Source organism: Phascolarctos cinereus, unplaced genomic scaffold, assembly GCF_003287225.1.
Source record: "Phascolarctos cinereus isolate Bilbo 61053 unplaced genomic scaffold, phaCin_HiC Scaffold_5;HRSCAF=322, whole genome shotgun sequence".
Taxonomy (NCBI): Eukaryota; Metazoa; Chordata; class Mammalia; order Diprotodontia; family Phascolarctidae; genus Phascolarctos; species Phascolarctos cinereus.
This window is the reverse complement of record NW_027555958.1, coordinates 467,222,309-468,321,195: the sequence shown is the minus strand read 5'-3', so window position 1 is coordinate 468,321,195 and position 1,098,887 is coordinate 467,222,309. Positions and strand designations below refer to the sequence as shown.

The following is a 1,098,887-nucleotide window of genomic DNA, read 5'->3' as shown; positions in this document are numbered from 1 at the left end:
AGCTCCCTCCACCTCTCACTGCTGAGACAAAGCAAAGCGCTGGACTCAGAGTCAGGAAAACCGGGGTTCATAAACTTCTTTTGACACCAGGTGTAGGGCCCTGGGCAAGTTACAAAAGCAGTCCGAGTGTCAGCTTCCTCAATTATAAAATTGGATCACAGGCTTATAGTCTAGAAAGGCCTTCAGAGGGCATTGAAACTCCATTTTACTGATGAGTAAACAGGGTCGGGGACATTAGGTGACTTGCCCAAGGTCACACAGGTATTAAGTGGCAGAGCCAGGATTTGAACCCAGGTCTTTTGACTCCAAATTGGACATTCTTGCCATTATTCCACATGGTCTTATCACGTGACTGAACCAATCTATAATAGTGTGTCCATGGTTCCAAGGAACTCAAAGACTAATGTTTCATGTTGTGATTAAAAACAGAAAATGTGAAAACATAATCTGCAAGCAGTCACGTGTATTGCAAAGTCTCCGTCTCTTCTCTACAATAACATTAATCCACCAGTATTCATTAAGCACCTAGTAAATGCCAAGACTTCTATTAGTTACTGCAGGATGCAAAAATGAAAAACAGGCCCTGATCTCAAGGAGCTTGCATTCTACCAGGCCCTGGAATTAGGAGGATGCAACATGTTCACAGATAAATAAGCAGAGAATAAGTACAAAGTAAATGCACAGCGAATTGAGAAGGTGAGGGAAGTTAACAACTGGGGGAATTAGATGACCTCAATAAGGACAAAAGGCCTGATTCGATTTTCTCTTCTCATCCTCATTACACACACACACACACACACACACACACACACACACACACACACACACGTGTTTTACTCTGATAGTAGAAGTGCTGTTAGACTATTGTTCAGATACTTCCTGAAGGCCAGCAAGATGGAAGACTAGATACTTCCTCTGATCCTCATGACCTCATAAACCCCTCAAAACAGCAATTATGCACAAGAGATAAAGTAATTTCAGCTGCCTCCATGGGATAAGACACAAGAACCCCAATGAGGTAACAATCTGATCAACTGAACCTCTACCATATTCCCTCAGGGCCCCTTTCCCCACCAACCACTACACTTTGGCAGGAATGCACAAGCAGACCCATGGGCTTGTAGCAGAACCGAACTCTCTTTCCCATCCTCACCACGCCAAGAAAAACTAAAAGGCAGAAATTTGCTCAGGCTGGGACTATAGCATGGCCATTCTGAAACAGTAGGTAGCCAGAAAACTGAGAGAAAAAGGGTACTGGGGCAGGATACTAGTGTGTAGATTTGTCCACTAGAACTGAGGAAAAGGAGACTGGCATCCAACTGGGGCCAGTTTTGTTTCTTCCAGAAGTCAGTTAAGGGCAGAAATAGAGGCTGATGAAATATAAATTGCCCGGTGTGGGAGGAGGCTGAGACAGTTTTGAGGTGCAGGTCCACTGGGAAATTAAGTTCAAAGGGAAAGGAATCAGAAAGCGAGCAATAAGGGCATAATAAGGAAAAGAGACTGAAATTACCAAAAATTCAGGAGGAAGAAAACTTGATTAAAGACCTTGAGCATAAGCAGATAAACCAACAGGGAAGATATAAATAACAGAAGGGAAGACTGCTTCCAGATCACCTAAATGAGTCCAGACATCTATGAATAATTATTTCTAGGTGAAAAAAAAAATGAACCAATGTCTGATGAGCAGAGGACCATGCAGATTCCTGGGAGAATATGGAACTACAGCAAAATGGTCCTAATTGGTTTAAAGAGAAATAAGAATTTGTGAATAATTTTTCAAAATGGGGATATAGAGATTGATATGGCAATGAATATCTAGTAATATAACCAACACAGTATAAGAAAAGTCTTGGAATTTTCAGGAACACATTATAAAAATTATTCTTCCTTGAATTACTTATTTATTTAGTCCAGACCTATCTCAATGTGGCAAATTATAGAACCTTACAACTAGCTAGCAGAGGTCCAGGTAACCAGCCCTCTACTGCAGCTCTGACCATGGGCATGCCTGTAGTTGTGTTTCCCAGACCCAAACCATGATCAGAAACCTACAAAGCTCAGCCCAAGAGGGCAGTGTTTAGACAATGCCCAGGGTCAGAGTACCAAAAATTTTAAGATGCAGACAAAGCAGTCCTTAGGGAAATGTTATGTATCTAAAAACTTTCTTTGACAACCAAAAAAGCAAATCAATGAATTCATCGGACACCTAAAACAAACTAGAAAACCAACAAAGTAACTAACCCCGATTAAACATAAAAATAGAAATTCCTGGGCAGGGAGGTGGCTCAGTGAATGGAGCTCTGGGCCTGGAGTCAGGAGCGCTTGAGTTCAAATCTGGACCCAGACACTAACTAGCTGTGTGGCTCCGGGCAAGTCACTTAACCAGTGTCTATCCCCGTTTCTTCAACTGTAAAATGGGGATAATAATATCTACCTCCCGGAGTTATTGTGAGGATCAAATGAGAAAATATTTGTAAAAAGTGCTTGGCATAGTACTAGGTACATTGTAGGTACTATATAAATGCTAGCTATTATTGTTATTATGATTAAAATCAAATATCAGATTAACAACATTGAAAGAACATTGACTTTAAATTAGGAACTGATTTTTGAAAAAAATCATAAAATAGATTACATATTTAGCCAATTTGATTTAAAAAAGAGGAAAAGCAGGTTACCAGTAACAAAGATGAAAAAGAATTCTCAAGAAATGAAGATGAAATAAAGAGAATTATTATAAATTATTTTACCTAATTCTATACCAATAAAGTGACAACTTAAGTGAAATAAATATTTATAAAATCTAAAATGTCTTGATCAATAAAAGAATATAAATGGCTCAATCTTAGAAAAAAATGTTGAATAAGCCGTGAAAGAACTTGCAACTTAAGACATGATAGATTTCCAAGAAAATTCTGGCATCCAAAGAACAATTAATTCCAATAATACATAAACTGTTTGCAAAAATAGGAGGAAAAAGGATCCTATTAAGCTCCCTTGATGATCTTATCCAAACTCCTAATTTTACAGAAGAGGAAACTGAGGCCCAGAGAGATTACATCAGTGACCTAGATTCATATAGCTAGTGACTAAGGAAGGATTTGAACCCAGGTCTTCACAATACCAAGTCTAGCATGATGGAATATGGAACCAAAACACTTCTTTTGTCTCATATCCAGCTCTGTCTTAATTTTAAAAACAAAACCAGGCTTGTTTCATGCCTCCATAGAAGTTACCCCTGAGCTTTTCTAAGGAAAATGGGCCCAGTCTTCTCTCTAAGGGAAAAATAGTGGGTACTATTTTTTTTTCATTTTTGCACAGAGGACTGGTGTCTTATGCTTCCTGAGGATGTGGAGAAGCTAAATGAATTTGCACAGACCTCAGTCATCCACCTGCTCTGTGACACCTCTCTGTGGTTTCCATTTCTAGAATTCAGAGCAAGTCTAGAATATTCATACTTTGCAGATTTGTTTCGATCAGTGTGAAAACCTGTTTTGCTCCTCTTGATATTGCTAATTAAACTAGAAAAACTGGTCAAAAACACAAGGTATTTCTTCAGCTTTTGTATCTGAAACAGTGCCTCCCTACGCTTCTTCCGACACTTGACAAAGTACACACACAAGTGTGATTTTCCAGTGCCTGGAAGAATGTCTAGAGCTGAGTGGGTGAAGGCAGAGAGGAGGGCCTCAGTTTCCCTGTTTGTAAAACGCTGGTCTTAGAGCGGAGAGCTGGAAGAGAGCCCAGCACACATCGAGTCCAGCTGCCTCATTCCACGGGGTGGGAAGCTAATACCCAGGCATGTTTAGTGATTTCCTCAACGTCGAAAGAGAAGGTGGTAGAGCCAGGATTGGGACATTCTCAACAGGAGGGGCAGCTGGGCTCAGTTGTCGCTTTTCTGGGGTACCATGGCTGGGTCTTGGTAGTGAGCATTGATCAGCTCTGGTGAGCCAGGCATGACAGTGGTGCGTATGTGTGTGTGTGCATGTGCACGTGTGCATGTATGTATGCTTGTGAGCATGTGTGCATGTGTGTGTGCATACGTGTGTGTTGAGACTTGCCTAGGGAGTGGGGAGGGGGATGGCAATGATACCCCCTGCCTTTGTGAAATGAGTCATCCCACCCAATCTGCTCCAATGAACATATATAAGCACCTACTATATTATACACATGCTACAGACACTAGACATACAAAGGCAAAGCAGAAAGAAGCCCTGCACACAGAGAGCTTATACTCTGTAGACTGCCACATTCTGTATTGACCCACATACAGTTACAGTCCTTAATGTCATAACCTTAGAGCTGGGGAAGACCCAGAGGAGGGCGCAGGCTCATAAATCTGGAGGGAGAAGGGGCCTCGGGGGTCGTGTGATCCAAACCCCTCGTTTTGTCCACGAGAAAGCTGAGTCAGAGAGAAGGGATTTAATCGGGTAAGGTCGCACAGGTGCAAGTTTAGGGTTAGGGTCAGTGATCGAGCAAGGATTTGAGCTTAGGTCCCTGATGATCAATGCAGCTCTCATAACCTTCCAAAAGAGAAAACTGGACACACATCAGAGTAAGCGGAGTCAACGTGCATGGAGGACTTTAAGGTTCCCAAAATGTTTTTGACATATTACGTCATTTGATTTTGCTGTGTTCCGATGAGTATCAGGTACTATCTTGCCACTTTTTGAAAGATGAGGAAACTGAGACTTAAAAAGTTCGAGTATTTGCCCCTGGTCATACAGCTCTAAGTGTTACAGGGGGAGTGCTTTGATTCCGGGTTTGCCACCTTTTCCATTATAGGAAGGAAACAAGCATTTATTAAGCACCTTCTATATACCAGACACTCTGCCAAGTTCTCTACCAATATTACCTCGTTTGATCTTCACAACAACCCTGTGAGGTCTAGGCTGTTAGTAAACCCATTTTATAGTTGAGAAAACTGAAGCAGACACGTTAAGTGATTTGCCCAGGGTCACATAGCTAACATAGCTAAGTGTCTGAAGCTGAATTTGAACTCAAGTCTCACTAACTCCACAACCAGTACTCTATATAGTGGGCTACTTAGCTGCCTGGGACACACCTCATGTAAGATTTCCCCTTGGATATAGGTCAGCAAATGGTATTATTGAGCTAAAAGAGACACTTACAAAAATCCCCTTTGGAGGATTTCTAAGAAGAGGGTGGATGGGAGTCACATCAGAAAAGAATGTGTGGGGTAGGTTGAGATTGCCATCAGTGAGAGGAGGGGATACCCCCCCCCCAGGTCCCAGATCCATGAGAGTAGAATTTTTAAAACCCAGAGAATCTATGAAGTCGACTCCAATGAGCTTTTCCCTGTCCTGTCTAGAATTTCCAGGAAGAAAGACTGATAGGGAGCCGCCGTTGAGGGATACAGTAGACAGAGCACTGGACTTGGTGCCAGGAAGATCTGAGTTCAAATTCTACCTTAAAGACTAGCTGTGTGATCCTAGGCAAATGTCTCAATGTCACTCAGACTCATTTTCCTTTTCTATCAAATAGAGCTGATTATAGCACTTTCCTCCTAGCGGTGCTGGGAGACTTCAGTGAGATAGTCCATTCGACATAAAGCGCTTCGAAAACCTTCAAGCACTGTACAAACGCTAGTTTATTTCAGACTCTCGTGTGGTTCTCCTGACACGTTTGCACCCAGTTATCTCCCAGTACTTACAGCCAGAAGCCATGTCTTCTCCGCAGATCAACCTCTCTCCTTCTTGCCGGGGACACTCCACCCTGCAGATTACGTGGGCTCTCGGCTCTCGGAAGTCGCTAAGCTGCAGCCGAGCCGTAGTCTGGTTGAGTTTCGCCATCCGAAGCTTGTCCTGGATGCCTTTACTACTTTTATAGAGATGAAATTTCCTCGGCTGGCAGTTCTGTAGAGCTGACTGGCAAAGGATGGAGACGTTCAATCCCATCTCAAAGACCGGCGCCGGCTCCACCCAGACGCGGCCCGAGCATATGACAGTTGTTATTCCTGAGAAGACAAGACAGCAGAATCCAATGTCACCCCAGAAGCCCCAAACCTCGGCGAAGTGTCTGGTTCCTACTGCGGACATTTGAAAGTGCAGTGTCTAAAATGGTGCCAGACATATCAAATACTTCCCAGTTACTTGAAAATAATTTTTTGCTGTGTTTCTGTAATTACCTTGCAGGTAATATTTATTTATGCGTAGAAAATAGAATGGGCAGCTAGGTGGTGCCGTGGTGGAAGTTAAGAAGATCTGAGTTCAAATATGGCCTCAGACACTTGCTGGCTGTGTGACCCTGGGCAAGTCACTCAATCCTGTCTGCCTCAGTTTCCTCATCTGTAAAATGAGCTGGAGAAGGAAAGAAAAAGCTGGAAGAGACCCCAGAGGCCACCCCTCCCATTTTACAGATGAGGAAACTGAAGCCCAGTGAAATGAAGTGATTTGCTTCAGGTTACACAGGTAGTAAGTATCAAAAGCAGGATTTGAACCCAAGTGCTTTTGCCACTGGACCATACTGTCTGAAAGTATTCAGGCAAAGACTGGAACTGCATCTTCCAAGGCTATTGCAGCAGGGATTTCTGGCTTTGGCAGCAGGCCGGGCTAGATGGCCAGCTTTAACTTTGGGGTTTCATTATCCCCTTTTCACCCCCTAATAAAGACGAACAACTGAAGCAGAATACCTCCAGAACTCCACTCGACAAGTACACAAAGTATTATCACTACTCCTCGGTGGCTGAGAGCTTTTCTCATGTCGGAAAGTGGTGAGATGCCATGGATTCTCCCCTGAAAAAGAAGGGAAGCTTTCATATTCTCCCAAAGCACAGTACTTTAATCAATTGTTCTGAGTTAGAGCATCTATTAAGTGCCTGCTGTGTTCCAGACACTGTGCAAAGTACTGGGAATACCAAGAAAGTCTTCAGACAATTCCTGCCCTCAGGAAGCTCCCAGTCTAACAGAGAAGATAACTTATTAAAAAGATGCTGAAAGGGGTGGGGAGTGGGGAGAGAGGGTGCCTTGTGCAAGAGAGTGATGAAGTCCTGCAGCCTAGGTAGGTGTGAGTTATAGAGTTGAATTCGTTCTGCAGAATAAGGAGTTTCTGGAAATCATGAAATCCAGGAGATCAGCTGTATGGGAAAGGAGGAGCAGAATTCTCTGCCCTACTCACACAGAAGGTCTGGGGGGAGAGGGGGGCCTTCCAGTTGTCCACCTGTACCTTCTGGGACTTTGGAGCAGGGATGGCTGAGGGGGTACGAGCCTAAGAGATGATGTCTTCCTGCAGTATGACGAGTTTCTAGAGATCCTGAAATCCAGGAGGTCAGTGGGGTGGGGAATGAGGAGGAGAATTCCTGCTTAGAAGCCCTCCTTGGCTCCAAGACTCAGCCCAGGGATCACTTCTTTCAAGAGCTCTTTCCTGAGTGCCCCAAAGTTGTTAGCAATCCCTACACAAACATCAAAAGTACTTTTTACTTCTTGCGTGGTGTCTGTGAATGCTCTGTGTTCCACCCCGACAAGTAGAATGTCGATTCCTCCAAGGGCAGGGACAATTATCTTTGCATCCCCAGATCCTGGCAACCCTCTGAGACAGGAAGTAGTGGAGAAGGTGCTCACCTGCTTCCACACAGGGAGTTTTGCCCTGGGCAAGTCGCTCAAACCATTCAGTGTTCTAGGAAACTCGCTAAAATTCTAAACTGCAGAGAAGAGAATGATGAGTTTCCTCACCCAGAAGTACCATAAAGGGATGAAAAGAGAGGCCACTCCCTATCTCTATCCCATTCGAACCAATCTGGCCAGCTTGTTGTTCTTTGTGTACAAACACCCCACCTCCTTGTCTTCGCCCAGGCTGTCCCCCTGCCAGCATTGCCCTCCTTTCTCACCTCCACCACTTTCTTTAGCTCCATCAATCAATCAGTAAGCAAATATTAAGTGCCTGCTCTCTACCAGACACTGTCCTCACTGCTGGAGATACAAAGGCAAAACTGAAATTGGCCCTGCCCTCAAGGAGCTTACATTCTATTGACTCAACAAAATGTACATACATAGGTTCAGCTCCAGTGCTGCCTCCAACATGAGGCCTTTCTCCTTGTTCTAGAGCCTTTCTCTCCAAAATTGCTTTTTTATTTAATAAGAACAGCTAGCATTGGGCAGCTGGGTGGCACAGTAGATAGAGCACCAGCCCTGAAGTCAGGAGGACTTGAGTTCAAATCTAGCCTCAGACCAAACATTTGACACTTACTAGCTGTGTGACCCTGGGCAAGTCACTTAACCCCAATTGCCTTAAAAAAAAAAAGAAAGAATAGCTCGCATTTATAGAAATGCTATAGAGCGTTACATTCCACAAAGCACCTGGCACATGTCTCATTTGATGGCCACAACAGCCCTGGGCATAGGTGCTCTTATTAGTCCCATTTGACCGATGAGGAAACTGAGGCTGAAGGGCATGAAATGACTCACCCACAGTCACCCAGTTAGTGAATGCCTGAGGCAGGCTTTGTAATCAGGCTTTGCTAACTCTGAGTCAAACACTTTCTCTATTGTACCATTTAGCTGTCCCAGGGTGTACTTTGCGTTGGCTTATATGCTTTCATGTTGTCCCCCTTCCCGCCAAGGTTTTGCCTCTACAGCACCAGCACCCAGCATCCTGCTTGGTTGCTAACAGTGGTCACTAAATTCCCATTGATCAGTTGATCGGATAGAGTGAGGAAAGATGAGGTGAGCCCAAGTGGAGTGATCGGCATTAGGAAGTATCCCAGAAGCCCAGCATCTTAGAGCTGGAAGGGGCCATCTTGTCCAATCCCTACCCAAGAAGCTATGCCCTCTACAACATATGGCGCAGAATCACTAGAGTGGCACAAGGTTGGAAGGCTGTGTGGGAGCCTAGAATTTCTGAAACCCCAAAGGAGGACATCTTTAGGGAACTGGGACAGAATTATTGTTATTAATAGTGGATGACCTTCGTGCAGCAGTTTGAGGTTGACAAATCAATTCAAACATCCGTGTTTTCACTGGATTCTAGCAACAACCTTTTGAGGCAGGGGCCACAAGTATCATTCTTCCCATTTTACAGATGAAAAACTGAACCTTGGGGAGCTTAAGTACTTTCTGAGGTTCACACAGCTAGTAAATGCAAGAGGTAATGATGACGATGATGATAATAATAATATCTAACAGGTATTTAGCTTTTTAAGGTCAGCAAAGCAAATTTATCAATATTATCTTATTTGATCCTTACAAGAACCCTGGGAGGTAGGTGCTATTATTATGCCCATTGTACAGATGAGGAAACTGAGGAAAGCAGAGGTGAAGTGAAATGCCCAGGGTCACACAGCAAGGAAATGCAGGAGACTGTAGTAGTAACAATAATAACATCTAGAAGCAAATTTACAAGTATTAACTCATTTCATCCTTCCAACAACCCTGAGAGGCTATTATTATAGCCATTTTAGAGAGGAGGAAACAGAGGCTGAAAGAATGTAAGTGACACATCTAGTACGTGTCTGAGGCTAGATTTGAACTCAGGTCTTTCTGATCCCAAGTCTGGCATTCTATCCACTGTACCACTTGGCTGACTGCATAAGCATTCAAACCCAGATCTGACTTAGAGCCCACTGCTTTCACTAGTAAATTACCGCCACCTGTAGGGAAACACTTCTTAATATTTTTTAAGGCCAGTCCTATGATTTAATTAATAAATAGTTGGTGGTACAGTGGAAACAACTGGACTTTGAGTCAGGAAGACCTGAGTTCAAATCCTGATTCAGACACTTATAGCTGGGTGGTCCTGGACAAGTCGTTTAACCCATCTCAGCCTCAGTTTCCACATCTATGAAAGGAAGATAGTAATATCATCTACCTGACAGGGTTGTTGTGAGGTTCACAAGAGAAAATATTCATAAAGCTCTTCACAAACCTTAGAGTGCTATATAAATGCTAGAATTTTTTAAAAATTTTATTTATTTAGGGAACTCCCACTGGGGAAACCCTGTCCTCCAGTGAAGGTCTGCAGCTGTTTTTTGAGATCTTCCTAGGGCACTGAGGCTGAGCAATTTGCCCAGGGTCACAGAATCAGTGTATGGCCAAGGTAGAACTCACCTCAGCTCTCCCTGTTCAGAGGCTGACTCTTCATCCACTCTACTGGCCTGCCTCTCCTATAAATGGAAAAATAATCCGCTCCTCAGAAAAAAACACACAAAATAAAGTGAGGACAGCCTTCCTGCCCACCATCTTAGACAAAGGAGTCTGTGTGATTTCCTTAGCCATTATTTAATCATTATGTTGAAGCTCTGGCTAAGTCTGTCCTGGTTGTGTGACCAGGTATGATGATGTCACCAAACCTCTGACTTTGATCTGACTTGGGCAGAGAAAGTGAAGTCTCCAAGCTTATGAAGCTGCCGAGTCTGAGTTAAGAAATGAGTCAGAAATCTATCGAAGTTCTCTCTGTTATGACCATTCCTGCTATTATTAGGATCATTGCTCTACAGTTGGAAGGAGCCTCAGAAGCCACTGTGTCCAACCGCTTCATTGGGTGGGTGAGGAACTGCTACCCAGGGAGGGTCAGTGACTTGTCCAAGGTCACACAGGAAGGAGGGGTCACAAGTGGCATGTGGACCCTTGGACCTCTGACTTTTTGTCTAGTGAGCTTCCCACAACATCTTGTTAATCATATTCTTTCTTTTCTGCACAAATTACTTAGAAGCTAACAGAAGATAAAAGAAAAGAAGACAGAGGAGGAAGAAGATAAGAAAATAGAAGGAAATAAGAGAAAGGCAAGGAGAAAGACAAGGAAAAAAGAGGAGAGGAAAGGAGAAGAAAAAAGGAAGAGAGGAGAGGAGAAAGAGGAGAGGAAAGGAGAGAAAGAGGAAAGGGAGGATAGGAAAACAAGGGATGTAGTAGAGGAGAAGATAGGAGAGAAAAAGAGAGGGGAGAAGAGAGAAGAGAGGGTAGGAAATTAGAAAACCAGAGAGGGGAGAAGAGGGGTGAGGAGAAGAACTGAGAGGAGAAGAGAGAAGAAAGACAAGGAAAGGACAGGAAGAGAGAAGAGAGGAGAGGAAAATAAGGGAGAGAGGAGAGGAGAAGGAAGAAGAGAAAGAGAGAGGGGAGAAGAGAAGAGGAAAGAGGAGAAGAAAAATATGGGAATGGAGGGGAGGGGAGGAGACAAAAAAAGAGGGGAGAAGAGAGAAGAGAGGGGAAGGAACTAGAGAGAGAGGGGAGAAAAGGGATGAGGAGAAGTGAGAGGAAAAGGAAGGGGAGGAGAGGAGAGAGAAGAGAAAAGGAGAGGGGAGGAGAGGAAAAGAGAAGGGAGGAGAAGAAAACATGGGAGAGAGGACAGAAGAAAAGAGAGAAAAAGAGAGGGAAGTAAAGAGGAAAGAGGAGAAAGAAGGAGATGGGAAGGGAGGGAAGGAGAAGAGAGGAGAAAAGAGGAGGGTAGAGGAGAGGATTAGAGAAAGAGAGAGGGAAGAAGAGAGGGGAGGAAATTAGAGAACGAGAGAGGGGAGAAGAGGGGTGAGGAGAAGATGAGAGGGGAAGGAAGGGGAGGAGAGGAGAGAAGAAAGAAGAGGAAAGGAGAGGAAGAGAGAAGGGAGGAGAGGAAAATAGGGGAGAGAGAAGAGAAGGAAGGAGAGAAAGAGAGATGGGAGAAGAGAAGAGGAAAGAGGAGAAGAAAGGAGATGAGAAGGGAGGGGAGGAAAAGCGAGAAAAAGAGGGGAGAAGAGAAGAGAGAAGAGAAGGGAGGGAATTACAGAGAGAGGGAAGAAAAGAGATGAGATGAGAAGAGAGGAGAAGGAAGGGAAGGAGAGGAGAGGGGAAGAGGAGGGCAGGGGAGGAAATCGTTTTTTTCCCATGCTGCCAGGGTATTTTTATTGACTGCACTTTCATAAACCCAAAGTGAAGGATTATAGAACCCAGAGAGAAGAAAGATACTGACCAGCTGATCACAGCCTCCCTTTTCAGGCTCTAGGGCCTCTGTTCCCTTACCTCCTCACGAAGCTCCCCTCAGAACAGAGCCCTGAAGCAAATGGAAAAGGCAGCAGAGGCCTGACCTATATCTGGGCTGCTTTGAGAGGAACTCTCACTGTCCGGCTTGAGATGACTGGCTCAGACTGTGTCGTGTTCTGGGAAAGCCCAGATCTCTTCAAGCGACATTTGCTACATTTGCTTTGTCAGGACCTTTCTTGTGGTGTGGCTCCAGGCTATTGGGCCCCTCCAAGAAGGAGGCAATGGGCTTGACCTTTATTTCTCCTCTACCTTCACCAAAATCATCAGGGTCTGAAATAGGATATTTTAAGTCAACTTGCACCTTAGGCAAATAATTATAACTTATTAGGGAAAGCTGGATTTGGAGGCAGGAAGGTCTGTGTTTGAATCTTGACTTTGACTCGATTTCTGTGACCCCAGCGAGATACTAAGCCTTTCTGAAGGCTCGGTTTCTTCATCAATAAAATGGGAATAATAAGCCCCATGATGCCTGCCTCGATAGGTTAGAAGCAGCACGCCACTGGTGAATGTTTAACAATTAGGACAACAAGTTTTAAGGTTTAATCTTATTATGATACTTTTTAGGTCTAGACCAGGGATGTCCAATTCAAATACAAAAGGGGCAACTAATCTGTACCTATGGATCTTTGTGGGTGCCACATTCCCTTAGTTTTTAAATGTGGTATCTGTGTTTTGTTGTACTTTATTTATTTTGTTAAATATTGCCCAGTTACCTTTTAATCTGGTTCTGGCCACACTTGGGAGGGTTGGGGGCCACAGGTGCCTAGGCAGTGCATTTGACGCCTCTGGACCAGGCAAAACAGTAAATCAAGGCTTGACATGGAGTGTTTGCCAATTTCCATGGTTCAAATTCTTACACTGAAATTCAGGAATTAGCTGTCCTGGGTCTGTAGGGGCAGGTTCCAGCTTTGGGAAGATCACTTTGGTGGCTGAATGGAAGATGTATTGGAGTGGGGAGAGAAGAGGCAGGCAGACCCCTCAGAAGCTGCTGCCATAGTTCCAGTGTCCCAAGGAGGGTCTGCACTGGGGTGGGGGCAGGAACTGAGGAGGTAAGGGGACATATTGGAGAGAGGCTGCAGAGGCGAAATCACAGTCTTTAGCTCCATATTGGATGGGGGAGGGGTGAGAGAGAGGGAGAAGTCCAGGATGACTCCTAGTTCATAAGCCTGGGGAACTGGGAGGAGAGTGTGGCCTTTGACAGGGATAAGGAAGTCTGGAAGGGGGAAGACTTGAAGAGGAAAAAGGATGAGTCCCCTTTTGGACGTGTGGAGTCCAAGATGTTACTGCACATTCAATTCAAGGTGTCTGAAAGGCAGCTGGAGATGCGAGTCTGGAGGTGAGCAGAGAGGTAGGGGCAGGAGAGGTAGATCTGAGAATCTTCAGCACAGAGATGGTCATTAAATCCAGGGGAGCTGATGAGATCCTCAAGTGAAGTAGTATAGAGGGAAAAGAGAAGAAAGCCCAGGATAGGACCGTGAGGGACATCTCTGGTTAGAGGTCATGATCTGGAGGAGGACCCAGCAAAGGAGAGAGAGAAGGAGTGGTCAGCAGGAGGGAGGGAGGGAGGGAAGGGGAGAGAGAGAGAGAGAGAGAGAGAGAGAGAGAGAGAGAGAGAGAGAGAGAGAGAGACAGAGACAGAGACAGAGGCAGGGAGACAGAGAGAGAGAAAGGGAGGGAAAGACACAGAGTCAGAGAGAGAGAGTGAGACAGAGAGATCCCTAGAGAAAATGACTGCACCTGCCTCCCACACTGGTTGTAAAGCTCAAATGAGATAATATTTGTAAAGCACTGAGCACAGTGCCTGGCATTCAGTAGATCCTTAATAAATGCCTGTTCCCTTCTCTTCCCTCACACTCCAGTTCCATTCCTTTCATTCTCCAGCACCTAATATAGTGCCTGGCACCTAGTAGGTGCTTAATAGTTACTTATTATTGAAGATAGCACAGTTCACAGAATAATGGATTTGGAGTTAAAGACCTAGGTTTAAATCCTGTCACTGATATTTATTACACATGTGTCCTTGGACCAGACACTTTTCTTCTCTGAGCCTGTTTCTTCATCTGTAAAACAAAAAGATTGGATTATATTGCCTCTAAAGTTTCTTTCAGCCTAAGCCATGTAACTTTGCTAAGCCTCAGTTTCCTCATCTGTAAAATGAAGAGATTGGACTAGATGGCCCTCAGGTCATTTCGTGCTCTAAATCTATGACCCTACTCTGAGTCAGGTGCTAGGCTAGGTAGTGAGGATTCAAAGACAAAATGGACTGGACAGGTATGTCACACTGGAAACCACAAAACGTTAATCAACCTAGAGAAAGACTTATAGGAGATTGCTTTTGGAGGATATATGGGAAAACACGGAGACAAGAATCCCCAGGGGAAGAGAGCAGGGATGGGTTTCCAAGGAAACCAACACAGGGATGAAGCCAAACCTCCACTGACAGATTGGAGTAGTCTCTGTCTATGAAGGCGGAAAGTGTATGAGACACACTAGAAAGATTTCCATCTAAACAGATTAACGCAAAAGAGAAGGGGGTAAACCAGTCATCTAGAAAACCTGTTTATCTGGAATGCGCCTCTTTCCAACCATGCCAGATAAAAGAGGTAGTGTGTGTGTGTGTGTGTGTGTGTGTGTGTGTGGTGTGTGTGTGTGTGCGCGCGCATGCACACGTGTGTGTGCGCACTCAAGTGCATGTGGTCTTTCTACAATAAATGAATTAATTTCCTGAATCCATCTAAAGAAAAATATGGAAGCATTGATGAAGAAAGATAAGTACACATATATCTCTTTTTGCCTCATCCAAACGAGGGCATCTATAGACACTCAGTTCTCAGCTCTGAATTTCTTCCTATTCATCGAGGGGCTTCAGCCAGAGCTGATAGAAGGAAGAGTTACTCAGTGAGTCATCTCCACCACTTCCTGTTCCTCCTAGTTGGTTGGGGATGAACATATAAGAATTATTTTCCTTCTAAAAAGAGCTTGCTAGAAATTCTGCAAGGCCAGCACTAAGTCAAGGGGAGTTCATGGGTCTGGAGGCAGAAGGGACCTCAAAGGCAACTAGTCCAGCACCCTAATCTCACCCAGGAGGAAACTGAGGACGGTGAGGGGCCTCTTGTCCCGTTTTCACCATTGTTGCTGTTGTTTCTCCGTCACCAGAACCAAATTTGTTTATGCCAAGTAAACTTGGATCGGTCAGATTTCAGAATGTTTTTCTAAGCTCCTCTGCCCTTTCCTTGCTGCAGGAGATGGAGGTCCGAGGCATGCTTGTGATCTCGGCTCCCTGCCACCCTGCCACCTCCATACCCTCATGAGTCTGTTTCACCAGTCATGGTGAGCAGGAAGCTTAGGTGTAACTTGTGGGGTGTTGAACAAGCCACATGAAGGCACCAGGGCAGGAGCAGGAGATTAACAGGCAGGGATTACAGGAAGGAGCATTCTGACTCGAGTATTTACCCCAGACTTTGGGAGTGTAAAAATGAAACAAAACCATGGGTGGAATCCAGAATTTCTTCACTTCCACGCTCTCTCTTGTCAGTGTCATTGGACTTGGTCTTGACCAACTTTCCTGCTCTCCAAGTCCGTTAGAACTGCCTACGCTCCCTTTCAGCTACTGCCCACAGTTTCTCTGTCTGGAGACAAAACACGGCCAGTGAATGAGATCTGTTGTCAGACAGAGAGACGGATAAGCAGGAAATCAGTGCTCCACCACTGCAGGGAAAGCCTGGGTTCTCTGGGGATAACTACTAAATTAAAAGAAAATTGAAAGAATATGATAGAGTAGTATTGCTCCACGAAAAAATGATAGGTTCAGTGGAGCCCCAGCTCACTGCCTCTGCACTCCTGACCGGACACCAGAGGGTGCAGCCAGCCAGATCCACTAAGATTAAGGATAAAGATGTCTGGAATTAACACAGCACTTTTGGGTTTATGAAGCATCATACAAATGTTATGTCATTTCATCCAAACAACAATCCTGGCGGGGTGGATGTTATTATTACTCCTGTTTTACTGATTGGGAAAATGAGGCAGTTGGAGGTTTAGTGACCTACACAGGTCACACCACTAATAAGCAGGATTTGAACTCAATTCTTCCCGACTGTTCTCACCATAGCATCACCTAATTACCTAAAGCCCTTCTTCAATTGCCCAGTCTTCCATCTGCTCAGATCACACCAGGCTCCCCTCTTCGCGATGGTCAGAGTTGAGGCTACTCCGGGACACTGTCACTCAAATTGCTTTGATGAGCAAGGAGTACAAACTAACTGCAGGGTTTTTTTGGTGGGGGGGGTGAGATGGAGAAACATTTGCCCTTGCTATCTGCTGAGCCACCTTAGGAGTAGAATTCAATTGGTCCTGCAGCCGAACTCTCCTTTACACACTGTCTCCCTCTATTAGAGTGTGGGGGCAACAAGGTGGCGTGGTTATTGGGCTTGGAGTCAAGAATGCCCCAGTTCCAATCCAGCCTCAGACACTTCCTGGTGGAGTGACCCTGGGCAAGTCCTCTGTCTACCTCTATTTTTTCATCTGTAAAAGCAGGACAATACTAGCACCTGCTCCCCAGGGTTCTTGTGGAGCTCCAATGAGATAATATTTATTAAGTGCTTAGTACGGTGTGTGAGACACAGTAGGAGCTATGTGAATGCTAGTTATTATTGTAATAACGATTAAGTCTAGACAACCCACAAAACAACGAATCAGGTCCTAATTTGTAGCATTTGTGGATTTCTGAGTTGAAAACGCTCCCTCTGACAATTTAACAATTGACTCTTGAGAGCTGGTTCAAAGTAACTCAGTGCATCCCTTCCCCATTGACATTTTAAATCCTGACAGAGTGAACCAGCCTTTCTCTAGTGCTAATTTGAAAGCATGGTTATGAAATTTCAACCGCCAAAGCGTCCTTAAGCCCACTAAGAGGGAACTTTCTAGATTTGTCATATCATTTAGGCTCCAGCTCAAACAGTCTATTATTCTATGATTAGTCTATAATTAGGCTGCATTATACCCCATTTCTTCCCAGGGGATTAAAAGATTAAATAACCAGGTTTATACAAAAGCCTTTCATAACCTCAATCAGATTGCTGATTCTCTGCCTTCTTTCCTTTGCCAGAGCAAATCAAAACTGGCGAATTCCATCTGGACATCCTTGTTAACAGCCCTTCGGTTTACCCTCTCAGGGGAAATGCTGCCTTTGCGTTGCCATGGTGAAAGGACTTTAACCCTTTCTGTGCCACGGACCCCTTTGGCAATCTGGTGAAGTATGTTTTAAAATAAGTAAAGGAAATTATAAATTTCAGTTAGAGGTTAGAAAAAATCAAAATGCAGTTTTTTCCCATCCAAATTCACAGCCCCCTTAAAACTGTTCACAGACTCTGGGGTCCAGGGACTCTAGATTAATAACCCCAATGTAGGGAATAGAGTCCTTGGCTAAGTGTGAGGACCCTTACCTCCTCCAGCCTCATTTGTCTTATCTGTAAAAATGGAGATGCTGATACTTTTGCAATGTAGCACACTGCATTGTTGTGGAGAAAGATCTTTGTAAAGAGCTGTTTGAGAGTGCTGTGGGAATCATAAATCAGGGATATTTTAAGGCCACCCCTTTTCTTCTACTGAGTCTAGGACTTATCAATTTTCAGGGAAAACATGAAAATGATTTAGTAGTTGTAGAATTGCTACTGATTTAGCCCAACCAATGCCCAGAGGATCAGATCGAAGGCAGTGATGGAAACTAAAAAAACCAGGAAATACTTCCTCAGGGGGTCTTACCCAGGTTACACTGACCCTAAAAATGAAGGTTCACTGGGTCCCAGTGGGAAGCAAGGGAAGAAGACTCAGCAACGGCAACGTGGTCTTAAGTAAAAACAGATCCAGACTCTGATAATGTTCTAATGTCATCGCTTTAGAGCTGGCAGTTACCCACCGAGGTCAGCCGGGATACCTCTCTTCCTTTTTGTAGATGAGAAAACTGAGGCCCAGACAGGTCAAGTTATTTGCCAAAGATTCTACAGATAGTAAAGAGCAGACCAGAATTCAGACTTTTGGAGATTGTCTTCTATTTGCAATGCAAATTAATATTTGCATATTGCCTCCTCCTTTAGAATGGGAGCTCCTTGAGGGCAGGAAATGCTTTTTTCCTTTTTTTTTGTATCTCTATTGCTTACCACAGTGCCTAGAAAATAGTAAATGCTTAATACGTGCTTTTTTTCACTCATCATACAAAGCTGTTTCTCCCATGCCTTATTTCCTGTTGCATCCTTTCACAGATGTTAACATATATGAATATTGTGCTTTTGTTCAGTTGTGGCAGACTCTTCATAACCCCATTTGAGGTTTTCTTGGCAAAGATACTAGAGTGGTTTGCCATTTTCTTCTCCAGCTCTTTTTACTGAAGCAAACAGGGTTAAGTGACTTGCCCAGGGTCACACAGCTAGTAAGTGTCTGAGTTCAGATCTGAACTCAGATCTTCCTGAATCCAGGCTCAATGCTCCATCTATCGACCCACATAGCTGCCCAAAATTTACAAATATTGACTGATAAACCATAAAAAGAAATATTTATAGAGAATACAAGTGAACAAAAAAATTACAACTTAATCTAACTTAAAGATTACTCAGAATCTATTTTTAGTTCTGATACTAGTTTATCAGAACCTTTTTTGTCATTCTGTAAACACTGATTAAGCACCTACTATGTGAATGATTGACACTGTGCTAAGCTCTAGGGATACAAAGAAAGGTATCAAGTGTGGGATATATGGGTGTCGCTTCTGCATATCACTCAAACAGAGGTTGGAGTCAGTGAAATAGTATTTTTATTATTATTTCCACAAAAGCCAAGTGGAAACCTTAAGGAATGCACTCTGGGGGCTGGATGGAAGTTGAACAAAGGGAGTTATATTAGAATAAGAAAACACTCTTGATGCTGAATAGACTAACAGGTGGGAAAACCAGTTCTGAGGTTAACATGAAAAGGGATGATCCCAAGTAAAGGTCAGGTCGCTGAATTGTGGAGAGTGGGAGATGTAACTAGGGGAGGAGACTCATGTGGCAGAATTAGGCACTTCCAACAGGCTGCAACCTCTATAGCACCCAACAAATGGGGAAACATGGTAAGGAAATTCGAATAGAGAATAGGGAATAAAAATATGTGCATTTGTCTATACATGTGCTCTCACATATCTGAGATGCTCAGGCTTCTCAGGTCGTTAATGAAGCTTCTTCCTGATTCAACAATGGCTTCATGGAATTCATGATATTGATATAGATAACATCAAGGATCCTATAGTCTAATTCTAACCCTAATTTTTGTACCTATTTTCTCCATTACTAGAGACTGAAAGTTGAGATTTCCTTTTCTTGAATCATTTATCATAGTGTTAACCTCATTAGATCACTGTAACTGCAACTGATAGTTGTCATCACATCAGTTTATGCATCTTGATGTAAAAAATCAAATGTACAAAACAAATCCAGAAAGCTTCTCTACCTTTTCACTTCTTTCCAAATAAAAATCAAAATTGTCACCAAATGGTAGCCTCCAAATAATTTCAGTGAAAGTAACAGGGGATTTTTTAAAAGTTTAAACTGTTCCCTAGTGATCTACCCAATGATATAAATTCATTTGTATCATTAGTTATTAAATACTGATACAACTCCAAAATTCCTCACCACAGTTTCTTGGAATCCCTTCTTCCTTTCGAGCATGGTTCTGTGGCTACCTCCCATATGGTCGGGATAATTACCACCCAGAAACAAGTTATTTTCTCTTCATGAGAATATAAACTATTTCAGTTCTGTGGCCATGGCCCCAGTCTTCCAATTCTCTTCTCACAGAGTTTATTTAATGTGTAAGCATGAGGAGTTTCTTAGCCTACATGGCTTTTGCCTTTCTCTTTCTTTCTCCTGATCTTTATTTTCCAACATTTCTTCACTGACCTATTCCTTCACCTATGACCTTCACATTGAAGTCACTGAGAATCAAAGGATACATTGATTTGAAGGGTCTGAGTTTGTTTGTTTTTAATAGAATTTCACTACCCTTTCATCCTTTGAAACAGCTGTTGGAAGCTAAGTTTCAATTATTTTCATCATTGATTTTTAAAAAATATTCATCTTGAGTTTTGCAATATGAAAATACTAAATTCACCCCATGAAATGTTTCTTTGAATGTATGATAAATGTGTAAAATCTATAAAAAATGTATGAATGTATAATAAAATCAACTCTGCCAACTCTTCTATTTTTCTCTCTAAGGAGAATCTATGAGCCATCCTCTCATTTAACTACATTTTTCTTCTGTCTTCTGGTTTCATTTATATTGAAAATGTAAAAATGGATATGTTTTAGTTCCTCTAGTGGTAAGTCTGTTTACTGATCATTAGATGAGGATTTCACATTTACAGCGCCTAAAGAAAAGCTGTCTAAAAATTATGATTTTTAGCACCTTTTGCCCCCTTTTTCACTATTTTGCCACCATCTCTGCAGAATCAGAAGAGGTCTTCAGGACTGAGGGATGTTTATATTTGTCCTTGTTCCATGGGTTTCCATAAATGAATAATTCATCACCAAGTGGTCAGTCTACCCAAAAAGGAGCCTCTCCTTACTTATATAGGCTAATGAGGTCCCTTTCAGCTCTAGATTTTTGAACATAAGTTATACAAATGTTGCTTATCCTGCATTTCAAAGAGGACCAGTGACATCATGAGGTGATGTCTTGACTTGTCCATGAATTGGATTTAAGGGAGACAGAGTCACTCAAAGACATTAGCTTCACTCCCTATTCAGAGTTATCAAAATCCTATGGTGGGACAAAAATCAAAATGGCTGGCAGTGGCCTGGGATACAGTGGATGACCTTGGCATCTTCAGTGTCTGACCAAGCTCTAAGTGCTCTACAGTTCCTACTTCAGCAACCACGTGGCTGTTGGTACAAATTTCCCATTGTAGCAGGAGAAGTCTTCACGTGCTTGGGGTAGATATCCTCCTAACACACCAATAGGTTTGAGGCTTAAGGGTTACTCTTAACCTGGTTTAACCCCTCTGCTGAGATAATTTTACCAGGTTGTAGTCACTATGCATGCTACAGCTTCTCTGGAGCCAGAAGTAAGACTTGGGTGAATCTGGTGGGCACCAAAGATGGGTGAGCAGCCCTGAAAAGGGCTTGGCAAGCCCTCACACCACAGGTGCTCATCCTCCTGAACACCCCAAACACCCCAAGAACAGCTAGGGGCAGCTAAGTTCTGTAGTGTAAAGAGCACTATGCCTGGATTCAGGAAGACCTGAGTCCAAATCCAGCCTCAAACACTAGCTGTGTGACCCTGGGTAGGTCACTTAACCTCTTTTGGCTCAGTTTTTCCTCATCTGTAAAATGAGCTGGAGAAGGAAATGGCAAACCACTCCAGTATCTCTGACAAGAAAACCCCAACTAGGGTCATGAAGAGTCAGACATGACTGAATAACAACAAAAAATGAACTTTTAAATATATGACCTTGGAAAACAATCACAATCTGTTGTCAGAACTGTACTCAGACTGTACTCAATAGGTAGAAGATTTTTCAAGCTGCTAAGCTCACCTCCACAGTATCATCAGGCAGTGGAGAAAGACTTTGTAAAGACAATAATAATGGAAACAAATTTGAAAACAAAGTCAAGAAGGACAAAAAAAAAGGATGAGGAGAATAATGATGATGTAGTTACTACTGTGTCAAAATCAACACTCACGGCTTTTGGGTCAGGGTTAACAAGGAGCAAATAACAGAGCTTATAACCACATGTAAAATCCTTTACTAAGCCCTTGGGGTTTTTCTTTGTTTCTGCTTGCATCTGTGTTTTTATTTCAGTTACTTTTGCTTTTAGTTGTTTATTTAAATATCTATCCTTGTCCATGTGAGTAAAAATAAAATTAGTCTTAGCAATAAAGAACAAATATGTTCACCTAAGATGTTTGCTAGTCTCACAGGAGATTCCCTGAGCATAAGAATTCTAAGCAGAAGAATTTACTATTTAATGGTAAGGTCTCCAAATATTACTATTCTCAGGTGGCATTATAAATTGGCATAGCATCAAGACTTGGAACATTACAAAGCGTACAAAGAATACACTTTTATGCCCTCCAGCTTCTCCAAACCCTAGTGTTCACACATGTTCACAGCCATGGCTGGGCTGCAGCTCAGTTTGGCATGACCTGGTGATGTCACATTTAAGCTTTTCATATAAGTTTCTAATAACTTTCTCTCATATGAAGTTCTGAACATTAAATTTGTCCATTTTAATAAATATTACAATCTTTAAAAAATAATAATGTCTCAGCTTATCTTTCATGACTTGTGAATTTATATTGTCACTATTTCTGAAGTGAAAGCAACTTTACATAAAAATACAGGAGGCTTATTCCTTGTCCTCAAATTTCTTTCATCTATCATGAGGCAAGACATGTGTACAAATAACTCTAATATAATTTGGAAATGTTAAAAACATAAGAGATGTATAAAGAAAATACAAGTAGAGTTCCAAGGAAGGAAAGACCACATTCAGTGGGAAGATAGAGGGTGGTGATATCCAGAATCACTCAAGTGAGGTCCACATAACTATCTATGTTTAACAAGCAGAGTGGATTTTTAAAAAATGTGTTTTCTAGTGTAACACCTGTTTTTTTAAATATAATTTCAAGGGGCAGCTAGGTGGTCCTGAAGTCAGGAGGACCTGAGTTCAAATCCAGCCTCAGATCTAACACTTGATACTTACTAGCTATGTGATCCTGGGCAAGTCACTTAACCCCAATTGCCTAAAAACAAAACAAAAAAAATGAATATGATTTGAGTTTTGTTGTTACATTATGTTTACTGATTATTCCACTTCATGAGAAATCTCTTCTAACAAAGTAAAACTAATAACACAGTGGCCTCATCTGAAAAGTGCGTGTAATATTCTGCATCTGTAGCACTTAACCCTCTATTAATTTTTTAAAAAATTTTCTCCCTCCCATCCCTCACTCAATGGAAAAAGGGGGGGGGAAGCAAATTTCTTATAGCAAATTTACATAATTAAGCAATAATAAATTTCTCCAATGGCTGTATACAAAAAAGCCCATGTTTCATTCCACACCCTAAATCTACCACCTCTCTGTACTGGATAGAATGTTTCATCACTGGTCCTCTGGAATCATAAGAATTCATTGTAATAATCACAGATCTTACAGCTTTACAAGTTGTATGTTTTAACACTGTCATTATATAACTTTTTCCTAGTTCTGATCATTTTGTTCTTCAGTTTATAAAAGTCTCCCCAAATTTTCATTTTTATAATATTATTATTATAGTATAAATTGTTTTCCTGGTTCTGCTCAATCCATTCTGCATCAGTTCATTTAAGTCATCTGTTTACTCATTTCTTATAGTTTAAAAGTTCTCTACGTCATTTATATACCACAACTTCTTCAGCCATTCCTCAATTGTGGGACATCTTAGTTTCCAGTTTTTTGCTATCATAAAGAGTTACTATAAATAACTTTGCATATAAAGGGCTTTTTCCTCTTTCTTTGATCTCTTCTGGGTATAGGCATAGCAATGGTATGGCTGGGTCAAAGGACACATGCTATTTAATAAGTTTTTGTGTGTAATTCCAAATTGCTTTCCAGAATGGTTGTAACCATTCACAGGTCCAGCAACAGTGCATCGCTGCTTTTTTTCCCCAGAACCCTTCCAACATTTATCATTTTCCTTTTTGTCATCTTTGCCAATATGAGGGGTGTAAGGTGGAATCTCAGAATTACTTTAATTTGCATTTCTCTGGTTCGTAGTGATGAATAAGGCATTTTTTCATAATAGTCTGTTATAATTAACTGATTTTAAGTCTGGAGAGAATATAATAGCTCTTAGGGTACTCACGGTTCCCTCCTTTTTATCATTAGGAAATTCATTTTAGACTAAGTGTTATTAATTCAATTACTACTGCTGCAAGCCCCCAGGGAAGAAAATTCTTAACATTTATATAGACGTTGTGCTGTGTGACCAATTTTACATGTGATATATGTGTTGTGTACCTTCCCCAAACCATTTTGAACCCCTAAGACCTGAGAAAGGCCTAAAACCTTGGTTGGCCAATCAAGTGAAAGACGTTTTGGCCCCCTCTGAACTTATTACCATAATGCCTTACATGTTCTGGCATAACAGACATCCTTTGATTTGCTCTCTTAATGAACTCAAAATGCCCCTTCCTGTGTCAGCAACTACAAGGCCAGATGAAGCTGACCAGGAGCATTCTTCTGTTTATGACCCAAGGACAAGGTGCCTTGATCCAGACCGTGCCATGAATAATGGGACTTTTCTTATCTTGGTATCCTATAGACACCTGTTATGTTATATTATGTTGATGATAGAAGAAATACAGACATCTTGGGCCTATAATTTCAATTGACACTTTGACATTTCTTCTATCTTACTGTATGTACAATCTATCCACTTAAGAAATTCCTTTCTCATATAATGGTTAACACATTTGGAGACTATAATTTTGGCTGACATAGGCATCCTGAGCCAGGGAGGGAGGGAGGGGTGAGAGGGAATTGCTCTGAAGATGTAAGATCCCCTTTGTCTGTCCGTCTTTGGCCTCATTTTCTACAATGAACTCCCATGCATATCTCTATATGCATGATCCGCAAGCTTTGAGAGCAATACTCGAGTAATTTTGTTTGTCTTTCTTAGAATGAACTCAATAAAGGTTGACAATATGTATATGATATATATATATATATGTATATGATATATGCATGTGTGTATATACATACATACATACATACACACATACATATATATACATACATATATATACACACATATTTCTTGTTAACTCTTGGCTCCTTTGAGGTTGAGGCAAAAATTCAATTTAGTGAAAACCGTTTGGATAATGAAATCGATTATCATATGGTGTCTATGGATAAGTAGGCATCAGGAGGGGAAGTTGAGCAAAGCCAGCTTTTTCATAGGACTTCCCTCAGATTAGATCTTCTGCTCCAAGATACCTATAGAGTTGATGGTTCTGCTCATTATCTTTCTTCTCTGCCTCAGTGATGCCTTTGCTCCTCAGGGGTGTCCTATGATATTATGCTTGCTCTCACCTTTCAAACAAATCTCTTCTCAACTATCTCCATAATTTATAGCAGTACAGTCAAGTTTTCTCAGCCTATCCAAATACAATTTTTATGCAATGTTATTCCGGTGAGAACTTAGCCTTAGGTCTTTGTCTCTATATGTGGCTGAGATGGGAGGGAGGAGTAACTTGTCATGGGGAATGAGGATGTTTAAGGAAGTATCAATATCTATTTTGAAGTCCCCTAGTATGAGGGCAGACTGTGAGCTAGGTACTGAATTCATTAAGGAAAGAAGGGAAGTGTCCGAATGGTCCCTGGACAACAGCCACCAGGCTTTAGACGAACATTGAGTGAACCTTAAAGGAGAAGAGATCACTGAGTGATGGAGGCAGAGGGAGAGGCTGGAAGTGTTAATGAGTATTCCAGCTCCTCCACCCCAGCCACCAAATGCAGAGAATAACTGAAAATGCCCACAGTGCTGGAAAGTGTGGCCAGGGAGGCTGTCTCATCAGAAGAGAGCCAGGTGTCAGTGAGGTGAAAGCAGTGGGAATGGAAAAGACTTAAAGTTAAATCACGTTTATTACTTACAGAGTATGTATTCTTTTCTTTTTCTTTTTTTTTTTTTGCTTAGGTAATTGGGATTAAGTGACTTGCCCAGGGTCACACAGCTAGTAAGTGTTACATGTCTGAGGCTGGATTTGAATTCAGGTCCTCCTGACTCCAGGGTCAGAGCTCTATTCACTGCACCACCTAGCTGCCTCCAGAATATGTATTCTCAAGAGCACAGTGGTAGAGGTGAAGAGCTTTAGGCATGGGACAGACTGTGTGGTTGAGGGGATGTGAAAAAGGGAGCAGTGAGGGATGGAGAGTGTGATTTGCATGAAGACACCCAGGGATTTGGGTTCACTGGGATGTGGAATATATGACTGAGAGGGAGTTTATGAATATTTTGAAAGAGTTCAGGAGGCTTATTAGCCTCTCTAGGTGTTCAGCCTCAAGATGATGTCCTCCCAGGTTGTGAGAGAGCTCAAGGGAGGGTACCAATGCAGAACAGGTAGCTTTTAGAAAAGTATTTCTCTCTCAGCCTTGAAGGCAGACCAAGAGATGGGTGGAAGTGTTGCAGGCTGAGAGATTGAGAGGTTGTGACCCTTCAAAGACCAAAGTACAGGATGGGTCATCTGGAATGAATTCACAGACTCAAGCATTCTTTAATTCAAGGTGGCAAAGATTTATTGTTATGCTTTTCAACAGGCAAGGATTCTTAAAGGATCCTGCAAGCTTAGAGAGGTACAGTTAAAGTTTATATAGGATAAAATACAATAAAACATGTGCCAAATATGCTAACTAGGGGATTCAGGGTGGGATTAGGGAGTGGTTGAGTGGTCAGTTCTCAATTGAAACTCAAGATACGAAAAGTCCCATTATTCAAGACAGAATCTGGTCCCAGACATCCTGGGCCCAGTGATAACAAACAGGAAGAATACTGATCAGCTCTATTTGGTCCTGGAATTTGCTGACACGGGAAGGGGTGTTTTTAGTTCTCTCAGAGAGAAAAAGATTAATTTAGGGTTTTGGCCCTTATTGGGGCTCAATTGATCTTAAATGATTATCAAGGGACAATGTTTCTGAGGCTAGGGAGAAATTGGGGTCCAAGTACAAGCACCCAAACGTAAACACCCAAGCATAAGCACCCAAGCACCCCAACAGAAGGAGCAGGAAGGAATAGCTTCTCTCTGATTCCCCGCTGGCAGGAAGGGACCCCTGCTGGTAGGGGAGTTAAGCTTAGGGTGAGGGGTGGAAAGACTGAGATCCCAACATTGAGTTCTTTGAGAGAGGAAAGAGTTTGTCCTGGAGATTAAGTAGGTAATTGTCACCAACATTTGTACTGGAAGGTAACTCTGGATACTATGAACCTCAAAGGAGCAGAGATGTACCACACAGCAGTCAGTTGAAGGGCCTGGGGGTCTTTGGGCTAGAAACAAGAAGATTTAGAAGGCATACAATCCTGTTTTCAAGTATCTGGCGGACCCTGGTGGAAGAAAGATTAGTTGATCAAATAGAAGTTTGATGCTTGGAAAAGCTTCTTAATATTGCCAGTTATGAAGGAGAATGGGCAGCATGAATCCGTTATGGAGCTCTCTCACCAGCAGACTGGTCAGTATATTGTAGGTAGAAGTACAAGTCCCCAAAATGTCTTTGGCAGTGAAGATCCTTTCATTGGGGCGGGGAGGGGGCTGAATCCCCAGAGCCCAGCACAGTGCCTGTCCCCTAGTAGACACTTAACCATGACTCCTTGATCAATTCTGCAGACTTGTCAGCAAGTGTCAGGTGGGTGGAAGGGGAAAAGAGCCACCATCCAAAAAGCAATCAGGCATGCAGATGCTTTTTCATTTCTTTTAAAAATTCTTGCATACCCCCTTTCCCCTACTTTCCCTATCTTCAGCCTTCTCTAATTAGCCTGCATCCTTTAGGCTAGTGTTGGGGCTTTGGACAGCGTCTAAGGCCAGGGCTCTTAACACTCTTGCGTGTCCTTTGCTTTGGAGGCTGCAGAAGCCAAACTTGAGTGAAGGAGCTGTTTGGGAGAGGGTCAAGATAGTGAGGGAAGCCATCTCTGAATCATCGGTTTAAATAATTGAAGAAAATGCTAAATTTTATTTATAGAGATCAGTGCAAAGGAAGCTATAATTTATTTTCCATTCAAGTTCATAAACAACCCCCCCCCAACTCTCACCGTGAAAGAGGTCCATGGTCCTCTGGCTGAGAACCCCTGGTCTAAAAGTATGGGTCGGGGGAGGGAGACCCCTTTCCAGGGCTGAGGCCTGGCTGAAACAGGGATATAAGCACGCCCTTCCCTTCACCACAACCCCCACCCCTACCCCCCGCCCCGTGGGGAGGAGCCCAGGGTCAGTTTCTATGGGGATGGCGATGGCTGGTCCTATTGGTAAGTTTTTGGTGCTGAGCTGAGCTGGGCTGGGCTAGTCGGACCAGACCACGCATCAGACGCTGGCAGACGGACCAATAGAGTGCTCTGCGTTTGGGGTTCCTGGGGGGGAGTGGAGAGGAAAATTGTAGGGGTTAGAGGTCATTGGGGAAGAACGTAGGCTACTTAACATGTCCACGTCCTCTGAGGCCCGAGCAGGGGCGTCCCAGAGCGGAGACACTGGAGGGGACCGGGTCAGAGGATGAGACTGAGAGCACTTTGAGGGGTCCACGCTGGTCCGTGGCTGCTGTGCCCAGCCCCGCCAGCAGGTTACTGGCGGAAGAGGAGCGCTGTGTACTACTTACTACCAGCTTGTGTAAAGGCACTAGTTAGGACTCTGGTGTGTAGGGCTCACGGCGTGGGAGGAGGTGGCTTGGGGTCCTTTCTGAACGTAGATTTCCACGCTGCTTCACTTGCAGCCCTAGTCCTGGTCTGCCCAGCATCATCTCAGGACGAAAAAAAAAAAAGAGGATGAGAGAGTTTACATTCTCTTGCCATCCTAGCGAGGTCTCACTCATTTCCTCAACAATAACTCTTCCCTTCCCTGCTTTTTCCCTTCCCCTTTCCCCCTTTCTCTCCTCCTTTCACCTCCTCCTCTCCCTTTCCCTCTCTCCTCTGCTTTTTTCTGTCTTCTTGCTCACCTCCCCTGCTTCTTTCCCTTACCCTTTATTCTCTCCTCCTCCCTTTCTCTCTTCTTCTTCCCTCCTCCTCTTCTCCGTCCCCTCACCCTCTTCTTCCTCTTTTCCTCTCCTTTCTTGTCTTTCCCCTCTCATCCTCTTTCTCCATCCTTCTCCCTCATTTCTTGGCCCTACGTGGTGAGGACTAGAAGATATGGGTGTGAGGCGCCGAGAGGCAAATTTAGACGAGCTGTCAGGGAAATCGGAACAATTGGAGCTGTCCAAAAAAGAACGGCCGTTTCAGGAAGGTAGAGACGCATCACTGGAGGTCTTCGGACAAAGGCGCGATGGCCCCTTGACGGGTTTATGGTCTTGGTGATTCTAATCCAAGCACTTGGCCTGCGAGGTCCTTTTGCACTCTCAGATTCTGAGGCGATCCCTTTCCTTTCCCCGCCCTAAGCTCGCATCCCCCCAGCTAATAAAGGACAAATTCTGCGGCGCACAATGGGCCCGAGCAACGGTCTCCCCCTCTCTCAGCCCTTATCTTTTTCTTTCCAGGGTGGGTGGAACGAGAGACTGGGTGAGATTGGGTTCAGGGGCGACGGCGTGAGGCGTGAGACCCCGGGGCCAGGAGGGAAGACCGGTTCCAGGGGAGGCTGCCATTCCCTTGAAGGAAGAATAGGCAAAATGGGGGTGGGGTGGGCATCCGGGACTTCCATTTGAATAAAACTTTTGCTTGTAAGGATCTCATCCCACTGAGAAGCATTTTATTATGAGCTAAAACAAAACAAAGTCATCAGAGTGGAAAGAGCACCAGATTTGGGGTCACAGAACTGAGTTCAAATCCAAGCTCGAAGCTTCAAAGGCAAAGAATGCAAACTGTTTGAGGCTTAAGGAGGGGTGGGGAGTGGAGGGCGCTGCAGGGTGAGCTCCTGGAGAAAGAGAGGAAGGAGACAGGAGACAGGACGTGGCAGGATGAGATTGGAAAGTAGCTTTTTCGTCCAGTTTGTCTCATATACAGAATTTGTGAAGAGAAGCAGTGAACGAAGACTGTAAAGCTAGGTTAGACACAGACGTCCCGGTGCTATTAGTCAGTGCATCAACGAGCATGGCCTAAGTGCTTACCACTACAGGCCAGGCTCTGCCTTCAGTCCTAGGATAAAACTACCGAAGGGAGACGGTACGTGAGCGCTCCAGCAATGGCGAGCCGCGAGATGTTTCCAAGCATGAGTTGGAAGGGACCTCCGTGACCATCCAGCCCAACCCGCCTCTGACAAGGAATCTCCTTCACAAGCTTGCCAACAAGCGATTCCCCAGTCTTTGGTTGAGGCCCCCTAGTGAAAGCCGCTCACTGCTTCCTGAAGGGTCCCATACCACTTTTAGACAGCTCTGCTCCTTCAACATTAGACTGTGAGCTCCTAAAAGCAGGGATTAATTTTGCCTTGATTATTAGCACATTATTAGCACAGTGCCTAGGGCACACGGTGGATGCTTAAAAAATGTTTGTGGACTTTGGAAGCTTTTTCCTGATGACTGTTCTTGGCAATTTATTCCATCCAATGCCCCTAGTTCTCTCTTTGACCAAGTAAAAAAGTCTAATTCCTCTTACACATATTGATAATAATAGCTAATATACGTATATGTACACACACACACAGAGACAGGAAGACACACATAAACAAACACTATCTTATTTGAACCTCACAACAACTCTCAGAAGTAAATACTATTATTATCCCATTTTACATTTGAGGAAACTGAGGCAGACAGCACTTAAGTAACTTCCCCAGGATCACATGGCTAGTATCTGAGGTCAAATTGGAATTCAGGTCTTTCTTAGTCCAGCACAGTCAGACCTGTGCTTTAAAAGGATTCGTATAGCCTTCTCATTTGGTGCCGCCAACATGGTATTCAAGTGCTATATGGAAATTGGCTGGGTGGCCTACATTTCCTTTGGGCCACATGCTGGCAAGCTGGTAGCTATTGTGGATGTTATTGATCAGAACAGGGCTTTGGTTGATGGCTCATGCAGTGGTGTGAGGAGGCAGGCCATGCCATTTAAATATAGGCAACTTACAGACTTCATGCTCAAGTTCCCACACAGTGCTCATCAGAAGTATGTCCAGGCTGCTTGGGAGAAAGAAAAGATCAGTACAAAATGGGAAGCCACAAGATGGTCCAAGAATATTGAAACCAGAGAAAGCAAAGCTAAGATGACAGATTTTGACCGTTGCAAAGTCATGAAGGCCAAGAAAATGAGAAACCAAATTATCAAGCATGATGTAAAGAAGCTCCAGAAGGCATCCACCCAGAAGTGGTCTCCTAAGAAGGGAGCTGCCCAGAAGGCACTGGCCGCAAAGGTCTCTTCCAAGAAAATCCCCTCGGAGAAGGCTGAGGGTCAGAAGGCCACCCCCAGCCAGAAGGGTCATAAGAGTCAGAAAGCCCAAGCCAAGCAGGGACCCACCCAGAAGGGACCTGCTCAGAAAACAGCTGCTCCAATGGCCAAAAAATAAGAGGCTGCCAGAAATCAAATAAAGATTTTGGTACACCAATAAATAAAAAAACAAACAAACAAACGAATGAATGAATGAATAAAAGGATTACTATATCAACTGGTATAAAGGACAAATTGGAGAGGGGAGAGTCTGGAGGCAGAGAGACTACTTAAGAGGCTGGTTAACTGAATTCAACCAAAGAGTATTTATTAAGTTCTTACTATGTGCAAGGCACTGTCAAAATTATCCAGAGGAGAAATGAGGAGACCTTGCTGCAGGCTTAGCAGTGAGGATGAGCTGGATTCAAGAGTGACAGGTGGGGGTAGGATGATTGGGCTTGGCAACTGGCTGAAGGTAGGAGTTAGGGAAGGGGTTGAACATGATCCCCATGTTTTGACCCAGGGTGATTAGGAGGAAGGAGGGGCCATCGACTGAAAATAGGCAAGTTTAATTCATTGGGGAAATGTCAAAGACTTAGATTCATTCTGTGTCTGCTTCTCATGGTCAGAACCTCTTCTATGAATGGTGACTTCATAGAAGTGCATTGTGAGTATGGAATTTTTTTGTTTTTTTTAAATCTCAAAAGTGTTAGAGTATTCCAAGGAAGCCACAGAACGAGCACTGGAACACTAGCTTTTGCTTAGGTCATTTTAGTATTGATTGAACCTTTACTACATCAAGGAATATAAAATTGAAGATCCGAAATTATAATTATTCAGTGTGATTGGTACTTTCCAACCAGGTACTTTCCTGGATGACAGATAAAGCTGAAATATGAGTATTTGTGAGCATAGAGAGACAGTATAGTGTTTTGCTTAGGTCATTTTAGTACTGATTCAACCTTTACTACATCAAGGACTATAAAATTGAAGACCTGAAATTATAATTATTCAGTGTGATTGGTACTTTCCAGCAAGGTACTTTCCTGGATGATAGAGCTGAAATGTGAGTATTTGTGAAAATGGAGAGACAACAAGAACAGTGTAAAGGATAGGGAACTTACCTTGGAGGAAGGAAGACCTGAGTTCAAGTCTCACCTCTGACACATATTTCCTGTGTGATACTGGCAAGTCACTTGAAACTCTCAGGGCTCCAGACGACTCTTAGAATTCCTAAGTTTCAGGAAAGGTGTGGATCTACATTGGTAGAGTTTCTTCATATGGGAGCTCCCTTCACCTGTGAAATCATTGATTCAGTCCATAGCCCCTTGAATATTTATGACAAAAAATTTTCTTCTAGATCTGTTAGAGAAATTTGTTGTATGTGTGTGTGTGTGTGTGTGTGTGTGTGTGTGTGTGTGTTCTGTTTTTGTTACCTTTAAGAAGTTAGGGTCCAATGAGTGAGAATACAATTCTAGTTTCCTTTGAATATTATTCTTAATGAAATTATGGTTGTTCAATCATTTAGTTGGGCTCAACTCTTCGTGACCTCATGGAATACAGCACACCAAACCCTTCTGTCCTCCACTGTCTCTCAGAGTCTGTCCAAATTCACGTTGTTTCCATGATACTCTCTATCCATCTTATCCATCTCACCATCAATGGTGGCATTTAACTGAGTCACGTTTAATTAGAAAAGAATGAGAAAGCTGATGGTGACTAGAAATTCTTGGAGGTGCTTTCACCAGCTTTAAGATTGATAATATTCATGCTTAAATTTTATTTCACTTCATAATTCAGTGTGCCTTTTCTTTGATAAAGATATAAAACAAGCTCCAGAATTAAACTTATTCACTATATTTAAAGGGGTTTTTTTTTGGCTTAAAGATGGTATGGAAAAAGAGAAAAGGAAAACAATTTTGCTGAAATAACTTTGGAAGAAATTGTATGAGGCAGAATTAAATGGGTATCAGTAACAAGACAAAGAAAAGGAGGAGGCACGTGTTAAGACTCAAAGAAGGAATAATGGAAGTGACAGGGAAGAGAGAACGGACCAAAACGTCATCTACACCAGCTACCAGCTTAGGACAGTTTTCCTTCATTGCTGCTTTCTTGAATCGGAATAGATTGGACTTTTTTTATGTATATGATATTTAAGAGTCAGGCATCTGTAATTTAGTGAGGTCCTGAATCAACATTTCTTAGAATAGGCTAATTTATTGGACTTTCTCATTGTTACATGCTATAAGATAAAGGTTATTTGTGGTCAAGGATATTTTCTGAGGGTGAAAGATGAACACTAAAAATGATAATATTAGACTACGCCATGAATATGATTCTTTATCTGTGGGAAGCCCCCAAATCATTCTTATGGGGCATCAGAGGACTGGAAATAATTAGCATTAGTTTCACCCTTTGAGTTAAAATACTGTCCATCCCAGGGGTCATCTCCAGTTGTCCTGATCTATATCTTGCCACTGGACCCAGCTGGCTCCGGAGGAGAAAGTGAGGTGGGTGACCTTGCACAGCCCTCCTCACTTCAATCCAATTCACTTGCATATCATGGCATCACCATCCTGATGTCCTGGTCCTCTTCGAGAATGAAGGACAAACAACACCAACAACAAAATACCACCCTACTGACAACCTTAGTTGCATCGTGATTGAGATTTTAACAAAGGAGTAAACTGAGGCAGATCTCTACACAAGACAACATTTATTAGCAGGGACATGCTGCCTGTCAATGAATGGGTCCATGGCTTGCTTCCATTAATGTCAAAGACCCCATGCAAAGGGGCAGTACAGCTTCATACAGGGTTTAGAGGAGTACAGGACAAAGAACAGAGCAGGGCAGATGACATCATGGAATTAAGGGCAACATGATTGGTTGAAAGTTTGGTAATGACACGTGTAACCTATACAGAATTACTTGCCTTCTCAATGAGGTGGGTGGAGAGAGAGAAAGGGAGAGAATTTGGAACTCAAAGTTTTAAAGACAAATGTTAAAAATTGTTTTTACATATAACTGGGGAAAAATAAAATATTAAATTAATAAAAAGAAGAAAAATGGTTTGGTTACAGGGACTAGCAATGAACCTCTCCTCCACCTTCACTCATGAAAGTAAGAAGTGTTTGCTGCCTGAGTTCAGGTATGAGATAGTGGCCCAGACTTCTGGACAGCCAACCAGACATACTTGGAGGATTCTTGGTGGAATAAAGCTATCAGGCCCAAACCCCCACATTCTCCAAGGTCAGTTAAATTCCTTGAGACAGGAGAGCTGGATTTTAAAATTTAACCCATTACAGGCCAAGTGAACTCTGAACCAAGTTCAGAGACAAAGAACCACAACTTAAGTAGTTACAGGACAAAATCAATTACTTGTAAATAGGATCAATAAGAAAATGATACAGGATCAATTTTAATCTTCTCAATCCCCACCATTTGATCATGAGAGACAAAAATATCTCTTACTGATCTATTATCTACAATCTAATCCATAAGATCTTTAATATAATCATTATCAACAGTAGGGCATGCAAGCACACATTTCTCAGATGGAAATTCTGAACAGGCTTAAATGCAAAGCTGAAAAAGAATAACAAGATTGATTAACAATAGCACAAGTCATAGTAAAAATAACTAAAACAATGGACTGAATTTAGAAGGGAGATTTCCATGTCTCCAAGATAACCAAGAAAGCTCAGCAAACAGAGCTTGGGAAGCAGAAAGCTAAAGAAATACAATGATGAATTGGGGTGCGTTGGAAAGATGGTGGGTGGTAGTAGGCTTGGGTGTAATTGGGAGGCATTGAATAAAAGTAAGGGAGTGGTGAAAGTGTAAAGAAAGAAGAGAAGAAGATTTTGAAAAATTGTTCATCCATGTTTCATCTGTTGTGTAACAGTTAACAGTGTAGTGATTACATTATTTTCCAAATAAACACACAAAACGCAAGTTATAATTTATAAGCAGTCAAGACCACTGACAGGTGTTAACAAGCACGTACTGGCAGGCAAACATGTTGAGAGCTATTGGGAAGTCCAGTGTGCATCTGCAGGAATATGTGTGTGTAATGACTTGTTTACAATACAACACCATGTAATTACATGATGCAATACTGCATCATCAAAATTTCAATGCAGGAAAAAATGATAAATTTATAATATATTACTAAATTTGATGTGTCATTTAAAAAATATATATGGAAATGATGCAAATTTCAAAAGAACTGTTAAAGAGTTAAAGAAAGTAGATTCCCCCCCAAAAAAAGTAGATTTCCAGGGGGGCACTGAGTAATTTCTTTTTGAGAAGGGGGCAGTAGAACCTCGGATGACCATTAACGTTAACTAACATCAAGTCTCCTAGTATCCCAGTAACAGACGTGACCATTTTGTCAGTATGTGTCATTTTGAATCTCAGATGTCCCGTGCAGTCATCAGGTCTTGTAAGTTCTACAGATCTTTGGGGAGGCTCTGAACTGGTCTCCAATTTTGTAGATCTCCTTCTCTGGTTCCATATTGTGTGTAGATCATCAGATGTTCTTGCTAACAATTTTTTACAAAACAGATCTCAACATAACTTAGCCCAACCTCTTAAACATTACTTCTCCAATAATTAGTTAAATCCAGCTCAAATCTTGTGGTTCTGATAACATAAAATAGGAACCCATAGTTCACTGGAATTTCAGTTTTAAACAGCCCTTGCTGTTTCTATCTTTATCTAAACTTTGTACTTGACATAAACACAGCTAGTAACTGTCTAAAGGAAGAATCTTTAAAAATATATCTATGAGAATCTGACTTGCAAATGAGTCCTTCTGGTTAAAGATTTAGATATTATAAACTAGGGCTGAGTACTTTTCTAAATTAGCATTGACTCCATTATCATTTAACTTTCTATGATGTAAGTTAGAAAACTTTTATGATGATATATTTAAGAAATTAAAATACAAGCTGAAAAATCAAAGGCTAAATATTTTAAAATACCACCAAAGGCAAAACTCTTAAAACCTTCCTTCTAATTTACATATATATTCATTTGATAGTGTTGTTTTCTCAAAATTTTTACTTAATTTTTTAATTTAACAATTAATTATTTAGAACTCCAAATTTAAATACCACTTAATTTCAATTTATTTCAATTCAGTCCAATTCCAGTTCCCCCTTCGGAGAAGCAGAGACTGATAAGGATCTAATTCTTACAAGAAAACACAGGTAACAACACTTTTTATAAGAAGATGATCTCTAAAACACAAATGAATTTGCTTAAAGGTTAATAAGTCAACTTCAATTATAACAAAAAGTCCTGGGATGGAATCAATTTAGAAGGACAAACAACAACAACTAAATAATCAATTTATTGATTATTGGGCTGTCTCATTGTTACATGCTATAAGATAAAGGACGTTTGTGGTCAAGGATATTTTCTGCATGTAGAACATTGAGGGTGAAAGATGAACATTAAAAATGATAACTCAGAGTTCACTTATATTAGACTATGCCTATGAATATGATTCTATATGTGTGGGAAGGCCCCCAAATCAATTTTAAATGATCAATTGTAAAACTGGCATATCAAATAAGTTGTCTATAGTAAAACATGTTTGTACCTTAGGACATGCTCTACAAAAAGATATTAACTCCAATTAAATAATAAGCCCAAATAAAATTGACTTCTCCTTTGAGATAACACAAGATATTCCACAAGTTACTCTCTTCTAAGGAAACTGACTGCACTGAAATTCTTTTCTTTAAAACAAATTTGAAGATGTTTCTGATATTAATATGAACTAATTAACAGTCATATTTTGGTGCCAGGAACATAGTCTAATTATTCTACAAAAAGCTTAAGGACTTTTTCCAACACACATAGATGACAATAAACATGCAGATGACAAGGCCAAATATCTTTTACTTAGTTGTGCCAGATACGGCATTGACTATAGCCTCAAACTGAAAACAGTAAGAGGTGCTCAAGTATTGTAGCAACAAGATTCATCACAAAAATCAAAGCTTAACTTGCTCTGGTTAGAGATTTTGCCATGAGAGGAAGAAGCAAGGACAGTATCAATACTGGTCCTCCAGGCACAGAATGACTTAGCACACGTAAGACAGGATAGGAGCACAGTAGATAAAGCTTGAGTCTTGGAGTCAGGAGGACCTGAGTTCAAATCTAGCCTCAGACACTTCACTTACTAGCTGCATGAATGACTCTGGGCAAGTCACTTAACCCCATGGCCTAGCTGGGGGTGGGAGGGAGGGAGGAAGACAGGATAAAGCATCTTCAGTTCCATTGGATTTCAGGTAAGAATAATATAAGCAGCAAAGTATATTCCATAGCCAGGCTTAGAGTTAATCAGGTGGGAAGATTTCCTATATGGGAAACTGAATGAAGAGGGTCCTACCTTAGCCTTCCCAAGGTCTCCCTCCCTACCTTATTCCCAGGTGCAGACATCTACTGGCCATCTCAGATGTCAGTCCCATTGAGCTGCGGGGATTTTTCATGAAGCAGTGAAACATTGGCTCAAGGACACAACAGACCTAAAAATGAAACTCAAAAAGAAAATTCAGGGTCCCAAAAGGTTTCACTTCAAACAGCAAAGTCTTAGTAATCACAGTAGATCTGTATGTAATATTAATCTGCACTCTACAAGTGTTGCAATAAGTCCTCTAGCAAATAAAAATTTGTCTTAAAAAAAATCACACAAAAGATTTTACTTAACGTTCTTCCCTTCTAGCATTTCTCCTTCTCCGATATAGTTTAAAACTCATCCTGAAGCAAAAAGGCAGTCCTTAGAATTTAATAAAGTAATCATATTCTGTAAACTCACATAGATAGTGAATACATGGCAGCTTACTAAAATACAATAAATTATTGAAGTAAAAATATTCCTAGGACTGGAGTCTGCCAAGACTGAGTTGGTTAAAGATATAAGTTCAGTACAGACCATTCCAAGTATAACTCATACTTATCATAACCACAAATCATTTCTATGCCATAAATACACTTTAAAAAAATGTTTCACTTTATTCAAGAAGTGTTTGTAATGGGGAAGGAGGATCCCATTCCCTGGTCTTTCACAGGGCTGATAATAATTCATGACCTTAATGAAGCAGGCAGGTTTACAAATAAGGAGGGTTTGTGGTTCTTTTCAATTAAGATCTTGCTTCCATTCTCCTTTTCTATAAAGTGAACAATTTTTTTCTTTCTCTTTTAGACTATATTAAATGCTTAATAGAGTTTTAACATTATGATAATAGCCTCTAATTACTTAATAAGTAATTCCACAGTATTCAAATGAAAAGGAGTTAAAATCTCCAATAACATAAAATTACCATACCCTTAACAGCATTTCTTATATACAATGGTTTCTTAGAATTCACAATACAAGAAAATTTAGAAACATGATGCATGAATTTAAGACATGAAATAAAACTCCATACTGATCAAATGATATTGATTCAATGAAATGCATTTCCAAATTATCTTCATACAGGAAAACATTCATAGTACCACAAGTGGCTTTTGAATCCACAATCTTCAAAGTCTGGAAAGTCATTAGCACAAAACACAGTTCACCAAAAACCCAATTAGCAAAAAGTAACACATTACATAGACAAATGAAAACACATTAAGACAAAAAGGTTTTACCTGTTTAAATTCAGTGTTAGGTTAACTCAAAATATGCTAGGATAAATAAGATAAACCATTGTTGTTTAAAAAAATGCCTTATTTCATAAGATCTCAGGAGTCTGCATTTCAAATCCTAAAGAAAAATTATTATTATTATTTTTTTTTTGGTGAGGCAATTGGGTTTAAGTGACTTGCCTAGGGTCACACAACTATTAAATGTCTGAGACTGGATTTGAACTCAGGTCCTCTTAACTCCAGGCTGGTGCTTTATCCACTGTGCCACTTAGCTGCCCCCAGGAGATTTCTGCTATATAAAAATCACAGTAAAAATATTATCATCTATTGCATTTCTAAATGAATGGTTTCAAACAATTTCCACCATCTTTAAAAACAATTTAATCTATAACCCAGCAGAATCCAAGGTTTACCATTTTAGCAACAGTTCTACTAAAATTAATTATCATATTTACATTAGGAATTTTCTTTATTCATGTTATAAATTGGCAAACTAAGATATCTTATTTGATATCACACAATTAACAAATTTCCAGATCCATGCATTTTCCCAATTTGTCTTAATGCCAAATTTACATCCTGGGACATATCTAGTTATCCTGCTTGATATCTGACCACTGGACCCAGAGCCCTGGGGGAGAAAGCGAGGCTGGTGACTTTGCACAGCCCTCCATCACTCAAAACAAATTCAATTGCAAGTCATGTCATCATCCCTCTGATGTCATTGTTCCCTTCAAGGACAAAGGACAAACTCCGTAATAATGCCAGATAGCGGAATAAATTCTGACTTACCATAAGCATCTTGTTAGGAGACACACATTGCATTTACAAGGAGATCAGAATAAATTCAATTGTACCTGCATCTATTTTCCAAATGGCGTCACACAGAATCTGCATTTATAATTTCAATTATTTAGCATTATTTTTTACAGGGACCATTTATTTCCAGCATTTCATATTTGGAATCCACTATTTCCAGCCAATCCACTACCAAAGATTTTTAAAGTGGCTGTCTGATATGAGGTTTTGATCCACCCCAATTATCATATTTGAGAGCACATTGTAAATTTGTTCAAATCTGGTCCTACAATCTCAGAATGAACCCATTGCTTATCAATATACTCCTAGCCTTCTATAACTTTTCTCTATTTACTTTCAAATCAAGGTACAATTGTTTATTACTACAGCTCCTTATAAAATAAATTCACAAAGTTTCTCACAACCTTCCCACTTAAACAAAGCCAAAACTTCCCTGTAATCTTTCTTTCAAAATACTCAAACCTTCTTGTCCTTGGTATACATCTTGTGTTTGGAAAACCCATACCTTTTCGTATTACTTCCAAAGTTTTCCTTCCTTCTTATTCCAAGTATCTCAGACTATCTCATTCATCTTTCCTTCTCTGAGTTTCTCCTTTAAAAGTTGAGTATAGTTGTTAAACAAAACTAATGACTTCTTAAAGACTTTTATCCTCAAGGTGCAATACTGACTCTTAATATGCCTATATCAAACTGTTGAACAATTGGCAATTCTCTTATTCACCAATAGGTGGAAGCACCCAAAATCCTTTAAGATGTGTTTAGCAATTATAAAACTCTTTAACAGCTTACAAAAAATTTGGTTTATTCAAATAACACTGATATGCAGTTAGATGCATAATTCACATGAAGATGCAGTTTATTTTATTGTATTTTATTGTATTTTATTACTTCACTATGCTCTTTACAAAATTTTCTCTAATCAGAAAAATGATCTTTTTTTCTTGGCTGTGAAACAATAAATCTGTCATTGGGAGAGGAGTGTTCTTATTTCCTGAAATCCAGATCTCAGTATAATATTTCAACATTTATAAAAGCATTTAAAACAAAATCTGGAGATGCATAGGTAGCAAGCTTACATTTCAGTCACAGATTTAGTTTCTAATTAGTTTTAAACACCACAAAATAAAGACTCCCTCTTATCTAAATTTGTCTTATCTGTCACTTAGGCTGTGGCTAAAATGTGGGGGGGGGAAGAGAGAGAGAAACAAAGAGAGAGAAGAGAGAGAGAGAGAAACAAGGAAAAAACATCCCTTTAAAAAGTAAATATAAGTACTTTTAGCTCCCATTATGTTAAAAACAAACAAACTTGAACACACAGTCTCAGAACAAACACACAGACAAGCAGACATGCATTCAAAGGTGTATGAGATAGTAATTGTAATGTGAGGCTGCAACTACCAGCCTCCCGAATATTTTACCCTACTTGTCTGATAAATCACCCTTTCTGTTTGGAGGTTTTAAGCCCCACTGACAATCTTCAGCTGAAAAAAAAAAGATAGAATTCACAAGCATGTAGCTATTCTCAGTGTGGTGATTTATTAGGTGTTGCCTGAGACCACACTATTACATCACCCAGGCTAAAAGACTCATATACACAATTACATATTTTTAAAAAATCAAATTTGCTCTTTGATATCACGTCCCTGTAAGACCTTACTGACTAGAGCACCAAGCAGTGACATGGCACTGGGTCCCTTAATCCCTGGAACAAGAAAATCACCACGAGTATGGCCACCAAATCTCACAGGCTAGAAAATACAGTTTTCTCAACTCTCCAAAACAAAAATTGTGGAGAGTTCCACATTAAGGAACAACGCAGCATCCATATTGGTAGGAAGATAGGACTTCCTCAGCCCTTCAAGGTGTAGGACATCCAACTGGTGCACCCTCCTACCACCTTCAAAAAAATGAAGGTGTTCCTTGAAGGCTAAGCACAATTACCTTCAAAGGTAATCTCCCAATCCTGTTTGGAGAGATCTTCCTTGAAGGGACCAGTCCAGGAAATGCACCTGGGTTTTAAATATTGCCAATGACTTACAAATCTTATAGGTTGCAACCTTCTGACACAAACTAGGACACAATGCAGATACAAAACAGAGCACACAAATTCATTCACTCACCCTTTCCATAAATTTCTGCTGTTTGGAAGGGAAAAATTCTTCTCTATCTCTCCCCTTGAACTCCCATGAAGTGCTCTCAGACTGCAGGAATGGAAAGAGAAAGAAAGACTTGGTGAAGGATTAAAGAGCTCAGAAATAAAACAACAACAATAACAACAATAACAACAAAAAACAGATTACAAGACGCAGAGAGATTTTTCCTTCTAAGTTTCATGTGCACAATTTTCAAACAGCAATCTTAATAAAATGGCATAGATACCATACGTATACTCAGTTATAGATACACAGACATACCAGCAAATAGACAGATTGCTCTGAGAGATAGCAGCCTCAATGATTTCCTTCCTGGCGAGGCTGTATTTGCTAGCCTCTAACCTTTCTTTCAAAACCCTCAAACCTTCTTTTCCTTGGTACATATCTTCCTGTGGTTAGTTACTTCCAGTAACTAGAAGTTACTTCTCCTGGTCATTTATCTTTTCTGTTCAAAGATATTGTTGACTAGTACAATTTAACTAAATGCTACTATAAAATGAGTTGGAGAAGGAAATAGAAAACCGCTTCAGAATCTTTGCCAAGAAAACCCAAATAGGGTCATGAAGAGTCAGACACAGCTGAACAACAATATTGTTCTCTGGTTCTGTTTATTTTTCTCAGAATCACTACATAAATATGGTTGGGAAAACTGGAAAATAGTGTGGCAGAAACTCGGCATAGACCAACATCTTACACCATGTACCAAGATAAGGTCAAAATGGGTACATAATTTAGACATAAAGACAATAAGCAAATTAGGAGAGCAAGGAATAGTTTACCTGTCAGATCTATGGAGAAGGGAAGAATTTATGACCAAATAACAGATAGAGAGTATTATGAAATGCAAAATAGATAATTTTGATTACATTAAATTAAAAAGGTTTTGAATACACAAAGCCAATGCAAGCAAGATTAGAAGAGAAGCAGAAAGCTGGGAAACAAATTTTATAGTGAGTATCTCTGATAAAGGTTTCATTTCTAAAATATATAGAGAACTGAGTCAAATTTATAAGAATACAAATCATTCTCCAATTGATAGTTAAAGGATATGAACAGGCAGTTTCCAGATGAAGAAATTAAAGCTATCTACAGTCATATGAAAAAATGCTCTAAATCACTATTGATTAGAGAAATGCAAATTAAAACAGCTTTGAGGTACCACATCAAACCTATCAGTTGGCTAATATGACAAAACAGGAGAATGCTAAATGTTGGAGAAGATGTGGGAAAATTAGACCACTAATGCATTGTTGGTGGAGTTGTGAACTGATCCAATCGTTCTGGAGAACAATTTGGAACTATGCCCAAAGGCCTATAAAACTTTAACCCAGCAATACCACTTCTAGGACTGTATCACAAAGAAATCACAAAAATGGGAAAAGGACTCATGTGTACAAAAATATTTATAGTAGCCCTTTTGTGGTGGCAAAGAATTGGAAAATGAGGGGATGTCCATCAATTGGGGAATGGCTGAACAAGTTGTGGTATATCAATGTAATGGAATACTATTGTGCTGTAAGAAATGATGAGCCGGAGAACTTTAGAAAAACCTGGAAAGACTTATATGAAATGATACTGAGCAAAATGAGCAGAACCAGGAAAACATTGTACACGGTAACAGCCACCCTGTTCAATGACTGACTTCGATAGACTTAGCTCTTCTCAGCAATGCAAGGATCTGAGAGAACTTCAAAAAACTCATGTTGGAAAATACTATTCACGTCCAAAGAAAGAACTATGGAGTATGAATGCAGATTGAAGCATACTATTCTCTCTCTCCCTCTCTCTCTCTCTCTCTCTCTCTCTCTCTCTCTCTCGCTCTTCTCTCTCTCTCTCTCTCTCTCTCTCTTCTCTCGTTTCTTCTGGTTTTTTCATTCACGGTTTTTTCCTTTGGTTCTAATTCTTCTTTATAACATGACTAATGTGGAAATAAGTTTAATATGATTTTGTATGTATAGCCTATATCAGATTACATGATGTCTTCGGGAGTGGGGAGCAGAGGGACAGGTAGAAAATTCAGAACTCAAAATCTTATAGAAGTGAATGTTGAAAACTAAAAACAAATAAATAAATAAAATTTTAAAAAAGAATCTACTTAAAAATCTTCCCACTCTCCTCTTTTCTTCCCTTTTGGTAAGGGTGAGGCTGCATCACCACTCCAATTAATCATCACAGAGTGCTCATATATCTTGATCAAACCAATCAATCAAAAGTAAACAAGATATGAATAAGACTTTAATAGAACTGAAAGGACCATAGAGGCTTTGAGCCTTTCGATGAATGTGTATGAAACCGTACAGAAAACATCTTGTATTTGTTTAAAGAGTATCTGTTATGCTTTGTGGAGCTTTGGATAAAACAGCAAGCCACTCTGGAAATTTGACTATTTAAGCAGCCAGTTAATCTCTCAAGAGCAAATTTACCTTAGGGAGGGAGGATCAAGTTTCCTTCCTAACCGCCCCCCACCCCCAACACACACACATTAACCAGGCTAACTTTGTGAACTTCAGACTACCTGGCATTTATTTCCATTGGCAACAGTAGCAGTATCCATCAGAACCAGGAGCATTACCCCTTGAATTGCAGTGGCAAATGGCAGCATCTCCATTAGGAGCTGAGAGATACACTGAGAATAAACTAGATACACTGAGAAAAGACAGATTGGGAATACTACAAAGGCACTAGACCTCAGAGCCTTGCAGAAAGCAACACTTGAGGGGAACTTCATGAGGACTCCAAAAAGGGATGAAAAAACTTAAAGTTTACTGTTTGACCACATGTGTTCTCTAAGTTTGAACCCATTTTCCTTAGGGACCTTGGGAATTCCAAATGAGAGTTTATTCCCCAGTTTGGGGGGATTTTTCTGTAACAAATGATTTGCTGTTTCTGATCAGTAAATGCCTTTTCAGAATACTAATAAAGTCAGGCTGACACTCAATGGGAGCACAGTGGTGGGGGCTCAGGAAAGACTACTAAAAACACCAATTACCCTCAGGGTTTCACATAGAACCATGAGAATAAGAAGCAGTTGCCTTCTGAGGACTCTATCTATTTGAGTGGGAATTGAGAAGTATTCCAAGAGGACAGTGCTACAAAATCATATTCCATTGCATTCATATGACAATTTTTGAGACCTTTTCCAATCTAATTCTTTGTATCACAGAGGGTGCTGCTATAAATATTCTGATTAAGAGCTGGAAGGGACTTTAGAGAGATAGAGTGAGACTTCACCATTTTATAGATTAGGAAACTGGGACCCAGAAAGTTTAAATAGCTTGCCTGAGGTCACACAAGTAGTAAGTAACAGAGCCAGATTTCTAATCTAGGATTTCAGATTCCAAATCTAATACTTTTTCTATCACACTACACTGAAAATTCTCTAATTAAGCCTTTTTTCTTTCACCTTTTTAAAAACTCACCTGTGACATGTGTCTATGATCATTCTTTTTAAGAGAGAGAGAGATGACTAGTTGAATACCCTACATTAGGATTTCTTAACCTATGGGGTGTGCGTGTGTGTGTGTGTGTGTGTGTGTGTTTGCCCTGGACCCCTTGGAAAATGAAGTGTTGTGGATTCCTCAGAATAATGCTTTTAAATACAGAAAATATAATATATTTTATTGTTGTTCAGTTATTTTTTCAGTTGTGTCCAATTCTTCATGACCCTGTTTAGCTTTTTCTTGGCAGAGATACTGGAGTGGTTTGCCATTCCTTTCTCCAGCTCATTTTACAGATGAGGAAACTGAGGCAAACAAGGTTCAGTGATTTCCCCAGGGTTACATAGCTAGTAAGTGTCTGAGACCAGATTTAAACTCAGGTCTTCCTGATTCCAGGCCTGGAGTGCTATCCACTCTACCATCTAGCTGCATAGACACACACATATACACACAGGTGTGTGTGTGTGTGTGTGTGTGTGTGTGTGTGTGTATGTATATATATGTATGTGTATATATATGTATATAGATATACGTGTGTATATATGTATATTTATATATGTATATAGATATACATTTATGTATGTGTACACACATATATAATATCACATATAAGATTGAAAAAATATATTAAATTCAGTTAAAAAATCATTTATAAAACACGTTAACTTATCTCCCATTAAGAACCCTTATCCTACATGGATTTTGAAGTAAACATTAACATATTGTGCCTAATAAGAAAATCCAATAAATATGGTTTTATTAAAAATCTAGAACATTAATTAATTAAAAGGAAATTAATTAAATTAAATTAATTAAAAAAAGAAATTTACTACATAAGTGATCATAGGCTACATTCTTTCACTTTTCTGAGTCTCAGTTTCCTCAACTATAAAATGGGAATAATAATACACAACTTAGCTCAGAGGGAGTTATGATAAAAACATTTTGCAAGGATTATGTAAATGTATTGTTGTTGTTAATATTATTCTAATTATTATTTTCATGATATACATAAGACAAGGAAAGGAAATTCAGGTGTTGGATTTGTGCTGGGACTATATTATTATTATTATTATTATTATTATTATTATTTTATTATTATTATTATTTTGCTGCTTTTTGATGAGGCAGTTGGGGTTAAGTGACTTGCCCAGGGTCACACAGCTAGTAAGTGTGAAGTGTCTGAAGCTGGATTTGAACTCAGGTCCTCCTGACTCCAAGGCCAAAGCTCTATCCATTGCACCACCTAGCTGCCCCTCTTTTTTTAAATTACATTTTTTCAATAAAGAAATGTGTTTTCTCTTTCTCCCACCAATAGCCTGCCCTTCTATGTTAAAAAACACACACACACACACACACACACACACAAACAAAAGTCTTCTAAGAAATATGCATTAGTCAAGCAAAACTTATTTCCATTTTGGCCATGTCTACAAAATATATTTCTTAGTCTGCACCTTAACTTTGATCACTTCCCTGACAAGAGATGGGCAGCATGTTTTTTCACTGGTCACATGGAATGGTGGCTGGTCATTGTGATGATGAGAGCACTTCAGTCTTTCACAATTCTTTGTCTTTAGAGTGTTGTAGTTACTATATAAGTCGTTCTCTTTGTCCTGCTCATTTCACTCTGAATCAGCTTCCACAAGTATTCCCAAGTTTCTCTGAAACTATCCCCTTCATAATTTCTTATGGTAAAATGGTATTCATAATTCTCCAGAACTGTCCCCTTCACAATTTCTTGTGATATGATACTGTTCCATTACATCCATATACCATAATTTGTTTGCACATTCCCCAACTGATAGGTGCTCCTTAGTTTCTAGTTTTTTGCCACGGGGCAGCTAGGTGGTACAGTGGATAAAGCTCTGACCTTGGAATCAGGAGGACCTGAGTTCAAATATGGCCTCAGACACTTGACACTTAACTCTTCCTAGCTGTGTGATCTTGGGCAAGTCACTTAACCCTGTTTGCCTCACCAAAAAAAAAAAAAGCAAAAACAAAAAACAAAAAACCTTGGGGCAGCTAGGTGACCTAGTGGATAGAGCACTGACCCTGGAGTCAGGAGGACCTGAGTTCAAATCCAGTCTTAGACCAGATACTTGAAACTTACTAGTTGTGTGACCCTGGGCAAGTCGCTTAACCCCAATTGCCTTGCCAAAAAAAAAAAAGTAGTTTTTTGTCACCATAGAAAGAGCTGCTATAATTTTTTTTTTGTATACAAGAGTCCTTTTCCTCTTTCTTTGAGGAAAGACCTCTTTGTGGGATAGACCTAGTAATGGTACCACTTGGCTAGACTATGCCCAATTTAGTAACTTTGGGGGGCACAGTTGCACATTTCTTTCCAGAAACCAGTTCACAGTTCTACCAACAATGCATTAATGGGCCTGTTTTCCCACAGCTTTTCCAGCACTAGTCATTTTCATTTTTTTTAATCAACTTTGCCAATACAGTAGGTGTGAGGTAGAACCTCAGAGTAGTTTTGATTCAAATTTCTCTAATTATTAGGGATTTGGGACATTTTTTTCCCATGGCTGTTGATAGCTTGGATTTTTTCCTCTAAAAACTGCCTGTTCATATAACCTTTGACCATTTATCAATTAGGGAATGACTCTTGTTCATATAGATTTGAGTCAATTTCTTACATATGTAAAACCTTTATTGGAGAAAGAAACTGCTAGGATTTTTTTTGAGGTACCTGTTTCTCTACTAATTTTAGCTGTATTGGTTTTGTTCATGCAAAACTTTTAAATTTTATGTAATCAAGGTTATCCATTTTGCCTTCTGTCATCCTCTCTACCTTTCGTTTGATTGTGAACTCTTACATAATTTCTTTATGATGTCACCCTTTATGTCTAAGTCATGTATCCAAGTGGAAGTTATCTTGTCAAATGGGTGAATGTTGGTTAATTCCTAGTTTCTGTCCAACTGCTTTCCAGTTTTCATGAAGTTTTTGGTGAATAGTGAGTTCTTATTTCAGTAGCTGGGGTCTTTGGGTTTATCAGATACTATGCTACTATGCTCATTTGTTTCTATATAATTTTTACCTAATCTATTCTGCTGGTCACCCTGTCTATTTCTTAACCAGTAACAAATCACTTTGATAATTATTGCTTTGTAATATGTAATCTGGGACTGCTAAATCCCCTTCCTTCCAGCTTTTTTTCATCATTTCCCTTATGGATCTTGACCTTTTCTTCCTCCAGTTGAATTTCATTATTATTTTTTTTCTGGCTCTACAAAGTAATCTTTCGGTAGTTTAATTATTATAGTACTGAGTAAGTAAATTAATTTAAACAACATTATCATTTAAATTATATTAGCTCAGCCTACCCAGAACAATTGATATTTCTCCAATTATTTAGGTCTGTCTTTATTTGTGTAAAGAGTGTTTTATAGTTGTATTCACATACTTCCTGTGTGTATGTTGACATATAAATTCCCTTCCGTAGTAATTTGTAATGGGCATTCTCTTTTTGTATTTTCCTTCTGGGTTTTGTTAATAATATGTAGAAATGCTAATACTTTAGATAGATTTCTTTTATATACTGTGAGAATTAGAAAAGTAAAATTAATTTTACTTTGCAATTGATTTCTTTCTGTATCACTGCTGACGCTTTTGTAACTGCCCACATCATTCTTCATTTGTCTCAGGATTAAGTTTGGAAATTCAGCTTTCCTGTAAATCCCTCATTGTCTGAGTTAAGTTTAGAAGTTCAGTTCTCCTGCTAATCACTGTTCTGTTCTTGCTTTGAAGAAATTTGTTATCCTTGAAGGATGCAGGTGGATGCCAGGGATTCTGAGTTGTTATCCGGTAGTCTCATCCACTATCTCTAACCTGTCCTTGCAAGTGGACTCAAACAATGAACATTACTTAGCCACAGGATGTAAGGCAGGGTTGTCACTAGCTCCCCTCCCCCATTTCCAGCCAATCATGTTGTTCTTCATGCTTGTGATACTACAAGATTTATAACCAATCATACCATTTTCCCCACTTATGACACTGCCTTTTATTCTAGATGTTCCTCCTTTTGTCCATAAAACAGAGCTGTCCCCCGATTCAGGGTCTTAGCTTTTCTGAGGGGGCTGAGACCCTGTTTATTGGCAAATTTGATCATAAGAGTTAGAATCTTGTTGAAGTTACTTTCCAATGCTTATTACCTCAGTTTCTTTTTCTTTCTTTCTTTTCTTTCTTTTGCTTTACCTACCGTTTCTAGCACTATATCAAAAAATAGTTGTGATAATGGTCATCCTCACTTTTCCCTGATCTCTTTGGAAAGGCCTCTATTTTATCCCAATTGCATATAATGCTGGCTTTTGCTTTTAGAGAGATATCATTTATCATACTGAAAAAATATCCATTGATCTCTATGTTATCTAGTCTTGTTTTAAAAGGAATCCATGTTGTATCTCATCATGGGTCTATCTCAATTAATTTGTTGCCAAAATGGGGACATGGGAAGAAAAAGTTTGGGCAATTCTGATGTACTGAGAATTTAGAAAGAAACAAAACATATTTTCAAGGACAATAAGGAATACATGTCAAAGAACTTTTGTTTACACGACTTCACTTAAAGCTTGCTCTGACTTTATCACAAGATACTTTTGCTAGATAGATTTTGGCCATTATTTGGATAGGCAGAATTTGAACTAGTGACCGATAAATGAGAAGAATTAATCCAGTTTGCTAGCCCAACATAATTTAATCCTCATATTCAATTCAACATTCACTGTCTGCCAAATGACAGCCACTGTGCTGGATGTTAGGGATTCAGAGAAAAAAAACAAGTCCCTGCCCTCCTGGGGCTTGCAATTTGTTGAGGAGACAGAATATTTGCAATCAAATTAATACAAATCATATGTAAAATAATGCAAAGTAATTTCAAGAGGGGGAGAATATTAGTAACTATGGGGAGTACAAAAGTTCTTGTGTTGAGAGTCATTCCTGGGTTGTCTTGAAGGAAGTTAAAGATTCTATGAAGCAGAGATTGAGGGGAGTGCTCTCCAGGAATAGAGAACTAGCTACATAGTCACCCAGGCAAGAGAGGATGCGTATGTGATGTGGGATTTATGAGATGGAATGGAATGTATGGAGAATAGGGAGAAAGTGAGTTTGATCAAAATCAATCAATAAATCTGTGTAAAGGCACATAATAGGAAATCAGATTAGGAAGGCAGGGAAGGGACGGATTAAGTATGGCTTTAATTGCCTGATAAGGAATATGTATTTTGTACTTGAAACCACAGAGACCCATCCAAGGTTTTGGAGTAGGAAGGAGACACGATGAGATTTATATTTTAGGAATATCAGTTTATGTGGAGAAGATGGATTAGAGGGAGCATAGAGTGGAAACAGGAAAACCATTTAGGAAACTATTGTAGAAACTTAATGGAGAAGTGATAGGAGGTAGAAGTTGAGTGAGTGGAGAAAAGAGAGAAATATAATACAGTGGGGGAGGTTTTTAGGACAAAGCTTAAAACCCATAAAATATAAATACAATTCTAGATAATTATTAAATGCCTACTATGTGCAAAGTGAGGGCAGCTAGGTGATGCAGTGGATAGAGTACCAGGCCTGGACTCGGGAAGATGAGTCTTCCTGAGTTCAAATCTGGCCTCAGACACTTCCTATCTGTGTGACTTTGGGCAAGTCACTTGACCCTGTTTGCCTCAGTTTCTTCATCTGGAAAAGGAGCTGGAGAAGGAAATGGCAAAGCAGTCCAGTATCTTTGCCAGAAAACCCCAAATGGAGGCATAGAGAGTAAGACATGACTGAAAACAACTGTTCAACACCACCACAAACAAAATACACAAACATATTTAACAAGAGCGCATGCGCTTCCTGACAGAGATATCCTCCATTTTCAATAAGCATATTGCATTTTGAGCTTACAGAATTTTCAACAGGTAATTGACTTATTTTAGAAAAGCAGAAAACTCTGGTGATATACATACAGCTTTCAGAAATGGGGGAAATGTTAGTTAGGGGGCCACCTCCTGGTGAATTATGATATAGCAACACCCTTTTATCACACGTTGTAAAAACCCAGAGATAAAAAGAATTCCAAAAATGAGGGACTAGACGATCTCTAACTTGTAAAAGGTTAATAAGCACTGGCAAATGGCTCAAACTGGAGAGAAGAAATGATGGCAAAGAGGAAATCTCTGGGTCAGATAGTGGTTCAGAGTGTTCGTGGTAATATAACACCAAGCATGATTGCAGAGAGCCTTTTATTTGGTACCCATTTTCAATTCATTCTGTTACAAGGATGGATCAAAGGTCTCCTATTGGTAGAAAAATGGGAGGGCCCCTGTGGAGGTTCACTTTATAACCACCTATATCTAAATGCATTTTTTGTATTTTTCCATCCATGAATATTGGAATTTTCTCTGCTGATTCAGATCACAGCCTCTAAACACTTACTTACCTTGTGTGACTTTTTCCAATATTTTGCCATAAATGCTCTTAGGACTGCTAACTGATACCTCAAAAGCTTTCCTTTTTTCTTCTGCTGTGTTTTCTTTTCCTTTTTTTCTTCTCACTTATCATTCCTTTCCTTTTCCTTTTTCCTTTCCTTCCTTTCTTTTCCTTTCCTCTCATTTCTTTTCCTTTCCTCTCTTCTTCTCTCCTTTCCTCTCTTCCTCTCTCCTCTCTTTTCCTCTCCTGTCCTGTGCTGTCCTGTCCTCTCCTTTCTTTTCCTTATTTTTCCTTTCCTTTCCTCTCCTTTCTTCTTCCCTCCCCTCCCTTTCCCTTCCCTTTCTTTTCCTTCCCTTGTTAGAAATTTATCTGCAACTTATTCCCTTAGAGGGTTGCCTGGGGTCCTGAGGAGTTGTGACCTGCCCAGGGTCACACTGATAATATGTTTCAGAGGCAGGTCTTGAACCCAAGTTTAGCTGTTTCCATGATGGACTCCTCTATTTACTGCACTCTGTGACTTCTCTTTTAATATTTCAGGAATGATGTGATAATGTTTAGACTGTCTGTCTGTGGTTGTTCATTCTCACCGCATTTTTAGGCCACTACCTATGACAACTTTCCCACTCACAATCATCCTTCACCCCACCAAAAATCAGTGAGAGCCATCATAGCCTCCACTTTCTTTCATCTTCTGGAATGTGATTGATCCCAGCCTGGTGAATGAACTCACCAGGGGCATGAAGTACTCTTTTACCATCTCTCTTCACCTTTGGAGTGTCAGCTGCCTCTTTGCTACTTTCGTTCTGTCCTTCCTGGCTTGAAGAGAAAACAGGGCACCTCTGCCATCTTGCTGTGTTTCATCCCTGTCACCCCTACAGGCCTGGCCCTTACTTAATCCTCCTCTTGCCTCAAACATGGCTGAAAGTTGAATTTTTCTTGGCCACAGCCTTAGCTCGTTCATAGCATTTGTCCAGAATCCCATTACTCTTTCGTATTTATTTTCTGCTAATCTGCCCTTCCTTCTCATTGTTGGGGAGTGTGTGTGTGTGTATGTGTGTGTGTGTGTGTGTGTGTGTGTGTGTGTGTGTGTGTGTGTGTGTTTTATCAAAGATGGTCGACAAGTTTCTCCTATATCCACACTGGACTTTTTACATAACTCTTCCTTTTCTTAGAGTTGTTCGTTTTCAGGTCTTCAAAATTTCATTCTTCAGAACTCCCCATGCCTCTAGGGGTGATGTTCTCTGTAAAATTTGAAGCCACTCAGACAGTCAGCAAGTATTCATGAAGTGGTTACATGTGCCAGGAACTGTGCTAAGTGTTTCAAATACAAAGAAAAGCAAAAGCCAGTCCCTGCCCTCAAGGAACTCACAGTCTAACTGGGGAGAACTCATGTAAGCAATTATGTAAAAACAAGCTCTGAACCAGATAAATTGGAAATAACCTCAGAGGAAAGGGGCTGATATCAAGGGGGAGCCAGGAAAGGCTTCTTGCAGAAGGTGGAGCTTTAGTTGATACTTGAAGGAATCCAGAGATTTGGGAAAGAAGGAACACTTTTCAGGTATGGGGGTCAGCCAGTGAAAATTCTCGGAGTCTAAAGACGGCGTATCTAGTGCGAGGAGAACCAAGGACAGCAGTATTCCAAGGTCATAGATTATCTGGCCAGGAATAAGGTGTAAGAAGAGTAGAAGGGGGGGGAGGGGGAGGTTTAAAAGGCTTTGGATGCCAAACAGCATTTTGTATTTGATCCCGGAGGCAATAGGAGCCGCTGGAGTTTCTTAAGCAGGGAGGTGGTGAGGTCTGTGGTCAGAGCTGGGCTTGAGGAAAATCATTGTAGCAGCTGGATGGGCTGAGTGGGGAGAGACTGAGGCAGGCAGACCCACCAGCAGCTACTGCAATAGTCCAGGCACAAGGTGATGAGGGTCTGCACCAAGGTGGGGGCAATGTCTGAGGAGAGAAAGGGGAGTATTTGAGAGATGCTGTAAGGATGAAATCAACAGGCTTGGCACTATATTGGATGTGTGTGTGTGTGTGTGTATGTGTGTGTGTGTGTGTGTGTGTGAGCGAGCAAGCAAGAGAGAGAGAGAGAGAGAGAGAGAGAGAGAGAAGAGAGAGAGAGAGAGAGAGAGAGAAATCCAGGATGACTCCTAGGTTGTGAAACCTGAGGGACTGAAGAGATTGTGTTGTCCTCTACAGTAATAAGGAAACAACAGGGAAGCTGTGTGATTCCTCTTATCCCTTTTCTAAACTCTGTAATCTGCTCTGCCAACATCCATGATATCTGTTTTAAAAAATTTCCTCTTTCCTCTTCTCTATCGAGAACTCTTGGGATGATCATTTCCTCTCAAAGTTCCCATCCCTTCTCTTTCAGCAATTCCTTGTGGATTGGAATAAGGTCCAGAATAGCAGTTATCCTTATTCTTTCCTTTACTTTTTGGAGAAATTATCATTAAGGCAAGTCAAAAATGTATTAGCTTCTGTGCTTTTGACAGAGGCAGGAAGCTCTAGGAGATACCCGGATAACTGAAGTCCCCCATAGCTACTCTATCATGCCTGCACAGCAGGTTTGTGACCTGTTTTCTGAACTACTTTATCTGTTTCCTCCTTCTGTCCAGGTGGTCTGTAGAATATACATGCTGGAGTATTGCTTTTTTCCTCTGTTAATCCTCACCTGCTTGTTTTACACCATGCTTACCCATTATGTTGCCTGGATTTGCTCACATGAGTATATTTTCTCAATATGCATTGCTACTCTACTTCCCACTCCTATTTATTCTGTTCTTTTTAAATATGGCATAACCTTCTCAGTCTCATTTCCCTCATGAAGCCTGGCCCTACCAAGTCTCAATGAGGTTGAATTTTCCTCCTTGCATTAAAATCTATAATTCCAATTTTTAAAAATCACCCATACTTTATCCTATTGTACCTGAGTCCATAGGTTTTATTGCTGGCTTTCTTCTTGAATTTTGTCTCCTGTAAGTCATCGGTCTTTTCTCCTGAAGCTCTTCTCCCTGTGTTTGCATGTTAGTCTCTGGGGTATTGAGCTTTGAAAATATATGTGCAGTTTTCTCCTTTCTCCTCCAATTTCAGTTGAAAGTCCTCTTGATAAGATTTCCAATGCTTCAAGCAAATATAGTTTAACTGGCTCTTGTTAGGTTCACTCCATCCCTGGTCAAGAACCAATCATTCCTCATGGTCAATAAATGAATCAAGAAAAAATTGTTAATTACTTCCTATCTGGCAGGCACCACAGTAGGCTTTGGAAATACAAAGATAACAAAAATAATCCCCATCCTCAGAGAGATTACATTATAACGGGTGAACGATGTGTATATGTAAGGTGCTGCTGCTTTTGTATGTGAAAGTTTGCTTACTTAAAGGAGCAGAAAGAGTGTTTGTGTAAAGAAAGTCGGTAAATATCAGTTTGCAAAGAAACACGGGCTCTTAGATAAACTGTTGAGGAGAAACATGGGCTCTTTCTAGGACCCATGAGAGAAATGCTGGTCGGATGACTACACTGAAAGGACCTGTTTAAAGACAGAGCAATCAGTGACTGAGAAGTGATGGCTGCTTGGCATTGCGGCTCTTTGGTGTGTAAATGCTTTTAGATGTTAGAAGTTTATTACTAAGAAACTGCAAAACAAAACTACTGTTTGGGGAGCATGAAAGGCTGCAAAAAGACTGTGGGGTTCATATGTTATAGAAGGGTCAATTTCTCGAGCTTCACCTCAAAAGGTAAAGATGAGAAACAGACTACAAGAGCTGTGATTGGAGGCATTAGAAGATAAAGCAGCGAGAAGAAGGTATAGGAAGAGAGGGAAGAAGCCATAGGGAGAGATAACCCAAATTAGAAATAGAAGAGCAAGATGAGTGTAGGACGAGTCACAAAAAATCAGCGACAGAAGACTTTGAAGGCTTCCAGCTGGGAAACTGACTTTCAACCAACAGGCTTCACAGCTGCTCTGCTGGAAGACCGTGGATTTGAAGAAGCTGATGAGCTGGAGGAAGGCTGGATCCTCTGAGAGAGCTCTGCTGCTCTGCCTAGTGGAGGAGAGCTGAAAACAACCAGGCTGACTGTTCTTTAACGCTAGCAACAGGCTGAGCGAGGAGGAAGCTCTCAAGGTATCTGGTTACCCTCTACTTCTCTCTATGCTTTTAGAGACAGAATCAGATGGGAAATACAGCTGTTGCATCTGTTTTCCTGTGAGCTGTTTATTGGAGAAGAGGCTTGGCTTTGCTAGAAGCTGGAGAAAGCAGAATCCTGTTGAGAGAAGAGTTGGTTGGGCTGGTCTGTATTACTTAGAGACCAGCGTGAGCAGCTTCACAGTCTCCTGGCTTCAGGGAACTGTTTATGATCAAACAGATGCAGTGTTGATACTTCTTTCGCTGAAAGAGCATAACATTTCCTTATCATCCTGTTAAGTGTGGTTGTAAGGGAAAAATAGCTTGTACTCCCTCATCAGCTAAAGAGTAAAAGACAAGCTGATTTGCCCAATGGGAGAGTGGTGAGGACCAGAAAGGGAGTAGCTAGAAGAGAGGTGGGTTCATGTGCTACCCGTTGTTCCTGTAGGATCCAAGGATATCAAAGACTGAAGACCCAGAGTGTGGGATGCTCTACTCATGTGTCTCCCTATAGGTTTCTGTAAGTGTGTACACATTCTTCCCCATGGATCCCGTGTGTGCATTGGTGGGAGAATGGGACTTCAGTTTGTGGGGGAAGCGGGTAGTGATGTTTTTCTTTCTTTTACTTTCTGATGAATAAATGTTATAACTATTCTTGTTCTTATCTTATCGTGTTTTATATTTGAAAGACAACACGGTTGTCACTGATTTTATGGAAATGGGAAGGACAGCAATGGCTTAGGGATAAGAGGGGCAAATGGTAGGAGTTTACACAGACACACAGACACACACATACACACACACACACACACGCATATCAGGGTTCCTCTTAGGATCTTAGAAAAGAGCTTGAGGGGGCAGCTAGGTGGTGCAGTGGATAGAGCACCAGCCCTGAATTCAGAAGGACCTGAGTTCAAATCCGGCCTCAGACACATAACACTTACTAGCTGTGTGACCCTGGGCAAGTCACTTAACCCCATTGCCTAGCCAAAAAACCAAAACAAAACAAAAAAAAAAGAGCTTGAGTTAAAGCTATATGGTCCTGGCTGTAGCTGGCCATCACACTGGGAAAATATCTAAGATGTGTAAGCATCAGCTCAGGCTGGGTGAGTGAATCAACCCGGAGAGAAAGAATGATGTTACAAGTGTCACATTGGGCAACACACCCATAGGCTATTCTGCCTGAGTCAGTAGATCTGTGGCCCCATCTGGAGTAGAAATGTGTATAAGTACAAAATACATGCAAAGCAAATGAACAGTAATATTTGGGGGGGGGAGCACTAACAGCTGAGTTGATAAGGAAAGACATACACAGTTTTGTCAAGAAAGACCAATTACACGCCATCTTCTCGATCATCTCTCCAATTTCCATCTCTTTCTTTGTCTTCCGAAGCCATACCCTTCTATAAGCAGCCTTTGGGAAAACACCAGTTCTGCCCCCTTAGGACTCTAGTTTCTTGCTCAGAGCACCAGAGTCCTAAAAGGTGTTCTCAGGGTTCTCCACACAAACCCCCAGAAGTGAACAGTGACGCTCATTTGACAAGCTTCAGCAGGCTTTCCATCACATCCTGGATATAAACCCTGGTAAGACATCAGACTCCACTCTTGTCCATATCAGGTCTATGTATGGCTGCCTCCAGACCTCTGCTTCATCAGCCCCCACCTCATTTCTTCTGTTCCTCTGGCCTGTCTTCTTGACCTCTCCTTTAGATGCACCTCAATCTTTTTGTTGTTGTTTTGCTAATTCAAATTATTTTACTTTGAGTTCCAAATTCCATCCTCTTCCCCTCCCCCCATCGAGAAGGAAAGAAAAATAAACCCCATTACAAATATGTATAGGCATACCTAACAAATTTCTATATTAGTCATTTTCCAAAAAGAAAAGAAAAAAAATAAGAAATAGAAGAATATACGCTTCAACATCTATTCTGAGTCCATCAGTTCTCTATCTAGAGGTGGGTCACAAGGTTCATCATGAATGCTTTGGAATTGTGGTGGTTCATTGGGTGGATCAGAGTTACTAAGTCTTTTAGAGCTGATTGTCTTTACAATGTTGCCATTATTATATAAATTATTCTCCTCTTTTGCTCACTTCACTTTGTGTCAGTTCATACAAGTCTTCCCAGGTTTTTCTGAAACCAATCCCTTTCACCATTTCTGAGAGCACAATAGTTATCTATCACATTTAACCTGTTCAGCCACTCCCCCAATTAATGGGCATCTCCTCAGTTTCCAATTCTTTGTTACCACAAAAAGTTGCTATAAATGTTTTTGTGCATATGGGTCCTTTTTCTTTTTCTTTGATTTCTTTGAGGTATAGGTCCAATAGTAGTAGCACTATTGAGTCAAAGAGTATGTACAGTTTAATAGCTTTTTGGGTATAGTTCCAAATTATTTCCAATAGCAGTCCCCTAGAGTACCTATTTCCCCACATCCCCTCAAGCATCTGTCATTTTCCTTTTCTGTCATGTCAGCCACTCTGATGGATGTGAGGTGGTATTTCAGAGTTGTTTTAATTTGGATTTCTTTGCTAGTGATTTAGATAGAACATTTTTATATGGCTATTGATAGCTTTGATTTCTTTCTCTGAAAACTTCCTATTCACATCCTTTGACCATTTATCAATTGGGGATGACTTTTATTCTCATAAATTGGACTCAGTTGCCTATATAATTTAGAAATTAGACCTTTATCAGAGAAACTTGACAAAAATTTCCCCCTGGTTTCCTGTTTTTCTTCTAATTTGAGCTGCATTGACTTTGTGCAAACAATTTTAATTTTATGTAATCAAAATGATCCATTTAGCCTCTTGTGAATACATATATATATATACACACACATATATACATATATATATATATATATATATATATATATACATATACATATATCTTGTTTGGTCATAAATTCTTCCCTATGCCTTGGTCTGACAGGTAATTTTATCCATGCCCCACTAATTTGATTATGATATCATTCTTCATGTCTAAACTATGTACCCATTTTGAGTTTATCTTGGAATATGTTGTGAGATGTTGGTCTATGCCTAGTTTCTGCTAGATTACGTTCCAGTTTCCTCTGCAATTTTTGGTCTAACAATTAACACCAAGAAAACGCAGGTGCTCCATCAGCTGCCACCACACCATCCATATATGGAACCATTGTTTACAGCAAATGGAGAAGTTTTGAATGCTGTGGATAAGTTCACTTACCTTGGCAGTATACTTTCCAGGGATGTACACATTGATAATGAAGTCGACACATGCATTGCCAGAGCTAGCTCAGTGTTTGGAAGGCTCCAAAGGAAAGTATGGGAGAGAGGAGGTAGTAGACTGACTACTAAACTGAAAGTCTATAGAGCCGCTGTTCTGACCTCATTTTTGTATGCCTGTGAAACCTGGACAGCCTAGCAGTTCCAGGCCAGGAAACTGAGCCGCTTCCATTTGGATTGTCTTAGGAAGATTCCGATGCTTACCTGGCAGGATAAGATACCAGACACTGAGGTCCTTTCTTGAACTAAACTACATTGGTGCTTCCAAAGTGGTGTGATCTGGGCAGAGGTCTGTTCACTGCCTTCCTGGTCCAAGTTCTCAAGTTCTTGACCCAGGTTTGCGGCTGTTGGCTTGGGTGTAGTTCAATTTTGGTAAGATGCTGCTGGACTCAGTCCCTGGTAACCCATTGCTAGATCACTCTGGTTGCCCTGAGTTTTCCACTGTAAGCTTATGTGCTGGGCTAAAAGTTAGAAAGGAATTCCTGCTCTATTCTTACTAGGCTCAGCTAAGTTTCCAGAATTTGTTTTGCATACAGCGAGGGCCCCAAGTTTGGTAGCAGCCACCCCTTCTGCCCCGGATCTGTGACTCAGAACTGGGTCATGAGTGATAGAGCTGCCAGATGGCACCCACTGCTGCTCACAGTACTAATTCAAATGTTCCCTGGGATCTCTTTCTGCCCAGGTGCTTCCCGTTTGGGTGTTAGAATGGTCCCAGCCCAGCCTCACTGCTGCTTTCATTGCTACCTTGCTATGTTACTGGCCAGCTCCCATCCCAGTGTTCACAGACCTCTTTCTGTCTTCCTAAGCTTCCCTGGGATGGAAAAATGATTCACTGTGACTTTTTCTTGGCTTTCCCAATCAGAATTCTGTCTGGCTCATTTTTTAGGTTGTTATGGAGATGTGCTGGGAGACTTAGGCAAAAATATTTCTTCTCCTTCCACCATCTTGACTCTGTTTCTACATCATTCTTTGTAGTGTAAGAAGCTGTTTCTACCTTAGAAACATGTGTCCTCTAAGGTAAGAGAATCACATATGCTTTTACTTAGTCACAAATGTTCACTGGTTTTTCTTCTTTCTGCTCTCTTTTCCCTCATCCTTTTCCACCTTCCAACCTTCTAACAGGTTAAGATGCCCTTGGGCCACTTCAAAGTCTTATACTTTGTTTCCTCCTTACACACACACATGCACATACACATTCATTTTCAAGATGAGCAGTCAGAGTTACCCTGGGCTGCTCAACATCTATGAAAGGAACAAAGCTAATCCCTTAGCAGGAAAGAAAGGAAATGGGTGTTACCATGAGTGGCAATGACCCTACACACTGACCCATCCCTTCTCTAACTGGGGTTATCCCTATGGCCAAAGGTATATGGGCACTAGACTCTTGATTAGGGTTGGGGTCCCCCTCAGTTGTTGGCTCACAGAACAAAGCTAGCTCATATGGAGATGGAGCCTCAGTATTGTTAGCAGCAATTAATCAGACTGCATGTAAGCTTGTCTGAGCCTCAGTTTCTTCTTCTGTTAAATGGATATAATAATACCTGGTGCAAAAGGCAGCCTGGACTAGTGGACATAGGGCTTGGAATCCCAAAGACCTGGGTTCATGTCCCTCCTTTGACTCATACTGACTGAGTAACCTTGAAACAAGTCACTAAACCTCTGTTTGCCTCAGTTTCCTCATCTGTAAAATGGGGGTAATGATAGCACCTCCCTCCCAGGGTTGCTGTGAGGACCAGAGGAGAGCTGAGTGTAAAGCATTTTACAAACCTGAAAGCATTGTGTAAATGTTAACTATTGTTATTAATCTCAGCCCGAGTCCTTTGGCCTCAGAATAGAAATGCAATGCATGGCACCAACATAGAGACTCAAAATAGAAAACCCAGGAGGAAAGCTAGGAGAGGAGGTGGCCAGTTGGCACCATGTGCAAGTCACAACAGATGGCCCAGTTTGGCTGAATCAATTCTTGTTGCTTTTCTAAGGTCTAAATTTGTAAGTATACTTCAGTGGAAGAAATATATTTTGATGGAAATAAGAAAATTACTTTGTCAAGAACTTAGACGTATGAAGAGAGTTGGTGACCACATCAGCAGCAGCAGCAGCAGCAGATATTTCTCAAGCACCTACTATGTGCCAGGCACTGGGGATACTTTTATTGTTCAGTCATTTTTCAGTTGTCTGACTCTCTGTGACCCCATTTGGGGTTTTCTTGGCAAAGATTCTGGAGTGGTTTGCCATTTCCTTCTCAAGTTTATTTTGCAGATGAGGAAACTGAGGCAAACAGAGTTCAGTGACTTGCCCAGGGTCACACAGCTAGTAAGTACCTGAAGCCAGATTTGAATTCATGATGAGTCTTCCCGACTTCAGGTCCAGTGCTTTATGCACTATGGCGCCATCTAGCGGTCCATACTGGGGATACAAAGAAAGGCAAAAACATGGCACCTGCCCTCAAGGAATTTACATTAGAATGTGGAAGACAACATGTGATAACATAGAGATGAGGAAGGGAGTGAAATGGGTATAGAGAAGAGTATTGGGGAGGGGCAGTTATGTGCTTTGGGGGAGCCCTATGGGAGGAGCTGGGGATACAAAGATGAAGAAGAAATGCTCTCTGACCCTGGGAGTTTACCAAAGTGCCCAGAGATAAGGGAATAGAGAAGATATACCAGACAATTTTGAGAGGACAAGGGCTTTAATACCAGGAGCCGGGGCTTTAAGGAAGCTGGGCATTCTAAGTGGGAGGGAGAGGGGAAAATGGAGCCCCTTTCATCACCTGTTCTGCATGGAGGAGAAAGATGGCGTCCCAGAGAATACCTGGTTTGGGAGATAGGCGAGGGTGGGAGAAGACCACTGAGGCAGATGGGAGATGCCCACACTGCGGTGGGCTTTAAATACCAGGCTGAAGATTGTGGTTTTTATCTTAGAGGGAATCAGGCCATTGAAGACTTTTGAGTGAGGAGAGAGGGGGTCATGGCCAAACCTATCCTTTAAGAAGATTAATTTTGGCATTATTGAGGCTGCTGGGTGTCTCAATGGATAGTGCCTTGGCCCTGGAGGAAGGAAGAGCTGAGTTCAGATCTAGGCCCGGGAAAGTGACTTATGCTGTTCCAACCTCGGTTTCCTCATCTGTAAAATGAAGAGAATGATAGCACTTCCCCCTCAGGGCTGTTGGGAGGATAAAATGAGATACTTAAAGAGCTTTATAAATGTTAGCTGTTATTACTGAGCAGAGACTGAATGGGAGAGAGAAGATACTGACAGCAGAGAACCTGTTAGAAGGCTATCGATAGAGTTCTGGCCAGACCAGGATGGAGGAAAGATGTCTAGTTGTGACAAGTGTAGAGTAGGTCTTGACTGGTGACACCCAGCAGCTGGTTTGTCATGAGGGGGGAGGGAGGGTGAACAGGCCACGGATGACTCTGACGTTACAAACCCGGGTGGCTGGAAGGATTGTGGTGCTTTTAACCAGATCAGAAAGTCTGAAGGAGAGATGAGCTTTTAGGGGGAGGGAGGAAATAGTGAGCTCTGTTTTGGACACAGTGAGTGTGAGATCTATGGGCCATTCAGGTGGATCTGTCCTGCAGCAGAAGCAATGTGGGATTCGAATTTTCAGGAGAGATTTTAGGCTGATTTATCGAGATTGTGGAACCGAGTGCTTAGAGATGATAATTGAATCCACTGGAGGTAGTGGGATATAAAAATAGTAATAGCTAGTGTTTACATAATGTTTTATATAGCACACAAGTAGAGTATCAGGATCCTGTCTCAGGCAATAAGTAGCTGCCTAACCTTGGACAAATTAATTGACCTTTCTGAGCCTCAGTTTCCTTATTGGTAAAAAAGAGGGGGTAGGTTTGATGTCTTGCAAGCCCTAGATTTATGATTTTATGATCCTTCCAGCTGATGAGATCACCAAGGGAATGAAGGAAGAAACAGAAGGACCAGGACAAAGTCTTGGGCCCCCCCACCCCTTGGTGAGTGGGGGTGGATGGAGGAGGCTGGGAAGGAGCAGTCATCACACAGGGACAAGAGCATAGTGCTAACTAGCATACATGCTCAGAAAGCCAAGTGCTACGGGAGGTCCAATGGACAAGGTCATTGCCAGACTCTACTTGGAGATTCCCATTCTCACTGTGCCTTCAACTCAGTAGAATGTAAATTAATGGATTTAGAGGCAGACAATGGAGAGGCCACGTGCTAACTTGGCATACCAAATCTGGGCACAAATTTGAGCTCTGCCATTTCAAGAGAGCTTCGATCCATAAATAACTGCATGACTTTGGACAGATCTGGGTGTGACTTTCCTCATCTGTAAAATGGGCCAGATGCCACCTGTAAGCTTCCTTCCAACTCTAAATCTTACCATCCTGTAATGAGGAATTTTTCTTGCCTTGGGTAAAGTGTTAGGGGAAAGGGAACGAATGGGGAGTGATGGGGCAAAATTCACTAGCTGACATTGTTTTTGCTATTTTCCCCCTAATTCTTCCATGTTTTTCTTTCAGTTAAGAAATTATTGAGCAAAGATGACTGAAAGAGTTTTAGAGAAGCTATCGGCCTTGGACAAACGTTCAGAGAAGGTGATGGATATATGGACACAGGTTAGTACAAGGGCAAGGGAAAGACAAATTTAACACGAATCAAATGGAACACTTTGATCTGAGGAACTTCCTCCCACCCTTCTTTATTTATTAATGGGGCTTTTGCATGACTGGGACTGAAATCATTTTAATTTGTAAGAACAGATTCCTTTGATTCATAGGTGGTACTGTGGTAAAAGTACTTCCTCTAAAGTCAGAAGACTTGGGTTCAAATCTTGCCTCTGACACTTAATACTTTGGCCAAGTCATTTTTGTCTCCCTAGAACTCAGTTTCCTCATCTATAAAGCAAGGAGGTCAAATGAGATGGCCTCTGAGATTACTTATATCTCTAGATTTGTAATTGGGTAACAAGTAGCCACCAATATAATTGCACATATTTTAGACCACAATGAAACTATAACAATATTACTGTATTTTATGCAAGTATGGACTAGCCTGGGGAACTCCCAGTGTGAGGAATCCTTCTACCAGTGCAGATCTCGACCCATCTGTGACTTAATAAATCCAAGGCAATTGCTGAGGCTCTGAAGGGTAGAAGTGACTCCAAGGTCAGTGCTCTATTCACTGTACTTCTTTTTTTTTGGGGGGGGATGTAAATACTTTAATCTTACTGAATAACATTTTTTTTCTGTCCTGTTTACCTTTTTATGCTTCTCTTGAGTCTTGTATTTGAAGACTGAAGTTTCTGTTCAGCTCTGCTCTTTTCATTAGGAAAGTTTGAAGGTCCCCTATTTCATTGAACATCCATCTCTTCCCCTGAAAGATTCTGTTCAGTTTTTCTTGGTAGTTGATTCTTGGTTGTAATCCAAGCTCCTTCGCCTTCTGGCGTATCATATTCCAAACCTTCTAATCTTTCAATCTAGAAGCTGATAAGTCCTGGGTAACACTGACTGTGGCTCCTTGATATCTGCACTGTTGCTTTCTGACTCCTTGCAGTATTTTCTCCTTGACCTGCTAATTCTGGAATTTGCTACAATATTCCCTGCTGTTTTCATTTTGGGATATCTTTCAGGAAGTGATTGGTATATTCTCTCAATGACTTTTTTACTCTCTGGTTCTTGGATATAAGAGCATTTTTCCTGACAGTTTCTTGAAAGATGCTGTTGGGGCAGCTAGGTGGCGCAGTGGATAGAGCACTGGCCCTGAAGTCAGGAAGACCTGAGTTCAAATCCAGCCTCAGACCAAACATTTGACACTTACTAGCTGTGTGGCCCTGGGCAAGTCACTTAACCCCAATTGCCTAAAAGAAAAAAAAAAAAAGAAAGATGCTGTCCAGGCTCCTTTTTTGGTCATGGTCAGATAGTCCAATAATTCTTGAATTATTTCTCATGGATCTATTTTGCAGGTTAGGTTTTTTTTCCTCGAAGAGGTGTTTTACATTTTTTTCTGTTTGATTTTCTTTGACTGTTTCTTGATGTCTCTAGAGTTATTAACTTCCAATTGCCCAATCTACTTTTTAAGGAATTATTTTCTTCAGTTAGCTTTTGCACCTCTTTTTCCATTTGGCCAATTCTACTTTTTAAGAAGATACAGAGTGGATTAAAAAACAGAATCCTGCAATATGTTGTTTGGAGGACAATATTTAACATAATGATATGCTCTTTTGGCCTGTTTTTATGTAAAATTAAGGAATTATCCATTCTAAAACTTTCACAAAAGGTAAAGAGAATGATTTCTTCACATTGTGTTTTTATTCTCTCCGAGGTATGTTCTTTTACAGTTAGTCATGTCTGTTTTCCTTGCATCCAGACACAAAATGTTAGAAGTTTCAACTCCACCCCCATTTCCTGTTTCCATCTAATGGAAATGATTTTTAGCAATGAAATGCCTGAATCATCTGCAGCCAAACCCTGGTATGGCCTCCAGTTCCTGGAACCTGTGATGGCACTTCCGACATCTTGAAACTTGTAAGGTTAAGCTAGCTCATCCCATCTCCAACATTCATTCACCCAAGAACAAAAAGAACAAATAGAAAGAAAAAAAGAAAGAGGGGCCCCAAGCGGTTTTAAAGAGTACATGTTGGCCCAGGTTGAGTGACAAGAGCTTTGGACCTCTTTCCCCGTCCAGAGACTTGAAGCCTGTCTTCCCTTGAGTGCCACCAGGAAAGAGAGATCGAGATTTGGTCTATTTTGTGCCTTTTGTACATGCTCTTAGCTCCAGATCAATCAATTCCCATTCCCCGTACTGCTGAGCTGCCTCACAGGATCATGCATTTAGACCCCAGAGGTAGTTTGGTCCAACCCTTTCATCTGAGAAAATTGAAGCCCAGAGGAGAGAAATACTTTGGCCAAGGTCACAGAAGCATCAGCGTGGGATTTAAATCCAAAGCCTTTGGCTTGAAATCCAATGTTCTTTCCTCTATCTGCTGTTCTCCAGTCCAGCTGGGTTGTAAGCCTTCCAGCTGAATGGACACCCCCTGAGGACAGCTTGTTTATTTTGCCTTTGTTTTCCCCCGATGCCTAGCCTAGTGCCTGGCATGCAGTAGGTACTTAATACATGCAGTTTATACTGAACAGAATTGAAGCCTGATTTACACTTTCTGGTAACAAGAGGTGACCATGCTCACAGCTCCACTAAAGCCAGCTTTTGTCACCCTTTCATCACAGAAATGTTGGATGCAAAATGTCAGCAGGAAGAAGAGTTTGCGTATTCCCCTGACCTTTGACTTCCACACAGGCTTTGAAAAACCCTGTCCTAAAAGCATTCCTTCCAAACTCAAAGAATCTTCCCAAAAGGAACAGTCATCGGTAGATGGTCGAAAGGTGGACAAAAAGCTTACCAGGTAGGTAAGAATAAAAACGACCCCTGACCTGACCCTTGCTTTGGGTCACTGACTTACCTCCAGGGACTTAGCAAGGTATCACATATTTAAAGCTGGGTGCGACCTTATAGATCCTCAAATCCAACCCGGGTGAAAGGCAGCGCTTGGATCCTGTGGTCTCTCTGACACTGAAGCAGGTGCTTTCTCCACCTCTCCTGTCCCCATTTCACCGATGAGGAAACTGAGGCTCTGAGAAGTGCTCAGAAGGTGTCAAAAGTGGGACTTGAAGCTGCATCTTCCTGACTCCAAGCCCAGACCTTTCATCCACCGATAACGTTATCCTATACTTCCAAATATGTGTGATTATATATACAGGTGATACCAGTGTGGGTATCATTGAACAAGTACCATATTTATAAAGTTTTAATGTACCACCCGTTTTGCAAAAAGGACTTTTCCCCAACCCAAAAACGAGAAAGGAAAGAAAAAGAACACTTGCAAGCCCACTCTGCGACCTTGGGTTCCTCGCTTAGAAGACAAAAGGCATGACTAAATGCTCTGAGAGACCCCTTCTGCCCCCTAAGCCAGGATCCTAACAACGTGCCATTCTACGGGGTTGGAGAGAACTTCCACCTCAGAAATTCCTTAGGTAGATGAACTCACAGGTCCAGGCCAAAATAAAAGAGTGGTAGAAATATCGGTGTTAATTAAAATCAACTTAAATAAAATAGAGAAGAAATTTCACATGAAAATGTATTTTAAAATAATAACTAGAATAAATATGTTAATTTAAGGTTTACAAGGGCAGCTAGGTGGCCCCATGGTGCATAGAGTGCTGGGCCTTATCTTCCTGAGTTCAAATCCAGCCTCAGACACAAGCTGTGTGACTCTGGGCAGGTCACTTAACCTCCTTTGCCACTCCAGTATCTTTGCCAAGAAAATCCCAAGTGGAGTCACAAAGAATCAGAGAGGATTTAACAACAAAAAGGTTTACAAAGAGCTTTACATATATTATCTCATTTGATAATTATCTCCATTTTATGGATTTAAGAAAACTAAAGCTGAGATTAGTCAATTGACTTGCCCAAGGTCATACAGCTAGTAAATATTTGAGGCAGAATTCAAATTCTGGTCTTTCTGACTTCAAGTCCAGCATTCATTTAAAAAGCTGCTTCTTTAAAGAAAAAAAAAGGCAAAAGTTCCAATAGCAGTAGGATTGTGGGGAAGGGATTCCTCTCTTCCCTGGTTGCTTATGGTCTTTGAGATACCAATCTATAGCAGCATAAAAATGAAGGTGCAGATTTCCCACTGTAATATTTAAGGATGGGGGAAATAGAGTTCTGTCTCCTCCTCCATCGTCATCATCATCATTATCGCCATCCTCCTCCTCCTCCTCTTCCTCCTCATCCTTCTCCTCATCCTCCTCAGCCTCATTTGTTTTTTTACAAAGGGTTATTTACTTTGAAGATATGCAATAGCAAAAGTACAAACATTTCCTCCCAACATCTTGGGGCCACACCCTTCCCTTTCCACCACCTTGGTCTCTAGGGAGAATGGGCTCCCGCTTAGCTTGGTTCTGACAAGTCCAGATGCAGCATAACCTCCACAGGAGTCCTCATCTCAGGGGCCACTGGGCTGGGTCCTGAAGGTCACTCTAAAAGGTCACTCCTTACTCCTTATGAGCTTGGTGTAAACTCCAGACTCTGTGATGCCAGAGCGTTGGGTCACCAGAAGTTTGGACTCCTGAACTTTTGAAGCCCACAAGTTTGGAGTCTCCATTCTTTTCACCTAACTTGGAAAAGAGTGAAAGGGAAGCACAGAACTGGGTCCATTTCCCAGGTTCCCACCTACGTCTCCCTCTTTTCCCCCAGCATCAGCCTCCATGGGCACCATCAGGGAAGGGGTCAAAGTGGGAGAGAGCAGTTAAGAGACACCACCTTTGTGGTCAGTTTTCTACAAATCTTTCAGAGCTTGAATAACCATTTGTGAAAAGGAGTTATTTCCTGTTTGACAGAACAATACTCATTTCTAAGCGGGCAGGCATAACCCAGTGAGGACAAAGCCACAGAGCTGAGACAAGAGTCCAGAGGGTCCGGCCACCCTGGAGGTGGACAGCGTGAGGACAAAGGCTGTCAATGACCAGAGGTTTAGGCCGAGTCAGGCAGAGAAGAACAGAGTCCAGGTGTGCAGATGTGGGTCAGGGATCAAGGTAAAGACAAGGAATTAAGGAGGGACCAGTTTGTGCCAAGAGTCTAGAAATAGCCATGCATGATTCCAGCCACCTGCAACCTGCCTCAGCTGACCCCCTGGACCCCTTTTTGCCCTGGCCTGTGGGCCAAGGTGCCCATTCTCTGGATTAGCCCCACGTATTGTAGCTTAGGCACCCATCTACCCATTGCTAGCCATGCTCCCGGCTAAAGAGTCTGACCAAAGTCCAGAGAAACTACAAGGTTTTGTGTTCCTGCCAACTGCCCTTCCAGACCTGCCCCTAGTCCAGCCCAGCCCGGGACCTCATCTGGAGCCTATGCATACCAGCAGCCCTCGATAATCCTTCCTCCCACTAGAGACCAACAAGAAAGAAATCATTGGATTCCAGACCAGGAGTCCAAATGTCAAACTCTTTCCACCTTTTTTTTTTTTTTTTTGCTTTTTGGTGAGGCAATCAGGGTTAAGTGACTTGCCCAGTGTCACACAGCTAGTAGCGTCTGAAGCTGGATTTGAACTCAGGTCCTCCTGACTCCAAGGCCAGAGCTCTATCCACTGCACCACCTAGCTGCGCCCCCATCCTTCCACCTCTTGATGACTCAAGCAGCTGAGACAGCCCTAGAACCCTGGCATCAAGACATTTAGAACTCAGAAGCTGAGGATGCTGCCCTATGTCAGGGCCACCCCCATCATGACCTAGAGTACATCAATTCACAGGCTCAGCTGAAAAGGGAAGTGGAGATCATTTAGTCCAGCTTGTACCCATATAGGAATCCCCTCAATACCTTCCCCAATGGCGGATCATCCAATCTGATCGAAGGTCTCAGCCAGGCTGCCTGCGCCTGCTTTGAGGGATATCAACTGCCCTCTACCACACCTGAGAATGGACCTCTGCAGCTGGAGGTGCATGCCCTGGAGGCAGGATGACCTGAGTTCTGAGACACTTACTAGCTCTGTGACCCCGGGCAACTCCCTCCACCTCCATCTGCCTCAGTTTCCTCAGCTGTAAAATGGGAGGTCATAATAGCATCTACCTCATGGAGTTGTGGATCAACAGATAATATTTGTACAATGCTTAGCACAGTGCCTGGCACATAGTTAATTGATTGTTGTCCTTTGTGCTCAAAGAGGACCAAAATGACACCAGTGTGTTAAAGGCTGCGAGGAAGAGGGGCATGGAGCCAGGGTGGGAGCCTGGCCAGACTATAGCAGGATTACTGCACTCTCCTTTTGGAAGTATCGGCAATACCCTTCAGGTTTAGGGAGATAAACTGGAGACTGTGAACAGGGGGATGAGAAAATGGGCCATGGGAAAATCTGTTAGGGCAAGCAGGATGTGTAGCCTGCAGAACAGAAGACAGTGGAAGCCTGCTAGGGACCATCACCTACTGGATGGAGTAGATAGAGCTTGGGGTCCCTTCCAACCTTGAGTTTCCGGGATCCTTCGAAGCTATTGACTGAGTATATATTTTTTCTTCCTCAAAATTCCTACCCTGCCCATTGATAAATGCATCTTCAATCATCTCTAATTTACTAATTGTTTCTTTTTCTCAATTTACAGTGGTTCAAATGTATGGAAGCCCAAACTTCTGACTTCTGGACTTTTGCCCAGAAAGTGTCTCTTTGGGAAGGCAAATATGAGACCTTATTCTGTTCCAGGCAACCTGAAATATCAGCTTTTAGGTAATTCCTTCTGAAATATAAAGTTTACTTGGATTCTGGAAGTCATGTAATGATTAGCCTCATATATCTCTGAAAAGATCCTGAGAGGTTTGGGGGTCTTTCACCACTGAAGTACAATAAGATTAAGCCAGCTAACAAGACATTCAAATGTGATTCTCTAACATGCTTAACGTTTTTATCGAGGATATAGATATGGATTATTATTAACAACATTAGTTGATACTAAACGTTTGAAGAACACTTTCTATATCACCTCATTTGATCCTTACAATGGTTCCATAAGCTAAGTGCTAGAGATGTAATATCCCCATTTTATATTTGAGGAAACTGAGGCAGACAGAGGTTAAGTGCATTCCCCATGATCACAGAGCTAGAAGAGATTTGAACACATGGTCATCCTAATTCACATGTTCAGCTCTATTCACTGCACCAGCTCCTATGTATGGTAGAGATCACAATCTGATCACGTTTGCAGCTAACACAAAGCATGGAGAAATGATTGTCATACTTTGGATGACAGCCAGCATCCTTAGCCTTGGACTGAATGGGCTAAGCTGAAATTTAGCAGGGTAACATTGAACGTTTCCACTTGGGCTACCCAGCCCAATTTCACAAGAGCAAGATGAGCCCACAAGTGAGGGGAAGGAGGATTTTTTCCTTTTGTTCTATTTCCAGGGCTTAGCACAGCACATGGCTTGTTGACTGATTGACAGATGTGTCTGGAGAGCAGTTCCCCAGAAGAAGATCTGGGCTTTCTGATGGACCTAAAGCTTATTATGAGTCATGAGGTAATATGGAGGCCAAGAGAACTTGGCTGGTTGCATAGGACCAGTGTCCAGAATTAAGGCAGTGATGGTCTCCTCCGTTCTTTCTTAGAGACCTGATCTAGAATATGGTTTTAGGTGCCCTGGAGAATGTCTAGAAGAAAACAGGGTAGTGGTGGGCTTCAGGATTAGACCACATAGGAATCCATTGAAGGAGCTGGGGATGTTTAGCCTGGAGAAGAGAAGTCTTACGGGGATTTGAGAACCACCTATGAGTATTAAGAGCATTATTTGAGTAATATTAAAGTATTAGACCCTTTGAATATACTGTATCTGGAAAAGAGCTTAGACATTGTATGGTCAGTAAGCAAGAATGGTTTTTACATTTTTAAATAAAGCGTTACTGTATTTTTAAAAAGTAAAATCCATTCTTGCAGGCTCGTTTTGTCCCTCTGGTCTATACTTTACTGAGGTCTGAGACACTGCGCTCTACTGCAGTCCTGGCACGTAGCTGTTGTTAAGTCGTTTTAGTTGTGTCTGACTCTGTGATCCCATTTGGGGTTTTCTTGGCAAAGATTCTTAAGTGGTTTGCCAATCTCTTTTCCAGCTCATTTTATAGATTAGGAAACCGAGGCTAACAGAGTGGAGTGACTTGCCCAGGGTCACACAGCTAGTAAGTGTCTAAGGCTGAATTTGAACTCAGTTCTTCCTGGCTCCAAGTTTGGCATTCCATCCACTGCACCACCCAACTGCCTCTGGCACATAGTAGGTACATTTAATGAATGCTTTTTGTCTTGAATTAAGGTTTGGTTTGTGTGTGTGTGTGTGTGTGTGTGTGTGTGTGTGCGCGTCATGTACTCTTTTGGCAGAATTGACTAAGTCTATTGACTCCTCATAATCACATTTTTAAATGCATAAAATAGGTTTATAAAGGAAACCAATAATATTGAAATAATTATCAAAATATCTATTTTTTAAGTTTAGGGGCCCCAGGTTTGTACTCCTGATGTAAAGGATAGGGCATTGGATTTGGAGTCAAGGAAATCTGGGTTCAGATCCTTCGTTAGGTGCTAGTTACCGGGTAAGTGACTCCAACTCTCTGTACCTTATTGTCCTCATCTGTAAAAACAGATGGTTGGACTTAGGGACCTCTAATTTCCCTTCTGTCTCTAGATTTATTATTTTACGAACCTTTGAGGTCTCTCAGTTCTGCGTGTCTGTGCCTCTAGTAGTAGTGGGGAAGAAGAAATTCAAGACAAAATCTTGAGCTTGGATGTTCAGTTAAAGGTGTGAAGCCAAGTTAAGAATGATGAAAAAATGAACCAAGGTGCTAATGCTTTAGAGATTGTCACCTCAAGAGTGAAAACTAACAGAGAGATGTGGGAAAGTGATTTCTGACTCTGTGCCCAATGGTTGTGCTCTCCCTTCAGAAAACCATCATATAAGCATCTACATTCTTCACACTCAAAAGTTGGGGAGTGATTCTTGACTTTCCCAAAGAATTAGGCAGAAGATGTCTTTAAACCATGTTCACTTAATACATTTCAAACGTGATTCCACTTTTCCAAACATTTCATTTTTATACCTTTCAGGAACATACCTGCTGTGTAAAGAGAGGGTCGCTTGGCTTTATTTCACTCTCAGTATTTTGATGACTTTGGTTGAATAACGACTCTTTTAAATTTCACGTGTCATCAATATTTAGAATACACTTTTCATACCTTTTCTGAATGCCACTTTTCCTTTTATTTCAATTTCCTTTGATTCACTTTTAAGTATAATTGTGGTTCCATTGGTGGTGGGGGGAGATTTCTTTTTCTCAATACCTTCCGTCTTACAGCAGAAGGTAATGGAAAGTTATATTTATCTGGTGGAAATGGGCTTTGACATCAAGCTTTGATACCCCATTGGGTTGTTGTGAGAGTATGATAAGATGGAACCATTGTGACATAACACAGTCAGTACAGATGAGAAATATTGGTTTCCAGGTAGAATATTTTGACATTCGTTTTTCTTTTTAAAAAAATTTATTTACCATTGGTAAATTTTTTTTTTATTTTAAACTTAAATACAAAATGAGAAAAGGAAAAAAAAGCTGCCACATAAACAGCAGAACTTAAGAAAGGATTCAATATAAAACAATAAATTTCTATTTCAAGAAAACCCATATAATAAATACTAACATTGTTTTCAAAGCTGCCCACCTTTTCTTTACTTCCTTATTAGTTTTCCTTTGTTCTCTGATGTGTACTCTTTACTTTGTATTTTCCCCTTCCTCCCACCACCCTAAGAAGACTACAATTAAGCATGGATATAAATACATAATACACAGAGATCCATGAATATACACATATACACTCATGAATATATATGTAAGACTGTACTATGCTTACTTCCTCCTATCATCTGTTTCTCTGAAGGTGGATGGCATCTTCCTTCATAAATCCAAGTCTTTCCATATTTTCCTCAATCAGACAGCTCACCATTTCCTACACTACAGCAATATTCCAACCCAATCACATCCTATCTGACAAATTGTCTATGAAAGTTCACCCCACCCCCAATTTTCTGCATTTCTTCTATTCTTGGCTACATGGGTTTTATTTATACAAGAAAATTTTAATTTAAAATAATTGCAATTACCCTTTTTACACTCCAACAGTGTTCTCATATTATAATATAGTTTTAAGGTCTGATAGTGCTGAATCTACTTCCTTTACATCTTTTTTCCCCTGGTTTCTTTGAAGTTCCTGATCTTCTGTTCTTCCAAGTGAACTTTGTTATTGTTTTTTCTAAATCAATAAATTAACAACATTGAATAAATAGATTAGTTAGGTAAAAATGTCATTTTAAAAATTATATTGGCTTTACCTGCCCATGAACAATAAATATTACTTCAATTATTTAGATCTGAGTTTATTTGTATAATGTATAATATATATTATATTTATATATAATGCTTATGTTCATATAGTTCCTGTGCATGTTTTGGCAGGTATACACTCAGTTATTTTATACTGTCTGGCTATTTTAAATGGCCTAAAACAATATTGAATAATATTGCTGACACATAGTCTAATTTCTCTATTTTTCACTTTTGATTACATCTATTTTAACTTTGACTTTGTCTGAGATCATGATTAATATCTCTGCTTTTTTTATATACAAAATTCTATTCCTGCCCTTATTTTGTCTCTGTGTGTGACTTAATTTTTATGTTTCTTGAAAGCAACATATTGTTGAATTCAATTTTTTAATCTGCTACACGTTTCCATTTTATGGGTAAATTTCATCCCATTACCTAAGCTACAATTACTCGTGTATTTTCCTCCTTCCTATTTTTCCTCACTACCCTTCTCACCCTGTTAACCCTGTCTGTCCTCACTCCTCTGCTTTACTTCTACCTGCTACCTGTCTTCCTATTCCTTAACTTACCCACCACTCTCAGAGTCCCTCCTTTATCCTCTCTCCTCACCTTATTCCCTTGCTCTCTTATTTCTTTCTGAATTTAGAACACACACACACACACACACACACACACACACACACACACACACACACACACACACACACACACATTTTCCTCTTTAACCCATTCCCAGTAAGAGTAAGGTCCCAGCACTACCCACCTCTTCCCTCCTACTAGCTTCTTCTGTATCAATTTTTCCTTTCATGCTTCATTTGTATGAAATAATTACTCCTTTTTATCTCTCCCTACACAATTTTATTTTTTTAGAATCACTCCATCATACTCACCTTAACCCATGCTTTTCTTTCAAACCACCCCAAAATGATGACAATCATAGGAATACTACTAATATTTTCACGTATGCGAAGTAAATAATCTGACCTTATTGAGTCCTTTATAATTGGTCTTTAATGTTTACCTTATATTCCTCCTGGATCTTACATGTTGAATTTTCCCTGAAGTTCTGGGGGTTTTGTTAAAAACCAAACAAACAAAAGCAAACAAACAAACAGACCTCTAAGTCTTTAAATTTCTTAACTGTCCATTTTTTTTCCCATTCATGATTATGTTTAACTTTGCTGGACTCTCCTCTCCACCCCTAAGTCACAGCTAGGGCCCCAGCCACACTGTCACACAAATGATCTTGCTCCCTGCCATCCTTCCAGTGTCTGCAAACTACACCTGTCCTCTCTGCCCCAGAACTGAAATCAGAAACTCTGTTCTCCTCACAGCCAACAGTGTCCCTGCCCCTCGCTCCTGCACTCACCTGGTGTGAGCTAGCTCCTTCTTCCCCACAGTCACAGCCTGGGATGCGTCTGGTCAGCACAGCTGTGCCTGGCTTTGACAGCGGAAGGCCCTTCAGTCTTCTCCTCCTGAGCCATCAGACTCCCGCACTATCTTCTATGTGGACGTTTCTAAGGCTGAGGCTGCCTCTCAACCTAGTTGCCCCTACTCCCCCCAGGGCTTATTGTTTGTTGATTCTGCAGAGTCAGCCTGGAGGTGTTTGCACTTCACTCAGGTCAAAACTCTGCCCTTGGAGGGTCTTTCCTTGGGTCTTCTCAGACTGTCTTAGGACACTCCTGCCCAGCTTGCAGCCCCTGGGCCTTATAGCCCTCAGACTACAAGCAGCATGCTCTACCCTGTTTTTATTTCTGTTGCTCTGAGATGATGTTCTGTCTTTTTTTGTGGAGGGAGTTTGGAGAGCCAAACGTTTTCTGACCTGCTCCACCAGAATCCCAGAATCCTCTCCCTTGATGTTTTTTTAAATTGAGTTCCACTCTGTCCGAAGGGCTATAAAATCGTATATACCCTTTGACCTAGCACTACCACTACTAGGTCTGTATCCCAAAAGAGATTAAAAAACAAAAAAAAAAAAAAAAAAAAAAGAAAGAAAGAAAGAAAGAAAAAAAGGAAAAGGACTCATGTGTACAAAATACTTATAGCAGCTCTTTTCTGTCAGCAAAGAATTGGAAATTGAAGGGATGCTCATCAATTGGGGAATGGCTAAACAAATTATGGTATGTGATTATGATGGAATACTATTGTACAATAAGAAATGATGGGCAGGATGATTTCAGAAAAGCCTGGATTACGTGAGCTCTAATACAAAGTGAAATGTGCTGTGTACAAAGTAACAGTGATACTGTAAGATGATCAGCTGTGAATGACTTGGCTGTTCTCAGCAATACAATGATCCAAGACAATTCTGAAGGACTTATGATGAAAAATGCTCTCCAGCCCCAGAGAAAGAACTGATGGTGCCTGAATACAGACTTAAGCAGACCTTTAAACTTTATTTTTCTTGAGGGTTTTTTGTTTTTGGTCTATGTTTTCTTTCACAACATGACTACCATGGATTACACGTGTATAACCTATATTCAATTGCTTGCCTTCTCAATGAGGGGGGTCAGGAGAGAGGAAGAGGTAGAATTTGGAACTCAAAGTTTGAAGAATGAATGTTAAAAATCGTTTTTGCATCTAACTGGGGAAAAATCGAATACTAAATGAAGTACAAAAAACCTGAATTCCAAATTCTCTTCTTCCCTCTAGTCCCTCAACCACTCATTGAGAAGGTAAGCAATATGATATCAATTATATATGTGAAATTATGCAAAACATACTTGCATATTAACCATGTGGCAAAAAAATAAAGCAAAAAAATTATACTTGCAATTGTTGAATTGCAATTTGCAAATTGCAATTATTTATCAGTTCTCTCTTGGAGGTGGATAGCATGAGCTCTTTGAAATGGTCTTGCATCACTATTGATCAGAAGAGCTAAGTCTTTCACAGTTGATCATCCTTACAATATTACTTTTACAGTGTGCAGTGTTTTCCTGGTTCTGCTCATGTCACCTTACATCAGTTCATATAAGTCTTCCCAGGTTTTTCTGAAAGCATCCTGCTCATCATTTCTTATAACACAATAGTGTTCTATCACAATTGTACACCATAACTTGTTCAGCCATTCCTCAACTGATGGCTACCCCATGAATTTCCAATTCTGTGCCACTATAAAAAGAGCTGCTATAAATATTTTGTGCATATAGGTCCTTTTCCATTTTTCTTTGATTTCTTTGGGTTACAGACTTAGCAGTAGTATTGCTAAGTCAAAGAGAATGCCCAGTTTTATGGCCTTTTGGGCATAGATCCAAATTGTTCTCCAGAATGTTTGGATCAGTTCGCAACTCAGGTAGAGTATTTTGGAAGATCTAACTCAATTGGCTTGATCCCTCAGTATAAATCATTTGATAAGCTAAAAAAATCATCTCAAACTCAGTTTACATCTTACTAACAAGCCAACAGCATGCATTTTTAAAATAATAATTAAAAATAAAATAGGCAGACAAGGAATAGAGAATCCATTGGACAAAATTCCTAAGGATTAAAATCAAATTTCACTCTGATTCACATTGTGAGCATGTATTTATGTGGAGGTAGTGAAGGGGAGGAAATTTTTTTTTTTGGCTTGCAGTCCAGCACTTTATTCATTATCAAGTGTCTTTCATTCACATATTTAAATTCACCAAGTATTTAAAGACTTGTTGACTAAGCATGTGTCTAGAACATGTTAGAACATTTCCAGGAGGCCACTGAAGTAATTTTTTTTTCTCTGCGGGACACTTTAAAAATAATTTTTATTAATTTATTTTGATTTATCAACAATCACTTCTATATATTCTTTTGAGTTGAAAATTTTTCTCCCCCTTCCCCCCCTTCCCCAAGACGGTGCACAATCTGATATAGGCTTTACATTTACATTCCTATTAAACATATTTTTACATTAGTGAAGTTGTGAGTAAAAATCAAAACCAGTAGGAGGAACCATCAGAAAGATGAAACAAAACTCAACAGAAGGTAATAATAAGTGATAGTGATTCAATTTCCATAGTTCTTTCTTTGGATGTGGACAGCATTTTCCATCATGAGGCCTCTGGAGATGTCTTAGATCCTTGTAATGCTGAGAAGAGTTCAGTTTAACAATATTAGTCATCACATAACGTGGCTGTTATTGTGTACAAAGTCCTCTTGGTTCTGCTCACTTCGCTCAGCATCAGACCATATAAGTCTTTCCATGTTTTTCTGAAGTCAGCCTGTTCATCATTTCTTATAGCACAATAGTATTCCATTACATTCATATACCACAACTTGCTCAGCCATTCCCATTGATGGGCATCCTCTCAATTTCCAATTTCTTTGCCACCACAAAAAGAGCTGCTATGAACATTTTTGTACGTGTGGGTCCTTTTCCCATTTGCTTGATCTCTTTGGGATATAGTCCTAGAAATGCTATTGCTGGATCAAAGGGTATGCACATTTTTGTAGCCCTTTGGGCATAGTTCCAAATTGTTCTCCAAAATGGTTGGATCATTTCACAACTCCACCAACAATGTATTAGTGTTCCAATTTTCCCACATCTTCTCCAACATTTATCATTTTCCTGTTTTGTCATGTTGGCCAATCTGATAGGTGTGATGTGGTACCTCAGAGTTGTTTGATTTGCATTTCTCTAATCAATAACAATTTAGAGCATTTTTTCATATGACTATAGATGGCTTTAATTTCTTCATCTGAGAACTGTCTGTTCATATCCTTTGACCATTTATCAATTGGGGAATGGCTTGTATTCTTATAAATTTGTCTTAATTCTCTATGTATTTTAGAAATGAGGCCTTTATCAGAGAGACTGGTTGTAAAAATTCTTTCCCAATTTTCTACCTTCCTTCTAATCTTAGTTGCATTGGCTTTGTTTGTGCAAAAACTTTTCAATTTAATGTAATCAAAATTATCCATTTTGCTTTTCATAACATTATCTATCTCCTGTTTGGTCATGAATTCTTCTGTTCTCCATAGATCTGATAGGTAAACTATTCCTTGTTCTCCCAGTTTACTTAAAGTATCAGCCTTTATATCTAAGTCATGAACCCATTTTGACTTTATTTTGGTATATGGTGTGAGATTTGGGTCTATGCCTAGTTTCTGCCATACTCTTTTCCAGTTTTCCCAGCAGTTTTTTTTTCAAAGAGTGGGTTCTTATCCCAGAAGCTGGTTCTTTGGGTTTATCAAATAATAGATTACTATAGTCATTGACTACTGTGTCTTGCATATTTAACCTATTCCACTGATCCACCTCCCTATTTCTTAGCCAGTACCAAACAGTTTTGATGATTGCTGCTTTATAATACAATTTAAGATCTGGAATTGCTAGGCCACCTTCAAAGGGAAGGGAATTGATGAACAACAATCATCACCAGGACTCATGTTGAGGACTTATGTTGAGTTGTAGTGAAGGCCATAGAAATGCCTTCCTACCAAAAATCACTTGGGGAAGGACTGAGGTTGGTGAAATATGAATTGCCTAGTATAGAAGGGGGCTGAGGCAACTTTGAGGTCTATCCCTCAGGGAAACCACAATGAGAGGAAAAGGAGTCAGAAAGTAAGCCATAGAGGAATATAAGAAAGAAAAAGACTGAAATTGCTAAAGATACCAGGAGGAAGAAAACTCAAATAAAAACTTTGAGGATAAGCAGATAAACCAACAGAAAAGAATTAATAACGGAAGGGAATATGGCCTCCAAATCAAGTAAAAGAGTCCAGACATCCATGAATAAAGAAAGCATGGAACCACAATAGGATGTTACTGAATGGTTTAAAAGAGAAATAAAAATTGTGAAATTAGAATTCGTGATCTGCACAGCAGAAATAATTGGTAGGCTAGAAAAAATTGAATCCACAGGGGCAAGTGTCACCAAAGAAACAAAAAAGAATAACTGAATGGGAAATACAGGGAAGAGAAGGACAAACTGAATAAAGAGAAGCAAAAAGCAATGACATTAAATTAAACTTCATATGAGCCAAACATTGACTTCAAAAACAGGATGCATAAAGTTGACTTAAGGATTATAAGCCTCCCAGTGGAGCATGACAATAAAATTCATGGAGTCAGGAATTGGACTTTAGTGTACAAGAAATAGCAATCATATCCCATTCTTCTCCATGCCCTGGCTCTTATTTTCTCCATGGTGAATATACCCAGTTCCTTCACAGGATCTTCATATGACATGAACATAAGGCCCTTCCCTATCTTGGTTACCCTTCTATGGATGGTCTCGGTCTTATCAATGTCCTTCTTTAACTGTGGTGCCCAGAGCTGAGCACAATACTGCAATAGAGGGCTGGGGAAGGCAGAGAACAGTATGATTACCACCTCCTTATTCCTGGAAGCTGAACCCCTCAATGCAATTCAAGGTTTGTCTGTCAAATATTGCAAGGCTGACTTTTGTTGAGTTTGCAATCCCATTAAAATTTCCACATCTTTTTCAGACAGACAGCCATCTCACCATACATGACTCCTTCATCTTGTACTTGGGATATCAAATTTTTTAACCCAAGTATAAGACTTTATATTTGTCTCTACTAAATTTCATCCTATTAAGTATAGTTCAATACTCGAGCCTGTCAGAATCTTTTGTAATCCTATCTCTAGCATCCAGTGTGTTAGTTACTCCTACTTATTTTGAATTATGGACCACTTTGATAAGCATGACATCTGTGTCTTTATCCAAGTCATTAGTAAAAATGTTTAAAAGCACAGGGCCAACCATGGAGCCCTAGGGTACTCCAATGGAGAATGCCTGTGAAGAGGACCATTGATGGCTACTCTTTGAATCTAGTCATTCAATCAGTTCCAAATCCACCTAATTCTGTTATTGTTGAGTTAACAGCACAGGGCCAAGCACAGATCCTTGGAGTACTCCCCTGGGGCCCTACACACATTAGCATTGAACTGTTCATCCTGTTCAATGATCAAAGACTAGTTTGGTCTTCTTTCACCAGTCAGGTTCCATAACTCCTACATCAATCACCCTGCATTACAGGAACTCACTGATATGGGAAATGGAGTCCTGGAAACCATCTTCCAATGAACACTCATTCTCTGGACCTGGGCATCATGGGAAATGCAGCCCTCCATTCACCACCTCAGCCATGCCATCTATAGGTATCAAGGATATAAAATATTTTGAAATCTTTAAAGCACAATACAAATATTAGCTATTATTATTATTATTATTAAGGATCAATTCTGAAAAGCTTACAAGCAATACCAATTTGAGAAAAACTATAATTTCAACTTGAAAGGTTTACCTTAGTGCCAGTGGCTTTAGAAAATTACAGCAGTAGCTAGGGTTAATAGAGTACTGAGGTCTCTGAAGCACTGTAAATGAAGAGATTTATAATAAGTAAATAACATTTAGTCCTAACTTTTTTTTTCATTAGTAGAGAAACTACAGTTTTCAGAAGCACCTGCACAATGGAAGTCTGTTAAGCCTTTTCTTTACCCAAAAAGCAAGGACAAAGCTGAGGTAGGTTTCATTCCTAGACCTAGGATTTGACCCAATCAATGAAAATTCCATATACTGTTGTGTTAGGAAATATCACACATCCCATGGACACATCTAGGAAATTTTGACATCCCAAGGACAACCCAAGATTTAAAGAGGGGTCATGATGGAGAAGAGAGAAAAAGGGAGAACTCAGTTTTTTTAAAAAAATTTAAAATTTAATTTTTTTTTCAATTACACACAATTTTTAACATTCATTTTAAAAAATTTTGAATTCTAAATTCTCTTCTTCCATCCCTTTTGTTCCCCATCCTCAAGAAGGTAAACAATTTGAAATAGATTATATATGTGCAGTCAAGCAAAACATATTTCCATATTACCTACGTTGCAAAAGAAAATATAGACCGGAAAAAAAAAACAATCCAAACCCTCAACAAACATGAAAAAGAAAGTTTAAAAAAAATAGTATGCCTCAATCTGCATTCAGATTCCACTAGTTCTTTTTCTGAAGGTGGATAGCATTTTTAATCATAAGTCCTTTGGAATTGTCTTAGATCATTGTATTGCTGAAAGTAGCTGTCATTTACAGTTGATCATTATATGATATTGTTGTTATTTCATACAATGTTCTCCTAGTTCTATTCACTTCATTTTGTATCAGTTCATATAGGTCTTCCAGGTTTTCTTCTGAAACCATCCTGCTCATCATTTCTTATAGTATAATAGTATTCTATTACAATCACATGCCACAAGTCATTCAACTATTCCCCAGGTGATGAGCATCCCCTCAATGTCCAATTCTTTGCCATCACAAAAAGCTGCTATAAATATTTTTGCATCTAGAGGTCCAGAAAAAGGGAGAACTTTAAAAACTCACGTGATCTTTTTTGTTTAGACAGGACACATGATACCATGGATCAGAATATCCCAACCAACTCCGTCATCATTCAAAGGACCTGCTTTGGGCACTCCAGAATTCTCTGCTCCATATTATCAGTCCAGTTATAGAGAAAAGGAAAGGAAATGCACAGATTTTCCCGGTATATAAGTTATATCACCATCAGTCTGGAATGATTAAAATTTTCTGAATCTGGAAATCAGAAAGAGGATTGAGAGAAAACAGTGTCATAGAAGGCTGACTGAGATGAGTGTGCCTGGGTGGTCTAGTTAAATGGAATCTATATTATATAAATGTTGACATGAGGATAATCTTAGTAGCTAGTATTTATGTAGTGCTTTAAGGATTTCAAAGCATTTTACATATTTTATCTCATGTGATCTTCACAACAACCCTGAGAGGTAGGTTTTGACACTGTTGGGTAAATGAGGAAACTGAAGCTGAGAGAGGTTAAGTCATTCAATAAACACTTTTTTCCCCCCAGTTTTTAAAGTTTTATATTCTCTCCCTCCAGCCCCTCCCCCACCTATTGGGAAGACAAATAATATGAAACCCATTATATATGTGAAGTTGCAAAACATATTTTCATATTAGCCATATGGCAAAAAAAATTTTAAAGCAATAAAAATAAAATGAAAGAAGGTTTCAGTTTGGACTCAGAGTTCATCAGTTCTCTCTCTAGAGGACAGCGTCTTTTCTTCAGGAGTCCTTTGAAATTGTCTTGCATCATTGCATTGATCAGAGCATCTAAGTCTTCCATAGTTGGTCACCCTTACAATATTGCTTTTACTGTGTACAATGTTTTCCTGGTTCTGCTTATGTCACTCTGCATCAGTTCATGTAAATCTTCCCAGGTGTTTCTGAAAGCATCTTGCTCATCATCTTGTATAGCACAATAGCATTTCATTCCAATCATATAACACAACTTATTTAGCCATTCCCCAACTGATGGGCATCCCCTCAATTTCTAATTCTTTGCCACTATAAAAAAAGAGCTGCTATTAATATTTTGTACAAATAGGTCCTTTTTAGAATTAATGAAAAAAATGTGAAGGAAGTGAAGTGGTCATCATCAAAACTACCTGGTATTGGCTAAGAAATAGAGTGGTGGATGAGTGGAATAAATTAGGTATACAATATACAATAGTAAATGACCATAGTAATCTTGTGTTTTATAAACCCCAAAACTACATCATCTGGGGCAAGAACTCACTATTTGACAAAAACTACTGGGAAAACTGGAAAACATTATGGCAGAAACTGGGTATATACTTACACCATATACCAAGATAAGGTCAAAATGAGTACGTGATTTAGACATGAAAAGTGATACCATAAGCGAATTAGGAGACCAAGGAATAGTTTATTTGTCAGATATATGAATAAGGGAAGAATCTAGGACCAAGAAAGAGACAAGAGAGCGTTATAAGATGGAAAATGGGTAGTTTTGATTATATCAAATTAAAAAGGTTTTACACAAACAAAACCAATGTAACAAATATTAGAAGGATAACAAAAAGGTGGGAAACAATTTTTACAGCAAGTATCTCTGATAAAGGCCTCATTTCTCAAATATATAGAGAACTGAGTCAAATTTATAAGAATACAAGTTATTCATCAGTTGATAATTGGTCAAAGGATATGAACAGGCAGTTTTCAGATGAAGAAATCAAAGCTTTCAAATCATATAAAAATGTTCTAAATCTCTATTGATTAAGGAAATGCAAATTAAAACAACTCTGAGGTACCACTTCAACCTATCAGATTGGCTAACATGACAGAAAAGGGAAATGATAAATGTCGGAAGGGATGTGGGAAAGTTGGGACACATGCACTACTGGTGGCATTGTGAATTGATTCAATCATTCTGGGGAGCTATTTGGAACTATACCCAAAGGGCTATCACACCGTGCATACGCTTTGACCCAGCAATACCACTATTAGGTCTATATCACAAAGAGATTTAAAAAGGGAGAGAAAAGTACCTATTTGTACAAAAATATTTATAGCAGCTCTTTTTGTAATGGCAAAGAATTGGAAACTGAGGGGATGTTCATCAATTAGGGAATGGCTAAACAAGATGTAGTATATAAATGTAACGGAATACTAGTGTGCTATAAGAAATGATGAGCAGGATGATTTCAGAAAGACCTGGAAAGATTTACATGAACTGAGGCAAAGAGAAGTGAGCAAAAGCAGGAGAACCTTGTACACAGTAACAGCAATATTGTGCAATGATCAGCTACGAATGACTTAGCTATTCTCAGCAATACAATGATCCAAGACAATTACAAAGGACTCATGATGAAAAATGCTATCCGCATACAGAGAAAGAACTGATAAAGTCTGAATGCAGAGTGAAACAGACTATTTTTCACTTTATTTCATGGCATTTTCTTTTGGTTTGTTTCTTCTTTTACAACATGACTAATGTGGAAATATGTTTTATATGATTGCACATATATAACCTACATCAAACTGTTTACCATTTTAGGGAAGGGGATGTGAGAAAGGGAGGAAGAAAATTTGGAACTCAAAATTTTTTAAAATAAATGTTTAAAATTGTCTTTCCATGTAATTGGAGGAAAATACTATATAAATTTTTTAAAGTTTAAAAAGTTTTAAAAATTACATCCTTTTCCTTTTTCTTTGGGATACAGACTTAGCAGTGCTATTGCTAGATCAAAGGGTGTGCACAGTTTTATATCACTTTGAGCATAGTTTCAAATTGTTCTTCAGAATAGTTGGATCAGTTCACAACTCCACCAACAGTCCTTTAGTATACTTATTTTTCCATATCACTTTCAGCATTTATCATTTTTCTTTTCTGTTATTATATCCAGTTGACAGATTTGAGGTGGTACCTCAGAGTTATAATTTGTATTTCTCTAATTATTAGTGATTTAGAACATTTTCTTCGTTTGACTATTAATAGATTTTATTTCTTCATCTGACAACTGCCTATTCATATCCTCTGACCATTTATCATCTAGGGAATGACTCCTGTTTTTATAAATAATGAGACCTTTATCAGAGAAACTTGCTGTAAAAATTTTCCCCAGTTTCTTGTTTTCCTTCTCATTTTGACTACATTGGGGTTTTTGTGCAAAACCTTTTTAATTTATCTAATCAAAATCATCAGTTTTACCTCCCATAATCCTCTCTGTCTCTTGTTTGATCATAAATTCTTCCCTCACCCATAGACCTGACAGGTAATTTTTTTTCCCCATGTACCCCTCAATTGCTTATGATATCACACTTTATGTCTAAATCATATACCCATTTTGACCTTATCTTGGTATACGCTATGAGATGTTGGTCTATACCTAGTTTCTGCCTAACTGATTTCCATTTTTCCCTGCAGTTTTAGTTGAATGGTGAGTTCTTGTCCCCAAAGCTGGAATCTTTGGATTTATCAGATACTAGATTACTATGGTCATTTACTACTGTGTATTGTATACCTAATCTATTCCACTGATCCACCACTCTATTTCTTAGCCAGTACTAGATTGTCTTGATGATTACCACTTTGAAACACAGTTTAAAATCTAGTACTGCTAGGCCAACTTCCTTCACATTTTTTTCATTGATTCCCTTGATATTCTTGACTTTTTGTTCTTCCAGATGAATTTTGTTATTATTTTTCTAGCTCTACAAAGTGATTTTTTGGTAATTTGATTGAAATGGCACTAAATAAGTAAATTAATTTAGGTTGAATTGTTATTTTTATTATATTGGTTTAGCCCACCCATCAGCAATTAGTAATTCTCCAGTTGTTTAGATCTGCCTTTATTTGTGTGAAGTGCTTTGTAATTGTGTTCATATACTTTTTGTGAATCAATAAACATTGTAATCAGTAACCATTTATTAAGCTTCCCACTATGTGCCAGGCGCTGTGCTAGGCACTAGGGATATATAAAGAAGCAAAAGACAACCTCTGCCTTAAGGAGCTTTTTATTTATTTTTTGTTTTTTAATTTTTTGGCTAGGCAATGGGGTTAAGTGACTTGCCCAGGGTCACACAGCTAGTAAGTGTTATGTGTCTGAGGCCGGATTTGAACTCATGGCCTCCTGAATCCAGGGCTGGTGTTCTACCCACTGCCCACCTAGCTGCCCCCAAGGAACTTTAAATCTAATGGAAGAGACAACATGCAAATAAATGTATATGAATAAGCTCCATTCGAGATAAATAGAAAGCAATTCACAGAGGGAAGGCACATTCTAGAGGGAGGGGTTGGGGAAGGCTCTCTGCAGAAGATGAGATTTAGTTGAGCTTAAAGGAAATCAGGGAGGTTGTTAGTCAGAATGAAAGAGGGAGAACTCCAGTCTTCCAGACTCCAAACCCACCACTCCATCTACTTAAAACTGGGAGGGACCTCATAGCCAAGGCAACAAGCATTTATGAAGTGCCTACTATGTGCCAGGCAATATGCTAGGACTGAGCCGCTTAGTCCAATTTTGTCATTATTCATGTGAGGAAATTGAGACCCAGGATGTTTAAGTGATTCCAGGTCACACAGGCCTTCACTCTGCACCTCAGTGCCGTGAGATGTCTTGGACCCTTGTCCCCACTTCCCCCTCAGTTGTTTCCTAAGTGACCCAGCTCACAAATCTCCTACAAAAACCTTTTCTCATTCCAGGTAAAAACAGATATCTTTTTCAGAAATTTGGAAAAATCCCTGACACAACTGGCATTTTACCAAGGGACGGCGTGAGAGGAAGGTAATATTTTGTGTTTCATGTTCTCTCGTCCTGCTAAAGGGAAAGGCAATGAACAGCCCCCTGCAGTGATGGGAACCTTGGGGTACAGCCTAAAATGGCACCCTGTTCTTTTGTACCCTGGACATTTGGGAACAGTCCCCTCTGATCTCTTACCGGTTATTCCTGGGAGAAGGCAGCAGTGTGCTAAAGAACACAGAACATTGGGCTTGGAGTTCAAATCCTGCCTTGGACACTGTCACTCTTTCCTTCCTTCCCTCCCTCCCTCCTTCCTTCCCTCCCTCCCTCCCTCCCTCCTTCCTTCCTTCCTTCCTTCCTTCCCTTCCTTCCCTCCCTCCTTCCCTCCTTCCCTCCCTCCCTCCCTCCTTCCCTCCTTCCCTCCTTCCCTCCTTCCCTCCTTCCCTCCTTCCCTCCTTCCCTCCTTCCCTCCTTCCCCTTCTTCCCTCCTTCCCTCCCTCCCTTCCTTTCCTTCCTTCCTTCCTTCCTTCTTCCTTCCTTCCTTCTTCCTTCCTTCCTTCCTTCCTTCCTTCCTTCCTTCCTTCCTTCCTTCCTCCCCCTTTCCCTCCCTCCTTCTGCCTCTTATTGACTGGCCCCTACTTGGTCATTGTTTGGGTCCTGAGTGGCTCAGAGTGAATGTAAATAGCAGTTGTTTCTGTTTTGGCCAGAAACTCTGAGGGTCTTCCCCTCCCAGAATGATTTTTTTTGGGGGGGGACTAGGTAAAAGAGGTCATTCTCTGCCTTATTTCTTACCCAGGCTTAATCACTGAATGGTCATTGCCTCGGTCAAACTGAGACCTGGGAAAAGACCTTAGCTGAAAAAGGCCAAGGTCCCTGGCTGCACCCGAGGCTATCTCCAGTCATCCTGACCTATACCTGGTCACTGGACCACTTAAATCCAGTTCACTTGTACGTCATGGCGTCACCTCCCTCATGTCCTGGTCCTCTTTGAGAATGAAGGACAAACAACAACTCATGTGACCACAGGAACAGAAGACCAGGGCTCTGGAGATGGAAGGGGCCTTAGAGACCACCTGGCCTAACTCACCCATTTCAGAGATGATGAAACTGAGGCCAAGAGAGAAAAAGAGGCTTGGCCAAGATCACACAGGTGGTAAGTGACAGAGCCAGGATTTGAACCCAGGTCTTCTGGCTACCGATTCAATGCTCTTTCTTCTGTACTGTGTTGCTCCTTGGACTGGAAAGATCTCTTCCCTTCCACCTACTTTCTATCTCAGATCCGTGATGGAAGATTTCAAAGTCGAAGGGATCTTAGGTCCCACACTCCCTCTTTTACAGGTCATGAGATCATAGAGTTAGCTGGAGGAGATATGTATATGATACATATATGTATGTGCATATGTATGGACACATATGTGTGCATACATGTACATGCACGCAAGACATCCTATAATTTATCTCAGTAAATAAAACTAAGAGACTTCAAGTGAAAACATATGTGGACAGATGAGCCCCTTTAGCAAAAATGAAACTGCAAGGATGCTGTTCCAAGTGGGGTCCCACACGTTGCTAATGGCTTTTCTTTTATAAGACTGAAGTTTTGAGGTCAAGCTCCCAGAGTGCTGCTGCTCTCCAGCCTTTCCCTGAAGGAGACCAGACCAAGGTGAGAATTGCCTTTTTTCACACACAGCTCTCAAGGCCTGCAACCTTTGTCACAGTCTTTTCAAAAAAGTTTCAGTTAAGTATTTGTCTTTTGTGACAACTCATTATGATTGTATTAAAGTTATTATCTGAGAGTTCTGCTTCCGGGAGCCAAGATGGCGGAGTGAAAAGGTAGTCGCTCTCACTCCCCCCTATCAAACTCTGAAAACCCAGAAAATATCACCCCAGGAAAAAATCCCTGGAACACCTGAACTAGAAGAAAGACTGGGAACAGCAGTGCAGCAGCCCAGCAAACGGGTCTCCCAGTGCTCAGCAAAAATAAGGGAGGCAGAACTACAAGGGACCCCAGGCGGATAAGTACCCTGCAGCATTCATCTGAAAGGAGGTGAAGAAAACAACCTAAAGGCTTCCTAAAGCCCCGGCCTTGCTGATTCCAACCCAACACACCAGGTGAGCTGTAGGAAGCCTCCAATTGTGAAGAAATCCTGAAGCCCAGGTGGTAGAGCAGACAAACACCAACACCTGGACCTCCGAATGCCTCAGTGGGGGCAGGTGGAAACCAGCTCAGAAAACCACCAGGAGCCTCGGCACTCCACCACAAAGGAATCTGCCGGTGCATTAGCAGAAAAGAGGGAGACAACACTGCAGGGGGCCCCAGGCAGACAAACATCCTGCAGCAGCCATCTAAAAGGAGCGGAAGAAAGCTAAAGGAAAGGAAAAGCAGGCAACCTAGAATTGCCTGAAAGTTCCAGCCTTGCTGATTCCAGCCCAACACAAGGTAAGCTGCCAGAAACATACAGCCTCCAATTCCCAGCATAAGAGGCCCCAGAAGGCAAAGCCAGTGACCAAGAGCTAGGCTCCCAACACAAGAAGCTTGGGTCAGTACCCTCTGTGCCCCAGCAGGAGAGCTCAATCTCTTTAAAGGCCAGGGAATAAAGAAACACCATGAATAAAAAAGAAACGTACCATAGACTCATATTACGAGAAGAGTGAAGATGAAGACAGAAATTCTGAAGAGGACAACATTGTCAACAAACCCACATCTGCAACAACAAAAGGGAATATGAACTGGTCTGAAGCCCAAAAAGCCTTCTTAGAAGAGCTCAAGAAGGATTTTGATAGTCGAATGAGAGAGATAGAAGAGTCCTTCAAAAATACAATTGGCCAGTTGGGAAAAAAATACACTGAAGAAAAAAAGTCCCTAAAAAACCCAATTGGACAATTGAAGAAGGAAGGGCAAAAATTAACAGAAGAAAATAATCTGTTAAAAAACTAGAATTGGACAAATGGAAGCTAATGTCTCTATGAGAGAGCAAGAATCAGTCAAACAGAAACAAAAAAATGAAAAATAGATGAACACGTAAAATACCTCATCAGTAAAGTTATTATCTGTCCTACGTATATTTTGTCATAACAGAAATCATAGTCCAAAGCAATGTGTGGATTGCCCAAGGTGGGGAGGAGCGTTTAGCAAGCTGAGTGACAGTTCAAATGCCAAAGGGTCTCAGTGAGCTGCACTGTGATAAAACTGTTACCCTTTTCTGTTGTTATTGAGTTAGGTTTTTTTTCAGTCACGTCCAACTCTTCATGACCCCATTTGGGGTTTTCTTGGCAGAGATACTGGACTGGTTTGACATTTCCTTTTCCAGTTCATTTTACAGATGAGGAAACTGAGGCAAACAGGGGGAGGTGGCTTGCCCAAGGTCACCCAGCTAGTAAGTGTCTGAGGCTGGATTTGAACTCAGGAAGACGAGTCTTCCCCATTCCAAGTCCAGTGCTCCATGCACTATGGCGCCCCCTAGCTAGCTAGGCCTCATTAACAAAGCCAGAGTGTCCAGAACAAGGGGGTGCACTTTGCCCTGGTCAGACCTTCTTCAGAGTAGGGGGCTCAGTTCTGGCACCACGGTTGCAGGACCTTGGTCATCTGTCCAAAGGAGGGCAGCCAGGAGAGTTAAGGGCCTTGAGTTCATGATATTATTAGGAGCCGCTGCAGGAGCCTCCTGGAGCACCATACGTATTCAGCCTTCAAGAATCTGAAAGGCCATCAGGTGGCCACGGGGAGGAGAGATCTTTCGAGTGTCTCAGGATTTTTGAGTTGGAAGGCACTTCCACTCACACTCAGAAATGATACCCACCATGCGTGATATCCAGCCAAACCACTGGTCAAAATCGAGTTCACTAGTTTTCAAACCCTATTCTCTTTTCCTGTTTTACAAATCAGGATGGCATTCACCCTTCTCTAGGCCAAGCGCCTCTCCCATTTGCCATTAAATCGATGTCTTTAAAACACAGCATGGTCAGTGGTTCTGCAGTCCCCTCTGCCAGTTCTTTCAGAATGCCAGGATATAGTTTGTCTTGGCTGAATGTTGCGATTTTATCAAGGGCACCAAAGTGCTTTCGTTATTTGCAGTAGCTATTCATTCCTTCTTATCTGTTTTTGTTCATATAATACATGATAGAATATTGTAATGCGATATACCAATACGTTCTTATTATCCCTATTTGTTCCTTCTCTTCTATTGTAAAGCCATTCTCCTTGGAAGAGAAAAGAGAAGCCAATGAGAGCCAAGTAGCCCTGCTTTCTTCTTTTTGTCTGTCATCATTGGTTGGTGAATTTTCTATGTATCCATATGTCTCTTCAAATTATTTTGATTTTTCCTCCTCCTTGGAGTGTTTTTTTATCTTCACAGTTTTTAAGAATTTCTCATTCCTCTTGGGTTGACTACCTCTATAAAAGTTTAATCCATTGGAATCCCACCTATCCTTCCTCTGAATTGTCTATGTGTGTTCACTTTTTCTCTAGTCAGCCAGAGGACACAATTAGTTCAAAGCAAAGGCATTTGATGAAAAAGCACAGCGAGGAAATTGGCAATAGAACATACCCCCTTTAAAGATGAGGCGAACACCAATAAGTATACACATCATCGGTGGTGACGACGAGAATACAGAGGAATTGCACATATGGGAAATGTACATGGAAAAGTGGGTTGTCAGGGCACAGTCATGGAGGTGTAACACATAGAATCAACCTGTGGCATTTCTATTGCTCATGTATCACAATGATGCCACAAGCTGTACTTGGCTTGGGCTTTGGAGTCTCGGAAGATGGTGGAGACATTGAGATTTACCACCCTCCATCTCTCAGTTGGAAAAGCCTGACTATGTCACTGTGGCCTCAGCTTGGGAGCGCTCTGGTGTGAAAAAACAAGATGATTCTCAGATTGGCTGTCAAGATTGTCGGCAAGGAGAAGAAGAAGAAATCTTGGTGTATAGGAAACATACAGGACAGCCCCTAATGGACAGCCATGCCTTAGGAGGTGGTAGAAAGATGGGGTAAGTTGAGTTTATAAGATTATCCCAGAGAGCAGTCAGAGCCCTTCAAAGACAGCAACTATTGGCTGTCTCTCTGGGCCAAGATCATTGTTGGCCATTAACAGAACCCAAAATCTGTGACTCCTCGGTGTCAGGAACATGAGTGTGTAGGACCATAGATCTGAAGATGAAGGGGACCTCAGAGATCATTTCGTCCAGCACCCTTTGTTGCATCTCTTATGGTACGCTTCCATCCATGCACTCTTCAGTCTGGGCACCTTGGCCTGGCTGCCATTTATCATGTATCCCCATCCAGCCTTTGCTAGGATCCCTCGCACCTGTGAGCTCTGCCTCCTCCCTCCGTCTCTAAGAACTCTAGCTTTCTTTAAGGCTCGGTCCAAGATCATGTTCTGTGGGAGGCCTTTCCTAGTCCTTCCGGTTGTCTTGCCCTATAAGGATGCGGTCCATCTGCTCTGGGTATATCTCATTTGTACATAGTTGTTTGAATGAAAGCATGGATTGTCTTTTCTTTGCATCTCTAGGGCTTGGCACACAGAAGGTGCTTAATAAATGCTTGTTGGTTGACTGACATAGTAACTACTTATTAAATGCTCATTAGATGTTTCTGCCCCTAGGATTGTGTAAGTGATGGAGTTTCCTCCAAGACTTGGGCCTCCATTTCTGCCTAAGCCTTCCACCTAGAGTTAAGAAAGAAGTGGGTAAAGTGGGCCCAGGTTTCAGGTCTTAGGCCATCCTGGTTAGGTCTGAGAAGGCTCTGTCAGTGTCTATCCTGCTGCCAGGTCATTCTGATTAAAGAAGGTACCTGGGAAAGTTGGATCATAGGATGGCCTATTGGTAAAGAGGATTTTTTTTTTCCAAATCTCTCATCAGCTTGGTACAGGGTTTCCCCTTTCTTTCAAACATTAGTTACGGAGTAAGAAGACTTGAGTTCAAATCCTATTTCTGATGCTAAGGAGGCCACTAAATTCCCTTGGGCCTCAGTTTCTTTATCTGTAAAAATAATTGAAATCAATGACCCGTGAGGTCATTTGCAGATTTAGATCTTTGGTGCCTGTGGCCATAACTCTGCGCAAGGAGACAGAGCTCCAGACAGATCCTGCCTCTCAGGACAGCTTTGGTTGGTCATTGGCTAGGGCCTTGTATCCATTTTGGGGGCTCCATGATCTTCCTGATTCAGGGCCCCCTGGAACTGGATGCTGCCACACTGCCTGCATCCTATACCATATTACAATACTGGATGCACGCTGGAATAGAAGCTTCTTGAGGGCAAGGACCACAGTTTGCTCATCTTCCCATTCCTCCTGGCACCTGGCTCAGTGCGCTTTAGCCAGAGGAGGTGCTCAGTAACTATCTGTTGGCTGATAGATAACTTATAGAATGCAGAATTCACTACAGTGTAAGTAAACTCCTTGAGAACAGCCAGGACTGTTTCATTTTTGCCTTGTTTTCCCCGGAAGCTAGGTGTACAGAAGCAGCTAACTGATATAGTAGATGGAATGCTGAATCCTGAGGTCAAATCCAGACTCCCACTCTTACTGGCTGTGTGATTCTGGGAAAATCACGTAACCTCCGTCTGCCTCAGTTTCTTCAACTACAAAATGGGGATCATAGTAACGCCTACCTGTGAAGGTCGTCATGAAGATCAAAGAGAAAATATCCACAAAGTGCTTAGCAGAGTGTTAGGCACATAGTAGGTGCTTAATAAATGCTCGTTTCCTTCCATCTTACCCAGGCGTAGTGTAATGGCTGGCTGTAGTGGACACTCACAAAGTGTTTGTGGATTGGATTAGATGGTAGGACTCCATAAGTGATAACTGTGGCCTCAGTCATTTGGGCTGACCCAGTACATCCCCTCAACATGTACTTTTGCTAAACCTCTGATCCTTTACAGGAAAAGAGTGATCGCCCAAAAGGATGCTACTTCTCTGGGGAGAAGAGGATCGTTCAGGTACATCCTTCCCACCCGACGTGATTTAGAGAATGAGACAACACATTTGATCCCTCTGACTGTGCAGGATGAGCTGAGGAAGCCAAACACCAAGGTCATCAGCCACCATCACCCAAAACAAGAGGCTTCTTCCCCGGTAACAAAAACGAGCATCTTCCCGGCCATTCCCGGTCACCCTGGGGCTGAGAGGGGATGGCAGGCGCAGCATTGTTCCTGCTTCTGGATTAGATGGAAAGGATGTTGGCAAGTCTACAGGCAATTAGAAAGCCAGTCAGTCAGTCAAGAAACATCCAGTAAGCACCCAGTATGTGCCAGGCACTGTACCAAGTGCTGGGGATACACAAACAGGTGAAAGACAGTGCTTGCCTGGGGAGCTCCTAGTCTAATGTGGCCCACAGGAAATGGGTGTGTTTGACTCTGGGGCGGGCTCTGGCCTGGGTGCTAATCTTCCAGCAATGTACAGGGAGGACACCTATTCATACATGCCAGCTTTGTGCAAAGGTCTGAGACCACAAAAAACAAAAATGAGAGACAGAGAGAGAGAGAGAGAATTATATAGACTTGATTTAATTTTATGTGTATACTATAAGTCTATATCTATCTATCTATCTATCTATATGTACATGTGTGTCCAGGTATATACACATATGTACATATGTACTTGTATAGTATATACACATGATGTCTCTCTTGTTAAAATAGAAGCTCCTTGAGAGCAGGGATTCTTTCATATCGTTCCCTGTGTATCCCCAGACCACCGCACGGAGCCTGACATATAATAGGTGGTTGACTCTCATGCCCTGAGTATACCCTGCTGCCCTCCCTGATCACATCCAGGCTTTTCAGGCGCTCTCGTCAATTATACTGCCTAGGGGAATGTCCCCGTGGCTTGGGTCTTAGTATTTCCCTCTCTCTCCCCTACACCCAACACATGTGTGCACACACACACACAAACAGTATATACATATATACACGTGTGCATACACGTGTACATAAACACACACATACCCAACGCAATATCTGCACATGTTTTTAAATGTATAAAATATAGAAGATTACAAAGGAAATCAATGATATTGAAATAGTTACCAAAACACTTTTTTTATGACAGTTCTTGACCCCCAGGTCAAGAACTCCTGCCCTTCTGTCTATCAGAAATATGAACCTGGCAGTGAGCGAGGCTGTGCCACACAGTTCAAGGTTTGTCTGTCCAAAGATCTGCCCAGCTGTGTGTCCTTCAAGGCTCTTTCCGTCAGGGTGAAGGTGGGATACACTGGACAACCTGACACGTGACATGGCCGTATCACCTATGGATGACCAGGGAGGCCTCTGAGAATTCCTTATTACATCCTGGTGACCATGACCTCACTAGGTTGCTGGTAGATTGTTCATAACCAGCCCCTTGGGAATTGCTTTTAGATCTTTATGCTTTGCTTCAGGTGGCCCAAAATTTGGTTGTAGGTGTCAACCCGAGGCCTGCCCTTCTTGCCAAAGCAAAGGAGATGGTCAAGCAGGCCTAGTGTGTCTGGATTTTGCCTTCTCTTCTAAAAGGACTGGGTTTATAGGATTATAGATTCGGAGCTGGAAGAGGCCTTAAAAGCCATCTCATCCAATCCCCTCATTTTACAGATGAGGAAACTGAGGCTCAGACAATGTAAACAACTTGCCGTGGTCATTCAGGTAGTAAGCAGAAGAGGTAAGATTTGAACCTTCGGTGTTCCTGACTACCTAGGCCAGCACTACCCATTACGCTGCACTGTCTCTAGCTCCGTCTACTGTCTTTGGTTTGATCTATTCAATTGAGATTACTCTTAAATTTTGATTCATTTAGTAGAATATCATGGGCTTTGGACATTTGGTTTTTAATCAGAGCCTTAACTAGGAATTTTTGGATTTGGGCAAAGTGAAGAGTGGGCACCTATGGGGTTGTGGCCTCCGTGAGAGAGGACACTCTGGATAGCTATGAGGGTCTACACTGCTGGTGACTGGCTATTACTGGAGAGATGAAGGGCAGGGAAGGCCAGAGGTATAGCTGATCTGGAGGGAAGGAAGGGATGCCCTAAGGCAAGACTGCCATTTCTGAGGGTGGACCTAGATGTGGAGGAACTCACTTGAAATGCAGCTTCCAGAGGTAGGAAACACACCCCAACACGATGCTTTTGGTGCCCCCTAAATGTCAGTGGCCGAGAAAATAGTTCCAGCCATACTACAACTCTGTTTGTAATCTTGTATGTTTACTAGGAATCAGGAAGACCCAAGTTCAAATCTGGCCTCAGATACTAGCTATGTGACCCTAGACAAGTCACTCAATCTCTATTTGCCCCAGTTCCTCAGATGTAAAATGGGGCACACTGGGGAAGGAAATGGCAAACTACCACAACATCTTTACAAAGAAAACCCCATGGACAAGTCCATGGAGTCATGAAAAGTCAGACACAACTGAATAACTGAACAAACACAAGAATGTTTCCTAGGATCTCTGATCCCAGAATCAAGGTCCCAGATCCCCATAGCAAGAAGGTGCCTCAGAGATCATCTGATTCAACCACTACCCAAACACGAATCCTCTTGGTGATGACATCACCAAGTCCTCATCCAGACATCGTCCATGAAGGCCTTCTGGAATCTTTCAACTCGATCCATTTTCTGTGTTTCTACTGTGTTTGGAGAATAACAACCTCAGACTGCAAGAAAAACCCTACCAGGTTGGACCAATGGTCCATCCTATGGATATTCTCTCAAAGTTACTTCCAGGGAGATTTTTTTGGAGACTGAAGTTGCCTCTCCCCATCCCCCATTCTATCATTTCAAAAGATTAGACTAATATTTCTCAAAATGTGGACCAGGGGCCTCTGGGAGAACTCAAGACCATATCAGGGAGTTTGGAAGGTCAAAAGCATTTTCATAATAATACTAAGACATTGTAATTTCTAATACTATAAGTCTTGATAAATGTAACCCACATAAATAAAAGATTTTTGGAGGATCCTCAATAATTTTTTAAGTGTGTAAAGGTGCCCTGAGATCAAAAGGGTTGAGAAACACTGGGTTAGTTTATAAAATATCTGTACTTTTACTTAATCAGCGTTGAGGTACAACAGATAGAAGAGAAAGCTATCCTGACCAGAGATACATTCTGTGTGTAATTGAATATCATTAGATACCTCAGCCTAGCAATTTCTAATTTGGGAGTTTATGGCAATAACTGAATTTGCGTATTTGTAGATAAGATGGCCAGCTTATGTCTAGAAGAAAATCTAAATGGGTGTTGTTGTTGTTGTTTTTATTCCACAGATACTAAGTAGCAGTAATCCCATAATTTTTCATGATCCGGGATATGTACAAATGTTTCTTTTGACCAGAAACAGGTATTACCTGAAAAATATAGACAAGCCAATCAGTGGGAAAACAAATCTTGTTTTGAAAAAGAACAATGAAATTATAAAAACCTTAATTAGTGATCCATTGACTGCTGCTTTCTGGCCAAAGGGAACTCTCTTGGATGAGTGGCCAACAGATGCTAGAACGATGCCTTTGGGGGCAGAAAACTTGATAAAAGAAGAGACCTGTAAGAAAACAGATTCCCCATCAGTCCAAGTGCTTGGTGGTGACTTTCTGGCCCATAGAGTCAGTCCGGAATCTGAATATCTGACTCCAATACCTTCTTCCCACTTTCAGTATTCTTCCAATGCCAGACATTCAAAGTACCTTCAGAACTTTAGCTCAATCCACAACACTGTAAGAATGACTCACCTGGATAACCTTTTGACCAGAGAGTCTCCTAAAATATTTCAGATGGATAAAGCAGTCCCTGGGATACAAGATTTGAGAAGCAAGCCCCAGATCCCTAGCACACTCAAATACACTGACAAGTTTCCCAGCCCAGCTTTTGAGTCAAAAGCCCCAGTAACGGGGACGGCAGAACAAAGTGCAAACATTGGGGCAGAACAGAAGCAGGCCTCTACCTTCCAGAAGCCCTTGTTTTTGACCTCTTTGGACAACACCAAGAATCAGATGAGAGAAACAGCAGCCATTACGGGGGTCTTCACAGTAGATCATCCACATTTCCATGACACAGTGAAAATTGGCAATGTAAATAGGCTGCCTACTTCTGGGACGTCGGCCTCCCAGAGCCAGATGGACAGCATCAAGTAACCCACCTCCTCACGGATTATCAAATAAAACTGAAGGATTTCCCACTTTGTCAGATTGCTAAAGACCTTTATAAATGGCACTATAAAACCAGATTTTGCACTTTGTGACTGTAAAACAGCCTTGTTAATTAGATGTTGAAGAGTGTTCAAAGATGTCTCATCGATAATGAAATCATCTTTTAAGAAATTGTTCCTCCTTGGTGATTTGTGTGAATCGCTGAGAAATTTTTGAGTATATAACTAAAATGTTGATAAAGAAATTGCTATTGTACCATCAGAGGGAAGCAGATGGTGCAGTGGGATCAGAAGGGCAGGATTTGAATTCTTTCTCTGCTACTTATGTCCTTTTATCTCTAGTACAGTGATCTGCGCTTCTTTCAGCTAATAACAGCATACATAACAACATAGTTGTGTTCCCAAAGTTCATATGGGACTCAGTTACTTTGGAAGTCAGGAAGGTATTTTTCCATAAAATCAATATTAGAAATGGCACTTGGATTCCCAAATCCTTCCCCAGAAGCTTATTTAACCCATAATGTAACTAAAATACCATTCATTTTCAATGCAAAATAGCACAGAATAACACCACAGTCATTTTAAAAAATGAACAGGAAAATTTAAGGGGCAGCTAGGTGATGCAGTGGATGGAGCACCAGGCCTGGAGTAGGGAAGACCTGAGTTCAAATACAGCCTCAAACACTTATTAGCTGTGTGACTCTGGGAAAGTCACTTCACCCTGTTGGCCTCAGTTTCCTCATCTATAAAATGAGCTGGAGAAGAAAATGGCAAATCATTCCAGTATCTTTGCCAAGAAAATCCTGAATGGGGTCACAGAGAGTTGGACATAGCTCAACAAGATGTTCCAGAGGTGGGAAACACACCCCAACATGATGCTTTTTTAAAATTTATTTTGAATGCTGGTGCTTAAGGAAAAGCAGGTTTTAATTGGGGGAAAGTTGGAAAGCAGATAAAAATGTTGGAAAATCTAAAAGGAGATTTCTCATCCCTTTCAAGGGCTTTAAAAGTTGAGTTCAACAAACAAATCAGATGTATCCTATATGCAAGGCATTGTGCTAGGCAAAGGAATAAAACAATCACCTACCCTCTGGATATTATGTTCTATGGGAGATTTTTTAAAGGTTAAGGCTTTTATGGAAAAAAGAAAAAAACAAATTTCAGGATCACCAAATGTCAGAGTTGGGAGCGACCTCAGGGACCACCTGGTCCAGCCCAGAGCTGATGCTCTTAACCGATCTGACAAGTGATAATTTAATCCCTGTTAAAACCCCTTCCATGAAGAGCTCCCCTGACAATGAAACCGATCCCGAAGTGGATTGCATTGTCTTGGGCTGCCTGGCTGCTTCTGAGACCGTTCTTGTCCAGGTGAGAGCTGTCACCTTGAAAATGATTTAATTTCCTAGGGCCGAAGGCAGCTCTCTAAGTTGTGCAGCAGGTGCATCAGCAGGCATGGTCCTCATTCATATAGGAGTGAAATCACAGGTGGAATTTAAAAAGAAGTTACAGCTTGGTCTGGATGAGCCCTGAGATCCTGTCCAGCTCCGGTTCTGTCCCTCGCTCTCCATCCTCTTCACACGTCACTCAGCAACCTCTACTATCAGTTCTTCCACTCCCAAGGAAAAGCCAGCCACGTGACTTGAATTCATCAAGGGGTGATTTTTTTTTTACTAACTCTTTAGTTGCCTTAAGTCTGAACTCATGCCCATGCCCTCCCCTTCTAGTAAGAATGGCGCAGTGATACCTTTTCTCTGTTCCATCCACCCAAGCAGCCGTCCTGTCTCTTCCTCCATCTTCCTCTTCTCCACGATTGAGCTTAAAAAGATACCCACATACAACAAGCCCACCACCATTTTTGTCGTCCTTAGCTTCATTAGGAATCCTTGGTTCATCCTGAGCCTTAGCATTTCTGATTCTATGTTCAGATTCATTCACGAGATAAATTTATAATCTGCTCCCTGGCCTTGCTTCTGTCTTCTAATCTAAGCCAATGGTGTCAAACTCAAATAGAACTCATGGGCTACTTAGTGACCTTAGAAAACCACACATTAACATTACATTATATTGTAGAGAAGGAAATGACAAACCATTCCCGTATCTTTGCCTAGAAAACCCCAAATGGTGTCACGAAGAGTCAGAACTGACAGACGTGAATGAACAATAACAAAAATGTTATATTCTTAGTTATTTTGTGAAACATTTCCCAATTACATTTTAGTCTGGTTCAGGCCCACAGTGAGTTTGACATGTCTGCTCTGATCCTATCTTTGAAAATCTGTCGGTTGTTTTGGGCTGGCTAGGTGGCTCAGTGGATAGAGCACTGGCCCTGAAGTCAGGAGGACCTGAGTTCAAATCCAGCCTCACACCAAACACTTGACACTTACTAGCTGTGTGACCCTGGGCAAAAGTCACTTAACCCCAACTGCCTAAAAAAAAAAACCAATAAAAAAAAGAAAATCTAAGTCGGTGGGTGAGTCCCCTACATAGCCACATCGGTCTCTTCAGACAATCAGAATTGGAACCATTTAATTGGCAGGCTTAATGTCATTGTCAGCTTTGGACAAGAGGATGCCGAAGGGATCTGTGCTGTTTAGTGTTTTATCCATAAAGGAACAGATCGCATGTGTATCAAATTTGCAGATGACACAAAGCAGAGAGTGATAATAGCTAACACACTGGGGGTAAAAGTCCTTGACAAGCCAGAGCAGATGTGTCAAACATATTGCCCTAGAGCAGCCCTACCAGATTAAAATATAACTGACAATTGTTAGCAAAATAAATAAAATGCAATATAACAATTTTAATTTGTGGTATTTCAGAAGGGATCAATTTCTATTTTAACTTCGATGTCTCTTGACTAGAGCGTCGAGCTAAAATTCAATAGGAGTAAACAGAAGGTCTCCCATTTGGGTTCAAAGATGCAATTTCACAAGTACTGGGACAGTACAGGACCGGAGAGGTGAAGCGGCATCTCTTCTGGTCATGCCACGTCTAGAGCACAGTGTCCAATTCTGGTCATTCCACTTTGGACAGCTTTAATTGTTAGGCAGGGTTACGCCTAAAGTCTTGTAACTCCTGATACTGCCCTCTGGGGTCAGAAACAACCTTATCACCCAAGGATCTGTTGAAAGTATTGGGAATATTTTAGCCCCCAGGGAAGAGAAGATTGGAGGAGGAGAAAGATGATGGCTGATTGTGATTGGGGGAAGGGTGAGACTTGTTCTTTCTGCAGAACCAGAACAGTGAATGGGAGTTACAAGGAGGGAAATTTAGGCTGGAACAATCAGGGGTGGCCCAAAGTGGAATGGGCTGCCTTGGGATCAAGTCCCAGAATCCCAGAGTTGGAGAGATAGAAGGGACCTCAGTGGCCATGTTGTCCAACCCCTACACGGAAGGAATCCTGGCTTTGGTAGACCCAATGGTAGTTGTCCATTGTCTGCCTGAAGACCTCCAAGGGGAGGATGTCATATAGTGGTGGGTGTGCGGTCAGGAAGACCTGGGCCTAAATCCTACTCCCAATGCTTAACATATGCAGGATGATGAGCAAGTTTCAACCTTTTCAAGCCTCAAGTAACATGAAGAAAATATCTGTAACATGAAGATAATATCTGTAATTAGGAATCTTTTCATGGTGTTGTTCTGAGGCTCCAGGTAAACGATGTCTGGAAAGTCCTTTGCAAACTGTAAAATACTATAAAATGCCAGTAATTGTTAGTAGCGTTATTATGCTGCATATCTCCTTCTACTCATCAGAAACATGGTGGACTACAGGTACGGAATGTGGCATATTAAATACATATATATATATATATATTATATATATATACATATATAATGTATATATATCTATATATATAGTTATAGATATAATATGTGTGTATACATATAAAGGGGCAGCTACGTGGCTCAGTGGATAGAGTACCAGCCCTGGATTCAGGAGGACCTGAGTTCAAATATGGCCTTATTACTAGCTGTGTTATCCTGGGCAAGTCATTTAACCCCATTGCCTAGCCAAAAAAAAAAAAATACACACACACACACACACACACACACACACACACACACACACACACATATATATGTTAGAATGTGGCGTATGTTGGTCCAAATAAGAAATGAGTTCATCTGTTTTGCTTAACTGTCTTTTGTTAAAAAAGCAGTTTCTATTGGGAGGGGAAGGGGTCCTGGGAAATGATAGTGATATCTTAAAAAAGAATCTATAATGCATGTTTTTAAAAAACAGCAAAATTGAAAATCGACCATTTTGATGTTTCTTTTGTCTCTTACATTCCTTTTAATCAGCTCTTTCTCTCTCTGTGATCTGTATATGAGTTCCTATTTTTAAAAAAACCCTTTATATTGAGTATTTTTTATTTAATTTGAAAGTGCTTCGTATAGTGTACTTACCCGTACACTAAGGAAAGGCTTTTAAGAGCATAGATGATGGTTTTTTTGCCCCTAACAATCAATGTCTGTGATTTACTTAGCATTCACTGGTGATCCCAGTTGCCTCTCAGTGTCTGGAAGGCCTGCATTACTCTAATAGCATCTTGAGTCTTAAATAGAATTTCTTTATCTTAAATTTCTTTTCTATAATTGATCTTTTAGTTAGATTTTTTAAAATTCCCTTATAAAAAGTACTATCCTCCCTACTACTAGTCACGGCTGATGTATACAAATTGACTGGCTTTGTTAAAGTGATTTTTTTCTCTCTTTTTTAATCTTTGTTACAAGACATAGCTTGCTAGTTAGAGGAGAGGAGGGGTATTGTAAGAAGTGCAGGTGTTACAAAACCAAAAATTGTCCTGACTGGGGAGCAGCTCACCAAGTTGTGACACAGGGATAGAGTGGAATATTACTGCGCTGTAAGAAATGATGGCAGGGATGAATATGGAGAAACCCAAACACATGTGCGTGGGGGGCACAAGAGGGCACCGAAAAAGCCAACAGTGAATGTAGCAAAATGACAAAGATCCAGTAGGACTGGAATGAAGGGACACAAGGAGACCATCCCCCCCTACTGTCCCCATAATGCTCCCCTTTGCAGAAGTGGGAGGTCCACTGGGGTTACACATGGCACCGCTTTGCAGACTTTTTCCTTTTTTTTTCTTTTTGCCTTTAAAAAGTACTATTTGTTATATGGGATGCCTCTCTGGGAAAGACGTAAAAAACAAAAGATATTAATAGAAGACATTAAAAACCCAAGCTACCAAACTTTTTAAATAGCTATTTTTCATGTTTTATATATATATATATATATATATATATATATATATATATATATATATATATATATATATATGTGTGTGTGTGTGTGTGTGTGTGTGTGTATGTATATATGTATGTATGTATGTATACACATATATAGACCTTTATATATATATATATATGAAAATAAAATTAATCAATTATATGACCAAATGAGTTAATGAATATAAGACAGTCTTCAAAACCTATAGTGTGCTATAGTGGAAAGAGGGCTAGGTTTGGAGCCAAAGAAACTCGGATCAGAACCTGGCCTTGGCACTTACGCCCTCTGGTCCTCAGTTTCTTTATCTGTAAAATGTTTCCTGCACTCACAAACCTGGCTCCCTCCTAATGACACAGCCTCCCTGTTCCCCCTTTCCTACACTTTCACTGGTTGAGGGAGGGAGTTGAAATACTCCTTGCTACTATCGCCACTTGCAGGCTCTCCCACCACCATCACTCAGGAAGCTCACCTCCTTGGAGTGCTTTCAATCCACGTTTACGCCCAATCAGGATTCTGGTGTCCGCCGTCTGCCAGCCTCTAAGAAATTCACTTTCCTTCCTCACCAAGTTCAGTGTCTAGATCACAGTCTTCATCCCCTCACTAACTCCTGCCCCCATACCGAGGACTTCAACACATGGATATTACCTGGAACATCCTAATCTCCCAGTTCTTCAGATTACCCATGATGACCCACTCCTCCATCACACCACAGCTACAAACAGAGATGGTCATATCCTTGATCTGGCCATCACCCACAAGGTTCTAGTTTTGTGCTCATGAACATCAAAATTCCTTTATCTGATCATAATCTGTAGTCTATCCACCTCTTCTCCTGCTTTGCAAATCAAAACTCTTCTCCATCCTCACCTCCAGGCCTTCTACCCTTCAGTTCTCTCCCAGGCCATCCCCTATGCACTAGCTATACTCTCCTCCATTCCCCAACTCAACCCCTTGGTGAACCAGTTCAACTCTACACTGTCTTCTCTCAAGTCCCTTGTACCTTTATACTATCCAGTATCTTGCCCTTCCAAATCTCAGTCTTAACTTCCTCCCACCTTCTGCCACCATCACTCTAATTCTTGTGCTGATGAACAAATCTGGAGATCATGAAACTGTGCTGACTGGAGCCACTCCAGATTTGTGACTAGGCCCTCATTGTGGCAAGGCAATCTTTTTCTCTAATCAGTTCACTACCTCACTTTCCACAACAGCTCTCCTGAACCTTTTCCTCATTCCTCAAACCTCCCCTAGCTCCTCCTCACCCTATTCTCTCATCTGAGAACTTTGTCTCATATTTCAATGAAAAAATTCAGGCCATTCCTTGAGGGATCCCTCTTCTTCCCTCTTTATCTCCTATCATTCAGATGCCTTCTGCTGTTGTTTCCTTCCTTCACCCACGTCTCACGTAAAAGGTAGCCATTCTCTTTGCCAATTCCTCTCCATGCACAAATGATCCCAATCTATCCTGTCTTCTCCAGAAGATTGTTCCCTCCATCATTCCTATTCTCTCACTCACCTTCAATCTCTCCATGTCTACTAGTGCTGCTCTGCTGTCTGCAAGCATGCCCATCTTCAAAAATCCTTCACTTGATCCACCCATCCATCCCTACTCACTATCATCCTATACTCCCCTTTTGCCTAGCTAAACTCTTTGTGACGGAAGACTACCACGGTGTCCCCACTTCCTTTCCTCTCACTCTCTTCTTCATTCTCCACAGTCTGGCTTCCAACCTCATCATTTAACTGAAACTGATCTCTGTAAAGCTACCAGTGATCTCTTCATTGTCAAATCTAATGGGCTTTTCTCAATCCTCATCCTTCTTGACATCTCTGCAGCCATTGACACTGTAGACCACCTTCTCCATGAGTCTCTCTTTTCTCTAGGCTTTTGTGATACTGCTCTATCCTGGTTTTCCTCCTACCTACCTGACTATTTCTTCTCAGTTTCCCTTGCCAGATCTTCATCCAGGACATGCCTTTTAACTTTGGTTGTCCCCCAAGACTCTGTTCAGGTCCATCTTCTCTTCTCCTTAAATACTTTTTAACTTGGTGATCTCACAATCTCCCTTGAATTCAATTTTCATCTCCATGCAGGTGCTTCTTAGATCTATTTGTCCAGCCCTAATTTCTCTCCTGACCTCCAGTCATGCATCTCCAAATCGACCATTGGACTTCTTGAACGCGATATCTTGTCAAAATCTTAAACTCAATATGCCCCAAACCACACTTATTTTCTTTCCTGCAAAATGTTCCCCTCTTCCTGATTTTCTCATTACTGTCAAAGGTACTACCATTGTCCAAGACACCCAGGTTTGCCACCTAGGTATCATCCTCAGCCCCTCACTCGCTCATGCTTCATCGGTTGATTGGTGGTCAAGCCCTGTCCTTTCTATCTGCAATAGCCTGCCAGTTAGTCTCCCTGTCTCATCTCCCCATCCTGCACTCAGCTGTCAAAGCAGCCTTCCTTAAGTGCAAGTCTGACCACATCACCTCCTATTTATTAAACTCCAGGACTTCCTATTACCTCCAGGATCAAATATAAAATTCTTAGATTTTTAAAGCCCTTCATAATCTGAACCATTCTTACCTTTCCAGACTTCTCATACCTTACCCACCTCCACACTGCCCAATGTTCTTCCATCCAGTGACACTGGCTTCCTTGTTGTTTCCTACTCATCCCACCTCTGGGTGTTTTCACTGGTTGTGCCTCATGCCTAGAATTCTCTTCCTCCTCATCTCTGCCTCCTGAGTTCCTCAGCTTCCTTCAAGTCTCAGCTTAAGTCCTACATTTTTGCAAGGATCCTTTCCCCACTGCACCTTAATCCTAGTGCCTTCTCTCTGAGAGTATTGCTAATTTATTTTATCTATATTTTACTTGTATGTAGTTGTTTACGAGTTTTCTCTCCCATTAGACTATGCAATCCTTGAAAGCAGGTGCTGTTTTTGTCTTTCTTTGTATCTCCGGCACTTATCACAGTATCTGGTATATAATAGGCACTTAATAAATGCTTACTTACCCATTGGTTGCCCCCATAATTGGAGTATTCACTCTCCTCACCTCCATGTCTTAGAATTGCTGCCACCTTCTGCAGGAGACTGTTCACCCCCACCGTCCAATGCCTTCCTCCCCAAGGTCCCCTGTATCTACTTTGTCTTGTTTTATATTTTCCTATATAGGCATATGTTGTCCTTCTGTTCAAATTCAAGGTCCTTGAGGGCAGGGACTAGTTAGCTTTTCAGTGCCTAGCACAGTGCCCTCCACATAATAAATGATGACTGAATGATAGATTAACTTCAGGAATCCTCTCTACAATTCAGGAAACCAAATAGCCCTCAAGGCAGTCATTCCATTTGGAATACCTCCAATTGTTGGGAAGTTTTTCCCCTTATGTTAATCTGTCATCAGAAAAATGTATGCTCAAAAAAAAAAAAAAAAGAAAGAAAGAAAGAGAGCTCACCTGTGAGAGTGAGGGAAAGCCACGGGAGAATCCATGGGCTCCACTGGCATCCTTCCAACATCAGGAGAAAGTGAGATAGGTCCCTCGCATATTAGTGGACCTTCTATGGTGAATTTGTGGGAGATCATGAGTGAGCCTGGCCCAAAGTAGGCAGGGATGGGATGGACTGTGATCTGCATCCTTGGACGGAAGATCCACATCAATGAAATCTCCCTTGGAATTTTGGAGGTCACAGAAATCTCCACCCATTGCTTGTAATCCTCACCTCTAAGTCTGGAGACCAAGGACCTGGACGAAAATCTTACCTCTGCCATTTACTAACCTTGGGCAAGTCACTTCACCTTCCAAGTCTTTCCTTTTCTAGGTTGAACACCCCCAGAACCTTTCCCTTCTCCTTCTTATCAGCATGACTTGGAGACCCTTTACCAAGCTGGCTGTTCTCTTATGAAAATGCTCCAGCTTCTCACTGTCCTTCTTCAATAGAACAAAGAACTCCAAATGTGGCCTGAACAGGAAAGATTAGAGCAGAAGATCACCTCTCTAATCCTGGAATAATATTTGTTGGTTGATAACATCTGAAGTTCTGGCACTTTAAAAGAACACTTTTAAAAGTCACTATAAGATTTGTAGTATAGGGTTTTCTTTGGGGGCGGAGAGTAGGAAGTTGCATGTCAAATAGTGACTGAGCTATGAGAAATAACAACTCATTTGTGTAATGGTGGTGTTGAGGGATGCCCTTTGAAGCAACGAACTGGAGTACCTCCAATGGGGATGGGCACATATCCAATGGATAGAGGGAAAATGCTCTGGCTCAACACTGAAGGATAGCCCTTCACTAATGTGGAGAAATCCCTTATTGGTCCCTGTGACTGAGGGGGAGGGGGTCACACGTGATTGGCTACTGAATCAGCTATTTAGAGTGTGTCACTCAGGCCCCTGCCAGGCTCTCCCTTGGATGTCTTGCAAGGGAAGGGGAAGATTTCTCCCCTGCCCCCGCCCCAAAATGGCCATGGCGGTTGATCATATGAACATGACAATGGTCTTGTGCTTGCCAAGGAGAGAGTGATTCAGGACTTCAAAGCTCTGGCCACCTCTTACATTTCCTATTTCCTGCCTTGAGCATAGGTCACCCAATAGCAACCTTGAGACTGAGATGAACTCTCTTGAGAGATCAATGTTCCAACCTCAGCAGCTACTACTTCATGAGCTCAAGAGGTCTGGAATTCCTAATCAGGGCTCACTGCTCACATTCCTACCACCATTCTCTTCTCAGGAGAGAAGATGATGCCTGTTGGGAGGATGCTGCAGCTCAAAGTTCTGTAAGCAATCCCAAGGCAGTCCTGAGTGGCCAACAGATCAGAACTTCGGGAGTTGCTCAGGCAGTGAATGTGAAGTATCTTAAGCCAGCCTGTAGAGATGTCTTCCCTCCCAGGAGACAATGATAGAAGGGATGGGCCCTCACTTCGCATTTAAGTATGTGTTGATGTGTGCTTATCCAACCATCAACATGCACTTATTAAGCTCCTACTATGTTCCACACCCTGTGATAGGCACCAGGAATACCAAAGCAACAAATGAAACAAGTCCTACTCACAAGGAGCTTGTGCTGTCATGGAGGAGACATATGAATGTGCAGGTGCATGCACGATGGATTTAAAGAAAACAAATGTAAAGCCATGCACTGCACCATGCTGAACACAGGGTAGTTTGGGAAAGCAGTTGTGGGGATCAGGAAAAGCTTCAGTGATTGTGTCTCAGGCTTTAAGCACTTCCTTAGTGGTGAAGGGCAATAAATAGCTGTCCTATACCTGATAGCTGTGACTTTTATACTGAGTCCATTCTAGAAGGAACCCTGTTAGTCCCTTTTGAGGAGACCTTGGGAATGACCTATGTTTTACTTAAAAGCTTTTTTCCTCCAGAGTTCTGTTTTGGGATGGGAGCATAATGAACCAGAGAGTGAGAGGAATTGCCTGCTCCCTTCTCCTTGTGGTCATTCTTCCCCAGGACTGGATCTGATCCTGCTGGAGCCCAGAGCTAGATCCTCTTCTGGGAAGCTTCCCCACTCCCACCCTCAGCCCCACCATGGTTGAAGGGGACATTTCTGTAGTCCTTTAAGGTTTACAACAAATCTGGATCGGGGGATTGGTAGAGGGATTATGTTTTCCTCCCTTTTATAGACTGAGGGGCAAACACCTGAATACTGCTGGGAAAAAGTGGCTTTCACCACTTTTTTTGGCAAAGCTTGTCAATGGAGCTAGTGAAAAGCATGAGGGAGCATTCAGAGTCCTGGGGCATTTTCTTCAAGGTAAAAAAAAGGGAAAATGAGCTCATTTTAACTGCTAAAGGCCAAAGACCTGTTTCACACAGCTGCTGAATGAATTCTGCAAAGGGCAGCTGCATTATTGGTATTCAGCTCTACTTTAATGACTTGTACTTTTCCTGAAATAGAAATAAGGGCATGAATTCCTCAGGGAAAGTGGTTTCTGAAAACTCTAAATAGAGGGGTATAATTAAGAATAATGAGTCACATATCTATAATACTTCCTCCCAACAACCTTGTGAAGTAGGAAGGACCAGAGAGTAATCAATTTAGAGCTAGAAGAAACCTAAGAGGACCCAAGACCAAGCTCTCCTTTCACAAATAGGGAAACTGAGGCCTGGACAGGGGAGATGACTTTCCCAGAGTCACACAGAATTTGAACCTACCTTCCTCCATTAGGTCCAGTGTCTTCTCTATTATCCCATCTTATTTGAAGAGTTTGGCAACATTAGGTTGACCAGGAGATCAGACAAAATCTTATTTGGGTGAATTATAGGACATACGTAACAACAACGACAACCACAACAATCAGAATAATGAGGAGGAGGAGGAGAAGCATGGGGGAACGATGATGAGTAGATGGAAGAGAAGGGAGAGGAAGAGGAAGAAGAGGAAAGGGGAAAAGACAAGAAGAAGGAAGAGGAGGAGGAGGAGGAGAAGAAGAAGAAGAAGAAGAAGAAGAAGAAGAAGAAGAAGAAGAAGAAGAAGAAGAAGAAGAAGAAGAAGAAGAAGAAGAAGAAGAAGAAGAGAAGAAGAAGAAGAAGAAAGAAGAGGAGGAGGAAGGGGGGAGTGGAAGGGGGAGAAGAAGAAGATGAAAATGATGATGGAGGAGAGGGGAAGAGGAAAAGGAAAGGAGGAAAAGGGGAAGAAGAGAAAGAAGACATATTTGTGTAATGTTTTAAGATTTGCAAAGCTTTTCTGAGGACAATAGCATCTATAAATACAACTTCAAAATTTAATGCAAGAAGGGAAATATGCCACCTTGTGGCATTTCATCCTGAAAACTCCTGGGTTTAGAATAGTAGAACCTGAGTTTAAATCTCAGCTCTCCTACTTACTACCTGTGTGACCTCAGAAAAGTCACTTCTGCTCTCTGGGTCTCAGTTTCTTTATTGGTAACATTACTGTGCTGAATTCCCTAAAGGAGACGATCCTTCTAAGACCCTTTTCCATTTGTAAATCCTATTCTAACACTGAGGAACTACTTGACTGAGCTCACAGTGGCTAGGGTTTTGTTCAGAGGTGTGGTGTTCAATTAGGTTTAATCCTAGAGAAAGCATACCTCTAATTAGAGAGCTCATCTTCCTCATACCTAGAGAAATGTGTTGTTCAGTTGTTTCAGTCATGTTCAATAATTTGTGACCCATTCAGGGTTTTCTTGGCAAAGATACTGGAGTGGCTTGATGTTTCCATTTCCATTTCTCATGTGGTAACTGAGGTGACCAGAAGTTAAGTGACTTGCCCAGGGTTATACAGCTAGTGAGTGTCTGAGGCTAGATTTGAACTCAGGAAGATGAGTCTTCCTGACTCCAGGTCCTACACTTTATCCACTATGCCACCTAGGTGCCCTCTTTCATGGGTACTAAGGCCGTATGACATCCTTCCTTCTCACTAGTGGCCCACCTCCTCCTAGGGCCATCAGGGACAGAGACCTCTCCAGGGGTAGAACATGCTATGAGGAGTCAGGCCCTGAAGGATCCCCTCTCCATGGTTAATTGTGGCCATTTGGCCGCTGATCCCTAGGCTATCCCCCTAAAGCACTATGACCCAGCCTGCTTCCTGACTCGGGGCCATCTGGGAGCTGTGTTTACCTTCTCTTTCAGTACCACTAAAAAAGCCTTCGTGCCTTCATAGGAAGCCCAGTCCCTATTCCCCAGGCTGCTCCTGTTTTCTTCTCCTTCCTCTCCTCCCTCAACCTCTGGAACCAGTTGCCCCAGCTGGAGAGCATTACCCCATAACCCCTGAGACCTCACAAGCAGGTGGAGAATTCCAATGGTGGTTTTCAGACTCCAAGAAGTAAATCCTATAAGATGCTGCCCCAGCCGTAACCTTAGTTACAGATCTGACTAAACATACTTCAACTGCATACAGCACCAACTCGAGGCCCTTCCCCGTCCTGGCTGCCTTCCTCTAACTGCAGAGGACAGAACAAATGCAAGTTAAAAAAGGAGAAGAATTCTAGAAAATTTCACATTTTGCTTGGGATTCTCGCCAGATCATGGACACGTGAAGCATGCTCTCCAGGAGAATGAGGGCACAGAGTTCGTTTAGCCGATATTTACAGTTCTTCTTCATCTAGCTTTGCCTTTCTTTTAATTTCTGCTGACATATTTTGTTGTTGGATGACCTTTTCCAAATATATTCCTTTCCCTTCCCTGCCCGGCCATGTGATCCACGTGTCCTAGCAAGGAATAAAAACAAGAACAGCATTCTCTACCCATTGTTGGAAGTGCTGCTTGAAGGCTAGCATTCTCTTAGTGCCTGTTGGGTTTGGGGATATAATGATGCCCTCATAAGACACTGAACAGTTTAACAAAGGGAGGTTTATTGTGCCCTAATGCAGCAAGGATGTGCAACAAGAATTCAGTGGCCGGGGCAGCTAGGTGGCACAGTAGATAGAGCACCGGCCCTGGAGTCAGGAGGACCTGAATTCAAATCTGACCTCATTACTAGCTGTGTGACCCTGGGCAAGTCACTTAACCCCATTGACTAGCCAAAAAAAATGCAGTGGCAGCCTCCCTCCCATCTTCACCTTCTGATCAGCAGGGCATCAAGATATGGCAGATTCACATGATCTTAGGCACCCACCAAATAGAAGAGGCCTAGACTCTACATAGCTGGGACATTTTATGCCCCAGATGACCAGGAAACCAGGGAAGCCAGGGCCAATCAGGTACATGGGTAGCCTTGATTTCATTTAGGTAAAGGTTCCCCATATTGGGTGGGAAGAAGAATGAGGTCCTATCATACCCACAGCCCCCCAGTCCTGCAAAGAAGGGAAGGAGAATACATTTAAACATTTTATTTTACTGAATTTATTTTGTCAATTAATAAAAATCTAATTTACCTTTTTCCTCTTCTATCCTCTCAATTAGATAAACAAAGCCCTTGTAATAAATATTCATTGTAAGTGAAACAAATTCCCACATTGTTCATGTTTCAATCTGCACCCTAAATTCATCACCTTTCTGTTAGGAGATGGGTAGCATGTTGTCAGCATCAGCCTTAGGAAACCATAGTTGGTCATTTCATCAATTAGAATTCTTAAGTCTTTCAAAGTTGTTTTCTTTTTAAAAATTAATTAATTATTTTAGTTTTCAACATTAACTTTTATAAGATTTTAGTTCTCCTTTTCCCCCCTACTTCCCTTCCCCCCTCCCCAAGAAGGCATGTAATCTGATATAGGCTATACATGTACAATCATGTTAAACATATTTCCACATTAGTCATGTTATGAAATAAAAATCAGAACAAAAGGGAACAACTCAGGGAGGAAATAACAAAAAATAAAAAAGAGAGGAAATAGTATGCTTCGGTCTGCATTCAGACTCCATAGTTCTTTCTCTGGATGTGGACAGAATTTTCCATCCTGAGTCTTTCGGGATTGATTTAGATCATTGCATTGCTGAGAAGAGCTAAGTCTATCAAAGTTAGTGATCACACAGTGTGGCTGTTGCTGTGTACAACGTTCTCCTGGTTCTGCTCACTTCACTCAGCATCAGTTCATGCAAGTCTTCCCAGGTTTTTCTGAAGTCAGCCTGTTCATCATTTCTCAAAATTGTTTTCTTTACAGTGTTGTTTTATATAATTTGTCCTCCTGGTTTTACTCGCTTCACACTTAGTTTACGGGTCTTCACCATCACAAAAGAGCTGTTATAAATATGGGGTGTCCCAAATGGGAAAACCTGTACTGTTAAATATGGATTCTTTTCTTCATTCCTTAATCTCTTTGCGGTATAGACCCAGTAGTATTATCTCTAGGTCAAAAGATACGCACAGTTTATGAACTTAGGGGGCATATTTCCAAATCATTTTCCAGAATTACTGGACCATTTACAGTTTGAAGTGAGTGTATTAATGTACCTGTTTTGCCACAATGCCTCCAACATTTGTGGCTTTCCTTTTGTGCCATCTTTGTCAATATGATGGATATGATGTGGAACCTCAGGATAGCTTTAATTTGTGTTTAATTATCACTATTTGGAGCATTTTTAATGACTATTGATAGCTCAGATTATATAAGCTAGAAAACTAGTTGTTCATATATATATATTTACCATTTATCTATCGGGGAATGGCTCTTATTCTCATAGATTTGAATCTTGGAAATGAGACATTTACAATAGGAATTCTTTGGTAATTTGATTGGCATTACACTGAATAAGGAAATTAATTTAGGCAGTATAGTGATTTTTATTACATTAACTTGGAGCAATTAATATTTCTCCATTTATTTTGGTCTGCATTTCTATAAAGAGAGATTTATTGCTATAGCCATAGAGTTCCTGTGTATGTCTTGTCAATTAGCCTTCTAATAGTTTATACATTCTGGAGTTATTTTCATGGAATTTCTCTTTCTATTCCTTCCTGCTTAGTTGATAATATACAGAAATGTTGGTGATTTATTTGGATTCATTTTCTATCCTACAAATTTTTCTGAGTTGTTAATCATTTTAATTAATTTCCATTTGACTTTCTCTGGTTCTCTAAGTAAGCCATCTTATCAATTGTAAAAAGCAACAATTTTGTTCCCTCTTTACCTATACTTATTCCCTCCATTGACTTTTCATTTTATTTCTGTAGCTACCATCTCTAGCATGAAAAATCAGACAGAATTAGTGATGATGGCCATCCTTGCTTTATAACTGATCTTATTAGAAAGGCCACTAGTTTATCCCCATTATACATGTGATGCTGGATCTTGGTTTGAGATGTGTATTATTTATCATGTTGAGAAATGTCTATTTATCTTAGTGAGTCATTGCTTCAGTCTTGTTGCTAATATTTCATTTAAAAATTTTCATAAAAAATTCCTTTTTCTCGGAAGGAATATGCCTTTTTCTCAGCAGTAGATGGCACCTACACAAAAACTGACTGTGTATTAGGGCATAAAAATCATAATCAAATGCAGAAAAGGAGAAATATTAAATACATCCTTTTCATATCATAATGCAATAAAAATTATATACAATAAAGGACCATGAAAAGACATGTTAAAAATTAATTGGAAACCAAATAATGTAATCCTAAATAATGAGTGGGTCAAAGAACAAATCACAGAAACAATCAATAATTTCATTAAAGAAAATGACAACGAGACAATTTATACCAAAATTTATGAGATGCAGTCAAAGCAATATTTAGGGGAAAATGTATATCTCTAAATGCTTACATCAATAAAATAGAATAAAAGCAGATCAATGAATTGGGCATGCAACTAAAAAAAGCTAGAAAAAGAACAAATCAAACATCATTAATCAAACCTCAAATTGGAAATCCTGAAAATCAAAGGAGAGATGGATAAAATTGAAAGTAAGAAAAACATTGAACTAACAAATAAAACTAAGGGCTTAATTTTTAGGAAAAAAGGATAAACCATTGGTTAATTTGATTTTAAAAAAGAAGAAAACTAAATAACTAGTATCAAAAATGAAAAGGGTAAATTCACTACAGATGAAGAGGAAATTAATTACTAAGAGCTATTTTGCCTAATTTAAGGCCAATAAATGTGATGATTTCAATGAAATGGATGAATAGCTACAAAAATATAAATTGCCCAGATTAACAGAAGAGGAAAGAGAATACTTAAATAACCTCATCTTAGAAAAAGATATTAAACAAGTGAAAATGAACTCTCAAAGAAAAAAATCCCCAGGGCCAGATGGGTTCACAAGTGAATTCTACCAAACATTTAAAGAATAATTAACCTCATTCCTATTTGGAAAAATAAGTGGAGTCTTACCAAATTCCTTTTGCAACACAAATATGGTGCTGATACCTAAACCAGGAAGAACAAAACAGAGAAAGAAAACTATAGACCAAATTTCCTAAGGAACATTGATACAAAAAATTTAAATAAAATACTAGCAAGGAGATTGCGGCAGTATGTCACAAGAATCATACACTATGACCAGGTGGGATTTACACCAGGAATATAGAGTTGGTTCAACATTAAGGAAACTATCAGTATAATTGACCACATCAATAAAAAAAAAAGCCAACAGAAATCATATCATTTCAATAGATGCAGAAAAAGCTTTTGACAAAATACAACACCCATTCCTATTAAAAACCCTGGAGAGTATAGGAATAAGTGGAGATTTCCTTAAAATAATAAATAGTATCCATCCAAAACTATCAGCAAGCATTATTAGTACTGGGGATAAGCTAGAAGCCTTTCCAATAAGATCAGGGGTGAAGCAAAGATGCCCATTACCCCCTCCCCCATTATTCAATATTGTACTAGAAATGTCAGCTATTGCAATAAGAGAAGAAAAAGAATTTGAAGGAATTAAAATAGGCAATTAGGAAACAAAACGATCACTCTTTGCAGGTGATATGATAGAATAATTAATGAATCCTAGAGGATCAACTGAGAAACTAGTTCAAATAATCAGCAGCTTCAGCAAAATTGAAGGACATAAATAAACCTGCATAACCCATCAGCATTTCTGTATATTGTCAACAAAATCCAGCAGCAAGAGATAGAAAGGGAGATTCCATGTAAAATAACTGGAAACAACATGAAATACTTGGGACTCCACCTGCTAAGACAAACTCAGGAACTATATGAATATAATTACAAAACACTTTTCACACCAAAAAAGCCAAATCTAAACAGTTAGAAAAAACATCAATTACTCATGGGTAGGCTGAGACAATATAACAAAAATGACAATTCTACCTAAATTAATTCACTTATCCAGTGCCATAACAATCAAACTACCAAAATTATTTCATAGATCTAGAAAAAAAATAACAAAATTCATCTGGAAAAACAAAAAGTCAATAATACCAAGGGAATTAATGAAAAAATGGAAAGAAAGGTGGCCTCTGTACCAAATCTCAAATTGTATTATGAAGTGATAATCACCAAAACCATCTGGTACTAGCTAAGAAATAGAGTGGTGGATCAGTTCCACAGATTAGGTATGTAAATACATGGTAATAAATTACCATAGTAATCCAGTATTTGATAAACCCAAAGACTCAAGCTTTTTGGATAAGAATTCATTATTTGACAAAAACTGCTGGGGAAATTGGGGAATAGGATGGCAAAAACCAGGCATAGACCAACATCTCACACTGTATACCAAGATAAGGTCAAAATGGGTACATGATTTAGACATAAAGAGTGATACCATAAGCAAATTAGGAAAGCATGGAATAGATTACCTATTAGATCTATGGAAAAGGGAGGAAATTATGACCAAATGAGAGATAGAAAGCATTACAAGATATAAAATTGATAATTTTTATTATATTAAATTTTAAAAGTTTTGCACAAACAAGATCAATGCCACAAAGATTAAAAGGAAAGTGGAAAGCTGGGGGAATTTTTTTTTACAGCAAGTGCCTCTCATAAATGTCTTATTTCTCAAATATATGGAGAATGGAGTCAGATTTATGAACAGGCAGTTTTCAGAAGAAGAAAAAATCAAAGCTATCTATCGTCGTGTGAAAAAATGCTCTAAAGCACTATTAATTAGAGAAATGCAAATTAAAACAACTTTGAGGTACCACCTCACATCCATCAGATTAGTTAACATGACAAAAAAGGAAAATGATAAATGTTGGAGGGCATGTGAGAAAACTGGGACACAAATGCATTGTTGTAAACTGATCCAACCATTCTGAAGAGCAAGTTGGCACTATACACAAAGGGCTAGAAAACCGTGCATACTCCTTGATCCAGCAATACCACTACTAGGTCTGTAGTGGATTAAAAAAGAGATTTAAAAAAAGGCAGGGGGTGGGGGAAGAGCCTACTTGTACAACAATATTTATAGCAGTTCTTTTCATGGTGGCAAAGAATTGGAAACTGATGTCTACCATGTGCGAATGGCTGAACAAGTTATGGTATAGGATTATAATGGAATACTATTGTGCTATAAGAAATGACAAGCAGAATGATTTTAGAAAATCCTGGAAAGACTTAAATGGACTAATGCAAAGTGAAGTGAGCAGAACCAAGAGAACATTGTACATAGTAACAGTAATATTGTTCTATGATCAACTGTGAATGACTTAGCTATTCTCAGCAGTATAATGATCCAAGACAATTCTAAGGGACTCATGATGAAAAATGCTATCCACCTTCAGGGAAAGAACTGATGGAATCTGAATGCAGATCAAAGCATAATATGTTTCACTTTATTTTTTCCTGGCTTTTTTTTTTGGTCTGTATTTTCTTTCACAACTTGGCTAATATGGAAATATATTTTGCATGATTGCACATGTATAACTTATATCAAATTGCTTCCTATCTCATAAAGGAGTGGAAAAGAGGGAGGGAGAGAATTTGGAACTCAATTTTTTTTTAAAAATGAAAATTAAAAATTATTTTTAGATGTAATTGGAAAAGAATAAAATATTATTCCAGCAAAATATTAAAAATTAATAACAATATTATTCAGGAACATTGGCATATAGTTTACTTTCTCTGTAGTTTAAATTTCAAGATCATATTTCATTATGGAAAGAATTTGAGAAGACTTTTTATTTTTCCATTTTTCAAACAGTTTGTGTAATATTAGAAAGAACTTTTCTTATAATATTTGACAGAATTTTCTTATAAATCCATCTGGTCTCCGGATTATTTTTTTCTCTTGGAATTACACTTATAACTTATTCTCTTTCTATTTCTGAGATTGAATTCTTTAATTTACCCATTTCTTGGTTTGTTAATCTGGGCATTTTATATTTTGATAAATAGTCATTAATTTCATTTAGGTTGTCAGTTTTATTGACATATAATTGAGCAAAAATACTTCCTAATAATTTCTTTTTTTCTTTTTTAAACTGACAATTTAGTTTTCTTCTTTTAAAATCAAATCAACTATTTATTTTATTCATTTAAAAAAACCAATTCTTAATTTTATTAATTTAATGGTCTTTTGGCTTTCAATTTTGCTCATTTCTTCTTTGATTTTCAAAATTTCTATTTTGGTGTTTAATTGGATTTTAAAAATGTGTTGGTTTTCTATTTTTTAGTTGCATGCCAAATTGATTAATTGTTTTTTCTTTTGTTGATGAGAGTGCTTAGAGATATAAATTATCCCCCAAGGTCTGCTTTTGTGGCATCTCAAAAATCTTGTTATGTTATCTTATTGCTGTCATTCTATTTAATGGAATTATTAATTATTTCTATGATTTGTTCTTTGACCCATCAGTTCTTTAGGTTTGAGTTATCTACTCTCTAATTAATTTTAAATTGTTTCTGCAACTGTTCTTTATTAAATATAATTTTTACTACTTTGTAGTCAGTTAAAAGATTAATTTAATATTTATGCTTTTCTTCATTTCTTTGTGACAAATTTTATGCCCCAATATATTTTTAAGTTTTGTAAAAGTGCTAAAACCTCTTACAAGTATTTTATTCCTATTCCATAATTGCCTGGAGTCTATCATGTCCAACTTTTCCAAAATTCTATTCGAGTCCTTCACTTTTTTGTTTTTGGTTAGATTTGACTAGATGTGAAAGTGGTAGATTGACATCCTCTACTAGTAGTTTTGCTGTCTATTTGACCCCATGAGTCATTTAGCATTTCCTTTAAGTATTTAAAGACTGAAGTCACTCATTACATGTGTACATGTGAAGTGTTGAAATTAAATCATTGTCTGTGGTACATTTCAACATAAAGTGATTTCCCTATACATCTTTTAATTAAAACAGTTTTTGTTGTTGCCTTATTTGTGATCAAGATTGCCCCTCCTGCATTACCAACTGAGAGAAACCATAATAGATTTCACTCAAGCCCCTTCTTTTGATGCTGTGTGAAATCTTTATGTTTTAAGTGTGTATCTTAAAACATCATATTGTTGGATTCTGCTTTCTAATCTATTCTGCCACCTTCTTTCATTTTATGGGTGAGTTCATCACACTCATTCATTGTTTTGATTGTTTATTGTATATTTGTCTCCATCCTATTAATTTATGGTTTTGCTTCCCATCAACTCTTGACAAAAAAGAAGAGGATGGTAAATGAGGAGTATGCTCAGCACTAAGGCTTTATGCTTGATACCATCTATTTCTGTTCCACTATCTCTTTTTTCTTTCCCTTACCCAGAGTATAGCCACAGGTTCTCACCCTTTCTTTTCTTAAAACTTTTCTTTGGGATCCACCCTCTGTGGTTAGGGTTTGTGTTGTCTATGACTAATACCTTCACAAATCTAACCTTCATTTACTTGCTTCTCTCTCTGATCCCTTCTATTTCCATGTTGAATGAAATGTGTTTCTATACAAACTTTCTCTGTGTATTCTACTCTCCTATGACAAGTTCAGATAAAAGTGATATTCAAACGTCTCCCATATTTTCCTTCTTGTTTATGTAGTCTTCTTCTTGTGCACCCCAATTATGTGAGATAATTTCCCTTGCCTTCCCCCTCCCTTTTCCCCTAGAGTATTCCTTGTTCTCTCCCCTCCCTTTCTTCTTTTTAAAATCATTAATACCTACCAATCCAGTTCCCAAAACCATGCCCAAAGGGCTATAAAACTGCATATCCCTTGATCCAGCAATATTACTACTAGATCTGTACCAAAGAGATCATCAATATGGGAAATGGACCCACATGTACAACAATATTTATAGCAGTTCTTTTTGTGGTGATAAAGAATTGAAAATTGAGGGGATGCCCATCAATTGAGGAATGGCTGAACAAGTTGTGGTATATGAATGTAATGGAATACCATTGTTCCATAAGAAACGGTGAGCAGACGGACTTCAGAAAAACCTGGAAAGAGTTATATGATCTGATGCTGAGTGAAGTGAGCAGAACCAGGAGAACATTGCACACAGTAACCACCACATTATGTGATGACTAATTTTGATACACTTATCTCTTCTCAGAAATGCAATGATCTAAGACAATTCCAAAAGACTCATGATGGAAAATGCTATCCATATCCAGAAAAAGAACTATGGAGTCTGAATACAAATCAAAACATACCATTTTCTCTCTTTTTCTTTCTTTCTTGTGGTTTTTCCCTTTTATTCAGATTCTTCTTTCACAGCATGACTAATGTGGAAATATGTTTAACATGATTGTACATACCTAGCCTATGTCAGCTTGCATGCTGTCTTGGAGAGGGGAGAGGGGAGGGAGGAGGAAAATTTAGAACTCAAAATCTTATAAAAGTGAACGGTGAAAACTAAAAATAAATTAATTAATTTAAAAAAAACCACAACTCAGTTCCCAAGCCTTTGGTTTTTAATCCCCTCTATGATGCCAGATGATATAGGTTTCCAAAGGGACACAAATATCCCCTGCACATATTAGAATATAAATAAGTCACCCTTATTTGATTCCTTCTGATTACTCATTTATTTTAACTTTTTACGTTTCTCCTGATGCCTGTGTTTGTATTTCATAGTTTCTACTTAGCTCTGGTCTTTTCATTAGGAATGCTTGGAAGTCCTCTATTTCATTAAAGATTCAGCGTTTTAATGAATAACTTGCTGGGCACATCATTCTTGGTTGTAAACCTGTATCTTTTGCCTGTGGTATATTTTATCAGTTCTCTTCTGGCACTAAGCTTGGTGATCCTGATTATATTGTGTTCACTTTCTGGTTTTTCTTCTTTCCATTTCTATGATCGCAATCACCAATACATATGTTATTTTCCTGGATTTGCTTACTTTATTCTGTTTCAGTTCATGTATGTCTTTCTAGGCTTCTTTGAATTCATTATTTCTTGTGATGCAGTAATATTCTTGTATTTACTTGCTGGAATTGTTTATCCATTCATTTCCCAATCAAGGGGCATCAACTTTGTTTCCAGATCATTGCTCCCACGAAACGTTTAGCCTACCCTTCCTAAGGAGTACGATTCCAGCTCCTACACCACCGGAGAACGTTGCAGGCTCTCAGCCAGTGCTTACAAAGAGCCTCTCCTCCACAAAGTCCAACTCGGAGGCTTCATCATCTTGGGGAGGCTTTCAGAGCACCAGAGTTGGAAGGGACTTCTGAGACCATCTGATACGGTCTCTATGTGGCTTCACTTACAAGTTGGACAGCAGAGCACAAACTCTGGAAAGAATACAGCCCAACATTGCCTACTCATCAGTCCAAGAACCAGTCTAGCTAAAGTCAGAGAGCATCCTCTTCACCAATTCCCAGAATCTCAGAGCTGGAAAGGACTTCTGAGGCATCCAGTCCAGGCCACTCTGAAGGGGAATATCCAGCAAACACTGTAAGATAGCCAGGGCCAGGAGTAGATTTTCTCCCGGGGTGGCCTATTACAGTTTAGGACAGGCCTAAATGTCAGAAAATTTTCTTTACACAAGTATAAATCTGCCTCTAGGCAAGTTCGCCTCCTACTGCTAGTTCTACCCTTTCGACACAGTCTAATTCCTGTTCAGATACTAAACTGTCACTGTGACGTTCCCTCTCTCCCCAGTCTTCTCTAACAGCCTCAATTGCTTCAGGCAATCCTCATATTGCAGCAGTCTCAAGTGCCCTCACCACCCTGCTCACTCTCCTCCTGGCTGATCCCAACTTGCTAATGTCCTTCCTAAAATGTGGGACCTATAAGTAAATGCTACGACCCGAATGCTGTCTAATGAAAGAAGGACATAATGATACTCTGCCACCCTCCTTTGCTCTGGAAATCCTGCTTTTGTCACTTCAGCCTCAGAAGGAATGAAGTTTCTTTCCTCCTGCATTCAAAGGGTAGATTCAAAACCTGTGATTAGTAATGGTAGACGGTATAAGCTATTGCTCAAATACTGTTTTCTCCTTTTTCTTGTAGGAAAAAGCGCATTTCTTGTTTTCAATGCTCCTCAAAGGTGTGGTATTCACGTCCTCACCCATCAGGTTGGGAGGAAAAAAAGGATCAAAATCAATGAAACTCAAGGCTAGTATACTGTGGCTAAGCAAGCTGGTTTTCAGTTGTTCAGTTATGACCAATTCTACATTCATTCACTGCTGGTGTGATTGCAAGCTTGTAAAATGTTTTTGAAGAACAATTTGGTAGTAATCAATTATTCATTTAATAAACACTTATTAGGCACCTACTCTGTTCCAGGCACTGTGCTTAGCACCAGAGAGTGGTGTCAGTATGAGAAGAGAGAAGAGTGCTTATTTGAAAGAGATTTTAAAGGTGAAATTTAGGGGTCTTCACACCATATTGGATATGGAGGGGAAGAGAAAGTGAGGAGTCTAGCCTGGCTTCTAGATTGTGAGCCTAAGAGACTGGAGGGATATTGTTTTCCTCTACAATAATAGGAAAGGTAGGAAAGGGGAAAGATAATGAGTTCAGCTTGGGACATCTTGAGCTTAAGATGTCTACTGGACATCCAGTTTAGAACATCTGAAGGGCATTGGGAGATGTGAGACTGAAGATAATCAGAGACATCAGGGTAGAACAGGTAGATTTGAGAATCATCAGCATAGAAAATGGTCATTAAATCCATGGAAACTGATGGAGATCACCAAGTGAAATAGTATAGAGGGAGAAGAGAAGAGGACCCAGGATAGAGCCCTGAGGAGACAGCAAAGAAGACAGAGAAGAGCGAGTCAGATAGGAGGAAAACCAGAAGAAACTGAAGTCCTAAAAACTTAAAGAGAAGAAAGTATCAAGTAGGAGTGACAAAGTGAGAACAGTGACAAAAGTGTAGAGAGGTCAAGGGGAATGAAGCTTGAGAAAGGTCACTTGATTTGGCAACTAAGCGACAACTGACAACTTTGGAGAGAGCAGATTGTTAAGAGGTTGAGAAGAGAGGGAGACAAAACTCCTTTGTGAGAAGTTTGGCCTCAAAGGGCCGAAGAAAACAAGGATGATAGTTAGCTGGGATGGAAGGATCAAGTGAGTTCATATTAAAAGTTACAAAAACAAATATTGATCAAATAATTGGGAATATACCCCAACATATTCAAAGTAATTACTTACTAAGCAAGTATTTTTGATTGTATTGATGTTAGGTGTTAAACCCCCCCCCTTTTTCTAAAAGAACTGTAATTATTGTATTTCCAATTGTCTGAGTGCGTCATTAAAAGTGAGAAACAGAGAAAGAAAGAGAAGACTGATTGAACAAGTAACACAAAAGGCTTAAAATCTCCAAAGAATTTAGATTTATATGCCTGTTGATATACTTAAGTAGAGTCAAAAATTAGTTTAATCCAGACGGAAGAATACAAAACTTCTGTGCAGAAAAAAGAGAAAAACATAGCCAGTTTTAGTCTTCATTTACATGTGCTCATTGAAAAAGTCTGCTCTTTGTAAATCTGTGGCTCTGAGTATTAGCTGGCTTCTTATTCTTTTCCCCTTACCTGATTTTTTTCTCCTAGTGTTTTCCTCTCTTTCCCACTCTTTTCAATTCACTCCCACTCAATTCAATTCAATTTTAAAACCATTTTCTCTCTGTTCTCCCTGATATCTCTGACCTTTTCTCTTATTTTTATGTGGCCACAAATATAAGCTTGTTTTATACTTCCTGCCACGGATATAGTTGTATGTGCCTGTGTGATGTATATGTGTGTGTTTATACGTATATGTACAGACATGTGTGTATATATATACATATATATGTACATACACATGTATATACATATATATGTATATAATATCAATTGGACCGGAACTGGTCTATAACCTGCGGGTGGCTGGAGCTGTATGAAGCAGGCTAGAGCAGCAGAGTCAGGAAAGAAATAGAAGTTGAATTAGTTTCAGAGTGAGAGAATGGTGTTTGCAAGTGGAAGCCTTGCTCCTGAGGAGGGCTGAACGCTGCTGTTGCCGGGGCCACTTCTATAGAGAAAGGGGTTGGAACACAACACAATCATTCTTAGGTCTTGAGACAGCTCTCGAGGTTGGCATTTCTTGGGACAAGAAGTCTCCTTCTTCCCCCTCCCAATAGCCAATATCCTATTTCATGGGCAGATTGCTTCTTGCCTGGTGAGAGCCTCCAACATGGCCTCCCTGCCTTCAGTCTCCTATCCGTCAGAAGGGGGACATCAGGCCATACAACTCCCATGCCCAGTAACCTTCAGTGGCCCTTTCTTGCCTCCGTGATGAAACATAAACTCCCCAGCCTAGTCTCAATTTAAAGCCTTTCACAGGCTGGCTCCTCCTACTAAACTCTCCAGCATTATTTCCTGTTTTCCCTCAGGTCTTCTACCCTCCAGACAAGCTGGCCTACTCCTTAGATGACAGAGAATCATAGATTTAGAAATGGGGGGATCTTAGAGGCTGCCCCTCTCTTTTATTTTTTTATTTTTTATTTTTTTTGGTGAGGCAATCGTGGTTAAATAACTTGCCCAGGGTCACACAGATAGGAAGTGTCAAGTGTCTGAGGCCACATTTGAACTCAGATCCTCCTGACTCCAAGGCCAGTGCTCTATCCACTGCCCCTCTCTTTTACAGAGGAGAAAATTGAGAGCCTGAAAGAGTAAGCCACTTGTTCAGGGTCACACAGCTGGTGACTGTCTGAGGCCAGATTTGAACTGAGGTCTAACCGACTCCAGGCTTGGTGTTTTATTGATTGGGCCATCTAGCTCCAGTCACTTTGGGCAAGTCCCTCAGCCTCTCTTGGCCTGGTTTTTCACATCTGTAAAACTAAGAAGTTAAACTATGTGGCCTTGGAGGTCCTTTCTAGCCCTAAATCTGTGCCATGGTGGTCCATGAGGGAGGGCCAGAGTGATAACAGGGCTTGGGAATGGCTCCTGTAGCAAATGAGAGAAGGAGGGAGCCAGCCAGAGAGTGGTGAGCTGTGAAGCATCATTGAGGGCCTATCTGAAGGTCAGTTAAATTCAAGCCCACTAGAGGGTGCTGACCTTGGGCTAATTCAAGTCCTCCTGGATCTCGGCTAGTGGTTAGAGGAGCCGTAGCCAGAGTACTGGCCCTGGAGTCAGGAAGGCTGGAGGTTAGAATCCTGCCCCAGACACTTACTTGTTGTATAACTCTGGACAAATTACTTAACCTTGGTCTGTCTCAGTTTCTTCAGCTGTAAAATGGAGATGATAATAAGAGGGCCTATATCCCAATAGTGTTGTGAGGATCAAATGAGATAAACATTTGTAAAGTGCTTATCAAAGTGCCTTGCTCATAGTAGGTGCTTACTAAATGCTTATATAGAGTTGTATAGAATGTATAGAATTTGAACCCAGGTCCTCTGATTTCCTTTTAATTAAATTCAATAGGCATTAATTAAGCACCTATTATGTGCAGTGCTGATCATCAGCTGGTCCTCTTTGACAGTTACCAAGGATGCTGAGAGGTTAAGGGACTAGACCAGGGTCACATAGCCCAAATATACCAGTAGTAGAACTGAATCCCAGGTTTTCCTGAGTTTGAGACCAGTTTTCTATCCACTAGAGCTGGTAATAGGCCCTGGACTCTATTTTTGTTAGTCCTCATCTAGATGAGTTTGGTTGAGTTATGAGCACCATGGTGTAAGGATGCTGCTTGGTTGCAGAATGTCCAGAAAGGCAAAACCAGGATAGTGAGGGGCCATGGTTCCATGATATTTGAGGATGGACTGAAGGAAGTGGGACTGATTAACCTGGAGACGTAAAGACCCAGGAGGGGACCTGGCAGCTTCAAGGGGGATTAGCCTTCTTCTCCTCGGTCCCAAAGGGTAGAACCAGGAAGTGGGTGGTTATTGATATTTTTCATATACATACATATATATATATATATACATACACACACATATAATATATATACATATACAATATATACGTTATATATACATATATATGTATATATAAAATGAGGGGCAACTAGGTAGCACAGTGGATAGAGCACCAAGCCAGCAGTCAGGAAGATCTGAGTTCTGATCCAGTCTCAGACACTTAGTAGCTGTGTGACCCTGGGCAAGTCACTTAATTCTGCTTGCCTCAGTTTCCTCGTCTCTAAAATGAGCTGGAGAAGGAAATGACAAACTATACCAGTATCTTTGCCAGGAAAACCTCAAAAGATGTCAGGAGTCAGGCATGACTGAACAACAAATGTAACAATGAGAGCTGTCCAAGGTGGAAGATGCTGCCTCTGGAGGTGGGAGGCTCCTGGTTCTTGTGGGATTTCTTTGGTGTCTGGGTTGGACCAGATTGCTGAGGTCTCTTCCAACAATATATTCTGTGACCTGTCACAAAAAATGAGGAAACTGAGTCCCTGAGAAGGTAACAGACTTGCCCAGGGTGACATAGGGAGTAAGAAGTTGAGCCAGGATTGGAACCCAAGTTCTCTTACTCCAAATCCAATGCTCTTTCCTTTGGATCAACTGGCCAAGACACCCCCTCCTATGGTCAGACCCAGGCTGCATCATTCAATTCACAGAATCAGAGAATTTGAGTTTGAAAGGACCCCTAGCCTAACTTATGCCTGACAGAGGAAGCTAAGAAAAGCAGTGGATAGGGTGCTGGGCCTAGAGTCAGAGAGACTGGAGTTTAAAACTGGCCTCAGACACTTACCAACTGTGTGACCCTGGGCATGTCACTTAACCTCCATTTGCCTCAGCTTCCCCATCTGTAAAATGGGGAAATAATAGCACCTACTTCCCAGGGTTGTTGTGAGGACCAAATGAGATAGTATTTGAAAATGGCTGGCACATAGTAGGCTCTTTATAAATGCTAGCTATTATTACTATTGTAGAGGCAATGCTTAGCACAGTGCCTGAAACATAGTAGCGGCCACTTATCATCATCATCATTAATTATTATTAATTATTAAAAAGAATACCTACTAAGACATACCTAATAAGCATTTATGCAGGCAGGCGTATGGGGATTAAAAGTGTCCAGCCTCCAGTAGAAGAGACTGAGGCAGAGCTCCGAGTTAATGGCACTTTATTAAAGGGTCCACAGTCCCCTCTGATGAAGTGGACCTCAGACCTTCCTCATGATTTGAAATGCCCCATTCTTCTAGGACTTCCAGGTTTTCAGAGAGTTTCCAAATATGCAAAAGAGGCACGGTGAAATACAGAATCTCATTGGTTGATAGACCTGGCTCTTGAGGGCCAAAGATGACACATTAGTGAGGGGGAAGGGGGACCGTGACAGTCACAAGTTGGGTGAAGCCTGGGGCATCTCTACTGACTAAGTGGTCATAAGATGGTCACTTACTTGTGTTAGAAAAGAAAGAATGGTCCAGAGGTATGAAAATAAATTGGAGGACTTCCCAAGGCATCCCACCCATTCTGGGTTTGGACATGGAATTTGAGTAAAACAAGATGGAGATATCTTTGTCAGCATTCTTATGGCTGCACAAGTGAGCCTTATAACTTGGTAGACAAGTAGTGAGTATTACATTAAAGTTTGAGGCCCACTATAAGAACCTATCTATCCCTATATGATTAATGTAGAATATCAAACTAATTAATCCTTACTGGGATAGAGTAGGGACCCAAATGAATTACTTCTCACATTAATCCCAAATTCAATGTGTCCAAAACAGAAAGCATTATCTTTCCCCTCAACTAAGCCTTCTTCCAAATTCCCCTGTTTCTATTGAGGACACCACCATATTTCCTGGCAGCCAATTTCCCAAACCTCAGGGTCATCCTTATCATTCACCCCACACATGTGACCATTGGCCAAACCTTAACTATTCCAACTACAGCCGACCTCAAACTTCTGTCCCTTTCTCTTGACTCAGGTAGCCTCCACCCTGGCTTCTGCCTCTCTCACCTCTGACCTGGATAATCAGAACAGCCTCGTCATTGCTCTCTGTACTTTGCACCTCACTTCACACCCTTCCAACAGCTGCCTAAAGGGTAGATCTGACCACATCATCACTCTATTCAATTAATTGCAATGGCTCTCCTCACTTCTAGGGTTAAGTGTTTGGCATTTAAAATCCATCACAATTAACCCTGACCTACTTTCAGCCTTATTAAACATTACTTCCTTTCATGACACTAGAGTTCAACCAAATTGGCCTCCATATGTGATGTTGATCTCCCCTCACTATGTCTTTGCACCAACTTATTTGGAAAAATACTCATTTCTCACCTTTACTTTTTAAAATCTTTAGTTTTCTTTAAAGATCAGTTTAATAACAATAAAAATAATAATAGCTAGTATTTATACAACACTTTAAAGTGTGCAAAGTGCTGTACGGATATTTTATCCTCACAACAGTTTTGGGAGGTATTATTCTCTCTATTTTTCAGATTAGGAAACTGAAGTAAACAGAGGTTCAGTGATTTGCTCAGGGTCACACAGCTAGCAGATGTTTGAAGATGGATTTGAACTCAGGTCTTTCTGACTTTGGCACCTACCACCTTCCTACATGAAGCCTTTCCTGATTCCCCCAGTGGCTAGCGCCCTTCTCCAAATTACCTTGTATCTATTTTCTATACCTATACTGTATACGTACATGTTATCTCTCCCACAAGAATGTAAGTCTGATTTTAGAGGTGTCTCTTTAAAAGGTAACATCTAGTTACTTTCTTTCATATATGGTTTATTCCCCTTTAAGGAATCCAACTGATGACATTTCACATGGGAGTGTAAGGTGATGATGGTTGAGCTTAGGGCTTTGGCTTTTAGGTATGGGAGTCCTCCCAGAGGGAACCCTAAGCTTTCTGGCTGCCTGACAGGTCAAATAAAGTCTAAGTGAACTGTTAGTAGCTTCCCTTCCAAGGTTACTTTTATTGGCTTTGCATAAACATACCTACATATATGTACAACAGCTCACAGCTCAAGAGACAGAAGGGACCTTAGAAGGAAACTCAGACTATCTCCTTTTACAGATCAGGAAGTGAAGGCACAGAGTTCAGGTGACTTGCCCAGGGTCACACAGCTAGTAAGCATTTTGAGGCAGGATTTGAACCTAGCTCTTCAGACTCTAGGTCCATTTCCTAATCTACAACACTGGAGGTATCAGACTTGGCCAGTGTTTCCGAACCAGATTAAAATGTAATTGGGAAATGTTTAACAAAACAAATAAAAATACAACACAACACAGATAATGCTCATTTGTGGTTTTCTAAGCCAATATTTGACCAGTAGGGATCCCTTTTCTGTTTGACTTGGACACCAGTGGACTGCAACCTACTGTCTCTCCTGTTGTTTCTCTGTTAAGGTAAGGTCCTCCAGAGTAGGTCTTAATATGAATTTTTCTTTGTGTATCAAGAGCTTAACTCATTGTCTGATACACAGTAGGCACTTAATAATTGCCAGTCTCTCAGAATTAAAGTGCTTGAGCCTGGTGGGGAGGGGACAGCATCATAGAACTCTAATCTAGAGTTGGAATGGAATCCACTCCTTTTTACAAATATGTAAACTAAGACCCAGGGAGGTCTAATACGACTTGTTCAATCAGGAAATTAATCCACAAACATTAAGGACTACGCTAAGACCAGGGATACAAAGGAAGACAAAAATCAGTGGCTGACCTCACAGGAGCTTACAGTCTGAGGGGGAAGACAATATGCAAACAAACTGTATATCCAGGCCAAACTGGAGACGTGCTAAGCGAGAAGGCTCTCTGATTCAAGGAGGAATGGGAAGAGCTTCCTGCAGAAGGGGGGTCTGGTTTCAAACCCCGGCTCTGACACTTGCCACCTGAGTGGACCAGGCAAGTCCTAATACCTCTTCAGTTTCCTTATCTATAAAGCGAGGATTTGCACCTAGCAGGTGCTTGCTAAATGCTTGTTAATGGATGGAGAGGATTAGACTCGGCGGCCTCCAAGACCCCTCCCGAGGAGGAGAAGGAGGAGGAGGAAGAGGAAGAGGAGGAGGAGAAGGAATGGTAGAACAGTGCGTTTGTGCACGTAGGAGGAGGGATGCAGAAGGGAGAGCGAGTGTGCTCCAATCATAAACTTCCTTTCCTAGCCTCCCTTCTCCGGGGTTAGCTTCCCATCAGAGATTGGTCCAGAGGCTCCCCCTTTCCCGTCTCTCTGCAAATGAACGGTTGCACCTTGGCCAAAGAGAGGAGGGGGAGCCTGACCTTAGCCCGCGACGGATCGGGTGGAAGCCCCGCCTGGGGCGCCCAGGTGCCCCCATCCCGAGGACAGCGCCTGGTCTCCGGCCTTCCCGGGCTGGAGAGGCGGGGGCGGAGCCGGCCGCTGAGCTGGAGCGCGTCCGTCCCCGCCCCCTCCTCTTCCCTCCTCCCCTCTGCTCCCGCTCGCCCGCCCCTCCCCTCGCTCCAACCCTCCCGGCCCGCCCAGGAGCGCGCGCCTCCCAGCGGAGGTGCCTTTGCCTCCCCTCCTATGCTAGACTTTCAGCAGCGGCGGTCTCCGTAGCAGCAGCAGCAGCAGCAGCAGCAGCAGCAGCAGCAGCAGCTGCATTAGCAATAGCAATAGCAGCAGCAGCAGCAGCTCCAGCGGCGGCGGCGGCGGCGGCGGCGGCGGCAGCCCCAGCCATGGCGGAAGTTCATAGACGTCAGCATGCTCGGGTTAAAGGAGAAGCCCCCGCTAGATCCTCCACTGCCAGAGATGAGGAGGAGCTGGGGATGGCGTCGGCCGAAACGCTGACCTTGTTCCTGAAGCTGCTGGCTGCCGGCTTTTACGGCGTGAGCTCCTTTCTCATCGTCGTGGTGAACAAGAGCGTGCTCACCAGCTACAGGTAGCCAGCAGCCGGGCGGAGGCTGCCTGGAGCGGCGGGGCGGGCAGCGGGGCAGCGGGGCGGCGGGCGGGGACCCGTGGACTTTGCGCCGCCGCTGCCAAAGTTGAAGATTAACAAAGTTCGGCCGGAGCCAGGGAAGGGGATTGTGCCTTAACTCGTGCGCTGCCTGGACGCCGCCTCCGCAGCAGCCTGCGGCCGCCCATCCCTCCTCTACTGCGGCGGCGGCGGAGGCAGCCTGTCTGCCATGGCATCCCCGAGTTGTGCTTGCTGGTGCCCGTCTGGGCACGGGGGAACCCTGACTCCCCTCGGCTGCTGCTCTGCAAATGTCACCTCATCCCCCGGGCCTGAGTTTCTTTAAGGGAGGTGGAATGGGGACGAAGGATGGGGAGGAGAAGAAGGGGTGAAATTTTAAATTGCCACGGTTTGGGAAATCACCCTCGCGTTGCTTCCTCTGCAGAACCCCTTAAACGGGAAACTGATCAATGGCAGTGAAAATGATCAATGGCGGTGAGAGTGATCAGTTACTACCGGGCAAACTTGCTACTGAACGTTCTATCTTTGCCTGGCTGATTGAAATAGACACTGAAGTGCACAGCAACCCGGCCATTCTCTTTCTCGAGCTCGTCTTTGCATTCACGAGGTGCAAACACTATGTGACCGTGGTTGCATTAGTAGATTAATTTTCCAGGGATGTTAATTTTGTTTCCTAGTACTCAGGCGGGTGTGTTTATTGAGGCTGGGAAAGCGCTAAGCCAGTAGTGGTATATCTTAACTTCCTGAGGGCACCAACAGACGTTGCAACCACACAAGCCCAGGCAGGTTGCCACCCAAAGCTACCAAGTCCGGGTGGTTGCTTTGCCCCTTGGCCCAGGCAAGTTTTTCAGCAGGAAATTCAGTTTGTCCTTAGCTGAAGGGCAAAACTTCTCCTTTGGCTTATTGTGATCCCGGGTCTCTGTTGTAATTCTAATGCTCCCAAATGGTGCTGTTTAACTTGTTGACCTTGTGTGGTTTTTTTTCTTCTCTTCCCTACCATCTGCATAGATTTCCTTCCTCACTATGTGTTGGACTTGGCCAGGTTAGTTGGAATCTTAAGAATTAAGTGGTTTGTAGTGTTTCAAATCATGTATAGGTCTTTCTCGTTGAACAGTCAATGTTTGTTCTTTGCACAGATGCTGGCGACAGTGATCGTCCTCTGGGTGGGAAAGGCGCTCAGGGTAGTAAAGTTTCCTGACTTTGACAGAAATATACCTCGGAAGGTAATGAAAGAACTAAATGAATGAGGAGTACTCTTGATCTTACTGGAAGAACCATTGTTCCTATCTGTTCTTTACATATTGAAAACAGTCAGCTTTGAACATATCTTAATTTAAAGTCGGTTTTAATCAAGGTGAAGAATTTATTTAATAGCATTTCAAAAAGGAATCAAGCTTTTTTTAATGAAGAAAAAAGAAAATGGGAACTTTTGGTTCTGTTTTTAATTAATTCCTTCCCTTTATCAGGGAGGGCAATGAGTTTTTAAGTTCCTCTAGCTAGCTTATCAGATGTTTTATGCCTTCATTGTAGCCTCAATGTTCTGAATTCTGCCCTTTTCTCTGTTTCCTCGTGAAGGTGGGCTAGCATCCCATCTTCTCTTGATATATAAGCACAAATTGTATTTTAAGCAAGTGATGAGGTTGAGAGTTTTTGTATATTTTACCATTTTGCAGTTCTCCACTTTTTCTTGGGGTTAACACAGAGCAGGGGGAGGGGGCTTGGTACTGATTTAGTGGCTGGGTGTGGGAAGAGGCTGGAATTATTTATGCTCACTAACCTCTTGGGCCCAGATGAAAGAGTCTGATCCCATAAACACACACGTTAGTCTTTTGAAAGACTCCCCGGACTTCAGCTGTCTTTACTGATTGAATGTTGTTATCCCTTTTACATTTTTTTCTAGACATTTCCACTACCTCTACTGTATTTTGGGAACCAAATCACAGGACTGTTCAGCACAAAGAAACTGAAGTATGGCTGATTTTTCTCTCCTATTTTCCTAGCGAGATTAATATAGTGTATGTTCTTAAGATCCTATGGGAGTGGCCAACACGCCAACAGAGACTGTGGGGCAGTGGAGGGCATGGTGACAGAAGCAGGGCTGGATGGCTCTTGGGGGCACCATTGTTTAGGAAGGATTTCTCTGGTTATTCTTCCACATCCGAAGGCCATGAGGAAGGGTTGACTTGATCATAGATCATAAAGATAGAGCATTGGGACCACAGAGGCCATCTAGAGACAAACCTCCTCCTACAGATGTGGAAATTGAGGCATGGAAGAGCCCATAAAGGCCATCTAAGTCAATTCCCTCATGTTAGAGATAAGGAAACTGAGGTCCAAGGAATGCCCTAGAGCTAGAGCTGACTGGAATTTCAAAGGCTGTATATAGTCCAACCCGTTTATTTCCTGAAATCAGGAAGACTTGAGTCTTCCAACCTCAAACTCGAAGTAGCTGAGTGACCCTGAGCAAGGCACTTAACCCCTGCCTCCATTTCCTCATTTGTAAAATGGGGATAACAATAGCACCTAAGTTCCAGGGTTGTTATAAGGATCAAATGAGATAAGATTTGTAAAGCACTTAAGACAGTGCCTGGAACATAGTAGGCCCTATACAAATGCCAGATGTTTTTATTATTAATGTTGTGGAACCAATGCTCTTTCCACTGAACTGAAGGCTGTCTTGGGGAAGGAGTAGGTGTTCAAAGTACAGAGATAATGGAGTTGAGACATTTTCCATTTCATTCTTATGAAGGTTATTTAGAGCAAACATTTTACTTTGGAGTGCTTGTATCAGTGTATAAAAATAACATTTGGGGGAGAGGCTAGTGTAGGCTAACTTGGTTCTCCCCTCCCCTCCTTCGCTATGAGGATTTAAATGGCCTCATGCAAAGCCCTAATATAAATATCGAATTGCTGACTTACTCCTTACTGTCAGTCCACTGGCAAAGGCAGCTTGTTCTTGGTGAAGAGCGAGTACTCCTGTAGGCCTGCCACACTCACCTCCCTAACTCTGGCTCCTCTAACTGAAAGGGGTCTGTGTGGTTTTAAAGATTCAAATACAAGGAATCCCTCCCCAAAGAGGCCTGCGACAAAGGTTACATTTAGCTATGGCAGGTCCCTGGGCATCCTCCCCTGCCTTTGTCTTGGGCAGAAGTGACAGTGTCAGGAAATGACATGTCTCAGGGTGCTTGGAGAGGGGAGAGGGTCGGGGCGACCATGGAAGCCAGATCATTATGGTAGAAAGCTCTCTTTGTAGATTCAGACCAGGGAAGGCCCTCACAGGCAGTGGTGTCATGCTCACAGAAAAAGGATCCCTGCATGTGCCTATTGAAGTTAAAAATTTTTTAAAAATATTTTTATTTTCAGTTCTAAATTCTCTCCCTCTACTCCCTTCCCTACTCACTGAGAAAGCAAGAAATATGATGCTGTGGGAGCAAATTGATTTAGAAACCACATGTTGACATTATTTATGTTTTAATATATCTTTATTCATTTTGTTAAATATTTCCCAGTTACATTTTTAATCTGGTTTGGGCTGCACCTGGAGTATTATGGGCCCTGTGGGGCCCATATTTGACACCTTTGATCTTATCATGCTTCTGAAACTACAGAGGGAGAAACTGAGGTAAAGAGAGGTGAAGGAACTTGAGATCATAGATGTAGGGATCTCAGAGGCCATCTTGTCCATCCCTGTCATTTTAGAGATGAGGAAAAGAGGCCAAGAGGCCAGGAAGACTTCTCTTCCTGAGTTCAAGTCTGGCTTCAGATACTTCCTAGCTGTGTGAACCTGGACAAGCCACTTAACCCTGTTGGCCTCAGTTTCTTCATCTGTAAAATGAACTGGAGAAGGAAATGGCAAACCACTCTGGCATCCTTGCCAAGAAAATCCTAAATGGGATCACAAAGAGTCAGGCACCACTGAACAGCACAGCAAATAGCAGAGTCAGCATTTGAACCCAGGTCATAGATCTAGAGTCCGTACAGTCCAATCCCCTTCTTTTCTAGAAACAAAAGTGGAATTGAAGAAAGTGAAGCGACTTGGTTTTCTGAGTTTGAATCCAATATTGGTGGTGTTTCCATAGAGATAGATTGAGGACTGCCACAAAAATAGACCTGCACACAGAAATTTCTTTTGAGCACTGACTGTTTGCAAAGCATAGTCAGACAGACAAAGAGATGAAGGCCCTTATACTTTGTCCGGTTCCTTCCAGAAGCTCGCTGTCTAGGAGGGGATATGAAATCCAGCTTTCCAGGTGGGGGTGGGGGGAAGGGGCAGCTAGGTGGTGCAGTGGATAGAGCTCTGGCCTTGGAGTCAGAAGAACCTGAGTTCTAATCTGGTCTCAGACACTTGATACTTACTAGCTATGTGACCCTGGGCAAGTCACTTACCCCTGATTGCCTAAAGAGAAAAACAAACAAACAAATGAAAACCAAAAAAAAAAAATCTGAGATCCCGCTTTTCCAAACCAAAGTACATAAAGTAATGGGAGAAATGTTGGGTATTAGAGAAGTGTAAGCAGGGCTCTGGGACTCCTGAGGAGATGCTGGTTAGTCCTGACCAAGAGCAGATTCAAGAAGGTTGCATCATCATCACCATGGCCACATTTACATAGTGTTTACAGAATAATAATAATAACAGCATTTTTTTTTTGGTAAAGCACTTTCTCATTTGATACTCACAACAACCTTGAGAGGTGGCTGCTAGGATTACCCCCGTTTTACAAATGATGAAACTGAGGCTGGAAGTAACTTGCCTGGGGTTCGCACAGCTAGTAGGTATCTAAGTTGGGTTTCCAACTCAGGTCTTACTGCCTTCCAAGTCCAAAACTCTCTTCACTGTGACACCCAGCTGGAGGAGGTGGTATTTGAGTTGGGGACTGGAAGGATAAAGCTTCAGTAAATGGAAGTCAAAGGATGAACATTCTAGGCAGAGGGAATGATGTGGTCAGTCACTGAATAAACAGATAATTTAAATAATGACCAGAAGATTGGATGTCAGAAATAGAGGTGCCCAGGTTAAATTGAGGGTCCCCCCCCCACTTTCAGTACTTTTGACCAGGTGACCTTGAGTTTATTTTTCAAGTTTTAGATGAAGATTGGGGAGGGGGGTGGGGTGGGGAGTGGTACTCAGGTGGGTACATTGGAAAATGAATAGGTCACTGGGGTTGAGATCACTAACATGGAAGGAATCAGTCAGCTTAGCAGAACCAGAAGATCATTTGCCTTAAGTCATGAAAGAAAAGCATTGCATTTATTTTGCCTTGTGGCTGTTCCTTTATAGCCTGCCAATGTTTACAGTCTTGAGAAGGTTCTCCATTTTGTTTACAATGATTGCGGAAGGAGTATTACTCAAGTAAGTTACATTTCTAATCTATCTAATCTATCTTAAGACTTAAGACTTACAAATTTTATTGAAGCCGTTTGCTTTTCCAATCACAGACTTTTCCCAGCACTCACTCCAATCTGCCAATCTTGTTACAAAGAAACTCCTCCTCCCCCTTGTTACAAAGAAAAACAGTTAAAAACAACAGATACCATCCCCAGCAGACCGTGTATGCAACATTCAGCACCTGCGGTTTCTTACTTCTTAGTGATAGCAGGGAAGTGTATTTTATCACCTCTCCTCTGGAAACATTAATATCATATCAATGTAGAAGATGAGCCCATGGTGTTTAAGTTTATTGTTTTCTAGCTATTGCTGTAGTATTTGTAATGTATTAGTAGAGTATTTCCTCCTTCCCTTGCTTGGCTTATTCAGTGGTTTAGGCTTGCGTTCTCAAAGTAGAGGTCCCCTGAAGGTCCCAGAGAGATGCAAGAGGTCAAAACAATTTTCAAAATGATATCAGACATTATATGCCCATGAAAATACTCCTCCCTTTTCTAACTACATTATCTATGAGGCCAGATTTTCTTCTTTTTCAACCAAAACAACATATTGCAATAGATTGAAGGCAGAACCAGATAAGAGAATCCAGCTGTCCCCTCCTAGGTCAGACATTAAAGAGATTTGCAAAAATATGTAAAACAATGTCACTCTTCTCACTAATTTTTTTTTGCTTTGGAAAACAGTAATTTTTCATAGAATATTATATTAACATTTAATGAGTTTATTATTATTTTAAATAAATTGATACATATTTTAAAAATTATTAGGTTTAATGTATAAGGTGCTAAATATTTATAGATATATAACCAACATATACAAAAGTTTTTTGGAGTCTTCACTAATTTTTAATAGTATGAAGGTCCTGAGACCGAAAAAAGATGAGACCCTCTGGTTTAGGCATTCAGAGCCAATCCTATTGGAAGAACAATACATTTAGGATTGAAGACATTGAGAAAACAGGAGTTCCTTTCTAGAAACAATTGCTGGGTGAAGACAGGCTCATATTCTGATTTTTTATATAATTTCTATAGCCTGGCTTCTTTTCTTAAAAATGTGGTTTTGGCTTCTTCCCTCTGTCAGTGCATCTCATTTTAAGAGCATTTAATATACAGACATCTGAACTTATTCCCTTCATAAAAGGGAGGGGATAACTCAGGTGTTTGCATTACAAGAAGAATTCATTTTGCTGAAGGATTCACCCCAGAATGCTTTTAAATATCTGACCCACTCAGGAGCATCAAATAAGTGGATAAATAAATAAATAAAATAATTTAACTTATAAAAATTCAGTTGGCATACTATTTTTCTGCAACACAGTATATGCACACAAAAAAAGTATACCTTGCTGTAGCCTCCCCAAATGGAGTAAGTCCAAACAGGATTCTAGGATTTCATATTTGGAACTGGGAAGACCCATTGGGCCACTGAGTCCTCCTTTTTTAGATGATGAAGGTGAGGCCCAAAGACAATTGGGGCCACCCAGATAGTGTTAGAGCCAATATCAGCAATGAAGGTAAGCACTTAGTGTGATTTTTGTAAGTTGTCTCCCATCATGTAGAGGTGCCGTGGTGCTCTGGCAAGAAAGCTGACCTTTGAGCCGGGAGGGCCTGGACTGAGGTCCTACCTCAGAACACACAGACACACACAGACACACACAGACACACACAAAACACCTGTGTAACTCTAGACAATTCCTTCTAAGACTCTAAGTTACAAAAAAAAAAGTGTGGTCTCAGCATGGTAGGAGTTTTTTCATTGGGAATGACAAAATACAGGTCTGGACAAAAAAGGGAAAATATTTTTATGTAACCTGTGAATCATCTTCCACTGACTTGCAGCTTGATGCTGTATAAGGAATCTCACACCAAGGTTGTCAATGGCCAGGGTAATGTTTGCAGACACATAAAAACTGGGCAATTCTTAGTACCATTATCCACCATTTCTGTCACTCTGGTATCATCACTGCAGAGGTGGAAGGGCCTCATGGGCCCAACAGTCATTTTTTTAATTGGGCCTTTAAAATTTTTTTATATATGCTTTTTAAAATATATTTTTTCCTCCAATTACATACTAAAACAAAAATTTTAAACCTTTTTTTTTAAGTTTTGAATTCCAAATTCTATCCCTCCCTCCCTCCCTGAGAGGGTAAGCGATCAGATATAGGTGTGCATGTGCAAGTATATAAAACATTTTCGTATTAGTCATTTTGAAAAAGAAGACTCGAATAAAAGAAAAAAAACGTAAAACAAAGGAAGTGAAAAATAGCCTGCTTCAGTCTGTATTCAAACAATATCAGCTCTTTCTCTGGAGGCAGATAGTATGCTTCACCATTAGTCCTTTGGGGTTGTCTTGGATCATTATGTCGCTGAGAATAACTAAGTCATTCACAGTTCTTCATCAAATAATATTATCATTAGTGTGTACAACATTCTCCTGGTTCTCTTTGCTTCACTGTGCATCAGTTCATGTAAGTCTTTCCAGGTTTTTCTGAAATCATACTGCTTGTCATTTTTTATAGCATGATAATATTCCATTACATTCATATACCAGAACTTGTTCAGCCATTCCCCAACTGATGGGCATCCCCTCAATTTCCAATTCTTAGCCACCACAAAAAGAGTTGCTATAAATATTGTTGTACAAATAGGTCCTTCTTCTCCCACCCCCCCCTTTTTTTTTTTTTGCTATCTTTGGAATACAGACCTAGCAGTGATATTGCTGGATCAAAGGGTATGCACAGTTTTATAGCCCTTTGGGCACAGTTCCTGATTGTTCTCCAGAATGGTTGGATCAATTCACAACTCTACCAGCTGTGCATTAGTATCCCAGTTTTCCCACATCCACTTCAACATTTATCATTTTTCTGTTTTCTCATATTAGCCAATCTGATAGGTGTGAGGTGGTACCTCAGAGTTGTTTTCATTTGCATTTCTCTAATCTATAGTGATTTAGAGAATTTTTTCATATGCCTATAGGTAGCTTTTTTTGTCTGAAAACTGCCTGTTCATTTCCTTTGACCATTTATCAACTGGGAAACAACTTATATTTTTATAAATTCGACTCAGTTCTCTATTTATTTGAGAAATGAGGCCGTTATCAGAGATCCTTGCCCAATGGTCAGTCATGTTTCAGGCTGTCAGTAGCAATTGTTGCATATGTTAAGTGGGTCTGCTGAGGGAAGGCATGGGACTGGGGTGGGGTTGGGGAACAGGAAGGACTATTGGGTAGACATTATGACATCACAGTGAAACAGATCTGGGAAGATGCAGAGCAGAGTTTTAAACTTTTTTTTTGTCTCCTGGACCCCTTTGGCAGTCTGGTAAAGCCTCTGGACCCCTTCAAAGAATCATGTTTCTAAATACATGAAGTAGGATTACAAAGAAAGCCAATTATATTGAAATAAAGATGTAATTTTGTGTATATATCACTATACGTATGTCTATATTAAGAATAGTAACAAAATGTCTTCATAAAACAGCTTAAGTATCTTGGAAATACAACCACGACTTTTTGTTTTCTAAATTTCTAGGAAGACCTTTTCTTGGGGTATTAAAATGACCGTTTTTGCGATGATCATTGGAGCATTCGTAGCCGCTAGGTAAGGTCTTCTAGTCCTTGCACTATCAATCAGTCAATCAGGAAACATTTATTAAGTGCCTTACTGTGTGCCAGGCACTGGGCTGAGTTCTGGAGTTTAACCCATATGAAATTGTGTCTGGACGAAAGGCTTCTTGCCTTTTTTCAGAGGGAGGAGAATCCTGTTTTTGTAAAGTACAACCCACAGACTATTTTCCAGGGACTAAACCTTGTTGAATGCTTTGAGATCAAGTTCGACAAAAAATTCAGATTGACTTGGCTCAAAACTCTGAAAGCATATATAGAGACAGTGTTCTGATTTAGAATTAGAGTACCTGGATTCGAATTTCAGCTCTGCTGCCCATGTGACCATGGGCAAGTCAGTTGCACTCTCGAACCTTCAGTTTCCTCATCTGCAAAATGAGGGGGTTGGAGTCCACGACCCTTGAGGTCTCCACTCTGCTCCAAATCGGTAGTCCAGAGTGTTTTCTTCTTCTATTTCAATAAATTCGTGGTGATTCTCATAACTACACCTACTGCGTTCTGTTTATCGCCAAGGTTCACCCACTTGCCACTGGCATGGTAATTGTAGTTTATAAATATGGGAAGAAAGTGTGAATCATAGAAATGGGAACATTAAAAATGAATGACTGTGGGCCTTCCAAGAAACACGTTTGTGTGAATGCACTTATTAATGCCATAATTGATGTCCCTCTTTACATCTCCAAATCTCAGTTTCTTTCATGTACTGATAGTATTTGTAAAAAGCACTTAGCACAGTGCCTGGCATATAGCGGGTGCTGTATAAATGCTTCTTCTCTTCTTTTCCCTCCTTGCCTTCCCATGTATTACCTCCCTGAGCCTCCTTGCAGCTCAATGGTAAGGGTGAGGGTGAGTGTTACAAGTCACACGGAGTTTTTACCATGAGAGGCAGCACCCTGGACTTTGTGCTGTTCCTCACACACAGATCTCCCATCTCCAAGCCTTTGAACTGGCTGTCTCCTGTAGCTGGAATGCATCTTCACCTCTTGGAATACCTGATTTCCTTCCAGACCCATCTCAAGTGGCACCTTCCGGAGGAGGCCTTTTCAAGTGTGCCTCTTCTCACTCCTCATCCTAGTTTTTATCTGCTGAGTGTGTGTGTGTGTGTGTGTGTGTGTGTGTGTGTGTGTGTGTGTGTGTGTGACCTCCCTGGCTTACTTTAAGTCCCAGCTAGAATCCCACCTTCTATAGGAAGCCTTCCCCAACCCCTCTTAATTCCAGTGCTTTCCCTCTGCTAATTTTTTCCTATTTATCCTGTATATACCCTACTTTGTACATAGCTGTTCGCATATTATTTCTCCCCCTTTCTCCCATGAGATCATAAAGTCCTTGAGGGCAGGGGCTGTCTTTTGTCTCTTTGTATCCTCAGTGCTTAGCATACAGTTGGCATTTAATAAAGGTTTATCGATCGATCGATTGATTGATGCACATACATATTCACCTGTATACACATGTACACATATGTTGTTCCCCCATTAGAATGGAAGCTCCCAAGCCAATCTGTACACAATAAAGATCACCGATTTCTTGTAGTGGTCCCTATGCAAATGCTCACATTTGGTGCTTGTCCTATACTGAACAAAAACAGAACTTAAAAAAAGAGAGAGAATGTTAAGCTCTTTGTGGGCAGAGATTCTTTCACTTTTGTTCTTGAGCCCCCAGCACAGTGCCCGACACTTAGTGTTTGCTTCATAAATGCTATTTAATTGAATCATAATAGACTGAGGGCTGAAAATAGAGGCAGGAAGACTGGTTCTGTTTCTGCCTGAGATATTTACCATCTATGGGACCTTTGCAAATTGGTAGCTTCTCTCAGCCTCAGTCTCCTCATCTGTAAAATGGGGATGATAGTGGCACCTACTTCCCAGGGTAGTTTTCAGGATCAGGTGACAGAAGGTATGCAAGGAACTTTTGTTGTCCAGTTATTTCAGTCGTGACCAACTCTCCATGTCCCCATTTGGGGTTTTCTTGGCAAAGATACTGGAGTGGTTGGCCATTTCCTTCTCCAGCTCATTTTACAGATGAGAGAACTGAGGCAGACAGGATTAAGTGGCTTGCCCAGGGTCACACAGCCAGCAAGTGTCTGAGGCTGGATTTGAATTCAGGTCTTTCTGATTCCAGCCCAGCCACTATCCCCTGTAGCACCTAGTGCCCTAACTCTGGAATCCTACTAAGTGATTTATGAATGCCTCCTCTTCCATGATGATTCTGAGGCCCACACTCCAGGCCGGTTAAATCTGAAGCACATTTTATTGCACGGAAGGCCCTCACTGCTAAGGTGCTGTTTATGTTTTCAGCTCTGACCTGGCCTTTGACTTGGAGGGATATGTTTTCATCCTGGTGAATGACGTCCTGACAGCTGCCAATGGCGCGTACGTGAAACAGAAACTTGATTCCAAGGTTGGTAGCCCCTGACACCCCCTTTGAGAGGGGTTAACTAACACTGGACGTTGGTGTGGGGCAGTGGGCAAAACTGGGGATGGGGAGGGTGCCGCTTGGCACAGAAGTGAGTCTTCCTTGCTTCAGGTTTGGCCAAATAGACTGTAGGCCTTGAGGGCAGGGATGACTTCATCTTGTCTTTGTGTTCCCTGGTACTGAGAACAATACCTGGTATACCCTAGGTGCTTAATAAATGCTCTTTGGTGGGGTTGGATTGGATTCAGAGTAGAATAGGGGTGGCTGAGCTTGCTCCTATGATTTCATTGATATATGGAACTCCCAGATGAGAAATAATCTTTCTTTTCCCACTGCAGCTCAGCCCCTCCTCTGAAGCTGAGAGGCTTGGACAGTTAATGGGTTCAGGGAGATGTTAAGTGACTTTCCCAGGATCATATAGTCATGATATGTCAGAGACAGGGCCTGGACCCAGGCCAGCTCCTCATCCCCTCTATTCCATGTGGCCTCTCATTTAGAGCAGATGAGAGGAAATAAGGGGTTGGTGGGATCACAAGGGTTCTAGATTCCATGGGCTTGAGTATCATGGGATGTTAGACTTAAAGCCGGAAGAGCCTTAGAGATCATCATCTTCCTCCTCCTCCCCCTCCCCCTTTTCTTCCTCCCCCTCCTCTTTTTCTTTCTCCTTTTCTTCCTCCTCCTCTTCTTCCTCCTCTTCTTCTTCCTTCCTCTCCTTCCTCTTCCTTTTCTTCTTCCTCCCCCTCCTCTTCTTCCTCTTCCTCCTCCCCCTCTTCTTCCTCTTCTTCCTCCTCCTCCTCTTCTTCCTCTTCTTCTTCTTCCTCTTCCTCCTCCCCCTCCTTTTCCTCTTCCTCTTTCTCTTCTTCCTCCCCCCTCCCTCTCCTTTCCTTCCTCCTCCCCTTGCCCTCCTCCTCCCCAATAATAGTACTAGCTAACATTTATATAACACTTTAAGGTTTGCGAAATGTTTCACATATGTTATCTCATTTGATCCTTACACCAGCACTGTGAGATAGCTGCTATTATCATCCCATTTTACAGATGAGGAAAATGAGGCAGGATAAATAACTTGCTCAGGGTCACACAGCTAAAGCAAGATTGAGTCTTGAGTCTTTCTTATTCCAGGACTATACATTGCCTTGCCCAGCTACCCATCTGGTTTACTCTCCTGTTACAAATTGGCAAGTTGAGGCTAAGTGACTTGCCCAGGGAAACAAGAAGCAGAATGGGAATTTGAACCTAGGCCCTCAGGGCTCAAACCTTCTGCTCTTTCCATGCATCACACCCACTTTTCTCCTGGGAAAATGAAGTGTTTGATTGAGAGCTTGGCATGTGAAAAGAGATGTTTGGACCTTCATGGGCTCAGTGGAAACTGGGAGATGGGAGGATTATAGTTTCACAGCTGGAAGCAGCTACAGAGGTGATTTAACTCAAGTGCTCCATTTTACAGATGAGGAAACTGGGGTGAGGTAGGCCAGTGTGGGAGTGGGCACAGAAAGGAAGGAGCTTTTGGAGAAGCTAGGAGTGGAGAGACGAGCTGGCGAAAGGGAAGAGGGGCTTGGGAGGTCTTAAAGGTTAGTGGGAGGAGGAGGTCGAATAAAGGTGGCTTTGTTATCCTACTGCTGGAAGTCAAAGAAAACACTCAGTGAGCATGAAGACTGGCTTTCCTAGGGTCAGGCATCAGGTTTCCCGACCTGTGTCCCAAATAGGACTTAAGGGATGCCAGCAGTCACCAATGAAAGTATAGGCATGAAGACTTGGGGGAAGATTTTGGTTTTGATTTTATGCAGAATGAGAATGGTATGTTGGGGTAATTAGGTTGGAGACTCCTACAGGCAACGTGCTTTGACATAATTAAGGCACGTGCACGACACGTCCTTTATAGAGGCAGCTTCGCCTAATGCCTCCCTCTGTGAATTTCCTGTTTAGCCTGGCCGTAGCTTGCTTTGCATGTTGCCTCTCCCTTTAGATTGAGAGCTCCTTGAGGGCAAGGACTGCCTTTTGCCACTTTTTGCATCTTCAATGCTTAGTACACTGCCGGGCACATAGTAGGAGCTTTATAAAGTTGACTGATTGATTGAGGTGAGGAAGATCTGGATGCAAATCCTGTCCCTGACCCTTACCAGCTGTGCCCTTAGACAAGTCACTCAACCACCTGGAACCTCAGGTAGCCCTCTAAGACAAATCTACTAAGATGTAGAAGGGTTGCAGGCTGTCACTGGAGAGGGAGTTCCCTCCTCAAGGACCTATCATTGAACACTGGAAGGTCTAAGGAGTGTCGGGGTGTGGTGGATAATGTGCCGTGCTGGGGGTCAGGAAGATACGCAATATTTGCATGTGGATGGCAGGATAATAAAGGTTTTTTTTGTTTTGTTTTACTAGCTGAAAGAATAGGGAAAAGGTGAGAACTTGGGAAAGGTGACTACAAGCTGGGTTTTGATCTTTTCTGTCATCAGTGGTAGAAAAGAACTAAATGTAGACCTTTGACTTCTCAAGCAAGCATAGCTCTCTGGAATAATTGTCATAGTAGACATTAAGTTGGTGGTGCAGTGGAGGGAGCACCAGTCCTGACACTTGCTAGCTGTGTGACCCTGGGCAAGTCACTTAACCTTATTTACCTCAGTTTTCTCATCTGTAAAATGGGCTGGAGAAGGAAATGGCAAAACCACTCCAGTGTTTTTGTCAAGAAAACCCGAAATGGGGGTCACAAAGAGTAGGACATGACTGAAAAACAACTGAACAACAAATTAGTTTACAAAGTATTACACACACACACACACACACACACACACACACATACATGCATATGCATATATGCGTGGGTGCCTATATATACTGGGCGGAGGAGGGAGAGAGAATATTATATATTATGTCATTTGAGTTTTTTTAAAAGCTGAAAAAGGTGTGTCAACATCCATGCAATGATTACAATTTAATTAATAGGCTAGTCCCTCAGGCCAGTTTACTCTTATTTCAGATCAAATTCCCAGACAGGATGATTTCCTGCTTTCTGAGTCTCCAGGATGTTAGAAACAGTGAATTAGGAAGGAGTAAGGGTCAGAGTGGGTGAAGAGGATACTTGCAGGCACATTGACTCAGCAAGATTTGCTAAGCTGTCAGGGATAGCGAGACAGGCACACTATAAAATCAGACATAGAAATAGGGACCGAACCTATGATTTCTTTGATTTAGGTGATTACAAGGTGAGAAAACTCCCTCTGCCAATGCAGGTGGGCACTAGCACTGTACCATCAGTTGTGCAGATGGTGACTTATCCAGGGTCTCATAGCCTGTAGGTATCAGAGCTGGGACTTGAACCCAGGCCATTCTGGTTCTGAGGCTGGCTTCCTCTCCTTTCCCCATGCTGCCTCTCTGGATCAGGCAGAAGGACTCACACAATCCCAGCAGCTTGGGGACATTCAGTTTAGGGGCAAAGTCATTCACACTTCAGTGGGTCCTGAGGTCATCACTGTGTTGCTGCTCTGTAGAGTCATTCTTGATCAGAAAGGTGTCCCTGGGTCATTCAGAAAAAAGTTCAGGACCTTTTGTTTAAGGTCAAAATGTTGGTGCTTAAAGAAATAAACTTTTATTACCTGGAGCATTCATACATGAATCTCTAGCTCATTTTATTTGTCAGGAATCTTTTAGAACAAGGGCCTGACCTTAATGTAGGGTCAGTGGACCCCTAAGTGGGTGGCTAGATTGTGAATAGATTTCAGGGGGTCCACAAACTTGGATGGAGAAATATGACTTTTTAATTTTCATTAGCACCAGATTGACATTTAATATTTCCTTCAAATATGAATTTAAAAAATTATTCTGAGAAAGGATCCATAGGTTTCCCCAAATGGCCAAAGGAGTCCATGACAAAAAAAAAACCCCAAAATCCCCCCCAAACCCCAAAACTTTAAGAACCTCTCTTTTAGAGGGATTTTTTAGTTCAGTAGGCATTGATATCATGGTTGAAAAAATGCTAGATTAGAGGGCAGAAGACCTGGATTTCAATCCTGGCTTTGCAACTTGCTGCTTATGTAACCTTCGGCAACCTTACCCTCTCCGGGCCTCGGTTTACTTATTTGTAAAATCCAGGCCTTCACCTGGAGGAATACTGGGATCCAGACAAGTGAGGAGCTGTGGCTGGTTTGTATTTCTCAAGCAGACTGGGAACATGGCTGGTGTGAGGTCTGGGTTTCAGCTAATTGCTCTGTCTCCTCCATGCCACGCTTTCTCTGTGGAATCAGAAAATGTTAGGGCTGTAAGGATCCTTAGAGACCGTCTAAGGGTGTGGCCCCAAAGGGTCTTCTTCCCTCATTTGCTAGAGTCTCTGAGTTTGTCCATTGAGGGGATTCCTTCTACCAATGAAATCACAGGATTTGTCCACTCTCCTGAACGACCACCTCCACGGCCTTTCCCTGGACCGTGGGCTGGTGTGGCTGGTGCAGCCGTAGCCACATGTGGCTTAATGACCATTCCAGGGTGAGTAATAACACGTCTGGGCTCATGTGATGGTTCATTTGGGACGAGAAAGTAGTTGCGGTTTATGATGATAATTTTAGTTCTGGGCTAAGGGTAATGGCAGCTGGGCAGTTCATTCTAGTCAGGGACATGGCCTTAGGCTAATTAATAATCAGACTGTCTCAAATGACAGGCACCTACTATGTGCCAGGCACCATGCCAAGCCCTGGGGATGCAAAGAAGGGGAAAACCACAATCCCTGCCCTCAGGGGACCTCACTTTCCTAAAGGGGAGACAAGTACATTGTGAATATGTACAAAACAAACTGGGCAGTTTTGGGGGGGGCGGTGCTGGCATTCTGAGTGGGGTGGAACATCTTTTCTTTCACAGAAATTTCCTTTCTGCTTGGAGATTTCATGGGCACAGCTCAGCTGCCATCTCCTTTTGGGACACCTTTTCTGGTCCCTCCAGGTGTTAGTATATGCTGTCTCCTGAAATTACTTGGTATAACTCAGTTGCATCCCCAGAAGCCCAGCTGAGAGAGTTTGGGCGAAGTCTTTCCATTTAATTGAATGAGTATTCCTTAAGAGCCGCGTGCGTGCATGCGTGTGTGTGTGTGTGTGTGTGCGCGTATAAATTGAATAAAAAGAGAAAAATATAGGAAGACATTACAGAGAAGTCTTTTCACGTACTCTGCAAAATGTCCCTCTGGAAAGGCGCCAACCAGCCTTAGGTGGATTGAATCAATCAGCTAATCCGTAAGCATTTATTAAGCACCTGCTGCATGTCAGGCACTGTACACTAGGGACCCAAAGAAAGCCATTAGCTCTTCATAGAAAGGGAAGGGCAGGGATGTGTTCTAGATGTGCTCTCTTCCTAGCTTGTTTTAGGAAGGAAGACCCCTTGAGGCTCTAGAGAGGTTTCTCCAGCCTTAAGCCCAGCAGCTGCATGGAACACCCCTCACTTTCAGACCACCCTTCAGCTGTCACCTCCTGCATGAGGTGACCACTGACCACTCAGCTGCTGGTGTATTCATGCTGTCTTTCTCCTTTCCCCTGTCCCCTCTCTCCCCTTCTGTCTTTCTGCAGTTCTCTCTGTCCCTCTCTCTTCTCTCTCCTCCTCCCCATTCTCTTTTCTCTGCCCCCCCAATTATTTTGTCTGTTTTTACTTGGCAATGTGTGTAAGTTCTCTGAGGGCAGGGACTGTTTTCATTTTGTCTTTTGTGTCCCCAGTACCTAACAGAGTATCCTGCATGGTTTTATTATGTGAGGGCAGGGAAGAGTCACTATTTCGTGTGTGTGAATGATTCCAGATCTGTAAAGGCCCTTTGCTAAGGAATATCAGCTACTCATTTGTGATACACTTTTAGAGAGATACTTGAGGGCACTGAGAGGTTAAGGAGCTTGTCAAGACTTGAGTTCAGGTCTTCATGACACTAGTGCTGAGTCTGTTATACGTTATACCAGCTGTTTCACCTTGCACATTTTTCAGTCATTTTCAGTCATGTCTGACTTTTTGTGACCCCATTTTTGGCTTTCTTATCAGAGATACTGGAGTGGTTGGCCATTTCCTCCTCTAGCTCATTTTGCAGATGAGGAAACTGAGGCAGGCAGGATTACACTCATCCAGGATCACACAGCTAGGAAGTATCTGAGGCCAGATTTGAATTCAGGAAGATGAGTCTTCCTGACTCCAGCCCAGCGCTCTGTGCACTGTTTCACCTGGCTGCCTTCATTTTGCACACAGTAGGCACCTACTAAGTATTTAGAATTGGATTTATATGAGTTTTAAGCTTTGTCCTAAAAATCTAGAGATTTGACTTCTCTCTCCACCCCTTCCCCCACTGTATTATATTTCTATCTGTAAAGACAATGTGGGTTATTGCTGTCTCTTTGGGGGCTTTCCTTGTGGCACATCTGCAGAGTGAGTGTGTGTGTATCTGTGTGTGTGTGTCTGTGTGTATGCATGTGTGTGTATATGTATGTATGTGTGTGTGCATGTGTATGTGTGTATGTGTGTCTCTGTGTATGCATGTGTATGTGTATATGCATGTGTGTGCCTGTGTGTGTCTCTCTGTATATGTGTGTATGTGTATATGCATGCATGTATATGTGTGCATGTGTATGTATGTGTATATGTGTGCCTCTGTGCATGCATGTGTATATGCATATGTGTGTGCATGTATAACGCACGTGTGTACATGTATATGCGTATGCATGTCTGTATATGTGTGTCTCTGTATATGTGTGTGTACACATATGTGTGTATGTATGTGTATTGTGTACATGTGCTTGTGTGTGCAGATGTGTATGCGTGTGTGTATGCATGTGTGTGTTGTATGCATGTGTATATGTGTGTCTGTGTGTATGCATGTGCATGTGTGGGTATGTGTATGTGCATGTGTGTATATGTGTGTGCATGTGTATATGCATGTATGTGTATGTGTGTATGCATGTGTGTGTGTGTGTATGTATGTGTGTGTGTGTGTAAAAAAGACATAGATAGGAAGAGGGAGAGAGTGGTTGTGGGAGGGATGGACCTGGCTTTGGGGGTGCTCTGGGTGCAGTCCTGGGCTCTTGCTCGGTGGGGCCAAGCTCAACGCCATCCGTTTCCTTTCCTAGGAGCTGGGGAAGTATGGCCTGCTCTACTACAATGCACTGTTCATGATCCTTCCCACCGTGGCCATCGCCTACTTCACGGGAGATGCACAGAAGGTAGGCCCTCTCTCGTAAATCTTGGCCGCCCGCCCACTTTCGGCTCACAGAGGGTTTTTTCCACAGGTCCAAAAGAGAGGCTTGTATGCTGGTAGGGAGGAATGTGCTCATCAGGTGACCAGAGTGGAGAGTTTCCTTCCCAGCCCTCCTTCCCTGTGCCTCGGTGGGGGACGGTGCCAAAAAGTCTCAGAATAGCTGTTGCTAGAAACATAAATAGTCCTGTCAGCCAGGACACTTTGGGGAGAAGGAGGAGGAGAGGGAGAGTTTTCTGGAGGCAGAATTTTCTGGGGAGAAGCACTGAATAACTGTAGAAGGACGCTGTCCTTGAAACATTCCCGCTGAACTTTTCTGTGCCTCAGTTTCCTCTTCTGTAAAATGAGGGAGTTGGACTGACTGGTTTCTGGGGACCCTTTTGCTTCTCGATCTGTGATCTAGAAGTTGTGAGATCAGTTAAACCCCAGCAGAGCCCTGAAGCTTTCTGCTCTGATTGCTTTTCTGTTTTGGCTGCTGGCCCAAGATGCATGGTTTATGGAGACTGAGCCCCAGTCGGCGTCCTGACGACATAACCAGAAGATAGCTGTTGTCACCAGTGGTTTACTTTTAGTGTCTAATAATCCTCGTTCCGTTTCTACAGATGTTTGGCTGGCTTTCTGCCAGTGCCTTTACAGCAAGCCTGCACGCAGACAGGAAAGATGTCCCCATGCTGGGAAAGTTCCTGGGGTATCACAGATGAGATGGAAACTGAGGCGTTGTTTTGCCAGTGATTTTTGTTTCGTTGATATGGCTTGCTTTTTACACTAAGGTCATTTCTTGATATGTCCCCCTTCCTTTCCCTACCTCACAATGGAATCTTCGTTCTTTTTTTTGAAAGTTAAGCAAAACTAGCAAATGCTCTGATGGTCTGTATATTTTCTGGTCTATGTGCTATTCTGCATCCATGGTCTTCCGTCTTTCTACTGAGAGACAGAACTCTATTTCATTGTCTGCTCTAGGACCAAGGTTATTGGTTCCTCTGGAGCTATAAATTTCAAGCTGGAAGGGACCTTAGAGGTCACCTGGGCCAGAAAAGGAAACAGTCCCAGCCAGAGAGAACCTGCCCGAGCTTACCCAGGTCCTAAGTGGCCAAGGCGGGCTGAGAACCAGTTCTACTTCATTGCCACTGTACCAGGCGGCCTCTTCATTCATCATTCATAAATTAGAATTGTTTAATTTATAGAACTGTAATCTGCTGATTTTCTCTTCCTCCTCCCCTTCTTTCTCCTTCTGTCCTCCTCTTCTTTCTCTTTCTTCTCCCTTTCCCTCTTTCTCCTCTTTTTCTTCCTTCTCCCCCTTTCTCCTCTTCCTCCTTCTCTCCTCCCCTCTTCTCCTCTTCTTCCTTCTCCCATTCCCCCTTTCTTCTCCTTTTCCTCCCTTTCTCCTATTCCTTCTTCTCCCCCTCCCCCTCCTTCTCCTCTTCCTCCCTCACCCCTCCCCCTCTTTCTCCTTCTGTCCTCCTCTTCTTTCTCTTTCTTCTCCCCCTCCCTCTTTCTCCTCTTTTTCTTCCTTCTCCGCCTCATTCTCCTCTTCCTCCTCTCCTCCCCCTCTTCTCTTCTTCCTCCTTTTCCCCCTTTCTCCTTTTCCTCCTCCCATCCCCACATTCTCCTCCTTTTCCTCCCTTTCTCGTATTCCTTCTTCTCCCCCTCCCCTTTCTTCTCCTCTTCCCCCTTCTCCCCCTCTTTCTTTTCTTCCTCCTTCATTCCTTCCTTCTTCCCCTCCCACCTCCCTCCCTTCCCACACCCTCTCACTGTTGCTGTCTCCAGGGGTGGTTAAGAGTCCTTATGGCTTGGTAGATGTAGAAATGCTAAAATATTTGTTGAAGCAAATAAACAAACCACATTCTCAGCATCTACTATGTGCTATGTTCAAAAAAATTGCTCTTTAGACCAGTGGGAGTTGCTCCCAAGCCTGGATGTCTCATATATGGAGGTTTATGGAACCACTTTTCTTTTGTCTTTTTTAAAAGATCTATCACAAAATATTCTGAAGACTTTCTTAAATTTGACAACTGGGGCAGCTAGGATAGAGTACCAGCCCTGGAGTCAGGAGGACCTGAGTTCAAATCCAGCCTCAGACACTTGACACTTATTAGCTGTGTGATCCTGGGCAAGTCACTTAATCCCATTGCCTAGCCTCCCCCCAAAAATTGACAACCAACTGTCAACCAGTCAATGAACAAGCATTTGTTAAAATCACTGACTGAGTGGTGGGTACAGGACAAAGGTGCCCTCAGGGAGCGTGTCTGGGAGATGAGAAGTACATCTGTAGGTATAGAGAAATACAAATGCAGGCGATTTGGGCGAGGCTGGAGACAGATCTGGGAGGTCTTCTTGCAGGGGGTGGTATTTAAACAAATTCTCCTTTTGGCGAAGCATCTGAGGACAAAGAAGCAGAAAAATGATTATTGTTGCAGGTTGTGCCCTGGTTATCCGAGATGAACGGCCAGGGAGGAGTGGAGCCCCTGAATTTAGGCACTTTGGCCGAGGAAGCAGAGACTGTGCTTCTTGGACATGGAGTCTGAAGGGTGGGCATGCACTTAGAATGGCTGAGGAGACCGGAAGAGCAACTCACAGTTCTGGCTGTTTTCTTTCGATTCCTGCCCTCTCTTCTCTCAGAAGGCCATTCCATAGAGCAAAGAATACTTGGGGCTCACATTTATATGGTACTCTAAGGTTTCAAAGGCACTTTACATACATCATATCATTTGATGCTCACAGTACCCCCGTAAGGGAGGGGCTATTATTATGCCCATTTTATAGATGTGGAAACTGAGGTTCAGAGAGTGTGAATGAGTTGCCCAGAGTCATAGTATCTTGAAAGTGACCTATTGCGAGAGGAGCTTGGAGAGGCAAATATTGAGGGCCATGAAAGTCTGGGATTTGCCTGTAGGAGCTGAAAAAGCCTCTCCAGCTGGCATTCCTCAGATCTATGGGGTTAAAAGACAACAGGGTGAAAAATTAGAAGTCTTCTTTTTACGTGGAAGTGAGATGGCAGATGTAAAGGTACTTTGTAGTCAATCTGACAACAAGCATTATTAAGCACCTATTATATATGAGGGGGAAGACGACATGCAGACAGCAGTGTGCAAATATAGACAGGTTTGTTGGAGATAACCTCAGAGGGAAGGCGCTGAGATGCAGAAGAACTGGGAAAGTCTTCGTGGGGACGGGAAGGGAGGCAGGAGGTGGAGATGAGGAGGGGCAGCGTGCCAGACGTGGGACCAGCCAGGGAACATGCCCGGAGCTGAGGGTTGGAGTGTTGGCTGAGGAATAGCTAGGAAGCAGGGTCACTGGATTGAAGGTGTGAGCAGACTTCATGTAAGGCGGAGTGAGCGTGGCGGGGAGCACACAGGTTGTGGAGGACTTTGAAAGCCAAACAGGGTTGTGGTTTTTTTTTTATCCCAGCAGTAATAGAGAACCACTGGAGTTTATTGAATAGGTGGTGACAAAGTCGGACGTACATTTTAGGAAGGTCAGGTTGACCACTGTGTCATATTGGAGCCAGACGATAGATTGGAGACCCACCCCACCCCAGCAGCTATCACATTAGCTCAGGTGGAAGGTGATTAGCGCCTGCACTGGGGGTGGCAGGGTCAGAGGAGACAAGAGAGCGGGTAGGAGAGATGTTATGGAGGCAGAACCAACAGGAGCTGACAGCTGATTGGAAATGGGGGATGAGAGGGAGGAGTCCAGGATGATCCCTGGGCTGGGAGCTTGGGTGACTGGGAGGATGGGGGTGCCCTCCACAATAAGGGAGACATCAGGAAGAGGCGAATGGTTTGGGGGGGAAGGAGAAAGAGCTGGGTTTTGGATGTATCAATTTAAGATGTCTGTGGGACGTCTGGTTGTAGACGTCTAAGAGGCAGTTGGAGTCTCCAGAGTGGAGTCTTAGGGCCGAACAAGGAGATCGGAGAGTCAGCTGCAGAAATGCCAGCTCCCTAAATGGTTTGGGTTTAAGCATCCACTCTGGTCTTTCCTTGGAAGCCCAGCCTAAGGGCAGCCCCTTGGAATTACTTGGCGCCTCCTTTATGGGTGTTGTTTATTTACTTGTCTTAGTAATTGTTGTTCCCTCCAAAGGCACTTAAACTCCCGAGGGGCAGAAATCACTGTCTGTGTCTTGGTGTCTCCAGAGCTTAGCTCAGTGCCTGGCACGTAGTAGGCACTTCATAAATACTTACTGCTTGATTGATTTCACCTGTTTTTTGCATTTAACGCTAGAGAATCACAACTGAAATGCTTTTGTCTGCTAGTAAAATCTCCCAAATTATAGTGCATTAATTTTTTTTTTAAAGAGCTAACATACAAAAATTAAAAAATAAGGCGAGGGGGAGGTGTGGGGGGGAGGGAGGAGGAGGCTAGCCTCTTATCTGGAGAGCACATAGCTGTCAGAAGTGAGAAAAAGGTCACAGACCTCAGTGAGCACTGTGGCAGTCAGTGTTTGAAGCTTTTTTTTCCTTGAATTTCTGGGGTGAAGCTGCAAAGTTCTCTTCTGTGCCTCTGGCATTTTTGCCCCGCAGTTAAGATTTGTCCCTGCCAGTTATTTTGTGGGCGTGTAGTGGACTTTGAGCCCTGGGGCTGGACCAGCAATTAAACTGGGAGAATTGGAGAGAAAAATAAGTGAATTTCATGGAGGTGAGAATGTTAGTTTCATCATCCCTGTCTTCTTGAGCCCTCAGTTAAAATTAGGATTGTGACCTACCATGTGTACATAATAGTAATAATAATAATAATAACAGTAATAATGCTAATTGGGAGTCAGTATGGCATAGGGTGCTGTAGTTAGAGGCAAAGCCCCTGAATTCTAACCTAAGAGGCTTCATCATTTATTTATCTGTATGACCTTGGAGAAGTCACATAACTTTTCTGCCTCTTGCCTCATCTGCAAAATAGGAGAGTGGAACTTGAAGACCTTCCAGGTTCCTTCCAATTCTAAAACTATGATCTGTTGGGTCCTAAAAAAAATCATGAGGCAGAAATCATCTCATGTTAATGAGAAGTTTCTTAATTAATTGGCCCATGCAGTAACAAGAATGCATCCATGTCTGCAGGTAGCCCAGGCAAGGGACTCCAGAATTCCCCTAAATGGCCCCAGTTTTTATACCCTTGCTCAGACAACTTTGGCTTCTTCTCTTTCCCAGCCATTGGTCTCCGTTTGATACGGAATCCCTCTCTTTAGCCTGAGCACATTGTCTTTTCCAGAAGTCTCCTCTAGTTTACCAGCAACTCTCCTGCTGCCTTCTTCTGCTATGTAACCTTGTGGATCAGCCCAAATTATTCTCCTTTATTACAGCATTCTGTTATAGTCAGAGGCAAAAATTGAACCCTTCAGATCCTAAATCCCAATTGTGTGAAGACTAGAGGATCTCAGAGCCCCCTTCCGCCTCTAAAGTTTCTGAGTCTATGAGAGGCAGTGTGGTACAGTGGGAAGTGCCCCAGATTTGGAGACAGATTCAGCTCCAACTCTACCTGGCTTGTTTTTGAGATCCTGGGGCCTTGGCTTATTCATCATTAAAATGAGGGTATTGTATAATCTCAGAAGTCCCTTGCAGCCCTACATCTGTGATCCAGGCAGATAAAATATAGCTCTGTGGTCTACTTTATTTGTATCTCTTCTTTACCATTACTTAGATTTTATTATGACACTGAACATAAGATCATTGATTTAGAGATGGCAAGGATCTTAGAGACATTCTAGTCCAATCCCTGCCCTGTGCATGTTGCAGATGAAGAAACCAAGAAGTTAAGTGATTTATCCAGGGTGATACAACTTAAAAATATCTGAGGCAGGATGTGAACCCAAGTCCTTCTGACTCCAAGCCTATCCACTCTGCCACACGACTTTATAATCTAGATTCCATTTCTTATTCCAGTCAATCAGTCGATCATTTATTAAGCACCTACCATGTGTCAGACACTGTGCTAAGCACTGGGGATACAAAAAGAGGCAAAAGACAGTTTCTGCCCTCAGGGAGCTTACAGTCTAATGGGGGGAGACTACTAGCAAACAGATATATCCTAACAAACTCTATCCAGGATTCAGGGTGAGGTGCTGGAATGGAGAGGGGGTGGTGCAGGCTTGCTGTAGGAGGTGGGATTTTTGTTGGGAGCTCAGCAGCAGACTGAGTTCCTGACCTGGGGAGCTGGGTCGTTTACCATGTTTGCGAGCCCAGCCACTAGCACAACTTTTATGCACATAATAGGTTCTTGACCAAATGTGTCTTCTTCCCACTAAAATGAGTATCAAGTAAGTCCCTACTATGTGCCTAGGATTACAGTATGGAGATGGGGGATGTAACAGACATCAAGGACAAAGTGCAACAATGTATTTATGTGAGACAGAGAGCAGTCTGAGACTGTGTTTGATTGGGGACCACAGCGTGGAATGCCTACAAGTGCCACAGAATCGTCCTTGTGGCAGCGTGGAAAAGACCCTGGACTTGAGTGGAATGCTAGTTTCCTCTCTGTAGAGCTGGAAGCATATCTAGAGCAACCTTTTTCTTTTACAAACGAAGAAACTGAGGTCCAGAACAAGTTAGTGACTTGGCTTAAGGCCATAAGCAAGGGACTGTCAAAGATAAGATTTGAACCCTGGTTCTCTTGACCCCCAGTCGGTTCTTTCCACACTCCCTGGCTTTGGGTTAGTTACTTTACCTCTCCTGAAAAGAAGCCTAATAATCCTTGCATTCCACCCTAGCCCTGGTCATAGTTAACCCTCGGGTAAAAGTCCACTGCAAGATAAAAGCAGATAAAATCCACCAGCGCCAGGAGACAAATCAGTTCACGAGGAAATTCCCTGGAGTCTCTGAGGAGCTCCCCTCCAAAGTCCTAGAGCTCTCTTAAAAAACTCCGTGCCCAGAGGACACACACCCTGATGCGGGTCCATCCACCTGAGCTGAGTGAACTCAAAAGGGCCCAGGGGTACCCCCCAGGGTCTTGGCTCAGCATGGTAAATGGAGCCACCCTCGGTCCCCTGGCCTCCTGGCCCACCCCAAACGCACTTTGTAAATTCCATTTCCTGGGATGCTGTGGCCAGTGAGTCAATCCCTCCCCTCCCCCATGGCCGCCTGCTAGGGCTGAGTCACTCTTCTTTGCTGGCCTGTGCCTTGGAAAACTAACTTGATTTCTAGTCCCCCACGCTTTTCCTCAAGCCCTTCCAGCTTGCCTGGCTGAGATCTGGAGATCCAAATTCACCTCCATACCGCGATGAGCTGTAGGAGGAGGATTTCAGGGGTGAAGTTCTAGGGAAACACCCTTAGGGCCTGGAATTGTGTAGAAACGTGTGGGCAGGGAGTTGAGTTTGGGCACCTGCCAAGTAGAGCCTGAGGGGATGGGGGTGAGAAGGGCTGCAAACTACAGGGAAATCTAGGTCTGTGTGGCTGGACTGGGGCCTTCAGGGATGGCAGGAGCTTGGGAACAACAGAGGCAAAGAGAAAACTGGAGGTATCCAAAGGCGGCCAGACAGTGTCCTGGAATAGGCAGGATGGAGACATCAGTTACAAAGTAATCAATGGGTTGTTTGTGTGAAGCGGGGCAGGCAGGACTGAGATTACAGCTGCCAGGCCTTGGGCTATGGCTTGTCTGGCCGAGATGCTGGAGACGGGGCTCCTTGGGTGATACAATGTAAGTGAAATGTTTGGCAGCCTGTAAAGCCAGGCTCTCCATGGGGGCCCAGCCATTGTATTATACGTGTCCATACCCAGACACATATGTAAACATTTATTTATCATATAGAAATTGATTTGTTACATATTCATTACATGTAAATTGATTCATTATATTTAAACACATTATATATAAATTTGTTAATTATACGTACATTTATTCATATGTATATATATATACACACACACACAATAATTGCATTTCATTAGAATTTGTTTCCTTTGTAATCCTAGGTATTCATTTTATTCATTTAAAAACACGATTCTGAGAAAGGCTCCGAAGGCCTCACCAGACGGCCAAAAGAGTCCGGGTCGCCAAAAAAAGAAAAGTTAAGAATTCTTTCAAGTGTTTATAAACATCAGCAGTCACCCTCTGCTTCAGTTTCCTCCTTTGTAAAATAGAGGTAATAACAGTCCCTCCCTCCCAGTGTTGTGAGGGTCAAATGAGGTAATATTGGTGAAGTGCTTAGCACAGTGCCTGGTACACAATATTTGTTGCTGTTCAGGTGTTTCAGTCATGTCCAGCTCTTCATGACGCCATTTGGGTTTTTTAGTGTTGTTGTTTTTGCAAAGATACTGCAGTGGTTTTCCATTTCCTTTTCCAGCACATTTTACAGATGAGGAAACTGAGGCAAACAAGGTGAAGTGACTTGCCCAGAGTCACACAGCTGGTAAGTGTCTGAAGCCGGATTTGAACTCAGGAAGATGAGGCTTCCTAACTCCAGGGCCAGTGCTTTAGGCACCATGGTGCCACCTAGCTGTCCTAGGACACTATGTCAATATTAGATTTTAAATTATTATAATTATAATTATAATTATTATTATTAGTAGTAGTAAGTAGTAGCAGAAATAAGTAGGTGGCATAGATCACTGAACTTGGAGTGAGAGCTGAGTCAAAATGCTTCCTGAGACACACACATAGAGACTAGATGCGTAACCTTGGGCAAACCATTTAACCTTCATTTGCCTCAGTTTCTGCATCTGTAGAATGGAATAAAAATAGCACCTACCTCTCAGAGTTCTTGTGAGAATGAAGTGAGATAACATGTATAAAGGGCTTAGCTCGGTGCCTGGCACACAGTGCTACGTAATGTTGTTATTGTCCTATCTGATAGGCTTGTGGTAATCATGACAAAGGCTAATAAATCTTAAATCATAGGATTATAGATTATAGATTTGAAACCTTATAGTCCAACCCTCTCATTTTTATAGGTGAGGAAAGTGAGGCCCAGGGAGAGGGGAGCTGATTGGACTGGCCCAGATGATAAAGTAACAGTGTCATTTGAACCTGGCGCGCCTTTCGACACCAAATCTGTTTACCTTTCACAGGACTAAGGGGCTAGTTTTGGGAAAAAAATACCCCTTGCTTGAGAGAGAGAGAGAGAGAGAGAGAGAGAGAGAGAGAGAGAGAGAGAGAGAAAGAGGGAGAGCGAGACGGAGGGAAAGAGAGGGAGAGAGAGTTTTGACAGTAATGTGTAGAATTTATTACATACGTTTGTTAACCAGAAAATATCACAAGTCCGTGGGATGTGTTGCCAAACAGAGCAAGGGAAATACAATGGAGTCATCATGTCAGGGGGAATCCTCTTTCTCTTCTGCCATGTGTATGAAATTTTTTTTTCCTGGTGTTTAAATTTAGAATAAAAAAATTAACTTAAAAAAGAAAAAAACCCTCTTTTTTTGCCAGAAAACAAAACAGAACAAAATTTTAAAAAGTTCCCTTGGAATCATTCTGCCGGTACTTGCAGACTGGTGCTGGACAGCTGTTAATCCTCAGCTGGGATCCAGGTTTGGATATGGGGCTGCTTCTTTCTACATTTGTATTTTCCTTCTTTGCCCAGGACCCCGCAGCGGGGCCTTGAAAGCCTAAAGAAAAGGTCCGAGACTTCTTGGTTTGTTCTGACAAAGTGGGCGGAAGGGGGTCTGGGCTCACTGGGCTGCTGCTAGTCCGTCAGCGGCCATTGGAACAGCCCAGTTTTAGACTCTGAGGGTCCTGGCTCCAGCAGGTTTCTGTCTGTGCTGGAGGGAGGGGCAGCTGTGGCTGGTGCTCCCCCCCCCCCATCCCTCCATACTTGTGGCTTTAGGCCAACTCAGGGCCTCCTCCTTCCTCTCCCAACCTCTCACTCTCTCTTTTAACCTCGCATCCTTTTGAAACGTTACCTAATAGGAAGGACTGTGGTAGGATCTAGAACCAGAGCAGGAAGAGATCTCGAAGGTCATTTAGCCTGACCTCCTCATTTGTAGATAAAGAAAGCAAGGCCCAGCTGGGTCCTGTGACTTGTCCAAGGTCTCACTGACAATTATTGGCCCCCTTGACTTGGCATCGCTGCTCTTTTTCTGAAGAAGGCAAGAGCTCAGCTGACTGGATCTTTGCCAGTCAGTTCAGCAAGCATTTATTAGGCACTTCCCATATGCCAGGTACTGTGCTACGTGCTGGGAGTACAAATACAAGCTAAAAGACAGTTCCTGCCCTCACAGAGTGAACAGTCTACTGGGGAAAGACAGCACATAAGAGGGAACTGAAAAGGATGTCTATTCCAGAGTCAGAGGCATCTTCCAGGGTGAGAAGGCTGCTGGGGAATGGAGGGGAAATCTTCAGAGGAGTTGGGAGAGGAGGGAAGGAGTGAGCCTGGAAAACCTGGGTTCTAATCCTGGCAGCATTTTGGCTGGCCATTACTTACCCTCTCAGCGTCCTACCCCAGAGTCCCCAAAACTACAGACCTCCAGCCAGAGACAGATTAAAATCTAATTGGGCAGTGTTTAGCAAGAAATAAAAATACAGCAAAACGGAAGTAATGTTAACTTGGAGGTTTCTAAGTCAACCTGCTGCCCTCGGTTTCCATCTCATTACCCTAGGCAGTTCTGTAAAGTTCAGTGGTCACTGATCTGCTCTAACAGAGGTCTTTTCCTTCCTGGGAGTTCCTTTTGGCTGAAGAAATCAGAGACGGGGTCAAAGACAAAAACCTTGCCTAGTCCCAGCGCTCAGTGCTGGGCATACAGAGGCAAAATTAAAACAGGGTTTGCCCTCAAGGAGTTTATGTGTTTTTGAGGGGAAACAATGGCCCCTATATATATACACACACACACACACACACACACATACATGTGCATATATATATACACATACACATGTATATATGTGTATATATGTATATATGTAAAAAACTATATATAGTATGTATAAATATATATGTATTACATATATATATATATATATATATATATATATATATAATATATATATATATAGCTATATGCCAGTGGAATCAGCAAAGGCTTCCCGTGCTGGGGGCCCCTTGAGCTGATAAGAAGCCCTGAGTAGGAAGAACCACACTGTCATACAAGTTTATAGCCCTTGGCAATGGGCACAGATTGGCTTTCTTCTTACCTTTTTAAAAAAGACTAGTTTTTGATTCCAGGTTCTAGGCCTGCCAGAAGCAGTAGAATTTGTCTTCGGTTTCTACTTCTCTCTGTATTCTAGTCTACAGGTGTCAGGCAGAGGCCAGCCTGCTTTAGAGTAGGAAGGAATAAGAGCTACTTGAGTACCAGGGCTGGCGAAGGTGGGGCAGGCCTCTGGTCACTGAACAGCTTTGCTGAGGGTCAGTTGGTCCAGATTGTATTGAAATAAGTTAGGTGCTGGTGCTAGGTCACCTTCTGTGCACACGGCCAGTGACGGGGAGTCACCCAACAGGCCCTGGGGTCTGAGTCTGCTGGGCCTGCTCCCAGTGGGATGGGCTGGCTAGGTGTTCTCCAGGAGTGATCAGAGAACAGAGCCCATCTGTCTGAGCGCACAAGGGCTGCCTGTGGCCGGCCAGTACGGGATAATGTCTCCATTATACAGCCTTATAAATGACACTCCTTGGATGAGTTTTGTGGGAACTGGCTGCAGCCTGAATTCCATACCTGGCGGGTGCCTCCCAAACTCTGGTTATTGAGAGAGAAATGAGTGTTCCTGGAAGAAGGGCTTCTTGTTTGTTTGTTTAAACCTTTTCTCAGCTACTGTGCCCAAGGCCCACTCAGCCTCTCAAGGGCAGCCCTCACAGTTTGGGAGAATTTGTGTCTCTTTTGCCTGTAAGTTCCATTGACCTGATAACAGCAAAATTGTAAACTGATCCCTTCTCCTTCGATGATTAGGCAGGCTTTGGAGGACTCCAACTACTTATCTAGTTAGCTGGTAAAATAAACTCTCTTGGTCTTCTAGATGTGTGTTTACTTTTAAATTTTAGGAAGGAAATTCAGTTCAATAATTTAGTTCATTTTTTAATTAAAAATTTTTATTAGTATCTTATATTTTTATGTAACCTTCATTTCTGAGTATACTCCTGTTTCTCCTATCTGATATCCATTGTTACAATGATTTTTTTTAAAGTCGGGAGGAAAAACAGTTCAACAAAACGAACCTATATTTCAGTTGACTTTGACAGTATTTACAGTTCAGCAAACATCAATATAGGAGACTGAATCACTTAACCTCTATCTCATTTTCCTCATCTGTAAAATGGGGATAATAATAGCACCTTCCCCCCAAGGTCGTTTTGAGGATCAAATAAGATACTGATGGTAAAGCAGTTGGCAAACCTTAAAGAGCCATTTAAATGTTAGCTCTTATTAATAATAATAGTAATAATCAACCAGATTGGTCCAGAGCCAAACTGTGCCCCATACCTCTACCTTCATGTTCTCGGAGTCGGGAGAGAACCCAAATGCCGCTTTGTTGGGATGTTTGAGGCACTAGGGCAAAACACCACGTACTACAAAGTACCTCGTGTTATACAGAATCTCATGGAATCTTCCATGGTCATGACAGGCCGTGGGGATATCCTTATTCTCATTCTACTGCGCAAATAGACCTCTGGAGCTTTAGAACTGGAAGAGACCCTAGTAAGAGAGGCGGAGCTTCCAGAAAGAAGGTGATAGGCCCACCATGCCCGCCCCTCATCACCCCAAGGCTGGAATAGTGGGCTTCGTTCTGTTTAGCAGAGTTTAGGGAGGATGCAGAGAAGCAGGAGAGCTTCCAAAATGGAGCCACTAGTATGGGAGAGGCCGTAGAGGTCAGCTCATGTAGGATGGCTAAGGGTCCTGAGATTGTGCCCTCTGTCATCAGAGAAGACTCAGAGAGCATGCTGGGGGCTTTCTTTAATTTTGGGAAGGGTTTGCTTTGGCCTTATGTGGTGGAATTCTGAGCAGTGGATGGAGGTCACAAATCAGCAAATTTAGACTTAATGTTGTGTAAAAACTACCTAACAAAGAGACTTGGCCCAGAGTGGGATAGGCTGCCCTAAGAGGAAGGGGTTCCCTCCCATTGGAGGTCTTCCAACAAAGGCTGGAAGGGCCATCATTGGGCACATTATGGGGGTAATTCTAGTCCAGGTGTGGGTTCCTAAGGTCCCTCCCAACTCTCAAATTCTGTCATTATCCCAACTTGCCTAAGGTTGTATGACTGGTAATTACGAAGTAGAAGGGCTTTGAAATCATAAAATCTGAGTTGAAAGGGCTTCAGAGGTCATTAATCACATGAAGAAACTAGGGACATCTAGCCTGGAGAAGAAAAGTCCAAGATGCCTACGTATTGGGGGAGAGGTACTTGTTAGCTGTCTGTGAGTACATGAGGAGCTGTCAGAAGGAAGAGGGATTGACTTAGCTCTACCTGACTCCAGAAGGTAGAACTAGGAAGAATAATGTAGGTAGGAATTTCAGGGAAGCAGATTTACACTCAGTGTAAGCAAAAAGGTCCTCGCAAGTTGAGACAGCTCAAAGTGGAACGAACTGCTTGGCAAGGCAGGGGCGTTCTCATTGCTGGCGGGGTTCAGGGTGAACGATCACTTACTAGGGATGCTGTTGGGGGAGGGGACGAGGGACTAGATGTGATCTGATCAGGGAAAGTCCTAGGTATTGTGCACACCCCTTGTCCTAGTGGCTTGAATCCAGGGTCTTGGCTCCCAAATTTATGTTAAACTGTCTCTGTGCTGTTGCCCTTACTCAGTCATTACCACATCGGTCAGCTGGTAAACACGCTATGTATCAGTAATGTGGAAATATGTTTAACATGATTATACATGTATAACCTACATCAGGTTGCTTGCTGTCTCGGGGAGGGAGGAGGAGAGGGAGGGATGGAGAAAAATTTGGAACTCAAAATCTTATTAAAAATGAATATTGAGGGACAGCACTGGTCCTGGAGTCAGGAGGACCTGAGTTCAAATCCGGCCTTAGACACATGAAACTCACTGGCTGTGTGACCCCGGGCAAGTCACTTAACCCTGATAGCCTCCCCAACAACAAAAAAAATGAATATTGAAAACTAGCTTTGCATGTAATTAGCAAAAATGAAATACTATTTACATAGAAAATAAATACATTGGGGGAGTAGGAGGGGACAAGCTGCGTGTCAGGTGCTGTGCTAAGCACTGGAGATACAGAAAAAGGCAAGACCAGTCTCTGCCCTCACAGAGTTCACATTCCTAATAGAACAACAAGGTATATACACAGGAGAGGGACTGTCATCTCAAGGGGGAGGCATTAGCACCTGGGGAGTCTGGGAGAGGTCGTCTCCTCAAGGTGGCGGGAGTTGAACTGAATTGTGAAGGGACCTGGGAAGTCCAGACAGGTGTTGGCGAGCAGGAGACTGAGAGAACCTGGGGGGGGGGGCGCGCGCCAGAGTCGTTGGACCTCAGAGTAAATAGATGGGAGTCGAGGGTCAGGCTCTCGAAAGGTGGGAAGGGCCCAGGTTTAGGAAGACCTCTCAATACCAAACCCTGTCACTCTTGGCTTGAGAGAATTTTCTAGCATTCAAAAGATGTTAGACTTCAGGAACCGGGTTAGAATTCAGTTCCTTTGTCTGTGGATTGATGGTGAGACTCTGCAGAGGCCCACGGCATCATTATCATTCAAACCGTCTCCCTCTTTCCACCCATTCAAAGACAAGAGGACCGGTTCAATTTTAGATTTACAGAAAGCCAGCTCAGCATCAAAGCTGCAGGGAGAAGAAAGGCTTGGCCACACGGTGAGTTTTGGTTAGGATCCCAGAGAGAACTGGGCAGTGGGACCTGGGCTCAGATTCCTTATGCCCCTGGACACAGCCCTGAGAAGCACTCCCTCTGTAGATATTCTCCACCCTGTGCTCCACAAAGCAGCCAGAATTGGCAAGAAGCTTGGCCACAGGATTCAGGGCAAGCCACCAAGGCAGCATTTGCAATAGAAAGAACTAGTAAATTTGGAGGCAGAGGACCTGGGTTCAAATCCTGCTTTCTGTCACTACTTGTGTGTCCTTGGGAAAGATGCTGTCCTCTGTGCCTTAGTTTCCTAATCTGTAAAATGAAGAGGTTGGACTGGATGACCTTTAGGGTCCCTTCTATCTTTAAACCTATGATCCTAAGTCTAAGACCAGGTACTTAGAGGTGTTTTTTTTCCCCTGAGGAGTCAGCATAGAGACTTATTTTAAATTTATTAAAAAAACCTTCTTTAATCTTTATTAAATACCAAATGAAATGAGCATTTCCACATAGTAGAACAGAAAAGGAGGATGGTACCTGAAACTGCAGATCTCTGTTACATGCATGTTGGTTTTCTTTTTAAATATATACTAAGTTTGAAAGCTGTCCGTAAGAGAGCTCAAAGGTGCCCTGGAAATGTCCTACACTGATGAAGAAGTGCTAGGCCTCCAGAAGACCAGCCCAGCCTCGGGGCTCAACAGAAGCAAGGCTTCCTCCTGCCTCATCTAACTCATCCAAAAAGTCTCCGTGTCCGTCCCCCCCCCCCCATACCCAGCCCCCCAAGCCAGGAGGCAGCAGATCCTAGCGGCCTCTGGCAAAGGCAGTCTGGCACAGCTTGCCAGCTAGTTACGCCGCATTCCTTTGAGCTGGGTAGGTATGCACAGGTTCACTGTGTTATATTACACTTTGTGAACCAGAGCCCACATTCAGCCTGAGCAGAAACCTCAAGCTAAGCCCTTTGTGGGCTTTTTCTGTAATCACAGCCCTGGCTCAACCCAGATTTCAGATTGCGGCCCCTGTGGCCAGGATTCTTGCCAATCCCGGCTGCTTGGGAAGCTCTGGGAGAAGGATATCTCCAGAGACAGTTCTCAGGGTTCTCTCCAGGGGCACAAGTTGAAATCAGTCATCTGCTTGAATAATGAATGAACAAAGGAAAAAGCATTTATTTTTCTTATGCTTTCTGATGACCATCTGCCATACTAAGCATGAAGGATAGGTCTGGAGGCAGAGCCAGACCTGCCCACAAAAAGCCTCCATTCTAATTGGCAGGGGCTGTTAGCCTTTTTTTTGTCTTGGACCCCTTGTGTGGGCAGTCATTCTGGGGAAGCTACAGACTGCCTCTCTGAGTCATGCTTTTAAATGTATAAAATAAAATACATAAGATTACAAAGGAAACCAATAATATTGAAAAATAGCTATCAAAACATATATTTTTTTAAAGTACACAGACCCTAGGTTAAGAAATCTGGTAATAACAGGAGACAACATTTCTAGAGGACCAGACAGTAGAAGATGGCTGCCAGGGAGTAGGGAATAAATACCCTGAATGATGATGGGGCCCCTCTGAACTAGTGGGCCTGGTGAGGAGCTTTCCAGTCAGGATGGCAGGGGCCCATGGGCTGGAAGGAGATACTTGGTATAGCATTTTATACTAATGATCACAAAATAACCTAGCCAGATTGGCCCTTAGAAATAATTGAGTCCCATTTTACAGAAGAGTAAACTGCAGCCCAGGGAGATCGTGTGATTTTCTCATGCTCACCCGGCAAAATTGGTGTGGCAGACCAGGAGCCCTCTTGCTCCTGGCCCAAGGCGTTGTGCATGTCGCTGGGGACTCTGCTTCGTATCTATCATCACATCCATGATCAGGGAAGGAAGGGAAGAGAATAAGTCTTTGTTTAGTGCCAGGATCTTTACAAATGCTATTTGATCCTCACAATAGCCCTTCAAGGTAGGTGCTGTTATTAGCTTCATATTACAGTTGAGGAAACTGAGGCATCTTATGCTTAGTACGTGTCTCGCATGATAAGGTGGCCTTACTCCTTACTGAGGCCAAGCCCTTTATCTGGTCAAGCCATCCAATTCTATTCCGTCTCCTCCAACAGATTTTCCCTGCTGTCATGCTGTTCTTTCACTTCTCCCTCTCTACTGGCTCCTTCCCCACTGCCTACAACCATGCCCATGGCTCCCGCATTCTGAAAACCCCCTCCCTTGATCCTTCTGTCCTCTGTCATTCTATTTCTTCTCAGGCTGTCTACAGGAGGGGCCCCCATTTTCTCTCCTCTTCCTCCTTTATTCAGTCCTTACAAACTGGCTTCTGACCTTATCATTCCACCAAACCTGGTCCCTCCAAAGATCTCTTCATTGCCAAATCCAATGGCCTTTTTTCTGCCCTCATTCCCCGTGCCCTCTCTGCAGCCTCTGACACTGGATCGGTCCCTCCTCCTAGATCCTCCCTCTCTTCTCTCTAGGTTTTCAGGACAGCTCCCTCTCGCCTGGTTCTCCTCCTACCTCTCTGACCGCCCCTTCTCTGTCCCCTTTGCTGGATGCCCCCCCCCCCCCGATTATGCCATCTAGCCATAGGAGTCCCTCAGGGCTCTGTCCTGGGTCCTCTGCTCTTCCACACCACTTCATGTGGTGATCTCATCGGCTCCCCTGGATTTAATTACCATTTCCGTGTTGATTCCCAGACCTGCCTCTTCTGCCCCAGCCTCTCAGCTGACTTCCAGTCTCACATCTCCAACTGCCTTTCCGAGTCCGTAGACATCTTGAGCTACACATGTTCAAAGCACACTTTACTATCTTTCCCCCTAACCTGCCCTCCTAACTTCCTTAGTACTCTGGAGGGTGGCACCCTCCAGGCTTACAACCTAGGAGTCATACTGAGAACCTCAGTATCTTTACCCCACCCCTGCCCACCAGTATCGAAGCTCCTGCCAAGGCCTGTCCGTCTCTGCAGCATCTCTCCAATATGCTCCCTTCTCTCCTCTGCTGCTGCCCCCTTCATGGTGCAGACCCTCATCACCTCACACCCACATTACCCACTAGCTGCTGGGGCGGGGTTTACCTGCCTCAAGCCCTCCCGCTCCAGTTTATCCTCCACCTAGCCACTAACATGATTTTAGCAAGATCAGGTCTGACCCCCTCCCCGCCCCAATAAATTCCTTATTGCTTCAGGGATCAAATTCTAAAAGCTCTGTCTGGCATTCCAAGCCCTTCCTAACCTGTCCCCTCCTATCTTTCCTGTCTTCTTACACCATCCTCTTGGGACAGGACCTCCTGGCTGTTCTAGCAACAAGACCCTGCCTCTCTTGGCTCTGGGCACTTTCTCTGGCTGCCCCACCCCTCTCACTTTCCTGGAACACTCTTCCCTCCTCCTCTTAACCATTGAAGTCCTGGCCTCCCATCTTCCACCAAAGCTTCCCCAAGCCCTCTTAATCCCCTTGCCTTCCTTCTGTTGTTTGTTTCCTATTTACCACATGTAGAGCTTGTTTCTGTTTATTTGTTTGTCTCCCCCATTAGACTGGGAGCTCCTTGAGGGCAGGAACTGTTTTTTGTCTCTCTTTGTATCCCCAGTGGTTAGCACTGTGCCTGGCACATGGTAGGTGCTTAATATATGCTTATTGATTGACTGTAACCATCCAGGACCTCAGTTTCCCCTCCTGTAAAATGAGAGCATCAGACTCAGCAGCCTCTTTGATCCCTTCCAGTCTGTGATCTTATGAGCCTCAGTTCTCTTATCTGTAAAATGGAGATGAGAACATCTGCACTACTCACCTTACGTGGTGGCTGGGCTCATATATTGTGGACTTTCAAGCGCTGTGACCATAGCATGGGCCAGAAGGGACTTCAGGAAGCAGCTAACCCATTTGCAGATAGAAGAACTGAGGCCTAGAGAGGGGAAGTCTTTCTCCACACACTCCCCCCCGTTAGGGAACACTAGCAGGTGGGATCTGAACCCAGACCCTCCCCGATGCAGAGCCAGCCTCGTTTCTGCTGCCATTCTCAGTGGTCCTTATTTGATGTTCTGCCCCATGGTGCCCCAAGGCCAAGTATTTTGGCAAGGGCTCCTCCAGGGCCTCAGAGAGCCAGGCTTGTGGGAGGTGCTGTGGTCTGAGAGATTGAGACCCCTCAAGGACCGGATATAAGACAGGGTGGTCTAGAATGAATTCATAGACTCAAGCATTCTTTGAGTCAAGGTGGCAAAGATTTATTGTTATGCTCTGCAGCAGGCAGAGGTCCTTAAGGAATTCTGCCATGGTGGACAGAGCTCCTTAGGGAACTTGCAACCTCACAGGAATGAGGCTAAAGCTTATATAGGAAAAGTAGTGAATTATGTGCCAAGTGTGCTAATTAGGCGATAACACAACTACGTCATTCACTACTGGAAACCTCAGGAGGGGGGTTGCCTAAGGGCGTGTTTTTGGTCTGTTATGTCTGAAACCAGACGTCAGCAGCTTGACCTCTGGATTGTATACGTAGCTGTGGGCATCAGATAGTTCTGCTGCTACAAGATAGTCCTGGTCATACAAGGGCAAGAGGTCAGCTTGTTCTTGCAACAGGGAGAGAGAGTTTGCCTCCCTGGGCCCACTGGTGAGTCACTGCCAGAGACAGGGTCCTTGGGCTGGAGGGAAACTGTCAGGGATAGTGCTTCTGAGGCCAGGGAGACATGTGATCTTGGAAGTGGGCTCTGAGTACGAGCACCCAGGACCCCATCAGGGGGTGTTTTGGCCAAACTCCTGGGTCAGAGCAGGAAGAAAACCTCAAATTGAGTCACCAAGGATGAAACACAAATGCCTGATTAAACACCAAAAAGTAGGCAGGGTGCTCTCTCTCTCTCTCTCTCTCTCTCTCTCTCTCTCTCTCTCTCTCTCTCTCTCTCTCTCTCTCTCTCTCTCTCTCTCTCCCTCTCCCTCCTCCCTCCTCTCTCTCTCTCTCTCTCTCTCTCTCTCTCTCTCTCTCTCTCTCTCTCTCTCTCTCTCTCTCTCTCTCTCTCCCTCTCTCTCCTCTCTCCTCTCTTCTCTCTGTCTCTGTCTCTCTGTCTCCGTCTCTCTCTGTCTCTCTGTCTGTCTCTCTGTCTCTCTCTCTCTGTGTCTCTCTACCTCTCTGTCTCTCTCTCTGTCTCTCTACCTCTCTGTCTCTCTCTCTCTCTGTCTCTCTCTCTCTCTCTCTCTCTCCCTCTCCCTCTTCCTCTCCCTTCCCTGCCTTCCTCTGTTTCCCTCCCTCTCGGTCCCTATCTGTCTCTCACTCTCTCTCTCTCTCTCTCTCTCTCTCTCTCTCTCTCTCTCTCTCTCTCTCTCTCTCTCTCTCTCTCTCTCTCTCTCTCTCTCTCTGTTATTTTATCCTTTCAGTAACCCTTACAAATAGGTGCTATTATCACCACTGAGGAGGCTGAGTCTGGGAGAGCTTAAGTTACTTGAAATGAAATAACACGGAAAGCGTTTTGAAAACCTTAAAGTTAAGTCAGTCAGTCAACATTTATTAAACACTTCCTATGTGCCAGTATACTCCTGGTCCCAAAGTTAGTTATTACATTGAACTGGCTTCTGATCATAAGAGCTCACCTTGATATGACACTTTCCATATATTATCTCATTGAATCTTCCCAGCAACTCCTTGAGGTACGAGTCATTGTTATTATTCTTACTATATTATTAAAAGGTAGGATGTGCCATTATTATCCCCGTTTAACAGATGGGGAAACTGAGGCAGACAACAGTTAAATGACTTGCCCAGAGTGACACAGCTTGTAAGTATCTAGGGTGGGATTTGAACCTGGGTCTTCCTGACTCCAAGTCCTGACTCTGTCCTTTGCATCATGCCTCCTTTTATGTCTTCCTGTGTTGCTTATTTGCACATTATTGTGGTTATTTGTATGGATTATTCTCCTAGCTCTGCTTGCCTCACTCTGTATCAGACCTTACAAGACAGTCTTGTAAGGAAGACTTCTCTCCACTAGACCTTTGACTTTTCTGGGCCTCAGTTTCCTCATCTGTTGGGTTGGTTGACTTCTTTTTCTTTTCCTTTTTGGTGAGACCATCGGGTTTATGTGACTTGCCCAGGGTCACACAGCTATGAAGTGTCAAATTTGAACGCTGGTCCTCCTGACTCCAGGGCTGGAGCTCTATCCACTGTGCCACCTAGCTGCCCTGGTTGACTTCTAAGTTCCTTCCTAATCCTGACTCTGCTGTCCTCACATTGACCATTTCACAGAGTGCCCCAGTATTCTCTTATAGTCATAGCCCCCATTTGTCCTGCCACGTCCACTGTTGGTGGACGCCATTTTCCCTGCCAGGCTTTGATGCTCATCTCCAAAGTGCCCATGTCTTGATTTTCCTCCAGCCTCATTTCATTTTCCATGTGCCATGATTTCAGCAGAGTAGGTCTTCTCTCCATGGACACAAATGGAAATCTGGCCCTGCCCCACAGTAGACAGATGGCCTGCAGGACTGACTGTGGCTAACAGAATCCCAGCCCTGGTAGCTGCACCTCCTGGTGCTCACCGTCTGCCTTCTTCTCGAGGCTGGTCCTTGGAAAACAAGAACATGGCGCATCATCAGGCGTGTCCTGAAGCCTTTCTAGCTTGGAAGCCCGTCACAGCTTACCGTCTGGTGGCTTAACCTTCAGTCAGTCAACAAACACTTACTAAGTTCCATATAGTAATATGTCAGGCATTGTGCTAAGTGTCGGCTATACTCCTCAGGGAGCTCACAGTCTACTGGGGAGACAATGTGTCCGCAAATAAATATGTGCAGAAGAGGTGAAGTGCAAACAGAGAGAAAGGCGCTAATAGCTGGGGGGCTGGGCTGTAGAGGCATAGGAAGGGCATCCTGCAGAAGGCTGAGTTGGAGCTGAATCTTGAAGGAAGCCAGAGACGCTTAGGGGTGGAAGGACGGGGACACCATTCCAGGCAGTGGGGACAGCCAGTACAAACAGTCAGTCAGTTGGTTTGGAGGTTGGAGCTCTGAACTTGAAACCAAGAAGGCCAGAGTTTGAATCGTGCCACACATACTTACTAGCTGTGTGACCCTGGGCAAGTCACTTAACCTCTGTCTGCCTCAGTTTCTTCACCTGTGTGTTTTACTTTGTGCATTTGAAAACATGATTCTGAGAAGGGACGCGTATGCTCTCGCAGATTGCCAAAGGGATCTGCTACTCACAGAAAGGTGGAGAATCCATCCTTGCTGTTGGGGACCTCGGAGGTCTTTAAGTCCAACACTGTGATCTTATGGATGAAGAAACCAAGAGCCCAGGAAGGGAGGGGACTTGCTTTCATGTATTTGTCCTCTGGTTAGGTGACCCTTTACAATGGAGCCTCTTCAGTCTTCTCCCTAGTGGGGAGACCCTTTTTTAAGGACTTATTTCAAGAATTTTGCTTCTTAAAACGGCATCCTTGTAGGTGAGAACAGATGCTGGGCTGAATTGGATACCTAGATCTCTTTCGCCCTGAAATTCCTACACTCCAGTGTGTATGGAAGGAAAACATCATTTTTTCCTGTTTCTGAAAATATTTCCTTCTTGCACATTGGGTGCCATCTGGAGAGGAGTTATTAGTGAGGTTAGCCAGACACACTTTTGAGTCAGCCCTGTAGGACTGACGCCTTCAGACTGGTCTCAACGTGTTTCCCTGTGGGGAGGAGAGGGGGTGAATCCAAAGCCCTCTGCCTCGCCATATGGAGAAGATGGGGGGGGGTTTGGAGTTCCCACTGGCCGCTGCCTGGTTCTGCTGTCCTTGGAACGTCCCTGGGGCGCTCGGGGGGCCGGCGGCTGACGGGCACTGGGAAGAGGGCTCGGCTCGAAAACCAAGGGTTCGTTTGATTGTGTTTTGCAGGCAATAGACTATGACGGCTGGACTGACACCTTGTTCCTTCTGCAATTCACACTGTCCTGTGTGATGGGGTACGTGTTTGTTTTGCACTTTCTGCTGCTGCTGCAGGACTCGGAGCCTGCTTTCTTGGAGGAATGATGATCTTTATCGCACCCCATCTTGATTGTATCATGGATTTTAGAGCTGAAAGTGGCCTTTGAGACCTCCTGGCCCCATCTCATCACTTAATAGATGAGGAAACTGAGGCCCAGAAGAGAGAAAGTGACCCGCCCATCGCCCCACAGAACCACGATTCACACCCAGGTCGATGGCTCCCAACTCAAGGGTCTTTGCACCGTATGGTGTGGCTTCCTGGACGTGGCAGCTTCTCGGGGTCTTGCCTCCCCCTCCTTCCTTCACATATCTTAGAGCTGTTAAGGAGGAGACTTAATTGAGCTCCTTAGCAAGTACTAACAGAACAAAGAATGGGTCATGGCTGGCAGAGAGAGGCCAGCATTATACAGTGGGACAGCATTGACCCTAGAGCGAGAGAACCTGGGTTCGAATCCTACCTTGGACATATTGTCAAAGTCACAAGCTGTCTGAGTCTCAGCCGCAGAATGAGGAGGTTGGGCTGGAGGGCCTCGAAGGTCCTTTCTGTGTCTTCTCTCTGTGATCCTTGGGACGGATGACACTAGATTCAGGCCCCAAGCTTCATGCTTCCTCTGAGCCACTGACAGTGTGGTGAGGGGGAAATACAGCTGGGTCTGCAGACAGACGACTTGGGTTCAAATGTTACCTGGGTGATTTACTATCGGTGTCACCTTGGGCTTCATTTCTTCACCTTTATAATGAGAGGGGTGGGCCAGGTTAACTCAGAGGACCCTTTTAGCTATAAATCCATGATCCTACAATCTCTTCCAGAGCTATGATCTACAGACTTACAACTTTTAATATATTTGATATTCCTGAGGGAGAACACAGTCAGGTGGTGCAGTGGACAGAAAGCCAGACTTGGAGTCAGGATGAGCTGAGGCCAAATGTGGCCTCAGACGCTTCCTAGCTGGGTGACTCTAGGCAAGTCACTTCCCCCTGTTTGCCTCAGTTTCCTCATTTGTAAAATGAGCTGGAGAAGGAAATGGCCAACCATTCTAGTATCTCTGCCAAGAAAATGGAGTCATGAAGATTCAGACATGACTGAAAAATGACTGAACAAAAAGTCCCTAGCTGGCATTCAGATTTGGAAAGTGCTTTACATTCTGCATTTCATCTCCTGACCCGGATGTCTGAATGCTGTTATTGCTGCTGGTGGTATGTGCAGGACTGGGTTTTCTCAGGCCACCCATCCCACGCATGTGGAACTTCAGACCAGGGCGGACTCCTCCATGCCCCGACAAGGATCCTTCCTCCAGCATTGCCCATGGCGGGGAGTCCGTCATCCAGCCTTTGTGCAGGACAACCCACAGCCTCTTGCGGGCAGCCCTTGAACGCGGTTTAGCTTTGCTAATGGTTCCAGCGGCTTACATGAAGCCCAGATTGGGCTCTCTAAAGGCCACTCCATCCGTTGCTCCAGCAAGGGTGATGCAGTCTGCCCCGACTTCTCTGGACATTCTCTGGACATGCTGTGGAATGCTGCTCAGTCATTTTCAGCTGTATCTGATGGTGACCCCATTTGGGGTTTTCTTGGCAGAGATGCTGGAGCAGTTTGCCATTGCCTTCTCCAGCTCATTTTACAGATGAGGAAACTGAGGCCAACAGGGTGAAATGGTTTGCCTGGGGTCACCCAGCTAGTACGTGTCTGAGGTGGGATTTGAACTCACGAAGACCAGTCTTCCTGATTCTGAGCTGGGTGTGTTATGGGCTGCACCACCTACCTTCCCTCCTCTGGGCCTCAGTTTTCTCACTTGTAAAATGAGCGGGTGGATCTAGATCAGGGTGGGGAACCTGTGGCCTCAAAGCTATGTGTGGCCTTCTAGGTCCTCAAGCCCTTCGACTGAATCCAAACTAACAGAACAAACCCCCTCAATAAAAGGATTCGTTGTGTAGAACTTGAATTCAGTCAAAAGGCCGCACCCGAGGACCTAGGAGGCCACATGTGGCCTCGAAGCCACAGGCGCCCCACCTCTGGTCAAGATGCTTTGAGGTCCCTTCTGGCTCCAGTGGTATGTGCAGGACTGGGTTTTCTCAGGCCACCCATCCCACGCATGTGGAATGGGGGCTTTAGACCCCATCCAAGATAAAAATAACATGGTCCCTGCCCTCTGGGAGTTGCCATTCGATCGGGGAATACAACGTATAAAACCTGTGTAACCACCCACCTTGTGCCTCGGCATTGACTTTTCGGTGACAGGCAACTTTCGTTCTTTGGAGAGCACCACCAGAAGGCTATCAGGATCCTCAAGACGGCCTTGGTTCCGAGGCGCCGCTTGGGGCAGAGGGGCCATGGTTTCTTTAAAAGCACCATGTATTTCCCACACGCAGGCGGCCCACTTCCTCTCTCCTCTCCATTCTAGTGTCTGAGATGGATTCGAACCCAGGGTGCCTGACTCCAAGTCCCGTCTTCCTTCCCTCCTTCTACACTGCCTCTCGGGTGGTAATCTCTTAGTGAAGGACCCAGGGAAGCAGCATCACTCAAGTGGCGTCGGCAGGAGATGCTGTCAGATGCTGGTGGGAGGGGCAGGGATGAGAGGGAGGTGGGTTTCGGCTGGACGCCTTCTTTCTCTCCTCCTTCAGATTCATCTTGATGTACGCCACTGTGCTCTGTACGCAGTATAACTCCGCTCTGACGACCACCATAGTTGGCTGTATTAAGGTGAGTAGGAAAGGCTCTGTCCCTGTAGGGGGCAGATACACTGAAAGCTGTTTTTGCTCTAAAATGCCAGCCTGGCTAACTCCCTAAGCCTCAGCACAAAACCTGCTGACAGTTTTGCAAATAACTGCTGCTTAAATTCTTTTTTTCCAAAATATGTTTTATTGCTGTTTGTTAATTGATCCTCTTTTTTTAAAAAAAAAATATCCATTCTTTGCTTTTGTATTTGAACCTTGACCACAGCTTGGCCCTTTTGTGTTCTTTCATTCATTCATTCATCACCGTCACTCCCAATGACGTCCATCTGTCTCCTGCCCCATAGAACTCTTCCTTGTAAGATAAGTAATAGTCAATCAACATGTTGACCATGTCTGCACATGTATGCCTTATTCTGCACCTGTAGTCCACAGCCTCTGTGCCAAGAGCAGGAGACACGCTACTGTGTTACTTTTTCAGACAACCTCAAGAATGACTACTAGACATGATCTCCCATTTCCTTGCCTCACCCCAGGCTGCTCCTCTGTGTCCAAAGAGAGATAAGCAGTAAACTGTAATACGAACCCACTTGCTAAGTATTTGCTATGTGCTACGGTCTAGGAATATGAATAACAAGAGAGTCCTTGCTCTCAGGGAGCTTATGGAGGGCATATAGTTCCATGGGAGGGTCCAGCTGCAGGGTAGATGGAAAGGTCTGGTGGTCCTGAGGATGCTGTGGCGAGGCAGTTGACAGGGGCCAGGAGTCCTCATGGGTTTGTATCAGGGCAACAGGTTCTAGACCTGAGTTCAAATCCTGCCTCAGACATTTTCCAGCTGTGTGACCTTGGGCAAGTCACTTAACCTCTGGCTGCCTTGGTTTCCTCATTTGTAAGATAGGGTTAATAACAGCATTCTTCACCAGGGTTGTTGAGGGGATCTATTGAGATAATATAGGTAAAGGATTTTTTAAACTTCTAATTGCTGTATAAGTGCTAGCTATTATTATTTTAAGGTCACATAACAGACATAAAGGTACGTGACCAAATGGAAGGCAGGCAGTAGATTCTGATGCCCAAGCAATCTTGCAGCGTCCCTCCTGCCATCCCGTCTGATGACAGTGGGGGAAGGGAGGCCCTGGACCAGGGGCTGTGTCCTGGGGAGCTTTCCCATGGCATCTTGGTTGCCTACCCAAACTCATTTGGGGACTGGCCTAGGATTGGAGCTCCAGAAGGGCTGTGAATGGAAACCATGGAGATGGACTGTTGGTGTGAACGGAGCTCTAAATTAAGCTTGTAACAAGGCAATTGTATGAACTGCCCAGGAAAGCTGGAAACCAAATGTCTGTAGGCTAGAGACACAGTTGCCATTGCGTTAAGTCCCAAGCGAGCTCTCCCGGCTCTGTTTTGGTTTTGTGATGAGGCTGCTGTAAGAACAAGAGGGTTACAGAGCGGGATGCCTTGTCTCTGCAGAAGAGAAGGAGCACAGGGCTGGGGAAGGAGAAGGGGCTGTCGTCCCATCAGCTCAAGCCTTCTCTCTCTGCGGGTTCAGAGGGTGATCCAGCCAAGCAGCACAAGTGCCAACATTACATCTTTGGGGAGCATCTTCCATCAGAGCACTTCCTTGTACCATTACAAGAATTTCCAGCTTCTTCCAATTTGTGGTACAGTGGAAAGAGGATGGATTTGGAGTTGGGGACCTCAGTTTGAATCGTGGCGTGGCTGTGGGTTATCTTTGTGACCTTAGATAATTCACGGGACCTCTTTTGGGCCTCAGTGTCCTCATCTGTAAAATGAGATGGTAGAACTGGATGGCCAACTCTCTCTACGTGACCCAACATGTCCTCTGCACCCAGCCTTTAAAAACTTGAAAAAAAAGATCGATGCTTTTTGTTGTGACATCACAGTAATTTCCTAATACACCAGCTCTCCCCCAACTGCCCCACTGAAGCCTTCTCTCCTGTAATAGAAATGAAACAGCTAAGCAAATCAGCCAACATATTCTGACCAAGTATTTGACATTCTGTACCTGTAGTCCCTAAGTGTTCAATAGAGAAAAAGTAAATACGTTGTTTTATTATCTTGGATCAAGATGGGGCTTTACTTTTAATTAATAGCTAGCATTTATGTAAGCTTTAAGGTGAGCAAAGTGTTCTTACGTATGTTATCTCATTTGATTCTCCAACAAAGGTGAGACAGAGGTGATTTATTTAACCTCATCTTCTAAATGAGGAAACTGAGGCAGACTTGCCCAGGGTCATGCAGCTAGTAAGTACCTGGATCAGGATTTGAACTCAGGTCTTTGTGACTTCAAATTCAACCCTCTACCCACTGCGGTGCCACCTGGCTGCTGCACTGAATCTGAGATCAGCTGCTTTTTGGTATTGTTTTCAGTTACGTTGTCATGATTACATATCATTTATCGGGTTTTGCTTAGTCTACTCTGCATCAGTTCATGTAAGTTTTCTTGTGCTTCTCTCAGTTCCTCATAGTTCAGTGACCTTGTATTATTCATCACTATTTTCCCAGTCTTTCCCCACTTGACAGGGACTTGCTTTGTTTCCATTTTTTTTAATACCACAAAAAGTGCCTCTGAATATTTTATCCCTCATCCATTCTTTGAGATTCTGGTTAGAATATGGAGACACTTAATGCTTCTCTTTTTAGCTTTTCTTCCTCCATTCATTCCTCCTTCCTCTTCCTTCCTTCCTTCCTTCCTTCCTTCCTTCCTTCCTTCCTTCCTTCCTTCCTTCCTTCCTTCCTTCCTCTCTCTCTCTCTTTCTCTTTCTCTTTCTTTCTTTCTTTCTTTCTTTCTTTCTTTCTTTCTTTCTTTCTTTCTTTCTCTCTTTCTTTCTTTCTTTCTCTCTCTTTCTTTCTCTCTCTCTCTCTTTCTCTCTCTCTTTCTTTCTCTCTTTCTTTCTCTCTCTCTTTCTTTCTCTTCTTTCTTTCTTTCTTTCTTTCTTTCTTTCTTTCTTTCTTTCTTTCTTTCTCTCTTTCTTTCTTTCTCTCTTTCTCTCTTTCTTTCTCTCTCTTTCTTTCTCTTCTTTCTTTCTTTCTTTCTTTCTTTCTTTCTTTCTCTTTTCTCTCTCTCTTTCTCTCTCTCTTTCTCTCTCTCTTTCTTTCTCTCTCTCTTTCTTTCTCTCTCTCTTTCTTTCTTTCTCTCTTTCTTTCTTTCTTTCTCTCTTTCTTTCTTTCTCTCTTTCTTTCTTTCTCTCTTTCTTTCTCTCTTTCTCTCTCTCTTTCTCTCTCTCTTTCTTTCTCTCTCTCTTTCTTTCTCTCTCTCTTTCTTTCTCTCTCTCTTTCTTCTCTCTCTCTTTCTTTCTCTTCTTTCTTTCTTTCTTTCTTTCTTTCTTTCTTTCTTTCTTTCTTTCTTTCTTTCTTTCTTTCTTTCTTTCTTTCTTTCTTTCTCTCTCTCTCTCTCTCTCTCTCTCTCTCTCTCTCTCTCTCTTTCTTTCTTTCTTTCTTTCTTTCTTTCTTTCTTTCTTTCTTTCTTTCTTTCTTTCTTTCTTTCTTTCTTTTTCTTCTTTCTTTCTTTCTTTCTTTCTTTCCCACCTTCTACTACATCACTTTCTTTCCAGTGATTCATCCCCATTATTCTTACTTTTACATCTTGTCTATTAACTTCATTTTTCTTAATAATAGTGATCAAAACAGTATTAACCACTTGCACATACACAGGAATTTTCTAGTTTACAAAGTGATTTAATATTCCTTATCTTTTTTTTCCTTTTTAAAATCATGATCTTGGCAACCATTAACAAAGGGCAGATAAAAGATGATTGCCTAGGGAAGCATGAATCTGTTACATACATCTGGTTCTGCTGTTGTTCAGTCATATCTGACTCTCTGTGACCCCTTTTGGGGTTTTCTTGACAAAGATCCTAGAGTGGTTTGCCATTTCCTTCTCTAGCTCATTTTACCGATGAGGAAACTGAGGCAGACAGGGTGAAGGGACTTGCTAGTAAGTGTCTGAGGTTAGATTTGAGACTCCAAGGCTGGTGCTTTCTCCACTGTGCCACTTAGCTGTCTGATTGGATATATAGTCAACGTATCTGCGACCATGAGCAAGTAACTGAACCTCTCAGCGTCCCAGGCAATATTTGTAAGTTGTAGAGAAGGTGCCAGACTCCAGTGGTAGAAGGCTTTTCCTCGCGTGGGGTCCTCTGTGTCAGTGATATCTCAGGTACCATTCTGTGACCCCTGTTGCATTTAACCTGGCAGTACCAGCTGTGCCTGGCTGCCTGTGTCCCTTTTTGAGCTTCCTTCTTCGGGGCAGTTTTTAAATGTTTCAAAGATGATGCTTTGTCTTCTTCCATCAATATCTAAACCCCCCCCCCCCCAGCATTTATTATTTCCAGAGGCAAGAACAGGAGAGGGGCCAAAGTGACTGGAGTAAGACAGGTGGGGAAACACATATTTAAAAAACAAAAAAGGGAACACTCTCCCCCCTTTGGGGGCCTAGAGATTAAGACAGTTTCATTCAGAAGACAGGAAAACTTTTTTTAAAAATAAGATTATTCAGTCACCCAGCAGAGTTGTCTGGACCTGCTTGGCTGTTCTCAGGCAGAGAAACTTTTCATCCAGTGGCACCTCCCAAAGTATGTCTCGGGACCAAAATGTCTCAAGCTGATGTAGAAAAATTGGGGAAAATGTGCTTAGATATTCAGAAAGGAAAGTAGTCCTCCCAGTTCTGTCAATTCAGACTTTGGCTTTTCCTTGGAAAACTCCCAGTTCCCTTAGTCCTTGTGGCTGATAAATCTGCCAGGAGTCCTTGCCTGGAGGCATCTGTGTTTGCTCCGTGTGATGGGTAATGTCACCCAGGCCCAGGGCAAGGCACAGTTTGGTATGTGCAGAAGCCATGGTGGAAATGTTTACCTTCAGGGGAGATGGCAGGGGGACAGGTGAACCCAGCCTTCCTCCTTCTACGATTTGGCTCTCACCCTCCCCAGGTGTATGTGTGTATGTGTGTGTGTGAGTGTGTGTGTGCGTATGGGTTTGTGTGTGTGTGTATGTGTGTGTGGGCGTATGTGTGTGTGTATGTGTGTATGGGTGTGTGTATGCTTGTGTATGTTTGTGTGTATGGGTGTATATGTGTGTTTTAAACTCAGGTATATGACAAGATGATGGAATGAGATCTGAAAACTAAGTAAAATCTTGATTCTTTCTTTTCAGAATATTTTAATAACTTATATTGGAATGGTCTTTGGTGGAGACTATATTTTCACATGGACAAATTTCATTGGGTTAAATATCAGGTAAGCAAATAATTGTTTCTAAGTCACCATCTGGACAAGTGAAGCCTGGGGGAGGAGGGGGGAGTGGGGGAGTGGATGCATGTGAGAAGAATCAGTTGGGAATGAGGCAATGACTGTTGGGTCAAAAAGACCTAGGTTCCCATCCTGCCGGGAGGCTTACTAGCTGTGTGTGGGAAGATCTTGGGATCCTAGACAGGAGGGACTGCAGAGGCCATCTTAGTCCCACCTCCTCATTTTACAGATGAGGAAACCGAGGTTCAGAGGGGTAAAGCAATTTGCCCCGGGTCACACAGGTGGCAAGTGGCAGAGATGGCATTTATCTGAACCCAGATCCTCGGAGTCTAGACCAGAGCTCTGCCCCATGTGTCCTTAGTTTTTCTGCCAGAGGAAGCAGAGACAGTTTGATCATGGGTCAGACAGCCTGGGGCCTAGTCCTCCGTTTGTGAGCCTTAGAACATTGATTGTATCACTTGCCGCCCCCCCCCCCCCCCCCCCCCCGCCTTTGTCTTCCTGTGTAAAGTGGACTTAGGACTCTAAGGCCACTAGAAATATAAAAATATGTATAAAATAAATATAAAATAATTGAAATATTTATAGAGTACAAATATAGTGTCTTTTAGAGAAAATATCAGTGGCAGTAAGAACAGATTTGGACTCTGAAGATTTGGATTCAGATGCTGCGGGGGGGGAGGGGAGGAGCAAGTGACTTTACCTCTTTGGCCTCAGTTTCTTCATCTGTTAAAAAAGGGAGGGTGGTAGACTTGATGCCCTCTAAGATCAAGTAAGACAATGTTTGCAAAAAAATAAATAAATAAAGCACTCTGCACAGTGCCTGGTACGCAGTAGCTGCTATATAAATGCTCATTCTCTTTCCCCTAAGCTTCCTTTCTGCTCTAGATCTTTGTGATCCTAGGACCAGATAACTGCTAAGGTTCCTTCTTTCAAGAACATTATGTATTCTGTTAGCCAATCAATTAGCAAACCATTCATTCATTCATTCATTTGCTTAGAGGTAATCAGGGTCAAGTGACTTGCTAGGTCACCCAGCTACTAAGTTGATGAGGTCAAATTTGAACTCAGGTCCGCCTGACTCCATGGCACCACCTAGCTGTAGCAAATATTTACTAAGCCCTTGCTGTGTAAGCACTGTGCTAAATGCTGGGGGTAGAAAAAAGAGGCAAAAAGTCTTGATTTGTAAATGGTAGGGATCTATTTAGTCAGTCAGTCAGTCAGTCAACATTAAGTGCCTTAATGCATACTCTGTAGGCCTCTGGGAATATAAAGATGAAAGTCAAACAATTCCTGCCCTCAAGGAACTTCACTTCTAACAGGGGATGTAACAAATACATGTTTTTATTTTTTAGTTATTACTTATTTTTTAACTTAGTTTTATTTTTCAATGAGCAAAAGTTGATTTGTTCTCTCTCCCACTCTATTAAAAAAAGGAAGAAAGAAAAACATGCTGAAGATGGTAGTTGCCTAGAACACCTAAAGAAATCATTTGTTAGTATCTTCCCTGCTCCCTCCCCTCCCCCAGCCCTTCCTTCTTCATCTCTTCCTTCTTTCTGTCCAGCCATCATCATCTTCCCTGGAGCCGGGTTCACAGCCTCAGGCTCATCCTCAGCTCTTCCCTCACCCACACCCCTCTGCTGTACCTCCCCCTTCTCTCCAGTCTCACAGCTGCCACCCCAGGTCAGTGCCTCCCTCATCACCTGTAACCAGGACGCTGCACTAGCCTTCTCACCAGCTCACTGGCCTCCCTGCATCAGGTCTCTTCCCGCTGCACTCCATCCTCCCATCAGCTGCTAATAATTTTCTTATTGTTCATCCCCATTGCCTCTAAGATAAAATGCAGACCCCTCTTAGGAATTTGAAGCCACCCCCCCACCCCCCATCTGGATGCAGCCTCTTTTTCCAGATTGATTTCTCCTTATTCGCTCCTACCTCTTCTGAATACCGGCCAGCCAGTCGCAGTATTGCTTCCCGGCAGGACATCCCTTCTCCTATCTCCCTGACTTTGCCTAGGCTGATCCCTGGTCTAGAATGCCCCCCCCCCCCAGCCCTGGTGTCCCTAGGCAAGTCACTTAACCCTGATTGCCTCTGCTGGGATCAGCTGAGCAGCTCCAGCTTCCCTGAAGCCTTTCCTGATTGATTGCCTGAGTCGTTACTGCCCTTCTCCTAAATTGCTTGGTATATACTTCTAATTTATACTTAGGCTGTGTGACCCTGAGCATGTAATGATGAGGATGCTGCTGGTGTTGCTGATAACTCACATTTACATAATGCTTTAATGCTGTAAAGTTTGCCATGGGTTTTTATATACATGATCTCTTGAGCTATATAATAACCCTGTGAGGCAGATATTGGAGGCACTATGATGCCCATTTTGCTGATAAGGAAATTGAGGTTCAGAGAAGGTGAAGCCTAGGTGTCATAGGTCAATCTCTAGTCAGTTCAGCTCCTTTGACTCCATAAGAGAGAACCCTTATAGTTGGAGGAGAGAGTACAGAGGCGAGATCTTGGGCTCTGGAGTCAGAGGAGCTGAGTTCAAATCCTGCCTTGAGAGTTTACTGCCTGGACAGATTTGGACCAGTTTACTTGGTTTCGGTGGGCCTCAGTTTGTCATCTGTAAAAGCAGGGGGTTGGTTTCTGAGATCCTTTCCAGCTGTGATCCTTTATTCCCTCTGGGCCAGCCAGGATGATGAGCAAGGATGCTCTCACCATATTCCCTTCACGTCGTCATCCTGCCAATCTCACCTGACCATAGCATGATAGATCCAGAAAGGAAAAGACCTTCAAAGGCCATTTGGTCATAGGATTTTATGTTTACATTTGGAAGGGTCCTTAAGGTCCTCAAGTCTAACTTTCCCATTTTACCAATGAGGAACTGAAACCCAGAGGTTATGAAGTGACTTGCCTAGGGGGACCAAGCTTGTGAATATGTGAGTCAGGATTTGAACTCAGGTCTTCCTGACTCCATGTCCAACACTCTACTTATTCACTGCAACTCCTAGTTGCTACTGGCCCAAACCCCCACCCCCACTTCATAGATGAAGAAACCAAGGCACAAAGAAATTAAGTGACCTTCTCAAAGTCATACAGGTAGTAAGTTAGGATTTGGACCTGTGTTCTTTGATTACAATCAATATGTCATCCTTTGATTAGGACACCTCATTCAAGCTATCTTAAATCTATGCCAATCAGAGTGCTAGGTGCTGGGGGTACAAAAACCAAAATTAAATTATCCCTGCCTTCAAAGAGCTCCCTTTCTGCTGCAGGAAAAAAACACGTACCCAGATGAGTAAATAGGAAATATTTACAAAGTAAACACATTATTATTTTGGTGTGGAGAGGGGAATCCATCAGTCAACAAGCATTAAGCTTCTCCTGTATTCCATACAAAAAAAAAAATTAACTAGCCCTGCTCTCAAGGAGGGTCCAGGAAAGGCCTCATTACTGTGTGTCCTTTGCCTGGTGCACTGAGAAGTGTCAGTCATTCTTCCGTGCTGCTCTGTAGGAATGATGACCTCTTGTTTTCAGTTTCCTTTGCCAGTCCAGGCTAAAATTTCCTCTATTTCTCCGGGTAATATGTTTCTTCTAATCGCCAGCTTCGAGGATCACAGGTTTAGAGCTGAATTTAGATTACAGATTTTAGCTCAGAGGCATCTAGGGAATAGACTCCCCCAACTTCCAGAAGGGGAAACTGAGGCTTGGAGGGGCTAGTGACTTGTCTAAGGTCACACACAGGTAGTAACGCAGAGTCGACCTTCTGCCTCCCGACACTTTTAGCAAAAGGGAACAGAAAGGGGACTTTCAATTGGTTAGGCTTCTCCAAAGTTAGGGAATTGAATTGCTGCTCTAATTAAATTCATTTCAATCCAGCAAGCCTTTCTTCCTAATGCCGACAATGGCCAGGCATTGCCTGAGGCTTCTGGGATCTAAAAATAAAAACATTTCTCTCACTGCCCTTTAGAACATTCAACTAGACCAGCAGGGCTGGACCATATGAATAAACAGGAAACTACGTTGGAGTTTTCTTTCTTTCTTCCCCGCCCTCATCCCCAAATCATCTCCCAGCCAGCATTTGAGTTAGCATTCTAGAGAATTTCCCTAACCAGAATTTTCCTTGGAAAGAAAGGATTTGCCTGACCAAATATAGGGTAGTTAACAGCTGACACTCCCCACCCCCCATCCAGAATTGCAATAACAAGAATCATTCCCTAGAATTTCTAATGCTTGGTGTCTCTCTCCTCTTTTTCTCTCTCCTCACTACCCCCCCCCCATTCACCCCTGCTCCTCCTTCTGATTTTGGGGGGGGAAAGGAACCTTCCTCACTCAGCTGGGTGATTGTGATCTAAGCCCCCAGCTCCTTAACTGGACTTCAAGGGCTGGTTGTGTGTGTGTGTATATAAATACCTGCATACTCTGCAAAACTATTTAGTGAACTAAGAAAAGACATTCCTTCCCCTGAAGGAGCTTGCATCAGAATGGATGTTTCAAAAACCCCACGGGTTAGATTCGGAGTTAATTTGGTCTTTTCCCTTGGATCCTTGCAGTTTTGGGGCTTTGATTTTTGAAACCCTGCTTTGTGAATTACCATTCTAAGGTGGGTTCTTTAGAATGCTGAGTAACATTCTGGAGAGAGCTTTTTGGAATGCTAAGTCATATTCTGAAGAAAAGTCTTTGGAATGCTAAATAAACTCTTTAGAATGCAGGGAAACATTCCACTGAAGACTATTTAGAATGCTAAGTAACATTCTTTAGAAAGGCAGTTCTCTAACTGCCCCAGGTTTGTCTTATCCTGGAATCAACTTTTCTTCCTTGAGAGACTGGGAGGTTAGCTGTATTTTTACATTCACTTTTTTTTTTTCATTCAGTAAACCCTGAAGACCCACTATAAGCATAGCACTTTACTAAGTACTGTGGGGAGTTATACATTGTATAAGGCATGGTCTGTGCCTATAAGAAACCTAGAATTTATTTTTTAAAAATTTCATTGAGGGCGGAGCCAAGATGGCGGAGTGAAAGCAGTGACTTGCTTGAGCTCTCCCCCAAACCCCTCCAAATACTCATAAAAAATGGCTCTAAACAAATTCTGAAGCAGCAGAACCCACAAAAAGACAGAGTGAAACAAATTTCCAGCCCAAGACAACCTGGATGATTGATCAGAAAGGTGTATCGCGCCTGTCTGGGAGCGCAGCGCGGTGTGGGCGCGCAGGCCGTAGCAAACCTGGAGCAGACCTCAGAGGACTGAATCGCGGGCAGCTGTGGAGGTTTCCAGACTCCTCAATCCACGAATGCCAAAGACAACTTAGAAGGTCAGTGGGAAAAGTCTGTTTCTGTCGGTGGTCAGAGAGGAAGGCGGGGTCTCAGCTCCATTCCCCAAGAGCCTGGCCCTGGGGGGGGCAGCTGCTTCCCGAGCTTCCGGCCCACAGACTGAGGGGGAATCCAGTGGCTGATCAGAGAGGGACTGCAGGGATCTCTTTGCCAGTGCTGAGGCAGGAATCTCTTGCTTTGCCCGTGTGTGGATCTGGGTCACTGGGTGGCAGTGCTGGGGTGAGGAAGAGTGCTGGCGTGGTGGAGCTTGTAGTGGCTGTGGAGAGAAACCCCTCCTCACAGTTACAGGACAGAAAGGAATACTTGTGGTCACAGGCCAGGAAAGGAGTAAACACCTCACCCCTTATCATACCACCTTGGAAGAACTGAAAATTTACAGGTCCCTACAAGTATCTCTGAAAACAGCTACACAAACCCCTGAAGCTTGGGACAGTACATTCTCCACATTGGAAGCAGACTCTTACCTTAACAAAGAGTTTAAAACTCAAGTAACTGGCCGGGATCATGAGCAAGCAGCGCAAAAAGAGTCAGACTATATTATCTTACTTTGGTGAAAAAGAAGATCAAAATATACAACCAGAAGAAGACAACAAAGTCAAAGCTCCTACATCCAAAGCCTCCAAGAAAAATATGAATCAGTCCCAGGCCTTGGAAGAGCTCAAAAGGGATTTTGAGAAGCAAGTAAGGAAGTAGAGGAAAAACTAGGAAGAGAAATGAGAGTGATGCAAGAAAATCATGAAAAACAAGTCAACAGCTTGCTAAAGGAGACCCAAAAAAATACTGAAGAAAATAACACCTAACCCAAATGGCAAAAGAGGTCCAAAAAGCCAATGAGGCGAAAAATGCCCTAAAAAGAAAAATTGGCCAAATGGAAAAGGAAGTCCAAAAGATTACTGAAGAAAATACTTCCTTAAAAATTAGAATAGAGCAATTGGAAGACAGTGACTTTATGAGAAATCAAGACACTGTAAAACAAATCCAAAGAATGAAAAATTAGAAAACAATGTGAAATATCTCATTGGAAAAACAACTGACCTGGAAAATAGATCCAGGAGAGAGAATTTAAAAATTATTGGACTATCTGAAAGCCATGATCAAAAAAAGAGCCTAGACATCATCTTTCAAGAAATTATCAAGGAAAACTGCCCTGATATAGTAGAACCAGAGGGCCAAATAGAAATGGAAAGAATCCAAAGATCTCCTCCTGAAAGAGATCCCCAAAGGAAAACTCCTAGGAATATTGTAGCCAAATTCCAGAGTTCCCAGGTCAAGGAGAAAATATTACAAGCTGGAAGGAAACAATTCAAGTACTGTGGAAACACAATCAGGATAACACAAGATTTAGCAGCTTCTACATTAAAGGACCGCAGGGCATGGAATATAATATTCCAGAGGGCAAAGGAGATAGGATTACAACCAAGAATCACCTACCCAGCAAAACTGAGTATAATCCTTCAGGGGAAAAAATGGTCATTCAGTGAAATAGAGGACTTTCAAGCATTCCTGATGAAAAGACCAGAGCTAAACAGAAAATTTGACTTTCAAATACAGGACTCCAGTGGAACATGAAGAGGTAAACAGGAAAGAGAAATCATAAGAGACTTATTAAGATTGAACTGTTTACATTCCTGCATGGAAAGATGATATTTGTAACTCATGAGAACTTTGTCAGTATTAGGGTAGTTGAAGGAAAAAAATTGTATGTATGTATATATAGATAGATAGAGGGCACAGGGTGAGTTGAAGATTAAGGGGTCATATCTGGAGAATAAAATTAAGGGATGAGAGAGGATGATACTGAGAGAAGAAAGGGAGAGGTAGAATGGGGTAAATTATCTCACAAAAAAAACAGAAAAGAAAAGTCTCTCACAGTGGAGGGGAAACAGGGGAAGGTGAGAGGGAATGAGGGAATCTTATTCTCATAGGATTTGGCTTAAGGAGAGAATAACATACACATTCAATTGGTATGGAAATCTGTCTTACCCTACAGGAAAATAGGGGGAGAAGGGGACAAGAGAGCAGGGGGTGAAGAGAGGAGGGCAGATTGGGAAAGAGGGTAATCAGAAGCAAATACTTCTGAGGAGGGACAGGGTCAAAAGAAAGAATAGAATAAATGGGAGGGCAGGATAGGATTAAGGGAAATAGAGTTAGTTTTTTACAACATGTCTACTAAGGAAGTGTTTTGCATAACTGCACATGTACAACCTATATTGAGTTGCTTGCCTTTTCAATGAGGTGGGTGGGGAGGGAGGAAGGGAGAAAATTTTGAACTCAAAGTTTTAAAAACACATGTTTTAAAAAAAGATGTTTTCACATGCAACTGGGAAATAAGAAATACAGGAAATGGGGTACAGAAGTCTATCCTGCTCTGCGGGAGAATGGAAGGGGAAGGGATAAGAGAAGGGAGGGGGAGAGATAGAAGAGAAGGCAGACCAGGGGAAGGGGTATTCAGAATGCATGCCATCTTGGGGTGGGGGAGGGGTGAGAAATTTGGAACTCAAAAACTTGTGGAAGTGAATATTGAAAACTAAAAAATAAATAAATTCATGTTAAATGCTAAAAAAAAATAGTCAATAGTAACAACTAATAGTTATACAATTTAAGATATGCAGTATATACTTGTAAACAGGCACTTTCCCCACCTTCTTCTAGAGCTGTGTGAGTAGCAAGCTTTTGGCAGCAAGTTTAAAAATAAAATATTTCCTTCCTGGTGAAAAAAAATTTTTTATTAATTTATTTTGATTTATCAATAATCACTTCCATATGTTTTTGAGTTTAAAATTTTTCTCCCCCTTCCCACCACCCTCCCCAAGAAGGTGCACAATCTGATATAGGCTATACATTTACATTCCTATTAAACATATTTTCACATTAGTGGTGTTTCCTCAGAAAGAGGAAACAAAACTCAACAGAAGAGGAAAAAAAATAGCAATTCAACTTTCATAGTTCTTTCTTTGGATGAGGATAGCATTTTCCATCACGAGGCCTCTAGAGATGTCTTAGATCCTTATATTGCTGGGAAGGGTTAAGTTTATCATTATTAGTCATTGCACAATGTGGCTGTTATTGTATACAACAAGTTCTCTAGAAGAAACCTAGAATTTAATTGGAGAGAGAAGATACACAGTATCTCTAGTAGAAAGTAATGGCCTTAAAGGCAGAGCTGGTTTGTGCCTTTTTTTGTCTTTTAGCCATCACTCAGTCAATTGACCAGAATTTATTAAGTGCTATCACTGTGCCTAAGCCGGTGGGATGCAGAGGCAAAAAAATGAAACTGCCCCAGCTTTCAAGGAATTGATATTCTATGGGAGAGAGCCCATGGACAAATATAAATGTCATGCCATGTTACAATAATTAGCTTAGGTCAAACACAGGAACAAAATAATGGCCCCTACGGTCTGTGTGGTTCCCTCCTCTGCCGCTTCTGAGAGTTTGTTTTATTTTTCTGCTAGGCAGTGAGGTTAAGTGACTTGCCCAGGGTCACACAGCTGGTAAGTGTCAAGTGTCTGAGGCCAGAGTTGAACTCGGGTCCTTCTGACTCCAGAGCCAATGCTCTATCCACTTCACCACCTAGCTGTCCCAGGGAGTTTATTTTAGTCAAAACATTATGAGTTCAGTCCTGATCTGAGACCTTGCTTAGGAAAACTAATAAAATTTAGCCAGAGGCTTAGGCTCTCTGCCTTACTTTAAATTGTATCTGTCTCCAATTGTATCCTCTTTGTGGCTGATGCAAAATTGAGGTTCCTGGAAATATCTGGATAACAAAATAGCACATAACGTCACACAATACAACATAACACAACATAACACCACCACACAACACAGCACTCTGGGTACAAGGCACCTGGAGGGGAAGTTGGACTGGGGAAGAGCTAGGGGGAGCAGATTTTTCCTCAGGATTTCCTGCAGTCCTTGAGGAGGTGCCTACACTGCTGGGCTCTGTGACTCAGAGGCCGTTTCTCTGTCTACTAGAACATGCTGCCTCCTTAATTATAAGTAATGTTATCTGATGCTTGTTATACTAGTGAGAGCTGGCTGTGGAGTTGGCAAGATCTGGGTCCTTGGACGCAGAAAGCTCGTGTGACCTTGGGCAAGTCATTTCTCAGTGCCCTGGGTATCTCTCCAGGACTGCTGCGGAACAGGTGCCGTCCTGACTGTATTCATAGAGGGGGTGCCAGTGAAATCTCAGTTCCTATCTCTTTCCTTTCATTCATTTTCAGTCCTGTCCAACTCTCTGTGACCCCATTAGGGTTTTCTTGGTAGAGATGCTGGAGTGGTTTGTCATTTCCTTCTCCTGCTCATTTTATAGATGAGGAAACTGAAGCAAACAGAGGTTAAGTGACTTGCCCAGGGTCACACAACCAGTAAGTGTCTAAGGCTGGATTTAAACTCAGGAAGATGAGTCTTTCTGACACCAGGCCTGGTGCTCGGTGCTCGATGCTCTATGGTGCTGCCGCCTTGCTGAATGGTTATTGTTATGGGTAAAGAATTAGGATGGCAGTTGTTATTAATAGACTGTAACGGCTCCACAGATGTAAGCTGTTCTCCCGACTCAATCACTGCAGACTTTCTTTTGTTCTCTACAGTATTGCCGGGAGCCTGGTGTACTCCTACATCACTTTCACAGAAGAGCAGCTGAGCAAACAGTCGGAGACAAGCAGCAAGCTGGACGTTAAAGGGAAAGGCTCTGTGTGAGCCGGGGCTCATGAGCGGTCAGCCCTGCACGCGGGCAGTGCCAACGGAGACCTGCTTTCACGGCTGGGCTGTCTTGCTTCTAGTGAGCTCTCGGTCCTGGGGCCCTTGCACAATCTGAAGATTGCTGCCTTTTTAAATTTTTATGATGAGAGAATCTTATAATTGATTCTATTTTAAATCTGCAGTTTGCATTAATTTATACTGGACTGGAAGATGACATATCTGGCTTTTAATTTATTGTTTTCCCCTCCACCAACCGTGGGACTCCATGTTGTTCTTTGGGCATCTCTGTCCACGGCAAGTGGCATGCATCCAGCCTCTTCCTCCTCTCCCTGCAGACAGGGCCACTGCGGTTAGACTTTTTGCTAGGCTGAGAGTCTGTCTCGTGGAAGCAATGTGCCCCCTATGCTGCTGAATGCAGCTGGGCATGATGCAGGGCTTTCTGGTTCCTCTCTTAGAATTCTCTATTTCCTACCTTGAGGGCCTGGTCACTACATTTTCAATTTCTTACTGTCTTCAAAGGATGATCTCTTTCTACAGAGAGAGAGAAAACACACGTGTGGCATCTGGGATGGCTTGCATCCCGAAGCTCTTCGAAGTCCTGGGCATGGGGAGAATTAGGCTTTTGGTTTTTAAGCCCTTCGTTTGGGATGCTCTGTGGAAATGAGGACGGGATGGGAGATATACTTCAGTGTAGCCCTGGAGGAAGTTGGCTGTATTCCTGGTCTGGCAAACCCAGGTTATTGTAAGTAGCTTGGAAGCAGACGCCTCCCCTCCCCCAAGTGGGAATGCAGTCAGAATAAGCTGTCCTTGTCTTGTTGAGTGGCAGTGGGAAGCACACAGTCGTCTCCTGCTTGCCCTGAACTCATCTGGCTCTTTTCCTCTCTCTCCACTTCTAGGCTTAGCTACCATTCCATCGTTTTGCCCCTTCCCTTGGGGTTTTTTACTTGATTACCCTTATCAGAGTCCCCTGTTTCTAATTTCTTATGATTTGAGGGGAAAGATCATTCCCAGCTGTTCCCTGGTGGTGTCCACCAGGAGCCCGGAGATGCCAGAAGCATGGGTGGAGCTGCCACCCCTATCTCTCTGATGAAATGCATCGGGGCCATGGCGAGTGAAAGCAGCCCCCAGTGCAGCGCAGGGGATCTTGGTTACTCTTGCCTCCACAGACTCCAAGCTAAGAATGGCTTTTACATTTTAAAATACAGTAAGATTATTAAATTTCAAATTAAATTTAAAATCCAACAAAGACTTTTAAATGTAAAAACCATTCTTAGCTTGCAGGCCGTACAAACACAAGCACATGGTAGGGCGAGTGCTTTTCCTTGCTCTGATACATCTCTTACCTGTCAGACTTTGGGCCTGTTACTTCTCTCCTGAGGCCTCATTTTCTTCATCTCTGAAATGAGGAGGTGGATGAGGTTTTTTCCAACTGTCAGTGAAGGATCTGGTGAGGCTGAGATGTGGTGAGGCAGCTCTTCCTTTCGGGTCAACCAGCTGTGAGACTCCTTTGGTCTCATTACTGGGACTTGGCCCCCTTCTCTGCCTGATACCACCTGAGTCATGCTCGAAATCTCTGGAGCAATGGCTAGAAACAGACTTGGTTTGTCTTAGTGAGCTTCTCCATCCTGCCAGCATCCCCACTTCAGCCTCTATGATGCTAGCTTCTTAACTGATAAAGGAAGGCACCATTCTCTCTAGCTGGAAGGAATGAGCCTGTGGCCTGCTGGTAAATGGATTTTCTCCTTATGCATTACAACGGTCTCCTTCAGTTTTAACAACTGAGCTGTGTGGGGCAGCTGCCCAGTTTTACAAGCTTCTAGACTTTAGGAAAAGCTTGGGAAGATTATTAGGTCTGTAATTAGAGGCCCTGGATTTTCTGCTTAATACCTGTGTGATCTTGGGCAGATCACTTCTCTGGGCCTCAGTGTCCTCATCTTCAAAATGGCAGGGTTGGACTAGATGACCTGAAAGAGCCCTTCCTTCTTGAAATCTGAAGATTCTGTGAGTTTGATGCATTTCCAGAGAAGGGAAGCCAAGGTTGTGGTGGGATTGGAGAGTATGCCATATGAGGAACAGAAGTTTCAGCTTGGTGAAGAGAAGGAGGGAGAGAATGTGACAGCCATCTGCAGGTATCTGAGGGTGGAAGATGCAGGAAGGCAGGCTTTGACTTAATGTAAGTAAACTCTTCCTAATAATTAGAGGCGTCCCCCCCCCAAAGTGGAATGGGCTGCCTTAAGATGCTACAGGTCTCCTGGTCTGGAACGACTCTAGGGGAAGGCTGGATTTCTCATTTTCAGAGATGATGCATGAGGATTCCTGTCCAGGTGTGGGTTAGCATCAGTGACCTTTGTGAGCCTCTCCAATTCTGAGATTCTGTGATTTACCTTACTGTCTGAGGTCATTTACAGAAAAGGGCCTTAGGCCAGCCTTCTTTCTAAGAATGGAAATACTCCAGCAGGAGGAGGAGAGGACGGGAGAGGGAGGAGAAAGGAGAGAAAGATTGAGAGTTGGGGGGTGGTAATGTCTATCCTTGGAGTCCAGGCCCTCAGTGGAACAGGGTGATGGCTGGCTTTCCTGTAGCGTTCTAAGGTCTGCCCAGCACTTCACATCCAATTATCTCATTTGAGCCTCCTAACAACGCTGGGAGGCAGGTGCTCTTCTTACCTCCATTTTACAGATGTGGAGACTTAAGCTCAGGCTCCTGGTCAGGAGGTTCCCAGCTCGGAAGGGTCACAGGCCTTTGTGTGCCCAGTTGGCTTCATGCCACACTCTAGCACCAGATCTCCCTGGTTACTGGACCCTCGCTTAGCATCAGTCAACAAGTCTCTGTTGACACTGGGCTCATGTCTGACCACTGGCCACCACTGGCTAGTTGTGGGAATATACATTACAGTTCTGATTTATTCAAACGTCTTGCTCCCTGCTGCTCCTTCCTGTGACCCACATGAGTGGTAGGGGGTAGGGGGCCCATGGATTAAATTACAATGTGCAAATCTGGGTCATTTTACTAGAGTAATAACTTAGGGAATGGGAAGTATCAGAACTGAAAATATATGTGCCTTCTAGAATGTCTAGATTATAGCCCGACAGTAGACCTATCATATTGTGACCTGTTAACTTACTCCTTCAGCAGGTAGAAGCCTTACTGAATTTTACAAATGGGAAACTGAAGCACAAAGCTGTACCAGGCTAAGGTGAGCTGTGGGCAGAGCTCGGAACTTCTGAGCCAATCACTGTAACCAATGGATAGGGTCAATCCAATTTTGATTAAACTAGAATCAGCCTGTAAAGGGTCAGGGGGCTCTGCATATATATGGAACGGAGGCCATTTTCAGTTGCCTTTCCGTGCTAATCACCTAATTCAGGGTGAGCTGCTTAAAATCACAGAATCACAGAGTTGGAAAAGACCTCAGCGGCCCTTTAGTCTGGCTGTCCATCATCTGATCTCCTGAGCAGTGGCCTTCTCCCAACTTTGGGTGTCCTCTGGTGGCCATTTGCCAAGAAAGCCCCAAATGCACTATAGTAACAGAACCAACTTGTTTCCATCATAACCATCGTACTTAAGACTTCGCCATCAGCCTCCTCCCCTCTGCTGGTTTTCAGGACTGCGTGGTATCCACCTCCTGTTACTCACCTACGTGTCCTTTTCAAAACTGGTCGCTTCATAGTGAGTACCTTGTGTGGCCACACCAGCATCTTTAGGAAACTGGACTGGGGCCCCCATACCCCATTTTCCTCCACATCTGTGTCTTCAGAACTCCATTCTTGAGAGTTCCCTATCCTTCCTAATGTAGAATTTCCGATTGTGGTTCCCTCTGTACCCTTTCACTGAGACCTTTGAGAATTCAACTAAGTGGAGATTGCAGAGAAGTCTGATTCTGTGGCCTCTCTATAGATCCTTCCTGTTCAGTAATTTGCAGATGTTCTGGTCAGTAGGAGCTTGGCTTTTCTTTGAACCTCAGCTGTGCCTGGTGCCCAGAGATGGTTACATTGAGCTTTGGGTGGGTGGGGCACAAAATGGCCTCTGGCACTTTGCAGGAGCCAGTTATGGGTAGGAGAGAACAGTTTATGTAGATGTTATTCGCCAAGATGGGGGTTGGTTAGCCTATCCTGGCCATGCTCCGCTGGAGCCCACATAAATTCGAACACCTTCACAGGTGGGGAGCCTGGTGTAGGCCCTGCCTGCAGAATCCGTAATAATGGCTCACACTTATAGAGTTTTAAGGTTCGCAAAGTGCTTCACGTATGTTATCCCTTTTGGTCCTCACAACAACTCTGTGAGGTAGACATCCCCACTTTATAGATGAGGAAACTGAGGTTGGAAGAGGAAGGGATTGTTCCAGGGTCACACAGGTAGTGCAAGGCAGAATTTGACTTCAGGTCCAGGGCTCTGTCCATTACTCTAAGCTGCCTTTTTAAAGGGGACACCAGGAAAGAGTCCTGAGGACTCTCTGGGGCTGTCTCAGGGCCCAAAGCCCACCAGCCTCACTCAGTACAACCCAAAGCCTGGATTCCCCAGAGCAGAAGTGGTTTGAATCTCTAGCGCTCAAGATGTAGCCCAATTCAGATGGAGACTGGCTCTGCCTTTCTAGACTCATTTGGGAGCATAACCTGGTACATGCTTGGCAATCATTTGGACAGAGGTAAACTAACCAGCATGGGCTTGGAGTGGGAAGCTTTTCAGGGTGGACATTGGGGGTCTGGTTCCCTGGTCTTCTAATTGTGTTGTAACCCTGCCTGCTATATCCCGACTGGTCAGGAATTTGTGTCACTTTATGTTTCTAAGGATTTCTTCAATGTTGTCTTCGTCCTTCAAGGAATCACTAGTTAATTTGTCATCCCTGAAAAATGTTTTTCAAGATGATCTTCTTCTTAAATAGATGCCTCTTTCAGTGCCAGAAACCAGATGGTATTGTCTGCACTGGGAAAGTGAATAAAATGGATGCCATCATACGTTTTCTATGCTGTTGATCTCCTGGAAATATTTTTTTCAATATAGATTCTATTTACAAAAATGACCATTTTTGTGTTTAAAAAAAAGGTACTGCAGGCTAGAGATTTGTAAATCATGTCATTGAAAGAAAATTACTATGCCTGCTTCAGTATTTTTGTATGGGCTTCAAATAAATACTTTTCTCCTGAAAACATGCATTTCAGTTCCTCTTGTGCGACACCCAAGGCAAATAGAGCATGAGGGAGCGTGTCTGTCTGCCTGCACTGAAGAGGCAATCCAGGCTTTGTCTGAGGTACAGTAACAGTGAACATGTGCCTGGGCCAGGTCTGCCATCACGATTTCCTGCCTGAATCAGAAAAGGCCAAATACCCCGTGTGTTGGGCATGGTTGGTCCCTAGACCAGTTAGCAAGGGAATCAGACATCAGTCTCTTAATCTTTCTGGGCATAACTGCTAATCAGTAACCGGGATGGTCAAGGAAGGGAAGCATCTTCGAAGTGTCCCAATCAGACCAAATGAAATGGTCAGAGGAAATTCAGAATAATCTCCAGTTTTCTTCCATAATCCCATTAGTGGCCACAGTTTTTTTCTCCCTCTTGTCCCTCCTCTCCCTTCCCTTCTCAACGTCAGTGCAGCAGGAAGGAGCCTGGCTTTGGAGTCAGAAGGCTAAAGTTCAGTTCCACTTCTGGCACTGCATCATGGGGGGGGGGGCATGATGAAGGGGTTGGTTCAATTAGAGCCTCTAAGGTCCCTGGGTTCATTCCCTCGAATCTCTGCCCCCACTTCAACTCCACACCTTCCTTCTCCCCTCCACCTTGTTAACTTCAAATCATTTAATGAATTGTGGGGACTGGTCCTTTACATCTTTCAACACGTGTTGGTTGTCACTGAGCCTTTGTTTCCCTGTTTTTAATGGAAGGGTTGGGACCAGATATGCTTTGGGACCCCTTCCAAAGACCATGAGGCTGGCTGTGACCTCCCCTGGTCTTCTGGGAGGTTTAAGCCACAAGGGTGAACTTTGGAACATTCCAGTAATTGGGTCCATGGATCACAAAGCAGTGAAAAGAAATCTGCAGCACTGGGGATTCCAGCTTTGTTGGTTTCTACCTGTGTGACCTCTCTGGGCCTCACTTTCCTTATCTGTAAAGTTGAAAAATTGTTCCTGCCCTCAATGAGCTTGCATTCTGTATGAGGGCTACATGGAAACCGTGATCCCATTCCTGTGGGTATTCTTTCCACCCAACCATCAAGAACCAAAGTGAAATGGAATTCCAATTTTTAAACACAAGATATGGATCAGATGCCTCCTCCTTATGTGTCGTAACATCTTGGAATAGAGGGAGGGGTGTTCATTGTGCCTGAGACACCCTAGATGCTCATCTGGAGCTGACTGTAACTGACACCTGCGGGGGGAATTGGTTTGGTTTTTTGGTACATAATTAACCTTTAGGGTCTCAAGGGAGCTGTGGCAGTACTCTGCAATTCAGCAAACAAATATTCAGCAGGGCACTGGGGTTCTGTGGCAGGATTCAGGAAGAGTTGGTGAGTCATGACTTCAGCGAGCTCCCCCAAGCCTTCCTCTGACTTTGCCATAGCACCTCTGAGCTAACTGAAAACGTCAGAAAATTGGGAAGGGGCCTTTTCTGTGTAACGTGGTGATTTGAAAAGCCAGCCTCACGGAGCCGAGAGGCACCAAAGATAGTTTGGGTAACTCGTAGGTGCACAGATTGAGAATTCAGGCTTCAGACAGTCGAGTTAGAACTATCTCCAGTTAAAAAATACAAATCAAAAAGCTTGTGTTCGTCAAGCACTTACTGTGTGCCAGACGTGTATTTGATTCTCACACCACCTTGAGAAGTAGTTTACAAAAACGAGCATTTTCACATTTTAATAAAAAGGGCACAAAATTAGGTGACCGTCAAGGAAAATTAATGTGCCTGCTTGCGGTATGATCTCCATTTTATAGCTGAGGAAATTGAGGCAGAGGTTCAGTGACTCACCCTGGTCACCCAGCTACTAAGTCTGAGGTTGGATTTGAACTCAGGCCTCCCCCAAGTCCAGACCTGGTGCTCTATCCACTGTGCCACCACCCTCTGGGGTTCAGTGACTTAGCCAAAGTCACACAGGTGGTAAGAACAGAGGTGGGATGGATTTCTGTGCTTTTCCCCTGCAACAATAAAAACTAAGTCAAGTTTAAACTTCTCCCCGTGGAAGGACAATGGGCCCAGCTCTCCCTCTTCCAGGCCCTGAGCGTTCTCACTAACTACAAAGGATGCATTCCCTAGGCCTTTCTCCCAGGCAGCCCCACTTGGCCCAGAAGCAAACAGCTGGCTGGGCGAGGGTGCTGGGCTCTGCACATGCAGGCCTGTGCCTCTGCCTCTGCTCACTTGGTTAGTGGTGACTCTAGGCACGTCACCCAGCTGTGCTGGGCCTGCTTTCTCGTGTAAAATGAAGAGGGGGCCCTGGACAGATGGCACCCAAGTACCCGCTCCATCCAAGTGGATGGTCCTTGGGTTTGGGAGCCTGTGATGTTCCCTCTCTTGGGCAGTTTTCACACCCTGGTTACAGGACCAGGCTCCCTGCCCTCTGGTAATGGCACTCACTTCTCCTGTAAACAGACTTCAGAGGGCACTGCTCGAGGGCCACAGCAGGCACAGAGACAGGGCTTTCAGTGCTTGCCACGAGGGCAGGCAGAAGGAACTCAGACGTTTATAACCTGAAGGACTCAAGGCGCATGTATCAGGCTTCTCTGGCCTCAGAAGGCAGACCTGAGGCCACGGGGGCGGAGGGGGAATTTGTCAAGAGACAAAGCTAGGGTTGATGCCTACAAGTTGTCCTAAGCTGGGAGACGGGATCCGTCTGTTCCGAGGTGGTCTGTTTCCCCTCCTTGGAAGGGTCTTCAGAGCCAGGCCTGGAGCCAGGCCGCTGAGTTCCTCAGTACAGAATGGACTAGCCGACGTGGAGTTCCTATTCTGCCTCTCCCATCCCTCCCCCACAGAAGTGAAGATCCCAAAATCTTCCCTTTCCTTTGGACTCCACCACAGACTACCCTAAGAAGGAAGTGGCTGTAAGGCATCAGTGGAAAGGGGTTAAAAAATGGAGATTAAGGAGGAGGAGTGATAACACCTGTAAAAACCAGACACAATCTCCCAAGAATGCTACGACCAGCAGAAACAAATGATGCAGAAGGATCCTAGTTTTTGCTAAGCTTAGAGGGAAATCCACCTATCTGCAGATCCCTCATATTACATCTAGAATTAAACCCTTTTACAGGTGACTGAGAAATACAGAATCTGGTTAACACAAGGACATGTTTAAAAAAATATTTTAATAAGCTTTTTCAGAATTGCAGACAGGGATTGGGGAGAGAACTGGAAATTACTTACAGTGCAAAATTACTATGCAGGAATTTAAAAAAAATCTAATCCATGATTTTTGAATGCCTAGTCTTTTAAAATATCCCTTCAAATCTACTTTAAAGCTCAACCAAAGATTTCTGTTGAACTGAATTACTGATTCCGCAAACATCTGAAAGAACTCCACAAAAGAGAACCTCATTTCCTGACCGTGTTTGCCCGGACACTGTGCACCATGCATGCCAAGGCGGGAAACAGTTCTGGATCTGAGTGACTGAGGCAAATTAAATTCATGACATCACTAAAAATCGCAAAGTACTAATAGTGCAATGACCCCTCAAGTTCTAGTGGCTGTATGCTGAAGAACAAGACGAAAACATCATGTAAAATGCCTGCATAAACACAAACGAGACAGTACAATTCAATCCTCCTTCAGGAAGCGCTGAGCCTCCCACATCAGACCACCCCACGGAATGTCACCTAGGGACACCTTCAAACTGTGAGAGCAAAAAAGCAACATTTCTGAACATGGCATGACTGCCCTGTCTGCAAACAGGCCTGAGGACAAATGACTTCTACATTTTCCTATCAAATGAGGTCACAGTTGACAAACTTGCAAACAAAGATGCATTTTTTTCTCTTAAGAAAAAAAAAAGTGACAATGGGTCTCTGACACCTAGCACCAGCCTTCCCTTGGAACCTTCTCCGGACCATCTTTGGACTTCATGAAGAACACGGATTGTGACCCCTTTGCTAAAGCTACTGCCATTCCAGAGGAATGGAAATGTTGGGTCACCACCCTCCACACACACTACCATTCAGACTCTGGGTAAAATCTGTGAATGTCCACCCTAGGCAATTAAAAAGTTCTAAAATGGCTTTTAACACTGATCTGAGGCAGGAAGAAAAAGAAAATGTTCACCCTGGTGAGGGAAGCAGCTGTGAGTAGCACACCAGGAGCTCTTTCCCAGGGCCCAAGGTGGAGCCATTCAGAGGACCACAAAGTACTTGTTGGCTGGGTCATCTGTACTGCCTCCCGAGCTGCTGGCCACCATGGAGAAAGAGAGAGGAGGTGTTTACAATGTGTACATCTGTGTGATACTTAGCAAAACTACTTCTAAATGTTTGTATAGGAGTGTCTAGGTGGCCCACGCCCTGCCTAAGACTATTTTCAGCAGGAATCCCATGCTTAAAACAGACAGACCCGCCTGCCCTTTTGGCAAGACTCCACAAATAGACAACCCTGCTTCTCCAGGGAAATGGTTCCTCTTTTCTCTTTATATATCATTCTGTACCTATGGCTACAATAAAGTCTCTGCATTTCAATTTTGGAAAAACTCCTCCCCAAACTGAAAATGGAAGAATTGTTTTTGGGAAGGTCAGTCACATTCTCTATTATTTTCCTACATAAAATCAACGACACCTGATGTGACCTGCTCACAAGAGACGCACACTTCTGCCAATGACCAGAGAAGACACTGTCCTTCCATTCCCACAAACAGAACCGAACCACCTCTTCTCATTCCCTCCACGCTCATCTTAAATGCAAAAAGGGGGGCTTTCTGATATGTATATAAAAATAACTGAGCAGGACTCTGGCCAACACGCTGGAGCTAAAGTTAAGCACTTAAGCTGACATTAAGCTCTTGTTGCTGCAAAAATAAAATTGAAAACATAACAACTGCAAATGTCTGTGCAATACAAGCATCATGCATCACTTCAGAATTCTCAAAACTCACGATTTGTCCTAAAGTAGAAATGGGAAAAATCAGATTCTCATAATTCTCTATGAATGCCTGAACCATCTGAATAAGAAAAGGTGACTTCAATACTACACAAACACTTAAAAATTCATTAGAAAAAGACTTTAGCAAAATAAAATGAAGCCGACAGACTCAGAATATCAACTCTTCTCATAAAAGTTTACCAACTGTACAAGTTAAGAAAATTATACAAGCTTTTGTATTAAGAAAGGACAGCTCAATCAAGACATAAGTTCTGTAAAAATCTTCCAAAGGCTACAAAGAATCTGGAAAAATACAGCATGTATTTCTTAAGCCCAGATAAGAATATGAAAGACATCACTGATGTCAACAATTGTACATACACAAACCTGACTTGGTTTATTTTTTAACTTCTATATATAAAAAAATCATGCTAGCATAACTTTCAGGATTCATAAGGGTTTCCTCAATAATATGACACCCAATTTGTATGGAGAGAAAAATGGTAATGTCTATTTCCTGGTCTACTAGACATTAAAAAAAAAAAAAGAACAGCAGAAAAGCTGATGTTAAGCAGAAGATTTTCAAATTAAATACAAACCAACCTTCCCCAGTTCCCACATATCCCACCCCTCCCTCCCCCTACCAAACCTCAAACTCACAATAACAGGGTTTGGTATTAAAATATGCCTCTAAAATTCTGTAACAGGATTCTCTGTTGTTAAAGATGAATGTACAGCCTTCGTTAACTATAGGAGTTCTCAATATTTAAAAGGGTCTTTAAAATAGCTGCAGTAAAAAATTCTGCTAAAGGCAGAAATATACAAACTGTCACCTAAAATTAAAATCCAATTTTAAAATGTCAGATTTCAACTGAGTGCTTCAAGGAAATCAACTTAAGGTAACCCATCAACCCTGAAAATTGTAGTCGCACCAGAAATTACTCCAAAGAATAAAAAACAGCCCTCATATCTAGTCATCTAAGTTTTCCAGTTCTTCAAATTTCCCGTGTGAGATTGCTTCCTGGAAAAACTCTGAAGAGCCTGGGCTTTCTCTGCCATTGCTGTTAACCCTTCGCCTCTTGGCGGGCCTCTCATTTCTATCATCCAGATAATTTTCATTCTTGGCGGCTCCGTGAGTGAGCTTGATGTCGCCAGGCAGGCTGTCAGCATCATAGCCATTTGTATCCGCGTCTGCATGGACGGGCTTCTTGTTCCCACCAGTGGGCCCATTCACGTGCAACCCTTCAACTCTGACTTCATCCTTGCCAGAGACTTCCCCGGGGCCATTAGAGGCTATGCCTGAGCAAAGGAAACACAGTGAGTGGTCAGTCTGGTCACTGCAAAATTCCCTGAAAGGCCCAAAAGTCAGAGCAGCATTTTGCTGTCTAGTTAAGTGACAAAGTAGCATACAATGACTCTAGTACTGATGGGCATTTCTCTATGACATCTCAAACACGAAAAGCACTTCCCGCAGTCTAATGTGATGCTGAGTAAAAAGTCCAAGTGTTCAGTCCATCTAAAAATTGGATTGAAATGGATTTTAACGCATCTGAAACCTTACCACCATGGGGCTGGACATTAGTGCTGAAAGCTGCCAGTACAGACTCCAAAGGCCAGCCAGCGAGGCCTCCTCCAACAAGGGCCCCGCCCCTCCACCTGCAAAGGCCACGACTGCCACGTTCAGGTGAACACCCGCAATGTCTGTCTCGAGAGTCTGATGGAAAGGGGCTCCACTGTCACGTTCTGAGAGACACCTGGGACGGCCCTTGATAAGTGACTCGAGGTCTGTTTGAGGGCATTCCCGACATCATTCCTCTCGCTCCTCATACCAAGAGTCAGAAACAAACCAATAAAGGGCAGACACAACTCTGCCTGGGCAGCCTGAGAGGTGACAGCCATGAGGCAGTGGGTGCCCAAATCCAGAACAAGGCTATAGCGGCAATGTCATCATCATGACAATCATCAAAGGAACAGCTACCATTTATGCAGCCCGTTAAGGTCTGTCAAGTGCTTCACAGGTATTTTCTCATTGGAGCCTCAAGACAACCTGAGGGTAGGTGCTATTATTATGATCCCCATTGTACATCTGAGGAAACTGAGGCAGGCAGGGTCACCCAGCTGCCTGCGGCTGGATTTGAACTCAGATCTTCCTGACTCCAGCCCTGGTGCTCGATCTATTGCATCACCTTGCTGCCCTCACATCAGCTAAGTTCTTCAGAATGTAATGGGGGCTGGGGGGTGGGAAGAAGCTGGTGAATGGAATGGGCAGCCCTCAGGAGGAAGGGGCTTTCTTGTCGTCAAGGATTTTGTAGTGGGAAATCACAGGATCTACTTGGAAGGAAGCCCTGGAGCTGGTGGGTCCAAGCCTCCCCTTTAGCAGGCCAGACTGGATGCAGGGAAGGGAGGGGCAGCTCACTGGCTTGTGGAGATGAGCAGGAGCACCGCGCCCCCCCCCCCCCCCCCCCCCCCCCCCCCCCGGCAAGCCTCACTGTGCCTCTCTGCACACCCTGCCTTGGTTACTGCTTTTGCCCCCTGGGCCAATGGGAACAAGCCAGACTCCCCCTCCCCAAGGCAGTCTTCTGGCCCACCCCCAATATCTTCTCTTCTCCAGGCCAGCTGATCCTCATGTGGAATGAGCCTAGCAACACTGTTCAAGAACATGGAACCATGAACTGAATCCAAGGGGACAGAGGAGTCTGACCAGGGCAAGCACCTCCTGCCTCACACCCTAGGCCCGAGAATACATCAGGGGGTTTTTGGCTTTCATATCATGCTGACCTTACAGTTCACTAAAATGTCTAATTCTTATTCAAACTATTTATCTAGCCAGGACACCCCAGGGGACAAATGCTTTGCTAAAACCCGGTAAGTTGTTTTTACAGCATTCTCACTCATTTCAATTCAGTAAATCTTTATTAAGCACCTACCGTGTGCCAGGTTCCCCTGAGTGCCCAGGGCACAAACAAGAAAAGCCAGGCTCAGCCCTCAAGGAGCAGCACACAAAAGGAAGCTGGGCAGGACAGAGCTTCCTACAATGCATCTCCTCCATGCTTCTGAGGATGCCGCATGTCCCATGGAATGCGCCATTTCTCTCCATTCTATTCTGATACAAGTTCGCCCTCCCTGGGCGGCGGCGCCTTCCACTGAGCACAGTCTATCCCTCTGGAGACCAGTTCTGGCTGTGGGACTCAGGCCCTAACCGTCTTCTCCTCAGTGATGGGGGGAGAGGCACAACCTCGACACCACAGGTTTTTACTGCTGGCCCCTTTCTGGACACTGTCTCCTGTGAATTTCTGGACCTCTCTACAGCTATTCTTCTTCCTACAACGTTGCCAGCATCTACCGTCTCTAGCTTGGTGCTCGAATACAGAGTCTCCCCCTTCCCTTTCCTTCTTCAGCCCGGACATCCCCCAAAGTCTTTCTAGCTCTGAGGGATGACAGATCTCCACATTTCCAGAGGGTCCGCGTTTGAAACACTCCATCTTCTCAGAAGAGATGGGGAACTCCGGTCACCCTTTCCCATCCTGACACCTGGCTCACCCCTCACTGAAATCTAAGACCCTCATCTGATGGACAGCTTGTTATGCCACTGGCGGTGCCATTCGTTATCTGAGTGACCATGGTCAAGGCGCCATCTTTATCGACAGCAGCTGTTTATGAGATTCCTAAATCCTTCCGACTGAACTACCTTAAGCTTTTATCACACCTCACAAGGACCCTGTGAAGCAGGTCTCCACCTGATATTATCATCATTTACAGACTCTTACCTGGGCGCAGATGCCTAGGTCAAGCAGGACAGAGCGTTGCCTCTCTGCCTGCCATTGGCATCCTCTGAGTCTATCTCATGGGTGAAGTGAGGGAGTCAGGCTGAATGGTTCCTATGGTTTAGGACACTTTGACATCGACTGGCCTATGTTCAGGTTCTCTCTGTCTTGGCAAGGCAAAGCTTTGTCTCAGAAGTTCCCTAGAGAGAGAGGCCAGTGTTCCAGAAGCTGTGGCTGCTATCTACGGGACACTAAGACTCATCTGAGGTATTTCTGATTAGAAACTGTTCCTATAGGAAATGAAAATCATTTGGAAAGAAAAGTCACTTTGAAATCCGAGCCCTGATCTTTATGGTGCTGCGGCTACCCCCGGATGCAGAGTTCAGAAGACCTGGTCTTGTGCTACAGGTCACCTCTGATGACCCAGGGAAAGCCTGCCATCAATGTCCCACGGGCATCTGGGGCTTTTTCCAGGTATCCAAACTGCCCCCTCTGCCCCAAAGACAGTAGCCTCCTCCTTCAGGAGGGCCCAGTGCAGGGTTTCTTGGGTTGCTTACCATTCTGATTATTGTTACTTGCGCCATCTTCCTTCTCTGATTGGCTGGTGCTGCTGTTGGAGGCTGTTGGGGGAGGAGATGGGGCCCGGCTGGAGGCAGCACTTTCACTTTCATCTAAGAGCCGGTCCATGTAATCCCTTTAAAAAAAGGAAACAAAACGATGTTAAAAACACTCAGCCCTTATTGAAAGGAAAGGTGTCCAAAGAGCGAGAGGGATCGCTAATGGAAACAATCTGGGCACGTCTGTGGAAAACCTCTGCTGAGTTATGGTGCTGTAGATTCAAAGGCCAAAACCCTTTCCTTGAGAATAAGACTGACCTGGAGCCTGCTGATCACCACTGACCAGCAACACTCAAGGTGCTGCCCTCTCCTCCGCTTCCTCGTGACAGCGCTAATTCTCTCAACGGAGAGCTTGTGTCTCTTGGACCTACAAAGCCTGCACGAAACACCAGGAGAGTCATTACATCTCTTCTGCCTTTCCTTCCCTCGTTTGTGAAATGAGATCAGACCAGTCAGTCTATGTTAGACCCTCGAGTTCTAAAAATCAGAGAATAATGACATGCAAACTGGTGGATGACTGGCCCTAAGTACAGTAGTAATGCAGCAAGGAGAGATTAAGGAGGTGCTGGGGGATCTGAGCTGAGTGAGCACCCAGGTCTAGAAGGCGACCATTTCACTGGAGTCTGCCCTGGCCAGAGGACCTCTGGGGCGCCCCCTTTAGGAAGCACAATGACAATCCGGAGCATGTCTAGGAGAGCAACTCCAACAGTCAAGCTTCACTATGGTGCCACATGGTGTTTTGATTGAAAAGAGAAGACGGGGAAGAGGGGATGATGACAGATGTCTCTGAGTATCTGCAGGTCCCTCCTGCAAAAGAGAATGAGACTAGCTACGCTTAGCCCCTGAGAGCTGGATCGGGGCAATGGCAAAAGTTTCATCGGGGCAGTGTACAGGTTCTAGAATCAGAGGAGCCGAGTTCAAATCCCACATTGATACAACCCGTGTGACCTTGGCCAGGTTCCCTGAGCTCCCTGAGCCTCAATCTGCTCATTTAGAAAGTGACGACTGTCCCAGCATTGCCCACCTTGTCCAGCTGTGGCGAGGAAACTTCCCGCCAAGCTCAGTGACGGACATGCGCAGATGCGCACCCACCAGAGAGGAGCCCGTGTAACAGTGCAGGTGTGAGGCATCGATGGCAGGAGTCATACAAAAGAAAGGACCTCACCGAGCGATTTCAAAGGAAGAAGGGCCGGTGGAGGATGACGGTAACAACAATGGCTGGCACTTCTACAGGGCTTTGCAACCAGCACCTCCTTGGAGGAACCTGAGGCAGACAGGGGCTAGAAGACTTGCCCAGGGTCACTCAGCTGGGCTCAGAGCCCTCTCCACTGAACCAGCTGGGGAACGAAGGGAGCAATCAGACATCTCTCTGGAAGAGCTGAACGCAGGCAGAGCCGTCAGGGACCACAACGGGGAAGAGTTTACTGAACCCTTCGGGTAAATGATCTGAAGAGCTAGCTGCACGGGGCATCGACTCTTCTAGGTAGCTGTCGGTCAGCCCAATGGGGATCAAGGATGGTGAACGACAGCGCAGCCTCCCAGCGCTCCCCTGGGTCTCGCTACTGCCTTTTGGGCCTTACACAGGCCTACAGAATGGAGCCGAAAACCAGGCCCTCAGTACTTCTTCAGAACCTGCTCGCTCGCTCAAACAAGATTTTGTAAGGCTTTGTGCAGGCAGCTTCAACGTAGCATAAAAGGCAGGCAGGGAAAACATATACGCACACCTGTTCAGGATAAAGCAGTCTGAATGTGACCCAGAAGAGAGGCCAGAGCCTCACTCTCGAATCTTGCCCAAGCACAGTGGCTTGATGTGCTGCTGCAGTACAAAAGGCCTGAGATGCAGGTGAAACTCCGGGTGGGCTCGGCAAGAAAACGCAGGCTTGGAAAGGGCGGGCCAGCAGGACACTGGGCTGGTGTCAATCGGCTACGGCCAGGAGGGACAGTATTGACTCGCAGGGAGGCTCTATCCCAGCATGTAGACGGTGAGGCCACGGGGGAAAAGACAGAGAGGGAGGCAATCTCCACTAGAAGGTGCACCCCTAAGGACGGGATCCCCGACGTAGGGAGAAACCCCAGGAGGAGGGTGAAGGCATGACCAAGAACGACGGACTTTCACAAATCTAGCGCTGGGGGTCTCCAGAAATCAAGCCACCGTGTAATACTGCTTTATACAAAATCCCAAGTTTGGCCATTGATGCAACTACGTGGGGGTTTAGCCCATAAAGCATTTAAGCAGCAATGGGGCAGGTCTGCTGGGCCTCCTCTATGCAGGCTCACCAGCAGGCACCAGTCAGAATTTGATTATAATCAGGATCAGACAAGAGCCTAAGACTGAAAAACACTGATGTGCTTTATCCAACTCAAATGACTCCCGGTGAAGTGACTGCTGCTTTGCTTTTGTTAGACAACACACTGGGCTTTGAGGAGGCTCAGATGACATTTTGATCAAATAAAAAATTGATATAAAGTATTTCTGAGGCTATGAACTTAGAATTCACACATTATAATTCTACACTATTAGCAAACAGATAATATACACTGCAATTTCTGGAAAATGAGTGTGCTGGCAGAGGAAAAATGAGCCTTCTCTTGCATTTTGAAATCATAATCATCTGGGACAAAATATCCCATATCGTAAGTATTTATAGTGACAAAGTGCCAGTATCACAGGGCTCAATCCCAAAGACAATGAATGATTAGAGGGCAGCCAAATTACACAAGACTTCCAGGAGCACTGGGGGCAACTGAATTCAATGTTTTAAAAACAAAACATTATAGTTTACCTATCAGATTTATGGAGAACAGAAGAATTCATGACCAAACAGGAGACAGAGAACATTATGAAATGCAAAATAGATAACTTTGATTACATTAAGTTGAAAAGTTTTTGCATAAATAAAGCCAATGCAACCAAGATTAGAAGGAAAGTAGAAAATTGGGAAAGAATTTTTACAACCAGTGTCTTTGATAAGAGCCTCATTTCTAAAATATATAGAGAATTTAGTCAAATGTATAAGAATAAAAGTCATTCCCCAATTGATAAATGGTCAAAGGATATGAGTAGGCAGTTCTCAGATGAAAAAATTAAAGCCATCTATAGTTATATGAAAAAATGCTCTAAATCACTGCTGATTAGAGAAATGCAAACCAAAACAACTCTGAGGTACATCACACTTATCAGATTGGCCAACATGACAAAACAAGAAAATGATAAATCTTAGAGATGTGGGAAAATTGGAACACTAATGCATTGTTGGTGGAATTATGAAATGATCCAACCATTTTGGAGAGCAATTTGGAACTGTGCCCAAAGGGCTATAAAACTGTGCATACCCTTTGACCCAGCAATACCACTTCTAGGGCTACATCCCAAAAAGATCATACAAATGTGAAAAGGACACACGTGTACCAAAATATTTATAGCACCTCTTCTTATGGGGGCAAAGAAATGGAACTTGGAAGATGCTCATCACCTGGGGAATAGCTGAACAAGTAGTGGCATATGAATGTAATGGAATGCTATTGTGCTGTAAGAAATGATGAGCAGGCAGGCTTCAGAGAAACCTGACAAGACTTGTATGGTCTGATGCTGAGGGAAGTGAGCAGAACCAGGAGAGTGTTGTACACAGTAACAGCCACGCTGTGCGATGACTAACACTGAAAGACTTAGCCCTTCTCAGCAATGCAGGGATCTAAGACATCTCCAAAGGCTCGTGATGGAAAGTGCTGTCCCCATCCAGAGAAGGATCTATGGAGTCTGAATGCAGATCGAAGCAGGCTATTTGCTCTTTTTTTTCTCCTGTTGTGTTTTGTTTCCTTTCTGGTGGTTCCTCCTATTGGTTCTAATTCTTACTTACATCACCACTAATGTGAAAATATGTTTAATAGGAATGTATATGTAGAGCCTATATTAGACTGCGTGCCTTCTTGGGGAGAGAGGTAGAGAAAAATTTAAAACTCAAAAGCTTATGGAAGTGATTGTTGATAAATCAAAATAAAGTAATAATAATAATAATAAGAAGAAGAACCCCACTGCATTAGGACAGTTAACTAGGTTACCACCAAAAGCCAAATTTTCTTACATACTGGGCACAAGTTGATGTTTCAGTGCAAGACGAAATTTGAAAAACAAAACGAATAAATCTAAGGGCAAAATCTCTCAGTACCATAGGAGTTAGAAAACTTATCTAATTTTCCAGTATTATTTCTGTGAGCAAAAAGGTTCAGGAAATCTAAGGGAAGGGAGAGCACCTATTCAGAAGTTATCGAGTACTGTCACACTCCTAACAGAAATGATCCCTGTGGCCACATACTGACTTAGAAAACCGCCAAATAATATGACCTAAATTCTACTGTATTTTTATTTTGTTGGACATTTTGGAATTATGTTTTAATCTTCAGGCCCAGGGGTCTCGACACCTCTGCGCTGGGACACCTGCTTCTTTGTTCTGAAGCTTGTGCAAGACAGAAAGAGTGCCTCGGCCTCCTCCCTCAATCACTCAGGCATCTGCTGGCCACGAGAAGAGCTCTGGCTCTTGAGAGCATCACTTACAATCCGCCTCTGCTCAGAGCCCAGGAGCTCCTCATCCACTTGCCGTCCTCCCCCTGGTGAGGCACTCACACAGCCTGGCGACAATGGGCCTCTGGTCCCTGCCCTGCCCCTTCCCGGCTCTGTTACCTGGGTAGGTCACTTACCTGTCAGTCTGATCTTCCTTCCACAGGGGTAATATCAGTGCCCAAAGTGAATTCTACTAAATATACCAGTTACAGATTACAAAGTGGTTTGTAAATGACTCACAGAGTAGCGAGGGATGCTGGGAGAGCCTAACATGTGAGTTGTTCACATTACTGAGATGAGACCGTCACCCCCTCTACCCAGTCCTCCCTGGTGCCATGGCTGCTGTTGTCCAGCTGACCTGCCTGATCCCCTTACCATTCTCCCAGTTTCGCTTTTACTTATCCTCTCTCAAAAATGTCCCGATGGTCATCCACTCAACAGTGTGTGGTGCACCGCCACCATGCTGTGCAGGGGCCTAGCCCGATTTCCTCACCAGGGCGGCCCGTGAGCTCACTTCTGCCAACTTTCCCTCATGTCTTGTGATTGAAAATGATCTTTACAATCCTGCTCCCTCTCAAGGGTGAGCTGATAAAACTATCACAGTTGTCACTTTGTTCAGTTTACTTTTTTCCATGTATTTAAAGTTTACTTGCATATCCAGTCAGGGTAAAAACTAAATTCAGTCTTCTCTTACTTGTTTCGTTCATTAGAAATCTTAAGTCACTAGTAAGAGACGATTATTAACATTAATGCTAGATAACGATCAATGTAGAAGCACACATGCAAGTCTGCCAAATGTGTTATAAAATAAACATGATCTATCAAAATGACCATTCAGTGATCATTTATCTGAGTCCGCTGTATTTCTGTCAAGACCCAGACAGCAGAAGGAGCAGAAGGGAAGAGGCGAATGAATAACAGGACACTCACGTCACGCCAGGATGAAGATTGTATTTCTTTTTTCCAAACCGTGTTTGCTGAGCAAAGAAATCGTAACGTTCAGATTTTTTCCACATGTAATAAAATGCGACGCACTCCCCAACAGACCTCGTTCGGACCTGGGAAACACAAACATTGGATTTAAAACGCATTCTTTTCCTCAAGAGTCCTATTTTACTTCTGTGAACAGAATATCTCAAGGTAAATTTGTCTGGCCCTTAGAAGAGCCTTTAATGACCATTTAATTCCTAAGACAATGCAGTAGCTGTTAATATTTCTGAAGCTACTTTTACTAAGAATACCTTGAAAACACTGAACATTCTACATTGTAATACAGTATCTTCAAATTCCCATCTACCATGAAAGGAACATCACACCGGACATCTCTTGAGGAACATCGAGGTTTACATTTAGTATGCTAAATAAAGCAGTACACAGACACGTTTACCCCTAGAGTATCAAGGGATTCCAACTTTACTGTCTCATTCAAAAAGATCTTTACTAACCCACAACAATCTGCTCCAAATTCAGCTAATCTACCCTCCAGAAGGAAAAGGGCTGAGAATATCCCACAGCCATCAGAGACTCACTGTCATCAGCGGCAACGCTCAGCTCCTGGGCCGAGTGCGGATGCATGTCTGTGCCCTGAATCCCTACCCTCGACAGCATCCCCTAGGACTGATGTGATGTGGGCGTGAGACCATCATTCTTTTTCTTTCCCTCAGATCTAGAGAGGTGAGGTGATTTCTAGGCAGTAACCAGAAGACTCTAAGCACCTGAAGCAGCCCGCTCCCCAGAAGGGCCGTCATTTGTTTCAGTGTGCAGCTGAGGCCCCGCCAGCCCCTAACGCTCCCTAACATATCACGGGCTCTTTTCCCGTCTGGATCAGTTCCTTCTGCTAGCTGGGCCTCAGTTCCTTCAGCTCTCTCCTCCTGGCCCCTGTCCTTCCCCCAGCACAGTCATCACTGTGGACCCTGGGCTCAAGCCTCACTTGCTACCATGGGGGTCCTTGCTGTTGCTTGCTGGGGGGAGGAGGGAGCCCAAGTCTCCGTCACCCAGGCAGGCAGAGCAGTGTCTCCCCACGCCCTCCAAGCAAGCTGGATTGGTTTCTGACTTGGCGCGGCCACTGGACTGCTTCACAAGCACAGTGAAGAAGCTCAGAGATCCCATGCTCACCAGCTCCCAGCCCCAGGCACCCTCACTGTAAGGATCATGAGCAGAAGCCACCAGGCCCGGGCGCAACGACTTGAACTTGTAAAACCCACTCATGCAATTTACGGTCACTAGATGACACAGTATTCCTAATTCTAGGGACTTCTTTAGTTTTCTGGCTAATTTTTAGTTCTATTAATACTACGCTTATCAGGGGCAGCTAGGGGGGTACCACAGTGCACAGGAAGGCCTGAGTTCAGATCCAGTCTCAGACACTGACTAGCTGGTGACCCTGGGCAAGTCACTGAACCTCTGTTTGCCTGAGTTTCTCCTCTATATAATGGGGATAATAGCCCTTATCCTCCAGGGTTGTTGTGAGGATCAAAAGAGCTAATAAAGCCCTTAGCCTAATGCCTGGTATATAGTGAGAGCTATAGAAATATTAGCTATCATTATTCACATTTTCCAGGAGACAGCAACTCAGGAGTTTCTTCCATTTTGAAAAATTTGCAGTTACTGTCAGACATTTACCAGACTAAATGGGCACCGGCTCATTAAGGCTCTTTGGGGAACACATGCTTAATGACTGATGCCACTGATGTAAAATCATAAATGCATATGAAATAAAGTTGTCAAACTGTAACATGATGATGATTTATAGGCTCATTAGCTAACCCTGCAAACAAATGATGCAATCACCCAAGTATAACAGCATCCGTCTTAATATTTAACTTGTTTTCAGTTCATTTCTCATCTAAGTCTGTGTGTTAACAACGCTATTGAATACTTCTATGGTGTCTCAGCTCTAAAATGCCTCATGGTCTTTTTTTTTTTTTTTTTTGCTTTTAGGCAACTGGGGTTAAGTGACTTGCCCAGGGTCACACAGCTAGTAAGTGTCAAGTGTTTGGTCTGAGGCCGGATTTGAACTCAGGTCCTCCTGACTTCAGGGCCAGTGCTCTATCCACTGTGCCACCTAGCTGCCCCCCTCACGGTCTTTCAAATCATTTATTCCCAATACAGCCCCCAAATAACCCTGCCACAACTTTGAGAAGCAGCAGTACAGACAATTAACAAAAGGAAGAAAAAAGACAAAAAAACATTTTCAGAAACCTGATCAACATTCCTATAAAAAAGGCTATTTTACTGCTCTTTGAGCGTGAACGCTAAGCACAGGCGAGCGATGCCAGCCAGGGTAAACATACTCACCCCCTAATTCCCTAACGACCAAAGAATCTGCATATTTATTAGAACTACATTAAAGAAAGGAGGACAATAAACAGGAAATTATGACACAGAAGAAATCACGTCAGCATTAATATGAATTCAATTTATGTGGAAAGAACATCCTATCCTCACTCACCTTGTTAGCTTGAATTAAATGAAAATCCTTCCCATATGCTTTCAGGCCTTGTTCAAAATTCCTGCACTCTTCCTCTGTCCAGACAGACAGTTCTTCTGTAATTAGAAAGGTGCATTTTAATATGTTTCTCAAATGTAAAACATATTAAAAACAGTCCAATGAAACCACTTTTGGGAAAGAAGGGGGGAGATTTCTCAAACAAAAATGAACAGGCTATTACTGAAAACTTGTAGACTAAGGGTAAAAAGTTATTCAAGTCCCTGGGCTGGCCAAGTTTTAGAAAATCATCCATCCCGTTTCCTGCCTGTGATGCAGCTGTTTTATTAATCAGAAGGTTCTCTTCCTTCTGTCCATCTGTACACATCCACGGCATTCTTCAAGCTATAAAGGACGCAAGTCTCACATCACCCCTGGACATCTTTTGTGGATTATAACTTGTGATGGTCAAAATAACGCTGAAAGTCTCTGAACAAAGCTCACTGTCTGCTCTGGCAAACAATGAGATAGTTTCTGGTGTTCTTTAAATGTTTTACAGAGGCAATGAATTTACACTTTCCTTAGCATCTTTCACACAATACTGGGACAACGCTGTCCAACGCCCTTGACGAGCACTCAGAAAGCATTTGCTGAGTGGCATCTGGATGCCCGAATGATCCAGGCTAGACTGCACTCAGTCTAAGAGGAAACTTTTGTTTCTTCATCTGAGGGGTACGTTGAGAATGAGTTCAAGCAGCCATTTCAATGCATACTTACCTCTAGCTGCTTTCACATTAAACCTTAATCTTCTGAGGGCTTCTTCTGTATCAAAATTGCATTTCACCAATTCATAGAGGGCCTGGAAAGATAAAAAAAGGCTTAAATGTAACGCCTGCCTTGGAAGCAATAACAGTTCAAGCTAGAATTGCTGAATGACTGCAAAAAGACACCCTGGGCCCAAATATTTCATCATTTCTGGAGGATTCAGATCCCTCCGTACAGTGGGGGCTTCCACAGAGTGCTTGAAGAAAGCAAGGCAAACAGCTGTGGCCCCTGGGCACAGCCGATGTCCTTTTGTGGACAAAGATGGCACGCCAAGTGACAAGAGCCAAGGGAGACGATGGGTCTGGCTGCAATACTAGTAGTCACTCCAGAAAATGGAGCAGCCAGCCTTCGCTTGTCAAATAATCTCAGCTCCTCCTCTGATCTTTGTGAAGAGAGGCGTGCTCAGGCTCTCTGTACGTGCTGCTTTCTACTGGACCATCAAAGACTGTGATCCAGGAGGCCCTCACCTGGACAACTGACAAAGCTTAAAAAAATCTACTTTTCTACTTCAAGGCTGTCTTTTTTGTTTCCTTAGGGCAATTGGGGTTAAGTGACCTGCCCAGGGTCACACAGCTAGTAAGTGTTAAATGTTTGGTCTGAGGCCAGATTTGAACTCAGGTCTTCCTGACTTCAGGACTGGTGCTATCCAGTGTGCCACCTAGCTGCCCTTGAAGACTGTCTTTAAAAAAACAAAACAAAACTTAATGAGGAAGAAGCCGGGAGGAGAGGATGGTTGGTAAGGCCGAAGAGAAGGGAAACAAAGTTGGGTTTGGTTGTTGAGGGCTACGTGGGAGAGCTCTGGTGCTGAGTTCCTGTTCAGACTGCCATAGGATTCCTCTGGAGGAATTACCAGCAATAGTGAGAAAGGACTTGGGATCTCCTTCAACAAAGTATGAAAGCAAGGAAAAATCTGCCATAACAATGAGCAAAATCTGTGTATCACACATGCCTTTGGTCAAAGTGCAGGCTAGCCTCCCTCCCAGAAGATAAAAGGACTTTGTAAAAAAGAAAGTCCTTTTAGGGGCAGCTGGGTGGTACAGTGGATAGAGCACCGGCCCTGGAGTTAGGAGCACCTGAGTTCAAATCCAGCCTTGGACACATAATATTTCCTAGCTGTGTGACTCCGAGCAAGTCACTTAAGCCCAATTGCAGGTCCTTGTACTCTTTACATCTTGCAGTAAATCGCATAACGGTGAAGACACAGTGGACTGTGGGATGTAGCTCGTCAAAGTCTGGCTCCTCTTTTGTAATTCCTTTATAAAACATGCATTCAATGTTAAGTCTCAAAAATTCTCACAGACAGAAAATTACACAGGCCAGCAGGTGTTTCATTTTCTGTCTTTTTCCTTGTCTGGATACACTCTTGACTTTTTTTTTTTTAAACCATGCCACAGAAAATTCTTCATCCTGGAACTTTCCTTCCATTCCTAGACTTTTCACACTGGGAATACTTTCCCCTGAGCAGCCTCTCCCTCTGACTGGCAGGCCTCCCCTTCAGCTTTCCCCAGGCAGGGCACCTGCCAACCTCCTTTCTGCTTTTATTTGCAGTCCTAGAACTTAGCACAACAACCAGAGAGGAAGCCCTTAGAAAAGCATATTACTCTGAGTAAAAGGGTCCAAGACTTTTTGTAGGCCTTTGGAATCACAAATGACACCTTATGGAACTACTGTTCATCATTACTAGGTTCTTTCAGATACCTCAATTTTCAAACCCACAACTCCCTCAAAGCTGTGTAGCCTCCACCATGGGCCACTGCCCAGACACAAGTGGTCTAGCTTATTAGGAGCTTTCTCCATGCTTGTTTCCAATTTTTCTAAGAACACCAGAGGTGGTGATGTCAAAGTCCAAATGCAGTGGGGCTCCACTGTCCACGCCAACATAAAGGGAGGGCATGAAAATCTGCGTAGATCACGGGAATGTGGATTTGGAGCCAGAAAGGAACCGAGAGGTCTGGTCATTTAGGGGAATCTCTCCATTTTATACATAAGTAACTGAAGCCCGGGGCAGCAAGGTGGCACAGTGGTTAGTGTGTGGAACCTGGAGTCAGGAACACTCATCTCCCTGAGCTCAAATCTGGCCTCAGACACTTATTAGCTGTGTGGCCACGGGCAAATCACTGAACCCTGTTGGCCTCAGTTTCCTCATTTGTAAAATGAGCTGAAGAAGAGAACAGCAAACCACCACTCTGGTATCTTTGCCAAGAAAACTCCAAATGGAGTCACAAAGTGTTGGACACGACAGAAGAATGACTCAACAGCTGAAAACTGAGGCCCAAAGAGGACAAGGAAGTGGTTCGAGGTAATACAAGGCATTGGTCACAGAGCTCAATTAGAACCCAGGGCCCTGGACTCGAAATGCAGCAGCTTCCCAACACAGTCCTTTGTGCCACTGTCTTCTCCATATCTGCCGTCCACTTACATCTTTCAGTGCTCTTGAACAGCCTCTGCTTTTCTGGATCACTGAATTCCGCTCTTCACTGTTCTGACACTTCTCTTTGCTGGGAGCCCTCTGGTGGGGGGGGGGTATCAGGGCTGTCTTTGGCCGCCATGTCTTTCCACGTGGCCGGTGAGTTAGGAATCTGTCACCTCGGGTGGTTTTTCGCTCCTCTGGTTTCCTCCTTATGCCCATTAAGCTGCCATGTGAAACTGTTACAAAACTACACATGGGCCTGCTTATGTCCTTTCCTCCTTTCCTGGCTTGGGACACCTGGTCACCTGAAGAGCTGTTTTAATGGCATTTTTCTTCTTCCCCTTCATTCCTTTAGTTTTTTTAAAGCATGTTTTTGTCTTCTGTTTTTACATGATCTTGCTTTCGTTAGTTCTCATTCTCCTCCCTTCTCCAGAAGAACATAAAGAGGAGGAGAAAGAGAATAAAACAATCCACAAACCCATTCAACACGCTAAAAAATGTTCTTACAGTGATCTGCACTCACGGACCCAACCTCTGCCAAGGAATGTGGGAAGCTATCTTCTCTCCTCTGGGGCCACGACCCAGGTTCCAATGTTGATAATGACAGTGCTCTTCCCACTGACATCACTGCGGTTCTCGAGCCTATTACTCTCCGTGGCTCTGCTTGCTTTCTATCAGTTCACGTAAGTCTCCCAAGGCTTCCCTGTATTCGCCATCTTCACATTCTTACAAGACGATTTATTTCTTTACACTCATGTTATCACAATTGGTTCCCCGTTCCCCAAGCGATTGACATCAACTCTCTTCCCAGTTCTTGGCTGCCATAAACATCCTGGTGTCTACAAAGTCCTGTGTTCTGGTCAATGACCTCACTGGATTCTATGTCTAGCACCGGGATCTCTGGGCCAAAGGACACGGACATTCCGGTCATGTTACTTATATAACTACAAACTGCTCTCTTTCCAGACTCACCATATTGATTCACAATCAGTCAGTCAATCAGCCAACAAGTATTCACTACAAACCTGGACTACGCAAGTTGGGGAAACAAGGACGAAGAATGAAACGATCTCATCAGAGCTCAGATCCCCAGTACGTACAATGTATCCAGCATAACTGTAAAGTGAATAAATGCAAATCTACACAAAGGAGTCAGATACAACACAGCTTTGGAAGGAATGTGCTGGCGGATCAGTGGAGGTTCCATGCAGAAGATGGCATGTCAGTCGCGTCTTAAAGAAAGAAAGGAACTCTACGAGGCAGAGACAAAGAGGAGGCCCATTCTAGGCCCGGAGGACAGCCAGGACAAAGGCCCAGAGGCAGGAGATGGATGGTCATGACAGAGCACCAGAGGGAAGGCCACTGTGACTGGAGGGCAAAGTAGCTAAGGCGGAATAATCTCTCTGGAGGCTGGAAAGGCAGGCTGGAGCCAGGTTGTACAGGCCTTTAAAAGCCAAACAGAAGAGACTTCATTTTATATAGCTAGAAGCCACAGAAAGCTACTAAATCACACAGGCCAATTTGTGTTTCAAGTCAATCGTTTTGGCAGCTGTGTGTAAGATGGCCTGGAGTAGGGAGAGACAGAAGACAGGGAAACTAGTGAGGAGGCAACAGGTGAGCAGAGAGAAAGGGCTCAGATGGGGTAGATGCTGCACACTTCCTCCAATATGGCCTATTTTTGTCTGTTTTACAGATCGAGAAATCAAGGCAGACAAAGGCAAAGTGACTCGCTCAGGAAGCATCTAAGGCTCACTGTCTATAGTATCTTTTGTGTCTTGCTATGAAAGCATTCACGATGTACAGGTGTGAGGCATCTCTGCTGTTGTTCAGTCTCTGGGGTCCCTTGTCGCTGACTTCTGAAACCTATTTTCCAACATGTTTTTCACTGAACTTGTCGACTCCCACCTTCACACCAATCATCAAACATCCAAGTATATGCCGATTTCCACTTCCATTTTCAGCAACTGATGTTGGCGCATACACTGCAATTATTTCAGTGGTAGTCTTTCTGCTGAGCTTTATCATGAGTCCTGAATCATAAGATGATTAATGCCCCGTGGATGCACGATGTGGCCGAGTCTGCTCCTTCTCTCTTTGCTTCTCCAAAGAGGACCTGCGAGTCAGCCCTCCATTTGGCTGCAATTTCCTTCTGTCTTCTGTGGGGTTTCCTTTAGTGTAAGAATGTCAAAATCAATACAAAGAAGGTCCCCCAGCAGGGAAAGTGTCCACTGGTTAGAAACTGGACAGGGTGCCTACATAGAGAACACCAAAAGCTAAGTTACAAGTGTATAAATGTTACTGAAACTGCTGTATCGCCATCAGGGAAGCAGCCAAAGTCATCTGCATAAGACCCACGGGGCTCACGGGACCCTTCTGTAATCGTCTTTGTTCCTGAAGCCAGCCTGGTGGTGCTATGGCTCAGCCTGCTTCCAAGGACATTATCTACACTTCAAAGTTCACAGAAGGTCAGAGGAGGTGACATGGGCTCACAGAGTCAGATGGGACTCAGACGACTGAACAGCGCGAGCACAGGAGATAAAATCTAGGAATGAAGTCAGCAAACAAAACCTCTGGTCCCAGAGCGTGACACAAAGATGGAAAGGCACCGGACAGCAACAAAGGGCACCTAAGGACATGACATCAAGAGGCAAAGAAGGCCTCAGGGGCATGAGAAACATGGCGGCACAGGTCTTGAGACTAGAATCCAGTTCTTTTTAAAGAACAGGAATGGTTAAAAAGTGGGAAGTAAAGGCAGGGCAGAAATAACTGGGCAGGCTTATCTGAGGGAATCCAGGAGCTAGAGAAGGAAAGGATACAGAGCCTGTTGGGAGGCCATGTAATCCCAGAAACAGGAGCAGCTGCACCCCAAAACTGGCACGACAGACACATGCAATGAAAACTCGGGTTATTCTGGATGGCTCCTACAAGTGTTTCAGACAAAAATCGAGCAGGTTTACCTATCTTTTTTTTTTTTTAAAGGCAATTGGGGTTAAGTGACTTGCCCAGGGTCACAAGGTTTGCCTATCTTAATGACATATTTCATCCTTCAAAAGTCAGAGGAGCCAATGGGCTCCTGATCATCACCAGAAGAAGGAACTAGGTAACAGGGCAGAAATGACCGGAACTCTGGGGAGAAAGGATGACGTCAGTTCAGCCTCTGTGTTTAGGACAAAGGAAAGCTGGGCCCATATGAAGCATGAGGTTTTTGGAGAAAGGTTTTCAAAGAGTCCAAAGAAAGGACAGGGTATGATCCAATGGATTAAAATTCCACAGAGGACAGGCAGGCGTGGAAGGGTGGGCAGCTCTCCAGAATAGAACTGTGAGTCAGAGAGACAATTCCATTGAACAACAGCATTTTGTCAGGAGAAACAATTACATTCTAGGCAAAGGGGGAACTTTCTGATATGGATACAGAAGGAATTTATCAAAAATATTTACAAGGACATCAAAAGAAAACAGAAGCACAAAAAAGGACAATGAGCTCATCATCACCCCTCCCCCCCAAAAAAATCCCAACAGAACTAGAAAATTTGCTAGACTAAATCCTAATCAGGAAATTAAAGAAAAAAATATTAACAGTGAGTCATTTTCCAACCTAGGTCAGCCTAGGGAAATTAAAAACCCCTCCCTTGATTCTTCCATTACTAACTGCTAACTACTGACCTACACTTCTTCTGTGTCTCTCCCTGAAGAGGCCTCCACCGTCTCTCCTCTCCCCTCACAATCTGGCGCCAAACTCGTCATTTTGCCAAAACTGTCTCCAAAGTTACCTGTGATTTCTCAGGTGCCAAATCCAACGGCCTTCCCTCAATGCTCGCTCTCCTGGGTACCGTTACTGTCCTCGCCTCTTGGCTCCAGGTTTTTGGGACACATCTCTCTCCTGGTTCTCCTATCTCACCATTCCCCTTTGGTCTCCTTGGCTAGATCCCAGCTCCATGGATTTAATTACCTTCTTTCTGCTAATGATTCTCAAATCTACCTGTCCTGCCCCAAATTCCCTGCAGAGCTCCCATCTCTAACTTCCTTCCGAACACCTCAAACCGGATGTCTGGTAGACATTCTAAACTCGCTATGCCCAGAATGGAACTCAGTAGCTTTCCCTGTAACAGTTCACTCCCTGCTCATCTCTCCTGTTCTCACAGAGGGCACCATCATTCTCCTCGATCCTCAGACTCACAACCTAGAAGCCATTCCAGATTCCTCACTCTCCTGCAGCCCCCACATCCAATGAAGTGCCAAGACCCCCTTGATTTCAGCTCTGCAACTGCTCTCCTCTGGTGCAGGCCCTCCTCACCCCACGCCTGCATTACTGCACTTGCAGCTGCTGGGGGTCCCCCTCCATTCAGCCACGAAAGTGATTTTCCTAACGCTCAGGTCTGACGGTGTCATCCCCATAACTCAGTACACCCTAGCAGCTCTATCACCACCAGGATCACATACAAAATTTTCTGAGGGGTGTTCAAATCCTTTCACCACCTGGCGCCCTCCTCCCTTTTCAGTCTTCTCACATCTTACTTCTCTCCATCTACTCTACGACCCAGTGACTCCGGCCTTCTGGCTATTCCACAAACAACACCCTCCATCTCTGGGCTGAATCAGAAGAGCTTAGTAATTGAAAAAGCAGATATGATCATCTTGAGAACACACTTTACAACTCTAGCATCTGTACTCAAGATCAATGCCACCTTATAGGCGTACTTGTGGATTCTATTAGTGTGATCCCATTGCTTTGCAAGTAAAACTATCTTTACCAAGAAGATCAAAACAAGAAACAACTCCCCCCCCCCAAAGCCAAACTCTTGCACCACTTCCGTATCTAATGTATGTTACGGCTGCTATTCCACCTAAACTATCAATTATCTTAGTGTTTTAGCAATCAATTCAAGATGAGATTATCCCTAACAGGCAAAGTCCTAGGTCAATGACTCCAATTCTCGGCCCCAGTCGAGAGCAGTTTGATTCTTTAACTGTTGTGCACTTAAAACAAAAACTGAAAAGGACAAGAATACATTTAATAGCTGTCAGTAAGATTACATGGAGGGGAGGGTGCTTTCATTAGTTAATAGTCATTCACGTACCTGCTCATTGTCTTTTATGTGACAACCTTCAGGAATTGCTTCTACCCCTTTCTCATCTCCTGTTCGTCTGGATGCTTCATTAAGAAATTCAATCACTTTATCTTCCAACAAGTAATCAGGGTTCCACAGAAGCTGGTCATCATTTTCATATACTGAAGTAGTGAGACATAAAATAGAAAAGTAATTGATTCTCAAAAAAATGAAAGTGATGGATTCCTACACCCATTTCACACTATTCCATATTTCTAGCCTACATTTGTCTTCTACTCCCAATTCCCAGGGCCATTTTGGGATTGAGCATTAGAAGCAAGGGTGGGGCCCACTTCCCTGCACCCACTTCAGGACTGCACTGGTGCCCATCCTGGCCATCTGTAACCTGAACAGACACAAAGGAACTTGGGATGTTCTTTCAAGTCTAACCATGGCCCTCCTACACTCCAATTCCACTTCTTTCCAAATGCTGCCAATACCTCTCCTCTACCATTCTTTTACCTCATATTCACTCCCAAACATATCCCTCCCCTCCTCAGTGACCTCTTCTGTTGCAACAAAGATGAGGAAAAAAACATTTCAACAAAATCATTCACAACATCAACGGATCCTGGGTTGAACTCATCAAAGGCAGTTAGGTGTCCTTATTCTCAACTTCCTATTATCCATTTTTCTTCTACTCTTTCTAGTCCTAAGATGCTGGCAAAGAAAAGAGAATCAAATTAAGAGCTGAGTACAGGCATCCTCTGTCACTGATTTTCATCATCTCATCCATTTCCAGGCAGTGGCCTAATCATCAATTTCCCACTGTACCCTATAGGCAATGACTTGCCTTTCCGTCTTCAAGTCATTTTCTAAGCTGTCTTACTAGTGTAGAATGACCTTCCTTTGCATGGCTCCCAAATGAGATTCTTCTTAAAATGTAATTCTAGGGCTATTTCCTCAAGGAAACTGCCCAGTGACCTCCACCAGTTTTCTAACCTTCCAGGACAATCTTGAGGGCATTCCAAAATGTAGCCATCTTATTTGTATCTACACAGTTTGTTTTGTTTTCCTGCCCAACTGAAATCAGTGACTACAGCTGTTAATACCTTATAAACAAGCCAGTTTTGACTCAAAGTGCACATTATGTATGATGAAAAAAAATCAAAAAAGTAAACCATGTGGTTATTTTATGATAATGATAATGATCATGTAATTGAAACTTAACTAAGGGCCACTGCTACCCCACAGAATGCCTTCCTGGTTCCAGAAATTTCCAAATTGTTATTACTTTTGATTGTATAGTAAATGTAACAGACATTTAAAAAATGTCAAAAGAGCTGACACTTACCAAAAGAATAAGACATCCAAACACAAAGGAGGAAGATAACCTCCCTAAGAAGAAATCTATTGCCTGGCTCCCCTTGTAACCGATGCTATCTAGTTACGGGCTGTTAAGCTAGGTGGCGTCTATGACTGTTCACCAGGTTGGTCCAGTGTGTGGTGTGAATTCATCTGAACTATGGGGAGAATCTCTTTCACTTGCTCAGGGAAGCACGTTAGTGATCTTAAGTGTTTTTAATTTAATTGAATTTAACAGGCATTTATTAAGCACCACTTCTATCTCTGGCCATGTGTGCTAGGTGCCTGAGACACAAAGGCAGAGAGTAACTGGTCCTGACTCTAAAGAACTGTAACAATCGACTGGCAAAGAAAAACAGGTACAAAGTGAAGGAAATACAAACTGCCTGGGATTGGGCAGGAGATTATTAACAAGTGAGGGGATCAGGAGAAGCCTCCTCTAGGAAACAGAACCTGATCTAAGCCTCAGCACAAGCCAGGAGCTCCCAGAGGTGGCCTAAAGTCCTGGACCTGGAGCTAAGAAAACCTGTGTTCAAACCTTACTCCTTAACTGTGTGACCCTGTGCAATAAACATTCTCAGCCTCAGTTTCCTCATTTATAAAATGGGCATCAGAGCAGCATCTTCCTCCACAGGGCTGTTGTGAGGCTCACATGAGACAGATGTGCAAAGAGTGATACATAAATGCTGGCTGTCATCATTACTGTTGGGAGGATGATCTGGAAACGGAACAGGGCACAGCACGCAGGCAGGCCAGATGGGCTGGACTGTGGCTAGGGAGGTGAAGGGGTGCAAGCCCATCTGTTTGGAAAGAGAGGCTCAAGCCTCTGGAGAGATGGAGCTTGAAATGCCAGAAAGGCTCTTCTTTCACCCTGGCACTAGGGAGCCTAAGCAAGCATCAGAGCTGGATCGAAGTTTGAGGAGTAGTGAGTTGGCCACACGGGTGGGAAATTCATGGGAGAAATCTGGGACCCAAGATGAAGAGAACAGTTGATTCCCATCTTACACGTCTTCAACAGGGCGGTGGGCAAACTGCCAGCTCATGCTCTGGGTCTCTCGGTTAACCAAGAGGAGACAGACTGCATTTTTTCTTAGGGCCTTTATTTTCTTCCTCATTAGTGTCTTGATATCTAACTCTTTTGGTAAATGCCAGTTATTTTGAAAGTATCTCCCTGGTTTAGTTTAATTTGAACTCTGAGCCACACGGCTAAAAACAATGACTACCTGGGGACAAGCCTTCTCACGCGTCCCCTTCTTAAAACTTGTCACAGACAATCGGCACACATGGCTTCTAGTCTCCCGGTCTAAAGCTTTTCAATGTGGTTGGACCTGTAAGGATGTGTACTCTCATACCTTGTACCCAGAGAACCCTGGGTCCCTCCCGTGCCATGATAAGGCACTGGGAGTAAGTAGAAGGGTGTTGATGTGATGGTCTTGATTAGTCGGATTAATGCTGAATCTTTATTGGACTCACTGCACCTCCCCTCTCCCCACAGTCTACGGATGACTTGAGGCTCTTTCAAGAATGGCTATGACTAACCGGAATTTCCCCTTCACCTCTGACTTGAGAAGTTAGAGCCAAACATCTGCATAAGATGTAACTGCACCAGGTATCACTAATGATCATCTCCCTCTTCTATTTAAAGGCACAGGATCTCATCCCCAACCCCAACTCTGTAACCATTAACTTGGATTTATTTTGACCTATTTATATGGAACACGTTGTTTCAACAAACCAAGGCCAGTCCATTTATGATGGAATGCTGTCAAGATATAAAGGAAAATAATTCTGATGAGGAAGAAAGGAGAGAATTGTCTAACAAGAACAATGTAGACATGGGAAAATATCAAATAACTAAGATTTATGATGGACACAAGGCCAGGTAACCGGATAAAAAGAAAAGCATTATATATCTAGAAAAAGCATCAGAACACTAAGGATGAGAATTTGAAGAAAGCTAAGGACAATAAAATATTTTAAAAGCAATACTGGGGGAAAACAGGAGTATCAAAGAAGGGACAGAAATGCTGCTTTGGCAGAATGGGATGATAATACAGTGAGACAAAAATAGCTACTTAACTTATTTATTCTCTGCCAAAGAGACTAGCATGGTACAGAGCCCTGGTGTGAAACTCCAACAGAAACAGACTGCTGCAGCTGCAGCCATGTACTGAGTTAGAAAACCACACATTAACTTGAGCTATTTTTCACTGTGTTTTACTATTTTAACATTTCCCAATTACATTTCAATCTGGTCTGGGCTGCCCCGAGTCTGTGACCTATGGCATAGTGGAAGGACACTAGATTGGGAGTCAGTTCAAATCCTGCCAGGGGCCCAGAATCATCTACTGCTGAAGAATTCTCAGCACTGACCTCAAAGGGATGTGACAGGATCAGTGAGATCAGTTATGTCAAAGGCTTATGCTGGCTGCTTTTCCACTCCAGGAGAAAGCAAGTGCCCTGAGGGCAGAGCCTGGGTCAGCCTCTTCACAATCTAGTAAACTGCCTTTTACAGGGAGGATACTTAAAAATATTTACCCAGTTGACTTGCTCAATGATCTTCTGGTGCAGAAAACCACAGTACAAATATAGCTCAAAGGGAAATGAGAGAGAAATAGGAAGAATATTAATCAAGAGCCTAGCTAACCAGATTGAGTTTAGGTCAACAGGCTCAGATAAATGATATTCTAGGGTACTGAGGCCTGGTCAGTGATCTTCCAAAGTTTGGTAAGAATAGCACAGTGTTGCTGGGGAAAAAAAGTGTGTCAAATGTTGTTTGAATTTTGGAAAAGGGAAGAGAAGGCATCAATGAACTATGGGGCAGTGAGTGTAACTCCAACTCTTGGCAGTATTCTAGCAAGCATTTTATGAAAGGGAACATTTAAACAACTCTAAATGTTAGAGAACATTTAGAAAAGGGAAGGTGTAATCCTAAGGAAATAGCAAGGCTTCATGGAGAAGTCAAGGGCCAGAGATTTAACTTATCTAGCTATTAACAAAGTACCCCCCATGAAGTTTTGTGGGATAGACGAATGAACACTGACAACAGAACCATTAGGTGGATCCGAAATTAGCAGAGTCTAAGGATCCAGAGAGTAACCATTGATGGTTCTGAAAGCTGTGCTACTGGCCATTTTTGTCAATGACTTGAATAAAACTATGGATGGCATGCTTATCAAATTTGCAAATGACACAAAGCTGGGAAGGTCAACTACCAAACTGATGAGAGTCAATTAAAAAAAACATCTCAATAGGCTAGAACCAAAGGCTTAATTTAATAAAATGAAATTCAAAGAGACAAATGTCAAGGCTTCCACTCGAATCTCAAAAATCCCCTTCACAAGTGCAACGGTGGAGATATGGCAACATAAGTATGAGATGGGCATATGTGGTTAAAAGAGCATTTTATCTGAAAAAGATTTGGGGGTTTCAATGGACTGCCTGCCCACTCAGCAGGAATCAAGAGTGTGACATGGCAAGTCCCGAAGGATAATGTGCTCTCTCTCAAGAGACATGAAGACAGATTTCTAGAAGGGAAGCAACAGATTCACTGTATGGACCTCCTCTGGTCAGGACACGTTTTAGAAAGATCACTGAGAAGGTCGAGGGTATGCCTTAAAGAAAGGCACCCAGAATGAGACCATGCAACATGACAATTACGAGAAGGAACTAGGCATATTTAGCCTGAGAAGAAAAGATGGGGAAGGGAAAAGAGGAGAATGTGATGCTGAAAGGCTGTCACTGCAGGGGAAATAGGGGGTATCTGCAGAGACAAAGTGACCACCTCAGACTATTAACACCCCCCCCCCAGTCTTCAGACAGGGTAGGAATGGGGGAATCACTTATACTATAGAGAAGATACTGTTGAGGCCCAAGTTGGACTAAATGACCTCAGAAGCCCCATCCAACACTAAAAGTGTAATCTCAAGACATCGAATTTACTATTCTCTTATGAAGATGGAGGGATTCGTCCAACAATTATTTACTGGGCAATGCTATATCCATGCCACTGTACTGGTCCTATTTCAAAGGTTACAAAAAGGAGAAAGCTTTCTTAGCTACAACCTCTGAAATGTTCACTTATAATATCCTTCAAAAACATCGTGTGCATACCCTCCACAGAAACTAATTTCCAAGAAGATACGTTAAATGAAGCAAAGTTATTGGGAGCTGTTAGTTCTGTAGGAATGAAGTTATAAACCAAAGTAAACAGCTGTTTTGCAAATTCACGGTATGATTTGGTTATATAAGTGCAGTCATTGTGAAACAATGTTGACTAAGATAGGATCATGTAGGTATAAAATCTCTTGGGAGATAAAACAGTTTACAAACCAGGAAACAGTAGACTATAAACTGGCACAAGGTAAAATTTACCAGAAACTAAAGAAATGCACATTTAACAAATTCTAAGGTGTGGCATTTGGATAGAAACTGGCCTTGCAGCTACTTAGAACTGATATCAACCCCAGCTTCTGACACCACACAAGCTGTATACAACTGTGGGCAAATCCTCTGACCTCTCTCTAAGGGTGCAACTTAACGATAAGTTACAGATTTTCATCACTGATGGGAGTTTTCCACAATGGAAGCTGCCAACAGCAAGAAAATCACAGGTCCAGATGGGAAAAAAATGAAACAAGCCTAAAAGAGCATATAATTATGATAAAAAGATTTAAAAAATTCATATTTTAACTATTTGAAGATTTGCAATGCTTTCCACCCCCATTCCAATAACTGTGACACTATTCTCATTTTGGGGAAACTGAGGGGGAACCGGTTTAAGCAATTTGTCCATGATCACATAACTAGGACATTTCAGAGTCACAATCACAGACTTTTCAAACCAGGTAGAACCTCCTGTTGGTGGAAAGAAGCCTGAGAATACAAGAGTAATAACATTTTGTAGCTTTTGATCTAATGATTCCCCTTGGGGTTAGAGAGAGCCCTCCTCCATCCACTCAATCAATCAAGTACTTAAAATATATTTTTTAAATACAGAAGAAATAATCCAAATCAACAGGAGAAATGGATAGCCTCTACAGAATCTGACATAAAAAAACATGTATATTTACACATTAACAAAGACCAAAGAGAGTATGAATAGTTTAATATTTACAAGGCTGCTTTAAAAAGTTCACAAGAAAAAAAACAGCTGTTTTAGAAATCCAGAAGCAAGTTAGAAATTTAGATTAAATTATATAAGATTTAAAAATTTTACCTTTTCAAAACATTTAGCTATGACAGATATATTAAGATACTGGATAATCAGAAATCAATTATACTCTATGAGATCTCATTTCTCAACTACAAGAATTCTGTAATCTACTTACTGCTGGGATACAAAATTGAAGCAATGTTTTACACCTAACACATGAAATCTCTCATACATAATAATAAAAACTCAAACTCTACAAGGAGTCTAAAAAAGGAATAGCTAGTTAAATGGACGTGAGCAGTTGACTGTACATCCTGCAGAACTGGTGTGGTGAAAATGCACCAGGTCTCATAAATCTCAGAGAACCAGAGAATTTTCAAGCCAGAAAGCTATGAAGGACCTTAGGGTTGGTTGGTATTCTATCTGTGCCTCCATTTCTTCACTTGTAAAATGGAGATAATAAGCGAACCTCATCTGAGGACCCAAAATACCCAATATCAGCTGTTAGGACCCAGCCCGACCCTCAGAGAAGTCACAGAGGCTTAGAACGTCTGTTTTACAGAACACCTCCATTACTTTGCCAGTATATGACAACATTACGAAAGCACCGACTACTTGGATAGCACAGTCACAAGTGGCAGATTTCAGGCAAGACGGTAAACCTACAAGAAAGACTAGTGAGGGTCCTTCCAGTGGCTATAAAAACTTACCTACAATAAACACCATCCCCTCAAAGGGAATGACTGTCTTATGGTCAGTGACTTAATCTGATAAAGATGTGGACAAGGACAAAGTCTGGCCAACCTGCTAAGGCTGGCTTCAAGAATCCAGCCAGAAAGAAAATTAGGCAGTGCCAGAGCCGCCCCCTTTACAGATGGTAAGAAGAGTAACAGGTTAACAACAGTCTGTTAATACTGTGAACTTCCCTAAGTGGCTGAGCATTCTGATCTGTGTGCTGACCCTCTTCACACAAAACTTGTCAACTGACCAAACAGCTAAGCTGCAAAATAGATTTCTGTGGGGAATGCTACAGGAGACAGGGAGAGAGAAGGTGAATCCTGCTGGGGAGGCAGAAGACAGCCAGCTGTGTCCGGGCAAACACACCCACAGACCCACCGGGCCTCTGGGGACTCCCCCAAAGTGCGCCGATTAAGGTTGTTAGTATTCTTCCACAGAGACAGAGACAGGCATCTCTGCTGGAAGTGCATCAAGAATTATATAAAGATCTTGAGAGGAAACCATGACCAGGTAGCAAAACGATACTGAAAACCCAACATCACCCTATACTCATACAGCTTCAAAATATTTTCTTATCAGTTAATTCTGGCAACATTCAATGCTTCTAAATATCTAATAAATTTAATTTTTATTTCTATAAAGAAAACTTTTGGGGAAAAAAATCTAATTATTAGTTTTCGTTGAAATGAAGAATCCATTTGGAATCTAAATCACAAAATAAAAAAGCATTTTCACTGCAATTTAAATTTCAAGGAAGAAAAAGAGATGGTTAAAACACTTGTTTCACTCCTTTTCTTGATTACTATATAGGCAAAGCTGAAAGACAGTGGCTTCCTTCCCACTTCATTGAATAATTCAGTTACATTTCATAAGTCAACAACAATTAACTTAGGAGATTGCCCTATTCCCATCTGATTTCACATATACCAGAAAGTAGTTTAAATCCTTTCAAAAGTAACTCTAGCCACACAACTTACTTAGCTATTCATGCTATGACTCACCTTTTTCATTCTCCTTGTATTTGCAAATGCCAACTGGAATTTCAGCTTGAAATACGGAACCAACCATAATTTCCTATTTTAAAAAAGAACAAAGTCTTAGTCTTACGAAGTCCAGCAGCTCAGCTGTCATACACATTCTCTGTCCTAACCAGCTTGTTGGGGAACTGATCTGGTTCCTGTTTCTGATGCTATAAAATGTGGATAAAACTTCTATTTAAAACACACACACACACACACACACACACACACACACACACACACACAAGCCCTCCTCAGAGGAGTATTGTGAGAATTAATGAGTTAATAATAGTTAAGTGCTTACAGATGATTGGATGGAAACATTAGGAATAATGAGGTGAGGGTAAGTCAAGGGATTATTTACAAATAATATGCAATTTTCAACGGGCAATTAAAATCAGTATAAATGTAATGCCAATAAAAATTGGTAATTTTTTATTGTTGACAAATTCCTGTAAAATGATGAAAATCCAGTATCATAAATTTAACTCAACCAATACTGTACTGAGGATTGGGGGGGGGGAGGGTGGATAAGAAAAACAGATTTAAAATACATAAACATATGCACAAGCATAGCTGAACAAAGGAGAACCTGGAAACTCACATGCAGCCATGCTTTTGGCAACACTCTAATACATCTACTGGCAGACTTGATTCAAAAAATGCTAAGAACCTTGTGCTATGATTGCTTTATGAAGAAAAGACATTAAGAGTGCATTTAATTCTATCCTTTGCAGGCTTTAAAACTGCAGAACAACTTCAATATCTGAGACATCCTGGACAGCTGATACAAACGATGAGTTGGGGCTAGAATTTTACTGAAGGTAGACAGCAGGCTGGGTTGCTTTTTGGAAATTGCAAAGTTCTTTTAATGACCCCAAACTCTTCCCCGAGACAAAGACCCAGTATTTGTGTATATGCTGTGAGACACAGAACACTGCAGGCTCCAAAGAAATAAAAATGAGTATCCCCCAGAGGGTAACAGAAAGGTGCAAAGTGGGTGTGAATAAACTGCAACACATTATAAAAAAGGAATTATAAAAGGGAAGTGGTGCAAAGGTTGTCATTCAAGACATAAAAGAAGATGGCCTGGTCACATAGTGAGAGCCAGGGCTTAGCGGTGGCCAGCCTTCAGGCTCAGCTGGTATCTTTGGGAAAGCTCCCAGGGCACTGGGTAGAGGCCCTGTGGCGAATGCCTAGGGAGCCTCACTGCATGGTCAGCTCAGGTATGGATCTACTTTCATGGGATCACAGGGCTATGTGAATATCGGAACACACACAATCCCACCTACTAGGCCGGGTGTTTGTCCTACTAAAGCCTAGAATGCACTAAGACATAATTATGCCTTCAAACAAGAGTACAAGTGCAAGGAATTAGAAGTGGATAAGCACTCTAAGGCTGCGGGCAAGGATGGAAACACCTTCGTTTCTGCCCTTCTCTTTTAATTAAAGTGGACGGGAGGACACAGGTTCAGGTCTGAAAGCGTGCTGCTGAGCACAAGGCCATGGGCATGACCATATGTCCACACAGCCTCTCATTCTTGACTTTACTCAAGCCGGTAACTTGCATTGCTGTTCCAGAGCCTCTCGTGTCGAGGCCTTATCTCTGCCAACACAACAGACACTTGTGTACCCTACAGAGCACCACTAACTGAGGATGGCCACAGCAGATGCTTAATAATTCCTTAACAGAAAAATGGGCCACAGACTCCTGGAAGCTCTAAACTGTACCAAACCTGAATAAAGCCTGTAATTTGCTCAGACTGGCTTTTGTCCAATCCACCTGTAGTTTTCAACAGGTGGAGGCTGAGTGTGGGACTTCTAAAGACATTTTTCTTTCTACCCAAAGCCTGTCACAAGCACCACCATAAATTTCAGGGTCTCTCCACCCCGTTCACCAGTCTGCCACTGAAAATCATTTTTTTAACCTAGCATTTTATTATAATTTTATAAGGGAGTGTGTCTGTCTGCCTACACACACACACACACACACACACACACACACACACGCATTTCTATACAAAAAGTTCTCACTGGGTATCTATGTTTTGAGATATTTTCTAGAAATGCATTTCTAGAATGCACTTACAGATGATTAGCAAAAAGGAAGTGGTGGTCACAAAAAGCCAGTATAGCTTCATCAAGTCTTAGTGAGGTCAGACTAAAGTTATTCCCTTTATCGGGAGGCTTATTAAACTGGTAGAGATGGGAATGAAGAAGGGGTATTTTACCTGGATTTTAGCAAAGTATTCAATAAGGTGGGCCATGCTATATTCTTGGGAAAAGATTAGAAAAATAGGGGCTAAAAGTGAGTGCAGTCAGAAGGTTCTGGCCTTGCTTGAAGGACAGGACTTAGATAGCCATCACAGGTTTCCAGTGGAGGGTTCTGGGGGTTTGGTGGTTGGCTCTGTGCTAGGTCACATTTGAACCCATGACTTGGATGAAGGAACAGACTGTATCCTTATCAAATCTGCAGTCAACCCAAAGCTAGGAAGGGCAGCTATCACTCCGGATGAGAAGTCAGGATCCAAAATGATCCTGACAGACTAGAGTAGGGGTTATTAACCTGAAGTCCATAAACTTGCTTTACAATATATTGAGGACTCTATTTGACAACAATTGGTCTCCTTTGCAATCCTATGAATTTTAAGACATGATTCTGAGAAGAGGTCCAAAGGCTTCTTCACTGGTCTGCCAAAGGGGACCACAACACAAAAGGTACCCTAGGCTACAGTACCAGAATGAATCTACTAATTTAAGAGAGAGATAAGTGTAAAATCTCACGCTGGAGTTAAAAAAATTGACGTCCTAAGGACAAGATGGACAAGGTTTCATTAGCCATAAAATCCTCTGAGAAAGATTTGGCTGGGGTGTGAGGGTGTGGCACTTGTGGACTAAAATCTCAAGATGATCCAGTGGTATAGTCAGGCAAGAAAGCTAACTCAATTCGTGGCGGCAAGAAGAGACAACTTGCTTAAAACCAAACGAGATCCATACAAATCTGTTTTATCTTAAAGGAGAAGCTTAAATGACATCTCTGCCGTGTTTGATCAGGGTGGCTGGGACGTCTCATCTAGGCAGGGGCACAGCAGGTGATGAACAGCTACGCGCAGATGCTTACCGGCCGAGTGCGGAGCACAAGATGGCCATCTTCAACTGTAGGAAAGAATATTATGGGGAAGAAGGATGCTTGGCTGTTCAGTCCCAGTGGCTAGAACTAGGAAAAGGTGTGGTCATTCTACAGAGGTAGATTTAGGCTTGATGTAAGGAAAAACCATGCTACCCAGGGAACAGGATCATGCCTTTATCAGTCAGGTGTGTCTGCCCTTTTGGGTAGGGGTCGCAGCAGGTGGTCACTAGGATCACTTCTAGCTCTGAACTGTACTACATGAGGATTTTGTACAAAGGCACAAGACATCTCTGCCTCTTCAGAGAATCCAATACCTAACTCCAACAGATGTTTGCCTTTGGTCTGGAAGCCCCAGCTTCACTGGGCACACAACTGAACCTTCTCTTCCAAATTCCCAAGGCAGGGTCACTTGTGGCAGAGGAAGCCCAGAGTATCTGTCCAGGCTGCTGATCCTCTGGGAAGTCTACTTCAGCTAGCAGAGGCTCGGGGGCATCTTAAGTGTCTCAGGTGAGCCCCAATTTTCAGCGACGAGGGATGACCTGGCTGGTTCTGTGACTTTTATAAGAGTCCCAGGGGCTCCTGGGCCAAACCACACTGAACACCCAACTGGAAACACGAAGGAAGATCAGGATTTCCTGGGGCTGAACTAAGTCCTTAGAGAGATGAGGACTATTTGACTGATCTTGACCAAATCCAAGTGACTGGAGCGTATTGTGGCTTAAAAGCCGTTCAATCTGCTGCACTTAGCTATCTAGTAATTGAAAACCAATGAAAACTTGTGCAATGAAAGTGAAAAAATACCATTTTTTCAAACTACCTTTAAGGCAAAAAACCATCATTTATTTATTTTGCTATCTTCTGATTTACGGGTCCAGCCCTAAGCCTTGTTCTCCCTACAACCAATTTATGTTATAAAACATCATTCAAATAAAAAAGATTAAAATATTTGTAAAACAGGGAAGAGAGAAGAAAGGTGTGTATATCTGTTTAAGTCAAATTGTTAAAGGCTCTTCTTTATTAATTAATATATAAATGTGCTACAAAATGTTCCTGTTTAAAGTTTCTTATACTTGGCCTGGTCCTTCAACCTAAGATGAAATTTCATAGGGATAAAAGTCAAATCTTATATTTGGGCTCAAGAAAACAACTGCTAAAGTACAGTAACTTGGTGAGTACAGGTGGCAGCAAAGTGCTGCTGTGGATAAAGCACAGAGTCTGGAATCAGGAAGACCCAGGTTCAAATCCAGCCTCAGATACTTCCTAGCCACCTGACTCTGGGCCAGTCATTTCACTTGTTTGCCTTCAGATCCTCAACTGTAAAATGGGGATAACGACAGCACCTACCTCACAGGACTGCTGTGAAAATCAGGTAGATAATATTGTTTAAAAAAAAAATAGTGCTTAGCACAGTGCCTGGCACATGGCAGATGTTCTACACTTATTCCCTTCCATTCTGACCCTGGGCAAATCACAGCGCCTTTTTGTGCCTCAGTTTCCTCATCTGTACAATGGGGATAATAACTGCATTCACGTCCTTGGGCTGCCGTGAGGATCAAATGGAACAATATTTGTAAAGCTCTGAGGACAGTGCCTGGTGCAGAAGAGATGTCACATAAATGGAGGTTCTTATCATTACTGTTTGGTTAGACAGAACCTTGGCTAAAAAGGATCTGAGATTTTAGCGGACTCCAAGCTCACTGGGCCAATGGTAGGATCGAGCAGATAAAAAGGTGAATGTGATCTGGGGCTGCACTGAGAGGTGGAGCTTCCAGGGATCATACTCTGTCCTGGTTAAACCAAATCTGGAGTAGAAGGATGTCGATAAACTACAGTGGCCAAGGGAAGGCAATGAGGATGGTGAAGGGCCTTGAATCCATGACACATGATAGGCTGAAAGAATCGGGGATATTCAGTTCAGAGAAGAAAAGGGAAACAAGGTGACAGAGGACAGAGCCCGTGACCTGGGGTGGAAGCTGACGAGAGGAAGACTTAAGTTTCAGATGAAGAAAAACGTGCTAAGAGCCAGAGCTCACCAAAGCAGAATGGGCTTCGTTGGCTGGTGGTGAGCCGCCCCTCAGTGGGAGTCTGGCTGTAGCGGGCATTCTTTTCTGAGGACGGGTTAGATGAGATGACCACGGGATCCCCTCCCTTTCTGATATGCTTTACCTCTTGGAGAGAGCCCCTAACCACAAACGTCATATTTTCTGAATTAAAAATAGGGAATATGCTTTGTGGGAAAGTTTCATTAAACACTGGGTTTTTTTTCCATCAAATTGGGCCTATACCAGAAAATCCGTGATATCTCATCATCCTACTCATGTACACTATATTATATAAAGTTCCTACATTCTGTAACTGTTTACTTCTTTTAAAATGTGTTATCTGAAATCTGTCATCTTGATCATGGGCCAAGATGGCTCCAAGGTGAAAATCAAATCTCTGCACTACTTTGGCACGTATTTCGCATAGGCTCACTTCTACATCACAAATAACATCACAGAGAATGGTCTTCATATGGAAAGAGCGATGAAGTCGCTCAAAATTAAAGACAGTCTAAAACCAAGTTTTATTAATGCACATATTTTGAAAGAATCCCGATCCCCATCTGCTGTGTGATTTGACATATCTGGTTTTAGAGCAAGGGGACCCCAACTACCTTTTTCCAGTCTTCTGATGGAATGTAGTCCTCGTCTTCTTCAGACTCTTCTTCTATTTCACTGTCTAGAATGTAGAACAAAACATCAACATTGTTCAAAAAGACTGAGTGACTTCTTCCAGACAATGTTGCAATGCAGATAGGTTTTTCTTTAGTAATTTGCACCTTTCTTTTTGGCAAGATCAATTTAACATACTTCTAAGTATTTTTACATCTACTATCAACTATTTAGATGTACCCAAGATTGCATTTTATAAAAATATCCAAAGAGTGTTCTATGTGCAAAGAGTCAGAATGGCCTCTGCCAATATGGAGGGGATACCCTACATGGCCACAGAGAAAAATACGCGCAGTAATTTCAGGAGGAAGGAGAGGAGGTGGCGCCTGAGCCCAGCCTCAAAGACAAAGGTTCCGGGAGTCCAAGTCCCATGAGGGAAGCGGTACTGCAGACATGGCAAGTGGGACAGCAGGTCCTGAGAGCAGAAACAGACAATGAGGGAGGGCTGGGGGGAGCACGAAGGGGCCCAGGCTGGTCACAAAGGACCAAAACAGGACTGGAAGAGTCAGTCAGGACCAAACCCTTAAACTGAAATTCTAGTCTTAGATAAGGTTTATATTCAGAGGGCACTTAGCTAATGGTCCTTAGGGTGACAGTTCCAGGTAATCCATCACAAGAAAAATAAGCCGGAAACAGTTTTGTTTTTCAAACACAACAGTCCTGATTGACACATCTCGGGAATTAACCAGAAACAAAGAATTGCTAACTGGCCTGGATTATCACTTCACACTCTGTCTATGGGTGTGTCTCAGTATCCTCATCGGTAAAGAGAAGTCAGATCAAGTGACCGTCACTTCTGGCTCAAAACCAGTCAATCCTCTACCCTGAATTCCATCAACCTTTCGGCTGCCAAAGCATCCTCTTTTCCTCCTTGATACCTCATGGGTCCTCTCTTCCAAGACCCAGATTGTTGTTGCATCCACCAGAAGAGTTTCATATATAGGTGACTCAATAAATGGGCTCCACACACTGGATGAGGTGGCTTCAGACCATGTCCGGGGTGGGGGTGGGGGGTTCCTGCCTTCAGGAAGAAGCAGCTCCACCCTGACGTTTCTAAGTAAAGCCTGTAGTGGGCACCCAATGCCCTCCACAACTGCATTTCACTGGCCCTCTTGTCACTGCCTAAGCGCCCCTTCCCACACAGCCCCTGTGCTTGAACTGCTGCAGGCAGGAGGCCCCTTCTCGTCCCCAAATGGCTCATGTTCTCGTAGCAGCTGCTGCTCTGTACCAGGCTGCACCTTTACAGCTGCCTGGAAATGAGCAGGATTGTCATCTCCACTCGGCTAATCATGTGGAACAGGATCAGAAACTCCCAAAACGATGAAATGTTAACTGAACACAACAGTCAGAACATTTTAGGCATTTACCTTGAATTACACTAAAGCCAAAGAGATTGGTGCGAAACATCACCTACTTGTATCAAAATATTTACATCGACGTGGGCGGATTATTTCCTGGGCATCCTGAGAAGCCACAGACTGTGCTGGGTCATCATTGGACGACTGAGTTTCATCTTCCTGGCCTGATGAATCCTTTATGTTATCCTATGGCATAGTAAAATCAGAGCATTATTTAAAATATCATGGGGACTCACTGTAGGAGACAGGGTTGGAATTTTAAAGAAAAAATTAACCCATTTCATTTATTATACATGCTACCATATATAGCCTATTGGCTTGCCTTCATTAACTGTAAAGACATACTGACAACATACAAAAAGTCAGCATGACAGACATACAAATGAAAAACAAGTTAGTATAAGCAATGGCAGTAAACCTAAGAAAAACTAAAACAACAGAAAAGTGTTTTAAAAGACAACTCTTACACGTCCTAGCCGTAGTCAGCGACATCCAGGACAGAAAGCGCTCCTTAATAAACAGACTGCTCTGAGGAAAAAGTGCCCCCACTACACGTTGGGTCAATTTCAGTGCACCTCATCTCCTTATCAGAACAAGGATCTGATTTTCAGAAATGCATCGTAAAAACCTTGGGGAGGTTCATGAGATAATCCCCAGATGCCAGGCCCTCTCTGGGCCTGTCTTCAGGACTTTACAGATAGTAGGATGGAAGCCCACCTTTTTTTTATCATCCCCATCTATAAGAAACAGGCCTCGAGAGGTGATAAATGTGTATATAATGCAGTCAGCCTCTCTCTACTGGCTGGTGTGAGACACCAGACCATGTTTTACTCTGTCTCCATCCCATCCAGCCATCTTTCGAAGCCACCTCGTTATCTGCCAGGCTTACCAACCTGACTCCTCTACCTCCTTTCTCTGAATGAGTTAACTGCATCAGTGGACCATGACTTCAAGAAAGGGCCCACTGCATTCTCCAGCTCATCACCTCAGTGACTCTCCCTTCATGACCACCTCCCAGAGGCCTGGCCTTTCCCTAATGGAAGCTCCTTGAGAGCATGCCTGTCCTTTTCACTTGTATTCATGGAGCATAGGACAGTTTCTGGCACAGAGTAAATGCCTAATATGTGTCTTTTCATTCATAGCAAATGATCTGCAAAATAAGACATTTGTGAAAATATAAAAACAGACCAGAAAGCTTTACTAAATGTGACACATACTTTATATTCTAATTCTTTTCAAAAAAATCAGGTGCAATGTTTACTAAGTGATGATACTTAGACTGAACACCAAGAGAACAAGATAAACTTTAAGTTATTTTGTATATTTAAAAAGTGATGTTATCACAAAAGCAAGTCGCTTAGAACAGCATACAGTAAAAGAACAATTTAAACGCTATTTAACCAGCATCAACAACCAACATACTAGAGAGGCCAGAATATGAGTTTGGGAGTTCGGTACCATTAAGGATTCTGGTCCAAATCTGTCTTGTTTTTCAAGCTTGGCCACGGTGGCATATGGCCCTTCTGTTCTTTTCCTGCCAACTGGTAATACTACCAATAACCTACTTCATGTAACTCTGGGAGAAAAAAATTAAAAGCATAAATGCCTAATGCAAATTGTGTGGTACTAATGCTGACAACTCATTTGGAAAATGACTAGCCAAATAATTACAAGTAAAACAGCTTCAACCTAAATGAAAAGAGGCTGTATAAGTGCTAAACTAAAAGGGCTTTTAGATTTTAAAAATAATTTAAATAACATCAATAGGTTTTGGATGGTATCTACATGCTCTTGGAGGACAGTTTCTCCCATATTTTCTTACTAATTCTCACCAATCTCTGGAAGAGATGCTCTTCTGTCCAATCCATTTAAAAGAGGAAGAAAATGCAAAGAAAAGTTATATGATAACTGAGCAAGGCAGGAGGCGGCCAGGCCAAAAGGTTACATTTTCTGACTCTTAAAGCTGTACTCTTGCCACTAAGTTTTCCCAGGACCCTTTCTGTTAGAACAAGAAGCCCATTTTTTCCAATTTAGTTCAGAAGAGTCTATCATTTTTTAAACCTAACAAGAGAAATGTTACATTTGAAGAACTAGTTCAAGGTCCTCTCTTTGGGAAATTTTAGATAATTAAGTCTAATGGGTGTCATGATCAAGTCAACAAACATTTATTAGGTACCTACCATGTGCCAAGCACTGGGGTTACAATGAAAGGCAGAACACAAGACACAGATAGGATAAACTGAGTTAACCCCAGAAGGAAGGCCCTAGCATTAAGGCTGATCACTTGGGAAAGGCTTCTTGCAGAAGGTAGGATCAGGGAAACAGGAGATGGAGATGAGGAAAGAGAATCCCAAGCACAGGGGACAGCCAGGGAAAATACCCAGAGTTGGGAGACTTAGTCACGCTTGCAAGGGTGGTGTAAGAAGACTGGAGAGGGAAGAAGGAGCCAGGTCACGGAGGGCTTTAAAATCAAACAGAAGAGTTTGTTTTTGATACTGGAGGCAATGGGGAGGCACTGTAGCTTACTGATAATCTTCCCTATCCCTTGGGAAGATCAATGTGACAGCTGAGTGGAAGATGGGGCTAGAGTGAGGAGACCTGAGGCAAAGACATCAAGCAGCAGCCACCACAACAGTGCAGGGGCACAGTGATGAGGGCCTCCGCCAGGGTAGCAGCAGTGTCCCAGGAGGGGGGGGGCATACAAGAGATGGTGCAAAGGCAGACTCAGCAGGCCTCAGCAGCAGGGCGCGAGCAAAGGGCAGAGGAGCACAATTCGCGCATCCCCACAACAACCACCAGAAGACCACAGTACAAACAGGTTCCATCATCACAGCCCCGCCCCCCTCTAAAAAGGAAGATGAGGAAACTGAGGCTCAGACAGATCCAAACTCTTGTCTCACTGAGGCTCTCGGCCGTATCAGGCTGAAAACTCCTCGGAAGCAGGAACCACATGTACTAGTCAACATTTCAGCAGACACCCCTCACAGAGCCTAGCACAGAACAGAGAACAGGCCCTTCAAATGTGCTGTTTAATGTGGAGGGCAAACAGAGAAAGGTCAAGAGGTGTCAGAAGACCCGGCTTCAAGTCCTTGCAGCTGCATCGATTCCTTCCTTCATGTGTAACCGGGCCAAGTGAAACCCGCTCTTGTTTGCTCATCTGTTTAAAAAAAAAAAAAAAAGGACAGGGAAGGGAAGCCAAGGGAGAAGGTCAAGATCTGTGCTGTCATGATCAGTACAGGAAATTCCCAGTGAGGAAGACAGAACTTGTAGTCTTCCTGAATGGCAAGGGGGGAAAGGAAAGGAGGTATGGCCTACAGGTGCCCGGAGGGCGTGGGTAGGTGGCCCTGCACGGTCTCCACTACTGCTCCCAAGCACCTGTATGCACCCCAACACATATGACACACTGAGCTGAAGTCAGTCACTCTCACTGACACACCACATGCGGTGAGGGTCATTTCTTCAGTTCCCATTCAAGTTAAGCAACATCCTCTACAAACACTTCACAGTTTATGCTAATGCTCTGGTCACTGAATCAGTTCTTAATTTAAAGCTCAGCACCTGGCGTGACCTGCAATCAAAAGCTGCCGTCACGTCACACACATTTACTCACTTTGTTTTCTCCACTACATCCACTGTTGTCATCATTGTCGACATCTTCGTCATCTTCCCCTTCTTCCTCCTCCTCCTCCTCTTCTTCTTCCTCAGGCAGCTGAACAGCGCTATCATAGCCATAAAGGCTGAGGAGCTCGTGAATTGGCATATCACCTTCCTGTGGAACATTCCACAAAGTTAATGCCTGAATCCACATTTCACACGGCCACATGATAAAACACTTCAGCTGAATATCAGAGGGGCTGCCTTAATGTTCACATCATCAAACTCCAAATATTTTTGCAAGCTTTGGGAAATACATTTAAATATAGTTAGACTAATTCTAGAAAATTAACGAACAATTCCTACTACTTAGAACAAGACGTTAAATAGCACTGTAGGACTACTGGTTTGTTTTTTTTTTAATGCAGAGAAGTATGTGCCAGATAGTTAACTGTCAAGATTTCTTTGATGAAGAACTCTGCAGTTGGTCCTGTGCTGGGTACGGCAGAAGAATTAGAAGGCATAAGCCCCTGCCCTTGTACAGATTAATCTACTCAGGAAGAAAGAATCCACTTATAAAACTTAAGGACACATCTGCAAGGAAAGAAAACGAATGAATCTAGGCACAAGTTAACGTGAGACCAAATTAGGCTTTGGTGAATATGGAGGTAAAAAGTGTCTGTCCACTGGTAAAAATGCCACTGATTTCTGATGTGACCCTCTTTGGGGTCTTCAGGAGCTGGGGCTGTGGTGGTAGTGCAGTAACAGAGGCGCCTACAGAGCTACCAGCCAGGTCAGTTCTCCACAGGGCTTGTGGTCCTAGAAGCCAGCTGCTGTGAGGGGATGGAAGTCAGCCTGGTGAGATGGAAGATCCTGCTGTTTCGAGCAATCCGGGCTGAGGGGAGGGGATGATGGTGGTACGACCCACTGAGCACATTCACATTCCTGCAAGTGCCTTAGGAAGGCCTGCTATGACATCTAGGCTGGCTCTCTTGCACACTGGTGGTAGCTAGTTAGCAGGTGGTGGGGAGGCTATTGGGCTTTTGCAGCCACACAGGCTGCTTCCATGGGGCCTTGGGTCCCAGGCTGCCTCTGCCAGAGTCTGCAGGGAGAGAACTGTGCACATTTACACTCAAGAATTAGAAGCCAGGAGGCTCTTGGAGGTCACCTGGTCAAACCAAGCTGGCATTTATTTAACTCAGGTCAGAGATAGGAAGCAGCAAAACCAGGACCACGACTCAGGGTTCTTGGCTTCCAGCCTAGTGTACTTCAATTGCCCAGACTCCACAGCACCATGCTGCAGAGGAAGGATCTGCAGGACTCTGATGATGGATCAAATGTGGAAGGACAAAGGCAAGAAGAATGATTTTGAAAAACCCAAACTCTTACAGGCCTGCCATACAGTAAATGGAGATGAGAAGGGGGGAAGAGGATGACTTCAAGTCTCGACAGGCTCATTTTTAAGTCAGTGAGATGACCAAGTAGAGGTTCTAAAGTTAGGGCAGGAGATGTCAATAGAGTCAAAGGGCATTTAGTTCAGAATCAAATAGGAAATATATAAAAAGTAAAAGCATTAAGGGCAGGGCCTAAGCCATGGGACAGAGAAGGAGATGGGGAAAAAATGGGGGCAAGGTACAGAAAGATACAAAGGACAGAAAAATCAGGGTTGGAAAATGAATGGAAAAGAAAGATTTTAAGGAGGGAAAACAGTGATCGCTGTATATTGGGAGTGTGAAAATGAGCAAGTGAGGAACAAGGAAGAGCCAAGTAGATTTACTTAGAAAGTTACTGGTGACTCTAAAACTGACTGAGATGCTAAGATGGCGAAGCCCTAGGGCACAGCTTCTTCCAAGGCGTCCCCAGTTGTTAAAGATGGCACAGTGGTAGGCTGGATAGAATTCTTGGTGAAGGCTTTTCCCGTAGGAAGGACACCTGAAGACACTACAAAGGAGGGGGCATGTCTGGGAACAAGGCCCTCATAAAAAGAGAAGTAAATGAAGATCTCTTCTTTGTATACAGGTGATGTTTCAGGAAGGGTAAACAGAGAAGAAATGCTTGAGGGGAAGGAGGAGTAAGCTTTTGGTTGTTACACTCTATCCCTGGCAGTCGAAGTCATCACTTGTCACTATGGAGAAAGACGATGACTAAGAGTCTCCAGGCCTGGCGACCTTTTCTAGGTCCCTGTGTCCTCCTACTTTTCCCAGATCCAACTATCAGAAGGAAAATGAAAGTGCAAGTTAGTCTTTCATAAAACTGCTCACTGATTGGGGAAGTATGATAATAGCCGTGTCAACATGTCAATAGGACTTTCAAGTTTGAAATGTGCTACATGGACATTACTTCTCTGGTCCTCACAACAAAACCTGGGAAAATGGTATGGCCATTTGACTGTTGAAGAAATTGAGGGCCAGAGAGATTGGTCAGCTTGCTAACCGATGTCTAGGGCAGTACTCTATGCTCAGCCTAGCTGCCTCCAAGTTCAAGGCCCCCTCCCACTTCACCAAGATGCCTTTTGTATAATGTTTCACAGTAAGGCAAGTTTGTGCTGGGGGATGGTGGGGGGGGCTTACACATCTTAAACTGTTATCCTCTAGAGTTCAGCTCACTCAAGGCTGTCGAGCCAACAGCAATGAGGCTCAGCATGGCAGCTGACAGTATGGGCTACTTCCCCCAAGTCTAAATTTCAAGTCCTTAGGACAAGCCCTGGGTGATGAAACAGCTCTGGCCTCTGCTAAGGGATGCTCCCAGTTAACACCTGGGACTAGAAACATTAAACACACACACATTTCTATACCTTTGATTATGAGGTAAATGGCCATTTGAAAGACAAAGAGGCAAGTAACTCCCTCACTGTCACAGTTGCATTAATGCCCATCCCAGGGACCTCTCTCTCACACGGGTCATGCACTCTGAGCACTGACAAATGACCAGCAGCCTCCACCAGTTTAAACGAGAAATGCCACAGTGAGAAGGCAGAGCCTTGTGCTACTGTCCACCCAAGCTGACAATTTCAAGAATACACTGAATGAGATTTTTAGCTTTCCCCCATGGAAAAAAACCATGCTTGTATCATTGCAATCTTCCCTCAAGAGATGGATGTTGAGGGCTCTTCCCATAACCCAAAGTTTGGCCACTTTACATCCTACTCAGAGTAGAAATCAAAATCAGATGCATCAAGAGAATGTATCAAAAGAGCTCTGCCAACCACCAAGTGTGCCAGAGAAATGTGCGCTGGCCTACGTTCCTCCTGGGGGGGGATGGGACTTGTTAAATTTCAGATGAAGAAATAAATGCCGGTTTTTATTTATTTTGTCTCAGGTAATAAAAGTAAGAGTCAGTGGCAGTTAACAGTTCCAGAACTTTTATGTTTTGAAAACAATGAATTCAACTAAGATAGCCATGGAAACTGGAAAGATTTCAACTGAATTGATAAATTACGCTTTCAAAAAGCTCAATATGTGCATCAGTTTCATTATGAATCTGATTTTCAAAATCTGAAAAGAGTAAATAAAAATCAGAAGAGAGTAAATGAAAATCAGTTGGCAAAGGGAGATTTTCCTATTTTCAACAACAAAAACCCCACCACAATTTTACAAATGTTTCAACACTTGTTATGAACTTATCCCTACAGAACTTAGGTACAACTGGTTCACAAACACAGGTAAAATACGGTTACAATGAACAGCAGGAGAACTAAGCATGAGCTGCCCCGGCCCTCGCTGCGATGCCTGCTTGCTAATTCACACAACAGAATGATTCCAGGCCAAAGAGTGACATGAGGAGGTTCCGTGTACATGGGGTCCAAACTACCAAAGCGGTTTAGGCTAAAAAGCCCATCCATACCATAACGTGAGAAAGATACTGTTCTGGCCACGGGAATACTTCTCATCACCCAATCTACCTCTGCCTTCTTCATTTCTACAAATGTGCTGGTGTGGCGATATTCAAAGATGTAAATACGAAGTAGATCTTTTTACTCCTGCCTTTTTCCTTTTTTCTCCTTCATTATAAGCTATTTCTAGTAATGATCATTACAAAGAAAAACCTAGGGTTAAGAAAATCGACCCTCTCAATGCAATGGTGCAACAGACACTGCAGTTAGCAACAAGTCCTCTCTGCAACCCTGCATGAGTCACTGAACTCTCTGAGTCGGTTCCTTTTTTAAAGAGGATAATACCTGCGCCCTGTGCTGTGAGGATCAGATCATGGATGTAAAATGTTAGGTGACATCAACAAGATCTACTTTTCATAAAAACCATCCTTTGAAAACGTTAAATACGCCAATTTTATTCTTTAAAATTAAGTCTGTGGCAGGTAAAATTTGTGATTCATAGTAAAACATACTTATCTGTACTGAGCTTCTTCTGTCAAAAATCACACCTTTCGTCTAAACCGTTTCAAACTCCACAATGAATGTACTTAACACCACAGAACATATGAGGACTGCTTGAACAGCTACTTGTATGTGGGCACCAGAGCTCTGCTCACTATGAAGTACTTTTACTTTTCTTCCAAGTTACATGTCAGAACTTATAACCATGAACTGAAAGTTTAATCGTTCACATCCTTTTTTAAAGGAAAAATGCAGACCTCAGTATTTTGATTGTTGCTGTTCAGTTGATTTCACTCCTGTACAACTCTCTGTGATCCCAATTTGAGGCTTTTTTTTCTTTTTAACATAGATACTGAAATGGTTTGCCATTTTCTTCTCCAGCTCATTTTACAGATGAGGAAACTGAGGCAAACAGTTAAATGACCTGCCCAAGGTCACACAACTAGTAAATGTCTGAGGCTGGATCTGAAGTCAGGACGAACACCCTTCCTGACTTCAGGCTCAGCACTAAACCACTGCGCCACCTAGCTGCCTTCCCAATATTATAAAAGTCACTTTAATTCATAAACAAAATTAAATTAGTTGCCTGGAGCTACAAGGCCTGGGTCTGAAATCCTAACTTTGCCACCACCTGACACTGGGCAGAAAGTCACCCTCTGGCCTTCACTTTTAACCACCAGAAAATGAGAAGGTTGGACTGGATGACCTGGAAGGGCCTTCCAAATCCACACTTCATCAGAAGCACTGGGTTATAAAGCTGTTCCTTGGAGGTGAAAAAGGAGAACCTACAAGTTTAGCCATTGCTCAATCCAGAACACCAGTGTTCTCCTTCTGCTGAAGGCTTTAGTGTGGTGGAGCTTTGGGACAACTTCACAGAACCATGTTCTTAAGGCTTGTAAACAAAGTGTGCATGTAGGGAGCCTATTATACTGAAAGAATTACCAAAATTAAAAAAGAAAGGAAAAAAAACTTCTGGATTCCAGGTGAAGACCTGCTTCAGAGGTCAGGTGACCCAGACAGGAGAGGCAGGAAAGCGGCAAGACACCCATGTTTTGGTGAAGAGGAAGTGGGTGTCAAGGTCAGACCCACCCCCTCATCTCTTCCTCTTTGTGGGACTCTGCCATCCTCCTCTCCAGAATCATTCTCTCCCAGGAAGGGCTGGTGGGATGGGCCATTTGGAAGTAGTAATGGAAATTAAAAAAAGAAAAAGATGAGAGAGAAAAGGAATAAATGAATGCATAAAATCGACTGTCTGCAAAACTGACAGCACATGCAGTTACGTATACACTATTAAATGAAGTACATCGTATTTTGAAATAATAGGAAATGTGGGATTACCAACTATTATCACTTACCATATTTACATGACTCTGTCTTTCACATTTTCCGTCCCTCCCCCTCCATTTTAAAGTGGGATTTACCACCTAAAATGATTTCCGCCCTCTGCCATCACACTGGGGAAGCTCTGTGAGGCAGGGCTATGTAACCGGACACACAAAACTGATCAAATGTCTCCAGTTCCTGTAGCCCCTTTCAGAAGTCTCTGAGGTAATGGTTGTAGGGAATGAAATCAACCTTTAGCCCTATTCTCCTCCAGTGTGGGTCATCTGAATAAGTTATTATTCTATGACAGGCTCATTAGCTTTCCCAACAGTATACTTTTATAGAACAGTTCTTTTCTGAACTGCTTCAGCATGAACTCCAGGAAATAGCTGAGCTTTTATTTTCATTTGAAAAAAAAAACTTTTTCCTTTAAAAAATCCTTAATTCCTGAAAGGTATTTTAAAATTCCACTAGGACCAAAATGAACTAAAAACAGATTTTATTTTTTCAAGGTTTATAACAATGAAATGTGGCTGGTGCTCCACGTAACCATGAGGCACTGTGAAATGAAGGTAGTCAGATATAATTTCTCAATAACCCCCCACTTCCCCCTGCAATGGAATCAGCTGTAGGATTTTGGATAAGCAAATGGACTTTCAGGAAATAGCTCTTCGAATTGACATGGAAACAGTACAGTGGAAAAATCATTTCCTTGTGAAGTCTGAGGACACCTCAAATCCCACCTTGGCCACTTACTACCTGGGTGACCTCCCAGGCCCTCTGTTTCCCAATCTGTAAAAAAGAGAGGATTAGAGACACAGCCTCCAAGGTCAATCCCAAGCCTAAATCTATGTGACCTCTACAAGGCCAAAGTCAACCTCCCCACTGTAAATGATTTCGTCACACACTGCAAACATTGCTCAATTTCTTGTTCAATAAACACTGCCCCCTCCTCCCTCCCCTGAACGCTGTAAACAGGAGTCATTTCGACTCCATTTTGGCTACTGTTTCCTTTTACAATCTCAAGTGTGGCATGTTCCCAGTTCTGATCTGGTCTCAGCACAGAGTTTAGAGCAGGGCTGATTACTTACTTCAAATGGATATTAATTTGAATTTTTAAAAAATCAGAGCTGCCATTTAAAAGAGGTCAACTTTTTTTCCAACCTTCAGGGGCTCCATCCCTCACCCTATTTCCTGTGTCTCATCTCAAAAGGTCTCCCCCACACCGTTCATGCTAACACACACCTATCTCACGTGTATGGACTGGGGAAATCCCAAACTCAATGTTTGCAAAACCAAAGACACAAATTTCTATACATCAACCAGTCCTTAATGTAATTTACCCTTGCAAGATCCTCTATTTCAGAACTGAAGTTTGTTTCTCCTTCCATCATTTCTTCCTCTTCTAATGTCCGTTCATCATCAAAATCATGAACCAGCATGTCAGCTGATGGATCAAATTCATGGTCATCTGATGTTGCTGAACCTCCTGGCGAAGAATATTTTAAAAGTTCTTGGTAAATTAAATCAAGGTACATGTGAGTGACAACATTAAAAAGGAGGGGCTGGGTCTAAGGCAAAGGTGGACATACCAAAAGAAGAGTCTCTGTTGGGGTACTGTGGGATGGGACAGTGAAAAAGGCAATTCATTCTTGGCTTGGCCTTGTCCCCACCCCTGGTGTGACCTTGAGCACAGTAGTGTTCCCATGTGTAACAGCAGGGAAGCGGACCCCAGCTCTGCAGGCGGTCTTCACCAGGCAGGCAGACAGGAGGTCTGAGCAGCTATGAATGGATGGGTTTCTCAGGGTCATGCCACACAGGGCAAGCAGCAAAGTGATTTTAACATCAACCAAAATTACTAAATTACAACTTTAGTATGTATCCTAGATACAGTCTCAAGAAAAGGTGGGATGTGAGTTGTATGTAGCTTTATGGAATAAGAATGTTATTTTTGAAGAAGGTGAGGATTAAACTATTTCTGATGTTTATGCTAAGATCATAATCTGAACTGGTTTTATTAACCTCAGATATTCCCAGCATGGGACTATAGGGGCTAGCAGAAGTTCTGAATCTGGAGGTGTCACTGGCCACTGAAGAAGAAAGAGGGACAAAATAGCTAGAAACACTACCACCGCTCTCTTTCATCATCACCTCCATCATCTCCACTTCTCTTTTCAGTCACTGCCTCTACTCAATCTTAAAATCATGAAATTCTTCACTATCAAAGGCACCTAAAAATAGTGTGGTCACCGAATGAGACTGCAGCTGCTGTTATTAGCACTGGTGCATCCAGGCACAGGTCATGGCCAAACCCTGGGAAAGCGGCACACACTCGTTCTCCCTGACTCTCCCTAATCCAGCAATGCTTAGCACAATGTCATGAATAAACAACCTATAGGAAAGATGACCGGTCACTGAAAAGAGGAGCAGCTTAGGTCAAGATCTAGCTGAGACAGGAGAGCAATGATGCTGGCCTTCCAGGGGCATCATCTACGCGTGCCCAGCTCACCATATTTGTTAGGATGCCGGGGACCTCCTACCCCGCCTCTTCTCTTGGACTGTCTCTCATCATTCCCAGGGGGCCTACAGCTTTCTGCTTTACCCTACCTTTAGTAGCTCCAGAGTTGTCTGCCTCTCCCTCCTTAGTCCCAGATAATCCTGACCGTCAGTCTCCCTGCTGCCTGGACCAGCGTTCAGATCCCAAATTTTAACCTTTTCGTTTCTGGTTTTCCTACCCTGGGGGCACTACAGTCTTGATCGGTGAAGGTTTTATCTAGCTCACCATCTCAGGCAGGCCCCAGATGTCCTCCAAGTCAAGTCTGAAGACGGCTGCCCATTTTCTCCCTTTCACCGTCCTTCTCTGCCCTGGGTGGATCACCTCCCGTATCAGAACTCCTCAAGGGCAGGGACTGCCTTTTCTTGGTGTTCTCAGCACAGCACTTGGCACATGGTAAATGCTTAATAAAGGTTTTTGCATTTATTCCCATAGGAAACTCCGGTCAGTCAGGAAACAGGGTGCTCTAATGAATCAGGTTTCCCAGGTAAGACTGTTGCCATAATACACTATTATTTTGTTTCTAACATGTAGAACTGCTAGGAATGAAGACTTTGTGCCTTTCTGTAGACTCTGGAGATGTCTTCGAAACCTTTAGTACACAATGAGCCATTTACTTCTGAAACCAAGTTTCAGATAAAACTTATTTATGCCCTATAGCTTTTGCTGGTATATTTGAATTTTCCTGATAATGGGTTGGCTGCTATGTTCCCATACTGAATCATCTGAAAATAATAATTATTATTAAATGGCATTGTCTTTGCTAGACAGGATCATTTGAAAACTAGTTAGTATTGGGGCTGACCCAGTGTTTACATGCTACAAGGCATAAAAGAGCCCTGGACTGAACAGAGCCCATCATGTGAATTCCACTCCTTTCTCCATCCAGCCAACAATTTCCATCAACTATTTATATATTATGGTTGCAATGACTATAAAAGACCTCTCTGCCTGAAACATGGTATTTTAGAGATGATCTGGCTTGAGATCTTTCTGTGCTGACAATATTCTGAATCAACTCTAAACATTCAAATTTGACATATAAAGCATCAAGGTGAGGACTACAGAAATCCAAATTACCATTCATCAACCTGCTTTCCTTCAGCTATGTGGGGTTCAAGCATCATGGAACTGAGGGAATAATTTATTAACCTTTGGTTTGCCCTGTTTAATGTACCCGTATATTATGTACCTACTATATTCATCAGCTGAAAATGATGTACTCAGCTAACAAAAGGCTGATGGACTAAAAGGAGCTCATCACTGAGTATTTGGAATGGAGCGATAATGGATTTTAATTCAATATTATTAGTTTAAATGAAAAGAAGGGATCTACTTGGAATGATTTCAAAGCTACAACACCACAATAATACACCCCTTCTAGAAACCTGAACCCTAGCTACAAGTGACGAAGTATCTGAAAATGTCTGTGAGGTGCTAAGCTGGCACAAAATGTATTCCCTTGGCAATCTTAGAATGGTTGGGTGCTTATCTAGGCAACCATTTAGAAAAGAAGGTAGCAGAGGAGAAGCAATACTGACCCTAGGGAGGAGTAACAGATCACAAGGAGACAGAGGAACTGTTAAAAACAGACAAAAGAACTAGAAAGTCACAGGCATTCGGTGCACTGGCAAACACTCCAGGAGGCAGTACTACAATGTCCTGTGGTTCAATACTTCAGTCATATCATGACCTGTGCTTCAGGCTACTCTGCTTAATAAGGCAGGAAATAAATAATACATATGGAAAGAATTTCATCCCAAAGTATAAAAATGAAAATCTTCTGGTATTTCAATGGATAAAAACTTCAGTTGCCTAGACAATGTGTTCATATGGGATACTTCATCTCCCAATAGTGACACTGCACCAGTGAAGTGTTATTTATATTGTTTATTAATATTTCAAAACTTTATTAGAACATCCTAATCTTAAGACATAATTGACAAAAGCAGTTATATAAAATAATCTTAGTTTGAAGTTTAATTCCCTACAAATTCGAGAAAACAGCTTCAATATAGTAAAACAAAATACTTCTTTGATTTTTGACACCAAAAGCCAGAGCAGGGGGTCTGCAAACGATTGTGTGATTTTGCAGGGCCAACAAGCTAAAAATTATTTTTTTATACTTTACAATGTATTTATTTACACTTTAAATTTCTTTAACAGTATAAACCACCGTTCTTAGTCTGGACTGGTGGACTTGGCTCAAGGCCATTGCAGATCCTTGGTCTAGAGGAAAAGGTAGAGAACGGGGGCTTCACAACAACCCCACATGGGGTCTGGACCCACAGCTTAAGAAGGCTGCAGGGGTCACACGACAAGTTGAAGAAGCCCTAAGGTAAACAGTGATGCAAACTGCTTCACTCTTACTTTTAAGGTTGGCTGGAGAAACAAGTACAATGTTACCAGTACAAAGGCTAAAACCATGATGCTATATTCCAATGCCATCTTGTCAGGAATTTCAAAGACAGACTACAGGAGTGAAAGTGAAACAGTCTAATAAATGGATTCACTCCATCCTGTCCCGGCACTCCTGTCAGTCTCATGATGGACCCTGCAAGCAGTGGGGGGGGGGGGGGGGGGGGGCGGCAGGCAGCGCCAGTCACAGCAGGAGGCCAGACCAAGCAAGCTTAGAATGTCTGACGTCCCTTCAGCGGGGCCTGCGACTGCCCACAATAGGCTTATACTTGAGATATTATCAGCATTAACATCGCTGACCCCTAGGGTATCCAGATCAACTCTGTAATGACTTTAACAGAAGATGGGCTCCCAACAGATTTTCTAATCACTGGAATGCCAGAAATGCCAATCATCATAGCTGAAAGACCCTACATGCTGTTATTCATTTTGCTTTCTCATCACCTCATAACACGACTGACCTTTGTTCTATTTATTATAAAAAGCACAGAGTAGGTGGGCAATAAAAAAAAAGCCCATTTTATCCTTCTCAGCCCAAAGGCAGGCAGGCAGGTTTTAAGGAATTGCCTTATTCCTTGGGTCTGTCAAATACTGACTTAGAAACTCTACCGATCCCGTCTGTCCTGTTTCTTACTTGTCCTAATACAAGCATCAGCTGGGGGATGAAGGATGTCCCACAGCTGTTTCATATGACTGGTAAGGAAGGCCCTCCAGGTCCCTCTCTGAGCAGCAGAAAGGGCCTACACAATATAAGAGAATGACTTTTTAATTAGAGTAAGACAAGAGGACATGTGGCCTCTTCTTATAATTACAGGCAGTTCCCAAGTAACCAACAGGCACCATGTTCCAAGTGTGTTCCTGAGTTGTTAGATCAGAACACATGTTCTCATTGAAACAATGTTAAAAATGATGGCTAGGTTACCAGCAGATGAGGATGGGATGATGATGACAGCTAACATTTGCACTTGGGAGTTTGCAAAGCCCTTGCATACCAGCACAACACTGTACTTACATTAGAAGTAACAACTCACATTTATAAAGTGTTTTCAAGTCTTTTCAGAGCACTGTCCTCACAAATACCCAGTGGTGGTACCGAATAAGCCCCATTTTCCAGACTAAGGACCTGAGGTTCCAATAAGTGACTTGTCCCCCAAGTCACTGGTAACACGTTCATGGCTTTAGGTAGGTTTGGTTAGGAAAAGGGGATGGGGGAGGGCAGAGAAGCAGAGTCAAGATCTCTGGGATCCTACTTCACAGGGTTGTTGTGAGGTTTAAATAACATAATTCAGGAAAACTGCTTTGCAAACTTTCAAATGCTGTATATGTCAGTTATTACTACTACTATTACAATTATTATAATTCTACGGTGAAAATCACTGTACAACAGACTATATTATCAGCATGCCATTGACTCAGCTTTAATAAAATATGCAGGACTAGACTTCTCTCTACCCAGAGACACACTCAATACCGATCTGTGAACATTCCCCAGAATGCGAAGGACCCAGAGGTGACCGAAGTGGGCAAAAAGTGCAAAAAGTAGGCATCCTGGCAGCGTGCCTCAATTCAAGCTTGCTTCTGGGACTTCACCCACTGCTCCTCATTGCTACCCTCTGCCATCCAACATAACAAAGCTAATCCATTTTAAAAATAAAAGTTTCACTTAGATCTTTTCTCCCCCATCCCTGTCCTATCTAAATGACTTCATCTTCACCACAGATTACTAGTAACATGAACATTTAGCTTAGCAAAAGGAGCCCACACTCTGGCCATGTGTGACAACACAGGCCTTACTCGGTCGCCCAAGGCTACAGTCTCTCTGCAATCTAGTCTCTTCTCCAAATGACAGTCCTTTCAATGCCTATCGCGTCCTCCTGAGACCCCTAGTTTCAAATCGGTCCTCACATGGTGTGATATCCTAAGGCCCCTTCTCATCTGGTCCCTCTTCAGGTGACAGAGGGCTCTGAATAGACTTTTGCTCATTTTATATATATGTTCATCTATCCTCTCCCCCTTCATTTTATCTTAGTTGTATTCTCCTATTGGTAGGTGCTATCCTCAAAGGCCTGACTCTGGTTCTCTAGCAGGTAAAGGACCAGCGCTGGCCTTCCCCAATATTTCCAGCACAATCTTTAAGGGAAACCCTGCTCTCCCTCCAACACAGGCAGGCCAGGCCACACTAAAGTCAACTTCATGACAGCAGGAGACACAAAGATGTGCTGGGATGCTGTGTTCAAGCTGTGCTCACACTCCTCATACCACTGCTGGGAGCAGTTAGGGCCAGCCGCTGTGCTGGGGATGCACTCGTGTTCCTCAGACACAGCCGAGTCACCAGGGTCCCGGGGAGGCCCCCACCACCCCACCCAGTGCTGGAGCTGACACTTGGATGGCCTAGTTTTAAGGGTCCAGCATCAGCACCACCACTACCCAAACAAGCCATGAGAAAAGGACTTTGGGGGGATGTCACATGCAGAAAACTGCACGTACTGATTAGAGCAGTAGTCAAGAGCAGGACAGAGAAGCAAACAGAAGCATCCTGAATTTTCTTTCTTCATGGACCCCCCCCATTCTACTTTTTCCTTAGGGAATGTGGAGAGATGAGCGGTAGAACACCTTTCTGTATGTCCCCAAATTTTTGCTTCCTAAACCTCTAATTTTACAGGTGGAGCTAAGCTAAGTGTAGGAATTCTTTATGCAGCCTAGAAGCTAGGAGGGGGAGAAGGGCTCTCAGTCTACTGTAGCTGGGGATGCAAGGGGGTCTCAGGAACAATCCAAGTGGCACCCAGTGACTTATGAAAGACTTGATGCTGCCACAATGCACCAATCTCAGACTTCTTGGATTATGAGACTTTCCTTTCCTCCTACCTTGGGTTAAAAATGCGTCTCTCTTCTGGGACGAAAATTTCTCTGACATTACATGTCTTACAGCTCCAGCTTCACCTATTTTATATTTTTAGTATTTTAAGTGTCAGAAATCTGGACTGTTTAGCAAAAACTCTCAAGCACAGCTGTAACTCCATGGAGAGATGTAAAGAGTGCCCAAAAGCAGTCAGGGGATGAATCGCTGGAAGCCTCACCTTACCTCTCACACTAAGGCTAATATGCTAGGACTTGTTTCTATATATTAACAAGAGAAAAAAGATGTGCAAAGCAAGAGAAGAAGCAATTCAGAGGATAATCACATTCCTCCAGGTTTCAGTTAAATGTTGTGCAGGATATTGAGAAAGTTAAACAAGCAGGATAAAAAATATTTACCTGGGCTTGAAGACTCAACAGAAGGCTAAGGGAAAAAAAGGGAAAAAAAAATTAGCATTTTTCTAGAGACACATATGTGTATATATATGTTTTTACAAATACAAATATTATAGGATCTAGTCTCTATGATAAAATTACAAGCTGTTACATGAGTATTACATTTCTTTCCAAAGCTCTGAATAGGTTAGGAAACACTAAAACCTCTTATATAATTGTATCCTAGCTGCTATGTTTAGCCAAGCTAAGGGAAAATGCACCATTTTGAGGAATTTTTAAAAAATACCTGAGTCCAGGAACTAAGACCAAAATGTAATATGGTTTCAGGTTATTCAAGAAGCAAAGACAGACCCCTCTAATTACACAGGTGCGCCAGAAGATACTAAAATCTAAAACCATACTGTTGCTTATGAATTTGGGGGGAAAGCAGAGGTAGGTCAATTTCTGGCTCCTCAGATGGGGGACGAAAGTACTCAATGTCAAATGTTTTATTTTAAACAACAGTGAACTGGTAGAAAGTATAGAGAAAAATGCAAAATTGGTCACAGAATAAATAAGTCACCACACTCCTCATTAGGTTTACTAGTCTTGGTTTCTATGCCCATTAAGTGAACTATAATCTAAATTTACATCCTCTTTCCTAGCATACTTGTAACAATTCCGAAAGAGTAGACGTTTTAGATATGAAGTTGGACAGCAACACATAGAGTAGCTAATGCCACTCTCCAGCCCCAATCTTTCTACCTAGGTTTTAATCTGTATTTGAGGTTGAAACGAAACCTCTTTTAGCAGGCGCCTATTTAGATGATTATGTTTACTGTTTTGCATGTTACCAGCTTTTGTTTAGGAAAAATGAATATGAAATGTTAATAGTAGAACCACCCCTTCAACTTATATTATGATTTCTGTATTAATTTTTCAAATTAGAAGCTGCATTTTTTCACAAGAATTTGCTTGGGGAAAGAGCCAAGGATGGCCAAGAGAGGGATGAAGGATTTCAGTCTTCAAGGGCCCTTAGGAGGTGCCCCTCACCCAATCTTACCAATAAGGAAACAAACACACAGAGGCCAGTGCCTTGCCCAAGACTACCCAGCTGGGGCAGTATCTGAGGCTTCTGACTAGGAAGAGCCCAAGTCTTCCAGGGTTTCTCCCATGGTGTCACATCACCAATCTCTGAAGAGGTGGGCACTGGCCCCAAAACAGAGAGGTGACCTACAACCTCTTCACAGGCAAGGCTGGTCCGGCAAACCAAGCTGCCCGGGGCAACAACAGCCATCTGCAAACTCTAGGTAGTTCCTCAAAGTTCCCTTCTCCTTCCCACCAAAATACACATAAAGGGATCTGGCTTTTGATGCCTCTAGCCAGCAATTCAAATGACAGGCAGGTACCTATGGGCGCTTGTACGTATGAGCTCACCCCACCCCACAACCTTGGGAGGAAGGGACTCACTGCTACCCCCATTTAGAGATGAAGAAAGTGAATTTGAGAAAAAGTAAGTCACAGACTCACATTTCTGTGAGGCAGGATTTGAATTCAGGTCTCCTGGCTGTAAGGCCTACCACTGCTCTACCAGGACACCTAGCTGTCTCTAAGCCATGCAATTGTTCTCACTGGGAAGGAGGCTTCTCTTCAAAAACAGTGAAGATCTGTACCTGAGGTACACGGAGGTAGTAGAGAAAATTACTGACTGAAATAATTACAAAAGGATATCCAGATGCTTTTAGATGTTTTCAGGAGAGCCCTATATTTCTAGCTGAAAATAGATTTAACCATCACACCAATTATTGTCACACTGCCAATCAATATTTTAAAGAATAAATCAACGTGTACACACATTTAGACTCTGCCTGCTTATCTCTCTCCGATTTCAGGTCTGTTAGCCACCAAAAGAAGCCAATTATGGGTGTTTTCTCTCTTTTTAGCAACTTTCCAAGCAGTTCAAGCTTAATTAGTAAGAAAACTGGTGTTCTGGATAAAGCAGAAACTTGAAAGGAATACTTCTGAAATAATCAATGACAGCCCCTCCCCTCCCCCCATCACAATTTTCCTACAATAGCCCTTTTGTAGAAGAGAAACACATAACAATCTTACAGAAACAGGTCTGCAGACGTTAAATATGGAATAAAGCATAGGTATCAATTTTTTTTGGGGGGGGCAGGAACAGACTGTTGAACAGGGTTTGTAAAATGGCTAGAACAGTATACAAGTATAAATAAACTCCAACAAATTCTATGGCATTTGCAAATTCATTATGGGATGGATGGGGCCGCCCTGAGGCTCAATTTTCTTATCTGAGAGTTGGGGCTATCTCTCAGTTCCCTACCTTTTGGGGCTGGAGTCAGCTGAGTGAGATAATGGCAGCAAAAAGTGGATATGATAGGTGCTTAATCAGCCTGGCATTACTAGCTTTGCCGAGAGCCAACAGAACAAAGGGGGGGACAAATATCTTCTTTGCTCTGAAGCTCTGGTTTGGGGAACCAATGGGGTCATGAAAAGGAGACTTGGGGCCCGGGGCAATGGGTTACCTATGCGACATTGAAATCATCCTCCCTGGGCTTCAGTTTCCATAGCTGTAAAATGAGGCTGTTGGATGGGATGGTCTCCCAGGGTCCTCTTTCCAGTTTCAGACCGAGGATCCTGTGACATGGGGCAAAGCTCCTCGCTGAGAAAAGGTCTCCCTCTCCTTTCTCTGTTAAATGTGGGCTTCTCGGACTAAATAAAACAGCCACCTAGGTCTCCTCCAGTTCTTCCACAGGGGCTCTAGGTAGCTTTCTTTCTAAAAAATGCTTTTGCCTGGAATTTCCCCTTATGCGTTCTTTTTGACCAAGTGCCCATGAAGGAAATTTGTTAACAAAATCACAACCCTTTGAGTTCTGAAAAACACAAATGCCTTCTACACATGGTACTACTTTTGGCACTCTGAGATCTCCTCTAGTACTCTCTTCCAATGGTTCAAATCACAATCCACTCATGTCCTTTCACCTTGGGTCTCCTGGCTGTCTCCTTCAATAAACCCTTCAAAGGGAGTCCCTAAAAGGAAAGTACTATCGCCTACAGCAGCCAAGCCTACTTTTCTTTCTTATATTTCATTCTGGGCCCAAGCACCTAGTCTGCCCACCCTCCTTAGTGCCTGTCCAAGCTAGATGTACTGACGGACCCATGCATGGAAAGAACCCAGCAATCCTCCTCCCCTTGGGTTTCCTGAGGCAGAGCAGAGTCAGGCTGAACACCCAAGCCATTGGACCAGGCTTTCCTCAAGTTCTTCTAGGGGTCATGTGAGCAGTAGAGTCTAGATCTGTATAATGAGCATCTTATAGCAATGATCCATTTAATAGGCTGCTATAACATGAAATAAAATTTAATTGTCAGATGGGTGAATTAATAGATTTATGAATCCTATGTATCATTTAATTTGAAATTACCAGGTTTACCAAATTCAATTTGAATGGTCTCTTGATTAATTTAAAACCAGAAATAGTTTTAAGATCTGAACTTCACAGAGGTAATGCTTTAAACAGAAGACAAAAAAATTCTCATATAAAATAGAATTTGGAGTGAATACTATAATAGCCTTGAGACTGAAATTTCTTTTTTTCTTTAAGTTTAAAATTTGAGGCCAAGTGCCATACTATTCAGCATTTCTGAAGGTTAATGATGTCACATTAGGTACTGGTACCTGTCTGTACTCTCAATGCAAAACCTATGCCTGCCTGCCACCAATAATTTCAGCTGCAGACATTTAAAATGAGGGGAAAAAAAGATTTCATCAACAGTGTTATGTAATTACACGTGAATTCTGGCAATAAAGTATTCTTTTCCTCTTGGTTGAAAAATAATGACAGAAAAGGAAGTGTACTTGTTTGAGGGGTTAAAAACCTTCCTCATAACAAGAAGACCTGGGTCCAAGTCCCAGTAAAGCCTATATGACCCTAAGCAAGTCACTTATCCTTTAGGCTCTAGGCCTTAAGAATAAGTCGAAGACATGGCTAATATGGAAATGTTTTGCATGACTTCAGATATATAATCAATATCATATTGCTTGCCTTCCCAATGGCTGGGAAAGAATTTGGAACTCAAAATTTTACAAAATGAAAGCTAAAATTTCTTTACATGTAATTGGGCAACATTTAATGAAACAAAAATATATATCTAAAAAAAGAATTAAGTTGCAGAGAAGGTGCCAGCTTGCATTAAGAGAGGCAGTTTCTCAATAGGAGCTACTTTGGGCTGGTGGGGCCATTCCCACCAAGGAAACAGCTCTAGTCCCTATTTCTATTGTGCAGCCTGGTAGTGTTTTTTATGACTGCTATTAAATATCTCCCCACTGGGGAGGGCCCCTCAGGCAGAACGATTTTGTTGGTGTAGGTGTTTCCTTACTAAGATTTTAACCCCCTTGGCACAGGGTTGCTCTAGCTAAAACGATTCACACCCCTGGTGAGGAGCTCTCCCCACTTCGCAAGGCTGCTTAAGACTTTAGACTCCATGCAGGCCATAACTCGGAACAAAGCCTTGACAGCTAACTAGGACCTGCCAGATCTCAGACTTTTCTAATGCCTTAGGGGAAATGCTTCCACTGACAGAAAGACATAACTATCATTAAATTAATAAATTAACTAGTTATTGCTTTTGTGGATGATAAACACAAAATAAGAACAAAAGCCCAAACAGAGGCACTCAGCGGTCTGGACTCTCTCCCTAAGCCCCCAATCTATCCACTTTGTACACATCCCTACTTCTGATTATGTTGTCATCATCTGGTCAGCTACCCTAAAAACTCTGGAATTAGCTTGGGCTCCTCTCACTCCCATTCACTGAAATAGTTAGGATCTCATTCAGTCTCATTACCAGCAGCCTAACCTAGGCTCTAACCACAACTTCGCATGAGAACTAATGCAAGAGCTCCATTTCCCCCACTATTCCTCCAGATACTGGATACTGGGACTCACCATAGAGTTAATTTCTAAGTGTTGTTAAGTAGATCTCCCCAACAGCTCTCCCATCCTTACCCTTCTCTCCCCTTGCCCGGCCACTGCCATACTTTAGGCCCTCATTATTTCTTGCCTGGACTATGACCACAGCCTCCTAAGTCTTCACACCAAAGCAGGGGGATGAGGGAACTAACACCCCTTCCATAAAGTCAGTCTTGCAGAAACGCCAGAGCAGCAGTATCAAACTCAAACAGATACGAGGCCTCTCAGCTGTACAAAAGGAGCCCTGTGAAGGCATTACTGATCCCATCGTGATATTATCTCTGTTTCATAGTATATTTTTTTTTGGGGGGGGGTTGTTGTTAAATAATCTGGTTCAGCCTGAATCAGCTTTATGTTTGACACTTCCGACTTGGGGCCCAGAGAGCTGAAGCCCAGGGTCACACCCCTAGTCTCTGCATTTATTCACTAGGCCTAGCATTCCACTCCTCCTCCTCCTCCACTGGCTCTAAGCCTTAATGGCCCTTCCCTTCCCCTTCCAGGTCAGGTCCAAAAGAAAGCCCATCTCCAGGGAATTTGTGAGACCCTCACTATCACAATCATTTCCATGCACTTAGAGATGGGCCCATTTCTGGTTCTTGAACTTCTCCACCTCACTCCCAAGTGGTCAAGTCCCAGCACCCAGACTTGGTGGTGCCCTGTTCTTTATTAGGCACGGTGAAGGATTTCTACAACCAGAAAGCCCAACACTTCAGGGTCCAGCACCAAAGCTACTGTTTGTTACCTAACCTTTGTTACAATTACTGAACTTAATTCTACATATGAACTAAATTAAATGGACTGTAAAACTCAGATTTGCACTGACTTTACAACTAAAAGAAAATATTTATGATAGAAAATATTGCTTTTGAAAAAAAAAAGGTCCTAGTTACAACTCTTGACACCAATGCTTTTTTGGGAGAGGAAGCTCAAATTTACATTTTTCTCTACTTTTTTTTTTGGCATCACAGACCCCTTCGGCAGTCTGGTGAAGCCTCTTATTCTCACAATGTTTTTAAATGCATTACAAAACACAAAATAATATTATAAAGGAAATCAATCATCTTGAAAGTTAATCAGAATGTTTAAAAAAAGGTTCTAGACCTCAACTTAAGACTTAAACCTCTGCTCTAGAAACTAGCTCTTCCTCCATCTTTTCCTTCTGCAACTATCAAACAAATGCATAATGTTGTTTAGAATTCATTGTTATTCGACCCTTTGTTCTAAGCTCCCTCAAAGATCAGGGTCTTAACTCCAAAGACTTCAGCAATTTGGCACCTGAGTGACTCCACAAGGCGCCCCGTACCGAGATCCGAAGGAAGAAGGGAAATCATTTAGCATTTGAGAGGGGTGCTTAACAAAAACAGACACAACGAACTTCTACGGCCAAAACTGTCTTCCAAGTACCTGAAACTCTATTTTAAACTGTCCAGCATTTTCTGAAATCACCCCAATTACTGAGAAATGAATGCCATTAACCAATAAAAAGTCGAGTAGGAACTTTGTCTTTCCTTTTCAACTCTCTCATCTGTTCTAGATTTTATGTAGGACACAGAACAAGTTTTTTTTTTTTAAATAGCACCATCAATAAGACCATCTACAAGTATCCGAAGGGTATAAAATAGGAAGAGCCTTACATAAAGACATTGGGAGGCCATTAGGTAAGCCCACGCCGGGTCCCATTCTCCCCGCCAGCCGCCCTCCCCTGAGCCCTCGATGGCAGCGAGGGGCCGGCCACTCGGTCACTTAATCTCGCAGCTTGGCCCCGGCGACCTCTGGGGACCTTCCACCTCCAAGCCTGCGTTTCTATGAAATGGGCCCATCCGCGGGAGAATTCACTGACCACGGACCAACGCCCCCGAAAAGTGCCCAAACTTCGTGTGCCCGGCCCCGAGACGCTTCGGACCGCCTGGGCCCCCCCCCCCCCAGCACCGTCGGCCCGCGCTCGGGGAGCCGCTGTCACGCCTGCGGCCAGCGCTGAGCCAGCCTTCAATGCTTCGCTCGCCCGCAGGAAGAAGAGCCGGGGGTCCCCGGGGGCCGCAGAGCGCCCCGCGGCGCGGCTCGGGCGCTTCCGCCCCCAGCCCCGGCCCGGCCCCCCGGGCAACTTTCCCCGGCCGGGCCCCCGCCCTCCGGCCGTCTGGCCGCCCGGCCGCCCGTCCCAACTAAGTTCCGGGGCGGCCGGAGCGGGGCAACAGGTGGGCGGCGGCCGCGGCGGGGCCCGGGCTGGGCTCCCCCCCTCCCCCCCGGGGTGGCTCCGGACGGGGGCGCCCGCTCCCTTACCTCCGCCATGTTGGCCGCACTGACGGGTCACATCTCCGCGGCGGCGGCGGCGGCGGGCGGGGGGGGCTGCGGCCGGAACCCGGATGTGAATCGGCCCGGGGCTCGGGGGGCCGGCCCAGCCAGGCGGCGGCTCGCGCTGCGACGACGCTGCTGCTGCCGCTGCCGCCCGGGCTGCCCCAGGCTGCTGCCGCGGCCCCGCTGAGCGCGCGCACGAGCCGCCCCCCCCTCCCGGGCGCGCGCGCTCCGGCCGTCCCCCCCTTCCCGGATGGGCGCGAGAGCGAGCCCACGGCGGGGGGGAGGGGAGGACAGGAGGCGGGGCGCGGGAGCGCGCGGGGCCCGGGCGGCTCCACCCCGAGAAGCCCAGGCCCAGAGGGCGCCAGCGCGAGAGTCTGCGGAGGGGGGCGCACATAAATGGGGCGCCGACGGGGTCTCCCCTCTCTGGCCCCCCGGGGCCCAGCCCGGCGCAGAGACCCCGGGGGGGGGAGGGTGTGGAGGAGAATGCCGTGCCCCTCCCCCCAGGCCCGGGGAGGATCAGAAGCTCGGTGCTCTGAGCCCACACGCCGGAGAGGCCTCTCCGGCTCCGGGGGCCGCAGTCTTACTGTCACCCCCGATCTATTAGTCAATAAAGTAACATCGCCCCTCCCCCCACAACTATCGCACCCAAGGAGAATCACAGCAGCACATTTCCTTGAATATTCTGGATTCAATGATTCCATTTCTGGACGGCCTCTGCCTCTAAACAATCACATTGCATCCCCCCCCCACCTCAAACGTCAATCCATCAGGGAGCTCATTCGGGCGGATGGATGACGCCACTCAGTAGGGCCCATCACAGCGGCCCCCCCCCACCGTCTCCTCTACAGTGGACCCCCCTCTTCGAGCTGCAGGGAAAGCAAAGGACTTGGTGCCCCAGTTGGTTTTATGCATCTTTTGATCCAAATGAAAAAAATTGTCACTTGATTGTCTAATCAAGTGACATCTTTACAAAAGACGCGAATACACGGAAAGAGGGTGGCTACGTGCACAAGGCAGAGAGGCCACTGCGCCCGCGGCCGCGGCCACATCACATAAGGACAAAATGGAGGACGGTGGGGGGTCCCGCACAGTATTCTAAGGCATAGGGCAAATGCAAACATCAGCAATAGTCCACCTGATGTTACACTTTCCAGATTTATTAAAATGATGCTTAAGATACAGTTGCCAGAGAATGCGGACTATGGTAAAACGCACAAAATGAAAAGAAAAAAAGGGTTTTGTGACTAAAATTCCACAAGAATCACTGCACACAATTTCAAATAATTATTTAGGACAGATTTAGAAATTATGTTAAATTTTTAGCACTAATCCTGCAAATCACTGGAAAATCCGTAGATGAGGATACAAGAAGACTTTTTTGGAGGTCTACTTCTGCAGTTAAAACGCCCTTTGCTAGCAACAACTTTCATTAAAAACAGCAAAACTGAGGAAATGATGTAAAAATGACACCTTGACCTAAATTAAATGGCAAACTTAAAACTCAACTAAAAAGAAACCAACACATTTTAGCAAACTGTTCTCACTTGAGATGTTAAAAATCAGAGCAAATATTTAAATATGCCCAAGAGTTACAACAACACACAGCAGGTATTGAAGTACGCACACAACAAAATATACCTATTTTGGTGAATACTCTCAACTGGTTTGCGATTGGAGAAATTACTTCTCCAAAGCACCGAGGAAACATAGTATTGTTACGATAAAGATAATATCGGTGCCTCTTTGGGACACATCATTTGTTACAAATCCGGTTCAGACTGTGTCGCTGCCCAGCTGAAATGTTTCTGAAACCTCAGTCTCATTTTAGCCCGCGTTCAGCATATCTAATTTCCCTCCAAAATGAATGAGCTTTAAATTGTATCATCTGTGGATATCCACTTAGAAATGACATTCTCCATGGCAAATAGCTAAAAATGTCTGGATTTTTTAAAAATGGAGGGCGGTGTAGACGCAGAACATATGTCAAACTGCCACACAGTGGCTTAGAAAACCACAGATTAACATTATCTACGCTGGAGTGCATTTTTGTTCATTTTACTCAAGATTTTCCAGACTTGTTTTAAGCTCCTTCTGGAGGCCCTCTAGCGTCAAGGCCCAAGAACTGCCTCCCGGTCACCAAGACTTGGCTGTGACACCGGCCCGGTCATTTAGGCTCTAGACGAATGCCCAGGAAAATCGAGAGAGGCCTTCCTTCGCCAGGAGAATGTTAACAATAGTTCCGCTTCGCATTCTGCGGATGCCCATCTGGGCAGGCTGACCGAGAAGCTGAACGCCCCACGAAGACTCCCGCCGTCTCCACCCCGAACCCCCGCAGTTCCACGTGGGGCTGGGGGGGCCGTCTAGCAACCCACCCCCATCTCTCGGGGGGCTCCGACCGCCTGGAGCTGACGCGCGTCTGCAGCCTCCCGGGAGAGGCCGGGAACCGCTCCCACCTGGGGGCTAGGTCTGGAGGATCGGGGGGGCACGGAGAGCCCCTTAACACGGGGTACCGCTGCTCGGCTGCCGCAGGCCTGTCCGCACCCTCGTTTCCCGCACACTATTTACCGATGCACCCCCTGAACGAGGTCATGCGCGTCCCGGCCCCACTCACACAATGCAAGGCACAAGCGGGACGTCCGCGCTAATCGAGGAACCCGCTGTCCCCCCCCCGACCCCCCCCAGCGGCCTACCAGCATCACTTCCGGCTTGTCGGGGTTGAACCTCAGCCAGTTGGTTCTTAACCACGCCCGAAATTCAGCCAGGCACTGGGAGAAGCGGGCCACCACACCATCTGCGGGGAGAGGAGACGGAGTGAGGAGGGTCTCGGGCCTGCGCCCCCCTCCGGAGCCCCGGCCCTCCCCGCCACTTACGGGCTGGGCCTGCGCGCCGGGCGCCTCCCGGGACGCGGGGGTAGCCCCGGGCTCGGCCGCACGGCCCCTCCAGAGCTCCGCTCCCGCGGCTCCCGCCCCTCCCCCTCCTCCCCGCTCTTATGGCTCCCCTCCCTCCTTCCTTCCTCTTCCCTTCCGCGGCCCCGCAAGCTTCCGGCCTGCCCCCCTCCCCGAGCCCCGCTCCCCTCCCCTTCCCTTCCTCACCCCGGGGCGCCCCCCCCCGTCGTGGTCCTCTCGCCAGGAAAGGGGCGGGGCCGAATCGCCCGGCGCCGGAGTGGGCGGGGCAGGGCGGGGGCGCGGACTGCGCGGCGCCGCGGACGGGCGGGGCGGGGGCGCGCGGCCCCACCCGAACTGGCTTGAGGCGCAAGAGGCCCAAGGCAGCCCGAGGCGCGCGCGCAGCTGCGGGGGGGGGGGTGGAGAGAAAGCGCGCTCGCGCGCCGCGGCCGCGGCCCAGACGTGGGTGACAGGTCTGGTGGCGTGCACAGGGGTGGGGGAGGGAGAGAGCCGGGAGCGCGCATGCGCGTTCGCTCAGCCGTCACTCGGCGGCCCCGGAGCCGGGACCGGGCGGGGCCCCTCTAGGCGGGCGGGGCCGGGAAGCGGGGCCGGTCCCGGGCGGGGGTGCGGCCCCGCTCCGTCCTCGCACCCCGGAAGCGGAGAGGGGGCTGGGGTCCCGGGGCGGCCGGGAGAGGGGTGGGGAGGGGGCCCGGACGCCGCACTTACAGCCGCCGCCGCCGCCTGAAGGAGCCCCATCCATCCGCCTGCAGCCCCGGACGCTCGCCGCCTGGGAGGGGCCTGGCGCCCGGGCCGCCCGCCTCCCGCCCGCCGTGGCCCGGAGCTTCCTCCGCCTCCGCCAACCGCGGGCCCTGCCCTCCGCCTGCGCCCTCCTCCCGGGCGCGGCGCGGCTGCCGCAGCCAACCGCGCGGCCGCTCGTGGGGCCCGGACGGGCGGCCGGCGTCGGCGTCGGCGTCGCCATGGCGCCGGGGCCAAAAGCGCGCCCGCGCCCGGACCGGCCCGGCTCCCGACCCCGACCTCGGCCCCCGCGGAGCCCCCGGAGCCCCCGCCGCCGCCGCCATGCCCAGGCCGCTCAGCGCCCTCCCGTAAGTCCCGGCCCGCGCTTGCATACCGCCGGACGGCCTCCCCGGCCGGGAGCGTCCCTACCGCTCTCACGGGCTTGTCACAGCGTTTGAGAAGGAGGGGGGAGGTGAAATGACCGAGGCACCAACGCGCCGGGGTGCGAAGGACAGCGAGCGAGCCGGGGGTCCTCGGGTCCGGGAGCTCCCGGGAGAGGAGCCTGCAAACGGCCAGAGCCCGGCCGCCGGGGGCAGGGACCTGGTTCTGATCCCCGCCCCACCGGCTGCGTGACCTTGGCCACCCCAGTGCCTTTTCTGTCTCCCCGGGCCTCATTTGCCTCATCTCCGAGTGGAGAGGTTGGATTGTAGATGTCAGTGACCAGTCAGTCAACATTTGCCAAGTATTTTTAAGTCCGACCCTGTGTGAATGGGACCCTTCCAGAAGCTCACGTTCTCGTGGGAGGGACAGTATGATTCTGTACAAGTCCCTTCCTGCTAGGAGTCTGTGTTGGGGGAATCATAGGTTTATTTCTACCCAGAAGGAACCTCAAAGGCCACTTGACAGATGGGGTACATTAAGTGACTTGTCCGTGGTCACACAGCTAAAGCCAGAGGCTGCACTTGGACATAATATCGTGGGCCTAGATTTATAATCTAGAGACCTCAGAGGCCATCTAATGCACCCCCTCTCACCTTTCAGATCAGTAAACTGAGACCCACGTAAGTGCCTTGCCCAAGGACACCCAGATTGTAAACATCGGAAACTGCGTGTGAACCCATTTCACAGGTTTTCTTGCCTCCAAGAGCAATCACTTTCCTTCAGTTGCTGGATTTTATGAACAGTAAGTTTCCTTCTTGGAGAAAGAAATGGCTGAGAAAACCCCAAATGGGTCCTTAAAGTCCAGAAGGGCCAAAGGGAGAACTTTCCTTCTGGGTCTATAGTCATAGGTTGAGTGGCTGTGACCTTGGGCACCAGTACCCACTCTCTCAGCTTCAACTTCCTCCTCTATAAAGTGAGGAGGTTAAACTAGATGATCTTCAAAGGGGCCAAAAGTGTGAGCCAGTACTTTGGTTAGAGGATTCTTGCTTGCCCTTTTATGCATCTTGACCTCAGTGCGAAATGTTGTAGATACAAAGGCAAAAATAGAACTATAAATTTCCCTCTAAGGAGCATGTAAGGGAACGGGTGAGATGCAACATGGATGTGAGTATAGTAAAAGATAGGAAGCAATGTGAGCAAAGGAGAAATCCGATAAGGAGCTCTAGAAACACTGCATGAGGGATACAAATAGAAAAAAAAGAAGTCCATGCTTACAAGGAGGACAGGGGAATAAGGAAATGAGCATTTAGTAAGCTCCTACTATGTTCCAGGCACTGTGCTAAGCGCTTTACAAATATAAATTTAACTCACATTGTACTGGGGAGGCAAGGGTCGTAGAAGGTTCAGCAGAAAAAAACTGAGAAAATTATGATGCTATCAAGTGACATCAAGGGAAAGCTAGAGGAGGGCTGGGTTTGGGGGAAAGAGAAAGGAAGAGTGCCAGGAGGGCTTCCAGGATGAAATTTAGATATGTGGGATTAGAGTGCAAGAGCAATGCTAGATATACGACTTTGGAGATTTGGGTGATGATTGAGCCCAAGGGAGCCAAGGAGATTATCTGGGGAGAGAGGAGGGAAGACAGAATATGGTCCTGAGTCAGCAGAGGAAGCTGAGAAGGCAGGTTAGGCAGGCCAGTAGGTTGTTGTCCTTGGTACCAAAGAACTAGGAGAAAGTGCTGCCATGGAAATGGAAGCACTGTGGAGGGTGGGGTGGAGCGGGGTGAGAGAGAGAGAGAGAGAAAGAGAGAGTTCAAAGCTGAGGGTGGGGGGAGTGTTGGAGAGAAGGATTAACAAAGGGCCATCAGACTTGATCAGTTAGATCCCTGGTGAAGCTTTGAGAGAGAGCAGTTTTCAGAATAGCTTTGGGGCTCTGTAGCAGGATTGTTAGGGAGTGGAGGGGCTCTGCCTTGCCTCATGTCAAACCATGGGGAGGGAGGGTGTACAAAAGCTTGAGGGGCTCTTGGTGTCCCAGTGTTTGTTTGGTTTTGCTTTTAACAGGAAAACCTGCTCTTGTTTTGTAGTTTGTTGGTGGGGAAGGAGGGGAGGGAGTGGTAGATGGAGAAAGAAGAGGGGAGAGAGGGATAGGTCTTTGGGTCCTGAGAAAATGGGAGGCATGGCCCCAAAGGAAGGAGGAAGGGACCTCCTCCTCTGTGACTGGGTCAGAACAAGAGGGGCTGAGAGTTTGGGAAAAGCCTCCCTTGGGCTGTTGAGCTGGGTCTTTGAGGAATGAATAGAATTTCAGGAGGTGGGGAAAATGTATGTCCTTGCTGAACCCACCATCTTTCCAGCTTGGAAGTAGAACAGCTGAGACCATGTTCTGGCACAGTTCTGGCTATAGGGGGCATTTATTAAACACCTGGTGCTTGCTAGGTGCTGAAGGTGAAAGAAAAGGGAATAGGCCCTGCTCTAAGGGAGTTTACATTCTATTATGGGGGGGAACTACTGAACATTGACCCAGACAAGTGAATCGAGGGATCACTAGAAAAGGCAGTGGGGGATCAGACCAGGCTGCTTCCAGGCTGGGGCACTTGTGAGCTTTGAGGGGAGCTAGGGCTTCTGAAAGATAAAGATTAGGAGCAGGGGAGCCAGACAGCCTGGCAATGAAAGGCACGGGTTATACTGGGGACCAGTAAGACCACTTTGTCTATTTAAATGGCTATTTAAATGACAAATAGGGGAATTTGTATAATGTCCTCGAGGCAGAGGGGAGCCTAGGAGTGGTTAGACCTGTTGGGACGTTTAGAGCCCTTCTCAATCCACTCGGGCCTACCTTTCCAGGTTAATTACACATCACTCCTCTTGGAGCCATGTGTATTCCCAGCTTTTCTCTCCTAATGCCCCCCACTCTTGAAATCCCTTCACACAGCCACTTCCCCATGTCCTGTATCCCTGCCTCCATCATCCACTGCTAATGCTTTCCTTTTAAGATTACCTTGCATTTATACTTTAGAAATCTTGCGTGCATAATTTTGTCATGGCCTTTGTTAGAATATGAGCTCCTTTGGGGGCAGAGACAAGCTTTTGTCCTTTTTTGTATCCCTTGTGTTTAATGAAGTGCCTGACTGCTAGTGGGTGATTAATAAATGCTTGTGCACCGGCTGATGGTACTCCATTTAGTGTCTGGCCTGTTATCTTTGAACAGGTATCTACTTCCTCTCCTCCTTGAGGGCACGGACTGAAATTATGTTGGATACTCCGGAACCTTGCCCATGATAGACATGTAATACATGCTTGCTGGTTGAGTGTGCTTTAGCAGTATAATTTTGGCAGCTGTGTGAAGGATATATTAGCGAGGGGAGAGAGCGGGTTCGGGGTGTCTAATTACAAAGTTATTTCAGTAGCCCAGGTGAGCAGCAGTGAGGCCTTGAACTAGGGGAGTGGCCATGGGAAGTGGAGAGAAGGGGACAGGCCCAGAAAGGTTACTGATCTGATATTGAGGGTGAAGGAGAGGGAAGAGTGGAGGATGGCCGAAAGAGTTGTGGTGCTCTTGGCCAGGATAGATAAGCTAGGTAGAAGGTAGTGTTTGGGGAGAAAAACTGAGTTAATATCGAGGTTGAGATGCCTGTGAGAATTCCAGTAGGAAAAGTCCAACAAGCGATTGATGATTTGGGACAAGAGCCCAGGGAAGAGAACATAAAGATCTGGGAGTCACCCGTATAGTGATGATAATGGAACCCATGAAAACTAATGAGCTCTCCAAGAGAGCTTGTGTGGAAATCAGAGAGCCCCAGAGCTTGCCCACATGCAGATGGCAGAACGGGAGTGATGATGACCCAGCAAGAAAACTGAGAAATGGTCAGAGCCCAGAGAGAGGAGAGGGAAGGGAACAAGGATTTGTGGAGAGCCTACTGTGTGCCAGCACTGTGCTAAGCCACTTAAAATAGACTCCCATGTGGTCCTCACAACAACCCTGGGAGGGAGGTGCTAATGTGACCCCCATTTTACAGTGAAGGAAACTGAGGAAACATCGGTGGAATGACTTGCTCAGGGTTATATAGAGGGAGTCTGAAGCTGGAGTTGAACTTGGGACCATGCCACCTGACTACAATGTAACCAAAACCTAGGGCAGCAAGTGTCCAGAAGAAAGGGGTGGTCAACAGGGTCATTCTGCAGAGGGTAAGAGCAGGACTAAGGAGGCCAGCAGATTTGGCAGTTTAGAAAGCTTCGGCAACCATGGCAAAAGCAGTTTGTTAAGTGATAAGATTGAAAGCCAGAGAAGTGAGTGAGAGGCACAGAAGTGATGAGTGTAGACATCTTTTTAAAAGGAATTTGGCTGTGAAAGAGAAAGTGGATTTTGGAGATAGTTTGGCTGGGTTATACTGTTTAGTGAAGGTTTTTTAAGGATGGAGGGAGACTTGGGGCATGCCTGTGGTTGGTAGAGTAGGGAAGGAGCCCTTACAAAGGAAAAGAATGAACACTGCAGAGGGAGAATGATTGTGGGGGCAAGCTGCTGGAAGGAATGGGATCTAGGGTACCAAGAGAGGGCTTGGCCTTGGTGAGAAGGGCGGCTTCATCAGAGATGCACGATTAGGCTGTAAACGTAGCTTGGTCATGGGCTCAAATCGTAGATAAAGGAGTTTGGCATTATGGAGACATTTCATGGAGTTTGATCAACTGAGTGACACCAGATTAATGAATAAAGAAACATTAATTTGACAGTGTTGTGATGGATGGCTTGGAGGAGGACGAGATCAAAGAGGGCAGAGATCAGTTAGGCGTCTATTGTAACAGTCCAGTTGGCAGATAATGAGGACCTGGGTCAATCAACAAACAGTTAATAGGTGTCTCAGGTAGTAACCATGAAATTGGAAGAGGGTAGAAATTTGAAAAATGTGGCTGAGAGGGAGGGAGGGGGAGGGAGACAGAGAGAGAGAGAGAGAGAGAGAAGAGAGAGAGAGAGAGAGAGAGAGAGAGAGAGAGAGAGAGAGAGAGAGAGAAGAGGGAAGAGAAGAGGAGTCACGTAACACAAATTGTAGCAGGATTGCCTGAGATTCGGTCTAGAAAGTAGTTAACTACCTTAATTAAAAGTAACTTTTGGAAGAAATTCAATTGTCCACTTGGAAATAAACTTGATCATTTGTCTGTTCATGGCCTTCAGTGTCTCCTATCGGCTTACTACTTCTGGAAAATAAAGAGTCAACATGTTTAATGTCATTCTACTTTCGTGCCAACAGTTAGCGCACCCGAGCTCAGGAATTCTGGAAACAAAAATTAGATGTGTAAAAGGAAGAACTCTAAAATGTCTGAATTCCTTGCTTTGATCATCTCATTTGAAAAGATATTTTTAAAATTCTGTAGAACAAAGTGGGCAGCTGGGTGGCACAGTGGATAGAGTGGCGGCACTTGGAGTCAGGAAGACTCAACTTTCTAAATTCAGTACTGGCCTCAGACAAGACTTAACTTGCTGTGTGACCCTGGGCAAGTCACTTAACTCTGTTTGCCTTGGCTTCCTTATCTGTAAAATGAGCTGGAGAAGGAAATGGCAAACCACTCCAGTATCTTTGCCAGGAAAACTCCAAATGGGGTCCTGATCTGCACAGCTGAAACTACTGAATAACAACAGAAGAACGAAGCCTTGTCATCTGATACTCCCCAGATTAGAGCTCTGTCGGCCTGGACCACCTTCTTCCTTGCTAATTTGCTGTTTAACTTTTGGCTTTAATTCTGACCTGGATTATTGCAGTGGCATACACAGTACTCATGCTCTCTGTCTTTCCCTGCTTCTTCATTTCTCCCTCTCATTCCCCTGCTCAGAAACGTCCTGAGATGCATCTGGCACCCACTTGCTAAGGAATCTTTCGTGTCTGTCTCTCTGGTTCTCCTTTTCTAGCCTCCTCCCTACGTACATCTCCTGGTACACCCGTGGCGCCATTTGCTGTTTACAAAACCTCTTGCTTCCTCTCTTCCCTCCCTGTAGCATGTCTTCCTGCTGAAATTCTCTGTATCTTTAATGTCCTGGCTCCAATCCTGTGGCCAGGAGGACTTCCCTGGTCACCTTAGCAGAGCTGTTTCTCTCTGAAGTACTCTAACACTTGGTGCCTTTCTTAGGGAAGATCTTGCATATTGCCTGTTGTTATGTATTTGTCTCAGTTCCTCTACTCAATTGTAAATTCCTTGAAGGCAGCAGGGATTATGTTTTCTCTTTTAATCTTCCAAAGTGCTTTAGGAGTAACAGTAAATATTTTTGAATGAATCAGTATTTTTAAAAGATTAAAAACAGGATATTTCTGAACTGTGTTACCCATAGCACTGAAGCGGTAGAGGGTTTGTAAGTTCAGACTTGGGTTCGGTGATTTATGAAGATTAACAACTCTTCTGTAACTGGGAAACTTAGAAAATTGTCTGGGATGCCAAGGCCCATCATCTGACTTCAGTAAGAATGTGATAGTGGAGGGGTTCCTGTCGCTGAACCTGTGGCCCCCAGTTCACCTAATGCTCAGGAATCGCTTTCTGCCATGCCTCCTCCCCTCCCCTTCTCACCCCTACTCAGTTCCCTCTCTCTCCGTGATGACCAGGCTTTGCTGGGTTGATTCCAGAGTGTATAGTGGGTGATTAGTGTGGCCTATATTCTACCTTTCAGGCTAAAACCACTTCTAAATGTGGTATGACAGGCTTTATGGAGAATATCAGTTTGCTGTATCCAAAACAGGTGAATTCAAAATTATCTACTCAAAACATATCCAGCAGAATGTGTTCTGGAAGTCTGAGGGGGCCATGGTGGAGGTGGCTCTACTGTTTGCCTGCCTTTGGCCTTCATCAGAGATCACTGTACTGAAAGGCCCTGGAAGAGATCTTACAGCTAGGCCCTCCTACCCCTTTATATACCCCTCCCCCAGCCCACTATCCCAGCCTTCAAGGCCTTCACCCCAAGGGGGCCCGGTAGAGAAGGTAGTTTGGAGTGACTGGCCCCAGGAGCCCAAGACCTTCATCTTCTCCCTGTTGCCTCTTGCCTTTGTCTGGTCCATCATCAAAGAACAAAATCAGAAGAAAATGGAAGCTATCCTCAACCCCATTATTGGCCTCTCTGTCCGTTATCCTGCACTACATCTCAGATCCTGGTAGGTTTCTATTAAATACTATAATGAAATAGCTGCATTTGCGAAATGAAGCATTCATTTCCTGCACAGAACAAGAACTATGGGGAGAGAGATTCTGGTGTGAAATCTCTGCCTGTAAGAAAATGAGGCATTCTCTAGAAGAGGGCTTTCTATGTAAAGCTTAGCCATTTTAGCGTGAAAACTACTCCTGTTTATAGTACTCTATAACAAAGCACTTTGCCCAGAAGTACAGGAGCCACATTCCTGTTGTCTTGAATACTAAGCAAAATATGATTTCACTTTTTTATGAGGTAAGGCCCTTATGTTCATCATGATTTACATATTAGATGTAAATATTCACCAAGTGTGGGGAGTGTTCTCCCTTCTTGCCCTCCCCTTTCCAGCTATTTTTGGCTTTCTTCAAGATTCAGCCTCAGTCCCAATCCCAGTCCCATCTGTAGGCCTTTCCTAGTGACCTTTGCCCCCAGGCACTGCTGGGGCCTTCCCTCGGAAAACCTCCTGTTTACCAATATATACAGTTTTACTGAGTTGTCTGCTTGGTGTCTTCTCCCATGAGAATGTGAGCTCACTGAGGGCAGAGAATGGTTTTTGTGTTTCCTTGTGTCTCTGGGCAGCAGTCCCTGCCACATTGTAAGCACTTGGTTCTTGTTGACTGACTGGCTAAAGCTGATGTGAAGGAAGTAAAGCCCTGTAAAACTGAGGCAAAGGCTGACTTGTTTCTCTCAGTTTGGGGATGGGGTGAGAGTATAAAAAGTATAAGAGTATCCCTCAACAATTCAAGAATTTGTGATATGGTACTTTAAGGGAGGCTAATTTAAAAGAGAACAGATTCTTCATCATTATCAGAATATGACATTTGTGCAGATATGATCGAAGGCCACAGTTTTCTCCAAGATCTCATTAATATTTATGTAGAATTCTACATGACCAACATGAAAATATTTATCTTATTTAAATAAGATAAATTTACTTAAATTATTTAATTAAATAATTTATTAATTAATTAAATTATTTAAATAATTAAAATATTTTAGTGTTATAACAAGTTTGAAGAGAGTTTGATTTGTACTGCATGATAGCTAACATTTGTATAGTAGCTACTATGTGCCAGGCACTGTGCTAAGCCTTTTTTACAAATATTTAGTCCTCACAACACTCCTGGCAAGTAGTTGCTATTATTATCCCAGTTTTATAGTTGAGGAGACAGGGGCAAACAGAGGTTAAGTAATTTGCCTTAGGACACACAGCTAGTAAGTGTCTAAGGCTAGATTTGAGTTCACATCTTCCTGACTCCAGGCCTAGTGCTATGTACCACACTTGACCTCAGAATCTGGAAAACCTGGCTTCTCTGAATCTTCCCTATAACCGTGCCAGTTGACTCTGACATTCGCAGGAATTCAGTAAATGTCTGTTGAATAAGTGGAGAAAAAAAGTCAGGCAACTAGAGAATTTTCTTTTTTATATACTGACAACTCTTCAAGAGCCCAAGAGGTCATAAAATAGGCAGATTTTAAAATTCGTCTTAGAAATTCTTTCATTTATCCACTGATATCAGCAGTGCCCTGGTCCAAGCCCTCAGCACTTCTCATTGGAGTATTGTAATGGCCTCCTAAATGGTCTCACTGCCTCGAAGAATGCCCCACCCCCTTCTACTCTGCTCTATGCATAGACCAAGAATCCTCATCTTTCAGAAGGTTAGGAAAGTGTCATGTATGGAGCTTGAGTCCTCTGAACAAGGAGGCTGAAGTGGAAAAGATGGGAAACATGATGGTCAACCTGTGTGATCTTGGACCAGTCACTGTTTCCCTCTGTGTCTCAGTTTCCTCATCTGTAAACTATGGAGGTTGGATTTGATGACCTGCTAATGTGCGTTCCAGGTCTAAATCGTAAGTCTTGCCCCTGGCACACAACTAGACCATAAGCGAGTCACTGAACCCGCTGTGCTCCCACAAGTTTCCAGGACTTTTGCCAGCCTCTGTCAACGGAGTGTGTTTAGCTGCCAAGAGTTTATGTGCTGACGAAATAATAGGTCTGGACCAAATGTAAAATTGGAACCTCTGCTATCAGGCCTAAGTGAACTAGCTTCTTAGTGGACTAGCTGCTCTTTCTGTGGTGGCAAAGAACTGGAAATTGAAGGGATGCCCATCAGTTGGGGAATGGCTGAACAAGTTGTGGTATAAGAAAGTAATGGAATACTATGATGAACAGGCTGACTTAAAAAAACCTGGGAAGACTTACATGAACTAATGCTGAGGGAAGTGAGCAGAACCAGGAGAACGTTATAACCAGTAACAGCCATGCTGTGCGAGGACTAACACTGAAAGACTTAATCCTTCTCAGCAATTCAGGGATCTAAGACATCTCCAAAAGACGCGTGATGGAAAATACTATCCACACCCAAAGAAGGAACTGTGGAGTCTGACTGCAGATCGACGCAGACTAGTTTCTTTCTTTTTTTTTCTTTCTCTTGGATTTTCCCTTTTGTTCTTATTCTTCTTTCATAACATGTCAAATATGGAAATGTTTAATATGATTGTACATATACAGCCTGTATCAGATTGCATGCTGTCTTGGGGAGGGGGGAGGGAGGGAGAAAAAACTTGGAATTCAAAATCTTATAAAAGTGAATGTTGAAAACTATCTGTACACATAATTGAAAAAATAAAATACTATTAAGTATGGGGGGGGGGATGGACTAGCATGTCAGGTTCTTAATTGGTCTCCCTCCAGCCTCTTCCCTCTACCATCCATCTGTTCTTCATACAGCCTCCATATTTATAGATGAGCCCAGAAATGAGCTCCTAGGGTAAGTGCCAACCCAGGCATTGAAAGCCCTCCCCAGCAGGGCCTCCATCTGGCTTGGCAGACTGATGGCCCTTCAGCAGCACCTCTGCATTCAGGCTGTAGCCAAACTGGCCAGCCTGCTTCCTATTCCTCACCTGAGACACCTCAGCTCCTAGTCTGCCTTTGCCCTGTCTGTCCACTGTGACGGGGATTCTCTCCCCGCTCCCCATTGTCTTTCAGCAAACCTGGGTTCCAATACAGCCTTCTGCAGGGGGCCTTTCCCAGCTCAGGTGCCATAGGGCCTCACCCTCTCGAGTTATCTTGTCTCTTTTTTATCTGTTTTGTCCATTAAAATGTAAACCCCTTGGGGGGAAACTGTTTTGGCTTTTTCTTTCTATCCCCACCCCCAACCGTGTTTGTTTGAGCTGAATAAATGCTTTGTAAGTGACTGATCTCACTTAGACTTCTGATTCCTTTAGGGCTCAGCTCAAATGCTAACTGCTGTACGAGGATATTCCTGACCCTCCCCCCCCAGCTTCCACACCCCCCCAATTTACTTTGTATCTTCTGTGTGTGTGTATGTGTGTGTGTATTGATTTATCTGTATCCTTGCCTCAACCCAGAAGAATGTGAGCTCCATGAGAGGAGGGGTTGCCCTTTGGAATTCTGAGTGCCTCCTAGGTAGTAACTTTTCCTAAATAAAATGCTTGTGGAATAAATGAATCAACGAACTGCCTCTTGGACTGCTGGGGTTTTCTGTCTGAGTAGCTGCTTAACTAGTCCTCAATGACACCTGCACCAGCCCACGTTTCATATCCCAATCTGAAGCATGTGCAGATCTGTCTTTATCTTCAGCATCCTTCAGGAGGTGCCCCAGCTTACCAGATCAAAGGCAGACCATAGGCTGGCATTCAGGGCTTTCTACAGTGGTTATCCAAACCTTGTAGAACACCTCTGGTTCTCTGAAGGGTCTTTGCTGTGTCCCGTGTGATGACCCCAGGGGCCCAGCCCAGCATCTTCAGGGCACCCGTAGATCACTTGCGAATCTTGTGCTTCCCTTGTAATGGTTCCTGATGAGTGGTGTGAAGGGACACAATGAACCCAGCCCAGAATCAGGGCACCTAAGCCCTCCAGTGGATGGAGGTGTTTACATCTATGTGCAGCTAATCTGCCTTGAAATGTGCTGCTTCTCAAGTGTTAGATGGACTCGCCCCCTATCAGCCAAGATTGCCTGCCTCATTCTGGATACTGTAACTCTTAGCATAACTGGATTAACTGCTTCTTAAAACTGTCTGGTCACAGTGTTGCCATGGTGAGCAAGTAGTCCACTCATCCACCCAGATCTTTTTCATGGGAACTGTGATCCAGACACATTTCTCCTATCCTGTATTTCGGTGATTTCTATACTCGCACCTGGTTCTTAGTTATTAATCAGAAACATGTCCAGAATTGGGGTTCCCATTGTTGGAAAAGGTTCTCCCAATTTTTGAAGGATAAAATGTACCAAGTCCAGTCCAATCAAATCCAGTGAAATCCAGCCAGTTGTAATAATTGACTAAAATGTGCTAGACACTGCTAGGTCCCAGAAATACAGAGAAGAAAATGAAAATTAATCCATGTTGAGATACAAGGAGTGCACAGTCAAGTATATCAATGGCTGTATGAGGAAGGCTAGAACCCCTCATATCAAGGGGTGGAGGGGAGGGTCAGTGCAAGCTTCCCCCACACAGGAAGTGAGCTTCAAAGGAAGCAGGCAGGCCGAGAAATAAGGAAGAAGTACGTTCCAGGCGTAGAAAGTGCAGAGGATGGCATTCCAAGTTCAGTCAATAGCTAGTAGGCTGACTTTCCTGGAACGAGAGTAAATGAAACATGTATGTGAAATACATCTAGAAATAGATAATATGGCACTAGATTGTGAAGGCCTTTCAAAGCCAAGGAGAGGAGTTTGTATTTTCTCCTAAGGTCAGACAATCAATAAGCTTTTCTAAGTGTGCCAGGAGATGGGATACATAATCCCACGGTCCCTGTTTTCCAGGATCGTTCATTCCAATGGAATCATCATGAAAAACGGAAACACGAATACACCGTTGGTGCAACTGTGAACTGATCCAGCTGTTTTGGAGAGCAATATCTGGAATTAAGCCCAAGGAGTTGTAAAACAGTGTGTGCCCTCTGACCCAGCAATATCACTATTGGTCTGTTTCCCAAGGTGACCAGGGAAAAAGGGAAAGTAATTATATGTTCTAAAATATTTCTAGCAGCCCCCCTTGTGGTGGCAAAGAACTGGAAATGGAGGGGATGCCCATCAATGGGGAAAATGACTGAACAAGTGGTGTATGACTGGGATGGAGTACTGCTGTGCTGTAAGAAATGATGAGCTCCCTGACTTTAGAAAAACATGAAAAGACGTGCATGAAATACTAAAGAGTGAAATGGGCAGAATCAAGAGAAATTTGTATACAGTAGCAGCAATATTGTTTGAAAAACAACTGTGAATGACTAAGTTATTTTGAGTATCGTAAATACTCAAATTAACTACAGAGGACCTACGAAGGAAGATGCTGTCCATCTCCAGAGAAAGAACTGATAAGGGGAAGCATGTAAAGTATGGTTTTACATACACACGCATACATACACACAGACACATATACATATCTGTGTCTAATGGTAGCCTTCTCTAGTGGAGAGTGGGGAAGAAGGGGGGAAAGAGCGTACAGCAGAGAACAAGAGAAAGCTCAGAAGGAAGTACAGAACAGCAGAGTAGCTTTGAAAATGATGGGTGGTATTTATTACATGGTTTTTCAAAAAAGCCAACTGTGAAATAGAGATTCACGGTTTCATATTGAATCCCCTTTTTGTGTGTTATGTTTTATAACATGGAAAAAGGGTTTTTTTGTCTTTTTGTATTTAAGTTCAAAATGATTAAAAATGAAAAAAACCAACATATAAATATATAGAGAATATAGAATATAAAAGTAGACACAATAGAGAGCCATAATGAATAGAGGAATCTCAAATTTATTATTATTATTATTTATTATTAGTGGCTCTTTTTGACACCTCCTCTATCATTACAGTATTGTTTTTTCTGGGTCACATTTGTATCTGTTCAGCTCCTTGTCTAGTACCTTCTTTTGTCCAAATGGTTCATAGTATAGCCCCACAATAATATCATTTCATTTCCCCCTCAGTTAATCCTCACACAAGAGTCCTCTACCATGTTTCTTTCCTGGATTCCCCTCCACTACCAAATATGTCTTTTTTAACATAAATTTAAATATTTTTTGAGTTCCAAATTTTCTCTCTTCCTCCCTTCCCTCTTTCCTGAGACAGTAAGCAATTTGACACAGATTATACATGTGCAATCATGCAAAATGTATTTCCATATTAGTCATGTTGTGAAAGAGTTTATACATCAAGGAGACATCATTAGTTCCAGCAATGTTCCAAAGGGAACTTTCATCCTTTACATAAAAAGACTATCAGTTTCAGTACAGGCAACTCTGGTTTTACCCAGTACTCTTTAGGTGCCCTCTACTCCTGTCCAGGAGCCCATCATCTCTGTATTTTTAGCCATTATCCATAAATTCAGGGTCCTCCCCCTTAGTCAGCTGTTCACTTCTCCAGTTCTCTCCCATTTTGATCAGTAGTTATCAGCATACCATCTGTGTCCTTCCATCTTCAGTTTTTCACTCAGGACTGTTTTCTTGTGGTGGTGTTTGTCTTCACGTGACTCACTGTTACCAGTGGGTAGTGGTCAGCAGGTTTCACAAGTCTTGTGAAGTTCTCTGCCTTGTCCTAGGTAGAGGTCCCAGGAAGACTGAAGATCTCTTCTCCACAGGTCTACAAATGGCTGCCTCAATACCCTTCCTCGAGGAGTCATCAACCTTCATTACTGTCCTTTTTCTCTTACTAGATTATCTCTCACCCATTGGTACTTGTGACCCCCAAATCATTGATGCACAAGACACAGCTTCCTCCAGAGCAGATCGGCTTCCAGAATCATAGGATTTAAGAGTTGAAAGGGACCACGATAGACATAAATACATGAACAAAAAGAATCCTCGTTATAGTATATACAGCAAGTGAGACTTTTTTTTTTGCACTGTAACCCAGAATTTAGCACAGTGCCTACTTCATAGTAGGCATTTAATTAATAGCTTAATTATAGCATTAATAAGTGCTGGTTGACTGATGTATGTAAGGACCTCCAAGGAAAAAAAAAAGACCTCCAAGGAGGGGGACCTCCCAAGGCAGCTCATTCCCCTTCTGGGCATCTCTCATTGTTAGGAGTGTTTTCTCCCGTGAAGCCTAAGTCGTCCTCTATGGAGAGAGCCACACACTATCATGTAGTTCCATCCATTTAATGCTCCTTCCCTTCCTTCATCGCTGTCACTTTCTCCTATCTTCCAAACACCTGATACAGGTCAACATTTCCCCCTGCATCCCTCCACCTCATTTTCCTCCTTGTCTTCTCCGGGAATCACTTCTTTTTGCTCTATCTTTTAGTATCTATTCGCCATGACCGTAAATGGAAAGGAATTGGGGGGTAGAGAGATGGCAGCACCCCATGGAACCTTTTCACCCTGGAACTTGGAAGGGGATCCCTGAGCAGAGAAGAAAAGGGGGTGCCTGGGGACCCAATCCAGGACTGCCAAGGGGCATCTTGGCAAGAGGGCAGGAGTCATCTGACCTCCTGCAGGACTTTTCTCCATCTACCTCCCACTCAGTGCTGCACTGTTTCGCTTTTTGCCTTGCCCCCAGATCCCTCCCCCTTCTCATTATTTATCTCTCACTACACTGTCCTGAAGACCCTCCTTATTGTCTCATTGCTAATACAAATGATTCAGAGCTACAGATGTCTCCCGGACCATTGCACAGTTGAAGACAGTGTTTCTGGGGCAGCAGAAAAGATACTCAGGAGAGACCTGTGTATCCTGATACTGACATTTAATGTGTCTTAATGGGCAAGTCTCTGAGCTTCAGTTTCCCTGTAAAATGGGAATAGTAATAATCAGACTGTTTATTCCATAAGGTTGTATTGAGGAAAATGTCTGCTAGTGTGGGTGTCTTCCACCTGCACAGAGAGTTTACAAATTGCTTCTTCCACTTCATAGCTAGCCTCCTCAGGGGAGAAGACTTCAGACCTCAGGTATGCTAGTGCCCTGAGCATTCCGTCTCTTGCTGGGCACATTGTGTTCCCCGAGGAAAGGCTGCTGGGGTGGGGGGGCATCTGCCCCACAGCAAAATCTCCCATATCTTCCTGTCAGCCCAATACTCAGTCTCCCAATGGGATGTAGAGACCCTCCAAAGAGCAATTCTCCCCTTGACTGCAGGCCTCCCATCTTCTGCTGCTCCTGTTCTTTGAGGGCAGAGGCATCGTGCCCTCCAGTTAATAATGAACATTCTCATACCTGCTCATACCCTTCCCATTGCAGGGACTCTGTCCTCCTGCAGCTCACCATCAAACCCCCTACCACCCAATTCCTCATTCCTATCCCCCTGAACCCTCTCACCTCAAAGTTTCGTCCTTAATTCCATCCAGCCCTTCCTCAGGGCCTTCTGGAAGACCTGTTTTGTAGATAACAAACTTTGTCTTAAATCTATTTAAGTAAAATCCTTTCCCATTCCTATCTTTTAGCTCTAACTGAACCATGGCTATCCTGATGACACTGCTTCCCTGGCCACCCTTTCCCTGGCAACACCTTCGCTTGTTCTCAGCTCCCATGTTGAGGCAGGGGAGGTGGAATTCCCCTTGCTCCCTGTAGCTACTTCCAGGTTTTCCCTCTTTATCACTCAGTAACCTCTCTTCCCTTTGAGGTTCATACCATTCCTATCCACCCCCCAACCAAAATCCTAGTAGTTGTAGTCTACAGGACCCCAGGTCATTCCCTTTCTTCCTCAGTGAGTTGATATAACCTCCCATGAACTTCTCCACTCTATCACACAAAGATGGTGGGTCGTACCATTGATTTTGCCATCCCCCACAAATGTACCTTCCCCATGTTCAAAAATTCTGATATCCCCTTACCTGACCATAACCTATTGACTTTTCACCTCTCCCTCTGTCTTCCCATACATAACTCTACTCTTCACCTGTACTATGACCTCGAATCCTTTGACCCTTCAGTTATCTCCCAGGCCATCTCCCCTGCACCAGCCACTATCTCTTCACTCCGTGGTGAAACAATTCAACTCTATGCTGTCCTCCTGTCTTGAATCCTTGCCCCCTGATCATATCACTAATTATGTTTAGCCAACCCTCAGCCTTGGATCACTCTTACCATTTATAGCTTTTGAATGAAGCTGGAGAAAATCACACAATCGTCCTGACTGGATCAACTACAAATTTATGTTATGTAATCTGAATTTATGTTACGTGATCCTCCTGTAACTGCCTTATCAAATCACTTTTCCAAACCTTTTCCTCCCTCCACAAACCTTCCATGGCTCCCCTTCCTCTACCCTCTCAGCTGAGAACCTTACCTTATGTTACTCCCTCTTCTCTCATCTTCCTCATCTCCCATAAATCTCTCTGAGACAGGTGAACTCTGTCTCACACAAAGAGGCGATCTTATTCCTTGCCAAGGCTAACCCCCCCTTACCTGCTCAAGCGATTCTGTCCTGTCCTGTCTCCTCCAATAGATTGCCCCTTCAGTCATCCGCACTCTTTCACTTACTTTCAATCTGTCCCTGTCTACTGTCATTTTCTATTGCTTAAAAACATGTCCACGTGTGTTCTCTCCTGGAAAAAAAGACTTTCACTTGATCCTTCTGTCCCTGACTGTCACCCTATTTCTTTTCTGCTCTTTATAGCTTTACTTCTCAAAAAGGCACCTACAATTGGCACCTCCTCCACTGCCTCTCCTCTCAATCTCCTGTTTAAAATAATACTTTATTTCCCCGAAGTACGTGTAGGAACAGTTTTTAACGTTCATTGGTTTTTTTTAAGCTTTGAGTCCCAAATTCTATCCCTGTCCTCTCCCTGAGACAGCAAGCAGTCTCATATTGGCGTACATATGCAATCATGTAAAACGTTTCCATATCAGTCATTTTGTGAAAAAGATTCGAACACAAAACAACAAGTAGAAAGTCTGCATTCAGACAGCGTCAGTTCTTTCTCTGGAGGAGGATAGCGTTTTTCATGTGGAGTCCTGTGGAATTGTCTTGGGTAATTGTGTTGCCGAGAATAGCTAAGTCATTCACAGTTCGTCATATGTTATTGCTGTTAGTGTGTACAGTGTTCTCCTGGTTCTGCTCGCTTTACTTTGTATCAATTCATGTAAGTCTTTCCAGAATTTTCTGAGATCATCCTGCTTGTCATTTCTGGTAGCACAATAGTATTCCATTATTATCATATAACACAACTTATTCAGCCATTCCCCAATTGATGGGCATCCTTTTGATTTCCAATTCTTAGCCACCACAGAAAGAACTACTATCCATATTTTTGATGTCTTTGGGATATAGACCTAGCAGCGCTATTGCTGGATCAAAGGGTATGCACAGTTTGATAGCCCTTTGGGCATTGTTCCAAATTGCTTTCCAGAATGGTTGGATCAGTTCACAACTCCACCAACAGCACATTAGTGTCGCCGTTTTCTACATCCCCTTCAACATCAATCATTTTCCTTTTTTGTCATATTAGCCAATCTTATAGGTGTGAAGTGGTACCTCAGAGTTGTTTTAATTTGTATTTTTCTAATCAATACCTCTCACTTCTTTCTTACCTCCTTACAATCTGGCTTCTGACCTTATCATTCCACCAAAACTGCTCTCCTCAGAGTTACTAAGGCTCTTTTAGTTGCCACACCCAGTGACCTTTTCTCAGTCCTCATTCTCCTCGACCTCTCTGCAGCCAGCACTTTTGATTGCTCTCTCCTCTTTGATGATATCTTCTCTCTAGGTTTCTGGGGTACCGCTCTCTCCTGATTTTCCTCCCACCTGTCTTCCTGATCCTTCTCTGTCTTCTTTGCTGGATCCTTTTCCAGATCACATGTTCTAACGGTAGGTGTCCCTCAGGGCTTTACCCTACATCCTTTTCTCTCCCTATGCTACTTCACTCAGTCATCTCATCAGCTCCCACAGATTTAATGATCATCTCTATGTTAATCACTCTCAAATCTACCTTTCCTGCCCTAGTCTTTCTGCTGACCTTCAGTTTTGCATCTCCAACTGTCTTTCAAACATCTCGAACTGGATGTCCAGTAGACATCTTAAATTCAATATGTCCCAAACTGAACTCATTATCTTTCCCCCTAAATCCTTCCACCTCCCACCTTCCCTGTTAGTGTAGAGGGTAACACCATCCTCCTAATCATCCCCGACTCCTCACTATCTCTCACTCCCCCTACCTCTCCCTACTATCTAAGCTGTTGCTGAGGTCTATTGATTCTGTCTTCACAATGTCTCTCAAATAAACCCCTTCTCTCCTCTAACACTGCCCTCACCCTGGGGCAGGCCCTCATCCTCTTACACTGGACTATTGGAATAACCTGTAGATGGCTCTGCTTGCCTTAAGTCTCTCCACTTTCGGATCCATTCTTCATTCAGCAACTAAAGTGATTTTCCTAAAGTGCAAGAATGACCATGTCACCCCGCCCCCTACTCAGTAAACTTCAGGGGTTCCTCTTGCCTCCAGGAGCAAATACAAAATGTCCTGTTGGTATTCAAAGCTCAGAGACCGGCTCCTAAGGCTGGTTACCTCTGGACAAACTGTCATGATGCTATAAAAACAGTACTAAACAGTAGAGAGTAAAACAAGCCAGCCCGTTTTGTAACAATAGAAAAGCAAGCTTGAAGTTTATATTTGTATTTCAAAGTTCATTAGCCCAGAGAAGTTTAGTTAAATTAGGTCTTTAGGTCATTGCTTTAGTATATGGTGATAGATGGCCTCTGAGGCCCACTTCCAAATCTGAGATTATGTGATCTACCCAAATGAAATACAAACTTCTAAGCTGGCAGTCACCCTTTCTGGAGTGCAAGGTCCCTGAAGGCAGGAACTGGCCTTTGTCTTATCTTTGTATACCTAATGCTCTAATGGGGAGCATCTGATGATTATTGAATTGAATTCTCTTGGAAAAGAGAAATTTGGATATTTAGATATGTCTGCTTTATGTGGCCTCAGGGCTGGGTTTAAAGCCAAGACCTGGGTTTGGGAATTTACTGGACATTGGTACTCAGAAAGCAAGTACAAACAAAAGCTGTATTATTAAGATGTTCCGCAGGCAGGCAAAAAAGCATATACGCATATAATGTGGCAATATAGACAGACAGGTTTGTCCCCATGGATCCAAGAGGCTCGCCCAGCTCAAGGGAAAAGAAGTTGTGTCTGGGAAGGCCCGTGCTCCCAGCTGGGCTTCAGGTAAGGAAGGTTCATACCTTGGAGAAAAGGTAATCAGTGCCACACGTGAAAAGGGGCATTTCTAATCTGACCCAGATGTGGTGGAAATGTTCTTGGGGTCATTTGCCAATGCCAGGTTCGGGGAGGGGAGTTTCTTCCTCAGGATTAGAAATGGGAAGAGGGTTTGAGTTGACTGTCTGACGCAGTGGGAGGGGAATGACTCCTTCAGTAGGCCAGGAGCTTTATCTAACCAGAAGCTTTGAGAATTAAGTGCTTGACACAGGGTTAATACTGGCCAAAATGATGGAAAAGTCCAATCTTTGTCTATGTGCTTGATGGGTTCTGGGACATCTTAGAATATAAGTGACACCGTATTGGAGTCTTGTCATTATAAGTATAACATGAAACAATAAAAAATTACAATTATTGCCATAGCTTAGATGGGATTTTGGATTCTTTTCAATGTTTCTTTTAAAAAATCATAGTTGTGTCTCTATTTTCCTGATCCTTAGGCACACAGTAATAATTGTCTATCATTTAATCAACAGTCACTTAACTTTTGCTCTGTGCTAGAGATACAAAGCCTGTCCTCAGAGAGCATACATTTGAACGTAATAAAAAATGAAAAGTGCCCTCATATTTCCAAGCCTTGGATCCCAGCTAGTGTTTTTTTCTTTTGCTTCTTAGGGGCAGTCCGAACCAGGCAAGGAGGATGTCCACCACCAGGAAGGTCAGCCTGTCTGTAAGCAAAGTGAGCATAAACCACAGTAAAGTCAGCCTGAGCCAAAGCAGAACAGTGCTGTCAAGAACCACAAGTGGGCTCACGGAGGGCAAAGAGAAAGTGTCCTTGCACCATCCAAGGCGGCACATCCAGGTATGTGATTGGCTTGGATGAACTCTGAAAATGAAATGTTAAAAGTGAAACGTCTGGGGGCAGCTAGGTGGCAAAGTGGATAGAGCACCGGCCCTGAAGTCAGGAGTTCCTGAGTTCAAATCTGGCCTCAGACCAAACACTTGACTCTACTAGCTGTGTGACCCCGGGCAAGTCACTTAACCCCAATAGCCAAAAAAAAAAAAAAGTGAAATGTCCGCAGCTCTTGGGTACAGATCCCCTGCACGATGGAAGCAGATAGTGTTTTTGAAGTCATGGCTTCGCCTGCTGCTCTGTGCTCGTGTTCTGCAGAAGGAAATAGAAGGCTGCTCTAGCCGAGGCTGGACCTAAAGCTAACACAAAGCTTTAATAAACATTGTCATTTAATTGGTAATTTTGCAGGCTTCAGAATTTTGGAAGGCTTTCTTGGCCTCATTTGGGTGATTTTTGTCTCTTTAAAAATCTATCTAGGGAGGTTTTTCTCAAGGCATTTGCAGGCAGAGACATTCCGCATTTAATTGGCTTGAGAGCTCTACCTAAAGCTGGAGTTATTCTTCTCCAGTGTAGCCTTCAAATGACCTAAATGTTTGCAGGCCTCAGTGAAGACTGTAGTGCTTAGGCTTTTAAGAGGTTTCATCTCTCAAGCTGCCTGGCCCTCTCCAGGTTTTTTCCCTCTGAGGGTCAGCCCTTCAGCTGCAGGGCCTTCCCTGAAGCGGTCAAGTGTGCACAGTCTGTGCTCCTCAGGACAACCCGGTACAGAGTAAACACTGAGCACACACTGTCCAAGAGCCCTTCCCATTGTCTTCTGCCACGAGTTTTGACCTGAACCTTAGCTCTCTGATGATGATTCCTGGATTTCCCTCATGGTAACATTGGCTCAACTCTCCTTGTTGTCCCAGGATGGATTTCCGTTACAGGAGGCTAATGTTGACCTTGAACAGGCCCAGTGCAAGCCAATGCCCCTGAAATAGTGTGTTTTTATGCTCTCCTTGCCTCCTAGACACCCACACCCAGACACATGAGCGTGTACTCACATACCCTCACTCATATACACTCACACTTGCTCACACACACATCCTCACATACACAGACACACACACACACAGACACACCCACACCCACACACACCCCCCCTCTCTCCTTCCAGTTTCCCATTATAGACAACTCTGAACGGGGAAGGACAAGACGTAAGGAGCCATGTAGGTCCCAGCAATCATTTTTCTGTCCTTGCTCCTTGTCCCATCTGTCTCAATCCTTGTCCTTTTCTCCATTTAGCTTTTTAAAAAACTGCTCCCTTTGGTTGTCTTAATTTTCTTTGCTATCCTTTGTTGATTCTGAATGCAACGCTCCTGATTCTTTGCCTACGGCGCCATGCCTTGGATTTGTTCTTCGATCTTGGTCCCACCTTCTGTCCATGGCTCCTTAAAATTTACATCGGTTAATCATTTCCCTGTGTGTTAGCATAGGTCTCTTTATACAAATACCCCATTCTCGTGCTTATTAGAATTGCTTCTCTTTGTAGCCTCAGATTTTCATGTTCTTTAATTAAATTTTCTTTTCAATTATCACACATTTCCCAAGTGAAATGAAAGAAAAGTAAAACCCATATCACAAATATGCCTAGTCAAGCAAAAAAGAAAAAAAAAATCCCCTCCCATCCATGTCCAAAAATGTGCGTTATTCTGGCATTGACTTCACCCTCGGACTGTTTGCCTAGGAGACACTCCCTAAGCTTTCTCATTGCCCTTTGCAATCTGCTCTTCCAAAATCTGGGCCTGTCCCAAGCTCCAGCGTGGTGGCTCTCTGCCACAGTTCCCATCATCTCCCTCCCCTCCTGGTGGAGGACGATCAAGCAGAGATCCTCCTTGATGGTTCCTCCACCTTTGGAATCGTGAAATGACACGTGGGCAGGGAAGTCCGGACGTTGTAGCTTCTCTGCCCCAACAGCACGGGAGCCCCAGCAGATGTCTGGTGATGAGGCATCCTTCCAGAGCCCCAGTCAGCTCTTGTGGAGCCAGGTTCAGCAGTCCCTGAGATCACAGTACCTCCTTGGCTTAGACTCTCTGGCTTCCTTTGATTGTCCTTCGTTTGCCCACTTATGTGTCCACCTGGAGGTCATGTCAGTCTTAGACGGTCTTCATTATCTCCTGCCGCAGAATCCCAAGATGGCAGACGTCCCCATCTCGGGGGCCATGCCTCTTTCCTTGACTGTGAGGAGAGTTTTCCTGACCTCTAGCCTAATCCGTCTCTTTACAGTCTCCCCATCGCTCCTGGCCCTGCCCCCGGGGCTGCAGCAGGCCAGTACAATTCATAGTCCATGTGAAGGTAGCACCAGTGTTCATTCCCCTGGAGCCTTCCCTTCTCCAGATTCCACATCTCACGATCCTTCAGTCAGAACTCACATGGCCTAGATTCAAAGCCCTTCACCATCCTGTTTGCCTCCAGACATTTTCCTGTTCAGCTGTGCCTCTGCTCACCTGCAGCACCTGGAGCGGAACCCAGTGCTCCAGAACCTGGGCATGGGCTCCTGACTGCTTATGTCTTTATTCCTGGCATTCCTCCTGCCTCTCCCTGTAGCCCTTGGCTATACTAGCCGTGGGGTCTGCAGGTCCCAGTGAGCTCAGAAGCTGCTAAAATCCCCGACTCTTCTGCAGACAAACTGCCAGCCAGTGGTGCCTCCTCTGTGTTTTACTTGGAAAGTTGATTTTGAAAAGCATAAGTATAAACTTTTCATTTATTCCCATGAAATTTCATGTAATTGTATTCTCCTCAGTCCTTTAGCCTGGAAGAGCTGTCTTATATCCTTATTTGTAGGTGTGTTAGCTTTCCCTAGCTAGCATAGGCAAGTTTGATCATCCTGGCATCTCGGCCTCTATGCAGTAATTGATGAAATGGCATACTGCACAAGACTGAGCATGGACAGAGCCTTGGAGCCCTCCACTAGACACCTTCTGCCAAGCTGGCACTCCTTTGTTCCTGATTTCCTTCCCTCTATGGAATTTAAAGCCCTTCTCAGTCTTCACCCTCTGCTTCCAGACAGATCGTACATTATTTCCACATAGGCCCTCTATGCAAGACAAATTTTAAGGATATACAGAAATATCCACCGCTCTTTTCCAAGTGGCAAAGAATGGGATCTGAGCCTGTAAATTGGGGAATGGATGAAAAAGGACTGTGAGAAAATGCTGTTTTGCTGAATTCTTTGTCAGCATAATGAACAACCAAGATTCTGGAGGACTCATGATGGAGTATGCTGCCTGCCTTCTCATAGAGGCATGAAGGGTTCAGAATGACACCAGTATTTCTAGGACATGACCAATATAGAAATTTGTTTTGATCAACTCTATGATTTGTAATGGGTTTTGTTTCACTTGTGTTCTCAATTGGGTCAGGGAGTAGCATTTAGAGGGGAGGGTGGGTGTCTTGACTGACTTAAACAAAGTATAGAAAGAAAAAAGAAAACTTGAAGACTCTGATGAACGCAGTGACTAACCGTAGTTCCTAAGGACTCACCATGAATCCCGCTGTCCACCTCCTGACAAAGAGGTGATGGGCTCAGAGCCCAAGTGGAGACATGCTTTTAGACGTGGTTAATGAGAAATTTTGTTTTGTTTGATGTATGTGTATATGCATATATGTATGTATGTAGCACACTTGTTTGTAACGTGTTTTTGCTTCCTTACTGGGGGCGGGGCAAGGAAATGGGAGGGAGAGAAGGCTGATTTTTGAAAATAAAATTTAATTTTTAAAAAAATGTAAGGAAACTTCACTAAAGCCCTACCTTGGTGTGGATGGCACTAGACTCTTGCAGTCTCTGCTCACATAGCACAAGTTCTGGGAAGTACCAACAGACCAGGTCAGGAAGGCTTCAGGTTTGCGTCTGATGACGGGTTTCTATTTCTCTTAGTTGAGACCAAGCCTAGCCAAGTTCAGAGACTTTCCTCCCTGAGTGGAATGCAAACGATGGGTTTTTCAGATGCAGCAACTCTTGCATCATCTGAGGGAAACCATAGACCATTGAAGTGATCGATTCTTAAAGGACTGATTATGAATTGTATGATTGAAGTCAAGTATTAATATTCGTTATATTGGAGTGATCCTAGGTTATGTCAAAGAGTTTTTCTTAAATAATTATGCCCACCTAGTGGAATTTTCTTAAGGAGAACTTAATTTTTTTTTTTTATCAGAAAAACCCATATAATTGCATTTTTCATCTTTATCCTATTTTAGTTGTGTTCTGCCATCCACATGTTTTCTGTTCATGTTTTACATGTTCCTTTTTACATGATTGCTTTTGATTGTTGTAATTTATAGGTATTTGATGAACTTGGGAATGACGTCACTCCTAGACCCCTTTTCCGTCCAGATCCACATTTTCCTGGATCCAGAAAGCCTAGTAGGCTGCTCGTGTCCCAGGATGTGTCTCTTGGATCAGACTATGCAGGCTCCTACACCATGTTTCAGAATACCTTGAACCCCAGTCTGGTGGGGCAGTTCACAAGGTAGGAAGCAGCATGCTGCGTTTCTGCTAATGATATGGAATTTGAGGTTCTTTTTATGTCATGGAGAGCTGATAGATGTGTATATACATGTATGCACTTACCAGTGGTGACTTAAAACATTTACATGGGTGTGCATTGTGATGGAGCATTGTTAGGGTCAATTTCTTCAAAGACAGGCTTTCTATAACAACACAAGTAAGTGCTTAAATACTTGTTGATTATTAATCTTTTGATTCTTTTATTTTAAGACAAGTTTTTGTATAAACTCCCATTTAAGATCTGTACCATGCCTATGGGGCATACATAAGAGTGAGTTCATTTAGAATCTGGAATCTGTCCTACCTAAATAAAAGAACATTATGTTGTTTTTTGGTTATGTGTATTATGAGCAAATTTCTCATGAAAAAATTGTGCACTGATAACTTTTCCTGCTCTACTCTTTGAACGTTGTACATCTCATGACAGCTTCTCTTTACTTTCTTTCCCCCCCTCATTATGCTTGTGTGACGCCGGGGGTGGGGGGGATAGTTTTATCTGCATTTCCATTATTTTTATCTCCTAGAGGAGCTACATTTCAGTCCTAAAAGTTTTATCATCATCCCTTCCCCTCCAAGATTGGTCCTATCCTGTCTTGGTTTGTTATTATTTCTTTATTTTTGATATTAAAACTTTTTTTTAGTTACAAATTTTCTCTCTTTCCATTGAGAAAGCAAGCAATCCCTATCCCTTCTTTGAATCTCTTCTTATCCTAAAAGCTTTAACAAGCCAGCATTTCTGTTCTTATCATTCCTTGCTAGGCCCTGCTGATTCTTAGTGGATAGTGCTGGCCTTGCAATCAGGAAGGTCTGGGTTTGAATCCTGTTTTAGATACTATGCAAGCATAAGAAGAGCTCTCTCCTGTTTCTGTGGGAGGGTTGGGGAAGGGTATTATCAGAGGGTAAGGAACAACCCCAGTGGGGAGAAGCATGGAGAATTAGTTGAGGGAAGTTAAAGGATACCCATGTTACCGTCAAGGCCCAGGTGAGAGTAAAAAAATAGAGATTTGTATTCGACCTGGTTGGGTCGAATTCCTCTTCCTCACTTAGGCAGCACATGAAGAAGGGGAGGAAGGAAGGCAGAGGGCGAGTGTCATCAAGGGACAGGGTTTGGCCAAGTCTGCATGTACACTGAAGCCTGGTAGCTTAAGGGGAGGGACTGGGGTTTGTGAGCCAGGCTCTGAGCTCCTTGAGAAAGAAAGGACGATAAGCCATCAATGAAGGCCAGTGAGATCTGAGTCAGATGACAAATTTGGACCAGATGAAGAAGAAGGGATGGCTGCAAAGGGAGAGTCTGGAAATGGAAATGAGAAGGAGGGGGTATGCCAATGAGAGAAGGCACAGCCAGTACTGGAGGGGACAGGCAGAGAGGCAGGATCATCTTGGGGGGAGCCAGGTCTCTGTGAGTGCCAGAAAATAGAGGGAGCGGGAGAGGAGAAAGTCTTAAATGAAAGGAACTGGGTGATGGAACAGTAATTCCAGAGGGCACAAGTGAAGGGGTGGGCCTACCTGTAGGGCCTTGAGATAGACAGTGGGCACAGCCATCCCCAAAGAATGTAAGACAAACATTACACAGATGGCAGTGAAAAGGCACAGGGCAGGGAAGAAAGGTCCACAACAGTCAGCCAGTGAAGAAGGCCACAGCTGGCATCATCTTCTTAGCTGGTTTTATACTTTCAAAACAAGCTTTTTTCTTGAGAAACTCTTGCCTTCAGTAGGTGGCAGTGTTAAAAAAAAAACCAAAAAAACAACACAGAAACCAGAACTACTCAGGCACTTGAGATCTCGCCATAAACTTCGTAATCCTTTGTCTGTTCTCTGAATTCCTTCTGGCAGTCTTGTCCTCATTGGAACCTCATTGCAGGTAGGTAGTAATCATGGTACGAAATGGGATTATTGGCAGCTTGAAAAACAAAAAGCAAATGCTGACTCACTCTTGCTCCTATGCTGTCCTTCTGAGACCACAGGTTGGAGAGGCTTTAAAAAAAACCCTATAGACTCTGTAAAGGCATCCCTGAGGCCCTCCTAAAATTGGGCTCTGAAAACTCATCTCTGACTTATGATTTTCTTCAAAGGTTATGAGAGTACGTTGTCTCAAGCATCATGTAACTAAAAGTTACTACAGTTGCCTTCTAATATTCCATTTTCTGTTTATTTCAATGTTGCCTTCAGGAACATACATATGCATACTCTCCCTTCTCCTGATAAATCTTTTTTCATTACTAAAGGTCAGCATTAGGGAGCAGCACTGTTTCTAAGTCAAGTGCATCTACAACGGAGTCCATGGGAGAAGACCTGGAAGAGTCACCTTATAGACGAGAAGCAGTATCCATTTATGTTGGTAAGAAGAAAATAATGCATGCATTGATGGATAGACAAACAGATAGACATGGAGACAGACAGACAGATATAGATAAGAGATATGGAGATAGACATATAGATAAATGAGAGATATGGAGAGAGGTAGATGATAAATATGGAGATAGATGAATGGATGGATGGATGGATAGATGTTAGATATGGAGAGATGGAGAGAGATAGATGGATGATAGATATGAAGATAGATGAATGGATAGATAGATGATAGATGGGTGATAGATAAACAGACATGGAGAGATAAATGGACAAATAGATAGATGACAGACAGATCAATGGATAGATACCTGTGATTATATTGGTATAGGGAACTCCTAGGTGAGGAAGCTCCCTCCACCTATGCAGGGTAGCCCCTTCTCTGCAATTTATAGTTTCAATTGAAGAATTGCTTAGACCATTGAAAAGTTTAGTGATTTGCCCAGGTCACATGGCCAGTATGTGTCAGAAGCAGAACTAGAAACCAGATCTTCCTAGGTTGGAAGCCAATTCTGTATTATACCTCACTGCCTCTCTCTAATATGTATGAAGACTCAAATGCTTTGTAATTAATAATGAAAAATAATAAAATAAAATTTGATCCATAAAATAATAAAAAGTTGATGCACTAAATATATGGAACTGGAGGCAGCTAGGTGGCAGTGTAGTGGATGGAGCTCTGGACCTGGAGTCAGGAAGACCTGAGTTCAAATCCAGCCTCAGACACTTACCAGCTGTGGACACCGGGCAAGTTACTTCATCTCTGTCTGCCTCAGTTTCCTCAGATGTAAAATGATACTAATGCCCCCTACTTCCCAGGGTTGTTATGAGGATCAAATGATTGTTTCCTTCCTTCTTAAATTTATGTATATGAACACCAAATATATTTCAATGAAGCCATTTTAAAATTAATTATAGTGCATATTGTGTGACCTTGACTCATCTATGCATGAGCCAGACTTGTAAAATAAGGCCCATGTTCACGGGGATTCTGCACTCAGAAGAGCAGTTATGAACCAGCTTGTGCTCCTGCCCCCGGTGAGCATGCAACTTTAACCACCAGCTTGGGGGGAGCTCCCAGCCCGGCCCTGGGAAACACCCTTCTCTTCTGCAAGGCTCCCACGATGCCCTCATTCTGCGGACAGAGAGGTCTCTAGCAGCGCACAGTGTTTATGAAAGGAGGAAAACCATTTATTAAACACCCACTGTGTGCCAGGTTCCGGGCCAAGCGCTTCACAAATATGATTCATTTGGTCTTCATGACACCCTGCGAGGCGGGTGCTCTTATGAGCCCCATTTTGCAGTTGAGGAAACTGAGGTAGACAGAGATTAAGAGACTTGTCCAGAGTCACACAGCTAGTGAGTGTCTGAGGCTGAATTTGAATTCAGGCCCAGCGCTCAATGCGCTGTGTCACCTAGCTGTTATGAGAGGCAAATATAATTGATGAGAAGTAATATTAAATCCGGCCAATGTACTCTTTAACAGAATAAACTTAAGCAAACATAAAAGAAAGGCCAGGGCTGGGAAGGACCTGCACTTCCTTTCCTCTCCCCCAGGGTAAAGCTGGCACAATCACGAGTCCTTCCCCCTCTGGCACCAGCCACCAACCTGGTCACACAGCTGCTGGCGGCCGACCTCCAACTCTCCCTGGTCTCCTCATTCTCTTCCTCCAGGACAGTCTTCAAAACCCACCTGAAGCCCTGTAAAACACCATGGCCCCCCAAGGCTGGACTCACTGTTTGCTCCTCTCCTCCCAAACTAGGAAGAATGACCCAGCCCAGGGGGTTTGTGGTCCACCAGCCCTTTGCCCGGGGGTGTTCCAAGTGCTTTCTCAAAATGTGTGAAATCTAACCCTAACCCTCTCAATCGGTGACCCCTGGCATAGAGCACATTCAGAATCTTTTCTGGCAGAGTGTGGCCTGCTGAGTGCGTGGGGCTCCTGGGCTCTTCCGGTCGGGTGAAGCCCGGGAGCCAGGCCCTGCTTGATAGGGAGCCGGCTGGGCTCGGGGGTTCTCCCGCTTCAGCCTCAGCAGGACCTGCCGAGGGACTCGTGACACAAGGGGGCGATCTGGGCCGGCAGACGCGCGCTTCTCTCCCCGTGCTGGCGGAAGGAGCGGCGCATAAACGTCATTGCTGATCCCTTCCGGCTTCCCCCCGCTGGCTTCCTCAGAATGTCTGCGGCTGACGCTGCTTAGTTTGCTCTTCGACTCAGGTTTCTTTCTTTCTTTCCCCCCCTTGTTGCTTTTCACCTGTTTTGTTTGGTGGCACTGCTCGTCATAGCCCGCCATCCTTCTATGCGAGATTTAACCAACAGCCATCAGTGTTGTCTTGGGGCACGCTTGGCAAGGAGACCAAGTCTGCAGAAGGGAGCAGTTTCTAGGCTCTGGGTATCTGCACTGGGGCTCTTGATTTACAGCATGGTTGGGAGGGGCCCACAGAAGCTGCCTCGTCCAGCTGGTGCAGGACTGCCTGGAGGCATTGCTGACTGGTCGGCGGTCATTCAGGCTGCCTCTGTCTTTATAGAGAGAGGAGGAGTGTCCTTCCCCCCCCCCCCCATTCTGTGGGAAACCGTGCGGTCCAGCCTGAATCAGCCTCTCTGTAACTTCCACCTGGGGGTCCTGATCCTTCCCCGGGGCCAATCAGAAAAACGGCTAATTCTTCTAAATAACCACCCTTCGAATAGTGATGATAGCAGTCATCATCAAAATAAGAGTGCCTAGGATTCTTGTGGTATTTTAAGGTCTGCAGAGCTTTTTACAAATATCTCATTTGGTCCTCAGCAACACTCAGAGGTAAATTATTTCCATTGTACAAATGAAGAAACAGAGGCAGAACAGAGTCACTCGCCCAGGATTACAGCTAATAAGGGTTGGAGGCAGAAGTGAACTCTTTTATTTCTGACACTCTGGACACTGCGGCACCATCTAGTGGCCTAATATGCTCTTCATCCAAGTACATCTTCTCCAGGCTAAATGTGCTTTCTCCTTCAACCAGTCCTGAAGCGTGTTAGTCTTTGGTTCTCTCCCTCCCCATCTCTCTCTCTCCCGCCCCACCGGTGCTCTCTTCTGCTTGCAGTCTTGCTCGTCCATGTTCTAAAATATGATAGACACTCAGAGTTCAGCCCAGTCCTCCAGGTGTGGATGGACCACGCCATCGTAGAGAACATTCTCCTCTCTCCTGTGCGTCATTTATGTCTGTGAGTGACAGCGTAAGGCCAGAAACAAGTGAGAGTTGTTCTAACAAGGACTGATAGCATGCTTATCTGAAACCTTTCGACTGAAGATGGAAAAGAGATGCATTGGTAATGTTGATAGTCGTTGAGTATGGACATCAAATGAAAATCATTGGGCCTTTTGTTCATTGACCCTCTCCTTAATAAGTGGACAGCTACTTAATAAGAGCATTTCAGTTGTTTGGGAGGTCTTCCAAACCACCTTGAACAGCTGGATACAATGAAAAGAGCATCCGATGTGGAGTCAAGAGAGTTGAGTTGGAATCCCAAACTTGACCCTTACTATTTGTGTGACCTTGGGCAAGGAAATGCATTTCTCTGGGGCACAGATTACTCACGTGGAGAATGAATTGCCTGGACCTCACTTCCCTTTCAGCTCTCCCTCCTTTGACTTGGATTAGAAGCTTCCTAAGAGCACTCATTTTTTCACCAGACTTTGTTTTCAATGCTTGATGAACAATTCTTTTTTATCTCTGTTCTGTTCATTTGCTTTTCTAAAAGTCATCAGAAGGAAACTTTGTCTTGTCTTTTTTTTTTTTTTCTGGGGACCTCTTTCCAAGTATGTTGACATTGCATTAATTCACCTGAGACCTCGTAGGAGACTTACTCTCTAAAAATGCATTGTGAGCTCACCCACAGCCATTGGGCACATTTGTAAGAGGGTTCCCGAGACATATTTCCCCATCCTTTTCAGGGACATCCTTGCCTTCATGACATTTACGTGACACAACCATAATAATCATGCAATAATAAATAGATATTTTAATATAATAATGATAGCTGACACATACATAGTGCTTTGAGGCTGGCAAAGTGTTTTATGTGCATTATTTAATATTTAAATGTATTTGTTTAGGTAGCATAGCATAATGCGTAGAGAAGTGACCTCACGGGGTTCTAGTCCTGCCTTTGACATGCACTGGCTCCATCAACCTGGGTGAGTTATTTGACCACTCAGTGATCTGGGCAAGTCTCTAAGACTTTGAGTTGGGGAGAAAGGGCTGAGCTACATTGGTAGAGAGGGTTTCTTCAATAGGAATTCCCAGTTCTAATGAAATCAGAGTTGTGGTCCCCATGCGCATCCCTCTAAGTGTGCTAGCCTTCAATTATGAGAAAATTTGATAAACTAACACACTGCATTCCCATCTGCCCTGGTTAACCTCGAAGTATCCTGACTGCATGAGAAGGGTAGGCTACAATAGAAGGTTTCGTCCACCATGTCAGTGGTAATGAAATTCACCTCTATCACTGGTGGTTAGATAAGTGGATGTAAAATTATAAGTTGAAAATGCAGATTAATGAATAATCTTGTTTGATCCTTTGGAAGATCTCCAACTTAAGAAAGAAGTGCCCAAAGTCCTAACGAAAGAAGAATTAGATGCTGAAGTGGACATCTACCTCTCTGAGACGGAAACCCTGTGGCTCTTTAATCTCCCAACAGTCATGCATTCTATAGAGTCTGAAGAAGCTGAGAAAATAAAGTACATCAGTGTTTGTTTGCTCTTTTTGTTATTGAAATGCCAAATGTTATTAAAAACATAGGTAGCTGTCAAGTTGCATCAAGTGATAACTTTGTTTTGAGGATTAGTTTTTATTCATATTCATTTTTCTGTGCACCTGGTACATTTTTTCACTCAAAAATTGTGTTTTTTTTTTTTTTTAGTTATAGAATTTGTTTCTGCCAGTGGGGTGGGGTGGGATGTCAGTAAGGTGTCAGGGGCTTTTGACTCTGAAAATAAAAGAACTTGTTGTACTTGGACAATTACTGTTTAGGAAGTGGCTGGACAGAATACCAGGGAAATCACCTATTCTTTATATGGTTCAGTGGGTGGACCTGGGATATGGAGTCAAGAAGACTTGAATTCAATTCCAGCCCCAGACACAGACTAGCTGTGTGATCTTGGGCCAATCACTTTATCCCATGTGCCTCAGTTTCCTCATCTGTAAAATGGAGACAAATAATAGTATCTCTCTTACAGGGTTATTGTGAGGATCAAAAGAGATAATGTTTGTAAAGTGCTTTGTGAACCTTAAAGCACTCTATAATGCTATTATTATTATTTTTATATCCACTAGGACACTGAAGTTAACTGAGACAGTTTCCCACATAGCAATAGCACTGAAGCTGTAATGTTACCATTTACTTTAATTTCACCGTTACTAAATTGATTTTTAGAGTATTATCTTCTCCCAAGTAAAATAAATTGTAGAAACAGCATAATAATTAAAACTTAATGTCAGTATGGACCTCTGTGGGGTATGATGTTCAATCACATATCCTCCTTCCCCAAAATCTAAAATATCCATGTCAAGGAAACCCTGTTGGTGGATAGGTGTAGCAAAAGCTCAATAAAGCTGGTGGGGGGAGCATTTTCTGGAGGGTTAGAGTGAGTCTCTATTCTGGGAAAGAATGGCTGAAGGTTATAGGCCCAAGAAAAACACAGCAGTAACAGGTGATACAGGTGCTGTGAGCGTGGCTGCCATGTTATTAACTAGCAGGATTCACCTTATTTTTCAAAGGGAACGGAACATGCTCTATGAGACTCTTTGTAAAAATCGAGCTGGCAACGACTTATATGTTGAAAGGGTGATGCAGACTTTTACTGGAGCGCCCAAGCACAAGGAAGTTCAGTGTGATAAAATCCTAACAGAAGAAAAAGGTAATTGATGGATTCTTGATCTCTGATGGAAGACCAGGTTCCATGATGACCGGGCGTGCCCTTGAACCGATTCAGCAATCCTTCACTGGGCACCCAGCAGGTTCCTGGCTCTGTTAAGGATGGGGACAAGGAGCTATTGCTTCAGCTGAGAAAGAATGAAGTAGCTAGGACAGTGTATATGTGTGTGTATGTATGTGTGTACATGTGTATGACTATGTGTGGACCTGTGTGTATGTGTATACGTGATGTGCTGTAGAAATGCCAGGAAGGAAGGGATCCATTTGGATTAGAATCATCAAGGACAGTTTCCGATGGAAGGGGAATGTTGAATTCAGACTGGAAGGAGAGATAAGATTTGGATAGTTGGAGGGAAAGAGCAGAGGAGCCACCTGGAGGAGGAAGAGGAGAAGGAGAGGGAAGGAAGCATCCGATTATGGAAGGTCTTGAATGCCAAATCAAGCAGTTGAAAATTATCTATTTTTTATTATACGTGATTCATGTAAGTAGGTTGATTTGAGAAAACCAAAACCAACGATCTGTAAATTATTAAGATGATGGCACACTTTTGTGGCCTCTAGATTAATGGGACTTTGATTCCACGTTCATTCCTGGAAAATAATTTCTTGCTCCAATTATGTTGGTGGTTCTTTCTCAGCCTGTAGTCTTGCAGGTATTGCTAACATCATCCAGGAAGCCCCGGATCATCCTGAAGTAGGTGAGGAAATCGGGGTTGAGATTTTTGTTTCCGGTAAACTTGCTCGACTTCTTTCAGTCACCAGCATCTTTTTTCTCTTTCTCTCTGGCTGTCTAGGCATAATGTCCACCACTTGGACTTTGTATGATGCTTATAACGCCTTGGAATTTCCTGCTTCAACAATGAAACCAGAAACAGGGAAGTCAGAAAGTATGCTAGAGGTGGTGAGGAAGGACCAGGACTCCAAATATCTGAGCACTACAGACAGAAGTATGTTCCAGGTTGCTTTTGTTCGTGACCTTTTCTATGTGCTTTTTCAAATCAATTTTGTGCAAAACACAAAACTCTTTCTTGAGAAATCACACTGTTGATGCACTGTACAATCATAATAGATCTTAGACTATAGTTTTTAAAAATGCAAATTATCAATTTTTGTCCCTTGCCCCTAAAAGTACATCAATACAGTTGTCAAAATATCTCACTTAGGGGGAATATTGGATCAAGCCACCTACTTAAAGAGCAGAAGACTTTGCACATAAGACTTACTAAATGATGATTAACACTGTGCCTGTCACATAGTAGGCGTTTAATACATGTTTATTGATTGATCAATAAAAGAACTGATGGTGACTACATGTGGGAAAATTATTTTTTAAACAGAGATCCTTTAAAGCATTAGGTGTTGACATACTAAGACATTAGTTAGAATTTGATTCAGAATCAATGGAAAGCTCATGTTTGCTAAATATCCACGGTTGTATTCCAGTTAGTTCGTTGGTCTATTTTCTCTTAAAACCTTTCAGCGCCGGATTCTTCTTAGATTGCTATATTGCACTCGTAATGAACCTTTTGTGTCTTCGTGCTCACAACATAGTGTTGTTGCATGATAGACCACTTACATTACGGAACAGTTATGCAGAAGGTTGGGGAGGGGGTGGGAGGGAGCTCCTCAGGGGAAAGGGCACTTTACCCAATTCCCAAGATATATCTGAATGCATTGAAAAGGTAATGCTCAAATTTGGAACTATCCCCAAAGGGCTATAAAACTGTGCATACCCTTTGACCCAGCAATACCACTTCTAGGTCTGTATCCCAAAGATCCAAAAAAAGGGAAAAGGACCCACATGTACAAAAATATTTATAGCAGCTCTTTTTGTGGTGGCAAAGAATTGGAAATTGAGGGGATACCCATTAATTGGGGAATGGTTAAACAAGTTGTGGTATATGAATGTAATGATATACTATTATTCCATAAGAAATGTTGAGGGGCAGCTAGGTGGTGCAGTGGACAGAGCACTGGCCCTGAAGTCAGGAGGACCTGAGTTCAAATCTGGCTTCAGACCAAACACTTGACACTTGCTAGCTGTGTGACCCTGGGCAAGTCACTTAACCCCAATTGCCTGAAAAAAAAAAAGAAAAGAAAAAAAAGAAAAAGAAATGTTGAGCAGGCGGACATCAGAAAAACTGGAAAGACTTGCATGAACTGATGCTGAGTGAAGTGAGCAGAACCAGGAAAACATTGTACACAGTAACAGCAACACTGTGCAATGATAAAACTTTGATAGACTTAGTTCTTTTAAGACAATTCCAAAAGACTCATGGTAGAAAATGCTATCCACATCCAAAGAAAGAACTATGGAGTTTGAATGCAGATTGAAGCATGCTATTTTTCCTTTTTTTCCCCTTTTTTGGTGGATTTTCCCTTTGTTTATAATTCTTCTTTGCAACATGACTAATGAGACAATACATTTAATATGATTGTACATGTATGGCCCGTATCAGACTGCATGCCATCTTGGGTGGGGGGAAAGGAAGGAGGGGGAGAAAATTTAAAACTCCAAATCTTCTAACGGTGAATGTTTAAAACTAAAAATAAATATTAAAAAAAAGAAAAGATAATGCTCAACAAGATGAATCTTTGGAGTCTTCCTGATAGTGCTTGGTTTTTGATGTGGTAAATCGCACTATACGGATTAAGCTGTTGGCAATGGCTTGTCGCACTGCCGTCCTTGAATACCAGTGTGGTAAAGGGAAGATCAGACAAATGGACAAATGGGATAAAAATTGTTGAGCGCTTACTATGTACAGGGCACTGGGGACACAGAGAAAAAAGCCAGGCAGCCCCTCCTCTCCAGGAGCTCACATTCTAACAGGGGAGACAGTAGGGACCAAGGGTTGGGCTGCAGGTCAGATGGAAAGGTCCCGTAGTCCTTAGGCAGCAAAGAGAGGGCCACATCTCCTCTTGATGCCATTTCTACTTCCTGTCAGCTTCTGATGCTGAATCATTTGACAGGGACAAGGACTTTGGTGGGAAGAACTTTGATTTTGGGGTCTTTGGTAGCAGTGGCCCCAAGATCTCCAGGAGCAGATACCAGGCGGCATCTCCCTGGGGGCTGCTTCCCTGGGTAATGGTGGAGGGCACTGGGTTGAAGCAGTGCTGTTCTTAAGGCTCTTGGGTTGACTCTATCAGGGTCTGATGGTGGTCAGGGTGCTCTGATAGCCTGCGACCAGCTACCTGTCATCTGTCCTTCAAGGGAGAGATTCAAAATATTCAAAACATATTCAGAATAACCAGTTGGGAAAACGGTGCACTAATATGACGTTCGGGATGTGGCAGGGACTTGTAAGTCTGCTTTCTTTTGTATTCCGAGTTACTTTAAAATGGTCTGACCTGGATTACAGGTAACCACTCTCAACATCTCTTAATTTTCAAGGGTCTTTACTAGGTAAGACCAGAGATAAAGAAAGTAATGGGTACAGCTATTCTGGGAGGACATGCTTAGTTTCCTAAGTTGGGTTTGTTTTTTCATCACATTCATATATCATCCTTCTCCCCATTTTATGTAACGTTATATTGACAAAATGCAAGGGATAGGGATTGTTAGTGTCCCCCTGATTTAATGAGTGTGGGGAGCTCTCAGATGAGGAAGTTCTCTCTAGCAAAGTAGGTCGGCCCTGAGAGTATTCCTGGGGCCTGGAGAGGGGATGTGACTTACCCACAGTCACACAGATACTTATTTCTACAGATAAATTCTAAACCGAAACGACCCAGGCAGCATTTTATTCCGGGCATGTCTAGATCCTTTGGAGCAGATATCACTTGGCATCCCACGCTCTTTCCCCTCCTAGAGTCAAGTAAAAGAGAGATAGATGAAGAAAACAGCAGAAAATAAAAATGACAACAAAATCAGAGAAACTCTGCCTTCTTCCTTCAGTTTTGAGTTACCCTCACTGTTCTCGCTCGTAGCCATAATCCATTCCCTTACCCCCACCCCAAACACAGGCTCCTCAAAGAAATGGAGAAAATGAGTTACTCCCCCTCCCCTACCAAAGGGGGAGACCTTGCCATGGAAACCACACATTCTTGCTTTTTTATTCTCTTGATAATATTCTTTTCCTATCCCTTATGCACATGGTGGCTGGAGAGATGGAGTCAGAAAGGGTTCAAATCCTGTCCCAGCTCATTCCTGGCTCAGTGACCTTGGGCAGGTCACTTACTCTTAGCCTCAGTTTCTTTATATGTAAAATGGGGCAGCAGGGTACTGGGTTGCCTCTGGGCTCCCTTCCAGCCCCACATCTCAGATGCCAAGCAGTCCAGTTTTTCCCTGGGGAATAAACAGAGGATGAGGGTGGTCTATGAATACCTTCTCAGTGGTTGGTTCTCCCTTTTGTCAAACTCCGTGGTCATTGGTTTCTTTTTGAAAGGAGTTTTCCTCCCCAACAGACAATGTTTTATCAATATCCTAATCTCTTAAAATTCTCTGCCACAGTTTTCCACTAGACTATTACAAACACTACCTGTGCTTTAGGAAGCACCTTCTGGGCATGGCCAACTCCCCTCACAACCAACATCCTTTGAAAAATTAATATTTTATTTTCTCCCAATTATGTGTAAAAACAATTTTAACGTTCATTTTAAAGAAAATATTCATTTTGAACTTAAATAGAAAAAAGACAAAAAAGCATTTCCACATACAGAGCACAACATAAAAAAGATTCAGTATAAAACCATGAATTTCCATTTCACACTGTTGACTTTTTTTTTGAAGAACTATGTAATAAATACTACACATTTTCAAAGCTACCCTGCTTTTCTGTGCTTCCTTCTGAGTTTTCTTTTGTTCTCTGCTGTGCGTATTTAATTTTTTTCTCCCTCCCTCCCCACCCCACACTAGAAAAGGCCATTTGACACAGATTAATACATATATGTGAACCTATACTATACATACGTCTTTTTATCAGTTCTTTCTCTGGAGGTGGATAGCATCTTCCTTCATAGGTCCTTTGTAGTTGATTTGTGTGTTTGTAATATTCAAAATGACTTAGTCATTCAAAGTTACTCTTAGAAGAATATTGTTGTTACTGTGTACAACATTCTCTTGGTTCTGCTCATTTCACGCTTCACTATTTCATGCAAGTCTTTCCTTGTTTTTCTAACATCAACCATCTCATCATTTCTTATAGCACAGTAGTATTCCATCATAATCATATACCATAACTTGTTTAGTCATTACCCAATTGGTAGGTATCCCTGCAGTTTCTATTTCTTTGCTCACCACAAAGAGAATAGCCATACATATTTTAGAACATAGAAGTTCTTTTGCTATTCCCCTGACCAACTTGGGAGAGATTTACTTGTGGTGTTGTTGGGTCAAAGAGTATAGACAGTTTAATAACTCTTTGGGCATAATTCCAGATTGCTCTCCAAAATGGTTGGGTCAGTTCACAATACTACCAACAATGAATGAATGTCCCAATCTGTCCACATTCCCTCCAACATTAATTGTCTTCTCCTATCATTTTAGTCAATCTGATAGATGTGAGATGATATCTCAAAGCTGTTTTAATTTGCATTTCTTTAATCAATAGTGATTTAGAGCATCCTTTCATATGACTATATATAGTTTTGATTTCTTCATCGAAAAATTGCCTGTTCATATATTTTGATCATTTATGTATTGGGGAATGACTCATATTCTCATAAATTTGACAAAGTTCTTTATGTATTTTAGGTGTGAAACCTTTATCTGAGAAACTGTCTATAAATTTTTTCTCCCAGTTTTCTGTTTTCCTTCTAATCATGTCTATATTGATTTTATTTGTACAAACGCTTTTTAATTTAACATAAACAAAATTATCCATTTTACTTCTCACAATGCTCTCTACCTCTTATTTATTCATAAATCATTCTTCTATCCATAAGTCTGATAGGTAATATGTTCCATGTTCTTCTAATTTTCTTGTGATATCTCCCTTTATATCTAGGCCATATATCCATTTTGACCTTATCTTGGTAAATGGTATGAATATTGGTACATGCCCAGTTTCTGCCAGGCTACTTTCCAGCTTTTCCAACAATTTTTACCAAATAACGAATTCTTATCTCAAAAGCTTGAATCTTTACATTTATCAAACACAAGGTTATTATAATCATTTGTTACTGTGTATTGTATGTCTACTCTGTTCCACTGATCTGCCTTCCTATTTCTTAGCCAGTAACAAATAGTTTTGATAATTACTGCCTTATAGTATAGTTTAAGATCTGGTAACACTAAGCTTCCTTCCCTTATATTTTTTTCTTTAATTCCTTTGACATTCTTGACCTTTTATTTTCTTCCAGATGTATTTTGTTATTATTTTTTCTAGCTCAGTAAATCAGTTTTTGGTAATTTAATTGGGATAACATTGAATAAATGGATTAGGTGAAATTGTCATTTTTATTATATTTGCTCTGCCTACGCATGGACAATTAATATTTCTCCAGTTATTTAAATCTGACTTAATTTGCATCAAGTGCTTTATAATTATGTTCATGTAGTTCCTGGGTTTGTTTTGGTAGGTATACTCCCAGATATTTTATACTATCTACAGTTATTTTAAATGGGGTATCTCTTACTATCTCTTCTTGCAAGCTTTGTTGGTGATATATAGAGATGCTGATGATTTATGTAGGTTATTTTATATCCTGCTACTTTGCTAAAATTATTGTTTCAACTAACTTTGTAGTTGGATCTTTAGGATTTTCCAAGTATATCATCATATTGTCTGCAGATTATTTATTTCATTACCTCATTGCCCATTCTGATTCCTTCAATTTCTTTTTCTTCTCTTACTGCTGTTGCTAGCATTTCTACTACAATATTAAATAATATTAGTGAATATGAGCTTCCTTGTTTCACTCCTGATTTTATTGGGAAGTTTTCTAACTTATCTCCATTACAAATAATGCTTGCTGATGGTTTTAGGTAGATGTTTCTTATCATTTTAAGGAAAAATCCACTTATAACTATGATTTCAAGTGTTTTTAATAGGAAAGCCTTTTCTCCATCTATTGATATAATCATATGATTTTTGTTATTTTTGTTATTGATATAATCAATTATGTTAATAGTTTTCCTTACATTAAACCATCCCTGTGTTCCTGGTATAAATCCCACTTGGTCACAATGTATAGTCTTTGTAATGTATTGTTGTACTCTCCTAGGTAGTATTTTATTTAGGATTTTTGCATTGATATTCATTAATGAAATTGGTCCATAATTTTTTTTTCTAATTTTTGCTTTTCTTGGTTTAGGTATCAGTACCATATTTGTTTCATAAAAGGAGTTTAATAGGACTCCTTCTTTGCCTGTTATTCCAAATAATTTGTTAAATATTGGAATTAATTGCTCTTTAAATGTTTGGTAGAATTAACTTGCAAATCCATCTGGTTCTGATGATTTTTTCTTAGGAAGCTCATTTATGGCCTGTCAAATTCTTTTTCTAAAAATAGCTTTATTTTGATATTGTATTTCCTCTTTTATTAATCTAGGCAGTTTATAGTTTTGTAAATGTTCTCCCATTTCACTTACATTGTTAAATTTATTGCCATATAATTGAGCAAAATAATTCCTTATAATTGATTTCATCTTCATTAGTGGTATATTCATCCTTTTCATTTTTAATACTAGTGATTTGGTTGACTTCTTTTTCTAAAATCTTATTAAGCAATCGCTTATCTATTTTTTTTTTTCATAAAACCAACTCCTGGTTTTATTGATTTCAGTGGTTTTCTTACACTCAGTTTTATTAACGTCACCTTTAATTTTTGAGATTTTTAATTTGGTGTTTAATTGGGGGTTTAAAATTTTTTTCTAGTTTTTTTTTTAATTGCATACCCAATTCTTTGGTCTGTTCTTTTCTGTTTTATTGATATAAGCATTTAGAGATTTAGATTTTCCTCTGATTACGCTTTTGCTGCATCCCATATATTTTGGTATGTTATCTCATTATTGATATTCTCTTTAATGAAATTATTATTTCTATGATTTGTTCTTTAATCCACTCATTCTTTTAAGGTTAGGTTGTTTAGTTTCCAATTAGTTTTTAATCTGTGTTTCCATTGTCCCTTATTCAATATTTTTTAAATTGCATTGTGATCTGAAAAGGATACATTTACTATTTCTGCTTTTCTGCATTTAACTATGAAGTTTTTATGCCCTAACATATGGTCAGTTTTTGTAAAGGTACCATGTATCATTGAGAAAAGGTGTGTTCCTTTCTAATCCCATTCACTTCTCTCCAGATAGCTATCATATCTAGTTTATCTAAGGTTCTATTTACTTCCCCAACTTCTTTATTATTTTTTTTGTTAGATTTATCTCATTCTGAGAGGAGAAGGTTAAATACTATTATAGAATTACTATCTATTTCGACCTGTAATTCATTAAACTTTTCCTTTAAAAATTTAGATGCTATAGCATTTGATGCACGTAGGTTTAGTATTGATATTACTTCATTTTTTTATGGTACCTTTTATATTGTAGCTTTCCTGCTTAGTTCTTTTAATGAAATCTATTCTAGCTTTAACTTTGTCTGAGATCATGATGGCTAACCCTTCTTTTTTTTTTAACTTTAGTTGAAGCATAATAAATTTTATGCCAGACCTTTATTTTACCTCTGTCTGTATCTCTTATTTTTAAATGTGTTTCTTGTAAACAACACATTGTCAGATTCTGGTTTTTAATCCATTCTGCTGTCTGTTTCTGCTCCATCGTGAGTTCATCCTATTCACATTCAAAGTCATAATTACTAGTTATGTATCTCCCTCCATCTTATTTTTCCTCACTATTCTCCTCACTCTCTCTTTTTATCCTATTCCTCCTTACACATCTGATTTACTTCTAACCACCACCTCCTCCCTAATCATACCCTTTTAAAGAATCCTTCCTTATTCCCTCTCCTTAAACTCCTGTACCTTAATCTACCTACCCCTCTAAGAATCCCTTCCCTATTCTGTTCCCTTGCCTTCCTATTTCTTTATAAATCTAGAAGACTTTTATACCCTTCTAGATGTAGGTGTCATTCCCTCTTTCACCTAGTTCTGAAGAGAATAAGGTTCCAGCCCCCCCAGCCCCCCAACCCCACCTGCTTCCACTGTAACAGTTCTTCCATTCACACCTGGTTTGTATGAGATAATTGCCCCATGTTACCTCTCCCTACCCGATTTTATTTTTTAGAATCATCCCATAATACTCAACCCCAAGCTTTCTATGAACATATTCTCTTTCAAACTACCCAAGTAATGATAACATTCTTAAGAGTACAGATAATATTTTCCCACATAAGAAGTAAATAGCCTGACCTTAGTGAGTGCCTTCCAGTTGGTTTTTAATGTTTACTTTATGTTTCTTCTGAATCTCACATGTTAAATTTTCCATTGATTTCTGGTCTTTTTGTTACAAATACCTGAAAGTCTTTCAATTCATTAAATGTCCATTTTTTTTCTGCATTTAGGATTATATACAGCTTTGGTGGGTAGATTACTTTTGGTTGCAAACCTAGCTCCTTTGCTCTTCAAAATATAATGTTCCAGGCCCTTTGGTCTTTTAATATAGAGGCTGCTAGATCCTGTGTTATCCTGACTGAAGCTCCACAATGTTTAAATTGTTTCTTTCTTGTTGCTTGTAGTATTTTTTTCCTTAAGCTGAGAGCTTTGAAACTTGGCGATGATGTTCCTGTGAGTTTTCATCTTGAGATCTCTCTCAGGTGGTATTCAGAAGGTGATTGGTGGGCTTTTTTCTATTTCCATTTTACTCTCTTGTTCTAGAACTTCAGGGCAATTTTCCTTACTAACTTCTTATAATACCATATCTAGACTTTTTTTAAAACCATAAGTTTCAGGTAGTCCACAATTCTTACATTGTCTCGCCTCAGTCTAGATCAGTTGTTTTTCTTTCTTTTCTTTTTTTTTTGTAGGCAATAGGGTTAAGTGACTTGCCCAGGGTCACACAGCTAGTGAGTATCATGTGTCTGAGGCCAGATTTGAACTCAGGTCCTCCTGACTCCAGGACCAGTGCTCTATCCACTACGCCACCTAGCTGCTTCTATCAGTTGTTTTTCTAATGAGATGCTCCACTTTCTCTTCCATTTTTTCATTCTTTTGTTTCTGTTTTATTATTTCTTGGTGTCTTATAATGTCATTAGCTTCCCCTTGTCCAATTCTAGTTTTTTAAGGAGTGATTTTCCTCCTTAAGTTTTTGGATCTCTTTCTAATTGTTTGACTCTCTTTTCATAATTTTCTCAGTTTACTTGGGTCGTTCTTACTTTTCCCAGTTGTTCCTCTCTTACCTGATTTTTAAAGTCTTTTTTAAGCTCTTCCAAGAACTCTTTGGGCTTGCGACCATTTGACGTTTTTCTTTGAAGCAGGAGTGGCTTTTCAGACTTCACTATCTTCTTCGGAGTATGCACCTGGATCTTCTCTGTCCCCATAGTAGCTGTCTGTGATTGGGCTCTTCCTCCTTCCTTTACTCATTGGTTTAGTGGCTTGTCATTGTAGCCAGGTTCTAGTCCCAAGGTGGTGGGGCAGAGTGATGCCTCAGGCTTCAGATGTTTTATATTGTTTTCTGAGCTGCATCTGGGGGCCTAACCTCAGGCACTCCTCTCTGCCCCTGAGCCAGGGCTAAGCCCTCCAGTTATACCATCACCACAAACGCTCTTGCTCCAGTCCTTCCCTCGGCTGCACACTTCAGCTCATCCCTCTACCCTGGAACCCAAACCAAGGACTCTGCATGCTAGTAAGCGCCCATAGCTGGCAAAGGCCATGCCCTTCTGCTACTTTGCTCATTGGGTATATGCTCAGTCCTCCTCACCTACAGCCCCAGCCCAGGATATGTCTGGTCAGCACAGCTGGGCCTGCCATCCAGCAATAGCTTCCCCTACCCAGATGTCTAGCCCCAGCACTGTCCATGATGTGTAAGTTCCTGAAACCAAGGGAAACTCAGCTGTCCCAGGGCTTATTGTGTGTTGATTCAGGAGTGGCTGCCTGGAGGTGTTTGCACTTCAGCTGGGTCAAACCTTTGCCCCAGGAAGTCGGATCCTAAGGTCCTCCCAAATTGTCTTAGGAAGACAACTGCTTTACTCCAATTTTTAATGATTTCTGCTGCTCCAAGTTCACTTTGAGGTGATATTTTATCTTGTTTGTAGGAGAATTTTGGAGAGCCTGTCTTTCCCACCATCTTCCCAACTGGCTTCCTAAACATTTATTTTTAAAAATTTTAAGTTCCAAATTGTCTCCTTCCCTCCTTTCCCTCACCCCTCTCTATAGGTGATACATGTGCAGTCATGCAAAATATGTTTCCATATTAGTCATGTTGTGAAAGAAAACATAGACCAAAAAAAAAAAATGGGAAAAATGAAGAAAGTGAAAAATAGTATGCTTCTGTTTGCATTTAGACTCTATCAGTTCTTTTTCTGGAGGTGAATAGTGTTTTTCATCATGAGTCCTTTGGAATTGTCTTAGATCATTGCATTGCTGGGAGTAGCTAAGACATTCATGGTTGATCATCATACAACATTGCTCTTACTGTATACAGCATTCTCCTGGTTCTGCTCATTTCACTTTGTATCAGTTAATGTAAGTCTTTGCAGGATTTTTTTTTTTTAAAGAGAAAAGGGAATATCGAAGGCAATGGGGATTGTGTAAGCAACGGTACTGAGGTAGATTATTGCAGTGTCCCAGTTCCTGAAAAAACCTGTTAATTATTTATAATTATTATTGTGTGTTAGTTGTTTAATCACCTGACTTAGGCATGTTAGTAGCAACAGAAGAATTTGAGTCAAGTTTGCAAGTTCTTTCTGATGAAGGCCTACTTAACCTTTGCACACAGAGGCATCTATTAACAATATCCTGATTAAAATTTATTGTTTCTTCTCATGACATTCCTTTTGGCTGACTTGCCTTTAGGCACCACCACAGCCTGCTAGGAAAGACATGATCCCGGCTTGGCAACAGTATTTGAAGGGCTGTTATTGCCACCACTTCTGCTAGCATGTAAAATAGGAGTGGGGGATTTCTGTCTTGGACAAAATTTTCCCTAGGCCAACGGATGGCAGCATCCCCATAATCTTTTGCCCTGTATCTTTATTCCCTTACACAGCCAAACTCCTAGAAGAAGCTGTCTATACCTGTCACCTCCATTTCCTCTCTTCTCATCTACTTCTCAGCCCTTTTGCCCTGGTTTCTCACCTCATCATTCAACTGCAGCTATTACCTGAGTTAAATAGGGTTAAGTGACTTGCCCAGGGTCACACAGCTAGTAAGTGTCTGAGGCCAGATTTGAACTCGGGAAGAAGAACCTGGCGTTCTCTCCACTGTGCCATCTAACTGCTCCCCCCTGCCCCCGAGTTAACAGTGATCTCTTAATTGCCACATCCAAAGGCCTTTTCTCAGGCATCTTCCTGAGCTCAGATCTGGACTGTCACACTTCCTAGCTGTGGGACCCTGGGCAAGTCACTTAAGCCTGTTTGCCTCAGTTTCCTCATCTGGTTTGAGCTGGAGAAGGAAATGGCAAATCACTCCAGTATCTCTGGCAAGAAAACCCCAAATTGGGTTACGGAGAGTCAGACAGGACTGAAGAGCAGCAAGTGAAGGCTTAAGAAATGCCTGGCGGTCAGCGCCAGTGCTTCTTCACACACACGCCACAGCCAGACCAGCTTGTTGGATTGATCAACAAGAAAGATTCTCTCACTGATCTTTCCTGAAAGCAATCTCTGCCTGTATGACCTTCCCAGAGACTGCTCTGTCAATAAAAAGAATAAATTCATGTACTGCACTGTCATGCACATTCCATATTACTTGTAGCTCTTGGGAAATGAAAAGGAGATGAAAATTCATGAAATTTTAGGAACCCTGGGCGGGTCCCCCTGCCTCTACCGCCCACTGTCCTGAAAGCAGAAAAACAGCATTCACGGAATCTGAGTACTATTCTGTGGCTAATTTTTCATTAAGCACCTAGGTCATACTGTTCTCTTGGTATTTTACAGCGAGTGAAAACAGTTCTACAATCGATGTTGAAAGCATCATTATGATCAAAATTCATGAGGAAGAGGAAGATCGTTCAGAGTTGATATTGAAGTCGGAAAAATTTCAACAGGATTTATTTTTCATGGAGAGGGTTCTCATGGAAAATATATTTCAACCGAAACTCGCAGCTTATCGACAGCTTCCTATCCTAGAAGGTATTTTTTTTTAAAAAATATAGACAATTGTGTTTCGTTCCTGCAGGAAAAAATGTATTTTCTCTGATATGGGGACTCTACTTACCTAGTGTCCCAAAAGTTGGTTAAGATTCATAAAACTTAAAACTTCAATTTCTAAAGATGAACACCTTGACCAACAAATTTTAATTATCTAATTTAACTGTGTAATTTTAATAGTATAATTATCCTTTCTACATTGTGGGGGTTAAGGGTGCAGCACCTTGGCTATCTGGAAAATACACGTGAAATTCTTTTGTCCCTCCTTTCACACTGAAGAAGTCTGAATCTTTTTTCTTTTATGGGGTGTTTACAGTACTGTATTGTAAAACTCAGGTTAAGTATTTGGTCATAGGCTGTATGTCGTCTGCTGGCCTTTATGGATTCCAGAAAACTCCCCAAAATTCCCATTTAATTTCTTATACTGACCTGCAATATAGCAAAACTGTGATGGGGAAAGTTGTGACTTGGAAGAGATAAATGTATTTATAAAATAATAGAGCTGCACCCTTTGAAGGGATATCAGGGAACACTCGGTCTGACCCATACCCTGACCTTGAATCCTGTTAAAGAGGAGTCATCAAGGCTTGATCAAGACCTGCTATGTACCAGCCACTGAACCAAGCCCTGGGGTTACAAGGAAGGACTGAAAGACTGTGCCTGCCCTCCAGGAGCTCACATTCTCACGGGGGAAGGAGAATTTGTATGGCTCTTAGTGCTGGATGAAGGACGTCAGTGACTCATGGAGCAAGGACTCGAAGCCAGGATCTGAAGAACCAGTGTAAGCCCGGGACTATAGGGTTTGGTGTAGGGGTTGGGGGCGAGCTCAGAAGGGAGTCAGACCCAGAAAAATTGCCTGGAAGCCGGCAGTTAGGTTGGATTAAAGAATACAGAGTCAAACGAGCAGCCCAGAATTGGACGGCACACAAGTAATGAAGAGCACACCTGAAAACAAAAATGGCGGTAGAGAGGCTGCTTGGTGGGCGAGGCAGCGTGAGCTTCCACCGAGGAAGGTGGAGTCACAAGTGTTCGGATGCACTGTTTTCGCAAGGTCAGAAACTGAATTTCATGATTACCCCCATGAGCGATCAGGCCCAGTGGGATTGATTGACTCACAAAACGAAAAATAAACCAAGTACTGGTGATTCCTGGCATTATGGGAATGCTATCCACAGTACTAGGGTACTAGGATTTGCAATGGGAAGCATGACACAGTGTGGCAGAGAAAGCAGTGACTCTAGACTCCCACGTTCGGATCCTCCCTCTGACACACACTACTGATGGCATGGCCTGGGCCAGGTCATGTCATCTCCCTGAGCCTCAGTTCTTCAACTGGAAAATGGGGGTGTTGGACTAAATGCCTCCAAGGTCCCTTCTGGCTCTTCTGCTAAGTAGTCCATTCAAGAGGCCAAATTGCAAAATGTATGATGGGAAACATATACACCATGACCCTCTTTTCCAGACCAAGAAATAGCAAAATGTCTGACAAAGGATAGTCTTTTTTACAAAAGCTAGTCAAAAGTACACTCGCTTTTCTTGAAAATGAGATTGTCCCAGATAAGGAAAGATTTCTGGCCACCAGTAGGAGAGCTGGCCCTGCTTTCCTGGCTAGGCCATTCCCTCCAGGCTGAGGAGAGCTTTCAGATAACTGAATGACAAAGTCAGTTGTGGCTAAATGCTGTCTCCAGGCCTGGGCATCAAGGAGACCTTGGGCAGCTCTGTCTGAAAGTGTGGCTGGCTTGGCCCGTCTTTTTGGAATAAAAACAAAGATTCAGGTGTCCGTCCTCCAGAGAGGTTGGTGACATCAGTGTGAAACTACTAGATTTGGGTTTGAAATCATTGTTGAAACACACAGGGATGATTTATTACCCTCTGCCTTTTATTTTTTTTTTCTAGACTCCAGACCACAAATATATAATATTGTTATAACATTGCCTTGGCCATGGGCTCACAGATTTAGACCCAGAAGGGATCTAATCCAATGCCCTTATTTTACATGTGAGGAAACTAAGGCCAAGAGTAGCTAAGCAGCTTGCCCATGGTCACAGAGATAGTTAGATGGCAGTCATAACTTGAATCCAGGGCCTTTGACTCAAAATCCAGTGTTTCTTCCACTGTATGGATAAAAATTAATGAAAAAAAGCATTTATGAAGTACTTGCTACATGCCAGGCCTTGTGCCGAGCTATATACATATGTATATAGAGAGAGGCGTGTTTGCCTAGGTAGTCAGAGGGATGATGATTGGGAGGGGGAGGTGGGCCACCCTACTTGTTTCAGCTAATTAATTAATTGCAGATTATTTTACTCTGGTTGCATTTTTGGATGAGTGTCTCCCTGATTGGGATTTTGGGAAACGCTTTTTACTTAATGAGGTTTAGGAGAAGACCTTGGTCTTACTTGACCCACTTATAAGTGATTTCATAGAGGGGGTTCTTGTTTTCATTTGCTGCATTTTATGTTGACATTGGCTTCAGTTTTAGAAGGTGACATTTTCCAACTTTGTTCCCAAAGTCTGACGGGAGTGTGTACACCGACTGAGGACATTGGAAGTCAGAACAAGGTAGAAGAACCACACCTCGTAGGTGGGCAGTAGCAGGAAGAGAGAGAGGAGGCAAAGGGGATGGCTGGTGGTTCAGTGGGTAGGGCACTGGGCCTCAGGTCAAGAAGACCTGGGTTCAAATCTGGTCTCAGCAGGTGAATGGTGAGGTCAGAAGCCAGGGCAAAAGGGCTGAGAAGTGGATGGGAAGAGAGGAAATGGAGGTGTCGGGGAAGGACAGCTTCTTTTAGTCTCAGCTTTGCCACTGACTAGTAACCTGCCCTGACCATGTTGCAGTCATGTAGTTGAGAAAATCCCATGAGCTCCTTCAAACATGGGTGGTGCCTTGCAAACCACCTGATGGTGGGTAAGGAGGGACAGGGCTTGAAGGACCCTGATCTCGGGCTGGAAGGGGCTTCTGAGGCCATCTAGATCAAACCCTCCATTGTAGAAATGAGAACAGTGAGGCCCAGGGAGGAGGGGAAGGGCCTGGCCCAGACAAGGGCCCACAAGGGGTCAGAGGTGGGATGATAATGATGGGGAAGATGATGCCTTTCCTGCTGGGGAAGAACAGGAGCCGACTCTAGGATGTGGCTAGTCCACATCCGCAGGTGCTTGCTGGGGAATGCAAGCACTGGCCTGGAAAGGGAGGGAGAAGAGAGAAGACTGGGACTCACAGAGGCAGCAGCATGGCATCGGGGCAGGAATGGGTCACCTGGAGTTCGATATGATTCAAAGCCTGCCTCTGGCACTTCCTAGCTTCGGGACCCAAGTCTCTGGTGTTCTCTTCTGTAGAACGGGGAGAATAACACCTGTAGTCCTTGCCACACGGGGCGCTTGTGAAGATCACTCGAGAAACATTTAAGATCAAAGGATGAATTAGGATGATGCACTGAAGCTGCTTCACAAACCTGAAAGAGCTATATAAATACAAGCTCTTCTTCTTATTGTTAGAGGGAAAAAGAAAAAAAGATTTTTGGGTTAGAATTATATATAACCTTATAATTATAAGATAGTTATGTAACTTGTGATGATATAACCTTCTAATTCCCTCAAGTGGCCTTCTCCATATCTTTTAGTATTGTGTGATGTGTCATAAAATGTTTGAATAAAAGATAGTCATGTTTATTTTCCCTGGTAATGTCTCTAAAAGCCAGACTTTGGGAAGGGCATATTAAATGAACAGAATTTTTAAAAGGGAGACTTTTAGGTCCTCAGTGGAGGACCCAGCTCTCCACCCCTATCTTTTTTTTTTTTCTCTTGAGAGACCTTCTCTTGAGAGAGGAAAAATAATCAGTTGAGACATCCATACAAGTAAAAAATCCCTAAATTTTAGGTCATGAGAATAGCTAACTAGCATATATAAGATGTTTTTCATTTATATTATATATAATATATATACATACATATATGTGTATATACATGTTATATATACCCATACATATATGTATATATATATATGTGTGTGTGTGTGTGTATACATATAAAGATACATATGCATACATACATAAATCTTTAAGCTTTGAAAAGCACTGTGCATCTCTTATCCCATTTGAGCCTCACCACCTTGGGAGGTAGGTGCTATCATTATTTCCATCTTACAGATAAGGAACTGAGGTTAAGTGACTCGGCCAAGGTCACAAAGCCAGTGACTGAGGCCTGACTTGAGCTCAGGTCTTCCTAACTCCCAAGTCCACTGCTCTATCCACTGTGTCACCTAGTTGCCTAGGAAAAAAATTAAAAAAAAAAAGCTTAACTTGGCTTTTGAAATGTAGAACAGACAGTATGATCTTTTGTTAAGGGACGGTGATAAATCATAGAACCGTATTAACACGAGAGTAGATACCATGCGTCCAGTAGAGGTCAAGGTAAGGAGAAGCCAGCATCTCCCACCTGCTGATGCTTGCCCCACTAGGCCACCCTCTTCCTCCAGTATTTGCATCGCAAGTCTCCCATTCCTAGCCATAGCTGACCTTGCCTCCTTGAAGGCTTACTGTCCAGTCTCCTCTGCTGGCTCCTGCCCTGTTCTTCGGTCCTCTCTATTTCCTACCCGATTGGCTCTTACTTCATTGTTCTGATTTGCTGCCAGGAGTACTGACCTCCCAGTGGCCTGACCCAGGGGAACCCCTTTTGAAACTTGCTAAGTCTCCAAAACGACCGTGGGAAAGAGTGATTCTTGTCCGTTGTGTAAGCCCCTGGGCAGCTTACATAGCCCCTGCCTCATTTGGCATTTTCTACACAAACTGGCACATTTTAATAACATATGAACATTTGCCAGTTTGCAGTTAGTCTCTTTTGTCCTACTTGGAAACCTAACAAGTGAAATGATATTTTAGCAATAGAAACAGCTTTTGCAGTCTCTTAAAGGAGACCCTGTTGAATTTAGGGAGAGCTCCAGGTGTCTAAGCAGCTACTTTGATGTTTAAGCTGGCTTAACTGAGTTAATTACAGGGTAGGGGTAACACACACCAGCCGTGTTTTCAGGAAGCGCTCTTTATCCAAGCTGTATTTCAGGAGGAGAGAACAAAAATTCACACGTTAAATAAATGTGTTTTGTTTAGTTCTATCCAACGACTTATTCTTTCATGGCAGCTTTGTAAGATGACCTTGCTCGAGTCAGTAAAAGAGGGGCTTCTCATTTGTAGACGGTGTTTGGCACAGCTTGGGTTTTGGCAACCCCATTTAATATAAATACGTATATGTAGGCATGCGTGTCATGCATGTAGATGTAGATATATATATATATATATATATATATATATATATATATATGTATGTATACATACATACATCTATTTTAAAAAAATTCTTTTGGCTGGGGATAATAATCCCAGCCTTGCTTACCTCCTGGAGCACTTCTGATGATCAAGATAGATAACTGAGGTGGGAGGTGAGGGGCTTGGAAACAGTAAGATGTTCTGTGGAAGTGCTATTGGTTATTATAGGCTGCCAAAGAAGGCATTCACAGTAGAGAGAGAGGGTTGTGGATGAGAACCTTTGGCTCCAGGGAGGGGATTGGTGAGAGAATGACAGAACAGTGTACCTACTCCCCCACCTCTCAGTGACCTAAAAAACCCTTTGATCTGTTCCTGAAGCTGGGGGTGGCGAAGGGGGTTGGGGCACATGAGCTAGATTGATTGAAATAATCTATAGGAAATCCCTCTTTAACTTGGATTCTATACTGAGTCACCTCCATAATTTTGGCGAATGAATGTGGTAATCTATGACTCCCTGTATTATTCTTTACTTGATATTAATGATCAAAAGGTCATTGAAAAATGTTATCTCTGTTCTATCTTTAAGGAAATCTTGCATAATTTTGAAATATGCCTGGAAGCTACTTTGTGAAGGGGGCAGAATTTTACTCTGCTGAATCAAATGCTTTTTTAATGGTCAAAAATAGTACAGATCTTGTATTCTTTTTCATCTTCTAATCTGACCATTATATGATTGTCGAAATAATAAACCTAAGACTTAGTTGTTTACCCTGCCAAAAAAAAAATTTCTTTTGACTGTGCCTTAGGCAAGGAAGAAGAGAAGAAGAAAGAAGAAGAAGAAGAAGAAGAAGAAGAAGAAGAAGAAGAAGAGAGTTATCCCCAAGTAGAAAAGGTTAAGCAGAGTGAGGATGACGAAGATACAGAAGTTACTGAAGAGGAGTCTGTGGAGGCTGTGGAAGAACCCATCCCACCCAATCTAGAACGACTGTGGTCGTTTTCTTGTGACCTAACAAAAGGACATAATGTGAGCAGTATGGCCTGGAACAAAGCAAACCCGGTAAGTTAGCAAATAGTCTTTGGAAATCATCTCCAGGGCGGAAGGGTTCAAATCAAGCATTCTCGGCCTCCAGCCTTGAGCAGGAAAGAAGACTGGCAGATCCCCAGGGTCAAGAAGCTAGAACCCCATGAAAACAGGAACATGTATCCATTCCCAGCAGCATGTTCCTAAGAAGGGTTTGAGGCAGGCGCTGCTTGGACTCTTGCTAGGTGCTAGCAGCTTCTGTTGATAGTGACTATGGCTGGTCCGGGTCAATTGGACAATCAGACTGTAGGAGCAGCTCCCACCTTTCCATAACAGATACTCCAGCTTTCTATACTTTAATTTCAATGTTAGTCATCATTCAGGAGGGATACCAGAAAGTTGGTTCAATTAGGCTCCATTTTACATTCTCAGATTATACCAAGTAAAGCAGTAAGATTATTTTAGGAACTATACTAGCACTTATCCATCCAAATGATTTGAGTGTCACCACCTTCAAAGTAGTCCCCTTGGAAGGCAATACACTTATTCCAACAATGCTTCCCTTACTCACATTCCAAAAAGAAAAAAAAGCCCAAAGGCTTTTTGGGAACTCTTTCCCTTCATGTAATCGATGGCCCAGCCAAAATAACTTTGTGCTTTTCTTGACACATTTCATTTCCCATCTCTAGGTCTTTGTCCAGATTGTCTGTTGTGTTTGAAATACCCTTCCTGTCTTTAGAATCCCTGCCTTCCCAGAAGCTCATCCCAAGCTCCACTGTGCCCAGCCCCTAGTGTCCCTTTTAGCATATTTACTGTGCACGTATCTTTACTTACTTACATTTTTGCATTTGGTTTCCCCTCCTGTAGAATATAAGCCACTTGAGGACAAGTATTTCATTTTTCTCTTTATATTCTTGCTGCCACACACGGTAAAAGCTTGATTAATGCTTACGAATTATAGACAAACTAGAGCATTGAGGTTACACTGAATAGCCTCCAAAGGGGCAAATTTCTATCCTTTGAAAAAAGATTTAATTTTTTGGAAGAATCCAAAAGCCACGTTAAGTCAAGTCTGGTGAATGAAATAGGTAGGAGAGCAGGGGGATAACGCTTTAGTTCTTTTCTTGAAGGATTTCTAACCTGGGCTACAGGAACTTTTAAATTTTTTAATATTTTGATGATTGTATTTTAATATAATTGATTTTCTTTGTCTTTGTTTTATGCATTTAAAACGACTTTTCTGAGGGATCCACCATAGGTTTCCTTGGACTGTTGCCCACAAAAAGGTGAAGCAAAGGGATGAGTTTTCTTGTGTGCCTCGTCAGGTTCTTTCAGAACACAAGTCTCCAAAATGTTTTGTGTCATGGCAGCCCATTGTCACACTTAGTTCTCTCCCCAGTGTTCCCACAGTCCAGGGATTAGGGGAGCAGACAGCCCCACAAAGCAGCTGTCTTATTTTTAAATTGCTCCATAATAAGGTGTTTTATGCCTACAGAATCTTTTATTACGGTCATTATAATTTAGAAACTGATCATCTGTGTTGAAACTCATGTAACAAATGTGAATACATCAATTAGATCTCCTTTCTACATAATTTATATGGATTTGTGTTGCAAGAAACATTTTTTTATGCCATCTCTGATATCTAATAAGGCCCTAGTCATATTTTGAATCTGTTCAAATTCAATTCTTAGATTTTCAAATGGAAATGATGAATCATTATGGAATTGAGAGTTTGAATATGCAAATGTGAGAGAATGTGTACTCATGGGTAGGTGGAGGGTATGTCTTGTATATACAAATGGTTTAGGCATGTTCTGTGACTATTTCTTTAAATGACTTACAACTTTTATTAAATGATTTTCAATTTATACTATAAATAATTTTGTTATGCTTACAAGCACTTGTGCTTCTATCTTTAAGGCATCTAAAAAAGTCTGGTTTGCTGTGGCTTAAACCAATGCAGTTGTCAAAACAACTCTTTAACAGAGTAATGCACTTGGCCATGTTTCTGTGCCAGCTGTGTCTTGATTCGAAATCTCTCCTTCTGGTTTTCAGGACCTGTTGGCTGTTGGTTACGGGCAGTTCGGCTTCAGAGAGCAGAAGAGAGGACTGGCTTGCTGCTGGTCACTAAAGAATCCACTGGTAAAACCAAGAGCAAGAAGAACATTTTGTATTTGCTTTATTAAAAGTTGACATCATTCCTATAACATAACCTATAACCGGAGACTTCCCTGCATTAATTTTCTGTGGGTCGAATCCCTAATAATCATGGCACATTTATTATTTTTTCAAAAAGTGTATTGTTTATTTCTGCTACCTTGTGCTAATTGTGGAAGTCAAATGAAGCCATTGAAAGTCCTGTTTCTTTTGCGCTTGGGTTGCTCTGTTTTCTAGTCTTCCCGCCGTGACTCAGTTATCCTTTTGGTACGGCTGCTTAGCAATGGAGATGATTTTAGGTTTACTGAATTTGTGAAAAAAGCATCCGGGGATTTGGCAGGAAAGAACCACAATTCCTTCCTCCTGAGCCCTGGCCAATGCATTGTTTGATCAGGATTTTTAGCTGTGTGACAAACTGTTTATCCCTCTGTTTCCTCATTTGCAAAGTGGGGATAGCAATGACACCTCCATGCCAGGGTTATGGTGAAGATATATGATGTAAGAGAAGTCAGGAATTTTGGGAGCCTCATAGGGTTACATGCAGGGCTTATAAGGCTGTAATACAAGGCTACAAGAGGCAGTTAGGTGGCCCCAGAGAGCACAGAGTGCTAGGCCTACAGTCAGGAGGACCTGAGTTCGAATCCAGCCTCAGACTGTTAGTCTCTGTGTGACCCTGGGCAAGGAGCTTGGCTTCTTGGTTTTCTCACCTGTAAAACTAGGCAGTTGGATGCAGTGGTCTCTAAGTCCCTTCTGCCACTAAATCTAGGGTCCTGTCACACTTTGAGCAGGTCCTTCAACCTCCTTCTGCCTCAGTTTCCTCAACTACGAACTGGGGATCATGACAGCACCTCCCTCCTAGGCTGGTTGTGAAGATCAAACGAGATAATGTTTGTAAAGTACTTAGCACAGTTCCAGGCACATAGTGGGTACTGTATAAATGCATATTCCCCTTTTCCCTTTGTTGTTATTATGCAGTAATGATGAAGTGTAGTTCTCAAAATATTGAAAGTTAACAAAAATGCTTATTTAAAAAACGAGTTTACAGACCTCGGCTTATTAAAGTGTATTTTACAGGATCCACAAGGCAAAAGGATTCTCAAAAGATGGCGAGGCCCTCCAGGCCCTCCTGTTTAAAGATGACAGTGTTCTGATCCCATGAAGCCCTGCAGGATCTCTTCAGGGAGATCTACAAGGACTCCAAAGTATCGTCCTAACCGTCCACACGGGAAAAACCAAGTGGATGAATAACATCTGTTTTCGGACAGTTGCAGTTGGATGGTCAGATCTTAGCAAGTGAACACACCAGTCCATACCCCGAGAACTGGTGTTTCATAGGGCCAATGAACTGGGTCCAGAATTAAATAGGAAAAGATCAGGCTGCATTTCATTTGGGAAATGCACCATTCACCTGTTAATTACTGCATCTGTTTACATAATGCATAAAAATAAAATGATGGGATCAGTCTTTTTGACATCAAATTTCTTTTTACCTCTCAGCAAACAGCCTCCATATAGGGAAGGAAAGTGGCATTTACTTCTTATCAGAGGAGTCATAGGTAGGACATTCATATCAGTCAGTCAGCAAACGTTTATTCAGCACCTACTATGTGCCAGACACTGTGCCAAGCTCTGGCGATCCCAAGAAAAGTAAAAGACAGTCCCTGCCCTCAAGAAGGGCACAGTCTGCTGGGGAAGACAGAAAAAATAGTGATGATCATCGGCAAGGAAAGGCACTAGCAATAAAGAGGACCGCTACAGGCTTCTAGAAAGTAGGATTTCAGCTGGATCTCAAAAGAAGCGATGGAAGCCAAGAGGTGGAGACGAGGCGGGTGATCATCACAAGCGTGGAAGGCACCTAGTCGCGGGACAGAGTGTGTCATTGGAGGGGTGGCAAGAATCATACCAGCTCCTCTTTATGAGGCAAACCTGGTCCTTTGCCAGCGTCTCCGCTCTAAGTCACGTCTGTTTCTGCTTGCAGCTTTCATGCCAGTCCACTGATGGATGCAGTGATTTCACCAAAACCCCGTCTTTGACGAGAAGCTCCCCTTTGTTTTCTCTGTACTTTTGTGCTGGCTAGTTCTCATCCCTGGAGCACCCTCACTCCTCACCTCCACTTCGTGGAATCCCCACTTTCCTTCAAGGTTCAACGGAAGCTTCACCTTCTTCATGAAGTCTTTCCTGATCACTCAGCTGCTTATTCCCCCACACCCCCCAAAGGATCTTTTATTGGTTTTATCTCCATATGTACACGTTGTCTCCTCTAGCATCTCAAGGGTATCATCTCTTCACTTTTGCATTTGTATCCCCAGTGTTTGGCACATAGTAGGTGCTTAATAAATGCTTTTTTGACAGGTTGACTTGCAATAGGAAGGTTCTCACTTTAATTTATAGGAAGTTTGTGATATTGGTAGGGTTAGTTAAGGTATAATGGGGGTAGGCACAAGTCTTTGAGAACTGGTGAACTCTAGACTCTCATTTCAGAAAACTGGGACGCAAGCTATGAGGGTGTGGCTGGGAAAGAGGGAGCTCTGTTTTGGACACGTTGAGTTTGAGATGTATATGGGATGTCTCAGGAAGAAGATATTTTCAGAACTTTAGAAAAATATACAGAATAGCTTGAAAAATTGTGGTTAATGAATGGAATGGAATGCTCTTGTGCTGTAAGACTGAGGAAATAGATGATTTCAAAGAAACATGGGAAGACTTGTGTGAAGTGAGAATAACCAGAAGAATAATTCATTCTGTAACACTGATATTCTAAAAACAAACCATTTTGAAGACTTATAAATTGATGAAGAATGAAATGAGCAGAACCAGGAGAACAGTTTATACAATAACAACACGCTGAAAAAATAGCTTTGAAAGTTGTGAGAACTCTGATCACTATAATGACTTCCATGATTCTAGAGGGTCATTGATGACGTATGCTATCTGCCTACTAACAGAGAGGTCATGGATTCAGGGTGCAGAAGGAGTCATTTCATTTTTTTTTTTTTACCATGGTCCATGAAGGGATTTGTTTTGCCTGACTATTCGTACTTGTTACAAGGAATTGCCCTTTGTTTCTGTCCATCTATGTTTCTTTGATTTTTTCTTCCTTTCTCTTTCTTTGTCTCTTTCTTCTTCTCTTTTCTTTCTTTCTCCCTTTCTTTTTCCCTTCCCCTTCCTTCCTCCTTCCTTTTCTTCTCTCTTCTTTCTTTCTTTCTTTCTTTCTTTCTTTCTTTCTTTCTTTCTTTCTTTCTTTCTTTCTTTCTCTTTCTTTCTTCCTTCCTTCCTTCCTTCCTTCCTTCCTTCCTTCCTTCCTTCCTTCCTTCCTTCCTTCCTTCCTTCCTTCCTTCCTTCCTTCCTTCCTTCCTTTCTTTCTTTCTTTCTTTCTTTCTTTCTTTCTTTCTTTCTTTCTTTCCATTCTCTCTCTATTTCTTTCTTTCTTATGGAATGGGGAGGTGGGAAGAAGAAAAAATAGATTTTTGTTAATTTTTTTAAAAATGTGATTTAAAAAATTATAGCAATTGCTCACCTACCATTTTTTAAAATTCATCTAGTAGTTTAGTGATAAGAGAATATAACTGTCTTAACCACAGCCTTGTTTTCTTTTGCTCAGTGGCCAGAACGTGTTTATCCGAGTCTCCATGGAGTGACATCTGTGGATTTCTCTATAGGATCCCCTAACCTTCTCGCTGTTGGATTTTACAATGGTACCATTGCCATCTACAACGTGCAGAACAACAATAGAGTTCCTGTCCTGGACAGTAGGTGAGATCCAGGAAGAGCTTACTCTTGTATATACAGCAGGTGAAGTTTGCTCTACCCTCGGTTTCAAACGTATGAGGCTGCACTTAGGGTCCTCGTTAGAGGTTGTACTTGGGCTATGGAGGCATTCAGACATGTAGTACACATTTTATGTTTCACTCTGCCAAACCTTCTTAGCACCAAGCTGAAGAAATAAAAGGCAGAAGGTGTCACTCACTGTCAGTGCCTCATTGAGTTAGATGGTCAGTAAGGCTAGATTGCAGATAATTCTTGCCTTGATTAACTTATTCATCTAAATGCATCTGGAGAAAATAGTGTCGTTATTCTGAAGGGGCACTGTGAAAGATCATGAATCTGTAAGCAAGAAGTGTATCAAAGGGTGAGATCTCCCCTAGAATCTTACTAGACAGGCCAGAAAGTCATATGAGTTCAAGGAGGAGTTCACTGAGCGTCGGTGGACTTTCGGAACCAACCCAGAGCCTACACTGACCCACATTAGGCCAGTGGTTCTGTTAGACCAGGAGTCTGAATGCCATTTGCCAGAGCTAGAGATCAAAGTTCTGAGTCAAGACTGAAATGTTAAGAGTCGGACCTGAATCCCCCAACCAAGAATCCTGACATACCTGTAAGTGCAAAGATTTTAATTTTTACATATAGCACAATTTGAAGTAGAGGGAAAACCGAGTTAACAAGAAACGCTTGAATATAAAAGGAGGAGAACTGGAAGGAGTGGTTGGTTTACCTGGGGAAATTTTGTTATGTTTAATTTGTTTGATTATATTTGTTTGATTTGTTACATTTGATAAATTTGTTACATCTCTTACATTTGAGTAAGAAGCTCTATGGGTGAGTCATGAAAAGTAATTTCAGCGAAGGGATCTAAGGGATGGAGGAACTTCTGAAAGAAATACAGCAAATGCCCCACCCCACCCTCCAAAAAAACTCTCCAAAAGAGATCTAGAAAATCAACCAGGCTGAATTCTGATCAGGAAATTTTTTTTAAAAAAGTAGTAAGCAGTCATTTTAGCCAGGCCAGAGCATCATAAGAAGAGAGACAAAGAGGCCTGTGAGCACGGGGAATGGGGTCTGACCAGGCACAGCCCTGAGGCACACTCCAGCAGCCAGGCAGTGATTGTGTACCAGGACAAGGAGGGTCTCAGACCCAGCATAGAGAGGCTTAAATTCACGCCCAGTGCAGGAAGAGGTGCCGGCACGCTGGGCAACTCTGTCATCCGTTACCTAACTCTGGGTCGCAGATCCAGGACAGCTTGAGGAGAGGTTCTGTGCCCAGGGGTGGCCATCCAGGGGAAGGAGTAAATGCAGTCTTGGGTGTGGGGCTGTTACTGAGAGGAGATGGCTCAGAAACAAGCAGTAGCAGAATGACTCAGATGACCCCAGGGAAAAAGCAGGGGGTCTCAATTCCATCTTCTAGCCCAGTCAGAAGCAGTCAGAGGATTAACCAGGGCAGTCTTCCCAACCAGAGAAGCCTGTACTTCTGTTACTCGAGTGGCTGAGTCCAGCAGCAGTCCAGTGTTAGGCAGACCCCAAACCAGGTCAGGAGCTTACAGAACAGAGGGGACAGTGATCGGAGCAGACCACTCTGGGAGCACAGAAAGCTTGGGGGTGTCCAGCATGAGCTGTCCCTGAGAGCCTAGAATGCTGCAACACTCACTTCCCCAAGAAAACACCAAAGGACCCGGCCAGGAAAGATCTGCACAGCATCCACCACTTCTGTCAAGTCCAAAGTCAGGAAATAGGCTGGAAGAAGGAGAAAACAACAACAAAAAAACCCAAATCCCCCCATAAAGAGTGGTCACAGTGACAGGGAAGCTCAAGACATAAACCCAGAAGAAGAGAATGACTTCAAAGAAAAGCAAGGCATCACTAGAAATGCAACTATAATTCCTGGAAGAGATGGAGCAAGAATTTTAAAAAAGTTTTAAAATGTGTTTTTGGTTTTTCTTTTCTTTTTATGGAATGAGAGCACTAGAGGAAAAACTGGAAAAGAAAGCTATAGAAGAAAGGATTGGAAAGGGAATTAACAGTCTGGCCTAAGAGGTACAAAGCCTTGCCCAAGCAGCAAACTTCCTGAAATTATAATGAGCCATATAGAAGACAACAAGAAATATTAAGATAAAATCAAAAGACTGAAAAAATAAGGTATCTCATAGCAAAAGCAAACAACCTGGTAAACAGATCAATGAGAAAGAAAAGGAAAAAAAGAATTACAACCAAAATAAAGAGCCTAGAAATCTTTAAAGAAAGTTGCCTAGATCTTTTAGAACCAGAGGCAAAGTGGAACTAGAAATAATCCACTAGTCACCTTTCAAAAGAAACCCGCAGACTAAAACTCCCAAGGACATTGTAGCCAAAGTCCAGAGCTTCCAGGTCAAAGACTGCCAGCAGTCAGAAAAAAAAAAAAAGAATTCAGATACCAAGGAGCCACAGTTAGGATTACATAGGATCTAGTAGCCACCACTATAAAGAAGCAGAGACCTTGGAATACAATAATCTAGAAGGCAAAGGATATAGGTTTACATTCAAGAATAATCACTCAATAAAATTGAATATAAGCCTACAGAGAGAAAATGGATATTTAATGAAAAAGAGGACTTCTAAGCATACCTAATGAAAAGATTAGAGCTTCAGAGAAATGTTGAAGTTGCAATACAGGAGCTAAGAGAAAAAATTAAAAAGTAAACCTGAATAAACTATATCATAAGGGACTAAACATGCATAAACTGTGTATATTCGAATATGGGAAAATGATACCTGTGTCCCCTTTGAGCTGTCATCATCAGGGGTCATAGAAGGAATCTCATTAGATTGAAAGTCTGGAAGAGGCTCTATCATGTATTGATGATTTTAAAACAAGAATAGAAAAGGCAGTGAAGAAGAATTCTTGGATGAAAGGAAAGGAAGATAAGGGAAAATCATCTCACATAATTGGGGTACACAAATAGAAATCTATACAAACAAGGAGGAAGGCACGGAGGAATGAGTGACACTTGAACTTGACTCTCACCTAAGCTGGTTTAAAGAAGGAAGAATATATACAGACCGATGGGTACAGAAATATATTTCACTCTACAGGAAAACAGGAGGGAAGGGGGAGAGGGTCAGTTAAAAAGGAGGGATAAATAAAACAAACCTAACCAAAATAAACTAAAGATAAACTATGCAAAAATATTTACAGATCTTCCTGAGGTAGCAAAGAATTGGAATCTGAGGGGGTGCCCATCAATTGGAAAGTGACTGAATAAGTTATGGTACTTAAATGTGATAGAATACTTTTGTGCTGTAAGAACTGATAGGAATGGGCTTCAGAGAAACTTGGGAAGATTTCTATAAACTGATGCAAAGCGAGGTGAACAGAAGCGGAACAAGTATATATGTATGTAGGTATATATATGTGTGTGTATATGTGTATGTAACACACATGTTTTTGTCATATTGTAATTCTGTGATATTTGTAATATGGTAATATCTTAATATTGTAAAGATAAACATGCATACTAAACATATATACATAGTATGTGTATGTGTGTATTTTTGGACATGGCCAATGTGGAAATGTGTTTTGCTCCACTATGCGTGTTTGTTAATAGGCTTTATTTTACTTTGGCTCTCGATTTGTGTGGCAGGGAAGAAGGCAGGGAGGTGGAGGGAGAGAAGGCAGATGTTTGATGATTGAAAAAAAATAAAATATGATTAAAAAAGGCACCATGTTCACTTACTAGAATGGAAAAATATTTATTAAAAAAAGACAAAATCCACTGTGAGTGGATGGAAGCAGTCATAGTAATATTGTTAATAGCATGACAGACTGGTATAAACATTTCTGAGAATCACATGTGATATTCAGCAAGAGTGATAAAACCAATCATACATTTTGAATCAGCAATTCTGTTGTGAGGACTCTTCTACAAACACATGAAGACCAAAAGCCCCTATCTGAACACAGATGTTTCCAGCCATTCTATTTGCAAGAGTAAAACACTGGAAACAAGGTCTGCATTTCACCCTCGGAAGATGGCAGACTCGATCATGGCATGGTAAGGCAGACGGAAAAGTCGGCAGCACCAGATTGAAAAAGAAAAAAAAAAGGGAAGAAACCAGCCAAATTTGAGAGAATTTCTGGAAAGTGACAGAAAGCATCTTCTTTTCTTATTTGTTGATTCTTTTGATTTTACCTGGTTAGAGCCTGGGGCAGGGCGAGGTAGAATTTCATCCCTTGTTTTGTACAATTGTTTGATTGCTTTTGTGGAAAGTTATTAAGTTTATTTTAAACACGTGATGGTGACCAATTGAATTTCACCTTCTGGAAAGCTCTTCTGCGATGACTTATCATGACCTGGAGGTGATTTAGCATTTATTATGTGTCAGGCTCTAGTCCTCGGGTTATGATCTTTGATACAAGTGGGAGAAATGGGTGGGTCATTCAGGCCTAAACCTCAGCTTCTTCCTCTTTAGAAATCAAGAAATTCATGCACCCCCTATCCTGGGAAAGAAGTGCTTGTAAGGTCATCCGGGAAGTCCTGGCCTCGGTCTCAAGATGCAGAGGTCTTCCAGGGCTTTACCCTGGTCCACCACATATCTAGGAAGTTCATTAGACCCTACATGGTTCTGGACCCTGCATGGCACATAAGACTTACTGAATGAAGAACAGTTTTTTTGTCCTGCTAGTAATGAATGGGCAGTGACTTCTCACTTAGCTTCCGTGATTAAAGGTATTGCTTAATACTGTAATGCCATGATAACTAGGGATCACCACACCTGTGGAAGAGGACCAATGACATCAGGAAGGAGATGTCATGACTTCCAAGTGAATTGGATTTGAGTGAGGCAGGGCTGTGCCAAGTCACCAGCCTCACTCTCTCCTCCAGAGCCATCTGGGTCCAGTGGCAATGAATCAGGATGACTGGAGATGGCCCCAGACGCAATGGGAGACCTTGGCCTTCTTAAGCTAAGGTCTTTCCCAGGTCTATTTGACTGAGGCAATGCCCATTCAATGATTAAGGCTAGGTAAGAAATAAGGCAAAGAATGGCCTCTTTTACCTGGTCAAAAAAAAAATCATCTCCTTGTTGATGTCATTGGTGCTCTTCCAGAAGGAAGGACAAACAACAAGGTGCCAGGCGTTTTGCTAACAGCTGGAAATGCAAATAGAAGCAAACAAGAAAGACAACCCCTGCCTTCAAGGTGCTTATGTTCTAGTGGGTAACACAACAGAAAAGGGAACTAAAAGGGGAGGGAGAAGAGGGAGAGGAGCAGGGAATGGGAGAGGAAAAGGCTGGAGAGTCAGAAGCAGAGCTCAGAGAGGCATGAAGGTGTGAGCATGGCTGACTGGGTCACTTTCTTTAAAAGGAATGGTCTAGGAAGAATTGGGCCATTAGAGTAAGGGACCTCAGGAGTGGAGTGATCTTTTAGGGGGAGATTAAGTCAATTAATTAAATTCAGAGAGGCGTCTCACCTCTCCAAACCAGTGGCCAGGTGATGATTTCTTTAAAAATGGCCATGGTAACCCATGAAGACCTACTAAGGAAGGGTTGCAATCTGCCTTGGTAGAAGGAGACCTCTTGCCCCATTGTCCCTGATAAAATCATGGCTCCCTGAATTACGTCCATATCCAAAATAGAAGTTAAAGAAAGTAGAGAAATATGAACTAGGATGGATGTTACAAAGTAATCACTGCTCCTAATCTTCACAATATTTTTCTATTAACATGTCATTTTATAATTTAAGTGGGACATTATTCTCTAGACCACTTGCCCTCTGGGTAACTTGTTACAGCTATAGACATCTTACATTTGCTCTATTCTTTTCTTTTAGTGAATTTCATCAGAAGCACATCGGGCCAATTTGGCAAGTCCAATGGGTAGAGCAGGACCGAGGAACGGCAGGTGAAGAAAAAAGGGAAATACTCGTTACTGTTGGGGCTGATGGAAGAATCTCCAAGTGGGTCATACAGAAAGGACTGATTTGTCACGGTAAAAGGAATTTTATTGTTTTTATGTAGACTAAGCTCAAAATTACTAGTCTGTAAACTGAGCTTGAAATGACTGCAATTGGCGCTGAGGTCTCTTTTATAAAGCACCCAGATGTGGTTCACCGAAACTTATTAGTGTCATTTAAAACTTAGCCGCTTGTTAAAAAGGAGAATTGTACGTTAGTGTGTCCTAAGCATAGGCAGGATATTTTGGTCCTTGACATAGTAACTGCCATTTTTCTGTTATTTTTTTACATTTTTATTGATGGATTGTGACACATTATAAACATAAACACACAAACCACCAAGCATACTTCCTGGAAACTAAGCTAAGCAACCACGCAGAACGGTGTTTATGACTTTCAGCATGTGGAACGGAGCACTTTTTGGTCACTTATTGGTTGAGTGATTGAAAAGAACAGGAGAGGGGTGTGTCTGTGTGAACAGAGTATTCCCAGAATTGTTGCAGGCCCTGGAAGAGACTTCAGATTTGTACATGGGCCAACCCATGTACAAAATGGATCCTCACTATAACACGTCTGATGAGTCAGTCATTTGTCCTTTGCTTGAAGCCCTCCAAAGAAGGGGAAGCCCACCACCTCCACAGACAGCCCATTCAACAGCTCAGATTGTTGGGTCTAAAATAAGTCCTATGAAATGTCCACTCAGCTCCTGATTCTGCTCTCTGTGCCCATGTCAGCCCTTCAAATACTTGGATGGTTCTCATGTCCTGCTTAAGTCTTTTCTTTAAGCTTCATGTACCCAGTTTCTTCAATAGATCCTCTTATGTTATGGACCCTTTACCATTCTGGTTACCACCTCTGAATGTTCTCCAGTTTATCATTAAGCCATATTGTCCATAACTGAACACAGTAGTCCAGATGAGGTCTGACAAGGGCAAAGCGTAGTGGAAATATGTTCCTCTTAATTCAACCCAAGATCATGCTAGCATTTGTCCATCATCTTCAACCTGAATTTTGTTGCAAATTTTCATGTTGTTGTTAATCTTCATTTGTATAGTCATGAGCATGTGTATTGTTCTTTTGCATCTACTTTCTTCATTACATTTTTTTTTTAAATAAAGATTTGATGAAACTGAAGAGAACATCAATGGACAAGCAGAAAAAGGAAAATGAGAGAGAGAAGAAAAGCGAAGCTTTGATATCTCGGCAGGCTCCCGGAATGTGTTTTGCTTTTCACCCCAGGGTAGGATTCCTCAATCTGTTTTTATACAAATTAGTGGTTAAATATGAAATTATTTGAAGAATGAATCTATCTGTCAATGACTATTTTGGCTTCATAATTAACAAACTCATTTACCAGACTCAGGTGGATGGAGTGCCCAGGGACCCAGGTATGCTCCTCTTCTTCTCTTTCTCTTTGTAGTGGGGAAACTGTGTTTGTGCCTGAGTAGTAAAGTAAAGGCTCCATAATCTCCTTCTTTGGCTCTCTTGTACTGGTGTCTGCAGCCCCTAACAGTGCTACCATGCTTAGTACCAACAAAACGATACCATAGTAATTGGCTAGACTTTAGCCAAAGTTGAAGACTACAAAAATCAGGATAACTTTCTGAATTCGTGGGGAGTATAGGCCAGAGACAAGTCCAGGGAGTAGATTATGAATGCCACTGCACCCCGCTCTGAAGATAGGCTCAATGAAGATGGGCTTCTTTTCCCCCAACTCATCTTCAGTAATCCTGGCTCTCTCACCTTGAGCAAGTTAATTCATCTCCTTGGGCCTCAGTTGGCTTATTTGTAAAATAAAGAAGTTGGGCTAGATGATCTTGAGGTCCTTCTAACTCTTGACCTGTGATCCTTATAATGATCCCATTCTCCTAGTCTTAGAAGGATGCCCAGAGCACCAAGAGGTTTAGGTGACTTGTCAAAGGTCACACAGTCAGTATGTGGTAGAGGGTGAGTCTAATGGAGTCAAGTTATCAGATGACCAGCGTTGGTCACAGCAACTCAAGAAATTGTTTTCCAAAGTGTGGAGGAGTTACCTACTCTGATGAAATCACAGATTTTCTGAAGTCCTGAAAAAGTATTTTTGGAATCAGGGAAAACTCAGTATCTGCAATGTATGCTTTTTTTTTTTTTCATGCTACAAAAGGATCTTTTTAAAATTTTTTTTTCCATATGCTTTTGAGTTGAAAATTTTTCTCCCTTTTTCTCCCCCCCACCCTCCCCAAGACTTCACACAATCTGATATAGGCTTTACATTTACATACCCATTAAACATATTTTCACATTAGTGAAGTTGTAAGTAAAAATTAGAACCAATAGGAGGAGCCATCAGAAAGATGAAACAAAACTCAACAGAAGGTAAAAATAAGTGAGAGCGATTCGACTTCCATAGTTCTTTCTTTGGATGTGGACAGCATTTTCCATCCTGAGGCCTCTGGAGATGTCTTAGATCCTCATAATGCTGAGAAGGGTTCAGTTTAACAATCTTAGTCATTGCATAACGTGGCTGCTATTGTGTACAAAGTCCTCTTGGTTCTGCTCACTTCACTCAGCATCAGACCAGTCTTCCCAGGTTTTTCTGAAGTCAGCCTGTTCATCATTTCTTATAGTACAATAGTATTCCATTACATTCATACACCACAACTTGCTCAGCCATTCCCCAATGGATGGGCATCCTTTCAATTTCCAATTCTTTGCCACCACAAAAAGAGCTGCTATGAATATTTTTGTACATGTGGGTCCTTTTCCCATTTGTTTGATCTCTTTGGGATGTAGCCCTAGAAGGGCTATTGCTGGATCAAAGGGTATGCACATTTTTGTAGCCCTTTGGGCATAGTTCCAAATCGTTCTCCAAAATGGTTGGATCATTTCACAACTCCACCAACAATGTGTTAGCGTTCCAATTTTCCCACATCCTCTCCAACATTTATCATTTTCCTGTTTTGTCATGTTGGCCAATCTGATAGGTGTGATGTGGTACCTCAGAGTTGTTTTGATTTGCATTTCTCTAATCAATAACGATTTAGAGCATTTTTTCATATGACTATAGATGGCTTTCATTTCTTCATCTGAGAACTGTCTGTTCATATCCTTTGACCATTTATCAGTTGGGGAATGGCTTGTGTTCCTATAAATGTGTCTTAATTCTCTATATATTTAATGTATGCTTTTTCTAAGAAGGGAATATTCTCATTGGAAAATCAGCAATCTAAGTTGCATGTATTTTGTGTCTTATCTTTTTAATTCAATTAAGCATGATCTTATGATATGTTACATTTGGGGATTTCAGAATGTGTGTGTGTATCATTGGAATTATTAAGAAAAATCAAGGCAGTGTCCGCAATACCCACCCACACTGGATGGACCACTTCTAACTTTTATTTGCATCCAGGCCTGTTCACCAAGAGCAAATATTTACCCTACACAGACGCCTGTCTATTTAAGGATAGGCCGCTATATTAAAACTTTACTGCTGTCCTCTGGGTAGCCACACTTGAGTGCATTGTGCTGTATCCATCAATACCTAGGAAAGCAAGAGTTGCTTTAATAGGGATATCAGTGTTACCTAGGGAAGACTGGACTCCTTTAATTTTTCTCTACCACTGATTCAGACCTGATGTGGATTAGCAGAAATGTGCCTACTCGCTCTCTTTTTGCTCTGGCCTTAGAGATCTATAATCCGGGTTCATACTCCACACGCCCCATCTCGGATCCGAGCCTTTCACTTTTTTAAGCTGTGGTTTCTAGCTTCCACATGAACACTTTTTATAGTGGGTCACATGCAGCTGGAGCCAGAGAAGCCGCCATGTCTTTTAACCAGTTAATGCCTCTCTTAGGGATGGAGCGCCAGGAAATCATTCAGAAGAAGCAGAAAGTGAACCCTCCTCACCCAGATGCTTATAATTGTGCTATAGACATGAGCAGGGAACTCTAAACAAATGATGTGTCCAGTGATTAGGAATGGCTAGAGGGAATGCAGGCTTTCAAGTTGAATAATATATTGCCTTATGTAATGATAAAGATGAAGACTTCCCTAGGAATATAGAAAAATGTTTAGGATGTGATATATGTGGAAAAATAACCCTCAAAGCACCATGTTCACAATGGCCCCACCTGTGTAAAAAACCAGACCCACTGAATGTGTAATCACAAGTATGAGAAGAGACTAGAGGCTAGGTATTGAGGAGTGGTCATTGATGCCAATATGGATAAGTGCTTTTTCTTTTAATGATAAAGTTGATTGAATAGAAAATGTTTTCAACAGTATTTTTAGTTTCTTCTATTAAAGTTCTACTCTGAAGCCTCATCATGGTATAATGATGACCCTGGATTATCAAACATATTTTTTAATATTTAGTATTTATTTTCTCTCCCTCCCACTTATTCCTGCCCCCCACCCCCATTGGAAAAGAAAAACAACAACCCTTTTGACAAATCTGCATAGTCAAGCAACATGAAACACAACTCTGGGTTCTTGAAGGTTAGGTTAGAGGAAGACAAGGTCCTCCTGAGCCACAAAGGCTTTGAGGCCTGTCTCTTGTCAAAGGACACAATAAGGTAAGCTTCTTGAGGGACAAGATGTGTCCATCTTGTCATTGTATTACCAGTGCCTGTCACTGGTGAGGCATTTGAGAAATGTTTATTGAATTGAATTTTACTAAAGCTTTGCCAAGTTCAGAGAGATTCATTGACATTTGAATGAAAGGTTGGTGAATTTGGAGGCTATACATAGCAATTTTCAGAGACCAGCTCCTAAGTTAGAGAGGGGTTAGGGTCAACTTCCATTGATCAAGAAAGTAGCTACCCTCATAACTCCTTGAAGAACTGGGTGACCTTGGGCAAGTCACTTAACTCTGATTGCCTCACCAAAAAGCAAAAAGAAAAAAAAAAGAATAGATGAATTAGAAATCTCTGGCAGATTTTAATATGCAGCCTACTTAGTGTAGCCTTCTTTTAGCTTAGGTTGTAATGGTCAGGGGTCAAGGATAATGTGCCACTGTTGGATCTGTTTTATTCTTTCATTTTAGGACACAAATATCTATCTGGCTGGTACAGAAGAAGGTCACATTCATAAATGCTCTTGTTCATATAATGAACAGTACCTGGATACCTACAAAGGTCACAAGGTGAGTTAAATTATATCAGTGTAAAAATGGTAGAGATGTCTAATTAACTACCTGAAAGGAAGCCTCCTTATTTGGAGCCTGTCCCACTAACATACCCTGAAAGAAAATTTCTTTCTTTGGGGGATGGCTTTAGGGCCTGGGCCAAGGCCAACTCCTGGCTAGCCTCCCTTTGAGCTCCTGGGTCTCACTGGTTGCTTTTTCTCCCTGGTATTCTAGATGTTCTGTGATCTCCTCATCATAGCATGCCCATCAACAGTGCAGATCTTGATTCATGTTGGAAGGCACTTGGAGACCTCGCGCCCCTGGAAATCTGCACCGGGGGCTCCACCCAGCACTCTTCTTTAGCAATCTTGGCGTTGCATGGTGGCCAGCGGAGTGCACGGACTGTTCTTGCTCTTGCCACCTGGATGCCCCATCTTCTTTCCTGGTCACCCATTCCTCTGATGACATCCTTTATTCCACATCTCTTGTGTCCTTCCTTCTCGGTGATGAGGTCCGGTTTGCTCAAGCCCACCATGCTCCTCTCCATTGCCCTGTAGGTGAACCTCCTTTCTAGGTAGATACCTGGTACCTCACTTTGTCTGTGAATCACTGCTTGTGTCCGTATGGTGAGCTGAAAGCAGAAGGGTTGTGTCTAGCTGAGAGATAAGTGGTATAGTGGACAGAGAGCTGGGCCTGGAGTTAGGGAGACCTGAGTTCAAATCTAGCCTCAGACATTTACTAGCTGCGACTGTGGTCTGGTTACTTAAGCTCTACCTCAGTTTCTTCTGTAAAAACTGGGATACTAATAACCCCTCTGATCATGGGAGGATGGTGACCCAGGAGTATACCAGTGGCCCAGAGAGTGTTGGCTTGGGAAAGTAGGGGCAGGGTACTTAAGAAAGAGTACAATTATAAACCTAAGAGAGATGGGTGACAATCCGTGTATCTCATTCTTCTGATTTGGTAGATGCTCCTAGCTCATCCTCACAGCTGGGTGGGCTGTGTGCCCCTTACCAAGCTTGACAAGATACCTCTCCCAGGCACCCTCTGGTTGGCTCGGAGTACCCTTTGGTTCTGCCTCTTCTTGGGTTGTGGTCAGTTTTCACATCATTCTAGAAGGTGTGTCTGTATCCCTCAGTGGAATCTCAAGGCTTATATGCCCCCATCTCACAGCTGCTGCCATCTGTCCCTTATCTGTGTGAATTATACTTAAAGTCTCTTCTGAGAGCATATGCCACAATAAAGCAGATTAGTTTGGCATCAGTACGCCCAGCATGCCCATCCCCATGACAAGCCCTCAAGCATCAGGCAGGGCAAAAGCCAGGAAGCTCAGGTCTGCGTCGCTCCCAGCAGGACGCAGACCAGCGCTGGGGCAAATCACAGCACTGGGGGCTCTCCCCACAATGTGCTCTGTTTAGGACTCTTGTATTTCTCCTCTCCCCTCTTCAGATCTCTTTCTAGGGTTGCTCTCAGCTGTGTGCATTTAACTGCATCCAGACCCAGGAATGTGTTTCCTTAAGATATTAGTTCCTGGATATAACAGCCTTGCTTTGGTAGGGAGGACCAGAGCTCTTGGCCATCCAGGAGGCATGAGCACAACTTTTTCAGCTTTTCTCTTTAGGTTCAAACTTCGTCTCTTCTAAAATCTCCCCACCCCGCTAAGATCTCCTTATATCTCTGCATATACTTTTATGGACATCATTTTTCTTAACTTAGACCCTGTAGGGAGAGATAGTATTACATTTGGATGCCAATGGCAGGTTGGTGCACGCAAAAGACTGAAGGATGCGTCCTCCTCATTTCAGAAGAAAACCAGATGTAAGCTCCCCTGGGCATCTGGAACCTGGGCTGGGGACAGGAGCTCTTGGTAGAAGAACAGATGAGAACCTCTTCTACGCAATGGGAGGTCTCTAAGGGTGGAGAAGCAGATGAGATTTCCCATCTTGACTGCCACTGGCCGTTCCACTATTAGGCACCAACATGGTGGGAAGGGCTGTTTTTAAGGCTCTTATATACTCCAGCAGAATCAGCCTGCCCTTCCATGAACATTAGAAACATTTTAAGACAGTAAGGACTAACATTTGTTAAGTGCTTCCTGTGTGCCAGACAGTAGAGGAAATTCAAAGTGGAGATAAGACGTGGTCTCATCTGTTAAGAAAGATAAGATGCAAACGTCTAACGATGATGCATCCTATTTTGTGATAGCAGCGTCATCAAGTTACAGATCTAAGTGCATTGGAAGGCCTGCGAGAAACGATTGATGCCCACTGGGCAGAGGATCCTTGTAGCCTGCAGGGAAGGGGTAGCATTCCAATTGGCCATTCCAGTTGGTTGAGTACAGATTCAAGGAAAAGGGCAGCCTGTAAGACATAAGAAAAACCCAGAGCCTTGGAAATTCAGGAAGTCTTGAAGGGTCAGGGCAGTGGCCAGTTTGTCTGCAGAAGAGAGTACACAAAGAACAAGGAATAACACGACCCAAATCTGGGGAGGCAAAAGAGTGCCGGGCAAGACTCTGAAGTTGGCTTGTTAGAACTGAGCCCAGCATTCCAGTCCTTTGAGGTCTTGCTGAATAGTCCACGTGCCGTCTGCAGATGGGATAAGCGTGCTGCGTCTCCCTTCGTCCAAGTGAATGGCCACAGTACAGGGCAAGTGGACTTCCCCAGGACACTCTGCTGGAAGGCACTTTTGTGAGCTGGCATGGAGGGTGAGAAGGGTGTGGGAGTGACCTTGCTACCCAACAGAAAGTCTACTGAGACACACTGATCTCTTGCTTCCCTCTTGTGTGTATCTGCAGATGTTTCTTCTTTACTCCCTTAAGAGTTGAGAAATGCCGTAATCTATTTTTACTCCTTTGCTTCTGATTTTATTCCTGTGCTAGCCTTCTCACACTTTCCTCTATGATTTCCTTGCTTCTTTCTAGCCCTGTGCTAGGAGGTTCAGGGGTGGGGATGGAGACATGCCCAGTGTGTCCATCGCCTGCCAGGCCTGTGGTCAAACAGTAGGATGCTGTTCCACTGGAGGGAGGGCAGTGACCAGGCATGACTTTTCTGTTGTTTCTTCTCCAGTTCAGTCACAAGAGGATTCCTACATATGTGTCTGGGCCTTTACTCTGCCTTTAGTCTCTCCAGACAATCCCCTCCCTGCCCCCATTCCTAGCCCTTGATGATACGGTAACCATCATCCTCAAACAATCCTTGTTTAAGAAAGGAAAGTATGCTTTGACAAGGCTTTTATGTCACCTTCTGAGGCTTTTTTGGTTCAGAAAACCTGCTCCCCACACTCCTCTGGCTATATGCATCAAAATCACTAGTTCCTTTGTGGCCAAATGACTGTTAGCAGGGAGTCCATCAAGAGCAAGGGACTACCTGGAGAGCAGCTGATGGAGGGGAAGCTTGGTGGGAGGGAGATAAAGGACGTTTTACCCAGGAAGCAGTGGGAGGGAGAGAAGCCTATTGTTTGGCACGGTACTTGTATTCTCTGGGCTTGATTCTCTCTCTCTCTCTCTCTCTCTCTCTCTCTCTCTCTCTGTCTCTCTCTCTCTCTCTCTGTCTCTCTCTCTCTCTCTGTCTCTCTCTCTCTCTCTCTCTTTCTCTCTGTCTCTCTCTCTCTCTGTCTCTGTCTCTCTGTCCATCTCTCTCTCTCTATGTCTCTCTGTCCATCTCTTTCTCTCTATGTCTGTCCGTCTCTCTCTCTCTCTCTCTCTCTCTCTCTCTCTCTCTCTCTCTCTCTCTCTCCTTTCTCTACCCTCTCTCCCTTCTTCTCTTCCTTCCTCCCTTCTTTCCTTTCCTTTCCTTCCTTCCCTCTCTTCTTCCATTGCTGCGGCCAGTAGTTCTTCCTAGATGCCATTTGCAGGGGCTTGTATAAGTTGGGAACTGTTTGTATTGGTATTGGACTGTATTTGTTTAATTTCTAGGGTCCTGTGTACAGGATAGCATGGAACCCATTTTGCTATGAAGTGTTCCTAAGCTGCTCTGCAGACTGGGGTGTGAATCTCTGGCAACAGGACGACTTTAAGCCATATTTGAGTTTTTATACGACTACTCATGTGATTTATGATATTGCCTGGTCTCCAAAGTCATCCTACATTTTTGCAGCAGCAAATGAGCATAGAGTAGAGATCTGGGACCTCCACTGCAGTATGTAAGTAACTGTGTTTCTCTTGATTTGAGGATATTTTCAGTACTAATAGAATTCTCTAGGACCATGTAACAGTTTTCTTAATGAGAAGGCTTTGTATTTGAGCTATAGGACCATTACCTTTGAAGCCAAGTTCTGAGTATGTGTAGAGAGTGGAGGGCAAGAATACACAAAAGAACTACCCAAAAAAAGATCTTAACATTACCAATGACCGTGATGATGTGGCCATCAGAACCCAAGAAAGATCTTAACACCACCAACGACCGTGATGATGTGGTCATCAGAACCCAAGAAAGATCTTAACGTCACCAACGACCGTGATGATGTGGTCATCAGAACCCAAGAAAGATCTTAACGTCACCAACGACCGTGATGATGTGGTCATCAGAACCCAAGAAAGATCTTAACGTCACCAATGACCGTGATGATGTGGTCATCAGAACCCAAGAAAGATCTTAACGTCACCAATGACCGTGATGATGTGGTCATCAGAGCCCAAGAAAGATCTTAACATCACCAATGACCATGATGATGTGGTTATCTAGACCCGGTCATCCTAGAGAATGAAGTCAAGGGGGCCTTAGGAAACATTGCTAACAATAAGGCCTTTAGAGCTGATGGAATTCCAGCTGAGCTATTTACATCCTAAGAGGAGATGCTGTTAAAGTGCTGCACATTTGGAAAACTCAGCGGTGCCCGCTGGTTTAGAAGAGATCACTTTATGTCCCCGTCCTCAAGAAGGGCGACGCCAGGCAGCGTTCAAAGGATGGAACAATTGCACTCGTTTCACGTGCCAGCGAGGCTGTGCTCAAAATTCTGCAAGCTAGGCTTCAGCAATACGGGAACCCACCATCACCAGAAGAGCAGGCTGGTTTTCAAAGAGGCAGAGGAACTAGAGACCAAATTTCCAGTATTTGTTGTATGATAAAGAAAGCAAGGGAGTTTCCAAAAAAAAAAAAATCGATTTCTGTTTTTTTGAGTACATCAAAGCCTTTGACTCTGTGGGTCACAACAAAATGTGTCAAATCTTCAAAGAGATGGGAGGACTAGATCATGTTACCTGTCTCCTGAGGAACCTGTGTGCAGGCCAAGAAACAACAGTTGGAACTGAACATGGAACACTTGATTGGTTTAAGACTAGAAAAGGAGTGTGGCAAGGCTGTATATTGTCACCTTATTTATTCAACTTATATGCAGAGTACTTCATGTGAAATTCCAGGCTGGATGAATCAAAAGCTGGAATTAAGGTTGCTGGGCAAAATATCAACAATCTCAGATACGCAGATGATGCCACTCTATGGCAAAAAGTGAAGAGGAATTAAGAAGCCTCTTGATGAGAGTGAAAGAGGAGAGTGTAAAAGCTGGCTTGAAGCTTAACCTCACAAAAACTGAGATCTTGGCAACCGGACCCATCACTTCCTGGCAAATACAGGGAGAAGAAATGGAAGCAGTGTCAGATTTTATATTCTTGGGCTCAAAGATCACTGCAGATGGTTGGAAGGAAAGCTATGGCAAATCTGGACAGCTTACTGTGAAGCAGAGACCTCACCTTGCCAACCGAGGTCCATGTAGTCGAAGCTATGGTTTTTCCAGAGGTAGTGTAATCCAGCTACTACACTGAGAAAACAGCCACTTTGCTTTACTTTGGAGGAGGGTGGATCATTTTGAAGCTTGGGATTCTTGAGGGAGGGTAGATTTAAGTGAAGCACTGCCAGGGGGCTTTTGGACAGACTAAAGATCATGGAGAGATGGGAAAGAGGAGCATGCCAGGAGCTTATAGAGGAATAAAATGGCAGGTGTAATGACAGGGCAGCAAACACAGACTTGACTCACTTTGGGGCCTTTGGCATGGATACCACTGAATTGTGGAAAAGAGTTCTATTCTGAATCGATATATCAGAAGAAATATTTTCTTCATTCCAGTAACTTGTCCAGCTCTGTGCAGGGCATTATAAAGGCTACTTGGAGAAGGCATCGTCTCTGCCCTAAAGAATCTTACCATTTTGTAGGAGGGAAAAAAGCATGTCCATTGATAAATAGAACATGAATTTTAATATGTATGCATAATGAGTATAAAGAACTGTAAAACGAGATGAGGAAGGAGTCACTTCGAGACAGGAACATCAGAAACAAGGATTAATGAAGAGGAGGGAATTTTAGCAGGGCACTGAAGAATGGGTCTAGGTGAAGATGAAAGTGTGAAGGCAGAATACCAAGAGGAAGGTATTCCAGGGATAGGGGACAGTGTGAGTAAATGCATGTTGCTGTGAGCATTTAATTTAATTAAATTAATGCTTTTTTTAAATTACAGTTTGGACCCTATCGTTGTGAATATAGCTAACCCAGGAGTGAAATTTACAACCGTCCTTTTTGCTAAAAATACTGATTGTATTTTAATTGGTGATAGTGAAGGACAAGTTATCGTGTATGAATTGAAGAACATGCCGATTCACACAGAGAGTGGCCGGGTATGATGCAGAATCAGAAAACATATATATATAATTGATGATTTAAGATTCTCAGCAGAAATCCCCGAGTTCTCCAAAGCTCTTTCCTTTCCCTCCTGTTTCTCCATCTATTGAGGAAATACCCATTCTCTAGGGGCACATCACGACTCATTCACAGGTTTTACAGATAATAATTTGGCAAGGTTGATAATTGTCCCTTTGGGCTTCAGCTTTCTCATTACCATTGTCCAACCAGAGGGGAAGGATCCTTATTCTATTAGCTTTATTCTGTACTCTTATTAGGGGTGGCTAGGTGGTACAGTAGATAGAGTGTGGGCCTTGAGTTAGGAAGACTTGAGTTCAAATGACACTTACTAGTGTTGTGACCCTGGGCAAGTCACTTAACCCTGTTTGCCTCAGTTTCCTCATCTGTAAAAAGAGCTGGAGAAGGAAATGTCAAACCACTTCAGTATCTTTGCCAAAAAAACACCCCAAATGGGGTCACAAAGAGTGGGACACCACTTAAAGGACTGAATAACAACATTCTTTCATTAAAGACTTTCAAAAATCCCCTTGTATATTGCCAAGATTTCAAAAGTAAATGATTTCCTCAAACACTATTTTTAGTTAGATATTATCATTTGGGATTAGTGGGGCAAAATCATTTTTTCAAATTTCTTTTGGTTTCACAGTTTTTTAAATGCTCTGATTTTTATATTTCTACTAAAAGCCATCTGTAATAAAAGCCAAAATAAAATGTTTTTATTGTTTTATTGTAGATGATATTATAACAAACAAACCTTTTTTTTCCTTATGAGCAAATTTGAAGTAACACGTGGGAATTCGAGTACATAAGATGGCTCACATCTTACGTAGGCCTTTTAAAAATGAGTTATTTTGGATTACAAAAGTGCCTGATCCAAAGAACTTCATGTTGCTGAATTATAACTTCATGAGAAGTAGATAAGTTTCAAAAATACCTCCTTTGACTTGATGGCTGACTTTAATACCAGAATTTAATCTGGGGAATATAGTATTAGCACCTTATTCTCATCCATTGTAAGAAGAATTGTAATTGCCTCATTCAGTTAGGGTTTTCATAGCTTATAATATAATTTTGTTGTTCAGTCATTTTTCAGTTGTGCCTGACTCTTTGTGACCCCTTTTGGGATTTTTTTGGCAAAGATACTGGAGTGGTTTGTTGTTTCCTTCTCCAGCTCATTTTACAGATAAGGAGACTGAGGCAAACAGAAGTTAAGTGACTTGCCCAGGGTCACACAGCTAGTAAGTGTCTGAGGCTGGATTTGAACTCAGGAAGACAAGTCTTTCTGACCCCTGACCTTCCTCTACCCCTGATAGAGAGCTTTTCTGACCAGCTCTCTATCCACTCTACCACTTAGCTGCCTCTGATAATATAATAGCATTTTTTCCCCAGTCAAGCAATTATTAAGTGGTTACTACATGCTAAGCACTGTGCAGAGGCATTAGGGATAAAAAGACAAAAATGAAATACTCTCCACCTTCAAGCAGCTTACTCTCTCAGTGTATTCACATACAAGTATATAAAACTATATTTATACATATTACGTATGAGACGATGTGGGGAGGCAAGGTGCTAATAGCTGGGGAGGGCGTTGGAATCGGTAAATAGTATTTAACATAATTAAACTTATATAAAATTATTTAATTTGTCTAAGAATTTGGCGCCCCAGAATAATTTCTTGTCAACTAGTAAAATCATAGAGTTTTAGAGGCGGAAAGGATCTTGTACGCGTGAAGAATAATTCTTCATCTAGCATTTATGAAACTCCGATTGCTTTCCAAAGTGCTTATGAATGAGGTTTCTTTCTGATTCTTTAAAGATGGTCTGGGCATTTGATTCTTCTATTTACCAGGGATAGTTTATTTACTCCTCCTCCTCCTCCCACCATTTTGTAAATTAAGAAACTAAAGCCTAGAGAAGGTTATGACTTGCTCAAGGGCATCAACACCGAATTGCACACACAGGGAAATTCTTGCAAAATTATTTATCGAGCTTTATTAAAAGGAACATTTATAGGAAAGAATTAGCTTATAATAGACAGTGAACATAATTGTTTTTTCTTTAAAAAAACCCCACTCTGACTAGTTGACATTTTCCATTCTTATTAGTTGACATATATATATATATATATATATATATATATATATATATATATATAATTAGCTTATAATAGAAAGTGAACGTAATTGTTTTTAAAACACCTTGAGTAGTAGACATTTTCCATTCTTATTGGTTGACGTATGTATATGTGTCACTACTCCATTGGCTGTGAATGAGGTTTTAGAAATGAGTTCACTTGGATTTTTCTAGCATTGTAATTGTTTGCTTTGTTTTCTCTTTCTAGGAGGATGCCATTGACCTTTTACTTGGACCTGAGGCACATAGTATTTAGTAATTTGTGGATGCTGATACTTTTTATAAAGAGAAAGTAGACTGGTTTTTTATATCAAATAGCAGCTATCTTCTGTGCCTTAGATTGACTCTTTGATTTTGCCTTAGACAGAATATTACGTGTGTTTTTACTTTGTAATTAATTTAAGCATAAATCAAATGAAAGGGTTGTTGGTACATCTCATATGTGATTTAAACTGATTATATAAAACGGTCAGAAGTTCTCCAGCTTTCCCATGGAAGCTCTTCAACCGTGGGTAGTGAAATTACCTATCATTTAGTTGGTGTAACTGCAATCCAAATTATAAGAAAAATACTCTGACTTTAATAACATAACTTGACAATTATTTTTTGATTCCAAACTTTGGTATGTATTAACAGTAAAAAGTCCTAAGGGCTCTGAATAAAGAATAATTCTTCATCTAGTGTTTATGAAACTCCAATTGCTTTCCAAAGTGCTTATGAATGAGGTTTCTTTCTGATTCTTTAAAAATAGTCTGGGCGCTTGATTCTTCTGTTTACCAGGGATGGGAGTTTTTCTCCTTGAATCAGTTAGGCTGTCATTCTCGGTTAGACTACATGACAGTAGTTTCTTACAGGTCACACTTAGTACTTGGGGGAAGCTATTCCAGAACATGTCAGACTAGCAGATTGGGGTTAGGCTCCCTCACAGACCTGGCACAGATAAGGCTCTGGGCATCCCCTCACCAGCATGCCCAAAGGCTGATGCTGGGCTTGAGCGTCCAGACTGAGATGTGCTGAGGGGGAGGTCCAGAAGAAATCAGATACAACTAGTACTGAGCTAGAGAACCCATGTGATATTAGGTTCATTCAGAGGGGGATTCAGAGGGATACCATTTGAGCACAACATGGCTAGTCCATGGTAGTCCTTGGCTTTCCTTTTTTAAAATCGTACAACAACTTGCCAAGTGGAGATGAAAAGACTGGACAGCAGTGATTCAGTAAATTCCTTCTGAAATGTTGGGTTCCGTTAGGCATAGACTCAGTGCAGCTTGAGAACTCTTGTTCTCACCCATTGTGCTTAGCTATCTCAACCACAAATAATTATTAGTGTTATTATATTCTTTTGGACTCATCTCTTAAACAAGCAGACCAGTCCTAAAAAGCAGCTTTTGAACTTTCTTAGGATGAGGCATTTAAAAAATCTCTTAACAGTGTAGGCAATGACTCAATTCTTTGTTGTCTTGTCTTGAAAGACTCTCCTGACGAATGAATAAAGGTTTTATACATTTGGTCCTTCCTCGTCTGGAGAAGTTTTGTTGTATTTTTAACAGACGTGATTGTTCTGATCTTCAAATTTCTCAGTAATTACGATCACTTTGCCCACCAAGGAACACCCTGGCCTAAAGAACATTGTACTGACCCATCTCTCCTAAAGGCATGATGGTAGAAGTATATACTGTGGTGGCCGTGGGTTAGGGAAAAGTCTTTAGGACTCCATTTCCCATGCTGCTCATGGCCAAGAGAGCATCAGTCGTCGGGAGAAATTCTATGGGCGTCAGTTTCCCAAAAGGCTGTAGATTGTGCTTCCTTGCTGTGGCATCCTTAAACAAGCACTGTGATTGGTGGGGAGTCTTCTCAGAGGCAGTCAGTCTAAAAACTGGGCTGCTGTCGATAAATAAGGGTGGTGACTGGGGAGACAAGCCCTAAGCTTTGGTGGGAAGAGGGGAATGGAAGGAGGGCCCCTCTGGAGCAGTATGGCCATGGGGTCCTAGAATTCAAGTGGACTGGGCAGACCTAGACACCTCCAGGACTGAACCAAGAGGCCTCCTCAGTTCTCCTGGGATCGAGTCTGGACCCATGACTTCATTAATGGAGGGAACTCCCATGTAAGGAAACTCCTTCTTCCAGCGTAGGCCAACCCTTTCCCCACAACTTAGTCTTGGAGAATTGCCTACTGAAAGGGAGTGATTCCCCAGGTCATACAGCCAGCCTATGTCAGAAAGAGGACCTGAGCCCAGGTCTTCCTCATTCCGAGACCAGCTTTCTTTCCACTACACCAGGTAGTACGTTTCCAAACGCTACATGGTCCTCCTTCCTTGAAAGGACAAGTCTCGACTCTTCTTCTTTTTTTTAAACTTTGACTAATGATAATAATCATTAGCATTTATGTAGGGCTACATAAGTTATCCCACTCGATCCTCACCACAACTCTGTCAAAGTGCTATCATTACACACATTTCACAGGTGTGAAAACTGGGGCTGAAAGGGGTAAGCGACTAGCCTGAGGTCACACAGCTAGAAAGTGTCTGAGAAATGAATTTGAACTCAGATCTTCCCAACTCCAAGCCCTCTGCTCCATCCCTTACTCCTTGTGAATGGACAGTTCTGGACCCTTATCCACAATCCAAACAATCCAAGACCAGCTTGTCATTCCCACACCTAAACCTGGAAGAACTGGTGTCACCACAGGCTGTCAATGGAATAGCTGTCGTCTGGCTTTGGTTTGGTCATCCGCTGCAGATTGAAAGAGACTGGAGGAGGAATATGGCGAGATGGAGCAGAGGGAAACAAACTGTGACTTATCCAAGGTCCCTGCCAACTGGTCCAAGTCCCCATAGTAACCAGCATTCCCCTCCCCCATTTGCCGAAACTGAGGCAAACAGAGGTTACATAACTTGCCTAGGGTCACATATTTGAACTTGGGCACATACTATCTCCACTGGCACAGACTGTGGTCCCTCCGTAACTTAGCGGATGGTCTTTGAGAATTTCTGCCCCTGAATTTCAACCCCTCCTCCAGAGGTCTGCAAAATTCTAATAGAGATGCAGCAGACCTAGTATTCCTGTGATTTTTAAACAGAATCAGAACCTCTAGGAATATAATCCATTTTAACTTAGCATCCACCCTATGCATATCTACTGTATGCCAGGAGCTGGGGGTACAAAAATGTAAAACAACACATTTTATATGAGTCCCTGGTTTTGAGGATAGTCTAACCATTGTGGCTGAGGTGAGATCTACTTTGTATACAAAAAGTTCTAGAAAGTAGGCTATGCCAAGGGTAAAGGAGAAAGATAAAAATGAAGATACTAACAGCAAGGGTAGTAATGATAACAACAACACTGGCAGCGTGGGGTCGTGAGTAGAAAACCCTAATGTGGCGGTGCTCGATGCACCGCACCTCCCAGCTGCCTGTAATGGACTGCGGTGCCCTCTCCTGCTTTTCAGCTCTGGGCTCACCGCATCGTCCACCCAGACCAAGTACTGATTGATACAAGCAAAGGCCTGGCCACAGAGTGCCTTTCTACTCCTCCCTTTCGGGGGACACTAAATGGGAGCTTAAAACTAACCTAGAGGGAAGTCCAGACCTGGGCTGCCATATTGGCTTTTAATGAGCCATAGTTTCTCACTCTGAAAGCTGGATTTTTCCTCGGTTTCCCTCTTATTTTTGCACTTTCGTTGGTTGGATTTTAGGTTCTCTATTTTTTTTCTCCATGTGTTTGGGTTGGGGCGTGCCCCTTTTCAGGTACCAAGCAGGCAGAATGACCCCTGACATGCTTTGTAAAAATGTCTCTTATTTAATTCATATCACTTCATATTCGGGAGTGATTGTGATCTCCAGTCCCCCCGGCTGTGGTAGGTCAAGATCCTCCCTGGAGACCTTCATCGGAAGTAGTTATCACTAAAGAAAGAGTGGCATTTCCTGGTGGCCCGAACTTAGAGCCATAAAACCCAACCCAGTGTGTGCTCAGCAAACATTGTTTGGTGAGCATCCATCCAATGGCAGGATGGGTCCTTCAGTATAAATCAGCCTCGAGCACCAGGATTCCCTCACCACTGCTTGCTGCTGCCCTTCCCGGTTCCCGTTGGGTTCTCATTCGCTCCTCAGCACCATGAAGGTTGCCATCTGGGCTTTCTTCTTCTTGTCAACCACGGTGGCCCTCTCTGCAGTGAAAACCAGGGAGGCGGTGAAGTTTTGTGGGCGAGATTTCATTAGGGCTATCGTCTACACTTGTGGCAGCTCTCGCTGGAAAAGGGACCTTCAAGGGGCTCTTGAAGACGGAGGTAAGAGAAGGGGGCGTTCTTGTTTGCTGCGGTTTAGATGGCCTGACAAGGCTGGGCAAGAGTAAACTACACTTAGGAACTTGTCCAGGAGGGCAAACAGGAAAGTGGAGATCCTTGGGGCTATGCCAGATGAGGTGAGGTTGAAGGAATTGGGCATATCTGAAGAAAAGGAGACCTGGTGAGGGATGAAAAGCATTCTACCCGGCCCCAGAAGGCAGAGCCTGGGGGGAGGTGGGGGGAGGTCCCGAAGTGCCGATGTGGGCTTGCTCCCTCCTAAGGGGAGCTGCCCCAGAGAGGGGTGGGCCACCTTGAAGTGTGGTGCGTGTGCTTCGAGTCTGGGTGCCCGCTTGTTGGGTGTGTTAGAACAGGGGGTTCCTTCTGTGTGAGGGTTGGACATGAAGGCTCCTAACTCCCTTCCTAGTTTGACATGGACGTGCAGGCCAAACTCAGCCCAAGCCCCAGAAGGCAGGCCCAGTACAATGGGATGGAAGATGCAAAAGCAGATTTAGTCTTGGTGTCAGGAAAACTTCCTAAAAATAAGAGCTGTCCTGATGTTAATAGCTTGACTCGGTTCCCCCCTCCCCTCCCCCAGCCGCCCTCCTTAGAGGTCTTTGGGCAAAGGCAGGATGGCCACATATAAGTCATATGACCTTGGGTAAGTCCCTTCTGTCCTGGCCTCAGTCTCCTCGTGGGTGCAGGGTACCCTGAAAGGGGAAGGGGCTCGCAGTGGGAGCCTGGGCCCAGCCCCACTACAGGAAGAGGGGTTCAAGCAGAGCCGGATAATGACAGCCGGAGTCTAGACAGCCCTTGAAGGTTTGCAACATGCTTTACAAGTACGATCCCATCCACCCTCACCACAACCCTAGGGGGGAGGGGGAGGAGTGTTATTATCCCCATTTCTCAGATGAGGAGACTGACTTGCCAGTTAAGTTAAAGTCAAATGACTTGCCAGGCTAACACAGCTACTAAGTGTCTGAGGTAGGATTTGAACTCAACTCTTCCTCACTCCAGGCCCAGCACTCTATGTGCTACACTGCCTAATTTACTTGAAAAATTGTTATTTTTTAAAAAATAACACTCACAAGCATGTGTGTTATTTTTTAAATTTAGAGATTCAAATTCCACATTTCAACCCATTTCTGGGGGCTGGACTGCTATTTTTTATTCTAATTTTTAGTTTTTTGAGTTTTGTCATGTAATAAATGCTTTTGTCAATGGTACGGTGGAGATGAGTTCTGGAGCTAGAGTACCAGAACACGGGCTGGAATTCTGACCGTGGACCTCCATCTCCATCTGCAAAGTGTGTGTGTGGGGGGGGGCGCGGCTGGACCAGCTGGTGTCTGCAGGCACTTCCAGCTCTCAGCACAAAAAGGAGATTTGACCGGGGCCCAGTGGTCCCTCCGGTTCATTCCTGCTCTAGGTCTGTGCCCCTTTGGTTCCGTCTTTTTATCCCCTGAAATCAATCTGAGTCCCGACCAGACACTCAACAGCGAAGGCCCGTCCAAAGACGGTTGTTAATTTCCCACTTTCCGAATGTGGAAATGTCTCCGATCGGCCCCGACTCCGCCTCCCTCTGACGTAGTCCCATGTGTGTTTCTTGTTTGTTTGTTTTCACTTTCACACAGAGGAAGGGAAAAAGCACTTTGAGGCGCCAATCCAAAATGGAGCTTCCGACGACATCACGGACCTCCTCTACAGCAGCTCCCCCGCCGATGACATGCTCACGCAGGAGCAGCAGCCAGGGGGCGCTAGGCAGCGGAAGAGGCAGACCGAGGTGGCTGATTTGGTCACTTTCTGCTGCCAGGTTGGCTGCACCATCACAGAACTGAGCAAGCTGTGCTAGGGCGAAACCCAGCCGGGTGGGCAGTCGGGGCTTGACCGTGGCGGGCTCCTGCCCGCCTCTCCCAACACCCTGATTCTTCTAAAAAGGGTGCCTTTCAAACCGACAAATAAAGAAATCAGCAAATGAGTCAATGGCTTTCTTCCACATGCGACCTTTTAGAAAATGGAGAGCTGGAGGTTACAATCCAGATCTAGTTTATCCCATTCTTTACAGCCGTGTTTCATGTGTGCGTGTGTGTGTGTGTGTGTGTGTGTGTGTGTTTGAAACCGGCACTATGCAGTGTGTATCTAACCCGTGCTTCACAAATACGGGATTTAAAAACACTGCGCTTTGGGCTGTTCCAATGATCTGGAAGTTCGTGGGTATGCCTACTTGTAGAACAGGAGGTGTAATCAGTAATAACTTATGTGATACAAGGGAAAGGCCATTAGCCCACCAGATTATCAGAAGACCTGGGTTCAGGTCTCATCTCTGATACACAGGTAGTACAAACTCAGGGTCTGTGTCCCCCGACCCCATGTAGCAAAGGGGTAACTCCCAGCGCTGGATTGTAGGAAGTCCTTTTTTTCCTACCCCGTCTGGGGGTGGGGGTATGCAGGGAGACACCCCCCCCTTAGGTTTGGGGTGTTTTTTCTACTGGCCTTCTTGTGGGGCCTCCCAGTCTGCCTTTTCTCGTCCATTCCAGTCTATGCTCATCTCTTTCAGGCACTGCCATCAGCCAGTGCTATCCCAGAGACAATATTAGGGTGTCAGTGAAAAAGTCTAAATCTGCTGACCCTTCAAAGTTTGCAATGCCTTCCTCTGGTCAAGGGAGTGTGGTGGTAAGGGGAGGAGACCCAGGCTGAGACACTCTCCTTCCCCCTACACTCCCCTCCTCCTCGACTCCTTCTCAGGGTTTCGCCAGAGGCTTCCACCACTAAATCACTCCATCCTCGAATCCTAATGCCCAGCAAGCTCAATATTTTACCTATGACACATAGAGTGGGTCAACTTCTCTCAACCAATACGAACACTCTCTTTGTGCAAATGACACAGCAGTTCATCCAGTCGCTTTCAAAGACATGTGAAGTGCTCAAGCACCTTTTTCCAGAAAATGAGCCAATGTGCGTATCTGTGTATTTGTACATCTGGGTCTGTCCCCTTTTTCTTTTATCTCTTTGGGGTACAGAACAAGAGCAGTATCGCTAGTTCAAGAGGGGTGCTGTTTGATAGCCCTTTGGCCATAGTCCCAAACCGTCCTCTAGCATCAGCAGTGCATTAATGAGCCTGTTTTTCCACATTCCCTCCTGCACTTCTCATTTTCCTTTTCTATCGTGTTAAGTAATCTGATGAGCCTGCGGTGCTACCTCAGGGTCATCTTAATTTGCATTTCTCTAATTACTAGTTATTTAGATCATTTTTCATATGGCTGTTGATAGTTTTGATTTCTTCCTCTGAAAACTGCCTGTTCACATCCTTTGGCCTTGCCTCAGTGTTATGAATTCAAATTCATGACATCGGCTCAGTTCTCTACATATTTGAGAAATGAACCCTTTATCAGAGAAACTTGCTGTGAAATCTGTCCCTCTCCCCATTTCTCGCTTTCTTCCTAATTTTGGCTGTACTGGTTTTGTTTGTGCAGAACCTTAATTTAATTTCACACGATCAAAAGTGTCCATCCTGCTGTGATCCACTGTGAGCTTATCTCGGCACGCAACGTGAGACATTGGTCCAGATCTGCTTTCTCCCTGACTGAATTCTAGTTTTCCCAGCAGTTTTTGTTGAACTGCGAGTTCTTGCCCCCAAAGCTTGGATCTTTGGGTTTATCAACCTGTGGTCATTTACTTCTCTATGTTGTATACCTAATTCCATCGATCAGCTACTCTATTTCTTATCCAGTACCAGCTTGTTTTGATGATACCACTTGGTAGTATAATTTGAGATCTGATTCCAGTAAAGATTCCTTCTTTCACTTTTTAAATTTTTAAAAATTTTTTTTTTATTTTTAGGCAATTGAGGTTAAGTGACTTGCTCAGGGTCACACAGCTAGTAAGCGTCAAGTGTTTGGTCTGAGGCTGGATTTGAACACAGGTCTTCCTGACTCCAGGGCTGGTGCTCTATCCACTGCACCATCTAGCTGCCCCTTTCTTTCACTTTTTTAAAATTTCCATTCATTTCCTTGATATTCTTTACCTCTTGTTCCTCCAAATAAATTTTGTTATTCCCCCCCCCCAAGTTCTATAAAATAATTTTTTGGTAGTTTGATCAATATGGTGCTAAGTAAATTCAAGTTGTATCGTCATTTTTGTTATCTTGGCTTGGCCTACTGATGAATACTTAATATTTCGCCAATTATTTTTTAAAATTTATTTATTTTTAGTTTTCAACATTTACTTCCACAGGATTTTGAGTTCCAAATTTTCTCCCCGTCTCATTCCTCCCCCCACCCCAAGATGGCACACATTCTAAATACCCCTTTCCCTAGTCTGTCCCCTCTTCTATCTCTTCCCCCCTTCTCTTATTCCCTTCCCCTTCTATTTTCCTGTAGGGCAGGATAGATTTCTATATCCCATTTCCTGTATTTCTTATTTACCAGTTGCATGTGAAAAAAAAATTTTTTAACATGTGTTTTAAAACTTTGGGTTCCAAATTTTCTCCTTTCCTCCCTCCCCTCTCTCATTGAAAAGGCAAGCAACTCGATACAGGATATACATGTGTAGTCATGCAAAACACTTCCAAAATAGTCATGTTGTGAAAAACTAACTCTATTTCCCTTCATCCTATCCTGCCCCCCCATTTATTCTATTCTTTCTTTTGACCCTGTCCCTCCTCAGAAGTGTTTGCTTCTGATTTCCCCCTCCCCCAATCTGCCCTCCCCTCTATCATCCTCCTGCTCTCTTGTCCCCTTCCACCCTGTTTTCCTGTAGGATAAGATAGATTTCCATACCCAATTGAGTATATTTCACCAGCTATTTAGATCTGTCTTTATTTGTGTGAAAAGTGTTTTGCAATTCCATATAATCCGCATGTGTGTCTTGGTAGGTAGACTCAAGTATTTTATGCTGTCTGCAGGTATTTTAAATGGAATTTTTCTATCTCTTCCTGCTGAGTTTTGTTCATATGATATCGAAATGCTAGGGATTTATAGGGTTTTATTTTATATCCTGCAACTTTGCTGAAGTTGTTAATTGTTTTGAGGAGTTTTTCAGTTGATCAAACAACTTTCCCAAGGTCACACAGCCAGAGATGGGATGTGGACCCAGGTTTTCCTTACTGCCAGGCAGGCTCTCTAACCAGTGTACTCTGCATCTGGAGAGCTAGATGGCACACCATCCGTAGCATGCTGGGCCTGAGTTTGAATTCTGCCTCAGACACTTATAAGCTGTGTGACCCTGAACAAGTCAGTTAACTTCTCCTTGACTTAGTGTCTTCATCTGTCAGATGGAGATGATAATAGCAACTACCTTACAGTGTTGTTGTGAGGATTGGATGAAATATGATTTATAATGGGCTTTATCAATGGCAACTATAATCCTTATCATCACCACACTATATTGTAAAATAATAACCTTTAGCACAGTGCCTGGTATATAGTGGGTGTTTAATAAATGCTCGTTGACTGGACAATGCTTTTCTCCTGGCACATAACAGACACCTAAAAATGCACATTGCATCGAATTAAAATGAATCAGGTTTTGAATGATTGGGGTTTTTTTGGGGGGAGGGAGAATCCCATCCCCTTGTGAAACTGTATAATAAGGAATGGAAGGAGGGCATTATGATTCTCCTTGGGAGGAGGAAATAGCTACCCTGACGAATCACAGATCCTGAAGCAATATTAGGATTAGTAGCCTTTTCTCCGACAGTGATAGATGAGAACCATGCTTATTAAATGCTCCTTAAAAGAAAAAAAAAGTTGTCAACATTTTACAGATTACTCAGATTAGAAATTTTGTTTCCTGACACTTCCAGAAGTATCACAAGTATAACTTGTGGGTGACAAGTTCCCTTGCATGTATTTCAATGCGCAGCTCAGAAACCTGAAAGGATGTTATCCAAGAAGACACTTGGTACTGGGGAAGGAATGCTAAGCTTCTACTCTGAGGATCTGAGTTTTGATTCTTGACTCTGTACATTATAAACTCTATGATCTTAGGCTTCTCCTCTCTCAGTTTGTTTCCTCATTTGTAAAACTAGGGTGTTGGACTAGATGACCTCTAAGTCCCTTCTAGATCAGCAGTGAGGATTCAAGGTTCTGGGAGCCTGACTCCAGTTGGTGAATGTTGCAGGCAAGTGGGTCCGTCATCCTTCCATGCTTCTAAGAAGGGTGATGGTCACCAGCAAAGTGTTGAACGTGTCCAGATCCTTGTCTTTTCCTTTTTCCACTTGTGGCCACAAGTAGAAGGACAGAGTGAATTTGGACCACAAAGTCCAGATGTCCCAGGTTTATGTGCCATCATTAGCACTGGCTACATGTGTGACTCTAGGCAAATCTTGTAAGTTTTCAGTGACCTCAGGCATCTCTCAGAGACCTTAAGCTACATGGAAGGTACCTATCTGATCTTTATTTGTAGAGGGAGTTCTTCAGAAATGAAATCAAAGGTTTGGTTTAAGTCACACACACACACACACACACACAAACACACACACACCTCGAAATCTACTCCAGATGTCAAATTGTCCTTACAAGATTAACTAAAATTTGTGGAACTAAATTACGACCCAGATACTTTCCTTTCTAACAAAGAAATGAAAATTGGACCTTGCCCATTAGGAGAAATAAAAATGACTTTAAAAGTCATAGCAGGGAGCAAGGCAGGAATTAGAATGCATAAATTTCTGATTGTATATTGCACTGGGGAGCACAGGCCATGAATAAATCCTCAGAGCTATAAATGCATCTTTCCATTTGTGGAGTTCTTTGAGCTTAGAGCATATTTTCCTAATATCAGCCCTTGGCTGATTTCTGTACCGCACAGTGTGTCTTTGACCTTTAACAAACTTCCTCTGGCCTGTCTACTCCTCACCCAAGAGCAACACCAGGACATCACTGGGTGTAAACAGGGAACTGAAAGCTTCATGAAGTAGATGATCCACAGCCCACGCTACGTTAGCCCACAAAATAACAAGATACTTTAGCGCTGTAAATGTTCAGGCCCAGACATTCCAAACCATACAGGCTCACTTGGGGTTTCGAGTCATACAAGAAACCAGTCTAAGTACATAAGCTGTATTTGTTAAAGTGACAACAATATGTTTGTTTTAAGTCCTTTGGCCTGGAGAAAGCAGTTCAAAAACACTTCTGAGCGTGGCTCTTTAAGGGTCCCATCTATGCTCAGTGAAGGGTTAATGTATAAGATCTTCCCTACCCACAGCCCAAGCCAAGAGACAAGGAACTTCCCTAACATAGTGTTCTGGGATTTGTTTCAACCCAACTCACCTTGGGGAACTATTCCTTAAAAAAAAACAAGTCTTGAGGTAAACATCCAGGGACTTGGCCAGTTCCTGGGTATTGATCCCAGACATTTTTTGACATAATAAAGATTGTTCTTGAGGACAGAGAGTTTCGGCCAAAACTCTCAGAGCCTTAAGATTAATCACCTATTCCTTGGCTCCCTGCCTTCTTTGTGTAGGGCTGCTAAAAAGGGTCTTTCTTGGGAAAGTGACCCTGGGAGTCTCCCTCGGAGAGGACGCTCTGCCGTAGGGACTTTCCCAATGGAGACCCTGATGGCTATGATACAGGACACCCCCAGCCAAACGTGCAGGACTTAGTGCTTTCTTGGATAGGTGATGTATTTCTTCTTCATCTCTCTATCTTTTGTCAATAGTCTTTGCTTTTAAGATAGTATAATCATATGTAATCACATTTATGTGCATGTAGGTTTATGATTATTATCATTATTAAGTCATTTATAAGCTAGGAAGAGTGTGAACGTGTCTCTATGGGCACAGATCCGAAGCTGTGAGACAAATTATAAGTGCTGCAGCCTGTAACACCTTACTGTTACACCCAGAGAGGTGGTTTGATGTACTGGAAATGTATTTACTACTTAGCGCCATGTATATTTAATGACTCGGGGCTTACTTTAGTGCCTTACGAAGCCACTTATGGATTCCATTACTGAAGAGCTGCTACCCAGCATTCAGAAGATTTTATAAAATGCACGCAGCCATTGAAAGCTTCTAGTCGCAGCTAGATGACCAGGGGGTGTCAGATGGTCTGACCATCATGAATCTGACCTCAGCAGTTTCTCCTGTCAGGTGCTAGAGTTAGGAAACATTGCCCAATTTATTTAGCAGGCAACATGGAAGGCAGCACCATCACCAAAACAGCATGGGGTCGTGGTAACATTGGCCCCCAAAGTTAAGGCTTTCAGAGCCTCAGTCTGGTGTTTGTTGCTATGTGAGTAGGGGCAACTTCCTCTTGATGAAAAATTGAGGTGATGATTCTTGGAGCCTAGTGAAGAGTTAAAGTCATCTGGTTTAAGAAGCCCTTTCCAGTAGGAACCCCTGTCTGTGAAAGAAACAAAAATATCAATCTAGTCAAAGCAAGATGTTTAGAAACATGAGTGAAGTTCCCCCTTCCCATCTTGCCCAAGCATTCCTCCCAAGGTATTACAAAAACGGAGAGCTTTAATGTGGTTCATTTATTCATTTTTTTTTTTCCTGGAGGCAGTATGGTAGAGTGGAAAGAACATGGGATTTGGAAATAATAATAGCACCAACATCCCAGGATTGTTGTCAGGATCAAATGAGATATATTTGTAAAGCACTAGAGGAATGCTACTTATTTTTGCTACTATTATTATTTCTCAGTGCTCCTCCTAGCAGAATGCAAGCTCTTTGAGGAAAACGACTTGGTTTTTTGCTCTCTATATCACTGTTTAGCACAGAGTCCAAATCTCCAGTGAGATCTGTGATCTCCACCATTTGGCTATTCCCTCTAGTGATTGCAGATGGTGACACTCATCCATGCCTTCCCAGATGTTTGCCCCAGTAAGTCCTCTCGAAGTCCTGGTGGCCATTCTCAGTTTCTTCTGGCATTACAAGAGCACCAGGGAAAGACCTTTGGCCATCACCATGCAGCTGGCCCATCTCTTTATATCACACAAAGGTCTTACTTTGGAGTTCACTGTTGGTTATGTCTTCCAGCCTGTTTGCATTCATGTGCCTTTCCATTGCTTGGGGTGTGATATTACTGCTTAACTTTTTGGAGATTTTTGCACCCAAGAATCTTGATCCAGCATCCAAGAATTACGCAGTAGGCACTTAATACAAGTCTGTTAAATTGAATTGAATTATGTACAGCCCCAAACCGTGCATTGATGTCTTCCCCGAAACATGTCACTCAAAGCCTATTTTTTATCCATGAAGAGGCTCTTAGTCATTCCAGGTATACAGCATAGACGGTTGCTAGAGCAAATAGAGACGTGTTTCTGAAGACAAAGGATGCAAAAGTATCATTTGCGTCGTCCCAGAGACATCGGCTCCCAATGTGTAGGCTCTGATTATTCAGTTGTCCAATGTGGATAATCACAACGAGTTTGTACCTTGGGATCAGGAGGTCTTTCACCCGGGCTTTAACAACCTAAAAACAATCACAAAAGGCAATCGCTGAGCCCCTAGTGAGTTTGCCAAGCTCACTCTCTTCTTGACACCGGGGAGTCAAGAAGACTTCAGCACCATTGCTGCAGCACCATTGTAGAGATGTTAGCAATGTTCACGCTAATACCTGGCTTGGATATATAGTACTTTGAGGTTTACAAACAACTTTATATATGTGAATTCATGTGAGCCTTGGAACTACCTTTTAAGGTAAGTACTCACTTCGACGGCCCCCAAATCTGTGATTTTATCCCCATATGAACACAGACCACAGCCCACTTTAATGTAGTAAATTGGTTTTAAGAACTGGATCTGAAAAAATTCATCAGACACAAGTTATATGTAGAGTGTGTACAAAAGGTGATTTTGTGGAGAGGCCCTAGAAGCTGGGGTGGGGAGGAAGAGAGGTCAAGGAAGGCTTCCTGGAGGAGAGAGCATTTTTTCCCCCTAGTTCTGCAGGAAGCTAAGCCTTTGTAGCCACAGGCAATCTTCTTAACAAAGCTGATTTTCTTCCCTCACTGGTGGAATTTTTGTCACCTAAATGTCATTAAATTTTATAATGAATTTTAAAAATAATTTGCCACCATAGTGGTAATCTTGTAATTCAATAACATGTAAACCATTGTCCTCCCGAGACAGCCCGAGCGTGGCTTCTTGTTCATCTCTGGATCCCCATATCCTAACCTGGCACAGTCCCCCCCAGGGGTGCCAGTTGATTGGTTGATGATTGATGAATAACTGTTAATTTCCTAAATACAAATACTGTCTTCTTTGGAAAGCCGCCCTAAATCATGTGCTCAGTTCAGATAAGCCAGTGACCTACCTCAGCGATTGTTTTAGTCATCTGTCTACACAAGTCAGGTTCATATTTTTCTTCTTGTAGATAATTAGTTAGTACATCCTTCAAAATGTGATTGACAGCATCCACAGGAAAGCATTTTCCAGGGCCTGAAAGGAGAAACGTAGCATAAATATCCAAAACATATCATTTTTTCACCATCATTTAAAGAACATTTTGAACATTTCCTTCCCTTTCATACAGTCATCAGAAGATTAATAAAGTGTTCCTAGCAGTGAGGACCTTGAGCCTTTGAGGCAGACTCCCATGAGCAGAGGATTTACTTTCTTGCAAAAATCCAAGCTTTTGACTTGACAGTGTGTACGTCACATTGAGGGCAAGGCCGGAGGAAGACCTAGTGTGCTTCCATGTTTAAGCAACCAGTCATTGGCGAAGCATCCTTGGTACCAGGATCCATTTAGGCAACACAGATACAAATGTAAACACAGAGCCAGCTTGGGGTCATGGCAGGCAGCGGGCTGGCGTGGGAGTCAGGAAGCCCTGTCTTTGGAAGGCACTGAATTTCTCTGAGCCTCATCTTCCTTATCTGCTCAATGAGCAGTGAAGTAACTTGTCTGAAGCCACAAAAACAGTAAATGGCAGAGCCTCGCTTTGACCCTAGACCCTAGACCCTAGACCCTAGACCTCTAACTCCAAATCTAGTCCTCTTTCCTACTATACCAAGATACCTTCAGCTCTCAAATCTAGGGACCTGTGAGATCTTGATACGGGAGATCTGGACCTTTCATTTGCCTAAATAATGTTGGTCCTGGTATACATTTGAAATACCTGTTCTGTTTCACAAATGGTCTTTACCGTCCTTAGAGATGGGACTATAATGAATGTAGGGGGCTCCTTGAGAGCTTTCTATTGCCTGTGCTTGTTCATGCATGCTTTTGGATCTTACACAAGTCCTGTAGGGGGTGAAAATAAGTAGCTGTCCTATCTGGCATACTGATATTGTATAATGAATAAAACTTTATGGGGGCAGAGTGAATCCTGTAACCCACATTTGAGGAGACCTTAGACATGAGCTATACCTAAGCTTAGTTTTAGAGATTGCCCTGAAGTTTTATTCTAGATTGAAGACAGAGACAGAGACCTTCTTTGGGATCAATCTCAAACCCCCAAAGTGGTTCTGATTCCACACAAGCTTAGAGGCCCTTGCTGAAGTTCATAGGGCCTTGGGGTATATCTAGAATGAGACAGTTAGACAAGATAACTGAAGGAGCTCTCAACCTCTGGCCTGTGAACCTTTAAGAAATATTTTTTAACTGTATATAGCCAATATAATTGACTTCCTTTGTAATCCTATGTTTTTTTATATGTATTTTATTTTATACATTTAAATATGTTTAAATGTATTCTAAAATGTATATAAAATGTAAAATATATTTTAAATGTATAGAATAAAGTACATTTAAATACATTTATATTTTTTAATGCTACTATTGACATACTTTTTTTTGAGAGTCTATACCCAACAAATACAGCTTTGTTGGAAAAGAAAAAAATGTATTTTGTTTACATACGTATTTTGTTTTATACATTTGAAAACGTTATTCTGAGAAGGCATCTTTAGGTTTCATCAGACTGCCAAGGGGTCCATGACACGCAAAAAGATGAACTTTTACTCTAATGTTCCATCCAGTTCTGAGTCCTGACATTTAATGAATGCTCATTGATTGATCAGTTTCCTACTATGTGGCCACAAGTGTTCCTTTCCCATTTAGATTCCTATGGACATAACAGAAATTCTTTAAACAGAGAACTTGGGGCAGCTAGGTGGCACAGTGGATAGAGCGCTGGATCTGGAGTTGAGAGGACTGGAGTTCAAATCCAGCTTCGAATACATAACACTTACTAGCTGTGTGACTCTGGACAAGTCACTTAACTCCAATTGCCTCACCAAAAAAAAAAATCTTAAACAGAGAACTAAAGTTTACGTGACACTAACACAAGTTGCTGGATAGCAAACACTTCCCTTTAATAATTGGTCTCAGTTTTCCCTTCCACAACAAACACCTAATCAGATAGATTTTCTTTCCATCGAATGGGCCACCTGTGTCCACACCATGTAGATGGAGCACCAGCATGCTCCTGTTTAGCAGAAGCAAAGGAGGATGTGTAAAATGAAAGCATAGATGTGTGCTTAAGTAAAAATACAAGATCTGATTTGACACCAAAAAGAGGGCTGACCAAACACAGAAAAAAAAGTCAACTTGGCAGAACTCAGCTCCCATGAAAGGAGAGATTTCTTACAAGAGACTATGAAGAAAAGAAGTCTCAATGTTGACATTCCAAAATGTTTTATCTCATGTAGTTTAATTCCACAGATAGACTTCTCATATGGATAAGAGATCTCTTTGACTTGTCTTCAATTTGTTTTTTAAGAGAATGAACTGAAACAGACACACATTCTAAAAGAGAAATGGGAGTTTCTTTCTGGCTGCTTTTTGTAATTTATTAAATGATTGACATCAAACCTCAATACAAGCAATCTAATTTGTTTTGTAACCATCTTACACTGAAATTAATTAATTCCAAAACCCAAGTTTTGAGTTACTTGGGTACTTGGCAGGATTCATTCTTTTTCTCTGGGCATTCTTTTCCCTGGGGAGTGCTGAAATCAGATTGCAAAACTTCTACACTTGGCTTCAAAAAATGGGCACATTGGGGGCAGCTAGGTGGCTCAGTGGATAGAGCACTGGCCCCAAAGTCAGGAGAACCTGAGTTCAAATCGGCCTCAGACCAAACACTTGACACTTACTAGCTCTGTGACCCTGGGCAAGTCACTTAACCCCAATAGCCGAGAGAGAGAGAGAGAGAGAGAGAGAGAGAGAGAGAGAGAGAGAGAGAGAGAGAGAGAGAGAGAGAGAGAATGAAAAAATGGGCACATTATAGGATCATAGATTTAGAGGTAAAATGTGGTCATCTGTGGCCAGTTTGCATGTATTGGGACCTGGAACCATTCTTGGTGGAAAGGCCATTTTACAGTATCTCACAGACCCACTCAGAATTATTTCACATCCTTTCCAGGGGTAGTTAGCCCTAGGTAACATTGACATTTCAAATAAAAACCCAAATTAGGGCTCCAAATAGGAAGGGGGAGGATGGTGAAGCATACCTAGCTGATAGGTGTTTTCCATGTGAACTGCAGGGCGGGAAGCATCATCATGGTGGCTAGGCTCATCAACATAAGACACGGTACTCACTGAGCTAAGAACAACAACACAAGGGAGTTTCTCTTATTAGCCTTACAGAAGAAAGCAGCTCCAAACGTGCCAGAGGTCCCACTTTTGCCAAGAAAGTTCTAAGCGAGAACAGGTCGCCTTTCTGCCTGCCTTAGGATTTTGCCCACCAAAACTCAAGTATGACCTACAACAATTCATTCCGCTTGCCATGAAATGAGCAGAACCGCAAGCCCTTCTTTAGGCATTAAAATGCCTGATAGAATACGAGCTCCTTGAAAACAGGGACCATCTCAAGGTCTATTTATAAGCCCGGTGCCTAGGGTAGAGCTCTGCCCTTAGGAAGCCCTTAATAAATCTTTTCTGTTCCATCCATATAATGCTCTATCCTTTACAGCAAAAAAGATGACAGTGAAGGATGTCATCAGAGAAATGTCTGATGGAAAAAGAAGAGGGGTTGGTCACGTGGTTGCTGCGTCCAGCAAGTGATAACTGCTGGACCGCCCGTGTGCTCTACCGATATAATTAAATGTGAGGAGAGACTGAGAAAGGTCCCGTGTGTATTGGGTGGACTCCCAATACATGCAAAGGTCTAAATGAGAGTTGCCCAGAGTGGGCAGGCATGAGTGGCTGTGATTTAAATCGCTGGAGGGCACCTTCACACTAATGAGGCACCAATCCACTGTACTGTTTGAGTATATTGTAACATTTACAAAGCAAATAAGTTAATAGATGCAAAGTGACTCTACAGAAAACATTAAAGGTACTTAGGGCAGAGACAGATCATTAATAGCCTTAGGAGATATAACTGGAGGCACAAAATAGCCCAGAACCATCACCTGGAGAACAGGGCAGGAATTACAACAAGTCTTTGGCAAAAACTCTTTGGTGCTGAAAGAGGAGTCAGAAACGCCCCCAATGAGAAGCCACAATTCAGCCTATATCAATAAACACCCAAGACCCTTTTCATCGCTGAGAAAGGCCATTTGGTTGGGCAAGTGAGGCAATATGAGCACACCCAGGTGGTGACCTGGAAGGGGAGCTCCAAGGATGGAGGCACTGAGTGGGTTTCCCAAGCCCCGCCCCAGTTCAGGTGAGCCTCAACGGACACTGCTTCATGGTAGCCTCCAAATGGGCCCCACTGACCTGCTCCACCTGTGAGGTAAGCTAGAGTGTCACTTCAAAGGGGGGTGAGATAATAGAGGGGAGTCGATGGGAAAAGGGCTTTTCAAGATTGGTAAAGTCTATGTTTTCATCAAATAGAAGGTAGGGATGATTATTCCCTGTTATGCTCATGGGCATTCAGCCTTTGGGAATGCAAAGGACTTGTTTGCTCTTTATTTTTTTAGCATTGAATAAGCTGATTTTGAATGAACTCTTTAAAAGCATCAGTTACATACACAATCTAGCATTAGATATGTTTTATTGAATTTTGAGTTATTGTGTTAAACATTTCCCAATTACATTTTAATTTGGTTCAGATCACACTGAAGCCTCTATACCACACCACTAAAAAGTGTATATGACAAAGGCAGATTAAATAGAGGGAAAATTAAAGTCTCTATATGTATATTACTCCAAGAACAGGAATCAAGATTTACAGGCATGTTTGTAAAATAAATAATATGATTATATTTAGCAAATCATGATAATCCAAGAGTTGATCTTAACATCCATCAAAGGAATTCCTAACTACTTTAAAAAGATTTCACAAATTGATTTGAACTTGAAGAAATTAAGGTCAAATGACTCTAGTGAATCTAGTCAACAACTTGTTGTTAAGGCTATGTTAATTAGCTTTTTAGAGCTTGCCTAAAATCTGTGTGCTGACCTTTTACAAAAAAAAAATTCACGAAATAAAACAAGCGTAATAGAGTAAAATAAAAAGGATGCTTGCACGTGAAACTACAAATCTACCATGTACATATACATGTGTGCATATGTAGCTAGCTACATACATGAATACACATAATCCATTGACAATCATTAAGTCTGTATTAAATACCTGCTACGTGTCAGACACTGTGCTAGGCACCAGAGACACAAGGACAAAAGCAAAATAACATCTGCCTTCAAGGAGCTTACATATGCACATATATACCTCCGCACAAATACATATGCATATATAAATACATGATACCCATGTAAATAATAACACAAGACACACATATAATATAACCATGCACACACACACCACAATGCATTTATACCCACACCTATCCATAAATATACAAGACAATGCACATGTGATACATATATGCATGTGCTTTTATATATAACATTTGAGTTCACATATACATGTATATATGAATGTCATATGTATTTCTATGTAGTATACGACAGTGGAAAGCACACTGGATTGTAGAGGACCTGGATTCTAACCCTGCCCCTTTTAATTACTACTGGTATGATCTTGGGGAAGTGATACAATTTCTCTGGGCCTCAGTTTCTTTACCAGTAAAATAAGCTGGAAGAGGTGCACAATGGCTTATGAGGTCACTTCCAGAGCCATCTCTATGATCCTTTGACACACATTGATGGAATTGTGGGTATTTTAAATACTGAAATATTACTCTTTATATTCATGGTGGTGCAATGTTTGGACCCCAAGGCAGATGTGTGTGTGTATGTGTGTGTATGTTTACTCAACATTTATTTCTCAATGTACAACTAACAAAAATAAAATATTGGCCATGGCTACTTAAAGAGGTTGTATTAGGAGTCAGAGACTTTGGGTTCAAACCTCAGCCCTGACACTTAGTACTTGTGTGACTTTGGGTGAGCCACTTCATCTCTGTGGGCCTCAGGATTGGCCTGGGTGACCTCTAAGATGTCTTCCAGCTCCCAAGTTATCACCCTGTGAGTTCACCTCCTGGCCCTGCCGACTTTGAACTGAGGGGCCTTGGACAAGTCTTGCTGCCCTCTCTGGGCCTTATTTCTTCATTTATAAATTAAAGAGGTGAGACTTGATGATTTCAAGGTTTCTCCTAGCTTTAAAACGAGGCACCTACTTCCTGAGGCAGCTCCTTGTGCTTGGGGACAGCTCTAATTGTTAAGACGCCTTCCAAGGCCCACCAGCTATTGCTGCTGTCCTTGTATCTCTGGTGCCCCGCATAGCATCTGACAAATGGCAGGTACTTAAACCATACGTGATGATTGTCAGTGGATTAATTGTGTGTATTGACTTATGTAGCTAGCTGCATATATACACACGTACATGTACATGGTAGATTCATAGTTTCACATGCATCTATTCTGCATGGATCATGTATATACTGATTTATCTGCATGTTCAAGCCCCCACTGTAAGCTCCTTGAGGAAAGGGGCTGTTCTGGCTTTCTCATCGTATCTCCAGATTCACATCTATTTTTAGTAGAGTCAGCTAATCAGGAAGACATGTGTTCAAATTCTGCCTCAGATGCTTACTGTGTGATCCTGGGCAAACTAGTTATCCTGCTGGGACTTCAGTTTCCTCATCTATGAAATAGGGATAATTAACATCCTACTTACCACCTGGGGCATTGTGGAGATCAAGTGAGGCAGTATACATAAAATGCTTTGTCAAACTTAAAACAAAGACACAGAAATGTTGGCTGTTGTCCCCCCAGCTGAAGGGTTGGGTAAAACAGGCTGGGTGCCTTTCTGGGACCTTCTTCTCCACAAAGTGCCATTGACTGTCTCTTTCCAGATGGCAGCCTTGGAGACTGTGGGTAGGGCTTACAGCTACCAGAGAGATGCTGCCACCCAGTGGACTCACCTTCTAAAGCCATCCCAGCTCCTTAGGGAAAAAGATCTGGCCATCCAGGGGGAAGAGCCAGGTTCTCTGAGGGCTTTGTTCCTGGTTACAGTAAGAAGGGTTTGCATTTCTTTTTTCAAACCTAGGCAACAAAGAACTTTCTGGTCTATTACTTACAATTCTGTTGAGGAACAAATCCATCCCTTCCTCTAAGCTCAGTGGAATGCTCAAGTATTCCTTCCTGATTTCACCCCAACCACAAATGGTTCTCTCCATAAATGTTATATATTTATATTTTCTATTTAATTTTCACACACTTATGTTAGAATTTAAGATGTTTGCATATGGGTATTATTTCTTTCTTTATATTTGTACCACTAGCACCTAGCTCAGTGCCTGGCACATTGCACAACATTAACAAATGCCAATTAATTGGTTGATTGATTTGAGCTAATCTAGAGCAATCTTAGTCCAAAAAAGGCCTTCTATAATAATAAAGGGAACTTTATTCTGGGTTTAGTGGCAAAGTGAATCCCTACCCCTGACCTCTCTTTATGCCCAGTCTCCCATTGGACATCACATGAAGAAGAAGTGGGCCTTGCAAAAAAATAATTTCAATAACATGTAAGTAAAAAGAGCATGAGTTTTGTGAGTAGAGCATTAGACGCAGTGTCAGGAAGATATGGATTCAAATCTCACCTTTAACTCTTAACTAGCTGGATGACCGGGGCAAATCACTTCAGCCCTTAGTGCTCTTAGAAACTCTCAAAGACACTCTCAAAAACTCTCAAATTACAGCTGACTTTCTGATCTGCTTTGCTGGAGAGAGTTTCCATGCCAAGGAGTTCCTCTTGATGAAGAAATCACAGATCCAGGTAACAAATATGGAGTGCTTCCTTCCCAAGGTTCAAAGTAGGCTTGAAGGAGATCATGTGTGTGTTTTGAAAATTAAAGGGTTATAGAAATGTCTTTTGTTCTTATGTCATTGTTATGGCAACTTTTTTCACAAAGGCACCTACAGGTCTTAGGCAGACTTTAGAAAACCTTAAGAGACCTAATAGAACCCCAATAAAACCTGGAGTAAGTGCTTTTTTGCCCAACTTGGTTCAAAGCCTTCTTGCCCTCTCCATCAGCAAAGTGTTAGGAGTGCCTGGCCATTCCCTTTGGGGCCCAATTTCATTTTCCCTGAGAGGTTAAGGTTGACACTAGCATGTGTTCAGAGGCAGAACTTGAACCAGGCTTTCTGGATTTAAAGAGCAGTCCTCTATTCCCCATGCTTTGCTGCCTCTCAAGGTATTAATTATTCTTATCTGACAAATGTGAATGACTAACAGTAAAACAGGCTGGGTTTGTCCAATAGAAAAAAACATAGGTAGTGACCAGGCCAGGTTAATGGATGAGCCCTATCTTGAGAGTCATGGTATCTCAGTACAAATCTCCCCTCTGATACTGGATACCTTTGTCACCTGGCCCCAGTCTCTTTACCTCCCTTGGACTCAGTTGGGCTAATTAGCCTCTAAACTCCCTTCCAATTTTAAGTCAGGGTAGTCAGGTCAAGTCCATAAGCATTTATTTATCATTTACAAGGAATTACATACAAGACATACAGGGTGTCCAAAAGATGGTGCAGTTTTAAAACATTAAAACTTAAAATTATATAAAGACTTTGGGGGCAGCCTGTATGTGCAGGGTAAATTGGAAATCATCTCAGAGAGTGATGATACTATGGTCCTAATTCCATGAAAGCCAGACAATTTGCCCCAAGACTTGCCTGACCCCAAAGAAATCTGCTTCTTCTGTCATTCAGCTGCTGGGCTGGGTGTTGGCAGAGTACAGAAGGGGGCAGCTCTGAGGAGCCACACTCCTGTTTCCTAGTTATGTGACATTCTTAGACCATCCTTCTGGTCTGGGGCCAGGCTCCATTGACCATCTAGGTTTACAGCCGTTCACCTTCAGCCTAATCTTGTGGTAAACTCAGAGTTGGCAAACTTAGCGACATTCTCTGGCCGCCTGCAGATTCGTCTTGGGTTATGCCAGGAAGGTAACTTAACCTCTATGTTTCAGATTCCATTCAGGACTGTACCAATACCATGGACAGTTCCTGCAGCATGGGATCTAAGACCCAGTGTTGGCCAGAGATTGAACTCTCATCTCCTGCTGCTCTAGAAGGGCTGGGGAATGGTTTAGTTTGGTCAGCAGCAGCAGCACCAGCAGTAACAGTAACAATGACAGCTAGCATTTATATAACACTTTCATGTTAGGGAATATTATGTCCTTTCAACCTCACAGTAAGTCTGGGAGGCAAGTGCTATTATTGTCCCCACTTACAGATGAGGAAACTGGGGCACAGAAAGTTGTGACTTTCCTACTGTCACCCAGCTAGTAAGTGACAGAGCAGGCATACAAACCTAGGTCTTTTGACTCTAAAGTCTTCTATTCTTTTCTCCCTATGTATGCTACTCCCAATTTTTAAATAACCAGATTGTAATAAGATATGCTTTACTCTAAAAATGTACTAAACCTAAATGAATGTTCCTTTGGTACTGAAGGCACTTTGGGCTCTATGCTCTGGCACAGAAACATCACTGTGAATATCAGTTACATCAATTGTATTGATGTCAAGGACAGTAACTTGAAAATAGGGCTGTCGTTGGGTTGTTAACAACCCTATGGGATATCCTGGAAGTTGCTTTCCTGGGTAATGCATTTTATCAGACTGTTTACTTGTCATTTGTCCTTCTTATAAGATCTGAAAGCAAATCATACCCCTCTGCCCCAAACTGTAGGTATCTGAGCGTTTTGGTAACATGGATTTTGTGTAAAAGGATACTTAGTGCATTCCATTCCTAGTTAGGGACCTTTGTTCTCCACCTCCTATGCTAGAGGTGTCAAACATGCAATACTAGGGCCCCTGATAACAGCCAGATTAAAATATAGTTGGGAAATATCGAACAAAATAAATAAAAACACAATAGAACATAGATAATGCTATTATGCAGTTTTCTAAGTCAATATGTGGCCACTAGGATAAGATAACTCCCTGGTTTAGCATTTCTCAACCTAACTCCCACCTTTCCTTAAAGATTGCTTTCATATCACTCTCAATCTTAATCCTATTTTTTAGTACTTAGCATGGTCTACCTATGGAAGGAAACATTTGTGATGAACACTCTGACCTTGTTGATCTAATACTGGAAATGGAGCAATTCCAGACATGGCTACTCACTCTTTGGCCCTGATGCGGATCTCCTTCATCTTGATGTCGGGGCTGCTCACTGATGACATGCTGCCTCTTTTCTTCAGTAACCGAGAAGCCTTATCTTTGGTGACCTCAGACATCTTGATCAGAGCCTAAAGAAGGAAATGTCTAACCTAGTAGGATAGAAATATGGGAACAGGTGGGTTTTAACCTTGGTGGTGTTTGGTAGTGAAGATAACTGATATTTCTGTATCACCTTAATACATTATCTCATTTGATTTTTGCAACAGCCCTGGGGGGATAGGAGACAACCTGGTGCTACCATCACCATCATTTTACATCACTTTACTTAATAAATGCTTGTTGATTGATCTGTGGACCAGATTTACCAACCACAGAATCTGAGAATTGGAAATGACTTTGGAGGTCAAATCCAACTTGTGTCTGAGTCAGAATTCCCCTGGTCCTTCTGTAACATCTCTGAAAACTAGCCATCAGGTCTCTGTCGTACCTCCTGACTCTTCCCCTGCCTTCCATTTGGGAGGAATCCACACAGTAGTGCTCACTTCAAACCTGGTTCAATGTGACTACCTGGCATATCTCACTCCTCACCCCCACCTTTGGCTTTTTTGATCCCTTCTTTGTTTGGTTTTCCCCATTCAGAATGCAGACTCTTTGAGGACAGGCATTGTCTTCTTTTTTTTTTGTTGTTTGAATTTGCAGTCCCAGAATTTAGTACAGTGCCTGGCTCATAGTAAGCACTTAGTCACTTCTCTCTCTCTGAATGTTTCTATCTCTCTATGTCTTTCTCTCTGCCTCTCCTTCTCTTTCTCTCTTCTCCTTCCCTTCAGCGAGGGGAAGCTTATTACCTTCCAAGAGAGACCCTCTTACTTTTAGATAGTACTAACTGTTAGGGAGTCCCCCTTCCCACAACTCATGGAGACTCCATCTGCTGCTCTCCATCTTTCACCCACTGCAGATTAAGTCTGAGCCCTTTCCAAATGACATCCCTTCAAACACTTGAAGACAGCCACAGTCTTCTCTTCCTCGGGATTGTTATTGTTTGATTATTTCAGTCGTGTCTGACTCTTCATGAGTTTTTTTTTTCTTGGTGAAGATGCTGGAGTAGTTTGCCATTTCCTTCTCCAGCTCATTTTGCAGATCCCCAATTCCAGGAATTTATCCTGGAATGGCATGAACTTGAGATCCTTCATTAATCTGGTTGCCCTTTTCTGGATAGTCTTCATTTTAGGTTATTATTCAAAGATATTTTCAATAACTTCATTATAATAGAAAAAAACCACTTCAAAGAAGGAAAATGGACATTTATGAAAATGTCTAAATAGGATTTAAGAAGCTGAGTATATTCTAAAGTCTGCTTTAAGAGCTTGAAGGAACATTAGAGATGCATCTAGAAAATTCCTTATTTTGCAAAGAAGGAAAGTGAGACCTAGAGAGGGAAAGTGACTTGGCCAAGTACACTATTTCTTAAGGAAGAATCAGGATTAGAACCTAAATCTCTGGACTCTAAGTTTTGTACTCTTTCTATTTCTCCACATGGAATGAGTGAAAAAATGAGAAACCATTTGTTAAGGGCTTACTACATGCCAGGCACTGAGCAAACTTTACAAGTGAGGTTTCCTCAGACGTTCTTCCTTTAAGGAGAGGTAGCCCAGAGTAGTAAGGAACACTAGTGGGCGAAAAGCCTGAGTTCAAGTTCTGACTAGATTATTTCTTTGCTGTGTGATCTTTGGCCATTTACTTGAACTTGTGACCATAGGCAGGGTAATCTCTCTGACACTCAGTTTTCTCACCTATAAAGTGGGGATAATGCTTGTTTTAACTACCTCACAGTATTGTTTTGAGAAAAGTGCTTTGTGAACTATAAAAAGCTTTGACAGTGTGAGTGATTATTTGAAATATGTGTGGTTATTCTATATCAAATTAAAATTTGATATTATCAAATTAATATCTATATTAGATATTATATCAAATTAAAAATATTTTAAAAGTTAAAAATAGAATAGGTACCCCTCAACTTCTCTCAACTATAAGATAAAGAAGTAAAGATGCTAAGTTTCTGTCTATATAATTAGCTTTGTAGCTAATTATAATAGTGAACATTCATATAGTGCTTTACATTCATCTCTCTGGGCCTCAGTTTCCTCACCTGTAAAATGAGGGATTAAATGACCTCTAAGGTTCCCTGTAGCTATACATCTTTGATCTCATGATTTTATCTGATCCTTATAACTATCCATTGAGGTGGTTAGATACATTGATATCTCCATTTTATAGTATCTGAGCAGCTGAAACAAATAGAGGTTAAATGATTTACTCAAGGATACATAGCTAAGATGTAGCAAAGACAGAATTTGAACTCAAGGCTTCTGCCTTTCGTGCCAGAGCTCATTTAATTTCTTAATGGAAAAGTGGATAGTAGAGTTTGTGGCTTCAGTCCTTTGAGATCTCCATAAACTCCAAGACATGCCCTAGAAGAGAGAAGAGTTGGACCCTGGCTGCTATTCAATTTCCTCTTTTTGTCCTGTGTTTAGATCCTCAGTGATGGTGCAGGACTCTACCTGAGAAGGGAGGAGATTGTGCTGCTTACCGTGTTGCTTGGGATCCCAGTCTCCAGACCAATAACTAAGGAAGGACCATTAAGTGTCTTTTCCAGAGCACTGGAAAATGGGAAGGTTTTTAAAATGATATTAACAGATTATACCATTTAAATTTTTGTTATATTATATGTCGACAACACATTTGCTTCAACAGCGAAGAAACAATTGAATTTAGCACCTACTTAGCAAGAATGATTAGCTAAAATCAGAAGCTCTCAGATGGCCAGAATTGTTAATAAGACCCCCTGTATCTGCTGCTTTAGTAACTAATTCTTTTCCTCTCAACTGAACTTGTCTTCATTATGTCGTGTATTATTTTCACATCATGAATTGCAAAAGTGATTTAAGGCGCTTGGGGGCTGCTTGCTTTGGGGAGCTAACAGGGCCGGTGAATGGTTCTATGAAGGTTCATCCAGCCAGCAGGTGCACCTGTTAGCTGGGGAATCCTAGAGCACCTGGAGTGTCGGTGCTCCCTCCTAGTGAAAGGAGAGGTCTGAATCTCCCCCAGCTGATTATGGTTATTTCCACAAATCATATTATATACTCTATGTCTCATTAACAGTGTCAGATGAACTTCAAAGCATATTTTCACAGAATCTCAGAAATGGAAGGAAGGGACCCCAGTAGCTGTCTAGTTTAACATGTATGAGGACAATAATTACCATCACAGCATTTTTGATAAGTGGTCACCCAGCTTGTCCAGGAAGACCTCCTGTGAGTGGAGAGGCTGTGATGTTCCAAGGTAGCTTGGTCTTCTTTGGAGACTTCTAATGGCAGGGAAGCGTTTCTTGACATTAAGCTGTACTTTGTTTCTAAGGTCTTTCTACTTACTCTGCCCTCTGGGGCCAAGCAGAAGAAATATCTTCCCTTTTCCACACGAAAAGCCTTCAGGGACTTGAAGAGGGTTATTACGAGAGCCCCATGTTTTCTCTTTTCCCACGGAAATTTCCCCAATTCTTTCAGCTAATCTTTGTATCACATGATTTTGAGGCACTTCATGATCCAAGTTGCCTTTCTCTGGACACCCTCCATTTTGTCAATGTCTCTTTCTTAAAACATGGCACCCAGGATTGAACATGGTCCTTATTAGTATTTAGAGAGGGGAGAGACATCAGAGATGATCACATTCCACCCTCTCCTTTCCCCACTACCTTTGTACATAAGCAGATGGGTAGTACAGTGAATACAGCACTGGATCTGGAGTTCAGGAAGGTCTGGCTTCATATGCTAGCTACATGACCCTGGACAAGTCACTTAACCTCTGGTTTCAGAGGTTTGTCTCTCACTTTCCTCATCTGTAAAATGAGGATGATAGTACATGCTTGCCAGGGTTGTTGTAAGGATCAAATGAAATATTTGTAAAGGGTTTTGTTACTCTTAATGCCCTACGTAAATATTAGCTATTATTTTTACCGATGTGGAGAGGAAGACTCAGGGAATCACATGACTTGTAGCAATCTATCCCCTAGGTAGGGTCCTATTAACAACTCCCTCATCTTATATTTGAGGTGCAGAAATGTGAAATTCACTGTCAGGTAGGTCGTGCCAGGACTGGGATTCAAAGTCAGGTGCTCAGACTCCAAATACAGTTTTCTTTCTAATCTACTATATGATCTTTACGAACAATCAAGTCTTCAAACATTTTGGGGGGTCCAGATGGTTTGGCCGTTCTGCTCATCCCATTTACCCCAAAGTTCTACAGCTATTTTTAAACTTAGTGCTCTTCCAGATTCCAAGTACTTGGTGGGTGATACAAAGAGAAAATAATCAATCAATCAATCAGTCATAGGTTCACAGAGTGAGAGCCCGAAGAGAACTTTAGAGATTGAGTCTAACCCCATCGTTTTTATGGATGAGGAAATTAAGAGTTTTGCGAGGGAGGCAGCTAGGTAGTGAAGCTCAGTCTGAAGTCAGGAAGACTTCAGTTCAAATTGACCCTGGGCAAGTCACTTCTGTCAGCCTCAGTTTCCTAAGCCGTCAAAGAGGGATAACAGCTCACCTTCCAGGGTTCTTGAGGGGATCCGATGAGATAATATTTTAAAGTGCTACTTGAATGTTGCGGATACTGTGTCAGACTTGGAGTCAGGAAGCCTCATCCTCATGAGTTCAAATCTGGATTCAGACACTAATTGTGTGACGTTGGCCAAGTCACTTCACCCTGTTTGCCTCAATTTCCTCATCTGTATAAAGAGCTGGAGAAAGAAATAGCAAACCACTGCAGTATTTTTGCCAAGAAAACCCCAGAAAGGATCACGAAGAGTTTGTGAAGGAAAAACGGCTGAAAAACAAAATGAATGCTAGTTATTGTTAAGGGGACTATCTAGGATTCTCAGCCTCCAGCCTGAAGGTGGGAGCTGCCCAGCTCTACCAGGGTCGGGCTTGATCCCAGGGGTGCTTGGCAGGGGTTCAGCTCCGCTCAGGTTCTCCGCTCCCTACTAGAGCAGACCGGAAGCGAGAGCCTCGACTCAGGCAGGCTGAGGGCAGAGGGGCTGGGGTCGGCGCTCCTCGTTTCTGAACCGTGGACCGTGAAGGGGTCCGAGCTGGGAGTGATCGATCTAAGGATCTAAGGGCTGTAGGTGCCCCCCCCCCACCACCTCAGCCGGGCCAACCATGCTGCCTGTACGGCCTTACCCCCTTCCTTTTTCCCACTCCGCTTCTCGATGCGATAGTTCCCCCAGCCTTCATCTGGTTCCCCCCTCAGCCCCCAGAGCTGTCTTGGAAAAACAGGCTCACTCACTCTCTGTCAGCCAAGGCACGCAATGCATCCCATTCAGCGCAGGAGCTCCCAATGCAACGCCGGACCCTAAATGTCTCGGGTGCGGAGTTCTGCCGGGCAGGGCAGGGCAGGGCAGGGCCCCGGTTCGGGGCACCCCAGCCGGCCGGATGGCTGGTGGGCGGCCGCTCCGGGCTCCCCAGATCCTCCCGAGCGGGCACAGCAAGAGCAGCGCCTAGCTGCTGTCCAGCGTTTCCAAGGCTACCCGTCCAAACAAGGGGGCTGTAGCCCGCCTCTGGACCCGCCCGCTGCAGTCAGGTGGTCCGTCCTGGGAACCGCCCCCTGCTCCCCCCCAACCCTGCCCCCGCCTCTCTGGGTCCTGGGGCACCCTGGGCACAGTCCCGGAGCAGGCGTGGGCAATGCCCTCTGTCTGGGAAGGGTTGCTCGGAAAGCTCTCCCCCAGCAGCGCCCCCCGACCCAAACAGTGGGATGTCCGGGGATAAACGGTACCAAGGGCGACACCACCAGACCCCTCAAATGTTCGGGGATTGGAGTCAGCCGGCTTGGATTCAAATCCACTTCTCCCTGTGGACCTCGGGCAAGCTACCCAACCTCTGTGGGTTTCTTTTTCTAATCGTTAAGATACTTGAGTCAGTCAACCTACCATGAAGTGCTAAGAAAGGTGAAAGATGGCCCCTGTTTTCAAGAAGCTCCTGGTCTACCGGGGGAAGCCACGCACAACTCTGCCCCCACAAGATCTAGGCAGGATCAATCCAGCGGTTGCCTAGACAGACAACACCAAGCTGAAGGCCGACTTTTTGCAGAAGATGGGACTTTAGCTGAGGCTCAAAGGAAGCCAGGGAAACCAGGAGGAGGACCTGAGGAGGGAGAGCGTTGCAGGCTTGAGGAAATATCGAGGATGTTGATGGATGGAATGTAAAATTCAAGGAACCCCAAGGAGGTCAGTGTAAGGGATAAGAAGACTGTGAAAATGGGAAGAGGCCAAGTGACAGCCGACTTTGAAGGATTTTACATCTGATCTTGGAGTTATCAAGGACCACTGGAATTTGTTGTATTTGAGACTGATATGGGCAGAGCTGTCCTTTAGGAAGATTACTTTGACAGCTGAGAGGAGAATGGACTAGAGTGGGAAGAGATCTGAGGCTGGAAAACCCACCAGCAGTTGTTGCAACAGTCCAGGAGCCAAGTGAGAAGGTGCACCAGGGTGGTGGCAGTGTCAGACAGAAGTGGGCTTATTGGAGAAATGTTAGGAGGGTAGAAGCAGGGTCAGATTTTATATTCTTGGACCTACAGGTCACTGAAGATGGTGACTGCAGCCATGACACTAAAAGATGCTTGCTCCTTGGACGGAAAGCGATGGCAAATCTGCACAGCAGACTAAAAAGCAGAGACCTCCCCTTGCCAACAAAGGTCCATACAGTCAAAGCTATGGTTTTTCCAGTAGCAATGTATGGCTGTGAGAGTTGGGCTGAAAGGAAAGTTGAATCAATGTGGGGCAGAAAAAGACTATTGAGGCTCCCTTCGACAGCAAGGAGACCAAATCAGTCAATACTTAAAAGAAATTAATTCAGACTACTCATTGGATGGTCAAATACTGAAGCTGAAGCTTAAATACTTTGGCCACATAATGAGAAGATGGGACTCAGTGGAAAAGACTCATGTCAGGAAAATTGAAGGCAAAAGGAGAAGGGAACAACAGAGGATGTGACAGATAAATAGTGTCATGGAACCAACGAACATGAGCTTGGACAGACTTCGAGTGACAGCGGAGGACAGAAGGGCCTGGTGTGCTGTGGTTCCTGGGGGAACAGGAAGGGTCAGACGTGACTGAACAATAACAAAATATAAAGGTAGATACTATAGGACTTGATGACTCTCTGGATACAGTGGGACGGCACCTCTGTTAGCAGCCTAGGTGACCAGGGCATTTACTTTGCATCTATCATAGATGTCCATGTATGTACTTGTCTCCTCTGTAGACTGTAAACTCCCTGAGGGCAGGGTCTGTTTCACACTGTGCCTGGCACAAAATGGGTGCTTGACGAAAGCTTCTTATTGATTGGCTGATCTAGTCTAACCTCCTTTACATGAAGAGTAAAGCTCTTGGGCTACGATTTTGTTTGCTGCGGCGACCCAGGCTCCCTGTCTATCTGGACGGTGTTGGGGGCGATAGATGAGGGCTGGCTTGCTGGAAAGAATGCTCCGTTTGGAGCCAGGAGACCCAGGCTTGGATGCCAGCTCTGCTCTTTACTCATTTCATGAACTTGCACAGGTTACTTCATTTGTCTAGGTTTGTTTCTTCATTTGTAAAAGGAGGGGCTTGGACCCTGGGCCTCTAAGAAGTCCCTTCAAGCTCTAATCTATGGTCCTATGATCTATGAACAAGCAGATTAAATGCTAAAAATTCATTTGTGAATTGGCCTAAAGCAGCACATCTTTCTATTTAATCTACTACCCGCTTTACAGATGAGGAACGGAGGCAGAGTTAAATGACTTGCCCAGGGTCACTCAGCTAGTAAGTGTCTGAGTCTGGATTTGAACTCAGGTCTTCATGACTCTAGGCCTGGCATGCTATCCACTGCACCACCTAGTTACCTCCACTGAGTGTGATCTTGGGCAAATCATGTAATCTCTCTGACTCTCGGTTTCCTCATTTACATGTAGTGGAGATGATATTGGAATGCTCCCTCCTCTCAGGAATGTTGCCCGCCCCCCCACCCCAGGCTTGCTCAATGGGATGTATTCCAAAACCTCCCTTAGCTATATGTAAAGTCAGGGGATTGGATTAGATGACTAGATTTCCCTCTATGACCTTCATACATGTCTAGATATCCCTATATGGGACCTCATTACACTTCAGAAGTGCCTTTTATCGGTACTTCAAATTCAGTGTGTCCCAAATAAAATCCCAAAGGCATTGTCCCCTCAATTTCCATCTGACTTCATTTGTATTTGCAGATCACAATTCCCCCACAACATGGGGGCTGTCTCTGACCCTACTCTCCCTCCATCATCTTGTATCAAACCACTTAACCAAGTCTTCTTCAGTTCCTTATAGAAACATTTCTCCCATCCACTGGTTTCCCATGCTATAGTCCAAGTAAGCTCTTAATAGCCTATTCTAGAGCTGTCAATCTTATCAGCAGCATTTCCTGCACCCCACTCTTGGAAAAGTTAGGTAATTTTTCTGGACTTTAGTCTCCTTATGGGTAAAATAAGAAGGCTGCCATTTTGTCCTGTGAAGTTCTTTTCAGCTTGAAATCTCACCCCATGGGATGGAAAGAGGTCTGGGCTATCCACTCTGGACAGTGCAGCTTTCCCTTCATTGTAATGACCAGGTGATGCTTCCAAAGGAAGCTGACTAAATTAGGCATTTTCTGGCTTCTGTTATGGTGTTTGGGGCACAGTGTCCCTTGTCTAGCATCACTGTGCTGCTGACCATTGTCTCTATAATTTCCATCTGGCTATTTGTCCATTCACCCTATTATTATTCTATGTTAGCATAACAACAGCTTCCCTTTATAATAATAATAAAAAAACCCCTCCACAACCCAAACACACTGTTCTCATAGTTTTCATTTATTTTCCAGAAAAAAAATCACATTTAAATTACAACTTATTCAGACAGTTCCTCTTGTTCTTCTGTATAGAATGATTCCACTTTGCTCTGAAATGGAAACCCTCCCCACAGTAATCTGTCAGGTTAAGAATTGCATAATCAGTATTTTGTGACATGAGTCAAAGAGGGTGGGTGGGAATATGGAGGAAAACATTTATAAAAAACCATTATTTACCAAAAAAAGCAATATCCACAGATTGGTATCCTAATCTATAAGGCAAGTAACATTAAAATATGTTGTTTCATGATTATCTTCACCAACTCAATACAACACGTTCATCTCACCATGGTCCAGCACTGTCAGATGCCGTAGCCAGTTAGATGCTGAAGGTTGTCCGATGCTGCCGACAGCACACCACGCTGCCTGCCCACATCAGCTTTTCTCTGAGAACACTGGCTACACAGTAAAGCTTTCGTTACAGACGGAGCAGTTCACAGGGTATCATAGAATAAATTGCACATGGAGGCGAAAAGGCCAGGCATTTAACTTAAACTTTAAAAATATACTTGTGTGTATTTTCATCCACAATTCTTATAAACATTTTATACACAAAGTATTTTATAAAATGATAGAGCTACTTGATACAATATCAGAAAGGGAGAAATTCACCCCACTTCTGCTCCTAGTGGGCGGGGGGACAGATCAACAGAGGAATCCCATCCCCCAGATCAGAAAGTGCCCTAGACTCCTAAGCTGCCAGTGGGTCCTCAATTCTCACTTCACTCAAAGTACATGGCATTCATTAGACAGTAGTTTTCCCTGGAAACACCATAGTTGAATTTCATTACTTTTAAGAAAGACACATTTTTGCAGATATCTTTCATGCTTCCTTTCTTGTGAAATGAGAAATAACCTTTTTTTTAAAAGTGGCATATATAGTCTTGTACTGGGGGCCCAAACTAGATCTGCCCATCCAATTTCTATTTTCTGTGCAAAGTGAAACAAGATCAATAAAAATAGCAATAACAACAATAAATCTCTTCCACAGAAACACAAGGACAGACCCCAAACACTTTACGAAGCAGCGGGTCCTGTGGTCGAACTGCTTGAAGTGCTATCACAGAGAAAATTCACAGAATCCTAGAATTTTCAGAGTCAGAAGGGCCCTCAAGGGCCATCTGACCTGAACAAGAAACCCCTGGACAGAATCTCCAATGAGTGGCCATCCAGTCTTTGCCCGAAGACCTCCATGGAGGGGGTCCCTGCTACCTCCTGAGGCTGCTCATTTCACTTTTTGGACAGTTCCAAGGGTTAGGAAGTTCTTCTCTACTTGGGGCCTAAATCTGTCTTTTGTACCCCACCCCCCATCTCTCCTCATTCTGCCCTTAGGAGAGAACAAAGCTAAACCTGCTCCACTTTCAAGTACTTGTAGACAGCTATTGCCACACTTGACATTGATAGGGAGGAAATATTCAGTAGTATTTCCATTTTCATTGCAATAAAGAGAGTCACTCCCCCTCCTCACCCGCATGAGACTTCAATCATGTCAGGATTAAAATGCTGGCTAGAAAAACCATCTCCAGCCTACATAAGAATCCAATTAGCATCCTGGCAACTTAAAAGGAAAGGAAAGAAGGTGGCTTTGGACTTGCGGCAGTACTGTCAATTGGCCCTAGGAATTCAGTGGGTTACTGAAAGGAGTTTATAATGATGATACATTGGGAATTAATTTAGGCAACAAAATAAATGAAAACTAGCTATTGATGTGCACATAAGAACGAAAGAGACTAGATGAAATTCACATTTGTATACTCCCTGTGCTGAAATACAACATTTAGATTTGTTTATTCTGTAACAAATTAATTACCAACTCGGGATGAGAGGATAACTTGAATTGTTTGTAGAAATGCCAAGCGGTTAAGTTTTGCTCTAACTGAAAACATATGTATTGTCTAGGAAACCTTTAGCAGACCATGGAGTTTAGAGAATGAAAAGGGGCTCTAGATCTTCTGGTCAGCTCCCTCATTTTACAGAGGAGGAGACTGAGGCATGGGGAGATGATCTTACACAGAAAGAAAGGGAGGTAGCCTTGGTGTGGTGCAGGTTTGCATCCCAGCTCTATCAATGATCAGCTGTGACTTTGAGGAAGGTCACTTAACTGATCTGAGCCTCAGTGTCCTGAACTGTAAAAATGTGGGTGATGACAATCACTCCTTATCGTAGGAAGTTATTGTGAAGAACGAGCTTTGTATGCACTAAGTAAGTATAGGAATGCCAGCTTTTATTACTCTCTGGTAGCAGAATCCAGACCCAACTCACAGCTCTTTTTAAAACAACCCCAAACTCCACTGATTTCCCTGTATGACACTTGGGAAGTGCTATACAAACATCATGAAACAATCCCAGGAAATGCTCAGAGGATGTTGATTTTACTATGCTAATACTCAATGATTTACCTTTTCCAGAATTTATGCTTTTCCCACAGCACTGAGGAAGTGGTTGCAGTCGTCACCTCCAATCTTGAGTCAGTAAATTCAGTGTTTACTTCCCACAAACCTGGAGACTGATGGTTATTGGCATGAATGAGTTCTAAGCTGTAAAAATCTGTAAGTACTTTCTAGGGGAAGATCCCAGGATATTTTTCCAAGTGTGGGACTTCAACTAGATACTTTTATAGAATTCCACAATTTTGATTTCCACAATTTTTGGATTTGGGGGCAAATTAGTATTTTTTAGGGGGAATATGGCATAGTAGAATCAGAAAGACTTGGGTTTGAGTCTTACTTGCTAAATGACCATGGGTAAGTCACCACATCTTTGGGCACTTCACATAACTCGCCAAGGCTGTAAGGTCTGGTCATGTCACTTTTCTACTCAAGAAGTTTCAGTGACTCCCTCTCGCCTCTGGGATAATGGAATATGACCCCAGGTGACTCCTCTGTTTGGCATTGAGCATCCTCCCCCATTGACTCCATCTTCCTTTCCAGACTGATTTCACATTACTGTCCCTCACATTCTTTACATTTCTACCAGTGTGGCCTCCTTGATGCTCCCTGTGCTCAGTACTTCTTCCCCTGGGACTCCATGCATGCACATTCCTGGAATGTGCTCCATCCTCATTTCTGACTCCTTCCAAGATCAGCTCAAGTGCTGACTCTATATGAGGGTTTTCCTGATTCCCCTGGTTATCAGCGATTAACCTCCTAACTGCCTCCCCACTCCACACATTTTTTTTTTGTATTTACTTATCTTCATGTGAGCTCCTTGGGAGCAGGGACTCTCAAAAGATAGGGACTTTTTGCCTGGCACATGATAGGTGCTCTTGAATTTTGTTGTTCAGTCACGTCTGACTTGTCATGATCCCATTTGGCAAAGATACTGGAGTGCTTTGCCATTTCCTTCTCCAGCTCATTTTACAGATGAGGAAACTGAGGCAAACAAGATTAAGTGACTTGCCCAGGGTCACCCAGGTAGTAAGTATGAGCCCAGATTTGAAGCCGTGTCTTCCTGACTCTAAGCCCACTTACACCATCCATTGCATTACCTAGCTGCCTGTTGAGGGACTGACTCCTGGTCTCAACCCTCTTAGCACAATAAACGGTAAACACCACGCAGCTAGAGACTGTAGCATTTTTCATCCTTGCATCCTCAGTACTGAGCATAGAGTCGGGCACTCTCTTGGTCCTTAATAAATGCTTTAGGGGTGCATGAATGAATCTCAATTTCCTCACGATCATCTAAAGATAGGGGCGGCATCTCATTCATGAATGCAGGCAGGCTTTCTCCTGTTACTATTTGCTAAGTAGGTGACCAGGTGACAAGGTAAGCAAGCAAAGAAAGGAAGCCTTACGAGACAATTGCATGTATTGCAGAGGGAAAAAGGAAAACCCCCATTTGGTTGCCAGTGACTGATTAAGAAAAGACACCTAACAGGCATCTGTAGAACCTTGGAGTTTTGTTTTTGGATGAATACATTCATTTGGGTTTCTGATTAATTCCAATCTGACTTATTTTTCAGGAAACAGCTCATGCATTTTGTTTATTTGTGAATCATTCTTACAGGTGTCCATTCATCTGGACTTAGACCAGGAGTTCTTCACCTTTTTTTAGTGTCCTGGCTCCCTGTTGGTAGTCTCTGAAGGCCAGGGACCTCTCCTCTGAATAATGCTCATAAATACATAAAGCAAAATATTTAGGATTAAAAAGAAATCAATTATATGAAAATACAGTTATCAAATATATGGAAAAACCCCAGTTCACAACCCTAGGTTAAGAAGCCCTGACAAACAAACTCATGTGAGCTTATTTCTTGCCCTGGAAATTCTAGAGCAAAACAAGCAATAGAACATAACCCTTTGAGGACAGGAGCAGGTTTTTTTTTTGTCTTGGCATCTCTCCTCCCCTTCCACACAGTAAGTGGTACATAGTGGTGATTAATAAATGCTTATTGAATGAGTGCTTGAATGAATTAAGTACAGTAGTTTGCATGGAATTCGACTTTAAGGGTAGACAAGCTGTCAGTCTCCGGGAAAGGAGAAATGTTTCTGTCTCCTTAAATGCTCCCTCTTCATTAACAACCTGTATGCTTGTACCATTGCTAAGACTGCTTACCTTTACGTGTTTGGATTCAGTTAGGCAGAACACTGAAATGGAAGTGGGGACTGGGACTCTCCCCATCAAGCTTGGGAACATCCCTCTAAACTGTCACTTCCAAAGTCTGTAATGCTACATTTCAGTGATGTATAAAGCCTCACTTTGAACCTTCTGTGCTAGGAATTTGGTGGACAGTTATGACCTGGCATCCTCCACAGAGCTGATGGCTTGGGGGCCTCCTATCACTTTAAGGTCCTGAAGGAGGCTTTCCCAAAGAAAAGAACCTGAGTGTGAAATGAATTGACAGACTATCCCATATTTGAGACAGCCTGAGGAACTTCTGCAGGGATGGGGAAAAGGACAAAAAGACTTTCCTTCCTCTTGTTTCTTTTTGAAGAGTTACGTAGATAGGAAACTACATAGCTCCTGAGCTGAGAAAAGGTACATCTATTTTGGGAACTTTTGGGTGTCTAAGCTTAGGCTGATCTGAGAGAAGGGACATTTATCTGAGGGCTTTGGGGTGTCTAAGCTTAGGCAAACAGAATGTCGGCATTGGAAAGGCGTCTGAGAGGGGCAGCTCTGCCTACATCCTCCTCCTGACAGTGGGACGTATTGAATTAATTTTCCATCGCACTTTGAGTTTGGGTTTTTCATAAAAAGATGTGGCCATTTACTGCCCCATCCTCCTCCTCTTACTAGCAAGCAAAAAGGGAAGCAAGTCAATTTGGGCAGGCAGGCAGGGCTTGCTGGTTGCCAGTGACAGTCTCAAACATTCAATGAACAAAATGTGTTCAAAATAGTAGAAAGCTCAAAGAATCACAGAATTTGAGAGCTGCAAGGGGCCTTAGAGATGATTTAAATCTCTAAACAATTTAAATTTAATTTATTTAGATTTAAGCAATCTATCCCCACCCCAAATGTCAGAGGAAGAAATGAATACATTCAGAAGGGAAATCACTTTTCCATAGTCACCCAGCACGAGTTAGCAGCGGAGCAAATCAGAGCAGTTTGGAGCCTCTTTAAATAACCCACGCACAAACCTGTGTGTGTGTGTGCATGCGCATATGCAGATAGTGGATAGGGAATAAAGAGCTGCCCTGAGATTTCCCCAGTGTAGGAAACTCCGGGATAAGGAAATACCCTGTCACTGCAGGTTGGCACCTTTTCTACAGGGCACAGTCTGTGAGAGCTGCCTAGGACAATTAGAAGTTAGGTCACTCATCCAGGCTCAAGGCCAGCTCTTTACCCATAACCAGACTTCATTGCCTCTCATGTGTACAGATATACACACGGAGATGCATGTCAGTATAGAGGCACACACATAGATTTATGCATGTCCCTAACCTAAATATAAATATGTATATATACTTAAAGTTTAACTTTATCTGAGATGTTCTTACATAATTATACTAATTTGCTTTGAGCACAGAGAGATGTTTTTTTTTCTTTAATCAGCCCAGCATATCGCCCAAAGTGATGGAGTAAGTTTCTCTTTGGGAAAACTGCAGCTCTGGTAAGAGAAGAATAAAACTTGAACAATATATATTTCACTATACAAAAAACTCACAAAATGAAAATTCTCATCATTTTAAATTTAACTCACTGAGATAAAATGTACTCTGACGTATAATAAGAATCCGTTTCAAATAGCATTCATCATGGAAACATGGAATTCTTTTGAAAAAAGAAGAAACCTTTTTTTCTGTCATAGAGGAGAGACAAGATTATTACCTAGCACTTAAAATCCATGAAATGCCATTTGTTGTCTGTATCAGATACTGGGGCATCTCGATGTGAATGGCGATGTTTGGAGGAATGGGGTGATCTGGCTGACACTTACTATTGACAATCTTTTGGGAATTGGCCACAGAGACACTAACAATGGGTCGATTCTTCTTTCATGGCTGAGGACCATTGTAGTGTGTCTCAGGGGCACTATTTGAATAGGAATTCTTGTTTTACACTGTGATAGATAGAGTTGGACTATGTGTTTGCTAAGGCCAAGACTGAGCCTGGAAGTTGAAAAACAACAACAACCACCAAGCAACTAGAAATAAATACACACACACAATCAATCACACATACATGCATACACATACATGTGCATGGGCACGTGTGTGTACGTGTGCATGCATACACACAATCACACACACGCCTCAATCCCTGATATAAACGTGTTTTGCTGCTATTTGTCTCTTTTTCCTGAAAGCTGAATTCAAGTAGAGTATAGGCTACTTGAGGACAGGGATTATTTTTATTTTTGTCTTTGTACCCCTAGTGCCTAGCACTTTGCCTGGCACAGAGTAAATGTGTAATAATGTTTGAGGAAGGAAAAAAAGAAGGATGGAAGGAAAGAGGGAAGAAGGAAGGAAGGAGGGAGGGAGAGAGGAAAGAAGAAAGAAAAAAAGGGTGGGAGAGGAGGGTTTGTCTAGTTATATGAGGTTTTAACGTATTTAGAAGCCTATGACTCCCATTCTCTGGTGCTGGGATTGTAGGCAATATTAATTATTTAAAATTTCATAACTAGAGATTCTGAATCACATTAGGGATCCTTGTCATATATATTTTAAAAATTACATTTTTACAATATCAACAAATGAAGGCATCCTTTTAAAGAACTACCATATGTTTATATGACTTAATTAACTCTAGAGCTGTGTAAAGTAAGATATAAAGAGTAAGACATGAGAACCAGAAAGAAATATTTACACATATGCCTTCTGAGTTACTACTCAGTCAACTGTCTTTCGTGGAGGGGTTATTCTAGACACTTTTAGTAGTTCCATTCCTATCAGATATCTTGCTTTCTGACCTTTGTCTCTTAGTTTCAGTCTTTCCTATTTGAACAATCATGTTCCTCCTTTCTCTTTTCACTCCCACATTTGGGGTTCCCTAATATCTCTGAGCTCCTTAATTCAATGAGGATTCCATTTGTCAAAGTGGACAAGGGGTCCCTAAGTAACTCTAGTGTCTCCACCAAGTCATTATGGGTAATTAACCCTCTGGACAATGATGAGTAGGGCAGCAGTGACTGTCCCCCAGTGATACCCATCGTCCACTCCCCATGTTCACATAAACACTCATCAAAGCCTCCACGTACCCTCTTGTGGTTTTAGGTTATGGAAGGTCTTCTTAATAGAGTTTAACCCCTGGTCCCCAAATCTGTAGGTGCCAAAGGTCATTGCAGTGAATGATTAAAAAAAAACAATAGCAAATCGATTAATGGATATGATAATAAAGCTACTTTATAATTAGACCAGGCAGGAAACTGTTCAAGAACAGAATTCCTATAATTTTAAGGCTGGTAAGGAGGGGATGAGGACAATATGTCTAGGACAAGTCTGCTGGATAGAGGACAGGCCTCAGAGTTAGGAAGACCTGGATTCAGACGCCCTGACTCATCCTGGCTGTGTGAGCCTGGGGAAGCCCCTTAACTTCTCAGCATTCTAGGCAACTCTTTCAGATGGGCAATGTCAGAGCAGGTAGAGGAAATTTCCTTACTGGTTGTTTGTTATACTGATGAAATCACATCTGGTTAAAATTATGTATGGATGTATTAGACATACATATACACATATAGGTATGTATATGTATGTATGTATGTATGTATGTATGCATGCATGTATGTATGTATCTGAGAGAGGCAGTGTAATCTATTGGATAGCAGGCTGACCTTGGAGCCAGGATGATTTTGGTTTAAGTCCTGCCTTCAACATGTATTAACTGTATGACCATGGCCTTAAACTCTCAGCACCCCAGGTAAAGCCTAAGAATGATGAATTTCTGAGAAGTATCGGTGAAGGGAATATCCACACAGGGAATACCTGTCACCAATGAACAAACATATACAGATTCCCCCATCTCTCCAAAAAAGTATTTAAATGCTAACCAGGTGGTGTGCCAAGGGGTTGAAGGGCAGGTTCTTCCATAGAAAGACTGGACAATAGTTCCTAGGGAGTGCATCCCAAGAAATATTTCTCCTATGGAAACCTGCATTTTGCTGGTCAGGTCTAGAGGACTGCATCCCCCCACCTCCCTTCTGCCTCATGGCAATGGAGGTCAATGATAGGAATTGTGGCTTGCACCCATCTTATTGGTTCCAAAGGAAAGGCAAGTGTTTCTAGTTTACAGTAATTCAGATTTTTAAAGAACATTTTGTTCATCGGAGAGGACATTTATTTCAGAGAACTTCAGCCATACAGCCTAACTTGGTTTCCCCCATTCCCCAAAAGACTTTTAAGCTGCAAATCAACATTCTCCGATCAGACGGATGCAGGGGACTTCAGAACTCACTCAAAGACCGACAGCCTCCACGTAGGAGAGTAGGACAGCCGATGCAGGTCAGTTCAGCCTGCAGAGTTTCAGAAACAGTTACATCCACAATCAGGTAGCAATTCTTAATAAAGAGCTCAAGAAATTCTCATCATCTTAAAATCACAGTAAAACTGTCTGGTTCTTCAGGAATCTCCATATCTGCCTAGTTTGGGGGAGAGGTGGTGAGTGTAGGGAAATGACCCAGATCCCAGCATCCTCTGGAATCTCAATCATAGTTTCATAATTTTAACTTTAAATATCCCCTTTTTTACATATTATAAAAATAAGAGGCCCTGTTCATATGGCGTGCATTTTTATGAAATTTGCAGTTTGAAAAAAAAGCGGTTAAAAAGTGGTACATCTTGCCTTCTTTAAATATGTTGTAACCTTAGAATTTGCTGAAATATTTTTAAATTGAACCCCACTAAATGTTGGAAGGTAGAACTTTTAATTTCACACTATAGAATAAGACATAGTAAGAAGGGGAAGAGAAAAGGAAAGCTGTGAATCCTTCTTTGCTTGAGGCACCCCCTTTGAAAGCCGCTACCAGTATTGTATTTAAACTTTATATGTTGACAAAATGCAATCTATTTCTGTAAGCCTTGTGCCAATCAACAGGACTACTAGTAAATTTATATACCATAGTTTAAATTACACCCATTTCATGAATGGTCAAATGCTAAAACTCAAGTTTGTCTAACCGCCTGAAATACAGTCTTACGGGAATGAGTACAATTTACAAATACAATAATTACATTTTAAAACCATTAACAATGTTACACCTAGAAGTAAATACTGTGGGACTGGTCTCAACATGGTGTTGTCCACGGAGGGAGAAAGGTCGCTGAAGGTAATGGACACTTCCAGCAGAAATGTCCCCAGGGCAGGTTTTACTTTGTTTTCATTAAACCCCAAACAAAAACCTGTTCCATGTATGACACTCCTCCGTGATATGGGCTCTCCATATGCTTGCATAAGGTTCTGTTAGTTATCTGCCAGGTATTTGCCTGAAAAACAGAAGGTCATGAGGACAGGTTACCAACCACCATTCTGTCTGAAGAGGGATTGTGAGGTGGGGCACAGACATGGTGGCTTATCGACGACCACAGATCCAACCTCGTACCTACTTCTTCCCACTATATGTGGTTAGGCGTGAATGTAGTTATATGGAGGGTTTTCTTCTCTCGACATGTTATCACACAGTTGATCAAGTGTTCAGTTCTCTCAGAATAACTGTTCCACTTGTTGTGAGTCTCTCTCAAACCAAGAATTAGCCCAAACTAGGAAATTTAGTGTTCATGAGATGTCCTCAATTCAACTTCTGAAGAGAAATTCACTTGGGATACTGAGGACTTGGGAAACACCATCCCAATTGAAGAAAAGACTTTGGAATACCATCCCATGATACATGAGCCAGAGACCCGGGATATTGGCCTCCAGGGGTTGAGATCTTGAGATACTACAAAACTACTGCTCCTGGGTCACTGCAAGAGGGGCAGGGGCCCCTTAGGCTTAGGAAGGACTCACCTGGGACGTAGCAGGGAGCAGGAAGTACCCCCACTGGTAGCTTTTTCTTGCCCACTTAGTGCTATGCTCACTTGTTTGTATATACTGCACATGAGCATAAGAAGGGTTTCTAGTGCCCTGTAAATTTATACATCCTAGAATGGATTAGTGGTCGTGTCACCCTAGTTACAAGTTAGGTTTGAGTCAACAAGCATTTATTAAGTACCTACTACATGCTGGGGACTGTGGCAAGTGCTGGGATCCTCAGGACCAGAGTTGACCAACATCCAGTTCTGATCCTCCAGGGTTGTTAATAGTAGAAGAAATCTCTGTCCAGAAAGGACTTCCTGGCCTCTGATTCTCTACAATTTACCCTGTATATATGTTGTTCATGCACGGTTTTTTGTGCATTATCTCCTCCCATTAGACTGTGAGCTCCTTGAGAGAAAGAATCATGGGAGGGGGGAAAGTGTTCATTTTTTGGTTTTGCCTGTCTTTATATCCCCAGCACTTACCATTCTTCATTCTTGTCTCTATCTCCAGTGCTTAGCATAGGACCTGGCACACACTAGGCACTTAATACATGCTTACTGACTGTCTATTTCCCTAAGAGCATAAGATCTGGGGTCTAGGGCTAGAAATGGCCCCAAGCAGCAATCTAATCCGATTTTCTCATCACATATGAGGAAATTGAGACCTCAGGAAGATAAATTACTCACTTGCCCAAGGTTATTCAGGTAGTAAACGCTGGAAGGAGGATCCTAAGCCAGGTTGTCTGGCTCCAGAGTCACATCTTTGTCCACTACCTTTGGTGAAAGGAAGGAAGGGCAATGTGGGCAGGCACACTACCTTCAAAACCGTAAAGCAGTAGGAACCACCTTCTGCACTTACCTGCTGCGAACCTTTTTTTAATGAGTGAAAACCGGTAGCCTGCTCCCACCAGCTCGATGTCACAGCCAGAAAGGGTGCTCCCCTCACTGGTGAACTGCACGACCAACGGAGAAGGTTTGCTAGGGCCTTCGGATAACTGGAATCTTGCCAGCAAAGAACCCACACCTCCAAAAGAAAAATAATAAGCTATTAGCAGAGCAAAGCAATAATATAATGACTGCACTGACAGGATAATAAATCTTAAAGTTCAACCTGGTAATTAAAATGCAAGACTTGACTTGTTGGGAAAACGGTATATTTCAGTTACAAGACCGATGATGAATAGCATTTATTATGAAAGATTCCTAGCCGCCGTGTGAGGGCATGCATGACGCACAGAAGTCACACTGCAGAATTTAGGGCATGCAGGCTATCTCAGAGAAGGTTGGTTTTTCTTGTCACTGGCAGATTCAAGTCAGATGAAAAATTAAAAATATCAAAAGGATCCAGGAATACGCAGATGTCCAAACACGAGGAAGACACGCGTTAGCCTGAGAGCTCTTCTCTGCCTGGAAAATTGTCTCTTATTGGGGGTGGGGGGAGGGGGAAGAAGGGATGTCTGGGATGAGGGGAATCCATGAAAGAAATAAGTCAAAAGCTCAACAAGATGGGCTTTTTACTTGCTGATGCAGGTAATCAGAAGGTAGGAACTTTTCATGTCTGGCGGCAGATGTCTTTGGGTAATAATTGACTATTTAACAAATTACTTCGCATTTTTCGGAAGGAGAGGAGAAGAGGAGGCGTGGGAGGGCATCCGATGACTGCCAGAGAAGACGCGGACCATGGTCACAAAGAGAGATCACAGGATCGTAGTACTAGAGCTGGTCGGGACCTCAGAGGCCACTTTACAGATGAGGAAACTGAGGCCCAGGGAGGTGAGGGATTTTCCCCAATGTCATGTATAGAATAACAGACCGAGAGGTTGAATAATCCAATCTCCCAATTTTACAGATGAGGTCCAAGGAAGTCCAGTGACTTGCCCAAGGTCACACAGGTAGTATCAGAGGTAGGATTTTAACCTGGATCCCCATATTCTAGAGCCAGAACTCTTTAATGTGTGGACAGCCCACATGAGCCACTGGCATCCGTACTGTGTTGAGAGAAAGTAAGGAAAGCCCCAAGAGCTCCTTGGATGCCCCTGCCTTGTGTCAAATTTATGGGACGACGCAGACAAGAGTCTCACTGGTGACCAGCTCTGATCCCGTTCAACTCTGACCATGTTGCTTAAATTCTCTGAGCCTCAGTTTCTTTATTCGTAAAATGGGGATGAAAAAAGTACCTCCCTCCCAAAGCTGTGAGGACCAAAGGTATCAATGGATGTAAGGTGTGTTGCAAACCTTAAATATTTTTAAATGTGCTGTCAATATTATTGAATAAACAAATCGATTACCTCCATTTTCTGATTTTTGAGAGATGTCAGGGATCTTCCACAGTATTCTTTGCTGTTCAGTATTCCTTAAAATAAGATAGGAAACTATTTTGATATACTCTATGCTTTAGAAGAAATCTAAACTGCAACACATTTAATACTGAACTCACTCTTTCTTAACCTAGATCCTCCCCTCTTCCAAACCCCCCTATTTCTGTTACAGATCCCACCAGCCAGTTAGTGTTTCAGGTCATCTTGGCATTATTTTGGCCCCTTTCCTCTCTCATCCAATCTCCTGCCAAATCTTGCCATTTCTTCCTTCTCCTCTGACCCATCTCTCTACTCTCACAGCTGCTAACTTAGTTCTAGCCCTAACCACCTCTCCCCTAGCATATTGAAGCAGGCTCCTAATAATTGGTCTCCCTGCCCCAGTGTCGCCTCCTTCATCCGTTCTATACATGGCTGACAGTCATCTTTTCTAAGTACAGATCTGACCACGTGACTCCCCTATTCAATCAACACCAGTGACTTCCTATTGCCTCCAGAAAAAAAAAATAGAAACTCCTCTGTTTAGATTTTAAAGCCCTTCAGAACCTGGCCCCTTCTTTTTAGCCTCAATGGACATCACTCCCCTTTCTGTGAACTTTGATTCAACCCTTTCTCCCTGTTCCACACTCATGACACTCCCCTTGCCATCTCCATTCCCTTGCCCTGGCCTGGAATACACTCTCTCCTTTTACCTCAGGGAGCCCCTCTTTTCCTCTAACATGCAAATTAGGCACCATTTGGAATGGGTTCCCTGCCCATTAAAGTAGCTCACAACCCTCCTTGGTTGACGGTGTTCCAGCATTGCTGTGCATCACAAGGTCACTATTCTGTGTTGAGTCTTTCAGAAATTAACCAACATGGTGCTTGGGTAGCCAGCACAGCATCCAGCCCTGGGCCAGTACCTAGCTAGAACTTTTTAACCAACATGGTGCTTGGGTAGCCAGCACAGCATCCAGCCCTGGGCCAGTACCTAGCTAGAACTTTTTAACCAACATGGTGCTTGGGTAGCCAGCACAGCATCCAGCCCTGGGCCAGTACCTAGCTAGAACTTTTCTAGCTTGGGGAGGAACTACCCGGGCTACTATCACAGCCTCCAAGAAATGAGGGGAAATAAATCCCCAGCTGAGCTGCATGAGGCCCAGAGGGGTTCTGTCACTTCCACAGGGTCACACAGCTGGTAAGGGTTAGATAGAACCAGAATACACATTTTCCTGACTTGAAGTTCAACACACTATCAATCGATAGGCATTTATTAAACACCAGCTGTGTGTTGGTACAATTCTCTATTCTACTATTTCATGATATTTTTGTTAAAAAAAAGACGACCTATGATGTCATTGGAATAAGGCATTCTCAAGGATGTCTTTACCCTCTACCAATGCACACTGGCGTCTGCACTGAAACTTTGAGTATCAGAGCATTTCCTGAGGCTTTGAGAGGCCCTTAAGACAGTACATGTCAGAGGCAGGTCTTCTTGGATGGGGAACGACTCACAGGCCTTCTCAGGGGACACCCCTCACCCCGCACCCCAGCAATGTCATGTTGCCTTCCTGCCTTGGCCATAATTCTCAGCAAAGCACGTGTTTGGCAATCGGCTGCTGGAAAGTCCCAGTTAATATAATGCCTGATTCAGGAGAATGAAACTAAGGTAGATGCACAAGCTCTTAAAAAGCCCTACTTTCTGCTTTTTCACAACGTCTTGGGGAAACTGGAGTCTGATTCCCAGCCAGATTCTAGACTGCAGTGTCCTGGACTTTCTAGCACAAAGAGGTGATTTTCTTTCCTGAACCACTGTGATCTCTTAGCACAGAAGGAAGGCAGAAAACCCTTGGCAGAAGATGCATTGCAGAGAGGTTCTACGGGACTTGGTCACTGCCTACCAAACAGCAGGGGGCAGCACCGCTTGAAGTTTGGTGACTCCGCCATCAATGGGGACGAGAAACTGGACGTTGTTGAGGGCGACTGGGGTGGTCATCGCGTCTGTGTTGTATTTGTAGTCAATGCGCAGGTCAGTGCTCGCTGGGTCACACCTCCAGCTCACTGCCAAGTTCAGCGGAGTGGACTGAATACCCTGGGCAGACACCTGACCCAAAAACAAAGAGGATGAAGGTTTCTTTCACAGACACTCTGATTCCTTTGCATCCTCCAAATTGCAAGGATCTGCTCAGGAGAAATTTGCAGATTCCAAGATTTTGGAACATGATTTTGTTTAGAAAAAAGTCCCTGGATGGAAACCACTGGGCTGGAATGTTTTCATAGGACCAAAGGTCTGGAGAAGGCAGGAAGCTCTGTGGCCACTGAGTCCAGGTTATACCTGAAAGGAATCCTTGCTGTAACCTCCCAAACAAGCAGTATGCAGCCTGTTTGAAGACCTCCAAGGTCAGGGAACTCACTACCTCTCAAAGCATCCCATTCCACTTTGTGACAGATCTAACTGCGGAAACTTTTCCTCACACTGAACCCAAGTTTTCTTGTTTGAACCTTCTACCTAATGCTTCTGACTCTACCCTCTGGTGCCAAGTAGAACAAATCTCATCTCTCTTCCACGTGACAACCCTTCAAATACTTGAAGCCAGCTATGATGTCTCCCCAGGTTTCCCTCATTCGGCCCCCTTCCTTCCCCAGTCTTCTCTTCTCTAGCACACACTTTCTAGGTTCCTTCAACCAGTCTTCCCACAACACAGCCTCAAGACCCTTCACAATTCTGGTTGCCCTCCTCTGGGTGCTATCCAGCTCATCAACAGTCTTTTTAAATTGTGGCTCTGAGAACCAAACGTAATAGTTCAGATGAGGTCTGACCAAGGCAGATTACTGTCTTCCTGCCTCACTTCCTGCTGCCCAAGATCAATGGCAGGAGCCTCTGTGGCTCCCACATCCCACTGATCAGTCCAACAAAGCCCAGAGCTCTCTTTCCAATAAACTGGCATCTAACCATACTTCCTTCCTCCTATACTTAGGAAGTTGATTTTTTTCAAATCTAGGCATAAAGCTGCATTTTTCTCTATTGAATTTTACCAATGCTGAACAATAAAAGTATGTCATTTAGAAAGGCATTGTGGTATAGTGGGCAGAATGTCAGCCTTGACATTTGAAAGACTTGGGTTCAAATCCTGATTCAGCTGCTTACTAGCTATGTGACCCTGGCAAGTCATCTATACTTTCTGAGGTTCAGTTTCATATCTGCAAAATGGGGATAATGAGAATAATGACTTCTCAGGGTGGTTTTGAGGATCAAATTATATTTGTGAAGTATTTTGTAGATATTAAAATGTATATAAATGTTAGTTATTGTTGTTTTTTAGCAAAAAAAAGTTAATGTGATCTTTGGTTACACAGAGGGATCTAGGAGGGAGATGATTGGATTCCCCTCTCCCCCACAATCTGCTGTGCTCAGACCATATCTGGAATCTTGTGTTCAGTTCTGGGCACCAACATTTAAGGGACACATGGATAAACTGGAGTGTGTCTGGAGGAGTGCAGTCAGGAGATTGAAGGGCCTGAGTGCGTGGCATCTGATGATCATCTGGACAACGTGGGACGGTGTATGCTGGAGAAAAGAAGACCAGGGTGGAGAGGAGCTTCAAGTGTTTGAATGACATGGAAGAGAGATTAGCCTTGGCATGCAAACCTTGGGAGCTGAACCAGAAGCAATGAGGAGATGTTGCAAAGAAGTGAACTGGGTCTTGAAATTAGGGGAGAAATCCCTCCTAACAATGAGGATGGCCCCAAAGGGGAATGGTTTGCCTTGAGGGGCATGGGCAGAGGTCTTCAACCAGAGCCTGGAAGACCATTTACAGGCATGCTGTTGGGGGGAATCCTGGTCAGGCTTGGGAGTTGGCTGAGACAACTCTGAGCACCCTTCCAGTTCTGAGAGGCTCCTCCATGTTTTGCTTCTTGGATCAGATGTTGAGGGAGAGAGGGGTCATTTCACTTGGAATTCCATGCTTTCAGACAGCTATGAGTTAGCAATTTGACAAAAGGTATCTTTACCCTGACAATCGTACTTGCCTGATATTTGAGCATGTCCACATTATAATATGTTGCCTGTGGTTTTTGCTCAGATACTTTCTTTAGGTGAGTCATCAGATTTGGCATGTTTACCCAGAATTCCTTGGTGTTGGCATCACATTGTGCATCATCGCTATTCGAAGAATGAGAAAAAATTTGAGTTTCTAGTTATGCAAAATAAAAGCACCACACCATGTTCCCATATACAAACAGAGAAATACATGCACACACGTGTCTACACGCATATTCAACAACCTGTGTCTTTGACTTTTCTACCTATTTCTAGAAATTCTCAGTTTTCCCATCTACAAAATGGGGATCAGACCAGATGATCTCTAAACTGCTGTCTAGGTCTGTGATTCTATGAACTCTGAGCATATGGATGGTTTTGATACACATATAAATTCCATTACCTTTAGGACAAAATGTAGATTCATCCACTTGGCTCTCTACAATCAAATTTGCACCTACCTTCCCAGTCTTACTAAATACACTTTCCTCTTCAAACTGGCTAACCCATATAAACCTATATCCCATATATAAGCCATATAAGTTCTCCATATAAGCCTACATCCCGCTCCTACATCCTGAGTTTGCACAGGTGTTTCCCTTCTGCTTAGAATGTGTTCCCCATTTATATCTGCCTCTTAAAACCCCGACCTTCTTTCAAAGCTCAGTTTAGGTGCCTCCTCCTGCATGACCTTTCTGGATTCCTCCTAATCACTTATGTTCTAGCCTCTTGAAATAATTCTGTGCTATTGGAGATACATTTTCTTTCTCTTTATTTGGAGACATTTTGTATCCCTCCAGTAGAATGTAAACTCCTTGAAGGCAGGATTATTTCATTTTTGTCTGTCTCCAGCACCTAATAAAGTACTTGACATGTAGTAAATGCTTAGTATATGCTGACTGAATGGAATAATGAGGTCAGTCCCATGAGGATTGTCCATCAGTCTGACAGAGGTTTCTGGGGTTGGCCAGTTAGACTTACTAAACCTGATGATCACAGTAAGCAGCTGCAATTAAAACTCAATCTTTGAATGATCCCAGCTGAGCCTGACTGGATCAGGAGAAACTAAATTCTCTTGTTAACATTGTCAAAAATTTGTCTTGACTGGTCCCTGCTCTTCTGGGAAAAATATTTCCCCAAATTCACAGTTTTGTCAGTTTAATAATTATAGTAACAATAATATCAACAGATATTTCTATAACATTCTAAAGTTAGCATACATACATGATGTGAGACCCATTGTGAGTTAAAGACTACAGGTGTTGCAGTTACATAGCTAATGAGTGTCAGGAATAGGATTGGTATAAAGTCTTAGCCCTGGGGAACAAGAACACAAATTTACAAGTATGTTGGAACCCAGCCCTTGGCCCTTCCCGCACTGTGACGCCAGGGCCTGCTGGCCCTGCCAGCCTTCTCTCCATTGCACCGTTTTCCAAAGAAGAGAAGGACAATAGTAACTCTATAGTAAATAGTAACTGTATAGTAACTCTCCTCAGGCCATTTGGATTCTGCAGTGTTGAGTTATTTCACTTAGAAGTGTGGAAGAAGGGCAGCTAGGTGGCTCAGTGGATAGAGCACTGGCCCTGGAGTCAGGAGGACCTGAGTTCAAATTTGGCCTCAGACACATAACACTCACTAGCTGTGTTATTTGTGTGACTCTGGGCAAGTCACTTAACCTCAATTGCCTCATCAAAAAAAAAAGTGTGGAAGTGAGGGAGGGAAGGGAGAAGAATGGTAAGAACCATGGCAGAGCATATGCGCCTGGGGAGTTCGGCTGTCTAACGGTCAGCCTGAGGCTCTGGGTAGCCTTGGTTTTACATTTGGAGTCTATCCATTGACTTAGCATCCCAGGACCATTCTAGAATCGCAGCTTTAGAGCTGGAAGGGGGGCTTTGAGCACATTTTTCTAAGCCCTTCATTCCCCAGATGAGGACACTGGGTCCCAGAGAGATCAGGAGATGTGCCCAGGGTCACAAAGATAGTGTAGGCCATAACAGGACCTAATCACCCATCTGAAGAGCCCTATTTCTTTAACTATTTCCTTGGGCACTAGAGGAATAAAAATATAAAAATACTAAGATATAAAATAAGAATAAAACAAGGTAAAAATAAGGTGAATAGATCACTACAACTTTCTCACCCCTGAAAGAAAAACTCTAGGATTATGATGGTCAGCAATACCTTCCTATAAAATGAATACTACATGAGCATCCACATATGTGTGATTACTACAAACTTATATCCATAGCAAGAATGGACATAAAAAGAAGAGGCAACATGGCTTAGTGGTTAGAGAACTGCACTGGCAGTTAGGGAGAACTGGGTTTGAATTCTACCTTGTACATTTACTAGCTGTATGACCTTGGGTAAGTCCCTTCACTTCTCTGCAATTCAGTTTCCTTGTCTTTAAATGGGGATGACAATAACACCTACCTTCTAGGGTTAGTGTGATGATCAAATGGGAAAATAGACGGAATTGTAAATTCCATTCTATTGCAAACGTTAGGGCTACATAAATCTGTACCATTATCATCATGATCATCATTATTAGTGTTAGAAACATTGTATAATACATACACACATATACGCACAGTACAATTTCACTAAATACATCTACATATAATGCTAAATAAAACTTAGTAAACTTTAGATTTAGCATGGGGCAGGGCAGTCTGAATCAGAAGAAGGATCAATTGTAATACATTTTTAAAAGAATGCAGTTTTAATTATTTTCAAACATTAATAGCTCAAAGTAAGCAAAAACATTGTTGCCCAGTATCGGTCCTTAGAGGATCTGCTTTAATAATCACTCGAGAAGGCTTTGACATTGATTCATCTCCACACAGGTGCTTGAGCTGTACATGAGACTGTAAGCTCCTCGAAGGCAGGGGCTGTCTTTTGATTCTTTGTATCCCCAGTGCTTACTACGGCGCCTGACACATAGAAGGTGCTCAATAAATATTTCCAGATTGATTGTTACTGATAATGCTTTGTTCTCGGAAGTACTTGCATCATCCCTCCTTTTTAGATTATTAACCTATTGAGTGACAGCTCTCCTTAGCTAATTGTACAGATGGAACCTTCATTCAGGGAAAGGACAAACTTGCTGACCTTTTGAGCTCTCTAAAAGCAGAAAAGGCTGTCTTGGAAGCTAATGGAGTCTTCTTCACTGGAAGTCATCCAGGGTGTCATGCAAGGGACACTCAGAATTAAGGATCGTTCGCCTAGAGCTTGGAGAGATTTTAGTCCAACACCCTCATTTCACAGGTGAGGAAACGGAGGCTCACAGAGGTCACCCAGCCAGTAAGTGTCAGAGGCAGGTCTTTCTGAGGGGCAGGTCCAACAGGCAAAGTGCTCTGCCACACTGCTCTTTCACTGTGCTGCCGAGATGATGTCTGAGATTCCATCCAGTTCTGGGTCTCTGGTATGGTTTTTGGAGGCTATGCCTCTAGGAGATCCCACTGATTTGGAAAGGCCCAGATATAGGCCCGGTGACAGACTCCCTGCCTTCCTCTTGAAGACTTGCCTAGATAATTCCCAAGCTAGCCACAAGCTCATGCATGGGCCACACTAACTTATGAAGAACATCCCCCAGGGCAAAGATTGGGGTGCAACCTGGGCGGGGGATGTGCCTGCATGGATTGAAATCACATATCCTTAAAGTGTGGATTAAATGGTTATTACAGAGCCCTAACACCTGGGGTAATTCTGGCACCTGGGGAAAGGAATGCAAATACACCCCAGGGAAAACCCAGAAAACTCCAGACTCAGAGACCAAGAAGGCATCGGGAGGGTGTAACTATGGAGCAGAGGAAACATAGCATCTGCTCATATCCTAGTTCAACTCAGCATTCCTACTAACTAGGGGCTGAAGGAGCATTATGCTCAGAGTATATGTATTCTCTAAATTTGGTGTCCTAGGACAAGCCCCAACTGCCCTGCCCCAGTTACATCTCTGTTTACCAGGGACAGGAACTAGAGCAGTGATTCCATTGATATGGGAAACTCTTAGATAAGGAGCAATTCAAGCAATTCAAGCTGGCCTGCTCTGTCCATAATAGACTGATGGGGAGGGTGGAACAGAAGTGTCAATGCTTAACAAAACAAACAACAAAATCGGGGTGGTTTTCTAAGTCAATACGCTGCTCACGGGGATCCTTCTGTACTCTGTGGGTTAGTGGCCCCATTTCTATTGGAGTTTGACACCCCTGGACAATGGCAGTGAAAGTTTAAATGGCTTGTCCACGGTCACACAGCCGGTATTTGTTAGAGGTGAAACTTGAATCCATGCCTTCTTGGCTCTAAGGTGGGCCATCCTGGAAATTTGGGATTTCATCCTTGGCTAAGTAATTACTTAATAAATGTTCTCGTTCTTACTCTGTCTCTCCCTTTCCCACCCCTACCGCTTCCCTCCCTTCACGCCTTCAGTCTCCCTATCAACCATACCAAACATCTTTTATTTTAACAACAAAAGAAAATATTTGTATTATCCCTATTGGATTGTAAGATGGATGAGGGCAGGGAGCCTGTCTTATTGCTACACCTCCCCTCCAGTGCTCTTAATGGATGTTATCAGTTTTTAAAACATTTTGTTTGTTAAGTTGACTTGCCCAATCCCTTTCGATCTCAGCACTTTCACTTACTACCCGTGTCTTTAGAAATGTCATTGCCCAGTTTGCTGCCTCAGTTTCCTCCTCTGTAAAATAAGGGTGCTGCACCAGATGACCTCTAAGGTCCCTTTCATCTCTAAATCTGTGATTTGATGCCCAGAATTTGAACAGCACTGGAAAAAATATCACATCCAGCATCATTTCCAATAGTCACTTTTCTGTTTCTGGGTAAGTACAATTTATATAGAGTGTTTATTCATTGGTTTCTGGAGTGTTTTTTCAGCTTACCAGGAGAAGGCAGGCTGTTTGAATACACACACACACACACACACACACACACACACACACACACACACACACACGCTGCCTGTGCAGGCTGCTGAACATTTCCCCTTTATCTGAAAGCTCTCGTGTCACATGCTACTCTTATCAACAGTTGATGTCCCACTCAGCTACCAAGTAATAGACCACCCCCATCTCTGAAGAGCTTATAGAAAAATGGTATTTACCAGCAGAGAAGTTGGGGGTTTGGCAGGACGTGTTCTAACCTGTTGAAATTCACCACTCGGAAGGTCAGGGTGGCTGGGGAGGGGTTGTTGGCAAAGTGTCTGGTGATGCCTGCGGGGAATGACAGCACCATCTCTCCAGTGATCTTCACTATACACCTGGGGGGAAGAGAGGAAGAGGGAGAACTCAGTCAGAAACCCTGGAATGAAAGGCAGGGGTGGGGTGGGCTCATGCCTCTGTTTCTTACCTGGCTCACAATCGAAGATCCTACCATGCACCTACCAGGGGTTTTTCTAGACCTCCAGTGAGAGGGAAACCACTCCTTCAAGGCACCTCTTTCACACGTAAGTGTTAGGATATGATTTTTTTTTTTCTGACAGCAAGTCTGACCATTGATGATGCTTCTGTGGCCAAGCAGCACACGGCTTTTCTCCTCCCATACAACAGCCCCTTCCTTTACTTGAAGACAGTTGTAAATGTCTTTTTGTGTCAGAATCACAGAATTTGAAAATGGGAAGGGGTCTCAGCAGCTGTCCAGTCCAACCCCATAGAGCAAAGGAATCCCCATGACAATGTCCCCCCAAAGCTCACTTAGCCTTCCCTTGAAAGCTTCTGAGAAGGAAGACCCACCCCTCCAGGGGCAGCCTGGTCCACTTTGGGACAGAAAGCTCTCATTGCTAGGATGATTTTCTGGACATCGAGCCCAACCTGGTTTCCTTTCAGCTTTCAAACCCTGGCTCTGTCCTCTGGGGCCAAACAGACCAAATCTAACCTCTCCTTCACACACAGCTCTTCAAATAGTCAGACGTGGCTGTCACGTCCTGCCCTGAGTTTTCTCTTCTCCAGGATAGAGACATTCCAAGTACCCCTTCAACTCCTCCTCATGTGTCATGGCCTCAAGGCCCTTCACCCTCCTGATTGTCTTCCTTTGACACTCTTTGGTTCAGTTTGGGGAAGACAGTCTCCAGTTTATCAATGCCCGGTAGGCATCAAGGGCCTTAATCTGGTTTTTGGTAGGCAGTAGGCACTGAATAAATGTCTGTTATATTGATTGATTATGTTCACTTTCCAGTTTAGTCTAACGACTCATTTTTGTTTTCTTCCTTTAATGAGTTTAAAAAGTTATTTTTTTCCCCCAGGGAGTTTCCATATCTCTAATTTCATCAATGCAGAGAGGTCCCTAGTCAGTAAACTCTGTCTACCAATGCACCTGGGCCAGTGCTCCCCAACGTCAGATCTTTTCCATGCACTCTGGGGCATCGAGAGGTTAAACAACTTCCAACAGTCATACAACCAGTATGGATTGGGGATGGGATCTGAACTCGGGTCTTTTCAAATCTGTCACCAGCCGTTGGTCCACTACCTGAGGCTGCCTCTCAGTTGCTTGGTTAGTTTTTGACTTAAAGATTGGCCGTGGAAGCAGCCCCCGAAATAACCTCTACAAGTTAACCTAAAGGTTATTTAGGGTATTCGTCTTGCCCTAAAGGTAGTCAGGAGTGGACGATAACTCAGCTTTTTTGAGAACTGAGCGAATCGTTACTCTGTGATGATTTCATGGCCTTTTATAGCTGGAATCTTTATAGCAATATGTATCTCAGCCTGGCCAGGGTCCAGATAGGTTTTTTTCCTAACCATTCAAATGGATTTGGCAAAACTTCAGTCATTTTTCAGTTGTGTCTGACTCTTCATGATCCCATTTGGCAAATGATACTGGCGTGGTTTGTCATTTCCTTCTCTACTTTGTTTTACAGAAGAGGAAACTGAGGCACACAGGGTTAGGTGACTTGCCTGGGGTCACACAGTTAGTAGAGCAGAAAGGGCTGGTTTAATGCCATATGGCAACCACAGGAAGCAGCATGTCATAATGGTTAGAGTGTTGGAGAAGCCGGAGTCATGGGAACGTGGGTTCAAATCCTGCCTCTGACACTTACTAGTTGTAGATATTAGGTAAGTCACTGTAATTTTCTCCCAGTTTCCCCATCTGTAAAATGTGGGTGACTATATGTGGCAGAGATTTCCCTCAGTCGGTTTTGGGGCTCAAATGGCAAACATTCCAGCTCCGTATGAGCGAGGGCTGCCTAAACTGGAAAATGAGGTTCTTGACTTTAGTCCCCAGCAGGGTGCTGTTAACAACGACACTAGTAACTGGCATTTAGGTGGCATTTGCAGTTGGCATAGAGGACCTCCCAAGTCTCCTCCACTACCATGCTGCCTGCTCATTCTTCCTTTACCTTCAGCGCCAAGAATCCAGCTGAGGACATGGTCACTGAAGAAGGAGGAGGCTGGTCAAGATGCTGAAAAAGGCAGGGATTCAGCATAAGTTTTTCTGATTTGTCGGGGCATCTAGTCTATAGCAACTTAGCCAGGAAAGAAGGGAAGGATCACAGCAGCTGTATTTGCAGTCAATTCTTCCCCTGGGACCAGGGATCTGCCACTTCCTTCATTCAGCCTTCCCCATATGTCAGGCTGATTTCTCTCTGTTATGGGGTATAGAGATATTTGTCCCCTGTGGCTGGATGGGAATAATGTCAGGATGATTCTGGTGCAGGAGATGAATGTAATCAAGCCTTTACTAAAGGTCTGCCCTTTTTTTGGGTTAGCAAGCAACCCCAAGGTAGGAGAAGGCACTTCTACCACCATTCTGCATTCTGCTCCCTCTCTCCCCCACACCCTTAGGGCTATACTGAAAATCACTTAAATTTATATATGCTACCCTTTAAGGGGACAGTATAGTATAAGAGTAAGGGCACTGGACTGAGTCAGAGGACCTGGGTTTGAGTCTTCCACCGGCCACTTGGTAGGTAGGTGACTTTGGCAGAGTTGGGAGGAAACTTGTAAGCTGGTAAGTCTACCTTTCTTATCTTACAGCTGATGAAAAAGTGATTTTCCCCAAGTCATACAGATATTAAATGTAATGTGCTGCCCCTTGTAGGTTTAGACGATTTCTTTGGTAAAAAAGAGCTGAAACTTGAGCAAACCTCTGAGAAATAGCCACTTGGAGAAAAGTACTTGGGGAGAAACCAACAGTTTTGAGAGGACCAGAGAAAGCAGCCCCTCAGAGGAACAAGATTCACTGGAGGCAAAAATGGACTACATACATTATTTTCCAACAACTAACCACATATGTGCATATGTACATACATACATGTATGTATGCATGTATATGTATGGGTGTATGCATGCTTTGAGGTTGATAGCTGGGAAACCCTGATAACTCCAACTTTTGGGTGCATATGGGACAGCAGTATATCCCCTATTTGTGATGTATCTGACAGAAATCTGAATTCTGGTTTCTCACCCCAAGATTGAGGTGAGTTGCTTCATACCAGGAAACCCTGTTTTATAACTTCTTCCTTCCAAGCAGAAGGATAGAACCAGAAACAGAAAAGACCAAAGAAACAAGAGTATGAAGGAAAGCCTTGAGACTGTCCTCCTGCTGCTTGAAGAGAGACAATTTCAGCTCAGCCCAGCTGGGAGGATGACTTACAAAGAAGCTGTCCCATGGAGAGCTTGGTTCCCTGGCAATCTGAGCTCTGCACCTGCTGTTGGGAACTGAGCTGATTAGAGGAAACAACTTTGGTTTGGGGAGCTGATTGGAGGAAGAAGAGCTCTTTGCTGCTTAATAGAGCTGGTTGAGGAAAAAGAGAAGCTTGTCTACTTTGCTGTTACTGTCACTTATATACACATAGTCTATTTGTCTATTTGTTGGAGTGAAGATTATCTTTTGGTTATGACTTAGATGAAATGGCCATTGAGGATCCTATCAGTCAATTCTATCGAAATCCTAATCCAGTGGAAAATGCTGTGGTTCTGTGATCTCCAACAAATGCTTAGACAACCTTTGCCTGTGGATTCCCAGTGGGGGAGAACCCCCTGCCTCCCGAGGCAGCTCATTACATTTGGGGACAGCTCTCACTGTTAGGAAACTTTCCCTGATAGCAAACCTAACCTGCCTTTTTTGCAAATTGGACAGGTATAAAACTTTTCAGTTCAAATGAGCTCTCCGAGGTTGAATATACACACACAGAATACGCATTAAACTGAAGCTCAAAGCCAGTCGATATTTTAGGAAGTTCAAATGTGGGAGCTGTCAGAGGATGGTGGCTTTTCATTTTATTGACGCCTGCATATTTATATACCTCAAACAGTGACCAGGCTTGGAAGATTAAAGAATGAGCTCTACAGAGTAGGCTGGGAAGCAAACCTTGTGTCTCAGGTACCTTTCCAGAGCTGGGATCAGATACAGATATTGTATGTAGAATTCCGGCATTTACAGATAATCTAGATCAGGTTCTAAAATTGAAGGCGTCATGCTTGCTAGTGGCCCAGCAGAACCTTAAAAATCAGACTTTAGACATTCAAGGCTTTAGAATAAAGAAGAAAATATATGACGGGTCATACAACAACACCTACCACAAACATATAGAGGCCTGAGTTGTAATTATACATAATCAGTATAATTCAAACAAGCAATACGGCTAAAACAGGTGTTCAGTCATTTTAGTCTTCATCACCCTATTGGGGGCTTTCCTGAAAAGATACTGGAGTGGCTTCCCATTTCCTTCTCCAGCTCATTGTACAGATGAGGAAACTGAGGCAAACAAGGCTGATTTGCCCAGGGTCACACAGCTAGTAATTGCCTGAGGCTGGATTTGAGAGGAGTCTTCCTGACTTCCAGGATTCTATTCATTGTGCCACCTAGGTGGCCTCAAACAAGACTTAGTTTCTACAAATAAATTTCTGGCTCTCCACTAAGTCAATGAAGACAAGGATGGGGTGTGTGTGTGTGTGTGTGTGTGTGTGTGTGTGTGTGTGTGTGTGTGTCTTGGGGTTGGGGAGGTGGGAGGGAGTAGAGATGAACAAGTTTAACAATTAAAAACAAAACTGCATCACTCCCCCCCTCCCCAACCCCTTATTTGACAGACAAATTCACTGGCTAGGATTTCATTAACTCCACAGCTGTAACCTAGGCTGACTTAGCAGTATATCTTTCCTGCTAGGATTTTTAATTGCACTGAAGATTAATCCCACACTATACTGAAAACAAATACATTTGGAGATGCTGAGCACAGCACCACATTCCTTATATAAAGGGAAACAAATTGAGCAGCCCCTTTGGACGACACGTTGCCTTTGGTGCTGGTTTGTTTTACCAACTTCTGGTTAACGCTTTCCTTGCTTCTTAAGGAAACTGCAGATGCCTGAGCTGGAGGACAGATGACTTGGGCCAGGACTGGGTGGGGGGCAGGGAGGAGGGATCCTGATTACTCTCTTCAAGCATTTGCTGGGAAATCACCTGGGAGAGGGATCAGAGTTCGTTTACTGGTCCCTAGAGGTCAGACTTGTTGTTCCTCTGTTCTTGTTCTGAGGACCAAGGACATCACCAGGGTGCCGTCTTGACTTTCTAGTGAATTGGATTTAAGTGAGGCAGAGCTGTGCAGTCTTCAGCCTTAAGAACTCAGAATAGAGTGATGCTGTATTTGGAATCACAGGACCTTAGTTAGGGGGAGAATGGAGCAAACATTTATTAAGCACCTATTACATGCCAGGCACTGCATTGATTGCTTTATAAATGTTCTCATTTGGTAGTTAGAGTCCTGACTTTGCCTTTTATTTCTTGTGCAATGTTGGGAAGGCACTTAATGTCTCTGAGCCTCAGTTTGCCCTTCTGGAAAATGAAGTGGTTAGATTAGATGACCTCTCAGTTCCCTTTCAGTGGGAGCTCATGATCTAATCAAAATAATTAACAGATGTGTCACGCTCTGCAAACCTTAAAGCCTATGTAAATGCTGGCTATTGTTACCACGGTTTATGATTCTCAGATTTTACTATGTTCTTAAGTTGCAAAGGTGTAGGTTTACATTTGAGGTCAGGAAACACCCCCCCCCTCCCCAAAGCTCTAAGCATCACACTGTCCCAAAGTGTCACGGGCTCCTGGAGAAGTGGTGGGTCTCCCTTCCTAGGGGTCTTCAGGAAGACACTGGGGGCTTGTTGGGCTGGAGGGTGAAGGATTATCATTCAGATACCAGCTGCAGTAGATGGCATTTGAGATCAAAATCTTAGGAGACAGGTGCACCAATGGACACTGGGTACTTTAACTGGGCACAGAACAGGGACATCAAGTGATCTGTAAAACAGGGAGGCTGATGTGACTGTCTGCGGTGTCTGTCGGGAGATGTCCCTCCCAGAATCGAAGAGTTTTCCTTCCCTCTCAAGAGGGATGCTCTCCAAACACACACATTTAGTGATGTCATGGGGCTAGCTGCATGGAGCTCGAAAGCCCAGAGTGTCTGGGCGAGTGTCCAAATCAACCTACTGCTTATGCCATTGCTAGTTGTTGACTCTCCAACCCCCAGGGCCTTAGGGCAATATATTCGGGTTCTACAGCAAAAGGCAGTGTGGAGGAATGGTTAGAGCAGTGGCCCTCAAGTCAGGAAGATGCAGGTTCAAATGCCACTTCTGGCACGTTCTAGCTGTGTGATCTTGGCAAGTCATGAAGCTCATCTGGGCCTCAGTTTCCTCACCTGTAAAATGAGTTGGACTCAATACTTCTTTCTAGCTCTAAACCTATAATTCTACGATTTCCATATGTTTGGTTTTTAGTAACAATGTCTTGTTCAGCATGAAATCTTCTTACCTTTACTAGCTACGCCACTTATTATTTAATGAATTAGATTTTTTTTTTTTTTGGAGCTGAGTGTCAGGGATGACGTATGAACACCCAAAGTTGAAAAACAAGGGTATGTAATTGTCCTGCCCAGACTTGGCTTAGGGACCCAGGTTCCTCGCCGGCCTCTAGCTAGGTCAGGGTAGGGTTAGGGCTGGGGCTTACTTGCTGGGGTCTGCTCCTTTGAAATAGGCATTAACCGTTTCTGTGAATGCTGCTGCCACAGGGAGGGTGTCCTGAGCTCCCATTGTCAGAGGGCTGGGTCCCCGAGAAGAGCCTGAAAAAAATGGAAAACTTTTAGTCACTATGAACGTAGAAGACATGCACCAAAGGTTTGGCTAAAATAGTGATTTGGGGATTTTAGGAGAGAAATACACAAATTTGCCAAATATCTGTGATTTTGTCAGAATAGGGAACTCCCAGCATGCAAATGCCTACACCAAAAGCAGATCACATCCCATCTATGATTTAGAGACTCTCGGAGAGTTGTTTGAGGCCCTCAGAAGTTAAATGACTGGCCTAGGGCCATATACCCATTAAGTGTCAAAGGTGGGATTTGAACTCAGGTCTTCCTGGATCCAAATCTAACACTATCTACTATGCCATACTGTCTCTTCAAGTAAAGAAATATATTAGTAAAAAAAAATCAGTTTTTGAGAAGAGGGAAAAGGGGAGAAAGTGTCTTGAAATTCTAAGAATCATGAGTCCATTTTCAACTCAAAGTTTGACTATTTCAAAATACTTGACTTGTTTCAAGATGAATGTGGTTTCCATATTTCAAGTGTGTGCTTTAGGAGAGGAAAAATACAAACCATGACCAGGCTTTCCATGTGTTTCCAAAAAGATGGTAACTGTCTGACACTTGGTGTAAAGTAGAATCACTTCGAAGTAAAAAAGGTTTCTTTTCCCTTGGGAATTACTTCTCCAAACATGCTTCTTGACTTCATTATTTTGTTTTTTTGATTTCAGAAGGGCAAATGATATCCTATGCCATGGCATTTTTTTCTAGGTAACTCCAAGGTCAAAAGAAACTAAATGATTTCAGTCTAGTCTTAGTAGGTGTTAGTAATTTATTACCAGGCATGGTGGTATGCTCTTCTAATGTCTGCTTCTGGGGAGACTGAAGCTGCTGGACAACTTGAGTCTGGGAGTTCCAAGTGGCAGGGAGCCAAACTAATTGGGTTTTCCCACCAACATGAAGAGCCCACAACAGCAGGGAACCATTGGGCTGCCCAAGGAGTAGCAAATTGACTCAGATCAAAATGGATCTGTACTGATCAATACTGGGATTGGATTTGTGAGTGGACCAATGCACTTCCAGCCTGGATGAGGTAAGCAATCTCAAAAATAAAACCAACATAACTCGAATCTGCCCATCCAAGAACACACATGATGAAGTTAAGTGTCTTTCGCATAGAGGACATACATACCATTCACACAAAAAGTGGCAGTAGCCAATGGCAAATATACCTGGAAATAACTTATTATATTTTATACATTTTTATATATTGTGTAACTCATTTCTTCATGGTTCTCTTACTCTGATGGCTTACTCAGCCAGGGAGGTGAGTATGTGTCCTTGAGGTGTGTCAGTACACGGCAAACTTTGGTGGTTTTGAACCAAATGGAAAGAATTCCAAGGACAAGTTCAGTAACAGACAGGATTGGCTGTCCAAGGAACTACTCTGAAAGGCTTATCACCCAAAAGGTGGTAATTGGACAATGGTTTCTTGCCCATACCAACCCATGAAAAAGGAGTGAAAAGAAAAAAAAATTAATATTTTTAGTCTTATTTGGTTCTTTTTTCACTTATGAAGTGAATGGAGCAGAACAGGAGGAAGAGGGTGATGATGAAACATCATCTCTTTTGTTTGGCATTCAAAGATCTTCCTGACCTGGTTCCTCCCTGTCTTTCCGGTGTTCTCACAATTCCTCCCCTTCACACACTTTATGGTTCAGCCATCCTGATCCTCATACTCCCCTCTCCTATTCCCATGCCTTTGCTCCACTGTCTCCCAGGCATGAAAATGATCCCCTCTCCCCCTCTACTTCTTAGTCTTTCCTCAAGATTTGGTCTCGTGTCACCTTCTGCAGGAGGCTTTTTCCAGGGCTCTCTCCTCACTGTGCCTTTCCCTGTATGGTTCTCTTTCACCTACTATATGTACCTTGTAAGTTTTATATACACAAGAATAAACAAATAACATTTATTTAGGTATTGTCTCCCCTATTTGAATGTCAGCTCCTTGAGGGCAGGGAATTTTTTTTTCTACTTTTCTTTGCATCTCTAGCACTTAGCACATAGTATATGTTTAATGCATGTTTGTTGATTGATTGATTAAGAATCATACAGTTTTTAGATTATGTGCAGACATTTTACCGTTCATATTCTTAGTGTGAGGTTTTTGTCCAATTACAAATGAGATGGCCTTACAGCAGGCATGAACCCTGACCATGCCAGACAGTTTTGGGATCAGAGGGTCATAGCTGAAAGGGACCTCAGAAGTTGTCTAGTTCAACCCTCTCACTTTACAGATGAAGAAACTGAGGCCCAGAGAGGGTCAGGGACTTGTTTGGAATCACACAGTTAGTAAGAATCTTAGTGAGGTCCTCTGTCTCTAAAGCCAGCCATCTGGCCACAACACACATTGATTGTAATTTGCTTGTGTCCACAGCATAGGATAAAGAAGGATTCTCTAAGGAACCTGAGAAATTGGCCCAAAGTCAATGTAAACTTTGATAATTGGTGATTTCAATGTGAATGTGGGCATGGGGGAGGTTGCCAAAAGCATGCTGAAAAATATGGTTTTGGGGCAAGACTAAAAGAGATAAAGTTTATAGATGATTTAGAAGCTGCACACCACCACAATATGGCTACTTTCTTCATGCAGAGTCAAGAGACCTTAGATATGGTGGGCATTGAATGGCATCACAAAAACGAAGCTGGCCATATTTTAGCAGACAGGAGAAGACTGGTTGGTCATGTAGTTGGACCGATAAGAGTAGAGATCAAAGTCACTACCGAATGAGAATCATAGAATCCCAGAGCTAGAACAGACCTCAGAGATCATCTAATCCCATCTGTCTCTGAACAGAAATCCCTTTATAATACTGCCAACAAATGCCCACTCACCCTCTGGCCTGAAGAACTCTAATGAAGGGGTGCCATTACTTTCCATGGCATCTCATTCCACTTTTGGACAGCTCTAATTGTTGAGGTTTTCCTGCATGAGCCTAAAATTTCCCCTCTGCATCTTTCATTTATTTCTCCTTTCTGGAGCCAAACAAAATATCTATTGCTTTTCCTACGTGACATCCCTTCAAATGCTTGAAGACATATCCTGTGCTGCCCATCTCACATCCCCAACCTTCCTGTGTTTTCTCCCTTTTAAGCTAAGCAGCCCAATGTAGGTCCTGTAGATAGCCTCGTATGCCATGGTCAGTTCCCTCACTATCCTGCTTCTTTTCCATTGGGCACATCTTAGCTTTTCAGTTTCCTTCCTTAATGGTATACCTCAAAAGAGGTTGAGGACTTGCCCAAGGCCATATAGTAGTAATTGAAAAAGATGAGAATTAAACCAAGTCCTCTCATTCCAAATCCAACACTCTTTCCAACATTCTAAGACAGAGTGCAGTGGGGCTTACACTCCCTTACTCTTTCTTAAAATGTGCCCAGAACTGAACACACTACTCCAGGTGTGGTCTGACCAGGAAAGAATTCAGTAGGACTATTGCCTTTCCTGCTTTGGATACCATACTCTTAGTAATAAAGCCTACATTCACACAGGCTATTTTGATTGTTAGTCACTGTTGATTTCTAAAGTGCAGTCCTTAAACCCTCCAGATCATCATTGAACTGTTTTCTAGTTATACCTTCCACTCCCATTCTGTAGTTGTTCAAGCTTTTTGAATCTAAGTGAAAGACATTATATTCATTCCTGTTATATTAAATAGCACTAGTGTTTTCTTGATATATATGAAATATAAAAAGACTCAAAGAATGATCTTTAATACAATAGGTATACCTACTCTAGAGGATTGATGGAAAGACAAGAAACATTGTGGATGAGAAGTCAGTGATGGGTTGCAATCTGTACCGGTGGAGGGATTAGCCACACTGATAAAACTCATAAATCATAAGTTCATCAGATCATGGCTATAGAGTTGGAAGAGAGCATAAATGTCATCAATCCAACCACACACATTTACAGATGAAGAAACTCAAAGTGGTTAAGTGACTTGTATACTGTCACATAAGTAGTAGAGGCAGAGCTGGGATTTGAATTCAGGTGGTCTGGCCCAAACCCAAGATTCTTCCTACTATGCCCCTCTGCCTCTCAAGATCTCTAGAAGCTTACATTATAGCCTACTCACCACTGGCTCACCATTCTAGCTCAGCATTCTAGTCTACTAAGATATTTTTGGAATCCTGACCTCATTATCCAATGTATCCAACTATTCCTTCTGGTTTTGTCTCTTCTAGAAATCTGATACACATGTCAGCTACACCTTCATCCAAATCATTGATCAAAATGTTAAACAGCACAGAGAAAAGAAGAGATTCCTAGGGGAGATGATAGGATAAAGAGGAGAAAACAACACTCTATATAACTGTAGGCACTCAGGCTCCACCTGTTTTTTTTTTTATTTTTAGGCAGTTGGGGTTAAGTGACTTGCCCAAGGTCACATAGCTAGTAAGTGTCAAGTGTTTGGTCTGAGGCCAGACTTGAACTCAGGTCCTCCCGACTTCAGGGCTGGTGCGTTATCCACGGAGCCACCTAGCTGCCACAAAAAGTCGGTTTGTTTGTTTGTTTTTTGGTGAGGCAATCAGGGTTAAGTGACTTGCCCAGGGTCACACAGCTAGTAAGTATCAAGTGTCTGAGGCCAGATTTGAACTCAGGTCCTCCTGACTCCAAAGCCAGTGCTCTATCCACTGTGCCACCTAGCTGCCCTCCAGGCTCCACCTGTTGAAATAAGTTGTTGACTTAAAAAAAAGGAGGGGGGATGAACAAAGACAATGACACTAATTTTTGCCATTCCATACAGCATACATATACATAGAGTATAAATGATGAAAAGTGGTCCTCCCAATGAGGAAGTCAAAAGAGCCTGAGCCAATCAATGCTTAATCATCTTGGCCAGTAGATAGACATTGCAGCCAAGAAGAACACTAGATTTGAGTTAAATTCATTTGTAAATCATTACAGACTAGGATGACAGAAAATGAAAAACAATATTGCCCTCCCTCTTGCCCTCAAAAAAGCCAAAAGTAAATGAGGAGAAAAAATTCTTCAGAGAGCTTAGACCGAGATCCAACTAAACAGGGTCATCCTGAGAGTAAACGTAGGTGAAGCCAGAAGGAAGATCACGGATAGACACACAGATTATTCAGTCTTCACACACTGCTTTTATATCAGTCTGCTTACTTGTATAGACTAGCACCTTCTTACCAATAAGGAAGTCCCTGAATTTACCTTCTATTTACTTTGAAGACATTATATATTCTGTCTAAATATACATAGTTAACCCTGGAAGAATATAAACTCCTTGGGGGCAGGGATATTTTTATTTTTATTGTTTTATCTCTAGGGCTTAGTAACATAGTAAACATTCAACAAATACTCATTGATTAATTGATTTATAGTCACAAAACTGACTAAGAGGTATGGTGATAGCTAGCATTGACATAGTACTTTAAGGTTTGCAAAGTACTTTACGAATATGATCTCATTTGATCCTCATAGTAACCCTGGGGAAAAAGGTATTATTATTATTCCCAATTTACAGATGAGAAAATTGAGGCAGAGAAGAGATTAAATGACTTGCTAAGAGTCTCAAAGCTAGTACATATGTGAAGCTGGATTTGAACTCAGGTCAGAAGTAAATCTAAGATCTTGTCATGTTTAATGTACTAAGCACTTTACAATTATTATCTTGTTTGATCCTCACCACAACCCTGGGAGGTAGGTGCTATTATTACACCCATTTTAAAGTTAAGGAAACTGAGGCAAACTGAGGCTAAATGACTTGTCCAGGGTCACACAGCTAGTTAAGTGTCTGAGAGCAGATTTGAACTCAGGTCATCTTGAGTTCAAGCCCAGTATTCTATCCGCTGCATTACCTAGTTAATCTCAGTCATTTTCCCCTTGCAATTTTAAGCCAATGGATGAGCTTTCCCAAGGGCATCCCAGGAGAGTGTTCAGGGAGAGCGACCAGGATAGTGAATGGTCTGAGGTCCTATTACATGAAAACAAGTTGAAAGAACTGTGATGTTTAATATGGAAAAGGCAGTGGGGAAGGAGGGTGGCCGCTAGCCTCAATTCTCTGAAGGGCTGTCATGCAGAAGAGGGATGAGCCTTGTTTTACGTGGCATCAGAGGACAAAATTAGGAGTAATGAGGGTGCAAAGGGAAGAGAAGCGGAACTTAGGTCAATGAAAAGGAAAACTTTAAAAAGAACCGAAGTTGTCAAAAAGTGGAATGGGCTTCCTCAAGGACCTTCACTGGAAAGCTTCAAGCAAGGTTTGGATGAACAGTTGCGGGGGGTGGGTGTGGAGGCAATTCTGGTTCACGTGGGTTGGACTAGATCCCCTCTGAAGTCTCCTCTGTCTCAGAGATACTGCGCAATTCTTTGTATCTGCATCACAAGCCTAAACTCTTACGTGGAAGGAAAATCTTTAACTTTGTGTGTACAATTTAAAGTATCAATAAGAAGCTAGAGTTTTCTTTTTCTTTCTCTTTTTTCCCCTTCTTTCTCTTTTTCTTCCTTCTTTCTTCTTTTCTATTCCTTCCTTCCTTCCTCCTTTTCCCCTTCCTGCTTCTCTCTCTCTCTCTCTCTCTCTCTCTCTCTCTCTCTCTCTCTCTCTCTCTCTCTCTCTCTCTCTCTCTCTCTCTCTTTCTTCTTTTCTCCTTCATACAGATACTATACAGAAAGCCCACTACTCCAGAGGCTTATACATAAGGTTGGCCTTGCAAAGTCTAATGAACATGACCTTAAGTGCAGGGTGACTGTGAGGGTGGGAGGCATACGAAGTGCCAGATGGAAGGAACAGGACAGAGAATAAGATTCAAGTGCCATCTGCTGCAGAAACTGTAATATCAACGAAAGACCAGAATGCCTCAGGTTACAAGGAAGGAGAGTGAAGAAATTTCAAGCCAAAAAAGAGGGCTTGAAATGGAAATATTATGTGAGAAAGAAACTGGGGTCAGGTCTGTGGACCTTCCCCAACTAGCAAAGGACCTAGAAACATAGAATTGTGTCCAGAAGGGCCCTTAGGGTTACAAAGTCCTAGAATCTGACGGTTGGAAGGAGGCTGGACAGCTATCCAATCCAGCCCCTACACAAAATGTATTTCTGCTACAATATAACTGACCAGTACCCTGCAGCCTCTGCTAGAAGATTTCAAAACAGGAGGAGCTCACTATCTCTCATAGCAGTCCATTCCACTTTGGGACGGCTCTAACTGCTGGAGAAAATTTCCTGACAAAAAGTCTAAATTACTCCTGTTTCTGCCCTCTGGGGCTCAACAGAGTGAGCATAACCACAACCATCTCACCCCATGACAGCAATGGATGGAAGTTGTTAAGAAGCCAGTTGAGGTTTGATGTTTCCATCTGTGTAGATCCCAAGCCCATCCAGGGCTTCCTGTCCTGTGTAATTCTCATACGTGTCTTTCCATACATCCCCCATAGAAAGTCCCCTCATTATGCTGGTGACTATCTCACATTTGGTGGGGACCATATGACATCTGAGTTGTCCATCCCTCACTCTCCCTCCGTGCCCCACCCACTTTTCAGGCCTCCATTTCCAGGACGCCATCTTTTCTAGCATCTCTCATGTAATAGCCATGTTTGTGTCATACAGGCGCTGACTCACAGCCACAATGTATCTTCAGGTTGCCTCCTCTTCTATCTCTTCAGAGATGGTGGTGTTCCACGATTTGCAGCCACAGAACTTCCCATAGAGCAATACAGCTGAGAATGAGATAAGCTTCCGTGGCAGGGAGCTGGTTGGAATCGTAGCAAGGACTGTGAAGGCCCCCAAATGCAGGAGCAAGAAGAGTTCCTCCTCCTGGGATGGACAAGTACATTCAGGATGTTGCTGCTGGGGCCCCTCAGTCACATCTGACTCTTCATGGCCCTATTTGGGGATTTCTTGGCAGAGATGCTGGAGTGGTTTGCCATTTCCTACTGAAGCTTATTTTACAGATGAGGCAACTGAGACAAAATGGGTTAAGTGACTTGACCAGGGTCACATAACTGGTAAGTGTCTGAGGCCAGATTTGAGCCCGTGGAAGATGAGTCTTCCTGACTCGAGGCCCAGCGCTCTGTCCACTGCACCACTAACTGCCTTAAAATCCAATGGAGCAGATTTAAACATTAAGTCCAACACTTGATGTAACAAAACACAAGACCCAACCGTATAAATAGAGGATGGCAGAGGTGGGGGGAGATATGGTGGGGATCCATTAATATGAAAAAGTCCCCTGGGTTGCAGAGATCCCTCCCCACAATCTTCCAAAGGTGCTCATGCCCTCTTGATAACACTCTCCTGCCTGAAACAAGGGAGGTTACTGTACTCATTCTGGTTCAGTCTCCTCTGGAATACTCTGGGCTGTTCCAGTGACTTCATTTTAGGGGAGATGCTGACGAGCTGGGATATCCACAGGAGAGCGAGAGAAGGAAGATGAGGAGGGTCAACATCACTCCATAAATGGACCACTTAAGAAGTGAGGACATGGTTGGGACGTAGGGGGTGGGTGGGAAATATAATCAGAATATGTCAATATTTCAAGAGTTGCCTCCAGGAAGACAGATTAGGCTTATTCTGCTTAGTACTGGAGGGCAGGACTAGGGCCAATCAATCAATCAAGACATTTATTAAGACCCTACTAGGGGTGTATGTACAAAGAATGAAACAATCCCTGCCCTCAGTGAGGAAGATTAAAAAGCACATATAATACACACACACACACACACACACACACACACATATATACACACACACACACACATACATTATATATCATAAGCCTAATAAATACCAATACACACAAAGCAGTTAAATCAGGAGGCCACTAGCATTCTGGGGGAGAATCAGGAAAGGCTTCCGGCTTTTCAGGACAAGATGGTAACTGAGCTATGCCTTAAAGGAAGAGAGATTTTGAGATAAGTAGCTCAAAGCATAATTTGACTTTTAACATAAGGAAAAACTTCCTAACAATTAGAGCCATTCCCAAAGAGAAGGCGCCACACCTCTGGGGGTGGTGAATTCCCAGGCACTGGAGGTATTTAAACGGAAGCTGGAGGACCACTTGTTAAGGATTGTTTGGGGGCTGTCTTGCTCTGGGTCTGGGCTGGCCTCCCTGAACTTCAAAGTCTCTAAATTCCGAGTTGATAATCCACACTGATGGGTTTAGGCCAGTCATTTCATAAACTGATTTACTGCTCCAGATTAACTGGCTTCTTTTTTTAGCAGATCTGAGATCCCCCCACCTTAGCCATTTTGAAATGATTTGTCAAAGACGAAAGCAGGCTCGTCTTTCTTCTGTTCTCTTCCAGGAGAGGCCGGTTGATTTCCCTGCCCTGCTTTTTCATCAGGTGTTGACACGGAACCCTGAGGGTTCAGCAGCAGGAGCATCGGTCTCTAAAACCCTGCTCTAATAATGGGCCTCAGCAGAGGCAGAAGGCCGGGCCCTGTGGAGGTGCTGGTGGGTTTAGACTCGTGCGTATGCTCTATAATCAACTGAGTGAAAATTGTGTGTTGCCCAGTTGACCGAGGATGTGGGACACACGGTGCCCTGAAACTGACTCTGCATGGGCATTGTTTTACTTGGTCTAAGCCCAGAATATTCTATCGCTGTTCTTTCCAAAACAAAGACTATCTAAATGCAGCACAGCCACATCTCTCGTTTCCTGCAAGGTCGGATAAAGTCTCAGGAGAAGCCCAAATTCCATTTTTTTATTCGATTCCTTCTAGTCTAATCTGTTTATTTATCTATCAAAAGAGATATTTGTGAAGGGCTTAGCACAATGCCTGGCACATAATAGGCCCTTAGTAAATGCTTATTTCCTACCTCTTGGTAAAAAAGTATGGGATAGTAGACAGAGAGCTGCCTTCAACAGTAAGGAAAATAATCATAACCACGGCTAGTAATTATGTAGCACTCTAAGGTATGCAGAGTGCTTTAAACACAGGACCTCATTGGCTCCTCACAACAACCCTGTGAGGAGGTGCTATTATTATCCCCATTTTACACAGGAGGAAACTGAGGCTGACAGAGGTTGGGACAAGCCAGGGATCGTTAAGGCAGGATTCCAACTCAAGTCTGCCTGGCTCCAAGTGTAAAGCTCTGTCCCACTCCACCACCTCAGACACTGAATGGGCACTTACTGGGTGGCCCCTGCCCTTCTGCAGCTCCTAGATACAAGTGGAAGGAGGACATTCCTATCAGTCAACATGTTCCCATGACTCCTGATGAAGAAAAAGTCAGTTGGAAGGTAATTAGAAGGTAAAGGCTTGTGCAAATTTGGAGGCATTACCTAGAACATGGAATAGTGAGAAAAACATTGGATTTGGGTGTAGACAATGAAATCTGGGTTCAAATCCTGATTTTTCTTCAAGGAACTTTGCTTGAGCTAGGTCATCAGACAGGTTGCATTGATACTAGAAAGAGTGCTGGGCTTAGAGTTGGGACACCTGGGTTCAAATTCTGCCTGGTAGTATGACCTGAGGAAGTCACCACCTGCACATATACAAAAAGAAAGATAGGAAACAAAAGATAAAAGAGGGAAAGGAGGAGGAGAGGAAATGAAAAGAGAACAAGGGTAATGGTTTATAATATGGCTTTAGGGAGGATAAATTTGGGTTTATAACATCAGACCTATAAAGGATGGCTACTTCCTTTTAAGCACCATGCCTGTGACTTGAATAGCTGGTGCCAAGTGAGAATGGTACATCTTGTCTTGGGTGTATTTCTGTGGCCAAACAAGGTAGGCATTTTCTCCAGTTATGGATAGCAGAGAATATATAAGCCTGCCAATTATACTTTTCTTTTTTCTATAAAATTGTTAAAATGCTATAAATGAAAAACCTTACTAAGCACATGATTAGGTCCAGTAGAAACATTAGAGTATGATCGATAGAAATGCATGTTAGACATAGTCTGGTATCTTGAAAACCAAAGCAAACCAAGCCCTCTACATCAACAATTCTCCATCACAGGCTTTGCTTTGGAGGCTTTAACTTTCTCTTAACTATGCTCCAGCTGCCAAAAACACAGGTCTGCTTCAAAACCCGGAAGATCCCTTTGGCTGTTGTCACTGTCTTGTACTAATTCTATTACAGAGTCTTGTGAAACCCACAACCTGAAATTCCTTCAGCTTCTTCATATGGTAGAGAATGGACTTCTTCCCCATTTAGCCATTTTTAAAGTCCAGAAACAAAGGGATTTTGGAAGCAGCCTGTAGTTTTTGAAACAAGAACACTCCTGCCTTCTTTCAGTCCTCCTATTTGAAATCCCTTTTTAGTTACTTACATCTACACACAACAGGACTCTCACCAGCATAGTTCCAGATTTTTTTTCTAGCTTGCTTTAGCTTTAGAAATAAACTGCTTTTATAAAGGGCAGAGGTCTTTCTTCCTCCCCTTTCAGCACTTTAAAACATCTGGTGGAATAGAGAGGCAATGTGAAATAGTGGTAGATAAAGCCCCTGCCCTCCAGAAGCTCCCAATCTAATGGGGCTAGGTCATGTTAAGTGACTCGCCCTGACACGGATAGGACATGTCATAAGCGGGATCAGAAGCTGTACTGTCAGCAGGCATGAGATGTGTGGAAGCATCTTTTCATTCTGAAAGCCATATTTCAAGACATAAACATATGAACTCCTCATTCTTGTGGGGTGATAGACCTTAGAGAGAGAAGGAATCATCTCAGCCAAGTCACAGTGACCTCCATGCTGCTGCCCATCTCTCCATCCTCAAACTCTGCTCTCCTGTTTCTGCCTCAAGTGAAAACATGTATGTAGTTCTGTTAATACTATGGGACATTTATTCAAATCTCAGAGAAGCAACAGCAAAGACAGTACCTTTTGGGCCACGTGACTACAAGACAAATTGAAATCAAAGATTATGTAAGTATTTGAGCACCATGCAATAATACCTTAACAGCAGGAGGCAGTGATGTTTTAGAAATATCATCCCCTTTGCTTTACATAGAGTATAATTTATGTAATCCAGTACTTAGCACAGTGCCTGATACATAGTAGGCACTTAAAAATGTTTATTGACTCTGTTAACTAATATCTAATCTCAACTGGGCCCTCACTGAAGCAAGGCAAATAGTCTATTCCCAAGTCCACTCTCCACAATGTGTGTTCCAAAAAGCTTCTCATTTTTTCCCCCAAATCTCCTATGACACCCTCTCTCCCTTTATTCTTGCAGCTGTGGCCTTTCCATAAAAAAATTAAGACCATTCACCAAGATCTCCCCATCCTCCTAATCTCTCATCACTTGGGCACCCTCCTTTACCATCTCTTCTTTCACTCCACTTCTTTTCCTTGTGAAGGCAAACCACTCTTCACGAGTCTGGTGTCAATCCTTTCCAACTTTTCTAGCAATTTGCTTCCATTATCATCCTTCCTCTCTATCTCAAATCTGTAGTCTCTTCCTATCTGTGGCTCCTTCTCTGCTGCCTACAAACATGACAATGTCTCCCCTGTTCCTATCCTTAAAAAACCCTCATTTTACCTGACCATCCCTGCCACCTGTTGGCCCACATTTCTCCTCCATTTTTTTGTGGCTAAACATTCTGAGAAAGTTGCCTACAATTTGTTCCTCTAATTATCTTCTTACTCTCTTCTAAGCGCTCTGGAACCTGGCTTCTCATTGTTCCACCCCGACTGTTCTCTCCAAAGCTACCAAGCATCCCTTAGTGGCCTTTTCTCTATCCTCATCCTTCTGGGTTTTTCTGCAGGCTGCTGAGTACCTTCTTTTTTATATTTTTTACTGCCTTGACACTGAATGCTCCTTCTCAGTTTCCTTTGCTATTTCTTCATCTCTATCACACTCTACTCCCAGATATTCCCCAAGGCTCTGTCCTGCCCTCCACCCCCACCCCACCAGTTCTCTACTCCCTCTATACTGTTTCAAATGGTGATCTCATCAGCTCCCATGTATTCATGTGTCATCCCCTACTGGCTCTGGATCCAATTCTAGTCTCCCCTTCTGAGCACGGATTTAGAGTCACAATTTTCCAACTACTTCTTGGACATCATGAACAAGATGTATGGCAGGTACCTCAAATTTAGCACATCCAAAACAGAACTCATTACCATTCCTTACAAGTTTTTCCTATTTTGAACTTTTCTATGACTGCCAAGGGTATTGTCATTCTCCCTGTCACCCGTGCTTGCAACCTCAGTGTTGTTCTTGATGTCATACTTTCTTTTATGCTACATGGCCAATTCAGTGCCAAATCTTGTCATTTCTACCTTCACAATCTCTCTTATATACCTCCCCTTCTTTCTACTTATGTAAGCACAACCATACTTCAGGCTCTGATTACCTCTTCTCGCATTAGTATGATAGCCTTCAACTTGGTTTTCTTGCCTCAAGTCTCTATCCATGCCAATCCATTCTTTATTCTGGTTATTTTTCTAAAGCATAGGTTTTCCCAGGGTTTTACCCTGGGCAAATACACCTTATTACTAGCTTTCCAAAATTTCACCATTCTTTCCATACTCAGAATCATATCTTAGGGATTGGGAATCAAGGTAATTACCCCAAGTCCCACTTTTTTGGGAGAGGGTTCTATAGTAAGTGCTAGCCAATGACCTGGGGGGCAGCAAACAAAGGAAATGAAATAGTGACAGCAAAAATGACCTCAGGATCCTTCAAAGTTAGTGGGTGCAGAACACTCTACTCCATCACCAGTACCTACAACCACTCATGCACGTCTATCACACTTCCAGGTTCATAAAGGGCTTTCCTCACAATAATGCTATGAAGCCAGTATGATAGGTATTATAATTTCTACTTTACAGATGAGGAAACTGAGGCTCAGAGAGACACAGCTAGTAAGTGTGAGAGGTAGGTTTCAAACTTGGGTTTCCTTACTCTTTCTACCATGCCAAGGCTCCCTTTTTCTTTTCCCAACCTCTTTCCTTCCAGCTTCATGCTGTCTTGCTATGCCTTCAAATTGGCCCTTATGTTCACTTTCCCTTGGTTTCACCTAGATAAAAATGTTCTTGGTGGAAGGCAGGGAGAAGACACAGGAGACATGGCATGATTTACCTGGCCTTCTTCCCTCCAAGACATAGCCAAGGTCACACACTTAGCAAAGTTGATTCCAGGCCCCAAATGAAAAATAAAAGTGCCATTTGTCAGTATTCATTCAATCAAGTTCATGTAAGATTTCTGTTGGGCCCAGAAGAGTGGCTTTCAGGAACACAGGGCGCCACACATGCACTAGAAATTGTCTGGCAGTAGTAACCATTATTTGGAGGCCAGAACTTTTTTTAAAAATCAATTCCTAAAAATGAGTTAAGTAGAATTCAGGTGACATGGAGATCTGTCTGTCTGTGTGTCTGTCTCCCAAAATGGTTGTGAGAATCAAATAACATAATATTTGCAAAGTGCTTAGCATTAGTGTACATTGTAGGGACTTGAATACTTGTTCCCTTTCCTTCCTCTATCCATTCATTCATCCATCCATCCATCCATCCATCCATCCATCCATCTATCCATCCATCCATCCATCATCTATCTATCCTATCTATGTACTTGCTTATCTACCTATTTGTCTGTCTATCTACCTATTTGTCTATCTACCTATTTGTCTATCTATCTATCTATCTATTTATCTATCTATCTATCTATCTATCTATCTATCTATCTATCTATGTCTGTCTGTCTACTCACCTATTTCTCTGAGTGTGTCTATCTGTCTATCTTATCTACCTATTTATCTACCTACTTGTCTGTCTATCTACCTAGTTGTCTGCATCTGTCTGTCTATCTATTTCCATTTATCTATCTATCTATCTATCTATCTATCTATCTATCTATCTATCTATCTATCTATCTGTCAAGACTTAAAGAATTGTTTAGAGCACTGAGAGTTTCCCTGTCCACGGTCTCACAGTTATTTCATGTTAGAGGCAGGACCTGAACCCAGGTACTCCTGGTACCAAGCCCAGGTCTCTAGCCACTATTGCTGCCTCTCATCTCATTCATGGAGGATATTTTATCAAACATTTATAGAAAATAATACTTTGATTACTATGAAATGTCCTCTTCCTTTCCATCTCTTCATTTTCCTTTTCCTCTTCTTTTTATAAATAATGAAGTTATAAATCAGACCCTGAATTTTGTATGTAGCCCTCAGTTTCTTAAAATGGCAAGCGGGTACTGGTAGAGTTGTTCATTGTCCTGAAGCTATTTCAAAAGCTAACTTAGTGAGCCACAGATACAAAATCACACAAATACTATTTTATCATTAATATGATCCCAAAGAAGCATCCCGGATCGTGAATATACAATAACGTTCAACTATAACAAGCAATTTTTTCTGAGATACAAGCAGTCCAGAATCATGTGAAATTCTCTTACAAAATCAGAAGATGTTTTTGCACTTGATACTTCACCTTTGTAATCAATGAATTGCAGAAAAATTTAGAAAGAGCCCTGGTTGACAGAGTTAAGTTCCTTGGCCAAAAAATGCCACAAGTGGTTTATTGTCTTTTTCCCTAGAATTTTCTATAATTTTAAGATCACAATTAATTGCGTTACCAAGAAAAGGTCAAGAAGATCATTATTTTTTGATTTTTAATATGAGAAATTGAAGGTCATATAGAAATCAAATTCAAGAAATTATAATCAAACTTTTCATCTTTTCCAAGTAGCCATAGCATTTTCATTTTAAAAAGTGAGTCTAGGTTTGTTTTTGAAGGAATCTCTGGGATTTCAAAATGGAGATGGGGAGAAAAAGGTCAAGGGTGGGGATGAGGAAGTAAATTGGAGTTTGGTATGCTATGTACTACTTACCTTCAAAAGTCAAATAAAACTTTCCTCTGTCAAACCAAACGAGGGAAGGCTGGTCATTCTCTGTATGGTCAGGAGTTGAAGCGGGATGGGAAAGGTTAAGGAGAGGGAGAGAGAAGGACACAGTGTGAGTCACAGAGCAGCTCATTATTCTAATTATTGGCTAGGTAGGATGAAGGAACTGCACGGCATTAACGTGCAGGAAAACAGGCCCTGGAAATTCCCACTGCCTTGAGAATTAGGGGAGCAGAAAGCAAAAAGCAAAGCCATGGGAGAGTCGAGGGACGGAGGGGGGAGTTGTTGACTGCTTGACACTGGCTTGCTGGTGTGCACGGAGCAGGAGGAGGCATCCTGGCCATGCAAGCTGTATTAGCATATTTTAACTGCATTAGTTTTGGCAAGCCCATCCAGCAATTGCCATCCCGGTTCATCTCAAATAGCATCCCCTCCTGTGTTTAACTGGTTGTAGAGAAATATTAGTGAAGAGAACAGAAACCAACTTAATTTAAGAGTAGCTAAAATCTGCCTTTAGATATCATCAAATTGGAGGAGCACATGTCAAATTAACAGCTGTCCAGATGCCTTTCACCTCCCATCCCTTCTCCCTATAACATGAGCTCAAAATTCCCTTTAGGTATTTGGCAAAAAACTGCAGGAATAACTACACAAATCCCTGCACTAACTCCTGGGTAGTTAAATTATTCCTTCCTTCCTTGGTCAATTCACAAAGCCAGAGCATCTCACTGTTTCTCCAGCCTCCTCACTGAGAAACTGCCATGCAAGACGGTGCTTTGTAATTCACAAAAGAAAAAAGAGAGACGTTGGCATTAGCCCCCACTTGCAAACAGGTAAGTGCAGAATGTGTCTGAGAGGCACTGGACACTCATGGAGTGGAGAGCACGTCCGTGAAAGTAGTAGGCATTCGGATGACAGAATGGCTTGGGTCATGACAGACAGAGATTTCTGGGAGTCTCTTGGCTGGCACCATACCTTCAGGCGTTTCACCGTGCCTTTCAAACGAAGGGAGCTTGCCATTAAAAACATCATCTTCTGATACCGGAAACAAAGGGAACATAAAGAAATGGGGGAGAAATAATAAAAAAACAAAACAAAACAAAAAACACAAACCCAAGTGAAATCCAGCCACACACACCACATCTCAACACAACACAAGGAAGTGTGCACGTGGAAAGACAAACACACACAAGTCACTGGGACGTGGTGGGGATCTAGGGGACCAATCATGAGCTGACAAGATCAACACTCAATGAGGCTGCTTCCCGACTCTCTTTAAAGCTGAAGGAAACAAAAATGGTTTGGTTTCCACACCTCTGAATCTTGACACAAGTCCATCAGCCTCACCATATACATCACTTCAACTTCCAGAGCAGGTTGTTAAAGGGATGACTCATGAATAGTTGACTTATGATGGCAGGGTATTTTTCTGCTCTGCTGTAATTCCAAGTGGTCAGACAGATGCCCATCTACAAGAACATCAGGCTATGTATTGACAGCTCACCAGGGCGGTCTGGCATGCGATTACATGCCCCCACCCACAGACATATCTATACCTATATATCTATAGGTGTCTATAGATATATAGTGATAGATGACTAGAGACAACAAAAATCCATCACAATAAAGCACACTAAAGCAAAAAAAAAAAAAAGAGAGAGGGAGAGAGATTTGGCTGAGGCTCCATGGGATTTGTGAAAAAAGTCATGGATTTGAAGGCAGAGGACCTGGACTGGAATTTCCCGCCTCTGCCATTCACTAGGTGGTCCTCTCATTTCTTTGGGCTTCAGTTTCCTCATCAGTAAAATGAAAAGATTGGATTAAATTCCTTCTAAGGGCCCTCTCCATGTTTCAGCCTATGATTGAAGGATTCCTCCCCTCCCCTCTTATACACACACCATTTGGGGGTGGGGGTGGTGAGATTATGGGGTGGGGAATTCTGGGTGTGGGGACCTTCTCCAATGACACAGATGACAAGTCATATCTACCTGGTAGTACTGGAGAGCTCCTTCGGGACACTGAGAGGTTAAATAACTTGTCCATGGTCATGCAACTAGCATGTGTCAGAGGAAAGTCTGAACCCAGTCCTTCCTGACTCCAGTTCTTTTCCTACCACACAATGTCCCCTCTTCTCAGGATTTCCCTTTTGTGAGTCAGGTTCCAAATTTATACAATCGCAGTTTTACCAATGTTCAGGCAAACTTCATATCAAGTCTTCCTTTGGCATATTTAGGATTCCCTTCCCTATGGCTCAGAGAGCTGGCATGGTATAGTGGAAATGGTCCTGGACATAAATCAGGAGGGATAGCATGATATAGAAATTGGGACATTGAACTTGAGATTGGAAAGACCTGAGTTTGAATTCTGCTCCAGATACTTACTAAATGTGTGCACCTTGGGCAAAGGGGACCCTTCACCTTCACTGTCTTCTTATCTGTAAAGTGAGGAAGCTGGTTTGATGCAAGGTCCCTCTCACCTTTAAATCTATGCTCTGTGTTTCTGTGAGAAATGTGTTTGAGTTCTGTCTTTGTAATTTATTATCTGTGTGACATTGGGCAAACTACTTAATCCTTCTGGGTCTCAGTTTCCTCACCTGTAATATGATGGCATAGGACTAGATGAGTCTGAGGGTCCCTTCCAGCACTAGCTCTATGATACTAAGTCACTTAAATTGCCTGAGCCTCAGTTTTCCCCTATGTAAAAAGGGACTTGGACTAGATCAGAGGTGTCAAGCTTGCAGCCCCTTCAGTGGCAAGCAGCAGGTAAAACTCCAGAGTAGGCCTGAATTCAGATTAAAATGTAATTGGGAAATGTTTAACAAAAGAAATGAAAAAGTAATACAATACACACAATGTTAATTTGTGATTATCTAAGTCATTAGTGAATTAGATCTCTAAATTTGCTTCTCGCTCTAAATCTATAAACCTATGACCCTAAACTCAGTTTCCTCACCCGTAAAACGAGGCTCGTGACATCCCTTCTAGCATCGGCACTGTTTAATGATGCTAGCTACATCAAAGCAAACAGGAACTCTCACGATTCTGTTTACCATACAAGTCCCCTTTTGCCTTTTGCTTGCTTGGTCCTTGTAGCAATTACCTATTAATTGTTTTCTTGGTTTTCCCCTAGTGTTGACTTGCTTCCTTTTAAAAAATCAATCAACAGGAACTTCCCCAGTCCTCCATGTTCTCTACCCCTCAGCACTATTAATTAAGATAGACAAGCAGGGAGTGATGGTTTTGGCACAATCATAGGCCCCTGAGCATCATCACCATCCATCACCAGCAGCCCTTGCTCCTGACAGACATGCAGCTTGACACACCAGTGTCAGAGGTGGTGATGTACGCTAAATTGAAGCCCTGGCCCAAATTCAGGTAGGTGATTAATGGAAGTCAGCTTCCTAAACCTGGTATGACCCCTGTGCTTTTCTCATCTAAGTACAAAATTAATTAAAACTAGACTAGACATTGGAAAAGAATGTGCCCTATGCGTGAACCAGAAACCCACCATTGGATTTCTCCAGACGAGGCATGAGAATATTCTATAAATGAAATCTTTTTCTAGAAGATCTCCTAAGCTTTAAATTCTACATATAAACACAAAGACCAAGTAAGAATGCTTAAACTAATCTAGAATGGCCTTCAAATGCAGCAAGAGGGTGACTAACTTCTGTAGGGAGGTAATTTCATGGATATGTCCAGGCACTTTGGGGATTTCTGCAGGGCCTTTTGAGTTCTTGGGCAAATGATTCCTTAGTTGCACCAGATGGGACCCTGGTAGTTAGCACAAGGTTAATTTACCTCTGGGAATATCCACGGAGTAGTATAGTTACTGTTAGAGTTTGGCTGAAAGGGTCAAAGAATTCCCAAGTCGGAAAGGACCTCAGAGGCCGCCTTGGTCTACCTCCTATCTGAACAAGAATTCCTCCTACAAAACACATGGCCAGTGGTCACCCAGCCTTTGCTTGAAACCTCTAGCAAAGATCCAGGTAGCTCATTCTCTCCAGGGACAGTACTCACTGTTTTTACCAACATCAGGCTTAAAGCTGGGGCCACACAGATCACCCTTCTTCTACATGGGAGCCCACTACGTGTCTGAGTGGAGTCTAAATCTACAGTGCTTTGCTTCCAGGTCATTCTCTTGATTCATCTAATTCATAGTCAAATGTAGGCAGTCTTCCATCCTTTGCCCCCCAAAAAGCTAAAGACAGCTAGTATGTCCCACCTGACTCTTTTCTTCTGCCATCTGAACACCCGCAGTTCTTTTACCTAACTCTCAGAGAGTACGGACTCAAAACTCTCTACCATCTCTCAACATCCTCATTGTCTTTTTGGTAATAACAAAAGTAGCAGGCACTTCTATAACTTTACAGTTTGTACAGGTACTTTATACAAATATCTCATTTTCCTCCTCACAACAACCCTGGAAGGTAGGTGCTATTATTATCCTCAGTGTATAGATGAGGAAACTGAGGCAGACAGAGATTAAATGACGTATGGTCACACAGCTAGTAAGTAACTAAATCTGGATTTGAACTCAGGTCTTTCTGACCCCAGGCCCAGCACTCTGTCCACTGATACTTTCCTTCCTTTCCACATCCTTCCTAAAATGTGGCAACCAGAATAGAAGAGAATGATCTAAAAAGCAGTCTGACAAGAGATATCATCCAATGTGACCCTCTGGATAGAGTGAAGGATTGGAAAGCAAAGGATCTGGGGTCCAGCACTACCTGTGTGACTTTGTGAAGTTAGGCAATTCAATTTAGCCTCACCAGACTTCAGTTTGCTCATCTGTGAAATGAGAAGATTGGGTGAGGTCCCCTCCAGCAATAGATTCAAGAAGCTAAGATCCTATGGCCCCTAGTTCTGGATCTCATGTCTCTCTTCATGCAGCCTTAAGTGTGGGATTGGGTTTCTTAGCTTCCATATCACCCTCTGCTCAACTAGTTCATAGTCAAATGTAGACAGGCTTCTGTCCCAAACAGAGGTCATGGCAGAGGAGAACTCTCACCATTCTCCAGGAGGGAGGAAGGCCATTGCATTAATGCCGACTACATCCCTCTTGCCAGAATGACCAGGACCATAGTGCTCACCTTTGGCCCACCAGATGTTGACAGGCTGGGGCTACACCTTACTTACAGGATCCCAGATCCCAGACTGGAAGGAGATTCAGGGACTACCTAGGCCAACCCCCTCATCTTACCAACGAGGTTGAGTGATTTGCCCAGGTGGGCATCAAAGTTTGGAGGTAGACCCCATTTCTTTGGATTTTAAATTTCAATCTTTTTAGACACATGGAAACTCAAACATTTCTACTTGTTCTTAGAATCAACATGACAAGCAAGTAGGTCCCTAGGAGTTGAAAAGGATCCTTGAGATGATTTCTGAAGGCTCCAGAAGGACCCAGTGAAGGAGGAAGCTTCAGGGATGTAGAACTGGATGGTTTTGATTTTATCCATCCATTTGGCAAAAGTTCATTAAGGGCTACTGCGGGCAATGCACTGAGCTAGGTTACTGAGGAGGTAAGGACTGGGGCTAGGTCTGTGATTTCATTAGTGTGGGGAAGCTCCCAGGGAGGAACTCCCTCTAGCAATGAAGGTCAGCATCTTCTTTGCAACTCATAGATTGTTGCTTGGAATGCTCTGACAGACCTAGCCAGTAGGTTTCAGAGGTATGATTTGAACCCAGGTCTTTCTGGATTCAAGGTCAGCTCTCTACTCATTCCATGCTGTCCCTTGCTTGAAAAATGCAAAGATAAATATGGTGTAGTCCCTGCCTTAGCAGGAAAGTAAAAGTGCTGTGCATGTTCAGTCTTTTATGCTTGGCCTAGGAAATAACTGCAATTCAGCTTGCAGTGAAGAATCCATTTTCAAATCCCTACCCACTGATCCAGAATCAGAGTTAGCCTTTTCTGAGACCCCATTGCTAGGGGAAAAATAAGGCATAAGCCAAGAAAGATTCACTTTCTCACAATTAATAAATGCTAGTTGCTAACGTCTCATTTCAGAGTCCTTTGGCATTCCTGACTGGCACCATCCAGATAGGTATTACAGATTCTTTTTCTTCCTTTGCCAAGACAATATATCTACCCAGAAACAAAGAACACGGTGAATTTTTCGGCAGTGTGATTCAATTTAGAGTCCCTCCTTCACCTTCACCCCCACCTTCACCTAAAATATTGGGAGGAAGCATCCCAACTTTCAGAGAAGATGGCCAAAATCCAACCTTAGAAACTGGCTATGAATTCCTAACAAATGAACACATTACTTTTACTTACATTCTTGGGATATTCCCTTTGATGCCAAAAAAGAGCTCATCATCATGGGAATACTTTTATTTAGGGGCTGAATGACAACTTATGGGGACCACTAGAAGGGATAGGACAGGATAACATCTAAGGTGACTTCTAAGAAGGATTTTTTGAGCCTGGGAAATGACGACTGCTCATTTATCATAGAATCCTGGAAAGAGGACTGGATTTAATTGTGGATGTATAAGGATCCAGCAATGAGAGGGACCCATAAAAGTCTCCATCTTTTGGCACTGAAGTCATGAGAGGTGATCTGGGGAATCGCCGACCAAACCGTTAGTGACCAATACGCATGGAGTGGTTATGAAAGAACATGATTCGTGATCACAAGATATTGGGAGGAGAACTGGGGTTGCAATGTTGGTTATTGGAAGGAGAGGCCAGCTTTTTAGAGCAGAATTGTTTTTCTCATTTCATTATTCCATTTCAGAGGCTATGATTCTTGGGGTCGGAAGAGACCTGTGTAGATCTACCCCTGCCTGGACAACAATTCCCTCTGCCTGACAAGTCCAGCTCTTGTTGAACCCAGTAAGGAGGAGGCTGCTACCTCTATGCTCGGATTCTTCTAACTGTTCACAAAAATGTCTTCATATCTACTTCCTTTTTGCTCTATTTACCACCCCTGTAATTTTCCAAACTGAAATACCCCTGCCAGAATGCTTCCTCCATTAGAATATAAGTTCCTTGAAGACAGAGATTATCTCTGCTTTTGTATTTGTATTCCAAGAATTTAGCATAGCTTGGCTCATAGTAGGTACTTAATAAATGCTCACTCATTGATTCATTCATTCATTGATGTTTGTCTCTTTGCATCGTATACCCATTGCCCCATTTACTCTATGTTTAGGAGGCTATGTGTGTGGCATAGTGGAAAGAATGCTGGTTCTGGAGACAAATGGGCCTCAGTTTCCTCTAAAATAAGAGAGATGGACTTAATGATCTCTGAGGGCTCTTGTGGTGCTAGACCTCTGATTCCATAGTTACGTCCCCATGGGACAAAAAGCCCAGTCCTTTGCATGAGATAAATAGATTTTTATCAAAATCCAATAAACATCAGGAAATGCAGCCATTTTGGAGTGTAAACAGGGGCTTGTATTTCTCCATTAGATGTGGAAAGACCATCAAATAAAGAGCCTGTCTCTACAGCCTCCATTTTAGGACTTCACTTTCGTGACTCCCATGATAGAAATACTTCATCTGTGTGGCTCTTAAAGACTGGCCCAGTTTTCTTGGCTGGATCTGAAACAACACACCCTCAAATTAACCTGCTTTCTGCTCTTTGGTTCTCTCACTCCATCCCTTTTGGCTCCATTGTCATAGTCAATATCGGGGAAAGATTGTAGGGGTAAGAAGAAAAACAGACACACACACATACACACATACACATATACACACACCAACATGTCCCCATTGCCTCCAGAAACGTTGCTGGAAACCTTCCGAATTTACCCACTCTTGTCATTAAACCCACAAGAAATGGAGTTTGCGTGGGGCTTTGTTTATCCTTAATATGGCCCTCGTTGCCAAGTCGTCCAAGCCCATCCTCTCTCTCTTCAGAGAGATTGTGCTCTACAAGGAGCTGCTGAATGGTCAGTCAGCTGATAAGGAGTGAATTTGCTGCCATAAGGTGACTCGTACACAGCAAGGGGAAATAAAGAACGTGGTGAAGAATGCATGAAGAGAATGGAAACCAAAGCAAAAGCTCAAAGTTAGAAATGAAACCAAATCCAATCCAAATACTCCTCAGCAAATAAAGCAAGGCGACAGCATCACAGTCCATTGCTGTTGTTTTTGAAAGAGGGAAAACTGGCCACATTGAGAATAAGAGCAGATTGGTATACTTTGGGGTTCCTGCTGCAGGGATGATAGAAACATATTGTATGCACTTTTGACATAATCCAACCCCAGGACTTGCACTTAAATTTTACATCAGACAGTTAATCTGAGGTTACTCTGGGTAGGCATTCTGAGTGACAGTTCCCTCCTTCTCTTCCTCTCCAACCAACAAGGCAAATTAGATGGAAATGGGTAGAACAGCTGATGTCAGAAAAGATGGTAAGAGTGGGAAGGGGGCAAATGGATGGGAGAAGCAATTGAGCAAGTAGCATGTAGGCAGAACAGCTAGATAACAGGGCTGAGACGACACAGGTCCAAGGAAAATGGAAAGGAGCCAAGAGTACTCCAGAGCTTTCAAGCTAGCCTATAAAATTCGAAATGTAGGGCTAGAGAAAGAATGAGGTTTAAACGTTGGAAAGGGAGAAGAATCTTAATGAGAATAGGAAAACAATGAGGAGACACGGTGGCTCTGTGGCAAAGGGAAAATGAGAGCATGCATGTGGAAAACCAGGAAGGTGGAGGAACAGATGAAACAAGTGATGGCCAAGAGGCTTCCTAGAATCTTAGCTTTGGAAAGAGAGAAGAGTCTCAGATCAAGGGAAAGTCAGGACATCAAACACTTGGGAAAACTGTCTAGCTCTTTGCCTCTATCCCATCCATAGCACAAACAACATGTATGATGGTGTCAGAAATGGATTCATGTCTCTTAGCAAGTCTAGGATGTGTCAATAACACTTAATGGCATAAAGAGGAAAGTGCTTAATTCTCAGAATGCCAGAGTTTCTACCATCCATCCACAGAAGGATGAACAACTTATGTAAGAATGAATGGGAAAAAAATTTTTTTTAAAAGATTCCAAATGTTACTTCTAGCAGGACACACTGTTGGAATTTTAATAAATATTCTTCTAAATGAAGAATGTTTAGGTAAGTGTTATGGAAAATAAAATATACATTATAGAACCTTTGGACACTTGTACTATTTTTTAAAATAAAATATTAGTAGTTTTACACGTGATAGGGTAAGAAAATTCCTGCAAAGTACAAGTATTAGTTATCACCATTTTTTTCTTGTATTTTTTTTTCTTGCCAGGGTCAGGGGTGGTTAAAACACTTTGCCTTCTTTGCTGAGAAGGAAGAATCAAATGAGATTGGCAATGCACACAGCAAGACAAGTTTGATCAGAACCCAGGGGCCTCAGGGACTTTCAGAGTTGAAAAAGTAAGCCAGTCCAACCTACAGAGAGATGAAAAGAGGAGAGATTGGTTTTGTTTTTTTTTTTACCAACAGTAGGTGTCGTAGCTGCACTCAGGGAGTTGGTGGACGATATTGATGACGTGCTCTCTGCTCGAGCAAGGGGTGCGATTGGAGGAGGACTTGAAGAATGTATGGGAGGGCTAAAAGGTCTGGACTGTAGGAACAGGAAGAAAAATGGCCAAAAGTTATATTCACAGATCATGGCATTTCCTTTGAAATAGCATCCTATAATATAATTCACTTGGACATTTCCCCACATTTTGCAACTTGACCTCTTACTCTTTCAATAGCAGTTAAATATGTCACCCAATGCTGGAGTTGGAAGGGATCTCTGCCTGACATCTAGTCCAACCCAGAGGATGTTGGGTACCTCCTTCACCTCTCTCCTTCTTACATCCTGCTGCCTCCATTTCTCCCAGGGATTTCTGTGTTATATCATTGTAAAAATGCTACTAATGGTCAGATTAGAATTCCAGACATTCTTTTCCTAAATCACCTTGTTTTGCCCACTCTCACCTCCCTGTTTGAGCCCCTTCAGCTACTCCTTTGATGGAGATAAACCAAAGATTAAGAAAAGAAAAAGGAAATTGGTACCTACCATGTCTCCCATCCCGGGCTTCCCGGGAGGCAGCTTGGGTCTAGATGGAGGCCGAGGAGGAGGAGGTGGTGGCGTGGTCCCGCTACTGCCATGGGCCAATGGGGTGGCGGGCCGGGCAGGGGATGATGCTCCTAAAAACAATTAGGCATCTTTAGGTTGGGCAGCACAGACACATCCCCACCTCCCCCAACAAGCAGCCAAGCATCTTCCCTACATGCAGGCCCTTCCCGGTCCCTGGCCCCCAGAGCCCAGCAGGCTACTTGTCACATAAGCAGAGCACAACACCAAACACCAAGCTCCAAACTCCGTCATGGGTGTGTTTTTAAGGCAAAAGTCACATGTTGTTGATGGCTAACTGGGAAACTCACCACCCTCTTCCGGAATGGAGCATGAAGGAACTGAACCTCAGTGCTCTCATCTGTCAAATGGGCATGATCACAGTACCTACCTCACAGAGCTCAGATGAAAGATAATCAACCTTGTACAGGGCAATTCCTCCTATGCTTTCTCTTCAGACAGAACAGCATTTGTTAAAATTCTTTTGCTGGGGGCTACCTGGCCTTTCTGCCACACATACAGTTCACACATGCTCAGTTAGTTCTCCTCTGCTTTCACTGATCTCATCATATGGGTATTCCCTCCAGTGATGCCAATATCCCCCAGTGTGGTGAGGGTTCAGGGTCTTTGAGGCTTCGCAGGATGGAAAAAATCCTTACTCCAGGGCATGGCCAAGCTGGTGAGGACCTTTCTGGAATGTAGCTGGGCTGGCCTCTGGAGAGGAGATACTGACCATCACCCCATTGGCATCCCAAGCCTCTCATCCAGCCTGGTACCTACTAGAGCTTATGATGAGCTTAGGACTTTAGAGAACCCTGACCATTGGACTACAAATTTACACACACAAAGCTGGCCTGATTCTGAGGCTAGTCTGCTGTCCACTACCCTCTGCAACCTTTCACTATGATGATATTGACCTAGGGTCGGGCTTCCCAACCTTCAGTTCCTGTACTTCTTGCCTCTCCATAAACCTTTCCATATCCCTCTGCCCAAGCCCCTTTAATCGAACAAAAGAAAATATATTCCAGAATTGCTAGAACTGACCATGGAAGTCACAAAAAAATTAAAGAGCTTAATAAGTTTTTCTTCTCTGAGGGTACATTAAAAATTTCTTAACTTCATTGACTGGAAATCGCTGTGGAATTTCTGGAACGTTTCAACAGGACACTGCAGTCATTATTTATCAAAGTCACCATATCCCTGACAAGGTTTCTGTATACCAGGAACACATGTGTAACCCCAGATTTAGATGATTGATTGATTGATTGATTACAAAGTCAGTCCATGAGATAATCCATCAACTGACACCTCTCTCCTCCAACAGCCATGCTCTAATTGGATTTACCTTTTGGGATGCCAAGGACAATTCGATTAGGAAAAAGGGGAGGCATACAGCAAGCCAGAGATGTGCACAGACACACACTTTGAATTTGTGTAGTTGGGGATTCCGAGTATTTTAAGTCCCATCTGTGTGATGCGGGCAGGGGTGTACTGGAGCCAGCTCATACAGGCTTGAGAGAGCTGATTGTTAAATTTGTGGTGAGAGCATTTATACCTCTAAAACTTACAAATGCTATAAAGCAGCTGCTACACTTTATTGACATGTTGATTCTCTAGAGTCTAGAAAATGATGGAGAAGATGTTAATAGTTCAGATCAAATGTGAAAGCATATTGGGCATACATCCCTGCCCCCCCAAGAGCTGGTTGTTAAACATTTACTAGCACACCCCTGCAGGTTATCCAAAAGGCTCATCTAACAATCTCATGTGCTGAGTCATCTTAAATCATTCATGTGGTTCAGAGAAGGTCCCTTTCCCGGTTCCAAACCTCCTGGAATTTTCTAGTTTTAGTTGGCATAATAAGCATGAAGCCATCCCAAGAGAAATATGACAAAATACAGTTTGATGTAGTAGGGGGCAAGTCTTTTAATTGGGAATATCTGAGTTCGAATCCTGACTCAGATGCTTACTATGTGACCCTGGGCAAGTCACTTAACCTTTAGTTTCCTCATCTGTAAAATGGGGAAGGAGTTGGACTCAATGACCTCTAAGGTCCTTCATCACTCCAAACGTAGGATCCTATGACCCACTCTCCTTTTCAGTTTTCTTATCCATAAAATTTGGATAATAATAGTGCCTGTTTCATAGGATTATTGTGAAGATCAAATACCTAAAATTTTTAATATTTAATATTAACATATGTATAATTTAATATTTACACATTATATTTACACACGATATTCACATATAATTTAATATCTACATATTTATAATTTAATATTTACACATCATATTTACACATGATATCTACATATAATTTAATATTTACATATATTCGCACATGAGATTTGCATATAATTTAATCTTTACATATTTATGATTAACACATAAAACACGTGTACACATACATGTACGCATTTGATCTTCACGACAATCTGTGTCCATGGCCCCATCTCCATGTGCACAGTGCTTTGTAAACTCTAATGCCCCATATAAGCATTAAGGATTTTTTTTCTGGATTATTGGTGCCAGGATATCTACAAGGAGCAACATCTTTAACAATTGAGATCTTCCCCTTCCTTGTAACTTCTGGTTACAGAGAGTTGTCTGCAGCACTAACGGGTTAAGTACATGGGCCAGGGTCATACATACATCACACTATGTTCTAGAGCCATAGATGGAGAGTGAGAAGGAGCCCCAGAGGTCATTTTACATGTGAGAGGCTGGGACACTAAACAGGTAGAGTAACTTTCCTAGGGTCACATAGCCAAAAAATGTGTGATGGATTTGAATTCAAGTCTTTCTGACTCCAAATCCAGGCTTTATCTGTTACATCATGCTGCATATGCATGTCAATTATTATCATCGATTATTCTTATTCCATGATAATATCCCATGATAATTATGAGAGCCTTAACTAGGAGTGTCTAGGTCTAGGGCAAGACCACCAGCTCATCCCAAGGGCAAGTGGTTTGCTGTGCTAGCGGATGTAATGTTCTCTGTGGTACAAGAGGAAAAGCCTCTCCCCTAGGGAGAACTGTTTGTTGTCCCAGCCCCAATCTGGCAGTTCTGTAATTTAACTGCACTAAGCTCTCTTGACCCTATATTACTGAAGGACTGTGGCTCCTCTCATTTCATTCTCTTTAAATTGGGCGCCCTGCGGCACGACCCTGATTATTTGGTCCTAATTATGGCTCTGTCTGTGAGATTCCTAGACTGATTCTTCATTGCCCAGTTTCATAGACTAAGAAAAATGTTCTGAAGCTAAGCCCCCAAATTTCTTATGGCGTAGACAGATTATCTCTGTTAACATATGCCTTGACAGAATGGAAACTCCCTGAGGGTAGGGGTTGTTTCATTGTTGACTTTGTGCCATCTGCATCTGGCCCAGTGCCTGGCATAGAGTCACAACTTATATTGGGTGATGGAGCCAGACCAGAGATTTGGGGTCATCAGAAACTCCCCCCACAAATACAGACCAGTGAATTTTCACGTTGGCAATTTGCACGACCTCCAAGATTGGCTCAAGAGGTTGGGGGCTGACCAATAGTAGCAACTGCAGGTGTGTCACACCGCTTCTGGCCTGAATCACTTTCTTTTCCATCTTTCTCTACCCTGCATGTCCTTATCTCTGGCCAATGACTGAAAATTCGGGTCAAATTTTCCAAGTACATTTGCCAACATCTGATGCAAAGTTGTCTTTGGCTTTTACAGTAATTGGTTGATCTGACGCAGCAAATGTTTTCAGCTGACAGTCAACAGACAAAGACAAGGATTGAATGAATTGTAAAGTCTTTGTCAGGAGGGGTCATAATTTGGTATTTTTGTTTCTTTCTTTCTATTCTGTTTTTATAGAATAAAAGGGAATTCATCCATGCATTCTCTCTCTTTTAAGAAATGGTACTTCAAAACCACACCAGAAAAAAGGAGTTCAATTATCCGCCCTTTCTCAAATGCTCCCCAGATAGTGACATTTTAAAATGCATCTCAGTAAAGTCCTGTAGAACACTGAAAGCTGGGTCTCAATGAGACGGCTTGTTTGTTGGCTGGATGCCAATGCAACCATTGAAAAGAAAAAAACACAAGCACACAGTTTGACTGATCCTGAATCCCACTCTTCATCCCTTCATCCTTAGCTGACCTACTATTTCACTATTGGGGAAACATAGAACAAGGTTATTAATTGGGGTCAGGAAGACCTGGGTTCAATCCCCTGCCCCTCCACCCAAACACTTATTAGCTGTATGACTGAGTAAATCACTGTATCTTCAGTTCCCTCAGCTGTAAAATGGGGCTTATAATACTTGGAATATGTACCTTACAGGGTGCTGTGAGATTCAGAAAATGTACCCCTCCAAAGTAAGATATCATGTTAATCACAAAGTAGGATATTAATATATTAATAAAAAAGAATGAAGTTATTAAGAAATTGTTTTAGAAGCAGTAGGAAATTTTATGGATAAGATGTAATCTGCATTGCTAGAAGGAATGCCCAAATTGGTGGGCTCATAGATCCCTTTGGGTATGTGAGAGTAAACTTCTAGATCAGGACTTTTCTCATGGAGCCAGAGCAGGCTAGGGCACTGTGGGGAATATTTCACAAGGGTACCCTTTGGTCGAGGTCTGGGGGACACAGTGCTAGGACAGATGGCAATACGATAGCTGGGGTGGAAAGCTAGAAGGGATGTAAAGGATTGTCTGGGGCCAGTGAGATATGAGGGGTTAGATGAATTCACATCCAGTCCTCTACTCATTCCCACCTTGCCTGCACCAGATCAATGAAATCATTGGACAACCGTACCATGGCACCACTTCCCATTGCCATTCCAGGCCCATTTTGGACACCACTGACCTCTCAGTGTTGTCTTCCTCTAATACAGTATAAGTTCTCTGAGGGCAGGGACTATGGTATCACTGGTGTTTGCACAATGCTTGACATACAGCACTTAAATGCTTTTCCATTCATTCAAATGGAATTAGAATTTGAATGTTCCTTGGAAATTCCATTTTTTTTTCATATTTTTCATATTTTAAGTCTACCTGAGGATATTATTATTTCTGTTCCTTCCTTACCTTCTACCTGCAGTGGTATCTTTACTATTAAGAATCTTCTCAGAAAGTAACCAGGACAGTCTTTACACTTGATTAGATTTTGGTGGTTATTTTATAATATGAATGAAGGCCTGAGACTTTTGATAGGTTTAGAAAGATCCCTGTTCTAGCTGGCACATGGTTCTTCAGATCCCAAGACCTGGGATCCCAATCCTTATTTCGACAGGAATCCCTGAGAACCCCATCCCCGCTGCTGATAGCCAGCCATCCATTCCAGTGATGGATATCTGAGACAATCAGTGGTGGTGCAGATAAAGACCAGGTAAGAAGGATGGGGATGAAATACTTTACGTGCTGAGGATGTATTGCAATCCTCCTATTGGCCAGTTGTCACATTCCCAGATTTCTTTCCCCTACAGTGTCAGTATTTGCCCTGGGGAGTTGCTAGAAATGGAAGTAGGCTCAAAGCACATACTTATAAAATCTGGCCACAAGCTGGGTAAGCCTGATAAACTTCTCTGAGTCTCAGTTTCCTTATCTGTAAAATGGGGATGTCAATGCTTAAACTGTCTATTTCAAAGGGTTGTGATGAGCAAAATTCTTTGCAAATTTTAGAGATTTACATATTTGTGAGTTATTCTTAACAGTAATAATTGCTGTTAATAATAATTGTTAAGAATAGCAACAACATTAATTGGTGTTAATAACAACAGCAATAGTAATAGTTGTTAACAATAATTACTATGGTAGGCAGAATGGTGCAGTGGATGGAGGGAGCAGCCCTCAAAACCAGGATGACCTGAGTTCAAGTCTCACCTGTGACGCATACTACTTTGAGACCCTCGGCAAGGCCTTTCAGCTCTAGTGCTCTAGGTGACTCTTTGAGAGTATACATTGCAGAGAAGATGCCAACCTGTATTGGTAGAAAAGCTCTTCACCTGGGATCCCATTCCTTGTACCAACAAAACCATGGGGCCAGTCCCTATCACTAATAATATATATTAATATGATATAATACTATGTATTCTATAAAATTTGTTTTTCTTCAAGACTCTATCCTGGCACCCTTTCCACATGAAGCCTTTGCTGATGTCCCTTAGCTGGGGGAGCCTCCACCCCCCAATTGCATTTTATTCATTTTGCCTGTTTTTAGAGATGTGCCTCTGTCTCTCCCCTGGTAGAATGTAAGCTTCCTGCAGGCAGCCTGCTTCCGTTTTGTCTGTGTAATACTTCCTCCATGTCTAGCACAGGAATAGGCACTTAATCAACGCCTATTGATTAAAGTCTTAAGAGCTCGATGATTAAGGGTAAATGATTGTATCAGTGAGGGTGCTCCTTCCACCAACCTTTGTCTCTGTATTCTAGTAGAATATCTTCAGGAGTTTCTCAGGTGAGAGGAAATTTCTCGCCTTGTATGCCTGGTAATGAGTCTCTTAGTATTTCACTAGGATGGTCCTTGAAGGTGAGTCTATGACAGGGGTGGGGAACCTGCAGCCTCCAGGCCACATGTGGCCCTCTAGGTCCTCAAGTGTAGACCTTTGACTGAATCCAAACTTAACAGAACCAATGTCCTTAATAAAAGTATTTGTTCTGTAAGTCTTAGACTCAATCAAAAGGCTGTACCCAAGGACCTAGAAGGCCACATGTGGCCTCCAGGCTGCAGGTTCCCCACCCCTGGTCTATGGTCTGTCACCAGGTCATAGTATCACAGATTTAGAGCTAGAAGGGAGCTTAGATGTCATCAGGTCCAACTCTTCCATTTTACAGGTGAGGAAAGTGAGACAGAGAGAGTTCAGAGATTTGCGCAGGCAGTATGTATCAGAGGTAGAATTTGAATGCAGGTATTACTGACTCTGGGTCTAGCATGCTATCCACTATGCCATGCTGCCTGCCTCTTGTCTTCACAGCCTTTCTACTTTGGTGGAACCTGCCAATCAATGAACAAGCATTCATAAAGCACCCATTACGTGCTAGGTAATCAAGGATGCAAAGATAAAGAATGAAACAATCCGTGCAGACCTTACACTTGGCTTGTACTGCCTTCAAGAGCCTAGCTTCTCTTTCCCATCCCCATAGTACCAAGGTAGGACTATGCCCAAAGATAAGAATAATATTAACAAGTTTCTTCTGGTAAAAGTTCTCTCTACCCAGAAGGCTTGTATGAATGGCTTCCTTTTCTAGCTCTGACAGCGCTCTCTACATCTTATTGTCACCCCTCACCTTCCTGTGGAGTTAGGCGAGATGAAATCAAAAGAAACACAATGACATTCAATTAATTGTTGTTGGAAAAGTGTGTGTGTAAAATCGAATGCACCCGATTATTGTCCTAACGTTGGGCAGTGTGTGTCTCAGTCTTTAAAACGAGAGTCTGCATCCTGTTGCTTTAATTCAAAATTTACATTTCTGCCAGCTCAATGTATGTTGCATCAATAAAAGATTAAGGAGCAAATAAACTGGGACTTAATTAAAGGGATAATGGAGCAAAGTTTTATTTATTCATGGGCACCGCTCAATATCCCACTTAGTAATGCTGTCCCCTAATAGCACCAGAGTAGGGTTTTTTTTTTATACAGCTCAATGATTAAGAATCAATATTTTTTTTAATGGTAACAGTTTTTCAGATAAAAAATAAAGGGAAGACTGGACTTCAAAACTCTTCCATGGAAGGATGGCCAAAGTCCTACCCCAGTCAACATCAGGGAGTCGACATGTTTTTTAGACTAATGGCAGGAACATGTAAAGAGCCTCTTTAGGGGACTGTCAATCTGACCCTGAACAATGCTCCAGGAATGCATGGAACAAAACCTGGCCTTCCCATTTGTATACTCAGTTATTTGTTCTGTGTTTTTAAATGGGTTGGCCAACCTGTAGCCCTCAGGTCACAACAGGTTCCTCAAAGTTGTGAGGTAGTCATTTAGGCAAGTGGGCAGCTATGTGGCATAGTGGATAGAGTTTTGGATTTGCAGTCACCAAGACCTGAGTTTGAATTCTGCCTCAGACACTAGCTGTGTGACCCTGGGCAAATGATTTACCCTTTTTCCACCTCAGTTTCATTATTTGTAAAATGGAAATAATAATAGGCTTTACTTCACAAGATTATGAGGATCCAATGAGATAATATAAGTAAAGCAATTATAAGTAAATAAAATTTAAGATAAGTAAGCTTATCTTAAAACTCTATACAAATGGTAGTTATTATATAAATGCAAAATACTGCTATTTCTAATGGCATTGAGAATGTGATAAAGTGCTATTATAATCTTGAAAGAACTAAAATTATTACTGTGGTATATAGAGATATTCCATGATGCTCTAAAAAGGATCCTATTCACTTTAATAAACTAAACAGTCCCATTTTAGGGTAGATTTTGACGAGGAAAATGGACTTCCAGTTCTTTTCCCTAGTCATCTCGGCTACTGCTGCTTTCTGATCTCCTGATCTCAGAATCTCAGAGATGGGGAGGGATATCAGGGCCTGACTTCTCTAACTCATGCCTGAACTCTTAAGACCCTCCTTTGTCCCATCATTCACATGGACAAGTGGACAAGTAGAGACCAGTCTCTACTTGAAGAACTCCAATGAGGGACCACCCATCATCTCTCAATGTACCCCCTACTTCTCTGGCTCATCTATCATTCCTTCTATCAAGCTGAGATTTTCTTCTCTGAACTTTTACCCTTTTTGCTTCTATTTTTTTCTTCTACAGCAACGAGGAGCTTGTAAGCAGAAAGAGTATGAAAAGATACGCTATGAAAAGAAGCTGAAATGGTCATTGAAATGTTAGAATTTGAGTGGACAGACCACGCTGATCACTCTCAGCCACCAATCTCCCTGGGGCTTAAAAACTTAAGACACACAATTAGCCTTTTAGAACACACTACAAAAGATGACAAAGCATGCCATCTTCTGTGAGGGAGCACTCCTATACAGAACCAAGCAATATTGAGCACACACGTGCACACACGCCACAAAACAGGCCACGGAGGCCAGCTAGCCAAGCTCAAGCAGTAATGGAATGGGGTAGGTGGAAAATATGCATCAGAAAAAATCTGATATCTCCAGAAAAAGCACAACAAATTCCTTTTTTTTTTCCTGTTTTGGAACCACAAGCAATTTTCTTTTAACTCCACAACCACAATTTAACCCAGATCAATCCAATGCCAGATTTTGCATGTGAGTCTCATAGATTACACATACGTTGAACTTTCTTCCCTTGGTCATATACTTTTAGTTGCCATCACTACTTGTTATATACTCAGAGAAAATCTTTTTTTTTTTTGGGAGTATCTTGAAAAGCAAAACTGTTAAATAAGTCATCTGTCCTATCCCCATTCCCTCAATTCTCCCTTAAAAATTTTCCTTCTTGGTTTAGGAAAATACAAGAAGGATGAGAATCAAAAGACCAAGGGTCTGAGTTCCAAGTCTACCATTGACCAGCTGTATGACCAAGGACAAGTATCTTGACTTCTCAGCCTCAGTTTCCAGCTCTGTCAAATGGGGTGAAATACCTAAAATATTTACCCTCAGAGGTTATTTGTGAGGACCACGTAAGAGAATGTATGTAATAGCCCTTTATGTAACAGTGTTACATAAATGGGAGCTAGCATGGTTATTGACAAAAACAGTAGCAATGCCAATATTAAGAAATATGTAGATTCTTATGTGGTCTGTCTGTCAAGGAAACCATCCATTTGTCAGTGAGACATCGTGCCCACTGATAATTGTAGCTTTCCTTGATGTTTCTTGGGATGCAGTTGGTGACTTCTCAGAGAAGGTATACGCTCTATGATGGCAGATCTCTAATTGAGATGGGGTTGAGAGAACAGTATATTTATAAACTTGACCTGGACCATGGTGGAGGGCACTCAAAATGGATATATCACTGGGGCACAGTACAACCCCCACCCAAAAGCATGAAAAAAAATGTCTGATGCTCCAAAGGTATCCAATGGGTGCTAACAGGGGCTTGCTAATATGGAAGGCATAGCAGCTCACCAGCACACGGAGAGCACACGCACACAGTCAGACAAACGTACCGCTGGCGGTTCCCGTCCCACTGCCTGAGCTGGGTCCGGGTGACGATACCACGGTCCGGTAGGTGGGTGGTGGAGGGGGAGGTGGTGTAGCTCTTTGGCCCACCCCAAAATCTTTAGGAGATGCGACTGTTTCTAAGTTATCATCTTTTCCAAGGGTCTGCTCAGAAAACTTCTTCTGAACCTCTTCTAAATCAAGTGGCGATGGAATGCTGCGTGGAGGGTCAGCAGCTGGGGAGTCAGTTGGGTTTTCTGACACCAGCGGTGGGGACCCCACCTTTTCCCTTGAAGTCAACTCTGGAGTGACCCGTTCCGGGGATGCATCAGAAAAATTGACCCACTTTTCTTCCGTGTTAACGACCACAGACTTGGGGGACAAAACTGGGCCAAAAATGCTGTCCAAATCACTGATGGATGGTAGTTTCTCACCTTTGACCTCGGGTATGGTCTGTTCACTGCCTGTGGTCAAAGCAGTTGGTTTAAAACTTTAACATTGAGTTTTACCACTATCTTCTACGTGGGGTAGGGGAAAATTACCTATGCCCTGGGAGAATAGAGCTGGGGCCAAATTTTCTTGAGCCTGACCTTTTTTGGGGGTAGAGATCAGACTTGTGATTTCATCAGCGTGGACCACTCCTAAAAACATAAACTTGAGAAGTTAAATGATCTGTCCAGGGTCACATAGCCAAGAGGTGTCAGAGGCAAGGCTTGAACCTGGGTCTTCCTGACTCTGAGACCAGCTCTCTACAGTGTCTAGTGAATACATTACACTGTACTGTTTCTTTTCAGTGACATCAATGGGGTTGTATTTTATGTTCCTAACCATGGATTTAAGAAGAGGGTGGGAGGGGCTGGGGAAGAGGGAGGTCCTTGCCTCTTATCAGGCAACCTCTTGTCCCCTGGACATCCTATTTCCCTGTGATATTTACAATAAGGCACAGGAAAAGCATCATCTTCACCATGAGTTGTCCACCCCTTTCCTTCTTTAGAGTAGGAAGTGTGTCTATACTTTATGGAACCAGTATCATCATCTTGGGAAGGCATCATTGTTAGGCCTGGAGATAACTTCTATACACTCTGGATAGAACCACGTAGACTGAATGGGAACCCATCCCACAGGGGGAGGCTTGGACCATACAACTGACAGAAATGTGTACGTTGCAAGGAGAGTGCATACTGATAAGTAGAATGCTCATTGGCTTTTCTAACCCTTAGGATCTGTGTGACCCTGGGCAAGTCACTTAATCTCTGCCTCAATTTTCTCATCTGCAAAATGGGGATAATATTAGCACCTACCTGAAAGGGTTATTTTGGCCCTCAAATGAAATCATCTATCTGTATAACATTTCGTAAAATTTAAAGTGCTATATAAATCTTATCCATTTTAGATTTTTAAACATTGATTATTTTTACTGCCCATGTGACCTTGGGCAGCCCACTTATTTTCTCCCTGGGCTTCAGTTTCTTCATCTCTAAAATGTAGGGGTTAAATCAGACGACCTTCAAGGTCCACCTCTAAGGCTAGGATTTTATGCCATCAACTCCTAAAACCAACCCCCCTGGGTCAGTTTACAAATTGAGTCTCACACCTCACACCGAAAGATGGGTCGCGTGGCATCTCATGTCATGCTACAGTCTCTTCCACTCAGTTATTTAAAGATCGGCAGCCTAATTAACCACGATCTCTAGACCTAAACGCCAGAACCAGACACAGCAAGTCCCAGGTTAGCACAAAGGGACATTTACACGTTCATGTAAATGACTGGGATGGCCTGATGATATTGAAAACATACATTTCCCAGGCCTAGGGATATTAGCCTAGTCCTACGCCTCAGATGGGAAACGCAGCATCTACTGATGAAGCAAAAATTCAAGAATCATTTACTACCTATTTTCCTCTGCAAGTCTGACCTGGGAACAGAATGACAGTTACCAAATGGAGCCATGAAAAGCCAATGGAGGGAAATGCTCATGTTTTCATTTGAAATTTGGGCTCCCATCCATCCGTCTTGGCTTTATTTATTTACTCATTTCTTTATTCACTCATCTATCTATTTAATTTAATTTATTTCTTTATTTTTCTGACAACACAGTGACCAAATAAAACTCCAATGCCCGACTCCTTCCTTGAGAAGTCAATAGTAACAGTTTTCTCAGAAGTTTGGCCTCATTTTCAAATGATAAAACCAAGGTCCATCTGATATTGTGAGCGACCCATCCAAGATGTGTTCATGAGCTTTCAGAGGTCATAGATGGAACCTTGACAAAAAGGATGGTTGATTTCTTATCCATTGTACAGCTCTGGAACTGTAAGCCTTGGCAGTAGTATGGAAAAATGGAGAAAACACTAGATTTGGGGCCAGAGGGCCTGGAATCCAACCCTGGCTCTGCTACTCAGTCAGTGTGTGACCTTTAACTCCTCTGAGCCTCAGTCTTTTCCTCTGTAAAACTAAGAGGCTAGCCCTGCTAACTTCAAGCTCTAAATAGTTTTAACAGGAATGACTCTTTCCAAGCTTCTAATGCTTTAGATAAACAGACAACAATCCTTGACATTTATAATTCCGTCTCCTGGACACTGCTGTATGGATGTGCTGCATGAATTTTAGGGAGTGGGGAAGAAGGGAAAAAGGGAAGAGAAAGGATGGGGTTGCAAAAACTTTTCCTTCTGAGAAACACAAGGAAATAGTCAGTCAGGGAGCCTATCACAGATTGGATTTATTGTTCCTGCTGATCAATGTAAGGTCTGCTCTTTAGCTGATATAATCTGTGGGCTGCACAAAGTGCCCCAAAGGAAACCAGGTTGTAATGAGGAAGCTGACAGAAGCCTCTGAATAACACGGAGCAGCTGCGACCTGGGAGTTCGATCCACCAAGGCCCAAGAGACCGCTCATGAATACGCAGCATTGATTAAAGTTGGTGAGATCTATAGATCTGCTTTGGCCATGGGAACTACAAGGACTTCCAGCCTCCCCTGCTCTTGGTCATGTTTCAGCCATCTCTGATCTGCTGGCTTTGAGATATAATTATTTCAAAAACTACTGGAGGAAAAAATCTTTTACCATGCACATTTCATGAGAGCTCAGCCATCCCCAGAGCACATCCCACCTCCATCTGCACATGACGGGTTTAAGTCTGCTACCAATCTCACTGGCTTTTGAAAAATGAAAACAAAGTCTGGGTCTTAGGAGACCTCATGAAATTTTAAAATACTGACATGAAAACAAAGGAAACTGGGCACCAAATTAAAACATGCTCCCTCCTCTCTTTTTTTGAACAAAGATTTTTCGTGAGTATTATCAGGGCATCCCTTCTCTCTTTCAAATGGCCCGATGATAACAAAAACAGAAAGAAAAGGGAGAACATTAATTTTTTAAGCAGATACAATTTCCTGTAGAGTGGGAAAGCCAAGCATAAAGTACAATTCCTTGTTGACAAAACACATAATGGAACTGAACCAATGTATACACATTCATCCTTGTCAAACCCTAGACATTCCTACACAACCAGAAAACATACGCTTATTTCTTAAAGAGCTAGTGTTCTTAATTACTCTCTATTCTTAAATGAGAAATATCTCTTTTCAATTTACCTGGTCCCACTGTCAAAGGAGAGCCAGTTCGGGATGGAGTTGCTGGTACGTTTTTAGGAGGCAAAGGTGGAGGTGCTGCGAAGAGAGAAGATGAAGGCTGTTAGTGAGCAGCTTCTGCCCCAGGAAACCAGTATACTTTGTCTCAAAAAATGGGTTTATGTCCAGCCCGTTCTTTCCCTTGGAGAGACAGAGAAGCAGCTGATGTCCCCGAATGTAAATGTTTCAAGGTAGAACACAGAATTATTTCACACGGGAAGGCTCAGGATGTTGACCTTGTCTGTTTCCTCCCAGATCAGGGCTGCCAACATTAGGTCAGTGGAAAGTGTTGGGTGCACAAATGCCAAGGAAACATTGCAGATGGTCTTGGATCCCTGATGGCCCTAGGAACCACATTTTGGTAGGTGACTGACTGGCCAAAGGCCCTATTCCACATTTGTTTTCTCATGAACTTTCCACAGCTGGGTTAATCCCAGACTCAGAGTTAGAAGGGCCCTTCATTACCATCTAGTTCAACTCATCTCCCCAAAGGAATGCTCACTACAACGTACGTGGCTAGTACCCACCATACTTTTGCTTGAAGACCTCTGGTAGTGGGGGAATCTACTGTCTTCCAAGGCAGCCCTTTCCTATCATGGGTAGCTCTAAGAGCAAGTTTTAATTTAACTATTAAAAAGAAGAATGGATGGAGAAGAGAGGGTAGACAGCATTTATGATGTGCTTACTATGAGCCAGGCATTGTTCTAAGCACTGCGAATATGAATACACACAAAAGGGACAGTCCCTCCCCTCAAGGGGCTTACATTCTAATGAGGGAAAGCCATACATAAAATGAAGCTGGAAAATGAAAGCTAATAAAGGTCTGGGGGTTTCAGGGGGCAGAGCAGAAAAGTCCAGAGAGTCGAGAGAGGAGCTAGGAGTGAAGTGAATATGGACACCCTGGGCACCTCCTGAAATGGTGGTCCAGGCTAGGGACTCACCAACCAGAGAAGATATTCCTAGAAGATGGAGAAAAGGCTGCATAGGAAGGAGGCTCTCAAGTATGCTATTGATTTATGGTGTAAATTGGAAGAGCCTCGTAACTTTCCATGTGACATATAGTCACTGACATTCCCCTCTGATGCCCCATTGTGGCGTGGGGGGTGATCCTGCACTCTCAAAGGCTCTGCAAGTTTCTACCAAGTTGGAAAGGCTAAAAGGAAAAAGCCTGGTGATGGAGGGCCTGTCTTGCTACTTGTGAACCAGCCCAGCTAAATGCTAAGAGGGTCACCTGGAGAATGGCTACCAGGGACAGAGTCGGCCATAGTAACTCAGAAAACCATTGAATGCATGGAGGGATTTCAGGCTACAGTGGATGAAGCACCTGTACAGCTGAAAGAGTAGAACCTTAGGGTATTCAGTTAAAGCTGGATACATAAGCAGAAGGAAAATGATCTCAACTTAGTAAGGCCCAGCCTGGTCCTTGAGTGGGCATTTGAGCCATCCAGTCAATGGCTAACATTCACAAAAAATATCAGATGACTTCCCTTCCACAGGCAGGTATGACCCTCCATGCCCTGGCCCAGCAACAAAGAAAAATATTGTTCAACATGTAAATTCGCTCTATCTTGGGTCAAACCAAATACCTCACACCTGCTCTCTTGTGATGAAACCTTCCCCCTCATCCCTGTTCCCCTACCATATTTGGCAGACTCAAAAGGCTCAGAATAACCTCTCAAGGTATCCCAAAGTTCAGTGAGCATCTTTACCAAACTGCACTGTTCATTTGTGGTCTACTTCCTCCTGAGCGAGGCGTGATACGAGACACTGTTCTGAGCTGGGTGAAATGGGTACTCTTCTGCTGCCACGAATGATTCAGCTTCTCTTCCCCCTTCCTATATAAGTCTCTCATGCCTTGCTTTGGCCACTGACTGACTCAGGACAGGGCTTCCTAGTTTGCCCTTCACAACCAAAGCTCAAAGCTACCTTTTCCCCTTTTTATACATTTTCCATTAGATTGTAAGCTCCATGGGGGCAGAGACTGCCTTTTTTCCCTTTGTGTATCCCCAGCACTTCACACAGTGCCTGGCACATAATGCTTAATACATGCTTATTGAGTTGAATTTCCTCCCCTTCAATTATGTGCTCTGCAGTTCAGCCGAACACGTCTGTTTCTCATGTATGGCATGCCATCCTCCGTCTCCATGTCCCTGCACTGGATGTTCTGTGTGCCTGGTGTGCCCTCCCTCCTCACCTTGACTTCTCAGAACTCCTTGCTTTGTTCAAGACTCAGTTCAGGCACTGCTTTCTACATGAAGGCTTTCCTGTTTCTCTAGCTGCTGCTGGCTTCTCCCAGATTATCTTTAATTTTTAAAAGATGGGAAAGATGGATTATTTTTGTAGCAGTATATCTTCCTCAGCTCCTGGGTAATCTTTAAATCTGATCTTTTCATCTTATTTGATACAACAATCTGTTTTGTACATATGTATGCATACATATATATAAATAATCAATTAACATTTATTAAACACCCCCTGTGTGCCAGGCACTTTGTTAAGCTGTGAGGATGTAAAAAGAGGTAAAAGTCTCTGCCAACAAGAATTGTATAATCTAAGGGGGAAGGCAACGTGATGACAAACATATGATATATATATATATATATATATATATATATATATATATATATATATATATATATGTGTATATATATATATATATATATGCACACACTCACACACATACGCACACACATGCATCAAACTATACATAGGATAAATGGGAAGTAATTAACAAAGGGAAGGCACTAGACAGATTGATAGAGAGGTGGATAAATAGATAGAAAGATGGATGGATAGATAGATATAGGTAGAGCTATGTAGATAGGTAGATGGCTGGCTGGACAGATGATAGATATGTAGGCATGTAGGACAGATGATTGATTGATAGACACACGTCGTCTTCCCCTGGCTAGACTGCAAGCTCCTTCTGTATGGACTGTCTTCGGATCCTTAGTACCAAGTGCAGTGCCTTGTACACAGCAGGTGCTTAATAAATGCTTGCTCATGGATCAACTATGTTCCCTAGGAAGTGGAATCCTACTGCAGAGCCCTAAGGATGCTGTCAGGGGTGGTGCTCCTTGGGGAGCCCAGGCTGGGAGGTCGGCAGGTGCACAAGGGAGCCAGGGTCATTCTGGAGGAGCATCAGGGAGAGGCAGTGACAGCTCCATTCACCTGGCTCTTATTCTAAGCCCCAAATAGGAGTGGCTGGAGACCACCAAGGAGAGCCCTCCCATCACCTGCTCTCCCTCATCTCCTGCTGTTGGCATGGAGACTTTCTAAATAGAGGCCTGGTACACACTGTAAACTGAAACAAGCATTAGAATCCATCCCCAGGGTCTCTGAGTACTCCCAGTCTGGTTGGAGGGGGTCACTCAGTCAGTCAGCAAGCACAGAGCCCAGTGTCTGGCACACAGCAGGTGCCTAATAAATGCTGATTGATTTGAATTGTGCTCCCAGCTGTTCCTTCCCATCTGGACTCTTGCCTCTGTTTTCTCTCCTTCCTCCTTCTCCATTATTTCAGGCAGGCTCAGACAAAGGAGAAGACAGGATGGGAGAGCTCCATTGACCCTCCATGGTTTTGTTCTTCTCTTTCTCCCAGTGACAAACCTAACTTCACTTTGGGGATGATGGCCAGCAAACATTGATGAAGCACCTACTATGTGCTGGGTATTGCTGTAACTGCTGATAAGATCTAGAGCTGAAGATGACCTCACCGACCATTGAGTTCAACCTCATCATCTCACGCATGGGTTTTCTGGGCACAGTGTTTAACTCGTCACCTTTGCTTAGAACATGAATGGAATATGAGGTAGTTAGAGCTGCCATGAGCATGGCAGGGGTGGCTGAGGGTGTCATGGAGCCCCATCTTTCAGGCAAGTCTGGCTCTCCATCCTCCACGATATCACAGAAATCTTTCTCTTCAATGTAATTAAACTCAACAAATATTTAAAAAGCATCAGCTTTGTGCCAGGCACTGAGATATGTACCAAGGGTACAAAGACAAAAACAAAACAGTCCTTGCCCTCAGGGAGCTTGTATTCTACTGGGGAGGAAAAACATGTGCACAGATAAGTGAATACAGGTACAAAATTAATTCAAAGTCATTTCTGCTGGGGACTATTGGTGCTGGCGACACCAGGCAAGGCCCTTTATAGAAGATGGCGGTTAAGTTCAGTCTTGCAGGGAATTAGGGGAGATATACCATCATGTAGCTAAGTAAATAAAGCTAATTTTTAAAAAGAGAGCACAAACAGCTTGGGGTATGTGTGTGTGGGCAGGTTGGATCAGGAAAGACCTCCTTCAGGAGCTGGCACTGGGCTGGGTTTTGAAGGAACCAGGGATTCTGGGAGGCAGAAATGGGAAAGGAGAGGATTTTAAGCATGGGGCACAGCCGGTGCAAAGACAGAGAGGTGGGGGTTGGGGAAATCCCTCTACCCATCTCCAGTCAGCTATGGAGGAGCTGTCCCATCTCCTGAGGATGCTGACCTCTGCTCAGTGCCCTCTTGTCTGCCTAGTCTCAGTTCTGACGGAGAGGCTGGGTAGATTTTGACATTGCTAGTATACTGGCAAGAATTCCAGACTCTACCTGCAATGGGATTGTAAAGATCAACGAAGCCGAACACCACATCCCCTAGAGGAGTGGGATGAAGCTCTGTGTGTGTGTGTGTGTGGTGTGTGTGTGTGTGTGTGTGTGTGTGTGTGTGTGCGTGTGTGTGTGTTTATGTGTAGGGATACTGCTCCTTCTGATGTGATGATAAGAAGCAGAGTTAGAGTTCACATAACAAAAAATTTCCTAAATAGAACCACCCCCAAAGTCTTGAAAACAGGGACTTTTTTTGGCTTTGTAGCCCCAATACCTAGCATGTAGCCCCAATACCTAGAAAAGGTGCTTGTAGCTTGGCTAATTGGAATGGGCATCCTTGGGAGGTCGTGCGTTTGGCCTCACAGAAGGCCATCTTTGAGCCCAGGCTGGCTTACCCCATGGGTGCATCGTAGAGAGGATTCTTGTTTGACCACAAGTTGGGCTAAGGGGACTTTGAGCTTCTTGCAAACCTAAAATTCTGTGATTCTTCCCTGAGTGAATTGGTGAGTCTTGTGTATCTTGTCCAGCACCTGAAGCTTCAGTCACTGGCTCAGGACAGAATTATTGTACTGTCTGTGCTCTCTGGGGCATAGCAGAGAAGGTCAGAAAGCTCTGGGTTCAAGTCTGACTCTGGCATTGTGTGATCCTAGGCATGTCATTGAATCTGAGTGCTCTAGGCCACACTATGATTCTAAGCTGTGCAGAAAAGTGCTGACCTGCAGTGGAAGAGAGCATTTCCTCACCCTATGCCAAGGACTTCCCTATACCAAGAAAACTGAGGTCTCTCTCTAGCCCTGCCCTCCAGAGGGCAAGGCCTTATTGTGAGGCATTGTCATCCTGGGGTGTATCCTGAAGATGCCCTGAAGTCACTGGATTCCCCTTCCCTGGCTGAAGGGCTGGCCAAGAGTGAGGAAATCTTTTCCTTGCTGCAGGCCCCATGAAGCTAAAGCATACCTTAAACATTACATAGACTCCTTAATATTAAGGCAGCATCAGTAAGGAGCTTAGAGTTTCTGACAGCTGTCCAATTCTCCGGGCAGACAGAATATAAAATGAGTCACATTTTTTCAGACAAAACAGACACTTAACTTACTTCCAGTGGGAAAAGGTCTTGTTAACTTTGGAGACTCGAGGCTTGGATTCATTGGTTGGACAGAACCCCATATCTCAGGCTGATCTAAAGGAACTGAGGACACAGAATGAAAAATTACAACCAATACTAAGAATTTCCATATTTTTTTCTTTTTTTAAAAAATAATTTATTTTTAGTTTTCAACATTCACTTTCTGAAGATTTTGAGTTTTAAATTTTCTCCCCTCCTCCTTCCCCTCTCCCCCAAGACAACATACAATCTGATATAAGCTCTACTTATACATTTATATTAAGCATATTTTCCCATTAGTCATGACTTAACAATTAGAACTAATGGGAGGAACCATGAGAATGAAGCAATAAAACAAAACAACAAAAGAAAAGGAGAGCAAATAGTCTGCTTCCATCTGCATTCAGACTCCACAGTTCTTTCTCTGGATGTAGGTAGCATTTTCCATCCTGAGTCTTTCGTAATTGTCTTAGAACCTCGCATTGCTGAGAAGAGCCAAGTCTATCAAAGTCAGTCATCTCACAATGCGGCTGTCACTGTGGACAATGTTCTCCTGGTTCTGCTCATTTCACTCAGCATCAGTTCATATAAGTCTTCCCAGGTTTTTCTGAAGTCCACCTGCTCATCATTTCTCATAGCACAATAGCGTATTTTCTTTTTAAGTTGAGTATTATTTTCTCCCCAGGGTCAATTAATTAGCTTGAAAAAGTTCAGTCTATCACTCCTATTTCATAAGACTATGAATGTATATGTAACCCTAATTCCAGGCCCTGTGCTCTGTCCTTTATATGACATTGCTTCTCTTTTTGTATGCCACTACAACAACTACTACTACTACCACTACTACTACTACTACTACTACTACTACTACTACTACTACTACTACTACTACTACTATTACCACCACCACCACCAATAATAATAATAGTTGTTGTTGTTGTTGTTACAATTCAGTCATATCCAAATCTTCATGACCTCATTTGGGGTTTTCTTGGCAGAGACACTGGAGCGGTTGGCCATTTCCTTCTTCATGTCATTTTACAGATGAGGAAACTGAGGCAAACAGGGCAAAGTGACTTGCCCAGGGTCACACAGCTAGTAAGTGTCTGAGGCTGGATTTGAACTCAGATCTTCCTGACTCCAAGCCCAGAACTCGATCCAGTGCATCATCGAGCTGCCTGATTAATACAAATGATGGTGATTATGATGTCAGCTAGCATTTTTATAATACTTGAGCTGTTTTAAAGCACTTACAATCTTTTCCTCCCAAATAATCACCTCAGGGCACATTCCTGGTGAGACTCGCCCTTTGTCAGCAATGAAGTTTCTGCTGCTGGTTGAAAAGGCAAGTGCTAACAGCTGCGTGGGGTATCACTTCCTTGTCTGTGAAAATGGCGGCAAGTGGTGGGGAGTGAAGTTGTGGACAGATTGTTGTACTTGAAGTTAGGAACACTTGGGTTCAAATTTTCCTTCTGATACTTGTGGTGGTAAGCTGTGTGACCTCGGGCAAGTCATTTTAACCTCTCTGAGCCTCAGTTTCCTCATCTGCACAATAGGGATACTAATAGCTGCAATGCCTACCTCACGGGGTAGTGGTAAGGATGAGATGAACAAACACCGAAGAGTGAAACACTGCAAACTTTAAACACTATGTAAATGCCAGTGATTATTTTTGATAATAACACGCTATAACACACCGGTGGTTAGTTCTGCGTTTTCAAAGGGCTTGGAACCAGGGAAGGCCTTTGTTCATTTCATCAAGATTTTTTCTTTTTAACTCCAAGCTTGAAGCTGAGAATACTTGGCAAATGTTCCAGGTCTTAAGTCATGAAAAATAAGCCTGTGACGAGGAGTCCAAGAATAAGCAGGGCCAAAGGCAATCCGACACCAGACCAGAAAGGTATTCAATAGACTTGGCTTCTTATTTCTCCTCCCACTTGGTTCAATTTCAAAGAAATTGGAATGATGATTTCTTTATTACCGCTCTCTGTTCTTTCGGTCAGGTCATAAATAAAGGCAGCAAGGGAAAAGGGGCAGGGCAGAAGGCAAGGAGAAGGGAGGGAGGGGCTTTGTGGGTACGCACAATGCCAAGGCTGAACCTGGAAGCAAAACTTTTGTGAGTGACAGAGACCAGGGAGGGGGGCCAGACTCTCTCCTCAGCCTGTGCAGCATCGAGGAATGTGAGCCCTTAGGAAGCAGGCGCCATCCTTCCGTATTTGTCTTCATCTCCTCAACACCCAGCACAGCCTCTGGTACACAGTCAGTGCTTAATAAAAGTTCTTGTCACTACAGCACTTTACGTACACGATCTCATTCAAACCTCACAACAAACCAGTGAGGGGAGATGCTATAGGTGTCACTTTATAGCTGAAGAGGTTAAGAAATGAAGGTGCTTGTCCATCTATGGCTCACGAAGCTAAGAAACACCCAAACTGGGATTTGAACTCAGCTCTTCCTGAGTCTGGCACTCATAGATGATCATGGATCTGGAGTTAGTTTCCAGTTAAATTTTACCCTATCTTTCCATGGTCCTTTGTTAAATGTAATTTTTACTGGATTGTGATCTGAAAAGGATGCGCTTCATATTTCTTCCTTTCTGCATTTGATTATGAGATTTTTATGCCCTAATACATAGACAGTTTTTGTGCTGGTGCCATGTACCACTGAGGAAAAGGCACATTCCTTTCTATCCCCATTCAATTTTTCTCCAGAGGTCTATCATATCGAACTTAATAGAGGGAGCTCGCAGGTCATTTTTGAGGAGGCCCTGAGGTGGCAGAGTGGACAGAGTATAGGACTTAGAGTCAGGAAGACCTGAGTTTGACTCCTCCCTCAGACATTTACTAGCTGTGTGACCCTGGGCAAGTCAACATCACCTTTCTCAGCTTCAGTTTTGCCTTGTACAAAATGGGAATAATAATAGCATCCATGGTTGTTATGAGGATGTACTGAAATGATATCTATAAAGCACTTTACAAACCTTGAAGCACTATATACATGCTAGCTATTAATATAATAATAATAATAATAATATAATAATAATAATAATAATAATAATAATAATGATGATGATGATGATAAACTGAGGCCCCAAGGAGTTAAGCCTCTTGCCCAGGATCACACAGCCAGAAAGTGGCCCAGGTTTTTTCTGACTCCAGGTCCTGTGCTCCATCCCTTATATCACATCATCTCTCTCTGTGCAGGCCTTCTATAATAATAACACTAATAAATACTAATAATAAGAGTTAGCAAGCATGTAGCACTTTAAGGTGTGCAAAGCACCTTACCATTACCATCTTGCTTGATCCTCATACCAACACAGGGAGGGAGGTGTCATCCCCAATTATGGGTGAGGAAATTGAGGCAGAGAAAGGCTTAACCAAAATCATAAACTATAGTCAATGTGTAAGGCAGAATTAGAATTCAGGTCTACTGGATCTGAAGTAAAAGATGTTCTATGTTAGAAATCCTTTTTAGCTTTATAATTACATCCTGATTATCATCATCTCGCTACCTAAGATTCATATTTTGGGGGGGGAGGGGTGGGGAATTGCATCCTCTGTGTAGATAAAAGATCTGGGTTCAAATCTTCCCTCTGACACTTGCTGTGTGACTCTGGGCAAGTCATTTCACTTCTTAGGGCTCTAGTCAAGTCCAAGTCATTAGAGAGGGTGCTTACCTGCACTGGGAGAGGAAGTTTCTTGAACCAGGAGTTCCCACTAACAATGGAAGTCCAGTCCCTACCCACATCCCCTCAGTAGAAAGCTCCTTAGGAGGCTAGGATTGTTTTGGGTTTGGCTTTGTAACCCCCAGCTCCTAATTTTGTTTTTAAGATGAAATGTTGTATTTTTATATTAGATTTGAGGTCTTCATCTGTCTAACACAGATATAGACATAACAGAATTCTATTTTAACTAATTATTACGTGGAAACATGGCCAGTCAAATCCCATTTTTTGAAATGAAACTGTTCTAGCCACAAAAAGTCAGGTGTGGCTCAGTGAGTCCCCTGTTCTGTCCCCCACATCAACAGTACAAAGAAAGCCACACCATTTAACGTGTAAGTCTCTAAAGGAACCTGCAGTGAAATTCATATCCATATTTCCATGGCTAAGCATCCCAATACCTTCAGCCTCCCAGGTCTAATATGTTCTGCACTTATCTCCCTCCTGCCTCCATCTAATGGTCCTGTGGGTTTCATCACACAGATGGCCCACAGCTCAGCTGAGCCAAATGGAATGTTCTAAGGATACATCCTATCTCTCCTCCCAGCGGCCCTAGGCATTGGCAGAAATTTAGACTTGGGAAGCAGAGTCTGTCCCTTGAGAGCAGAGTGTATATTATCTCAGTCATGACTAAGTTAAGTTATTTAAGCCCAGATGAAATTTAACCTTGCCATGCTTGATCTCTACACAAGTCCAGCAGGACGGTTAAAACTCATGAGCTCGTTTCTTCCCGAAATGCTCTATTTCTCAGTTGGCCAACTATGAATGAATAACTGCTGGTTTTTCAGCCTGTCAGTGATACTGGTTGTGAGCCAACCAACATGTGGCCTCTAGTGATGTCACAGGATGATAGATCCAGGCCTGGAAGGGATCTTTGGTGTTACTGAGTGTAACTCCTTTATTTCACAAATGGGGAAACTGAGGCCCTTCATTTCACAGTGAAGTGTAATGATCTGGCTAGCGCAGATGCTAAGAAGTGTCTGAAGAGAGACTGAAAGCCAAATCTAGCCAAGTCCAGGCTATCCACTACACCAACTTACCTTTTTTTAGGGAGCCTTTCCCACCACCCCCAAATTCTAGTGCCTTTCCTCTGTTCCCATTTGATCTTGTTTGTAGTTTATTCGTACGAGGCTGTTTGCATGCTCTCCTCCTTTAGATTGCAAGCTCCTTGAGGGCAGCCACTCTTTTGCCACTTTGTATTCTCAGTGCTTAGCACAGGGTCTGGTACACAGTAGGCACTTAATAAATGTTTATTGACTGGTGCTGCTTCTCATATTGTGATGGAATAAAAATTCATGAACCTGAGAGCACGCACACCTCAAAGAACATGACAAAGGGAAAGGGGAGTAGGTCCATGTTCTTGCCCCTGTCACCCAGGACATCCCAGATGATGTCACTCTGAATCACTGGTGAATCATGATTTTTAGGCAACTGACTCCATGAGTTCATTGTGATATTTCCAAGGCCTTATAGTATTTGTGGATGGTTGGGGGAGGATGGATGGTGGGTGCTTCTGGTAGCAAACCTTTGACTTTTAATATGGGAGTGGGAGGGAGGAAAGGTTTTAATTTAGTTTTCATTAATGCCTCCCCTTTCCATGAGTTAGCCAGTAAGCCAATAAGCATTTATTAAGCTCCTACTTTGTGCCCGGCACCATGCTAGGCACTGGAACACAAAGACACATTAGGCTGGGATTGGGCACCTCTGTGGGGGGCGGGGCAGGCAGGGGGCTTCCTACCTTCAGATTTCTGCCCTTCGAATGCCGATTCCAATGGAGGACCAAACAGCGGGGCCAGGGCCGTGGGGTCATCGGGAGGTTTCTTGCTAGATCACACACATCCAAGGCAAATGCAGAAAAGATGACAATGTTAATACCCTGGGTAGTGTGACAAATACTTGATTGTCACATAGCTTCTGAAATATTTATTTTGGTGAGGTAGGGATTGTGTGTGTGTATGTGTGTGTATGTGTGCGTATGCACATACGTCTATAAGTGTACTTGTCCCGATTCTCTTAGTTTTCAAAAATCTCCTCCTCCTCCTCCTTCTCATAGCCATGAAAATATTTATCTGTTTATGTGTTGGGCTTCATCTACCCCCAGGAGAATGGAGGATGCTTGAGGGCAAGGGTAATTTTTCTCTCTGTTATCCCACCCCCTGAGCACAGCATCTGGGATGTTTTTGCCTACCTCCCCTCTGCCTTCTCCCCTGCCCAGGCCTTCCATCTCCTCTGTTTCTAGCCTGTGTGTACAGGGTCATTTACATTTGATTGTGACTTCTTGGTGGCTGGGACAGTGTTTTTGCCATTCTTTGCATCCCCGTGCTCAGCACAATAAAGTAGAACATAGATTAGGACTGGAAGGAACCTTGAAAGCCATTGAATCCAATCATTGTGTTCTACAGAGGAGGCAATGGAGGCTGAGAGAAGTAAACAACTTGCCCAAAGCATATGACTCTAGTGGCCTCATCTGTAAAATGGGGCCAGGGTTGCTGTGAAGACAAAATTAGCTAATATTTACAAAGCACTTTGGAAACCTTAAAGGTCTATGTAAATGATAGCTATCATTAAGCGTCCGAGGTAGGATTCAAATTCCAGTCTTCCCAATTCCCTGTCCACACATGCCATGTTGACTGCTTGCTGACTTCCATACTCTTGCCCAAGACTGAGAGACCCAGTGCCCTGCCTGACGTGAGACATCAGGGGAACCAGGTGAGTGGCGTGTGGGCTGGAAGCAGGATTTGGCAATCCTAACTCTTCAGGATCTCATTTGATCCCTCAGCTACATGTGGGGAAGAGAGCCCTACCATCCTTTTTCCCTCATGTCTTAAATGACTCCCATGGACTCTTTAAGGCTGTATCTAAATGAAAGCTTAGTAAATTCTTGGATTGCATGTGTGTCATGGGGAGTTAATGCTCTAGGTCTGGCCAACAAATGGGATTGTGGAATCCCAGCTCTACCTGCAGAACAAGAAATCTGAGGGTGCTGAATACACCCAAGCCATGTGGATGACAGAGAAAAAAATCGGAGGAAAGTTAATTATTTTTGGTCATCATGATTCTATACAACCAGATGAAATAGCGGCATTGTAGAGCATAACAGCGCAGCAGAATGTAAGCTCCTTGAAGGCAGGACCTGTTATTTTTGTCTTTGAATCTCCAGTGTCTAGCACAGAGTAGAAGCTTTAATAAATGCTTGTTAAGTTGAAAACTGATATTGGGAGTATATGGGCCGCTAGGGGGCACCACAGTGCACAGAAAGCTGCATCTGGAGTCAGGAAGCTCAAATCTGGACTCAGACACTTACTAGCTGTGTGACCCTGGGCAAGTCACTTCACTCTGTGTGCCTCAGTTTCCTCATCTGTAAAATAAGCTGGGGAAAGGAATGGCAAACCACTCCAGTAACTCTGCCAAGAAAACCCCAAATAGGGTCATGAAGAGTTGCACAATCTCAAGGCATCTTTGTAGAGGACTACGTTGGTCTTAACAAGAGCCCTATGCTTATCAAACTCACTGGGCGATTTATAGGATGAGCGAAAGGACAGTCAGCATCCTAGATTTAAAACAAAAATTTCCAATAGAGATAATAGTGAAGTAGAGTGGAAAGGACCCTGGATTTGAAATCAGAGGACCTGGGTTTGAATCCCAGCTGTTGTCTTCGTTAGCATTGTGACCTTGGACAATTAATCTCTCTTCTTCTGGTGGGCTCTGTTTCCTACTTTGAAAAATGAGGCTTTCGTAAACCTTCACTCTGAGATTGCCTTCCATTACGCTGTCCACATCATGTACGTACCTAATTATTTACATGTTGTTTCCCACATTCAAGTGTAAGCTTCTTGAACCCAGGGCCTTCTTCTTCTTTTATTTTTTTGTTTTTGGTCTTTATATCCCTAGTACTTGGCACAGAGCAAACTAATCAACACAGGTGGACCAGGTGATCTCTCAGGCCCCATCCAGCTCTAAAACTAGGTCCCAATGATCACAACTTGTTTTCATTGTCCAATCTGTCTGATTAAGCATAAGGAAGCATGCTATCTTTAGGCATCTCTCTTTTCCCATGTAATACTAATAACTTCTTAAGCAGAGAAGATTCTAGGGAGGACCTGGTCCTATTTAGGAATCATAAATATTTAACTATCTTCCTGACCAGAACACATGCATACTGTAACACATACATGCCTGATATCCAGCACACACCTGTTACAAAGTACAAGACTCAGGCTGTACCTAGGGCAAGCTAACCAGAGGTTTTCTCTGGGTGCAGAAATCTAAAAGGTGCCAAACTCATGCATAGCCTACCTCAGTGGGCACTACAGTGACTAATCTCACCACCCTACCCCCATTTCCCACTTAATTGAATTTTTCTTCATTACTTGTCCTTTCCTCATGGTGAATGACAAAGTGGGATTCTTGCTGCTGGTCCTAGACACGATTCTTACTTTCCACTCATGATCCTGAAATTACTAGTTATGGCTCCAACGACCATAGATCTCAATCCAGAGGGGATCCTTCGGGTCATCTGGCCCAACCCTTTTATTTTACAGATGTAGAAACTGAGGCTCAAAGATGTTCAGTGACTCTGAATCCCAGATCTGTGGCTGGAAGGGATGTCCTTGATATCCAGGTCACCTCCTTCCCCCTGAAGAGCAGAGCCAGGATTTGAACCAAGGTCTAAACCCAACACCTATCACTCTGTGGGCAACATAACTGTCTTTTCTAATCACTTGACTCACACACTGAGGAAAACCTTGCATGAGACAGAACGAGGGAAAGTAATTGGGGCTTCCAGTGAGAATGACCTAACCCTTCCAGGCAGGGCTCCCTGGAACAACACTTAGGAGAAATTAAGTTATCTTACAGACTCATCTGTAGCCAGACCTCATACTAACAGGTAGTCGTGGGTACAATTCAGATCAGAAAGGAGTTGTTAATTGGTAACTTATGCTCCTGATTTTGCACAAAGCTTAATGAGTCTCATACTCACCTTACAAGCTCTGGTGTGGGTGTTGAGCGTCGGGGTCTTGCTACCTCTTCACCTGTGGCACAGGATAAAACATAGATTTAGAGCCGTTCTATCTTCTTCCACTGGGGCTTCCTACATGAGCTACATTTAGATATACATGCAAGTTTGAGCTCCAACTGGATACATACAAAATCACTCTACATTCAAACACTTATCATGCAATAGCCCAGGTCTGAGAGCACCTTTGGTCCACTCATGTATGTTGCATTCCTTTATCTGGGTTGAATCAAATTTTATTGGCCCCCTAAACTGCCATATTCAGCCCACAATGAGAAGATTCCCCTTTGTCAGGGTTTTAGCAGATGAGTTTGCTCATCAATCGTTTACCTTGAGGAGCTGCTAAGCCAGAGTGTAAAGGATGCCAACTGCTGCCCTTCCTTTGCTGAGGTGCCAAGAAAACCAGAAACTGGAGAATATACTCACTCATTTTGTATGATCCAGCCTGTACCTATCACTCTAAGGGAATTCTACCAGAGACTGTATCCCATTTCATTGCTCTGGTTAACTGGCCTTGCCAATACGAGAGTATAAGATCTGTTCAGTTCTGTTCTCCCCCATCCCTCTTCCCATCGTGAGGTCTGTTTCACCTAATTCAGAAACTAAATGTCCATGGAGCCGCACCAGTGGGGAAGCAGGCTGCCCAAGGCATCAGCTCTGGCAGAAATGCCAAGCCACATTGGTTGGGAGAATTTAGACATAGGCAGCACAGAGCCCACAGGAGTTTCCTGGCATCATTGAGTTTTCTCTGCTGTAAAGGAAGAGAAATGAGTTCTAAGCAGGCTTCAGAAATTGAGCCTGAGTCTAGATTAACACACACATACACATACACACAGGACTCTCTTTTGGGAAGATATTCCCTGGACAGGATGTCCTCTAGATCTGGAATCTGAGCCATACTTACTGGATAAGTTCCTTTTAATTGCACCCTAGAATTAGAAACAGATACTATAAGGATCAGGACCACATATAATATTTGGCATAATATGCACATTTCTGTCATTTCAATTAAGCTGGGCAAAGAAGCAAAAGCAAAGAGGGAAAATGGGGTTTCACTTGAAACCGAGCTCAAATTGAGGATTACACAGCAGGACCACAAGCTCACATGCACACACAGAAATCTGTTTTATATTTAAACCAAAGAAAATACAGTTAGCTCAAAAACGAGAGGAGGAAGAAAGGAAGGAAGGGAAAGAAAAGAGGGGGAGAAGGGAAGGAAGAAAAAAGGAAGAAGGGAGAAAAGAGAGGAGGAGAAAGAAGGAAATAAGAGCGGGAGGGAAGAAGGAAGCAAGCAAGGAAAGAAAGAAAGAAACAAAGAAAAGAAAGGCAAGTCAAGATTTTTGAGCCAAATAAATCTGTTATCTGGGTGGGACTGGTACTTAGACTGGCTTTGATCATGATTGTTGGACACAAGATCATAAATTATTTCCGTTAAAAAAAATCTTCCAATTTCTAAGAAAATGAAAATTGGATCAACATGACACGTGCCCCCTCCAGTGCTTTCAATATTTGAAAACTCTGGTCTAGATGAAGGATCCTGCTTGACTTGGAGTAATCTCACACAGACTGGGTACATCCCTTAAGATACTAACAGGTGTGTTGAGTAGGAAGACCGCCCACACAAGTACAGGTGGAAAGAGGGAGGGCAAAGCAGAGCCATGACCCGAAGCTACATTGTCATTAAAATAATGGGTATACCGAGCCCCTCTCTTCATTCCAGCCAAACCAGTTCACTAGCTGTTTCCCAGTGGGCAATCCATCACACCCGTGGTGGGCGCCCCATGCCTGGAATGCTCTGCCTCCTCCCTGGCACTTCCTGGAATTCCTACCTCCCTTCAATGTTCAGCTCAGGGGTCAAGTCCATGAGACTATCCCTGCTCTTGTCCCTTTTCTCAGTTGCTACTGCTCTTTCCTTCCTATATTTCGAAAAAAATTTGTATTTCTTTGTCAGATTGTTTCATCCCAATAGAATGTAAGTGCCTTGAGGGCAAGGACTGTTTTCATTTTTGTGTTTGTGTCTCTGGCACATAGCACAGTGCTAGCAGTGCTTAAGAAGGGCTTGCTGAACTAAACATAATTCTCAGAACTAGTCATTTATGGGCAGAGAACTGTCTAGCCTTCTATCTGAGGGGCTTTCTGAAAAGTCTCCTCATTTCCGAGCTATCTGCCTCTCTTGACTTGTTTGCCACAACACTGGAAATAATAACAGTAAGAAAACAATGCTTTTGGCTGAGGCATTGTCTTCAGGAGTCCCTCCGGAGGGAAGAATAAGTCACTAAGCCACTAGCAGCCGGTAACACCTAAGTTTGGGTTTATTGATCAGAAGAAGCTGGTTAGTCCCTTAGCAAGGCTATGAGAAAATGGGACTTTGGACTGATACATTTTGATTGGGGGAGGAGTAATGGAAAAGTAGGCTTGGGGTGTGTGTGTGTGTGGAGTGGTGGGGGTATCACTGCCTTGAACTGGTGGGAGGCAACATAAGGATAGTTGAATCCTGGGCAATAGACTGTGGGATTCCCATGTGGGAAGAATATACTAGGAATATCAGGCAGAAGAAAATAAAAAATATTTTCCTCTTTCACAACTTAGCCTGAAGGTCTCCCTCGTAGTAATTAGGAGCTGTGTATCCATGATCTCTTGGGAACTTATTACTATATCCTTTGGTGCAGCCATCTGGAAAAATTACTTGTATCACTAATACAGGACATTCTTACAAAAACAAAGCATTGACAGGACTCCTTCTACGAGAAATCCCCCTCCCTTCCTGATTTCTAAGATGGGGTTTAGACAGTGGGTCTAATATTGCTTCACTATGGGATGCAGTAAGCAATTTGATTTCAACAGAATCCATAAAAATCTTGCTTTAGTTCCTGTAAGTGAGGATTATTCCTAGAAGGGGGAGCATTAAATCCATGCATTCAAACCAGCCTTCTGGATACTTTTCTGCCATTTTTGTCATTCTAGAGCCCTGAGTCCATTTCTCCTCTGACAAGCCAAACCCAGAAAGGCTTATGACTGGTGTAGACCAGAGGATTGCCGTTGACTAACAGAAATGAAGACTGTTGTCAGGGGAAAGGGTTTTTTAATTTTATCAATAGTCTGAAAGAACAACTTTCTCATTTTCTACGCCCAAGCAAGTGTATCATAAGGTTAACAGGCTGTCAAAGGACATGCAGCAGCCCATCAGAATAGTGGGGCCAATAATAACCCTTCTACATCAGTGGGGTTAGGACTCCTGTCATGGAATCCTAGCCTCTCAGAATTGAAAGAAACCTCTGAAGTCATATCTGGTTTAATCCATGTTTAAGAAGAGCCCAGTTGCTTCTACACCATCTCCAATACAAGCCATCCAACCTGCATTCAAAGACCTTCAGTCCTGGAGAACTTACTGCCTCCCAAAGCAGACCATGCCTCTTGTGGACAGCTTTTATTGGTAAGAAGCTCTTCTTGGCATCAAGCTAAGATCTGACCTTTTGAATCACCCCTACCCTTCCTTATAACTTGAAGACAACTATTGTGTGTCCCCTAAGCCTGGCATATTGTAGGCACTTAACCAATACTTCGTTAAGTTATTGTTTGAAGACTTTTCTTTTTCAAGCTGAAAAAGTTTCCTTTGTTTCATCCAATGCACAATTTTTTACTTTTCTTTTTAAACATAATCTGCCTTTCTTTTTTCAAATCACAGTATCCATGAAACTACTCCAAATCTAAAATTCCTGGAGATTTTTTCCCATCCCTAGTTTTCAGAATTCATATAATAAACATTTATTGTTGAACAATAAATAAAATAAATAAAAGCAATGGGGGAAAGACCCTGGTCTAGTTCTATTAAATGCAATCAGCACATTTACTAAGGACCTACTATGTGCTACCCATTGTACGAGATGCTGGGGGTCTCCATCTAAACTCTAGAAAGTAGTTCATGTGAACAAGCATCTGGAGGTTTTAGTGCCTGGTCAACATAGCTTAGATGTCAGATATGCCTCTCCCAAAGCCAATGGAATCCTAGTCTGCATGGAGGTGGAACACTCAGGACTGAGAGGCAGTGAGGGTCCTGCTACTCTGCTCTGCTCAGATTGAGGATTTGATGAAGGAACTGAGAATATTTAGCCTAGAGAAGTAAAGAGTCAGGGGGGCACATGATATCTCTCTTCAAGTATTTGAAGGGTTCTCACGTGGTAAAAATGTGTTCTTCTCAGCCCAAGCTAATGGGGTGGGGGTGGGGGAGAATACTGGGAAACATATTTTTGGTTCAAAATAAGTAAATGCTTCCAATTTCAATTGCTCACAAAATGCTTGGGCTGCTTTGGCAGGCAGGGGGCTTCCAGTCATGGAAGGCTGGCATAGAGTTGGGGCAATGAGCTTTTTGGGGCATTTTGTAGATGGGCTTTTCTTTGGGGCTAGGCCCAGGCCAGGTAAATTCTGAGGTCTCTTTTTACTCTGTAGTTCTTTCATTGTGTAACCCCCATTTATGTGTACGCAACACAGGACCCATATAGGAGAACATTTCACTGGTTAGAAGTTCAGGTGACATAAAGAACATGCATTTTGGGGAAAAGCTCTAAGATTCCAATGATGTATATCCTAATTTGCCATTAGAAAAGCAAGTTACAGAAGCAGAAAGTGGAGTCAGATGGCTCAAGTTCTAATTCTCCCTCTGACACTGTACCAGTATGACCTTGGGCAAGTCATAGCTTTCTTGAGTTTCGGTTTCCTTGTTTATAAAATAAGGGGGTTGGTCTAAATGGCCTAAATACCTCCCTTCCAACTTCAGATCTTTGAATCCCCAGGAAAATGGGTTCTTCTGCAAGTCAACTGTTGAACGATGCTTGAATGTACTTGGTAGTACTTGGCAAAGGATGGAAAGGGCCACCAGCTAGTTGGGGCTCTGTGTCTAGGCATTTGCACACAAATGGAATTCTACCAAATCACATTTTTAAAAATCAAGTTTGAATTGAGGCCCTTCTCTCCCCAGGAGACAATGCTTTTTGAGATTTTGATGTCACTTAATTTGATATTGAGATCTTCCCCCCCTCCCCTCAAAGGGCTGTTTTCCAATTGTCTAATTTCATTGAAATGTTGGGCTAAGATAATTCCCAATTTGGCTAACCAACCCCTGAGTAATAGAATATATGATACTGGGCTTAGGACAACGATGAAGTTCAAATACAGAACTACTAACTATGCAGGAGGGGTAGCGCCTGTTTCTAAGAAATATCCACTAACTGATTGACACAGGTTGAATATGGTTTTCTTGAGAACCTCTCTGCATCCTCAGAGTAATCAACAGATTGATTGGAGTCATTTGGAACTAAACAAAGACGTTTCTGTCTGCTCATGATGTGAAGAATTTATCATGTCCTCCCAGGTCCTGATTTCTGTTAGGTTATGCTTCAGACACACCAATGAGATTTGACTGTCAGAACGCAATCATAAACATTGGAGAGACAGGCTGGGATGAGAGTCTCTGAATTCAAAACCCACCTGCCACTTCCTATTCCTGTGACCTTGGGCAAATCACTTAACCTCTCTGGGCCGTAGTTTCCTCTTCTGTAAAATGAGAGGGTTGGTCTAGATGACCCCTGAGGTCTCTTCTTTCCTATCCTATGACTTTGGGAGTGCACTCTCTCTTAAAAAATCTTTTAAAGTCATATTCATATATTCCTATACATAGACCTGCATAGGCTATATTCCAAGGTTATATTCTAAGGTTATGTTCTCATGTTCTGACAAACAATTGTTATCATGAAAAGGGATAATTTCCTTATTGTCATCTTGACTCTTCTCCCCAACCCTTCATCCAGCCCTATACCACATCACATCACACACACACACACACACACACACACACACACCCCCTACACAGATTTGTTCCCCTGACATATCTCCTAATGGCTGGAGTTCCCAAGTAGGGGATGAGATTAGAATCATCATCTATCCTGGACATGGTCTGGGATATTAGGAAGTACTCAGGGCCGTACTCAGTAAGGAGCCCTTAGAGGATGCAGCTGTATCTGACGGGGCTAGCCCTCCCCAGGAGCCTCAGGTACCCTCTCTTTGACCCACTTAAAAGCTAACAAGCCTCCCCCCAGTGCCTTTGCAGGAAGCTTTCATGACCCACGTTAAGATAAAAAATGTGAGAATTCTTACCGGGCTTCGCCTCTGTGATCAGCAAAAAGGAAGAGAGAACAGATACCTGGTCAGAGAGTGACAGAACAGTAAACAGACTGGGGCAGCCTCAAGTTTCCACACAGTTACCCAAGCAGATCCCCGCTCAATAGATCCCTCCCTCTCCCACAAGAACTGTCCCAGGTTGGGGCATAATGGAGGAGTTCCCAGGTGTACAGCCAGCTGGGAAATGAAGAGATAGATGGCATGGCTTTTGGGAAGAGCTCTTCCTCTATCCTCCACCTAGAGGGACAGAAGGTACTGAGGGTCCTGCTGAGGAGTGAGGACCAAGGCGGATGCTATCTTGTAGGATGGCCTCAGAGGCTTCCTGCCGATGCTGATGCTAACTAGCTGCTAAGCCCAGCTGTTCTAACACCCACTGTGGGACTCTGAGGTCGGCTGGTGGCTTTCAGCGTCAGTACCCTGGGGCAGATCCCTAATGGCTCCTCCTTAGGGCTCCAGTAAGAAGCTAGATGAGAGGAGATTTGAGGGACTGGAGGCTACTAATCTAAGCCAACTTTTCACATCATTATGAGTGTAGGAAGGTTATTGTTTTTGAGTGTGGTGGAGACGGACAGGAGAGGATAGCAGCATGATACAGCAGAAAGGATAGGGACTGAATCTGTGATTCCATTGGGAAAGAGAACTCCCAGGTGGGGATACTCCCTCTGCCAATGCAGGCCAGCCTTTTCTCTGCATCAGAGCCTTAGAAAGTTGCATGAGAAGTAAATGATTTGCCCAGGGTCATACGGCCAAGATCTGTCAGAGGAGGGACTAGAATTTGGAGCCAATTGGCTTTGGTCCCATAGGCTCGCTGCTTTCCCCTTCTGGGCCTATTTTTTTCTATAAAGTGGCTGGACTGGATAATCAAGAACTCTTCCAGCTTTAAACGTGGAGTCCCATGATCCTAAGTATCCCTTAGTCCCCCAGACTCATAGCATGTGCAGTTACTAAAAAAATAAATAAACTTCCCATTCCCCCAGGGAGTAACCTGAGAGCAGATCTTAAACAAAATGGAAGCTAAGATTCTCTGCATCTCCTTTTCTAGTATCCACAAGAACTTGGGTTTGTGAGGAAACTGGTGGTAACTGGGGCAGCTCACTCCTCTGCATCTGGTGAATGGGAGGCGCTTGCCTATGCTAGGCTGGTGGCATTTCTTTCTGTAACTCCTCCTCTGCTTTGGTCTGGGGCTCTCTCCCACAGTCTATCCCTTTTTCTCTTTCTCTCCAAGGCGCAGTTTTTTAAATGATTGGAGCAAGAGGAAGATAAGAGTTGGGAAGGACTGGCTGGTTAGAAGTCCTCTGTCACCTACTTGAGAAAAGATGAGCCACGTGGGGGGAGGAAACTTGCTAGTATCACAAAAATGGGGTGACACAGGGGCTGTTATACCTGAAGAGGAGCCAGTCTCATCCAAAGGTAGGTTACAAATAGCAGTTGTGGCTATCTAGAGAAATCCTGAAGCCTGAGAGAGTCCAGGAATGTTGAGTTAATAGCATTTTTGTACCACCTTTTGCAATTCCATATGCATCTAATAGCCACCTACTATACGCAAGGCTTTCTGCAAGATGATGGGGATACAAAGACATGAATGAAAAATAGGCCCTGCCCTCAAGGAGCTTACTTGTTTTGCAACTATGATCTTATTTTAGGTTAAACTCATTAGAAGTTATTTTTTATACTTTTAGAAAGAGTTTAAAATTGTTTTTTATGGCTCTTCTACATTTACCCTTGATCCCCTCCTCTCCCATCTTCTCCAGCATATTTCTCCCACTATCATGCCCTCTCTCTTCTTTTTAATCTCTCACAATCTACTGGCTCCATGCTTGCTGCTTACCAAACATTTCCATGTTGCCCCATTCCTTAGAAAACCCTCACTCCATCAAATCGTCCCAGCTATCTATTAGAAAACCCTCACTCCATCAAATCGTCCCAGCTATCTACTGTCCTCCATTCCTCTTCCCGTTATCAGATAAACTTCAGAAAGTCTTCTACATGAGGTGCTTCCATTTCTCCTTCTTTCACTCTCTTCTAAACCTTTTGCCATCTGGCTTCCAGCCTCATTATTCAACAAAATCACTCTCTCCAAAGTTACCAATGATCTCTTAACTGTGAAATCTAATCCTCTTACTTGCTTCTAAACCCTCTGCAGTCTCACTTCCCACCTCATAATTTGACTGACGTTGCCCCCTCTCATTTACAATGATCTCTTAATTTCTGCCTCAAACAGCCTTTTCTCAATCCTCATCCTGTTCTATCTCTCAGCAGCCTTCAACACTGTCGATCACCATCTCCTCCTGGATCCCCACTCTTTCCTAGGTCTTTGTGATACTGTCCTTGGCTTTCCTCTTGCTGCCTGACTGTTCATTCTCCCTCTCCCTTCACTGTATATTCCTCCAGTGAGTGTCCCACAGGGCACTGTCCTTGGTCCTCTTCTCCTTCTCTCTCTGTACTCTCTTGGCAATCTCATCAGCTGCCACAGGTTCAATCACATCTCTATATTCTAGCTTTCCTGCTTCCAAAGCCATGAGAGCCTTCCCTCTAACCCCAGATTATCATGTATTTATTTTGTATATAAGCACCTTGAGGGCAGGCACTGGTCCACTTTTATCACTCTTTTCCTAGCTCCTGTTACTGTGCCCACACATGGTGGGTGGTTACTAAATGCTTGTTCCTGAAATGATTCCTATATATACCACCATGCATCCAAATTATATAACATTATAAGCATAAGAAAGGGTAGCTAGGTGGTGTTGCAGTGGATAGAGTGCAGGACCTAGAGTCAGGAAGACTCATCTTCTTGAGTTCAAATCCAGCCTCAGACTCTTACTAGCTGTGTGACCCTGAGCAAGTCACTTCACCTGTTTGCCTCAGTTTCCTCATCTGTAAAATGAGCTGGAGAAGGAAATGGCAAACTGCTCCAGTAGCTTTGCCGAGAAGACCCCAAATGGGGTCACGAAGAGTCAGACAAGAATCTCCACAGCCTCAACAAGTGTTCAGCTGGCCTTTGCTCGAAGACCTCCAGTGACACCACTCACCACCCACCAAGGCCCAATTTGGGGTTGCTCTCATTATTAGGAAGCTTTCCCCAACAGCAAGCCACAATTTGCCTCTCTGAAACCTTCCCCCATTGTTTCTGGTCTATTCTCTCTCTCTCTCTCTCTCTCTCTCTCTCTCTCTCTCTCTCTCTCTCTCTCTCTCTCTCTCTCTCTCCATGCCTTTAGATAGTTAAGGACAAATATCATGTCTACCCTGAGTCTTCTCTTCTTCTGGTTAAACACCCCAAATGTCACTCGCTGATCCTTTCATGACATGAATTTGAGGCCCTTCATCATCTCAGTTGCCTTTCTCCATACACGCTTCTGTCAATGTTGTTCCAAGAATTGAGTGGTCTGAACTGGACTGAATAGTCCAGAAGGAGGCTGAGCAGGGCAGATGACAGTGGGGCTGTCCTTACCTTCTTATTTCTGGATACTTTGCCTCCTTTGATGCCATCTTAGATGGCATTAACTTTTTTGGCTGCCATAACAATGTAGGCTCATATTGAGCCTCCCATTTTCTAATATGCCCCCTATCTTTTTTCATATGAATGGATATCAAGACTAATTTTTTCCATCTTTTACTTGGGAAGTTGACTTTTTGAGCCTATGAGTGAATTTACATTTACTCCTACTAAATTTCATCAAAGCCCCTAGTCATCACTGACAAGGGAACCTGAAAATTTCATCAATATGTGAAACAAGAAGAAGGATAAAGGAAAATGATTTGTTGTAGTTCTTGGGTCATTTCAGTCATATCTGAGTCCTTGTGACTCCATCTGGGGTTTTCTTGAGAAAGGTCCTGGAGTGGTTTGTCATTTCCTTCTCTAGCTCATTTTACAGATGAGGAAACTGAGGCAAACATGGTGAAGTGATTTGCTTTGGGTCACATAGCTGGTCAATGTCTGAGGCTGGATTTGAACTCAGGTCTTTTTAACTCCAAGCCTGGAGCTCTATCCACTGTACCACCTAGCTATCCGCAGAAAGGAAAATAGACTGTCCTCAAAAGTACATAAAAATAAAAGTATGAAAAGAGGTCTTGCTCTGAGCCTGGCTTTGAGACAAGGGAAACACTTCAAAGTAGGAGAACCTCCCCCAGAGACAAAACCAAACCCATCATTTCAGAAAGTTCTGTCCAAATTTGAAGTTGACCAACTTGGGCGGTCTAATACAAAGTTAAACAGTTAAGAATGAATCCAAGAGACTGTTGGTGATTTCCATAAACACGTCAAACAGTCCAAACACAAAGTCTGCTCTAATGTCATTCTTCAAGCAATGCACACTCGATTCTCACTTACTCTCCAATGGGTCTCTAGGGTACCTGTGATGCCCAGTGATTTCCTCCTCCTTATGGGCTCTGCCTGCCCTTAGTGCTTCAACTAATCAGCCCAAGCCCCATGTTACTGACAGCAGAAATGGAGACTTGTCTGCTAGATGCAGAGGCAGATGAATCCTTTCTGCCTGCCCAGCCCAGAGATTTCCTATCAGGGCTTCTCACCAGATCTTCAATTTTCTCTATAAATACGCCATGAAGCTAGTGGTTTATAAACATGCATACATCTATGTACACATGCACATAACACACACAATGCATATCCATGTGTGTATATATATACGTGTACACACACACATATACGTATTTATATGCGTATGTATATAGGTATATATATATATATATGCTCATTAGTCAGACTAAGTGGAAGCTGCCACGAGCTAAGAGGACCAGAGATGCTTAATCTGGAGAAGAGTAGAGTTGGGGAAGTCATAATCACTGTCTTCAAACGTTTGAAGAGTTGTCATGGGAATGAGGATTAGGCTTCTTCTGACTGGGCAGAAACAAGCAATAGGTGAAATTTGTACAGAGACTAACTTAAGGCTCGAGGTCAGGAAAAACTTGCCACCAAGGAGAGGTGAACCAAAGTAGAGTGAGCTGTCTCCAGGGGCAGGGCAGGCCTTGGGAGTCTTCCTGCAGAGGCTGGGGGACCATTTGCTATGCATTACAGTGGGGTTTCCTTCTGTGTATGCCTTGGACCAAATGGCCACTGAGGGCCCTGCCAACTCTCAAATTCTATTATTCTGTACTTCTGTGGAGTGGCAGGTGCACTTGAATGTCAGCTCACTGAGGGTACAGGCTGTTTTTATTTGTATTTGTTGCCTTTCTTTGTATATCCGGCACTTAGTACAGTGGCTGGGCACATAGTAGGTGCTTAATAAATTCTACTTGGCTTGACTTGTCTTTCTATAGCACCTAGAATAGGGCCTGGCATATAGTAGGCACTTCATGGATACTTGTTGAATGAATGAATAAATGTCTTAGTGCCCAAAGTGCACATTGGTTAAGTTGCCTGTGACTGGAGGAAAAGCTATGGCAAGATCGCCCCCGTTACTCAACTTCGTGAGGCTGTGATAGCTCATCGCATTTTAATCAGCAACAAAGAGTCGGCAAATAGCTTAATAAACACCTTCCTCCTTTTTTATATGCAATAATTAGACCTCTCCTGGTCTACAGTTTGTTTTATTTAAATGTATGTTCCTTACATACATCTCTATTATCAGCAGGTTAGACTAGATGAGCTTTTTAAGATTCCAATTCTCAGTCAATGTTATTCAATTCATTATAAGAATCATAGAATCTCAGAGCTTGTAGGGACTCAGGTCATCACGCCCAACCTCTAACCAACCAAGAATTCCCCTCTACAATGACTCTGACATAGAGTCCTCTAGCCTTTGCTTGAAGTCACCAGTGAAGGGGAGCCCACCCCTCTTCAAGACAGCCTACTTTTGAACAGTTCTGATTGGTAGGAAGTTCATTCCTTGACTCAAGCATCAACAGGCCTCAGACCTCTATTCATTGCTCCTAATTCTTCTTCCTGGAGCCAAATGGAACAAATCTAATCCTTCTTCTGTATGATACATCATCTAAAAATTGAAGACAACTATCATTTCCCCTTTTATTTTGAACTTCTTTGCTTCATGTTACGTATCACCATTTTTTTCAAACAATCCCATATAGCATGAATTGGAGGCCCTTTACCACTCTGGTTACCCTCCTCTAGATGCCTTCCATATTATTAATATCCTTGCTAAGAGTATCTACTGTACAACCAAGTCTATGCATAATGAGAAAGGCAGAAAATAGAGTTTAGCTAATCATAGGTCACAAAAGGGAAAAGGTGAATGTTTTATCTTACCGGACTTTTCCTCTAAAAGTGCAAGCATGGAAAAAAGAAAAAAAACACAAGAGTGAAATAGGTCCCCAAGAAGCCGTTCAAAGCAAACAAGGCCTTTACATAAGAAAACCCTTCCGGGAACTGCTAAGTCCATGGGTGGCCTCCAAGATGGCAGCAGGAGTCCCAATGCACAACATGGAATTGATTGAGCCACTGACAAGATTGTTCTCATGCTACAGGGTTGAGCACCATCTTCAGAGGGGATCAGATGCTTTCCTCCACATTTAAGGCTTTTACAAACCATCCCCAAAGGACTTACTTCTCCTGAAAACATTTGTAAAATGCAAAACAGGCATGGTCATTTTTCAAGAAATAGAGGAAAGGGGACTAGACTTGGAATCAGATGTCCTGGGTTCAAATTCTTGCTCTGTTCTTTATTACCCATATGCATGGAGGCAGGTCACATCTCTCTATGCCTCAGTTTTCCCACCTGTAAAATGAGACTCTTTAAAGTTTTTCCAACTCTGAAAAGCCTTTGTTTTTTTCTATGATCAAGTGAGAATAAAGCCCAGGCATGCATACTGTACTTAACTTGGGGAAATTATACAGAATCTCCTGTTTGTAGTGGAAAGTATATCCCTAGAGAGGCTTAGGGAGGGAAAGAGTAGGATTCAGTAATTATATTTGGGCTATCAAATCCCAGTGTGCACGTCTGTGCACACCCACACATCAGGGGGTTTGGAGAGGACAGCTTTCAAAGGGAGGGGGAAAGACAAGTGGCTATTTATAGGAGTACTCAGGTGTCTCTAACCCAGGAGACCTGACCTCGACTGCAATGGCTCCATCAGTGACACCCATAAAGAATTCAATTAACTCCCAGTTTTATTGTCCGTGTTTCCCTGTCCATTAGTGACCTTGGCTGTATCACCACAAATGGACTAGAGATGCTGCTCACATTAACCTCTCTATTAGCAAGGATCTAAGCTAATCAAGTACTCTGTTCTTTCTCCTTGCCTTTCTTCTTCTCTCCTCTTCTTCCTTCTCTACTCCTCTCCCTTTTCTTTCTCTCCTCTTCCTTCCCCTCTTATCTTTTCTCTCCTCTTCCATCCCTTCCTCTCCTCTTCCCTTTCTCTTTCCTCCTCCTTTCTCTTCCTTTCTTTCCCCTCCCCTCCTCTCCTCTACTTCTTTCACCACTCTTCTTTCTCTTTCCCCTCTCAACTCATACCATTTATTTATTTTATAATACATTAATTCACATGTAAGCATGGATGTAAATTATTAGAAATTAATATGAGCTGTAACCCTGCCTTATCAAACACATGATGATCAGCACTAATTAATTAGACTGATCAGCTTGTTAAACGGCACAGGAAGAGGTGCCTCCTGTCTCCCTCATCATCCCCTGGTGTCTTTCACTAAGCAGGTGTTAAGCAGGATGACCCCCCCTTCCGAATCAGGGAAGAAGTGTTGCTTTGAGCACGTGAGGGGGGGCTGAAGTGTGGGGGCCACACGCTGGGTCTCTCTGATCTCCTGCCAGACTGGAAAATGCCACAAGCGCCTGCCTTGTACCACGTCTATCTGGCATCGGTCCAGGCCAGGTGCAGGCCATGCCTGCTAGAAGCCCCACAGTCCACATGCCAACCCTGAAGCCCATCGGGAAGGAAGCAGGAATAGAAAAATGAACTAAGCAAAACGAAGCATTAACTCCCCTCCCCGCTCCCTCCATGAAAGAAAATGAGAGATTTCTGTCTTGGAAGAAAAATGAATATTGGCTCAGGGTAATGAGATCTGTTTGCAAGGATTCAGCTCAGTGCAACTCAAGAAGCATCTCTTAAGAGCCTACTATGTGCCAGGAACTGTGCTAGGAGCCTACTATGCACCAGGAACTACGCCAGGCACAGGGAACACAAAGGAAAAAATGACAAGTAATTTCTGACCTGAAGGGACGTGGTGGGTAGTGGAAGGTGCCTTGGCCCTGCAGGCAGAGGCCCTGAGTTCAAATCACCTCTGATACTCATTGCCTGGGTGATCTGGGGCAAGTCAATGAGCCCCTCTGCTCCTCAGTTTCCTCTGCAGACACGGCTACTGAGATTTCTTTCAACTTGATTTAGGATCCTATAACATTCCACTGGGGATCTCATTTAGTCAGAGAAGTAAATCCAAAGTCATTTTGGCAGGTGGGGGAGGGCAGCAGGAACTGCTGATAACTCTCATTATTGTTCAGTCATTTCAGGCATCACCCACTCTTTGTGACTATTTGGGGTTTTCTTGGCAGAGATACCACAGCGATTTGCCATTTCCTTCTCTAGGTCATTTTACAGATAAGGGAACTGAGGCAAACAGGGTCAAGTGACTTGCCCAGGGTCATACAGCTAGTCAGTGTCTGAAGCTAGGTTTGAACTCAGGTCTTCCTGACTTCTAGGCTTGGTGCTCTATCCGTTGAGCCATTTAGATTCCGGGTTAATAACCGAGAGGATTGGAAAAATCCCCCTGTAGGATGTGGCCCTTGAATTGAGCCTTGGCTAGAGGGAGGGATTCCAGGAGGTAAAAGGGGAGGGGCTTTTAAGAATGGAGGAGGAGTGGAAGAGACACTGAGACATAGAGTTGGGGAGGAAGCGTGCTTTTCCAGTAGAATGGGAATGTCTGGAGGAAAAGCCAGTCAGTCGTTCTGGTCTCTGTAGCTTTAGTGCCTGGCCCTTTTCGGCTGTTTAATAAATGCTTGTTAAATAGAGGATCTGAGTTTAAACAGGGAGTCGGGAAACCTGTCTTCTACTTCTGGCTCTTCCAGAAGTGACCGTGGGTCACGCATCTCAACTCTGAGTGAATTGTTCAGGGTTCCCCACAGGTAAGCCAGGCCAGGAAGCTCCAGATCCAGCTTGCTAGTGCTTGGTAACGGCTTCCTTATCTTTACAATGGTGGCAGGAGGGCAGGTGGAATAGATTGGGCCTCAGTTTTTTTTATCTATAAAATGGGGGAGTTGGACAAGCAGACTCCCTAAGGGTCCTTCTAACCGGTAATGTCATTTAGTCATTAGAAACACCCTGTGAGGTGACAACTGCTTCAGAACATGGGGTCAAACTCAAAGAAAGATGCTCTCTGCCTGCTGCAGAGTGACTTAGAAACCATGTATTAACATTATCTATGTTCTACTGTGTTTGTATTTATTTTGTTAAATATTTCCCAATTACATTTTAATCTGGTTCTCACAGTTTATACCTCTGTTGTAGAAGACTCCAGCTGTGTGGCCACTGACAACTCGCTCAGTCTTAATTTGTGGCATCTATAAAATGGGTTTTTTAAATTAGGTGTCCTCCAAGGTGCCTCTAGTACTAAGTCTATGCTCTTTAAGTTATAGTCAGTCAATAAACATTTATTAAGCCCCTACTATGTGCCAGGCACTGTGCTAAGCACTGGAGATGCAAAGAAAGGTCAGGGTCAAAGAAGCTGCTGATCTGCATTAGGGAACGGAATTTCCTCAAAAGAGTTCTTTATGCCATTAAAATTGTAGTTCTAGAGAAATAAATATAATAATAACTAAGATAATTATAACAACTACTGGTATTTCAAGATGCCACTCTAACATTTACAAAAGTATTTTACATACATTATCTCATGAAAACTCCTTGAGGTCAGGGACTGTTCCTCAGTCTTTGTACCCCCCAGCCCTAGCAAAGTGCAGAGAAGATTCTTCCTCTCCTCCCCCCCTTTTCTCTCCCCCTCTCCCCCTCTCTCATTCCCTCCCCCCCTTTTCTCCCCCCCTCCCCCTCTCTCCCTCCCTCATTCCCTCCTCCCCTCTCCCCCTCTCTCCCTCCCTCCCTGTACTTTCCTTTCTTCTCCTCTTCTCTTCTCTCTTCTCCCCTCCTGTCCTGGCCCCTCCCCCTCCCTTTCCCCCTGTCCCCTCCCCCTCCCTCCCTCTCTCTATCTCTCCTTTTGATTTTCTGTCCCTAGCTTCATCACGTTGCCTGTCACACAGCAAATACTTAAAAAAATCCTTCCTGATTGACTGCTAATGGCTATCATTTATTTGGGGCTTCCAGTTTTAAAATGCTGTGTACACATGACCTAATTTAAGCAACAACCATGTGAGGCCACAATACAGGTCTTATGATTCTCAATTTATGGATAAAGACACTGAGGCTCAGGGAAGCTGACCTGGCCAGGGTCAGAACTATTTGAAAGGCCAGGGGCAGGATTTGAACCCAGGTCTTCCTGACTCTAGGACTGGCATCACAGGCTGCTTCCCATAATCCCAGCCAAGGGCTATCCTTGACAAGCTGAGAGAGGCTCTTCATCAAGGGTTCACCTCAGTAGTTCATGGAAATTAACCTTTAAGGCATGGAGAGATGTTTCCCAGTGCCAGTAGATGAAGAAGCCACATCTGTGAATTGCAGATGTTTAGAATATTGAAATATTAGTTATTTCAGATGGTAGATAAGTCAGGATCTCATGCTATGCCAAGTACACTTTAAACTTAACTATATTTTATCCTATAATAGATAGTCAGTGTGGAATAATGGACAGAGTATGGAAGACATGGGCTCAACTCCTGTCTCTGGCATATGCTAGCTATGTGTTCCTGGGCGGGTGCTTCCAGAGCATTGGGCTCTGCTATGCCAGAGGTGGGTGATGATTTACATTGATGGGGGGACTTTCTACACCAAGAGTGCCCACATTCACTTATGTGCTTGGCACGAAAAGTTCAACATTGAGTGTTCTGTGTTGTGCTCTTCCTAAGCCAAATAACCAGCCCCCTCTGCAAAGACAGGAGGGAGGAGTCTCTTTTGTAATCATACTGTTTATCTCTGGCTTTGGGAATACACTTTCCTCCTGTGTCTATTCCTCATCAGTTTACCAAGCATGGACAAGAAACCTGATTCTGGTGCCTGACTCACAGACTGATCATTTAGTCCAGCAATCAGGGTGCTGCCAGTGACAGCAAGGGGCACTGGTGGTGACTGCCAGCCCCATCTGAGCACTGCTTGGAAGATGGAAGGAAGTACAATAGAGACAGCTCAGTTACACAGCAGCTAGAGAGCCGGGTCTGAAGATAGGAAGACCTGAGGTCAAATCTGGCCTCATACATTTATTAGCTGTGTGACTCTGGACCAGTTACTTGAACTATGTCTGCCTTCGGTTCTTCAACTACAAAATGGGGATGGTCATAGCACCTTCCTGCCAGGTCTGTTGTGAGGATCAAACGAGATGATACCATAAAGTGCTTAGCCCAGGGCCTGGCACACACACAGCAAGTGCTTAATTAAGAAAAGTTAAAAAAGAACAAAACCTCGCAGCTAGAAAACATTTCAGATACAGAGAAGAGTGTGGTAGTAAAAAGAATGTTGAGTTTGGGGTCAGAAGATCTGGGTTCAAATCTTGACTCCTATTTAATTATCTTTGTGATCCTGGGCACTTATGATCTCTGGGTCTTACTTTCCTCACTTGTAAAATAAGGGGGATGGATTAGATAACTTCTGAGATAACCCACCACCTCCCTTCCCCTTCCTTTCTATCTTCCCTTCCCTCCCCTTCTCTTTCTTCCTTCCTGGTATATAAAAATGGAATGAGACTTAGAATAAAAAATCTGGCTTCAAGTCCTTCCATGTGATCTTAAGCAAATCCCAGGACCACTCTAAGCCTTAACTTCAACATCTATATCTGGGGGAATTAATATCTGTAATATCTGCCTTGTAAGGGTTCCTTTGAGAAAAGGGCTTTGTAAATTATGAAGCCCTGCATAAATGCAAATTCTTCTTCTTCCTTCATGCTTTCATCAATTTATTCAACAGCTGTCTATGATGGATTGAGGGTTTACTTTCCCTTAGAATATAAACTCTATGAGGGTAAGGGTTTTTGGGGTGCCGGGGGAGGTTTTTTGTCATTGTATCCCAGCACCCAGCATACTTACTAAATGATTCTTCAGCGGGACTCAATGTCATGAAAGACAGGTGTTTTGAGGGCTACAAAAGATGAATTAAACATGGTCCTGCCTTCAAACATGATCTACTAGGGGTAGGTACAATTCACTAAGTGTCTGGTATTGTGGCAAGGCAGGTCAGGGCTAGGGGGCACTTCAGGACCACGGACACTGCAATGGTAACTATGCAGGTCAAGCCCACCATCTGGGCCTTTTTAACAATAAAGTTTAAAACGCCTGAGCTAATTGGCTACAGGCCAGGGGGGTCTGGGAAATATTCTAGCCCTTTCTCATAGAAATAGCTGAAAGAAGGATGTTTGTGGCCAAGGATCATGGTTCATGTTGCTTGACTCAGATTCAGGATGAAGAATTAGCCCCTGGTGAGAAATCTGGTGTCTCAAGCTTCTCTGCAGATTCACACTAACAGTCCTTTGGGGATGGTGGAGCCACAGTGAACACTACACAGACAGAATGGGATATTTTCCCACAGAGACTTCAGGATGCAACTTTTCATCAAATTCTACATGGCCTTGAAAAGCCAGAAGTTAGCAACATCTCGAGAAATAGCTGCTGAATTATAAAGACCTTTGGTCTGTCCTTAAAAACCATGCTCTTGAGTATTACAGTGTGCTATCCTTGAAGTCAGCAAGACCTGAGTTGAAATTCTGCCTCAATTAATTAATAACCATATGACCAAAGGCAAGTCATATAACTTTGAGGCTCAGTTTCCTCATCTATAAAACAGGAATAATAATGATGACAACGATGATGATAATACCCGGGTTGCTGTTAGGATCAAGTGAGATTATATACATAACCTACTTTGTGAACTGTGACATAAAAACTGTGTATACATATTAGCTATCATTATTATTTCTTGAATCTGTCTCCTTTTATCCATTCACATGGTTACCACTCTGGTACGGACCCTTATCACCTCTCACTTGGACTATTGCAGTGACCTCCTAGTTGATTTCTCGGCCTCAAGTCTCTCCCTACTTCAAAACACTCACCATATAGCTATCAAATTATATTCCTTAAACATGGGTTTTTGTCCAGATCAAAACTCATCAGTGGTACCCTATTGCCTCTAGATAATAAAGACTCCTCAACTGGCCTTCCCCAGTGTCCTGCCTACCTTTCTATATTTATTTCAGATTATCTCTGTTATGTATCCTACATTCTTACTGAACTGAACTACCAGATAATCTCCAAATTCAGCATCCCAGCTTCCACCTTCATGTCTTTGTAGCAGGTCTCCCATGGTATTTTATGTGTAAGCCCTCTTATTGAATGAAAAAACGTAAAAGTGATTTCTCCTTCAGTCACCATGATTGAGTGCCATGTGGATTTTGACATAAATAATGCAGTATGAGGCATTAATAACGCATGATTTAGCTGAGAGGGTTGTGGAGGGGGCTAGTGAGAAGTTCCTAGGTATTCCTGTGTTCTGAACATGTCAAGTCCTAATTTTATGTACCAAATGGCAGATAGATGTGACCACTCATGTGGATTCAATTATGCAATGACACTTTCTAATATGTAGCCAATTGATCGATCCACACAATGCTAGGCACCTTCTGGTGAACATCAGCATTGCTTCCGTTGTCTCAAATGTTTTCTCCTTTGTAGATGTTGGTGCCCATTCTTCAAATTCTCTGTTTTTCTTAAGTATACATTAGCTAAAACGTTAGTTCTCCAGTTTAAAAATAATAATAATAACTAAGCTTGTGGTATCTGATTTGTGTGGTATGTTTTGTAGTAGTCTACCAACTATCCAAATTACCTTGTAATTAGATACCTTGTAACCTTGCCTCCTTTCTCTCTCTATGTCATATCCATCCATCCATCCATCCATCCATCCATCCATCCATCCATCTATCTATCTATCTATCTATCTATCTATCTATCTATCTATCTATCTATCATATATATATATATGCACAATATATTATAATTTATGTATGATAATTTATGTTACAATTTTTACCTACTTGTGACTTCCATTAAAATGTAAGCTTCTTGAGAGTCAGGATTGTTTCATTCTTTGTATTTGTAATCCCAGTGCCTGTCACAGAAGGGGCATTTAAATGCCCATTGATTCATCATAGTGACTGATCTCCCATACGTTGTTTGCAATTCTGCTGATTTATATTTAACATATTGCTATTTTTGTTTAACAAAATGTCAAGGATCATGGGATCACAGATTTAGAGCTAGAAGGGAATTTGGAGGTTGAGTTGAACCTCTTCTTTGCATAGATATTGAGAGAGAGGTTGCCAGGTGGATAGAGTCTTGGACCTAGAGTCAGGAAGAGATGAGTTCAAATCCTGTCTCAGATGCTTATCAGGTGTGTGACTCCGGGCAAGTCACTTTATCTCTATCTGCTTCAGTTTCCTCATCTGTAAAATGGGGATAATGCTAGCATCTCCCTCCAAGGATTATTGAGAGGATCCAATGAGATGATATTTGTAAACTTTAAAGTGCTTTATAAATGTTAGTGATGATGATGATGATGATGATGATGATGATGATGGAAACTGAGACACAGAGATTAAGTGACTTGTCCATGGTCACACATCTAGTAAGTATCTGTGGCAGGACTTGAACCTAGTTGTTTTGATGCCATCATCTAGTTCTCTACCCACCATTTCACACTAGCTTAAAGTGTTATTATCTCCGACTCTAAACATTGTCCCAAATCTCTTATGACCATAAGACCTATTTTACCTAATGAAGTAATCTATCCCTTGTTCTTTGTCAGAACCACCAGAACCTTGCAGATTGAATGAAGGAGATGCATTTTATGGCTCAAATTTCAATGGTGACAGTCAAGATGACCAGGCAGAGGTCAGCAAGGTCAGGATCTCCTATTTAGATCATCTTTCCTTACTCAGATCTATATTTCATAATAATGATAATAATAACAATAATGAAATAGCTACTATTTGCAGAGCACTTTCATGTTTGTAAAGTGCTTTACATATATTTATATTATGTAATTATTTACATATATTATTGTATTTACACATATATATGTATATCTGTATCTATATATCTTTTAATCCTCAAAACACCCCTGAAGGCAGGTGCTTCCTCAAGCAGACCTGATTTAGAAGCTTGCTCCTGCTCTTAGAGTACCCAAACATCGAACCAGACTTTTACCTACAAGATGAAAATGAGTGAGTCTTCTGTAAGAGGACCCCCGAATATATTCAAAGCATGAGACTTCTCTGGAAGTCTCATTATGCATGCAAAGTTCTCCTGGCCCATCTGGGGGAATCTGAAAGTGATTGCTCTTTTACTAGGATGACAACTTGGGTACACCAAATGGTGCAGCTTTATTTGTTTTTTGTCTTTCTTTTCCTCTGGAGCTGGCTCTTACTGTCTCACCCAGGCTGGAAGTGCAATGATCACTCATAAGCCTGATGAGAGAGAAGCCTTGATCTACTCTCCAAACGGGGTGGGTTTGACCCTCATTGGCAGCCTGCTGGCCCCTAGCTCCTGGGGTTTACTTACCATATTGATTCCAGATTGTTGTTATCTCCCTACCAGCTTAGTGTCACTGGAGTTCAGAATTCCCAAAGTCAAGTGTTCCACCAGCCTCAATGTCCCTGGTAGTAGGGACTACAGAACTAACTCTAACCCCCATGCTTGGAGCACTGCTTTGTTTGTGAATGGGACAGCACTTCCAAAAACCAAAACCAAAAACAAAAAACAAGGAAAAATAAACATTGTCTTTCATTAGACTGTGAGCCCTCTGAGAGGAGAGATTATCTTTTGCCTTTTTTTGTATTTCCAGTACAGTGCCTGGCACTGAGAAAAGAACTGATTGTAAAAACAAAAAAAATAATGTGGTAAGCCAATCTAATGAACATTTATTAAGCACCTACTATGTTCCAGGCACTGTGCTAAGCACTGGGGATACAATTAATAAAAAGGAAGACAGTCCCTGACCTTATAATCTAATGGATTGTTAGAATCTAAGCCAACCCATTAATTCCTGTGAAAGTTTTCCTACCCCCATTGCACATTAAAATTATGACTAACTTACTCAGGTTACTGACTATCAATTCAAAAAGGCCATGGCCGTATGAAGACAATGCCAGAAAGGCTAAAACCACAATGAGATGAGGCTTTCAATAAATACCAAGGTCAGCCACACAAACACACAGAAAGGTTCCTTTTGTTGGAAACAGATATTGGCTGGGAGAGGAAGAACAAAACAAAAATGATGCCAATGCAATGCATCAAAATGATGGAGGCCTCCTTAAAAATGGACTTCCAAGAATCAATGAGGCTAAGATCAGAATGGGATATTTAAGGGGCCACAAATGAAGATGGAAGGTAAACATTTTGAAGGACAGTTGAATGATGCTGAAGCATAGATTCTTTTAACAAGTCATCCAAAGGTGTTTGAGAATCCAAAAGGCCGAGTTACCAAGAAGTTGTCAATGATTCTCTTCAAATCTAGAAGGTGGAATATGTCACAAGAGCTCTATTCTTTGAATTCATATTTGGATTTCTTCCCAGAAAACCTAGGGACCGTCAGGGACTAGCACAAGCAAAGCTTGCAATCAAGAAATCTCCACAATGGCAGAGTGGAGTCCGACCATTCTGGCTTCATGAAGGAAGGAAATTACCTTCAGATTTCAGATTAAGACCACTATTGGACACCAATGATGGGCATTCCTCAGGTCAACTACAACAATATTTAGTTGGGAGTCGGGGCTGGGGAAGTGTTTTTCCTGTAGAAATAATTGGTATGTGGTGGGTAGAATGCTGGACTTGGAATTGGGCAGGCCTGAGGTCCAGCCTGGCTTCTGGCTCTTACTTGATTTTTGCTCTGGGGGTGAGTTACTTCACCTCTTAGTTTCCTCATTTGTAAGATGAGGTGTTTGGACTATCTGACCTTTGAGGCTCCTTTCTGTCCTAAATCTATAATCCTATCATTGAAATGCATTCATGAAACATTTACAAGGTAATGAGAAATCATCAGTACCTATAATTTACATGAGTCAAATGAGCACAATCTTGTTTGGTAAAACATAATTTTATCAGGTGTTGGACCTCGAGGCAGAAAGACTTGAGTTCAAATCTAGCCTTAGATACATACTAGTTGAGTGACCCTTGACAAGTCACTTAGCCTCTCTCTCAGCTTCATTTTCCTCATCTATAAAATAAGGATGATAATAGCAGATGCTTTTCAGGACTGTTGTGATGATAAAGTGAGAATACTTGTAAAGTGATTTGTAAACCTTAAAGCATGATATAAATGCTATTATAATTATTATTTTAAATATAAAACCATGTTTTCCATGAAATTAGTAGGTCATAGACAAAATTTGAAGCCATATTTGAAATCAGCACTAAAAAGACAGGATTTCACTTAGTTTTGTGGGTGTAAGAAATATTTTGGTTGTTGTCTGATGTAATAATAGTCACATTCTTATAGTACTTGAAAGTTTACAAGTAGAGGCAGGTAGTACAAGTATTACTATGCATATTTCATAGTTGAGGAAACCGAGTCTCTGAGAATTTAAGTGGCCTGCCCACCATCACACAGTCAAGTGTTTAAGGAACGATTTAAATCCCAAGTCTCTTCACTCTAAAGTCCAATGCTTTATCTACTAGGATAGGATGGAGGAAGTTTAGACTTGTGAATTCACCTATACAGGGACCTCCTTGTATGGAAAATCCTTCTAGCAATGCAGATAGACAACTAATATATTACTTATCGTTTTAGAGTTTTGTGGGCCACTGAGACACTGTGTGTCTAGGTCACTCAGTATGTCAGAAGCAGCATTTGAACCCAGGATTTCTTTACTCTGAGGCCAGTTCTCTAACCCTTGTACCATGCTACCTCTCACATAAAGTAATACAAAGTAATTTTACAAGGAAGAGAACACTTATTGGAGGAATGAGGGGGTGGCACCTCACCAATACACTGAAGGAAGCTAAGGTTTTGAAGAGGCAGCAGTGAGGAGGGAAAGCATTCCAGAAATGGGGAAGCACTTTTACAAAGCATGGAGAGTGAGAGCTGGAAGGCCATGACCAAACAACCATTAGTAGATCACCTTGGCTGGGATGGAGAAAGCACAAAGAATGTGGAAAAATAACTGGAAGCCATACTGTGCATCAGACTGAGGATTTTAATTTCATTTTGCCAGCAGTAGGGAGTCACTGGAGATTTTTTGGTAGGGGAGAGACAGGGTAATATCTGTGTTTTTGGAATATCAAAATGGTACCTGGGTGGAGGGCAGATTCGAAAGGGGAGGGTATGGAAGCAAGGAGACCAATTAGAAGGTTATTTCAATAGTCTGCATGAGTGCCTGGCATAGGATAAAAGTTGTGTGAGTCAAGAGAAGGAGATAGATGTGAGAGATGTTGAAGAGCTAGGATCAAGAAGATTCAGCCACTGATTGGATATGGGAGTGAGAAGGAAGGAAAAGTCAGGCATGACTCCAAGTCAGCAAACCCCTGGAGAAATCACTGGAAGGATAGTGCTACCTTCAAGAGAAGGTGGGAAAATTAAAGCAGGGATGGACTTGCGGGGGCGGGGGGGGGAAGACAGCAAGTCTGTTTTGAATATGCTGAGCTTCATAGCTTGGGCTTGACATTATGATTTCCAATCCCACAATATGGAGGTGAGTGCCAGTCCACCCCATAATGACTCAGCTTTTTACTAGGGTCCCCCAGAACTGGGTGAGGGAGTTTCTCCTGGGTAACATATATGCTAGGCTTATAAGGATGGGCAGGATCTCGGCAGATGGAGGAAGGCAGAGTGGGAGTGTAAAGGGGGAAGGGAGGAAGGGAAGGTCGTTCCAGGAAGGAAAGAAAGTACAGGAAATTACCAGCTTAGAAAAGCACATATCTCCAAATGATGAGTAAAGATCTCTAAATCCTCGGGTTTAGGGAGCCTCAAAGTCTCACAGACAGAAAAACTCCCTCATTTTTAAGGCCTTTAGGAACACTGATCCTTTTTGTCATCAGCACCTTTCTATGGTTTCAAAGAAAAAGTATTTTGGCTGTTTGTGCTCGGGAGTTCAATGACTGGCTTGTAGTTTTCTTCTCTACCTTAACCCCTTATGCTGGGGGATGTCCCCTCCAACAGTGGGACATCTCCATTCTTGGATCTCCTCACTTCCCATAACCTATTCCTCCATTTCACCGCAGCCACTGAAGGGAAGGTCCTACCCTGTTATTGCTATCATCCACACTTTTTCCACTTCTGGGATCGAAAATTTGGAAGCTCCTTTATCTAACCAGAACTTCCTCTCATTCCATCTCTCCCTGTGCCTTGCTCCCCCCCTCCTGAGTCCCTCACTGTGGCCTCCAGTCTTACCACACCCTCAGTACTGCCCAATGACCACCATCTTGGTCCTGGTCTGCAGCACTTCTCACCCAGACTATTACAGCAACCTCCCCACCCAAATGCTCTCCTCACCTCATCTCTTTCTTCTTCAACCCACAACCTGCAAAAGGATATTTATGAAGCATACATCTGACCAGTCATTCCTTTGTTTAATAAACTCTAATGGTTCGTTATTAACTCTAGGATCAATGAATTTGTCAGCCAATATGCATTTATTAAGTATTTACCATTATACCAGAAACTGTGTTAAGAGCTGGAGATAGGAGGATAGTAACAAAGACTCAGGGAGTTCCTGTTTTAAAGGAGAAGACAAGAAATAATGAGATTGATACAACATACAGACAGATTAGACAGGTCGTGATCTTGGAGAAGAAGGCACAGCTGCTGAAGGGAACAGGAAGGGCCTCATGCAGAAGGTGAGATACGAGTTAAGACTGAGGGAAACCGGGAGAGCTAAGAGGTAGAAGTGAAGGAGAATATTCCAGGACTGGGGGGACAGAGTCATGAGATGGAGGAATGTTTGAGGAACAAATAGGTGATTCCAAGTCAAGCTCTGTGATGTCATTGGTCCTCTTTGAGAACTGAGGACCACCACCACTACCACCAACGATTGTTGCTGAATTATAGAGTGGGTGGGAGCTAGTAAAATGTAAAAAGACTGGGATTTTTTTTTATTATACTATGTTATGGAAATACTTGTTTTATTCCACAAATTAAAATTTTTATTCCTTAAATTAAAAATTAAAAGTTAAAAATAAAAAAAAAATAATTTTTTTAAATTGGGAAAAGGTTGGAAGGGGCCAGGCTCCAAAGAGTTTGAAATGACAGAGGATTTTCCATTTGTTCCTGGAGGTACTAGGAAGCCACTGGGCCTCATCAAGCTGGGTGGCAGGAAACAACATGGTTAGATTTATACCGTAGAAAATCGCTTTGGCAACTGTATAGACTGGATTGAAGTGGGGGAGTGACTTAAGTCTGGGAGAACAATGAGAAAGTATTGCAGTTGAACGAGTGAGAGGTGAGGAGGGTCTTGTGCTCAGATGGTGACTGTGTGCATGGAGAGGAGGGGAGGCATAGGAGAGATGGCGTGAAGGCAGAGAAGACAAGATCTGGCAATATATTAGATATGTGGGATGAGCGACCAAATATAGACTCTTCTGCTTGGCATTGAAAGCTTTCCAACCTACTTTCCCAAGCTTATTACACATTGTTCCATTTCATGCACTCTCTGGCCCATCCAAATGGGCATTCTTGCTGTTCCTCACACTACACTCCATCTCTGATCTTCACGACCTTCAGCCGGCTGTCCCCTAGGACTGTAATGTTCTTCCTCCCTTAATAAATGTGTTGAATGAATGAATGAACTGGGTTTGAATCCTGGCTCTACCATTTACTACTAGTGTGATCTTGTAATCTTCACATGTCTAGATCTCAGTTTCCTGATCTGTAAAATGTCGGAATTTTCCGTAGTCCCAGGAAGTTCCAGGGGAACACTGAAGGACTCTGCCATCCCTAAATCTATGGCATTACGGTCCCAAGATCCCCAGGAGAGAAACCAAAATCCTTTGTTCCTGAGCTCTCATTTTACAGAGAGAGAACAATTACCATTATCTCAAAGACTTTTTCATTCATTGAGTTCATTCTTTCAGGTTATTGCCCAAATACTGTGAGTGAGCAGCGAGGAATTGGGGACACAGACGTCTAAGCGCCTTTTATCCCCTGGGTTTAAAGTAAATCACTTCTGAACATGCTAGTGGAAGGGGGGAAAATTACCTCCAAATGCAACTGACTCAGCTTTGCGGAATTTTTTTTTGGTCAAAACATATCAGTGGGTGCTCTAATAAGGAACCAAACTGTCATAGGGATATCTGGCATTAAGCTTTTCTCTTAATAAGATCTTGCATTGATTTACAAACATTCTAAGATTTGCAAAGAGTTTTGCAAATATTACCTCATTTGATGATCCTTATAACAAAGGTAGCAGGTAGGTGATATTATCATTTCTATTTAACACATGGGGAAACTGAGATAGACAAGAGGTTGAGTGACTTGCTTAGGGTCACACACCTAGAAGTGTCTGAGGCCACATTTGAATTCAGATCTTTTGGACTCCAGGTAAGACATCGCATGTACTGCACCACCTGGCTCCTTCTAGAGACTAGTCTATAATAGACTTACTCATCCATATCTCCAGATATATGTCGGTGTGTGTGTTGTCTCTCTGTGTGTGTGCCTGCCTGGGTATACACTGCCCAAGGGGTTTTTTCCCCTAAATCAGAGGCTTGATCATGTTGCCCCCTGCTCAACGAGCCCTAGTGGCTTCCTATTACATCTGGGACCAAATATCAAGTCATATATTTAAAGTCATTTACAATTCTTCATAATCCGACCCTTTCCTAATCCTTCAGCTGTCTTACACTTTACATTTTAGCAATAATGGCCCAACTGCTGTTCCTCAAATTTGACACTCCAACTCCAGGCTCAGTCCTCTGCCACTGACTTCCCCCCAAGCCTAGGATGCTATGTCCCCTCACCTCTGCCTCTTTTTATCTCTGGGAAGGAAGACGTGACCCCATGGAGTGTCTTCCCCACCTTGTCTCCTCTCTTCACCTCCTGGAGCTAGAACCAGGTTGCTGGAATGCTCATGTAACTTGGCTGAGGTGAGATTTACTAACTCTATTTCTCTTGGTGAGATAGAGGATCACCAAGCCTTCCCAGGGTCCTTGCTACTGCTTCCTAAGGCCCTCTGGGCCTTCCCATCTGCTCTGCTCCTGGGACCTGCAGACTCCCTGCAAAATCATCTGATCTGTTGACTTAACCTAAGGATGTCTCTGTGTGATCTCTCCAATTAGAATGGGCGCTGTAGCCATCTTCCTTTTTTCTGTTTGTACCTCCAGCACTTGGCATAGTGCCTGGCACACAGTAAGCACTTAATTTTTTTTTTAATTTATTCATTCATTCACTTACTCATTCAAGAATGGAAGCTATTCTATTTACCAAATTAGCTAACCTCTGTAAAAACATTTAGAAACAAGAAAACTATGATTTAAAAAATGGAATCACAGATTTCATAGATTTCACAAAATCATAGTTTTCAAGCTAGGAGGGGCCTTTGAGGCTATCTAGTTCAATCCCCTCACTTTATAGATGAGGAGACTGAGGCTAGAAGTGACTGGCCTAGGCTCACACAGCTAGTAACTGTTTGATCACAGGTCTTCCTGACTCTAAGTCCATCACTAGGAACCTCAGCAAAATTCCTCATCTGGTCAAATTCATTCCCACAAGGAAGCCCTTCCAAAGTCTCCATGCCAAGAAGACAACTTGCCTCTTGTTGAGGCCCTCCACAAAAGGGTACCCACCACTGTGCATTGTGAATTACCTTTTTCAGTTTCCTTGTTTGTTAAATGAGAGGGTTGAAATGGATGGCCCTGGTTCTGGGATACTGTGGTCTCTTAAGTACATTCCAATTTTTAAGAAGTTCTACAGCTCTACCAAGTGATTTGGGATTTCAAGCTGGAAGGTACTTCAAAGGTCCAACCCCCTCATTTTACAGATGAGGAAACTGAGCCCCACGGAGATTGTGACTTCTCCAGGTCAGAGGTAGCATTTGAACCCTGGTCCTCATCATTCCCCTGTACCATGTTGCATTCTGGGACACTTTAGAAAGTGGAATTCAGGGTCTCTGAATCTTAGATCCAAAGCTAGGACCCATAAGGGAGAACTCTACATCTCAAACACAACTTCTAATAAGGCCTCAAAGCCCCTGCATCTCTTAGGACCCAGAAAAGAGTGATTCCTCTATCTAACTTTTCCCTTGACAACAGAAACAACAGGCTGACCTCTGCTTGATTATGCCTTGGCATTCACTGGATGTAGGCAGCTATTCAAATCAAAAAGCCCAAGTGTGATAATGGAAATCAAAGACCTACCCCGTGAATGAGTGTGCCAAAGTTGAGTTATCAAATCGATTCAAAAGCTCCTAAGTGAAAAATGTCTCTATAATCCATAATAAAAGAGCCAGGAATCAGACACTCAGTTTAAGCTATTTATATATCTAGCTTGACAATTCTGCACCTCCTAGCAGGTGCTATATTTCCATTAAATGCAAATACAGCAGCTTTTGTGACAGGGGAAAATGTCCTGCGATCCATCCTAGGATACATAGCTTTGTGATGGTGCGCCTATTTCTCTTGTAATTTGGTACCTAAAGACCATGCTGATCTTTCCACTTCTCTTTACACCATCAGAAGCAACTGGAGTTTTATTGAAATTATTTCTGCTATTCTTCATGAAATTAAACAGCAAGTTAGAATCCTTCGGTTCATAGACTTCACCATCATTTGATTACCTTGGGCTCTTCCACCACACAAACTTCAGTTATCATTTATATAAAGGCACACATATCTGGAGCTGGAAAGGGACTTTAGAAACCATCTGGCTCAACCCCTCATTTCACAGATAAGGAAACTGAGGCCCATAGAGGTTGTGATTTGCCTAAGATCGCACAGAGTGATGGAATTAGAATTTGAACAAAAAGCCTCTCACCCTCAAAGCCACTTCTTCCACCATTCCATACCATTTATTCTAAAGAAAGTCACAGATTTCAAGAACTAAAGCTGCAGTCTCAGTTACAGCCTCCTATTTTTAGAAGGAAGCACCTCTCCAGAGAGACAACTGCTTCTGCTTTCACAACGATGCTACTTTCTTTTATCCCAGTCACCAGGGACAGAAATGTCCATTGTGCTACCTGGTTCATTTCCTGTTTTCTTGTTAACATTTCAATGCCCACTTAGGGTCATCATAAACGAAGGCAAATGGAATAGAAAACTCATTGCAACCATTTGCCCCAGTGTTTTAAATGCCCATGTAGAAACTATTAAGAAAGAAAGTTGTTCTAGAATATGCTCTGGTTAAGACCTTTAAAAGGTAACTATCTCCAATCAGAAGTCATTGATAGCATGACTCTTACATGAACTGAAATCAACCTCAGAAATTATTCTTTCATGTCACCTGGGTTCTGTTCTGAGGAACTGAGGAGAAAATGCCAATAGCAAGACAGCATGAAGTGAGTCAAGTCAGTGGCTTAGACCACCTAGACAGTATTCATGCTGGCAGAAATGGTAATTAGGATGATGCGATCAATGGATTTTGCAAGCCATGTATAATAAGGTGGTCTTTATGAATATGCCTTATCCAAGGGAGACAAGGACAAAATTTTCCAAGGACAGGTTAGAATTAGTCCCCATCCTCCATGAGAGCTTGGACATGTCCCTATCTATCAGCCCCTCACATGGAGACCTTGGTCCTCTGGAACACATCAGAAAGCCATCTATCTCTTCTTTAGGTCATTTTTAGAAGAAAACAATGTGGAGCTTTACTTATCTTCTCTTAGAAATTAGTACAAAATGCTGCCAGTACAGTACTCAGGACCTTAGCCCATCGGCAACAATATAGGTAGTGCGAAGTCAACATTATGGGAAGTATACAGGCTGGTCATGCAAACAAGTGACTTCAGAGTATCTGGCAGGGAAGAGTGCTAAGGGGAGGGGTCCTATGCTACAAAACGAGCAAGAGAAGCCTTGAGACTAGATGATAATGAGGTGAACATAAATATAATAATAACATAATAAAATATTAGAGAAAGTCAAATCTTTGGGACTCTATTGTTGATGCATAATCAATTCTGATGAGTGAGGGTACACATACCATTTTACTTTGGTGGACAGAAATAGAAAGAGATTAAAAAAAGTTTTTATAAATTAAATGTTTCTTTGGCTTTCTTGCCCCACCCCTACTGCTACCCCAAGATATTTTTAGTTGAATATTGCAGAAAGAAAATTTAGGAAGTGGTGAAAAAAAGGAGACAAGAAAAAATAGGGTGGAAAGGGTGGGAGTTTCCTTGGGCCATTAATGAGAAATATTGGTTCAAAAGCAAATATGGCATTTAGAATTTTCTTGCTGCTATTTTAGCACCCCCAGTCTGTTCTCCCCCACAACAGGTCTCCCAGGGGCAGGGATGGTCCCCACATTCACTGAGGTCTTAAAAAAACCCTAAAACTAACAAACACCTTGGGTTGAAAACTAAAATCATGTTAAAAGTGACTGATGTTTATATCTCAGATCAAAATGGTGAATTCTAATACCACTCCCCACACCACATACCACACATGCACACACACACATACCATGTACACACCACACATCACATACACATACCCCCACATATATCACATGCCACATATTATACATACACCCCACAAATGACACACCACATACCTACATATACATATCATCTATCACACACATATTATACATACCATACATCACACTGCATATCACATGTCACACACGCGATATACCACACACATACATCACGTACATATCACAAATACTATACATACATACCACACGTATCACCCACCCCACATATCACGCGTACTACAGACACACCAAACATCACCCTCCCCCCACTCACTATACATTACATATCCACCCATCCCCCACTCCCAACCTTAAGAACTTTCTAGAAACATTAAAACAGAGACTTGCGGACCATACAACTACACTTTCCACTTTATCCAAACCTGGGGAGGGGTGCCACAGGGCAGGGATACTCACCACAGGTGATGGAGAAAGAGCAATGTTGCCTATGGATGCCTTCAGCTCGTCAACGGTGGCTGCACTCTTGAGGATGTCTTTAGATTGCAAAGGCTTAATTTTAATATTAAACTTCTTGTGTGACTCTTCTTCCTCTTCTGATTCACTCGAAGAATAAAAGTGCTTTCCTTTGGTAGGTAGATCACAGTTAAAGATAACACGACCCTGGGCTGTGTGCAACGATGATAAAATAGGATAATAGTAACACTTACCTTGTGGAGTTATTGTCAGGATCGAACGAGACAACACATGGAAAGTGTTTGGCCAGCCTTACAGCACTACATAAATACTGCTGCTGTTGGTTAGCAGAGATGGCACAGGAATGGAGAGGGAGCTGCTCTGGAAGCCAGGGAGACTTGGTCCCACCACAAACACGTTCTGGCTGTGTGACCCTGGGCAAGTCCTTGCTCTCTCATGCCCAAACTGACTTCCTAACGTTCTGAATTACAAAGAGAGTGGGGGCCAAGTTTCCTCATCTGGGAATTCCCCCTATCAATGATGTCACAGGGCCAGTCCACATTCCTATCCCTATAATCTATTCATTCCCTTTCACTGTATCACAGAAGTAAGGATGGTGGATTTCAGGTGGCCATATGATTTCCTTCTACTCATTTATCATTGTTGGGTCTCATGCTGATCACACACAGACACAGGACTGCCTGACTATACCAAAAGAGCAAGAGTGCTTAATAGGTGCCCTTATAGCCTAGGCTGTCTGCTCAGTGCCCAGTGTGCAGGGAGGGCACACTAGGGGAGCTGTTCCTGACAGGCATAAACAATCTGACAGCAGCTGTTTCTAGCAGAAGGGCCAAGATGGGAGCTTCACACAATCGTTTTTCAGCACACCCTTTTCCTTTGTAAACTCTCTTTTCTACAAATAGAACAAGGCGCGTGCCTACTAGTGAAGTGCCAAGCTGTCATCAAGTTAAGTCAGCAAGGATCTACTAAGCTCCTACTATGCATTGGAACTTAGCTTTGGTACTTTAGATGAAGGTAGAATTATTTTAGCAAGTTGGTAAAAGCCTAGAATCAGGGGTGTGGAACCTGTGGCCTCGAGGCTACATGTGGCCCTCTAGGTCCTCAAGTGCGGCCCTTTGACTGAGTTCAAGTTTTACAGAACAAATCCTCGGGGCTGCAGGTTCCCCACCCCTGTGTCCCCTAATTTATTGAGAGAGGACTAAAGTGGGAGCGATCAGAAAGCAAGGATATAGCCCGGTTCTTCTGGTCTGATGCTGTAGCCTTCTTCGTCCAGCTCAGGAGAGTTCTGCAAAATACAAACACACCCCAAGCCCAAATGACACTCCACACTGATTTCTCCTGTTTGCATCCTCTCTTCTAAGGGTGTTTCCAAAGATGATCACATCTCTCTCATCCTAAGCACAGGTAACCTTGCACGAAGAGGGGCGTGGAAGTGTAAAGTACATATACCATGATACAGCATGTTGTTTGGTTTATAAATAATGCTGAATGAGGACCCAGGGAAAACCTGGGTCCAGATTCCTCCTCTGACACTTGTTAGCTGGGTGACCCTGCACAAATCACTGAAACTTTCTGGGACTTAGCTTCCTCATTTGTAGAAAAGAGATGATGCCACCTGCAAAGCCTGGCTCCCAGGGTTTTTGTGAGGCTCAAATGAGTCAGTCTAAGACTTCACTCAAGGACCACCACAGCCATGAAGCCTTTACTGAGGGTCCTTGCTATCTGTTTCTTCCAAAAACTACCTTGTTGTATTCCATAAGTATTTTGAATAGATCTATGCATGTAGATGGGTAGCTAGGAGGTACAGTGGATGGAGCACTGGGCCTGGAGTCAGAAAGACCTGAGTTCAAATCTGGCCTCAGACACTTACTCAGACTCTAGGAAAATCACTTAGTCGCTGTCTGCCTCAGTTTCCCCAGCTGTAAAATGAGCTGGAGAAGGAAATGGAAACCACTGCAATATCTTTGCCAAGAAAACCCCAAATGGGGTCATGAAGAGTTGGACACAACTAAAAATAACTGAACAACAATGCATATGTGTATGTGTATGTGTGTATGTAGACACACACACATCTATGGGGTGTGGGTTTGGGAGGGCAGAGTTGGCCTTGATAACTTCAGTCATATGCACAGTCAGGCTCTCATTCTCTGATGGGATTAGCCTTTTTCCCCCCACTGTCTCCATTTCACCTCTAGGTAAGTGTGTAAGACCCTTTGTCCACCAGGTCAGGGTGAGGATACTTGCCCTGGTGCCATCTGACCTAGATGATGCTGAGTCCCACTGAACTCTGAAATCCTTTGATTCCATGTGTCTCTCAGGATAATGAAGAATCTGAGCAAATACGTGAACTTCATGGACTTTTAAAAGCTGGCAGAGAACTTAGTGCTCATCTAGCCTTCATTTTTCAGGTGAAGAAACTGAGGCTTAGGAAATTTAAATGACTAACACAAAAACTAGTTAGTGACAGGATTGAGACTAGAACCCAGGTCTTATGACTCCCAGGGACCTCTTTTGAAGCTAGCATGGACATTCCTTCACATGTTTTCAAAGGAAAGTTAGGAGACAAATTCAGAGTAGCAGTGTTCAAGACGGGTCAAAGCAAGATGTGTCCTGATCCTGCCCCACGCCCCCCCACAAGTGCTGCCTAGTCACCTTTCATAGTCAATGCAGAGGCAGTTCTGAACTTGACTGATCTGCTTATCAGGTATACATGTACCAAGCAGGAGGGGGAAGAGGGAGAAGGTGGGGGAAGAAAGAGAAGGAGGAGGGGGGAGGAGAAAAGAGAAAGGGAAGAGGGAGGAGGGGGGAGGGGGAGAAGGAGGAGGAGGACTGGAAATTTCTTGGCTTTCATTCTTTGCCAATAACCAGCACTGTGGCAAAGGGCACGATGAAGACCCCATGGCTTAATCCTTTACCTGGCAGCACATATACTGGCAATCTTCAGTTCACCATGTTCCCCCAGCAGTTCTGAGCTTTTCAATATTGATAGTATAATTTATAGAGAATAAAATCTCCTTCTTATTACTTAGGGTAATTGGTGTTTACTGCATAATTGGAGCAGGAGAGTTCTATGGCACTTGATTAGTATTTGGGACTAAATGCATTTCAGAGAAAAGCCGTGTTTCAGCCAGGCATTTTGCTGGTTACAAAGAATAGGAGAAGACCATAGGGGTTGTTTTAGTTAGAGGGAAGAATACATGTAGAGTTTGGTGAGCAATTCAGGATAATAATGCCATAGATTTAGTCCTACCTGGAAGGAACTTTGGAGGGTCATCTAGTCCAAGTTCCTTACTTCTACAGATAAGGAAACTGAGGCACAGATAAGTGCTGTGACTCGCCCAAGATCACACAGAAAGCCAATATCTAAAGCCAGCATTCTTACTCATGTCCTCTGACTCCAAGTCCAGTGTACTCTGCACTATTTCTCATCCTAGTTTCATGTCCTTATTCTTATCTCATTGACACAGTGATAATGAAAGGAATAACAAAGTACATTCTTGGTGAAATGAAGCCAAGTGGAAAACTGTGTACCCTGTATACTCCAATATCACTCTACTGCTGTTTACTGTTGAGTAGAACTGAACACAAGGTGGATCCACCTTAGAACCAAGGAGATTCAGTCACTCTAATACATTGTAGGTGCTTAATAAATGTTTACTGAGTCTAAAATCAAATAAAAAAATAGATGTTTACTGACTGTCAGGCACAGTCTGAGAGAGGAGGCTTGATGGCAAAAGGTAGTCAACTCCATTGAACATGTTTACTCCACACTTATTAAGCATCTACTTTGCAATACCAATAATAGCTAGTATTTTATATAGAACTTACTATGTGCCAGGCTTTATGCTAAGCACTTTATATATATTATCTTATTTGATCTTCACAACCACCCTGGGAGGTAGGCACTATTATTATCATAGAGTCCACCGTCAAGGAGCCTGTGTAATGCTAGGGATGATACAACATGTACACAGAGAAAGAAACTCAAAGTATATATGTGGTAGTAGAAAGTCATTTCAGTAAGGAAAGCACTCCACATCAAGGAAGGGCATCTATCCACAAGACAGAAGTGGGGAGGGGAGAGCATTCGGGAAGATGTCAGAAAGGGAGGCTTGAGGTGACAGAGAAGGGACAAGGGGCACGTAAGGAGTTGCAGAAAGAGAGGCCGGGGAGCAGGGAGGATCCAGGCAGCACGAGGTCGAATCTATTTTGAAGTCACATTGACCCGGGACAGGACAAGAAACAATGTGATAACTACAAGCTCAGGATTAAGAAATGCCCTGTTAGAAAGCACTTATTGTCCAAGGGAGATGACTCGTGAAAAGGACTTAATGGTCTCTAAGGTCCTTTGGAGCTCGACGAGTCTTTGTTTCCAAAGACACATAATGTCAGTAGTGCATCTAATTAGAAGAGGAAAATAAAGCCAAACAGTGGTTCCTTTATGTTTCACTTAAATTAACATCTATCAAATGACTTTGATGGGCAAGGCCCTTTGCTAGGCATGGGGGAAACAAAGATACATGTGGTATATCTCCTACTCTGAAGGAGCCTGTCATTTAAGACTATCTAATGAGTAGAAGATGACTGTGGTAACTGCCATGCACCCCACTCTAAACCATAGCAATAAGAAATATAGGACTAAGGGAGGCTTCACACTATCTTCATCAAGATTCAATCTGATTCTGCAAGAGATGAATAAGTAAGAGGGTACAGTACAAACTTTTTCCTTCCCTCCCTCCCTCCCTCCCTCCCTCCCTCCCTCCCTCCCTCCCTCCCTTCCTTCCTTCCTTCCTTCCTTCCTTCCTTCCTTCCTTTCCTTCCTTCCTTTCCTTCCTTCCTTCCTTCCTTCCTTCCTTCCTTCCTTCCTTCCTTCCTTCCTTCCTTCCTTCCTTCCTTCCTTCCTTCCTTCCTTCCTTCCTTCCTTCCTTTCCTTCCTTCCTTTCCTTCCTTCCTTCCTTCCTTCCTTCCTTCCTTCCTTCCTTCCTTCCTTCCTTCCTTCCTTCCTTCCTTCCTTCCTTCCTTCCTTCCTTCCTTCCTTCCTTCCTTCCTTCCTTCCTTCGTTTCCTCTCCTCCTCTTCCTCCTCCTCCTCCTCCTCTTCTTTGTTCTCCTCCTCCTCCTCCTCCCTCTCTCTCTCTCTGTCACTGTCTCTCTCCCTTCCCCTTTCTATGTCATGGATAGAAGCTTAGTTTTGGAATTAGGAAGACCTGAATTCAAGTTTTGCCTTTGGCACATCCTGGCTCTGTGACCCTAGGCAGTTTCTTGGTGCTGCAGACAACTCTCTTAAGTCTATAAAGATGAATTGTTGATATGCATCAGTAGATGGAACTTCCACTCTAGCAGCTTCTTACACCCATAAGCCCATAGGTCTTTCACTCTCTTCATGTTTGCTAAGGCCAAAAAAAATCACACCCCCTGAACCCACAATGGTGACAAATCATTTTTAGCTAAGCTGGTCCCCAGAGCCATCATACTTTCCATCCCTAACCTCCTCACAGCTTCTCCATTTAGTAGGACCTAGCAGAGTTTGACCTCTATTAGCATGGTTTTCAAGAACTCAGAGACTTCTACATGCCAGGTGTCAGAGTAGAAGCACAATATTGCATCTGGGTCCAATGCCATTCCCTGGTCATCTAGGGCATCCATCTCCTCCTCAACTGCCATGCGAACACATATGTGTCTACCTCTAGAACCGCTCTCCCCTCTTCTGGTTCCAGAGCTATAATTGAATCAACTCTGCTATTGCTTTTGGAAAGGCTACTCCTATTTATTCCCCTATGGCTATTACTTTCCAAACAAAATGCCTCTTCCTGGCCACCATTTCCCTTTATGTATTCTCTCCTTCAATTAGAATGTGAACTCATTGAGGGTGTGACGTTTTGAATTTATATCCCTAGCACTTAGCACAATGCTTGGCATATGAAAATTGCTTAATTAAAAAAATTCATTCATTTTGTGGGACTGAATTTGCTGACTGTTTACCTGGTGCATCCTACAGAATCCTTATGTGACATGAGAGCTGGGCTGACCCTGGTCAGTGCACTATGAGAGCCTTGGTCCAAATCACAATAGGGATGAGGGAATGAACAGGCTGGCTGGTGTGTGCTTATGACTGCAAGCATTCAAGGGCAGAGGGAGGCCACAGTACCAGGACTTTACCCTCATGAGTCAGCTCAAGCTGTGCCACCTCCACAAAGCAAGCTCTGATTGAGATATTTTGGAGGAAGTCAGATTAGATGAGAATGTGGAATAATCTCACATAGTGAAATCATTGAAAGCCCCGGATTCAAATCCCACTCCCGCCACTTCTTACCTGGCTGACTTCCCTCCATTTCCTCATCAGTAAAATGAGAGTGCTAGGTGACACCTCAGAGAGAGCTAAGATATGATTGTTTAATTCTCAGTTCCAGTCGCTGCTCTCTGAAATAGCATAACCCCTGAGAACCCTGGACTGGGAGTCAGGAGTGATAAGGGTTTGAACCCTGCCAGCTGTGTGACCAGTGGTGAACCATTTCCCTTCACTTGGCTCATCTATAAGATGGGGATAAGAAGATCTGCAACCACTTACCTCCTCCTAGGGTTGTTGTAAAGATTGGATGAGATAAAATAAAGTATTTTATGAACCTTAAAGTTCTATACAAAAGTCACAAAAAGTCTTATTGTCTGTATGACCTGAGAAAAATCACTTGCCCTCTCTGAGTTCCAGCCCTCACCATATTCTTTAGGAAACCCAGAAAAAAGGGAGAGGTGAACAGCAAAGCTTGTACCGTTTGTGAAGGTGTAATTTGCCTGGTGGGGTCAACTGTAAAGGCAGATGGATAAGAGAAGCGGACATTGACATGCGACTTGTAGAGGCTGCAAAGCGCTTTTCACAGGGTCCATACGCCAAAATCTCAACAACCTTGTGATGTAGGCACTAAGGCTTTTATGCTTGCCTTTTACAGATGAGGAAACTGAGGTTCTGAGACTTGCCCAAGTGATTATACAGCAAGTTGTTAGTTATGGTGAGATTTAAAGCCAGGGCCAGGACACCAAGTTGACACTCATCAAATATGAGATGGTTCATAACAGTTATCAATGGATGGGCTAAATAGGAGAGACAGCACTGCCCTTGGAGATGGGCTAATCTAGGCTCAAATCCCACCTAAGACCTTATTAGATGTGTGACCCTGGGCAACTCACTAAACCCCTCAGAGACTCAGTTTCCTCATCTGTAAAATGAAGGAGGTAGATTTGATGACCTCCAAGATCCTTTGTGACTAAATCTATGACTCTCTGAACTCCATAACTGGTGGTTTAATTTGTTTACATGATACCTTGACAGTTTCTTTTCTTTTTTTTTTTACCCTGACATTTTCAAAGTGTCACATATTCCACATGTGGAAAAGCCCTCAGTTGCCTTTTCTGCAAAAGGATGGGCATTGGACCAACTGATCCCTCCTGAGCCCTTCCACACTATACATCCTACAGTTTTTGTCTTCTTTCATGCTAACAAGTCCTGTGCATCTTCCATTTTGAAAATGAGAAAGTGGAGCCCTGGAAAGGTAAAGTAAATTCTCTTTAGTCACCCAGCTGGTTATTAGTAGAGTCAGGCCTAAATTCCACTTCTCACAGGCCCTAGATAAAGGGGCCTCCCATGTGCCAGCAGACCAGACCAGCCTCCTCCAAGTGGGACAGACAGTTTTTCCATTAATACCTGAACCCAAATGCCAGCATACAAAAGCTACTCTCCTGGGCAATCTCTCTGTGACAAGATAATGAACCTTTGGATACTCACATATCTTTCCCAGTCAATCTCTGCATAAAATCCATTCGGGGCGCCATTGCTTTTCTTCTGTAATAAATGGGGAAAATGGTGTTAGAAGAGATGTGCTTGAATGGAAAATGGCCACAAACAACAAAGTCTCATCTGCACTTGGCGTGAGCTATCAAAAGCCAGCACGGGAAAGGTTCAAGTGACGCTAACCAAGGAATCATGTAGTGCTGAATGGTGAGGTCAGCTGACCATGACACTGAATAAGTGGATGCTAACAATGGTGGATTTAAAAAAAAACCACAACGCTCCATTCTCAAAAGGTTTGGGCTATTCTGACAATAGGAGGGCTACTCAGAGACATCTGGACAATCTTGATTCAAGTGTGGCCAAATGAGCAGCTCTGAGAAATGGAATCTAACATTCTAAATATAACATCAGTGGGTCAGAAACGTCTGTTCATTTTTTCAAAATGGCAGCTCTGACCTAAGTTTTCAATTTGTTTTGCAGTGAATTATCAATTAGTTTTGATCTTTTGACTTTTCACTATTGATTTGGACCTTTGTCAAAGGGTAGGAGAAGAAATAATAATATCTAACACTTATTATCAAACACTTTTGAGCTCTTTCCAATATACTAGCTCAAACCATTCTATCCTATTGCTTATGTAGCAGCTCTGGTGCAGGTTTGGTGGGGGAAGGCAATAAAATGAATCAGTAAAAGTGGGATTTGGGGATGAACTCTGGCTTTCTACTTTCCAGGTGTCCCTTTCCTCCATTAATGGGTGTAGAATCTAAAGCTGGCAACATGGCAACTTCACTGTGCCTGGGAAAGTCTTGGAGTTTCTTCCTGGGCCTCCCAGGGCATCCCTTATATAGTGAGAAGAATCACTCAGACATGATGGGGCAGGTATCAAAATGGAAATAGTAAAACTCCCCTGTTTCCCATGAGAGCAGCACACAGGCACAAAAGGAGAAGGACATTCAACAAGGGAGCTACATTCTTGGACACAGAGCAATGACAGGCCACCCTAGCCAAGCTGGGAAGCATGAGAACCAAGGTTTGAGGATCAGCCCTTGTACTTGGCACTCATTAAACAAGGGCCACTCAACCTCTTGGAGACAACAAAATGTGCAGCTGCCATAAAGCCTGACAGATGGGTGGATGGCAGAAAGGCCCTTCATGCCTGTCTAGGGGACCACGGCTAGCCCCAAAGAGAAGCAGTCATCTCCATCCACTACCATATCCAGGAGGGTTCCTGGGTAGACATAGAACCTAATGGGCTGTGAGGTCATTGGATTAAAGGATAATGTAAGGAGCAGATCTGGAAGGGAACTTAAAGGCCAGTCTCCATAATTTACAGATGAGGAAAGTGAGGTTGAATGAGTTGTCTAAAGTCCCACAGGAAGTAAGTAGAAGAGACAGGATTTGAACCCATGTCCTTTCAATCTAAATCCAGCATACCATGTTTCCCAACATCATGATCTGCCAGAGTTGGTGAAATTCAGACACCTTATGTAACTAATGGGATGTTTAAGTTATTGTCTATAATCGTGGAAAATAAAATAAAATATTCTCAGTTAGAAAATTTTGGAAAACTCATATTTGGCTCCAGAGAACTTTTGGCTAGACTCATGGTTCCACCCTTGAGAGACGGACTATGCCAGGCTTGCGTTGCTAGCCCAGTGCTTTTCTCTGTAGTGGCTGTAGAGTTCCAGGGTGTGTTTAATTCTCTGAGAACCAAAGATCAGGTATGCCAGCGAGACTCAGGGCTACCAGGAAGAGTTTACTTCCAGGATACTCCTGTCTCCTTCCCAAACCCAACTTTACTCCCATCTGGGGGCCATGGTAAACAGTAAATTCTCTTTTCTGCTCAAAAGCCCGGAGTCTTATCAGCGTCCATAGGTCTTGATTTGATCAGGTCTGGGCTAAGTGAGACATTTCACAGTTTCCATGGAAACCAACAAAGAGGTTGAGAAACAAAACCCAATAAGAAGAAAGGGTTTGGGGTAAAAATAGGTCTAATTAAAAACAAACATGAAACACAAACAACAAGCCAGAAAAAAAATTAAGTTATGCAACATGTGTTCACTACACACACACGCGCGCGCACACACACACACACATACACACACACACACACACACACACAAAACTGGCTTTGCTGGAAGAATTGGTAATGTTTGTTTTTGTTAATTTTGGTAAATTCCTATGAAAGTCTTTGGTTTAAAAAAAAATAGCCAGCCATAGATGGTGCTAGTGCCTGGCTAGAGCCCTATTTCAAGGTTACAACCAAAGAAAAATGAGTCTCTTGGCTTGGCTCCCTCTGCATGCTATAGGTGAAGGAAGCCACCAATGAAACAATTTAGTATATTGCCTTCAAAGGTGGTTCTTGTGGAATTATGGGAAGGGATATTTGGAATGAAAGGAGGATAAAGGAAGAAGGATATATATTTTGTGAAGGGATGGTAGGAAACTCTTCCACTGCCATGTTCACAGGGAAAGAAGCTTTCTTCCCATGGAGTTTGAAAATAGCCAAATGGCGAAGTCTAACACAAATTTTAGCTTTTTAAAAGGTCCTTTACATAGTCCTTCCAAAACACTCCATCCTAGCAGGAGATGTCTTCTGTGCTTCCTGTGGAGAGCTCAGAGTTTATTGAGTTTTGTCTTGGGATCTCAAAGCACTTTCCAAGCTTTGCCATTTCTCCCATTGGGTTGGGATTCTGCTCAGATGAGCTGAATAGGAATCCTATAAGAGTTTCACTAATAGAGCTGAGGATAGCTTGCTTGTCCTAGATTCTGGGGAAAGCCCACCGTTCTCCTTAACCTAACAAGAACAGCAACAGCAACAGCTAGTGTTTGGCCAAGTATTTTATCTCACTTCCTATTCACAACGACCTTGGGAGATAGGTGCTATTATTATCCCCTTTTTACAGATGAGGAAACTGAGGCTGAAAGAGTGTAACTGATTTGCCAGCATTGCATATCTGGTAAGCAGCTAAGGCTGGATTTGAACTCCTGTCTCTGATATTGCAAGTCCAGCACTCTTTACACCATACCGCTCAGCCACCTTAGGTTCAGGCTGCACTGACGAGGTCTTTAGAATCAAGTTCATGCTGGCTTGCTTTTGCAGGATATTATTTCCATTATTGCTAAAGGTTTGCTTATATGTGCCAGATTCCAGTTGTTTTTTTATCATCCTTCATCCAAAGCACTCCATTGAGCCCAAAATGCTTATGTTTAACCCTTGGAAAATGTAATGGGCTTTTTTGATAGCCCGAGGGGATGGGACTAAGAGTTGACCCTTCTTTGATTTTTCAATGGCCAATTTGGACACATCTAAGACAGATTGTCAGGGAGTAGAATTAATATTTTCCCAGCCTAGATTTTTACTCACTGTTTCTACAACCCCTTGGAAACTTGAGACTAAAATCTGATTCCTTACCGATACTTTTTTTCCTCCTTCGCGTGCGTACTCTGCTTTGCTATTGTAGGGTGGTTCATGTGGGCTGGGATGCTGGAATCGATTGGTTTGACGTAGAAAAAAGTTGTTAAAATATCTGCTTGTTCTTTTAGACACATATTAAGAATTACATGGATTTGGCAAACATGGTATAGAAGGAAAAACAAAAGAGCTAGGTCGAATGTTAGGGCCTGCCCATCTCGGCAGGGCTCCCTGCAGCCAAAAGGGGACCTGGGGGCCGTAACAAGGCTCTATTCAGCAGACATGCAGTGGGAGAGGAAGGAAGAGGAGGAGGAGGAGGAGGAGACACGTCCACTTTTCGGGGAGGACCTGATTCTTTATCTACCCAGCATTTGACTGACAAACAGACACAAAGGCACACCAGAAAAGACAATTTTATCCAACATGACATTTCTCTGGTAAGTGGAAGAGCTCCTGACTGGTAGCCTCACAATAGAATCACATCTACCCTCTTCCCTTCGCTCCTATCTCTGTTCTTACTGCTGACAGACCACCAGCTGTAGGGATGGGACCTAGCAATTGAACTCTGTTTAGGATTGGCAGATAGACTCTCCCTTGGGTGGAGGTGTGATCTCTCTTTTACTAGTCTTGGGGGGGGGCAGCTGGAAATAGGAACCACCAGGAAAAAGGATGTTTGGTCCTATTCTAAGCAGACATGGTCTTTGAGTTGGAGGAGGAGGCCACCAAGACAGATGGTAGTGACAGCTGTAGATACACTCACCAGTTGACAATAAGCCAAGCAGAGCCCTTGGTCATTCATGCAGTTTGACACCAAGGAGACTCTCTAGGGACTATACTTCTACAGCAGTCAGGCCAGAAATGAGCTTCTCTTTATGTCTTGGTCTGGTAGGGGTGGTTTTCTGAGTCAGAGCACAGTGATTCACTGTGATAATCCTACCAAGAAATAGGTCTAGCCCTCCACATATATACCTCTACATACAGATCCTAGACATCTGACTAGAAGCATCTCTTAGAAAAAGATCTACACCCTGAATTCCTCTTCTGATGCCTGAGTGTTCTGCAGAAATAAGCCTGTGTTTCTGAAGACTCTGAGCAGAGTGCAAACTATGGTAGATTTTTGCAAGCTCAAAAAGCCTGCAGCATGAGGCTGGTAACTGACTGGTTGCCTTTCATCTGTGGACTGTTCATGCCACCCTTGAGATGGTTGAGGACAAGATGTGCTGCTGGGTGATGCATTCCTCAGACACATTTAAGTCACCAGCTAAGGAAGAAGTCATGGTTCCCCCACTGATAAGATCACAGCTTCCTAAAGTAATGAAATAAAGTATTACTAACCTAAGATAGAATCTAGCCCAGAAATACACCAGCTTTTATTCATCTCCAAGAATCACTATGTTGAACCCCAATTCCTTGTTCCAACCTCCTAAGGCAGCCATGTAGTGGCCACACCAGGCTTCTGAACTGATATGGCTACCTAGACTTGAGTCTTGAAAGAAATAAGTCTGAGCTTAATAGAAATCAGGCAAACCCCCCAAACAACTGAATACAGAATAAACAACTTTGGTTTGGTACTGATTCAGCTTTGACAAAATACTAGGTGCAGAATCCTTATAGTGATGGGAAAAGAGTGAGGGTGTATATGGGATGGGAGTGGGGACAAGGCGGGGAGGAACTGATGAGTGTTTTGTCCAATGATTTTTGCTAGTTAATCATTCCTAAAAGCAGAACTGAGTTTTGTCCCGTTTCTAGACATACTTTGTGAATCCAAACTTCTCCCATGCTCAGATAAGTCAGTCAACAAACATTTATTAAGCACCCACTATGTGTTAGGGATACAAAGAAAAGCAAAAGACAGTCTCTACACTCAAGGAGCTCACAGTCTATATACTCCAGAAAAAAAGTTGGTCTTAATTGACGTTGAATTAACTGCCCTCTCCATTGAAAATCCAGGCTGACTTTTCTTAAACAGTAATTAAGTTACGTATAAGTCCCATTGGAATATGAGCTCTGTTAGGGCAGGGGCTGTTTTCACCTTTCTTTGCATTTTCAGTGCTTAACATAGTGCCTGGCACACAGTAAGCGCTTAATAAATGCTTGTCAACTGATTTCTAACAATTCACTCTTGAGCCCTGAACCTTGTGCATGAGGGACTTGGAAGGGCATAATCACCTAAAATGATCCTGTCTTACAGTCACTGATGGCTTGTATGCCACAACCTACCTTGGGGATAGAAATCTGCCCCTGTTCCAATTTAAAGTAGCAGTCACTCAAAGAGAAGAGATTGCCCAGGAATCACCTGGTTCTGAAATATAAGGAGTATGGCACTTTAGAGCAGAGGAAAAAAGGGCCAAGCTGGGAGAAGCAAGAGGAAGCAACCAGCCCTGGAAGCAGCAGGGAAAGGAAGCCAAAGGAAATGAAACAGAGCCTTGCAAAGGACAGAACGCAGGGGAGGCGAGAGGAACCACGAAACCCCAGACAGAGAAACGGAGGAGACACAGAGAGAGAGGAGGCAAGTACCTGAAACAGAGTTAAGGAGAAGGCTCTGAGCCAGAAGCAGGGACTGAGGAGAAGTTGGGTCTTCTGGGCCTTTTTTTTCCCCTGCTGAATAGAGCCTCGATTACAGTGTTACCCAATGTCGAGTAGCTGCAATTTTGTTTCTTAACAGTTCACGGCAAGACCAACATGGATGCAAAGGGCTAAGTATCACACGTCATGTGGTGGGGGAAAATTCTTGGCACAGCTGTAATCAACCCCTCGATGTGGGCACAATTTTAGAAAAAGAGCCTTTACAACTTTTTCAACATTTTTTAAACCCTCAGGCTCATTTTAGCTCCCACTCTGAAATAACATTCTGCCTGATATGGGTCCACTTTAGAACAGCTGTTCCTTTCAAATTGGCTTCTGATTTAGATTGGAAAGCAATCATTTTGGAACAAGGCACTTAAGTGCAATGCAGAGCAAATCCACACCTGTGTCCACAGACTCCTTTCCTGGCCTGAATTCTGGCTGCCAGGAGGGCCTGAGAGGTGTTCTTAAAGCCAGGGGATAGGCGCGTTTTAGCCCTGAAGGCTGTCCTTCCATCAAGACACAAATAGTTTCAAAACCTTCCCCTGCTTTTGATTTTAATACAGAAAATGTATCTACATCCAGGCTCTCAGACTTGTGGGCTCCCAGATTCACCTGTGGCCTGCATTGTTTGCAGAAAGTATTCTCACACCTTTAAGCCTTTTGAGAATTCGGTATGAAAGGAAATCCCATTGGATGGTGGCCATCCCCTGTATGACCTGCCCAGACTCTGGCCCTACATGCTTATCCTTAGTTCCCTTCCTTACTATCCTCTGGGGCTTTTAGGTGAGGTTCATAAAGGTTATATGCCCTAACACTCACTTGATCAGGGAACAGATTTCCTGTTGATGTATCTAATATAGCAAATAAAAACTACAGATAAGGTCTTTAAGAATCTGTTAAAGATATCATTGCAGAAGAAAATAGGGTTCACATTTTTAAAAATTGCAGCAAACATCCAAACACAGGCCTACTGAGAAGAGTTACTGAATACTTACGATTGCATCCCTATCTGGCGAGCCTCTGTAACAAAGAGAGAGTGACAGAAATTAGAAGAAGGAATCATTTTGGCAGCTTGGAGCAAAACTGAGAGTTCTACACTGGATGAGTCTCTGCTTGTCTGTCACTCCCATCAGGCCATTAAGGTGAAATCATCAAGAGGAGTTACAGCTTTAGGGCTGGATGGAACCTCAGACATCTTCTAGTGTACCCCAATCATTTTACAGAACAGGAAATGGGGGCCCAGAGAAGGACGGGAAGTTCAGAGGATCATGAATTTATCACTGGAAAGGGCCTTGGAGGCCACTGAATCCAACCCTGTCATTTTACAAATGAGGAAACTGAGGCACAGAAGGGTTAACTAACTTGGTTAGGGTCACGCAGCTAGTAGGTGACTGAAGTGGGATTTGAACTCAGGTTATCTGGACTCTGAGGTTGGGACTCTAGCCACTATACCAAGTGAATCAAGATTACACATGTGAAACAAGAGGCAGAATTGCAATTTGAACCTTGGTCCTCTGACCTTGTGCTTTTTCTACTACTTCTCTCTCTCTTCCGAAAAAAGGAATAGCTAATAGTTATATAGTATTTTTCATCTATTATATCTCATTTGATCCTTACACCAACTTTATAACATAGGTGCTATTAATATCCCCATTTTATAGATATGGAAACTGAGGCTGAGAGACACTAAGCAATTTGCCTGGTTCCGGACGCAGTAAGTGTCCAGAACATTATTCAGCCGCCGGCTTTCCTGACTCCTTGTCTATCACTCTATCCACTGCACCATCTAGTCACCCTTCTCTATCATGATGGCAGTCATCTTCCCATCCAACTGCCCTCTATACTACCCCATTACCTTACCCTCCCCACAACACTGCTTACCACAACCTGCATTAAACCCTAATGTGGCCACAAGGCATTTTGTGGTTAGTTCCAACCCCAACTTTGGATTTCAACTTTCCCTTATCTCTTAGCAGTAGCCACAATTCTTCAGTGACATTCTTTTTCCATGACTTCTTGTTTCTCCATTGCAACCTTCTCTTTGCTGAATGTCTTGGTTGAAAGCAGCAGGAAATTCAGGATAACTCTAAATTCAAAACCATTTGCTCCAGGCGGGTGCTATTTAAAACCTTCCTAAATCTAAGCAATGCAAACAGATATTCTCCGTCTCACCTCTTTCCCTGTAAATGAATAATGCTATAATTATCCTTTCCCAAGTGGCAAACTCAATATGGTGACCTTACTCTGGGACTGTCCTCATTTCAAGCAAAGAAAGCATACTTTTAATGAACTTCTACAAAGGAACACTCTCTTAGACCATGTAGTCTGACTTCAATAAAAATTATAGTGACCTTAAGCAGAACAAAGAGGAAAGAGCAGTCAGAAGCCTAGTTACCAGTTCACTTTCTTCTACTGACTAGCCAAGTAGCTTTGGAAAATCAATATATCAATAGACATTTACAATTACAGCCACCAGGTACCTAGAACTGTGCAGAGCCAGGTTAGAAAGTGAAACCATCCGCTCAGTCACGGAGATTACATTCATTACAGATGACAATATGAACTTCCCTATTTCTGTCCAGGTCACCACCAACTTTCAGTCACTCAGATTCACAGCCTTGGGGGCAGTTACATGGTACCCGAGGGTAGAGCTCTGGACCTGGAGTCAAGAAGACCTGAGTTCAAATCCAGCCTTAGATGCTTACTAGCTATGTTACCCTGGGTAAGTCAGTGAACCTCTGTGTGCCTCAATTTTCTCATCTATAAAATGGGGATAAAAATAGTATTTCCCTCGCAGGGCTGCTGTGAGGATTAAACGAGATCATGATTGCATAGTGCCTGGCACACAGTAGGTGCTATATAAATGTTAGGTGTTATTATTATTATTCTATCTGAAATTCCTTACTCTAACTTACTTTACTTATCCAGTCAGTTGCCAAATTTTGTTTTGGATTCTATAATGTCTCTCACAAATGCCCATTCTCTCCACCCACATGACCCATACTATTTACTGTAATAGCTTCTTTGCTGGTGTTCCTGACTTAAGACTTTCTCCTCAGCACTCCATTCTTCACAGGCTACCAAAGTGATTTCCCTCAAAAACAGGTGTGACCATGTCATTCTCCTTCTCAAATTCCAGTAGTTCCTTATTATCTCCACTATAAAATAGAAACTTCCCAAATTGGCCCCCAACCTATCTTGCCAGACATCTTACACAGCATTCCTTTCCATGTTCTCTATGGTCCTATCATTCTGACCCACCTTTCTGTGAAGATTTATCTCCCACCTTTGAGCTTTTTTACTGACTGTTCCCCAGGTCTGGAATGTTTTCACTCCTCACTTTCACCTCCTGGTCTCCTGCAAGACTCAGCTCAAGTGTCTTCTTCTATGTGAGGCCTAACTTGAACCCCCAGGTTGCTGGTATCTTACTTTCCAAGGTTATATTGTATAAGTTTTATGTGGATTCTGTGTATACTTATATTCCTGTGTCTCTATGTGCATTTATACACGTCGTCTCCCTTTGGAAAGTAAGATCTTTGAAGGCAATGACCATTGTTGCTTTTGTCTTTGTATCTCTAGCACCTAGCATTGTGCTTGGCACGTAGCAGGTGCTCAACAAATACTCACTTGATAGGCTGATGATAAATTTGTATGTAAAATAAATGTAAGGTAATTTGAAAGAAGAGACACTAGCCACTCAGAGGATAAAGAAAGGTTTCATGATGCCCTTTGAGCTGGCCTTTGAAGAGAATTAAAGAAGCGGAGGTGAAGAGGGACTACGTGCATTCTAGGCACAGAAGACATGCAAAGACATGGAGATGAGAGATGGAGGGCTGGGTGTGAGGAATACCAAGGAGGGAAGTTCAGCTGGACACAGACAGTGTGAAGAGAAATAATTCATGCTAATGCTAGAAAGGTTGGTTGGAGCCAAGTTGGGACTGAACCAGTGACTTCACTAGTACAGGGAACTCCCAGGTGAGGAAACTCCCTCTACCAATGTAGATTGGCACTTCTGTTGATCTGTTTCCTAGAGCACTAAGAGGGTAAATGACTTGCCCATGGTCCCACAGCCACTGTGTCAGAGGAAGGCCTTGGAAACAGCCCTTCCTGTAGCTGAGGCTGGCTCTCCATCCCTATCTTTAGAATCACAGATTTCAAGCTCAAAGGGACCCCATATGATATCTAGAACAGCCTCTTCATTGAACAGATGGTGAAGCAGAGACCCAGGGGTTAGGGCCACACAGGCAGTAAACATCAGAGGCAGGGTCTGAATTGAGATCCTCTGTCCCCACAGCATCAGCCTCCTAACTGGATGACCAGCTTCCAGTCATCTGCACGGCCACCAAAGTAACCTTCAAAAAGCACAAACTTGACCATGTTGACATCCTGCTGGAGAAATATCAGTGGCTCCCTACTGCCTCTGGGATAAATATAAACTCTTCAGCTCTTGTATCTCCTCATTATTGATGCTGTGATCTCAGAATGGGAGCTCCTTGAAGAAGGAGTCCATTTTTGACTTTCTTCGTATCCCCAGAGATCAGCCCCATACCTGGCGCACAGTGAGTGTTTAATAAATGCCTATTGATTGACTGGGGAACACTGACTCTTGGGAGGGGCAGGATGAAGATCTTCCTCCAACACTTGATTTCAGACTGATTCTGCCTATGTCGTTTTTGAGTCATTTCAGTCACGTCTGACTCTCCTGTGAGCCCACTGGGGGTTTTCTTGGCAAAGATCCTGGACTGGCTTGCCATTTCCTTCTCCAGCTCATTTTACAGATGAGGAAACTGAAGCAAACAGTGTTAAATGACTCGCCCAGGGTCAAACATCTAGTAAGTGTCTGAGGCTGGATTTGAACTCGGGTCTTCCTGACTCCAGGCCAGGCATCTATCAACTGCTCCACCTAGCTGCCCAATCTGGCTATGCTCATATACTATGTGCAGCTTGACTCCCTTGATAGCGTACAAACTCCTTAAGGGCAGGAAGTTTTTTCTTTTACTTTCTTTGTGACCCCAGCATCTAACAAAGTGCCTTGCACATAGTAGGTGCTTAAATAATTGCTCCTTAATTGATTTCAGGGTCTTATGAAAAACACTAAGAGGGAGAACATTGGTGGCTGGCTCTCACTGTGTTATCAATAGGACATTGCTCCTCAGTTCCCTGAAGAAAAAAGCCTTCATAAACGACAGTGTGGTGGACCTCCATTAAGTACCTTCCTTCGTTGTTAAGGAGTCTACAATCCTGAAACTGAACCTGGTCTTGGGTGGGGCTGGAGGAACAAACTGATGGTAAAAATCATTGAATGTCAGAGTCAGAAGGGATCTTAGACGTCTTCTAGTGCCACTCCTCCCTTTGCAGGACTGGCTAGAGGTAGGGCTAGGACTCAAGCTCCAATCCTTTCAATCCATCATTCTTTCTACTACACTGCCTCAGCTCTCAGGGAGAGGGAGGTGGGTGGGAAGTGGGGGGCAGGAAAAGCCCTATATCTACTTCTCAACTCACTTCCATCGCCAGTGATATTTAAAAAATCTCCTTCTTACAGTAGATTCTTAGCGATTGCTCATCTCCCACCTCCAGGCCTTTGCCTAGGCTGCCAATCCCACCCAGATGCACTTTCTCACCTTAGGTCCCCTAGTTTCCTTCAAGATTTAAATCAACTACATCTACACAAAGATACCTTTCTTGTTCCCACCCTATCCCAAATCACTTCATATTATCTTCTATAAACTTTTCTGTGCACATTGTTTTGTCCATATTGAATATAAACTCCTTGAGGGCAAGGACTATTTATCATTCTGTCTTTGTATCTTTAGAGTGTGGCACATAATAACCAAGGAACAAATGCTTATAAATTTGCCAGCTGCTGTGTGAGGCACCGAGTATAAGAGAAAAACAAGAAAGTTCACGTCCTCACGAGGCTAACATTCTATTGGGGGAAATAACATGTAATATAAAAATGTATATGTAATGAAGGGACTGGTCAGTACTCTTTGACCATTGGCCCCAGTTGGCCATTCGGGGCAGAAGCAAGCTCATTTAAGCCTCTTCATGGGTCGATACCAGGCAGAACATGTGATACGTGTTCTAAAGCCCAGGCCTTCCTTGGCAGTCCCCCATTACATATTCATAATAAATGCAAAACAATTTTGATGGGATGGGACTAACAGTTAAAGGGCATCAAAGAAGGCTTCACATAGCAGATAACCTTAGAGCTAAGCTTCAAAGGCAACTAGAGAATTCTATGAGGCAGAGGAGAAGATGGAGTGCATTCCAGGCAGAAAGGCACGGAGAAAAAAGATGGAAAATTATGTGTCAGTAATAGTGAGAAGTCGAGGTTGGTTGGACAGTGGAGTGTATGAAGTATATGAAGTGGAATGATGTATATTAGAGGTCAGAGCCTGGCTGGGAAGGGCTTTAAACATAGGAGCTTAGCAAATGCTTTTTGGACTGAATGTGTTTGGGTCTCTTTTATAACTAAATCTCTGCCATGATACTTATTCACCTCCTTGTTTTAAAATGTTCATCTTCCTTTGCTTTCAAGAATTTGACATTTCTCCCCAGCCTTCATATGTCCAACCTGGCTCTCTGCCCATCTTCCCTTTATTTCTCATCCTTCACACTCCCTCCCTCAGCTGTTAGAAGGATGACCAGCCCAGGGGGCCCAGGTGCTAACAAGCTACTTCTCCTCGGTTAGCTTCGATGTGCTGGTCCTCCAGGGCATTGCTTAGCACCGCGTTCACCGGTTGCCACAGCCCTGAAGACAGTCTGAATCAGCAGTGACAATGACCCGAGTGCAGACTCCATCTCCACAAAGCACAATGGTTACTTGATGGATGTGATTGGGCTTTGGGCAGCTCGAGGTTCTTGGGCCTTATTATAAGGAGAACAATGCTTGTGATAGGTGAGGGCGGTGTGGGGTTGTTGCCTTGTCTTTTAGACTCTCCCCCTAGAGATGGAGCATGTTAGGGTTTCCATGCATTCACATAAAGGGATATGGAGGAAACCTGTGGGTCTCATGCAAGTCATTTAGCCTGACTGGGACACTTTCCTTATCTGTAAAATGAGGTGCTGGGACTGCGCTCCAAGGACCCTCTCACTTCTGGCTCTATGATGCTAAGATCCCTGGTCTTCTGAGGGAAATTAGAAATTAAGCAATGAAGATCCCATTGTCATGACCCAAGGGGTCCAATGAACATTGAGAATCAAAGAATTCCAGATTGGAATGAGACGGCAGATGGTAGATATCACAAAAAGTTTTCAGAGTTGGAATCTAGTCCAATCTATGCCCAGAAATGAATTTTCCATGTGAGACACCCATCATGTGATTCAAGACCTCTCCCTTGATAAGGCAGCCCCATTCCCTTTGGGACAGCTCTCATGGCTAGGAAGTTTTTGCTGACATCGATCCTAAATATGTCTCTCTGAAGTACCCACCCCTAGTTCCTTGTTCTGTCCCCTTAAATTAGGAAGTGTAAGTCAATTTTTTCTGCCTTGTGAAAAGCATTCAAATACTTGAAGACAGTTGTTATCTCTCTCCCAAGTCTTCTCCTCACCAGGCCACATATCCTTAGTTCCTTCAACTGGCCCTCACATGTCACCCACTCAAGGCCCTCCTCTGGGCTCTCTCCACTAATCTCTTCTTTTTTCAGATGAAGATGGCCATCCAGCCTCAGTTTAGGAGGAATTATTATCATCCATTTTAAAAGAGATCCGATTGGCCCCAAAGCAAAAAGAACAATCTACATTTGTTATAATTTGAGCTACCATGGTTGGGGGTGGGGGAGGGAGAGAGAAATGCCAAACCTGCAGTTTGGACCTCTCTGCACTCACTCCACCTTGTCCAACTGTCCAGATCCCTGATGATCACACACTGGAGAGTGATCAAAAGAGCCACGGGGCTTAGAGCTAGAACGGATCTCAAGGGTCCTCTAGAATCCAACCTCCTCATTTCACAGGTGGGGAAACTGAGGCCCAGGGAATGGAAGTGATTTGCCCATGGTCAGCCAGGTGGCATGAATGGTACAGCTGGGATTTGAACCTGTTCTTTCCCTCATGCCTTGCTGCTTCCTCGAGGCAACCTGGATTGGGGTGCTACCTCCAGTTCCATGTGACCTGAAGCAAGTCTCTAGCGTTCATTTTCTCATCTGTAAAATGGAGTTAATAATGCTTGTACTGTCTACCTTACAGAGTTATTGAGGAAAGTGACTTGTAAATTCTATGGCTTTATAGAAATGGGAGAGATAGTGAAGCTGATCGATGGTTAAATATAGGACATATCTGAGGACTGGCAAATAGATCAGTGTAGCTGAGTTATAAGTTATATGTAGTCATATATATAATCATATAATTCTACTAATCATGTAACTTGTATTTAAGGATGGAAAAGAAGATTAGAGGCAGATTCTGGACAACCCTGAAGGTCAGACTAGAGAGTTTGGATTTCCTTTGGGCAATGGGGAACCAATGAAGGTAATTTAGGGGAGTCTGGTAGTACAGCAGATAGATCACTGGACCTGAAGTCAAGAAGATCTGAGTTCAAATTTGGCCTTCAGCTGTGTGACTCTGGGCAAGTCACTTGATTTCTGTTTGCCTCAGTTTCCTTAACTGTAAAATGAGGATAATAACAACATTTATCTCCCAGGCTTGTGAGAATCAAGTGAGATAGTATATGTAAAATGCTTTGAAAACCTTAATATGCTTTATAAATACTAGATATTATTAGTATTGTTGTTAGTATTATTATTTTGACTATCCTTACTAATTCCACTTTATTTCCACCCATGACAAAAGAAGCCCTAACTCTTTTTTCTGGCTCTGCTTTCAGAACCACTGACCATGCTAAGATGGCTCCAGACTAGAATGGCAAACAGGGGCTCCAAGAGTGCTCTGTCTCAGGTATCCCTTTATCATGGTTGATTGCCTCTGACTCCCAGATTCTAGGAGGAGTTGGAGTAAGAAATGGCGGAAAAGTGGGGAAGGTAGTGGGGGATGGCAGAGCCTGAGAAAGAGGTGCTAAGACTCCAGGATTCTGGGAATGGTGGGCTAGAAAGAGGAGAGAGCAGGTGCAGCAATGATGCAAGAAGCAGGGTGGCAGAGGGGCTTGAAAATGCAGCAACATCAGACTGGAGGTCAACAGCAGAGAGGAAGCTTGCCTCAGATGCTGGCACCCTGGGACAAAGCCTCACTAACCCAGCTCTAGTTCTGGCTCTGTTCTAAGAAGCCATGTAATTAGTATAAGTCATTAAATCATAGAGTCATTGAGAGTTCCTTGTAGAATGTGATCCCTGAGGGTTTCCATGACTGGCTCCCAGGCAAGTTTCTCAAAGCACTTACACATTAGCTTCCTACATTAATGGACACATACCTATTTAGTAGAACCCAGATGCCTCATTTGTACTTCCTATCTTCTTCCTAATTCTGATTTATTGTTATTGTTATCATTATCAGTAGTTTCTCTTAACAATGGTAAGTGTGAGAGACAGTCAGGAATAAGCAGGGCTGGAGGGGATGACCAGAGTCCATTCCCCTGGCTTCCCTAACTAGACACAAGATTGCCAATCTCATTGTGGAAGCCTCCAGGAAATTAGATTCTACAGTTTCCTGATCACTTATAATGTGAGCTACCAGGAGGCTGAAAAGAATATATGGAGTTATAATCCTGCCCGCCTGTCTTCCCTTCTAGGGATATTGAGATGGTTCATTAACACATTTTGAGGAAGGGAGATACAGTAAGAGTCTGGTGGGAATTTTTCTTCCCGTTGGTTTATACCTATGATTTCTCCTTCTTAGGGAACTCCCAGGGAGGAATCTCCCTCCACCAGTGTACATCACTTTCTGTTCTGCTACTTATGCTGTTAGAGAGACAACTCGTGCTGACAGAGGAAGCCCCTTGCCTAGGGTTACAAAGAGAGGATAGATCAAAGGCAGGACTTGAATCCAGAATGACTTCCTGAATTTGAGGCCAGATCTCCCTCTCTGATTCCATGCTGCCTCTCCTAAGCACCATGGGGTCATGAATAATCCAACCATTTGTCAATTCAATACAAGAACCAGGAAGTTGCCATCACACGTTAGCAGCTATGATAGACCCATCCAAATAGAGGCTACACTTAATAGGACGGTAGTCCTAGAAAACCTGGCTGGGTTCCATCTTTTCAAAGAGGTCATGATATCCAACTGTCTGTTGAGATGGGAATCTATGGGGAGGCCAATGTTTCCAATGCCCTCATTTGAGGTACATACGTGGAATCAGTGTCCTTTTCTTTCTTCCGTATTCCAAAGGCCTTCCTTGTACGTTTTTTCAATCCTGTGTAAAAATAAGAGAAAAGACCGATAAATGATCCACTTATCACATCCCTTTTCCAGGTGTGATACATTCCCTGGACTTGAGAAACAGACATGGTTTAATTAAGAGAATTCAATCAACCAATGAACAAACATGTATTAAGTAGCTATTAGGTGCCAGGTACCATGCTAGACACTGGGCTTTTACAAATGAAAATTAAACAGCCTTTGCCTATAAGGAATTTACATTCTGTTGGGTATAAGATATGTAGTTATGTGTATATGAGTGTTTATAGAAATATATGCATATGTACACACACACACACACACACATATATATACAATATACACATACATCTTTTCGTCAATAGAATGTAAATCCCTTATAGACAAAGGCTATTTCATTTTCATCTGTGTATGCCCAGTGCCTAGCATGGTACGTGGCACATAGTAGGTACTTAACAGATATTTGATGTAGATGTTTTTTGAAGAAAGAATCATGCAAGTCATTTAAAGAATTGTTAGTGGGAAAAGTAAGACCCTGGCTTACCCCTTGCGTCTGCTTGGGTTTTTGGGGTGATTTGAAGAAATGTATTTCCTCAATATTGGGGCATTACTAATAGTAGGTGAGTGAAAGAGAGCTTTGGTTTCACATAGAAGATGGTGCCTGAACTGTGTCTTGGAGCAAGCTAGGGATTCCAAGGCAGACAGAGAGAGCAGAAGGAGGAAGGATGCTTCAGACCTGAAGGTCAGCCAACCAACGCAAAGGCAGAGAGCCTTGTCCAAGGGAACAGTCAGAAAGCACATTAACTGTGCTACAGAGTAAGGAAAGGGCACAGTAAGTCATGAGGCTGGACAGGTAGGACTGAGAAGGGCTCTATCTGCCACAAGAAGAACCAGAGCCACAGTGGAGGAGGGAGGCCCTGCAGGGGATGACATCATAACCATCTTTGGTTTTACTCGCTTTGGTCATGGTCCCCTTTGTCCTCCATATTGTATTAACTGGCGAATGTTCAGGTAGAAGATGGTGAAAACTCTTAAAAGCAAGGGGCTGGGGGGTGGTGGAGGGGACACATGAACCAAGAAGTATTTTGGAAAGAGTAACCACAGCTTGCGGATCCCATACTGAGCCCCACCTCATTAGTAATAGAAGGAAATGTCACCATTTGTTCAACCACATTCTTTGAGATTGCTATCACAAACAACTTGGGTAGGGAAATATTCAAACTAGCTTAATTTTCAGAAACAGTTTCTGTTAAAACAAATAGCTCCTCCTTTGGTGTATTGGGCTGGTATGCTTCTGATCTGATCTTTATGAAAAAAAAATACTTAGGCATACATACACACACACAGAGAAACTGCTTGGTATGTTGGCAAGGATGTGGAATTTAGAGTTTTAGGTCTTGGATTCAAGTCTAGCTTTGGCATTTATTAGCAATGTGATCTCAGGCAAGTAACTATCCCTCTCCTGGGCCCCAGTTTTCTCATCCACAAAATGAGAAGTTTGGAGGAAATGACCATTGAGGTCCTTTCCAGCCCTAAATCTACGACCTTGTATTGCCTCTTGTTTTCCTCATATAAAACTATTCCTCACTAACATCTTTTTTCAATACCTCACAAGGACCTGAGGGTGACCCTGGATTCCCAAAGACTATTCCAGGGGAACCCAAGCCCTGGCACAGCTTCAAATATCCACCTGGGGATGAATTTAGGTGGCCGATCTCCAAGCCTAGTGAGTTCAACAGTGAATGAATGAGTGAATGGATGGATGGATGGATAGAAAACAACTTATTAAATGCTTTCTACGGTCCAACACTGTGCTTGGCTAGAGACACAGGTAGAAAAGTGAGTTAGTTCCAGCTCTCAAGATGCTCACATTCTAATTTGGGACAACAAATAGAAGAGATCAGTGTCAGGGCAGAGGGCAAGGCTAGAAAGTCCTTCGGGTGCAGTCATGAGGCACATGTGAGGCCTGGTGGTCATCCATTTTACTGCAAGGATTATAGCTGGCTCCTCCCTGCTCATCAAAGCTCTGCAAGCAGCCACATCCATTCTGCAAAGGGAATGGGCCAGGGGCTGGTAAGAGGATGGAGGGTCATGGATTCATAACCTCTGGGAAGGCAGGCCTCTGAGTAAGAGCAGAAAGGGCAGAAGGGATGCTCTGGGATTCCTTCCCATGGAGGGAGAATTGGAGGCAACCCTCCAGTCAGGAGAAAAAGCAGAAGGTGATGTGAGCCAGGAACATCAAGGACTAGGGGATCTCTGGGCAGAGGGCAGGCTGGGGTGGATATAAAGGCCCCTCCAGCCTGCTCCACTGGGCTTCCCAGCTCCCTGAGGGCACTGTGAGGGCTGATTCAAAGTTTAAAGAAGAAGCAGTCCCTGGTTTCATGAAGCTTACAATAGAATAGGATGATGAGATATGTACAGACAGATGTATCTGATAAGTCCAGCATCATAGCCCCAGAAGGTCTTACTAAGCTTGGATGGTCTTTAGAAAGGACCTTTGAAATCATCCAGCTCAACCTCATCATTTTACAGATGGGGAACCCAAAGCCCAGGGGGAGGGACGTACATTTAAATGGCGAGCCCAGAATCGAGGTCTTTTGACCTGGAATCCAGTGGTCTTTCTGTGACATGGCCAACCAACCATTGTCCCACTGTTACCTTCTAACCTTGACTAGCCGTGTGGCCATGGGTACATCACAACCTCTCTAGTCTCCTTTGGGTTCTTCTAGCCTATAAAAGGTGTCTTTGGATTGATAGGGTGGCTTTGAAATCAAGGTTATCTTTCCTCTGGGTCTTAGTCACTGCCCACCCAGCTGCCAGGGTCCTGCCTCTAAGCTGCCAGAGAGAACAGTCCTTTATCCCTCTTCCCAATTGTAGCCCTGCTCCAGGGGGCATGGAGGGCTTCAGGTCAGTGACAGTTTCATAGCTGGAGACTGTCTTATAGCTCAGTGATGGAACAGAGAACAAAACCAAGACTTACTTGGTGGGCTGTTCTGGATGGCTAGTCTTTTTAAAGACTGTACCTATGGAGTTAAAAAGAACTGGCCTCAGTGCAATGATGACTGGCACCTTTTAGTCTTAGAGAGATTCCTGGAGGGCTGAGAGGTTAAGTAAGCCACCCAGGGTCACACAGTCAGTCCATATCACAGGCAAGACTCTCAGGCCAGACCTCCAAACATTACATTAGGTCACCTCTCATCAAAGTCTGAGGTGATTGAATTTGGAGGCTCTTTCCAACATCCCCCCAGAATGAGTGACATCTCCATTCTCTCTGATGGGGGTTGGTATAGAAATTCAATTACTTTCCAAGTTGTCTCTGCATCTCTGTGTTTACTGCAAGCTCTGTCTGGGGAGATGGCCAAGTGTCATGCTAACAGAAGCTTCTTACTTCCCTTCCCTCGGACGCTCAGCAAAACCAACTCCTTTCCTCCTCTTCTAAGCAGGGCTTTCTATGAGCTTTCCTTTCATTTCATTGTCATATGTTTAAATCTCTCAATTTTGTTTCTATTAAGAATCCCACAGAATCACAGACAATGAAGGGACCTCAATGGACCATCCACATGCTAAAGAAATCCTTACTATAACATATCTGCTGAGTGATTGTCCAGCCTCTGCTTGTAGATCTCCCTGGAGGGAGAGCCCATCGCCTAACTCTCCATCGTTAGGAAGCGTTCCTGGTATCAAGCAGCAGTCTAGCTATCTGGGACTTCCTCCTATTGTTCCTGCTTCTAGGGACCTCAGAGAACAAGCCTCCTATTTCTTCCATGTTCCAGGCCTCCAAATACTCAAAGCTATCTATAATGAGAAGAGATGTAGTTCAATCACCTTCCGTAGCGTGTCACTTCATAGAATGGCACATAGAGACCAGCAGTGAGATCCACAGAGATCGGCATTTAATTTGTGTTGATTGACAATCTAAAGACTTGTTTACACCTTTTCACCAACACCTGTTTCTTCTTTGCATTTCTTCCCCTAGCATTTCTCACAGTATCAGATACATAGTAAATCTCTAAAATGCTTGTTCATTGATTAAAACAGAAATGGGAAAAAGCCACATAGAACAGGGAACCATCTGTGGTTTTAGCCTTATTTCATAAGATGCTAAGGTTAAAAAAAAATCAAATCACCTGGTAGGCACCACACTATTCTGGTGACAGAGCTAGGCTGGTCCTAAGACAGCACATACAGATGCACACACATGCATGCACACGTACATATGCATACACATATACCTAAGTCTTTAAGATGAGGACATTAGAGCAAATGATCTCTCAGGTTCTTTCCTGCTCTAAGATTTTATGAGAGTGTTATTCTCATTGTTTCCCCCTCATCATGCCTGCATAAGGATGGGTTAACTTGCAGCTCATCACAGTTACTAACCCTAACTGCCTGGGTTACATTGTACTGCTGAAGAGCCAAGCCTCCACTGATGACAATCATGGAGTAGCATGATAAGGCCTCTATATGCTAATGAATCACCAGAAGACTACAGCCAACAGAATATATCTGAGGCTTTTTAAGCCTCCTTAGAAAAATCTGTATTAATGGTCAAGATTGGTCCAACCATCCTTAACAGTAAAATGAAATGGGTAAAAATCCCTTTTGCTCAGATTACTATAAGTAGTTGGGTGCCTGGCTGGGGAAGTAGTCCATCAATACTTCTGAGTTGGACAGGTGCTGCAGATGGATAATGAACTGGATCCAGAATGAGGCATGTGGAGATTAGGATGGATGACATGTGCGAAACTGTGCAATTGCCAACAACAGTAGAGGCTCTCCACTGAACACAGTTCTTTCCTTGGTGATGCAGTATGTTTACAAGTCCTGGGATACGATGATCTCAGCAGAATGAGAAGGATGGAGGACCTGAGTGGGCAAGGAAAGGATGGCAGATGTGGCCATTAACTAGTGAAGTGGCACAGCAGACAGAATGCTGTACCTGGAGTCAGGAAGACCTGAGTTCAAATGTGGCCTCTGCCACTGGGCAAGCCACCTAACCTCTGTCTGCCTTAGTTTCTTCATTGGAAAATGAGGATGATAATAGCACCAAGGTGATAAAATACTAAAGAGCTCTATAAATGTTAGCTATTATTATTATTGGCAAAAATTATTTGATAGCAATGAGTAGCATAAGTGATGTTAATGATAACATGTATGACCAGATACAGAAGTGAAGTTGTCATCAAGTGAGAATGAGAGACAGCTAAAATGGTCCATTGCCACTGAAAGGACTAGCAAACCAGCCTTCCTGGAGCAGCAAGGCATCCTGAAGGAGAGACAGGAGATGGCAGCTAGGTGGCACCATGGTGCACAGAATGCTGGGTCTAGAGTCAGGAAGACTCATCTTCATGAGTTCAAATCCGCCTTCAGACACTTACTAGCTGGGTGACCCTGGCCAGGTCACTTAAGTCTGTTTGCCTCAGTTTCCTCATCTGTAAAATGAGCTGGAGAAGGAAATGGCAAACCACTCCAGGATCTTTGCCAAGAAAACCCGAAATGGGGTCACAGAGAGTCACACATGACTGAAAAACACCTGACCAAAACAACGACAGTTCATGGTCTCTATAAGTGCTGTGAAGGCAAGGACTGCTTTCATTTTTGTCTTTGTATCTCAGAGGCAAGCACAGCACCTGAAAGCCTGGGGGGTGGGGTGGGAGGGGCACTTTATGCTTCATAAATAAATATCTACTGAACTGAATGGCCCCAAATAAGCTCAAGGCCTCTAGTCAGTTGGGTGGATACTTTTTTTATTTTTTGGCTAGGCAATGGGGTTAAGTGACTTGCCCAGGGTCACACAGCTAGTAAGTGTCATATGTCTGAGGCCAGATTTGAACTCAGGTCCTCCTGACTCCAGGGCCAGTGCCCTATCCACTGTGCTACCTAGCTGCCCTGGGTGGATACTTTGATAAAAGATTTATCAGAAAACGCAGACAAGACATGATTAGAGAATAAGGCATTAAGGAGAGATAGCACTGGAAAGAATATCCATGCCATAGAATTTCCACATCCTACAAATAATCAGTTTTCTCACTCTGTACATTCTCTTTTCATAGAAGGATAAAACCATAGATTTATAGCTTCAAGGGTTCCTAGAGACCAAAACCCCTCATTTTACAGATGAGATAACTGAGGGTCACAGAGGTTAAATGACTTACCCAGGGTCACACAGCTAACACACATCTCAGTCAGGAAATGGATCATGAGTCACAGCTGGAGAGTTCGTTAGAGGTCATATAGGTCAACCCCCAATTTTACAGATGAAGAAACTCAGGGCCAGAGATGTAAAATGACTTGCCTGAGATCACACAGACAGTAAAACAGAGTGGCATTCAAACCAAAGTCCTCTGGAGGTGAATCCCAATCCAGAACTCTTTTCACTAGTGCATGAGAATTCCAGGAAAGTCTCCAGCATGTTGGGTGAATCCCTAACGGATGATTTATGGGAGGACATAGGTAAGAGTCACCTAAAGATGGGCAGGCATGGGTTGGTTGTGATTTGCATCACTGGATGGACTGACCCCATTAATGAGATTATAGAGCCAATAAAATGTCAAAGAATGCTACAGAGATGTACCAGATTCTAGATGGGCCATTGTGTGTCACTATTTGGCCATGAAAGGTTAGTGTGATTACAACAAAGTGAAATTCTCAGCCTTTAAAATGGTCCCAGAAGCACGCCCTCAATTACAAAGATTGTTATGATGGGAGATGGCTACAAAAATCATATCAAGATGAGGCGGAGCCAAGATGGCAGAATGAAAGCAGTGACTTGCTTGAGCTCTCCCCCAAACCCCTCCAAATACCTATAAAAAAAGGCTCTAAACAAATTCTGAAGCAGCAGAACCCACAAAAAGACAGAATGAAGCAAATTTCCAGTCCATGGCAACCTGGATGGTTGACCAGAAAGGTATATCGTGCTGGGTGGTCAGCGGAGAGCAGTGTAGCATGGGCACGCAGGCCGCAGCAAACCTGGAGCAGGCCTCAGAGGACTGAATGTCGGGCAGCTATGGTGGCTTACAGACCTCTGAACCCACAAACACCAAAGACAACTTCGAAGGTCAGTGGGAAAAAGTCTTTCTACAGTGAGAGAGGAACTAGGTCAGAGCCAGCTCCAGAGCACAGAGTGCAGAGCATGGGTGCCGGGATGGTGGCTGTGTCCTGAGCTTCTGGCCCACAGACTGAGGGGGAATCCAGTGGCTGATCAGATGGGGATTTCAGGGTTCTATTTGCCAGTGCTGAAGCAGGAATCTCTTGCTTTGCCCGTGCTTGGATCTGGGTCACAGTTCTGGGTGGCGGTTCTGGGGCGAGGAGGAGTGCTGGTGTGGTAGAGCTTGTAGTGGCAGTGAAGAGGAAACCTTCTTCACAGTTACAGGACAGAAAGGAGTGGTTGTGGCCACTAATAGACCAGAGCACAGGCCAGAAAAGGAGTAAACACCTTGCCCCTTATCATACCACCTTGTGAGAACTGAAAATTTACTGGTCCCTACAAGTATCTCCAAAAACAGCTGTATAAACCCCAAGCTTGGGACAGTACATTCTCCACATTGGAAGCAGACTCTTACCTTAACAAAGAGTTTAAAACTCAAGTAATTGGCTGGGATCATGAGCAAGCAGCACAAAGAGTCAGACTATATTATCTTACTTTGGTGACAAAGAAGATCAAAACATACAACCAGAAGAAGAAAACAAAGTCAAAGCTCCTACATCCAAAGCCTCCAAGAAAAATAGGAATCAGTCCCAGGCCTTGGAAGAGCTCAAAAGGGATTTTGAGAAGCAAGTAAGGGAAGTAGAGGAAAAACTGGGAAGAGAAATGAGAGTGGTGCAAGAGAATCATGAAAAACAAGTCAACAGCTTGCTAAAGGAGACCCAAAAAATACTGAAGAAAATAACACCTTAAAAAATAGCCTAACCCAAATGGCAAAAGAGGTCCAAAAAGCCAATGAGGAGAAGAATGCCCTAAAAAGAAAAATTGGCCAAATGGAAAAGGAAGTCCAAAAGATTACTGAAGAAAATACTTCCTTAAAAATTAGATTAGACCAATTGGAAGCTAGTGACTTTATGAGAAATCAATAAATCCAAAAGAATGAAAAACTAGAAAACAATGTGAAATATCTCATTGGAAAAACAACTGACCTGGAAAATAGATCCAGGAGAGAGAATTTAAAAATTATTGGACTATCTGAAAGCCATGATCAAAAAAAGAGCCTAGACATCATCTTTCAAGAAATTATCAAGGAAAACTGCCCTGATATTTTAGAACCAGAGGGCAAAATAGAAGTTGAAAGAATCCATCGATCTCCTCCTGAAAGAGATCCCCAAAGGAAAACTCCTAGGAATATTGTAGCCAAATTCCAGAGTTCCCAGGTCAAGGAGAAAATATTACAAGCTGCCAGAAGAAACAATTCAAGTATGTGGAAACACAATCAGGATAACACAAGATTTAGCAGTTTCTACATTAAAGGACCACAGGGCTTGGAATATGATATTCTGGAGGGCAAAGGAGATAGGATTACAACTACCCAGCAAAACTGAATATAATCCTTCAGGGGAAAAAATGGTCATTCAGTGAAATAGAGGACTTTCAAGCATTCTTGATGAAAAGACCAGAGCTGAATAGAAAATTTGACTTTCAAACACAAGACTCAAGTGGAACATGAAGAGGTAAACAGGAAAGAGAAATCATAAGAGACTTATTAAGGTTGAACTGTTTACATTCCTGCATGGAATGATGATATTTATAACTCATGAGACATTTGTCAGTATTTAGAGTAGTTGCAAGGGGGAAAATTATATGTATGTATGTAGATATATAGATAGATAGATAGATAGATAGATAGATAGATAGATAGATAGATAGATAGATAGAAGGCACAGGGTGAGTTGAAGATTAAGGGGTCATATCTGGAGAATAAAATTAAGGGTGAGAGAGATTATACTAGGAGAAGAGAGAGGGAGAGGTAGAACAGGGTAAATTATCTCACAAAAAAACCAGAAAAGAACAGGCTCTTACAGTGGAGGAGAAACAAGGGAAGGTGAGAGGGAATGAGTGAATCTTATTCTCACAGGATTTGGCTTAAGGAGGGAATAACATACACATTCAATTGGGTATGGAAATCTGTCTTACCCTACAGGAAAATAGGGAGGGAAGGGGACAAGAGAGCAGGGGGATAATAGAGAGGAGGGCAGATTGGGAAAGGGGGTAATAAGAAGCAAATACTTCTGAGGAGGGACAGGGTCAAAAAGAAGAATAGAATAAATGGGGGGGGGTGTAGGAAGTGTTTTGCATAATTGCACATGTGCTCCTCTGTTTTGCTTTTAAAGCCCTCACAACCTCACTCAGATTGACCTTCACAGCTTCTCTATACATGACTCCCCTTCCCAAACACTATGCTCTTGTCAAACTGGTCATCTTGCTCTTTCTCACCCATGATATTCCATCTCTCAGCACTTTGCACTAGCTGGCCCCTATGCCTGGAATGCCATCCCACCTCACCTCCACCTCTTTGAATCCTTAGTTTCCTTCAAAACTCTTCTTGGTGACACCTTCTACTTGAAGTCTTTCCTGATCTCCCTCACTGCTAGGGCAGGCTCTTCTCCCCACCCCAATAACTGCCTTTTATTTATTTTATCTATTCTTAGTTATGAACATATTGTTGTCCTGATAGAATCTAAGCTCTTTGAGGGCAGGGTCCTTTTCAATGCCTTTTCAATGAGGGTGGGTGGGGAGGGAGGAAGGGAGAAAATTTGGAACACAAAGTTTTAAAAACACATGTTTAAAAAAAAGTTTTCACGTGCAACTGGGAAATACGAAATACAGGAAATGGAGTACAGAAGTGTATCCTGCCCTACAGGAAAATAGAAGGGGAAGGAGATAAGAGAAGGGTGGGGAGAGATAGAAGAGAGGGTAGACTAGGGGAAGGGGTATTCAGAATGCATGCCATCTTGGGGTGGGGGGAGGGGGAAGATGGGGTGAAAATTTGGAACTCAAAATCTTGTGGAAGTAAATGTTGAAAACTAAAAATAAATAAATTTATATTAAAAAAAATTATATCAAGTAACTCCTGTCCCTGAGAGCACTCAGAGACTTCTGATGACCAGCAGATACAATCTGAGTGTGATTGCTTCTTTTATTGCAACTTGAACTTGCATGAGCTTGGATCAGCTGGAGAAATCCTACCACTGATGAGTCAAGTTGAAACCAACTATGGAAGTCCAAGAACTCATTGTCAGAAGAACAGCTCCTGACAGTCAAGACAGGAGGCTGCCTTATGGGACCAAGGTCAGTGCCATTCTGCCATCGCCAGGGTCTACCTGAAATCCAGACCACGGTCATCTTTGTTCTCAGATGGTCAAGCAGTATCAAGCTCTTTGAGAAGAGTTTTTGTTCTGTTATTACCCTAAATCGTCAGAGGGACCATGTATAACTTTGGCTTCTTCACTAATAAGAATCAGTCCTGAATTCCAAAACAAGGATGCCTGGAGAAATATTGAGGGTTCCTGAAGTCCGTGCTGGGTGCCTCGGTTGGTCTGTATATGTCCCCAGTGATTAGCACAGTGCCTGGCACATAGCAGGCCCTTAAAAGCTGGGTTTTGGGGATGATTGATTATTACACACGTAGGCTTCTTATATTAACCTAAGTGCTACTTGAATGTTTGGACAGTCATCAATATTTCAACATTTGTGTTTACAACCCCCAGAAGGAACAATGAGAAATACGATGAGAGGGGTCAGTCCAGTGCAAATTGCTTATGCCTTCATCCAAGCCCCATGAGTCAGTCAAGTATCTTGGGTGAGCTGAGTCATCTGTTATCTGGCTCTGAGGCCACTTCTCAAATATAATCATCTTCCAACCATCACAGGGCAGCTGAGAGTCACTCCCTTGAAGGCACTTTGGCCTTCCAAATGCCATCTTTTATACAAGATCAATATTCTCTGAAAAACAGGCCTCCTGGGGAAAGGTGGGGGTTATGATTACAGTTGGCATTCAGAGTCATCCACTGTGACATTTAAAGAACGCCTGCTTGTCTCTCATTCACTGCTTGTCTGGGATTTTGTAACCTTATACTCTCTCACCTCCTCGCCAGCCCAGAAGGCAGGAGCTCCAAGGAATCCTCTTCTTCCATCATTTCCTGGGAGGGCAGTGTAGCCTGGTGGGCAGAACCTGCCACTGGAGTCAGAGGACTTCAGTTCAAACATTGCCTCTCTCTCTTATTACCTGAGTGAGCCTTTCCCCTGCAATGGGCCTCAGTTTGCCCTTCTGTAAAATGGTGGCCTCTGCCCTCTCTTCCAGCTCCAAACCCAGGACGTTATGACCTCGGTCACAGAACCTCGGTTCTGCCATCACCCATTGTGAGACATTGGGCAAACCACATGTCCCCCCACCCTCTGGGCCTCGATTTCCTCTTCTGAAAAATGAAAGGCTTGGAGTTGATGGTCTCTGAGGAGCTTCTGATCCTTCACTGGCTTCTCCATGCCAATCTGGCCCAGGTGGTTAGGTCTGCCCTGGCCTCCCAAAGAGCTATTAATTCTCTAGTCTCCAACTCCGACTCAAATTACCTGAGAGGATGATCAATTAATAAGCACTTATTTAGTGCCTACTATGTGCCAGGCACTGTGCTCACTGTTGGGAATAAAAACACAAAAGCAAAAGAATTCCTGCCTTCAAGGAGCTTATGTTCTAATGGCACATATTGCATCCATCAAGCAATAAACATTTCCTAAGCACCTACTATGTGCCAGGCACTGTGCTCATTGTTGGGAATAAAAACACAAAAGCAAAAGAATTCCTGCCTTCAAGGAGCTTATGTTCTAATGGCACATATTGCATCCATCAAGCAATAAACATTTCCTAAGCACCTACTATGTGCCAGGCACAGTGCCTGGTGCTAGGGATACAAAAAGGGACAAAAGACAGACCCTGCCCTCAAAGAGCTTAGATCCCATCAGGACGACAATATGTGCATAACTAAGAATAGATAAAATAAATAAAAGGCAGTTATTGGGGTGGGGAGAAGAGCCTGCCCTAGCAGTGAGGGAGATCAGGAAAGACTTCAAGTAGAAGGTGTCACCAAGAAGAGTTTTGAAGGAAACTAAGGATTTGTAGAGGTGGAGGTGAGGTGGGATGGCATTCCAGGCATAGGGGCCAGCTAGTGCAAAGTGCTGAGAGATGGAATATCATGGGTGAGAAAGAGCAAGAAGACCAGTCTGACAAGAGCATAGTGTTTGGGAAGGGGAGTCATGTATAGAGAAGTTGTGAAGGTCAATCTGAGTGAGGTTGTGAGGGCTTTGAAAGTAAAACAGAGGAGCACAGATGCCTGCAGGTGAAAAGGATTGGAATCTACCAATTTTAGGAATAGCTGGACACTTCTGTACACTTGGGACAGTTTTACAATGGAGGCTACACTATTCCAGCAGCTGGAATAGTAGGAGAGGGGAAAGTCCTGGGAGGAGAGAGAATTGACTGGAAATTTGAAAGGATAATACAATCCACAAAGAATGTAGATGGTGGCCCCAGGAGAGGGGCCTTCCTAATGATGGGAGTCTGTAGATTTGGAAAAAGCAGGTCATGTTCATACAGAACTTTAAGGTTTCTCTCTTCCCTACAACAATTCTGTGATTAATGTAGTATTCGTATCCCCATTTTACAGATGAGAAAATTGTGGCTTGAGGTTCTAGTGATTTGCAAAGGACCACAAAGCTGGGATCATAGGATTATAGATTTAGAGCTGAAACAAATTTATTAAGCACCTATTTGCTTCCAGCACAGTGCTAGGTGCTGGGGATACAAAGACAAGAATGAGCCAGCCTCTGCCTTCTACTGAAGTTGTATCTAACAATTAAGGAAAGGTGGAATTCCACACTTCAAGATCTGGGATTTGGGTGGGTGGGGTTCGTTCCATAGCAGCAGGTCTCCAAGTGGGCTGGCTCCTAGCCTTAGTCTGCACTTGCTCCTCTCTGTTTCATGAAATTCCTCATTTCCTCCAAGGCTCAGCTCAGTGACCTCCTTCTGCGCGAAGCCTTTCCTGAGCATTGTAATCTTTCCTACCAGACCAGAAACAGTTTGTATTTCTTTTTTATGCTTATCCTATTTACTCCTCAGGTTATTCCCCCCTTTAGGGTGTAAGTCCTCGAGGTCACTTTTGTCTTTGAATCCTCAGTGCCTAGCACAGTGCCTGGAGAACAGGAGGCACATCAGATTGTGAGCTCCTCAGCAGCTTATACTGGCTTTTGCATTTATTGTATCCTGAGCGATCAGTGTGGTGACAGGCACAGAGGAGGCACTTAGCAAACACTTGCTACATTGAATTGATAAAAATACTTTGCCTCTACCTAGATCGATGAGATACTGGGAGGACTCATGACAAATAATGTGAAAGATTTAAAATTATGTATGAAGTTAAAATCTTACATAATACCCTAAGTTTAATTATACTATAGTTCCAATTGTGATATGCACAATGGAAGGGCTGGCATATGGCAGAGGGATCAGACTATTCTGTGTAGTCCTAGATGACAGAACCAGGACTGAGGAGCAAAATATGCAAAGAAGCCAGGTTAGGCTGGCTTTCAGGAAAAACTCCCTCAGCACAGGAGCTGCCCCAAGCAGAATGAGCCACCTCAGCAGGCAGAGGGGCTTGTCTTCCTTGGAGGTCTCCAAACAGAAGCCGCATGACCACTTAGCAGGCATATTTGAGTGGGCATTCCTTCCCATTTGTGTTGCACTAGATCGACTTTGTGGTCCTTTCAGCTCTCAGATTCTGTGATTCTCTGAAGAACAAACGTGATGTTATATGGTGAGAGATTGGATAAAACCTTGAGTGTGGGATGAAGAATAGAGGGAAAAAATGGAATGAGGAAAAGGAGGCTCTGAGGATTCTATTTTCTTAAAAGTCATGAAGCTGGACAAATTCCAGAAGACTAGAGAGCTCAAGAGAAGCATAAAACTTGTAAATGTGACCTAGAATGGAGCTGCCGACTTCACAAAACAACCCGCACAGAAGAGGTTTCCATGCAGCCAACCACCCTGCCTGCCCTGATAAGCATAAGGTGTTGTTTTAGGGTCAGCTTTAGCAATGCCAGGAGTAGGCTGCCATAAACAACTCAGTGAGAGCTCATTAATTATCAAAGAAACTCGACAAGAAACAGAAAGATCCGAGATCCCGAAGCCCATGGTGTGGAAGAAGCAGTCGCTGGAGGGGAAGGGCTGTCTTCTGGCCCACACGCTGAACTCCAGAAAGGGGCTCAAGCCGCGTGCTGGGGCGGTTGGTCACCTGGTCAGAGTGAGATGGGCCTTGGCACCCCTGTGTGTCCCCCTCACAGTTACAGAAGTCTTCAGAGGAGTCTGCCAGTGGGGAACATCCAAGCGAGATTTCTCCTCCTCCATCTCAAGGAGCCTCAGGGCAGGTGGCCCATTTGGGATTTCATATGAAATGCCTTCACGTATTTGGTCCAGGGTGCCATCCCACACATTCTTCCTTTAAGGGAAAAGAACTATGTCTCCGTCCTCAAGGGCACCAGGGGGCGCCATAACGCAGCTTGCAGGAGACTTTGAGTCAGGAAGACTTCTGAGTGCAAATGTGGCCCCAGGCATTCACTAGCTGTGTGACCTTGGGGAAGTCACCTAACCTGTTTGCCTTGGTTTCCTCATCTGTAAAATGGGAACAATACCTCCCAGTGTTGTTGTAAAGATCAAATGAGATCCTAATTGTAAAGCATTTAGCACAGGGTCTGACACATAGTAAACACCATAACAATGTTGTTATTATTATTATTATTATCATTGTTGTTGTTATTCCATGATAGGTTGATAAGACTGAAACAAATAACTACATTACACATTTTTTAGTGGAACTGTGATCTTGGGTAGCCCATACAGGACCTGATGAGGAAGAAATGCTTTCAGAAGCTTCACAGGGGCTGGCTTTTGTGAGGAGTAATGAAGTCATGTACATAAGGTGCTTTACAAACTTGAAAACGCTATATAAATGTTCGTGATTATTATATCTGGGGCAGACTCTATTATTAGGATGGGCAGCCTAGAGAGCCGGGGGCTCCCCCCCTTGGAGGCCTTCACGCAGAGGGTGGGTGACCCCTTGGCACCATGTTACCCTGGGGATGCCTTTGGTCGGATGGGATGCTCGCTGAGGACCCCTCCAGCTCTCCGATTCTGTGAGTGCTTTCTTGTTGTGTTGTTACTGCTGTATCTGTGACAGACACTAGAGAGGAAAAGGAGCCGAGCCCAGAAATGGATGGGAGGAAGACAGCAGCACGGATTGCCTTTGGGGAACCAGGCGTCACTTTAATGACCCCATGCATGTGTATGGGTGATATATCAATACATGTGTATATATGTATGTTCATACATATATGTGATATATCAATACATATGCATGCATGTATACATGTGCACATATGTGTTTGTGATACATCAATACATATGTATATGTGCGTGTGTACATGTGTACGCATGCATGTATGTGATACATAAATACATGTATATATGTACTTGTGTATAGTATATATGTACTTATGTATACACATATATGTGTGACATATAAATATATGTATGTACACGTAGTTATATATATGCACATGTGTATAGATATATATAGAGGCAGAGAATATATGTATAGATTTAGAGTCAGCAAGGACTGAGTATATATGTGTGTGTACATACATACATATATGTTATATGTGCATGCACATGCATTATAGACACATTAATGTATATATGTGATATATACCAATACATACATCATCATATGAGTGTATATACACATATACACACATGTTTTATGTGTATATATATAGTATACATGTATGTGATACATAAATACATGTATATGTGTACTTATGTATATATAGTATATATGTACTTATGTATACACATATATGTGTGATATATAAATATATGTATGTACACATAGGTATATATGTGTGTGTGTGATATATCAATACATATATGCACATGTGTATAGATATATATAAAGAGGCAGAGAATATATGTATAGATTTAGAGTCAGCAAGGACTGAGTATATATGTGTGTGTACATACATACATATATGTTATATGTGCGTGCACACGCATTATAGATACATTAATGTATATATGTGATATATACCAATACATGCATCATCATATGAGTGTATATACACATATACATGCATGTTTTATGTGTGTATATATATGTATATGTATATATACATATAGTATGCATGTATGTGTAGATTTACAGTCAGCAGGGACTGAGTGAATATATTTGTATGTATACATATGTATATTTGTGTGTGTATACTTATAGATGGGGAAACTGAGGCCAATAGGGTTAAGTGACTTTCCCAGGGTCACACAGCTAGTAAGTGTCTGAGGTCATATTTGAACTCAGGTCTTCCTGACTTCAGGCCTGGTGCTCTATCCAATGTGCCCCTAGTTGCCCCAACACCACCACACACACCTTCCTATAGGAAGTCTTCTAGAATTTTGGGTTTATCTCCTAGGGAGAATCCATGGTAGAAAACAGGTTAGACTTTCACAGGCCGGGAAGGAATAAATAAATGGGCTGTGGTCTGCACTGCAGGAGGAATGACATAAATGAAATCATTGGTTCACTGAAGAAGGAGATGAGCAAGAAATATTATTCTGTGGGAAAGAAAAGGGCCAGGTTGCCCTGTTCAGGGCCTAATTCTTAGGGATTCTTAGAAAATGTAACCACCAGATTTGTCCAAGGAGCAGTTTGGAATGTAAAAAATCAGGATTCACACAGCAGTTACTCTGTGGAGATAATGACTTCCAGAATCACAAAGGCAGTATTGTTAATAGGCTGGAGACCTCTTTCTTTAATGTGCCAGCTGTTTTCAATGCATTTTTTCACCTTGAATGTTTCTTTGATTTTTCTTCTATGAAATAAACCAAAATGGTTGAATGAACCATAGTTTGTTTTTTCCCTCTCTTCCCTTCTCTCCAAGGCCCCAAGAAGCTAGATAACTGTGTTTCATGCTCTCTTACACTGAAATTCATTTCTCTGGGCCAATTAAAAAAAAGACACTGCAGAAGTTTCTGCTTGTTGGTTTATGCAGGAGAAAATACGCATCTGGCTAGTTTTTCCTGTATAGGGCTGTTTGCTTCTAGGGTGAAGCTGCTGGCCTGTCCCTGTGACGTGGGAGAGAGATCTTAAAAACCGCAAGGTAGGGCCCACCCTCTTAAACCCAGAACTGTCCAGAATCCAACAGACTCTAAAATGTTCCCTAAACATGAACACTGGAAATCCCCTCCATTGCAGCACCTCAGCGTATCCTGTCCACAACTTTAAGTAATTGTCATAAACATTCATCATCTTGTCTGCAGATTATGATGAGCTCTCAGAACTTAGCTAGCTGATCCTCTGTTCAGAGGACAAATAAATGTAGCACAGTCTTACACAGATGGATACGAATGTATGTCTAGATATGAGTAAGATTATAGATATCCAAGTATATGTATAAGTGTATGTACGGATGGGTATACTAATGTATGTTATATATGGATATCTTTGTGTGTATGTGCCTACATATATGTATGTGTATGTACATATATCTATCTATCTATAAATATATCCATGCTTAATTGTAGCCTTCTAGGGTGGGGAGGAAGGGGGAAAAAAGAACAAAGTAAAAAGTGCACAATAGAGAACAAAAGAAAACTTACAAGGAAACAAAGAAAAGATGGACAGCTCTCATCACAATGTATAATATTTATTATATAGGCTTTCTTGAAATGGAAATTTATTGCTGTATATTCTGAATCCTCTCTCATGATCTGCTGTTCACATGGCAATGCTTTTTTTCTTATTTTTTTCTTATTTTAGTTTTAATACTGAAGTTTGTTTCTTTTTTCTTTTCTTATTTTGTATTTAAGTTTAAAATTTAAAAAAAAATTACCAAAAAAAAGTATGTAGGTGGTACAATGGATACACCTTTGGACCTAGAGTCAGAAAGACCAGAGCTCAGAGCCAGCCTAGACACTTACTAGCTGTGTGACTCTGAGCATGTCACTTTAGTGCCATCTGCCTCAGTTTCCTCATCTGTAAAATGGGGATGATAATAACACCTACCTTGCAAGGTTGTTGTGAAGGTCAAATGAGATGATATTTGTATAGCATTTGGAAAACCTCAAAGTGCTATATAAATGCTATTATTCATTTAATAGAGTCACCCAGTTACAAGGCAGAATTTAAACTCAGGTCTTCATGACTCCTTGTCAGACACTCCACTGAGCTACCTAGCTGATAATTACCTGCTATTGCTAGCAGGTAAATACCAAATTTGGCACACCAAACCAGCAGAAGGAATTGTACCCTCCCACCCCCATCTTATTGGAAACAGAACACTGCCAGGCTCTAAAGGAAAATTTGCCAGCTTAGGATGTGTTGACCTCCAACAAATAAAGGGCTAAATAAATGCTCCTGGAACCCCAGCTGGTTCAAATGTTGGTGTTGTAAGGATGCGTAAGCAATTGTTTTTCTTTTCTTTCTTTTTTTTTTAAGTCACAATCACAGCATCACAGAACTTGAGAATCTGAAGGGACCACAGAGCCCTTCAATTCATTTCAATGAGGTAAGCATTTCTTAATTAACCACCATTCCCCAGGCCCTACGCTAGGTGTTGGGCATACAATCATGGCCATAAAGAGTGCAGGTCCTATGGGGGGGGCAATGTGTCATTATACTTGTCTGCATCAGGAAATACAGAATACAGGGATGGGTACCAGACCTGTGGCAATTTCATTGGTGCAGCACATTCCCACTACTAGCACTACAGGTCAGTTCTTTCTCTACGCCTTCTAGTCTTAGAGAGTTGACCAGGGCACTGAGAGGAGGTGGCTCAGCCAATACCTTGCTAGTATATGTCAGAGGTAGGACTAGACCCTAGTATGAGGCCAACTCTCTCACCATGATGCCACATTGTCTACAGGGAAGATAAAGCACTTTTTGGAGGTTGGGAAGGTCTTAACTACTGGTGGAATCCAGGAAGGCTACCTATAGGAGGAAGTCCCTAGGAATCTAGGAATCAGTTTTATTTTTTTTAAAAATAGAGTTTTCGACTCAGTATCTTCCCCCACCTGGAGGGTTACTCAAAGGTAGATTTCATCTAATGGAATTATTTCTTGGCTGCAAGAACTAAAGCAATCATTTGATCTCATTAATCCAAAACAGACTGAGTTAATTGACAAGCACATAATGCAACGTATTGACCTCAGTGCTGGCTTGGTAATGTCCAGTCATCATGAGAGTCACTGGATTTCTGTCAGACATGATCGAGACTCTGGACACAACAGTTCTTCCTCTGAATTTTTAATCTAGGTAATATAATGCAGTCCAGAAGTTATTGTCATAAATAGGCTAGTGTTTTCTTCCTCTCCAAATGGTCACATATATACTTAACTATGTAACTATCCACCCTTCCCCAGCTAGAATGTAAGCTCTCTGGCGGCAGGGAGTGTTTTCTATTTTTTCTTTATATCCCAGTGTCTAGCCTGGTGGTTTGCACACAGTAGGTACTTAATGACCACTTGTTGGATTAGCTGGGATTCCACAAAAATCAATTAACCCCTCAACACCAACAATGTGCTTTGGCATGTTAACCTGTGACATCAAAATGGTACACTTGGGAGTGGTTATCAGCAGTTTGGACAAATCCAGTTCTCAAGCTTTCTTGAACCAATTTTCAAGTTTTACTGATTTTTGTGTCTCATTGTTTATATTCTAAAGGTTAGTACTAATCCACATGGCACATTACTTTTATTTTAAACATTTATTTACTTTAGTGGACCCAAGATTTAGTATGATTACATTTAACCAGCACGTATTTAATGTCTACTATCAGAATCTGAGGCAGTTAGGTGGTGCCATAGTGCACAGAGCACTAGGTCTGGAGTCAGTAAGACTCATTTCCTGAGTTCAAACCCAGCCTCAGGCATTTACTAGGTGTATGACCCTGGGCAAGTCACTTAACCTTGTTTCCCTCAGTTTCCTCAACTGTAAAATGAGCTGGAGAATGAAATGGCAAACCACAGCAGTATCTTTGCCAAGAAAACCTCAAATGGGGTCATGAAGAGTCAGACGTGATTAGAAAATGACTGAACAATAAATCACAGAATTTAGAGCTGGAAGGAACATCACTGGCCATCTAGCCCAGCCTCTATGTGAAAGGAATCCCTACTATTCAAGTGCTTCAAGGAAGAAACAATGGCCTATTCCACTTTTGGACATCTCAAATTGTTAGGAAGCTTTTCCTGACATGGAGATGAAATTTGCGTGCATGTGTGTGTGTGTGTGTGTGTGTGTGTGTGTGTGTGTGTGTGTATTTCCTTTTATGCCATTTCTTGAGTATGCATCATTGTTGGTAAGATTGCATAGCTACATATGCCCACTAAATATCTTTCCACTGGGGCAGCTAGGTGGCGCAGTGGATAGAGCACCGGCCCTGGATTCAGGAGCACCTGAGTTCAAATCTGGCCTCAGACACATAACACTTACTAGCTGTGTGACCCTGGGCAAGTCACTTAACCCCATTGCCTAGCAAAGTAAAAAAAAAAAAGAAAAGAAAGAAAGAAAGAAATATCTTTCCATTGCTTTTGATTCTTCTTGGATTGAGAAGTTCCATGTTAATGGGGAACAGTTACTTTGGTTTCTTAAGGATGATTCTTGGGACATCCACCTCTCCTTCCCATTGATAAATGTCTATGTTTAATAGTCCAATAAACCAAAGTGAGTCAAGTCTCCCATAGGACAATGTGCAGTGGGGAAAGAGGGCTGGATTTGGAGTTGAAGGACCTGAGTTCAAATCCTGATTCCTCACCTACTCCCTGGGTGACTGTGGGACAGTTACTTAACTCTCTTGGGCATTAGTTTCCTCATCTATATATAAAAAAGGTTGTGGACCTATTTGACTTCAAATTTCACTGACTACTATCTCACACATGTGAAATCATCCCCAACCCCATTAATTTTTTTTTTTTTTGGAAATGAAAGTCTTCCTTTTAGATAGACCTAGTCAGTGGTATGTTAATAAACATTTAAGAACAGGCTGTCTGAAAAAAATGTATGAAGAAATACTTTTCAGTTAGTCTGTATCATTATAATTTTCAGTATCATTTTCTTAAATCCAGACAATCAATAGAACAACAAATCAAACCTTGATTTGTAAGTTAACGCTGATTTTTAAGGTGCAAATGATCACACAGAAAATTTAAAAGTTGAGTCACTCAAGCCAGTCCAAGCTGCCTTCAGTACTCCTCTGCCTAAAAGCCCCACAGGGCTGGGGCTCAGGAGGAATCTGATGGGTTTCTTTACCGAGTCAACAGCCAAAGGAGAAAGAAAGGAACGTGATAGATTACGTGATGACAGTGGGTTCTACTCTGGTGTGGTGGAAAGGTTACCTGCATCTACTCCTTATTAGCTGTGGGAATTTGGGGGCTGGGCATGTCACTTATCTGTGCCTCAGTTATCTCTTATTACAATGCAAGCCCCTTAAAGGCAGGCACTATCTCACTTTTATACTTTTATTTTCAGTGCTTAGCATGGCACCTGCCACACAATAAGCACTAAATAAATGCTTTTGTCATTCACTCATTTGCTCATTCATTTATTCCGTGTTTCATGATAATACAGCATCACAGGGAGAATTTTGATGTTAAAAAGATCTATCTTGGTGGCAGGAGAAGCTTGAGATCATCGAAAGGGCTGATTTCTCCCTCGTGATTCAGCCTGCTCTCCTCCTCTGGTTTAATTCTGGGTCTGATTCACTGTTCACCTCCAGTGCCTATCTGAGATATAGGTGTGAATAATCTGATTTTACATCAACTTATTTTTCAAAAATATTTTAATAACCACATTTTAATGTAATGGGCTTCCTTTGAAATGCTATGTATTTTGTTTTATACATTTAAAAACCCTATTCTGAGAAAGGATCCATAGGCTTCATAGACTGCCAAAGGGGTCTTTGAAATTAAAAAGGGTAAAAATCATGAGAATGGTAATCTAGGGTTTCACTCATCCACAATCCTCATGACTGCCTAGAGCAGAGCTTCTTAATCTTTTTTGTGTCCTAGACCTTTTAGCAGGCTCATTAGGTTTATGGCCCCCTTCTCAAACTAACATTTTTAAATGTATAAAACAAAATACGTGTTATTACCAATTACGGTGCAAGTAAAGGTGTATTCTTCTCATTCAAGTTCACAAAACTCTTGCAATCTATCATGGACCTTTTAGATGTTTGTGGACCCCATGTTAAGAACCTTTGGACCAAACCAATATTCCCTCATTGGCCCCAACTCCCCTGTATGTGTCCTTTCCCCAAAGGTGAATGTAAGTTTTAGAGGTCAGGGATCATCTCACTTTTGTCTCTGCATCTCCAGCACCAAGGCCAATGTCTGGCATATAGTGCATGCTTAATAAATGCTAATAGATAGATAGATAGATAGATAGATAGATAGATAGATAGATAGATAGATGGATGGATGGATGGATAAATAGCTGGATAAATAGGTGGACAGATGGATAAATAGATATAGAGGTAGATGAATGGATGGATGGGTAGATAAATAGCTAAATAGGTAGATAGATGGATGAATAGATGTATAGAAAGATAGATAAACAGATATAAAGGTAGATAGATAGATAGATAGATAGATAGATAGATAGATAGATAGATAGATAGATGATGGATGGATGGATGGATAGATAGATAGATGATAGGCAGATGATAGTTAAATAGACAGATGACAGATTGTTAGATGACAGGTAGACAAATGATTGATAGACATATAGATGATAGATAATAACTGTTAGATAGACAAATAGATGATAGGTAGATGACAGACTGTTGGACAGTAGATGAAAGACAGATGGACAGATTTGGAAGGGTTGGGTTGGAGGCGAGGGAAGACATTCATTGGAGACATCCTGAAGACACTTGGATTTGTAGGTCTCTCCATTCAGAAGAGGGGTCAGGACTGCAGCTGTGGGTTGGGAAGCCACTCGCAGGGGGGTGAGAGCTGAAGTTGCTGCCAAAGGAGAGTGTGGAGAGAGACAAGAGCAGGAGGCCAAGGACAAAGCTTTGGAAGATATCAACCTTCAAGGGTTGAGTAGAGGGAGAGGAATTAGAAAAGTACACAGAGAAAGAATACTAGAGCGATGTCAAGACAATGGGGTGAATCTATACAAATGAATGGAAAAGCATTTGTCAAACTCTTACTATGATCCATACACACTGCTCACTGTACTCAGTTCCTGCTTTCAAGTAGCTCACGCTCCAATGGGGGAGACACAGATGGATGTTTTAATAGCCAATCAGAACAGCCCCTGTGGTCCCTGGTATGCATCAGCAAAGCCAAGGGTCCAGCCTCCTCTTTAGTGTCATTTCCATTGATGAAGTCATACCAGCTTCTGATGTTGAACCCATTTGATAGCAACAAGGACGCTGGTGGTGAGAAATTTCTTTGGGGGATATTTGGTCCCTGTGACTTCAGTACCCACAAATCAGTCACCAGTTCACATCTCTGGGAATTGCTTCCCAAGATGATGGCTGAGGGCACTGGGCTGGAAGTAGGAGTAATGGTCTTGGTGAGGGCTGGGGGAAGATGCTGACACTCCGTGGGCATCAGTGGTACTTGGTCAGTAGTTGGTGTTGGTGGCAGCAAGACAGGGGGGCCTCTTTTCTATAGGGATCACTTCCTGTGGAAGTCAGTATTGTGACAAGAGCCACGTTAGGGAAAGGGCCAGTGGTCTGGGAGATGCCACCATTCCCAAAGTTCTTGGGCTCTGACCGTTAGGATCAAAAGGGAAGGGGTGGCATGGATGTGGCACATGCCATCTCTTGTCTTTCCTCAGTATACCAGGCTATTTCAATGAGACTCACTTTCCTGCTCAATAGCTGACTGACTATGGTGTTTTACAAGATGAGAAAAGGTGGCATTCACATGCTACTGAGAAGTCAAGGTCTGGGGATACTGAAAAAAAATCCCTGGGCTTGGCTATGAATCCAATACAGTGGAAAAGAGGGAGAATCTTTAATGTTCTTTTGAGAAACAACCTTCACCTGAGAGCCTTTTATTTTAAAATGTCCTTTGGGTCTCATATCCTGCCTATGCCTTCCCATTAACATCACCAATATGGCCCCCAAAATCATACCACTGATTCACAATGCTTGTCCAGTCCAGTGTAATCAATTGAGGCATCCATGTGCAACTCTGAAGAGTTTATTAACATACTATAAAAGCCTTATTGCAAAAGTGACCTTTTCCTTAGAATCTCATGTTTAATTAAAACCCACACCTGAGCCATTTCTAGAGAACTAACACAATCCCATCTACACCCCACCAATATCAATCATATTCAGGACAGTCACAGGATGAGCAATGAGGGAGGTCCTGCCCTGTATTGTGGAGGTTGCTACCCTTACATTCTCGAGGTCATGGAAAGGAAACAGATTGAGAGGTCTGCAAACATCTGCCATCTGCCAGCCTCCCAGAACCACAGACTCTCAAAGAAGGCTGGGGCTTCTAAGCCCCTCTACTCCAACCTTGATCTCAACAAGAATCCCATTCTCAATGACTGGTGATCCAGCCTCCACGTGAAGACTTCATATGATGGGAAATCTGCTACTACTTCACATTATAGGGCCACCATGGACAGCTCTCATCGGTAGGAAGGGCTTTTTTCGGAATGTTGTTGCTGCTGTTTTTACATCTATCCTAAATCTTAAATGGGGCATCTAGGTGGTGCAATGGGTCTGGAGTCATAAAGACCTGAATTCAAATCCTGTTTTATATACTTACTGTTACTATACTTATATACAAGTCCCTTGACCATTGCCTTCCTCAGTTAATAACTGACATTTAGATAGCATTTACTATGAGCCAGGAACTGTGCTAAGTTCTTTATGAGTCACATTTGAACTCAGGTCTTTCTGACTCCTAGCCTGATGCTCTATCCTCTCTTGTGACCTTTCTGCACCACCTCACCACCAGGATGTAGTAAGACCTCCAAGAGCTCTCAGAGCCAATTCCACCTGGACCTCTAGAATTGGAAGGCTCAAATATTTGCCCAGAGGGCTATAATCCTAGAGCTGGAAGGGACCTGAGAGGCCACCTAGCCCAACCTCCTTATTTTACAGATTAGGACACTGAGGGTCAAGGAAGAAACATGACTTGCCTAAGGCTACAAAGCATTAGATGTGAGTTTTGAACCCAGGTCCTTTGACTCCAGAACTGGTGGTCTTTCCAATGTTCAGCATTGGCTCCCCTCCATTATGGTTGCCACCTTCCAAGTAAAGACCTTCAGGGTAGAAATTTGTATAATAATTTAAATAAATGTTTCCTGCTAAGTACACCAAATAGATGGCCCACTTTGTGAGCCTGTAACCTCTAAGGCTCATGAGAAACAAGCATCTTTCTCAAAAATAGAAAAAGCCTCAACAGCTTGCTATTAGAAAAGGAAGAAAAACCTCTGTCCAACCTCCTGGCTTCAAACTTGGGTACTTAAGGTATATATTTCACAGTCACTCTGCACCTCCCCGACTCCTCCCCGTGGACCCAAGGATAACCCTGTGCTTGACACAAAAGCTTTGCTACCATTCTGCTTCAGCTGACCCAGTTATTTCGCTTTTAACATCTCTTTGGAATCATTGCTAAGCCTCATCTCTCCTGCCATTTCTTTTTCACCACTTTCTTCTCCGAAGTCCAGCTTCCATCTTTTGCCCTGATAAGGAGCTCAGCTCCTTTGTTCTGGCCATGAGCTAGCTCTCTGTCCTGGAATTCATTCATAAAGGGTCCGTGGCCCTGCTCGAGGTCAAGTATTCTACTAAACCTAGCTCCAGTGGAGAGACATTGAGCATCCTTTACAGGCAGGGGATTAGCTCCCCGGGGAAACAGGAAGTTTCTCTTTCTGTAACCTTGCAGAAACATCGCCAAGAGGGTACATAGCAACAACTCATGAGGCTTGAAAGTTGTCAAGACATTTTATGGACATCATCTAAACTGAGCTTCAATGCTACTTTGTGAGGTAGAGTTGTTGTTGTTATTGGGGTTTTTTTTTTGGCTCAATGAGATCTGTGATTTCATTGGTATAAAGTACTCCCAGAGGAGGAAACTCCCTCCAATGATGCATATTGGCACCATTCTGCCACCTAAGAGGCTTCGGGCAGAGTTCTCCACCTTGTTGGTGCCCTGGACCTCTTTAGCACTCAGTCTGGTAAAGCCTAGAGACCTCTTCACAGAATCATGTACTGGAATGTATATAATAAAATGCATAGGATCAAAAAGAATTGTATTGTGTCATTTTTCAGTCACATCTGACTCTTCATGACCCATTTCTTGGCAAAGATACTAGACTGGTTTGCCATCTCCTTCTCCAGCTCATTTCACAGATGAGAAACTAAGGCAAACTTAATGACTTGCCCAGGAACACACAGCTAGTAAGGGTCTGAGGCTGGATTTGAACTCAGGTAGGTGAGTCTTCTGATTCCAGGCTTGGTACTCTATTCACTGTGCCAACTAGTTGCCCCAAGGGTCAGAAAGGAAACAAATTATATTGAAATACATCTAACAATACACACACACGTGATATAGTAATATATTTAGCAGGGTGTCTAATAACTACAGTAATTTCAAATCTGGTCTCAGACATCTACTTAGCTATGTGACCCTAGGCAAATCACTTAACCCTGTTTGCCTCAGTTTCCTCATCTGTAAGATGGTATGGAAAAAAGAAATGGCAAACCACTCCAGTATCTTTGCTAAGAAAACCCTAAAAGGAGTCACGAAGATTTGGACACAACTGAAATGACTGAATTTTAAACAAACACAAATCGGGACAGTGCCAAGATCTGCTATTAAATATATCACAGGTTAGAAGAGTCAGCCTGGACTAGATGATAGAGGGCAGGCTTGGGGTCAAGAAGGCCAGGTTCGAGTCCTGGTTCTGACACCTACTGACTGAATGACATTTGACAAACCACTTCAGTTTTCAGTGTTCCAGGCAACTCTCCAAGACTATAGCTACAAACGAATTACTGATCGGCACTAGTTAACTGTACCCCAGGAAATCACAAGTACAGAACCAAAAAAAGAAAAAAAGAAAGAAAAAGGTTAGGACCAATTAATAGTATTGGTCCCCCCCTCCTTTGGCAGCTGCATTTATCTTTAGAATCTCCCCACATTTTCTTCTTAAATAACTGAGGTGAATAAGAACCTCATGTTCTCATAGAGCTTACATCAATAAGGTTTGCAAAAGGTTTTGGAAAGAAACAGACCAACTCTGGGCATCATCATGTCTTTTGCAAAGTAGGGAAGAACCTGGGCTGTGGAAGTTTGAGGCCACCCTTAATTCTCAAGGAGAAGCTCTGGTCTGATTCAGGCTTGGGATTCCAAGTCCCTGATCACTATAGGAACAGATGCTCCAAGTGACCCAGAGGCAGCCCCCTGCCAGCTGATGCATTGCCCCCTTCTCCACACTTGCTGCTTTCTCTCTTGACTGTACTGGCCAGTCTCCCTGAGGGTCATCAACCTAATTCCTCTGTCATACCTGGAGACTCCAGTACCCAACACTGTGGTCCTAGGGAAAGTTGTCCCAGAAGAAAATGAAGGAGTGGATCTCCTCCCTCACCCCCACCTCAATAGGTGAGAGAGGATGGCATGGCTCAGCTATGACTTCTCCCATGGTGGCTTGTTTGTTCATTTGTCTTTCATTTCCACCTCCTGGAATCCCCAGATTTGTTCGAAATCTCAGCTTAGGTGACACCTCCTACAAGAAGCCCTCCCTGATCTCTGCAGTTGTTGAGATTTTCTCCCTCCTGAAATTCCTTTGCATTTCATTTCTTCTGCATGTACTATTTGCCAGCATGAGAATGTACACTCTTTGAAAGCAGGGTCCATTGCATTTCTGTATCTCAGTGCCTAGCACCTTCTTTTTCGGACTGGATCTGTGATTTCTTTGGTGTAGGAAACTCCCTCTATCAATGAAGGTATATGGAGCACCTTTTCTTGCACCTATATATATAATCTTTTCATCTGGGGGTCATCTAACATTATTTTTTTAAGACGGGAGGGATCACTCTTTGGGAAGGTTGACCTCAAGATGCAGGAGAAGAGGCAAGAGTGTCCAATTGTTTGGTACCTCAAGTTTCCCTGGTTTACTTACCCTTTCTTTCTTCATTTAATCTCTGTGTCCCTAGACACTACTCTAAAATAGGAATTCTTAACCTGGAGTTTACAGAAGGGGTCCAGAAGTAATTTCCTCCTTCCTCCTTTCCTTCTTTTCTTCCTTCTTTTTTTTTATCTTTTTCTTTTACCTTTATCTTCTTTTTTTTCTTTCTTCCCCTTTCCCTTTTATCTTCCTTCCTTTCTTTTTTTCATCCATTTTATACTTAAAATCACCAGAATGACTTCCACATACCTGACTTAAAGGCCTGGGCTTTCATCCAGTAACTCTCAGACTGATCCTGGGGCTTTTCTTTTTGACACATGGCTACCTGTGCCCAAGAGACATCGGGTGAGATCAGTGCCTAATCATGACACTCAGTATCCTCTCCCCATCCTACCTGTGTAATCACCCTCAGATACCCAATTACTCACTGCATTTCAAAGCCTTCTATCTTTACAAAATTGCCAGGCTAGAAGAACACACTGGGGTTTGTAAGAGGATTCAACGGTGTCTTATCTAATTATAGCACACTCTAGTTCCTGCCTGAAAAGAATATCCCTTTATAACACATAATTGTGCACTAGACCTCAAGACTTAAACCAATTTAAAGTATCCAGTTTGTGACTGCTTCTCTTTGTTACAAGAAGAGGGGTTCAACAGGGGAGGGGATAGGGTACCAAAGAGGGAAATGAATGTGACTTAAAAACACAGAGAGCGAGAACACTGCCCAAAACAAGTGGAGGTGAGTTGGTGATGTCACTTACGAGTCAAATCACTTAAACTCAACAAGGATTTCTTACATGTCTATGATGTTCCAGGGGCTTGTCCTCTGTAGGACAAAGATAAAAAGAAATAGTCTCTGTGCTTAGGAAGCTTACACTGTACTGGTAAGAAACCAGCCATAAATAAAAAAAATATCCACAAAGACACTAGAAAAGTAATTTGTATGGAGAGCTACGGGGCTGAACACTGACAGATTTAGAAAAGGTGCACAGAGGAATTGTACAGGAACTGAACCTTGAAGGGAGATCGGATTCTAAAAGATAGAAAGGAGGGAGGATTGCACACCAGGCATGAGGCACAGCCTTTGCAAAGGCAAGTAAGAAGGAAATGAAATGTCGTGCAAGGAGAAGGGCAAGTGGGCCATTTGGGTCAGGACAGAAAGTATGTGAGGGGGAATTATGGGAAATGTCTAGCAAGATAGGTTAGAATCTGAGTGTGAGGGGCTTTAAAAGTCAGGTAGAAGTTGGTATTTATGGAGGTATAATGGAGGCATTAGGGAGCCCCTGAAACTTCTTAAGCAAATGAGGGATATGATTGGTCCCTTCCTGTACATTTGGCAATTGCAGAGGCCGTAGTGGCAAAGAGGAAACTGAGGGAGATCATCCGGGGAATACTCTACCTGTTCTGACAAGAGGTCAGAAGGATGCCAACGCAGCGATTGTTTTGTGGAGGGAAGATGGCGACAGTTGTAAGAAATGTTTTGAGACAAAAACTGAAAATATTTGGCAGCTTCTAGCACTTGGGGGCCGAGGCTGGAGGAAATGTTGAGGATGGCTGAGATGAGTTAGCTCTGTTACTAGAGGGATAGGGATGCCTTTGACAGAAACAGGGATGTAAGGGAGAAAGGTGGGTTATGTGCCCATTTGGGGGATATGCTGAATCAGAGATGCCTATGGGAGATGCTGGTATGACTGCCCAGCATATGGCAACAATCTGGGGTGTGGGCCCACGAGAGATTAGAGCTGGATATATGCATGTGGGAGTCACCTGGATGCAGAATCCCATAGGAGCTGATGAAATCACCAAAAGAGAGTGTTGACAGAGAAAAGGACCCAGGACAGAGCCAAAGCTGCACTCCCCACCAAGATGGGGCAGTGGACACATTGTGATTCTGCAAGGAAGATTTAGAAGGTGTGATCAGACAGGAAGGAGGAGAACCAGGAGAGAGCAGTATCGTGAAAACCCAGGAAGGAAAAAGTAATCAGGATGAGAGGATGGTCAGGGCAGCCAGTTCTACAGAGAGATGAAGAAGGCTGGGGACTAAAGATCAGGCTTCAAACTCAATTTCCTGTAGAAGGAAAGCTTCAATAAAATGCAAGCTCCTTAAGGGCAAAGATTAGCTTGTATTTTGTCTTTGTGTTCCCACAGTCTACCACTGGCAAAGTGCCTTACATTCAGAAGGTGCTTAATGCATGCTTGTTGGATTGAGGATCTAGCTTAACCAAGAAATCACATTGAAGCTGTGTATGTACCTGCCGAGTCCCTCCTGAGATTTCTGTCCACCCCTCTGGATGGCGCTGTGAGTCGCAAATCTTTCATTCATCCATAAGCTGCCTTTCCTTTCTGGAAACTGAGGTGCCTGATACACAAAAGTCTGGAGGGAGGGCACCTTCACATATCTTTGCTCCTGGGCAGCACTCGGGAATATCCCGGCATTGGGTGCTTGGCAAGGCGGAAGAGGAGATTTAGAAAATGTTTAGAGCAGGAAGGGACCTCAGGGGCCAGCCCTCGAGGAAGCTGAAGCCTTGAAAGGCCAAGTGACCTGTTGCAAGTGACATCAGCAGTATTTGAACTTGGTTCTCAGAGCTCTTCTACTATATCAAAATTCAATAGAAATCCACAAACACTGTTGAAGCTCCTACTGTGTTGGAGGCATAGGGAAACAGAATAGTGCCTGCCCCCTAGATGCCTGCATTCCCCTGGGAGGATACAATATATATACATATAGATATAGACAGGTGAGCAAGTATGAGGTCGATACAAAGTTATACAAAGTCATTTTAAGAGACAGAAACAGAGACGAGAAAGAGCTCACAGAGGGAGACAGAGGCAGAAGGAGACAGACAGATAAGCGGTATTTGAGTGACTTAAAGGGAGAGGAGAATTCTAAGAGGAAGACCTAAGGAGAGAGAGTCTTCCTGGCATGGGGAATGGCCTGTGCAGAGGTGTGGAGGGAAGACAGAAATGCTGCTGTGACAGTAACTGGGACACAGAGGACCTGAAGCTGAATGTGAGATGAGCCAAGAAGGGCGGGTGGGGGTAGCCTGTAGAGGGATTTTCAGTGCCCAGGGGAAGAGCTTATGTGTTCTCCCAGAGAGAACAGGAGCCACTGAAGATTTTTTAGTACAGGATGACAGGGTGAAATCTGTGCTGCAGGAATATCACTTTGGCAGCTACTGAGGATGGATTGGAGTGGGGAGAAACGTGAGGCAGAGACACCAATTAGGAAGCTATTGCAATAGTACAGGAGAGAGGCCATGTGGGTGTATGAGTGGAGGCCAGAACAGCTTTTTTGTTCATACTTTTTTGATAGCATCCTTTGTACCACTTTTCATAATTCCTTGTTTGTAATGAGCGCTCGTGCCCAGCAGGTACCTCCCCAAAGTGTTGTGTTATTAAGTTACGATTATTAGTCAGTCAACAAGCGTTTATTAAGTACTTACTATGTTTCAGGCATTGTGCTAAGCATGGGGGATACAAAGAAAGGCATAAGAAGCCCATGACCCCCAAGGAGCTCACAGTCTAATGGGGGAGACAAAACATAAATAAATATTCAGTGGGGACATGGGAGAGAGAGAAAACAGATTTTTGTTAATTGAAAAAAATTAATTCAGTTTAAAAATTAGATGGCTATACAATAATGCAGGACAGAGTTGATGATGGCCTCCACCAGGGGAGCAGTAGTGTGTGGAAAGAAGGGGATGTAGATGAAATGTTGTGAAACTAGAAGTACAATTTCACAATCGATCGGATATGTGGGTAAGCACGGCTGAGGAGCTGAGGGTGACATGCAGGTTGTGAGCCTGGGTGGCCAGGAAAGTTGGTGGTGCCCTCCACAGTAATAGGGACATTGGGGAAGGTTTTTTGGGAAAAGAGAATAAATTCAGTTCTGGACACACTGAGTCATCCAACTGGAGATGTCTGAAAGGCCATTGATGATCTGGGATTGGAGCCTGACAGATGTGACAGTTGCAGCTTTTGCTCTCCTAACAATCGAGCAATCAGCAAGCATCCATCAAGCACCCTCTATGTTTGGGGCCAAGGCATCATGCCAAAGCACTGAGGATCCAAGGCTGTCTCCATCACACAATCAGATTTTCCATGCCACCAACCCTGGAGCCCAGAGCTGAGAGTTCACAACCAGATGAGGTCATTAAGGTGGATGGATGACAAAAACAAGCTTCACCTAGCCCATGATTTTGATGAAGCCAACCCTTCCCCAGAAAAGTAGAAGGACACTTTTCTTCTACTCTTTTCCCTGTATTAGTTCATTCTCTGCTCCCAGGATCTCAAATTCAGCCAGTAGCCCTCGACAGCATTGGACTTCCACAACCTTAGAGGGGGCTGCCCTGGCAACTTTCCCATCACTGATCACATTGTTCCAATGAGAAAATGCTTCTCAAACTCCAGATTCCTGACTTGTAAAGTAACCATTTGTGAGTAGGGGATTGTTGGCATTCAGTTTGCAAAGCCACTAAGTACAAATGAATTAATTGCATAATAGAAAGAAAAGAAAAAAATACTTTGGATCACCTATTTTTCCACCAAACTAAAGGGGGGAGGGATGTCACTGTCCAGCTATGGGTTAGTGATAAGAATCTAAACCTTCTATGGTGTCACTGATATCTCTAGTTTCATTTCTTCTTTCCTCTCCAGGGCTTATCTTTTTGTTTTTATTTTCCCTTGGTGAAAGTTAGATTTTCTTTTCCTGAAAAAAATTGCATTGCCTGTAGAAGGAAGGGCTCCTTAGCGCACTTACAGAGAGAACCTGGCGTAGCGAATATGCTTCGAGTTTTGGAGTTAGCAGCTTTTGTTGTTTAGTCATCCTGTTGTGTCTGACTTTTTGTGACCTTGTGGACCATACTGTCCATGGAGTTTTCCTGGCGACGGTACTGGAGCGGTTTGCTATTTCCTTCTCTAGGAGTTAGTAATACTTGGGATTCAAATCCTGCCTCTGACACTACCTATGTGATGTTGGGTCAAGCCACATGGGGCCTCGGGGGCTTCCCTCTGTCAATGGAACTACAGGAAAGAGAGAAGAGGAACCAACCCAGTGATTTAAGACCACAGCTAATATTATCCCCATTTTATAGATGAGGAAACTGAGAATCAGAGAGGTTAAGTGACTTATCCATGGCCACAAAGCCAATATCAGAGGCAGAATTCAAACTCAGGTCACTCAGAGTCCTAGTCTAGCACTGGCAGGTAGTGCAATGATTAAGCATCTGGCCTTCAGTCAGGAAGACCTGAGTTCAAATTCAGCCTCAGACACTTACTAGCTGTGACCCTGGACAAGTCATTTAACTTCTGTTTGTCTCAGCTTCCTCAACTGAAAAATGGGGATTATAATCGAATCTACTTCCCAGAGTTGTTGTGAAGATCAAATAAGATAATAATTGTAAAGTGCTTAGCATAGCCCCTGGCACATAGTAGGTACTAAATGCTAGCTATTATTATTACTATTGTTGCTATCGTTGTTGTTGTTGTTCCTATCACCTCACATTCATTCCGTGACTTTCCATAGGCTGGTCTCCAGCTTCCTCCCACCCATCCGTTACCAACACAGAGAGGATAACTAATATTTAAAGACCTTGTTAAAACCAATGAGACCACACGGTAGCCAATCAGTCAACAAGCATTTATTAAGTGCCTACTGTGTACTAGGGATAAACATGGTCTCTACCTCAAGGCACTCACATTCTAATGGTGAATGGCACAGCGAGCCCTGAATTTGGAGGCAGAGAACCATGGTTCAAGTCCCAGTTCCCTGAGTAACTTTGGGCAAGTCCTTTCCCAATCTGAGCCTCAATGTCTTCATTTGTAAACTGGATATGGTAATACTTGTATTCACTACCTATCGCACGGTGCTAGTGTGAGGACTGAATGAGGCAATATACACAATGCTCTAGTAACCTTGAAGCACTGCATAAATGCCAGCTCTTATTCACAGAATCATCCGTTTAGAGCCAGAAGGGCCCATCACAGGTCACCTAGTCCCAACCCTCCATCTTCCAGCCAAGGAAACAGAGGATAACCAACAGAGGTGAAATCACTCGCCCAAGGTCACCCAGGTAGACAGACAGCATTCAAGGCAGGATTTGAACCCTCATTCCCTGCTTCCAAAGTCAGACCTCTCTCCATGATGCCATACTACCCCAACACATCATTTTTCACAAAATGGCATGCTAGCCAGCAGTCTGAGAAAGTCCATCTGCTCCATCCCAAGACAACGCACTCCACCCCACCCTCCCTCATCAATGGCTCTTGCTCCCTGCGGTGTCCCTTTGGTGGTCAGGAATGCTCAGGCTCCACCATGTTTACAGAGAGGCACCACACCGGGCTTCTCTGCTCTCTCAAGCAGCTGCTTCTGAGAGGTGGGCAAGAGCTCGCTGGCTTCAGCTGAGCACGGTCCCTAATCAGGGGGATGATTTCAGTGACTTGGCAATTCTATTTTTAGGTAGGAGTGTAATCATCAGGGCCCTATTTGGTTCCTTTGCTGCTAACATACAGGGCACATCTGCAAAGCTTTAGAAGCTGGCTGGGACACACAAGCAAATGCTGAAACCTATGCCAAGAGGAGCAGGTCTCCTTCCGCACTCCCATTACCTCACTGTGGAGGCACAGGAAAGAGCATTCTCCATTTCCTATCCAGTGCAATGGCAACAGAAGATGCCCTGAAAAGCACTAGATTTAGGGTCAGGAATCAGATTCAATGATCCCACTGAAAGGACCTTAAGAGGTCACTCAATCCCATTCCCTTCTTTCACGTTTGGGGAGCAAAGGCCCGTGAAGGTTAAATGACTTGCCCAGAGTCACAAAGGAGGTAAGTGGCACAGTTAGGATGCCAACTCCTCTAATACAGCATGCCTTCCACTGTTGAAGTCATTTTACCTTTTGAGCCTCAGTTTCCTGAGCTGTAAAATGGTAACGATAATGCCTGTTGTGCCTCATAGGGTTTTGTGAAGCTCAAAGGAGATTAAGTATGTAGGAAAGTGCTTTATAAATCTTAAATCTATAGTAGTATCAGTCGCTATTATTATCATCATTGTTTGGTATAAACAAACCTGTAGCTGGCTTCAAATGCTTTCACTTGTTTCTTGTTTTTCTTAAGTATCATAACAGAATTAAAGACTTAGAGCTAGAAGCCACCGAGAATGCAAAAATAAAAACAAGACCATCTCTGCCCTCAAAGAGCTTACGTTCTAATAGTGGGAGAAAATATGGTTGCCTGGAAAGGGAATATTTGGGAAGTCACAAGAATTGTGAATGGAGTCATAGATTGTCAAACCTTTGTCAGAAGTAATGGTAGTATTGATTCAAACCCCCCAAATCTTTCTCATTTCAGTTGCTACTAAGTTAATTCTTCCACATTCTTTACTTATGTAGTTAATTTCTTGGACCGTAAGGGTGAGACTTTAGTTGTGTTCAGATTACATTTTCCATTTGTTGGTTTTGATCTGCAGGTGGATTTTTTTAAAAAAATCTTGATACTATGATATGACACAAAGTATCCTTCTTAATTTTTCTATTACCTACCCACTTAATGGAGAGATATCATAGCCAAGTGGACAGAGAGCTGACCTAGAAGATCTAGGCTCAAGATTTGCCTCTGACATGTATTGGCTGTGTCACCCTGGGCAAGCCACCTAAGTCTTGGTCCTCTAGGAAACTCTAGGTAACACTATAAATTTCTGAGAAGGGGCCAACCTGCATTGATAGAAGGAATTTCCTCACTTAGGAATTTCTGATTCCAGTTAAGGTATAGTCCTTATCCTGCATACTTCGTATGCAACACTCCATCTAGGTCTTTATCCAAGTTGGTGATTAAACCTTTGAAGAATTCAGGGTCACAACAGTAGCAACTACAATCCTACTTATTACCTGCAGCATGTTAGTGGAGGATTCCCCACTGACTGACACATCTGTGAATCCACACTGTATCCAGACAGCCAGGCCCCTTAACTGTATTACCAACCAGCCCACATTTCTCCCATTTGTCCACAGGAATACCATAAGGGAAGGATTATATTAGTTGGATTCTAATTCTTTGAAAATGGGCAGTCTGTGGTCACCTATTGGCAGCTCTCTATTAGCAGAAATATACAATAAACCAAAATGTTCCATTCCCTAGCTGTTCTGGAACAATTGTCATAAACTACATTAGATTTTAGTGACTCACTCAAAGAAACCATTACAACGTCTGGGGAGCACTGGAGAGATGACAAAGGAACACAGCCATGAGATCACAGGATCAGAGAGATGGAGCTGGGCAGGGACCTCAGAGGTGGAGTAGTAGTCATAGAATTGTAGGATGATGGAGCTTCAAGGAGCCCCCCAAGGAGCCCAGTCTTTCACTTCAGAGATGAGAAAACTGGGTTTCAGAGACATGAAGTGTCTCTCCCAGGGTCACGCAAGGAGGAAGCTCTAGAAGTGAGATTGTCTGACTCTGGAGCCAGGCCTCCTTCCTCAGTCCCAGACACTCCTCATCCTCCTCAATTTTAGAAGTGTTAATACTTGTCAGGATTCTTAGAAAAATAAAGAGGGAATGACTAATGTAATCTGAATAGCAATGGAACTTGGGGAGACCTGGCTTTGACTCCACCTCTGACATTTATGATGAACGACGTGATAAACATTTATTAAGCACCTACATTCCAGGCATTGTGCTAAGTGCTAGGGATATAAATAAGAAAACGAAAGACAGTCCCTGGTCTCTTGAAACTTACAATCTAATGGGACATTTATCTACTGTGTGACCCTGGACTAGTACTTGACCTCTGAAAATCTATACCGTCACTGTACAGCTGAAATTTATGTTGTCTTTTTAAGGTTACCTCATCAGATCCTCATAACAAGCCCAGTAAGGTATTATCCCCATTTCACAGATGAAGAAACTGAGGCTAAGAGGGGTGGCCAAGGGGCATTGTAGATAGAGAGTTGGGCATGGAGTCAGGAAGAGTTGAGTTAAAATCCTGACTCCAGATTCTTACTAACTTTATGACATTAGACAAGTTGTTTCATTTCTCAGCCTCAGTTTCCTCATCTGTAAAATGGGGATAATAAAGGCCATCTACTTTCTAGGGATATTATGAGGACCAAATGAGATAATATATTTGTGACACTTTGCAAACCTGAAAACACCATAAAATACCAGCTATAATTATTGTTGTTATAAAATTATTTGCCTAGGGTACTATAGTTGGTGAATGTCAGAGCAGAATTTGCACCCGTTGTCTTTCTGGCTTAGAATCCAGAATCTAGCCGTGAAGCTCAGAGCTCAAATGGGGATGTCAGTGAGGTTTCTACCGACTTATGAGAGAAGAGGAAAAGGAAGAGGTGCAGCCTGCAATGGACCTTCCCTGGAACGGAGGCATCACGTCACCTGCCATCTGCTGTTTACAGAGGATGTCTGTTGTTCCACTTCTTTGCCTCCCAGGCACAGCAGTCCCGAGGGTGCAGGGCCATCCCTGGGGGATGTGCAGCAGGCCAAACTCCAGCTATTTTTACCCAGATACAATCATATTCACTTTTATCTGGGTGAAATCACATTAAAACATTAATGAAGGGTAGCCTTAAAGGGGTCAGGAAATGAGAGGGTGTGTGTGGGAAGTCTCATCATCGACTCACAGGATAGATCAGCTAGTCCAATCCTGCCATTTTACAAATGGGGAAACTGAGGCCCAGAGAGGCTAGGCAACTCACATAGGTAGCCAGGAGCAGTCTAGAACCTGAATGAGAACTGATTTTGCAATCAGGGTCTCTTCAGTGTACCAGATTTACTAGTGATGGGATAGCCTGGCAGCTGGGGGAGGTGGGGAGAGGATTAAATGTGGTAGAATGCACAATTTCTGTTAAAAGTAATGTTAAAAACATATCCTTGCTAAACCCAGCACAAAGGCAGAGGTGCCCATCTTAGCGACCACTAGTTAGACCTGTGCCATAGAAGAATTTTAAAAGCCAAAGGGCCAACTGGTCAACTCCACAGGATATTTTGGGGTGGGGTTTCATTGCTGTAGGGAACTCCCAGTGTGGACCCTCCCACTGCTAATCTGTACCACCACCTAGTCTATAGCTTAGCATCTTAAAGAGATGGCTGGGACACAGACAGTTTAAGTGACTCGCTTTGGGTGACCCATACAGCCGGCACGTGTCACAGGCAGAACCCGAGCCCCGTTCTTCCTGCCTCCAAGGCCAAGTCTCTATTTACTATGCCACCATGGACCCTGACACCCTTTTAATGTAAAGAGCAGAATAATAAAGCTTAAGGGTTAGAAAGACCTCAGCAGCCACCTTGGCCACAATAACATCCCGAAAAGAGGTTGTCTGGCACCAGACTTGGAGTCAGAAGACATAGGTTCTATTTCTGACTCCACCCCATTTTTTCCTTATCTGTAAGATGGGTACAGCATAGCCTAACTCACGGGGTTCTAGGCTTTTTAATCTTCTTTTGTATCTTGGCTCCCCTAGGCAGTCTGGTGAAGCCTATGGACCCTTCCCAGAAGAGTGTTGCTAAATGTATAAAATAAAGTACAGCAGATTTCAAAGGAGACAATTACATTGAAGTAGAGTTATCAAAATATTTAGAGAAATAAATTTAGAAAAATTAAAAAGTTTACTGTTCTCAAGAGTCACAGACCTAGAGTGGGAACAGACCTCAGAGGCCATGATGGCCAACAACTTCTTCCTAGAGATTAGGAACCTGTCTTTTGTAAGTGACAGCCTAGATCACGTGGATGAGTGTTATGACATGTGGCATGGGATTCCAAGTTCTCTGACTGTGCCCCATGGTTCTTGACCTTTTTGGTGTCATAGACACCCTTTGACAATGTGGTGAAGACTGTGGACCCTTTTTCAGAACAAGGTTTTGTGGTCTACACTCATAACTGGAAGAAATCACCAAATTTCAGGGTGAGATTAATGAAGACAAAATTGTAATATTTTTCCTAAGTCCATAGTAGATCCCCTGAGGGGTAAGGACTCCTGCTCCACCATCATGCTCTTTTCACTGTATTTCCCTGTCTTAGGGGAATAAGGAATGAATCCAGAGACCAATTCTTTCAACATTTTTGCTTGCTTTTTCAGAAGAAGAAGCAAATTAGACGTGGCTTCTATAAAAATGCAAGTGAAGGTTCAGCACTACAACATCTAACTGGGATTGGCTTACTGGAGTGAGTGTCCACTCCTTCCAAGAATGGATGTGCCCTTTACCGAATGGCCACCCGAGTAGATGGAAGAATGTCTGCTGAAGGTTTCAGTGTACCTTCCATTATGGGTGGTCTTGGAACATCTCATCATGTTTTTTAAAGGTTTATTTAGACCCAACAAGACACTCCAATGCTGGCGGCTAGGTGGCGCAGTGGATAGAGCAGCAGCCTTGGAGTCAGGAGGACCTGAGTTCAAATATAACCTCAGACACTTGACACTTATTAGCTGTGTGACCCTGGGCAAGTCACTTAACCCCAATTGCCTTACCAAAAAGCAAAAAACCAAACAAAAAAGACACTCCAATGCCGTGAAATCTCATTATTTTCATTGCTAGCATAAAACAATAAAGAGGCCAGAGGCGGAATGCAAACTTGAAGATGTATATTAAATATGCTTGATTGAAAGCTGGGGGCTTCGTGGGGGTTGCCAAGGTGGCCCTAGATTCTTGAAGCCTTTGGCCTATAAATACTTGTTGACTGACAGATTGGCAGATCTTCCTAAGATGCCAAGGCCTACAGGGAGGGTCTGACAACAGGCCACCCATCTGCCATACAGGAGGAGCCTTACTCCATCTTGCCAGTCACTGGAAGGTCGGCCACTGAGATATGGACTGTCTGACAGAAGCTGGCTTATGGTCCGGGAGTCTGAATATAACCTCAGGCAACACAATTAGCTCATCTACAGGAAGCCTTTCGGAGTCCTCCCAGCTGAAGAGTGCCTTCTTCTAGCCAATCAACTCATATCTGTTTAGTATATACCTACATATGTGAGGAGCAGCTAGATGGCACAGTGGTTAGAGCCCTGACCCAAGTTCAAATGTGACCTGTGTCACTTATTAGCTGTGGGACCCAAGCAAATTGCTTCATTTCTGTTTGCTTCAAATTCCTCAATTATAAAATTAAGATAATTTTAAGATAAAATTGAGATAACAGCAGCTATCTCCAGGGTGGTTGGGAGAATAAGATGAGATACTATTTATAAGGCACTTAGCATAGTGCCTGGAAAACAGTAGGTGCTTAATAAATGCCTGTTTCCTTCCTTGTCTACTTTGATAGAATACAAGTTTCTGGAGGACAGAAATTTTCTTTTTTTTCTTGTATTCCTAGGGCAATAGCACAGCTCCTGGTATATAATAGGTGACAAATAAATGCTCATTGGTTGATTACTAGCTGTGTGGCCCTAGGCAAATCACTTAACCACCCTGTGCCTCAGTTTCCTCATTTGTTAAAAGAAAAGACTAATAGCACTTACCCTTCTAGGGCTGTCGTGAGGATTGAATGAGATAATCCTTGTAAAGCACTTTGCAACCCTTAACGTGCTAGATAGATGCTAGCTTGATTGATAGCCAGTGCAAAGGCATGGAATCGTGTGCGAGCAGCAAGAAAGCCAGCCTGGTTAGACCACTGAGTGTGTGAATGGGAGGAACTGGGGAAGGGCTTCAAGTCTGAAACCCGGGAGATTATACATTATCCCAGAGGCAATATAATAGGGACTTTGTGGAGTTTAATGAGTAGGTGGGGGCTATGTTCTTCAGGAGAATTGCTGCCCATCCTCCTTGCCATTCCTTTCCTCCTCCTATTTCCTAACCTTTCATAATGTGGCCTCCGATCTTATTCAAAACCCCTCTCTCCAAAGTTAAAGATATTCATTATACCCCCAAATCTATATGGGCAACACACTCAAGCTATCTATACACTCAAAATACGCAAAGTCTATATGGACAAGAATTCAATTTTTCTTTGATGATTCTGAGTTACTCTGAGAATCTTACCTCACCTCGGGAGCATCATTTAAGCCCCAATTACTGCTCACCTTCAGATAAAGAGCAATAGCTCATGTTTCTGCGGTGTTTCATGACTGGCAAAGGGAGGGGGAGAGCAAGCATCATCCCCATTTTACAGATGAAGAAACTGATACCCAGAAAAATGAAGTACTTTGGTCAGGGTCCTACACAGAGTGCATGGCAGAGCTGAGAGGAGAACCGGGGCTTGCTGAACCTTCCCCCTGCTATCTTCCCACTATATCTCATGGCTTCATAGCTTTGAAAATTAGCCTTTTACTAGAATATAAAAAGGCTTAACCCTCCTGAGAACGCAGAGAGGGAGAGATGGGAAAGCAAATAAATCTTCAAAAGAAAAAATGTTAAAAATTCATAAAACTAAGTTGGAGAGTCATCATTTCTGCGTGCCACTCTGGAGAAGGGAATCTCACTGTTTTATGTTTCCAGTGTCCCATGGTTATCTTAACTCATAACAGTTTACATGTGTTAGAAAATAATGCTACTGAGGCTAATTATGCCCCATTTTATGAGGAACAAAATCTGGGAAAATGGAGTGGGAAGAAGAATGGTCTTGACTGTTGAATGGGCTGGGCGTGAGTCTGTGTTTTCTGTCAGGGGAAATAAAGCTACCCTGATATTTGATGCACTGCTAGCTTACGTGCTTGCATGGGAGATGAGGGCTCTTTACTACCGTAACTGGTGTGTGGGGGGAGCTGGAAAGAGATTAGCTAAAAAGATAGAGTTTTAAGATGCTGCCAAGAGTCAACTCAGAGATGTCATTCTGGGCCACAAGTGATATCTAGGGAGGCAAGAGGATTTCTATGTTTTTCTTTCAGTCCTGTGATTTCATTGGTTGAAGGAACCCTCTATAAAGAAATTCTCTCTCAAATGCAGTTTGGCAATTGTTAACAGCAGCAGTGTCATTTTATACAGTGCTTTAAAGTTTCCAACAGCATTACAGCGATGACCTCGCCTTATCCTCATAAATTTATCCCCTGGAGGACACTCTCATTGTATAAATAAGGAAAGGAAGGTAGGCATGGGTTGAGTGACTTTCTCAGGGTCACACAGGTAGTAAGTATGAAGTGTTTGAGGCCAAATTTGAACTCAGCTCTTCCTGACCCCAGGTGCAATGCTCTACTGAGCCACATGGTTTCAGTAAATTGTTCTGTAATTTATATCTTAAGAGAGCTACCCAAGACATTTATTATTTCCTTGGGCCAATAGTCACTCTGCTTCAGAGGTGGGGCTTAAACCCAGCCCTGTTCCTACCTCTGAGACCAGCTCTTTCCATTACCCCAGTACAAGGTGTGAAATTGTCCTCTGATGGAAAGCACACCAGTTGCTTGAGGGATTATAGCTACTCTCTCAACAGAGTCCAAAAGGGGACACTGAGAAAGTGTTTAGGGGATCAGTGTTCATCGGTTGTTTGATAGACCTACAGACATTTACAGAAATTAAATCTCTGGGGAATAGACCATCACCCTCCTCCTTTCCTTCCCAGGACCAATCCCATGGGGCCATCTCAGCTGCAGGTATCTTTTGCCCGTGATTTCTTTTTTTAAGCTTGAGTTTGTACTCATATCACACTTCTTAACCATAATCCAAAGAAGGGGAGAAAAACCACACCCTCGTTATTAGCCAGACATGAATAAAAGATATTCTTCTCTATTTGACAATTTAGAACATTTACTTTTAACGAGATGCTCACACAGTTTTGGAAAGTTTGTCCTATTTTTAAAACATTGAAGAGCTCTATTAGTCATGAATCTTTTAAAGTAGGTCATCATGGTGCCACCCTTAGTCATTCGAAGAGGAAGCTAATATGGCACAGAAAAGGCCAGCACGCATGGTCCCTAATCGGGAGGCAGATTCCTGGCTCTAGTGGACGCTCTCTGACGGGCAGGGGAAGCGCCACGTGCAGTCATGGTAGTTCTGGCGTTGGCTGATGAAGCATTTCACTTTCCTACATTAGTAAGATAACATAAGAAATATTCTTTTTTTTTTTTTTTTGGTGGGACAATCGGGGTTAAGTGACATGCCTAGGGTCACACAGCTATTAAGTGTCAAGTGTCTGAGATCTGATTTGAACTCGGGTCCTCCCCAAGGCCAGAGCTCTATCCACTGTGCCACCTAGCTGCCCCCAGGTAACATAAGAAAGAGGCCAGCATGATGGAGAGAGTCAGCCAGCTCTGGGTTTGAATCTTGCCACTTACTGACTGTGTAGTCTTGGGTGAGTGACTTCTCTCTAGAGCTCAGTTTCCTCAGTAGTAAAATGAGAGCACTGGACGAGAATGCCTGTAAGGTCCCTCCCAGTACCAAATCTCAGTCTATGCTGCATCGGCCAGCTTTCTTTCCACTGTTAGAATGGGGTTGAAATGTGCTGGGGAAGGAATTCCCGCACCAGCAGGCCATGATGAGCACAATCTCAGAGAGGAACGGAGGCACTACCTTCAGAGAGAGTGGTTTTCCCCTTACCGAAGGGCTTTCACTGACATTTGTCGGGGACGTTCTATTCATCGGCTCTGCTGCTAAGTTAGCTTATACGTGTCCTCTCCCCCAATTACAGTGGGAGCCCCTTGAAGGCCAGCACAGTCTCACTTTTTCCATTGGTATCCTAAGCACTTGGCACACAGTAAGTGCTTAATAAAGGCTTTTCATTCATCTTTCATAAAACCTCTGAGGATCAGGCCATTCTGAGCCGTGGGGCTGAGCAGTGCCTGAGTTGAAGAGAAGGATGAAGAGATGTCAGAGGCTAGGCCAGTCCCCCCATTTTGTAGATGAGGAAACTGTGACCTCATTCATTCAGGAAACATTTATTAATCACCTACTGTGTTCCAGGCCCTGTGCTAAGCGCAGGGCATACACAAAGAAGCAAAAGATAACCCCTTCCCCCAAGGAGCTCACAAGCTAATGGGAGAGACAACACACACACACACACACACACACACACACATGCATGCATGTATATGTATATATTTGTATGTATATACATATATAGCCATTCCCTGTGTATGTGTATACATGTGTGCATGCATATGTATATGTGCACACATATACATACATGTGTATAGATACATGTATATAAACACATGTATATAGGCATGTACACACACATGTACATGTGAATATATGTATATATGTGTGTGTACACACATATATACATATACACAGAGAGTAAGCTATACACAGGATAAATAAAAAGTAATGAACGGAGAGAAGACGCTAGAATCGAGGTTTTCCTGTAGGAGACATCATTTTAATTTGGACTTAAAGGAAACCTCAAGGTCACACAAGTAGAGAGCATCAGAGGCTGGGTTTGAATTTGGCTTGTTGGTTTCCAAAGCTGCTACTTTTTTCACTATATATACCATGTTGTCCTATCGCAGTCCCCAGTCTTTGATTCTCGGGGTTCACAATCCACCTGTGGCATATGCTTCCAAACTCCCAATATACTGGCCATCTCACTAATGATTTTGGGTGGGTCCCAGCACTAACTTTTGGGAGGCCTTCCCCAACACCATGTACTAGGGAGTCTCAGTCATGTGTAAAGGGCCTACTTCTTTTTTTTTTTTAATTTTATTAATTTATTTCAATTTATCAACAATCACTTCCATATGCTTTTGAGTTGAAAATTTTTCTCCCCCTTCTTCCCCCCCACCCTCCCCAGGATGGCACACAATCTGATATAGGCTTTACATTTACATACCCATTAAACATTTTCACATTAGTGAAGTTGTAAGTAAAAATTAAAACCAATAGGAGGAACCATCAGAGAGATGAAACAAAACTCAACATAAGGTAAAAATAAGTGAGAGCGATTCGACTTCCATAGTTCTTTCTTTGGATGTGGACAGCATTTTCCATCCCGAGGCCTCTGGAGATGTCTTAGATCCTCGTAATGCTGAGAAGGGTTCAGTTTAACATTCTTAGTCATTGTATAACGTGGCTGTTATTGTGTACAATGTTCTCTTGGTTCTGCTCACTTCACTCAGCATCAGACCATACAAGCCTTTCCAGGTTTTTTGTGAAGTCCACCTGTTCATCCTTTCTTATAGCACAGTAGTATTCCATTACATTCATGTACCACAACTTGCTCGGCCATTCCCCAATGGATGGGCATCCTCTCAGTTTCCAGTTCTTTGCCATAAAGGGCCTACTTCTTCAACTAGCCATTAAGAAACCTTACTCCATGAAGTCCAGGCCTTGGCTGGCCAGTGGGCCTGGGCGGATCCCTCATGCCCAAATGGATGGTTCTGCACTTTTAAGAAAGTCACCATTGGACTACGTTCTCACAGGTTATCACCTGTCTTGGTGTTTGACTTAGTTTGGCTTCTAATCCTCTCCCATTGAGGTCAAGGCCCCTCCACAGTCAAGGTTGCCAGTCCTCTCTGGAGTTCATTCTTCGGTAAAGTTTGCAATCTCTTCAAACTTAAAGAGCATTAAGAAAACTCTCTATCCCAAGAAGTTCCATCTGTCTGAATTGCTTCCTTCTTTGTGCTTCCCTGCCCCCCCCTTGGCATATGGTGAGCGCTTAATAAATGATTAGTGATTGATTGATTGATTGATTGATTGGAGGGGTTCCAAAAGGTAGTCTATGTATCTATCTCTCAAAATGGGATTTCCTACAAAAAGACACCAGTTAAGAAGCTGGCTATCAAGGAAGAAAGATGACGTTGGTGGTGGCATTGTAACGTGGACAGACCAAACAGTATTTCTTTGCCATTCTATCTGAGACACCACCACCACCACCACCACCACTCTCTGTGAGCCTTGGGCTGATTCTGCTTTGACTTCTTGAAAGGAAGGCCATCCGTGCCCTGACCTGGTATTTTTCCTCAAGCCATCGCCCTATAAAAGCTCACTTCTCTTTCAATGACCAAATTCCTAGAATTCTAGAAATGTTAACTTTTGGTGGCCTCCACCTTCTCATTTCCCCCTCACTTTGGAAATCTCAAGTCAAGAAGCATTCATTTAGTACTTACTATGTGCTAAGCCCTGTAGTAAGTAACTACTGAGAAATCAGAGTAAAAAGAAAGACAGCTGTTGTCCTCATGGAGCTCACACTGTAATGGGGGAAGACAACGCATGAGAAGAAACTTAGACAAAGAAAGTGGGAAAGGAGATGGTTCCCAAGAGGGCCACAGTGGGGAGAGTCAGGACAGAGCCCAGAGGAGAAGGAAGGTGTGAACGTGGTGGACCCAGGCACTTTCCTTAAATATGGAGGTTCTGAGAGGAGCTAACCAATGAATCTGCAGAGGAGGTGGGATCTTCCAGGGGGAGAAGGCTCATCTCATGGGCCAGATCCTTCTTCTCAATCAGCAGCATTCCTCTTTTGAAAGCTTTGAATGTTCTTCCCTCCACTGAACTTTCTGCCTCTCCACATCCCCCCACCTCACCCCTACAAGGCCCACAATTGTGCAATGATCACGTTCAGACAGATTTACTGGGATGAAGGGTGGTCTCCTGGTGATATCCTTGATCCAAGCCTGAAATCCAACCTCTTCCATAACTTTAATAATTGAATAACACAAATAGTGTGAAGAGGATCTAAATAACCAGCAGAATACGATACTTTCATAAATATTCTAGTGGATTTTATTTGTGAGCTTAAATGTTAGTAGGGTAAGTCAATAAAAGTCTCTTTTTAATAAAAGGAAGATTAAACAACAAAAATGATTAAAGATATGGAAAACAGGTCCTATGACTGAATAGGACAAGCACAGAAGAAAAAGAGCTGTTTCACACAGAGAAGAAAAGGTGGAGGGATGACATCAACAATTGACATTTACAAAGGGTAATTTTTCTTTAATCAGAAGGCTGTTGAGTCTTTATCTGTGGAGGACAAACAAGTAGAACTGGGATCAAATTAAAGGCTGGGATAATCCAACTGATCACAGGACAGAACCAGTTGAGATCAGGATGGTTAATTCATGGTGTGCACTATTGAAAGGGCTTGGGGAGAACCTCCAGATAGACTCATGTACTTAGTGTACAACTTCAGTAGAGCCCTGGTCCCGGGGGATTTTCACTGATTACCACCACTACCTTACAGCATGGTGCTTTTCAAAGGACTTGTAAAAATCATTCTTCCCTTAGAGGCAGAAAGACCTTAGATTCAAATCCTAGCTTAGATACTAGTTGAGTGACCATGAACCAATTAGTTAACTTTTCCAAGTCTCAGTCTCCTTACCCACTCAATCAGCTTGGCCCGGTCTTGTTGACTCGACCATCAGAGCATCTCTTACAATACTGCCCTATTCATTTTAATTTCCTTTCTCCCAGACTACTGGAGGAGCCTCTGAATTTGTCTCCCTGTCATAGGTCTCTTCTCATTCCAATCCATTTTCCATACAGCTGCCAAATTGATATTCCTAAATCACAAGCACGACTATTTTATTCTCTTCATCAGGGGACTCCACTGACTTCCTATTACCCAGCACAGAATTTGGCACATAGGAAACAATAAATGTTTTTCTCCCCTCTCTCTTTCTTTTCCTTCCTTCCTTCTTTCCTTCCCCCCCTCTCTCCCCCTCCCTCCCTCCACAACACCCATCCTGGGAGGTAAATGCCATTATCATCCCCATTTGCTAGATGAGGAAACTGAGGAAAACAGAGGTTAAAAGTGACTTGTCCAGGGTAACAGAGCTACAGGTGTCTGAGGTAGGATTTAAACTCAGATCTTCCTCACTCCAGGTCCAGGGCACTATTCACTGTGCTACCTATTTGCCTAAGATATTTACTGAATTGGAGTTGAATCTGTAAAATGGGCATAATACCTATCTCACAACATTATTTTGAGGGTCAAATGTAATATTTGCAAAGCACTTTAAAGGGATATATAAATGCCTCGTTATTATCAATAATTAGTATTATCAATAATATATTTGTTAGATTTATCCATAATGCAATCCATATAGGCTTTAAATACCACCACTCTCCTTGTCCTCCCAAACACATACATGACCTCTCATTTTTCACTAAGTGAGAAAATTCCATTATCTCACCCAAAGAGAGGACAGGTCAGATCAATACTGCCTGAATTGGACTGGCTTATACACCCTCAATCCCATTTCCTCCCATTTTCTCCATGACCTTGATCTATCCATCATCTCCTCTTTCACATATTTCCATGTCTCCTCGGCCAGCTTCATGTTCTCATGTTTTCTCTCAGATTCCTTTTTTACTCTACTAACATGCTAAGGTGTCTCCTATTCTAAAAAGAAACCAGCAAGGAACCATCCCCATTACTCTTGACATTCACTCATCCTTTCATCCTCTTCTCCAACTTTCATCACCAAATTTCTAAAAGCGGATCTACTACAGACCTTGCCTCTATTTCTTTACCATTGACTCAATTCCTTTAATTTAAAAAAAATATGAATTTTAATTTAAAAAAAATTTTAATGATAAAAGAGAACATTTCTATATACAAAGAACAGTAAATGGGGATTCTATGTTAAACCATGGATGTCTATTAAGTACAGCTTGCTTAAAATAAACCCATTTTTTAATGCATCCATCAAGCTTATCTGAATTTCCCTCTGAATGCCTGTGCTCACTCAGTTCTTAACCTTTTGTAATCCATCTTCCTTATACATTTTCTGTCACTGGATTCAAAGGCAGTCTAGTGGACATGCTCTGGATTATTATCAGAAATTAATAAAATCACCAAACCCTCTACTTGACTCAGTACCCATCCTTCCATGGGGAAATCTCTTCTCCCATTGGTTAGATTTCCTCTCTCAGTCTCCAATCCTGAATTTCTAGGCTTAAATAAATGCCATGCTGATGTGATTTATTAACATCAAATAATAAAAGCATCATGAAATTCCGCTCATTTGTAATGAGAGAACTCTTTGTTGCTAAATCCAATATTTGCTTGTGTTTGCCTCACTGCCCAAGACCTTCCTGTGGCATATGCCACTGAAATGTAGACCAGCTCTTTCCTGAGAAGATCCTCTTCTCCCTTCTCCCTCCCTTCTGTGCCATTCAGTCTTTTTCTCGGTAAAATAAGGGGTTTGGACCAGATGATCTCTTCCTGCTATGAGGTCATCATCCTCTATCCACTCTAATGGTTTTCTTCCTGCCCCCTTGGGCAAGCCTCCCCTTGTTTTCATTGTTTGCTGCTCTCCATCCCCTCTTCTGCCCCTAAAATGGGGGTGTTTTCCAGCATTCTTTCCTTCACCCTTATACTCTCTTCTCCAAGTCCCTCTCTCATGGTATTTCTCATCTATTCATATGGCTTCAATCTTGTCTATGCAGATGACTCTGAAATCTGTTTCCAACCCAAACCTGTACTCAGAGATTAAGCTGAATTCAATTCAGTTACTTATGTATTTATTAAGCATCTACTATGGTCAGCACTGGGGATACAAAGACAAAATAAAAAACAGTCCCTGTCTGCCCTCAAGGGGCTTTAATTTTACTTGCGGGGAGGGGGGGGGACAACATGCACATAGATAAGTATGTACAAGGTGTCCTAGAAGCCTTAGTACAATTTTAAGCTTTTTTAAGTTAGAGCTTCAAGCTGCACTACGGCTATTTGGGACACCACATCCTATCTAAAATATTTGCAAAGTGATACATGGGGGAGGACCCAAACGGCTGTATTTTCTGCTGCATCTGGACATCTTCACCAGCTTGACTTGGTGGCACCTCCAATCAAGCCTCATGTTCTCCCCCAGAGCTGTTCCTCCTAACTTCTCTCTTTCCCTTGATGGTATCACTATCTCCTCCCACCCTGTTACCCATGCTTGTATCATCAGAGGCGGTATGAGAAACACAGATCATCCTGTCTGTGACAGATACCAGGCTCCCCCTCCATGTGAAGAATCATGTAAATGGCAGCTCTTCTACCTACTTGTATGTTGTTATTACCAGTAGACACTCCAATGACTCTTATAAGGTCACCCTCCCTGCCCCCAAAGTCAGGGAGGGCAGCAGAGCCTGGAGTAAGGAGCCAACCCCAGCTCTGTGAGGAGGAGGTCAATTTGTCACAACATACCTCAAAGCACAGGAGTCACTGATTGGGAAACACAGCCCTCCTGGGCAGCAGTACCTTGCTTAAATAACAAAATGGAGAAAGCTCAACTGGGCTTGTCGTGTGTGTGCCAGCATGGCCTATCAGATACCTGCCAGAAGGCTTCTCTATCAGGGAGGGCAAAGAAGAAAGGAGAGAAAATAGAGAACATGACCTCTTTGATCTGTTTGCTCGTCAGAAGAGACCAATGCCCACCATTCTGAGAAATCCCCCATTGTATGCCATAAAAGGGTAGATAATTACTCTGAACATTCCCATCCATCAAGAGACACCTAAGGGAATCAACTACATGAACTCTGACACCTCTTCTCAGACTAAATCTATGATAATATACACAACGCCATAATTAGGACAGGGCAGCTTGGGCTTTTTCTGAGATGAAATCTATGAATCTATGAAATCAATGAAATCTAGAGAGTGCTGATATTGGTTGTATTTTTTCAGCCTCTAGAGAGAGCTGAGTTTAACATTTGCTTATCAAGAATAATTAATTAAAACATGGCTAATATAGAGATATGTTTTGCCTTGACTACACATGTGTAGCTTCTATTGAATTGTTTGTCTCTCAATGAGGAAGGTGGGGAAGGAGGATGGGAGAGAATTTAGAACTCAAAATTTTAAAAATGAATGTTAAAATTGTTTTTGCATGTAATTGGGGAAAAATACTAAGAATTTGAAAAAGGAGAATATTTTGTTAAAATCATAAGCTTCCAGATGGTGTACTTTCCACCTGACAACTAGCAGGCCCCGAGTAGTACCTCCCTAGCCAGGTCAGGTTTTTCCCGGATCTTTGTCAGTACTCGTGTGGGTCTCTCCCCTCCCACTGCTGGTTTCGGAAATAGAACCACTAGTTATGTGTCTGCCTATGAGTCACCTCTTTGCATGTGACCATGACCAACTCTTGTCCCATTCTGAATGTGGTAAAAAGAAAGAAATAGAGATGTTGGGGGGGAAACAAATACCCAGACTGCATACATCTTGTAGGAACATAGTGCTCTGCATGTTATCTTCTCCCATTAGAATGTAAGCTCCTTGAGGGAAGGGATGGGTTTTGCCTTTCTTCTTAACCCTAGCACTTAGCACAACACACCCAAGTCATCTTTGGAAAGGTGATGCAGCCTTCTTATCCTGCATCTTTTCATCGTTCACATTTGGATTACCCACAACCATGAAAAAGGTTGAAAGATTTGGAATCATATGGTGGGAGCAGAACACTGATATTCAAGAAAAGGTGTATGTGTGGGTGTATTTATTGGGAAGCAGAGTAAAATCAATCAATCAATCAACAAGCATTTATATTAAGCACCTACTATGGTCCAGGCACAATGAAAGTCACTGGGCATACCAATATGGTAAGTGAAATGATCCCTATTGCAAAAGAAGGGCTCTCTCAAGTTTCTACAATCCATTCTGGTGCCTTCTCTTCTTTCGGCTCAATTCTGAGCACAGCTCTCTGCCTTTCTGAAGTGCTTGTCCCAGACTGATGTCCTAACTCAACAGACTAACCTTCTTCCAGCTTAGTGCCCTGGTGCTGATGACATTAAGTCCCAGAACACATGAGGGCTGCCTCAATGAGCCATGAGCCCTCACAAGAGCTCAGCCAAACCATCCATGTGTTCATTCATGGTCATTCTTCTGTAGCTGGATGGATCTTTGAGCTCCCAATGTGGGCACTCTCTCCAACATGCAGATTGCAACTCATCCACACCTGATCACCTTGAGCAACCATTGTCTGTATCTAAATAAATCCTCCACGAGGGATCCACCCAATATAATGGGAGGTTCTTCTAGGTGAGAGTCAATAGGCAGGTAGGTGGGACAGTGGGTAAGGGAACTACTGGACTTGGAGTACAGAAGATCTGAGTTCAAATCCTGCCTTGGACATGCATTACCTGTGTGATCCTAGGCAAGTCACTCAACATCTCTCAGTCTTGGTTTCTTCTTCTGTAAAATGAGGATAATAATAGTGCACCTCTCTCAGGGTTCTTGTGAGGATCACGACATAACACATGTAAAGCATTTTATGAACCTGAAGTGTTTTATAAATGCCAGCTACCACTGTGTGTATATATACATACACACGTGTATAGATGTGTGTATGCATATCATAAAAGAACGTAATTAAGTACCTAGCTGAGGCAGCGAGGTGGCGCCATAGTGCATAGAGTGCCAGACCTGGATTTGGGAAGACTCATCTCCCCAAGTTCAAATCCAGCTTCAGACGCTTAATAGCTGGGTGACTCTTGACAAGTCACTTGACCCTCTTTGCCCCAGTTTCCTCATCTGTAGAATGAGCTGGACAAGGCAATGGCAAAGCTCTCCAGTATCTCTGCCAAGAAAACCCCAAATGGGGTCAACATGGCTGTAATGGCTGAACAACTAGAGCAAAACCTTAAAAGTGCAGGAATAAATTCCAGCCATTGTAATTATATGTTGACATATATCCACATACATGCCCACACATCTCTCAGGGGGTCTTAACTTGGCTTCCAAGAACTTGTTTTTTTTTTTTTTTTACTATTTTTTAACTGAATTTCAATATAATTGTTTCATTTATAATCTTATAGGTTTTGTTTTATGTATTTAATGACATGATCCTGAGGCAGGATACAGGTTTCACCCCTGCCTGTCCGAGGGCTCTAGGACCCAGACACAGTGATGAACCCCTGGTTCACGGGTCTGACAAAGCTCACACACAGAACCATTACTAAGTGATGACAAGGTTTACAGAAGGCAGAGACCCACTGGGGCTGGATTCGAGACTCTCTCCATACTGGAGGATATGTTCATGTTGCCATTTGCTAGGAAAGTGTAATTGCTACTGTATCTCCCCCCCAAAGGCAGCCCACTGAGGCAGCTGAGAGGCACACATAGAGCCACACCAGGCTTTTGGTTGTTTATATTAGTAGTGTCTGAAGCACCCTTTGGCTTACGAGCACTGGGTAAACTTGAGGCTGGGATGATGGCACAGAAAATGAGTTGGGAATAAACGGCTTCACTGGTCTTAAAGCCATCCATCAGGGAGAGAAGAATAGGAAAAGCAAACAGCTCAGCCCATCAGAGTGGGAAGCAGTGGGGGAGGGAACACAGAATTAAACCTTATGTCAAAAAGCAATTAAGGAGAAATTAGACAGCCCTGGCTATTGGGGGAGGGGGGTGGAATCCATTACAGGAATTATAGTCTCAGCATGTCACCAGAGATCTATCTTCTCCCAGGGAATATGTAGTGGAGACCAGATGGCAGTCAACTGAGTCACTAGCTCTAACCACTGAGCAGCTGCCATATCTTTGGTCACTCACCTTCCTACGCCTAGCAAACAGTGACCTTGCTATCACAGAGAAACCAAGTCTCTGACCAGGTTTGCTTTGAAGGCAGAGAAATCCCAGCTGAAATTCATCATTCTGAAGAGGATCCCTTTTTCTTTAAGAATGCCATGCTTATCTGTGACAATCAGGTCAGCTGCTTCAGCTGGAAGCCTTGTCATGGTAGGGTTGGGGATTCCAACTCCTAGCTGGAGGGTAAGTGGTCAACAACAGGACATGTTGGTTGATGCATTCTTTGTTCCTGGGGAAAATATTTTCTAAATGACAACAAATTTTCATTTCTGAGTGTTACAGATAGAACTCAGTGGGACCTTAGACTCTATCTTTCTAGACCAAATGAGCATGTTGGCCCCCCACTCAGATGGCCTCTAAAACCATTCGTGGGTATAAAATCCTAGGATTCCATGAATGCAAACTTGTAAGTTCCCTATACCAACGAGTCCCATGTCGGGTTCTAATTCCTTGCCATGCAGAGTCTCTTTGCATGGGAAAGTAAACACATTGAGGACAGGGATTTTTAAAAAAAATTTTTCTTTGTAATCTTGGGTGCCTAGCACAGTGTCAAGTACGTAATAGGTGACTAATAATACTTAGTGATTAGTTAAATTACTAAATTAGGTTTCCATAGAAAGCAACCTATTTTACTGTTGGACAACTCCGATTGTCCTAGCCTCCCTCCTACCAAAGTCCGGAGGGGAATTTTTTTTTAAAGGAGCCATTGTTCTCACTTGGGTGACCAGTGACGGATAAAGACTATATGATCAAGGGAGAACATTACTGAAACGATCTTTCCTGTCTATGGGCCTCAGTTTCTCCATCTGTAAACTGAAAGGGTTGGATTAGGAGACCTCTAATTTCCCTTCCAGCTTCACAGCGTGAGACCTTAATAAGACAGCACCTTATTTTTACATAGTGCCCTTGATTTCTCAGAGTGTTTTTTCTTTTATGATTTCATTTTTATCTAAATAATCATTCCATAAAAGAATCACTGTCTCCATTTTTATTGATGTGTAAATTAAGTCACAAAGAACAGCTGTGGTATGGTAGAAAGACAGCTACATTAGAGAGCAAGGGTCTAAGTGTGGAACCCATCTCTTACTTATTACTTCGGTGTCCTCGAACAAGTAACGTCTTCTCCCTTATCTCCCCCTCACTCCTCAATGCCTTTCGGTCTGGCTCCTGTTCCCATCACTTGCTCAATGCTGCTTTTGCCAAGGTCTCCAATGATCTCTTTACTGCTAAATGCAATGGCCTTTTCTCAGTCTTCCACAACCTCTGACCCTACTTCCCACCACCTTCTCCTTTGAAGAAACTCTCTCCTTCCCGGGTTTTTGGGGTGTTGCTTTGTCTTGGTGTATTCATTCTCTACCTGTTAAATCAATTCTCTTCTGTCTCCTTTGCAGGATCATTTCCCATGTTTCACTATGAGTGAGGAAGCCCCAAAGTTGTGCCCTAAGCCCTTTCCTCTTCCTTCTCTAAGTTCTCTCACTTGGTGAGTTCATTAGCTCTCATGGATTCAACTACTATTTCTTTGTAGAAGATCCCCAATTCTATCTATCCAGTCTTCATCCTTCTTTTGTAAGCTCTGGTCTTGAATCTTCAACTGACTACTGGAAATTTGCAAATAGCTCTCCCCTAAGAATTTCAAACTCTACCTGTTTAAAGTAAAACTACTCAATGACTTTCCCCCTAAACCCAGGGCTCCTCCTAACACTTCATTCTGTAATGGACAGCGTTCTTCTTTCAGTCACTAGGAATCATCACACTGTTGTGGACTGGTAAGGTTCATCTGTAAAACAAGGTGAGTCAGATGAAAACAGCTCTAAGATCAGTTTTAGCTCTAACTCCCATGTTTATATGGAGCTATGAAAAATGATGGGCTGCTAGGTGGCACGGTGCGGGGAGCCCTGGTCCTGGAGTCAGGAGGACCCGAAAAGTTCCAATCCAGCCTCAGACAGATACTTCCTAGCTATGTGACCTTGGGCTAGTCACTTAACCCTGTTTGCCTCAATATCCTCATCTGTAAAATGAGCTGTAGAAGGAAATAGCAAACCACTCCAGTACCCTTGCCAAGAAATGTGGTCACAAAGAGTTGCGTACGACTGACAAAAAAAAAACAATAAAAACATGATAAAATTGATGGTTTAAAAGAAGACTAAAAAGTTAGTGATGATAAACATTAAAAAATATATCTGATATGTTTTATAATTTTTGGTTTTCACATTTTGTTTTCCATGAGAGCCGTTTTTGTTTTATACAACATATATATTTTTGAAAGTTGATCATGTTTATATGTTAAAATATGTAACCGGGGCAGCCAGGTGACACAGTGAATAGAGCACTGGCCCTGGAGTCAGAAGGGTCTGAGTTCAGATCCAGCCTTAGCACTTAACACGTACTAGCTGTGTGACCTTGGGCAAGTCACTTAACCCCACTGCCTAGCCAATAAAATAAAATAAAATAAAACATGTTAACCTCTGGAACCTGTTTCCTCACCTGTAAAAAGACAATAACCATAATTGTAGGACTTACTCATTAGGCTTTTTTTTTAACTGAAATTGATACTGCATTTAAAGGTTGTAGAAGCTATCTATTCCCTTGTAACTTTCTTTTCCAGATTAAATTAATGCTTATTTGCTACCTACCACTCCTTTATATGTGCTACTTCCCCCTATTAAAATGTAAGTCCCTATAGGGCAGAGACTGTCTTTGCTTTTACATTTGTAAATCCAGTCCTTAGTACTGTGCTTGCTACATAGTAAGGACTTAATAAATGCTTTTTCATTCATTCATTCATTTATTCACTCATTCGTTTTCCATGCATCAGATGAATGAAGTAACACAGTTGTGGAGTGGGCACTAGGGGGTTTGATTATGACCATTTTATAAATGTGGAAATTAAGGCCCAGAGGAATGAAATGCCTTGCCCAGATTCACACAGCTAAGCAAATCCTGAAGGTGAGATTTGAACTGAGGTCTTCCTGCCTCTAAGTCCAGCACTGTATTCTTTACAGACCATTGGTTCTTCTCACAGTAGGATTGTTGTGAGGATCAGGTAAGATAACGTACGTAAATTGCTTGGAATACCATAAGGTATTCTATAAAGATCACGGATGAGTTATCGTCTTTCAGTTTGAGTGGTTAAACGTTTCCAAGCAGAGTCATGTGGGTGAGATAAAACAGGGGCTGGTCTTATCAACCTTTTCCCTGCTGACCTAGAGAGACCCACAATACTCATTGCTATTCACATCCCTTCCACTAATTACACTGTGCAAAGGTTAATGACATTTTTTTCTTATCACTAACAAAATGTCAATGGTATTGTCACCTCTTCTCTCTTGTTTAGGCCTCAGAACAGGCATTATTACCCTTAAATCAGGCCCAAATGAGATAATATGCACAAAGCATTTTGCAAACTTTAAAGTACTATGTTATTTTTAGTTATTATTTGTGATCGTATAGTGGAAGGCCAGGACAGAATGTTGGGCTTGGAGTCAGGAAGACCTGGGTTCAAATTTAACCTCTGACTTATTAGCTGTGTGACCCTGGAAACTCCCTAGAACTGTGTCTTGGATGGGCTGTGATGTCTTGTGGTTGAGGGACTTCCCATACTGGAAGTGAAAATCAGACACTTTGTGTATTTGATTATTTATTATTATCATCCTGCTTCTACAGATGGAAAAATAGACACAGAGGTGAAGTGACTTGTCTAAGACCACACAGTGGGTAAGCACGGGGGTCCAGAGGCTAGCATCCAAGACTCATAGAACTCCCCCAGGTCTCTGCACTCCAAGCCCACATATGCTCTTGCCACTATATTATGTTACATGCTGGAAGATATTTTCCATTCCTCTCTTTGCTCCTCCAAGGAGAGGGGTGGACAGAACCCTTCTACAGGAGAAGCATCCAAGGAATTTTTTGGGAGAACTTTTTTTTTTTTTTGGCTAGGCAATGGGGTTAAATGACTTGCCCAAGGTCACACAGCTAGTAAGTGTTATGTGTCTGAGGCTGGATTTGAATTCAGGTCCTCCTGAATCCAGAACCGGTGCTCCATCCACTGTGCCACCTAGCTGCCCCCCGAAGCACTTTCCTTGATAACACCCAATAATTCAACCATCACTTACTAAATGCACTGTGTGAGGCACTTGAGATATACAGAGACAAACGCAAAACTGTCCCTCAATGAAGTTACATTTTAATGGGGGGAAAGAAATGTAAAGTAAAGGAAATTGTGTGTGTGTGTGTGTTGTGTGTGTGTGTACAAAGTAATTTCAAGAAAGAGAGATAATTAGCGAAGAGGGGAATCATGGAAGGAGGCACCTGACTGTGCTTTGTGAGAGGCTAGGAATTCTATGATGGGAGGTAAGGTGGGAGCCATTGAGATGGCTTCCCTACACCCCCCATTCCAACTCACTTGGTAGATAGAGAACTGTCAGGTAAGAAAACTAATGGCGCAGTGAGGGGTGACACGACCCCCAAATGTTAAAAAGTAGCTTGCCTTCTGACATCACCTCAGACATCTTGCATTTATTTCTACCAGGTTCGGTGGATTCATGGACACTTTTTAAGGCCCTCCTTATTGAAAGAGAGAAATGATGCATGTGTTATGCATCACTGAAATAGAGAAGCATCTCCTGTGTAGCTTTTTAAAAAGATTCTCATGCCTTCCAGTGGAAGTCGCAATACTTTTAGAAGAGCTATTCATGACCTTATTCAAATAGGCATTTAAATAAATGGGTCTTTCATTCTTCATAACAGCTGGTCTGGAGTGACTCTAACTGCAGCCCTAATCATCTCCCATCGTTTACCTGAGATAAAATATGCTTTTAATAAAGTCTGCTCACAAATACAGTGGTAATCACTTCCCATTCAGACCCAGTTACCCTATTTCACTACATAGCCTCCTGCCTTTTTCCTACAGGAAGCACATTAGGGAACTCAGAACTTTTTTCCTCGACAATCCGAGGTCATGATCAATCACCTGGGTCAAAGACAGTTGTGTACTTCCTTCTGACTCTAGGGAAGCCCAGCAATTTTTCTTGGGAATAGGAAATTTTCCTTGACACAATTCATCATTTGAAATTTGTTTTAGATGCCTTCTCTTCTTTTCCCCCATCACATCCCAAACTTAAAACATCTCTATTTGTGACTTGTTTACCCCTCCCCCACCTCCACATTACCATGACAGTATAAGCTCTCTAAGGGCAGGGACTGCGCTATTCTTCTATGAAAAGGAGAACAGGATAGAGAAGAGGGGAAAAAGAGAGGAGAGAGGGAGGGAGAGAGGGAGAGAGAGAGAGAGAAACAACATAGCCGCTTACACTGTTTGGTACATCCTGTTTTGCTCTCAAATGCCATATGATAGACTTGTCTGCATCATACTACCATACTCTACTCCAACCCTTCATTGGCCCACTCTACTCTGCCTACATCCCTCTTCTCTCTCAGTTGCTCAGTGCCCCTCTCCTATCCAGCCTGGCACAGTTAAGCCTAACGCCGTCTGCCCTGGTCCTAAAGAAGCCAGGATCCCCACCTGCAGCTAGAGAGCCTGTCCTGCCCCATCTATGGAGTCATGGAGTAGATGAAAAGCTTCAAGATCTGGAGGATGCCTTGGGAAGAAAATTAAGATGCCTTTGAGGCACATATTGGATTCTTTGCCCCATGTTCCCTCTTCCATGTTATTTCCAGTATGAACAATTCCTCTCCATATTTCTACTTCTCCACATAAATGTATTTTTTAGTCTGACTATTCTTGATTTCTCTCTTTAAGGTTCCCCCTTTAAGGGGACAAGCAAGTAGAAAAGCTGTTCTTCAGTCATGTCTTACTCTTCATGAGTACATATTTTAGGTTTTCTTGGGAAAGATACTGGAGTGGTTTGTCATTTCCTTCTCCAGCTCATTTTAAAGATGAGGAAACTGAGGCAAACAGAGCTAAGTGACTTGCCCAGGGTCACACAGCTAGTAAGTGTCTGAGGCCAGATTTGAACTCAAGAGGATGACTCTTTCTGGATCCAGGCGAGATGCTGCATGCACTGCAGCACCACTTAGCTGCCCAAGGATAAAGGTACTCTTTGATTTTTAGCTCCTTTCCAGACTCCTGTCTAGTGCGTGTCAGCTCTCATCCCTCTTGCAGACACAGTCGTTAAAATAAAAAGAATGCTGGATGCTTTAGACGGTGCATTTGGGGGTCAATCGGTGCCCACCACAGGGATGGTCTGTTTGGCTCCAAGTTCCTTTCAGCTCTATTGCTCCTTATAAGGACTTACATAACATGATCATAAAATCCCAGATTTAGAACTTAGGGGTCACCTAGTTCAATGTTCTTATTTTATGGATGAAGAAACTGAGGTTCAGAGGCAAAATGACTCATGTGAGATCAAACAGATAGTAAATGACAAAGCTGGGATTTGAACCCAGGTCTCCTTTGACTCCAAATCGAGCGCTCCCTTGGTAAAATATGCCTGTCTCCATCAATCACCATTGAATCTCCCTTGTCTAGACTTTGACTGTTCTTTCACCGCATTGTTTATTCCCTTTATCACATCTACCAATGTGATACAAGGTCCAAATCCCATGCTCTTTCTACCATAGTAGGCTGCCTTTAACAACAGCAGCAGCAGCAGCAATAATAATAACAGCTAATTGATACAGCATCTAAAGGGTTACAAAGTGCTTTATACATGTTGTCTTAATTGGTCTTCACAATAACACTGTGAGCTGGGACTTATCATTCTCTCTGTTTCATAGAGGAGTAAACTGAGGCTAACAAAGATGAGGTGACTTGCTCAAGGTCACACAGCCGGTGTGACCCGAGGCAGGTTTTGAATTCGGGTTTTCCCAACTCCATACTTAGCTCTTTATGCACTGCACCACTTCGCTGTCCTGAGCACACAGCCCCATCCCAACAGTTTCAATCAGCCCTTCCCAGATGCCATTCTCCTGAAAGGCTCCTGGGTTGGGGGTTGGGGGAAGGCTAAATTCCTTTGCCAAGATGCTTGTTCCTGCCCGGTAAGCTCTGAGCCTCCTTATCACCTTGCTAGGCTTCACATCGCCTTTAGATGGCCTCCAGATAATGCTTCTGGGCACATCCACAATTCTCAGCCAATCGATAGCTACCACTGCGCTACCGTATAACTCATGAATATCACCCCCTGGATGACGAGGGGAGGCTCACCGTCCCAGGCTTCTCTAATCCTTGCTAAAGATGGGCATCACAAAGGTGAGGCTGCCCATCAGAACAGGGCAGCGGGAAACCAGGAATTCCTGCAGAAGGTATCACCACGCCACTTGATCCAAACTGCTTCAGACCAGTCAGATGACACATCAGGGAGCCAACTGGCTCATCCCTAATTATTGAGCCTTTCCCAAACTGAATTAACAAAGGGAATCCTTGTCTGACCAGCGAAGCAGCATCATCATATGTGAAAGGCAGAACTGGTTCTGCTGTCTGTGCAGAAATGGGCCTGCTCTGCTCATCCTGGTAGGAAATAAGCCGGCCTCAGGCCACACACTCAATCTTCCCCCCCGCCCCCAGGCTCTGCCCATCTGCTCCCAATATCAACCTGTTTGCCAAGATTCATAGGATAATGGTTTTGGAGTTGGAAGGGGCCTATAGAGTCATCTGGTGCAACCCCTTCATTTTACAAATGAGGAAAGTGAGGTCCAGAAAGGGGATCTAATTGGGTGGAGCTGTGCTTCAGGATGTGAAGCCTGGTCCTCTGACAACTGCAGGGCTCCTTTGACGGGATGCCCTCACTGCTCCCTATTTTCATCCATTCACGCTTTGTTCTTTCAGGAATCATAGGCTCATAGGTCTTGGGCTGGAGGGGACCTCAGAGCCATCTAATCCAAGCCCTTCATTCTCTAGGTGAGGGAGCTGAGGCCCAGAGAAACTGTGACTTGCCCAGGGTCACACAGGAAGGGATGGGACAGCACTCACACTGTTTTCCTCCCTTATTCACAGCATATGAAGATCTTAGAATGGTAGATTCAAAGAGAAGCTGAGTGGGCATTTAGTCAAACTCTCACCCTACTTTACAGATAAGAAAATTCAGGCTGTAAGAGATTGTGCCCAAGAACATGCAGCTAGTAAAGATCCAGGGGGAGGGGAGGGGTGAGGGCAGATTTGAACCCAGGTCCTCAGACCCCAAGGGAAGTCAGTGCTCTTTCTATCATGGTACCTGCTCAAGGGGAGTCCTTCCAGACAAGCCAGCTTGGAGGAGGGCCCTTTCCTCCTCGCCTGCCTTAGCTCTACTTTTCTTCAAACTAGATCTTTTGCACTCTGGCTAAAACCAGCTACATCCTGTATAAAATGATCCATACATGCTGTATGCATTAGACACAATGGCATGAGTATACCATGTATGGGGGGGGGCAAATTCTCTGTATGGGAGCAGGGGTTGGGGGGGAGGTAATTGTTCTCTGACCAATTGAATTTCTTCCTCCCTCCTTTCCCTGAAGAGTGATTTTCTTCCAAGGTCAGGTTCCAGCTCAACTACACGTGCTGCTGTAGAGACAATGCAAACTTTGGAGTCATGGGAGCTGAGTTCAGATCTCACCTTTGTGACCTCAGACAAGTCATATAACCCCTACTGGCTGGCCTCAGTTTCCTCATCTGTAACAAAGAATTTGGACTAACTGCCTCTGAGGTTCCTACCAGTATTAACAAATGGTTATGGATTGACCAATTGTTACATTTATGATCCTATAATCTTTTGTGGCCTTTTGTAACAAATCTGTCAAATGAGGGATTTGGCTTTCTGTGCCTCATAACTAGGCTTAAATATATGATCCTATGACATGGATAACTTGCCCTAAATAAGCCCCATTAGCTAGTTAATGTAGTAATAGGGTTAGTGTAACTGATTAATAACTCATGACCACCAGTACTTCCATCTAGCAGCAATCTGGGCCCTAAACCAGTGAGTCAAAGGATAGAACTTTTTGATGAGGGAGCTGGAGGGGGGCCGGGGGAGAGAGAAGAAGGGCAGTGCCAAAAAGGCCCATGTAGCCAGGTATGCACCAAGCTAGGTGACTTCGGAGGTGCCTTTCCTAGCCCACGACTGGAAGTTTTTAAGAATGAGGATGGACCCTGGCCCAGGACTAGCAGAGCACCCAAAATGCTGAGCTGCAGAGACAATCTGCTCTTGCATCCTTGATAGTTTGCCTCAGGCTGAGCTTTCGTGTGCACTCTAATATTAGATATAGAGAAAATGGAAATCATATCAAGCCTCATTTTTTTTTTAGAAAGGAAAACATCCTCTGGCACAGTCAAATAATGATGGTCTTGTTTAACAAAAACTGAGAACCAGGTGACAAAGTTTGCTCCTGATAGCTCAATTTATAGGAGCCAGCCCATTTGGTCTTGGGAGACATCTCCACCTCCACAGAATTCTTACTCTGCAAGGTTCCTTCTCCCCTAGGGCCCTTTCCCCTGGTTGATTGTTTCTTCTGGGAAATGGCATTTTAAAGACAGCCAAAACGTTCACTCCTTCATTTCTCTCTGAGTCCTGTTTGATGTGACATTTATGAACAATATACATTTTTTTAAATTGGGGATGTGGTGGTGACCACACTTATGGTTTAATCAATGAGGGAGCTCTCAGTGTGGAAGCTCCCTCCACCAATGCATATTGGCAACTAATCTATAGTTTATAGTATTGGAAAATTGCCTGGAACACTGAGATTTGAAGTGGTTTCTCTTGTCCAGGGTCACATCATCAGTATATGTCGGAGGCAATACTTAAACTGAATGGGTCTTTTCTTGGCTCCCAGATGGCCCCATGTCCCCCTGCACTGTCCTGCTGCCTCTGCCCCTCCTATCTGTCTTCCATACACCCTGTTTATATATACAAATAGAAACATTTATATTTGTGTATAAAAATTGAGAGAGATTCAGAGAGACAAGAAAAGACAAGATTAACATCCCTTTATGTTTCAAAACCCCTTTTTTTCCCCACAACCATCTTTGAAGGTACATATATGGCAAATACTATCAACATTCCCATTTTACAGATGGAAAAATTGAGACTTAGAGAAGTTAAATAACGTGCCCAGGTAGTGTGTTGTGTGTAACTAGAACTAGAATCCAGGTCTTCAGGCTTCTAATTCGTGGCTTTTTGCCCTTGACTTAGATACAGATACCAGTATATTTTCCTACAAGCAAATCAGCTTCCTGTTTCACAGAGGCTTGTGTGGGTGTTGAGAGTGGGCTTTGGGAGAACAAAGTAAGAGTGGGGATGGTTCTCAGAGGGAATCAGAGGAACCTTGTTCAAAACCTGCCTCTCAGACAACTGCTATGACCATCTATAATATGAGGGCATTGGTTGGATGCCTCTGAATTCCCTTCCAGCTAAATATCACCTTCCACTCCTGTGTCACCAAGGGATCCTTTTGTTTCTCACTGGGGTGGTCCTGGGATCTCTTAACCCAGTTTAGGAATATTCCAGACCCACAGCTTTTAGTCTATAGGGAGACAAATGCCTCCTCCATGGAGGAACTAGAGCTGACAGTCTCAGTTCAAACTCTGTGATTCCAAGTCCTAGAGCTAGGAAGATGCAGAACATGGGAAAACTTACCCAGGCGCTTTTCATCATTTGAGTAGTAAATGCATGCACACACGCACACATATAAATATTCAGAAGCACACAAATAAACCTGAAACATTGCCTGCCATCTCAACAAACAAGAGCTATATCCTTGACTCAGACACATTTCCCATGGTCTTCTCTTAATCGCTCAATAATCTTTATCACTTGATAAAGTTTAAAATGCAAAAGAATATCTAGGCTTGAGTAGCTACTCCAAGCCCCCCTTTCTCTCCACCCCATAACAACTATCTAGTTGTAAAAGCCATTGGTTTCTCAGAACAATGAGAGTGCTCTCTCTCTTTCTTTCTCTTTCCTCCCCTCTCTTCTCCTCTCCTCTCTTTTCTCCCTTTTCTTCCTTTCTGTCTTATCCCTCTTATCCTGTTTCTGTCTTTGCCTCCATATCTGTCTCTGTCTGCCTCTGTTTCTGTCTGTCTCTCTCTTACTCTGTCTGTATCTATCTATCTATCTATCTATCTATCTATCTATCTATCTATCTATCTATCTAATCTACCTATCTATCTATCTGTCATCTATCTGTCTGTCTATCTCTCATCAAGCAGGAACAAATCAGGAAGATGAAAATGGGCACTGGCTCGTTGTCTTAACTCCTGTGACCCATGACCAGAGAGAAGCACATTCTTACTGCCATAGTCCTTCAGCTGACATCCAGAAGGTATCAAAGGGAAGCAGTCAGGTTTCCATCCTTTTGTGATTTGGGCGTGTTAGGGGTGTAAATCCCAGTGAATGGCCAGGGGCTGGGAGGCTACTAGATTTTAGGATTTGAATCCAAAAGGTACCAAAGATATCATTTCATCTCCCCTCCCCCCACCCCTCTATACCCCTTTTTACAGATACTTCAATGACAACCAAGGAGACAAAGCCTGGCCCAGGGGCCACATGCCAGATTCAAGAGTCAGAAAACCTGGGGTTTGAACTGCACCTCCAATAGTTACTAACTGTATGACCTTGAGCAAGTTGCTTCTGTTTTCTAAGTCTCAGTTTCCTCATCTGTAATATGGGAGCAGTAATGGTACACTAAGAAGTGTCTACTCCATAGGATGGTCATGAGGCTCAGGAAAACCTACGAGTCCTATAAATGCCAAATAGAACAACAGAGAATCTGAGAAGGGGAGAGTTGGGAAGGAACCTGCAGAACCATCCAACCCAACCCAAACTCAAAAGGAAGTTCCTACTCTCATGCACCTGACAAGTGAAAGCAAGAAGCATTTACTAAGTGCCAGTACACTGGGCACTGGGCTCAGTGCTGTGGATCCATGAGACGGTCAGGGAGGGGAGCCCACCATCGGCTGAGACAAGAGACGCAGACTCACAGCCAACACCGAGATGGGCACACAGGCCTGGGCCACAATCAGGGCCTGTGGGCTGACCATGGCGGGAAGAGGCAGAATGCTTGTTTGCTACATCACGTCTGAATAGTCATCACTGTCATCAGTGGCTTTGAATCCAAAGGGTGATAGCAAGATCCACTGGCTGTGCCCTGTCCTTCCCCCTCTCATTGGACAGGGGTTTAAAGCTGACATTTCCTTCTCTTGGGTCATCTGATTTACTCCAGTGTGCACAAAACAAACACAAACATTCTAGTACATAAAGAACAAAAAGAGAAAAAGACTGTATATGAAGTTGGGAACTTCTGATTATGGACCATTTGTTTCTCAAAACTGTAAATTAAATTTCACTTAGTAATAAGAAAAGTGTCCTGTTTGTATCCCCTTCCTCGGTTCTCTTCTGTGGATTTGCTGATGGTTTATTGACTGTCTAGCTCGGTCCTCCACAGAACCCGAGTAGTGGGCCATCTCATGGACTGATGAACTGGAAGTCAGTAGACTAGGTCTTAGCACCATCTTAGCTCAGCTACTAACCTCCATATGACCTTGAGCCAATCATTTTCAATCTGGGCCTCTGCTCCCCTGTAAAATGTGGAGTATGGGGCTGGACTACAGGCCTCTACAACTGCCTCCAGTGTCCACATTCTATTATTCCAGGTCCTTGGCAAGAAGTTTGATTTGATGAGCTTACATTCAGAACTGATGCCAGAAAGGGGCTAAGCTGTCACCAACCACCAGTTTGTATTTACTGCAGTGTAAGTCACACAACAGCTCAACAAATTCAAGTCTGCCTATCTACAAACTTGGTGAATGATTTTACACATTTCTAAAATGTGGGTCTTAGTTCAGTTACTGAGAAAGTAAGCCATTTTGAAAAATAAAAGATAAAAGGGGCCAATTTTCCCACAAATAATCTCAAATCTCTCCTTATTCCAGTCTATCTTCCACACTGCTGCCAAAGTGATTTTCCCAAGTGAGAGTCTAAACATGACACTCCCCTACTCCATAAACTCCAGTGGCTCCCTATTGCCCTCAGGATAAAGTATGAACTCCCCTCTTTATCTTTTAAAGCCTTTTTAAAACCCTGCTCCCTAAATCACTTTGTATTGATTCACTTTTTTTCTCATATTATATGAAACAATATTTATAAAGCATTTGGCACAATGCCTGGCACAGAGTGGGAACTTAATATATGCTTGTTCCCGTTCCCTCCCTCTTCTCTTTTTCTACATACATTTTATACGTACCTTTGTCTCTCCTGCAAGAGGTTTTAGAGAGGAGGGATGGTAGCATTCTTTACATTTACATCTCAAGTGCCTGGCATATATTAGGTGTCCAATAAATGCTCATTGAGTTCTAAAGAGTTTCGAAGTATGGAAATGGGAAAACAGAACTACATGTGAACAGAAGCTCATTTGTCCTTAGAGCTAACCAAAACCCACATCATTAAGGAAATTAAAAATTTGATGGTAAAGTCAAAGAGGAGAGGAGCTCAAGAGATAGGTAAGCAAATGGCTGAGCTGGATTTCTTTGTAATTAATAGAAAAATTCCACGGATCTTTTGAGAGAAGCAAGTGAAATTCTCCAACCTCTCAGTCCCCCAGACAGCTAATCCACTGAATGAGGTGAGTTTACCACACTGTGAGTTAGCTTTATCTGCAAAATACAGCCAAGTCTTCTACGGGAATAATCAATGTTGGAGAAGTCATGGAAAGACAGGCACAGAAACATACTTTCGGGAGAGCTTTGAATTCATCTAACTAGTCTGGAAAGCAATTTGGAATTATGCTAAGCGGTTAATATGTCCATATCGTTTGACCCAAGATCTTTGACTCAGCATATGGCCCAATCTCAAATGAAAAGAAATGTACCATCTCAAGTATTTATGGCAGTAATTTTTGTGGTCTCAGAGGGCTGGAAACAGAAGTCACCCAAAGATTGGAGGGTGGCTGAACAAGTTATTACACACTAACATAATAGAATGTATTTCACCATAAGATGGTGTGAATAAATAAATAAATAAAGAGAAGCATGGAAAGAACTCTATGAACTGAGGAAAAGTGAAAAAAGCAGAATTGGGAACACAATGGACCCAATGATTGATTACTGTGATGCAAGCAGAAAGAAAAGCAAAAAAGTAGCAGAAACTTAATGCTGTGAAATTGTAATGACCAAGCTTGACCCCAAAGAGGGAAGAGAAGGGATTTCCCCCATTCTCTGCAGAGGTATGGGACACTACATATGAGGTCACCCTTTTTCAACACGTGTTAGTTTGTTGGTGTTTTTTTTTTTTGAACCAGGCTCCCCTCCTCTAGTTTTTATCCTTTGTTATAAAAGATGAGTTTCTAGGAGAGGTTGAAGGAGGAACATATTGGGAAATGTAGGTGGTTCAAAAAGAAAATATATCAATAAAATTAGATTTTAAAAAGTCTTCTTTCACTAATAGCTAATTTGGGTGCCCCAGTTTGGTGTGGAAGTCCCCTGAGTTTTTTGTCACTCTGCCACGAGACTGAAGTCTTTCTAGCTCCTACCAAACTGGAAAGAGTTCCAAGATGGACTTGGAGATGGATGGTACATTCACCATCCAGGAATGGGGCTAACTAAAATTCTGAGATGCTTCTTGCCAGGAGGTTGACCAAGTCATCAGGATTTTTTTCTTAACTAAAACAACTCTTGAAAAGCTATTCATCAAGGCATGGAAGAATGGAAGGGTTGCAATGTACATGTATGGAAAGAGTTTCTCCACAGACAGTACCATAGAGATGTTGGAAAAATCTGGAAATTAGGTTGTGCAGGAATCTTCCTTGTTAGCCACACTGGGGACCTCTAAAATAAAGATTCAGTCTACAATTACCTTTGCTACCAGATGCTTTATTGTTCTGTCTCTAAACTAATAAAAATGAAACTTTTTATTGTCTATCCAATGTCCAATAGGCATCTGGGTGGCTCAGTGGATAGAATGTTGGACTACCTAAGTGACTGGGGAGAAGCATTTAATCTTTCAACCTCGGTTTCCTCATTTGTAAAATAATAACAATAGCATCTACTTTACATGGCTGTTATGAAGATCAAACGAGATAATATTTGTGAAGTGTTTTAAAGCAATATGTAAATGCTGGCTCTTACAGCCACGTAGGGCCTCCACAACATGCTAGATATTCATTTACTCTCTCTCTCCCTAAATCAGCCAGAATGATTAAGAGTTGACTGTGGGTATGGATATGACTCTAACAAGTTAACACACAAATTTTGTCTGGAACTGAGCCACACCACTGCTGCTCTCCAACTTCCGAACATTCTTCCTGTTCATTTCCTCCTCTTCCTTTCGTGGGCTACTTTAAAAACCCAACTCACATTGCTGTTGAATGGCTGAAACCCTAGTATGATACTTCCCTCCACTAATACAGAATGGCATTGGCTTAGCAACATATAATCCTAGAAAATTGCTGGAGGAATTCAGAAGTTATGTGACTTGTCCAGAGCTACACAGCTAATATGTGTCAAGGGTGGGGCTTGATTTCACATTTTCCTGATGCAAGGCTGGACAATGCCATGCTGCCTTTGACATAAGTCTACACATGTATACATACACACAGATGTGAGCACACACAAAAACACATGCATGCTTATGAATGTGTATACACACAATCATACACACGTACGCAAAGATAGCATGATGATAGAGAGCTGATGTGAAGTCAGAAAGACCTGGGTTAAAGGACCCGTCCAGGATCACAGGGGTCTAGTATGTATCTGAAGCAGGATTCAAACCCAGATCAAATGCCCAATCCAACATTTCATCCACTATGGCGTGCTGCCTGTGATATAGGTCACTCACTTTTCCATGCTCAGGTCCTCATGTTAGTCAGGGGACTGACCTCTCCACTTCCTTTTGGCCAGGGAACAGAAGAGAAGGCTGGCCATTTGGTCACAGTTCAGATGCCCAGCATGAATCTTTTTTTTCTCTTAATATGAATTTATTTATTTTTTAGTTTTCAATATTCACTTCCACAAGTTTTTGAGTTCCAAATTTCTCACCCCCTCCACCCCAAGATGGCATGCATTCTGAATACCCCTTCCCCTGGTCTGCCTTCTCTTCTATCTCTCCCCCCTCCCTTCTCTTATCCCCTTCCCCTTCTATTTTCCTGTAGAGCCGGATAGACTTTTGTACCCCATTTCCTGTATTTCTTATTTCCCAGTTGCATGTGAAAACATTTTTTTTAAAACATGTGTTTTTAAAACTTTGAGTTCCAAATTTTCTCCCTTCCTCCCTCCCCACCCACCCTCATTGAAAAGGCAAGCAACTCAATATAGGTTGTACATGTGCAGTTATGCAAAACACTTCCTTAGTAGACATGTTGTGAAAAACTAACTCTATTTCCCTTAATCCTATCCTGCCCTCCCATTTATTCTATTCTTTCTTTTGACCCTGTCCCTCCTCAGAAGTATTTGCTTCTGATTACCCTCTTTCCCAATCTGCCCTCCTCTCTATCACCCCCTGCTCTCTTGTCCCTTCTCCCCCTATTTTCCTGTAGGGTAAGACAGATTTCCATACCCAATTGAATGTGTATGTTATTCTCCTTAAGCCAAATCCTATGAGAATAAGATTCCTCATTCCCTCTCACCTTCCCCTGTTTCCCCTCCACTGAGAGACTTTTCTTTCTGTTTTTTTTTGTGAGATAATTTACCCCATTCTACCTCTCCCTTTCTTCTCCAGTATCATCCTCTCTCATCCCTTAATTTTATTCTCCAGATATGACCCCTTAATCTTCAACTCACCCTGTGCCCTCTATCTATCTATCTATCTATCTATCTATCTATCTCTATCTATCTATCTATCTATCTATCTATCTATACATACATACAATTTTTTTCCTTCAACTACCCTAATACTGACAAAGTTCTCATGAGTTACAAATATCATCTTTCCATGCAGGAATGTAAACAGTTCAATCTTAATAAGTCTCTTATGATTTCTCTTTCCTGTTTACCTCTTCATGTTCCACTGAGTCCTGTATTTGAAAGTCAAATTTTCTGTTTAGCTCTGGTCTTTTCATCAGGAATGCTTGAAAGTCCTCTATTTCACTGAATGACCATTTTTCCCCTGAAGGATTATACTCAGTTTTGCTGGGTAGGTGATTCTTGGTTGTAATCCTATCTCCTTTGCCCTCCGGAATATTATATTCCATGCCCTGCGGTCCTTTAATGTAGAAGCTGCTAAATCTTGTGTTATCCTGATTGTGTTTCCACAGTACTTGAATTGTTTCCTTCTGGCAGCTTGTAATATTTTCTCCTTGACCTGGGAACTCTGGAATTTGGCTACAATATTCCTAGGAGTTTTCCTTTGGGGATCTCTTTCAGGAGGAGATCTGTGGATTCTTTCAATTTCTATTTTGCCCTCTGGTTCTATATATCAGGGCAGTTTTCCTTGATAATTTCTTGAAAGATGATGTCTAGGCTCTTTTTTGATCATGGCTTTCAGATAGTCCAATAATTTTTAAATTCTCTCTCCTGGATCTATTTTCCAGGTCAGTTTTTTTCCAATGAGATATTTCACATTGTTTTCTAATTTTTCATTCTTTTGGATTTGTTTTACAGTGTCTTGATTTCTCATAAAGTCACTGTCTTCCAATTGCTCTATTCTAATTTTTAAGGAAGTATTTTCTTCAGTAATCTTTTGGACTTCCTTTTCCATTTGGCCAATTTTTCTTTTTAGGGCATTCTTCTCCTCATTGGCTTTTTGGACCTCTTTTGCCATTTGGGTTAGGCTGTTTTTAAGTGTTATTTTCTTCAGTATTTTTTGGGTCTCCTTTAGCAAGCTGTTGACTTGTTTTTCATGATTTTCTTGCATCACTCTCATTTCTCTTCCCAGTTTTTCCTCTACTTCCCTTACTTGCTTCTCAAAATCCCTTTTGAGCTCTTCCAAGGCCTGGGACTGATTCATATTTTTCTTGGAGGCTTTGGATGTAGGAGCTTTGACTTTGTTGTCTTCTTCTGGTTGTATATTTTGATCTTCTTTTTCACCAAAGTAAGATAATATAGTCTGACTCTTTTTGCACTGCTTGCTCATGATCCCAGCCAATTACTTGAGTTTTAAACTCTTTGTTAAGGTAAGAGTCTGCTTCCAGTGTGGAGAATGTACTGTCCCAAGCTTCAGGGGTTTGTATAGCTGTTTTCAGAGATACTTGTAGGGACCTGTAAATTTTCAGTTCTTCCAAGGTGGTATGATAAGGGGCGAGGTGTTTACTCCTTTCCTGGCCTGTGACCACAAGTATTCCTTTCTGTCCTGTAACTGTGAGGAGGGTTCCTCTCACAGCCACTAAAGCTGCACTATGCCAGCGCTCCTCTTCACCCCAGCACTGCCGCCCAGAACTGTGACCCAGATCCACACACGGGCAAAGCAAGAGATTCCTGCCTCAGCACTGGCAAAGAGATCCCTGCAATCCCTCTCTGATCAGCCACTGGATTCCCTCTCAGTCTGTGGGCCGGAAGCTCGGGAAGCAGCTGCCCCCCACCCCAGGGCCAGGCTCTTGGGGAATGGAACTGAGACCCAGCCTTCCTCCCTGACAACCAACAGAAACAAACTTTTCCCACTGACCTTTTAAATTGTCTTTGGCATTGGTGGATTGAGGAGTCTGGAAACCTCCACAGCTGCCCGTGTTTCAGTCCTCTGAGGCCTGCTCCAGGTTTGCTGCGGCCTGCGTGCCCATGCCGCGCTGCGCAGTGCTCCCAGCCTGGCGCGATACACCTTTGTGATCAATCATCCAGGTTGTCTTGGGCGGGAAATTTGTTTCACTCTGTCTTTTTGTGGGTTCTGCTGCTTCAGAATTTGTTTAGAGCCATTTTCTATGAGTATTTGGAGGGGTCTGGGGGAGAGCTCAAGCAAGTCACTGCTTTCACTCAGCCATCTTGGTTCCGCCCCCACCCAGCATGAATCTTAAAGAGGGGGTGGGAAGCCAGGATTTGGAAAGACAAGGTGAGGCTGGGACCAAATAAAGTAAAGGCCAACTATCAGAACTGGGCCTGAGGACCCTCTCTCCCCAAGCAGGAACCCAGGAGGACACACAGCACAGCTACAAAACAGCTTGGCAAGGGAGAGGTAAGAAAACACAAACAGCCTGAATCCCAGGTTTGGGAGAGGCAAGGCAAAGGAAACCCCAAGGAGGAATTCTAGGAGATTTGAGACAGGTCCTGCCTCAGGTAGGAGGCCCGGGATCCAATCCCAGGGCACGCCCAGTCTGGGTTTGTAGGCTGAAACAGATAAGTGGTATCCGGGAAACGTAAGTAGGTCAAGCTGGCTGGGGCAGGGGGGTCAGAGACGCAGACGGAGTCTGACGGCAACCAAAAAGCACAGAGAGGGGAGAAGGACCTCCCAGTAGGAAGAAGACTTGGTATTTATGTTTACAAGGGAGGGACAGCCTGATTAATCAATACACATTTAAGTGCCAGCTATAGGCCAGGTACTATGCAGTCATCAGTCAGTCAATAATAAAGCATTTATATATCACTTTAAGGTTTGAAAAACGTTTTTTATCCTCACAACAATCCTGGGGAGTAGAGGTCATTATGATCCACATTTTGTAGCTGAGGAAACTGAGGCAAACGGGATTAGGTGACTTGTGTAGGGTCACACAGTTAGCAAGTGTCTGAGGCTGGATTTGAACTCAGGAAGATGAGTCTTTCTGACTTTAGGTCCTGTACTACATGCACTACATCCCACCCCCCCACCCCCCATCTGCCTCAGCATTTCTAAGCAGGCCCTTGGAACACCACTGGTCTTCTTAGAGAAGAAAGGATAAATAACAAAACTCAATTGGAGATACAAAGACAAATGTAAAACAGCCCCTGCCCTCAACGAGCTTATATTCTATTAAAGGAAGCGATATGAACACTCTTCAGATATCTAAAGATACTCTTGTGGCCAAAGCCAGAGGTGTACATAGAGCCCACTTATCCTTCCTTTTGGAGAACAGAAGTCCTCACAGGAAACCTATTAACTGCCTTCAAGAAGGGATAAGACTTCTGCTTGACTCCAGAGGACAGAACTGGTTCCTACCAGGGGAGATTCTAACGAGGAAACTGTCCAACAGTGCCTTGAGGGGGACCGGTGACCCCTTCATTGAAGGTCTTCATGTCAAGGCAGGATAACTAGCTGTCAACCGTGTCATAGGGGGACAGATTGCTCAGGCCGGGAGGGATGAGCTGACCAATGAAAACCCTTCCCAACCCGAGATTCTGGGACTCTGGGGGCTGCAAGACTACTGGAAGCCATGAAGCCAGGGGAGGTTCTTCTGAGCCGAGGAAGATTGGGTGCTCTGTGTAGGGCATCTTGGATATTTTTAGGATTCTCTCACTTCTGCTACAATGCCTCCACACAGCATTGGTCAGAGATTAGAATAGTTTAGACTGGTGAAAAAAGAATTTTAGTCAATGACTGAGCCCAGCTGTAAGACGCTGCACCAAAGTTATTTTAGCCCAAAGGCTCCAGTGGTTCTGCTAGTTTGAAAAAAGGCCTGGTGATTGCTGTGCTTAAAAATTGTAGGAAAACGGAAGTGGCCTGTGGTTGAGAAGACATCTTACTTGACTGGTTTCCTTTCCTTCAGTTTGAAGATAGCAGGCTCAATAAAAGTCAGGGGTGAAGCTGATCAGACAGTCCATTATCAGCAATGACATTTTTACTATTTGATCCTAATGTGATTTTATCAGTGGAAGGAAGTCCCCAGGAAGAAAACTCCTTCTATTAACAGAGCCCCAGGAGACCAGAGCATTAAGAACTAGGAGATATGTGAGAGGTCGTGGAGGAGGAGACTGAGGCATAGAATGACTGGTCCAGGATCACCTGGCTAGCTTGTGTCAAAGGTAAGGACTAAACCCTGGTCATCTTGACTCCGCACCATCCAGACTTCTATCTGATACTCCAATATCGATAACCAGTCACCTTACATTTCTACATTTTCCACAGTGATTACTTTACAAACACAGAGATGGTATTAGTCCAGTGGAAAGGATCCTGGCTTCAGAGTCAGAGAATCTGCCTCTGGTGCCAACTCAGCGTTTTACTTCCTGTGTGATCTTGGCCAAATTACTTAGCTTCTCTGGGCCTCAGTTTTCTTATCTGTGAAATGGGAGAGTTGCCCTACCTGGCCTCTGAGGACCTTTCTAGTTCCAGGTCTCTGATGCTATGACTCAGTTTCCTTCTCTGTAAAGTGAGCTGGAGAAGGAAATGGCAAAGCACTCCTAAGAAACCCTAAATGGGGTTGTGAAGAGTTGGACATGGCTGAACAATAACAAAAGCATTTAAATAGCGCTTTAAGTTTTCCAAAGTGCTTTACAAATATTTATCACATTTGATCCTCACAACCTGGGAGGTAGGTGCTATTCTTTTCCCCATTTTACAGATAGGGAAAGTGAAGCAAAGCTGGGGACAAGTGACTTGCCCAGGGTCACTTAGCTAGTAAGTGTTGGGCCAGATTGAAACTCAGGTCTTCCTAACTCCAGCTCCCAAGCTACCCTCTCTTTTTCTTCCTCCTCTTCCTCCTCATTGAAATTTTTATAATGTTGCAAAGTCCTCAAAGCGCCTTATACAGATAATCTCATTTGATCTCTACAATAACCTGGTGTGTAGGTGCTGCTGGAGGTATTATTGTACCTATTTTGTGGATGAAGAAACTGAGGTCAAGAGAGGCAATCTGCAGCAGCAAACTTGGAAAGTCCCAGCTGGGGGTTCTAACCCGTCCTTTCCTGCTCCTACGAACAAGGGGCACTCTCTGGGGGCTCAAGCCATCAGACATTTTCCGTTTACAAGTCATTTTTTTTTTAAAGGACACCCTTCCTATTTTCCAGCCATAATATGATCCTGATTGCACGGAGCAGTTATCTGTTAGCGATCCAATTTGACGAGGGTTGCCATGGAGACCGGGGAAGGCAGACGGGAACTTCAAAGAGGAAAAACAAGATTTCATCATTTGATCTGGCAACTAGCCCAAACTGGTCCAATTTCATCAAAATGCCACGGAAAGGAAAGCGCCCGACTGCCTGAGTTTGGTGTCCACGTCAAGAAGAATGAACAGAGAGGCAGTGAGCCACAGAGGGACAGAAAGACCTGGGTTCAAAACCTCCCTCGGATCCTTACCAGTGAGCGATTCGGGGGCAGATCATTGAATATCTCTCAGCAACCAGAGGATGCTGGGAAAGAAAGAAAAAACACTTCTAAGCCATGCTAGTGAAGGGCATTGGAATCTGGGATGAGAATGGGAAGGATACCTTCCTTCATCAACTCAATTCAGATTCAATACAGCAAATACCTATTATGAAACAACTATGAATGAGAGGCAGCTGGGATAGTGTCTGTAGTGCTGGTTTTCTATTCAGGAAGCCCTGTGTTCAAGCTCCACCTTTGACATATGCTAACCACCTGACTCAGGGCAAATCATTTAATCTCTTATTGCTCAGGTAAATTCTTAAAGAGTATGTTGTATATTATATTGTAAATTTGTAATTATATAAGATTATACAAATATGTCTGTGTATATATGTATACGTACATATATATATGTATATATATATATATATGTATATATATATATATATATATATATATATATATATATATATATATATATATATAAAATAAAATGGGGTAGAGAGGAATGTGGAAGGCAGTCTCAGTTTCCTTATCTGTAAAATGGAGATAATAACAGCACCTTCTTCCCAAGGTTGTTGTAAGGATCAAGTGAGTTAACATATGTATAATGCTTCACAAAACTTGGAGCACTGTATGCATTCTAATTATTATCATTACTCAGCATTTATTAATTGTCTACTATGTCCCGGGCGCTATGACAGCAATATAATGGATGATAAATGTATAGAGAATTTCCTTGCCAGGCATTCCCTTCACTAATGGAATCACAGGTCTTATTCTAACCGCCCCCCCCAAAAAAAAACCCAGCATGTCACTGGCAATACAAAACCAAAAAACAACTGGATGCTGCCTTGCAGAAGTTTACATTTGAACCCCTCCTTTTTGTCTACATCATGGAACCAAGGTAACCTCTAGAGATCTAGTATTACTCCCCCAGTCTACAGATAAGGAAACTGAGTACCCAAGAGGCACAGGCTCCCAGTTTACTAGTGATGGCCAGAACTAGCAGCTGGGACTGCTCCCAGCTTCCCCATCCCTTGTCCTTCCCCTTTACCATGTGGACTATTAGTTGGTGCCTAGCTATTGCATAAGAGCTGAGAATTTTTGCCTCAGTGTGTGAACTTTAAGCGATGGGGGAGTCTAAGTTAGTCTGCCCTTTCAAAAAAGTCAAACTCCAGCATCTGCTTCCCTTTTGCTCTAAGTGATGGCATTTAAAATCCCAAACTAGCAATTTAAGGGGGAAGGTATAGTAAGGATAAGACACTAAATAAATCTGTGTTGTCATCCGCAAATCCCATCATAGCCTTAAGCCAGGATGATAGACTGCGGCAGGAGGGAGCTCTGAAGTTCTAAGAACACATAAAAGTGTCATTAACCTGCTCAATGCATTTGACACAGCCAGCAACCTGGAGGTGATGGAGTGGCCTTGGCTCCAAGCTCATGATCATCCCAGGAGTAACTGACCATAGAACAAACAGGTCTGAACAGACGAAAACCTCTGGGGCTTTTCCTCCTCCTCCCCCAGGGAACTAAGGCAATCTCCATCTCCATCTCCATCTGCATCTCCATCTCCATCTCCATCTCCATCTGCATCTCCATCTGCATCTCCGTCTCCGTCTCCGTCTCCGTCTCCGTCTCCGTCTCCGTCTCCGTCTCCGTCTCCGTCTCCGTCTCCGTCTCCGTCTGCGTCTCCGTCTGCGTCTCCGTCTGCGTCTCCGTCTCCGTCTCCGTCTCCGTCTGCGTCTCCGTCTCCGTCTCCGTCTGCGTCTCCGTCTCCGTCTCCGTCTCCGTCTGCGTCTCCGTCTCCGTCTCCGTCTGCGTCTGCGTCTGCGTCTCCGTCTGCGTCTCCGTCTCCGTCTTCTCTCTCTCTTCTCTCTCTCTCTCTCTCTCTCTCTCTCTCTCTCTCTCTCTCTCTCTCTCTCTCTCTCTCTCTCTCCCCCCCCCCTTCTCCTTCACAATGAGGATCTGGGAAGGCTCAGTGTTCTAGACCCTCTCAATCTGCCTTATGCTAGAATCTAAGCCTCCCCCCAAAGGGAAACAGGGAAAGGATGAGATGCTGATTCCATTGCTTTAAGAAATGCATTGTGGTAGAGGATAGAGTAATATGTGTTTTGGAGTCTGAAGACTGGTCTGGGCCCTCGATGGTTGTATGACCCTGGGTAAGTCCCTGCACCTCTCTGCACCCTAGGATCTGGATCTTCAGAAGAGCACTGAATTTGGAGCCAGAGGATCCCTGTTCAAATTCTGGCTCTGGTTCTGACTTTCCACTCATGCGACCCCAGACAAGTCACTTAGGATCATCACTTCAGATGTGTAAGGGGCTTTACAAGGCCCTTAAATTTAGACCCCTTATTTTACAGCTGCATAAATGGAGCCCCAAAGGGACTAAGTCACTTCCCCAGGTTCACACAGGTGTCCTTGAAGCAGGATTCCAACAGGACTTCAAATCTAGCATGTATGCCAATCATCACTTAACTTCATCCGTAAATGAGGTGGGGCATGGACATGGCTTCGAAGTCCTTCACGATGTAAATCTACGATTCCCCTTCAGGGGAATCTAATTCACTTTATGATTTTGCTGAGAATTGAGCCTGTGTTTGGGAATCTGATTGGGCTTTCCTGGAGAGGGTGTGAAGTTCCCATGAACACCTCATTTGGTTGAGAGGCTTCTGGACATTTCCTGGACCCAGGGTTGAATCTGGCCTCCCTAAGCCCAGAGCCTGTGTTCTGGGGCTTGGAATGGAGAAGTGATTCAGATGTCATTGCCAGCAAGTGCTCAGCACTGGGCAAATTCAGTAAACTCCACAAGGGTCTAGGTGGTGGGGATACTAAAATAGAGATGAGAACAAGCCAGTTCCTGCCCTCAAGAAGCTTACACTCTATTAGAATAGCTCTGAAAAAGCAGAAATGTAAGAAATTCTGTTTCACTGGGGTGTATAAGTATCTTCACTGGGATGCAAAAACATGCCTCTCAAATTCAGCCTTGAGATCAGGAAAAACTTTCCAACAATTAAGGCTGGAGAGGGTACAGGCAGCCTTGAGATAGAAGGAGCTCCCTTTTTATTGGAGGTTTCCAAGCACAGACTGGATGACCATTTGTCAAGTGCCAAAATGGGGACTCCTTTCAGGCATGGATCATTGGTGGCCAAAGAGGTACCTTCAATCTTAAAGTTCTGAGATTCCTGGACAATATTTGTTTTGGCCAGCAACACCTCATTATGTACATTCCCCTTCCTCCTCTCCCATCCCCCGCCTCCCCCACTCCCTAATATACATACAGCAACAACATCAAAATTAATTGATCTTGGAAGGGGTTCCCAGTCACGTGTTCCAAATGAGTAGGAAGTTCCACTTTTTTTTTCCTGTTACTGAGTTGAACCTGGACCTGAATTGTTTGGTTCAAAAGGAAAAGCATTCTGATTGTTCCTCAAATCTGATAAAGATCTTTAATGTCAAAAACCCACAATTTTTCCTCCAGTGGGGTTCAGGTAGAGCTAAGTAGCAGGTATCTAAGGTAGCTAATTAGCCAAGGGATGGTATCTACAATGACCTCAGAAGATTGAAGGCAATGGAAAGGAGGTAGGGAAGGCATGTGAAGGATGCCTGCTCTCCGTTTTGGGGGGAGGTAGAAATGCCTGGGGACTGTTCTTCCTCCCTTCTTTCTGGTTCAGTCCCTGAGGCTGGAGGTCTCTTCTCAGGAACATCATTTGTCTTTTCTGATGGGCAGAGCAACGACTAACAGCAGGAGGAGAAATCTGATTCCAGCTTCTTGGCCTGAGTGTCATCTTCAAACTCATTGCTAGCACTTATATCTTTAATTTGGAGAAGTCATTTTGATGGATTAATGCTTGAACTGAGCTAGAAATTTCCCCAACCAGCCTTGTCTTTACTTGTCCTCATAAAATCTGCCTCCTTTTCTCTCTTTCCCTCCTGTCTCTCTCTGTCTCTGTCTCTCTCAAGTCAGTTGAGCCCCTACATCCTGTCTTGTTATAATTTGGGTGGCCATGCCCAAACCCAACTACTCTTCCTGCTTCTAGTCTACCCTCCAAATTATCCTATATAGTTTACTATTCTGACTTAATCTTTTCAATGGACATTTATAAGGTCATTCCTTTACTACATAGAAGGAAGGGAAGGGAATAAGAATTTACATAGCACCTATGTCCAGGCACTGGGCTAAATGCTTTACCATTATTATTTCATTTCATTTTCACTACAGCAGCTAGGTGTGAAGATAAAGGCCCGGCCCTGGAATCAGAAGGACCTGAGTTCAAATCTGTTCTTACACACTCACTAGCTGTGTGACCCTGGACAAGTCACTCAACCCTGTTTGGTTCAGTTTCCTCATCTGTAAAATGAGCTGGAGAAGGAAATGGCAAACCACGCCAGTATCTCTCCCAAGAAAACCCCAAGTGGGATCACCAAGAGTTAGACATGACTAAAAAGCAACTTAACAATAACAACGGAATTCATTGGTTTGGGTCTGAAGAAGCAGTTCTGGGTATTTCAAATGGAGACCATGTCCAGACTGGTTCTCATCCATAGACTAAGTGACAATTGAATAGACCACAGACCAGTCAAGATGAGAAGTAAGTCAGAGTTCACCCCAAAGGACATTAGCAATTCATACCACTCCTGCTTATACATCTTTAAGAATTTCTCCTGGTTTTACTTTGTAAGTTTGCAGCAGGAGTTGGAACTGATTGAAATCTACCCTTTTTCCTAATACAAAAAACTATCAAGGATATCCTAGGTCAATGTTTTTTTTCTCATACTTTTTGTTAAAAGTTTTGTAAGGATAGGTCTACCTACAGTGACTTTTTTTTTTTTTTGCTGAAAGGCTAGACATACTTCAATAGAGCCATGATTTCACTGATGTAGGTAATCTTTCTGATGGTGCACACCCAGTGACAGTGTCTCACCCCGTGTACTTTCCATTCCTGTCTCAATGTACATCTTCCAGGTACATACATGGAACAAATAGAACAGGAGATGCATGAATGCATTTTACCACCAGAGAAACGTTATAGCCAAGTAACCTGGTCAGTGACTCAAAAGACCAGAATAGGTACCTCCACTGCTGGCTGGGGCTTCCCAAGTTCTGGGGTCTGCCTCAGAGTGCCCCTGACCTTGGTGTTAAGGGGAATCGTGGGATGAAGAACAGAGAAGCAAGGAAAAGGTACAAAGATGGTGCCATGAGGAAGAGATGCCAGTACGAAGCCACGGAGAGCAGACAGATGGGGAGCTCTAGTCAGTTCTGAGACGGGTTAGAGAACACAATCCAAGAACGAACTTGGGGGAAGTCTATGCTGCTGACTGAACAGGGAGAGATAGTAGTGTGTTACCCCCTTTTTTATTTCTCTTCTCTCCAGGGATACAGGTGAATGTCCCTGTGAGTTACTTTCTACCTTCCCTGATGGGCTTGGGAAGCCTTAGTCTCTTTCACAAATGCACATTTTGGTTTACAATAATAGTAACTAGCATTTTTATATCACTTTAAAGTTTGCTAAATTGTCTTATTTGTTATTTGTCATATTTTTTGTTCATGTGTGCAGATGAAAGAAAGAGATGGAGAATATTTCATCAAAGAGGCAAGATATTTGGTTGACTAAGGCCATTAGGGCAAAGCAAGGCGACGCATCTGGCCAAAGGATTCGAGAACTAGATAACCCCTGTAAAAACACATCAGATGGCAAGGCCCTAGGCTAGGACTGAGGGAGCTCAGGCAAGTTCCATGTTTTTCTCCCCCAGGAAATCAGACTCTCTTGGGTTTGAAAAGAAAGCTTTGCCTCCATGAAGGGAGGGGTGAGAGGAAGGGAGTTTCCTAGACATCCTCATACAAGTCCTGCTCAGGTGATGATTGATGACACCTGGACTTTGCTCACCAGCAGCACCTGGTGCCTATACAAGTGTGGAGGGGGCCCATTTGGGAGTCCCTCATTGAATTGAGGGATTCCCTAATCAGCCTAATGAATTTACAGGCTTAAGGTCATCATTAATCCTGAACAGATTTGAAGGGTTCCCAGACCAAACTGATGAGGTGCAAGGAACTCCCTCCTAGTGAAGAATCCTCCTCCATGTAGCTTATGAAAGTAATTGGATTGTACTCAGTGGAGCTCTTAGCTCTTGAAGACTTGGTCTTGACCTCTCCTTGTCCCTTCTTGCAAAGTACAGCAAGGGCAGGGGTGTGTGTGTGTGTGTGTGTGTGTGTGTGTGTGTGTGTGTGTGTGTGTGTGTGTGTGTTTTAGGGGAGTGGGGGGGGTGAAGGATGGTTCTTTAACAAGAGTCCATACTCCTGAGCCTTGAACCACCAGTCAACAGGAGACAGTTCCAGTCAATGGGGACCAATCAGAAAAGTTCACCATGTTCTCTTAGCAAGGCACATGTCACTCACCAAAGGGTTCGGTTCAGTTGTTTCAGTCATGTCTGACCTTTTGTGACCCCATTTGGCGTTTTCTTGGCAAAGACATCAGAGTAGTTTGCCATTTCCTTCCCCAGCTTATTTGACAGATGAGGAAGCTGAGGTAAACAGAGCTAAGTGACTTGCCCAGGAACACACAGCTAGTGAATGTCTGAAGCCATATTTGAACTCATAAAGAGTCTTCCTGACTCCAGGTCCAGCGCTCCATCCATTGCCAAGCCACTATCTGTAATCTCATCAAGTGGATTGTTGGGGGTGGGGACCCACCATATCAAAAAGGGGTTTTCCTGATCACCTCTGCTGCTGAAAATATTGATTAACTAATGTCTTGAAATGACATGGGAATACTTATCATCTGGGATAATATTCAAGTCCTTAAAGACAGTCCAGCATCTCCTATGAATTGGAAATGGCAGTTTGCTTTCTTTAGTGCAGAGAATTCCTAGCATGGTAACTCCTTCCCCCAAGGCTGACCTTTGCCTGTCTTTGACTCAGTGGCCAGATCTTAGGGAGTCTCCTGAGGCAAGTAAAATTCAAGTCAATAAATATTCCTTAAGTACCTACTCCTGGCTTTTGTCCAGTGAGTTGTTCTGTGCTGAGTACTGGAGACCCCAGGAAAAGATGGGGGAGACCACAAGCACACAACTATGGACAAATATGATACGGGTGGTAGGGATATTGAGGGCTATCTCAGAGCCAAGGCACAGCATGAAGGGGGTCTAGGAAAGGTGGGATTTTAGCTGAGGTCTGAAGGAAGCCAGGAGGCAGAGATGAGAAGGCAGAGGATTCCAGGCATGGGAGTGGGGGAGGGGACCAGAGTCAATGGATTGTAGAGTACATGAGTGAGGGCAAAGCACAGGAAGATGGGGAAGGAAGAACGGGCCTGGAGGGTCTCAAAGAGTTTATGCCCGTCTCTCCCAGGATCACTGAGCTGGTAATGTAAAGGCTGGATTTGAAATGAAGGTGCTGTAAATCCAAGCCCACCAACCTAGCCACCATGCCCCCGACATCTAGTCAACAACGCTCCAACTTTGGAGCAGGAGCTGTGAGCCAAGCTGAAAACATGGTATAAATAAGGGGAAAAAAATGAGTCAGGGAGGCAACCCTAGCACTCCCCAGCTCTTCAGTTCCTACCTGCTGTTTAACTCATGGGCTCACAAAGCTTCCCACTGACTCAGACCCCAGCAAGATAGATCACTGGAATCATCCAAAAGCATTTATTAAGAGCCTAATTGTACATGGCACTGTGCTAAGACTTGTAGATATAAGCCTCTCCCAGACAAAGAAACAGCCCTAAAGATACAGCACGGTACAGAGGAAACAGTCCCTGGCTCACAAGTCAGAAGACTCCAGTTCAAATCCTACACCTGGCAGTAACTACCAGTGTGACCTTGGGCAAGTCACTTACTCTCTCTAGGACTCATCTGTAAAGTGAGGAGCATGGGGATTAGATGTCTTCTTGGGCTGCTTCCAACTCTGTGTCCATGGTTCTAGAAATAGGGGAAGGAGTGGCTATTTCCTCAGTGAAGAGAAGTCCGGTATGGGAGCATCCCTGCATGGCAGATCAGGAGATGGGATTTTAGGGAGTTACCAGAGGCACATAGAAAAATCAAGGACTTTAACCAGGATCTCAGAATTCGTGTCAGAAGCTGGATTTGAAACAAAGTTTTCCTGATTCCAAGCCCAGCAATCCATCTACTAGGGCCCTCCTGACTCCAGTGTAAGCCAAAGCACAGCTACGCGGCGATGTGTGTGCACCTTCTGTACCTCAGGTGGCACTTACTACCTGCGTGACCTTGGGAAAATCGCCTGGCTCTTTTGGGCTAGTTTCTTCATCAGTAAAACGACAAGGTTGGCTGGGTATGATCCACGGAGGGCTAGACACGGGGGCAGGCAGACCCGACTTCATTTGAGGGAGGTGGCTGCTATTATTATCTCCATTTTACACATGAGGAAACTGAGGCAGACAGAAGTTAAGTGTTTATCTATGGTCATGCAGCCAGAAAGTGTCTGAGGCAGGATTTGAACTCAGGTCTTTCTGACTGGAGGGTCCAAATACTAAGTGCTTCAAACGTGCCAAGAATTGGGCTAAGCATTAGGAATACCCCAAAACAAAATTAAAAGGCAAAAAACAGTCCCTGGCTTCGGGGACCTTCTACTTTGACAAGGGAGATAACACATAAATAATGAGTAATCAATCCAGGGAGTCAGGAAGCTGGGTGGTCCAGCAGAGAGGGCACTGGGCCTGGAGTCAGGGGGATGCAAGTTCAAATTCTGCCTTAGACACTCACTAGCTGCTTGGGCAAGTTACTTAGCTTCTGTCTGCCTTAGTTCCTTATCTATAAAATGGGGAGAATAAAAGCATTGGCTTCATAGGGTTGCTGTGAGGACAAAATGAGCAGACACATGTAAAGTGTTTTGCATAGATAAGTGCTAGATGCTGCTCCTGCTGTCCTCATTATGGCCATCTCTCATGGCTAGGCAGATCCTGGGCCTTTCTGACCTCAGCGAGGCTCGGCTTCGGGGGAGCAGGCAAAAAGCCGCCCTCGAAGCCTGGGATTCTTAACCTTTTTCATGCCTTGGACCCTCTGGTTGTCATTTGGCTGAAGCCTGTGGACCCGTCCCAGAGTCAGGCCTTTAAAAGCATCAACTAAAAGACAGAGGATTACAAAGGAAGCCAATTAGATGGAAACGCAGTTATCAGAACATTAAAAGATCAAGTCCATAAACCCCAGGTTAAGAGCCTCTCCCATACTTGGAGCCTTTCCAGCCGGGCAGGACTTTACCCTTTGCTGGTATCGCTTTGAGAATGCTGAGGCACCAGAGAAGGCCATTAGCGAAGGACATGTACACAGGTAAGTCAGGATTGACGGCAGCCAGTCCTGAGGTCTCATGAGGTCCTGCCACTACTACCTACCTCAATGCCAGATCTCCCTGAAGTAATCATCCTATTCAGTTCCAGTATTTTAGCCTAGTTCCTTACTAGAGTTCAAACAACTAGTAATTACTAAGTGCTTACTATGTGTCAGGCTCTGGGAGTAAAAAAGAAAGAGAAAAACAGGTATCACCCTCCTGCACCTCATGGTCTAATGGGGATGTAACAATTAGGTACTTTCTCATTCCCTCTCTCTCTCTCTACTCTTTCCTTTTCTCTCCTCTTTCTCTCTCTCTCTCTCTCTCGATATATGGTAGATATTTATATAAATATATATTCATAGATATAGAGATATAGAGATCTAAATCTCTATACAGATATAGCTCTCTCTATAGATACCATATCTCTGTATTGAGATACTTACATAGATATGTATATAGAGAAAGATATAGATACATATAGATAGATATATAGCTCTAAATATATATATATATATTTATAGATATTTAGATCTCTATATAGATACATACATATATACAGCTATTATATTATATAAATAGATATATTCCATTCGACTGTGATGTTCAAGAGGGCAATAACTGGATTGTCGTCTGGCTGAATGAATGACTTGCTAGACAAGGGGAATTTGGCAGAAAAAATGCAAAATTTAGGTTCAGATCACATGGACTCACAACACAGTTCTCCCACTTACTACCTGGGGGATGTTAGGCAGGTAACTTCCTCTTGCTAGACCTCAGTTTCCCCATCTGTAAATTTAGGGAGTGGGATTAGGTGACATTTAAGGTCCCTTCCGCCTCTAAATTTATGATCTCGTATGTGGACATGGAACTTCGGGCTAGGTGCCCAAGATGTAAAAATGAAAAATGGTGGACACTGCCTCCAAGGACTTTACAAATTAAAACCATCGAGCCCAGATGCATCCTCATCAAACAGCCTCCAGCTGAGGGGCTCCACAAGGTGTCCATTTCACTTCCAGGTAGCTCTAATTTTTAATTACATCAACCTTACATGGGTTGCATTGCTTACTAAGCTTACTTAGTTATATTGGCTTCTTTGTAACCGCCACCCATCGCTCTTGCTTCTCCATTCTGAAACGAGTAGAATAATTTCAATCCCTTGTCCACGTGATGACAGCTCTCATGTGAGGAGTCCATTCAAGGCACACTTTTCTTTCCTGGGTTAAGCAACTCTATTGCCTTCAAGGGGCCCTTGTACAGCAAGCTCTCTCATCCTATTCCCACCCCCATTCCCTCATCCCCTTATGGAAACTTAGAACATGGAAGATGTCTATGTTCTCTTCCTCTCTGATATCAAGTCTTTCCCCATGATTTGCCTAAATAAATTTTTATTGTAGATAAAACCTGCCTTTTTAAATGGTCTTTTTAAAAAATTTAATAATCTTTAACCTTTTGAATATACACGCAAAATATTGAGTCCAATAAGTAGTTTTAGGTTCTAGAACTCAAGCTTTAAATGAATTTGAAAAAAAAAAAAGAAATTGAAATTGACTAGAGACCTGCCCACCCTCAACTAAAGGCAAAGTTTAAAAAATGAGAACAAAAGTCACTCCCAGAATCGATGGGAATAGATGGGAGACCTCCAGGCATGCATGTGCCTTTAAACTCCTGAAGTTCTGGGGGACCACGAAGCGAGCAGTCACTCTGCTGTGATGCTCCAATTCTGATTTGGCAGCCAGTATCAGATCAAAGTATTTTCAGAACACTCAGCAGGCCCCCATTCCCAGATGCAAAAATGTCTTCATTGTTTACAAGGAGATCCAAGCAACAGGAGGTCAGAACCCCTTCACAGGGAATTGCAAAATGCCTAATTCTGAGCACAAATGGCTTTCAGAAACAAAGAGGGCATTTGACCAGAATCAAATGAAAATAAGTATTTTTTTAAACATTAAAGAATCACAGGATCACAGAGCTAAAATTAGGAGGCACTCTCCAATGCCATCATTTTTTTTTCTGATGAGGAAACTGAGGCCCAGAGAGGTAAAGAGATGTGCCTAAGATCACACAGGTATTAACCATGACAGCCATGATTTAGGCTTGGGTCCTGTAGCTACACATCACATCTTGCAGCCTTCCTTCAAGAATACAGAAGCAATGAGGCCTAGTACCAAGTTAGCAAGAGTAATTAGTTAAAATAAGAAACTCACAGACGGTGGGCTAGAGTGAGCGCCTCATCCGGCGGTCAGCCGAGGCCATCCTTTGGTTCGGGGTACTTGCCCCACTCGACAAATTGTTTGTCACAGCCCTGACTCAGCGAGAGTATGGAGGCATCTGGGTGGCTCAGCAGATAGAGCACTGGGTCTGGAGTCAGGAAGACCTGGGCTCAAATCCAGACTCAGGCACTCTATAGCTGTATGACCCTGGCCAAATAACTGACCCGCTTTCTATCTCGGTTTCCTCAACTGCAAAATGGAGATCAGTTTCTACAGCTCTAAGATGGGGATAATAAGAGGACCTACCTCTGGAAAATTGCTAAGGTCTTCTCCTGCTCTAACCCTATGATTCTCCGATGTGATGCTCCCACGTCCATCAGTAAAGGCCAGGAATATAAGGCAGCCACGTTATAATCAAATCAGAGCCAGGGAGACAAGATGAGTCTAAAAGCCAGCTCCCCCCTCCTCTGCCTGGCTCTCTCCTCCTAAGCTAGTGCTGAAGTCCTGCTTCAGTAGCTAACTCCCTTCCCAAGTCGGTGGAGACCCTCTCAAGAGACCTTCATCCTGACCTAACCAGAAGCTCACCGGCCTCCTGATTCATTCTCTGCCTCTTACCCTCAATAGAAGGGATCGCCTTATCTGTGCTCTCCTGTGACCATCAGCAGCATGGCTTGGCCTATGGAGGATTTGATACTGACTTCTACTGAGATGGATAGATAATCTACAAAGTATGTAACACCGAGAACAATAATAACTTATATAGAACTTTCAGGTTTGCAAAAATGCTTTACATTTTATCCTATGTGAGCCTCATCACAATCCTGGGAAGTAGGTGCTATTATTACCCTATTTTACAGATGAGAAAATAAGGCTAAGAATCTGAGGCAGGATTTGAATTCAGGTCTTCCGGTCTCCAAGGCTAGCACTCTATACTACCTAGTTACCTCAAGTCAAGTATATGACTTGTTTTCAAAGACTTGAGAAGGCATATTTTTAAATGGCCTTATTTAATTCCTCCAAAGTAACTCCTTCCCCTGCCCCAATCTACATACAACAGTTCACCCAAACTAAAAACAAAAAAAACAAACAAACAAACCCAAAGCATGGCACACTTAGCCAACATTCAGTTACTGAATCTAAGACTTCCTTGGGCCACAGCAAGCCAGACTCCTTTAAATCATTCTTCATGGAGACTGGATACTTCCAGATTTTGTAGCATTACTCAAATCAGGAATCTTCACAGATAAATACATTTTCAAAAAAAAATAAATAAATAAACCAGTTATCATGGGGTTCTTGCAAAGGTCTGGGTTGGTTAAGAGTTTTATAAAAAATCCATAAAATGAACTAAGATTTCTCAGACTTGCTTATGGCTTGCCCAGGGACATCTTCTAAATAGTTTTGACTCTTTGAAATAGTTTATCAATATAATTGGGGTGGTAACAAAATGCCTCATCCTGGTACATTTTGTCAAGTTCATTGTCTCTTCTAGTTGTTCTCATCAAGCAATGAGAGTTGCAAAATCTTGCCTTACTCTAATCATCTTGGACTACTCTAGAGTATATTTTAATAGCAACAATCTAACCTACCTGTAGTAAGCCCCTGATGTGGGCAGAGCCCTGTCCTAGGTACTAGAAGGCATACAAGGTTGGGTAAGACAAGGTCTCTTCTCTCATGAAACTTCTGTCTAGTGCAGTTTCATAATCTAGGGCCAATGAACTTTTGAAAAAATATATTTTGATAACTATTTCAATGTAATTGGTTTCCTCTGATGCATTAAAAATCATCAAACTGGATGCCTTAGGATCTGAAAAGAGATTCATAGGCTCCACCAGATTCCCAAAGGTGTTCACGAAACAAAGACAGTATCTGTGTGTGGGGGGAGGGGAAGAGGAAGCAAGGAGAGTGATGGGTATTTGGGCAGATACTTGATTAACTATAATATTAACATATTTGTTTAGTTAGTATGGCATTAAGGACATAGAGCTGGCCTTGAAGCCAAGAAGACCTGGATTCAATTCCTGTCTCTGACTCATAGTTGCTGGGGAAATCTGGACAAAGCACTTTAATAGATCAAGGTTCTAGTCAACTCCTTTGGACCATAAGTTGCAGAGAAAGCATGTGTTCAACAGTTTTCTGTTGAGTCTGACTTTTCATGACCCCATTTGGGATTTTCTTGGCAAAGATACTAGAATGGTTCACTATTTCATTCTCCACGACATCTTACAGATGAAGAAACTGAGTCAAGCAGGGTTAAGTGACTTGCCCAGCATCACACAGCTAATACATGTCTGAGGGAGGACTTGAACTCAGGTCCTCTGGACTCCGAGCCTGATACTCTATCCACAACACTTCCTTGCTGCCCTTGCAGAGAAGGAGCTGACCTGAATTGATAGGGAGAGTTTTCTCACCTGGGAGTTCCCTATATCAATGAAATCAAGTCCTCCCCCATCCTTTCAGAGCAGGTCCACTCACTGGCTTAATCCAGACATTCCATGGCACTCTTCCCCCCAGGTGACATACAGTCAGGATGGCTTTACATGCACAGCTGCCATCTTAGCAGCCCTCTTCCAAGACTACTTCTGCTTTCGAAGATTCTCTGAGAATGTCTGCCCCTCTTACCTTTGGATGGACCATGCTGGGCTAAGCACAGCTGTTCTACACAGCACTGCAATGATTTTGACATGAAATTTGGGGTCTGATATTAAAAACCATGAACTCATATGGGTCAAATCCCGAAAATTAAGTTAGAAGGCCAGTGGCCTGCCAATGGAGTTGAAGACAGAGGCCCTTCCATTCAGGTCCAAGTAGTGTTATTTCTATCATGTTTAACCAACTTCTTACCAACCTCCCCCCCCCCCGGTCATCAAGTTTATTTTTTCTTGGTTCTTTTTCCAACCTCACTGAGACATTATAATGATTTAAAATTGTGAAAGCAATTATAGAAAAACTAGAGATGGTCCCAAGCAGCAAACATTAGAAGAACTTGTAAACATTAGTTGCATACATACATATATACGTCTATATACACACATGCATACATATACATATGTGTGTGTACATATGTAACTATCTCATTAGCAACACAAGAAATTTGTGCTCATTCTGAGCTTTCATCTTGCACCAGAGCTGGAGCTGGCCAGGCCAGCAATCGTGCATACTGAATGCCAACATAAGCCTGCTTCAGTTCCCATCTCAGTTTGGAGGAGCCCTTGGACAAGAAGCTTGTCCTCTTGGGCTGACACTCTGAGATGGTACAATGGACTCCATCGACCGGGGCTCAGCAGTGGTGCCAAGCCATGTCACTAGCTCGAGTCCCACATTCTTCCTACCTAGTCTACTAAAACCGCTAGTCAAAGGGTACACATTAACTTTGCAGAGCAAGATTCAAAGCAAACCAGAAAGAGCACAGCAGGCATGTTTCCACGAGGGGGAGAAGGAAGAATTCCCCATGAGACGCTGGTATTCAAGGGGTCCTTGAACTGGAGAGTGGAAGAAGGAGCTTTCACCTTGCCATCAAAAGCTTAGCTCCATTCTGAGTTCATGGAGCTGACTGAATCTCACATCTCAGCAAATCTGATTTGTTAGACCTATGTCAAAAAAGCTGGCTTCAGAGGTCTTTGCAAAGGAAACCAGGCTCCATCATGAAATCACATAGAATCACTCTTTTAAATAAATTATTAACTCCCCCCTCAAAATCGGAATGCCATGACTCAATGATTCTTCCTTCATGTAAGGAACATTAGCAATACACAGACACACACATATATTACAATATAACCACTAGATCAAAAGAAATTAAATTTTGGCCAAATAGGCATGTGCTATTTGAGTTAAAATGTCACCATTAGCTCCTTAATTTACATGTAGGGGAGTTTCTGAGAAACATTTTAACCCTCTCCATCAGAATTTTGCCCAATAGAGAAATGTTCCCCCCCACTCCCACCCCAGGTTCCTGGCTGATTTGAGAATAATGCATTCTCTTCTGCAATGGTAAAATGTAGGCTGGGGACATCAATTCTGCCTGTCATTGTGGAGAAGGCCAACACTTTTGCATCATTCTCTTGTGTGAAAAGGGAGAGAGATGGGGACAAAAAAAATCAAAGCCAGCTCTAGGCAGTCTGTTTATTTCTCCATCAGCTTAATGGTTGTGCGGGTTTTAAAGGTGTCCTCGGGCTGTTACTCTCTCAGGGATGAAATGACAATTAAATAGAGCATTATATAGTTCATAATGCATCCACACAGGCAAAAAAGTTCCTCTTTCCACTAAATACCTAGCTTGTCAGCATCAGCGGGGAGTTGTCTTTTCATGACTGACAGAAGGCTGATTTCACAGGGTTAATAAGCATTGGTGCAGCAAAATGGGGCTTGGAACTGGAGAGCATTTGGAGCTTCGGAATACTGTCAGATCTTTAAAGAGCTGAGTAGCCTCACTGTTTCTTTCCAGTTTCCCATTTTAATCCAGAGATTTTTGGTCAAATGTTGCAAAAGGGAGAGACAGTCAACCATACCCCAACTGTAGTGGGTTTCTCAGGTCCAGAATCAGTCAACTGAAACATAGCTTTACTCTTGAAAAAAGGGACTCAAATGCAGAGGGAGAAAAAAAACTGTCCAGTCTGATTCAGAGTTTTTGTTTGTTTGTTTTTTAAGAAAAAAAAATTAGTCTGAAAAAAGACAGGTCACCATGTGGGTAACTTTGTCAATGACCTCTCTTGGCTAATGCTGAATTCAGAAAATGAGTTTCCATTGTAAATGATTAATCAAGAGAGCCCAAGGAGACCAGCCCAGAAAAAAAATAAAATAAAACACCTTCTCTCTCCCAACTTATTTGCTCAGCAAGCTCTTTCCCCTGTGAGCTCACATCCCTGGGAAGACTTCAGGGATTTTTCTCTCTCTGGTCCAGGAAATGGGGGGGGCGGGGGGAAAAATCTGTGTGTTCCCAGCTAAGGAGAAGCCCTGTGGTCTGATTCCTGAATCTGCCTCCGGTCTGCTGCAAGTGCATATGCAGCGCTGGAGCCTGGCAAGAGGCTGCAAACAGATCCCGGGAAGGAGCCCCATTTGCACACTGGTTTCACTTAGCACCACGGGTCCCAAACATCCCAGGCAATCACGGGCCTGGGGAGCTATCCCAGGGAACGGGGCAGGGGCATCACCTACCTTCCATCATGGTGGCAGAATCGCATTCCTCAATTTCCAAGGAGCCTGGAAAAACACGGGAAAATAGGATCCTGGTTACCAGTCGGGTCCCCCTCCCCCCACCCCCAACCCCCCACTGCTGGCGGAGAGGAGCTGGACCCCAAGCAGAGCGAAGCCTCAAAGCGAACGGCAGGCCACGGATGCGGCTGCCCCGTACCACCTAGAGGATGGCAGGAAGATGCTTGGGAGAGAAAGGGAGAGCTCGCTGAGCTCACACGCCTGCCAAGAGCTGAGCCAATCCCTTCCTCCCTGTACCTTGTCACATGGTAGCCAGCTCGCATCTCCTGACACAATACCCCTGGAGAACACACAAGAACCTATTTCTCAGCCCCATCCTCTGTGCTCCCCCCGCCCCCCAGGCTTTCACCAAACATACAACCCTGCTCCTACCTGTGACGCACTTCCCTCACTGCCCCCGCAGCCTCTCTAATCCTATTGAAGCAACCGAGTGAAGGCGAGGGGATTAATTATCAGGCTCTGTCAGGCAGGGGTGGGGGCTCTGGGCAGCTCTGGGAGGGACCATTCCTGCAAAGGGCAGCTCTGGATCAGTGCGAGCAGTAGCCCGGGACTTTGAGGAGCCCAACCAGAGACCCCATCCCTGCGGCTCCTTGCGAGGAGGCATTCCAGATGGCAGCAGCTGGGGTGGCCCCCCACCCCATCACGCACAGCGGTGAGAGAGGAGAGAGGGGAGAGTGCGACCTGGCTGGACCAGGGTGCTGGCCGCTTTTGCCTCTCCCCAGCTATCCAAGAGAGAATCAATCCAGCTGACGTCACTTCATCAACAAATATTCTCCCCACCCCAGGCAACCCAAAGGATGATGCAGAAGAAATCTCCACCAGGCTGTCTAGGACAGAGCGGGCCTGGCCATTGAGTCCTGCAAAGCGGCAGGGGATTGTCCTGGACACAAAGAAACAAAAGGAGACCCCGCCGAGATCAGCCTGACCGGGCTGGAGGTCATGTGGGAGGGGGCAGGGCAAAGCCGTAGAGAGACGGAGCCCAACTGAAGCCGCTGGGCAGCCTTGCACGGATGCCTTCTGCGCAGCAAGAGAGAGAGCCTCCCCCTCCCCCGTGTGACTCGCTGCCCTTCTTTGGGGAAGGTGGGCACTAGTTCCTAACATCATCCTTCGTCTGGGAAAGCTGCCCATGCCAAGCCCCCTGTCCTGGAAAGTGGGCATGCCCAACGTGGGGATGTTTGGTTTGACCCGACTAGAAATATGTGACAGGAGTTCTGTTTTTCTTTTCAGTCGGGGGGGGGGAGGCGGAGAGAGGGAGAGAGGGAGAGAGAGAGAGAGAGAGAGAGAGAGAGAGAGAGAGAGAGAGAGAGAGAGAGAGAGAGAGAGAGAGAGAGAGAGAGAGAGAGAGAGAGAGAGAGAGAGAGAGAGAGAAAATATGCTTGCTAATCGAAAATATAAATGAAAATTTAAAATACAGGGGGTGAACATTTTTAAGAAGCAAAGAGAGTGGGGGCAAGTTTTCCTGGGTGCAGGGTTGCTGCAGCCCCAGGTGGAGGCCACTTGCCTGGCAGCCTGTACCTTGCCTCCCTCTCCTGCCTGGAGTCATGCTCAGCCCTCCCCGAGCTCAGCAGAGAGGATCATCTCCCCAAGGGGCTATGGGAGCCTTTCTGCTTGAATAGGTACTAGCTGGCTTCCCGCTGTGCAGTTCATGAGAGACTTTGTCCACCCATAATATGGCTGCTTATAGAGATGGAAAAGTAGGAGGATGGATGGTGCCATCCTGGAAAGAGCTGTGCAGTAAGAGGACTTGAGTTCAAACCTTGCTTCTGTCACTTGCTTCCTTAAACTAACTGCCTCGGAACTCAATCGCCTCATGCATAAATGAGGGAAACTGGTTTGGTCTCTGATGTCTAAGATTCCTGTGAGAATCCAAGGTTTGGTGCCCTTCTGCTTGGAGAGGCACTTTGGGCTGTTTGGAAGAGCTCTGGCTCAAGAGTCAAAGTCCCAGGTTCAAGCTCTGGCACAGCCTAGCTGGGTGACCCTGGGCAAGTCACTTTGCTTCTTGGCCCTCAATTTCCTCATTTGTAAAATGGACTGAATTAAAATTTGTATCACAATGTTAATTTTGAGCCAGCATGGTTTAGAGAAAAGAATTCCTGCCAGCCGCATGCTGGCTTAGAAAACCATAAGTGAACATTATGTGTTGTGCTGTATTTTTATTTGTATTGTTTAATAGCACCCCGTCACATTTTAATCTGGTGCGGACCATGAACCAGTTTTGCCTGGAGGGTGAGGCTGCGAGTCTGACACCTCTAGTTTTGAGGTTAGCATGAGAAAGGCCCGGGTTTGAGTCCAGCTTCTGACACTGATTGGTGGTGTAAATCTGGGCCAGTCACTTTAATCTTCTTGTGTGCCAGGCGTCTCATTAAGGTTTTAAGTTGCAGAGCAGGTGCAAATTGGCCTGGGTAGAAGGAGGGTCTGTTTTTAGAAGTTCCCTGTACTGATGAAACCAGAAGTCCCTCCAAAAAAACCCAAAACAAAATAAAACAAAAAGCCCCAAACAACCCAATAGCTCTCACTTATGTAGTCTCAATCAACAAACCTTTTACTTAACACCTTGCTATGTCTGAGGCACTAGAGACATAAAGACAGGGTGAAACAGTTCTTGCCTATAGGTAGCTTACATTCTATGGGGAGACAACAGGTGCATCTATAGGTATAGAAAGGTGAGGCTTGCTTACATTAAGCTCATTTAATTCTCATAAAAACTCTATAAAGTAGGTGCTATTATTCTTCCAATTTTACAGATGAGGAAACTGAGGCTGGGCAATAAAATATAACTTGCCTGTGGTCACATCGCTAGTTAACATCTGAGGCAGAATTTGAATGTAGGAGTTTCTGGTACCAGTTTTCTCTCCACTTGAGCTCACAAGACAGTTGTGAGAAAAGTGCTTTGTGAATTGTAAAGTGCTTTAGAAATATGACCTCTCCTTTCCCCCTCAGTCACAATTTGAGAGGAAATAATAATGGTCAGTGACTTCTGTAAGGCACTTTACAGTTTGTAAAGCATGTTCTACATGATCTCATTAGAGATTGTCAGGAAGGAAAGACAAATGCTAAATAGAAATGCTTCTCAGGGACTTTGAAACCAACTTGAAGTACATGGGTAGGTACATGGGTAAGGAAGGGGTAGGTACCCATGCAGGACCTGGGTAGAGGTATTGCATATATATATATATATATATATATATATATATATATATATATATATATATATATATATATATATATATAATATATATATATAATAAAAACATCATAATTATATAATTATTATATACAACATATAATTATGATTGAATTATATAATATAATTAAACACATAATAATCATATTAACAGCTGGCCTTTTAAATCTTGCAAAGCATTCTAGCTACTGTGGGTATTATTATTCCTATTTTACAGATGGGGCAACTGAGACTCAGGAAGTTTTTGACATGGCCACACAACTAGAAAATGTCAGAAGTCGACTTTGAAGCCAGGCCTGCCTGATCACGCAATTAATCCATCATCAAGCATCTATGAAGTTTCTACTATGTGCCAGGCACCGTTTGAGGGAAGGAAGAAATACTTCACCCCTGTCCTCAGGGCTGTCATGTTATCTTTGGGAAGAAACCAGTACAGGAGAATGTGAAGAATTATGGTTCTGGAGTCAAGGACCTGGGTTCAATTCCCACCCCTAGGCAATGACTAGGTCTTCATCTTTACTGATGTCGGTTTCATAACCTGTAAAGTGAAGGGATTGGACTTTGTGGCCCCTCAGGTGCCTCTGCTTTTACATCCACCATCTTAGAAGTGCATCTAAGCCCAAGGCCTTCTCCTTGATGCCACTGAAAGGAAAGAAGGAAGGGATGAGGAGAGAGAAGCCTTTTCATAGACCTGCGGAGCTAAAGCCAGACACAGCCAGGCTTACCTCTTTCTATTCTGTTGCCAGAAAGACAGCCCTACTCACCTCACATCTTGTCATGAGGATCAAAGACAAGGAATGCAAGACGGGGCAGAAGAGAGTGTGTTGGACCTAGATTCAGGGAGATCTGGGTTCAAATCCTCCCTCAGACAATAATTTAGATTGTAACTTTGGCCTTCTCTGATGCTGCTGCCTCCCCACCAGAAATGTTTATTCTATTAAAAAAAATTCTATGGTCTGCTGTACTTCTCAAATCAATTTTTTATCACCAGTCAGAACTTGACTTGAAAGCCTATTACAAAATGCACCCCCAAATGAACTGTGTAAATCATGATGTAAAAACAATTAAGGAAGTAATTACAACACCTGGGGCAGCTAGGTGGTACAATGGATAGAGTACTGAGCCTGGACTCAGGAAGACTGATCTTCCAGAGTTCAAATCTGGCCTCAGACACTTACTGTGTGACCCTGGGCAAGTCATTTAACCCTGTTGCCTCAGTTTCCTCATTTGTAAAATGAGCTGGAGAAGGAAATGACAAACTGTTCCGTTATTTCTGCCAAGAAAACTCCAAATGCGGTCACAAAGACTCAGGCATGACTGAATAAGAACAATTAAGATACATTCAGGTGAGTGAGAAAGGAGACTATGGTGGGGCGGAGCCAAGATGGCGGAGTGAAAGCAGTGACTTGCTTGAGCTCTCCCCCAAACCCCTCCAAATACTCTTAAAAAATGGCTCTAAACAAATTCTGAAGCAGCAGAACCCACAAAAAGATGGAGTGAAACCAATTTCCAGCCCAAGAAAACCTGGATGGGCACGCAGGCCGCAGCAAACCTAGAGCAGGCCTCAGAGAACTGAATCACGGGCAGCTGTGGAGGTTTCCAGACTCCTCAATCCACCAATGCCAAAGACAACTTAGAAGGTCAGTGGGAAAAGTCTGTTTCTGTTGGTGGTCAGAGAGGAAGGCGGGGTCTCAGCTCCATTCCCCAAGAGCCTGCTCCTGGGGGGGCAGCTGCTTCCCCAGCTTCTGGCCCACAGACTGAGGGGGAATCCAGTGGCTGATCAGAGGGGGATTGCAGGGATCTCTTTGCCAGTGCTGAGGCAGGAATCTCTTGCTTTGCCCGTGTGTGGAATCTGGGCCACAGTTCTGGGTGGCGGTGCTGGGGTGAGGAGGAGTGCTGGCATAGAGGAGCTTATAGTGGCTGTGAAGAGGAGCCCCTCCTCACAGTTACAGGACAGAAAGGACTACTTGTGGTCACAGGCCAGGAAAGGAGTAAACACCTCGCCCCTTATCATACCACCTTGGAAGAACTGAAAATTTACAGGTCCCTACAAGTATCTCTGAAAACAGCTATACCAACCCCTGAAGCTTGGGACAGTACATTCTCCACACTGGAAGCAGACTCTTACCTCAACAAAGCGTTTAAAACTCAAGTAATTGGCCGGCATCATGAGCGAGCAGCGCAAAAAGAGTCAGACTATATTATCTTACTTTGGTGAAAAAGAAGATCAAAATATACCACCAGAAGAAGACCACAAAATCAAAGCTCCTACATCCAAAGCCTCCAAGAAAAAATAGGAATCAGTCCCAGGCCTTGGAAGAGCTCAAAAGGGATTTTGAGAAGCAAGTAAGGGAAGTAGAGGAAAAACTGGGAAGAGAAATGAGACTGATGCAAGAAAATCATGAAAAACAAATCAACAGCTTGCTAAAGGAGACCCAGAAAAGTACTGAAGAAAATAACACCTTAAAAAATAGCCTAACCCAAATGGCAAAAGAGGTCCAAAAAGCCAATGAGGAGAAGAATGCTCTAAAAAGAAAAATTGGCCAAATGGAAAAGGAAGTCCAAAAGATTACTGAAGAAAATACTTCCTTAAAAATTAGAATAGACCAATTGGAAGCTAGTGACTTTATGAGAAATCAAGATATTGTAAAACAAATCCAAAAGAATGAAATGTGAAATATCTCATTGGAAAAACAACTGACCTGGAAAATAGATCCTGGAGAGAGAATTTTAAAATTACTGGACTATCTGAAAGCCATGATCAAAAAAAGAGCCTAGACATCATGTTTCAAGAAATTATCAAGGAAAACTGCCCTGATATAGTAGAACCAGAGGGCAAAATAGAAATTGAAAGAATCCACCGATCTCCCCCTGAAAGAGATCCCCAAAGGAAAACTCCTAGGAATATTGTAGCCAAATTCCAGAGTTCCCAGGTCAAGGAGAAAATATTACAAGGTGCCAGAAGGAAACAGTTCAAGTACTGTGGAAACACAATCAGGATAACACAAGATTTAGCAGCTTCTACATTAAAGGACCACAGGGCATGGAACATAATATTCTGGAGGGCAAAGGAGATAGGATTACAACCAAGAATCACCTATCCAGCAAAACTGAGTATAATCCTTCAGGGGAAAAAATGGTCATTCAGTGAAATAGAGGACTTTCAAGCATTCCTGATGAAAAGAACTGAGCTAAATAGAAAATTAAAAAAAAAAAAAGAGAAAGGTGAATATGGGTCATTGGCCCATTCCCATTCCCCTGCCAATGAGGGAAGGGAGATAGAGACCTTGGGACCCTGAAAGACCACTCCAAGGGAGGGTCCCACCAAGGAGCTGTGGATGAGGCAGGACTAGGGAGGAGCTGACCTGGAGGAGGTGCTGGTGAGGAGGCTTACCACTTGGAAGCTTCCCACATGAACTGATTATTCTTGCAATCTCAGGGCTAATTAGGCTCAGTGGTTTCTACCCTGCTGAAGGAGTGCAGGATCTGTCAAAGGTGAACGTAACACTCAGAAACTGGACAGTCTTTTAACATCACTGTTTTCAATGTCTAAGCCCTCTGAGCTTGTGCATCCTGTGACAAAGCATTAATCTGTCCATCCCAGTTAGAGCTCTGCTCGCCCTCTCATCTCATAGACTGTAAGGTCCTCAAGGGCAGGGACTTGAATTGTTCCTTCTTTTTCTTACCTCCCTCCCTGCCTAGCAGAGTCTGTGGAATTCTTGTTGAAGCGTGTACTCTGCCCATCCTCACTTGTTCCTTTTCTCATTAGGACTGATATTTATTTAGTGCCGATAATGGAGAGCTCCCTTTCATCTTTAGTAACTCGACATTTGTTCCCACTGAGAAAGCCAAGGATTACTAAAAGTAGCTAGAGCTAAAAGGGAAGATAATAAAAAAGATTCTTTTTTTTTTTTTAAACACCCACAGGACCAAACAAACCAGGAAGACCGACATGGAAACCACTTCTTTCTCTGAGGGTACTTATATCCGATGTCCTCTGCATGTCAAAAGACAGGTTTCCCAGCTACTTAGATGGCCCTGGAACTTTCTTCCCTAAAACCCCTCAAGATTATAATATTTTAAAGGGGATGGGAATTCTAGAGTAGATACCTCTGCCTTCAGTTCCACCGAGATTTTTCTGAGCTATACAGGCATAGGCTAAACTAGTCAGAGGAGAGTAAGATAAATAAGAGAGAGTCTCTGTCTTCCCAGAGCTTACAATCACCTTGCCAGACATTTCCTATTATTCCCCCTCTTGTCTATATCTAACCCACATGTTATTGTTGTTCCCCAAATCTGATGTCATTTGCCATCTCTAAGGCATCACCTAGGCTGCCCTTCCCTCTGCCCCTTAGAATTCCTGGCTTCTTTCAAGCCTGAGGGGCCCCCTCCTATAGAATCCTTTTTCTGGATTCCCTCCAAATGGTTAGCGCTCTCCCTCCTGATATCACTGGGTATCCACCTCACGTCACCTTCACACCCCATCTGCCTGTTCACTCAACCCTCACCTGCCCACTTTTCTTTTCTTTCTCTGGCTGCAGTAATCAAATCAAAGTATCATTGCTTTTGGAAATCCCCTGTCAGTTGATGGCCTAACACAGCAACTCAACATCCCTGTGACTACCCAGACCAAACCCTCTTCTGGGCCCCCACTCTTGTATATTTTCTGTCCTCTTCTTTTAGAATAGATATTCTTTGAGCAATGCAATTCTTTATGTATCTTCATTTCCTCAGAGCTGAGCACATTGTAAATGCTCCATAAATGCACTCTCTCCTCACACCAACCTGCCATTTAACCAAATAGGTCACTGGTCACTTTAGACAAGCCCACAAGTTGGCTGCCTGAGTACACAGAAGGAAAGAATGAAATCATATTAATGGCTTATATTTTTGTAGCATTGTAAAGTCTAATCAAAAGTCAACAAGCATTTATTAAGCGCCTACTATATGCCAGGCACTGTGCTAAGTGCTGGGGATATAAAGAAAGGCAAAAGACAGTCCCTGCTCTCAAGGAGCTCACAGTCTAATGGGAAGACAACAGGTAAACAACTATAGACAAACAAAATAGAGACAGGATAAACTGAGGGTAATCAACAGAAGGAAGCAGGAACTGTGAAAGATGATGCTGTCTATATCTAGAGAAAGAACTGATAAATTGAAATATGCATAGTATGCTTTTACATATATCTATAAGTGTGTCAAATAGTGGACTTCTCTAGGTTGGGGTGAGGAGGGGGGAAGAAGAGACGGTTCAGAACTTAAAAAGTAACAACAAATAAATCCAGTTGTTTTTTTAAAGAAAGAGAGGCATAGATGTGGAATTTCTCAAAGGAAGTCAGCCACAAGATTGGTGCTGGAATGAGCAGGGGTCCAGATAGGTGGTGCGGTGGATGGAGCACCGAGCCTGGAATCAGGATCTGAGTTCAAATCTAGCCTCAGACACTAGCTATGTGACCCTGGCCATGTAACTTGACCTCTCTGCCTCAGTTTCCTCAACTAGAAAATGAGGATAACAATAGTACCTACCTCTCAGGGTTTCTGTGAGGATGAAATGAAATAGTAATTGTAAAGGGCTTAGTACAGTCACATAGTAGGCGCTAGGTAAATGCTTATTTCCCTCCCCTCCCTCCCCCATGCACAGGGAGGAGGAAGTACTGACAGCATTTGTGGTGACCCATCCTTCTTCCCTTTCTCCTCTCCTCCTCCAAACAACACAAGCATTCAGAGACCAAAATCAGTTCTTCAAATGACATCCCAAAGAAAGCCATCTGCTTGGTTTGGGAAACAGGTGTAGAGAGGAATGAGAAATAAATGAGATGTTAGGGAGGAAGGGAAAGAAATTAAGTGATGTCAAAAAAGGTCATGGAAAGAATCTGCTCCATGGTTGGGGGAGGAAGTGAGCCTTAAGAAAGCCACATGCCACCTATGTTGTGAGTCATAGAAACCATCTATTCTTAGCAAACTTTGTTTAGCTAGACCTCCTACCTTATTAATGAATAGCTCACATAGAGAGGCACTCAAAAGTTAAAGTGATAATAATAATTGCTAACATTTATGTGGCATCTAAGGTTTGTAAATATATATACATACATACATATTTATACATGTATGTGTATGTGCATGTGTATATAGGTATATGTATGTGTGCATGCATGTGTGTATACACACACACATATACATCTACATACCAACTAAGATTTTATATATGTACCTCCAACAGCCCCTGTGAGGGGTTTACCAGACGACCAAACTGAGGCTGAGGTTAAATGTGTTTAAAGCATTTCCTCCTATCAACCTTTCTTGTGTGTTGGTAGTACAAATATTGTTGCCCTTATTTTATAGAAAAGAAAATGGAGGCTGAAAGAGGTTAAACAACTTTAGACCCAGTCACACAGCTAGGACTACTTGAGTGACCTTGGGCAAATTGTTTTCTACCCCTGGCCTTGGTTTCTTCATCTGAGAAATGAGGGGGGCTTGACAGACAACCTTTGTGGTCCTTTCCAGGTCTAGATTGTATGACTCAGTTTCCTCATTTATAAAATGAAGCTGTTGGACTACATTATTTCAGAAGTCCCCATCTAGACCTTATGAACAAGTCAAGTCAACATAACCATTTATGAAGTGCCTACTGTGTGCCAGGCACTGTACGTAACTATGGAGATGAAAAGGAAAACAAAAACAGCCCCTGCCCTCAAGAAGCTCTCAGTCTAAGAGTGAAGAAAATATGCAAACACTCTGCACAGATGAGACAGACACAGGCTGAGCTGGAGATAATCTCAGAGGGAAGCAGGCAGTAGAATTAAAGGGGATTGGAATGCCTTCTTGCAGGAGGTAGAATTTTAGCAGAGACTTGAAGGAAGCCAGAGAAGCCAAAGATAAGGAGGGAGAGAAATCCAGGCCAGGGAGAAGGATGATAAAAATACCCACAGCAAGGAGATGGAGTGTCCTGTCAGAGGAGCAGCAAGGAGGCCACTGGCAATATACATGGAAAGGAGTCAGGTTTAAGGACACTGTAGAGGCAGGAAGAGGACACGCTAGGGAGGGCTTGAAAAACCAAATGGGAGATCTAAATTTTATTCTGGAGGTTGTCGAAGTCAGGGTAGGGGGCTGAGGAGAGAGTGACCTGGTCAGACCTTCACTTGAGGAAGATTAAGTTAACATTTCAATGAAGAATGGGTGGGAATGGGGAGAGACTTGAGGCAGAGAGACCATTTTCAATGGTCCAGGTGTGAGGTGAGGAGGGTTGAGGGTCTGCACTAGTGTGGTGGTGGTGTCACAGGAGAGAAAGGGACATATGCAAGAGAGATCACGAAGATAGAATAGACAGGTCCTGACAACTGATAGGGACAAGAGAGAGCGAAGAATTGAGGATGACACATTTAGGTGGTGAGCCCGAGTGACTTGGAAGGTGGCCATGCTCACAATAGTAACAGGGAAGTTAGAAAGAGGGACGGGTTCGAGGGGGAAGAGAATGGTGAGGGGTTTTTGTTTTGTTTTGTTGTTAGGAATGGGGGGGCAAGTGTTTGTAGGCAGTAGGAAAGCAGCCATTTGACAGGGAGAGATTGAAGATGAGAGCAAGTGGAGATGACGGAGGGGTGATCTCCCAGAAGAGGCAGAACAGAATGAGATCACTGTGCATATAGACTGAAGGACCACCTCTTTGCATTAGAAGCGGGCATACTGGAATTCAAACTAGGTCTTCTTTCTTTAGTTTCATTGAAGCCCTTTACTTTTTATACCGCAATCATTTACCAACATACCCTGAGCCCCACCACTGAACCTACCCTTTGCACAGCTAACATACATTTTTTTTAAACCAACCCACAAAACTGACAAACAAAATGACCCAGTCTGACAACATATGCCATCTTCTATTCCCAACATTCTTTAACTCTCTGCCAAGAGGAAGAAAGTATTTTTCACGATTTATCCTCTGGGACCAAGTTTGATCATTACAATTGATCTGAATTTCTCCATCTTCGAGGGCACTTTCCATTGACATTATTGTAGTCATTTTGTGTAGCGCCTCCCTCGTTCTGCTGTCATATTAGTTCATAGAAGTCTTCCTGTATTCCTCTGAATTTCTCATTTCATTTTTCACAATAATACTTCATTACATTTATGTGCCCCCATCCCTCCCAAAAGCATGGAGGCGCGGGAAGGACTTTTAAGGCTATTGAGTCCAACCTTTTCATTTTATAGTTGAAGAAACTGAAGCAATCAGTGGGTGCCTGTTTTTAGTCTTTTGTCATCACAAAAACTGTGATTATGAATATTTTGGTATAGATGAGATCTTTCCTCTTTTAATCTGTCTGGCTTGGGATGTTTTCCTGGGAGCGAGAATCTCTAACCCCAAAATGTTTTCCCTTAGACCACTGAATTCAAGTGTGAAGGACTCTTCAATGTTAAGGAGTCCCAGTCAGTCGAAAAGCTCTCTTTTTGCAAAGCATACAGAAGTCTTAACCCCTACCCAAAAGATCAACATGGAGATATGTGTGGCAATGATGCCATTTTATGGAGCCATCCAATGTGAGAGAATTAGAATGACAAAAACTCCAATAGTGATGATGATGATGATGATGATGATGATGATGATGATGATAGCAGCTAACACTGATATAATGCTTACTATGTGTCAGGCACTGTGCTAAAGGATTTACAATTATCTCATTTGAATAGCTGTGGTTCAAATTCACTATGCTTTCCAGCCAAATGCAGTGTACCTCAAAAGGAAATGCATGAGAAAGCTCACTGCTGCTAGCCTAAGACTTTTATAAAGACTTTCTCATCTTAGCTTATTGACATTACTCCATGAAGTCTCCACCACTCTTCCCCACATATATGGTATAGGTCTTTATTCTTCTCACTCTTTAGTATTCAGGGGAAGTTGTGTTTAAATAACCAGGCAGGAGTGGGGCATTTAGAATTGAACTTCAGTCCTTTCCTTCTCACTTTCAGGGCACTATTCAGTGCAGCTATGATACCAGCTGCAGCTAGTTGCCCATTCAATCATTTGAATAATAAAAAGACAAACAATAACAACAATAATAATTTAATTTTAGTTGACCTTCCCAGAATCACAGGACTAGACAGTTGGAAGGTGCCATCTAATCCAATCTATATTCAAAAAGTACACCATCTATAACACCTTGGCCAAGTGTTCAGATGTGTTTGGACATTTCAGAGGAGGAGGAGGAACTCATTCTCTCTCTCAAGGCAGCCTATTCTACTCTGGGACAATTCACACAATTAAAGAGTGTTTCCTGACATCCAGCCTCAATTGATCTCTTTGCAACTTTCAACTGTTGGTGTTATTTCTGCCCTCTGGAATCAAATGGGACAAGTCTAGATCTTCTTCCATATCCGTACTTGATGAGAGCTACCATGTCCCTCTTGAGTCTTCTCCAGACTAAAAATACAAAGGTCTTTCAGCCCATCCTCACATAGATCAGACCACAAGATCCTTCTTCATCCTGGTCATCTCCTCTGAATTTTCTCCCAGCTCATCAATGTCCTTCTTAAACTATGGTGCCCAGAACTAAACACGATACAAAAGATGTAGTCTGACCAGGGCAGAATGTAGGGGAGCTATCACCTCCCTATTCCCAGAAGTGATACCCCTCCTAACTTAGCCCAAGATTATAGTAGCTTCTTTTGGTTTCTACAGCACATCTATATGGAGCTTGCAATCCACTCAGATCCCCAGAGATTTTTCAGAACAACTGTTATCTAGCCATGACTAATACCCCATCTTCTATTTGTGAAGTTGATCTCTGTACACAAGTATAAGATTTTATATTTGTCATTATTTACTTTAATACTGCTAGATTCAGCCCATTGTTAGATTCAGCCCATTACACTAACCCGTCAAAATCTTTTTGGATCCTGACTCTGTCATCTGGTGAGTTAGCTATCCCTCCCAGCTTGCTATAATCTGCAAATGTGATGGGCATGCCATCTGTGTTTTATCCAAGTATAGCGTGGGTGCTGCACTGAGCCCCACCTTTCCCCAGGCTCTCTCTCCTAACTAGGGCTGTTCTGTTCATCCCCAATAGGCTCCCACTTTGGCAAGTAGAGATGATGTCCCCAGAGGGGATGACCATGCTGCAACAACTCAAAAGTTTCTCTCAGGATCCTAAGGACAACAGTGGTATAAGGATGATATATTCCTACAAGCCACTGTAGCTTCTGAGCTATGTGGTTATGTTACATTTACATACAAATCAATCAGTAACAGTAACACTATTGAGTCAAGATATACAACACAAAAGATAAGGCAAAAGTGATAATGATCACAACATTAATCAACTAAAGGCAAAAGCAGTAGGAGTCATTGCTTTAATTCAACAGAAGGCAAAAGCAAGAATAATCCAAATACAGCAGTGCAATCAGTAACTTGGGTCACACTCTCCCACCAGCACACGTAGGGTTGGTAAGGGACAGTGGGCACACACTTATAGAAACTTATTAGAGAGGCACATGAGTACACCAGACAAAGCTACCTTTCTACTAGGGTACTCACCCTCTAGTCATCGTCTAACTGATGAAACAATGATAAGCACTTTTAGCTCACAGATACCCTTAATGGTAGGCTGAAAGAGTGTGATTCTTTTATATGGTGAAACATGTGTCAGTGACATGTAGTTCCCTTAAACCAGAGAATTACAAAGCTTCTCACGTTGGCTCTCTGGGCAATGCAGACAAGCCCAGGAAGATCTTCACTCAATAGGATTCTGCTTTTTCCAAACAGCTTCTATCAAACCAAGTCTCTTCTCTAATAAGCACAGCTCATAGCAAAACAGATACAAAGCCTGTCATTCTAACCTTACCTTTACCTCTCAAACCCTTTAAGGCAAAAGTGCACCCTTCAAAGGTTTCCACTATCAGTTTGCAGATGGTTCTAGAGAGGAATATGCTCAGGTAACTCTATACACAGCAAGAGACGAGGAGTCATCTGTCCTCCAAACAGCACAGTAGCTAAAAAGAGTTCTCTCAGCAGACAAGAACCCTTCTCCCCCCAAACCAATCAAATAGTGCCTCTTTTCTCCCAGTCAATAGATTCTCAGCAAAATATCTGAAAGATTTGACTTTCAGTGGTCATTTATCTCAGCTGGGTGACTACTGAAAGTCAGGCTCTTCAGAGTCACCTGTTTCAGCTGTGGCTGGGTAAGTTAATATACAGAGTGTTGATGGAGGACTGGTGTCAGGGCTTGCTGAACCTGGTTGCATGAAGATGGCTGAAGCAGGTGCTGTGGGGCACTTAGAGCTTGGTCAGACATTTAAGATGCCCAGGCCATTGCCAGTCATCTTGACTTTTGTCCTGCCACTGGGCTTCAATGACCCTGGTAGAGAGTGAGGCTGATGACTTTGTGCAGCTCCGCCTCACTTAAATCCAGTTCATATGCAAGTTAAGACATCACCCTTTGATAGCTGGGAGTGGCTTCACGTCTCTCCTTCTATGTCTTCTGTTCCCAGATTCCTCAAATATTTCCTGTGTTTAGCTTACTCTCCTGTTTCTTCTTCTGGCTATCTCTTCTCATGACTTCTTGTTTTTAGCTTCTGAGTCAAATCGTTGCCTCCTCATAAGCAGTAAATCATCTCCTGTTAATGATGTGAAACTGAATGATTCCACCTTCTTTTGAGGTATCTCTGCAGAGGTGCTTACACAATATTTCCATAGTCCCCAGTTGTTTTATTTACTTTTTTTTAGTTATAACAATCACATGCAAAAGGGCTGAGGGAAAGTCAATTATTTCCTCAGTTGTTATATTACCTTTATCCAGGTCTTCTCAGTACCATCCTCTGAAGGACAGTTCTCTACCTGCTCATCAGAGCCGTCAATGTCTCTCCTCAATATTCTTACTAAGAGGTTTTCTTAGATACTTCCCAAGTTGATTTTTATCAGTTTGGCTGTCATGTGTCCTTAAGTCTGCCCCCCTTCAGCAACCAAAATGTTCACATATGAAACACAAAGCATTCGTTAAAAAATGTTAAAGAGTACAGGGCCAAGCAGAGACTTCCTGCCATGTTGACTTTGAACCAACAACTTCAATGCCCAGAATTCTTTCCAATATGCCCACTGCTTTGCAAGAATGCCTCAAACCACCAATTTTGCCCAACTTCCTGATTTCTTGCTGGGTGTGGGGGGGATACTACAGGTAAGCATGGATACAAGGTCTAGCACAATGAACTGTTGATTTGGAGTCAGAGTATAATAATAATAATAATAATAATAATAATAATAATAATAATAATATTTATATAGAACTTTTTTTGTGCCAGTGATGGCAATAAGAGCTTTATAAATATTATCTTGTTTTATTCTCAGAACAACCCTGGAAAGAAGGTACTATTTTATCCCCATTTTTCAGATGAAAAAAAAAAACTAGACACAGAGGTTAAGTGACATGTCCAGGGTCACATGGCTAGTAGTGTCTGGGGCCAGATTTGAACGCAGGTCTTTCTGAATCCAGGCCCAGCACTCTATCCACTATGACTGCCCCCCTTGCTTACTTATTACAATTTAAAGTGGCTTAAAATACCAGTAATTACAAATAATAATAACTGACAACAGTCCTGTCAGGAAGATGCTGCAAGTATTTGTCTATTTTACAGATGAGGAAATAATACCTCAGAAAGGGTGATTTGACCAGGGTCACACAGTCAGTAAATGTCAGGGTTGGATTTTGAAACCAATTTTTCCTTTCACTACAGTCATATTCACACTTAAGTGTACCACATCTTCTTGTTGTGGTGATTGTTTAAAATCTTAAAAGATGTGATATACCCATGCTCAGCTGATGTGAAATTTGCACTGTCATTTTTCTTTTGAAGGGGTCTTCCTTTTCCACTTCAATGCACAGACATTGACCAGAAGCACCCTGGGGCAGGCAGAGGAGTAATCAGCTTGAAATCCAAGAAGCTTCCATCTGGTCCCTCTTGGCTTGCGAGGATTCTTCCCATGACTCCCTTTCTAATACAGAATATCTCTGTTCATTGGTCAGCTCTTGAGCTAAAGGCATTCAGGAATTGGTGGGCTCTGAAGTCGGGCAACACAGGAGGAGAAGGGAGGATTGCTCACCTGAACTAAAATCAAAGTGGTGTCAGAGGATTTTCAATCTGGAACTTGAAGGGACAACATCAAGGGCCATCTTGTCCTACCCCCTTATTTTACAGACAAGGAAACTGAGGCCAAGGAGATCTTACAGAAGTTTGCTTGCCACTAGGTACCTCCCTGTGGGGATTCATTTTCAGTTCTTCAGAGATTGTTGTATCCCATGTCTCATATCCATAATTGCAAAGCCACTGGAATACTGAATAATAATAATAATAAATCACGTTGACAGAATACTCTTTTTTGGTCATTGCATTCCAAGAATCTAAGAGAATGCTTTGCATGTGGTAGGTGCTAATAAATGTTTTGTGAATTATGTCAACCTAACCCTTCTTGGGAAGCCACCCTCAATGACTCTATCTATATTAAACCCCGTCACCTGTTCCTCCAGTCATACTCACATAGTAAGAGTGATTGCACTGTGTAATAGAGGGTATTAAATCCATGGTTGAAAGATGGAGAAACGAAGGCATGCAGGCAGCTCGAAGAAAAGAATAGATTGATAAAAAAAAATAACACCACAAAATCTTCATCAGATCGATTAGAGTAGACTATGAAGGTTGGAGGAAGTTTGAGATTTTCAGCTCATTCCTGGAGCAGGCCACCAGCCTGCCATCTCTCTTTCAACGGGATGTCGGACTTCTTGCTCAACATGATTCACATTCCTGTCAATGTTTCTCTAGCAGCCCTGAAGCCAAAACGACTCCTGCTCTTAGCCCATCTTATGGTGTAGTAATTCACTTTGATTTTCAGCCATTAAAACGTTAGGGTTTAGAGAGATTAGCATTTAGATTGAGAGTCAGTGTAGAATAGTGGAAATTAGCCTGGATTGGGAATCTAGGGACTTATGTCATGTCTCTGACACTTGATATCTATATGTAGAGCCATACCTAAGGCAATGCAACTGGTGCTTTGTCTCAGGGCACTGAAATTTAAGAGGTGCTGATGTCACAAGAGATCTCATCACCAAGCTGATTGACTCTGTTTTGGGTACTTTCCAACTAGAGCAGACAGGTAGAGTACTAAACTCCTCCAAAGCCTTCCTCTATAAGAGAGATGAGAACTTTCCAGGCAACTCCATTTTACATGACTAACTAGCCTTTGTTTCTACTACAGGGGACAACGTAGTGGATCACCCCCCCCCACACACACACTTTTCAGTTTTCTTTGTATGTTGTCTTCCCTGGAGATACTGTAGGTTCTTTGGGGGCAGAAGCTGTCTTTTTCTAATTTGTATCCCTAGCATTCCCCATAGTGCGTGACACATAGTAGGCACTTAATATCGCTTATTGAAATGAATTGAATTGATAACACTTGGACTCCACCAACAGGTAGAAAAAACTGAGTCAAGCAATGAGTTAGCAAAAATAATGATCAAAACGATAATAGCTAACATATATATATGTATATATATATATATATATATATATGTAAATATAAACTTTAAAGTTTTCAAAGCTTAAATATTATTCCAAAGTTTACATATATTATCTCATTTTAACCCATTAGGTAGATGTTACCTATTACCCCAATTTCAATAATGAGGAAACTGAGGCAGATAGGGATTAAGTGGCTTGCCTAAAGCCACACAGGGATTAAGTGTCTGAGGCTGGGTTGGAACTCAGGTCTTTCTGACTACAATTCTAACACTTTGTCCACCTTGTTACCTAGGCTAGTTATAGGGGAGAGCTAAGCGATGAAGTCCTGATGAAGTCCTTCCTGTTCCAATGACCTCCCTCCTCCTTAGCTCAGCCATGCCCTTTTGCCCCTCTCCTGTTGTCCGTGAGGGGATGCCTTTCATGCGGCTTCAACCAGCTATGTTTCATGAGGCTTTCCCTGTGTACCAGAATTCCTAGCTATAGCTCTGCCTCTGGGGCCCTGGATAAGTCATCATCCATCTTTCGGTTTTTCCATTGGCAAAATGGAGATAAATGAATTAGATTATAAGCTCTTGGAGGGCAGGGACTGTCTTTTGCCTCTTTTGTGTACCCAGTGCTTATGGCAGACCAGGCGCTTGGTAAGCACTTAATCAATGCTTATTGATTGATCGATGAATGAATGAAGCACATTTATTACACACTTACTAGGTACCAAGCACTATCCTAAGTGTTGGGGATACAAGTACAAAAGTTGAACCAGTTCCTGCTCCCTAGGAGCTTACATTCTAAGGTGGCAATAACACATATGGTAAGGGAGTTTTGAGCTGGAAAATCACAGGGATGGTAGATGGAGCCTGGGACAGTCCACTGTCATGCCCTTTCCAGGAAAAATGATGATGTGATTATTGTGCCCAAAGAAAAGGTGAAAAGCAGGGGAGGGAGGAGGTACTTACCCCAATAGGGTGGATGGCTAGATGGTATGTGAAGCCTGGTCCAGTCTGGGGCAGGCCGGGAACATTCAGTAAACCAATCAGGACAGCTGGTGCAAAAGGGCAGGAGACCCAAAGCTGAGCGGATCAGGTCCCCCAGGGCACGACTGGCATTGAGTGTGTGCCAAGAGCATTATACCTGGTATTTGTTCCCTTCGGTATCTACACCTCACACTTCAGGTGCCCTATTTAGCAGCCAATTTGGAAACCCCATGCATTCTGGAGAATGCTCCTCCACCTTGACTGCAGCCCAGGTGAGCACACGCCTACCCAGCTCTACCTCCAGCATGGTGGCAGGTCATCCTGGAGGCTGTGCTCTGGACTCCAGCGGCAGCCAAGCTTTCTCATTAGAGAAGCTTCAACCTCCTGCCTGCCAGTGGCTACGCCCAAGGGTGGGGACCCTACTCCTCAACCCCCTACTTGCCCTTTGCTCACAAATTGCTGGTTACAGCCCTGCCTGTCACACGCCTTGGGGAGATGGCTGCAGCAGCCAAGCCCTAAACTCAGAAGAGGAAAAAAAAAAAGAAAAGTGAGTCATGAAAATGTTATCGACTTCTAGCTCCCAACTGAGTCAGGCTTTCGGTCCCCGTGACAGGACTAGGATGGAGCAGATGCTTCAGGGGCCCCTCCTACTTCTGCTCGTTCCCAGGACGGCTCCCGTCTGGGCTCTGTTGACAAGGTGCCTTCTGGACGCTTGCTGCTGAGCACCACCAGCTTACAGCTCACCGAAGGAAGAGGATTTGCTTAAAGCGGATTCAATCCACAGGTTTCCGTCCCTAACCCCTTCTCAGGTCAGAGCATTAAAGCCCGTAGTATTTTTGGAAATGACAAAGTGAGCCAATGGAGTCTTTGCATTTTCCCATGTACCATTTGCCAGGAATCTACAGTCAGAGCTTGACTGAAGCTCAGGTTTCCTAGTGATGCTTCCAGATAAAAATGCAGAAAGACAAGCGTGTCTCTCACATGAGCACGTGATTAGATCGCGTGTCTCAAACTCAACTGAATTGAACTGAACCAACGGATTAAGGATCTGCTACAGGTGGGTCAGCAGCCTAGTGCCCAAGAGAGTTCTTGAGGCCCTAAGGCGTAAACTGGCCTCCCCTGGGTGGTAGGTGTCAGAGGGAGGTTTTCTTGCTAACCTTCCATGCACTAGGCTTCTCTTTATGGGGAGGAGACAGACAGACAGACAGATAGATAGATAGATAGATAGATAGATAGATAGACAGACAGACAGACAGATGATAGATAGATAGATGGATAGATAGATAGATGGATAGATAGAACAGATAGATGATAGATAGATAGACAGACAGACAGACAGATAGATAGATAGATGGATAGATAGATAGATGGATAGATAGATAGATAGATAGACAGACAGACAGACAGATAGATGGATGGATAGATGGATCGAGTTGTACATATATGTATACACCCACATACATGTACACATATGCATACATAGATACACATATACATATATATGTACATGTGTTTTGTTTAGTTGTTTTTAGTTGCTGCTAATTCTTCATGACCCCATTTGGGGTTCTCTTGGCAAAGATCCTGGAGTGGTTTGCCATTTCCTTTTCCAGCTCATTTTACAGATGAGGAAACTGAGGCAAACAGGGTGAAGTGACTTGCCCAGGGTCACACAGATACTAAGTGTTTGAGGTCATATTTGAACTTAGGAAGATGAGTCTTTCTGATTCCAGGTGCGGTGCTTTAACCACTGTGCCACCTGGTTGCCCCCATGTATATATGTATGTATAATTTATATGTGTATGGTATGTATGTATACCGATATCCCATACACACATATATACACACACATTTCCCATATATGTGTCTATATACACATAATACATATATAGATATCTACCTCTCCTGTATCTATATATACTGCATATACAATCCTGTGTACATATATGTATATAGACACATATATCAAATAAATAGCTATTGTTATATATGCATTGGTGTATTTGTCCATATATAATAACTAGCATTTTAAGGTTTGCATTTTTGTCTTCACAATAACTCTAGGAGGTAGGTGTTTTTATTATTCCTATAAACTGAGGCAGATGGAGATTAAGGGCCTTGCCCAGGATCACACAGCTAGTAAGCATCTGAGATCAAATCTGAATTCAGGTCTTCCTGACTTCAGGCCAAGGGGTCTGTTCTTTTAGCTACTGACCTCTATGGGTGTATCCCTATATTGATTAAATTACAAGTAAGGTCATGGGGGAAGTGAATAGCATTCTGTGCTTGGCCCTGGGAATACAAGAACAATGACCTAGTTCCTGGAGATAACAACCTAATTTCTCTTCTAATCTGAATGGAAAGGACAGGAACACAAACAAGTCTGAATGAATGAAAACATTTATTAATAGTGAGTAACAATTATAATTAGCATAATTAGTAATTGATAATTAATAGTGATTAAAAATCACTATATGCTAAGCACTATCTGAGCACTGGAGATACATGTGCACGTACATACATACACAATATTACATATGTATATATGTGTGTGTACATATACATATATACACACACACATACACACAATCCCTGCCTTCCAGGAGATTACATTTTAGTAGGTGGAGACAGCACAAATTGGGTCATGATGGCCCCTTGGGAGCCATGTTTTGGCTTGGAACTTTCAGGTATAGTGACACCCCCTCTTTTTCAAGAGTAATGGCAATATTAATTTGATTATAGTTTTAAAACTGGAGAAGAAGGTTGCGTCTCTGAGGGTCCATGTGGGGCAAGCCAACTGCTGGGGAGTAGGGAATAAATTGTTGTGTGCCCGAGGCCCCTTCTGTCAATATGCCTTGTGAGGCCCTCACTAATTAGGGCAGTAGGGTCTCTGGAGCCAAAAGGGTTCAGCCTCCTGGGCATGAGCTCTGGTCATCAGACAAGAAGATGGTTGAGGGCAGGGGTGCAGTATGGAGTCAGGCATGCTCCAAAATGGAATGAAATGAGACAACGGAAATGTTTAACATCCCTAATGCCTAGCCCATAATAGATGCTTCATAAATCCGTGTGAATTGATTGATTGATAGAATCAATGTATTTGAAGAGATACATATTGCTTTCAACTGAGAGAGTGTGGTCAGAGAGGGCTTCCTGGAGGCATCACCAGCCAAGCTGAGCATTGAAGGAAGAGAAAGACATCAACAGGTCTACACCCAGGAGTGTCTGTTGGTATGATTATAGGCTTAGAGCTAGCAGAAGCTTCAGAGGACATCAGTCCAATGCCCTCATTTTACAGATCTGGAAACCCCAAGAGGTTAAAGGGACCACAGACCATAAGTGCCAGTGTTGAGATTGGAACTCATGCCTTCTGACTTCAAAACCAGTCATCTTTTGGCTATGCCACATTGAGCTAGAGAAGGCAGAACAAGACCAGGGAACATTAGTCCAGTTTGGCCAGACAGTAAAGCGAATGAAGGGACATGAGTCACAGGAAGGCGGCTTTCTTCGTCCCTCCATTGGGGTAGCCTAGGATGGAGCTGGCTCTCTACACCCTCATCAGACCCCAATTGAGACCCCATTGTGTCCATTTCTGGAAACCACAATTTCAGGCAAAAGCTGGTTGATCATCCCTTTGGAAGATAGTGTTGAGAACATTTTTGTCCTGGTATGGGTTGAGCTAATTAATAATAATAATATCTGGCAATTATATAGCACCTACAATGTGCCAAGCACTGTGCTAAGAGCTTTACAATTATTACTTCATTTGATCCTCACAACAAACCTAAGAAGTAGGTGCTTTTGTTATCTCCATTTTACAGATGAAGAAACTGAAGCCAATCAAGGTGAAGTGACTTGCCCAGGGTCACATAGGTACAAATGGATGAAACTGGATTTAGACTCAGATCTTCTTGATTCTAAGCCCAGTGCACTATGGCGCCCCCTGGCTGCCTGTATGTATGACCCTAATAATATGGCAATCTATAGAATCGATGAGTCTCAGGAATCACAGAATCTCAGCATTGATGGAGTCTCAAAATCACAGCTCATGCTTATTAGCTACATAACACTGGATTACCTCTGTGTGCCTCTATGTAGCTATGTAACACTTGCTATGTCTGTGACTTGGGTTCCTCATCTTTATCCTATGATCCCAGGGAGCCCCTAACCAAACCCATCCTCCCCCCCGAATCCATATCCCTGACAAGTCATCTAGCCTTTGCTTCCAGACCTTCAGGGGCGGGGATCCTATTACCTGCCGAAGGAGCCCAAGCGATTTTAAATAGCTCTTATCATTAGGATATTTTCCCTTATATCAAACTTAAACCTGCTCCTTCCCCCTTCTTCCCCATGGTTCCAAGCTCGGGCTCTGGGAACAAACAGAGAAAGTCCAATCTCTCTTCCACAGGAAAGTTTTCAGAGGCTTGAAGGTCTGGTCCAAGGTCAGGCAGTTAGTAAGTAAGAGTTCGGGGATCAACCTGAGCCCTCAACTCCATTAATCAGCCCCAGCTGTGATGGAAAAGAAATCTGCGGCTGGTCAGCACCCCTGGCCCGCTTTCACCCAGACTGCAGAAAGCCAATGATTACTACCATCTGGCACGTTTAAATGTGTTTTTGTTTACTTCTTCAGGAATAAAGTCATTGCATAAAAAGGGTCTCACCCATCTGTCTCATTGCTTAAAATACGGAGGGCGCCACCATCCTTCAATTACCTGGGGATTCAGCCTCGGAGTCATCCTCACCTCTTCTGTCTCACCCGGCCCCCCAGAACCCAATCAGTTACCAAATCTTGTCTGTCTCCACAATGTCTCAAGTCCATCTCCTTTTCTCCATTCGAGTAGGAACATCCTGGTTTAAATCCTCATCATCTCTGACTCATCTCCCTCTCTTCTGACCTATTCTTCTTTCAGCTGCAAAAGTGCAGGTCTGACTAGGTCACTCCCATGCTCGATAAACTCCAAAGGCTCCCTACAACCACTTCCTCCCCAGCAGCTTTGTCCCCCTTTCCACGTTTCACAGTTATGCTTCGTCTTCCCGTATTAGAATGTAAGCTCTGAGGGTAGGCTATCTTGTGTTCTTGTATTTGTATTCTCAATGCTTAGCAGAGTGCCTGGCACACAGTAAGCACTTAATAAATGCTTTCTCATCTATCAATCAATCTATCTATCTATCTATCTATCTATCTATCTATCTATCTATCTATCTATCTATCTATCCATCCATCTGTATCTATCTCTGCCTATCTCTATGTATCTATCTATCTATGTATCTCTGTCTATCCGTCTCTCTTTGTCTGTCTGTCTCTCAAATAGAGTGCAAATACAGTATAAGAAAAGTAACAGGACACCCCCACCGACAGGTTCATAGGAAACACTTCTAAAAGAGGAGCCAATAGTCTGAGTGGCCACGCATCGAGGGAAGTGATGGGGATACAAAGAAAGGCCAAAACACATCCCCTGAGCTCACAGAAGCTCACATTCCACCAGGTAAGACACTGTGCCAATGCTCATGTCTTTAGCCTCTATGTCCAGCCTAAAGGCGATGTCATCTCCAAGGGAAGGTGCTAGCAGGAGGGGGTTGGGAGGGTGGATGAAGAGGGAATTGGTAAATGCCTCTTCCAGAAAGTGGGCTTTGCACAGGGGTCCCAGAGCAGATCTTGGGAAGCAGTGAGCCGAGGGTCAAGCAGCTGAGGGCAGCAGGCTCCTGGTCCTGGGGGGAGGACGGAGAGAGGGGGATGACTGACTTTGGGCGGGGTCAGGCTTGAGTGAGGCAATGGGCACCGTGGTTACCGAAGGAAGCCAGGAGCGCTGGGGTAGTGAGCATGGGGCCAGTGATAGCTGGTCTATCAAGCGTGCATTAAACAAATGCTTATTGATTTCATTTGACTCGACTCCAAGTCCTCAGGCCCTTCCATTTCCCCTCCCTGTGTGCCTCCTTTTGTCACGCCTGACCCCCTCCAGGTTATTATGTTAGCCCTGGATTTAAATCCTGTCTGGGAAATTTATTGTGTGACCGTAGGCTTATCACTTAACCTCTCTCTTTCTCGGCCTCAGTTTCTTCACCCGTAAGATGAGGTCTGACCAGATGACCTCTGAGGTTCTTTCCATTCCTAAATCCAGGTAACTAGATGGCAAAGTGGATAGCGTGCTGGCCCTGGAGTCAGGAAGACCTGAGTTCAAATCCAGCTTTGGATACTTTCGACCTGAATGGCTTCGGTCTGCCTCAGTTTTCCCACCTATAAAATGGGGATAATAACAGTTTATTGTAAGAATCAAATGAGATGATATTTGTAAGGTGCTTTGCTGACCTTATAATGCTATATAAGTATTCTTCTTCTTAAATGGATAGCAACAGGATTTCTCCTCTGGCAAAGACAGATGCCTTGGGCAGCAGGAACCTGGGCCTTGCTAGAAGCTAAGGTAGACAGTTCTTTGTGAAAATGACTCTGACACCTCTGGCGTCTCCCTTCCTTTTGTTACAACGGCCTGGATCCCAGAAAGAATGAGGCCGTCAAATGGGGAGCAGAATCTTCCAGTGAGTTACCTGGATGCGGGCTTGGGTCACTGCGCAGCTTATGTTTGTAGAATTTGTCCTCTAAACGGTGAGATTTGGGATTAAATGTGTGACTAGAAGAGAGAGGTCACGAACACAGTCTTAGGGTGTTCAGAGCAGAAGTCAAGTCCCAGCCTCAAAGCAAAGCTCTTGGGAGGCAATCTCTCATCATGCTAAAGTTACAAGAGTGGTTTATTCCTCCATTGTAGGCAAGTCCTCTAAAGATTCTGTGGCTCCCCTACCCCCCATTAAACAGGTAGTTTTGGGGAAAAGGGGTAAGGCTCTTGGTGGTTTGACTATGGCTACATCTGATGATGGAAGGTTAATTATCTGTGAGAAAGTGCACCTTTCTAAATGTTCAATTTTCACCTGTTTGTCCTTTTTATTGTTGTTTTTTAGCCTTTTTTTCAGTTTTGTCTGACTCTTCATGACCCCGTTTGGGGTTTTCAAGGCAGAGATAATAGAGTGTTTTGTCATTTCCTTCTCCAGCTCAATTTACAGATGAGGAATCTGAGGCAAACGGTTAAGTGACTTGCCCAGGGTCACACAGTGAGTTAAATGTCTAAGGCCAAAATTGAACTCACCAAGATGAGTCTTCCTGACTCCAGGCCTGGCACTCTGTCCACTGTGCCACCCAGTTGCCCATTTACTGTATCTACCATGTGAAAAATATGAAGAATAGTGCCTATCGTTCCCTCAATGAGTGGAAAGGATACAACATATGAAGTCAGAGGATTTGAATTATACTTTGCCACTCTCTGGCTGTGATCTCAGGCAATTCTCATAATTTCTTTTGGCCTCAGTTTCCCTTTTTCCCCTCATCCATGGAATGGACTCCATGACCTTGAGGTTGATTCCTTTCAGATTTAAAGAAATCAGTGACCTCATGATCTGGAATAGATTCATATCTTGGCTCTTTTTCTTATGAACTCTGTGCCTTTGGGTCAATCCCCCACCTCCCTAGGTCTCATCTGTCAAAAGAGAGGGGTGGAGAAGATGGCATTTAACATTGATTTTAGCCTAAATCCCATGTTTCTGTTCTCTCCCTAGAATGGAAGTATAATAAGGGGCCAGAGTTGAGACCATCACATCACAGCCTGTGGGTAAACGGGGGATTAAATAATCAGTAGGTCGAATGTAGTGGAATACTATTGTGCCATAGGAAATGGTGAAAGGGATGGTTTCAGAACAGCATGGGAAAACTCGCCTCAACTGATGCAGAATGAAGTGAGAAGAACCAGGAGAACAATGGATACAATGACAATGTTGTAAAAATGAATAATTTTGAGACACTTAAGAACTACAATCCATGCAACGGTCCGCCGTGTTCTGGAGGACCAGTGATGACAAATGGGGGCCACGACCTGACAGAGAGGAGATGGACCAAATACCTAGAAGGAGATACACATGATCAATGCAGTACCGATGACTGCGGATACTTGTTATGTTTTTTTTTTTTTTTTGGGAAAAAGAGGGAGAGGAGGGAGAGAAAACAAAAGCTTGTTAACTGAAAAAAAAATGGGCGAAATTCACAGATTCTCAGGCTCCAGAAGCACACTGCTCCTTTGCTCCTCACACTCGCACACTGGCATTGGTTCGTTGCTTTAATGCCTTTTAATGTCTGTCTTGGAACTGCTAGGAGGAGTGTGAAGCAAAAGTCATTTGGAAACTGAACTCTAAAAGTCCTTCAAAGACATAGGAAGAGTCATTTAACCAGAATGCCTAATAAAGGGCCTTCTTGCTCCTTGCCTTTTCTGGTTAACTGAGGTGAGCCAGGAAACCCTTGTAGTTGTCATCTTTGCTGTTGAAAGTCTTTCCAAAATCTGGGGCTGCTTTCTTGCCTCAGAAAGGACCTTGGAGAGAGCATACAGTGTCTTTCACTGGTGCCTGAGGATCTTAAAGGGACATCCCATGGTCATTACTCTGAGCCTTAGTGGACCCTGCAGAGAAGAGGGGCATGGGCAGAAGTCTGCCTGGACCCATGGACATACCTTGGAGATCGGCAGTCTTGTTTTGCTTGGCTGTTTTGGTGACATCTCGAGTATCGTCTCTTCTGGTGATTGGCTTCTTTCTTCTGAAAGCTATGGGCAGAGGAGGAAATGGACAGGTTATTTTGTGTGATAACATGATTGAGGCTTTGCCTTCCTACTGTTTAAGGAGAAGCTCTCTCTACTCACTTGTGACGTCCAACTCTGAAACTCGAGGAAATTTCTCACTGTCTGAGTTGGGTGTTTCCCACCTTTCACTGGAAAGGCTCCAACAAGCTTCTGTTATTACTCTATTTGGGAGGTTAGGGCAGACCTATCACTTTATTGGTTGGTTAAAAAAAATCCCTCTACCAAATCTGGTATTTTATACACACATACAGAAATATATAAATACATATACACACATGTGTACATACATAAGCACATACATTTACACACAGGCATGTCAATATATACATATGTTTGGTGTATACACACAACATGCATATGCAGGTATGTATAGACATGTGTAGATACATGTGTATACATGTACCAGATAGACGTGTATTATCACGTATTTTATATACAGTGTGTATGTACAGGTGTATATATAGGTGTGTGTGTGTATACATGCATATATGTATATGTCTGTACATATATACATAATACATACATACAATACATGCATGCAGCCAGGTGGTGCTGTGGATAGAGTGGCCGGCTCATTCTTCCATTCTACAATTCTGTGGCTCCTGTTCCATCTGGTTGACATTTAAATCCCAATACAACCTGACTGCACCCTCCCTTTTCAATCATTACACCCAGGAATAAGCTGGAGCCAGGTTAAACCTGCTTATGAGAGAGCCCACTGTTAAATTTTCAATGCAAGCATGTATACCTTAGAAATTGGCAAAAGCTACAAACCAGGACTTGTTTTATTGCTTTGTTGATTGGTTGGACTCAAGACAGTGAAGGAGAACGTTAATACAGCAAATTAAACTAAAAACATGTCCTGTGTATTTTTTTCCCCAGAAAGTCAGTTGTTAAACATTTGCTAGTGCCCCCAAACTACTCTTCATGTTTCATGTCCTCCATGGTCCAGCCAAACTGGCCTTGTGTCATTCCTCACCCACAGCACTACATACATTTCCCATCTACATTTCCCCTGGAGGGAAAACCCCACTGCAGGCTGACTGGGGGGATGCCATAACTTTCCAGGGAAGTTCCAAAGACAGGTTTTGGGTTTTGTTGGGCCAAGACCACCCAGGGCAGAAGCTAACCCTTGGTCCTTCTGAAGAGCTAAGTGGTCCCCCAAGAACCTGGGAAGTTCGACAGGGCAGCTTTGCCATCCTCTGGGGGCCTCCTTTTCATTCAGGAGCTGGCTGAGGTCACCCCGGGAGAATCTGGCCCTGCCCCTCCAAATGGCTCCATCCCAAATGGGATGCAACCAGCATTCTCTGTAGGCTATGACAGCTTCCCACTAGAGCTGCTGGGGACGAGAGAGGGAGGGTGCGGGGGTGCGGGGGGAGAGTGAGTAAATGATCAATGTACGGACTTGGCCGGTGAGCAGCTGCTTTCTTGGCGCGCCATCTAGTGGCCAACTACGGGAAATACGTCCATAGACAAAGCTGAAGAAATTAATGTTGATACATATACAAGGGCTGAGTTTAACACTCAGCCAAAATATATTTGAACGTGTGTGTATGTGTGTCCACACATAGACACAGACAGACAGACAGAGACAGGGACAGAAAGAGAGAAAGAGACAGACAGACAGACAGACAGACACACCACAGAGACAGAGACAGAGAGACAAAGAGAGACAGAAAGACAGAAGGAGACAGAGACAGAGTGCCTGTCAGGCAGTCAGGAAGATGAGTACGAATCCTGCCTCAGACACTAGCTGTGTGGATCTGGGCAACTCCCTCAACCTCTCTTAATCTCATTTCCTTATTTGAAAAATAGGGGAGATAATAGCATCTATCACAGGGTTGTTTCAGGGATCAAAGAAGAAAACCTATATAAAGCATTTTGCAAAGATTAATGTTCTACATAGATGCTAATTGTTTCTCATTATTATGATGGTTGTAATACGTATTCACTGGGCATTTAAAGAGGTGAGAGGTAGCTTGGCATTTTGCTAAGAAAACAACCAAAAATTAATAAGTCAATCATAGCTTAAAGAATTAAGCAAGCCCTGGATACAATCAATAGATCAAGCTATGAATCTGAAATTGAGGAAGAATATGGTCCCTGAGAGACAATTGCTCTTGAGAAGTAAGAAGGGATTTTCTCTTCTCTTCCCTCAAATTTGCCATGTTACTTTGAAGGAAAGTTATTCAATCAGTAAGATACTACATACATCAGAGAACGAAGACACATATTCCTGACAGATACAGATACAAAGAAGTGGTTACTCATGGTCAGAAGTCCCTTTAAGGAGCAGGGCATCTTACAACAGAGAAGAGAGCTAACTATGGATTCAAGATAAAGTTAGCTCTGGAAATTAAAGGGCCAGGCTGTGGAGAAAAGTAGACCCTAGCAGCACAGCTGAGCAACTTTCTGATCAGTCACATTGTACCTGGAGGGGGAGATGAGTGGGTTAGTGAGGACTCCATTAGAAAAAGACATTGGAACCCTGCACAATTTTGTCAGGTTGGCAAACATATTTAAAATAATAAAATGAAATGTTGATGGGCTCTGGGGAATCAGATACATGAGTTACCTCGGCCACATGTTCCTTGAGAGGACCCCCTTCATTACCATCATACTCTAAGTTTCATCATGTATCTCCTGTAGACTCTGTATTTGTGGGAGCATGTCTTAAGTTTGGAAGGGGGATATTTTGAAGCTATGGTTCTTACTACATTTCAACAATAAATGCCTTTGTTAAAGTCTACTATTTTGTCTACAGGCTGACTATTAGTGGGAATCATACTGATGGGGGCTCATGAACGTAGTTTTCAAAGACCATACCCACAGGTTACAAAGAGTTTGTGAGTCACAGTCATCCTCTGGAGATACAGTCCTTGAGTATGAAGTACAAGTTGGGGGAAGTAACCCAGAAGGCATCCTACACTAGGAATTACAAAAGTAATACAGTCCCTACCTTCAAGGAACTTGAAGGATACAAGGGGATACAACATGTATACAGGCAAGTAAATGCAGAATGCAGACAAAGTAAATACCTAGTGATGATGGGTATGTTATCCATTGGGGGAATTAGGACAGTTCTTCTGAAGAAGATGGAAATTGAGCTCAGCCTTGAAGGAAGCCAGTCATTTCAAGAGGTAGAGGTGAGGAGGGAGAGGATACCAGGCAAAGACATGGAGGTAGGAAAGATGAAATGTTGTACATGAGCAAGTAGCTCAGTTTGGCTAGAGTGTAGAGTACACGAAGGGTACTAGAGTATACTTAGGCTAGAAGGATATGTTGGCCAGATTGGGAGGGGCTTGAGATGCCAAACAGAAGAGTTTGTATTTGGTCCTCAAGTCAATGAATGGGAAGCTGCTGAAACTTCTTGAAAGGAGGGTCATAGTTGAACATGCGCTTTAGGGATATTAATTAGGCAGCTCTGGTTATGTGTGTATGTGTGTGTGTGTATGCATGTGTATGTAAGTGTGTGTATATGTGAATGTGTGTGTGTGTGTGTGTGTGTGAGAGAGAGAGAGAGAGACACACACACACACCGAGACACAGAGGGGGGAGAGCAATTAGGGTGCTATTGTAATTGTCCACCCTAATAAGGTTATAATGGCCTGAGCTGGGGTGGGGGTGGGGGTGGAGAAAGGGGGACAGATCCAAGTGGTGTTGGATAAGGAGGGATGACAAGACTTGGCAATTGATTGGCTCTGAGGGCTGAGGGACAGTGAGGAGATGAGGAGAACTCTTAGGCTGAGAACCCGGGTGACTTGCACGTGGCTGGTATTTTCAGGAGAAATAATAGAGTTATGAGAAGAAGTGATTTAAAAGAAAAGATAGAGGATCAAGTTCTGTTTTGGACAGGACGGTAATGAGGTGCAGTGGGACATTTAGGTGGGGGTGCCTGGCAGGCAATCAAAGGGCTCAGAAAAGAGCTGACGGCTAGATACGGTATTTGGGAATTGTCCTCATCAAGAGCACACGAAGTTACCGACAGAGTAGAAAGAAGAGCGTCTGCGGTAGAACCATATAGCTGGGTGAGCTGGGGCCATTTGGAACTGGCTTGTGAGAACTGATTGTTAAGTTTTCATTGTAAGCATTTACACCTCAGAAATTGGTGAACAATACAGATCAAGGCTTGATTTCTCGTTTATTGGTCTCTATACTTAAGGGAGTGATGGAGAAAATGTTAATAATAGTGATTAAACTTAAAAGTGTGTCATGTAAACATTTTTTTTGGAGACCCAGCTGTTAAACATTTACCAGCATAGCTCTGCCCATGCTACACCCAGATATTGCAGGTGAGGCATGGATGGTGGCCTTTTAAAGCGGATGGAGAAGTATAAATTTTATCGGTAAGATGAGAATCGCTACCAAAGTAACATCAGCAAATCTCTCCCTGGGAGGGAGAGAAGGAGGGATGTGGTCAGCGGTTATACATTCTGCAGAGAGATAAAAAGAGATGAGGGCTGAGAAAAAGCCATTTGGTTTATCAATCAAGAACTCATCCTTGACCTTGGAGAGAGAAATTTTAGTTGGGTGGTGGGCATGGAAGCACATTTATAAGCTCTTAGGCGAGATATAAATAAATGCCCAAAGGATATGAGTGAGCTCTTCCGAAAGGAGGAGACAAATTAATAACCACCTGAAAATGGCTCAACGTCACTCCTAATCAATTAAATGCAAATTAAAATAATGCTTAGGTACTGTCTTCCTCCCCCTCATATTGACAACCATATTTAAAGTAATAGAATGCAATGCTGGCAGAGCTGCGGGGAAACAGGTGCACTCATTCATGAGTTGTGGAGCTGTGGCTTAGTATGATCTTTTTGGGAAGCAGCATGGAAGCGTAAATGAGTTAGAAAACTTCACGAAGAAGGATTCTGGGCTACTAGGACGATGTTTCAAATACGTTGTTATAAAAAAGAGAAGAGGAGGTAACTGTACAAAAATATTCATAATGGAAAAACCCTAGAAATATTCCATATGATTAGTGACTGGGAGAAGTGACTGAATTGATACTGATATTTCTTATAATAAATGCCATTGAACCATAATAACTTCCCAAAATGAAAAAAATTATAAACTTGAGATTGACTTATGTGAACTGATAGAATTTCAAGAGAGCAGTATAAGAGTAGAATCAGAACAAAATATTTACACTGACTACATCTATGTTAAAATAATAAAAACAATAAGCAATAATAAAAATAATAGAAAATCAGCCTCAGAGTCAGGAAGACCTGGGTTCAAGTCCCACTTGGGAAGCCTACAGGCTATGTGACCCGAGGCAGGTCATTTAACCTCCCTGCACCCAAAAGAAAACCATAGTTTACTGATGGAGGGAATACCTTTACTGAGAGTTTTCTACCTCCCTCCCTCCTCTCCCCTCCCCTCCCCAAATCATCGATCTTCTCCTACCCAAATAACAACAGTAATAAAATCTGAGGAAATGTACAGAGAGATTGGAAAAGACCCAGAAACCAAGAGGACTTGGGTTATTTTGTTAAAGGCAATGGGCATTTAAAACTGTAACTAGAGGGTGAGTATTGTCACGGACAAGGCATTAGTTTTGGAATCAAGAAAACCTAGGCTAACGTCCCATCTCAGATGCTTGCTAGCTGTGTTGGCCAAGTATTTAACTAGCGTGCACCTCTTTTTACTCGTCTGTAAAGTAAAGGGGTTGAGGTCTCTTCCTGGTTTAGGTCTACGACCCTATCATTTTGTTTGGTGTCCATGATTTATATATAATTCCACTTTTATTTCATGTATTTCTAAGTTTTTGTCAATGGTGATTAAGTTTATATTTAAAAAAGGTAGGCAGAAGGCTGGCTCCGATAGAAGTTTATTCTGAGGCACAGGTGAACAGCTGAGGAATCTACCGTGTTTGCCTGCCAGACCTTCTCTGTTTCCTCCCTGAGACCCGTCTTTTCCATGAAGCATCAGTAGGAGTTGAGGTCTAGTTAAAAGGAGACATTGGGCGCTAGACCCCTTCCAACTGCTGGAGGAGGGGCACTTGCCTGGATGTCTCTAGGACCTTAATGAAAACAAGCCAACCCTGGTGTGGGGGTGGCAGGAGCATGCAAATAGCCACCAACTCTAGAAATTGCTTTGTAAGTAAAAGTTTTAAAAGTCGGGGCAGCGTGGGACTGTAAGCCAGACCAAGGGCTGGCCATTATCCCTGCGGAAAGTGGGCGGTTTGCAGGTGGGGTGGGGCATGACGTGCATGTACGTGGTGTTTGTTATTCGGTGCGGTCTGCGTGTAGCCACATGAAATCCACCAGTCTTGGACGTGGAGTTTGTTTTTTGTTCACTATTTGGGAAATGGGTTCTTGAACTCCATCACAGCTTAAAAATCATCTCTGCAAGTCAGCATTGTGGCTCTATAGCCATTCTTTCAGATAATGTTATCAATGGACATTTTTATCAGGTTTGGGCTAGACTAGATGGCTACTAAGATCCCTTCCAAATCTCAGATTCTACGATTCAGTCACTGTTCTGTTTTCCAGCCTCTCTGTCTTTATCTTTTCAATAAGAACAGCAGGAGATATTTATCAGAGGCTTTGCTAAAATCTATGAAAGCTAGATCACTGAGATGGTAGAAGCAGCATAACGGGAAGCAGGATAATGAGTTTCACCCTTAAACTCCTCCAAACTGATCTAGAAAATGTACCAGATTTTGTCCTAATGGGAAAATCCAAGAAATAGTCCCAGTGAGATATTTTTCTTCCAGGCAAGATAAATGTAGGGATATGGACAGAGAGGTCTATGGACATGGGGTTCTAGGTCTGACTAGAAGGGTTCCATGCAGCATTCCAACCCAGGGAGAGAATGCGAGCCGTATTTGGAACTGGGGTTTTGTCTGTCTTTTCCAATGGGGGATGGGGGTGGGGGAGGGATAGAGAGAGAAGTGTTTGGGGATTCAAAATAACATAAATTTAATTTTAAACTCTCTATGTCTAGCCTTCCTTTGATCTAGTAGAGATCCTGGACAAAAAGAAAATGAGGTGAAAGCTTGCCATGGCCTGTGTTTGAGGAAGCCTCAGCTGGCTCTTTGCAGTTCCTGTTTTCTTTTTTAGAAACTCCCCAAAATCTAGGTCACTTGAGCTGAAGCTTTGGGAGGCCGAAATATTCAGAAAGAAAACTTCAGGCATGGGATGTAAATCTTGCTTGAATATGTCCAAGGCTTTGTATTCTGCCCCTGACACTTTCTAGATGAGTGATGATAGGCAAGTCACTTTACTTCCTAGACTCAGTTTTCACATCTGTAAAATGAGAATAGTAATTACTAACCTACAGTTCAAATCTGGTCTCAGACACTTAATAGCTGTGTGACCCTGGGCAAATCGTTGAACTTCTTAGGCCTAGTTTACACATCTGTAAAATTTGCAGCTAGTAGTGGATAGAGTGCCAGACTTGAAGCTAGGAACACCCATTATCCTGAGTTCAAATCTGGCTCCAGGCACTTCCTAGCTGTGTGACCCTGGGCAAGTCACTTAACCCTGTTTGCCTCAGTTTTCTCATCTGTAAAATGATCTGGAGAAGTAAATGGAAAACCCAGTATCTTTGCCAAGAAAACCCCCAAATGGGGTGACAGAGAATTAGACACGACTGAAAACCATTCAACAACAAAATGAGAATAATAACTAAGGTACCTGTACTTACCGTTCAAGTCTGGCCTCAGAAACTTATAAGCTGTGTGACCCTGGGCAAATCACTTAATCTCTTAGACTCAGTTTACCCAATCTGTAAAATGTGAATGGATAATACCTGTAGTATCTCCTTAATCTAGCCTCAGACACTTACTAGCTATGTGACTTTGTTTGCCTCGGTTTCCTCATCTGTAAAATGAGGACAATAATAGCACTTACATTTAAACATTGTTTTGAGGCTCAAATGGCGTAGCAAGTGAATGGGGCTTTGCAAACCTTTAGGGGTTCTCTAAATGCTAGCCATTATTGTAACTTCCAGCTCTAAATCTACGGTGCTATGAATTTGGCTTCAGTCATGTAAGCCTTGCTGTTTTGGCCTTTCCTTTTCATTTCTCAACTGTCAAATATCTTGGGGTTTGAAATTCTAGAGCCTACAATTACTGTGCACTGATGTCAGCTCAGGGAGCGGGCTGAGAGTAAAGGAATTTTCGCTTTTGAGCTCTTATCTGTCATCCTATTCTGTTTCTATGCACGTCTATTGAAAGATCACACATCTCTCTCTTATCTGACTTGGGAGATTGGGTACAACTGTCAAACTAAGATGATGGCACTAAAATCGCCACAAGTGGGACATCTTTAGATCATGGCATCTCCAACAAAGCAAGGCATGGAAGGAAAGCCAATTTTCCCAATGCAGTTTTGGTTATCCAAAACAAGACAAAACCCCACATGTGCTTCAACAATGCAAAACCAAAATGAATGAGTGGTTTGCATCTAATTCCAAAGAACAGGAAGAGCTAAAGGTCAAAATGGCCCCGATTTGTTTGTTTGAAGAATGTGCTCACCACACTTCTCAAGACTTTACCAAATTACAGTCCAGCCCTAAAAGACTTTTTCCCTTGGGACTCAACACTCTGCTACCTCCTGGCCAACTGCTGCCCAATCCTTTTTGTGGTTGTTTAGTTGTTCGGTCACGTTCCACTCTTTGTGACCCCATGGACTTTGTCCATGGAGTTTTCTTGGCAAAGATACTGGAGTGGTTTTCCATTTCCTTCTCCAGTGTGTCCCCACTTTACAGACAAGGAACTAAGGCAAACAGAGTGAAGTGACTTGCCCAGGATCATACAGCTAGGAAGTGTCTGAGACCAGATTTGAATTCACAAAGATGAGTCTTCCTGACTCCAGGCCTGGTACCCTATGCACTGAGCCATCTAGCTGCCCACAATATATTTACCTGTCCTCCAATTACTGGGCACCTCCTTTGTTTCCAGTTCTTTGCTACATAATAATAATGATAATGATAATGATGATGATGATGATGATGATGATGATAATGATGATAATGATAATAATACTTCTCGGACTCCATTGAAGGAGTGGGTTTTAAAAAACAACTGATCTCCTTGGGGTCTATGCCTACCAGTGGGATATCTGGGTCAAAAGGCATCAACACTTTAGTCGATTTCTTAGCAAAATTCCAGATCCCTTTAAAAACTCTATATATTTTGGAAAGATTTTCTGCAAACGTTGAAAGCAAGTAGGGTTTTCTGAGCAATGCTGAATTCACCAGAAATCTCTCTTCACCAGAGCCCCCTGTATCCCCTTGGCATTCCAGTCTACCAAGGCTTTTCCATCAAGTCAAACCCAACTCTTGCTTGTGAACTCATCTTGTTCTCCTGTTTCTAACACTAACTCCTCGTTTTGAACCTCTAGCCCTTGACAGATAATTTTATAAGTGATCACCTTTATGGCATGAGTCAGATGTACTGAGATATTTTGAGACAGCGAAAAGATACTAAAATAAAAGTCAGTTCTTATTGGGAGAGAGAAAAATGTCTGAAACGGAAGATAAAAGAAGCCTTGGGAGGAATCAAGTGATTACACTGTAGGAAAGGGGCCAACAACCATTGCTATAATGAACAAGGTGGCCGAAATTCTAGATGGTGAAAGGGGTTATAGGATCACAGATTTAGAGCTGGAAGGAACCTTAGAAACAGTGGAGACCAACGCTGTCATTTTATAGACACAGGAAAAGTCACTCAGGGTTACATAGCTCTTAAGTGTGTGAGGCAGGATTTGAACCCAGGTCTGCTTCACTCCAAGTCCAGGGCTTTAGCCACCTAGTCATATAGCTGTATCACCAGCAATCATCAGGACAATAGATTTATAGATAGATAAGATTTTGAAATGATAGGTAAGGTTGTATTTTGGTAATCAACTGTAAACATTTATCAATTGATTGATTGCTATATAAAACATGTTATAAAACACTGAAAATCTTCAAAGGCAATGGCTAAATGTCAATCCTTTGTTATAAATGAGGTAGGGAAAAGAATAATTGAAATTTCTACAGAGAATTCCATTTCACAGCCCTTGGCATCCAATGCCTGCTTTGACCAGAATAGGTAATCCTCTAACCCTAACCCTTTTTCCATGTCCATTAGTTTTTTCCCCCCTGCCTGCTCTAATTTAAAAAACTTTGATTAAGCACGTCATATGAGTGAACCACTGGGCTCAGTACTGAAGATATGGACAAACATGGAAACTAGTCCCTGCCCTCAAGGAGCCTGCATTCTACTGAAGAGTTTGAATCAAGTTGGAAGGTCCTTCTAGGTGGGTACATTGAGCAGGTGCTTCAGCAATACCAAGTGAATGAATGAACAATGATTGTTTCTGAGGGATGAAATACAGCTATGAGTGAAGTAAGGCTAAAGTCCAACCTAATGAGGCAACCAAAAGCAATCTTTTTTAAAGGGCAAACCAGGCATCACACAATGCATTAGTAACAACAGGAGTGGGAAATAACATGGCAGCCACTGGGTTAACAAGTGGTAAGCATAGAGATAGAGCTGGACTTATGATTTCATCAATGTGGGAGCTCCCAGGTTGGGAAATTCCCTCTGCCAGTACAGGTAGACACTGTGTCTCCAACTGTATGGTCTTCCAGAGTCACCTAGAAGACTTAGGATGCCTGGGATGACAAAGTCATTGTGGGACAGATACAGAATTTGGGTCTTTCTGCCTCCAAGGCTAGTTTTTTCTCCACTCAGCCTCAAGGCTTCTCCCATAAATGTCTCAGTTTAAAGACAGAAATAGGGATGAGACCTGTGATTTCCTTCATAAAGGAAATTCCCTCTACCAAGTTAGCAATCTTTCCTGCAATTTATAATCTAAAAACAGTTGCCTAGAGAGAGAGGTTGGATGTCTAGTCCAGGGTCACCCAACCATTATGTGACGGACAATGACACATTGTCATATCATTTTATACTACCAGCCCTTTGTATTTAGTTAGTATTTCATCCTTTCCACCATTTGTCAATGACATTGTCATGTCACGGGTAGAATGAAATACTAACTGTGCTTGGCAACCAGCCTTGCCTTGATCTTGAGTGGTTCAGATGTTCATGGAATTTCAGAGCTGGAAGAGACCTTAGAGAAACCAGTCTGTTCACTTAATACTTTATGTATATGTGTGTGTGTGTGTGTGTGTGTGTGTGTGTCTGTGTGTCTGTGTGTGTGTGTATACACACATATATATGTATATACATATATATTAAGTTTTATTGATAACTTTTGTTTTTTCATCAATTGATTCTGAATATACTGTATTCTTTCCCCTCTACTCCAGCGAATCTTCCCATTTAATAGAGCGAAAAGAAAAAACAAACCTGAACCAGTGGACATAGCCACCACCCCAAAGTTCTGTATGCATAATCTCTCACTGCCAAGAGGAAAGGCAGAAGGTATGCCTGCTCATCTCTCCTCCAGGGCTTATGACTGGGCTACACGATCATCCCGTGTTTCTACTGCGTGTTAGTATTCTATCTACATTATTGTAGGTATCATAGATATTGTTCTCCTTGTCCTGCTTACTTCACTTTCCATAATTTTTCCATGTCTTTCTTGGCTTCTCTGAGTTATATACCTCTATCATTACTTAGGTACAATAAAATTTTATCGTTTAGTCACGTCCAACTCTTTGTGACCTCATTTGGGGTTTTCTTGGCAAAGAAGATACTGGAGTGGTTATGCCATTTCTTTCTCCAGCTCATGTGACAGATGAGGAAACTGAGGCAAACAGGGTGAAATGATTTGCCCAGGGTCACATAGCTAGTAAGTATCTGAGGCCAGCTTTGAACTCATGAAGATGAGTCTTCTCACTCTTGGCCCAGCACTCCATGCACTGTGGTGCCCCCTAGCTGCCCTCGATTATATCGTTGTTGTTAAGCAATATATCAGGACTTTCTTTGCCACCATTGGCTTCCTCATTTTAAAGACCAGATAACAGACTCAGAGTGGTAACATTTTGTCTTCTCTCTTCCCAGATTGGCAACAATCTTTCTAAAGATAGCAGGTGGGTCTCATCTGTTAACTCTGGGGCACCTAGGATAGAGGGAATGTGGTTCTGTTCTTGCTGGTCCCCGGAGAGTGGGAGATTCTGGGGTGTCTGCATCTCTGCCAAGGACCACTGTTGGCGGCACCCCCAACTCAAGCAGAGGTCAGTTCCCCGTCTTGGGGAGAGTGAGAGGGATGAGGCCTGGACTTTGATTCTGCTGATGTGGGAAAATCCCAGATGACGATGTTGCCTCTATCAGCGAAGGCTGCCAATTTCTCTGTAAGCTATAGATGCAGAGTTGTCCGGGCACTGGGATGTTCAGGGTCCCACAGCCCATACATATCTATGCTACCTCTCTAAGGCTCCTATCAAACTGCCTGGGCCACAGTCACTCTGAAGTTATACCTGCCATGTCTAACTGCCTTTCTACATTGTCCCAAGGGCTACCAATAGGATTAACCATCAGTGATGGAGTTTTTCACTTTGTTGACACAAAAGTCTTTCTTTGAGTGGCTTTGCCTAGAAATAACCATGTGTTAAGAAGATGACAAATCCTATCACCGATGTTTAATCTTATTGGTAGCCCTTGGAACAATGGAGAATGGTTGCTAAGAAAAGAGAATGAAGACTGTCTTGCCTTTGTATTTCTATCCCCAGCATCTGGCTCATGATAATAAAATAACTGTTGATTGATTGACTTCAACTGAATTATGGGCTAAATTGGCACTCATTATTATCATTGTTACACATTTAGAGCTGGGAGGGACCTTAGAGATCACATGCAGCTCTGGGAGAGCTGCAGGGATGATGAGATCCTGAGGTGGGTGGCCCTGGGTACACTGAGTAGTCTTGTGCCATGTGGCTACACTGGATGGTAGAGATAGGAGGTGCAAGATTGGTAGTCTTCACAGAGGAAGAAGGTTGTCCTCTTATGGGGAGGAAAAAGCCTCCCTACCTCTCAAGGTTGGTGCCTTGGGACAAAGCCCTGGTTGCCCTGTGCTGATTACAAATTTGAGTCTAAGAAAAAGATAAGGGCTGTGATCTAGCTATCATCCATCCATCTGTCTTTCTGTCTGTCTGTCTGTCTCTCTCTCTTTATCTATCTCTATATGTATGTAATTCTACAAGGTAGGGTTATTCCAGCTGACCGTGACCTCAAACCCTACCTGGTCAAGGACAATAGCAAATATTGCCATTTTTTTCTTGTCTTCCTGGAGAGTGGTCCCAGAAACCATGGGTGATAGAGAAGGAAGAACCTTTGGGTAAACTTATTGATGCACCATTCTGGGCCTCAGTTTCCTCTCTATAGGCTGAGGAGGTTAGGCTAGACTGCCCAAAAGGCCCCTTACGTGTCAACATTTATGATGCTATGATATGGTCCAGAATGAGACAATTGATACAACTATGTGACGCCTCCAGATAAAGGCTACAGGTGAGACATGTATCATGGCTCTCCCTTCTCTCCCCCCTCCCATTGGCTCCTCTGCTTCTCATTGTCATCTTCATCATCACAGTCAGCATTCAGATAGAGTCTGCTGTGTGCTAGACCCTGTGTAAGGCATTTTTCTAATATTTGATGTTCACAACAACCCTGATATGTAGGTACTGTCATTATCCCCATTTTACAAAGAAGGAAACTGAGGTAGGCAGCGGTTAGGTGACTTGCCCAGGGTCACTAAGTGACCAAGGCTGGATTTGAATTTAGGTCTTCCTGACTCCAGACCCAGCGCTGTGTCCCCCATGGCACCTCGATGTCTATGTCGAGCTTGTGTTTGATGAAAGACAATGTTGGTTTTGCCACAGGGTTTCTTTTGAGAAGCTGGAGAACACAGTGGGAAGAGCATTGGACCTGAGTGTGAATCCCGGCCCTGCTTCTGAAGATTTGTACATCTTTGGACAGGTCACCTAACATGGGCCTCAGTTTCCTCACATGAAAATGACAGGCATGAACATGATGGCCTAAAGCTACAAACCTATGCTCCACCCACTCAGCTTTAGAAGAGGAAGGAAGGCTACAAGCAGTTCCCATGTGCCCAGCACTGTGCTAAGGGATGTAGTTTGACTAAAGCTAGTCCTTCTCCAGAGTCATCCAAGGGTGTTGCAGTTAGCCTTTTTTCTGCTATAGATGCCTCCTGTTTGCAAGGAAGATGTCTGTGGGTTTCATCATAGAGTAGTTGGCTTAGGACCCTCCCCAAACTAGAGGCACCAGGAGGAGCTCAGCCACAGGGGAAGGGCGCTGGGGATGGAGGAAGGCTCCTCCAATAATGTCTAAAGGCCAAAGAGGTGAAGGGGATGTTGCAGGGTGAGGAGACCTCAGATGCCAGGAGAAACTCTAGAGTGAGACTACAGCTGAAGGTATGGTGTTGGAGGTCCAGAAGGGATGGTAATAACATGGCCCAAAGTCAAAGAACAAGAAAAAAAGAACTCAATGGGACCTCGTTCAAGAATGAGATAGAAAATAAGATTCAAGACACCTTGGGGCTGGGTATTATAAGTAAAACATGACCTAAACAAGATGGCAGCCATCCCCATGACTACCACAAGATGGAGTAGAAGCTTTCTGCCATCAGTATGATTACATTTAATTCTAATGGAATGCACGGTTCCTGAGGGAAGGGATGATTTTATTTTTGTCCGTATCCCCAACACCTAGCACAGAATCAGCCACATTTTGAGCACTTAACGGACGCTTTATGACTGAATAAATGCACACATGAGTGAAATGATGTATACCAAATGAATGAAAGTCCAATGTCCTCAATTCTGTGAATTGTGATCTGTCTTAAAATGTTTATATTGGGGACCGCAAGTTTTTCTCTTCCCTGGTGGGCAGCAGTGCTAGGTTTGTGCTTGACTCGCCATCTGAGCTCTGTGCCCTACTCAGGTTATGGAAGGGTGCAACTGTGGTTGATTTGCATAATCTTGCCCAGTTTGTCCCAGAGGGCTGCAAAAGGGCCTAAAGGACAGTGGGGGATGGGGGCGGGGGGAAGAAGGGAATTGGAGGATGATTCAAGCTTTTAGACCTATGCAAAGCATTGAAAATGGGAGCTACACGGACCTAATGCTGGTGGAAAGAGATCATTAGAATCCAATTCTCCCTAACTCAACCTGCAGTGGAGGTGGAGACCCACGTAGATGAGAAGGGTTAGAGTGTTTCCCTTTTGCACAAGGTTTTTTGAAGCTAAAAGCTGGCTAGATTTGGAGGATGTGGAGTAATCTGGGGTACCTGCCCTGTTTGACACTGCAAATTGTTTTCAAGTATTAAAATATTTTAAGGCTAGATACAAGAAGGCCAGTTGTGTTCTGCCAAGACAAGAGAGCCGTGGAGTTACCCAACCACCCCCTTAGTCTAGTTAAGTAAAAAAGCAGCTGGTAGTGTAGTGGAGAGAGTGCCAGACAAGTGAAGAAGACAAGACAAGAGTCAAGAAGACCTGAGTTCAAGTCTTCATTCATATCCTTACTAGCTATGGGACCCCGGACGAGTCAATCAACTCCTGCCTGCTTCAGCTTCGTCATCTGTAAAATGGGGATGATAACGGCACCTACATCCTGGGGTTGTTGTGAGGATTAAACTGCAATGATATTTTCAAAGCACTTTGCAAACTTGAAAGCACCATACAAATTGCTAACAATAGTAATTATAATAGCTCACATAAGAATTGTAAGGTTAACAAAGGTTAACTTGATACTTCATAACATTTCAGTGAAACATGTAATGTAAGAGCCATTATCACATTCAGGGGGCATGGTTGACCCGTGACTTCATTCATGTAGGGGCCTCGTGGAAATTCCCTCCACCAATTCAGATTGGCAACTCTCAGTAACGTATCATCTTAGAGAGATACCTGGGACACTGAGAGTTTAAGTAGTTTGCTCATGGTCACACAGCTGGTTTGAGTAAACAAAGGGAAGACTTGAGCTCAAGTCTGACCAACTCCAAGGCTAGCTCTTGATCTGCTGGCTACAGTGCAAAGAACAACAGATTTGGAGTCAAAGGACCTGGGTTTGAATTTGACCTCTGGGGCTTAGCACGTGTGTGACAAAGTCACTTAAACAAGTCACGTAACGTCCCTGGACCTCAGCTTCCTTGTCTGTAAAAAATGAGTTGGTTGGACTGGACAGACAACGAGGTAGCTTCTAGCTCTAGCTCTCAGACCCTACGATCTCTCTGTGCCACCCTGTCTGTGTCCATTTTACAGATGAGGAAATTAAGACAGTCCCAAAGACCTCAGATGACCTGCTCAGGGTCATACAGCTAATAAGTATCAGTGTTGAGATTTGAATTCAAATCTCTACCACAGATAAAATGAATCTGATTTTGGAAAGAGGAAAAAAACAGCTCTTGATAAGGTCACACAGCAAGTCGTTGGCACAGGCAGGAATGTAATTTTGTTCAACTGAAACTTGGCCTGGACTGAGTCACACTTTTCCCAATCTTGTTCACAAGACCAAGAACACAAGTGTGTCCCTAGAAGAGGATTTCAGGATACCTAGAGAAGTATCTAACCTTCATAAGTGACGCCCTTCAAATTCCTGCCTCTCCGTTCAGATAGGTGAGCAGCCTGAGGTGCCTCAAAAGTCTGGAGGGACAGAATGAAAAACAGGGGGTCATAGAGATGAGAAAGTGGGCAGTGGAATCAGGAAGTCTTGGATTCAAGTCTCATTCCTGATAGATCTCGGCTGTATGACCCTGGGCAAGTCACTTGCTTTTTTTTTTTCCAGCATGTCAGGTAACTCTCTAAGACTATCTAGCTGGTCTGCATTGGTAGAGGGGGCTTTCTCCCTGGAAGTTCCCCATACCAATTAAATCATAGGTCAAGGGGGTTTTAAAAATTAGATTAGAATGTTTGGAGAATCCCAGAATTGGAAGGGACTGTAGAGACCAAAACCTATCTGGAAAAAAACAAACCAACCAACCCACTACCACCTCCCTGTGGGCATCCTACACGTCACAAGCGCTATGCTTCTTTATTTTTTCAATAAGGGTAGAATGGAAGAAAAATTAAAAATGTTCATTGAAAATAAGTTAAAAAAAAAACAAAAAAGCAGTATCCACCCCAGGTGGGGCAGGAGATGGGAGTGTAAAGGTAGCTCCTTTCCCTTGGGATGTTTCTAATCATCAGGAAGACTTTACAGGAAGCCTGAATTAGCATCTTTGCAACCTCCACAATCCTTGAATACATAGTCTAACAATATCAGCATATCATTCAGAAATGGGGTAACACTTCATTCATTTAGGCTCCACTAACTCATAATTTGTCATGATTAGTTCAGACTGGTCAGAAGATTACCTTGTATTATACCAAGGAAGGCAAAGGTCAAGTGACTTGCCCATCTCCTATGCAGTAACCCAAGTCTTGCTACTCAATGGGCTTTTCCAGCATGCCATGCAGTCTTCTCAAGGCACCATTAAGATTCCCCTTCTTGCTTCCCAGGTGTTTCTGCAGAGGTGCCCTCCTTGCCCACCAGCTCCAGTTCCATCTCTGTCAGCCCCACTTTGCTGGAGTCCCTATCCCAGACTTCCCCACCCTTTCACTGTGCCTGTTTATTACCGACCAGCTCTCCATATTAGACTTGTCCCCTCTCCCTAGATATTACTCTGCTTGTATTTTGTACTAGGGGCAACTAGCGGGGTGTAGTGAATAGAGGACAACCCAGGAGTCAGGAGGACCTGAATTCAAATCCAGCCTCAGACACTTACTAGCTGTGTGACCCTGGGCAAGTCACTTCATCTTGTTTGCCTCAGTTTCCTCATCTATAAAATGAGCTGGAAAGGGCAATCACAAACCACTCCAATGTCTCTGCCAAGAAAATCCCAAATGAGGTCATTTGGGACTAATCCACAAAACAATAACAAAAAGGTTTGTACTAACACATTGTTGCCCTCCTCCTCCTCCTAGAATGTAAGATTACATCTTTTATAAGGGTTTCATGTTTCTTTATATCCAAATGGGTGGGGGAGGGAATGGAAAAGCTTTTTTTTGTTGTTAATTTAAAAAATAAAATTGTATTTAAACAACAATGACAAAAAGAATGTAAGCCCCTTGAGGGCAGGGGCTACCTTGTTGCCTGCAGCCTGGTGAGTACTTAATAAATGCTTGTGCTTACCAGTGGGATGCTCCATATCCCCTCCTCATTGCCCATCTAGCACTTAGTAGACAGATGATCTTGAAGAGTCCTTTCTGTAGCTTCAAGAGTTGTGTTGTCGGCCAAACAATCCCCCCCACCTCCCTGAAGCCAGCCTAGTACTGCGGAAAAGTTCTAGACTGAGCTAGTTGGCCCCTGAAGGATGATGTGGACAAGTCTATCCCCAGTGGGTCCATCTTTGATGAATTGCTTGCTCAGAAGGATCTCCCACATCTGTGCTCTGCTGGCATAGTCTAAGGACACCTCCAATCACCTTGAGGCAGTAGAAGAGCTCTCGATCACTTAGAGACTCCTAACAGCAGCTGCTGAGGAGGATCCCTCTTTGTATGCTAACAGGGTCAAGCTGACCTCAAAGTCTTACTAGCTTGCCTACCATAGACATGTCTCTGACCTTTGCATGTAAAATGAGACCATGTGGCCTGGTCACTGCCTTCCAGGCAGCCATGTGCAAACCACACCCATCTCAATCCAAACATTTTGTTCTGAGAGCTGTGATTATTCCTACCATAGCCTCTGGAAAGGGTGCATCAATGCACTGACACACCATCCCAGTGAATTCTCCAGACAAAACCGCCCCTCCCTGGCCATCACCCCTTTCAACTTGTAGTATTTCCACTTTTGAAAGTGAACTCCTTGAGGGCAGGGACCAGACTATCTCTCCTTTGTATTTGAATCCCAAACACTAGTACAGTGCCTAGCCATAAGAAGTAGTTAACAAATTCTGAACAGCTTCCACCTCTCACAGTGTTGTGGTGAGGATCAAATAAGAAGTTACATAAAGCACTTTGCAAGCCTCAGATCCCTACACGTGTCAAATGTTGTTATTATTTGGAGCAGGCTGCTGATTTATCGGCTAAGAGGAAGCTTCCTTGGAACTCTTAGGGACAAAACTTCCTCTAGCAATGCAGATTGCCACCTACCTTGCCCCTTATTGTCTCGGGCATCTAAGTGGTACAGGGGAGAGTTTGGTAGACCTGAAGTCAAGAAGACCTGAGTTCAAATACAGTTTCAGACATTTATCAGTTGTATGACCCTGGGCAAGTCACTTTACCCTATTTGCCTCAGTTTCCTAATCTGTAAAATGATCTGGAGAAAGGAAATGGCAAACCACTCCATTGTCTCTGCCAAGAAAACCCCAAAGGGGGTCATGATGAGTCAGACACAACTGAAAAATCACTAAACAGAAACTACTACTCTCCCCTAGAACAAACAACTATTACATCCTTAGTTCTGGTGTAACCTCTGTACAGAATACAAAGATGGTAACCAAGGTCCCTGCCAAACTGGGACTTGAGTTTAAATCCCACCTTTCTCACCTACCACCTATATGGACCTTGGGCAAAATCACCTCATTTCTCTGACCCTCTGTTTCCCTACCTGGAACATGAGGGGATTGGATCAGACAGCTGACCTCTCCCGAGGCTGCCTTCCAGCCCTGCCTCTGCTGCCCTGGGAGCCTATTAAGAAGCAGAAGGAGAGTGTGTGATCATGCAGTAAACTGTGGGGAACAGACTCTGTTTTCTAACTTCCCTGGCACCGCTGAGGGCACCATCTTCCTTCTATTCACCCAGACTCACCACCAGGTGTCATCCTTGACTCTTCACTCTCTCTCATGCTTCGCCACCTTCAAATGAACTGCCAAGTCCTATAGATTCTATTTTTGGTGACTATTTTTGTAATTCCCTCACACATGCCTCCTTCTCCGCTCTGCACTGCCACTACCTGAACTATCACGACAGCCTGCTGGGGGGCTCCATACCTCCAGTCTCCCCCCACCCTCCTGTTACAGTCCATCCTCCAATCAGTTGCCAATTTGAATTCCCAAAGCAAGGTCAGCTGGCACCCCTTCCCCCAGGGGCTCTCTTTTATCTCAAGGTTCACACAGAACATCCCCTAAGCTCTTAATGACCTTCATTACCCGGCTTCTTCCTCCTTGCCCAGACTTCTTACATCTTACTCCTTTCTGGAGTTCTCTATGACCTAATGACACTCACCTCCATCTCCCTGGACTGGTCATTTTCAGAACTGTCTACTGAGCCTGGAATTCTAACCTTCCTGCCTTTTGCCTCTGGGGTTTCTTCATTTCTCAGTTAAAAAACCCCCTATATTCAGCAAGAATCCATTCCCAAACCCCCTTAATGTTATGCCTTCCCTCTGAAAATATTTCAAATTTATCCTCTAGACATCTTGTATGTACACAATTATATAGATGGTGAGCTCCTCGAGGTCAGAGAATGTTTTTGCCTTTGTTTGCCAGAGCTTACCACAATGCCAGGAACACACTAGACTTTTAATAAATGCTCACTGACTTTATTTATAGGAGAGAGCCATGAGCAATTAGTGCCTAGTGGGAAGGATACTTGGAAGCAGTGGGACATGGGTGATACCCTGAAAGAGAAATAGGGTCATAGATTCAGAGTTGGAAGGGCACTTAGAGGCCTTTAAGCTCATCCTTTTCATTTTACAGATGAGACAACTGAGGCACAGAGAAATTAAGTGACTTACGGGGAGTTCATGTAGCTTATGTCTAAGGTAGAATTAGAACTAAAGTTTTCCTGACTCCAAGTCCAACTGTCCACCCAAAATCTCTCAGATTGTTAAGCCGTCCAACAATATTTAGTTCACACCAGTTGTGAAAACTGACCCTAAGTGTGGGGTTCTTAACCTCTTTCGTGTGTGTGTGTGTGTGTGTGTGTGTGTGTGTGTGTATTACCAAGGAAACTTATTATATTAAAATAGTTTTATATACATGTTTATGTGTATATATGTATGTGTGTATGTGTGTATATATGTAGTACATATATACACACATACACACATACATATATATATTATGTAATATATAAAAATTTAAAATTCCGAGCCCCCAAGTTAAGAACCTTTATCGTAAGCAAACCTTCCACCAGCTGGCAGTGAACGGACTTCATGGGTATAATTCCCCTCGGGGCCTCTAGAGGGCAGCTTCCCCCTCCTTTGGCACCTCGCTCCATCAGCGGCTGCCATGAGCCCCAAGACGTGTCTGCGGCTCAGCGAACGCAGCCTTCCTAAAGCCTTCCGTCCCCAGGGCTTGGGCATCGGCCTGGTTTCAGACAACACCCTTGCATGGCCCGATTCACAGGGGGTGTTAGTAAACCTTCTCTGTTTGCTTTTTTGATCCTCTGCTCCCATCCCTTGCTTTCTTTGGCCAGCTTCCATCTCAATCCTGAGCGAGCCAGCCTCTGTTGCCATCTGGGGCTTAAGACGATTGAAATCTCAGGTGTTGCAAGGTCCAGCGTTACAGAGGCAGGGAGTGGCTGCAGCACTGTGAGTTGGGCTTGTCCGTCACCGGCCCAACAGGACTACCTCACCTCCCTTATCTCCCTTCTCCTTCTGCCCATCCCTGCTCTGGGGTTCTCACTAGCACATTTATTCATCATCCCCTTGGGCCCATCGAGGTGAACCTCCCTTGAAGTCTTCTCCCATAACACCCTTCACCCAGAAAGGACAAAGCTCATCTTTTCTATCATCTGGATAGCTCTGGAATTCCCCTGGCAAATCTCCTCAAAATAAGTAGAAAAAAGGAACGATTCCTTGCCAATTATTTTCTTATCTCAGACTTGCACATCCCATCACTCACCACCTTCTCTCACTACCTTCGAGATGTGTTTGCAGGGAATGCTGACGTATCATTAGACAGAGATAACCCTGGACCTGATGACTGTTGTGAAGGAGAAGAGAGAACCTGCACCAGAAAATCCAGTCCTGGTCTCTAGCTTATAACTGGGGAGACCAACTCTCTGCTCTTGAAACAATTGAAAGACACATTCCTGGGCATTCTGAGTTATATGGCTAGAATGTTGGCCTTGTCACCAGAAGATCTGACTCATCAGCCATAGGGGGATAGATCCAGAGATGGAGGGGACCTCAAGTGATCATCTAAGAGAAAAATGAGACCCAGAGATTAACTGACTTGCTTGAGGTCCTACAGATAGCAAGTCACAGAGGGAGATGTGAATGGCTCAAGGGCCCATGCCCTTTCCACTGTGCCATATTGTGGCTCCATTCTTGGAGGCATGTAAGCTAAGGCATCCAGAAGGCTCAGTCAAGACAACACAACATAGCATGGTTGGAAAGAATATTGGCTTTGGAGTCAGATGACCTGGGGGGAATCCTAGCTCACCCCTTAGTACCCATGTGCCCCCTTTGGGCAAGCAACCACTTCTCTGTAAAATGAAGGGGCAGAAGGGCCTGGGACAAGATGATCTCTAGGGTTCCTGCCAGCTTTCATGCTATGATCCTATGAATTTCCCACGACAATTAAATATATAAAAATTATATTATTAATTAATATTAATAATTAATATACAAAAATTATTAAATATTAAATATAGTCTCCTATGGAGCACCCCACCTTTATATATGACTCTATCTAATTTTAGTGGTTGCCAAGCACTTTATGTATACCATTGCATTTGAGCCTCCCAGCAGCCCTGGGAGTAGATCCTACAATTATCATGAATCCCATTTCACAGAGATAGAAAATGAGGCTGAGACTTGACCCTGCTCATACAATTCATAAATGGCAGTATCTGATCCTGTGTCTTTCTTCCTCTATGCTCATTCTACCCTCTAACCATCACGCTATGCTCACTCTCCTTCGTGGGACTTAGAGTAAAATAATCAGAAACAGTACCCGTCCCAACATGCCTAATATCACAAGATACACCGGATTCTAGGACCATGGATCCAGAGACCTTCTAATGTGCCCTTCCCCCCTCATTGACAAATGAGGAAACTGAGGCTCGAAGGGACTTCAATGACTTGTTCTAGAATACAGAGTCAGAGGCAGGATTTGAATCCATGTCCTCTGATTCCTGACTGAATCAGTGCTTTAAAGGATTAAAAACAAAAGGTTATTCAAGGTCTGAAGTGGAAGGCTATTACCAATGGACTGAGATTGTCAGTCATGGAATTACAGAGCCCCTCGGTCTCCCCACAAATGCTTTCTTAAGTAGTATTTTGCTGTGGGTCAAGTTTTAAGGATTTTTGTTTGATTGCTGGCCACTGACCCACAAGAAAAAGCTCAAGGGTTTCTTAAGTTGTTGTCTTTTGTAGAGAAACAAAAATAAATGAATCTCTCTTAAAAAGTCATTTTTTTCCCTTTTGGAGTACCAAGGGAAAGTGTACCCTTCATCTGCTTTTTAAACTTCAAACAAGGAGCCAGACTCTTCAGGAGATCTTCAGCCTTTTGTCAGGACTGCCTCCCCCAAATCAATCTTTGCTGCCTTGGCTCCTGGTGGGGAGGTGACCCAGGGCTCTTTGAGGCTCTGCTAGAAAAACACAAGCCCTGGCAGGCCTTGTTGATTTGGAGGGAAGCCAAGTCCATCCCTGGTGACAGATTGTGTTAGCGATCTCAGAGCCAGCCTAACAATATAAGGAGGCACTCATCTCCAGAAGGCTGGCTACTAGGCAACACAAGAAATAGAGAGAAATACAAAATTCAACAAGCCCCTTGGGCTGCTTGCAGCCCCTTTCCATTTCTGCAATAATAATGGAGCAGCATTCTGCGAGACAGAAGGGGGTTCTCAGTACAACATGGTTCTTAGGTCAATTACCTCTCACCTCCTTGGACTTCATTTAGTGTTCTCAGATGTAAAATGAGGTTCTCTGGGGTTGGACTCAATGATGATCTCCCTTGTAACTTTGGAGCTTTCTCTGCTCCCATGAACATTCATTGAATGATTGGTCTACCTCATGGGTGTCCAGTGAGCAATGGTGACATGTTAATGAGGGATCTGCACCAACCACGTCCATGGCGATTGAACGATGTGGTGGACACAGTGTTGGATTTGGACTCGGATGACCAAGGTCCACAGGCATGACCCTGGACAAGACACTCAACCTCTCTGGGCCTCAGTTTCCTCATCTATAAAATGAGGAAGTTGGAGTAGATGCCTGCTGAGTCTTTCCAGGTCTAAATCTGTGATCATAAGAGCTTGTGACTTTATCACTTTATGGGAAATCAGAGAACATAAAGAGTCTGTAGGATTATGCTCAGCAGTTTTGGCATCTGGGGTAGTATATGACACCATACATGCTCCCAAATAATTTTTTTAAAGACAAATTCAATTCAAAGGGAAGCCAGGTATGGCATGAATCTGTTGCTAGGAAGGCTGTGTCAAGCAGATAAAGAAGGCAGAGTTTTGTTCCATCAAGGACTTTACCTGGGTTGAAGTCAGCAAGGGGGAGGAGACACCTTCTCTTCACACTAAGACTCTGCAGCCAGAGAACTCTAAGTGGCCTTGGAGTACTCTTGGGCCAAGCTCTGGGCTCTTGCTCCTGACTGTGACCCTGAGAGTTGATGAATAAATACAAAGAGCTATGTTCTTTTTAAGAGACAAACCAAGGCCTTAAAGGAATTGGTCTCAGCAAGGGCCAGGGAGCAGAGCCCTTCAGTCATCTCACTGAACAGTGCTACTCATAGGCATAAGCATGAACATAATTACAACTTTATATGGCACTGTCATTGTGGAGGATGATAAAGGAGATAAATTCTCTAAAAAACCTGAAAGACCCTTCAATTCAAGTCAACCCTCAGATAACCATGTATAATATTTTTGCAAACCTTGAGTGATACAAATTCTAGATATTGTTGCTGTTCCTGTTGTTATTATTACTGTATTCAATGACTTCCATGTGAAGATGGACCTGGGTAGGACCATGTCATAAAATATGACTCAAGATCATGAAATGAGCAAAGGAAAAATGGACAATAAAATTAGCAGAGAGTTGGGAATCAGAGGACTTCAGAACATTATATACATTGTCAGATGTCATTGTATGAGTCATTTCTGAGCTTAATTGTTGTCTTTATTATAAGGAAGCTCAGTTCCCACCAGGGTGGAAGGGGAGCATGGGCAAAAGTATCCAGAAATAAGTATGATGTAAAAAGAGCACACCAATAAAACTTGGTTTTAAACAAAGAAATGAAAAAGCCAATGACTTGTAAAACTGACTAGAAGCTTCACGCCCTTATCATCTCTCTTTCACTAAAAGAGAATCAGACTATGCTGGGCACAATCAGAACCAAAAGTGGAACTGATAAGACAAGAAAGGTTGATTATGGATGCAACAGCGGTTCAGAATTTCCCTGATGATTATTGGTTGGTTCAAGTAAACACCAGTGTCATTCAGTCTCTTTTCAATTACATCCAACTCTTTATGACCCCACTTGGGATTTTCTTGGCAAAGATACTAGAGTGGTTTGTCATTTCCTTCTCCAGTTCATTCTGTGGATGGGAAAACTGAGGCAAACAGGATAAAATGACTTGTCCAGGGTCACACAGCTAATAAGCGTCTGAGGCCAGATTTGAATTTAGGAAGATGAGTCTTCCTGACTCAAGGCCCGGCACTATTTACTGCATCGCCTAGCTGCTCCAAAACATCAAAACCAATACCAATTATAAGAAAGGATAAATATGAGAAGACACTCTGTGTAATTAATTATAGCAGCTCTAACCCAACCTGTTTAAACAAATAGTTGACTCAAAAAAATGGGAAATGGGAAAAGTAAGGATGTCCACTCTGACCAGAACCATTTCTTAGAGAAGTTTGGCCAAGGCAGTAGTTTCCACAAAGAACACAGACCACTTCAGCCAGCTGTCATGTGCAGAGGCCTGGGCCAAGCAAGAGCGAAGGACTACTGAGGGATAATCTGCATGCTACCTCCTACAGAGGTAAAGAATGAGAAATAATAAGAAAGTTAGATTGATTATCTATGGAAATTTTATGGGACTTCTGGGGGTGGAGTCAAGATAGTAGAATAGAGAAAGCAGTCGGCTAAGCTCTCCTCACATTCCTCTACAAATGACTTTAAAATAGCACCTCAAATTAAATTCTGCAGTGGTAAACAAAGTCAGGATGAGACATTCTTCTAGCCCAAGACAATTTAGGAGGTCATAAATAGAGATCTGTGATGTTGGGGTGGGGCCTGACCTGAAGCTTACATGGATAAAACACCAGTGGTGGGACTAGGTGGTGGCCACAGAAACAGAAGCATTGTTTGGAGACTTCAAGCCAGAGATGGTAAGAGGACCTGGCAAAGAGATTGCTGTGCTATCACAGGACACAGGACAAGACACTATTTGGCAAGCCCATTGACTGCCCTAAATCCACTTCTGGGTCAAGTTTCAAAGGCAGAGAGCAGCACTTTTGGTCAAGAAGGAGCAGAAGCCCTGCAGGACAGTATCACTTTTGATGGTAAGGGATCAGGAACCCTAAGGAACAATATTATTTCTAGTTTCAAGGTATCAGGGGCCCTTCCTGGATAAGGATCTGAGTATAGACTCAGAGAGCAGTGACCATACCTCTCCCTAGATCACACCACCTTGGACACACCAAAAACTTTCAAGCCACCAGAACTATCTCTGAAAAGAGCAGTGTGAAAAAGCTTGAAGCTTGAGACAGTACTGCTCCCTCCCCCATACCAGGAACAAAACTCAACTTTAATATAAAGTTCAAAATCAAGAAAAAGGGTGGGAAAGTGAACAACAACCACAAAAAGACCGCAGCTATAAAAAGCTATTATGCATATAGAGAAGATCAAGATACAAACTCAGAATGGACAATGAAGTCAAAACAGCTACAAGGAAAGCCTTGAAAAAAAGATGTCAATTGGATACAGGCCCAACAAGAATTCCTGAGAGAGCTAAACATGATTTTCAAAATCAGAGTGGTAGAGGGAAAAATAGGTAAAGAAATGAGAGCAAAGGAAGAAAACTATGAAAAGACAATTAACAATTTAGTAAAAGAGGCACAAAAATACCAAAGAAAATAATACCTTAAAAAATTGGCCAAATGGAAAAAGAGGTACAAAAACTTGCTAATGAAAATAGTTCCTTAAAAATTAGAATTGGGCAAGTGGAAACTAATGACTCCAGAAGATATCAAGAAACAATAAAACAAAGTCAAAAGAATGAAAAAAAAGAGAAGAAAATATGAAATTTCTCATTGGAAAAACAACTGACCTAGAAAAAAGATCAAGGAGAGATAATTTAAGAATGACTGGACTACCTGAAAGTCATGATAAAAAGAACCTAGACATCATATTCCAAGAAATTATGAAGGAAAACTAGCTCAATATCCTAGAACCAGAGAGTAAAATAGAAATTGAAAGAATCTATCACATAATCACCACCTAAAAGAGATCCCAAAATGAAAACTTCCAGGAATATTATAGCCAAATCCTACAGCTCCCAGGTCGAAGGGAAAATACTCCAAACAATCAGAAGGAAACAATGCAAATATTGTGGAGGCAGGATTGCACAAGATTTAGTGGTTTCCTCATTAAAGGATTAGAGGGCTTGGAGTATGATATTTCAGAAGGCAAAAGGGATTGGATTACAACCAAGAATAGCCTATCCAGCAAAACAATGCAATCCCTTCAAGGGGAAAAATTGGGGAAATTTTATATCTCTAAATGCTTATGTCAAATAAAATAGAGAAAGAGGAGATTAATGATTTGACCATGAAACAACAACAATAACAAAAAATCTAGAAAAAGAACAGATTAAAAATTCCCAACAAAACACCAAAAAGAAATCCTGAAATCAAATATCTGTCAGAAATTAATCAAAAATTAACAAAGTTGAAAATTTTAAAAAGCAACTACCATTGAACTAATATAAAACTAGGAGCTGGTTTTATGGAAAAAAGCAACAAAATAGATAAACCATTGGTTAATTTGATTTTTAAAAAAAGAAAGGAAAAAACCAAATCACCAATATAAAAAATGAAAGAGTGAACACACCACCAATGAAGATGAAATTAAATATTAGGGCTATTTTGCTCAATTATATGCCAGTAAAACTGATAATCTAAGTGAAATGGATGAAGATTTACAAAAAATATATAAACTGTCCAGATTAATAGAAGACGAAATAGATTAATAACCCTACCTTAGAAAAAGAAACAAGCCATAAATGAGCTCCCTAAGAAAAAAAAGTCTCCAGAACCAGATGGATTCACAAATTAATTCTACCAAACATTTAGGAACAATTAATCCCAATACTATATAAACTATTTGGAAAAAAAAGTAAATAAGGAGTCCTAACAAATTCCTTTTAAGACACAGATATGATTTTGATACTTAAACCAAGGAGAACAAAAACAGAACAAGAAAATTATAGACCAATTTCCTTAATGAACATTGATGCAAAAATTTTAAATAAAATGCTAGCAAGGGATTGTAGCAATATATCAGATCATACATTCTGACCAGGGAGGATTTATATCAGGAATGCAGGGCTGGTTCAATATTAGGAAAACTATCAGCATAATTAACCGTATCAATAATTAAAAAAAAAATCCTTTGACAAAATACATTGGCCATTTATATTAAAACATAGGAATCAATAGAGCCTTTGTCAAAATGACAAGAAATATCTATCTAAAATCACCAGTAAGCATTATCTGTAATGGGGATAAGCTAAAATCCTTCCCAATAAGATCAGGGATGAAGCAAGGGTGCCTATTATCACCACTGTCGTTCAATATTGTACCAGAAATGTTAGCTATAGTAATAAGACAAGAAAAAGAAATTGAAGGAATAAAGCTAGTCAATGAGGAAATAAAACTATCACTCTTTACAGATAACATAATGGTATACTTAGAGAACCCTAGAAGATCAACTTAAAAATCAGTTGAAACAATTAACAACTTCATCAAAGTTGCACATTGTAAAAAACCACACAAATTATCAGCATTTCTATACACTACCAATAAAACTAAGCAGCACAAGATACAGAAATTCCACTTAAAATAACTGCAGATGACGTAAAATACTTGGGAGTCTACCTGCTACGACAAACTTGGGGACCAAATGAACAAAATTATGAAACGCCTCTCACACAAATAAAGACAGATATAAATAACTGGAGCTAAGCCAATATAACAAAAATGACAGAAGTTAATTTCCTTATTTAGTGCCATGCCAGTCAAACTACCAAAACGTTATTTTATAGAGCTAGAAAAAATAACACAATTCATCTGTAAGAACAAAAGGTCAAGAATGTCAAGGGAATCAATGAAAAAAAAAGTGAAGGACTGTGGATTAGCAGCTCCAGATTTCAAACTATATTACAATGCAATGACCATAAAAAAAAAAAACTATGCTGGCTAAGAAGTAGGTACACAATACACAGTAATAAATGACTACCATAATTTAGCACTTGAGAAACTGAAAGATCCAAGCTTTTGGAGGAAGAACTCAACATTTGACAAAAATTGCTGGGAAAACTGGAAACCAGTTTGACAGAAACTAGGCATAGACCAGCATCTCACACCGTATAACGAGAGAATGTCAAAATGGACACATGATTTAAACGTAAAGGGTGACAACACAAGTAAATTAGAGGACCTTGGAAAAATGTACCTGTCACATCTATGGAAGAAAAGAGTCTACAACCAAACAAGAGATAGGAAGCATATCAGGATGTACAATAGATAATTTTGATTATGTGAAATTAAAAGGCTTTTACAAAACAAAATTAATGAAACCAGATTTAGAAGGAAAAAAGGAAACAGGGGAAAAGTTTATAACAAGCTTTGCTGATAAATGCCTCATTTCTCAAATGCATAGGGGAATGAGCCAAATTTATAACAATACAAGCCATTTCCCAGTTGATAAATGGTCAAAGGATATGAACAAGCTTCAGAAGAAAAAAATCAAAGTTATCAATAATCACATAAAAATGCTCTAAATCACTACTGATTAGGGAAATGCAAATTAAAACAACTCTGATGTAATACCTCGCACCTATTAGATTGGCTAACATGACAGAAAAAGAAAATGACGTGCTGGAGGGAATGTGGAAAAATTGGGACACTAATGTGGAGCTGTGAACTGATCCAACCATTCTGGAGAAAAATTTGGAACTCTGCCTAAAGGGCTATAGAACTGTGCATACTCTTTGATGCAGCAATACCTAGGTCTGTATCTTAAAAAGACCTAAGGAAAGAGGAAAGGATCTATTTGTAAAAAAAAAAAAAAAGCAGATCTTTTTGTGGTGGCAAAGAATTGGAAATTGAGGGGATGCCCACTAATTGGGGAATGGCTGAAGAAGTTGTATATGATTGTGATGGAATACTATTGTGCTATGAAAAATGATGAACAGGAAGGTTTCAGAAAACCTGGAAAGATTTATATGAACCGATGCAAAGTGAAATGAGCAGAACCAGGAGAACATTATGCATGATAGCAGCAATATTGTACGATGATCAACTGTGAAATACTTAACTACTCTGAATCAAGGCAATGATCTAAGACTAAAGGACCCATGATGGGAAATGCTATCCATCTCCAAAGAGAGAACTAATGAACTCTGAATGCAAATTGAAGGATACATTTTTTACTTAATTTTTTTTCTTTTCTTTTATCTCTGTTTTCTTTTGCAACATGGCTAACATGGAAATAGTTTTGCTTTACTTCAAATGTATAATCAAGGAGGGGAGAGGGACAGGAAGGAGAAAGAGAATTTAAAATTCAAAATTAAAGAATATATATTATTAAAATTTTTACATGTAATTTGGGTATATTTAATAAAGAATATATATTTAAAAATTTTTTAAAGAAAATTTATGGAGAGAGATAAATATATGACATTTGATATGAGGACAGTGAACTCCACTGAAATATCAAAATAAACCCAGCCCCTCCCTCCTTCATGAATGAAGAAAATGGATATACCACATGGGGTACATGCACCAAATTAAATGAATACAATACATTGGAAGGAGAAGAAGAAGGGAAAGGGGATAAACATTTATGAAATGCCTGCTGTGTGCCAGGCATTGTGCTAAGCACTTTAGAAATGTTATCTATTTGATCTTCACAAAAGCCCTGAGAGGGTAGATGATATTATTCCCCTGATTTTATAGTTGATGAAACTGAGGCAGGGAGAGGTTAAGTTATCTCCCCAAGGTCACACAGATAATAAGTGTCAAAGGCTGGATTTGACTCAGGTATTCCTGACTCCAGTCCCAGTGTTCTATCCACTGTACCACCTAGCTGCCATTGGAGGGGTATCTGCTTCACTGAGATAGATCACAAATGCTTTACAGTACTGAAACAAAGGGGAAAAAAAAAAAGTCTTAATCCAAACTTTGCAATGTCCACGTCACGAATTAGCTATCTTCCCCAAAATATTCAAGCCTAGCTTGGGGCCATGTGTCAATGTCTGTAGGGAGTTTCTACATTGGCTAGACAACCTGGCTTCCCATTCTGAGATTCTCTGATTCTGTGGCTTATAACCATAGAATCAGAGTGCGGAACTTGGGTGATGCTTCTTGGGGCCACTCTTTGTCCTGTTGCATCTTTCACCAGAAATCTGGGGCAATAATGTGAGTGATGCATCGTCTTACGTCTGCTGGGTTGGTCCTGCCTTCCAAGCCGTCATCAATGTTTGCATCAGGCTGGAAGCGAGGCGCGATGGGCCAAGAATTAGGTGAGGTTTTCTTTGGCTTATCAAAGACCTTGCACCTTAGGGCCCTTGTGCACTTTGCCTTCAGTCAACACCCATCTACCATTCGATGGCATTGGAAGGGTGAGATTAGCAATCATATCAGCAGGTGAGACGAGTGTCATCCCAAGGGCTTTGATGAGGCAGAGAAGTAAAACAAAGAAAATGAAAAAACCTGCAGGAAATTCAATGGGACATGCAGGGAAAAGGAAAGAAGCAGAAACATGGAGGTCAAGAAGAGTTGGGCTAGTTGCGGATGTCTTGGGAGTCCTAGGAGACCACTGGTTAATTCCTCATTTTTGTTACTCAATAACTGGGCAAACCTTATGCAAACAAGGTAACTTCTGGGTGCCTCAGTTTCGTCATCTGAAAAATGGGGAGAACAATACCGGTATTACTTACCCCTTAAGGTTGTTGTGAGAATCAGATAAAATGATATTTGTAAAGCACTTAGTAGACACTATATACATGCAAGATATTCTAAAATATGAGGTCAGAGTGTGATAGTGGAAATAATACTGGCCTTACAATGAAAGGGCCTGGGTTCAAATCTTCCTCTGACTCTTACTGTGTGACCTTGGGTAAGTCCTCTAATCTCCCTAAGCCTCAGTAGCCTAATTTATTAAATGGGATGTGAGGTGGTTGAGTTAGATTCAATGGCTTCCCTGGACCCTTCTAGCTCTTACCCTATCAGTCTCTACCCCCTCTGATGACGCAGGCTGTGTTTCATCCTAGGCCACTCTCCTTCAAGCCCACACATAAAAACTATCACAGGGGGTCCCTCCCAGTGCTCTGAGAGAGATCATCTCTTTCTTTTGGTGATTGCATGAATACCAGAACATAAATTCCCTTGTAGATATCAGCTATTATTTGTCTTCTTATCATTACTGTCTAAGGCAGAAAAATATGCTAAGAAAACCCCTTTGTGGTGGGAGGAGCTCCACAAGTGTTACATGGTGCACATGCTTCCAGACTTTTCATTGTATTGATCAGTTGTGCTGACTTTTTTTCCTCTCCAGAAAAAATACTATTTTTCATATAGGATGGCTCTCTGGGAGGAGGTAGGAGAAGGATGCTTGGGATAACTATGGGAATGTAAGTAGTAGGAAAATCAATTAAATCTTATTTTAAAAATTAAAAAGGTCGATGTCAAGAAAAGGAGTAGAATCTGGACTACATATAAAGGAGGGGCTGGACTTGGGAGTTCCGTGATGTAAGGAACTCTGAGGTGAAGCAATCTTCCTTATTAATGATGATTGGCTCCTTCTCTGCCATCTTAAAAGCGTGCCTAGAGAAGTGAGAGGTGACATAAGGTGAGATCTGAACGCACCAGGGCTTCCTAGCTTCAAAATCTAGATCTGAAAAGTCACTCTACCAAGCTGCCTCTCAGGGTCCATACCTAGGAGCCACACAGGAATCATGGATGTCAGAAAATGTTCATTCAGTGCTACAGTAGGAACTGTAGATGGAGCCTGTTAGCCTTGAAGGGCTTAAGACAATGTTCTTTGGCTAGCAGGGGCCATGAGTAATAGCAGGTTCTGGGTCCCCCAATTTTGGTAAGACATGGATATCCTGAGATTTGCAGAAGTCAACGTAATGCCATCCACAGGCAGGAATGAGCATGAGGAAGATTCAAGCTTCTCAACCATAGCAGAGTCCCCTAAATAAGATCCCTAACCACTATAAAGGGTTTGGCCCAGCTACGATCCCAGGGAAAACCAGAAAGATGGCTCTTGTCCAAAGTCTGTTATGGAGATAGATATTCAGTCTCTAGAGCTTGACCATAAGTGTTGTCTTCCAAGCTATCATCAATGTTTGCATCAGCTTGGAAGTGGGGCACGATGGGCCAAGAATTAGGCAAGGTTTTCTTTGGCTCAACAAAGACCTTGCGCCTTGGGGCCCTTGTATCTTGACTAGCCATGCCAACTGTGCACAATGGACAGGGCCCAGGGTCCAGCAATAGGCAGGGTGCACTGAACGGTCTTTGACAAGTTGCACCATTCTTTTAATGATCCCAAAAAAAAGCCCATAAAACCAATATTCCTTGGATGTGGTTAGATAGTCCCAAGCCATGAAATGCCAGACTGCTGAGAATCACTCAAAGGTCAAAGGAGAGGTTCAGTGGCCATGTATGTACATCATATTATAAATAATGGATTTACAAAAAAGAAGGCTTAGAAAGAGGTTCATCACGCTTTCCCCACCTCTCTTCTTAGTAGAAGCAAGAGTATAGGAGGAAGGGCTGTCTGTGTGGGCATGTGGAAGGGAGGGGAGTCCCTGGTTATGGAACATAGCATATATTTTTGACTTCTCAGCTGGGTGATGCAGTGGACAGAGAATTCGAATTCAAACACTAGTTGGGTGATCCTGAACAAGTCACTTTGAACTTCTCTCAGCCTCAGTTTCCTCATCTTTAGTATGGGGATAATAATAATACCTTCCTCCGAGGTTTGTTGTAAGGATCAAATGAAATAATAATATATGTAAAGCATTTTGCAAATTTTACAGTGCTATATAAATCATAGCTATTATCATTTTGTTGGTGTATTGACTGCTTTGCTTGAGTTCCCCCTCCTTTTTTTCTTTAAAAAAACTTATTTATTATATGAGATGGCTCTCTGGGAGAGGGAAGAGGAAGGATATGGGGAGGAGAAACTAGGTCATGTAAAAACTACAGATACGAATACAATTTATTTTTTAAAAAATATTGTCAGAAATGCATTTGAATAAGAAAATAAAAAGATGAGCCGGCCATGTAGTAAAAAGTGAGGGACATAGTTGGCCAGCCCTTGTCATTCGTTGATATCCATCCAACATCCAGAAGTTGTGAGAAAGAGCCCCAAGGTGGTGAGTGGAATTTATGGGAGGAGAGAGATGAAAGATGGATGGATGGATGGATGGATGGATGGATGGATGGATGGATGGATGGATGGGAAAGCATGGATGGAAGCCATTTGCATTGTTGCAGGGACGCACATCCCTGCACACCCATGAAATGCTGATCAGAAGAATCCTAAAGCATTACAGACACTTTGAACCTTGAAAGAACATAAAGATTTGGAGAGGTAGGCAGGAGAGGGAATGGATTCTAGTAATGGGGGCAGCTTGGGCCAGTACACAGAGGTGGAAGAAGGGGTGTTGAGGTTGGGGAAGAGCTAGTCATCCATTTTGGCTGGAACGTATCATATGTGAAGAGAAGTAATGCGAAATAAGCCTGGAAAGGTAGATCAGAGTCACATTATGTGAGGCCTTGAATCCCAGGCTCAGGAATTTTCATTTAACCTGGAGATAATAGGAAACCATAGAAATATCAGAGGAATAACATGACCAGTTACACATTGATGTGGGTCTCTTCAGAGCTCCCATAACGTCAATGTCCTAGACTACTCACTAAGAACTTAGTGTAATGCATCATTCTTTCACACATGTCTAGTTTTGTCCATCCAAAGAGATTTTAAGCAACTTGAGGTCAGAAGTCAGTATTAAGGTTTAAGTTGCAGTTTTAAGCTTACAACTGTAATAAGAATTTGGAATATCCTGAATAACAATAATAATAATATTTATATGGTGCAAAGCACTTTACATATATTATATCTCATCTGATCTGTACAACAGGTCTGTTATTACCCCAGTTTTACAGATGAGGAAACTGAGGCTGACAGATGTTAAGTGACTTGACCAGAGGTCACAGCTAGTACAGTGTCTGAGGCAGGATTGGAACTCAGATCTTTTTGACCCCAAGTCTAGCACGGTATCCACTAATTGAGCCGATCATCTTTGTACTCTGTTACCAAATACCCCCATACCTGACAGATACATTTGAGCAGGTGCTCAAATACCTTCTGAATAAACAGCATCCAGGAAAAGGGGGCACAAAGAATTTGGATCCAGTTTCTCTCGTCTCAACCAGGGCCCTCGTGCTTTGCTGACCTTAAAAGCGCTTTAGAAATTGGAAGAGTCCGTGTTCTAGCAGAAGTAGGTAGGTATTCGCCAAATACTTTGTTTAGATTTTGATTTTTCCTCAACAATGGTGCTATTGAATCAGCCCACATGAAATATAGCCATCCAGAAAGGAACCATTTTATTTGGTTACCAAGGTAACACCATCTGTTTGTGACGTCATGGAAGAAAGGATCTGGCAGATGCTTTTATCTTGTCAAGTTACCATGGCGACAGTGTAGTTTGCCTCGTACATTCTTGGGGAGCGCATGGCAAAGACACAAATGCCTGAGAGCCTCCTTTCCCCCAGAAACCCCCAGACAGGAGGCAAAATGTATTAAGGAGAGAGAATCTTAGAATAAGAAAGTGGAGGAAAGGAAAATTGGATCCTTTTTGGATGGATCATAGCAGCATAAATGTAAAGCGGGAAGAGCCCTTAGGTGACCATACAGTCACAGACTGAGAGTTGGAAGAGACTTCAGAGGTCACAAACTCCAGCCCTCTTTTTTTAAAGATTCGGAAACTGAGGCTCAGACAGAGGGAAGGTGACTTGCTCAAAATTGGAGAACGAGTTCAAACCAGATCGGATGATTTAATTTCACTTTCTCCTGTAATGTCTTTTTGTGTCCAAAGCTAATGCAAAGTCAGTTGTACCTCTGGCCTGCACTCCTGCAGCCTCCCTGCCTCCCTGATGCCGCAGGATTCACCTTTGATCCCCGGGGCTCTTGACCCGGGAGGTTGAGCTGGGGATGTTTTTTGATTTAATCTGTGGCAGTGGTCTCTTATTGCCCTTCTTTTTTCTAATGTTGGGCTCAGATTGACTTACCATTTGGCCTTGCTCCTCTGTGGATTCCCTCCCTGGCTTTCCTCTTTGTGTTTGGGCCATGCCCCATCTATGCCCTCCTCTATCTGTTCACCCAATTACTTTCCTTAATAATTGGGTAATCAAGTGAGACTTTGGCCCACTCAGTCCTACCATATGCCTAGTTCCTCTGGCCCTGGCACACTCTGTACTCTTGGGCCAAGTCACAGAATACAGAAAGGGACCTTAGAGGTCATATAGTCCAACTTTCTCATTTTGCAGATGAAGAAACTGAGGCCCAAGTTAGGTGAAATGATTTGTATAAGATCATGCAGGAAACAAGTCTCAAAGCCAAGACGCGAACCCAGCTCTTCTGACTCCAAATCTCATGCTCTTTCTATGATACCACGCTGTTTCTCCTAGTTGGGATGCTCCTTTTTATACTCATTGTCCACACTGGAAAATGGTAAGTTGGAGAGAATTCAGAGGAGGGCAGCCATGATGATGAATGGTGAAGGGCCTTGAGTTTATGATATATGAAGATTGATTAAAGAAATTGGGGGTGTTGGGCCTGGAGGAACGGGAATAGTGGGTAGATGGTGCAAAGAGGCAAATTTAGGATGGATATTGAGCAAAACCTCCTAAAATTTAGAGCCATCCCAAAGGGCTCACAGGCTCCCTCAAGCAGGAATTGTTTCTCCTTCCTTGGAGATCTTCGGTCAAAGGCTGTCACAAAGGCTAGCTACCAGCAGCTAGGTGGCAAAGCAGATACAAGCGGTGGACTTGAAATAAGGAAGACTTGGGTTCAAATCCTCCCTCCAACATTTACCTGTTGTGTGACTCTTGGGGGTCAAGTCACTTAATCCCCTCAGCCTCAGTTTCCTCATCTTGCATAATAACAACTATATTCCAGGGCTCTTATGAAGATCAAATGAGATATTATAAAGCATTTTGTAAAACTTAAAGTGCTTCATAATGCTATCGTCAATGTCATCTGGTGTTGTCATCATCATCGTCCTCCTCCTCCATCATTACATCATTATCATCCTCGTCTTCATCTTCTCTAGTACATTTTAGTGGAGATTCCATTAATATGTGGGTTGCATGGAGACCTTTTCCACCTCTCAAATCTTGTGATTCTGACCTCATTGTATACTTTATAGAATCATCTTTATGGGCATGACAGGACTAACAAGCATCTTTGAAATGGATAGCCCAACCCCCTTATATCGGTCACATTCTGACCATGGAACATCTAGCCCAGAACTATTCAATGGCTCCCCTTTGCTTCTAGGAAAAAATGTACAAACTCCCCAGACTTCCTACATACATTCCCTAAGTTATTTCATACTCTTCTTTGTGAATGAGGATTGTTTCAATCCGGGGAGCTTAGAGAGACTATGGAGAATGGAAGAGATTTGCTTCAAGGATTAGATAGAGTAGGGCAAATGCTGCCTCACACTAACAACCACAAAACCATGGTGGTAGATTTGGCTGAAAAGGACCTCAGAAATCAAGTAGTACAACCCCATCATTTTATAGGTGGAGAGACTGAAGTCCATAGAAATGAACTAAGTTAAACAGATAGTAGTTGACAGAGACAAGATTTGAGCCTAGATTCTCTGACTCTAAATCCAGTGTTCTTTTCCATGGTCACCAGTAGACTAGGGATCTTGACTTTTATTACTGACAAAATACTAGAATTTGGGAAGTTAGCGAACACTTAGGAAAAAAAAGTGGTGAGTTACCACAGGCCTAATTTCATTTTAAGAAATAAGAAGGACAATAACACATATAGCATTTACTATGTATGTGTCCTCAGGCACTGTGCTAAAAATGCTTTACAAATATTGTCTCATATTTATCTTCATAACTACCCTGGGAGGTAGGTGCTATGATTATCCTCATTTTACAGATGTGGAAACTAAGGCAAACAGAGGTTACATGACCTGCCCAAGGTCACACAGCAAGTATGTGTTTGAGGCTGGATTTGAACACAGATCTTCCCAACTCCAGGCCCAGTGCTCTGTGCACTATTGCACCACCTAGCTGCTTCAGCTCAGGAATAACTAAATAAATAGTAATAAAATAAATTAAGGAAATCTTGTGAAGACAGTTTTTCTAGATTAGCAAAACATCTGACAAAGTATCTCAGGTTATTCTAGTGAAAAAGGTGATAGATGTGAAGTCCACAATAATAAAAGTAGGTGCACTGAGAAGTACCTGGAAAGCTGGACTCAATAACTCAATGTCAAATAGGAAGAGGTCTCTAGTAGAGTGACTAGTGGCTCTTAGTTATCAGATCTTCAGATGACGCCAAGGCGGGAGGAATGGCTAGCTGGATGGCATAGTCAGCCCTTGGTGGGTCAGAGTAGTAGTTCTCAACTTTTTGGTGTCCAGAACCCTTTAGACTCTTAAAAATTATTGAGAACAACCCCCCCACCCCCAAGAGCTTTTGATCATTTTAGAAATTTAGATGTCTTCTTATAATTATGACATTAATTTTAGCCTCACCGACCCCTTGGAAGGGTCTCAAGTACCTCCATGGGTCATGGGACCACCTCTTTAGAACTGCTGATCTAGAATATGGCAAAAGGCCTTGGACCATGGTTTGTGATCATTGATTAAAGGAACTGCTCCTGTTTGGCCTTGAGAAATGAAAACTTAGGGGCAACTTGATAATTGCCTTCAAATATTTGAAGGGTTGTCATGTAGAAGAGAAATTTCACTTTGTTTGATTGGCTTTTCAGATGGCAAAGTTAGGGGTAATGGAGGGAAGATGCATGAAGGCAGATAAGGACTTTTGGGTCATGTGACCCCCAAGGTGGAAGGTATGGCATATTCTCTGATTCTTATAACCTCCCAAACCTCTCCAAAATAGCAATTATGTGTAAGAGATAGAGCAATTTTTAGTGTTTCCATAGCTTAGGGCTCCAGGACACCAAACGAAGTAAAAACCATTCTACTCACTCAGCATCCCTTCTCCCATCACCCACCATGCTCCCAACAGCAAAGCTATACAAACCTACCCAAGGGTTTTCAATGAAAACTTACTCTACACCCTGATCCCCCCCACCCCACCCTATCCATGCCTTCCTCGCAGTGCCACAGAGATCCAAATTCCAAATGGCAGAAATTTGCCCAGGTCGCCAAAGCAATGCAGCAGCATTCTCTACACAGTACAGCTTGTCCAGAGAACAGAGGGGGCACACATATGTGACCAATAGAAAGAGCCCAGCATTCATCTGGGGCCAGTTCAGTCCCCCCAGAAGACACTTAAGGCAAAGACCAAGGCTGGTGAACCATGAATTGCACAGCGTGGGAGGAGGCTGACAGTTTGAGATTCAGCCCCCAGGAAAACCACCTTTAGAGAGGAGAGTTGGAAAGTGAGCAATAGGGCAAAATAAGGAAAAAGACTTAAATTGCCAAAGATCTCAGGAGGAAGAAAATTATAAACCTGGAGCATAATCAGATAAACCAGACAAGTATGAATATATATTACAGAATAAATAAAAATGAATCAACACCTGATGAGCCAGAAGACCCTGTGGATTCCCAAGAGAGCATGCAATCACAGCAGGATTCATCTGAATGCTTGAAAAGAGAAACACAATTTGTGAAAGAGGAATTTATGGTCTACATAGCAGAAATAATTGGCAGGATAGAAAAACTGGAATCCACAGTGGCAAGTCTTATCAAAGAAACAGAAGAGGGAATAACAAGTAATAAAAATACACTGAAAAAAAGGACACTCTGGAAAAGCAGATATAGGTTCATTTTAAGGCAAAATATCCTAATGATTAGAGTGGAATGGATTTCCGTGGGAAAAAAAAAGTCAACTTCCCCTTAGAAGACATTTTCCAGCAAAGGTTCATGGCCAAGGGAGATGGCAGAGGGTGATTTCATTCTTATATATGTTGGGCTGGATCATCTATGTGGTCCCTTCTAACTCTGAGCTTCCGTGATTCTATAATTCTGATGCTAAGTTCAACATTAATTAAAACAAAACACCTTGATATTATGTAATACTTTACACCTATCACATCTGAGCCTCACAACAACACTATAAGATAGGCAGTCTAAATATGGTGATCTCCATCGTACAAATGAAGAAATTGAGACTCAAAGTGGTTAAGTGATTTGCCAATGGTTACACAGCTAATAGCATCAGAGGCTAGATTTGAACCCTGTTCCTCTTGGCTCTGAGCCCAGTACTCTATCCATTAGTATATGTTTTCAGGTTCCATTTTACTATTAGCAATAACATGTCGCTATAATCCTTTAGTTTACAGAGAAATCTAGAATATCTAGTGAAAATAGCCTTCTGGAAGAGACTGCTACTTCCATATTACTTTTAATATTTTCACTGCATATGCTGAGGCTACCTATATAACTTATCTTCTTTTCCTGTGGATTTGAGTGCCATCTTATTATGTTTAAAATATCTCACCTTCCTATTTTTCATGAGTTCAAACATCTTAGTCAAACACTCTCTTCTTACCTCCTTTTCTCTGAAGTATTGGTCCATCCTTCTTAAAATGGCTCATTGTATCTATCTGGTCTTGAAAAAGAGCCATCCATTGACCTATACTCGAGCCCTGACTTTCTGCAGATGTTCCTCTTGCTTCTTGGGGCTGACCATCTACTTTGTTAGTAAACTAGATGGCCATGGTCCATGGCTAACAGTCCCTGTTACCTACAGAGGGGGGATAATACAACTCTTCCTTCAGTTAAAAATCATGACTACCATCATCCTATGATGTCATAAGCAATAGCCATTGCTGTGACAACCTCCTATGGAAAATCATACAGCTGGACTCAGGGTTGACAACATCTGTTGTGCTCTTCTCCCAATAGAGCATGGTTTTTCATCTTACTGAAATGGTTTTCCATTTTTCATTTTATTGGGTAGAAAGCTGTTCTTTCTAAAAATGACCTGGCTGATTTAGTAGACTATAAACTCACTATGAAACAACAGTATGCTTTATCTCTGTCCAGACTTGTAATATGACAGTCGAAATTGCTTTCCCATTCTATTTTAAGAAAGACATGATGTCCAGAACACAAGAGGTGATGGTCCTACTGTCTTCTGCTTTGGATGGACCAACTCTAGAGAATGGTGCTCAGTTCTTGTGTTGTGTTCTAGGGACAGTGATTAAGTGTGCATAGCTGAATTACACACATATGGAGGGGAATGATGTGTAAGAAGACAAGAAAGACAGTGAGGGCTCAGGTTGTGTTGAAAGCTTTAATAATAAACTAAAGAGTTTACATTTTTGATCCTTGAACTAATAGGAATTTATTAATGTGTGTGTGTGACAGACATGATTAGACCTATGCTTCTGTCAGTCCTCCTGATTCTGTGATACTGAAACATTCTTTTTTTTACAAGTTGATGCCTCATTCCATCCACAGAAGAGATTGTAAAGTCTTTGAGGGCACCGTCCTTGTCCTGTGTCCTATCTTTGTGTCTCTATCACTTGCCTCGCCCGGTGCTTTGTAGATGGTAAATGCTTACTAAATCTTTGTTGGATTGATTTGGGACACGTAGAAAGGGGCACAGGAATGCTAGCGAGCCCCCATGAGCTCTTATTATCTTACATTCTTGGGTGCTTTAATGTGTTAAGATCAGATTCGAATTTAGTTCAGAACAAGATTCTTTTTGTTTTGTTTTCTGTTACCTTCAGTTTCAGGCTACAAAATAAACCTACAAAATTATAGTATTTCTTTATTTCCCTGTTACGATACATCCTCCCAATGACCTGAGTTCCAAATCTATGTGCCATCACTGACTTCCTACTTCCTCTCTAATCTCCACTACTTTTCCATATCTAATTGGTTGCTGTATTTTTTCCTTCATATCATGGCCCATATGAACTTTCTTCTTCCTCTGACACTGCTACCACCTTGATTTAAGCCTTCATCCCCTCATGCCTGTACTACTCCAATAGCTGCTGCTTGGTCTTCCTGCCACAAGTTTCTGCCAATTCCAATCCATCCTCCACTCGCTATCAAAGTGATCTTCCTAAAATGCAGACGTGACCATGTTATCCCCTACCCAACAAACTCAAGCAGTTGCCTATCACCTCTAAGATCAAAGATAAAATCTTCTATTTGACATTCAAAACCCTTCACAACCTAATCCTCTCCAACCTTTCTGGTCTTCTTACATCTTAAACCCTTCTGTGTCTTCTTCGATCTAACGACAATGTCATCCCTGCTCTTCCATGAATGAACAAGACACTTCATCTCCTGACCCAAGGGTATTTGTACTGTCTGTCCATCCCCCATGCTTGGGATGTTCTCTCTTCTTGTCTCTACCTCCCAGCTTCCTTCAAGTCCCAGCTAAAATCTTCCCTTCTGGAAGAAACCTTTCCTGTTTGCCTTTAAGCTTTATAAATAATACCACAATAACAATAATACTCATATATAATATAGAGTATTTATGTTATAATACATTATATATAATATAATATAAATATAATGAAATCTATAAAATAATATACTAATGATAAAGAACAACAAATGACAATACTAATAGCTAGCATTTGTATAATGCCTACTATGTGACAGGTATTGTGCTAAGCACAATATTACAATATTACAAATATTATCTCATTTAATCCTCATGGCAACCTTATGAGGAAGGTACTATTATTATCCCTATTTTACATTGAGAAAACTGAGGCATGTAGAGGTTAGGTAACTTGTCCAGTATCACATATCTAGTGTCTGAGGCCAGATTCGAACTCAAGTGGGGCACAGTGTTCTAGCTATGGTATCTTCAAGGGAGAGCGTTCCAAGCATGAGGGTCAGCCAGTGTGAAGGAAAGGAGATGGGAGATGAAGGAACAAGAAATAGGCCAATCAATTGAAACATATTATATGGGGAGGTGATTATGTGCAAAAAGACTGGAAAGGTAGGAAGGAGTCAGAATGTGAAGAGCTTTCTGTTTCAAAAAGAGGAGTTTTGGGGCAGCTAGGTGGCACAGTGGATAGAGCACCAGCATCAGAGTCAGGAGGACCTAAGTTCAAATCCAGCCTGAGCCCAAACACTTGACACTTACTAGCTGTGTGACCCTGAGCAAGTCACTTAACCCCAACTGCCAAAAAAGAAAAAAAAGGGAGAGAGGGGAGCTTCTTTTATATCCTAGTGGCCCAATGAAGGGACCCAATGAGTTGGAAGGAGGGGGTGATATGCTCCAATTTGTCTAGCCTCACATTTTATTGATTGAGGAAATTGGGGACAAGAGAGGAAGTCATTTGCCAATGCATCAGGACCAGGATCCAGCCTGGGGTCCTTTAGCTAAAGATTTTCTTCAAAGATCAGGTTGTCTCAACCTCAATTACTCACTTTTCCAGTAATCCTACAAAATGAAAAAAAAAAGTGTGGTGTTGCCATGTGACCAGCCAACTGACCTTTCTCTGCCATGAACAATGACAGTCCTAGCTCTAGGAGTATTTGTTTTCCCACTGAGAATGGAGCCGTGCTTTATTTATTTATGTTGGATTTTCCCACTTTTTATTATGAGTAATATTGTTAAAATGTCATAGCCTAGGTTACAAAACACCATGATGTGAAGACTTGCTTCATTTTTTTTTCTTTGTTAACTATTCCTAGAAGAACAGTCAGCTTGTTCCTGTCTTCTGAATAATAGCCCCTGAGTAATTACAGTTGAAAAGGATCTCAACTTTGGGCCAACCCGGCCCAAAGGAAAAAGGAATCCCTACAACACTACCCAAGACCAAATGTGGATGGCATTGGCTTCCTGTTTGGAATAGTGCCTTTACATGGCTGTCACTGTGTGTTCCAAACAGATGTAACACAGAAAAACAGCAGTCAAACTTCCTCTTTGAGTGGAGGCTGCCTACAAAGAGTTGGAAGGGAGATTGGAGATCAGCTTGTCCAACTCCCATCATTTTACAGTTAAGGAAACTGAGGCCCATGGAGATTAAATGCCTTACCCAAGGACATTGAAGACAAGTTGGGAATTGGCCTTGAATGACGGAGGTGACAAAGGAGGCAGCGGAGTGATACGATACATGCAGTGTGAGGAGACTACAAGGAGGTGCCAATGTTAAAATGTAATCATTCTCTTGTCACTATTAATGAAAATAGATTAGCGTAGAAAGACTGAGGATCATCCAAAGAGCAATGGAGAGTGGCATGGTCAGAGTTCCTGTGGAGGCAGCAAGAATCTATCTGGCAAATCATATCCATGGCATCTCAGAGCTGGAAGGAACATTACCTTGCTAGAGAATAACATAACCTTAGGAGCCAACCTGCTTTCAGACAGCCTTGTTTCTTCCAAAGCTGAAAGCTATCTCCTTCTAAGTTCTACACATCAGCCCACACATCTGGCATCTGGATCAACCCTAGAATTAGCCTCATCCATCTTTCATTTGATATCCCTTCAAACATGTGAAGGTAGCCATCGATCACTTCCCCCCGCTCTCCTCCAAGTCTTCTAGTCTTTAGACTAATTCCAAATTACTTAGTCATTTCTTATACAATGTCATGTGGTTTCCAGTCCTCTCTTCCTCCTTCAGCCTCTCTACTCCATCAACGAACCTGATAAAGAAGACTGGACTGGACAAAATGCTCCAGATGTCATTGGACTAATATGAAGTCACAGTGGGACGATTACCTCCTTTAATGCAAACGCTGCTTCCACTAGCGCTGTCTAAGATATCATGAACATTTTAAATGAACTGTACTATTCACTTGGCTCATTTTGAGCTTCTGATTAATTAAAACGTTAAAAGGTCTTTTTTTGACATGAATTACTCCTACATGAGGACTCTTATTCTACACTTACACAATCAACTTTAAAAGAAAGAAACAAACAAACAAACACAATTGCAGGAATTTACATTTATCTTGGTTAAATTTCAACTAAGTTTGGTTCCACCATTCTAAATTGCCAAGATCATTCAGAATTCTGACTGCTGTCTAGCAAAATATGTATTCCATCTAACTTTGGGTCGTCTCTTACTTTGATACACATGCCTTCAATATCATCATCTAATTCACTGATTGGAAAAAAATGTTGATCAGGGCGAGGCCAAGGACAGAACTCAGCTTCATTCCACTAGATGTCTCCCTCTGGAATCAACACTCTTTGGGTACAGCTGTTTAACGAGTTACAGATTCACTTGGTCATGCATCATCCAGCTCTGACTGCCCTGCACTGTCAACTGAGATATCATGAAGGACTTTTCCAGATTACACACTGAAATCATGAAATGATACATCCAGGGAATTTTTCTATTTTACCAGTCTAGTGACTATGGCAAAAAGAAATGAGGCTAGGCTCCTTCCTTTCTTTCTCCCTCCCTCCCTTCCTCCCTTCCTCCCTCCCTCCCTCCCTCCCTCCCTCCCTTCCTTCCTTCCTTCCTTCCTTCCTTCCTTCCTTCCTTCCTTCCTTCCTTCCTTCCTTCTTCCTTCCTTCCTTCCTTCCTTCCTTCCTTCCTTCCTTCCTTCCTTCCTTCCTTCCTTCCTTCCTTCCTTCCTTCTCCAGGCTGAAAGTGTCTCCACTTTTCTTATACTATATTTGTATCAGACTTAGTATATTCCATGGGAATTTAGCCCTGCTGTCGACAGCTCAGGACTCCTTTTCTTGTCCAGAAATAAGCCTCCATCACACTTTTCAGTCTCTTCCACATCACCTTAAGGGGCTTCCTCACCCTCTTTCTAGTTCCCCTTCAAGTGTTATTTTTCCTATTAAAATGCAAACTTCTTGAGGGCAGGGATTGTTTCAATTTGTATTTATATCTCCAGTGCTTAGTATGATGGTTGACATCATTTCTCTCTCCCTAGAAATTCTTCTTTCCTTCCTTCCTTCCTTCCTTCCTTCCTTCCTTCCTTCCTTCCTTCCTTCCTTCCTTCCTTCCTCCTTCCTCCCTCCCTCCCTCCCTCCCTCCCTCCTCCTCCCTCTCTCTCTCTCTCTCTCTCTCTCTCTCTCTCTCTCTCTCTCTCTCTCTCTCTCTCTCTCTATTCCTCTGTCTGTTTCTCTCCCCCCCATCTGGCCTCCCTTCCCTCTCTTTCCCATCCCACTCTCTTCCCCTCTCCCTCTTCTTTCCTCTTCTCTCCCTGCATATATTTGATATATTTATAAAATATACAGTATGTGTATATGTATACACACATATGCTTATTTCGCAGGTTCATTATGAAGAAAGTATTTTGAAACCCTTAAAGCATTTAATAAGTGTGACAAATGTGATTATTTCATGAGATAGGATCTGAAAGAAACATTCATCAACTCATCTTATGTCTCCCAAGGAGGCCCTGATCATCTCCCCTCCCCTCTTGCCTTCTGGGCTTATCTGCTAACTCCTCAAGATTACCGGCATTTGATTAACATGGGGTTGGGGGGCAGTGGGAGCTAAGAAGAATAATGACTACAGTAGCCGTGAAGATGTGAGAAAGAATGGGTCACAGGACTAGAGATGGAGAGGCCCTGGAGGTCATCCAAGCCAACCCTCTCATTTTACAGAAAAAGAAATTGAGGCCCAGGGAAGTGAAGAGACTTGTCTGAGGGAACATCTCATTTTACAGATAAGGAAACTGAGGGAGGTTAAGTGACTTGCACAAAGATATTCCCTAGTCCTAATCTGTCATTTTATTGGTGACAAAACAGAAGTACAGAGAAGTGAGATTTGCCCCAAGTCACACAGCTGAACTTGGTGTAGAACTCACATTTCCAGAGTCTTGGTACAACGTTTCTGCCACTGAAGCCTATGTGATCACAGAGCTTTTGGCAGCCCTTCGGGGCTGCTGCAATGATTACCCCTTGAGCAGGTATGGTCTGGGGGTCTGCAGTGCTAATGAAAGAATGTATTATGGAAATAATAGCACTCTTCCTTACCTCAGCCCCTCTGTTTCCTTCAAGACTCCACTCAAATCCTACCTTCTGCAGGAGGAGTTTCCTGCCTTCCTACAAGGCTGTCTGTCCATCCATCCATCCATCCATCCATCCATCCATCCATCCATCCATCCATCCATCCATCCATCCATCCATCCATCCATCCATCCGTGTATTGATTCGTCTATCTTGTCTATCCATCTATCTTATCTATGTGTCTATCCATTTGTCTTGTCTACCTATCCCCTCATTAGAACATGAGCTCCTTGAAGGCAAGGCCTTTTTTTTTAACCCTTTCTTTACATGACCAACTTTGAGCATAGTGTCAGGAACCAAAAAGAACGCCTAATAAATACGTTTTGATTAGTCATCTTTAAAGTCATTGTCCACGTCAGGTTCTTTCACTAGATGGCAGCAGAAAACCATGGGTACAGCTTGGAAACACCGAAGTCAGTTTACAAAAGTGGGCGCCAAAGATGAATGACAATTGACTCATACAGTGCTTTAAACTTTGCACACAGCTCTACACCTTGAAGTGTTACTATCATCCAATGACACAGGTACATATAGGTATTGTTATTCCCATTTTGCAGGAAAGGAAACTGAGGCTGGGAGAGATAAAAGTACCTTACCAAAGGTCACACAACTTGTGTCAGAGTCAGGATTTAAACCCAGGTCTTCCTGAATTGGGGTCCAACAGACTGTAGGACCTCTCTTCGAGATGATGAGGATGATGATTGTGATGATGATGATAAAACAGATAACTAGAATGTATATAACAGTTTAAAGTTTGCAAAATACCTTATAAATATTATCTAATTTGTTCCTCTCAACAACCCTGGGAGGTAGGTCCTATTATTATGCTCATGTTTATAGATGGGAAAACTGGGGCAAAAAGAGGTTAAATCAGGCCATATTTGAACTGTAGGTGTGTGTTATAGGCATTATTATCCCCATTCTATAGGTGGGGAAGCTGAGTTTAGGAGCTAAGTGATTCACCTGTAGTCACACAGCTAGAAAATGTGAGGGGCAGGGTAAGAAGCCAGGTCTTGGGGACTCCAAGGCCAAGACTCTGGCCACTACACTAGGTTATTTTTCCATGTTGGCAGGATACCTTTTCTCTTAATCATTTCTAGACCTTTCAGTTGAACATTGGTGGTATTACACTTTTTCTCATTCAAATAAAAACAAAATTGCATCTGTGGCCCTCCTGTTGAATGTTCAATGGCTTCCTGGGTAGGATTCTTTGAATTCTGCACCTATGCTTCATAGATCTGAAGGGGGATCTCAGAGGCCATCTCATCTAAACATTTTTGTTGTTCGGTCATATCCAACTCTTTGTGACCCCCATTTGGGGTTTCCTTGGCAAAGATACTGGAGTGATTTGCTATTCCCTTCTCCAGCTTATTTTACAGATGAGGAAACTGAGGCAAATACTTAGGAGACTTTCCCTGGGTCACACAGCTAGGAAGTGTCTGAGGTCAGATTTGAACTCAGGAAGATGAGGCTTTCTGACTCCAGGCCTGGCGCTGTTTGCATTGTGGCACCACCCAGCTGCTCATAAGGGAATTTATGAGTGGGGAAACTGGCCCAAGGATGCATTTGGATTTGAATCCAGGTTCTTTGATTCCAAGGTCCATGCTCTTCCCACTGTACCATGATAATGATGAGAAACCCCTGAGATGACCTTCACTGAGCCCCAAGCGATGCTGATGTAGACAACAGCTGTGCCCTCTTTCCTAATCCAGTCCAATTAATCAGGGGTGTGCTGATAAATGTTTAACAACCAGCTTTCAGAAAAAGCCAGGTATGCATGGCACAATTTAATCTGGCATTATCATTCACATTTCCTCCATGACTTTCTTAAGACTGGAGTAGACAGTGAACAGAACATTAAATCAGGTCCTGCTTTGTAGCTTTGCTGATTCCTGTGGATTCGAGGCCATTTGTATGAGCCCATATGAGTCAGCTCCAGCATACCATTGCAACTAATCCTAGTAAGCATTTATTAAGCACCTTTGATGTGCACTATGCTTGGTACTAGGAATACAAAGGCATTGCCAAAAAAAAAAATTAGGGTCCGCCCTCAAGAAGCTTACACTGTCCTGGGCAGATAGAACAGGTAAACAGGTTTTTGTAACTCCAGTCAGTTACCCAGCTGGTCAGTACTAGATCCCTTCTAATTCCTCCTCCCTGCTGGACCAGACTGAGTTGAATCTTTCCCAGCTCCTCCCTGGGGGATGGTTTAGGGTGTGAGTTGTTTCTTTTTTTTTGTTTTTTAATATATGCTTATTTAATTCAAGTATATAGAATTTTACATGAACTTAAGGAAGGATGAAAATATTTGAAGAGTAATAGAAAATCATTAGTTTTATAGCTTAAGTGTTCAAAAGCTTATGTAACTGTTGATTGATATGTAACCAAAACCTGGAACATAAAAAAGTACTGAAAATTCACATTACCTTTCACATATTTCTAAATATCAAATTATATCAGTTTACCATGAACCTAATTTGAAGGATAATCAAAGATTAAAATGAAACAGACCAAAAAAAAAAAACTCTAGGAATAACTATTTCTTTTAAAAAAAAATTGAAACTTACCTGGCATCCTGAGGTAATATGTAAACACAGAGAGTGAGTTTGCAGCCACTGTCCTGTCTTCCTTAATCCTTCCCTCCCCTCTCTCTCTGGGGGTTTGATCAGCTACACCCTGTGATAAGAATTAGCTCACTTTTTTTTTTTAAACCTAGGGACGATATGATGACCCTTATGGCCTCTTGTGCTGTTTTATGGAGTTTATAACATGAAATATTAGCAGCACTATCACGACAGCTCAAAGCCCTCATTTAGGAAACTACTAAACATTCAGAGAGAGATTTGGCTCTCTGCCTTTTGTGATGGCTTGTGTAAGTCCAGCTAAACCTGGGTTTCTTTGGATTGGAGGAAAATTCTGTCCACGGGGAAAAGTTAAGGTAAAAGTGGGCAGAGTTATTGCCCTGTGTTTGGATCAGCCTGCAGAGAGGAAGCTGGGGAAAGAGCAGACGCTCCTTAGAGCTTTCTTCGGTTCTTAAAGAGATAGTGAGTACAACTGTAGCTTCAGTCAGAGTCCTGTGTTCTAAAGCACCTTCAGTGGTCTCTGTGACCTGACTTCATCTCCTCTTTCTACCATCTCCTCCCAGCTTCCAGGTGTCCTCTGCCACCATTTTCTAGTTGAGCTCATTAAATCCTGGGTGGGGCTGGTAATGCCACCTCCCTGCTCCTTCTCAGTGGTGTGTGTGTGTGTGTGTGTGTGTGTGTGTGTGTGTGTGTGAAAACTCCCAGGTGTTCAGCTCATTCTCAAGGCTGTAAGGCAATGCTTAAAACTCACCAATCCCACACTCCCAGTCCATTTTCAAGCCCCTGTTACATGTATATATGATAATTTATATTATCATGTATTATAATTTTATAATTATCATAATATCATATTATCTTAATAAGGGAGAAATCACTAATAATTAGTGTGAAAAAGAAAGGCTTCCTCTGGGAGGCGGTACATGAGCTGAGCCTTGAAGGAAGTTTGGATTGTCAGAATCAGAAATAAGGAGGCATGGCATTCTAGGGGGTGTGAGACATCCTATACAAAGGCAAGGTGGCAGGAAATAGAACGGTGAGTTGAGGGCGCTTGTTTTCTGTTGCTACCTACTGACCCACTCTGGGGCATCCCATTAAGAGGCACATTACAGGGCTCGTGTAGCCCCTTATTGAGGATCTCCATCTTCCCATTTCCCAGTCTGTTCTCCCACCAGGTACCAATGAGCTAATTCTCTTGGGTGATTGCAATGAGTTAATATGGTGCCTCTACCAGGTAACATGTTTTCATTTGATCAGATTTTTGTTTTCAAGATGATGCATTAATCCAAAGAAGTGACAAATGAGGAGAATTTCAGACTGGCTGTTAGAAGAAGGGTGCCTTCAGTCAACACTATGTGCTCCAGGCATGTCTAGGAAAGAGCTTTGATTAACACCCTTTTATGCTGATGCATATTTAACAACTGGCTCCCTAGAGGGAAAAATCTATAAGGACCAACTTTAAAATTTAATCTGTATGATTGACATTTCTCAATCACTCAAGTCAAGAAATCAACAAAACAATACACCAAGCCCTGATTTGTCATATTTGTCAGTTTCCCAGGGGTAAATGCTCACGTTGACTACCATGGAGCCGGCCAACCTGCCCCACCCTGCCCCTTGGTGGTTTCTCTCTTGACCCAGACCTTGCTGCAAAGGGAAGGACCCAGAACTTGGAGCCAGGAGATCTGGGTTCAACTTCTGACCTGGCCACTTACTGCGGACAGAACCTTAGCCAGGATACTTCGTCCCTCTCAGCAACCTTTTCTACACTGGTATTGATAATACTTGCATTGTCTCTCAGGGCTATTGAGAAGTGATATTGTCTATACAATGCACTGGTGTGATTGCTATTTCTCAGGGTCAGACCAGCCAATCCAATTCCTTAGTGGCTTTCCTGGCACCAGCAGCCGGGGGGCCTAGCCCACGGCCTCAGTCTCACCAGTGCTGGTCAGTCGGGAGGTTTCATGGAAGACCCAATAGAGCCAGGCACAGGTAGGGCCAGGGAATGCCCGCTGCTCTAACAGCCTGGAATTCTGAGGAAATGTCATATCAGACCAGTGGAGCCCAGCCACACCTTTTCCTGTTTCTGTCTCATCCCCTGGAGATTTTTGTGCTGAAAATTCTCCTCCTGACAGAGCCCAGCTTCTGTTTTAGACACACGTAGGTCCTGACCTGACCCCTGCTTCTCTTTCCTCACAGGGAGGAGATTTCCTTTGACCCCATGGGTTGTCTCATGATAGCTTTCAGTGCCCCTTTGGACAATAGGACAAATCCAAACGTTCTTTACCTCTCAGTCTGCTAATGGAGAATTTCCCAAGAGAGGCGGGTACGTTGTGTTTCTCTGGATGCCAGAACTAGTTTGGGACAACATCACTCCACTCCAAATGCCACTTCATTCCTCCAACCCAAGGAATGGGCATGCCAAGGGTGGGCTGTATTGTACCACACTGGACTGGTGAGATAACAATAATAGGTTACATGAATATGCTAAATTTGACAAAGTTCTTACCTCACAACAACCACAGAAGTAGGTTCTAGATTGTGTTCTCTAGTGCACTCTAGGTTTGGAGAGAGTAGCTTGGTGGTGCTCCAGGCCTGGAGTCAGGAAGACTCCTCTTTGTGAGTTCAAATCTGGCCTCAGACACTTCTTAGCTGTGTGACCCTGGACAAGTCACTTCACTGTTTGCCTCAGTTTCCTCATCTGTAAAATGAGCTGGAGAACAGAATGGCAAACCACTCGAAAATCTCTCCCAAGAAAAACCCAAAAGATTTAGGGAAAGAAGATTTCAAAGGATTCAGCAAAGAGCTAGGACTCCTTGAATTTGGGAAGGGAAGTTCTCAAGGATGAAAATTGAAAGACATGAAGAGATGCAATTTTACCATAGGAGGAATAGAGGGAGCTGTCCAAACAGATCAATGGATTGGCACAGGGATTGATAAATGTGCAGGAATAACATGATCTGGAATTATGATTTCATCAATGTAGGGAGCTCCTAAATGGAAAAGCAATCTAGCAATGCAGATGAGTATTTAAAAACAAGAATGGCTACCACTTTTACGGCACCATAGGGTCTGTGAAGTACTTTACCCTGATCATTCCACAGCGAAGAGTCTGAGCTGCCCAGGACACTTAGAAGTTGAGCAGCTTGCATAGGTCAGGAATAGGACTTGAACCCAGGCCTTCCCAACTCCCGAAGCAGGCTTTTGGGTTACCACATCACTCTGTCTCATCTTCCTGGTGCTGGTGAGGAAAGACTTCCCAGGCACACACAGCTAGTGAGGGTGGAGATAGGATTGTAGCCAAGTTCTCTTGGGCCACTCCCTTATCCCTTCGGGTCTCAGTTTCCTCATCTGCAAAGTGAAGGGATTAGACTGGATGCTCACTAAGGTCTAATCCAGTTGTAGAAATCTATGATTTTGTGTAATGGAATAGATGGGGAAGGAGAAAGAGCTCATGGGAATAACGATGGCCCGGCCTCCGTCATCAAAATGGTGCTCATTCTAGTTCTGGACGGCTCTGGCTTCTTTTTGTATATTGATCAACCATCCTATAACATCTACCTTTTGGGACTAGTTCAGCTCTCTGGGGCCAAGCATATTGAGTCTCACTCCTTTATGAGTGACACCTCAAGAGGTAGCTGAAGACAGCCAAGTCCCTCACCTCCAGCCCCCCTCCAGTGTTCCCCAGGATAGGCACACCTAATTCTTTCAAATGCTCCTCAGAGACATGGCTTTTCCTGATCACTTACCATCCTGGTCCTGCTTCCTTAACACACAGCCCCACAAACAGTGGGGCCTGTACCCGAAGGGAAGGATTGCTGGGGTAAGCATTTAGGGAAAAGACATAAAGAGCATTTCTAATCCCTTAAGACAAGAAATCAGTCACTATCATAAAGAACATGGATTTGAAACTTTGAAGTTGAAATTAAGCATAAATACTGGTGCTTTAAAAAATAAAAATGAAAAGGCTTGCCCACCACTCTCTGAGCAAGTCCAGTGAGGGAGGGAATGGGAAGGAGGAACAGTAAGTCCTTGTCAGGACTTGCCTAGAGTCTTGGGTTCAGTTCTGGGCTTTGTGGTTTAATGAAGGCATCAATAGGCTGGAGAATGCCCAAAGAAAGGCAACCAAGTTGGTGGATGTCCTTGAGGACATGAAGAAGGGCCACTCTACTTGGGGGAAAGGGATAGGAAGGTACTTGCGCCCACACACAGTAGGTACTTAATAAATGCTTATTATCTTCAAGTATTCAAAGGGCTGTCTTGTGGGAGAGGGCTTAGGTTGGTTCAATCTGGCCCAAGATGGCAGAACCAGAAGCAACAGAAGGAACAGAAGTAAGGGATTTAGCCTTGTTTCATGGAAAAACTTCCTAGCATTGAGAGCCTTCCCAAGGTGGAATGGGCTGCCATTAAGGCAGTGGGCTCCCTCTCCACTGGAGCTGTTCAAGCCAAAGCTAGATGTCCACTTGTTGGGGATATTGTAGAGGGGATTCCCTTTCAGATGAGGTTGAGACTTGGTGTTCCAAAAGGCCCTTACATTTTGTTTTAAATTGATGCCTTTTATTTTAACGTCACATACATCTCCCAACATGGATAACCCTCTTTCTCTCCCCTCCCAAAGAGCCATGCCTTCTAACAACAACAACAATAACAAATTCAGCAACGTTAACTAAGATATCAACTAAGTCCAGTGTATGCCCTGTTCCACACACATAGTTCCCCACCTCTGCAAATTCTATTTGCTGTCTTTGGGTCCAAGTGTGGTCATTGTCATTACACAGCATTGAGTTCTGATGATCATTGTCATCTTTGTCCTTTCTATTGGCATTGTTACAGTTACCGCATCACTATGTTTCCTGGTTCTACTCACTTTGCTTTACACCTGCTCATATGAGGCTTTTCTATGGGCCTTTCTAACTGAGTTTCTGGAACACTCTCTTTCAAGTACTCCATGCTCCCCCATTAGACTGTGAGCTCCTTGAGGGCAGGCACTGTTCTTTGCTTTTTTTTTTTTTATCCACAGTACTTGGCATGTAATAGGTGCTTAATAGGTCTTTATCGGCTGACTCCAGCCAAACCGAACTACTCAAGGCCTCCCTTAGGTGCTCTGTGCTTTTCTGGTCTGTACCTTTGTCTTCTCTTCTGCCTATTTGAAATCCTTTATAGCCTTCAGACACTAGCCAAAATGCCACTTCCTCCAGGTTGCCTTCCATGATTTCTCTCATGAGTAATGATCTTTTCTTTACGAGACCTTGCATCACATTCATTTCCTACACATTTATTATTTTTCCTTTTTCTATTATAGCTATTTGTTCAGGTATCACAGCCCTCTACTGTGCTGTAACATTCTCTAGGAGAGAGGATGCCTCTTCTCTGCTAGTACTGTGCTACAAACAATTACTCAATCAACATGCATATGTTAAGAACTCACCATATGCCAGGCACTATGCTAGAATCTGGGAATATGAAGACAAAAATGAAGCTGTTCCTGCCTCAGAGGGATTCCATTCTTTCTACTTGTGAAGTGCTTAAGACACGTTGACGTGAAAGGAGGAAGAGAACACAGACTTAGAGCTGGAAGGGGCTTAGAAGTCATGTTGTCCAATTCCCCTCTCTGAGTCCCAGAGAGGAGAAGAACTGGCCACGCAGGAAGTTAGAAGCCAAAATGGGCCAGGAGTCTGCGTCACCTGACTCCCAGCCCACTAGAGCCCACGGCTTGGCCTTGCCCTCCACGATTCCTGAGGTTGTGGACACTTGGCTCACTTTCTCCAACCTTGGCTTCCTGGCACTTAAAAAGAGGAGACTGGATAAAAGCTGGGGTAGGTACCTGTGGCTCGTGAGGAAGATGGCACTCTTCAGGGCAGCCAAACGTCTCGCGGCCTGGGCCTCTCTGCACTGACTCCTCTAATCAACAAGCCGAGGGTCTTCCAGAGTGTCAGCGGTCAAAGGAGAGGAAGAAATAGGCCTCAGAAGGAGAACTATATAACTTCAACAACCCTGGTGCGGGGAAAGCTTCTAACCCCTAATAATAATAGAAATTAAAACAAGACGATTCTGAGGTGTCATCTCATACTCAGGAAACTGTCAAATATGAGAAAAGGTTGGAATAATTAAATGTTAGAGGGGCTTCAAAAAAAAATGGGCACACTGATGCATTGTTGGCAGAGTTGAGAATTGGTCCAGCCATTCTGGAGATCATGTTGGAGTTATACGAAAAGAGGTGACTAAAATGTCCATAGGTTTTGACCCAGAGATCCCACTTCTAGGCATATACTCCAAGAAGGCCGAAGATAGAAAGAAGGTCCCTCCATACATAGGATTATGTATGGAGAGGCCCTCTCCAAGATTCTAGTCTTCTTGACAGATGAGGAAACTGAGTCCCAGGGAAGTTGAATGACATGTCCCAGCTCATCCCAATAATAAGCACCAGCGCTGGAATTTTAACAACAGTAATAACAATGATAGTTAACATTTATATAGCACTTACTATGTGCCAGGCACTGTTACACACTTTACAAATATCTTCTCATTTGATTCTTAAAACAACACTAGGAGGCAGATGCTATTATTAGCCCCATTTTACAGATGAAGAAAACTGAGGCAAACAGATTAAATGGCCTGTTCAGGGTCATACAGCTAAGTGTCTGAGGCAGGATTTGAACTCAGATCTTCCTGACTCCTACCTAGCTGCTACCTTGTGTGGGTGTGGTAACAAACGTGTATGGGGAGGGGTTTGCAAAAAAAATAAATGCCCATCGATTGGGGTATAGCTCAGCAGAGTATGTATGAAAATATTGGAATACTTCTGCACTGCAAAAAATAATGAATATGAAGGCTAGGGAGAAGAATGGGAAGACTTCTATGAAGCGATGCTGAGTGAAGTCAGCAGAACCAGGAAACTAATATACACAGGAGAAACAGCAATGTAATGGGATGTACAACTGAAATTGAATACTGTGCGATTGGAATGACCAGCCTCAGCCCTACAGAAATGTTTGAGAAAATATACCTCCCTTCCTTCTCTGTGGAGGTGGGGGACTACAGCTGTGGGCTGGTGTATACGTTGTCAAACACAGTTAATGTGCTAATTGGTTCGGTTGAATTTTTTTCTTCTTTCTTTTTTTTCCCTTTGTTACAAGGGATGCCTAGCTGTGTGGTGGGATGAGAAAGATGTATCTGGAAATTAATGTGATATAAAACCAAAAGATTTCAATAAAGTATCTTGAAATAACAAATAAGTATCACCTTTAATTAAAAATAAAATCATCTTTGGGGTGAGAGCCGCGTGGACTTTGGAGAGCTCCTAGGTCAAGCTCTTCCTTTTAAAGGGGAGGGAATGGAAGCCAGAAAGGCTGGGGACTTGGCCACGATGACCCAGGTGGTAAGAGACCCACTATGTGATCCCAGGTCCTCAGACTCTGCATTCCATGCTCTGACCCGGGCATCTACTGCTTCGCTTTTCTGGGGAAAGGGATCAGGGACCAGATCTGGGTCCCGTCTCCAGTGAAGACCTTCTTCTTTCAAAGAGTCACCACAACCAGCCAAACACTAACATAAGGGTCTGCATTTCCTAATGCAAGTTGTCTCCAAGGCTGAATTCTTGTGAAGCCTAGTAAAGAGAGACTAGCTGAAAACCCCCATGTGGTCCAGTAAGCCTCCCATCAGCATCGTTCTTCAATCAATCAGGAAGAATCAGCAAAAACAACGACATTCCTCCCCTCCCCCACCCAAACATCTTAAATTTCTACTCTCTGCTGGGGCACTATGCTCGGGGCCAGGTGCTGGGGTTACAAAGACATGCATGAAAGAGCCCCCCCCACCCAAGTTGCTAGCGTTCTACATTCCATGATGCTGGATTAATGATTATAGGTTCATATTTGTTGTCAAAGCTGATCCAAAGGGAAAGTCAGTTCTGGGATTGTGCCAGGTATCTGGGAGGGCTTGGATTATCCTTTCTCACCTGAACCTTGTTGGAACGTGAAGAGAAATCTGGAGGGTGTGTGTGTGTGTGTGTGTGTGTGTGTGTGTGTATGACAGAGATAGAGAGAGACACACACAAAGACACACACAGGCATCCACATGGATGGATGGATAGATGGATGGATGGATGGATGGATGGATGGATGGATGGATGGATGGATGGATGGATGGATGGATTCATTGAGAGAAGCAGAAACAAACAAGGAGAAACAGACAGAAATAGAAACAGTGAAACAGAGGGATGGGAGTCAGAGGGAAAGAGAGAGGCAGAGACAGAGAGAATGAAATGGATGGAAAGACAGACAGACAAATAAATGATACATAGTTTCATTGAGGGAGACAGAAACAAACATGGAGAAGTAGACAGAAACAGTGAGACAGGGGGAAGGAGGCAGAGAAGGGGGGGGAGAGAGAGAGAGAGAGAGAGAGAGAGAGAGAGAGAGAGAGAGAGAGAGAGAGAGAGAGAGAGAGAGAGTGAGAGAGAGAGAGGGAGAGAGGGAGAGAGAGAGTGAGAAAAGGGGGGGAAGGGAGGACCGGAAGGAGGTAGAGGGAGGATGTAAGGACTTGCTTAAGCCTGGAGGGAGGAAACTATTGGCAAAACAAAGGATGACTTTGGCGTCTAAACAAAGTTCCAGGCACGTCCTTGCTTGTTTAGAGACCAACCCTCAGCCTTTCTGATTGTGTTGGGGGCCACAGGCTCAGAGCATCAAGCGCACACAATGTACACACACATGCATGTATGCACACACATGCGCGCACACACACATACACACGCACACACGTACACACGCACACACAGGAATGCTTATAAATACAAGGAACCAAAGGGAATTTCTAAGATACTGAACTTGGAGTGGGGGGAGGGGAGATAAAGACACCCAGAGGCTGAGCAGACTCCGCAGCTGATGTTGACACTGGACTTTGAGGTTTACAAACAGCTTGACATGGGAGGGCGGACACAGCTGGAAAGTGCACAGCCCAACTCCTCATCTGGCAGCTGAGAAAGCTGAAGCCCAGAGAGGGCAGTAAATTGCCCAAGGGCACAGAGCAAGGATTTGGAGCCAGGATTCGAACCCAGGTCATTGGCAGATGGAGCTGGAAGGGACCTCAGAGGTCATCTAGTCCCCTGAGGCCCAGAGAGGGACAGGGACTTGCTCGAGGCCACCCAAGTCCTAAGTGACAGATGCAGGTCTTGAGCCCAAGTTCATGGATTCCCAAACCACTGGATCACACTACCTCTAAAGAATTATCATTGTTAATCCTTAAGGCAGGAGTTATTACTACCACTATTTTGCAAGTGCAGTGGAAAGAGCCTTGGATTTTGTCCCAGAGGGCCTTGGGTTCAAATCCTGTCTCTGTGTACCCTACGGCAGGCCACTTCATTCTCTTGGCCTCGGTTTCCGTGAGACTAGCTGGTTTCTGAGGTCCCTCCCAGCCCTGGATCCAGGCTCTTATATACAAGAACACTGGACTTGGGAGCCTAGAGATGTGGCTAGAATCTAGTCCTGGCTCTTTCACTTACTTGCTGTGTGACTTTGGGAAAATGACTTAACCTTCCTGAGCCTTGGTTAACTTCATCTCTGAAACACGGGCAATGATGTTTGTGAATGGGATTGAACAACATCACCTACCAGAAGTGCTGTGCACCTGGGGTCAGCCAGGTAGGTGAGTGCTGACTCTTACGATCATTGGAACCTAACATTAGGTGCTTGGGCAAATCACCATCAACACTCTCACAGAGATTTCAGTGGAACTCTGCTTCCTGACTTATAACACAGCACTCTGGAAAGCGTCTTGGCTTTGGAACCAGAGGAGCTGAGTCCAGAGCCCAGCTCTGCTTCCTGGTACTCGTGTGAGCGTGGGGAAGGTTCCTGCACCTCAGTTTACTCATCTGTAAAATGAGACAGTCACTCTCTCTGGCTCCAGTATACTACTTAATTGTGCCATTACTTCCAGGAGACGAGAAAATTGTAGCCAAGGAAAAGTAGATTGTATATAGGACAAAGCCTGACCATTTTAACTTAAAATATGAAATGCCAATTTAGAAATACATCAAGATGCTCCCTAAATAGAGGTACAATTACACAATGAACACTCCCAAAACCATCGTGCCTTTTGGTGACACCATTACTACATTGTAGCAGCACCGCCTTTCCAACTCCCAACAAACCACATGCCAGGGTTAAAATGTGGTGATTAAAGCTATATCCTCAGTCTAACTAAACCAGTATCTTCATAAGATAATAGCAATAAGAGCAGAAAACCCTGCTCTTTCCTCAATACGAGCTATTATACTGATTCACTGGGATTTATTCATACTGAATATTCTTTGCACAGTAGTAAACAAGTATAATACTAATATTAAATAACTTGTTTCTGGTAAAATAATTTAATACGAATTATTTCACTTTTTACAACTGGTGTAAAAACAATTAAGAATGAATATCTCACGCTCTTGGTAGTACACTCATCAAGACCTTCTTCCTCACTGAAATGATCATTGCTATGTCAAGATATAGTTCTGATTCATCAGTACTTCTGAATAACTCATAGTCACATTGTATGATTTCTTGCCAGACACACAACGTTTCTGGAAAGGCTTATGGAATGATCAGAGATACCATATAAATGCATTTGCAATTTTGATAAATTTCTTGGTACAAAATGTCCAAACCAACTGAAAATCTGCCAGTCTATAGGATTTTCTTGATATACTCTAACATTAAGTTACATAAAAACTGATGGTCAGCAAAGGCTGCATTTGCAGACGACCCAAGGGAAAGGGGTGCTGTGTAAAAGCGGCTATTCTGTTTGTTCCAAACCAGAGCGCCTAAGAAGGTGTTACATTTCCATATCTGTATTTCAACTTCATTGTATTTGATTGAACATTAAAAATTTGACATTTTACCAAAAACTGAGACAGTCATAATAGTTGATCTCCAGATATCTTTTTATATCTGTGTCTGTGACCTAAATCTTGGGTCTGCCGGGATTCTTATAATCATCCAATGCAATTGGACACCCTGATGGTTCCTGGTCTTCCTCCTTTCAACTCAAATCAATTCTACATTTATTAGGGCCCTACTATGTGCCAGGCTATGGGGAAAAATAAAGCCAGCAGCTGCCCCTAAGGGGCATATGCTCTACCGAGGAGAAATGGGATGTGTGCTGATGAGTAAATACAAGATAATTTGAGGTAGATGAGAATCCTTCAGAACCGGGAGTATTTGGGAAGAAAGCCTAGCAGCCGGTTAAGTGAGCCTTGAGGAATGCAAGGCACAGGAGCACTGTCACTGCAACTTAGGGTAGAGCTCTGCACTGGATTACACTGTGTTCTGATTGTTGCACAGGCTGGTTTTCCCAGATTCATTCATTCATTCTTACACTGAGCAGATATTTATTATTCCCTTGTTTTGCACAAGGTACTAAGGCTTCATTGTGTTCCCAGAATACCAGGTACCGTGCTAGCTTCCTAGTATATGGCCAATAAATGTTCAGTGGTTGAATAATGCATGCACATATTCATTTTAATTTTTATTCATTTGACATGTGTTTTGAGTGCTAGGTTCAAATCTTGACCCCCCAAAAAACTTGGTCCAGAAATGATAACAGCTAACATTTACATAGCACTTTAGGATTTCCTAAGTGGTTTACATATATTGTCTCTTGACTGAGCTTTATAACAACTCTTGGAAGTAGGGGCTGTTGTTAGCTAACTAACTAGGGGTTCTGGATACAGAAAATACTAAAGAAATGTTTGCTGAATTGTATTTGATTGTACTTGACCTTAGGTGGAGAAGGAAGTGACTTCCTTCTCAGACCTCTCCCATGGCAGTCCATTTTGTAATTCTGGTGCATGGTTGGGTAATAATCACAAGCATCACCTTCTGGATTTTTATAAAATCCGCTCAGAGCAGGGTGTGGAGATGCCCAGTTTCACAATGGGCAAAGGGAGGTCAAAGAGGAAGTGAGAATCATGGTGATAGGACTAGAAGTCCTCGTTCCAAGTTCTCTGCTGGTAGACTGAAGAACCTGAGTCCCCCAAGGCCCAGGGAGGAAATAACTCTCCCCATGAGACCCAAAGGTGCTGCCTTACCAGCCCAGAACATAGTTGAGCTTCATACGTGCTTGCTAGCTAACTGATATGTATCTTATATCTGGGTAGCGAGGTGGTGCCATAGTGCACCAAGCACTGGGCCTGAAGTCAGGAAGACTCATCTTCCTGCATTCAAATTTGGCCCCTGACACTTACTAGCTGTATGACCCTGGGCAAGTCGCTTAACCCTGTTTACCTCAGTTTCCTCATCTGTAAAATGAGCCGGGGAAGGAAATGACAAACCATTCCACTGCCAAGAAAACCCCAAATGGGGTCACAAAGCATCAGATATGGCTGAAACGACTGAACAGCAGCAACAGTGTCTTATATCGATTTATTTACATGATGTCTTCTCCTTTAGAATGGAAGCTCCTCGTGGGCAGGGTCCACAAAGTACAAGGACTTTGTATTCTCAGCACCTAGCAGAGTGCCTGACACATAGTAGGTCCTTGTTGATTCATTGATTCATTCATTGATTTTTTTTTTCGACTTCTCATTACGATGAGAATAAATTTGCAGAGTGCAGCTACCGGTTGACCTAGCACTACCACTTCTAGGTCTGTACCTCACAGAGATTATAAAAACAGGAAAAGGACCCACATGTACAAAAATATAGCAGCTCTTTTTGTGATGGCCAAGAAGTGAAAATGGAGGGGACACTCAACAATTGAGGAATGGCTGAATAAGCATATGGATGTAATGGAATGCTATTGTGCTCTAAGAAATGATGAGCAGGCGGACTTCAGAAAAACCTGGAAAGACTTGGACGGACTGATGCTGAGTGAAGTGAGCAGAACCAGGAGAACATTGTACACAGTAACAGCCACGTTGTGTGATGACTGACAGACTTAGCTCTTCTCAGCAACGCAAGCATCTAAGACAACCCCAAAAGACTCGTGGTGGGAAATGCTGTTCACATCCAGAGAAAGAACTATGGAGTATGAATGCAGATTGAAGCATATTGTTTCATCTCTTTTTTTCTTTTGTTTTGTTTCTTCTTTCTTGTGGTTCCTCCCATTGGTTTTAATGCTTCTTTACAACATGATTAACGTGGAAAAATGCTTAATGTGAGCCTAAATCAGATTGCATGCCATCTTGGGGAGGGGTGGGAAGGGGAGAAAATTGAAAACTTAAAAGCTTATGGAAGTGAATGTTGAAAACTAAAAATAAATAAATAAACAAATGAAAGAAACTTGCAGAATAAGAAGCATCCTGCCTTGCCTTCCCACTTTATGGATCTGGGGAAACCCAAAGCCTGGGAGGTAAATGGTTTGTTCACACAGGCATGGGGAGCTGTGGTGTCTGTACACTGAGGATATGTTCTGGGAATGCCACAACCCTGGCCTTGGCAAGTCAATAAGTGCGTTACCTAGGATCTCAGGGGGGGACAGAAGGCTGCATGTCAGCAATCTGGCTTTTCATTTGTTTGTTCTGAAAGGGAAGGGACCTCAGAGCCCATGATCAACAATTCAACAAAATTCAGCATACGTTTGTAAGACCCAATCGTCATGGTATGGGATTAGATGATAACCCTTCTGATATACCCATGTGACTTTGGACAGGTCACTTGTCTTCCCTGGACCTCCAATTTCTCATTCTTAAAATAAAGAGGTTGGAATAAAAGGCGTCTGAGGACCCTTCCAGTTTTTGACCTTTGATCCCATGATCCCCAATGACCACTATATTTTAGATATTGTGAATGAAAAGAAAAAAAATGGCTCTGTGCTCTCAAGGAGCTTACATGCTAGTGGAACTCTTCTAGAATTCTACCTACAGTCTTGAAGCTTGAATATTTCCTCTAACATCCATGATTGAAAGGGCATCTACCTTCTTCTTCCTGAACACTTCCAATGATGGAGAACTTGAGGCCCCAGTTCCTTTCAGTGTTGGCCACCATATTGCTCTTTTGGCTTAGATTGAGCAGAAAGAGCTTTTTAAAAATAAATTACTATGTAGCCAAGGTTCCTCTAACTGGTACTTACAAAGCTCATCACACACACACACACACACACACACACGTAGGATTTTAAACTGACCACTGGGGAACACCACCTTGTTGGACTTGGTCCACCATTGTAGTCCACCAAGATTTTTTTTTGGATATTGACTCTATTATCCATATGTGTTTACAATTCCTCCCAATTTCCTATTTGCTATAAATTTGATAAGTGAGCCATCCATAGTTTTGTGCAAGTCATTGACAGGAACAGGGGATAGAGATTGGAACTATGATTTCAGTGGCAGGTTGGCACCTTCTCTGCAATTTATAGTCTTTGAGAGTTACCTAGAGAAGGGAGGTGACTTGCCCAGGGTCACATAGCCAGTACTTAAAGGCACATAAGCCATCATTCACTACCTCTCATGGTAGCTAATGCCATCGTGGGGCAGCTTACCACTTAAGGAATTCTTATGGCATGATGGAAAGAGCTCCAGACTTGGAGGAAGAAACTAGGTTAGGAGCCATGTTCTGTGACTTATTAGCCCTATGACCTCAGGCAAATTACTACATGGCTTTGTGACTCAGTTTCCTTATCTGTTAAATGGGAATAATACCCTTCGGAGATTATTTGCCCTACTTACCTTACAGCTTTTTGTCGTGAGGGCAGCACCTTGTAAATGCAAAAGTGCTATGTTTATTATTTCCATCATCATCATCACCATTATCATCTTTATCTGAACTCTATATACCTTATAACTTGTACCTGTTGGTCATATAATAATAATAATAATAATAATGAATATTTTTATTTCTAACACTATATCTACTATATCACCTGCTTCTATCTTTTGCCACCACACAGAAGAAAAAAAAGTCTTTTTCTTTTTCAAACCCTTGAAGACAGCTGTCATGCCCCTGAGCCCTAAGCTTCCTCCAGGTTACTGAAGCGGATCCCCATAGGACATATTTTCCAAACCCCTCACTCTCCTGTTCACTCTTTTCTGGACACCTTCTGGTTGACAACTTCTTCCTTAAACACATAGTACCTGGAACTGAATGCCCTTCTCCAGGAGTGGCCACAGCAGGGAGGAGGGGTTCAGCTCCACTCAAGGACCACCTCCAACAAGAAGCCTTTTCCAATTCTTCCCACCCCAAATTGGCATTCTTTGCTTCTTCAAGTTATCTTGAATCTATCTGTTTTCAGTAAAATATAATCTCTTTGAGGACAGTGTCAGTTTCTATTATTGTCTTAGTACCCCTCAGCACCTAGCTCCTGGTGCCTGGTACATAGTGGGCACATAATTTTTGTTGCTTTTGAATCAATTTGTTGAATTGAATCAATTTTCTCAGCGATCCAGAAAAGGCAGTTATTTCTTAATTTTCAAACCCAGGGACTAGAAAAACCAGTCCTAAAGCCTGGCTGCCCAGGTTACCATTGTCTCTCCTCAGAAAGCCTAGTGACTAATGCCTTCCGAAGTGAAGTAATGATTACTGTATTGCTGCCAGGCCTGCCACTGGCATCACCATGCTTGTCCCATGTTAGGCTGCAGGGTCTCACCTTTGCCCCAGCTAATTGGAGGTACACACGTGTGCGCAACACACACACACACACACACACACACACATATGCATGCAGGGAGACATATCTAGGTGGTTTTAGGGTCAACTTCCCTCCCTGGAGCAGATGGGGCAAAGCCATCCAGGACCCAGACACAAAGCACATACTGGAGGTATGGTAGACTTTCTTGAGCTCTTTGCTTCATTGAAATGAGATAGCTAGGCAGATTTCCAACTGCCTTCTGAGGAGATCTAGCCTATGTCCAAACAGAGCATGGAGAGCCCTCTGGAAAAGAACTGGGAGCGACGAATGGAGCAAATGCAATGAAAGAGACTTCAGTCTAGTGTAAGGAAATTAGAAATGTTCAGAAGTGGAAGTGGCTGCCTTGGGAGACTGGAATCTGCCCATGTCTAGTAGGGCTTGAAGACTACAGCTGCTGACAACAGAAAAGGAGGAGTGTACTAGAGGGCCTGAGTGCAGGGAATGGTGCTAGATTTGGAACCTAAAGCTCTTGTTTGGAGTTACAGCTCTGCCATTAAACTACTCATGGGACTCTGGGCAAGTCTTTCCCCTCTCTGGTCCATCTTCCACTCAGCTGTCAAATTGAACCTTCCAAAGCACAGGCCTAACCATGTTACTTCCCCTCTACCCCATTCAAAAACTTCAGTGGCTCCCTATTACCTGCAGGTCAAATATGAAATCCTCTGTTCAGCAACTTGGCCCCCCTACCCTTCCAGGCTTCCTCCCCTCCCCCAATGTACTTTTCCATCCAGTGGCCCTGGACTCCTTCCCCTTCCTCCTCTCCCTCCTCCTCTCTTCTTCCTGGCTTCCCTAGCATCCTTGAAGTCCCAGCTAAAATCCTTTCTTTTACAAGAAGCTTCTCCCGACTCCCCTCAGCGCTGGTGCCTTCCCTCTATTGATTAATTTATCCTTCCTATAGCTTGCTTGCCCACAGTTGTTTCCACATTGTCTCCCCTGTTAGATTGGGATACCAGGTTTGCTGTTAATTTTGCATCCCCAGTGCTTAGCACAGTGCCTGGCTCACGATAGGTGCCAAATAAATGCTTATTGACTATCTCTTTGAGCCTCAGTTTCCTCATCTATAAAATGGGGAGGGAGGAGTTGGATTGCATGACCTCTAAGGCCAACCAGCTTTCAACTCTGAGACTCTGTGAGTGAAGACACTTGAGAAAAGCAGAATTAATTTGTCTCTGGAATCAGAGGAGTGAGGTTCAAACCCTGCCCCTCACGCTTACTACAAATCTGGCCAACTCACTCAACTTCCTTGGCCCCAGTTTCCTTATCTGTAAAACGAAAGGGTTGGATTACGTGGCCGCTGAGGTCTTCTGCATCTCTAGATCTATGATGGTTTGATGGGACGTAGTCGTCTGCATGGTGTCTCCCTCATTAGACTGGGAGCTCCTTGAGGGCAGGGACTGTCTTTTGTCTTTTTCTATAACCCCAGAACTTAGCACAGTGCTTGGCACACAGTAGATGCTTCATATGTGTTTACTGACTGACTGCTATTTATTATCCTATGTCAGGCCTATACAACCCGTTTTCCTCTACATTTTTCCCAGGCCGCTGGAAATCCTTTGGCGTGCTGCAGGTTGTGTGAGCCTGCCGTATGGTATGAATTGCTTTCCCCTCCCTCCCCACAACTATCTCTGCCCTTGGAGCAGAAGGCAGATCCTTCTTAAAACTTGAGTTTCCAAGAACACAGAGACCTCCTTTGAGCCTGAATGCTCGTCTTGGTCACGACCTGGTGCTGTTTTGGCTTTTGGAGCTGTCCTGAGGTTCCTTTATCTCCTTTCAGTTGGTAGCTGGGCCAGGCCTGAACTGGGAAATACAACCAGCAAGCATTTATCAAGTGTTTGCTGTGTAGCAGACAATGGACTGAGTCCTGGAGGAATTAGGGAGGTGACCCAGTATAGCAGCAGGGATGAGGCTTGTTAGCCCCCAGACACTGGATGGTAGCAGTGACAAGACAGGAAGGAGAGGGGATGTTGGTATCAAAACAAAGAGGAAAAAATCAAGAAACATTCATTCACAGCAAGGACCATAGAGATCAGCTAGCTCAGCCTCCACATTTAATTTTTGAAATGTCTACTTCTTAAAATTAAATTTAAAATTTTTAAAATTTAATTTAAAATTTAATTTAATTTAACAATTTTAATTTAAAATTTAATTTAATTCAAAATTAAATTGAATTTTAAATTAAATTGAATTTAAATTTTCAAATTAAATTAAAATTAAAATTTTAATTTAATTTTAATTTAATTTTAAAATAAAAATTTAATTTAAAAATTAAATTAAATTTAAAATTTTCAATAATTTTTTTCTTTCTCCCACTTTCCCACCCCACACACAGAAAAAAAAAAGAAGAAAAATCAAACTCTTGTAACAAATATTTATAATCAATCAAAACAAATTCCCATCCTGCATGTCTAAACTGTCTGTGTCATTCTGCCTCTTTAGCCCATCATCACGTCTCTGACAGGAAAGGGGCAGCATTTTTCATCACTGGTCCTCTTGTCTAATATTAAAACAGCATCATGGCAAAAATCAAACCTCTCATTTTACAATGAAAGAAACTGAGGGCAGAAAGGGGACCTGACTAACTGTAAGTCACAGAATAAGAATTTGAACCCATGTTGGCAACAGCCATTTATTAAGTGTCTACTGTGGGCCAGACACTGGTCTAAACACTGAGGACACAAAGAAAGCATCTTTTAAGTACTTATTACATTCCAGACACTGCTCTAGGCATCAGGGGCAAAAATGAAACATTCCTTGCCCTCAGGAAGTTTACATTCTACTGAAGGTCTGAAAAGTTACAAGCTAAAAACTATGATATATAATATTTTCCAAGCACACAAGCAAGTAATTAGAATAGACAGTTCTACTTGCTTAGGCCATTAGATGGGTACAGATGGCAGCTAGGTGGTGCAGTAGATAGAGCTGGGCTTGAATTCAAATCCAACTGTAGGCACTCACTAGCTGTGTGACCCATGACAAATTACTTAATCTCTGTCTGACCCAGGTTCCTTATCTGTAAAATGGGGATAATAACAGTACCTACCTCCCAGGATTGTTGTGAGGATCAAATGAGAACAGGGTTGCATGATGCTTAGCACTGTTTGGCACATAGTAGGTGCTTAATAAATGCTTCTTCCTCCCCCTTCCCCTTACAGAGGAAGATAGTATAATGTCAGATCTTGACTTAGGGGAAAGGTTGTTAGAAGTTAGGGGCATTAGGGGCAGGCTTCCAGGAAGAGGCACCATTTGACTTTGGTTTTAAAGGTTGGGTAGAAAATTAATAGGCCTAGAGAGGGGAAGAGGGAAAATTCCATGTAGAGTAAATAACTTGGGCCAAAGAATGGAGGGGGGCAGTCATAGGTGCATTCAGGGCCCAAAGGTGGTCCAGTGTGGCTGGAACACAGTGTATGGATGGCAGGGGAAGCTGGAGAGTTAGGGGGGCATCAGGTTGTAAACAGTCTTGCATGTCACAATCAATTCAATTGAGGAAGCATCTATTAAGCCCCATGGTGTGCAGGCATTGTAGATACAGAAACAGGGCCTGTCCTCAGAAGACCCACATTCTATTGGATGTTGCGCCAAAGACTTTTCCTTACCTGAGAAACAACAGGACTCATTCTTTCCCTCAAAACCTTCCCTCTTCTTCACTTGGCCATTCCTCCACCCTCCCAGCCACCCAAGTCCTAAACATGCATCAGTCTTGTCTCCTCACTCACACTCAACCCACATAGTCAATCCTTTGCCAGATCTTATAATTTCTAATTTCACAACATCTCTTGTCTACACCCTCTTCTCTGCCTCAGAGAACCCCCTAGACACAGCCACCAGGACCTTCTAACTCATCTTCCTGGCTTGGGTTTTGCTTCCCTGAAGAGGCCAGCAACGTCAGCTATGTGAATCTCTTGTGTTTACAGGATCAAATATAAAATCATTTGTTTGGGATTTAAAGCATCCCACCACCTGGCCTTCCCTACCTTTCTGGTCTTCTGAAGTTCTGCTTCCCTCCACACACTCTTCTGATTCAGCTCCCATCTCTTGATCTTTGAACCCACTACCTATTCTATATTCCTGGAATTCTCTGGCTCCCAACCTCTGATCCCAACTAAACTCCTTGAGGGCAGGGACTGTCTTTTGCCTCTTTTTAAATCCCCAGTGCTTAGCACAGTGCCTGGCATACAGTAGGTGCCTAATAAATGTTTATTGATTAAATTATTGGTTCTTAGAATGCCAAGCTAAAGAGCTATCCTCTGAAGGATGCCTTTTGTGGAGCCTGCTGCTGATTCCCTCCTTTGTGAAATTATCTTTAATCTACTTTATATTTTATATGCATGGATTTATGCATATGTTGTATCCCCCATGAGAATGTAAATTCTTGGGGGGCGGAGCCAAGATGGCAGAGTAAAAGCAGTGACTTGCTTGAGCTCTCTCCCAAATCACTCCAAATATCTGTAAAAAGTGGCTCTAAACAAATTCTAAAGCAGCAGAACCCACAAAAAGATAAAGTGAAACAAATTTCCAGCCCAAAACAACCTGGATGGTTGATCAGAAAGGCATATTGCGCTGGGTGGGGAGAGGAGCGCAATTCAGCATGGTCACGCAGGCCTCAGTGAACCTGGAGCAGGCCTCAGAAGACTGAATTGCAGGCAGCTGTGGCAGATTCCAGACTTCTCAACCCATGAACACCAAAGCCTCCAAGAAAAATATGAATCTGTCCCAGGCCTTGGAAGAGCTCAAAAGGGATTTTGAGAAGCAAGTAAGAGAAGTAGAGGAAAAACTGGGAAGAGAAATGAGAGTGATGCAAGAAAATCATGAAAAACAAGTCAACAGCTTGCTAAAGGAGACCCAAAAAAATACTGAAGAAAATAACACCTTAAAAAATAGCCTAACCCAAATGGAAAAAGAGGTCCAAAAAGCCAATGAGGACAAGAATGACTTAAAAAGCAAAATTGGCCAAATAGAAAAGGAAGTACAAAAGCTCACTGAAGAAAATACTTCCTTAAAAATTAAAATGGAGCAATTGGAAGCTAGTGACTTTATGAGAAATCAAGACACTGTAAAACAAATCCAAAAGAATGAAAAAATAGAATACAATGTAAATATCTCATTGGAAAAACAACTGACCTGGAAAATAAATCCTGGAGAGAGAATTTAAAAATATTGGACTATCTGAAAGCCATGATCAAAAAAAAGAGCCTAGATATCATCTTTCAAGAAATCACCAAGGAAAACTGCCCTGATATTTTAGAACCAGAGAGCAAAATAGAAATTGAAAAAATCCACCGATCACCTCCTGAAAGAGATCCCCAAAGGAAAACTCCTAAGAATATTACAGCCAAATGCCAGAGTTCCCAGGTCAAGGAGAAAATATTGCAAGCAACCAGAAAGAAACAATTCAAGTATTGTGGAAACACAATCAGGATAACACAAGATTTAGCAGCTTCTACATTAAGGGAGCAGAGGGCTTGGAATAGAATATTCCAGAGGGCAAAGGAGATAGGATTACAACCAAGAGTCACCTACCCAGCAAAACTGAGTATAATCCTTCAGGGGAAAAAATGGATATTCAGTGAAATAGAGGACTTTTAAGCATTCTTGATGAAAAGACCAGAGCTGAATAGAAAATTTGACTTTCAGATACAAGACTCAATTGAAACATGAAGAGGTAAACAAGAAAGAGAAATCATAAGAGAATTATTAAGGTTGAACTGTTTACATTCTGCATGGAAAGATATTTGTAACTCATGAGTCCTTTGTCAGCATTAGGGTAGTTGGAGCGGAAAAAAATTATATGTATGTATGTATAGATAGACAGACAGACAGACAGACAGACAGACAGACAGATAGATAGATAGATAGATACATACATACAGATAAATAGAGATAGATATAGATAAATAGAGGCACAGAGTGAGTTGAAGATGAAGGGGTGATATCTGGAGAATAAAATTAAGGGGTGAGAGAGGATTGTACTGGGAGAAGGAGAAAGGGAGAGGTAGAATAGGGTAAATCATCTCACATAAAACAGACAAGAAAAGGCTCTCACAGTGAAGGGGAAGTGGGGGGAAGGTAAGAGGGAATGAGTGAATCTTAGAGTCATCAGATTTGGCTGAAGGAGGGAATAACACACACACTCAACTGGGTATGGAAATCTGTCTTACCCTACAGGAAAATAGGGGGGGAAGGGGACAAGAGAGCAGGAGGATGATAGAGGGGAGGGCAGATTGGGGAGGGGGTAATCAGAGGCAAACACTTCAAAGGAGGGACAGGGTTAAAAGAGAATAGAATGAATGGAGGGCGTGATAGGGTGAAGGGAAATATACTTAGTTTTTCACAACGTGACTACTATGGAAGTGTTTTGCGTGACTACACATGCATAACCTGCATCAAATTGCTTGCCTTCTCAATGAGGGTAGGTGGGGAGGGAGAAAGGGAGAAAATTTGGAGCCCAAAGTTTTAAAAACAAATGTTAAAAAAATTGTTTTCACATCCAACTGGAAAAGAAGATATACAGGCAATGAAGTATAGAAATCTATCTTGCCCTACAGGAAAACTGAGGTGGAAGGGGATAAGGAGGGGGTAGAGATAGAAGGAAGGACAGATTTGGGGAAGGGGTATTCAGAATGCATGCCATCTTGGGGTGGGGGGAGGGATGAGATGGGGAAAAAATTTGGAACTCAAAATTTTGTGGAAATGAATGTTGAAAACTAAAATAAATAAATTAAAACATGAACCTTTAAAAAAAAAGACTGTAAATTCTTGCAAGGCAGGGTTTTTTTTCTTTGATCCTCAGCATTTAGCATGTTGCCTGGCACGTAGTATGAAATAATAAATGGTTGTTGATTGACTGATAGAGCTGCAACTTGTCTTGTGCACATTGAGAAAGTCTTCACAAATTGCCAAAGGAAAAAAGACATAAAAATTAGCTTCAAATAAACATTTAAAGAGGAACAGATTTGGGGAAATGGGGGAGACAGAACTAATGGAATATGATAGGCAGAAGGCAGAGCTCACCCGGGCTGCAGAAACCAGAGGAAGGCACTTCTGCTTAAGCTAACCATTTCCATGAACTCAGCAGTAAGCTCAGCTGTCCTGATGCTGCTGAAGGTCTACGGGTGGACTGAGCACCTTCTACACTTCAGTGCCATGGGGTAAAGCCCTTGTTGCCTCACTCTGGTTATGGGCAATTACATGACAAGATCTAGGCCTAAGAAAACTGATTCTGGCTTTGTTTTGATTGGGTAGATTTAGGAGCTGAAGGAAGGCAATGAAACCCTGGTCGGAGGCTAGGACAATAGTTAAAATGAATGGTAATGGGAGCTTGTAGGGAGGGGGAAGGTTTGGGGGAGGGAAGATGTGGCAAGGCAATAGAGAACTGGAAGCATAGATAAAGCTCCTGTTATCTCTACAGTCACAGACAGGTTTTCCACTTAGATAGAAAGGCATTATATGTGTGTATGTTTAAATTTGCTTCCATATAAATTGGATTATCATTGCTTTTCATTTCTTCTCCAAGAAACAAGAAGATAGAGTAGATTGAACACCAAAATCCTACCTCAGACATTTCCTAGCTGGGTGACCCTGGGAAAGTCACTTCAGCTCGGTCTGCCTCAGTTTCCTCATGTGTCAAGTAGGGATAAGAATACTATCTACCTCTCACAAGGTTGGTTGTAAGGGTCAAATAAGATAGCGTACAAAGTGCTTAGCAAACCTTAAAGCATAATATAAATGCTAACCATTATTATTATTGTTATTAATTTATTTATTCTTTGAATCATTGCCGGCAGAGGATTGGATAAAAACCAGATAGGAAAGCCTTTGGAATTGTATGTAAAGTGCTTTGCAAGCCTTAAATATTAGTAAGTGCTAGTTATTACCATCTTGAGACTTCCATATTTATCAACTGTTGGGAGCTAGAGAAAGCCAGTCACTGTTGGAGGACAGAATCAAAGGATTTTAGATTTCATCTGGGGAAGGACCTTCTTCTGCACTTGGGCAGAGGCCCAGCAAGAAGCTTACCCAAAGCGAGAGTTTTGTGAGAGGTTCTCTCCCTCCAAGGTCAAACCTCACCCCGTTGGCCTCAAGCGCTGATGATAGGATCATGGCTCTGGATCTGGAAGGGGTCCCTCCTGCCATCTGGTCCAATCTCCTCACTACACAGATGGAAGAAATGGAGGCTCAGAGGATCCGTAGGTCATCGGTCATAGATCTAACCCTAGAAGGGACCTCAGAGAACATCAGGTCTTGATGTCGTGCCAGGCACTGTAGTTACAAAGACAAATGCCAAACAAGCCCTCCCTCAGAAGACCGACATTCTACTGGAGGTCAGACCAAAGACTTTTCCCTTGACCCGAGAAACTAGCAGTACTCATTCTTTCCCCAAAACCTTCCTTCTTCTTCACTTGGCCATCCGAAGTCCTGAACATGAGTCAGCCTTGTCTCCTCACTCACGCTCAACCCACGTAGTCAGTCCTTTGCCGGATCTTGTCTTTTCTGATTTCACAACCTTGAATGTTAATAAATGCTAGTTATTATTATTTTGAGACCTTCCCTTCACTTTACAAAGCAGAAACTGAGGGACAGAGAAGGAAGTGATTGTCCGAGGTCTCAGAGGCAGTCAGCGCACACTCATCAAGTCCAAGCAACATGGCAGGCACTGTGCTGCGGCAGACACTTCATATGTACTTATTAAGTCATCTACTATGTGCCCAGAATTGTAAACTAAAGAACAATTTGACTGCAAAACAAGACAATCAAAACAAACAAAAAGTCCCTACAGAGTTCTCTTGCTGCCAAGGAGGAAAGTTGGATCTCCTAGCACTCCCTAACTTCTTTTTGGATTCTCACCGTATCCCATTTGGCATTCTGTTTGTCTCCTTAACCCTGCAGTGTAAGCACCCGGAGGGAAAGGGACAAATCTTATTTAGAGCTCCCTCAGAGCCTAGCACATAGTAGGTAGTTTATCATATTTGTTGAATGAACATATAAATGAAAAATGAATGCTCACATGGCATATTAGAAAGACAGCTAGACATGGAATCTTGAGAATGAGTTTGAATTCCGGCTCTTCCATTTAATCAGAAGGGAAGGGATCTTCTTGACCTTGGTCCAGTTGCTTTCCTTACATGAGGGTTTCCTTCCCTGTAAACTGAGGGGGTTGGGCTCGATGACATCACACTTCTCTTACAGTTTTATGATTCTGTGTAACACCCACAGAGTCCTTCCTGAGAAATGAATTATATACCTTTACATTAATGAGTTGACTGCCCTCCAATCCAAGGGGCAGGGATCTTTAACCATTCCTGAATCGGGGCCCAGCACTCCCCTGAAACCCTCCATTATCCCAAGTACGAAATGTGAGAACAACCTGGCATAGCGGGATGTGACGGCTCAGGTAAGAACCACACCTCATCTCTGGCCCGCAGGTACACCCCATGCGAAACAGGAAGTGTGTGTGGGAGGCTTCTGCTGTCCCCTCGGGGATCATCTCCGCTTGCGGTGGCCAATGTTCCAACAGAGGCAGGGCCTAGGAGAGGTTTCTTGAACATGAGAAAACAGATGGCTTGAAGCATTGAGAAATAGGAAATACCTGGTGAATAGAGCACACAGCCCCCTCAGTTCAGCTGAAGCCACGAACCTTCCCATAAACTAACTGGTGAAGAGAAGAGAGTCACTGGGAAATCTTGAAAGGTGCTGCTGTATCAGAAGGCATTTTTGTATGTTTGTTTTTTTCCTGGGGGTTTGGGAGCAAATCTATTGCAGGTAGTGGGGCATTCTGGGAGGAGTTAGCCTGCCTTTTTATCATTCATAACACCAGAGTCAGAGCACAGAAGGCAGGAGTTTTAAAGGACCTCGTACATGAATGAGTCCAGCTCATTCAGGAAGAAATCTCCCCTAGAACATGCCAGACAAGGGGTTGTCGATTCTCTGCTTGCTTTGGGCAGTGGGAGAAGAATCTATTAAGGCAGACTGCCTTCTGCCAAGGTCCCCAGAGGAACAAGCTAATGTCAATGGGCCACACACCCAGGTAGCACGGCTGCCCCACCTCTGTCAACTCCATTTAGCATCAGTTAAGTAGGAAGTGGACAGTGAATGCCAGGAATGGTCTAGAGTTGGGGGTTGGTGAATTGTGAGCAATGATAAGATGAGAAGATTCAGGATTGAGCACAGAGCCCAGCCTACCCTCCTGGTCTTGTGGCCTCTCCCTCTGGTTGGCTGGTTTCTCCTAGAATCTCCATTTTAAAGGGGAGGCTCAGGCTAACCATGCCTGCATCACTTCTTTCCCATGGACCCCCCTTTCAGCTCTCTCTTGTGTGTTGTCTTCTCTCTGTAGCATGTGAAGTAAGCTCCTCCAGGGGAGGGTCTGTCTTTCTGTCTTCTTGTATTTGTATTCCCAGAACTCAGCATTGATTTGACTTGATAGAATCACAAAATTTGATTTGGAAAGGACCTCAGAGGCCCTGTGGTCCCACCCATATAAGAACAGAATTCCCACTCTGATGAGTGAAAATGTGACTTGCCTAGGGTCATACAGCTAGTAAGTGTTTGAAGCTGGATTGGAACTCACGTTTTCCTGACATCAAGTCCAGTGGTCTGTCCACTAAGACATCTACCTGCCTGTTGAATAGGAATGGAAAACAAATACAAGGCAGCCTCAGGAGGTCAAACAGAATGATTCTAATCCTGATCCTATTTGAAAGCTCATTAATCCAGAGCTGGAAGGGACCTCCTTTTACAGATGGGGAAACTGAGGCCCAAAGGGCTAAAGTGACGTGCCCTTGGTCACACAATCCTAGAGATGCGATTCTTACTCAGATCTTTAGTGGCACCAAGTCCTTTACATCTATTATTATTATTATTATCTCACAAACAGCTGATGAACCCTTTATGGACACTGTGCTCAAAGTCAGCTGGGACTGGTTGAAATTGAGGGATGAGTTTGCTTGGGTCTTTGTGCCAGGAACAAAGGACAGGTTGGGTTGTGCTATCATGTGTCCTGACCCTTTCCCTGTCTGCCCCCTGAAGGGGCTGAACAGTCAGCTTCTGCTGTCACAAGGAGAGAAGAACAAAGTGTATTTGACACAAAGGTTTCCTTTCTCATTGCACTTCAGAACATCTTGACCTCCCAGAAGAACTGGCCAGCAATTTGAAGCCAAAACAAGCCTTATTTGGTCCTGGTGATTCCAGCCCACGCTCTCATCCCTCAATATTTCCTGACTGGTACAGAAGGACATACATTTTAGGACATGGAAAATGGCTGAATCACAAAATCTCAGTGTTGGAATCAATCAATCCACAAACATTTATGAAGTGGCTATTATGTGATGGGCTCTGTGCTCAACACTGGGTATTCAGGGAAAGAATGAAAGAGTCCCTCCCTCAAATAGATCCATTCTAAAGGGGGAAATAACAAGGAGAGAAAGATGGATGGATAGATAAATAGACAGATAGATACATATATAGATAGATACCTAGATGAATAGATAGATAGATAGATAGATAGATAGATAGATAGATAGATAGATAGATGGATGGATGGATAGACAGACAGATACATGGATACATAGATGGACAGATGGATAGACAGATACATAGATGACTAGCTAGGCAGACAGATAGATACATAGATGGATAGATAGCTGATAGATAGATAGAAGACAGATTCATAGATGGATAGAGGGGTAGACAGATGTGATATGCATATAGACAGGTAAATGAAAGTGAGATATAGATAGGTGGATGATTGATAGATGACAGATGATAGAGATAAATGATTAAAAGATGATAGATAGATGATTGATTGATAAATGCCAAATGATAGATATATATGAAAAGATGGATGATTGATATATGCCAGATGATAAAAAGTAGATAGATGACAGAGCATTTATTATGCACTTACTATGTGTCAGATACTGTGCTACGATCACACATGCAATATAATTCATTGTGTAATATAAACAATACACATACACATGCATAATATATAAATATGTACAATATAAAAATGAAGCGAATGATTACAAATACACACAAAGTAGTTCAAGACAAGGTGGCTGGGGGAGGAGGCCACTGGCATTTGGGCAGATTAAGCAAGGCTTCATGAGGAAGTTGGTGTTGGAGCTGCCTCTCAAAGGAGGACAGAAACTCTCTGGGGCGGAAATGAGAAGAGCTCTCACTTCAGGCACGGGTGGGGGACGGCCAACACAAAAGCACAGAGATGGGAGATTGTATGTGGCAGAGGGGCCAGTTTGACTGGATGTAGCATGTAGGAGGAGGGGTTAATGTTCTTCAAGGCTGGAAAGACAGATTGAGGCTGGGTTGTGAAGGCTTTGAAAGCTAGACAGAGAAGTTTACTTGTGGTTCTAGGGGCAATGGGGAGACCCTGGAGTTCATTGAGTAGGGGAGACTTATGATCAGATCCATACTTAAGGAAACCCCTCTGTGTAGGCTGGACTCAAATGGGGAGAAACTTGAGGCAGTGAGACTAATTAGGAAACTGTTGAAGGAACCTAGAGGAGCAGTGAGGAGGGCCTGACTTGAGGTGGCAGCTGTGCAGATGAGATAAGGGGTCACATGCAAGAGAGGCTGAGAAGGGAGAAATAGCAAGATATGGACATGTGGGGTGAGAGAGCATGCAGAGTCTAGGTCAGTGCAAAAGGAGACTGGCAGGATGGTGGGGCTTTCCATAGGAGGAGGGAAAGAATAATGAGCTTGGTTTGAGATGCATTAAGTTTAAGGTGTTTCTGGGACATCCATTCTGAAATATCCAATAGACGATGGGTGATGGGGGACTGAAACTGAAGGGGAGACTGGTTGGATATCCATATCTGAGAGTATCTGCATAGAGATGATACTAAGTTCATAGGAGCTGATGAGGTTACAGAGAGAGAGAGTAGAGAGAAAGAAGGAAAGAGAGAGTAGGCCAGAACTTTGGGGAATACCTGTAGTTATGGGGACTGAGGGGGATAATGAGCCAGCAAGGGAGACCAGGAAGGATGAATTGCACAGGGAGAAGATCCAGGAAGGGGGAATCTCACAAAAAACCCAGAGAGCAGAGAACATCTAAGAAAAAAGGGTGATCAGTTACGTCAAATGCATCAGGTCGGCCCAGAAGGACGCAAGCAGTAGGTCTAAGAAAAGACTATCAGATTTGATAATTAAGCAATCTTTGGTAACTTTCAAGAAGGTTGTTTCTGTTGAATGATGTGGTCAGAAGCCAGATGCAGTAAGTACTAAGACCAGAAGTGGAGGTGATGAGTGAAGATATCTTTTTCAGGGTATTTGGCTGAGAGAGGAGAGATATCTAACAATAATTGGAGGGTATGATAAGCTCTGGTGAAAGTTTATATATTATGTAAAGAGAGAAGGATTCTAGATTTGGAAGGAGGAATGATATGGATACAATCTGCTGGAGAGGATAGGATTAAATGTACTATGGAGAGATTGGCCTTAGCCACATTGTCAGTGGCCTCAGTTTCCTTGCCTGTAAAATGTGGATAATAATAGTATATACATCTCAAGGTTGCTTTGAGGACCAAATGATTAATAATTATAAATCACTTAGCATATTACCTGGCACTAATAAGCTCTATATAAATGTTAGCTATTATTATATATAAGGTATTTAAATCTTTATGCATATGTGTGATATTGGCCAATACATGACTATACAAATGTCAGTTATAATTGTCGCTATCCCTTATCATTGTTACCATTTTTAGTCATTTGTGTTGGTAGGTCACTAATGTTGAGATGCCCAGCTTTTGACCTCATATCATCCGCCTGCTTAAATCCAGATCATCTCCAATTTTTTCATGAAGCATCAAATTCAGTCCTGCCCTCTACCCCAATCCTCCACCAACTTTCCTGGGCAAAGAAATCCTCTGGTGTTTGCAATTCTCTTTCAGTCCCTGGGACCTGATTTTTGCCCCACTTCTGCCTGACAGCTGCTTCATCAGGAGTGTTAGCAAACAGGCTGGAGCACTGTGGCGATGGGACTGATGGTGGGAACCTTCTCCTTCTGGTTTCTAGGTGGGGCAAGAAAGAGTATACAATGGTGTGAATACTTTCCCTCCAAGAAACAACTTTGCAGACCTGATCTGCTGATCACAGCTGAGTTCCCTGAGGCCATGAAGAAGAATGGCACTGAACGGACAGACATGGATAGGTTGGGATCTTAATTTTGATAATATCCCAGTTATATTCCAGTATCTGGCACTATACCTCACACATTATAAGCTCCTAACATTTGTTGAATTGACCTAAATTCTCTCCATGTATCCAAGTATCTCCCTACTGCAGCCCATATTCCACTCAGCTGCCAAAGTGATTTTCCTTAAGTGCAGACATGTCTATGTCTCTCTCTTCCACCACTACTCTAAGCCCCAGTGGCTCTCACCTCACACCTGAACTATAGTAAAAGCCTTTCCCCACTCTAGTCCAGCCTCCATTCGGCCACCAAAGTGATTTTCCTAAAGCACCAGTCTGATCATGTCAGCTGTTATTGAAACAAGTCAGTGGTTCTCTATTATGTCTAGGATCAAATATAAAGTCCTCTGTTTGGCATTCCAAGCTGTTTATAACCTAGCCCCTTCCTAACTTTTCAGCCTTCTGATACCTTATACTTCTCCACTTTTTCTTCAGTCCAACATTAGCTTCTTTGCCGTTCCTCGCACAGGACACTTGACTTCCTGACTCCAGCATTTTCGTTGGCTGTCCCCCAGACTGGGAATTCTCTCCTTCCTTATCTCCATCTCTTGACTTTCCTGGCTTCCTTCACATTTCAACTAAATCTCATCTTGTCCTAGAAGCTTTCCCCCCCATTCTCCTTAATGCTAGAGTCTTCCTTTTGTTAATTATCTCTAATTTATCATATATATGTGTGCATATACACACACACACACACACACACACATATGGTTTGTTTGTATATAGCTGTTTGAATGTTGTCTCTTCCTTTTGAGTGTGAGCTTCTTGAGAGCAGGGATCTTTCTTTGTATCCCCAGTACTTAGCACAACGCCTGGCACATAGTAGGTGCTTCATAAATGCTTGTTGGCTGACTGATGGTCTCTACGCCTCGGCATGGGTCATCCCTCATTCCTGGAATGCTATGCTTTCTTTCCATAATAGGCTAAGAGAGGAGTGTGGTTGAAATGATAGCACATAGCCTATAAAAGCCTTCACTTGATACAACCATCCTCTTAAGCTATCATCCAGAATCTCTCCTCCGTCTCTCAACCTAACTCCACTTCTTGCCTCAATGATTGTAACAGCCTCTTCCTTAACCTCCCTGTCTCTAATCTGTTCATTCTGCAATCCATCCTCTACAGAGATGCCAAATGAATATTCTTAAAACACAGACCAGGCACTCATTCCCCTAAGAAAGAAACTTCTTTGGCTACCTATTACCTATCAGAAATATCCACACTCCTCCTTTCTGAATTTATAGTCCTTCTGAATCTGACTCCAAAATAGCTTTCCAGGCTGATTTCCCATCACTCCCCTCATACACTCTCTCTTCCAATCAAAACTAGTCTGATTGTTGTTTCTTATAGCTATTCTTCTATCTCCCATGTCTGTACCTTGACAAGGACTGTTTCCTCATGCCTGGAATGCACTCACTCCTTCCTAAGTGCTACCTCTTAGAATGTCTAGTCTTGGGGCAGCTAGGTGGTGCATTGGATAGAGCACTAGCTGTGAAGTCAGGAGGACCTGAGTTCAAATCTGGCCTCAGACCAAACACTTGACACTTACTAGCTGTGTGACACTGGGCAACTCACTTAAACCCAATCGCCTAAAACAAAACAAAACAAACTCTAGTCTTCTTTATAGCTCAGCTCACTTTGCACCTTCTAGACAAACACTTTTCTAATGCAACCAGCTGCTAATCCCTTCCTCCATCCCCTCCCCCCATAATTTTGTTGTTGTTCAGTCATTTCAATTGTGTCTGACTCTTTGTAACCCTATTTGTGGCTTTCTTAGCAAAGACACTGGAGTGGTTTGCCATTTCCTTTTCCAGCTCATTTTACAGATGAGGAAACTGAGGCAAACAGGATTTAGTGACTTGCCCAGGGTCACACAGCTAGTAAGTGTCTGAGGCCAGACTTGAACTCAAGTCTTCCTGACTTCAGCCCCCCAACTTTCATCCACTGTACCACCTACTTGCCCCATAATTACCATTTATTTATTTTCTCTCTATTTGTTATGTAACTTATATATCCATGTTGTGACTCTCTTTTTAAAAAACAATTAATTAGTTTTAATATCCATTAAAAAAAATTTGAGTTCCAAATTCTCTTTCTGTCTCTGACCATTGAGAAGACAAACGATATGACACCCATCACTATACATGTGAAGTCATTCCATATTAACCATGTTTAAAAAAAAAAAACAAGAAAAATATAGAAAGTAATCTGAAGTCTAAAGACCACTAATGAGTCTATGGCCTTGGATGGGAGAAATAAAAGCCCCAGTCTGTAGCATTTGCCAGTATTTGAGGTGTAAATGCTCACATTGAAAATTTAGCAACTGCTGGCTATAGGTGCTGACTCCAGCACATTCCTTACGCGGCCAGCCCAGGATTTCCAAGTGAAGCCCATGCCTTCTAACATGCCTGAGACGGTTGAGATTTCCCTTTCACTGGAAATGGCTCAAGCCATAGACATCTTTTACCCAGGTGGGCTTTTACCTTGGGTTAGACGTGGGGGTTGAGCAAGTTCTTCCACTTGGACAAATGGGGACTTGACAAATAGCCCTAGACTGAGTTTTCCTGGGAATTCTTGTTCTTGTCTGAGCCAAGAGTTTATTTACTGGGAGCCCTTATTCTACTGAGGAATCATAAGCATTGGCTGCCAAAGCTGTCTCAAAAAAGGATGACTCAGTTTGACCTAATGTTGTTTTGTCCCCTGGTCTCTCCTTTGAAGAGAAGGCTGTGAATTCTTTCTGTACACTTGCCTCCTGAAGAGCATGCAAGTCTCAAGGCTCCATCCCTTGGCCCTGAATCTGATCCCAATATCCAAATTTATTTCCAAAGGATGAAGTGTCCCCTGATTTCTGCTAAACTGAGGTTGTTAACATAACTAACATAGTAGTTAGATTGTTCTGCACTTGAGACTTGGGAAGACCTGTGTTCAAATCCTGCCTCAGACACTTATAGTCACCAAAGTTAGCTTCCTTAAACTCAAGTCAGATGTGTCATCCCCTTCCCTCCCATTCAATAAACTCTAGTGGCTCCTTATTACCTCCAGAATTGAGTCTAAAGTGCACTGTTTGTCATTTAAAACCTTTCTTAACCCAGTCCCTTCCTACCTTCTTCTCAGACCTTATCTGTCCCCCTTCCCCCTCCACACACATACACTAAGATCCCATGACACTGGCCTCCTTCCTGTTCATGGCACAAGACGCTCCATCTCTGGACTCTGGGAATTTTCTCTGGCCATTTCCCACTTCTGGAAGCCTCTCTCTTCTCGTCTCCACTTCCCGGCTTCCCTGCCTTCCTTCAAGGCTCAGTTAAAGTATCCCCCTGTACACACTTCTTATGTACAAGTATTTATGCAGAACTCATGAACACCAAGTAGGTCCTGGAATCTCTGTCTGCTGGTACCCTAGAAAGGTGACCTTGAATTTTTTTGAATGGTAGAGGAACCTAATGAATATCAACTGAGAACTTGAAGCTGTTCTCATGCAAAGAGTAATTAAACTTTTTTTCTCCCAACCCTGATGAATGAGTGTGCTGATCCTAGGCTAATTTGGTTGGTGGCTATAAGAGTAAGATAATTTTAAGACAGGATTTGTTATAACCTGGAGTCTACTATCAAAGGTCAAAACAGATCATCTCCATAGCCCAGAGTGGGAAGGGACCTAAGAGGCCACCATCTCGTCCAATGTAGACCTGGGCAGGAATGTCCCCTATAACATCCCAGACAAATGGTCATCCAGACTTTGCTTGCAGACTTCCATTGATGGGGAACTCATTACTTTTCATGGCTACCCAGTCCAGTTGTGGACTGAGCCCAGCTAAAGGCAGATAGAATGCAGTGAGGCTGTAAGTTAGGGGCTAGTCCTATCTGTCAGCACCACTCTGGGTAGGGAGGAAAGGGGGCAGTTCATTGCATTTAGGTCAGTCCTCACGGTAGAAGTATGGCCGCAGAAGAATGACTTTTAGTTTGTTTGGCCAAATGGTCTCCTCTGGGCCACTGTCCGGTAGAGATGATTCTGGATGCTATATTTAGGGCTCAACAGTAGACTCATGACCTCTAGGTGAAACTTTTACTGCTGAAGAGATCAAACAAGATGCAGAGCATATCTGGCATACTATTGCATGACCATTATCTGTTATTATTACTTATGTCCATTTTACAGAAGAGAGAGCTAAAGTTCAGGGATTTCCCTGAGGTCACACCACCAGGAAGTGGGGACAGCGGGATTAGACCATGAGGTAGGTCTTCCTGATCCCAACTCCAGCCCTTTTCTGTAGAAAGAATACAAAATTAAAGAGAAAAAAAATCTTTAAGTGTAGGTGGAAGCTGACAGTGAGCATATTCCTTCATAGGCACAGGTCATGGTGGTTCTAACTATTAAGTGGTGTTTTAGCAACTGTTGGGTTTCTGGTTTCTAAAGGTTATTCTGCCTTCTTCTCTGCATTGCCAGGGAGTTTTGCTTGGCTGTTTGCAGTAATAGCCGTGGTCTGACTGTGTGCAATGCCAATATGGGTCAATCTATGTCTTATGATTAGTCTACCTTAGGCTGTCTGCAGCTAGGTGGCGCTGTAATGCGCGCAGCACCAGGCCTGGAGTCAGAAAACTCATCTTCCTGAGCTCAAATCTGGCCTCAGACACTTACTTAGCTTTGTGACCCTGTGCAAGTCACTTCACCCTGTCTGACCCAGCTGCTCATCTGTAAGCTGGAGAAGGAACCGCTCCAGTATCTTTGCCAAGAAGTAGGAGCACAAAGACGCAGACACGACCGAAATGGCCAAGCAGCAAGGCTGACCACCTAGAGCTTTCCCTTCTCCTCTGCTCCTCACCCGACAATCACACCTCCTCACCAGCACCGTGTACCCTTGCTCCCGTCCCCTCTCTTCTCCAAAGATTGGGCACCCCGCCACCCTCCTCTCCCACTTATGTCCAGTCTCTCCCTATCTCCTTGCTCCTTTCCTGCTGTCTACAGACACACTCCAGTCTCTCATCCAAAAATAAAACAAAAGACTACAATAGCAACCACACGCCTTCCAAGGTCCTACCATCTGCACAATCATCTTACGTATCGGCTTCCTTTCCTGGCCAACCTCCTTTCCAAAAGTTCGTGTGTCCACTTCTCCTTTCACTTGCCTTTAGTTGAGCCTTTGCGATCTGGTCCCCAAAGTAACCGAGAAAGTGGCCTGATCCCAGCTCTGGTGAATGTCCTCTTCTCAGGGCTCTTCTTCTTCACTTCTCTGCTCCATCTGACACTGTAGACCACCTTCTTGTCCAGCATCCTTTCTGCTCTCTGGCTTGAGGGCTCTTCGCTCTCCTGCTTCTGCTCCCACTTGTCTGGCTGTTATTTCTCAATTTCTTTTTCTGATTCATCACCCATGTGACACAGGTAACAGCAGATATGGCCCAAGGCTCTGTCCTCAACCCTCTTCTCTTTTCGTTCTCTATTCTCTCCCTCCCCCTTCCTTCTGTTCTCCCTCCCTCTTTCCTTCCTTCCTTCTTCTCCTCCCTCCTCCTCCTCCTCCTCCTTCTTTCTCGCTCTCTTTTCCCCCTCTTGCTCCCTCCTGTGTCTCTCCCCTCCCGACTACATCTATTCTCATGGATTTATGGAGAAGATAAGTTCTCAGATAGATACTTCTAGTCCAAGTCTTTCTTACATCCTCAACTATTTATTGGACATTTCAAGCTTTATCTTCCACAGTCATCTCAAACTCAACACGTCCATAACAAAACTCATTATCTCATCGCCCCCAATCTACCCCCTCTTTTGCAAACTTCCCTATTTCTATTGAGGGTACCATCATTCTTTTGGTCACTTGGGTTCATAGACTTGGTGGCCTCACTCCCATCCATTCTACATACTGAATCAATTGCTAAACCTCATCATTTCTAGCCCATGACATCTCTTGAATACATGCCCTCCTCTCCTCTCAGTCAACCACTAACCCTGGTCAGGCCCTCATTGCCGGTGGCCTCACCTACATCAGCGACTTCCTCTTTAATTCCCATCTCAAGCCTCTCTCTACTTCTTTTTGTTCACACAGCTACCAAAGTGATTTCCCTAAAGTCTAAGTCAATCACACACTCTTCCTACTCAACAGCAAACTCCAGCACCTCCCTATTACTGCCTGGATCAAAAGTAAACACATCTCTTTGACGTTTAGACATTGTCATGGTCTGTTCCTTCCTTCTGTGGTGGGGTTGAGGGCAGAGGTTCATCCAGTCCATTATTCCACCCCACTTGGTCCAGACACCTTTATCAGGTGAGAACACATCTTGATTGACTCCATCCATCCACCAATCAGAGGGATGCACAAGGCTTGGGCATCTCTTGTTGAGTTAATAAATCAGAGGACTGAAGCCAGGTGCACCAGGAAGTCTGTGTGGGTGGGTTGAGAGACTTGATTATATAAATCAGGCATTCAAGCACCTGACTGCTTAATGGTGGAAGCCCCCAGCCAAGCCCCCGAAGATTAATCATGGGGGAGAAGAGTGTACCTCAGCCTTTTTTCTCCCCCTCATTGAACAAAGGCATACCTTTTAGACATTGGAGGGTAAGGAGGTGGACTTGGCACCCTCCTGTGTCTGCATCAGGAACTAAAATTAGACCCACTGAGGCAATGCAGCTTCAAGAATCAGTAAGGAGACTGGAAAAAAAGCTACAACAATCCTGAGAATGTCACGAGTTCCCCAAAGAGGTCTAAAAGGACCTTCCAGCAGCCGGGAGATTCCTGAGCCCACTTTCTCCGGGATTCTATCTGTACTTGAATGACAATATGTCACCAGTCTTTGGGATATTGCACAACTCTTATTTCATCCTAGTAAAACACTCCTCTCTAAAACGTAGTTAAATTTTACTGACTAGTTGATATTGGCTAATAAACATTAGGAGAAACACACTGGAGAGGGTCATGAATCACATAGTACTAAAAAGACATCCCCCTCCCATGCCCCACCCCCAGCCCTTCAGGGTCAGCCACTAGGACAGTGAGGGTCAAGCCACAGCTGTGCTGGGGCACCTGACCTGCCAGCGTGAATAGGAGTTGGGAGAGTGGTTGTGGAGGACGGGTTACGCTCACTTTGCAGCCCTCTTAATCTTTTTATTCCCCAACCAGCCATACTGGCTCACTCACCTTCAGCAGCCACCCCTGACTCAGTCCATGTGAACTCCTCAAGGTCAGGGACTGTCTTTTACCTTTCTCTGTGCCTCCAGTGCTTGACACAGTGCCTGGCAGTGAATGAACTTTGGTAGATTGACTGGCTGATTCGCTGTTTCTCATAGCTGTATGGCTTCATTTCTAACCAGAACAGGGGCTAGGCCAGCCAAGCTCTCTGAAGCCAGTTGACTTTGGCAGCTTCTGCTGGTGTGAGCTCAGGAAGGCTGGTTCTGGCTGAGTTCTTGCTCCCCGAGGTCAGGGTGGGAGGAATACCACCACACCACCATCACCACCAACCACCACCAACCACTAACAACAATAACCACCAGTTCAGTAATAGTATTAGCCTGAAGTTTACCCTTCAACAACTTGTGGAAAGTAAGGAAAACAGCTGCTCAGCCAGAGCTTTGGTGTGAGGCAACATGTTGATATAGAGCCTTTGTGAGGGTGGAAACTCCAGGAAATCCCCGCCCACCTGAGAGTCCACCTGGGTCTTAAAGGCCTCAACACTCCAGCTGGGATCTGGACCCAAAGCTGAGGGCTACCAAGAAGTCCAAGGCCCCGGGGGAAGGGAGCTGAGATACGGGAAATCTGGAAGGCGGGAAAGAGAGGTTGGAAGAGGAAGTGAGAGACAAGAAGGAAGAGGGAGGGAGAGGAGAGGGAGGGAAAGGAGAGGGCAGATAGATATAAAGAGGAAGAAATGAGACAGAGAAAGAGTAAGGAAAGAGAGAGAGAGACAAAGAAAGAGACAGGGAGAGACACAGAGACACAGAGATTGGGAGGGACAGAGACAGAGAGAGACTCACCTGAATGGGAAGGACAAAGCCCACTGGCTCTGCCTGGTGCTTGGATAGGGCACAGGCCTTGGAGTAGGACCTGGGATCAAAGCCTAGCTTAGATACTTAATAAGGGTGTGACCTCAGAGAAATCACTTAACCTCTCTAAACCTCAACTTTCCCTTCTGTAAAATGGGGAGAACAGTGTCTACTTTTCAAGGCTGAGGATTAAGTGAGATAATGTACATGAAACACAACACAGACCATAAAGTCTTACATAAATGTGAGTTGTGGTTGCTGTTATCTGAAGCAGCTAAGTGACTGGATGGAATGCTGGGTCTGCAGTCGGAAAGACCTGAGTTCTAATCCTGCCCCATAGACTGCTCCCTTTGTGGAGTGTCGGGCTTAGGAAGCAGGTTAGGAGTGGACGCTGGTGGCCTCAGGGAGATCCCCTTTCTCTCCTCGGCCCTTTAGCTGTCAGCTAAGGCAGTGACCTTGCAGCTTCCAGGGCACTGGGGTTCTCCACGGTCTCATGGCCTTAGACGATAGGGAAACTGCCCCAGTACTTTTGTAGCATATACTAGGATTGTGACTTCTGCTTTGACCTTCTAGGCACTGGTCCTGGGTCTTAGAGTGTGGAAGCCTAAGGATTTGGACTGGATAGTCAGCTTGCCCTACCTTAGCACCATATAGAGCTGATAGGATTCTTCTTCTCTCTCCATTTTATTCTGAAAAATCACCAACCTGGAAGCCAAGAGACAGAATCACAGAATTTGAGAGTTGGGTGGGACTTTATCAGCCATCTAGTCAACCCATACCCAAAAGGAACCTCACGTATTGCATACTGACAAGTGGCCCCCAGCATCTGTCTAAAGCAGCTCTAGGCTGAACTCCTGACTCTTCACAAGAGTGAAAAGCCACCATGCCATAGACACGGCTTCACTCTGGAAGCTCACTCCATCCCCGGACTGCCTCTCACATTGGAAGTACCCTCCACTTAAGGAGGAGGCCGAGGCCAGCCACGTTTTCATTCCTTCCCAGGCTGCATTCCTGATTTTTCAGACTTTCTCTACCTTCATCCCCACCCTATCCTTTTTCAACTCCTTTTTAGGTATGGCCTTCACCCATTAGAATGTAAGGTCCTTGAGGACAGCGGTTGTCTTTCTTTTTGCCTCTAATTGTATTCCCAGAGTTTAGCACAGTGCCTGACACATAGTACATGTTTAATGCATGCTTGCTAGTTGACTTGTATTAAGTACCTTCTAGGTACCTAGGCTTTGGGAAACATACAAAGTTTAAAGGAGACATAGTCCTGCCCTCGTGGAGTTTATAATTCAGGAAGTAGATGACACCAAAACAGATACAGTATTACAGGATATACATATTAAAGGGTTACAAAAGGAAGGCATGATGTCAGATTTGGGGGTGGTCATTTAACGTGAGGAATCAGAAAAGGCTTCCTAGAATAGGTGGGATTTTAATTGGAACAGATGGTGTTTACTTGAAAGGATGGGTTCCATCTCTTATGATCCAGATCTGATACGTTGCCTCATTCCCTCTCTTTGTGGGATTGGGAAATATCCATGGCAGGAGTTCATTCATTTGTTCATTCATTCATTCATTCATTCATTCATTCATTTATCCACTCATTATTCTTTCAACAAGCATGTATATATCTACCATGCATGTGCCATCATGGACTGTGCAAGGCTTTAAGGGCCAAGATTGGAAATCTAGCTTTATTTCTACTTCTAATGTCCTCATTGATGACCCAGACTCAGTGATTCCCAGCTCCCAAAGGCCTTGCAGAGCCCGACCTTCCCAGCCTTTCTGAGAAGTCTGGGGAGCATCATTGATAGCCAGAGTTTGTTCAATGTTTCCTGGCAGCTCCAGGATTCTCCTTCTGAGGCTTCCCGGATCTGAAAGCATCCATTTTAATTTTGTTAGCCTCAGGTGTCTTGGCAATGAATAAAATAAATAAAGTGACTTGTGCAAAGCCACAGCCCCGCTCCTGATGGTCTGTTTCTGAGTAGGACGTCCCAGGAGCAGGTTTCCGGGCAGGGGTGATGTAAGGAGAGGCCAAAGGGATGTGAGTGGGATGGTTTGGATCAGTCCACTTCTCTTTGCTCACTTATTAAAAAGCTTTTATTAAGCACTTACTTGTTTCCCACACTGTATTGAGTAGTTGGGGGTGGGCGGAGCACAGGTAGAATAATAGAAAGTATTGATTTATTCAAAAACATTCTTTATTAAGTGCTCCCTAGGTGTTAGACACTGGGAATGTAGAAACAAAACAGCCTTTGCCCTCAGGGCACTTAAAATCTATTGGAGAGCTGAGAAACAATATGCATGGTACCCAGAAAAATTAGATTTAATATACATATACAAAGTAATTTTCAGGCCACTAGCCAATGGGGAGAGGACCAAACATTCAGAGTTGGGGGGTAGCATCTTAGAGATAATCTAGTCCAACCCCTCATTTTACAATTCAGGAAATGAACATCTAAAGAGGTCAAATCACTTGCCCAGGGTCATATAGCTACTAAATAACGAAACTGGGATTTGAACACAGGTCTTTGGATTCCAGTTCCAGAACTCATTCCACGGCACCTCATTGTAAGGGTCAAATAGATAGGAGAGAGCAGATTTGGTCACCTTTGGGAACATGGCAGGATTTCTTTCTTTCAAACTTCTCTTGGGAGCAGCAGTCCATCTTTTAAAAAATCAATATTCTACTCATGGTGTTTTGTGTCTGGGACAATTAGCTAAAATAACAATAATGATAGTTATTATTAATTATAGCTAGCATTTACATGGTCCCTACTATGTGCCACGTACTGTGCTAAGCACTTTTGACCAGCAAGAAGAAGAGATGTCATCAGGGGGACATATGCTGGGAAGGTTAGACAAGTTCAACTTGTGGTAAGGGTGAAGGACGGACGACTGGTGGCTAGCCCAGTGACTTCACCTGCATCCTAACAATGTGAGGAGGAGGTGAGGAAGGCTGCTAGAACATAAGGTGAGTCTCTTGCTGTTAATCGTGGGATGATGCACCCAAGAGCCACAGTCTATATCAAGGAAACGAATGCTCAAGTCTGTGAAATCCCACGTCCACCTGAGGATTTGAGCATTTCACACATGCTCTATTTATCTCACAGGGCTGTTGTAACAGAGCTTAAAATCAGTATGAACAGAAGTAACTATTATTATTTGAATATGTGTATGTATCTTAATTGAATCTAAAAATAACAACTGGAATCTGGGGCAATTATTTTAGGCGCTCCTTCCCAGAAACTAAGCCACATTCCCTAATCCTCAGTTTCCTAAAGGGACCCTGGGAAAGGCTGGATAAGACTCTGGGGAGGAATGACTGAGTTCCCCCCCCCCCTTTTTTTGGTCAATAGTATTTTTTTCCTATTACATATCAAGAGAGTTTTCAACATTCATTTTTTAAATAAGATTTTGAATTTCTAATTGAGGTCCTTTATCTTCTAAGAAAACTGATTATGATGGGAAGCAAAATGGTAAATAGCAGAGAACTTAGGCTTCCAGGGATGGGTTAGTCACTCAGCTAAGACATGGAAACTTGGCTCTTTGGTACTTTTGAGAGACAGAGACAGAGAGACAGGCAGACAGATAGATACAGAGAGACAGGCAGTGAGGCAGAGATAGACAGAAAGGCAGACAGAGACAGATACAGATATAGAGACACAGAGATAAAGAGACAGACTGATAGGCAGGCAGATAGATATAGAGATAGAGAGACAAACAGGCAGACAGAAAGAGAAATACAAAGATACAGACAGAAAGGGGGGGAGAGAGAGAGAGAGAGAGAGAGAGAGAGAGAGAGAGAGAGAGAGAGAGAGAGAGAGAGAGAGAGAGATTTCAGGCACTGCTAACATAGATGGTATGTGAGAGGGGAAGGAAGGAGCAAGTCTGGAAGCTCTTACCTGTTATCTAGCCATGTGGTAAATTCAGCAACACAGAAGAACTACCCAGATAAAGTTGAAGCAGACCAGTAGATCACTCAAGGGGATGTGGGAAAAGAACGTCAGTTTGGCCCAATGCCAGACAAGGAAGGGACCTCAGTGACCATCTGGTCCAAGCTGTACCTTAATAGGTGCCATCCACCTCCCCGACAAGTGGTGATCTGATCATTTCTTAAAGACCCCTAGTGATGGGAAAATACTATCTCCCAAGGCAGCCTGGCCCATTTCACTTTGACTTCATTCTAATTGGTAGGAAGTGTTTCTTTTACTGACAGATCTAAATCTGCCTCTCTGTAACTTCTACCCATAGTTCCTAGTTTATAGGAATATAGACATAAATATATAGATAGATTTGAAAATTTTTAAAAATTCAATTTTTTTTTTCAGCTCTGAATTCTCTCCCTTCTGTCACTGAGAAAGCAAGAAAAACAAAGCCTGTTACAGAGAGTTAAGCAAAACAAATTCTCATACTGACCATGGCCAAAAAAATTCATCAGTCTGCATTACTTCTCTATGTGGCTGGTTTCATCATAAGTTCTCTGGAATTGTGATTGGTCATTGTGTTGATCAGAGTTCCTAAGTCTTTCAAAGTTGTTTGTCTTTATGACATTGCTGTTAACTGTAAAAATTGTCTCCCAGTTCTGCTTACTTTACTTTGTGCCAGGTTTTTTCTGAAACCATTCCCTTTAGCATTTCTTATGGCACAAAAGCATTCCATCATATTTATATATCGTACATTGTTCAGCCATTCCCCACTTGATAAGCATCCCGTCAGTTTCGAAGGGGCAGGTAGATGGTACACTGGATAGAGAATCAGGAAGACTCATCTTTCTGAGTGCAAATCCAGCCTCAGACACTTAGTAGCTGTGTGATCAAGAGCAAGTCACTTGACACTGTCCCTCATCTGTAAAATGAGCTGGAGAAAGAAATGGCATAACCACTCCAGTATCTTTGCCAAGAAAACCCCAAATGGGGTCACAGAGAGTTGGACGTGACCAAATACAACGGAACAACAACTTTACTTTCAAATTTTTTGTCATCATGAAAAGAGCTTCTCTAAACGTTTTTGTGCTTCTCTGTCCTTTTTCTTGTCTTTAAAAATCTCTTTGAAGATACTACACAGTAGCAGTGTTGGAATTTCTGGGTCAAAGTGTATACACAGTTTAATAGCTTTTTTTAATAGCATAGTTCCAAATCACTCTCCAGAATGGCTGGATCAGTTCACAGGTTCACTGAAAGCATATTCATGTACTTATATTCCCAGAGCTCCTCCAGAATTTGTCAACTTTGCCAGTCTGATTGGTGTGGGGTGACTTCTCAGAGCTGTTTTCATTTGTATTTCTCTATTCGAGAGTTAAAGATTTTTTTCATATGGCTATTGATAGTTGTGATTTCTTCCTCTGAAAACTGCCTATTTGTATCCACTGACTATCAGTCTGAGAATGGCTCTTATTCTTATAAATTTGAATCAGTTCTCTCTCTATTTTTTAAATTTTTTTAAATATAAATTTATATACTTTTAGTTTTCAATATTTACTTCCTCAAGATTTTGAGTTCCAGATTTTCACCCCATCTCCCCCCTCCGCCCACCCCAAGATGGCGTGCATTCTGAATATCCCTACTCCTAGTCTGCCCTCTCTCTCTCCCCACCTTCTCTTATCCTCTTCCCCTTCTATTTTCCGGTAGGGCAGGATAGACTTCTGTACCCCATTTCCTGTATTTCTTATTTCCCAGTAGCATGTGAAAGCATTTTTTTAAACATATGTTTTTAAAACTTTAGGTTTCAAATTTTCTCCCTTCTTTCCTCCCCACCCACCCTCATTGAAAAGGCAAGCAACTCAATATAGGTTATACATGTGCAGTTATGCAAAACACTTCCATAGTAGACATGTTGTGAAAAACTAACTCTTATTTCCCTTAATCCTATCCTGCCGTCCCATTTATTCTACTCTTTCTTTTGACCCTGTCCCTCCTCAGAAGTATTTGCTTCTGATTACCCCTTTCCCAATCTGCCCTCCTCTCTATCATCCCCTGCTCTCTTGTCCCCTTCTCCCCCTATTTTCCTGTAGGGTAAGACAGATTTCCATACCCAATTGAATGTGTATGTTATTCCCTCCTTAAGCCAAATCCTATGAGAATAAGATTCATCATTCCCTCTCACCTTCCCCTGTTTCCCTCCACTGTAAGAGACTTTTCTGTTTCTTTCTGGTGAGATAACTTACCCCATTCTACCTCTCCCTTTCTTCTTCTCTGAGTATAATCCTCTCTCATCCCTTAATTTTATTCTCCAGATATGACCCCTTAATCTTCAACTCACCCTGTGCCCTCTATCTATCTATCTATCTATCTATCTATCTATCTATCTATCTATCTATCTATCTATCTATCTATCATCTATCATACATACATATATTTTTTTTCCTCCAACTACCCTAATACTGACAAAGGTCTCATGAGTTATAAATATCATCTTTCCATGCAGGAATGTAAACAGTTCAATCTTAATAAGTCTCTTATGATTTCTCTTTCCTGTTTACCTCTTCATGTTCCACTTGAGTCTTGTATTTGAAAGTCAAATTTTCTATTCAGCTCTGGTCTTTTCATCAAGAATGCTTGAAAGTCCTCTATTTCACTGAATGACCATTTTTTCCCCTGAAGGATTATACTCAGTTTTGCTGGGTAGGTGATTCTTGGTTGTAATCCTATCTCCTTTGCCCTCTGGAATATTATATTCCATGCCCTGCGGTCCTTTAATGTAGAAGCTGCTAAATCTTGTGTTATCCTGATTGTGTTTCCACAGTACTTGAATTGTTTCTTTCTGGCAGCTTGTAATATTTTCTCCTTGACCTGGGAACTCTGGAATTTGGCTATAATATTCCTAGGAGTTTTCCTTTGGGGATCTCTTTCAGGAGGAGATCTGTGGATTCTTTCAATTTCTATTTTGCCCTCTGGTTCTACTATATCAGGGCAGTTTTCCTTGATAATTTCTTGAAAGATGATGTCTAGGCTCTTTTTTTGATCATGGCTTTCAGATAGTCCAATAATTTTTAAATTCTCTCTCCTGGATCTATTTTCCAGGTCAGTTGTTTTTCCAATGAGATATTTCACATTGTTTTCTAATTTTTCATTCTTTTGGATTTGTTTACAATGTCTTGATTTCTCATAAAGTCACTAGCTTCCAATTGCTCTATTCTAATTTTTAAGGAAGTATTTTCTTCAGTAATCTTTTGGACTTCCTTTTCCATTTGGCCAATTTTTCTTTTTAGGGCATTCTTCTCCTCATTGGCTTTTTGGACCTCTTTTGCCATTTGGGTTAGGCTATTTTTTAAGGTGTTATTTTCTTCAGTATTTTTTTGGGTCTCCTTTAGCAAGCTGTTGACTTGTTTTTCATGATTTTCTTGCATCACTCTCATTTCTCTTCCCAGTTTTTCCTCTACTTCCCTTACTTGCTTCTCAAAATCCCTTTTGAGCTCTTCCAAGGCCTGGGACTGATTCATATTTTTCTTGGAGGCTTTGGATGTAGGAGCTTTGACTTTTGTCTTCTTCTGGTATATTTTGATCTTCTTTTCACCAAAGTAAGATAATATAGTCTGACTCTTTTTGCGCTGCTTGCTCATGATCCCAGCCAATTACTTGAGTTTTAAACTCTTTGTTAAGGTAAGAGTCTGCTTCCAATGTGGAGAATGTACTGTCCCAAGCTTCAGGGGTTTGTACAGCTGTTTTCAGAGATACTTGTAGGGACCTGTAAATTTTCAGTTCTTCCAAGGTGGTATGATAAGGGGCGAGGTGTTTACTCCTTTCCTGGCCTGTGACCACAAGTATTCCTTTCTGTCCCATGACTGTGAGGAGGGTTCCTCTCCACAGCCACTACAAGCTTTCCTCACCCAGCAGTGCTGCCCAGAACTGTGACCCAGATCCACACGGGCAAAGCAAGAGATTCCTGCCTCAGCACTGGCAAAGAGATCCCTGCAGTCCCTCTCTGATCAGCCACTGGATTCCCCCTCAGTCTGTGGGCCAGAAGCTCAGGAGGCACCTGCCCCCCAGGCTGCTCTTGGGGAACTGGATCTGAGACCCCATGTTCCTGTCTCAGCACCACAGAAACAGACTTTTCGCACTGACTTTCTAAGTTGTCTTTGGCATTGGTGGATTGAGGAGTCTGGAAACCTCCACAGCTGCCCGCGATTCAGTCCTCTGAGGCCGGCTGCAGGTTTGCTGCGGCCTGCCGCACTGTGCTCTTCTTCCCACCAGCGAGATATACCTTTCTGATCAATCATCCAGGTGTCTTTGGCTGGAAATTGGTTTCACTCCGTCTTTTTGTGGGTTCTGCTGCGTCAGGATTTGTTTGGAGCCATTTTTTTTATAGGGATCTGGAGAGGTTTGGGGGAGAGCTCAAGCAAGTCACTGCTTTCGCTCCGCCATCTTGGCTCTGCCCCCTCTCTCTATATTTTGGAAATGAAATCTTTCTCAGAGAAATTTGCTGCAAGTATTTTTTTCTAATTTCCTGCTTCTGATTTTCTTTCCATTGGTTTTGTTTGTGCAAAACCTTCTAAATTCTGTGTAATCAAAGTTGTCCATTCTATGTCCTGTGAACCTCTCTATCATCTCTCGTTTGCTCATGAACTTTTCCTCTCTCCAAAGATATGACGGATAGTGTCTTCTGTGTTCCTTGAATGCGTTGATGATGTGAATCTCTACGTCTGAACCGCGTATGCGTCTGGAGCTTGTCTCGGTACGCTGTAGAAGTGCCGCTCTGCGCGGTTTCTGCCAGACTGCTTTCTAGTTTTTCCAGCAGTTTTTGTTGAATAGTTAACTATTGCGCCAGCCGGTGGCATCTTCGGGCTTATCAAGCACTCGTCCGTTGCGTTCATTCGCTTCTGTATATTATGCGCCTGATCAGCTCCTCTGATCAGCCTCTCTGTTTTTTGCCAAATACCAATTTATTTTAATGCTTATGGCTTTGTAGTATAGTTTGAGATCTGATGCTATTAGGCCCCCTTTCCTTTCTACTTTTTCTAATTAATTTCTCTGTTGTTCTTTACCTTTTGTTCCTGCAACTGAATTGTTATTCTTCTTTTCTAGATCTCTAAAGCAGTTCTTTATGTGGCATTAAATAAATAAGTTAATTTAGATAATAATGTCATTTTTCTTATTTTGGCTCAGCCTACTCATGAACAATGAATATTTTTCAAATTATTTAAATCTGTCTTTGTATAAAAAGTATTTTTGTAATTGTGTTCATATAGTTCCTATATGTCTTGGAAGATAGACTCATAAGTTATTTTAAGTGGACTCTTTCTAATTCTTCCTGGTAACATATAGAAGTGCTGAAGATTTGTGTAGGTTTATTTTATATCCAAAAACTTTGCTGAAGTTATTAATAATTTTAGTTGACTCTCTAGGATAGTGATGCCAAATTCAAATAGAAGCAGGGGTCACTAATCTGTCCATAAAGATCTCTGAGGGCCTCATACTGATCTAGCTTTTAAGCATAACATTATTTATGTTTTATTGTCTTTTTATTTATTGTTAAATATTTCCTAGTTACATTTTTATCTGGTTCAGGCCACGCTCAGGAGCTTTGGGAGACCTGTGGGACATGTGTTTAACACCTCTGCTTGGGAATTCTCTAAAACAAACCATCACATCATTTACAAAAGTGATAATTTTGTTTTTTCTTTACCCATGCATGTTCCCTTGATCTCTTTTTCTTGTCCTATTGCTATAGCTAGCATTTCTAGCATAACATTGAGTAGTAAATGATGATAATGGACACCCTTGCTTTACCCCTGATCTTATTAGAAAGGCCCCAGTTTAGCCCCATTATATATATGCTGGCTTTTGGTTTTAGGTAGATACTATTTATCATATTAAAAAAGCTCTATTTATCCCTATGCTTCATAGTATTTTTTTTAAAACAGGAATGAATGTTATATTTTGTCAAAAGTTTTTTTTTTCTTCTGCATCATTATAATTATGTGATTTTTATTTTTAAAATGGCTGGTTATGTTTATAATTTTCTAATGCTGAACTAGGCTTGAATCCAGCCCGCTCATGGTGTCGTATCTTTGTGATATGTTGCTGTAGTCTCCTTGCTAACATTTTATTTAAAATTTTTGCATCAGTATTAGTTAGAGGTAGATTATAGTATTTAGCTTTTGTTCTCTATTTTGACTCTTCTTGGTTTAAGTATGAAGACCATATTTGTGTTATGGAAGGAATTTGGTAGGATTCTTTTTCCTATTCTTTTCAGACAGTTTAGGTAGTATTGTAAGCAATTGTTTTTTAAATGTTTGGTAGAACTCACTTGGTAATCTATCTGGTCCAGATTTACTTCTTTGGGAGTTTATTTATGGTCTGTGAAATTTCTTTTTCTAAGATACAGTTATTTAAATACTCTTTTTCCTTTTCATTTAGTCTGGGAAATTTATATTTTTGTAAAATTTATTGATTTCAGTTAGATTATCAGTCTTATTGGAATAGAGTTGGGTGAAAAAGCTTCTAATAAATTCCTGTATTTCTTCACTTGTTATGAATTTGCCTTTTTCACTTTTGATACTGGTAATTTGGTTTTCCCTTTCTTTTTAAAATCAAATTAACTAATAGCTTATCTATTTCATAGATTTTAACATTAGCTCCTGGTTTTATATATTATTAATTTTTCAATTTTGATATTCAGGATTTTAAATTTGGTAATTAATAGTTTTCCCCCCCTTATTTGTTGTTATTCTAGTTTTTAAAGTTGCATTCTCAATTTGTTGATTTGTGCTTTTTCTCTTCCATTGATGAAAGTGTTTAGAGACACATATATTCTCCTAAGTACTGCTTTGACTACATTCCTGAAATTTTAATGTGCTACCTTATTGTTGTCATTATTTTTAGTGGAATTTTTGATTATCTCTATGATTTGTTCTTTGACCCACCCTTTCTTCGGGATTTAGTCACTTAGTTTCCAATTAATTGTTAATCTTTGCTTCGAAGATCCTTTACTGAATATAATTTTTATTGCATTATGATCAATAAGAGATAAATTTAATATTCCTGCTTTTCTGAATTTATTTTCATGATTTTCATGCCCTAACACATTATCCATTTTTGTTACTATATTGTACAGCTGAAAAACAGTTATATTGCTTTCTATCCCCACTCAGTATTCTCCAGAATTAGTTAGGTGGCGCAGTGGGTAGAATGCTAGATCTGGAGTCAGGAAGACCTAACTTGAAATCAGACCTTAGATACTTACTAGGTGAAATTCTGGGTAAGTCACTTAACCTCTGTTTGCCTCAGTTTCCTCAACTGCAAAATGGAGATAATAACAGCACCTATCTCACAGGATTGTTGCGAGGATTATATGAGATAATATTTGTATAGTGCTTAGCATGGTGGCAAGCACAAAGTAGTTTCTATATAAATACCTCTTCTTCTCTTTTTCTCTCCTTCCAGAAATCTCTTATATCTAACTTTCATAAATTCTATTCAGATCCTTCATTTATTATTTTTTTTCCTTTTATGGTTAGATTTACCTAGGGTAAATTGAGCACCCCATTATCATAGTTTTACTATCTATGTCTCCCTACAACTCATTTTTTCCCTTAAAAATCTAGATGCTGTGTCATTTGGTGCACATATGCTTATTATTGATATTAATTCATTATCTGTGGTGCCTTTCTGCAAAATGTAGCTTCCTAGTCTCTCTTTTAATTACATCTATTTTTACTGTTTTGTCTGAGATCATGATTGCCACTCTTGACTTTTTTACTTTGGGTGAAGCACAACAGTTTCTCCTCCAGGCCCTTATTTTAATTCCATATGTATCATTCTGTTTCAAGTGTGTTTCTTGTAAACAGCATATTATTGGATTCTGGTTTCTAATCTATTCTGCTATTCTCATCTATTTAACGGGCAAGTTCATACCATTCACATTCACACTTATTTCCTTCTATCATATTCTCTTATATTTCTCCTTCTCTTCATTTCCCACCTCCTCTTTGACCTGGGATTTCTTGACATATGATATCCAACCTCTTTTTTTTTTATGATCTTGACTTTCAGGTAGTCCAATGATTCTTAAATTATTTCTCCTTAATCTGTTTTTCAGGTCAGTTGTTTTTGTCATAAGATGCTTCACATTTTCTTCTCCACCCCCCCTGTCTTTTGTCTGTTTTAATATGTCTTTATGTTTTAATATTTGCTTTAACTTGATGTTTCATGGAGTCATTAGCTTCCATTTTGTCAATTCTAATTTTCAGTGTCAGAATCAGGATTTAAAGGAAAGACTTCTTTCCCAAGTCTAAGATTCTTACCCTTTTACTGCTTCATTTTGTTTCAGCAAATTATTTACTCTTTTTTTTTTTTAAATTTTAGCTTTCCATTTCATCCAAACTGACTCCCATTCTGCTCTCTGGAACACCCTCCCTCCTTATCTCCACCTCTTCAAATTCTTAGCTACTCTGGTACTCCTCCAGGAAGCCTACCAAATAGCTCCTAGTTATGGTTTTCTCTCCCTCCTCAGATTATGCTGTATTCATTCATCAGTTACATCAAGTTCCCTCTAGTAAAATGGAGTCTTCTTGAAGGCATGGGGATGAGTTCTCATTTGTTGGCATCCCCAGCAGCACAATGCCTTGTAGTGGCAGGCAATGAAGAAATGTTTGTTGCTTACTATCTGTGGACCCTGGGCAAGTCACTTAATCCCAATTGCCCAAAACCAAAAACCAAAACCAAACAAAAAAGAAATGTTTGTTGAATGAATGAATAAATTTCTACTGTGTGCTGGGCTCTATGCTGGAACAGTAGCGATCCAAAGCAGAAAAGGAGGCAGTACCTGCTGCCCTCATGAGCTTACATTCTTCCTGGGAGGAATACCATACATACAGGGAGAGATCCCTAATTGCTATGAGGGTCAGGGAAATTGGAGGCAAGGGTGTTTCACCCCATCTCTAACTTTGCACAATCACCATTCATCCTGGAAATTAGCAACACTTTATGTGGCCCAGCTGAGGATTCCTCCAAGTAGTACCAGCTTGAGTCAATCAACTGACCCACATCAAATAAACAGTAAGAGGCAAAGAATGCAAAAAAAAAAATCTTTGGAGGGTTCCCAATGATGGGAAATGAGAGCCTTTCAGGGAGAGGAACGTGTCAACAAACCATGCCTGTCTTCTCACAGAATGAGAGTGTGGGAGATTTCTTTGGCCGATCTTCCTCTTTCCCAGATCAGAAGACTGAGGCCCAGCAAGGATTTCTTGGGTTGCTTCTTAAATGACTCAGGCCCTACTGGCCTTCTGACTGTATTCTTCTTATACTGAATAATCTATCTAGCAATGAACAAGCATTTATTAATCACCTAGTGTGTGCCAGGCACTGTGCTAAGGGCTTTATAAGTATGATCTCATTTGATCCTCACAACAACCCTGGAAGGGAGGTGCTATTATTTCCCCCATCTTATGACTGAGGAAACTGAGGCAGACCAAGGTTAAATGATTTCACACAGCTACTACTAAATGTTTGAGTCAGGATTTGAATTCAGCCTAGCACTCTGTGCACTTCACCTCACCACCTGGCTGCCTAAATGTGAACATATATTCGTATTTAGCATGGTACCTCACCCATCCCTCAAACCTGGGTCCTCTATGGTCGTTGGATTGGATTTCTCTTACAATATGCTTTACTTGCTTAGACATCAAGCTCTCGTCTGTCTCTGTCCTTCTGTCTGTCTCTGTCCCTCTGTCTTTCTCTGTGTGTGTCTCTCTCTGTCTCTGTCCTTCTCTGTCTTCTCTAGGACCCCTTCAAGAAGCAGGGAAAGGAGGCATATGGTACGGATCCTGTAAGGACCTGTTGACCAACGTTCTCCAGACTGTGTTGGCATTTTGAGGATTCAATTGAAACACAAACACACAGAGATTGAAAAGAAGGTGAAGTGTTTTTGGTCAGTGGTTTAGGGAGGAGGAAGTGAATCCAATGACCTATTTTGACCTGACAGTCTTGTCTCTGTAACTTACTGGCTGAGTGACCTTGGGCCAGTCCAGTTACCCGTGGGCCTGACTCTTCTTATCTGTAAAATGAGGTGGTCAGACTCCATAATGCCTCAGCTCGCCTTCCAACCCCGATGTTAGGAGATTCTGAGAAACGAAAATGCACGTATGCAGGCAGTTCCTGACACATCCTTCTTCCCACTGGGCTCAGTCATTTTCCATCATTGGGCTTCCTCCAGGGTTTTTTGCATTCTCAGCCTGTTACTCTTCCCACTTGACCCTTCCCTTGTGGGATGAGGTGGGAGTAGAGGGGGAAATTTGCTAATGTAGGCTGACATAGTTGGAAAAACTTTCAATGTGATCACATGTATGTTGCTAACTTCTAGTATCAATTGTGGTAAAAGTCGTGACTGGAACCCAGATACTCTCTCTTTTCATGAGATTCATAGAGCCAGAGCTGTAACTAGGGCTAGGTGGCCAGAGCTTTGTCTCTGGGAGCCAACATCCAGGGGGCACGCTTTCTGCCCATGGCAGTTTTCTGACCCACAATCCCTATTCCTTATGGTCAGATTGCACCCTTCTCCAACACCACCAGCTTGCTCTCTACCCACCCCCACCCCCACCCTCTAGTGCTTGCCTGACGAGGCTGCACCCAATCAGAAGACACTATCTCCAGGTCTGCTTTGCCGCAGGCACCAGAAATCCAAGTCATGGCTCAGGCTGTAGCCTCCTTCCCTGTCCACTTATCCTAGGGCTGAGCCGTGAAAATGAATATAACAGGAGCTGGTCCCCAGCTCCTGCCATGGCATCATGTTTCTCCAGCTTGGACAGTGTTGGCGGGACACTGTTGGGCAGCTGAGAACATGTTCCCAAAAGTTCTCCGTGAGCCTCTCTCTCTCTGCGTTGCTTCAAACTCTGTGTGGTTCTATGGGAACAGGACTGGTCTGGGGAGCAGGAGACCAGGATTCTTGGCCAGCATGTTACTAACTGGCTTGTAGGACCGTGGACAAGTAATCTCATCCCCTCAATTTCCTCCCCAGAAAAGCTCAGATCATCAAAGGATCACAGAATTATAGATTTAGAGCAGGAAGTCAAGTCAACAAGCATTTACTAAGCCCCTACTATGTGCTTGGTACTGTGGTAAGTGCTGGAGGTACAGAGAAAGATAAAAGACAGTCCCTGCTCTCAGGGGGCTCGTGGTCTAATGGGGGAGACAATATGCAAACACCAGTGCACACATGAAATATGAACAGGATAAGCTGGAGATGATCCCAGAGGGAAGGCATGAAGAGAGATGGGAAGGAAGGCCTGCTCCAGTAGGAGAAGTGGAATTTGAACCCAGGACCTCTGACTCTATGCCCATTGTTGTTGGTGCTATACCACACTACCTTGTTTTGCCCCTTCCTTTAAGCATCTCTCTTCTGCTGACCCAGAATCAGGACATCCTGGAACCTGTTTGCTTTCCTTTGAGAAGTCTTGATCTATGTCATGCCTCTGAGGTCACTGTGACCCAAGCCATCACATGGGAGTGGGAGAAGGCCATTTGCACTCTCTCTCTCTCTCTCTCTCTCTCTCTCTCTCTCTCTCTCTCTCTCTCTCTCTCTCTCTCTCTCACACACACACACACACACACACACACACACACACACACACACACACACACTTTCACTCTGTCTCTCTCTCACTTTCTCTCTCTCTCACTTTCTGTCTCTCCTCTTTTCTTTCTCTCTCTCCTTTTCTTTATCCCTCTCCCCTTCTTTCCTCTGTTTCTCCCTCTCTTTTCATCTTTCTCCTTTTCTTTCTTCCTTTCTCCCTGTCTTTCTCCCTCTCCTCCCTCTCCTTTCATCTCCCTCTTTCTCTCTTCTCCCTGTTTTTTCTCTACCTCTCTCTGTCTCTTGTTCTTCCTCTCCCTTCCCCTCTTTCCCCTTTCTCATCCTCCTCTCTCCTCCCTATTTCATTTCATATTTATTCTTTCCAGAGGGCTTGCTTCATAGCCCCTGACCCTTTGCTCATTCCCTCACAGACCTCCTCACTGTTGGACAGCTTTCCTTTGGCTTCATGTTATCGGTCAAACAGTGGCAGGTGACCCTGGCCTTGGGGGTTTGTTGGAATGTCCCAGCCTCCCACCGGCTGGCCTCCCCAGCTAAGCCTTTGTTATTTCATTGTTAAGACAGTGGTGGGAATGACAAGGTCTGCTGGGTGCTCTGGCTGTATTCCAGACCTGCTGAATGACTTCCCCACCGAATGAGAGGCTTTCCTGGTCTGTCTGGCTGTTAGTTCCCTCTGATCTTGTCATAAGGTCACCTTGAATTTGATCTGTATGTGTTGTATGTGTATGCATTATCTTCCTCGTTAGAATATAGGTTCTCTGAGGGCAGAAACTGTTTCCATTCTTTCTTGTACAATGCCTGGCAAATAGTAGGCACTTAATAAATATTTAATGAATGAATGAAGCCTCAGCATTTAGCAGGTGATTGGCATGTAGCAGACACTTAATGCTTGCTGATCCATTAATTAATTGATGTACTGGAGTTGGGGACCCAACAAAGAAGGAGGTACTGAACAGCTCTGTTTTCATGCTTTATCTAGCCTTGTGAATGATTTACTTTTAGTGAAGAAATGTTTGAATGAGCATCCAGTCAATTTCTGAGAGGAAACTTTCCTTCCTCACCACTGAGTGAGAGTTCACCAAGAATCATATTTAAAATATAACTTAATTTAGAGGCAGATTGGTATAATAGAGAGAATATGGGACTTGGAGGTAGGAAGATCCAGGTTCAAATCCAGCCTCTGACACTTGCTGGTTGGATGCCCTTGGATAGGGACTTCTTTGAGTTACAGGCAGCTCTTAGACATGTCTACTAAGCTTTAGATAGGTTGTGATTTGTTTAGGGAGAGGGAGTTTGTACACCAGGAAATCACAGGTCCTTGAAATATTGATGCAAGCAATGAGGACAGATTAAAGGGAATGGAAATAACTGAGCTAACATTCAGCACCACTGGGACGAATATAAATGACCCACTGACAGTTATGTTAATAAACTAGCTCTCCATTCCCATGGGCACCATCTTAGCACAAATCTCCATGAACACCAGCCTGGACTATTGTGATAACCTTTTGATGGTTAGCTCTCTGCCTTCTAAACCACCCTCCATGTTGTCTTTGGAATAATCTCTCTTAGCAACAGATCTGGCTATGTTACTCTTCTACTTAAGAACCTTAAGTAGCTCCCTACTCATCATTGACTAATGTTCAAACTATTCTACCTAGCATCCACTACCTTACACCACTCCACCTTTTTAGCCTTGATTTCATGTTAAGCCTGTCCTTCACATTTCAGCCAAAATGAAGTACTCTCCCACTGTCAAAATCATACACAGCTTTTCTCTCTATCTTTGTGGGTGAGATGTTCTTCCCTTCTTTTCTTTGCCCATCAATTTCCTACCTATATTTTCTTTAACAATTTTTTTCTTGATATCTTCTGTTGTTACATTAATTTCCCAATAGATCTCTTCCCCTAACCCAGCGAGCCATCCTTTAACAATAAGGAAGAAGAAGGAGAAAAAAAGGGCTCAGCAAACTAGTCAACTTTTCATCTTAATCTGACATTATATGCAGCACCAAACATCCATGGTTCTCTGCAAAAATAGTGAAAGGAATCATATGCGAGAGCAAGCTTGGTCAGAAGAGTAGCTAGCATTTACATAGCACTTCACGTTATCCAAGCCCTGTGGAGCAGGTGCTATTATTGCCCTCCTCATTTTATAGATTAGGAAACTGAGATTGAGATGGTTAAGTGACTCGGCCAGGGTCACACAGCTAGGTAAGTGTCTGAGGTGGGATTCAAACTCATCTACGTCTACAACCCTCCCCTCCCCCATTTCCATTTCCCCTTCCCCTTCCTTTCTCTCCTCTCCTCCCCCTCCCCTTTCCTCCTTCCCCTCCCTCCCCTCCCCTCCCTTTCCCTTCCCTTCCTTTTGTTTTCCTTCTTCTGATTACTTTGCTTATAAGTCAGGAAAATTAGGGTTCAAACCGTGCCTCAGATACTTAGTGGAGTGTGTGACCCTGAACAAATCATTTGGCCTCTCTTGGTTTCATCTGTAACTTGAGGGGAGGTGAACTTGGTGACCACAACGGTCCTTCCAGCTCCAAATCCATGATCCTTTTATAGAACAGATTTGTTTCAGATAAAGTTTGCCCCACATGGTCCATCACGCTCTGAGAATCTGTGATTCTGGGACCCCACAGGATGCTTCACATTCCAACTCTCTGCTCTAGCTATTTTCTTGCCTTCCACCTTGTGATTTTTTCCTCCAGATAACCAGAATGCCTCAGACTTGAGGGTCTCACCACACATCAGCTTTGTTACCACAGCCCTGGGGCCCTGCTGTCCTGACTGGTAGGTCCACCAAAACAGACCTCTGGCCTATCTCTAATAATATCTATCTTTAGTCTCTAAGCTATCTCTAATGGGCTCCAGAACCCAGCCATATTTCTTATCTCACCCACCCAAGCTATCAATCCAGACAACATGTGAGTACTCCCCTCCTATAATCCATTTTCCCTCTCTATTGGGAACAGTAATCTAATCAACACTACTAGGAGAGGAAATGTTCATTAACTGCCTTGTTTGATGCTCAGTCCTTCATTCTCAAAGAGGACCAATGACATCAGTAGGGTGATGTCTGGACTTACCTGTGAATTAGAAGGAAGTAAGGCAGAGCCATGCAAAGTCATCAGCCTCACTTTCTCCTCCAGTCATCAGAGTCCAGTGGCACGACAAAAGTCAAAATAACTGGCAATGACCTAGGATGCAATGGGGTGACGTTGGCCTTTCTAAATTAAGATCTTTACCTGGTCTTAGTGTATCTGAGGCAACATCCATCCAATAAATATGGGGCAGATAAGAATTGAGACAAGAGATGTCCTGGTTTACCATCAAATAGTATCAGTCTAGGAGGGGAAGATGCTCAGAATTTCTACTTCTATGATTCTGCTTACCATCTCAGTGACTTTTCAGACCAAAATACCACTTTGTGGCCAATACTTCCTTACTTCTTTCCCCTTTACAGTGTAAACCTTTTGAGGGTGAGGACTATGGATTGCTTTTGTATTTGTATCCTTAGTGCTTGAGACATAATAACACAAACATCTTAATCAATGTTCATTTCTTTCTTTTTTTTTCTTTTAAAAGCAATGAGAGTTAAGTGACTTGCCCAGGGTCACACAGCTAGCTAGTATCTGAGGCCAGATTTGAACTCATATACTTCTGACTCTAAGGCTGGTGCTCTATCCACTGTGCCACCTCACTGCCCCCAATGATCATTTCTTGTCAGTAACTCCAAGGTTAGAAGAGTCCTGAGGTGATAAGGCATTCAGCACTGAAGAATGATGGCTTCCTCCATTCTTGAATTCTCTTCCCCTCTGCCCTCCGCTTCCTGCTTCCTTCAGATTCAGGTTCAAATTCTTCCTTCTTTTAGGAGCTTTTCCCAGCCCCCACCCCAACCCAACACACACACACACACACACACACACACACACACACACACACACACAGCCTTTCACTTTGGGGTTGCCTCCTACTTCCTCCATATATATTTTGTTTGCATGTTGTTTCCCCCATTAGAGTGTGAGCTCCTTGAGGGCAGGGACTCTTTTTGCCTTTGTTTGTATCATTAGCACTTAGCACATTCAATGCCTGCATACAGTAGGTGCTCAATAAATGCTTTTTGATTGAATGGTGTTGTCTTGGAGGGACCAATATGCTAAATAACTTGCTTAAGAAAAGCTTCTATTCCTTTTTTTAAAAAAAAAACATATGTATTTTCATTTATTCATTTATTTATTTATTTTTGGCTAGGCAATGGGGTTAAGTGACTTGCCCAGGATCACACAGCTAGTAAGTGTTATGTGTCTGAGGCCGGATTTGAACTCAGGTCCTCTTGGATCCGGAGCTGGTGCTCAAGAGCTGCCATTCTTGCCTGACATGAAAGTATAGACATTTTAATGTGAAAAACATGGTGTAGTGGATGGTACCTTATGCCTTGCTGTCAAAAAACCTTATAAAAGGATCTTAGACATCATTAAGTCCTTGTTTTCAGAGGAGGAAACTAAGGCCCATAAAGGTTGAATTACTTGCCCTTGACTTGAATTCCTGTTCTCATTCCACAGCACCAGAATGCCTGCTTCATACCCCAGCTATCTGACCTTTGGCCCGTTTATCTTTTGTGAGCTTCAGTTTCCTCACCTGCAAAATGGGAGTTATATTAGTACTGTTATTATATTATATTAATCATTTATGATTGTATGATCTGCCTTAGAGTTGTTGTGAGGATTGAAAGAAATTATCTTTAAGTATATGAATGCATGCACATATTATTATATATGTTATGTTTATATTCATATATATGGTTTTAAAGTGCTTTCAACCATGCTATTACATTTCCTATGCCACATAATGCATTATTTATTGACTTTATATGTTATGTTCTCTATTACATATTGTAACGATCCACCATAGACTACATGTTAATATATATTTACCATATTTTATGTATATATATGTTAATATATGGTCTGTTATATTATATATACATTAATTATATTATAATTATATTATGTGTTAATATATACTGTACTATATACAGGCTGTCTTCTAAGTCCTAATGCAGTTTTAAACTACTAAAGCTTAAAATGGCACTAGGACTTTTGGGATACCTTGTGTTCTGTTTTCTACACACTATATAATAATGCAATATCTATATAATAATGCAAGTCTTTAAAATATCATCTCATTGAATAGGTAGCCATCCAACCTTTGTCTGAAGACCCCCAAGAGAGGGAACTAACTCTCTCCAAAGATGGACAATTCAACTTTCGGCAAGCTCAAATTATCGTTAAATGTCTCCTGACTTGGAGCCTAAATCTATGTCCCTGTCACTTCTACCCAGTGACCCTGGTTCTGTCCTCTGGCTGCCATCCTCTTCTATAGTGTTGGCTTATCTCAATGGTAGGCTTGTTCTTTGAGAATGCTGAAGCCTTTGTGTCAAGGGTAGTTTGTGGAAAGCTATGGATCTCTTCTTAAAATAATGTTCTTCCCTACTAAATTTCAGTGAGAGGTTAGTCATAATGAAGATGTAATTGTTTTTGCCCTCAAATTCATGAATTCCCCTTAAATTTCTCCCCATATCCATGGGGTCTGTGGACCCTAGGTTAGGAAGCCTTGTCTTAGGAGGGAGATGATTGTAAGAGTCATGTTTGTCTCTGTCCCTCAGCACCTAACATTTGCTGAGTAAAGGCATGTTAGGAGTGGACTGGATTTTCAATATTCCCTGTCCATGACTGCCCTTGAAATAGTCGTGGTTACAGTCTCATCAGGTCATGCTTTCATTTATTTATTTCATATAAAAACCTCTCGAGAATGCATTCGAACACGATATATAATCGTAATTGTAATAATACCATTCCATACATTGTGAGAAACTTTGGAAGACAGTAAAACATCCACCTGGAACAACGCAGTGCTGAACAGACACATAGAGCCATTGGTCACGCACAGCTGCGCACCGGGGTCACAAGGCTGGACCCAAGAGCTTAGAGACGGAGACAGACACCAGGGAGGAACCTCCCACGGCTTGTCGGAAGAAGCTTCACATTAGCATAATCATGACATCCGTTCACATTCTGCTATCAAAATTCACATTGCAGCAAAGCAGCCAGTTTTTGCATCTCCTCTCATTGGCCAAAACATGGCGCCCTCACTTGTGGTGCTGGGGGCTCTCTCGAGCGTTTCGGTAGTTTGGATATAGTCGGAGAGACCCCATGTGCGTGTAGTACGTAGTGTTGCTTTGGAGGCGGAAGCCACGGCAGCAGCCAGAACACCTTCGGAACACGGTTTATGGGCGACTTAGATCAACGTGGGATGACATATCCCATACGCCCCAATCTTGAGCCCAGTCAAAATCCCTTCATCCCTGACACGGGGGCTAGTCCTCGTTCCCAGCACCAATGTTTAAAAGGGGTTCCGCTATCAGCTGTGACTGACCAGAAATGGAGAGAATCTCTCTCGATGAAAGCCACCTAGAAGTGAGAGGGAGGGGGCTGGGGGTCCGTATGTCTCTCTTGAGCTATGTTCAGGTTCTCCAGAATGCCATAGAAAAGGTGACAAAGGTGCAGCTCTTAGGTAGAGCTTTCTACACAAATTTCCTGAACACCGCCACTGGCGGGCAATGTTAAGTTATATAAATTAATAACTTATAAAACATTACACTATATACATTAAGTAATAAATACACTGTTATAAACAGTAATGAGGGTGTTAGAGCTGAGGACAGTGCAAGAGAAGGATGGCCTAGCTAAACCTAACCACCTACAGTAAGGGGCAAGGAGGGGAGGGAGAGAGGATAGAAGGAAGAGCGTGCAACTTTCACTGGTAAAGGGGCTGGGAAGACACACCACACACAGCCAGTGGGGCCTCCTTATGCTCGATGGAGTGTGGACCATTGTGGTCCTGCAGAACACGAAGGAGCCCCTTCCCCACCCACCCAACCCCCAGCTTGTTAAATTTTATTCTGCAGAATCCAAGCCAGCCAAGCGAGAAGGCAGAGGTGCCCTGGGGAATGAGGGGGGTCGGGCAGGGGAAGGGGAGACTAAGGACGAGGGTTGAACAAGATCCTTCCTCTCTAGCTTTTCTAAGAAAGACAAGAAGGCGAAAGAGATTGCCTGGGGAAGAAGGAAGACGGTTTCTCCTTTTCAGAAAGACTCGAAAAAAGTGTACAGAAATTTCCAAAACACTTTGTTCTGCGTAGAAGTTGATACTAAACTCCGGGTATTCAACAGGCATTTAAAGACGTGAAAATGTTTTACAAAAAAGGCACACGGGTTTGCAGACAAGAGGACAGCCGGGCAGGTTTGCAGAGGGAGTTATCGGTCAGCGGGTCCTGCCCCTCTAACAGGTTCAGGTTTCCGAAGTCTAGTGCAGAAAAAATCAAAATTCTCTCAGTTGAGTGTCATCTTTTGGGTGATCGGACGACAGCAGCGGTTCAAGCCGGTTCCATAGAGACAGAAAGCTTCTGCTACCGCGAGGCCCCAAGGCCAACGCGAGTCATCTCATTGAGTTTCCTGAGAAGCCGTTCTGGTCACGCTCTCCCACTCTGGCTCCAATCTCAAGGAACTGCAAAGGTCATTTGGCCTTCCTCAGAAGCAGGCCTCAGACCCGCACTGCAGGCTGGCCCTACCGGACAGCGGGCATGCTCATTAAGGACTGAATGTTCACCTTGACTTAGCGAGAGGTGCATTATGTGTCGACGGGGGACGTGTCGCCCATCTCAGTCTCTCTGTCGGCCTCCCCCGGAGACTCTTGTTGCTCGGGGTCGATCACACACAGTGTCTTTGTGCTTCCGGAGTAGCCGCGGTTCTCGCCTGCTTTCTCCGGCCCCTCTGAATCCTCCTCTTCCAAGGTCAGTTCAAACTGGAACTTCTCCATCAGCCCCTGGCAGTCTCTGCTCTGCTCCTCGAGAGGGGGGGAGGGGCTCTGTGGGATCATGCTCTGATACCAGTTCCGGTTGTCTTCCAAAGTGTCCAGGATGTCCTGGGCATCGGGCTGCACCAGGTCCGCCCAGGTCTCCCAGAGGGGATGGACGATGTAGTCGATGAAGCCAACCTGGGGAAAAGAAGTTTGCATGTTTGTTCCTGTTACGTAAGGAAACCTGACTCCTTCTACAGCATTCCGAGGTGGACTCCAAGTCGAGGGGCGTTAAGTACCTACTGTGTGCCAGGCACTGTGCTAGCCTTAGGGGGGACAAAGAGGGAAAGGTCCCTCCAAGGAAATACCAGTGACTTCAAGGAGGGAGGGGAGCACTCATAGAAGCAATCTGGAAGGGCTTCACGTAGGAGGTGACATTGGAGAGCCTTGAAGGCAGCTAGGGGAGAGGGCATTCCTGGAAGGGTGTCTAGCCTGGGACCTGGCCAGATCTGGGCTTTCGGAATCATCAACCTGACATCTGTGCAAGGATGAAAAGTGAGGCGTGGACAAGGGAAGCTCCATCCTTCACTTTACAGAGAGTAAAAGCAGGACAGCTGGGATTTGAACCCAGTTTCTCTGACTCCAATGGATGTGTTCTTTCCATCCTACCGTGCCCTGTGAGCCACTCTCTGGCGTACACCAACACATTCACCTAACACAGGCTACCCTGATCCCTACCCACTGGGGGTTCCAGATGGACCCAGGAGGCCCCAGGATTCTCCAGACTTTCTCTGCTTCTGTGGGCTTTTCCTAGGGCTTGGTAAAACACTGGAAAACACGTCTAGTCACAACGCAAACAAATAGTCCCTCTGTGGACACGTGTGCCATTTTTTTGGTTCTGTGGGCACACAGTCATTTCCACCAGGAGAAAGAAGGGAAAATACCGAACAATGCGGCAGTTCCTCTGGCGGGGGCTCCTGCGGAGAAACGTGTGGCCGATGGCCTCACTAGGAGTGCAGATCGGGCCCTCGCATCCTCCATGAGCTAGCCATGGCCTGGACCTGACCCCTGCAGTGTCTGACAAACAGGAAGCTCTGGGGAGAATGAAAGAATAGCCCTGGAAAGGAGTGAGGGAATGGAATTCCCCTGTAATGGGCCTGGGGAGCTGAGGAGGTGTGGGGAGAAGAGGGTTGGGGACGTTCTCCTATGAGACAACCTTTCCATCGGGGAGGAAATCTATTCTTATTCACTTATGGTCATCGGCCATCCTGTCGCCACATGTGGGTCAGCCTGACTAAACGTTTTCCAGGGAAGAAGACCTTGGCCATAAGTGACCCCTTTTCCTGAGAAGTAACTGGCTGGCCTCTGGAGATCCCTCACACGGTCCAGACAGCGGCCGCCTGGGGTCTGCCCCATCTTCAGTGGCTCAGGGAGGGTGATGGTATACGAGTCAGAAGCTCACGCGCTTCCCTCCTCCTCCTCTTGCTCCATCCCCCCTCTCTATTCTTGATCTTACATCTCTGCCTCTCTTCTCACTCTCTCCCTCTCCCCGCTCATTCTCTCCTCTTCCTTCCCTCTCTTCTCTCTGTCTGTATCCTTCTCTCTCTCTCACACACACACTTGCCGGAGTGTATGTGTTTAATGAATTTTAAAAATGACACTCTTAGGGTGTTTTCTACAATCCCAAACTACTTCGAGACAAGCTCTAGAATCAGAACTCTTAAAAGTCACTCCCCTTGCCCACTTGTCATTTTTTTTGAGTCACGTTTAACTTGGGGGCAGCTAGATGAAGCACTGGGCTTGGAATCAGGAAGACTCATCTTCATGAGTTCAAATATGGCTTCAGACACTTACTAGATGTATAACCCTGGGCAAGTCACTTCGCCTCCATTTCCTCATCTGTAAAATTAGCCAGAGAAAGGAAATGGCAAACCACTCTAATGTATTTGCTGAGAAACCCCCACATGGAGTCATAACAAGTTGGACGTGACTGAAAAAGACTGAGCAACATGCTTAACTCCTTCTTTAGGAAGGACCCCAGCACTGTGACTTTCTGGGATGGTGGTATGAGTGACAATGAGCTTGAAGAAGGGGAGCTTGAGGAGGGAAGGAGCTTTTGGGGACAGCATTAGAGCAGTGACCTCTGTTAACTAATCCAAAAGCAGAAAAAAAACCCAAGAGAGCAAGACCCAGCTGGTGGCCACAGATCTAGCCTGGCCTAGACGAACGATTCTGGGCAGCCAATTTGTCCATCTTGCCTTCCTCATCTATAAAAGAAGGGTCAATATACTTGCCATACATAGGACTATTTGGAGGATTAAATAACACGTGTGAAATGTTGTAAAACACAAAACCACTATCCCGACACACTATTTTTCATAAAGAGACATTAGTTCTTCTTCAATACTTTTTTCTTACTTTTTTTTTTTTGCGAGGTGGAGGGTCTACACCTATGATATTTTTTTTCATCATAGTTAAGTTTCAGTGTGGAAGCTACATTCATTGATCCAGATTGGTAAACTTCTCTGTACCTTACAGTGTGATCAAGTTCTCAGGTCAGCCAGGAGTGGAGTGGGGGAGGTGGGGAGGCTGGGGAGCATGGAGGGTTGAAGTGACTTGCCCCTGGACATATGGCCACACGGATCAGTGACAGGATTTGAACCATGACCTTCCTAATTTCAACATCCTCCCTCTATATCCGGTGCCATCTGCCTTCCCATAGTTTGCTATTTTAAAGATCTTTTATTTCACTGGAGCAGACCCTCTTTCAACTAGAGTAGATCATAATTCCTCCATCACCAAGTAGATGAGAAGGTCTTTGAGTATCAATGGAGCCATAAACAACCAGTATTCTGTAGCCAGCCTGGTGAGCCTTTGAGAACCGAGGGTTACCTCCATGCCACGGGAAAGCACTGGGGGAATATTTTAACGGAGAAAGATTTCATATGTATTTATTTTACATCTATTTATCTGTATTATATGTTGTTTGCCACAAGTGGAATGTAAATTCCTTAAAGGAAACATCCATTTTATTTCTGTATTTGCACTGCCAGCACCTAACACATTGCCTGGTATACAGTAGGTCTTCAATATTTATTGAATAACAATACATTTAGCTATATTATTCCTAATAAATAACACAATTCTTTTGTATTTTGATAATTTTGTAATATTTCCATATACTCATCACATATTTATATGCGTGTATATAGGCACATGTATATGTAAATTACATGTGATATGTACACATATGCACATATATACACACATGTATTACGTGTATATGTCCACACATGTATATGTCACCTATAATTTCCATATATTAACTTCGAGATGTCGTGAGGTCATAGTTACTGAGATCTAACAACCCTAAGAGCAGATTTTAATGTGGGGCTAGTCAAACAACTCCTGAACTGGATAAGAATTAACACCAGAGAAATCCAGTCATTTTTCCAGTGTTGATATTCACTAGATCTTGGACTTATTCCACAAAAGGGCCATCTGGCTTTGACCATTTGTCATCCTGCAAAAATGCTGCTGTGTTCTCTGCTGGCCCAAGATCCTCTGACTGTCCTCATTGCTGCCCTTGGCATTTGAAACATGCTTGAATCTCTTGGCCCATGGCAAGTGGTCATCAGCATGTGGGGACCTCAGAACTTGCACTATGTAGCTGCTGAGGTTGCTGGGAAATGTGGATATGCTCATAAAAGGTAGGAGGCAAGATTAGTGTTGCAGGATGGGAGGAGTGAGCATCTGAACCTGGAATAAAGGTCCCCACTTCTGGACCCTTCTGGGCAGGGAGAGGAAGGCATTCTGTGTGTGGGGACATGAAAAACAGACTGAAAGACAGAGAAGGTGAGCTCAGGGTGAGGAGCTGAGGTAGCAGATAGAACACTGAGCTTGGAGTCAGGAAGAGCTAGGTGTGAAACTGAGACATTCACATCTGTCTGTGTGATCATGAGCAAGTCAATTAACCTCTCTGTACCTCAGTTTCCTCATCTGTAAAAGGAGGGAATTGTACTAACAACTTATAAGATCCCTTCTAACTCCAAATCTATAATTCTGTGAGTAAAGAAAAGGGCAAAAAAACATAGCCAGAAGAAGCTTAAAACAACGGTCAGCTGAACCAAATAGAATTTTAAGAGGATAAACAGCAAGGGATCCAGGGAAGCAAACTTTAATGGGCTTCTTATGACTGCTTACTTATTCCCACCCATTAAAAGTATGATGGAGATGGAGAGGCCCAGTGAGTCATTATCATAATGGAAACAAGTGGGTAAGTGACTTCCACAGAAATACATTGTTTAGAAGGGGTGGGGTGGGGGAAGGGAACAAGATAAAGATCTCAGACGCCAAAGGAAAAAGTTAAAATTCACAAATGAAATCTTGTAGATGCCTATGTCAGATACCTGGGATTTCTCCACTGAGGCAGTATGTTTGTCACACATGGGGCTGATCTCCATACCCCTCTCTCTTTCCTTGTCTCCCTGTTGGAAGAATTCCTCCATGATTCGGTCTGTCCATTGCCGATACAATTCCAAAGACTTGGTGGGGTTGCTCAGATCAGCACAATGTACCATGTTGCGAAGGACCTAGGGTGGTAAAGTTCAGAAAATCCCATTAAAAAGCGTGCAAACACTAAAGGAACATCTCGTTCGGCCCTCCCCAGGCCCACACTTGGTCTGCTTACAGACACCAAGAACATTCAGGCTGTTAGATGATTGTGGAATGTTTATGCAAGACACGGCTCTTAGGAAAGCCCTGGCTTAGGCTTGCTGGCCTGTGGGTCAGGGCCAAAGCTTGGTGCAGTGTCTCAGAGAAACAGAAATCTTTTTAGAGTTATGGAATTTAAGGGGATTTTAGCCCCTTCTTTCTTAGGGAGGCTATTAAAAGAGGATGTCTTTGGAGACCCTCCCGCCACCTTTGATGGAATGAAAGGCAGCTGCCATTTGAGGTAACCAAATCAGACTCAACAAATTTCTAATCAAAGGGATTTATTTTTTACTTTCTGGAACTGACAGACACCCATGGGCTATTAGTACTGGGTTTTGAATAAAATAAATGGAGCTCATGTTAATTCCAGATTTAATAATTTACTTATATGTTACTAAAACAGGGAACTCAAGGTGAATCCTTCTACCAATGTAGGTTAACATCTTAGCTACCTAGGGTACTGAGAATTGAAGTTTTATGTCTGGTGTCACCAAGTTATTATGTGTCAGAAGCAGGACTTGAACCCAGGTCTTCCTGGTGAAAAAGCCAGCTTTCTATCTTCTATGGCCTTCTGCCTCTTGTATATGCAAAAGTGCATTTTATGGGCAAATGTTAGTGCTTCTTATTCCAATCTCTCCTTCTCTGATTCTTCCTACCTTTGTAAGCTTGGGCAAGAGTTTCAGACTCTGTGGGCTTCCTCAATGAAAGGAGGGGTGGGAGATCACCTTCCAGGTACACTTCCACTTTTGAAATCCTACATCCTCTACCCAAGTGGAATTCTCAGAGTCACATCAACAGGAAGCATCTAGCCCAGATCGCCCTCGGGTACCTGTATCCGGTCAGTGTAGTTGTCCAGAAGGAGGACACCGGAGCTGGTCACTTTTTTAGTCTCTACCATTGTTTTCAGGTCTGCCAACAGGCCCATGTGCTTGGACATATCTGTCGCCAAAACCTGTGGGCAAAAAGGAAACGTGAGCAGCTCAGTGGACTCCATCGATGCACCCCAGCACCGAGACGTCACTTCTCCCGAGGGCAGCAGGGAGGGTGGCGGGGAAGGGAAGCCTTACCATGTCGATCACCATTTTCCTGAGAGTCTGACGCTGCTTCTTGGTCAGGTTCTGGAAAATGTCACAGTGCTCCTCCTGGAGCAACTTGAACCCGACGGCCAAGTGGTGGTTTTCCAAAACAGACTCGTCATTATACATGAGAGCGAGTTCGGAGTCTAGGGGGAAGGAAAAGTGACTTTCCATTTACAAAGAGCTACAAAAGCAATCATCTATAATATATACACAAAGTCTTCTCCTACATGAATAATAATCCTAGAATCCCAGACTTTGAGAGTGAGAAGGGACCTTAGCAACTAGTCTAACTCATCCATGACCACCAGGGAAAGGCTACCCCTTTCTGCCACAAAACCACTGAATCCTGCCTCTGTGGATGTGCTGTAGGGGCACCCAGTCCTTTCCAGCTCCAAATCAAAGATACCATGAGCTGTGAAAAGATGGTAATGGAGGGTTTAAGGTTTGGTCTCGTGTAGCACTTGACATATGTTAACTCATTTGATCTTTCTAACAGCTTTGGGAGGTAGGTGGTATTGTTATCCCCATCCTATGGATAAGGAAACTGAGGCTGAGAGATATTATAAATGATTTACCCAGGTGCAATGGCTAGTAAGTGTCTGAGGCAGGATTTGAACTCAGACCTTCTTATCACTCTACTTTCACACATTGGATTCATTAATTCAATAAGCATCCAGAAAAGTCTTCCTCCTTCTGATTCCCTTCATATCCTCTACTTACATTAGACTATTGACTTCTTGACAACAGGAGCTGGTTTTTACCCTTCTTTGTATATTCAGTGTTTAGAATGCAGTAGGTGATTAATACGTGCTGACTGACCAACTATACCTGTTTTCTCCCTATGAGAAAGTATGTTCCTTGAAGGCAGGGACTCTGTGTTTATAGGTGCCTAATAAATGCTTGTTGACCTACTGTAAGCAGGACACATCGACTAAGTCACAGTCATCACCCCAAAAAAACATAACCAAGTGACAAGCTCAGACAGGCATGTATTTGTATGTGCAGATGCTGAAGGGGATGGGCACAGACAGCTTAGAAAAATGGTGCTGACCAAGAGGCCAGTCTAAGTGGGGTCCCACAGGTGAGGGAGGAGGAAGGTGGCACTGCAGGCGCAGTGAATGGGGCCACTCGGGACACCATATTAGTGATGGCCGCTTCGACTATTACAATGCAGAGACAGTGGGTAATTTCCTTATTTGACTTTCTTGGCACCTCCAGCATTTAGACCAATGCCTCATACAGATTAAGCACTTAATATGTGCTCATTGACCTGACTGAGTGACTGGACCTGCCTGAGGATTTACAAAGCAATTTATCCCCAACAGTATTATTACCCTCGTGAGCAAATTATTCCAGAGAGGTCAAATGATTTCCCTGAGGTCAGAGAGCTCATAAAGTAAGCTCCCTGGAGGGCAGGGACTGTTTCTTCTATGTCTACCATGCTTAGCACACAGCAGGTGCTCAACTGAATAATGTACCATGTGGCTGGCAGAGCAGATGCCCACTGGGGAAAACACTTTTCTCTGGCGAAGCCAAAAGGCCAGTTGGAGGCTGAAGCTTGCTCTAACCAGCCCCAAGAGGTAGCTACCCAAAGGTGGACACCCATGCATAAATAGGGCCTTATAAAACAACCAAAGGCTTGAACTCTCTCTCTATTACAACCATGGATATTAAGCATGGAAGAGATGAAATAACGTCTCTATTAAACTGTCAACACCAGGATGACAATCATCACCACTGGCAGATAATCACTAAAGTTGAGTCACTAACAAGAGACACAGGAAATTCATAGAATGGATGTATTGAAGAATGAATCCTTACTGGCATATTGAAGATGAGAGGCCATTGTAGGAGGCAGTTTGGCTTAAGGGTCAGAATTAAGGACCTAGAGTAAGGAAGACCTAAGTTCAAATCCTGCTTGAGATATTTATCACCTCTGTGGCCCTGGGCTAGTCTCATCTCCTCTGAGCCTCAGTTTTTCCATCTGTAAAATGTTGGGTTTGATGGCCCTGAAGGCCCTGTCTAGCTCTAAATCTCTAAATCATGATTTGTAAAATAATAGGATTGAAACAGATGCCTTTGAATGGATGGCTTCTAGCTCTAAGTCTGTGATTCATAACGAGCAGGAGAAAAAGGCAAGGCATGAACTGAACTCTGAGCTAAGTTACAGAATCAGAAAACTGGAAGGACATGTCAAGGTCATCTTGGTCACTCTTCTTGCTTCAGACCTTCCCAGATCATCTATACCCAATCTTTGCAATTCCCAAGTAATGACTTTTGTCAGCAACTAATTCTTTGCTTTACTGGAACTTCAGGAATTTTTTCTCAGTTCCCAAACACTTTGTCTAGTCCTCAGGAGAGATAAGTGTGAATCAGAAAATCTCTTTGCATACTCGTTGTATACTTCGTATACTCTGGCAGCCCACCCATTATCAAATTAATCCTCAGCCTTCCCTTCTCCATCCTGAATCATCACATTTCCTTTCTTCTTTCCTCCTAGGTCTTGTTTTCCACTCTCCAAAATGTTTTTTATGGCCCTTGTCTGAACCTTTTCCAAGCTCATCTTGCAGCTTGTAAAACTGTGGAGAAAGAGGTGGATGCAATATCCAGGGAAGAGCTGACCAGGGCCCAGTACAATGGAAGAATTACCTCATTATTTATACTTGCCACTATCTCAAATGAAAACAATAGACGGGGGAAAATGCTATTAGTCATGGAGCTGCCTTGAACCACAGCCCAAGAGGTGAGCTCACTTGTGTTGATGAGGAACTGATTGGAGACCCCAGGGTGATCAACATCGTGGATTGCAGCGGCAAAGATGGCAGCCAGGATTTCCAAATCTGTGAAGACAGCCTAGAGAACCAAAGAAAGAAGACTTCATCCGAGGGCTCCTCGACCCAAGAAGGGAAAAATAGAGGGCTTGTTTTAATGAGAGAGGCAGGATGATACAGTGGAAAAGCCTTGGACCTGAAGTCAGGACAAATCTGGGTTTGAATTCCATCACTGAAATCGGTCTCTGGGTCACCAGAAACAAAGCACAGAATCCCAGAAACTCGGGGCTGGAAAATTTCCTCATCCATCTACTCTAGCTTATACTCGACAAAAAGTCATCTGATCTCCATTGGGATTACAGATCGGGGACAAGAAGAGACCTCAGACATCATCTTATCCAGTCCCCCCCCCTTTTACAGATGAGGAAACTGAGGCCCTGGGAGGCTAAGTGACAGGTAATAGAGTCAGAGGTGAAAGAAATCTCAGAGGTCATCTATTTTACAGGTGAGGTGAGAACACTGAAGGTCAAGAGGCAAAATTACTCGCCTAAAGGTCACACAGTAAATGGCAGAATCAGGTTTGAACTCAGATGCTCTGATTCCAATTCCATCATTCTTAGCACGCCACCATTCTGCCTCCAGTGAGGAGATATCTACAACCCCTTGAGGGCAGCCTGTTCATTTAACCCAAGTGAGCCTCACTTTCTTCATATGTAAAACGTAGAGAATAACAGGTATCATATTCACCTCACAGCATTAGCAGGAAGAGATGTGCGTGTATGTGTGATTATAATTTATTAAAAGTATCTACATTCATCCTTAGAGCAGGATGGCTTTATTTTTTAACAAGAGGCCTGAATAAAAATCATAATTTTAACAAAAAGTACCACCTCTTTCCATTAGCAAAAGGCACTTTCAATCTCTGACCTAAGAGGGCTGGGAGCCATTTATTTGCTCACTCCAGCATGCAGGTCCAAGGTTGGTGGATCATTGCCACACTGTCAACATGGTTCATACACACTACTGACTCCAGATTCTTGGATATACAGTGTCGCTAATGCAGTGAATGCTCCTATAAACCCTAGAAGCAAACCAGGACTCTTCCAAGGTGGCATATAAGGACCTTTGAGAGTTTCTGGCTGAGTAGCCTGGTGAACCCTAGTTCTAACCTCAAAGGAATGGAGATGAAGCCTTTCTCCACATTGGAGCTCACAGAGAATGGTCCTACAGAGGCACTCATTCCTTCACTCATTCATTCCAGATTCATTGAATACTAAGGGTAAGACCTAAGATTCCTAAGAGGTCAGCTTGGCCTTTTGAGTTTTTCCAGGTCACCTGAGATTTCTGAGTCTCTTTCCCACTCCAGTTTGCCTTCTTTCTGAGTTAGTGATCACCAGCATCTGTCATGGTTGTTTATCCTTCTTGGAATGGATCTGAGCTCTGATCACTTCCCAGGACCAGAAATTTCGATCTCAAAGGACCTCTTATGCAGTACTCTCTGAGGACCAGGACAGGTGAGGTAACTTCAATAGGTCACACGGACAGGCCAAATGGTGGGGTCAGAATTGGAAGTGAGCTATTCTTAAGACCAGGTCCAGAGTTCTTTTTGCTGCTATACTGCATTGCCTCCACACACCCCCTCCTTCACTTTCCTCACTTAAATTCTACTCATTCTTCAGGGAGCAGCTCCTCTAAGAGCAAACTTGACCCACTGAGAGAATATGGGGAAATGGATGTTTCTGAAATGGTGGCCTTTAAGGGAGAAATGCTATCTCCTTCTATGAAGTCTTCTCAGACTTGTGAAGCCCCTACCAATCTCCCCTCCCTCTGAATTCTTCCTTCCCTCACTATTAGTAATACTCAACTCAGCATTTCCTTGTCCTCTAATGGTTTCACCGACACTAGTTCTCTCTCTTTGGCTACATTTTAAGTGCCTTACCATTAGGAACACAAAGTTAATGTCATGGGAGTGGACACACAGTTGGAACTCAGTAATAGAGTCCTCCAGTGTGAGGACACGAGGGACTGCAGAGACCATTTGATCTGACCTCATTGGGAAACTGAGGCTCAGAGAGAGAAAGTGATTTGTCTTAGTTTACACAGGGAATAGAGGATAGAGTTGGGACTCTGGACCCGTCTTTAGGGGAACAGAAGTTTCACTAGCTTTGTGGAATGATGGATCTGGGAATCAGCATAGTAAGTCAAACAGACGGGTTCAAATCCTGACTCTGTAGGACTCAAGACTATTCCTTTATGTCTTAGTTTTCTCATCTGCAAAATGGCCTCTAAGGTCCTTTCCACACTAAATCTTAGGTGTCATTTTCTAACCTCCAAAATCTTTCTATGGCTTGCCTATGATTCATTAAATAATATTTATTCTACAAGAGAAGTAATTTAAGATTGGTCTATTATAATAGCGAAGGGCTCCATTATTTTTAAAACAAAATAGTCAAAGATGGTGTCTTAGCAATTGACTGAAAGTATCATTGATAATGGGCATCTAGCATTGCCACACTGATGTACCTGTAGGCATTCTTCCTTGAATTCTGCAGAGCATTTTTTTAAGGGATAGGGAAAAGCATGAGAAACAAGCATGCTCACTCACATCTAGGGCCGGGGTTGAAAGGAGAACGTGGGTTGACTGGGCAACATCAGCAGCATGGAGGCTGTTATGATATGCCACATCAGAATGGTAATGGTCTTCCAAAGTCATCATGTAGGTTACAAAGGTGTCAGACGAGATTTTGAACGTCTTTAGAAGGTCTCTTTCCTGTTCAGAAAAATGGATGAAAGACAGATAAGTGGATGACGATGATGAAGGCTTCCCCGAAAATAGAGAAGAAGAAAACTGGGAGAGTCACTGGGATGGGGAAAAAATAAAGAGCACATTCAATGGATTCTCCTAGAGCCCTGTTTATTCACCTGGAATATGGCGTACATGATACACGTCAAAGGCCTGTTGTGGGAATACCCAGCTACCTTGAAGATGTTGAGACCCCATTTGTTCAGGTCTTCCAGCTCCTAAAATTAATGATAAAGCCATTTAATGAGAATATTTTGCTTCATTAAAAAAAAAATTCAATGAATACTAACCATGGAACATCAATGTCACCAATGAAATCTCCTTGGTGACTATTTACATTCAAATCTGTTATTTTCATACAGCTTTGTGAGTCCTTCCTTCTATGGAAATCTATGTCTATTTAATCTCATTTACTTGATCTCCCATCATTTTAGTTGACCTGTATGCTTTCTCTCTGTTTCTGCTCTCCCCACCCTAACTTTCCATCACAAGTAGTAATTGTGAAATGTGGATTTGAACCCAGGCCCTCTGACTTAAGAGCCAATGCTCTTTCTACTGTTCCTGCAGAACCATAGCAGCAGCTTTAGATATAAGCTGAGGGAGATTTCCCTGACATTTGAGAACAGCAGCTAAAAGTCAGCCAAAGTGGATCCAACCAGCTGTCAGTGTATTATGGTGTATAAGTCAGCCTCAATCATTCAACCTGAAAAGGGTGACATACACACCATGACGTGCAATGACTGTGTCTTACAGATTAGAGTCACTGGGTCATCAGATGAGAAGAACTAGGAGAAATATTCACTTCTGGGGTTTGAGCTTCAGCGTGAGACCAAGGTCATCCCTCATTCAGGTAACTGTCTTCACGTTGGAGGCTTCAGAATGTTGGAAGGCATTACAGGAAACATCCAGTTCAACAACTGGGATTGGTAGTCAGAAGACCTGGGCTCAAATCCTGGCTTTGTTCTTAACTACTATATGACCTTAGGAGCATTACTCCCCCCTTTTCCCCCCCTTACCTTTAAGTGAGAGAACTGAGTGAAATGATCTCTAAAGTTCCTTACAGGTCTAAATCCTACAAATCCTCCCATTTGACAGATGAGCAAATGGAGGCCCAGAAGGATGAGCTGATTGCTCAAGGTCACATAGCTCTTAAGTTGGAGAAAAAGAGCTCACTTTTCTTAGCCCAGGGGTAGAACGCATTGGAAGGTGATGGGCTTCCCCTCACACCAAATCTTTAAGTAAAGTTTGGCTAACTACATGTAATTATGTTAGATTAATTTTCAATTAATTTTTTTCAATTAATAAAATTTTATTTTCTTTCTTTCTCAACCCCACCCTCCCAGAAAAAAAAAAAGAACAACAAACCCATTATTACAAATACGCATAATTGAGCAAATAAAATTCCCACATTGGTTCTGATTTTAAAAAAAAAGTCACCTGGGGTAGGATTTTTAAAACCCAGTTCCTTTGACTCCCAAGCCAATACTTTGGCCCCAGTACCATCTGCTGCCTTTACTCTCAAGATGGCTCCCTGAGGATGAACTGAGCTTCCATTCAGATCTAGACTCTGCAAAGCCCAGATATCCCCACGCCCAAAGTTGTACGTACTTTGGCCAGGTGATCTTCCTTCTCCGTCTTGACCCCGAAGCGAGAGATGCTGGTGTTGTTCAGACTAGAGCTGTGCATCAGCTTTTTGACCCCACTTATCTGGGTCATGACTTGCTGCTCTTTTTTCTTCTTCTCCCTGTCTTTCTGAGTAGGAGATGGAATCTCCACCTCATTCTGCTTGTCTGCAAAAGAGAGAAGGGGAGGTATGTTCTCAGGCCACCACTGGCAGAGCTGCAGGGCAGAAGGCATTCAGACCTTAGTCAGGTAGGGCAAAGCTAGTCCGCATATTATTTTCATGATGAGGCAAAGTTAGTGACAACATGGTGAGAATAAGTGTAGACTTCTTGAAAAGTTAATCAATGATTTCCCTCACTCAGTATGTACAGCAGATGTTTCTAAAAAGATTCCATGGAATTGAACTGAGTTATAAGTAGAGGATTGTTTTTAATGGGCAACTAGCATATTAGAAGAATAAGGAAAGGTATAAAATCCATCACAGATCTTTAGTGGATGAAATTAACATAAAGGAAAATAGGAGAAGGCAAATCCTTCCAACTAATTCAATGAACATTGATTAAGGCTATACATAAGTGGTGTGTGCTATCTGTGTGACCTTGGACAAGTCACTTAACCGATCTGGGTCTCAGTTTCCTCACCTGTCACCTCTAAGAACTCTCATGGTTCTAAATCTATGATCCTATAATCATATATTTATGCTTACTATCTGTGTGACCTTGGACAAGTCATTTTACTTTTCTCAGTCTCAGCTTCCTCATTCGTAAAATGAACAGTCCAGAAGTGATCTAGTCTCATATGTCCCTTTCACCTTTGGCATTCCCTGATTTTTACACGGTTCTTTTTGCCTCTTTATTTGCTGTGGTTTGGTAAAGATAGGTTTAGAAACACAAGTGGTTAATTTAATGATTCTATCAGTGCAATACTATACATATTATTACATATAATTATATATGACACATAAAACAATATCACATGTATTACATGTAACAATGTACCTATATTAATGCAATAATATACACATATTACATGTAATATAAATAACCAATGTAATCAAGATCGTGTTCTATAGAACACCCTCCTCTGTATTCATTAATTCTATTTAAAGTCATTAAAATATGCAACGTACATATTGCTTCATCTGATAGAATATATGCTATCTGAGGGCAGGTATGACTTTATTTTTTTCTCCAAGCCCCAGTCCCTAGCCCAATGCCTGGGGAATGGCAGGAACAGTAACACATGCTTTCCTGCTAGCTCGCTTAATCTCTGGATCAGATTAAATCAAGTTAAATCCAGCCCCAGGGTACAAGTAAAAATACATTTTGAAATAAGATCTAGAAGTCCTGGGGACTCAGAAATGATCAGCTCTAATCCCCTTATTTTAAGACGAGAGAACTGTGGCTAAGTGAATTGTCTAAGATCTCATGTGTTCATGCATCCCCTTAGCAAGAGCCCAGACCTGACCCCAGGCCCCGTCTTCCAAAGCCGGTGTTCTCTCTCCTAAACACCACCAGTTGCTGTGGCTCCCAGGGTCCTGGGTATAGAGCAGGAAGGGACCTCATCTAGTCCAACCCACTCATTTTTCAGATGACGAGAAAGATGAAGTCATTTATCTGAGGTCACACAAGCAGTGTCCAAGATGGAATTGGAGCTCCAGTATTGAGAATCCAAGGACATCATTCTTTCCACTATACTCTGGGTCTGAAGGACGGTTGTTTTTTAATCACTTTAGCAACTGGTTTCTTGTTTTCCCTTTTCCCCTTATTACATACAAAAAAAAATGATTGCTGCCCTAACAAGGGGGGGGGGGACTATTGCTTCTGTTTCACAACCACCATTTTTCATGATCTGGTTAGAGACTGTTAGATATGTGCCTGTGTAGATACGTGTGTTTCCGGGGGGATCCTGGCACCAGCAGCTTCTTCCTGGGCTTAATTAAAGAGTCCTACAATAGCGGGTAATTGAGCTGCCCTACCGCTGTGCCTGGAACATCACAATAAAAAAGAAAGTCATTCTTCAGCGGCAGGAGCACCAATTTGGCACTAATGGGTGTTTCCCTTGTGTGGTCAATGGAACAACTGATGGGTTTCCCTATTCTGAATTTCCTCCCATCGGGCAGTGGAAGTGGGTGGGTGGGAGCTGAAATAAAAACAGAATGGAAAAACCTGACTTAGGGGAGGAAAAAGGGCTAGACTGAAAACCCAGGCCAAATACCACCTCCAACATGTACTGGCTCTCTGATCCTGGGCAAGGTCATGCCTTTCTCTGAGCCCAGGTCTTCATCTGTTGGATTAGATCAAAAGTTCTCAGCCATTTTTTGATTCCTGGATCCCCTGGCAGTCTGGCAAAGCCTCCGGACCCCTTCTCAGAATCATGCTTTTCAACCCATAAAACAGAATCCATACATTATAAAGGAAACCAATTCCATGGAAATATGGTTATCAAAATATCTTTTAAAAATCAACTCCCAGACCCCCGGTTGAGAACCTCCAGATGAGGTAGTCGATTGCCACAGTGCATTTGGGCTCTAAACCCACTATCTCAGTTGAAGTGTGAACCCAGCACTGACATTTACATTGCTAGAACCGGGATCCACAGAAATGCTCCCCCTTGCAAGCAATAGCTGAGTCAGAGTAAAAACCAAACAACCAGAGAAAACTCACTCCTAATGAGGTCAGAAGCACTGAAGGGAGCCCACTCACTGATGCAAATTGCTGGAACCATTTCCCCTATTGCTAGCCTACGAAATCTTTAGCCGAACTTAATTGATCAAGAAACATTGATTATACCAAGCACTATGCTTGACTATGGCACAGTCCTGCCCTCAAAAACCTTACCATCTATTGGAGAAACACAACAGATAATGGAATAACTGATTATTTCCAGAATGATCTCTAACAACAGAACACTGGCAAAACCTTTTACACACTATGCTTCTGTTTGAGCTTCATAACAGCCCTATGAGGCAGGGTTATTATTACTATTATATTAACAGCAACAGATAAATAGATAGCACTTTTTGCTGGAGATATATTTTCTCATTTAAGCTTAGGTTGATAGCATAGTGGAAGTTGGTGTCATGATAGCTCCAATTACACAGTATTGGAAGGTCTGAAAAACACTTGATATATATTCTGGTAGTCATGACAAGTGCCAAAAATCTTGCTATTATCCCTTTTCTGGTTAGAAAACTGAAGATAAAAGAGCAAATGATTTGCCTAGGATCACAAAGTTAGCAAGGTTGGGACTGAGACTTTTCAGTTTCCAGCCTCGACTACATGTGATTTATTATCCCCATTTAATTGAGGTTTTAGGGAGGTGACATCCAGAGTTAGAATGAGGCACATATTTGGACCTGAACCCATGATTTCTTAACTGCAAATCCAGTCACCATGCCATGCAAGTATTATTATTCTCATTCCATAGATGAAGAAACTGAGTCTGAGAAATGAAGTCATCTGCCAGCATGCACTCAGGCCCTCCGAGTCTCCATAAGCCATTAATGAAAGCTTCCTGGAGAGGCTGCTTCTCCAACCTTCCTCAATAACTTGGTCTAGTGTTTGCTGAGAAACACCAGGTAACGTTCATCTCCCCTTTTTCCATATCCCTTGCTGCCAAGGGCCTAGAAACCACTGGCAAAGCAGACATTTGGAAAGAAAAGGGAGGAAAAAAAAGCCACATATGAAAGACAGTGTTATTATCTCTCCTCACAATTCTCAATGACAGCCTGAGGTAAGACTGCAATTAATTAACGTGTGTGCACGTGTGGGTGTGTGGTGGGCCACGCTTGAGTGTAGCCCTGAGGGTTGTTAAGCTGAAACAAACTGCTCTAGTGGCCTGTTATAGACTGAGATCTGTCTTTGGGCAGATGGGTAAGGTTTAGGGAAGAATATGTGGTGATCACATCAATTACTGCTCTTCCAGACTTCAGTAACTCACTCCACTGCATAATCTGAAAAGGAACAGTCTCCTCACCCCAAAATGATGGTTATGGGAGGGAGGGAGGGACAGGATTAGAGGAATTGATGAAAAGGATCTGATGAAGGTTGGAACTTGTGGAAATGCAGGGGTCCTTAGCTGGAAGATGCCTTCCTTAAAATGTCAGAGCAGGGGATGGGGGAGAGGAGCCTGCGGACAGAAGTACAAAGGGACTTTTTTCTTTTCCTTTGTTCTCGGACAAAGCCCTCTGGGATTTCAGGCTGAAAGGCAGAGAAGCAACAAATTTGCACATTCCAAAATCCTCTTGAAAAAGCACTTGTCAATATCCCTGGTCCCTCTCTGTGATAAGGCAATGCTGTGCTGTGGACTCAGGCTGCGGGAACTGGTAGACGATTGATTCTCTGTGAGCTGATGAAGCTTGCCCTTTAGTATTGATGGAGAGTTGGCTGGATCTCCCTCCCTTTCCCCCTCTTACTCTCCCTTTCTCTCCCTCCTCCCTGCCCCTCTCTTTTCCTCTCCTCTCCCCTTCTCTTCCCTCTCTCTTCTCCTCTCCCCCCTCCTTTTCTCTCCTTTTTCTCCTCTTCTCTGCTCTCCTCCCTCCCTTTTTCCTCCTTTTCTTTCCCTTTTCTTTTCCTCTCCTCCCCCTTCCCCCTCTCCTCTGCCCCTTCTTTTTCTCCCTACCTTTCTCTCCCTTTTCCTCTCCTCTCCTCTGGTAATCTAATTCCCGGAAGTATAAAGGAAAATGCACACTGACTTAATGCTGTGTTGTTATGCCAAGCAAAGGGAGGCGCTGCATGCAGGTCTGGAAGCATGAGGTCCCCTTGGCACGTGGAGTGACTGAGGGAGACACGAGCCAGCAGAAATCTGCTTGTGAAATACCAGCCCAGCCCTTTGGGGCACATATCCCAAGATGTAACAGAAGCCTCAAGAAACTTGGCCAAAAAGTGGACTCCAGATAGATTTACGCTATCCCCAACCTCAGTTTCACATGGAAGCCGGAGTGAGGGACGAGGGACCAGGGACCAGGCACCAGTGGGGGTTACACAGCAGGAATTCAGTCCTGGTCTAGCTACAGTCAAACCTGCTCGAGAAAGTCAGCTCCTGACAAAAACTTCAAAAGTGAGAGAACCCAGATACCAAGTGACGGTGGCCCTGGGGAATGATATTGGCTAGTTAGATGATGCTGGCCCTGTCTCTTCTCCCTCTCCATTACCCTTAACTGGAAGTTTTTTGTTTTTATTTTAATATTTATCTGGATTAGAGGTAAAGGAAACTTAGAAAAATAAGTTTCAAATTTAGGAGAAAAACCCAAGTAACCATATGGAGTCATTCATTGGGAGCTATTCACCTGCGACTCTCCATCCAAGCCTTCTAAATAAGGAAACACCTCTCTAATACTTCGTCCCTGAAACCATCTTGGGCATGTGAGCCTAGGAGAAAGAGGGCTGTCCCTAGGATACAGCTAATTGGGCTTCTTTGCTTTGGAGGAGAGGAAAGAGAGGCTGAGTTTCTTCACTGCCAATGACTGGGAAAGGAGAACCCCAAAGAGCAGGGAAGGAATCCAGATGGAATTGAAAATGACTGAACCTGGACTTCACCAATAATTAGACTTGCCCCTGGAATTTCCCCCTCCCTTCTTTCATAAACATCCAGGATACTTCTGTGACATCATTGCCTCCTCCTTTTTCCCCTCAAGACAGATTTCACCTGAATAAAAATATCTGGTGGGTGATGGCATGCAATGTAATGTGTTCCAGGGCCTGAACCCTCCCTCCTAGGCATGGCCCCAGTGACCAACGTCTTTTATTGTTTAAAAAAAAAGTCTGTTTTTTTTTTTAAGGACTTGAAAAGTTGACAGCAAATGTCTTACCTAAGAAAGTGTTTGAAATATATTCAGACACCTGGTTCCCTGACCGGCTCATCTCCGAGAGGTGTGTCAGCTCCCGATTCAACATTCTCTTGAACTATTTGGGAGAGAAAGGAAAAAAAATGCTTTATTAATAGAAGAAGTGAGAAACTATCACCAGTCCAGTTGTTTCTAACTTTCCCACTGGAGAGATCACCTTGGGGAATCTGGATGACAGCATAGGTTTCAGTTGGCTTCATTTCCATAAAATACAATACCACTTTAATTAGACATTTCAATGCCACCTTTGGAAGCAGAGCTTTACTCTTACTCTCATGAACAGCACACCCCCCTTTTATGCAGACAAAGAAAAAAGGATTTTTTTTTCAGGTTGACTCTAGAGAATGTGTCTAAGAATATACAAAATGCTGCTTTCCATTGGTATTTTTTTAAAGCACTTAGCTGCAATGTATGATTTGGGTTAATGACCTGCATGGCAAAAAGAAATGTGCACATTAAAAGTTTGAGAAAATAAGTGAACCGCTTGTTTTAAACAGATATAAGCCTAGACCCCAGGAAGAAAAGTACCAGGCTTTGCTACCATTTCAGAGCAAAGGGTGCTCAGTCAGACTCCTAATTCTTGGTGAACAATCACAGATGCTTTCTCCACATAAAACACGCAGACAGAAATATTGCCCAGCTTTGTCTCAAGACACACTCCCCAAACATTTACAAGTAATCTTTAAGGATAAGAACCCACCTTGATGTAACCCCAAGATACAGATAATAAATAGTTTGCCTCGGGCATTTTGGAAAGCTCTGCACACCACGACCGGCAAAAATTCCTTGAAAAGAATACCCAGTGCCCGGAGACGGCAACTCCCGAGGAACGAGGAAACCCCAGAAAATCCAACGGCCAAATGACGACGAATCCTAAAATAGAGAGATTCCCTGACGAGGGGCATTCTCCCGTCCCCAACAAAGCCCATCTTTGCATTCCATGCTTGCAGAAAAGCTGTATCGCCCCGTGGTTTTCTGGCAGAAGGGGATAATGAAATCAGGGATTGCACGGAGGAGCGAGAGAGCCTGCCCAAATGGATTCAGCTGGCTGGTTGGAGGCACTTATGAATTATAGATCGCTCCAATGCCTTTGGTAGTTCGAGGGCTTTCCAGTTCACATTAGTACTGCTCAGCAGAAAAAGACCGGGAGGAGTGATGATTCTTTTCGGAGGGGGTTGCCAGCACGGGAAACACAGCCATCTTTCTAAAAACGGTGATAAGATGGAGGGAGCCCTCTAGATACTTCAGGAATCCTGAAGTGGTCCCCCCTCCCCCAACTTGACTAGGTGTTCTTTAACCCTTTCCGCTACCGAGCAAAGAAGCCGGCATGAGCATCCTCAAGACAAAGGCACAGAGTCTGCCCAGTAGCTGTTTCTGGGCTGCTTTTCTTCCTTTCCAACATGCCACAGCTGTAAATATTTTCTGATGGGGTGGTCAGAAGATGAGCGTTATTTAAAAACAAAACAAAACACCAAAACCAAAATCCACCAACTGCGTTTTCTACCTTACAAACCCAGCTAATGCTTCAACTGCCGGCTCTGACCAGGAGACAAAAAAAAAGGGCTGGGGGAGGGGGATGGGAGGGGGGTATATTCTGCTCAGATTCCTTCTTGAAAGGACTGCATGTGCAGAATATCATTAGCTCGTCTGTCGTTAATGGGCAGAGGCAGCAGCTTACAGGAGGGCCTAGCCCCTTTCAACCTCCCAGTCTTGGGGCGGGAGGAATCAGGAGATGGTCTATTGGCTGCCGGCTGTCAATTACGGTGATGAGCTACCTGTGATTACGAACAATTATATGTTGTGAGCATTTTAGCATTCTATCTAATCTTTTCTTAAGAACCCAGGGGAGAATTTGAAAAGAAAAATAAAGTGATTCTTGGGTTCAAATTCTATCTTCCACTCTTCCCTTCCCTTTTTTTTTTTTTTAACAGTGGATAATTCACCTCTTACTTTTTATCTCATTTCCTCTCTTCCTGTATCTAGCTAAAGGACAGGAGGACTGCATCTCCAAGCCTAGACCTAGCCTTCTGGAATGAGTTTTAGGGAGCTAGGGAAAGGTTAACTGGAATGCTCAGGCAGGAGCTTCCCATGGCACCTGGCCATCTCTAAGGCTTACCCCCTTTCTTCCCATCTGCATCCTGCACCAATGATGGCCCTCCTCCACAGAGAACCAGATCTGTGTCCCATCAGCAGCACCAAGAAGCTCTGAGGGCACAGGTCATTTTAGGTGAAGGCCTAGAGGTGAGCCTCTCTGTTGGCCAGTCCCATGCCCTGAGGGGATAGCCAAGCCACCACAGACCCATCCTCCTCCAGAGGAGCTCAGAAGAATTTTCTATGGGGCGATGTTGGGCCAAGTTACAGACTAGAGACCTATGAATGATGGAAGCAGCACTGGGGGGCTTACCCAGGTGGGGGATTAGTTCTAGGTTGATTTAATGAACTTTGAAGTTTAAAACTAAAAGAGACCTTCATTTAGCTTGATCCTCTCATTTTACAGATAAAGAAACGGAGGCCTCCCCAGAGAGAGGAAGTGGCTTCCCTGAGGTCACACAGGCAGTGAGGATGTGAAGTGGGATTTGAACCCTAGTGCTTTCTGATTCCCAAGCCAATGATCTTTTATGCGTAGGACAAGACCCCAGAGCTAAATGAGACATTGGGAGGCATCCCATCTAGTCCCTTTCTTCAAGAGGTGATACAAATGAGGCCCAGAGCAATTCGCCATCCTTTCCCTTATCTATCTGTGGGACCCTGGGTGGATCATGGCACCTCTCTTGGCCTCAGTTTCCTCATCTGTAAAAGAGGAATGATAATAACCACTGCACCCCTGCCTCACAGGCTCTTGTGAAGATCAGCTCCAACCCTCATCCCACCCAGCCCACCAGGCCATCTCCTCTAGCTGAAGCAACTTAGAAACAACTGGTACCCTGGGGTTCATGGGGTGTGCATGTGTGTGGATAAACATACACACACATGTATGTGGATATATTATTTGAATATAAATCATATTACATGTGTGTATATGTATATACGCATGGACATGTATGCACACATAGTGACAGATAATATCCTCCCAGAGAGGTTGACCCAGGAAAGAAGACCCTCTAAACATGAATTTGAATAATTTTTTTGCAAGTGATTTATATTCAAATAATATACATATATATGTGTATATATTATTTGAATATAAAATATTTGCATATATGTATATGTACATATGAATCACACCCAAAAGAACAAAAAAGCTCACTCAAACTCCTGCTCAGAAAGCCTTCTGTCCTGGGTCGGCTTCTCTGGGAGGCCATTAGGAAGTCTAAGGATGGGGGATGCAAATGGTCCACGTGACCAGGCCACAGCCAGAGTTATCAGGGGCTCCCGGCTGAACTCTGGGGAGTGAGAGCCAGGAAAGGTTGTGGCCACCCTCTTCACCATCTGGAGTCATGTGTTTCTCAGCTGATACAGGTTAAGCAGAGGCATTTAAAAGGCCTTGTCAGAGTAGATCAAGTGAGGGTGGGTTGGGGGTGGGGAGAAGGCTGCTGCTGCCAGAAGTCTGCCTCTGTCACCACCTGAAGATTCCAGGGCAGGAGGCTCCTGGAAAATCAGTCATCAGTGGAGAGCTGGACCTCGAAGACCACCCTTTTATTTTCTAGACAAGGGAACCGAGTTCCAGAGAGGGGGACATACTCTAAGTAGTTGGCAGAGATGGCAATATCTGAACCCCATGATCAGACAGGATCTGAAAGAAGTCTCCTGACATTTGTCACACGTCCTCCTTAAGCTCCTGGCTTCAGCACATATGTTGCTGTGGCCCAACTGGGGAGGCCCCTTCTAGACTTGAGGCTGCTTTGGAAGGGAGATGATAGAATCCTCGTCCTCGCTCATTCTTTGGTGAAATGAAACTCTTTGCCTTGCTTCTTTTGTCGTCAGGCAAACCAAAGACATGGGGTGTTATTTTAAAAGAATAACACAATGAAGCAGCTAAGCCGCTGTGGCACGTGGACCCCTCTGGAGATCTGTGCCAGGTTTGTGGCATCCCTCTAAATATGGATCACAAGAAGCCCCCACCAATGTGTTTTCCTTGACTGGGCCAGCCAGAGGACACAGTAGTTCAAAGCAAAAGACTTTTAAGCCAGCATCAGAGTCTAATAGGTAGCGTCCCACCAATTCCTACCCTGATTGGGGAAGGCACTGATTAGGGCACCCAAAAAGAGACGAACAGACAAGAGTATTCATTCTCTTTCTCCTATCCCAACAGCCCATCATTCAGGGCAAAGGGATGTCACCCAGCAATATGATCTTGCCAAAGCAACTTTGAAGCAACTGGTCCTTGAATGAAGTTAGGAACAGCTGTTGCCCTTCCACCTAGTGTGAGAAAAAGACCCAGGCCTCTAAATGTTGCTTAGCAACAAACGTCTGCTTCCTTTAAAAAAAAAAAAGAGCCTGTGTTGTATCTGTGGGGATGGGCATCACTGAACTGAGTGAGGCCATCATTATCCTCATCAGAGAGCATTTATGAGGTCCCCACTTACTTAGGAACCAGTGTAAGGTTCCAAGAGAGACAGCCACAGCCCCTGCCCTCGAGGAGTGGAGCGGGCCGAGGGTGTCACGAGTCCAATTAATTCAATTAGCTCCAGTGTATATGATGAGACACTGTGGGGGACAGGCAGGATGAAACATATCTAAGTTTACAGCTAGGGAGATGTCTTGGTGAATGTGGCCTAGTTAGGATTTCAACTTCTTGTTGCTGTGTGGAATTTGAGCTTATTAAATCAGAAGAAGGCAGCTTAGCATAGGGTATAGACCCTCGAATGAAAGTCAGGAGCCCCGGATTCTAATCCTGGCTCAGTTGCTGGTGCCTGACAAAATGAGGGGATTGGAATAAATCAATACCTAAGGAAACAAAGATTTGTGTAGCGCTTGACAACCAAATGCGAGATGTGTTATTGTTACCTCCATTTTACAAATGAGGTGACTAAGGCTGAGAGAGGGTTGGTGACTTGAAAGACTCAAGATCCCACAACTACTAAGTTTCTTTGTCTGGATTTGAACTCAGGTCTTTCTGTCTCTAATCTAATACTCTACTCACTGCTCCATTTAGTTGCCTAAATCTCTTTGAATTCTAAGATAAAGCTCATGGGAGCTTTCTGAGCTCTTAACGTATGTTTTTTGCCAGAGTCCAAATGACATAATGGAAAAAGTTCTGGACTTGGAGTCAAGCTAGACCAGGTTTCAAATTCTAGCTCTGACACATGACTGCTTACCCCAAGTGCTCTCAATCCTTGCCTCTACTTCTTAAAGCATCTGAAAAGCACCTACTATGTGCTAAGCACTGTACTAAGTGCTTATTACAATTATTATCTCATTTGAGATCATGCCACAGCCCTGGGAAATAGGTTCTATTATCGTCCCCATTTTATAGTTGAGGAAACTGGGGAAAACAGAGGATTAAGTGACTTGCCTAGGAATTATTATTAAGAGAAAATAAAAATTCCCTCTATTACCAAGAAATAACTAAAATGACCTGCATTCAAAATGCTTTGGCATAGAAGGACTGGCCAGTGGCTGAGGAAGAAACGTACCTGATCAGATTTTAGAGAGGCTCATGCCTGCCTTTGCTGCCTCCTGTCCAGCTTGGGTAGCCAGCCCGACACCTAGGTTAGGGTTGAGATCTTGGCAATACCAAGAAATTCTCCCCACTTCAAATGGCAAGGATGATTTCCCCTTCCCCCAACATCATGTTGTATCTACTGCATTGGAGGGTTTTTTTTTTATGTTCTCTGCTTTTCCTTTCCTCTGGGAGAACTCTATTAGAATCCTGCTTGGAGCCAAGAGGTCCCCAATGGGGCCACTCTCGACACAAGAAAGCACAGGCCTCTAGCAATATATTGTTCAGGAAAAGGAATGTGCTGGATACCTCGTTAAGATGCTGGAGGGAAAGTTTGGATGGGTCGGCATTAGGCCTAACTGTCCTACTCTGAGGTCCCTCCAAGACCTCTTCTTGGCACGAAGGTGACCTTCAGTTCCCAAAGAGGTCAACAGTGTGCAGATTCTGGAAGATTCTACCACGCTACAAAGGTTTCAGATATGGGCCCAGTGATGACAGTAAGTCTCCCATCAGATGACTAGCCTCTCTAGGCATGTTACCAGATGGGCTATGGAATCACAGTAGTTTTCAGCCACAGAAACTCCTGAAGGCCATATATTAAGACATATTGGGCAGCACCCACATTGATGAAATCATGCATTTCCCTTGGTATATGGAAATCTGATATTGACCTGAATTGGGCTTTTCTTTTAAAACACAAATAGAACTTAAAAGAGAGAGAGAATCTTAAAAGCCTCAAAACAAAGCCTTGCCCAGGGAGATTTCCTGAAATCCATCTTCTCCATGAGGGCAACTACAATTCATGTTTGTTCCTTGACTTTCTTTAATAGCTATTAAAAAAAAAATACCACCAATAGTGGCGATGTCATTTTGAAACAAGCATTCTCCAGAGGAACTGTTTGTTTTATGGCTCCAATTTTTCTTGACTTTGGAAGCTGCTGCGGAGATATTGTTTCTGTCTCTGTTACTTTACCAGTTGTCTGAATTTCCTGTAGAGGGAATGTATTTTGGGCTACGTGCACAGATTGATGGACATCAGTACGCAATAATCCCTGTAAGGAATTCTTAGCCATATTCTCACCTTTTCTGTGAAGAGCCTGCTTTCTAAGATGCCTTTGGGGTTCAAAGGTCCCTCCCTTTCTGCTCTAACATTCTATGGTCTGAGGCCATTTCCAGGCCTCGTCTTCTATATTCTCGGGTCTCTCCCAGCTCTAAAATGTGTTCTAAGGCCCCTTCTGGATCTGCTATTCTATGTACCGCGATTTTGTGTCTAAGCCCCCTTCTGGAACGGCCCTACTGTATTTGGAAGCAGCCAGATGGCTAGTCTGGAAGTCATGAAGACCTGAGTTCAAATCTGGACTCTAATACTTACCGGCTGTGTAACCCTAGGCAAGTTGACTAACTGCTGCCTGACTCAGTTTCCTCAACTGTAACCTGGGCCCCTACCTCGAAGGGTAATTATGAGAAGGAAAGGAGATGGTATTTGTAATGCACTTAGCACTGATGCCTAGCATGCAGGCACTTAGTAAAGGCTTGTCTCTTTCCTCTCTTCCTTCTAACACTCCACATTCTAAGGCCCCTCCCAGCTCTGCCATCCAATATTCTAAAATTCTAGGTTCCAAGGCCCTCTCTAATACTGTCACCCTAAGATGTGGCCTAAGATCTTGAATGTTCTATGATTACAAAGCAAGCCCAGGGCACATTTCAAAAAAAAAAAAAAACAACAACCAGGCTGGATTGGTATTAAGTCTATGTCTGTGAAAAGTTTGCTTATGTCAAAGGCGGCATCCAGACTTGTTTTGGGTCATCTCTGAATAGCTACTGCTCTTTGTTGAAAAACCTCCTAGCAATTACAGCGGCTCATGAGGAGTCTGCGCTGCTTGAGAAGGGAGTAGCTTTCCTGTGCCGGGGGTCTCCAAGGAAAGGGTGAACAAGGGGTGTGGGGTCTGTCGAAGAGGGGACGGCTGCGTGGTGGCCAAGGTGCCTTCCAAGCTGGAGGTTCCATGTTCCTGAGATCACTAGCACCCCTAGTAAGTCTGGGAGGGATGTGACAGGCCAGCGCTGTGCTCCCGCTGGAGCCCCGCTGGAGCCCCGCTGGAGTACAGGGACACTCTGCTGAAGTCAGTCGGACCGGCCCACGCAGAGCAGGAAGAGGTGAAGGGCCGGCAGGGACGCCGCATGTGCCCAGCTGTGAGACAGGCGCCCCATTGTGCAGCATCTTCCTGCTCTGCCGCCAGGAGCAACGGCCTGCCAATGTCACTAGGGCCTTCCCCCTGACCTGACTCAGGACGTGATCTTGAATCATATTTTGTACTCTGTTAGTAAAAACATCATTAAGAATGGCAGGATGTTGGGAAGGCACAGGGAGTCAGATTCCATTCACGGGAAACTGGTGTCATAAGGCGCCTTCTGGGCCAATCCCTCCATTTAACAGATGTGGAAACTGAGGCTACAGGACAGAAGCAGCGCCTCCCATCCCCCAGGCAGAAGGCTATGCTAAGTAGTGGCAAGGTGCTGGGCTGCAAGCCTCCCCTGGCTCACTTGCCTCTCTTTGTGAAATAGGGTCTTACAAGTTTGTTTTAATTTGAGGGGGGAAAAAAGGCAATCTATCGACCTAATGGCTCCTTTCATCTTTTCCTAATGGACCTAAGTGCTCTTTTCTTAAACTCCAGATTATTGAAACTATTGAATCTCTTTCTGTTCTGCCTTTATTTGTGTCCCTCGGCAAGTGGCTTGACCTTCCTAAGGCTCATCTGTAAAAGGAAGGGGCCTGAGCTGGGGTGGGACCCCAGGCCTGCCGTGGCAGGCACACACGCCACCTTCCACCCAACCCTCCCAGCCTGGACGGTCCTTTTCAGCCCTAGGACACCGCGTCTTCACTCTCCCCGTCATCTGCGTGGACCTGATTTCCTACCTTTCTCATGACTGGAGGCTGGCTTCTTTCCCCTGTGAAGAGGCATGTGAGCCCGAGCTGAGGGAACTGGGACAAGGGCCGCTAATGTTTGCTGAGAAGAAAAGAGTTCTTGTCCGGGAAGCATCTACTTGAGAAGGGCAGCTATGACTCCATGGAAGAAGCAGCATCTTGGAAATAGACCTCGCTTCTCCAAGGTCGGAGACAAACTTGGAAGGACAGCGTGCCACCAAAGAGCCACCCGGTTTGTCTGTGTTCTCAAGCACCCCAATGCTCTAAACTGCTCCCGCCCCCAAATCAATACCTAAAGTGGCATCTGCAACCCTGAGAGCTCCAGTGTGCTGGAACTGGAGTCAGAAGCCTGGGTTCAAATCTCCCAGTGGCTGCTGCCTCATTCTGTGACCTTGGGAAAGGAATTCCTCCCCTTTGGGTCTCAGGCCCCTAAGTGAGGACTTTATACTAGCTGACTTCAAAGGTTCCTTCCAGCTCTAGAACTAGGATTCTGGGAGTAGCTATTCCTGAGATGACACAAATGTCATCAATCCCCACTGCTGGTCAGGGGCTAAGTACGTGCCTGACAGTACTATGTACTCAATACCAGTAGCTAACTTGTATACAGCACTTGAGGCTTGCAAAAGGAAATATCTCAAATGATTCTTCTAACAACCTTGTGAGAGGGAAACTATTCTTATCCCCATTCTACAGGGGAGAAAACTGAGGCTCATGAAAATTAAAGGCACAAGAAGAAGAAAGCCTTAGAGTTGGGTCCTCTGATTCCAGACCCCATGCTCTTTCTACTCTCCCAAAGAAAATGAATTGAATGAACCCAGCAAAGCCTTTAAAAGAGACAGGGCACTCACTTGTTAACTAATGTTTCAGTCTGGGAAGTTTTAGTAAAATAGTAAAAAAGATCTGAGAAAATCCTAAGTGCAGCTGCTGACCCCCTTGAGACTCGAATGGGACTGCCCCTTAAAATTAGGATCACTTGATGCTTTGCAGAGACAGGTGGGGAAGCGCTTCAGTGCCTGCCCCCTCAAAAGAAAGTCAAGGCATCGACAAATTCCCTGACGCGGCCGCCATTCTATAATGGAAGATCTAGGGCTCTGAGGTCCTCGACAGTTACCGACGAATGTTTCAGTGAATGGACTGGACTGAATTCAATTAGGAGGCTAATGACGTTAAATGCTGGTTGAGAAACTTAGCCAAACACTTTTCTCCCAGTAAAAGGAGGTTCCATCTTGAAAGGAAAGGTAAATTTCTGAGTGTTACATAGCTCCTTTGCTGCAGACTTAAAATACTGGGTTTCTCCAGACCTCCAGTCCACTTTACTGGTAAGTGAAGTAAAGCCCAGAGAGAGGTCACACAGCAAGAAAGGGGCCAAAGATGTCTCCTCCAGTCACAGAGACTCGAACCCAGGTCTTCTGGCTACAATCGCAGTGCTCTTTCCACTTCATGGCATTTCCCCTTCATCACAACTCTCCAGTGGGCCACGTGAGTGTTCTGGCGTTCCAGAGAAGGAAACAGAAGCTTGGAGATTGTGAGGTCTTTGGATTCCAAACCCAACATACTCTCTGCTTTGCCACCTCCGACAGACATGGCCTGCTTTTGGGTGGTTTTGAGTATATTCTGAGATGCACCTGATTGTACAGCAGTCTCTGATGGCCAGTGGGACCCTGTCCCTTGGCACGTGATTTAGAAAGGTGTGCAGTACTCCTCTCTGAGGCTTCAGAGCTAATAAATGGGCAGAATTTGAACTCAGATCATGCTGACTCCAAGACCAGCATTCAATCCACTATACCTGTTCTCAAAATTTTGGGCCTAAGCACCCATTTATACTCTTAAAATTTATCAAAGATTCCTCTCTCAGACACACACACACCACCACTACAAGAGCTTTTACTTACGTGGTTTATATCTATGAATATTATTGCTATTTTAGAAGCTAAAACATCTAATATGAAAATCGTTTTAACCTCATGGTTGTCCTAAAAGCATCTCAAGGACCCCGAGGGGGCTCTGGAGCACACTTTGAAGCCCCTGCCCCACACCAAGCCTCCTGTTAGAAAGTCTGATTGTGACACAGTCTCTGCTTACGAGAACCATGCAATTAGAGCGTGTTCTCTCGGGGTTGAGGCTGGAGGATGGAGGGGGCTTTTCTGCACCAAAATGCACCCTTTAGTCTCCCTCTGTAGAGCCAACATAATTCCTTCCCCATTTCCTGCAGCCTCCCCTTGCACCAATGACACAGCATGTGATATCCATGACACATGAGCTACTCACAAGAAGTTTGGACAAGCTGGTCTGATGTTTCCTGACGAAGGAGCAGAAACCTGAATTGCCAGAGACGTGGCCAAGTAGATGCAAGCCAAACACCTGACTTCAAAAGGTGAATGTTGAAGTCAAAAGGGGAAGCCTGGGGCTGCTCATGGCCCTTCCCCAAAGTCTTCCCTGCTTTCAGTTCCTTCACTTCCTTATGGCTCTCCCTCCTATCTCTGCCCCTGGCTTCCCTGGCTTCTTTAAGGCCCAACTCAAATCCCACCTCCTACAGGAAGCCTTCCCAACCCCTCTTCATTCCAGCACTTTCTCTCAGCAATCATTTCTATTTACCTTGTATATATAGAGAGGCCTTTAGGGTGCAGCCCCAGTTATGGGGAAGGAGCAGAAAAATAAAGTGGCTGAGGAATCTGGGGCAGAATGGTCTTGGCAGTGGGAGGACAGAGAGACACAACGGTTTGCCTGCCAAAGGAAGAAAGTCTCCCAAGATGGGGGGGGGGTGGCCATCAGTATCCACTTCTGGAGACAAATGAAGAAGCATAAGGAGTTATCTCCTGAGTTAGGGAGGGTTGCAATCGGTGATGGTGGAGGGGGGTTCCCACAGTAGGAGTTCCCCATTCTGACAAAATCACAGACTCTTTGTATACTTGCAAATGACTCACTCACTAACCCAACTCAATGAGGTCTTCCTTCTTTTCATGAACAAGAGAATAATGACAAATCCCCCCTGCCCACATAAGAGCTCCGTCTGGAGTCTCATTTTACATGGAAGTTAATCTGTTTCCTTCTCTAAATGAGCTGGGAGTGGAACTCTAGGGGGGAAACAAGAGCATTAGGCAGAAATGAAAGACAGACAGAAAGAACAATGGTAAAATAATTAGACAACTCAACTACAGACACAACTGTGTCAGAAAGCGGCCGCAGAACAGACACAACATGAGCAGATTAAATAAACACCCAGCCCGGCTCCCAAAAGCCTCAGCCAATCCCTGAAGGGCTCAGATCCGGGCTCCACAGGAAGCCGACGGGTCCAGAGAAAGGTAAACCGCACAGCAGGTGCCAAGCCAAATACAAGCCCCTGTTTCCCAACAGCAACGCACCAAGCCAGCTTTGGAGAAAAGAACATCTACGACTCTGAGGGCTCTCAGCCCGAGACCCTGGGCCTGGGCCAGGAACCCTGTGTCAGTCCCAGAAAGCTCCTGGAAGGGGTGGAGGCAGAGGGAGCATGGGAGGGGGCATGGTTTCCTCTAGAACCCAATCACATGAGGCGAATGGCCAAAACGAGGAAGAGTAGAGCCTTCTAGATGGGATGTGGGCATGGTGGGATGAGTTCTGTGGGGGAACTAACATGGATACACACTGCCCTTTCCTACCTTGGACAGTAGTGTGAATCACAGAGACTCTACATAGAGCTTCTGTGTGAGGATGACCCACTTTGAGGACTGCTGACTCTTTACGGGCCCAAGAGCAAGTTACTTCTGTGTTCTTAAATTTGAAAATAAAACTGGTCTATGTTGAAAGAAAGAAGGGAGGGAGAAAGAAAGTAGGGAAGGAAGGAAGGAAGGAAGGAAAGGAAGGAAGGAAGGAAGGAAGGAAGGAAGGAAAAAAGGAAGGAAGGAAGGAAGGAAGGAAAGGAAAGTTAACAAAGAAGTTCATTCTCATTAAGGCTGGATTCTAGTACCACTCTTTCTTCCAACCACCTATGTGTAGGCCTTAGTTTTTTTCATCTGTGAGATGGGGATAACATCTTTCCTTTTAGGGTTGTTCTACAATCAAATGCAATTATTTTTGCAAAGTATTACATGCATGTGAGTTATTATCTCATCTCCAAGATGCTACGCATCAATGACCTATTGCCAGAAATTTCTTTCTTTCTTTCTTTCTTTCTTTCTTTCTTTCTTTCTTTCTTTCTTTCTTTCTTTCTTTCTTTCTTTCTTTCTTTCTTTCTTTCTTTCTTTCTTTCTTGGCAATTGGGGTTAAGTGACTTGCCCAGGGTCACACAGCTAGTAAATGTTATGTTTCTGAGGTTGGATTTGAACTCAGGGCCGGTGCTCTATCCACTGTGCCACCTACTTGCCCCTCAGAAATTTCTGAAAAAACAGAATCAAATCCATTATTTCCTCTTTGTCTTGACCCTGGGTTATATGTTAGGGAAGAAATCACAGACACTGTAATTAAAAAGCTATTACTCATAGAGGCCCACATGATGAAGATAAATTCTTACTTTCAGCCCTGGCATCCTATAAGGACTGTTGTATTCTGAGCTGGAAGAGAATTTAGACACTATCCAGTCCAACCCACTCATTTTACAGATGAGGAAACTGAGGTCAAGAGAGAGGAAATGAGCTGTCCATGGTCACCCTGGTAATAAGTGGCTAAGCCAGGATTGGAACTGCATAACTTTCCCTCTCCTGCCGCAAGAACCTCTTAGCTTTTCAGAAAACTAAAGGCACACACACACACACACACACACACACACACACACACACACACACACACACACACACACAAATCAAATTCCACCCCATCAGTTTTCAGAAATAGACATCACTAAGTTTCTTGGGAAGCAGGTATCAGGGAAAGCGCTGACGGGTCTTCATTCAAAAAGTGCCCAAGTCTGCAAAGAGGAAATATTAGAAATATGCAAATGATCCCTGTGGAACAGGATTCAGCAGGTGTGTTAAAATGCAGCACTGTCCAAATCAGCTACAGCTTTCCCTGATGAAAGAAAAGCAACGTGTATGATGCAGCCAACAAAAACATCATCCCTGCCCCAGGAAACATAACCAAGAGTAAATCATCCTGACCTGGTGGCCAGGGAGAGCCAGCAGCGGCAGAGGCTGCAGGCAGTCTGGACAACAGACCCTCGAAAACGGGTCAAAAGATTTGGGGGGCCTGTGTAGACCGCTGGGCAAAGTCTTCAGACCCACCTTGGGGATTCTAAGAGTGGCTGCCTTCAGTGAGACAGGAGAGGTCCCTGGTCTTTTCAGGCATAAGTCACGTGTTCCCCTCTCTGCTCCGACACTTAGAAGCTGCGCAATACTGACTAGTTCTGATAACATTTCACCTTTGTGAGTCTCAGATTTCAAGCTGGTAAAGGCACGACGGTAAAGATGCCAGTACCTCTTCATGTCGGTGCCTTCCCTTACTTTGTCATTGTGTTCCCAGTGGCTGGCAGGTAGGAGGAACTTCATGAATCCTTGTTAAAGGACTGATTCACGTACATGACACCAGGAAGCTGCAAGCCTTCTGCCAGAAAGGCGTTCGCAAGAACACCGAGCCCATCGCTGGCCACTCGAGATCAGTACCTATGAAACGAAATCCTTGAAAACACCTAGAAATCCCATTTCTAGACTTAGGTTAAGCTCAGGCAAAAGATGGAGAAAACCCTGAGGTCAGTGACAGAAGTCTGGGTCAACACTGGGGGAAATCTGGTGGAAATCCCCAAAAGAAAACAAAGTTCTTACCAACCAAAGCAACTGAAAACAACAGGATCCTTCCTAAAGCATGCTCAAGCGCGCATGCGCGCGCGCACACACACACACACACACACACACACACACACTCTCTCTCTCTCTCTCTCTCTCTCTCTCTCTCTCTTTCTCTCTCTCTCTCTCTCTCTCTCTCTCTCTTCCAAAAGCCCCTTCATTTAAATCTCACTTCTCTCTTCTCTTGTTTAAATGGAACAGAGGCAAATGTGGGGTTTCACAAGATATCAAAACAAGACTTCCGTTCTTGAGAGCACTTAATCTTCGGCAGACATAAACACTCTTACAAATAACTGAAATATGAGTTAAGGGAGTCCCTGATAAGGGGAGGAGTGGGTACCAGGGAGAAGGACTGTCAGATGGGAATTTAAGAAGGATGATACATTTCAGACTGAGGCACCACCAACAGCTTGGAGCCATGCAGATAGATGTGTTCTAGGCAATGGAATGGGGAAAAGAGGGGGGATGTGACTATCTTCACTCATTCTCAGAAGACGGTAAAACCCTTGCTGACTTTCTCAAGCAAATCTCTGTTCTTCCTCAATCTCCACCTGGAAGGAGTCTTGACAAAGTTGAAAGCTAAATGAATCATGGAATCATAGCTCTGGACCTGAGGCCATCCAGTCTGACATCATCCCTTTAGAGATGAATATACTTTGGCCTAGGAAAGGGAAATGATTCCCCCTCAGAGGCAGTAAACTTCAGAATTAGGATTTGAATCCAGCTCTTGCTGACTTCTGAACCAGTTTTCTTTCATCCTGTCCAGCTGTGCAACTGGTCATTTTATACAGGAGGAAACTGAGACCCAGAAGGAGGCAGCTGTCTGTTCAGACCATTGGTGACTGTCTAGAGCAGCTCTATTTATTTAGCCCCACAGAGAGACCCCACAGCACAGCTCTTTTTTTAGGAACATCACAAGCCTGGGCAAAGAGAAGGCGAGATATTAACGTGAAGGAAAGAGGGGATTTCCCACATCCTAAGCTTCATCACAAGCCTTCCTGAAGGGGAGCAGACAGAGCCCTGAGCAGGGTGTGAGGCAGGCAAGTGGCTCCTTGGCCTTGGACAAGACCTCTCTGGCTAAGCCCTGGCTTCTTCACTGGCAAAAGAACAGGTTGTTCAAGCCAACCTCTGGCGGCCACTGGGGGAAAAGGACTCCGATCGGGCCTCAGAGGATATGAGTTCAAATGGTGGTTTTACCACTTGATCCCCATTTACTATAGGGCTAGTCATTAGACCTGGCTAGGCCCCAGGCTCCTCATTTCTACCAGGACAGAAGGCCTAGGCCAGCTCAGAGGCTCCTTATTCTGGGTCACAAAGGGAAGGGCTTGGTCTGCTCCAGCAGCATGCCTATCCAGCAGAAAGTAATCCCATAGAATGTGCATTTTACAGATGAGAACATCAAGGCAGAGTGAGAGAATGGGTCACACAGATGGGAAATGACCCAGCAGGGATTCTGCCCCAGGGCCTCTGCCTTCAGATTCTGTTTACTTCAAGGTGGAAGAACTACACACATATAATGCCAATCTCATTCTCTCTCCTCTCCTCCTCCTTCTTCTTCTTCTCTCTCTCTCTCTTAAAAAACCCAGATTCTTTAAAATACCAAATGCCAATACCTCTGGAGAATTATAATTCAGTTCCTGAATCCCAGCGACTTAATTGGTCTAAATAACTTCATCTGTGGGCAGCCGCACTCAGTCTCTGCCTCCTCCTTCCCAGTTCTCTGCTGGACAAACCCACATCAGGCTGCAGGGCTGTGACCTGCAGCCGGGGGAGCCCTGATGAGGATGGTTCTTAATGAGGATTAAAACCCTCACCCCTTCTGAGGAATGGTGGTGGAGGAGGCCTGAGAAGGAGGCTCCAAACCAGGGGGACTCCTCTTCAGTGACTTCTCCCAACGTCCGAGTCCCAAACTTTTTGACTTCTGGTCAATGCCAGTCGTGAAGCTGGAAGTGACTGTCCTGGGAGAAGGGAGCTGTCTGACTCTGCTCTTTAAAAACAAAACACACAACCGCTTTGCCAGAAGCAAACAGCAGAGCTGGGCTGCACGTCTTTGTCTTCCCCATCTCAGCGGTGGAAGGGCCCTTTCCCCGCAGGCCAGCCCGGTGTTTGAAAGTAAGTCAAACACAGGAAGTTACAGGAGGTTGACCGGGAGACAAACGAGCTTGGCATCAGCGGAGGGGAGCATCCTTTACGAGGGGGCACGACTTAGGGGGCTGGCTGGCTCTGGGAACAGCCTGGGTGGGGAGAGCTGTGTGCTGGGAGGCACATAGGCGATTGGCTGGCTGCCTGCTGTCCCCTGTGCTGGAGTCACCAGAAGTTTACTCTCCCCTCCTTCCTCTGACTTAGTGAGGCCTTGTTTCAGTGTGGGGAGCCTTTTTGCCACAGAAAGATTCCCCTTTCCATGGCGAAAAAACCTGCTTCCCCTGACCAATTCTCAGGGAACAGACAGTGTTATGGGATGGTTCTGGCTGGTACTTTTGAAAAAGAAAACCACCACATCAAAATTCCAGCCATGTGACGGCGGCTTCACCGTGGGTCCCATCGGGCATCTGCCTTCTCTGCTACTTTTCCCCCATACAAGCAGGCCCGATCATCTCTGACATTAAAGTACGGTCATGCAATTGATTTTTTCCAGCCAAGGAGGCAGCTGCCATCATAAGGGCATATTTCTCAGACATGGAGGATGTAGTAGGGCCAGAGATTTACACCCACCCTGGGCACTTCTGTAGCATGCTGCCATAAGCAAAGCCCATATATGACCTCCTTTGGTGATGGTGACGATAACAACAGCTAATAATTCTAAGTAGCTTTATGGTTTGAAAAACACTTTCTACACACGCATGCGTGTACCCTCATGTGTATATACACACGTACATATAAACACACATAGACATGTATGCGTACATGCCTATAAGCATATATATGCATACATATTTATCTACATATCTATCTACATATATATATATATATATACAATGTGCAAATATACATACAGAAACACATAATGTATGTGTGTGTGTGTGTGTGTGTGTATGTGTGTATAAATGTCATTTGATCCCTGCAACCCCAAAGCTATTATCAGTCCTTTGTAATGTGAGGCTTTTATGGGTGCATAAATGCAGATGGGCAATTCCTTTGTAATTTGCAGCCCCAGAGAGTTGGTAAATGCAATGACTAGTCCCAGGTTACACGGACAGGATGGAGAACCCTAGTCTTCCTGACTACAAGCCAGCTCCTGAATTCTTTACGCCAGGGATCCTTCTTATTTCACAGATGGGGAAAGTGAGGCTTGTTAAAGAGAAGTGACTTTCCTAGGTTCCCAGACCTGCTAAGTGTCGTGGGTGGATTCAAACCAGCTCTCTCCCCCAAGCTCAGCACTTCTACATCACTTTGCCTTTGAAACACAATCGGGAGAAGCTTAGCGCCACAGGACATTTAACTTTCTTACCGCTAGGTTAATTCAGTTTGGGCAAGGCCAATCCCCTATTTGTGGTCCCCCACTTTCCAGAAAGCTGCATTTAGACATGATTGGTGTGATGTCTTAAAATCCTTGTTTTTGATCAGGAATAACTCGCTAAATCTTCACTGACAAAACTGTTGGATGAGATGGCGGAAGCAGAACAGACCACACACTCTTTGTAAGCCATTATTAGGCATTAAGTTATGAAGGCAAACCTTCTCTGGTTAATATGCCCGTTAAACCAGAATGACTCAGGAAAATTACAGCCAATTCTATGGCCTCGTGGAATGAGCCCTGACTTTGTAGCCACAGCACCTGCGTTCCCATCTTGCCTCTGTCGCTTAGTATTCAAGTGACCTTGGGAAAGTCTCATTACTGGGCTACAATTTCCTCATCTGTCAAACAAAGGGGATAGACTGGATGACCTCCAAGCTCTCTTCCAGTCCTAATTCTATGGTTCCTAGTTTACTATTATTAATAGTTATATTAATAAACACACCAATATTAATAATAAAAGAAAATAATTGATATAATAATTGATAATTATCTTAATAACATTAATTATTTCCTAGTTTACTATTAATTATTAATAACATTAATAGTTATATTAATGAATACAATAATATCAATATAATAATTGATAGTTATCTTAAGAATATTATTTCCTAGTTTACTATTAATAATAACAATGATTATTATTATGACTACTACTACAATAGCAACAACATTTATAAAGCACTTTAACGTATCTCATTGTATCTCATAACAGCCTGGGAGGTTGTTTACTTGCAGTCATGGCTCAGGGCCAAGGCACTTTAGAAAAGACACGTAAAGCCAGTGTCTTGGGCAATGCCGGAGGGCCTTTTGGATGTACACAGAGCTGCCCGACCTCTTCCAGTGCGGTGGTGTTACTGACATTCCCAGGACACACAGGGGAATCTGATATCTATGGTGATTTTCTCATGTCCCCTGGGAGGTAGGCTGTTACTTGGGAAGGAGGGAGGGTAAACAATAGGACCAGAGGCACAGAATGTGTCAGAAGATTAGGGCTCACCATCAGTCCTGACCAAGAGGTGCTGGAGTTAGGAGACCAAGATACTCCCACCAACGAAGAAACTCCCCAAGAGACAGCTGCAATAGAGCTCCATGGTACAACAGAAGGAGCACGGGCTCCAGAGTTCAGATTTCATCTCTGACATTTACTAGTTGTGTACGTAAACTTCTTCAGAAGGTCATTTCATCTCTCTGAGCCTCAGTTTCCCCATCACTAACATGCAGAGGGTGGACTAGGTGGTGTCCAAGTTCCCTCCTGGCTCTAGAGCTATGACCTGTAAGGAACATCTAAGGCTCCCATCCTGATTGTCCACACCTGACTTGCCTTTAAGGGAGGAGCAAGGTATCAGGCTACGGTGAGTCAGCTCAGTCAGTCATTGGGATCTCAGTTCAAACTCTGCCTCTGATAGCTTCCTCATTGTTTCATCCTAGGTTAGTCACTTCCTTCAGCCTCAGTTTCCTCATCTGCAAAGTGGGGTAATAGCAGCACTACTTTACCGGGTTGTTGTGAGGAATGCTTGACTTGGTGTCAGGAAGACCTGGATTCAAATCCCACCTCAGACCCTGGCCAAATCACTCACCTCTCTGTGCCTCAGTTTCTTCAATTGAAAAACAGGTGGGTTTGACTCTATGGCTTTCACAATTTCCTTTCAGCTGCCTCTGGCCAAAGGTCAATGTGGAATTGTATAATTTGATTCTCCTTTTCTGAGGAGGGTAGGGAGCTGTTTAGCTCTAGCTGCACCCCACTTCCTACCCCAAATAAACATTCTCCTACATCACGAAAAAAATGCATTTGATGCAAATTCTAGGATTGATTCCTTGATTGATTATGGGGCCCCAGGTTTAGAGGTGGAAAGGACCCCAGAGGCCATCTGCCCCAACCCCCTTATTTCATTCAGGAGGAAACTGAGCATAACTCAGTGAGGGGAAAAGTTTCTTGCCAGTTACCAGAAAAATTCTCTCCCATATCCTACACATTACTGAAGCAGTAGCACAAGGAAATAGAGAGAAAACTGAATGCAGGCTCCCAAGTTCTAGGTTCAAATCCTAGCTCCGACACTTGTTAGCTAGGTGAGCATAGGCTAGTCTCAGAGCCTCACCCTCCTCATCTACTTTATTTTGGGGGGTGAGGGTGGAGATGGGGGTAGGAAAACTGGGTCACACCTGGGGTTTCATTCTGGTATGAGCATTCTGATACAGAAATCCCTTTCACTGGTGCAGGATGGCAGATCCTCTTGAGATCAAATTATATGATGTATGTAAAGAATTTCGGAAACCAGAGAGCACTCTATAAATGATTGCTCTGGTTAGTGGCCATTATTATTATCATTTTGGATTGTCATTTCATCGGCATAGAGAGAGGAAACCATCTGCCACCCCGGACTAGCATCTGCTCTGCATCTTAAAAGAGTCCCAGAAAACTTCCATGGTGGGGGTGGGGGGGAAGATTGAGAGGTAAAGGACTTGCCCAGGGTCACCAAGCTAGGATTTGAACTCAAGTCTTCCACTGTGCAGCTGCTTCTCAAAGGTTCCAAAGTAAAATTTTATTATAAACTTCATTAAAAACCAAGCAATATGAAATGGTGGTCACTGTTTTAGATGGAACCCCTTGTATGTGTGTTCTGTTCAGTGCATAGGAATGCTCTTTTTTGGTGTTTAAGTTTGGAATGATTGTTTTTAAAGGCTCTGTCTATAGCTGAACTAACAGGACCCTGGAGTATTGGAAGTACAGGCAGGCTGAGCTGGGGGGCAGCAGTCCATGTCCACATAGGACCCTGTCTGTTCTCCATCTCAGTGCCTTTAAAAATGCTCGTGCATGGGTGTCTCCTAGGAGACCATTCACAGTGGTTCAAGGAAATCAAACCTCTGTGTTCTCACCATGAAAATCTGGGGAACCCGCCTGGCTTTCTCTGAAAAGGCCAGGAGGGGGAAATCCACCTTCCTGGGGGAGTGTGTCTATGGAGCTTCTCTTTGAGCCTGACGTTGGCGCAACCTTGTACTTTCCTGACTTTGTCGGTCAGGAAGGAGACAGGAAACCCGAGTCCCCCTCCCAGCAGTTGGGCCATTCCCTCTCTCGACCACCTCTGACGTGGTCAGGCTTTGGTGACACAAGGTCAGACACTCAGCCTGGCTAAGGTCAGGAAGACAGGTCGCTGTTTATGTGGTTACAGGCAGGGGAATCATGCCCAGGGAGCCCACTTGCTTTCTTCCTTTCCCTGCTGGGTCTCTTTCCGTTTCTCTTTTCTAGTGGGGAGCTGAAACATCCTGTTTTCAAAACTTCTGATGGTTTGGCCAATGACGGACCTGGGCTCCAATGGGTTCACTTCACTTAGAGGCCCAGGCAATTCCTTTGCTACAGAAGGGGACTGGGTATTGAAAGTTAGAAATTAGCCAGCGCTGTGACGCCTTTGGTGGCCCTTAAGTGGTTGGCTCAAGGCTCTCCTCACATCCTTTTGCACCTTGCAAGACAATGCCATAGCTTCAGAAAAGGAGTTGAATATATTCCAGCTATTTAGTGTTTTAATTTCTATAATTCAGGGAGAGGCAGCTACCTCAGCTGCAAAAGCCATCAGTGGACCTTCCTCTGAGATCATGCTCAAATCCATTTGGTCTGTGGCCAAATCCACTGGGAAGAGAGGCACACGCAAAAACAAGGATTTCTGCAGCTCTGTCTCTGAGAGTAGCCCTGGGGAAGTCACTCAGGGATACCTTCCATGGAACGGAACATGAAGGTTAGGATGACACTTCCTCTTTCTTCCATAACAACAGCCTCAGATATGGAGTCAACTGTCCTGGATTCCAGCGTCAACTCTAACTTCATTAGGTGCATGACCCTGGTTTAGTCACTTAAGCTCTAAGCTTCAGTTTCCTCATCGGTAACGTCAGGATAACTGTACTTGCATGCCTAAATGTAGGGAGTTGTCATGAGTAAATGGAAATATTATCATCACCCTCAGGATTCTACTATAAACACCATAAGCACCACCTCGATGATGGGTATGCCTAGAGCATGGACGGGTTGTACCAGAATGTGCAAAACACTCTGTCCAGGCTCTGTGTACACCTATGAGGATGATGACCATGACTACTACTATTGTCTGAGTATGAACTCCATGAAATAGTTATAAGAATACTTTTAGTCGTTCAGTCATTTTTTCACTTGTGTCCAACTCTCCAGGACCCATTTGAGGTTTTCTTGGCAAAGATACTGGAGTGGTTTGCCATTTCCTTCTCCAGCTCATTTTACAGATGAGGAAACTGAGGCAAACAGGGTAAAGTGACTGGCCCAGGGTCACACAGCTAGTAAGTGTCTGAGGCTAGATTTGAACTCAGGAAGGATTCTTTCTGATTCCAGCACTTGCACTCTGTGCACTATGGCGCCACCTAGCTGCCCCACCACCACCACCACCACCATCATCACCATCATCATCATCATCATCATCACAATGACAATAATAGTTAGCATTCAGATAGCACCTTAAAGTTTGCAAAATATTTCTCACCTTTAAAACTATGATTTTCTTATCCTGAGAGTGGCTAAGTATTGTTGATGACATAAAATAAATGTAATTCATTCCCACTGTTGGTCAGGTATGTCCTGTCATATAAGTAGGTACTAAATACTAGTAGCTCACATTTCTATAGCATTTAAAGTCTGCAAAGCACTTTCCATGCGCTATTTCCTTTAATTCTCACAACAACCCTATGAGGTAGGTAGGTACTATTATTAGCCCCATTTTATAGATGAGGAAACTGAGGCTGACAGAGTGACTTTCCCAGGGTCAAGTGGCAAAAAAGTGCCTAAGATATGATTTGAACTCAGGTCTTCTGATTCTGAGTGTAACACTATTCCCACTGCACTACCCAGTTGCCCCAAATACTCTCCTCTCCCCACTTCCTACAGACCAAAAGAAAAAAAAGAAAAAAAAAGAATCTTTTGATACTTACTACCTACATGACAGTGGGCTAACATTACACTTAATCTCCCTGGGCCTCAGTTTCCTTTTCTGTAAAATGAGGGGGGTTGGGCTAGATGACCTCTGAGCTAGAGCTGTGATCCTACATTCAATGTACAATACACAAGAAGAGGCACTGGGCTGGCCAATTTGTTTCTTGCTAGAGGTGGCAGGGCTCTCGGGAGGCCTCCTCGCCTCGCTGGGACCTGAATAGGGTTCCTTCTCCAGGACCCCTGACAACTGGACTTCCAGTCCTTGCCCTAAGACCTCTATGCCCCGCCCTACCAGGTCAGCCCATTCATGTTGGGCCCTCCTAGCTTCCAGGGAAGGGTTTTTGTTTGTTTCGTGTGGGATTCTTCTTCCAAACTTCTCTAAACAGTTTAAACTTTGGCAATTATTTAGATCATTTAGACTTTGAAAAAAAAGCCAGTAGGGAAAATCCCAGGGTTTGGGCTTTACAGAATCTAAATCATAGAGTTTGAGCAGGAAGAGACATTGGCAGGCAGCTAGTGCATTCCTTTCATTTTACAGATGAAGAAACTGAGGGAACTTAAGTGACTTGCCCAGGATCACACTGCTAGACAGTGTCTTCAGTAGCATTAGAACTCAGATCTTCCTGAGTGAAGGCTAGTGCACTATGCACTGTGCCAAGGTGGTGGGGCCATTTCACTGGACCGTGGCTTCCATAGGCTTTTTTTGGCCGAGGCACACAGAGGCTCCTGCCCTAAGATCTGAGTTACTCAGCCCACCAGCATGAAGCCTCGGCCCCCTCTTTGATGCTAAAGCCCTGGTTAACTTTCATCGTTTCCTGAACGGCTACTGGTGAAGAAGATCAGAAACTGGAGCCGCTGCAGGAGGCCAGGACAGGTGACAAACTCCCTGCACTCAGAACATCACGAGCTGTGAGGCAGGAGAGCAATCTGTCTTGTCTTTCTTTCTTTCTTTCTTTCTTTCTTTCTTTCTTTCTTTCTTTCTTTCTTTCTTTCTTTCTTTCTTTCTTTCTTTCTTTCTTTCTTCCTTTCTCTCTCTTTTCCTTTCTTTCTTTCTCTTTCTTTCTCTTTCTTTTTCCTTCCTTCCTTCCTTCCTTCCTTCCTTCCTTCCTTCCTTCCTTCCTTCCTTCCTTCCTTCCTTCCTTCCTTCCTTCCTTCCTTCCTTCTCTACATTTATGAATGCCTGCAGGAAAATTGCAAATTGCTGCACCCCCGAAACAAAACCAGTGCCTTGATATGTCTGCAGGGTTTACAGTAAGAGAGGACCCTGAAAGGAGATCTGGATGCAAGGCAGCAAGACCCAAAGAATTGCCCTGGGTGTGAGGCTCAAGCTGTGTGAGTCCAGGAAAGTCACTGCCCCTCTCTGAGGTCCTTCTGCCTCACAGTCAAGTGAGGGGGTGGCTCTAGTTGATTGCCACTGTCCTTTCAGTTTTAACTATAGTCTGCAAAGCTCTAGTAGGTCCAATCTGCCTGCTGCATAAATAGGGAAGCTGAGGCCCTGAGGCAGAGTAAATGCAGTTTCTCCATCCACTCCACACCTCACAACACACTAACACACACACACACACACACACACACACACACACACACACACACACACACACACACAAAGTATAGGCATGCTGCTCCTGGCTTTTAGCCCACATCCACCACAATGTGACCAGATGAAGCTCCATCTCTCAGTACTAGGACCACATGGGTCCCAGAGGTCTTTACAATGGATGCTGAGTGTATGTGGGAATGCTTCTAGGATCTCTCCAGACTATGTTTACAAAAGGCAGGAGTCTCTCTCCTTCAGATCTGAGAGAGCCCTGACTTTTATCTTTAAATAAAAGACAGAAAACACAAACAGGCCGAAGTGGAAAGCAGGGTTAGGACCTGTGTTCAAATCCGAACTCTGCTAAGTTACTCACTGCACCACCTTGGGAAGATCATTTGAACCTCTCAGCCTCAGTTGTCTAGTCTGCAAAATGGGGGGTAACATGGGGGGCAGGGGGGGATTGTGACAAAATTCAAAGGTGCTCACAATGCAACAAATATAAACTGTTCTATGGTGTCACAAGCTTAAATTCTGCTCTTCCTTCTAAAAAAAAGGTTAGTGTCAGAATTCATTTACAGGAACTTACTAATACAAACTCATCTCCCCAACCAGTTCTTAGAAACTCTCCTACCACAACATCCCCACAAGCCACTGAACTACTCCCACTTCAATACCTCCAGGTATGGTAAACTCACCACCTATCTAGACAGCTTATTTCATTATGTAAACAAACAAGCGCCCAAAGAACAGTCACAGCTCCCTCCCCTCCTTTTGGCAGACCCCCTACAAAGCATTGGCCACTTGGGTGGTATCTCCACCTAGGCTCAGCCTCTATATGCAGGGACTAGAATCTCCCTGAAGGTATCCTACAGGAGAGTGCCTCACACGAAGAAATAAGATGTCTGGGCAAGCAGGGAGTATCTTTGGCAGGTGCGGACTAGGGCCCATCTAATGCCCCCAGGAGATGCCAGGTGGGCCTGGGCAGTGAATGACTGCATCCAGGGGAGCAAGGGGGACCTCAACCCCACCCCCAGGATGGAAGTTAGCCTTCCCTGGGGGAAAAGACAAACAAACAATGTTTGAAACCCTGGCTACATAAATTAGCACTGCAAGTCTGGGTGTTAATTAAACAAATGATATAATGACCCCCTAATTAAAGTCCTACCAGGGCAAAGTTTTGTTGGGGGATTTATAACACAAGAGTCCTTTGTTGACAGGAGACTTTAATTTCAAGTTCTCCCACCTTTGTGACTAGGGCACTCGGTGGAATTATCCGCTTTTAGAGGGGGAAATGTTTTTCCTTTATTTTCAGCAGTTGCAGCATTTTTTTTTAAACTCACAAATTTTGTAAAACTCTCTACAGGGAAGCGGCAGTCTTCCTTCCCCTAACTCACACACCTCCCCTTCTAAGGACTTAAATTAAGTTCGGCAAACACTTAAATAACTTAAGAACTGCCTACTCACCAAGCTGGGGAGGGTCATTCACCTGGGAAATGGCAGGAACCTTACCATTCAGTCCGCCTCTCTCCTTTTACAAAGGAGGAAACTGAGGTGGGGGTGGGTGGAAGGCAGGAAGGGACTGTACCAAAGTCACCCAGAAGAAGGCAGGCATAGCTATGCCAGCGCATTGCTGTCAAACATTCTCGCCCCTCCTCAGACAGTCTGCCTTGCATATCTCTTAAGAGTGTCAAACAGCTAAATAAAATAAGAGATTTTAAAAAGTGTTTTGTCTCCCTGGAAGCTTCTTTTTTTAAAGCCAGCCCCGCTTTACCCACTGTGCAGGGGCTAAGGGTCCTTTCAGAGATGGGACTGCGCCTCAGATCTCCAGCGTGTCCCTTTGCCCCGGACTCAACAGAGTGACTGCACGCGGGACAGAAGGCTCCGCACCAAGGCGCTCTCATCTTTTCGTGTTCGCAAAGGGCCCCCTCCAACAGGCTGCGAAGGGGCGCGCTCTTACCTTGTTGGAGGCCATCTCGCTGACAGAGCGGTACGTCTGGATGGTCTCCAGCTGGTCCAAACACCAGTCCAGCTCCTCCAAAGTCTCCATGGCTAACTTTTGGTAGGACTCGTCTGCAAAAAAGCACACGGACATGTAGTTAGGCGGCTGCAGACTGTCCATGGCCACGGGGCTGAAGCTTGGGCTGCTGGAGGGACCACAGCGCTCCTTCATCATGAGGCCAGGCACCTCTCTGGCGCTCTGCGGCCTGGGGGAGGACTAAAGCCCCAGAGGGCGGCGCCTGGGATGCACTTCAGCCAATACCGGCCCGGCGCCCGCCCCCTTGGCTTGGCCAGGAGGCGAGAGATGTCACTGAGCTCGCAGGCTAGGCACCACTGGGGGAGGAGGAGAAGGAGCAGGAGGGCAGGAAGGAGGCGGGCACTGCCAGCCTCATCTGCATAAAGTTGCTGCTGTTGCTGCCGAGGCCAAGGGAGTACTGGAGAGGCCCAGCCGCTGCCTCTCCGCCCCCTTACTCCCCCACCTCTCTCAGTGCCTTCCTGAGTCAGCAGCCCTGGGCGGTGTGATGTCACTTCGGAGAGGACCGGGGGCTGACAGAGAAGTCAGCCGCTACGAGTTCTTTCTCCAAAGGGGAGTAAAGGTTGGGCAAAGAAGTCAAGCGTCTCAGCTTACTCGGTCCCTTCCTGCCTAGAAAGGGGCATCCCCAAACTCTGACCCATTCTAGGAAGGAGGGCATGGTCTCACCCCTTTCCTTAGAATGGGAGGGCTAACTAAGAGGACCCTTTGCTCAGACTGAAATGGGTGGGAGTGTGGGAAGCAACAGTGTCTGGAGTTGGCAAGAAGTAAGTTTCTGAGCTTGGGGAGTCCTGGGGCTCTCATCCTCCTGAACAAAGAGAAAACTTCAGTCTCCCTTCTGCTGGGGACCAAGAGCTCAGGGAAATCACGAACTGGATTCTCAGCCAGGGATCTGGAAAGGACCCAGGGCTGCCTGCCTGCCTGCCTAACTCCTGGGCTTTTTGCACAGCTGTCTTTAAAAGGGCATTCCTGAGCACGTTTCTCAATAGGCTTCAACAGAACAAGGGGTCTTTTATTCAGGAAAAATTCTTCAGTGTGCAATTAAAAACAAAAACAAAAACAAACCCACAACTCTTGCAACTGTTAACATTTACAGCCTCTCCCCTTCTATAAGAATAAGTTTACTGATGCTTCTTCATCGTGATCAGTTCTGCAAAAATCCCAGGCTTTGTGGACATCGACTTCTTCATTTAATCAATTAGGCAGCAAGCATTATTAAATACCTACTGTGTGCCAACCAATATGCGAGAGTGGAAGGGTGCAAAGACAAAATTATAACAGTCTCTGTGCTCCTTTACAGGAGCTACACACACACACACACACACACACACACACACACACACACACACACACAGAGGTACAAATACCAAATCAAATGGGTAAACAAAGACACAGGATGTAACCATGCCAGCTGATTATGTATGTAACATTCTGCCCTAATAGGCCCCCACCTCTCTGCCTCTTCGGCTCATTACTTAGTTTTTGTTTTTGAATTTTCTCGGCATCTGGTATTCTTTTTAGCAGTCTTACTAGTCTGACTCTTGGCAATCACTTATATCATTTAATTCATTCTTTATAGAGTTTCTTTGGTTCAGATTATTTCGCTCCGAGTATATACAAATCTTCCCCTTCTCTCCTTCCCCCCTGAATTCCTCATAGGTTCCATTTCAATGCACAGTAACATTGGTCCAGTCTGGCATGTATACACAGAACTCAGCGAATAGTAGGCACTTAAGAAATGCTTATTGATTGATGACCTGTGTATACTAGTTTATTCAGTCATTTCCAAACAGCGGGCACCTCTTTGGGGGCAGCTAGGTATAGGTCTGGAGTCAAGAAAACCCGAATTCAAATTTGACTCAAACACTTACTAGCCGTGTGACCCTGGGCACGTCGCTTAACTTCTATTTGCCCCTTTTCTATAAAATGGGCATAACAACAGTGCCTACCTCTCAGAATTGTTGTAATGATCAAATGAGATATTACTTGTAAAATGCTTGGCCCATAGTAAGCTCTACATAAATGTTAGCTCTTATGATTATTTTCCATTTTTTGTTACTACAAACTCCCCATACTGGCATATACCATACTTTTCTGTTTCTGTCTTTGCATCTGGTCAAAGCATGTAGACATTTAACCATTTTCTGGTAAAATTCCAATCGTTATCCAGGATTGGCCTAATGCATAGCCCTCTGCCCTCCCCCAGTGTGGAATATGAATGTCCCTTTCTTCCAACAGCCCCCTCCAATAGTCCATCTGCCAATAAGCATTTATGAAGTGCCTACTATGCACTCAGCTGGGGTTGCAGAGAAAGGTAAAAGCCCGTTCCCGCCTTCTAAGAGCTCACATTCGAATGGGGGAGACAGCAGGCCAACATGTTTGCACAAACCAGACAGAGCCAGGATAAATGGGGGCCACTGGCTCTTGCTGCCTCGGAGCATCCTGGCCAATGTGTGGCGTAGGAAGCCAAATCTCAGCGTTGTTTTACTATAAATTTTGGGGAGCCTACATGACCTTGAATGTGTCCTCCAGTTCTAAATCTATGTCCTGTGATATTTCTATAAGCATTTCATTTCAAATTCAGAAATGTATGGGTGTGTTCATTCATTCAACAAACATTTACAAAGCATCGAAGAGCATCATGCTAGATGATAAGAAGACATTGAGTTTAGAGAAGACATGGTCCTGGCCCTCAGAGGGCTTATAATCTAGCAGTCAATTTCAATTCAGTATGGAGTAGTAGTTGGGGTTCCATACTTTGAGTCAGGAAGGCTTGAGTTCCCTTTAGCTTCAGACACTCAATATGTAACCCTGAGACTCAGTTTCTTCATCTCTTAAAGGCAGGGGAAGGATAAGAGCACCTATCCCTCCAAGGTAGTTGAGAGGACCAAGTGAGCCGATGAATGTAAAATGCTTTAAAAACCTCAAAGTCCTATCTAAATAATAGCTTTTATTAGTAAATCAACAAATATGGGAGGCAGCCTAATACAGGGAAAAGAAATACTGTGAAACCAGAGGACCTGGGTTCAAATCCCAGCTCTCACTACCTGTATAACCAAGCTTGAACAAGTGCCTTCTCTCTGGGCCTCGGTTTCCCTATCTGTAAAATGAGATGGTTGTACTCAGTGACAAGTGTCATAGGAAATGATCAAACCATGGCTTTGACAATCTCAGCAGAAGCAAAAGCGCCTTCTATTTGGAAATCTTCATGGAGAGGGCTGCTGAGGCAAGGCAGCAAATGTTCCCACGAGAGAGGCAGTGGAGACTGCGCAGGCTTCGTCACTGAGTCCGAACCTCTTCCGTGCCATTTACCACATGTGGCATCTTGAGTACATCTCCTATTCTTTCTGGGCCAGTTTCCTCATTTGTAAAACGGGGAGAGGAGGTTGGGCAAGCTGGTCTCTGAGGTCTCCCGTAGCTCTGACGCCATATCCCAGGTACAGGTAGAGGCGACATCTCTCTAGGAAGCACCAGGGCATGGGGAGGCTACATAGGGGCAAGGCAGAACCAGCTATCCTATTATCCTTTGTCTGGAGCGTGGGCCTTCAGGAAATGGCTCTCAAAACATGTATGCTAAAATTGGTCTAATGAAAAGAAGGCAAATTATATGAAGAGAATAAATAGAGTAGAGGAATTCAGAGGTCCCTCCCAGGGCTAAATGAGAGACAGAGCAGCATGTTAGAGGGCTGGGTTCAAGTTCTACCTCTGACTTATACCAGCTAGGTGACCTTGGGCAAATCACTAAGCCCCTCTTTGCAATGAGATCACAGATTTGGATCTGTGAGGGACCTTAGGCATAGCATAGCCCAATCTCTTCACTTTACAGGTGAGAAAACTCAGGCCCAGAAAGACAGTGACTCAGCCAAGGTCACACATCATACATAACAGACCTGGGTTTGAATATAGGCCATAGAATCATAGATTTAACACTGGGAGATAATACAGGTCATTGAGCCAGTCTAACTGGCTCACTTTACAGTTAAGGAAACTGAGGCCCTCACAGGCTAAGCATTTTACCTCAATTCACACGGGCACCACACAGCACAAGGGATGAAAACATGCTTGCCCCCACAGGACTCCCTGGCCAAGAGTGTTCCATTTAAACGCTGGCTTGCCACGCCCTTCCATCCTCCCTCTCCCCCGAAAAAGGTAAAATGTAGATTCCTTACACACAGCTGTGCCCGAATGAGGTTTGGGGAAAATAACTGTGACAACCATAAAGCAGATATTAATAAAATTGTAAAGCATCCAAAAAAAGCAGGGGCAAACTTCAAGAAAAATGCTACATTCTTGTTGGGTTATTTAATGCACTTTCAAAATGGGATGATGAATTTTTAGAGCAGGAAGATACTTGAGAGATCATTTCATCCAACCTTCTAATTGTACACTTGAAGGTAAGTGGAGTCCAGAGATGTTAGGGACTTGTCTAAGGTCACCCAGCAAGCCTGTGAGAAGAGCCAGGATTGGAGCACAGGTTACTCAGATTCCTGATACTTCTTCCCAACAGCCTCAAGTCAAGAAGCATTCGTTAAGCACCTACTATGTGCCAGGTACTGTGCTAAGCCTGGAATGTTGCATTGGAAATCCTGTTAATAACCTAATGGGTGTGGCATTCAAAGCCCCGGGGCAGAAAAATAAAAGCCCAGTTTTTGTTGAACTGACAGGAATCCCTTGGCCACCGACACCAGTTTCAAAGAATAGTAGTTTTGTTTTTACCCCCTGAACAAAACTAAACTTCAGTATAAACAGGAGTTAAAATTCGATTTCCTGTATGTCATACTTTGCAAACCACCCAAACCACAGGAGGTCACTTCCTCAGTCTCTCTCCCAGGTCTCTGGGAGGCTGGGCGATGCTTGCACAGCCGGACACACCACGGACTCGCACATACCTTGCTCCCTCCTTCCTCCTTGGTTTCCAGGGCTGCCTCAGCCGGATTTCTCCTGACTCTAGTCTGCCAGAAACAACCCTGGTTTCTGTCCGGGTCCTTCTGCAACGCGCCCCCCCACCCCGCTTCTCCCTCCCAGTTCGGTCCCCGAGGAGAGAGGGACCTATCCTCTCCCCGCGAGGGTGAGGGTGAGGAACAAGCAGCCTGCCGTGGTGTACACGCTTTCCACGCTGTCTAGCACAACCACACGCCGCACAACACCTTGGTCTCAGCTCAGCCCTGGCCCCGCCAAACGGGAGCGCAAGTCAGTCCCCCCAGCCCCAAGCCCTTTTAATAAGCTGATATGCAAACCCCGTGTAAGGTGATCTCTCATATTTCTCTTTCAGGAGTCCGGTTTCCGCCTGAGCCCGGCAAAGGAAACACTGTAATTATAGCAGCAGATGCACTTTTTCGAAAAGGAGGCTCCTTGTCTGACACTACCCCAGGAACCCTCCATCCCAGGTCCGACGCAGAATGAAAGGCAACCAGCCTTCTAGCTCCCTGTGATGCTGACCAAAGGCCAGGGCATGGCACCTAGCCGCGCTTCCTTCTTGGCTGTTCCTATCCCACCCAATATTGGCAAGAGCAGAAAATGACTTTTTCAGAATTGGGAAGCTCTGTTTCTTGTCTGGGCTGCAAAGTCTGGGCAGTGGAAGGAGCCGTGGATTTGGCATTGGGTGACCTAGAGCCCTTCCAGCACAAAAGCCTAAGAAATGCCAGTGAGAATCTGGAGCTCAGGCTTTGGATAGCTCCAGAACTGAGAGGGACTCTAGAGGTGCTCTAGAGGGCTTCCAGAGGACTCTAGAAGTAGAAGGGGCCTAGGGAGGTCACCTTTTGGTGGCCCACCGAGGAGTCCTCAATTTCAAGTCTACAGAGCTGGGTTCAAATCCTAACTCTCCTGCTTAATAATACCTCTCTCAAGTAATTTCAACGCCGTGCAACTCAGTTTTCTCAACTAGTTGGACTAGATGACCTTTTAAGAGAGTTACATAGAACATTAACATAGAACATGAAGTGGTTAGTATGTGTTGGCCATTGTGCTAAAAGATGGGGACACAAATATAAGCAACTAAGACGGTCACTGCCCTCCAAGAGCTTACAGTCTAATGAGGCAACATGGCAGACAAAGGAGCGCTGGAAAATGGGATGGTGAGATATTAGGGTAGGAGGGAGAGAAGAAGTCCGAAGAGAGAGTAGAGAGAGACAGAAGTGAGGTGAAGCAGAGCTAGGTCCCTAGAAGGCAGTCACGAGGCTGGAGACAAGATGCTCCAGGGGAGAAATGCAATGAAAGAACAGTGGGAATCTGAAAGAGAGACAGATAGAGAGACAGACAGAGACACACACGCATACATACAGAGACAGAGAGACAGAAACACACACACACACACACACACACACACACAGAGCCTAAGCATGAATGAGAGGAGTAAGTTTAAGGTTCCTTACAGCTCTAACTCTCTGATCCCAACCCAGCCCCCATTATTTTACGGATGAGAAAACCAAGTCCTATGTAGGTGAAGCGATGCGGCCAACATCACACAATGACAGAGATAAGATTGGAACACAGGTCCTCCACTACCGCCAGGCACGCTTTCCACTGTGTCGTGCTGCTCCTCCTCTTTTCTTTCTTTTTCTTCTCATAGGATCTTTCAGGCGGTTCTGGGCACAGTCTCTTGGCACTGACACTAGGGACATGGGACCTCCGCCTCCCAAGAAAGCTAGACATAGTAGAGAACACAAGATCATGGCTGGACAGCTTATTCTCCACAGCCCAGCCTTTGTGTGCAGGAGCCTGGGCTCTCTCCTGCTTTCTTTCCATGGTCTCTCAGAACTTAAACACCAGAAAAAGACCTTGGAAATCATAAAGGTTCAACTCTGTCATTTACAGAGGAGAAAACTTGGGACTCAGAGGGGAAATGAGCAGCCCAAAGTCACATAGCTGGTCAATCAGTGATCATATTAGGAGGTCATGAGGTCCAGAGGTGGGGAGTTCACAACCAGCTAACTTGCTAACTGTGATGTTGGGCAAACCACATATTCTCCCCCCCCACCCCCGGGCCTTAGCGTCAGGGTCTGAAAAGAGAGAGGTCAGACCAGCTGGTCTACGAGATATCTTCCACCCCTGGAGTCAGGATCCTATGACCCCTCTTGGCCTCAGTTTCCTTTGTTGTAAAATAAAGGGGTTAGATTTTATGTTCTGTGAAGACCCTTTCAGCTATAGAGTTATGATCCTTTCTAGGCCTCAGTTTCCTTCTCTAACGAATAAGAGGGTTGGACTGCATGGTCTCTGAGGTTGCCCTCACCCCCAGGCCTAGTGCTACAAATGTATAATCTGCTGACTGCTAAGTCGGTGCTCTAACCATTACACCACAGCTACCTCCAGATCCCCATTCTCATCCTTGGCCCTTCCTCAGCAAATCTGACCAACTCATTTATACTAAGGTATTAATGTAGGCTGAGTGGTATAGTCAGGCAGTCAATTAGCAAACATTTATGAAGTGCCTACTATGTGCTGGGCACTGTGCTAAGTGCTGCAGTAAGAGGACCTGGGCTCTTAGGATGGATCTGCTATTTATTACCTCTGTCATCAAGTGTCAAATCACTTCATCTTTCTGGGCCTCAGTTTCCTTATCTGCAATCTGAGGGGGTTGGACCAGATGGACTCCAGGGTCCCTTTCGGTTCTGAAATGATGACAGTTGACTTTTAAAAGGGGGAAGGTCCAAAGGGCAGACAGAGTTTAGCCCAGTGGAATGAGAGAGGAGAGAGGAGGAAAGTGGGTAGCCGGGAGGCTAAGGCACTGAGGATGATTCTCCCTTAGAACGGGGAAGCCAGAGAGAGCAGGTGTTCTGCAGAATCAAGCTCTTATCCTCTGTCTTAACAAAGATCTCTATGGGCAACCCTGAATGGAATTCCCCACTCTAATGCACTTCAGTGGTTCTCCCATTTCTGCTGGATGACACTAGCTTGCTGTGTGTCTCTGTGACTTCTCTGATGTCTTGTCACCTGCCACCCATTCTGTCAGATGGGGATAATGATATGCACATGGTGTTAGGAGGATGAAATAAGATCAAATCAACAGGCACTTACTGTGTGCCAGGCACTGCGCACTAGGGGTACAAAGACCTCTAAGGAGCTCACAGCCTAAGGGGGATGCAACATGCAAACAATTGTGTACAAACAAGATAAATACTGGCTAAATTGGAAGTAATTGATAGGAAGAAGGCACTAGCATTAAGGAGATGGGAAAAGACTTTCTGCAGAAGGTAAGCTAATGCAAGGCTGAGACTTGAGGAAAGCCCAGGGAAGCCAGGAACAAGATATGATAATGTGGTTGTGGGGCAGCTAGGTGGCACAGTGAATAGAGTACCCGCCCTGGAGTTGGGAGGACCTGAGTTCAAATCTGATCTCAGACACATAACACTCACTAGCTGTGTGACGCGGGGGCAGCTCACTTAACCCCAATTGCCTTTCAAGAAACCAACCAACCAAACAAACAAAGGTAATGTGGCTGCACTAGGAGTCTGGAAGCCTGAATTCAAACTTTGCCTTTGTCCCTGACTAGCTGTGTGACCCTGGGCTAGTTATTCAGTTCCCTCATCTGTAAAGCAGGAATAAGCAGAGCACCTACCTCACCAGAGGGTTGTTGAGAAGACCAAGTAGATAACAATGGTAAAGGGCTGTGCAAACTTCAAAATACTGTGAAAATGCAAGCTGCTCTGTTGTGGCTGCAGTTATTATTACTAACCTCTAGGGAGGGGGGATCCATCACCTCCCAAGGCAGCCCCCTGCACCCCTGGACAGCTCCCCAAGGAGGAGGTCAGCTTCTTCTTGGCCCCCGTCCTTTCCCCAAGAGAAACAGAGGAAGGACTGCTTCTCCCTTCTTGAAGTTCTGAAGGCTGGTTTGCTGTATTCTTCAAAGTAGGAAGGAAAGCTGGCTAAATAATTATAATTAATACAATAATAATACCTGGTACGCAGAGGGCTCTTTTCTCAAAAGAACTCAATGCACTAGTCAGTATGGCTTACAACACAAGCAGGGCATAGCTATAATTATCTCCGTTTGACTCGGGGCACCAGTTAAGCAGTCAGAGGCTGAGATTTGATTCTAAGTTGTCTCTAGACTTTTCCCAAGAGCTGCATTCTGGTGGGTGAAAGCCAGTCTGCAACTTTTCCATGTTCTTTGCATAGATTCTAGCTATGCTGAAATGGGCTTTGCGTTGTATTCTTGGGCAATTTCAAAATCAAAACTGGGTAAGTAATCCTTTATACCACAGCTCTCATTTCCTGGTTTCCCTCTTCTCGGATCCATCCAGGCTGGCAAATGGCTCAGCCACTTCTCCACCATGACACAAAAACAGAGAGAGGGGAGAATATAGATCACTGATCTTGAGCTGGAAAGAACCTTAAATGTCATCAAATCCAACTGCTTCACTTTACAGAGCAGGCAGTCAAGACACAGAGACAGGAAGAGGCTTGCCCAAGGTAACGCAACTAAGTAAATGGCAGAACCTGGATTTGAACCTAGGTCCTTTGACTCCATGTTCTGTGCTATAGGGCTGAGAGAAGTATGGGGCACTTAGGTGATGCAGTCGCTAGAGCACCAGCCCTACATTCAGGAGGATCTGAGTTCAAATCTGGCCTCAGACACACAACGTTTACTAGATGTATGACCCTGGGCAAGTCACTTAACCTCATTGCCTAGCCAAAAAAAAAAAGAGGGATGAGAGTAATTGGAAGCATCCAGCATAATGAGTCAGTGGCCCTTGGTTATTAAAACGCAGGCAGAGGTTCTCAAGTAGAGTTTGAGAGTCAGCCTGGGAAGGCACCTCAAAGATGGCACAGTGGTAAGACTGGTAGACTAAGACATGATCAGTTTTTGTAAAGGTGCAGTTATAGGTGAGAAATATGCATATTCCTGCATGAGTTGTGTCCTGTGAATGGATGGAATACTATTGTGTGGCAAGAAATTAGGAAATACATGATTTCAAAAGGACGAGTATGAACTGATGCAGAAGGAAGACAGCAGAACCAAGAAAACAATTTATACCGGGGCACCAATAGTACAGAAATGAAAAATGTCGAGGGCTTTTTCAAACTAACGAAGAATGAAATGATCAGAACTAGGAGAACAATTTGTACAATGACCAAAATATTGGAAAGACAAATGACTTTCAAAGGCTTTAAGGAGCTTTGATAAATACAATGCCCATACATGATTCCTGAGGACCAGAAGTGAAATGATCTTTAATACCAAGAGGTGATAAATATATAGACATGTGTGTATGTATATGTGGATGTACACACACACACACACACACACACACATATATATATATATATATATATATATATATATATATATATATAGTTGTTGTTTATCTTTCGTTCTCAAAGAGGACCAATGACATTACAAGAGTCATGTCTTGGCTTGCATGTGAACTAATATACATCTCAAGACAAATATATATGCATGCAGTCATCGAGGAAATTTATTTTGCTTGATTATACATATTTGTCACAAGGAATTTTCTTTTTTTCAAGGGGGTCAGAATTGGGAGGAAGAGAAAATGGATTTCTGTAAATTTTTTTTTTTAAAGAGAAGTAGGTAATGCCGATGTACAACATTGCACACACTTTTAGATGAGGTCACTGTATTATTAGTTTTACTTTGTTACAAGAGACCTGTCATGGAGTGGGGTAATCTGTAAATGGTAATGTAAAAATAAGATACATCAATTAAATGTTTTTTTCAAAACTCAGTCAATAATCAGTTTTTAAGTGCCTACTATGTGCCAGGCAGGGTGCTAAGCACTGGGATACAAAGAGAAGCAAAAGCTCGTCCTTGCCTAGAGGAGCTCACAATCTAATGAGGGGCAAGAACATACAGACAATTACATGCAAACTATATACAGGATGAATTGGAAATAAGGCAGCTTTGGAGTCAGAGGTCCTGAATTCAAATCCCCCCTTCGGACACTTACTATATGTGTGACCTGAGGCAACAATTCCACAGTCTGTCTCAGTTTTCTCATCTGTAAAATGTGAGGGTTTGATGAGATGAGCTCTATGGTCCCTTCCAGTGATAATCCTATAATCTACTCCAGACCCCATTGTTTCCCAGCTGTGGAAACTGAGGCCCAAAAAGAATGGAAAGACCTTGACCAAGGTCGCACGGACAGTAGCAAATCAGTGCAGAGTCAGGTGGTAGAATTCAGGTCTTCTGACTTCAGTCTGGAGTCCTCTCCAAGAGACAAGATAGTTACAAGGCAGCAGAATTCAACTGTACCTTTATCTCTGGCCAGGATCATAGGATATGAGGCTTAGAGAAAGAGTGGACCTCAAAACCCCAGGGGGCCAGCAGCAAAGCCCTGCCCCCATTGCAAACCAGTAGTGAGGCTCTAAACCCCAGGGCAAGCCAGCAGTCAGTGCAGGCTAGCAGTGAGGCCCTGAGCTGTGGTGCAAGCCAGCAGCAGTGAGGTCTAAGACCCACTGTCAGGCAGCAGCAAGCCTCCTCTCCTCCATTGCAAGCCAGCGGCAAATCCCCAAGTCCCCTCCCCCTCCATACCCCATTCAGCACAATAAGCTTGGGACAGCGCCCTCTCTGCTCCAGGAGCAGGGCACAACTTTTACAAAAAATAAAAAGTTATGAAATACACAGAAAAAATGAGCAAAATCAAAAGATGAACCTGGCCATAAAAAGTTACTCTGCTGACAGGATCAAGGCAGAAACTTAGACGAGGACAACAATGTCAACATGTCTACAAGTGAAGCCTCACAGAAAAATGTGAATTGGTCTCAGGCCCAAAAAGAACTCTTGGAACAACTCAGAAAGGATTTTAAAAAGCAAATAAGAGAGATGGAAGGAAAATTGAAAAAAAAAACAAATGAGAATAATGCAAGAGATTAATGAAGAAAAGAAGCAATAGCTTGGTAAAGGAAGCACAAACTTAAGGAGAAAATCATACAGATATTTATCAAAGAAAACAAATCCTTAAAAAGTAGAACTAACCAAATGGAAAGGTACAAAAACTCAGTAAAGAAAACAATTCCTTAAAAATTTGAATTGGATAAGTGGAGGCCAATGACTCTATAAGACATCAAGAAGCAATAAAATAAAATCAAAAGAATCAAAAAGTAGAAGAAAATGTGAAATTTCTCATCAGAAAATCAACTGACCTTGAAAATAGATGGGAGAGAGATAATGTAAGAATTATTGGATTACCTGAAAGCCATGATCAAAAAAAGAGCCAGGATATTATATTTCAAGAAATTCTCAAGGAAAACTGCCCTGATATTTTAGAACCAGAACGTGAAATAGGAATTCAAAGAAGTCACCAATATCACCTCCTGAAAGAGATCCCAAAAGGAAAACTCACAGGAATATTATAGCCAAATTTTAGAACTCCCAGGCAAAGGAAAAAATATATTGCAAGCAGCCAGAAAGGAAAAATTCACATACTGCAGAGCCACAGTAAGGATTACTCAGGATTTAATAGCTTCTACACTAAAGGATCAGAGAGTTTGGAAAATGATATTCTGGAAGGCAAAGGAGCTAGAATTAAAACAAAGAATCACCTATCCAGCAAAACTGAATATAATTCTTCATGGGGAAAATGGATATTTAATAAAATGAAGTAGATTATTTAAATTAAAAATTAAGATAAAGTGGATTTCAAAATAGATACATGACCTAGATATAAAGAGAGGTATTATAACAAAATTAGAAGAATATGGAATATATTACTTATCAGACTTCAGGATAGGTGAACAATTTATGAATAAACAAAAGCTAGAGAGCAAAGTTAGGTGTAAAATGGATTATTTCAATTAAATGAAGTCAAAAAAATTTTTGTACAAATAACACAAATGTAGCCAAGGTCAGAAGGAAAGCAGAAAATTTGGGAAAAAAATTATAAATGGTTTATCAGATAAAGGCCTCATGTCTAAAATATATAAAGAACTTTGTCAAATCTGTAAGAATATGAGTCATTCTCCAATTGATAAATGGTCAAAGGACATGAACAGGCAGTTTTCCAATGAAGAAATCAAAACAATTAATAGTCATATAAAAACGTTCTAAATCACTAGTGGTCAGAGAAATGCATGTTAAAACAACCTTGAGATATCATTTTACATTTACCAGATTGGTTAAAATGATAGAAGAGGAAAGTGAAAATGCTGGAGAGGATGTGGAAAAATTGGGACACTAATTCATTGTTGGTGGAATTGTGATCTGATCTAACCATTTTGGAGAGATCTATTAAATTGCCTATACCCTTTGACCCAGCAATAGCCCTACTTGGTCTATTTCCAAAGGTGATTAGAGAAAAAGGAAAAAGAACCTCTATGTTCTAAAATGTTTAGAGCAGCTCTTTTTGAGGTGGCAAAGAACTGGAAATTGCAGAGATGGATGCCCATCAATTGGGAGATAGCTAAACAAGTTGTGGCCTCTGACTGTGATGGAATCCTACTGTGCTGTAAGAAATGACGAGCTTCGTGATTTTAGAAAAACATGGATAAACTTACACAAAATAATGAAGAGTGACATGAGCAGAACCAAGAGAAGATTACAGTAACAACGGTGCTGTTTTAAGAATGACTTTGAGAGAGCGCTTTATTTTGTCTATTGTAAATACCCAAATTAACTATAAAGGACATATGAAGAAGGTGCTATCAGCGCCCAGAGGAAGAACTGATATATATATATATATATATATAATATATATATATATATAAGTATGTACAGAATAATTATACAACCACACACACACACACACACACACACACACACACACACACACACATATGTATACAGACACGCCATTTCTGGGGGGAAGGGAAGAAAAAAGGAAAAAAAAGAAATTCACATGATAATTTTGTTGAATATTTGAAAGGAAGAGCAAGTTGTGCACAGTAGATTTGTAGTTTCATGTACACTCATTTCTTCAATTGTACTACATTGTGGAAAATGCTTGTCTTATTCCATAAATAAAATAAAACAAAATAAATTTTAAAAAAAGAACAGACCTCACAGGCCAGCTGGTCCAAATTCCTTTTATAGAAAGGGCAACTGAGGCCCAGAAAAATGAGGTGATTTGCCCAAGATTCTCTAGGTTGTAAGGAACAGAGCCAGGATTCACACCAGCTCCTTCAAAACCAAATTCACTGTTCCTTCCTTGAGGCCATGCGATGATCCCAGACTTAGAGCTGGAGAGGACCTTAAATCTCATCCAATTCAATCCCTTCCCTTTACAGAGGAGAAACCTGAGGCCCCAGAGACTTTGAAGTAACTTTGCCGAGTTTACCCAGCTAATGGGTCAGAGGGTCACAGAGCCAGAGCCAGCAGGGACCTTAGGTCCCCTAGCCTAACATCCCTCAATTTAGAGAAGAGGGAAATAAGGCAACTTGCCTAGGGTCCCACAGGTAATCACACTCTGCTCAATCACAGTCCCTTAAGAGAGCATATTTGGGATTCTGTTCAGGAGAAAACAATGAGGCCTGCCAGATGTCTGGCCACCTGAGTTTGCCATGATGGATCAATCCTGGCCTATCATCATGACATGGGAGATGCCGCAAGAGTGTGGGCTACCAATGACTGGAGTCATCTCTCTACAGCTGAATGAAGCAAAAGCGGAGCTCACCTTTCCAGTCATGTAAGGCTGCCCAGCAGCGCTGTCCTCATAAGGGTATTAGGAGATTGGTTATTGGAGGAGATCTCACCTCCCCCATTTTATAGATAAGGGAACTGAGACTTCATGGGTCACTTGATTAAGTGACTTGCCTAGGGTCCCTCAGCTGGCAGGTATTACAGCCAGGACTCTTACTCAGATCTTCGAACTCCAAGACTCTTTCCACGACACAATGCTGCTGCCCCTTGCATTATTATCCCCATTTTATAGATGAGGGAAGTGAGCCTCAGAAGTGGTCAGTGACCATCTTGGAGCCACAGAGCTAGTAAGTCCCAGAGGCAGGTTTTGAGCCTCTTCCCACCCTCTCCTTTCTACTGGGTCCCAGGTTGAACTTGCTCAGGCACTCAGGCACACTCTGAGTCAGGCGGGAAAATTGAGGCCCAGAGATGGCACAAGGAACTTGACCAAAAAATGTCTCTTCAGTGGAGCAAGACGGAAATATGTGGTGCATGGTAAACTGACGATAGTGCAGTTAGAGGGATGACTCAGAAATTGTTGAGTAGCCAGATCCAGAGTCCAGGTCCACATTGGCTTGAAAGGAGGTCTCTCCTGGAATGCTCCAGGGATCTGCTCTTGGCCAGGGAGGCTCAACATTTTTACCATTGACTTGGATTCCCAGAAGTTCGGAGAAAAGCATGATACCCCAGGAAGAGCATGGATTTCGAGTCGGGGGACATGGTTCTTAATCCAGTCTGCCATTTCCTATTGTATGACACCAGGCAAGTCCCTGGGCTTCATTTTCCTCATCCGTAAAATGAGCGGTTTGGAGTAATGACTTCTCAGGTTTCTCTAAATCTAGGATTGTCTAGTCTTTTAGGGTAGGGGCACACCTGTAATTCTATGTGCCATTTTAAGTAAACATCTTATTTCTTTTGTCGTAACTTGTAAAATTAACCTTCCTAGAAAAAAATCATATGGAACTTGGGGGGAATTTATTTCAGATACTCAGTTTTTCCATGAACAAACACGTTTTAAACCCTCCGGCCTTTGGGGCAGGACGTGATATAATCTTCTCACTCCTCAGCTGTAAACGCAAGAAGGTTTTAATGCCTTCAAGGGAAATCATAGCAGAAAGTAGGTCACTTGGTACCTCTCACAACATAGAACTTTTCTCAGGGACTGTAGATAATGCAACTAAAAATCCAACCAAGCCTCCTGGCTTTCACCACTGCTATGACCTGAAGACAGGCCCAGGCCTAAGCAAAGGCATACAGTACGTGAACCGTGCCCCACCCTGGGGTAGGTATCCTCTCCTCTCATGTCCCCGCATGCTCTCTCCCACTTTGGGCCCTCTCTCTGATGGCGCCTCGCTAGCTAGAGACAGAGTGTCACAGACCAAGCACCTCCAGGAGGTCAGCGTCTCTGCATCATAGAGTGCTTTTATGGGTAGTTATTGAAGGGAGAGATGACATCTGATTGGGGTATCAGGAAGACTGCATGGAGGAGGCAGTGACTGAGGGAGGCCTTGAAGGAGAATAGTCACTGACTCAACAGTGTTTTCCTCCCAATCAGACAAGGATACAAAGAAAACTTTGTCTTCAAGGTGCTTGTGCTCTATTGGGAGAAATAATATGTACATCAACAAATCATCTGCAAAGTATATGCAAAAGAAACCCCAGGTGCTCTTGGGAGGGAGGACCCAGATCCAGATGGCGAGGAAAAGCTTCATCTAATGGGCAGATGAGAGATTCTGACCAAAGCCAGGAACTCCAGCAGATAGAGACGAAAAACCGGACACTTCGGACTCAGGGGCGCTTTGTGAGTAAGGACATGGATGTGGGGCAGATGGATGGTGTTAGGAGAAAGGAGAATGCTTTGGCTTGTTTGAAATGTAGCACGAGCAAAGAAGGCGAGAGAGTAAAGGGGAAGCCTAGGCAAAGTCAGGGTGGGCCTTGCCTGACCAGTGACTGCACCTGGGCATCGCTCAGGAGGAAAGGACTCTGGGGAGTGGGAGGACCTGGCTTCGAATTCCAGCTCTGCTGCCGTACGACCTTGGGCGAGTCACTACCTCATAGAATGACCTCTGAGGTCTTTTCCAGCTCTGAAATCATGGTCCCAGGTTGTAGGGAACCAGGGAAGTCTTCTAGCCAAGTGATGATGGCTTCAGGATGGAGGAAGATTCCCCAAGCTCGGCTTACAGGATGAGTTGGAGGGAGATGGAGCTCGGGTGACTGGCCAGGAGGCTGACTGACCCATTCAATTGGATGAACACTTATCAGTGGCTACTCAGGTTCTGTGCAAAGTGCTGGGGATACGAGGACCGCATAAAGAAACAAAAACCAAAGATGCTCACGGCTGGCCTTCTAGGCAGCGAGGTGGCACAGTCAATAGAGCCCCGGGCATGGAGGCAGAAAGAACGAAGACACCTTCAGACAAAGCTTCAGATACCTACTAGCTGTGTGACCCTGGAAAAGTCACTTAACCTCTCTTTGCCTCAGTTTCCTCATTTGTAAAATGGGAATGATAACAGCACAATACCCACGTTCCAGGGTTGGAGTGAGGATCAAACCACGTGATGATTGTAAAGTGCTTAGTACAGTGCCTGACACACAGTAGGTGCTTAGTAAATGTCTGTTCCCTTCTCCTCTCCTGTGCTCTGGAAGCGGCAGGAGTACCCAGGCTACATAGCCTTTCGAAGGACTTGTCCCTGATTGACAAATGCTGGAGAAAGGACTCTACTGTTTAATACCAGCTCTGCCTTTCTGAAGGAGATTCACAAGTCCTCACCGTCTCCTAGTATCTTCTGCTGTTCTTAGGGCTGCCATGGGATCCCATTCATTTCTCAGTGGCTTTCTGAGTCCTCTTTGGTGGCACAGCTCCTTTTCACAGCAGCAAAGATTTACAATTGGCAGAGAAGGAAGAGGTCACCTAGCCTGCTTTCTTCATTGTTCTGAGGAGAAAATGGGTCCAAAGAGTTCAGGGGACTGGCCCAAGGTCATGAAGGAGAAGGGGCAGAGGAGGAATCCAGAACGAGGTCTCACAACTTGCAATGCAGCAGTCTTTACACTGCCCCTTCAAAATAAAAGGCGGCTCTCCGAAATGAGATGCTGCCCATCATTCTCTCGCCGGGCTGTATCGGCCATAACTAGGCCCCACGTTTTCTGTATGTCCAGTCTTTTCCAAAGATAAAACTTTGGTCCCTGGCCAAGCCTGATCTAGGAGGAAGCCTGAGCCTGGTGCCTTGCAGTGGTGGGTGGGGCTGGGGCTGGTGGTGATGATGGTGGGAGAAGGGGACATTTAAAGTCAGTCGCACGGTGCGTAAAAGAGGAGCGTGGGCTCCCTGTGATTCATTAAGAAGCTCTCCCTATGAATGAAGACACAGGGAAGAAGGCAGAGGGAGAAGCTGTTGTGGTGGAGGAAGGTGCTAAATGTCCTGTCATTTATATTTCCTGGAGGTGGGCAACCAGGTGCTCTCTGTGACAAATCGGGAACCAGCAACTAGCAAAAGGAAACAGCTGATCTGACCACGACAGCTCTGTGATGCAGGGACAGATTTCTTGGGCAAGCATGAGAAATGAAACCAAGAGGGCCCACTTCTAGGGTTCTAGTGAGAATTCTTCTGCTCCGCCCTCTCTACCCCGGATTTGTGGGCACAATGCAGTGAGACCAAGACTAGGGGAAGCAAAAGACTCCTTTTCCTTTTAGCTGGAAGGCCCTCATTTTACAGATGGAGAAACTGAGGCCCAGGGGCATGAAATGACTTGCCCAAGGTCACAAAGAGGAATGAGTATGGGAGGAGGGAGGGATCCTCAGTCCTCCGACACCATGCTCAGCCCCACTTATCCTGATTCAATTTAACATTTCTTAAGTCGTGGTGGCCAAAGACAGGGAACTCCACCAGGTAGTCTGTGTGCTCATCTGTGCCCTCTGGATCCCAAAAGATGCGATCCCAACACATTGGTTCCACCTCTCTAGGGGCCTCTGTGGATGAGGGAGGGAGTGAGGTAGACACAAATCACACAGAATGGTCAGGCATGGAAAGGATGGACATGTAGCTACATCAGGAGGAGATGCAAAGACAAAATCCTACGGCAGTCCCTGCCATCCGAGATTTACATTCTACTGGAGCGGACCAATTTTGTCACATTTAAAATGATAAACTATAGTTTATAGTATCAAAATATAGTGATATAATTTGAGGTGGGGCAACTAAGCGATAGGAGCTCAGGGATGTATGTGACGGGCAAATCACCTAACCTTCAGTGCCTCAGTTTCCCCATCTGTAAAATGGAAAGAAGAACCTCCCATCTGTCAGGGTTCTTGTGGGAGCTTTGTTGTTCCAGGGAAGAAGATGGCCTCACTCACATTCCTTTCTCCTCTTTACCCTTGGAGCCTAGCTGCAATCAATTCCACTCTTCCCCCCATTCCAGCCCACTTCTTCTAGTGGAATAATGTGGTGTCTGTTCCAATGTGATTAAGGATTTCAGTGTTCAGTTTAAACTAATATTTACCAGGGGAGCCCCGCCAACATAAATGTGCAGACTAGCGAGAAAATATTGGCTTAGATCAACCTCCAAGCCTCCCCCTCCCACACTTCTAGCACAACTGCCCAGGCACACACTGAGAATGTTGTGTGTGCATCCCTGACAGCTCCAGGACATTCCCCGGTCGTTTGACTGGGAGCTAAAGCAAGGCTTTCATGGCTGCAAATATGGATCACAGGTTCACTGCTGATGGCTTTTTTTCCATTGCCCTCTAGATTCCCAGAGGGAATGATACGAAGTCTAGGATAAAAGTATCACCACCACTACCATCATCATCAGCAGCAAGTATCGGAGAACATTTGGATGTGCATCATGTGTAATGCGGTCGAGTTGGAATACTGGGGCTCAATACTATTTCTGTCCTAAAGTACATGTGTGACCTTGGTCAAATTCAATCCCTCTGGGCATCATCTTTTGCATGAATTAAAGGGGAGTGGGCGGGTCTTGACCTAGTTGCCTTTCGAGGTCCCTCCCATCTCATGATCCTATGGCTCGGTATCCCAGAGACTCTGAAGCTGAGGCTGTTCCAGCCCAGGTGAGGGGACTCCAGTAAGAGATTTCAAAGGGTTGTACTCAGACTTTGAAGTTATTTCCTCCCACAAATGCACTGTGAAAAACAGAGAGGACCCTGAAAGGGTGGCAGGTGTGGCAAAGCCTGACTCGAGTGTGAGTGGGGTGCAGGGAAGGAGGGAGAGTGACTTGGAATGCTGGAGCTGGGGATGAGGCTGCCACTGGAATGGCCAGGTGGGCATTATCTTCCATTTGCCCTTGTCTATGGCCATTCTTTCATTTCCTGGACTTGGGCTAGGGGAGATTCAATGAGTCAAAAGATCAAGGGGGAAAAAAAAGATCAGCAGAGAGTCCTAATCACAGATATGAAGCTGTGGGTTTCAGGTAAAGAGTCCAATGTGCCCGATGCCAGCCAGGAACAAAGCCTCTAGCCAGAGAGATCAAGCAAACAATCAAAGAAGACACCTCCTTCTATTTCAGGCAGCTTTTACATTCCAAAGACCTGCTGGGGTGGTAGGAGCCCAGAACTGAAAAGCAGCGGAAAAGATGACTACAGAGGAATGCTGCTGGGGAGTAGGACAGGTCAGAGGGAGCATGGGGAGCAAGGCTGTGCTAGGAAGGCTTAAGCCCACAATTGGGTTTGAATTTGCTTTTATTGTAGAGAGGACAGAGAGAAGTTGCCATGCCCCATTATCCAAACCAGGCTTCCAGAGCCCTGGGCTCTAGTGCTGCATGGACTCCCAGATGCCAAGGTCTAAAGCCCAGGTGAAAGGCATAGACTAGCCAATCTAATGAAGGAGAGAAATGCTGTAGGAACCATGGACACTTACCCAACAAGGGGAGATAAGTTGGAATCTAGCCATTCTTCCCCGATTAGGGAGGAAAGAAGGATGAGGAAGGAAGGAAAGAAGGAAGGAGGAAGGAAGGAAAGAAGGAAGGGGGGAGGGAAGAAAGGAAGGAAGGAAGAAAAATTCATAATCCTGCAGGAAGATTAGCCCTACAGAGATAAAACAATTATAAAACATCTTCAAAAATGTTGAAAAGAAAACCACCATGGCTTTGGAATCTGAGCACTTGTGTTCAAAGCCTAGCCTTACATTTCCCAGCCAGGTGACCTTGGGGCATGTCCTCAGTGCATCCCTGCTCTGGGCTTCAGTTTCTTCTCCTTAGTGCTGTTGACTGTGAGTATATGGGCTAATTGCTTCCCCTCTCTGACTTAGCCATCATCTAGAAAATGATGAAGTTCAACTAGGTAATTCCTAAAATCCCTCCTGCCTCTGAATCCTCTGATCCTAGGAAAGTAAGGCAGGAGGTCAGGTAAAAGAATATCACTTTTGGGGGTTGCTGCACAGAGGAGGTGGGACTTTAGCTGGCCCTTGAAGGTTAAAGAGGATTTGGGAAGGGGAGAGATGAGCAGGAATACCAGATGAGGTTGGGGGAACTGTATGAGCCAGAGTATGAAGAACACTAGGATATGGAGTCAGAGTACCTGAATTTAGATCCTGTCTCAGCTCAGTCACTACATCTCCAGCCTTGGGCAAGTCACTGCTTGGCATAATCCAGTGGCAATTCCTTTGGGGTGGGTTGGACTCAGTAGCCCCTGAGGTCTCTTCCAACTTTCAAATTCCATGATCCTGTTCTTTTCCCTCCAAAAGGCAGGACCAGGAATGATGAGTGAGAATTTCAGATGCAAATTTAGCTTGGGTGCCAGGGAAAGCTTCCTAATAATTAAAGCTGCCCCAAAGTGAGACAGGCTGCTTAGGAAAATGATAGCTCTCCCTTCGCTGGAAGTTTGGCATTTTACAGAAGGAATTCTATTTCAGATGTAGTTTGGATTAGACTTCCAACTATACTAGGATCAAAGAATTCAGAGCTAAAAGGCCCTCATGTCTTAACTTCCCTTTTTACGGATAAGACCCAGAGAGATTATGATTTTCCCAAGGTCACACAGCTAATTAGTGTCTGAGGTAGGATTTGAATTCAGATCTTCCTGACTCCAAGGCCTGCGCCCTATCAACTAGGCAATCTGCCTCTTTGGTATGATAAGGTCCCTTCTCAATTCTGAGAAGCTGGTAAGAGGCAGCTAGATGGTACAGTGGAAAGAGTGTCAGGCCCGGAGTCAGGAAGACCTGAGGTCAAATGTGGCCTTACTAACTGGGTGACCCTGGAAAAATCATTTAACTTCTGTCTTCCTCACTTTTCTCAGCGGTAAAATGAGGATAACAATATGACCTCCTAGCCAGGGTTGTTGCAAGGATCGAATGAGATGATATCTGTAAAGTGTTTAACACACTGTCCAGCCATCCTCCACCCTCAAATTCTTTTCTCTGGGATGTCACCTTCCTGGGCCTCAGTTTCCTGATTTGTAAAATGAAGGGATTGAATCTACTTTCCTTCCAGTACTAGAGCTTAAGGTTTTCTAAAACAAATGGGCATGACATGTGTCAAGGCCAGTTAAGAGACAGGCCTGACTGGAATGGAGTACAATGAATGGGGTAGGTGGGGTGGAGCAACATTATAGAGGCCCTCAAAGACAGGAAGAAGAAGCAGTAGGCCCTCGAGTCAGGGAATGGCTCAATGAACCTCTTTGGGAAGATGGATCTTGCTGGAGAGCATGGGATGGAACTGAGAGGAAAGAGATCAGAGGCCGGCAGACCAGCTGGAAGGCTTTGGCAGTAATCCTGGGGTGAGGCGGTGAGGGCTCTGATTAGGGTGGAGGTCATGGGAATGGTAAGGAAAGCAGGGAGACTGGGAAACCTATTAAAAGAGGGAATAATAGAACTTGGTGACAGATTGGATCCAGGAGATTTGGGAGAAGGAAGAGTCTCAGATACCCCTACGTTTTCAAGCCTGGGAAACTGGAGGAATGGCCGATTCTGTTGACAGGAATGGGTTAAATGGAGGGAGGTGTATTTGGTGGGTAAGATGATTAACTGTGTCATTCCCTGCTTAAGAAGCTTCTTTAGCTCCCCATGGCCTCTAGGACAAAATGGGATCACCTTGGCATGGCAATCAAAACCTTTCATAATCTAATTCTACCTCTCTTTCCTAGATGGCTCCACACAGCTTCCTTTCATATCTTTACATTTCAGCCAAATATGCAGTCCCTCACCCATGGAACCCAGCATTGGCGTCTGTCTTCCCTTTGGAATGCTCTTCCTCCTCGCTTTTGCTTGTCAGAATCCCTAGGACCCCTCAAAGCTTATATCAAGTATCGTCTCTTACGGCTTTTTCTGTCTTCCCTTTACCTGTTCGTGCTGCTCCCTCGCCAGGCTCCTAAGATTACTCTGAATTTATATGCTATTTACTATGTTTACTTCTCTGTATATGTATGGTTCCTCTGTGGTAGAATGCAAGCTCTTGGAAAGTGGGTTCTTTTTCATGTCTGTCTTTCCGTGGCTCTGGTTCAGTTGTATCCAATACTTTGTGACCCTGTTTGGGGTTTTCTTGGCAAGATACTGGAATGGTTTGCCATTTCCTTCTTCAAATCATTTTAAGATGAAGAAACGGAGGCAAACAGGGTTAAGTGATTTGCTCAGGGTCACACAGTTAGTAAGTGTCTGAGGCCGGATTTGAACTTGGGTCTTCCTGACATCAGGCCCAGAGTTCTATGCACTGTGCCTTCTAGCTGTCCATACTGTCACTGTATATCCAGAGCACAATAGAGCTCCTGGCTCATGGAATACACTTAATAAAGGTCAACTGAATTAAATTAGATTGGATTTAATTGGAGTGAGTTGGAAATATCTGAAATTGAAGCTAACCAGAATCAGCTGATGGGCAGAATCAACGCACCTAAACAAGGTGCCTGGGGGTTGTGTGATTGTAGAACTGCAGGTGGAAAGGATTTCAGAGGGCATCACACCCATTATACAGATGAAGAAACTGAGAAATATAAGTGCTGCTTTGGACATTTTAATTTGAGATGCTTACAAGACGTCAAGTATGAAACAGTCGAGGAGTGGAGCTCAGGAGAGAGGCTCGCCCTGGGGATCAGGGGGCATGGGAAATGAGCACTGAGCCCACTGGAGCCAAGGGGATCAGTGAGTGACATGGCCTAGATGGGGAGGACCAAGGCCAGAGCCTTGGAGGCCATCCACAGTTAGTGGGAGGGACCTGGATGAAAAACCACCAAGAGACTGAAGAACAGCCAGACCAGTAGGAAGTGAGAGAGAGGAGAGAGTGAGGAGTGAGGAGAAAGGAGCAGAGGGTGATCCACAGGATTAAAGGCTGTGGTGGGAGAGATTCAGGAGGGGAAGGTGCTACTGAGATCAGGTCATTTAAATGTCTAGGGGACAAAGCCTGGTTTCCTGATTCTTCCACTTTTGTGCAAGGATGGATCTGTGATGGGAGAAGGGCGCAAAGCCACTGAGCTTTCCATCATGTCCACTCTGTCCCCCTTTGATGGGGGTTGGGAGCTCCAAGGGTGGAAACTCCCACCGCCACCACCACCACCACCAATGCAGATCGCCAGCTGGGATATCACTCCTAGCCAGTCAGACGGTCAGTCTCTCAGTGCACCACAAGACAAGTGTCTTGCTATGCTCACACAGCTAGCATGTACCAGAAGCAGGGCTGGAACCCAGGTCTTCCTGGCTCCAAGGTTCTCCCTCTCTCCACCTCACACTGCTTTTCTCTACCCTTTAACACCCGGGGAATGGCACTGATCAGCTCAGCCAGCCACCACCTTAGTTCACACCCTCATCGCCTCTTTGTTTAGACAAGGCAATGCCCTCCTAACTGGTCTCCCTGCCTCCACTCCACTCCAACCTCCCCACAGACGCCAGGTGATTCTCCTGAAGTGCCAGTCTCATCATGCCCCTCCTCCCTCAGCTGCCTGCTGCTCTAGGATGTACTAGCACCACTCTTCTGATTGACTTTTGGAGCCCTTTCTGATGTGACCTACCTTTTCAGCCTGGCTGTGCATCATTCCTCTCTCCTTGTTCTGCAGTCCAGTGACATCGACCTCTTTGCTGTTTCCTCACAGAGCAGGCCATCTCCTGCCACCTGCCTTTGCCACTGGCCATCCCCCTAGAACGCCCTCTGTCCTCATCTAATTCATAGAATCTCTTATTCCTTTTAAGACACAGCTGAAGCAGCATCTTTCGCATGTAAACATTGCTGGTTTCCCCAACTGCTGGTGGCCTCTCTCCCAAGCTACTTTGTATTCTTGGTGGTTATTTTGTAAATGCTGTGTATCCATACGTTGTCTCCTTTATTTGTATAGCACTCAGTACAATGCCCCCCACATAGTAGGTATTTAAACGTTCATTAGGTGCCTAGCACGTAGGAGGCACTTACTAAACTTTATTGACTAACTTACCTAAGTTGAATCCTGGGACTGGATAAAACCCATACAGAGGAAGGTTGCAGGGCATACCTGTCCCCCGTTCCTTCCTTTGTCCCTCCTCTTTTTCACTCCCCTCTCCCCTTTTCAGCTCTTCTTTATGTGTTCTCTTTATCCAATAGAACACAAGTTTCTGGAGGGTAGAGACTGTTTTTTCTGTACTTGTATTTCTCCTGCTCAGTAGAGGGCCTGGCGTATTTAGTAAGCATTTTGAGAGTGGATGTTGACTTGACTTGTTACGCCTGTTGCCGTGACTAGGAGTGCAATAAAAACAACTTAAGTTACTAGTACAGTGGACAAAGCAGCTGGGCCTGGAGTCAGGAAGACCTGAGTTCAAATCCAGCCCCATACACTTCCTAGCTGTATGACCCTGGGCACATATCTTGACTTCTGTTTGCCTCAGTTTCCTCAGTTGTAAAATGGGGATTAAAAACAGTACCTACCTCCTCAGGTGGTTGTGAGAATCCAATGAGATAATCTTTTGAAGGTGCTATATAAATGCTAGCTATCATCATTATTAGGGCAGCTAGGTAGTGCTATAGATTGAATGCTGAGCCTGGAGTTAGGAAGAGTCATCTTCCTCAGTTCAGATATGAGCTCAGACACTTTTTAGCTGTGTGACCCTCCGCAAGTCACTTCACTCTGTTTGCCTCAGTTTCCTCGCTTATAAAATGAGCTGGAGATGGAAATGGCAAATCACTCCAGGATCTTTGCCAAGAAAACCCCAAATGGGGTCACCAAGAGTTGGAAACAACTGAATAACAATCATCATTATTATCATCATTGCATATCTGTGTGTATAAATATAAATATATATGTGTATGAATCTTTTTTCTCTATCACTATCTTTCTGTCTATCCATATCTATCTGTTTCTTTCTCTGCCTCCGTCTCTCTCTGTCTCTCTGTGTTCCCCTGTGTCTATCTGTCTGTCTGTCTATATAAAGTATGGGAGATAACCCCAGAGCAAAGCACTAGTCCTGGGAAAGACCTCCTTTCAAAGGTGAGCTTTGAGCTGCGTCTTCGAGGAGGCTGGGAAACGATGGTGAGGAGGGACAGCTTTTTACAGAGTGTGTGAAGGAAACAAGTCTTCTGACTCTGGGTTCACTATGATTTCCTCATCAGATTTCAAGCTGCCCCAGGCCTGGGACCCTGCCTTATGCCTCAGACCCCAGAGAGGTAGTATGGGGTAACAGAAAATACACTAGACTTGGGATTTGGAGACCTGGGTTTAAATCCTGCCCTGATACTTATTAGCCATAGTAAGAAGGATGATGGTAACATACTTTAAAGAGAATCTTCCTCAGAATTCAGACACTGACTTTCTGTGTGACTCTGGGCAAGTCACTTCACTTCTGTCTCGGTTTCCTCATCTGTAAAAGGAGGTTTTCTGGTTAGGTCTTCTCGGGCTCCTGACTACACTCTCCATTCCCCTTTAGGACAAGCGCTGTTGGAGGGTCTTCCAGCTCTCAGCCTAGGATCCTATAATCCTATAATCAACGCCCTCCCAAAGTGGGGATGGGACACCTTGGGAGGCAGTGGGCTCCTTCCCATTGGGAGTCTTTACACAGAGACAGTCACTTGTTGGGTATCATCTGGAGGAGATTCTCAGCCATGTGTGGATTTGGAGAGATGGCCTCTGATAACCTTTCAGAATGTTAAGATCTTGTGTTTCTATGAATAAACATGTTATTACTACCCCACCCCCACCCCGACACACAAGTCTCTTTGTCCCATTACTCCAAGCATAGGATCTGGCATACAGTAGGTGGTCAATAATTGTGGAATGTATTGTAGACTTCATAAAGGCGCCTAAGTGAAAGGGTGCTCAGATATTCGTGATAATTTTTTTTCTGCAGCTCCTGATTTTGCGCACTCCTGAGTTAATTTGTAGGCTAACAAGAAGGGTGGTAGGAGCCTGGGAAAGGCTGGACTCGTGACAAGGCCAGGTTGCCTATTCCGCCCCACCCCACCCAACTGGCCGAGCTGGCTTTGCACCGGGCACCTCCCAGATGAACACCCTTTATCTCTGTGCCCAGTGGCCACGGTGACTGGCAGGGTGTCAATCCCTGGCAGTTACCAAGACAATGTGCAGAAAGGGCTGGAGCACAGAGGCCTTCCCTCAGCTGCCAGGCTGGCTTCCTTTGGAAGGTGAGAGGTTCTTTGGATCTGGGCTTGGTCCACTATGGCCTGAAACCTAGGGAAGCAGCTATGTGGCTTTCAGAGCCCTCCTGTCCTACCACCAGTCTTGGGCTGGTGGCTAGAAGGGATCTTACTGGTCACTTAGGCTTTCCCTTCTCCCTCTCCTTTTTACAGATGAGGAAACTAAGGCCCAGAGGCCTTGCCAAGGTCTTAGGCAGCAGAGCTCAGCCTTGAGCCCAGGTTCTCTGACTATGGATCCAGTCTTTCCCTGTCCCTTATACCAGGCTTGCCTCCTACCAATCCCTGTTATTTCCCTCATGCACATTATGCCCTAGCTAACCTGGATGATTCTGTGCCTCCAAACCCACCCTGAGCATACCCATTTCTTTGTCTCTGCTTACTCTTATGCTTTCTAGGTCTGCAATGGCCTTCACACTGCTCATTTTGACCCATGGAATTCCTACCCATTCACCAACCTCTCCCATCTCCAGAAAGTCTTCCATCGTTCCCACCGCCACCTGATGGGATCATGCTAACCCTAAAATCTGAGAGGCAAGAGGAGGTAGAGAAAGAACATGGCCTTCAGTCAGAGGAGCTGGGTTCAAATCCTGCCTCATGACCTTGCCCAAGACTCTTCACTCTGGGTTTTAGTTTTCTCATCTGCAAAATTGAGGGGGTGCACCCTAAACATTCTCCAAGTTCCTGTCTCCTTTCATTCCTCTCCTGGCAGCACTCCTGACTGTCTGGGACTTTATGCCATTTCCCTGGAAGCTCACCACACCCCTGGACTTCCCACGATGAAAGTCCCTTCTTCCCCAGGCCTCTCCCTCTGAGTGGCTCCCAGATTCTCCATTTTAAAGATGGCAGCCAAGCCAGCCGTGTCTTTACGACCTCCAGACTGCCCTCTTGACTCTGATCTTTTTCTCCTGAGCCTCCATCTCTTCCTACCTTCCCCTACCTTTTGCCTTCCTCTTCGGTATGGTTTCCCTCACAGTAAGTGCCTAATCAATGTTCGTTGACTCGATCCCTCTGGGCTTCAGGTTCCTCATATATAAAATGAGGGACTTGGATTTTAAGGTCCCTTCCAGCTCAGAATCTAGGAACCTAAGACCCTGGGCTCAGCAAGGGTACATGCTGCATCGGGTCCCAAGCCCTCAGCCTCTTCCAAATGCATTTACTGTGTGACATCGTGTTTTATAGTCATCTGCTTTGTTGGCTTAAGCCTCTATTAGACTCTGAGTTCCATAAGGACATGAATGTTAACTCATTTCAACGCAAAGCCTCTCCAGAGCCTAGCACAAAGCTCTGCAAACAGTAGGTGCTATATAAATGTTTGCTGCATTGTAATATTTTTACATGTACGTAGTGCTATGTATGATATTACCTGATTCTTCTTGTTTGACCGAGTAAGACTGAAAGGCTCTGAGACAAGGCAATTGACTGCTATTGCTGTCTTGCGTTTATTATATATTATTATTTATTCTATTTTATAAGCAGAGAAAGTGGCTGCTTTTTGTGACCCAGTCAAAGTGATGTGTTAAGCTCGCAGGCATGGCTCTGCCTGCCTACGGTACAGAGCTCATCCTGCTCCCGCTGGGTGGGACTCCTTCCGCTTGCAAAAATGTTTTATTCTACAGAGTAAGGAAGTTCTGAGGATTCAGCACTTTACATTTGTGTAAAGTATCATTGTTACATTTTTACGGATCAATGTTAAGACGAGGTGATTGCGGTCAAGCAGTCAACAAGTCGGTCAGTCAACAAGCATTTATTAAGTGCCTACTGTATGCCAGGCACTGTACTAAGGGCTGGGGATTCAAAGAAAAAGCAAACACAGCCGCTGCCCTCCAGGAGCTTACGCTCTAATGGGGAGGCACCATGTAAGTAAATAGATATGTGCAACATACATACATATGGTGCAGCTAGGTGATGGAGTGGTGGGCCTGGAGTCAGGAGGATCTGAGTTCAAATCTGACCTGACTTACTAGCTGTGCAATCCTGGGCAAGTCACTTAACTGCTCAGTTTCCTCATCTGTAAAATAAGCTGGAAAAAGAAATGGCCAGCCACTTCGGTGTCTTTACCCAGAAGACCCCAAATAAGGTCACAAAGAGTCAGACATGAATGAACAGAATAGATACAGGATCAGTGGAGGGTGATCTCAAAGGGGAAGCACTAGGGGAGCCAGGGAAGTCCTGCAGAAGGCGGCATTTGAACTGAGAGGTGTGCAAAGCCAGGGATTTTAAGAGGTGTGGGCGATGAGAGAGGACGTTCCAGGCGTGACTGATACGTTTGAGGAACAGCACGCAGGCCAGTGCACGGGGGGGCCAGCGGGGGGGCAACAAAGTGGTGGTGAGCTGCATTAATAATGACACCAGTTCCAATACCATTATTATTGTTGTTATTATACCCAGAAAACTGTGGGAAGGGCCAATCGCACCTACATGTAACCGGCAGCAGAGAGCTCTGAAAGGAAACTTTCTTCTGATCTGGGATGTTTCCAGATCTCACTGTAACCCGGCACTTGGATCCCTAAATAGCGGACTCCCAAGGAGGATCTATGAACAGTAACTGGGAGCCTATGTGCCAGCGCTTCCCCAAGCCTGCTTGGAAAACTGGTTGTTCTGTTTTAGAAAGCCCCTGTCCCCGCTCTGGGGCACTCGGGGACATTTTGTCTTGTGTCCTAAGCTGTATCATGTCAGATTATAGATTGGGATGGTCATATGGCTTTCTCAGGACCTTGCCGGAGAGAGATTACCGTATACCAGCTGATGTTTCTTTCAGCCTTCTTCCAGGCCTCTCCCAAAGTGCTAAGAATAGCCCATTAACACCCAAAGGCCCCAACTTTCTGACAATACTGTTTTCCTTGAAAATAAACGTACGTAGTTCATAGATGAAATTCCGTTTCATTAAAAAATGAGAAATGATAACAACCGCAGGTGAATAGATGATGTTAATACTGTCGCTGTCTAAATACCAGAGCCACAAACACATAGGCTTAGTTCAGGTTTGTAAGGCATTTTGCTTACATTATTTCATTGGGCCCTCACAACCACCCTGTGAGGCGGATAGCACAGGTGACTGTCTGCTGTTCCTATTTTACAGATGCAAATGATGAGGCCCCGGAGATGAAGTCACCTGCCCACGTTCAAACTGCAACTCTAGCACTCAACACCTGTGGGGCCTGAGGCAAGTCACTTCACTCAGTTTCCCCGTCTATAAAACACGGTGGCTTGACCAGAGGGCCTCTGGAGCTGCTTCCTTCTGTGATCTGACCTGCAATGTACAGAGGACTCCCCCAAGTGAAGTCAAATCAACAAGTACTTATTAAGCTCCTACTGCATGCCAGGTACAGGACTGTGCATGGGGCTGTAAACGAGACTGCTAATGCCAGCGTTATCTACCTCCCAGTCATTCTAACCAACCGTTGTGATGTCTGTAGAGTGCTTTGGAAATTCCTAGTGATTTAAGGTGCTTTTGTTTTACTGCACACATAGCATTAGGGTAAGAAAAGATCTCAGAGACTTTAGAATGCTGAAGAAGAATGAGTATCATTATGACTTTTGCATGTTTATGTACCCCAAAGGATCACCCAGCAAGCATTTCTTAAGCTCTTACTATGCTTCAGGCACTGTGCTAGGTACTGAAGGTTCAAGTGAAAAACAGAGTCTCTGCCTTCAAGGATCTAATGGTGTCAAATTATAGGCCTGGAAGGGAATTAGGAGGCCAGCTAGATCGACCCTCTCCTTTAACAGTGAAGAAACTGAGGCCCAGAGAGAAGTTAAGTGAGTTACCCAACGTCACATAGGTATTACATGGCACAACCAGGATTTGAACCCAGGTCCCATGCCTACTAATCCATCCTGAAATATTTATGCCAGAGTGGCATGATACAGTTTTCCACTGTACCATGGTTTGGCATTTTAGCATATGGCTTTGTGGAGATTCACCCGACAATGGTGTCCAGGATGGATTTTGGAGTAGGGTTCCCAGAAGGGAAAGAAGAGCCCAACTAGTGAGGCTACTGTAAAAGAAATCAGATTTTAGTTAATAAGGGCTTGAAGTAGGGTGGTGGTGGTGGGAGAGACATAAAGAAATTGATATGAAGACTCTTTCAAGGAAGAATTCACAGGATTTGGGCAGAAATTGGGGAGGAAGTCCAAGACAGCTTCAAGGATTCAGGACTGGGTGACCCGGACAATGATGACACCCTTGAGAGAAATAAGGAAGTCAGAGAAGAGACTGGTTTGCGTGGGGAGGAGGCTTAGGTCAGCTTGTTGGACAGTGACTTGACCTTGAGGAGGAAAAGTTCTATTCCAAGGAACATTTTAGCAGCAGCTTAGATGAAAGACTAAGGTTGGAAATCTGGGAGTCCTCTGGGTAGAGATCACTCACTCAATCAATTGACACTTATTTTTTTAAGCAGGCAATTAAAAATTTAACTGATAATGAAAGAAACTCTGGAGAAATAAAATAGTACAATACATGGCTCAGAACAGAAGGTGGACAATACTAAGCAAGCAGTCATTCTCTAATTGATAAGTGATCAAAGGATTTGAATAGCCAGCTCTCAGAAGAAGAAATAAAAGCCATACATAATCAGATAAAAATACACTAAATCAGTATTGATCGGAGAAATGCAAATTTAAAAAAATTATTTCTTTATATATTTTTAGTTTTCAGCATTTGCTTTTATAAGATTTTGAATTCTAAATTCCTCCCTCTCCTCCCCCTTCCCAAGACAGCAAGAAATCTGATATAGGCTGTACATGTATGATCATATTAAACATACTTCCACGTTAGTCATGCTGTGAAAGAAGAATCAGAACAAAAGGGGAAAATCATGAGAAAGAAAAAAACAAAAAACAACAAAAATGAAAAATAGTATGCTTCAATCTGCATTCAAACTCCAGAGTTCTTTCTCTGGATGTTGATAGCATTTTCCATCATGAGTCTTTTGGACCTATCTTAGACCATTGCATTGCTCAGAAGAGCTAAGTCTATCAAAGTTGATCATTGCATAACATTGTTGTTATTATGTACAGTGTTCTTCTGGTTAGGCTCACTTCGCTCAGCATCAGTTCATGTGAATCTTTCCAGGTTTTTCTGAAGTCTGTCTGCTCACCATTTCTTATGGAACAATGGTATTCCATTACATTCATATACCACAACTTGTTCAGCCATTCCCCAATTGATGGGCATCCCTTCAATTTCCAATTCTTTGCTGCCACCACAGAAAGAGCTGCTATAAATATTTTTGTACATGTGGGTCCTTTTCCCATTTTTATGATCTCTTTGGGATACAGACCTAGTAGTGGTATTTCTGGGTCAAAGGGTATGCACAGTTTTATAGCCCTTTGGGCATAGCTCCAAATTGTTCTCCAGAATGGTTGGATCAGTTCACAACTCTACCAACAATGCATTGGTGTTCCAATTTTCCCACATCTTCTCCAACACTTATCATTTTCCTGTTTTGTCACATTAGCCAATCTGATAGGTGGGAGATGATGCCTCAGAGTTGGTTTGATTTGCATTTCTCTAATCAATAGTGATTTAGGGTATTTTTTGATATGATTATAGATAGCCTTAATTTCTTCATCCTAAAACAGCCTATTTAGATCTTTTGACTATTTATCATCAGTCAACATTTATTGAGTGGCTACTGTATATCCCCAAAGACTCCATGTTATTCCTTGTAGACAGAAAGGAGAGTTGGGTGAGAACTTGCCTAATTTACCCCATTCTGCTAACTGGGTCTCTGCCCCACTCTCCCCAGTTACCATTGCAAACATTCTCTTCTTGCTTGAAGCCTCCCCTGCCTCACAATCAGTAGAGGTCCTCACTTCACACTCCATGGAGAAATCACAGTGTTTTTGCTGACAGCTTCCTCTTTCTCCTTGTCTGAGAACCCCTTGGCTTTGCCTTCTACTCTTTGTTTCTTGATTTCAGATTCTGATGAAGAGGGGCCTCTTCTCACCCAAAGCCTACTCCACGTCTCCTTCCTCTTTCAGATCAGCTCCTTCCAAAGGCTGTCTGTGGCCTTCTTATCATTTTGTCTTACTACCTTATAAACTCTTAACAGCTAGGCTTCCAGTTTCGTCATTCAGCGGACACTGCTCTCTCCCAAGTTACCGAGGAATACCTGATTTAGGAGGAATGTGAGACTGTCTTAGAGTACTTGAGGGCCTGTCGTGAGGAATGCTTAGCTTGATTCTAGAGGGGAGAAGTAGAATCAAAAAGGGGCAGACTTGGGCCTTTTGTAATGGAATGAAACTTATAAAATAGAAGCCGTCTGCCTGGGGAAGCATTAGGTTTCTAGTTGGTGCCTTTAAGCAGAAGCTGGAGGATTCCTTTCAGGGGACCCTGGGACTTCTCTTTCAGATGTGGGTCCCTCGCATGTCTTGGAGTCTGTGATCCATCTGGTAATTGAGTCTACAGTGTGCTTCCAAGAATGCATCTCATGCATTTCAAAGGTCTTTTAATATCATATTAAATCGAGGGAAGGAGCTTTATAAATAGCCTCATGTAATCAAGTACGGGGTCCTTCCTAGCAAAGGCTATTTGCAAACTGGAGGTTTGGGCACTTCCACTTGGGAGGAAAAAGTAGATAAACTCAATGAATTGTTTTTCCTGCATCTCTAAAAATAGCCTTCATTGCCTGGCCTTCTACTTCTGCCCCAAATACATGACTGACTGACATGGTTCCAGACACCATGACCTCTGCCTCACATGTGCAGTCTGCCCCACAAATCCATGTCTTCCTTCTGGGATGGGCAATGACTAACTGTGTGTCAAGAGATTGAGATGCAGCTGGGCTGGGAGCCTGGGATGCAGGAGGGCGCGGCCACTGGCAAGCTAGAGGGAAAGTTTCCTCCATGGGAGTGGGGACAGATGAAAAGGGCAGTGATTGCTCATGCCAACATTTCTCAAGGAATATCAGGGAGGAGGACGTGCTGGCGTGGTGGAACTCAGGTGTCAGGGGACCTGGAGTTCAATCTTACCTCTGATGTTTGCTCAGGGACCTAGTAACTTAGTCTCCCTGACCCCTCCTTATCTGTAAAGGGAAGCGGTTGGACTAGTTGGCCATCATAGTTCTAGGGATGTGTTCTGATTATTCTAACATCTGCTGGAGAACTGGAAGGTGTCGATGTATACCTGGTAGTGCATACAGATTAGCTGTTACTTGGGGCTGTGCCGCTGATGATTGGAGAGCAATGTTATTTGGTGGGGGAAGGAACAGTCTGATCAGAGTCAGAAGAGGCCTGTGGGTGTGCTTTTTAAATAAAATTATGTTGATATATTTTGCTTCAGTATCACCTACATTGCCCACTTTATACCTCTCCTCCTCCTACAGAGTCATCCCTATAAGGCATAACAGAGGAAAAAGAGAAAGAAAAAAAATGCGTAAGCAAAATTAACCAACAGAGAGAGAAAAGTCCAAAGTTGGATGCAATGTGCCACACGCATGGTCCCCCACCTCAGCCAAAGAGAGGTGTACTGGGTTTGGAGAAAGGTTGGGTCTGGGGGATGCCGCATGTTAACTCCACCATTTTGTAGTTTAGAAAATTGACACCTAAAGTAGTTACAATGCCTTTCCCAAAGGCACAGGCAGAAGCGGCCAGAGGCAGGATTCAAACCTACCCCCTGTGACATCAGATGACATTGTGGCTCTCCTGGCTTAGACTGGGATATCATTCATTGCGTCAGAATTAAACTGTGGGCGTATTCATGCACGCTTGCGGAGGCACCTCCCCCTGAATCACAGCACTGTAAATTTATGCCTGCAGAGGATGTTGGAGACCATCTCTGGCAGGGGTTCCGAACCTGGAGTCTACAAACTTATTTTTAAAAAATATTTTGATAATTGTACTTCAATGTAATTGGCCTCCTTTGTTACTCAATGCATTTTGTTTCATTCATTTTAAAACGTTATTCTGAGAAGGGTCTATAGGTTTTATCAGACATCCAAAGGAGTCCATGACACAAAAGTGGTTAAGAACCCCTGAGCTCTACTAAGCGCTCATTTTACAGATGGGGAAACTGAGACCTGGAGAGGTTAAACCAGTCACTAGAATCAGGAAGGGCTTCCTATAGCAGGTGGGACTTGGCATGAGCCCATGCTAGGAGTAAGCAGCAGAGTGAAGATTTGTACCCAGGCCTTGGACACTTCTAACCTGTTGTTCTTTTTATCACACCATGCAGGATGCTCATACTGAACACATACCACCATGGGGAGCAGTGATAAAGCTGGGATCCCAGCTATAGCCCATTACTGCCTATCTGAATGGTACCAGCTGAGCTCACTCTGATTCCTGTTCCTAGAAAAGGGGTCTGGCTGCTGCCCTGAGCATCTGGAATGCTTTGAGATTCTGGGCAAGGCATCCATTCCTCTCAACCTTGATTTGTCTGTCTGGACAATGAGAGTATTGAAATAGGTAACTCCTCAGATCTCCTCCCACTCTACCATCTATGAACCTAAATTACATTTTAGCCAAGACTTTCACAGCATCAAAAAAAAAAGTCCTGGATACTTGTGTCTGTTTGTCCAAGCAAACAATTTGCCAAAATGATTTGTGGGCAGTAGTAGGTCTTTCGTTCTTACAAACAAGTGAGGTAGGCTTTAGCCAACACTCAATGATCAGAGTGTGTCTTGGAATACCAGAGTGACTTTATGGGCCATAGGATCATAGAGTTAGAGAGGGGAGGGTCTTTAGAGGCCATCTAGCCCAACTCGTCATTTTACAGATGAGGAAACTGAGGCCCAGAGAGCCTTAGAGACAGGCCTGAGGTCACACGGCTAGTAAGTGTCTGGATTTGAACCCAGGTCTTCCTTATTCCTAATCCAATTTCCTATCCACTATGCATCTTTGTTCCAGCTCACATGGTAACACTAAGTGATTTTCATAGCACATTTTATATACATCTCATTTATGACTCACAGTAATGCTGTGAGAAAGTAGGAAACTGAGTAAAGAAGAGTTGAAGTCACTAATCCACAGTTACACTGATAGTAAACGTCAGAGGCCAGCTCTGAAAATGTCATCCAGGCTCCAAGGAAGGAATTCTATCGACTCCCTCAAACTGCCTCTTAATAAAGGCTAAGACTTGGGATTTTGAATCCGGTTCCTCAAATAGACTCAAATCCTAACAGTCTTGCCACCACAGTATGTCCCTTTTTATCCTTTCATCTCCTTTTTGCTTTGTGGATTATACAGGGTAAGATATTAATCACCCATTGGCTTCCTTTCACTCCCCAACCTTAGTTGCCTCCCTCCATCGTCCGATGTTGATGGCTAAAAACAAAGCCAATTTGAATGTCAGCCTAATCAAATTGGTTGCAGAATTAGGATGGGAAATCTGCTATCAAAATTATTTAGTGCATTATTGTTATTATTGTTCTTATTGACAAAGCAGCTTTTAGATTTCTTAGGTCTTTGATTTTTCCTTGGCTAATGGCCTTTTCCATTAGCTGATAACTGAGAGCTGAATATAGGTTAAAGTTATCAGTGTAGTGACTTACAATTGTGTTCCTTGTCTTCTTATTCAACTCTAAGATACTGGAGATCAGAGACTGTGTTGTCTCTATCTTTATACAATGAATATTTAACACAATGTCTTGCACAAAGTAGGTGCTTAATCAGTGTTATTACTAGCACAACTCTCATGAAGCAATTTGTTGATGATTACTGAAGACAAGATGAGGTGTAGTGAGAAAAAAAAAGCACTGTATCTAGATCCAGAACATTTGGATTGGAGGCCACATGGCACCATCAGCTATAATGCCTTGGGTATCCTCTGTGATAGGAACTTTCTTCCTCTACAAAATGAGGGATTTGGGCTCCTACCAAAATGCATTCTGAGAAGGCTTCTTTTTACCATGTGCCTGCTTGCTCCAGTTCCTCTCTGCTTCTAGGCTGACAATAACTGGGTCACCCAATTCTTGGTGATCCGGGTGGGCTGACGTGGGTCACAGGGTTCATGGATTTGCGTAGATGATGACATTTGGTGGGTTGAACGATAAACCCAGCTTTATATGGAGCATGCTGCAGAGTTCTGAAAATTCAATCAACATTTTGCTGCAGCAGTAATTGCTTGGGTACAGCCCTGCTGCAATGCTCACAAGGGAGAAAAAAAAATCATCCTTATAATTCACATGGGTGTGACAGCAAATCTGTCATTTATGAAAGTGGATCAATTATGTTCACATGGTTCAGAGGTTATGGGATGCATTCTTGACCTAGTTCCAGGCAGTATTTTAAGTGAACTTGAAAAGTTTAATCTCAGGGCTATTCTTCTCATTCTAAGGGTAGAAGGATTTCTTTGTAACTTATTTCATTTCTCCTAGAGGTTTAATCCTCCACTAACACCCTCCTTGAATGCCTCACTGGGGCACTGTGGAGTGGGATGTAGCTTCTCAAAGATGGGGCAGCCTCAAAGCTGAAAGCCCTGGCCAGTTTTACTAAGATGGAGAAGTTCCGAACATAAGTCCCATGAATGGATTGGGTGTTGGCCACCTAGAGACTAGTTTAGGGAAATTCAGAGAGGCTCATCACCAGCTTGGTCATAGCATGATGGATCTTTTTTTTCAGCCACAGTGACACTAGAAGACGAGCTACTGAGTCATGACAAAGCTGGAATCTGCTATCATGGAGGGAGAACCCATGCTAAAGAAATCTCAGCTCCCTGAGGGACTGAAGGAAGATTTTAGAGGAGAAGCCAGCATGATGTTTTAGTAGCTTCTACAAGTCATATTTCTCCAGTCCTTTACAATTTTTTTCCCTCTCTCTCTCTCTCTCTCTCTCTCTCTCTCTTCTCTCTCTCTCTCTCTCTCTTTCAGGCAATTGGGGTTAAGTGACTTGCCCAGGGTCACACAGCTAGTAAATGTCAAGTGTTTGGTCTGAGGGCGGATTTGAACTCAGGTCCTTCTGACTTCAGGGCCAGTGTCCCATCCACTGCGCCACCTAGCTGCCCCCATTCCTTTACAATTCTCAAAAAGCTTGCTTCATGCGACAAGTGGCAAGGCAAAGTGGACAATGAGAATAATGATGGTGATTGGGATAATAATAACCATGCCAGAAGTATACACCAGAGCCTTGCTCTTATCTCCATGCCACTGCACAGGCTATGCCCCATCTTTGGAATGAACTCCCTGCTCTCATCTGCTTCATAGAATTCCTCTTGTCCTTCAAGACAGCCCAGGCACTACCTTCTACCTTTGATCCCAATTGCAAGTACCCTTCCTCACTAAAGACCTTGTATTTGATTTGTGTTTATGTGTTTATTCAATATGTACTCATGTCAATATCTAGGTCTATGATCTATGTACCTATATGTGTCATGTATATCTATATCTACACCTATATTTATACGTATATCTATGCCAGTACCTTCATCTCATCACATCTACATCTCTTATCATCTCTGGCTGTCTCTACCTCTATCTGTTGTCTCCATTGATAGACCTAGATCACTGAATCCCCTCCTGGATCACTGTCTTGTCATGGTGAAGAGGCTTGCATAGCTCAATAAAACTGTGAGCTATGTCATGCAGGGTTGATGAAAAAGTTCTGACAAAAGGTGATCCACTGTAGAAGGAAATGTCAAATCATTCTTGTATCTTTGCCAAGAAAATGTCATGGACTGTATTAAAAGGATAAAAGATGATACCAGAAAATGAAGCCCCTCAGGTTGGAAAGTTCCAACATGTTACTGGGGAAGAGCTTAGGACAACTAGCGCTAATGAAGCGGCTGGGCCAGAGCTGAAAGGAAGCTCAGCTGTTGATGTGTCTGAGGACAAAAGGAAAATCCGATGCTATAAAGATCAATATTGCATAGGAACCTGGAATGTAAGATTATGAACCAAGGTAAACTGGATGTGGTCAAACAAGAGATGGAAAGACTAAACATTGAGTTCTTGGTTGTCAGTGAACATATATGGATGGGAATGGGTGAATTTAATTCAAGTGATCATTACCACATACCACTGTGGGCAAGAATCTCTTGGAAGAAATGGAGTAGTCCTCATAGTCAATAAAAAGGTAAGAAAAGTAATACTGGGGCATGATCTCAAAAATGACAGAATGATATCTGTTTGAACCCAAGGCAAACTGTTCAAGTTACCAAATAATTACACTCATTTCCTTATAGTTATGTCAGCAATGTTATGTATAAGATTCTGCAAGCTAGGATTCAGCAATATATGAACAGAGAATTATCACAAGAGCAGGCTGGTTTTCAAAGAGACAGAGGAACTAGAGACAAAGTGCCAGCATTTGGTGGATGATGGAGAAAGCAAGAGAGTTCCAGGAAAAAAAAAATACTTCTGTTTCATTGACTACACTGAAGTTTTCGACGGTGTGGATCACAACAAAATATGGCAAGTCCTCAAAGATGGGATGACCAGATCATCTCACTGGTCCCCTGACAAGTATTCAGGTCAGAAAGCAGCAATTAGAACCAAACATGAAACAACTGAATGGTTTAAGATTGGAAAGAGGGTATGACAAGGCTATATATTATCACTTTGTTTATTTAACTTATATGCAGAACACCTCACGTGAAATGTCAGGCTGGATGAATCTAAAGTAGGAATTAAGGTTGTCAGGAGAAACATCAACAATCTCAAATAGGCAGACAATATCACTCTGATGGCTGAAAGTGAAGAAGAATTAAGAACTCTCTTGATGAAGGTGAAAGAGGAGACTGTAAACTTGGCTTGAAGCTTAACATAAAAAAAAAAACCCTAAGATCTTGGCAACTGGTCCCATCACTTCCTGGCAAATAGAGGGAGAAGAAATGCAAGCAGTGTCTGATTTTATATTCTTGGGCTCAAAGATCACTGTAGATGATGATGGCAGCCATAAAGTTAAAAGACATTTGCTCCTTGTAAGGAAAGTTACAGCAAATCTGAGCAGCATACTAAAAATCAGAGACGTCACCTTGCCGACAAAGGTCCATATGGTCAAAGCTATGGTTTTTCTGGTAGCAATGTATGACCGTGATAGCTGAACTATAAGGAAAACTGAGCATCACAGAATCAACGCTTTGGAACTGTGGTGCTGGAGAAGACATTTGAGGGTCCCTTGGACAGCAAGGAGGTCAAATCAGTCAATACTTAAAGAAACTAATTCAGGCTCTTCCATGGAAGGTCAGGTACTGAAGCTGAAGCTTAAATACTTTGCCACATAATGGAGAAGACAGGCCTTAATAGAAAAGACCCTGGTGTTGGGAAAGATTGAAGATCAAAGGAGAAAGGCATGGCAGAGGATGAGATGGAGCGAGAGTGTTATGGAAGCAACAAAGACATGAGCTTGGATAGACTTCTGGAGAGAGCAGAGAACAGAAGGGCATGGTGTGCTATGGGCCACAGAGTGCTGGACATGACTGAATGACCCAACAAACAAGATCCTTGAGAACAGGAATCGTTTCATTGTTTTTGCTTTTGACTTATTAGCACCTTGCACAATTTTTGGCACATAATAAATGTGTGTTGATTCATTGATTGATATTCTTAATAAATTAACAGATAACAAATCCCCAGACTACGAATACAGATGAAAACTTGTCTTTGAGAATTCACCAAAACTGCACTGGAGCTGGGGTGTGTTGACAGACAGCACTGGGCCCACAATTGTCCAGACACAACACTGATCTGTAAACATTTGTGAAAAGTGGCTTGTTCGTTTCTTTAATAGATGATGGGAGAACAAAAACTCAGTCTCCAACTACACGGAATGAAAAGTTCTCAAAACACAGGGACCTGCTAGAAGAGGTCAAAACCATGTCGGAACAGGAAGCTGTATGCTCTTGGTCAGATCTCTTTACCACTGTGAACCTGAGTTTCCTCATAGCTAGGTGGTACAGTGGATGAGGAACATAACTTGGTATCAATAAGACCTGATTTGAAATTCTGCTTAGACACTATCTTAATGATCCTAGGCAAGTCTCTTAATCTCTCTGTTCCTCAGTTTCCTTATCTGTAAAATGGGAATGATAATAGCACTTACCTCCCAGGATTGTTGTAAGGATCAAATAAATCAAAATATGTGAAGTGCTTTGTGAACCTTAAAGTGCTATATAAATATTAACATCATCACCGCCACCACCACCATCATCTTCATCACCACCATCCTCCTCCTCCTCCTCATCACTATAACCATCATCACCACCACCACATCATCTTCATCACCATCATCCTCCTCATTATCATCACTATAACCATCATCATCACCACCACCATCATCCTCATCATCATCATCACTATAACCATCACCGCCACCACCACCATCATCTTCATCACCATCACCATCCTCATCTGTAACTTACAGACAATCATGAGGCAGTAGAGCATGGTGAGAACACACAATCCCTATCATTGTTTCTATACTGGGGTTGTACCAAGACACTTTCTTCTCATCTACAGAAGATAAGCATGCATCCCCAAAGTCTTCATTCAATTACAAAAAAAAAAGTCTTTTTATTCACCTGCATTAGAGTTCTCTGAACGCTAAACAAAGAGAGCAGTGACTTGTTCCAGAACTGTTTCTATCTGAATTCCATCAAACGTAAAATAAGAAAAAAATGGAATCAAAATCAGAATTCACGTTTTCCAGTTCTTCCAGTCCTTCCCAATCTGGCTATCCATAATTCCCCTTCTCTCACTCTGTGTTCTGGCCACCAGCTCCCCTCCCTGAGACTGTCTTGCACGTAGCTGTATGTATTTACCTGTGTTTAGATTCTATCCCATCTGTAAAAGGTAAGCTTCTAGTCTTATTTTTGCATCTCCTAGAGTGCTGCTACATTTTAGGTTCTTAAGAAAAGCTTGTTGAATTGAATGTTCACAAAGCTCCTCACAGACATCATCTTCCTTAAGCGTCAGAACAACCCCAAAATGTCATCATGGTAGTTATCAATATCTATGCTTTTCAGATGAGGAAACTGAGGCTCAGACAGGGTAAGTGACCAGGGTTGTATAGCTAGCAAGAATCTGTGGCAGGACTTAAAGCCAGGTCTTCCTGACTCCAAAGCCAGCATTCTGACAACCAAGCCACATTGTCTTGTACTTCCAGTTAACAGATAAAGAAAGTCAAATTCTCTAGGACAGGAAATCCAACATTCTGATGTTCTATAACCACGGCATGGCTCCTTCCCCTCAATGCTTTTCAATTTGTCTTACTCTATAATCCCTATCCTTTTACCCTAACCCATGGGCCATCACTGTTTGGATTTCCAGAACCTCTCTTGATTGTCTGGACTTCAGAAAGTGATGGACAAAATGTTAATCAGATTAAACTTAAAAATGTGTCTTACTTTTTGCAGACCCTATTTAGAATCCACCCATACCTTCTTTAGGCAAATCAATGTGGTGCCCATTCTTCCTCCACCTTGAACTTGGAAAGTAGATCTTTTTGAACCAATTTAAGACTTTTGCTTATCTCTATTCAATTCAATCTCAGATCGGATTCAGTGGTCTACCAATCAACCAACAAGTGTTTATTAAGTACCTACTATATGTCACAGTCTGTGCTAGGTGCTAGGAATATGAAGACAAGGAATGAAAGTAACCCTACTCCCAATGAACATACATTATAATGGAGGAGATACATTTATGAAAATAGATATAGTATAAATATGGAGGTTTTATATACAGTTGTTAAATACAAGGTCATCTGGGAGGGAGGGCAGTAGCAATTGGGGGAACAGGAAAGACTTCATGTAGAAAATCATGTCTGGGACATCTTAAAGGAAAAACTTTATTAGGCAGGGGTGGGGATGGAGGGCATTCCAGGGATTGAGCTGGCCAGCGCAAAGACATTTTTTGGATCTTAACTCTGTCAGGCTGCAAGCTACCCCTTCACCAGATTAACTACATTATGCAATATTGAATGAACTGGTGGTTATGATTCCTGAAGTAGTGGATTCTTCTCTTGTTAGAGACTTTCAGGCTCTAAAAAAATGGAAAGATGGCAGGATTTGTCTTCAGAGGCCTTTGGTTCTAATCTTATTTCTACAAGGCACTGAACCTCTCTAGTCCTCATCTGTGAGGTTCCTTCTCACTCTAAATCTGTGATTCCATCATCCTTCAAGCTGAGGCTGGGGGACCACTTTAGGACAATGTCACAGACAGTTTCTCATTCAGTATTGGATAGACATGATAGCAACCAAGGTTAGTTCTAAATCCGAGCTGTGGGATTCTTTGTATGATCAGGTGATTTTTTAAGGACCACCTTCCAGACCAAATGATATGTGAATGAATATTTTGTTCCCGCAATGGCTGCTCCAGTGGTTGCCTAGTAGTAAGATGACATTTCCAGTACTGTTTACATTCCTTGGACTTGACTTGAAGCTTAACCTTGAATGGTGGAGTTCTCTGGGGATAAATCTACCATAAATCTGACTCCTGACAACTTAAATAGGGTGATTCTATATTTGGGCCAGTTTGGAAGCTTTAATTTAAAATATTTCCCTTCCAGGAGTCATTTAATGATATTAAGTTTATCTTGTAATTTCTGATTCAGGTTGTTTTCATATGGATTCTTCAGATGTGATCTAGATTAATAGGACACACTCTGGTCAAAAATAGCATAATGTCCACCTGGCACCAAGGGTAATGGCTCTCATAGGCTCATAGATTTAGAATAGGAGGAAATCTCATAGGTCATCTAGAATTGTAGGTACCCTCTTTGTTTTTTTTACAGATGAAGAAACTGAGGCCAAGTGAGGTTAAGTGACTTGCACAAAGTTGCACAGGCAGACCTAGGCTTAGAACCTAGGTCCTCTATTTCCTCTATATTATGCTGTTAATCTAGCACATAATTATAAAAACCAGTACAGTCTGAAGAAAAACTGGGCCACACAGAAGACACCTGATGGCATGACTTTGCAAGGGAACTCTAAGAGTTTTTAAGCCAATCCGGTACATGAGAGCTGTTGGGACAGCCACAACGGACCACTGCCACCATTGCAACAGGAATTATTATATTGTATCTGTTTCCTCCTTGGCATCATGTACATAACCATCTATACCACTGGGTCCATCCCAATAGGCACCTATCATGCTATAGAAATCACACAAAGGATATATAACTTAGAAAAAATAGAGCTGATTACTTAGCAGGAGCAAAGAATAACAGATGTATCAATAGAACAGCAAGAGAACTCAAGGAAGGTCACCCTTGCAGTCTCCTTGTAGTGGATTTATGGGAGGAAATGGACAAGACATCCACAGGATGGGTGGCAGTCTACATTGCTGAAGAGAACGTCCCCATTAGTGAAGTCATAGACTCATTTTGAAATATTGGATATATTTGTTCAATTTCGGCCATGTGCTAGGTATAGTGTAGTATGTCAAAGAAATCTGGCACAGTCCTGCCTTCAGGAAGCTTGTCATGTCATTGAAAAATGGTGATAGTATTAGGTACTTAATGAACTCTCACTGTCTTCTCTCTCTTTTTAAAAAATATATAAATTTATTTATTTTCAGTTCTCAATATTTACTTTCACAAGATTTTGAGTTCCAAATTTTCACCCCATCTCACCCCTCCCCCACCCCAAGATGGCATGCATTCTGAATATCCCTTGCCCTAGTCTTTCCTCTTTTCTATCTCTTCCCCCCCTTCTCTTATCCCCTTCCCCTTCTATTTTCCTGTAGGGCAGGACAGACTTCTGTACTCCATTTCCTGTATTTCTTATTTCCTAGTAGCATGTGAAAATATTTTTTTAAACATTTTTTTAAAACTTTAGGTTTCACATCTTCTCCCTTCCTCCCTCCCCACCACCCTCACTGAAAAGGCAAGCAACTCAATATAGGTTACACATGTGTAGTTATGCAAAACACTTCCATAGTAGACATGTTGTGAAAAACTAACTCTATTTCTCTTAATCCTATCCTGCCCTCCCATTTATTCTATTCTTTCTTTTGACCCTGTCCCTCCTCAGAAGTATTTGCTTCTGATTACCCTCTTTCCCAATTGGCCCTCCTCTCTATCATCCCCCTGCTCTCTTATCCTCTTCCCCCTTATTTTCCGGTAGGGTAAGACAGATTTCCTTACCCAATTGAATGTGTATGTTATTCCATACTTAAGCCAAATCCTATGAGAATAAGATTCACTCATTCCTTTTCACCTTCCCCCATTTTCCCTCCACTGCAAGAGCATTTTCTTTTGTTTTTTATTTTTGTGAGATAATTTACCCCATTCTACCTCTCCCTTTCTTCTTCTCTGAATATAATCCTCTCTCATCCCTTAATTTTATTCTCCAGATGTGACCCCTTAATCTTCAACTCACCATGTACCCTCTGTCTATCTATCTATCCATCTATCTATCTATCTATCTATCTATCTATCTATCTATCTATCTACCTACCTATCTATACATACATATAATTTTTTTTCCTCCAACTACCCTAATACTCTCACTGTCTTCTCTTACATGATGCATAAGTGGCTGGAGTCATTTCTCTGCTTTCAGGTCTACCTTTGGCTGTTTTTCTTATTTCCTGCACCTCTTTTTTTGCTTAGCCCCAGAGGGCAGTTATATGTAGTAGCTCTAAAGTTGTGGGGTTCAGTAAGCAAAACAAAACCTTCCTAACAGTTAGAGCTGGTGCAGTGGGTTGCCTGTGGTTAAATGACCACTCACAAGTGATATTTTTATTTATTCACTTATTTTTAACTTTCAGCCTTCACTTTTATAAGATTTTGAGTTCTAAATTTTCCCACTCCCGCCCCTCCCCTCCACCCCAAGAAGGCACAAGTGATGTTGAAGAGGGGATTACTGTATTCGAGACTAGGCAGCTTCTGAGGTCCCTTGAAACTCTGAGATTCTATGGTTCTCCAACTACTGAGACCTCAACTGGCAAATTTCTAAAACCAATGGACTTGGTTCTAACCACAGGTCATATAACTCTACTCTCTGTGCCAAGTGGAACTGTTAAATAAGCAGCATCAATGGAATAGCAGTAAGTCATACCACTCAGGGTGCCTGCCATAGTTTAGGAAGGACACAGATAAGCTAGAATGTGGTGAGGGAAGTGAGATCAGGATGGTGAGGTGATGAGAGACCATGCCATGCATACAAAGATGCACTAAGAGCATTTAACTTGGAAAAGAGAAGACTTGATGGGGTAACTGAATGGCTGTCTTCCATTCTTGGAAGGTTTGTCCTGTAGACGTGTGATTAGACTTGCCCTGCTTGAACCCAGAGGCAGGATTAAGAGTAGTGGGTGGAAGTTTCAGAGAGGCAGAGTTCAGCTTGATGTATGGAAAATTTCCTAAGAAGTAGAGGTATCCAAAAGTGAAATGGGCTGTCTTGGGAGATGGCGACATCCCCAGCACTGAAGACCTGCCAGTAGAGGTAGATGTCCTCCTCTTTAGGCTGTTAGAGACAGGAATCATTGGGTAGTTTGGGTTTGGGTACGCTACAGTACTTCCAAATCTGTAATTTTCTGTCATTTACACCTTCTAAGTGAGTAATGAGAGGCAGCATGGTGGAGTGGATGGAGAGATGGCCTCAGAGCCGATGAGATCTGGATTTAAGAGCCATCTCCGCCATAAACTAGCTGGGCAAAGAATGTATGTAACTTCTTAGTGCTCTGGGCTAGTCTCAAACATTATAAGCCTTAGTAAAGTTGCTGATTTATATAGATACTTTTCAACAGGGATGAAATCCCAAGTTCAGCCCCTACCCTAACCCTAACTAAGTAATGTAATGAATGACTGCACTGAAGAAACAGACAAAAGAGAAACATCTCCCTTCCTCATCTCCAACTGTTAAAATTTCTGTTCATCCTGGACCAGCCCAAATGGCACCTCTTCCATGAAGCCTTCTTGGATTACACTGAGGCAGAAGCACTCATCTTAGCATAGCTGTATATGTATCACTGTCGTCTAACATTCATTTCCATTCAACTCAACAAGTATTGATCAAGAACGTGTTACATGCTTAAGATTGTGTTGGTGCCGGGGATACAGAGACAGAAGTGATAGGTCCTCACTTGTTCTCAAGGAGCTGCTATGCTATCGAGTTATTGTGCGCGCCTGCCCTTCCCTACTAAACTATGAGCCTCTTGAGGGCAGGTGATGCGTTCAGCTCATCTTTGCATCTGTCTCCTCTGACTAGCACAGTGCCTTGCACATAGCATAGGAGTTCTTGGGGGCAAAGGGCTCATTCATTTTTGCCTTTGTATCTCCCACATCTAACAGAATATTTAGCATATAGAAGATGTTTAATAAATGCGTGCTGCTAGTAGGTTAATAAAGGTTAGCAGAATTGAGGAAAGCCACTGATCCTGTGGAAAGAGTACTTCTTATGGAATCAGATGACCTGAGCCATCTTGGATTCTACCTGGGTGATATAGAACAAGTTGTTTTAACCTCTCTGGGCCTCAATTTCCTCCTCTATAAAACAAGGAAATTGGACTAGATGGAAGCTATGTGAGCTTCGAACAAAATTAGAAAGTTAAGATAAGAGTATTCTCCCAAAGCTACCCTATGGAGCTTGCAGGCTGGGTCTGCTGGAGATGAGTGACCACCATCTGCTTACTCAGTGTGTCGGGGAAGAATACGCCTCGTTTGTTCTTTGACACAAATGCCATCCGTGGCAGTGTCCGTAAGCAGTGAGTTCTTGTAAGATGATGGGGAACTTTAAAGCTCATAACCATTCCTTTGTTACAGGGCAAAACAACATGTCATTTGTAAGTCCTGAAAATGAGAAAGGCTGAAGATGAAAACACTCATACAAACAACTATTCATAAGATGGGAAAGAGGCTGGGGTATTAAGTAATAAGTCGTTTCTTACACAAGTCCTTTAACGAAGTAGGGGGTGAATCAACTTTAGAAATACAAAGAAATTTAGCAACTAGTCTACAGATTCTACATCAGCATCCTGTCCATTCTTCTTGCAGCCCTGTGCACAGGGTTCTTGGAAACTCCATTCTGTTCTAAATCGACTCCCCGCATTGCATTTCGATGTACTCTACAAAACAAATCTTTCCCCTGAGGAAACCAATTCCACTCTCCCAAGTGGTGGCTGCTGTTTCTCTCACCTTAGAGACTAAAGCTCAGACAAACACTCAGGATGTTTCTTGTTCCCCACTGACTGCTTCCAGATCATCCTCCTGCCACCATTTCCCAACAATATTTCTGACTTGAAATTTTTCAAGTCAAACATGTATTAAGCACCTACTATGTGCCAGTCACAGCTACAAAGAAAGCCAAAAACAGTACCTGCCCTTAAGGAGTTCATAGACTAATGGGGACATGCAGACAACTATGTGCAAACAATACATAAAAGGATAAATTGGCTATAATTTCAGAGGGAAGGCATTAGCATGAGGGAGGTTCATGAAAACCTTCTTTAGAAGGTGGGATTTTAGCTGAGATTTCAAGGAAGCCAGGAGGTGAGGATGAGGTGGGAGAAGATTCCAGGCATGGGGAATAGTAGGCAGTGAAAACGGTCGGTCAGGAGTTAGTGTCTTGTTTGAGCAACAGCAAAAAGTCAGTGTCACTGCTTCATATGGAACAGAACAAAGTATAAGAAGATTGGAAGGTTAGGAAGAATCCAGGTTATGAAGGTCTTTGAAAACCAAATAGGATTTTGTATGTGATCCCAGAGTAACAGGGAGTGACTGGATGTTGTTGAGTAGATATGACCTGATCTGCAGTTTAGGGAGATCTCACTGACAGTGGAGTAGAGAATGGACTGGAATTGGGAGAGACGTAAGGCAGGCTATTGCAATAGTCTAGGTGGAAGGTGACGAAGTCTTGCTCCAGGGCGGGGTCAACGTCAGAGGAAAGCGGTTCCAGAGGTAGGATCAACAGAATAGGCAAGGATTGCATTTAAGGGGGTGAGAGAAAGTGAGGCGTGAAGGATGACACCTAGTTTTGAGCTTGGGTGTCTGATTAGATGGGTAGAGTGGAATTTGAGAGTTAAGAATCAGGTGAGACAGATCGGCAGGTGAGGTAATGTCTGAAGTGAGACCAGTTGGTGAGTGGCCAAAGTAGAGATGGAGGTCACTAGAGTCATGGAGAATGAGGTGCTGTGAGGTCAGGATGTTCAGTCATGAACTTGGATATTGACATGAGGATGGAGGAAGGAGAGGAGTGAAAAAGGAAGACTGAACCAAGTGCTAAGTCATAGGTGGGTCAACAGTGGAAGAGGGCATTGGAAGGTGGCAGATAGCACCAAAAAGGATCATAGGAGGATAGAATAAGGCCTGGAAGGGACCTTAGAAGACATCAAGTCCAGCCCCATCATTTTACAGGGGGAAAAAACTGAGGTCCCAAGAGTGGAAGTGATTGGTTTGGGTCTGAAGTAAGTGACTGAATTGGGATTTGAACTCATCTTCCTAACACCAAATCCAGCACTCTGGAGTCTCAGAAGCGTAGCTTAAGAAACATTTGTAACAAATGTCCCATAGACATCTTGAACTCAACATATCCCAAACTGTACACAGAAGGGCTCTAACAAAATTTTACTGAATTGAATTATCTACACACATGCTTGGGTTCTAGTTACCCCATTATTTAATACAAACTAATCAAAAACAAAACAAAACTTCTTGACTCTGTTACACCACTAAGTTACCTCTTTCCTCCCCTCCTCTCTCTCTCTCTCTCTCCCCCTCTCTCTCCCCCCTCTCTCCTTTCTCTCTCTCTGTCTCTTTCTCTCTCTCTCTCTTTCTCTTCCTCTTTCTCTCTCTTTTCTCTCTGTCTCTATGTTACTGTCTCACTTTCTCCCTCTCTGTCACTCTATCTCTCCCTTTTCTCTCCCTGTTATTCTCTCTCTATCTCTTTGTTTCTCTGTCACTCCCTCCCTCTCCTTCTCTTTCTCCTCTCTCTGTTGCTCTCTGTCCCTCAGAAGCTCAAGGTCAGCTCAAGGACACTCAGAGTTCAGGCTCACAGACACGGTGCCTTCGTGGGGAATGGCCGGGGTGGGGGGGAGGAGTGCCCAGAGGGGTAATGACAACCAGGATGATCGTCCCCCTGGGGGAATCGAGGCTGTCTCTGTCTTTTCTTCACTGTCACAGTTTTTGAAGAAGTAGTCTGCAGCTAATGGCCCAACTTCAGTGCTTACTTGCTCCTCATTAGATCATAGATTTTTGGGTCCCTTTAGTGGTCAAATCCAACACCCTCATTTTACAGATGAGGAACTGACACTCAGAGAGGTCCAATTCAATTCAACAAATTCAATTTGATAAACATTGATTAAGCGCCTATTTTGTTCCAGGCACTGTGTGCTAAATGCTGGGTTAAGTCATTTGCTTGAGGTAACACAGAAAATAAATGTCTGAGGCAGGATTGAAATTCAGGTCTTCAAGTCCGGGGCTCTACCCATTACACTATATTGCCTCAACTCTTAATACGGCTTCTGTTCCCATCACACCATTACAATTGCTCTACAAGGGCTAATTGTTTACCTAGGTAGTTTTTTTCAGTTATCCTCCTTCATCTCTTGGAGGCATTAGACACTTACACTTTGACTGTGTTGACACAGCACTCTTCCTGGTCCTTCTCCTACCTCTCTGACAACTCCTCCTTAGTCTCCTCGACTAGTTCTTCCTTCTTGCGCTCCCTTATAGTAATTATTCATGCGGGCATTACTCTTGGTGCACTTTTCTTTTTTCTATCTATACCCTCTATTGGCAACCTCGCCTGCTCCCAAGGCTTTTGCTGATGCCTCTGTGTAGACGATTCCCAAATCGACATCTGAGTCCTGAACTCTCTCATGACTTCCCAACCTGAACTGTCAGCTTCCTATTGGAGATCTGTCTCTGGATCTCTGACCAGCGACTCAGGTGCCAGAGCTCATTACCTCTCCTCCCATGCTTCCTCACTTCATAAACAAGACAAAACAAAAGCAAACAAGCAGAAGAATCTTGTTCCTTCTGGATAACAGGGTAAATGTAGTACTATTATCAAAAATTTGAAAGTTAGGAAAATAAAGGGGTTTTTTTTGAGGGAGTGAAAAAGGGATAAGCATTTATACAGAGTCTCCTATGTGAAAGTACCTTGCTAAGTACTTTACAAATATTATCTCCTAAAAAAACAAAAAAACCCCCCAAATATTATCTCCTTTGATTGAGTGAAGATACTGAACTTAATTGGGGACATAAACAATGACAGAAACATTAAATTTACGTATCCACTTTTTCTCATCGCTATAAATCTTCATGAGAATGGTCCAAGCATGCATGAGAGATGTCCTTGATGAAAACATCAAAACATGAAAATAGGCAGGCTTTTGCAGGACCATGTCTTTAAGGTCATACAATTGACTGAGAATCACAAGGATTACAAGATCTCATGGCTTATGAATTTTTCATTTCAAAAATATGTTTTACTCTGTAGATCAAAATGTAGCCTTGAAGTCTCTTCACAGGTAAAGATATCCCATACATATTTGTTAAAGTTATACAACATTCCAGACGATTCTCTGATAATTAAATAGCCTTGATAGCCTATTTTTTTTTAATTGTGGCGGCACTATGTTCTACTGGATCTCCTACCTCTTTGGCCACTCTACCTCTGGCCTCTTTACTGATTGTTCTTCCTTGTCCCACCTTTGTAGTAAGGATTTATCATTGTTAGACTGAGTCAATTTAAAAAAAATAATGAATCATATACACAGTAAGATCTTGTAATGTTCACAAAACTCTCAGTCAATTAAATAACCCGTAGGGTACTGCGTCTTGTAAAAGAATCCCATTTCTTTAGTACCAACGTTCTCCCAGCGATGTTTCAAGGATTGGGGGCTAAGTGTGAGAAAAATAGAGAAGGGCAGATGTTATCCCAATTTTCAAAAGAGGAAAGAGGCAGGGTAGTCTATAGACTATAGACTAGTGAATTTGCATTCATTTCCTGGAAAAATGTTAGAATATATTATTAAAGGATCTGAACATTTCAAAAGGAAAGCAGTGATTGCTAAAGGCCAGTATGGCTTAATCTGGACAGACTAACCTCATTTCATTTTCTGATGGATTGACTAGACTAGGTCAGAAGAATTCTGCCATATAGTTTGCTTAGATTTGAGGAAAAGTATCTAACAAATCAATCATCCTGTCTTTTTCTATAAGATGGAGAAAAATGAGTAGAAGACAGTTCAGTTGGATGACTGAATAATTGGACCCAGAGAGCATTCATCAACAGGTCAGTGCTGACTTGGAGTGAAGTCTCTACTAAAGTGCCCTGATGATTTGTGCAGCCATTAATAATGATGGGAATGAAACATAGATGGCATGCATGTTATTATTGCACATGACATTAAGTTGTGAAGCAGACATATATTGAATGATGGTGTCAGCATCAAAAAAGATCTCGACTGGTTAGAAAATTGAGCCACATTTAAATAGACACAATTTAATAGGGAAAAATACAAAGTTCTCCAACTGGTTTCACACAGTCGATCCCAGAAAAATAGAATGGAAACAGCAGTGCCACACAACAGTTTGTGTGAAAAAGATCTGGGAGTCTGAGTACGTTGCAAGCTCAAAATGTGTCACAACATGATATGGCAATCCATAAAACCTAATGCAATCTCGGGCCGCATTAAGAAACACAACATCCTGAATGAGGGAGCCAATAATTCCCAGAGACTCTGCTCTGCTCTGATCGTAGTCAGAGGGTTCTTGATAAGGTGGAGGGGATTCACAGGAGGGCAGTGAAAGGTGGTAAGATTCCTTGACTCCGCGTTCCTAGGAGGCACAATTGAAATAGCTAGGGACCTGTAGCTTGCAGCAAAGAAGCCTGGGGGTGGGCTGGGGTTCAGATCTCAGAAGGACCTTATGTGGAAGAGGGTCAGACTCGTTCTACTTGACCACAGAGGGCAGAGCAGTGAACAGTACAAGTGAAGTGTGCAGCTGTCGATTTCCTCGACTTTTTCTCTTCCCATTGTAGTGTAGGTAGAAGCACAATGAGAGGAGATAATTTTGTGGAACGGAATGGAATGAGCAGAAAGAGTCCGTTTGTGGGCTCATAGAACTCAAGGAGTGTTGGCTAACAACCAAAGCTGTCCTTATATGAAGCAGATTGCTTCAGAGGGTGGTGGGTTCTTCCTCACTGGAGCTCTCCAGCAGAGGCTAGGAGAGTACTTGGGTAGAGTGCAATGGGGTTACCTGCCCAGGTAGGGGACAGACAAGATGACTCAGAGCTTACTTACTCCCTGATTCTCTCTACTGGTGATTAGAAAGAGTAATCAGAAACACTTCTAACCCTTCAAAGTCTCTAAGAGGGGCATGGGCGGCCTTGGAACATTGGAATGGATCCTTCACTGGAGGTCCTTCGGCCAAGGCTAAAGGACCAATTCTGGGCATGTAGTGGAAGGGCATGAATCCGGCCTTTGAGGTCCCTTCAATTTGGAGCTTCTTTGACCAGCGACATGGTAAGAGGCAAGTAGAAAATAATTATACCCAGCAACATGTAGAAAAAGCCTCGTAACTGGAAGAGAAGCATACAAATACAAGAAACTGGAAATTTCTTTTAAAATGTTATTAAGTATTTCTTTTGTCTTCCTCCTCTTCCTCCGCCCCACAAGAAGAAAAAAAAATAAAACCCTTGTGGCAAATATGTATTGTCCAGTAAAACCAGTTCTCTTATTGGCCATGTCTAAAAATGAGCGTCTCATTCTTCATGTTCAACAACTGAACGTTCTTAACTTAAGTCTAGCCCAAATATCTGCAATCCCCAGGAAGGGGAAAGGAATGAGCATTTATAGAGTACCTACTATGTGCCAGGCACTTTTTACAATTATCATCTCATCTGATCTTCACAACAAGCCCTGCAAGTTAGGTGCAATTATTATACCCATTTTTCCCTTGAGGAAACTGAGGCAAACAGACATGAAGTGTTTCCCACAGCTTGTATCTGAGGCTGGATTCAAACTCAAGTCTTTGGTCCTTCAGGCCTAGTGCTCTGTGAACTGTGACACCAAGCTATCTCAGGGAACAGTATCTAGTCGATATTGTACATGTTCACCCAATATCCAGCTTTCCTGGCCTTCAGGGAAGACAAAAGAGAAATTGAGCTTTCTCAGGTGGGGAGATGCTATTTCCATTTTAAGGCAAGGAATAGAAATTTATCTATGAAAAACCAGAGTTCCAGATGGCTCCAAGGGAAGTCTGTAAGGTGGTTAAAATGAGCTCCACGGCTGGGATGTGTTTTCCGCACAATGAATCACTCAGGTACGAAACCAAGACATGTGAGTCACCAAGGAGCCCTGTGCAGCCCGCCCCCTTCCCACCCTCCACCTCCCTTTAGACAGAGAGGGCTTTTCCCTAAAAATTCCTTCTCGCTGTTCCTCCGCCACTTTCTCCTCTTCCTGCCAAACTTTCTGAAACATTTTCTTTCACCTTTCTAGGCCACACCCCCTTTCTTTCACCCTTCCATCTGCCAGCCCAGATTTGTGGGAAGAGGAAAAGTGTGGAAATCCCCTCAAGGAGGCAAATATGCAAAGCATGACTTTTCTGAGATAGCTCTTGTTCCAGTGATTCCGCAGTGTTTTCCCTCCCCGCCTGGACTCAAGGGAGCAGAGAGGAATGGATGCCAAGCTGAAGGCTGTGGCTAACTGAGTCTGCATGGTCTGAACGAAGGATGAATGAAAATCCATTTTAAGATGAAATGGTCCAGAGGAGGAGCTGGGTCAGATTGATCAGATAAGTGGGCAAAGAGAGACTATTTGATAAGGAGGGGAGAGAGAGAGAGAGGAGTCTGAAGGCATGGAGCAAATTGAGCCTCATATGATGGAGACTTGATGAACTCTAAGTTTTCTCCCAATCTCTAGTCTCAAGACATCATGTTGTTTATAACTTCTAATGGAGTAATGAGTGGCTATATGGAAAGGAGACTGAGGACCAGTTTGGTGATCCTCAGACCTGGGTTCAGGTCCTGCCTCTGAAATATATTAGTTTTGTGACCCTGGTCAAGTCACTTAATCTCCAAGGTCAATCTCTAAGTTTCAGAGAAGGTGCCAACTTGCACCAGCTGAGAGAATTTCTTCACCTGAGAGTTCCCAGTATAAGTGAAATCACAGGTCTGATTCCAGGTTCTATCTATATGTCAGCTATATCCTTCTGGTGGAACATAAGTTTCTCGAGGGCAGGGTTTTTTTTTTTTAATCTTTTTTAAAAAATAATTTTACTTACTGAATACCTATTGCCTGTCACAGGGCCTGACACACACTAGGTGATTAATGAATTCTTAATTGATTGATTGAAATGACAGGTCCAATCCATCTGATCCTAAGTGTGCTAAATATGCAGACTGTGCTTAAGAGTTTAGGACTAGCAGTGGAGCTGATGGATTATTCCAGCTTTCTCATAATCCATGTGACTCTAACCCATCTGGTAGCAATGGACCAGAATAATGGCCCTACCAAGGTGGGAAGTCTCATTGTTCCAGCCATATAGACTACAACCATTGGTGAAGTCTACCCATACAAATTATGGAGGCTAACGAAACCAGTAAGGCACACAGCAGCCATCTAGACATAACCATTGGCTGAGTCTATGCCTACACACATACGTAAATTGTGGAGGCTAAGTACGTGGATAAATGAAAATGACTGATAAAGGAGATCACATGGTACAGTGAAAATGGAGCTGGGTTGGGGGTCTGAGGACCTGGACTCATATCCCAGTCTCTGTGGCCCTAGACAGTCCCTTATCCCTTCTGGGCCTCAGTTTCAACGAGAGGGCTGCATCAGATGATCTCCAAGCTCATTTCAGCTCTGAATTCGTGATCTTAGAATAGATGGAAGGACCGCTTGGGTCTCAAACTCAGGGAGTCTTGTGAGTTCAGACTACTTGCTTCATTGCTGTCCTTTATTCTTGAAGAGGACCAAAATGATATCCCCACGTTAGAGTCAAGTTACAGTGTGTTTGACTGTGGCCGATCAGACCAATACGAGCTTGGAACGTCCCACCGCAGATCGGGCATAAATGGCCCACACAAGCACTTAGAGTGCGTTCTCTCCCTTTGCTCCTCTCCCATTTCTTTTGAGCTATTTCAATTCTGCTTTGCTCATAGGGCACAGCATCTTCTCTGATGAGGGCATGTTATGATGGGTGGTTCTGGGACAATGTCTCCTATGTCCCACAGTTGATTCCAATATATATATATTTATATATTTATTATATATATATAATATATATATATATATATAAATTTATTTATTTTATTTATTTTAGTTTTCAATATTCACTTCCACAAGTTTTTGAGTTCCAAATTTCTCACCCCTCCCCCACCCCAAGATGGCATGCATTCTGAATACCCTTCCCCTGTCTGCCTCTCTTCTATCTCTCCCCCCTTCTCTTATCCCCTTCCCCTTCTATTTTCCTGTAGAGCAGGATAGACTTCTGTACCCCATTTCCTGTATTTCTTATTTCCCAGTTGCATGTGAAAACATTTTTTTAAAAAAACATATGTTTTTAAAACTTTGAGTTCCAAATTTTCTCCCTTCCTTGCTCCCCACCCACCCTCATTGAAAAGGCAAGCAACTCAATATAGGTTGTACATGTGCAGTTATGCAAAACACTTCCTTAGTAGACATGTTGTGAAAAACTAACTCTATTTCCCTTAATCCTATCCTGCCCTCCCATTTATTCTATTCTTTCTTTTGACCCTGTCCCTCCTCAGAAGTATTTGCTTCTGATTACCCTCTTTCCCAATCTGCCCTCCTCTCTATCATCCCCCTGCTCTCTTGTCCCCTTCTCCCCCTATTTTCCTGTAGGGTAAGACAGATTTCCATACCCAATTGAATGTGTATGTTATTCCTCCTTAAGCCAAATCCTATGAGAATAAGATTCCTCATTCCTCTCACCGTTTCCCCTCCACTGTGAGAGACTTTCTTTTCTGTTTTTTTTGTGAGATAATTTACCCCATTCTACCTCTCCCTTTCTTCTCTGAGTATCATCCTCTCTCATCCCTTAATTTTATTCTCCAGATATGACCCCTTAATCTTCAACTCACCCTGTGCCCTCTATCTATCTATCATATACATACATAAATTTTTTCCTTCAACTACCCTAATACTGACAAAGTTCATGAGTTATAAATATCATCTTTCCATGCAGGAATGTAAACAGTTCAATCTTAATAAGTCTCTTATGATTTCTCTTTCCTGTTTACCTCTTCATGTTCCACTGGAGTCCTGTATTTGAAAGTCAAATTTTCTATTTAGCTCTGGTCTTTTCATCAGGAATGCTTGAAAGTCCTCTATTTCACTGAATGACCATTTTTCCCCTGAAGGATTATACTCAGTTTTGCTGGGTAGGTGATTCTTGGTTGTAATCCTATCTCCTTTGCCCTCCGAATATTATATTCCATGCCCTGCGGTCCTTTAATGTAGAAGCTGCTAAATCTTGTGTTATCCTGATTGTGTTTCCACAGTACTTGAATTGTTTCCTTCTGGCAGCTTGTAATATTTTCTCCTTGACCTGGGAACTCTGGAATTTGGCTACAATATTCCTAGGAGTTTTCCTTTGGGGATCTCTTTCAGGAGGAGATCTGTGGATTCTTTCAATTTCTATTTTGCCCTCTGGTTCTAAAATCAGGGCAGTTTTCCTTGATAATTTCTTGAAAGATGATGTCTAGGCTCTTTTTTTGATCATGGCTTTCAGATAGTCCAATAATTTTTAAATTCTCTCTCCTGGATCTATTTTCCAGGTCAGTTGTTTTTCCAATGAGATATTTCACATTGTTTTCTAATTTTTCATTCTTTTGGATTTGTTTTACAGTGTCTTGATTTCTCATAAAGTCACTGTCTTCCAATTGCTCTATTCTAATTTTTAAGGAAGTATTTTCTTCAGTAATCTTTTGGACTTCCTTTTCCATTTGGCCAATTTTTCTTTTTAGGGCATTTTCTCCTCATTGGCTTTTTGGACCTCTTTTGCCATTTGGGTTAGGCTATTTTTTAAGGTGTTATTTTCTTCAGTATTTTTTGGGTCTCCTTTAGCAAGCTGTTGACTTGTTTTTCATGATTTTCTTGCATCACTCTCATTTCTCTTCCCAGTTTTTCCTCTACTTCCCTTACTTGCTTCTCAAAATCCCTTTTGAGCTCTTCCAAGGCCTGGGACTGATTCATATTTTTCTTGGAGGCTTTGGATGTAGGAGCTTTGACTTTGTTGTCTTCTTCTGGTTGTATATTTTGATCTTCTTTTCACCAAAGTAAGATAATATAGTCTGACTCTTTTTGCGCTGCTTGCTCATGATCCCGCCAATTACTTGAGTTTTAAACTCTTGTTAAGGTAAGAGTCTGCTTCCAATGTGGAGAGTGTACTGTCCCAAGCTTCAGGGGTTTGTAGCTGTTTTCAGAGATACTTGTAGGGACCTGTAAATTTTCAGTTCTTCCAAGGTGGTATGATAAGGGGCAGGTGTTTACTCCTTTCCTGGCCTGTGACCACAAGTATCCTTTCTGTCCTGTAACTGTGAGGAGGGGTCCTCTCACAGCCACTAAAGCTCCATGCCAGCACTCCTCCTCACCCAGCACCGCACCCAGAACTGTGACCCAGATCCACACACGGGCAAAGCAAGAGATTCCTGCCTCAGCACTGGCAAAGAGATCCCTGCAATCCCCTCTGATCAGCCACTGGATTCCCCCTCAGTCTGTGGGCCAGAAGCTGGGAAGCAGCTGCCCCAGGAGCTCTTGGGGAATGGAGCTGAGACCCCGCCTTCCTCTCTGACCACCAACAGAAACAGACTTTTCCCACTAACCTTCTAAGTTGTCTTTGGCATTGGTGGATTGAGGAGTCTGGAAACCTCCACAGCTGCCTGCGATTCAGTCCTCTGAGGCCTGCTCCAGGCAGCACGCTGCACTCACTCCCAGGTGCGATACCTTTCTGATCAATCATCCAGGTTGTCTTGGGCTGGAAATTTGTTTCATTCTGTCTTTTTGTGGGTTCTGCTGCTTCAGAATTTGTTTAGAGCCATTGTTTATGAGTATTTGGAGGGGTTTGGGGGAGAGCTCAAGCAAGTCACTGCTTTCACTCTGCCATCTTGGCTCTGTCCCCCTAAAGCCTCCAAAGGTCTTAAGAGAGAACTTGAGGGGCAGCTAGGTGGTGCAGTGAATAGAGCAATGGCCCTGGATTCAGGAGGACCTGAGTTCAAACCTGGCCTCAGACATATAACATTTACTAGCTGTATGACCCTGTGCAAGTCACTTAACCCCATTGCCTAGCCAAAAAAAAAAAAGAGAGACCTTGAGGGTATCCTTGTATCGCTTCTTCTGACCACCATGTGAGTGCTTGCCCTGTGTGAGTTCTCTATTAAATAGTCTTTTAGCAAGGGTATGTTTGGCATTCGAGCAATGTGGCCAGCCCACAGAAGTTGTGCTCTCTGCAGTACAGTTTGAATGCTTGGTAGTTTAGTTCAAGAAAGGTCCTTGGAGTCTGGTGCCTGATCTTGCCAGGTGATCTTCAGAATCTTCCTAAGACAATTCAAATGGAAATGATTCAGTTTCCTGGCATGGTGCTGGTAGACTGTCCGGGTTTCACAGGCATACAACCATGAGGTCAGCACAGACCTTCAGTCTGGCAGTCCGTTTAATACCTCTTCTCTCCCAGGTACACTGAGAGGTATACTAAGACGTGTGCGGGGAGCCGTCCACATTCTTCTCGGTCAATCTCTGTTTCTTTGGTCACTCGTGGGCCTGTACAAATGAAATCTCCATGAGGGGAGGTCAAGGTCTTTCTAGTGTTCGTTTTGTACAGCACCATTCTGAATATCCTTAACCTCGAACAGCTAGTGGGGAGGCATAGTGCTTAGAGTACTGACCCTGGAGTCAGGAAGATTCATCTTCCTGAATTCCTATCTGGCCTCCTATACTTAGTAGCTATATGACCCTGGACAAATCACTTCACCCTGTTTGCCTCAGTTTCCTCATCTGTAAAATGAGCTGAGGAAGGAAGTCGCAAACCACTTCAATATCTTTGCTGAGAACATCCCCCACAATGATGTCACAAAGAGTCAGACACAACTGAAATGACTGAACATTCTTAACACTTTGTGCCTAACATCACCTCCGGCCCTCTCCTGTAGACTCTTGTGGATATCTGTCTGACAAGCATCATTTCAATTTAATCCAATTCAACCAATACTAAGTGCCTGCTATGTTGAAATATAGAACAACAGAATCTTAAATATAATGCTAGAATAGAACTCCAAGGCCATCGAGCTCAACTCCTTCATTTGACTGATGCGGAAACTGAGGGTCAAGGAGCCTGTGACTTGCCCAAAGTCACACAGACATATTAAGGCACTATAACTCTCCTTGTTCCTCAGTCTTCTTTTTTTTTTTTAATGTTTTATAGATTCTTTCTATTTTTTAATATCACATTTATATACCAATAACTTCCCACTGACACAAGTTCCTCTCTAACAGAGAAAAACCATTCTGAAAAACTGAAAGGCATACAACATTACACACCCAGAGCCCCCCACCTCTCTATCTTTTCTCCACCTTTTTCACTATAGATATGGCTGCATTCGGGCAAAGTTGAATAGAAAACTGAGCAACAATTCCACTAATTTCATAAAACTGCCAAATTAAATGGTATATACATCTAAGTAATTAGCCTAAATAATTGAGAATCAGTGTGATATAGTGGAGAAAAAGCAAGTGTTTCCTAGTCACTGAATTTGAAGTTAGAAGGGACCTCAGAAGTCCTCTGGTCCAACTCGTTCACGGAAGGATTCTCAACTATGACAAGCAGTCATCCAGCTTCTGCCTGAGTGACGGGGCCTGGGTTCGAATCTTAGCTCTTCCACTTACAACCTGCATGATCTAATGAAAGTCATCTCCCAGGAGCCCAGTTTCATAATGTGTGAGATGAATTGGTCATACTAGATAATCATTACATTCTTATTCAGCTCCACATTTATTATCTCCAAATGTGTTCTTTTTCAACCTCCCAAGCAAGCGTTTTGGGATGAAAATTTTTCTATAATCTAACCTAACTCCTTTCTTTTGCACCCATTTGATGCCCGTGTCCTTAGTCAGTCAGTTAACAAACACTTGTCAAGCACCTACTATGTGCCGGGCACTGGGCTCAGCATTGGCCATCGGCAGACTGCTCCACTTGCACTGAGGAAGGGCCTCATGAGGCATGAACTGGAGGCGGTTGTCCTAAAGAAGAGAAGACTAAGGGAGGTCCTGAAAGACGCTTTGGATGGGGGTCTCGCACAGGGGAAGAAGCTGCTCGCTCCTGGTTGGGCCCCAAAGGGCAGAACTGGCAGCTGTGGCATGATGTTTCAATAAGGAAAACAGGCTCGATTGAAGAAAACACTTCCTAAACATGAGGTCTGTGGGCCACAATCAATGGGATTGGACTGCGTCGCCCCTCTGGTCCCTTCCAGCTCTGGGCTTGTGATTCTATGAGTCATGAGATTCTCTCAAAGGGGAATGGTCTGCCTGGGAGGAAGCAGGAGGTCCTGAAATAAAGACTGGAGGGCCATGTTGTAGGTCAATAATGACTAGATAACTAGACAAAATTAACAGAGGTTAAATAATAACAATGATAGTTAACATATATATTATATATATATATATGTAGAGAAAGGGGGGGAGAGAGAGAGAGAGGTAGGAGGGAAAGAGAAGAAAAAGGAGAAAAAAGAGAGAGGGTGAGAGAGAGAGAGCACCAGGAGAGCCCTTATTACACTGTGCTCAGTGCTTTACAATTAACATCTCATTTGATCCTCACAAGAATCCTGGCAGGTAGGTGCTACTATTCTCCCCATTTCATACAGGAGCAAACTGAGGCAAACATGTCACTTGACTTGCCCAAGGAGTAAGTATCTAAGGCAGGATTTGAACTCAGTTTTCTACATTCCATAAGGTTTCCTAAGCTCTGACCCCAAGTCCAGTGTTCTACCCATTAGGCCACCCAGCCGCCTTCAGCTACATGGCATTGGAGGGGGGATTCTGCTTCAGGCACTGGATGGGATGAATGCTCTCTGAGCCTCCTCTGGGCGTGGACATAGCACAGTTTCAGGGTATCAAACGCAGAATCTCACTTGTCTTTCCTAACCAAGTGAGTTTTAAGGTTCGAAGGGTTCTTGGAAGCTTCGGTGTGCGCGTTTGCCAAAGGCTCGGTGGGCCCCACTATAGAGCATTATTATTTCAGTGACCCATGCAGAACAAACCTCGTCTATAATAAACCCATTTCAGGGGTGACACAAGACCAGGCCAGCGGCTTTTGGCTTCGGGGCCCTGATTGTGACACACACAATGATTCAAGCTGGCTCATGGGGACCAGAAAGCTGGGCAGAATGACCTTTTTAAAATCCCTGAGCTGGGTCAGCCCTGGAAGGAGGAGCCTGAAGGAACTGGGAACAAAGCAGCTTTGTTTTCCTGCTGGGTTTGGGCAAGTGACAGGCCCTCATGTGTAGCGTCCCCCCGCTGCGGTCCTGCTGCTCTTGGCAGTCTGACGCTAGGCTGTGGAGATGGCCCAGCTCCAGTGCTCAGACTTTGCTGGAAAATGAGGATTCCTGAAACCCTCAATGCAAGAGCCTCCCTCCTCGCCTGCCCTCCCCAGAGGCATTCATCTGGGGCTGGACAGTCCCAAGTGACACTTCAGTTATCCTCTTGGGTCTGTTCTCTGGGAGCTCTAATTCGCTAGAATTATTTTGAAAGGGGGTTGAACGCAGGACTGATATGGACATGTCAGAGGACGCAGGGCTGGAAGGGATTCTGAAGTTGGTCTGGCCTGTGGGTTTACTTGCGGTTATAGACCCTCAAGGGGTCCAGATTTTTTTGGTGGGAGGTCTCTCAACTTGGAGGGGAAAATTAATTATCTTTACTAACCTTATGTTTCTTTTGTAACCCTGTGTGTTTTATTTTCTGCATTTTAAAACATGATTCTGAGAAAGGGTCCTTCAGCTTCAACAGAATCACTGCCAAGTGATCTGTAACACCAAAAAAGGTAGAGTCCCTGATGTAGTTCAAGTTAGTCATCTCTCCAAGGAGGACAGTGAGGGCCGGTGAGCTCTAGGTCCCCTAGATAGAAGACCGCACTCTGCAGTAACTGCTCGGGGAGAGAGAAGGCCTCTCAGGCCCTGCCCACAAGAGGCTTACAATGACCCATCCATCCCGGTCAGGAAGCTCTCTGAGGGCAGGGACCGTGCTTTATTTCTATCTGTCTCCCCTAAGGACTTAGTACCAAGCTACAAACTCAGAAAGTGCTCGATAAAGGTAGGTTTGGAATCAGCAGGCTTGTATTCTGTATTCTGCTATTGATTATCTGTGAGATTTGGGGCAGACCATTTCCCCTTCCTGAATGCCTGTTTCCACACCTGTTAAAGGAGGTTAGACCAGGGGATCTCTAAAAGTCCCATGCAGCTCTAAAACCTATGATCTTATGAAGGAAGGAAGGAAGGAAGGATGGAAGAAGAGGAGGAAGGAAGGAGGGAAGGAAGGGTAGAAAGGTGGAAGGAAGGGAGTGGGGAGAAACGAAGGAAAGAAGGAGGGAGGGGAGAAAAGAGGAAAAGAAGGGAGGAGGGGGAAGAAAGGGAGGAAGGATGGAAGGAAGGGAGTGGAGAGGAACAAAGGAAAGAAGGAGGGAGGGAAGAAAAGAGGAAAAGAAGGGAGGAGGGGGAAGAAAGGGAAGAAGGATGGAAGGAAGGGAGTGGAGAGGAACAAAGGAAAGAAGGAGGGAGGGAAGAAAAGAGGAAAAGAAGGGAGGAGGGGGAAGAAAGGGAGGAAGGATGGAAGGAAGGGAGTGGAGAGGAACAAAGGAAAGAAGGAGGGAGGGAAGAAAAGAGGAAAAGAAGGGAGGAGGGGGAAGGAAGGAAGAAAGAGAGGGAAGGAGGAAGAAAGGATGAGGGTGAGGGAAAGAAGGAAGGAAGGAAGAGACGGAGGAAGAAGGAGAGAGAAAGAAAAATAGCTGACAATTACACAGTATTTTGAAATTTTCAAAATGCTTTGCATACATGTTATTTGTGCTTCAAAACAACCATGTGAGTTATGTCCAAGTATTATTATTCCCATTTTACAAATGAGAAAGCTGTCTAGCAAAGGATTAAATTACTTGCCCATGGTTATATAGCTAGCAGGTGCCAGTGGCAGAATTTAAACCCCAGTCTGTCTGACCTCAGATTGAATGCTCCATCCATTATGCACGTGGCCATTCAAGAGGGAGAGGATATTCCTCTCCACTGAATAGCTACTGGATTGTGGTTCTATTGCCTGACGTCAGAAGCGTGGTGGAGCAGCTTCACGTACCAGTGCAGACTGTGCCACATTGACAGGCAGGTGCTAGGGAGTCCCTCTGTCCTCTCGCCCTGGTCAGACCACACTGGAGTAATGTCCTTCACTCCTGTACAGTCACTGTCTATGAAGGATGCTGACAAGGGGAGGGCCACCCAGAGGTGGCCGTGTCATAGGAAGAATAATTCAAGGACTTAGGGATGTTCAGCCAGGAAAAGAGAAGGACAGGGGAAGATGATAATAACCAGGTTCAGTATCTGAAGGGCTGTCACGTGAAAGGGGAATGAGGTCTGTCTGTTTGGCCCCAGAACACAGTACTAAGGACAGAGGGTGGAAGCTTCTGAGGTAAGTTTGGATAGGATACCCAGAAGCCAAGCCAAGCCAACCAAACCTTCATATTAGAAGGCACTGGGTTTCCTCTTCTTAGAGGTCTTGCTTGAGGGAGAAGGTCACCAACCACTCATTAGGTATGTGATAGACAAGGTTTTCTTTTCAGGGATGGGTTTTGTGTTTTTTTAGGCATAGAGCTGCCTAGGACCCTTCCGCCTCTCAAATTCTGTGACTGGTGATTCTGGGCCTCTAAATGCACCAAGAGGTCAGAAGAAGGGAGAGGAGGAGACTCAGAGACAGACAGTCTTCACACCCAGTTTCTCCAAGAGCACGTTTCAAATCGGGTTTTCTGAAAGGTTGCACAAAAAGGTATCGATCACAGCCTTGCCAAACCTAATCCCCCAAGCTGTCCTGCTTCCTCCCTGAGACAGAGAGGGAGATAACAGTGCCCTTTGCCTTGCTCACCCAGACTAATTAGTGACTCATTGTGAGAAAGCTGCAGGGCTGGAGAGGGTACAACCTAACCGACAGTGACTGTGCTTTTTCATAGACTCCAGCTCCCCTGCAGTCATCAGAGTGGGATAACCCGGCCTTCCTTAGCCATGGGTCTCTTTGCTCTAGAGCTCGAGGGGCATTAATGTTGCAATTTCCTTCGCGGGCTGATGCAATGCTGGCTAGTGACATCATACAGCCGGTGAGCACAAGGCAAGGATCTGTTTGTGGGAGGATTTTCCTGGAGCTCATGGCTGTGACTACCATCACCTGGTGGTAGAACATCCATTGTCCATGTCACAGAGCTGGCCAGCTGGTCCCAAGCTTTTGGGGGAGACTGAGGAAGAGGAGGTAGTGAAGGAGACTGAGTGGAATAATCCCGAGAAGGACATTTTAGAGTGGGGCTGATGCTATGCCCGCCCTCTCCGACCTCCCACACTGGAAATGTTGTCAAAGCAAAGGAGATGGGTCCATTAAAATGGCAACCAGCTTGGAGTTTTGCCATTAATCTTCATCTTCTGGTTAGGGAGCTGGGTCCCTGATATAAGCCATGCATTTCAACACTACAAATGACTTTTCACAAAGACCCAAGTTTCTCATTTCGAGGTTACTTTTAAGGATGTTTTTTGCCAAAGTATCTTCAGCCCTGGAGTATGTAGGGACATGCTGAGAAAGGGTGGTTTGACTGTACTTGACACAGCCCTGCATATGAGAAAGCAAGATCTCTTAAGTTCAATGTCAACCTAAAATCATAAGAGTATTATTCAATGGGATGGCTGAAGTCATGCATGTAAATGAGAGGTCTCCCTAAAAGTAATATTCCAAACTGCCATCCAGAAGAGGAGATGGAATGCCCAATGACAGGAGAACTAGGATTGCGTCTCCCTTCTATCTCTTCTTTGGCTCTACGACCGTGAGCAAGACCCTTCACCTTCCTGTGCGTTGCTTTCCTCCTCAATCAAGCAATAAATCAACAACTTGCTTAGCACCTACTATGAGGTAGGCATTGTGCCAATAATAATAATGTAGTAATAATAATAATAATAATAATATTTGTGTAATGTTGTTATACATGATTTACATATAATATCTCCTTTGATCATCACAACAACCCTATGCTCTTATTATTATCCCCATTCTATAGAGGAGGAAGCTGAGGCTGAGAGAGATTAAATGACTTCCCCAAGGTCACTGATATATTAAGTATCTGAGACAGGATTTGAACCCAGGTCTTCCTCATTTCAAGTCCAGTGTTCCATCCATTGCTCTAGCTATCTTTGAATATAATTGCTTTCCTTTGCAAACCTATGTATTTTACTTTGTTGCATCTAACAACATGATTCCTTAGAAGATGTCCATAGGTTTCAGCAGACTTCACAAGGGACACAATGCTCCTTACAAAAAGATTAAGAAGACTTGCTGGAGAACTTTTGGTCTGTTCAATTTATTCTGGCCCTTAGACCATCACCATTTTCTAAGCTAATTTTTAAAAAATTATTAATTTATGGAATAAAACAAGCATTTCCATACCATGGTGCAATAAAAAAGATGATTGCACATGGAACTGTAAATCTACTATGTACAACTCGCTATTCCCTCCAAATACACAATAAAATTATGGATGCAGATAGCATCTTTCTTTATATGTCCTTCATAATTAATTTTCACATTTTATGTGTGTATTTCTTATCTTTCCAACTAAATCACAAAACTCTTTGCAAAAAACAAAAAAAAAATCATGTTTATTTTTGTATCCTCAGAGTACTTAGCACAGTGTTAGGTGTCTAACAGGTGCTCAATAAATACCTGATGCCTGGATAATTATTGAATACCAGTGAGCATTCATCATGGTGTGACTTCCATGTTGCCAGTGGGCTACGTGTACTATGAATTTCATGAATATGCCTTGACTTCAAATCTGAGCGCTTCACTATCTTGGTATATGTAGACGGCTCCTTCTCGTTCTTTGGGGATAGCAGAGTTCTGCTGATCCTATGACTCCACGGATTTCCCCATTTTTACCAGTTTTACCAGGAAGCTTTACTATTATAGTTTGCTGGTATACCTATATATAGATAATATTTCACTCTCTGTCTCTGTCTCTCTCTGTCTCACTCTCTCTCTGTCTCTCTCTGTCTCTCTGTCTCTGTCTCTGTCTCTCTCTGTCTCTCTCTCTCTCTCTCTCTCTCTCTCTCTCTCTCTTCTCTCCTCTCTCTGTCTCTGCCTCTGTCTCTCTTTGCCTCTTATTACCTCTAGCTCAATTCCATCCAAGTCTAATCTATTCCAATTCAATTCAGTTCCTACAAAGGGTGGCAGATGTTAGGATCAGTAATTCAGAGCTGGAAGGGGCCTTAAAGAACATTTGTTCCACTGGTTCTCAAACCTTTTGGTCTCAGGACCCCTTCACACTGAAAAATGATTGAGGTACACTCTCTCCACACCAAGAGCTTTTGTTTATGTGGGGTTTTTTAAATCAATATTTACTGTCATAGCAACAAAAAACATTAATTAATTAATTAATTAATATTATGAGAATAGTGTTGGCCTCACAGACGCCACACCTTGAGAGCCTCTGATCTAAGCTAGCCTCCTCAATTTACAAACAGGGAGCTGACAACAGGGGATCATAACTATCACAGATTTAGGGTTGGGAGGGACCTTCGAGGCCATCATATTTCGTTCTCTCATTTTGTAAATGAGGAAACTGAGACCCAGGAAAGTTAGGTGACTTTCCTAGAGTTACTTCAGCAGCATGTGTCCGAGATAGGATTCAAACTCAAGTCTTCCTGACTCTAGGCCTAGCTCTATCTTCACTCTACCCGCTGGCCATTTCTAGGGGTTATCTGATCCCTCGAGGCATTTCCGGGGTCCAGAGCTGGTATGCCGGAGTGGGAGAACCTGGGTCCTGCATGCTAGCTGTAAGAGCGTGGACCAATCACTTCATTTCTCTGGGTGTAAAGTAAGGGGCCAGATTCCACGGCTACTAAGGCCCTGTCCTGGTCTGGGCCTGGGATCCATTGTACCGCTGACCCCCAGTGATACCAAGTACCACCCCCACGGTCATATAGATAATGAGCTGTAGGCTCTTGATTAAAAACTGAGCCTATGACTTCAAACCCAGGGTTCTCCTAATTCAATTCCATTCAGCAGATGTTCGGAAGACTGTGGTAGTAACAAGAGCACTGAATATGGAGGATCTGGGTTTGAATCCTGCCTCTGACATTTGTCTGACCTTCAGCTCATTCTTATGTAAGATGGGGATAATAATACCTCTAGAACTGGCCTGGGAGGGCTGTTGTGAGGCTCAAATAAGATCATGTATGTAATGTATGTAATGCGTGTAACATACTGTATGTAATGTATGCAATAATATATGTAACACACTTTCCACCTATTATGAAAATGGTGGCAATGATGTCTGAAGCCACGCTGTTCTCTCCCTGCTGCTCGTATTCCATCAGCCCTGTCACACCTCTCCTGGAAGGCGCTTCCTCATCTGTGGCTGGTCTCCCTTCCACGTCGAGCACTTGTCTAATGTATCCTCCAGGCAGCCACCCAGACACATCTCCCCAGGGCACAGCTCTGGCCCCATCACTCAGAAAACCTTCACTGGCTTCCTGTGGACGTCAGGATCCAGTCCAAGCACCTAATCCTGGCCCTTGAGGTCCTCTGCCGTCCGGGCCTCATCTCCCCTTTGTGAGCTAGTTTCATTGCATCCTGCATCCCAGCCCATGAAAGTTACCAGCTGCTCCTTACACCTGACGCTCCATCTCCGGGTGATACAATTTCAGAGCTGTCGTCATGTTACAAAGGACTCATACCCTAACCCCAGAGGCCTCAAGGTAGCAGAGAAAATACTGGGTCGGATGCGGAATCAGGAAAATGTGACTGTGAATAGGGCCTCTGAAATCTTCTAGTGACGTGAACCTGAACACGGTGCTTACCAAATCTCAAAATCCCAGGTGGAAGGGACCTCAGAAGCAATCCAGACCAACCTGGAACAGATGAAGAGTCTTCACTGCGGCACACCCAGCAGTGGTCACGCAGCCTCTGCTGGAAAACCTCTGGGGAGTGGAAGGCGATCCATTCCTCCTGAGGAGGAGGTTTTGTCCAGCCATCCAGCCTACGTCTGCCTCTTGGCTTTGGTTTTGCCGTATACGGCGACAGAAGCAGGTACCGTGGCTGTGGTATTTGCTTGGAGTCAACGAACTATTGAGGTGTTGGCCAAGTGTCCCAATTTACAGCCTTGGAAAGTGGCCTGAGCCTTAAAGAGGTAAAGTGATTGGTTTGTGTTCACCCAGCTGAGGAGTGTCAGACTTCAGACTTGAACCCTAGCTCCTCCTCATTCTGAGTCTGGCCCTCCACCCCGCTGCCTCTTGGATGCTCTTGGTCCGTCAAGACAAGGGTTCTTAACCGTGTTTGGGCACTGGACCCCTTGGGCAGTCTGGTGAAATCTATGGACCCCTTCTCAGAATAATATTTTAAAATACATAAAATGAAGCATATGAGATTACCAGGTAGGTTAGTTATAATGAAATACAGTTATACAAATTAAATAACAACACCACAAATTCCTAAGTCCCTGTGTTAAGGGAACTCACAGTCTAGTGCCCATACTCTCTTAAGGTGCTTTCTTTGATCGGTTTATTTATTTATGACTTACCCCTGATTCACTGATACAAGTCCCTTTGCCATTACAGATTGGCACCTTCTTTGTAGCTTACAGTGTTAGGCTCTTGCTCACAGCCTTTAGAGTTTAGGTTATTCAGTCAGTATGTATCAGAGGTGGAATTTGAACCCAGACCTTCCTGACCCCGGGGTGAGCTCTCTGTCCACTCCACGCCATGTTTACTCTCAGAGTGGTTCCATTCCTACCATGCTTCAGGCAAACCCACTGGCCAAATCTAATATTGTCTGCCCGGTAAATGCCTCACCCGTCATTCTACCTCCCTTCCAGAACGAACCGCCCCAGTTCTGCAGCCACAAATTGTCCTGTGTTTACCTTCCCAAAACAAAGTGCCAATTCTCACATTTCTTCAATGAGGTAACGGGAAAAATCAGCCCCTTGATGGCCTGGAAATGTTGGAAACCAATCCTGATGTATGCGGAGCAAACACAGCTCTCTGCCTGGCCTTCCTGTTTGTTTTTGGTGGATGGGGCATGGATTAATGAGGCAGAGGGGAGGCAAAGCTTCCGCTGCAGGGGTTTCAGAGGCAGAGAGGAACAAGGAAAACTCCCATGAGGTCACCTGGGCTCGGCCTGCCGACGCTCCGGGCTAAGGTTCTGCCTGTTGAGATTTACTCTGCTTCAAAATAAAAGATGAAAAACACGATGCACGTCCTCACCTGTGACTCATGACCAGCCTTAAGGACGGTTCCTCCAGCGGGAGGGGGGGGGGGGGAAACGACATCCTGCTTCTGAAAGGCCTGATTCTCTTTCATGACTATAGACGTATTTCTCATTGTACAGGAGGCGGAGTGACTCCCAGAGGCTCCCATCCAAACTTGCCTGAACTGCTCTTCCCTGCAGACTCCATGACACTTTTCAGACCTGTTTGCTTAGCTGAACTTAACATTCTTGTTTAATTTTGCTTTGGATAATAAAGAATACGCTGGAATAGACAATGGGCTGCTTCAGAGTCAGTTGGCCTGGGTTCAGATCCTGCTTTTGCGGCTGGCTGACAGTCCGACTTCGGGCGAGTCTCTTCTTCTACCAGGGCCTCAGTTTTCCCTTCTGTAAAATGATATGTCTAGACCAGATCACCTCTAAGGTCTTATTAATCTTTAAATCCTACAACTTTGGGGCACGTGCAGGCAGCTGGCCCAAAGGAAAGGAAGACTGGTTGCATCTTCCTCTTAAATTTAATACATTTGTAGAGTGAGCTTTCCAAATTGTTGCTTGACGTGGAGACGCATGCAGGAGAAAGACAGATGTATATACATGTACACATGTACATGTATGGGGGAGCCCGGTGGTGCAGTGGATAGAGGCAGGCCTGGCGGCAGGAAGCCTCATCCTCCTGAGTTCAAATCTAGCCTCAGACTCTTCCTAGCTGTGTGATCCTGGGCAAGTCACTTCACCATTTACCTCAGTTTCTTCATCTGTAAAATAAGCTGGAGAAGTAGCTTTGCCAAGAAAATATAAAACAGGGTCACAAAGAGTCGGACAGAGTCAGGCACTACAGAAAACAACTGAACAACAATAATAAATATATACACACATGTGTATATATGTAGACGTATAAGCATGTATATATAAACAGACACACACAAAGAAACAAATGTGATTTAAGGGAAATTTCCTAATTTTCACTAGGCTGCCTTGGGGGGTAGTGTCCCATCACAAGAAACCTGCAAACAAAGTGGTTTGCAGTGGAGTGATTTTCCATTTTCTTCTCCAGTTCATTTTACAGATGAGGAAACTGAGGTGAACAGGGTGACGTGATTTGCTCAGGGTCACACAACTAGTCTGAGACTGGATTTGAACTCAAGTGTTCCTGACTCCAGGTTTAGTGCTCTGTTGTGCCACCTAGCTTCCTATTGGGGGACACATGTACGCATAGTTTATCCAAATATAGATCCATACACACATATACATACACACACATATATACATACATGTACACGCACATATATACATATATACGTATACACACACACACATGAAATAAGCTAAAACTCTCCCCCATATGGTGCCCAATAAATGGTAAAGCAGACTTTGCCTGAATGCCTCTGATGAGGCGGAGCCCTCTGGGGGGAACGTAGTGTCATAGATTCAGAGCTGAAAGGGAGCTCAGAGTCCCAGGGAATGTAAATCACTCGCCGAAGGTCGCCTGAAGGACATGCAGCCACGCCAGGATTTGAACCCAATCCAAAGCACAGGCTCTTTCCAGTCCTCCTCACTTACAGCCCCTGCCGCGTCTTCCCAGGTACCCCAGGGGCGGAGGCAGCATTTCTGTACTGATGGGCCCCAGAAACAGCGGAGGAGCCCACGCAGATGTAAGGGGAGGGTCCCTTCCTTTCCGACCAGTGCCGCCGGGTGGCTGTGCCATCCATCAAAACCAGCTTTGACTGGGCTGCCTGAGAGCCCGCCGCCCAAGGCCACGGGTGCAGGGACCTTGGGGAACAGCCACCCGCCCAGCTCCTCTCCGCTGACTCAACACAAGGAGGCTGCAGGATTCCGAGGGGGCTCCAGCAAAACCAGAGAAGCCTCAGATGCCCCCAAAGCTGAAGAGTCTGGATTTGGAGGCACAGGATACGCTCAGCCCTGCTCCTTCCTCCCTGTCCGAGTCACTGGCATCATCTCTCTGGGCCTCAGTTTACTCATCTGTAAAAGGAGAGGACACGACCTCTGAAGTCCCTTGCAGCTCTTATATCCACGATCCTTAATCCTGAGAATGTGGCTTCCTGCCTCCCCTAACACCGTAAGAACTGGAAGTGGGGCGGGAAAAGGAAAAGAGCATTTCCCTCCAGAGCGTGGGCATCCTCACATTCTGGGCAGAGTCCTGTCTTCCACAGCATCTGCCCAGATGGAAAGTGAACAAGTCGTGTGTAGCTGAGAATCCGGATGCCTCTGTGGCAGGCAGTGGGGCGCGGTGGACAGAAGAGTCACTTGGCATCATCGCAGGGCTGGGGTGTCACAGCGATCTGGAGGTAATCCTTGCCTCTGGCATTTGACAGCTGAATGACCCTGGGAGAAATCATTTAACCTCTCTCAGCCCTGACCTCCTCATCTCTTACAGGAGGGGCTTGGAATCTGATGGTTTCTAGAGCCCCTCCTAGGTCAAAACCTACGCTCCATCCAACCTTGGAGCCGTACGACCTCTGTGAGCTGGGGCAAGCCACTTACGTGTGCCTCCCCCCCCCCCCAGTTTCCACGTCTGTAAAATTTGGGAAGTGGGTCAGATGACCGCTGAGGTTCCTTCCAATATTATTTCCTATTTGTCCTGGCTATAGCTCGCTTTGTATATAGTTGTTTGCGCGTTGTCTCTCCTGTTAGATTGTAAGCTCCTTGAAGGCAGGGACTGTCTTAAGCCTTTTTTGTAGCTCTGGCACTTAGCACAGTGCCTGGTACTAGTAGATACTTAATAAATGTTTATTGATTAATTGATTAATTGATCCTATGACTCATTTTGGTCCTTTCAAAGATTATCCCATTTCATTCTGTCTAAAGGGAGCGTGAGTCAGGAGGGACTCTCTACCTGTAGTCCCCCACCTCTGCAAAGAATGGAAGGAGTCCCTGCCTAGCTCCTAAAACAAAGAAGTTGAACGGTTTAAGCAATGATGGCTTAGGGTCATTGTCACAGGCATCATGCTGGGATGAAATGGCTCCTAAACCTAGCAATGACTGGGGATTTTATTTTCTTGGGAAAAAAAAATTCCCTAACGTCATCTTGCTTTTTCCTGGCCTGGCTTTTTCTCATAAAGATGGAGTGAATGACGTGCCCTGACCTCCAGGGCAGGGTAACAGGCTCCATTACTGCAGAAAGTAATTAGTGAATCACGGAGGGAAGTGACTTTCTCCCAAGCGATTTTCCTAATCCTCGTCTTTATTACTGCCGAGTGTCCTTTAACTCGCTAGCAGCGCCCAAGCCATCATTGATGAGCTTGTATCACCAGCAGTGGTTCAGTGCAGAGGCATACGGGATGGGTTGGGAGTCAGTGGCCCTATGTGTGAATCCATCTCTGCCACATATTAGCCAGGTGGTCTTGGGAGCAAGTCACCTCAAAGCTCAGAGCCTCAGTTGCCTCATTGGTAAAATGAGAGGACTGAGCTAGATGGCCTCTGAGTCCTTCCATTAGGGAACCTGGGAACACAAGAGGCTGTAGGTAACCTCAGCTTAACTTACGCATTCATGAGATAGAAGGTAAAGCCCAGATGACAAATGAGCTGGTTTCCGGACTTATTCCTTCCACCTCAAATGCAAACTCTCATCTCAAATTAATATATTGATCAAAGGTTGATATAATTAAGAATTGTGTACCCTGCAAGAGTTCTTAACCTTTTTTGCGCGTGTCATGGACCCCTTCTCAGAATCATGCACAATATGAAACACACAAGATTATAAAAGAAAAAAAATCATGGTGAAATAGTTATCAAATATTTAAAATAACACTTTCCTAAGTCCTTGGTGAAGAACCCTTTTATCTAGCCCAAATTCATCATTTTACTGTTGAGGAAACAAGCCTGCTGAGGTTTAATTACTTGTCCAAGATCAGATGAACAGAAACCTAGATTAGATTGTAAGTTCCTTGAGGGCAGGGACTATCTTTTGCCTCTTTTTGTATGTTCAGAACCTAGATGGTGCCTGACAAATAGTAGGGGTTTAATAAATGTTTATTGGCTGACTGAAAAAATGGCAGAGCTGGAGGTTGGGGACCTTCCTGGGATAATAACAGAATTGGCCTCAGTGGCCAATTAGGATCAAATGAAATAATGGAGGACTTGACAATTAAAGTGTTCTATTTTATTTCATTTCATTTCATTTATTTATTTATTTATTTTTGCTTTTAGGCAGTTGGGGTTAAGTGACTTGCCCAGGGTCACACAGCTAGTAAGTGTCAAGTGTTTGGTCTGAGGCCAGATTTGAACTCAGGTCCTCCTGACTTCAGGGCCGGTGCTCTATCCACTGTGCCACCTAGCTGCCCCTAAAGTGTTCTATTTTAAAATTTAACTATGATGATGATGGCAGTGATGATGGTGATGAATATTGTGAGAAGATAGTGATGAAGATGGTGATGATGACAATGATGATGAAGACAAAGATGGCAATGATGATGATGGTGATGACTGTTGTGATGAAGATGATGATGATGATGATGATGATGATGAAGATAGTGATGGCAATGATGATGACAATAGCAGTGATAATGATGATGAGGATAAGATGGATGCTTACTAGGGCAATTCACTTAAGATCCCTGAGCCTGCTTCCTCATGTATAAAGTAATGGTTTAGACTACGTGGTCTTTTCTAGTTCTGGATCTATGATTTTATACACACTCACACACACACAACATCATCCTATCTTCACCCAAAATCATAGCTCACTTCAGCAAGCACTTAAGATCATGGGATCATAGTTATAAAGCAGGAAGGGACCTCCGGTATCTTCTAGTCCAAACCCTATACTTAGGGGATGAAGAAACTGGAGAGGAGGAATGAGGAAGTAAACTGGCTGAGGTCACACAGGGCAGTAAGTGGCTGGCCTGGGATTTGAACACAGTTTCCTGACCCTAAAGTGAGTGGTCTTTCCACTGTCTGCCCTGCCTCTTCAGTAATTATTTAACAGCTTCTCTGGGTCAGGCCCTGAACTGGATGCAGGGGAGATAAAGGCAGTAGCTCTCCAGGTAACTAACCTTCACTTCATTCATTCATTCATTCATTCATTCATTCATTCATTCATTCATTCATTCATTCATCCATCCATCCATCCATTTATTTATTTATTTACTTACTCATTCATTCATTCATTCATTTATTTATTTATTCAGCTGCCTGTGGGGCCAGTGCTGGGGGCACTGGCTGAGTCCCAGCTGAGCTGTGCATGAGGGGGCTCTGAAACATCCCTTCACTGAAGGGAAAACACAGAGACGTGATAGATCTTGGTAGATGCCCTGTTTTTGCTTTTTAATATGTGGCTAGGAAGTGGGGTTAAGTGACTTGCCCAGGGTCACACAGCTAGTAAATGTTATGTGTCTGAGGCTGGATTTGAATTCAGGTCCTCCTGACTCCAGGGCTGGTGTTCTATCCACTGGGCCACCTAGCTGCCCCCTCCCCCATTGCTCTTGATCTGCCCTTTGGAACCAAGAGAAAAGCCTGTCCCCTCTTCCATGTAACTGCCCTTCAAAGACCAGAAGACATTGGCCATGTCTCCCAAAGTCTTTTCTCCCCCAGTTTCTTCCCTTGATCTTCACATGTCACACACTCAGGGCCCTTCCTTCTCCATCCTGACCAGCCAATACTCCACATCTTACCAGGACAGAGCACACTTGTACTATCACCTATCTGGACTGAGACACTATTGCCCCCTTAATGCAGTCCATGTTTTATTAGCTGTCTTAGTTACATAATTGCTGTTTGCCTCAGTTTCCTTTTCTGTAGCATGGGATAATAACAGCACCAACGTCCCAGAGTTGTTGTGGGGCTCAAATGAGATATCCTTCAGGTGCTTAGCACAGCACCTGGTGCATACTAGGTGCTATAGAAATGTTAGCTTTCATTCTTACCAAAATCACATTGTTGGTTTCCGTTGGGCTTTTAATCCTCTGCAATTCACTCAAATCTCTTTTTCAGATGAACTGCTATCTAGCTGTATCTACAATACACATAGTGTGCCATGTAAGTCATCAAGCTGGGACATCAGATGTCACCCACCCCAACCCCTTTACTCCACAGCTGAGGAAAATGAGGCACAAATGGGAAAAAATGAGAAAATAGTGGGTTCCTCTGGCTGCCCAGGCAAAATCTGGACAGCGTCAAGAAAATGGAGCAGCATGCTCAACATTATAAAACTGTTCACTGGGTAAACTGTCAGAAGTGACTTATTTGAGAAAGCTATGAAATTCTTCAATAGTATCATGACTATTTCTCACCAGCTATATTAATTCACCTGACTAGGGCTCTCAGCTTGAAATGCTAAAGTTACCCTTCTGAAAACAAAAACACAAACACACAAAAGCCAGCCAGCATTCATTTCTTTAAAAAGAAAGAGCAAACAGCCCTCCCTTACTCCTTTTCCTTCCTTCCCTCCTTTTTTTTTGTTTTTTTTTTGTTTTCTCTTTTCTGTTAAGCTGGACCCTAGACAAGGCATATTTCACTCACTGAGAACCACTTACATAAGACACAGAACAGGCATCACAATTGAGGAGATTACATTCTACGGCCCTGATTCCCAGGTTTTGATAGCTTAGAATCAGTAAATAATTTGAACAGCCATCCTTCCTAAGACCTGAGATTACCCATGGTAGAGAAACAATGCCACTCTACTCCAGCAAACATTCTCCCATGTTCCTCCATTTCCAGTTGTCTCTGTGTCCCTTTTTTATCTGCTTTGCCAAACTTGGGTGCACATTTGACCTTGGCTTTTCCTTGAAGGAATCAGCCTTTTAGAGCAGCTTGTCAGAGGCAGCACTGAGCTTTAATTTGTTCCTTCTATCCTTCTGTCTCCTAGGCTTGCAGAATTTCCTTCATGAGCAATACTAATGATAATAACTGCCATCTACACAGTGCTTTTCAGGTTTGTAAACTATTGTCCTTACAGGAGGGTGTAGGGAGGTACATCAATGTTTGTTTGCTGTTTATCCCATTCGATCCCTAAAATAACCTAGCAGAGTAAGCGATGCGGGAGCTGTTCCTATCTGACCCAGAAGGAAACGAGAGTCTCAGAAAGTGATGTGGCTGCCTACGGTCACACAGCTAGTAAGTATCCAAGGCAGGGCTGAAGCCAGTCTTTTTGATGCTAAGCACACTTTCCACCATATCCCACTGCCACTCAGTATTGTACAACTTCTATAGAAGGGGCATATCTTGCCTTTTCACTTTGGGGATAATAGATTTATATAGAAGAAGCCTCCCTCTCCCTAGACTGACTGATTTGACTGGTTAATGTCTTCGTGGTGGGACGTCTGCTAGGCAAGAGCCCAGTGGATGGATTTGAGACTGGTCTAACTTTATGATCATGAAGTTGATATCACTTTTCCATATCAAATTAGGAGGTTTCCAACGGAGGGTCCTAGGAATCTATGCTTGGTTCTGAGCTATTCACCCTTTTAATTACTTCCTTGGAGAATGGGACAGATGTCACACTTAGCAGATTTGAAGATGATAGTAAGCTGAGAGGGATATCTAATGCACAGGTGAGAGAATCAGGGTAACAAAAAGACCTGGACAGTCTAGAATGTTGGGTCAAATCTACTAAAATGGAATTTAATAGATTCAAATGTAAATTCTTACCTTTGGGCTCAAAACATCAACCTCCCAAGTACAAGATGAGGAAAGTATGACAAGTCAGTCTGGAAATGATCTGGGGGTTTGGGCAAGCTTCAGATTCAATGGGAAGAATGGAAAGTGTGTCATAATAGTCACAAAAACGAATGTGATCTCTGGCAATGTTTAGAGAGGTGAATCCAGAAATCGAGAACATTCCATCAGCCTGAGTGAGAGCATCTCTAGAATAATGTTCAGTTCTGGTGACTCCATTTTAGGAAGAATCTTGCTAAGCTGGAGAGAATTCAAAGGATAGTCAGGATGGGGAGGCACCTACAAGTGATGCCACATCAGATTGGTCGAAGCAACTGGGGATGGTTAATCTGGAGAACAGAAAATTTGGGGGCTGGGGGGCCAAAGGGTGTTATAACTGTCTTCTCATATTCCAAGGGCCATCATCTGGAAGATGGTTTGGATTTATTCTGTTTGGCCCCAGATAGACAATGCCTGCTGACCAATGAGAGCTGTCCCTTTACGGGAGCTCCCTCTCCGAGGTCTTCAAGTCAAGGCTGGGTGATGTCTGACTGGGGAGAGGGCAGGGATTTTTTTTTTCCAGGGCATATTGGGCTAGATTTTGTGGCTGCTGCAAATGCTTTCATTGAAATAACGTGAGTCTGTGATAGCATCCTTCAAGGCGATAATGAAGCAGAATCTTTTCTGGGTACGTATGTGTTTGGGGGGGGGTGGGGAGGATGTTCCCAGACAAATGTGGCTGCTATTGCCCCTGCCCAACTAACTCCTCTAAGGGATTATTCAAAAGTAGTGTGACCTTGGGTAAGTCACTTAATTTCTGTCTACCTCATTTTCCCCAACTGTAAAATGGAGATCATAATAGTACCTACCTTCCAGGCTTGTTGTGAAGATTAAATGAGACTATTTTAAAAGAGTTACCACAATTCCTGGCACATAGTAGGCACATAATAAATGCTGCTCCTTCTCTCCAAGACAACAACAACACCATATGAATATTTACCAAATGTTTTTCACGTGCAGAGCTCTGTGCCAGGCTCTGGGGGATACACACAATTTTGATAAGATGTGATCTCATAAAGTTTCCCGTCTGATAAGGGGATAAGACACTAACACAGATGACTGCAATGCCCAGTACTAATTGATAATGATTGAATTAGGGAATGACAATAACAATGTTGCTTGAGAACCGAGGGGGGAGGCCTTAGCAAGCAGAGGGATCAAGTGAGAGCCTGAGGGATGTCCTCCTCCTTCTCCCCCCTCCCCCTCTCCCTCTCCTCCTCCTTTCCTCTTCCCCTCACCTCCCCCTCCCCTTCCTGTTCCTCTTGTCCTCTTCCTCCCTTCCCCTGCTGCTCTCCCCTTCCTCTCTCCACTACCACCTCCTCCTCCTATTACTATAGAGCCTTTTCTAGATTCCCTCATTGGCTCTGACCCTCTGCTACTTGACCCCAGCTCCTATTTCTAAGCATTCTCATTTCTGTTGCTTGTCTCATGCCTTTCCACTTTAGCCTGGTCCCTTTCCTTTTCTAGGCTGTAGGGTTTTTTTGGTTGTTGCTAAATGCTTAGCAGATGCTTTATCATAGCTTTTTCCCTTCCTTCCTTCCCTTCTTCCTGCCTTCCTTATTCCCTTCCTTCCTTCCTTCCCTCCCTTCCTCTTCCTTCCTTCCTTCCTTCCTTCCTTCCTTTCCTTCTTCCTTCTTCCTCCCTTCTCCTTCCTTCCTCCCTCCTCCTTCCTTCCTTCCTTCCTCCCTCCTTCCTTCCTTCCTTCCTTCTTCCTTCCTTCCTTCCTTCTTCCTTCCTTCCTTCCTTCTTCCTTCCTTCTTCCTCCTTCTTCCTTCCTTCCTCCCTCCCTCCTCCTTCCTCCTTCCTTCCTTCCTCCTTCCTTCCTTCCTTCCTCCTTCTTTCCTTCCTTCCTTCCTTCCTTCCTCCTTCCTTCCTTCCTTCCTTCCTTCCTTCCTTCCTTCCTTCCTTCTTCCTTCCTTCCTTCTTCCTTCCTCCTTCCTCCTTCCTTCCTTCCTTCCTTCCTTCCTTCCTTCCTTCCTTCTTCCCTTCCTTCCTTCCTTCCTTCCTCCTTCCTCCCTCCTCCTCCTTCCTTCCTTCCTTCTTCCTTCCTTCCTTCCTTCCTTCTTCCCTTCCTTCCTTCCCTCCCTCCTTCCTTCCCTTCCTTCCTTCTTCCTTCCTTCCTTCCTTCCTTCCTTCCTTCCTTCCTTCCTTCCTCCTTCCTTCCTTCTTCCTTCCTTCCTTCCCTCCCTCCTCCTTCCTTCCTTCCTTCCCTCCCTCCCTCCTTCCCCCTTCCTTCCTTCCTTCCTTCCTTCCTTCCTCCTCCTCCTCCCTCCCTCCCTCCCTCCCTTCCTTCCTTCCTTCCTTCCTTCCTTCCTTCCTTCCTTCCTTTCCTTCTTTTTTCCCTTCTTTTCTCCACCCCTCTCCCTCCCTTGCTCTCTCTTCTCCTTTTGTCACTCTTTTATTCTTTCCCTCTTTCGTTTGTCTCTTTCCCTCTGTGCCTCATTCTTTTTCTTTCCCCAATACCCAGGTGTTTCTTTTTCTTTCTCCGTCTTTGTCTCTCCCTCTCTTTTTCTTTCTTTCATTCTCTCTTTCCACTGCATACAAGCCCAGGTCTATTCTGGTCTGCTTTTGGAGGCTAGATTCCAGATAGAGTTTCCCCTTCAAATTCTCATTTTATGGATGAGGAAACTAAATCCTAGAAAGGCAAATACTCCAATACTCTGGAGCTAGAAGCGGGCACACCCAGGGCTATACTGTCCCCCAGTATTCCAACTCCTAGCTCCGGGACCTCTTCATTGGATCAGAACCTTTTATTTAGCCGTTGTCACAAGGTAAGCAGATCTTCGACATGGAATCAAAACTCAGGAGAGAGCTCAGAGCTGGCTCTCTAGATCTGGGAGCCAGCTGCCCAGAAATGCTGTTTGATCTCATGGAAGCTAATGAGATCACCAGGCATAAAGTCTGGAGAGAGAAAAAGGGATCCAGCACAGAGCTGTTGGGGATGCCCCTTCTCAGGAGGCAGGAGAGAGAGGATGAGCAGGTGAAGGGGACTGGGAAAGGTCAGGCAGGAGGCAGGAAGCAGCGGCTCAAAATCCAAACGCATGTTTGAGGATAGTACAGCCAGCGGTGTTTCAGAGAGGTTCCGGAGGAGGAGGGGGTGGAGCAGTGAAGTGCTCTCAGGCCTCACTGAGGTGTGGAGTGACCCTTGATCCTTCAAGGTTAGTCTAGCTTGAAGTTCTGACTAATGTGTAAAGGGTATCTCACATATATCAGAGCATGTGATTTGTTTGGAACCAGCTCAGCTATGGAAGTCTTGAAGACCCTGAACTAAGCCACTGAGGGATTGTGAGCTGCCCAGGTGGACGGAATCTTTACCCATACGGAATTACAATAAGTAGGTTGGTCATAACCCAACCAGAGTGTAATTCACCATTCAAGCACGGGCTTTCCAAGACCAGCCTGGGGCTTGGCTGGTTTCCTCCTTTTCATGACACACCCTAGTTTCATGATGGACTTCTTTCTAGTTCCTTCTGATATCGAAGGTAGGACAAGTATCATCGAAGGCAGCCAGAAACGTTCCAGAGATAAACCCTCCTTCTTTCCCTCCTTCTGCCTCTCTCTTCTCAAGGCTGTCCTCGCCTAATTGAGGCTGGGAGCTTCGACTCAGTTTTATTTGTAAAATGAGGGAATTTGATTAGAAGGCCTTAAACATCCTTCCATCCCTAAATCTTTGCTCCTGTAATGCCATGATGCATTATTAGCTCAAAATCAACGAATATTTATTAAGTATATTCTAAAAAGGTGGTCCTTTCTACTTTTTAAAATAATCTTTCAATTCCCAAGCATTTTTTCTCTCTCCCACATTCCCTCCTCCTCCAACTACGAAAGAAAAACAAAATTCTCATAACAAATATGCACAGTCAATGAAAACAAATCCCATATTGGCCATGTCCAAAAATACATCTCATTCTGAATATTGAGTCCATCATCTCTGTCAGGAAGGGGGGGGGTGCCATTCTTCATCACTGGTCCCCTGGAACACTATATTTGAGTCATATGTTGATTTTGTTTTCCATTTATGAAAAGTTCTAATTTTTTGAAGATTTTCCATTATGTCTCTCTGGCCTGCCAAACTTCACAACTTAATTGCTTGTGCCTACATGGGAGGGCTTTGTTTGTGGCCATTCGATTGGGCTCCAGGCCCTCTCTTCACCTGGAGCAACATGTGATGCTCTTTAGATATCTACAGATAGAGTTCATGTCCCAGTCCTAAGTCTTTTCTCCAAAAGAAACTTCTTCAGGTCTTCCTTACCAATCCACATATGAGCAGATTTCCAGACCCTCTATTGTCCTGGTTTCTGTCCTATAGATACATTCCATTTTCCAAAGGTTCCTTCTAAAATGTGAGGCCCAGATTAGCGTAACCAGGGCAGAGTGGGATGGGACTGTCACCTCCTCTGTTCAAGGCACCGCACTCCTCTTAATATATCCATAAGAGACTCTTTCCATCTTAGAAAGTGAGATCCTCATGGGAGTATTCTGAGAAGTCTTAGAGAAGTAGGAAAAGAAAAGGCAACCCATTCCAGAAATATGAAACTTGTAAGGGGCACCTACTGTTTACAGAACACTAGATACTACAGGTGGGCAAAGTGTGTCTTGCCTATATGAGGCACTTGATTAATGGTTGTTGAATAAATTAAAAAAAAACACACTTACCATTTGTTTAGTACTTCATATTTTCCCAAGTGCTTTATCTTCTTTGATCTTTGAAGCAAACCAGAGAACCAGTTAGAGCAGATATCATTCCTTCATTTGACAGGGCAGGAGGCTTCAGAACAAGGGAGTTCACTTAAAGTTATGCCAGAGAATTACACTAGAACCTAGGTCTTATGATTGCCAGATGCATGTCCCAGTAGACCCTATTCTGTTCGACATTTATATCTATTTACATCTGTGGCTTGGACAAAGGTAAAAATGGCGACATGCTGAATTATCCAAGACTCAGAGGGCCATTGAACAGGGTGGGTGATCTATCCAGCATCCAGAAAGATCTCAGCACACTGGAATGATATTATGAAAAGAGTAAGATAGAATTTAATAGAGGTAAATATAAATGTAAAGTCTTACTCTTGGGTTCAAAAAATTAATTATACAAGTACAGGATGGGGCAGGCATGGCTTGGCAATAGTTTATGTGAAATATATACACATACATACATATAACACACATATACACACATAAAAATATATACACATATGCATACACACATATAAGACATATAAAATATATGTTTGTATGTATATATGTGTATGTATGTATATGAAGGCTTTATAGGACTACATGTCTAGTAGGAGTCAGCAGGGTGGATGGTAGCCAAAAAACTGAAGGTGACCTCAGGCTGTGTCAAGAGAGGCAGGGCCTCCACAGCCAAGGAAGTAATAAGCCTGTTGTGTAGACGCTGTGCTGGTCACTGCCTCTTGAACATCCTGTCCAGAATTTAAGGAAGGACATTGACTCTCTGTGACCCAGTGACACTGGTCCCTTGTAGGCCCTTGCACATGACCCTCCGTCTTTCACTCCAGGCATTTTCTCTGGCTGTCCTCCATGTCCTGAAGCACTCTCCTTCCCCACCTCTGCCTCTTGGCTTCTCCGGCTTTCTTCAAGGCTCTTTCTACAAGAATCCTTTTCCAGTCCTCTCACTCTGAAGACTTTCCCCTGAAGCCACCCTTAATTCGTCCTTTCTGTATCTTGTTTGCACGTGCTGCGTTTCTCATTAGATTACCTTGAGAACAGGAACTTTTTTTGGTTTTTGTTTGTTTGTTTGTTTTCTTTTTTTGCCCTTCTTCCAGCACTGAGCTCAATGCCTGGCACATAGAAGGCACTACATAAACGCTAGTTGAGTGACTGGCTGGCCAACTGGACTGAATCTAAAGAGAGTAACAGGATGGCACCAGAAACTGAAACAATCTATTGAAAAACTGACCGTGTTTGGACCAAAAGATCTTTGTGGGAGGGTGTGGTGATGGGGGCAAGGTTGAGGGAGAGGGAGGATAGCTGTCTTCAGGGTCTGGAAGGGTCATCGTGGAGAAGAAAGATTAGATTTCCTCTTGCTTGACCCCAAAGGGCCACATTTGGAGCTGCGAGGGCAGGAAATTTTAGCTTGAAGTCAGGATGAGGTAATGGGGCTAAGAGAAATGACCTGATTTCTCTGAAGCCTCACACTCAGAAAGTGGCAGAGCTGGGATTTTCCAACAATCAGACATGTCCTAAGTGGAAAGAGCTGCTCCTAGAAGAAGCGGGATCCCTTTCAGAGAAGGCTTTCCTGCCAATCCTGGATCCTCACTACTGGGGAATGTCATTGAGGGAATCCCCAGTGGGTTCAACTTTACACAGCAATTAAGGGTGGCTAGATTTAGAAATGAAAGATAAATCGAGATCATCTAGACCACCTGCCCCCCCAACACACACATGCACCATTTTACATGTGAGACACCGAGGTCCAGGAAGGGGGAACAACTTCCCTGCGGCTTGCCCAAGATTGCTGCCCAGTGTCCAAAGCAGGATTCCAGGATTCCATTGAGTTGGAACCCAACCCTTCCCCTGTGACCATGGCCAAGCTCCACTAATCCAGACTCGTTGTTTTACAGCTGGTGAAACCAAGGCATGGTCACAGGTCACAAGGCCACACGGATAGTGGAAGGCTCTCTGGATAAAGAATTCATTAAGCAATTGCTGCATGCAAATATAAGCAAGCATCCTATTCCCTTTCTTCGGGAATTTATATTCTAGCAGAGAAAAACAAACACACATACCAAGTGTCTGAGCCAGGAGTTGAACCCCAGTTCTCTGACTTTTTTTTTTTGAGGCATTTGGATTAAGTGACTTGCCCAGGGTCACATAGCTAGTAAATGTCAAATGTCTGGTCTGAGGCTGGATTTGAGCTCAGGTCCTCCTGACTCCAGACCCGGTGTTCTCTCCACTGCGCCACCTAGCTGCTCCTGGTCTTCTGACTTTAGATATGACTTGCCACTGGACCATTTTACCCTTGAGGTTTCTTCTAACTTTGAGATTCTATGACAATTTACAGTCCCTTCCCTGAGGGAGCTGGGGAGACAAAATCTGCATTCATACCACCATGGCCAAAAATGCCTTTTTTTATTTTTTGAGGCAATCAGGGTTGTGACTTGCCCAGGGTCATACAGCTAGTAAGTGTCTGAGGCTGGATTTGAACTCAGCTCCTCCCGACTCCAGGGCTGGTGATCTATCTACAGTGACACTGAACTGCTCCCAAAATTCCTTTTCAAGGACAAAGCAATTAAAAGCCTTAATCTAGGACTGGGGATTGTCCCAAGCAAGGGAGTCCACCAGGCCAAGTTTGGGCCATTGTGGAAAACTGTCTGAAGGATGTGGTTTTTTGAGTCACGTTGTGAAGGATGTGAAGGACACGGGCTGGCATTGGTCATGGGAGATGGGAAGAGAGGCCTCAGTGCATGGGGGTGGGAAAAGGACACTGAAAATACGGGACTAAAAACAGCTTGCCTTGGCTTGAGTGAGAAGGGGAAGAAATAATGGGAAGGCAGGTTGGTGAGAAGAGAGAATCTTTGTATTCACAGAGAGAGAGAGAGGAGCCCACACTTGGGGGAGGGTCACGGGGGAGAAAACGAGGCTATTCAGAGAGTTAAAGGGCTCATTGTGTGAGGAGAGCAGGTATACATACATATGCAAGAAAAAAAAATAAGTCACTATTGCAAAGCAATCTCCAAAGACCTCTAAACCACAGAAATATAACATAGGGCTGCTCCTGGGGCCCTGGGCAGGGAGGGCTACACATTCGACTAGACCCTTGCTAGCCAACTGCTCTAGATACACTACAGTGACCAGGAAGTGACAGGCCTGGGGATGTGGTAATACCGGAACAATAGAGAGAGGGCACTGGATTCGGATTCTGAGGATCTGGGTTCAAATCCTGATTCTGATACTGTGCAAAACCTTGGGCAAGTCTTTGGGTCTCCATTTTCTCATCTGTAAAAGGGAGAGGCTGGCTTGGACAGCCAGAGAAGAGCCCTACTTCTAGGATTCTGTGACACCTCCTGTGTCCTAGGGCTGCCTTTAGTAACTAATCTTGAGCTGTCTCTTTCCAGATTATGAAGTACTTTCTACTCACATTGTATAATACTGACCTCTCAAACAACCTCAAGAGCTCAATACTCAATAGAGTATCCTTGTCCCCATTTCATTGATGAGGAAAACCTGGGAGGTTGAGTGACCTGTCCAGAGACACATCTACGTGGTGCTGGAGGTAGGATTCAAACCCATGGCTCTCCAGACCCCAAGTCCAAGGCTCGTTCCACTCAATCAATGGCCTCACAAGACGGGTGTCATTACGAAGGCTCCGGACACCCGAGTGGATGTCAACATTTCAGCACTGGGCCACAGGCAACGCCACTTTCTCAGGCCCAGCTTCTTGCCCGGGAATGTATTTGAGGCAGAGGCCAGAGCTTACAGAGCAATCTTCCCCTTAGAGCTGTGTTTCCAAATGCCTGCGCACTTTTCACTCTACCTGACTTTCCTTCGGGGTGATAGGCTGTTCCCCATCCAGGGAAAGTGTCCTCATTTGTCCTTTACTTGCTGGGATTTCTGCAACTCTTCCTGTTTCCTTATTTTGGCGCCTTCCTGTCATTCGCCAGAATTTGCCTGGAGAGAATCAATTCCCACACGAGCTAGAAAGTCCCTTGGTACCTGGAAAGAAGACTGCCCTTGGAGCACTGCCTTCCCGAGCGGGCTCAGCCACTTTCTAGATGTGTTGGGAGGCCCTCCCGTAAAAGGGCGATCACAGAGGTCTCTTTCAGCCCTAAAATGCTGTCATTCTGATAGTGCTTTCTCCCCTTCCTTACCTTCTATATATAAATATCAGGATAGGGCAGCTAGATGGCGAAGTGGATAGAGGGCCAGGCCTGGAGTCAGGAAGACTCCTCTTCATGAGTTCAAATCTGGCTCAGACACTGACTAGTTGGGTGACCTTGGGCAAGTCACTTCATCTTGTTTGCCTCAGTCTCCTCATCTGTAAAATGAGCTGGAGAAGAAAATGGCAAACTGCTCCAGCACCTCTGCCAAGAAAACCCCCAATGGGGTCATGAAGAGTTGGGCATGACTGAAGGACTGCATGACAACAATATGTCCCCATGACCTCTTCCCCCAGTACAAAGTAAGCTTCCTGAGGGAAGGGGCTTGAACTCAGGTCTCCTTAGCTCCCTTCCCTTTCCATCCACTAAAACAAACTGCTTTGCACACAGTAGGAACTTAATAAGTGCTTGCTGGATTGAACTGGTGAGAAGAGACCTCAGGAAAGAAGTCTAGCCCATTCCACTGTCAGAGAGACTGAGAAGGGGAAGCCGTGCCTCGGCCTTCTTTCGCTTTCCTGCCTTCTCTCCACTTCCACAGCTGATCCATGAGGCTGTTTACATAAGAGACAGGGTGGGCTTTGTCATTCATCTGGTCTGTCTGATCAATGCAGAGGCCAAGACAGCTACAGGAAATTCAAGACCCAAAGGGCATAGGAGGGACCTGAGTGAGACCATTTGTCTGTCTACATTGATCAAATTAACTGGATAACTGCCAGATTCTCAGCTCCCTTTTAGCCCTGCAGATATGATTGAGAGTGTGCAGGGAAAGATGCAAAATTTACGGCAGAGTGGAATTGGCCCTGGATTTGTAGTCCAGAGATGTGGGTTCAAATCCAAGCACTGAGAACTATGTGACTTTGGGTTAGTCAATTTACTTTTTCAGACCTCAGTTTCCCATTCAGTAAAATTAGGCGGTTCCTACTTGTGGTTCTGAAGGAGAAGGAAGTCACCATCATCATCACCATCAAGACAGGGCAGGTAGGTGGCACAGTGGATACAGCATCTGGAGTCAGGAAGACTCGAGTTCAAATCTGGCCTCAGACACTTATTAGCTGTATGACCCTGGACAAGTCACTTTATCCTATTTGCCTCAGTTTTCTCATCTGTCAAATGAGCTAGAGAAGGAACAGCATCTCTGCTAAGAAAACCCCAGGAGTCATGAAGAGACAGATGCAACAGAAATGACCAAACACGTAGCAAACACCAGGCTAAGCAGCAGGGTCAGCCCACGACCGTCTAGTCCTTGCCTCGTCCCTCTGCCACTGAAGTTTGACTGGAGGTCAGAAGAAGCCTAGGATGAGGGTCTGTAACCCAGGAGAGCAGGGCGGGGCTCCTCAGCTCCCTTCCCTTTCCAGCCACTGAACCAGAGTGCTTTGCACACCATAGGAGCTTAATAAATGCTTGCTGGATCGAACTGGTGAGCAGAATGGGTGGGAAAGGGATATGTTAGAAAGTAGAGGTGATGCAAAGCCTGTCTATATACATATGTGTGTGTATGTATGGGTATGTGTGTGAAAATGTATATGTGTACATGTATGTGTATGTGTGCATGCATGCATGTGTGTATGAATGTGTGTCTGTGTATATATATATGTGTATATGTGTGTGAATGTGTGTGTATGAATGTATGTATGTGTATATGTGTGCATGCATGCATATGTATGTGTGAATGTATGTCTGTGTGTATATTGTGTGAATGTGTGTATGAATATGCACATGTGTGTGAACGTGTACGAATGTGTAGATGTGTGCATGTATGTGTATGTGTGCATGTATGTGTATGTGTGCATGCATGTATGCATGAATGTATGTCTATGTGTATATGTGTGTGAATGTGTATGTGCATATGTGTATTGTGTATGTATGTATATGTGTGTATGTGTATATGTATGTATATGTGTGTCTGTGTGTATATGTGTACGAATGTATGTATTGTGCATGCATGTGTCTGTGTGTAATGTGTGTCTGTGTGTATATGTTTGACCGTGTGTATGAATATGTATATGTGTATATGTGTGTATATGTATGTCTCTGTGTATATATGTATGTGAATGTGTATGTACAAATGTATGTGTGTGCATGTATGTGTATGTGTGCATGTATGTATGCATATGTCTGTGTGTGAAAGTGTGCCTTGAATACATATGTGTACGTATATGTATGTGTGTGCATGTGTAGGTGTATATATGTGTGTATGTCTATGCAAACATGAATGTGTTTATGTGTGTGTATATGTATGTGTATAGGTATGTGTTTGTGTGTATGAATGTATACTTGTGTGTATGTGTGCATACATGTGTGTGAATGTGTGTGCATATGTGTATATGAATGTGTGTATGTCTGTATGTGTGTATGGGTATGTGTGTATGCATGTATGTATGTCTATGTGTGTAATTTTATTTTGAAGAAGGAAGGTAATGGCTGGCTTGAAAGACAGGATCTGAAGGTTCCTCTAGGTTCAGCCCTGATTTTCTTTTTTTTCTCTTTCAGCCATTGCTGTTACTTCACCGGTGCAGGAAACACCTGGGAGGGAACCTCCTTTGGCCAATTCAGATGCACATCTGTTCTGCCTGAAGTGACTGGGCCAGGGTCTCACAGACAGGACTGAACAGGGAAGACTCGAGCCGCGTCTTGCTAACTTTGAGGGCAGCTCTCTAACCACTAAGCGGCCCTGACTCTCGAGCCCTCAGTCATGGGTTTGGGTACATTTGCTGAAGCCTCCACAACTTCATTCATTTCATCTTTAGGGCCTCTGTTGGGTCTGATACAGAGCAAAATCTCAGCCTGTCAGGACCCCAACGACTTCCTAATCAGAATCATTTGTTTTACGCTTTCATTAGGAAAAAGAGGCAAAGACAAGCAGGGCACAATGAAAAGGGCCTGGGTTCAGTTCCTGGCTTTCTATTACTTCCTACGTGTATGACCTTGGATAAGTCACTTAAAAACCACTCTGTGCCTCAGTTTCTTCATCAGGAAAATGATGAGGGTGAACTAGATATTTTCAAGGTCTCTTTAAGTTCTACTGTAAATTTATGACCTAAGTGTATAAATAAAATATAGTATGTGTATATATATATATACATATATGTATATATGTATATGTGTATATACATATATATACACATATACATATATGTATATATGTATATGTGTATATACATATATATACACACACACACACACACACACAATGTACACATATGTATTCACATGCCCATACACACATACATATACATATAGATATATGATGAAAAACTGTTCAGTAAATGTTCTGGGGTTATTACACATTCAGAGCCTTCTCATACTCCATCTTGGAGAAGGGAGCTCGGTTACAGGGAAGGTGTGACGGAGGGCCTTCGAGGGCCTTGGGCCGCTGAATGGCTGTGCAGTCTTGAGCAGGGCCCTTCTCCTTCTGCAGCCTCATAAAGCGAGGGGCAGGCCCGTCGGCATTCTTCCTCTGTGGTGCTGTGGCATTAGAACTTATGTTCACAGTCCTCCCCAGAGTCACTGCATGATCCCTGGTCCCCAAGGGAGGCTTTGATTGGCTTTTCACTGCTTGCTTGGCCATCAGGCCAGCGACAGGAGCACGCCGACTGAGGAAAAGCATGGTTGGGCAAACATGAGCCAGTGTACACACCCAGGGCCTAGAAAATATTTCTTTTTGGTCTTTCTTTTCTAATTCCTTGCACGCCACCTGTGGAAATCTGAGCTTATGGAAGAATTCCATATTTTAAATAGGATGAATACAGTTTAAATATTTTCCTATGGAAATGGAGAATTAACAATGAGAAATAATTATTGATAATAACAATTGTAATTGTCATCACTGAAAAGCAGGACAGTATAGCGGCTAGAGACCCAAACTCGGAGTTGGGAAGACTCGGGTTCCAGTCCTGCCTCAGACATGTACTATCCTGTCTGAGTGACCCTGGGCACGTCTGTTAATGGCAACTTGCAAAGCAGCTGGAGACCTGAACCAGGAGGAAAAGGAGTTCCTTATGCTGACTTGTCCGAAACAACAATAAAACCCTTGTGTTAATAGAGGGCTTTGTATTTCGTGAAGGGCTTCATGCTAATTATCACCTTTTGTCTGTAAGCAACCCCATGAAGTGTATGTCATTATGATGCTCATTTTACAGATGGGGAAACTGAGGCAGCAGAGGTGAAGTGACTTGCCCAGGTTCGCATACCTAATAAGTGCCTGAGGCTGGATTTGAACTCACATATTCATGACTCCAGGTTCAGTGTCCTAACCACTATATACAAAAGAAAGAGCTCTGGATATGTTGCTATTTTTTAAAAAAGGTGTTAGATTACTATGAACGGTTGCTTCTGGGGAGAAATCACTCCAAACTTTTCCGACAAGCGTGACCCAAAGTGGACTAGCTGGTTTGGAGAGGTAGTGAGTTCTCCATCACTGGAGGTACTCAAATGAATTCTGGATGGACCCCCGTCCTGGGTTTTGTGGAAGGAATTCTTGCTCAGGTCGTGGCTGGCCAAGATGGCTGCCGAGGCTCCTTCCTCAGCTAGTGAACCCCAGAGGTGGGATTTGGGCATCAGGTGCACCCCTCGACTCCAGAACCAGGGCTGTTTGTAAATGGGGAGAACCCGTGTCACAAAGGCCTAGGCAGGTGCTTGGGAGGATGAAGGGCTTGGACTGAGGAGAAAGAGAAAAAAAAATGCTGTCAAGGGGGAGCCTGGGAACACACCAGCAGGCCTCAGGGTTCAGATAAACACTTGCAAGTCTCCTCAAGAACAGTGTTACACAAGCGCGGGCCGGGAGCCTGGGGAGCTCAGGTGTGCTGCACAGCCAGCCTGCGGCTCTCGGGCTGCCCTGGCTGCTGCCGCGGCTCAGATGGATTCCCGAAGGAGCAGCTGCTGCTGCAGCACCCGGCCGGACTCCCCTGACAGCTGCAGGACCAGGCTTGTGCCTGGCTGCTGCTGCTGGTGGGCGCCCACGGGCATGGGGTGTGTGGGGGGGGTGGCTCTTGGGAAAGCCTGTGGCCCCGGACCCTTTCACCTCCTTCTCCGCAATGGGGAGAAGGAAGGGATGAGCAAGAGGCTGGATAGACCTGAAGAGGAAGAAGAAAGGCCAGTGTCGCAGTTGGTTTGTGAAGGCTTCCAGAATCAGGGAGGGCATTTAGGATCCGGGCTCTGGAGCTGGGAGGCATCTCAAAGCCATTTAATCCAGAGACCTGATTTTACAGATGAGGAAACTGGGTCTTAGGGAGGCTAAGTGACTTGCTGTAGAATCACAGCTCTTGAAAGGGGAGGTGGCCGTTTAGATTACAGACAAAACTCAGCACCAGACCAGAGGACAAACCGATGGTGGATTCAGAAGCTGAAAGGACTTGAGGGGCTTCTGCGCTGATCCTCTCACTTTACAGATGAGCCCTAGGGAGGTTACACGACTTAGATCACACAGATGCTAAGATTTTAAGCTCGGTGGTAGCATTAGAACCTAGGCCCTCCCTGACTCTAGGTCAGGGCTTTCTTTCCCACAGTAGCACCAATGCTGTCTCCTGGACATCTGCTCAAAGGAGCTTTGAAAAAGGTCGTGTCCAGGGATAAGCACAGGGGTCCCAGTTTGTGATGTCAAAGCAGGGTGCTGCTCTTTGGGTTCCCAATTAGGGATGTTTATGCATACACAGTCAAACAGCAGGGGGCTGGTAATGAACTCAGTCCATCAGCAGTGTTAAGAAAGAGGGAGGGAGGAAGGATGGAAGGAAGGAAGGAAGGAAGGAAGGAAGGAAGGAAGGAAGGAAGGAAGGAAGGAAGGAAGGAAGGATGGAAGGAAGGAAGGAAGGAAGGAAGTAGGAGGGGAGGGGAAGAAGGAAGGGAGGGAAGGAGGAAGTAAAAGAATGAGGTAGAGAAGGCAGGAGGGAAGAAAGGAAGGAAGGAAAGAGGAAGGGAGGGAGGAAGGAAAGGAAGGAAGAAAAGAAGGAAGGAGGGAGGAAAGGAAGGGAAAAGGGAGGAAAGAAGGGAAGGAGGGAGATAGGAAGGGAGGAAAAGAAAAGGAAAGAAAGGAAAGAAGAAAAGGCGGGTGTAGAGCCAGGCTGGCTACAAAATCAACTTTTCTCTGGCTCTCTTCCTTGCTCAGTACTGCAACCAGACCTGATGGATGACTTTACATTTAAAAAAAAAAGAAAAGGGAAAAAGCCCACGTGTCTGTATCTAGGTCCCTGGCAGGGATGTGTCTCCGGGAGGGCCAGCAATCTATTTAATGACTCCATTGACGTCAATGGCATAACTGAAATACTCCGGAGCCTGCCGGCTTTCAGCCTTCCCTTCCAAGGGGGTGGGTTGTTTGTCAGTTTCAGGAAAACACGAGATGGATTCTGGCCAGGATTGGACTTCTCCTCTGCCTGACTGGAAGGGAGGACCGGGGTTGGGTGGGGTGGGGTGGGGTGGGGTGGGGTGGGGGTCCTCCCTCCACACCCAGCCAGACCGCTCAGACCCAGGGCCATATCATAGTCTTGACATTGACTTTGGGGCTAGCTCAGTGACTCCAAACCACAGAAGGCTTCATTTTTGGCTTAAGGGGTAGCATTTTAACTATTCACGCTTTTTGAGCTAAAGGCTCTGTTTCTAAGGCGACCCTGAGCTTAAGTTTAGACATGAGTGAAATCATGGCAAAGAAATAGCAAGGCTGCATGGGGCTGAGAGCCCGGCCTCCTCTGCAGAGAGGAGACCCCTCTTTGGGTCGCCCATCTAGTCCAACCCTCTTATTTACAGAGCAAGAAACTGGGGCCCACTGAGGGTCAAGCAGGCAGGAAGTGGTCGTTCCTCAGCGTCATGCTGCTCTGCGGAGAGGGCAGGGCGTAATATTCCAATTCAAAACTCCACAGCCTGTTCAAGAGTCACTTAGGGCTCAGCAGATCCTGAAAGTCATGGCCCAATCCTCTCATTTTACAGATGAGTAGACTGAGGCCCAGAGCTAGGTGAGAAGAACAACATCATAGGAGGAAAAAAAAAACCACAACAAAACCCACTGGATGTCGAGCCAGGAGCCCCAGGGTCTTGAATCTTGTTGCTAAGGTACTAACTGTGCGTTGCTCACTCCATCACTTAAGGCCTCTGAGCCTCAGTTTCCTCTGTCAAACGCAGCAGGAAGAGGGCGGAAGGACTAGATTGTCTCAAGGGCTGTGGGAAGCACCACTGACGTTTATAAGGCACTTTTAGGTTTACAAAATGATTTATGAGCATTTTTTGTTTCATTTGAAGCGTAACAACCCTTCCAGGGATGAGCTGTTATTGTCCCTGTTTTACAAATGAGGAAACTGAGGTTTGGAGGAGACAATTGACTTGCTTAGGGTCACATCACTAGGCAGTGTCAGAGGAACGAAAGGGAATATGCAGTTATGTAGCACCCTACTATGTGCCAGGCACTATGCTGTGAGCTTTTACGAATAGAATCTCATTTGATCCCCACAATAGTCCTTTGAGGTATATTTTACAGTTGAAGAAACTGAGGCAAACTGAGCTTAAAGTGACTCACCCAGGGTCACACAGCCAGGAAGTGTCTGAGTCCACATTTGAACTCAGGTCTTCCTGACATCAGTCCTGGAGCTCTATCCATGGCCAGGACAATTCAAACCCAGGTCCAGCTCTCTACGTGCCTGATGACTGACTATACCCAGAAAACAGAAGGAAAGCTGTTTTCCTTCTCTGACTCCCTTCCTGTGGCAGCAGCCACGGCCTTCCTCAGCAATAGAGAATGCCGTTTCTGTTTGGCCACATGTGCTGTAATCGGGCTTCAGAGTTCTTGCTTCACTGGAGAAAACAGGCGACGGTTCCGTTTTCTGGTGAGGCTTCATTTCCAGTCACATGAGGTGGCCCAGCTGGGGAGCCCTCACTAAGGTTCCCACAGTGCTTTTCACAGCGTCCAAGAGGCCTCATCCCCCATCCCCAGGGACCCCGCCCGACGTCAAAGGGTTTTTTACTCATCCCCGGCTTCTCCACTGCACAGAATTCAGTTACCCAATTCTCCCCATTTACTCAGTGTTTTAAACAGAACTGGTTCACTTGGCACACCCATATCAAAAACCCCCAAACAAAAAACATGGCACATTCAACCATCATGCAAAGGCTTGTGAGAAACCCGTACAAAAGGGAGCAAACACACAGAGGGAGACTGAGAATATAGCCCCAGCCAAGGGAAATTCTGTTCTTTTAGCAACCGAGAAAGAAATCTTTCTTTTTCTCAGAATGCCCTTGCTAGACAATGAACTTAGATGTCCTCAAGAGTTCAAAGGCATTCCTACGGCCTGCCACTTTCTTGGGCCAACATGCTGTAATCTTTAAAGGAAAACCCTACGACAGCAGCCCATTTCTGGGTATGGATGAGCCCTATTGAGCAATGCCAGAATCATGCCACATTTGGAGGCCTCCAGGAACCATTAGAGCGTGAATGGCTGAAGGCTGCCAAGGCTGGGGCTTGTCTTGGGCCTCTGTCTTTCGGGGGGACAATTGGGACAAAGTGGGGACTATTTTATACTATATTTGTCTACCTCAAGAGCCGCAGCTACCTGGATGACTCATCCTTATGAAATGACCTCTTTGTCTGTCGAAGAAAGTGCGTCACATGTGCTTCTGAAAAAGAGCTAGGGTCAGCACTGAACAGGAGGAGAGAGATGTCTGCATTGCATGTGGGGATTGGTAGGCGGGCTTCCCATCCACTCTCTGACACAGAACTCCATCTCTGGCCTCCATGTCCTCCCAGGGCTGCTGGGATGGGGAGGATGGATTCATGGAACAGAACAACTCCAAAAAATCCAAATTACAGGTGACCAAGAACAGTGGGAAATATACGTGGAGGATATAAGGCATTTTATTGACTTTATTTTATTTGTACCTTTGGTTTTTTACATTGTAGCCTTTTCCCAAAATTGGACCACTCAAATCAATCTATCCCTCATAACAAAGAAAAACATCTGACAAAGTGACCAATTCTTCAAGGGCATGCGGCACTCTGCCCCTGTGGCCCCCAGCTCTTTACTGATGGGGAGGAAGTATGTTTTATCTTCTGTTTTCTGGGTCTAAAATTTGATATTGCAGTGACTTTTCCCTCTCTTGTCTTTTTGTTTTGTTTTCTTTTATGTAGGTATATTAGGGCAGAATGCACCAGGGACAGAGGCAGTGAAACCATGCTGGACTGCTTGAGTTCAAATCCTGCCCCTGACATTCACTAGTTATAAGTCACGTAAGTGCTGTATTCTTCAGTTTCCTTATCAATAAAATGGGATAATAATGACGCCTATCTCCCAGGGGCGTTACTGGATAATATTTGTAAGGCGCTCTACAAATCTTAAAGTACAATAGAAGTGCTGTTATTAGTCACTCTGTATATTCACATGGTAATGGAAGAGTCCCTAGAGATCACTTTGTTCAAACCCTTATGTCATAAGGGAAGAACCTTAAGATATGAGCTGAGGAATGACCTGCCCAAGATCACACAGTCAACATGTAGCTGAGCTGGAGTTTGGATAGGATGCTTTGGCCCTAAGTCCAGAGCTTTTCCGACTGTGTTACGCCTCTCTCTGTCCCTTCTTTATTCTGTATCAGCTCACTGATGTCTTCCCCAACTTTCTTTCTTTCTTTCTTTCTTTCTTTCTTTCTTTCTTTCTTTCTTTCTTTCTTTCTTTCTTTCTTTCTTTCTTCTTCTTTCTTCCTTTCTTTCTTTCTTTCTTTCTTTCTTTCTTTCTTTCTTTTTTTTTCTTTCTTCTTTCTTTTTTTTCTTTCTTTCTTCTTTCTTTCTTTTTTTTCTTTTCATTCTTTCTTTCTTTCTTTCTTTCTTTCTTTTTCTTTCTTTCCTTTTCCTTCCTTCCTTCCTTCCTTCCTTCCTTCTTCCTCCTTCCTTCCTTCCTTCCTTCTTTCTTTCTTTCTTTCTTTCTTTCTTTCTTTCTTTCTTTCTTTCCCTTTCTTTCTCTCTCTCTTTTCTTTCCTTTCTTCCTTTTTATTTTTAATTTATGGAGCAAAACAAACATTTCCATAACAGAGTATGATAAAAAAAAGATAATTGCATACAAAACTGCAAATCTGTTATGTACAACTTGCTATTCCTTTAAATATATAATAAAGTTATCATATAATTTTTCCCCTTTTTTTCTTCCCTCCCCCATCTTTCTTTCTTCAGAGTATCATTCATTGGCCACAATGGATTTCACTATTCCCTGTTGAAGCATTTCCCTAAGGATGACTTGAGTATAAGAAATTTCATGAATATTCTACAGGAAATGAGTGAACCCATGACTGTAATTCTTACAAACTGGTGAAAACAAGGGTTCCTTCCTTTAGTCCTTCCTGCCTACCACTTCCCTCCCTCGCCTTCTTTCTCTTTCCTTCCTTTCCTCCAGCTCTAGGCCCCTTCTTTGGTTCTTTAACTCTTCAGTACATTTCTCTTTTGCCCTCATTTTCCAAACCAAGAGCAGGGATGCCTGTGTGATCTCCTGTTGGAGCAGGCCCACTTGGGGCATGGGGAATAACAGAAGTGCATCTGAATGAGAAACCTCAGTGAGGCTCAGTATCCCATTGTTAACCCCTTCTTCACCGCAGGCTGTAACTTAGAGCCCAGAGCCCAAGCCTCAGCAACCAGAAGCAGCTGAGAGGCCAACGGGTTTGATGTTGATTGCTAGCCAATTTCTGTAAGATTCTGTTAAAAAGATGGTTTAAAAACCCTGGTTGTGAAGGGGTTTCCCATCTAGTGCAAAAGACCATTCAGAGCTTCAGGCTTCAGGTAAACAACTACTTAATAAACACATTCCCAGGGGCTTTTAGGTAAAAGCAGCCTAGAGCCCGCATCAAGTTTTGTAAAAGCAGAAAGCCAGGACGGTCCAAGGGGGCCTCCCAAAGCCCTCCTGCTGAATACATGGAGCTGTCCTTGTATGCTCTTTCGCCAAAAAGCCCACAAAAAGGCTTCCGATCAATCCGCGTCTGGGTGGGTTGGCTGATTGTGGTCCTTGGCACTTGAAGAACACCAAAATGACATCACTCTGTTGGGGTACTTCCGTGTCAAGTTCACTTAAATTACCCCAGTTCTGCATCGTACATGGTGTCCTGGCTCACAATAGCCCAGGGGGTGGGGAAAGGAGTTAACTCGAGCTGTTTACTATCATATCATCCCTGCCCACACCAATCCTCATTAGAAAGGGAAGCAGTGATCACTAAGAGCCAGTATGGGTTCACCAAGAACAGGCCATACCAGGCTATCCTCATTGGCTTTCTTTTGATAGAGATAACTAGACTAATATCAATGGAATACTGCCAAGATACTATACCTAGATTCTGGCAAAATGCTTGATTAAAAATGTCTTTGGTTATTCTTGCTGTCAAGCTGGATTCCTTTCACGTATGCTCTGGACCAGAGGTCTGCTGAGGTTCCCTCTGACTCTCAGCTTCTGTGAAAGCTATGCATTAGGTGGTTTTAAGCACATTTGGAACTAGGTAAATAGCTGAATAACCTTTAATAGATCGACATCAATTCAGAGGTAGGTGTATCATGGAGGGTGCCAGGAAGTGCACTCTTCATTCTTTATTACTTAACATTTTGTCAATGATGTGGACAAAGACAAAGATGACAGGCTTCTCAAATAGATGAATGACAGGTATAACATTGGAAGGGATGTCTAATACATTGGACGTTAGAATCAAAATTTGAAAAAAAAAATCTCAAAAGACTAGAACAAGGGACCAAATCTAATAACATAAAAGTTGATGAAAGCAAATGTAAAATCATAAACCTGGGGTTTATGTCACAAGTAAAAGATGGGGGGATATGGCCAGAGGATCACCCCTGAGGAAGAGATCTCAGGGATTTTGGTGGACGGGAGGTCAGTATGAATCAACAGGATGCCGTAGCAGCCAAAGATGCCAGTTTGGTTGTAGGGGGCATTAACAGAGACATAATGCCCAGAACGATGTAGGATTCTCATCTGCCTTGGTCAGACTATAGCTATAATGCCATGTCTAGTCATTTACCTACTTCCGAATTCACCAGACAAACTAAGCTAGAGTCCAAAGGGGGACCACTATGATGAAAGGCCTGGAAACCAGGCTGTACAAAGGAATGGGAAATATTATCTTGAGGATGAGAAGATAGAGGCAGGACATAAAAACCTTCTTCATGTCTCTGAAGGGCTGTCACGGGGAAAAGGGATTAGCTTTCTTCTGATTGGCCCCTGAAGGAGGAACCAGGGTGAGAATCGTACAGAAGTAGACTGAGGTTCAATGTCAGGAAATGGCTCCCAATGACCGAAGCCAGGCTGTTGTAGCGGCTTAAGTGAAGACTCAGTTGTGGGGGCTCCTATAGAGGCAACTGCTTAAGGACAGATTGGAGGAGGGCCCCTCTAAAGCTGAGATTCCAAGGCTTTGTGATCATTCACCAGTGCCAGGGATATGGATAGCAGGATTCTGCCTGCATTCACATACATATCCACTTTGTTGTCAAGTGTTTTCATCACAACCTCCACAACCTCCCCAGAATCCAGCCCACTACCACCCTCCTGGTTCAGACCCTTCTCATGTCTCCCCCTGGATTGTTGCAACAGCCTCCTCATAGAGCTCCCTGCCTCAAGCCTCTCCCCACTCAAGGCCATCCTCCAAGCAGCTGCCAAAGGGATCTTCCTGAAGTGCAGGTCTGACCATGTCCCCCCATTCAGTAAACTTCCTGTTACCTCTAGGATCAAATACAAAATCCTCTGACATTTGAGACTCTTTACAACCGGTCTCCTACCTACATTCCCAGTCTTTATTCCCTTCCAGAAACTCTCTAGTTCAGTCATAGAGGCCTCATTAATATTCCTCATCTATTCGTTCTCCTTGCCAAGGCAAACCAAGTGACCCCATCCCTTCCTGTCTTCTCCAGCAGACTATCCTCTCTGCTACTTCCACCCTCTCACTCACCTTCCACCTCTCCCTGTCTGCTGGCTATTTCCCAGCTGCTTACAACCATGCCTGTGCCTCCCCCACCTTCAAAGAACCCTCACTTGTTTCATCCATCCTAACTAGCTATCATCCCATATCTCTGCCCTATTGTGGCTACACTCCTGGAGAAGGCCATCTACCATACGCTCTTCTCAACTCTACAGTCTAGCTTCTGAACTCATCATTGAACTGAAACTATTCTTTGTAGAGTTACCAGGGATCTCTTAACTGCCGAATCAAATGGCCTTTTCTCCTTTTCTCAGGTTTTCTTGCTTCTTGACCTCTCTGGGCCTTCAGTGCCATTTGGTACCCTTGACCACCCTCTTCTTTTTGATACTTTCTTCTTTCTCTAAAGTTTCCCCAGGCTTTCACGACTTTGTTCTCTTCTGGTTTTCCTCCTACTCATTGGACTATTCTTTGTCATTCTCCTTTGCTGCATCTTCATCCAGGTTAGGCTGGCCAACCATTGAAAGCCCCCCAAAGCTCTGTCCTGGACCCTCTTCTCTCTTTATACTACCTCACTTGGAGAGCTCATCACCTCCCATGGCTTCAATGATCATCTCCATTCTGATGATTCTCAGATCTCAAATCTCCTCATCTCTGCTGCCCTCCAGTCTCACATCTCCAGCTGCCTATTGGATATTTAGATCGGATGCCCTGGGGACATCTTCAACTCAACGTGCTGAAAATTGAATTCATTATCTTTCACCCCAAATTCCCTAAATTCTGTGTTACTATTTAGAACACTAGCTTTCTCCTGGTCACTCAGACTCAACATCTGGGCATCATCCTTGACTCTTCACTCTCTCTCGCCTTGCCTTTGCAATCTGTTGATAAGTCCTGTGGATTTACCTTTGTAATGTCTCTTGCAGAGACCCCCTTCTCTCCTCTGACATGGCCGTCACTGGCCCTGGTACAACACATGGCAGCTTGTCTTCCTTTCATGTATCTTCCCACCCCAGACGATCCTCCACAGGGCCCAGTAGCTCCCGATTGCCTCCAGGATCAAATACAACATGCTCAGTTTGGCTTTCAAAGACCTTCCTCCCTTTCCAGTTGTCTTAAACCTTGCTCCCCACCATTAGTTACTCTGGTCTCCTGGCTGCTCCTCAAACAAGTCTCAGGGTATTTTCTCTGGCTATCCCCCATGCCTGCAAGGCTCTCCATCCTCTTCTCTGCCTCCAGGCTTCCTGCAAGTCCCAGCTAAAATCCCACCCTTTACAAGAAGGTGCCTTGGCTGTGTTGATTATTTCAAATTTATCCCATATATTCTTCCCACTCCAGACCACCCTGACGTTGAGGTTAACATCCTCTACATGATTTCTTTGCACATAGTTGTTTGCATGCTGTCTGCCTAACAGACTGCTTGTGAGCAACGATTGTCTTTGTTTTTGTTAATATTCCAGATACTGATGCTGGGCATACAGTAGAAGCTTCATAAATGTTTATTGGCTGACTGCTCCCACCTGCATGCCTCCTAATCACCACCTCCATTTTCTTTGCTTGCTTGGTCCCATCAATCCCGGCAGCTTTCAGCACGGCCAGTCAGTTCCTCTTCCTGTACACTCATCCTCGTTAGTTCCAGAATCATCCCCCTCTCCTGGTTCTGCTCCCACCCCTGTAACTGCTCATTCTTTGTTCCCTCCCTGGCTCCTCATTCTCTTCCTAGCCCCTTAATGTGGGTTTCTCCTGAGGTTATGTCATTGCTCCTTGCTTTTTTCCTCTCCCTACCCTCTGTCCTTTGATGATCTCATTTGCTCCCATGACTTCAACTCCCACCTACAGGCAGATGACTCCCTAGCTCTGTATCTCGATATCTCTAGTTCTGATTTCTCTTCCGGGTCAAGATGTGAATCTCTAGCTTCTCACAGGCTCTCTGGTCAATTATTTCCCAGCAGTGTGGTATTTAGGATGGAAACTTAACCGTTACTTAGTCCAGCCATTTAGTCCAGAACTGAGTTTCCAAGAGGGGAAACTACTTGGACAAGGTGCTACAGGTAGAGAGGCAGATGGGATGGGCAATATTTGCTTTGTGACTCACTGTTTCAGACTTTGGGGAGGTCAGTTCATCTTTGCTTCTTCCTCTGTAACATGAGGGGCTTGGAGCAGGTCGCCTCTAAGCTCCCTTCCAAATCTCAATCTATGCCTGCCACATTCCAGCCAAGCCACTTTTTCCTGATTTCCCAAACCAAGTTCAGTTTGACTCCAATGAGTACCAGAGCCAGGTCCCATGACTCTAAACCCAATGCCCTTTCCACCACTCTGGGTTAATGATCAATGGGAAACAGCAAACATGCCAACTGAGTCCTCACTTCTGACAATTAACTTTTCAAATGAATCATCCATAAAGCATAATCTAAAGGAGGAGTGGCTCTTGAGTCCGAGGACCTGGGGTCAAATCCCACTTGGATCTCATTGACCAACTGTGATTTTGGGTGAGTCACTTACCTCCCCCCCCATGGCTCAGTTTCCTCAACTGTAAAATGAGGGGTTTGGACCAGATGGCCTCAGATCTCCTCCAGGCTTACATCTATGACCTTTGCTTCCCTGATGTATTAAATACTTCTTCTATGAGGATTTCACTCCTTTTGGTCCATATCTGTATATTGATCAATTGACCACATCACTCAATTATGTCTCTTATGTGGTGTCTTCATGATCAAAATAAGGAAGGAGCTGAACCAATTGTCTTGATTTCTGCACTTCTTCCTGTCCTGTTTCCTGTATGTGAAGGAAGTATTACAGAATCCCAAGGAACTCATTCCAAGGACAGAGAAAGAACTTCGAAAAGGAATTAAGGTCTTTCAATAGGGGCATTTAAAACACAAAAAACCCTCCAAGAAAAGCCCAGTCTCTGCAATTTAAGAAGACCCCTTGACAAATCACATCTTAACTCATAATGTCTAAAAGAATGCTCCAAAGCCATCTGAAACACCCTTTAAAGTTTGCTTTCCAATGCTCCTTTGTCAGAGGCTGATAGATATTAAAAGGACAGGAAAAATCTGCCTGGTGCATATAAGCTGATAATAAGAACAAAACACAGGATGTATTTCTCCTCCTTCCTCTCCTGCCTGTGGTTAAGCGTGAAGGAGATTCTGAAACCTATAATTACGTAATAATTGGTATCGCCACAAAAAGGCCAGTTCCTTTTTGAAATTTTTCTTGCTAAACCTCCTAATTGGTATTATAGCTGCTTTACCACCCTGCCTTGCAGACATCACCACTAGGCTCACCAGCTGCCAAGTTGCATTTACTGTGCCAAAAATTGCAGAATCGTTTTCCCAAAGAGCGTTGACTCCAAGATGGGTTGTTTATAGCCATACATTTTGTATTTCTCCTGACTGTGTGTCAGCATTAATGACAAAACCATGAAAATATAGTTGAGATCATCTAATTGACGTCAGAAGCGCCTTGATGAATCCAATGGACCAAAATCAGAGCGCCAATGCCTCACTGTCCCGCCAACATCATGACATGCCAATGGTTGCCATAGTCTTTTCTTTGATCTTGAAGGCTAGAGCACCAGTTATTTTGAAAAATAAACACTCTAGAGATTCTCTGGATGGAGCCTCTGAAGAAAATAACACTTTGAATACTTCTAGGCTTTTGAAGTGTTCAGATGAAGAACTTTTCAGTTCCTTTGATTTCATATCAGACAGCTCAATAGGTAATCACTTTCCTTTCCTTTTTCTCTTCTCCTCTTTCTTCCCCTCCCTCCAGCCCCTTTCTTTCCCACTCCTCCTTTCTACCCCCTCTCTGTCTTTCTCTTTTCTCCTCTCTCTCTTTTCTCTTCTTTGTTTCCTTCCCTCTTCTCTCTGTCTTTTTCTCTCCTCTCCATCCCTCTGTCTCTCTCCCTCTATTTTTCTCCTCTGTCTCCTCTCTTTGTCTCTGTCCTTCCTTCTGTCTCTGTCTTTGTCTGTCTCTCTCTTTCTCCCCTCTGCCTTCTCTCTTTCTTTTATTACACACATACACACACACACACACACACACACACAGAGTCATTTTTTTTGAGCTATTAAAAGTTGGGCAACACTTTGCCTTCTCTACCAGTCCCTTGAGGGCAGGCTCTGTTTCTTTTCATTCCCATTTTGTATCCCCAGTGCACAGCACAATTCCTTGTACAACTACAAATTCATCTCCAATCTCTCTGATGCATCTACTCCCTCCACTGCTACACATTTCAACCCAACCATTATTTTATTCTTGCTCATGTGGTCTCCTCATAAGTTCTCTACAGGGGCTTTGCTCAAAGCACAGAGGGCCTTCCTCAGAGATTTCTGCATGTTCAGAGGATAGCAATGGAAGAAAATCACAGCCTATCTAGATCACTTTGAAAAGCCCCACTACTCGGACAAATGTGGTGACCAGCCATGACTCTAAGGGGCAGATGGTCAAGCCTGTTGCTCACCTCCTGGCAGAGGGATTCAAGATATAGATTCAAGCTATAGAATGAGACAAATATCTTTGGACTCGGTCAATGGGGGAATCTTCTTCGCATGATTATGCATACTTGTTACAAGACTTTTGTTTTTTTCTTTTCAATGGTAGAGAAGGTGGGTAACATAGATTTCTGTTAATTTAAAGAATTAAATATAATTTTTAAAAAAGATATGGTCTGTTCATCAGTTATCTTTGTTCTTGCCACATGCCAAGGCCATCTTACTTTTTGATCAGATACTGCTTTGATGACATTCTTTATGGGCAACATGGTATAGCCCAACATAAGCATCTCCATTGTTTACCTCATTCCCTCTAGCCCTTCCTGTCTTCTTCAGCATATCACCTCACCATCATCTCACAAGAGTCTCTCCCAGAGGACACAGTCAGGAATTTTCTTTTAAATTCATCTCACAATTTATTTGTTTATTCAATTGCCTCCTGGGATCCCTACAAGGATCAAAGGAGATGACATTTGTAAAGTGCTTTGTAAATCTCAAAGCACTATGTGAATGCTTTTATTATTGTTGTTGTTGTTGTGCCTTCCTGGGGGTCAGTTTCCTCATCTGTAAGATGAAGAAGTTGGACTTGGTGGCCCCCAAGGCCACTTCTTACTCTAAATCTATGAGCCTACAACTTCACCTATGTTTCTTCCCAAATTCATGAATTCTCCAGAAGACAGTCTTGGAATTGGGGACCAAACACTGCCATCCAATAAGAGACATCAAACAATCTAACAAATGAATCCCCAGTGACTAGCACGGTCTGTTGTTCTTACATTTTAATACTTTAGTAGATCCATAGTCCTTCCAATAGCACCAATTGCAATCCATTCATTATTTAGCACCTACTGCATGCCAAGTATTATGTTAGGTACTAGACTTTCAAAGATAGAAATGAAAGTAAGCCCTGCTCTCCAAGAGCTCACATTCAACTGGTTCCACTTTACTTAGAGAAGACACTTCATGGTGGATCATATGCAACTGAAGGAGAAGAGGACAGCTGTTTACAAGACGCCTTTGCAGAACAAATTGGACCCTCTCCAGGAAAGATAATCTATCACCCAGAGAGAGACTTTGACTTCACACCTGGGGAGGAGGTGGATCTGGGTGGGAGCTGCTAGTCCATGGGTTGTATCCATGTTAGCTTCCAGATAGGGCAGAGCCAAAGGGGCTGGGACCCCACAGCTCCCCACTGATGGGGATCAATGGATCCAGGCTTTTGGTGTTAGCTTCTTGGGACTTCATTTGGTCCCAACCAACCGAGGTCAGGGTCCAAGATAAATGCAGCTGTGCCTCACCCCCTTGTTCTTGGAATTCTTATTGTAAATCCATCAATTCCTGACAGGTCAGCACACGTGGATTGGCAAGGCCTGCTACAACTCCTTGGACTTGATTTTACAAAGAAAAAAAGAATAAAAGGGAAATACCTTCTACCTTTGGAAACAATCCACAGGGGGCATGCTTTGGGTGACAAATTCAGGTTTGCAGGTAAAAATTTTGCATTTACACAGATTCTGAACAAAGGGACCACATTTATAAAACTGTCCACCAAGTGTGAGCAGCGCATCCTACCTTGGAGATTAACTCTGGACACAGGAGGCTGGGTAGCAGCTGGAGACCTCCTGTGGGGGAAGAGAGAGGGAGAAGAGAGGGAAAGGGAGAGGGGGGGGGAGAGAGAGATTTATTAATCTGCAGCCATAAGGGCAACATAGCTCAAAAGGGGACCATGGGGCTTCTGAGAAACCTCATTCAGTTCACTCTCCTATGACTATTAAGGTGATTTTATATGCACAACTGGGCACAATGTGAGTGTCAGAAGCCAAACCGTTACAATATGAGGCAAAGACCTTCTGCAATTTTCTCACTATCTCTGTGTCCTGGAATTTCCCTATATACTACTTAAGGAATCTCAGACTTTCCAGGAAGGAAATAATTTACTCTAGCTCCCCAGCCAACCTTGCTCCTGGCTTCCCCATCACCCCTTGTTTTTTTGTTCTTTTGCTTATCCAAGGAGGGGCCTCAGGAGATTTCCATGCTTACTCAGGAGTTATGTTGAATTAAATCTCCATCATCATCTCTTCCGGTAAGATCCTAGAATGTCAGACCTGACAGGGACCTTGGTATATAGCTTGTCTGAGCAGCAGTGAGGTGACGTGGAAAAAGCACTGGATTTAGAGTCAGGGGTCCTGGGTTCAGATCTCACTTCTATTTGATCTAGAGCATGTCACTTAACCTGTATGAGCCTCAGCTTCCTCTTCTGTAAAATGAAAGCTTTCTCTTTTTTAACAATATGATCTCTGAGGTACCGAGCTCTAAATCTTTCAGGGCAACTCGACCTCTCTGGGATTCAGTTTTCTCAACTGTAAAATAAAGGGTTATCAAGATGGTTTCTGAGGTCCCTTCCAACTTGAGATTTAAATCATTTTATCTCTCTGGCCCCGGCTTCCTCATCTATAAAAGGGAAGGGTTTAGACAAAATGGCCTTTGAGGTCTCTTCCAACTCTAAGTGTAACTAGGTCACTTGACTTTTCTGGGCCTCAGTTTCCTCATCTGTGAGCCAGTTGGACCACCTGGCCTCCAAGAATCCCTTTTGGTGCAAGATTTTGTGTTCCTCTGACCCATATCAAGATTTGCAAAGCACTTCCCTCAAAACAATCAAATGAGTGAGTGACAAATGCAAGGGTTCTCCTACATGAGGCCCATTTTCCAGATGAGGAAACAGCCCCAGTAAAAGAGAGTGACTGACCAGGATCACTCCTCAAGTCTCCTGCTAGACCAGAATTCAAACCCAAGACAAGCAGTTTCAAACTTAGCATTCATTCTCTACACCATGTGGAATAGGTCATGCTATCCCATCTGCCTATCATGTAGGCTAGGAAAATTATACCCAGAGTGGAGAAGACTTTTCTTGGGTCATACAGTTAATAAGTGTCAGATCTGGGACTACTGACTCCCAGGTTTTTGCTCCTTCCCAACGTGACATTAATAATTATCATTGTATGTGTGAAATAATCAAAGCATATTTGAATTAAAAATTAGAGAGATGCACATAACTTGTGCCTGCATCACCAAAGGGCTGAGGTATCCAATCTGAACCCTCAGTATGTTTCACAAACTGTTATGGTCAGATTTTCTGGCTCCTAGTCTTAGTCTTAATTAGCATTAATGTTAGAGATCATCATAATAATAACACTTTTTTTTTAGCCAGATATGTGATTTTATTGGTGTTGGGGGCTTCCATTCAGGAAACCTCACCGATATAGATCCGCACCTGTGCTGCAATTTACAGCTTAGAGAATTAAAAACCTGTGGTTTTGAGCTCTGGGCCTACTTTTTATGAGTCCTGTGGAATGGTGGGGAAGTCATGTGATATCCCTGTCCTGCAGTTTCTTTAACTATAAAATGGTGCTAAATACTTGCATTACCTCGCTCACAGAGCTGTCGAACACAGGTAACAAATTGCTCTGCAAAAGTGAGCTATTTTTATTATCTGAAGCATTTAAAATGTGGATTCCAGCTAGTATTTTGAGGTGAGTAGAAGTGTGTCCCTTCACTATAAGAACAGAATCTTGCTATTTTAATTTTACAAATGAAGAAAATGGGGCCTGGAAAGGATGAGCAACTCACCCAACATCATGAAGCAGAGTAAGCATCCAGAGCTAGTGCAATAAAATACAAAAACCATTGCAAATAATCCAGAGTCATCTGGAGCAGAAATCAAATGCAGACCAGGGTGAAGGCCTCTCTGAATTCCCAAATTCCGAGGAGTGCCACGCCTAACAAAAAGGGTATTCCTTAAAGGGTTTCTGAGTGAAAAGCAAGATCCATTCTCGTAGAAGGTGCACAAGGATGGTTTTGCACTTAATGACTCGGGTATGAGTGGACAATAGGACTCTTGTGGCCCACCCTGGTCAATGGAGTTTGTTTGCCCAAGGTGTTCAACTTCCAGACAGGAAGTCATTTACATATGGCAACTGGGGGAAGTGACAGATGTTAGGTGATGATGAAGAAGATGAGGATGACGTCAATGACAGCAGGAGCAGGAAAAAATAATTGTTCCCAATCCACCAGGGAGACTGGAAAGATGACTAGACTTGGAGGCAGAAAATCAAGGCTTGTACTCCAGCAAAAATGATAGATTTAGGGTTGGAGGTCTTCTTTGCTGCTTGTAACTTTGGATAAATGGACCTACCTGACTTTGCACAAGTCTCTGAACCTACCTGCCTCAGTTTACCTCTCTGTAAAACCAGGATGTTGGCTGGTCTGATTTCTAAGATCCCTTCCAATTTTGAAATCTATGACTGGCTTTGTTACTCACTAGGCAGGTACTCATGGTAAAAATGGTAATGTGGAAAGAAACGTTGGCTCTGATGTCAGAAGACTGGGGTTCAAATCCTACCTCAAACATGTGACCTTGGATGAGTCACTCATTGTCATAGGGCTCCATTTCCTTTATTATAAAGTGGGGATCATAATACTACCTTCCCTCCAGTTTTGTTGTGAGAAAATAATTTTGCAACCTTTAAAAGCATTCCAGAGATGGGGATTATCATTAAATCTGGACCTATGATTTCATCAGTACAGGGAGCTGGCTCCAGGTGTGGGAACCCTACCAGTCACAGAATGTCCCCATTCTGCAGCTCTTCCTCTTAGGTTAGTCGTCTGGAGCCCCCAAAGGTCAAGTGACTTGTTAGGGTCACACAGCTGTCCTTACCTTGAGGCCAGCCCTCTATTCACTTGGCCATGTTGATGATAGCAATTGTTAACCAGTAGGAATATTAATATAATCAAGAGATAAATAGACTTGGGGGTCAGGGAAGACCCAGTTTTAAATCCACCTGCCATAACTACTCCTTTGATGACTATTTGCTAAGGCTTTGACAGACTGCATTTATCTCTTCTAGACTCAGTTTCCTCATCTACAATATGGGAATTGTGATATTGGTAGTGTCTCACAGAGAAGCTGTGGGGCTCATATGAGGCCACCTAAGTATAGGAAGAGCTTTAAGTGCTACAGGAATAGTGGCTATTATTTTATTATCATCATCAACAACAATAATCATAATTCTAGCTTACCTAGTGATGTTGCTTTTAGATTTATAAGCATTGTTTTTTTCAAACGACACAGAGCGTGGCATGTAGGAAGGGCTAATAAATGCTTGTTAATTGACGATTGATGTCACCATGAATCCCAAGTTGGAAGGGGCCCTACGGGGCTGCCCAGGCCAACCCCTTAATTTTGCAGACAAGTAGTGAAATAATGAGAGGCAGGTTGGCCATCACAGGTAGACAATATGGAAGGGTGGAAAGTAGGCACCTGGGTTCAAATCCAGCTTTGCCACTAGTTAGCTGGGTGACCTTGGGTAAATTGCTAGAGTTCCCTGGGCCTCAGTTTCTGTCTCTTTGAGGGGGGTGTTGGGTGGGGGGCTAGTTGACCCCTATGACCCTTTCCAGCTTTGAATATATGAGCCCATCAATTTAAGAGTATTATTTTTTTTTCAGAAGGATTATGTACCTTTATGTTAAAAGCATCTCAACACAAACATATTGAATCATTTTGCATCATTCTTCTCCCATGTCATAAGTGATGGTGGGTGGAGGTCAGGGCATAAGAAGTCCTTGCTACCAGCCCTCTCTTCTATTTTTCAGGCCTATTCCCAAGCTCAGTGAGGCATCCACCACCTGGTCTCTATGGTGCAATGAAGTTGGGGGAGGGAGGGAATAATTGAACCGAACAGGCAACTGGGGTGCCCACCAGGTCTTTAGAACCCCCTTTCCCTGCTTCTCTTCCATTGCCCCCAGGGTCTTTAAAAAAAAAAAGTGTATTTGAACTTGAAACCCAAAAGAAAAAAAAAAGACTGAAGAAGGCCTGCACCTGGACACATTTCACTGGAAGGGAACCAAAAAAGAACATGGGGATTTTTCACTGTCTGGGTGGCCTGATTTCCTCCAGGGTGAACCACTGGGTAGAGGGGGGAAGAGGGGCCCCTTTGGGCCTCCCTTCAGAAGTAGACGGTTCTAAAAAGAAAAAGTATGCAGTTCCTTGGAATTTATTCTTTTCTCTAATAAAATCTCCATTTGATCCATTTTGTGGAATTTGATTCAACCCAACTAAACAAGCATTTATTAGGCACCTAGCTGCTTCTGAGACAAAAGCTGAATTAGAAAGGGACCGCTTGGGGGGGCGCCATGGTGCACAGAGCACTGGGCTTGGAGCCAGGAAGTTCTGAGTTCAAATCCAGCCTGGGCACTCAATCATGTTGGCTGTTTCCAATGGTAAGTCCTGTGAGTACTTATAATTCTGATGGAATGTTCCGTCCTTGTCTGTGTGTCTGCAGTGCCTGTCAGTGTTTAATAAATGCTTGGGAAGGCGTGTTGGCTTTGCAGTTGGAGGATCTGAGTTTAAATCCCTCTTTTGTCCCTTAGTTATGTCTGACTCCCCATGGCCCCACGTGGGGTTTTCTTGGCAGAGATACTGGAGTGGTCTGCCATTTCCTTCTCCAGCTCATTTTACAGATTTGGAAACTGAGGCAGACAGGGTAAAGTGACTTGCCCAGGGTCATACAAGTAGTAAGTGTCTGAGGCAGGACTTGAACTCACGAAGACGAGTCTTCCAGACTCCAGCCAGGCCTGGTGCCCCGTGCACTATGGCGCCCTCCAGCTGCCCGATTCTTCTTTTCTCAGTTGTTCCGTGTGTGGTGTCAGGCAATTCGCATGACTCCAAGTGGGGCACAGAGGAAAGAGCTCTTGGTACGGAGTCAAAGTTCTTGGGTTCAGATCTTGCCTCTGAATCTTACTGCTTGTATGACCTAGGGCACCTTCGCCAGCCTCAGCTTCCTTTCTTGAAAAATGAGCAGGGTTGGGCTTGACGATGTGTTCCAATCTGACTATGATAAAGGGCGCCATCTTGTGGCTCAACGGTGAAAGGCACATCCCATTGCATCAGCAAACCTTCCAAAAGATTCACAACTGTGGATTCAGAGACTGAAGATCTTAATCCAAATTCCTTATCTTTCAATGGCGGAAACTGAGGCCTGAGGAAATGATGCGAGTTACTCCGGACTGCACAGGAAATAAATGGCAAAGCTAAGGCTCAAACGCAAGTCAAAGGGCCATGAGGAAACACACTTCTATTAAGCTCCCACTATGTGCAAGGCACATGCTAAGCACTTTACAAATATTATCTCAGCTGATAATAGGACTGCAGCTTAAGAGCTAGAAGTGACCGTAAGTGCCATCCAGTCACCCTCTCCATTCTAAAGAGGAGGAAAGGTAGACTCTGGCAGGTGAGGACAGAATGTCCAGGAAGATCAGAGCCAGGATTCACACCCGGGTCATTTGACTCTAAGGGCTATTCCTTCCATGAAAGGCCCTGTCTGAATTCACAAAATCAACTGGACTTACTTGTTGGCTGCTCCGTGAAGATTGGTCAGGAGGGCAAAGTTATTTCTCACGCTTCGCAAGCTGGCGAGGACCTAGAAAGGGAATTAATGGAAAGGGTCAGAAATTTTAAAATGCAGCTTGATAATGTGAGGGGTCTGGTGCACACGGGAAAAAAGGATGGATGGACAAGTAGGAATCGAGTCTCATACCCACCTGTGCGAAAGGTGTTACGATCAGGTCGTCACCATGTCTGGTGAGAAAGAAGAGAGAAGAAGAAGGCATTAAAAATGATGCTGAATGCTAGAATTCCATGGTAGTAAACACATTGACCCCTGCATGGTACAGGGGTATAGCTGGGCTGTACCTAGGACTGGGCAACCAGGGCTTTGCCTCAGAGTACAAACCTTTGGAAGGCCACCTCCCTTCCCTAGCTTCTCAGCAGTGGCCAATCCTTCAGCTGAGTAGAAACCTTGTGGGTTATTGGGGGGGGGCATCAGCAACATGCCAGATAAACTCCCTGTCCCCTGCCCCAGGGACAAAAATGTTTAGTTTTAGCTCTGGAGAATATAAATGCTACCAATGGTCTATCCTTTTGGGAACCATATTAACAATAGTGAATATAAATGCAAAGATATAGATCTCAGCCCCAGAGAAATAGAAATCATGGTGGCTTCATTGCTCTGGGTTGGCAATGGATAGATACATCCTCCCTGTCAGGAAACCTACCAGGCCCATGGTCACAGGAAGTAACTAACTTGGCCTCCTGAAATTCAATACAACTGGAGAATTTTGTTGGCAGGAGCCAGAAAATTGAAAAGGAGGGCTGCTTCCTCCTCCTCCTCCTCTTTCTTCTTCTTCTTCTTCTTCTTCTTCTTCTTCTTCTTCTTCTTCTTCTTCTTCTTCTTCTTCTTCTCTCTCTCTCTCTCTCTCTCTCTCTCTCTCTCTCCTTTCCTCCCTCCCTCTCCCTTTTACTTATTCTCTTTACCTCCCCTCTTCTTCTTTCTCTCTTCTGTCTCTGTCTCTGTCTCTCTCTTGGGCATACAGGGTACAGCCCTGGAAAAAAGGGCTCACAGTCTGGGAAAAGGTTAACTGTGAGTTTCCTGGCTTTTACTGAACTGAATGGCAGCCTAAGGTTACTGAAACACCTGCCTGCTGTCTGGGAATCCCATTACTTTTGTTTTCAGTGTGACTTTTAAAAAGCGCTCAATGGAAGCCTGCCTGATGTCTTGAGTCTTTTAGACAAAAACTCAGAATGGTTTTCCGCAAATATGCAGTTAGGAAGAGCCAAATATAGACTTAGATGCTTTCAGAAGTGTTTTTCTTAATTGGTGCATGTTTGGTTTTAAGCTTTCTTAGGTCACTATCCAGCAAAACTTCTACTTAGGTCTTTAGAAGTCATGTCCGAGTAAGGACTAGAAATAGGCTAATATTTGTAAATAATACGCATCTATGAAAATCATGAAAGTAATCTGGCAATCATGGAGGGCTCCCCCTCTCCCCCTTTTTTTTCTTTTTTCCCTTTTGCCTTCCAGAACAATTCTCCCACCCTCCTTCTAAACCAAACTCTTTTTCTTCTTTTTTTTTTCTGTCGTACACGGCATGAGTCTCTTCCTTCATGCTAAGGGGAAGGATGAAATCATTGAGTCAGCCAGCATTTGCTAAGCATTGTTAGGAGCTAAGAACATAAAGCCATAAATGAAAACGATGGAAATGAATAGGGCTAAATGTAAAGCTTGGGTTCAGAAAATCAACTTCCCAAAAAACAAGACAGAGGAGGCAGGCTAGATAGCAGTTAACCTGTAAAAGATCTGGGGATTTTAGTGGACCTCAAGCTCATTAGGAGTCTGGATGCTTCAATAGCATCCAGACAAGCACTGTGCCCAGGGCTGGTGGTCCTTTTGTGCCCTGGCCTGGCTAGACTGCACTTGGGGACTTCCTCGTCCTTCTCTGTGTTTTGGGAAGGCCTGTGTGCTAGGTGAGAGAGTGAGCAGAGGAGGGCAATAGGGCCGTCTGGACATCATACTGAATAAGAGATTCTAGGGCTATTTATCCTGGAGAAGAGAAAACCCATTAAAAGGAAAGGCTGCCATCTTTAAGGATCAGAATGTGTGTCCTTCCAAAAGGGCTTAGCTTTGTTCTGCTTGACAAATGAAGGTGGAAGGGGGAAAGATGAGAGCCAGATTTCCAGCTGATGGAAGGGAGGTCTCCCTGACAAGGAGTATGGTCTGCAACAACGCAAAGCATCTCCTTCAATGAGGAAATGCCTTTCATCTCTGTGTACCTAGTTCTGTGAAAATGATATCGACTATTATTGTATGCCATCCATCCATCAATCAATAAGCATTTATTAAGCACCTACTGTGTGCATGCCAGGCATTGTGCTAATTTCTAGGGATACAAAAAGAGGCAAAAGACAATCCCTGCCTGCAAGGAGCTCATAATCTAATGATGTGTCTTATATACGCCTTATATAAAGGGTCCTGGCAGATGGGTTTGGAGAAGTCCAAGCCCCAAGCCCATGCACCACCAGAGACGTTGGGGCTGAAGAGGCTGACTGCCTCATTCCCACAACTGGTAAATAGGTTGGTAAATGGGCTGGGGCCTGGGCACTGACTTCGGCTGATGAGACGTCCACATCACATGTCTTTGCGGAGGGACACACCTGGCGTATGTCACTCAGGCTGACATTAGGTGAAATCCATATAATGGCTTATGGTGAGCCTCATGGGGCCAATCAGGGTTTACAAAGGTCACGTCAAGGACACAAGCTCAGAAAAGGGGACGTGGTCCCCTCAAACCACTTGAGGACTGGTCACTATTTACGGATCAGTTCTGGATGTACCATGAGATCTGAGAAGGTTACGGCAAGCTAGCTACTTATCTTCTCTCTCTCTGCTAAGGTGTTGTTCACTCATTTCAGTCATGTCCAACTCTCCATGACCCCATTTGGGGTTTTCTTCGCAGATATACTGGAATTGTTTGCCATTTCCTTCTCCAGCTCATTTTACAGATGAGGAAACTGAGGGAGGCTAAGTGACTTGCCCAAGGTCATACAGCCAGCAAGCATCTAAGGGTAGATTTGAACTCAAGATGAGTCTTCCTAAATCTAGTCCCCCACTGCAGACACTATGTCACCACTTAGTTCTCTCTGTCAAAGTAGCATAGCCTAATTTGATGAACAAACTCTAATTCTGTAAGGATGAGATCCAGTCAGTAGCTAGGAGATGCAGTGGATAAAGTTCTAGATCTGGAGTCAAGAAGACCTGAGTTCAAATCCTGCCTCAGACATTTACTAACTGTGTGGACCCTGGGCAAGTCACTTAGCCTCTGCCAGCCTTAGTTTCCTCCTGCACCTTTCTCTCCAGTTTGTTGTGAGGATCCAGTGAGATCATATCTGTAAAGTGCTTTGCAAACCTCAGAGCGCCGTGTAAATGCTATCCTTAGTCCCCCCATCTGATCACCGCCTGCTTATTTTGTATAGTGTCTATTTATTGGTGAACATGTTGTGTCTGCCAACAGAATGGAAGCTCTCTGAGGGCAGGGACCATTTAATTTTTACATTCCTGACCCACATAGATGCTTGATGATTGCTCGTTTGTTGGCTGACATGGGTTCACACCAGGTAACAGATATGGGAGGTACTTATAAACTGCAAAGTGCTTCATTGAGGTATTATCTTGAGAAGTTTCACTATGAATTCGAGTGTGTAACTGTTTGTTATGGATTAAATACACAATTGCATTTAAATACAAAATATTAAATTACAGGGTAAGCTTATTACTAATTAAATATAAAAACACAGTTTATTTTAAAATGACCTGGGTCTAGCCATTCTCCTGCAAACCACTTCTGAAGTGGTTGTAATAACACGGGTGGAAACCTGCCAGAACAGTGTGTGAGCGCCATCTGGTGGCCCAGCTAATGTGGAGTATTCACCTCCCTCTTCTGGGTCTTTGAAAAGGCTGCTTGCTCCCCAGGCCTGGAATTCACACCTTCCCTCACTCTGTTCCCTGGGTCACTTAGCTTTTTTTTTTTTTTAAAGACTGTTCAGATGCCGCTTCCTATAGCATCCTGATATCTCTTAGTGGTTAGTGTTCTCCTTTCTCAAGTGACTGTATTTATTTCTCTGTACGTGCCTTGTGTCCTATAGTAGAATGCAAAGTCCTCAAGGACCAGAATGTTCTTCTTGTCTTTGCACACAGTTTCTTGCACACAGTGGGCACTTAATAAATGCTCATTGAGTCATTTAATTGAATTGAACCAGAATACTGCAAACATACAGAGCCATCTGTTGGCTAAAAGATGAATCTAAATTAAACATCACCATTATCTTTGTCAAGATTTCATTCATCACTAATTCTTCTTTTTCCTCTTTGCTTCATGGTGTAGCCTCAACTAGGATGCTCAGAAAGCTGTCTGGCTTCAAGATGTCCACGGATCCTGTCCATAGGAAGATAGATAAAGCTGGGGTTTTAGAGATTAGTGAGTCCAATCCTCTCATTTTATACGGGAGGAAATTGAGGTACAAAGAGGCACCGGGAAAGTGAGTGGAAGAGTGGAGTTTGAAGTCAGGCTCGCGGACTCCCAGACCAGAACTCCTTAAGTTGGTCCCATCTGGATCTCTCAGCTCCTGTCAGCACTAGAGCTGTTCCAATCCAAGTCTCTGCTTACAGGGATGGGGTAAGAAGAATAGATCTGACCTCTGGAGCTCTTCTCAGACGGTCAGAGGGTTAGCAGAAATAGCAAGCAGAAGGTGCTTGGATTGGGCTACATACTTTACATGAATGAGGCAACATGGGAAAGCAGCTTGCCAATAAGAGAGAAAGCAGGGGGGAGCTGGGTTCAAATACCACCTTTGACACTTACTAGCTCTGTGTCTTTTGGAGAAGCCACTTCTTTCTGGGTTTTAGTTTCTTCGTTTGTAAAATGGGAATCCCTGGGATACCTTCTCCTCAGAGCTGTCATGGAGCTTGAAATGCCTTTTGGTTAAGCTGCTACTATATGCCAGGCATTGTGTTTGGTACTGGGGATACAGAAGCTGACAGTGTTTCTTGGCTCTACCTCATGTAAATTCAATTCACTCACAGATCAAGACATTACCCTCTGATATCATTGGTCCTCTCAGAAAATGAAGCATGAACAACAATGAAAACATGAAAGGGTCTTTGCCTTTGAGGACCTTATATGCCATTGGAAGGAAACCACATATTATGATGGAGTGGATAAAATGTTGGATTTGGAGTCAGGAAAAAACTGAGTCCAAAGCCTGCTTCAGATACTCAGCTGTATGAACCTGGGAAAGTCATATAATCACTATGTGCCTCAGTTTCCTCATCTGGAAGGTAGGGGGTACACGGCATAGAATATTGTATTGGTAGTCAGGAAGGCTAGAGTTCAAATTTGGCCTCAGACACTAGCTGTGGGATCCTGGGAAAGTCCCTTGCCACTTTCAGCTTCAGTTTTTGGATGTGTCAAAAGGCGATTATAATAGCACGTATCTCCCAGGGTTGCTGTGAGGATAAAGTAAGAAAAGGCTTTGTAAACCTGAGAGTATTATATCAATTCTATCCATTATTATTGTTATTATCTGTAAATGAAGGCAAACTTTAATAGCCTCTAGTGTCCATTCCTCCTGCTTTAAACCTATGATTCTTTATGTACAAAAGAGATTCAAAATAGACACAAAGTGAAAAGATGGCAGGTTTGAAGGAGGTTTTCCTCATACTGGGCCCTTAAAGTAGTGGCAGCAAGATTATTATCCCCATTATTCAGAGGAAAAGAAGTCACTTATTTCTGGTCACACAGATACTATTTGCCATAGAACAGATTCAAACCCAGGTGTCCTGGCTGTCAAATATCATGTCTTGTATTTATCTCCCAGAGCCATTAAGACATGTGGGATCTACAGCAGGTACAAATGACTTCTTGATGACTGAATGAATGAAGGAGTGAATGAATGAATGACCGAACTTGGGTGTGGGGAACAGAATAATGATATAGTCGTCTGATTCATTCTATTGCCTGTCCTTGTAAAGGGGCAAAAGAGTGCTAATGCAGGGCAGAGGAAAGGAAGGAATCTGCAGCAGGCGTTGATACTGGGAGCGGAGGAGGATGTCAGTAAGACTTCCCCAGGACCACTGGCGAAGCTGCCTTTCTTCCCCTTGGGGCAGGAGTGGTGGAATAACGAGGTAAGAGAAGACATGGGTTTTCAGATGTGGCCAGTGTCTTTTGCTGCTGTTGTTTTAGTATGTTTGTTTATTTCTAGGAAGGGTTCTCCTGGAGATAGAAATCATTAGCAAACAGCAGGAGTTGAAAAAATCATCCATAATACACACACATACAAATCTATATGTGAATATGTGTATTATGGAAGTTTTTCTTACATGTACACAGATATATACACATATACGTGTGTGTGTATATATGTATATATATATATACATATACATATATATATAATATCTTAGTACAGTTTTGAGCTATTAAGGCTAGCAATATATGCACATGCATATGTACATGTTAATAGACATATCTTTATTAGCTTAAAACTACACTGAGACTTTTGGGACAGTGCATGTGTATGTGTGTGTATGTATGTGTGCGTATGTGTGTGTGTGTGTGTGAGTGTGTGTGTGTAGACATATACACAGACACATTTGTTATGTATTTTACCAGAAAGACAGATGCCAGATTATGGAAAGCTTCGCACAAAGGAGTTTGAATTTTACTTGGAAGGCAAAGGGGGCCACTTAAGATTCCTGAGCAAAACATTTCTACACATGATAATTTATTATTCTTGCAGGGGTATGAAAAAGGGATTGGGGCAAAGTGAGAGTAGGAGCAGGAAGATCTGTAAGGAGGGCACTGAAATAATCCAGGCAGGTGGTAATGATGATGTGTATTCAGGAGGTTGTCCTATGAGGGCTCTTTTGGAGATGGGGTCAATGGGTACCTGCTGACTGATTGGCCATGAGAAGTCACATATCCAGTGGATGTGAGGATGAGAGAATTGACAAAAATAGTTCAAGCTTATGAATCCAGGACATTATGTAAATGGTGGGATTACCCATAGAAATAGTAAAATCAGATGGAGAAGCAGGTGTGTGTGTGTGTTGAGGGGGGAGATATTATTTTAGGATGTCCTAAGCTGAGGTGATAAACTTCAAGGGAGATATGTCCTATAAATAGTCTGGGATTGTAACTCAGGATGGGAAAACTACATGTAGGAGTTGTTGACATGGATGAAGCCATGTGAGTGAACAAGATTGTCAAGGCAGAGAGCACGGACCTCAATGGTCATTCACAATCATTCAGGGGAACCGAGGTGAGCCTGCCAATGATTCCTTCAGAAACCTTTGGGGATATCCTCCCCGGCTCGCAGATCCAGAACTGGAGGAGATCTTCGAGGTCCTCCCAAGTCCAGCCACTTACGATCGGTTCATGGATTTAGAGCTAGAGTACATGTTAGAGACCACCAAGACCGACCACCTTATTTTACAGATGAGGCACAGAGAGATTAAGTCACCCAACCAGCAAGTGTCAGAATCAGGATTTGAACCCAGTTCTTCCTGAGTTCCAAGTTCGGGGCCCTTCATTTGAAGACAACATGGGAAACAGGGACAGAGGAGGTATGTCTTGACCAAGGTCATGCTGGTATTGGCAAGACTGAGATCTGACACCAGAATTCTTTCCATTGTATCTAATGATCTCCTCTGCCTTCGCCTTTGGCATTCCTATCCATTTTGTGAATCCCTTCTGGGAACCAAAGAAGACCCCTTAGAATTCTTCCTCTTTGGGATTAAAGTTAGTCACTGATGTTTTCATACATGCAATGTTTTTAAACCATGCAACCAAAACTTTACATGTGTGCCCAGAAAGCTTTTAACTCATGGACTACAATACTCAACGTTATTTGGATTCTGAAATTAGATTAAACCAGAAACACAACCCAGTGGTTGATCCTTAAATGAAAATCAGAGGCCTCTAATTAATGAAAGGAAAATGGAAACACTTGACTGTAGCTAATTAATAGAACTCCATGAGTGGAGTTTCACCAAGTAAGTATCTTCACAAATGGGCATTACTGGAAAGTTCAAGAGAAAGACAATTCTGTTTCTCCTCCCTTCTCTGCTCCAATTCCACCATGATGATTTGTCAGGAGGAAAACCCAGGTACCTGACTAGCTGCTCTCCCCTCTTGCCAGGACTCTTAATAAGCAGAAAATCCAAATGTGATTTAAGAGCATTTTAAAGTATCTTAAGACCCCTGTTGTCTAAACAGTTCAGGGAATAAAGCTGAAAGTACTCATTATCCTAGTTCCTACCCACACCCTAAGCATGTGGTATTGTTAAGGCCTTTGACAACACATGCCTAGTGTTCCCAATGTTCAGCAATGATCCTAAGGGCCTGAAAATATTCATAGCATTTTCCTCTTTTCATTTTCATGCTGTGTTGGTCCCAGGTGAAAAGGGAAGGAGAAGTCCTTTAGGGTTTTGTGTGTGTCTGTTTGGCTTTAAATAGTGTCAATAAATGGAGTAGCAGTGAGACTGGAAGCCAGCAGCTCATACTTACTGTTCGCTTGGAAGGGAAGAATTCCTAGACATAGCCTTTGGCGAGAGGTCATAGTCACTGTCTGACCTGTAGAGGAATGATTCTCTACGCTGGCTGTGCCCTGGGAAGGTGGTATGTAACACCAGCCCTGAGGAGGAGCTGGCCTGTGGATCCAGGGGGCTTCGACCAGGGGATGGGCCATTTTCCACATCAAAACTGAAAAAGAAGACAGAGAAACTGAGTCACTTGTGGTCTGGGCAGATGTCACCATTGTCACTGACTTGGGCATCTAAGTATTGCAGACATTATCAGAATGGTGCCCATTTCTTTAGCTTCCCTGATCACCAGGCTTTAATCGGCAGGTACACCATCCTCATAGCCTAATAGTAGGAGGTGGGTAGCTGGGTGTAGCAGTTGTAGTAGTAGTAGTAGCAGTAGTAGTAGTAGTAGTAGCAGTAGTAGTAGTAGTAGTAGTAGTAGCAGTAGTAGTAGCAGTAGTAGTAGTAGCAATCAATTATTAGTGTAGTCAGTCAACAAACTGACAAACTAAAAATCTTGCCTATTTGTGAGGCACCATGCTAAGCATTGGGTGGTGAAGGGAAAACAAAAATACTGGCCCTGCCCTCAGGGAGCTTACTTTCTCACGTAAGGGACAAAAGGCAAATAACTGTATCTAGAAGAGAGCTCAAGGGTAATTTCAAGGGCAAGACTCTGGGGGAAGTGGGGAAACCAGGAAAGTCCTCCTGCGGAAGGTGGGATTTCAGCTGAGTCACGAAGGAAGTCAGGGAAGCTAAGAGGGAGAGGTGAGAAGGAGAACATTCCCGTTACGGGGTACAGCCAATGCAAGGGGGCAGTGCCCAGAGGTGGAGTGTCATGTGTGAGGAACAGCATGTAGATCAGTGAGTCGATAAACATGTATGAAGCACCTACTGGGTGCTAGCACTGTGCTAAGGGGCAAAAGGCTGTCCCTGCCCTCCAAGAGCTCCCGGTCTAATGTGAGAGAAAACAAGAAATCGAATATGTGTAAACAGGCTACCTGCTGTAGAACTGAGAGGCTGGGGAAGGCCTCCTCTGCAGAGTGGACTAGAGCTCAGTCTTAATGCCCATGATTTCCCTCCTTTAGTTATTTTCTATTTATCCTGTGTACAGCTTGCTTTGTATACATTTGCTTGCACATTGTCTCCTCCATTAGACTATAAGCCACTTGAGGGCAGGAACTATATTTTTTCTTCTTTTTGTAAGCCTGGCACTTAGCACAGCGCTTGGCATGCAGTTGGTGCTTAATAAATGTTTATTAAATTGAATTGAATTGAAACTGAGGCTGTGAGACCGGTGAGAAGACTACTGCAATAATCTAGGCAAATGGGATTGAAAACTGGAACTAGAGGAGTAGTTGGGTGAGTAGAGAGAAGGGGGCTCATACAGGAGAAGCTGTAAAGTCCTTGGCAAAGGACTGCACATGTGAGACCAGGATATGTCCCCACTCCCAATCTCCTTCATTCCCCTATGAGTGGTTCATAACCACCAGCAGATGGCTTCCACCAGTTGGTGGTGATCACATCTGCCTATCGTGTCATCATACTGATAATATTCTAGTCTGATCATACATGCAGATGCCAAGACTAGTCACCCAGTGGTTACTGCTCCTCCTTTTCTGATGCTGTGAGCTGAGGGTATATTCTGTTCCAGGCCAGTGACTTCTATAGTGATTGAAGGTGGGATTAGCCTGTGCTGCTAGTCCTGGGAAAGGTCTACCAAGTCCTCCACCTGTGTCAGGAGAGGTCCTTGGAGGTAAAGGTGACCTTGTGTTCCTGGCATCAGAGTTTGAGGGCTAGGATCAATCAGTCGATGAGTATTTAAGTATCCACTATGCATTGTGGTAGGGGAGGGGAAGTCCCTCCCCATCAATGCCCTTCCATTCTATCACGACCTTAAAAGCCAATTAATCCCACCTCTCATTTTGTAAATGAAACTGAGCTCTAGGGGTGGGGTTGGGCGATCACTTATTGTGGGTATGTTGTACTAGGGATTTCTTTCTGGCATGAGTTGGACCAGAGTGGTCTATTATACCTCTTAAAATCTGTAATTCTGTGAATAAACGGTTTCTCATGGTCACAGAAGTAGTAAGTGGGAGAAGCCAGATTTGAACCCAGGTCCCTCTGACTCTAAACATAGTTTTGTTCCCATTATATACTCATAGAATCACGGCAGGTCAACAGCCTGTGAAAAAACACATGTTTTGTCTCACTCTGAGATGTGTACCTGAGATAAAATGAGAGCAAAAGGTCTGGGGAGGACGGAGAAGAAATGATCCCGGGCAGTGATACTGAGCTTAGAACATGACCAAGCTCTGTCTCTGCCGAATGGGTTGGTCACAATACAGCATTTCTGGAGAGAAGAGGGCCTGGGAGCTAAGAATTTGATTACACAGAAGCACCTCAGAGATGCCAGCTGATGAATCTCACAATCTAATTAACCACAGACTACGAATATTTTCAGATGTTTATGGACAAACTCCTGCTATCCAGAAAACACCCACCAACTGCTGAGACGAGGAGCCAGCCTGGGGTGGAGCTGCATGATGTATGCAAATATAACCACAGAGAGATTTCATTCAACTCACATAGACCCACTTAACCTCCAGAGTGGAGGCGCTAATTACTGGAGTTCACTGAACGGATGGATGGGTGGTGGGGGTGGGGACAGACCACTTTTAGACTAGGTGGGAGATGTACCCCCCAACCTACTCAGAAAGAGACCCCTATTCCGCAGCCCTTCTGAGAAGATTGACCTAACCCTTCCGTCAGCATCCCTGTCCTGATTTCCCCATATCATTTAATGCATCGATCCTCATTCACCATCAATCTTCCTCAAACTCGTGCTAACCTGCTGCCCGAGCAGCAGTCTCAGCCTACCTACTCATTGTCCCCCAGTGTCGAATGGAGATGCTGTGGATATCTGAAGAAAGGGATATTTGGCGTAGTTTGGGAGTACTTGTTCAATAACCACTCTGGAAATATTTGAAAACAATCTGGTAAGTGAAAGGAGGATTAAAGCAATTTTCCTTGACCCCAGAGGACTGAGCTAGGAATGATGGGTGGCCTGTAGAAAGACATGGGTTTTGAGCCAGGTAATGAAGACTCTCTGAAGTATTAGAGTTACTCCTCCATTGAATGGGCTTCATTATCAGAGAATCAGTTTCCTGTCACTGGGGATTTTCGAGAAGAGGCTGAATAGTTTGTGCTTTAAGTCAGGGTTGGGCTAGCTGACTTCTAAACTCCCTTCAAGTCTAAGAGTCTACATTAACTGAGACTCGGGATTTCCCCAGGGCAGTACTGGGAGCAAACAGTGAGATTTCCTGACTTTCCTGTTCAGTCTGCCAATACTTTGCTCTTTTTTCCACCTCTTCCCACACCCCCTTCTGACTCCTTGCTCCTCTTTCAGGATCTAAGTTTCCCCTCCAAGGGGGGCTATCTAGTCACTATGAGCTGCTTTTGTTTCCTAAAACTTTGAGAAAATACAGTAGACAAAAGGATGAAATCTGTTTTGACACTGAAGTAGCACTGCATATTTTAATCATTGTTAATATTGTTTTATGTGACTATATCTAATCTCTATAGCTGTAGCTCACCCTGCAAAACATCTTCCCCACCACATCCCAGTAGCCTCCTTACCCTATGAAATCCCTCCCTATGCCATTCAGTTTTTCTGGGAAGCCCCTCTTTTCTTTTCTTTTTCTTTTGCATTTTACTTTAATAAAAAAAAATTAACATTTTTACTTAAGGTTTTGAGTTCCAAATTCTAACCCTCCTTCCCCTCCCTGAGACGGTAAGCAATCAGGTGCAGGCTATACATGTGCAATTATGTAAAATATTTCCATATTAGTCATTTTGTACAAGAAGACTCAAAAAAATGAAAGAAAGTGAAAAATAGCATGTGTCAGTCTGTATTCAATCAATATCAGTTCTTTCTCTGGAGGTGGATAGTATGTATGTATGCTTCATCATTAGTCCTTTGAGATTGTCTTGGATCGTTGTATTGCTAAGAATAGCTAAGTCATTCACAATTCTTCCTCAAACAATATTGCTGTTTCTGTGTACAACATTCTCTTGGTTCACTTCACTCTGCATCAGTTCATGTAAGTCTTTCCAGGTTTTTTGAAATCATCCTGCTTGTCCTTTCTTATAGTACAGTAATATTCCATCACAATCACACACCACAGAAGTCCCCTTTTTTGTTTTTCTTTTTGTTTTTTTCTTTTTTAGGCAATTAGGGTTAAGTGACTTGCCCAGGGTCACACAGCTAGTAAGTGTCACGTGTTTGGACTGAGGCCGGATTTGAACTCGGGTCCTCTTGACTTCAGGGCAGGTGCTTTATCGACTGCGCCACCTAGCTGCCCCCTAGCAGCCCTCTTTTCAAAGAAGTGTCCAGGCTAGCTATGTCCACACTCACTCCTCTCCAGGCTCCATTCCTGAATCTTTCTCCACCATGGTCCAGAATGGAACCTCCTGCCCCCACCTGCCCTTTCATCTTCCTTTTATGCATTGTCTTTTTGCACTACAATGTAAGCTCCTAGAATTAGAATGTAAGCACTTCTTTTTTGTTTCTACTTGTATCCCCAGAGCTTAACACAGTGCGTAGCACACAGTAAGCACTCAATAAATACCGAGTCCATTAGCTGAAACCTCCAACCATGGAGTGGCAGAACTCAGGGTGATCGTCCCTTTCCTCATAAAAAGTGTTTTGAGAAGCCACTGGGAGCCAGTCCATCAATTGTACATGAAAGTCTAAGGTAATGGGTTTCCTAGATCTTAGGAGGGGACATGTAGACACTACAAGGTGGATCAGAATGGAAGAGCAGAGATAATGATGAGTAAGACACAGTCGCTACTCTGAAGAGTTCAAAGCTGAGTCTGGGAGAACAGACAGGTACGCAAAGGACTAACATATGAAGCAGACAGGAAGGGATGAGCAAAATGTCGTGAGAAATTTGGGAGAGAAGCGAACACCTCTAGCATAGACATTTTAGGCTTGAGGTTGGAACGGACCAGGTCCTGAAGTCCCTCCTAGGTCTGACAGTATGTTCTAGGGGTCTCAGTAGGTTCCCCTCACCAGAGGTCTTCAGGTCCAGTCAGGCTGGCTACTCATTGGGAATGTGTAGCAGGGATTCTCATGGCAGCCACTGTGTCCTTACAACTCTGAGAGTTCTCTTTCTGGAGAGTAGGACTGGTCCATTCTTTGTATGTGTATCCTCAGTCCCTAGCGCGATGTCTGGTGTGCAGTAGGCAATTAATAAGTGCTTCTTGATTGAGTCTGTGAACAACAATAGCTGACATGTATATACAGTACTTAGAAATTTGCCAAAACCTTTGTATAAATTATGAAGAGAGCAGGCTTAGGAGTTAGGGGACCTAGGCTGGAAACAGATTCTGCCATCTATTCCCTTGGACAAGCCAGTTAATCTTTTTAGGCCTCAGTTTCCTTGTCTGTAAAATTAAAGAATTCTGCTAGATCACCTCTGAGATTCTTTCTACTTCTAAATTGATGATGACAGGGAGGAGGGAGGGAGGGAGGGAAGGAAGGAAGGAAGGAAAGAAAGGAAAGAGGAAGGAAGGCGGGAAGGAAAGAAGGAAGGAAGGAAAGAAGGAAAGAGGAAGGAAGGCGGGAAGGAAAGAAGGAAGGAAGGAAAGAAAGGAAAGAGGAAGGAAGGGGGGAAGGAAAGAAGGAAGGAAGGAAAGAAAGGAAAGAGGAAGGAAGGCGGGAAGGAAAGAAGGAAGGAAGGAAAGAAAGGAAAGAGGAAGGAAGGAGAGAAGAAAGGAGGGAAGGAAGGAAGGAAGGAAGGAGAAAGAAAAAGGGACATTTCAGAGGCTTTCTGGGCTGCCAGGGGCCACAGAAGCCACTTGGCCTAGCACGTTGCTACAATCTGCCTGACAAGTTGCCATCTGCCTTTTGCTTGAAGGCCACTGGGGAGGGGAAACTCATTTGCAAGTGTACCCTAATCTAGGGGGTCTAGCCATGTCACCTCTCTTCAATAAATCTCTATTATCTCTAGGATCAGAGACAAACTCCTATGGTCCTGAGGCCTGGGTGACGTTGGCTGGATCACTGAAGAGCTCTGACACTCAGTTTCCTCATTTGTAAAATAGACTAAATGACCTCTGAAGTCCCTTCTTGGATCGTTGTATTGCTAAGAATAGCTAAGTCATTCACAATAAATGGATGATCTTATGCATATGAGCTTAGGTGTTTTTGTTCATTTGTTTTTTGTTTATTGTTTTTTGGAGTGGGGTGTTGTTTTTAAAGCACGGGACACTGTTTTACCGAGCATGATCCAGCTACTAAGGTTCAAGGGCATGTGGAAGGATATATACCACGTCATAATACCTCCTCTGCCCTTTGGTCCCCAGACACATATTGGCACCTTCTGCTACTCCTACTTGCTATCTGAATTTTGGAGGCTGGTGGTAGAGGTGGGTCAGAGTGGTAGGTGTTATAACCAGGCTTTAAGGCAGAGTGGAATGGTGGGAGTAAAGGCCAGCCATGGTCTATAACAGATAATAAAGCCATTTTAGTGACTTGGAGTATAGGACAATGATAAAACTTAGAGATTCTCTTCCTTCCTTCTCTCTCTCTCTTCTTTCTTTCTCTTTTTTCTCCCTTCCTTCCTTCCTTCCTTCCTTCCTTCCTTCCTTCCTTCCTTCCTTCCTTCCTTTCTTCCTTCCTTTCTCTCTCCCTTTCTTCTTTCCCTCCTTCCTTCTTCCCTTCCTTCCCTCCTTCCTTCCATTCCTCCCTGTCTTCTTTCTTTTTTCTTTCTTTCTTTCTCTTTTTCCTCACTCCCTCCCTCCCTTCCTCCCTCCCTCCCTCCCTTCCTTCCTTCCTTCCTTCCTTCCTTCCTTCCCTCCTTCCTTCCTTCCTTCCTTGCTTCCTTTCCCCACTGAAGACAGCAAACCAGAAGATGGCAGAAGACAGCTACATCTGACTCAGCCACCATTAGCGGGAAAAATTCTGGGACAGAATCCATGGAGCAGGAACAGGACTCAGACAAAAACAGGATAAAAAATCATCTTGAAAAGCTTGAGAGGAGTAAAGGAAGAAGGGAAGAGGCCAGTGTGAGAACATAACATCTAAGACCCCTGGCTGCTGGCTTCTCATGGTTCTTCATTCCAGATCCCCAGGCTGCTGCCCAGCAAACTGAAATCTCTACCACAAAGATGGAGCCCCACAATGACCAGGGCTATTCATTCTTTAATATGAAGAGGCTCCTTTTCAACAGGGACACTCTCCAGGGGAGCTTGTCACTGCTAACATCCCGGCGAGTTCTAGCAAACTTTTCCATTAGAGGCAGAGCTGGGGGAGATGGGAAGCTAAGGGTTCAGTTCACAGTGACCTCATTGTCCCCAGTGGGTCTTCTGTTGCCTAGAATTGGGACTTCTCCCAGATGATTGCACAAGCCCACCTGAGAAATGAGCAGCTTGAGAAGAAATATGCCCGCTTGGAAAGACAAAAGCCCTAAGCCCTGAAATGAACAGACAGGTACCTGGCCACAGCAACGAGCAGGGCTAGAGTTACCCAGAGATGTGGCAGAGTGGAGAGAGAACTGAACTCTAACTTGGCAAGTCCTGGGTTCAAAGCCTACACTCGCTCCCTGTGAGATCCTGGGCAAGTCATGTAACTTTTCTCAGCCTCATTTTCCTCATCTCTAATGTGGGAATGGTAACAGCACCCAGCTCTTAGGGCTGTTATGAGGACCAAATTAAATATTATATGAAATCCAAACTTTAAAAGTGCCATATAAATGTGAGCTGTATTTGTCCCTGTCTCTAGAAACCACCCTTCCACCCCAATACCCATTCTATTTGTAAGTTGTTTGAAGATTCCACTTCCCTGGAGCTCTCGTGTCTGAGGACATAAATGCTCTAGACCAGTGGGGAACCTGTGGCCTTGAGGCCACACATAGCCCTTTAGGTCCTCAGGTGTGGCCCTTTGACTGAATCCAAACTTCACAGAACAAATCCTCTTATTAGGTCTAGACTCTAGACTCTAGAATAAGGGATGTTGCCTTCATGAGGAAGGTGCCTCATGGGAGTCTCAATCTTGAGCTGAAAGAGGCCAAATCCCTCCTCCACCTGTGAGTCTTTCACATACATGATGACAAGTATCCCAGCCCTCCCTGGCCTTCTCCTTTCCAGGCTAGACATCCCCAGTTCTTGGGACCATTTCTCACATATATGGCTTTCATTTAAATTCCTTCACCATCCTTGTTATCATCATGGAGCCGCTTTCTGCTCACTGTAGAGAGGACTTCTGTCCAGATCCAGATGGGAACATGAGAGTCAGGAGGTCTTGTGCCAACTCCACCTTCTCCCCCAAGCAAGGGAGCAGAGAGCAGAAGTCTGGTTGTAAGATCACAGGAACAGCTGGCACCTTCCTTCCTGTTACATCCTGTCCTGGTCCTGCCCCCTTCTATTTCCTTCTGTAAAGACATTTTTTTTGGTCAAAATTCCACTGAAACAAAAATCAACAGAATGAAAAATTCCACCCAATCAAAGTTTTTTAGGACCTCTCTCATAGCCCACTCTCTAGAGGAAAGCCTGGGACTGAGAAAAGGAGGCTTCCGACTCTGCCTCTGCCTCTTCTTACCCACATGACCTTGTCCCAACCATTCAAGCTCCTCAGTCCCCTAGTCTCCAATCTCTAAAATTAGGAGTTTGGACTCATGGAAGTCCCTTTGGAGTGTTGCCATCTCATTAAATTCTAGTGTATTTCAAGGGATATTAAAGGCAACCAAATTCTGTGCAACAAAATAACTTAAAGATCTCCTTCAAATGCATGATCTAATCTGTGCTCGACTTTCTCTTTTTCAGAGTTGAACCCCACTAAGCCTTGACGATTGTTGAATATTCCTTCAGATGGAGAACGTTGGCGGGTAAACCACTTGGCCTGGATTGTGGGGGCCTTGTGTTGGCTAGGTGGTTTTTTTTTCTTTTTCTATCCTGTTTGGAATCCCTTCCCAGGTCATATTCTCTTGATGAAGGGAACAGTTTGGAGGAAAAAAACCAATACACCAAAACAAACTTCTACCCCGCCACCCCCTCCAAAAGCACTAGGTTGTGAAAATGAGCTTGAGGGGCTGGAGGCCAATTTTCTTGAAATTCAGTTTCAGCTGCCTGAGACTATACTCTAGAGTGAGCCTTTAATAGTCTCAAATTGTGCTTGTGTTTTAAGACTTTAATGAGAAAGGAAAATGGCCCCACATTAAAACATTACCATTTGCTCATAATAAGGGCATTATTCCCAACAAGGTGAAAAAGTGTTCAACCCATCAGTTTCCTGTGGGGGGGAGGGGAGTGTTTCCAGAAATGAGGCCACCCTGTAAGGCAAGCTCACATCCTCATGCCAACCAAAACTTGACAGAATAAATCAGCAGGGACTAGGAGGAAGTCATTTCTTCCACAAAGTACTGCTGTGTATCCTTCCAATGCCTCCAAGTCTCGACAGAGTAAAGATTTTCAGAAAGGTTGCATAACAGCATGAGAGACAGGCTATTGCTTGCTTAGTGGTTAGAGAGCCAGCCTTGGAAGTCAGGAAGACCTGGATTCAAGTCTTGCCTCTAATACATCAGTATGTATGATCTTCATCACTCATATGACCCAGTCAACCAAACCTGTCAGCCATAACTGAGCAGCTGAGCCACACTGGTGGATGTAGTTTTCACACTGGGAATTCCCCACACCATAGAAGTCATCAATAGTGACTTTGTGTGTACACACACACACACACACACACACACACAACATACATATGTCTATGTGTATGCATATGCACATACATTTATATATGTATATATATATATATATATATATATATATATATATATATATATGCATTTGTGTGTGCTTATATAGATATAGATATAGATGGGGGCAGCGGGGATGGTGGTGATTTCATTGATGTTGAGAACTTCCTGGTGTGGAAACTTCCTTCACTGATGGTCATCTGTAGCTTATACCCAGTACTGTATCTATGAGCAGCCAACCCAACCTCTACCTGAATTTTCCCCCACGTTTCTGCCAAACTGGACGCCAGTAGACATATTCCTGGAAACTGACTTTGTTTCTCCTTCCTTTATATGTTACTACAATATGTGTGCCCCCCCCCCAATGCCTGGAGTACAATCTTTCTTGCACAATACAAAATAAGTCCAATTTCCCTTCCACATGGAGAGTTTCGTTAATGTGGAACAGATTGCCTGTGCCCTTCCCCCCTTTCCAAATGCTAACAATTCCTCCCATTTGTTGAGAGAAGGATCTAGAGCAAAGGATATCCAGAAGATGCAGTCAGCCTAGGAAGGGGAGAACTAGAACTGATTAAAAAAAAAAAGGGAGGAAAGAGAGAGTATCTGACAGAGTTCAAATCCTGACTCTGACACTACCCATGTGACTCTGGGCAAATCGTTTGGGGCCTCAGTTTCCTCATTTATCAAATGAGCTTAAGGCCTCTGAGGGTTTTTTAAGCTCTGCTTCTATGATCCTAAATTAAAGTGTTGTTTGTACTTGGACTGAAGGAAACCGGCATTTGAGAGCAGCCTGGTTTTCCTTGTGGCCCACTGGAAAACCTTCAAGATGGCTGATGGGCCAAGTGTATTTTGAGTGACTGGGTGGGTGGAGAAAGAAGGCAGAAGATGAAAAAAGCCAGCATGGTTTATATGGACACACCTTATTCTCAAAGCAGGGAGTGGGATGGGTTGAACCCTTCAAGAATTGATCTTAAGGAACTCATTGTTTGGAAAGAGAATTTCCGGTGGTTTCAATGAATGAGAAAACAAAATTGATGAGGAAGAGTTAAAGGGAGAGGGACCCTTAAAAATAAAGCAAAAAACATTCTTGGGGCAAACATCTTAGTGACCAAAGGAAGAATTTCTTCTAGGGAAGGTCCATCCCTCTGGGATTCATAGCCCTATTTCTTTGTCCCTTTTAATGATACATTAACTTGAATTCAGTGTTAAAAGAGGAAGGAAAATCTTACAGATGGAAGGACCCTCAGAGATTTTCTACTCCAACATCATTTTACAGTCAACAAATTCTGTAAATACAGGGGATAAGGACTGGATCCAAGATTCCATGGGCACCTCCCAGGTGAGCAAACTCCCTGAGATGCTACAGGACGACATCTTCTGGGCCATCTGTATTCTCAGCACACTTTTCAGAACACTGAAAAAAGTGACCTGTTCAGGGCTACACAGCCAGTATATGCCAGAGGTGAGATCTGAACCCAAGTCTCTTGTTTTCAAGGCCAGGTATCTATTGTACCTTCCTGCCTCCTTCTGGAAAGAGAATGACTATCTAAAAATTCCCTGCATTCACAGCACTGAATCCTTACAAATGCAGAGGTACCAGGCTCTGTGGATTCTCACTTCTGGCTCTCCTCCCTCCTGTACCTCCCCCCATGATCTGCCTTTCTCCAAACATGTCAGGGATGGCAGTTCAGATAACCATGTCACAAATCCGCATTATCTGAGGTCCACTGTGCTTGACAGGTTTTCATTCTTCCTTCACTGACTCTCTCACCCTCTCCTACATGTTCATTCCAAATCTCTTCCGAGCTCCTTGCGCACCCAAACCTCATTTAACCCTGTCACCCTCAGTAGAAGCTCTTGCTGCTGACTGTATGGAGGAAATCAAGGACATATATGGTGATAGAAGAATGGAGCAGCAGGGGAACTAAGGGCCCCCGGACTTGGGTTCAAATTCTGGTGCTGATATTTGCTACCTGTATGACCATGGACAGAGGAGTTAACCTCACTGGGTCTTGGTCTCCCCAAGCCTGGAATGCTCTTCTCCCTCGCTCTCCTCTGTTTCTCTGGCTTTCTTCAATTTTTTAAAAGTTTTATTTATTTTATTCTGCACTTAAGAAATAAAACATGCATTTCCATAACAGCAGAATAGAAGAAAAAAAAGATGACTCCTTCAGGTTTCAGATGAAATCCCTCCTTCTTCAGGAGTGCCCCCAGCTGCTAATGCCTCTCCAGCTGCCTTCATCTGGATAGATCTTGTGTGTGACTTGTTGTTTATTGGTTGTGTTCTCCATTAGTATGGAAGCTTCTCGAGGACAGGAATTGTTTCATTTTTGTTTTTGTATCCTCAGCACTTAGCACAGTGCCTGGTACATCCTAAGTGCTTAATATATGTTTGTTGACTGACTGGCTAACTGTGAGGTGAGAAGGTCCTTTCAAGCACTGAATTTAGGATCATACAGTCTTATTTGGGCTCCACTACCAGCCTCTGAGATGGGTATTTTGGCTATTATTATCCCCAACCTACAGATGAGGCTGAGGGAGCTTACATGATTTTCCAGGTCACAGAGATTGTAAATGTCCAAGATCAGTCAGTCAATAAGCATTTTGTAAGCATCTACCATTCATCAGAGGGCAGCCAGGTGGTGCAGTGGATAGAGAGTAGGGCAGGAAGTCAGGAAGACTCATCTTTGTGAGTTCAAATCTGGATTCATCACTTACTAGCTGTGTGACCCTGGGCAAGTCACTTATTTAACTGTATTTGCCTCAGTTTCCTCATCTGTAAAATGAGCTGGAGAAGGAAATGACAAACCACTATAGTTTCCTTGCCAAGAAAACCCCAAATGCGGTCATGAAAAGTCAGACATGACTCAAACAACTGAACAACAATCATGTATCAGGATTGGAACCCGGGTCTAACAATCTCTCCTAGTCCATATTGCCTCCTACTCCATCCACATGAGCCATGATCGCTGCTATCCATTTTTCAGCAGCTTGGTCTAAATGGAGAGCACCAGTGAACACTGATGAAAGAACAATGGACTTCCTTCCTTCCCTCTCTCTGTCTCTTCTTTCTTTCTTTCTTTCTTTCTTTCTTTCTTTCTTTCTTTCTTTCTTTCTCTCTCTCTCTCTGTCTCTCTCTTTCTCTCTCTCTCTTTCTTTTTCTTTCTCTCTCTCTCTCTTTCTTTCTTTCTTTTTCTTTCTCTCTCTCTCTTTTTCTTTCTTTCTCTCTCTTTCTTTTTCTTTCTCTCTCTCTCTTTCTTTCTCTCTCTCTCTCTTTCTTTTTCTTTCTCTCTTTCTTTGTTTCTTTCTTCCTTCCTTCCTTTCTCTCTCTCTCTCTCTCCTCTCTCTCTCTCTCTCTCTCTCTCTCTCTCTCTCTCTCTCTCTCTCTCTTTCTTTCTTTTCCAGATATTATCCCCTGTGTGTCTCCCACTGAGGGATGGAATGTGCCAATGTGAGGTCTTTTTCCTTAACCCAGTAAGGATGCCACATGGACTGCATCAAACAATCAAGCCCCGATTTTGTCTCTGATGGGCTTTAGTGCATCATTCTAGAAATAGACAAGTGTGCAATTCTATTAGGAATCCACAAGAGTCTTCCAGACTTTCACTGCTCTCCGTGCTTATTTTTAGCAATACAAGTACACAGTCAAAGCCCAAAGGATGCCTTCAGAGCCACATCTTAGCCTCCTCAACAAAAGCAATTCTGCTTTCCATTATCATATCTTGGGCCTGGGGAAGTATGTGGGAGCCGTGGAGAGGGGAGAGGGGGCTGTCAGTGAAGGGGGAGGGAGGCCATGACTTCATCCACTGAAGGAGGAAGGAGGCTGGTTGAAATGCTTCACTTAACTTATAGACATGATTGAAAAGGGGCAAATACTTTTTTTTCTAGCCAGTTAATAAACATTTATAAAGCACCTACTAGATGTCAGACAATGTGCTAAGAGCTGGGGATAGAAAAAGAGTCCTTAAGAGAGACCTAAGATTAGGGGGCATGACCTGGAGGAGAATCCAGTAAAGGGGAGAGAGAAGGGGTGGTCAGAGAGAGAGTTAAGAGGAGAACCAGGAGAGAAGGAAGCATCCTGAAAATCTAAGAGAAGAGAGGGAGGATCCAGGAGGAGAGAGTGATCCACAGTGTCAGAGGCTACACAGAGGGCACAGGGAATGAGGATTGAGAAAAGTCCCCTTGTATCGGCTTTTCTTCAAGAGCAGATCATAAAGAAATAACTTTGATGTTTCCAGGGACTGGCAAAGCCCTCGCTTTTTAGTTAGAAAACTTGAATTTTTTTTTTATTGGATCATACATTCAGATTGTGAGATTTCTTCACTTTTTTTTTTTTGTATTCTGGACCCCTTTGGGAAATCTAGTGAAACCTATGAGGTTTTTCCAAAATCATGTTTTCAAATACGTAAAATAAAACACACGGGATTCCAAAAGAAATGAGTTATATATTGACATGCAGATGCCATCATTTTTTCTTAAGATCAACAATTCCAGATTAAGATCGCCTTGTTCAGAGGAACCCCAGAAGCGTTTAGTACAATGCCGCTCATTTTACAGATGAAAAAACTGAGGACCAAGAAGGTTAAATGACTTGGTTTATGGTCACATAGCTAGGATTCGAATCCAGAACTCTGAACCTGGCATCAGGAAGACCTGAGTTAACCTTGGCTTGCAGTTTACTAACTATGTGACCCTGGGCAGGGCATGTGACCTCTGTCTGCCTTCGTTTCCTCAGCTGTAAAATGAGAATGGTAACAGCCCCTACATCTCAGGATTGTTTTAAGGATTCAATGAGATTCTATTTGTAAAGTACTCAGCACAGTGCCTGGCACATAGTAGGTGCTTTGTAAATACTTCTTCCCTTTCTTCCTCTCTACTCTTGGGCTCCTTCAGATACTTGATATGTGATTTCAGATATGATGAAATTGAGACACAGCAAGCAGGGATTTACTGAAAATTATATAGTTAATAAATGCCTATATCTAGCACTAGAACCAATAAGCATCAATTCAGCACCTACTATGTGCTGGGCACAGGGATGCATGGATCAAAGTGAAAACAAGTTCCTGTTGTTAAGATGCTTATAATGCAATGCTCTTTCCACTGCACTACACGTCCAGGACTATTTTCCCACTCTGAGAGCTTAGGAATGCAAATATCCACTGTACCCATTATACAGATGGGGGCAGTTAAGCAGCACAGTGGATAGAGTGCTGGCCTTGGAATCGGGAAGACTCGTCTTCCTGAGTTCAAATCTGGATTCAGACACTTATTAGCTGTGTGACCCTGGGCAAATCACTTAACCCTGTTTGCCTCAGTATCTTCATCTGTAAAATCAGCTAGAGAAAGAAATGACAAACTGTTCTAGTATCTTTGCCAAGAAAATCCCAAATGGGGTCACAGAGAGTCGGCCACAACTGAAAACGCCTGAATAATAACAACAAAACATTATACAGATATGTTCAGAGGAACAAGGTGGCCTTCCCGAGGTGATACAACTAATATGAATAAGTGAAACAGAAAAGCATTTAAGCGCTTACTAAGCACTTCAATTGAGAAGATTTTTTTATAGTTCTAAATCCTGGAGGTACAAATGCGGCAACATAGATCCTGCCCTCAAGGGGCTTATATTCTAAATGGAGGAAGACAAGACAACACAGACAGAGGAGATGTGGCCAGGCAGGATTTTTTTTTCACCTCACTGCATTTCCCAACATGCCACCAGACCCATTAAACCTTTCTTTGAAACAAAGAGAAACCAACCCAAGGTGATAGCCAACAATGCATGGGACCTTCTGCCCCATAGCCCCCACTGCTTTACTTAAAAGATGAAGGGACATGTCATAATCAGGTCTGCCGATTCATGACCCTAATACTTCTCTAGTCTCTCTTCATTCTGTGTATTCTTCATGCTCCCCAAATTCTGGGGTACCCATTTAAGCTCTCCTCTTGGGGCACTTTCGGCCACTGCATCGTTGAACCTGACCCTGTTACCTTTTTTCCACTGGGTCTCAGTCCCAGAAGAAGCCAGTTCTTGCAGGTCAGAGGAACTCCCCCAGCACATCTCTGGTTATGCAGGCTGTCACTGATCCATACCCTTTCCCCTCCATTTACCCCAAAATCTCCTCTCCGGCTTCGTGCTCCTCTACTCGCCTGGGTACCAGTTGGCCCTTGGAGTTCTATCCTCCCTCTTTCGAGGTATGAACAGGGGATGAGTGATCTTTTTAAGCATCAAATCGCCCAGAACACACCCAGGCCACAGTTTCCATTCTTCTTCATAGACTATCTGTCTTCACCCCAAGAAGTATTTATCCCAAAACTGAAGCAGGGCCTCCTTCCTTTCCCCCCCTTTTCAATCCTTTCCCTCATCCCATTCAACCACTCTCCTGCAGGCTCTTCATAATCTGTTCCAATGAGAACCAAGAATACACAGGATTCATTTGACCTTTCAGACATTATATCTCCCTGTCCTTCTTTTGCCTGAATCATTCCCTGATTTCCTCTCCAAATATGACCATATTTATGGAGAAATATGACCCTACCTTAGTATTTCTTTCTTAATAACCCCACCCCCACATGTGTTTCCTCTTTAATACCCAATGATTTCAGCTCCCTAGTCAATTACCCAACTGGACCAAAATATTTGTGCCAATAATCAAGATGGCTCAGGGCCACTCATTATGTGTTTCTGACTCAGAGCAGAGTCTATGAGCTTGTCCCAGTGGGTGAGCCCAACATCTCCTGTTTTGCAATGTTCTTTCCTAGTAAACCACCCTTACGTGATCACATAATTTTCCTCGAGGGAATTGAGTTGAGGTACGTACACCTTCGCACTGGATTTTATGAATTTCATCAGTACTGGCGCTGAACGCTTTCTTGTGGCCTGTTTATGAGACAGATGATGTCCATGACTCTCCAGGAATCTAGGTCACGCTGAGCTCTGCCCACATTCTCTGTCTCACTTCATTCTCTCTCTTGGGAGCTATTACCACTCAGAGATGAAAGACAGTCAATAGAGCATCCTATTTAACTTTTGTACTAAGAATTTCAGTTCCTATGTAGGAGTTTGAGTTTGGGGACATTGTTTTCATGCTGTGTGATTCAGCTACCCAAAGTTTCTTGTGACCCATGAAGTGAGAAACCCAAACTGTTATCTGTTTTATCTGGTCCAGACTTTGATGCAAGAAGCCCCCTGAGCTGATCCATGGGCACATGTATAGATGCCACAGCCAGACAAAGAACTGGGTCCAGAATTGAACAGGAGGAAGAGAGAGAGGACTGGACAGCCTTTGGAAAAGGCAATAACCCCAAACTTCTCTCTGAAACCCAAGTCACTCACATTCTTCTTGTGGTGGTGGAGGCTACAAATCACAAAATGCCACAAGCTCCAAAGAATCAAAAATCCAAGTGACTCAAAAGTCAACACAGAAGGGCTTAGCAAATACAAGTAGCCTGCACCATTTTACTGATGATGAATTAGGAAGAAATTGTGTGAAAATATCAATGAGATGCGCTGCCAGAAAATGAGGTGGGCTGGTCACGTAGCAAGAGACCGTGGAATGTCCAAATAACCAGAGAAATGCCATTTAATGATGCCGTTGCATTGGGATTACTACCACCACCAGATGTCTAACAAGAGGGGTGATGGGGCTGCACCTGGGATTTCATAGGTACAGGGAGCTCCCTGGTAAGGAAACTCCCTCCACTGGCGCTTTTCTGCAACTTACAGTCTTGGAGAGCTGCCTAGATTTCTGAGAGGTTAAGGGACCTGCCCAGGGTCACACAACCAGCATAAGGCTTTTGGGTTCTAGGCCAGCTCTCTATTCACCACACCATTGCCACCATCACAACTGATGTGACGAACAACATAATTATAACAACATACACTGTAATTCAGTAATAGCTGACATTTGTACAGTGCATAAAGGCTTACAAAATTCTTTGCACACATATTTCATTTCATGTGCATCAGTCCACGTGTTGGGTGGGACAAATATCCCCATTTTATGGATGAGGGAACAAAGGCTCAAAGATCCTTGCCTTGCCCAAGGGTCACAGTGCTTTACCCAAGGTAAGTATCTAAGGTGAGATTTGAATTCAGGTCTTCCTGTCCTCTGTCCAACACTGTGCTAAGCAAGCATTTTATAGATATTATCTCATTTAATCCTTACAACAGCACTGGGAGGTAGGTGCTATTATTGTCCCCATTTTACAGATAATGAAATTGAGGCAGACAGAGGTGAAGGGAGTTGACCAATGAGTGTCTGAGGCCAGACTCGGACTCCAGGCCCAGTATTTTATCCACTGCATCATTTAGCTGCCAGATGGGGGAACCAAGGCTCAAAGTATCAAGCGATTTGCCCAGGATCACATAGCAAGGAAGCGTTTATGATTGACAAGGTCCCGACCTTTCCTGCCCACTAAATGTTCTGGTCAGAAAAAGCCAGAATTCATTTGCAGGTCTGAATGAAGGAATCATTCTGTGTGATCTACTGTATCACCCGCCAGCCCCACTAATACCTTCAAGCTCTTCTCCTCCAAGGCCCACCAATTCTGACACAAGGAAGCTGCCCACCTCCAAAAAGCTTTGCATTCCCGTTGGAAGGTGCCTTTCTCTAATTCTTGATTTCCCAGCCTGCCTACAGGAAATACAGATCCATGCTATTAGGAAAGAGCAGGCCATGAAAAACAGTGTGCTCCTCCACATGGTGGTCGAGAAATGACTGACAGGAGGAGGAATTACCAACAAGGGAGGGCAGTGGCTTCCCATGGCCACCCTCTTTCCCATTTATAGTGCCAGAGGCCCGCCACAGGCCCATCCATCTTCGCTGCCTCCTGTTACGAAGGGGTTCCTTGCAGGGGCAAAAACGAGCTTGGATAATCGATGTGAACATTGGGTGGCCCTCGATGGAAAGTTCCATTTTGGAGATGATAGACTTTTGGAATAAGATAATGTTCGAGCTGCCCTGGAGGTCATTTAGCACAAGCCTGCCATTTTCCAGAGGAGCAAACAAACTAGGGGCTAGCAGGGTCAGTCCAGACTCGCTCGTGGTCATATAGGATGTAAATAGAAGAGCTAAGATTTGAATCCAGGTCTTGTGACTCAATCTAAAGCTTTTCCCATTGCGATCCCACAAGCACTCCTTAGCTACAGATGTTTACAGTGTACTAGGCAAATCTACAAGATGGCACGGGATAGTGGAAAGAGGGCCAGACTTGGAATCAGCAATGAATGGATGAATGAAAAAGCATTTACCAAGTACCTACTGTACGTCAGGCACCATGTTAAGCAATGTAAATACAAATACAAAAGGGAAACAGCTAGATATAGTATGAGTCAACAAGAATTTAGGAAATACTATGTGCTGGGCACTTTGGGGACACAAAGAAAGGCAACAGACAGTTCCTGCTCTCTGGGAGTTCCCAGTCTACTGGAGGCTAGGAAGACCTGGGTTCGAGTCCTAACATGCTAGTTGAATGGATGGTGGGGAGAGGGGGGGAGATAGGGATTAGACCTGTGATTTCATTGACATAGATAACTCCCAGGCCAGCATAGCTTGGGATTCTAACACACGGTTTTATAGTTGGGTGGAACCCCAGAGTACATTATATATACTCTTTCCCTCTACCACTGCAGGTCAACACCTCCTTTGTAACTTAGACTTCTAGCGAGGTACCTAGGACACAGAGAAGTTGAAAGACTTAGTGAGGTCCCAGAGCCTGGATGTGTCCAAGGCAGTACATGAACCTGGGTCTTTCTGGTTTCGGGCTGCACCACGCTGCCTCTCATAGTTATGAGCAAATCACTTGGTTACTCCAAGGGAGCTCTTCAAAGAAAGGTCAGATGGTCACCTGTTGGGGACGTTGTAATCAGGGCCATTAATCTGTCCATGAAGATCTTCTGTGGACTCATATTGACTTGCTTTCAAAAGCAGCGTTTTCTACATTTTCTTTGTTTTGTTAAACTGTCCCCATTACATTTTAATCTGGGTCTTGTTGCACTCGGGAGTGCTGTGGGCCTAGTGTGTTGGACACTTCTGCTGGAAAGGGAATTTGTTTTAGGTTAGAGCTGGACTACCTGCCCCCTGGGGCCCTCCCAGCTCTGAGACGCTGGTATTGATGAATGGCCTTCTCCCATTCCCATGGGCAACAGAATTCTGGCCAGCATAGTTTGGGAATTCTAAGAACACACGATTTTATAGTTGGGTGGAACCCCAGAGGACATTATATATACTCTACCCTACAACACACCCATTTTACATATGAAGAAATGGAGAATCTAGGAAGTAGAGTGACTTAGCCAGGGCCACTCAGTTGGTGAGAAATAGAATTATATTTGAATGTAGGTCTTCTGCTTTGAAGATCAGGGTTCTCTTTACTGTTCTTATGAGAAAAAGCTTCCTGTTGGGAAGTATTTGGCTTTGAGTGTGAACTTGACTAGAGTGACCAGCAGGGGGTGCCCCAGGATTGTTTCTTCCCTTTGCCCCACTTGGGGGAAGAATGAAAGAGCCCAGCAGACACAGCTCATGGCGCCGTAGACCTGGGGCTGCGGCAATCTAGTCCAATCAGCTCATTTTACAGATCAGGAAACTGAGGTTCAGACTATGTATGTGACTTGTCTAAGGTCACAGGGTAATCCTGGCAGAGATGAGATGTGAATCCAAGTCTTTCAACTCCAAATCTGGTGGTCTTTCCACTACATTTTGCTGAGCCTAGAACATCACTTCTTGCTGTCCTCCCCTCTTTTTTCCCCAGTCTTTTATTTTTAAGTCTACTTTGGACTTGCCTTTTCATATTACTTTTAGGCATCAAGTCCTGGGGTTCAGTTACAGGTGAGACCATGCAGGAATGAGATTTTTCTGGGAGCCAAATGGGTCAAGATCGCCTTAAGTGGAACATAAACTTCTTAAGGACAGACACTTAATGTTCTTTTCTTTATTTCCCCTGAGCCAAGCACAATGCCTGGAACATAGTAGGTGCTCACTAAATGAACCTATTGGAAATGCTCCATCTTGGCATTGAGGTGACCCTGGATATATCAAAGCAATCTGAAATTCTCAAAGTTGATTCTGGTGGATGGCAAGCCCTAGCAGGTCCTACAGAGCCAACCTGGAGGCAGACCAGTCACCTGTTGTCTAAGGACCAGCCTGGCTAAATGTGGGAAGGCATAGCACTGGAAGCACTTAGTCACCAGGTGATGTCTACTGAGGATGCTGGATCATGGCATCACAGATTTAGGGGTGGAGGAACCTTGGAGATCATCTGGCCCAATCTCTTCATTTACAGGAGGGAAGAAGGAAAGAAGGAAGGCGGGAATGAAGGAAGGCAAGAAGGAAGGAAGGAAGGAAGGAAGGAAGGAAGGAAGGAAGGAAGGAAGGAAGGAAGGAAGGAAGGAAGGAAGGAAGGAAGGAAGGAAGGAAGGAAGGAAGGAAGGAAGATACTTGCTCTCAAGGTAATACACATAAGGGAACTGAAAGGGGTAAGTGTTAGGAATGGGGCTGGGAAGGGAATGAAGGTAAGAGATCCTGGCCCTTCCACAAAATGGGGGATCCCGGAAGAACTCACAAATAGGAGACATTGGGGGGTGACTGTTGGGAAGGAATACTCCAGGGTGAGAGTGCCTCAAGAGTTTAAGCTGTTCCAGAGTGAGGAGACCCTGGATACTGAGGGAAGTTCTAGGTCAGATGAGCCAGCAGTGCAGAAGGAATACATTTGAAATTAGTAAAGTCAGCAATGGATCTTGGCGGAGAGGGGAGGGACAACCTTCAACGGACATGCCCTTGGTTTAACTCCCTGTCTGAGCCTCAATTTCCTCATGTAAAATGGAGATAGTTAGATGAACTACCCCTATCTCATAGGATTTGAGAGAAGATGCATTTTGCAAACCATAAAACTCTATAGAAATATGAACTATTATTACTATAGTTCCTGAATAGGTGGGGGCGGGGGAGAAGAGCAGTGAGTGAGCTGGAACAGGACAGACACATTGGATCCTCCCCAACTCACTACAGAATTCTGACCCTCTTGAGATCTGAGTATACCCAGCTTGTGGCAGAAGAAGAAAGCTTTTCCATCCATGTGTATTCAAAAGTAAGTACAAAAATAGACAACCACTCAGAGTAGGCTTTTAGCCATGCATGGTTATTCGGTTCCTAAATGGAACACTCACAAAGCTCTCTCCGAATTAAATATGGACCAGCTTCTCCTGGCTCTCATTTGACATGGGACTTAGATGGGCTATACTTACTAGATACCAGAGGGTGAAATGAGGATCTCATTTAAATAAATATGCATAGAGAAACAAACATGCATATATAAATATTTATATGTACCCACAAATATCATGTCATGGCCTAGAAAAAAAATGATTTATAGCACTAAGGGCCAACTAGTGAAATAAATTCAATAAGTATTTATTAAGTGCTTACTGGGTGCTAGGCACTGTGTAAGTGTTAGGGATACAAAGAAAGACAAAAATACATGGGAGGCAACATCTCTACATCTATGTTTATAACTGTATCTTTATGTTATGGACAAGGCCTATGATCTCATTGGTATAGGATACTCCCAGCAAAGAAATTATTTCACCAGCGTAAGTCATCATCTGCTCTGCTACGTAGAAAATAGGAGCAACGTCCAGAGTCAGAGACAAGACTTAAATCCTGCTCTTCTGGACCTGGCAGCCACCTCTCTCTACTGTGCTATCCTGCCTCTCCTGGAGGGCAAATGGTGTTCACGCTTCATTTTCAAAGAAGACTGATGACATCGCGGGGTGATGACTTGCACGTGAGTTGGATTTAAATGAGGCAGAGTTGCTCAAAGACATTAGCCTCACTCTCTCTTCCAGAGCTATCACAGGCCAGTGGTAAGACAAAGGTCAGCATGACTGGCCATGGCCCAGGAGGCAGTGCTGACCTTGGCACCTTCGATGTCTGACCAGACTCTAAGCATTCCACAGCACCTGCTTCAGCTGCCTTCATGGCTGTTGGAAGCCATCTGCCCATTTCACCAGGGGAAGTCTTCACATGCTTGAGGCAGATACTCCACCCCCCAACTCACCCAACGTTACCCTAACCCTGATTTTGCCTGTCTGCTGAAATGGAGTTTTTGAAGTGTTCAAGAAGGACTAGTGCCTCTGGTGTGAGGGCTTGCCAAGCCCTTTTGTGGGCTGCTCATCCATGTTTAGTTTCTACTAGACACTCGCCTCTCACCCATAGCTCCAAGAAGTTGTAGCATGCACAGGCACATACGGGTAGGCACATGAGACATGGGCAGGTAGGGAGAAGGAGAACTACATAGACAGTTAATGTTAAAAAAAAATAAGTAATTTTGGTGGCTAGGCTTAGTAACTTGGTGGGGGAGGGCAGGTCAAGAAAGGTCTTATATAGGCATTTAAAGGAAACTCAGAATTCTAAGAGATGTAAGTGAGGAAGGAGGGCATTCCAAGCAGGCACATTCTAAGCCTGTGCAAAGCCTTAGAGGTGGGAAATTCAGTCATGTATGAATATAGCGAGAAGGTCAGTTGGGCTGGACTGTAGAGTATGTGAAGGAGAGCAGTGTATAGTCGGCCTGTAAAGATAGGTTGGAGCTATGTTGAGGAAGGTTTTAAATACCCAGCAATGGACGTTATCTCCGACACTAGGGGGAGTTTATTGAGTAGGGAGCTGACTGCTGTGTTTGTGCATTATGAAAAGACTTGGGCCTCTATGTAGAGGATGGATTGGAGAAGGGAGATATTGGAGGCAAGAACACTATTGAAGGGGTCATTATAATAGTCCAAGAGACAAGGGAACTAGGAGGAGGAAGGGTAGGTTGGGATAACCATGGATGAGGCAGAACTGAGGAGACCTGCCAACCAATTGGCTAGATGGGATAAATGAGCAGGAGGGGTCAAGGTTAATCCCAAGGTTACCTGATGTTCATGACTGGGAGCACAGTTAGGTGGAATGCTATCTGATTACTGCAGTTTCGCCTCATAGCAAAGACCTGGGTTCAAGACCTACCTCTGTCATATACTAATTGACTGACTATGTAAGCCTGGATAAACTGTTTGAACCTGATGGTATCCTAGGCAGTTCTTAAAGACTCTAAATTGCAGAGAAGGTGCCAACCTGCATTGGTAGAAGGAGTTCCTATACATATGAAATCATAATGCAATCATATGGAAGAAAGGTTTGAAAGAAAAGCAATTAGTTCTTTTTTGGATGTGAGATGCCCAGGGAACATCCATTTTGAAATATCCTGTAGGTAGTTGGTGATGATGGAGCTCAAGAGAGAGAGAAGGGCTGAGTATACAGATGTGGGAATCATTTGTATAGAAGTAATCATTTAACTCATGGAAACTGAAGAGGTCACTGGGGAGGGAGAGAGAGAGAGAGAGAGAGAGAGAGAGAGACAGAGAGAGAGAGAGAGAGAGAGAGACAGAGAGAGAGAGAGAGAGACAGAGAGAGAGACAGAGAGAGACAGAGACAGAGACAGAGAGAGAGAGAGAGAGAGAGAGAGAGAGAGAGAGAGAGAGAGAGAGAGAGAGAGAGACAGAAAAAAAGAGACAGACACACAAAGAGATAGAGACAGAAACAGACTGAAATAGAGACAGGGAGACATGAAGAAAGAAGGAAGAAGGAGGAGGAGGAGGAGAAAGTGGAGGAGATGGTAGTGGCTCAGTTCAGAGCTGTGGGATACCTCCAAAGGGGGCATTTCTTGGTTGAAGATCTAATGAAGGATGGTGATGAGTAGCAGTCAGAGAAGTAAGAGGAGAACCAAGAGAGAGAAGTATCATTAGAACCTCAGAGAAGAGAGAATATACTGCAGAAAAGGGTGGAAAACAGCATCAAATGCTGCAGAGAATCTGTGAAGGACGAGGAGTGAGCAAAGGCCAACATATTTTGGCAATTAAGGGAACAGTAGTAACTTCAGAGAGAGCAGTTGCCAAAATTATCAGAATTGCCCAATTTGATTTCAAGCTAATGCCTTCCATGGCTGAATCTCTACTAAGGCTGGGATGAGATGATTCAGAAGAGCAGCATTATTGCCAGACTGGCTTTCAGTATCTAATGACAGCATGGTGTCATTAAATTAAATATGTGACAGTTTGAAAAAAAAAGCCAACCCATTTCTAGGAGCTGGTTTGAAGATACTATAAGTCTAGAAGAAACAGTAGGAATTCAGAAATTTAACAGGCCTTCCAAAATGGGAAAGAAGTGAACAGCTTCATAATAACAAGCATTTATTAAATGCTTACTGCATGCAGAACACTGCATATGATCAATCTAGTCAGTGAGATGATGATGAGGATGATGATGGTAATTAGAGAGACAGTGTGACACATTGGGTAGTGAGCTGGCCTCACAGCAAAGACCTGGGTTCAAGCAATGTCTCTGCCACATTGTGACTGTGTGAACCTGGGAAGATTGCTTGAATCTGTCAGCACCATGACAGAGAGCTATCAGAGAGCTGTCTAAGTGTCTATCTAAGATAGAGAGAAGGTGCACTGTGCATTGCTAGAAGGGATTTACTCACCATCTCAATATCTTTAGGCCTTGGGTTCTTCATTTGTAAAATGGAGGTGACTCACGAGGAAGCAGAGAAGTAGAGTCAGGTGGACATGGTTTAAAGCTTGACTTAGATATGCTCCAGCTGTGTGATCCTGAACAAATCATTTAACTACTTTGTGCCTCAGTTTCCTTCCCTATAAAATGAGGGGGTTGGGCTGGATGTCCTCCAAGGTTCCTTCCAGCTCTTGCTCTATAATGCCATGATTATACAATGCCAGATGACCACTGAGGTCCATTCTAGCTGTAATTCCCATTTGGTTACACATACATCTATCTGTACAGGACTGAAATACCTCTGGTTAATTTGTACTTATCTCTGTCAGTCTATAAGCATCTATTAAGTATTTATTATTTCTTTGTTATTATTTATTATGTGCTGTGCTTAATGCTGGAGGTAGGGAAATAAGCATTTATTAAGGACCTGCTACGTGCCAGAAACTGTGCTAAATGCTTTACAAATATTATCTCATTTACTCACAACAAACTTGGGAGGTAGGTGGTCCTACCTCCAATTTACAGTTGAAGATACTGAGGAAGCTAGATGTTGAATAACTCATGCAGGGTCACACAACTAGAAATCAGGGGCTGAATCTGAACTCAGGTCTTCCCGACTCCAGACCCAGAATTTTGTCCATTGGACCACCTAGCTGAAGGGAAAAAAAGGCTGATCCACAGAACTTCTTTGACTTCCACAATCATTTAGCAAGGTTTCTCCGCTCTCTTGTGCACTATCATATGCTAGTGGGTGTGCAAAGACTGAATAGGAGAAAGCCACAGAATTGCAAAGTCAGTGTAGCCATCTTCAGCCTCCCTGGCTGCTCCTTTCAATGGGGATAATCCCTGCCCATCTCACAGCCCTGCTGGGAAGATCCACTGAAATAACAGATGGAAAATAGCATTGCCATAGGACACAATTCAAGTGCCCATCAATTCCTGAATATAAGTGGGTGGTATCAGATTCAGAAATTTAAAATCATAGAGTCAAAATTTCAAAACAGAAAAGAACTTTGTCAGTCTCCATTTAATCCAAGCTATACCTCAACATGGACCACTTCTTCCCTATAGTCCTTTAGCCTCTACCTGAAGACCTCCAGTGTGGTCTGAGTGGTGTACCTCCATCTCTGGGGCAGCCGATTCTACTTTGGAACAGCTCCTGGTTCTGCCCTCTGGGACATCTGATACTCACAGCACATGGCAATCCTGCCTTCAAATACTTGAAGAAATCTATCATGTTCTTTCTTTAGGCTAAACATCCCCAATTCCTTCAACCAATCTTTATATGGCATGAACATTATCTTTGTGACTGCCATCTTCTCAATATTCTACAGTTTATCAATATTCTGCCTAAAATATAACACCTCCTACCCGGAATGAAACATAGCATTCTAGCTGTATCCAGACCAGGGTAGAGTCTCATGAAGCTATTGTCTTCCTTTTTATGGACAGCATAGCTCTCTTGAGGCAACCTCTGAGTGCATAAACTTCATTAACTGCTGTGATATATTGTTTCTATATATTGGCCTAGACTAGTGTAGTTAGTTCAACAAAAATTTCCAGATCTTTTTTTTTTTTTCAGATGAACTATTGTCTTCTCCATCTTCTACCTTTGAATCCCTCAGTTTGGTGTTTAATCATTTCCTGTCTTTGATGGTTAGTTCACTATAAACTCTATGCCCTGTTCCATGTGTATCTGTCCTGCTTCCAAAAGGATAGTCAAGCTTCTTGAGGGTGGGGACCACTTTTCCACTCCTACAGCACTTAGCATGGTGCTGGTCATTTAGCGTATGTTTGATATGTGTCTTGAACTCAATCAAGATAGAAGCACAACTTATGAATTTACTAACTGTTCCTTTAGTTGCAGTTACCACATGGCAACTCAACTAATCATTCTCTCTTTCTCTCCTTCTCTCTCTCTCTGTCTCTCTCTCCTTCTCTCTCTCTGTCTCTCCTTAACTATCCAACTATCAGCTATTTATGTAACAAAACAACAACGGCTAGCAATTGTATAGTGCTTGAGGTTTGGAAATCCCTTTATAAATATTATCTCATTTTATTCTCACAAGAGCAATGCAGGTGTTTATATCCCTATTTTACATATGAGGAAACTGAGGCTGAGAGAAGTTAAGATTCTTGCCCAGGGCCACACAGCTAGCACATGCCAGAGATAAGACTCAAACACAGGTCTTTCTGATTCCAAGTCTTGTCTTTCTGTTCAATCCATCATGCCATCCCTTAATCATGATACACATAGTTCTCAAAATTACGGTAAGTTTAATGATGGTAGAGATTAAATGAAATGAAACCTGACTGACACACTAATTTGAGAAAAGGCTGGTCATTCTTAGTGTAAAGCCTTGAGTACAGATTTTTTTTTTCAAAAGAAATGCAGTTTTTATTACTTTCAAGCCCTGTGGCATCTTGGAAAGAATGCCAAAGACCTGAGGCTCAAGACCCAACATCACCCTTTATTATCTGTGACTAGAGACAAATCACATACCTCCTCAGGGCATCAGTTTTCTCATCTGTGCAATGGAGGTAATAATACTTGCCCTACACACCCCACAGAGTGATTTTCTCATTACCACCACCTTTAAGTATAGAGAATGAACATGGCTCACACACTTGCTAAGGAGTCCTACTTGCTTTGCCTTAATGAATCACGTGATGAGAATCACTTATCAACATCACTCAGATGAGAATCACTTAGAATTAGCAAATCACTTATGTATTATAGGTTACAGTTAAAATAGATTTAGAAGTCCCTCGAAGTAGCTTGTTTTTTTTCTGTAACTTTTCCCCCCTACACTCTCATCTTGTGCAAGCTAGTAATTAAATATCTCTTTTAATTGATAGATAACACAAATATACACCAGCCCTAAATTTGAATTTGTGCGATGTGAATCAATGAGGTTTCAATGCCTCTGGCCGAGCTCACTGCATTGAGTCCTTCCCTGGTCAAGGGGGAATTAGGCTGGTGGGTGGGTGATAGGAAGAGAAGGGAGTGGTAGGTCCAAGTGGGTTTACCTTCTCATGGCTTCCTTCTGACAAACAGAACAAAAATGGAGTTCAAAGACAGGTTCCAATCTGTCTTCTGGGAGTTATTGCTTCTGTGACCTGGGAAAAGCAACTCAAAACCTGGGTCTCAGTTTCCTCACTTGAAAAATGAAGGGTTTAGACTAGTTGGTCCCTGAGGGGCCTCCCAGCTCTTCCATGTGATCATGTGAGTTTGGGCAAGTCATGAATTTCTTGGGGCTCTAGGAGGCGCCCTAAGACTCTTCTATTGTCGAGAATGTCTCAATCTGCATGAGAAGGGGTTTCTTCAACTGGGATCCCATGGTTCAAGGGTTATCTCCAACATGCATTAAGCATTAATATTAACATGCATGATCGCAGGCAACTCCCAGCATCCGTCTGAGCCTTGGAGCAAAATATGAATAAGAATAATTTTGCCACCTGTCGCACAGAGGTGGAATGGGAAGAGTGGTTTGTAAATTCTGAGGTATCGCAGACATCTGGGCTATGGATGCTCATAACACAGATAAAATGTATAAAGTGCTTTGTCAACCTTCGCATGTATTGTTGATGATGATGATGATGATGTTATATTTCCAAAGTAGAATGTGCTCTCTCAGGAGCTGGCAGTTCTCCCTTATTGCTGGTCTTAAAGAAAAGGACAGATGACTGCTGGAGCGTGTTGTAGGGAGAAGGATGTTTCTTTGGGTTTCATTGGTCTAATGGCCACTGAGAACCCTTTGAAATATGAAATCCTTTGATTCTGGTTGGTGCCTTCTGCGCTAAAATGGAAGGGGGAAATCAGGCCTCAGAACCTCCCTGGTCCCTTAATGGCCCCTTTCCACTCTATTCCCCTTAGTTACCTCTCATTTCAAAGACTTTTTACAGTTATAAAAACTGCCAAATGGAATTTTAAGGAATAATACACTATCTGAGAATTTGATTTTCCCCCCTCCTAAATAAGGTTATATAAGAAAATGCCTGGCATTTTGCAGAATTGTAGTTTCATGGAGAAAAGGATCAACTCTTTTTTTTCTTTTCTGAAACTACTGTCTATTAATAGACACACTAATAGGCATTTTCACTAAGAAAAATATAAGGTTTCCTAGACCATCTCCCTAACATATTGGCCACTCACAGTGAATCCCAGAATTTTAGAGAAGGAAGGCACCTAGAAGTCATCCCTGTATCTGAAAAAAAAATCTCCCACTGCTTCATGCTTAACAAGAAATCATTCAGCCTTTGTTTGAAGACTTCCTGAGAGAGGCAACCCACTGCCCCCCTGAGATAACTTGTTTCACTTGGAATAGCTCTAATTATTACGACCACCTCAGAGGGCCCTTGCAGAGCTGTGGTCCTATGAAGTTTTTCCCTTAACATGAAGCCTGAATTTGTCATTTCTCAACTTCTGTGATTTTGTAAGCAGTGAGCAGAAAATGTAAAGAGATAAATTTGAATGTAGGGGTTAAAAAAAAAACTAAACAAAGAAAAATTCTTAATGTTTAGGACCACAGATTTAGAGCTGGAAGAGACATTGGAGTCAATCTGGCCTATTTTAGAGGTGAGGAAACTGAGGCCCAAAGATGACACATGACTTGCCAGAAGTCACATATGTAAGTACCAGAAGCATATTTGAACTCAGGTCTTCCAGAGTTATCTACAAGCCATGTATCTATGTTTAGTAGAGAAAGTTCTGAATTTTTGGATCCTGGCCAAGTTGCTTCACCTTTATCTGCCTCGGTTTCCTCATCTGTAAAATAGGGATAACAATAGCACTTACATTACCAGAGTTGGTGTGAGGATCAAATAGATAATACTTGTAGGAAGCTTCGCAAATCATAAAGTGCTACAGAAATTATGTTATTATTATAATGTTGTTATATTTATATATAATATATTTGTTTATTTCCTATTTTATTTATATTTATGTGTTATATTTACATATCATATGTTATGTTTATTTTATATTTTATTTATATTTATGTTACATATTTACATATTATATTTAGTATGTAATTATTATATTATAATAACATCATCACCATAGTCATTATCATCATCATCATCATCACCATTTTGGCCAGATTAATAGTTCTTATGCAGGGGTTTGGTCACATCCCTCTTCTTCTCAGAACTTTTCAAGGACCCCTAACTGGCAACTGAAAAAGTTTGAAATTCTGTCTATGTTTCAAGGTCCTCACATTTTGATGCTTTAGTCAGACTGGACAGCACTCTGGTATCTGAACGCATCCTGCCTTTTCTCCTCATTCTTCCTTTTGCCCACGCTGTGCACCAGGCAAACGGCCTCCAATCCAATTTGGGGCATGCTGATGAGATCTAAATAGATGAGCAACCCTGAGAATTGAGCTGGGGTGGTGTAAACAAAGGAGGCATCAACTCCATAGCACAGATGACCAAGTTTCTCTGTAGTTTCCTCTCCAATTAGGCCAAGTAGCTGATGATGCATGCAGCCCTCACCAAGTGGAAAGCCACTCTATTAATTGGGAACATGGAGCACAACGAGCATGAACACGCTGGGCTCGGACCTTTCTGCTTATTGTTGCATCTCCAAAGGCTTAATTCTGGGATGCCAGAGGATTCCAGGAGCATTTGGTAATTACAAACCAATCAGGAAAGCCATCCAGGAGGAATAATGACATAATTTCTGGGTGGCTGCGCTAGCTATGGGAGGAGGTGGCTGAGAGGAGTGGGGTTGCTGCTGGCTGCTGCCGGCTGCTGCCGGCTGGGACTCACCACTGCACTGGGGACCACAGCCCAGAACAGCTCTGGCTTCTTCATGCTCCGCAGGAGAAATGAAGCAGCTTGTGCTTCTTAGCCCCTGGAAGGAGGGCTCCATTCTGAGTCCCACTAGGAGCATGATTGACAAGAAAGAGATTAAATTGGGGTTCCAAATGTTGTGAATGGCAGCTTCTCCCCATTTTGCCACAAATTGTTATATCTCCCTGCTGGAGAAATCACCCCGAGGTTTGACCTGTGCCTTCATAAATATTTATAGTAGCAAAATGTCACCTGTGTTGAATATTCAGGTTTCAGATTGAAATTCTGGGGAATGGGAGGATGAGTGACACAGGGTACCAATTAAACTTTCTTAATCAAGCTACTAAGTTACTATAATCAACCCCAAGGTTGTAACAACCTCATTACACATCTTGAAATTCCCTTTCTCTGCCTTTGCTCACAGACCCTCACCGTAGCTGAAATCCCTTCGTTCTCCAGCTGTACCTAGTATAGTGGAAGAGTATGGGCTCTTCAGTCATACAAGGGATGGTAGAGATCACTAAGCCAACATCCCCGTTTTTTATGAGGAACCTGAGGCCAGAGGCCATCCCCTTCATTACACAGTCATTAAGTGTCAGAGGCAACATTGGAACCCAAGTATTCTTGATTCCAAGTCCAGGATCTTAATCACCACACCATGATGCCTTACTACCCTTAAGATCTTGATTAAGCCACTTAATCTCACTGTGCCTCAGTTTCCTCATCTGCAAAATGAGATTGAACTAGATGGTCTCTGAGACCCCTTCCAGCTCTTGGTCTCCTCCCCTACATGACATTCTCCTTGTCCTTGAAAGCTCAACCCAGAAACCACCTCCTTCATAAAGTTTTCTTTGATCCACTCCTCATCCATGCAAGGATCATCTTACTCTTTGCCATCATCATGCAGTGTTTTGCATTTACTTTCCTTTGTATGTACCTCCTGCCCTTGCTAGAATGTAAGCTCCATGATGACAGGACCTGGGTCTTATTTAAGCTTCAGATCTCCCTCAGAGCCTACCACCATGTTCTGAATATAGTAGGTCCTTAATGAAAGTTAATCGAATTCTAGATCAATGCTCCCTGGTTTTTGGAAAGAAAAGGCTGATGCCACTGATTCATCACAGAAGCTTCCTTCTGTCAGTACCAAAATGTGAGGTGATAGAGGCTCCAGTCAACCGATTCTTCCTCCATCGTGTGGCTAGCAAATACTCAACTTGCAGAGCCTTGTTAAAATGAGGAAATGCATCTTTGTCTCAGGGCATGAATCCCCTCTTCAGTGGAATGGTCCTCCATTCTGCCTTGCTCCTTCACAAATCGAATTTGTCCTAGGCTCGTTACAACTTTGTTTCTTTCTCTTTCACTAAAGCCTTCTGATTCAGTTTCTACTTGGAGAGGTAAGACCCTTCCAGGGCCTGTACACTTGAACCAGCTCAGGACTACCTCTCCTACATTGCCACCCTACACTGATCTCCCATATATCTGTGCTTTCTTCTGGAACTCACAAAATCATTGACCAAATTTAATCCTAGAGCTGTTTATCGTACTATTTGCATCTTATGGAAATTATCCTTCCCTTCCTTCTACTTCAAAGCATCCCTGGCCTTCAGGGGACTTCTTTCCTCATCCTCCCCAACACACTGGCATAGGAGAGTGAGACTTCAGAATGACTGGGTCAGCCATGACTGATGCTGATCCCCAATCATCTAAAATCCTCCTGTCTTATCATCTTCTCTCTTGCTATCTTTTCCACTGGCTCACTGTCCCTAAAAGTTAACACTCACTCAGCCTCCAGTTGCTCCACCCACGCCTGCTCTTTAAGGCCATCTTTCTTAGTCTGGCCTCACTTTCTTCCCTTCACAATCTAGACCCTTAAGGTTGACCACTCTAACAAATAACATTCTCTGCCCCGGAATCTCTTGGCCAAACTTCACCTCTATGAACCCTTTTTGTTCGTAGTTACAAAGTCACCAAATACTCCTGGAAGCAGTCATGCTACCCTGCCAACTGGTTCAACCATATTTCATGTTACCTAATTTTTCTAAGTTTTTAAAATTTTTATTTTATTTTTTTTATTAGCAAGTCAAACTTCTCCCTCTAACCCCTAACCCTTATTGAGAAAGCAAGTGAAACAAAATTTGTGGCACAAACCTTTACAGTCAAACAAAACAAATTCCTGCCTTACTCCCACCCCCAACCCCATGAAGTTTCCATCTAGTTTCTGAGTCTCTCACCTCTCTATCTGGGGACAGGTAGAACACTTTTCATCATGAGTACTTTGGAATCACGGTAGGTCATTCATTGCATTGATCAGAGTTTCTAAGGATTTCTAATTTGTTTAGCTTCACAATATTGTTGTCAAAGTATAAATTGTTCTCCGGGTTCTGCTCCCTTCATCCTGCATCATTTCATGGAAGTCTTCAAGTTTCTCTGAAACCACATTCCTTATCCTTTTTAAAAGAGCAATAGTTTCCCATCACACTGACACATAATAATGTGCTTAGCCATCCTCAAATTGATGGGCACCCTTCAGATCTCTGCTCTTTGCCACCACAAAAGAGCTGCTCTCTATGCCTGTTTCACCATTTTGTAATACTTGTCTAAAATGATTTTTTGTCAGAAAAGCACTGTATCATTCATAAATTCACATATGAATATGAATAACAAGGGAAAGTCTTAACTTTTGTCAGTGTGTGGCAGGTGTTATTACATATGCCTGTTAGCATGTGATAGAATCCAGTCTTGGGAAGTTAAAGTCTTTAAGTACAAGAATTTGCAAGTAAAAAAAATCAAGTTGGCTTTGAGTGCTTTAGTCTGAATACCGTTGCTAGTGCACATGAGTTTCTCACATCCTGTGCCAATGACCGCTATCTAAAAACAGATCTCTGTGAAAAGATCCCAGCAATAGGAAGGTTACAATAGACTGGAGCAGGCAGAGTAAAACCCAAAGATAAGAAAAGCAAGCTGCATAGAGATAGAGCAGGGGTTATAGGCTTCCAGGAGTGTAAAGACTCAATGATGTAGCACAGCAAACACTGGATGTAGAATGAGAAGGCCTGGGCTTGAGTCTTCACTGTGATGACTGATAGTTGTATGAATCTGAGCAGGTCAAAACTTCTCTCAATCTCATTTTCCTTATTTAGAAAGAAGGAAAGTGTCCCACAATCCACCCCTGATTAATGTAACCAAAAAAAAATGTTCTATGGCCTCATTCCTTTATCAGATGACAATGCCTCTTCTATTGTGTTAAAGAATTAAGCAGTAGAATATATAAAGTAGGTGTGAACAATTCTCAGACACCCAAAGTATTAACTAGGGTCAAGAAGCATAGTGCACTGAGACATTTTTAAAATCAAGTGACAAAATGTATTGGGATTCATTTAAAGAGTTAGATATACCTCTGGGCCTGTGTGTATCAGAAGAGGAGAAATCTAACAATCACTTCAGAAGTCAGGTTCCAGGAGCCTTTGAGAAGGTAGACCCTTTGGAGGCTCTCAAAGAAGGGAGAGAGTAAACACAGAGGAGGTGTCCTCCTTTTACCAACCCCTTATGATTGAGTCATCAGAAAGACTGGGTCAGTAACAAACAATGCACCCATCCAGGAACTGTGAAAAGTTAGGGTAACACGGTGATAGAAAGGCAGCTTGGAGATTCTGTAAGATTCTCAATCTTTAGAGCTCAGGAGAGAGCTATACACTTAGGGGAAACTCCATGGCCTTCAGAAACAGAGAACAGTAGTTCCATAAAACCATGTGTTATGAATTGTTCATTTGCCACATGAGCTCTTTCTTTTCCCCAGATTCAGTACTTTTGGGAGAGTGCATCCCAGATTTTGGGGGGTAATGTTTTATACCAATAGAAATTATACTGCCTTAATAAATACCCCTAAATAAAGCTAAATCAATCTGGCCGGCTGATAGTAAGGGGCACACTGATGGGGGCTTATGAATGAGAGTACAGTACTAAAAAACAAACAAGCAACCAAACAAACTTTCAGGCCTGCCACTAAACTCTTGAGGGGAAAAGTAATCTAAAAGAAATCTCTGGAGATCTCCCCAGCTTGTACAAGTAGGGGCTGGAAGGGTTACACCCAAGAGTGTGTTACCTTTATAAAAAGGGAAGAAAAAGACTAAGTATTTATGAACTTTAGTCCTAACCCTCTGTGTAGACACTGTGCTGAATGCTAGGAATACAACAGCAAAATGCAAACAAATGCAAGCCTCCAAGAGCTTCTGTTCTGATGGGGGATTCCTCAAGATGTGTACAAAAGGAACCTCATAAACTATCAGGTCCAACACTTCATTTTACAGATGAGGAAACTGAGGTGCAGTCATGAAGTGACCGAAGTCATAAAGTGCCCACGGTCCCAAAGTAGTAAACTGTAGAACCTGGATGCCAACCAGGTCCTCTGAGCATGTATACAGTACATTTTTTAATGCAACAACTATATTCTCCTAAGCTTCAGAATTCTATTTCTCATTCTCTCCTCTTAATTTTCCTTGATGCTCTATAGGGAATAGGCTAGGAAAATTCCTTACATTTACAAACCGAGGAGGTTAGCCTAAAATAGTGGCCATGGTTGTTTCCAGCTCTATGTCTGAAATCCTATGATGTCTTTGTTGCACAAACAGGGAAAGGCTGGTTTTGACTGTTATTCACCTGGGAAATGTGAATTATAGGTTGTCAGGTTATAGATTTTTGTGGAATCTAAAGTCAGCTTCACAGATGTCAGAGGCCGTCACTCCCTAGGAGTCCAGGGACTCCCAGGATCTGGGTCTGGCCTGAAGGGGGAATGGTGCTGGGAAAATGAGAATGCCTAGACCTCTCCTTCTGTGTTTGCATTCTCAGAGAAAACCAGAGAATCGTTTGCAATGAAATTTACCTGCTCATTGCAGAGATGTCTTAGAGGCATCTCAAAGGGCTGCAGGAACACAGCATTCAAGGGAATGATTAAGGTGACTGGGATAAACAGCTTAACCAACATAACATTTCCAGAGCCAAATGAGGAAGGAAAAAAAAAAGATCAGTTTTTCCATCATGGCCCTGAGCTAATAGGAAAACACCTCTCCCATCTATCTTCCTTGACAGTCCCTTAGCCAGCCCTCATTACTGGCTGCCTGGATTACGTCAATGGCCTCTTAATGAGCACGAACCCCACCACATCCCCCCCCCCAGGGTCCTCCCCACTGCAATTCATCCTGGCATCCTGCTGTCAGGTCCTCTCCTCCTGGGAATGCCCTTCACTCTCTCTGCCTTGCCAAATCCCACCTATCCTTCTGTGTCAAATTCAAATTCTACCCCCATTAGAGTGTGTTATAAACTATGAAATCACAGAATTTGACAATTGGAAGGGACTTGGGGGCTTATCTAGTCCAAGATACACACCAAAGTGATGCTCATTTGAATGTATCGGATAGGTTAATGTTCTGACCTAGTTTGAGGACTTCCAAGGAGGGAAAAGCCGCTACTCCCTTGGCAGAGCGCTTAGGGGCAGCTCTTACCATTTAGATCAGTCTTCTGACATGCAGCAGAAAGTGACTTCTTTGCAACTTCCACAAGTTGTTCCTAGCTCTGCCCTCTGGGGCCAAACAGCTTATCACACTCTCTTCTGCCTAGAGGCAGTTTCATGGTGTGGTAGATAGAGCACTGCGCCTGGAATCAGGAAGACTTGAGTTCAAATTGGACATCAGATACTTCCTAGCTGTGTGACCCTGGGCAAGTTACTTAATCTCTATTTTCCTCAGTTTCCTCTACTGTAAAATGAGAATGATAACAGTATCTACCTCCCAGGGTTATTATAAAGACCAAATGTACAAAGTGCTTAGCACATAGTAGGCACCTAGTAATGCTTATTCCTTTCCCCAAATGAAAGTCCTTCAGATCTCTGAAGATAAGCTATTATGCTTTTCTCCATCCCTTTCCTCAAGTCTTTTCTTCTTAAGAGTAAACATATTCAGTCCCTTATCTTGATCCTCATGTGTCATGGACTTAAGGCCTATCACCATCTTGGCTGCATCCTCTGGACAGTTTCCAGCTTAGCAACATTCTTAGGGGCCAAGAGTCCATGGGATGCAAGAGTCCAGATCAGTCCAACAAGGGCAGACAGTGGGACTATCACCTCCTGAATCCTGGCAGCTGTGACCCCACCAATGCAATCCCAGATTGCACCAGCTATGAAATTTGGGCATACACTTTCCCTCCACAACTTGAATGTCAGCTCCTGGATGGCAGAGATCTTGGACAACACATAGTGTGATAGAAATCTATGACAGAACTTCTGTGGAAATCATAGGACTGGATGCTTTAGAGTTGGACAGAAGATCATGAGTCCAACTTCCTCATTTTATCACTGGGGAAACTGAGAGTGATTAAGTGACCCACTCACAATCACACAGCTAGTAATGGAAAAAAGTTAGGATTTGAACCCTGGTCCTCTGACTCCAGATAGAATGTTCTTGCCATGACAAGATAGACAGTATCTCAATTTTGAATTCTTCAAAAAATACATCAAATGGTAATATAAAATGAGAGGGGGGAGAGAGAGGGGGAGAGAGAGAGAGAGTGGAAAAGAAGGGAGGGGAGGAGGGAAAGGGGAAGAAGGAAATAAAAGTAGGAATAGAAGAAAGAAAAAAGGAAGGAAGGAAAGAGTATGAGTGAGAGGAAGGAAAGAGGGAAGAAATGAAGGATGGAAGGAAGAAAGAGAAAGAAGAAAGAAGAAGGAAGAAAAAAAGATAGACTCATTTTACAATGATAAACTGGAGGTAAACTGGCTTATTTATTTTTTGAAAACACTATCCTGTTACTATTTCATTCCCTTCCCTTTTATTAATGTGAATGTGTTGCATTTGTTCACTATAAAGAGTGGTCCCCTCCCCCCTCCCTTTAGATTTGAGTGGTCATTTTGTCCTGAGTTAAAGGTACAAAACTTTGAGTAAAACTGCTTTGAACCTAGTGAAGTTTGTGGGGCTTCGAATAGCTCATTTGAATAGGAAAAGACCAAAAAAGTTGCTGAGCAGCCAGCAAAGGCAATGAATTTGGACCAGGGTAGAGATTGCCTCTGCATAGTTTTCCTACCTAGTCATTGGAATCAACCAATAGGAAAGACTGAGCTTTAAACTCTGGGGATCCCTAAACCCCAGAATTGTTTGATTATTGGGCAAAATGGTCATGGTGTGGTTATGGACCAAACTGCAGAGATCAAGACTTGGTAAATATTCTAGAAGGTCACCACAAGCCTTAGGGTCCAGAGTTATACAAGAAAGACTTGTAGAAAGGAGGAAACAAAAAGAATTCGCTTTCTCTCCAACCTCCTGCGTGGGAGATAGGCCTCAGGGCTGGATCCCCAAAGGAGCAGACTTGGGAGGCTTTTTCCAGTTATAGGATAAGGGGTTGTGCTCTTTCTTTCTGAAGGAATTCTAGCTGAAGTTTGTAGCTGAGCCTAAACTCAAGCTGGAGGTGATGCAGATTAGAACCCCTAACGAGGACAATCTGAATCCAGGAAGGAGTCAGGTTAGAGGAGGAGCCCAGGTCTTGATAATACTAGAAAAGAGTAGGATAGGAGAAGATGCATGTGAATGGGGGAGCAAAAGTGTAGCCAGAGGCAAATACTACAAGGCGTGGGTCTTGTGTTGAGATGGAGGCTGTGCTGCTGAAACCACCCTCTTGTATTCTATAGATACAAAGTCGTATTTCTGTAATTCCTGTCTCCCTTTGGGTTCCCTCCTAGAACTCTGAAGACTTTCCATGAAAAGTCTGTTTAATGTTCTTTGCTTTACATTTTTATTTTGCCTTCATAAACATGTTAACTCTAGACATTTGCTAATTAGAGGGAGAGGGGAGCATCTTCGGGGAAGAGAGACAAATTTGACTCTGAAGTATCTTGCCAAAGTGCTGTCTTCTGTCTGGGGCCTCAGAGCTAAAAAATAGAGACAGTCAGAGGTCCCCTCTCTACAACTTCCCATAACAAAGAAAGTGTTTACGTTAAGAAGCCCATCTAGGCAACGACGCAGTAGTAGCAGCAGCAGCTGCCGCAGTAGTGATAGCTAACACTGACAAAGTGCCCGTTTGGTTCCAGGCGCTGAACCAAGCACTTTACGCGTGTTATCCCAGATGATTCTTACAACAGCTCTGGGAGGTGGGTGCTATTATGATTCCCATTTGATAAAGGAGGAAACTGAGGCAGAGTGAGGGAGGTCATATTTGAACTCAGGTCTTTCTGACTTTATGCCCAGTGCTCTATCTACTGTATCCACTGTGGCCCAGGGCAAATAAAAAGGGCTCCATAATCCTGCTCCTCGCCCCACTTGTCCCATCACTGCTACAGAATATCTTGCTTTTACTGATTTGTGGTTGCCAGGGATACTTTGTAAAGCACTTTACAATGTCCTCTTCAGCAGCAGAGCCGTCATTTAGAGGGGCCGTGGTGCGATAATGTTAACCCACATTGTCTCTGCTACTTCCCTTCTGTTGCCCCTTCTTCCCTCTGAGCATCAGCAGAATATACGGGCTTTCCAAACCTGGAGCTCTCACTTTCTATCTATATGATCTTGGGTCAGTCACTTCATTTGTAAAAATAAAAAGGTTGGATTAGATGACCTTTAAGCTGTAAATCTAAATCTGACAAGTATGTGGTCTAAAGTCAAATCCCAAATCAGTTTAGGTGCATGCAAATAATAGGACAAAATGCTGGGATGCTTGGTCATTTGGATTTAAAAGAAGAAATGCTTCTGCTACGTTGCCCATCCTCAAAAGTTAGCCTGGAAAGTAAGTGGAGGGTCACGTGAGGGAGGCACAAAGCTTTGGTTTCCCCCTGGGGCTTTTTCGAGATTTAGCTCAAATCTCATTGTCTGCAAGAAGCCCCTCCCAGAGCCCCTCCTTGTCTCTGAGATCGCCTGCCATCTTCTCTGCACAAATCTTGCTTGTACATCATTGCTTGCAGGCCATCTCCTCTGTTAGAATGTGAGCTCCTGAAGGGAAGGGACCATGTCTTTGCTTTTCTTTGTAGCTTCAGGGCCTTGTGCAGGGCCTGGCAAAGGAGAGGCACTTACTAAATGCTCGTTGACTGACTCACCAGTGAGCTTTGAATACCACGCAGAGGAATTTCTACTTGACCCAGGAGTAAGCCGAGAGTCACCGAATAATATGAAATGATGTCATGTTAATGCTCTACCAATACAAACTTGATACATGGGAAGAGTCCAGTGGTTTCTTGCCTCTGAGAAGCTGAAGCAGCCAAGGAATGGATCCAAAAAAGCTTTTTGCAAAGAAAGGCACTTACAGTCGGGGCAGTGAAGCTGGCTGACCTGACCCACTGAGCCCTTTCCTGTGGTTAATGTGAGACCTCAGCAGGAGTCACTTTGTCATAAATTCACAGAAATAACAGTCAAGGTCAAATTAAAGTAAGAACATTAGATTTTTCGAGACAGGAAGAGAATGGGGAGGGAAAGGGGTAGAGAAAAGAGGTTGAAAGGAGAGGAGAAGAGGCCATGAAGTTGGGTTCCTTATTTTACAGATGAGGAAATTGAGGCCCAAGGCATTTAGTCAGTCAGTCAATAAACATTTATCAAGTGTCTGCTTTATGTAAGGCACTGTGCTAAAGAGTAGGGATACAAAAAGAGGCAAAAGATAGTCCCTGATCTCTAGGGACTCTCAGTCTAAGGGGCAAGGAAACAGCACCCCAACAGTAGTGTACAAATAAGCTATCTACAAGATATATTAGAGACAATCAACAGTGGGAAGCCAATGGAATTAAAAGGGTTGGGAAAGGCTTGCTGTAGAAGGTGGGATTTTAGTTGGGACTTGAAGGAAACCAGGGAGGCCAGGAGGTAGAGATGAGGGAGAACCTTCCAGGCTTGGGAACAGCCAGAGAAAACACCCAGAGCCCAGAGAAGGAGTGTCTTGTTTGTGAAACAGCGAGGAGGCCAGTGTCACTGGACAGAAGGATATGTGTCTGGGAGGAAGGTATAAGAAGACTGGAAAGGTAGGAGGGGACTAGATCCTGAAAGGTTTTGAACACCAATTAAGGCATTTTGCATTTGCTCCTGAAGGTAATAAAGAGTTGATTGAGTAGGGCAGGATGTGATCATACTCACCCTTTAGGAAAATCACTTTGGTGGCTGAATGGAAGATGGACTTTGGAGTTTAGGGAGAGACTAGAGATATGCAGATCCCCTCCCATCCCACTCCCAGAAGCTGTTTCAATAGTCCAGACATGATGTGATGAGAGCCTGCCCTAGAATGGGGGCAATACCAGAGGAAAGAAGGGACTAAGTGACTGGTTCAAGGTCATTCAAACAACAAATGGCAGAGAGAGGATTTCAACCGTTCTTCTGTCTCCTGAACCAGGGCTGTCAATTTTATTCCTAAAATGTGATGTTCAGAAAAGAACAATATTTGAGATATAGTCTAACCTGAACAGATTTTTATTCTTGACCAAAAGAACATCATTTCCGGCTGGGAGGAGGGAGGTCATGGGAGGCTTTATCATTTGGGGAACAAAATATAGTTGCAAAAAAACATACAAATGAGCAGATATGGGAACCTGGAGAATGAAGAGATCTTTAATAACTTCAGAGAACATGGGTTTCCTTTTACCCACTCCACAAACACTGGCCAAGAGAGAACTAGAGAATCACTTGTGTTGTGTTTGTCCTTCGTTCTCAAAGAAGACCCAAGAGAATCACTTAGTGAGTATCTCCTTCAACTCCTTTATTTTTCATTTGAAGAAACTGAGGCTGAGAGGGTTGAATTACTTTTACCCGAAGCCACATAGCTAGGAAGTAGCAGAGTTGGCATTTGAAGCCATGGCCTTCCCTATGGCTTAAGATCATCACCTAAATAGCAATATATGAACCCCAGGCAAGATCTGAAAACACAGTTGTTTTCCAACCCTCCTCTGCCACCCCATTCCCGATCCATTTGAACAGCACGTTCCCTTCAGATGTCACACATTTTGAACTGGAAACAGTCTTAGAGGTCTAATTCTATACCTTTGTTTTACATGTAGGGACACCAAGACTTTTTGCTGGCCAAAACCCACAGGCTTTGCTGTTGACTGATATGTAAAGACAGGAACATGACAGAGAGGGAAAGGGAGAGAACGTGGACTTTGGCTCCATCAATTACCTTATGTTCTGGCTTAAATTCAGTTGCAGGTAAGCCAGAGAGGATCTTGGGGGTATGTAAATGTGGCAGTTGTTTGTGACAGAAGTTTTGATCTATGGCTCAGATATTGGGGTTCAAAAGTACAGACTAAATATTAGACCGAGTACCTGGCTTTTGCTAACTGGGTGTGGTGGTTATGACTAAAGTGCTATCAGCCTGTTCTCTCTCCAGGCAGGTTCTAGCCACCATATGCTGGCAGACACAGCAAGGCAGAAATTAAATGTCCAAGAAGCAAGAAGCAGCCCTCCCAGCAGAGATGTCCCGCTCAGCACAGAATAGCCCTGCTGTCTGAGAGCAGGGTGGTGATATCACCAGAAGACATCACCCCTGCAAGATTGGAGCTGTGGGCTGCCCCTCAACACATATTCCCCACATTCAGGTCCCTTGCTTTTGATCCCTTTACATGCTCACTGTCCTACAGCCCCCAACCATGATGCATATATTTATGGGAGAATATCACCTCTGGCTTTTTGGAGAAAAGTTCTCAACTTTCTTACTAGGCTTAAATGCCTTTCTTTGCAACTATTTGCGTTGTCTGGAGTAAAAGAGGAAAAGTAGACACCCCGATGGAGACTTTGGAACTACAATTCTTAAGTGGGTGTGGATCTATAGAGAATCTTGAACATGAACTGGCTATTAGGAGGATCTCTATATATGAAAGGGTTTGCCATAGATGCTAGAGATAGATGAAACAAAAAAGGGTAGAAATTTAAATGACTTGTCCAAGGTCATCTAGTTAGTAAGCAGAAAAGTCAGGATTTGAACTTGTCATATGCCCGTAAATCCAGCGTCCTTTTTCCTATGCTGCTAATTAGCACCCCTGGAGTTTGGGTGCCTTCATTCTAACATATGGGACTTAACTTTTCACTGAAAAAAAAAATGCCTGTGTCCTGTGCTGCCCTTCTCCTCCCACACTCTGTGTGTGTGTGTGTGTGTGTGTGTGTGTGTGTGTGTGTGTGTGTGTGTGTATTGATTGATTAGGTTAGAGAGTAGACTTATTATTTCATTGGTATAGGAAATTCCCAGGTGAAGAAATTCCCTCCACCAATGCAGGCATTTTCTCTTCACTTTATAGTCCTAGACAAATATCAGCTCCTAGCCCCACAACATCCCCAAGCCCAAGCCAGATTAAAATGTAATCGGGATATATTTCACAAAATAAATTTTAAAATATAATAATATAGAGATAACATTATATTTTTAAACTAAATTGATATGTGGCCCGAGGGCAGTTAGGCGGAGTCACAGTACATGGAGCACCAGGGCTAGAATTGGGAAGACTCATCTTCCTGAGTTCAAATCTGGCCTCAGACACTGACTAGCTGTGTGATTCTGAGCAAGTCACTTAACTTCATTTGCCTCAGTTTCCTCATCTGTCAAACGAGCTGAAGAAGTCAATGGCAAACCACTCCAATATCTTTGCCAAGAAAACCCCAAATGGGGTCATGAAGAGTTGGACAGGACTGAAATGAGTCAACGATAACAACCACATGTGGCCCACGGGGAGCCTTCTATATGATTCAGTGACCCCTGTTTCTAGTTAAGGTTGACACAACTGTTCTAGACCATTGGGAGTTAAATGACTCACCCAGGGTCACACAGCCTTTATCTGCAGGAGCAAACCTTAAACCCAGGTCTTCCTGGCTCCAAGGCTAGCTCTCTCCCCACTCTACTGCACTGCCTCTCACACATTTCATAAAGAATAACAGTAATGGGTCCCCTGTGGAGTCCTAGCTCCATTTTGTGTCTTAAGTAGCTGCCTACCTGGCTTCTCCTGAGTCCTGGCTCTGTTTAAAAATGTGTCCCTGGAGAGTCTTGCAACACAGTTCAGACTGCAACAAATACAGTGCCCCAGTGGCATTTTCTTGTTACATGGCCAGCTATCTGCAGCTAGGTCTCAGATTGCTTTTCTCCTCCTCTTCCTCCTGCTTTTCGTCTTGCTACTAATGAGAAATATGGCCTCTCCAAATGCCAATTTCCCAGTAGAGATACAGAGTGGACATAGCCAAGCATTATTGGCAGCTCCAGGGGAGCTCCTGTGAGTTATCTTACATTTGAGTATTGAAAAAATGTGTTTATTAAATGCCTTTATTGCTAAGAATGCAACGGGCTTGGTGAGCAACAGCCACTTCAATGCCATTTAAACCCGGTCCTTCTTAAAACAGAGAAAACATGGAGAAGTAAAAAAGGAGGCATCAATTTTTTAAAAAAGAATAAACTTAAGAAATTTAAGGAGAATCACAAATTTGTTCATCTGCTGATAGAGAAATAATGAGTAATTTCAGCACCCAAGGCAAGAGGCATAAAGTATACCCCTATATCAACTTTTGGAGACAATTTTTTCACACACATACACACATGTACATACATAGCCATGCATACACACACACACACACACACACACACACACACACACACACACACTCCCCCTCTTCCATCTGCTTTGGCACTGGCCATCCCCCATGAGTAGAATGCTCGGCATTTTCACATCAACTCTTAGGTTCCCTGGATTCCTCCAACATTGTGCTCAATTTCCACCATTGGCAGGAGGCTTGTGTTGATTTCCTCCATCCCCAGCTGCTAATACCCGTCTCTCTAAGGCTAACCGTCTTCCAGTCTGTTTCATATACATGCCTGCTACGTACACGTTATCTCCCCCATTAAAATGCAAGCTCCCGGAGGAAGCGCTGGGTTTGCTCTTTATTTAATTTTTAATTTTTTTAAATTTCTGGCTCTTAGTTCAGTACCTAGTAGCACATAGGACTTAATAGGCAACTGGTGGGACAATGAATAGAGCGCTAGACCTGGAGTCAGAAAGGCACGAGTTCAAATCTTGCCTCATGCCACTTACTAGTTATGAGACTCCAAGCAAGGCATTATACCTCTGTCTCCCTCAACTTCCTCATCTATAAAAAATAAAAATGGGGAAAATAATAGCAGCTACCTTCCAAGGTTGCTGTGAGGATGAAGTGGGATCATATTTGTAATTTGCTTTGCAATCCTCAATATATATGTGTACACACACACACACACACACACACACACACACACACACACATATAAATGTTAGCTATTATTGCTATTAAATTTTAATTAAAATATTAGATTTAACTGTAGGGAGGAGGGCACAGTTAGTACAGACTGAGGGAGAGCTCATCTAGGGTGTGGCTTCTAGGGGAGAAAGGGTGTTCCCTTATAGTTTCCCACTTAAAGTATTATTCTTGTTACCTTTGCTAACAATAATCGCAGTTGTCCCTATGATGTCGAAATATGAGGAATTGAGATAAATTTTCCAAATCAGAATTTGAACCCAGGTCCTTTGACTGTCATGCACATACCTTCTACTATACCACATTTCAGCAACAAAGTATGACCTTGGAAAAGTCACTTAAGTTCTCTGAGACTCAGTTTCCTCATCTCTGAGATGGTGGCCTCTGAGGCACCTTCCAGGTTTCAATCTGTGATTCTTTTCTCTGTCCAGCCCCATCCACAGCACAATGACTTGCACATAATGGGTGTTCAATATATGTTTGTTGAATTAACTCCAGACAACAGTGGTTTCCTATGCCTGATCACTGGGTCCCCATTAGTGGCCATTTAGTTGTTGGCTTTCTCCTATCCCCACATCTCAGCTTTATCTGGGTACTGACCTAAGCAGTCCCATTGTCCTTGAAGACATCTGTGGAAAGTTTTGCAGGAGGGGAGGGACAGAAAGAAGAAATCTCTGCCTTTCTGGGCCTTCCAGTTCCATACATATCATCAGTCAGAAAGCATTTATTAAGCATTCACCATGTGCCAGGCTCTATGCCAAGGGCTGAGGATAGAGAGAGGGCAAAAATCACTGTTTGTGCTGTCAAGGGGCTCACATTCCAGTGGGGGGGGTTACATGCAAGAAACTCTGGGCATCTATACAAGATCAACGAAGGGTAAATGAGAGGTCAGCTTGGAGCAAAGGCATGGGCAGCCTGGGGAGGGAAGGGCCTGGGATTTTTCAGGCAAAGGCAGAGGTGGCCATTTGCTGGATTGTTGTGGAAGGGAGCTCTGATTAGATATAGGTTTAACTAGATGGGCACAGGGCTTGATAAATTCTCATTCATTTATTCATTCATATCTTAATAAGGTGTTTAATAAGTGCTCATTCATTCATATCTTCATAAAGTGCTTAATAAATGTTCATTCATTCATTCTCAAACTGAAATTATATTATGAGATATATATATATGCATATATATATATATATATATATTTGTGATCATAATTATAGAATAGAATAATAATTATGGTCCTAGTCTACCTTTAAATAGGTCTATTTGTTAGGTAGTTTTTCCTGGCATCCAGGTTTACATACATATGCAGAACTGTAGCGGGCAAGTCAAGCCAGTGAGCATTTATTAAGTGCCTACTATATGTCAGGCAGCTAGGTGGCACAGTGGAGTCAGGAAGACTCACTTCCCTGAATTCAAATTCAGCCTTGCTGGGTAAGTCATTTAATCCTGTTTGCCTCAGTTTCCTCATTTATAAAATGAGCTAGAGAAGGAAACGGCAAACCACTCCAATATCTCTGCCACGAAAACCCAAATAAGGTCATGAAGAATTAGACATGACTGAAAAACAATTGAAACAAATGTCATCATTACTGTGGAGCAAGCTAGATTGAGTGTTGGACTTGGGAGTCAGAAAGACCTGAGTTCAAATTCTACCTCAGATACTACTAGCTGTGTGGCCCTGAGCAAGTCAGGGCCTTAGCCTTCTAGACTCAGTGTCCTCACCTGTAAAATGGGGGTAATAATTGCAATAATGTAAGGTAGTCTTCCATGGTTGCAACGATCTCCTTCTTCATTTCCACTTTCTAGCTTCCCTGATTTCCTTCAAACCACAAATGAAATCCCACCTTCTACAAAAAGCCCTTCCTTGGTCCCCCTTCATGTTACTACCCTCCTGCATAAATGACTGTGCATGAATCTTGATGGTGCCTTGATGCTCACATGTTGCTTCCCCAGCAGACTGAGTTCTTTGAGTGCAGAGAATGGACTTTTGTTTGGTTTTTTACTCTCTTTGTATCCCCCAGGCTTAGGACAGTGCCCAGCTCAGAGTCATTGCTTCATAAATGATTGCTTCCTGTTGACTTGACTTGAGGATAGCCGTGATTGATCTAATGAGATAATATACATAAGGCTCTTTGCAGACCTTACAACGCTGTGTCAACACTAATTGTTTATAAGGATGATGATGATGATGATGAATGGTGTAGCTGTGTTACAGTTCTCTTACAGTATCAAACTAAGGCCTTTCAGACCTAGGGATGACACAAGTCCCCCAACACGATGGGGAACTTGGAGACAGTTTACTGAGACAAAGGAAAATGATTAACAGGTTAGAAAGGAAGATTTATGATGAAAGGACAAAGGAATTTATTCTTGGGGAAAGAGCCCTGGGAGGCGACCTGATCACAGCCTTCATGTGCACAAGGGGTTATTTTGCAGAGGACACAGACCGACTGTTTTCCATCTTAACTAGTGGCTGATGTTGGGCAATGTGGTCTCTCTGCAGCTAGAGCCATAAAGGTGAGATATGAGAAAACATTTCCTGGAAGCATCTATGGGAGCTATAATATGCCAGAGAGAGTCTGATGATGTTTCCCCACCAGCAAAATGAGAAGGTGCACCTAGATCATGTCTAAGGGCCCTTCAAATGCTTCTGATCCCATGCTCCTGGCTTCCCACTGAAAAACAGACATGATGTATAATTTCCTACTTTATGGCTTAAATGTGGCTCCAGAGAGGCAGTGTTGCAGCATGGATATAGTCAGGAAGAACTGGGTTCAAGTCTGACCTCAGACATGTCCTAGTTCGATAACTCTCTAAGTCCTGTCTCTCTAAGTCGTAATCAAGCGTCCAAGAGTTAGCCGCTAAATTACAGACAGCTCGTGATGGTCTCTCGCAGAGGGAGTCCCCGCAGTGATGAGCTCAGAGATCCTTGAATACGTCTTAGGCTTAGGATGAAGGGATGTGGTCCAGTTGCCCAAGAACAGACTGTGAGGAGGAAGCAGCGGTGTTCCCTCAAGTCAGTGCATAGGGAGGGACCTAAGACAGGGGAAGGGCAGTCCCCAAGCTAGGTAGACACTCAGACAGAGCAGCCAGGCCAGCCTGTCCCAGGCAGGGTGTCCAGGAGGAGAAATCCAAAGCACTCAATACCCACCTGGCCTAGGCAAGTTGTTTACTCTTTTAACCTCAGTTTCCTCATTTATAAGATGGGGTTGAGGAGGTTAAAATACATAATCTCTAAAGTTCATTTGAATTCTAAATCAGGGTTTCTGCTTGCCCATCCTAGAGAACTCTCATTGGTCCAGTAAACTGTAGGTCTTTGGGTACGGTGCATTCCACAGACAAGCCATCTTTCCTCCCTGGAGTTTGTTCTATGCCAGGCTGTGGCAGAAGCAGTGTTGCCTGGGGCCCTGTCATGGAAGCTGGGACAGTTTTCCCTGGAGCCTTACCCAACCCAAGCTAGGTTTTTTTTTTCCTTAAAGGGTATTGATTGACACCAACCTTGAGATTCAGTTGGCCCGAGAGGCTAAAACTCTATCCATGACTCAGCTTCCTGGTTGTCTAAGGACATATAAGGCCATGAGGAATCAGTACTCCTAACTTGGTGAGTACCCCACTGCCGTGCTAATTCCCATACCTGGCTGATCTATATCTATGTTTATATCCATATCCATACCTATGTCTATATCAGTATCATTTATATCTATATCCATTTCATTGGTTAGTCATTTTAGTCACGTCTGACTCTGTGACCCTATTTGGGGTTTTCTTGGTAAAGACACTGGAAGGGTTTGTCATTTCCTTTTCCAGCCTGGCAACAGGACAGTGTGGGCTGTGTATACCATGACTGATGTCTTCTTTAGCTGAAGCAGAGAAGAAATGGACAACAGGAGACAAAAGGTCCAGGCACTTGCTGGAACCAGCTCTAACCAGCTTGTCAGCTTGTTAAATTTTCAACATGAACATTTACATCTCAGGAATCGGGCTACAAATCAGGACACGATGTTTTGTTTGGCTGATCAACCTAAGAAGATGTTAAAGATGCAGACTGAACTTAGAAGCTCCTGTGGGTTTTCTTTCTTCCGCAGAGTTCTGTTGTTAAAGTTACCAGTACCCCCCGTACTGCTCCCTAAACACAGCCAGATCATAACCTGAGGGAAGCATGGCCAGTGAGGAATGTAGACATGAAACACACATATGGAATCCCCTAAGTTCAGAGTTAGACGGGACATCAAAAGGCAAATAGCCCAACCCCTACCTGAACAGAAATACCCTCAAAACAAGTGGTCAGCCAAGCTTTTTCTGAGGATCTCCGATAAGAGAAGCCCTTTACTTCTAAGAGGGCACATTCCACACTGGGATAACTGATTGTTTTTCTTTACCTTGTACCCAGTCCTGGCTCTCCCCTGCTTTCTCTCATTGATCCTGCTCCTGACCCCTGGGACCAAGCAGAAAGATCTCTCTTTCACATGGCAGCCCTTCCAATCTGTGAACATAAAGACTCAACATGCTTCTGCTCTTCTCTAGGCTAAATATTCCTAGCCTCTAATCCATGACCTCAAGGGCCCTTGGCCATCCTTTCCATATGCTTTCAAGCTTATTGATCTCCACCCCCCACCCCCAACTGATATGGTTCCTTGAACTGAACAGGACACTCCAGACATCCTGTGTCTAGAATTGAGTCCACTGGGACTATTACGTCCTGAGTCCTGGACAGTCTGTCTCTTAACACAGTTTAAGATTGAATTAGCTTTTTCAACTGTCATATCACACTTGATTCAGATTGAGCTCACGGTGCACTAATACCCCCAGGGATTTTTGTCAGGCAAACTGTTATCTAGCCATATGTCCCCCATCTTATATATATGAACCTGACTTTTTTTAAACACAGGCTCAAGATATAAAGCAAATGCATATTGGCTAGACGTAAAATAAGACTTTCTAATAATAACATATATGAAAGGGAATACATTGACTTGGGAGTCCGTTCCATCCGCAGTGAAGTTCTTATTAAATAGATACATGTATAAATGGGGTAGGTAGGTGGCTTAGTGGATAGAATGCTGGGCCTGGAGTTCAAATCCGGCCTCGGACACCTGCTAGCTGTGTGACCCTAGGCAAGTCACTTAGTCCTGTTTACCTCAGTTTCTTCATTTGTAAAAGGAGCTGGAGAAGAAAATTGCAAACCATTCCATTACCTTTGCCAAGAAAACCCCAAATGAGGCCATGAAGAGTGGGACATGACTGAAAAATGACTGAACAACAGCACCACATATAATATCGATATAACATTATTTATCTATCTATTGTCTATATCTATCTATATATGTATATCATATAGATAGATATAGATATAGATATAGCTATCTATTATCTAATTCTATCTATCTATCTAGCCACACACACATACACACAAGCTATCCCACCCTTACACTAGAATCATATTTAGAGCTCTAAGCAGAGGTGTCAAACTCAAGGCCCACAACACTCCCAACTGGGCCTGAACCAGATTAAAATATAATTAGGAAATATTTAAGTAAATAAATAAGACCCAACAGGATGGAGACAATGTTCATCATCCTTTTCTAAGTCAACATGCTGCCTGCAGGGAATCTTTTCTATGGTTTCCTGGCCCCTGGATCCACTTGAGAATGACGTTGCTGTTCAAAGGGATCTTGGCTCTCTCATTTTGAAGCTGAGGAAACTGAGTCTCAGAGAAATTAAATGACTTGTCTGGGGTCATGGAGGTAGTAAATGCTCAAATGGTAGGATTTGAACTGAGGTCTTGGGGGCAGCTAAGTGGCACAGTGGATAGACCACCAGCCCTGGAGTCAGGAGGACCTGAGTTCAAATCTGATCTCAGACACTTGACACTTACTAGCTGTGTGACCCTGGGCAAGTCACTTAACTCTATTGTCTAGCAAAGAGCAAAAAACGAACAAAACAAAAAACGGAACCTGACTGGTCGTCAGCCCTCAAGACACTATGATATGCTGGCTTCTGGCACAGACCGTACAGTCACTTGTCAGCCACGCTTGCTCAGGTGCTGGCGGGACCAGACAGCAGCTAGGGTCCCTTCCAGCTACAAGACTCATTGGATCTGCGATAAGATCTGACTCCCAGCTTTGCTGGATCAGCAGCTGCCTAAGTATAGCAAAGGGAGTCTCTCTGGCTCCTTACAATTTGGGATTAGTACTAGGGAAAGCAGGCAGCAGCTCTGGATGCCTAGACAAGATGCATTGCAGTCTGATGAATCTGCCATTAAAGAAGACCGAAGTCATTGCAGACCTGCTTATACTGTATACAACTCGCTGGGTCCTGAAAATGCAGAGTAATTTTTATTTCATGAATAGTAATTCTACCACTAGCCCTACAGAGTTCTAAGATCCTCACTGAAGAAGGGTCTCCACTCTGTCAATCGAGATTGTTAGAAAAGTACTTTGTGGTCAAGACTTGACAAAGAATGATCCATAACCAAGTGAAGAATAGCGGGATGGAGAGTCTTCTTATTTCTTACACACCTAGTTTCAGAAGAAACCCATTGTTATAGGGAACTTGATTTAAGGCACCAAGCATGTGTTAATTAGGCTCTTAGTATATAAAAGACCCTCTGCTAGGCTCTTTACCAAGGAGTGGTAAAGGATCAGAGGCCTCTCTCAGAGGCTGAGTGGCCCTAGATAGCTGCTCATTTTGCAGAGGAGGACACTGAGTCTCGGGGATTCGTGCAGGGTCATGCAGCTAACAAAGGATGAGAAGCAATTTTCGAAACAGCTCTTTGTGGCTCTAAGCCCAGCAGTCCAGCCACTAAGCCAGGCTCCTCTCATTGTCAGTCTCACAAAGGTCAGACCTGGAGGGCCAAATTAGACCCTCAGCAGTCTTCTTGAGCAAAAGACCTGGCTGCTGGCCCCCTGTCCTGCCTGACCCTCTGGAGGTGTGGCCAATTGCTGAGCTGAGCTGAGCTGGCCTCCTTTGTGCTCAGCGTGTCTTTTTCGTAGGTCACTAAAATTCGTTCTTGCTGATGGATTCTCTTCTGCCTGGAGAGAATCTGAATCCCTGAGCCCCCAGATCCATGCACTACACACAAGCCCTTCTGGCCATTACCTCCCTCAGAGGCAGGCAGATAATTATGCTGTAGTATATTAATATGAGTCATTCACAGAAATGACCCTCTAGAAGAGAGGAGAATCTTTAAATCCTTCATGGCTGGTGATTATGCAGATGCCAAGGGAGAGCCAATAAAAGCCATCACTTGTTGGGAAGTTCCTTAATTATGCCTCAGATGGACCCTAGGCATTGTTTTCATTGACTTTCAATCCTACATCTTACCCAATTTTCATAGAGGAGATTAAACTCCATGACACTGTACAAATCATGCTGGGTGACAAAATGGAATTCTCTTAAATGGTAAGAAAACTTCCAGAATCCCAGGCTATCGGAATCTTAGAGATGGAAGGAACCTCAGAGGCCCCAGAGGCCCAGCATTACCTGAAAGGGGTCACCCAGCCTCTACTCTAAGTTTGCCAAGGACAGGGAACTGTCCACCTCTCCATAGAGACCACGCCTCTTTTGGACAGCTCTCTTGGTTGGAATGGTTTTCTTGACACCAAGTCAAAAATCACTTCTTTGCACCTTCCACCCAGACTCCTTGTCTCTTCCTTCTGCGGTTAGACAAACCAAGTCTATCCCTCTCCCAAGCTATGACCCTTCAAATACTCGGAGATAGCTATGAAATCTCCTCCCTTCCCTACACCCAGCTTTTTTCCTCAAAGCTTAACATGCCCAGTTCTTTTGAGGGATCTTCATATGGCATCAACAATCTTCCTTTCTTCACTTTGGTTGTTCTCTGAATCTTCTCCAGGTCATCAACGTCTTTCTCAGACTATGGAGCCCAAAGCTGAATATAATGTTCCTGTGTTGAGTATTGAATCACTGTCTCTTTCTCTTTCTCCACATATTTTATTCCAGTCAGCCAGGGCTGTACTCAGCTATCTCATAATAATGACAGCCACCATTTATACAATACTTTAAAGAGTTCAAAGAACCTTTTGTATGTATTACTTCATTTGACCCTCACAACAATCCTGGAAGGTAGAAGCTATAATTATTCCCTTTTTACACATGAGGAAACCGAGGCTAACAGAAGTTAAGAGACTTGCCCAGGGTCACACAGCTAGTAAATGTCTGAGGCTGGATTTAAATCCAGGTCTTCTTACCCTAAGTCCAGGACTGTATCCCCTACATCCCCTAGCTGCCTCTCTTCTCCTCCTTCTTTGTTTCACCTATAGTCCTCCCTATACCAAGAACGCCCTCTTTCCATGCTTTAACAGCCAACCAACTGATATAATGGATAGAGTGCTTGGAAATGCTCAGGAAGGCCTGAGTTCAAATTCAGCCTTAAATAAGTCATGTAACCTCTATTTGACTCAGTTTCTTCATCTGTAAAGTGGGGATAATAACAGCACATATCTCCCAGGTAGCTGTGAGTTTCAAATGTGAAAATATTTACAAAGTGCTTAGTACAGTGCCTGGCACAAAGTAGGTACTAGCTATTATTACTTTATTATTAATAATTGTTATTAAACTGTTGAGTTCCTATACATCCTTCAAAGCCCGTCTCAAATGCAAACTCTTCCAGGAATTCTTCCCTCTTCTTCCCTGTCCCACTCTTCTCTATTGGGAATGAAATTTCCCCAAAGACCTTACCAAACAATCTGTTTTGGTTCTCTCTAATGTATTTAAAATTAAGTAATATTGTTTATTATAGTTATCTGTGTTAGTGTCTTATCCCCCTAGCAGATGGTAAGTTCTATGAGGTCTGAGATCAAGCTCTGACAGACTTTGCATTTCCCCCAATATCTAGCACAGTGATTTTCATGCTTCTTTGAATGATCAACTTCTCAAGGATCAGCGATGGTGTCCTTGGGAATCTTTCCTGCACTAAGGCAGATTGCAGCTCTTCTGTCACTTTGCATATGTGCTTACTCTCACTCTAACCCTTGGAGAGTTGTTTTGGCCAAAAATGGTCCCCTTGCCCTAAATAGTCAAGTATTCTACCAAATTCATGGAAGTTAGGTAGGCTGATTCTTGGGTGGCAGACACGTGGAGTCATAAGAGAACAGAATGAGAGCTGAAAGGACCATTGAGTCCAGCACCTCTCATTTTTACAGATGAGGAAACTGAAGTACGTAGAGGCCGAGTGACTTGCCCAGGGTCAAGTGTCTCTGAGGCAGGATTTGAATCCAGCTCTTCCTGACTCCATGCTGAGCAATGCACCACTTACTGCATTAACTTGGTCAGACATGACAGAGGTTATAATATTTTAGTAGAGCTTTAGAGACTGTAGGGCCACGTCACTGGCTACTGAGTTCATCAAGCCATTGTCTAGAGCTAAAAGGAACTTCAGAGATTATCTTATCCAACCCCCTCACTTTAAAAATGAGGAAACTGAGGCTCTGAAAAGTAAAGTGACACAAATACCAAAGATTATTTGAACCCATGGCTGCTGACTTCAGGGCACTTTCCACAGTACAGAAAGTTGGCAAATAGCTCTGCACATAGCATGTGCTTAATAAAGGTTAATTATCTATTTCTACCTCTTTACAGCATGAAATACAGTCCTGAGCTTATACTTTAAAAATCATAGTGGACAAGCGCACACACACACACACACACACACACACACACACACACACACACACACATTCTCAATGGGTTCTTCTGATTCTGCCCAAATAAGAAACCATTTACTTAACGACACATCCTAAAATTTGAACACGTGTTTCTTTTACCAGGGAACATGAGCACAGAAGATAATCCCTCCTGCCCCCCAGACCCTGCTGTTTATCCTGGAACCAGAGTTATCTGGGAAGGAAACAATAGAAACAGTCTTGGAATTGGAGTCAGGACAATGGTTCAGATTCTGACTTCAGCACTTACTCCCTCCATGAACCTGGAAGTCTTCAATCCCAATGAGCCCACATAGTCAATCAGATGCCAAACCTCCCTGTTTTGGCTCCCATCATCTCTTGGATATGCACTCTTGTGGCTATTCACAGCCTCATCCCCTCTTACCTGGACTATTGCAATAGCTTCTTACCACAAGTTGTTCTGTGTCTCCCCTCTCGCTCTATTCTCTCCAGCAAAGTTATGCCCATGGCACACGCCTCCCCCTTTGGTAAATTCTAATGGCTCTCTATTGCCTTTAGGATCACAGATGCTGCCATCATAAGATAAAGCTCTTAACAACCAAAGTGACCACCAGATCCAGAACAATAATGGGTTGAATGGAGCAATGACATGGATGGAGGCATGTTTCCTATTCACCCTACCATGACCTCACCATTTCAGACTTCACCAGGCCAGGCCGCTCCTTCCATTATTCTGTGCTTGTGGAATATCCATCCCATGACCTTCTTCCTCCAACCCCTGAGGCCGTGGGATTGAATGATGTGCTTGACATCAAGTAGACCTGAGGTCGAATCCTGCCAAAGACACTTACTAGCTGTGTGACCTGGGCAAGTCACTCTTTGAGCCTCAGTTTCCTTGTTGGCTAAAATGAGGGAGCTGGACTCAATTCCTTCCCTTCCAGCTCTAAATCGGTGGCTCCACAGTTGCTAGCCATATAAGCCTCCAGAAAAGAAATCTAATAAATTACATTTCAGGCTGAGGAATGTGCATGGTATTTCATGTATGAGGTTGATAAAGTGTCTTACTTTTGTAAATATCTCTGGGGCTTGTCTCCCCACCTTTGCATGGTCCTTGCCTGAATAATTAAAGATAACTCACCTGGTGAGCTTGCCACAGTCCCTGGGAAAGACTTTTTTCAGGGGACGGTGCATCTGGGCAATATGAATGGATGCAGCTCAGTTAGAACCCAACACAAAAGCCTATGCCAGAGAAGAGGGAGGAGTGGGGCCAAAATGCTCTCGAGGGCTCTGGTGTTGGGGGCAGGCTGGCTTGGACCACCGTCCCTGCATCAGACAGCCCTTCCTGCTGTGACAAACACGCTGGCTGCAGGCTATTGCACCTGGGAAGGCTCTCCCAAGGGGGCTGAGCAGGACGCCATCTATCTGCCTTTCCCGATGGCTCTCTCAGCACCCCCATGCTTTGTCTGCCTTTCTCTGGTTTTTCCCATGCCTCTTGGCACTTAGATACAATTATTTAAAATGAGAAGATGAGAAAACATCTGTCCATTATTCGACAGAGGAAATAACGAGCTTCTCTCTCAGTGAACTGAGGAGCGGGAGGGAGGAGGGAGCAAAAGCTTTTCCTGCTTCTCTGTTTCATCTGTGTGTGAGTTTACTAGACACACTGGACTGGTTTGAAAGCTCCCAATGACGTCAATCGGGCCTCAAAATGAGAGCTCAGCTAGACATCTGCATTGCACCGGGCCCACGGAGGTTTGATTCTTTTCTCTCGGGGTGACATCCGAGACAAATATTATCAATCAAGCTCTCTCCTGGCTCAGCACCAAATCAAAGGCGCTTTATCATTCCCAGTGGCAAGAGCAGCCAGGAGAGCGGGGCTGCTCAGCCCTTTTACCCCAGGAAGAACTGCCTTGGCAACAATGAATACAGCAATGAAAGTGTGATCAAATGGAGGATTGTTTTAGAAATACTTGGTGCATTAAACGTCAGAGCATTTTCAAGTTTTTAAAGTATTATGGATTGTGCTTCATTGAAAACTACCTTTGTTAAAAGCTTACCACAGCAAAACAAGTTAATTTTTTATAATCTCCTTTGCCTTTCCCCACCCCTCATCCCCTTGGTCTGAACCTAGAATATTATTGGTTTAAGGAGATCCCAGTCTGGAAACTCCTTCCATCAAAGCTGCTTGTAGGATGAGAGGTTTAGAGGCAGATAGGATCTTGAAGGCCATCTAGTCCAAACCATTCATTTTAAATAATAATAACAATAATTTGTCATTGTGGTTTAGTTGTTTTTCAGCCATGTCTGATTCTTCATGACCTCTTTTGGGGCTTTCTTGACAAAGATCCTGGAGTGATTTGCTAATTCCTTCTCTGGCATGTCCCCATTTTACAGAGGCAAATAGGGGTGAAGTGACTTACCCAGGGTGGCACAGCTAGTAAGTATCTGAGTCTGGATTTGGACTCAGATGTTCCTGACTCCAGGCCCATTTCTCTATCCACTGAGCCACCTAGCTGCCCACCAGAGTGATTCAAGCCAATTGGCAATTCTCTAAGACTACAGGTTGCATTGATAAGAGGAGTTTTCTCATCTGGGAGTGGTGTGTATGAATGAAATTACAGATTCTGTCCAACAAAGATAGAAGGCCCTTCCCCTTCCCCCACCCCTTTTCTCTCTATAGAGCAGACAGCCCTGTCAAGGAAAAGCTGGGGATGGGGTGGGAAGGGGAGTGTAGAAGAAATGGAGAATAAGGATAGTAGAATGTGAGCTCTGGGGGACAGGACCTATTTCATAACCCCCCACCCCAGCACCAATTACAGTGCCTAGCATATAGCAGAAGTTTAATAAATGCTTGTGGATGGATGGATGGATGGATGGATGGATGGATGGATGGATGGGTGGGTGGATGGATGGGTGGATGGATGGATGGATGGATGGATGGATGGATGGATGGATGGGTGGAGGGATGGGTGGATGGATGGATGGATGGATGGATGGGTGGAGGGATGGATGGATGGGTGGAGGGATGGGTGGATGGGTGGACGAGGAGAAGCAATGTCAGTTTCAAAATCATGAAAACAGAGTGCTACGCAGTGATGATCTGGCCTAAGAGAGCCAAACTGGACAAGTTGGTTGAAGAGCTGGCCCCTTTAATCTGAACAGGCAACTTGGCCAAGGGCTGGAAACACAGGAAACAATTAAGTTCAGACAGTAGTTCCTACTGAGTGTTCCACATCACCAACATAAGCTCTCATTAAGTTCCTTACAACAGGTTTTCCATAATATATATTCTGTAGTTTATTAACTGTCTCTGAGAATGTAAAAGCTTATTATCCAGAAGATGATGTCCAGCTGTTCTTTGTCTCCAAGGAGGGCAGAAGAAAGGGGAATGAAGCTGAAATGGCAGCAGAAAGGATTTGGGTTAGATAGAATGAGGAACTTCCTGCCAATCAAGCCTTGTTTACTCAGGGTGCTCGCCTACAAAGTGTGATATATTAGTTGGCCCTAAACAATTTTCCATCCATCTTTCAATTTTGATGATCTACAGGACATAAAATAAAATATAAATTCTCTCTACTCTTAACCCTATCCATTCCTACTATCTATCAAGGCACATATAATAAAATACAGGTCAGTAGAGGGAACAACATTGCAAAATAGCCAGTAAGAGTCTGGATGCTGAACAGGTCGCTGGTACACGGGAAATGCACTGTCCAAGGCCCTGACCCTCTGTGAGATTTGTATTCATGATGTGACTGAGTCCGAGTGTCCAAAGACACATTCATTTCCCCTGTGCCAGACAGGATGTGTCCCATGTTGGCTGTAATCTTGGGGCCCCGGCCCTGATTAGCTTGCCTCTAGGTCTTGTTTGGGTCAGAGAAGTGGGGAGGCATTGAGGATGGGTTCTGGAGGGGTAACAAAGCAGGAACGGCTGATAGAATCACAGAATCACAACATTTCAGAGTGGAAAGACCTCCACAGTCATCTAGTCAGACCCACGGCCCCAAAGGAATCTCATTATTATGCTATACTTGAAAGAGCTCATCCAGCTGGTGCTCAAAGGTGAGGGGCAACCATTTACCTTCTGAGGCAAACCGTTCCATTTTCGAATCACTCTAATTGTTAGGACGTTGTTCCACACATAGAATGACCATGTACAGGATTAATGACCCACTTGCCAATTACATAAAACTTACAGTAAACCACTTCTCGCAAACGAACCCTCTCCCTCCCAGTTCCACTTTCTGGTTCACAACACTGCCTAAAACAAATAACAGGGGGACTCTTTCCATCTCAGAGGACATTTAAAATGGAAGTTTCAACCCCCCCCCGAACTCCTGAAGTAGCTTTCCAGCTGGCCTCCCCAACCCCAACTTTGCCTTGCTCCAGTCTTGACCTACCTACTTCTGAGATTGATATGGAGTGAGGGCTTACTTGAGGCTTGTTGGAAAAGGTGACCTGTCAGGTCCTGTGAATCCAGATTTGCACTTGGACCACACTGCTAAACAATGGCCTTTTCATCAAGATTGTGTTACAAAAATTATTTTTAATATGAATATTTATAAATATGTGAAAATAAATTACTTTATTGGCCACTCAAAGGCAAACAATGGCCTTTAGTCATTAAATCCTTGATGATTACACAAATGGTCATTGGTCGCCCTTAGAATTCAATAGCTTCACTTAATTTTAACTTTCTTGGCCAGGTAGTTTTACAATTGATTCAATCTGAGAAAAGAAATGAAAAATTGAGATTTGGCCAAACTATTCATAATGAGCTTTTCAACAGAGAAAAGGAAACATTTATCCATTTTCTCTTTCTTTTCTTAAGAAATGCTAAGAATCAAAGGAAATGATTCAGAGCAAAACAATTTTGGGGAATCATAGTCCAGAGTTGGAAGGGACCTCAGAGATCATCTACTGTCCTCCTCCCAGTTCCTGAGCAAGGACCTGTCTACCATGTACCCTAAGCCATGTCTGGAATGCCCTCCCTCTCTCTTCCATGTTATAGGATCCCTGACTTCCTTCAAGGCCAAGTCCATGCTCCAACTTCTTTGTCAGTCAATTAATAAACATTTATTCAGGCACTGCCTCTGTGCTGGGTACTGTGCTAAGCCCCAGGGACCCAAAAAAGGCAAAAGCCAGTCCATGCTCTCAAGGAGCTCACAACCTAATAGAAGGTGACAGCATGCAAATGACTGTGAACAACACAATTCAGACAGGATAAAATGGGGTCACGTTCAGGAGGAAGGCACTGGTATTAAGGTGTCTAAGGCGATGCCTCTATGGATCCCCCAGCTTTAATGCTCTCCTCTGCCTCAGATTATATGAATGTTTATCTGTAGACTGTGCTCAGAGGACAGGGTTCAGACTCCAGCTCTGAAGCACACATTCTATGAGACCTTGGGAAGTGCCTCAACCCCAGTTTCATCCTCTGTAAAATCAGAGGCTTGGACTGGATTCCAGCTCTAAATCCTAACACCATTCTTCTTTGTTATACTCCCCCTGGCTCTCCCTGCCTCTCCCAGTAGAATGACTGCTTCCCTTTGTCTTCCATGTCTAGTATTCAGCACAGTGGCTGGCATAGAGTAGGTGCTTAATAAAAGTTTGCTATTGATGATGTTGAGGGTGTGGCTTTTTTTATTTTGCAGCCCCAGTAGGCGTTTCATAAATATGGGCTGTGTTAGATTTGGCAGAGTGTCATCCCAACTTCTTGAAGACCCACAGTGATGAGGAACCCATTACCTTACAGAGCAGAATCTGATACCTTGGGGAAGTTCCTCCCAGAACCGTAGGATCATGGATCTCAAATTAAAGGGGCCCCAAAGGCCCTCTAACTTAACTCTTCCATTTTACAGATGAGAAAACGAAGGCCCAAGGAAGTTGGATGATTTGCCCAAGGTTTTATAAGAAGTGGTAGAACCAGGATTTGAACCCAAGTCCTATGACCCTACATCCAGCACTTGTCTCTCCTGTAGGGGTTCTTGGTCATATTGACAATTGCTGCGGCCTAGAATAGAAGAGGTTGGTCACTCCTGGAGACAGTAACTCGGCTTGTCTCCCAGGCAGCAATGACACCATGAACCACCCAGGCTTGTCTTTCAGTCCCATGGGCTTCCCTGCCCTAAGGGAGATGAAGCTGGTTCCCTCGTCTACTATCCCTTAGGCACAACTAACATTTTCATTCATTTTTATATATCCCTCAACATCATGACAGTATTCATTCAGGAGGGATCCTAGGGACAAGAAAATCTTGGTATCTTCTGTGGGAAAGCTAAAAAGACTAATCCCAACAATGAATCCTTTGTTTTGTAGGAAGCCATTTTTAATCATAGGAAAATATTTGACTTTCCATTGCAAAATACTGCCTCTGAACTCTTGCAGTCTCCCTTGAGTCTTCTCTACAGGGGAATCTCTACAGGGGAATCATGATAGCCCATTTAGAAGACATCCTACATTGCTGTGAAATGCCCTGCCTGGGAAATAATCCAGTGAGAAGCCCAACGGAAGGAACCTTTGATAGGGTCACGTCCCTGTGCCACGGGAGCCTGGGAACTTATTCTTCTGGCCTGAATCTATATCTGTGGCTATGTGCTGCCTTCTAACATCTTTGGTTCTTTAGATGTTACCAATGTCAGGGTTGAGATAGGAGCCTGTGGCTTGCTAGGAGTACTCAGAGGTACCGCCTAAGCATAAATCTATCTATCAATATGCATGTCTTGGGTGTCTTTCACAAGCCGGGCACTGTGAACACAAAGAGAAGATGAGACCATCCTGGTTCTCAAGTAGCTACAATTGGGAGACAGGTGGCCTAGCCTCCTTAAAACCACCTGACAATAACACAGTGAAATGCCCAGCCAAGGATGGCATTGCAACTCATTCAGCCAAAGCATTTACCTTCCAACACAGCTGACACTAGTTAATTTGCTGCCTGGGGCGTGGAGTACAAGGTGTGTCTGGGGAGGAAGAACACAATGGACTCTCAAAGTAGGACCATGGACTTGGAGAAAATGGATGTGGAGTCCAGGGATTCTTAGGCTGGGGTCAGTGAGCTTGCTTTGTAAGATATGTTGATGACAGTTATTTCCATAAAATTGTTTTCCTTTGGAAGCCCATGCATTATGTGTTTTGCATTTAAAACCATGATCCTGAGAAGGGGTCCAGAGGCTTCATCAGTCTTACTGCCAAATGGTCCAGACTAAAATAGAATGTCTCCTCTAGTCCAACTCTTTCATCTTGCACACGAGGAAACTGAGGCCCAGAGATATGAAGTAACTGGTCTAAGCTCACATAACCGGTAAATAAAAGATGGCGTCTGAACTCATGGCTTACAAGCCCAGGTTCAGGGCTCTTTCTAAGGTAAATTCAGTTGAGATGAGAATGCAAGGTAGAAGGGGGACTCTGCAACACACGGCCCCTGTGGGTGGCAGAGATCCAGGGCCACTGGCCAGTAGTGGGGTAGAGCCTCCATGAGATCATATGGCCATTGGGAAAATTACATCCAAGTGGGGTCAGGGAGCCCAGCAGCAATGAGGTGTGCAATGCAGGGAGGGAGGACTTCGCCTGTCTAGAGGCTTCCTCCGATAAATAACTGTTCTTGCTAACTAGGTGTTGACTTCTGTTGTTTCAATGCTGCTGAAGGGGTCCAAAGGCTGACAGGTCTCTCTCAATTTCAGCATCCTGGTGCACAATCCCAGCTTTCCTGTCCTAGTTAAGGCTATGCTCTTCCAGGATCTCCATGGACCTTGGGTTGAATCTAAATACTTAGGAAAGAAAACTCATCCCAGATCATACTTGAGTTTGTCTTTCTGGTTGGACGACCTGCTAACCAGATAAAATCTGTCCTCCAAATCAGTTATTGAAGCAGCACTGGAGTCTGAAGTCAGGAAGACCTGAGTTCAAATCTAGCCTCAGACACTTCCTAGCAGAGTGACCCAGGGCAATTCATTTATGTTTGCCTCAGTTTCCTCATCTGTAAAATGGACATAATAATAACAATTAGCTACCCAGGCTGTTACGAGGATCAAATGAGATGATTGTAAAGTGTTTCGCACAGTGCCTGGCACATAGTAGGTGCTTAATGCTTATTCCTTTCCCTTTCCCCTCCACACCTGCTCGTTTGCTGCACCATAGAGATTCAGTCTGGAAGATGCTGATGTGGCTCGCAGATTGATTTTATTCTCTTCGAGACGATGCCAAAAATCTTCAATGTCTCCCTCATGTCTCTAGGATAGAATACAAGTCCTCAGACTAGCTTTTAAAGCCCTCTGTACTCCGGCTCCAGAGAGCTGTCCCAGACTTATGTCAAATCACTCTCCTCCACACGCTCTCTGTTCTGTTGAAATGTTTCTGCCGGCGCTTCCTTTCTTCATCCATCTCCTCTCCTCTGCCTCACTGAATTCCTAGGTTTCTTGAAAGTGGGGGAGCTTCCTTCTAAATGGGGCCTTTCCTGATCCCTCCAGCCCAGTCATTAGAGTTTTTTTTTCCCTCTTAATTTAACAAACAAATTAATTTCTAAGTGCCAGGCATAGGATCAATGTAGATACTGTCAGAGGCTTTTTTTTTTAAGCATCAGACTTGACCATAGAGACCACCACTGATTTAAAATCTGTATACAGATTTGGAGCATGCTTACAAATATCATGTCGATTTGTCCTCCCAACAACCCTAGGAAGTAGGTGCTGCTATCATTATCCACATTTTATAGATGAGCAAATTAAGGATGATAAATGATTTGCTCAGACTCGTATAACTAATAAGTGTCTGAAGCAGGATTGGAATTCAGATCTCCCTGACTCCCATTCCAATTAACACTCTTACCATTTTACCACAGGGTTCATAAGCTCCAGGCTACATTTCTCAGTGACATTGGCAGGATCCAGGGACAAGAGCTTTTCCAGAGGCATGTCATGTGATGATCAAAGAAGGAGATGGGGCATATGCCAGATCCTCTGCTCCCAAAGAGATTGCATGTTGTCTGATGGTCACACCCGTGCTCACAGTGACTCTCTGACAATGTCAGCTCTTGGCCTTTGGCCAGTAACAGCCCACAGTTGCCAAGATGGCTGAGCCAGAATTCAGAGGCATCTCCTCTGGGTCCAAACGCAACCTTCATTTCACTGCATCTCTGTCAAGCACCTACTGCGTGCCAGGCTCAGTTTTAAGGGCTGAGTCTACAAAGAAATATCTACAAAGAAATATCCCTGTTCTGAAGGAGTTCATGGTCTAATAAGGGAGACAACATGCAAATGATCACGTGCAAACAAGATCTAGCCAGAGAAAATTAAAGGAGCTTCCCCCTATCTTCTCAGGAGCACATCCTTCACTTATCCGGCAGGTCTCATCCAGGAATGTCTACGGAAAGGCTCTGCCATATAAGCATGGACAAAGAAGCTGGCCATGCAGTAAATTCTCGGTGGCTAGAGCATTGGGGTTCTTATCTCATGTTGAAGTGTCATGGAGCTCCACTCAACTGGTTCTTTTCATGAATACCTGCTGGATTCTGGCTGTCAGCATCACCATGGGTAGAAGCTTTGAAGCCAGAAGGAATCTTGGGGGCCGCTTGATCCAACCCTCTGATTTTACAAATAAAGAAACTGAGGCCCAGAGACATGACATGAATTGCCCAATATCACGCTGAGTAGAACTTCAAGGCTAGGGTATGTGCCTCAAATCCATCACTCTTTCTGCTCTAACAAACTACGCGTGTACAATGGCAGGCTGTTACACTTAGTGATGGAAGGGAGCTTCAAAGTGACTGAATCCAACTCACCCATTTCACAGAGGAGGAAACTGAGGCCCAGAGGCTGAGGTAAGTTACCTAAATGAGATAATTGTAAAGTCTTTAGCATAGTGCCTGGCACATAGTGCGTGCTACATAAACGTTAGTTATCGTCATCATCTTCATCATTATGGGCAACATGTGACATAACCAAGCTGAGAACCTCTTTTCTCTAACTCCAGATTCTTTGCTTTTTCTACTGTCTCCCACTGCCTAGACTACTGGAATATAACACAGTCATCAGACTAAGGTATGCATGATCCCAGCAGCTCTGTGAGAAAAAGAAAAGGAACAACATGTCCCTCTGAATAAATAGTCCTTCAAAAGGAGCAAACATTTTAACCAGATCAAGAACTTATTCAGAAGAGAAAATGTTTTCTTTGGCCATCTCAATACCAACAGCATGATAAAAGTGTTTATCCACATCAAGCTTGCTAATTGACTTTCTGAGTCTAAATAACAAGACTTCCCCTCTCCCCCACCCCTCCTCCACTGTGCTTCTGGGTGGGTATCATTTCCTTTTGGAAAATAGAGCCCCACTGAATGACCCTGAAAACATGCCATGGAGGCAGAACAGGCTTGAAAGCCACTAATACTTGGGTTCTCTTCCAGATCAAAAGAGGCCAAAATTATTTGGAAAGCACAGTCCCCATGGCTGACATTATGGCTTGCCCTAAGACGACATTCACCAAATGTTGACATCGTTGGGTTAACGAAGAATTTTTTTTAAGCCTTAAAACCAAACAGGCAGCTGAACCACCAGTAGGAAGCTTTAATTCCATACTTCTGAAGGAACAACCCCCAAGGACAAATTATGATTACTGCATTTCCTTTGTACATTGACGTCTGAGTAAATGTGTAAATTAAGGAATGAATTGGGTTGAAATGGTACCATTTGGTGCAAAGTGCTATTCACATTGTTCGCAGGAAAGCCAATTCAGTAAGTGAATAGCTCAGAAACAAACTTTTAATTAGCTGACACAAACCAGCTCGCTAGAAACAGTAATTTCATGGCCAGATTATCTTTAAAAATGTTCAATTCGATATGATAAAATCATTTGGCTAAGTTTAGGGAAGAAGATGGAATTTTACTTAAGACATTTCTGCAATTTCCCAATTATCAGAAGAAAATTAAATTACTGTGTTTTTCTAAGTACAAAGTATTATCAGCTGAGTAAACTTGTACAGTGAAAGGAAGCTGTGACTTTGGAGGCATCAGAACTGTTTAATATTACTGGAGTGACTCAGAGGGTGGACAGACCCCACTCCCTAATTAATTCGGGCTAATGCCAGGCACTGAATTTGTACGTCAAGCTTGGCACTCAGGATCCCTAAATGGTAGCCTTCTTGAGACACAATATCTAGGGTGAGGTTGAGGGCAAACAGTCAGAATTTCTAGCTCCCCATCCCTGACATGCTCAGAACTTCGCTCCCAGCCAATGTGCAGCTGGGGAGATCTGGCTTTTGGTGATTCAGCCTGACAATGAGAGAGCAAAGCATTTCTCACAGAGGGAGGTCTCTGGGACAAAGGACCGCCGCCTCAGCCATCAGCTCTTAGGGGAATTGCAGGTCTTCTGCAGAGCTGAGCGGGTGATGTGAACACTGGTTGTGTCCACCTGTCTTTCATCGGGCTTGAAGAGTGACTAAGAAACGCTGCCTCTTCTTGGCCTTTTCCTTCCAGAACTGCTATCTTTTCTGGATTTTCAAGGACATTGCCTTTAATCTTCTCATGGAGATGCAGCTCTTCTTGAAGAGTTCACTTCATTTTGCTGCCTTCTCAACCTTGTGATTTCATCAGCATGGAGAACTCTTGTGCAAAATCTCCTACCCATGCCAATCAGCAAATCAGCTGTAATTTATAGCATTAGCAAGCTCCCTGGGGGCACTGATCCCACGGGCACACAGGTAGTGGGTGTGAAAGGCTGGCCTGATATCCAGGACGTCTGAGTGCAAGGCTGGCTGTCTCTCCATGGCATCGAGTTGTCTGTCTTTGTTGTCACATTGATGTAAATAACTTAGTATCTGTGTGAGCCTAGGCGAGTCATTTAACCTCTTCCAGCCTCAGTTTTCTCATCTCTAAAATGGGGATAACAATAATACCTACATCATAGAGTTCTTGTGAGTATGAAAGGAGTTTATACATGCCAAGTATGGAACGCACCTAAAAGCACTGCAGAAATAATTGTTAGCTATTGTAATTATCACATAGTTACCTTGCAACACTTTATAAAGACAAAGAAACTGTTGATAGATTGATTACTGAACTAAGTAAATGAAGCTCTGATTCTCTACACTTAAAGTACTAAATATCTGGTCCTTTTTAGAGATGAGGAAACTGAGGCAGACTTGCCCAGGGACACACAGCTCGTCAGTGTCTGAGGCCAAATTTGAACTCGGTTCTTCCTGATTCCAGGTTCATCATTCTGTCCACCTTATTAGTACTATTATTCTTCTGTCACCTATAAACTTCAAAAAAAAAAAAAACTAATGGGGGCAGCTAGGTGGTGCAGTGGATAGAGCACTGGCCTTGGATTCAGGAGGACCTGAGTCCAAATCCAGCCTCAGACATATAACACTTACTAGCTGTGTGACCCTGGGCAAGTCACTTAACCCCATTGCTATCCTAAAACAAAACAAAACAAAACAAAAGCTAAGCTCTCCTACCTTCAATAGTTATTAGTACTTATTACTAAATGAGATGATATTTACATCTCCACAAGTCTGATATAATGCATTTCATAAACCTTGCATTTCACATGAAGGAGCTAGGCTCAGGCAAAATATCGCCATCCTAACACTGATACTCAGATTTGAGGGATTTACCAAAGCTAGAGAAAGATGATCCTTTCTATGAGAAACACAGACAGCCCATTAATGAATGGACTGATTGTTCTTTTCCTATTTGAACAGTAACCCTGCCCAGTCTTGACTGCTGAAATCTCAATCCCATGGGCTTCCATTGGTTTTGTGAATGTCCACTTCAAAGCCCACACCATCTTCTACTTGCAATTACAGATAATTGACATAGGGGCTGGGGCAGCAGAATAACATGAATAATAATGATAATAATCTTAGGGCTTGAAAGCTCTTTACATACGCTATCTTATGGTTTCCTAGTAGTAAACAGAAGTGGCAATACATAATAAAAAACCTCAGCATGTTAACAGGGAATAGGGAGGATCATGGGATCACAAGCTTAAAGCTGGAAAGGACCTAAGAGGTCATCTTTTTAGACCTCTTCCTTGTGTAGATGGGATCAGGGATGGGAAATAAATTGTCAAAGGTCCCACAGGTAGAAATAGCCCATCATCCAGCGTTCAAAGGCAGATCCTCTGACTCCAGAGTCAGTCCTTTCTACTGAACGAAACTGCCTGACCAGTACTTTTCCCAAAATACAGATCACCCACAGAATTTCAGGAATGCTCCTTTTGCATAAGAAAGGTCTACCTTCATGGGGCAGGAATCAGATCTGGAGCTGTGGAAGAGAGCTCAGTAAAACCCTCTCATTTTACAACTAAGGAAATTGAGGCCAAGAGAGGGGAAGTGACTTAGCCAACCTCACACAGGTTGTGGCTGAGCCAGGAAAGTGAAGCACACTTTTCATTATCAGTTTCTCCCTGATAGGATTCCCTGGCATCTACAGCTTAAATTAATAAACAGCGGAATCTCATTCTTTGCAATTTTGCCCCATATTTTGGTGCCTGGAGATGACCATATAAGAAAAGCAATGCCCCTTTGGGCCATCTTGCAGAATACAGATGAATGTAAATGATTTCTCGGGGATTCTTCATTCTAGTACTCATTTCTACCTAAAACAGAATATGAACAGATTTCCTAAAATATATGGTTTCTTTTTGCCCCTGAGGAAGACACTGACTTTCTGAGATGGGAAAGGAGGGAGAATTCAGAAGAATGCTAGTTACCTGTGTCATGACATTCCAAAGACCCTTGTTGATTTCAACTCAAGGCTAGCAGTGGTCCACATCATATTTAAACCCATAAACACATATATTGTATTCTCCTCTTGTGAAGCATCCTCCCTACCAGCACATTTTTCTTAGGAATGAATTTGCTCCTTTATTTGAAAATATCAATACCATGGTACAGTAGAAAGCATGATGGATTTGACATCTGAGGACCAGCTTTGCTACTTACTACTTATACGACCAGGAACAAGCCAGTCACCCTCTCTGAGTTTCCCCATATGTAATTAATATTAGGCTAGATGAACTTTAAGGTCCCCTTCAGCCCTCCATCTATCACTTGTATATTCTAGACCACTCTGATACTCCTCTGAGAGAAATCTAGACTCAGTGAAAACCTTTTCAGTACAGCCAAGGGGAGGAAGGTCAGTAGTGCTCTCCAGCCCATGACTAGTTGTAGAAAGAAAGGGATACAAAGCAGTAGGCAGAGTTTTGACAGTGATATTTTGTAATTATGGCTTCCCTGACCTCTATAATCAACTTAATAAGAAAAGAAACAAGGAGCACTGATTGTTCTTTCCCTCACCTAAGAAAGGTTTCCTTTGCCCACATAAGATTGTTGGGATTTGAAACTAAAGTTGTGTTAAAAGACAAACCAAAAAGGCTTCCCAGACAAAAACCTCAAAAGGCCCTTCGTGATTTTTAGTTTTGGCTAAAATGTGACAAAGATTCAGAGTCCTTCCAGGCTTCTGGCCATGAAAGCAGGGGTAGCTTTGCACTCGGGTAAACTCATTCTTTCCCACACACAGAACACCTGCCTTTTCCGAGACCTTAGCCAAAGATCAGGAATATGCTTCATGTTTCCAAGTGGGAGTAAAAGTATCATTTTTATTGGTAGGAGAGGCAATGTGAAGTAGCAGATAGAAAACTGGTCACGGTGCCAGAACACCTGCGTTCTAGTCCCATCTTTGAGAAGCACTGGCCAGATCATGGAAGCTCTCTCTCTCTCTCAGCACTCTTGAAGGCTCTCTAAGGCTATAGTTGAAGAGAAGGCACCAATCTATTTCCCTCAGTCAGGAGTTCCCTTCACCAACCAAATCACAGGTCCATGCCCTATCATCGTTCCCCATCCTAGAGGCAGTGTAGACAGGAGCACTCATCTTGGAGACAAGATGTGGATTTAGTGGCAGCTGCCACCTGGAGTCACATGACTTAGGACCAGGAAATTGATTAACCTTTAAGGCTCAATTTTCTCACCTATAAAATGGGCTACTAATACCTGTCCTGTCTAGCCTACAACATTGTAGACATCAAATTCATTCATTCATCCAATGGACACTTATAAATAAATGGCTAGACACTGTATGGGATACACTGACAATATTGAAATAGCCTCTGCCCTCTAGGAGCTTACATTTCATTTGCCAGGAAACAGCATGAACAGAGGGGGGTTGGGTTAGCTTGCATCTAGGTGCCTTCTGGCTTGAAATCTATGATGCTACATGGACCCATAAGTAAATAAGCAAATATTCATTCTCTGTCTCTGTCTCTGTCTCTGTCTCTCTCTTTCTCTCTTTCCCCTCGGAAGTATGTAAATATATACACACATGCATACATATCCACATCATAGATACATATAACACACATATATGCATATATTTTAAGTAAATAAAATTTCCTAGCACCAAAAACTGGGGAGGGAACAAGAAAACTCCATTTAGAAGGAGATAATTAAATGAAATTCTGAGGAAAGCCAGGGATAAACCAAATATTTTGGAAATTATAAGGTACCACAGACATTTCATGTACTGTTATCATTCTTATCCATAAGCTGTTCTTGAGGACCTCTCTGTGTGTGACTGTTTGCCAACTGCTCCATAAAAGCCACTGGGGTCTCTCCTCTTTGAAGGCTTTGCTAGCACACATTGTCCTCCTAGCCACAAACGTGGAACCTTTTCTTACGAAGGTTGCTGAAGCACATGAAAGCCCCACCAGTGGGAGGCCCATGCTAAAATCTTTCTTTTGTGCCAGACTCTGTGTTTAGATAGGTGTGTAATTTCAGGTCTGGCAGGTTGCAGGGGCTCGGGGCCAGGTGGTGGGGAGTCATTCTACAAACCTCTGTCTACCATCACTCTGCTTTAATTTGTGGTATACCACTGATGTTCTGCAATCCCATTTATTGAAGTGGTTACTCTCCAAAATAAGTAGAAATTATATTGATGATGATAACCATTTTTCCCCAGGTGCTTGACAAGTCCCAGCACAAGGAGTATGGCTCTTTGAGATGGAGTGACATGGTCTACTGGGCACTTAGTGGCATGATGTAACTAGAAGCATTAGCCCCCAACTTCAAATAGAGCCTTTTGGTTCATGGCTACTCCTCATTGACTTTGCCTCTCTGGGCCTCAATTTCCTCTTTTTGAAATGAAAGTGATTGACTAAATGGCCCCCGAGTTCCCTTCCCCCTCTAAAACTATGATTCTTGGACCCTTTATGTTTCAAGATGTAGTCTGGAAAGACTTTCTTCCAGGGAACCTTATTGGAAACAGGAAAGAAAGAGAAAAATAAGGATCGGCCACTTTGATTCCTAGGAAAACAGCAGCAAGAGAAACTGCTCTGTTTCCCTGTGATGTAAACCTCGTGCATGGAGGAACTTAAGGAAAAGTGAGGTCACTCTAGGCACAAAGCTTGAAACTGAGTAGTCCCTGGGACAGAAAAGAAGTGACAGGAGCCTGACAGCAGAATGAGGTTACAAACACTTCCTTCCCATCACACGCTTGTATTGCTTACTTAAACCGAACCAAACCAAACCTTCTTCTATAGGCATTGTGCTCCAACTTATCTACCTGCTGCTTGGTCTCACAGAAAAGGAAATTGGTCACCCAGCCATCGAGGTTTTGAGACAGAAGATCTGGGGTTGAATTCCATCTCTGACCTTTCCTAGCTGCAAGACTCAGGAAAGTCATTTCCCTTTCTCATCTGGAAAAATGATGGGATTGGACTAGCTTTCCTCCAAGGCCCTTCCAGCTCTGACTCTCTGCTTACTGATGACTCATCTCAATCCAGGAGAGTCTGATGAAGTTCTCTGCCCCACATACCCCAGACACCTACCAGATCCAAGAATGACGGCGAGGAGGGAAACCCTGAACGTTTAACATCTCAAGGGCTGGAACCGACAGGACTAGCCTCTTCCTGCCCTCTAAAATCCAATCCTCTTTTTCATCAGCTCCTAGTTTGTCCCCACGTCCTTGCCGGCTGGCATGCAGTCATTGCTCAGCACCTTTCTTAAATGTTCCTTTCTGATTAGATGTCGCTCCCCATAGCAGGGTGGATGTCATCTCACCGGGGAATGCAGGGGCCATTGCAATCAGAATGTAAACAGGCGCCTCGCACACCATCGGTAGCTTCCTTCCGAAGGCAAATGAGAAGATGTGTTCCGGCCCAATTGGGAAGGGCTGCTACCTGTACTTTCAGGAAGGATTTCTTCTGCTTTCACTTGGCACAAAGTAGAAAGCTTTCAAGACAATTCAATTCAGCAATTCAAGACAGCATTCTGTTGAAGCTTAGGACTCTGTCCTCTACCCACATGGATTCCTACAAACCAGTCTAGTGGCTTTCCAAGTCCATCCCCCCAAAGTCCGCACTGCTCATGTTAAACCTATTAAGCCCTCTCCTTCTCCCACTCCCTTTTTTGTGGCATTCGGAGCCCCAGAGTCTCCTGTCTGACTGCTCTGCATTGTTCAGTCCATTCAGGGACCGATGAAAGAGCACCTAACCCAAGGGATCGGATTTCCTGAATGACATATGTTAGACCACAACAAAGAAGAAGAAACCCTGGATGGATTATAAGGTCCTTTTCATCGCAGGAGATTACAGAGCAAAGAAAACGTCTCTATTACCAGAGGAAACAGCAGTTCAGCTGGAGGCTGAATTATCCTCTTGCGAGCCCCCATGCTCAGGACTCCTGTGCCTCTCGGTTGCTGGCATTGGGTGCTGGGCACCGGGCATGTATCTCTTGTTCTCCTGGGCCCATAGCCACAAAGCAAATGAATGCGTATATCTTTTCCCCTACTTTTGGAAGGAGTTTTAGCTCTCTGAAGCCATTAGGATACCTTAACACAGCAGAGCTATCATTTTCTCCAGTCACTTGAAGGAGGGGATACAGACTCAAAAACGTTGGTTGGCTCCCAAATGCCACTCAAACCCAAGGACCGGGATCCTAGGGGCTTAGTGTTCTAGGTACAAAGCAATCATTGAGAGGAAGTTGTGAATAGTACAGACCATGTTGGGTATGGAATCAAGAAAAATCTAGGTTTGATTCCTGTTTCTGAAGCCTACTAGCTGCTTGTCTCTGGACAAATCCCTTAACTCCTCTGAGCCTCAATTTCCTCACCTGCGTAATGGGGACAACAGGACTTTTGTACACCTCATCTCACAGGGTTTTTGTGAGGCTTGAATGACCTAACAAGTGTAAAATATTTTGTAGAACTCAAAATACTGGCACCTGTCATTTCTTATCATCAATGACTGGCATGTGGTAAGCCGTTACTAAATATTTCTTCTTTATTGCTTATTGCACAGTCAATAAGGCACAGATTTATAAGAAGAAAAATAAATGGACCCACAGTTTAGGCCTTTTCCACTTCTCTCTGGTCTGCTTTAAATCCACAGAACTTGAGCACTCCCTTATCTTCCTTCTGATTTCAGAACATCAGATTTAGGGCTGGAAGGAACCAGGGGAGGATTTCCTCTCCTGCAGGACTCTTTTTAATGTCCTTGACTCCCATGGCCATCAGTCTGTGAAGCCTATGGACCCCTTCTCTGAATCATGTTTTTAAATGCATAAATTTTAAACAAAATATTTGGGATTACAAGGAAAACCAATTCTATTGAAATACAATTACCAGAATATTTTTTTTTAAAGTTCATGGACCTCAGATAAATATCCCCCCCTTGAGTCTAGCCTTCCCCTCCGTATTTAACAGATGAAGAAACTGAGGGCCTAAAGCTCGGCTTGGCCATGGGCCTACAAATGGATCATTTTCCAGGTTTGGGTCTAAGGCCTGTGTTGCTTGTAGCAGGCCTAATGGATAGAGTAGTGTGCTTAGAGTGAGGAAGACCTGGATGTAATTTCTGATTCAGATTCTTACTTACTACTGTGTAACTCTGGCAAGTCATTTAATCTCTTGGAGACTTAGTTTCCTTATATGCAAAATAATGGCCTACTTGACAGGGCTGCAGGGAGAGCTAGGTTAGATTATGTAAAGCACTTTGTAAAGTTCAAAGTGTGATAGCAGTGGGAGGTCATATTATAATGTCACCATCAAAGTGATGCTCACAAGCGGAGATCAGGCACCCTGGACACACACCCTTTGGAAGATTTTGTGCTTACTTCTTATATGTTTTGTGGTTACTTAACAATGGTCATGTTGTTTCTTCTAATAGAATACAAGTCCTTTGAGTTCTGTGTCATCTTCATCTTGATCCTCAGCAGTGAAAACACTGTCTGACACATAGCAGGTAAAAAGACTTGAGTAGCTGAATATACTCTTTCCTCTACTGTGGTTTTCATAGGAATGTGGCTATCTACAGGTTCCCAAAATGGGAGATACCACTCCCTGGGGTGCACTGGAATGATTGGGAGGCAGTGGTAGACTTGGGTGCAAGTGGGGGGGGTCATTGAATAAAAATAAGGGGGTGGTGGAAGCATAAAAAAGATAAGAAAAATTTTGAAAAACCATTTGTACATGTTTCATCTGTTATACAACAGAGTTAAAGTTGCAGTGATTATATTATTTTCCAAATAAACACATAAAATGCAAGTTATAACTGATCAGTGGTAAATGCGCAGACAGGTCTTAACAAGCAAGTATTGGCAGGCAAACGTGTTGCACGTTATTGGAAAGTCCAACATGTATTGGCAGGAATATGTACATGTAATGACTTGCTTACAACATCATACTATACTGTTACAAGATGCAATATTGTGTCATCTAAATTTCAATGCAGGAAAACCCCCACACATTACATTAAAATTATTAAATTCAAGATACATCATTTAAAAAAAAAATACATATATATATATATATATATACATATATATATATATATATATATTACATTTTTTTGAAATGAGGCAAATAAAAAAAAAACATTAAAGTAAGTAGATTTCCAGGGGGATGCTGAGTATTTTTTTTTCTGAAAAGGGGGTGGTAGGTCAAATAAGTTTGGGAACCTCTGACATATACAAAGAGAGACTGATGTGCTGTGAATAGAAAGACAGCCTCAGAATAAGGAAAGCCTGGGTTCGAGGTCTGCCTCTGATACATACTGCTTGTGTGACCATGGGCATTTGCACTTAACTTCTGAATGCCCTTGGTAACATTCTAAAATATAATTGCAAACAGCTGGGCATTTGCTTAGCTACAGTGAATTTTCTCTAGGGAATTCTCCAAACCAATGAAACCACTCCTTTTTAAGTCTGAAAAAAAAATAAAATGCAGAATTGGTATAAATGGCTTTGGGTGGGGGGAACCTGATGAATAGTTCTTGCTGGAAAATACTTAGGTCATCTTTCTTTAGCACTGAAAGGCAGTAAACTGAGAGAGGGGTGACTGAGCAGGAGAAAGCTTTATCAGCAAATGGTAGAATTAATCCAACTTTACCATATAATTAATGCTTTTTTAAAAAGTGGCTCACATGAGTGCTAACATATATATTAGTGGGTGGAAACAGGAGAAAAAAGACATTTAATATCTTTGCTGTCTATGACCAAGATGGTGACAAATGTTCAGAAGAAATGGTCACTGATGATTACAACAATTCACAAGTTTTTTACTCAGCAGAAGAGAAACTCACATGATCCATATTTTCTTTCTTTCTGAAAGCATCTGTCTTAATAATAATAGTAACAGCTACAATTTATATAGTGCCTATTATATGCTAGGCACTGTGGTAAGCACTTTACAAATATTTGATTCTTTCCTACGGCTAAAATGATTGGTTTCCATGATTTAGCAGGTGTGTATGTGAGGGAGGCAGAATGAGAGAGGGGAGAGTGGTTTTTTTTTTTTAATAATTTGGCCTGGAAAATAAAGAAATATACCTTTAGATTCCAAAAGCAGATTGTTTCTCTGCATTATTTAATTCCTTCCTGGTGGAGCATTCATTTATTCCCTCTCTCTCTCGGTGCAGATCTGAAATGAGTCACATATTCCTTAGGCGCATGCCAGGCGAGGCAGGTGGTAGAGTGCACCTGGAGTCAGATCCATGTAGGATCAAACCTTGCTTGGGATAGTTCTTAGCTTTGTGACCAGAGGCAATTTCCTTAACTTCTGTGAACCTCACTTTGCCCATCTGCCAGGCATTCAATAAACATTTATTAAGTACCTATTATGTGCCAGGCACTGTGCTAAGCTCTGGGGATTCAAAAAGAAGCAAAGGACAGCCCCTGCCTTCAAGGAGTTTACACTCTAATAGGGAGAAAACAAGCAAACAAACATGTACTAATAAGCTTTATACAGGATAAATAGGAAATAATTAAAAGAAGGAAAACATTGGAATCGAGGGGTTGGGGAAGGCTTCCTGGAGAAGATGGGATTTAAGTTGGGACTGGAAGGATGCCAGGGAGGTCAGTAGGCAGAGGTGTGACCGTCAAGTTTCAGAAGTCCTTGCCTTACTTGATTCTGGTTGGAAACTTGAAACATTTTACGTGGCTTCCTTTTGCGCAAAAAATCAAAAAGCTGGGCAGAAGGCAAGGCTCAGTTAGGTGGATGTGCCCTGATTAAGCATTAACTGTCTATAAATCAGGCAGTTTTGTGCTCCCAGTCTGTGTGCCCCAGAGGGGGCTCCTGCTATGCCATAGATGAACTCAGTGGACCCTGCGGTCCCTTCTAGATTTGAGCACTCATGATTTTGTGACAGCCATTGACTCAAGTCACATTTTGAGCCTTTTGGATGACATCTTCAAAATTTTAACCTGATTCCATCAAGCGTTTACCCTCATCCTATATAAAGGATGCTTTGTTAAGTTAAATGGTAGCTGTTGATCTTAGAAAGGGATTAATTGTTCACGGACCAATGAAATCACCCTTATAAGATGCTTCCACCTTCTCCCTCCTTTTGAATACATGACTAAATAATACAAAAATGTTACCTTTCAACTTAATCTGATTTACTATCTATTCATTTACAGACTCTCTGAGTTAAAAGAGACTTTAGAGGTCACTTACTTAATATCTTGCACCTATAGAAATCTTTTCTATAATACTCTCCCATTCAAGATAGGCACATATACCCAATACTGGTTACCCAGCCTTTTGCTTCAAGTCAATTAATTAAAAATAAACTGAGCCTCAGAGAGACTGAGTGACTTGCCACAGTCATGTAGATTAGTATGGATGAGGAAATGAAGGTCCATACTTGAGGACTTTCCCTTTGGTGGGAAAGGCTTGTTCTCCATTGTAGGACAGGATCTGTGTTCATCTTTGGTACTTACTAAATGTCTTTGGATTCATTAGCCACTGAGAGCTTATCACACCCCTGCACCATGACGAGGCACTGAGGCAAGATTTTAGCCGTCAGGACATCTAGCTCATCCTCCCTAAAATGGAATTCGTCCTCTTTCCCTGCAGTGTAGCTCCCCTCAATTTCCAAGTTTCTGGAGATGGTGCCACTAACAGGATGATTCCTGCTCCTACTTCTGAAGTCCGTGGAATTTATCTTTCGGAATACCCTATCTCCCATTCCAATGGTTCACTCCTGTTAAATTTTCCTTGCCCCTCTGGTCCAACTGAGGGGCCCATCCTATCCCATGAGTCGCTGAAAAGATTTCCCCAAGGTCTCATAGGTAGTAGTGGTGCAAGTTGGATTTAAACCTAGGTTTTCTAATTCCTAGACACACCTCTTTCCCATGGGATACCAAAGCAATTAAGTTTCAAAGAGTGATAATCCCATTCTAAGAAACCATACCTTCAAGTTACCTGCCTTTAAAGTAGGGGGGGAAATAACAGGCAGAATATACTCAATAGATTCAATATCTAATATGTACCTATTTGTGTGAACATGTAGATGTAAAGGATATTATACAAATATGTCTCCTACAGCCTCATCTTCTCTTTTTCTAGTTTTAATCAAGGTATCCTTGGCATATGAATTAGCTACAGGGGTGGGGAATCTGTGGCCTTGGAACTACATGTGGCCCTGTAAGTCCTCAAGCACGGTCCTTTGATTGACTTGGATTAAGTGAAAGGGTTGCACTTGAGGACCTAGAAGGCCACATGTGGCCTCAAGGCTGCAGGTTCCACACCCCTGAATTGGCATCATATTATAGTACTAACTCACCTTTTATAGAGTAGTTTGCATGCATCATATAATTTGATAAACTGCATGTTATATATGTGTGTATATGTATCCTTTGAATTTATTTTGTATATATTTTTATACATGCATGTTATCTTACGTGATAAAATGTAAGCTTCCTGACAGCTGGAATTGTTATTCTTTATATTTTTGTCCCTGGTGCCTAATACAGTGCTCTGCATATAATAGGTGCTTAATAAATGCTTTTTAGCAATATTTATTCATCCCCTCAATACGTATGACAAGTAGATGATAGAGGTGTTATTATTGAGTAGAATGCAAACTTAGTGAGGCATGGATTGTTTCATTTTTTCCATTTTTGGTTTTTGTATCCCTGGCCCTCAGCACGTAGGAAATGCTTAACAGAAATGCTAATTGAATTATTATCTTCATTCTGTGAATGAAGACATTCTTTCTTGGGGATGTTAAATGATCTGTCCATGGTAGCCTGTGCCAGTGGTGGGATTTGAACTCAGGTTTCTCCTGATCCTGAATCCTGAAGTGCCCTCCCTTCTACATAAGGTCTTTCTTCCTCTCCTAAATTGATAGCACTCCCCACCCCCAAACGCTTTGTATTTATGTCCATTCAAATGCACGTTGAAATCTGGGCAATAGACATTCTTCATTGACCATGGACAGCCTCTAGAATGTGTCTGACAGTACACGTATCTAGGACAGAGTACTCACTGGGACAGTGAGCTGAACTCAGAGTTGTAAAGAAAGAGTAGAACAGGCTGGATTGCCACTGAGAAATCACCAAGCTCTTTTCCTGACCTCAAGCTTTCTGTGAAAACCTCTTTTCAATAAGTACATTTTCCTGGGGTTGTTTTATGGCAACAAGACATGGAACATCACCACCTGCTGAACTAAAGATGAGCACACTGAGGACTATGGTGAGGAAAGTGCATTTTCTTCCCCATTGAGATGTGAGGAAGGTGTGAGGAGGTGGCAGCTTATCACCAAAAAATAACTCCAAATACCATTGGAGCGCAGGACGTCACCAAGGCATTGTATGACAGAAAGAGAAGAAGGACTGATCTCATGAGAGTGAGGGGCCGCAGAGGGACAACCAAAGTGCTCCAGTGGCTATTGAACACTCTTGACATTGACAGAAAGTGAGGAAGGCCTCCAGCAAGGTGGCCAGACTCCCTCCAATGAACTTATTGGCAAGAGTAACCCAGGGTGGGCAGGCTTGTGCGTGTTGTGACCTGTATCACCGGACTGTAAAATCAATAAGATCCCAGAGCCATTAGCATATTTGTTTGAATTTATTCTCTTTATCATTATCATGTGAAGGCAAATACGTAAGCTTCTTGTGAATCTTGATTATTTCTTTCTTTATATTCTTATCAATACTAAGAATAACAACATTTATATGATACTTCGAGGTTTTCAAAGTGTTTTATGAATTTTGTGTCATTTTATCCCAACACCAACACTGGGAAGTAGGTGCTATGAATCGTCTCCATTTTATAGATGAGGAAACTGAGGCAGATAGATTTTAAGTGACTTACCAGGGTCACACACTCATCTCATGTCTAAGAATGGATTTGAACTCATGTCTTCTTGACTATGCACAGCACATAGTAGGTACTTACTACATGTTTGATCTTTGTTGATTGATTACTTATTGATATGGAATTATTTGATTGCATTCAAGAGATACTAAGTGCTTTAATATTAGAGAACAGAGCACAACATTCTGTTCTCATAATGCCAGTGGCAAAAAATGAGTTATTTGTGATCTGGCATTAAGCAATATGACAACAAACTCCATAGCTGTCTTTCTGAGATGAGTCAAGGCTCAGCCAGAGGCAAGAGGAGAGCTGAACTGCACCATTCTCTCCCAATCCTACTAAATATTTTCTAAAGGAAAACAAAATTGGAGAAGTGGGGAAGGGAAAAACCTGATCATCTTTATTCACCAAGACAGATGACACAGACAGTGAATGCAAGAAGATTGAGAGGGGAAAGGCTGTAATTCACGGGAAAAAATTCCAAACAAGAGGGATGGAATTAGACACATGGCCTCTGGTGTCCATACACAAATGAACACTGTTTGGGTAATGAGCAAATGAATTGGAGATCATCAGGCAAAGATCACATTGGTATAAGACACTTGGTGGGATAAGAAGAGCTATGCCTCGAATTTGGTGGCAGAAGGGTCTAACAAATTCAGAAGAATGGATCAGGTAAAAGGGGTGGTGCATTTGTGACAGAAGAAAGTAGTTTCATGTAAAGAAATCCATGAACGGGAATGTATTTAGATGAAAATCAATAAAGGGAGAAATAGGAAAGATATTGCAGTGGGATTGTGTTAGATATCACACAGCCAGATGGAAGCAGTAGATGATGAGTTTGGGAAGCAGATCAGAAACCTGACAGGTTCCATGATATGGCAGTGGTGAGCGACTTCAAATCTCTAAGCATAGGACTATTGATTTAGAGTTAGAAGCTCACTTAGAGGCTATCAATAAGTCCCAGGCCCTCATTTTACAGATGAGGAAAATAAGATCCATAAACGTTACATGACTTATCAAAGGCCACATAGATCGGCAGCCAATGTAGGATCTGACCCGAGTTCTTATACTTCCAAGCGCAGAGGTCTTTCCATTACACTGCACTGCCCCAAGAAACAGCTGATGTGTTCTTGATTAATCTTGATAATGATTTTTCTCTTTTAAGAGATGAGCAGGTGTGCTGTTCTGGAGCTGACTAAAATGGTCAAAACACCCAGGGAAGGAGGACCAGCAGAATATAAGTTTCTTGAGGACAGGCACTGTTTTTGCCTTTCTCTATATCTCCAAGGATTGGCACAGTGCCTGGCATATAATTAGAAAAATGTTTGCTGATTGGCTGAACACTTCATTTAGAATTCATGAAATTTACGGTGGGGAAAATTGGGTATAGTTCCCTATAAACTCTGAGTTTGGAGACTGGGTCTCAGAGTATTTGGGGGAGGGTAGAAAGGTCATTTCCATACTGTAGCTCATGATTATATAGGAAATTGGCTCCAGAGATGAGCATACTGAAACCAAGCGTATTTAAATGACTTGTCCAAGGTCAAATAGGTTTTAAGCGGTTGTACACAGATTCAAATACTGGTCCGAGGTCTTGAAATCCCATGCTTTCCCCTCTGCACTCCAATGCTTCCCATCAGTTAAAATAACTAGAGATATTTAACTTGGAGAAGAGAAAACTGGGGGTGAGGCAGGACGTGAGACATCTTAAGCACATGAAGAGTTATCCGATAGATAAGAAAGTTTACTGGCCTTGCTGGACCCTAGAAGGCAAAACCAGGAGGAATGGTGAAAGGGCAGATAGGTAGAACTACGTTTTATATATATTATAGATTATATTTTATATAAACTCACTAATGTTTAGAGCTACTTAACAGGGAAATATGATTCATTACAGACGTCTTCAAGTGGAGACTGGCTGACCCATTAGAAGGAATTTCTGTTCCGGGTATGGGTTGGAATGGTCGACCACTGAGGCCCTTTCAACTCCGAGATTCTGTGAACTCATTGGAGCTGCCTTATATAATTACAATGTAGATGCTGATGATGATGATGATAATAACAAAAACAACAGCAGTAGTAACAATAATAGTAACAATAACTAACATTTATATAATACCTACTATGTGCCAGGCACTGTGCTAAGTACTTTATAAACATCTGATTCGATCTGCACAACAACCCTGGGAAGTAGGTGCTATTATTACCCCAATTTTACAGATAAGGACACTGAGGCAGAGTTTCAATGACTTGACCAGGGTCACACAGCTGGTAAGTGTCTGAATCTGGATTTGAACTCATATCTGTACCTGTGATTCCCTGGTAAGTAATTCCTGGTGTGGAATGTTTCTCCACCAATACAGACCATCACCTTATCTACAACTTGGGATAGTAGGATCCTAAATTCAAAGCTGTAAGACATCTTGAAGGCCACTGACACTTCAACATATTCTTAGAGCAGAATTATTAACCTGGAGTCCATGAACTTAAACAAATGAACAAAGCACAGTTATAACTCTTTCCCACTATAACTGGTTTCCTTCGTAATCCTATGACTTCATTTTATGCATTTGAAAACATTCTACTGATAGGGGGATCAGAGGCTTTATCAGGGGCCCATGACACGAAAAAGGCTAAGGACCCTTGCCTTAGAGGTTCCCCGGGAAGACAAGAGCTAACTCAGGCTCACGTATCCAATATGTATAAACCTAGGGCTTTCTGACGCCAAGACTGGCTCACTCCCTAGGACTGTGACATTGTACATAAATTGAACACATTTATTAATCAGAAATTAATAAGTAAACAAAACAGTTAGCCTAAAATGGCAGCTGTCACATAGCCTTAAGAACAATAACATTTAATAACAGCAATGACCCTTCTTGCGTATCACATATATATGCCCATATTATGGCTTCGAGGACCAAATGAAGTTTCAAGACAAGATCTGCTTTTCACCTGACTCCTCCTCCCAGGGCTTGCCTATCAACAGGCTGCTTTATCTAAACATCACCTGTAACCTCAATAGGAAGAGGCCAGTAGTTAATGAGAAGACAGAAATGGAAATGAAGGCAGAGAGCCAAACCTCTGCCTGATTGTTAGGAACTTTCTTAACTGGGGGCTAAGAGCAATTGTGATGATATTCCCAACTTCTTGTTGGATACACACTCCCAAAAGCAGTAGGGCAGGGGATCGCATGAGTCTCAGGGGCCATTATATTGTATCTACACAGTATCGAGTGAAAGGAGCTAATTATTTTCTGAGGTTGCTATGCAACATGGAAGATCCCTGAATCTAGACTCAGAAGACTTGAAGTGACTACCTGCAGTACTTCTAGCTATGCAGAGGAGGAGGTCGTAGACGTGGCCACCTTTTTTCTCTGCTTAATTTCCTGCAGAACTTCTGCCTTAAAGAAGTGCCCGGGACAGCCATGTTTACTTCTTCATTCCTCTGAACATACTCTCCATTCTCCAGACTGCAATTCTGCAGTATTCTCACCCGGCCCCCGACCCTTTTGGGGGGCTTTGTTTTATGTGTTGCTTTCACCCATTAGAATGTAAGCCCCTTGAGGGTGGGGGCTGTCTTCTTTTTGTGCTGTTTCACTGTTCCCAGGGCTTAGTAGGGTGCCTGCCACATAGTAGGTGCTTCAGAAATGCTTGATCTCTTGACTTGGCTTGGCTCTTGATGAGTCCAGCTCGGTGAGGTCAAACTCGAATAGAAACAAAGGACACTAAACCATATTATGGATCCGTGCAGGCTGCATATTAACTTAGAAAACCACATTTTGTAGTTAGGGTTTTTTTATTAATATGTTTCAATTAATATTAATACATCAACACATGCAAATTTAATCTGACTTGGACTGCACTTGAGAAGGTTGAGGGCCACATATTTGATATCTTCTAGTCCAATAACTCTTCCTACTTTCATCACTGCCATTCTTGGTGTCCTGGGTAAACTGAGGCATGGGTCATCTGTCTGCCCCTAATGAAGAGCTGACTACATCTCATGTTCATTTGTACATTTTTCCATGACTAGTTATTTATGCAGAAATCAGTTTCTCTTAACAGAAGAGTTATTTTGGAAACAGCTGTTCTTGTAAAGGAGCTGTATTGTATTTGCTCAGTAATGCCATTTCCTGCCTTTAAAAATCCCCTTCCATGGGGTTGGCAATCTTGGAATAAACTCAGATTTCTCTTATGGTTTTCTTTATTAGAAAATATTTGCATACTGAATCCTTGGCAAAAAAGATTGAAAGACAGCTAATCCTGGAAGGTGCCAATCAAAGTTGGCAAGTGGGACCCAAGATATTATAGCAGTGTGATTTGATGAGTAAGAGGCCCACAAGGAAGGAGAGAGCTCAGGTCTCAGAAAAAGAAAACCTGTGAACTAACTCATCCCATCATTTTGGAGTGCACTCTGGAATTATTATGGAATTATTAAACTGCCGAGGCCCTTTAACCCAGCAATACCACTAGTAGGTCTACTTTCAAAGATGATTAGGGAAAAAAGAAAAGAACCTCTATGTTCTAAAATGTTTATAGCAGCTGTCTTTGTGGTGGCAAAGAACTGTAAATTGTAGGGATGCCCATCAATTGGGGAATGGCTGAACAAGTTGTGGTCTATGATTGTAATGGAATACTACTGTGCTATAAGAAATGATGAGCTCAATGAACTTAGAAAAACATGGAAAGGATTGTACAAAATAGTGAAGAGTGAAATGAGACCCAAGAAAATGTTGTGTACCATAACAACTTTTTTAAGAATAACTTTGAGTGAATAAGTCATTTTGACTATTATAAATACCAAAATTAACTATAAAGGACATATGAAGAAAGATGTTATGTGCATCCAGAGAACTGACAAATAGAAGTATGTACAGAATAATTTTACACACACACACACACACACACACACACACACACACACACACACACACACACATATATATATATATACATATACACATATACACATATACATATGTATGGGTACATATGGGACCTAGATTGATGTGCCATCCGTGATACTACTGCTGTGACACCTGCATTCTCTGAGCCTCAGTTTCCTCATCTGTCAAACGAGAGGCTGGGACTATAGATGATTTTTGTGGTCCTTCCCAGCTTAGGACTTCAAGTCTTTTGCTTCTTGTACTACAAGGGACAGATGATAAAGGCATAAACAGTCTCTAAAAGACTTTCATAACATGGGAAACATGCCTATTGGAAGAGTTGAACAGTATTCACTACATGCAGAAGGGAGGTATGATTGATTTGCTAATATCTCATGTGGGGGCAGCTAGGTGGCACCACAGTGCACAGACTGCTGGACTTGGAGTCAGGAAAACTCATGTTCCTGAGTTCAAACCCGACCTTAGATACTTAGTAGCTGTGGGACCCTGAGCAAGTCACCTAACCCTGTTTGCCTCAGTTTCATCATCTGTAAAATGAGCTGGAGAAGGAAACGGCAATTCACTCCAGCATATTGCCAAGAAAAACCCAAATGTGGTCCCAAAGAAGCATACATGACTGAAAAATGACTGAACATCAATGTCTCATATTAGGAGACATTTTTCATTTGTTTTGCTTTTGTCTTTTTTATTGTATTGATGGTCCCAATGGGTATATTTACTAAATTTTTCTTCAGTTCTTTATGGAACACGTTTTTCTACATTTAAATCATATTTTATGTTGTCTTATATAAGGATGCCTCATTCTTCACGTTAAACTCCTCAGTATTTGTTGTTTTCTGTGCTCATTGATCTTTTTTAAAGGATGGGGGGGACCATATTTTAAGATCTTATTCTATAAAGCCAGAGTGGTGGGGGAGAAAGAATACTGGGTAAGGTCAGGAGAGAGCTGGATTCGAATTATGCCTGACACTTTCTAGCTGTGTGACTTTGGGTAAGTTATTCACCTCATTGAAGCTCAGTTTCAACATTAGAAAATGAGAATGCTAATACCTAGAGTGCCTAACTCACAGATCACAGGCACTAAAGATATGGGTCAGCGAGGCACTTCAGAAGCTATCTCCTCCAACGCATTCATTTTACAGAAGAAACTAAGGTTCAGTGGGATGGTGAATGAGTTCCCCAAGATCATACAGTTAGTGTCAGAGGCAGGGTTTGAAATCAGATTGTCTAATTCTAGAGACAGTTTCCCCTCCCCTCCCCTGTACTGAAGATCAAATTAGAGACAGAATATGCAGAAGAGTTTTTTTTTATTTTAAAATACTATACACAGTATCCCAAAAGTTTTAGTTCAAATTTAAGCTCTAATAGTTTAGGGTTTAATAGTTTAAAACTACACTAAGACTTTCGGGACACCCTCCATGTCAGCTTTTATCATAGCAGATCTTTTCCAAGGTAGGTCCAGGAAATAGGGTGATCTTACACCCCCTTTATTTTTTGTACTTTCCTTCTGTGATCACCTCCCATTCCTTTATGTGTTTTATTTACTCACAGTTGTTTGCATACTGTCTCCTCCACTAGATCATGAGCTCTATAAGGAGTGGGGTCCCTTTTCTTTCTATCCCCAGTGAGTGTTTAGTACCATTCCCGTCACATAATAAATGCTTGTTGCTTTGACTTGGCTTGGCTGTCCCTTAGAGACACAAGGCATGCAACATAGTCAGTGTGTCCTTCTTCCTCTCTATCTATCCTTTCGCTTAGAAGAAAACTTGCTAAAATGATCATGAAGGACAGATTTTAGAGGAAAAAAGAGGTCTCTGAAGGGGAAAATAGTAATAGCAGTAGTAATAGCAATATGAGAAATAGTAATATAGTAGTACTAATAGTGGGCTCCTAGGTGGCACCGTATTGCATAGAGTGCTGGGCTTGGAGTCAGGAAGACTCATCTTTGTGAGTTCAAGTCCCATCTCAGACACTTACTAGCTGTTTGACCCTGGGCACTTAACCCTGTTTGCCTCAGCTTCCTCATCTGTAAAGTGAACTGGAAAAGGAAATGGCAAAGCACTCCAATATCTTTGCCAAGACAACCCCAAATGGAGTCATGAAGAGTCTGACATAACCGGAAAATGACTGAACAAAATTTACCTCTTATTCTGTGACCTGAAAGCTATGTATCACTGGTATTTCCTTCAATGAGGTAGACTTTGGGAGTATAAGAGAGATCCGAATGTGTGGTGAAAAGGCCAACATCTAAGGAAGGAGCCTTATAGATTTAGTGGTCATGGCCCTAGGGCTGCCCCCCAGAGGCCATTTGGATCAGCTCTCTCCTTTTCAGATGAGGGAATGGAGACCTAGAGAGGTGAGATGACCATGCTTAAGGGTCACACAGGTAGCGAGAGTCAGAGGTTGGATTTGAACTCAGTGCCTCTGACTCCTGAGTCAACAGAAAAGTTGCACTATCTGATCTCTTCCAGTCCTTCCCTTAAAGATGAGAAAACTGAACCAATAACAAGGGAGGTTCAAGGAAGCTTACAAGGATAGACAGGAAGCAGTAGGCATGTGTATGGGTTATAAGCTGTTCCTTGAGCAACTTTTTTTTAATAAAGCTTATTAAACAGTAGAAGTTAAAAAATAAATTTACACCATGACTCATGCCTACTGTGTTCCATCTAAAACTCCTCCGTAATGCCAACTACATCGGTTGCTTAGTAAGGCACAACTATGTGTCAGAGTTCTAGAATTATGCTCCATTTTCCATGGGAAGCTGCATGATGCTGGCAAGGAGATAAACTGCTCCTTTCGTGCTAGGTTGTTCATTTGGACATCTTCCCGTAGTCCAAGTGTAGAATTTTTGTTGGTCCTATGTTCCACGTAGCATCATCCTGTTTCTAGTCATAAACGTCCATGACTGAATACAGGGAATGGAAAGAAAAAAATGACAAAACCATGAGAAAAGTATCAATAAATCACCAGGAAAATCCATTCATTCCTATGGACATTCATTCTGTTGTTGCTGAGTTGTTTTCAATCGTGTCCCACTCTCCATGACCCCATCTGGGGTTTTCTTGGCAGAGATGCTGGAATGGTTTGCCATTTCCTTCTCCAGCTCATTTTACAGATGAGGAAACTGAGGCAAAGTGACTTGCCCAGAGTCACACAGCTAATAAGTGTCTGAGGCCAGAGTTAAAAATCCTTTCCCTTATTCCACTGCAGTGCCACCTACCTGAACTGGACATTCATTTATTCAACATTTATTAAGCAATGTCAGGTAGCTGATGAAAGACTGATTTTGGAGTCAGGAAGATTTGGGTTCAAGTTTCTCATTTGACACATATTAGCTGTGTGGCCTTTGATATGGCCTATTAATCCTCAATGCTCCATTCAAATTTCTAGGGCCATACATTTTAGAGAAGATGCTGATTGGCATTGGTAGAGGGAGTTTTTTCACTTGAAGTTCCCTATGCAGACAAATGAATGAATCTGAATCCTTCCTCTATTTCCCCAACCACACAGAATAAAGTATGCCATGCTAGATGACAATGTGAAGAATAATTAACAAGCATTTATTAAGTATCTACTATGTCTTAGGCACTGGAGAAATAAGATACATAAGATGTAATCTCTGCCTTTAAGAAGTTCACAGTCTGGTATCTTCTAAAGTGAATCCATTGTCTTATTTGATATGATTTTTAATTAATTAATCACAGCTGAAGGTAATCTCTCTAAGAGCAGGTTTTGTTTTCATTTTTATTTTTCCTTCCAACCTCAGACTTAGCACAGTACCTGGCACATGAGTATCTGCTGACTGCTTATCTCTGTTTATGAAATGGTAAAGCTGGGACTTGGAGAGGCTAAGCCATTCTGCAGGAGATTAGAGGGGAGATCTGAGTTTTCATCTCAGTTCTTGCCATTTTGATGAAGAATGTTTCTTCCCATGAGAGAGCCAGAGGGTTAGAGCCATAGGCACTTGGGGTTAGGGGTAGGGTTGGAGTTGGAGGCAGAGGCTGAGGGGTCTGGAAGGTCCGACAAGGAGGCCTGACTGCACTGGGCCCTGAGCTCTGAAAGGTCTTCTGTGGATGACTCAGAGGAGGAGGAGAAGAGAAGGAGACAGGTTCATTACAATAGAATATAATTAGAATATATAATTCACATCAGCATGTAACATCCTACCTCCCCTTCCTACACACACACACACACACACACACACACACACACACCCCTCCTCCTAGATTTCCAAGGCAACACAGACATCTGTTCCTCCCATCCACATCTTCATCGTCTCCCACTGTCTTGGATATTCACTATAACCAGTCAGTCAATAAGTATTTATTAAGCACCTAGATAACATGTGTCTATATAAAGAATTTGAAGGAGGAGTGGGTCCCTTCTTTGCTCATTTGGAGTTCTCCACCCCCCGCCCCATGCCTCCCAGAGATAGCACTGTCTTCATTATCCACTTTTATCTGGCTGCCCTGTCCCTGAAGTTGGGGCACAGAACCTTCACAGAATTTCCATGAACTAGCCCTGCTGTTGCTGACTCTGATCCACATCTGCATCTCCTTGCCTCCCATAAAGCTGGTTAAACCAGTTGAGTGACCTTAGGTTTTCTTTGGCCCTGTTTTTGAATTATTTCTCTGAGAAAGTCTTAGATATATGCCAAAAAGACAGAGGCAGCATTCAGCTCAAATGCACCCAGTGAATTCTTTATGATTATGGAGGTCATTACTGGTAGACTGGTGTGATAATGGGGTGTGGGGGAAAAAAGAAAAAAAACTGGCTGCCTTGAGGTGCTGGATTTCAAAGGACATTTCTAAGGGAAATGGGAAAAGAGCAAGAGAGATGAGAGAGGGAGGAGCAAGAGAGAGGGCTTCGAGTCATCCTGCTGTCTCCAGGGCCTTCTACTGCCTTCACATCTCCCTTGAAATTGGTTTTCATGATCCCCAGAATGCACAGTCTTATGTGCCACATAGGAACAAATCCTAATAAAAGCGACTGATGGTCTCTTAAGAAAAAAGAAGCAGTGAGTGAGTCATCTCCAGACCCTGCTCCTCTCCCCAGACACAATGAAGCAAAGACAGAGAAAAAGCAGTCACTTATAGCCTTGCCCACTCAGCCAATGGGGGATAGAGCACCAGCTCAAGAGTCAGAGAACCTGGTTTCAAATCTCACTTTTGCCTGCGTTACATTGGGCAAGTCATTGAATTTCCCTAGGATTCATTTTCCTCAGAAAGGGGTTAGATTAGATGATATCTGAGATATCTTCTAAATTTAGACCTATGAAATAATTTAGTCCTCCCTGGGCCTCAGTTTTCTCATCTGTAAAAAGAGAGGGTTAGGCTAACTGCCTCCTGGAGGTTCCTTCCAAGTCAAGTTGATTCTTACCTTGTATGCTCACTCCTAAATATTGCATTTCTCTTATGATTTCAGGACTACTTTCCCTGCACCAACTCAGTGAGAGATTTCTTATTGCCATTTTACAGACCGAGGAAACTGAAGCTCAGTTTAGGTGACATGCCTACAGTTATACAGTTAGTTAATCCCAGAGCTGGGACAATGCAAGTCTTTTGACTCCAGGTATGGTGATGCCTTCCCGTTTGTAGCTCTCCATAGTGTGTCCCGTCAATGGTCAGACTACATCTTAATTCTTTTTTGTGCTGTAATTTAGGAAGGACTTTGGTCAGCTGAGAGCAGCTAGGTGGCACCACAATGGATAGAGTACAGGGTCTAGAGTCAGGAAGATTCATCTTCATGAGTTCAAGTCTGACCTCAGACACTTCCCAGCTGTATGACTGGGCAAGTCACTTAACCCCATTTGCCTCAGTTTCCTCATCTGTAAAATGAGCTGGAGAAGGAAATGGCAAACCACTCTAGTATCTTTGCCAAGAAAACCACAAAATGGGGTCATGAAGAGTTTATGGCTAATAGACAAAAAAAGAATGGTAAACTGAAGAATGTTCAGAAAAGAGCAACTAGGATGGCAAAAGCCTTCCATGTCTGGTCAGGTAAAATACTAGGGAGTATCCAGTCTGAAGAAGAGAGGACAAAGGGGAGGGAGCATGACTATCATTTTCAGACACTCAGGAGGCTTTTTATCACCTTGAAAAGGACCCAAAGGGTAGAAGTAGGAAGAGTGGGCAAATGTTATAAAAAAGTTAAATTAAGGCTCATAGTCAGGATGAAAGATGTTCAGAGGGACAACTGAATGTCTCAGGAGGAAGCAACTCTCCTCTAGTTGGAAAGCTGTGAAGGGGCAGGCTACATTCTTGTTCAGAGAGAGGTTGAATGATAGGGCCTCTGGGGTCTCACCTGACTCATAAAGTTGGTGCAAGTGTACATATGATTTTGTGAGGAATGAGAAGAATGGCTAACACCCATATAGTGCCTTGAGGTTTGCAAAAGTGTTTGGTAAATCTTGTCTCATTTGATCCTCACAACAACCCTCAGAGGTAGGTGCTATTATTATATTTTACAGATGAGGAAACTGAGGCAATTGGCCAGGAAGAGTATGTTTGCCCAGGGTCACATAGTCAGGAATTATCTGAAGCCAGATTTCAACAAACTGGAACTATGATGTCATTGATATTAGCAACTCCAGGATGAAGAAACTCCACCCCCTCCCCTCCACTATTGCAGGTTGACACTTGTGACTTATAGATAGTCTTGGAGAGTGACCTCAGACACTAAGAAGTTAAGGGACTTGCCTAGCCAGGATGTCACAGCCAAAATGTGTCAGGATTTGAACACAATCCTCCCTGGCTACAAGTCCAGATCTCTACCCACTAAGCTAGACTATCTCATAATTTTATTGGCAGGAAAAAAAAGAATAGTCTCAGATGAAAATAAACATTAATAGCTATCTTCTTATGTGGGCAGCTAATTTATCTCTGGCTCTACTTCTGTCATGCTAATTAGATAATCCTATTAATGAGGGGAAAATGTCCTCAAATAGTCTTCTTAATAGCATTTCCCAGAACGAAGAATGACAGAAACTGGAAGGCTCCAGGAGTCAGAAATTCCCTTATCTGGTAACTTGGGAAAAATAAAAAAAGAAGCTGCTCTCAACAGGAAGCAATGGGATCTGGAAGAAAGTTCGTGCAAATGTCCAATTTCCATTCTCCAGGAGTTAATACGGAAAATGTTTATTAAACACCTACTGCATACAGGGAATAGGTCAATGAAAATTCTACCAGCCTTTGATTCAGAGTCATTGGGATTTTATTATTTGGGAACTTGAATGACCCCTGGGTTTGGAGTCAGTGGCCCTGGGTTCTAATCTTGATCCTAACAGCATCCTTCCAGTGTAACAGTGGGAGAGTTCCTCTCTGGACATCAGTTTCTTCCTCTGGGAAACGAAAAGGTTGGACTCAATGACCTGCAAGGTCTCGTCCAGCTCAAAATCTGTGATCCCGTAATCTCCAAGGTCCCATTCAGCTCTACATGTGTAATACTCAGCATTTATATAACATTGTAAAGTGTGTAAAACTCTTAACAAATATTATCTTATTTGACTCTCACAGCAATGCTGGGAGATAAGCAATATGATTATCCCCATTTTACAGATAAGGAAACTAAGGCTGAGTGGGGTTATGTGACTTGTCCAGGGTCAAACAGCAAGTAAGTATCTGAAGCTGGATTTGAACTCAGGTCTTCCTGACTCCAGCTCCAGGGATCTCTCCATTGCAGTGCCACCTAGCTGCCTTATGATCCAATAAGTAACCACTTTTGAAGAAATACTGTACTGAATGATTTTATCTGATGTACTGAGAAATCAACTAACTGCCCTTTCCAGCTCTAATATTCAATAATTCTATGAGGAGTCACAGTGAAGCTAGGATCTGGGATTAAATACAACCTCCAACATTTACCAGCTGTATAACTACTGGCAAATTACCCTCTGAGCCTCAGCTTCCTCATCTTTACAGTGGGTATAATAAATATTACCCTAGCTAACTCATAGGATTGAGGTGACAAAGAAGTAGTATAAACCAGTTATTATTATATGTTTCTGCATTTCTCCAAGGCCCTTTTGTCAGCAATTCAAAGAAATATTTGTTTTCTGGACACATTTAGTGAAGCCCTGGGGTATCTGACCAAGCTTTTGGTACTTTCTTAGGCAGGAAGAACTAATCTTCCATATGCTTTAATGGGCTGTAAAATCAAACCACAAGGTCTTGACTTCTTAGAAACTAGATCTACAAATAGGCATTAGTTTTAAATATATTTTTTTCAGAGTTAAGTTGGGAGTGACCCCAAATTTTTCTGTGTCAGGTGGTGTATGCCACATTCCATCCCCATTGTCCCCCACCTCTCTACAGAGAGGAGCGAAGTTTGTTTCATTAGCTGTTTTCCAGGACTCTGATAAACTGTCTTATCTTTACCTCAGCTTTAAAATAGAGGAAAAAGCTTAAATGACATGCCCAGTGAATCATGGGAAAGGTCATCCCCAAGTTGAAGTCCCTTCTTCTGAGTCCATCTCCTTCCTTGTGAGTGCTTTTCCAATGTGGAGATTCATGTCTCTGTGATCTGAGTCATAGGTTCACATTTCAAAAAAGTTCACTGCTAATGTCACTGCACGTTCTGAATCAGTTTGAATCTTGCCTGTCCTGGTAGCAGGATGATACTGCAAGTAAATCTCTCCCTCTTCTGCCCCATCCCTTCCCTCCCATAGGACTGCTGGGTTTTGTCTCCATAATACTTCTTATCCTTGTCCATTCCTTTCACCTGACAGAGACACCGCCCTATTTTGAATCCCATCCCCTCTCATCCAGATCACTTGAATAACCTCCTAATGGGTCTCCTAGGCCCCAGCCTATCCCCTTTTCAATCCATCCTTCATTCAGGTGTTAAAATCATCTTTGTGAGGAACAGACCTGACCATGTCATGAAATCTGAGATGCAAGCTAGAAGGCAGGGAGCTCAGAGACCACCCAGCCCAATCCCACTCACTTTACAGATGATGAATCTAATGGTCAGAAAGATTGAATGACTTCCCAGGGTCCCACAGTTAATAAGGATATGAAGCAGGGTTTGAACTCAGGTCTTTCTGACCCCAAGTCCAGCACTTTGTCCACTACATCAAGCTGCCTTTAGTACATATATCATTTAGACAAAACCTGTTGGGCCTGTTGGGCAAAGGGAAATCAGATCTTCTTCTCCTGAAGTAGCAAATTTAATGACAAATGAGGAAATAACATAATTCCTTTGTTGTATTTGTATATCTGTGTTTGTGTGTGTGTTTCAAATTTCAGCAATAATTACAATATACATAGAATAGGGTTTTTTTTAGGGGGGAGGGGGCTGGGGAAAAGAGGGCATGGAAACCCTATAAATTTTCTTTTAGAAAAGATTCCAATGAGAGCAATCTGATGACACTGTATCTCTCTAGAGCTTGGTTATGGAATTTTTTTTAAACGGAAAACATTTTCTGCAATGGAAATTGAGCACATTTGTTTCCCTGGAAACAAACCTTTTACCTCCATTGCAGGGATTTTTAAGCAAAGAAAATTTGGTAATTAGGCCCAAGGTCTACCTATTTTAAGCAAGGAAAATGTTCAAAATCAGCCATTTTATTAGAAGTAAAATCCAATAAAATTCCACTTAGCTCAGCCACAACCAGTCAAACAAACAAACCTTTGTGTGAATTTACATTAGAGATGCCTGGCATTCCCCATGTGCTGACACAACTGCCTGAACCCTTCAACTGAGTGTCCTCAAAAATCCCCACTTACCACAGTCGGCTAACTATCCAGGGCAGGAAAACCGCTCCTCTTAGTTAATAAAGAAAAAGTGGAAGATGAATAAGGCTTTGGTGCGGTGATGTTCCAGATCTGGATCATCCTGCCCTAATGAAGTGGTCAATCCTGTGATGCCAGAATTGTCAATGCTAATAACATACTGGGCTATTGAAAATGAGAAAGGAAACAAAATATAAGCATACAAATATTATGGGGGGGGCAGGAAGAGAGAAGGAGGGAGGGAGAAAAGGAGGAAGAGAGATAGAGAGAGAGGGAGAGGGAGAGGAGATAGTTTTGGACTCAGATGACTTGAGTTTGATTTTATGCATGTATTATCTTCCCCACTAGAATGGAAGCTGCTTGTGGGCAGGGACTGGTTTTGGTTTCTTCTTTATATCCTCATCATTTAACCTAGCACTCAACCTACAGTAAATGGACAGTGGCTGACTGATGCTTTTTAGCTCTCTGTCATAATTGTCATTTGACTGAGGGCAAATCATTTAACTGTTCAGTTGCCTTACCTACAAGAGGAGGGGGTTGGATTCAATGATTTTAAAAGTCCTTCCTCCTAGCTCTAAATGTATGTTTTTTTGATTCTATGACCTCAGGCAGATCAATTGGCCTCTCTGGGTCTCAGTCTTCTCATCTGTAAAGTGTTGGCTGAGAGGGGCTTGAAGGATAGGCTCTCTAGCTGAGTCCAGTGTCTTGGCTCACCCCTCCCATGTGTGTCTGAGCTAATGAGTCATGAGACCCTAACGCCTATCTGCCTTTCCCGTAAGGATGAGACTCATTGGAAAGAGCCAGATAGCCCATATGCTAAATGGCAATTCTTAGCACAGGGTCTGGCCACAGTAGGTGCTTAATAAATGTTTATTGTTCAATGATTGAATGACACAGAATGCCCTTGGCTGAAAGTTGATGCAAGAGGACCGTCGCTGTGCTTCCACCTGTCCTTAACTCCCATCCATCATGCATTTGTGGTGAGCAGCCATAATGAATAAGGAGTCTTTACAACCCAGGGGATGAGCAGCTGAGGTGGAAAGCAGCTGGAGGGCAGGACTGGCTTTGCCCAGACAGGTTCTTCCCAGTGACAGAACAAAGTGCAAAAGCAGTGACCTCCAGAGGCCTTAAGTGAACCAAGGAAGTTCTCTCCTCTGCTAGAGAGAGATATTACATTGAACTATCACTCCCCATGGCCATGCAGTGGACAGCAGACTCTGGAATCAGGGCCTGGGTTTAAGTTGTTCACCTCTGAGCTTTACTATGTGGCATCGATTAACCTCTCCAGGCCTCAATTTCCTCATTTGTAAAATGAGGGAATGCACCAGATGACCACTGAAGTACCTTTCAACTCTAGATGCATGGTTCTATGTGAGGAGAAATCTAATCTGATAGCCATGGGCTGTCAATCATCCCTTCTGTTGTACCCTACATCATTCAAGAAACACTTACTAAGAACTTAGTATGTACAAAGGTACTGTGTTGGGAACTGGGTATACAAAGATAAAAAAGAAAAATAATACATTGTTCCTGCCCTCAAGAAGCTTATATTTCACAGGAATAGCCACTGGTGTTTATATAACACCTCAAGGTTTGCAAATGTTTTTATACAAATGATTTCATTTGAGCCAGACAATAGCCCTGCCAGGGAAGTGCTACAGGCATTACTGTCCCCATTTTATGAATGAGGAAACTGAGACTCATTGAGGTTGAGTATCTTGCCTGTGGTCACACACCTATTAAATATCTGAGGTGGGATTCGACCCAGGTCTTCCTGACTTCATGTCATGATATAAAATATGTTGATCTGTCATGCAGGGTGCTTCAGCTTGAGTAATCCCATCCCCAGATTCTGGCATCTCCACCTCTCAAGGGACAAGAGACCTCAGCAAAGTCAATGCCCTTTGGGGGTGCATTAATGGGGTATAACCTGCCCTGGATAGATAGGATACAACATCCCAAAACAAGCCATGAGGACATGGGAGAGCTCTGCCCTTGGCATCTTGTGTATTAAAAACAAACTCACTCTTTGACATTTCAGCCTTGACTTTCTGAGCTAGAGACAAACTTTAGAAGTGCAGAGCTGCCCTATTAATCCTATCTGAGTCCTATATGAGTTTCTATCATGTAGCGCAAAGGGGCAGAGGTTTTCTGCTCCTTAGAAGGTGCAGGAAAAAGGAAGATAAGGGCTTAAGGGGAATGATGCAGCAGAACAATCTATTCCGGAAGCATTTCATCATTACTTTTATCCGCTGTGGCTTCATTTCCACCCTGAGCTGATTGGAGAATGGCTAAATGCCCTATGAACTCTTTTGTCTGTGGTGAGGACACAGGAGTGAGAGTGTGATGGAAATATCAGCAGGCTGGCTGTTTGATCAATAGGTCAATCTTGGGCTTCTAGAAGGACTAGTCTTTCTCTGTGAAGCTCTGCTTTGGAGACAGGGCAACCATGAAAAAAATGAGATCTGAATCTGCAGGTAGAGAGACATAGGGTATAGGAAGAGGAAGGTTATTATCCTGCTGTTGTCTTCTTTGGTCAGGCCAGAGAATTGAATGCTCCAATTCAGGAGTCAATTTTAAGAGAGTCATTGGCAAACTGAAGAGTATTCAAAAAAGGGTGATCAAGATATAATATGGAGGGTCTTGACTCTATGTCATAGGAGAATTAGTTGAAGGGGATGTTAAGCCTTGAGAAGAAAAGACTCAGGGGAACCATGGTAATTGTGGAAGGAAGACATTCTAATGACTGGAGCTATTAATAGTTGGAATAGTATTCTGGAAAGCAAATTTGAATCATGTTAAGAAAGTGACTAAAATGTTCACGCCCTTTGACCCAGACATGATGTTGTTGGGCATACACCCCAAAAAGATCAGTGATTAAAACATAAAGGTAACATAGACACCAAAAATCCCAAGCAAGTAGCCATCCCAATTATGCTTTAAGAATTTCATTCAAGGGTAACCCACTAACTACTGAAGCAGCCCAACATATTTCTGGACAACTTCAATGGTTAAGAAATTTCTTCAGGAATCAGCCTAAATTTGCTTCTTTGTAACTTCTATCCATTTCTCCCAATGCCATCATATGGAGCCAAAAAAGAATAAATCCAATCCATTTTCTGCATAACAGCCTTTCAGAAAGGGGAAGATAGCCATCAGACCATGCATGCCCTCTCGTTTTCTCTTCTCCAGGCTAACCATTCCCATTTCCTTCCATGAATCTTTATGTGGCAAAACCTAAGCTCCTTCACTATCTTGATTGTCTTCCTCTAGGCTGTCTATAGATCACCAATGTCCTTTCTAAAATCTAGGTTAGCAATATCCGCAGCATTCCTCTGACCTACTAGTCTACTACTGAGCTAAAGAACTGCATATATTCCATATACTAATGATCCCCATTAAACACCTTTGACTCTAGAGGAAAACCATACAAATAAGTTGTGGGGATAAGCTTTGAAGGTTCATGAAGATGAAAACCTAAAATGATCCCATGAGTCTTGGCATTCCATATGTTTTTGGGGTACAGCAAAGGCAACATATGGCAGAAGAGAAGTCTTTCCTCTCTTCTAGAAGCCTGCTTAAAAGACTCAAATGAGTTAATCAGTTCATCAATCAACAAATGTCCTCCTATGTGCTGGGTCCTGGTGATACAACATTTATGATACACTTCCTGTCCACTTTATAACCTTAAAACTCAGTAAAGGTCCTTGTCTTGTCTTACCTGTTCCCATTCCCCAATGCCTAGCATAGTGTTCCACACAGAGAAGGCATTTAATTAAAATGATGTATTGCATTTTAAGGTACCTGAGGTCAGGGGTCATGTTTTCTCTATCAGCCTAACTCCCTCAGCTCATCTTAAGAATCAACTCATAGTAAGGTAGTGCTTACTCACAATATGTTAGTTGAATCAATAGATAAGAAACGCCCTAATTATCTAGAAACAAAACTTCTGTAAATTTAGTTTGATACAATTCGACTTGACAAATGTCTAAGTAACTGTTGTATATATAGGGAGATATGGTAGGCATTAGGGATACAAAGAGAAAAATCAAATAGTCCTTGTCCTTAAAAAGTCTAGATCAGGAGTTCTTAACTTGGAGTCTGTGAATTTGTCTGTTTTTAAATATACCTTTGTAATTGTAGTTCAATATAATTGGCTTCCTTTGTAACCCAATATATTTTATGTACTTAAAAAATGTTTTTGAGAAAAGGAGTGTATTGCCTGAGGTGATGGTGGGCAACATGGACAGAGATGAATATTTATACATATATATATATATATATATATATATATATATATATATATATATATACATATGCATTTTGGGGGTGGTGGGACTGATAATTGAGGGAATTAGGAAGAGTGTTTTGTAGAAGGTAATTAAACTGAGCCATAGAGGGAGTTTGAGGTTCCAATCTCAACAAATTAGAACTCAGTTTCCTAAATTGTAAAATGAGCTGGAGAAGGAAATGGCAAGCCACTGCAATATCTTTGTCAAGAAAACTCCAAATGGGGTCACAGAGGGTCAGACACCATTAAAAAATGACTAAACAACAACTGACGTAAGTGAGACAACTCTCTGAAAAATGAGAGAGAGAGCCACGCTCAGGAGAGGACTGAAGTGGGTCAAAGTGGGACTGAAGTGGGCTTGCTTAATACTAAGCGTAAGACTCATGTTATTGATTTAATACATGTCAAGTTCTCTTGTTTCCCTCAGCTCTTAGATGATGGTACAGAACAGACAAGAAGTATTAGGTTGGATGGTGGTAGGATGGTGATAGAATCAAACAGACAAAAGCAGGGAGAAGAAACAGCTAACCCAACACCAGAGAAGAGACTACACAAACCCTAAGTAGGAAATAAAAGAAACAAAATACCATGACAAACAGATATGTTAAGCTCTTGAGTATGGAGGGAAGGGAGGGAGCCAACAGTCCTGCAGATTTCAACAGACTCTGATGCTTTCCATCAATCAATAAACATTTATTAAGTGCCTACTATGTGTCAGGCACTATGCTAAGTGCTAGGAATACAAAAAGAGGCAAAATATAGTCCCTGCCTTCGAGGAGCTTACAATCTAATGGGGGAAACAACATGCAAACAAACATACACAAACCCATCCATGTTCAGGATAAAGAAAAAATAATTAACAGAGGAAAGGCACTGGAATGAGAATGATTCTACGATATATTACATTATACTGAAATATCTGATGTTCACATTGAGGATTAAGAAACATTAATAACAGGTTAGAGAAAGATGTATTAAGTCAGGGGAGTGTGGAATAAAGTTCAGGACCAAGAAATTAAAGCTGAGCCTGGGCTGTGGGCTACTCAGTAGTGTCACTGTTTATAAGACAAAACTGTGCTGTGTTGAGAAGCCCAGGGCACCAGCTACAGGTCCCAAAAGTGAAGCTGGTTTTATTTTTCTATCATTTTTCTAGCTTTCATTGACATCTTTTGCTTTGACCTCACCTTCATTTCTGAATATCTTTCACCCCTTCCCCATCCAGAGAGCCACCACTTGTAACAACGAAAGAGTTTTAAAAAAGCAAAGCAAAGCAAAGAAGAAGCTTAAAAAACCCAACCAACACATCAGGACATGACAAGAAATGAAGTGTCCCACACCCATAGGCCCCTATATGAATAAAGAAAGAAAGAAGGCAACCCTTTCTCCTCTTTTCTTTGATCAAGCTTGGGAAATTAGTTCTGTCTGAAAAGGAAAGGAATGAGGGATTCCTTCTGGTTCTGGGAGGAAGCTTCGTTTTTTATCTTTGCATCCCCAGGAGCCAGAACAGCGACTGGCATCCAATAGGTCTTTCAGCTTGTTGAATTGCACTGAAGTCAGATTCATTTCAGAATCTGTTGTTTCTATGTAGTCAAAGCATCGATTGGTTATAACAAAGGTCAGCACTGATTTGAGGGGAAAGAACTTAGACAAGGAGACAATGCAGGCAGTTACAACAGCCCTTTGCCTACTTCTACTCTATCCTAGAGTCAGGAAGGGGGCATAGTGGGTACTGTGTTGGAGCTGGAGTCAGGAAGACTTGAGTTCAAATCTGATCTCAGACATTTACTAGCTGGAGCAACCTGGCAAGTCACTCTGCTTCCTCCACTGCAATATGGGATAATAACAGCACTTAATAACTCCCAGGGCTGTTGTGTGGATCAAATGTGATAATTATAAAGCACTTGGCACAGTGCCTGGCACATAGTAGGTCCTATATAAATGCTTTTTCCCTCCCCCATCCTCTTCTCTTTACATTCAAGGTCACCAGCCCAGTTCAGATCCCAATCATCCATACTGTGGATTATTTCAGTAGCTTCCTATGCCTCCCCTCTCTAAACATCTTTGCCAAATGTGTATGGCTAAAGCAAGGGTCTGACCATGTTATCTCAGGAAGCTACCATGGTTTCCTATCCCCTATCTCTTTTGGCTTTTAAAGCTCTTCACAATCTCTTCCTAGCCTATAGGCTATTTTCAGTCCCATTGTCCATTACTTTCCATCTTGCAGTGTATAGTCCAGCCAAAATGGCCTGCCTCTTATTCCATATACAGGGCAGTCATTCTCTTGTATCCATGTCTTTGTGAAGTCTGTGATCCATGCCTGAAATGCCCTCCATCCTCCTTGCCACCTTAGAGAATACTAAGCTTCCTTTCAAAGCTCAGTTCAAGTGCCACCTGCAAGAAACCTACCCTGATCTACCAGAGTATTGGTAACTTCTCACCTGGAAGGGATTTTTCATATACTTTGTATTTATCTTTTATGCATCTATTGTCCCCTCTGTGGTACTGCCCCTCCAGAACATAAGTGCCTTGAAGATGGAGGCCATCTTTACTTTTTTATCTCTCTATCTTCCAGTGCCTAGGCAATACCTGGCACATAGTAGGGGCTTACAAATGCTTGCTGAAAGAATAAAAGAACTGAAAAAAAGCTGTTGACTCAGAAAACGGGGAACACAGGAAAAAGGAAAAGTAATGACTGATGTTGGCTTTCCCTCATTTCTTAGAGAAGTAGCTGAACACAAGTAGACCACATGCCACTTCACAGGGACCCTTGAGAATCACCAAGAAAGTATAGGCAGAGCACCAATAATTCAACCAATCAACACTTATTGAGCATCTATTATGTACCAGACACTACTAAATTCTCAGGACAAAAAAAAAAAAGGCAAAAGACAGTCCCTGCCTTCAAGGAGATTACAGTCTAATAAGGAATGTGGCATGTGCTATTTTACAAAGACTGGATAGGAAAAAAAAGGCTACATCTTTTTTTAATTAAAAAAAGCTTCCTTGATTAAAGAAGTAGGGTTCCATTCCTTTAACACTCACTTAGCTATAACACCTCGTTCCCTGACAATGCTGAATACATGAAGCAGTGTTACACTGCTTCTCTGGTAACTTCCATAGTACCTAGCCCAGAGATGGCAAACAGGATCTCAGTAAATGCTTTAGAAATTGACAGTCTGCCAATCAGCATTCATTAAGTCCTTATCACATGCAAGGCACTGGGATGTAGAGACAAAAAAGAATGACAGGCACTACCCTCTAGGAGCTTCCATCTCTCAGAGAAAAGGGGTACATGGATAGAGTGGCTATAGTGGTGTCAGGAATAACTGGGTTCACATTTTGTCCCTCATCATATTTCCCTGGCAATGATGTGGTAATGGTGGTGAGAAGGGCTGTCAGTCACTCCACCACTTTGTGGGCTGCAATGATATTTCTCCTGAGGAGCATGACTTTTCCCCATGACTACTCCCTCATCTTCTCAACATCTCAAGAAATGATTTCTCTTTCTTTCTTTCTTTCTTTCTTTCTTTCTTTCTTTCTTTCTTTCTTTCTTTCTTTCTTTCTTTCTTTCTTTCTTTCTTAATGATTTATCTTTCAAAGTGGGCCAGGAGAAACAAGAGGAAGGAAAATGTGAAGATTCCACTTCGATGCCAGCCAAACTAGTGGGGGCACCCCCAACCAAAAAGGTCCATTTAACTGCCCTGGTTTAGGGAATCTTTCTGGTCTGGTACATTGTAAGAACTGAGTGAATAGCACTGAACTTCCTGCTGGATTGAATACTGTAACAAAATAATGTAGCTTTAAATCAGTCTCTCCTCCCTAATCTATTGGCCCTTCTCCACTATTTTTGAGCAGTGACCCACTTAGATTAGTAATGCAAATGATTAACAGGATTTATCACAATTGCTTCCTTAAGAGACAAATTAAATATTTAAACAAAGAAAAGTAAGCAAACGTTTAAGAAACAGAGACATCGGAAACATCAGTTACACACTCTGTAGGAATAGAGGGAAGGAAATGGGATGAGGAAAATGGAGATTCCCCACCTTAGGCCTTCTCTTCCAGATGGTTTTTATTAAAGCAGTATCCCCCAGACACCTCTCCAGGCTCCAGGGTCCAGCCCTGGTGACCCTATCCCAGAGCCCTGCTTCTACTTCCATGGCAACTTCCCTCTACAGCCTCCTCTCACAAAGCTCCTCACAATGGGGGAGAGGTTCCTTCCCTGATGTGCTTTCACAGATGCTCTTCCACACTTATCCAAAGGTGGGGAGAGACCAGCCTGTCAAAATCAGGCTCTCTACCAGTTTCAAGTTATGAGCAAAACTGCCCAAGGGATGGATTAGATAGGAACTCAATGGGCATCCCTCTCCAGTGTCTTAATCTCCTCGGAAAAGCCAAAAACATCACTACACTTAACTAGCTGTTTGACTCTAGGCAAATGGCTTAACATCTATGAGCTTCAGTTCCCTCTTTTGTAAAGTCACATTACTAAGACCTGTAGTTCCTATTTCCAAGAGTGGTTGTGAGGGTCAAGTTGAAGGAACCTCAGAGGCTGTTCCAGGGAGATTTTCTCCTACTCAGAAACCAACTAAGAAACATTTGTTAAATATCGACTTTGTGCCAGATATTGTGCTAGATGAGAAGATAACAAATACAATGAAGGAAACCAGCCCAGACCTCAAGAAACTTTGGTTCCAGCACAACAAATGCATATAGAACAAACGCAAAACAAGTATGAAGGAGTTTGGCAGGTAGGAGCAGGAAAAGCTTCGGATGTAGCATCAACCTTGAATTATGTCTTGATAGAAAGGAGGCTTTGTTTTAAATAAGGCAGCTATGTGGCACAGCAAGCAGTTTATTGGACTTGGTGTTAGCAAGACCTGAGTTTGAATCTTGCTTCAGATATTTATTAGCAGTGTGACCCTGGACAAGTCACTTCACCTATGTTTGCCTCAGTTTCCTCATCTACAAAAGGAGGATAATAAAAGCACCTACTTCTCCAGATTGTGGAGATCAAATAGGATAATAATTATACAGCTCTTAAAACAGTGACTGGCCATCGTAAATACTCTATGAATGTTGAGCATTCATAAGTGACATAGAAATACCAGCGATGCGATTGTTATTGTTGTTATTAGGCAGAGATAAGGAGGGAGTGGTTTCCAGGAATGGATGGTGTAAATGAATAAAATGGAAGACCTCCAAAGCAAATGCTGGAGCCCACTTCCAGGCCTATTTAGAGCACACAAGTGAGAAAGGATCCATGCAGATACAGAGGGAGGCTCATAGACTCGGACTGGAATCTCTTCTGAGGGGCACACTGTCCTCCGGAGGCCCCATGTATGCTAACAGCTCCCACTGATGTGAGCATGTTGGACTGTTCCGGAACAGAGTATCGTGGGAGGGGAGAGCTTCCCCTCAGAATATGGGCAAGGACAAGTTCATTCTGGATCCGTGCCAAACAGATCCTCCTCAGCCCTGTTTCCATACTTGCTGAAGTTACTGGCACAAGAACAAATCTATCATACCCTCTTCTTGTCTGGTTAGACTCACTGTCTAACTCCAACGTCTAAGGCTTCATCTGTTTCATGCAGAATGTGCTCAACGGTGTGTGGAAAAACACTGACCTTTTCAAATGTCACAACTTGATGGGTTGGAGGTTCCCCCGAAAAGGGAACCAAAAGGTAAAGTAACAACATTCCATCCCTGAACAGGTAAAGCATCCCAAAGAAGCTTCAAGGTCAACTTTGACCCAAACCAGGCCATTTTGTGCCCCCATTTCTGTCTCAGCCACTCAATGGGAAAAGACACAAGAGATATAGAATATATCATCATTCCTATGATTACTTTTTTCCCCTTCCATCCTGGAGGATGAGGTTCAGTTACTAGTACAGTAGGAAGTAGAAGTAGTACGAAGACCTGGATTTGAATCTTGGCTCTGCCCCATCCTACCAGGATAACATTGGGTGGGTCATGTCGCCATTTTGTACCTCAATTTCTTCAGCTGTAAAATGGGGGGATGGGACTAGATTGTTTCCCTGTGCTTAGTCTAGCAACAATTTCAAACAATAAGTGTTCATTAGCAGTTATTGAAGTGCCAGACACTGTAGTAGTTCCCGAGGATAAAAAGACAAGTCACTATACTAACGATGCTCAGTAATGACTACTAATGACAGCTCTTGTTTACGTAGGGCTCAAAGGTTTATGAAGCCCTCTGCAAAAAGGATCTCATTGGATCCTCACAGCAGCCTTGAGAGGCAGGTGCGATTATGATCGCCATTTTATAGATGAGAAAACTGAGGCTGGAAAATGTGCAAACGACGTGTGCTCCCAGGTCACATGCCGCTAAGTAAGTATCTGAGGCTGGATTTGAACTTAGACCTTCCCGACTGTAACCCCAGAATTCTATCTTATCCCTCCTCATCAAGGGGTGACAATGGTTGGCACAGTTAATAGCTCACGCTTAGATGCTGCCTTAAGCTTTCAGAGGGCTTTATATACATTGAATCCTCACACATTTTGATGCCCCCCCCATATCCAAGTGTTCGTTAAATCTTATTTTTCCCTTCCTAACGTCTCTCATACATGCCACCTCTTTTTCACACACAGGGCAACCACTGCATGTCGGGCTCTTGGCAGCTCTCACTTGGATTTTTCAGTAGGCTTCCAGTCGGCGGTCTTGCCTCTCATCTCCCCCTGAAATCCATCTTCCCCTCAAATGCCCAAATGCTTCCCTATAACACAGGGGTGATTGCATCCCCCTCCTCCACAATAAACTGTGGATCACAGGGAAGATTATTTGGCATTTATAGCCCTTTGTAGCCTGGCCCTTTTTATCTGCTGAGTCTTTTTATCTCTTCTGCCTTTCACACACACACACACACACACCCACTGGCTAGTTCTTAGGTAAACACACTATCCTCACTTCTGCCTCCTCAATTCCTTCAACACTCCTCTCAAATCTTAGTTTCTGCAGGAGGCCTTTCCTCATGACTGCTTCCTCAGTCCCTGACTTGACATTACCTTCCATCTAAATGTATATGTCAATCAATGCATAGCAATGACACAACAGTATATGTCAAGTTGTGTGCACATCGTCACCCCTGATAGAAAGCGAGGTCCTAGAGGGCAGGGGCTACCTTTCTGCCTTTCTTTGTATTCCCAGAGCTTTGCCCTGCCACTGTCCTGCCCACCTCCCCCCCCAGCCTGTATTAATTACCTAACACTTTCATTTGGCTTTTGGCTCTCCAGTGCTTAGCACCCAGTGCCTGGCCAGTAGGAGGCATACAATACAGACTGACTTCCTTAGCAATAACCCCTTGGAAGAGGCAATATCATTACCCTCATTTTGCAGATGGGGAAAACAGAGGCTAAGAGTGACCAAAGGCATTTGCCCAGGAACTAGGAGCTAGTAAGTATCAACACCTAGATTGTAATTCAGTTCTTACTCAGTAGGGTCAGGGTTCATCCAGCTACATCTCCATCTATATCTATATATCTCACTTCTTTTATCTGTATGTATATCACCTCTGTCTACCTCATGTCCATCTATCTGTCTGTCTGCCTATCTATCTCTCTATCTCACTTCTCTCTACCTGTCTATATGTATATCACCTCTCTCTTTGTCTTTTTGTCTCTCTGTGTTTGCTGCTGTCTCTCCCTCCCTCCATCATCTGTGCTGTTTGTTGAGCCTGTCCTGGTGCACTTGGTGGGAAGTCAGAGAAATATATGCAATAGTACTTCATTTTAAAATAGCTTTCACTTCAGTCAATAGGCAGTTACAATGATCATTACCTTACCGCAGTCCCTACATTAAGCTCTGGAGACAAAGACAAAAATGACCAGCCTTGTCCTCAAGAAATTTACTTTCCAATGGAGGAAATAACATGGAATAAATGACATCCAAGGTCCCTTTTCACTCTCACTCTATTGTTCCACATGTATGTAATTTATATGTATGCATATGCCTATGTATTCTCTCTCTCTCTCTCCCTCTCTCTCTCTCTCTCTCTCTCTCTCTCTCTCTCTCTCTCTCTCTCTCTCTCTCTCTCTCTCTCTCTCCCCAGAATGTATAAATAAATTCAAGGTAGTTTTGGAAATGTAAGTACAGCAGCAGCTGGGCTAATCAGGATTGGCTTCATGTAGGAGGTGGTGCTTGGACTGTTGCTGATGGAATCCAGGGATTGTAACAAGGCAAGGAGGTAAGAGGTAGGAAAGGAGAGTGTCCAGGACCAACTGATTCCACGTGGAATATACTGAGCTAACCAAGTGATGCCTGGATTAACAAATCCTCCAGGACCTGCGTTTTTAATGTGTGCATATGATGGACCCCATACTGGCATGGGGAAGCCTTTGGACCCCCTCGGACTCACATCTTTAAATGCATAAAACAAAAATACGATGGATTACAGAGGAAATTGATTATGTTGAAATGTTGTTATCAAAATATTTTTTGAAAGTGAGTTCATGAATCCCAGGTTAAGAACTCTCTGCTCTTATGAACAAGGCTTTTAAAAACAAATCTGAACTGAGCGTGTGTGTGTGTGTGTGTGTGTGTGTGTGTCTGTGCGTCTGTGTTTCTAACTAGTGCAGAGTGCTTCCAGAAAATGGATAACCTGTACATATGCAGATCTAGCACCCGTTCGGATAGAGGTACCTAGCGAAATTGGGAGGTTAAGTAACTAAACGTGTTTATATAGCCCTGATGTGTTGAAAAGGATTTAAACCCTGGCCTTACTGACTCCAAAGTCTGCTGTCTATCTACAGTGAATGTCCTGTTGCCTCTGAGATAGGCATGGCTTACAAAATTAAAGAGCAGTTTTATTGATTTTGTTTAGTCACTTTTCAGTCATGTCTGAACTCTTCATGACCCCATGGGGTTTTCTTGGCAAAGATACTGGGGTGGTTTCCCATTTCTTTCTCCAGTTCATTTTACAGATGAGGAAACTGAAGCAAATAGGGTGAAGTGACTTGTCCAGGGTCACCCAGCTAGTAAGTATCTAAGGCCAGATTTGAACTCATGAAGAAGAGTCTTCCTGATTCTGGGCATGGCACTCTAGCCAATGCACCACCTAGCTGCCCCGTACTTTAGTCCCATTGTGCTCTGTCTAGGTCAAATGGCATCTGGAATGGGCATCACAGTTTAGGCAGGGCTTTGATAAGCTGCAGATGTCCAGAGGCAGGCAACTAGGGCAATGGAGAGCCTAGACTGCATGCCTCTTGGGGATTGCTTGGATAAATTGAGAGTGCTTAACCTGGAGCAGGGAAAAAATTAGCTGATGATATCCTAGATTTCTTCAGGCACTTGAAAGGCTGTCATTTGGAAGATATATTGCACTTGACAAATTAGATCCCAATGTAAGGAAAAATAAAACTTTTTGACAATGAGGAATCACAGCATATCAGATTTGGAAGGGAATTCAGTAGCAATCTAGTCAAATCTATGCCCCCAAAGGAAATGCCACTACAACACACCTAACATGTGAACCCCCAGCGTCTGCCTGAAGACCTCCAATGAGGATCCTTTCCACAAAGATGGTTGCTCAAATTTGGGCAGACACGTCAGCTCCCACATATTTTTTCTAGCAAAACCAAACCAAACCAAATACCCTACAAATTACGACAGACAGAATAAACGATCAGGAAATTCAACTATGCTTCACAGTTAGGTATTTCTTCTACTGCAAAACTGCCCAAAAAGTCATTAAGAAGTTAACATACACGCAAATAAGATGGAAGTTTCCCAAAGAGGTCAGAGACTTCACTAATTGCAAGACTCCATATATGAGGGTTGGAAACCCATAAAGGGGGTATTATAAGTGACCTGGAGAAGCAGTGATCAGTCCACAGACCAATAGCACTCAGGCTGGGCCATCCCAAGTTGTGAAGCTCCAAGATTCTTAGCACCATTCTCTGAGATACCATCAAGGACCTCAGAGATCCATCATTCAGAACTTCAAAGACAGGGTGAAAAGCTAACTCTATGAGGTAAAGTCAGAACTGAAACACAGGTGACCCATGTCAAGATCCAGAGCCAACCACACCATCCAAAACTGTAGCAAGTAGCTAAGTGTCACAGTGGGTAGAACACTAGATATGAGGTCAGGAAGACCTAAGTTCAAATCCAGCCTCAGACACTTGCTAGCTTTGTGACTCTGGGCAAGTTATTTAATGTCTGTCTCCCTCAGTTTCCCCATCTGTAAAATGAGGAAGATAATAATAGCACCTACCTCCAAGGGTTGTTATGAGGATCAAACATAGGACAACATTTGTAAAGCACTATATAAATAGTAAGCTATTGTTATTTATAGGAGGTCCTAGCATAAATCCCTAATTCAGGAACTAAGACTGGAGAGAAGAGTAAACACACACACACACACACACACACACACACACACACACACACACACACACCCCAGGCACTTTAAAGAATTAAAAATCAATTCAGAAACACCCCAAAATCCAACCTAGAAGTGAAGAGTAAATCTATTTAAAAAAAAAACTACAAGCAGAAGCTTTTAAAAAATTTATTTTTCATCAAGAACTGGAAAAATACCTAGAATAAATGAAATAAGAGATAAAAATTAAAAGCTCTGGAAGAAAGAATTTGAAGGAAAATAAGAGAATAAAAAATAGTAAGTCTTACCCTTGTTTTATTATAATGGACTAAGCAGATAACAATAAACCTAATGAGACAGACAGTAAAAAATATTAGAATAATTTTTTTTAAATTGAAGAATTAGAAGAAAATATAAGCTAATTGATATGAAAAAAAATGATCGATCTGGAAGACAGGTCAAAGAGAACATAAGAATCATTACTTCCTTGAAAACATCATGTACATCACATTTCAAGAAATAGTAAATGAAAACTGCTCAGGTCTATTAGAACTAGAAGAAAAAGTGACAACAGAAAGAATACACTGATCATCTCCTGAAAGAAATACCCAAAGAAAAAGCCACAGGAATGTCATAGCCATAATCCAGAGCTTCCACGTTAAAGAAAAAAAATCAGCAAGAAGCCAGAAAGAAGCAATTTAAGACCAAGACCTGGCCAATTCTGTTATAAATGAGAGGAGATCCTGGAATACAATATTCCAACAGGTAAAAGAAATAGGCTTGCAATTAAGAATAACTTACTCTGAAAATCTTCAAGAAAAACAAAAAAAGATATTCAATGGAACAGAGGCCTCTCAAGGATCATTGATGAAAAGATCAGGGCTGAGTAGGAGCTCTGAAATACAAACATAAGCCTCAAGAGCAAACTGGAGATGCATATTTATTTGAACAACCAGAAGGGTTGATAATGAAAAGCTGAAATTCTAATCAGAGAAGAAGAAACAAGTGTCTCTTCAGAATCTTAATGTCTTTGAGGGGTATGAATGAAGTTAAGTAAGAAAATCAGAGGACCTGAGGGTTGATTGGTTCTGTTCTGAGGATTTGAAGAGGAGAAAGAAAAAGCAGAGGGAAAGGAATATGCTAGTGCAGAAAGGAGGAAGAACGGTGTGAACTGGCTTTTTCTCATACGTGGAGTGCATGAGAAAAGGAGTAACGTGGAGGAAGGAATTGGGGAAGCAGATATCAAATGATCCTCACTCTTATCTGAAGCAAAGGAGGGTTAAAAACACACAAATAATTTTATCTAGAAAAATGTAGAAGTCATCAGGTGGATATAGGGAAAGGGAGGCGGTTAAGAGGAAAGATAACATGAAGTAGGGAATAAAAGCAAAATAAACTTCTTGATCCTGAAGGAGGTATTAAAAGGAAAAAGAAAAAAAAGTAGAACTAAGGAAGTGCCCATAAATTGGCCAATGACTAAAGAAATTGCAGTGTGTGAATGTAATAGAATATTATTGTACCATAAGAAATGATGAAATAGACTTTTACGAGAATTGCATTAAACAGGAACTGATGCAGAGTGAAGTCAGCAGAAGTAGGAGACAACTAAATCCTTCATAACAATACTATAAAGAAAAAAAGCTTGAAAAGATTTGAGAATTCTGATTAAAGTAATGAACAATCACATCTCCAGATGACATAACGAAACATAGATCCCATCTTCCTTCAGAGAGATGAGAAGTTTAAGATGCAGGAGATACATACATACATACACATACATATACATGGACACTCTGTGGATTTGTTTTATTTTTTTTTTGACAATGCTTGTTTGTTACAAATTTTTTTTTAATTGGAAGTTGAGGGTTAAAGGTAGAGAGGTGTTAGCATTGAACTATTTTTAAAAAGCACAGAGTCCAGAAGGAAGTTCAAAAGGAACAATTAAACAGAAGTTTTGAAAGTAATGCATCGAATTATACACACACACATAATTGAGATAAATTGTTTCATATATAATCTTTTTTTTGTTCTTTGAATTCAGAAATGCTCTTTTTTGTTTATTAAGTTCAGAATTTTTTAAATGACCTCAAACGAAGGGAGAGCCACTAAACCTGCACAGCAGCCCATCTCCCTTGAGGATAGCATTAACTGCAAGGGAGGGTTTTCCTCACATTAAATCCAAGTTTGTTTCTTTGTAGCTTCCATGCCTTGCTTCTGGCTCTGGCCTCTGAGACCAGGAAGAATAAGTATAATCCTCAAATATAGTCTCAAATCCTTTCATCATCCTGTTTGCTCTCATCTGGATGCTTTTGACCTTAGCATAATCCTTCCCCAAATGCGGTGCCCTGAAAGTATTCTGACCAATGAAGGGAACACCATCTTATCATTCCCAGTAGCTATGCCTCTCTCTTTTTAAACTTTTCCATGTCGTTTTTGTTTTACTAGATTTTTGATGCCATGGCAGTGGGTCATGATAACAAGGAGACTTCATGCTTGATATGAATGAAGAGGAGTGTGATGTACAGTAAAGGCAATTAGCCTGGGAATCCCATTGGCTCAAATCCTTCTACTCACTTCTGACAACTTCTGACAAATCAATTCCCATCTCTGGAACTCAATTTCTTTATCTATAAAATGAGGGAAAAGGACTAGATGACTTTAAGTTCCCTTGTAGATGTGAATCCAAGGAGACAAAATATGGAGCCACTCATTTATTTTAATTCATCTTATATTTTGACACAGTTATTACTCCAGAGTTATACTATTTCTTTCTATATTAAGCCATGGTCTATAAAGAAAATGGTGACTTTTTTTTTTTGGCTAGGAAATGGGGTTAGGTGACTTGCCCAGGGTCACACAGCTAGTAAGTATTATGTTTCTGAGACTAGATTTGAACTCAAGTCCTCCTGACTCCAGGGCCAGGGCTCTATCCACTGTGCCAGAAAATGATCACTTTTTCAAGAATTTTCTTTTTCTTTTTTCTTCCCCTTGAGATGCATTTATGACAGCCCAATGTCGCTAGAAGCTTTCTCACTTAGCTTCAATCTATGGGGAGATGACATCATGTAATGGAGAGAGCATAATAGCTGGGATTTGAATCTTCTGGGTGTAGGACTTTGGGTAAGTCATTTTTCCTCTTTGAAGCTCTATTCCCTCCTTTGCAAAATAAGAGGGTTAGATGATCTCATCTCTGAAAATTTTCTGTCTTTGACATTTCTTTTTTTCTTTCTTTCACTTTTTATTCTTTGGGAAGACACTTTTTTTCCACCTGTATGCTGAATTGTATAGGTGTGAACACCATGCTGAGAGCTATGTCTAACTGGTTTTGGCTTTTCAAAAGAAGCAGGTGTTTGTTTTTCCTAGTGCCCTGGAGAGCTCCTTGGTAGCCGCATTGCTCTGACAGTCTGAGGGCTTTTAGTCTCAGAATTCTTGACCTTTTCACTTGCTTCTGTCCTCTCAAAGGGACTCATTGGTTGTTAAAAAGGCCCCTAGCCATTTATTTGAAGGCTCAGTTGGAAGGAAACCAAAAGCCAGAGTCATGCTTCTAAGAGCTTTTGTGGAATAACAATTTAAAATAATACTAATAATACTAATACCACAACTATAAATAACTTTCATTTACAGGGCATTTTAATACCTAAAATACTTTCCTCATGACAGCCCTTTAAGTTTGTTAGTGTATGTGATATTGACTCCATTTTAGAGATGAAAAAACTGAGGTTCAGAAGAGGTAACTGAGGCCATAGTCACACAGCTATATTGGTCAGAGACCAAGTATTCTATCGAATCCATAGAACATCCTCTGAATTTACTTAGGGATTGTTGAATATCTTTCAGAATCCATTGACCAGAGGATTTGTCTTGTGAGGTCCTTATCTCTCTCTAGCCAGAGCTAGAGGTTTGGCTCAGGAATGGCGTATCACCCTTGTTATATCGCCAGCTTAATTGAAAATATTCATCAATATTTTATATCCTGAAGGAGCCTTTTGGCAACGTCCCACCACCTAGCTTCCTCCTGATTGCCCAATTAAATCCAAATGCCTCTGCCTCACTTTCAAGCCTCTATAATTTGCCCACACAAGTTATCCAACTTGATTTCCAGACATCCCATCTAGTCAAGTGGCATGGGAACTGGAGTGCTAAAGTTGGAGTCAGGAAGACATGGGTTAGAATCAGGCTTCTAACCTTTACTAGCTTTGTGACCACGGGCATTTTGGCCAACTTCTGAGGATCAGTTATCTCCTTTGCAAAAAAGGGAATAATAGTAACCAACAGCCCTCCTCACACGGCTGTTGAGAGGCTCAGATAAGGTAATATATGCAAAGTGCTTGGAAACTTTCATGCATTATGTTAATTACTATGAATATTATATTTACATGCCTTCATGGCTCCATTCAATCTAATACATTGAAATGTTCCTCTACCTGAAAGGTCCACCCTCTGCTGACCATCTCTAAATTCTTCCAGGCTCAGCCCAAATCCTCCCTCTTCCAGAAGACATGCTCAGAGTGTCACACATCAAAATGACCTCTTTCTCCCTTCTGTGGATCCCTATCATGCTTCTTGTCAGGCCACAAGATAAATTGTTTTCTAATTATTTAATGACAATAGCTGAGATTTACAATACCTATGACTCGCATAAGACAGGCAGCGTTGTCTAGCAGTTAGATTATTGGACTTGGAGGCAGGAAGGATTTGGTTCAAATCCTGCCTCAGTTATATCTGAGATCCTGGGGAATTCATTCAACTCCCAGCCTCCAATCTCCTCAACTGTCAAAGTGATTTTCCTAAAGCTAGTGTTTGACCAGGTCACCTCCCTATTTAATCAACTCCAGTGACTTCTTATAGCCACCGGAATTCAATATAAAATCTTCTGTTTGACCTTTAATCCCTTCATAGCATAATCCCTTCCTGCCTTTCCAGTCTTCTTACACTTTACACCCTCACCTGTATGTACTCTGTGATCCAGTGGCATTGGCCTCTCTAGTGCTCCTCCCGCTCTACACTCTGTCTTCTTACTCCAGGAGAATTTCCCTGGCTATCCCCATGCCTGGAACTCTCTCTCTCCTCATCTCCACATCCTAAATTCCTTGGTTTCCTTCAAGTCTGAGCTAAAGCCCCCTCATTGGCAAGAAGCCATTCCTGATCCCCCTTAATGCTGGAGCCTTCTCTCAGAGATTGTCTTTAGTTTACTGTGTGTCTCTTTTGTTTATATGTAGTTGTTTGCATGTTGTCTCCTCAATCAGACTGTGATCTTCTGGAGAGTGAGAGCTAACTTTTACTTCTCTCTGTATGCCATCACTTAGCCCAGGGTGCTGCACATAGGTAGGTGCTTAAATGTTTGTTGACTGACTGGCTGTTCATATCACCTCTATGAAGTTTGTGCTATTCTTGTCCTTTACTTACAGATGAGGAAACTGAGTCCCAGAAATGTTAAGTGACTTGTCCAGAACCTAGTTGGGTTGTCTCTGCCATGAAAATATAAGTTCTTTGAGGGCAAGGGCTGTATTTATGGACATTATTGAATGTATTTTCCAGATGAAGACACTGAGGCCCAGAGAGGTTAAATGATTTGGACCAGGGTCAAATAGGAAGTGATGTCAATAGCAGAATCTGTGCCTAGGTCTTTCCTTTCTCCAATCCCAGTGCACTTGCCCCTGTCTTCTCACACTATCAGTTTCTCTCTCCAGCCCTGTCAACCGTCTTCAGGCTTCGGTCCTGTTCTGTGATACTTCTGAATGTCCCCACAGTGCCAGGCTCTCAGCAGGTGCTCCCTGACGCTGACTGGCATACCCAAAGAGAGATGCTCTGTTTGCCAGAAGTGATTTGCGGGCTGCGTACAGAGCCTGTGAGCACACAGCTGAATAGCAGCGTCATACTAACAAGAGCTGCTATTTATAGCTCACTGCACAATACTTTACATATATATATATATATATGTATATATATATAGGGTAATATATATGTATATATATTACCCAAGAGCCACAGAATCTCAGAGTAAGAAGGGACCTTAGGGGCCACTAAGTTCAGTCAATGTTTGAAGAAGGACACCCTCAACAACAAATGAAATCCAGCCTTTGCTGAAAGATCTCAAAGTAGGGTCAAGGGGGTATAGGAAAAGTAGAGGAACCTGCATGGTATAATAGAGAGAATATTGACTTTGAAGTCAGATGACCTGAGTTCAAATCCTACTGCTGATAAGTACTACTACCTGTGTGATCTTGAGCAAGACCACCTACTCTCACTGGACCTTAGTTTCTTCATTTTTCACATGAAGGTGTTGGATTAGATGGCTTCTGAGGTCCTTTCCATCTCTAGGGCTATAATCTTATGTAGTAAAGGGACATCATTGTTTTCTGGGAACCAGGCTTAACCCTGGCAGGGTAGCTAGTCTTCTCTAGTGAGAAACTGAGTAGTAAGGGGTTGGGCTTAGAGGCAGGAAGGATTACCAAGGGGTTGTCTTTCAGAGACTTTTAAGCAAGGTTGTCTACCTGGGGTCTATGGACCACTTCCCTCTTCCCTGAGGAGTCCATGGAGAGTATTCAGGGGGTCCATGAACTTGGATGGGAAATAAAACAAATACATATTTATTATAATATAATTGGTTTTCTTTGCAATCCTATGTATTTCATTTTATGCATTTAAAAATATTATTCTGAGAAGGGGTCCACAGGTTTCAGTATACTGCCAAAGAGGCCCAGGATGCAAAAAGCATTAAGAAATTCTGTCTTAGTGATACCCTAGTTCTCCAATGACGCTTTTCTCAAAATGTCAGGATCTCGCATATCAGCCTTTGGCATGAACCCCTTTTTTTCCCCAGTATTTTAGTATCTTTTTCCTGTGGTGGGCAGCAGTGCTTTGAAAGTTTGCCCAGCCTCACCTCCCAAAGACATGTGGTTCTAGAGAGAAGTCACTGGGCCATCAGTGGACATTGTTTCCCAACCAGTCATGGACACCTTTGAAAGCCTACTTTGAAGAAAGCACTGTTGAATGTCCAAAGACATAGACAAAGGGACTTTTCCTTCAGTGTGGATACCAGTCACTTGGGGAAAGAACACTTACAAACAATGGATGAAAATACTTAACTTAATGTCACACAAGAGCTTTCTGCTCTAGAATAAAATGACCTCCATCACCTCTAAAGGTACCACCCAGCTTTAAAATTAGTAATGATGGCAAGCATTTATATAGTACCTACTAGGTGCCATGCACTGTGCTAAGTGCTTTATAAACATTATCACATTTGTTCCTTACAATAACCATGAGAGATAGGTGTTATTTTTATCCCCATTTTATGGCCAAGTAAATTGAGATTTAGCGACTTGCCCAGGCTTACACAGCTAGTAATTACTCGAATCCAAATTTGAATTCAAGTCTTCCTGATTTCAGGTCCAGTGTTTTATCCTCTGGACCCATCTACCCCAGATTAGTGAAATCCTTATAGCACCCCTACCGATTAAAGAGGGCAGCTGTTATTATTACCTTTTTTTATAGACAAGGAAATTGAGGCTCAATTGGTTAAGTGAGTCAGTTCCCAAGCATTTATTAAGTTCTTACCTATGTGCTTGGTCCAGATTTTAACTGTGCCTAGCACTGTGCTAAGTGCTGAGGATACAAAAGAAAGATACAACACAAACATGAGAAACAAAAATCAATGCCTGCCCTCAAGGAGCATACATTTTAAAGGGGAGACAACACATAACTATTTAAATTATGTGAACATCCCACGGTTACCAGACTACGCAGTAGCAGAGGCAGAATCAGGATGCCATTGTTTGACACCAGTCGATGACTAAGCATTTATTTAGTAGCTACGACATAACTCAGCGCTGTGTTGGTCACTGGGGACCTAAAGATAAAAACAAGGCACTGCCTCTTCCCGCCTCCAGAAGCCTGCATTCTGTCTAGGGAAACAAGTGTGTCTATATATGTGTGGACAGAATACGCACAAACGTGTGTGTGTGTATACATATACATATATATATGTGTCTGTGTGTGTGTGTGTATATATATATATATATATATATATATATATATATATAATCTACAGACACATACATATACATTTATACAGTTACATACACACACATGCCCATATAATTTTCCTCAGAGAACAGCCCAGGCTGTGGGAGTGGGGAAATCAGGGAAGGCTTTCCATAGGAGATGAGGCTCTATGTGCACTTCGAGGAAACCAGGGATTCTCCCAGGCAGGGGGATGAGGGAGTGCACTCCTGGCATGAGGAACAGTCAGCACCAAGGCTCAGAGACTAGAGCATCAGACTGTTCCCTTTCCCACAAACCTACACTCTCCCCTGGAGTTGAACAACATGTCCCGGTCTCTCTGCCCTCTGTACTATATTAGTGCAACAGGGGTTGGAGGAGCCAAGAAAGTTGTTTTCCCCCCATGGGGCTGCCCCAAGCTTAGTGCTTGGGCCATACCATTTGATGAGAAGATGTGGTGCTCCTCAGTCTGACCTCTCCCTCCCCAGCGTCTTGTGCTTCAATAGTCAAAGCAGGGCTAGGGCTCAGAAGCCTCAGCAATCAAATTTTCTTATTACAGCTCACATTTCCGATTAAAGTATTGTAATGTACTTTGAACTGCTGCCCTCTTTAAATGGGTTATTTCACCACCTAATGCACTTTGCAAGTTGCCCTTAGACATCTGTAGCAGATGGTGGGGGCTGGATATCAATTGAAAACGCATTACAAAAGTAGGAAATAAAATTGGTGCTTAGAACATCTGGTCTCTTAGGCAGGCAAGCAGTCTGGGCACATGGCTGCCCTAAGCTGGTTTTAATAGGCATTCATCAACCAACTTGGCACATTCAGGCCAATTTTTTTTAAAAAGGTACAGCTGAAGGGAATATCAGGGGAAGGTATAAGGGAAGAGAGGCAAGAGGAGAAAGGTTTCAGTGAAAGGGATCAATTCAATTCAAATAGTTCTTAAGCATTCTGGGATGTTAAGGGATTAAATGGACCCTAGTGCCTGACCCCTTACAAATGGCGGGGGGGGGGGGGGGGGGGGGTGTAGCTCAAATCCTAGGCACTGTTCTAGGCCCTGGAGTTATTAGCCAACAATTAAGCAAAGATTATAGGATCTCGGAATTGGCAATGACCTGAGGATTTCTCACTTTACATCAACAATAGGTCATCATCTGGCCCACAGGGAGAGAAATAGTTGCTGATGACAAAGACCCCAAAGTGCTGGAACAAGGCAAAAGTCAGGATACTCATATGACCCACCCAGCCCACTCCACTTTTAACTCACTCTGGTTGGCGTGCAGGTTTTTTCCTAAACTGACTTCTTTGAAATGTACAACCAGGGCTCCACGTTCTGCCACATGGGAGGCTTGGGGAAGGGGATATATAACATGGACACTGACTTTTTCTCCCCTGCTGTGTTTTTTTTTTTTGGGGGGGGACAAAAACACACTGGACTTTCATTGACATAGGCAGTGAGGGAACTCTATTAATCAGTCAATAGCTAACATGCATCTGCTAAGATCTCAGGTACTAGGCAGTGTGCTAAATACTGGAAATAGGCTTTCTTGTTAGAACCTGCTCTGCAACCTATGGTCACAGAGAGGGGCTTGGGACACTGAGACACCGAGTGATGAGGCCAGGATCACACGGAAACTAGATTTGAACCCAGGTCTTCTTAGCTCCAAGGCCAGCTCCCTACCCACTACTCCACACTGCCTCCCCCATAGACAAGGAAATGAAAATATATGTTAAGTAAACAACAGATACAATGGCTACAACAGTGTAAATGGAACACTTTCCAGAAAGAAGTCAAATTATGAAAAAGCCAGGGAAGAGAAAAACTAATTCTTCTTAGAGGAAAAAATCAATGATGCATGCCTACATGCCTAGGGCTGCTAGGTCAGAGTATTGTATTCATTGTCAGATATTGTGATTAGCTGCTGGTTTCCTTTGTCACAAGAGAGGGTTAGATCTGAGATCTATGGGAAATGATGGTGACATAGAGACCAGAGGTGTTTAATGTATCATATATATGAGTAGAGAACTTATGGAGGAGCTGTCGCCTATGCTGAGCCTTTAAGGTTCTTGGTGATTCTGAAATGTGGAGGTGAGGAGAGAAGTGACTTTTGGAACAGGAGATAGCCTGCATACAGGTGGGAGGTGGAATGTTGTACAAGAAATAGCAAACCAACTCATGAAATGGAGTTGAGAGGGAATTACTGAAGTAATTTAGAGAAGGAAGGAAGGGAGGAAGGGAGGAAGGAAGGAAGGAAGGAAGGAAGGAAGGAAGGAAGGAAGGAAGGAAGGAAGGAAGGAAGGGAGGGAGGGAGGGAGGGAGGGGCGGAGGGAAAAGGGAGGGAGGGAGGAACAAAAAGTCCAATGAAAGGAGAGAGGAAGGGAGGGAGGAGAGGATTCCTTGTGTTTTAAAAATGTACCTGATGGTCAGAAACCATGTGTCTTCACAAATGTGGTGTAAAGGAAGGAAAACCAATATTTATGAAGCATTTACTATGTGCCAGGCACTCTGTTAGGAGCTTTATATTGTCTCATATAATCCTACCAAACAACCCTGGGAGGTAAGTACTATTATTATCCCCATTTTAAAGTTGAGGAAACCGGGACAAACAGAAGTTAAATGTCTTGCTCACAGTCACATAGCTAGTAAGTATCTAAGGTCACATTTGAACACATGTCCTTCTGACTCCAGGCCCAATGTTTTATCCACATACCAACTAGATGCCTCCAGGAGTCCAAAGAGGGACTCCTTGTAGTTTAAGAATTTCCCTGATGGTCAGAAGCCATATGTCTTTTTGTTGTTGTTGTTAGGCAATTGCGGTTAAGTGACTTGCCCAGGGTCACACAGCTAGTAAGTGTCAAGCGTTTGGTCTGAGGCCAGATTTGAACTCAGGTCCTCCTGACTTCAGGGCTGGTGCTCTATCTACTGCGCAATCTAGCTGCCCCCAAAAGCAATATGTCTTGCCAAACGTGGTATGAAGGTGCATGAAAAAAGGACAGGAAGAGTTGGAGTTGGGAAAAGAGGCAAAAGAATTATAGAATATATGCTCCAGAGCTAGAAGGAGCCTCAAAGGCCATATCACTGAACCCCCTTTTACTTCATAGGTGAGAAAACTGAGACCCAGGGAGTTTAAGTGATTTGCCCAAGGTCAAACAAGGCATCTGTAGTAGGTGACTCTATCTCCAACAGAAAGCTAAAGGCAGGGGATACCATCACAGTGAAATAAAGTCTGTCCTATGGCTTTCAAGCCCATGAAAACCCTTACTGCCAATGCCAAAGGAACCATAAAGAAGGAATGCTTCCCAAATGGGGAAAGTAAATAAATTAATCTCAGTGTAGGTTTGGCAAGAGAGACTCACCTGGAGATGGTGACAAATCAAATCCAGGGCAGTGAACCAAGGACTTGCTGAAAGAAGACTGGCTACCAGGTGTGACTCTGCCCTCCTGCCACCCACCCCCAGTTACTGCCTGGCACATGCTTCGTCTTGCTAAAAGAATCATTATCATCTCAGTAAACAGTTGGACAAAAACACAGGGTTTTTCTACTAGGCACTGAAACAAACTATATGAAATGTGGAAAATTAAATTAACTTCTTTGTTTAGATTATATCAACCTTACTATAACTTTTTCTCACTTTCTTCTTTCCAGTCCTCAGCTATTTCTTAACCAGGTTCCTTGACATCAGGACCAGAGACCAAGCTACTTCAAACTTAACCCCTTTTTTTTCCCTTGGAACTCCCTCCCCCCAATATCCCCACTGTACAAATTCTTGGTGACTTCTGTTGTTCTACTTCCTCTAAGTCCAACTCCCATCATGTTCCTTTCAACAGCAGTCATCCCCTACAGAAGTCAGGCCTCAGCACAAGTAACTCTGTCTATCCATTTTTTGGTACTAAAACCATAGTCAAACCAACTCTTTCAGTATTCCTGGAAAGAGTGTATTGCTATGAACCCATTTGGATCTACACAACTTTCTAGTAATTTTCCAAATCAAAATACCTCTCCCTGATCATCACTCACTTATATACATTATCTCTCCCTATTAGAATATAACCTCTTTGAAGGAAAGAACTATCTTTGCTTTTTAAAAAATTAATTAATTAAATTTTTAGTTGCCAACGTTCACTTCCACAAGATCTTGAATTCCGAATTTTCTCCCCACCTCTCCCTTTCCCCACCCCAAGACAGTGTGCATTCTGAATACTCCTTCCCTTGATCTGCCCTCCCTTCTATCACCTCCCCTTCTCTTATCCCCTCCCCCTTCTATTTTCCTGTAGGGCAGGATAGATTTCTATACCCCATTGCCTGTACATCTTATTTCCCAGTTGCATGCAAAAACAATTTTTAACATTTGTTTTTAAAACTTTAGGTTCAAAATTCTCTCCCTTCCTCCCTGCCCTCCCACCCTCATTGAGAAGGCAAGCAACTTGATACAGGTTATATATGTGTAGTCATGCAAAACACTTCCAATAATAGCCATGATGTAAAAAATGAGCCATATTTCCCTTTGTCCTATCCCACTCCCCATTTATTCTATTCTCTCTTTTGACCCTGTCCCTCCTCAAAAGTGTTTGCTTCTGATTACCCCCTCCCCCAATCTTCCCTGCCTTCTGTCATCCCCCCTTCCCTTATCTCCTTACCCCCATTTTCCTGTAGGGTATGATAGATTTCCTTACCCAATTGAGTGTGTATGTTATTCCCTCCTTAAGTCAAATCCAATGAGAGTAAGATATATTCATTCCCTCTCATCTCTCCCCTCTTCCCCTCCAAAGCTTTCATCCCCCTCTTTTATGTGAGATAATTTACCTCATTCTACCTCTCTCTTTCTCCTTCTCCCTGTACAATCTTCTCTCACCCCTTAATTTTATTTTTAGATATCATCCCTTCATATTCAACTCACCCTGTGCCCTCTGTCTGTATATAGATACATATACATACATACATGCACATACACATACACATATACATATGCATACATATATATGTATGTATGTATGTGTGTATGTGTATATATATATATATATATATATATATATATATATATATTCCCTTCTACTACCCTAATACTGAGAAAGGTCTCATGAATATCTCTGCTTTTCTTTTTGTATCTGCAACACATCACAGTGCTTGACATGTAAGTGCTTAATAAGCATTTCTGTTAATTTGTTAATTAATTAATTTATTCATTCATTCTTGATTCCATTATCCCATTTCCTCCACACCCCCAAATCTTTTGATATCTCAAAGAACACAGTTAGCCATTCACTGAACCATGCATTCTCAGAGTTGAAAAGGATTGTAGATACCACTGAGTGCAACCCATACATGGATAATAATATTCTATGTAACTCAAGAACTATATGAACATAATTACAAAACACTTTTCACACAGACCTGAACAACTGGAAAAATATTAATTACTCCTGGGCAGGCTAAACCAATTTAATAAAAATGATAATTCTACCAAAATCAATTTACATATTTGGTGCCATACTAATCAAACTACCGAAAATATTTCATAGAGCTAGGAAAAATAATGCAATTCATTTGGAAGAACAAAAGGTCAAGAATATCAAAGGAATTAATGGTAAAAATGTGAAGGAAGGTGGCCTAGCAGTTCCAGACCTCAAACTATATTATAAAGTGGTAATCATCAAAACTATCTGGTACTGGCTAAGAGATAGAGTGCTGGCCCAGTGGAATAGGTTAGGTACACAATATGTAGTAGGTAATGACCATAGTAATCTAGTGCAACCAAAGATCCCAGCTTTTGGAACAAGAACACACTTTTTGACAAAAACTGCTGAGAAAACCAGAAAACATTTGGCAGTGACTAGGTAGGTTTCTCATACATCTCACATCATATATCAAAATGTGATCAAAATAGGCACATGATTTAGACATAAAATGTGATACCATAAACAAATTAGAGGAGCATGGTATATTTTACCTGCCAGATCTATGGGTAGGGGAAGAATTTATGACCATTATGGGAAGTAAAAAAAATAATTTTGATTACATTAAATTTTGTTTGCACAAACAAAACCAATGTATCATCAAGATCAGAAGGAAAGTAGAAAACTGAGAAAATTTTATAGCAAGTTTCTCTGATAAAGACTTCATTTCTCAAATATATAGAGAGCTTAGTCAATTTTATAAGAATATGAGTCATTGTCTAATTGATAAATAGTCAAAGGATATGAACAGGCACTTTTCAAATGAATAAAACAAAAGCTATCTATAGTCACATAAAATGCTCTAATTCACTATTCATTAGAGAAATTAAAACTAAAACAACTCTGAGGTACCACCTCACATCTATCAGATTGGCTAATGTGACAGAAAAGGAAAATGATATATATTGAAAGGGATGTGAGAAAATTGAGACACTATTGCATGGTTGGTGGAATTGTGAACTGATTCAACCATTCTGTAGAGCAATTTGGAATTATGCCCAAAGGACTATAAAATTGTATATACCCTTTGACCCAGCAATACCACTACTAGATCTGCATCCCAAAGAGATCAGAAAAAAGAGGTAGGGGCAGGACCTATATGTACAAAAATATTTATAGCAGCTCTTTTTTTTTGTAGTGACTTAAGAATTGGAAATTGAAGGGATACCTATCAATTGGAGAATGATTAAACAAGTTATGGTATATGATTGTGATGGAATAATTTTGTGCTATAAGAAATATGAGCAAAATGCTTTCAGAAAAAAACCTGAAAAAACACATGAACTGAGGCAAAGTGAAATGATCAGAACCAGGAGAGCATTGTACACAGTAACAGCAATATTTTATGATAATCAATTGTGAATGACTTGGCCATTCTTAGCAATATGAAGATCCAAGACAATTCTGAAGGACTTATGATGAAAAATACTATCTGGCTCCAGAGAAAGAACTGAATGCAGACCAAAGCATACTATTTTTTACCTTCTTTATTTTTTCATGGTTTTTTTTTTTTACTTTTTTTTCTTTCACAACATGACTAATGTGGAAACATGTTTTGCATGACTGCACATGTATAACCTATATTAAATTGCTTGCTGGTTCAGGAAGGGGGTGAGAAGGAAGGGAAGAAGAGGATTTCAAACTCAAATTTAAAAGAAAATGTTAAAATTGTTTTTACATGTGGTTAGAAAATAAAATGTTAAAAATAATATTCTCTATACTGTAGTCAGTCAGTCAACAAGCATTTATGCTTACTGTATCCCAGGCACTGTGCTAAGCATGGGGAATACACATACAAAGAAAGAGAAAGATACCTTACCCTTACCCTCAAGGAGCTTATATTTTAATGAGGAAGATAATACTATGATAATACTAGGGAAGAAAACACTATGCATGAGGCACAATGGAAAAGTTCAGAGAGTGTATTTTATCCTGTAGGGAAATAAGGATACGAATGGCATTGGAGTTCTCCTTAGATGGAGATTCTGGGAGGAGGCCTCCACCCTCCAATCCATCCACCCATGGGTAAGGAGTATTTCAGAGGTATGAGCTCCAGATCACCACTCAGTAAGTGAGTGACCCCCAACCTTTGTTCTATAAAAGATCTCCAGTGAGGGAGAACCCACTACTTCCAGAGGCAGCCCATCCTCCTTCTGTTTACTGGTTATTGTTACTAAGTTTTGCTTTACACCAAGATTAAATTTGCTGAGTATTGCCCTAAAATAATCCCTGCTGCTGTGGTAGCTTAGGTTGGTAGATTTTTTGAACTCAGTATTTCTGAGTGACAGTGGGCTATATGAATCCATCTCTATACCAAGTAGAACATCAATATGGTGAGCTCCAGTGTAGGGTGGGAGGATGGAGGCACAGGGAGTATGGTGCGAATGAAACTGAGCAAATCTCCCTAGGTTGGGAATGTAGTAGATTAAAGGTCCTAGCCTTTGCACATTTTGCTTGGAGAAGATGAGGAGACCTAGTCTTTTAAAAATTAACAAATAAAAATAATAGAATAAATTGACCTCTTGCAGCTTCTCACTCCCTGCTTCTGGTTTTGACCTCTGCAGACAAACAGAATAAGCCTAATTCCTCTTTCACATGACAGTCCTTCAAGTACTTAAAAACATCTCTCTGGTCTCTCTCTCCACACCATCTTCTTTTCTTCAGATTGACCAACTCCAGTTCCTTCCTATAATCCTCCTAGCATGGACTCCAATCTCTTTACCATTCTTCCCCCAGAGCAGAAGTTCTTAATCTGGGTCCATGAATTTTTTTTTAAAGATACGTGTTTCTTAGCTGTATTTCAATACAATTGGTTTCATTTATTACTCTGGCTTTATTTTATGTACTTAAAATCATTCTTATCAGAAAGGATCTAGAGGCTTCACTGGACAGCCCAAGAGATTCAGGCCATAAAGAAGTCAAGAGCTCCTGCTGTAGCTTATTGATGTCCTTCCTAAAATACCATATGCAGAATTGAGCATCCACATACGGTTCGACCAGGGTAAACTAATCCAACACATTTTTAAAGCAACCTAAGATTTCATTCAGTTGAATTTTTTATGTCATATTATGTCATATTATTGATTCACATTGCACTTACCAAAAATAAACTCCTCAGATCTGTTTTGAATGAAATCCATGCCTCTTCTATGTTGTCCTTTTGAAATAATTTTTAACCAAGTATAGGCCTTTATGTTAATTCTTATTAATTTTCATTACTTCATGTTCAAGGCATTATTAAACTAGGAAGACAGTTTCTAAAACCAGGAAGGCTAAATTCCAAATAATGATGATGATGATGATGATAAAATAAAACCTCACATTCCTGTTACTCTTTAAGGTTATGAAATGAATGTTTACCAAAGAAAAGCACCAAAGAAAACCACGAAGATCCTTTCATGTAGTTTTTCACACAAGAAGAAATGCAGAAAAGGGTTAAGGCAGATGATATAATTAAAACAGATCACAGAAAAAGAATAACTCAACTCCTACTCAGTTTCCATTTTCTTTATTAGCACAGTTTATTTTTTTTTCAGATAGAAAGGATTGAGCAAACATACTGAAGGGAGAACTGTTGCCAAAAGTAAGTGAGGAGATAGTAAATGAACACCTGTTCAAGTTTCTAGCCTAAACAAATTACATCTCAGAGACAGAGAGAATGTGCAGGTGAAATTTCTGAATCACTATTGGAAAGTGTTGAGAAATTAAATTATAAAGATGCAATAGAACTGGAAATGGCTAAACATTTTGATACTTAAAGGGAAAGTGAAGGTAGATTCCAAAGACTATAGTTCTGTGACTTTCATGTTAATAAATAACCAGTAGGGGTGGGAGGTGGGGATGGAGCGAAGATGGCAGATTAGAGGTGGTAATTCAACTAAACATTTTCAACATTCCCCTCAACAATGATGCCTCAAATAAAATTTTGGAGCAGTAGAAGCAACAAAGAGTCAGAGTGAGATACTTTTCCAGCCTAAAAAAAATTAGGAGGTCAGCAGTGAGGTCTATGCATGGTAAAGGCCTATCCAGAGCACATACATGGTGGGGGTGGGGAGGAGAAGCAATAGCTCTGCATAAGCAGCAGCAAACGTTTCAGGAGCTATCAGGTTAGAGACAGTAAGAGGATTGGACAACTGCTCAGAAAGAGATTACAAAGGGCTCTTTGCTGTCACTGGGTACAGCTGGCACTAATTGGCAACTCTGTTGCCCATAAACAATTCTGGGTCACAGCTCCAGGGTAGAGAAGAGTGCTTGTGGTTGGTCACAAGGGAGCTAGGGCCCTGGTCAAAGTTACAAGGCAAAGAGGAGCACTAGTATGTATGGCTGAAGGGGAACAGAGGTCCTTCTTGGGTAAAAACCAGAGAATAGACTAGAATAACAGAGATCATGCCACTCCCTCAATCATGCCCCTTTGAAGCACTGAGAACTTGTGGAACGCCAGAACTAGTTTTGAAAATAGCAGCATGAAAAAGATTAAAGCTTGGGACAGTGCCTCCCCACCCCAAGGTGAGCAGAGCTCAACTTTAACATAAAGTTCAAAGTTGAGAAATAGGCAGGGGTGAGGGAGGGAATGAACAAACAACAACAAAAGAATTAGGTTACAAAAAGCCACTACACTGGCTGGTAAGAGCAAAATACCAATTCAGAAGAAGATAATAATGTGAAACAGATACAAGAGAAGCCACAAAGAAGAATGCTAATTGAGTACAAGCCCAATAAGAATTCCTGGAAGCGTTTAAGAGATAAAAATGGTAGAGAAAAAACTGTGAAAAAGAAATGAGAGTGATGCAAGAAAATTATATAAAAAAAGAATTAACAGCTTGGTAAAAGAGGCACAAAAATATTGAAGAAAATAACACCTTAAAAAAAGGAATTGATCTAATGGTAAAAGAGGCACAAAAATTCCTTGAAGAAAAGAACTCCTTAAAAAGCAAAATTATCCAGACGGAAAAAGAGATATGAGAGTTCTTTGAAGAATATAGTTCCTTAAAAATTAGAATTAGGCAAGTGGAAGCTAATGACCCCAGGAGACATCAAGAAACAATTTTTAAAAAGGCAAAAGAATGAAAAAAAAATAGAAAAAATGTGAAATATCTCATCAAAAAATAACTGACCTGGAAAGTAGATCAAGGAGAGATAATTTAAGAATTATTAGACTACTGGAAAGCCATGATGGAAAAAAAAAGAGCCTGGATAACATATTTCAAGAAATTATTGAGAAAAACTGCCTAGTATCTTAGATCTAGATTCAGATCATCTCCCAAAAGAAATCTCAAAATGAAAAGTCCCAGGAATATTATAGCCAAATTCCAGAGCTCTCAGGTTAAGAAGAGAATATTGCAAGTAGCTCAGTTTTGTATAAAAATCTGTCTTACCCAGTAGGGAAATGGTAGGGGAGAGGAATAAGAGAAAATAAGGATTAGAAAAAGGAGGACAGATTAAGGAAAATGGTGGTTAGAAGCAAAATAGACTTTTGAGGAGGGACAGGATACACAGAGAGAGAAGAATAAACAGAAGAAGAAGGAATGGAGTGAAATAAACATTGAGTAATCATAACTGAATGTGAAGAGGATGAACTCACCCATAAAACAAGAGCAGATAGCAGAGTGGATTAAAAACCAGAATCTAACAATAGGTTGTTTTAAAGAGACATACCTGAAAAAGAAAGACACACACAGAGTTAAAATAAAGAGTTGGAGCAGAATCTATTATGCTTCAGCTGAAATAAAAAAAAAAGGCAGAGGTAGCAATCATGATCTAAGACAAAGCAAAAGCAAAAAATACACCTAATTAAAAGACAAAAAGAGAAAGCACATTTTGCTAAAATAAAAATACCACAGACAATGAAGTAACAACAAAAATTTTATAGCAAGTTTCTCTGATAAAAGCTTTTCTTCTCAACTATATAGAGAATTAAATGAAATTTATAGAGATAAGAGCTATTCTCCAACTGATGAATGGTCAAAGGATATGAACAGACTATTCATAAGTACAAATAAAAGCTATCTATAATCTTATAAAAAGCTCTAAATCACTATTGCTTAGAGAAATATAAATTAAAACAACTCTGAGGTACCATCTCACACCTATCACAAATGACAAATGTTGGAGGGGATGAGGGAAAATAGGTATGCTAATAAACTGTTGGTGGAATAGTAAACTACTCCAGCCATTCCAGGAAACAGATGAACTGGTCAAGTCATTTTCCAGCATCAAAGATGTAGTGACATAAATGAGATGTGATTTCTAGTCCTCTAACTCCAAATCCGGTATTCCTTCCACAGTACCATATTGCCTTGACTTAAAAGTCCAAGAATAAGTCACAGTTCCAAATCTGGGTAAGTAGAAGGGTTATGCATACAGAGACTCGATGTCTGGAGACTCCATGAAAACAAAAGTAGGTCCAACCTTTCCATGGACAATGGCAGTTGGACTCCATACAATAAGAAGAAATCCCCAATGCTTTATCTGAAATTGGTTGCAGGATGTGGAAGGGCACCACACTTACCATCAGGATGCTCGTTTTGAATCCTGGATGCATCTAAGTGTATGGAATTTTCATTTTATTCTATAGGCAATAGGGAGTCACCAAAAGTTCCTGAGCAAGAGAGTATCAGTATCACATTGTCCACCCAGAAGAATACTTTGACATCCCTCTTGAGAACAGCTTGGAAAGGGAAGAGACTAGAGCAGTATAACTAATCTGGAGGCTATTCCAATTATTCAGGTAAGAGATGATGAAGACTTGAACTAAGGGGTTGGCCATGTGAATGGGAAGAAGGGAGTGGAGGTAAAAGATGGTAAAAAATAAAGTAAAATAAATTGGTAATTATTTATTATTGGGGGAACGGCTATTTGATAAGGCAGAGGTTCTAAGACTCAACAGAGACTCCAAGATTGTAAACATTGACTGGAAATATCTTAGGGCAAGTTTATGATGAGAAGCTAAAGAACTTGAGTTCGGTTTTAGACATGTTGTACTTGTGATGCCCAGGGGACATCCAGTGGGAGAAATCAAGCAAGCTGATCAGGCATGGCTGACGTCTAGGAGAGATATTAAGGCTAAATATAGGGAGAGATTTGAGAGCCATCTGCATAGAGATGATAATGATGTTCAAGTGGCAGCTGGATGGCTGTGTGTCAAGGGCACCATAAGAGATTTTCCCATTATATGAGAGGTTCAGCTAGATGGCTTTTATGCTCTTTTCTAGTTTTAAGTGTCTAACATCCTATAATTTTTTCATCAACTACTTTGCTCTGGAAAAAAAAAAAGTAATAGCAGCACTTACCCTGGTGTTTATTTCGACCCTTCTGCCAGCCAACGTCAAAGTACACCATTTACCATTCTGTCTATCACCCCTCAAGATACACCATCCACATCAAAGACATCTTTCCTAGCTCTTCTTCTGCCTTCAACACTCAGAAAAGCTGGAAATAACCCCTGGAACTAATGGATAGGAATGGTATACATCACAAATGCATTTTCCTTTTCTAAATGAGATCTGCAAATGTAAAGAAAGCCACTAGAAGCCCCTGCAAGTGTCATTACAGATGTTGCTCTAATTGACATCATAAAGGGCCTTTTACAATTCAACATTTCATTTTATTCCTTAGATTTGTGCTCTTAATGTTTATATTACCATTGTGTAATTCAATAATAACATTTATCTTATTATGGAATGCCACAGTGAATGTAAAACACACATATTAAAATAATGGGATCCTGTATTCAGGAGTGATTACAACCCCAGAGCAGGAACAGCAATTTCTCTCTTGCCTTAATGAAAACCAATTTTTCATAATCTATTAAATGTTTTCCAACTCAGCAAAATAATGCAAATTGGGCTTTTCCCTTACAAAATGCTAGCTAAAGTCAGCTCTGGATAACAATTATAATCATAAATTGATTGCTAGCTGGGAAATATCTAATGCAAATGAAGGAGTTTACAATCCAGGGATATGTGGAATTCAATGAGAAAATTTCTAGCTTTCTCTCTTTGCAGAACTGTCAACTTAGACCAATATGCTAACCTTTCAGGGGATGCCCATTTTCCCCTTCAATTCAACTCTATGTGGAAATAATTAAATTGATGATCATGGGTTCTTAATTCTAGCAAACAGTACACAATGTAAGGTCCTTGAGGGCCTACTGTACTTTTTCTTGTATCATCAGTGCCTACCAGAGTCCCTAATACATAGGTAAGTACTCCATAAGTGTTTATTGATTCTTTGTCGATTGAGGAAGGGCAAGAGAAATTGACACATCTGAATCAGTCACATTTCTCCTGGCCTGGACAACATCTGAAACTTCTGCTTCCCCCCTGCCCCCCAAGGATTGTAAGGGCATTTAGTCTTCTGTTTTAAAGGGGGAATGGACCTCAGAGGACATCTAGCTTAACCCTCTTATTGGATGAATGAGGGCCAGAGAGAAGTGGTTTGCCCAAGGTCACACACAGAATCACAGATTTGAAGCTGGAAGGGACCTCTTCCCAGGGGTGGGAAACCTGGGTCCTCAAGGCCACATGTGGCTTTCTAGATGCTTGGGTGAGGTCTTTTGACTGAGTCCAAGTTTTACAGAACAAACCCTTTTTTTTAAAGGGGATTTGTTCTGTGAAGTTTGGATTCAGTTAAAGGGCCACACTTGAGGACCTAGAGGGTCACATGTGGCCTCAAGGCTGCAGGTGCCCACTTCTGTCCCAGGCCATCTAATCCCACCACCTCACTTTACAGATTAGAGAGGTGAAGGGACTTGCGTCACTCACATAGAAAGTGGCAGAGGATTTGGTCATAGGTCGTCTGGCCAGCACTAGTACCCAAACCAGAACCACTCTGGTCAGTACCAAGATGGATGGCAAGGTGCTTTCCAACACCTTCCACATTCGATAGAGTGCCTGCTCAGGACCAAAAGACCTGGGTTCAAACCCTAGAGCTCTCCTAGCATCATAGAATCTCAGATTTGGACGAAGACCAAGTGGCCACCTGATCTAACCCATGTTTAACCAGGAATCTCTTCTACAACATCACAAGTGGACCTCTGGTCTCTGCCTGGTGGCAAAGATCCTGGGCCCTCTTCAGGCTTCCCATTCCACTTCTGGACTACTCTCCTCAGTGGAAGGCAAGCATCTCTTCAAAGCTGATTAATCTCACAAAATTATTACCTCTCTTTGTCTCAGTTCCAACATCTATCAGATGAGAAGTTTGCACAAAATGAGCTCTAAGGCCTTCTCAGCTCTAGCATCCTTTGAGCTGTGACTCTTCATCCGACAGCCTGGCAGGAAAGACTGGATCTAAGGAAAATCCAAGAAACAGGGAAAACTCAATTCCCTCCTTGTCTTTCCTCTCCAGGTCGCACTCCCATCACTCCTGACTTTCTCAACACAGCCTCAGAGGTCTTTTCACCATGGAAGTGCCCTATAGCCCTGGACTTCTCCCATTGGAAATTTCCTCTGTCCTTGTGGCCTCTTCCTGAGGTCAGCTGGTTTTCCCCTAGTTTGCATTTTAAAGAGAATTCCTGGGCCAGCCAGATTTTCATTCTTTTCTAGGCTGCTCTCTGTCTATTCTGGACTTTCTCTACAATGAGCCCGTGCTGAGGACCTCCCCACTCCCCACTCTAATGTACTGTCTTCCTCTATTAGAATGCAAGCTCTGCTTGTATTTGAATTCTCAGCTCCTAGAACAGTGCCTGGCCCACAGTAAGTGCTTAATGAATGCATGCCGACTTGACTCTAATCCTATGAGATTTTATTACTGGGGACCAATCAGGAGTTCTCCTGTCCTCAAGTGGCTACAGTGCATGAACTCAGCTTCACGGGAAGGGTCCCTTTCTGAACCAGTTCATGGCTTGTAAGTTCATGGAGGACACTGAGGCAAGGGCATCCAGATGATCAGAGAGAGTCACTTTCCTGATCAAATGCCTACTGTATTTATTAACCACCTTGGATATGGCAGGCACTGTGCTGGGTGACAGAAATAAAACAACAGTGCCTATCCTCAAGGAACATACATTCTACTGGGATGTGGGGGGATTGCAATTTGCAAAGACAGGGACAGGGATACGAACTGGATCTTTGAATTTATCAATATAGGGAACTCCCAATTAAGGAAACTTCTACTGATAAGGGAAAGGGTAGGGAGGAGACCTCCTCTGAAACCCACAGTATTTGAGAGTTGCCTGAAAAACATGGAGGGTAAGTGCCTTGACTTGCTCCTGGTTGGGAGATGATGCTTGCCCACTGATTGACAGTGTGTATCAGAGGTGGACCCTGAATACAGGCCTTCCTGACTTGGAGGTCAGCTCTCTATCAATTAAGCCATATTGTCTCTTATAACACACAAAGACATAAGTATGTATATATATGTATATATATATGTATGTATATATGTATGTATATATATATATATATGTATGTATATATGTATGTATGTATATATGTATACTTTGAGAAGGAAGGAGGAAGCAAAAGGTTCAGCAAAGGTTTTTCCATTGAGGATGGCACATGAGCTTAGCACTGGAGGTAGATTGGGTGGGCAAGACAGCCAGGAATTGTAAGGGCAGAGATGAGAAGAGAGAGCATTCTGAGTGATGGGGAAAGTGCCTTCCAAGGTATGGAGAAGGGAGATGGAGAGCTGGAACACGGAGTGAAGGGGAAAAAAGCAAAAACCTGGAAAGATCGACTAGCAGAGCCAGACTCAGAATGCTTTTTGACAGGAGCTTCTGAACAGTTAGTCACATTCTACATCCTCCTCATTATTCTGTGATGGGTAAAGAAGGATGGTTAAAATCTCAGGCCAGTTATTTTGCTTTTCTTAGTGACAGATTTCCAGAGAGGTGAGTCATGAAGATGGGATTGGGGATCACAGACACAAGATCATAGACAGAGAACTGGAAAGGATTTGAAAGGTCACCAGGTCCAGGCGCTTCATTTTAAAGATGAGGAAACTCAGGCTGAGAGGAGTGAATTGCTTAGGGCTAAGAAGCATCTGAGGCAGGATTCCAACCTTTGTCTTCTGGACTCTGTGTCCAGAGCTCTATCCACCACACCACCCTGCCTCTTACTGAGGGTCCAGTTCAGGGTTCTCATCTAGGTCTGGGATGTCCACTATTCTTACTCCTCTTCTTCTGTTCAAAACTGACCCGCCTCCCACCTCAGGCTGCCTGTCTTGAGAACAGGGATTGTTCATTCTTTGTATTTGTATCCAGAGTGCCTAACCCAGTGTCTAGCACACAGTAGGTACTCAATAATCACTGGTTGACTGTGTAGCCCATCCACTGATTTCAGGAAGTCTTCCCTTGGACACAATCCAGCAATAAGATTCTGCATTCCCAAACCCTCTTGCTGTTCTCTATTAGACAGTCAGCTCCTGAAGGTGGGGCCTAGCCTTGGGCTTGATACATCCAGACTCATTGTGGTAAGTTTTCTCTCCCCTGAAGCAGATTGGCATCCCTTCATACCCTTAGGAAGATGGTCTTTGAGGCTACTGTGGCTGAAAAATGTGTCCCCTGGGGAACTGATCTGGTGCTCCATCTCCTAGGCACAGCTATACTGGGCCTTGGGCAAAAGAGATGCAGATGGGCAAGAGACCCACCCCGGCCTTCTGCAGATTTTTGCAGGATTAGCCAGAACTTGCATTGAGATGGCAGAGTGTTTTGGAGCTGGTCTTGAAGTCAAAGAGACCCAGGTTCATAGGATCAGAGATGCAGAGCTGGGAGGGACCTGGGAGCCAACTGTGCCCAACCCTTTCATTTTACAGATGAAGAACTGAGTCTCAGGGAAGCTACACAACCTAACCAAGGTCATTCAGGTAGTAAACTGCAGAGGCAAAAGCTGAACGTAGGTCCTTTGAGCCAATGCTTTTTTCACAGTGCCCCACAATCCAAGTCCTGTGTCTTAACAGACAGATAGATAGACAAGCAGGTAGATGACAGATAGATAGAACATTTATCAAGGAGTTACTATGTGCCAAGGACTGTGCTAAGTACCAGGAACATAACAACAAGAAAATAAGACAGCCCCTATTGTAAATGATCTTACATTCAAGGGGAAGCTAAACTATAAAGGGGAGTGAGGAAGGACTTGGGGCAAGAAGAGCAGAATGAGGACAAGGGGTAGAAGAGTGAGCAGCCTACCTGGGTGTTCTCACATGGCAGCAGCTCCAGGCACAGACTCCCAATCACTGAATTGTGACTCCATTCAGGATGGAGTCCCTCACACTGGCTCTGTGATCTTGGGCTAGTCACAGAACCTCACTGACCCTCAGTCAACTCTCTAAGACTCTCAGGTGAGGAAGAGTTGATGATTGGCTTGGGAAGAGGGAGATTTCTCAACAGGAGTCCATTATACTAATCAGAAGTCCCAAATATTTTTTTTTGTTTTGTTTTGGTCTGACACCAAAAATCAAATTTCATTTTCCTATGGAAAGAATTTCTTTAGTATCCATCACATGTAACTTTATTAGATTATTTGACATAATAATGGAGAGAGCATTATATACATGTCAGAAAATCTAGGGTTCAGTCCTGTCCTTTGATGATATTAAGATTCCTTGGGCACATCCCATAACAATTCTAGGTCTCAGTTTCTTTTTTCTTTTTTTTTCTGAGTAGAATATTTTTATTTTTTATTTATTTTAAAAAAATTTTTTTTCATATGTTTTTGAGTTGAAAATTTTTTCTCCCTTTTTCTCCCCCCCACCCTCCCCAAGACGGCACACAATCCGACATAGGCTTTACATTTACATACCCATTAAACATATTTTCACATTAGTGAAGTTGTAAGTAAAAATTAAAACCAATAGGAGGAACCATCAGAAAGATGAAACAAAACAAAAATAAGTGACAGCAATTCGACTTCCATAGTTCTTTCTTTGGATGTGGACAGCATTTTCCATCATGAGGCCTTTGGAGATGTCTTAGATCTTTGTATTGATGGGAAGGGTTAAGTTTATCAATATTAGTCATCATACAATGTGGCTGTAATTGTGTACAATGTTCTCTTGGTTCTGCTCACTTCACTCAGCATCAGACCACATAAGTCTTCCCAGGTTTTTGTGAAGTCAGCCTGTTCATCATTTCTTACAGAACAATGGTATTCCATTATATTCATATACCACAACTTGCTCAGCCATTCCCCAATTGATGGGCATCCTCTCAATTTCCAATTCTTTGCCACCACAAAAAGAGCTGCTATGAATATTTTTGTACATGTGGGTCCTTTTCCCATTTGTTTGATCTCTTTTGGATATAGCCCTAGAAGTGCTATTGCTGGATCAAAGGGTATGCACATTTTTGTAGCCCTTTGGGCATAGTTCCAAATTGTTCTCCAAAATGGCTGGATCATTTCACAACTCCACCAACAATGTATTAGCATTCCAATTTTCCCACATCCTCTCCAACAATTATCATTTTCCTGTTTTGTCATGTTGGCCAATCTGATAGGTGTGATGTGGTACCTCAGAGTTGTTTTGATTTGCATTTCTCTAATCAATAATGATTTAGAGCATTTTTTCATATGACTATAGATGGCTTTAATTTCTTCATCTGAGAACTGTCTGTTCATATCCTTTGACCATTTATCAATTGGGGAATGGCTTGTGTTCTTATAAATTTGTCTTAATTCTCTATATATTTTAGAAATGAGGCCTTTATCAGAAAGACTGGTTGTAAAAATTCTTTCCCAATTTTCTACCTTCCTTCTAATCTTAGTTGCATTGGCTTTGTTTGTGCAAAAACTTTTCAATTTAATGTAATCAAAATTATCCATTTTGCTTTTCATAATGTTCTCTATCTCCTGTTTGGTCATGAATTCTTCTGTTCTCCATAGATCTGATAGGTAAACTATTCCTTGTTCTCCCAGTTTACTTATGGTATCAGCCTTTATATCTAAGTCATGAACCCATTTTGACTTTATTTTGGTATATGGTGTGAGATTTGGGTCTATGCCTAGTTTCTGCCATACTCTTTTCCAGTTTTCCCAGCAGTTTTTTTCAAAGAGTGGGTTCTTATCCCAGAAGCTGGGGTCTTTGGGTTTATCAAATAATAGATTACTATAGTCATTGACTACTGTGTCTTGCATATTTAACCTATTCCACTGATCCACCTCCCTATTTCTTAGCCAGTACCAAGCAGTTTTGATGATTGCTGCTTTATAATACAATTTAAGATCTGGAATTGCTAGGCCACCTTCCCCTGCATTTCTTTTCATTAGTTCCTTTGATATTCTGGACCTTTTGTTTTTCCAAATGAATCTTGTTATTATTTTTTCTAACTCTATAAAATAATTTTTTGGTAGTTTGATTGGTATGGCACTGAATAAGTAAATTAGCTTAGGTAGGATTGTCATTTTTATTATATTAGCTCAGCCTACCCATGAGCAACTGATGTTTTTCCAATTATTTAGATCTGATTTTATTTGTGTGAAAAGTGGGTTTGTTTCGGGAGGTAGACTCCTAAATATTGTATAATGTCTACAGTAAGTTTAAATGGGATTTCTCTTTCTATCTCTTGCTGTTGGGCTTTGTTGGTAATATATAGAAATGCTGATGATTTATGTGGGTTTATTTTATAGCCTGCAACTTTGCTAAAGTTGTTTATTATTTCAAGTAGTTTTTTACTTGATTCTCTAGGATTCTCTAAGTATATCATCATGTCATCTGCAAAGAGTGATAGCTTTGTTTCTTCTTTGCCTATTCTAATGCCTTCAATTTCTTTTTCTTCTCTTATTGCTAAAGCTAACGTTTCCAGTACAATATTGAATAACAGTGGTGATAATGGACATCCTTGTTTCACCCCCGATCTTATTGGAAATGCTTCTAGTCTGTCCCCATTACATATAATGCTTGCTGAAGGTTTTAGATATATGCTATTTATTATTTTAAGGAAGACTCCATTTATACCTATGTTTTCTAGTGTTTTTAATGGGAATGGCAGCATCTATTGAGATGATCATGTGGTTTCTGTTGGTTTTGGTGTTGATATGCTCAATGATGCTGATAGTTTTCCTAATATTGAACCAACCCTGCATTCCTGGCATAAATCCTACCTGGTCATAGTGTATTATTCTTGTGATAAGTTGCTGTAATCTACTTGCTAATATTTTGTTTAAAATTTTTGCATCTATATTCATTAGAGAAATTGGTCTATAATTTTCTTTCTCTATTTTGACTCATCCTGGTTTAGGTATCAACACCATATTTGTATCATAAAAAGAATTTGGTAAGACTCCTTCTTCACCTATTTTCCCAAATAGTCTATATAGTATTGGAATTAATTGTTCTTTAAATGTTTGATAGAATTCACATGTAAATCCATCTGGCCCTGGAGATTTTTTCCTAGGGAGTTCATCAATGGCTTGTTCAATTTCTTTTTCTGAGATGGGGTTATTTAAGTATTTTACTTCCTCTTCGGTTAATCTGGGCAATTTATATTTTTGTAAATATGTATCCATTTCACTAAGATTGTCAAATTTGTTGGCATATAGTTGGGCAAAATAATTCCTAATTATTGTTTTAATTTCCTCTTCCTTGGTGGTAGCTTCACCCTTTTCATTCTTGATACTAGTAATTTGGTTTTCTTCTTTCTTTTTTTAATTAAATTAACCAAAGGCTTATCTATTTTATTGGTTTTTTCATAAAACCAGCTCTTAGTTTTATTTATTAGTTCAATAGTTTTCTTAATTTCAATTTTATTAATTTTTCCTTTGGTTTTCAATATTTCTAATTTGGTGTTTAGTTGAGGATTTTTAATTTGTTCTTTTTCTAGTTTTTTTAGTTGTATGCCCAATTCATTAATCTCCTCTTTTTCTATTTTATTTATGTAAGCATTTAGAGATATAAAACTTCCCCTAAGAACTGCTTTCACTGCATCCCATAGGTTTTGGTATGTTGTCTCATTATTGTCATTCTCTTGAATGAAATTATTGATTGTTTCTATGATTTGTTGTTTGACCCAATCATTTTTTAGGATTAGATTATTTAGTTTCCAATTATTTTTTAGTCTATCTTTCCATGGCCCTTTATTACATATAATTTTTATTGCATCATGATCTGAAAAGGATGCATTTAATATTTCTGCCTTTCTGCATTGGATTGTGAGGTTTTTATGCCCTAGTACATGGTCAATTTTTGTGTATGTGCCATGTACTGCGAGAAAAAAGTATATTCCTTTCTATCCCCATTCAGTTTTCTCCAGAGGTCTATCATACCTAACTTTTCTAATGTTCTATTCACCTCCTTAACTTCTTTCTTGTTTATTTTGTGGTTAGACTTATCTAGTGCCGAGAGGGGGAGGTTCAGGTCCCCCACTAGTATAGTTTTGCTGTCTATTTCTTCCTGTAACTCCCTGAACTTCTCCTGTAAGAATTTGGATGCTATACCATTTGGTGCATATATATTTAGTAATGATATTACTTCATTGTCTATGGTGCCTTTTAGCAGGATGTAGTTTCCTTCCTTATCTCTTTTGATTAGATCTATTTTTGCTTTTGCTTTGTCTGAGATCAGGATTGCTACCCCTGCTTTTTTTACTTCAGCTGACATAATATATTCTGCTCCAGCCTTTTACCTTTACCCTGTATGTGTCACTCTTTTTCAAATGTGTTTCCTGTAAACAACATATTGTAGGATTATGGTTTTTAATCCATTCTGCAATCCATTTCCGTTTTATGGGAGAGTTCATCCCATTCACATTCACAGTTATGATTACTATCTGTGTCTTTTTCTCCATCCTTTTCCCCCCATTTATGCTTTTCTTTCTCCTTTTTCCTTTCCCCCTTCACTAGTGTTTTGCTTTTGACCACCGCCTCCTTCAGTCCCTTCCCCTTTTATTATCCCTTTCCCTTTTCTTCCCCTTTATCTTACTGCTGCTTCCCTCCCTTCTTTCCCCCCTCCTTTTCTTTCCCCCCCTTTTCTTTCCCCTTTTCCCTACTGCCTATAGGGCAAGTTAGATTTCTATACCTAACTGATTATATTATGCCCTTCTTGAGCCAAATCTGATGAGAGTAAGGTTCAAACAATGCTCCCCCCTTCTTTCCCTCTGCTGTAATAGGATTTTGTGTCTTTTCCTGTAATGTAATTTACCCTTGTCTGCCTCCTCCTTTCTCAGTACATTTTCTAAGATCAGATTGATCCACTTATTTGGATCCATTTAACCCACTTGATTAGATTTTTTTTTATCATTACATCAAAGTCAACTAATATCCACCCTCTTTATGTATACTCCTTTAACAAGGTGTAATAACAATACAGTTCTCAAGGGTTGCAAGTCTCATATTCCCTTGTAGGGGTTTAAACAGCCCCCCCCTTATTAACAACATATTGTATCCTTCTGTCCCATTTACCTTTTTTAAGTCCTTCTTGAGTCCTGTACTTGAAGATCAAATTTTTTGTTGAGCTCTGGTCTTTTTATCAGGAAAGTTTGGAAGTCTCCTATTTCGTTGAATATCCACCTCCTCCCTTGAAAAATGATGCTCATTTTTGCTGGGTAATTGATCCTTGGCTGCATTCCAAGCTCCTTTGCCTTGGAATATCATGTTCCATGCCCTGCGTCTTTTAATGTAGAAGCTGCAAGGTCCTGTGTAATCCTGACTGTGGTTCCATGATATTTAAATTCTTTCTTTCTGGCTGCTTGCAGCACCTTCTCTTTCATCTGGTAATTTTGGAATTTTGCTATTATATTCCTTGGCGTTGTCAATTTGGGATCTCTTTCAGGTGGTGATTGGTGGATTCTTTCTATGGTTATTTTCCCTTCTGGTTCTAGGACTTTCGGGCAGTTTTCCTTTATGATTTCCTGAAAGATAATTTCCAGGCCCCTTTTTTCATCATGATTTTCAGGTAGTCCAATAATTTTTAAATTGTCTCTCCTGAGTCGATTTTCCAGGTCAGTTGTTTTACTGATGAGGTATTTTACATTTTCATCTATTTTTTCATTTTTTTGTTTCTGTTTGACTGATTCTTGCTCTCTCATAGAGACATTAGTTTCCATTTGTCCAATTCTAGTTTTTAACAGATTTTCTTCTGTTAGTTTTTGTACTTCCTTCTTCAACTGGCCAATTGTGTTTTTTAGGGACTTGTTTCCTTCAGCATACTCTTCTGTTAGATTTTGTACTTCCTTCTTCAACTGGCCAATTGTGTTTTTTAGGGACTTTTTTCTTCAGTGTACTCTTCTGTTAGTTTTTGTCCTTCCTTCTTCAATTGGCCAATTGTGTTTTTTAGGGACTTTTCTTCAGTGTATTTTTTTCCAACTGGCCAATTGTATTTTTGAAGGACTCTTTTACCTCTCTCATTTGACTATTAAAGTCCTGCTTGAGCTCTTCTAAGAAGGCTTTTTGGTCTTCAGACCAGTTCATATTCCCTTTTGTTGTTGCAGATGTGGGTTTGTTGACAATGTTGTCCTCTTCAGAATTTCTGTCTTGATCTTCACTCTTCTCATAATATGATCTATGGTACGTTTCTTTTTACTCATGGTGTTTCTTATTCCCTGGCCTTTAAAGAGATTGAGCTCTCCTGCTGGGGAACAGAGGGTACTGACCCAAGCTTCTTGTGTTGGGAGCCTAGGTCTTGGTCACTGGCTTTGCTTCTGGGGCCTCTTATGCTGGGATTGGAGCTGTAGGTTTCTGGCAGCTTACCTTGTGTTGGCTGGAATCAGCAAGGCTGGAACTTTCAGGCAATTCTAGGTTGCCTGCTTTTCCTTTCCTTTAGCTTTCTTCAGCTCCTTTTAGATGGCTGCTGCAGGATGTTTATCTGCCTGGGGCCCCTGCAGTGTTGTCTCCCTCGTTTCTGCTAATGCACGGGAGATTCCTTTGCAGTGGAGTGCCGAGGCTCCTGGTGGTTTTCTGAGCTGGTTTCCACGGTTCCCCCCCTCACTGAGGCACTGGAGGTCCAGGTGTTGGTGTTTGCCTGCTCTACCACCTGGGCTTCAGGATTTCTTCACAATTGGAGGCTTCCTACAGCTCACCTGGTGTTGGGTTGGAATCAGCAAGACCTGGGCTTTAGGAAGCTTTTAGGTTGTTTTCTTCACCTCCTTTCAGATGAATGCCGCAGGGTACTTATCCGCCTGGGGCCCCTTTTTTTGCTGAGGCACTGAGACCGTTTGCTGGGCTACTGCACTGCTGCTCCTTGTCTTTCTTCTAGTTCAGGTGTTCCAGGGTTTTTTTTTTTCTGGTGTGATATTTTCTGGGTTTGCAGAGGTTGATAGGGGAGAGTGAGAGCGACTACCTTTTCACTCTGCCATCTTGGCTCCCGGAAGCGGAAGTCCCAAAATCCCAAATAAAGACAAAAAAATTTTCTCTTTAGAGGTTTACTGAATGGCTTACTCCAATGCTTGATTGTGTCATGGAGAAAAGCCTGGTTTTCCAAAGGCTCACAGTGGAACATAGGTACCACCATTCCAGGAAAACTTTGGGTATTGGCCCAGCAACAGGTGGCACTTCTACTGTGCCATGTTTAGACTACTTAGATTCAGATTTATGACCAGAAAGACGCCTGGTCAATGGGGTGATGCACTTTCTGGGGTCCAGGACTTCCTGCAATGTTGACTAAAATATTAAGTGAAGGTGGTTGTTCCTTTCCATGATAGAGATCAAATCTGTCCATGCCTGCCCAGTGGGTCCCCACGTCAGCAGGATCAGAGATCTTTTGAAGTCAGAGGACCTGAGTTCAAATTCCATCTCTGATTGTGACTGTAAATGTGGTTAAGTCATTAACCTACCTACCTGAATTGCTGTTTCTTCATTTTTAAAATGAGAAGGTAGGATTCAACATCCTTCCACCTCAACATCCATGAGCACTTAGCCCCTCTGTGCTGTACTCTCATCTGTATAATAACAGCTTCCAATTCTATGGGCTCTGAGGTCCCTTATGGTTTCAGGTCTACAGTCCTAAGTTCCCGGACCTCATTAGACTAGATGGGCTCTGAGATCAGTTCTCATGCTAGTTATAGGATTATAGGATCCTATGTAATTTTAAAGCACACACACACAAAATTGTGATTTCACTTTCCAGATTTTAGTGTTTTGTCACCTAGAGCAGAAAACATGGCCCTTGAGAAAATGGACTGTATTATAGCCTCTTAAATCACAGGTGTCAAACATAGCCTGGGGTCCATGCATCCCATAACCCTCTCGAATGGGGTCTAAACCAGATTTAAAATGTAATTAGGGAATATCTAACAAAAGAAATAAAAATATAACAAAACATAGATAACATTGCATTTTAAAACTAAGTCAATATGTACCCACAGGGATCCTTATGTATGTATTAGTGGTCCCCTTTTCTGTTTGAATTTGACACTGCTGTCTTAAATCACTCCCACAACACCTTGATAGAAAGGAGATGGAGAGGATGGAGGGCCAGCCTTGGAGGCAGGAGGCCCTGTGTTCAAATTCTGCCTCTGACACATGCATGACTATGGACAAGTTCCATAATCTCTCAATAACTCAGCGAACTCAGTACACTGATCATTTCTCAAGGCAGCTCACCAATGTCACCAATTACTCAGGTTTTTTCAATTGCAGAATTTCAGCATGGAAGATCTTCTTTCATTCCTTCCTTCCTTTTTTCCTTCCTCTCTCTCTCCCTTCTTTTCTTTATTTCTTCCAATGCAGAGGGAATTTATAACTAGACTACAAAGAAGTATATGGTTTTTTAGGAGTCCCTTGGAATCCCTCTGAACTAAAAAGAGGCATTGGTAATGAAGATGATGGTAATAATAATTATTATTACTAATACCAATACATTGCAAAGATTCGAATTTGGTCAACAAGGTCACACAGTAGAGAGATCATTGGATTTTGAGTTAGGAGGACCCAAGTTCAAATCCTGTCTCAGGCACTTAACTAGCTCTGTGACTCTGAACAAGTGGCTTAACCTCTCTCAGTCTCAGTTTCCTCATCTCTAAAATTAGGATTATAATAGCTTTTACCTCACAAGGGTTTTGTGAGAATCAAATGAGACATATGTAGAAAAGGACATATGTAAAGAGCTTTGTGAACCATAAAGTGACCTACAGATGCTAGCTCATATTGTTTTGAATATTAATAATAACCACACGACTCTCATTTTACCTTTGAGAAAACTGGGAGATGAAGTGTGTTGTCCAAGGTCTCACAGCGGTTATGTCTAATCTATGGCGAAATCTTAACCCAGGTCCTCTTGACTCTGGGTCCAGACACTATTCATTATGCCACATGTCTATTTGCGTGCAGAATCAAGTGAACTCTGCATAAGCTAGAGTCACTTGAGAATCCCAGAAGCAATCGTGATGGCACTTACTGAACAAGGTTTAGCCTCTGCCTTCCAGACAATAGACAATCATATCTGCATGTGTCCCTGTGACATAAACCCAGGTTCAAGGCTGGCCTGGTGTGACTGGTCAACATCTGTTCCATAGCCATAAATTATAATCACTGGGAACTGAGCAGGGAATGTATCATGATTAAAATGCCTGGGCAATGGTTAAAATTACATATATACACTCATACATACATACAAAAAACTCCACTAGGATATTTCTTTTGTCAGAGGATGATTTAGGAGAAAATGCATCTTCCTGAGGCTAATCAGGCTGGATGTACAACCTCTAGATATCGAAAGTCCTATTGGAACCCCTATGCTGGGTTTAGGATGGCCCAGAAAGCTAAAGCAATCTAGCCCTTGTTAAGAGAGGCTCTGAAGATGATAATCCCACTGTATTCTGCTCTGGGCAGGCCAGTCTGGAGGAGTAAGCTCAATTCAGGGTCCTAAGGTAGAGGATGGGCCCCCAAGACCTGTACAGAATTAGTAGTGGGCAACCAAAGTGGTCACGAGCCTTGGGTTCATCCCATACAGAGCCTAGTTACAGAAAGTGGAGTTGTTTAGCCTGAGAAGAGAAGAGTCACAGGGAACACAATGGCTGTCCTCCTTTATGTCAAGGGTTATCAGAAAAGCAGAGGGATCGGTCTTGTCCTGGTTGGCCCCACATAGCAAAACTAGGAGAGAGGGGAAGAAATTACGGAAAAGCACATTCAGCCTTGAGGTAAGGGCAGGAAACTTCCTAACAACAAGAGTTGCCCTAAAGTGGAATGGGCTGGCTTGATTTGAAGTCTTCAAGCAGCAACTACTGAGGGCCCTTGGAAAGCCAGTCTGATACAATGAGAAGACTATTGGATGGAGTCAGAAGCCTTGGGTTTGAGTCTTAGCCATATTTACAAGCTAAGTGACTCTGGGCAAGCTATTTAGCTGCTCTGCACCTCAGTTTCCTCATATGTAAAATGAGGTATATATATATATATTATATATATATATATATATAATATATATATTATATATATATATATATATATATAATATATTATATATATATATTATATATATTATATATATATATATAATTATATATATATGTGTGTGTGTGTGTGTGTGTGTGTGTGTGTGTGTGTATACATATACACACACACATGCGCACACACATATATATACAATACACATAAGACACATGCATATGTATGTGTATCTGTATGTGTGTACACATATACACACACATACACACACATACATATAGGGGGATAGGGATAAAGACCAGATCTTTGATTTCATTGGTCTAGGGAACTCCCAAATGAGGAATCTCCCTGTACTAGAGCAGATCATCGCCTTCTCAGCAACTTTCATCTCAGAGTGTTGCCTAAAGCATTGGGAGAATAAGCACTTGCCCAGGGTAAAACAGCCAGGACATCAGTGACTATATTTATTAAGCACACAATAAAACATAGTGAAACACATTCTTTACTTGCAACAAGCTTCCATTTGTGCTACATGAGGATAAGTTCCAAGACCTGGGAAGGTTTAAAATGGAAGAGACCAGCCCTAGGGAGAAGGCAATAGAGTTAACTCTGAGTTTTCAGAGGATTATCACTTGAAGGAAGGATTAATCATGTTCTTTCTTGGCACCAGAGCCCAGAAATGGGAGCAACGAAGAAAAAAACCCTGGAACAAAACACTCTCTAACAGTTTGGGTTGAAGTTTGCTAGTGGGTGGAGCCCCCTCTGAAGGCTAGAGGCTTGGAAGCCAATGCTGGCTGTCCAGTTGTCATGGAATCCATAGAAGGAATTTTTATGCAGGTACAGAGTGGACTCAGTTGCCTCCAAGCTCTCTTCTGACGTGGAGATTATGGTAGTCTATTTTCTGAAATTACCATAATTTGTAACAATTCATAGCAACCTTACATTAATGTTTCATTTTCACTGTTTGTGGCTTTTAGTGTTATTTTAAAAAGTAAGGGAATATACAATTCAGATGTGCTCCATTAAAGAAAGGCAGTGGGGGTCAGTCAATAGTAGTGATGTCAAACTCAGAAGCAAATAGGTGCCATGTACACTAGGGTCCTTGCTGCCCTCATATTGACTTAGAAAACCACAAATGAACAATATTTCTCTTTCACTGTTTTGATTTGTTAAATATTTGTTAAATTTTGTTATTTTGTTAAATTTGTTTGTTAAATAACAAATATTTAATTTGTTAAATATTTCCCAATGACACTTTAATCTAGTTCCCCTAGCCTTGCGGAATTGGCTGCAATGACGAGTGCCTGACCCCTCTGGTGTAGGGTATAGATGAGAACACTGGCGTTCAAAGCTCACCTATGATTCTCACAAACTCTGGGCTGCTCATTGGACTGCTCAATCTCTTCACTCAAGTTGGAAAAGGATCATGAAGGAAGCTCCCAGGGTGGTAAAATAACAGATCCTTGATGACCTGACCTACTACAGGCCTGCCAGTGTATTGGTTTCTGTCATTGTGTGTCCTTAGAAATTTTGGCCAAGGCCATTTGGTTGCTTCAATATCTGTGCCCCTGTACAAGGCTAGGGGTTCCCATGAAGAAGACCAAGATGAAAGACAGTGTGGGTGCTGAATGTGATCAGTTTGTGGACTGACTCTGAAAACCCGCACTTTGGTATCCTGAACATGAATGACTGGGCTTCCTTGAGGGAAAAATAAGTGTTCAGATGACTCATACGAGCTTAACCTCTATAATCCTTCCCAGAAATAGCCACTTAAACAATATGCTTAGAAGCAAGCCCAATTACATATGGCCATTCAACGGGGAGATTTCAGCTTGCTGGGCAGCAGTGGCAGGCTCTCTGCCCACTCATCCCTTGAGGCTCCCCACCTGCTCTTACTTCCTCTCAATTGCAGGCATTATGGTTCCTGAAGCAGGCTGGTAGATCATTTGGAGCACTCATTTTTGGGAATGCAGATTTTGCGCAGGTTGGCCATTCTGATAATAAAGGTAAAGCCCTTTGTAAAACTCCAAGTGCTATAGAAATCCAAGTTGTTGTTATTATTATTGTTACCTTATATCCCAGTGCAGTACCTGAGGTCCTTCTGCTTCATGTGATCAGCCCCTACCCTTGTTCCCTGGCCAAATATCAGGAGCCTTGTATGCCTTGGTGCTGACACACGTGCCTCCTATTGAGGAGAAGCTGAGGTCCAACCGTGACAGAGAAGAGCAGATAGGCACCCTGGCTTAAAGGTCCACCTGTGTGCTGCTAGTTCACTAGGCATAAAATTATTGGCCAGAGCAGCCTTCTCTCTTGAACTATCTCCTCTGCCAATGTGGACAGTCATTGCTTGAACCTTGAGATATAGAATCATGGAAACTCAGAGTTGGAAGAGACCCTGGAGGTCCAAAGCACAACTGAACAACAGCCCCTTCTCTAGCATCCCTGACGAGGTCCCCCAGACTTGCCTAGAGACCTTTGGTGGGGAAGGAGAATGGAATTCCTCCCTGCCAGGACAGCCACTTCCACGATGGACCTGCTCCAGGGGCTAGGCACTGTTTGATTTTCCTTCCGCAGACCCCAAATTGGTTTCTACCCATCGCTCCTGATTCTTGCCTCTGGGGCCAAGACTAATCCTTCTTCCACATACACACCTTCCAACAATTTAAGGCAGTTCTCATGTCCCTATGAGTTCTTCTCTTCTCCAGGCCAAATACATCCAGTTCCTTCAATGGATTTTTCTATGACAGGGTCTCCAGTCCCTTCATTGGCTAGTTGCCCTCCTCTGAACACGCTCTTCCTTGTCGACATCCTCCCTTAAATGTGGTAACCAGAGATGAGATTTTAAAATCTGCATATTGATTGTTTGGGGAAGCTAGGTGGAGCAGTGGATAGAATACTTGTCTGGAAATCAGGAAGGCCTAATTTGCCCTTAGACATTTATTAGCTGAATGTCCCTGGGCAAGTCACTTAACCCTGTTTACCTCAGTTTCCTCATCTGTAAAAATGAGCTGGAGAAAGAAATGGCAAACCACTCCAATATCTTTGCCAAGAAAAACCCCAAATGGGGTCACAAAGAATCGTACACAGTTGAAGCAATTGAACAATGAAATATTTATTGCTATTTTGTGATTTGAAACTGCATGTTTCCTTTTACATCAACATCAGAGGACTTGGTTTCAAATCTGCCTTCTGATGTTTACTATCTGTGTAACTTTGGGCAAGTCATTCACCTCTCTTGGTGAAAGTTTGCTCATTTATAAAATGAATGGATTGGACTAGATGGCCTCCATGGTTCAGCTCCAAACCTATGATTGTTTGGTGTCTGCTTGGCCCATAGTAAGCAGGTGATAAGTGTTGTTAAGCATTTATAAATACATTCTTCCCACAGCCTACTCAGAGAAACATCATTTGAAACAAAGAATTTGAGAGAGAGAAGAAGGAGGAGGAGGAGATAAAGTTTAGCAAAACTAACCATTAGAATATAAACTTACTGTGAGTAGGAAGGTTTCATTCTTTGTACTTGTAAACCTGGCACTTCTCACAGTGCATCACACATAGTAGGTGCTTAATAAATACTTTTTTGATTGATTGTCTGACAGTATATGTAGTGCTCCACACTTAGAGTCCTTTACCTCTGCAAAGAAGTGAGCTAGAACAACCCACACATTACATAAACATAAAATTATATTATATAATTTATATTTGGATATAGCTATACACAAATTTACGTAAAATGTATTTCTCTATACATAAATATATACTCATATATGCTTGCATGGTACTCTAATCTTTTCAAAGTGCCACATGTATTTCATTCAAGGTTCTTACTATGCTTCAGTTATTCTTTGACTAGGTCAGAGGAGGGTGAGGCTCTCATCTCTGATTCTGGGCAACTGTCATTATCTCCAGATCTTGCTGACTCCAAGCTTTACAGTGATTTGCTGTGGTGTACTGGTATTCCCCTTTGCCTCTGACCAATCTCTGACTCTCTGTTGAAAGCATGGTGTTTTTCTTTTATATAGAATAACCCTTTGCCTCTGGCTCTTGAGGGACTTGGAAACTGCTTTCCCTCTGACAAGCTCCAGAGGCCAGTTGTCCATCAATATAGAGAACACAGACTCTCAGAGAAGGAAGCAACCCCTGAGACATCCAGTCCAATCCATACTCGGATAAAAATCTCTCTCCAATATACCTAACAAGAGGTCATCTAGCCTTTGACTAAAGACCTCCAATAAGAGGAAATGGAATGCTTCTGGAGTAGTTTATGTCAGAAAATTTGCTGCCACCCAACACCTTGGGTTTTACCCATTCCCATCTTCATTCCTGGTTTAACTGCCTCCCTACTGTGACTAGGGTCCTATTCCTCAGGTGTAAAGGCTAGTTTTCCACCTGAATCCCTGTCCCTGGTCTGGATCCCTGATGGCTCTTGCCAGGTACTTTATCTCTACTCCATCCCCAACAGCTTTTCAACATCCTTGTATTTCTGCAAGGCTTGGCTCAAGGACCAGCTTCTCCATTCAGTCCTCCCTGATCCCCACAGCTGAAGGTGGTCCATTGCTCCTCAAATGTGGTTGCAGTGCTTTGTCCATATCTCTCCTTTGTCTTAATCTCGTCTTAAATTAACAGTTTTCCAAACTGTGGCGCCCTGCTCCTAGGGATGTGTGTGTGTGTGTGTGTGGTGGGGGGTGGGGGGTGGAGGCAGGAGGGAAGAGAAAATGGCTGTTGGTGATGCAGCTCAGGTTGGGATCTAGAGTAATAGCAACAGGGATTGAACCATTGATTTCACTGTTGTAGGGTACTCCTAGGTGAGGAAACCTGATAATGCAGGTTATCTTTGCAATTTATAATCTTAGATAATTTCCTACAGCATTGAGAAATTACATCATTTGCCCACAATAGCAAAGCCAGCACGTGTGTGTGTGTGTGTTTGCATGTGTGAGTATGAGTGTGAGTGTGTGTGCGTAGGGCCTTGAATTTAGAACTTTCTGGCTTTGAGGCTACTTCTCTATCTACTAAACCCCCTTGCCTCTATTGCCAAAATGATTGGACACAGTAACATAACTACATCCATTTGTTTTTTTTTTTCAATGAAAACACAGTTCAAATTAAAGTCCACAAGAGTAGAGATTTCACTCAAACTCTCAGAGAGTGAAACGCAGTCATTATTTAATAGAGAATGCGTCAATGAGGTTAAGTTTGAGTCAGCCAGGCGCAGGTGTGATCTGCCATTGTCATCATCAGCTGATACGAGTTCATGACACATATGAGCCGTGGCCTTACTTGGCCTGAGGCATTTGAATGTGAGGCATACAGACTTAAAAGTTTTACAAAGGCAGAATCAAAAGTCAAAGGCAACAGTGAGAAGGTAAGGATGATTCCAAGGATAGGAGCCTGGTTGACAAAGAGGTTGGAGGTACCTCAAATGACCTTTCAGTAGAAATGAAAATGCCATAATATCGGTTGTATTTTTAACATCATTCATTCTAGCAGGTACAAAATAATAAACCGGCAGACTTTTTTTTTTCAATTGAGTGAGAGACATGGTCCTTTTGTTAAGAGGGGGAAGGCAATTTACTATGTACTTTGGAAACTCCCATACCTCATTCTCTTCATGTGTGCACTTTTCATAGCCCACATATTGCAGGAGAAAGTAAGCTCTTTGCAGTCAGGAATTTTGCTATTGTGAATTTGTGCATTCCCAGAACCTAGTAGAGAGTAGGCGTTTAATAGATACTTACTGAATCATTTATGAAGATTGCCCTCCCATCTAGACCATCTTCTGACTAATAAATAACAATAACAATTTTTTAAACATAATAGCCTAAATGTATAGAGAGCTTTAAGGCTTGCAGAGAGGTCTTTGCTGGCCGACTCACCACTCTGAGCCCATCTCTTAAGACATACTGGATGTATCTTGTACATACATAGTGGTTTGCCATGTTTCTCTCCTCCGTTAGAATGTGAGCTCTTGGAGAGTGGGGATTGAGTTTTTGCCTTTATTTGCATCTCTAGTACTTAACACACTTGTGAGCACATAGCAAGAGCAAGAAATTACTTTGACTCACTGACTTTACATGTGTCATCTCATTTGACCCTCATAAAAGCCCTGTGAAGTGGGTGTTATTAGAATCCCCATTTTAAAAGATGAGGAAACTGAGGCTTGCAAAGGTTAAACTACTTTCCTTGGGTCACACCACTAGTAAGTGTTGTAGCATTTGAACTTCCAAATCTAGTGCCCTCTGCATCCACCAAATCTGGTATCATGATTCACCTGTTTTAAGTACCACTCTTACATACCACTCCTTGACTTCCCATCTCCAACCAACAAGCATTTATTAAGCACTTATGATGTTCCAAGCATTGTGCTAAGTACTGGGAATACAAAGTAGGCAAAAACATTCTTCTCAAAAGCTCACATTCTATATGGGGAGACAACATGCAGTATGACTATACAAGATACATACAGGGTAAATTGGAAATAATCTCTGAAAGAAGGCACTTGTGTTAAGGGGGACTAGGAAAGGCCGTTGAAAAAAAGTGGATTTGAGCTAAGATTTGAAGGATGCCAGGGAAATACAGAGGTGAACACACTGCATTCCAGGCAATGAGGGCATAGTCAGAAAAGGGGCATAGAGTTTGGAGATGGAGCGTCCTTGTGCATACAACAGCAAGCATGCCAATATCCCTGGATTGTAGAGTATATCTAGAAGATTGCAAACAGAGGAAGGGGTCAGATTATGAAGAACTTTAAATGCCAAACAGAGAATTTTATACGAGGTGTTGGAGGCAATGAGGAGCCACACTTACTGTGTGTGTTCGTGTGTGTAGGTGGGGGGAATGGCATGGTCAGATCTGCAATTCAGAATAAGCCCAGGTGACTGAGGGTGGTACCCTCAACAGTAATGAGGAAGTTTGGAAGAGTGGAAGGTTTGGGGGGATGATAATATGTTCAGTTTTGGATGTGTTTAGCTTAAGATGGTTATAGGACATTCAGTTCCACGTATCTAGTTAGCAGTTGGAGATGTCAGTCTGGAGAACAGAGGTTAGGTCTGGATAAATGGGTTTGAAAATAATTTTCATGGAGATAATAATTGAAGACATGGGAGTTGATGAGACCACCAAGTGAAATAGTATAGATATAGAAGAAGAGGGTCAAGGAGAGAACCTTGAGTGATATCCATAGTTAGTGGCAACTCTTGGATGAAGAACTAGGAAAGAAGACTTAGAAGGAATAATCAGATAGGTAGGAATAGAACAGTGAGACAGAATCCCTAGGAAGAAGAGAATATCCAGTGAGAAACAGTGTTAATGGCTGCACAGAGGTCAAGAAGAATGAGGGTTGAGAAAGGGCCACTGGATTTGGCAACCAAGAAATGACTGGGAACTTTGGAGAGAGCAGTATTGGTGGAATGATGAGGTCAGAAGCCAGACTGCAGAGACTTAAAAAGACAGAAGAAAGAAAGTAGAGGCACTGATTATAGATGGCTTGAGGAATTTAATCATGAAAGGGAGGAGGGATATGGGATATGGGATAAGCAGAATGGATGGATTAAGTGAGTTTCTTAATGATGACAGAAAGATGGATATGATTTTAAGCAGCAGAGACTCAGTCCAAAGAAAGAAAGACTGAAAATTAGTGAGGGACTGGGGATGATATAAGAGGCAATCTGCTATGGAAGATGAAATGGAATATGACCACTTGCGCATGTAGAGGAACTAGCCTTAGCAAGGAAAAAGGCCATCTCTCCATGTGAGATGGAGATGAAGGAGGAGCTAGTGAGGAAGTGAGTTGATGTGAGATGAGGAGGAGGAGAGAAGAGGGAACTCTTGGGGAATAGCCTCAAATTTTTTTTTTCCACTGAAGTATGAGGCAAAGTTCTCATATAAGAAGAGAGAGCCTTAGGGGATATCCATAGAATCCATAAAAGTTTTGAGGAGTGAAAAGATTTTGAATAGCTGTGAATCAATTAGGGAAATATAAAAAGGATTGCCTTGCTGCAGTGAGGACCCAGTTAAGATTATGCAATAGAACTACCTTCACTTTTACTTATTATTGCTTTCTAAATCCTGTGACTTCTTTCTAACCTTCCCATACTTAATCATAGTTAATAGTTAATAAATTATTAAGCCTCAACTATGTGCCAGGCATTGTGCTAAGCACTTGGAATACAAATAAGAAAAGAAAGACAAGTCCCTGTCATCAAGGAGCTTACAATCTAATGGGGGAAGACAATAAACAAAGGGAAGCTAAAAAGGCAGGGGTACTGAAGGATCGATCCCCTGGTAAGGGGTATGATGTTAGTGGAGTTTAGACCAAGCACAACAGTTGATGGGAAATGATGTTAGCTGGAAAACTCTGAGCCTTCTCTAAAGGGAGGCTTTGAAAGATGTTTATTGGTCTACCTTCTAGCCCTCTGATCAGAGGGGAGAGGCAACTGAGGGAGCAGAGAAGGTTTTGAGTATCAAAGCTGCATAAATCAGCTAAAAGATAAGAGGTGGCAAACATGCTGGGTGGCTTCACTTGCAGAGCCTTTCCTGAACCAGATTAAAATGTCATTGGGAAATATCTAAGAAAATAAAATATAATACAACATAGATCATGTTCCTTTGTGGACATCTATTTCTATTTGAGTTTGATGCCACTGACCTAGATCACTTGCTCTCATGATTGAAGGAGAGAATATGGAACAGTGGAAAGAGAACTGGATTTTGGAGTCAGAGAACCTGGAAACCCAAGTCTGCCAGTTACGAGCTATGAGACCTCAAGTAAGTTCTTCCACCTTCTCGGCTTCAGTTGTCTGGAGTAAAATGAAGAGTTTGGACTGGATTTCCTCTGTGATCCCTTCTGGATCTAGGTCTAGGAATCCTTCCCCACACCACTCCTTATATTACAGTAAAAACAGCAAGGAGAAGAGGGAAGAGATTATGAATGTTAATATAATGGATAATATAGATCTGCGTATGACCGTATGTTATTGCCAGGAATGTCTGTGTAGTTTCCAGGTCTCCAGCATAGCTTCTCGGAAAGCTAGCTGAACCCAGGGCACTGAAACATTTTGCTGTTGCTGTTCAGTTGTTTTTTTCCAGTTATGTTCAACTCTTCATGACTTCATTTGGGGTGACCCTGGCAAAGATCCTGGAGTGGTTTGCCATTTCCTTCTCCAACTCATTTCACAGATGACAAAACAGAGGCAAATAGGGTGAAGTGACTTGTCCAGGGTCACACAACTAGTAAGTGTCTGAGGCCTGGATTTGAACTCAGGAGGATGAGTCTCTCTGACTCCAGGCCAGGCACTCTAGCTACTGTGCCACCTGATGCTAAAACCCCATAAGCAAAAGTCAGCTCCTACATATATCTCCAACCCAAATTTAAAGAATGAACTTACCCATTAATGAAAGTAGATGATGAGATTGATTTTTGAAAACACCAGATTGAATGCATTTCCCTGAGATGACTAGTTTCCTTTTGAACTTTATGTACTAATAATATCTATAACTAGGGTGAGATGATCAGAGCTTTGTCCTAAGATGCTGAAATTTAGAGGAGATTTACAGCATCCCTAGTTCTTTAGCAGCATAGACCTGACCAAATATAGCACTGAGCTGCCAAAGCAGATTATTTAAAATAAGACGCTGCCTGCTTTCTCCTCTCAGTGGTCTCCAAATAGCATTTGAGCAGCATATTTTATCACCTGAATCCTAATGATTTTGTGCTACTTGGCCTAGATGTAAAACTTGATCATTACAAAGCTTTAATCAAGTCATTGGTGATAAAAACTCGAGTCTCTGGCCTCTTCAAAATTATGTCCTAAAGTGGCATTTGGTATGAATGAGTGACTCTTTTACTTCCTTCTTGTACCTGCTAATTTTCTCTTGCCGATGGTGGGATACACATGATCTCCCTGGATAAGGAATATGCCTTGAGTGTCATCAGGATCATTGACAGAGAAGTAATTTTGGAATTAACCCCGATGACCAACAGAGTTATTGTAAAACTCATTACTAGTCATTGTATGTGAACATCTATGGAAAAGGTAATTTCACCATTGCAATTAGACATGCTCAAGCAGCCCACGGAATTCCAATTGAGAACACAATGGGGAAGTGACATCTAAATTAGACCAGGAGATGGCTTGGGGAATTTCCTCAAATACTTTCTTAGATCTCATTTGCCAGAATTCACATGTGAACACAGTGTTATAAGAAAACCCATGGAAATTAAGATGATATAGGAATCATTTGGAAGAGCATAAATGTTTCAGCTAGGTGGCTCAGTGGATGGAGTGCCAGGCATGAAGTCAGGAAGACCTGGGCTCAAATTTGACCTCAGACACGGACTAGCTGTGTGATCCTGGTCAAGTCACTTAACCTTGTTTGTCTCAGTTCCCTCATCTTTCCTCATTCTCTCATCATAAAACGAGCTGGAGAAGGAAATGGCAAACCACTCCAGTATCTGCCAAGAAAACCCCAAATGGGGTCATGAAGAGTCAGTCAGGACTCAACAACAACAACAACATTTAGTATCACCCCATTATCACCGATAATTAAAACCATCAATATTAATGCTGAGCCTAACGAGCTTTAACTAGAATTTCATAATTTGGTAGCTTAATTTAAAAAATGATATGTTTATTTTACAGAGAAAAGCAGAAAATCTGCTTCTGCGACCTCAGGAATAGGCTTTTCTCCAAGTAGGAAAAGAAATGGGGCATGGAGCTCTCCACTGGCTATGGTGAAGATCATGCGAATCTATCACAGAATCTTAACCCCTGACAGATTCATGAGACTTCAGAGGATCATCTTGTTCAACCCCTGCAAAGGTAGGATCTCCCCTCTACGCAATTGCCAGCAAGTAGCTCTCCAATCTTTCTCTGAAGACCTTTGGTGATGAGGAACCCACCATTTTTCTTTGAAACCCTTTCTAATTTGGGAGGGCTGTAATCGTTAGGAAGCAGTTCCTATTACCAGGCCTAAATTTCCCTCTCTGCAACTTTGAACCAATGTTCCTAATTTCTGGATCCTCTAGGTCAAAAGGAATCATTTTTCCAGCACTTCAAATACTTGAAGACAGAATTTAAGTATTCCCCCTTAAATCTTCTCTTCTTCAAACTACCAATTCAATTCATTCATTTCAATTCAACTTATTTTTAAGTACCTACTATATATGAGGCCCTTGGTTAGTGGACTTTGAACGGATCATTTGTAAGGCCTGTTCGGTAGTTTCCTCCACAAACAATCTTCTCCTCCTTCTTGAAGGTTGGCTTCTAAAGGATCAGAGATTTAGAGCTGGAGAGTACATTAGTACAATCCCTTCATTTTATATATGAAGTTGCTGAACCCAGAAGATAGAACTTGCCCAAAGCCATAGATTTGTGACCTACTTTAAAATACCTAATTAAAAAAAACCAAAACTTTGCAACAACAACTTTACATACAAATTTCAATAGCAGCTATAAAATACTAAATTTTTCCTAGGGAAAAAAAGAACATTTTAAGTGAAAGCAGGTTTTTGCCTGGAAAAAAATGATTGATATTTCCAGATATTATGTCCTACAGTTTCTTGTAGTTTTCTACAGTGAAGAAGCTTAAAAGTAACGCTGACTTTTCAGGAGTCATGTTGGATTTATCCATGGAAATCTCTTAAGGGAAATATAGACTTTTTTTTCTATTTTTTTGTGAAAAATTCAGTTAAATTACAAGCCATAGTTTCTTAGAGCTAGAAGGAACCTCAGTGGTCAGTCAATACAACTAGGGGGATGTGTAGCACATTTCGTTAATGTTTGTGCCCAAGGGATCTTAATTTTGAAAGTAAACATTTATTCAATATTCAATAACAAAAGACATTTTTACTCTTGAATTAAAAACAACCTAAAGCAACTATAGTTACTTTTAAAACTAAGAACTAAGGCTTACATTAAAACACAAACAAAAAACTGAGATACAAAGTACTGTTTTTTGAGACATTAAACTGCACCTGGTTTTTCTACCCCAAACACACAGCCCTCTTTCTAGTTCTAGAACCATAATAAAATCAATGCAGCCATTGCTACTTGAAAGGCTAGTCAATTTCCTTTGTTGTGGCTCCGTTTTCTAACCCTCTAACTTTCCAAACCCTTTATTACTTGCTTATATATGATGTCTCCACTTATTAGAATATGAGGTTTTTTTTTGAGGGCAGAGCCTTCTTCAGCTTTGTGGTTTTATCCTTCATGCTTATAGCACAATAATTACTTTTTAAAATTCATTCATTCATTAATTCATTCACTCACTCATACCCAATATGCCAGATATGCATATTTGAGTCCAACCCACATTTACAGAAGAATCGTGATTATTCAGCCTCTTCTTAAGTACCTCCAGTGGAAGGAAACCAAAGTGGATAAGAGGGGGATCAAACTCTTTTAAACTCAAAACTAAAAGGCCTGCTTATGACATAATTTTTAACCAATTAAAGAAAATGCCACATGGCTCTGAGTTATGGAAAACCACACTTTCTGAAGAATTAATGTTGGAGACCACTCAAGGGCCAATAGGGACCCATGGAAAGCAATATCAGGCTGTGACACCCTATCAAAAAAGAATCATGCAAGAGACTCAGTGGTGTGACTGGAAAAGAAGGTGGGTAAGTCATTGAGAGAGAGGACAGATTAACTGCTGGACAGCAAACATTCTTCCAGTGGTACCATGGAAACCTGAGAATATGAGGCTGTCTTCCAGCATGGTGGGTAGGCACCTTGGAGAATATCTACAGGAGGGCATGGATAATTGCCTCACCAGATGAGAAGACATGGATGGATTCTCATTTCCAACATGAAGGAAATACTCACGTCAGTGAGGCTACCCATACAACCAAGTGTCAAAGTATGATAAACGTGGCCATTGTCTTCACTGAGTTTGCTTTATTTTGAATATATATTTTTTTCTCATTCTGTGAGAACGCTTCTTGTGCCAATCAAACTTGGCTTCCCTTGCATTTAACCTGTCTCTGTGCTGAGATGCTTACAACACGATAGCTTACTATTTCCTGGAAAGGAAAGGAACATATGCTTTGGTGCAAATAAGAGTCTTTACAGCAAAGTAAACATGGGTCTGAGAGCATATGGAGCACTTACATATATTTTTAAACTATATTAACACCTTTGTGTTTAAAATACATTGGCTCCCCTCCTCTCTAGCTGTCCAGATCTCCTACGGAAAGAGGGAGAATGAGTTCCCTGGTGAAATGTAAGCTCCTAAGAACAGGCTCTGTCTTCTTGTTGATTTTTCTCTGTCTCTGTGTCTCTGTATTTTTATATCTGTGTCTCTTTGTCCCTATCTATCGGACTAATATTATTTATAAAAGGCTGTAAGGTTTGTAAAGCACTGTGTAGAGATACAGAAATAGACAGAGAGATGAGATAGAGATAGAGCATTCATTAAGCGTTTTCTGTGGAACAAGCATTGTAGTAAGCATCAAGGATGCAAATCCAAACCATCAAGGTAATCCTTGTCCTCAAAGGACTCACATTTTCATGGGGGAAGACAACATATGAAGGAGAGCCAGAAGAGGTGGGAAGAATGGTGGTATGGTGTGCATATAGCTGGGACATAGGCTCAAAGTCTGTCTGCTCTTGAAAATGATAAGACAAAATAGTATCTTCAGAACCAAGTATCCTGGGGATGGATCCTGCTGTGGGGAAGGCAATGATGTTTGGGCTTTGTTCCACCACAGGCCAGTGAGGAGAGAGACTCTAGAGAGGAAGAATGGATTGCCACAGTCTAAACACGTACGGAGGTTCATTTCTTGAGACTTAGAAAGAAGAGCAAAGGAGTGGCCAGGGGAGACAGACCAGGAGCAAGCAGTGTCCCCAGGGGCTTCCCCTGGGAGCAGCTTAGCTACTCCCATCTTGACCTTCATATCTCGGAATACCCAGCTCATTCTTTGAGCCTCCCTTCTCTCTAAGCCCTTCTGCTCCTTATCCCAGGGTCCTAATCGACTAGTCCTTCACTTTGCTAGAAACTTAGAACCAAAATTAAGAAAGGAGTATTCCCAGCATCTCAGGTGTCCGTGCTAGAACTCTGAAGACATTTTCTCATAGAAACACTGCTGTACATAATAGTAATTCCAATGGTTAGATTCCATTCCATTACTGATACAGAATGATGTGCTAGATACATTATAGGTGTTGTGAACTTGCCTGAGACTTGCATATAACACTGTTTCTATAGGGGGAAAAGGCGTTCAATGTTCTCTGGTCCATAATGTGGTGTTCTGTATTAAGGAAGGAAAGGAGAAAGGAAGGGAGGAAGGAAGAGAGGAAGGGAGGGAGAGGGGAAGTAATTGTTTTGGGGTGCTACAAAACCGTGCCTGTATAAGATGGCACTTAATCGATAAATGTTGGGTATATTCTGACTGCTTCACTGACCTGCTGTTCCCTCTCTATCCATATCTCCAGCATCCCTATTCCCTGAGACACAACAATATTGAAACTGGGCCAGCTAATAACCGTACAACGGCCTCTAAATGTTCAAGTGAAAGGAAGAGCCAGTTGATGTGGGAAATTTCATTGTTGTCTTATTTTAAGAAATTGTCACAGTCACCCCAATCTTTAGCAACCACCATTCTCATCAGTCAGCAGCCTTCAACAATGAGGAAAGACCCTCCACTAGTGAAAAGGTTATGACACACTGAAGGCTCAGGAGATAGCAAGCATTTTTTTAGAATAAAGTATTTTTAATTAAGGTATGTATATTTTTAGACATAATATTATTACCCACTTCATAGACTACGGTATAACTTGAGTTCAAATTTGACCTCAGATACTTATTAGCTGTGTGACCCTGGGCAAGTCGCTTAACCTTGATTGTCTCCAAAAAATAGACTACAAAATAGTATAAACATAACTTTTATATGATCTAGGAAACAAAAAATATTCATGTGACTCACTTTATTGTGATATTTGCTTTATTGCAGTAGTCTAGAATTGAACCCATAATATCTCCAAGGTATGCCTATATTAACAAACCCATAAACTCAGAAATATGTTGAAGTAAGTAAGCCTTTTCCCAAATACAAACTCTACGTAGGAGGCAAAAAGATCTTCTTGGGCTGCTAATAATAAGTCTTGGTCCCCCAAGTCTATGAAGAATCACATACATAAAAGTATTAGAGTACTACCTTTTATTCAATTTCACGCCTTCCTCCTCCACCAGAAAACTGAGGTGATCTAATCTCTCTATGATTCTCTGTAACTAACTTTATTCTTCTAAAATAACATTCTAGGCATGAAGCCTTAAGAACTTGGAGGCACTCAGTGAAAGCAGGGACTGCTGGGAAGAAAACTGGGCAGGCTGTCAGGGCATCAGGGTCCTAAGCCTGAAACTGTCCCTAACTAAGCTTGTTTTCTTGGCCAATCCAGTATCCCAGAGCTGGAGGGGGGCTCAGAAGCCCTAGAACCCAGCCTGCTCCTGAATCAATTCCCCACCTGCACTGTATATTCTGGCAAAATAGCCATCCAGGCTTTGGTTGAAGACCTCCAAGGAGGAATGGGGAATCCCTATCTCTCAAGGAAGCCCATTCCAATAAGGGCTAGTTCTGCTTTGCTTCTGAGAGGCAGCCTGACACAGGGGATAGAAAGTCAGCTTTCACGTCAGCAGGAACAGGGATCGAGTCCCACCTTTTGTACGTAGAAGTGATGAGATCACGGCAAATCACTCAACCTGGCAGTACCCCGAGGCAACGTCCTTAAAGTATGAGCTGTGGGGCAAACACCCAAAGAAAGTCACCAGTCCAGTCACAACCAAATGCCTCCATCGCGGCACCTCACACACAGGGGTGTTGAATAGAAAAACTGTGAGGTGCTGAACTCAGGGGCAGGAAAATCAGTATTCAAATCCTACATCAGACACTAGGTCACTGATCCAAGGAAGATACTTAAACCAGAAAGCTCTTTGAGGGTAGGCAATGTGTTTCTGGCTTTGGGGGAGTGGGCGGATCTCTAGTGCTTTCAGTTCCTGGCACAGAATAAGTGCTTAATAAATAAATGCTTGTTGGCTGGCTAAGCCTCCATTTCCTCACCTCTGTAATGGGAATGACAATAACATTCACATCATCAGGTTTTCCCAAGGGGGGAATGAAACAATGTATGCAGTGTTTCACAATATTTAAAGCACCATAGAAATAGGAGCTATTATTAATAAATGAGCATGCCTTGAAAAAGATGAAGGGTTTGGACTAGATGATCTCTAAGGATTTTTCCAAATCTAATAATCTACAATTCTAATAATTAAAACATTTATCGCTAGCAAAGAGTCAAAGATCTCAATGTGAGCCTGCATAAAATTCTTTAAAATGAACTTCTATTTTATGGAATTTAGGAAACTCAGCAGAAGCTTCCCCTCAGAAGCCTGAAATTTCCCAAGGGTTTTCTTATCTGTTGAAAATCTAAGACAAAAAGGATATTTTGAGATCTTCAAAAGAATAAAAAATAAGGGCAGTTAATGATGTCTCTTCCTAGCAATGTCTCTCTGCAACACTTCTCACTTTAGTGGCTGAACAGACAGCAAAATTGCCCTCCAACGGGTCTGTCCCATGGGTGGTGAATGCGATCAGAGTGGCTGATGTCATTGAGTCAGTCTAGACAGAATCACTGCAGACAGCATCGTTTCTAAAAGCTGCTTAGGTGGACCTCTGCTCCTCTGGGAAATCAAGGACACTGGCCCCAAAGCCATGAGCCAAGAAGTCACGCTTCTTCCCCTGTTCTTCTAGAATGCCAATTCAATTTGGCAAGCATTATTTAGTGCCTATTATGTGCCAGTCACTGTATTAGGCTATGGGTATATAAAGTGAAATGTGGACTAGTCTCTACCCTCAAGAAGATGAGCTAGTATGGGGACCAGAGATGGCCTGAGAAACATGCCTCTCCCTCTACCCATAATCGCCCAGAGGATGGAAGAGATCTCTCAGACAGGGAAAGGGAAATGGCTCTGGGCCCTAGCTATCCTGAGGATAGCTCAGCTTCTCTGCTGTATCCCTTGGATTCCAGACTTGCCTGAAGCGAAGGTTCACAGCATTAGAATTCAAAAGGACATTAGACACAATATGGTCTAATCCCAAAACTTTTGGAGATGAGGAAAATGTCTATGATCACCCAATAAGTGTCAGGGTCAGGATTTTAATTTAGGTCTTCCTGGCTCCAAGTGCTCTATTGACTATAATCACTGGGTCGGGTAACTCAGGCTTCATGGATTCAGCATGATGACTTGGATGAAATATGAAAACCAAGAGAAAAACATAATCATCCCAGGAAAATAAAAGTCAGTCATCCCAAGATGGTGGCCCCCTCAATTCAGATGAAAACACAAAACACATAGTAGTGTCTCCAAAGGAAACATGTCAAGAGATAGAGACAACAGGGTAGATTGGAAAAATCAATAGTTTTGTTGCCAAAAAATCTGGTTTCATAAATATTTATTGACTGACTGACTAAATGGGTTCAAAATCCCAACTGGACCACTTACTGTTGGAGTGTCTTTGGACAATGTTCTTCCTTTCTCTGGGCTTCATTTTCTTAGTTTTGTGGAATTTCTTCAGTTTTCTTAAGGGGAAAGAAGACCCCTTAGGTGGGACAGAGGGAATGTCCACACTTTTCCAGAAGTGCTTCTGCCTCCCAAATCTCAGAATTTTTCTTCTGTTAAGGCTCTGTTCACTTATGCTGCTTAAGGATTCATAGGAGTGAGAGTCAGGTGTGAAATTAGGGCCAAACCATACCCAGAAGAACCAAGGGTGTCCTCTCCTCCTTAGCATGTCCTGAGGCATGAGGTCAGACTCATTAGTATGGAAGGAAATCACATTTCAGCAATGTGGCTAAAGGATCACTGGTGGAGTTTGACGAAAGAGGTTCTAGCTCCACCTTAGACTGAGGGACTCTGGGTATCTCCTTTCCCCCTCTGTGGAATGGGTCAGTTAGACAAGACAGTGTCTGAGAAGAGAGTTATCTCTAGTTAATTACCTGGGGGAAGGTTTATGCTCAGCAGATCAGAGTGACATAGCCCAAGGATGTCTGAGCTGGGGAGGACATAAGAGAAAGGACCTCAGAGAGTCGACAACCTGCTGTGCATGAGTCACACTTACAGAACTTGATTCTGATAGATTACTAAGCATCTAGTCTTTGCAGAGCAATTTAAAGTAAGAGAGCTGGAACAAAGTTAATATCGAAGTCCACCCCAGCCAAGAAGAAATACAGCCCTCCCCAGTGCAGCTGCCTGCTCTTGAGATAGCTCTACCTTCTGGTGAGGGAATGCCAGCTTGGACCACCATTTTATTTGTTGACCAGGTGATGCTTACCTTCCGTCTAGTTCAGCTCCTCACTCTCTGGATTTCCTTACCTCCTTGTCAAAGCCTTGTCCTCAACTTTCTAACTTCCTTTTACATGTTGTCTCCTCCCATTTAGAAAGTTAAGTTCAACGAGGGTAAGCATTCTTTTTGTCTTGCATTTATATCCCTAGCACTTAGCACAGTGCCTGGAACATAATAAACACTTAATACTCTCAATCTATGCTTTATCATCTATCATCTATCATTTATCTTTCTCTCTCCTTCCTTCCTTCCTTCCTTCCTTCCTTCCTTCCTTCCTTCCTTCCTTCCTTCCTTCCTTCCTTCCTTCCTTCCTTCCTTCCTTCCTTCCTTCCTTCCCCAAACAGAATATGCTGAGTATTCTGGAGTTAATGCTGAAACCAAGATTAAATTACAGAAATCTTCAGGATTTGTGGGGCTGTGATCCATTCCATCTGTCATTACAGACCCTGTTCACCCACTGTCAAGTCTACCCTCTACCCTTCACCATGTTTTTCCCTATAAGGCTTAGTAATATTTCTTCTTTAAAACATGCAAGAGGTTAGTGTATGGTTACTTGGAGGTGCAGGGAGTATGCAGACAACTCTGATGGTCTTCCGCTTGTATAGAAACTTGAGTTTAGGGAATCCTCGATTCTGGGCATTCACTCCTGGGGAAGGCAGCATAGTTCACCATCGTTGTTGTTATTACTGTTGGTGGTGGTGGTCCTTCACACACTGAGTTTGAATCCCTGCTCCATAATTCACTACCTGTGTGACCCTTATACCTCTTTTATGCCTCAGTTTCCTCATATGTAAAATGAAGGAGGTGGATTTGATGACTTCTAAGTGCTCTTTCCATCCCTAGACCTCTGATTGTGATTCCTTCAACTATCATTTATTTCTGTATAATGTGTGCTGGGCACTGGAGAATGATGCCAGAAAGCGTGGTGATAGTAATATGTCTGATAGATGATGGTAGTTGGCCAGGTTTGGCAGCAGAGATGAGCAGACAAAGGCTGGGCTACTGGAGAAAGAATGCAGCTCCCCCCATCCCCAACTCCCCTTACTAGGATGTGAGCACCTTGAGGGCAGGCATTATGTTTTTGTCCTTCTTTTAACAGAGTGCCTGAAGTAGAAGACTATCATATGTGTTTAATAAGTGTGTGCTGACTGGTTGATTGCTACCTAATGATAATGATAATAGCCTACTATGTGCCAGGTGCTGTGCTAAGTGTTTTACAATTATTTATCTCATCTGATCCTCACAACAACCTTGGGAGTTAGTGCTATTATTATTCCCATTTTACAGATAAGGAAACTGAGGCAGACAGAAGTAAAGGGACTTGCACAGGGTTACACAGCTAAGTGTCTGAGGTCAAATTTGAACTCAAGCCTTTTTGTCTCTAGGTCCAGCACTCTGTACACTATGATGCCATGGTGCCCATGGTCTCTACTCTCTGATATCTGGCTATGTAGCATCAAAACTGGCCAAAGCTCTTCCTCCACATTGATAAGTCTAATGACCTTACATCTTGACACATCTGATAGAACTGTTTTTTAAGTCAGTTTGAACTTTGCCCCTGTCACTCCCTTTGTAGCCTTGTGAAAGTCACCTCAATTCTCTGTGCCTCAGTTTCCTCATCTATAAAATTAGGTGGTTGGACAAAGTGGTCTTCTTCTGCTCCAAAACTTTGATCTTCTGACCTCATGCATACTTTGTTAGCTGGAGCAATGGAGGATGCTTTGCCAGTGGTGATGGGGAAATTTCCAGCACAGAAAAAGCCATGCTTTTAGGGCATATCATCAAACAAAACATGTCAAAGAGACATGGAGGATGAGACTTACTCTCATGCAAGGTAAAAATCAATGGTTTCAGTGGTGCTGGGATTCTTTAGAGAGCTCTATTTTTGATTAGTTGTGCTTTGGAAATCACACAGAATACACAAAGACCTTCAGTCAACTCGGCTTATTACCCTATAAACTCATTTATCATGGATATTCTAATAAACACACATGCTTCAAGAACACAGATATTTATACCTCATTGTCTTCTTCCTTGGCAATTAAAAAAAGCAAACCCAACATCAAAAGAATGTAATTTTTTTAATATGGCAAAATCCCTACTCATCTATACATTTATGTTGGTCTGAGCAATCCAAAAGAAAAAGACAAATGGAATTTGTCATAAGCATAAGGCATTAGAAAATTATTTTCCTTATTTTTCTCTTCCTTTTTCATTGATGTTAAAATGTATAGTTTCAGAAATCCCCCAGCCTGATATCACAAACCTTAGGAAGATGCTGGGCTCAAAGTTAGGAGGACCTGGGACATGCCCTCCCTCAAATACTTAGGAGTTTCAGGGCCCTGGACAAGACACTTAATTTTCCCATAACATAGGGGATTGGAGACCATGGCCTCTAAGATTCTTTCCAGCTCTGAATCTAAGATCCAATGAACCTTTAGGTAACATTAAACTTGAGACTCACTAAGAAAAAAAGGAAGCAAAGGATTTGCCTTTAAAAAAAAAAGAGTTGGAGAAAGGGCTCTCAATACTCCATATCTCCCAACTTTAAAATTCTGACAAATTTTGTCTATTTTTCTTATGTAAAGGGTTGGTTTGAAAAAGAAAGGCAACACAATTAATTGTTAAACAAGAATTTCTCAAACATGCAAAAACAAAGCAACAGGGGAGTATAATTTCTTACCGCATCCTTTAATTAAATCCTCTCTTCACATCATTGCATGGCATGGCTTATAGGGCACTAGACTGGAAGTCAGGAAAATCTAGTTCAAACCTCCCTCAAACACCTTCTTGTGCAAGCCTGAGCAAATCACTTAATCTCTCTATGCCTCCGTTTCTTTGGTCTTCCAAGTCCCTTCCAACTCTAAATCTATGATTTCATAATAAAAGGAGTCAATAACACTGTGAAATTTTTGAACTTTCCTTTTTATAGATGAATAATGATACTGAAGGTAAGAAAAATTTAATGATTTTTAGTGTGGGTTTTTTTGTTTATTTGCTTACTTATTTTTCTAGTTTGGTTGAACAGGTTATAAAAATACAGTTGGACACAAAATTCTCACAAGATTAAAATTCTTAGATGAGTCAATTCGCCAACTCCTCTCCACCTCTCTCCACTCTTTCCATTTTTTATGGGTTGATCCCATTGGTGATACTTAGGTTAAAGAGGCTGCCAAATATAGATAGTTCAGGTAACTGAGGACTAAAATGCATCTTCTGTTTTAAATTGTCTGGAAAGATGATGCAGAATGGCAAGAATCCCATTCCTAATCACAATAACAAAACTTTAGAGCTAGAAAGGACAATTGAAGCTAGAGATGCGCAAACATTTTTGTGTCCTTCATCCCTTCACCAGTTGGGTAGAGCCTCCTGAGCCCTTCTCAGAATCATGTTTGTCACCTCTGTTAATGACTGAAGGAAATGCTAAGTTTTAGTGAAAATAAAGATGTGTTTTTTCTTCTTATTCAAGTCCACAGATACACTGAAATCTAGGTATGGGTCCCCAAGGGGTCTGTGAACCCCAGTTTGTAAACCCCTGATCTAGTTTTGCGAAATCTAGTTTTTGTAAAATGATCCTCATTTTACAAGTGATAATAAGAGTCACAGAAAGGTTAAGCGATTCCTCATAATTACAAAGCTATGTAGCAGAGCTGTGATTCAAACCTACTTTACAGTCTTAGTAGCCTCCCCTCACAGCAAAAGAAGCCACCAGCAGGTTCAAGAGCCCTGAATCCCCCTATCAACATAAGGCCTGCAGTTAGGCCTAAGTTTCCTTCCTGCCACTGGGGAGATGTCTAACGTGAATACACACCAGTCCCCTGTCTGAGGAACACTCTCTCCCCTCCGCTACCTTTTCCTGCTTGACTCAGATAAGAACCCTATAAAAATCCACCACATTTTACCAGTTCAAGCATACCTAATTCTACCTGCGACCCTTAGACAACCTACTTCCATTGTCCTTGACTGCCTTTCTCAATGTAAGCATTTCCCCTCCATAAAACTGACTTGCTTTATCTTCTCTCTGCTGCTTCCTTGTACTGTACCTTGAGATGGCAAACCTCATTCCACCTTCATTGATGCTCATTTCTCCCAAATTCAAATCCAGTGCCCATTCCACTACACAGTGCTAATCAACTTCCCACCCCCTCTCCTTAACACAGCATGATGGGAATTCTAGCTTGGTTTTTAAAAGGGACTATAGACACCAAAGCAGTCCAAATCCTGCACAATTTTTTCATTAACTGAGGAAATATTTGACCAACTGAACATGGAAAAGTTGACAACACACATGGCTGAAACAAACAAAATCACATCAGCTTTCATCTGAAGCTTCTCATTTGTTAAAATGTTGGAAATGTTTATCAAAGACACTTGGCCCAAGGTGGCAGCGCTCTCACGGTGACTATAATGAGATTCTGTAAGCATGGGGACCCAAGAAATGGAGAGCAGAGCAGATGAAGAATTCTGCAGCAGAATTCATTGGCTATCCCTCCACACGGTCATATGAGTATAGAAAATGAGTTTTCATTATAGCAGGAAGGTAATTTAACTGAATTCTATCTTTGAACAATGACAACTCTTTGATAGTTCATAAAGGCTCAAGAACAATAAAAAGGACTTAATTTTAACATGTCTGTGTTGAACAAGCATGAACTTGCTTCTTTTTTCCTTTACAATGAATCTGAAGTCATTTAAAGATTGAAAATGATAAGTCATTAGTTTCAACAATTGGTACACTCAATGCAAGACAATGGTCAATAAGAGATAGTCTTGTACCTAGTCAATGCTTAATAAATGCTCGGTAAAATAAATTGAATTCATGTAGTAAGGACTGCTTTTCCCCCAAATTCAGGTAATTTAGTACAAGCAAAGAAAAAGATAGGTAAAGATGAAGAGGCTGAATTTACATCTCAACTTTGTTTTGCTCTCTCAGTATTAAGCACCCCAGTGTGGGCTATGAATGTGTATGACATATTTATCATGATCACAGAGTCACACAGCTATAGTAGCCTGAATTTTTGCACTTTTTTCTTTGGGAGGGGAAAGGGTTCTATCTTCTAAGTTTCTTTTTTTTTTTTAATTGTCCACAGGGGTTATGCCATTACACATCGCCCAGAGAACCATAGGAACCTTGGTTGCTAAGAAACTACTGAATTTCCCTGATGAAGAGCAGCCCAGTAAGCTTGGACTGAATAGAACAAACGCTGCAAAAAAAGGAAACATAAGTTTATGAAGTTACGGTTACATTTTTTTTTAAACTCAGGCTTTCTCTGAATGTTCAGTGGAGTCTTTTCATAAGAGAAAATGGTGCCTGATCTCTAAAAAGGACATCATGTACTCAGTAAAAAAGACCCAAATATTTCTATAATATGATCCAATTCATTGAAGTGGAGAGATTCCTCTAAGGAGAAGGGATTGTGGGGTGAGAGGGATATATGAAGGCAGGCAGTGATATTGCCCATTTGGCCTGTGTAGGAGGTGGGTCCAGGTGTTCAAGTGGAATGAAAGGAAATCCCATTTTTTCATCAAATAAGCAGATGATGATGATGATGGTGGTGGTGATGATGACAATGATAATGATAAGCTAGCATTTATATAGTACTTACTACATGCCAGGAATTTAAAAAGTATTATCTTATTTGATCCTCACAACAATACTATGAGGTAGGTATTATTATTATCTCCATTTTACAGTGGAGGAAACCAAGGTGAACAGAGGTTAAGTGACTTGGCCAAGACCACAGAGATAGAGCTAAGAAGTGTCTGAGGCTGGATTTGAACTCAGATCTCCCTGACTCCAGGCCTTGCACCGTTTGCTGCTTTATCACCTTGGGACAATGTGGAACAGTTGGCTGGGAATACAAAGTAAACACAAAAGTTAGAAAAGTAAATGAGAACAGGAGTAGCAAAGTCAGAGAAACGATCTTCACTTCTGGTGGGGGTCACCGATATCTTGTATGCCAAGGATCTGTTTAAGACCATTCTCCCCTTTCAATCTCCCATGCTTCCCAACTCTACTAACTAAAGGATGGTTGTTGCCTTATTCACTGCTCATAAAACCAATTGGTGGGAGGTCTTATTGTCAATACACAAACCCTCCCTACCTCACTTGACTTAATTCCAGTTGGGAGAAGCCACATAAAGAACACTTGGGGAAATGCAGGTGTGGCAGCAGCCCAGTGCCACAACTTACCTAGCAAGACCTTTTGAATTAGCCAATCATCAGGAATTCGGGGACTCTAGGACTTAGAACTCTCTTTATTTTGTTTAATGCTTAGTGAGTGAGATGACCCTATCTTTTTTTTTTTTTAAATGGATTGGATTAGATGGCTCTGGGGTCCTTTTCAAAACCACGATTTTGCCATCACATGACATTATATATCCTGGAATTACATCAGTTTTGTGGGCACAGAATACATAATTTTCATAGCAATTGATCAATATTTTTGCAGTCTGGGTATATTTGAGGATGGAAATTCTTCATTAATTGGGTTTGTCTCTTTCTATTTGCATTTAGCATAGTTCAAAATGGGCTGAAACAATGGGAATTAATTCTCCCTGCTCTAACAGCAAAGAAGCAGAGAAGAGAAAGCAGAGACTAGTCCAACAGCAAAGTGCCTACTTTAACAGCATCAGTTGCTGATTCCAGGTTTCACAAATGAACATAAATGACTCCTTTTTTTCTTTACACTTAATTTTTCTTTTCATAGGAAGAGAGAGAAAAAATAGATATACTATCCCATTGTAAAAGTTGAGAGGGCTTTCAAGCCTCTGTTTAACTCAGACTGTGTGAGGAAGGGATGTACTTTTCCTCAAATTACCCATTTTTAGATTTGAAAGGGTCCTCAGTGGTCATCCAGTTCAATCCATGCCAAAAACTAGTCCCCATTACAGTTTACTAAATTATACAAACTCTTCTCCATAGAGCAACCCATCACTGTTGCAGGTTGTCTGTCCCATTTGTGGACAGCTTCAATTGTTAGGGATAGGCTTTTTGACATCAGGTCTACCTTTTACCCTCTGTACCCTTCACCCTTTGATTCTGGTTCTGCCCTGGGGGAATAAAGAACAAGCTTAATCCCTTCTGCAAATGTCAACTCTTCAAATACTTCAGGACAGTTATCACATCCCAGCCGAGCCTTCTCTTTATCAGGCTCCACATCATTTCCCATTCTCTCAAATGATCATCGTGTCACAAGAACTCTAGGACCAACGCCATTTTGGTTGTCCTCCTCTAATGGCTGGCCAGAATACTTCTCAAGGCCCCCTTAAATGGTGGTAGGTGTCCAGGGTTGAACACAATCATCCAAATCATGGGATCATTGATTCAGAGGAAAAAGGGACCTTAGAGGTCATCTAGTCCAAGCCTTTCATTTTACAGATGAGGAAACTGAGGTCCAGGGCATAAAGCTATTATTGCCAAATGTTGGTGATTTGAAACTGGTCAGAAAAGGTTGAGATGACAGCTGCTAAGGACAGGCATCACTCCTCTCTCCAATCTTCAGCTGTCCCCATTTCTCAGAAATGTGGTGCAACCAGAGAAGGACACCAGATAACCTTCACAACAACCGTCTGGGAGCTCTTTACATCACTGAAATCATAGGTTCAGTTCTCTCCTCTCTATTAAAGCCACAAGTGTCATCTAAACACTTGCCAGATTCCCCTAATGGTAAAACGTGAAAGAAAAGAAATCAAAGAGGGCGTGTGGAACCTCCTGGATCCTAATGGCAGAACTAAATAGTATTCATATGGCCTCCCCTGGCTCTCATCACCTGACTTCTGACTACATGCCTTCTCTTTTACTGGGCCTCCCCGCACAACATTTTTCTTATGCTCTCTGTTCACGAGGAAGCAACAATGTTAATATCCCACCTGACAGCAAGCTCTATAAAGAATTATAAATGAGAACACAAGACGTTCCCCACAGTGTATGATTCTGGACCAGTCTCCCTAAACACTGCAACAAAAACTCAAGGCAGAATCATGTTTTTGATTTGGAAAAAAAGAAAAAAAGAAAACAACACTCCAGAACTGTCTTTATGTTGTTAGGGTGGGGGAGGGAGGGAGCGTTAAATAATTCTATTTTTTTCTCCCACTTGGGTAGGAGGTAGGCATTAGAGCCTGCTGAGCCAATGTAAAAAGAAAAATCCTTGAGAAATCCCCCTGGCTATGGTAGCATGAGAAGGATGATTGCAATTAGAATGCATGAATTTCCTGATTCGGGGAATGGTTCCATATTTAAGCTGCTTGATTTCTTAGGTTCCAACCTTCTCTCTGATTTTTGTGCCTTTTTCTTTTGTTTTTAATTTTCTTATTATTTCACGATGACAACATACGAATGGGGGTAAGAACACACAGAACTCTGTGTAGGAGCCAAGCTCATCATTGTTAATGATGGCTGCAGACATCCACAGTCACCCCACCTTATTTTTCTGTGACTAATGGAGAACATGCTCTTCACTCTTCCCCATAACCCATGGAGCCCAGGGGAAATTTACATGCTACACCTCAGATCCCCACTTAATGCCGATAAAGTCTACCCAGGAGATGGAAAGAGATTCCGGATGTCAGAGTGCGCAGTAACTTCCTTTATTACGGCAGCTTATCGTCCACCCACTGTCATGATTTTATTTCCCTTGCTGCCTATAAAGCCAACCTATATTCTGCTTCTCCTAAAACATCACTAAACTTCTTAGCCACTGCTAGATTCTCTATCCTCTCTCATGAGGGAAGAAGATACGGATTAAGATAATGGAGAAGAATGTTGAGTTTGGAGCAAGGAGACATGGGGCAGGAAGGTGGCTTGGTTTAGGGGAGAAATTCTTGGTCCTGCAGTCAGGAAAGACTGGTTTTGAAAACTGACCCAGATGGTTCCCAGTTCAGTGATTCTTGGCAATTCATTTGACCACTGTGACCCTGTTTTCCTCACTGTAAAGTGAACATAAACTCATACCTACTTCACAGATCTGTCATATAATTGTAGCTTTAGGGCTTGAGAGATTTGATGGGCAATCACTTTCATCCTCCTCATTTTACAGATGTGGAAACTAAAACACAGAGAGGTTAAGGGACATACAGCTAGTATTTAAGGCAGCATTTGAAACCAGGTCTTCATGATTCCTAATCTAATGTTTTTTATTATGTATGTAAAATACTTTTTAAACCTTAAAGCCGTACATAAATGTGAGTTATTGTAATTAATATCGTTGCTGTCATGCAGTAACGTCTAAGAAGAGATTGGTTGGCATAAGGGATAACAAGCTGTGCTTGAAGCTAGGAGGACCTGAGTTCAGATTCCACCTCTGACACATACTGCTTTGCCCAGATTGTCACAGGAATCTTCTGAGCAGTTCCCTCACTCCAATACATTCATCATTCTGCTGCCAAAGTGATCTCCAAAGCCAAGTCACCCTCCTTCTCAATAAACTCCAATGGCTTCTTGTCTTCTTCAGGATTAGACAGATAATCCCCTATTTAGCATCTACAAACAGGCTGCTTCCTAACTTTCCAATCTTCTTAAACTTTACTTCCCTCCATCCACTCTGTAATCCAGCCATTCTGGATTATGTGTAGCTGCTGATACATGGAATTCTGCCTCCTGGCTTTCTGCGTTTGTGCCCGATGTTTTCCATGTCTAGAATGCTGCCCTCCTCACCTCTGACTCCCAGCTTCCCTGGATTTCTTTGAGATTTGGTTTAAATCCCACCTTTGGCTGAAGAACTTTCCTCATCCTCCTTCCTACTCCTGCCTTGCCTCTGAGATTGACTTCCATGGACTTTGTATATGTCTTTTTACGTACAGTTATGTGCATCATCTCTCCCTCGTTACAATACAAGTTCCTTGTGAATGGGCATGGTATGTTTGCCTTTCAGTGTCAAAATCAGAGTCAGTAAACAGTTATTAAGCACCTACTATGTGTCCAGGATCTCTGGTAAACACGGGGGATTAAAAAATGGAGATCGTAATAGGTCCACAAGAGATAGTTTCTTTGAGGATCAAATTAAATAATCCATGGAAAAGTATTTGGTAAATCTTAAAGCAATCCATCTCTGTCTCTATCTACCTATACATACATGTGCATATATAATGTGTGGATCTATATCTCTATTTATATCTATGTCTATCCGCATCTATCTATATCTCTACCTATACTTACATCTATATCTGTAACATCTATATGTACATTTTAATCATCTCTCATTTACGTCTACATCCATATTTGTCTATATGTATGTATTCTAAATGCTAGGAATATAAAGGAAAGAAGAAAAAGACGGCTGTATAGTGATTACATTCTCTTGGATCAGACCACATGTGCATATACACGCATATGCCGAAGAAACACAAAACAAGTAGAAGGTAATTAGGGAGGGAAGTTGGAGCAATATCATCTGTCTGCATTATTGACAGAAATGTGACAGATTCTTTTATCTGAATTCATAGAAACCTCAATTTGTCACTGTTCTTTGAGGAGGGTTGGCACACATCTTCTGTTATAGTGTGATAAAGGCCAGCATCAGATAGGGAGTATACAATGGAAACTAGCATTCCACGCTAAAGAGAGGGACAGCTTTAGAAAGCATGCCAGGGGCACACTAGAGAAGAGGTAAAACATCTGACAATGAGCCCAAAGAATTCTTTATTCATTTGTTTGATAAACATTAAACTGGTCCAAGCCAAAGAACTTGTGGATTCTTTCATTGGGGTATTGGGCCTATGTCCTACGGGGTAGTTTATCAGGTGAGACTCCCATGAACAATAAGGTAGACCACCATCTTATTAAATAGCTTTCAGCAAAGTTTGCATGGCTAATTGTGAAGGATGTTGTTGAGAGGGTTCGTGTTCAGGTATGGGTTAGACAAGATGTATGTAACTCTAGTCCAGGGGTGGGGAACCTATGGCCTCGAGGTCACCTGTGGCCCTCTTGGCCCTCAAGTGTGGCCCTTTGAACCCAAACTTCACAGAACAAATCCCCTTAATATTACAGAAGTTTGCATTCAGTCACTCTGTCACCTGAGGACCAGCTCACATAATTTTTTGGCTTCCAGGGGATACATTTTTCATTTACAGCAACTTTTAAACACGGGGACATATAAGGGCTGTGAATTGCATTAATGGAGGCAAGACCTTTGCTGACCAAGTCACATTTGCCCGAAGTGGGGAAGTAACTGGAGCTTTGAATAGACTAGCTAAAGCATCTACCATTTGTTGGATACATTGTACAAGGGGCTCTTGCTCAGAAGTGGGGTAGAATTGGTGGTCTCTGAGGCCCATTTCAACTTGGAGATTCTTGTGAAGATAAACTAGTATGGCTTGGAATACAAACACTCTATTAAAGAGTGAGAAACCATTAAGTCTTTCCTCCTCATATGGGGATGGGAAGTGAGGAATTAAATTAACTATAATTCAATGGCAAGAAATAAGGAAATCTGGGGATGGGGAGGTAGAGAATCAATCCTTCAGATAAACCTGAAAAGGAAATTGGAAGTTTATTTCTTCATTCAATTATTTCCAGCCTCTTGGGAAGGGAGAGTGAAAAATGGGAGACAGAAGGGTAAGGTATCACTTCATGGTCTGACTCTGAATAATCTATTGACACCTTGTTGATTTTATCTTCAGGTGAATCCATTCTAACACTTGGGAATTTACATATAAGTCATTTTATCCCTCCCCTCCTTTCTCCTCTCCTCAGTGTGTATTTCCCAGGGTATATGGGGTTTTCTGAACTTTTCATTATGAATTACAGTCTCCCCCCTACCTCCAAAGATCATATCTTAGGCACTATAGTCTCTGCTAGTGTCTTCGTCTGAGAAAATTATGTGGCACAGTAGAAAGAGTGTTAGCTTGGAAGGCAGAAAATCTGATTTCAATCCCAACTTTACCACTGTCCATGTGACCTGACTTAGTAGACAGGGCTTTAGATCCCTAGTCACAAAGATCTGGGTTTAAATCTCATCTCTGACCATGTGTGAATCATTTAGCTTTTCTAACCCTTAGTTTCATTATGTGGGGATAATAACATAAGCAGTAAAGTCAGAGACAGAGACAGAGATAGACACACACAGAGAAAGAGAGAGAGAGAGAGAGAGAGAGAGAGAGAGAGAGAGAGAGAGAGAGAGAGAGAGAGAGAGAGAGAGAGAGAGAGGGAGGGAGGGAGGGAGGGAAGGAGAGGGAGAGACAGAAAGAGACAGAGAGAGAGGGACAGAGACAGAGAGAGATTAAGAAGAGGAGAGAGAAAAGAAAGAGGAAAGAAGAGAAGAGGGAGGGAGAGAGAAGAGACAGAAGAGAAAAGAAGAGAAGATAGAGAGAAAAGGAGGGAAGGAGGCAGAGAGTGGGGAGAGAAAAAAAGGAGGAAGACAGAAGAGAAGAAAAGAGGGAAAGAGAGAAGGGAGAGAGACAGAGACAAGACAGAAAAGAGAGACAGACACAGAGACACAGAGAGTATTAGACCACATAGATGGTAAGCACCAGGGCTAGAAAGACCTGGATTCAAATCCTATTGCTGACAACTAGCGTGTCTGTTAACTTAGTGAGTCACCTAGCCTCTTGTAGCCTCAAGAAACTTTAAGCCTCTAAGCTTTAGGGCAGTCCCTGACCCAATCAGCTCCAGTGCCTCTAGGATAAAATATAAACTCTTCCAACTTTAAAATCTCATCACAACTCAGCATGAACCTATCTTTGGAGCTTCATTATACATCCCCACACTCTACAATTCAGCCAAACTGCCCTCCTCTCTTGTTTTTCTATACTTCACACATGGTACTCTTATCTCCTAACTCTGGAGCATTGAAATGCCTGTCTCCCACATATGAAATATATTACCTTTTCACTTCTGTCTTGAATAATCCCTCACTTGATTCTATAAGCAAATACCACCTTCTTGCTACATGCAGTCTTTTCTGATTTCCTATCTTCTAGAGCCCCCCACCTTGTTTTTATTGTGTATTTTCTCTCTGTGTGTGTGTATCTGTGTATGTGTGTCTCTCTGTGTGTGTTTCTCTCTGTCTCTGTATTTCTCTGTCTCTGTCTGTCTCTCTGTCTGTTTCTCCCCTCCCTTTCTCCTTTCTCTCTTTATAATACATATATACACAACAATATATATTTCTCTGTACACATGTGTATGCCCTGTATCTCTTTCGCGCGGTAAGGAATTACCTTTGATTACTCTAGAGTTCCATGGTACAAAAAAAATTACAGAGCCTCTTGGAATAGAATGAGTCTCAGACAAATGATAGAATCATAGAAATTGGAGGTTGAAATAATTTTTAAAATTAGGGAATTTACTTAGTCTATCAAAAGTAAGAAATGATTTCTGCGATAGGATTTCTAGTCTATTTTCCAGCTTCATTTTAATTATCCCAGAAATAGAGCTGCCACCCACAGTTTAGATAGCTCTTTGACAATTTTGTAAATGTCATTGTCCAGAAAACTCCCACTTGCTTACTTTCCCCATTTTTGACTTTGTCCCACTGCTCTACATAGCACCTCCTTGAGGATGTGGAAAAAGTGGGACACTATTGCATTGTCAGTGGTGTTGTGAACTGATCGAACCATTCTAGAGAACAATTTGGAACTATGCCCAAAGGGCTATAAAACTGTGTATATCCTTTGACCCAGCAACAGCACTACTAGGTCTGTATCCCAAAAAGATCACAGAAAAGAGAAAAGGACAAATCTGTACAAAAATGTTTGTAGCAGCTCTTTTTGTGGTGTCAAAGAATTGGAAGTTGAGGGGAGGCCCATCAACTGTGGAATGGCTGAACAAGTTGTGCTATGTGATTATGATGGAATACTATTGTGCTATAAGAAATGATTACCAGAATGACTTCAGAAAAAAAAAAACTTGGAAAGACTTGCATGAACTGATGCAAAAGTGAAATGAGCAGAACCAGGAGAACAGTGTGCACAGTAACAGAAAGGATGACCAATTGTGAATGACCTTCGCTATTCTCAGCAATACAATGGCCCAAGACAATCTCCAGAGAAAGAATTGGAGTCTGAATGCAGATTGATGCACACTCTTTTGAACTTAATTTCTCTTGCTTTTTTTCCTCGTTTTTGGTCTATTTTCCTTTTGCAACATGGCTAATGTGGAAACCTGTTTTGCATGACTGCTCATGTATAATCTGTATCTATTTGCTTGCATTTAGGGAGAGAAGAGGGAAGGAAGAAAGGGAGAGAATTTGGAACTCTTTATTTTAAAAGACAAAAGTTAAAAATTGTTTTAACATGTAATTTTAAAATAAAAGTAAATAAATAGCCCATCTTTGGGAAAGATAGTTTTGTTTCGTTTTCCATCTCAACCTCAAGAGCTCAGTGAGGTGGGATGGTAGAAACTGTGCTGACCTTGGGGTCTCAAAGAGGAAGATCCTTCATGGAGCTTTCCTTGATCCCTCCACCAGATGAAATCCTTCCCTCTTTTATGTTGCCCTAGACCAGTGTTTTATTTAAGAACAAAACATCTTCTAATGTTTCTGTGTTGGGACCCTTTAAAACTCATAAAAATTATCTAGGACTTCCCTGTCCCACAAGAGCTTTGTTTATGTGAGTTATATCTACTGGTATTTACTGTTTTAGATATTAAAACTTACTAAAATTATTGGGAAAATCATTTTGACCCAGTGGAGCTTTGAAAGGGTCTTGGGGACATCATAGGTCCCTGGACCGTACTTTGAGAACTACTGCTCATGGTCAAAAGTTATTTAATTGACTCTCAAGGCCTTCTGGTGAACACTTTCTCAGACTTCTTTCTGAATGTATAACATTAAATACATGCGATAGTAAAGGAAAAGAATTTATATTGAAATGCAGTTTTATATGAATACACTCATACCTGCATATACATGTAAATATGTGCATACACACATACATAAGATAAGTTCACAGTCCTCTAGATTAGTCTTCTAGTGGCCTAGGTCTTTAATGCTTGCTACTGGGGAGGCTGGTGGATCAAACACTTGAGCTTTATATATTTACATATAAAATTAAGGAAGTATACAACTAAAGTCTACTGGGTATCTGTACTCAATCCTGAGGCAATATGATGAGCCTCCGGAAGGGGCCGGAACTCAATGTCCTCTAAAGTCCCTTCTAGTTTTTCATCTACGATTTCATGAAACTCATCAGGTGAAAATGGAAACAACACCTAATTCCTTTCTTCTGAGCTACTGGTAAGCCATGAGTCCCCAAGCTGTATTTACGTAATTGATTTTTCCCCTAGTGGTGACAACTGGCAAAGCAGCCCCTCCTGGTTTCCCTTGAGGAAGGTGGAGTTGCTGACAGGCTGAGTGTATGTCACTGAACCTCTCTGCTCACTTTTCATTTCCCTTCCCACCCGCCTCCTCCAACACCTCCCAGGACTTAGACTACAGACTTTAAAGTTAAGAGTCACTTAGGTCATTTCTATAGAGATGCAAGGTTTTCAAGGCATTTTTTTCCCCCAAGTATTATCATCCCCATTGTAAAGATGCAGGCATTGAGGATTAGCAAGATTAAATGACTTGCGTTCAGGCTCTTCCCTCTTTCAGTTATTCCCTCTGGAGCTACTAGCCAGACATTAGTGGCCTAGTGACCTCCTGGCTGGGGTAATGGTTAGAGCGCTGGGCTTGGAGAAAGGAAGACCTGGGTCTGACTAGTGCTTTAGATACTGAACAGCTGCATTGACCAAGTACGTCGTTTATCTTTTCTCAGCCTCAGTTTTCTCATCTGCGAAATGGGGATAATAACAGCACCTATCTCGCCAGGCTTGTTGAGAGGACCAAAATTAATGTCTGCACAGCACAGTTTCTGGCACACAGGGGCTATGTTAACCCTTGTTCTCTCCTTGCCCTTAGGAAGATTTAACACCTCCAGGATGAAATACTAATTCCTCCTTTAGGCAATTAAAGCCCTTCTTTATCTGACTCCAGCCCCACTTGATGAGTTCTGCCCTTCAGCCAAACTCACAACATAGATTAGGCAAGAGGCATGGAGGTGAGATCATAAGATCTGGATTCAAATCCCCATGTAGTCACACTATCCCTAAAGCCAACGGCAAATAATGTTACCTGTTGGATGAGTCTCATTGAAGTCCAGTTTTCTCACCTGTGAAATGAGGGGTTGCACTGGATGCTCAGCGAGGTCCCCTGCAGCTCCAGATCTGTGACCCCACTGGCTGTGTCGGGCACACAGCATTCCGTTTCTTCCTTCTGCCTTTGCGGTTCTCCCTGCTTACAATACACTCCTTCCTTCCTTCCCTCTGCCTCGTAAGTCCCTTCTTGGTTAGTTTTCTTTCCGCCTGTTGTGTCTGACTCTTTATAACCCCATTGGGGCTTTTCTTGGCAAAGATCCTGGAGCAGTTTGTCATTTTCTTCTCCAACTCCCTTTACCGATGAGGAAACTCAGGCAAATAGGGTTACGTGATTTGCCCAGGGTCACACAGCTACTAAGTGTCTGAGACCAGATTTGAACTCGGGAAGAGGAGTCTTCCTGACTCCAGGCTCAGCACTCTATCCACTATGGTGCCACTTCGCTGCCCCTTCTTAGAATCTTAGCAAAGCTCAGCTCAGCGATCACGTCCTACGTGAAGCTTTACCTCAGACCCCAGCTGCTTAGAACCTGCTCCCCTAAAGTTATACTGAAATCATTCTGCACAGATGTTGCATTGATCTCTATACAATTCATTTCCACTTAGTAGAATGTAAGGCCACTGAAGGCAGGGTCTATTTCATTTCTCCTTTTCTTTTCTCAGGGCATAGCGAAGTAGCTCGAGTATGGAGGAGCTCACAGGTTTTATAATCTGCGATCATGAGCAAGTCATTTAACTCAGCTGAGCCTCAGTTTCCTCATCTGTAAAAGGGGAACAAGAATATAACATTAGGCCACAAAGCATCAGTGAGAGGCTGAAATAAAACCATCTGAGCAGAGTGAATTTAAACTATTATACAATTCTTTTATTGTTTATTATTGTCACATACTAGGCAGGCAGACAATTCTTGAGTTTTACTCTCCCAACTATTAAAAGCTTAATCCAGAGAGCAAGTGGGCTGCTTTGTGGGGGGACGGTGGAAGTTATGAGCATGTGTGGGTGCGGTCTGGATCTCTGTCAGTGCATGTGTGTCTGTATGCTTGGTTCAGTTGTATGTGTGAGTCTATGTGTGTGTGTGAGTGCTTGCACACATTGGGGGAAGGGCGACTCACCCCAGAACAAAACACTCAGAATGAACTTGACTTCAGAATCACAAAGCATTTTATGCAAAGCAAATGAAAAAAGCATTAATTTAGCCAAAAAAGCAGTCATCATTCAAGTGACCTATCATCAAAGGCTTTTGTAAAGGGTGTGAAGAAGAGGGCCCCATGATATTTTAATTTCATTTGCTTTCACAAGAAAGTAGGCCTTCCTTTGGAGAGAAGCACGATGCTTTATCGTTTTTAAGAATGGAGTTTGCAAAAGCAGATGGAATGGCATCTTTTCAATGGAAAGGCAGATTGAAAATAGAAACACTAAACACAGTCTCTTACATTCTTTTCAACAAACAGAACTCCCAACGAGAAAGAAATGTTCAGAGGTAAATCTATCGTTTGTTATGGTTGTCGTCATCTTGAAAGCCGAAAATTTCAAGCTAAGAATGGAACAATTGTGCCTGAAATTTAGGTGAAAGAGATAATAAGGAAACCATTCCAATGCACTTCCCCCCAAATGTCCATGTTTCCATAGAGACAATCACTTTCCTTTTCTGCTTCTAAATCTATCTTTGTCGATCAATATTTTATGGTAATTGTTTCCATGGAAATTACAGCTCATCTACTTTTTTTTATTGGGGGGTTGGAGGAGTGGAAATTTTACCCACCTAAAAGGCAATGAGACAGAGGCAGTGAAAAGAGTAGGGGATAGGAAGTCAAGAGGATCTAGGTTTACATTCTCATTCCATTACTTATTACTTGTGTGACCTTGAGCACAACACTAACCATCTCTGGGTTTTAGCTTCCTCATCTTTAAAATGAGGAGTAGGGCTAAAGAACCCCTTATAACCTGTTCTTCCTCTAAAATTTGTGGCCCTACAATCTTGGGTAATTCATTTTAATCTCCCTGTGCCCCAGTTTCCTAATCAGTAAAATCTAGCTGGCTTCAGAAGCCCTTCCAAGTTCTAAACAACCTATGATGATAATAAATGTCTCTGCACATTAAGCCAACACTTTGGGATAAATCATTTTAAGATAGCTAAACTATTTTTGGTACCATCTCATTACCTTTCAATTACCATTCCCTTTCTCAGACTAGTTTGCCACACCCCCATGTCCTTATCTATCTAATTCATCCTTCCACACATCAAAACCTACCTCCTTTCATGAAGCTTCCTTGGCTTTATATATTGAGTAGAACACTCATACTTTTTTGCTCCCTGAAAATCTAGAAGGATGAAATGTAACTGGGAAAATGTGAAATCCAATATGGGTTCAAAAGAATCACTTTCACCAGCTCAAGTTAGTGAAAGTGTGGCCAGACCATAGTTTGAGAGAAAAGAATCTCACTCCGATGTTGAGTGGAAGCCAAACTTCATTATGAGACGATGATGTGATGTGGCAGCTATAAAGACTAATTTGATGACAGGCTGTATTAAGTGGGACTGCAGGGCCCAGGGATGAGATACACCAACCGTATTCTGCCCCAGACAGACTACATATAGAGTATTGTGTTCAATTTGGGATACCGTATTTCAGGAAAGACATTGCCATGCTGACAAGGGTTCGGAAGAGAGAATCGAGAATGGTTAAGGGACTAGAAGACAACTCATATGATAACTGGCTATAGGGGCTGGAGAAATATGATCTAAGGAAGAAAAGCCTTAGAAGGGACATGAGATCTGACCCAAATATCTGAAGAAGTGTCATGTTAAAAAAATGTTCTACTTGGCCCTGAAACGCAGGACTAGAAACAGCGAATAAGGCAGAGGCAGATTTAGGTTCAACAGAAGGAGAAATTTCCTATCAATGAGACTGGTCCAAGATTGGAAAGGGATACCTTGGGAAGAGAATGACTTCTCCCTTTACAAGGGGGATTCCCCCCTTATAAAACAGAAACTTTAATAGCTTAACCCTGCACTACGACTTTTGGGACATCCTGCATGTGTTTGTATGGGTGTGTGCATATACACATATGTAAATATTCATGGAGTGAGGAAGCAAAATCCAGAGTTAGTTATGTGATAGCTAGCGGGTATATAGCACTGTAATGTTTGAAAAGTACTTCATGTATGTTATCTCATTTGATCCTCGGAACAGCCCAGTGAGGTGCTATTATTACTCTCCATTTTACGGATGAGGAAATTGAGTCTGAGGGAGCTTAAGTGACTTGTATTGTTCAGTTGTTTCAGTCTTGTCCAACTCTCTGTAACCCCAGTTGGGGTTTTCTTGGCAAAGATACTGAAGTGGTTGGCCATTTCCTTCTCCGGCTCATTTTACATATGAGGAAACTGAGGCAAGCAGGGTGAAGTGACTTGCTCAGGGTCACCCAGCTAGGAAGTATCTGAAACCAGATTTAAACTCAGGAAGATGAGTCTTCTTGACTCCAGGCCTGGTGCTTTATGCACCATGGTGCCACCTAGCTTCCCTAGCTCCCAGCAAATATTAGAGATAGGGTTTGAATTTATATCTTTCTGACTCCAAGTGCAGTCCGCTGACCACTGTGCCACCTAGCCTAGTTACAACTCTCCTAGCTTCGTTTGGGAGGACTATACTGTAGCACGAAGCCCTAACAGGCCAGGACCATGGATGGTCATTCAGTAACTGATACCACCAGGGCTTCCTTTCCTACCATCCTTCTTCCAGAGGGCTCAGTGGTGAGAGGTCAAAGAAACATGAAGCTTAAATATATTCATGATGAGGGGCCATCAAACTACCTCATTGTCTGGCCAGGAGCCAAAACAAAAGAATCACGAAGAATTCCCCATTTGATATTCATGCCACAAGATCTCATTTTGGTTTGGTCCCCGAAAATAGCAGCAAAGCTTCCAGAGAGCCATGCCAGTGTAAGGGTAGAGGAATTCACAGCTCACCCAGCTCCCTGCAAAAGGGAAAAAAATGATGGGTTGCCTTGACAAAAGATGAAACAGATGCTCATCTGAAATCACATCATTTTAGCCCAGAAAACAAACCTATCTTGGGGCAGCAGAATTACACTCAGCATCTCTTAAGGAATGCACGCAGCCACCCAGAATTTTGCTTTTGCTCTGACCTATTTCTGAGGAGCTGCTGCTGCTGCACAATGCATTTTTGCAAAGCCTGGTTTCAGGGCAGTGTGGGGAAATTCAGAAGTGAAATCAGTTTAGTTTATTCAATAGAAATGTTGCTAATTATTTTTTGCTCTGTTAGAAATTACCTTTTTTTTTCCCCCTAGCACACTTAGAAAAAATACCCCATTCCACTGATAGAAAGAAGTTGCAGGATAGGGTTTCTTTTTCCAACACAATCACCATCAGGAAAGCAAATTTCAATGATTTTATACACATACGATAACAGCAAATTAAATTAAAAAGAAAATGATGACAGAATAGTGTTGGTACTGTTGATATAAATGGCTTACAATGTAGCTTCTAACACAAGCTGTACTTGTAGAATTCCTGAAGAATTAGGCAGTTTAATTCGCTTCAGTTTCGTAGATTTATTAAATGCCTGCTATGACAGGCCCTGTTGTAGGCACTGGGAATCATAGGGCCAAACAACAAAGCAACAGTCCTTGTCTTTGAGGGACTGAAATTCTACTTGATTCAGGTAACTGATTTTTTAAACAAGTTTTTCACTTGTCAAACTCCAGATAAGACCAATAGCACCTCTTAGTCTGATCCCCTGGACATTTTTCTTTGTCTAAGGTGTTTGGGGGAATAAACATAATAAGAGCTAACATTTCCATAGCCCTTTAATGTTTGTAAAGCACTTCTACATGTTCTTTCATTCAACTCTCACAACGACCCCAAAGGCAGGTGCTACTGTTATTTTCATTTTACAGGGGAGGAAACTGAGGCCGAGAGTGGTTAAGTCATTTGCCTCGGGTCATAGATCTTATGAGTGTGGGGGGCAGGATTTGAATTCAGGTCTTCCCAACTCCGACTCCAGTGCTTGAACCACTGTACTGCCTAGCGGTTCATTCAAAGGTCAAATCAAGCCCCTTACACAAGGACTTTCTTGTCTTGCACAAAGGAGAAACTGGATAACCATTTTCTGAATTGATTTGGATTCAAATATTTAACAAAATCAGATTCGGAGATTGAAGGCACCTCAGTAGCAATTTAGCCCAACCTATTGTTGAGCAAGAATTTCCCACAACACCATGCCAGACAAGTGGGCAACCAGCTGAAAATCACTGGAGAGAAGGACCTCCTCACCCCCTCAAACATCTCCTTCCATTTTTTAGACAGCTGGAGTCACTAGGAGATTTTGCCCTAAATTAAGCTGTTCTACCTCTTTGTAAATTCTGCTCCCCCTTGCTAGTGGGCTTCCCACTCGGGCTGTACCACCACATGCCATGTACAGTGGAGAGGGGCTACTTGTTCAAGTTAGGAATTGCCCTCTGGTGTCTGAGATTCCTGCCCATTCTGATATCCTGGGATGCAAGTCTGTATCATACCTTTGCTAGGCATGCCATAAGTAGTTCTGGGGTCACAGGTTCACAGAAAACTGGGCTAGTAAGAAAATATTAAGGAGGAGGAAATCTTTTGCTTTCCCGACATTCCCTAAAATTGCCTCCAGATCTCAGGGGAAAAATACTGCCAGACTTAATAGCTGATTCAACTTTGGGTGACTCGGTGGCCCGTGGTTAATTTTGACCTTTTCCAACCCTCATTATAATGTTCAGTATGCAGCGTACAAGCTAAATAAGGAAGACACCCCTAATCATTTCAGAAGATTCAACAGGGTCCAGACTGTCTGTCCCAAGGCAGATGACTTCCTGACAGAGCAGCTCTTCCAAAATGAGGTCTGCATCAGACAATGACTTCAGACTCGGGCTGTGATAAGCCTTTTGTTCCAAGATCATTGAAAAATGGGCTTTGGTGAGATTCACCAGAGAAGAGCACACCCAGGGAAAGAAGGCATTCCTTGACACAAGCTTGTCTCACACTCTCTTGGTTCAGACCTGGGGGTGCTTAATCGGGAGAAGGGAAGGCTAAGAGGAGCATGCTAGTGATCCCTGAACATTTAAAAGGATGCCATGAGAAACACAAAGTTAATATGGTCTGCCTGGCCTCATGCAAAGAGCTGGACGTCAGTCAATAAACACTTATTAAACATTTATTAAACTCCTGCTGTGTGCCAGGCATTGGTTTAACAATGAAAATACAAAAAAAAAAAAGGCAAATGGACAATCTGCTCTCAAGGCACTCAGTCTAATGGAAGAGACAACATGCAAACACCCATCTAGGTACAAACAAGCTATATGGAGGATGAATTGCAGATAGTTAACAGGGAAGGCACTGGCATTGAGGGGGAGCAAGGAAGGTGTCCTGAAGAAGGTGGGATTTTAGCTGGAACTTGAAGGGCACCAGGGAAGCCAGGAGGTGAAGATGAAGAGGGAGAGCACTCCTGGCATGTGGATGCTTGCAGCAGGAAGAAAGATGGCAGGAGACCACTGCCAATGCATCTCCGAATGGGGGCTAGGTGGTGTAAGGTACAAAAGCCTGGAGAAGAAAGAAGAAGCCTGACCACCAGAAATAAGGAGCTGATATTCCCTGTGCCCCACTCTGCTGAGAACTGAGGTACGTTCATTCTGGATGTCACATTCAAGGAAGGACGTGGACGTGAAAAGGAGTGTTCAGGAAAGGGAAACCAAAATGGTGAAGGGTGTTCTTGGGAATGGGGAAAGGACAATAGATTTAGGGTAAGATTTCTTGGGTTCAGGTTTCTCCTCTGCTATCTATTCCACGTGTGACCTTTGGCAAGTCACTTAAATTCAGTGGGCCTCAGTTTCCTCATTTGTAAAATGAAAGGGTTGACTGGACGGTGTCTGAGGTGCCTTATGGCTCTAAATCTCTGACGCTCTGACCCAGTGATGCTCAGTCCATGCTATGTAACTATCACTGGAAGAACTTGGGATGTTAGTTTAAAGAAGAAGGGAAAGGAGGGAATAAGCATCTACATAGTGCCTATTATGTACCCAGTTCTGTGCTAAGAGCTTTTATATTACCTCACTTGATCCTCACAACAAGTCTGTGCGGTAGATGTGGTTTTGATTCCCATTTTGTAGTTGAGGAAACTGAGGCAGATGGGGGTTAAGTGACTTGCCCAGAGTCACACAGATAGTGAGTATCTGAGGCCAGATCTAAACTCAGGTCTTCCTGACTCCAGACCCAACAACACTCTATCCACTGGGCTGGGTAACTGTGGGTTGGGCCACAGGAGAAGCAGTGTTCGTGAACTTGAAGGACACGACATGGAAGAAGTGCTTGACTTGGTGTGTTTGGATGCAGAGGTCAGTTTCCCCATCACAGGAGGGCTTCAGAGAAACGCTGGGTGTGGAGGCTTCTCCAGGTACGGGTTAGATTAATGACCTGTGAGGTTACCCACTAGTCGGAGATCTTGGGAATTTTCAGTAAGAGAGTAAACCGAGGCCTCATCTTTTTGTATGAGTTTTGAACAAGTTTATGCTAGGATAATCACATAGTGAGGGTGGGGGAGGACAGCTGGATAGAGGGCTCCATTCGTATTCTTGGCATGTCAACACAAAGTAAAGATGGCTGCCAACACATTGGGTAGATTCCCTGCGGTGAAACTGTGGGAGGGCAAGGAAAAGAATTACATAGGATAGGTAGACAAAGATGGGTTACGATAACTTGGAGGGAATGTCTAAAGTGATGAGATTACAGATGCATTTAAGTGTTTGAGTCCTAGTCTCATAAATCAGGAAAGTGAGATGGGCACAACATCTCTGCCTTTAAATAAAGCATTCAACAAATTCACTCATGATAGAGACCTTGGCAGACAACAATGGAGCTTGGAGAATGTGTAGCTGGTTGAACCATAACTAAAAAAAAAAAAAAAGAGTTGATTAACACATCTATGGGCAAAGGAAGGGAATAAATACCTACTATGTTCCAGGCTCTGTGCTAAGTACTTTACAAATATCATCTGATTCGATCCTCACAGCAACCCTGGGATGTAGGTGCCATTATAATCTCAATGTTACAGATGAAGAAACTGAAACAGACAGCGGTCAAATGACATGCCCAGGACCACACAGCTAGGATCTGAGGTGAGATTTGAACTCAGGTGTTCCTGACTATAGGTTTAATATTCTATCCACTGCACCATCTAGCTGTGTTTATGGGAGGTCTCAATATCATAGGATTTCAGAGTCTGAATGGACCATAAGAATCACAGATAATCTAGTGAGATTTTGGTATATGCCCAATCCTTGGTCAAAGG

At 43.0% G+C, this 1,098,887-nt stretch overlaps 9 protein-coding genes and 2 long non-coding RNA genes across 27 annotated transcripts in view; 5 read left to right on the top strand and 6 right to left on the bottom strand.

Moving 5' to 3' along the window:
* The window catches only part of IL23R (interleukin 23 receptor), a 67,405-nt gene extending 57,191 nt beyond the window's left edge, over positions 1–10,214 (bottom strand). The window contains exons 1-3 of the mRNA XM_020992983.2: positions 10,059–10,214; positions 6,650–6,752; positions 5,672–5,974 (exon numbers count right to left, since the gene is read on the bottom strand). Of these exons, the coding sequence (XP_020848642.1) occupies positions 5,672–5,974; positions 6,650–6,719 (373 nt within the window). The 5' untranslated portion in view covers positions 6,720–6,752; positions 10,059–10,214. The remainder of the gene's footprint in view (positions 1–5,671; positions 5,975–6,649; positions 6,753–10,058) is intronic.
* A 20,330-nt stretch (positions 10,215–30,544) lies between these two features.
* On the top strand, positions 30,545–31,153 carry LOC110212915 (large ribosomal subunit protein eL14). The gene has a single exon (XM_078156706.1). It carries the CDS (start codon positions 30,545–30,547, stop codon positions 31,151–31,153), a length of 609 nt encoding a protein of 202 aa, XP_078012832.1.
* A 98,801-nt stretch (positions 31,154–129,954) lies between these two features.
* Positions 129,955–194,961, top strand: SLC35D1 (solute carrier family 35 member D1). The gene is made up of 12 exons (XM_020993063.2): positions 129,955–130,635; positions 131,677–131,710; positions 131,805–131,891; positions 132,569–132,636; positions 135,947–136,018; positions 139,581–139,649; positions 141,967–142,069; positions 149,158–149,250; positions 171,770–171,837; positions 174,479–174,557; positions 179,699–179,781; positions 189,705–194,961. The coding sequence occupies exons 1-12, from the start codon at positions 130,433–130,435 to the stop codon at positions 189,811–189,813; spliced, it is 1,068 nt and encodes a 355-aa protein (XP_020848722.1). The 5' UTR covers positions 129,955–130,432; the 3' UTR covers positions 189,814–194,961.
* Positions 194,962–198,078: 3,117 nt separating this feature from the next.
* On the bottom strand, positions 198,079–264,429 carry MIER1 (MIER1 transcriptional regulator). Of its 3 annotated transcripts, none has more exons than XM_020993017.2 (14): positions 264,324–264,429; positions 263,406–263,506; positions 253,457–253,481; positions 246,573–246,718; positions 239,590–239,748; positions 236,036–236,165; positions 234,564–234,628; positions 228,760–228,832; positions 220,531–220,682; positions 212,995–213,076; positions 212,242–212,336; positions 209,721–209,848; positions 204,173–204,309; positions 198,079–201,150 (listed from the first exon to the last, which is right to left on the bottom strand). In XM_020993017.2, the coding sequence occupies exons 1-14, from the start codon at positions 264,355–264,357 to the stop codon at positions 200,822–200,824; spliced, it is 1,656 nt and encodes a 551-aa protein (XP_020848676.1). In that variant the 5' UTR covers positions 264,358–264,429; the 3' UTR covers positions 198,079–200,821. The 3 variants fall into 3 exon arrangements, with proteins under 3 accessions (XP_020848676.1, XP_020848680.1, XP_020848679.1); XM_020993021.2 differs by lacking the exon at positions 264,324–264,429 and adding an exon at positions 263,586–263,695; XM_020993020.2 differs by lacking the exons at positions 263,406–263,506; positions 264,324–264,429 and adding an exon at positions 263,169–263,245.
* A 140-nt stretch (positions 264,430–264,569) lies between these two features.
* DNAI4 (dynein axonemal intermediate chain 4) lies at positions 264,570–344,339 on the top strand. The gene is made up of 17 exons (XM_078156705.1): positions 264,570–264,700; positions 284,645–284,831; positions 289,143–289,330; positions 291,594–291,706; positions 296,278–296,431; positions 297,471–297,610; positions 298,422–298,574; positions 310,608–310,802; positions 316,918–317,132; positions 319,155–319,241; positions 322,858–323,009; positions 328,837–328,994; positions 330,078–330,199; positions 333,984–334,082; positions 337,978–338,204; positions 340,513–340,669; positions 343,036–344,339. Exons 1-17 carry the CDS (start codon positions 264,675–264,677, stop codon positions 343,081–343,083), a joined length of 2,421 nt encoding a protein of 806 aa, XP_078012831.1. The 5' UTR covers positions 264,570–264,674; the 3' UTR covers positions 343,084–344,339.
* Positions 344,340–346,873: 2,534 nt separating this feature from the next.
* INSL5 (insulin like 5) lies at positions 346,874–349,081 on the top strand. The gene is made up of 2 exons (XM_020992981.2): positions 346,874–347,112; positions 348,738–349,081. The coding sequence occupies exons 1-2, from the start codon at positions 346,941–346,943 to the stop codon at positions 348,953–348,955; spliced, it is 390 nt and encodes a 129-aa protein (XP_020848640.1). The 5' UTR covers positions 346,874–346,940; the 3' UTR covers positions 348,956–349,081.
* A 6,435-nt stretch (positions 349,082–355,516) lies between these two features.
* Positions 355,517–373,076, bottom strand: DYNLT5 (dynein light chain Tctex-type family member 5). 2 transcript variants are annotated; one of them, XM_078154563.1, is made up of 6 exons: positions 372,863–373,076; positions 372,125–372,317; positions 367,532–367,677; positions 360,505–360,596; positions 357,363–357,487; positions 355,517–356,522 (listed from the first exon to the last, which is right to left on the bottom strand). In XM_078154563.1, the coding sequence occupies exons 3-6, from the start codon at positions 367,642–367,644 to the stop codon at positions 356,319–356,321; spliced, it is 534 nt and encodes a 177-aa protein (XP_078010689.1). In that variant the 5' UTR covers positions 367,645–367,677; positions 372,125–372,317; positions 372,863–373,076; the 3' UTR covers positions 355,517–356,318. The 2 variants fall into 2 exon arrangements, with proteins under 2 accessions (XP_078010689.1, XP_020848802.1); XM_020993143.2 differs by lacking the exon at positions 372,125–372,317.
* A 3,341-nt stretch (positions 373,077–376,417) lies between these two features.
* SGIP1 (SH3GL interacting endocytic adaptor 1) lies at positions 376,418–676,261 on the bottom strand. Of its 12 annotated transcripts, XM_078156704.1 has the most exons (28): positions 676,067–676,261; positions 635,077–635,166; positions 607,835–607,879; positions 515,530–515,593; positions 506,283–506,307; positions 505,237–505,320; positions 502,720–502,791; positions 499,299–499,355; positions 492,754–492,808; positions 491,506–491,681; positions 471,620–471,631; positions 465,376–465,387; positions 460,130–460,154; positions 459,190–459,241; positions 455,947–456,032; positions 450,476–450,568; positions 444,765–444,839; positions 441,179–441,634; positions 431,033–431,163; positions 430,462–430,588; positions 421,022–421,081; positions 405,147–405,258; positions 398,317–398,472; positions 393,188–393,320; positions 391,060–391,262; positions 389,153–389,217; positions 387,724–387,888; positions 376,418–386,333 (listed from the first exon to the last, which is right to left on the bottom strand). In XM_078156704.1, the coding sequence occupies exons 1-28, from the start codon at positions 676,140–676,142 to the stop codon at positions 386,311–386,313; spliced, it is 2,730 nt and encodes a 909-aa protein (XP_078012830.1). In that variant the 5' UTR covers positions 676,143–676,261; the 3' UTR covers positions 376,418–386,310. The 12 variants fall into 12 exon arrangements, with proteins under 12 accessions (XP_078012830.1, XP_078012819.1, XP_078012820.1 ...); XM_078156693.1 differs by lacking the exons at positions 460,130–460,154; positions 471,620–471,631; positions 505,237–505,320 and having other exon boundaries at positions 465,376–465,421; XM_078156694.1 differs by lacking the exons at positions 465,376–465,387; positions 471,620–471,631; positions 505,237–505,320.
* LOC144457873 (uncharacterized) lies at positions 608,913–622,971 on the top strand. Its single transcript, XR_013487464.1, has 2 exons — positions 608,913–608,971; positions 611,293–622,971. It is a non-coding gene; the product is annotated as an uncharacterized LOC144457873 (long non-coding RNA).
* A 32,130-nt stretch (positions 676,262–708,391) lies between the features above and the next one.
* On the bottom strand, positions 708,392–714,215 carry LOC110212984 (uncharacterized). The gene is made up of 3 exons (XR_002325835.2): positions 710,021–714,215; positions 709,661–709,877; positions 708,392–709,159 (listed from the first exon to the last, which is right to left on the bottom strand). It is a non-coding gene; the product is annotated as an uncharacterized LOC110212984 (long non-coding RNA).
* Positions 714,216–744,116: 29,901 nt separating this feature from the next.
* Positions 744,117–1,098,887, bottom strand: part of PDE4B (phosphodiesterase 4B) — a 664,994-nt gene continuing 310,223 nt past the window's right edge. Inside the window, exons 5-18 of one of the 3 annotated variants that reach the window (XM_020993031.2) lie at positions 911,627–911,821; positions 903,269–903,305; positions 903,077–903,147; positions 897,245–897,294; positions 791,275–791,387; positions 765,008–765,101; positions 759,181–759,362; positions 757,692–757,790; positions 757,375–757,539; positions 754,752–754,851; positions 751,987–752,141; positions 751,749–751,871; positions 750,616–750,798; positions 744,117–746,404 (exon numbers count right to left, since the gene is read on the bottom strand). In XM_020993031.2, coding sequence (XP_020848690.1) covers positions 746,039–746,404; positions 750,616–750,798; positions 751,749–751,871; positions 751,987–752,141; positions 754,752–754,851; positions 757,375–757,539; positions 757,692–757,790; positions 759,181–759,362; positions 765,008–765,101; positions 791,275–791,387; positions 897,245–897,294; positions 903,077–903,147; positions 903,269–903,305; positions 911,627–911,821 — 1,933 coding nt within the window. In that variant the 3' untranslated portion in view covers positions 744,117–746,038. Of the gene's footprint in view, positions 746,405–750,615; positions 750,799–751,748; positions 751,872–751,986; positions 752,142–754,751; positions 754,852–757,374; positions 757,540–757,691; positions 757,791–759,180; positions 759,363–765,007; positions 765,102–765,743; positions 766,434–778,760; positions 779,285–791,274; positions 791,388–897,244; positions 897,295–903,076; positions 903,148–903,268; positions 903,306–911,626; positions 911,822–1,098,887 lie in introns of those variants that run through there. The other 2 variants (XM_078156692.1, XM_020993033.2) reach the window with 2 other exon arrangements.

Bases quoted from the DNA above. Each gene is read 5' to 3' on its own strand.
- DNAI4 (XM_078156705.1), top strand. From the start codon at position 264,675: ATGCCCAGGCCGCTCAGCGCCCTCCC. The intron at 264,701-284,644 runs GTAAGTCCCGGC...TTTGCTTCTTAG, and splicing joins AGGCCGCTCAGCGCCCTCCC to GGGCAGTCCGAACCAGGCAA. The intron at 328,995-330,077 runs GTAAAAGGAATT...TTTTAAATAAAG, and splicing joins GAAAGGACTGATTTGTCACG to ATTTGATGAAACTGAAGAGA.
- LOC110212915 (XM_078156706.1), top strand. From the start codon at position 30,545: ATGGTATTCAAGTGCTATATGGAAATTGGCTGGGTGGCCTACATTTCC.
- DYNLT5 (XM_078154563.1), bottom strand. From the start codon at position 367,644: ATGTCTGAGGTCACCAAAGATAAGGCTTCTCGGTTACTGAAGAAAAGA. The intron at 360,597-367,531 runs GTGAGTAGCCAT...TGTTGTTCTTAG, and splicing joins ATCCGCATCAGGGCCAAAGA to CTCAGTGAGTACCGTGTCTT. The intron at 357,488-360,504 runs GTATGCTTCACC...TTCTCCTTTCAG, and splicing joins GGAAAACACCTATCAGCTAG to GCCCTGGAAAATGCTTTCCT.
- SGIP1 (XM_078156704.1), bottom strand. From the start codon at position 676,142: ATGGCTCTTTTTCAAGACCAGATAGATACAATGAGCCATTTTAAGAAG. The intron at 505,321-506,282 runs GTAAGTATTCAG...GGCTCTATTCAG, and splicing joins CGCCAGATAGGGATGCAATC to CAGGGGAAAAAAAAGGCCCA. The intron at 421,082-430,461 runs GTAAAAAAAAAA...CTGACCATACAG, and splicing joins AGCTACGACACCTACTGTTG to AGAATGACCAGCCTTCCCTC.
- MIER1 (XM_020993017.2), bottom strand. From the start codon at position 264,357: ATGGATGGGGCTCCTTCAGGCGGCGGCGGCGGCT. The intron at 253,482-263,405 runs GTAGGCCGCTGG...TTTTTCCCTTAG, and splicing joins ACAAGCCGGAAGTGATGCTG to CCTTCTGTTGAGTCTTCAAG. The intron at 236,166-239,589 runs GTGAGTAAATGT...ACTATGCCATAG, and splicing joins GATGTAGTGGAGAAAACAAA to GATAACATAAAGGATTCATC.
- INSL5 (XM_020992981.2), top strand. From the start codon at position 346,941: ATGAAGGTTGCCATCTGGGCTTTCTTCTTCTTGTCAACCACGGTGGCC. The intron at 347,113-348,737 runs GTAAGAGAAGGG...ACTTTCACACAG, and splicing joins AGGGGCTCTTGAAGACGGAG to AGGAAGGGAAAAAGCACTTT.
- SLC35D1 (XM_020993063.2), top strand. From the start codon at position 130,433: ATGGCGGAAGTTCATAGACGTCAGCATGCTCGGGTTAAAGGAGAAGCC. The intron at 131,711-131,804 runs GTTAGTTGGAAT...TTCTTTGCACAG, and splicing joins TATGTGTTGGACTTGGCCAG to ATGCTGGCGACAGTGATCGT. The intron at 132,637-135,946 runs GTATGGCTGATT...GTTCCTTTATAG, and splicing joins TTCAGCACAAAGAAACTGAA to CCTGCCAATGTTTACAGTCT.